Source organism: Corvus cornix, chromosome 6 (assembly GCF_000738735.6).
Source record: "Corvus cornix cornix isolate S_Up_H32 chromosome 6, ASM73873v5, whole genome shotgun sequence".
NCBI classification, from domain to species: domain Eukaryota; kingdom Metazoa; phylum Chordata; class Aves; order Passeriformes; family Corvidae; genus Corvus; species Corvus cornix.
This window is the reverse complement of record NC_046336.1, coordinates 11,248,517-12,401,949: the sequence shown is the minus strand read 5'-3', so window position 1 is coordinate 12,401,949 and position 1,153,433 is coordinate 11,248,517. Positions and strand designations below refer to the sequence as shown.

The 1,153,433-nt window shown below is 43.1% G+C and overlaps 16 protein-coding genes across 30 annotated transcripts in view; 7 read left to right on the top strand and 9 right to left on the bottom strand.

Moving 5' to 3' along the window:
- Nucleotides 1-20,460, top strand: part of PDCD11 (programmed cell death 11) — a 24,585-nt gene extending 4,125 nt beyond the window's left edge. For both annotated transcript variants that reach the window (XM_010409364.4, XM_010409357.4), the window contains exons 7-36: nt 44-225; nt 748-855; nt 1,308-1,514; nt 1,843-1,967; nt 2,576-2,636; nt 3,309-3,455; nt 3,579-3,830; nt 4,665-4,808; nt 5,489-5,689; nt 6,236-6,406; nt 6,799-7,015; nt 7,815-7,955; nt 8,893-9,008; nt 9,177-9,697; nt 10,182-10,244; nt 10,694-10,802; nt 11,379-11,468; nt 11,794-11,896; nt 12,405-12,582; nt 13,234-13,290; nt 14,068-14,190; nt 14,463-14,585; nt 14,773-14,965; nt 15,380-15,496; nt 15,829-15,969; nt 17,024-17,274; nt 17,918-18,086; nt 18,359-18,512; nt 19,054-19,219; nt 19,878-20,460. In XM_010409364.4, coding sequence (XP_010407666.2) covers nt 44-225; nt 748-855; nt 1,308-1,514; nt 1,843-1,967; nt 2,576-2,636; nt 3,309-3,455; nt 3,579-3,830; nt 4,665-4,808; nt 5,489-5,689; nt 6,236-6,406; nt 6,799-7,015; nt 7,815-7,955; nt 8,893-9,008; nt 9,177-9,697; nt 10,182-10,244; nt 10,694-10,802; nt 11,379-11,468; nt 11,794-11,896; nt 12,405-12,582; nt 13,234-13,290; nt 14,068-14,190; nt 14,463-14,585; nt 14,773-14,965; nt 15,380-15,496; nt 15,829-15,969; nt 17,024-17,274; nt 17,918-18,086; nt 18,359-18,512; nt 19,054-19,219; nt 19,878-20,049 — 4,802 coding nt within the window. In that variant the 3' untranslated portion in view covers nt 20,050-20,460. The remainder of the gene's footprint in view (nt 1-43; nt 226-747; nt 856-1,307; nt 1,515-1,842; nt 1,968-2,575; nt 2,637-3,308; nt 3,456-3,578; nt 3,831-4,664; nt 4,809-5,488; nt 5,690-6,235; nt 6,407-6,798; nt 7,016-7,814; nt 7,956-8,892; nt 9,009-9,176; nt 9,698-10,181; nt 10,245-10,693; nt 10,803-11,378; nt 11,469-11,793; nt 11,897-12,404; nt 12,583-13,233; nt 13,291-14,067; nt 14,191-14,462; nt 14,586-14,772; nt 14,966-15,379; nt 15,497-15,828; nt 15,970-17,023; nt 17,275-17,917; nt 18,087-18,358; nt 18,513-19,053; nt 19,220-19,877) is intronic.
- Nucleotides 20,461-22,819: 2,359 nt separating this feature from the next.
- CALHM2 (calcium homeostasis modulator family member 2) lies at nt 22,820-28,255 on the bottom strand. The gene is made up of 3 exons (XM_010409344.4): nt 27,601-28,255; nt 24,864-25,833; nt 22,820-24,780 (listed from the first exon to the last, which is right to left on the bottom strand). The coding sequence occupies exons 2-3, from the start codon at nt 25,404-25,406 to the stop codon at nt 24,364-24,366; spliced, it is 960 nt and encodes a 319-aa protein (XP_010407646.1). The 5' UTR covers nt 25,407-25,833; nt 27,601-28,255; the 3' UTR covers nt 22,820-24,363.
- A 1,778-nt stretch (nt 28,256-30,033) lies between these two features.
- Nucleotides 30,034-33,553, bottom strand: CALHM1 (calcium homeostasis modulator 1). The gene is made up of 2 exons (XM_010412939.3): nt 32,731-33,553; nt 30,034-31,348 (listed from the first exon to the last, which is right to left on the bottom strand). The coding sequence occupies exons 1-2, from the start codon at nt 33,277-33,279 to the stop codon at nt 30,881-30,883; spliced, it is 1,017 nt and encodes a 338-aa protein (XP_010411241.1). The 5' UTR covers nt 33,280-33,553; the 3' UTR covers nt 30,034-30,880.
- Nucleotides 33,554-37,689: 4,136 nt separating this feature from the next.
- CALHM3 (calcium homeostasis modulator 3) lies at nt 37,690-40,533 on the bottom strand. Its single transcript, XM_010412938.3, has 3 exons — nt 40,247-40,533; nt 39,091-39,346; nt 37,690-38,151 (listed from the first exon to the last, which is right to left on the bottom strand). The coding sequence occupies exons 1-3, from the start codon at nt 40,531-40,533 to the stop codon at nt 37,690-37,692; spliced, it is 1,005 nt and encodes a 334-aa protein (XP_010411240.2).
- A 17,815-nt stretch (nt 40,534-58,348) lies between these two features.
- NEURL1 (neuralized E3 ubiquitin protein ligase 1) lies at nt 58,349-203,611 on the top strand. Of its 4 annotated transcripts, none has more exons than XM_039554107.1 (6): nt 58,349-58,558; nt 142,392-142,633; nt 147,259-147,580; nt 185,991-186,671; nt 199,711-199,857; nt 200,647-203,611. In XM_039554107.1, the coding sequence occupies exons 1-6, from the start codon at nt 58,474-58,476 to the stop codon at nt 200,886-200,888; spliced, it is 1,719 nt and encodes a 572-aa protein (XP_039410041.1). In that variant the 5' UTR covers nt 58,349-58,473; the 3' UTR covers nt 200,889-203,611. The 4 variants fall into 4 exon arrangements, with proteins under 4 accessions (XP_039410041.1, XP_010407633.1, XP_010407618.1 ...); XM_010409331.4 differs by lacking the exon at nt 58,349-58,558 and adding an exon at nt 118,744-118,783 and having other exon boundaries at nt 200,647-201,144; XM_010409316.4 differs by lacking the exon at nt 58,349-58,558 and adding an exon at nt 119,827-119,924 and having other exon boundaries at nt 200,647-201,144.
- A 2,849-nt stretch (nt 203,612-206,460) lies between these two features.
- Nucleotides 206,461-460,382, bottom strand: SH3PXD2A (SH3 and PX domains 2A). Its single transcript, XM_039553504.1, has 14 exons — nt 460,171-460,382; nt 417,382-417,462; nt 390,327-390,402; nt 359,523-359,599; nt 350,088-350,179; nt 302,153-302,181; nt 287,370-287,417; nt 278,410-278,541; nt 244,570-244,683; nt 229,251-229,368; nt 223,454-223,785; nt 222,548-222,597; nt 220,329-220,448; nt 206,461-220,197 (listed from the first exon to the last, which is right to left on the bottom strand). The coding sequence occupies exons 1-14, from the start codon at nt 460,240-460,242 to the stop codon at nt 218,302-218,304; spliced, it is 3,237 nt and encodes a 1,078-aa protein (XP_039409438.1). The 5' UTR covers nt 460,243-460,382; the 3' UTR covers nt 206,461-218,301.
- A 6,093-nt stretch (nt 460,383-466,475) lies between these two features.
- On the bottom strand, nt 466,476-513,445 carry STN1 (STN1 subunit of CST complex). Of its 4 annotated transcripts, XM_010409267.4 has the most exons (11): nt 512,525-513,301; nt 502,248-502,325; nt 497,840-497,979; nt 493,223-493,318; nt 489,078-489,149; nt 487,138-487,299; nt 485,774-485,885; nt 484,430-484,592; nt 477,743-477,865; nt 477,127-477,199; nt 466,476-473,258 (listed from the first exon to the last, which is right to left on the bottom strand). In XM_010409267.4, exons 3-11 carry the CDS (start codon nt 497,970-497,972, stop codon nt 473,101-473,103), a joined length of 1,092 nt encoding a protein of 363 aa, XP_010407569.1. In that variant the 5' UTR covers nt 497,973-497,979; nt 502,248-502,325; nt 512,525-513,301; the 3' UTR covers nt 466,476-473,100. The 4 variants fall into 4 exon arrangements, with proteins under 4 accessions (XP_010407569.1, XP_039410077.1, XP_010407576.1 ...); XM_039554143.1 differs by lacking the exons at nt 502,248-502,325; nt 512,525-513,301 and adding an exon at nt 513,342-513,445; XM_010409274.4 differs by lacking the exon at nt 502,248-502,325.
- A 206-nt stretch (nt 513,446-513,651) lies between these two features.
- Nucleotides 513,652-562,283, top strand: SLK (STE20 like kinase). Of its 4 annotated transcripts, none has more exons than XM_039554153.1 (19): nt 513,652-514,406; nt 534,061-534,225; nt 536,565-536,613; nt 537,291-537,440; nt 539,947-540,019; nt 540,226-540,420; nt 541,076-541,157; nt 542,142-542,270; nt 544,078-545,457; nt 546,749-546,879; nt 547,151-547,274; nt 547,543-547,722; nt 549,735-549,827; nt 552,886-553,015; nt 553,257-553,381; nt 554,301-554,489; nt 554,915-555,040; nt 556,570-556,683; nt 557,182-562,283. In XM_039554153.1, exons 1-19 carry the CDS (start codon nt 514,257-514,259, stop codon nt 557,326-557,328), a joined length of 3,732 nt encoding a protein of 1,243 aa, XP_039410087.1. In that variant the 5' UTR covers nt 513,652-514,256; the 3' UTR covers nt 557,329-562,283. The 4 variants fall into 4 exon arrangements, with proteins under 4 accessions (XP_039410087.1, XP_039410088.1, XP_039410086.1 ...); XM_039554154.1 differs by lacking the exon at nt 549,735-549,827 and adding an exon at nt 550,927-550,998 and having other exon boundaries at nt 544,075-545,457; XM_039554152.1 differs by having other exon boundaries at nt 544,075-545,457.
- A 218-nt stretch (nt 562,284-562,501) lies between these two features.
- On the bottom strand, nt 562,502-613,027 carry COL17A1 (collagen type XVII alpha 1 chain). Its single transcript, XM_039554150.1, is given in 60 exon segments — nt 562,502-563,210; nt 563,379-563,408; nt 563,410-563,450; nt 563,680-563,742; nt 564,319-564,459; nt 564,648-565,067; nt 565,842-565,994; nt 566,250-566,363; nt 566,892-566,981; nt 568,072-568,200; nt 568,873-568,956; nt 569,541-569,678; nt 569,937-570,050; nt 570,685-570,732; nt 571,107-571,163; nt 571,325-571,366; nt 571,454-571,480; nt 571,991-572,050; nt 572,205-572,258; nt 572,956-572,997; nt 573,119-573,172; nt 574,372-574,452; nt 575,160-575,195; nt 575,861-575,941; nt 576,171-576,206; nt 576,733-576,768; nt 577,431-577,457; nt 577,813-577,884; nt 578,237-578,272; nt 578,624-578,686; nt 579,061-579,096; nt 579,292-579,327; nt 579,713-579,766; nt 579,911-579,946; nt 580,332-580,394; nt 580,890-580,994; nt 581,171-581,233; nt 581,710-581,736; nt 582,221-582,247; nt 583,186-583,224; nt 583,520-583,735; nt 584,174-584,323; nt 584,914-584,958; nt 585,098-585,187; nt 585,554-585,715; nt 586,980-587,045; nt 587,386-587,469; nt 587,911-587,982; nt 588,692-588,835; nt 590,051-590,194; nt 590,530-590,577; nt 592,176-592,211; nt 593,134-593,181; nt 593,545-593,682; nt 595,625-595,723; nt 596,553-596,597; nt 597,300-597,365; nt 611,888-612,031; nt 612,459-612,584; nt 612,733-613,027. Coding segments are annotated over 57 exon segments (4,611 nt in total). The 5' UTR covers nt 597,355-597,365; nt 611,888-612,031; nt 612,459-612,584; nt 612,733-613,027; the 3' UTR covers nt 562,502-563,096.
- A 7,937-nt stretch (nt 613,028-620,964) lies between these two features.
- SFR1 (SWI5 dependent homologous recombination repair protein 1) lies at nt 620,965-625,044 on the top strand. The gene is made up of 4 exons (XM_010409183.3): nt 620,965-621,361; nt 622,785-622,900; nt 624,047-624,433; nt 624,576-625,044. The coding sequence occupies exons 1-4, from the start codon at nt 621,286-621,288 to the stop codon at nt 624,765-624,767; spliced, it is 771 nt and encodes a 256-aa protein (XP_010407485.1). The 5' UTR covers nt 620,965-621,285; the 3' UTR covers nt 624,768-625,044.
- Nucleotides 625,045-626,887: 1,843 nt separating this feature from the next.
- On the bottom strand, nt 626,888-670,044 carry CFAP43 (cilia and flagella associated protein 43). Of its 2 annotated transcripts, XM_010409196.4 has the most exons (39): nt 669,921-670,044; nt 667,712-667,965; nt 666,810-666,906; nt 663,922-664,089; nt 662,830-662,980; nt 658,233-658,383; nt 656,192-656,254; nt 655,166-655,245; nt 654,333-654,464; nt 653,458-653,574; nt 652,281-652,361; nt 651,320-651,468; nt 650,187-650,290; nt 649,053-649,193; nt 648,102-648,271; nt 647,185-647,337; nt 646,580-646,710; nt 645,728-645,878; nt 645,049-645,147; nt 644,223-644,300; nt 643,627-643,752; nt 643,082-643,186; nt 642,321-642,437; nt 641,491-641,700; nt 639,876-640,082; nt 638,624-638,713; nt 637,805-637,882; nt 636,865-636,990; nt 636,306-636,425; nt 636,115-636,222; nt 634,595-634,681; nt 634,204-634,292; nt 633,666-633,867; nt 632,776-632,888; nt 632,089-632,245; nt 631,079-631,243; nt 629,031-629,111; nt 627,842-627,995; nt 626,888-627,190 (listed from the first exon to the last, which is right to left on the bottom strand). In XM_010409196.4, exons 1-39 carry the CDS (start codon nt 669,977-669,979, stop codon nt 627,033-627,035), a joined length of 5,022 nt encoding a protein of 1,673 aa, XP_010407498.2. In that variant the 5' UTR covers nt 669,980-670,044; the 3' UTR covers nt 626,888-627,032. The 2 variants fall into 2 exon arrangements, with proteins under 2 accessions (XP_010407498.2, XP_039409703.1); XM_039553769.1 differs by lacking the exons at nt 626,888-627,190; nt 627,842-627,995; nt 629,031-629,111; ... (1 more) ...; nt 632,089-632,245; nt 632,776-632,888 and adding an exon at nt 632,907-632,988.
- A 2,470-nt stretch (nt 670,045-672,514) lies between these two features.
- GSTO1 (glutathione S-transferase omega 1) lies at nt 672,515-678,690 on the top strand. The gene is made up of 6 exons (XM_039553770.1): nt 672,515-672,632; nt 672,717-672,825; nt 674,365-674,587; nt 675,575-675,676; nt 677,794-677,900; nt 678,152-678,690. Exons 1-6 carry the CDS (start codon nt 672,599-672,601, stop codon nt 678,303-678,305), a joined length of 729 nt encoding a protein of 242 aa, XP_039409704.1. The 5' UTR covers nt 672,515-672,598; the 3' UTR covers nt 678,306-678,690.
- Nucleotides 678,691-686,711: 8,021 nt separating this feature from the next.
- On the bottom strand, nt 686,712-709,913 carry LOC104695363 (inositol 1,4,5-trisphosphate receptor interacting protein). Of its 2 annotated transcripts, none has more exons than XM_039554065.1 (3): nt 709,882-709,913; nt 704,732-704,838; nt 686,712-692,884 (listed from the first exon to the last, which is right to left on the bottom strand). In XM_039554065.1, the coding sequence occupies exon 3, from the start codon at nt 692,869-692,871 to the stop codon at nt 691,222-691,224; it is 1,650 nt and encodes a 549-aa protein (XP_039409999.1). In that variant the 5' UTR covers nt 692,872-692,884; nt 704,732-704,838; nt 709,882-709,913; the 3' UTR covers nt 686,712-691,221. The 2 variants fall into 2 exon arrangements, with proteins under 2 accessions (XP_039409999.1, XP_010407476.2); XM_010409174.4 differs by lacking the exon at nt 709,882-709,913 and adding an exon at nt 704,950-705,076.
- An 8,305-nt stretch (nt 709,914-718,218) lies between these two features.
- On the top strand, nt 718,219-773,513 carry CFAP58 (cilia and flagella associated protein 58). Its single transcript, XM_010409107.4, has 18 exons — nt 718,219-718,310; nt 719,682-719,963; nt 724,916-725,052; nt 726,766-726,922; nt 728,951-729,145; nt 731,291-731,428; nt 733,555-733,714; nt 733,949-734,031; nt 735,168-735,359; nt 739,643-739,804; nt 742,563-742,709; nt 746,103-746,243; nt 746,594-746,817; nt 748,827-748,938; nt 751,136-751,240; nt 767,278-767,397; nt 768,897-769,030; nt 773,242-773,513. The coding sequence occupies exons 1-18, from the start codon at nt 718,302-718,304 to the stop codon at nt 773,360-773,362; spliced, it is 2,619 nt and encodes an 872-aa protein (XP_010407409.3). The 5' UTR covers nt 718,219-718,301; the 3' UTR covers nt 773,363-773,513.
- A 78-nt stretch (nt 773,514-773,591) lies between these two features.
- Nucleotides 773,592-871,274, bottom strand: LOC104695341. Of its 3 annotated transcripts, XR_752839.4 has the most exons (5): nt 869,966-870,559; nt 857,583-857,638; nt 833,397-833,487; nt 782,777-782,933; nt 773,592-773,775 (listed from the first exon to the last, which is right to left on the bottom strand). XR_752839.4 is itself a non-coding variant. In XM_010409121.2 (4 exons), the coding sequence occupies exons 1-3, from the start codon at nt 870,514-870,516 to the stop codon at nt 833,417-833,419; spliced, it is 678 nt and encodes a 225-aa protein (XP_010407423.1). In that variant the 5' UTR covers nt 870,517-870,559; the 3' UTR covers nt 824,588-824,673; nt 833,397-833,416. The 3 variants fall into 3 exon arrangements, 1 of the variants encoding a protein (XP_010407423.1); XR_005602195.1 differs by lacking the exons at nt 773,592-773,775; nt 782,777-782,933; nt 869,966-870,559 and adding exons at nt 824,588-824,673; nt 871,195-871,274; XM_010409121.2 differs by lacking the exons at nt 773,592-773,775; nt 782,777-782,933 and adding an exon at nt 824,588-824,673.
- On the top strand, nt 870,976-1,147,506 carry SORCS3 (sortilin related VPS10 domain containing receptor 3). The gene is given in 28 exon segments (XM_039553918.1): nt 870,976-871,590; nt 871,593-871,729; nt 959,560-959,627; nt 1,001,421-1,001,520; nt 1,020,311-1,020,469; nt 1,043,551-1,043,624; nt 1,062,518-1,062,582; nt 1,069,270-1,069,388; nt 1,081,707-1,081,796; nt 1,083,668-1,083,847; nt 1,086,009-1,086,155; nt 1,086,599-1,086,701; nt 1,088,990-1,089,066; nt 1,089,175-1,089,266; nt 1,092,298-1,092,405; nt 1,108,706-1,108,823; nt 1,110,328-1,110,461; nt 1,114,611-1,114,724; nt 1,116,714-1,116,885; nt 1,121,070-1,121,256; nt 1,124,205-1,124,338; nt 1,129,352-1,129,475; nt 1,132,106-1,132,218; nt 1,134,046-1,134,177; nt 1,136,057-1,136,156; nt 1,138,184-1,138,289; nt 1,142,447-1,142,607; nt 1,143,196-1,147,506. Coding segments are annotated over 28 exon segments (3,642 nt in total). The 5' UTR covers nt 870,976-871,127; the 3' UTR covers nt 1,143,261-1,147,506.
- The last annotated feature ends 5,927 nt before the right edge of the window (nt 1,147,507-1,153,433 follow it).

The window sequence follows — 1,153,433 nt, the reverse complement described above, 5'->3', positions numbered from 1 at the left end:
AGTGTTCCTGGCAGAGGTTTTATGCTGTGACTTGTTTTTGTAGGGCCTGACTTGAAAATAGGCCAGAACCTGAACTGCCTCATTGTGGAAGTGAAGAATGAAGGCAGGGTGGTCTGTTTGTCCATTGACCGATCAGAGGTGGCTGCATCCGTTGCCTCAGAGCGACAGAACTGGGCACTCTCTAATTTATTGCCAGGGCTGGTGGTGAAAGCTCGAGTGCAGAAGGTAAGCTCTGGTCTGGGTTTCTTTTGCTGGATTGGTTTCTTTTGAGCCTTGTTGAAGGCAGGAGACAGGTGAAGCAGAGATGGGAGTTTATGCCCTGGAAAATTTCTTCTTGGTCTCAATTACTTAGCAGTAGCATACATAATCTGCTAGACACCACCACATTCACCTGAGGTCTGGTCTCAGTTCTGGTTGTGATGCCCTGAGTTAAAGGGTTCAGCCTGAAGCTGGTGATGGAGTCTGAATCAAAACAGGATTCATTTTGTGTTTTCTGGCCTTTACTGGTAAAGTATTCAACAGGGTAGCAGTAGTCTTCAGAGTGCACAAAGCATTATCAAAAAACTAAAGGGTTGTTTTTTCAACACAGTGTGCAATTCAGAACTGTTAGCAGTTTTTCTGTCTCTTGTGATGTGCTTGTTGATTAACACTGACAGTGCCATTTTTTGAAATGTGTGAATTGCTCTCTGTGCTGCATGAAAACTGAGTCCAAAAATTTTTTTGGCATCTTTTTGTTCCCCTTCCTAGGTGGCTCCACTTGGGATGAAACTGACATTTCTGTCTTACTTCACTGGCATTGTGGATTTCATGCACATGGACCCAGAGAAATCCATGAGCTATTCTCCAGATCAAGTGGTAAGGAGGGTGGAGGATGCCTGGAGTTGTTACGTTGCTTACATCTCTTATCTTCTCTAACATTTCTGTGGAATTGTCTCTGAAATCTTAAGGCTGATATCTTTCTTTCACATCCTTTACTTGAGCTACTATTGTGGCTGTTTTAAAGCTGTAAAGAGCAAAGCCATTCCTGGAAGACTTACTTGGGAAGCCTGAGATATATCCAAGGGTTAGAAACATGACTTGTGTGGTTGTGTTCCCCTGCCTGCATTGATACCAGCTTAGTCTGTAAACAACAGACAAAAGCAAAAATCCCTCCTTGGTGAAGCTGTTAGAACCAGAGTGATGTCTTAGTAGCAATACTGAAAAATGCTTGTACATGGACAGAGAGTTCAGGTACCAAGCAGAATGTCTACAAGCATGAGTGATGTGCCTTTGTCCTCTTTTGTTTAATGAGCACCTCGTGTTCCCAGGTGAAGGCCTGTGTGCTGTCTGTACACCCCACGTCGAGGGCGGTGCGGCTGACGCTGCGCCCGCCCTTCCTGCACCCCGGGGGAGCCCCACGCCAGCTCCCCGGCCAGCGCATGGGGGCAGTGCTGGAGGAGGCCATGGTGAAAGCCTTCTACAAGCAGTTTGGGGCTGTCTTTGAGCTTGATGATGGCACTCTTGCATTTGCACGGGTAAGTACCAGGCTGGTGGGGCAAGTCCTCTGTATCTGTCTTAGCTTGCTGGGAAAGGGGGCTCGGAGAGGGTTTTATTTTTTGCCTTTATCCTCTTTTTGAGACAAATAAAATACAATAAAATTAAGACAGCATGGGGGATGTCTGTCAAATGATACATCCCCTCGTTTGAATTGAAATGTAGGAGGGTTGTTGTGGAAGAGCTGGTGAAACCTGCACAAAGAGAATGTTAGAGGAACAGATTTTTCAGATGCTACCACTTCAACCTAAGGCTCATATCAGTTCTTCCACTTTCCAAACTCTCACTTGTAATTCCTTTTTTTTCTAGTTGAAACACCTTTCAAAAACCAGAAAATCCTTTAAACCTGGGGCGTTTAAGGAAGGTTGCAAACATAAATGTCGGATCATAGACTACAGCCTGATGGATGAGATGTGTGTTGTATCTCTGAAGCAGTGAGTATGATAGACTCTTCCAGAAAACTGGTTGAAGAATTAGAAGGGTGTTTGAGAGTGGAAAATATTACACTGCCTTGCTGGACTTGCCATTTGGGGTTTTTGACTTGTATCTATGTTGTGGCACATCAGGTTGTCTGGGCATCCTGCACATATTCCCCATACTCTATGGAATTGGGACACCATCAATATTGTTGGTGAGCTGAGGCACAAGGAGGCTAAATTCTGCCATGATTGTGTCAGAAGACCATGGCTCAGCAGGAAATGGAGCCTTGATCTTCCAGCTCATTTGTATTATAAACTCCCTCTTAGTTCTTCCAACTTTGTGGCTTTAAGCAAAGCAGATGGTGGGTTCTCCTTTCATGGGGCCATAACTATGTGACTGTCACCTGAAATGGAGCCTGGTGAACCTCCCTGAACTTATGTCCCAAGAGCTGTTTTGGGAGATAGGTCAGTTGGAGTAAAACACAGCTCTGGAGTTGTAGAACACTGTGGGGAGTGTGTGGAATAATGGATATTTGGGACAAGTCAGATATGGGACTGTCTCATCTTATCCTGGATTTCCTTCAAGATGACTGACTGGTCTTCTCTTCGTGTCTCTTCCCTAGTCAGATTATTGAAGCACGGTTTCTGCAATACCAGGATATCCACACGGGTGATGTGGTGCAGGTGAGCTTCTGAAAGACTCGGGCATGTTACGCTTAAAACAGTGATCTTGCCAATGTGCACTCCTTCTGCCTAATATGTATGTCCAACTTCTGATCCAGACTAGTGAGATGAAAATGAGAAAAACCTTGCCTTGCAGGACTTGATTAATGGAATGCAATACTCTTCCCATTTTGTTCATGTTTTTATTCATGATGTGGCGAAAGCAATCAAATTTTATCTACAGTCAGTCATTTATTTGTGGCCATGAATACATTTTTAGATTTGAGTGAAAGGAACTAAAACTTGCCTTGCAGTCAAAGTAAAAGTTCATGTATGAACCATCACAATGAGCTGATGGGCAGAAAGTTACTCATTATGATTGTTACTGTGTCTGAGTTGTGGCTGTATTGGATACGTCTCTGGAAACAATTCTAGCTTGCTGGCGCCAATAGGGATTTTGCGGAAGTAGTCTATACTTAAAGAAAAGAGGCTGTACGACAACCTTATGAAGTATATAAAAGTTAAAGGGTCAGATTAGTTGGATGGACTGTAGGTTGGTCTAAGATTTTTTTTTTTAGAGTGTATTTAGATTTGGTGATTGTAGGTGTCATAGTGTCTTGGCTGTTTCCTACCTGAACACAGGCTGTTTTTCATGCTGAATTTACCAATTCTTTCCCCTATTTTGGGTTCTAGGGCAAAGTGCTCTCTCTAAAACCCATTGGGATGCAGGTGAAAGTGGCTGATGGGATTAGAGGACTTGTGCCATCCCTCCATCTCTCTGATGTGATCCTGAAGCAGCCTGAGAAGAAGTACAACATAGGAGATGAAGTCAAGTGTCGGGTGAGAGCTGCCAGATAGGGTCTTCAGCTGCTTTACATTCTTCTCTTCTGAGTATTTAGCAGCTGGATTGATCAGGCAAGAGCAGACATGCTTTTTGAACTTCTTTATACTCCATTCTTGTAGGTCCTTGAGTGCAGTCCTGGAGGAAAGAAGCTGATCCTTACTCTAAAGAAAAGTCTTGTCCAATCAAAGCTTCCAGTCCTCTCCAGTTATGAAGATGCAAAGCCAGGCCTGATCACACATGGCTTTGTAGTGTGTGCAAGGGAATTTGGCTGCATTGTGAAGTTCTACAATGATGTCAAAGGTCTGGTACCCAAGAATGAACTGGGCTCAGATCCCATATCTTGTCCAGATAAAGTCTTCTATGAAGGCCAGGTAAATAATATACCTCTGTTGTGCCATGTGTTTGAATGCAAAAGAGAAATCTGCAGTTGAGTTGGCTTCAATGTGGATTTTCCCCTGAGAAACCAGCTACACCAGGAGATGTTTATGTCCTTTCACTTTATTACTTAGTTTTGCTCCATTTAAACAGGGTAGGCTGTAAAAAGGGCAGCTCTTCTTTGAGTATGTCAGACTTGCCTTTGTTTCTAGGTTCTCTATGTTCTGCAAGAGGCAACGTGGTATGTGACTTAGATCTCAGTAGAAGTCTGGGGTTCAAGGCTGCTGTTTCTCCTAAGGAAGTTAAAACTCTTACCTACAGAATCATAAGGATTATGTTTTTCTGCCTCGGTGTTACTCTGGTTATCCTGTTGGTTTCAATTACAGGCACTTAAGGAACTGTGTTATTCACCAAGTTCTGGTCTTTGTTATGGGCAGACTTACAGAGATCTCAGCCCTCTTCATTTTTTTTTCTGGTGCTTTTCTTTTTCTTTAATCCTGTTATTTTTTGGCTGGCTAAGGAGAAAGGTAATTTTCTAGTCAAAATTTCTGACTGCAGGTCTGGAGTTCTGGATTTTGTTCTCAACTCTGCTGCTACATAGTTTTACAAGGTCATTTAATGATTATGTACTTCTATTTTCCATCTGTGTGATCAGAATGACATTTGTCTGTGGTTGAACGTGTTAAGTTCTAGTCACTGGCCTGCTATCCTCAGGTGTGAGAGAAAAATGTACTGTGTATGTATGTCCTTGTCTTGTTTTGTAGATGGTAGCACACTGAGGAGGAGGGTCGGCTGAATTTAACTTCTGTTTTATTTTTTTTTTTCTGCAGGTTCTTAAAGTAATGGTCTTAAAATGTGAACCTCAGCAGGAAAGACTCTTGTTGTCCTTCAGATTATCAAGCAAGCCTGGCCCTGAGGACAAATGGAAATGTACTCCAAAGGAGAAACAGGAAGTGAAATATCAAACAGGAGAGGTATTGAATTCAATGGCTGATTCCTTTTTAGCCTTTTCCTACTTATTTTCCATATGATTTGGTATCACTTTGAACAACTTTGCTTCAAGAAAGCTGACGGTGGTCAGGAACTAGTGTTAAATGTGCATTTCTTACTGTGTGGTTGGCCTCCTGGATCTGTTTTCAGAGGTCAGGATGAAGGAGTCCCAGGAGAGTCCTTCTGGAGGTACCAATTAGTGCTCCTACTCCTAGGTGGAGTCCTCTTATTTTATTTTCTCGATGCTGCTGATTTTCTTGCTCCAAAAGCTGCTCCCTGGAAAAAGACAGCTTTAGAGAAATGTTTTGAAATGTTTCCCTGTTTGTGCAATGAACAGTTTCCAACTCCCTGCAGATCTTGCTAATGCAGGAACAAGACAGTTCTAATCTTGATTAAATTATTCCCTTCGCCTTTCAAATGAAAAGTCACAACCAAGAGAATGTTTCCAGCTCTTTATTTCTCTGGGAGCTGAAAAATAGTTTTTATTTTACCTTCTGTGCTGGCATGATTTTTAAGCTCAGCCCTGTTGATGTGGGAGTTTTTCATGTATTGCTGGGAGGCAACATCAGATCCCCTGCAGCACATCATTTGGTACCCTGTGCATCTAAAGAGATGACTTCAAAAACCCATGGAATTTATATCACTGTACTTGCTCTCTTTTCAGATAGTTGATGTGAAAATCTTGAAGAAGAAAGATAATGGGTTAGAAGTTTCCATCTTAGAAGATGAAGACAATGTGGTAGCCTGGATCCCCACACTGCACCTGTCTGACTTTGTTGCTACCTCCAAGCTCCTGTGGCACTGTCTTCAAGAGGGAGATGTCCTGCCCAGAGTTATGTATCTAAGTGTCAAGGGAGAGCACATTGTATCCTTTGCCACCTCAACCAGGCAAACAAAGCCTGAGGAAGGAGGTATCTCTCAGGAATCCAGAGTATCTGCAAAAGAGAAGATAGACTAGTTAGTGAAGTGGAAGTGCCTGTCAAGCTAGGGATACTTCAGAGAGTCATTACAACTTGTGCTAGAAGTGAGGCTCAGCTGGGACTAGAATCTCTTCAGAACGAGATTGTGACCTGACTTGTTTTCCCAACCAGCTTCTGAGCTGTTACTCATATCACAACCTTAGGGAAATTTTTGCTGCTTTTATATCAAAAATCTGAACTGAATTGTTAGGAAGTTGATATTTCTGCTACTGTGAAGCATGCATCTTTAATGCTGAGCACTTTAAGAGACATGAGTTGCTAACTTTTTGTGTAGGAAGATCAAGACAGAAATTAGAATTACAGCATTTAGAGCTCCTATACTCTAACTTGCAGCAAGTGCTTTAGCCCAGTGATTAGCAGCACTGAGAGATTTGCTTGGCATTGTGCTCCTTTCATTCATCTTTTCCCATTTTTCTTAACTGGTTGTTCAGATCTTGAGCAGAAAGTCTGCAGTGATTTCTGCTGTACAGGAGGAGCAAGTTGTGAGAAGCTTCTCTGAAATCCAGCCTGACATGCTGTTGACTGGTTATGTGAGGAATGTGATGCCCTTTGGAGTGTTTGTGGAGTTCCCTTTTGGTGTGACAGGACTGGCACCTAAAGTGGTAAGCGATGCCTCCACTTCAGTAAGCAGCATGTGTGTGATCAGGCTGCTTGAAACATGGTTTTAGCAAAGGTACAATAACAGGGAGGGAACAACTGGGCTGCAGGCCCTGCATTTGCACAGCTTCCTGCTGCAGGGTAAAAGGGTTTTGGTTTGCCTTTTAAACCACTTCCAAAAAGAAATTAGGCACTTCATTCAAGTGAGCTTAAGCTTCAACAAGGATTTCATGTGACCTCAGTGGTTAATTTTAATTGATGGGTTTCTCTTAGTCTTTGTTAATTTCTCTTATGCATTTTCATGAAGTCTTAACTCAAACCCTTCTGAACAGCTCTGTGGGTGGTTGATCAGTACCAGCTGTGCTCAGTAACCTTGCCCTCTGTTTCCTTTGCACAGAGCATGAGTGACAAGTTTGTGACAGACACCAAGGACCACTTTGTGGTTGGACAGACTGTGATTGCAAAGGTGATGAGCACTGATGAGGAGAAGCAGCGTGTGCTCCTCAATCTGAAGGTGTCCGAGTGCAGCTCAGGGGATTCTGCTGCAGAGAGCTTTGCCCTCCTGAATCAATATTTCAAGGAGCTGAAAGAAATCAGGGACTTGTTGAGAAGAGGTAAAAGATCGTAAATGTTCTGCTAAAGGGTATCAGGGCCAAAAAAAAAAAAAAAGAAAGGAGCTCTAAAGGAACAAGAAGAGAAAAACATTTAAGTGAAAGGAAGTTCAGTTCGAGCAAAGAGTTCACTTCCCAAAGTAGCTTGTTAGAAAAAGGATGTGTGTGCAGTGCCTGCCATTGACAAGAGGCTTTTTGTAAGTACAGCTGGAACAAGCCAAAGAAACTGCTTTCATTGAAGTCTGCTAAGCCTCTTGCATTGATTTTGGGTCAAGTGCTTGTGATAACCCAAACACAGTACTCCCATGAGGATGAGTTTGTTCAAATAGATTTGCCTACATGCATTACAGGTCCTCCAGCAAGGGTTTTCTCACATGCTGTTTTTCTAGTGCTTTTATCAAATTCTGACTTTGTCTTTTTAAGATTCTTCTTATATCCAGTACTTTCTAATGTTTGTTTCCTGTAATTGTGAAGTGACAGGTCTGTTTTGTGCTTGTAGTGTTAATCTATTTTGCTTTCACTTTTTTCCATATGCAATGCTGGGTGCCAGTGTTCCTGTAAGATTGGAAAATATTCTCGCCAAAATTATTAGGTCCTTAGTGTCACAAAAGTGTTTCTACTTTGTTTAACTCTCAGAATTTACTTTGTATTTCTACAGATTCAGGAGCCTAGGCTTTGTTTTCCCTTATGAAGGCAGATGAATGCTTCATGTACCACTGAGTAAATGCAAAGCCTTGTCTTTGTTTTGCAAAGAAACAACATAAGCAACACTGACTTCCCACTTTTTCTTTCCTTTATTTAGGGGACCCCAGCATTTGTGAGTTGGTGCCTGGGAAGGGAGTGCATCTGGTCGTGCAGGACGTGAGGGAGGATGGCTCAGCACTGTTCAGTGGCAGCTCTGTCACAGGCTTGACTGTAACTGCCACCCGCTACCATTTGGGAGGTGAGGGTCTTTCCTTTGCTTGTGTTGGTTTTCAGCCTTCTGCTTTGAAACCTCTCCCAAAATGAATTCTGCTGATGAGGAACTAACAGGGAGAAGTCTGGTCAGAATAGGGATGGCCTTGAAGAGTAGTTAAATTTCCCAATGTCTTGCTGGCCCATCTATGTGATTCAGAAAATATAGTACAAACTTCCCTGTGCCTCTGTTAATCCTGTCTCGTATTTTGGGCATCTAGTTTGTGCCCAGAGATCCTTAGTTGAACCATACTGTGTATAGACAAGTATTAATACAAGCTCCAGCTTTCTTGGTTTTTTCCTTCTTCCTTTAGAAAGAACATACTCCAAGGAATATCTGAAATTGCTGTCAATTTTTCTTGAAAAATCAATGACTTTAAAACAGGACTGTAATTTCAGTATTTTCCAATTCAAAAATTAAAGAAGGGTGTCATATTGTGCAAACACGTACTTGCTGAAATAATGAAAGCAAGATAAACCTCTGACTTCAGCAGAAGTAATAACCCTAGCACTTCTGTGTCAGAAGAGTTTCTTTTTTTTCCCTTAGCAACAGATAGACTGATGATAGTTTTGTGCAAATGTTAGGAAAATCTTTTTCAAAACCTATATTATCTTGACTTTGTTTTTAGTCGGCCTTGTCTTCATTATTTAAGAGTTGCATCTTCATAAATCAACTTAGTAAAGCACTGAAGAAAGCATTAAACTTTTTTCCAAATAAAAAGCTCTCTTTCTCATTGCTATTAATGTTGTAAGAATCTGTTCCTAAAGAGACTTATTATATGTTTATTACTAATTTGGCTCAGATACAATAGTAATTAAGCACTCTTTGGCCTTCAGGAATTAAACCTTTTGTCATGTACCACTATCACAGTTGCTCAGAATTCTTCACTGTCGTCAGGACATAATCTCTTTATTCTCATTTGTAGACAAAAATATTGCTCCTGGTGAGAAAAGGAAGGCCATTGTTCTTCATGTGGATGCCCTCACATCCGAGGTGTATGTTTCTCTTCGGGAAGAGCTGTTAAAGCAAAGACCCAAGCGAGTGAGTGTGTGTTCTGTTTTTGGGTTTGTATGTTTCTGCTTGTGTGGCAAACTGTAGGTGATTAATAAATTTCAAGGGGGGGCCGTTTCGTTTTTTAGAACGGTGGGAGGTAGAGTGGAGGAAATCAAAATCTCAGCAGGAGGAGTCACTCTGTCCATTTCTGTCTAGCGGCTCCGAGAGAACTCCCAGCACTCTGCGGTGGTGCAGCACATCACAGAGCACTTTGCCATCGTGTCTCTGCTGGAAACAGGCCAGCTGGCAGCTGTCCCCATCGCCTGCCACTTCAACGACACCTTCCGCTTCGACTCAGAGAAACTGGGGGTGGGACAGACAATCTCTATAACCTTAAAAGCAGTGAAGGAGAATGACCACGGGGTCTTGCCAGCAGTACAAGGCCCAGCCAAGAAGAATGTTTTTGTAAGGGTGAGGAACGAATCGGAGACGGCATTAGAGGAGGTGCTTCCTGCTGTGAAACACTCGCTGTCCCCGGGGGATGTTGTTACTGGTACCGTTAAATCCGTCAAACCAACCCACGTCACTGTGGCTATTGATGACAAGCTGACAGGTTCAATCCATGCCTCTCGGATTCTGGATGAAGTGCCCCTAGGCTCTTTTCCAACTTCTACTCTGAAAGCTGGACAGAAAGTGACTGCTCGAGTCATTGGAGGCAGAGATGTGAATACTCACAGGTGGGGAGACTTGTACATGGTATTGCTTCTGGGGGAATGCAAAGGGTGAAGCAGTTTGTGTTTCAATTCAGGTCATCTAGGACATCTTCTGTCAACAGGTGCTGTTACAGCTGCCTTTGCTGGAGTAGTTGAGACCTGAGGAAATCTGTTGTTACATTCTATCCCAGATCCAGCTTTCAGTGAATTCTTTTTCTACCTGTGTCACTGTATTTATCTTGAGTATAGATTGCAAGAAAAAAAGATGTCTAAACTATTAAGATCCAGTGGAAGCCCTAAATACAGCCTCCAGGGACTAAATTTGCTGGGGTATTTTGGTTACCTAAATTTCCACTGAAATAGTAATAGGAAGAACTGGAACTGGAAGGCTCTGGTAGTTTTAGAGGGCTTGCACCTGGGGTTTTTTTGCCAGTGCAGAGGGATTAAATGTGGGTGATTGGGGCCTGGGGAGATCATGAGAAACTTTGATCCTTTTCCTCTTATTTAGGTACCTGCCTATTACCCATCCACACTTCACACAATCCATTCCAGAGCTCAGCATTCGACCAAGGTAGGGGTTGGCCTCTGTGCTGTCTGCACATCCTTTACAGACCTTGTATCCTGGGATGTCCTGTCCCCTGTATGTCCCACTTGTGAAGGAGCTGGCCATGAGCAAGGACCTCCACATGTATGTCGTGAGGCAAGACCTCTTACTCTCTTTTCCACATTAACTTGGGTCCTGTAGCTGTGTTAAACATCACAGTGCTCTCCTGGCACATAATTTCCTTTGAATGTCCTTTTGGCTTCAGGTTCTGCCAATCTGGACTCTGTCATGTCTATTCATGTCAGAAAGATTCCCCCTTATGATCAGGGAAGAATTAATTCCTTGCAGAAAAATGCAGTTGGGGACATTGTCACAGTAGTACTAGCTCACCACATTCCCCTGGGTTTCTAACTTCCATCTTTATCATTAGGACCAAAGCTGTTTTACTAATGTCCTCTTTCTTCTTTTGCAAACAGTGAAAAAGAAGGGGAATTCACAGCAATGCTGAACCTTAAAGAAGACAGTTCCCTCAAGAAACTCGGACTGTACAATGTTGGACAGACAGTCACCTGTTTTGTAAAGAAGGTGAGGTCAGAGTCTTCCTAGGAAGTGTGCTGGGGGAGGCAGCAAGTGGGGGTGAGCTCAGGGGGCCTTAGCTCAGACCTAAATACTGAAGACTATGGTCTTCATTAACTGTGAGAGTGGCCCATGGCAACTGCAGTGTCTTACAGGGAAAGTAGGGGAAGGAAACAAAAAATTTCTGTATTTGATGGAGTCAGACTGACTTGTCCTCTTTGACAGGCCTGTTTGTTGCCAGCAGGCTCTAGTGAAATGGCCTTTGAATGTGCCACCAGCCCAAAGAACGCTTGCTGCTGTCCCCTGTGTGCACTTGCCTGTGAACCACAGCAGTTTTATGCTTGTAAGAATAGGATCCAAACCACCATTTTGCTTGGTGCAAAAGCCAAGGCTTTGTTTCTAATTATTTTTAAATTATAAATAATTATAAAAAACATTTCTATTATATATAAATAATTATAAAAAATAATTATAAAAATAATTATTTTTAGCTTTAAAACTTTATGAAAAAATTCTGCCAGGGAAGATTTTTGTTTTCCCCCAAGGTGTCATGCTGTCTTCTCTGGTTATTTGGTGTCTTTTTAGTATAACGTGCTCAAAAACTGGCTGGAGGTAGAAGTTGGCCCTGACATTCGAGGAAGAGTTCCTCACCTGCTGCTGTCTCTGAACACCAAGGTAAGAGGCTGTTACTGCTGAGCTACACAGACTTTTTTTTTTTCCACCCACATGGCCACAAGTAATGACTGCAGACACTTCTGACATCTGTGTGAACTCATAACCCAGTGCTCTGCCCTTTAGGTATTGCTGCCCCTTGCTGACAAGCAAGTACTGTGCCTGTAGCTAGTTTGGCGAGCCATTGAAGCAGTGCTGAGCTATCAGTCAACTGCACATCAAAGATGTTTATAGGATGTGTAAAGGATGTTTTCGTAGGGGAAACACTAGTCAGAGCTGTGCAAAGCTCATTTTCTGGAAATAAGTGGAAATGTGTCTTTTATTTCAGGTCTTAAAACATCCAGAAAAGAGCTTTAAAAATGGCCAGGCAATATCAGCTACAGTGACTGGAACAGATGCCACTGAAACAAACCTCTGCTTGTCACTCACAGGTATTGTGGAGCCTTAACAGCAGGACCCCACCACATGTGATGCTTTACTCAGAGTTGGGCCTGCACTGACCCCTCAGGTGAAGGTGTTACACTCCAGAGCCAAGCTGTAGAACAGGACTAACCCCCGGGACCCTGACCCAGATGTAGCAGCATCTAAGACAAGGGAGGTCAGACCTCTAGAATAAAGAATCACTTTGCTAGTATCTCAGCCTGAAGCCCTTCTCAGAGCCCTTCTGAATATATTTCCTTCTAATCTCAGACATGAGATGGTACATTTATCAACATTCGTCAGTTATTCTGGATCTTGGAATTATGCAACTAAGGGACCTTGTCTGGGCTACCAAGGCAAACATTACTGTGAACAGAGATGGCATAGACTGCACCTTACTAAAAGTTTGTGCATTTAATATGTGACTAGGCAACTAAAATCAGCTACACTAACTTACTACCTCTGTTGCTTCATGTTTTCAAGTATTACGAAGCCCTTTCCCTCCTTCATCTTTTCCAGGAATTCAGTCACTGGAGCAGGACACCATCTCTGTAGGCATGATAACAAAGGTGACTCCACACATTGGTTTGACCATTGCACTGCCAGGTGGGAAGACTGGCAAAGTCAGCATCTTTCACCTGAGTGATACTTACACAGAGGACCCTCTGGGGAAGTTCAAAGTTGGCAAGATTGTCAGGTCAGTAATTGTCCTCCTTGTTCCCTCAAGCTGCAAGGCTTAGAAATATCCTCCTTCAGTGACAGGCTTTTCACTGCCATGAGATGGTGCCAGACTGTAAGGTCAGTCTGTGGCTAAGAAGTGATGCTGACTTCCCTTATATATGTTTGGGTGAAGGTCTTGTATTTTCCGTTTATGAAGAAGCCCCTTTTCAGCTGTCTTCATGGACTGTCTTTTTGAGAGTAGCTACTCTGTTAGCTAAGGTGCTGGTGGGGCTAAGGGTGGCCAGGTATCCCAGCTGTGCAGTGGTTCTGTGGGCTGTTTAGCAATTGAGTTGGTTTTACATTTGTAATGCACAAGCAATTGCATTTCCCTGCTTCACATACTTGTTGGGAATGTTGGAGAGTGCAACAGGCCAAGTGATTTCAGGTGATCTTTAACTCTTTTGTACTGGCAGTAGAGACTGGGTAAATCAAGTAGACATGTTTCAAAAGTCCTTTATCTAGTTTTATGAACTATTGTGTCATGCTGGTTTGTATTAGACAGAAAGTGCTCCAAGGAACAGAGTGCTTTGTTTCTTTTCCTGCTAGTGTAAATGTCTATTTCCTACCTGTGGCTTTTTTTTAGTGTGTAAAAAAGCTTTCTATTTTCTCCCCATGCTCTGCCGTGCAGGTGTTACATCCTCTCCAATGAGAATGGTAAAATCCAGCTATCTCTCCGGCAGTCCCGGTATGTGTCATCCCTCTAGTCTGTTGATCTCCTACTAGTGAAAAAAATTATCCTGAAATACAGTTTGTTTGGGAAGATCAGTGAGAAGTGTTAAAAGAATGAGGAATGCTTTTTTTTGTAAGGGGTGGTACTCATTCCTACTTCAGCAAGGTTTTTTCCTGTGTATCAGCAAACACTGAAGGGTCTGACACTTAACATAAAGCTGCTCAAGTGGGTTCAGATTTCATTTCTGTTTGTCATAGTTTCTAGGTCTACGTTTTCTTTTTTTTGTTTGTTCATTTGGGAAGAAAGGGAGAGTTCTACCATTGAATTTGCAATACAAACATTATGTTTCAATGTTCAGCTGCATTTTAACAGTTCTGATTAAATAATAGACGTGGCCCTAAATGTCTCTTAAAACTGAGCCGCTTGCTTTGTCTTCCTTATGGAACAAAAGTGTGGAATTAAGTATCTTAGAAATAAATGGGGGAAACACCAAGCAAATGCTGTGCAAAATTTCAGACAGCATTTTACTCTCCCCATTTTCTTAGTGTCGGGGAAGGCTGATGTGTTTGGCTTTGTTTGCAGCAGCATATGTATTCCCTAATGCTATGTAGAGTTTGGCAGAGATGCAGGTAGTCCATTAGTACATTTGAATAAACTGAAGGGTGTCTTTGATCCAATATGTTTTCCAGAGAGTACTAGCTGTTGTTAATACTGATCTATTTTCTGCTATCCAGAGCAGAATGGGGATTATTCAGATGAGTACTTTAACTTCTAACCTCTCTTTTCTTTTAGGCTAAATCCGAAGGTGAACAGCAAAGTGGAGGATATTGAAATAGTGAGTATTAAGGATGTTAAAAAAGGCCAGCTAGTGAGAGGCTATGTCAAATCGGTTACTCCATCAGGTGTATTCTTTGGGTGAGTAGCTTAAGAAAATTATTCTGGCAAGTGATGTGTCTTGGAGAATTTATTTTGAATGTACGATTATGGAATCTCATTTGGGGATGGTCTCTGGCATAATTTGAGGTTGCAAAATGAATTTCCTCCTGGGAATCAAGATGTCATGGATACTGTCTTTAACATATGAAATTGAAGTAGAGAAAGTTAGTGAGACACTTTATAGAAGTGCACTTTATTTTTCTTTCCCCCTGCTGTAGAATACTTATATTTGGTTTTCTTCCTCTTCTCAGCTTGTCCACTTCTCTCCTGGGTCGAATCCTGTTCCAGAATGTTTCCCCGTACTTTGTACAGAAACACTCCTTATACGAAAAGTACCTGCCTGAGGGAAAACTGCTCACTGCCAAAGTGCTTGGGTAGGTTCAATGTTCTTTAAAAGGGACTATGAATTAGTAGAAAGGAGAGGACGGAGGAGAGGAGGATGGAAAGAGGGAGGATAAAAGACAGGAAAGTTTGAAAGAAGTTCAGATCCTTGCAGTCATTGTAAATGCTCTGATTTTTTTCTTATTCTTCTGTCCTGCTACTCCTGGCGATGCACCACAGTGTAAATAGAAGAGAAAAACATATTGAGCTCTCTCTCCTGCCTGAGGACACTGGGATGCCAAGTGTCTTGCCTGAATCCCTAGGCCTACCACAATATGGTGCAGAGGAAGAGAAAAAAGAGCCAGATGATGAACAAAGAGAAGAGCCTAAGCTGAAGACAAAAAGGAGAAGAGGAAATTCTGAAAGTGGTCAGGTATGGGTGTGATTGCACAGGACATGCTAAAGGACTTTGATGGTTCAAATACTGAAGGGACCAGAAAGATCCCAGTCTCAGACCAGAAGGATGAGGCTGAGAAATTATACAAACGAGGTAAAAAAAAAGATTAAATTGCATTGGGGATTACAAAGATCAAAAACTATTCCTTTTGGGTGGGATCTACCTGAGATAACAGCCCAGTTGTGTTCCCTGTCCCTTTGGTCTATGCACCCTCTGTAGGTGAGTGTGGGTTTATTCTCCACTCTCTGTTAGCTGAGAGAGTAGTGGGGGATGCTGTCCCACGGCATTGCCCTCTCTCTGCTGCCAGGCTCTTTACTTTGTGATCAGAATTGCCTTTAAGATCGTCGCAGTTGTTGCCCTCCACCATCCACTCATTTCCACTTGTTGCAGGAGGCAAAGCCAAAGAAGAGGAAGATCTGCCCAGCAGAGGAAAATGACAGTGGAATTGAGGTGTATTACCGTGAGGAGGATGACCAGGAGGAAGAGGCAACTGAAAAGAAATCTAAGGTGAGAAGTTTGGAGGAGAACCTGAGCCTGAAATGGCTTTCTAACCCTGTTGATATGTGTCAGTTTGACTTGAAAGACAGTAAGTGTTACTGCTGCAGATAGGAGTGACACAGGCTGGTATTTGTGTCATCTGAAAATGGCTTGAGGTGGATGGAATTTAAATTACAGCAAAGCTGGTCATGGAGTTAATGTTTTTGTAGATGGGCTGTTTGCAAGTACAAGAAGTCGATAGTACTGAATGGAGAGATGCCACAAGCACAGAGCAGTTGTCTGATCTCAGTTCAAAAATTTACAATTAAAACCCAGGGCATTTTCTGTCTTCCTCCAAACAGGTGAGGAAGCCTGGTGAAGCTCCCAGGCTGCAAGTTTCCATGGGCTTCACCTGGGATGAAGACAATGCAGTGGATATACCTGTGCTGGATCAGAAAGAAGAGAGCTCGGAGAGCGAGGAGGAGGAGGATATGCAGTCCAAGGTACTTTGTAATTGTGTTGTCTGCACAGGAGACACCACACAGTAGCTGTAATGTGATGTTTTGGTATTTGCATGTCTGTCTGCCCTGTAGCAAAGCCTTTTAACCCAAGGGAACATGTTTTGACAGCTGACACAGAACTTGTTCAGCTATTCTGAACACAGCAGATATCTCTGAAGCAGAGGAGAAAAGGCCCAATTTTAGCATGGTTGCATGAAAAATAGGGTTTCTCATGTTGACCTGTTAAAAAAATAAGTACGTAGAGTCAAACAAATGTTTTCATGATCATAACATTTTTTTATTTAATGTCAGCTCTGTTTTTTGCTTTCCTGAGTGTTGTAAATTTACAGAAAAACCTGGAGATGAAAAACCGTTCAAGTTACAGTCCTCTTATTTATAAAAACACCAAAAAACAGTCTTCTTTTATGCTATAACCTTTAGAAGGGTTTTCCAGTGAGAGCAATTCAGCAAAATCAGAAACAAGCTCATGAACTCCTTTCATGTTTGCTCTTCAGGATTTCCCCTGTCCCTCAAAACTCACCTCTGTAAAGGCAATGCATGGCTGATGCTTTATTGCCCAAGGTAACAAGGCAGAGAACTATGGCACTGTTGGTTCCAAATTAAGACCAGAGTCACTTTAGTGATCCAGCAACATGCCCCAGCTGTACACGGGGAGAAATTGTGTTGGATTTTTAGAGAGTGAAGGGGGTGGTGATGAGTACTACCCTGGAAGGTAAGATGGAAGAATAAGAGAGAAGGGCGAAGTGTGGATCGTGCACTTGGGATGCAAGAGTAGCCAAGTGTTCGGTTCCTCAATGTATTTCATTTAAAAAAAAGGGATTTCAGGTACTGCTGCTCTTCTTTGAGGTGTGAACTGCGTAAGAAGGGATGGGGCATGTGTATCATTTTTATCCTCTTTTTAACAGTTGGCCTCATCTCTTCCTGTGGAAGCTGTTTAGCCTTGGATGTACTGAGGTCTGGCTGTGCTTTAGCTGGACCTGCCTATTTCCCCATAAAGTGCCTGCCCTTCCTGAGTCCTCCTATTTTGCTCTTTCAGCTAAAGAAACAAACAAAGAAGGAGAAGGAGCTGGAGAAGCAGAAGAAGGAGAAGGAGCTTTGCAGAGTAGAGGCAGCTCTAATGGACCCGAGTCGGCAGCCCCAGTCAGCAGATGACTTCGACCGCCTGGTGCTGGGCAGTCCCAACAGCTCCATCCTCTGGCTGCAGTACATGGCTTTCCACCTCCAGGCTACAGAGATTGAGAAGGCCAGAGCTGTGGCAGAGAGAGCACTTAAAACAATCAGTTTCAGGTAGTAATGGGGCTCTGCTTTTCTTTGCCCAAAAGAATAAATCATGACGGGGTAGTTGTAGTGGAAGAACACGGGTAGTGTCAGTGTGTGTCTGTGTGTGTGGAGTGGCAGAGTCTCTTTCAGTGAGCTCGGAAGGATTAAATGGTAGCAACTGTCCCCTGGCCCTTTGAAGGTCTGGCCTGAGTCACCACCACTGGCCCACAGCTGACCTGCTGCAGGTCATGAGTGCAGGAACTCCCGAAGGTATCCCTGAGTGCAGACATTCTTCTGGGCAGTTGGAAGTGTTTGGAAGAGCATAATGATGCCAGTGATATTGTCCTTAAATCAAACCATGAAACAAACGGTGAAACTCCTGTTGCTTTTGCCATAGGGCTGTACCTTAAATCGTCTCTACTGCATGATTAAGTATGTTGTGCTTTCTTGACTCATCCTTCTGTTTTTTAATTGCAAACAACAGTGATAAAAAACTGTAGTGTGAATCAACTGCTGTGTTCTGTTCCAAAACTGGTGTTTCAGGGAGCAGTATGGCCTTTTTCTTGTCCTGGAGGCCTGCTGCAAGTCAGTCAGTCTGTGTAGGGTTGTTTGCAAAAACCTGGTGAAGACTGGCAAAAGGCTAACCATTCTTGTTCACATCTGCTTTAAGGGAAGAACAGGAGAAGCTGAATGTCTGGGTAGCTCTGCTGAACTTGGAGAACATGTATGGTACTGAGGAGACACTGATGAAGGTCTTTGAGAGAGCAGTTCAATACAATGAACCTCTGAAAGTCTTCCAGCATCTGTGTGACATCTATGCCACTTCTGAGAAGTACAAGGTGAGATAGTGCAAGCAGGTCCCTGGCATGTATCCGATTCAGTCATGCCAGTAAACTGCAAATGCTGGCTGTGTAAGCTTCCAGCTGTCAGACGTTGGGCCTCTCCTGTTCTTAACTGGAATTAATGGTTATGATCGACAGTGGGCAAGGATGCATTGATGCTTGCTTTTATGTCATAAGTGTTCAGAGATACCCAGCCTAAGAATAAGAGTCTTAAAGCTACAAGGCTTTGTTATGAATCTGTGTGATCTAACCCAACTCTGCCCTTCCAGCAAGCAGAAGAATTGTACCACACGATGCTGAAGCGTTTCCGTCAGGACAAATCCGTGTGGCTGAAATATGCCTCTTTCCTCCTGAAGCAAGGCCAGACTGAGGCTACACACAGGCTCCTGGAGCGTGCTCTCAAGGCTCTGCCCACCAAAGAACGTAAGCTCTCTCTGCCCCAGCCTTAATGTGGAGCTTAATGTTGACGGGGGTGGGCTGCTTTCTGATATCTCTGCCTGTGACAGCATTTGTAATAAGTGAAAAGTGCAGCCAGCTGACTCAGGGAAGAGGAGCTTTCAAGCTGGATGTCACTGCTAAATCCACCTGTAATAGAATTTGCTGTGACGCACAAAAGCAAAGCACCCAAAGCAAAGGCAGCTTTGAATTTTACAGCCCTCTAGAAAAGTTCACTTGTCTAAGCCCAGGTTTGTAGGGCTGCCCATGGGTGCTGCATGATACGTTATGAATATAAAAATAAACCTCTCTCTCCTGCAGAGAGCTGAAATGGGAAGTGAACTGTGACCCTTCTCTCTCCCACTTTGATCCCACCTTGGTCCAGAACCTCTTTACAACAGAGCCTTTTGTCTCTGGGTAGAGATGGTGTTGTCTCTGTGCCTATCTCTGTCCTGTGTAATTCTCACTTGTGTTTGTTCACATGAAAGAGAGTTGCTGTGATACCCTAACGTGTCATTACTTTTTCTAGATTTGGATGTCATTTCAAGGTTTGCACAGCTGGAGTTCCATTCTGGGGACACCGAACATGCCAAGGCCCTCTTTGAGAGCACTCTCAGCAGCTATCCCAAGCGAACAGACATTTGGTCCATCTACATGGACATCATGATCAAGCATGGCAGCCAGAAGGAAGTACGGTGAGTCGTGGTGCAGCAGGCTGGGATGGGGCAGAGCACACCTGAAAAGAGCAGAGGTACCTGCAGTGTGAGGTTGTGTAGGGGTTCCCAGAGCAGAGCAAAAGGGATTTTTTCTTTCACAGAACTGGTGTATGTGGAAGTGCTTATCCTTGCTGGGACTGAGGAGACCCCAGAGTTCCATAGGCCAGGGGGGGACTGCTTTATAAGTAGTGGCCTGCATGACAGAAAATAGAGGCCTTGAATTGAGGTTCATCTGTCGCTCTGCAGGGATTGCCTTGTATCTGAAGGGTGAGATCAATCTTTAATAATCAATCTTTATATCTTGTAACATAAAAATGGAATTTTTTTTTTTTCTGAGAGGTGCCAAAAGGAAGTAATTTCCCACATCCACTTAATGAATGCAGGGTCCACTGCAGTGTCTGGATCATTGTTTAAGTTGACCAGCAGCCTTAGAGTTCTGCAAGCAAGTAAAAGACTTCTACTTTTAGAAGATTTTGACCAGCTGTTAGGAATCTCTTTCTTCAAGCACCACCACTTCGCAGCAATTTCCCCTGAATGTTTCCCCTGACTTTCTGCTCTTTGTTACAAGACAGGGTACACGGCTTGTATTGAGTGCTGTCACCAACACAGGGATTTGAATCACTTTGTTTTGTTGCAGGGACATCTTTGAGAGGGTCATACACCTGAGCCTGGCACCAAAGAAGATGAAATTCTTCTTCAAACGCTACCTGGATTATGAGAAGAAATTTGGTACAGCAGAAAGTGTCCTGGGTGTTAAAAGAGCAGCACTGGAGTATGTGGAGACCAAGAGTTCCCTTGCTGAAACCTAAGTGTGGTGCAAGGGAAAGCAGAGAGACTTGGCTTTCCGTGCAGTGTGGGAACTGAGAGGGGTGGAGTTCTCCTGCGACTGTCCGTGGACAGTGAATTTCAGGAGAGTATTGGTCTGTGACCAAACCAGCCTGCAAAGAACAAACCATCAAATGAAAAGATTTGATAAATGTTTGCAGCTTTGTCCAGATATTACAAATAATCCTGGTCTGTTGATGCCGTGTTTTTAAATACAGACTGTTTTATAATCAAAAGAAACATCAGCCATAGCTGTTTTACTTTCCTGGGGAAATGGTGCAGTTATGACACGCTGCTTTTAAGTACAGCAATGTCTTATAAATTGATTTCTCTCACTGTTAAGATGGCAGAGAAGATTCTTGTCTTTTGGATGAATTAACACTTCCAAAGATTTATCTCAGGTGCCTTTGTGCTCTAGAAATTGACAGCAACATCGGATTTGTGGCATAGTTGAAGGTGGAAGGAACCTCTTGATGATAGTCTTCAAGCTCCTGCTCAAAGGAGCGGTCAGCAGGACTAGGTTGCTCAGGTGCACTCCCAGTTTGGTTTTGATTTCCCCCGAGACTGGAGGCTTCACAACCTCTCTGGGCAAACATCTGTTGTAACAAGTTGCTAGGGGTTGATGATAGAAAAAATAGTGATTTTCAGTAGTCATTGTCTCTTAAGAGAAATCACTGACGTCAAAGAAAGAAGTGGTTTTTTGAGCTGAAAAAAAGTCATCCCAATGTAACCTTCTGCTTGGAAAAAGCCCGGTATTTTGGGTACTTAAAAAAGCTCTGTCAGTGATGTCAGTGCCTTATGGTCCATATCCTTACAATTCTGTATTATTGTGACTTTTCACTGAGATGTGGATGTGATCAGCCATGTTGTACAGAGGAAGAACTTGAGGCAAGGGGAAAAACAGGGTATGCAAACAGGTGTGGTTATCCAGTGTAGACACTAGCGAGCGGATGCCCAGCTTTGAAGTACCAAACTTGAAGAGTTTTACTCACTGTACTCTAAACTCAAAACCAGAGCTCTGCAGGATCCAGCTGTTCTGCCTCTGTGAATGTCCAGTGTTGGCGAGGCTGGATGATTCAGCATTTATTTCTTTCCCAAGTCCTTTGGGATCCAGAAACAAGTCATTTCACTTCTTGCCCCCAGGGAGAGCAGGGTGCTGTACTCAGATTTTGCTTACTGGTCTTGTAGTGGAGGAGGCTGATTGCAACATGCAGTACCAACTGCTTCTTTTTTTAAAGAACACAGTTTCAATGATGGTAGCTCTTTCTTTTGGTTTAATTAGTTGCATAATAGAACATGTAAATAAGCGTTGCAATAGAAACCAAGATCCCTCAGAGGTATTGTTTCTTCTTCCCTACTGGGGCAATTACAGTCTCTGTAGTTGGCAGGAAAAGTGAAAGACCTGTGTGTAATTCTCTGTACTGGTGGAGCCTGGTTTGAACCCATCCTATTGCTGGGAGCTGTGACCTGCGGGCTGCTCTGTGATGGGATTGTTGTCGTTCTTTGGAGGAAAAGCAGAAAGTGTGAGCTCGCAGCTTGTGTGGTCCAGCATGCTAGTAAGTTAGGTGGCTCAATTTCCCTCTTGGCATTTCAGTGAGAAATCTAACCTGGCTGCTTGTGCTTGTGTGTGAAACCGTGTAGGTTAGTGTTCCTCACCTCAGCATTGTCACTGCGGGACATTGGGTGACAGGAACAGCAGGGATATTCCTGAGGGTGCTGATGTGCCAGGAGAGGCAGAAGCCTGGGGCTGTCGGACCATGCTCAGGGTGGCAGAGGAGAGGAGAAAAACCAAATCCCTGCAATTGCAAACAAATTTCTGAGTGCAGTGTCTTACTCCACTCCTCACTGACAGCTGTCCACTCAAACATGCCTCTCCAACAAGAGGGAGGGAAAACAGAGAAGCTGGACAAGGCCCTAGCCCATCCCAGCACATGGAAAGAGAGTGGATTTAATGCAGGAGAGAAGGGATGTAAACAGAACAAAAGATGGCTTGTGCTCATGGTTTATTCTTAGGATAAAAATCCATTCTCAAGCATTATGTGTCTTGCCCCTTTTCTTCAAAGGAGGGAAGGGGAAGAGAAGGAAGCAGAGTGGAGGTGGTTCAAAAGAATAACTAGGACTATCAAGGAGGAAGGCAAGGGAAATAAAGGAAGTAAGAGGAACTGTGCTTTGTTTCAGCAAGTTACCTTGTGTCTGCTGGCTGTGTGGGGGTGGCGTGTGCATCTGCATGTTCGCACTCAAGGGCCAGTGAGAAGAAATGCAAATGAACTCCCTTTCATCTCGAGTTAATGCAATTTCATTTAACTTCCATCTGATTATTTCTGTGGATTAGTTGATGGTGAGGCTGGGAGCCAAGCCTTCCCACAAATGCTAAGCAAATCTGTAGAGAGGCTGAACAGGGATCCTGGGATGCCTCACCCACTAAGCGGTGTTCCAGCCTCTTTATGTGAGGGAATACCCTCCAGCTCTTTCTTGCAAGATACCATACTTGTAAAATAATTTTCTCTCCTTTGCTGCAATTGTGTATCCTGATATACAAGATTTGTGCTACTCACTGCAAGAATAACTAAAAAGCCTTGTTACTAACTTGTAATATGTGGTAATACTTTAAAACATTCTAGAATGATCTGGATAGGAGAGGATGTGAATGTTTAATAGAAAGAAAAAATAAGTTCTCAGTCCTTGAGTTCAAAGAGAATGTTAAATTATGCCTTTTATGCCCCCCTGAAAAAAAAATCATAAGGCAATGAGAAATAACTCTCATTTAATAATTTATTTCAAATCTCCTTGTGTGCAAGCCCCTCTGAGTTCTGTGGGTTTGAGCTGTTTTTTGAACAACTTAAGGCTTTTTGGTAAATGGCACAGTGTGGAAGGAAGTTGTACCTGTAACAAAACAGTTCAAGTAGAAAAAACAAACTTCTCTGTCGTGGCAGCTCTTTAAACAGTGTTGGGTACACAGGACTGACCCCTGGGAGAAAAGGACTGAGCAATGCCAGAGGAGCAGCTGTGAAGCCGTAGTCACACGGTGTCATGGTGAGGGTAGTAATTTTACACCTTTCTGGTTTTGCTTTCCCAGAGTATGGCCAAGTCCATAAAAGAGACCTTCTGCTCCAGGGGCCAATTAAGGCAGTGGAAAGAGTTTTAGAAAATTCAGTGGTAGATGGGTAGGGAGAGGGCTGCTCCCCCATCCTGTTCATGCTGTCCCTTGTTGCTCCAGGGCTGCAGTCCCAGTGCAGCAGATGGGTGAATGTAATGTGCTCTTTGGGCTGGCAGCTTTGTCATTCCCTTCCCCTCAGAGAAAGATGCTCCATTAATGCAACTGACTAACTATGGTTACATTGTACATACACTATATGTGTGTTTATATATACATATATGGAAAGCTAATTCTGGTTGAGGTCTTCCTGCAGCTTGCAACCCAAACAAAGGACTCTTATCCAATGGCTGGATGAGAAATTCAATGAGCTGCAGACAGTGGTGTGGCTCACTGTGGGTACTGATTCCTCTCAGTCTCCACCTCGCTACCTTGCCCCAAAACTGTTCTGCTGATGGTGCCTCCTCTGGGTTTATAAACTCATGGTGGTGACCATTTGGGTTCATTAGAGATTGCCAGGCACTTTAGTAAGAACAAAGGGAGTTTGCTGTCCTACCCAAATTTCGACTTGGTAATTACAGAGTGCCTTTCTGAATACCAGGAATATTGTGATTCCTCTTGCTTTAGTCTCTCAGTTTTTTGGTGTGTGGCTATGTTACTCACCCATTCCTTCCCAGATGCTATTGCATCCTCCTTGCCCCAGGAATTTACCCCCTGCTTCCATCTTTTCCCTGCATTGTAAAGTCTGTAAAGTGCTCTGGGACCTGCCTGTGTAACAGGCATCACACAAGTGTGTAAGATATTAATGTCAATAAAACAAGTAGGTGTATAGGGTGGCTGGGGCTAACCCTGCTGTGTGGGTGACAAGTGGGACTGCAGGAATCACAGTGAGAAACATTGTGCCCATCTCTTGCTCCCCAAGGCTTCTGCTGGTGCATCAGGCAGTGGGCTGCACTGGCAGCCTGGAGGTAAGGGCTGCATCTGCTCTTTGCTCCCCTGTGTCTCTGGGAACAGCAGTGAGATTGTTGTCTCTGAGGGAGGGGTTCCCCAGCTCGGGGTATTGCTTATTAATCTCTGCCTTGCGGCTATTGATTCCTGTTTACCTGCTGAGAGAAGTAATCCTGCTGGGAGGAATGTTCCCAGTGCACCTATACTGGAAGGCCTGCCAGGCAGTCTGGGGAAGTGCTGCTGGTGCACATCTGTCTTAGGAAGCCAAAAACAGCAGTTCGTGGCCTTCTGGGGTTGGCCCGTTCCCTTCCACCCCTTTGGCCCATTTGTGGAGGCGGCTGTAGAGGGGGAAGCCCTTGTTCTCCCGGTAGATGTAGACGCCTGTGATGGCATTCCACTGGGGGCTCGGCTGGACACCCTCCACTGGGAACTCCTGCACCAGCTCCTTCTCCTCTTTGTCCAGTGCCACAAAGCCAAAGAACTGTTTCACGTTCTTGGCTGCCAGGATCCTGGAGTGGACCTCGGCCGTGCGTCGGAAGAGCTTGTCCTCGTTGGAGCGGTACTGGGCCCAGTAGGCCTCCTGCCGGTAGCTCAGCGGCGAGCAGCAGTGCTTCAGGCACTTGGTGAGGAAAACCAGGACCGCAACAATGCCGATGAGCAGCCAGCCAAAGAGCTGGGAGAGAAGAGAGAGGCTGCATTAGGACATGGCAAGGTGGTCTTACCCACTCCCTGTGGCCTTCTCCCTGGAGTGCCTACCTGGGACTCGTATCTCAGCCTCCGTGTCACCTCGTCCCTGAACTTGGTGAGGTTTGCTGGGACGTCTCTACAGGGGAACTTGGCCAGCACCTCAGCCCCATACTCAGATGGAAACTTGTCCAGGGAGGATGGCTTGACAAACTCGCTGAGGGCACAGATGTAAGCTTCCCCACGCAGCAGCGAGATGACCGACCAAGTGATGGGTGCCACGGATGCCCGGCCCATTATGGAGCCGAAGAGGAGGAAGGTGGCAGCAGCAGAGAAATTTTTGGTGCCACGCTTGTGGCACTCAGCCACCAGGTTCCAAGTGTGGTTGTTCCAGATGACACCAATGAGGAAGAGGGCCAGGGCTGGGACACCGATGGCCGCCAGCCCATAGATGTAGTTGCGGGCAGGGGAGCAGGGGCAATTGAAGGCAACAACTGAGAAGAGCTCCTCACTCCCCACTGTCCCCAGGGCCACCAAACCATTGAAGATCATCACATCTTTGCTCTTGAAGAACAAGGAGAGGAAACGGAAGTTCTCAGCGACGAGGGCGGCCATCTCGTCCGTGTGCTGCAGTGGGGGGCCGTGCTGGCTCAGCCCCCAGCACTGAGGAACACTCCACTGGGGGGTGAAATGGCCTGGTGCTAGCTGGTGTGCAAGGAGCTGTTCCAGGAGCAAGACACCTTCACTGATGTCCCTTCCTCCCACCTGGTGTCCCAGTCTCTGGAGCTGGTTGCTGATACCAGGGTTATTTCAAAAGGGGCTGAAAAGGGACTTTGCCTAAGCAATATGTGAAACCTCAGCCATTTTAGTTTTCCACTAAGCCCTCCAAAAGCTTCACTACAGCAAAGATGACAGGTGGGACATCTCTTTCTGTCCCTCTCAATGGCATGTTTGTCCTCTTTCCTTCTCTTTGGTTTTAGTCACCTCCCGCAGAGGTAATTCTTGTCAGCGTCACTGGCAAACTCTTGATGATCTCCCAAACCTGCAATGAAGGAGGACACCATGTTACTGGGAAAACTGGACCAGAGCACTGGTACTAGGATGTCCCCAGCCCTGCCACTGACTCACACTAGCCCAGACACATGTGGCATGTGAGTGCTGGCATTGTGCTGCTTTGAAGGTGCTCTGTGTGGCTTTTGCCTCCCTCTTTAGACCTGGTGAGTTAATATTTATTAATAGACACAGGTATGTGAGGAAGGCAGCAAGGGGTGCTGTGAGACATCCCAGCAGAGTTGGGAGCACAGAAATGTGTCATGGGAGGGCCAGGCAGGAGCAGCCTTTGCTGAGAAGGGTGAAGGGATGCTTGGGCGCTGTTGCTACCAGCAGGAGAAGTTACTTTCTGGAAGAGCAGAGCTTACCTTGATGACCCCGGATACAAACACCAAATGCTGATAGAGCTGAGACAGCAATTACATGAGCTTTTGCTAGGATTAGGTGTGGCAGATGATCTCCCATCCCGCAGGTGGTTGACATAATTGTACTCCCTGTCCTGGCCTGCAGTCCCAGCTCAGCCTCTTAATTGCTGCCCTGAGACTGAGCCCCTCAACCTGCAACCTCAGTGCCAGAAATGCTCTTCGGTGCCCTTTGCCTGTGTTATTCCTCACTGACAGGGCTGCAGGCACTTGGGGACAAGGAGGGCAAAGCATGTGCCCTGATTTTTTTTAAGGGCAGAGAAATAACTGGGGAATATATCCACACTCTCTGCAGTGATGTCCATTCCCCCATCCCGTCTGCAAGCTGGATTCAATTAATTTCTTAGCTGAGTTTCCATCAGCCCTGCATCCCCACAGGGTTTCTTCTCAGGACACCTCAAGCACCTTGCTAGCTCTGCGAACCCTCACCCATGTGACAAAACCCACTGGCCCCAGGGGAACTGCTGTCACCAGGGTTTGCTGGAGACAGGAAGGACCTGGGCACCCAACTAACTGCGTCTGGCAGCTTCCACAGTGCTGGAAGCACTGGCACACATCCGGGGCTACCTGGGAGCCCTGGCCCACAGGGCTGCCCCGAAGTCTTCCCTGGGCTGCCCCCAACTGCAGGGACAAGACTTCAGGGACATTCATGCAGGAGAGACTTTAATTATGGTCTTTTGCTCAAGGCTTGCTCATACACTGTGCTTTAAATCACTACTGTGCCTCATTTTATCTGCTACCTTAACAAATCCCCCTTTCTCCATGGGGCAGGGGAGGGGAACAGGGGCAGAAATTCGGCCTCTGTTCTTTGCTGTGTCTAACTCATAGCAATCCCTTTAAAGTCACACTGTGATATTGCTGAGTTCAAACGCAAACAGCCCTTAATGTCTTCCTGCAGCTTTCCAGTTTTCCATATGCAAAACTCCCTCTGCAAAGGAGACAGATGAGCCAAAAACTGCCAGCATGTGATGGGCAGCCAGGCCTCCATTTCCCTGTTTGGTGGAACTCCACATTTGCAGCCAGATGCTAAACCCACAAACTTGTTCTAGTTCAAGCATCTGTTGTTAGTTACCCACAAACAGCTCTGATAAACACGGCCTTGTGACCTTCCTGACAGAGGCTGGCAAACGGCAAAGCAAAAATCTGAGGAGCTGGCAAAGAGAAGTATTGGCCATTTGGATGAGGTTACCCTTCCTCTGCTTGGTAGTTATGGTCTGGGAGAGAGGGTTGGGTAGAAGGGGAGGAGAGAAAGTTGTTTGCAGCAGATAAGATTTTAGGACCCTCTGTTTCTTTCCCCAAAATACATATGAAAGCAAGAAAAAAATCAAGTAACTCACTTGAAAAAGTTGATGAAACCAGTTGTGGAGCCTTCTCAGCCCTTCCTGTGTTTTTCGCTCAGGCTCTGGTCGCAGGGGGGTTTCCAGCAGCACACAGGGCTGGTTGTGCTGGAGTCGGGATGCAGCCGAGGCTGGTCTGATGGAAGTGGGAGCTTTCGAAAACAGCCTTAATAGTTTGAAAGGCTTCCTTATTCAGTTTGAAACATGCCCTCCGCTGTCGGCTTTTGGGAAGAGGGAGGAGGTTGTTCTCAGGCCGTGAGCTTGGGTGGGGCAAAAAGCAGGCGCTTGGCTTCTGCTGTGTGCACGGCTGAGGTTGTGCCTTTAAAAAGAAAAAAAAAACAAAGAGGAAATGAAAAGCTCAGAGAATGAGTCATTGGAAAAAGCACATCGTGCTTTCTGAGACTCAGGATGCAGATGTGCAATGGCTGGCCGGGATGGCCGGGAGTTTGCCTGGAGAACGGGAGCGATGAGGCACGTTGCAGGGGTGCAGAGGGGAGATGGTGGATCCCCCTAGCCGGAGTCATGCCGGTGGGAACCACCCTAAGCAGGCAGGAACAGCGCGGGAGAAACCCCATGTCCCATGGGAAGGGGCAGAAACTTCTGCTGCAGCGCATGGGAGCTGAGCTGGCTGAGCCAGCGGGAAGGCACCGCCTGCGTGGGTTTTCGGGGCATCACAAGCTCTGTGGGGTGCCAGGTTCCGCTTCCCCCTACCCGGGACCGAGCAGTGGGGCTCCTGCAGCAGGCTGGGGGCTGAGCAGGGCCGGGGGCCATGTGTGCAGGGCTGGGCACAGCCTGATTTTGGCGAGTGCTGTGCATTCCTGCCTGGCTCAACTTTTCCGCTCGCTGCTTCCTCTGCTTGAGCGATGCTTTCGAGGCAGCCGAGGCTGCTTCACTTTATCTTTGCTCCCTCCTCTCCACCATCTGTCCCTCAGCTCCAACTCCTGCCAAGCCTGTTGCAGAGGCCGGAGGCCCCCGTTCTCCTTCCCCAGCCTCCTTGCCGTCTTGTCTCCGGGGTTAAACTCAGCCCTCCCCAGAGGATGTCTTCAGCACAGGCAAATCTTCAGCAACACCCACGTTCCCCTCCGCCCCGAGCAAGTCTAGGCTCAGCCCAGCGCTGGCAGTTCAGCTGAAGGGATTTTTGGACCATTTTCCTTCCCACCCTCAGATCTGGGGTCCTCGGGCGGGTTTTTGCTGCTCCCTGTTGTTTGGGTGCGGTGCATCCCTCGGCATTCCCACACCCTCGGTGCTTGCCTGGGGCTGTCTCCCCTGCCAGCTTGGTGGGGACCCTGGGGCTTGCTCCACGCTCAGGGCGCTGCTGTAAACTGGGATCAGCACCGGGACCGCAGCCTGGCTGAAATCCCAGGGATTTCCTTGGGAAGGGTTCCCTTGAAAGGGCTCTCCTCCCAAAGGCAATGAGCAATGTTCCCAAATTCCAGCACGGAGAGGAGAACCTGCCTGCTCTGTGACGATTCTGCAACTGCTGAATTTTTTGCACGGGGCAAAAGCTCTAGTTCTAAAAATCTTAATCAAAAGTCCAAAAGCTTCTCGTTGCAAATGCATCTAGTTATTTTGATACCTTAATGGCGATGCCATGGAGCCTGCCATCCCTCCATGCTGCTCGCCATTGTGGGGACACTGAGCGTGCCTTTCTCAGTGAGCTGCAAATAATAGGAGTTTAAAACCTTTATCTTTTAATCTCCTTTGCTTTGTAAATCAGGTTTTGTGCCTATTAATTTCTGGGCAGGTGCATTAATTAAAGTTTGGGTGTGAAGATTAATGACAAACCATGTCACGCTCCTTTCTCCTGGGAGTTGGCCAGATTCAGCCTGTCTTGACTACGGGCTTGCTAAGCTGCTCTCACAGCAGCCAGGAGAATTTCCTCATCAGTTTGGTCCTTTGTTCTCTTCTCTCCAAAGCCTCTGTGGAGTTACACACTGATAATTAGGATGCAAATGACAGCCACCTCAGTTACTGGTCAGCCATAATAAGTTGTTTCAACAGGAACACCGCAGCAGAAATTTCAAGGGGATGAACATCTCGGAAGGGATGTGGCAGAGCTAAAACTCATCCCTCAAAAGGGGTTTGCCTTCTGCATATTTGTAATAAAATCAGGGTCATTTGGAAACACTCTTCCGGGCTGCAATTTCCATGGTCACCTCGAGGGCCTGCATCCTGTCATCCCCAGTTTCTATGGAAGTGGGCAGCCACCTTGTATTGGGTAGCATTGGCAGTGACTTCCCGGCTTCTCCTCTGAGGGCCAGGGCTGGCTGCTGCTGGCAGCCACGCACTGGCAAAACACTTCAACTCACACAGCCTCAGCACCCTGGGCTTGGCCTGGGGGCTCTCTCAGCCCTTTTCATCATATCCAAGTAAAGAAACACCAACAGATTTTGTAAATAGCTTTTATAAATCCTGGTGTCTGAGCACAGAGCTTGAATGGTAAGCCTGAATTATTTATTTGGCTCCTTAAACAAACACCCAGGTGGGTTTTTAAAAACAGTCTTTGTGTCAGGGAGAGATACAGGAAAAATTGTAAGAACAAATCGTCCTGAGGCAGCTGCTCCCTGCTGCTAAGCCGTATCTGCTCTCCTTGTCCAGACAATTCCCTCAAGGAGCATCTCTGTGGAATCCTCATTTAATAGTCCCTGTAACACCAACCACACTGTTTCTGTCACAGGTAGTGTGGTATGGGATGTCTCTTCACTAGCTCATTACTTCGGTCAAATTTATTTTAAAGCTTTTCTTGGCTTGGGAGCTGTGTGTCTGTGGGGATGTAGTGTGTGGAGGGGTAATGTGATCTTTTAGGGTTTCACAACTTGGCAGGAGAAAGGGGCACCCCCAGCTTGTTTCCCCACCAGGGGGTTTTTAATACTGCCTAAACCCACATGCACTGCTCCGTGCTGAGTACGTCATAGAAGAGAGGAAGTGGTAGTGTCTGTCTTGGCAACTGCCACAACACAAACCTGGTGCTTGGTGGTGTGGGACACATGGCACATCTGGCTGCCACATCACACCCTTCAGCATCCCCAGGGCTCGTCCATCATGGCCTTGCATAATTGTCCCTCCTGGCACAAAACTCGTTACCTGTATTACCAATGCTGTAGGACAGGATGTGAGAGCAGATGGGATCACACCAGCTCCACTGAGCCTGTTGGGTGCCTGTTCCCCTGCAGCCGCTGTGGCACCGGCCCTTGCCTGTGCCCTGGCTCCTTCTGCCCTCTCTGCAGCCCATCTCACAGAAACACGATTTTGCTTCTGCACAGCCCTGCTGTGCAGCTCCTCACACCCAGCTGTAGTAGGCAGCTGTCTCTCTTCGGGGCACGGAGGGGTGTGTGGAGGGTTGCCCTTCTCCTGCCCAGCCATTTCCAGTGGGGAGGGCAGGTGGGTGGAGGTCCAGTGGGGGCTTGCATCTGTGCCAGCTCTTCAGGGCCATGTTCATGGTGCCCTGGTCGGTGATCCCCAAGAGCTTCTCAGCAGCTTCCCCTGCATCCGCAGCGGCTTTCACGGGCAGGTGGCAGCGAGCAGCCACCAGGTCTGTGCTCATGCCCTCAAAGAACTGCTGGATGCAGACCTTGGCAAAGCTCCTGGCATGCTCTGCACATGTCTCGTCGAACAGCTTGCGTTCAATGTCGATGTAGTGGGACCAGTATCTGCTCTTCAGGAAGGCAGCCTGGCTGAAGCAAGGCCGAAGGAATCGGACCAAGAAAGCCAGCGTGGTCATTAGCAGCACAAAGCACCAGCCCAGAGCCTGCAGGGATGAAGGGGAACCAGAGCTATCACGGAGCACATGCCCAGCAGAACCAGCCAGCAGAACCCCCCTGGTTTGCAGACAAGCCTGGCTCCACTTGCGCTGTTTGACATTTGGCTGTGTTTACACTGCAAAGTTGGATGAGGAGGCCCTATGAACCACGTCAGTGCATTTGCACTGGAATTTTGTTCAGTGCATTGACACAGGCAGCACCTCTCTCTTCTTGCCTTGTAGAGCATCAGCACTGACCATAAATAACACCAGGGCTGAATCCTGTGCCCAGCCCTTGGTTCTGCCTCCGATACGATGGTGCCCCACCTGGGTCTAGGATAGCCTGTGTCCTCTGACTTGCAGTATTGTTCCAGATACTCCCTGGTTTATGCAGCTGTCTAATTCTTTTTCTGAGCTGTTGAACTTAGTAACATCTACTGTGAATGAGCAGCAGTGAAAGCTCCCCTGTTAATGGGGTCTGACAGGAAGGGTGAGACAAAGGCAGAGCCAGAGCCAGTCTGTCTTGTTCACCATCAGTCTCAGCTCAGGCTGCCTCCAGACTGTACTGGCAGAGCTCATGAGGTTCAACCCCCCTGGAAATGCAGCCCCCTAAAAGAGCACCTGGGGGGAGAGGTTCTATGTGGGACCTTGTTTTTCAGCTCCTAATGCTTTCCAGTTGGGGTCTACCTAGGAAAATCTGCTTTGTGTCTTTGGAGAAGCCCCTGTGGCTCCATTTCTCTTAAAGGAGATAATAATTAATGTCTGCCCTAAGGAGGTCAGGCAGAAGAGCTGCTTATAAACAGGAGTACATGAGTGACAGGTGTTTCAGACCATCTTGTCTCCAGCATGGCCAGGAGCAGAGGGCTTGAGACCAATTAAGCACAGGACAAGTGGTTAGTGGCACATCTTCATTTGTGGTTCCCTGGGATGGTTAATAAACACACACTGGCTGTTCCCATGCAGCAGCAGAGACAAGTGGCATTGATGGTTATCAGTCTGTTGCTTGCACACGTTATAATAAGAAGCAAGAGCAACTGATGGGTTATTGGGGAGGGTGACAGCCCACCAGCCACTGAGTAAGATCCATCTCAGCCCCTTCTGAACTTGCTCTGAATAAAAACACACACACAGTTTGGCTGTCACTGCTCTGCAGCCCTGGGCTGCCTAGGCAGGAGAGGGGGTCAATTATCAGGATGACCTACAGCTACAGCCTCTGCACCACACTGGAGGCATAACTCCACAGAGCTGAGTCTGAACACACCTTGTATCCCTGTGAAGTCACCAGTGTCTCCTGCTTGATTTCAACAAGGAGGTTCTGTTGAGGGAAGAGCTAAGGCTGGCAGTGCCTAACCCCAAGCCACCGGGGACAGCACAGCCATGGTGCCTCTTACCTGTGAGATGCAGCGCAGGTACCTGACAGCCACTTCATTGGCAATGAGCTGCTGCCCGTCGTAGATCTCCTTGCAGGGGATTCGGGCAAGGACCCGCTGTATCTCCCCCTGGGAGAGATGGGGGTGGCTGGCATTGCCCAGGGTCTCCACGGGCACCGAGGTGCAGAAGGCACAGGTGATGCACTTGCCATCCAGCAGCGTCACCGACACCCAGACTGCGGGGGCGATCATGGCCCGCTGTGCCATGGAGCAGAACATGTAGCGCAGGACAGCTGGGTCCTTCCCCCGCTGGCCCTGCGGCCGCCTCCACTCCTCTGCCAGCATGGAGATGTTGTTGTTCAGCACAAAGCCCAGCAGGAACAAGATGAAGGGAGGCACCAGGAGGATGCCCAGCCCATAGGCCAGGTTGTAGTGTGGCAGGCAGGGGCAGTTGAAATCAAAGGCTGAGTACATCTGGGTGCTGGCAAGGGCCATGATCCCACAGATGCCGTTCATGAAGGACTCCTGGTTGGACTGGAAGAACTGGAAGATCATCCGAAACTTGTCCATCTTCGCTTGATTCCTTCTCCCACCAGGGTTCAAGCTGTGGCCTCAGTTTATTTCATTCTTTCAGATTTCCTCTTCAAGCATGGCATCACCAAGTTTCTGTGCAGTTCACTGTTTCATTCATGCACTCTTACAGCCCCAGTATTTAAAGTAGAAAATTAAAATATTTTTTCTGCTTATTTTGCTGCTTACAAAAGTTTAGAGTTTGCTTCCTCCTGCTCTTCTTTGGATCTGGGACCTGGGTTGTTTCTGGTTTGCAAAACCTGATTTCACTATTCTCCACATCCCCATTTCTGCAGTCTCCCAGCCACCCATCCCCTTTGCTGGAGGATGCAGGTGTTACCATGGTTGTGTCCTCACCAGAGCACTCTGTGCCCTGGGCAGAGTTGGCTGATTGGCCTCTGGGAACCTGTTTGCAAATGCAGGAGATGGGTGCTCCTCCCAGGACTGAATGAGACACCCCACCTCTGCAGTGCTAGCACACATGGAAAAACTGGATTCCAGAGCTTCCCCCTTCCCTCCATGTGTCAGCCTTGCCTCAGCAGCATCTAAGGCAAGCACCTTTCAGGTCTGCCAGCCCCTACTTCTGTACCTGCTTCACTGCGAAATACCTCCTTTTTATTCTGCAGAGGGAAAGGAACAGGAAAGGAAAAGCGGAGGAAGGAGAGGTAACAGTTAGGCCAGGCTTGACTTCTACAGCATAAATGTAAAATAAGTGGATGGTGTTGTTGGTGTTCTCCTGCATCTCTGTTCCCAGTTCACAAAGCAGCCTAGCTGCCCTCAGCTGCTCCCTCAAGCTGGCCAAAAGATGGGGGATTACTGGGACTACAGGTGGCTGTAAAACAGATGGTGGCAAGTGCTCAGTCCCTCCAGACCGGGTACCACCTGAGCTGTTGTCATGAGAATCAAGATACATCTGACTGGACACCAGTGTGACTGCACTGGTGGCTGTAGGACATGTCACCAAGGGAAGCTTACATGTACATAGCTTACATGGAAGACACAGGCGAGCTACTTTCCCCCAAGGTTTTGCAGTGTGCCAGTACAGAGGTAGGAAGCCAGAGCAGGCATTTTGACCATTAGTCAGCGCTGCAGGTTCTGAGTCTGCCCCGCACCAGCCCTGGGGCTCAGTTGGTAATGCTGAGCTCACCCTGAGATGCCACCGCAGAGGTGAGCACAGAGCGTGTGGGTAATACCTGAGCAGTCTTAGTTCTGCCTGCTGTGAAGAGGTTAATTGCATCATCTCATCAAATGGGAAGAGATTTTGCTTCATGAATATGAATGAGGCTTATTGCACTGCTAGCTGAGAGCTCAGACTGGCTTCTCTATTCACCTGGCGAGTGGCTTTTTGAAGGGCAGTTCACATCAAAGCCTGCATGAATCAACCCTGTAAAAAGCAGTGAGCTTTTTGATCTCCAGGAAACTCTGCCTTTTACTAAACATGAATGAAGGGCCTGAGCCTGCTTGGTGTACAACACTACAGTTCTCACTGAAGCCAACAATAGGTCAGTGAGAATCCAAAAAGAGCTCATAGAAGACAATGCCTGGGTCTTTCTTTCCATATTGCTGTGTTAGGGAGGACTTTGTATTCATGAGTTTCCCAACAGAAAATTCACTCTAACTGACTTGCAAGGGAAGGCAGAGCTGATGCTTCCTCCTGCAACCCCAGCCTACCTGTGCTCTGGAAACCGTGTCCTGGAAGAGATGGGGAATGCCCAAGTCCCTCCCAGGACCCAGTCCTGCACCTGCACACCGAGACTGACTCTGAGGTGTGGAGTCGTGGAGGGCTTTGCATGTCCCAGGCAGTGCAGGATATAGAAAGGAGGGATGTGACAACAGCAGCAGTTCCTATCAGGAGAGTTTGGGAAGTGACTGGGGAAATTGTCTTTGTAGTCAGCCCTGCTGTTTCACAGGCTCTTGGCAGGTGAGGATCCCTGGGGATGTTGGACATATCTGCAGGTCTGGCATCACAACAGCCCTGAGAGACAGAGAGCTGCTAAAGTTTGTGAATGACCCTCTCTGCCCCACCTTCCACAGGAGGGTACACACTCCTAATAGAGCTGGTGGGAAAAGACTTCTGGAGATTTTTTGGTCCACCCACCACTCCCTGCACAAAGCACATTCAGGGTCACATCTAGTTGGGATGTGAGTATTTCCATAGATGGTGGTGCCATAGACTTTCTGGGCAAGCTTTTCCATCACCCTCAAAATCAATGTTTTCTTCTGTTTAAATGGAAGTTCTTTCATTTTGGGTTTATTGCCTCTTGTCCTGTCATGGGGTGCCAGGTACCACTTTCCACAAAGGAGAAGAGTTCTTTGGCTTCAGAAGGAAATGCAGCAGGGGACTCAGGGAGGCTGGGAGGAACGAACACCCATGGCCCCAGCCAACTGGAGCTACTCCATGACCAGACCAGACCCTCCCAGCAAAGTGTGAACCTTTGTAGACCTGCAAAATCTATGGCAGCATCCTTAAACTCTCCTGTTTTCTCCCTCTTGGTACACATAACAAATCTGTTCCTCTTCCCCTTTTTTGCATTTCGTATTTTGTGGCCACACTGGAATGGCTTAAAACCTGAGAGCATGGAAAGCAGCATGCAAAGGGAGCTGCAGACCTCTGCTCTGAGTGTGTTAGGAAAATACCCAATTTGACTAGTGTGGAATGGTGAGTCCAAACTGAGCCACAGCCTCAGATTTGTGATGTGTGTCTGATAAAAGTAATCCAGAGACACAATTCACAGTGCAATGCTAATTTCAAGTAAGAGCTCAGAAGAGCTCCTGGGGAGAAAACCACAGTGTTTTTCCCATCATGGGCCACAGCTGGCTCTGTGCACTCTCCTAGCACATCCAAGGGAGCGCAGGGATTCACCCAGACCTGATTTTGCTATGCAAATAAGAAAAGCTCTGCAGCCCATCCCTCTGTGCCCTGCAGTTCCTGACTGGGCCTTCTGAGTGGGCAAAGGGGTGCAGCTGCCCATGGGTGGGCTATGGAGCTATTTGGCCTCCCAATGTTTTGCCCAGTACCTCCTCATTCTCTGGCTTGTGCATACAAACATCCTGGGGAGGAGGTGACCCACCTGCCAGCAGCTTGACAAAGTCAATTTGGGGAATTAATATGCATTTTCATTTTGATCCCTCATTTTGGATTTAGTCCCAATGTGGTGGCAGGTTTCTCTGCCCCTATCCCACCCTCTTCTTTCCTCTTGGGAGCCCTGCTTGCCCCACCTATCCATGCACGCCCAAGGAGACATTTCTTCTTCACCCCGCCTCCTCCCAGCCCTCCACATTGCACCTTTCCCCCCAAGGGACAAAGTGGGCATCAGTGTGAGGTTCAGCCTGGAGGAATAGATGTGTCTGTGCTGGGTTAGTTTGCAGTAAAGACTTTAATGCATCCAAGCAGCAACGCTGGATAGAAGAACCAGTGAAACTGGCACCAAGTACAACGGGGACTGGAAAAAGCAGGTGAGAAAGCAATTATCATTAAAGGCTCAGAGATAAGGTTACATTCAAACAGGTTTGAAACTCTGGATGGAAATGCCCAAATAGGTGTTGCAAGGGTGATCCTCTGGATAGGTCAGTTTGTACTCAAATCTAGCAGGGAAGTGTTTAGAATATCTGTTCAGACTTCTCAGGCAGAGTCAGTGTACCCTTTGCATGGCTCAGCATCAGTGCTTACAGCAGCTGCCTAAACTCCAACACAGCCCCGTGGCTGTGTTAAACAAAGCCTCCATCTCCTTTTCCATTTGCAAATCCAGCCCAATCCAATTGCTATTCAGAGGTGCCTTCAATTAAAGTTTTGCTGCTCCATGAATTTCAGTGTGTTGCCATATTTCATTTTTTAAATGCATGGAAGTATTGACAGGTTGTTAGAGGGAGACAGAACAGCTTGGCAGCTGGGCTGGGGGCAGCCAGAGCTCTCAGCAGATGGGAAGATGTAGGAGGTGGTTTTGCCTTTTTGAGTAAATATGTTGGTGTGGTACTAAGAGAGTTGCCAATTAAATCATTTCTGTGTCAGCTCTGATAACCCTTTGAACCAGGTTTCACTGGAATGGGCAGGAGCTCCTCACACATCTGTGTGAATGGTTTGTGTACGCAGCCAGATGTTGCTGCCATGGTTAAATCCTTCCTCAAGCCAGAACATTTTTATCACAGCTGTAAGAAGCTGCAAACTCTTTGATATGACAAAAGTGCCCCACAGAGCCCTTGGCTGAGAAATATCATTAACCATGACTGCATCTGGGACCTTTGGACCCTCAGAACTAGCTGACTTTGGAGGTTTTGCCAGGCATGCCCTGGAGTGAGGCCTTTGGGGTTGCAGTTTTGGAGGAAGGTGTGAGCACCACTGTCATCTGCCTGCTGGTCCTTGCTTTGTGCAGAGGTTTGGAAATGCTCTGTGTCTGCAGGAGAAAGCTCCCTTTACACATTGGTGTGCTGGGGGACTTTGGAGTGAGTGCTGGGGCTGTCTGCCCAGGGCAGAGGGGATCTCTCTTGCACCAGGGGATGCCTCTGGGTTGCCTGGCTGACATCCAGGGGAGGTTTCTCATAGTACCACCTTTTCAAAAGTTTGTTCACCTGGTCTTGATCTGTGATGCCCCGGAGAAGATCTTCCTCTCCTTCAGCTCCCTCTCCCTTCCCAGGCAAGCTGCAGCTGTGCAGTTTGATCTCTTGCCTCATGCTTTCAAAGAAGTGGAGGATGCATTTGTGAGCAAAGAGCCGGCTGTGCTCACAGCAGGTTTCCTCAAAAATCTTTTGCTCTATGTCAATGTAGTTGCTCCAGTGACGTGCCTGCAGGAGGGTGGCCTGGTTGAAGCAAGGTCTGAGCCAGCGGGCAAGGAAAGCTGCTATGATAAGGATCAACAAAATGCTCCAGCCAAGTGCCTGTGTGATAAGAAAGAAGCAGTGAAACAGGAGCAAGACAGACACAAGGACAGCACGAGCTGTTTGCCTGTATCAGTGAGACAGGGAGTGTGGCTGGATGGGAAATGTGGCGTATCTGGACTCCTGTCTTCAATCTGTCCCTGTAGTCCAGCACCCCACACTGCACTCAGAGGGTTGGTGTAATTGCCTTCCAGAGAATATAGGATATTTATCTGTGCACGAATCATTCAGTAAGGATAACTGATTGCAAAGTTAGCCTGGAGCAGACAGGCATTTGCTTTGAGCATAGGAGTGCCCCAGGGAAGGGGGACTTCAGTGCTCTCCTTTGGGGTTTCCTTATCTCCAGTGATCTTCTCCTGACACCTACATTAACTCCAGGGCCCAGGAGTCCTCACGGCAGTGTGAAGACAGCCCAGCCTATGGGCAGCTCCCTTGGATAAGAAGGAAGGGCTTGTTTTCAATGACCTTCCACCGGTCCCCATGCCTGATCTGGCATTCCTATACCAAGAGCGGAGGCCAGTCAGGGCTCCACTCCCCATTCTGCCATGTTCTATTGCTCCTGAGCAAGCTGTTTTCATCCGTCTAAGCTTGCACTGTCCTTAAAACAGTGGGTCCTGTCTGCAGGGTTAGCAGTTAGAAAGATCTTTTGACATTGAATAGGGCTGTAGGAGACATCTGTATTCTATACCATATCTTTTATCATCTGGGTTTAGAAGCTGCTGGTTCTGTTATTAAGCCATTCATCATTTCTTTCCTTTTCCCTACCTGACTCAAGATTATCACTTAGGATAGCAACATCTGGAGGCAAAAACAAGCACAGAGCAGCCTTGCTCCCAGCCTGACTGCAATGAAGTGATGACAAATCAAGGAAGAGCAGGAGCAGATGCCACATGCCTGGTCACCTCACTGACATGAGTGGCTCTGCCAGCAGTGACCCACCTGGGACCAGCAGCGCAGGTACCTGGACACTGCCTTGTGGGACGTGTTGTTCCTCATGAGCTCATTGTCCTTGCAGGGCACCTTGGCCAGCAGCTGCTGCACCTGCACCGTGCTCACATTGGCAAAGCCCACAAACTTCTCGGGATCCATGGAGCCACTGAAAGCACAGATCAGGCACTTGCCATCCAGGAGGGTGACTATGATCCAGACGACAGGGGCAACCATGGCTCGCTGCATGATGGAGGAACACATGTACCTGGAGCAGGAGAGAGAGAGGCGAGTGGGTAAATGCTGGGAGCTTTCTCCTCATCCAGAGCCCTGAGGGATGCGGTCTGTCCTCTGCCAAGCAGTCTTTCCAGACCCAGGGAACCGACTCCCAGGGCTGTCCTCAGAATTGCTTCAGCTGATGCTTCTGCTCTGGGATGTCTTCGTTGGTTCTGCCTGTCAATGAAACCTGCACCAGCAATTGGCAGTGCTCTGTGTGCTGTCTGCACTCAGTCAGTGCACAGTCCCCTCATTATGCGCTTGCCTTGACTGTACCCTTATGCCTCCCATGCACAGATCTTTGTCAGCTCTCCCTTGTCTTCCACATTCACACTTCCTTTTCTCATCAGTTTCGACCTGGAAAATCCCTTTTTTTCTGCAGCCTTTCTTGCCCCTCTCTGAGCCAACTGTGCACTGCATAAAACTTTGTATGTAACAGATGGAATGTGATTCTCCTCTCCCACCACTATAAATTAGTAAAAACTCAGGTGAAGGGAGGGAGACTACGAGGCTTTCAGTAAAGAATGATCGTGATGAAAATGCCACAGCTTTTGCATATTTAAAAGGAAATGTCTCATCTTTTTGCACATGGAAGCCCCCAGAGACACCCTGTGAGGGCATGACAAGGCAGCAGCAATGCAGTTTCCCAGGGTGGTGGTGTAAGCCTAAGTGTTGGGCCACTCCTGCTCTCCTTTGCTGGGATGGAATGAGATTGCCTTCATTTCTGCTGGATATAAATGCATTTCCCATACCTGTGCCCCTCCAGGGTTGTGGGGAAAGGCCTCAGGAGATGAGCTTGCAAGAAAATGAATCTACCAGGAGGATCAAAGCTATGGAGAGACAGCTAAACAGGAGGTGAGAAGAGGGATGCCATTGCCGCTGCAAACCCCACCTGATGACAGCTAGGTCCTTCTTCCTGTGCCCCTGTGGTCGCCTCCACTCCTCCAGCATCACCAGGGACTGTCTGTTGAGGATGAGACCGCACAGGAAGAGGATGATGGGGGGTACAAACATGATCCCCAAGCCATAAGCCATGTTGTACTGGGGTAGGCAGGGGCAGCTGAAGTCAAAGCTGGTGTACATCTTTACACTTCCCAGGGCCAACAGCCCACAGATCCCATTCATTACAGACTCCGAGTTGGATTGGAAGTACTGGAAGATCATCCGGAAACGGTCCATTGTGTTCTTTTGGCCAGGGGTGCTCCTCCTGGGAAATCACTGGGCTGCCCAGAGTGGCCTGTCTCCCTTTGTTCCTCCTTCTGCTGCCACAGGCCAGCGGATGCAGCTCAGCCTCCAGTCAGCAGGAGGATGAGGATGGAAGAGAGCTGCTGTGGCAGGGGGCACAGCCTGTGCTGGGGCTTCCCCACTGGCACAAGGCTCTCACAGATGTGCCTCTCACTCAGTGCTTGTCTTCCAGGGCAGTTGGTAGCTTTTCTAGGTGAGCTGATGGATACAGCATCCAGCAGCTTTTTTTTCCACCTTGTTTTTCATTTTCAGGGCTGTCCCACATGCCAACCAGTCACAGCCTCCAGCAGTGCTGGGTCCCTCCCTCCAGGAGATGGTAACTCTCTGTGGAGAGCCATTGGTGGATGCCTGCGAGCTGCTCTCTCTGCTGATTGAAGCCCGTTGAGTGATTCACTGCCCGGGAGAAACCAGGTACGTCAAATAAGCTCCTCTGTGTTTCTGCTGCTGCCCCACTTCTCTTTGCATGTCCCCAGCCCTGTGTGGGGCACAGGGGAAGGCAGGGAGTGCGCGCCTGGCTCCAAGTGCACTGCACGGCTGCAAGCTCAGATTTCCCTATGAAAATGGGCTGAAAGGACCAACCCTCTAGTCAAGAGGATGTGAGAATCGATAGCTTTCAAAGCCTGGAATGGCACCTGGGGGCAAAGGCTGCTCTTGGCTATGCTTCCCTTATATACTATGATGATATTTGTGCCATACTACATCCATCCAAGGCTCTTGCACTGGGGCACTTCTTGCTCCCCATCAGAGGGCACGATGCAAACAGATCAGCTGGTTTTTTTGTCCCATGGGACTGGGTTATCATCTTCATAATCGTTTTGTCTCAGAAGTTCATTTTACAGATAAATACAACTCATTGCCACACAAGGAAGTTCTGGGTTTTTTTCCTGACATATTCAACATAATTTTCCTCTCCCCAGCTTTCCTCTCAAAACACTTTAAGATTTCTTCTCAGCTCAGGTTTCCAAATGCGCTCAGGAAAGGGGGAGACAAAAACGGTGTTACTTTTAATTATTTTGTTGAAAAAGAGAGGAATTATCTCCACTGAAATACACTTGCTGTCAGCACTGGGGTTTCTGCCCACGTTGGCTCCCACTGCAGGACTGGTTGCCTTGATGGGATCGTGTTGAAAGGGATCAGCAGGGAGGAGGTACTTGTTGATCACAGGCACATACAGATGAATCACAGATGAATGTCATCTCCTCCAATCTGAACAGCAACTCGCACAGTTATTTTAATGAAATACATTTGCTCCAAACATAGTATTTGTGTTCTCCTTTACCTGTGAGTGAATTGACTGTTAATGTTCATCCATCAGCAACAAAAACCCTTGGCTAATCAGCTCATATTTCCACTTTGCCATTATAGAACATCAGGACCCCTCTGCATTGCTGCTGCAGGGCATCATGACCCCTGGCTGAACTCCATAGTTGATTTTTAGCCAGGGTGCAGCCGGTCTTGGTTCTCAGCTGCTTCAATACTCAGTGGGTTTCTCGTTTAATGGCTTACATTTATGTGCTGACTCGACTTCAGAAAGTGTTGTGCACTCTCTGTAGAACAATTACTTTAGAAAAATCATTTTGCCTTTCCAGCTCTCCTGGGCAAAAACATAGTAAAGGCTAAGCAGTTCCATACAGCTCAGGAAAATAAGATGTACAAAGAGTAGGAAACATCCTCTGGACAAGGGAATTTTGCTTCTCCCATGAGCCATCTCCTGACCTGGATGTTAGAGGTCTGTAAAGGATGCCTCAGGGTAATCACTGTGCTCTGCTGTGATTGGGATCTCACCAGTGATTCAGAGCTGAGACATGGAATTGTTGAACTGTAGAAGGAAAGGAATACTCCTTAACTTGCAGAGAAAGACATTCAGAGTTTCCTGGGGAGAGAAAGGCCTGTTAAAGTAAGGAAATTGCTAGACATGGACAAGGGTTCAAAATGGTTCCCAAAACTTATTACATTTGATTACTCTGTTCTTTGGGTGAAATGAACAGGAAACAAGGATTAAAATAATCTGTCTCCTCTCCTCCAGCAAATGGACGTGCCCCATGTCCCCAGCGGAGCAGTCACCCTGCTGAGCCTGCTGTGAGGCTGCCTGCAGCTCTCTAGGGCATTCTCCTCAGAGGAAGGCAGCTGCTCCTTGGTAGCAAATCTCCAAAACCATGCTGGAAGCTGTTGTTTCTCAGTGCATCTTTTGGAGGGCCATGCTGGACAAACCGTTGCTTTTGCCTCAGCATTGCAGAACACAGTGCAAAGGAGGGGGCTCCTTTCCTTGCCCCTTCATGGGAGCAAATACCTAAGCTGTAGGCTTTTTGCCTCAGATGATGGAGAGGGCAGTGGGTACAGGTGTGAGAAGTCCCTCTTGCTTTGGGGACAGGGATGATTTCATCACCAAAATTTGAATTGGTCATTTAAAGCAGGGTGAGTTCAGCAGAAAAATGTGGTTGGATTTGTGCCTGAGTGTGATGCTGGAGCAGCACTGATGCTGTGCATGTGTGGCTTCTGGGGGTGTGCATACCCAGAGCAAGTCCTTATCCATGTGTTGTAGTGGGGAGCAGGGGCCAGCAGTGCAGGTCTCACTCAGGTCTCCCTTTTCTCTGCTGGGACTGGATCATCTTTCCCACAGGAGCCAGTGTCTATGAGCAGACATTTCACCCATCCTGAAGTTTGCTCTGCGGGAAACTGGCCTTTGCCAAGAGCACTTTTCCCAGCAGCAGGGAAGGACCCACAGGGCTCCTGCAGGAGCACTCCTGGCCTGTGGCATGGGAGGTGATGGGTTACCTCATTGGAGCCATTTACAATTGTTTATTTGTACCATTTGTCATAACTGACATGTTATTTAATTACCTGGACTGAATTTTTTTCTGTCCTGAATGTCTGCCTCTGGCAAAATATTTTTAGAAAACTGTTACATGGGTTGGTCAATTGTTCCTTAGCTGATGTAAGGGCATAAAAAAAAGCACACACACATGCACGCACACACACACAAAAATGAAAAAACAACTTCTTTTCCCTTGTTAAAAATGTGGGGTTGTACAATTGGTCTGAAAATGCACAGCAACTCTGACATCCACCTAGAGGCACTGTCCTGCTCTGAGTGGATGCTGCAGTCAGGGGCCCCCCCAGCACCACAGGTCACTGAGTTATCACCCTGCTCATTTTAGTACCTTTCTCCTGGATGATAAATCAGGATGCAGAACTGGCCCAGCACATTCACAGACTGCAGGAGATGGCTATGAAATGGGTTTAGTTCTGAATGTGTCTTTTTTCCCAATGTCTTGGCTCATTAATTGCCACATGGGGATGCCACCTCCACAAGGTGTTTGGTTAAAACAAGCACCGTATGGCCACAAGGAGCAGGTACCAAGCAGTTTGTGTTCCTTGCCTCAGTTTCCCTTTATGGAGTGAAGCCCTTTCTCTGGGTACTGGGAGGGTGAGCAAGTCACTGGTGAAATGTCACATTCCTGTGATGTGGGAGCACCTATGCTTTCCCAGGTCTCCAGACTCTGTTTTGGGCACCTCTCAGCTGGTGAACTGGAACACCCCTACCAGCTGGCTGTGTTTATTCAGAGGACAAGGGGTAGTGCTTTTTCAAGGCTTAGAGGAAATTTGTCATCTTGTGTTTGAGTAAAGGCCATTACCACTGTAAATGGCCTTTCCCAGCAGCAGGGCCTGCAGAGCAGTTTCTTGTTCCTCTGCAGCTCAGGTGAGCCTGTTGCTAGCCCTTGGCCCCACAGGGAGACACCCCTGAGAGCCTGTCTATGCTTGACCAGCAGGTTGCAACTGAGCTCTATTTTCTGTGGCCTTTTGAAACATTTTGGGGGACCAGTCCCCCACTGGTATCTGAGGACAGCAGTGCAACATGATTGCCTTCTTTTTTCTCCAGATCTGGTAGAGAATGTTACTCCTCACTGCCTGGAAATCATTCAGCATCTTCAATTTATCACAGCAGAAGTCAACTTCCATTTCAACTGCCCATGGAGATGGACATAGGCAGTATTTCCTCCTACGCAAACTTCTGATGGTCACTGGCAGTAGTGACAAATTACAGCTCTGTTGGCTCCATGGGACAGGGACCACCTGAATCTGTGATTCTGTGGGTATTTTTGCACAGCTGTGTACTCTGTCCAGGATAAGCAAATAATGAGTAATGACCATTCAATGATTAATGAGATGCTAGCAAAAATAAAGGCAGCATTGTAAAATGTAGTTTGTCTTCACTAATGATGTTCTCTGGAGATTAAGTACTCCTGTGTTCTGCCTTGTAACTTCATTAAAGCACCAATGTGCAGCTGACTGCCAGTGAGGAAATACATGGCTTAGTTAGGTGTTGTTCTTCTTAAGAGCTCATTATATATTGCTGTCCTGGCCATTAGCACTTCGCTTTTTGCCTTACTTAGAAGCCTTATTTCCTGATCTCTGCATTATCCCAATCTCGACCCAATTCACACCATTTCTCACTGAGAGGGATTTTTGTAAGGCTGTTTATCTGCTTGGTTTGGAGTTGATGCTGCAGTGACATCATTTGAGATAGAGTCTCTTCTCAGCTAAGGGGGAATTAGGGGATAAGGTGGAGAATTAAGAAATTAGACTGATACCTAAACATTGCAGCTCAGTGATTTTTCAGACGTTTTTTGATTTGCTAATGCTCACATATCTACTGATGTTTAGCTAAGGTTTTTTCTTTTTGTGTGTGTTTTGATTTGGGTTGGGGTTTTTTTTGGTTATTGTTTTTTTTTGTTTTGGTTTTTTTGGTTTGTTTTGGTGGGGTTTTTTTTTGGTTTTTTTTTTTGTTCTTTTCAGACACTCAAAATTAAGCTCCAGCCCTGGGGAGTCCACAGTTTACAGGATGAAAACCACTGATAACAAGCTTTTCTTCAGAGACCAGTTTGTCTTCAGTTTGTAGAGATGTCACAGAGACTGTTTAGGTGTTTAAAAGGAAATGGAAGTTGAGTGACAACACCCATCTCAGTGCTGTGACTTTGGGCCTCTGCATTAGGATTTAAGGCTGACCCAGTCTTTGTCCAATGTGACTATTCCAGGAAGCAGACCACATCCTTCAGTATCTGGATTCATGGCTTTTAAGTCAAAATTTCTCTCTGTACTGTGTTATTAATTCACCAAATCCCCTTAGGTAAGTCACATCTAAAAACTGATGTCACAGATCTTTTGTAAGGAGTGATCCTGTATTTCTCTAATTTGTGTGTCAGGAATGGAAAAAGCCTGTAAAGACAGAAAGAGAAATTTGTTGGTAAATTTTGTTCTTTTTTCTCATTTTATTTTTTTTTTTTTACTCGAAGGATTAAGCACAGCTGACTGTGTTTTCCAGTCAGGCACAGGGCTATGAAGCAGCATCCCAGTATCACTGCTGTATCCTGGGGTGCAGGGGCTTTAAAGCTGGGGAGTGAGGGCTGTTTGCACAGAGAGGGATTAGAGCTGGGGGGAAGGAAAGAAGGGAGCAGAGCAAAGCCTCGAAACGGTGAGGAAGCAGTTTTTCTTGGCGCCACAAAAAGCGGGGCATCGGTCTTAAGCAGCGTGTTTGGGAAGAGCGAGCTGGTGTCCTTGTCCTTGTCTTGCAGCGGGACCTGCCACCACAGAGCGGTGCTGCGGCTCCTCCGGGCGTTGCCTTCCGTCCCTCCCCTGTCCTTCCCATCGTACTCAGAGGCGAGGGAGATTTTTCAGGAGTGCCGAGCATCCCTGGAAGTGGTGCCGGGCGGATCAGCACTGCCAGCGCTGCTGTGGTGTGCTCAGGGACAGAGTGATCAGAACTCCCACAGGACCGATGTGATGCTGGAGGCTGGAGCACAGGTGTCATTCAGGATGCTTGGGCTCATTTCAAGTATGTATCTCCACTACAAATCTTTATGAAGCTTTAGCAGACATCAGGCATTTTCTGGGCTGAAGATGTGCTAGAGCAATGCTGAGCCTTTCCTATGTGCTGCAAATAAACTGCAGAAGTAACCGAGGGAGAAGGAATCCCACTGTCAGGGCTGGGGGGTGGTCAGGATCCACTCCTCTCTGCCAAAAGCATAGAATCAGAGAATATTACCAGCTGGAGTACTCACAAGGGCCGTTGAGTCAAGCTCCCTGGTTCTCACAGAATTACCTAAAACTAGATCAGGTGTCTACGAGCATCATCCTGATGCTCCTTGAACTCTGTCAGGCATAGTGCCATGGCCGCTTCTCTGAGGAGTATATTCTGACAGACAACCCTCTTAGTGAAGAACTTCTTCCTAACATCCACTCTGAACCTCTCTGAAATCTGCCTCTAGGTATATCTGGAAATACAGAGATATCCATAAAACTAGTTACTATGGGGATTATTTCTGTAGACCTTGAAAAAGATTTGCAAAAGGGAAAAAGAACCACAACATTCAGAATGGAATCCATGAAGCAGAGTTTCCCAAGAAAAGTGCGGTGTGCATGAAGACATCATAAACGAAACACAACAGGTATTTTCTTGTTGCAAGAAAAACCAATCTCTCTCCACAGGTGTTAAAATTCATCTTGTCTCCACGTTCCTTGGTGCTCTGAGGTGGGAGATACATTCTGCCAGAGCCTTGTGTAGTTATTTACTCTCATGTACAGTGATGGTTAAAACCCCCTGCCTCTGACAGAAGGACATACATCAGTATTTAAATTGGCCAGGGTTTGGATTTGGATTTGTCTTAGGTTTCCTTCAGGCACCAGTGCTAATCTGAGCTTGTCTCAGAGTGAGTCAAAGACAGAAAACTCAGCTCATTGTGGCATTTCTTTGCACAACTCCCCAAAACCAGCATCTCTTTCTCATCAGAAGCCTGCGGTCACATCCTTTCACAGCTCCCTTTGCCAACCACCCCGACCCCCGGCATGGCAGTCACGGGGATGAAGCCTCAGCCGCTCCTTATCCAAGCAGACACGGCCCCGCACGGGCGGCAGCTGCAGCCGCCGCGGCCGCTGTCACCTGCGATGGAGCCTGTGCGAGAAGGGCTGAGCAGCTCTGACATCTCTCTACCCCTGGCTGCTGCTGCTTTTCTAAAAGCCTTTTCTTCTAGACCAAAATCTCTCTTGCTTTGTGGACTCCTGTGGAGCAGTGGGCCTCAGCTGGAGAGCAGCTGTCCTTTCAGGTGATTTGTTCAAGAGTAGAGATAACAGGATTGTTTAGAAAAAGGACATCTTAATCCAGGAAAATATCAATATTTTCTCTCATAGCTCTTGTCCTTATTTGGTACAAAGGAACTTTTTCAAGTACCTGCTTAAATATTATGGACCTTGTGAGAGTTTGTTACCCTTTGAATGTGTACACACGCACACTGCTGTCTGGCCATTAGTTCCTCTGCAGAGTAATAGGTGACCTCCAATCCTAAAAATCCCTGTTCTGATATAAAAACACTTTTCTACTAATGCCAGGGCCACCTGACCTAAAACACACATCCCTGAAGTTGGTGCTTCACAGTAGCTGCAATTCATCTTCCAGCAAAATTAGAGTCCTGTTTCACAAGATTGTCTTGTCATCTAACTCTTGTTTTTATCTGTTTATAACCCACCCGCACATCATTAATCTTCCTCTCTAGTGTATATTTATAATATTTATATGGTGTTGGGTATCTCCAGAAAGCTGTGAACACAAATGCAGTTGTCTGCAGTTATTGTGACTTCCTGACAGGAAAATACTATCCTGACTTAAGCTTCTCAGGGGGGTCTCTCACCAGCAGCAGATATTCTCTGTGATGACAAGAGACTTGTGGATGATCCCTGTGGCAGATTTCACCTATGCTTGACCATGATAAAGAGGAAATGAACAAATCCTAGAATCTCAGGATGTTCAGACTTGAAGACACAGTTTTCCTTTCTCTGCTCTTAGTTCATCTCTCTCACACACTCTGACTTTGGAACTTCTTTCCAAGCTTAAAAAATCAAGCTCTAATACCTTTTCAGATGGAAGATCAGAGGAGGAGGTGTCTGCAGGTGGGTTTACTGTTGCATTGCTGGGCTCTGGCATGTTCCTGCTCACTGCCCCCAGTGCATAATCGTGAGGAGTAATTCATGCATGTTCTTAGAAGAGGCAACTCCAAAAGAGCAAAAAACTTTCTCCAAAACTGCAGGTAATCTTATAAAAACTGTAGGGTAAAACCCACCAACCATTCCAGCTGCACCACCATCACTACCACCCCAATCCACCCCCTGACAAGCTCTCATAAAGAGCTAAGGAAAAAAATGTGCCACTATCAGAGATAGATGGTTCATCACAAAACAGACTCTGCCCTCTCTGTCCTGGTCCTCTGTGCAGAGCACAAAATACCTTTTAAAGACAAGATTATGGACTGCAATTTATGACTTTACTTAATACTAACAATCATGGACTCAGCAGAAATGGTCTTTTAAGGTACACCGCAATTTCCATATCCTCTGTTCCAAGCTAAATTCTTATGGTTGCACAGGCAGTAATTACTTGCAGTGCCTTGTGTTCTGCAGAGGATAATCATCTTCTCATGCTGCCTTTGGTAACATCCCTAACTGCTCCTGCCCTTCCAAAGCAAATAGCTAGAATCACACTGTGTGAGATGATGGGATCCTGTGGTGTTGTGACAGCCACCCCTCTGCTGCTCAAGGTTTATCTGTGGTAACAGGGCTTTGAGTATGGGCCTTTTCCAAGAGCTCTAAATACCCCTGCACTGTTCTGTGTTAAAGCCTCCTGTGGAACTCAGTGTCTTGGCTTTGGTACTACACACAGACTAAATGTGCTGTTGTAAATTAATCCCTGTCCCTTCATTGAGATTTTTCATGGCCAGACCCCCATGTTCCCCCTCACGTCTTCCCCTCCCTTCTCTGTAAGAGGAGCACGTCCCTTGGAGCTACTTCTTATCTCTAAACCTCATTACATTTTCACTTTTATTTAGCAGAGTCCATCTCTGCAGAGTAACATGCTGTAGTGACTGAGGGGCACTATAGAAAACCTTTGGGATCCACATCAGAAACAATGATGGAGTGACAGCATAGGTGAGTGGGGAGCTCCATGAGAGCACTGATGCCTCCCTGGCTTGGTCCCAGCCCCAGTCCTCAGCAGTTAATGGTATTCCTGCCACCAATTTCCCAGCCATGAAGCATCACCTTCAGCCCAGCTCCGTGCTTCTGGCCTGTTTCTGGTATTCACCCACACTTTCCCAGCCATCTAGACTTCCCAGCCTCATTGTCAAGAACCACCCTTGCTCCTTAGAATTAAATCATCTCTGCGTGATTGAAAATGATTTTGGGGGGAATCAAGCCAGCACACAGTGGCCGAAAACCAACCACAAACTGGCTTCTCTGGCCCTGGGTACATGCAGCACCTGGATCTGACTTCACTTGGATGTTCGCTGGCTTACAGCCACGGCTTTCCACCCTGGGCAGCGGAGCAGAACGGCTAAGCCATATAAGTGTAAGGCAGGGATTGCATTTTGGGTTATTTCACATTATCAAATTCTCAGTCTCTGAATCTGGCATGACCAGTGTTTTATTGCCCGCGTGCTCTTTTAGCTAGAAGTGCACTTTGGAAGGAGACAGAAGTATTGCAGATCCAGCTCTTGCTATTGACTTCCGTCCTAAAATGAGGATAGATTCCACCATAACAGTTTTTGACTACTGCAAAGATGGAGACAGTGAAGAAAAGAACTGCAAGAATAAAAGCAAAAGAAAGAAGGAATAAAAGCAAAAGCTTTGGCAATTGGCCTTAACTACTAGCAAGGCTGTAACTAGGGCCTTGACCTGTTCCATTTGTGCAGAAGAAGGATGAATGATGGAACTACAATTCATAGCATCTACTTTGCCTTTTGGATCAAACAGAAAAACATCTAAGAGACTCCACTGACATGGAACTTGCAACTCAGCAAATTCAGACTGGGAGTTGTAGGATTTTAACTGACAGTCATTAAATCATTGCAAAATTTAGCCTAATAGTGTAATAGCTTCTCCTTTGTTTGCAGTCTTAAAACTAAAGGGAAATTTGTTCCCTAAATGTCTCAGAGATACTGAAAATATTGTCAGTAATTCAGAGGCAGAGATGCAAAATTTCCTTTTGAATCCAGTAGCTATAAGTCACACGGAAGCTTTTAGAAGAGATAATAATGTCAGGAACATGTTTGTCAGTAAATGAGAGCTGAAAATCTATATCTGCTCATGAAGTGAATAATGATGGGTGCTGCTCAGTTACTAGGCTCTGATGCTGCCTGCAGGATTTTGGTGACAGCATGAACAAAGCGAGTGGTGCTGTTTGAATTGGAGTATTTATTCATATGGAAAGGGAGTGTTTAGTCTTTACATTCCCATTTATCAGAGCCCAGTGACAGTATCTGATTTCGTATTGTGATCTGTTATGCAGACTGGAAATCCTGAGAAAAGAACAGATCTGTCAGCAAGATTATTCAAATAAGTGCTGTTGGGGACTTGTGCTCTCCCCTGTTCCTCCCTGGTTTAGTTGTGCATTTCAAGAGAACAGTTTTGAAACTCATTCGAGCTGATCCTGGCCGTTAAACCAAAATTAAGTCTAATATTTGTCTAGGGGGTTAATTGTCACTGCTGGGACCAGATTGTATCCTTGGAAAAAGAAATAGTTGCATCTGATTTGCTGAATGAAGCAGTTCATGACATTTCCTGGTGGGAAATGCTCCTCATCATGATGCTCTACAAATTGAGAGTCAGTGGAGCTTTATGATACCAAACTTGACATTCCTGAGTTTGTGCTGGCTGGCTCCCACTATTTGCATCAAGGAGCAAAGAGAAATGGTGACTTCAGATGCTACCGGCAGGCTACACATCCAGTGCCACCAGCAGGGCTCTGTAGAATGGATAGAGAAAGCTATTGCTGCAGTTTCCAGGTCATCTTTTTGAGATTCAGCCAATTTCAGTGCAATCTGCCTGGAACTCCCTGTGTGGACCAGGAGGGAATTAATGGGGACCTCTGAAGGTGGTGTTCAGCTTTAGGGACTACACAGGGCCTACCGACTTGGATGAGAGCTTGTCAGGAGGACAAGTACTGAACACATCCTGTTTCCATGGCCAGTTTAAGGCTGAGTCAGATGTGGGAAGACCATCTTGGTTGGCTCTTTGGTACTGCTTGTGTCATTCTGTGTGGTGGCACTGGCTGTGTGCAGGCTCTGCAGTCTGTGGAAGACTGGGAAATCAAAACCCAGACTTTTCTTATTGTTTTAAGTTTATTTGGAGTTTGTAATCTTTGGAACCTGTGAAGACACACTGCTATCCTGGAACTACATGGAGAAAGGAAATACTGACCAGTATACCAAAGCTGTTAGATGCCTTTGATAATCTAACCCACCATTTAAGGTACTGAGGATATTGAACACATTTAGAGGTTCGGACTAATATCCTTAACATCCTTAACACACTTCCCTTTTCTCTAACTCATCACATTTGGTAAATATTTGGTTTTTTCCCAATATTCCTCAAGCATGCTGACTTCTCAGCATGATGTAAAGTTGGCTTCCAATGACCCAATTAGAAATCTGGGCACCTCCACTGTTAATTTGCACAGTAAATTTAATTAAGAGCAAATATTTTGATGCAGAAATAGGCTATGAGTTTGGCACTGGCATCTGTCATCAAAGTCTTGATATACCCCTCCTTTAACTTACACTCAATTAGATCTGGAAAGAATGTAGGATCTTTTTTAGAAGGCAAATATCCCTCAGAGTCTGTGTTCTGCTACAGTGGGCTGTCTGCCACCTTAGTAGCAATATTCACTGTCTTGACAGAGATATGAAAGTGAGACTGAAAGGAAAGTCCATTGTCTGAGAAAAGGTTTCAAGGGAGAAATTCCCCAAGTTAAGTGAATAGGAACAAAAAACCCTGCAACACTGGTCAATCTATGAAGGTGGCAAATTCACTGTAAAATGCTAGGGAGAAATCTCTGGCTCGTATTGCTGAAAGTAGGGGTTCAGGCTGTCTGACAGCCAGTGGAACTCCAAAGGGAAGATCAAAGGGTTGACTGTTAGCTGTGCTAAATTCCTGTTAGATTTCTCTTGTAGATCAAAGGACCCTTTAAATAGGGAGGAGCTAATTCCCCTGGAAATATCCTCTGCTCAGTACTGGCCTTTCATGTAAGCCCCAGCTTCGTGGTGAGATTTGGGCCACTGGGATATGGCACAAAAGTGCCCCTTGAAGCTTTCTGCTGTGGAAGGAAGCAGCCTTGGGGTTGATCTAAAATACACTTGGGGCTCAACAGGCCTCACTGAGTCTCCCAGTATGAGTAGCACAATAGACTTGAATTAAAAGGTACTTAAACCCTCCTCACTGAGGCATCGCAAGAGTATAATTGTACTTTCATGTCAGAGCTTAAAAAATGTCACCAGTATATATGGAAGAAATTAATATTTTCTAATGAGCCTGTTTGTTCTCCCCTGGTTTTTTTTGGATTTTTTTGTCTTTAGATAATTGTCTTTGAGCATAGCTCATAAAAAATACCTAAGTAGCACTTTGCAAAATGGCTGCTAAAATATGTAAACACCTCCTCTCATGCAAATCCATTGCTGATGAATAGGAGAACTGCAAATGTAAAGGTCAGAAAATAAACAGAATTAATCTGAAGCATCACGATGGCTGCATGAAGCATTTTTCCCAGTCTGCACACTGTACAGCCAGTATGTCACAAAAGATGGACACTTCTTTCCTGTCCCACTCATATAAAACAAGTATCTACATTTCTTACAAAAGAGGTGACATGGGATTTAGTTTTCTCAGGGAAAAAACATTAAATTGGATGATCGCTTGTCATGATGGCTTTTTTTGACTGCAGTCTGAGACTAAGCATTTTATGAGGCTTTATATCTACAGATCTTTTTTCCCTTCACTTTAACCTATTATCTCTATAAGTATCTTCACACACTCTTCTGGTTGTTGCTGTGAAATCTGTTGTCCTGCTAGACACAGAAACACACAGATGTTCACCTGTGACTGAGAGTGGTCTCTTGTCATCCTGTCCTACTTTAATTCACAAAGCCAAATTTGCATCCGAGCCTTATATCCAGTTCTGCATAGGTTTCTGAGGTGACAGCAATAGGGGTAAACCTTCCTGATGTAGTGGCTGCAGGGTATTTATTTTGGGGTGCTGCATGCCACATCAAGAATGCCTGTTTCATTCAGGCAATTAAAAATACACAAATCAGGGATTAGCCCAACAATTAGATGCAATGAATATCTCGCAGATGATCTCTTCTCCCCGCAGCATGCAGATCTGTACATTTCATGGATAGGTGTGTCTTTTCCTTCCACATCTGTTGAAGCTCTGATGCCAGGCATTTAATTACAGCAATTCGAGCAACAGCTTTTGAAATCCTTCTTCAATATATACAGGAAAGAATTAGATTAATGGGTACATGGAGTCAGTAGGGCCCAGTGGATCAAACCTTGATCCAGAAGGGATGTATGACATATTTCCGTTCTCAGATCCTTTGATGCTTAAAGTGCTACATTCTCATCACTCTCATTTGTGTGCCAGTGAGGGGTCCAGGCTGCTGAACCCCATGAGTTTCAAATCCAAAAGGGCCTGGCTATTGCCCACTCACTGCTTTGTGTTTTATCCTGTGACATTTATTCCCTGGGTCATGCCTCTTAATCCGAGCATCCTCTCAGAATATGAATTGTGATGTGTTTGCCCACACCTCAGGCAATGGTGGCTCACGCTTCATCTCTACTCCTGTTCTTCTGATTCTTCATATTATTCCGTGATTGTGATTACCTGGTTTCTTGTGTAACCCCTTGAGGGCTGATGTGCCTAGAAGGCACAAACATAGGCTTTGCAAAGGGAATTTTTATCTACATTTGCTTCATTGCTGCACAGTGCTCCAGAGTTAGAGACCTTCGCAAAATACCCAGAGTCCTTAGATGCCAGTGCACCTATCTGACCTTGCACCCTTCGCAGTCTGAAAGCACCCCTGTGTACCCAACCTAGCAGTCTGCCTGGTTATCATCCAGCATGTAGCTACTACCCTCCAGCGTCTCACAGCTCCTCCTCCACATCCTGTCTCTGTGGTCTTTCACATATGCCTGAGCTGAACAGCTGCAGCTCATCCTTGCACCCAGCTCTCGGGTGGAGAATTGATGGGTGGTTTCATGACTTAAGGCATTAGACATTGTTCCATGAGCAGATGTGACTGTGCAGAGCCTTTCTCCTTGTGTTTGTCCATAATTATAATCACGATGTTAGCACTTTTCCTGGAGCTGATACTAACTTCAGGTGAAATTCTTGGAGTGGCTGCATTGTCTCCATTGACTTCTAAGCAAAAATTACAAATTGGAAGTCAGGTGCCCATGCACAAATTCAGAAGGTGGAGAGGAGTTTAAATCACTGTAAACTCATCCTGCTCTGTCACACAGCAAGCTTTGCACTGGGTCCCCACTACCTGGTAGGGCTGGTACCAAGAAATTGCATGTTTCTAATTAGCCAATTCAACTGATATCACTAACACACAAGGAAAGTCCTGACTTGCTGGTGTGAAAGCCCTGCAGTTTTGGCAAGCTGTTTCAATGCTCCCTGTTGCTAGAGCACAGGAAAAAGGCAAAAACCCAGAATCAGTGTGATCCTGTTTTGTCTATCAAGGGCTCCTGTGATCACAGAGCATATTTCTCACCCTGCTCAACATTTTTTGCAGGAAAATCTGACATAACTTGGCAAGGACAGCAAGCAGCCCCTCCTTCTCACTCCTTCTACAACCAATATAAGAAGCAAATTCAAAGACTTTGATAAAGTGAACCAAGGTACAATCACAGCAAACCCCTGGTGCTGTTTTGCATTCTTCCCCACTGTGTCAATTGCAGGCTGCTGTGCCAGGCAAAGCAAAGCCCATCCCTCATGGAAGCAGAACATGTTGCTAAAGCAGACCTATAGGGCTTCCTCCTTTCACTGATGAAACTATGCTTTACCTTGTTTCTCCAGGTTGAAAAGGGAGGTGGTTGAGCACAAAACCCACCAGGCACGTGGGATATAGTTTATTATTCACACTATGGCACCAAGGTTAAATTGGTGCCTGGTGTCTAAAACTCAGAGTGGGTTTGGTAGAAGCAGAAAGCACGTGGTCCGTCTGGGAACAGGTTCACCACGTGGTGAGCTATCACACAAGACACAGTTAGCAGCCTGCATGATGCATGTGTGAGTGCCTGTCATTTAATGGATGACTGCACAGAAATCTTGCCTGTCCTATTATATGGGTGTTCCCTATGCCTCCAGTCCCAAACCAGTACCATTCCTTTTTCAAGATCTCTTTTATACAATGGAAAGATGCCTCTTTCCATTATAATTTGCCTTACATTGACACCTCTTTGCCTTACATTGACACCTTTTTCTGCCATGTTAAACACAAAACTTCCCAGAAAAGTGACAGTCCTTGCTCAAGACTTCCTGCAATTCAAGGAGAGAGAGATTAGAGAAAAGAAATGGAGAAAGAACAGGTTTTTGTTTTTTTTGGTTGGAGACAATTAGGTTCAACAGGATGAAAGGTACTGTGTGATGAGGAGGTGAAGTTGCCCCTCTGAGGGCCCTTCCAGAATTGTCACAGATCACAGAATATTCTGAGTTGAAAGGGACCCACAAAGATCATCAAGTCCAATTCTTAAGTGAGTGGCCCATACAGGGATTGAAGCCACAGCCTTGGTGTTATTAGCACCATACCCTAATCAACTGTGCTCATCTCAGGGTCATTTGTTTCTTTTGGGGCTCACTGTAATGAGCTAGCTGGAAATATAGTGTTCATGTTCACAAAGGATCTAAACAAAGATGTGGCTCAGTCTCAATCTCTGTCTCATCTCTGTTCTTGAGCTTCCTGCGTGTGGAGGCAGCTGGTGGACTCATCATGGGGCCAAAGCAGGACCCAGTACACCAGAAGAACTGAACAGAGGGCTCATGTTTGAGCCAGACTTCAACCACACACTACCACGGCTTCTGACTGGTGTGGTCATTCCTTTCTACTTCTGAGAGAATGAGAAAGGATGCATGGTGCACCTCTCACCCACTGTGCAATCAAAGGCTGGGCAGGACTGTAATGATTCCTCAGCCTAGCTCTGTGCATCACATATACCAAAAGAAATCTTCATCCAAATTTTGGTTGAGATTCTCAATATTTCTTATAAAATTTTGTTATTTAACCTCAAGAATAACCTTTCCCTTCTCCTCTGAAAGTTAGGTACTTGAATGGTTTCAGAGGACAGGGGGTCTCTTGGCTCTCTGGTTGGGGAAATTTCAGAAGTAACTGTTTTCAGGAAGAAAACATTCATATGTGGTCCTTGACCAGGAAGGGCTTTTCTTACATTTACTAAGAGGAAGGAAGGTGGAGGGTGGAAGCAGACGGATAGATGGACAAAATCACCTTTTGGAAGAAAGCTGGACATTAAATTTTTGTTCTAAAGAAGAAAGGAAAAAAACATTTTACAGCCACAACATAGCTGAACGGAAAATGCCCTCAGCCTTCAGCATCCACTAAAACTCTAGGTGAAGCTTGTAACCATGTCGTCAGAGCCTGTAGTCCTCTCTAAAGACAAAGGTAATGTAATTATGCAGTAGACAACATCAGCTGTGGGTTATTTTACTGTGGTACCAACTGAACAGCTCCAGGTCTTGGGTTGTGGCCGTCACAGGACAAGTTCGCCTGTAGCCAAGGTGCTGCTGTGGTGAGGACAAGGGGAACCTTCCCATCCCATATAGTCGTGGCTGCTTTTGTGGAGCAACTCACTGACTTGGGTGGCTCCAGGGTGGGCAGGGAGAAGAGGATCCACACATCTGGTAGTGGACAGGTGTGGTATTAACGCAGGACTTTCTCTCTTCGGGCAAGCAAATGAGCCATGTTGGCATGTCCTGGGCATGTAGGAATAATTTGTGTCTGTGGCACTGGTGCTCTGGGATATGGAGCTGTGCAGAGGCTCATCTCTGCTCAGCGGGCTGCAGCCACACAGGGCAGTCCCAGCTCACATGGGATGTGTTTGTATTGCAGCAGCTTTCAGAGGCCACATGTTCAGGCAGTGCCCCATGCTGGCACTTCACCAGTATGAATTGACCCTTGACAGGAGATCTGCCAGTGAAGTGTTTCCCTTTGCCCCATTTCTACCCTACCCCCCCGAGCTTGACTGGAACTTTTCACTGCTTTGAGCCACTGGGCTGAGTAAAGTGGTGGCTGCAGGCACCCACACAACTTACTGGGAAGGTCAGGGACCAGTAAGACACCTACTCACCCTTCTGACTAGCTGCCTACTTGTCCACTTGCTCTAGGACTGTGCAAGAAGCTGCTTGCCCATCTTCTTTGCCTTCTCGAGTGCAGCTCTGACATGTTTTTATCCATGAGAATTCTAATTGCTTTAGGACAGTTGCATCCCACCACAGCAGGTCTGCTTGGGTGAGTGTCCATGCATGATGCAGCTTCTTTGCAGGTCCTGGATTCCGGGGTTGGCCACAGATTTCCTCTCTGGAAAGAGGAGGCTGGGGAAGCAAATGTAGGGCCAGCAGGTGTGAGGGAGGTCGCGGGGTGGCAATGGAAGGGAATAATGTCCCTGACCCTGCATCTGCCCCTCGGGGTTTGTGGTCCTGGGCATCCTTGTGCCGGGGGCGGGGGTCGGGAGAGGCTCCGCGTGTCCCCACCTGTCGCGCCAGCGGCGGCTCATCTGGGCGGGGCGGCGCGGCCCCCCCGGCGGAACAGCTGTGTCTCCATGGCGACGGGCGCGGCGGGGGGGCCGCGGTGCCGCCGCCCCGCCCCGCCCCGCCGAGCCGAGCGGCCGCGGAGCCGAGCGGGGCGGGGGGCCCGGCGGGCGGGACCGCGGCTCTCGGCGCCCTCGGAGCCGGCGCTGCCCTCCGCCCTCGCCGCCACAGCCCCCAGGGACACAGACCTTGCGCGGCGCCGTCCGGCCCGGCCCGGCTCGGATGCCGCCATGGGGAGCCGCTTCTCCAGCATCCCCGCGCTGCCCCGCGGCGGCCAGGGCCGCCTGCACCGCGCTCGCCACCACCGCCTCAAAGGTACGGCTCGGTCGGCACCCCCGGCACCCTGAGCGCCCCCGGCATTCCCGGCACCCTGAGCGCCCCCGGCATTCCCAGCACCCTGAGCATCTCCGTCAGGACGGGCACGCGCGGTATCCCGGGGCACCTGAAGCACCGATGCAGCCCGGAGCGGGATGGGTGTCTGGACGCCCCGGGATGAGATGGGAACCCAGGCAGGACACAAATCCCGGGCACCGCAGGGACCCTTGTTTGGGATTAGATCCCTAGGTACACAGAGCACCCTGAGTACCCCACGCCGGGCAGGCATCCCGGACACCGTGGGGCTGGCTGGGCTCCCATGGGTAGGATGGCTCCATGCCTGCCACCCCGAGCCCTCTCGCGGTGTGAGCCCCCCTGCCCTGCTCGCAGCACTGTCACTTCTTCCCCGGCAGTGTCCCAGGGGTGGCTGATGAGCGCACGGATCTTTCCGGGGAGAGGTACCCTAGGAAAGCAAAGGACAACAATTCGGGGGAGTAAGACCTCCAAGAGTCCCCGAGTGCTTACTGGTGAATGAAGGCTTTGCTTTGGTGTCTCTTCTGAGTGCTCCATGAATGTGTGTGTGCATAGGACTGTCAGTCCTGTTTGGAGGAGGGTAGGGAGTATTTGGGGTTCCTTGTGCAGCTTGTATGGCTATTCTGTTCCTCCTAAGGGTACCACTCCTTTTCTGAACTCCTGGCGACCTGTTGGGACCAAATGGGATGGGGGTGACTTCTGTAATGTGGACAGGAGAGCCTGCCAAAGGTCTCCTCTATCTCTGCTCTTTTTTATCCCCTTTTGCTGTAAGTTGGGAGGGTGGTAGCAGAAAATAGCCCATCGTTGATGAAAGCAATTTTCTTGGGCACACACTGTGTGTGTTCAGCACTACCTGGGTGCCTCTTCTCTAAGGTCATTTTCACAGCCAAAGGCTGTGGATGATGGGGCTAGAGGATGTCAAACATCTCTCTGTAAGCAGGGAATGAGGGAAGGTGCTGCTCCAACAGCCATTTCAGATTATAACTTGTTGCAGCTTCCTCTCTGTGTTGCAGAATTTGCATCCACCAGCGTGGAAAATAGGGATGCTGCTGTTCACCCTCATTTTTGCAGGCTTTTGGATACTTCTTTGGCATGGGCTAGAGGAGTGGAAATGGTTAATGATGAGCTGGGCAGCTGGTTGTTATACTGAAGGATTTTCTGATACTTGCATTATTCTTCTGTTGAATCTCTCTGCTCCCTTCATCTGTACTTGGGTTATTTGGAGCAGTTATATGAACTGAGGGTGGTTTTATCATGGCTGTTTCAATGGTCATGCAAGGAGATGTTAGAAATGCTCATCGCTCTGTCGTGGACAAAGTCAGTGAGAAACTCAGCCCAAGCAATGGCTGTGCTTCAAATTAGGCTTGAAAGGAGGAGGATGCTGCATCCTAAACAGTGAGCCATCATCCTCTATCAGTACAAACATGAAGGCACACGCAATGCTGTAGTTGTTGGTATGGAATTGTAAACTGCCGGGGAGGATTTGTCTCTTTAAGAATCATGCTGTCAGCTGGAAGTCTTTCTGGAGAAACCTTAAGCAGAGAAGAATTTATAAGCTGAAGCCAGAAGAGACACTGCCACTTAATCCATTAACACTGGCTTATGTGAGATTTAGAGGATGCTCTGTATGAATTACCTGATTTTGGGGGGGGGCGGGGGTGGGGGAGCAGTGAATTGTGTGTTAATGGCATTTTGTTTCTATATTTCTTCGTTTAATTTCCATTTTAATTAAATTTCTACCTGTGCTGAGGCAGCAAGCAGAAATGTTCTGAAGATTGTAATGTAACAGAGCATTGAAATAATTTTTATTTGGAATAAAGAGTGAACAAGGCATTGTTGTAAAAACTAGGCAACTGCCAGGGACAATATGTGCCTTTTCTGTCTTTTTTGAAACCATACTGCCTCAGGTCCTACATTTAAATGCAGAATAAACAAGTCTGATTGCATTTGACAGGTTTCTGTAAAATGGACTCAAGGCATAGCAGTGAAAGTATGAATGTCACACAGTTTTGTTACATATCTGCCATTTAACATTTTGTAAAGTGTATTTTAGTTGAAGGTCCCCAGTTGTTCTTCCTTCAGTGTCTGGCTTAGTGTTAGGGATACTGAACTTTTACAAGTTGGTCACCATCTAATACTTTCTTACTCTGTGACCACCTCTTCCTGACCTGGTGCTGGGGGTGATTAGGGCTCATTTTTGCTTAAGAAGAAGCTATGATTGCATTGTTTCCCAAGGTGGTCTGTGGACTTTGAATTCAGTCCCTGCACCTTACGAGTTCATCTCTGCTAAGTAAGAAGTAAGACCTCTGCACATGGTAGAGCTGTTGCCCACTTGTGCTGAAAATTTTTATGCCTTTCTGTTAGTCCTGCTAAAAATGGTCACCTTTAGTTACATAAATCTTCTGAAGACCATGTGATACTTTTGGTCGTGTTGAAGGCATAACACAGAAATCTCATGAAGACTGACATGGCTGGCAGAATATTTGCTTTGCTTTAGATGGTCGTGCAAGAGGAGGAAAGAACCCGACTTGATTCTCAGGCTTCGGCTGCAGTTTTAAAACCAGGTAACTGCAATAGGCAGGTCTTTATGAAGTAAAGCTGGGACTCCTGGCTGATGATTTTAGACTTGCTTTTGAGTAAGGTAATACTTTAAAATCTGTTATGTCCAGCCCTTTATAAAAGTACTTCACATAACTGTTCACTAGGAACCACTAGACTTGAGGACTTTGGAATTACCTATTCCAAACCTGTGTGTCATATCTGGATTAAGAATCCAGATTTTGGTGCCATAGTTGTGCCTATAGGCTTTGGCTGTTTTGGAGACAGTGAAAACTGAACTCCTCCAGGACTGCAGGTGATCTGATGCCGTGGTCCTGATATGGCTGTTAACCTTGAGGTCCTGGCCAGTGATGGAAGGAGGTTTTCACTTGGTGATATCGTGATGGGGAGGTTGAGGTGAGATTATTTTCAGAATTCCTGTGAGTATTTCCCTTCCCATAACCCAGATGTAGTTTGTCAGGGGTGACAGAAGGTGATCCTTTGTGTACTTTCATAATGCTGAGCAAAAGATTATGATTATCTGGTAACAATCTCCTTAAGGATGCAGCCAGATAAACTCCAGGAAATTTTTGCTGTCCACCCTCTCTGAAATATGGTTTGTGATAACTATCAAACAAGGTGTGTATGGCTGTTTGGAGGGGAGCCAAGTGGGAAAACTCCAGCTGTATTTAATCTCCTGAATTCTGAGATGAAAAAGATCAGCCTTCTCATCAGTGGCTCTGTGTACTATTTATTTACTTGTGTTGGGGCAGTCTGGCTTGAACTGTTCCATCCAAGGAGACTTCTATTATTTCTCAAGAGATGCATCCTCAGTTCAACCTGTCTCCCTGCCCCAAGGTTCTTCCAAGATAGTCTATTCAATTTCCTCTCTTAACTATTTTTTCTAATCCTGTTGTAGCTCATTAACTTCCCCTCCTTGCCTAGTGTTACATCTTTCCGATCTCTAGCTTTTGCATTCCTTCGTTAGGTACTGCTCAACCTTGCTGGAAGTGTTTAACTCTTCCTACTGAGATGTGTGGGCTGTGTGCCCTGTTTGGGCTGTGGTGTAGTTCCCAGATGTGCTGGTCTAGGATACTAGAAATGAAGTTTTTGTAGTCCTTGGGTTAGAAGTGAGACACAGGACTTGTATGCCATCTCCTGTGCTCCATGGAGATGCAGCTCTTTATCCTTACTTGTCTCTGTGTCCTCAGCTTCAAGAAGGCTTAGCCATTGCTGTAGACAGCAGATCAATATTACATTGTAAAAGCTAAGAAGTATTACTGTCTTCTCTCTTAAGTCCTCTCCTCCAGCCTCCTACTCAGGTTTGGTGCTCCTTCCTGAGCCCCCTGTTGCCTTGAAAGGTAGATTTCCATGGTGAGTGGCAGCAAGCAGGATTTCTTCCTGTTGATTTTCTCCTAGGTCAATGCACCTATGATATTTATGCAAAAGAACGCATGCGCAGTATTACAGAAACAGCCCCACTGCCAGGGATCCTCTTTTCAACAGTGGCTGATTACTCATGGGTTATTCTTTTTTATTTGTATAACAGCGGCATCCGGAGGCTCCCATCAAGATCTTAGTCATGTTGTGCTGGGTGCTCCCATGGTAGCCTGTACTTATTGCTCATTCATCCAGATAGCTTTTACTCATGGGTCTGGGTGATGTCTGTAGGATCATCTGGGGTTTGTACCTTCAGAGTATCACATGAAGCAGACTGGCACCTCAACAGAACAGTTCTTAGTCTGTTCTTTTGCTGGGACACCTGCAGAGTCAGCAGTGGTTTGCTGGAAGGTGTTACCACCTCTCTGGCTGCAGCCCCCAGATTGGCAGCCTGTTGTGCAGCACCTGACCAAGAAGGCAGAGGCTTTCCTGCTTTCCCTGGCCCACGGAGGGTACCAGTGAGGATTACACAGTCTTTGCCTGCATTTTTGCAGTTGCTGTTCCAAACATTATATCCCACTGACACATAAACATGTCAGACTTTTCTCCCATTTCACTGGTGCTTTATGAGCTTCTGAAATACACGTGGAAGATAGATAGTAATCTGGCTGGTGCAGGCATTTCAATAATTGTATGTTGTTGAAAGACTGTCCTGCTGCCAGCTCCATTTTGTGCACTCACTAGATGAAACTAAGGGGGGAGTAAAAGGTTATCAGCAACAGATGGTCATAGGGGTTAGAAGTTGGGGTGCATTACAAGCATTTTTAGGCATCACAAGCAGTGCACTGGGGGGATACCAACAGTGATACTGTGAGATAACCTCAGCTCCCATCGCTGTCATAATTGGTTCTTCTTTGAAGCATTATTTTATTTTATTTTCTTCCAGCCTTACAGGGTCAGAAGTTTCATCATTCAAGGCTTGGAAGGATGCCTCCTGCTTCCTGCCCTTCTGCTTTTACTCTGTCCTGGATATGCTTGTCTCCCTCTGACCTGTCAGTATGTCTGGGTTGTAGGTATAAAGTTTCTCCTGCCTGAGGCTCTCAGGTTTATATGACCTTCTCCCAAGCACTAGATTTTTTCCCAAGCTACTGAACTTTGATTTATTGCATTTAAACTGCCTAAATTGCTCAGTGTTCCAAACACAGCAATTTATTGATCTTACTTTTCCTTTCCCATTGTCTGTTTCATAAGGTGATGAAGCCTGTTGGTGGAGCAGGTACTGCTGCAGGTTTTCACAAATTTCCCAGGAAATCATGTGGTTTCTTGCCCATGGGTGATTCTCTCTATTTCTCAAGTGCAAGAAAGGCTACTTTTGAAAACCAATAGGAACCAAGACATCAGTTGGATGATTGAGCTAAAAATATTAATGCCAGGCTCAGTAGTAATTTAAAAAAGCAAATTAAATACTAGAAATTATAAGGGAAGCCAAACAGAGGAAAATAGGCACCATTAATAGATTGCTGTGTAAATGTGTATACTATGTGTAGTTCTGGTTCTTCCCCTTCCAAAATTTCAGGAAAGATACAGAAAAACTGGAAAAGATTCAGAGGCAACGAGGATGGTCATAAGCGTGGATTAATTTCATATAAGGAATGATTGAATAAACTAGGACTCTTGTCTCTGGAAAAAGAGACAACTAGGATGGAAATGACAGGCAAGTAAAGAAGAGGCAGAGCTCAACTCTTCACTGTCTCTTTTAGTACAAGAATTAGGAGGATATCAAATGAACAAAATGTGACTGTAGCCATCTGCAGTAGGTAGTTGCTCAGTAGAATTCATTATTGATGGATGCTATGGATGCTAAAATGGGTTCAATTTTAAGGGAGATTGGAGGAAGTCATGAAAGAAGAATCCTTTGAAGTTTGTGACAGACAAAGACCACACATTTCCCCTTCTCATTTTGACTTCCAAAGAGTGTCTTCCTAAGGCTACCTGTGTTTAGCTGATAAGGACAGTGCTGAAATGAGAACTTAAAACTTCAATGAAAAGTGCAGCTGGGTTTTTCAGACATTGCAGTGGTAGATGGAGGGATAGAGCCTGCTCTGGTGTTGGCTGGTCTCTAGCTAGATCCGTCCTCCTTATCATGAGTATCCCTGCCCGGTTGTTTACAGAGTGGTTCATTGCCATGTCAGTGTCAAGTCACACACAGAACATCCAGGCTTTATTTGGGAGGTGGAAGAGATTGTAACTGGGTCCCTGTGCCTTTCTTGGGTGTGACTGTGTCTCCTGCACACTGTGATTTTCACAAATACAGTTGCTTTTCCATTTGTGGGCTCTTTTTGAGTAAGAGAAAGCAGGTTCTCTCTGCTTACAGTGACCTCCCAATGGCAGAAGCCTAAGTAGCTCCCGCTTCCTTTGGTTTCCTAGACTGTTGAAATAGCAGGTTTTAGGGATATTCCCATATCTGGGAAGATTTCTAATACAGGGGCTTGCAAGATTTCCGATTTGGCAGCTGTTCTTACCTACTGCTGCTAGGATAATTGCAGGAACCAGCTACTTCAGTGTGGCTGAAATTGTTGCCTGTGGCAAGTACGTAAGTACATGTTGTTTTACTTACAGCGTGGCTTTTACTTCATGGTGGCTACTTATTTCAAGCGGGGGATCCACACGTGCTCTGACTTGGTCTGCCTTGAAATTTTAGGACATCTGAGTAATCCAGCTCTGAGCTGTCTCAAGGAGTGGGATCCACAACACTCGCATGTCAGGATTGTCTCCATCTAGACATGGTTGATCTAAGATTAACCTTAATCACAGCAGTGTGCAGGTGCTCAGTGCTGTGCTGTGAACTGCCAAATCTCAAAGTAGTTTCTCACTTTAATCACAGCACCGTGCAGGTGCTCACTTTTGTGCCTCAAATACCAAAATAGTTTTGGGGATGAGAGTTGAATTTTAACTGAAAGTTAGGGTCTAACAGTGGTTAAAGCTTCTCCTGTGAGTGCGAGGTATCCATGAGTCTGGGCTACCTTTTAGCCTGGCTAACCAGGGCATTGCTAAGCTGAGTGGCTGGAGAGGAGGGCAGACACTTGGATACTTACCCATACTAAGATCTGGGCTGATGCAAAACTGTGGTTAAAATTGAGGTGGGGATAGGTTTTCATCTCCATTTGTTCATGGGGAGCTCGAGATGGTGCTAGGTCATGTTTACACTTTTGGTTATTTGGCCTTTCAAGTACAGGATTAAAATAGGATTTTGTTTTAAAATTATAGGGCAGAGGATGCCATGATGGTCTTATGTTTATACAATCCTCCATTAGTCCACCTCAGTTCAACATTTTGCTGGGGCATAGAGAAGGAATCTCAGCTCTCAGAAAACTGTCAGGTTAAACTGTAGGGCTGTTTCATGCAAAATTTTGAAAAGTAAATATTAATAGTTCTTTTCCAGCCTCAGAGATAAAATGCCATGGAAGGTTTTTTAGTTTCAAAAACCCCACTTCATGTAAACTTTTTTTTTAAAAAAACCCGCAATAATAACATTTTAATAAAAATTAATTCTAAAGTACAGACATTGCTTGTGGAGTCTCCCTCCTCTATTGTTCCTTTGTATTAAGTGTTTGAGTTTCACACTGATAACACTGACACTTCCAGATGTTCCTGCATGGGTGTAGGCAGGGATTCCCGATTGACTTAATCTCATAATTTTTATGGTACGACCACAACACTTCCTATGTCTAGCACCAGGGCTTGGGAAGCAGTGACTGGGGTGCTGTGTAACTAACTGCTGCCACTGTCAATAGCTAGAAGTGGGTTAGCAAAGAGAGAGCCTGGAGCCTTCTGAAGAGACAAAGGACAGATAAGGCAAGCAGATATAGACACAGAACTTTTTTACCATCCAGGTTCCATATTTTCATCAGAAGGTTAGTTCAAATCTTCTCCTTAGGGGATATCTCTTTAATATAGCATTAATTGTATTGGTATTACTCATGATTTCTTTGATTTGGGTAACTGGTGCCATTGTGTTTCTAAATATCTATCTATCTTGCAAGATCATTTCTGTCTGTGATGAATGCCTATTTTTTATACTTAACAAGTATTTACTAGGCAGGAAGGGAAGCGATGGTTTCCCATAGAAATATTGAGTCATAGAAGACAGGACACAAGTAACTGTAAATGTTGCAAACAGAATCTGTGTCTTACGTGAGTGAGTGAGTCACTTCAATAGATGTGACAGAAAATGGAAAAGAAAAAGTGTTCCTCACTAATTGATTATGTTCATCAAATACAGAAAGAGGAGAAGTAGTTGAAATGTACTTTCTTTATTAAAAAATGCAGTAAAAGCATAATGAAGAACCTGGGTTACCTCTGATGTTAGTACCGGATTTCTGCATTCCTACTCCCATTTCTGTATATCATTCAGTGTTTCTGTTTTAATGGTATGACCCCTCAACAATCACATCCTTAACAAGCATGAGATAAAATAAAGGTGCAAAAAGTTCTCCCTAATTAAAACCATGAATACTTTTTTTTTAATAAGGTTTAGAGTTGAGATGCTAAGAGATAAGCACTGACAGCTGAGAGTTTTGCTCCTCTGCTTGAAATCTTCCTTGCATTAGTTGTGAAAGAAAGTTCTTACCATCTGCTGGGTGGAGATCATCTGGTGCTCTGTGCATTTCCTCTGGATAGCTGTTCTCAGGCCCTACAGGTTGTGTACTGGAGGGCTTAGCAGAGAGGTTAAAAGTAGCTTAAGGTTTCAAGCAGAGAAGTCGTGCTGGTGGGACCTGTAGCAGTGAATGCAGTGAGCTCTGGTTGCTCCTGCCCACACAAAGTGTTTTTGGTGGCTGAGCAGACACTGTCAGTCTCCTGTTGTCAGTCCAACATGAAGCCCAGGAGGAGAAATTACAGATTGATGGGTGGGAGCAGTGACTGAGGGTGAACTCCGAATTTGGCAATGTTAATGCTACATCCATTATTAATAACCCCACTGCAAAAGAAAAAATGCTTTGCTGCAAATGAAGCTGTGACACGGGGAAGTAGCAGGCAAAATTAAAATTTTATACTTGCCGTGGTCTTACAATAAAGGTTTTGTGATACACATCCAGCAATGCTGCTATAAATAGTCTCGTTATCTAATCTTCCAGCTCCTCATATGACAGAAGATTACAAGTAAGAAAACAGTTTGATGTAGCTTTTAGCTGTTTTCCCACTGCTTCCCTTGCTCCTGCTGGAGCATTATTACTGTGTCCCTTGTAATTCATATGGAGACAGCATTATTCAGAAGTACAGAATGTCACTAGGAGGAGGAGAGTTCAGAGAAAACCCAGAAGATTTATGACATAGTTTAGATAAGGCCATGGAGGAACTGACATGAGGGAAGTAATGACAATTCGCAGTCTAGCAGCATTTCTGAGGGAGTGCTGAGAACTTCTTCATGCCAGCTTCATCGGGTCAGATACAGAGCAGAGCATGCTTTAATAAGGTGTTCTACATGCTTGATTGCAGAGGGAACCCTTTTGCTAATAAATAATCCAGACACACCGAGCTCTGTCCACATGGGTCTAGGACCTGATCCAAAACCAACAGAAAGTCCTTAGAAAATTTCACAGAGGCACAACTAGCACAGAGAAAGCCTCTTTTTTCCTTTTGATCTTATTTCTCATGGGAGAAGGAGGAGCTGGTTGGTAGGCAGGGAGGTTCCTTTCCTCCCCTCTCTGTGCCTTGCTGGTAATGCAAATCCTCATTTCTGACCTTTCCTTGGAGATCCCCCTGGCCTGTTTCACATGGGGTATCTGAAGCCAGCGAGGAGCGCTGGGTCCTGGGAAAAGCTCCCCTGGAGCAGGGGCAGCTAAAAAGGACCTTCTGCAGCCTGTGTGTGTGGACACAAATAACCCTTTCCACAGAGGACTGAAGATCACTTTCTGAGCTGTCACAGAGTTTTCTTATGTGGCCATAGGAGGAGGCATGAGGGAGTATGGCTGTGGTAGAGCTGGAGCCCCATGAGACTTGAACCATCCTCTTTTTGCTATATGAGAGGAGTTAGGAAGACTGGGTGTTTGTTCACACCCCAGCACAGCTCACCTGCTGCAGGGTGTCTTCCCTACCACGTGGCTTGGAGGAAGCTCTCCACCAGCACCCTGCTGGCACATGTCCAGCCACCTCAGTGGAGCATGGTGGTGGGTACACGTGTTCTACAGCCATGGCCAACTGCAGAAATCTTCTTCTGTGCCTTTATCACACCTTTTCATGGAGGAGCTAAAGCAATGATAAAACTTGAGGAACTGAACCTCACCACAGCTGTTGCAGGGAGGGAAGAAAGAGCTTGTGTCATCCCCTCATCCTGAAATAGGCTGACCTGGAGCCTGATACTGCTAGGAAATTCTTTATCAGTCCAGATGCTGGTATTCCATCTTAAATTCCCAGACATAAGCAATTACAAGCGCTGGCAGGTGAAATGCTCTCTGGACATGGGCTTTCTTGTGCTGTAGCCTGTTCAGCAGGAAGGAGTTACCTTCCTGTGGTTAGATTCTGTAGGCAGATCAAATTTCCTGTTGGAACAGAGGGTTTATATATAGTAAAATGCTCCCAGGTGTGCTTTTTAGTAGTGCTTCTGGGCTAAAGCAAGGATTTATTAATAAGAGGCACCCAAACCATATTACACACTGCAGCAGAGATGGAACAGGGTGCTTTTGCTCTGATTCAGGGAGCTGATTGAATTCAGTGACAGGTGCCAAGTATTTATGTCCTTGCCTAAGTTTATCTTGTAAATTTGAAAGTGTTAAAAGCAAGAGTTATTTTTTGAATAAACATATTAAATAGTGATGCAGAGTTCCATCTGGGTGTTGGTGGGATGGTATTTTATTGTTACATGTCGTTGACCAAAATGTACTGCTTAGACCATCAGAACAGAAAACTTTGGGGGTAATGCGTTGCTCTAGATTTGCATCAGAATACTGGAGCTCAAAGAGCCCAGTGGCTTTGCTTGTGACATTGCTTAGTATCATGGAGAACACAGTCAAATTATATTTATTGTATATGTACAATAAATATAATACCTTGTCACACAATTGTAATACTTCCTGTAAAGTTCCTGACAGTTGTCCGTGTTTCTACATTAATGTGTTTGTGTGCAGGGGGGCTATTTGAATTTTATGATTTTTATTATAGTGACAAATGTCCAAACTCTAGAGAAGCTGTTAATTGCCTTGGAAACCATTGCCACCCCACCTCTTGGTTGCTCACTCTCCCTCCTACCAGTAGTCTTTTGAGCTTCTATATTTAATTTATTCTGTAACATCACCTAAAATAGCCCCTGGCCTTTATTTTTGTTTATAGCTAGTAACTTATAGTTTAAAATTATTTCTAGTTTATTATCATCTCCTTAATGAGTATTTTACCATTTTATTTAGGGTAAACTAAGTAATTATTATTTAGCTGTATAATTTTTCCATGGGCCATCTTGAAGCCCTTGAATGGTGACTCTTTACAGATGAACCAAGACTCAGGGTGAGGATGAACAGCTGACCCATAAACTCCAGGCAAGTTGTCGCATTTCCAGTGCCTCTGAGCCATCTTGTGCCTCAAAAATTAATGCTACTTACAAATTGCCTTCTGCTGTGCTCCATCAAATGCTAAGATGCTGTAATTATTTATGACAGTTAAAATCTCCTGATGCATTCAAATAAAAGCCAAACATATAGGGAAAACATGTCCTGTGGAGGAAGGTTGCAGCATGAAAGATGGCTTGTTTTGATTGCAGGTCACATTGAGGGGCAAGCTAGAAATACATATAAGAGATGGAGACCTAGATGTGGTAGATTTTTAGGGGAAACTCCATTGCTGCTGTCATTGGACTATTTTCAGGTGTTTGGATGAGTGAATGACCCAAATATAGTTTAAGCCTGTGACTATTCCATTTTAATAGCAATGCAAATGCAGTAGGTGAAGGCTAAGAGCGCTGCATCTAATTTAGCAGTGTTGCTTTAGCAACATTGTGCAAGATGCAAATAGTCTCCTTGGTAACACTTCCTAAGTGTCATTAGATAAGCCATGGTTATAAACACGGAAGCAGATCAGAAGGAGAGACATGCTCTTGTGCTGTGCCTTTTTATAGCCCCAGACATCACGATTAGCAGGATGGCAAGAGGAGAGAGGAAAGCTGTTCTGGGGCTCGTAGCGCTTGTGAGCATTTGTATGTTGTGCTTTGGAAAACCACACCGAAGGTGATGGGGTTTTCTGACTTGGTTTAAATAAAAACCTTTAAATAAAGGTTTTAAATAAAGGGAGGTGGTTGTTCCTGCCCTGCCTGGTTGTCACAGACATACATTTAGTGTTCTCATTCCTCTTCAGCAGATGCAGATTGCAGATGTTAACACTTCTTCCCTCTAATGGTTGGGAAGGGAAAAGGAAAGGAGACCCCAGAGCTCAATGTGAGTGTGACTCTCCCGTGTTCACCCTGGAAGGAATGTGGATGTTGAGGTGGTGGTGGAGGATCTGCTTCTGGGCTGGGATTAAGTACAGGATCTGCTCCCCTTCTGCTGTTCGTGCCCTGTTCCACTGTCATTGCCAGTGGATTACCTCTTCAGAACTAGATTTGGCTTTCTCTGTTGAATTCCAAAGACCCTTTCCTAGGGATCAGCAACAGAGTAGAGATGAAAGTGAGAAGTAAGGTTAATTAGTGCTCAAAACCAGGGCAGCTGTTTCTGCTGTTGGCATTGCCATATAGAAAAGAGTAATGAATTAAGGCAGAATCCCACTGGTCAATGCCTGAGGAATTCATCCAAGGAGTGTGAGTGCCTGATGATGTCAACTGGAGCACATGAAAGACATGTGGAAGGAGCCAAGTCCACAAGAGCATCAAAACAGGTTTATTCTGGTTTGGGATGAAAGTCTGAAAGAGCAGATGGTTTATTTTATCATGAGCTTGACCCTGTGTTGGTAGAGGCAGACAACTGGTGGACCTTTGCATTTTTTTGGAAATCCTCTGAACCAAAGCTAAGCCAGACCCTTTCAGCAATACCCCTCCTGATCCGTAACCTTCAGGTCCATACACGAATCCATTGACTGGAGACTGGCCAGTCCAATATCCTCTTTTCATTTCAGTGGTGTGTAGCACTTTGCAATTTAGATACATGGCAGAAGACCTACTGCAATTTTCCCCATTCTAATAGAAAAAGGAATTAAAATATCAATAGTCTCTTTTTACAAGGAAAACTCAGAATAAGAAAAAACAAAACAACCATTCCCCACAGCTTTTTTTTGCTCCCTAATCCTCTTGGAATTTATCCATCTTTGTATCACTCATATCTCATGGTCTCTGTTGTAAAAGTCAATGCTGATTAATGAGACCTTGGCCCTCTGTGTAGCTGAGTAACAATCCCAGGTTTGTTTGTGAGATGGGTGGCCTTCCATCTCCCCAGGGGATGGCACTGGGGCTGTTAGCCTTGTGTGTGACAAGCTGCAGGAGGCAAAGTCTGAAACACCTCTCCACCTCTGGAGTGTCGAAAGATGCAGGTGAAGCTCTCCTAAGATGGGTGAGAGAAATGTTTCCTAAACCTTTTAGAGATTAAAATGGAATTTCTGGGGTCCGCTTACTGAACTGCCTGCATCCCTTGGATGTAGGCATCCACGGATGAATCCCATCCCATTTCATCCCATCCCATGCCATCCCATCCCTGTGCTGTGCTCCTGAGACCCAAGTGGAAGGCACTTGTGAGTTTTCTGCTTTGAGAAGGAAACATTGGAGTCACTGGACCACAGGATGCCATTCCAGTCCTAAGGCAAAACATTGCTGCTTTCCCTGTGCAGCATAACAGGCTTCATGCACTGGATCATGGGACTGATGTGAAGGTGAAGTTTGATTCTGCATCCAAATTGTTCTGCAGCAGAGGATTTGAGTAGCTGTTCCTCACCACCATGGTCTGTGGCTTAGTAGAACATGAGAATTTGGACAAATGACTCTGCTAAGTGGTAGCTCAGCCCTCAACCTGCCCTTCTCTCTGCTGTATGCAGAATGGAGCATTTCTCCCCAGGACAGCCAAGTTACTGTATTTCTGCCGCATGTCATTTGGAGTCCTTAACCATTTGTAAGGCATAGTGTTTTAAACCAGTTTGAGATAGGAAAATTATTTCTGTTGCAGAGAGAAGGGTTGTAGCTCATGCTTCCTGGTGAGAATCAAAAGGCAGGAGGGCTAGGTTTTTTTCTGCATGCCCTCTCATGGCACTTCAGGGTCTCCAAGTAAAAATGGGGGGGGGGCAAGAACAGACCTAAAGCCTCTCCTTGTCGTTGCATAACACACGTGTCTCTGTGGCTCTTCACTGAGCTCTGTTTTTGCAAAACCAAACATTAAACTATCCGTGATGATTTAGACCTGATTCTAACTTGGTCTAGCTGGAGAGCTGGGTGGTGTTTTGTACCCAAAACCACCATAAAATGCAGAGCACCATCTGGGACATTAGCACTTTCTCGTTGGTCACAGCCCAGGGTGGAGTTCAGCTGAGACCCAGTTTCCATGACAGGTAGGACCACAGCAGCTCATCCAGGTGTGTGCAGTCCTTTTTTACCTGTGGGGCTCTCAGCTGGGTACACTGGCCCTGCCCATCCCCTGCGTGGTTGCTGCAGCCACACTGCAGCCTTGCTGTGAGCCAGCTCAGGCATTTCTGCCCTTGCACTGCAGTCTCATCCTGAACAGCACCTCTGCACGACTCTGGCTCCTTGCCCATTCGGCAGAAGGAGCGATGCTTTTGTATTCCCTGCCCTGCCCTTTTGTATTCCCTGCAGCACCTGGGTTTTCCTTGGAGATCTCCCACTCACACATGGAGCCTGCCTCTCTTCCTGGGGCTGATGGAGCACAGAGCCCGTTGGTGAGGCTGTGAGCCAGAAATCCCCAGTCTCACCTCGCGCACCTGAGACCAGAGGGCTCGTGCCATTGTACAATTGCAAACTCCCTCAAATCAGTGTTTCAATACAAGCAAGGCAGTTCTGGCTTTTCTGAGACTTTGGGGGGGTTTTTTTTGTTCATAGTGGGAATCAGGAGTTCCACACCTAGTTGTGGCTTCCTAACCCTCAAGGAAATCCCTTCTTTTCTCTCTTGATCAGTTGATGCTGTGGTTTTGCCGTGCAGCCTTGGTTAGAGGTGGAGGAGCAGTGTGGGGCCACACTGTGGCTCTGACAAGGGATGCTCAGTCCCGTTGGGGCAGTGACAGACATTGCTCCCCAGCTCCTCACCCACACTGCTCCTGTCCCCTGTGCCCTGGCTGCCCTGTATCTGCCAGCCAGGCTCCTCCAGGCAGCCACAGAGGGTCAGACATGCCCCTCGCCCACCTCCTGGCAATGGGGGTGGTCTGTAGATGAGGACTGAAGTGTGTCCCCACAACAGGATGGCATCCCAGTGCCCAATCCAGCCAAGAGGCTCTTCTCTCTAACCCGCCTGTCCCGATCTCCGGCTCTCGCTTTGCTGCCTGTTTCTGTGAAAACACTCCTTTTCGATTTTCTTCACAAAAAATTAGAGCAGACCACAGCCAAGAATCCTTCCCAAGTAGCTGGTACAGCCCCAGGGCAGCTCCCCCTTTGACACAGAAGTCCCTCATTCAGTATTCACCTCTGAGGACAGCTGACTTTTGGCCACTGTCTGCTTGCTCAGAAAGGCGTGTTCTCTGTTGCTTGTTGGGCGCTTCCTCTGCAGCTGGGAGCTGCTTTCACAGCATGCAGTGACCTGCCCTGTCTTGGACTGTCACCCTTCTCTGTTATTTTTATATTTTTAGTGGCCTTTCTTGTGCAATAACATGAATTATCTTTTCTTTTTTTTTTTTTTTGATAAGCATCTTCCTAGCAGAATATTAATGCATATAATTAAGATAGTATTTGGCTCTTGAATCACACTGTTCATCCTGAAATTGTCTTAATTACACAGCTGCTCCTCTAGAATGAAGCTCTCTTTGTTTAAAAGCTTAAATATGGAAAAAGGGACAAAATTTCTTCCTCCAAGGAGAAAACCTCCATTTCACATTTCTGGCTATGCTGGAATCAGTGGCTTCTCTATTTTAAGGAAGGGGAGAAATCAAGGGAATAATAATGCTGATTTTTGTTTTAATCCTCTACTCAGAGTAAACCATGAACTCTCTTGATTTATTTTGTTGTTTTTTTTTTCTTTTCTGCATTATTGAAGGTAAAAAGCTTGAGGATCTTGTGTTCTTTGAGTTGGTTCATATGCGATTCCTCTGGTTTTCCACTCTCTCTGACATCTTGAAACTCAGGCATCCCTAACAGCCAGATGAAATCTATCAGATAAGGCACCTGCTTTCCACCAGCTTCCAGTTTGTGAAGCATAAACCTAGCTTTGACATGAGCCTTAACCTCTTAGTGTTACAATAACATGTTAAAAAACACCTCAGACAAGTCTATGGACTTACTTCAGCCTTCTGCAAGGCAGCTGAGAAGTTATGTTCAATTTGCTGTCAATTCTTCTGCTTTAAACATTGCTGCTGTAAACTATCAGCCTCTCCTGTGAGTACATTTGTGTTTGGAATGATATGGTAAATCAGATTATAGCTGTCCTTTATTAACTCTGATGCACAAGATTTCAGCAGTGGAGGTTTGATTCAGAGAAGATGAATGAGGATAGTTAAAGTCAAATATAAATAGAGCTCATTAAAAAACAAACAAACCAGCCTCTGTTTCATTATGTGACTCTTAATTGTACCATGAGTGTAGAAGTAGCTCTCATTAAAGTCTCCTGGCAGCCGCCTTCTTTTCATCTCCTTCTGCAAACTCGCTCACAAACTCCTAGGATTTCCTGGGGACATGAACCCAATTTGCACCTTGGAATGGGACACAAAGGGACAAAGCAGACAAAGGAAGCCTGTGTGCATGTGCACACAACAAAATGAACATAGCCTTGCCAGCCCATCTGCATCTGTGCAGGCTACCACCGCTCACCTGCACCTACGACCCCTTTCCTACCCTCTCAGCAGCACCCTGTCCTCACCTGGCTGGGCTAAACCAGAGGAGGCCTCTGATTTCTGCTCCTCTGCCCAGTGCCTCAGCTGGGGTTTGTGCTGTGCATGCTGGTGCTGCTGTGGAGCCAGCTCCACGTTCCCCGGGCACACAGCTGCAGTGGGAACACAGCATGGTGGGGTGAGCATCAAACCCCAGCTGCTGGGGGGAAGCAGCCTCTCTGTGCCCCCTTGACCACCAGAGCAAAGCCCAGCATCGCCTATAAAATGACAATAAGCTCCTTATTGCTGAGGGCAGTCTGTGGGGGGGCTGCTGCCATTCGCTCGGCACAGACACAAGAAGAGCTTAGAGTCTGCCTTGCACACCCGCCATCCCTGTGTGGGTGGGTTTGTTCATTTCTGGTGGGTTTTTAAGTACATATGTTTTGGGGGAAGAGAGAAAGTAAAAAAGCAGTGATGGAGTCAGAGTATGGAATAAACCCAGCTTTGGTAGCAAAATACAGTGTATAGCAGTCTGTGCTGAAGAAGGAAAGATTGCTGAATGGTGCCCAGTGCTTCCAGTTCAGTAATGTACCATCAACCATTACCTTCAATGAAGCTTCTGCTATTGCCTTAACAAACAGGACATGCTACCTTTCTGATATCCTGAGTGCAAAGGTACAGTGAATGGGAAAGGAGTCTTGGAAAGGCTACTGGGCAGTGTTTGAAAGGAAGACCTGTAATTCTGGAAAAAGAAGCTACTTTTCAAGCAGAGTTAAAACATGTTTTCTTTTAAAAAGAGTCTATTAAAGACTCTGTGAGTCTCATTGCTGGTCATGCAATAGCACAAGTTGAAGATTAATACTCTTCTTGAGGGAATAAAATTGCAATATCTCTTGAGCAAATCTATTCCCACATGGACAAGTAAGCTCAGAAGCAAACAGCAGCTTTATGATATTTACGACTGTACTCCTGGATCACGTGTGGAGCCTGCAAGGGTCCTGGCAGTATCAGTTGCACTTTTCTCATGGTTTCCTGCTGCAGTTCAATCCCACTGTTATCATAAACTCAGTCCCAGCATTACTAGTGCTGGGACCATGAGGTCACGAAGTCATTGGTATTTTAAAGCAATGCATCAGCTACTCCTGCTCCCTGCAAGCTTAACTGGCGTGATGCCTGAGTGCCCATCACAGGGGCTCCTACTGTTCCAACTTTATGTGGAAAACCATTCCAAAGTTTTAATTAATTTTAATTCATAATCACAGAGCAATTTGGTGTGTGCAGATGGAAATCAGTAGACAAGTGTTAGTATTTTTATGTATACATATGTTTTACAAAAAGAGTTGCAGTTTACTCAGAACCTGGTCTGGACTGTGACTGTTTAATTACTGTTCACACAGAAGTAATTTGCATAGTGTTAATTTCTGAAATCAATGCATTCCAGTCCAGTAAATATTTAATGCTTCCATCTGCCATTTTTAAGTTAGTTTCCAACCCTGCTAGATGAAGTCTGTGAAACAGTTATCTGCTGTTGACATAAAGAAGGGTTTTGAGATCCAGCTTTCATGGAAATGTAGAAGAAAGCAGCTTCCTGAACCCAGTTTTATTCTCTTTATTAGGTTAAATATGGATATGGACAACACCGCATGTAGAGACATGTTCATAGCAGGCAGACCAGTGTAGGATTGCATCTTAATTTTATGAGGGAGTATACATTAGTAAGACTATGGCTGCAGGTCATAGGTTTGAATTTTGGGAGGAATCTAGTTGGAGCATGCAGTATCTTTTCCACTGGGGATAGCCTAATGAAGCAAAGGGCATGGTGGCCATTCCAAGGAGCAAAGAGGAGGTGAAACCCCTGTCCCTGCCCAGACAGGAGGGAGCACACGGGGCCACGCAGGCAGCCGGGGGTTCCATGGGTTGTGGTGGGATCTTGACCTCACTCTCTGCAAAACTGGATGTGGCAAAACCTGTCTCCTTCTGGCTGTGTGACAGACTGTTTAATTACTGATATACGTGGAGGATTTGGAGCTCTGTGGATGGGAATGCCCTGTGCCAATGCAAATGTCACTGCTCGTGGTACAACACAGGGGCCTCAATGATTAGTTCTGTTTTACTGTTTTTCTAGTACAATTATGTTTAATTCATGTGTTGTTTCATCAAAGTGTCTGTCACTCAGGGCATGGCCTCATCTTCTTAAATAGCTGGATATAAAATTACAATGTGTTCCTCCAGTGAGACCGTATTTCCAGAATATCATCACAGCTTTATGATGACACAGGGCTTTCTGTTTAGCTGAATGGATACACTGAAGCATCATTTTAAAAAATCAAAATCTCTTGAGCTTGGATCATTGGACTTGTGCCATATCCCATACTGGGTTACCCTGAATCAGCATAATAAAGAACTTGTGACTTTAAGATTTCTTGCTGGGTCAGGGTGGACCAGTAATTGCATGGGCAATTGTGAATTGCAAAGCACAAAGCGAAACAGGGCTGATTTTCAGGAGATGTTCTTTCTTTGAGCCCTTCCCCAGCCTAGTGGCAGCTTCCAGGGATTATTTGAAAAGCAGTGGACTTGTATGAATGACCCTCATGTCCCTGTGCTGCCTAAAGCTCCTGGAGGAGCCTGGAGGAGCATTGCTGCCAGCACCAAATGCTTTAAATACCAGATCCCAAAGTGCCAGTGAGGGCTGCTATGAGATGGGTGGAAGCCTGTGCCTGTAAATATGAATCTGTCGTTTAGATAATGGTTTTAGCAATGCATTCAAATTATTGCCCAAAGCTATTCCCTGTTGTGCTCTTGCATGTGAAAAGACCAACCCAGTCTAAGCCTAATGGGACCCTAATGAAATTGTTTCCTGTAGTTTTATGTTGTGCAGCTGGATGTAATGATTCCAGCTAATGCACCAGGGACATGCTACAGCAAAGTTCTCATTGCACTTGATGAGGCTGCTGCAGCAGTGGATGGACGGCTGTGGGGATGGGGAGATGTGTCAGTCAATCTATAATGAGACTTCTGGATTGAAAAATTTTGCTGGATTATGGAACAAGCTTTGAAATTGCTACTGTAATGGGCTCCCCTTGTGTAACCAGGTACTACGGTCTCTTTTTGGCTTTCATGTGGGTGGTGATGTACCAGAAAGGAAGGAAAAAAGAGAAGCACGGGAAATAGTGTTGGAAGCATGATTTGCAGTATTGCTTTGGTACAAGTCCGTATGTTTTATTTGGAGCTGGCTTTTAAACTTTGTGGGGCAGGTGCTGAATGGTGCTCCATGGTTTGATTAACCAGCATCTAACCTTGGGAAATCTCCAGCAGCTGTAAACAAATATTAAATGAAGTAATCATTTGGCTAATGGCCGTTCCTCTACTGCCAGCAAAGTGGTATCCTGGGCAGTTTTATTGCTGCTTTTATCCAGTTTCCTGAGGGAGCCAGGACCACTGCAGTCAGGTGAAGTGCAGGGGGACAGGAACCATCTCTCTGTTTGTTACTCTAGATTTGGATATGTGCATAGTGGTGGGCCACTCCCAAAGAGTGTGAGGAACTTTCTGTCCCCATTATCTCCTTTGCAGCAATCTCTGCAGGAGAACAGTGTCTGAACACTGCAGAAATCTGCTTGGTAAAGTAAGACAGCATGGTCTACTAGTCACAGCAGGGCTTAGTGGAGATAAATCCCTGTACTTGATGTTCCCAGTTCTCCTGTGCAGATACCAAGGCGTTTCACCTCTCTGCACCTCAAAATACCTGTATGTGGGGATAAAGAAAGGAGAGACTTAGAGATGCATTGCTGTTATTGTGGTATAATTCTAACCAGAGACAAGCTGCAGAAAAGAGCTGGCAGTTCCCAGTTCCTGCTGCTGTCATTAAGACCCAAATTAGTGACTCTGTGTGAATTCAGAGGAGGTTGGAGGTGGTCAGTATTGGGTTTGCTGTGGGCCCCCATTTTACAATTGGTGACCACTCAAGAAAATATTTTTCCCTGAAAAAACAATTCCTTTACCCCCCACATCTTATTTTGAAAAGTTAGTTTTCATTTGCATCCCTGAATGGACTTGCTGTGCCATGTGATGTGTCCTGAGGCGAGGGATGGGGCGGGATGGTCTGGCCAGGGAGAGAAGCCAAGCCATCCTGTGTGGAAGGATCGTCTCATGTGGCTTTGCTGAAAGTTAAACTTCTTTGGGGGGATTGTACTGAAGACTGAAGGCATGTCTGAACTGAGGGTGTGGGCTGTCATTTGACCAGCTTGTTGCCTTAATTTGGTGAGCTTTTGAACAATTTAGGGAAGATTCTTCTCCTGCTGAGACCTCTTCTGCTCCCTGTGCAAGCAGGTTCTTCCTGGAGATGACAGCATGTGCACTGACTTGCAGGGCTGTCCCTTGCAGGCTCCTGAAGGCCGATTTCCCAGGGCTGTGATCCTCACATTTTTGTGAACAAAGAGTACAGGGATTCAGCAGAAGAAACCAACAAAGCAGCCATGTTGTAGTGTTTCCATCCATGTTTCTCTGCCACTGGAACGTCTCTCTTGTCTTGCACAGAGGCCAGGCAAGATGCTGGATTTATGGAACAGTGGGATACTTGCAAGACAGTACTTTGCCTCTTTGTCATCTCACTGCAGAAGCCTGATTGTGCCGCCTCTGTGAGCTTCAGTCTAGGATCTTGCTTCCAAAGACCATATTAGTATTCTGTAAAGAAAACAGCAGTGTTGTCTTCATTGAGTCGGCTCAAAGGACTAGTGTAGGTTGGCTGTTGTAGGAAATAAAATGGCTGCTGGAAAAACAATAAGCATTCTTTAAAAACCTTATGTTCTGCTTTGAATTATTTAGGTTCAAAAAATAAGTTGGTTTAAATGGGTGGAGGCTGGTCCAGGAGAGCAGTGCTGTGAGAGCCAGCAGCCCCTCAAGCCTGCAGGGTGAGATCCGTGCATACAACTTGACTCCTGTGGTTTCCTGCAGGGCAGCCAGCACAGAAAGAACCTTGTTAAAAGAGAGAAGGAAAGACAAGCTGGGGAATAACAACACTTCCATAATACTGCACTTTCTGGGTATCAGAGTAATTCTGTGATACAGGAATTTAATAGTGCAAGTCTGTCTGATAACCGTTTTGGTAAATAATAATAAAAGAGCTGTGACAGTTCAGCTCTAGCATGACTAATGTACTGAGAAAAATACACCAGCACAGAAAGTTCCTTTCTGGCATTTGTCATGTGTGCAGATGTCACTGGCTGATGTTTGGGCCCATGCAAAAGGACCAGCAAACACACACCTTGGGGTCTGTTTTAAGCTTTGTTAAAATACCGTTTCTATATCCTGAACATCTGTGCTTGACGCATTTCACCTCCTTCCCACCTTTAATGTGGGGATTGCCTCTCTAGCAGTCAGTGAGATGGCAGCCCAGGCAATCTGTTTCTCCTTTACTACATTAATAGCATTTGCTAGTGTTAAGAGACCTCTGCAGCCCTGGACAGCAGTAATGGTTAGTGTAGTTTTTTATCTAATGACTAAGAGAAGCCAGAGGTAGGTGATAAACCTGGCTAAGCATCAAGTGGTGAATGACAGGGCTTGCCTCTGAGCAGGTGGGAAATGACAGGTTCTTTGCTGTGCCTTCCTGCACTTCCCAGGCATACCTTATGGCATTAAAAGCTTGGAATAGTTTTGTTTTGGGTGGAGTTAATTGGAATGGGCTGCTGAGTTATCTCTTTCAATCTGCATATTAATGCCACCTCACACTCTTCTTCCTTTTCCATCCAGTCTGGGAGCAGAGGGAGGAGGTTCCCTGGTCGCAGAGGTGGGTGTTGAAGCTCTGAGACCTGGCTCCTCTCCCCTCAGTGCAGTAACTGCTGTGAAATGCTGCCTTCCACTAACATGTTTGATTTGCATTTGCCTCCTTTGATTGCTGAGGTATCTCATCTCTTTTTTTTCCTGGAGAGACACTGATGTTCTTGTGTGACTAGCTCAGGAGAGGTCTACCTTTAGCAGCCAGGAGGTATTGGGAGCTCTGCTTTTAACTGCAAGTATGCAGTTTCTCATCCATAGCCCAGATGAATTGTCAGCTGTATTTTGATTTAAATAATTCTTCCTAGGACAAAGAATACAACATAAAGGCTAACTTGGCTCTCATTTACTTGGATGAGCACAGGCTCTGGCTTTTAAAGTGTTAATAACCAGCGTTGTTGAAGTTTATCTTGCAGTAAGCTGGGAGCCCCATCTAGGATTATGGTCCATGTGCTCTGGGGCAGTAAGAAATATACAGGCTCTGCCTTGGACAGTGTGTACCCTTTTTAAAATGGCTTCCTACAGATCTTTATGATTTGCCTGTCAAGCCTTTGGTGAGCTCTATGTTTAAAGAGACAGCTTTAAGTGCCCAAAAATTCAGCTTCATTCTTCTTTCTTTTTGTTTGTTGTATTTAAAGCAAAACTAAATTAATTAAAATGGCCACTTGAGTAAGGTAATGTTATTTCCAGCTTTCTAAGAAAGTGTTGGAAAGGAAAAGTGCAAACCTTTGCTAGATTTGGCAGCTTCCTTGGAAACTCTATCCCTGTGTGAGAGTGCATTAAAAATAATACTCTCTGGCAGCTCTTTTGGAGCCTGGAAGATTAAAGGTAGTAACCAGCTCTGTATCACGGGCATCTTACAGTAAATCAGAAATCACAAGTATCTTAGACTTACTACTCAAACTCATGGGGAGGAAAGCAGCTGGTCACACTTAATTTTAATGATGTTTCAGTATTGCATGTTCTTCCTTTTCCCCCAAGCCCCATGATAAGATTTGTGTTTTCAGACGATAATGCAGGATGAGCCTCACTATGGCTCTCTGGTGGACAGTTCCTGTGCGTTAAGTTTGCTTGGAGCTTCTTTGCTGATACTTGCTGCTATATTGTCTCTTCAGCTGGGACTTCAGCCAAGTTTGTAAGCAGAGACGAGGCTCAGCCTCTGAGTTTGGACCTAGCTCTTGAGTTTTCTCCTGGGCTGCCAACTGGCCAAGTGTTGGATACCAGCTATACCATCTCTGCTAATAAATCACACTGTCTCAGGTGATAAAAACAGGTTTCTAAATTTAGGATACCAAAGAAAGTGGTAGCTGCTATCCATTGTGAAAACAGATTTATCCTGCCCCCAGCTGTCAGTAGTTAGAGAACGTGTGCTGTTGGAAAACGTAATGGTTTTTTTTTTCCTTTATGCTTCTTTCCCTTTTTGCATAAAGACTTACCCATTCAATGCTTATCACAGTGCAAGAGTATTAGTAAACATAAGCTTGTTGATAGTTGGCATTCTGATGCTTGACTGGAGGGAAGATCTACAACTTAAAAGGGGATTGGAATAATAAACCCCCAAGTGTTACCTGTGCTTGGGAAATAGCAATGGTTGCTGTTAGCCAGGAGGGTGTTGGGTTTTTCGATTAGCAGTGAAATGAGATCCTTGAATGAGAACTGTATAATTGCACCAGAGCTTTGTGTCTGGGATTGTGGCTCCTGTTCCTTTTCAGTGTGATGTGTGACCTGAAGAATTGCTTTGCTAAGGACACTGAGAGGTGGTGAATTTACAGCTATCTTAACCTACAAGTTCTCCCTTTGATTCCCTTAAGCATAAGAATCAGTCACATTACCTCTGCTGCAGACAGTGTAATTTCTCTGTTTTTTAACTCTTTGTTATCCTAATGAGCAATGATAGTTATTCAACAGTAGCATCCTCTCAAAAAGAAAAAAAATTCCTTTTCTCACTTTGCACAAAGGTTGTACATTAAGGAGAGCTGGATGTGTGACTCTGGAGAGGAGGATGAAGGCACAAATATTGGCTTGACAAAGCTGTGCATGCAGTGATTCAGTGAAATGCACCCTCCAAGTCTTCAGCTCTTGATCCTCTTGGGATCTTCACAGGGGTTTAATGTTGCTCCCTTTTCTCTTGCCCAGACATCTTGCTTTGATTTCAGTGCTTTCAGCTTGAAGCCCTTTCTCTGCCCTTCAAGTCAGTGGGGCAAGGTAAGTGTTTTGTGCGGCTGTAACCTCCTGAGGAACGGCACCGTGATCTTTTCCCGTTGTCTTCCCACACAGCTGTATGTGCATGACTGTGTCAGTGCTCTCTTTTCCCACCCTCTGTCACCCCACTGCCTGGTTAAGTAGAGCCCCTGTGAGTCGGTGACTCACTGCAGAGCCTCTCAGCATTATAAAACCCCCCACAAAACCAATCTGCAAAGTAATCTTTCTTTTCCACCAATTTTCTAATTTACTTTCTAGGGCTCTGGCTTTGCTTGCAGGTGGGCTGAGAAGCCCGTGGCCACCTGCATAGGCAGAGCTGTCAGGTTGCTTTTGCTTCAGCAGCCTCTAGTGGGGAGAGTAATGTGGTTACAGCCGGGGCAGGAGTCCTCCTGTGCCATCACTTTCCTGGCTTTGTAGACCACCCAGGGGAGCGATTTAGTGTCTGGAGTCTGAGATGAACTCTTCTTTAATCCGTGTTATAAGCAAAAGCTGATGAGTAGGAGAAAAGGCTATTTTTTTTTTTTTCCTCACGAGGTCAATATGTTTTTGTTTTCCTTTGTATTTTAAATGTGTAGGAAATAAAACCATCTAGAGGTGAATGAGTCACTTTCATGAGTCACCAATAGTGGGAAGAGGGGTTTTAATATTTGCAAATCAGAAGCAAAAAGTACAGGCTGTTCCCTGCTTGGTGTGAGACAGAAAGTAATGGACAATTTTAAAAAGCTGTTTTCTCCCCAAAAGAATAATAAGAATCAGGTTTCAGACTCTCCAGCATCTGGGGGTGAATGGCTGCCACCCCTCCTGGCACTGTGGTCCCACTGGTCCCTTCACTGACTGCAGCCAGAGGTACTTCTTATCTTGTGGCTTTTCCAAACCTTGAGACTTCTGTCCCACGCTGCCGGTGGCTTTCTTGGTGTGAGTTTGGGCGTCCCTCTCCACTGCTTGTCACACAGTTTCTCCTTTATAATATGAGACCTTTGCTAGAAACTTAAAACATACAAAGAGCCAGACTCTGTGCCTTCAGCAGCCCCTTTTGTCCCCCACAGAACAACGATTGGGCAAACACAGGCAAGAGCAGCAGGAGGGGACGATGAGCAAAGGTGGGAAATCATGCCCTGGCCATGCTGGGATCTCTCTCAAATGCCTGGTTGGTGGTGCCTAAGCGTGAAACCACCCGACTCTGACTCGTCTCTCCAAGGCTCGTGGGTCGTGACTCAGCCTAAGAGGAGGAGGAGGAGGAGGATGTGCAGGGCCTTCCTCCCGTGTCCGCCAGCTGTCACTGTTGCTGCGCACACCCGGATGGCCGGTGCCTTCTGTCCGGCTGGGATTTACAGCTGCCCCAAAGCACCGAGCTTGTTTGGCTCATCCGTGGTGTGAGAGTGTTTATCCTCATCGTAACAACCCTGAAGCCGCAACTTTAATTGCCTACTAAAAGGCTCCGTGAGAGCTCCAGAGATAATTTTAGTCCATACACATTTTCCCCCCACCTTGGATGTAACAGTTATAGATTTTTTTTTTTTTGAGACATTGTTGCAGAACTAAAACTCCCTCGAAGTGCTTCTCTGATTAAACAATGGTTTGTAAAACTGAGGGGGTTGGAAGTAATAGTAAATTAGAAGTGGTCACAGCAGGATCTGTGAGGCTTTGGCAGCATGCATACACACACAGATACCCACATATCTGTCTCTGTGTGTGTAGGCACTCAACTTCTTCCGCCTTGTATTCCATATGAGTTTGCCTTGAATTAATGAGAACTGCTTGTGCTTGTAAAGTGAAGAAGATGGAGCTTTGCCTCCCCAGTGTGAAATGGCTCACAGATGGAAGTATGGAGGTGTTCGCTGAGGGGTAATCTAAAATTACTCTTAGATGCAGTGAGCATCTCTTCAAGTATTGCACTTTTACCATCTGAGCTGAAAAACAAAATTTGATTGAGCTGGTGCAGACTGGACACCAGAAAGAATTTCTTCTCTTGAAGGGTGGTTCAGCATTGGAACAGGCTGCCCAGGGAAGTGGTGGAATTGCTGTAACTGGAAGTGTCGGATTAGATGACTGTAGAGATTTTATCTAACCTTAATGATTCTATGAAATTAGCCTGACATTCACTCTATGGTTTAAGAGAACTTACACCTATTTTGCAATCAAGTTTTGCTTGAGTTCAGATACCCCTGAACTTTACACTGAAAAGACTGAGTCAGCGTGGTGTTACCTGAAGTCACTGTTGATGTACTTTGTGGAGATCATGCAGCAGCAAAAAGCCCCATCATGCTGTTTTTTACCTGTAACCGGGTTTTGGATTTGAGGTCCCAATACTTATTAAACCAGGTTCTGCTGTGAGAGACACAGATGTAAACTGGAAGTTGTGCTGTCCCTCGGCAGTGCTGCTTTAGATTTGCAGCAAAGAGCAGCATCTGGCCTTTGAAATGTAATTCTGGTAAAAGCAAGCACCAATCTACACAAATTTCTCCATTTAGATTAGATCCTGCCTCATGCAAACGTAATCCAGAGGAGAAAGTGAGTTCCTGGCAGAGACAGATGGAAAATCCCAGTCCCTGCCTTGTACTCACGTACTTGCTGCTGTCTCCTTTCAAACCTGTGTTTTCTTGTTGGTTGTCTCTCTTGAAGCTAAGCATTAAGAACAGCAAATTGATGTTTTTTAATAGTTTTCTCAATTCCTGACCAGACTAGGAGCACTGAATAAAAAGGGGAGGAACTTGTGGGGGGTACATGTATCTGTGTGCAGCCAGAGCTGCCTGGGATGTCTCCTGGGAAGAGCTGGGCTGAGCTTTAAATGGGTTTCTTGCATTCCCATTGTTGTATCAGTGTGACCCCTCCTGTGCCAGGTGGCTGTTTGGCCAGAGGGAGAAAAGGCACCTTTCCCATCTGCATTTCTGCTTTTAATTTGGCAGCGCAGTGGCCTGGTTTGCTGCCAGTTGAGTAGCTGTGCTCACAGCCGTGCCTGCACCCTCCGCGTCGCCGTGTGTCTGTGCCACGGGCTTGGGATAAAGAAGAGGCAATTTGTGATGAAAAAGGCCATTTCTTTCTCTAATACCTTATTACCTCTAATAAGGTATTTATACATGCAGTTCAAATAAACACAACCGGAAATGCGGCGTCTTGATGTGTACTTTGAAAACGTGACTGGACTTACGGATGTGGAAGGAGGCTGATAAGGAGTTTGGTCTTTTCCAAGCTCTCTTGCTGCCTCTCCTGCCTGCAGCTCAGTGCTGCTACTCCAGATGATTTTTAATTGTTTTCTACTGATGTGGTGACTTCTGTCTGGGTCTCTAGGGAGCCAGCAGTAACATAGGTCGTGCTCCCTGCATAGCAGTAACGGTGGAATGGATCCTTATCTGGGATGCCTCCTTGCTTTTCTGCCTGCTGCAGCCCCAGTGCTTCCCACTGCGGGGTGGGGAGCTGACAGCCCATGCACTGGGTTTTGGGAAGAAAAAGGCTTCTCAATAGCTTAATTATGGGTCATGTAATGTATTAATGGAATTGATGGAACTTAGTCTGGATTTGTCTTCAGCAAGAGGAGCTAAGGATGGGTTTCCTCTAAGTGTTGGTGAATGATGGGGTTTGTGCCCCTTGTTGACTTGTAGGACCTTTCCTTGTTTCTCTTCTGCCTCTCTCCCTCTTTGTTTAGCTGCAAGCATTCTATTGAAATTCTGTTGCTGAATAAATGTCACATCCCGGGCAGTGTTTGTCTTTGTTTTCCATATTTCTTTGCCACGCTGAGGCTTATCGTGTTTATCAGGTTTGAATAAACAGCCTGTGGCTGTGCAGGGATGGGGAAAAGCAAAGCAAGGGTTAAGTAGGCGATACCCAGAACCTGCCAGCTGGGATGTGAGCATATGTCCATGTGGCAGGCAGAGGTGAATTCAGTTTGCCTAGGCTGAACCTTGAGTAAATAAGCTCTGCTGAGACGTGGTATTAGTAGGTTGAGCTCAGTGTTGCACAAAAAGTGGTCATACAGCTTCCAAGTGGATTAGTAGTCAGATAGAGTAAGAATGCATCTGTTCAAGGAGTGCAGCCTAAAAATATTTAATTCAAGCCTTGCAGCACTAAATAGCAGTCCTGATAGTTAGAAAGACAACTGAAGCCACTTAAATAGCAAGAAATGACCAGGACTGATTTACATTGATGACGGCAGTTAAGAGTCTGTGTGGTGCAAGTTTGCTGTAAAGCAGTGAAACTTCCATTAATCTGACATTTAATAGATCAGCTTTAAAAAAACGACCTGACTGTCACCCTGGCAAAAATAATGGGGAAATACAACAGAAAAACTGCTGTGGGGCCACACACTGAGCCTGGTTCACACTGGGAGAAACTGGAGGGAGACGGTGTGGTTGCACCAAAATGTGACTCGGAGCTCACACATGTTTACTTCTCACTGAATCCATCCCAAAGACTCTTAAGACAAAAGAGATAACCCGGTGCTGCATTCGCTGTGGTGAGGCTTCCAAAAGAGGCCGCTGGCCGCAGGACTCCCCTTCGTCTGCGCTCTGGAAACAAACAATCAATTTTTCATTTTTAGTGGTTAATTCTGAAAATATGAAGGTCTGTTTAGTCTTGTCTCCCTAACATAAACCAGCCAGAACAAGGCAGCTTGAGGGGAGTTTGCAACAAGTTCCCTTATTTGGAATAACAGCCACTGGTGTAATGTGGCAGCTGTGGGACACCCCACCCTGGTGGGGCTCAAGGAGTCGGGATATTCTTGTGATGGATCACAGGGCTGTATTGGGGGAACTGTGGGGGCAATGGACATGTTTGAGGAAACACAGCGAGCCAGATTTTGTCCCAAGCTCTGCCTGTTACTTGCACCCAGTTTGTAGGAACAGGCTGTGATGTGAATTTGGTCTGGAAAGGTGAAATGCAGAAGAAAATGAAATTTGTGTTGAGCCAAACTTTTTCATAGAACTCCTATGCCTATGGGCATAATACTGTCCTACAAACTCTTCCAGGAATAGCTGCTGTCCCTTGCCAGTCAGGTGCTTGTGGGCAGGTGCCACCCCTACAGGATCTTTGTGTCAGGGCTGTGAACAGGCTGGAGCAGTGGCTAGATGTCTCTGGATCTGCTCAGCAGCTCCTTGTTGCTGCCCTCCTTCCTCCTCCTCCTCTCCACAGCTGTTCTCACCCTGCTGCTCAGGAGGACTTTGATCCTGCAGAGAGGAGCCAGGAATGGCCCTTTTGCGTGTTGGATTGTCCTTAGTGAGCTCTCTTTTTCTATAGACTTCAGATTTCCAGTAACTTGCTAATTGCATGAACTTGTAAGTCTTTCAAATGTACAACTTTCTGTGGCCTGAAATGACACCCCCTTTTCCTTGGCAAAAGGGGAAGTGAGTTCTCTGAGCTCCTGCTGAAGGTGTGCTGGGAATTAGGGTTTGTAAGCTGGGCTTTGCTCAAACTGTGACACGTTCTCCATGTTTGAGGTCTGGTTACTCTTTACCTTTGACACTAGCAGAAAAAAAGTAAAGTGCATTTCTTTTGAATATGACTTTTAAGTTAAACTGTTGCCCCTTATACTGAACTATTAATTTTCACCCCCCTCTAATGCTACCTTTCTCCATTCACTGGTGGTACTATGGCAGATACTAAGCACATTTAGAATATGATAGTACTTGGATATGCATTCATCATGCCTATTTTATTTTTATTTGTTCAGTAAAGCATGAATGGCGAGTTCAGATCTCAGACAAATTCTGTTTCCTCCCAAGATTTTTTTCAGTATAAATAAACTTGGTTTTAATACAGCTGTCTAATAAATTTGCTCATGACTTTGGAAGGTAAATTTGCTTCTATAGGTAGATATTTATCATTTTTTAGTCTTCTAACCAAATTTCCATAAATGGTGTTTTAAGCACTGTCTGAATTATTTCCATGCCATCTCAAACGTTTCACAGACTGTTTTCACATCCTAATGATGATTTTAAGACAATGGAAATCTGCATTGCTGTGAATAAATGTTTTCTTTTCACACAGCTTTTTTAAAAATTCAGTCATAATAATAACTTGTATTCCTGCTCAAGGTGTTTTATAAAATCTCTTTGTAGTTCAGCAATCCACCACTGTTTAACAAAACATTTAAGTGTACGTTTGAATTATGCCTGCTACAAGAGAATGAATCGAAGTTCACATGTCAGGAACAGGAAAAGATCCAGAAGGACCTACTCCCCAGCCCTTGAAGTATACCAGAGGATCTCAAGACATTCCTGTGAGTGCTGCAGCTGCCTGTCCAGAGTTTTATCCACACAGTCATTCCAAGATCTCTTCTAGGATGAATTAAGATGGAATTGGAGGAGCCAGAGCACATCTGATACACTAAGCACTCTGTCTGTTCAGCATTTGTTAAATCAGTAAGTTTTGGAGGAACTGCTGCAATTAGCTCATGTTCTGTGCTTGAAGGATGGAGCAACGTGGGAGTTGTCCTGGCTCCAGGGACAGAGGCAGTGGGGTGCTTCTAAGATCTCCTCGGTCCTGTTCATACTACATCATCCCACACCATTTTTGAGCAGCCAAGCCCTTTACTTTTGCCTGCTTACTCAGATGGGTGGGATGAGCTTTTGTACATTTGCTCTTTTTTCCTAATCTTTTCATTACTAGCTCTTGGTCTTTACTGACAGTCATAACCACAAGAGTTTATTCTCCCATTCCACCCACCTTTTCCTTTAAAATTCCCACTTTTAGAGTGGGCAATAGTTACAGATGCCTTCAAATTGCACTGCTGTCTCTGTAAACGAAGAGCTGACATCTGGCATATTTTGAAGTTGCTTTATTGAATCTTGATCGTTCCTGTAAATAGGCTTTGTGTGTGTCATACCTCAGTGGCAGTGAATAGATGGATCACTTCCTGCACAGACTGAGGGGGGAGAGGCCCTTTCCCTGTGGTGGCCACAGGCTGCAGGGCTGATGCCCTCAGGGCTGATCCTATGAAACGGGGACTGTTTCCACAAGAGTGGGAAGGTGCACACACACTTGCAAGTATGTTGATGTTCCAATGCTGGTAGGAACCACGGAATCACAGTGGATTGTAAGATGGATAAACATAGATGGAAGAGACAAAGTGCTGTTAAGAGTTTAGGAATGAGTCAGTTTTTGGGTGAAGCCTTGTTTTGGTAGACTTGGATGTAGATTGGCATGAAGCTCAAGAAGCTCAAAGTATCTTTTCTAGATTTAAAAGTTTTACTTTCCTTTTTTTTTCTTCTTCTATTCCTTGCTAGTGTAGTATGAAACTCTATAGTTTTGAGTATTAGCCAGGTGTTCAAGTAGGTTTTATTTTTAAAAATTGGGAGATAATCTGCAGAATTTCCCCTATTGCTGTGTAGTTGGAAAAAACCTCAAAAGCTTCGAGCATGATGGTGTGGAAATCTTCTATGTGCAGCTTGAAATCCAAAGATAGCCAGTGGCGGAGAACCAGGAGAGTGAACAATGGTTTTTAACACCGAGGTGATGTCAGCTCCTTACTCCATGTAGCAATCACGTATCTAATTGGTGCTGTTGGGTTTAAGATCTCATTTCCTGCCTCCCTTATTGCTAAATGTGGCCTTAAAAATCATTAACGGAGGCTATTTTCACGTCTTTCTGCTGAGGTGAAAAGTGTTGTTCCTAATTTATGGGCTGGAGGATGGGCAGAGGGAGGTGAAATGATTTGTCAGGGATCATAGAGGAGGGTTAGTAGGGTCAGGAATTGATCCCAGGTATCCTAAGATCTCACTTTTTGGCTGCGTTGGGGAGAGCAAATTTTCTGCACTTAGTACAAGAACTGACAGAGGAAAAAAATGTGTTTTTAAGCTACATTTGTTATAAACACAATTCCTTTTCAATACTGTATGTTCGTGCATATCCTCTGACAAACTATGACAAATTTATTATGAAGGTTTATAATTCTTGCACATCAGAGGGGGAGAGATGAAATATTTAACTTAATCTCTATAGCATATTCCATATTTTCCTTTCTTTTGGTTACATTTTTGTGAGGCGAACGATGAATTCCCTCGCCTATTAATAATTTATTGTTACTGGAACATAATAGTGTAGAATGCAGTTCGTCCAGGAAAAAGCTTCAGTGGGGAGTGAGTCATTGATGGTAATAAACTTCCGTTCCTCTCAATAGACCATAGGACTGTTTAGAAAAATGTTTTTGCCATGATTCCTGAATTGCTTGTGCTCTGTACAGCAGCTGGTAGAGATAAAACTGAACGGAGCTGGGCAGACTCCCTGTCTCCCCTCTATTACTATAGCATGTTTCTGAATCATACACAAAAAATGTTTTGGTATGTAAAAGTGACTTCAGAAAAGCAACTCGGACTAGAAAACAGCCAGCAATGAGCAAGGATACATTCCCAGAGCGTGATCTCGAGTGTGATGTCTACGGTATCTGTGGTACTCAGGGGTTAGCAGTGCATGGCTGTGCAGTGCTGAGCTCTCCAGCATTACTCTTCTGTGAGAAGCCTTGTCTCTTAGGAGCCCTGGGGTCTTCAGGAGGCAAATCTGAGCTGAATCTGATAGTGTTTCACAGCTGCTTGAGTTGGGGTGCAGCTTTGTATGTTACTGTCTGTAACCTCCATCTTGTTTGGTGTGCAAGATCTCAGTTGCAAGAGACTGGTCTCGTGTTTGATGGAGCATGTCAAGCATGTTTCCTGCTCTGCTGGATCCAGGTCCCCAGGAGCAAGTGCCCCATTTGGGTCCAGGAGAGTAAAAAGTACTTCTGGCCATGATCTTCTGCTCTTCCCATGAAAAGGCAGTATGATTAGTGGCCACATAGATAATAAACACCTTTTGAGGATGTTGGCTCTATTCAAAATGGCATTGGTGGGGTTGTGAAGGGCATAAGCATTCCCCAGCCAGAGAATAGTTTCTGTAGCATGGGTCTTCGATATGTGGTGTGAAGGGTTAAATGATTTTAACATGATTTCCAGCCTTCTTCCATCAGAGTCCTTTTAAGGCTCCCAGTCCTCCAAAATGCTACTGTGCCCGCAGGGGAGGGTGCATGTGGTGTTGCTTTCTGGGAGCTGTGTTGTTATCAAGAACTGAGCATATAACCATGAGGGAAGGATTCTGTACAGCTCATTAGAGGGTGTATTTTGTATCTGTGCACAAGCTGCCAGACACATAAACATGATGGGCAAAGGTTTTGCAACCCAGCCCTGAGTGAAGGGAAGGAGTTGATGTAGCTGCCATGTGAACTGTAGGGCTGTGGCTGGACAGCCACTTTTGTAGCCCAGTGCAAATGGGAAGCTATATTGCATAAACAGTAAATGAATCCAGCTTTGCCTGAATAATGCTTTTATTTCTATTTTTTCGTATGATGGTTTTAGTTGACTGATTTTGTGATTCTAGCAAGCACAATTGCTGTTATCCTTCGGGACATGTTTTTGTTGTAAAGCCTGCAGCTGGGTGACTTTGGATGCTGTTATGTTATCTGTAACGCTTTTGCAATGCTTATACAAGCTTTTTTCCCCTTTTTTTCAGTACAGCAATAAGCCTTTTTTTTTTTTCAGTAGTTAATAAGATATTATGAACTACTTCATCGTTTTTATCAGTGTTTAACAGATTTCCAAATCTTTCAGTAGAAGCCTCAGTAGATTTCACAAATTTTCAGAACTGTTTCACTTTGTGTTCCTCCCAAGTGTAGCACCACTTGTGCAGTGGTGCCCAGCAGCAGCACCGTGGGTAGGGTGTGCAGCATGCCCCAGGTGCACAGCACACAGACAGGCTGTGCAGCTTCCTCACTGTCATCACCTTTCCTACAGGGAAGCTGAAGGACCTGTCCTGCTCAAGCATCTTTGGGTTTTTATCTCCTCTGCCAAAAGCAAGAAGATCTCTTTGAAACACTGTGACACTCTCATGAGACTGGTGAAGCCTCACTAAAAGAACCACTTCACTCCCACCTTCAGCAACTGAAGGCTTTTCAGTTTCACATAAAGCTCCTAGTCTACTGTGAGCAATTTGAACATCTTGCAGATACCCATGTACCTGGCTTCCTGCTATTTACTAGAAGACACAGTCTGTACACCAGCATCTCAGGGAGGTCAAGGTCACAGGCAGACTTCTTGCCTCTTGGTCCTGAAGGTACCCTCCTAAATATTTGATGCTGCCTGCTCCAGGCTCCATTATACCTGTCGTGCTCTGCATCTTTCTTTTCTCCATTAGTATGTGCCGGAAAGCAAATTGCACATACATAAAAAAAGAGGTGTTTGCGTTCACAAAATGGGTGTTTGTGGGTAGCACTGCTTGTCCTCTCAAGTGTTTCTTCAGTTGTAGAAACACTGGATAAATTTCCACAAAACTGTGCTCTATCACTTTCTATTGATGAGATCTCCACAGACATACAAATCCCACCTCCAGTGCAGAGCTGAGCATTCTTGCATTTTCTTTATTCAAACTCCAACTGCTGAAGACTTGGAGGTGTTGAGTTTAGTGCTGTGCTGCTGAAAGGAGTCTTGTCAATTCATTGAAACAAATGAGGCTGATGGGGAGGCTGCAGAGGTCAGAGCAGAGCTGGAGCAGATTCTCTCTTAAGCTCCCAACATCAGCTCAGTGCAGTGCTGGGTGCTGCAGGGGAGTGACGTTGCTGCTGCAGCTGCTGCTCACTGAAGTAGGTATCACCTGGGAACTGCTCTGCACCTTACATATAGCCCACCACACTGCCTGCTTTTCCTCTCTTGTTGTGACCTGGAGCATCACTTCCATGGTACTGCTGTGTCTAAGCCAGTCCTTGAGGCAGTGGCAGCCTCCTGGGCTGCCTCCATTCCTTGAAACCTCCTTGGAAAGTGAGTGCCTGCCTAGAATGCCATTGACTTCTGTAGAGTAATCCCAGTTTGCATAAACAGGATTGAAATTGGGCTGCAGCACACAGATTTTGAGAACACAAGTGAAAGAAGTCGTTCACTCTGACCAGAAATCTGAAATGTTGTAGGTACTGGACAACCAAGGAGAGGCTGACTGGAGACCTGACTGTCAGGGGTTCTGACCCTGTGGTGCTTTGCTGAATGGGAATAGGAACACATGCGCAGCACATTTAGCAGGCAGGGACATGTGTTTTAGATGCACAACTGCTGCATTTTTGACCAGCGCCCAGAAGGTGTTTATTTGCTGCCTAGAATAGAATTACTTTGTTTTATCATTAATTATTTGATTTCTGTGCTGGGGCAGACCAGCATAATATAAACAGAAGAATAATAATCCTGTTTACTGCACTTGTATTTGAACTGGTTGATATTCTTAAAGCAGAAGAAAAATTATTATGGGTACTCCTGTTTTGCATTTACCTAACGAGCTCATAGAGTGGCAGGAGAAGAGCACACAGCGAAATGCAGGATGGACTGTGTGTGCTCTGTGGTGGTGCTGATAAACAGTTTTGTGGTTGTTAAGGTATTCTTCAATGCTCACATTTATCCATGAAACAGCTAGGAAGGAAAGGGCAGAAGGTAAAAGAAGATGGAACATACTTTTTTGAGCATCTGGCTAGCTGCTGGGTTGATGCACAGAAAGCATTGGGCTGTGGGTACAGGGCATGCAGTGTGTAAGTGTGAATTGCAAGTGCAGGGATACCTTCTTCCCCATGGGTATGTGCTGCATCCAGAGGCAGTGCCAATGCAGGGTTATCACAGACTCCTCACCAGCTGTATCAAGCTTGCAAAAAGCCCAGGAAATTTGGTGCTAGTTCTGGATAGTCTCATGAATCTTAAAAGCCTTGAAAGCTGTGTGAATAATCTCTAAAGAAAATAACTGCGGAGTGCTGCAGGGAAGGATGGCTGGATGCTGGCTGTCTGCTGGCTGTCTGCTGTCCCCAGGTCTTGCTAGCTGCTACATTCGGCTGCCCTTGTAACCCAGCAATGATCCCTGTTCCTATGAAATGTTCTCCTTCCCTGGTCCTTGCCAACCATACTCTGCAATGACTCAGTTTTTCATACTGACCTCTTCCCACCTGTATCAAATTTATTTTTCATTTTACTTGTTAGTATTTTCAAATGAGCAGGTTTCCTTTCCCCACAGAATAATTTATCAGGGGCATTTCCTTCAGAAGGTACCAAGTTTGTATCCTCAAAGTCTGCTCGCCCTCTGCTGTCTTCTGCCAGCCTTCCCAGTGCCTCTTGTTTATTTATTAAGTGCTTCCTAATGATTGCATTTCCTAATTAGTGTGTTCTCTCATTTCACTTAGTGTGCTGTGTCTCTCTTCAGGTGATGTGACTGGATGTGCATCTGTCCATCAAGTGATCCTATGGATACCCTGAGTAACTTCCTCCCAAACACAGAGTCATCTGCCCCACAGAGTGTAATTACTGGAATTATCCTGAATATCCTCATGGCTGCTGGTTTCTTCCTGTCAGCTCAGTTACTTGCATCTATTAATGGACTTGACTGATGGAATGTGCACTGATCTCAATCAGCTTTTAAAACAATTCCTGACTATTAAATTATTTAATAATTCTATCAAATTCTTTTCACCCACTTTTCATATAATTTTGAATTTTAGAAGGTTTCATTTATTTTATGAAACAAGTCTCTTTTTGAGAATTTTTTTTTTCTATAATTGTCACTTTTCTGACATCTGGTAAAATATATTCATCATCACTCATATTTTTCCATTAATTCTCTTTCCTAGATAATTTTGCTTGTAATTGCTTTCCTTTTTGTGAGTTGGGCCTTTTTCTCATACGTATTATTCTGTAATTACTGTTTGAACTTACTATATTTCACATGCCAAATTCAATCAAGTTGAGGAACTGGAGCACCTGGCTGCTACTATTTTTATTCTTTAACTCCTCTTTCTGTGTGGAGATGAGATCTGGTGTGGCATTTCTCCCCTCACTGGAGACCTTAGGTGAACGCTCAAATTACAGCTTAGCTTCAATTAAACACTTGGGTCTTAGGAGATGTGGACAGGAGCCCATCACTGATGGCATTGCTGGGTCAGGCCCTCACTGCTATGGCTCCGTGTTCCCCAAGCAACTGCCAGCCAGGCACCCAGCCCCACTGGGACACTCCTTGTTGTCCTTACTGGAATCTATCCTGCAGAAGTATTTGCTCTGTCTTCTCCCCAGAGGGCTTCTCTAGATGACAGCATCCAATATCCTCACTGTGGGTGTGAGGAGCCAAGCAGTCGGCTGGTGTTTTCCTTGCTGCTGTACCAGGAGGGCAAAGAACACAGTGCTGATCTTACAGCGTCAGGGCAGTTCAGAAGTAGCCAGTGAGCTCCTTTATGTTCTGCCTCTTCTCCTGGAGAGTCTTAAAATATTTGAGTTATTTGGTGAAGTAGCCTCCTTGTCACGATCTCTCTGTATTGATTATCCTTTGTGTGATAAATAAGATGCGCTTAGGGCAGGCTCTTGGTGTGGTGATGCTTCTGAAATGAGTATTGCTAACAAACCTTCCCTCAGGAGTAGATTCACCTCCATGATGAGAGAAGCTATAGTTTTACTGCACGTTTCAGCAGACTGAGAGCTTGGACATCACCAATTGATGTGGCTCACTTTGCTGGGGGTTAATTAGTTAAGTAACTGGTTATGTGTCCATGTCTTTCTTCAATCCTTTAACTGGATCAATGACTTGACCTAGCAGAGCAATTCCTAATTCCTTTATGAAACTTTGCTGAGTGCCTGGACTCCCTCCTGTCTAAGATACTTTTGCATTAGCGGCTTTCCAGGAAGGCAGCTAAGAGCAGCCTTTAGAATTGGTGTCAAGAGTGATGTTAAAGGAATATTTGTTCTTATTTGAGGTGAAATAAATACTTTCAAAAACAATGAATTGGCCAGAGAAAAATCTCTCAATCGATCAAGTACCTGCAGGACCCTTCTGCCTATGGTATTGATCTTGCCCTGAGCAGCTGAGCTCTAAAACAAAGATAAGAGGTATGACTGCTGGAGACTTCAATGAGGTGATTTTTTGGAAAGATATTTTTAAAAAATATATAACTAACAACTGTATCAAGATTATCTGAAAAATGCCTCTGTGTGTAGTTTTTCTAGTAGCTTCATATCTGAGGCAGGCTTAAATTCATACAAGTGTTTGAAGGGAGTCACTTCATTTGAGTGAAATCTGCAGAAAGGTAAGTGCACTATCTGTTGTACCAGCACACCAGACTTGGAAGCACTTTACCTACTGGAATCTCAAAACAATCTTAAAGTTTAAGAAGTAATTTGGAATTGTCAGGTGTGACTCAATGGAGACAACAGCACAATGCGGTTCTTGGACAGAAGAATTCGAGGGTGCAGACAAATACTAGTGCAGTGGGGCTCTGGGAGGCAAACTCATGAGAAATGATGTAATTCTGTTGCAAAAGAATGAAATTTTATGCTCAGGGGAACTGGCAGAAGCCCCACAGCTGCACTGGGGGAGTCATTCCCCTCAGTGATGGAGGCTGAACTGGGATAACATGTCCAGTTTTGGTCAGCATGCTTTGAGAAAGGTGTGGAAACACTTGATAGAGCCCAAAGGAGATGAACAAGAACCATGAGGCAGAGGGAGCTGTTTCTGATGAGAAAACCGTAGAAAGAAGCGGATTAATTTCCTTTAGGGAGGCGAAGTCTTAGTTGGAGAAGGCTGTGAGAAAGGGCAGAGCGATCCCCAATCCTTTAGCGGCAGGAAAGGGGCAGCTAACTTCAGTGGAATATTTTAGTCAAATATTTTGGAAAAAAACTTCTGGAGGTGGAAGGGTAAGTAAGCACGAGGACTTGTTCCTGCAAAAGAAACCTGTTTTACAGGAGGTTTTGTTAACAAGGCAGACCACACACACCAGGTCCAGCTCCTCACTACACCCTGCACCCTATTCATGCTGCAGCTCACTCTGTCCCTGCTTCCACACATCCATCCCCATGTGCTCTGTGCATCCAGGATTGTTGTACTGATGATCCCATGCTGAGTCCTGGCTGAGGAAGTCCATCACTAATCCATGCAACAGCAGTGGCACCAGTGGGATGAGCAACAGTACAGTGGTTAAACCCTGGTTTAACCTGGTGGGACCACCTTGGGAGTGAAAGGGTGCTCAATCCTGTGGAAGAGAGTTATATTATAGGATTAGGGCTGATTTGCTCAGGGGTCAAATGGGCAATCCTGGATTTCTTTTAGAAAGCCATACCTGAAATCTAAATTACAAGTCTAGTTATAAAATCTAAAAAGTAAAAAAAACCACCCCTATTTGTAAAATCAATAGAAGCAATTTATAGGCACCTTGATAATCTTATCTCTTGCCAATGGAAAGGAGGAAAAATCAAGGTGGCTGGTCTGCAGGTACCTTAGAGTTCAAAAAGCTAAGAAAAGTAGGCAGGTTTTAGGTCTTGTCTTAAGGAATTTGCTTTCCTTTCCTCTTCCTTTTTGATGTACTAGTTTGGTGCTTTATATGTCTGCATTTTATATGTCTGCACATCTGACACAACAAAGATTTTTCTGTTTCTGATATAGGAAGTATACTGGGAATATCACTTGCGAGCTGAGCTTTAATGTTTGACTCATTTAAACTGCTAAATAATTGGTTAAATTTTCACAAATTTTGAACCCATCACAGTCCTCCTAAACCCCCTCTGAAGCCTCAGGAGTTTCACTGCTCAGTGATATCCGGCTTGCAGTGAATATTCTGCCTCTGAAAACCAGGCCTATTTGTTTATTTGCTGTGTGTGATGCTATTTAGTATTGTGGGATGGATGAGCTCTGGATACACCTGCTCTGGTGCTCACCCTCCACCTGTATCCAAGCCCCAGTTCTTCACGAGTGTCTGCATTACATGGCAGGATCCTGGAATGGGAGAAGTTGTCAGGCCAGAGCAGAAATGTGAGAGCAGATAAGAACAACTTGCGCTGGAGCAGCAGATGTGACTGTTGTTTTGTGCAAGTAGATGATTCCCTAATCCTCTTAAGGACAGCCTGGGCAAAATCCCCTTTGTGACATTAGGCACAGCTCTGGGCCAGGTGGCCCCAGCTTCTGTCACTGCTTTGCTCTGAGGAGTCTCTGTGCTGCTGCCGAAAAGCCACTGCAAAAACAGCCTCACTGCCAGGTGTGGGGCAGAGCCCTGGGAACAGCCAGCACCAGGGTACTGCGAGACCCTTGGCTGAGGGCAGCTAAGCAGTCTGGGGGGTTTTAGGGCCTTGGAGTCTGTGGGTGTTACAGAAATGCTTTTTCTAGCAGTCATGTATGTAAGAAGGTGGCAAAATATTTGGCCAAAATAAAAAGGGATGACTGTGAGGTGAGGGGGGAGTGGGATAGTATGGGAAAGGCTTAATGGTGTGAGGTGAGCTGGCACAAGGAATATCTTAAAGCTTCCTCTGCCTTTCTCGGGGAAAGCCACTCCTTTCACTGATGTGTCTGGCCTGTGCAGTTGCAGAGGAAGGTTTTTCCTCATGGTTAGATTGTGACTAGGATGCTGAATGAGAGTGACCAGGAGGTGGAATGGTGGTCTGGCACTGGCTATAATTTCCCTGCTATGCCCTAGACTTTCTATGTGACCTTGGACAGAATACTTCCCCCGGAACATGGAAGGGACTCCAATGCTGTGAAGAGTCTGAAACAAGGACTTGGAAACTTTGACATTTCTCCCACTTGCCTTAGGTGGTATTCCTTGTGCAAGCCAGTAGTGGTCCTTTAAAAAGTGTTACTGTCCATTAATAAACCATTTCATGCTTAATAAAACATACCTTTGTCAGAATTGAAAACCCAAGCCCCATCCCATTGCTTTCCTTTTCAGTGCCCTTCAGTAGCTTCTTCTTTCCCACATGTTTTTGCATCACAGTCAGCCACCAAAATCTGAACCTTGCACTTGCCTCCCTCTTAATTGGTGCTACAGAGAGTGATGAGACCCCCTTATGAATGCCATATGCCACCTTGGTATTGTTAGCATAACTCTGAAATTACTGTGAAGACAAATGGCTTTGAGATTGTTGTTTTCCTTTCAGTTTGGTGGACACCACTATTTTTGTCCTTGCTTTAACTAGCCAAAGAATTTTGGTAAGCCAAAATTAATCTTTGGAATGGCACAAAATGTATTGTGGGGACACATTAAGGCTGGATTTTGGTGAAGATAATTTTGGAGGGTGCAGTCCTGAGGTTTTTCTTGGGCAGATCTCCCACTGACTCATCCAAAACTACCATGTTAAAGTCATCAAGAGGAGATTGTATCAAGAGGATACAAGACTGTATGTGGTATATTTCTGTAATACATTTTTTGTGTGTCCGAAGCAACTGGTATTAGCTTTATTTTCATGTTTTCTGAATTATTCTTGATTTCTTCACCACTTTTTCTCATCTGTTATAAAAACACCCTTCCTGACATGAGAAAGGAGACAAAAATTTCTGGCCTTGCTTCCTTTGTTACAGATGGTGATGGCAGTGTCTCAAGTTGCTGGTAGCAACACCTTCCTGGGGGGGAGAAGATAACAATTTGTCCAACGTCCAATAAAACTCAACATCCCTTCCATGGTGACACGCAGCACCCTCACTTAGTCCTTGTAACTCAAGATTCAATTTATGTAGAGCTGGCACACTGCAAGCATTTCTGGGCTGGAGGGTGTTCAACATCTTAGTGTCAGTCAGCTACTAACTCTCTTCTACAGATTATATGAATAATGTGTAAAATGTAAGATGTGTCACTTCACAAAACAGTTTTCAGATAGAGGCTGTGATTTTCATGCTCTTTTGTGAATTTAAAGAAACTTAGGCATTTCAAAAGAGCTTCTTTCTTAAGTGTCCTAACAGTCTGCTGGAAGTCTGGTGTCTGCCATGGAAGCCCAGCTCCATGGATCAGTCACGTAAGCAGGAGCAAGCTGCCCAGGATTTTCCTTTCTTCATATCTTTCCTCAGTGAAACTTCTGTTTACAGAAAGAGACTACAAGAAGGAAAGGGGTCTGGGGCCTGAGCTTTCACATGTTAAAACAAACAGTTGACTTGAAATTTGGCCACTCTGGGACCTGTTCCCAGCTCAGCCCCTGCCTTTGAGGAGCTTCAGTCTTCCTGGGCTTGGGTGCATTTCATGAATAGGTAAAAAGATGGAAATAGAAAAAAAAAAAAATAAGGCAGTGTTTTCATTAAATTAGCTTTGTTGGGCTGCACAGATCGAACTGTTGCAGTATTACATACTTTTTTTGGAGCTACTCTGCGTTTCCACTGATACAGAGAAGATCTGAATCTGTCCTCTTGGCTGTTCCACTTCAGCAATTGATTCTAATTCAGCCTTGCTATCCAAACATGTAGAATTAAAGATTTGTTACTAATTATATAGCTGCAATTCCTGACCATTTTTCTTCCTAGTTTAGTCAAAATCCTTCTGACATTTAGCAGATTGACATTCTCTTAGCATCTCCACAACAATCTGTCCAGTTTGTTTAAGAAGACAACATTTTTGGAAGAAACTGCAGCATCTCTGCTGGAAACTCAAGTACCTGGCAAGAAACGCTTGAGATACTTGTTGAGCTGGCCAAGTTCTGCTGTTGTGCTTAGTGATGGGCAGTTGTGTCATCTCATGTGTCTTTGGCTGTCTAGGGTTCACCTTTTGCTTTCTTCTGGAAGGCTCAGGAAAAAGCAATGTGGAGTTACAGAGCCCTGCAAGAGCCCTGCTGCCCTGGGTGGTTCATTGTCTGCAGTGCTGACTGCTGTCTGTGGTGAGAGGTGATTGATGCCAGCGTGACACATGGCCATGTTTCCAGTGTGTTTGCACATTTCCTCATTCCCATGGGATAATGACTGCTTGCCAGTCAGACGTTGTCATCAACACTCAGTGAATATCTCGCCCACCTCAGGGAAGATAAAAAGTGCTGGATGATGGTTCCTGTTCCCATAGGTCTGGGGAAGGCTGGGGCGGGGGAAAAGTTTCCATATTAGAGTTGTCACTTTATATTTTAAGGGTCTACCTAAGAACTAAACCTGTCCTAGGCTAAGAACATGGAATCTGTGTCATCTCAAAACAAGTAACTACTGAAAGGCAGTCATCACTCTGAAAATAAACATGGTTGAACAATTGAACCCACGGTTGGAGGCTCCCAACTCTACCTGGGGACTGTATTTTTCCAGCCACCTGGGTTGCAATCTCTACTTCTGTCCAACAGTGCTCCAGGAGCGCCCTAGTACTCTTCCTTCTAATACCTGAATAGCTTTGCTCTGCACTTAATTTTTATTTCCACCAGTTAGTGTTGATGTGATCTGTCAAAGAGCCTTAACAAATGTAAAAACACCTCGAAGTGTATAAAATTTTTTTAAAGAGAATTTGTCTTTTGTTTTCTGTTGTGGGCTGACACTCTTCCAGGTGTTTACAGCCAATGCATTTCATATTTCACAGTAATCCTGCTGACCTCCATTGGTGCCCCTGCAGAACAAGATGGGAATGTACATGATGTGTGCTCTGAGTGAGGCTTAGCTTTTTTTATTTGTTTGTTCTTTATTGCAGTATTTTGGATGACTGCAGGCATTGTTCCATCTTATTGGGCAGATCAGTTATCTTGCAGGATCAGCTGTGCTCATAGCAGGCAAAAGTGGATTGCAGGTCTATTTTTTACATATTTAACTGCTGAGCAACAGTCACACTGACAGGTACTGAATTCCACGTTAGCCTTATTGAATATGCAATATTTTTGCTATAGTCTTTTTTGGCCATTAGTGAAACGTACTGACGATTTGTTCAAGCAGTTGGTAACACCCAAGGGTTACTCAGAGTTCAGCCTTTTAGCAGATACTTACCTTATCTTACTTGTCCCTATTGGAAGATCACTGTTTATTCTCATTTTGAGCTCCATGATTTGGATAGCTTTTTACACATTGCTTATTATAAATTATACTTCGTGTGTTTCCATTTGGCCTGGATTCTTCTCTCTTTAAAAGCTTATTCCAGGATTTGTTCACTATCTCTGTTTCATATTCAAGTGGCCCTTTTATAACCTTCGTGAGAATTTACAAGTAATTTCAAGCCTTGTGTCCAGGTTCAGTTTGCATCCCCCTTTCATTTATGGCACAAGCACAGACTTCGCTCTGCTGTAGATACAGCAGTTAAATCAATGATGTTGAAAAGTGGTTGAAGACTTGGTTGCAGAGACAACTTACTGACAAACTGGCCACTGTCTTAGTTTTAGAATGACAGTGGAGAAAACATGAAAGCTGTGCTGAGCCAGAGCAGTGGTGATATCACAGTAGCAATCAATACCTCTCAACAAAGTACTTACTGATGGATCCACGCTTGTCAAAACCTTGGGGTAAAAAAGGCTGGAATATATAAAGAAGTCCTTTCCCTCTTGCCTAGGGCTTTTGACTTCCTCTAAAAGACAAGTTCTTATTTGAATCTCGGTGAAGAGAGCATGTGACTTGCTTAGGTGTTGCTTACTCTACCTGTTGTTTTGCTGTCTAAGAGGCCATCTATTAAGTAGTACTCTGGCAGAAACCTGTACTCTTTTGTATAGTACTTGTCATTTAAAGATCTCCAAATCTGTCCAAAGTGGAGGAAATTTATAATCCTTATCTTGTAAATTTAGAAACTAGGAACAGACAGACATGGTCAGAAAACCATTGCCAGCACTGGAAATAGAACCCAGCTTTCTGAGTCGTAGTTTCTGATCTTGCTAAAAACTAGATAGCAAGTGGGGAAGGAAGAATGATTCTTAATTTCCTTCTGAACCTATCTTCTGTTGCCGTTGAGTTGCTAGGGTGCCATGGTCTCATATTTACCCATGCAAAATAACAATATAAAGCTGTTTGCAGAGCGTGACCCAAAGCAGTGCTTTGCTTACAGGGGCACTAAAGCATTGCACAGCTTAGGAGTGCCCGTGCACCCTCTGGGGAGGGCTGGCTCATGTGGACCAGTGTTGTCCTGTAATGCAGCTCCAGCTATGGAGCTGGATCCAAAAGAATGGGAATTATTTACCTGTGACTATGTACGGAGCCTGGCAAAATGATGCCTTTATCCTGCTTTGATCCAAGATGTTGCTGAAATATAAATAGTATAATAACATATTTTTAGATGCAAAGGCAGTGAGCTTGTAAGAGGCAAATGGAAAATCCTCACGCATTGCAGCATCCAGTGAACCTGCTATGCTTTCTTTCTTCCACAAGTCGTTCACACATAGTGTTTCACTCACTGTTGGGAAGTAGGGAAGCCCTTTCAAACCTAATTTGCAACCAAGTACAAGAGAAAAATAGTTATTTGTGCAGAATAGTTTCAGAGACTATTCTGTATGCATCTGACTTGGAGAACATTACTGCTGCTTTTAAAAACATCAGATACTGTCTTACTGCATGAGGTAGCATCTCACTTGGAAAGACACTCTCCTAAATTCCAGCAGTCCACTGTTAGAGAAAATGAAATTAAATTTTCATACTTGTCTCTGGTGTAGTCATCTCCTTTCTGTGAATCACAATTCACCTCGCTCAAGAAGGCTGGAACAGAATGAACATTTCATTTGTACCTATGTTCTTAAATTGGTCCCCATCCCTGCATTCAAACATCTACTCCCTGGGGAAGACCATTTACTTCAGTATTTTGATTTGGAAATTGTACTGACATAAATAGACAGCAACATCAGATTCAGCATCTTGAATGCACTTTCCAGTCTTTGTATATCTTCAGGCTATCTGCTAGGAAAAAAATTTGAAAGTATTTCCAGTGAATCCACTTAGATGCTAAGTCATTTAAATTCTCAGGCATTGTTGTTACCAGGGATTTGAATAATGGCACAAAATGGCACAATTCCCTGCCTCCCCCTCCACATTCACCCTAGCGTGAGGTCTGGTGGGCTTGAGGACAGGAACTTAAAAGGATCCCTTTGTTAAAATGGGCAAGTCATCTCTGAAATTGAGGGTGCCTTGATATAATTGGAGATGGTGGGTTTTGATTTTATGGAATAATACAACAAAATGCTCCAGTGTCACACTGAAATAACAGGCAACTTTAAAAATCCTCAGGGGAGCAGTGTGTCCAGCCACTCTAAAGCAGCCGCGAGTCTGAGAGAGCACGCACCTCTTGCTTTTCCTCTGTGATAGCTCTGGGAAGGTATTTTGCTAATTCTGAAATGGAAACTAATTGAATGCTGAAGACCATTTTTGCAAACTGCTGCTGAGATGAGGTGACAAAAATTCCCAAATTTCTGTTACTCTAAAGCAAAGTGAAGATGTGTGCAGTGCTTTTCTAAAAGATGTCCCAGCAGCTTGTAGAAGGCTGGCCATGCTATTGTGTTGTTTTTTCTGTTTTATGGCATGAAACATAAAAATCTTTCTCTCAGGTTCTCTTGTTTTGTTTTTTTTTTAAATTTGGGGTGTTTTTTTCCTGATGGATGTACAGGTGTCTTGAAGGCTTTGAAGGACTGGTATAAGAAAAGTTGCATTCTGCTTGATTAGTTTTTCACTTGTATATTTATATCTAGCTTTTCTGCTGCTGCTCTGCTTGTCTCAAGGTAGATGTAAGAAACTGTGAACAAATTTAGGATGATGCTAAACAGAAGCTGTACATTTGGTGCTATGACTACAGAATTTTGACTTAGTTACTTCCAATCGTGGAAACATGTATCTATTTGTAAGGTACTGTGTACCTTGACCTCTTAAACTGTAAAACACTTAGCATCTCTGGGGTTTGACAAAACACGTGGCTATTTTCCTTTCTCAGACATGTTCTTCTCAGCTGTATGAAAGTGTGAGAAATGGTTTAGAGAAGGGGTGAGCTCAGAGGATGGCTTAGGTCTATTCTAGTTGTAGAAATAGGGCAGGTGTTCTCCATTGGTGCTGTATCTCTCTGTTCTGTCCCTCTAACTCCTCATGACTCATTTGTCACATAAAGCTCCTGGACTGAACAGAGGCTCTGGGGCTCCCTGTGATTAATTATTTATCGAGCCATGGCAGAGCGAAGCCTACGAGCACAGAGCAGACTGCGGTGTTGAGCAGTGCAACACCCACTCTGCATAACACAGTAACTCAGAGTTGCATTTAGTTTCCTTGTCTCCTTTTCTGCATGACTTAGCAAAGAGTGCTGTGCTCCATGCATGGTGAAAGGGAGCTGACTCAGAGAGAAGAGCAGCCGTGTAAGGAGCAGCAAAGGCTGTGGCAGCAGTGTTACCCCACTGTCACCCATCCTCATGTTTGGGGGAGAAAACCCTTCTCTCCTTGTCTTTTCCTTGGCTCCCATTTGGATAGAGCAGTGGTAAGGATGACCTTGGGCATCCCTGTGTTGTCCCCTGCCCCAAACCACGGATGAATGAGCAAAGACAAGTTTAGTGACCAGGAGGAAGACAGGCATATGGAGAGCCTGCTCCACATGGAAAGAGGAGTGGGGAATGACTGGTGAGATCCTGGTCTCCATCCACAGCCTTGGTCTGGCTCTGTCAACAATCAGAGCAGGCTCTCTGCTGTATGAGACATTTTGTTCTTAAGCCTCAAAGCAATAAAGTGCCTTAGTCATGTTTTGCCAACAGCTGATGGTGTAAACACAGTGAAATGAGTGAGCTGCAGTGTAAGAGGGTGCTGTGGACATGTTATCCTCTGGACTGGGCATGGAGCAAACCCTGTTACAGCTGTGGGTTTTTTCCAGATTTCATTGCTGTTGGCAGTCAGCCATCTTCCAGAGTCCCTCTGGATGCTGAAGATAGCATGTGTCAACTAAAGTGGCTGAGCAGGTGACCTCTGGGAAAGGAGATTTTGCTTTTCATCATTTTTCACATCACAAGGAAGAAGAATTGCTCTTGAAATAGCCACTTTGCTGGGAACATGAGCAGAGAAGCCTAGGATGGTGGTGGCTGCACAGAAGGTTACCCCTTGAAGGTGGCCTGGGAACGGTGGGAAGGGTCACTGTAGGCTGCAGGGGCACCTTGGACTGGGTGCTCTGTGTGCAGTGAACAGTTTGAGTGGTCCCATTCCCAGTTCCTTAACTGACTTTGGTAAATCTGTGATGTTTAATATCTGTGTTAGTTATCTAAAGTTTCTCTGCTCCTGGTTGAACAGTTAATTGCTTCTGACCTGTTAATAATGATTTTTCATTTACTGTTCATTTCCCTGGCATGTGACAGAGCCCTTCATGATAATGCCTCTTCTTGCTGGTTGGGTGATTGTAGCTGTTTGGTTTGGGAGGGGAAATACACTTTCTCCACATATTTCTGTTAGCACAGTTTTGCTTGTCTGTGCATTAATCAGTGATGAATGGAACTTATTTTTACATGTGGTGGGTTCATATTTACCATGAGCGTTTCAGAGCACTGCAAATGTCTAGAGTCTGGCTGAGGGAGAACTGTGATATTGTGGCTGTGTTGTAAGGCTTCGGCAATGAGGAGAGTCATTCATGGTGTTTGATTTTTGCATCTTTTAACTTTAAAGTAGGTTTAAAAGAGTTTTTTTAGTTTAACAGTATAAATCCTATTTGAATATGAAGAAATAGCGAAAGAACTTGCTCCAGCAGGGAAGCTTCCTGTACACAAACAGTAATCAGAAAAGATGCTGAACTTAAGCCACATGACATTTGCAATGATTGCCCTTTCTCTGGGTCTGGTAACAAACTTGCCAAGCGTCACTGCTGGTCCATCACCTGTGATAGTCCATTAAAAAGTTCTTTGTTGCTTGGCTTTCATCCCTTGTGGGAAGAGGGTAGAGGAGAGGGCAGCTCTCGAGCAGTGTGTCCCAGTTCTGTGCATCAGATGGTGGTTGCCTCTCATCTCACCGTGGGCCTGACCCTCAGCTGATCAGGGATGGCCGTCTGAGGTCCTCAAAGGACTTGGGATCTGACCCATCTGTGACATCTCTGGCCCTTGCTGGTCTTGCTGGCACGTTTAGATGCCAACATTCATCCAGCATTGCTCTGCCTCCTCACCACACCTTGCCTGGTGTCGGAGCTCTCTTTCTCCGTGGTGCCTCTTCATGTTACCCCTTGCTTATTTAAAAAGAGAGAGGAAAGCCGGGTGCTGTCAGGCCCCACTGTGTGTGCTGCCAATTCATCCTCTTACAGTCCTACTCTGTAATTTTCCCTGTGACTAAAGAGGAATCATTCCACCTAGTGCTTCAAATTATTATTTTTTTTCATTTCTAACAAGGTTTTGCAAGAGTGCAGGGAATAAGTGAAGAGCCCCCATATTTTCTTCTTTAGAAGATAAAACCTGCCCATTTTATTCTTTTGATTAAAAAATGTGAACACCTGACTTGTTAGGTAAAAAACCAGATGGTAGAAGCTTGAGGGATAGTGTGCACACACAAAACATCTGCTGCGCAGATAGTATTTAGAAAATGATGATATCAGAGCCTATTTCATTCCACAGGCTGGAAATTGTGGAAATACCCCTAAAAAGCACAGATCCCAGAGTAGGACCTAACCCCAGCTTTGACTGCCGTGAAATGCTAGATCTGGATCTAGTTGTGTTGGCTTGATGATGCTCTGCTACTTACCCAAAGGTTAATTGTTTAGGGTTAGGTTCCTTACCCCATTCTTCTGCTGTCCCCCAGTGCAGGTCTGCTGCCTGCATGACTAATCCATCAAGTATGCCTGATGTGATAGTCCAAGTCCTGTTTCTCTGTTCTGCCTTGTTATCTTCATCATATGTTCTGTGCTCAGAGAGATACTGATTTCTGAATATCATGCTTTCCATAGTGACTGCTCAGCAGCCATCTCATTATGGTCTTAAAGATACAAGGCCAGATGCTTTCATTTATACTGGATAAGCCTCTGAGGCTTATATGATCAGTTCCCAAACAATAATTCACAGAAATAATCTGCCTTTTATGTTCCAAGGACTTAAGTTTGAAGGCTACTTCAACAATAAATTATTTACAACAAGTTTTATCCAAATTATCTTCTACTTCTATGTTGTATTTTAATCTATTTTTCTCTCTCATGTTCTTTCGTTTAGTGTCTTTATAGATTTAACATGTCTATCCAAATGGAAAATCTCTTCCTAAATATGAGTCAGCATAACCAGCTTTTGCAAGCATCAAAACTCTCCAGATTATGACACCTTTGTACTGTGAAAATGAAAGTTTAAAATCATACGCTGCCTATGGTGTATTATTTATCTATCTCATAGGCTATTAACTACAGCAATTTGTATGAGTCAAACATAGCAAATGTCAGATGCTGCTTCCATTTCTGCTTTTGTTTTGCTTCACTGGCAAAATTCTTGTTGATTTCAGTAGTGGCAGATTAAGCCTTGTGTATGTTTAATTTTCATAAGCCTCTTCATTGTGCCCATTTCCTTTAAATATTTCTGTGTCTTTACACAACTCTTCCACGCAAATTTCAACATCTTTGAAGTCTCCTTCCTTGGCTCAAGTTGTCTAAATCCCAGAAAGTATTGGCTCAGACTGTGGTCTTACCCAGCCAGGGGTCCATCCCTGCTGTGTGGGACAGACACTGCTTCTGTTTGCTAGAAGGTGAAATAAGGTATTGGATAAAGATGTTTCTCTGCATCGCCTGAGTTTTGAGTCTGTTAGGTGTTTCACAGATGTGTGAAGCAGCAGATGGATAAATGGTGTCAGCAATGTAGTGCAGGCTGTGAGGAAAAAAAGTAGTTACTGAGCTTTAGGTTAGCATGAGCAATATCCAGAAGGAGTGACCAGCAAGTAAACTCTGGTGTTGGAGCATCCAAGGACAGGTGGCTCCCTGCCCTCCCCGAGAGCAGCGTGTTTGAAGGGGAGTTGCTAAGGGCACTGTGGTGTGGTCTCGTACATATTCTCTTAAATAAAGCTCTGCCTTGACAGCTGGTACTGGGATTTGTCGTGAAGCAAAAACTAATGTCTGGGAAGTTCACAAACTCCTAAGACATGGATCTTCAGTAGACTTGAAGCTGTTAAAAGGACCGTCATCTGAAATATCATCATGTCCATGTAATGTACAGACCTGTGCTGCTAACATGGAACACGCAGAGATATTTATCTTGTCATGCCCATATCTAATGTTCCTGTCTTAAGATGGACAGAAAAAGATTTATACTTCTTAACTACACTACATTAATGAAAAACATTCTCTTCTGCCCTCTCGCTGAAGCTGAAGGGCAAATACTCTCTGAAGTGGGGGTGAGACCACAGTCAGACCTTGAATGAGGTCTTGGAAATGTCAGTGGACTGAGTTCACTGTGCGTGAGTTGGAAGTGTGGCAGAGTGCAATTTGATGAAGATCTGGTTGAAGTTGGGGAGCACTGAGCATCAGTTGTCTGTGTTTTCTCTTTGGAGGTAAAAGCTGGGTAACAGTCAAGTAGGAATTCCCCTAGGAAGTGCAAGTGTCTCCTGTGGACAAGGACATGCTGCTGCCATCACCAAAGTGGTGATGGTATTGGCCCCTCAAGTTACATGACAAGAGGAGATGTGTGAAAATGTCCAGTTTAGAAAATTTGGCAAAGAGTGTGGTGGCTGATCTACTTCTAGAGGCACAGGTGAGAATTTGCTTTCAATAGAGCAGTGTAGGTGGATACTTGGTAAAAGCCTGGTTAAGGACTGTCAGCATTATGATGACTGTGGCTGCAACTGTGCTGATAAAGCTGTTGAAGATGGATTTTGTCCATGTGGCTAGATAAGGCTAAAGTGACAGGAGTCATCATAGCTGGCACGAAACTGCAAAAGTGGAAATGCTTTTGTGCAGCTAAAACATCTCCAGGACATAAGAACAGCTGAGTTAAGATGACCTGATAGGGAGGGAGAGAACTGTGTTTGGATTGGTGCTGTAAATGATGTAACTGCTGATTTTTACTAGCCTGGGGTATGGCTCACAGGTCACCTTGAACAAGCAAATAGCTGCACAGAATAGCTTAGAGTTTTTGAGTCATCCTGTGGAACATACTTTCGTCCTAATAAGCAGTGTTTATTCCTCATTGAAACTCAACTTCTTTGATGCTAATCACAAACATTATTTTTAGCCCCTCATGCTAAACAGAGTTCAGATGTATTTTATCTGCTCAAGTGACCAGTTGTGCTGGGGTCAAATCCTGCTTATTATTAGGAATGTGTGTGTTTAATAAAATGTCTTGTTTAGATCTAAGTTAAGCATTTTTTTTTTCTTAGATAGGTGTGATATAATGTTTCTGTTTTAAAAATGTTTTTCTCTGTTCCCTCAAAACCAAATAATAGTTTGGGAGACTGAGAGAAGGAAGGGTGGGAAGAAGCAGACATCTAAGTAAAACATATGTTGAATGGGAAAAAAATCAGTCATCCTGGGTTCTGGGCCTGTGATTATTTCCACATGCCTGGACTGTATCACTGTGCTGTGTGCCATTAATGTCATTAGATGCTTTATGCCAGAGTGGGTTTTTTGTATGTGCTGGTGAGATTGCAGAACTGGGACCTCGATGGGTAAATGCTGCCAGTGCCATGTGGGCACTGAGGGGGTGCTGCACCCTTCCAAACTCCCTTCTTGTGCTGTGTGTGTGGGCACATGCCCAGCGAGCCCAGCAGCCCCTGAAGTGCCAACAATTGCCTGGCTGGTTAACCAACCTCCAGGCTGCAAAGCTTGTCCTCAGCTCTTTTTGAGAAAAACAAACAAGAAAACTGGCTAATCCAACCTCACCTTGTAAAAATTGGTATTTTTAACTGGTGCTTGGTGGTGCAAGAAGGTTAAAAAAGAAGCTTAATATTCCTGTTCAAAGGTTCCTGTGTGTCCAGAAGAAATACCAGCCTTTCCCCCTTATTTTTGTGAGGGCTGATTTGTGAGAATGTGAGGCCTTGGGATCCATCTCCATTCCCTTTGGTTCCTGGTGAAAGGAAAAGAGATTTGATTGCTCCCTCCAGATAAAAATACAGAGGAGTCTTCTAGGCCAGAAAACGACTTCTTTTTTCCTTTTCTTTCCTTTTTTTGTTGTTATTTGAGCTTGCCAGATTGGTCTGCTCTCCAAGTGTGTGGGCGGCACAGAAGAGGTTGCTGAGACAAAGAATTGGGGGGAGGGAGGAAGGAGAAGTGAAAAAGACCTTTGGATTGGAGGCATGGTGCATGGCAGGAAGAGGCGCAATGGCAGGAGCAGTGTTGTTTTGGTTTGCAGAAGTTTGCAGCTGATCACAAGAAGCTGCGGTAGGTCACAGACACTCAGTCTAGATGCTGCAGTGGTGAATATATTAGCATGGTTTAGATCCTAGGGATATGGGCATTTTTCTGCATTTGGTAATATGAATCTCATGTCCTGCTCTGATCCCTCCTCCTGGAAATGGAGATGTGGGATGGAGAAGTGACTGGAGGGAAACATGACCATTGCTCTACTCAGTACAGTATTTACACTTGATGTTCATCTGCTTGGTGCTTTGATAAAGTAGGTATAGAACAAGTGGCATTTGATGAAGGTAAAGCTCTGATTTTTTGTACTAATTAAGTCCTGTTTTCCTGAGCTGAAGAACCAAAACTCTTTTCTCATTCCAGTAATAGCTGCTCCCAGTCTACTGCATCTCGGTTGCGACCTTTCATGATACTTACGTGAGACTGAGTTAGATTCAAAATGTCTTTTAATTTGAATAATAGAACAAAGGAGTTGAAGGACATTACAGGGGAGGAAGGCTGAATTTCATGTAAAACTTGAAAGGCCACAAAGAGTCTAGGATGGGGAGGTACACCAGTATCTGGTGAGGGAGAGCAGAGGGAGAGCAGAAGACCAGGGAACATTGAGTAAAAGATGAACAGAGGGAGTGGGAAGGGGCAACACCTGTAACAGGCATGACATGATTTGTTTGGTATTTACACTGGCAGGATTCCTCTCACCCGGGCTGGAAAATTCACCCTTGCCATGCATTTTGCCCTTGAAGTATTTGACCTCCAGCTCCTTTAGTTCCCTGGAGACCAGTGTTAAAGACCTTGTGAAAGCAGCTCTGTACAGGAAAGTTCTGTAAATAAGTCACATTTCCTCTGAGGTGGCCCTGTAGCAGGAGACGGGGAAGTTTTGGGGTGAGAAGGCGTGCATGAGGAGCCAGTCCTGGAAGAGGATCATAGACTGTCCTCTGTGACCCCAGGAGCCTTTCAAAGCTCAGGCTAAAACTTTCTGTGGGCACATGCAGTGGGGGACATTCTCATGGATGTAGTGTGAGCCTGCCTGCCCATCTTGCCAGCCCAAAAGGTTTCTTTTGGATCCTTCTACCCTTCACTGTCCTCTCTGAAGGACTTTGAACAGGGTAATAAAAAGGTGTTTCTCTGCTGGGCTAATATTTACATCACAAACATGCAGTGCCTTTGCTTGGTTACAAACATCCCTGCATGGAAGTGAGAGGCTTTTCTCAGAAAGGGTGGGACAGGAAACAGAGGGGTTATTCACTCTTATCATTGTATCTGCTAAGAACAATCTTTAGAAACTGCACTTCTATGCTGAGGAAACATTATTAAGATTAAAAAGTCAGGCTCTCAAAAGCTATCACATGCCGGAGTGGAAGTTGTCTATCTGACCTTGGTGCCGGTGCTTTCTGATTACCTTATTTATCTCTTTGGTTTCACAGTCCTGCCTGTGCCCTTTCCAGAGGGCATTGAATGAAGATTGTTAAAGCAAATCAACCTGTTGCTTGAAAAGGTCCTCATTTAAATTTTTGAAAAAACTTGAAATGTGCTTTTTTAGCTCAGGCAGAGAGGCATCACCTCTTCCTACAGGAATATTGTGAAAATGAGTGTAGTTTTTGCTCTGCAGTCACATGTTAAAGCAAAAATGCCATAAAAACTCTGTTGATTCCAGCTGGTAATTTAGTTTTTCAGTGCAGAATTTGGATGTTGCCTGTGATAAAGTGTGAATGAGTTACTTATATAATATAAAATGTATATATTATACCACTATTCCCTGTAACTTTGTGTGGAAAGACATTATACTTGTGTTGCTAAAGTCTGTCATAGTGCCTTATCACGTGATACTGTTCAAAGTTTCCAAATATTTAATAGCCACAGAACTGGGCTTGAAATAACACATTTCTCAGTCCTGCCATGTTGTCATTGTGCCGTGCCTCCAGTTGAAGTAAAAATAAAGATATTCTCATGAGATTAAAGAAAATATTTGCTTGAAGATAGAAACTTTAGTTTTCTCTCTAGTTCTGAAAACATAAGTCAACTTCATTCAGGTGAGTGTTATAAATCAGCATTTCTTTGGTTTTTAAAATGACAGTGTTTCTTCTGATGGCATGTTTCTATATTCATTTTCCATTATGTTTGGATAAGTCTGAGATTCTTTTGAATCTTGTTGTGCTTGAAGTGGTAATGTGAAATGGCAGTGAGAGGCAAAGCTATTAATTTAGCATGGAAATGAAGGTCAGAGCTGGAGGCATTTGAAGGCCTAGCTGGTGTCATGCACAGCATGATACTTGCCCTCAGGAATGGGCTTCTGGCAGATTCCAGGGGACCTTGCCCCAGGCAGACACAGTTTTTCAGTATCGTTTTAAAGCTCCTGGTTAGCCCAGTGCAATATTTTATTGCAAAGCACATCTTACATTGAATTCTGTGATTTTTTAGTCCTTGTTTCCTCTTAGTTCCCACAGGGTTTTCTTAATATATTATCCCAAAAGTATTCAAGGAAGAGGGAGCACTCTTGGCTTTTGGGGCTTTAATTTCTTGCCTGACACCTTCATGCACTGAGTCACTCTCTTTGAAGATAAACCCCCCATCCAGTGGGGCTTGTAAGCATGTACATGCTGATGGAAAAATGTTGTGTGCAATTTGGCCTGAGGTCAGTTCAGTTCCTTTCCTTAGAAATCCTTCTTCTTGCTCAGCTTTTTGTCCCTCTCCAACACTGCTGTTTTTCTCTTCCACGCCTGTAGACAGTCAAGCAGGGAGGTTATGATAAAACACTGAGTGCTGGCAGTGTCAGGGTTAAGACTTGGATGTTCTGTGGCAGCTTTGGCTTTACATAAACAGGAGTGACAGCCCTTGAGCAGTGACACTAGCCCTCCTTCACCGAATCAGGCCACAACCTGGACATCCACTGCAACACCTCCCTGATGTCTTTATTGCCCTGCCAGAGACAGCCTTTACCACTGTGCTGCTGCAGCTCCTGTCACTAAAGCAAACACAACTGATGTCTCATTTAAGCTAAGTGCAAATGGGAGGTGGTTAGTCAGCCCAAAGATTTTTTCCTGTCCTTAAATTCCCCTTCCTGCCGTGCCTGCAGAGAATTGTATTGGGATAATTGAGCCACCTGGGTTAGCAGTTGCAATGCCGTAGTTTGTAGGTATGAGTGGTGATTTTGATTTTAAGAATTTGAGCCAGAATTTTGAATTTCCTTTGACTTACACATTGAGATTTGGCTTTCATCCAGAGCTGCAGCTTTATAATAATGCTTAATCATGACATAACTCATTATATTCCCAAATGGCTGCATAAACGTCAACTAATCAGCATACTGCTTGCTACAGCAGTATCTGTGTCTTTGCATTACAGATAAAGGATTGAAAGTGGAGACCCACCTTTCGTCTAAGTCACTTCCATTAATGGCAATAAATTATTTTTTAAAGAATGCATACAGGGCAAGGTTTCCTAGCTGTTTCTTGTGCATGCTGGTGAGATGTTTTTTCTTGGATGCTTTCCTGCTCATAACATCTTTTTTCCTCTGGAGTTACAGTGGCAGAGGTTCCTGATGGAAGTCTGTTTTCTGTACAGGTGAAGTTTCCCCCTAGTAGCAGTCAGAGACTCATGCTGAAAAAAGACCTAAGAATGTGTTCCCATAAATTATCCCATCTTCCTGGATGAACTCCAGTAGCTGAGAGCTACTGTACTGAGTGAAAAAGGGCAATTTCTAGTCAATCTGTTTGTTACCATAGAGTCAAGTGTAAGTGGTAATAAAGAAACTGATTGCATCTTTTAAACCTAAAAATCATTAAGAGGAGATTGCATGTACCTGGCGAATATTAGATTGATTTCTAGAGTTCCCACCTTTTACCCATGCTGACATTCAAGGAAACTTTTTGGACTGTTTCTTGGCTGGATCTCTCTACCTGCAGCACCTTTAACCCCCATCAAGAGAGATTTTATTTCTTGTTTTGTCTTGCTACCGAAGAGTAAGCTCCAGTTCTCCATAGAGCCAAATCCAGTTCCAAGGGACTTCTAGCTGCATGAGGCTTGCATGAACTGGATTTTCATTTTCTTGGCCTGGCCTATGCATACGTATGATCTTATCCTTGATCTCCCTGAGTTGGAGTTTTCCTCCTTTCCTTCTTCTCTCTTTGTATGCTTTTCTGTGTCTCCCCCTGTGCAAGACAGGTCTCTGCAGAGCTGGTTCTCCCTGCTGTGGTTCCCTGCAGGTATCTCTTCTGCTTTCCCTCAGTCAGGGTTGAATGGGCTGTTTGGCCGTGTTGGGATGTCTTTTCCCGGACCATGATGGTTCTTCAGGATCCTCCTTGCTGACCTGCCAGCTTTCTTAGCAGGACACCAGGAAAGCAATGCAGATAGCCATAACCCTTCGTGGCCACTCTGCCTGGCTAGGGGTTTTATCCCAGCAGGGCTGGGAGAGGTGCCCCATTGTCTGCTCAAGGCTGCTTGGAAAGATCCAAGGTTTTAGCTAATACACAGCTTGATGACCGTGAATCTATTTTCGGAAGTGCTCTGCAGCCTCAGCATCCTACTCTTGTGGTTAATAAGTATATTTAGCAAGATCAGACACTGCCTCAGAATACTCCTGCAGCAGATTCCTCCTGGCTTGGACAGCAACTCTGCTGCTTGGCCGGAGTTCGCTGGATGCTGTTCATGAATGGAAATGGATTTAGGGGCTGGGTTTTTGTTGGGTCCAACCTAATACCTTTGTCAGTGATTTAGAAGGGAGTGCAAATGGTGATGTTATTGATTTTTATATTTGACGCAAAAATGGGAGGTTTTATCCTTATTGACAAGGGCAAAGAAACACCCCAAGGGGACCTAGAGTGTATTGACAGAGAGAACTGTAAAACAGGAACAGGGCAAGAGGTAGATTTTCCCTTTGTCTAGAGGAGAACCTGAAACATGAAAGACTGAGGAGTAATTTGGAATAGATAAAGGTCTGAAATGGGCTTGGAGGTGACCAGAACAAATCAGCAGTAAGTTTCAGTGTGATGTGTCTGTGAAGGAAAGATTTGCCATATGGCAAATAATCCTCAAGGAATTATCACAGAACAGGGCAGACAGGCGATTCTACTGCTGTGGATGGCTCTGAGGGGCTGTGTCCCCCAGGAGCTGCTCCACAGCACTGGGGGAAGCTCAGGGGTGGGAGGGGATGCTGAATTTTTTTGGGAAAACCCCCCCAATTTTAAAATAAATTTAAATTGTTTATAATCTTCAGCCAAACAGGATGACTCATTCTGGCAGTCTGCCCTCTCCACCCTCCTCTTCAGACAAACAAACAAAGCCAAAAAGTTGCAAAAAATAAAATAATCAGACGATAGCAATTCACAGTTTTCCTTTTGGTATATTCAAAACAAAGGGATTATTTTTTTTTTTAAGACATCATTTCAGAGCTGGATTGAATGACCATAACTTGAAAAAATGAGGTAAAAATAACTCTGAAAATAAAATGCTTCATTTTGAGTTAAAGAAACATTTTGTTCAGCACAACGCACAAAGCATTCCTTTTTGGGCCAACATGAAATTATATTTTTTTTTCTAGCAATCTCTTGGTTGAGCAGTGAACCAAGAAGTCAATTATTCACAGAGCTGTAGCAAGATTAAGGTAAGGACAGAAAGCAGAGCGGAAACGAGAAACTGAGGGAGAAGATTTGGGATTGAATGTCCAAGTCAATCTAGATTCCTCCAAGTGAAATGTGGTGTTTGATGTTGTAAATTCCTGGACCCTTTGCCATCAGCCTGAGAGGGTGAGGTGCCCCCCCCCAGAAGATGAAACCAGCAGTATCCTTGTGGCATCTGTGGGTCCCCAGCGGCCAGGGAGCAGAGCAAGGTGCTGTGATGGGTTGGTGTGACCTGAGAGATGTCCTGCACCCGTTGGGGTGTAGGGGTCACACCACGGTGCTCCTGGGGATGAGTCCTCACCCCAACCTGCTGCTGCTGTAAATGCAGCATCATCTGGGGAGGGGAAAAGAATAGAAGGAAAAAAAAAGTAAGGTTTTTCTGCCAAGAAGCTGCCATGAGCTCTGCAGAGTGTGACTTTGGGCAGGGATGAGCAGAGTGCTGCCTGTGCGCTGCTCAGCTGAGGAAGAGCTGCTGCTTGGCTCTGGGGTCCGGATGCACGTCTCGGCTGGGCAGGTGGGAGCAGTGGGTGAGCCGGCAGTGGTGACTGGCTGCTGCTGGAGGGCTCGGGAGAGGCTCCTCTTCCAGGTTGAAAATGCTGGACGCAGCTTTCCTCAAGCGCGCCGCACTAGTGCGAACACCCTGACTTGTGCTTTTTGGCTTGGGCTTTTTTTGCACTGCTTTTTTTTTTTTTTCCTTTTCCTTTTTTTTTTTTTTTTTCCTCCAGAAGTGCTGAGACCTCAGCACACAGACGTCCTAAGCAAATTATCCTTACAACACAAGCAAGAGAAAATCTTATTTCCCTTTTTTCCGGTGGCAGAATCGAGGCAGTGGGATGGCAGGATTTGCCCAACACCATGGTAAGAGTTGGGAGGCAGGGCTGCACTGGCGGCTGCACAAGTTTGACTCCCGCTCCTTTGCAGAGAGAAGAGCGACTGCGGCGCTGCATAAAGATGCATGAGCTAGTTTTAAGCGAGCCAGCTGGGATCTGCCGGGGCTGGCTGTGGCCGCTCGGTGCCTGCTGTGTTAATTTACCCATAGAGCAGTGGACAGGAGAGGTCCAGGGAGAGGAGTGAGTGGACAGGGGCATACGGTGCTGGAGATGTAGAGGGGAGAGCGAGCAAGCTCCCGCACGAACTGCGGGATGCAGAGAGCAACCGAGGGACCATCCCTAGCTGCGTTCCCCTGCGCACCTCCTTGCACCACTCTCGGCATCCCCCTGCTTTTTCTAACGCTGGCCATTATCCATCAGCAGAGGTAATGGGCTGGAGCGCAGGAAGCATTGTATCTGGGCTGAGCATGCGAGCCCCGCACAAAAGAGTTTACGGGGGGTAATGTTTTCATTAGTCCAGTCTTTGGTGAACCATTCTGCGTTTCGAGCACTTCTTTGCTATTAAATAATTAATAATTAACCTGCAAAGGCCGTTTGAAGACTGGTGTGATGATGTCTGGTAATAAATTTTGTTTAACTTTTCTTTTTCCCCCATTCTGATTTATTCCAGGGTTTTGCAATGGGGAGCGAAAGTTTCACATGGCCAGAGTCGTTTGGTTTTATAAATGAGTTCTTAATTTTTATTTTATTATATTTTATTTTCTCCCGTGGACTCAGCGGTGCCTCCCGCTTTGTTCTTAGCGTTGCCGGGGCTCCGGCTACCGCCGGGTTTCAGCCCGGCCCGCAGCCCCCGGCAGCCCCGCGCATGGATGCCTTCGCCCGCCGCGTTCTGCGCTGTGGGACCGCGCTGTGTGCGTGGGGAGGGGGGACACGCTGCATCGGTGAAACGCCGGCAGCTATTTCAGGAAGCCGCGAAGTCTCCTCCTTCTTATGTAAATAAAGATGACAGCTCGGAGCGCCGGTGCCGCGGCGGGAGGCGCGGGGGTGGGCGGAGGCTGCCGGCGCGGGGCAGCCGGGTCCCGCGTGGGCCGGGGACTGCGGAGCGGAGCCGGAGCCGGCCGGGGGCTGCGCCGACATGGGGGGGCAGGTGACGAGAAACCTGCTCTACGGTAAGGACCGACCGCTCCGCCGCCGCGGGAGGCGGCTGGGAAAGGTGCGGCCGAGGATGCCGGGGATGCGGTTTCTGCCCGACTCGTCCTCCCGGAGCATCCCGCTCCAGGAGCGGGGCTGGTCGGGGAGAAAGCCCGGGCTGGGATGGTGCTCGTCTGGCTGCACCACGGGGATAAGGCATAGATACCTGCCCGGGCAGCGCTGACGGGCTTGCTGGGAGGTGTCGGGGTCGACGGAAAAGTAACTGTGTCCGTGTGTATCGGTGTGCGCTGTCTGAGAGCCCCCACCGGGAAACACCAGCCCCGAGGGGCAACGTTACTGCCAGGCAGCTGGGCGGGCTCTCAGAGCAGTCACCTTATTTCTCCCTTCCACCAGCAGTTTCTTCTTAGCTGAATTGATAAGGTTTGGAATGTTGGTGCGAATTGACGAAGCTGAGGCTGGTGAGTGAAGCCTGCTCCCTGGGTTTGCTGGGTGATGTACTGCGGGGGTAAGGGACTGGAATACCCTGCACAGGCCAGCGTTAAAACAGAATGTGAATCTATGGACAGCATGCGATAGTAGCCATGTCCCTGCCTGCATAAATCTCGTGCCATAAATACTTCCGTGAGAATACTGCACTCCTTAGTATTAAACTTGTGTTTTGCTCTGAAGTGTTCTGTATGAGTTTGGATGTAGTAAGTGTGCTGCATGCTTAGTGAGGTATGAATGGGGTTTTCAGAGACCCTTCCTTGTCACAATAGTAAACATGGATATGGAAGACACAGGTAAGGCATCGCATGGGTTTGGAGTATCTTGTATCCTTTCTTTGAATAGAGATACATGAGGTATATACATTTACACTGTGAATATTCATATTACAGCCCTGATTCTTCTCATATTTTCTACCAAGTCCAAACCCTGTAGTTTAAGGAACAAATAGACATAGTTAGAAAGTAGATGACTCTCTCCCTAAAGATATTTAGCAAGATGAGAGATTTTTATTTGTTCATTGTTTGTGTTCTGAAGTTTCTGTGGCCTGACCTTATTTATTATTTAACCTCATGATATGCATGCAGTATGCAGAATAATTGTAGTGCTGGGTTGCCAAAAACAAAAGACAAACAAAAAAGAAGCTCTGGCTGTTATCTTGTGGTTGTAAGTGCCTTTTCCCCTTTGAAGCATTATTTGAATAAATTAAAAAAAAAAGTCGGTGAAAGAATAAAAGATATATATGTTTCCTGTGTGTGCCAGGGGCTTGGCATTCCTGTTGGGGCCTTCTCCTGCCTGCAACTGGCAGCGCACTGCACAGTAATCTTGCAACTTCTGCCTTTCAGCGATTCTACTCCAGCAAGCATGCTTCTCTTTATTTTTTATTTGTTGGGAGATGGAGACTAATGAGGTGATGTGGATAATTAACTCAAATTTTCCTCTTCAATCAGAGGGGTTACAGGCTGTGTTATATACAGAGGTGATCACTGCTCTGTTCAGCACGGTGATACTTGACAAAAAATAGGGATTATATTTAAAAAAAATTGTGCTACAAAGGCGCATTTAACAAAAATAGACTACATCTGCACTTGTGGTTTGTCTGTGGCTACTGTTCCTCCAGTTCCATCTTTCTGTTGAGTATTTGTGTTTCAGATGTGCGTCAAAATAGCTGAGGAAAGAGAACAGAATCTGTATCCATTTCTCGTAAGTGTAATTGAAACTGAATGTAACGATACTGAAAGGAGTTGTACTGGTAGCCTTAGGATTGACAATATTTGTTTTAGATAGCACAGGTAATTAGCCAATATCCTCTGGACATTTCTGGTGACCTCTCCACATTGCAAGGACGGGCTGGGATTTTTACAAGCACCTAGCTGCTCACTGAAAATTAGCTCAGGTGGGGAGATGCTGCACATGCTCTGCTGAGCTGGTCCTGGGAGACAGCAGGTTTCCCTGAGACACGTGCCCAGAGCTGGGTGCCATGTCCCTGCCTCTGCCAGGACACACCCTGACCTTGGCAGGGTCATAAAAGTAAATTGAGATAAAAGCTCCTGAAGTGGCTCTTGAGGGAGGCACCCTGTCAAAAAAACCATAAAATCAGGTTGTTGATTTTTAAAACCTGTGGGTACCCTGATGTAAGAACAGAGGTTGGGTGTTGGCTGACAGCCAGCCGAATGTGAGCCAGCAGTGTGCCCAGACTAATGGTGTCCTGGCCTGTATCTGCAATAATGAGGCCAGCAGGACCACGGCAGGGATTGTCCCCCTGTGCTGGGCACTGGCGAGGCTGCACCTCAAGTGCTGTGTCCCTCAATTCAGGAAGGGCATTGAGGTGCTGGAGCAAGTCCAGAGAAGGGCCACAGAGCTGTTGAAGGGTCTGGAGAGTAAATAATTTGAGGACCAGCTGAGGGAGCTGGGGTTGTTTAGCCTGGAGAAAAGGGGAGACCTTATCACTCGCTACAACTGCCTGAAAGGAGGGTGTAGCAAGGTGGGGGTCAGCCTGTTATCCCAAGTAGCAAGGAGTAGGACAAGAGGAAATGATCTCGAGTTGTGCCAGGAGAGGTTTAAATTGGATATTAGAAAAAATTTCTTCATTGAAAGAGCAGTGAGGAATTGTAACAGGCTGCCCAGGGAAGTGGTGGAATCACTGTCCCTGGAGTGTTCAAAAAGCACGTAGGTGTGGCACTTTAGGGACATGGTTTAGTGGTGGACTTGGCAGGGCCGGTTAAGAGTTGGACTTGGTTATCTTAGAGGTCTTTTCTAGTTTTAAGGATTCTGTGATTCTAGGCTTATGGTAGTCAAGTACAACCCCACACAGACTGTCATGAGGAACACCTGGCATCATTTTACCCTCTTTCACTCACAAATCTGCTTTCAAACAGCAAAGTTATGCAGCAGTCCTGCTGGGTAGGAGACTCAACATCCTCTGGCACAAGAAAAGCCACGAGTGGGTGATGTGTCGTGTGTGGGGTTGCATGGCCATGGTGGTGACACTGGATGTCCCTGGACCTGCGCTGGTGCTGGGTCTAGTGAGTGAAGTCCTGCAAGCCAGTGCTGCTGATCCTGTTTGAGCCATAATGTGAGGTACACACATGATCACATGCACGGGTATCTCCTTGGGTGAAGATGCTGCTTTCCCATTGATACATGGCTGGAGAGCCACGCTCATCTGTCCTACTGATGGGAGCTGGTGGTTGCTGAATGGGCCCTGAGTCAGCTGAAGGAAAGTTTCCCACCTGATGGGACTGGGAGGAAAAATAAGCTTTTAGCTAGTGTCACTAAAGCACCAGCTACTTGAGCTTCCTAAGAGGGATCCACTTCTGAGTTCATTCCTCACTACCAAACTAACTCCAGTGGCTTGCACCATGAAAAGCAGCACCTTTGTTTTTGAAAGGAGTCATCCTTTCAAATGGCTTGACATGTTGGGTCATGGGACTGTTCTCTGTGCAGTGCTGAAAGCTGCTCAGGCAGTCTCCATCTGTGTCCCTGTGCCTGGAACTGTAACTGTCTCTGCTCCTCCTTCCCATTCCCTCTTGCTTTCCCACCACCCTCCACAGAAGTCCTTGGGGTGTTTTCCAGAGCAGTTTATGCAGGGAGGAAAAAAGTCAAAATGAAGTTCAAAGGTAACAGAACCTTGATGGGCAGGATGTTTACTTGCTATTTAAAATGTAGTATCGATATATGCGGTGCTTAACACTGTTTTAAACAGGAGATGTTAATATGGTTCCTTGTGATTCACACATAGCTGGTTTCTACAAGAATGACTGTATACTACAGTATTCCTGTAACATAGTCAGGGTTTACTAAATAATTATATTAAACTACTTGCTAGCTCGTCATGCTTGAAGGAAATGTCTAATAGATGCATATGTCATAATACCTGTGTTCTTATGTGTTTGGCACAACTCTCATCTGCTGCAGTAGTTTTTCATTCTTCCTTATGGCTGTGAGTGATCTGCTATTTGTAGAAGATCTTATTCTTGATTTTAGGGGCCAAATCTAGGAGATTCAGTCTAAGGAAAAAAATCCCCAAACATCTGGGTACTTTTTATGTCTCTTTCACTCAGAACCAAACTAACACAAAGTGATGGTTTAACCAAGGCAGCTGCTACACTGTGTGGGAGAGGGATTCAGTGTATGTAGATGTGCAGAGGTTAATGATGACATGTACACATTTCTTCAGAGGCCTTTTGCCTAGCTAGAGTGTACACTGTGGGTTAGTCCACGTGCGGGGGATGTGGGAGCCTGCATATCCAAACATTTGCTCAATAACCGTCCCTACTGCCAGTGATAATTATTAATAAATCATTAATTGCCGGTCTTTGTTTCACTTTTGCTTTAATTACTCACATCACATTAATCAGAGTTTTGCTGTGGAATCATTTTTACAAGGAGCAGGGGAAAAGGTATGTCGTGTCACGTTTTTCAAACTGTAATTGTATGGCACCAAGGTAATTGCAAAGAAGTCCCAAGTGTGTCGGGTTTTTAGCCCGGGAGGTGGTGCTGATTGACAGGTGTGCTTTTAAGTTGGAACGGCTGAGTTTTTAAGCTGATTGCAGAAGGTGCTCTGCAAGTTGTGAATACAATATAAATAACAGCTCATGTGTCTTTGTGTGATGTATACAGAGGATCACATAAGTGTTGTGTGTGACCAGATTTACACCACCCATATCTAGGTCTGGTGAGCCATGCAGCCACACTTGTGTGCTGCAAAATGGAAGAAGGAAGCAGGAATTAGGATATAGCAGGACTTTGTCCACACTGCGTGGCAATAGGCTTTTGGGTGGCTGGCTGGATTAATTTCTCATTTCATCAGGATCTCATTTTCCATGGACTTTCCTTTCCTTCCTGGCTCGTAATTTATTCCTGTACAAAAGAGTGTGAAGCCCTGACATGATCCTTCCTCCACATTTTGTTCTCCTGGAAAACAGTTTCCGGGCCTTGTTCACACATATTGGCGGGAGATCCGGGACATTGGGGTGCTGTGTGGAAGCCTCAGCCCCCGTGACAGCTGCTGAACAGCGGCTGAAGGGCTTTGGGGAAGAGCAGAGGGTCGAGGCCATTTCCCTAGTGAAAAAGGGCTATGGCATGCAACTTCTTTCAGTCTTACTTTGCACTATAGAGCTCTATTTTTTTTCTTTCTCTGCATTCCTTGTAGAGTGGTGAATGGTGTATCTATATGCAAGTACTAAAATCAGCCCCAAGCTTTGTTTCTCGCTGTCTATTCATTGCCTATACTGCAATAACCATTCTAATTACCACAAGTTACCCTTGCAGTTAATATCAGTAAACAGCATTGTTCTCTAATGCACACATATATTCTAATTTAATAATTTCCATCTTCTTACACCTGATTATAACTGCGAATATCCCAGAAGAAATAAGAAACAGCAACACCAAAAAATATGAAGGCCTACAACACCAACTGCTAATGAGATTTCTGTGAGAATTAGTGTTGATTTATAGTCTAATAATCTCTGAGTTATTGCCTAGATTTTGAGATAACTTGTCATTTGATGGAGTGACTGGTGATGGGATGAACATCTTCTTTATCCTTCAGACAGTTGCTTGTTGAGAACTAATACAGGGCTGAGGAGAAAAAGTTGTTTGTAAACTCCTTCTGCTTTTAGCACAATTGCTATATAGTTCTGAAAGCAAAAGAGTCTGTGTGTATGGGGAATTAATCCTGTTCAGGGCTGGATTAACTGGTGCAGAAGACCTTGGGCAGGGTGCCAAAGCAGTTTTGGCATTTGCTGAAAGTGGAACGTCCAAAGATTATTTTAGTGTGTGCCTCTGACCTGTGTGTCACCTGCCAGTGTCCCAAGGTGACCGATAAGAGAGCGTTATCAGCTGCTGACAACACTTCTGACAAGGAGGTGTGTAGGATCTCTGTATGTAGAGATTTTATGAATAACCATGTTTATACTTGAAAACCGTTTTATTTATTATGAAAGGCAAATGAGTTTTTCATTAGTTGTGGCAGTTTTTGAGTGCAGGGATCTTGCTACAATGGTGAAAGCAAAGACTGTTCCTGTTCTCTTTTTGCCCTTTGCTTTCATGGCATTTTCTCATTAACTTTTCTGTCTGCTCTGTTTTGGTGGGACTGCAGGACTGAATGTTGTTTGTCAGATTTTGTTGTCTTATTTGTCTCCTCTTTGACTGCTCCTTCCCCTCCTCTTTGTGAATGCATTCTTAGCTCTGATCCTTCTTCACCTCTTCCTTACTTCTCCTGTTTCCTTAAGAATTATGGGTGATATATTCATCTATCATTCAATTAATTTATAGGCACCAGGTGTCTCTTCAGGAAGGTTTGTAGGATCCCCCGACATGTTCTAGGGAATCATTTGCATACTTAATCAAAGCAAGTACTCCCACAGCCTGAAGACTCATATTGTTAATAGTATAAAATAAATTTACTAAACAAATATGATTACTATTGCAGACATTAGAAGGACTTAAGGAGAGGTTATCTCTCTACATATAATCTCAAAACTGATGTGGCTGCTTTAGTTTCGATAAAGAATTTTACGTTAATGATATCTATATGTGCAGAGGGTGGCATCAAGAACAGTCAAAAAAATTATTAACCCTAAAGGAAAGGGAGTTTCCTGGAAAGTGAAAGCAACCCAAAGGGTTGAATTCATGTTTGCTCTCAGGAGCTGTCAGGGATCAGTGATGACACAGCAGGGTACTGAGCTGTATGAGTATGGCTGTGAGCCACAAGCCTTGCAGTGCATGTGCCCGTGGTCGGTGCAGATGCTTCAGCCCTGCGAGTCCCGGGACTTTGCTCTGGGGTGGATCCCTATGACCACTGTTGTCCTTTCACTTTTCTTCTTGTCTATTCCCCTCTAAATCAATGTTTTACTGTGAAAATGTATTTCTCTGAGTCCAAAATGAGTCAGAGCCACCTTCTCTGTGGCTCTTGTTGAGTTAGTCTCACCAGTAGGTCTGTTCCTTGACTCTGTCCTTGATTGCCTCTTGAAGGGACACTGTAATTTGTTGGCATTAAAAATAACATTCAAGATGACTGCAATTGATTGCAGGTGCTGGGGAGAGGAGTCCTTTGGTTTACCTGAGATTTACCATGGGCCTGATAACTGAAAGGAGGTAGGCTCAGAGTGAGACATGATAATTGACTGGATGCATGAGCATACTTTCCTCATTAGAAACATTGCACTTTCGTTTTAAAGAAGAAGGAAAATAGTAAAATGCTCATATAATAAAAGCTGTATACATTCATGAACATGATACAGTGTGCTCCTGATTGCCTCCTCCCTGACAGCCAGCATCAGCAGAAATCAGAAGTTCTTGCCCTCTTCATCAAGTTAAAATACTTTTTTTCATGAGAAACCTTTGTGTTAAACCAAGGCCCCTTGGTATGAAAACCAGCTCCTTTTTGTGGTTCAGTTTACATCCTTTTCTGCCTATACCAATAAACACATCCTAATACAGAGAGGGAACATGGAGGAGTCAAGTAACATTTTTACCCATGGCCTGACTTTGCCCCATCACGTTGTACCTCAGGGGGTGATTCTGCATGGAGGCTGCATGACACAGGTCCATGCCAGGTGACCTTCCCAGATGTGCTGGGTCAGCCCCCAGGGCTCGGCAGCTTGCTCACAGCAGGCTTTGATAAAGTCTGGAAAACAGAAAAGGACCCAACACTTGTCCCAAAGAGGATGGATGTGACTTCTCTATAAAGTTTGCCTGAATAGCAGAGGCTGATTTGACTACCCTAGCAAGAAGGTTCCCACAAGTGACTTGCCAATGGCTCAGTGTGACGGTGAAAATGCTGGTTTAGTCTCGCTCTGGTAAAGTCTTTGGGTTACTTGCTGCAATTGCATGAAACTTTTTCTGGCTGACACTGGCAGATTTTCTCTGTGATAGGCCCTGCTGTGCAGCCACGTGGCGCCATGTGGATACAACACTGCAAGTTTTTGGCCAATAGACTTGTCAATAAAAGCAGGACCTGCTGTGAGATACCGGGGCGGGACTGAAATTGTGTTTTTCAAGGAACTCTGAGGCTTGTGGCCTGGCTTAAGCAGAGCCCAGGCAGTGCCTGTTGAACCAGGAGGGAGTTTGAAGGAAACGTGCCTGTGTTTGAGTTGCGCCTTGGCAGGTCTGGGGATTGGTTGTGGGTTTTTTGATTCACACTCCTGCAAGAGCCTGTTCGTCAGTTCCCTGCAGTGCTCCCTAGCAACTGAGCCCTTTATGAAGTTCAAGTGATCCTCAGGCTACTGCAAGTCCCAGAGCTGTGTTATCAGCCAGAGGGAAGCTGCGCATCCTTGAGAAAAGGGGATGGGTTTGATCCTGGGAGAGCTCTCCACCTGTGGTGGGGAGGTTTCTGCCTACAAAGCAGGGATGGTAAGGTGCTGTGCAGAGCCCCAGGGCAATGCTGTCCCCTGTTTGCAAGAGTGGAGGGGGATTTGAGCCATAAACCACATTGTGGCACACAAAGAAGCCATTTCAATTTCAGTCTCTGCTGGAAGCGCCACATGGAAAAGAAAATGTGATTAGTATGAAAAGAAATGTTTACGTTTCTAGGAGCAGAGACCTCCCAAATAATTAGTATCACTTGACAAACTGCTGTTTAAAATGCAAGTGGTTTAAGTGCTGCAGCTCAACAGGCATTTATCAGAGCTCTGGCGTAAATGCGATCCCTGCTCTCGGTTGGTTTCTGCTATAAAGTAAAGAAGATTTCCGGTAAACATCTTTTGCTTAAGGAAAATTTCTCCATGATTTTATCCTTTTCTTGGTTGGAAACCCTAAATGTTAGAAACAGGACAAATCGCAACTTGGTGGGAAGAGTGTTTGGGATACTGTTTTGGAATGAAATAAATCCTGGATTTTGTTTTCTGTTCATCAGACCAGGCTTTTGGTCAGAAGAAAGACAGAAATGTTTCATTTTCTTTAGCTTTTGGGAGGAGGAGAGTGAAGGAAAGGTTTTTGGGTGAGAGTTTTGAAAGCCACAGCTTCATCTCTGATCTGCCTCTCTCTAATATTCACTGACTCAACTAAAAGTACTTTAAATAAAACCTTACTTTTCTCTAGGGCTGTTTGAAGACTGACTGAAGACATGAGGGTTGTTAAGATTTTTCAAAGGTTTAAAAAGTGGCAGCTTACAAAGAGACTGAGATAAAAAAGGAAAAGTTAAAAAAAGTCTCTCTGGAAGATGGAAATATATGGGTGCTTATAATGTACTGAAGTATCCCAGACCAAAATGACTTCTGTCTTTGCACACCAAATAGAATCAGATTATCATATATAAAATAGAGCTTTAAGAATCTAAATCCTTTTACAAAGGCATCACTGATGATATGAATTTCTTGCAACTTGCAAAAGGAGAATTGCTCAATTTATTTTCTCATTATCTTAAACCAGCTCAATGCCACTGTCTGTTTTTTCATCTCTGAAGGGTAAGAGACTATATCATTCATGTTGCCTTCTTGTTTTATGATTCTGAGTGAAGCTATGTGCTTGGAAGGAATGCAAGACTGGGAGTCCTGATTAGTGCTGGTCCCATACGGATCTCACATGGTACTAGAGCTGCAGCATGGTAGGAATTGCTGTTCTTCTTCTCTTAATCTCTCAGCACATCAGTGGCTTTGCAAAACTGGCCAAAGAGACCTTGATCAAGCAGCATGGCTGTGACAAGGTTCCTGGGCAAACCTGTCTCCTTTCTGACCAGCCCAAGGCACTATTGCTTGAGCAAGGGTGGGTGATTCAATATCTTAATATTGTGTCTCTGTATCTCAACACTTGGATTTTGGATGGTTACTGACTGTAAAATGATCTTACTCTCTTTGGCCTGTGCTATTCTGTGCATGGCCTCTAGCAGTCAGGCTTAGGTAGGAAAGTGGGCAGTGCTGTCTTTGGGATGCTACAAAGGATATTCCACCATGTTAGAAATTAATTCCTGAAAATGGAGATGCAGTGATTGCAGTTCCCTGCATCCTTCCTACACAGGTGTGCAATGGCATTTATCAGACAAAGGATAAAACATTCAGGCTGTCTGTACCCATGGTAGAAAGGATAAAATTCAGAGAACTACCTACAAATGTGCTACAGATAGATTTGAAAGAGGGCTAAAGTCATTCACTGTTTGCGAGAGCTGACTGCTCTCACCATGCTCTTCATCAGAGATCATGTAACCTTAGCCCTTTTGCTGGGAGATGTTTCTATCCTGTTATCTCTAAAATGGCTACCTGGCCTCTCTTTACCCATTCATGAGTTATCCCACAGAGACCTTTCTGCTCTGAACCCTCATACAGCAAAGCTGTTTTCTGGGGACTCCAGGTCATGCCTCATCCCAAGGTGATTGCAGCTTTAGACTGACCAGTGTACAGGCAGTTGCTTGGAGATTCAGAAGCTCTTTAGCATTTGATAACTGGAATATTTTGAGGTTTATTTGCTGTATATATGACAATACACACTTTCCATCTTCTCTTAATCCTGTGCTTTGGAAAATCCATGCTTTAACCCTCATGGACAGACTTTATCAGTTTTGTCTTTAGTGGTGTGGCAGAAGCAGTAATTTTGTGATACACACATGGCTGGTACTGCTGGCTCAGTTAGTGCAGAGTGGGGTGTGTAATACTGTGTGAGCAGCTGTAATAAAGTGTAAATATGGGCAAAATACCCTAATTAACTTCAGTATTCCAGAGATTTTGAAGTGTACCCTCTGGGAAAAAAAATACAGGTTGATAGTGGTTTGGGATTTGTGCAACTTCAGTTTGATAACAGGTATTTTGTGCTTTTCCTCTGTGTACTCTATTTACAGCAGTAGGTTCAGCTTCTGAATTGAGATCTGCTTTTAGGTGCAGAAAACTAATCAGGGAAATGCTTCATGGCCCAGAGGTCTGGATTTGCGGACCCCAGCTCAACAGCTGCATCTCTCTGTGCTGTCAGGAAGAAGCATCTGTCAGGGATGCAGCGTGGTCCTTATTACATTATAATTTAGTGCTGTGGCTTAGAAAAACAAGGGCATTTATGTACTCAAAAAAACCCCAAACCAACAAAAACCCCAAACCCCTAAAAAAAATTAAAGCTCCAATGATCTTTGCTACCAGAATAAATGCCCCTTATCTGAACATTGACTAAAGGATGTTACACATTTTTTTTTTTAGCTAAAAAAAGCAAGGAAAATGGATGAATGAGTTGGTCTCCACACTTAATTGCTCCTTGCTTTTCTGAAATAGTGTATGTGTCTTTCCACCAAGAGAATAAAGTCCCCTGAGCCCTTTAGGCTTGTTTCCAGTTCCCACGTGATCTTCAAGGCAGTCACACTATGAATGTGGCTTCATCAGAAATAATGCTCTGACTTGTGTGACATCAAATTTCTTCCTCTTTTCAAGCTTATCAATACATCAATATACAGAAATGCCCCTCTGCATGAATTGTAAAACAGTGTGTTGTTCCCTTTCCCAGCTGGCTTGCTTTTCTAGCCCATCTCTCTTCCTTCAGCTATTTAGAAATGCAGTCAACTTTTCCTCTTCGTGATGTTCCTCCTGTGTCACATGCTACATATTACCCAACTTCAATAGTTGGTAACTGGTCATCTGTGTCAGGAAAGGTCATGCAAGTAAAGCTGCAGCAGTATAAACTTAATGAAAACTGAATCATTGGGAAGTTTTCTCCTGTTTGTACACACTGATGTTAAATACAATTTCAAAGCTGGCGAGGCGAAGCTTCCTTGGTGTGTTCTCACAGGAAACATTGGGGTACTGCCTCTACAAAACAGCTTGAGGGGTGGACTCTGTTACCCAAGTCATTAGAAAACAATCATGAAGGTTTGGGGGGGTTCTGTGAGGGCTTACAATGAAAGGGCTTGGAGCTTCTAGTTTGAAGTGTATTTTTGCCTATGCAAATCAGAGGGGACTAGAACTCTTCCATGTGCTGTTGTGGTGACAGAAGTGTGGAGTCACCTTTTTCTGTCCTCTGGTGCAAGGAATTGCACTAGCCATGGGTATGGAACAGCATGGGTCCTGACAGATTCATTAAAATAACAGAAATTCAGATGAAACATATGCTTGCTTACAAAGTTATGTTCCTCTTATTCCTATTTCTTTTCATATATGCAGCCTGTAAACAGGCAGGACCCATCTCTTCTTTCTGTCTTTGTAAGATTCGGCATGAGGGGGTGGCTAGCAGGTAGGATGACTTCTAAAGAAATAAAACAGGTCTATGTGCTCTTGTCCTCAGGCCATAAGGATTCAACACTCTTGGTCTTCTACTGGCTGACTTATGGCAGCAAGTGCTAAGGAAAGCAAGTTCCTGTGTAGACTGCTCGAGCAGCTGTTTGTAGCAGAACATTAAGTGATAACTTCATGGGTCTGGCATGGGAATTGCTAGGAAGGATGGTGGAATAGTATTCACACTCATTCTTTGAATAAGCACCAGAGATACTGTTTATTTTTGTTAAAATAAACTGTAACTTTATGGTCCAACTGGCTGGTGAAGTTTCATGTTTTAATTCAGTGGTCCAAGTTCAAGTTCTGGTCTACTAAAGAAACAGAGTTATTTACTGGTAAAGGGTGTTGAAACTGGTGCAGGCGATGTGCTGCTGAGCCAGATGAGAGTGGGAAAGTCAGTAATTTAGATTCCACTTGTGACTGTGGTACAGAAAGTGCAGATTAATGAAGGAATGTGTGCATAGAGGGCCAAATTCTTGCGTAAAGGGAGAAATGTTGCCCTTTCTCCTGGTTTTGCCTCAGCAGTACTTATATTATTTGCCTGGAAAAAAATAATGTTTTAATGGTGTAGCGGTTAACACTTCTAATGCTACTGGAGTCCTCTCTGGTCTGGGCAAAAGTTCTTGTTTATAGTTTGTATTTGTGCATTGAAGTTTCTGGAGAGCAGGGCTGGTGCCTTGCCCTGGGCTGGGACCTTTACATCTGAGCCCTTGTGCTGGCTCTGCCAGGTGCACTGGGAGTTTAAGAAGCTGATGGTGGGAGTCAGGTATGGAGCTCTGTGGTTTCATCCCAGCAATGTACCTAAAAAAATACCATTTTGATGACAAACTCTTGCCTCATTTAGTGCCCAATGCAAGTTACTTTGCAGGAATACATTACATATTAACTAGTGGTCTACTAAAATAAATCCATCTCTTTGGAACTGTGAGATTGGAGAGCCTTGGTTAATCACAAGGGCCTGTTGTGCTTCAGGAGACGGGGAGTTGTTTGGGGTTTTTTTAAATGAGAAGGTATGAAGCATGAGGAGGACAAACCAGGACAGTGCAAGAGATTAAAAAAAAAAAAATTAAGGAGTAGACCTAAGTGAGAGAGAAATGTGCTGGATAAAGTCAGGCCAGTGAAGGAAGGGGAAGACTTGAAAGAGAGAAGTGGCTGAGAAACTTTAATACTTGTGACAAGGGAGGAGGAGGAGGAAGAAGAAGGAGGAGGAAGGGATGGCGAAGAAAGCAGAGAGGAAGGTTGTATGTTCTGTGAGTTTTCCTCAAGGAGAAATGGACAGAGGAAGAGAGAGTGGAAAGGAGGAATTTAAAAAAAATATGTGGCTCCTATAATCCTGAAACATTTAAGAGGATGTTAAACATGGCCAAATAGTAAAAGTAATAGTAAATTTTGACCTGCCTGATAAGTTGCTAGATCAAAGAACCCCTTACTTTATGGATTTATTTGCTGCCAGACAGGAAATAAAGCCAGTGGAATCGATGTCTTTTGGGTCTAGTCAGTGTAGAGCAAGACTAGAGTTTCAGGTCATTTTTCCTTTGTAAGCACTTTCGTATTCCATTTCACAAGAACATAAACCCTACAAAACCCCCCAGCATAAACAGCAGCCAGGTGACCCTGAATAGATATATATTTAAAGAACTTCCCTTTAGGACTGCTTTTGGACTTTATATTGAATGGAAATCTTTGATATTTGGGTAACTGATGCAGATGGAAATAGTTTGGAGACTGTTCCGACTAACAGCAAAGAGAACAGTGCAATTTTCGGATGCTGAAAAAGGGAGTTTTCAGTTGATCAGAAAAAAATGAAAATAGACAAAAAAAAAGGACATAGAAAAGACATACTGGGCAGCAGAAGGAAAGAGCAGTGACCTGAGTTTAGGGACATTGGCACATCAACACCAGAAAAATTTTGGCTGAAGATCGCTGTACCTAACAAGTGCTCATTAAGTTTAAATATGGATGGGGTAAGGAGCTGCTCCTGGCAGTCATGATCTCAAGAGACCCTGCAAGGAAAAACAGCAGGAGACTTTCAGGAGGAAAGGTGTGAAACAAGCATGGCTTGAGCACTGTGTTTTTAAACAAGACTACACACAAAATGACCCAACTTTACAGTATCTTGAAGTGATTCTAAATGGATGTTTTATATTAGAAGAAAAAAGCACACTCCAAGTGTAATTGTCATATATGATAGAAGAAAAACAGACTCCTGAGAGTCTTTAGAAATGGTGTTACAGCATAAAACTTCATGATATGTGGTTCTGAACACAATCTACACTCTCCAGCTGGGTAAGAGGAGATGTTCTTCCACTTTTCTACCATTCATCCCAGTGCATGTCTTTCTTGATTAGAGGTGGTCTCTGATTAGGGAGCTGTGCTGAACAAGACACTCAGAATATGGGAGCATCCTCCAGCTGATCATCCAGATAAGGAGCATAATTCAGATATGCTCCACGAAATACCTCGTCTCTTTCCACTGGTGATAGAGTGCAAAGAAAAGCATCCTATTATACTGTGAGTATGCAGTGGGAGTAGCCTGATGTGGGCCTAATTCAGCATCTTGAGTCTAGGGGCACATCTTTGATTTTACACAGATATAACTCTGAGCAAATTCAAGTGCTTGAGTTCAGAACCACAACTTTTCTAATTTGCATTTCCTTTGCATGGCTTTGTCAATAGGCTGCACTGTTTCTACCATCTCTTGGATTTTGGTTCTACAGATCCATTTGCTTGTCTCTGCTGCTCTTACATTTGCTTTCTCCTGCTCTCCATTGCTCCCACATTCTTTCTCATCCTGACAAATAAATGAAGTTTAACCTTGATAGGTTACCTCTGTTTCTGGTGAACTCTTAATATTCAAACTTTCAAGCTATTACACTGGAGATGGAAAATGTGCCCAGGATAGACTTTCCATTAAACTGTATTTAAATTGGAAGAGAATGCTGGCACCTCAACAAGTATTCCAGAATTAGATCCCAAAATACTGAGGCTAGCTAATCTTTTGGAAGAACAAAAACTCTTACTGATTTATATTTAGCAGAGGGAATGCATTTTAAAAACACAGCCTATATGAGGCCCCTTGAAGAAAACATCTTTTACATTGATTTGTAGTGCATGGAAATACTACGCCGCCGTAAAATATTTGCAGTTGGGCTCTGCTTTTATGTCGCTACTTTTTTTTTTGCAGTATGAACTGTCGTGAACTCTCTGAGAGTGGCTGCTCTGCTGACTGTGGCTGTGCAGTGAGACAGGGCTGCCTCTGGGGCAGCAGCTTCACTCTTCATCACGGCTGTGCCCAGTGTTGCAGGAGGGGAAGGGGATAAGCAGCAGTGCAGGCAGCACCACGGTGGGAACACCCGACTTGTGACTGTGAGGTTTGGTTCCAAGTGACTGCAAGGTTTGTATTTGTACTGTGCCCTGGGACCTGTGCAGAGAGGGATGAAGGGCTGCTGGCCCTAATCTCAGCAGCACAACTCTAAGCTGAATGTCTGCAGTGACTACTTGGGTTTAGTTTATGTGATTATAAATTAGGAGGAGTTCTGTAATGTTAACAGAAGTGTAACATGTTCTGTGCATAGTTCTGATCTGTACTAAGAAAATGAGTAACTGGAGTTATAGTAGGTGGGAGAGCTCAATGGCTTATCCCAACTGGGCAGTTTCTGGAAAAGGAGCTACGACAAGAAGCGGGTTTGATAATGCAGTGAGTCAGAAAAGCAAACATAACTTTAATCTTATGGCCAACAGTGTATTAGCTTATCTTTGAGAAGATAAGGATTATCAACAGGACAGAGCATGGAAAGTTCTGGGTTTTTTTCTTCCTTATGTCCCACCATCTGCAGCACAGGCAGATCAGCCATCACCCTGGGCAAGCTGTTTCTCTTCCTCCTGAAGCATGAGATATTAGAAAAGGAGAAGATTACCAAGCTGCACATTTGTAAGAGAAGGATAAACAGAATTTTTGAAACATCCCTAAACTGTAAACCAAACTAGACTTAACTTGCTTTCTTTTGTTAGAAAACATATTATTACATTTCTCATTAGACTGCTGACAGAGCTGACCTGATTACAGCAGTGCAAAAATATTCTAAATCAAGAAAGAGATCTTAGATGCTTCCAGAGCACCCTTTTTTACTTTGATCTTCTCATTTCCTACTCACAACATCAACCTACCATAATAAGTTAGCCTAAGTAAGCCATAGAAAGAACAATAAAGATGCAATATCACCAAGATGCAAAGAGAATAAGGTCAGAAGTGCCTCCCTGCTATCAAAAACCTAATTACATGGCACATGCAAGTTGTTCCTGCCTGTGGATCAGAGGAGCCTCTGGAAGCTGCTGTAGGGAGGCGTGGCTGCTGCTGATGCAGGGATGTCAGTCTCCTTCCCAAGGATCTGTCTGGAGCCCGGGGACGCAGCTCCTGAGGCAATTCCTCCCGCCCAGGGTCTTCCGGGGGGCTGCTCACCCCCTCTCTCCTTACCTGGCAGACGGGAGCATATGGCTGCTTACTGATGCTCTGCTGTTCTTATGGGCTTAGTGGGCTTATGGTCTGCAGGGGCTCGGGGGGATTTGCCTGGGGAGAGGGCAAGGAGGGACCTGGAACGGGTGGGCTGCACCCATGGGAAGTGGAGCGGTACCAGGGTCTCTGTGGTGTGTCACGACAGTAACTGAATTTTTGGGAATGACTGACAGACATTGAGTAAACAGTGCCTAATTAGGGGCCAGGAGATGGTTAATGATTACACAGCACTGTAACTGAAGATAGGAAATCTTAAAATTTGTTTATAAGGAGAAGAGATTTCTTCTCAACAGCCTTATGTGCATATAGAACTATATTCACACCTTTCTTCCTGGGATCATCTATTCTTCAACAAAAAAAAGGGCCTGATCACCCTTGGTATTTTTTAAGTGCTTGCAGAGCCGTCAGCTGGATTGTTCCTCCTGGAGATGGTATGCGTGGGGGTTTGCCTCCCCAGCTCAGTCCTGCCCTGCTGTCCTCTCCTTCTGCCTCTCCTGCATTTTGAGGGTCTTCCTCACCTTCCTTCCCTCATCTAGCAGAGCCTTCTCTAGGCTCTGCACAGAGGCATCTTCCCATCTCTCTGTGTAATTTCAACAACAAACATTAGTTCAGCCTTATCCTTCCTATAGTCAATTAACAGATTCACTTCTCATATGTAGTACTTAAATCTACTTTGACCAGCCTAAACTTTTGCTGTGAATATTTTCCTTTTTTAAAAAATAAAATATTACAAACAACTCAGGCTTATTATAACTGAAGCAGAGCTCTTATTCTCCTGTCACTCCTCATCTTTTTTAGCTACTTTTTTTAAGCTTTATAAAAGTTGCCACATGCCTGACTCTTACTGATGCTCAGAACCTTAGCATTGTCTTTGAGCAAGCTTTTGTAAAGCCTCATATCCAAGTTGTAACCAGGGACTCCTAAGTTGAGGTGTTCATCTGTGTTGCTAAAAAAGCCCCACTCCCAGGTCACTGCCTGGCACTCCTGCAGAGGTTGTTGTCTCTGTTTGTTGGACAGGATGTGTGTCTGTTCCTCAGCCACAGCACTGCAAGTGTTAGAGGGCAAATGCACATCCCAGCTGAGCAGAGAGACAGAGCAAGTGCCAGTCTCTCTCTCAGCCCCTCCTAAATGCCCTCAAATACACTGGTATCATGAGTCTTGTAGATCCCACTTGCATCTATCCCATCTTCCGGCCACAGCCTTTCCCCTTTCTGTTCTGAAAGCTTTGAAGTCATCTCTTCTGTCACTGACAAATGAAGTCTTGCCATGCTTGTATTTATTACAAATTTCACCTGTTGCACCTATTTCCCTGCCCTTTGTCCTTTTTGTCACTTTTTGCATCTCTTTCACTAATTTAATTTTTCTTTATGAAATGAAAAATCAGCTTCTTCACTTTGAGGGATCCTCACAAATTAACCACTCCCTTCCCACCACTTGTCAGTCAGGTTTGAAAGATGGATCCATTGCAGATCATCCTGCAAACAACTCCAGCTTCTGTTGCCCAAGTTTTATGCTGGGTGGGGGGAGGCTTCTCACAGATGCCGTAAAACCACTCTTGTTGTCTTTCATATCTCTTACTGTAAGGACAACTTAGACAACTTTGCATGTCAGGTTAATTAAAAAAAAAAAGGACTGGTATTATCTCTCTTCATATACATGTGGTTTGTCTGCACCTGCCTCTTGTCTTGCAGTTTGCAATTTAAATGGAAAATCTTACGCTATGCATGAACCTACTCGCTTGATACATCTTGTCACCGCTAAAATAGCACAGATGAAAATAAGTTATGTTTTGGCTTTGACTTCTTTTGGAGTCTTGGATGGGAGCGCTAGATCTGAGCAGCTGGCTGAGATCCACCTTGTAGATACTTCCCTAATTCACTAAAGTTTAACCCAAGATGCTCCTTAATTTGGATTTGACATCCTAGAATTAACCTTTTGCATTTCTATCATTGAATGCCCCAACGCTTGCAAAGCTATAGTCTGTTGCTGTGGAGGAGCAAAGCTTTGCTTTGGCTTCTTGGTCATCTTGCAAAGATGAGTCTCTACTTGACTGTGGTGACAGCAATCTATCTGACAGGGTCATTGTCATCCTACAGACCCAGGGAGAGTTGGATAAAGACTGGAGATACATTATTACTTACTCCCTCAGGAACAGCAAACATGTTTTTAAAGGCAGTGAAGATTTGCATTAATTTATGGTTCTCTTTCTTCTGTGCGCATGCCCTGGGTCGGGCTGTATGTGAGAAAACAAGGTTTGCAACCCCTTTCAAGTTTCCACTGGTGTTAAGCTAATGTTTATTTTTAGTAAACTGTATCTCAGATTGTGCTTTTAAGAATCCTTTTGCAAAGCCTAGCACAACAATTTCATTATGTTTTCTCCTTCTGAGCTTTTTATTAACAAATATAAAGGATCATTGTAACTAGTTATGCTGTATTTCACTGATAATTTTCAAAAGTGTGGGTCTAGCTCAAGAAATGGTAAGGACTACAAGCATTCACCTCAGCTGATTTTTTTGCCCCAGTGCTGCTACTAACTACCCAGCTTTGGAAAGGCTGTGTGGATACTCCTTCAGGGGCAGGTCTTTTCTGCTGCACTGTGTGGGTGTCCCTGTCCCCACACTCACACATGGTTTCCTTTTCTTCCTTCTCAAAATCCTTCCCTTTAAGTGCTTATCCAGTAAGGCCACCTGCCAGATAAAGCACTGTCTGTCAGCCTCTTTTGATAATGTAATAATTCTGAAACACTCTTCTCCGTTCATCGTGTGGTGTTTGCCCTGCACACTCATTTCACTGTCACTTGTCTGCAGCACAGTTACCTCTGTCCCCATCCCAGACCTCTCCTTCTCCCCAGGCAGACAAGGATATATCATTTCCATTTGCTACTGCATGTCAGTCTTAGGGCTCTGTTTTAAAGTCTTTTCTGTTTCTTTCAATTCTGAATGATACTTATTTGACATGCTGTAAGAAATTTATCTTAAACACCTTGCAGTCAGTTTTCAATCTGAAATGATTTTTTACAGTATTCTCATAAGTGCCTATTGAGATATTTTCAACTGGCAAAAATGTATTTTTAAAAAAATGAACCCAGACATTTCTTGCAGCATTTAAGAAATCCCAAGCCTTTAAGATTATGCCTAATGTTTGCAGAGCATGAACACTTCTGGTGAAAACCCCTAAGAGGATTTGAGCTGCAAGTTTCTAAGCTGAGAACTCCCAGTGTTGCCTTGTGTGTGGTGTGTTGTATACAGGATGTTGTTCAGGCATTGAGATCCAGGAGATCAGGCACAGGGAAGATAATGCACAGGGAAGGATGAGTGTGCCACCTTTGGGGAAATACTCTGCTTTACCAAAAGGCTCCAAAAAGGATACACTTAAGAGTGGGACACAGAAGGCAGAGAGGTTCAGCTGTGTAATGATGTGGTTCATGTTACCATCTCCTTCACCTTGGCTCACTTAAAGGTTTCAGAAGATCCGGTCCATGGCCTTGTGGCTCGGGGGAGCAAGTGGCACTTTACCACTTCTGTTACATTCTTGGCAGGGCTTATGGTATTATGGGGAGGTTGTATTCAAGGTTCAAACCCAGTGTTGGGTGAAACAGTTCAAACAGCATCTATAACCAGGCATGAATGGAGAAATGAAATCAAACCTGAGGAGCGAGCAGCTGCTGCTCTCTGTGACCTCCAACATGAAAGCTGGAAAGCTGCTCAGGGTTCCATGGTGCACCTCTGGGTTTGCAGCCCTTCAACACAGAGGCTGTTTTCAGACAGGAATGATCTTGCTCTTCTGGCTTTTGTCACAAGATAGCAGTTTCAAAGGGGTGATAGTAGAGAACACACCTAGTTTGCAAAAATCTAGTGATACTGGAAGGGATTCAACCTCCTGTTCTTTGGGGCATGAGACAGTCTCTAATTAAACAGGTTTTAGGCAGTACCCTGAGAAGATTCTGTCTATGGGCCTGCTGCAGCTTGTATTGTCTTCTGACCACGCAGTCTGGTCTGTGGGGAAAGCCAGGGTGCACCACCCCAGGTCAGCAGTGACCTTTGCAAAGGGAAAAGGCCAGGCTCATGTGAGCTTCTGCACCCTGACCTTCTCCTGTAAAACTCCCCTTTTGTGCAGTCTGTACTCCCCAAAGGTTTCCCTCCATGACCTGCCTGCTCAGGTTAACCTCTATTTTCTCGGTACTCTGCACCTTATTTCTCCTCCTCCACCTGTGAGAAAAAGGAGAAGGAAGTTGACAATATTCCACATCACTTTTAGCATCAAAAAACTCCCACTTGGTTCATCTCTCCCATAAAGCATTAATGAAAGTGTTTAAAGGTAACAGCTCTGCTGTATGACCTCCCTGCTTTGTTCTGAAGGAACAGCACTGTTGCTAAAAATGGGAGGAAAAAACCCAGCAAGGAGATGAGAAGAGAAGGCCAGAGTGACAGATGCTGAAGTTGAATGATAATGTTCTCATCAGAAGCAAGCATTTTGAGTTCTGCTGAAAGTTAATCACACTCACCCAGATGATGTGCTGTTACAGCTTTGTGTAGCTACAAGCTAAGACTACCTAAAAGGCTGGAAGGAAGAGTGTCTGGGCTTTTTATTGCAAAACCAAGGGTTATATTAGAGGTGTAAGCATTTTATAGTAGCTATAGAATGACATAGCAGCGAGCAATTAATGTGTGTGAAGAATACAGATAATTAGTTTCTATAGTTTGTGTGTTTGAAGAGTACTGTTTAGTCATGCATCTCTACAGCACAAACTGGCACATTTTTAAGGTCATATTTGCTTTTGTAGCGTCCTTGAGTCTGTCACAGAATAGTTGTGTATTCTGTTGGTACTCTGTTTCCAAATCTAGGAGTATTTCCTCCCAAACATATGTGCATGGTGTAGTGTGTATGTGCACACAAGGAAAAGGAAGCGCATGACTTGTGCTCAGTAGAGTGGTTGTTTTGAGCTGGAACTGCTGCAGGCTCCCCTTTGAAAAGAAACGTGCCTGTCCCTTCATCCAGGAACAAAGCTGCTGCCATGGCTGTGCTGATCCTGCGTCAAGTCTTTCTGCAGAGTCTTGAGTGGAGAAAGACGTAATCTCCTCTGTCCTTCACAGCCTTTCTCCCTCTTACCTTTCCTCACTGTAATCTTAGTGTGCTGATCAATGCCTTCCTGATGTGTGGGATCTCAGCTGAGGTTCTTATCAGTGGAGGAGAGAGGACAATGGATGGGAGTTGGTGGAGAGATCCAGGTGGGTTGCTGCTGAGTGGTGCTTGAGCATAAATTAGCAATGTGTGTGTCTGAGCTGGCACATGTCATGGGTGGATAGGGCACCCAGAGTCACATGGAGGCAAAGATCAATGGAGTTGCTGTTGCAAAGGAGGTGTGAGAGAAATGGTCAAGTTGTGTAGGAGTCCTCTGGAAGTGGAAGATTGTTCCCTAGGTGTGACAGCTTTGTTACAGCAACTTCACAAGCGCTTTGCTCCAGTTTTAGAACCAATTCTTGTGTTCTCTCCTGGTCTGTGGCCTCAAGATGGCTTGTGATTTCAGTGCTGAGGTGCAGTCTCAATGTCATGCTCTGTACTGTCAGATTGTCCAGACAGGAGTCTTCAGTATCCTTGCATCTTTTATTGCTGAAGCTCTAAAAACTGATGCTGATGTTCTAAAACCCCTCAGTGGTTTACAGTTTAAGGATTTGGCTAACTTTATTTTTTTATTTATACTTTCTATCTGAAGTACCTCTGCTTTTTTTTTTTTGCATTGAAAATTTCCTATTACTCACAGCAGATTTGAAACCCTTTTTTCCCCATTCTGCTTTCAGATTCCATTGGTGGGTCATTTTCAACTTCCTCCCATCGATGCCACCACAAGCAGAAGCACTGTCTCCCCATCCCACAATGTGGAACTCTGTCCATCAGCCCTCTGCTTTTCCATCCTCACACGAAGGGATCCCAGATCATCATGGACACAACACAGAAGGCGGTGAAGCGCCAGGCTAGCTTCTGCAATGCCATTACCTTCAGCAACAGGCCCATTGTTATTTATGAACAAGTCAGGCTTAAGGTGAGTAAATTATACTTTCCCTTTTTGCCATGGGAGCTGCTGGGAATGTACCAGGCTTTGGTGCTTGCCAGCAGATTTTTAGCCCTTCCTTGAAAAGCACAGTAGTCAGATCTTGGCCTTAAAGATCTGCAGTCTTCGTTGGTACTTCTGCTTTTCTCGCTGTAGTTCTTGGAGCCATAGTTACAGACTGCTCTGGAAACTGAGAACAAAAGGGAAATCCACATTCCAAAAATACTTATATTGATGTTAGACAAGTACGACAGATTAAGCTGTGATCGCTTGGAAAACAGCAGGAAGAAAGGGATGTATTGATTAGTCTGAAAGGCAGCAGCCTCAGTATCTCTCTAGAAAATGTGTCCTCTAGGCTTTGCTCCTATCCTGCAAAGCAGCTTTACTGGGCAGGCTGAGGGAGGATGAGGAGTTAGTGAAGGTGTTCCATTCCACAACAATTGTTCCTGTAAGCAAGGCAGCAATGAGGGCTGGTCTCATGGAGGTGAGAAAGCCAGGCGGTAAGAGGTCAAAAAGGACCTGGAAGCGAAGGTTCTTGCTCATGTGCTTGGCAGGAAAACCAGAAGAGTCTGGAGGAAAGGATGAAAGGAGAAGTCGGCGCAGTCACAGTTGCTGTCTAAGAAAAGGACCTTTCTGGCAGTCTGCTGACTGCTTTGTTGAATCAGTCACTTGATAGCATTAAGGGCAGAGGACAGAACATTGCAGGGATCACATTTTTCTCACTGGCACAAGCTGATTTCACTTCCTTTGTGCCTATGGTAGCCTGGAGGATGGAGTTCATACTCCTGGTGCTGCAAGGGAAATCCAGCTCCTCTAAGACAACATGCCTTCATGTACACCAGGAACTGCTTTCTAATGAAGAAACTCCTCTATCTCTTTAGGAACTGAAACACTTTTCAGATTATCAGCACCTTAAGGAGCTTGGGACCCTTGAAACTTCATTCACAGATACTTTCCCATCTTTATGCCCTCTAGTTTGTGGGGCTGTGTTTTTCTGTTCATAGCTGATTTCACGCCTTCCATTGGCACAAAGTAGGTCATCTTCTTTGGCCACTTTAGTTCATGGCACACATGAATGATCTGACTGCAAATCCGTCATTTGCACAGAAGGAGTTTTCCAGAGGGTTTGTCAACATGTAGATACCCAGTTTGAAAGATCTTGCTGTTGCCCGTTGCTAGAGGTCCAGGAGTGCTGGGTCCTACAGCAGTGTATCAGCCTTCCCTGCCTCTTTGCTCACAGCCAGCAAAGGAGCAAGGAATGAGGAAGATGCATCCTTTTGGAAATATATGGAGATTTCAGGCTCAGGCCCAGAGATAGAAAATCCCCACTACAGGTTTCTTATGCTTCCTGTGGAGCTCTTAGTGCTTCTATCCAGGCTGGAAGCCCAGCAGGAATCTCTCACATTGCCTAATGAGATTTTTTCCCATGTTGGCCAGCAGTTTGGGCAAGCAACTGTGACAGATAGTCTGGGAGGAGATGAAAGCAGTATTTCACTTTTGAAGACACCATCAAAGATTTGAGTGGATTTAGTGGTTTAGGCAAAGGTTCTGGGTTATTTATTCCTCATTCTGAAACAAGGTAGCTATCTCTGGAAATTCACACTTGTTTATCTCTGTGTATTTGGGGATTTTAGCTTGTATAACGTGTGTGAAGAATATGCATGCAAATCTGCACAAGAGATTTATGAGCAGAGCTCCTGCTGACTCCAATGGGAAGGTCTCATGGGAGTAATCAACAGGCTTTAGCAGAACTTGTGCTCTAGGGAGGGATGAAGTGTGAAAACATCCTTGCTTTTGTATGATAAGTCCATCCTGTAATTGCCTCGCTATTGTTCATGGATGTGGAAAACAACATCTCAGACCTTCTTACCAGCCACAGACTAACCATGAACCCAGTCATTCAGGTCATATAAAGTCTAAACTCCCTCTGGAAAATGGAGTAAAGAAGTAAGGAGATTTCCTTCTGTTTATTAGCTATTGTATCTCAGGTTTTATTCTGAGATTGTTTTGCAGCTCTGGGAATATGGGAATATGGCTGTCAAGCAGCATCAGACACAAATGTTCCAGTATGGTTTCTTCCATGTAATTCAGGGCATTTCTAGGAAGTGAAGTTCTCAAAGATGGCACAAGGCAATAAAGATCAGGAGCCTGAATCTGTGAAAGCAGCAGTGGTTTAGCAGTTTGGATGTTGATTCTGTCTTTTCCTCCCCTTCTGGTACCCAGTGGACCTCCCAAGCATTTCTGCTAGCAGTGGCTGCTGAAAAGAGAATTTGGTCCATCATTAACCACTGCCTTTTTTAGCAAAACTGTGAACCCTTTGTCCAGCCATGTCTAATTCTTGGCAGGCTTTATACTTGATTTTAATTTGGATATTAGTTTGCCTGTGGTCAGACTGTATTGAGAACTGTTTATAGGTGCTGATTAATACATGGAACATGTGCAGCCTTAATTACCATATGAATATTTACTTCATGCTGCCTGTGACTGCTGTGAAGTATTGGCAAGAGACTGAATTGTACAAATGACAATGAGGCCATATTTATCTTAGACCCAAAAGCTTTTAGGGCTTGCAGTAAATTTGCTGCAAAAAATAACCCAGGCTTCTTCTTGGAGTGTGTGTATTATGTTTCCCTGTTTTTTCACGTGCACACCCTGTTAACCCCGCTTCTACTGGGGACATGCACAATGCCATCCCACCCTGGCCAGGTATATAAAGTAGTAAATCTGCTTCAGTCCTTTTTAGTGTCATCCCAGTGCCCACCCTGTAAGCAGGAGCTTCCCATGGTTCCTAGGACTGAGGTCAGTGCTGAAGTGTTCCATGTAAACAGTTTAGGTACCTGGATGGACTGAGTAGGGATAAAGAGCAGCACTCCCTTAACTGAAAATTGTCTGTTGATAACTTTTTCTGAGCTCTGAGTTATTTTCTCTGCTACTTTAATTATAAAACAGAAATCTCTAGGCTTTGAACAATGTCTTTGTTGTGAGATTATTGTGACCCCAAGGGCACATGTTCCAGATTTGCCTTGGAGAGGAATATGTAAAAGAGAAACACAGTATTTACAAATGTGATTAGCAGAGAATTCAGAATTCCAAAGAAAATGTCTTGTAGAATCCCTTGGTGAAAATTCTATACTTCCAAGCTGGGACACGAGGGGCTCCTCCCAGGCTTTTGAGAACTAAGTCCTGCAGTCCTGGACAGTTCAGTCTCTGTCACTGCCATTCATCTGAGCCATTAGTGCTTTGGCAGGGTATGAAATTACAGAACGGCAGCGACTTTTGTGTGACATCTGGTAGGTGGTACCTGTCCATGTTTCTGCTCTTGTCCTGCTGCCAACAGTGGAATTGCTTGAGGCTGCCAAGGCATTGATGGAAGAGGACTATCTCAAGTGCTCTCGTGTTTGCTGCAGGTTCAGGGTGTGAACAGATACAGCAGTTACGTGTCAACTGGCATGCAGGAACTTTCTTGGCTGGATAAGGTTGTATCCAGCATCCTTAGGTCTTTCATTTCATAGTCTGGATCCTGACAGGCTGAATCACTTTGAGAGAAACAATTCCCAGCAGGTTCATACTCAAACAATAAAATAAGAGGAAAATCTTCACCAAGGACATCATCTGAGGACTATACTAACTCTGGAAGACTCCCTGCTTCCATGGGGAAAAAAGAGATCTTATAACTGGATAGTGTTTTCAATGTGCTGCATGTGTTTAGGACCTGCTGCCTGCTCCCCACAGATCCCCTACTGGCCAGGGCTCAGTTCTTGTGAGTAGAAGCTGATGACTCTGGAAGTATCTGTGATCCTTTGTCCTTCTGTCTGTCAGGTGCAGAAGGATGGGTATGACAAACGAACCATTCCAAAAACCATAGCAGATGTTCCTGACCCCAGACACACTGAGTAATTGCATACTGACAGGTTGGGGTGTAGTTATGCACAACATATTTTGCAAAACACCGTTCACAGCTGAAATAAGTAGGTTTTCCCCAATCATAAGAGAACATCTATTATTGCCTCACAATTGTGTATTTAACAAAGTTAAATACTCTATATTGTGCTTTCCCACACACAAGTTCTCTGCTGGAAGGCTGTGATTTCAATATGCCATCCATTATGACAAGTTACACAAGGGAAAGACTGTCTTTTACTTGCCTGGGAAGCCCAGAAAACCCTGTGGTGGTAACTGTGATTCTGGAGTCTGCTTTTCCCTCAGGTCATGAGAGACCCCATCATCTGAGCACCATGTGGGAAGAATGCTGCTGCTGAAGGTGCTGAGATAAAAGGTCCTGTGGCCATTTATGGCACGTTTTGTGAGAGGATTATTCTTAGGCCAAAAGGAATTACCCTAGAAATAGAAATGAATCATCATGCAGCTGTAATTACATTTCACCTATCCACATAGATTTAATTTGATTTATTTGGTTTTAAATATGGGGATTGTATCCTAAGTTTGCAGCAGCATTGCTGTGTACAACTGAAAAAGCTACAGCAGTGTTTGGTGGGTAAAATGTTTCCTAGATCTGGTGGGGCTGTCTGCACACTGGCCACCAGTGTTCAATGCATAAAGTGTGTCAGTTGATGTTCAAGTGCCCAACACTGTTATTGCTGCTGTTGTCTTTGCAGATCACTAAAAAGCAGTGCTGCTGGAGTGGGGCTCTTCGACTTGGCTTTACTTCCAAGGATCCATCGAGGATTAACCCTGACACTCTGCCAAAGTATGCGTGCCCTGACTTGGTTTCCCAAAGTGGTTTTTGGGCCAAGGCTCTGCCAGAAGAGTTTGCAAACGAGGGAAACATCATAGCCTTCTGGGTGGACAAGAAGGGACGGGTTTTCTACCGGGTGAACGACTCCGCTGCGATGCTCTTCTTCAGCGGCGTGAGGACAGCGGAGCCCCTCTGGGCCTTGATCGATGTCTATGGGCTCACCCGTGGAGTGCAGCTCTTAGGTGAGTGCCTGGGTCCAAACACCAGGGTGATGCTGAGCCATCCGTGACGAAGGGCAAGGCTGACACTGCCTGTCCTCTCGCTGTGCTGGGACAAGTACAGGGAAACAGCTGTCGTTCCTCCCCAGAGCATCTCAGCACCTCAGCCTGGATCAGTGGGTGTTTGAAACTCAGCACGTAAATATAACATCGGTGAGAGGTGGGAAACAGCTGCTACAATATAGCACTAGAAGCCATGTCTAAGTAAATGGATTTCTGCTCAGAGGTGTAGCTCTATCAGAGAATAGCCTGGAGTGTGTCATACACCTTTGTTTTTATCTCATCTTCTGCTTTCCCTGTGCCAAAGCGGGGAAGTGCGTTTTACGTGCTGTGGTTAAATCCTTCCTGGATGGCACTGTTATGATTTTCTGTCAGGTTTAATGGACAGATTTGAAACATGGCTATCTTCCAAATTACCTGAGAGAATCTGTGGCTGGTTTTTCCAGGATGTTGCTTTCACGGAGGAGTTTTATTTGTCTTCTGGAGCCTGAAGGTTGGGTATACAGTTGGGATTGTAGGATGAGTGCTGAGTGCCTGTGTCTTCTGCCATCCTCAGGTGAAATGAAGATAGTTTGGCATTCACGAGGACTCAGTCATAGTCCCAGATGTGCAGGCTGTCAAGGTTTGGGCTATTTGAGTTTATACATCTTACAAGAACTGAAAAGATTCTCCGAGTTTTGAAGGGCAGCAAGGTTGCTGGGGAGCCAGGAGTGTCAGCACACAGCCTTAGAGTTGGCTTTGGATTGTCACTGGCAGGAAAATTGCAGCACTTCTCCATGTAACGGTAGATTCATGGGTCTTCCTTTCACCATGGAAAAGGTTAGATGGTACCTGCTGACCTTCAGGAGCTGAGGTTCCTTCTGAAGATGAGATGATCTAGGCTGAGAGAGATCCTGGCTTTTTCCTGCCATCCAGCCTGTTAATCTCTGTTAAAGTGACAGCTTCATGCTATATATCAAAAACTTAAATTAAACTTCTTTTTCTGACAGTTCTGCCTCCTTTCTGCATTCCGTGCTGTATTAAAAAATATGGTGGCAGGTCTACCCATAGCAACCAACACAGCAAGGAAGAGGGATGTATGTTCAGGAGATGAAGGAATGAGACTGACCTTGTTGAAAAAACTCCTGGCCCAAGATTGCACAAGACAGAGGAATTGAAGAATTTCTCAGCAGCTTTTTCTTTTTTTAGGTGCAGAAAGATTTATCTTTTGTTGTGAATCAGCTTGAGTCAGAGCCACTAGGCAACTGTTCATAGGCCAAGGTGGTGGTATTTGAATTGGGATGGAGAATTTGGGCAAATGTCATGCTAAGGGTTCAGTTAGGAAGAGCTTACAAACAACTCCAAGTCCTACAGCTGTTCTTGTGAGATTTGGCACCTCAGGACTACTCTGCCTGATTAATGAGGGTCCATAACTCTGGATTATGTGTTTCCTTTCAAAACACCCGAGAAATCATTTCCTATCCGTCATCCGCCCCTGCATTGTCCTAGCATCTTCCACATCCCCCCTTCACAATGAAAATGTGACTTCTGCCAGCCACTGACTTACCTCTAGTCCAAGAGGCTCTCGACTTTTTGGTGGGTATGAAGTCCCTGAATGAAGCAAGCAGCTTCTGAGTTTACACAGTTGGCGTGGAGCTCAGATACGTATTTATAGCTTGTTCCAGCAGCCTTCAGCAGGCTTTAAGCCTGCAACTGTGCTGAAACAGCTTCCACCCGAGTTCTCTGCATCTCCATTCATTATTAAACAGCACTAAAAGTCAGAGAAGGGAAATCATCAGCTGTGTTGCCCCTGGATCCTATAGACATACGTGTTACTATGCTCTGCATGCCTGCTCTAGTGTAGCAGACCACACATATAGCACAGGACAACTTGCCAAAAACTCCCGGGACTTGACAAATGAATTTCATAGCTTAGCTACAAACATATGGTTGAATTCAGCCTGGTATGGCATGCAGGGCATCTGATGGAGGCTGGGGATGCTGCAGTGGTATGTTGAACAGAAGAGCCTAGCATTTCAGATTCCAGTTCAGTGATTTATTACCCCCCCCAACCCCAAACATGTCCCTTGTTCTTAAGTCTTGCTATTTTCTCAATGCTTGTAGGGTTGCAGGGTCAAACTGCACCTCTGCACAGTCTCCATTTGCTTTTGTGTGTAAGAATCTGACCAAAAACTTTACCATTTCTGGTGTCTTTCTGTTTATTGCAGAATTAATCCCTCCCCACTCCCAGTAATGTAACTTTACTTCCAAAATGAGATTTGCCAAAGGAAAGACCTGCAGCAGTAAGTCTTGTGTCACTGCAAGATCCCAGCTCTGCAGGGAAATGGACAGTGTGCATTTATGTTCCCAGAAGTGACAACATCCAAAACTGCACATTTTTATTTTGCTTATCTGCATTACACTGGCAAATCAGTTCCAGCCCAAATAAGGAACTCAGTAAAACAGGGAAATGACTAAGTCTAGTTACACTGTTCCTGTCTTACAGATAGAATAAAGAAAGACTTGAATGAAGGGGGGCCCAAAGCCTGTGAGAGTTAAATGACTTGCCAGAGCAAAAGGTGTCATCTGCCATCAACCTTTTTACCCAGCTCAGTCCTGCCTCTCTCTATCTGCAGCACAGGCATTGCACAACATTCTGGCATCACTAAAATCCAGCTGGTTTGTACCTTAATTTTTCATTTCCTTCTGCTTATGGCTTTACTCACAGCATAAGACTTACTGACAATTACCCACGTGTCAGTACTGCTGTCACTGCACAGGTATATGTGGCTGTCACAGATGTTCCTGGGTCTGACTGTCCTTGCTGTATGTTCAAAGGCAGAGCCCTTTGAGCAGCTTCTTTGCCAGCTGGATTTTGAAATGAACCAGGTGAAAAAGGCTTTCACGGTCCACCACACCGCAGCCAAGGGGAGTTTGAACTGAGCTGGGACCATGGTTCGCCTGTCACTGCTGGAATGAGTCAAAAGGAGGCACTGGTTTAAATCTGCCTTGAGGTGGCCTCAGCGATGAGGTCCACAGTGCTGACACTCAGTCACAGGTGAGAGGCTGCTCCTTGCTCTCCTCTACCCACATTATAGAGATGAAAAGGCTTAAATTCACCCAGGAATCTGGTCTGCTCTGACCACAGGGTCTCAGCCAGTGTAAGGGCCCGCACAGAGGAATCTGTGGTGATGGAGTGCATGCATGTTCTGTGTTTTAGGGCATGAGTTTCAGTGTAGGTGCAGGCTTACATGACCTGTAAACATGCCCTTATACAGTGAGTCTCCTTCTGACATGCTCAGCTTGCAGGCAGCATGGCTTACAGCTCTGCTTTCCTTTTTGGGCAGCTAGTTTTGCACAAGTGCACTTTTACATTCCAGAGTAATTTAAAATAATATTTACTAAAAATGTGGCTTGTCCTTATGTTATCACTTCAACATACACACATGCTCATTCACACTTTTAAAAAAGAGTCCGAGAAAAATGGAATATAAGCAATCTGCTGCCTTGCTGCTATAATAAAGCATCAAAAAAAGAAAAGGAAAGGGCCAGCTGTTTAAATTCTAGAGTCTTCAGAGCTGTGGAGGAAGGATGGCAGCTCATGGGAACCAAGTGGTGTTGTCTCATATTAACCTGCTTCTTTCAAGCACTGGGCTTGAGCCTGGCATGTGCACTTTCTATGGATTCACATTCATGATGCAGGACAGCAAGGTTGGCAACTTCCCTCAGTCATGTGTGCAGTACAGCATGATGAGTTCTCAGCATTTTCCTTTACCTTTGGTGGGGGATTACAGGTTTGCCTCTTCTATGTGGTGCCTTTTTGAAAATCACAACATTTTTCTCATTTTGGAAAATCACCCCATTTTTTGGGCAGTGACATTGCAGCAGGCATTGCAGAGTGCTTAAGATGGGAAAGGCCCTATGACGATCATCTGGTCCTACCATCTAGTGTCTTTTCTTTCAAAGCACAATGCAGGTGCTCTAAAAGTACAGAAAAATGGGGCTGCAAAACAGTTATGATTGCAGGATACCTCACTACTCATCCTGTGTTTCCAGTGGGGTGATGTGAGGTACAGTTTGCTCGTTTTCCTTGGTCCCATTCTTTGCTAGAGTGATCAGCAATCACACCCCTTTACTGTTTATTACTCTGTTCACACTCTTCTCCCATCCATCAGTATTTTCATTCATGCAGTATTTCAGAGTATTCTTGGTCTTTTACCAGCACAGACTTTGAAAACCAAGGATAATTTTATTTAGATCGGCACACTGAGAGGCACCTGCTGAAAGCTAAGTCTCACCACATCTTGTAAATACAGAATATGTGAAAAACTAGTAAGACCTTGCAAGATTGGAAAGTTTTAAATGCATGTGTATAAAATGTGCATGTATTAGATTTAGCCAAAGTAGAAGCAGTATAAATATATATTTCAGTCGTAAATATATATACAGATCCTAGTAGAATTAAATGGGAGTTCTGTATATTATATTAGATATTTGAGAAATCTCTTCTTTCACCAGCTCTTCCTAGCTTCTTATTGTTTTATGTTAGCAAAGTATCAAAGTTAAAATGTGAACTGATCCTGGATGGAAATGTACCCATCTTATGCCTCAAGCTGGTGTCTCTTTGACAAGGAAGTTGCACATTTTGTAGGGAAAGAAGGAAATGTTCTTCTTTATTCATGTCTGTCAGTTCTTACGTAGTTTGGATCTCTAGCTCCAGGCCACCTTTAGAAGAAACATTAAGTAAGCCTTTAATGAGGTAGATTTATGGGCAAATTTCAGGTGTGAATGGTATAAGACTGATGATAAATCTAATTTATTACATGCATCTGCAGTTTTACTGTGTGGTTATTACTATTTTATTTTCCAAGTGCAAAGCTTATTTTCCATTGCCCACGGGAATTCATTTTGTTGCTATTCTGACACGTGCGAATAAGCAGACTGATGTGCTGGGAGTGCTTCGCACTGAACAAAATGGGATGATCAGATATGACTGCAGTGTATTTTTATAGGGTATTGTTGAAAGTGGAAGCTATAAACAATTAATCCTTTTTGTGGAAGTCTGTGACTATCTGATGGAAAAGCATAATAAGTGCTTAAACAGAGTCCTACTTAATGAAGGCAAGATCCACAAGACCTGCAAACAGTCAGTTGTCCTTGTTTTTCCCCATCTCCTAAGGGGAGAGAGAATTTAAATTGCTCATAAAGTTTTATTGTCTGTAGCTGTTGTCTCTATGGCAGCTGCAGGAAGCTCTCTTGCACAGCTGAAAATGTGAAAACAGTTTAATAAATAACTCATCTCTTGCCATTTTAATTATCCCTGCTTTGCCTTAGCACCTCTGCAGGGACGTATTTTTCCAGGTGCAATAAGCACCCAAAAGTTAGCCCAGGACCTGGGCAGCTCCATGTGCTTGAGGGTCTGTCTGTCCTCCAGGTCTGCCTGTCTAGGCTGTGATGATGAGGCTGCTGGACACAGCACTTTTAAGCAAGCCAGAGCTCCTCTTGGCCATGTGAATGCCGTGGGGGATTTTTTCTTCTCTTTGTGTTTGACTGTCAGCAGTGGAGACTTTGTGCCCATGAGCTGGGGAAGGCAGCATCTGCCTGCCCTCACGGTCGGCACAGGGCATTTGGGCTGAGCAGCAAATGACGAACACCAAGAAGGTCAGGACAGGCAGACGCCGAGTGAAATATGGTCTCTGAGGGATCAGCATTTCAGGTTTCCGCGGGTCTCCATGAGGAGTTGAATTACAAAGTTGCACAGAGGCTCTGCACCTTACTCCTATTTTTTCCCATTGTGCTTTGGATAACCTGTTGCTTTCACCTGAAGCACCTTTGCCTTAGCAGGACCTCTTGGAGGGGAAAGCATTGCCACAGGTGAACAGAAAGGACAAAATCCGTTACATAATGTGCTGTAGGGCACTTTATATCCACAAAATGTCCACATCGGCATCAGGAGAGCCTGCAAAGGTACCTGGGTAGGAATAAATTTAAAAGGGATTAGTCTGGCTTTTATTGCCCAGACTGAGAAAAATGGAGGCTGCTACAGGACAGAACTACCAGTGGAAAAACACATTTTGTGCTGTAAAGTTTCTTTAGTTCGGGTAAGCTGAAATATTGTTCCTAACACAGGCAAGAAGGGACACTTTACCCATAAAAACCCAAGGAAATATGAAAACTCTGACAATTTTAAGTGGTGTTTATGTTATGGGTATGTTGTGGTTCAGATGTTGACCCTGCAAAGATGGGCCCCTATGTTAAAAAAAGTGGAGTCTTCACATTAAATATCTGTTGTGATGATTGATTTGGCTGTTGCTCTAAGGAGATAAATGTTGCTGGTTTGCACTAAGTTGTTTATCTTGCCTTTGCTAAGTACTGGAAGTGTGGAAAGTAGAGTCTGGAAACAGTGGTTCAAATTAAAAGGCTTTTGACTTTCTTTTACTTCTAATAAAGGTATGAACTACTTGAATAATTGAATGTATACTGAATTTATTACATAGCTGTAGTTAGTTACAGACATTTCTAGCATGTACATGGCCTTAGAGAATAATAATCCACCACTAATGGAGCAGTGTATTCTTTTGACAGACATTTCAAAGAATTGCTTAGGTTAGCAATGATTTTAGCTTTTTGATTTAAACCATTAGGATATCTATGCTGCTTTTTTTTTAACACACTCTTATTAACTGATACTTAATGCAACATTAATTGCATTTTCCTTAGTTTGTCTAATATAGTTCCTTTTTTAAAATCGGTAAGTAATAGGTGTCTTAAAAAAAAAGGGAGAGAGTATATGTTGGGAGAGAAAATTAATCTTTGCAGCTTTCTTAATACTTTTCTCAAAAATATTCAGCCAAATAGTTTAAACTGTTCAAACCTTGGGCTGTAATGCTGAAAGCTAATTCCTCTTCATTCATAAAGCTACAGCTTGAGAAAAAGGGTTTATTTGGAGCTGGGGGTAAGTTTTGGATGTGAATTGAGTGATCTGGTAAAAGTATAACAATTTATTGTGCTAATCTTGCAATTCCAGCTATTGCAGCTGTTCCAGCTGTGGAGGCCCTTTCCCCTAAGCCTGTATGACAGATGACAGCTAAACACTGCTTGTATGATAAAACTAAACGCTGTCTCTGTGCAGAAAGTCTCTGCTGGCCTGAGATAGCACTTTGTCATTTCAGTGTCTAATTGGCCTCACAGCTGCTGAATATGCAATTCACCGTACAGAGGATGTGAATTTGTTATCCCTGTAGGTGTCTGAGTTATTAAAAAAGTTTGACACCTTTAATAAAATAAAATGGAGTTTTCCATCCATATCACCAACAGAGCTAAAAATGAGATTGCTCTGTAGTCCCAGTCTCCTTTGTTTTTTTTTTTTTTCCCAAGCTGCATAAGCAGAACTGTTGTTGTTGGGCTCAGTATAGAAACCCTTACCTACAGCCCAACTCTACTCTCAGTTTTGCCAGCCGAAACTGGTAGGTACTGTGGAGTCACTCTGGTTTTACACTGTGTGCAGTCTCTAGCCCTGGGTTTTTGCTCACTCATCCCTTCTTTTTGGCCAAACACTGAGCAGCAGAAGCTTCTCCAGACCTTGTCTGGCTTAAACTGAAGGAAAGAAAACATTTTGACTGTGCTGGTTTTTGAAGCTATGCTGATTCAAGCCAAAACTTCTCCTTCACAGAATCATAGAATCATAGAATAGTTTGAGTTTGAAGGGACCTTAAAGATCACCTAGTTCCAATCCCACTGGCATGGGCAGGGATGCCATTCACTAGATCATCTTTAGTCATGCTGAGCTACTTCTGTTGTAAAGGTCTTCATCTTTTATTGAATCCACTCCCAATTTTGATGCAGATGTTACATCAGCTCTGCTTGTGATGCAGCTGATCCTGTGAGGTGCTGTGCTCAGTGAGAGCCTGGACTCCTCTCTCCTACTCAGACATTTAGGAAAATCTCAATCTTTCATTCTTCTATCATGCTCTCTTAATTGCATTTTCATAATATGTTCTTCTGACAATAGTTTTTAAATGTTTCCCCTACGTTGTGGCTTTTGGTGAAAATATCATGCCTTATGCTGACATGCACTAGGTAAGTGCTTCTTCTGTTTTCTTGGAAATTATAGCAGGGTAGTGTTGGCAGAACTTTGTGAAATTTATACAAAGCATTCCATGTCTATTGGCTAGAACAGTATGTCCAGTCACAAGTTTTGATTCTCAGACATCAGCATTGTTTTGATGTTAAAGGCCTTTACAAAATACATTTTTTTTAAAGTCCCATTCCATCTGCTCATACTAGATTTTGAAATTAAAATCATTTGGGATTGGTAAATTTTTGGTCTGTAGCTAGGGGTAAAAGATTGGTAAAACAGATTGCTGGCCACTGACTATGGATGGTGTGTTTAAGAAGATGAAAATCTCTTGTGATGCATCTGGCTACCAGTGTGACTGTTCACAGACGATTAATTCTCTTCAGGAAAAAAAAAAAAAAGTTTAATTGCTCTATCTTTTTAAGAGGATAAAGACCACTCCAGGGACAAAGCCTTTCAAATCCAGTAATCCTATTCCCGTGCTGGTGCTGTGCCAATAAATACTGCATCACTTGCAAGGAAAGATCTGAAGCCTCTAAAATATTTAACGCAGCGTGTTCCCTCTTTCTCTGCCTGCCCAAGACCAGAGGACCCCAGCACCTCTGAGCCCCACAGGTGTTCACTTGAACCAGGAGGCTGGTGACAATTTGTTCAATATGTTTCTGCAGGTATTTACATTTCCTCCTCATTCTGCAGTGGTGTTTCCCTGGTTGATTTTCGTTGCTCTCTCTGGTGTTTGTAGGCAGCAGCCATCACTCTCCTGAGCCCTTCCCAGACATCAGCAATCTACTCTGTTATCCCAGCATGGCTTGTGTGAAAGCATCTTTTTGACAAAAACACTGGGCCTTTTGGTTTCTGCCCCTGTTTGTAGCCCCGTTTGTTCTAGATCTGATTCAATGTTTCCATACACTGGAATGTGTATGCTCATGTCAGAGGTGAGCCTTGATGTTGCCTGCATTTGTCAAAACGCATTTTTATTGCTTCATTCCTGACACAGGAGAGCCTGCGGATGTTGTCTGTAACACCCCTTGGCCAGGTGGAAGGAAATTGGCCTCATGATGGAGATCAGAGCTAGAGATAGTCAGAAAGAAAACTGGACTAATGAGAATTTCACCATGGAGCTGCAGGGACCGACAATTTCAGCTCAGCCTAATTGTGCACTCTAGAGAAATACATAAATAATTTGGTTTTGAGCCATACTCACTATTATGACTATTTTTATAATAAGTTCTAGTGCTTCAGTTTTGGATGTGATTCCTGAAAGATCAGCGGTCCACAAAAAGCAGATGAAACGTCAAAGTAACAATCTGATGGTGAGGCAGAGGGTGCTCTATGTTGGCAGGCTAAGGGAGGAAAGCTGGTGGAGGGAAAATTCAAATGGGAAGTAAAATGCTATTTTTTTAAAGCTGTGTAGTTTCCAACTGGGCAATTGGAACCCATTCTCAGTTGCTCAGGAAAGAATACTGCATAGGCTGCAGGGCCCAAATTCAACAGGATGGTAAATTCCCTACCCACCTCCATGCATATGTAGCTATATGGTATGCCAGAAATCAGTTATATGCTTGAATAAGTATGTTAATTCACATTCCTAAAGATAGCCATGTGCTTAAGTGCTTTGCTGGATCCTTTTCTTTGCCATCTGCTTGTTACTGGGTTCTGTGCAGGGCTTGCTAGGTCAAAACCTGTGGTCTGTGGTTAATCAGTAATCAATGGTTATGCAGGGATTAGCCTCTGTGCTTAATGGGTTTTCTGGGCAGCAAAGACTCTTTTAGGAGGAGGAGGAGGAAGAGAGAGAAGAACGTGAGCAAGAGAGGCTGAATGCACTGTTGAAGTTGGAGGGGAAGTAGAAAGGTTGCCTCCAGGCAGTGTGGTTTTCTTGGAAAATGTGTCTGGTTTCTGTGCAGGAAGGTTTAAGAAGGGGTCCAGATGCCTGAGATAGCGGAGCAGGAAGGTGAAAACACAGAAAAAGGGTGAACTGCTGTGTGAAAGCAGTGGAAGGACATGTTTGGCAAAGAGAGATCAGGTTATATTGATGGGAAAGGCAAGGACAACCCGGTGACCAAAATACCATCCTTTCCTTGACTGGTTTCTTCACTGACACCAGTGGCTCATTTTGTCTTTGTGCTGGCAATTCATAACCCAAAGGCTTTGGCTTCTTTCCCCCCCCCCCCCCTTTATCTGGACAGCACAGGGTGTTAGGTGTGTTTGAATTATTTTGTATGGGTCACCATGAATATCTGGCATGTTCCCTGAAGATAAGTGAGCTCTTTTATCAGGTCAAGCACATACTACTGACAGTCTCTCTATCATAGGGATCATGAAGATACAGGAGAAAACAACACTGGGGAAAGAATCTGAGTCAGATTTGTTTCTTACATCCTGAATTAGATTGATGGTTCTCTGTTCTGCTCTTGATAACACCTGTTCCTCTTCATGCAATGGTTCTTTTTATCGTATAATTTATTTGTTATAGAAGTTTTTTTGCTAATAGCAAGTATTGACAGAACTAACTATCAGAGGATTTATTTGGATGAAGGCAAGCAGTCTATGAGGAGAGATGAGAGATACTCCTTTGTTTGTGCTTTGCAGTGGGGATTTCACACTCCTTCATCTGTGTCTGTGGAATTTGCTGCCAGATAAACTCCTGTCTATAGAGTTGGACTTTAGAGTCTGATCTTCCACTTAGCAGCATATCTAGCTTGCTTGGCTGAGAAAAAAACCCAAGCAACCATCTCTAAAATATGCACTGAATGCAGTTATTTTTCCAGCAGAGGGTTTAGTTACAATGGGCAACCTGGAAGATTAATTCAAATCAATAGCAAACGTGACTTTAAAAAGAACTAGCTATGCTAACCTGAATAGTTGCTATGGGCAAGCGTTTAGAATTGAAATAGCCTGACACTGGTTTAGCTAGATTCAGAGTGAGATCAGCTGACATCAGATTTACTTTAGGAGTTTTGCTGACAACCACGTAAGTGAGAAAAAAAAAATTTAACCTCTCTCTGAGACAGACACGGAGTGAATGGTGGCTACTGGAAAAGGCCAGGCAGCCACCTCTCATATCTTTAGCTGAAGGGTGAAACCCAGTAGTGACTGCAAGGAGATTCTCAGACTGTTCTGGGCAGACTTAAAGATAACTTTGCTGTCTCTCCTGGAGATGTTTCACTGCTGGTTATTCTGTCATAAGCATTGTCTAGGGCGTTTTTGCACCAGGAGTGCCAGATGTTTGCAACTGCTGTCCCCTCCCCAGGATGTTCTGTTGGCAACTCTCTGACCAAGCTATTATTTTATGGTATATTTAGTTCTTTTTTATCTTTCCTCACTGTCAGTCTATACAGAACAATAATCATGTTTTCTTCTTTACCACAGCCTCCATATCCTCCTGTCATTCTCAAAATGCTTCTGTGATGTTAAATCTCTTCCAGTTATATGATGAGAATTAATTCATTCTGACACAGCCATGAAAATCTGATTCAGTTCCTTTTTTTGGTATCTCAGTCACAGTCCTTGATCACAAATCAGCATGAGTCAGAATTTCCCAGGTTATTATTTCCTCAGAAAGGCTGATTGCAACCCTGTCTCCATATTTAATATCCTTTTTCTGACTGAGGTGGAGCAGAGCAGTGGAGGCTGCAGTAATTTTGACTGCAGACCTGTCTATTGTTCTGGCATTTGATGCCCCAGGTGGCAAAGGTGACACCAGAGAGTGTCCCGCAACAGTTTTAGTGTTGCAGTTTCCCATCATTAGAGAGTTGAGTCCACGCTAGTTCTACAGCATAAAGATGACTACAGAACCTATAAGGATTTATTACTCTGGAGACTAAGAAGTTGTGGTTCACAGGTGGCGATTGGGCACAGTGGCTTTATCAGTGTATACCAGGAAATGAGAGTTAGGTAATGAGTTTTTAGAACTATCCTATCTAAGCACTGATCCTCTGCCAAAGTGGACTGCCCTGAGATGTTTCACATAGATGGGTGTGGAGTCCTTTGGGGTTCAACTATTTAAATGAGTAGCTTATCTGAAGTTATTAAAAGTACATCAGAATGAAAAGTAAGTAGGAAGTACTCTCTTTGGGGCCCTTATCATTCATTTATTGTCTCCAATACATCTTTGTCTCTCAAATTTTGTGTATAGAGGCCAGGACTGCTTGGGCTGACCATTGAAGGGGTGGAGTGCTGTCAGTCTGTTTTGTTGGGCTGGGCTGTGGCCAGGAGGGGTTTGGAGGCACCTGGAAGCTTCCATTCCCTTATACAGAGCCTCTGGCAGGAGGAAATCCTGCTTCCAGTCGCCTTTCTACCTCTCCTTGTTCTGAAGGCTGTGCTGTCAGCTGAGCAGGAGCTGCAAGGGCTGCAGGAAGGAGCAGGTGAGACCCCTGAGCTGGTCCTGTGGGGTTCATCACTGCACAAATTCAATGTCCAGCTTGAGGGCTAAGGAAGCATTTCCATATGATGGCAGCAGTTTCCTTTTGTGTCTCTCTTGGCTTCTTCAAATAGGGCACTGGTAGCTTTAATACCCACTTGGGGTTTTTGCTTGCTTGTTTGTTTCCTACCAAGCTCTATAATAGTTTTTTTTAAAATGTAAACAGAAAAACAATGCTCAGAGAGAGATCAGTCCACTATTTTTATGAGGGAAGGATATTTATTAGGATTTAATTTTGCGGGAAAAGCAACCAAGCACTGCCTGCCGGAGAAAGCCTTTACACACTGGTGTGAGTACATCAGATCAATAACTAGTGGTTAGCAGGGAGGGACAAAAAACCATCCTTAGTTTTAGTGGTAAAGGATTCAGCTCCTCATTCAGGCTCAGATTTCTCATTTTCCTGAGACACATCACAAAAGTGCATTCATTTTTCAGGATGGAGATACTGCTTTTCTCCCTGACAGGGGACTGTGGGTTTCAAATCTTCTGAGTTGTTGGACTCCTTACATGCTAAAGTGGGCAGGCCAAGCTGCTGGTCTGACAGAAGTGCCTCATCTTGATTTGACTCGTGTGCCTTGTGAGTGTGTTTCTGAGTTACCGTTTCGTGATTTGATTTTTATATTGTGTTGCACATGCCAAAGGCTGCACTGGGCTGCTGCTGCCCTGCTGGACACGATGGTTATTAAAGCTTAGGTGAGTGAACTCAATTTCTCGTGAAGTTTCCAAACAACTCTAGGCTTTATTGATGAGAAGAATTAGGATAAGATGCTGGCACACTGAGCAGAATGGGTGGCCTTTGTGAGGCTCATCCATTATTAATCAGCCATGTAATTTCCCTTAAGTGGCAAGGTGGGATTGCTTTTGTTTTAGGCCCAATTGCATCTTCATGCTAGGAGCAGAGATGAGACCCTCTTGTCTGCATTACTGTGAATTACCCATCTGGGAAATGAGGTGCTGTAGGTTGGAGATGCTGCCTGGGAGCTCGCTCGTGACACAGACACACAATCAGATGCTGAATAAGCAAGAAATGAATTCCTCCTTCCCTTTCTTTTTTCCCCCATAAGAGATGGGTTTGTTTTTTTGCTGGAGCTTTGCCTGTGTAAAGGCTGCAGTGTGGAGCCAGTGTTTGCTGTCACACTTAACCTTTGGCATGTCAGAAAGCAGCTTATGGTGGGGACCAAAAGCTTTCTCTGATGGTAGTAGCTGAGCCACGGAGGGGACCTGGGGGAGCCAACCAGCCCCACCTGAAAACACTGGAAAATAAATTCTTCACAGATGAGACAACTGTAGGACACTGACTTAGTACAGCCTAATAGCTGAGCTTCAAATGCCTTATAATGGAGAACAAATCAGGATACTCTTAGCTAAAAACAGAGTGATAACATAATAAACGTAACCCTATTGAACTCCAGGAAGCATAAATCACTTAAAAGCATTATTAAAAAAAATATTTATGATTCACTCCTGAACTCTGTTTTACAGTCTGAAAAATGCTATGTTTTGCTTTCATAAAGGCATTTCCCTTCATCGATGTTGTTGCAATTAGGGGGAGTGATAATGAGCCAGAAGTCAGCTGAATGATGTTGCCTTTTGAGGATCTCTACAGCTGCCATTTTCATAGCATGAATAGCGATGCTTGGTGTTGGCGGAGAAGCTCCCGTGGATCAGTGCTCCAGAAACTGGAAATGTTGTGTTTTGTAATACACCCCCACTCCCCTAAACCTACCATGTTGTTGAATTCCATCCACTTAAAACAGAGCCTATGTTTAACAATAATTTAAATCATTATCCTGCCTGTCAGCTCGGAGTTAAGGGGCTATGCAACTGCGATTCTCTGTTTAGAAACTGCCTGGAATAATAACTTTCAGATGTCTCAAATATGCACCACTTATCTATAACATCTAAATACAAATGTCTCCCTGCTGAGCAAGCCCAACACTGTTTACCTATCGTGTCCAAACCATTCCAGAAGGTTTGCTTGGCGTGGAGCGGAAGGCCCTATATCCGCAGCTCCGACAGCCCTGTCAGTGTGATGTTTTTCAACTCTTCCTCACCCTTAGGTGATTGCAAAGAAAGAAATAGCCTGAGGCTGGGGGTGACAAGTGAAGAATGTCCCTGCGTGTGCGTCGCCCTTCCCCCCGCCACACTCCAAGGGTAAAAGTGCGCTGGGAGGCAGCCCCGTGCTCCTGCAGACGGGATGATGCTCACGCCGTTGGGTCCCTGCCAGCTGCTGTGAGATGATCCAAATGCTGCATCCCGCGTGCCCCGGGCGCGCTGGGGCCGAGCAGAGCCGAGGCGGTGTCGCCAGCTTGGGGGCCTCGGGCTCTTTCTCCGCGTGCAGACCTCGGTGGGACCTGTCGAGTCTCATTGAACATCGGGCTACGCGACGGGCTTGAGCCGTATGCTCCCCCAGGCCACGGCGTGCCCGGGCCGTGTGCCACAGCTGGGTGGCCCCGCTGCCGATGGGGGCTGCCGTGCTGGCTGTGGGCACTCAGCGTGTCCCTCAGGGAGCTGTGGGGGTGATGGGCTGTGGCGTGGGGCTGCCCCAGCAGCTCTTGAGCAGGGAAAACTGAAAAATCCTTCCTTGCTTCGCTATGTCTGACCTGTGGCTTAACATCAGAGAGCCCTCGGGACTTCTGGGGGCTCTCAGAAAGGTGTGGAGTGTCTCATGCCACCAAGCTGGAAAGAGGAGCTGCATTCCCATAGACGGCATTAGGTACCAAAGGCCTCTGCACAGTGCTCTGCAACCTAATGGGATACACTACATGGCTTCCAAATTTCCTACTACATCCCGGAGAGCCCCACATAGTGCTTGGGCTTTGTTTCCCTTGGGCACACAGAACACCCTTAGCTGCTGTGCACTGTCCTGATGCAGTGAACAAAGGTTAAATAAGGAGAAGTGAGAAACTTTTAGTGCATCTTTGCATCATCTTTGGTCCCTAGGTGAAGACTGAGTCACAGCTCTTGTTCATATATCAGGTCTATGCAAATGTTATCGACATTCTTTCTGGGGCTCTTATCCCTCTGCTCTCAGTTAACTCCTGCATTACTTGTGTCCAGCCCCTGCAGTACTGCTGCTGTCCTCATGCTACACAACAGCAGGTGTTTTGAAATGAGCATTGAGGGGCCACAGTTCATCCCAAATTGTTTTACACGGCTATGGTTATGGAAGCAAGCCTTGCCCCTTGTCCTCTCAGGAGAGCAGTTAGCATGGTGTCCTCTCCGTAGCGACCCAGGGCTGCCACAATGGAGCTCTACTGATCTCCTGCCTCTGCAGTCACACTGGGCCCACGATAGTGTTTTTAAGAATAGCTGCAATTAGTGAAGTGTGCAATGTCTGAGCTCAAAGCATGGTTTCTTCCTCATTTTTCTTTTTTTAATGCAGGCTTCCTTGTAGGGATGTGACTTGGAGAGGAATCCTTTATAGTTTGCTCGCAGCCTGCTAAGGAAACCAGACTGGTGAGGCTCAGCACCTGATGACTTTTCCTCACACAGCATAGCTGCCTCCACGCACAGGAGTATTCAGGCCAGTTTACTTGCTTGGAATGCCCAAACTGTGCTTCTGTTCTTCCTTCATCTGTGTCGACATAGTAAGTCAGATTCTTCTAGTTACAGCTTTTCTGGACAGAAACATGCACAGGCACATGTCTTGGTGCCTGCTCAGCTTGCTGGAGCTGCCTGTCCCACCTGCTGCTCCAGCACTGTGGTAATGGGGGAGAAGCTCCTCTTGGGGAGCTGGCGGCTCTGCCGTGCTCAGGAAATTAGCTCCTCTGAGGTCACTGTCTCTCTATTCATCCTCCCACTCTGAACAGTCAGGGGCTCTCTCTTTATGGGCCTGTTCTCACATACATAAGCATCAGGTCGAGGATGGGAATGAGAGCAGGATGCAAGATCCATGGGCACTCCATCCACAAGCTGTTTCCTACTGCATGTTCTTCCATTCCTCAGCAGCTCCTCACTGATATTCCCACCATTACTCATGCCAGAGCTCCTGGAGCAAGTTAGCACAGTAGAAAAATTTCATATATATAATCCATTGCTGTTGTGTGTATCTGTGCTGCTGGTGTGTGGCAGTGAAAAGCTACCTATGTCCTCTACACAGAACATCACATTTACCAGTCATTCTCTGATACTGGTTTGCAGCTTGGCCATGGATGCAGAAAAATAATTTGCAGGCACTGGAGCTGCCTTCATGCTGTTTGTTGCTCTAAATTTGTGTGGGGTGTTTGCTGCCCAGACAGAGAGAAGGCAGCGATAGCGATCCTGGCATCTCAGATGTCGCCAGTGAGAGATGACCAGTGACGTGTTTGTTCCCAAGCAGCATCCCGAGGTGACACGACAGAATGACAGATGGTGTTGGGTTGCACGAGAAGCACTGTTGGCGTAAGGGGTATAAACAGCAAGTGTGAGCCCACGTGATCAGGTCCAATCAGTCTCTGCAAGGAGCCATAGCTAGTTTCAGTTGTTGGGGGTGGGAATTGTTTGCTATAATAAGCTAAAGGTTCAAAGCTGAATTGAATCTCAGCTCCTCCAAAACCCCCAGTGCTTTCTGATCTGGTGTTTTGATTACCTGAACCCATTTTAAATGTTAGCTCAAGCGTCAAGCCCTTGCATTTCCATTTAGCTGTTCAAGGAAAACAATTTTAATAGCTACCCAGCTATTCATCAGGATTAGGCCCTCCTGGAGTAATTTGGATAGCATGGAAGCTAACTGCAGTATGATCCGAGCTTAACTTGGAACATCCAGAGGCACCAAAAAACATTTGCTTCTGTAACTGAAGCGTGCTCCTCAGCCCCCACTCTTCATACTGCTGGCCATGTCCAGGACCAGAAGAGGAGGGGCTGGGGGACAGCCTGCTCTCCTGTTATTCCTGGCCCTGATAGAAACTGGGAGAAGCAGAAATATCAGCAGGAAGCACGCACTCTTGGAGCTCCCACCCACAAGTCGATGTGAGCGCAGAGGAGAAAAGCATCCGTGTGCTGGGGTGCCCAGCTCCCCCCACAGGGTGCATCCCCGCCTGCCCTGGCACTGCGGCACAGAGCACAGCGGCCTCCCAGGAGACCTCTGGAATTCCAGGGGAGCAGGAGCAGTTCATTTGTTCTGTATTTATTGTCTAAGTTTAGATAGCTAGTATACTGCTCTGCCAAGTGCTGAGGGAAAAATTTCCTTGTTCCACGTTGTATGTTTCTTGGAGTGACCCTTGCTGAGCTGCCAGTGCCCAGCCAGCCAGCACTGAGCAGGGCTTCATCTTAGTGCTGAAGATGTTGTTTTGTTGGTGGCTTCAAGACTTGGGAATGCACATGGGTTTCCTCTCTTGTCCACGTATGCAGCGATCAAGAAGTTTTGCTTCTGTAATCTCCTGTATGTAGTGGAAAAATGCTAGAAAATGTTCTTAAAAAAAAATTAAAATTTAAGTTGAATAGATTAGGGTTGTTTTTATGCTGTTCTGCTGGCTGGCTTTTTCCTATCCAGACTTCACCAAGATTTCTGCAAGAGGCTAAGGCACTCAAAAAAGTTTGAACATTTAACGGCTGTGGTGGTGGGGACCTGTCAAGGGTGATGCTGGTGGTTTTCTGTGTAATCGCTGAGATCGGAAAGTGGGAGCTGGAAATCCCTTAAGAATCCGGTCTCTTTAAGCACTTTGACCCTTTGGATTGGCTGTGGAGGCTCCTGGGACAGCAAAATTTATGTAAGACATTTTGCAGTGTCATGGTTTTTTTTTTCAGTTTTGGGAAGTGTTGAGGCTGGATGGAGTTCAGCGGGTGAAAGGAATGGTTCTGTTGCATTTAAAAACTGCTGCTCCTTGTTCCTGAGACTTGTTGGTTGCTTTACAAGGGGAGGCAGGAGAGTATCTGCTTTCTGTCTGGTAGGACAGTGACTATTTTATTCACAGAATGGTCTGAATTAAGATAAGTTACTGAATCTTGTAGAAATCATGATGGTGAGACAAAACCTCTGACTAGCTGAAAATAACGGCTTTTTGAAGCTCTCTCTAGAAATTTTTACAGTGCTTTCTCTTTATGTATATATGTATGTGTGTAAATATAAAAACAAACAAACAAAGTACTCGAAACGCTGCACAGAGATCAGAAATCTTCCAGACTTTGACCATTTCCATAAAAAACAAGGGGAAAGTAATACATTAAATTGTTTGCGCTTTTTTCAGTTGTCTAGATAGTGCTATACTGAAGTAACACAGTGCATCCAGCTGAAAAGGGAATTCACCTAGGACTGCAGATCACATGTGGACAGCAAGCAGGAATTGTAGAAAATCTTCAGAGAATCGTGAGAGGAAGCTGTCCACTCTTCACTGTCCACCTGGGCATTACATCTCAGAAGAGATGCTGCAGCTGAAAGAGACTGTCAGCTTTCCCCACTGTTCAGTCCCTAAAAGGGAGGAGGAGGTCAACTGGTACCTTCAGCATATACAGAAAATAAAAATAAAACAGGAGAATGGGCTTCATCTCTGCTTCTGTGAAAAACAGAGAATTACCATGTTGAAAGTGAAGTAAAACTGTGAAGGAAGGAGTTTAGCTCTCATAAGTTATGTATTTAAAATATTTTGAGCATATGAAAAAAGGAGAAGAGGGAATTTGTTGTTGTTCCTGCTGTCTTGGGACTGTTCTCCTGGTGCCGTGCTTTCCAGTGTTGCACAAGCACAAGATGCAACTTCTGTGTAAAAGGAAGTGTGGCAAGTCTCTTGTACACTTAAATACCTCTTGATTTCTCCCCCTGGACATGCATTGGCATGTTCTTGTGGTTCTTTCCTTCTTCCCCCTCCTCCCCAGGAAGAGAGATACCCAGCACTGCCAGGAGAGCCTGGACAGAGATGGAGCCACATGGAAATACTTAGGCTCCCCTCTGGGTGGCTCCTACAGCAGGAGCAAGTGTGAAGACAAATGTCTTACAGTCTGTGTCCTCCCTTCACCCTGCTCACCTTCAGGCATGGGATGAAACATTTTCAACTGAACACATGCAATGCAGGGAGTAAAAATCAGAGCAGGACCTGATATGCTTGAATTTTAGGCATCCTAGAGTTTTGTAGATCATAGCTACTCTGTTTATTTTTAAGGAGGGCAGAAGATTCAACCCCATAACTCTGCCTGCCTGCATGAAGTCCATCATCTATTGTTAAGTGAACTGCCAGGAGAACGTTGAGGTATGATCACAGTAGAGTCCCATGTTGGGAATCACTCTGGCAGTGTTGCAGTATAGGATGGTAGATGCCCTTAATGAAGAAGCACTTAAAAGCTATGCCAAGTGTCGTTTTCTCTGTCTGTCTGTCAGCATCATCTTCTCTGAGCAGGAGTGTGCTTATCTCTTTGGGCAGCCAGGAGGTACCTCTGCTGAAAGCTGCGGCTCAGGTCTGAGTGTTTGAGCCATCAGACATGAAGTCTCTGTTGATTTTGCTTAGCCGTTGGATGGTGATGACAAATTTGGTCATTGTAGAAACTTCAAAGCAAAGAGCTGGCTGAGAAGGGAAAGATGATCCCAGCATTTCCTCCAAAAGCAGGAACTAGGAATCCCCTGCACCCCTGGGAAGGCTCACAGTTATGTTGAAAGCCTTTCATGCTCAGCCTCAGGAAGGCTGCTGGAACAGCAAGGACGGGGTGGATTGTAACTGTCACTTGTGGATTGTCAGTGACTGTGCAGACTACAATAGATGTATTTAAAATTTCATAGGCTGTGTTTCCCATTTAAAACTACACAGATTTCCAGGAGAAGGTCAGCTGGTGGCCATCTGCTCCCCAGAGAAATGCTTAAAAGGGCCTTTTCTCCCTTTTAACACCTAAAGCCTTTCAACATTTAGCAAGACAAGTGTGGGATCTGTCACTGCGGGCTCCAGGACCTCACTCCCTGTAGACACCAGAGGGTATTCACAGCATCACAAGCAGTTTGCAGGAGGAGAACTCAAATCGCAGATCACTGGGATTAAAAGACCTCCTGAAGGCTCTTTGGGGAGGACGAGGGACAGGAATAGAAACTGGGGAGCCTGACTTTCTGCCCCTTATTCTCAAGCACAATTACTTCACACCCTGTTCACATGGTGCAGTTGATGGCTATAGATGTAGTGGGAGGGAAGCTTTGGGCAGGGGTGGGATCAGGAGGAGTGAGAGACAGAGAATGTGATGAGATGGAAGCAGATGATTGTGGGTGTGGAGTGCAGGGAACCTTAACAGCAAAAGCAGAAGTAGAAATGCCACCAAAAGGGCCATTACAGAAAACACTCATTTTGCTTAGTTTGGAGAATCCATATATTTTGTTAGAGCTCCCTCACGGGACAACCTGCCCAGTGTTTGTAATCTGAAATCCTGTTGTCTAACATGTTTTTGGCTGTTAACATTTTCCAACCTATTGTGTAAATAGCTTCTATTTTAACATTTTGGCAAACTGCTTCCTGGGAAAAGCCTGATCCCTCCACCACTCCTCCAGGGTCCTATTGTCCGGGGTCCTATTTTTCCTTCCTGTTTCACATGAACGTGCAGGGCTTTGACAATTGCACTTTGTAATCTTGAAATATGAATGCTTTCCAAATCTGGAAGGAGTCTCTCAGTTTTTGAGGTTGACCTTTGATTTCCAATGACAGCCAGGATGGATTTCTGCAATTTTTCATGTTGCCCAGGGCCTGACATTGACTAATAGGATGGGATATTCAGCAGGAATGTCAGGAAACCTTCAGTGATGAGATTTATTCAGGCTGTCCATGCATAGTTTCAAAACTGTAGGGCTAAGTTCCTGTTTGGGGTGAAGGGAACAGTGTTACAACACTGATCAACAGCAAGCAGTGTGTGCTGCTTCAACTACTGCAATAAGGATGTGCAAAATCACATGGTTTTCTGCTGAAGACCAGCAGCAATCCCATTGCATTTACCTTTTGTTTATCTTTCTTAAGAAAACAGTGGATTCTGCTTAGTTTTACTGAAATAGTCCATTGCTGACTGGAAATTACTATCTATAAGAAAAAAAAATATAGCAAGGTGTAGGTCACTTTGTTTGAGAAAAGTTTCTGCAGAGCTTCTGCACTGACTGGACAGGGGGACACATGTGGGAGACAACTCACAGGAACCAGGGCACATCTGTAAAAGCAATTTTACATTCTGGTTATGTCTTTTTGGCCCACTGGGGCTGCTACCAGCATCCTTGTGACTTGGTTCTTTTGCCCCTGGGTGCTTGGGAAGACATCAGAGACCATCACGACTCTGCTGCAGGCACAGATTCCTCAGGGCACCCCAGGGGTTGGCTGTGCCACCGAAAAGGAAGGGTGCCAAGTGCCCATGCTGTGCACGGTGGGGGACTCTGCATGGTCCAGCTTTGTCTTGGTGCAGCTTCATCTTTTCCAGCAGAGCAGATGGGGGCTGCAGGGGAGAGGAGAGGGACTCTACAGTTGGTGACAGATCTCTGAAGCCATCTGCAAATGTAGATAAATGGAATAACTAGACTCTTACATGGAGCTTGTCCACAGAGCACTGGTGATGCAGTAGGACCTGGTTACATTGGGGTTCCTACTTCAAAGTTCTTCATTCAGCTCTCTAGCTGTCCCTGAGTACCTCACATGACTAAAACAAAATTGATTTTTAATAGTTGATTCATTCTTTCCTCTCTTCCATGTCTAGGGCAGGGGGAGTGAGTGAAACATTTTTTTTTTCTCCTGTTTGCCAGCTAATGTTTTCATTTAACTAGCACTGGTTGCAACTAGGGGAGAGCTTGGTTTGTATTTTTATATAAGTGAAGCAGTATGTGAAAACTTTCTGCAGTGGCAGAAAGTGAAGCAGTCCTTTTTTATGTTGTTTTGTAAAAAGACTATTATTACTTTGTACAAAACACAGATTTTGATTTGACAGTATTGTTTTCAACCAAGGATTGCTTTGAACCAGCCACTCACCCTCCTTTGTCCTTAAGGGCACCTCAATGGATTTCACAGGAGTTGAAAATCCCTTTTCCATCAGTTTAAGTACTCTCAGCAGCCATGAGGGGCCCTAACATGGCTCTTCCTTTGCACAGCAGCCGATGGGATGTGTGAGGTACTTGTTTTCCCTTCTGCCCCCTTCACATTACTGGCAGGGTAATGGGCTGCAGGATGCTCATCCGGGAGGGAGGGTGTCCCGACCTTCTCCTTTCTTTACAAGCTCTGGCATTGGGCATCCTCTTGGCCTGGAGAGCATCCCCGCCCCAGGAACCAGCCTTGGAGTATCTGTAGTCCCTCCAAGGAAGGTCACTACTAAAGGATCAGCAAGCATTTACTTGGGTATTTAAATGCCCCTTTGGGCCCCTGAGATCAGAATCTGACCCTGGTTCAGGCAAAAGGAGGAACAAGCAGCTACTTCTCCAACATTCAAAGCAATGTGAGAATTTTAAACCTATTTCAAAATAGAGACATTCAGCTGACAATTCATTTGGGCATAAACAGTCACCAAAGAAAGATCCTCAGAGAAATTTAGCTGCTGAATCCTTGACCTCCAAAGGACCCCTAAATATAGTATTGTATGCAATGTGCCTCTTCTTGTGGGTGAGATATTAAGAGCTTATTTATTTATTAGAAAGTGGTTTACAATGTACATAAATTAGTGAGTTCCAAGGCCCTCTCTCAGCTGCCAGATGCTGGGAGGATGTTTATGGCCACTGTAAATAATTTCATAGCTTAATACAAACACATTTTTAGAAATCAAGGGCTGATGACTGCATGTTTATAGTGCAGTTGAGGATTTATCAATTCCTACAGAGTATGAGAAAGAAAACAAACAGTATTTCAGATACTTTAAAAATTCATAAAAAAGAAAAACCCTAAAGGTATCCTTCATTCACGGTGCTGTGGGCTCAAGTCTGCATTGCCTTGGCTGAGCACTCCCAAGTCTCATCAGGTCAGTGAGATCAGGAAATGCTCAGCATCCTTCAACACCCAGCCCATGCATTCTGGACACTGTGAAGACTGGGGTTTCAACAGCTTGGGCAGGTTTTTCCTGCACTGAATTTGCAGATCAGTTTGCTGCTGCTGAATGACCTTTCCCAAGGTCAGCTTTAAATGACAGAAATCAGATCCTTCCCAGTCAGCAGAGCAGCAAGGTGGAGCAGCACAAGGGATTTGCTTTCTATTGTGGCTAAAAAGTAATAAGGACTGAACAGCCCCTCTGGGTACTGGCAGAAGGGTGGCTCCAGAGGGAAACCTGCTTCCCAGACGTAGGACATAGAATGAAAATGGGGCTGGAGGGAATTTCCTTTTCGAGGCATGTGTGCAGTGAGGAATTAGAAATCGGCAAGGTGACGTCAGAGCGTATGTGGGATGCTTGGTAGGATTTTTGTGAAAAGTCTCAGTGCCTTGGGGAGGGATAGGCAGAAATGAAGTATTACAGATGCTTCATTTGAGCTTTAAGTCTATTTTCAGCCTTTGTGGGGATGGCAGCAGAGAGCCTGAAAATATCAGCAGAAGCTGTGGGCTGCTTGTGTCATGGTGCCTTGTGGTAGCTGCACGTTCCTGTGCTGTGCTCTCCATAGCAACATATTTTCAATGTAAAACCACAGAACCAGCTGAATAGTTATGAGCATTTACACTCCTATGTGCACGGGGAAAACTGATGATGCTGCTGAGCTGCTGCGAGACAGAAATGGTCCTTGCTTTGAATTGTAGCCTAAGCTGTGCTTTCGGTCTAGGGTGGGAATGAAGTTTGATGATGGGAGGCGCTTAGGCACATGAATTCACAGGCGCCTTGTTCTTTTTTTTGGGAAAAAGTGACCCTGTTTTAATTACCCAAGAAGTTCTGGGGGCAGGAGAGTGCCCCAAATCTACAACAGGGCAGAGTTAGATGGCTTGACCCAATGAGATTTGCCTGGGCTAATGGCAACAGTGCTAACTACAATTAATTTAGGCCAAAATACCTTTTTTTGCAGTTTTGAGAAAGCAGTGAATCCCAGTGCAGCACTGCCTCAGATCTGGCAGGCTGAGGTTTGGGTGCTCTCATTGCAGCAGTGTCAATTTTTTGCAGTGAGTGTTGCCTGGCACCATGCTGATCCTTTTCCTTGATGGTGCTGGATTGCCCAGCCTTGAATTCAGCTGTGAGGGCTGCAGTCTCTAGCAAAGCAGAGGTGGCTGTGCAGTGAGGCAGGCAAGACACGGCCACGGGCACGGCACCAGGATGGCCAGGGAGGTAAACGGATGGAGCCTGCAGGGCTCAGTGGCTAATCCTGGCCATGCCTGGTTTCCTGTTCCTTGAATCATACCCCCCCTGCCAGTTTCTGGGACCAGCAATATGTGTGCTGGTAATGGCTTTGAGGTGTTTTGGCAGGTACCACAGTGGCAGAGCATACCCTGAGTGCATATGTAGCTGCTGTCAAAGGAGCTGTCTCCCAGGCTGTGCCTCCAGCTGCCCATGGAGCAGGCATGCTCAGCAGGATGGCAGACAGGCACAGAGACAGTGACAGCATTTGACACGCCTTTGCTGAATGGCTGGGAGTGCTGGAGAATAAGGCTGCTGACCTGGAAAACAAGCCAAGATTAAAAAATGTCAAATTTCTGGGGAGAAGAGGGTTTCCCAGAGGGCTGAGAGGTGCAGAAAATAGACTCTGGAGGTTACTTTGGGATGGCTAATTTCAAATGGACCATGAACCCTGACATAGTACTGGTGCTTCTGGAAAGGGCCACCCTGACACCCAGAGCTGGGACTCACCTCCCAAAACTGGGTTTTGGGGCATGGGTAACTATTGACAGGATGACATGAATGTAGAGGTGACTCCTCCTGAGGACAGAGCTGAAGGATGACATCTTGTAATCACAGCCTTTAGGGAGCTCCTGACAGTGCAGTGGGCAGGGTGAGGCAGGCACACAAGCCACACTGTCCCTCTAACTTGCACCCATAGGTGCTGCAGCTGTCTGTGCCCCAGCAAAACCACTGTGTGAGCAGCTTCTCCTATGGTTAAAAATTCTGGTAACCCCATAGATGTTTTGTTTGTTGTAGATGTAAAAGTGAACCCAGCAGCTATCTTGTTGTTTGTTTCCTTACTAAATTATGTTTGCTTCCTGTTGCTCACAGATACGAATTTTCAAAGTACTCCAAAACTCACTCAGGAAAGATGTGGCATTGCCTGAGCCTGTGAGAGCACAGGCGACTGCAGCAGCTTCGACAGACCTGAGTGAAATGCTTCTGGCAGGACAAGTCACTGAAATGCAGTGGGTAGCAAAGTTGTCATTTATCACCACTCCTGCAGATCTGGGCCATGGTGGCAGTCCCTGTTCACTTCTATGCAGACAGGGCAGCTTTTCTGCTGTGGCAGCTCCTCCAGCTGCGAGGCAGCCAACGAGACAGAGCCGATGTGGCAGAGCCAGAGGACAGAGCCTGCAGCACAGGGTGACCCTCACCTCTCCCCAGCAGGATGCAGCATCCCAGATGCACCGTGCTGGCTGTCAGCAAGCCAGCAGACAGACCCTGTTTCTGTTCTCAGTGCTGCCACTCTGTCCCCCTGCTAGTAACAGTGTGTAGTGTGTTGGGTGTGGGGACAAGGCTGTAGTGACTTGGGGTCTATGTAACTCACGTGTCTCTTTGCCTCCTCCAGCAGTCCTGATGAGCCCCATGATTTCTCCATGCCAGTTTAGGGACTAAATGCTGTCCCCATTTTCCCCATTGGAAATGGTTGGACTGCCAAGAGCAGCCAATTTTCCTTGTTGGCAGGATGGAGCAGGACCTGCATGTTCAGCACTGTGGCCTAGTGGAGGGAAGGATAATTGGCCAGGAGGGATTTCATGGACTTTACAACTCTTCAAAAGGGCTGTTAGCTCCAGGGTGGAGGGTTCAGCTTGGCCTGGAGAAGCTGTGGAACCCATCCCAGCCAGGGCTGTGCCATCCCAGAGCAGCTGCAGTGTAACAAACCGGCAGGACTTTTGCAAAAATGAACAGAGATGCAGAGCCCTCACAGTGTTTAACAGGAAGAATAAAAGAGATGACAGGGCATATAGGCAGCATCTCACCATCTCACCCTGACCCTCTTCCCTGTGTTTATTGTACCCTCTCACTGTGTTATGTCTAATAAGGGCTGTAAGTTCCCCTGGGATGGGGCTTCCCATTTTTAACTGTCAGGCACAAGGCACACCTAAGCCACCCTGTAAATAATCTTTCTGTGCAGAGGGAAACTTGACCCTGGGACGTAAAGGGGTGGCTCTGGCAACCTCTGTCTGGGTGCTCTGTGTCTTCTGTGGACACAGAGCAAAGGGGCTGGGGACATGGCTTCTCCCAGGCTGGAGCAGAGTGTGCACAGCTTTGTGGGGCCCTTTCTGCACGTGCCCATCGACTTCTTCCTGAGCATAAGTCAACTCTGTGCCTCATTGGGATTTCTTCTTTTTTTTTTTTTCCCTTTTTTTTCCCTTTTGCATACTTTGATATGAAAAAAAAAAAATTACAGAACAGAAATACAACCAGTAGTAACCCTTTCTTCTCTCTTTTAGATACCAGGAGAGTTTGTCCACATCCTCTGCTTTTTCTGCCTTCAGAAATGCTTTTACAGGTTTAGCTATGTGACTTCCCAGGACCATACTGTGGTGGGTGGGAATGAATGCTGATGTGAATTATCCTGCTCTTGCTGTGATCACTGGACTACATCTGTGCTTGGAAACAAAGACATTTATAAAGTCCTAGTTGTTACAGTACCAGCAACAGTGGGACTGTACTGAGCACAGTGGGGAGAGGTCTTTTTGCTCTACTATCCAGGTCCCAGACAGACCTGGGATCGGGCCCAGATTCCTTTGAGCAAGGCATTACTGGTGTTGGTGATGACATTTCAGTTGATGTAAACACATCAAACTGCAATTTTTATTATTATGTAGCAAGGGTTTGATAGTTCCCTACAACAGTTCAGAGTAGATGTAGAAAGGTTCACAATAACATTCTCACCAAATATTGCTTTAAACTTTGACGCTGAAGGAGGCAGAAGCTGAAGAGAAATGAGTCTATTAATGGGATGAGAAATTCTTGAGTTTGGGAGAGTCATCCCTGTACTGGTTACCAGATTGGCTAACAGATTGAAACTGGACAAGTGGATGAATGGTCTGTGGATGAAGTGGATCCTATGATCTGTGCATTCAGATTATCTTTACTGATAGCCAAGGTGTGGAAGCTTTTCTCTGGGATAGGTGAGAACGAAATTTGTCTTTTGCTTGTTAAGGAGTTGGCTGAAGCTCTGGTAGCAAGATTCAGCTCTTTAGTTCTTTTAGATCAGGGTATCAAAATAATTTTTAAAGAAATCACAAGGCTAATGGTCATTTGCCATGACAAAATCTATGAAGAATTTGTTGAAGAGATGACCTTTTCAGTTATGTACCTTGATGGAAGTGAGCATGGACTCTTTCTCTGGGTCCCCCATAATTTTGTCCCCCAGGGACAGCTAGACTGGGGGATCTATGCTCAGTTTCAGGAAATCTCCATTGCTGTTCTCTCCACTGGCACAATGCAAGGGGACAGATGGAAAGTAGAGTTTAGAGAAGAATTTTTTTGTTGTGTGGAATGTAGTTTTTAAACCTTACCCTGTGCTCCTGGTTTGGGACTGCTGATAAGCTTATGTGTGCATCCTACAGCCTTCAGTGGGATATAAATACTTGTTTAGAGGAAGTGTATGTTGAAGTGCTGCTGTGATATGGAACATGCCTAAACCCGTGGAGGACTTTTCCGAATTGGTGCAGACAGCAGTAATTGTGCTGGTTTAAAACACGCTCCTCAAGCAAGGCCGTGATTTACTGCTTCCGTGCATGGCTGTGAGAGCACATCCTGCAGACTCCACAGCTCTGGAGTAGGAGTGGGGTGGATGGGGTGTGATGGCTGCACTGTCATTTTATACATGTGGAAAATGAGCCAGAAATTTTTTGAGACCTCCTTCATGCTGGATTATGGGTGGAAATTCTCCAAGAAAGAGATATTAAAAGGAATTTAAAAATATGTATATTCTGAACAAATAGCACTATGTGCATTCTTTCAGATATATGTTTGTTGGATCTTTAGATGAGGAACCAGCTTGGAAGAGGAGAGATATCTGTAAACTTAGTTAGTCATGGTTGAAAAATTGAAATACTTTTGGCAAACTCTAGCTGTTTTCTCTCACTATTTTCAAAATTCTGTTTTTCAATGTTGAGTCTTGAAGTAACATTTTAATCTTTAAAAATCACTGGCAACAGTGATTTCCAAACAAGCCCCAGAAACCAACTGGAGAAGCTCCTGCTCCAATATTCATTTGCTTTTATAAAAGGAAGTAAGATAAACTGAACACTCCGCTTCAGGTTAGCCTGAAATACTGTATCTTCACAATTAATTTTATTTTTTTTCTTCAGGCAAGATATGAAATGTTATGTATTATTACTGCATTTCACAGGCTGCATCTTCACTAGAAAATGTGCTTTTAACTCTGGCAGGTGAGTTAGCAGCAAAATCCTGTGATGTCCAGGCAGTTTATCATTTAGCAGTGCTTTTCTGAACCAAACAGGACTGCAGCGAGCCCAGGTTCCTGGGATTCCTAAGTAATTGAGTCTTCCCCCAATGGCATTACATCAGTTCAATAAGCAATGGTGCTGGGTAAAGTGCTGGCCCTTGGAGAGACCCTGACAGGTAGGAGGTGGTTGTTGGTGGGTTGAGTTCTCCCTCAGCAGCTGTTTGCAAAGCCATCAGTGCTGGCAGGAGCCTGACAGTGGGAAATGTGGGGAGAAGCTGCAGAAGGAGCCATCATCTCCATGGCTGCGTGAAGGCACAGGGGTAAATGAAAGCAAGTGGAAAAGGATAAATGCAGGGAGGGAGGATGATAAATGGGAAGGAGGCAGAAAGTGCTTGTTTTGAAGAAAATTGCTGTCAGGTGATTCAGGGGGTGAGGGAATGTGTCTGATGCAGCTTGGGAATTGGCCGTGAGCACTGAGATGCTATGGAAACGTTTGCACAGTAACATAAGGCTTGGAAATAGGCTTGTGGGAGGGCCCATAGCAATCTGCAGCAGAGTACAGAGGGGTAAAGTTGGGAGGTTAACACTGCATGCAATTGTGAGCTTACTTGAATGGGTGAGGTAAGAGGGTCAAAATTCCTAGGGGGAAAGGAGGGTAAAAGGGATGACAGTGCCAGGAGTAAGCAACAGAGTCATTGGCTATGAGAATACAGTTCTATAAAGTTATTAGACAATCAGGACTTGCAATTATTGCCCTGATTTCCCCTGAAGAAGGTAAAAAAAATCCAGAACTTTTCTATGAAGAAATGTACGTCTTAAAGATCAGGAAACATCAGATAAAGTGACAGCTGACAGTCTCCTGAGAGATTTAAGTCTATTACAGGTAATTAAAACAAGTAAAAAAGGCTTTCCAGCTGTAGAGAAAATCAAAGGAAATGGAAAGAAAAGGTGTGTCACCCTACAGAGAGGCAGGACTGAGATTAAAATAATATCGGTATGGTCTTAAAAGTGATGGTTGTTTTTCTGTGGTTTCTGAGAGGTATAATAATAACTGATCATGGAATCTAGGAGGCCTGGGGCAATGGAGGTGAAAATCATTGATTGGGGTGGGAGTAAAGTTCAGAGACTTCATATGTGAGTGGGAGATGGATTGAATAACAGGATCTAGGTTGTCTCCACAAAACCCAGGGCATATGGTTTCTGCTCAAACCATATTTCTCTGACTTTAAGGGGAGTTAGAAAATCCATTAACATAATAAAGGGAATCAGACCAGAAGGGGCCAATATCCAGAGGTGGCTGTGGCAGCAGATAGGCACATCTTCAATCTGAAGGATGTTTGTGAGTCTTCAAAACTGCTGGCTGGGGAGGATGAGTTTACCCCGAATGAAAAGCCTGAATGAAACTTAAAATGTGTTGTTTGTAACACAGATGTTGCCAATACCCTGCAGACTCTCTCTGAGCATCAGTTTTTGTGGAAAACAAATGCATAACTGTAAGACACATATGGAAGTTTGTTCTTCGTAACCTACTGTCAGACTCTTTCAGAACATTCGTATTTTCTAAGGAGAACAGTAATTTATTTCAATTTTATGAGGCGAGTTATGCTCTTTGTGCTGTTTCACATGTGCAAATCAATATGACATGCTTACAGATGTTAGGCAGAATTGCATGAATATTTGTTATAAACCGGACTGGTTCAGAGCACTTTATTAGATAATACATGCCCCAAAACTACAATTTATCCATCCATGTATTAGACTGTATGCTTTCATTCCTTAGATTTTATTGAAGAATATGCAGATGATCAATTCAATTACTAAGCTGGCCTGGGAACTGCAGTTCCTCACTCTGGCTTAAAAACAGCCGCAATTCTCTAAAGCTCAGGGATTTTTATTTTCCCTTTCTACTTGAATATTTCAGCTTGGAAACTGGCAGCATATGAGCTTACATCCTTTTAGAATCCAGATTAGTTGGTTTGTTTATTTCTGATTTGTTTTGCTATGATATTTTGTCTGTACTCTTGGTACAACATTGACAACCCGTGACAAGAAATCTGTGATTGTCACAGCAAACCAAGGGTGCATATTTGCATTCTTAGAAAAGTACCCTGAACAGATCCCAAGGGTTTTCCTGAGATTCATTTGGCAGGACACCAGCTGCCTGATGGTATAAAAACACCATTCCCTCAAAGCAGGATTTGATGCTAAATGGCCACAGGAAGCCACTAGATCTGCACAATAAATTTATCAAACACCTAGCTGTTGGTAACAACTAAAAGACTAGGCTTATTCTCTTCCATCCCATGTTTTATCACCTCTCCAAAACTGAGTCATACAAACCAAATAGTTTTAGTGCTCAATCTCTCCCAAAATGCCCGTAAAGAAATGCTGATTTTTATCCAAGCAAATGCAAACACAAAGCAAAGATGAGTCCAGGGAGATGAACTCAAGCACTGTTGATTTCCACTCATTTCTGTTAAAGTGGCAGATGTTTGTAGCCTTGCAATTGGTTGTACGGGGTCAATGATCTGCTTTCTTTTGTAAAACAGCTTTAAAATCTGGTGACAATTTTTAGTGTAAATATGAATTATTTCTCCCATAGAAGAACTTCAGCTTTGGACTCTTTGTAACCCTTGGCTTGAGTTTAGACTTCTGCCCCTTCGTTATTGTAGAAATTCTCTCAAATGCTTCCATCAATATTGGAAAAAACATCTGAGTATCCTGTCAGAAAGCTGATAAGGACTGTGTTGGTCACAGGCAAACAAATGGACTCAGGTGATTTAAATATCTGCCACTCCTGCAATGAAAATGGCTGAAATGAAATACCAGGTCATTTGCCTTTCAGGTTGCAATGGGCAAGAAGCCAATATTTTCTCGTAGCAATTAACTCCTGCTTTAACCATGTCAATGCACATGAAATGTGTGTTTGCTCTCCACTGACCATGTGGTGATACCAAATTGGTGTGTGGGGAAGGAGAAATTCTGGAACAGTGGTTTCCATAGTGACCACTGGGTCTGTAGTGGATGAGGAGTCCCAAGTAGGTTGAGTTTTGAGGGGAGAGTAGCACCCTGCACACAGAAGCAGAGGAGTAGCAGGTAGAGAATAATGTTTTGATGAAGAATTAGAAAATGAGAGGATGTACCATGGAAAATTGAGTGGTTTTGTTGTACACTGAGCTAAACCCTAAGGGGCTTCACTTAAGAGCTCTGCCAGAGGAGCCATCTATGCCCTGGGACTGCTCAATCCATCCCTCAGTTTCCAGTCTATAAAATAAGAACATTAATTCTTCCTGCCTGCCACTCACCTTTTATATGTCCTTTCTGTTTACATGGTGAGGAGTGTCTTCTGCTGCAGAGCCCGGCAGCTGGGTTCTGATCTCAGATGCAGTTTGCCCCAGAGCAGATTTTACTGGCTCTTAAAGAGCAGCCTGGTATCTTCCATAAATAGCTGGTACAAGTGGTATTGTCTGTTGGCTGTAGTTTTGCAAAGAGAGGAGCCAGAGCAGTGAGAGCAAAAGGGAGCAGCTCCATTTGAAATGGGATATTTATACTGTCAGTGGTAGTGAAATGCACACAGGAAGATACTGTTTAAGTAGGTATTAACTGATGTCCTTGATTTGATGTGGGTGTTGTCAAGAAGGAATGGTTGATCAGAGGCAGTAACTCAGGCAGTTTGATTTCTCAGTTGTTCATAAAGAGAAATATACTTTGTAGAAGTGGATTCCTAAGTATATGGCAAAAGAGGTTTTTAGTCTGAATCATTCCTTTGAGGGATTTTAAACATTTGCCTCCCACATGCTACAATAATGCTCTGAAAGTGGTTTCATTGTATGGTCCGAGAAGCTGCATTCTGGCGCCTGATGGTTTATGAGAAATAAACACAATGGAGTGGTCTTGGGTTATATAAATTCAGAGTGTAACAGTACCAGCAGTAAGGGGAGAACCTGTGTGCAGCATCAGAGCAGAACGAGCCGTCCAGGAGCGTGGGTCTCTGCAGCATTATGCTGAGCGTGGCAGATCCCAGTCTCCCCTCCAGACCTCACATGGAGAGTAAGAGTTTGCAGAAAAACAAATAGTTTTACAAGTATCTCCTCTCACATGGCCAGCAGGGAAAAGCACTTTGGACATGCTCTGGGAGAGGAGCTTTACCTCTTAATGACTGTGAGCAGACTCTCACCATTCTTCACTTCTCAGTTTTTCTCCTGTGTTTATTTTAAGTAGGGATGATTTTTCACTCTCCTGCTTGCATAGCTCCTCCTGCTACAATAAAGCAGTTAAGGTATACATGGCAGAGATTGAGGGAGCCTAGAGCTAAGCATCCCATGGTGATGAGGATGTCTTTACACCATGAGTACAGCAGGCTGCATGAAAACCTGCTTCCCGTTAATTTGGGTGGATTTTGAACCCAGGCCTGCACAATGGTCCTTCTCTTCCCAGACCCAGTCACAGATGCTTTTCTTCTTTCCACTGGAGGTGATGCTGTGAGCTGGGTGCCATATACACATCAGGCAAGCTGGAAGCCAGAGGAGTTTGAGCACAGGTATTACTCCTTGCCACCAGTTGCAGTGATCTTCATCTTTACATTAGGAGGGATATTTTACCATATTTTTTACCATATAATTTTGCCATATTTTCAGCCCTCAGTCACCTTAGAGTACATAATAAGTTGAGCTATAAACAACATACAGAAATTGTTCTGGCTACTTCTGCACTGAAGCGTGGCAGTCCCCCAGCAGTGCACATCAGCTGTCCTCCCTGGGTAACTCCTTGTGACAGACAGAGCTGATGGTGGGAAAAAAGAACCTTCATCTGCACTCCTGAGTGGGAATGGAAGCACTCCAGTGTGGTGGGAATAATACAGTATACATCCTTTTGCAGATGCAGGTTTACATAGAATATTCTTGTAGGGGCCACTGACTTTGATGTGTCTTTTGGTAGCTTAGCACCCCTGGGGTTCCTTGGTCATGGAAATTATACCATGAGCACCAGTACTCACTGAAAATGCCATTACCCAGTGAAGTGAGGGATTAAGAGAAGAAAATTGCACTTGTGAAAAAGTAAAGCAAAGAACAGAAGGAAGAAAAAAACCATGAGTCTTCGCACGGAAAGGGAGGCATCATACTAGCAAAGTTCTGGCCTTACCAATTTTTTACTCTTGGCTTAGTAGCTGAGGACAGAAATGCTCTCCAGATGCAAGGAATCACTAGGCAGTTCCGTGACTTCTCAGTGTTACTCTCTCCTGGGAGGGAGGATCACTAGGAATTTTCTTAGGTTTCACAGAATGGTCTGATTCCCCAAATTATAGGTTATTTTTTGTAGTAGTCTCAAAGTTGGTTTGTTTATAGTAGGTGTTCCATAGCTCATTCTGGAGACTGGTTGCAGACCTCATACTCTGAAGAATCACAATTCATGGAGATCGTAGTGGTGGATTGCACCAGTCTCAGGAAACTGATCAAGAGGAGATCTGTGTCCTTTGAGCTTCAGTTAAACAAGACTGAGTTTTGAGTGTGTGTGTGTGTGTTCATGCTGAGTTTGCTCTGCTGTCTTAGATCCTTTACAGGTATATGAATACTGGCTGCTCATGACCTTGGAAAGTCAAGCCTTCAGGCAGTAACAGACAGTACTGACGAAGAAAAACAAGAGGGAAATGATGATTTGACAGTCTGACAGCAACACATCGCCTTCAGGCTTGTGTGGGGCTGAGATGATCTGTGCATGCTGGTGGTTGGAAATGCTTTTGTGTTTGGATGAGCTTGCAGCTGTATCCAGTGTGCATGTATGTGATCTCTGTAATAAATACATATTCTACATCTTAATGTGTTTAAGGAAATAAATTATTTTGAGAAGACAACATTTGGCAGTGGTTCAAAAGAGGTGGTAGTGAAATACTTCTGATCTGAGTGCAGTGATTACAGCTGCATCTTTGTGCTCACCAGTTCCTTGTACAAGCCGTTTTAAAATGTTACTGCAGTTGCACTGAGCCTGCACAAAATTGGAAGCTCTTCCATGCCCTCTGAGCAGGAAAATGGAAAGCTTTGAAGCCTCTGGTCTGAGGAAGATACTTCAAATTATTTTTCTGTGTAAGGAATCACCTGCTGAGAATCTAAATTTTGCAGATGAACCCCAATAAAGAGGAGAAGAAAACAGAAGGCAGCTGAACTGCTCAAGTGCCCTTCATTTCTACTTAGATAAATTAATTACTCCTCCTTAATTTTTTTCTTAAACAAAGCTAGAAAAAGATACAAAGGCATTTGTGAAGATAGGCATCCTTTAAATCCAGTGTCTCAGATTCTCCAACTGAGGAGCAGAAAATCTGTATTTAGTAGAAATCCTTTCCACTTTGGCTGTGTCTGTACTGCTACCAGAAACTTTTAAGTCTCAAAATCCAGAAATAACATCGTAACTGCACTGATGCAGAGCTCAGCAAAACCTCTCTGGAAAGCTACCGGGGCAGCCAGCTCCACTGAGCAGCCATGGTCCAGGCCAGTTTGCTGGTGGTGTCCCAGCCACTGGGTTAGTGCTTGCTCTGGTGGCTTGGGGATGGCTGTGGTCTTCACTCACAAGTCCATCTATTCTCACCCAAGGAGATCTCTCATCAATTGATTTTTCCCAAAGAAGCGCTCCCAACTGTCTTACACAAGAAATTTTATAACCTTGAATGTTTAATGATGACTGATTTCTACGTTCTTCAGGCTGAAGCTGGGTGGTCCTTGGTAATGGGCTGTTGGACCCATTTTGTGTCTTACAGTCTCATCACATGAAGTCATTCAGTCTTTTTGATGTGTTCCCCAGATTTGTCTCTGTAAATATAAATGCTCCTGAAAAAAGGAGTCTCTCCTTTGTAGGCATTAAAGATCACTTGTAAATGTTCTGCAGGGGTAAGGCTGTGTTATGGGCTACTCCAGCATGACGAGCTTCGTCTATATTCTGCATGACTAGTTTGGTCTGTGTTTAAAAAGTGAGAATTGAAGCTTTAGAGGAAGGAAACAACTAATTCCTGGGCATCTTCTTCCGAAAGAAAGTGGTCAAAGTCACCTCATTTGTTCCACATTTCACCAGAACTGTTCTTTCATAGCCCTTGGCCATTATCAGTTATTCTGGGTAAATGGCATTCCATGTTTCTTCCAACCTACCTACTACCCCAAAAGATGAATCCCACTTCTGTTTTGATTTATATTCAATGGGATTTTTTTCCTTTGGCTGGATATTTTGTGATGCAGGCCAGCATCTCTTAGAGACTCATCTCTAAATTTTCACAAACACTCTTCAGAAGCCAGTAAACTGCAATCCTTTCTTCCATGGGTATTTGCAAACATTAATGAACTCACAGTCGCTTCTATATGCTAGAGACATCTTACTCCTTAGGTGGCAATGCATCTGAGCTACTGAGGGATTTAAGTAAAACAGTTGGATATGTAACCCTGGTTTGCTGTCACTGCCATGTGTCTTGTCTGCAGAACTCCATCTCTCTTAACCTCTTTTCAGACGGAAAAAGATATTCTGTCCAGCAGCCAAAGGGAAATGCAAGCATCCTGGTGGAAAACAAGCTGTTTCAAAACCCTGGCTTCAAGCTACCCACACATCACAGTTGTCAGCCAGGCTGCACATGCATAGTTACAGGGAATAAAATAGAGAGAACCTTCTGTTCCTATTCAGAAAGGTCTCCATCCATTCACCTACACAAAAGGATCGTCGTCAGCTGCCAGTATTAATTTGTTCTCCTATGTAGGTTTCCGGCTAAAGGAGGGTAAAATAAGTCCAATGCTATCCAGCAGGAGCAGTTGGAATGCAAATGCTAGCCCATATATTATTTCAAAGCATTAATGCGACCCACTTCTACATTACTTGGGGTAATTTCTGATTTTATTTATTCCTCCTTTTCTTCAATTAACTTCTGGGAAGAGAGGCTGAAATTTTAATATGCAGAAAATCAAATATGAGAAACAAAGCCCATTTTTATTTTGAGACTTTGCTTCCCTTGTAATAGCAGTTTATTTAAAGAGGAGCCTGGAATAATCCAGTTTAAGCAAAGCAAAGAGCTCTACTGAAGCCAAACCTTGTGTGGGTGTGCTCTTGTCAGGGCTCCCAGAAGAGGAGGACAGGAAAGGCTGTTAGTTAGACCTCAGATATTGCAGGAGATGTTGGTTACTCAGTAGCTGGCATTATTCCTTGGCATACCAGTACAGAGCGGCTACTCCGGTGTACTGGGAGAGAGTACATCCCATCGAGAAAATCCTCAGGTAACCTGATGTCCTGCTCTTGTCATAAAGAAAATCCCAAGGATATGTGGCTGGAAGAGGTGTCCACTGCAAGGGCCTGCACATCCTTTAGGGACAATTTTGCCTCTTCCTCTTGTTCCACCTTGTGCTGTGTTTGCAGCACGTCCCACACTGGGATCTGCTGTGTTCCTTTGTGTTGTATGGGGTGGTGTCACCTCCTACTATTTAGACCTGGGCTCCAAGCCACGACAGCTTTCAGTCCAGTTGGGTCACAGCTTCTTATACCGTCCCAGGAATTTCCCACATACTCAGTGTTCACACAGTGAGTGGTCTCCTCATGCTACAGGCTTCTCAGATTTCAGAAAGTTGGACATAAGAAAAAATTTTGCATTATCTCAGCTTTCTTTACAATTTTTTTAATGAAGGTTTTTTTCTCAGTATATGTTCTTTAAAATTTCTAAGACAACAGCACAGCTAAGGAGGTATTAAATAAAAGTAATTTCAGCATTAAAGACTGGGGATTATATTCCTCAGAAAAAGAATCGAGTAAATTGATTAGTTCTTGAAGCAGCAGGTGATACTAACAAAGAGGATAAGTTTTTTTCCACTGGTGGATTTGAATGTCTGAGCATCATCTTCCTTAGTTATGTATCTGCAGATTTGAATTTTAATTATTTGGCTTGGAAATAATAAATGATTGTATTATATTTCTAAAACCCAGCGTATTCTCAAATTCTGCACTGTAAAATTCATAGCTGTACTGCTCTGCAGTGAGCACTGGAACACTAATGATTAGTTATAGACAGAAATATTAATTAAATTTCATATGGTGATAAATAATATAGAACTGAACATAGCAATTTCTTAAAAAAAAAAAAGTGTAGATATTTATTTCATAAGTCTGTGAGAATTACTGTGGACAATAAAGAGGGCATGAAAACTTGGAGCCTGTATTGATTGGTGTGTTCAGGGTGTATTTCAGATATTTATTCTCTGCTTCCCCTCTCCAAGGAGAGCCTCCCTTGGGCAATTCTGGCCATCGATTTTGAGTCTGCCTGCTCAGAAGCTGGAAATGTTGTTACTGGTGGGGAAAGTGCAGGAACAATACATTTTATGATACTCTGCTCCCATATTTCAAAGGGGAAAATTTATTAATGGCGGCAGCAGGTCTCTGATTTTCCCTTTTAAACATATCAAGCAAACCTGTATATTTTCAAGCTCCTGGACATTTTCATTTTCTCCGAAGGTGACCCCTTTTTTTGTTTTCTTTCTCCCCACAGACAGTGAAATCATCCCTCCCGACTGCCTGCGGCCCCGCTCCTTCACGGCCATCCGCCGGCCCTCGCTGCGGCGGGACACAGAGGACACGCGCCTCTCGGTCAGCCTGTGCGACCTCAACCTGCAGGAGGACACCTTCCACGTGACGGCCACCACCTGCCCCATCCCGCAGAACTCCCTCAACTCCCAGCACTCCCACCTCCTTCCGTCCCAGCTGGAGAGCGACCTCCGCTTCCACCACCTTCGGGGACCCCACGTCAAAATCCTCGATGACCAAACCGTGGCCCGCCTGGAGCACGCCCGGGAGGAGAGGACTTTGGTTTTCACCAGCAGACCCCTTCGGATCAACGAAACCATTTTTGTCAAAATCAACAAGTCCAACACGGTGCGCACAGGGACGCTGTCCTACGGGGTGACGTCCTGCGACCCCAGCACCCTGCGCCCCAGTGACCTCCCCTATAACCCCGAATCCCTGCTCGACCGAAAGGAGTTCTGGGCCATCTGCCGAGTGGTGGTGCCCCTCCAGAGCGGAGATATCCTGGGATTTATGGTGAATTCAGACGGTGAGCTGCACTTGAGTCACAACGGTGCCGGCATTGGCATGCAGGTCTGCGCGGACTGTTCCCAGCCCCTCTGGATGTTCTTCGTTTTACACGGCGCCATCATGCAAATTCGATTGCTGGGTATGTTGGACCCCCTTTTTCCAAACCTTGTGCATAGGAAAGCAAGGGGGGGATACATCATGGGAGAGGGAGTAAATGGCTCCTTCCCTGCTCTAGGATGAGGTACAAATTTTGTTTTTAAAAAAGAAAAGAATATGCAAAGGCACAAACATAGCATATGGGTATGAGTTACAAGACTTAACCTCCTTGCACTTCTGTAACACTCTTCACATGATGGTCTCAAAGCTCTTTTCAGATAATGAATTAAGCCTCAGGGTCCTCCATTAAAGTACAGATGAGTCATCACTGACCTAGGAGAAGCAAGGAAGGAGGATGAGAGGTGCTTTGGGCTGAGCTAATGTAAGGCATAGCCAGCAGGAGAAAAGTGATCTGTCTCTGTGTGTTAGATATCTGGGATGATGGACTCCCATAAGGGTGGTGCCCTTGCTTTCCCGAGACTTGCGTGTGAGAGGCAGGCCAGCAAGCAGAGAGGAAACCCAGTGGTGCACAGAGTGTGGCACCAACCATCTCAACAGGAGAAAGGTTTCCTTGTCCTCCAGCCCCGTTTAAGGCAGCGTAGCTCACACAGGCTGACAGGCCTCTGAAGAGTTGGGCACTTGGTATTTTTGCTGGTTTTTCAGCTCTGTTAGCTGACATACTTCATTGAAATGCTGCAAGTCATGGGTCGAAGGTGTGGAGGGAAAAGCTTTGAAATAACATTTCTCAGGATCAAATTTACTTTTTTGTGTGTGTATATTAGACCAAGTATAGGATGTATTTGATCATGAATTTGTACCATATCGTAGTTCTGCTGGTGTTGGTGTCAGATAGTGAAAGAAGGGTTCTGAGAACATGATGTAATTCCTGGTACCCCTCTAAATGAAGATGATTTTAAAATGCTCCTTTCTGTTTATACTGTTATACTCATATAACTTTATACTTATATTTCATTTTGCTTCAAATCCTCATCATATCTAACTGTGAAAAAAACCCCCAACAATCTCCCTCCCCATCAAACTCAAAAGCTAACCAACACCTCCTTTTTTTTAAGATTTATAGAGAGTCTTTAAAGATAAATTGTGGTGAGCACACACACATCTGTCTGCAGGGTCCAGTTCACCTTAATCACAATATGAAATGCCTTGTATAATTTATTTGAAGTTGACCACAGGCCTGTGCTGTGAGTGTTTTGTAGCTGTTAAAGGCTCACAAATGACAAATGTAATACTGCAATTTATTTCCAGGAGCCCAAGACTCAATCCCTGCTAATTCAGCCTGATTACATTTGTTGTGAGCACTGTACATAATCCATGGTTAGCTCTGCTCTCCACCAACATGTCATTGTGATAATGGTAGGTGAAGTCAAACAGAGCCCAGTAAAGCAGGAGATTAAATGCTCCTGTGTACATTAGAAGGAAAACATACTTAGGTCACTGAGCTGCTGGTAAAACTAAATCATCGACCAGTGCTTCCTATCATATGAGATCACTAATTCTGGCAGGTTGGCACAGAGCAAACAGCCTGTTTGCAATGAGCTCTGAAACAGGGCAGCAAGGATGTGTCTCCCCAGAGGGACAGAATCACATCCTCATACTGAATTTGACAGAGCAGGGACATGAACACAGACCTCCTGTGTGCTGGGTAAACCTCCTGCTGTGCATGCCCTGCCTCTGTCCTCCCTGCCTGATCACAAGTTCAGCCCAAACCAGTACATCCCCAGTGCACGTTTAACTCTACATTTGGATGCATGAAATGAAATGTGCAGAGTTGGAAAACCCCTCACTTCTTGTGTTTGTGACCACATGACAGACTTTTCTGGCCTTGGTCACTGGAAAAGAACCTGAAAATGGGCTGTTGTTCTTAAGTAAATGAAAAGAACCGGACTTGCTCACCTCGACTCTCTCAAGGAAAGGGAAGGACCCTGCCGAGTGTACAGCTTTATCCACATCAGCTTGGGCAGCAAGCTGCTATCTCCAAGTTAAATGCTATGAAATTGGAGCTTGCCTCTAATTTTTAATAGGTATTAAAATACAAACAGAGCTTTTCATACCTGTATTTCCATTATAACAATTCTGGGAGCAGGACAGTCCCAGTATCAGTACAGTATCAGTGTAGTGCAACTGCCCAGAGAAAAGCACTGATGCTGTCCCAACTGCATCTCTGCAAGTGCAGTAATTACATGGATCAGCAATATCCTGACAGAAGGCAAAGGAAATAATGAATTCCCATCTCTAACTATTGCAATTTTATTAGGGAGGTGATGTGCACTGTTTGCCCTGCAGTGGAACAGATTATGGTGCCTGCCATAATATCTGCCATTGTAAGATTAGAAAATGTAAGAACATAAAGTGTTCATCTTTCTAATGACAAGCTCCATCTTCAGCATGCAAACGAGTAATTTCGTGAGATCTGTCTTTTGTAGTTTGAGCTTTATATCACAGCAGAAGACATGTATAGTAATCTTTTTCTAGTTTTAATAGAAAAAGTGAAGTTATATATCCTTGAAGGAAATGAGACACAAATACTGCAAAAGGCATAATTGTACCAAACCCATCCTAAACAGCAGATGTCATTCTGTTTCTAGGGCACACCAGTATGAGATGAACCAAAGTGATGTTATACAGTGTTAAGGGAACCTCAGCACTACAGCTGACTATAAAATGAAATTAAAGTTGCTGGATTTGCTTCTTCTGCAGCTTTTCAGTTTTGTTTGGAGAATGGACAGCCACTCTTGCACCTAGACAAGGTTTATTTTTGACTCAGAGGACAAGATGACTCCAGGTATTGATCACTGGATACTGTATTTCATGCCTGGACTGTATTTATTTGGTCCTGATGCAGAGCAGGAGCAAGCTCAGGTCTCTGCAGCTTGTGACTTTGCTATAGAGGCTGACATTTTCTGACTGCAGTTATTCCACAGAGCTGTGGATACAACATTTATTTCCTAATATCAGGGGAGACCATCTCTACCCAGGCTGGTGGTCTTACAGGACTCTGTAGGAGAGGAGGGCAGTGCGGGGTTAGCTGGATAGTAAAGAATTCTGTTTTCCTCTTATCAATTTGGCATCATACACTGGCAATATATTTGCTGTAGGAGAAATAAAACAGCCGAAAATAAAGAGGAGGTTGGAAACACTATTATTCTGCATGCCATCCCAGCAAAAGTAAAAGAAATAAAACCCAAGCCCCACTGTAATGCAGTGAGAGGCCACAGCCATCTGTAGGGGAGGCAGAAGAATGCCAATTTGTTTCAAAGAAAAGTTTAAAAGGCAACTTGACCACATGGAGGAAAGATAAATGAAAGAAGGGCACTTTAATGTAGCAGATAATAGCATAAAGAATATCAAGCTGCTGGGAAATGAAGGGACACAAATTTAAATTAAACATAAATGAGGGTAATTAACTATGGGAACCAGCTAGTGAGGGAGGCAATAGATCTTTTTTTTGTCAGGGAAGCCCTTCTAAATATTTTATATGTTAAGTGCTGGTCTTAATTTAGAAATTCTGGGGATTATGCACATAAAAACAACCAAACAGAATCCCAGATCATTCGGCATGTAGAAATGAAACAGTCTTTGTGTATCCTTTAGGAATTTCATTAGTTCAGGCTTGGGTTGTTTTTTTCAGGCATCATTCCTGTATAGTCAACAAAACCAGCCTATTAAATTTGATTTACTGCTCTCAGCTTTTGCTGGTAAGCATTTCAGCTCACACACGGTTTTATTGACAGCTCTGAAAGGTTGAAATGAGCCAGTCTGGATACAATGGTCTGGTTTTGGTCAGGTTTTGGTGGTGTAATTCATTTATGAAGTTAAATTGATTGACCCTATAAGGTTTCAAAATGTATGACTCATGTCTGGAGAAGCTATCACAGCAACAAGTTTATATATTTAGTGTTTGAGGATCCAGAAGGTTGGGGATGTTCTTTCATTTTCTTGTGTTTCAGAGTTGAATTGTGGGCAACTAAAACATCTTCCCTCATCTCCTTTTTTTGTTTGTTTGTTGGTTTGGTTTTTTGTTTCTCTTGTGAATTTCATCCTTTCCAATAATATTGAAGCTTTCTTTTGAGCAATGAAATAACATGTTCCATCAACAGTCATACTAATGAAGCTGAGTTGCCAACTTATCTGTGTCCTTTCTTTCCATGCACTTCTGTAACTCCAGCCCCACCACAACAGCTGCACAATACAGCAGCTCTCTGGATGTCTCCTAATGTTGGCCAAGAGCCAGGCCTAGGCCTGAAAAAAACAACCCAAGAGCCAGCATTTGGTGTGGGTAAGTCTGAATTCACATCCATGCTGGATAAACGCAGTATGTGGGATACCTTCCCACCTCTTTTACCATGGGCATGAGTTGGGGCTCCTGCTCAGCTGCCCATTGAAAAATATTTAGATATCAGTTGTTGCTGAGATTTACATCCTTCTTTCAGACTTTCTTGAAATCGGACAATTTGCTCAAAACTGAGGGGGTGAGGAAGAAAGATCTGACATGGGACTTGCAGAAAAAACAACTCAGTGTCCTCAGTTCCTCGGGATTTCTGACAACAGCAGTGGGCAATGGACCAAATTGGAAATTAGTTCAGCAGAGTACTGTGGGACACAATTTGCTGGCAGAGGCCTCTTTAAATTAACAGTGAAATTTGATCTGAAGTGGCCTCAGTGCCAGTCTGAAGGACTGCCAGCTTGGGTCGGCCCCAGTTACAGGCAGGCTTATTCAGAGCTGTGCCCCTTATGACTCCTACTGGTGGTCAAGCTTAGCAGCCCTGGTACTGCTGCCCTTGTTTGAAACAGCCCTTTTCCTGGGGCTGACTGGAAAGACTTTGAGACTTCCTGGATGAGCACAGTAGTGTCTTGCTTAGGTGTCAGAGAGCAATGGTTTACCAGGGGGAATTACTTTGTCTCCTTCTGTGTTGTTCATCGTGCTGCCCTCTCTGGTTTTCCTTGACTTTTGCTCCATCCGAGGTGAGTGACTAGCTCACCACAGACCACTAATGATTCACAGGCCATTGGAGACTGCCCTCTTCTTTCTGAACAGTATTTTTCCTCTGTGTCCCAGAATCCCTCACTTGTCTTGCTGATACAGTTCCTGCAACAACTGTCTCCAGTTTATCCCCAGGGAAGACTCTCTCGTCTTTCCTGTTGTCTCTGCTGTAGCACTTGTATGGCCTGATCCTCCTAAAAATCTATAGGACTTCCTGGGAGATGATCCCATCTTATCTTGTCTTTCCAGGCTTTTGTCCATTCCTATGTAAAGAAGTTTTTTACCCTGTGGTTGCTCCTTGACTGTCTCAGGACTCCAAACCCCATGGCAGAGATTCTGTCCCTTCCAAAAAGCTTCTCCTCTCTGGGTGCAATAAGGTACTTACTTTGCATGTGCAATTACTGCAGTCAGCACACAAAATATTGAAATGGTATTTGGTATGTGCAGTTGTTATACACACTGTCCATAGCACAGACTGGAGGTAAGTTTGTAGAAAAGTATCTCACACAGGTGAGGAGCATCCAGGATCTTGGTTCCCAAGCTCTGAGTTTATCAGCCTGTCCTGTTTGAGAGAAGATAGTTCTTTGCAGTAGCAAATCACACCCTCTCATCTCAGAGGTGGCCAGTACATTACCCATTTGGAATTTTGATGCTTCTCCACGGTTCATTCCAGTGATGTGGAAATTGTTGGGTTAAACAGCATAAGAGAAGCCTGGTAAATGCCTAAACATTGTTGCACAGAAATGCACATAATGAATCTCGTCCTTTAACAGACTTTCAAATAGATATGCCCCAGAGTTTTATCTTCCATCTTTTGATTTGTACAGAAAATGGCCTAATTTAAGCTGATTGGGATCTAAGAGGCCCATGTTGTGTGTCATTTAACAGCCTGGAATTCCTATGCACTTCAGGGTACAGGGTATTTTATGTTGTTAAAGACTAGAGGGAGGAAGGAGAGTTAATATTCTGTGCCTCTTGGAAGGCAATCCACTTGTATTAATTGATGTCTCAGCATAAACAGTCCTATCATATATGGGTTTGCTTTCATTCTGAGTGAAGTACACATTACTGATAGTAAATTGAAAAAACTGCAAAGAGCAATACAGCATCCTTAACTGCTGGGCTCGATTCTAGCACTGCACAGGGCTCTCCATTCACCTCTTGCTTTATATTCATTGTTTCAAAGGAGAGGTAGCACAAAGAGAAGCTGCTGTGTAAGAGAGGACAAGTTATAACCTGGGCCTTGGAAAACTGGAGAGGTGGATGCAGTCAAATGCTTGACTTCCCTGTGGTCAGTGCCAGCAGTGTCAGTGTTAATACCTGCTCGTGGCACCTTTGTAGCAGACACTAAAGATCTCATCACACACGACACATAACTAACCTGCACTTGCCACAGTGACATCAGTGACATCAGCCTGTGTTCTGAAGTATGAGTTGGTATCTGGGTAAAGGCTGGATAAAGCAAACACACCTCCTCCAGCAGCAGCCACAGGGCTCCCAAATGTCTTGGCCTCTGCACATTCTCCTTGACAAGAGGTGGAACTATTATCATCATTAGTATAAGAAACAATTACTGGCTGCAGTGAGACTTTCATAGTAAGTGAGGTATAGATCTCCCTTATCTTATAACACCTCTGCCTTCCTACAGAAAATATACAGGATATGGTATCCCATACCAGCCTCTTTGCCTTGCAACTTGTCTCCCAGGACAGATAAAATCTCCCTATTCTTTGAACTAACCCTGGCGTGAGTTAGTTATTCTGGCTACTGTGAGAGTCACATTGCAGAATAAACTCTTTCTTTGCTTCTTTCTCAGATCCCTTTGTAGTGCCCATAGAAATCCAGAGAGTGCTGGCCAAGAGAAGTGAAAGTATTTGTTTCCTTTATGCATCTATCACCCTGTTTATACCTGTCCCTCCTGGAAAAGCACAGAGCTTCGTGGTGCTGGGTTAGACAGCAATTTTCCTTTTGCTCACAGAACTGTCTTTGCTGTGGTCTCCCAAATACCCTTGATTTGCTTTTCTTAAACAAGATGAAAGCTCCAACTCTAACTTTTTGTGGTTTCAGCTACTTAATCCAGGCTTCTTTTTCACCTCTTCTTGATGTAAGCATCAGCCTGGGTGCTTTGTTGCTCTAGTATTTCTCAGGTTGCAAGGTAGAGCTCCAACTCTATGACTCTTTCACTTCAGTTCAGCCAGACCTTCATTGCATGGTGTCCATGCCCTTGGGATTTTGCAAGATGTAAGCACTGAGTGACCCCTGAACTTCACCTGTGAGGTCGAGAAAGATAGCCTGTAAGTTTGCAGTGTGCTCTTTGCTTCCAGGGAGCACACTGGGTTTGGGCTGTGAGAGCTGCTGAATCAAAAATGTCTGTGGTGTCTGGAGCTTTCATGTTTCCCCTGCTTAGCTGGAGTGTGCCTGTGCCTGCAGGAGGGTAATAGATGTGCTGGTGCCCCGCTGCCCTTCTGGACACAGCAGACAGCAAGGCTCCAGTAAAGCCATAAAGTACACTCCTTTTCTGTTCCTCATGAAAGTCTGAACTGTTGTTCTCCATGTGGTTTGGATCTAACTTTTACTTCCTCAAACAGTGGTTGTCTGACGCCCATCTGCAAACACAGACCTTATGGTTTTGTGTGCAAAATCTGCCAGGCTGCTTTTTGACCTATTTCTGGACATTTCTTTAGCATAATGCAAAATCCCTTATGTTTTCATGGGCCTGTGAAGGACAAAATGTATTAGTGTTCTATTCAGAACAGTTTTTAAGTCTTTCGGGAAATACTTGAATGCAAAAAAGCCCATGGATCACCAGCTGATGTGGGTCACCAGGTACTGATGTACCTGAGAGGCAGAGATGAGCTGCAGCACAGAGGCTGGGCTCTGAGAGCATGGTTGGTCAAAAAACACTGAGCCCAAACAGAAGGAAGCTCTGGTTTCTGGCCAGTGCAGTATTGTTCCCATCACTGTGGGAACACAACAAATGGATGTGTAAATACATGTATTTTACAGCATTCAGAAATGATGGACGTGCTCACATCCTTCCCTAACATTATCGTTGATCTTTAACTACCACGTAACCAGGCAGCAGCAGGTGCTTTGTTCTTGTTTTAGCATGATGGTTTCAGAAGTCCCTGTTGGGCAAAACCTGAGTGGCCCTGGGGGACAGAATAGCTCTCCTACAGCCTTGGCTGGAAGCAAGAAAATCTGAAATGAATATGGATGCTCTGATATCCAGTATCCAGTCTCAGTAACGTCCCAACCTGCTCACGCTGGAGCAGCTCATGTGTTACGGGACAGACTGCCTAAGAGAGATGTTCACAGGAGCTCAGAACCCACATTGGTACCAGATTTTTGACAGAACCTGGGTCCTGTTAAGATAACAAAATCAATGGCCCTGATACACCGAGACTGTTAAATGTGAGAAAAGGTACTGAACAGTTTTTGAGACAGGGTAAGAATTTTAGCTGACATGCTTAAAAAATCTGTCTCCTAACAAAAGGAAATCACATTGAGAGTTGTAAAAGGCATCTAAGTGACAGTCATAGGACTGTCAGGTACCCAGTGCTCACTAGACTGAACTGTATGAGAAGTGCAGAGATCTCTTGAGCTCCCTTAAATATGCCAGTCGATGGCTGCAGCCAGACCTCAGCAGCTGTACTAACCTTTTCCACTGTGTGCTGGAGGCTCTGGAGCCTGCAGATGGATGGAACAACACTGAAAATCTGTGATTACTATTGATAATTACCTGATCTTTATTATCTGTCCTATTTATGCAGCAAACGTGTTATAAAAGAGAGGGGGCTGTCAATGTGCTCCACATGAAACTCAGCATATGGGCAAGTTACTGTGTTGCATAAGACTTTATCTTCCTTAGAAACTATGGCAGGAGGCTCCCATACTTTGTCTTTTAGGTACAATGTTTAGTTAAGCTTCTGGAATAGTTGTCACGATGATTATGGGTAAAGAAAGCCCATAAAAAAGTTGAAGATCATCAAATTATGTGAAGTGTGAGCTGGACAGTAGTGGACATTTACTGACTGCATCCTGTAAACCAGGAAAAACAAAATTTAAGTGAGGTGGGTTCAAAGTGGGAAGAAAGGATGAGTCTGGAGTGCAGACCAACTGGTTATGCAGCATTGTTATAGAAATGTACGCAGATATAATATTTTTATTAAAAAATTAAGAGGGAGAGTTAATTGAAAACTGTATTTTTAGGAAGCATTGACTGTATCTGGTCTTCTTTCCATCATAGGTCCTCCAGCAGTACAGCTCTCTCCAGACTGCCATTAGGAGAGACTCTTAAAAGTTGGGACAGCCTCAGGACATACCCTGGAGAGTAGATTGCAATGTTCTGGGAAACCACCCAGTGCACCACAATAGACACAGAGAATCAAAAGCATCTCTGACAGCCACAGCTGCTGTATTTTTACATATGTCACAGGACATTTTATAAAAGGATAGTTATGGATTCAGGTAGCCACTCTCATAAAAACTGTAAGTGCTGTATGGGTCCCAAGAGACTCCTTACTTCACTTTCCTGTCCTGAAAGAGCTCTAATGATGGAGCTGCCATAGTCTCTCTCTGGGAAGTCTGATTGCTTTACAGAGCTTCAGTGTCTAACCGTAGCACCTTAGGAGTCTGAACCCATGATTTCTTGTCTTATCCAGAACATTCATAAAGAACAGATTGTTTCTTTACTCCTTTCAGCAGCCTGTGAAAAATCTTGCCGTATAAAAATAATAGAATCATACCATATTTTAGGTCAGAAGAGACCCCATGGAATTGCCTAATCCAACCTCCTGCTCAAAGCAGGGCTAACTTCCAAGGTAGCACAAGACTTTGTCCAGTTGAGTTTTGAGTATTTCCAGGGACAAAGATACCACAGTGTCTCCGGGCTCCTACTCCCATCCTTAACCAGCCTCACATGACCCTGGATTGGCTCAATCTTTTTGTAACAGGATGGTATTGTTGGTTTATGATCATCTGGTGACCTCCAGCAATTTCCAGGCCTTTTTCTATAGGATGTCTGTATTTCAAATCGAATGGACTAATTCCCTGTCCTGTGTTTAGGTAGCTGATTATCTCTGCTTAAATGCTGCATTTGGCATTTGATCACACTGAATACCATACCATTTATTTCTGATCCTATTTCCAGTTTGGCAGACCATTTTGAATTGCAAACCTTTAGCATACTAGCAGCCTTTCCTAGCATGGTGTAGTCTGTACATGCCATGGTAAAGCTCTCTTCTGAAAACATAACACTCTCTTTCCTTTGGTGGGTGGACACAGAGGTTCATTTATTTGCACCTCTCCCATAGTGATGACAGAGGTGCAGAGAAAGCATCCATCTGCATTGGTCTTTGCTAATAATTGGGCTTTGTAAAGACAAAACAGCAAATGGAATTGATTCAAAATCTATTTAAGGTCAATTCCAGTGTGTTCAGCATATTTGAGATCAAGCACGAGACAAGTTAGCAGCAGAGACAATTGATCTGGGGGCTTTAGAGAGAGAGAGAATGTTTAAGTTGATTTACTTAGAATTATTTAGTTTTTAAAGTCATGGTTTGAAAGCTGGCTCTTGGTGGGAACTCTGTGCACACAATGAGCATGTTTGGCCTTGAGCACATGTATCTGGTTTTAGTTAAGCCAGGCTGGCCACACTCATTCCACTCTGCTCATGATCTCATTCCATGCTCCTTGTCATGGTATCTGCACACCATCCAGCAATATATTAAAGCATGAGTAACTTCTCTTATGTTGATTATTCTGTCACCAAGGGAGAAATGTGTCTTGTCTGGTAGGGAACTCAGATTGTTTTAAACAAAGCTCTATACTTACACTGGAGAAAAGTCAAGAGCTGCGCCTTGTATTAGGAGGAAGAATTGGCAAGGTGTCTACTGGCCCTTGGGTAAGGCCATTTTGCGACTCAGACCAGCTACAACCAGAGAAAACCGTGGTTCCTACACTGCTGAGCTCTTTCTGCACTGTGGAAAGGCCATTTGCCCTGCTGCCAGCATGCTTCATCAGCTCGTATGCTGTGATACTTGGGGCACCTCCAAATTCTCCTATTAGTCCAGGAAGAGAAATGCTCCTAACAGTCTTTATTTTGCCTTTAATGAAATGACCAGGTTGGTGTTAGAAATGCAATGTGCTGTGTGTTAGCCGAGTGGAAGAGATGTCTCCAGGCTGTAGGGAGGAGAGGGAAGGCTTGAAAAACTTGTTCAGCTGCTCGGTGTTGATATTTGTGTGTGCAGTGAACGAGCTGAACCCTGTGCCCCTGCTGGGCCTGTGTTCAGTGTGTGTTACCACAGGGCAAGTTTTCTGCTTCGGTCATCTGTCAGACTGGAGGGGAAGGGCTCTTGCTAGTGGCTGTCATTAGAGGCTGCATCATTCTCTTTGCATATTTACTGAGCTGAACTCCAGCCTCAGCTCCCATCCGTGTGATAAATGAGGTACTTCTCTACAGTGTCTCAAATGTGAGAGCTCCAAAACCCTTTATAGAGTCTAATTTAACTTAAGCTTGTGCCTGGAAGCGAAGTGCTCCTTTTTTTGGAGAGGGGTGAAAATGAGGGACTGAAGGCTGAGGCTAATCGCTTCTCTCATACACAGTCCTCAAAACAGATTTTGACTCAAACATGACCCCTCCTCAGTTCCTGTGTTCCACTTTCACTGCTCAGTCTTGTTCTGCTAAAAACAGCAGAAGAATCTGTGCTTGTGCTGTTTTTCACAATCCACAGCTGGCACTTGGAGTCCCTGTCTCCCAGGTTTGGTCCTCAGTAGCCTCCCTGCAGATAGGAACTGAAGGACATTTCTGGAACATGGGGTTTTCCTGACCTCCACTGCTGCTTTTTCTCTGGAGGATAGCTTCCAACTCATTGAGGACACCGTAGATCCAAACCCTCCGTGTCTCTGGCTCCTTATATGGTAACATGAAGAAGTCTAAGCATTTTAGTTCTGATTTGGAGTTACCCTGGTTGTCTTCTTGGTCAGGGAACTAGAAACTTTAAAACCTTAGGCAAGCTGGTTCTTACCACCAGGAAACCATCCCCTTAGCTCAAGCATGTGTGCTGCTGTCTCACTGTTGGCTTAGTGAAGACCAGGCTGCATTGGCAGCAATGAAAGTCCCCTACAAACCTTTGCAGAAGGTAGAGTTTTAAGCATTCCAGGTTTTTTCCCTTCTGGAAGAGGCTTTAAGATATTTGTTGTTCTAACAGCAGAAGAAAGAGGCTGAGATGGAGGGAGGGAGCCAGACTGGCTGTGGGACAGATTTGGCTTTTCTGGCAGAGAGCACACTGATATGGAGCTGATGGTGGGCAGTGAGAGCAGGAGGTAATGGAGCTGGGGACATATAGAAGAGACTTGAAGAGGCTTTGCACTCCTGAGCCATCACATCCAGACATGCAGGAAGTTGAAAAAACATTCCTGATTGAGGGGAGAGGTGTCCTTGTTCATCCTAGAGCCAAATGCATTTTGGTGACTTATCCTTACCTCTGACAGAAGCCACTGTAGAAACAGGCAGAGCAGTGAGCATAGCTAAGGTTTCCTGCTTGCCAGACCCTCATGTTTGTTTCTGGAAAGTCCTTGAGTGACTTTGCCTGAATTTATCAAAGCCTGAAGGGGTGCAGTTTTGCACTAGGTTAGCAAAGAGTGCTTTGACAAAGTGATGTGTTCTTGTGCTTGGGTCCAGCCCAGCCTTCCGCGGGCTGTGTCCTCTCCTGCTACAAGCCCATGGCTGGCTGTAGTGTTGGGGGCACACACGGGACGTAACCGCACGGGATGTAACCACACGGGATGTAACTGCACTAAATGACTTGAGACATGTTTAAGGGCGGAAACGAAAGGTTGTGGTGGCTAAGGGAGCTCCAGCAAATTTCAGGAGTTACAGGAGTTTGATGTCTCTTCAGGACCAGCTACTGGCATTAATAAAAGGTGTATGAGGATTCCTTTCTCTCCTCCCTAGGTTTCATGCTGATGAGACCAATCCTGACAAGCACTGAGAGCTGCAACCCCTGCCACATATCCCCAGTGTCTTGTAAGCCTCAGTTTTGAAAAGTGACTGTAGATTTCTTCTCTCACGGCGCAGGTTCCACCATATTAGCAGAGCGGCTGGGATTGTCGACACCGAGCTCGCCCACATCAACACCCAATTCCCCCACCGTCCTCTGCAGTGGCGTCTCTGGCCCTGTATTGTCTACGTGTGGCTCTGGCCCCCTCTGCAGCTCTATCAGTGGTAAGAGTGGTGGGATCCCCTGCTGCCTTTCCGTTGCCTCCCTTCATAATCTCACACTTGTCTCCCAGAAGGGCTCTCAAACCACAATAATCAACAGATTATTATTATCCCATCAGCTCCCCTGGGGAGGAAGGGAGAGCCTCTGCAAGGGCTATTTTCAGTCTGTTTTATGTGGAAGCCGCTTGGATGCCTAGACAGCAATATTTCTCTAACCCTTTTCATCATGCAAGGTCCCGAGGGAAGCAGCGGATTTTCTGCTGCGTGCGTGGCCCTGTGACGCAGAGCTCCTTCTGGAGAGCTGTGAGGCAGTGACACGTCTCACGCCAGCTTAGACTGGAGCTAAGGGTCTGCCTACACCTCCCCCTTCTCCCTCCACACACCTTCAGTAAAATGCAGTATTGCTATTTCTAACATGCCAATGAAGTACAGTGATATTTAGATAAATGCACATGCAGTAAAAAAGGATAGGCTGTTCTGAAGCACTTAAAAAACTCCAGACATCTGCACGATCTCAAGGCATTGATGGTGGGATACATAACTTACCAAATCCTTGTTCCATGGTAACAGCTGTCTCTTGGCTTGCTCTTCGTGGGCAGCAGGCTCCAGTAGATGTTGCCTTTCTGCTGCCTTGAGCCTTGGTATGTGAACCAGGACTCAGCGAGTGAGACAGCAGGTCACAGGAGCATGCATTTCTGCTAGGGCATGGTTCCTCCCTCTTTAGCTTCAGGGCAGAAATTACCTTGGGATGTCAGGAAGCAACAGGAGTGACCATGTTTTTTTGTATTGCAGGCACAGCTCCCAACTCTCCGAGCAGCTTGCCAGAGTCACCCATCTCCCCGTCCGTCTCAGGGCCCTGGGTAGATGAATGCACCATCTGCTATGAGAACATGGTAGACACAGTCATTTACTCCTGTGGACACATGTGTCTCTGCTATTCATGTGGGCTGAAGCTCAAGAAGATGGCCAATGCCTGCTGCCCCATTTGCAGACGGGCCATCAAAGATATCATCAAAACATACCGCAGCGCTTAGAGCAGCAGCAGATGTCGTGGTGGGGACTGGGCATGTGGGGAGGAGGCTGTGAAACAACACAGGTCGTGGTCTTTATTCATCACCCAGGACATACAAAAACCATCACCAATCACCACCCTGACCTCCTCTTCCATGGACAACAGATGAGACAAGCTTAGATGCTGCTCTTCTGCCCCCCAAGGAAGCTCTGGGGCTGAACTCCAGTGTCAGGGAAGTCACAATGGACTACTCTCCCTTGTGGATTTTAAACTTTATCTCAAAAAATGCCAGCTGGTGCACTCATCCCTTTTCTACACCATGCACGGCTGAGGGGAGTCTCCACTCTTTAGCAGAGACAGCAAGTGGTAAAAGGTTCAGTGCTACACATCTCCTTCCAGAGGCACCCCACATGCAGAGACAGCTTAGTAGAAGAGAAGAAACAAGCAATGTGTTTCTGTGTACAACCAGCCTGACCAGAGGAGGCTCCTTAGAAAGGACGGAGCAAGGCAAGCATTGACCCAGCGAGGGAGGTGCAGCGAGCACACTCACAGCAGAGAGGCTGGGGCCAATGCAGAAAAGAACCCAAGATTTGTGAAGCAAAACCCACCCCATATCTGCAGACAGAAGAGAAGACCCCTGGCAGCCCCTTGAGGGCTGTCCCCAACTCCTCCGTTGCCATTCTCTGACAGAGGCTTTCATGGTGGGTTTGGCAATGAACACTGGCAACAGCTCTGCTCCTTCCCAGCAGCGTCAGCCACCTCCTGTCACCATCCCGTTGCATGACGAGCGGCTCTCGAACCCCACTACCACCAACCTGTGTGTGGGGTCTCCACGCAGCACAAGGGATTCAGCAGCATCTCTTCTCCCATGGGCCTGTGGGAGAGGGAGACATAGCTCCCTCACCTTTCTCCCCCTACCATCCAGACAGCACTTGTGAGGAAAAACCCCAACCTCACTGGGGAAGAATGTATAAACCCACACATCTGTGGGTTACCTTTACTGGTAACTTTATCACTGTGCTTTAAGACAAAACCAGCCAGGTGGTAACTCAGCTCTTCACAGCCACGCCGGCAGGACACGGCTGTCCTTATGCATTAGGAAAGTAAGGAATGAAAAAAAGTAACTTGAGGGCTTTGGTTTGCTTTGGTTTATTTAAACAAATCCCCTTCTCTCCTGCATGAGTCGGGAACCCAGCTGTGCCCAGCAGGGACAATGGTGGCCCCCATGGTTCCCATGCAAACAACTGCTGCTCTGCCATGGCCATCGGCCTGACCCGGGGCTGCTGGCCCTTGGGCCTGGGCTGGGTGGCTTGGCAGCAGTAGGAGCTGTCTGCCTCCCTTCCCAACCCATCCTGCGCCCTTCCAAGGCTGCAGGGGAGGGAGGGACTGTGTCTGGGTCCTGAGCGGGGGTCAGGGCTGGGGTGCCACAGCAGTTGCGTTTGCCCCACCACATCACCCACCTGGCCAGACTAGGGAAGGCTGTGAAGTTGCACCCTTCCTGCTGAGCTTTTCCTTACACCCCAGCATTTGGCCATTGATAGGATCGGGGGAACAGTGGGGCGTAGGGATAACAGCATTTAATGCACACATGCACTTGCTGCAGGGGACATCATGCCTCCCTCCCCCTCAGCAGCAGGTGGGTTTTTGCCACCCACACTGCCAGAGGCTGCTCCTAAAAACACCTGGAAAACACATCCTAGCTCTGTCTCTCAAGGAGATGCAAGAAGAGACTACTCACGGGGGAGCACATTATAGAGCCTTTCTCTGAAGGTGCCACCATCACTGCAGCCTACCCTGGGGATCTGCAGCTGCCCCCAGCCTGCCCTGCAGGCAGCACTAACTTGAACGCTGATATCCGGGTGACAGGGATTTATGTTATTTCCTGGCATAGCTCTGATGTACAACCCAAACCCATTCCTGTCCCCCGGGCTAGCTGTCAAAAGCTCCAGAGCTTGTGGCTCCCATGCCCAGATGCCCTCACTGAGGGGCAGGAGGAGGCCAGTTGGCACAACCTGGGGAAGTCAGAACAGCCCTGCAAGGAGCACAGCTGGTCCTCAGGCACACAACCAGCTCCAACTGTGACCAGCACACAAAGGGAGCTTTTTTCAGTACTTACACAAACTCCAGTGCAAAGATTTCAAAAAGGAGGAACCCAAAGGGTAAGAAGGTGTTGATGTAATAGTGGATGTGGGGAAACGTGCAATAAGCAGCCTCCCGAGCCTTCACCACACCAGTGGGACCGGTCCCCCCTCCATGTAGGAAAAGCCAAGGGGTAAATTTTATTTTTCAAGAAATTCCATCCATGGGTACCAGTGCAGTGGTGTGAATTCCCTTTTCACCTTTTGAATTGAGAGTGTTTTAATATATTAACTGTGTTTGTTTTACTGTGGACCAAACTCTCGGAGTTAGCAGAAGCTGAAAGCTCCCCCAGCATCTGAGTTCAAAAATTGGGGTTTAAGTCCTGCCCCTCCATAGGCTGGCCTCCAGCTGTAAGCAGGCAGGAGAACAAGGCTCTCTCCAGGGAGGTAAAAAAAAAAAAACCAGCAAAACCAATAAAAATAACAACAATCCTAATCTTTTGTTTTGTTTGACTGGTGTAGGTTCCCCATGTACCTCTGTGTTGTGTCATTTGCATTTCATTGCTTTACTTTAATATGTTTTGTGTTCTGTTTAAAGACAAGAATAACTCATTGTGAAAAATTGGATAACTGTGATCGTGAATAAAGTTGATTTAGATATCCTGCAGCAGCATGGGTGACTGAGTATTTACCACTTGGTAAGTGCAGCACAACACGATGGCCAGCACAATGAGAAGCTGAGGTAAAAGCCAGGGTGGCATGAGAGCCTCTTCCTTAGGGGGAGCTGGGTGGAGAGAGCTCAGGCTTTCCTTTAGTGCTTGAGGATGGGAGGGTGTTGGGAGATGGATATTAATATCCCCTTGGTGGACACCACACACATGTAAGGAATAAAGGAAACCACAGAAGTAAAAGCCAGGGCTGAGAGCATTCCTGAAACCTTAGGCCCCACGCTCCTGAGCCTCTTCACCCCCTCCCCAAAGAGAAGTCACAACTTCTCTACTCTCACTGCCTTGTTTACAGTCTCTTCTGTAACCACAAAAAAGTGCCCTCCACCAGCACAAGGAGAAAGTGTGCTTTGAGGAAATGCAGGACATGCTGCTCAGCCTAGCAGGGGCCAAGTAGGGTTGCTGAAAATGAGGCAGAGCAGTACCATCCTAGCCCTGAACTGAGCAACATACAGAGAAGGCCCACTGACAACCTGTAGTCTGGCCAAGCGAGATGCTAAGGTCAGATGCTTCCTGAATATGTAGCAAGAGACACAAGGATCCAAAGGGAATTTGAATTCTCCAGAGGTGATGCCAGTTCCCTCAAAACCCAATCCTCTGCTGCAGATATCTGCTCAGGAGCACACCTACAGTACAGCAAATGTGAGCTTTTCTCCTCATCTTTTTGTTTAACTATTCAGTAGATCAGAGACTATCTAAATCACACTCTTGTCACAGGACATAAATTTGAGTTGGCATCTTCTCCCTCAGTGTGGGTGCTCCATCTGCCAAGGGACAGGAACACCCCAGGAGTGGTGTTCTCAGCCTCTCCAGCTGAAGCCATTCCACTCTTAACAGTTCCTCAGCAGCCTAAAACATTCCAGACTGGGTGAAGCGAAACCACTTCTCCAACCCAGCTTTCTCTTAACACCAGCCTGAAGAGATGCCAGCTGTTGGGACAAGGCAAGTCTGCTCACCCGTGTGCTGCCCTCCAAGTGCTGTTCCAGCTCCTGCTTTCCCCGGGATGGGAGGACCTCTAGTGGGTCTAGAAAGCCTCATTCCCTCAGGAGCGAGGGACAGAGTTGCTCAACACAGAATGCCCTAGAAACCGGCGGCACTGATTTGCTGGACGTGCTGAGCCCAAGCACTGCCACAGATTAGGACAAGTGCTAACGCTCTGGGCCAAACTCAAATCCTCCCCTTCCTTGGCATCAGCAAGAAGGACCATGGCACATCCGCCAGGTTTTCCCTCTGCCAGGCTCAGCCTGTGCATTCCCCCCTGCAGCTGCCACGTGCAACAGCCCCAGTGAGCTTTGCATCCTCATCTGCCGAGCATCGCTGGAGTCACCCTGCCCTGCCCTCCTTCCCCAGGCCATCGCCATCACCTCACCACATCCAAACCAGAGCTGCAACTTCGCTATTGCTCCCAAACTGTTCTCCACCAGGACCAGGAGAGGTGCAGCACTGACCTTCCCCAGCGAGGGTATCCCAGCACCGCGGCCCTCCCGCTGCTTCACGCGGGCTATTCCCGGGGTGTCCCGGCTGCGGCACAGCCCGCGGCGGGCGACGGAGGCGGGGGAGGAAGAGGGGGAGGATGCTCCCAAACTGGTCCAGGGGCTGCAGAGCTGGTCCGGCATCGCCACCTGGTGCTCAGTGCCCGGCCCGGCACTCAGCTCCCAGCTCCTCCCGAGATGGATTTTAACGAACACTCCAAATACACCTAAGTAGGACCAGAAAAATTCATCCTTGAGTGCAGCACAATTCCGGTAGTGGATCTCCCAGAAAAATGGGCAAGAGGGGAGCAATTAACAGTGAGTGTACAAGCGGATACATTAGCATATAGTGATTGCACCAGCCCAAGAAGACTCTTTCAAGCTGGTTGGCTCAGTCAGCACAAAGGGAAGAGGGGGCACAGCTCCAGCCACGCTTGTCACTAGGTTTGTACCCAGGACTGTGGGCTGCGTCAGATCCAATTCCTAGCAGCCTTCAGAGAGCTGGGGTGCCCAAACAGGACTCCTTGTGCACCATCCACCTACATGCCAGCACACAGGAACATCTGCAGTCAGGCTGGGAACTGAAGAACTAAAAAACAACCTTGTTACCCCTCTACTATTACATCCTTTGTTACAACCTCCTCCCCCCAGTATATCCCCTAATCCAATGCCTTTGTCATCCCCAAGAGATGCTCCTACATAAGGAGAGGGGATCCATTACCAGAAATTTCAGTTTTACCTGTCTGCTGCTTTGCACAGCAATGAACTTCTATTTGCTGAGCTATCTGGGCCTCCAACCTTCAAAGATGAGTAAGAGGAGTCAGCAGTACCCAGCAAACTTGCAGGATCAGACCTTAGTATCCCATGTATAAGCACCAGCTGCTCTGCAGCCTGCACACAGGGGCTCATCCCACCTTGCAGAGCAACTCTTACCACAGAACCAAAGGACCACTTTTGTAAAAGTATGCTTTTCTTCTTATCTGGATCTACCCTTCTCCAAAAAACATCCTCACTTGAGTACTGAAAACCTTAAGAACTTGCTCAACACAGACAAAAGTTCTTCATGTTTGAGGGCTGAGGTGACTAGTCCGTAAACTTTGTGGAACAGAAAAAATACAAAAATACAGCATACACTAACAACTTGGGCCAGGGAACAAGACAAGCTCCTGTATCCATTTAGCCTAACATGAAATTTGCAATTGCATGAATGCACAAATTACAAGTTATTCTGGGAAAGATAAATTCAGTGGAATTCAAGTGGAATCAAAACAGTACTGAAAAGATTAGAAGAAAAACCCCAACAAAACAAACCAACTGGATCACAATTAAAAAGGTCAAAAATTTATTTTTCCTTAGGGCATAAGAGGCATTGTAAACAAAATACCAACAAACAAACAAATCACAAGTCAATTCTTACAGTCTGCAAGCATTTGAAGATAGAGTACCCTTTTCCCACCTCCCCCCAAACACTGCAAGCCTGCTCAAATGGTAACAGGCAACAATCCTGGGCCCTGAAGGTCCAGGGAGTTTTGCCATGTCCCAAGCTGGGACTAAATTTCTCATGTAAGGAGGACACTGCATCTGTTTTATCAAACACTTAAAAAAAAAAAAAAAGTCCAACAAAATCTAAATATTACAGACAAAGATCAGATTTAGCACCACCTTTGGTCCAAGCAATCAATGAACTGGGAGATGACAGGTACAGTTTGTTTAGCAAGTCCTTTCTGCCTGAGTCTTTGAAAACATTAGAGGTTCACATTGCAAGAACTTTTAATAACTCTGAGAAAACAGTCCTCAAACTCTGGCAGTCCCTCACAACCTCCCAGGGTTCTGCACACAGGGAGGGGGGGAGCATCCTGGCTGGGCAGCAGCACCCAGGTCAGCAAAGACCACTCGCCGCTTGGCAGAGCCCTGTGGGACATGGCAACCACTCTGCCAAGGGGTCTGGTCCTGCTCTGGCCCAGCAGAGCTCTGACTTCAGGCATGGCTGAGGACCAGGAAGAGCAGTGACAGGGTGCATCCTGCATTTGCCTTTCCACTAACATTTGCCACCCACCCTCCCCCACCCAGCAGACTGTGGCACCTGTGAGCTGCCAGGCTGGGTGATGGCAGATGCCTGGAAGGAGCTGAAGTTGCCCCAATGCAAGTTATTCCAGAGTATCTGGAACATGCAAATCAGGATTTCTTTTATCAACTGTAGTTTACTTCAAGGCCTTTTTAGGCTCATCTTTTCCAATACACACATGCCCATCACAGACGCATGGTTCTGAATTTTTGCAAAGAGGTGTGTCACTGACCAGTTGCTGTGCCACAGCACTGGTGTATGCCAGGACACAGTCACAAGGACTGTGATAATCCTAGGAGAAAAATTAAGTTCATAAAACACTTGGCAGTATTTTGTTTCTTGCAACTCCCTTTCCTGTAAGTGTCCAGAACTCAAATAGTCTTTTCCTTTCCTGCAGGAATTTTTGAGCAGACCTAATTAACCATTATTAAATACTGTTTAGTTCCAAAACAACACCAGCTCTAATAAATGCCTAAAGAGAAATGCTGAGATCTACTTTTAGGCACAGTACTCTGAAGTCTTTGTTCTGCATCTTCACATGTACAATTGCCCAAGACAAATGGTGTTTCTCATTCTCTGTTGAGAGACCCATACAGAGTTTTCACCTTTACTGACAGAGACATGATTAAAATTTCCCAAATAAGCATTTGTTTTTACTTCACTGCTTCAGAACACACTGCTCTAGGGAGAAATCCCAAACCTCAAATGCTGTCCATTGTTTTGCAGTTCTCTGAGCAAGCAGTTGGTCATGGCAGCAGGAGGAGGGCAGCCCTCTCTGTGTGCATTCCCTGTCCCTCACAGGGCACAGTCACAAGGACAGCTCTGGAAACAGTTCTGGACTGGGCACTGCAGTCAAGTAAAGCCTGCAAATCTGGATTAAGGGGGTGATAATGCTTTGCACAGCTCATTCCCCCCACCACTGTCATATCAAGGGAAAATGAAAACATTGTACTATGATGATTTCATTAATTATTGCTGGGACAAAGCCACACTTCTGTTGTCCCAGCCACAGAAACAGGCCCCCAGTACTGTATATACCAGCTAAATCCTCACAGGTCCCAGCTGATTTGTGCTGAAGCCTGAGGGAAATTTCCCCAGGGTCACTTGGCAAAAAGGAGACCTGTGTTTTCCTCACTGCTAATGCATCTTTTGTGTTGGCCCACAGAAAAGTCGCTCATCTTTGTTAACAGTACTCTAATCTGCATCCAGTCTTTACAAATGTTTACACACAGATTCAGGGACTAGTCACAAAAAGATCAGTTCAGACAGACTGGGGCACCTAATCCCTCATTAACAATAACTCTTCCCATCAGTGGCAAAAGATACTGTTCACTGCAAGAAGTGTCACTTTCCTGGATTTCAGTTTTACTGGGATGACTGAGAAAGGCAAATTTTTTTTTATCATGGACATGATTTCCTTTCCTAGGAAAACCTCTCATAGACCCAAGCACATCTGGACCCTTGCAGGAGGTGTTCATTGTACAGTTTTATCCAACTGGTCAGCATCTCAAGTAAATTAAACAAAAACTGAACAATTGAGTTGAAGATACAGTTATTATTTCTGTCTCTAGCTCATATTTGCTATGACATGCTGTGAACGTCAAGATGCCTGTCACCTCTCTAAGAATTAATTAATGACCAAAAGCTCTACCATCTACATGATCAACAATATTCACTCCACTACCTTCAGTGGAGCTGGATCAGAGGCCACAACAAAATATGGTCCAAAGCTGTTAACACAAAAAAGGATTTTCCCAGACTAATTTTCTTCCTCTCTTAGCTTAACTTGCAACCCAAAACAAACTAAATGGTCTCCTGCCCATAAACTCTCCTTAAAAAAAAAAAAAAAAAAAAAAAAAAAAAAAAAAAAAAAAAAGCCCTCAGCTAATTCCTTCTCATATTTACTGCAACAGAAACCACACCAACTTCTAGACCTTTTCCCAAGTAGAACAGACAAATTGGTTCCCATACTAAAAACAAAACAAACAAAAGACAAAAAAGTGTCACCAACTTGACCACACACACACTAAGACCAGCCACACATTTCTCTATCTCTGGTCACCGACATACTCTCCCAAGATTCCAAGCTCCCACCACCTAACCACTAAGAAATGGAGCTCTACACCAACACAGAAATGACAACAGCATCTAGCTTTCAAGTTCACATTAAGAACATTCAACCACCTAAGAAACCCACTGCAAAACTTCCCTTAGACCAGGCCTAGATCCATATTTTTTTTTTTCTTTTTGGTCAACTAAAAATTTGGGACAGCAAACCCTCAAGGAGCTTCCAGTCCAGACACATGCCATTGCTCTGCTAATGCAGAGGAGCACAACGGCTCAAACAAATTTCAGCCTTCATTCACCAAGAGGTTTGGGCTCCCAGCAACTCACTACCCCCAGTTTCCAGAGATAATCTGGGCTAATTAACAGCTCTGGAAACAGCTACAGATGTACACAGCCGGCTGAGCTGCTTTCAACACCCACCTGGAGTTTTCTGCATGTGAACTTTAGCCTAAGCAGCAATCAATCAAGCTGCTGGCAGGACTTCTGACATGACATTTGATATTGAGTCTTAACTGAGGAGGCTCATCTACATGATTCTCCCTAAACATTGCTAGCAGAGTAATAAGCACTGCTGTCTACAGTTAAAGCTGCAATAAAGGAACAGCACTGATGTCATTGGCAGAGCCCTGTGGGACAAGGCAAACACTGTGCCAAGTCAGCCAGACAGCAGAAATGCACTTACTCTGTACACTACTGGCCCCACAACACTCACTTCGGACCCTCAGTACAAAAAAGTCATTGTAATGCTACACACACTTTACTTTTGCAATATTCCAGGTCTGAACTCATCACAAGTAATGAGCAAGACTTTTCAGCAAGCCTGTTCAGTGTGATGCAGAAAAATTCCTCCTAGTGACTGGAAGCAATTATAACTTCCTCCTTCCCTGAAAGTCCAAGATAGGAAGTAGTTAAGTCAGCTATTCATCAAAATACTTCATTTTTTAAAAGGTTTATTTTTCTTTTCTATTTGTTCCAGTTTACTAATTGCTACAGGCTAAGCTCCAGTGACTGCACTATTCTTTTCTATCCTGCTTCAAGGGGACAGAAACAAACCGAATTAATGTGTTTTGGGGGACCTGGAATCAGGACAGAATTTGATGCCCCCCCCAAGCCTAAACCCCAAGAGTGATTATGGGATTTTGTTTATTTATTACTACTTCCCTGGTGACCCAGAAGCAGTTCAAGAACAAGCTCTCAAACCACAAAAGAACTGTTTGCACAGAGAAAGCTGCCATATTGCTTACCTTGCAGTCATCAGAGTCAGTAACAGCTTTGATGGAGAGTATCTGGAGAAGTCTGAAATATTTACCTAAATATTAAATGTTATATTTTAAAAAGTCTCTTTCAGTGCCAAGTGATTCTCCCTTCCACCTGTTTTTCTCCTCCACCAAACAGGGACCAAGACAGGTACCACTGTAACCAAATAACCCTGAGCATCAGGGAAAGGTCTCTAAAGCCAACATTTTGTTGTTCCTGCCAACATGGACAGGTCTAGAACAGCCATGCTCGCCCACTCCACCAGCTGAACCTCGGTGTATGCAAACTCCCAGACACACAAACTGCCTGAACTACAGCAAGCATATACAACCTTTGTTTGCCTTCTTTTGGTGGATCAGTGGCTTCAGGATACAGATTGTCATAGCACATTAGGGAATGAAAAAAATCAACTTTTCTCAATAACAAAAAAATCCTATCACAGAGCAGTGATGTATTTAAACCATCTATACAGAGAAAGCACCTGCAGTGTCAGACCAAATAATTTATGGCCTTATTAGAAACATCTTTTTCCTCATATTTTATCTATCTCTCCCCTGCCAATATAGTTACTTCTAATTTCTTTCCAAATTATCAACATAATTCCCATAATTTTAATTCAGTAACAAACAGGAGTCTCAACTCAGGACAGTAGTGGCTTATGCTGACAAGAACAGGTCTGTAAAACGCCAGTGTGAAGCTTTAAACCAAATTTATTTATAAAAAAAAAAAAAACCAAACACAAAACAAAAAAAATTGCACTCTCCAACTAAAAATCAACACTACCTTGATGCAAGAACAAATGAAGAACATAGTTGATGGGACCAGCCCAGCCCTGACAATATAAAATGGGGGAAACTACTTTGTTCTGCCTGTACCAGCCATGTCCGCACGCAGTGCGGCGCAGCTTCTGCTCCAGGAATTGCTGCAGAGTCCCAGCCCTGATGCAAGGGCACCCAAGAGAAAAAAATCTCCTCCTCCCACCCTTGGCAATGCATGCACACCCCACAAAACTGACACCCCAAAGTAGAGTTATGGGTGACTTTTTACAGACACCTGTGCTTTGCTCCAAATTGGGTCTAAGACGGAGGAGGAAAAGCAGCAACAGCAACCTACATCCCAACCCAAAGTCAGCTGACTGGGGGCTTCTGGATCTGGCCTTACATACAGTACTTTATTTGAAAATTACAGACACACACAACAGACACGACTACTGAGCAGCACAGAGGGAGAGAAAGAGCAACACAAGCAGTGAGCAGCATTAGCAGAGGCCATCAAACAGTTCAAGTGTGCGGACACATTCCCCATGCATCATCGCAGTGCTGGTCCCTGCTTCTAGCAAGCAACGAAAAGCAAATGAAAACAAAATAACTTAGACAAACATATGCTCTCAGACCATCATACTGGTACTGTTGGCAGCTATCAAACACTGCATTGGTACACAGCACTTCACTACATGGCTAAATAGCATCTGAAGCTGACAGAGAAGGAGCTGCTGGTGATGGAAAATCACCAGCAAATAGCAGCAAAGCTCCAGCTGGTTTTAAAGAGCTGCAAGATCTGCAGCACAGTGAATCATGGCAGGGCAGCACCAAGGCTCAGCAGTCCTGTGCACCCCCTTTGGAGGTGTAGGAACAGAGTGCACAGAGCTTGCTTTTGCTGAGAACAGTCCATGCTGAGCACCCACAAGGGTCTTCTGTCAGTGTAACTCTACTGATGCTTGCGGGCTTCTTGCCAGTTCAGACAAGAGCATGTGAAAGAATTAAGTTGGCTCCTCAAAACCAGATTCCTAATTGGTAAAGTATTAGAGGTTTTCCAAAATCACGTGTTTGATACTATTTCAGTACAGCTGCAGAATTCAGTTTTTCTGTTTGAATGCAAAGGTCTCTGGTAATACAAAGGCTTTTTGACAAACTTAAGAACAGCAGGACAAAAATTAAGCAGAAAACTGAGGTACATCCCCTCTCCAGAGGAATGAACTAGAGCCAGAGGAGATGTACTTCCCAGCGCTCAGAGAATCAAGCGCTCTGGCTTTCACATTTCTCTTGCACCTTACAAAAATAGTCCAGTTTTTCAAAGGTAGTAGATTTTGCTGCTACCTGTAAAGTCACATTAGTTTTGACAGACAGAAGTTCTCCTTCCATTCAAATAGAATTTAAGACAATACCTCTTTTGAAGAGCAAAGTTTCTGCCCAACTTTATTTAGGACCTGAGAGATCCACCTTTGCAAGCCAAGAATTATGACATAGATATCCAAAAGATCTGTGAAAATCTGCAGGTGAGAACTAACCCAGATAAAATGGAGATGTTTTCTTCTTAGGTTAACAATAAGGACAGAAAAGAAAGGACCTGTAAAAATATTCCCATAGCTCTTGCAATAAATACAAGTAACAATACAGTGTCCAAACTTGGGACTGCACCAGCAGAATTTTATCTTCCCCTCTGGAGTTACCATCAATTCTGAAGTGCAACAGAGGACGTAACCAGCAGAGGCAAACCAGAAGAGAGAATCATGCATGGATGACACACAGAGTGTTTCAAGCATAGCTCAGAAGTCCTGTATTGATAAGGATGTTAATGCACATTTGATACATAATCCTGGCAACATGCTGCATAATCCTTACACTTGCACTAACAGGTGATACTTTTTTACGGAGAGCAGCCATTCCCAACCCAAGCCACCCCAGCTGTCAGTCTCTACCTACCCAAGGGTCCTGTTTTCATCCAGTTGCCCCCTCCCCTGCATTTCCCCTTCCCCTAAGAGTGCATGAATAGAGAATTGCAAACATTTCACACTGCACGTTCCACTCCAAGTCCTGGATGAGGGGCCTGTTTATTCTATGAATATTGCACTTATCCACTCACTGGATTTGCTTTTTCTCAAGATGCAGAGTTATTTGGGAAAAAATAGAAAAAATAGTAGGATACAACACAGGAAAATATGAGTTATTAACAAGCTAGCTATGAAGATCTAAAATTAAATAGTACTAGTTCTATTCTGTTAATACTAGTAATATGAAAATAATGAATGCTTTATCAAATTCCCTTGTTTTTCATATAAGATAAAAGCAGTAACTTTCTTTTTAACTGAGGAAAGCAATGAATATATATTACAATAAAATATGATTCATTAAGATCTGAAAGCGATGAAAACACTTATATAATGCCTTCGTCAAACTTTATAGAATCATAATGGAAGGAGTCTTCGGGGTGCACATCCACAAGGGACAAATGCATTTTCTCACTATACCCATGCAGACGTGAATTTCCATTTTGAAGAGTCTAGCTGCAAGTCAATTTCAATCTTCCATTATTGTGTATTTGCTGTTATTGAATACATCAATTTAAAAACTTCCTGTTGATGCATCAGTTAAGTACCCCAACACGTGCCCATCATCTCTTTTATCCTGGAACTTTTGGCTTGCAAAGGACTGGTACATATGACTACACTCACCCATTGCATGGGGTGACAGCTAAAACAATGAACAGGAATTGCCTCCCATGGGGAAGGACTCCTAACAAAATGCATGACTCTTGCTGTTATGAGAAAGTGTTTTGAAGGGGAAGACAAGGGAAACCAGCAAATAAACTTTTCAGGCATTATATAAACCTCAATAACGAACTCAGAAGTGCTCATTATTATTAAAGTTGCAGTATACAGCAAGACACAATTTTCACATTTTTTAATTTTGTTCTCTGGCATTAGAGTTTGGAATTTCTGCTGGTCCAAATTCAAGACTTTTTGGAAAATACAGAGAGTGGGTGAGAGCAAGACAGCAAGAGCAGCCGCCTCTCCCCCCAGAGGAGGGCCCCCTTCAGCTGCAAAAGGCTTTGCTCAAGCCCTGCACACTCTTCCTCTTAGGTTCAGGAATAAACCAGAAAGAGAAATTTAAACAGTACTATTGATTTCTGCATTGAGTGTTCACTGAGGTGTAACATTACATTTAAATATTGCTCTTGATCCAGTGTCAGTTCTGACAAATTTAGTAAATAAAAGGAGACGATAACATTTTTAGAAAAGAGCTAAAACACTTCTAGCACTACATTGTCCTCTGAGTACTCTGCCAGGTTTTCCTGCCCTGCAGTCGGCCTCTCTGATGTAGCTTAAGGCCTTTTCCTTTGTTTCACAGCTAAGCGTGAAAGGCTTGCTATTTCAGGCATCAGTAGAACTGACCAAAACTAGCTGCTTGCCGATGGAAAAAACAATTATTTTCCTGATATCTCTCGGCTGAAAGAATAAAAAAAAAAAAAAAGAGAACATCTCAGTGAGAGATGCTATGACAGCGGCAAGGCAGGAGGGGGAAAAATTGCTTTTGGGGTATTTGTTTTAAAAGTGCCCTTTTAAAAACAAGCAGCCAAAACAACCACCAAGTGAAGGGAAGCCCAAATAGAAGCTCTTCCACCAGGGTGGGAGCCAGCATGCCAAGTGGTGGCCAACAATAATTTCTGGCACCAAGTAGGTCATCTGCACCCCATCCTTTCTGCTGGTACAGGTTGAGGGCAGAGGGAGGCCACAAGTGTGACTCTGCAGCCCATCTACAGGGTCTGGCCCCTCCTCAGGAGGGCATGAAGCCTTTGAGATGGGATTAAGGAACAACTGAGCCACGGAGCTGCTGCATGAGAAAACCCTGGCAGTACTGCAGGCACCCTCACCCTGTGTCACCCTGTGCTGCCTGGAGCACGGCAAACCACCTCCCTGCAAAAGCCAGAGCTGGAGAAGCGAGCCAGCAAGATGGAACAGGAGCTGTGGGAGAGACAGACATTTCTTACAGAACTGTCTCAGGCAGATCCTGAAGCCTCCTAACCTGAGCCTCATGGAGGACTTGCATCCACTGGGGCCAGCCCTGTGCAAGGCACATGGCAGCCAGGCACTGAAACTGCCTGCCAAAAACACCTGTGCCACCCCCACCCTGCAAGGACTCCTGCAGTTCAGAGGTGCCCTGGGCTTGGCTTTGCTGGATGCAAATGCTGAGTATTTCCAGTAGTCTGGGCTCTTCCATCTCCTTGCTGCTCTTCCCTCCTTGGATAGGGGCTCATGTCAGGCCATACACCACACTCAGAGAATTCAGTGGCTCAATGCAGAAGACATGGGAGCTGTGCTTTACATCCCCCCAAAGAGATGGCCTAGTGGGAATGTCTTTTAACAAAACTTTAGAATATTTTAAATAATAAGTTAATTCTTAATAAATATGTGCTTCAAGAAAATGATAATTATATACTGCACCTTTAAATAATGCACTTAGTTCTCTGCATTGGCTTCATTTTGGTTTCTTTTATTGTTAAAGTGCATTAATTCAAAATAATGAACCACTTCCGCATCATTATTGTTAAAATAAATCATTAACATTAATACGAATCACTAAGTCACTACTATTAGTACTGCAATCTAGCAGATAACTCTATGTATTGCTCTATTTAATACTGTCCAGCAGAAGAATATAATACTTCTATCATAATCTCACAACAGCTCCAGCAGTCCTTTATGGCTGCTACCATATTAGTACAACTAAAAATGGGGAGAAGTATGAGAGACAGGTCCACAATGTCTCAGATACACATCCAGTAAGATGTAGCTAACTGGACATACACTTACACATCATATGGTTAAGACATGAAGGTACAAAGAGGACCCCGCACTGTGATATGAGCTGTTGTGCAGTTACACCTCCTTCTCCTGCCACAATTTAAAGGGATCCCAAACAAACAGCATCCCCTCCCCACCTGCATGCAGAGAGCTGCTCGAACCACAGCACTGTCTGTAGCCTGTAGTTGTGGCACCTGGATGTTGTTTCAGCTACTGAAAGGACATCAGTCACATTAGCTGTAGGCAACTCTCTCAGTGTTATCATGGAAATTAGTAAAACCCCCAAACCACACACACACACACACACAAAAAGAAAAAGAAAAGTAAAAGAAAAGAAGAAAAAAAGAAAAAAAAAAAAAGGAAAAAGACAAGAACAACATATAAATTTCCTAATTTTTTTTTTGGCAGTGAAACATCCCCAGTAAGATATGGTATTGTTGTGCTATTTCACTCAGCCCCTTGATCCCAGCTATTTTGAAGCCTTTATAACCTTTAACTTCCAAGCCAAATCAGTATGAAACTGGTGGAAAAAAGGGCATGTAATACTTTGTGTAAACCAATAGTGAAATGGTCTGCCCCTCCCCCCTAGAACAGATTTACAATGCTAACTACTATTTAAAGCAATTAGATATTGATCTTGAGTGATTAACAAGGCCATTTAAGAAAACCCCCAAGCATGACTTCCTTAAGAACAGTAGGGATTTAGTAAATTATGTTTACAGTACAAGGCTACCTCACAAATAACTCCATATTCCTAGCCTTTTCCAATGGATACTCCCTTCCATTTCCCACACTACCCACACCGTGTGCCACATTTCAAAGCATGAGTTAAGAAAGGCAAACAGAACTGGAACTAGAAGAGGCAGCTTCCTGGTTAGATGCACTGTTGACCAAATTGCTTTGATATTAAATCTCTGAGCCTGAGAAGCCCAGGCCCACTTTCCAGTACAAATGTACTCTTTGGATTAAGTGGGAACAGAAACACATATTTGGCTCCTACTTCAGTTTGTAGCCTGTAAGTCTTCTCTTGGTAGAACCAGATACACACACACACAAAAAAAATACAGTAAACCCAGAATGCACAGAAAAGACAAAAACAAAACACAAAAGCAATTCCCCAAAATATACAAATTATGTGCAGACTGAGCTTGATGGCTTTTTTTTTTTTCTCCACTCATTGTAAACACTGATGTTGCAGAAGGTTACAAATATTTCTTACTAATATCTTGGTGGGCCCTGCCAGCAGCCAGCACCCTTGGATTTGGACCAGAAGGCAAAACAAGAATTAACACATTTGACAGCTTTGTCTTTAGTGTCTTAAGGGACTTTGCTGACTTTGGTAAGTTTTGAGAAACCCAACTCTGGGAAGAGAATCAACCAGTATCACCTGGCAGGAGTCAGGCACAGAACCAAACATGAAGCCTACACAGTAACTGATGTTCTTAAGCAAGGGGTTTGTAGGTTTTTTTTACAAGCACCAGTAGGCATCACTGCCCTAGAACACCTGAAATCCCAACTCAAAGAACAAGACAGAATGAAAGGAAATAAAAAGCCCCCAACCCACACCACCTGATGGCCTTTTCCGGTGAGTTAGCTGTAACAACACTGACATCAGAGACCAAAACTCTCCATGATGAAAAGGCTCCAACTCTAGACCTACCAACTGTTGAGTATAGTAAAAAAAAAAAAAAAAAAAAAAATTGAACATGTCCAAAGGATTAGAGTCCCTCTGTGTTTCATAAACTTTCATTTGCTTCTCACTGTAAGTTGTGGAAAAGCATCCAAAATTCTTGGGTGTTCCACGTATGGACAAAAATGAGGAGAAAGGGAGCCAGGATTGTAAAAGTTTGGCACAGAACTCCCCAAGTAGATGCATGTGTATTTCTCTCACAAAAGGCACACATTTGGTTTCCTATCAATAATGGGAAGGATGGGATGTCATACCCTGTTACACATACAAGATTATTAACAACTTCACAAAAAGGCATTTGACTATGCTGCATCTTCCTTGTCGTTGCTTACAGCATGTAAACCCCACAAACCTCTCCAGAACATGGCAGATTTGTCCTCAGTATAGACTCCTTTGTACAAACTGGAGCACAGGGAAACGTCTTTTTGTGTAGCAATTGTTTTTTCCACATGTACGCAGCAGGAACAGTATAAATTAGGGAGGTTAACGATATTGCAGTATTAGTTCTTTTTCTCCAAATAATTTGAGGGCACCCAGCCTTTGAATGGCTTCACACCATTCATGATCTGGCAGTACCACCAGCCATTTGGGTTCCTTTCGAGGACCTCCATGCAGACACCTTCCTGAAACCCTGCAGTCTCCTCATCCCCTTCATAGTCTGCAATGGAAACATAGATGTCTTTGAGATTGTTGTGGATGAACTGGGATTTCTCAATGGGCTTTGGCCTGACTGTGGACACAGGGATCCCATTCCTCTGCGTGGGGAGGTTGGAGGTGGTCTCAGAGCTCTCTGTGCCCAGCCGCTCCGGCTGCTTTCCCTTTGCATCACCAGGCTGTGGCCACGCATTGCTGAAGGAGGAATTCCGACGGACGGTCCTAAGGTGATCTGTAGTTGTTAAAGACTCATTTCTGCGCAAGGAGCATGACAGGTTGTTATCCTTTGGGGGTGGAGACACAAATACTGACTGCGGACGGACAGCAAGTTGCCTCACACCGTTCCTCATTTTAACTGGCCCTGATGCTTTTGAAAAACCACCAGGAGGTTTGCTTGGGATGGGTGGTGTTGCACGTTTGCTCTGGTTGATGGTGTTCAAAGCCTCAACCCTCTTCTCTATCTTCTCTAAACTGTTTGACTTGTTTTCATTTTTCCTGTTCCTGGCAAATGAGGAATCAGTGTCTGCTGATGTAGTTTCTCGCTGGTTATCAGGGAGAGCCAAATAATGGGAAGGAGCCCAGCCTTCCATGTCTCCGTACTTCAGGTACCACCATCCACTGGCTTGCTTTTCCAGCACTTCCACTTCTACTCCTGCTGGGAAGCAAATTTCAGAATCCTGTACCTTTTGGTATGAGTCAGTGGTCACATAGAAACATCTGGAGTCATTTTCTTCCTCGGTTTTGGCTGTATGGCTGGAGCAGAAGATGCCACGGGAAGGAGCTGTGATGACATCAGCTGAGCTTCTCCGAACAGGGTCATCCTGGTTCTCAGAAGCTGTGCGGGGGGGGCTCGCAGACTCTTCACTTCTTGAACCTTTGAGTCCACCTCTGAGCTGCCCAGTTGGCCTCAGCTGACGCCTTAAAGTGCTAATATCCATCTTTTCTTGACTCTGAGAGTCTGCTTTGTTCAGGAAAGGTTTGGGCCTAACAATTGGCTTTGCTCTGATGGAAGGACTCTGCCCGGGATCTTTCTTCATGCCTGTTCTTGGCACGCTACGTAAGCCAACATCTGAAGCTGATCTTGGTTTTGTCTCCTCGTTCCTGGAATAGTGACATTTTCCAAGATCAGGCTGAATGTTTTTGTCTGTCTTGAGCTTCACAAGTGATGATTTAGGAGAGCTGGAACATGGAGAATTTCTTCGTATCAAGGACAGAGAGGAGCTCTTCTGAGAATCGGAATCCCCACTAGATTCCTTATTAGACAAAGCATCTTCCACATAACGTCTGAACCCCTCGTTCTCATAGATGGTTTCTTCTTCATGAGCAGCTTCTTCTGAAGACTCTCCTACTTTGAACTTAGCTTTCTGAAGTGATGACACAGGTGAGGGCTTGAGGGGCTGAAAGAGTCGTTTTTCAGGAGTGCCCTCTTCATGATGACTTTCACTCACTTCGCACTCCGACTCAAAGCCAAAGGCAGGCACATCATACTCAGGCTCTTCGTATTTCAGCTTGTGGGGAGAGTCCTGGGTATCTCCTGAAGAAACTGCTCCAGGAGTTGTTCCTTCTTCAGAGTCTTTTGGTTTACTGGGAGGTGCTGGGGGAGGAACCTTTGGGCGGGTTAAAGTACTGGTTCTTCTGTTCAAATTCGGTTTCTTTCTCTTGTCAATATAAGACGCTGGAGCCCATCCTTCCTTCTCTCCAATCTGCACATACCACCAGCCACCAGAATTCTTTTCTATAACCTAAGAGGTAACAAGGAACATGTTACTTAGACAAAAATCTCAACCCACTGCTTTCCACTCCTCCCCTTCCAATCCACTGCCAAGCAACAGATAAATATTACTGTTTTTCCAGATACACTGTTAAGGCTCACCTCTGCTTTTTGTCCTCCACGAAAGCTTATGCCATCAGAGATGCACGACTGGAATTCAGCAATGGTGTAATATTCCACTTCCACGGAGGGTGGCTCTGGTGGCTTGGGTAACTGAAAACCCTACGGCAAATAGGATGCTTTGTTCATTCAAACCAAAGAAAGAGTCAGCTGAACAGCAGTATGGAAAAAAAAAAAATTGCTTTTATTCACTAAGACTCCTCTTTCTTCCTGTGCTACTTCCTAATGGTAACTGCCCAGTTCTCCAGAGTGGGAGCTGATGCATTGATATGGGCTAAAAGAGAAAAGCTTTTCAACATATTCACTGTTCATGCCACCTTCACCAACTATTAAAAGTGTGATAATCTTTACCTGAATAGTAAAAAGTTTTACTCGTGGGTGATAAAGTGTGAGCTGCCATTCCAGTTACACTAAGAGCAGCCCATTTATGCTGAGATTTTGTCCAGAAAGACCCAGCTCCTGATGACTCAACACAACTGCAGGAAATTGCATTGCAACAGGCCCCTAACAGGTTCTGCCTATCATTTAAAAATGATACCATTTAAAAATGTAATCCCAATGATTTATTGCTCTTAATCTGCTGCTGGACTTTTTAAACAATCTTAATTAGTCAGTGATATAAGCTAATGGGCATCCCTGGTAGCAAGAAACAAGGATAATACCATAGACCCCCCTAGCTTTGCCCAGCTAAAGTGCTAGATGGGAAGGACTTTACTACTTGATCAAAACAATTCCAGTTCCTCTCCATAACACACCCAGAACCTCTACACAGTCCCAACACAACCTTCATAAAGGCTCTATGGGAAGTGGGATACTGCTATTTACAGCCATTCTGGCATCATACCAGACTCTTCTAAAAGCTAAGTGCCTTTACATTAAGCTGCCACATTTTAGAGTTTGCTGTAATTATTTTTTAAGGTGATAAATGGGATAAGGGTCCTTTCAGGAATTTCAATATTGAAATCTTTTCAGATTAGCACAGTGCTCATTTGCAGGGCAACTAGATGATGGTGAAGCTGCACAGCTTCTACACTTCCCTACTTAGGGTTCTATGAAAGAACTGCAGTTCTGTCAGGATCTCTTGACCATAGGTCAGAGCATCCACAGACAAAGACAAAATGATCCTGAGCCAACAATGGGATAAGGGCAAATCACATACTGTGCTTTATTCTCCTGCTCCTCCATTTCTGAGATAGCCTTTCTGTAACTAACAGTAGATGTTTCATCACACACAGCATGTGGCATTTCACAGAGAATGTATCTCTGCACCTTAGGAACTGTGTCTAACAATGTTATAATTGGATGTTTCTCCACTATAAATGCTGAAATACAGCAGAAGCACAGCCTAATAAAATGCCTTCAGATAATAGGATGGTTTGGATTAAATGAAGATAATTGGAAACAGCAGATATGCTCAGGGTTTCACATATAATATCACTGTTATTTTTAGCATGCAATTAAGTGTCATAGTCTTGCCAAAATAAAGTCTAATTGAAAATAATGCAAAGAAAAATAGGAAGAAAATGCTAATATGCTATTCATGTAGTTTGTTAAGAAACATCTCTGGTGACAGAAAAATTACAAGTCACATACTGCTCATAAAGGGTACAGCAAAGCTATTAGCATGACTTTTTATATAAATATACTACTGACTAGTTCCTATTGAAGATGACAGTTCTAATCTCAAATTGGTACAAACTTCCAGAATTCTAGCTTTGGGGATAAGAAATCATAGGCGGTCTCATTCCTGTAGCATACATCCTTCCACAGGATTCCAAGCCACTTTAAACATACACGAGAGTGAAGCTTCACCACCTCAAAGGTGGTAGCAACAGAAAGAGGAGAGACATTCCCAGTTGCTTAAGAGAAGGTCAAAAGTTTCAGTCTGGGCTAAGGACACCCAGAGGAACTTCAAACTTCTGAGTCAGCCGAACAAGTTTCAATGCTCATGCACAGAACACAGCAGCTCTATCATATTCTCCCTGCAGACCTGATTAGTTGGGGCAACATTTTGAATAACAGAAAACCTGATTTATCATTAGCATGCCCTGAGGTCTGCTCAACACTTAAACAACGAAATGAACAGGCATGGAAATAAAGGATCTCTCAGATATCCCCCCCACCTTGTACAGCTGCACAAAGTCTAACAAAGCACCCGGACACCTACCCACTGCTAAGATAAACCATAAACCAATACACACCAGACTGGACTCTCTTCTTGGGGGTGGCCTTGTTCTTAGATTTGGAGAACCTGAGCAGGAAAGGGAAAAGGGAGAGTTTATTTAACTTTGCAAATACTGCTAAACACATTTTTCAGCAGCTCTCTGCTGTTACACAGTTTGAGAATAGAAGTCAGTATTTGCAATATTTAAGGCACCTCTATGAAACAAGATAGGAAACTATGAGGGTATATTAGAAATACCAAGGTAGCTTAGCTATTCATCTCTGCTAAGCCAGCAAATTTAAGAGGAGATCACTGCCAGAAAGTAGTGAATTGTATTTTCTGCTGGAACTGACCAGCTCTGTTGGAGACTGGCCAACAAAGAACTGGCCTGATACCTATTTTCCCCCCAGCAGTAAAAATAATTCATTAAACACTCACACTGTCCTCTCTCATAGTATTTTGCCATTCCTTGCACAGAATAGTGTCAGCATCTGCATTTTGCAGATGAAGTAGTAAAATCATTGTAACTTGCCCCCAGGAAAACAGCAGAACAAATGCAAGAGAAGACACAGGTGGTCTCCTCAACTTGAACATGCCATCACATCATCTGCATTTCTGGGGTAGAAGGGCACATTTTAGAGTTTTCAAAAGGAAAAAAGTATTCTTCTCTGGAAAAATTAACAAAGTTAACACATGCAGGGTAAGATACAGAACCACCAGCCAGCGTGTGTATAACGTGAAGTTAAATTTTATCACTACTAGTGAAGGACCACATTCTGGAGTCCCTGTTGATACATCTACAGACTATGCAAAGGTCTGTGTGGACTCGGCTGTAAGGCCAGGACATGTGGGACCTTAGCTGACAGGCAATGCCAGCCCTGAAAGGTAGAGAACAAGAATTCATTGCGAGCCTGTGAAAACCCCGACTACTTTACTGCCTTACTTATTTGAGCTCTTTGTGGTGCTATTCTTGCTATGGCTGGGGATCCCTGGGCCAGTTTGGAAGCCTGCTTGTCTGAAGTCATCATGGCATTGCCATTAGAGTCATTGCACAGGATGGGCAAACTGATTTCCTTCTTGGTGATATGAGTTTCTGCAGACTCGTTTTCTACTTGAGCTTCCTTGTCAGTAGATTTCTTGTTCAGCAGGTTACTGATCTCCATGATGTTTCCTATGATTTCCACTGGCCCAGTTAAGTTCTTTTTCCTAGATGGAAGATCGTCTTTAGCCTTCTTCAGGTATGAAGCTGGGGCCCAGCCTTCTTTGCCCAGATACCTGCAGAGGCAAAAGTAAACACCACCACATCAAACACAGCCTTCTCGTGCATTTCAGGTAGAACAGCTAAAGCAGAAGTGATGGATGACAACATCAAACAAAGTTTGCAGCTCTCAAAAAAGATTTTGTGGTCTCTATTCACTTATTATCTATTGATTAGACATATCAAAGTCAGCTGAGCCAGCAGTGAACTCTGTAGTTGAAAGCCACTAATCATCCTAAGTAAGGAGTCTCTCTGGACAAGAAATAGTTATACACAAGGTAAAGAGCTTCACCAGTTTGTTTTATGCCTCTCCTAGACAGTACCAGGCAAACTCAGTATTTTCCCATACAGCCAAAAAGCAAACTAGTGAGTAAAATATTTTAATAGTTTCTAAACTTCCTAGTGGCAACTCAAATTGAAAATGGGCTAAAATAAGGGTGTACAGCACCTGGTACAGAGAACCTGTGCCTGCAGTTTAGTTGCCTTGTGCAAGTCTCCCTCCCTGAAATCACAAAGAACACTGGCCCTCCTTCCATAATTCCCAGCTCTGCATGAGCAGCTTTCTCTCATGGAGCATATGGGACCCTGAAACTACTACAGCTTCTTCTAGCACTGCTAGATCAAGAAACAATTTGACTAAGGAAAAATGGCTTTGATGGAGACTCATTTTCCTGAACTAGCTAGAGGCTATTTGAAGAAATAAACTGGGAAATGTGAACACACACCTGAATCCAGTGCGTGTTCCCGAAGCACCATCCCGAGCTGATCACGCTACACTTCAAACTGAAGTAATTCTTCTACAACTGGGCTTTAGGGAAGATGTTTTTTCTAACTCCTGCCATTCCTAACACCTCAGCAGGGATTTCAGATTACAATCAGACTCCAGGGAGGACAACCTGGATGAACTCTGCTTTCCCTAATGAAACCCTAACTTGCTATTTCAGTGGGAGTCACTGAAAACCTCCTTTCTTTAATCTCTCAAGATACCCAAAGCAGCCACTTGAACTATAAAGTGGGAAAGCAGGCACCATTAAAATCCTGGTGCTCAGGAAATACACAGGTTAAAACAGTAGGACTCCAAGGTTCTTTATTGAAAAGGGAGCCTCATTAGACAGCAGAGGAAGGAGCTGGGGCACATGGGATATGAGCAAATCATTCCCTGGCAGGTGAGCATCTTTGTCATGACAACACTTGCATTCTGAGGTTTCCAGTGAGATCTCTGCATCAAGTCTCATCCTGGGCTCCCTCACCACATCCACACACTTGATAGAGGCTCTGGGACTTTACAGGCAGAACAGGAAAATGCAGTGTAGATTTGATTCTCTAGACTTCTTTATTACTCTTCCTGTATAAAAGCAAATACAGTTGTTGTACTTCTAGCAATGACTATGAGGATCTTTCTGTCCAAAATCTGACCTTTTCCTCCCCACCCACCTAGACCAGGCAGGATACTAGAGATTCTGCTTCTCCCTACATACCTGCCTTCTGTCACACATGAAGGCAAAGATGGAGGATCTCTCCTGCTCAGGAAGTTTAGTGACAAGTTTTTCCAGTGATTCTGGTGTCAAAGGAAAGCATCCCAACAATTCTGAGCTTTATTTGATGCATGAAGACTAACAAGAAGTAGCAATCTGGTACTATCTTGATTTGACTTCTAAAAGATACACAGCACCCACTGAGTGATACTGTCTCAAGAAGCAACTTGGATCTATTCAATCCTGTCCCTTTTGAGGCTTTTCTGCTAGGCCACAAACCAAGCCAAAAAAGGAAAAGGAACAAAGGCCTCAGTACACGCCACAATTCCTGTTGTGTCAAGGCATCACCCAGTGCCATTTTCCAGCCCTGAAGACTTTTGGCTTCATTCCCTTTTGCAGTTGACAGCCCTTTTGCAGAGCTACTGACCAATGCTCTCTGCTGCCTTTGCATCAAGTAAGTTTTTTTAAAGGATATTTGTGAGTTTATATGATGTGAAGGTGTAGAGGCCTCTGTCTGTGAGAAAGCCACAGCGGCCAATGCACTGAGGACTCAGTACCAAAGGTTACTTTCAAAAGAGCTTGATTGTGCAAAATCAGCAAGAAAAAACAGTTTACATCCATCTTAGTTTGTGGGAGACTTACCATGTTTAAGATCAGAAAGACAGCCACAGGCAGGTTCTGTACTGGCCTGTTAGTTCTCCTGCCAACTGTATGCATTTGGATCAGCCTGTGTAACCCCACTGCTACAAATACCTCTGATCTCACATGGTTTCTCCCAATGAATAATAGCAGCAATAGATGGACAGTTAATAACTCTGGGCAACATGCCCTCAGAAGAGAGGCTGTTGTAGGCTACCTCTCCCTGTGTTAGCCAATTTAACCTGAAGTTAATGCTGAGCAGTAGTTACCAGAAACTGCTTTATTTCTGCAATATCACAAATAAAAACTACTTCTGTAAGTGAAATATGCTCACATTTTTTACCTTAGTCCTTTGAATTTGGTAATCTTTCAGCCATTTGAAAATATAACCATAGCAGATTCCTTGATCTTCCCCATTTCATAGAGGAAAGAACTAAAACAACCACTAATCAGTTTCAAAGAAGTCCTGAACCAGTAACAACTTTCATTTCACATCCTTAGAGTTGAATCACAAGTATCCTTCCTTCATTTATATTCATAACCTACTGGATACATTTCAAACCTCATCCTAGATTCCTCCTTGTTTCACTGCTGTCAGCATCTCCCAGCTGAACTTCATTCACATGGGTTGAGGCTCACAAAATGAAGAAGATGAAGGCAAATAACAAAAGCTTTATTTAGCATATTGGTACTTGCCCTGCACCCAGTCCACCTGGGCACCATAAGATTTTATCTATTACTGTCACCTGGAGGCAAAGTAGGATCTAAATGACAGATGCTAATGCCACACTGGGAAGAACAGATCTACTGAATTCAACAGAACAGTAAGCAGGATCCTAGGACAGAGCCTTTCTTTAATTTCTCCAGAGTCCTGATTTTTTTTGTTTTGTTTTGTTTTTTTTAATCATAATGCACGTGGGGCGAAATAAAGACAGACACCAATACTGCATCTAGCTTGTACAGCACTGAATTGGGAGGGTCTTAGGTGCAGTGATTTGGTCCCTTCATGCTTCTAAAACCCTCCTGTTTATATTACATGAAGGAAAAAATGGATTAAAACCATAGGAATGTCAAAAAAAAGTCAGAAGTGCCTCTGTAAGTCTGAGAGTCACATCTGCTTTCCAGCTCCAGAGCACTGGAATTACTCCAGAGGGAAGCAAACCAGGGAAATAAAAAAAAAAATTAAAAAAAAAAAAGAAGAAAAGAAAAAGAAGGACAGGAAATGAGGATCAGCACATGGCCAAGAATTTGGAGAAATTACGTATTTAAGGTGGAACAAACTAATGTCTTTAAGGTGGATTCCATTTACAAACTACTGGATTTGTTTTTATCTCTACACACTGAAGCGTGTTCAGTCTGTTATCCAGCCCAGGATCCAACTGCATTCTCTTCCTGCTCCCTCTCCCCTCACACTCAGAACAGGAGAAGGAGTTGCTCCTTCTAAGGTGCTCAATACTCAGAGAAGCAAATTTCTGCTGGAAGGGAGTCCTTTTCTGAGGGGCACCTAACAGTATTCAGGGCAGTTTACATGTAACAGCTACCCAGGCTGCAAAGGATCAGTTTGCAGGGATGGACCACATCATTATCATTTCCAAAGTGTTGCCTAAGGAAAAAAACTGTTTCTAAGAGATTAATCCTCCAGCAAGAAAGTAGTACAGTGCTCCAAAGCAGCAGAGAGGAGTGCAGTTGACACCCCACATGCTTGTCACACATATGGGGAGCTTGTAACTCATCTTCCAGCAAGAAGAGAGGTTTCTCAAATCAAAAATGCCTTACAAAAAAGCTGAGCACATGCTGCACTCCCCAACTATCAGGGGGTGGGCTGGGGCATCCACTGTCCTTCCAGCAGATTGCCATGAGTGAAGATGCCATGGAAACCACTGCACCAAGTGTCACCGTACTCCAGAAGGTACTCCTGATGTGTAGAAAAATGAGTCTTTTGGGTTGACTCAAAGGAGCGTGTGAGGAAAAGGGGAAAAAAAAATTCAACTTATTGCAGGAGTGCTAATATGGCAAAGGGAAACCTACAGTAGTAACCAGGCTACACTGCAGAAAGAGAATACAAAAATAAACTAGAGATGTCTTGGAATGGTTCTCCTCTCAGGAAACCTATCTGAAAATCTGGATTCCACTTCTGTAGATGATTAAGGGAGAAAAAAATGTGACCTGACCAAACCCAGGCATTTTTGAGTTCCTCCTATCTAGAGTGCCTTCCTGGCTCCACTGCTATCTTTATTAGCTTATTTGCTCCATGGGATCATTAGATAGAAAAGTGGTATTTTTTTTCATCTAAGTAAGGGAAATCAAGAAAAACAACAACATTGCTTCGGTCAGCATTTTCCCTGTCCTCATTCATAGCCAATAAATCAAGCAGAATTCAAACAAAAGCAAGTTATGACTTGGGGAGGGAAAGAGGAAAAAATCACTATAATTACATGCTGAATGGAAAAAGATGACTATATGAGATGTTCTGCACTGCTGAGAGCTAAAGCTCCATTTTTAAGCTACCTGTTGTACCACATCTTGTTCAAAGAGAAATGAGATGTCACAGCACTGCCAGGTTCACACACAGATACAAGGCAAGGGGGAGAACCACGAAAGAGCACTACAACTTAAATGCTGTGTGAACCTAGATAAAGAAAGCTCTCATCAAGTGCTCATCCTGCCACCCTGTATCACTGAGACAATATCTAACCTACAGTCTTCCCACATTTACAAAGGAGATTCCCAAGTCAAAACCCTCTGCAATGACTGCTGTTCCAATTACATAACAAAATTCAATACACAATAACAACTTCACCTGCCCTTGGAATCCAGTCCCTCTACATCAACAATACCTAATGTGGACACACAGAAATCAAAACAAATTAGCTGAAACCATTGGTAAGCTTGCAAAAGGGCTATAGTCAGCAAACTGATCTCGTATCCCTGAAAGTAGAACTACCTGCCCCAAACAGCTCAAGAGATCACAATCAGCCTTTCAGCATTGCTATAAATAGATTTAAATAGGTTGTAGAATAACTCCTATACTGGAAACATTAAAATAATATACAACAGAAAGCCTTGTTAGGTCTCACAGATCTTAACTCAGATATGGGCTTTTAACTTGAAGCAAGAAAAAAAAAAAATCTCTAAAACTGCAAGTTAAGGCATTTCCTCACTGGAATGGTCCACAGCCTTCGCAGACACTGTAGTGTTACTTTAGCCACCATTGTATCGCCTCAGAATTTTCCTTACATTTCTTCAAGAGGCATTATGAACAATTTGGGCTTCCTTGTCCACCTACAGAATGATTTAAATGCTAACACTCAGTGAATGATCAGAAAAGCTCATTGTCACAGTTTCAGTAGGTTGCACAGCTTCTTTACCTGATGTACCACCATCCTTCCAGGTTCTTTTGGATGACCTCCACGGTGACCCCTTTCTCGAACCCAATCTCATCCTTCCCCTGGCTGGCGTACGGCTGGATAGTGACATATTTCTCTTCTGGTGAGGGGAGAAAAGGCAACATCAGTTAGGGTCAGGATCAGTCCAGCTGTTTTTCTGCACTGCTTGCTTTTAAACTGTTGTGCAGCGATTACGCGAAGCCATTACAAAAGGCGGAGCCCTGCTCAGGGGCCCACTGGTTATTTATGCTGACGACATGACAGATAATCAGCCCCTCGCCACTACCCTGCTGCTGATAATCACAAGATGTTTCCATGCCAATAATGACACAAAGTCCCCAGAGAGCTGCCTCCCCCCCCCCCCCTCTTCCCGCCTCCCTCCCCCCCCTCCAAGTTCCTCGAACGGGTAAGGGAGAGGATTTGAAGCTGGACTTAACTCCCATACTGTAACTTGACAGAATCAACCCGGCTGCCAAATCAGCCGAGCGTCACCGCGGGAGCTGCAGCCAGTTGGCTCTTTGCACATGCACATGGCTGCACAAAGCATTGTGTTACTGAAACCCGAGTGCTGCATCCCCACAGGGACACATCTCCCCAGCCCAGAGGGGCTGGCCCAGCACACTGCTCTACTTGCACCTCCCAAGCAGCATAGGTCTACAGCAATGAGCTTGAAACATTAAGAAAACCGTGACAAAAGAACAAAAGAGGTTTTCAAATGATAGGAGACGATACAGCATTTGCATTCGTGGGTTGTGAAGTGTTTTACAAACATACTTTTGCTAAACCTCACTCCAGAGAAATGCACGTGTGACCCTGGTGAAGGAGGGCCAGAACTAAGACACAGACTTCAAAAGCACAGACTGGATTTCAAGTATGGTGTTTGAGCCAAAAACTTAGCATCCCTATTCATCTCCAGCATCTATCCCCTTCCCAGCTGGGCACAGGTTTTAAGCAGACTTGCTGAGAGCAACCCAATAAACAGAGCAGAACAGACACTTGTCAACATCTTCCTTCCACCTACCCAGGAGCCATTTAGTGCAGCATTCCCATCACACTCAAGGTCAACCTTTCCCTCTGGAGCTTAAAAAATTACACCTGGCATTGAAAACTTGAACTACCATCCTTCCTCTGCAGCAGCAGCAGACACAAAGTGTCACCAAAGCCCTCTCCTCAACCCAAACTACAGTGCAGTGACAGCATGAGTTTCTGTAGCTAGATAAAAGGCAGGAAGGCAAGTGATTCAGTGCACCCCAGCCAGCCTACCTAGCACTTTCTACCAGCAGTCACAACAAGGCAGGGAATAACAAACAGAGAGCTGCCAGTGCACAGGAATGGGCAGGAAATGAAGTGAATCCAGAGCTCCTGATCACTGCAGAACAAAGGAAACACGAACAGGCTGCAGCAGCTTGAAGCAAACACCCTTTAAGAGAGTAAAACAGATCCAAGCAGCTGTTTGGTTTTGTGGCTCAACTGCATTTTGTTGCTGGGTGAAGCACGGAAACTTTAATGAAAAATAATTCAAACAAGCCCTTACTGAGACAAAGTAAGAAATAATACCTCAGAAAGGGGAAAGTAATGTTGACAGAGCATCTGATGGCAGCAAATTCAGTAAAGCTACATCTCTGAAGTCAAGTTCCCTTGACTGGTCACATTTGGATCTTTCTAATTCTGATGGGGGAAAATCTGTCAAAACCTTTGCTACCAAGAGGAAAAGACTCTCTGCTGCACTCCCCTAGAAGGGCTGCTTCACTGGCTTATCACTGGTAAGAAATTCCAGCTAGTTTTAAGTAGCATCATCAGCATATGACACCTTCCCCACAGAAATACTCCACTATGAGATGGAACCTGATGAATGAAACCTGGCAAATGAAACCCCAGCTTCCAAATCACAGGACAGGACAGCTTTCCTAGTTAGGCTTCTGCTCTGTGTGGTAGAATTGGACTAATTTCTCCTCTATTTTCAATTTCCTGCTGCAGAAGGAGCTACATGACTGGTTTCCACTGCATGCAAAGCACTAAACTGAACTGCAGAAGACCCTTGGGCAGCTAGATCTTGCCCCTGAAGGGGCCAGGGGAAAGTTCAGAGCTGCTCTGTCCAGATATACGTTGTTTCAGACACTTTCAGGGATGTTTCTAGGACAGCAATACCGAGCTAAGCATATATTTGCTGAGTCTTGGAAGAAAGCCCTTTTTTTTCTTTCCCCCATACCAAAGCTGCTTTATAACCCAGGCTGTCAGAGATCACCCTTGCCACTACAGCTCCCACAGAAATTGCTGTGTTTATTCTATTTTTCCTCCACACAAACACCAGGCTCTGCTTCAGCTAGTCAGCTATTCAGCTCCTCTTGCTGGGCACAGCGGTCTCACTCTTCAGGGATGTGGCTTCCCTTCTTCTGCAGACGACCATGCATAGGGTGCTCATTCCTAGCTTCCAAAACAACTTTCCAAACACCTCTGTGAGGATGTGAGACAGAGATGGGTGAGTGGTCACCCATCAAAACCAACAGCACTGGAGGCTGATCATTCAGGAGAAACAGTAAGGCTCTTCTGAACTGCCACTGTCTTATTCTGTCCATGAGCACCTTCACTGCTTACATCTTCAGTCCTATGGCTTTCAACTCAGGACTACTGCTTTTTGAGAAGAAAGCCCTTCAGGTGACTCCTCCCCACAGAGAGGAAATAAAAAAAAGTGAGTGCATGGAAATAGGGATGGAAGAGAGAGAAAAAGGATCTCCCATGAAGCAAGACAATCCAAAGGGTTAAAAATCCACTCTAGAAAAGAAGGTCCCACGATATTTTTTTGTTTAGCAGCTCTATTTTTAAGCCTACAGATAAAAGCCAGGAAGCCATCACTACAATTTCCCCTTGCAAAGTACTTTGACAGCAAAAATTACATTTCCAAGATTACACACGTTTGGTTTCTGTCAATGCTGCAGGAGATACCACAAACATACATGAAGTTTGTAACTTAAACAGTATTCTGGAGATATGGGCCCCCTTGTAATCAAAGTGTAAATTCTGTTTTGTTTCTCAAAGATTATCTCTAGCCAGTGGACACTTTATATAAACCAAGATTTGCCGAAGGGAGCAGGGGAGCTTTCAGTGGATGTGTCACTGAAGAGGACTGATAATAGCATTCAACATATCAGATTATTATTCTAAAGTCTTTAAGAGAAGATATTTGACACTTCATGACTGATATGTAAAGTTGCTGTGAAGACTTAAAATAGATAAATGGTTTCATGAGAGAATCAGCAGAGCATCAGACAGTAGAATGACACTGCTCTGAGTTACACTGACAAATCTGATATATCATGCTGGTTTCATTCAGCTGTGACAGGCAATAGTATAAAACAGAAGCCAGTGAACCATCCCAGACCTACTATTGAAGTTATATGCCCAGATCTACAGAGAATACAAAAGCATATAATTTTGGTTCATTAAGTTTTGATTTAAGAATTACCAGGGGGGGAAAAAAAAACCAAGCCAAACAGAAGGATAATTTTACTCCCCAGCTGCAGCTTCCGTTACATCAGCCTCAGTGTTGAGGTCAAGTGGGCAGAATAAACTTTACTACATGCTACAAAGCACATACGCCAGCTAAAAGGTTGCATTTAGAAACAATGGGATGAAAGTCCTACCCCCTTCGAGATGAAAACGGCAAGAAGGCAGCTCTGTTCTTAGTGAGTGACATCCGGAGATCTGTTAATTGCTCAATTAGCCAACCTCACTCACGTTTCTTTACCGCTAATTTGCAGGTCAAAGACACCTTCCCCAGCTGAGCTAAAGGAGGTTCCTCTGTGGAAATTGAGCTGCACTCCTAAATCCGAACAAGGCACGCATGAAGAAGCAAAGCCCATTTGGCAAAGAGCTATGATACAAGTCTGTCCCATCATGCGTTATCCAACTGCACCTACTTAGGTTGGGAGGAAGGGATGAGTATGTGTCATTCTCTCTCCTCCCCAGACACAGACACTATTTAAAATATGCACAACCAGAATTTTTGCACTATTTCAACTACCCAGCTCATACCATGCTGCTGTAGCTGTGCTCTGCCCAGCCCTCCTGGCAGCCCAGTGCTCAGTCCACTATTTATTCCAAAGCCTCAATTCCCTATCAGTCTACTTTTCTCCTCTTTCCTTTCCTCCTTCCCAAATAAAGGCAGGCTTCTATTTTGCTCTGGTTCTACCTAAAATCTCCTGAACAAATACAGTAGAGAATTGGGACCAAAATATAGGGACAGATCTTGGTGGATCACTGGGAAAACAGCATGGACAGCAGAGAACAGTACCCATGTCCTTGGAACATCCCACAATAATACAGAGAGGGCTTTCTCTAGCAACAAAGATTTCCCCCCATAAAATGTAGCACAGGTAGGGCTGTCCAGCTGGAAGGTGTGCACATAGACAGGATGAAGGATTTGAGCTGTCCAATGCCCTGCATTACAGCCACATACACTACAAGGTCTATGCAGAAGTACACAACAGACCTGGTACGAGGAAGTCACTGGTGTTTGAGAGTTATGGATCACTCTTTCGCAAGCTGCTAACACCTAATGTCCTGCAACCACTAGAAGAGGACAAAACAAGCAAAAAGAAAAGAAAACTAAAAAAACCTACCAAACCAAGAACACAACCATTTCGTGTTCCTCCACCAACATCACAGTGTTTTGCCAAGCTGAGGCCTTTCCTACACGTAAACATCAATAGCTCTAAAATTAAAAAGCTACTTTAAAACCACTTTTTGAACGCAGAGCAGAGTCAAGGCAACCTATACAAAACTTGATCTAAAACCTGGCTAGGACAGTTTAAGCATGCCCATGTTTCTTGTCCGACCAATTTTAAGATGCAGCTTAATGAAGTGCAACTTTTCACATAAAAAGAATTTATAACACAGCTATGTATGATTGACAGCACAGCAAGATGACCTGTAGGCACCTTGGCAACGCTCATCAAGTAGCTACAGGTCACCTCTACAGTCATAGTGTAATGGGGACTGAAACATTTGTTCTGTCTTGCCCAGCCTGTTCACTGGCTGTGATACAACATACTGGCTGCAGAAAAATGAGGGATGACACATTTTACTTCTTAAATTTTAGGAGGACTTAATGTCAATGACAATTATTTTTGGATAATCGCAGACCTTGACAACTGTGCTTTGTGTTCTTTCCCTTTGTGTAGGATTTCAGCTTGTAAATAGTGAGCAGTTGGGTACATTCCAACACATTCCCTTTAAACAAACTATTTCCAAGTAAGTTTTCTTTTGCTTCACCTGATGTATTTCTGTCAAGTAGTAAAAGGGGACTCTCAGAAGAATTTTTAGGCATTGGTTATGGCATTTTCCATATCAGGTGACCTGTTAGGACACCTCTCCCACAGGAAAAACCTCAGGACAGCTAAGATGAAACTCCATTCCCTACTAAAGAAACTAAACCTACCTGGCTGACAAAGCAAGACACTGAACTTGACAGCCTTTGAGGCTCCTCCAATCCCACCTGTCAAACCACAATTCTGTATTTTACATGTGTGACTGTGCACACAGACACTACACTGAAGTTACGAGGTGTCTTGAAAAGGCAGCTTGGTCCCTTCTCTGGCTGTCTGGATTTATACTTAATGTCAGGTCAAGGAAAGCAGCCCTATGGTTTTACTGCTCGAGTTGTAACACAGAGCTTCAGTAGCGCTTTCCAAATCCTCCTTATTCCATCTTCCTGATTCCCTTGGCACTGATTATTTCAGGTTCCTCCTAGTCTATCACCCATGTGATAGACTTGCCCCAACATTTTCAAAGTCCTCCACCATTGCTGCTCCTGACTGCCAAAGCCCCAATCTGGCCCTTCAACAACTCATTTGCACAGCCACCTCCTGCCTGCTTTGCTCCCTCCCCAGACTTTCAGCACACACTGCTCTTGCAGAAGGCTTTTGGCACAGCAGTGCTCTGGCACTTTAACCAGACTCCTGCCAAGTGCATTCCCCATTCAGTTGTTCCATCTTGAATTTTCAAGCCTGTGTGCTGTGCCTTGCTTTAATATCCTACTACACACACTCATGTGTTCACGTGCATTTCCCACTCCTTCAAATTCTGTGATCTTTCCCCACTCAGCCTCATGCCTTTCATATGATGCCTCATCAACCTGAGCAGGCTTCTTCCTCAGTGCTATCAAATAACCTGAAACTCTCAAATCCTTTCTAAAATAAGCCTTACCTACCCCGATTTCTTGCCTTACCAAACAAGCTTAGTTTTAGTCCTTCTCTAAAAGCTTTTAAAAATACTGAATAAGTACCATTTTGCACCGTGAAAACCCCTTTGGTTGCAAAAATATTCATCCCAAATCGCCCCTTGCCCACGTTCCTTTGGCGCACAGATCTTTGTTTAGGCTGTAAACTGTTTAGGACAGGAGCCTTGCCTTTAAGCAACTAAAGCACGTTTCCAGCTCTGCACAATCAGTCTCATCTTTCCCAGGCAAACAGCCAGTGCTCAGACATTTCTGCTTCCAAGTTCTGAGCACCCCATTTCACATTCCTTTCCTTCACCTCTATTTTCTAAGTTTGCTCTTTTCTGCCTCCATTAGGAAGCGTGGAAGTTATCTGCAGCACTTCAGGAGCCAACCAAATAAGGGAGTAATTTCCTTTGCTCAGTTGGTGCTTGTACATGCCCCCAACTTTCTGTGACCCCATCCTGGTTTGATATGCCAGTAAGGGTAGGGATGGGGGGAACCGGACTAGAAATTAGCCAATTAATGATTTCTCAGCAAAATGCAACAGCCCCAAACCCACATCTTCCAAACCACAGAAGAATTTTCTTCCAAAATACTTTCCCCTCTGTCAGCAGTCTGTGTTTTCCCTCCCCCACTCCTCCGCTCCACCCCCCCGTTTGTCAGACCTGCTTCTGGAAAAAGTCTTGCTGTTCCAGAAAGTGATGCATTAATTCAACATGGACTTTGTTTTACTTGCCTAAATATGCACAGAGAGAGTGACTGTCAACAGTTATCAAATGTGTTCATCTGCAGACAGGAGCTCTTCAGCTTTTGTCCCTCTTCCCCTTCCTGCCTTTTTTGTCTTAAATAACAGAAAACCTTGTGACAACAGATAGAAAAGAACAACAATGACATTTCTTCTGAACAGTTTTGTATTGCGCATGCTCTTACTTCAACCAAGCAAGGAGCAATAAACATTTACTACTTTCCTTGGAGAACTGAGTTAAAAAAAACCCAAACCAAACAAAAGAAAAAAAAAGAAAAAGAAAAAAAAACCCAACCAAAGAAGAGAACAAACTAAGTCTGAAGCTGCTCTGTGCTGGTTTGATTTAGCACAGCAATGCCACTCACAGCCTTCTGCTGTGAGTGACAAACATTTCATCTCCATCAAGCACAAGGAGGGAAGAGTAAAAACAAAGGGAGAAGTCCCATGGAGGGGACTGCCAAAGAGGGCAGAACAGCTCTGGTGAGATGCAGCTACAAAACTGGCTGCAGAACCACCCACCTGGGCTAGGACATGGGGTTCCAGTATCAAGACCGACTCAGGATGAGGTTCAAGTATCAAGACCACTGGGTTACATGGCTGCCTTCCCTCTACACACTGCCTTTCCCCATCAAGCTCCCTCTCTCCCTAAGACAGGCAAGCAGTGGGAAGTTCTAACTTTTAACTCTTTCAATGAATAGCTTATTCCTTGTGCTAGGAGCTACCCCTAAATAATAGGCTCATTTGGCAGAAATTCAGCCCACATGTCACTATACTGCTGGTATGAATAACTTTAAAGTGCTTTCCTGCATTCTAACAGCTCCAGTTGAAAACACTGGGCACAAAACCAAAGCAGCAATAACTTAGATATTTGGCATAGAAGACAGGCATGTAACCTCCCAATTTTACCAATCAAACTGTACAAGCACAAATGACTTTTCATTAAATTAGCCTGAAAACAATCCTAAGTTCCTTTCCAGGGGAAGTTCCAAATAAATGTATGTGTAGAATTACTATTTAACCGTGTACAAAACAAGAACTCTGTAGCAGGTCTAACGAGTGTCAAGACTGAGGAAAACAACAAACTTTCAGGCTTCTCCTCACAACCCACATTTGTATTACTGGAGTTTCAGAATGTATAGGAAAATGTTTAGAGAATGTACCACATTTAACATTAAAAAAAAGCAAGCTTTGCAGCTACATAAGAAACATAAACCAATGTAATCTCTTAGATCTGGGCACACCACAGACCATTTTAAAGAGAAAAGTTCAGCAACAAAAGTCATCTGTTTCTCTTTGTAGAAACAGACTACAGCTGTTCCCCTTGAAGACTTTTTTCAATTTTAAAAAAGGAGCACTACCCATGATATTCAATAATTTGTCTTTCATGTTTCTTATTCACAGACACACTGCTTCCAAATATCTGGAGGTCAGAGATGCCTAGCCTCCTCAAACAGCTTTGGAAAGGGTAGAAATAAATAAGCCATATGCTACCCCTAATAATTCTCCCCCATCAGGCAGTCTAACAGGGAAGCAAGCACTCTTCCTTTCTGCACTCAGGCTTTCCTGGCGCTTCTAATATTCAAGTCACTTCGAAAATTCTGCCCTTCAGAAACAATGCTCGATCCTTTGGTTCTAGCCTTAAGGTGATTCTATCACAGACCTACCTGATAAAAATGCTTATTAGTGGTACTCAAGCGTAAATACAAAGAGAAGCATCCTTTACAGCTTGCTTTTAAACTCCAGTGAACTCCTGGAGCTAACCCTCTTCCAGCAGCAGGGACTATTTCAAGCAGAATATTGCTGGGTGGGAAGAATTTCAGCCAAAATGCTTAATTGAGTTTGTTTCCAAGGAAGAGGCCAAGTGGGGAAGGGGAAGCTGTTCTGCTTGTGTTGAACAATTCTGGCAACGTCCTGTTTGAACAACTTGAGTTCTTCTGTGCTTTGGAGCAAGGACTTGAAGGTTGGCAGGGGGGTGCATACGAACACTTCATGACATTTCAGTGCAAACCCACCCAAATTTGGCCTTGTTAAAAGTCTTTTGGGCTGGGATGGGAGGGGAAGAAGGGCAAAAAACTCTCCTGACCTCACATAAACTGTGCTCTGTTAGAGAACAGCAGGCTGGACACCCAGAGAAACTCATACTTTCAACAACTGCAGTTTGGAAGGCATAGATGTCTGTACAGGCTGCAGCTCTGCCAGATCATGAAGCCACTGTCTCCAACTTGTGCCCATTTATTCAAATCACTTTCTTTACTTCCAATAAGCCTGCTCTTGTAAGAGTTCCCCAACCTATCATTTCTGATGACATTCAACAGCCTATTTTTAGCCAGCCTGGCTAGCTATGGCTGAAATACATTGGAGAGACCTTATAGAAGCAGCTCAGTCACAGAGGGTGCCCCAAACCTTGGACAGAATCACAGATTGCTGAAGTTTGTGCCAAGTTCAAGTGCCAAGATTCAGTTTGAGATAAATCACATATTCTCCAACACACTCAAAACCCCAGGCCTGCTTGGGCCTAATAGGGAAGAAACTGTAATGAAGCAAGAAAAAGGCAAGGATGGAAGGATTAGGGGAGCCTATAGTGGGGAAGACTGCCAAGGAGAACACTGACAGCGGTCAGAGGGCACGTCTGGAGAAGATGCACACAGATGGTGGGTATCAGAATGCAAGAGGAAAAACTTGGGAATGCAGCTTAGGTCCTTGAGTCTTACCAGCTGACTGTTAAGGGACTGGTTATGCAGTCTTAATATTTTATGGAGCTTTGTTTGCAATATTGTATGAATATGAAAGAATGCATTTGTTTTCACCAGTAAATAAATTGTTTAGAAAACAGATTCCCATAAATTCTCACAGTTAAATTGCCAGCAAGCATCTGACAGAGTTTGACAAAGCAAAATAAGTAGCTCCCAAACTGTTGGGGCACAGAAACAAGCAGACTTTCTTTCCCCCCAAGACAGTATGTGTGCTTATGATGGTTTTTTGGTGCCTTTGGAGTGCATTTAGTGGCTGAGAAGCAAGACCTTGTCTTCTGAAAGTAGTTCCAGTTGCTGCAGGGTCAAGCTCTGGCAGGAAGAACACAGATCTTGTTGGTTTTGTTTCCTCATTAACAATTTGAAACAAGGTTAAAGGGCCACTGAAAAGCTGGGTGTCCTTGAGACACAGGAGGCTACACATAGTACCATCATCAAATCCAGAAGGTAAATTTGCCACTTTAAAAGCACCTTCTCTCCTCCATGGGAAAAGGCACCTTTCCATCAACTGGGAATCATCTCTTGCGCTTACATTTGGATCCATTCTCTCAGTAAGGTTGTCTGAAAGTTACACAGAGGTGCAAATGGTGCTTTGTCCCCCCTTTCCTTTCCAAAGTGCAACGAACACATCTGCATGATTTTGCAAGTGGAGCGGGATATAAATAGGGGTACCTTTGCTCTGGGAAAGATGATTCACCTGCACTTAAGAAATACTTGGTTTGGAAGCTTCTCGGACTTTACCCAAACACAGACTCACCCAAACACAAGGTGTTCCCCTCTACCCTGCCATACTCACTGTTAGACCAGCAAAAGCTAAGAAAAACCCAAACCAAACCAACTAAAATGCTGCTAGTGGTGGTATTCTAAACACCTAGGAATTATGTCAAAAACTTCCAAAAGTTGTCAAGTCTCTCTTTAGTACCAAGCACTGCTTTACAAGGAAGAGAGGGGACTGAAACTGGAACAATTCTCATCTTTCCACACAACACACTTTTCCAGTGTGCACATCTCTGACCATGGCTTTTTGGCATTCAACTCATTTTAATAGCCCTGAAACTATCACTTGTCCTTACTGAGGTAGGAAAGACTGGGGACAAAAATGCCCAAAGTTAAAACACAACAGATGTGAGCTTCCCCAACAGCACAAGGAGCCAGACTGCAGAGCTACCCTTGGTTACCACCTCCTGGGGTGCCTAATCCTGGCTCCAAGACACCCTCAAGCTGCCGCATCCAACATCCACATCTGAACTCTGGAGCTGCGGCCCCTCACTACCAGAGTGCCAAAGATGCAGGTCCCGACACACGAAGCTGCAGTGGGGCTTTTGGTGCCCCCTGAGTGGCCGGTGCCATAGGAGGCTATGCATTCACCTCGGCTCTGCTGCCTGTTGACTATCCCGCCCAGCGTCCATCGCCGGTCCAGGCGCCTCAGGTGAGCCTTGCGTCGCTTAGAAACTAGTTTGGAACATGGATGGAAACAAAACAAAGGAAAAAGAAAGAAAAAAAAATGATGGGAGGGTGAGGAATAAAAACAAAACATGGTATTTACAAGCACTGGTCTTGTTAGTGGGAATGGGTTAGGTGGGATGCAGATGCTTTTAGTTTATACAGTACAGTGGAACAAGTTAACTTCTTGAGCTTGTGCTATGTGAGCCACGCAGAACTGTCACAAATTGCCACTCTTGCTATTGGCTTCTCAAAAAATAGTACTTATAATAAAAAAATCAAAACCACATACACATTCCAAAATAAGCTGCACAACTAAAGACACTTGTCCAAGGAGAGTGCAGTGGCAGGACACATCATCATTGCTGTTGCATCTCCTAATTCAGCTGCATTATCTTTGGGGAATTCAGTCTACTGCATATGACATCAAACCCAACAGGGCTCTAAACCTCTCTAAGCAAAATTATCACACTGTAAACAAACCCACAAACTCTTATGTAAGTTCCTTCATAACAGCAGCACTCAGGAACTGAACCCAAGTGAAAAGTGTCTGATGTGCTTGCAAGACATGACTTCCATTCATTACCACAGCTGGTTCTCATGATCAAAACTTCTAATATACAGACTACAATATAAGGAAAAAAACTAACCTTGCAATTATTGAGCAGGCTCGAGAAGCTAACAAGCCAGGACTGAGTATTAGTTACACACTCAAACGATAACTTATGCCTGAAGTATAAACAAAGACAAGACACTTATGGAAATGGCACTGTGAGAGCAGCTGTGCACAGAGGACACCACTTGTTTTCTGGACCACATACTTAGATCTGTACTCAGTTTCTTCTGCCTGTACAGGTGTGAAAGACACTGGAACCATTAGACTGGCACAGAAACACAGACAAACACTTCCATTTTTTCCATTCAAGGGCTTCCATCCTAATTTGGCAACTACTGCAAGGGTGCTTGGTGCTGCTGCAAAGCAATGCAAAATATTGCAAGGTAGTAATAGCTGAAGTGCAAACAGAATCATTTTACTAGTGATGCCGGAAGCTGTTCATAAACTTTGATATCAAATCATTCATAATAATTCAATTCTGCATATGTGCACTTATTTAGGGAATACACCCTTATAGCGGAGTAGACACCGTTGTCTTTTAGAACTGTGTTCTGCAGACAATCAGGCACAGCAAAATTATTTGATTGGGAAATCATTAGCTGGACAAGAAAAAAAAATAATTTCACCGAAGAGTGGTTTTTGACTTTTTGTCCTTGATTATCTGTCAGGGACTTAGACCAGACTTTTACATCCAGCTCACTCTCCTCAATTTTTCCTTTGCTGTAAGGCCCAAACCTTTCTACCCTGTCCTAAGTGGAGGTGTGATGAATGGTGTTGAACAGGTACATTATCTAGTCTGTGGTACTCTATACTTCCCCTTTGATCCCATATTGGTCAAAAACCAACCATAAATTTTCAGAGGAGCCGAATCTCAAGATTACAGATAGCTGTGGTTTTGGCTCATGGAAATCAGTGATCCTCTTGGAAGCCCATGGAGGGACAAAAGATGAGCAGATTTAACCTGGTGACTTTCCCCAAATCACAAGGACATTAGACTGCCAGTTACACGCATGCTACACAAGAGACAACATAGGACACCTCACCAGACACACAGATTATAGCAGAGAGAGAAGTTAAGTTGCAGTAAGGCTGCCTGTGTTAGGAGGTTTCTATACAAGAAAGGAAGAAATGAAATGCTGAGTGTAAAGGCTTGCAGGATGGAGAGGTGCAGAAGGGGTAGAAACCGGCTTAAGGTGCCAATACAGAGTAGTCATCTTGCTCCTTCTCACACTGGGAGTTTGGAGGATTTAGCCATCCAGGAACACCCCTTGAAAACAGTGGGTCACACAGACCCTCCACACCATGTCCTCACAATGTATGGCGATCCCCAGTGATAGCCCTTTTATACTACAGTGATGCTTTTGTATGAGCCAGGGTTTTTTCCTCCTTAACAATACTGAATTTTGCCATTTGATCCCAAACTTGGACTTGGTTGGCCATGCCACAGTCACCAGAAAGGTTGCTTATTAAAAAGTGTCTACACCTTTCCAGAGATTATGTTAACATGTTTACTTTATCAGCTCCTGTATCTGTTAAATGTTTCTTTAGATTGCTTTCTGATTGTTTTCCAAGCCTTGCAAGATCACATTGCTCTGAACACAGGCCCAGGTAACAATCAGCTGTCTGCCTTCACCCAGATGAAAATGTTGTACAAGCTCAGGTGCAGGGAGGAAACATTTCTGTCTTTCTCAGGGAACAGACTATTTAAACAGAGACACATGGAAATATTACTGCTGTGTAGGGGCAGAATTATTAGCAAGATGTGTTCAGCACCCCCCTATCTTTACTGGGCCTGCCACAGCAGAGCAGACTTCTGGGTTTGCCTGGCTAGTGGACTTGTTCTAGGCCTGTTCAAATGGGGAGGGACAAGGGGCTGATACACAAGGCTCCCTGCATCAGTGTTTCTGCTCTTTCAAAGTTGGGGGAGCAGAGATTGCACAGTTGCAGGAAGTTAATGTCTGTTGGAGTCACTCTGAAACTTGTATAAGCTCTAAATTCTGGGGCTAAGGCACTTCATCCACTTGAAGTGCCTTCCTCCTCAGTTACATCAGAGCCCCTTTCTCCTGCCTACCTGGAAAGAGCTGGCAAATTTTCTGTCTAAGTACATTCACTTTGATACACCTTTTTAAAGACAGTAAAACCAAGCAATTCTTTCCTCTCCTACGAAATAATTATATGGAGAAGAATAGCCCAAGTAAAGAAGAACTGGAGGGGAAGAAACAAAGAATGTAGGAAGTCTCAGCTTAGATGGTTAATAACATAAACCAAAGTTACTAAAAAGCAAGCAAAAGCTGGGGCACATCAGAGCAGCTGCAGAGGTTATGCAATTAGATCTGTCACTGAGATGGAACCGAGTGAAAGGCAAGGGCAGTCTCAGGTTTCAGCATATCTGGATTTGGAGTAAGGCAGGGAGCAGGACTGCTGACCGTAGGTGAAGAGAGCAGCATAATGGATTAAAAGGGACTGAGAGGAAGGAGATAAGGAATATTTGATGGATTTTCCATTACCCAGGACAAAATGCTGTGTGGCAGCAGCCCTGTGCCGAGTACACTCCAGAGGGCAACATGAAGGGAGGAAGAGAGCTTGAAATGAAAGCAGTTTAAGCAATAAGGCTGTCAAGCACGCACTGTATTTAAGAGTCAGGAAAAGAGAGGAAGCTACAGACCAACAGACAAGGCATTCTTCAGTGCTTGCAGACCAGAGCAGTAAAGTTTTGTTCTTTAGTAACAGGGAAAATTTACTCACTGCTTTTGCATCCACTAAGATGTTGCATCATACCAGACTGGTTCCTGGCCTACCAGTCTACAGCCAGTCTGTCTCTAAACCAGGATATGGGTGGACTTGAGCAGGGAAAAATTAGTTACAGAGACAAAGATTTCAATAAGCTGCAGATGTCACCCTTGGAGCCCAGCACAAAGCTCTGTGTTGCCTGTGTGCCATTTTAATGGTCAGATGGTCACCCCAACACATCTCTAAGCCTCCTGCCTTTGCTAAGGAAAGGTCAGCTGAGGTTCCACATACATTTTTACATAAGCATCATGTCAAGAGCACCTAGATTCACTAGAATGGAGCAAATCATAACAAAAGTGTCCTTTGTACACAGTTGCTACATGAGAAGCCCATTAAGATGTGGTTAGTCTTTCATAATGGAACTGAGGAACATGTGATGCTGAACTATTCAATTTCTGGAACCTGACTTAAGCATCTTTAGTAAAAAAAAAAAAAAAGCAGTGCGCTAAATACATATACATGACAAACAGCATCTCACTTTTAACAGAATGGACCATACCAAATAAAATTACCTTTCCACACAACCACAGACCACAGCAAACAGCAGTGAAACTAGTTTCCAAGATTAATTAATTAAAGGAAATTAATGAGAAGCAACCATTAAAGTTAAATCTCACTCCTTTCAATGGCCTGTGGCTCTATCATGCATCTTCTTCCGATTAGCAGCTCTCACTTGGGGGGAAAAAAGCATAAACCAAGTGAATACAAATATTCTCTTGATGACAAAAAGCTTTCCATACCTTCCCCAAATTTAGATGTGTTGATGTCAGAGTCATCTCTGGTTCCATTTTGGGATTCCAGGTATGTAGCAGGGACCCATCCTTGCTCCTCTGCTGTGCTCACAAACCACCAACCTACGAAAAGAAGCAAAAGAAGTTTCTTGGTCAACACTTAGAGGAACAAGAATAGTAAAATGCTACAGAGGAGATGGCAGAGTCAGCAGCTCTGGTGCATGTTTGAGCTACTCTGCAGCTTCCTAGAACAAGAAAGGGTTTAGTCCTATTATACTATTTCTATCAGATCCTCTCCCAGTGGTAGTGTGCAGGCTTGCTAGAAAAAGGGCGCAATGAAGCAAATAATCAATTTATTTTAAGAAATTCAAAGTCCATCCATGACAACTTTGACTCAAGTTCTTTAATTCAGTTTCTCCAAGCTGGTCTTGTTACGTGTACATCTACAGAATCAAAACACTTTGTACGTGTAAATATGTGCATGTGAACATGTGTGAAATAGCACAAACACTGCCCAAATCCTAACACGAAGTATTATAAAAGGCAAATGAGGGAAACAGGAATGACTTTCATAGAAGGGCACAGATTTCAGAACAGGATATAAAAGTGCTTCTAGAGCACTTGTAACCACAGCTGGTGTTTAACAAACATGACCTGAATTCAGTGCCCTGGGAAGCTGGAAAGTACTGCACAGAACAGAAACAAAGAGAAAAGCCAACTAAAATCTGACTTCAGGCCATAGGTACCTCTTATTTGTCACCTGAACATCCAAGTTTCTACCGCTATCTACAAAAATGTTAAGTATTCAGCAGTATATATGGATATAACCTTTAAGTTGTATCTGTGGAAAGATGAATAAAATTATATGCATGCCAGCTTCAGATTAAATGCATTCCAACTATAACAATCCTTGCCTCTTTTCTTGCTTGGTCACACTGATTTATTGAATCCTTCACTGGTTTTGACACAGACTCACTCACCCAAGAACTTGCTGCTCTCAGATATGAGCACAACTAGATTCTCCTCCATTCAGGTAAGGTCTGGGTTAAGACAACAGGAAAATAAGAAGTCTAACAGGTAAGCAAACCACTTCTGTTGTTTTCTGTGATCCCCCAGGTTCCCCAGAAAACATAAGCTGCTTTGTCAGGACCATACAAACTGTTGTCCAATACCACTCTTCCAGCTTCCCCAAAGGGAGTTGGGAAAACAGCTATTTCTGTACGTGCACCGCAGAACAGCTGACAGACTTTGATGGCTGTCATAAACACAGCAAATTTCACAGAAGCTGGCCTGTGATGAGCAGAGGTGCCAGCTTGGGCTGTAAAGAGATGGGCACCAACACTAGTGAGCTGTGAGGTAGCCATGCATCCCTCCCACAGCTGGGATGCCACAGCCCAGCCCAGCAAGGCAGAAGGGAAGGTCCGCTGGGCTCTGCTGCCATGCCACATGCAACTGTCTGTAAGAGAAAAACCACCCTGCTCAAACAATGCTCAAGTGTTCGTGCTAAAAGTCACCCAAGTTCATTCCAAATCCTGTCACGGAAGATTTTACCAGAGAACAGTAGCTACAAACCCTTGCTTTCCTCCCTGGGGCATGTGGCTGGGAGACAATGTACCCCAAGCAACCACCCCTCACATGCCCCTGGGCAGCTCCTAGGCAGCTCTATTTATTTACTCTCCAAATTCAGACATAGATTTCCATCTTCTGGCCCAGCAGAGGTTTGGAAACTTTGCTTCACAGGGCTCATGGTTGGAAAATTTAAATTTAGTTATTCTCCCTCAGCAGGAGGTGGATTCTCCTGCCATGAAGCCCACAGCAGCGAACATGCAGGATCTGCCAGACCGTTTCAAAAACACGTCTTCATGGTTGTTCCTTATTTCACCAGCAACTTATCGACATGGGTAGCAAATACAGTTTAACATACACTTGTAATTAGGCACAAAATGCGAGAAGCTGCCTTCCAGCTGATACTAATTAGACTGGAATAGTTTACGTAAACTCTTCCTCAGAAAGAAATTAAACACAAGTGAAAAAAGGACTTGCCTACACTTAAAAATGTACATTTGGGCCAAATTCAAGCCATGGTAAAACCATGTTTGGAGGGCTGGATCACACTTCCTTGATGCCAACCCTGTGCTAGCCCGTTTCACAATACAGCTTCTCTGGTTTGGCTCACTGGCCTCAGAGCCAAGTTTAGGTCTTTCGCTTGGGGCCATAGGGCAGCTGAGCCTCCATCTATCTAAACACGACTCAGGCTAAAGCTCCTAATCGCCACAGAACTCATCAAAGTTATCATTTCTTTCTAAAGATTTCCTTTATAAACTCTGCCGAAGGGTAAAGTATAAATGAGAAATCTCTGCAGCTACTGAGAACTCACAGCATTTGTCCAAGTTCAGGAAAAACCAGCCCCCCACTCTGAAATTCTCTTCCCCCATTTCAAGCTTGCTTCCCAGAAAGACAGAAGAAAGGCTTTAATATAGCTCAGTGAAATAGCATATCAGCAGAAAAACGTGTGTTTTACTTAAACAGACTCAACAACTGAGAAGACTGAGAAACTTTCAGTGACGACACCCCCGGCAGCAGAGAAGTCACAAACGGGTGCTCACAGGCAAGATGTGCAAGGTCTCAGAGTGGCTAAGCAGCCACTGCTGAGGCAGCACAGCCCTTATGAGACCAAAACCTAAATTCTGATGGCACATCCAAGCCATAGCCCTACAGAAAGGAAATTACAGCAGAGTGCAAGAATTGACTCCTAGCAGAAAATGGCTGCAGTGCAGACAAGCTCCTCAACACAGCCTGTGCATGACAGCCACAACCTGCAGAACTCTGCCCTGCTGATCACAAAGTACTTGCCCTGCACCATCCCCTCATTAGAAGCATTAGGGCAGCTGCTGTTTGGTACCACCACCCCTTCCCCCCTCTCACTCCCGGGTTCATGGGTATTCATGGTTTGCAGACAAATTAGCCATATTGGTCTTAGTTTGTACCATTACAGCCCTGGCTTTCTGCAAACAATCCCTTGTCCCATCTCTCCCATCTCTTGCCATCTCTCCCAACGCAGAGCATCACAGAAAACTTGATTTTGAAACACAGAACAAAACACTGCATTTATTTTGAGTTCTCCGTCTATGCTGGAGATTAGCTTGACTTCACAATTCATTATTAAAACCATTCTGCAGCAACATCTGCAGGGAATTATGTAAAGTTATCTCTGTGCACTGCCAAGCCAGTCTGAGGTTCACTCTTGCACTCACACCATCTGTAAAAATTAGGCAGTGCTTTACAGCTTGAGTTAACCCTTACAGGGGCCCCTGGTGTTTGGTCTCTCTCAGGCACCAAAACACAACTCTTAACACTGATGTGGCATGGATGTCTTGACTGAGACTTCCCAGCCCTCATCTCTGATGAGGATTTAAATGGAGTTTGAGCTTCACAGAGGCACAGAGCTGTAGCCACTGTGCCCAGACAAAGTTCAACTTGAGCTTTGCTGCACTTCTCCAACTGCCTTAACACTAACCCAAGAACACGAATTTTTAAGGTAGGAGTGCAATTTTGTCCCCACATACCTTGCTGTTTTGGTTGGCATCTGTCAGCATCCCTAAGCTGCAAGAGCCAAGATATCTCCCCATTCAGAGTCCACCTAGGCTCAGATAACTCGCAGGCATTTCACAAGTTACGAAGAAATGACCAGTTCCACTTGACATACAGATAATGCATATGGCAAGATGGTGATAGCAAAATGGATTGGTCACACTGGAGAACGACTAAATGACAAGACGACTTGGATTCTAAGAAACCATGTTCTTGCTTATAATTGTATTCCCACTCCTCTTCCCGAAAGGCTTTTGCCAAAGTGGAAGAATTAAGCAGATGTTAACCACAACATGCACCTTGGGAAACTACTGGAACATAGTTAAAGGAGTATACTTTATGCCAGTTTTGCTCACGTCTGTATGCTGCCTTACCATACCACAGTCCATACTTCAGTGGCTGATACACACCAACAGGAGAACTAGCTGTTCCCATTGAGGCCTGTCTGATCATAACATGCTACAAAACACTATAAATACATAAAATTGCAGGATCATGCTGAACTTCGGTTTCTAATTCTCTCCTCAACCATTAATTTCTCTGTAGACTTTGTCATTTTATGAGCTTAACTAAAGTAAACAGGACTGATAGCACCACTGTAAAAGGGCACGGCTATTTCTCCAGCATAAGTAGACTACACATTCTTCTAAACAAATACTTAAGTAACACTCCACCTCTCAAGAGTCTTGGAAAAATCCCACTCAAACAGCAGTCTGGTACATTTGACACACAGTCTATGGGCTTCAGAGAGCTGTTCATTTTAAAGATCCTTCTGCCTTGGAACTCTCTCAAGAGGTTTTTTTGATCCGACAACATAAATTGTCCTACAAAGCAGTACTAGGTGCAATTAGGTCACTTCCAGACCAGTCACACAGAGCTTTTCATGCCAACAGCTGATTACTTTCCTTCAGAGATAAGATCTACTTCATTAAAGAACAGCTAAGAGAAGGTTGCTGCTGTACAGTTGAAGGCACTTGCTTTTTCCACCCCTCCAAAGCTCTTGCCACATAGTACACATATATTTGATACACATAGGGCAGTCAGTTGTAATTGCCTCTGACAGACCTCTGAATATGGAAAAGCAAACATATAAAGGCACCAGGAATAGTATTTTACAAGAGGGATTTTCTGCAGTTAACTTATTCTCATACTCACTCCTGTGTCTGTATACTGCTAGCTATTATGATTGTCCATGCTGGCTCTGCTCTCTGCAAGAGGCTTTTTCAGTCCCACACACTTGGAAAAGCATAAGGTTGAAACCACTGAATTAATATGAAGGCCAGTGTCTGATTTTTGTGAGTTTTATTCTTAAAATTCACAGAAGAGGCATCTTTCTTTTAAATATTGAGATACATGCAAGAGGTCTTTCTAGCACAGAGCTGACTGCAGCTTAGGGTACAGGAGTCTATGAACAATTCACTGCAAGGCAGACTAAGGCTGTCATCTTAGGATGAATTTTTAAAGCTGGTGAAATATTAAAGGGAGCTTTCACCTCAAAACACGTAATGTTTCCCAGCCTATGTGCACTGCAGACTTCACTGCAGCCACCACTCAACCATGAAGCAATGTTTGTCTTGTTTTAGAGATGAAAGTGGGGCCCAAAGACATGCCCCAGGAAGAAAGATGTTTGTGGAAGACATCCTACTCAAACACAGTTAAGATCCACAGCACATGTTCATAGCCTTTTATGTGCCACATATTTATGGGTCATATATTAGGGTTCCAGATCAACCCCATATTATGATCCTTCCAGCCAGTTCATGTCCTAGAGCTACACACTGGGAGCATAGTTCACGTGGGAAACCCCACTTCCAACAGGAAGTGCTGCACCCCCAAATGTCTGTGCCTGATTGCTCTAACATTCAAGAGTGAAGGTTGTTACCTTTCAACTGCTGTGGTTGCACTCCAGGTGCTAAATCCTGCTTTAGGAACTCAGGAATAAAACTCACCACCCCAAGCTACTGCTTAACTCCAAGAGGTTTTTTAATTTGCTGCTGAAATACCCCAAGAGCCCACAGCGCTGTGATAGGGCAAAACTGTTGGCTCTTTCATGTAAGAGAAGAGCGAAAAAAGGATCACCCCTGTCCCTCCCTTCTTGGTAGCCCAGCATGGGAAATTGGGAGCTTCTATACAGGTTATGAAAAAGGTCTTTTACTACAGCATTAAAAAAATTAATGAAGAACTACAACCACAGAGACTCTGCCTTTTTGTTTTTTTTAAAGGGCACTTCTTCTTTAAAGAAAATAATTAAGATTTAAAAGGTAATAAGCAAACATTTTGCTCCTGGTACCAACAGTCCCAACATCTGAAGGACACACATTAGAAACCACCCACCTATTCAACAGTGGTCACACAGCTACAGCCTACAGTCTGCCCAGCAAACTACTCTCAATATTTAAAACTGAGTAATAGTTTTAATATTTAGCGAAGAGAGTATACACTGAAGGAAGATGAAAGGCTGCACACTCTTGTGCCTTGTGTTCAACTAAAAATTTAGAGGTGTCCCTACAAAAACATAATAGGAACCTGACCTTAAGAGCATCACTCTGGAAACCTGACAACACAATGCACACATAGACTGCCCTGGAAACACTTTTCCTTCCCTCCTTAGGGAGGGTCTGAAAGCAGAGTTACGTTCTCATCTCATCAGACCACCACAGGCTGCAGCAGTTTTTGCTTAATTTGTTGATTGAAACAACACTTGAGGGCTTCCTGAGGAGAAGATGATGGGGAGCAGGAGGAGGTGGGGACTTCTGGAAGGCTGAAATTTGTTGATATCATTTTTTGGCTATTAACAGGACAGCATTTTGCCTTACGGAGCTAAAAGTTGGAACAAAAGGCCAAGAGCTGAGACCACAGTTTGCTTTCTCCACCAATACTTGATAGTAACTGCAAATGCTTAGGGCTCAGCAGCAGCATAGGGAATTGCAGTCCTTGCACTGCTTTAGGTGTTACTAAACACAAGGGAAACAGAAGTGAATCCCAGAGTTTGGGTGCTGTAACATACTCTTCCTGCAATGACTGGTTATTAAGGTAACTAGTTGGATTTGCTATCCTAATCCTTCCAGTCTGTTGTCTTCCCACACTTCTACTGCCAATCTTGTGACATTTGTAGATGGAGACTTCTCAGCTGTGCTGTTAGCAAATCCCATTGCTGTTGTTCCTATGGCTGCAGAGCTGGCTGGCGTGGAGAGCCCGCTACATGTGAATAAATATGCTAGTTAATGCTGCCACACAGGCTTTGCCTGGACCCAAACCAGCCGACTAGGCGTGTCCATAAGTCTTTGATACAGAGTCCCAAAGTGTATTGCAGGTTCTGGATGAAATAATCTAGCTTGCTTGGGTTGGTTTCACATCACGTTATATGCATAAATACACATGTATCTATGTGAAAACTCACACCCTGCACTCCAACACATATTACCCTTGTCTTCTGCTGGGATTGGGACTGTTTCCTCGTACTTTTGGAAAAAACAGAAGTGAGCTGAACATGGGAAAAGTTCATGGGAAAAGAGAAAACTGGATAATGTACAACTCAGCTCTAATATTTTATGGGTTACATCACTAGCAGAGATGATGGATATTCCGAGTATTAGACAACTAGGAAATACCGCATTACTGTATTTATTCAAATCTTACAAGATAGTAGGCAACAAGCCTTCCTGAGGTGCACATTTGGCAAAAACTTATATATTTATCTCTTGTTAGAGTTGTGACTTCTTGTGTCTATGTGTATAGGGAGTTGTTCAAGTACAGCACACAGTTTATCTTTGCATTCTGATAATACAAACTGATAGTTACAGACTCCAAGTGCTGTATCTGCAGCTATTTGCTGTGGCCCAATTGTTACCCAGGGGCTTCCCCTCCCTGTTTAAAAAATGGCCTCAGATTTGTGTATTGACACAGCTGGAACAAAGGAATCTGCCAAACATGTTTTCTAGAATTGGCACGTACATCCACAAAGCCATCACACAATCCAGTACAAATTACACATTGTGTTCTTAAAGCAAGGGAATCAACACACTACCTACATTAACAGACATGGAAAAGTCTTGGACATTGCCTGTAAATCCCAGATCACACTCCAGGTCACCAGCTTCTCTTAAACCGTCAAGTACTCTGGGCTCCCCAAGACAGAAGATGATGGAAGCATCACTTGCTAAGCCTGCTCATGTCCAACTTCAAAACACACAAGCCAACATGCCCAGGGTGTTGGCCAGCATCCCCAGACCCCTCACTTTAGGGGATCCACAGAGCAATCAAGTCAGCCAGTGCCCAAGAAGTTGGAAAAAACCAAAAATTGTTTACCGAGGCTCAAACAGCCTAATGCCTTCTAAAAATAAATTTTAAATAATCTTCCCCTTCCTGCTTTACTTGATTTCATGAACACCTAATGGTGAAACTGTCTGTGCAATGTCAGCTGCATTCCACATAGCCCAATGCATCTGTGTGTGTCCAAACCACAGTACCAACTCAGTTATTACAGAAAATACCTGGTTACTGATCACAGATTTTCCTTTTTTTTCCCCATCTGATCTGTTTGGATACCACATTTCCTGTCTGACCTCGAGTTCTGGTCATATTATACATCTATTTTCATCTTCTCTTGAATTCTTTTGTTCTCTTAAGAAGTGACAGATTTACACTGATCCTTCAGAGATGAAGTCTTTGTGATTTCAGTAACCACAAGGCAAGGTAAGATCGTGGAGCTCACACAGACTGAACAACCAGTACAAAAAGTTCTGCATTAAGTCTCTGTGGGCAACAAGTGGTACTGCAGGATATCTTTCTTTCTTTTTTCTTTCCCTAAAGTTTTGTTTACTTCAGCAGGTCCCAGAGGTTGACCCGTGAGAATACAGTCTGCTGCTAGCATCTTCCAGTACAAATTTCCTGATCATGAGAAGTTCCTGGGGTACTTTTCTTCCTTCACGTTCAATTACAGCCCAGAACCATTAATTTTCCTCTCCAAAAGGACTTCTGTCCCATATCTCCTTTAGTATTGCTATTGTTACAAAGATGCTGCTCAAGCAGGAAAGTTAAGCAATAAAACCATCTCCCACCTTCCATAAGCCTGTTCCCCCTACTTCTCTTCATCAGCCCATCATTTAAAGGTTGAAATCTATAGACTTGAGGTTTTAATGAACCTGCCAAACTGATGCTGTCGTCACCATGTTTACATAAATGAGTAATTTACAAAAGCTCCCAGCCACAAGTGGGTTTGGCTGGGGTGCAGAGAGAGGAGGACTTCAGCAGACAGGGCAGAACATACAGAAATTTGGTGGGCAAACCCAGCCCATGGCAGAAACAAATAATCCACTGCCTTCAGAAAGACTATGCCAGCATAGTCAGTGCCTGCAGCAAATTTTCCAGAGCCGTGAACAACTGATTACAGTAAAGGCATGCAAACAGATGGCTTTCCCCCCCACGGGGCATAGGGGGCTCAGCCATAGAAGCCAAGAGAGACTCTATTAGTCATGACCAGTTGTGGGGTTGTATTTTCTGTGGTCAGCCAATGGGGTGCAACCATCAAGCTCACAAGTAATTTCCTTTACATTCACAGGACTTAATCTTAAAGAAAACACATTTTGTGTCCAAGCTTTCTCTAGGAAAACATGAATAAGCTTTCAAACGGGCCTCATAGTAATCTTGTCCAAAGATTACAAATTACTTCCTAGCGGTTTAAAAAGTTACAGACCCCCAGCCCCAGCTGATAGGAAATGGCCTTCACAGGCAGCAAAGAATGGCCAATATTAACTTCCCATATAGACTGACAAAAGTTGCTTTTGTTTAAATTTCTTATTCTGAAGTCTGTAGAGAACATGGTGTCACACTTGCTTATTGGGAATTCCTCATAACTACACAGAATCAGAGAAAAAGAGTCTGAGAACTAGGAACAAAACCTAGCAGAGTACCAAACAGCAGTGCAGGTGGTAGAGTCAAAATCATACAGGAATTCCGTATTTCATTTAAAAACACATTTGCTGCCTCTGAGGCACACTTTGTTTATGTCAGGATAGAGCAGAGCAACACTACACAAAAGCTTGAACAAAAGCTGCAGTATATCCACCAGAAATCTGAGGATACAGCAATCAAACAGCGATATTAGTTCAGTCTGAAGCCCAGCTGAGTTACCAGATTAAAAATGCTGGTTTTCACAAACAGCTTTTTTGGGATCCTTCTGAACCACGATACTCCTGCTAAAGGAGTAGAGACACCTCGGTTTGCTGCAGCACCACTGCGCAGCCCTCAGATAACCATCTCACAAATGGCCATTTCCATGTCCTCGCTGTTCCTTGAAGCTCTGCTGTCCAAATACAACTTCTGTCCAGCTCTATTCATTAGCTAGATCTGGTGAGATTGCAGCCCAGATGGTGTGTTATCACAAACACTGATGTAAGCCAAACCAAATGCTCTGCTCTCTCTCTCTGACACCGCCTCACTGCCTTTCTCCTGAGCTCCATTCAAGCCGTGATTCTGCAGTGACCCCGGGAGCTGAGCCTCAAAGAGCTGCCTGCACACGGCTGCAGGAAATGACAGCTTCGGAAATGAGTACCGGAGTGATGAATAGCTGGCAACAAGAGCAGCCAGTGCGTTAGTGGGCTGCCAATTAATAACCTACATTGTACTGAACAGGGACATATATGGGCAAGAGCATCACTGACACGCCCCAGAAGAGATTACAAACCTTTCTGAAGGGTTTTTCCAGGCTTCTCTAAAATTTAGAAACTTAAGACTTGTTACTGTATTTTGTTCAGCGCAAAGCTGAACTGGTCCCATTTGGAGCAGATTATGGAAAACTGGAAGGAAAAAAAAAAAAAAAAGGAGAAAAAGATTTGCCTTTTTATCTTTATTCATCGTGAAGCCCCAGACAATGAGAACAGCCTGTGCAGGTGAAACAGAAGGGGGTATTGGTCTTTAAGGAAAGGGTAACTGCGATCATCCATGTAGACTTTTAAAAAGCAAGCAGGAATAACTGGGGTATCTGGGTCCATCAGCTCTAACAAAAAGATGCATCAGCAGCATTAGAGGAGAAGGTAAATACAGGAAAGTTACTGAGGCAAAAAGCTCAGGTATGATGGCTTCCCCTCCAGCTAAAAATCACTCTTATGTTGCAGAAAATACTCTGCACACAGCCAAGTAACTAAACATTAATTTCTACTCATTCTGGCTTAGCCTCTAGATACAAAGGCTACACACTTGGCTCAAGCACCTCTGCAGGGGTTTCACTCCACGAACGTGATTTCCCTGCAGCTTCCTTGGCTGCCTCACCTGGGATGTTGACTTTAAAGACTGATGTTTAGGCTTTGGTTGCTCCTCACAGACTGTAAAGGCAGTCCAGACTCAGAGCAGAGAATCAGTCTCAAGAGACCAGAACCACCTCACTGAGTAAGCCTTGCACTATGGGAACATCAACAGCAATGTTTCTATTCACACCTTTCTCATGGAAAAAGTCTGCGTTGTCGGCGGCTTCAGATGCTGGTCTGACTCCAGGAAGGTACCATTAAGTGCACAATAAGTCAAAGTCCCAGTACATAAACACTTTCATTTTCTGACTCTCCTTTCTGTCTCCTGAAGCTTAAACAAAGCCAGAGCAGGCAATAAGCACAGATTTGCTGGCAACAATCAGGGAAGCTGATCTTCTGATGCTAAATAAAGGTTAGCAAGGCAAATTAATGACGTGAGATACAGAAGAACTGTCAATCTCCATACATTTCACAGAGCTGAGAAAAGACAAATAGATCATTGTGAGGCTTATTCCTTTCCATTAGTAATAAATCAACCATGAAACAAGGGCAAGAGTAATGCTGTCCTTGGGCAAAAAGCTGAGATTTGCAGACCCTCCGTTACAAACACACATGCATTATACAATACAGCACCATTTAAACTAAATAAGCAGCACAGTAAGGGATTACCTAAACCTGTTAGACAGATGATATAGAGGCACAGTGTTTATCTTTTCACCAGTGAGTCACTTAAGATTACCCTATGAGTGCATGCTAGATTAAACCCTTCCCTCTCCCCAGCACAAGGCTACCAAAAGAGGAAATGCTGGACTGCCTGTAACTACCCCTGGCCAGAGCCTGCTGCAAGTGCTATACTTTCATGTATCTCCAATTGCTCTGAAAACCTTCAACAGAAAACCTTCAACTTGGCATTTTGCAATCTTGCACTTTTCAGGATCTCATTCTTGGCAGATTGATGGCTTTTTTTAGGGGAATTTCTTTCTTACTTTCTTTCCCCTTCTCTCAAAGCAGATTGATTTCCCCTTCTTGCTTTAGGAAAGGTCAGTGACAGAGCAGAGAGGCTGCACATTCACTGCAAACTGAGAAAGAGGATGGTCCTGCAGCTGGGGAGCTGGCCCAGCTTTGGGGAGCTCTCCATAAGAGAGCCAAGAACCAGACCAATTCTTTACGTGGGAGGAGTTTTTCCCTCCCCAGTTTCCAAGTCTTAGTTACTTCCCTTCCCCTCCTCCACCACACAGATCTGAACAGCGTTTCCTTTGTCTGTTCCCTGTGTAGACTTCCATTCTCTGGAGACGGGGCCTAAATGTCTGGCACAACAGGACCCCGATCTCAGCTGGGCCTTAGGCACTGCCATAAAAAACAAACAGAGATCACAGAGGCATGGCTCTTGCAATGTAAAACAGTCTGGATAGCAAGTAAGTCTTTGGATAAGTCTGTTAGCTGACATACTAATTACATTGTCGGAATGCTATGCTTTCACAAAAGCTCGTATGGTCTGAAAGTTTATTGCAAAACATCCTGTTTAGTGACTACGAGTGCATTTGGAAAGGGACCTGGAGCTCACTGCAGTGCTAACAAAGTATATGCAACAGTGCACCTCCAGCAAGACCAAGTAGATTTCTAGCACACTTCAGGATGACTAATGAATTGAAGTTTCCTTGGCATGCTTCCCTCCCAACACATGTGGGCAAGGATTACAGAGTGGAAAGAACCCAACCTGGGGAGAAGAAAAGTGCACACTCCTGTAGCCATTAAATCCCTACTGGGGAAGGGGTTTTCCCATTGCATTTCAGGGACATCTATCCCCCTTCCTTCTCTCTTGTTTGCATGGGCTGTTTGACACCGACCCCCCTCTCCCCCCCAAATTCTCAGGCTCCAGCTCAGCAATACACCATGCCATACAGCTTGCAGAAGGCAACCAAGACCACACATTTTTGGGAAGGACAACCATCACTTCCACTTATGCACAGAATCCCAACACCAGGCATGAATGTCTCGGTCAATATTCTGGCTAGTAACTAACACCACCTGAAGGTTCAACATCCCCCTGATGTTCTTCCCTTCCTTATTAAGTTATAGCACAGCTCTTTTGTGCTCACAAGCCATTTTCATGGAGATCATGCTTTCTTTGGCTGATTCATCACCAGTTACTAATCCAAGTCAGTGAGTGGGGTTGACCAGTACCAACATATGTAGCCTTCCCATTCTGCCCTGCTAATGATTAGGTTAATCCAGATGCCAAATAATAACTGGAACCGTTTTAATAAAATCTGGAAGTCAAGCTTTACATGGTACTAAAAAGAAAACTTAATTCTCTGTTATACAAGCAGTTAGATTTGCTGGTCACCTACCAGCATATACCATCTCAATGCTAAGATATGCAGCTACTTGCTAGTCTACACATGAAGCTGAAGGAAAATGAAAATTCAAAGGAGATTCAACTTCTGGTCTGTCCTCTTGCATCTTACAGGCCATTAATGCCACATCACCTGGCTCACCAACACTGTGCTAATAACCTTTACCAGACTACTCATTCTGAGGAACATGGCTTTTTTTCTGAAGCTGAAGTTTTAGCTGAAGTTACATATAGAAGATGTTCCAGAAATACAAGCACTGGTCATCAATATCTGAGGAATTACCCTACAGGCATCTAACCTGCTTCCCAAGATACTTGTTGAAAATTTATGTGACAGGAAGGTGGAAAGATCCAACCTCGTAACACTTGTCTAATTAGTGTTATTTTTTCTAATTTTTCTCTGCCACTCCAGCTTCACTTTTTGCCTCTCCATCAACAGAGCACACCCCTACAACAAAGGAGCCAATGGAAGTTGAATGTGTCTTCAAGCAGAGACTCTCTCGTTGTTTCTAACCCATTTTCTTCTGTCCAGAGGCACCTCTGGTCCTTTCCAGCACTGCTTCCTCACCACCACAAAGGAATGGAGTTAGTCATCATTCATGCAATTTCCACCTCTATTTTTACAATTTCAAAAAGGTTCCCCCAGCAGTTTACTTATTTATAAAAACAGGAAACTTTTTTTGACCTGGATTATCTGAGTACGCTGTAGTGCAGGAAAACAGTAAAATGCCCCAAACTGCATGCTCTAGTCAACTGCAGGCTTCAGCACTTTGCTCAGTTGAGGAGCAGAGCCAAGGAGTGAGTAACATCTTTAAGAGATAAAACCCCCATCTGTGAGGAGCCACTTGCTTCTTCATCATGGTGCCATCAGGCCTTTAACTCATCACAGCTTTGCACTGTCACTTCCAGCTTCCCTCCCTTTTCCCTTCCAACTATGTCTCAGGCCTTTGGATGAGCCTGTGCTTATTTATTAGCAGCTCTGTTTTCAAATTCTGAGCCAGAGCCAGCAAAGAAGAGCAGCTTCTCCAGATGAGGTCCTAGAAATGAGCTACACAGGCTTCAAAACAGCGAGGGTAACACCACTGTATTTGGTCCTCTCCAAACTCAACGAGGATGTGCAAGGGGCACAGGTACTGCATGGCAAGCAAGAAAGAAAAAGCAAGATGAAGCCTTTATGACTGCAGCAGAATAGGCACTTTTGGCCCAAAGAAATCTAAAATATACCTTACCTACCCAGCCTAAACATTAGGCTAGGGTCAGGGAATTGTTTCAGGTTGAAGTTCAAGGGATTTCTTACCTGCTGCTTAAAGCCACTGTACCTTTGATGAAATAAAGGATCCCTGCAGTCCTGCCCTCAAGCACTGCTAGCATACCCTAAGATATATATATGTCTGCTGCACAGTTAAGTACTGCATTAGGTCTTCAGACTATTTTTGGCCTTTAGCTTCTGAGAAGTATCATTAGGGCAGAGCAGTGATTTTCCTATACTTGTTTTTAAAACAAAAATAAATATGCAGAAGTGTGAGCAAAGTGTGACATCAGATCATTGTTTCTGTGCCTGCAGCTACATAAAATGACATCAATCAAAAGCAAGTGAGATGCCTGCCTGTCTTTAGCCAGAGCCAGAAGTCTCAGGAGCATGACATTTCATTCACATATAGCAAAGGACTTCTTGTGAAAGAGATGAGGTATTGATTAAAAAGAAAAGCGGCTGATGCACCCCCTGCTCGCTCAAGCAAGATGTAAGTTTGAAGAAAAGGAACAAAATGAACTTTGGTTTGACTACTCTGTGCCTGAAATTACTCTGCAACAACGACTCCCTGCTGCCAACACACACTCCAGCTCTGAGAGCAGGAATGATGGTGTCCAAGCCAAACACACGCGTGGCTGGAGAGATTCACAGCAGATTAGACAGCTCTTCTTTGTACCAATACATGAAATACATCTGGGGCACCCTGGCCATGTTAAGGGCACATTCCTTGGCTGAGCTGATGCTCGTTGAGCACTGCTGCAGGCACCAGTGACACTCATCTCTGGAGCACTGATACAGCACTTCCAGCAGCTACCCAGGATGGCAGATGGAGATCCCTGGGAATGAGACTTGTGAAACAGCCCTGAATGGTTGATATTCTCACTCAGATTATCTAAATCCCAGTGTGGAAAACATGCCAAAAGCACCGTTACTCTGAATCACAACGAAATGCTCAGTAAGAGGCTGGATTTACAGAAAGCCAGCTGCAAGCAAAGGCAGCCCTTGGTCATCAGTGTCACAGCATCCTGAGGAGTCTACTCAGAGTGACAGATAAAACTTTATGTGCAAGTCAAGTTCCCACCTCAAAGTCCAGTACTTCAATCATGTTGTGCATCTGGAATCAAGCTATTGCCACTCCAGACACCGTAACTCTCTAGAGAGTCTGTTCTCCAGAGATAGGGCTGCAAATAGCCTATTTCTCAAGGGCTTTTTTTGTGGTTTTCAATTTTTTTAAAAATGCGTTACTAGGTTTTTAAAGGAACAGAAATAATATAAATTGCTATTACAGTGATGGAATCATCTAATGAGAAAACAAAAAGATATACAATATGGAGTTCCCTTATTATGCATTTCCTTAAATATCAGGACTTTTTAGTCACTTTATAACTGGCCTATGAAGAAAGCAGGAAAATTTACACTGAGTCAGAATTTAAGGGCCAAACCCAAATGAAATATAACAGGCCTTTGGGTTTATGCACCACAGCTTTTTCATGGATTTAGCAGTAAAACTTTCAACTGTATACCATGAATGTCCAGTTTAATATTAGTAAATACAAGTTACATCACTGCTCATATAAATCAGGAGTAATTTGATGGGGCACCATGAGATTTAAGAAGAGAATAGACTTCTGTACCAGCAGGGAGCTCTTGTCCATTCAGCACAGCCTGACTCCAGCATCTTCCAGTCCTCGCTATGCTAGTCTGGCCAGAAAGTTCACAATTTGCAGTGATTTCAAGTTTCCAAATCAGAACCTTTGCTGGATTTTCAGTTTTTAGATATCCCCATGCCAGCAGGAGGAAAGAGGGGGAAAAAAAAAAAGAATCTGAAGAATTTTAATTTTTCCAGACTGCATACCGGGTTTAATTCCTTATTCTCTGTTACTATTGTCTATAAGCTCACTTGACAATTTTCAACTCTTCAGATTTACAGCCATTCCTAGCAAACTATTTCATCCACAAATAAACGCAACCATCCTTTTTCTGAAGGCAAGAGGAAAATATATAGAAAGCACACAGATGTTTGGCAAGTACATCAAAGCTAGGCTAAGTCAGTACAAAAACCCTCCCCAAAACCCTTGACGTTCTTAGTGCTTTAACAACACAATCAAATTTTAAATATGAACAGAGGGGGATTCCAAATGGGTACATACCATCTACAATAATAAAGTAATTGGAAGTGCACAGAAACTTGGACTACAGAGAGCTGTACACTAAATTAGATGTCTTCATGTGCCACTTCATTTTGTGAGACCAGGCACACTGAGTCTGAATAAATCTTTGCTTTTCACATTAACGTGGAATTAGATGAGGTTGGCCAGTGATATCAACTCCTGGCCAGTAGGTATCAACTTACTGTCTTTGGCAAGTCCTGCCCCTGTGTTCTCTGCACAGCTGGAGAAGATGGTACTTGGCTCCTTGAACCCTGCGATTCGCTGCTGTCCCAAGTACAGTCACTTCAGATGCTCTTGGATCTCTGGAGAGCAGAGAGCGCTTTACCCTCCGACAATATTTCATAACTTCAGCATGTAATACCTTTTCCAAAGGAGGACAGATGTGCAGGAGTAGTTTCAGTCTTCCAAGAAGTTTTCCATCAGGATCTTAATTTTTCTCTGTCTGTGCAGTCCAAGAGCATAACCACAGCCCCTGCAAGACTGAAGTCAGGAGGCTGCTGCTCAAGCAATACCTGCTGCCAGGAGACCATCCAGCTGCCCATTTGCTCCTCGGGTCTGGAGCTGCAGCTGTGAGGAGGCCTGCCAGCACACAGCTACTCCGCTTTTTGGAGAATTTTTAAAAAAGAGCATTGTGGAAGAATAGCTTGAGCCCAGCTTGTCCTACAAGGGAAGTTTCAGCCAGAAGCCATTATGCCAAGCATTCGGGTTTTTGAAGGGATAGACAGGTATCATATGGAATTGGTGGGGAAGAAAGACTCTTCAGAATACCATATATCCTAGTTACAGGAAAAGACCCAGCAATAATACCTATCTGCACTCACAGGTTTGGTTTTGGGTTGTTTTGGGTTTTTTTATTTTTATTTTGGAGACTTTGAAGAGGAGAGGAAAGAAGAGGAACATTCTGAGCTCAAAGAATTTCACTCTTGGCATGCCAAAGCCAGCAGTAGAAATGCCTGGATCTTCCACGGTGGCTTGGATACGTGCCACAGTAAAAGAAGCTGCTTCACAGTGAGCCCTGTCCTTGAGGGAACACATTTCAGATCATTCAGCTTCAGGGAGAAGGGGCTACTTCCCTTCTCTACAGAGAGCCCCAACCTCTCTGTGGGTACGTGTACTGCCCCTGCTGAAAGAGCCAGCAGGCTGTTCAGTCAGCCCTAAGGAATAAGGACACAAACAAGTTGTCATAGTCCACAGAAAGGCATCAAATCCATGATGATGTTCAAGGTGGATTACTATGGGCTAAAGTAGTAGAAACCCTGCAAAAAAGCAGAAGGGAAAAGAAGCTGATGGAAAAGAAGACGGTTGCATGCCCAAAATGCCAATGGAAAGTCAGGGTTTCAGTAGGGGTTTGGAGGCTGAAGCTGAAGGACAGGCACAGATTAACTTTCCAATAGCTGCAGTCACCTTAGGAAGTGTTACTTGTTTTTGCAAATTACTATTAGGACACATTAGTTTTTGCTTACTGTCCATTTTTTTTTTGCCAGGAAACCCTGATGCTGCCACCACATGATTAAGAAGTCACTCAAATTCAGCAGAAACACTCCAGTGTCTTTGGCTGTAGTCACTCTACAAAGAGCAGTTGGGATCCTGTGACATCTGACAGTTTTCCTCTCCTCCAAGACTGACATTAACCAAAAGTCTCCTATTCAAAACAAAATGCTAGACAGAACACAACCCACATTCCTATTTTGGGAAAGTCTGGATTGGGAACCTAATTTCTCATCTTGAACCCATGTGTAGCTGTTTAAGTGTAGTTCAGGAGCCATTTGATATTTACAGTTTATTCCTTTGAATGCTATAGAAAGCTAATAAAAGAGTGAGAATCATCAGCAGAATGTACTACAAAATGCAACACGGAGTAAACCGGAGCAAACACTGATCATTTCATACCACTGCTGCCCACCAAGGACCTTCTGCACCACAGAAGAGATATGGTTTTGGGAAACAGCAACTTCATGACAAGTTGAGAGCTAGAAAACTCCAGTTTTTTGAAGGGAGGCTGGGTATTCTGCTCCCACCTCATCCCAAGCCTGCTCATTTTCATAAGGAACTGTACTTGGATTTTCCAGAGTGGCTGCCACCTATTCAGAAACCAGTCTTGAGCAGAAATAGCAAGGCTGCACTTCTGCCAGTTCTTCAGCCCCTGCCTGGTCACGCTGTAAAGTCCTCTGACTCTGAAATCCCTTCTACCAGCCTTCAAATGGTAATTTCTGAACACTTTCAGGCAAAATTCCACCAACAAAAATACTATTGCTTTGAAACAGAAGAGGACAGACAAACATCCAAATACAAATTGAAAGCACCTGCTCAAAAGACTGCACTAGTATCTCAACAGTCCTTGACTACTCAAGACCTCACATTTTTATTTGTAAAACATACTTCTGCCATGGTTCTTGGACCCCTTAAACCAACATCATCAAATTCCACTACAGATTTAGACTTCACAACGTGACTTTACTTCTCCAAGCACAGAGTAAGAGTCTTGTGAGAAGGCTTTGCTTCTGCCAGCATCCACTTCCAAATTCTCCAGCCCTGGACAGCAGAGAAACAAAACAGGATAGCTGCGTAACAGCGGTCAGCCTCCTACGCGCTCCAGAGCTTCCTGGCTACTGCTGCCTTATGAATTTTGTGAGCTGTCAAACGGAGCCAGGTCCATCCGCCTGCCCGCTGGCTTTGAACTGCACAGCCTGGGTCACCACGTGCCGTGCCAGTGCAATATTCTCTCATGTGCATGGAACAGGAAGCACAGCTCTGTCGTTTTAGGGAAGATTATGAAGCTGTATAAACACCCAACTAAACAAAAACCTGATATGGCCCATCCTGAGAGATGGAGAGATGCACACAAATATCATGCCCAGTTGGGCATGCAGTTACAAGAACTAGAATGATCAGGGACTACTTATTGACTTGAACAAAGCTGATATCCAGACCCATTCACTGGAAAAACTGTACAATTCCAGTCAATCAGTTGATCATTGTCTCAGTGTTGGCATTCCTGAATGGAAAGCAGCAAAAGAGCAGAGCAAGGTGAATGGAAAACATGACCAGCAATGCAACTCATTTTCCTCCTCCATGCTATAAGTTAACACAGGCAGCAGGGAGCACAAGAAGGAAAAATTAAGGAAGAGAGAAGAGGGCATGAAAAAGGGATACATCTGAGTAGCAGACATCAAGAAAGAAGTCGATTTTAACTATCCTTTGCCTTTCAGGCCATACAGCACTTCCCACAACTAATGCACCTGGACCATTTTCAAGGATGCTGGCCACACACTGCTCACATAAACTTCATGGGATTAACACTACAGCCTGCAGGATGAATCACTCATATATCTTTCTTTTTTTATCCCACATTAAAATCTCAAAAGGAAGAACACAGTGGCTTGCTCATAACAAATATTCTCTCTATACTCTCCAAAACCATGCAAAGGACTTGTTAAAAATTGGATATTGCTAAGGCTACAGATACAACAAATAGCTAAAGAACAGCAGAAGACTGTACAGCTAACAATGTAAAGTAGCTCAGGAGCTTTTATTTTGGTGCTACATACTCCTTTGGAATGTATCACAAGTAGAAGCTATGTGTCTCAAGTGTGAGCTGGCCATTGGTGAGAACTCAGCGGAACTTGCCTTACTGGGTAACTTTCTCCCAGAAAGAGGGACTGTTCAGCTTCAGAAATCAAAGATAAGTAGTTCTGACCTCAGCTACAGCTCCAGTTGAACAGGGGTGACTAAAGTTGTAAAATTTGCTTTCTGAAGTGATGGCTATTTTTACCAATCTAGGTCAGGCTCAACTACAGCAACTGAGGCTCTTTCCTGCCAATTCAAAAGAAAAACACTAAGTACCAATGGCTGAGTTGACTCCAGAACACTACCTTGTAAGTCCAGTTCTAGTCCATCCACCAAGACCTGACGATGACACGGCTTTACAGCTACAGAAGAATGTCTCAGCATCACATTGTCAAGGTAAAACATTGTAAAACTTCAGTCCCAAAGAAACACAGGATTTTGATTTCCTTGAACTAAGGAACACGCTGTGTTACATTTCCTTATATTAGAATGTGCTCCTGACAGGAGAAATTAGAGGAGGATTTAGCTTTCACAAAAAAGCATTAATCACATTAGGTTCTTGACAGAAGGTATAGGAGATCAGTGAAAAGGAACGAGAGACACAGCAGAATAAATGATACCCAGGAAGGAAGTCACTAATCTCCACCTGCATTCAGTTTTTCTCCTTTCAGATCTTCCCCCCTGTGTGCATTTAAGTTTCCACCAAATTTACCCGAGGCCACTCAAGTAGTCCATTCGGGAGTCTGCTTAAATAAGAGTCAAAGAAGAAACAGAGGAAGGATTATATGATTTGAGAATATGGAGAAGAATTACTAGTTTAGGCAAGTTTCAGCTGTAGCAGACAGTTTTCTTGATGTACCAAGGACTTGGCATGGTTTGCTCACAGAAGCCACAGTAGCTCATCTGGCAGCCTGCAGCCATTGCTAAGATACAGGTGTCTGGCCCAGTCACTATTTCAATTCCTGTCACTGCAGTGCCTCCAAGACACACTTGCCAAAGGCAAGTGCATACCCAAGCATTCAGCCTCTGCCATGTCTGCACATAATCGGTGGAAAAAAGGCCCTTATGCAACTCAAGTGCACCATGTAAGGAGGTCTCAACACTGGCATCTGTCACAGCCTTATAAAGGGTGGCTATGTCTCATCTATAATGGAAGTTTCTCTAAAACCACCAGCTTTTTCCTTCAAGTGTCTCTACACAACAATTCCCGGTATCCAGAGCCAAATTTAAACCAGCGTCAGCAGGGATCTTGCAAGACATCCCCAGAACCATTCAGATCCCGAGATCCCACATGCACATTCTGCAGACAGTGTCCTTATTGTGGGATGTTGGCTTCTGTTTAGGATTGTTTGCCAGGGAGGCTCTGGGGTGGCACAGGGAAAGCAACACCCTTTCATGTGGCTGACTCTCAAACCTGGACACTTCTGTGAAAGAGATACTTAACTTCCCAGTTCTCAGTTAAGTGGAAAGGTTCACATGCCAACCCCAGAAGCCCACTTCTTATTTTAAAACCAACAGGCTAACAGTCCAGGAAGCACACAGTCAGCTCTAAAAATACAAAGACATCTGGAATGACCAAATGTGTAATTTAACTTGTAGCTGGTACAGGAACCAGCTCTGCTTCCTGTATTCAGGAGGAGCAAAAGAGGCATTTTCTACAGGACTCAGTTATCCCATTTGCCTGGCAATGAAAATAGCACCCTATTTCTGGTCATTCTACTTCTACATTCTACATTTTACTTTTATTCAAGGACATTTTGGTCACAGAAGGTCTACTTGAATAGGGAATAATTTGCAAGCTCACCCTGAGCATACAGCCATCCTGTAATTTTGATTCTTCATACTCTGCAGAACATTTCCTTCTTGGTAACAATAAGGAATTTTAGTCAGAATTAAGAACAAAACCTCAAAGAAACTGTCCCTCAGACTCCTGATCCTGTTTTCAGGCAAACAAGCAAACTTCACCTCCTCTCCCATGAGTCAGTGTGTGCAGTCTTACCCTTGTGGACACCCAGAAGTGCAGACTCTTCAAAGTGGTTTCCAGGACACTGAATAAACTGGCCTTGAGTTTAATCCTAGGGTTTTAATGGTCAGTGAGGGACCTTGCCAGGTTCCTATCCTAAATCTTCAGCAATACTCAGTTAAGAATGGGTTGAGTTATTCCAAGCAGCTCTACTTTTCCTCGTGCATGGAGGCTTCCAATAACATCCAAAAGCTATGAAAGTCCATGCGGGAGATTGAAGTGCCATTTCTGAACTTACCAATGTTCAAGCCAGTCATTCAGGTTTAATGCTAGATGCTGTTCTTCCAACCTTAGGGTCACCACTTCATGGAGATTTACCTTGCACACTCCTCCCCATCACTTTCATTGTGTTTGAGTAGGGATCATGTTAAGGGCCTTTGTAACTTCATTTCAGATTCAGCCCACCGAAATTCATCATTCCACCTGCCAGATTTTGTCCCTAAGAGCTACTGTCCTTTAAGGATACATTCCACCTGCACATATGGTCACAGTTTGAGAGCCAGTGCAGTGCCTCAAGACCTGGACATCAAATCATGAAGGTGTTACCTTGCCCTCATCAGCACAGATGCATGCCTGTCAGCATTGGTCTGGCTAGTCAGGCTGCGCTAGTCATGAGAAAGCAACTTTATCTTTTATCCAAGTATCAGAACAGTCTGGGATTCTTAAAGAAACGTGTCAGGTTTATTAATAAAGGAGCAAAATGAAGCTCAGTCTGCAGCACAAGTGCACCTAGCACTGCCCAAACCCTCCAGGGGCTGGGAGACAGGATTGCATTACGGCCCAACCACCAGGATGCTTACCAGAAAGGGTGTGCACGTGTGTACCAGATCAGCTGGAGGCAGTTCTGCGACTGAATTACAACAACTTTTCAAAGCAACACATTAGGGCATCCAGCACACATTCCCATTGCAGGAAGAAATAGGAGATACAGACTCAGGCGAGGTCCGGGAAATACTTGCTGTTATCACCAAGACGAAGTTTGACTATGTTGCCAATACAACTGCAGTCAGGCTTCATCTGAAATAAAGTGATGTCCCACTGCATGTGCAACTTTCAGATAAGTCACACTGTATCAAGATGCAAAAAACCAAACTTGCCAATAAATGTAGTAACGAGAAGCCAGCCAGTAAAACAGAGCTCCAGGAGAGCCCATCTCATCTGCTGTCTCTTTTAGAATTGCTTTGGTTAACCCAGCTGTGAGCCAATACCTTTCTACCAAAAAAATAATTAAAATTCTCCATCAAGAATGCCAGGAAGTTTGATGTCCCAGCCCGAGGGGGTGGATGGGAAGAGCCAACATGCACCCGTCTGTCATGCCACCCCCCTAAATCTCATTGTATTATGAAACTCCTAAGCAGGGCAATTACTCCTATAGGTTTTACTGAATCTGAAAATGGACAAGAAACTGGTTTGTGGTAAAACTGAACTCTTTTTAACATGAAAGCCAAAGGCATGGAGTTATGTTGCTGGTCATAACTGAAATGCGTCTGCTAATGATTACAGCTTCCATTTTGGTGCCAAAGTAGTATTGGAACTGCTTATTTGCTGTGCAGCTTGGGGGGGAAAAAAAATCTCTTCCATCCTTTATTAATCTTGTCCTCATCTGACACAACAAAAATGCACCATCAGTCGTTTGCTTACTTTGAAAAACAGGCCTGAAAGTCACTACAAGAGCCAAAGTCTTTGTGTATAATTATTGTCTTGATTAACTAGAACAAAGGGCAGAAAACATCAGTCATTATGCATTAAATTTAGTATTTTGGGGACTTATTTAAAGACATTTCACTGACCTGCTTTCTTAAAAGAAACTTTGATATAACAAAAAACTATGAAATAATTCAAATAAATTAATTTTTAGGGTTTTTTTGGTTGGTTTTTTTAAAAGCAGTCACATCCAATGGAATGTAGCTCACAGGGTAACTATGGGACTCATTGGAAGGCCTCAGCAATATACTCATACCTTCTTGGCCCCAGGTAGTTTCTTGCAGCAGTGCTAAGCTGGTGACCTATTTGGCTGATATGGGAAACTCAATCTTAGAAAGTTTATGCATTCCAATATGGAAAGCAGATTTTCCTTGGAAACATTTTCTTGGAGCAGGTTTCAGGGTCCCAAAACTGGCAGTGACTGCATAAATAGAAGAGGTAAGGAGTAAAGGCTCCAACAGGCAATGCTATGTAACATTTTTTCCTTTTTAGCCTGCCATCCTGGGCTCCAAACAGGGTATGCAGGAGAAACGGGGAATAAAGCATAAAGTCTCAGCAGAGCAGGATTAAATGAGAAGGGAAAGAGGAAGAAACTTGCAGGCAGCTGGAAATTTCAGAATTGAAGTTTTCAGAGGCCTGGTGCATATCCTACTATTCAGGAGTACCTGCATGTGTTGTATGGCAAACCTAAAGGCAGCAAAGCCTGTGCCACTGCTTCTCCACTGTTACCGATGTGCCCTGCTGGCCTGAAGCTAAAGTGCCTTCATGCACAACTAAGTCTTCAAGTCTGTGGTTTCAGTGGTCACATCCTCTCCCCAGTAGACAGACTAACAGGGCAGTCTCAGAAATCCTGGAACAGATTTCATGCCCACAGCTAGCAAATATGAAGTCCAGACAGGCTTGCTCCTTCTCCTGCTCCTCAAGGAGGTCTGAGGGGTCTCAGCACCTTGGATATGGAGAAATCGAAAGATGCAGATGAGAAACAATCTTTGCAATGGCTGACACTGATTTTTTTTCTTCCCCTTTGAAATACACTCCTTGTGGTTTGAAGAAAAGTCTCCTCACATGCTGACCTGGCAACCATGAGAGACTTCTTTCAGTCCTGCCCGTGTGAAAGCTTGGCCCCAGCAAGCTCTGCTGGCACTTGTGAAGCAGGGGAGTTCCTCTCTTTAGGCTCATTCCCATTTCTCGAGAAATTAGAGAAATGTAGATGTTCTCTAATCTACAGTTAGATTGGAGATCTAACTACAGTTGAATGGGTAGTATATTGTTCTACATCAAGCCAGGTGGAGGGAAGTTGAAAAGGGAACCTGTTAACTTCAGCAGGATGCTTAGAAGACAGCATGGAAAAAAACCAGCCCGAGAGATAAATATTTAATGTATTTGGAGACTTCTTATTCACAGCAATCACCCTTCTCCCGAGCTTTGAGAAATCTGGAGGTGTGGGAGAGTTATCCCACAGAGGCATGACATCAGCTAAAGAAAAGGCAAATCAATGCAAAAGTCAAAGTGGATGGACTTTAGATATCTCCACAAAATGGAAAAAAACCCACATAACTGAACTAGCCCTGTCAGAACACCAGTTGCCCAAGATTAAGACAAACAATGGGTGTAGGACTAAAAAAATTAATATAAACCACACCCTATAGCACAAAACATTTGAAAAGATAGGTTCTAGAGGGACAGTTTCAAATTGGAAGTTGTTTCATCATGTCTTAATCTGGAGAGATGTTTCTTTAAAAGTATTTAAAAGTGAACACTACATAAAAGGAATCTGATAGGTAGATTAAAAAGGAGAATGCTTTAGAGAAACATGACCCCACGACATCTTTTGTGGCCCTATTACTTGTTAATCGTTCTTTTCCCTCTATAGGGGAATGAAATGAGGCAGTGTTGCCTGGAAAATAGAAATTCATTTCTTACAACTCTGAAACCTTCAATTATGAACCCAAGGGAACACCACGACTAGCTAACTTTTGCAAGGCTTTATAAATACACTGAAGGTCACTTTAGTATGACATTGAACTGCTCCCAACTCCAGTGGGACCCAAATAACACAAGCCACAGTCAACAACTCCATCCCAACAGGCAAAGCATCCCCAGCAGCAGAGCTCCAGAACAGCCTGAAGGTGTCCCAGGAAAGCTTCAGCAGAACGAGGCACTGCAAAGAGCAGAGTTTTAGCAGACAGCTGTATTTCAAATGTTCTTAATGAGCTTGTCATCAAGGAGGCAGAGCAAATACCAACTGCAATTCGAAGCTGGGCAAAGGAAAACCAAGCAAGGAGATCTTTGAAATGCAGAAGAGCTTCCCAGAAGAGATGGAAATGTCACAGCAGAATTAAAGGGACACTCTCCCCTTCTCACAAGGTTGGAATGAATAGTACCAGCAGAAAAGCAGGAGCCCACCTTCGTCCCTTTGCACAGTCACAAAACAATAGACATTTCAGAGGTGGCAGTGGAGAAAAACCTTGTCCTCCACAGTGATAGAGGACAACTACAAAACAAACAGAGTAATAACCCTGCTTTGGTTCCAACACAGAGAATTACCTTCCAAGCTCTTAAACAGAAACAAACATCAATTGCCATGTAAGTTACTAAGTGGGGCAGAGGAAGCCATTTAGACATCACAAGATAGCAACATAAATATTACAAAACATTCATAATTCAAGCATTTTGTTTTATGCCGCAACATCCCAAGCTCAGCTGAGATGTTGGTGTGGTGATGCTCAAGCAATAGGCAGGTCTAGGAACTTCAGTCCCACCTCCTTACCATTCAAACCTATGTACAGGGCAGCCTTGAACTGCAGCTCAGAGGTAACTACTTCAGAAATGTGGCATGATTCTTTTCTGGGCACAGTAAATGCAAGTTAAATTGTGGCGAGGGCTTCAGCCATACCAACATGCTTTGACTGCTGAAAGTAAAACAGCCAGAAAAAGAAAGCAGCTACCATCCTCTTTATCCTTGCAGAGGCACAGAATTAAAAATTCAACCAGATTAGAAAAAAGGCAAGAAAAAAGGGGTTCAGAAAATAGCTTACAAAACAATCACCAGAGAGGTCAGAGTAGGCTGTGAAGGGCTGCTTCCAGCTTACTACATCTGCTAAAGTCATTAGACAGTGTCACCCCACCCTTGGGCTCCCAAGAGCAAGAGCAGAGGAGGGAGGGCTCCTCCTCATCTCCCGCTGACCTGGCTGTTTCTGGTTCGAGTGTAAATTCTCTCCATCCATTCAACATTTTGCAAACAGGCCACTGGAAGAGGGAGTGCCTGTTTGCAGGGTTGGTCAGGCACGTTCTTCCCAGAAAGGAGCTGATTTCCAGGAGAACTTAGCTAGAGCAAATCATCACATCCAGTTTTACCTCTCTGCTCTAAGCTTGCACCAGGCTTCCCATGGAGCCAGCACAGAACCTGGATTAATGTAAATGTCCCCGTTCCTCCTATCAATACTCCATTTCCATCGACTACTTTAAAACAAGGCACCCAGGCTCCCTCCAGAGACAGCAGTTTCCAAGACAGCTAAAGTTTAAAATAAAACCCACCCTTTGCAACCAGATGCACCAACAGGATGCTTTACTTCTGTTGTTGCAGAACAAAGCAAGAGAACAATCAGCCTTGATCACTGCCTCCAAAAAGCCTGAAGACAAAGACGCTGCTGCAGTGAGACAAGCAAGTGCCATTGAGCATCCTTACTCTCCACACAGACAGCTCTGAACCTCTGCCTGCCCAGAGAAGCCCTTCTCCAGCCCCAAGCTGCAAGCATTTGAGGGAGAAAAGCATCTCTGCTTTGCCAGCATTGTCCCTGTTTGGAGAGAAGACTTGTACAAACACTGTTTTTTATGACATCAAACAACTTTCCAGTAACTCCCAGCCAAAAATTCCAAATCACCCACCCTGCCTCCTCAGATGGCTGTTTGTCTGCATTAGTACGTACACTGGGCAGAAACTGCAGCAGGACAGGAACTGATTCATAAGTGGATCAAGTATCCTCTGCTGCTGGGCTGGTGCCAGAAAGGCAGGACACACAGCAAGGCAGCACTGCATTCAGAATGGACACTGAAGGCTACACACCTTTGTTTTTGAAAAAGGGGCTGGCGGTGGTCCTTCCTTAAACTTGGCTCTCCTTGTTAAAAAGTTACAAACTCTGGTACAGAAGCAGCAAGACAAGCTGTCCCACATATTTAGTGGTGGCCACTCACCTAAACCTGTCCTCTGGAATAAAGCCAATGGTGCTATGGGAAAAGTGTTGAACCTACAGAAGTGTTTGTTTCTCCTCCTCAAATTCCAGGCACAGCTCAAGGACTGATCAAGAGAAGGGGCTGCTCTATAAGGGAGGATTTACTTCTTATATCATGACCTTGGTCTCCCCTACAAGGCTTGAAACTCAAATACACAGCCACACTGGGAAGAAGTGGAAACACAGACAACTGAAGTAGCTTCTCAGAGCAAACAGCAGGGCAAGGTTGGGCTGGGTGTACAAACAGAAATCAAGTCCTGCATCATATCTGATGAACTACACAGTCTTGAAATGCTATGTAAAGGGAAAAAAAGTCACTTTCTAAAGAAACCCAACATGCACAATTGCACCTGAAATAGAGCATAATGTTGGCAATTACTGTGTCTGGCAGCACATCTGACTAGTGGATGCAAAGTTATTGACAATTCACAAGCAAACTAGGAAACTGCATTTGCAATTTGGTGTAGAGCTACAGCCACATTTGAAACCTAGAAAGCTGCTAGATTGCCACTTATCTGCTAGAATAAACAGAAGTGTACTGGGTTTGGCCAGCTTTTACAAGATAATACCAATGCTCAGAGACATTTGCTAGCAGTGCACATGATCCCCTCTGTGTATAAAGGGAGGATCAGAAAGACAAGGACCTAGAAAAAGAGGCAGAGTAGCAAAAAGCAGATGCAAGATAGAAACACTGATCTCTACAAAATTTAAAACAAAAGCCCCACCAACACTAAGGAAAGGTGACTAAAAATCAATGCAACTTGCAAAAACAGGCATGGCAGAAGGGATATAAAGATGCAAGATTGGTCCATGAGTTTCAAGAAACCATATTTCTGTTTCTACTTAGAACACTTTAAGGGTGCGCCTTTAGCCAAGATGCAGCAGTTAACCACGAAAGTAATCTTGGCCCCATGTGGTACCAAATAAACACACTTACTTAACCCTGGAAAGCAACACCTTCAAATAAAGGGTGCTGGGTTCCCCATGAAGATCCAGAAGCCTAACTCAAAAAGCCCTCAATCTGAGAAGAGGGAGCTTCCAACAGGGAAGCCAGTGCATCCCCAGGAACTGAGAGCTGTGGCCTATGTCCCTCTCCTAGCTCACAACTGCAGCCACTGAGCAGCGCCAGTGAAACCAAATGGTGTAGCAGAGGACATTGCCAGGCACACACTCATCTCCTGACACTGTGTGGGCAACCAGCAAGTCCCAAGTCCTTTAAGCCAGGACTCCCAGATGAGCAGAGATCTTCCTCATGGATACTTCAGTGCCAAGTCCCACATCCCACTTTTAAAGGGAGCAGAGCAGCCTCCCTTCCCAGAGATTCCTTTGTGTCCTGATAAAGTTACACTAACCATAATAGCCTTATTTTACGTATTACATGTACTGTAACATTGAAAATTGGTCTGCAGTTATGTAATTGCAGAGGAAATGGCTTCAGTTCTGCTCAGCCCAGCTGAGAACGCCATCCCACAACGCCTCCACCGCAGGCACGGCTCCCAGGGGCTGCAAGGAAAGAGCTCCCATTCTGCCTGCAAGCAGAGCAGCAGCAGCGCTCTGGAGTGTGCTCATACTTCACTGTTTGTCAGGTTTTCCATTGCAAACACTGCCGACACAGTTTATAGCTTGACCGTTTCAAGCCACATCCATGCAAAACATAGCAGAGAGGGAGCTGCTCTGGCCCAGTCCCTCCCTCTTCCAACTTAAAGATATCTGTCAGATTCCTGCTTTGAAGTCACAACATCTCTTTTCTGCAACAGAAATACATTTTTAAGTCATTCCACGAGGTTAAGGTTTTTTTGGTTAAGGTTTAAAGAAGCCTATGTAGTCAACAGACAGGACTTATGCCAATTACTCACATAGTTTTTCTGAAACAACTCAGAAATATTTAGATAGTGTTGGACAGAGCAGGTTGATTACACCATGCCTTTAAACAAATCCCAGTCACTTCTAGCAAGAAACACAAGCCCTGTAACTACAGCCTGTTCCCAGACAACACCTGTAGAGACTATAAACCTCCTTTTTTCTCCTGATGCATGTGCGACTATTGCTACATGCAGATTTTCCTCCCCAGCTAAAAGAAAGAGATAAATATTAATCAGATACAACAGGCACACTCTGGGTATTTTGCTCTTATAAACAGAATAAAGATCTGAAGGACAATCTTTGTTGAGGCAAGATAGGTATTTGCTGCAAAAACCAAATACTGAGGTCTGAGAGCTGGTACACTACTAAATAACTTGTTCTGAAGTACAACAGCTTTATTTCAGTCTACCAAGGTTTGCTTCCATAGTAATTGCGGCAACAACCAGGTTATAGTGACCCAAAGGCTTCACAACTCAGAGGAAGGGTTTTGGAAATTATTCACCACGTATGCTACACTGACCTTGCTCTTAAGTCATAATACAGGACAGAAGTTCTAACTTCAAATGATGTGCAAGCAATAACTTTCACTGGCACAATAATGAAGACAACTTAGCCAGCTCTTTCAGTGAAAGAGAAAACCAAATATGTACAAGCCCATTTGGTAGGGCCTTGTCTCGTATCTGCCTGTGAGACACCTTAAATACCATCTCTTATATGATAAAAGCTACACTGAATAATACTATACAGTAAGTGTAACCCACTTAAGATGAAGCTAAAGTAGCTTGATGAAAACTAGATAAGGCTTCAATAAATCAAACACCATATTTTCCCCCTTCTACATCTGCCTTATACACTGGCCTTTGAACAAGCACAGCTTACGTCCTTTCAGGAGAGCATACAATTTGGAGGTAAACATCAGAAAAGGTGGTAACTCTAGCTCAGGCCCTAGAAGTGTGCAGAAGAAAACACCCAGCAGGACATGAAACATGCACCATCATTTGGAAACTGGTTTTGAGGTTCCTCGTGTAAAAAAAATAGGGACATTTCACTAGTAAAGTGAAGGTGTTTCTTTCTTATGAAAGCCATGCAACAAAGCCAAGTTAAAGTTTTTTCTACTCCAGAAAACAAAAGAACCATTTAAGCATCCTTGGCATCAGCAGGCAACTCTATTCAGGCAAGGTTTTAAAATGAAACCGTCATCTGTGCCTTTACACATCTAACTTCCCCAAAGTTCAGTTAAAGAAACACCCAAAGCAGACATATGATATACTATATACATGTCTATACACACAAGGAAGTTCAAAACATTGGCCCAACAGCACATCCAACACACACCGTCCAGCCTGACAGGACTTCTCTGCCGTCAGCTAACAACCTGTCCAGCCACTCTTCCTTCCTTTCATTGAAGACATTGTCCCCTGCTGCAGGTGACATCCATAACACCTTGCATCACCTTTGTATGGATTAGAAGAATAAGTCTAATTTATACATCACAGGTAGAGTTTCACAACACTTACAAGCCAACATAACAACATAGTCAAATTAATTATTATGTATGGGCATAGTCCAATAATCTTATTTTCTTGAAAATTATATCCCCATGTTCTTAGAGGTCATAACCACATCTTCTAGGTGCCTGCTTACACTAAGCAGATACTCAAATTCAAGCCATAATTCCTGAGTTCTGAAAGTTGACACTTGAGAAACTTTTCCTAGTTTCATGACATGCCATCCACAGGTTCAGCAGTAGCTGAAAATACAAGACAACAATACAAGAATATTGAAGTAATTCCTGTGGTATCCCTAACCTAGGGGAGAATTAAAAGACTATGTCTGGAGTCCTGTTCTTGGAACAACTAAATCATGAGTTCTCTACCAGAACAGTTAAAACAGTCATCCAAGCAAGGGATGCTCTCTCCATCCCCAGTCTGTGATTTATGTGCTTATATGTTTGGTTTTTTTTAAGGATATGGATATAGCTTTATTTTGTACGTACATAAATATAAAGAGCAAGATCACAGCATGGAATTCTGGCCTTCAGATTTCCTTTCGTGTTTACATGGACATTAAGTTATCTGGTTGCCAAGTATCCAAATATGGTTTTAAGAAGTGTAATCCAAGTTCAAGGATGTTCCCTTAGAAGAGTCACATTTCTGGACCCACTAATTAATTCAAACCCTGACATTCTCCATTTCTATCTCCACATACCATGTGGTTCAATACAATGTGGTCTGAACTGTGCAAGGCAGAGAGGCCACACTAAAAGAAAACACAAAGGAACTGTAACTGGAATTCAGACACTGCTTGTATTATTTAAACAGCCCAATTAATTCCCTTGGCTCCATAAGCCATTACCCAAGACAAGGATATCATGAATATGAATATAAGTTGCCACAATATAACCAGGCTTGCTCTGATGGCAGTGACACCCACTATTGACAGTGAAGCCGCAGGCTTGGAAGGCAGGATGCTTGCCCACTAGGCCAGACAGTTCAAGAAGTAAAGACATTTTTCCCTCTTCAATCCTAACTATTGCTTCAAAGTGGGGCAGATGACCAGTTTGGTTCCCATTAGTTTTGCAAGTGACACAGTCAGTACCCAGGAGATAGGTATTTCTGTTCACACTAGCCAGTGCATTTCCACACACAATCCTTTTGGACTCCACACTAAATCACCAGCCAGCAAATTACTGTATCACATTGAGCCAAATACACATGAGGCTCTCATACAGCAGAGAAATTACCACTCCATTAAAAGAGGGGGGAAAAAAAATACAGTGCATGGTCACCTTTGTGGATAACCTGGCTCAAAGCTCTGGAAGCTGAATTTGAACCTCAGATGAGGGTGCCCTAGTGTCCCCAAGCTCTGGTGTGCCCAGCACTCTCCAGAGCCTGCCAGTGGCAAGGGCTCTTAATGTGGAGGTACCACAACGTGAGCCTTGGCTTGAACAGATCCAAATGTCAGCAGCTCCCCTGGATGAGGACACACAAGTCATGAGTGGGCTGGAAACCAGTCCTGGACAAGAGCTCTGCATTAATACACACAGAGTGCTGGAGGGGAGGAGGGGGAGCTGCTGAAGACAGGCAGTTATTCAAACCAGCTGCTAAGCCACTCCAACCACTCACACGTACACAGTCTCCTGCATGTGTTCTGCCCAACTCAAAGCTACCAGGCATCCAAAACTTAAAGCACACAAAAGACATCTATACAAACACTTGCCAAAAATCTCATTTTCCAAGTGCAAGCTGGTTATTCCATGCATGGCAGAAGGGGATTTTATCTTGCTTTTACATGACAGCCTCTACCTCTTTGCCTCAAAATCCCCCAATTAACACTTCTGCAAGAAGTTTTGAAATTATGCATGGCCACGTATTTATCTACGCACATTCTCTCCCCTCCCTACAGAGCTCTGGGCCACGGGCTAAGCTGTCAAGCCAAGTTTCATCCCAAGCAATTTTTAAACACTCATCCTATAAATCCTCTGCAAAGGGAGTTAGTAATGGAAATACTGACAGAAACTTGAAGAGACAGCAGGGCAACTATAGCAGCCTACTATACATCAGCTTCATTAGCTGCAGATCCTTCTCTCAGTCACCTTCATTTTCCATTGGTGTACCTTGGCTAATTAACACACAAAACCTATGAAACATTCTTACAGTAGAAGGCAACATTTGGCCCCCAGCCCAAGTCAACATTGAGAAACTTCAACATCCTCTGCCAGACATAGTAACTGTACCAGATGGAGCAAACGTACAGCTAACAAGTAGCAATGAGGAAACTGAAAGCAGAGGAACAAATGCAAAAATCGGACCACTGGAAGAGGGAAAAGGAGCAAATATAACTTACCACTTTCATTTTTCTCTATGACATCCACGACCTCTCCAGCCTGGAGGCTGATCTCAGAGTTCTCCTGCTTCTCATAGTTGGACACCACCACATATTGCTCCAGGATCATGGGTTCAGAACTAGCATCAGCACCTGGGGAAGGGAAAAAGCAAGCCGTAAGCCAGCTTCCAGCCATGGCTCCTTGAGAGCGACCTCCGTCCATCCGATTCACAACAGGCCAACTTGTCACCAGAGCCAAGCGAATCAGCAAACAACCTTGGCTCGCAGCATATCCCCAAATGGCTGGCCATATAGAAACAGCCTCCTCTGGCCCACAACCCAGCAGCACAGAGGGACATTGGAGAGAAGAAGAAGAAAAAAGGGGAGAAAAAAAAAAATTTAAAAAGGAGCCAAAAAAGTGAATTAGTTGCACAGTTTCATGATGGATTCTGAAAATAAACCTCTTCCCAACATGGTTTCCACAATCCTTGCTCCCATTCAGAGAGAAAAATCCTGGGCAGAAGCAGTATAAATCCACAGCTGAGCCATCCCCCCAGTAAACCCAAAGAAAAAACAGCTCTCCCCTTGGCGGCTCAGCTCCTTCTCCACTCTAAAGGCTTGAGCTGAAAGTCAAGAGGGGGCTGTAGATGCCAATCATATTCGTCTGCACTGCAGCCCTTAAATAGAAACACATGAGCAGGACTGAAAGAGAGGGAGGTGGGGTGGAGGGAGCGAGGGGAGGGCGGGGAAGAGTGTTTACTTGAAACAGAAGAAGAAAAAAAAGTTATAGCGCCAGATCCCTGCTCAAACACGGCCACCCCCCCTGCCCCCCGCCAGCTCTGCAGTTCCGCATTCCCCCGGCAGAGCAGCCCCGGCAGGACGGGGCTCGGCTCCCCCTCTCCATCGCCCTTCTGGAGCCCTCGGAGCCAACCCCCAGTTGTTTGGTTTCTCTTCGGACCAAGGGCTTTCGGCTGTCAGAGCCATTTATGAATGAGAGCAGGCGCTCACGCGAACAGGGGCCACAAAAAGTGCAAAATAACCACTCTCCCTCCCTTCCTCCACATCACTGGTCTTTCTTTCCTTTTTTTTTTTTTTTAATTATTTCTGACTTTTTCACCCCCATACCGAAATCATGCATTTCGAGGTGGAGCCACGAGGCAGGCACAGCACTGTGCCAGATGTGGAGGGAGCCCTTGGGCTGCTGCATCTCGGCTCTGTAATGCAACACAAACAGTGCAGACAGGTCCTCTGCACTCCCAAACCCAGGCACAGTCTGGCTGTGCTTGGCCTAGAAACCGCCTTGAAAAGTCATGAAAACCTGTCGGTTTAGGTCTTTACTTTGTAAGAGCCAACAGGCTTTAACGTAAAATTATTTTACAGGTTTTCTCAATGACAGCAGTTTGGGACACCAGCATTATTACACATTTTACATATTAAGAGGCAGCTCCTGTCTCTCTGGATTAAGATGTGGATGGAAAGGGAAGACAGAAGCAGATATACAACTTGCTGAATGTCCCATTTTATACAGCCGGGACAGACCCAGGAGCCAGCTCCGGGTTTTCCTGAATTTCCGATGACAAATTGGCTATCAGAGATGGGAAGGAAGCAGCATGGTCTGAAACTGTCCACCAGAAAAGTCAAGGGACTGACAGCCAAGCACAGGATGTTGGGTGCTATATTTCCAAACTCAGCATGTTCGTATGTGTTTGGGCTGGAGATGCAAAGTGATTCTACAGACAAGTAATTAGCATCCCTGCCAAGAAAGAGGTAAAGAATGCATCAGCCATTAAAACAGCATCCTGTGAAATGAAAATCCTAGAAGAAAAAGCAATTAATTCAACTGTTTCCTGAAAGGAAACACTATCATAATGCCTCCCCTTGGACCAGATTTAAGAAATCCAGAAAATTAGAAGACTTCCTTGCTCCCTAAGCATGCCTCTGCCTCTCCTCAGATTACGTAAGTTAATTTTCTTTAAAGAGGAGTCATCTCCTCTAGAAACTTGTGTTTAAGAGATTTAGCTTTTCTATAGACAGTTGAACCACAGCCAGTAGCAGGAATAGGAGGAGAAGACCATGAACTGACAACATGGAAATTTATAATACAAATTTTCACCATAGCTGTCCATTCCACATAAGCATCGTGTTTCTTTTCATGATCAATCAACCTGACTCGTGCACTCTGGTTTAAACCAGTGCTAGTTGGGCTACCTAGAGTACAATGAGATACTTTCCTCTGTTTCACACGGTTTCCCACACAGTCTTTTCTCCCGTGCAGAATCCAGCAGCATTATAATCTTCCTTCAACATTCTCAGGCAAGTAACACCTACAACCCTTATTTTGTTCTAGTCTTAAGATAAATACTAGTTTTTTAACCAGAAAAAAAAGCCATCTTGGACTTATGTCTACGCACGTGCACCAGCAGAGAATCTGGTGTGTAGAAAGGCAAGAGGGACCAAACAGTGGCAAGGGGAGCAGGGGACATGCAGGAAGCAAACTGCTGAACCAACAACCCAAATGCCTTCTTTCCTCCAATCTACTAGGCAGTTTTCATGGGATTAGAGTAAGGCAAAAAAATCTGAAACACTGCATTGGCTTGGTGGCAGGAGCCGTGTTCATGTGATGCCCGTGTCCCTGCTGGGAACAAGGAGAGGACCAGGCTGGAGCACAGGCTGGCAAACACTCCACCAGCAGCCACAGAGGCCAAGCCAGGGACCGTGTGCCAGGGGAATGCCCTTGCCAGGAAACACGGAGAATCAGCACTTCAAATCCACCTCCACAACTCTGCCTCAAAAAACAAAAAGGTTCTATCTGCATTCTCATATCTGAAACCCAGCAGGGCTTCTCTGGGTTACTCTGTTCTGCCTTGGATAAGGTAGTCACTGCAGGAGGATTTCTTTGTCACTACAGTGGCTGGAGGAACACATACAATTAAGAGATTGTTTTAACAGATGCTTGTATAAGTGCTACAGGGCTCCTATTAAGACAAAAAAAAAAAAAAAATAGGGTGATAAATTCCTTGGTCTAGGAAGTAACCAAGGTCAAACAAACTTGTTCATTTACAGCTGCAGCAGATCATGCCTAGAGGATATCCCCCTTTCAAAGCATAGTGTCCCTGTGGCTCCTGGAATAATGGTCACCCAAGATTAGGGTGGGGAAGATTTCAGTAACAGAGGAAAGAAAGGAAGAAGAGGAGGAGGAAAAGACAGAGAAACAGCTCCCTCCAGTAACCAAAAGCCTTAACCATTTTCTGGGTAGCCTGGCTTCGGTTGTTACTACATTCCCTTCAGGCACAGTCAGTAGGGTAAGGGACTTTAATCCTCCTCAGCCTGCCATCCCCCACAAGCATCTTTAGATGAATTACTCCTCAGTGACACTCAGGATGCCCACAACATCACTGGGACACTATGTCAGACTCCCCAAAGGGGATCCAAAAGAACAAGACAGGCAACACCACAGGGAGCACATCACCAATTACACCCACAGCCATGGGCGCTTCCGCATCCCTGCCAATCAGTTCAGGTCTAATTTGTAACACAGGACACAGCATGCATTGAAGAGTAACAGCCTGCTCAGTGTGAGCACACCAGAGAAGAGGGATGCAGCATGGCACGAGTTCCCCAGCAAGCTCACATGCAGCTGCAATGCCGTCCTGACACAATAGCCCTACTTTTTAAAAAGCGTCTTTAGCCCAGGCAGAAGTGGAGAGCAGAGGATAGGATAACACTGATGTGCCAGGTAAAGGTCCCCCCTCCTCTCACCCCAAAAAAGCAGAATTACTATTTTGGTTAAGCTCCAACTTGCAAGCCCTCCCCAGAGCAGAGCACAGATTGCTGGCTGAAATAAGAATTTGCTTGCCTCTCCATTTCTTTTTGCCTCGAGTCCGTTTCCTGGTTAAAGTCTTGAGGATACCCCTCCTCCTCTCCATAGGGCTCCACTTTACAATCCTCCCGCTCCTCACCTCAGCAATTCTCTTCCTGGGGCTGAGCAGAAATGTCATTGGAGCTTGTCCATGCCCCTCACAGCTGGCACTATTAAGTGACACAGTTACACCCTGTCCCCCTCACCAGGCAGCGAGGAGGGAGCATCATTCCTCCTGCTGTACTCAGAGACCAGCAACTACTGTAAAAGCCTCCTAAATAAGAGCACAGAGTGCCCGTTCCAACAACATCCTCCTCCTCCTGTGTTGCAACAGCTAAGACCTACGATGGTTTTGCAATAGCCAAAAATGAAAACCACCAACTGGACTCCAAAAATAAAATCATCTGGATATGGGAATGTGAGACTCCCGATCTTTGCCAGATTACTCCGTTGTTATCAGGCTATAAACATGTCTGCTCTTTTAATCCATACAGCACACAGGCTTTTATATTTCTCTTTCATGATTATCAATCAAGTGTTTACAGATTGAGACTAAATGAATTAGTACTGGGCTGGTCAGTGGAAGTCCTGCAGAAGCAGCCAAAACCACAGAAACGGCCAGTGAACTCCACAAGGGTGAGTCACAGCTGAACAACCAGCTGGCAGGTAGTCCAGCCCTTCCGACATGGGCACAACTGCTGGGGACACGTGCAGGCTCTGCACGCAGGGGTGTCTGGCAGACATGGCCCCGAGTGTCCTGGCATTCCATAAGATAATGTCAGAGCTCCCTTCCATGCGTAGGGAGGAGTAACTGTGGGAGCTTGGATCTAGAGCTGTGGTTTCTTGTTAAAGCCAGTTCTTGAAGGGTAAACTTTTATGTATCTCTGGAAAACTCCTTTTGGGGAAGGACAACGGGAAAAAAAAAAACCCAACCCAGAATAGCAGCAAGCCTACTCTTAAAATCCTCTGATCAGTCTAACCCCTTACAGCAATCATACACCCAGCTCTAAACACATGGAATTCCTTCCCCTAAAAACTTCACCTCTTTTCTTTCTTATCAGAAGTACCACATAACTATAATAAACATTAAAATTGCATGTTTTCTTTGAGCCTTCCACCCATGATTTATCCTTAACTGTGTTAAGATAGACTGCTTAGGTCTGCCTAAAAATTGGATTGTGTATTGCACACAAGATAAAATAGAATTTGCCATGTAATGCATGCGAGAGTACACAAAAGTTCATCACATTGCAGCAGTGTTGGAAAAGCAGTTCCTAAAATAACCAGTTCCTAGAGTAAGCAGCAAGATGAGACTGATGAAACCTGCTACAAATCTCTACGGGGACAACATGGATTCAGATCAAAACTGTGTTTCTCAGTTTAGGATCTCACTTCTATTCAGTGAGAGGGTTTTTGTTTTGTCTTGGTGTTTTGGATTTTTGTCCTTCTGTTTTTTATTCTTTATGTCCCCTAAACAATCGGGGCTTTGACTCATCTCCTGGATACTCCTGCACTCCAGCCTGTCACACTTCAGCCCCATTGCCACTTACCAAAATTCAGACTGTATTTATACAACAATTATTCCTGGAGGTAAGACTACTATTGCCACAAGCTGTGAGTGAAGGGGATTCATCTTCATCCCTCCTGCCAAACAGCAGTCCTCCCAAACCTAATAGTGTTTAGCTTCAGAGCTCAGAGGCTCTTGGTGTAGCAGCTCTGAGCCACAAAGCTTTAGGGACAGAGACAAAAGTTCATCACCTCCCAAAGTTACTACAGAAATTCAGTACAAACCCAGTGTGTCAAGGTCTGGATTATTGCCAATTATAGACAAAAATAAACATTTGGGTAAGTCTACCAAATGGGTTATTAATACACTTATGATTTCTGTAGTTCTTCCCTGAGCTTGGCCAGGTAGCTCTTTTACAAAGCACAAAGACACACTCTTGCATTTCCAGAAGGGAGTTTCAGAAGCAGGTGACACCCTGCCATTAGATAGAGATGGGTGCAAAGCAGAAAGGGAATGGTTTGGATCTGACCAAGGGCGGAAGACCCAAAGCCAGAGAAGTTTGGCCTAAAGCCTTGTCCAAATCCCAAAGAATGACCAAGAATAAAACAAGATTGAGCATCATGCACTCAGCAATGGCCAGGTCAGCCTGTAAATCCTCTCACCCCATGTTAGCAGCCATGATTGATGCACGAGAAGTTTTTCCCTAAATGAGTGTGCATCCCTCCACCCTCCTCAATTCCACAGTGCTCATGTGCTCTGCAAGCCTTTCAGTACATGGGGCAGTAGTAGCCAAAGCTCTAGCCTTTCTTTTTGGCTAATCATGCCAAAATCTGGTCTAGATTCCACGAGTTGCACCAAGTCCCTCCTGACCTCCTGGGTTGCTGCTACAAACAGCTGTAGGGGGCCCATGCCAATAGCACACATTGCCACCAAGAAGAGAATATGGAGCAGAAAATTAACCAGGTTCCTGGATGCATTCCTCAGCATAAGACACATGTAGTATCCTAGAACCAAGATCTGGCTAAGCCTTCAGGAGTCTGGGACAAGTGGCAGCTTGAAGGTAGACTGTGGCTTCCAGCACTGGAGTGTACGTGATGCACAGCTAAAACCAGCAGCAAAACACAGCCCCCCACAGGGAACGCCTCAGGAATGAGCCTGGCCCATGGTAAATGGCAGGCACTCTCTCAAGCGGCTACTCCAGTTCAGTTCTCCCCTCTTTACAGCCCTCAGCAGCATTTCCAACAAAATCCTGACCAACAGAAAAATTCAGTGCTGACCTTTGCCAAGTGGAGCTTATTAGTCTCGGGATTTTTATTTTTTATTTTTGATCTGCTAGGTTTTAAAACAGAGCCAAGAAAAATTAGAGGCAGGAGGGTGAAAGTAAAAAGTTGAGTCCCCTTTCCACTCCTTCTTGGAAAGTTGGCTCTCTGAACAACAATTCCAACCAACTAGGTTACAGGTAGCAACAGTTAAGAATACTTAAGTATTTTGCACACAAATCTGTTAAACTGCTTGGAGATTTTCACACAGCTGCCAAACTGGGTCTTCCACCAGGCTGAAGTCACCAGTATACTCTGGCATTTGCCCCAGTCCTGCTCAGAGGCACTACACATTCCCACCCCTCCACACGGCACAAAGCAGACCAGCCAAGGAGTTTAACAGCAGTCAGAGTGACCAAAGTAGTGCCCCACCACAGCACCTCTTAGGGTGTGGCTGTGTGGTGCCCATCTTTGTCCAAAGTACAAAATTAAACACTTTTCAAGTCTTGGGTTAGAGTCTCCACTTCATGCAGCAGGTTCATAACCTCAGCTAGAGCTTGGGGAGCATGAAACTGGCTTCTGTTCTCATCTCCAAGCCACAGCCCAGCTAGGACACATAAATCATAGGTAAAGATCATACCCAAATTCAAGTCTGCTCTACCAGCTTGACACATCAGGATACAACCTATGGCAGATCTGGACCGAAGAACAGCTGTTTTGGAAACTGGGGATTCATTTGGATGAGAAGCAAACTGAAAGGCCACATGAACTGGAGCAGCATGGAGAGCTATGAACTTGCCAAATGTACGTAAGACTTTTGAGCATCACTGTGTTTCAACATTAACCTTCTCGAGCACCATGCAATGCAATGAATCACTTATATTTGCACTCTCATCATGCACAGATTTTTTTTTCAGCCAAACTAGCAACATGCATTTAGCTAAAAGCAGTAAGCAGAACAGGAAAAAAAAAAATTGTATCTGTTAAAGATTTTGCTTCCTTGCCCTTTGAGGAGGCTAAAACCCTTGGCATGCAGTTTGCCATTCTATGTATGGCAACATGAAACAGTCCCAACAGATCTACTGAGTCAAAGAAACTCAACCTCACACCCCCAGCCAGGTGAGGGGTTCTTGTCATTTTTCCTGAGGGACACCACACCTCTTCTATCTCCTCCTTAACATGTTTCTCTCCTGCTCAGTCTCATTCTGTTTTTCTGTCTCAACTTCCCCATGACCTATGAAACAGCAGGCTCTTGTGACTGAATACTTCAGATATTTCTGCACTTTTATATCCAGTTACCACCCTCAAATTAGACCTATTCTGCAAAGATGAGGCAGAACCCCCCAAGGATATATTCAACTTCTGTCAAGGATAGCATTTCTGGAACCACAGCAGTCCAAAAACTTCAGACAAGCAAGCACTCATCCACCGAGGGTGGTGGGATTTTGTTCACATACTTTTAACAGGGCATGAACTTGAGTATTTACCAAATCTGGTATGGAAATCAGCAGGAGCGTTTCCATCTTTCCTTACCCCGAGGTTGTGTGTAGCCTTAACTGCTTGAGTGACCAGCCCAGCATCCTGTACATACACAGGATCTATCACTTGTGATCTCTCCTTCTAAAGTCTGAAGGAAAAAAGAACTCTTCTGTGATATTCCATGTCAAGTGACAAGTGTTTGCAGAAGAAATCCACTGGTTACTCAGCAGAAGTCCTGACCCCTTATACTATAAAGCTTAGTTTTCACCTTGTATGGGACTACAGCTCCCTAGCCCCTGGGAGCTAGCCCCTTCACCTCAAAGTTGTTTCCCCTGCTTCCTCCTCCTTCCTGACTCATTGCAACAAGGAGACAGATGCTCCCTTGAAAATTTGGTATCTTTATCAGAGTTTCATCTTTTTCATGTGAAATCCTTTCTATTTACTGCAGAAATGAAAAAGAGCATTTCAGAAGGATAGGGAGCACACAGTCATATTTCTCTGCCTTACCTTAACCCATAAAGTTTTCCCCACATAGAATAGTGAAACCACAGCTGTGCAGGTACTTAGCTGTGGCCAGGCTCAATCTACCACAAGAGGGGAAGCTGCCTTGGACTGTGGCTTTGAGTTGGGCAAGGAAGATAAAACCCTGCAAACTGCTAACCCCTGCTAGCAGTAACATCAAGGTGATACAATCATCAGCAAAGCTCTTCCTTACCAGAAATCGTGCAGCATGAAAAACCAATACACAAGCAGACAGCAGATCCTGGGTACCCACTGTCACAGACTCATACTCAAGACAACTCCAAAACCACACACAGCTTGAACTAGAGAATTCTGTTTTCAATAGCATGCAGAACACCAAGACACAAGAATTTACCTGGAACGACACTCTTTTTTGGAGTCTCAGACAAACTGGACATCCAAACTTGAAATCCAATCATAGGGCAGCCATAGAAAGAGAAAGTAATTAGAGACACAAGAAAACAGTCAAAACCAGTCATATCAGAAAGTCTGAGAGTTAGTAAAGACAGCTTTGAAAGAGACATTAAGTTTTTCTTAAGAGTAGTGTTGGCATGATGGGGACTCAGAGGAAGGACAAGTCATAAGAACGATCCAGTTAATTTTTATGTTTTAGTGCATTTGCAGAACTTACGAAACTGATCTGTAGGTGATCCAATTTTGAGCTCTCAGAATAAGATATGCCCTGAGCTTATTCCCAATAGCTCAGAAAACACATACCAAGAGACAGTTTGACTTATTAAGCCTCAGACCTGCAAAACTATTTATCTTTACAGCTGTTAATGATACCCAAAAGACACATAGGCAACTCTCAGAGACTGAGCTTAGCAAGCACATATAAGTTTCTACAAGCATCTTGTTACCCTGGAATTGCATTAAGGAAAATAACAATAGACAGATAATGCTCCACAGAAAAGAGTACAAAGCTCCAAAAAAGGTACATTCAGAGTATAACTAGAAGTTCCATTTTTTAACCAATGAATGAGACAGAGATCAGGTTAAGGAGAAAGCCGGTAAGAGTTGCTACCGACCGGGTCAAAAGGTTTCCCTCCCCCTCCATGAAATGAGGTGGAAATACTTGGCTTGGGCATTTGGGAATAATCTTCAAATGTTAAGTGTTAATTTTTTTCTTGAATACATTGGAAGCATGTTTTGAAAGTTAGCAGATTTTCCCCCATTTCTAAATAACAAACATTCCCCTTCTGTGGGATGAGGGAACAGAAGGGCACCTGTACTCTTTCCCTGCATGGGAGAAAATACATCTAGAAAGAAATATTTATATGACAGTCTAAGAATTTCCTAAATTCTAACAACTCCAAAATGCAATTTGAAAAACTTATCTGCAATGGGGAACCCTGTTCTGGACCCAGCAGTTTAACAACAGGGAAGATGCACCCATCAACCACCTGGAGAGAAAAGCAGGCTATACTGCTGGCCTTGTCTGTTTGTTGTTGTCTTTTTGAAGTGCAGGGTATATCCAAGACAGTCAAAAGATTAATAGATAGTAATGTAATAGATTCACAGTACCTATGTAACTGAGGAATTGCTAGCATGGTACAGAACTTAAGAAACAGCTTTCAAACTTTCCCAGTGGAAACCAGAGGTCCAAAAAACACATTGCTGTTTTCTCAGCACTAAGGGAATGGCAAGGTTTTTATATCCTTTCTTTAAATTAGGGACACAGTTTTCATCGTGTAGAACAAAACTGCAATTCAAATGGATTCAGTATTTTGCCTCCTTTACAGTAAACTCTCTACAGTGGCAGCTTGGAGAAAATGATGAAGTCTTTCAATCGTCTGACTCCCAAACCCATGTGCTACACTGTCACAATACACTACAAAATACACAGTGGTAAATAACAATAATTCACTTTGGACTATCATTTAAGAAAAAATGAAAAAGTCTCCACATCGGTGGAGTGCAACAGGAAATAATCTGGCAGAGTAGCTTGTGCTGTAGCTCATGGAGGGAATATACAGCATGTTTCTATTACAGACTTGGGGCATGCACGGGAAAGGGTGTGAAGGAGTTGTTGTCAGCAACTTGTCTATTAGCTTTTGAATAGATTTCCACTGCCTTCAGAACACGACTATGAACTTCTGTCAGCTGTCAGATCTTTTTCCAGACAGAAGAACCTGAGTATGACAATGATAAATCAAGCAGATGATGTATTGCAGGAGCAACTGGGAAGACTTCAAAGTTTGCCCCCACCCAAGCTGCAGCAAAAGACTGAAACACTCAAAGTTAGAGGAAATAAGCTGCACTTAACACAAGTTTAGGGATACTCTGGATCTGTCTGCTCAAGAAGAGAGCTTAAACCTAGATCCACAGTAGCCATATCTACAGACACCCATGTGAGATCTCACCATAAATAAACCAATTCTGTTAGCCATTATAATGTTTTTTTAAAATTTCTTTTTAAACAAAGTATTTTTTTTCTCCTTGTCAAAACTATTGGTTTAAGCCAGAATAGAAGGGCAATATAAATATTAACTGGTAAACAATCCCACAGGTCAGCAGTGTGGGCTTCCCAGCCCAGGAAGCAGCATAAAAGCAGCAGCACTTCTCAGCTGCCCCAGCCTGACAGCAGCTAGAAGTGGATGAGGTTGCTTCTGAAGCAGAAGACAGCCAGCATATTTCAGCTGCTCCTGCACATCTGCTTAGCATTAAACTTCCTTCTTGGGGATTTTTTTTTTTTTTTTTTTTTTTTTTATTCCAAGACATTTAAGCTCTAATTGCTACCAGCTTTTAAGAGTCCCCCCTACAAATAATAAAAATATCAGACATTAGTGATAGATTCCACTTCACAGAGAGCTCAAACGAAGAGCCGCGGCAGGAGCCAGCGTACGGGGAGGAGGTCAGAGGCCTCAGAAACATGCTGTGCCTGAGCCAACAAAACACAAGCTTTGAACGGCCCCAGGTTTCCCCTTTAGGACAGGGTTTTACTGGAATTCTGCATGGGGCTTGGACCTGGTTTCCAACGGGATTGGTAACAGTAAGTGAACAAACCTTTGCTTCCTGCCACTCCTCTCCCCCACTGCCACACAGCTGAACACCGGCTGGTCTCAGATGACTTGGAAGTGCAGGGGGGGAATCTCAGTATTTGGAAGGAAAATTAAGGTTGCCTACTCAAAGCAGGCCACTCCTAGGGCAATGGCATCCCAATTCTGCTCTTAACATCAGTCCCCACAGCCCCTGCTGCCGACTTCAGCTGGAGCCAGAACAAACTCCTCCTACCAGAATTATTTTAAAAAGCTCAAAAGGAACATGGATCCATAAATTACAGCTAAGCCACGAGGCCGAGGCAGTTGTGAAGAGCACAGAGAAGGCTTTCCTTCGGAGCCACACTGCACAGAAATAGCAGCACAGCAGGCATGTCACTGGAAGTGGCTGCTGAACCCAATTCCATTGCTTCCAAGCTGCCATGACAGAGTTGGGCAACCCTCAGACAGGTCAAGGAGGTTCCTCAGGTGCAAAAGAAAAGGGAGGGGTTGAAGGGGCAAAAAGCTATGAAGACAAAATTAAGTTGGTTGCTATGGTGAACATGAAACATTATTCTAGGTTTCAGCAGAAGCCTTTCTGCTGCCAGTGAGACTGGTTTGTTTGCTGCTCCTCCCACCACTGGCAAGAGAACAGGCGCCAGACTGCTGGGGACTAATGCTTTATGCTTGTGATACAGCTCCACTCATCTCATTTTAGCAGCAGGCTATTTGTCTTGAGTAGAGTTAGAGCAGAGCGAGCTTCCACAAAAACCTACAATAGCTGGAGCCAGTCTAGAATCGAATGCACGAGCTCAATGCTACCAAAATCCAGATGCTACATTCATGGTACATATTAGTACTGCACATCCAGGTGGGCCCCTGCCCCAGCAGGTGCAGAGAAACTCCTCCTCCATGGGCATTTTAACAGCAGCTACTGATTTGTTTTGTAGAAACCAGCAGGTTTCTTTTTGTTAGTTAGACTGTCTGAAACTTTCAGTTCAGTGTTGAGCCCAGCATCCATTATTTAACACTGCTGCCAGCACCAGGAGGGACACTCTCCTACAGAATCACAGGTTTCATGTTGCTGGGGCTATCAGGGACCATTTTAACAAGCTTTTTAAAAATGAATGTCTGTATAGCTGTCTAGCACGTTAAGCTACATATTTCCCAACAATAGTCCTGCAGTAATTCTGGGGAACTGGATCATACTGGTCACGAGTCTCAGCATGGTTGTAGTTCTGGCCATGTAACCCTTGCCCCAAATGATTTCTGTGCATAGCTGAGAAGTTAGCATGGGCCAAAGGCAGGTCTCTACAAGTGATCTGGATGTGGCTACCTTGCTTTGGAGGGCAAAGAGTTTAATTATACAGGTATGGCCTGTTCTTTGGAAGTTGCCTTCCACAGGAAATAACAGTCCCAGGGCCATCTAACTAACAAAACTATTTTGTTCTCATGAAGCCCTACCTTTTAACATCAACTGGGAGTACCAAAATCTCTCAGCTGTTAAGGTGCAAATTAAATTACTGAAAGAAGGATTATAAGAACAAGTGGCCATGCTGAAGAGATACTGACACCTGGTCTGTTTCCAACAGTGATCTGTTCCATGAGTGCAGCTGAGCATTTTGCAGACTCATTTTCTAGACTTACACCTTTCCTGTCTTAATTGGAGGAGCGAGAAGAAAATAAACAATGCAATCAGTGATTCCTCAGACTGGAGCTAGGGGAAAGAAATGCTTCTGCTGAAGAACAGGCGTGTTCTCGTCCCAACAGTGGTGTCTGAAAAGTCAGCAAGGAGTGGGCTGACCACACTGTTCCTCAGACGTGTCCACTTCTTAGAATTGGCCTAGAGCCTTGCTGGCTGCGATGTTCATCACATATGGCAGAACAGAAAACAGAAGTTAAGCCTGAATTTCAGTTTACATTTTGGAAGACAAGCCTGCCAAGGAGTTGGTATAAATTAAGCACTATGTTGTTGTCCTGGGGGGCTCAGGTGGGACACCTTACTGCCCCAAGCAGGCAAAGAACCAAAGAGCCAGGCTCAGTCTACTGAGTCTTGCTGGGATTTTGCCTCCACTTTTCCCCTCCTTGCTTCCTTTCTGCATTCCTCAGACAAGCAAAGGAACAACCTCCTCCCTCCATCTCCTCCTGACAAGGTGAGGCTGGGCAGTCAAGAGCAGAAAGCTCAGTGAGGAACTCCAGAACTGTGGGGCTTGTTTCTGCTTTCATCTGCAGACAGTGCACCATGCTCATACCCTCCAAGACCTCCATCCCCCAGACCCACTGACCATCCTTTGTCAGCCTGTCTCCTGGTTTCTCTCCTCAAGTCTCTTCCCCTTCAGCTGGGGCTTGACACTTTGGTTAAATGGGAAGGCAGTAAAATGCGACAGTACTGGACTAGGGGAGGAAGACAAATACTTGGTGTTGCTAAGCTCCCCCAGAAACTGAAGTACTTTTACCAGAGAATTACTCTGATACAGAGTCTATGAGTAGTTTTACAACATGGCTGGAAAGAGGAAAAGTGCAGATGAGCCTTCATCCGAACTAGAACCATTGCCATGCATTCTTGGCTCACACAATTAATTCATTCAACTAGGCAGAGAACAATGGATAGTCAGAGAAATGGGAGGATGGCACAGAAAGGTTTCAAGTGTTTTGATCTGTCTCACACTGTCCTGCTCAGGGCACCCTGTTGAACTGTACCATTGATGTTTCTCCCCCCAGGCTCCAGAAAGGCCTAAATAAAACCAACACTTGTGGCTGGTGCCTGGCCCAGGGTGGGCCTGGTAAGACATTATACTTCTTAGGTACCACAATGACAGATTCATTTGTTACTGTAATTTCTGGGCAAGCAGCTGTCCCACATCAGGACAGCTTAAATAAGCTTTCCTTGCTCTTATGTCTGTGGGATGCTGATGCATCGTGTTTAAAGCAATCGTTTTAAGATAGTCCTTGAAGGATACACATATATTATTTTTTCCCCCCAATAGGAGACCACATTTTGAAGTAAACCTCTCACCCCTGCAGAAATCCCTCCTCTTCTATACACTTGAAGCTGAACATCACCTCCACTCCCCATGCCATCTGTTCAAGAGGGCTGTATCTTGAAAAAATATTTGACTAGTAGATTATCAAACATGCAAATCCAGCTGAAGTGTCTGAGTAAGAGGATTGGCAGCAGGCATTAACTAAGGCCTTTAATTTTAGTCCTATTCACCAAGTTCAGCTTCATCACAAACAGCCTGGGGAAGGTTTGTCAGTGCAGGGGGTGGGGGCAGAGGTGCTGAGCTGCAGTGACGAGCACAGCCAGCATCCTCCTCCTTCCCTGGCAGAAATTATCCCACTGGGAGCTGCTGTGGGGCTCCTGGCCTCCCCGGCACCACCACGCTGCAGACCAACTTCAGACCACGTCCACTTGCCACGTAGCCTGGTGTACACTAGACCCGCACACGCTGCTTGGAAAATGTTCACATCTGGCTTTCACGTGACTCGAGCGTGCCTCAGAAATTCATCATCTGGATAACTCACTCCTGCAGGGGAGAAATCCACAACCAGGGAGCCCTTTCCTGAGTTGGAACGGAGGAGCGGGGCGCCAGAGGATCGTGTGCTTGACAAACTGCACAGTGACACGCTCACAGCTGCATTTTCACAACCTCATCCAGTCCTTCATCCTTTCTAAAAGTACAAACGCAAAGAAAACTTAGTCCCAATTTTCCACCCTGTTTACTTCTGTAAAAACCCATTTTAATCCCATTCGCAGACCCAGAAGTATCCAGGACTGTTTAGTTTTTGTTCTGGCAGCCACAGCTCCCATTAACTCTTTCCACATGGCAAGTGAGGATTGTTTCCCACATGATCACTCTGGTACAGCCCCTGCACATACAGTTTTGTAGCAGTTCCAAGTTTTTCTGGGAAGTGCCTAGAATATCTGAATGCTAATCCACATCTACAGCTGTACAAACTGAGAGCATCACCCCTCTGAGGAAAAAACCAGCCTCCAGCACTGCCAAGGAGGAGGGCAGAAAAGCCCCAGACGTTGCACTTGGAAACTCACAGGTATGCACACGTACTGGGATTCATGTGTGGCTCAAAAAATGGAGCAAGAGTCAAGTCCCAACTGTGAAGCAGCCATTCTGCCAAGCACAGAACACTTAGCAGTACTGGTGTGTCCAGGCAGAGACAGCCAATAATCAGTGCATACTTTGTAACTCCTGCTGGACACCCCTGTAAGTAATGCTTCCAGCCATCTCTGGTTAGGTGAGCCACTCCATTCAGAGTAAACCAGAGAGGATTTGTCCTGTCACGCAGCCTGGACACAGGCCAGCTAGAATGGGACAGGTGTGAAGCCACACACACAGCTGGAGGCACTTAGGGAGCACTATTTTACGGGTGAGTGCTCTCAACAGACTAAGGACACACACCCTACATACAGCTTTCCAGAATCTCAGGAGAGAGATTCAAGTGCTCACCAGCCTGAGACTAAATTACCCAAAATGCCCAGGGAAGATTTTATCCACTCTTCCCAGCCAGCCAGACCCATCTGTGCCACATACAGATTCCTGTGGTGGCTGAGGATCATCACCCTCCGCTCCAGCTCCCAAATGCACTTCTCACCTTCCTTATCTACCATGCCAAAATCAAAATACCAGTACTCTCTGTGCAAGAGAGGAAGAACCCATGCAGGCAGCGTTAATACCATCTGCCACTGACAGACAGAAGAGGAAGGCAGAACAGTAGCAGATGGAGAATAGAGTCTTCCTTAAAACCAAGAGAAATGCCATTATATCCCCGAAGGTACCAAGTGCTTTCTTGGCTCTTGGCTGAAGACTCTCTGAGGCATTTGCAGGGTTCAAGCTGTTCTGCCATGGCTGTGCTCAAGCCACACCTCATTTTTCTAGCCCTCCCTGCGCCCAGTCTCCCTGCCCTCTCTCCTGGACACAAGGCTTTCTGCAGTGCCAGTGCTGAACTGGGAACAGCAAAGAACACAAACACATTCTTTTCCCTCATCTTGCACCCTGTCCCCACACTTCAGTTTAAAAGCCAAGGAGCAAAACAAAAAACCCACACCACACACAAACATCTCTTTCTCTCTTAGCCCATCTTCCTCCCACCCCAGCATATGGGCCACCCAGAAGATGACAGTGATCCTATACATCTAATGGGCCACATGTCCTGTCAGCAGAAAACTGAACCAGTGTGGAATAAAGTCTCCTATCTGCTCTTCTCTTCAGTAGCCTCAGGCAGAAGTCCAAAGCACTTCAGTTTAAGCAGTGACTTTAAAAATATGGTGTACAAGGAGACATGTGAGATCAGCTTCTTTCTGCCAGAATACTACAGACTGGATTTGAAGTGTGGGATTGGAGTGGACAGATTCACATCTTGACTGAAGATGCAGAATTGGGTCACACACATACAGATACTGCAAGGACATGAAATCTGCCTGACTTAGCAGCAGTTCTTCCTCAAATCCTGCTCTCTGCTAGTGCACCTGAGCCCAAGAGCTGTAGTCTTGCCTTGGAAAGAAACCCAAACCCACAGAATGGATGTTCTTCTAATTATATGAAGAACTTGTTAAAAAAAAAAAAAAAACAACAATCTTTTTAAAAAAAAAAACAGGAAAGAAAGTTTGGTCTTTGGGGAATAACTGCATCAAGCAAAAGCCAACAAACTGATCAAAAGTTTAGCAAATTCCCTACCTGAGGAAGAATAATTCTTTATCATAAGAAGAGGAAACTCTGTCATCGATGACTGAACTCAAGATGCACATTGAGATCACTAACTACTAACTTCTTCCAGAACCAGGCCCAAGATGTATATCCCCAGTAATTAAATGAAAAGGTTTGTTTGGTCCTTAATTGCTATGTTTTTGCCTACACTGTCCTTCTTTTATTACTAAATCCTTTATCTTCCTGAAAAGGGGGAAAAAAAAAAAAAACCAACAATAAACAGCTATGTGAGAACCAAAATGTTCTGCCAGAATCTGCTGTTTTTAAATTCCATGCAGCAATTAGTACAGACAGCCAAGAAGGTTAATCGTATGATGAGGGAACAGATCCTGATTTCTGATCAGGAGCAATCTTGTCAGTACATGCTTGTGAAGTTACAAAATAGTGACTGGCAAACGATCTCATCCAGCCATCCTCATCAACAGGCCAAATGGCACCAAGGAGCCAGTCCACCATTACTGCTTCTGCCCTAATTGTAGGAAACAATGCAAGGAGCACAGTGCACACGTGTGATTCATCAGGATAAACACAAGAGCACATGCCTCAGTCCACAGGGATCATGTCATACCACAGATTTCTTACAAGGATTTAAGATGTTCCTGGGACCTTGCCATGGGCTTGGACAGACTTGCATCCCTATTCACCACCTTAAAAAAAAAAAAAAAAAAAAAGGCAACCCAAAAAAAATGTTCCAAGCTAAAGCTTTCAGAGGGACTGTAGGGAGACAGACTTCAGAGACAAACACCATGAGACCAGAATGACTCAAAGTAACATTTGAGTTAAAAACCACATTCTAGCTTTGTTGCTATCACCTGGGCTCAGATTCACTAAGCAGTGACCAACTGCCTGCTTGGGGCAAGTAGCCTCAAGCATCTGCTGCAGTGGCCACCCTGACATAAAATGCATTTGCCTCATGCTGGGATTGCCCATGGTAGTTAATTGGATTTTTCAGCCTCTTTAGTAACGCACTTAGATTTGGCTTCTTTGAGAACCCATTTAAAAGACTTGAGAGAGTTCTTCTGACTGAGAAGGTAAAACTGAGACAGATTTCACAGTCAGCTGGATTAGTTAAGGCATGCCCCCAGTTCCAATATTAAAAGGGCATCCACCACTCCAGATGACATCCCATCAATGCTGCAGCAACCTTAAGGCAAAGGAAAGGCAACAGTATGTGTCTCTTGGAGCGGTCCTTCCTTCTCCCTCTACTGCAGCCATTTCCCACAAATATTACAAAACACCTGCCAGGGCTGGAGGCTGTACATTCCCTTCTCTCCCTCTACCCACGTGTAGCTAAATGCCTGCCGCAGGCCTGTGGAGCTGGCAGAGACCTCCACACTCAATTGCATCAACCAAGCTTTGTTCCCAGGGTCACCACCTCAGTCCTGCAACAGGTAAAAATAGCTCCAGCCACACAGCCCTGCTGGTCCAGCTGGGGGCTCACACATTTGTGACCCCACTGAATGATTAAGCACAAAATGGGTGGCACACACAATTCATTCTCTCCATATTGTCTTAAAGCAGACAGCTCAGACTAAGTCAAGAAAATAAAGCTCATTTATGAAAAGGGAAAAAAAAAAAAAAGAAAAAGAACAAGACAGGCCATGGAGCTCTAAGTGCAGGCTAGACACCTGCCGTGTGACAGGATCAGAAAGGTTAAGCTCTGAAGTGATGAGCATAGCTCAGCTGTAAGGACAGAAAAAGCCACAAGTTGAGCCATTTCCCTTTGTAATTACAAAGGAAGCAGAAAAAAACCTATCCCTGATAATGCAAAGAAACAGCAATAAAGGCAACTCCCTGAAGCTGGCAGAGTGCACATCCTTAGTGCATAAGGGTGAGGAAGAAGGTTTCTCTAGTAATGAAGAATAAAGCCAAGGAAGCAACTTTGGCCACCAGCTCCACCCATAATTCCTAGGCAGCATCCCACAAAGGGATCAGCCACGAGGACCCTTGGTGTTGTTACAACAATCTGCTTGTTTCTCGCTTGAGGCCCTACTTCTGTCATTGCTGCAACTCTCTCAACTCTGCTTAGCAATTTCCTCATTCAGGGAAAAGAAAGCATTGCAGATGTTTCTATAAAAAGTTTGTGAAGTGTCTTCCAATGGACTCTGAAGTTTTTATTTACTTGCCAGCAGATATATCCTTCCTAGTTTTAGATTACAGGAGGGAAAGAAAGCAGTGATTGCTGGCTGTGTGAACCCATAATCTTGCTACTCCAAAAATTGGACAGGGGAACCCAGCTGAAAGATGGTTTACTCATTCAAGGAAGCCTCATCAGCATCCTGAGGCAACACTGGCTTGAACCAAATTGTTAAGTTAATATTCTAAGTGCTCAATTACAGGCACTATTTAAAATAGACTTCAGCTGCCAAACTCAGCCAAAGCACAGCCAGCTCGATGCAGACAGGATCTGAACAATGACGGAAAGGAGACACTGCAGGACTGAGGGAGTCATAACTTCTGTATTATTGAAGTTTATTCCTCCTCACTTGGAGGAGCATCCTACAGTATAGCAACAAGGTGCCAGAGGAAGCCACCAAGCAATGGCTTGAAGCCAGCTGTGCCCCAGCAGCAAGCTGGGCAGTCTGAGCAGGGAGGAGTTTGGTTATGAATTCAGAGGGGGGGTGGGCAGCAGTGCTCCTGCCCAGGCACATGGAAAGTCATGACCACAAGGGCTTGGTCACCTACAAGGCAGGTGGCAGAGATCACTTTGAAGGCACCTCTTGTGCTGGATCTGATCTCAGTTAGCAAAGAGGATCCTCTCAGTAGCTGAGGAGCACTAAGACACAATGGAGAAAAGTTGTGAAGCCCACACCAGCTCTCTCTTACCACCAAACACCAGGTCCCAGATGCTTGCTTCAGCTTCATGACTGGGATCTGACAGCTTTGGCATGAAACCAGCCAATAAAGATTCTCAGCAAGGGGACAGGGAAAGATCTTACACCAGGAGTCTGCAGCTTGCTCTAGCCAGCAAGGGGGTTTGTGGGGTGGGGCAGGGGACACAATGACATTTTTAGGGGAGAAACATACTCCAACTGGTTTTATAAGCCACATCAGGATTAGCAGATATCTCAAGGGTTAATTAGTTCACCATGCACAGATGGTAGCTGGTAGGGTTTGCAGAATGGATTAAGCTAATCTGTGGCTTGTAATGTACCATACAAATATCCATTCCTAGACTTGCAGCAATTCTACCCTTACTTTGATTTGAGGACAGAAAACCCACACAATGGATGCCAGCATAGAAGTAATGCCTATTTTGAGTGACAAACGAGTAGCTGTTCACTTGGCTAATGCAAATGACAAACTGGAGCTTGAAAAATAATTCCTTCCCATTTTGCTGCAGAGGGTCTTTGGGTGGACCAAGAAGAGACCATTTGTTGCAAGTGTACAGAATATGCCGTGGTAACCACTCCTCACAGTTGTACTGAGGGCTCTCCAGCACTGACAGATGGTCATAGAGCAACAATTCAATTGCCTGGAAACATGAAGGCAGCTTTCTGAAGCAGCTCTGCAGCATGTCAGATAAAGCCCCCCAAGTCCAAGGTACCAGCACATGTGGCATTTCAGGCCACAGCAAACGCCTGTGCCTTCCCAGAGCCCCAGGGAAGCTCCAGGTCTCCGAGCTGGCTGCAGGTTTAAGCATTTATAATTAGATCACATCCAAGCAAAGGGCTGTGTGTTTACACAGCCCGTTGCACAAGAGGAAGCCTGGCTCAGGGCTGGCATGCAGAGATGCCCCAGATCGGCACAAGACTCCCTTTTGTTTAGCTAAGGACGTGCCACGCTATTGCATTTGGTTCAGAAGGTCTGAAATGTTTACAACCAGCATCAACTGCAGCGGTAAATGTTTCCATAACTCCTATTAAACTCTGAACTTACCCAGTTTCTCCCTGCTCTAAGGGGTGAGCACAGGGCTAGCTAAGACACTCACTCTGGCAAGGCAGAGGTCAGGGTAGAGGTGACGTTGGCTGTCTGAGGCATTCTCCGAATGTTTCTGCAATCAGCCATGCTCGTGTCATGCCTGCACATGCCTGAGACACAGCAGCTGTGGGATTCCTGCCGGACAGTGTGGGACAGCTGTGCTCACGCCCAACAGCCTTGCCCAGCACCTCTTTGGTCAAGACACAAGATATTCATAAGGTCTCATTTGTTGGGAGGTGCTTGCATTTAAAAATGCCTATGTGTCTCTTGTTTAAAGATGGGAGTAGTTCCATGATCTGCACCTATGGAAGAAACTGCATTTCAAAGCTATTTGTTATCTTAAAAGACCCTCACAGCAATCATGAAAATCTTACTTATTTACCCTATCCCTTTTTTCAAGTGTCATAAAGCTGGTCTTTGTTAAAGGCTGTAACTGGTGACTCCCTTGGCATATTCCTTTGCTCATTGCATGCACACTCCCACAACATCTAGCTCCAAACAGAAGGAAGCATTCCTCTGCCATTCTAAAATCAAGCAAGAAGATGGCCGAGAACAGAGTCCCTTTATGCAGCTCAATTTGTTCAGAGAGCTGCTTCACATTCCTCTTTGTATGGGGTAAGTAGAGAAAGAGTGTCCCTCAGCCACACTGTTTCCAAGCCCTGGCTGCACAAACAGCCCAGCACCAAAAAGCAGAGAAGAGGAAAGAGTCCCAGAAGGAGAGCTGGCAGCATGGAGAGCTGGGACAGCCAAAGGAGGGAGCCTGACCTGAGTGCCCCTTGCAGGGATGGATGACCATGTCACTTGGGGTTCTCAGGGCAGGGGGCCAAAGAGTCCAGCAGGGGAGAGCATCCACAAATGACATCTCAGCTACACTAACTCAACTTAATCGCTTTTCTCATGTCATGGCAGATCAGCTCCAACTTGCCCCCAGAGCCACAGGAATGAAGAGGCAGCAGTTTCCTTCCACTCCCAAAGCAGTTCCTCGCATCTCTTGTGCATGAATTGCAATACCCTTTCATGTAAACTGGTGCACTGAGCCCAAAGCTCTCCAGGTCTCCTAATGCTGTTCCAGGTCAGTGCTAAATCAGGTTTTCCCAGAGACTTCAGCAACGTTTTTTAGATTTTTACATGGCCCCAAAGCCCCCAGTGCTCAGGATGTGGCTGAGGCAGGAACTCCCACACTCAGCTCTGCCTTCTACCAAGTCACTTGGAGCTTTTTATTTAAGGTCAGCCCCTCTAGAGAAGGTGCTGCTGTCAATTGAATTCACGGGCTCCTGTGAACAACACTTATATTTAGGAAGTCCTTCCTAGAAGTGCAGCCCAGACAGAAGCTTTGCAGGAGGTTAAGAAGACCAAGCGTGCCCTAGTTTATTGCGTAGGGCCAGCACCTTGTACCACACTTGCCTCTTCATTACCACACCCCACCTCAGGGAAATTCAGGGAAAGGTACCAAAAGTATTGGACTGCAAAGGTAGCTGCCATTTGATGCACAGGCCATTGGGGTTAAGCAACAGGGTCTCTTTAGTGCATCACTTAGCTTATTACAGGATGGCAGCTTAAAAGCCTTCATAATTAACCAACAATCAATGTAGGCAGTGATAGTCATTGGAGTAAAGCATGTTACATTCATCTTCCTTTCCCTCCCAGAGACCAAGCCACTGCAGTATTCCTTTATCATCTTAAAAAGCAAGAAGAAAAAATCCTCCCCTCCCTGCACACAAGCCAGAGTTTTCCAGGAGTCACTATTGGTTTGAAAGGCTTCTCTTTGGATGCCCTGAATGCAATTTGAAGCATCCAAGGTTCCAAACAAAGTCAATGAGAGTTGCAGGTGCTCAATGCTGCTTGGGGAAAAAAATAAAAAAATTAAAAAATAGAAAGCCCTGACACATCCAGCTCAGAGCAGCCAGACCCAGAGGCCCATAATTACACATCCCTATTGAAAACACATCTGTAAAAATCACTAAGAGCAACATGGGGAGGGGAAAAATTGGATTTACATAGTTTCAAATCAGGGTTTTATAGGACATTTCAATCCAGGATTTTAAAAGCAAAACACTGAGGTACAGCCTTTGAGGCAGCCCAAACCCAGACACAGAACATTTTGCATCAGAAGCCTCACCAGAGGCTTTTGGAAAAGCACGATAAAAGATTCAAACTAGCACAGAAAAAGATGCCCTTCCACTCCAGAAAAGAACCCCAACTCTGACTCTGCATTTTGACCATTTGCAATGAAAGAGAAAGAAATGTAATACAATTATCAACTCATGCTGTTGATGGAGCTGTATAAATACAGTCAGAGAAGAGCAGTCATTTTAACTGCAATACTATATAAGGTGGGTCTCTCCAGTGCAAAGGAAAGAAACTGATGCTTATCTCCAGCAGGATTCAGCAACAAAAAGTTAAACTGCTACACAATTTAATGCCACACAAAATAAATAGATGGTTTAACAGGGGAAAGCAGGGGGTAAGTTCCTCTCTAGAATCATGCAGTACATATAAAAAGCCTGATGGCTTACCTGATTTTCTCTTTGAAGATCCATAGTCCCTGAAAAAAAGACAACAACAAATAGACATGGTTAGAGCTGGAAACAGTGGTGAGAGAACGAACGGGTGCCTCCCAAATTTCCACCCATATGCTTAAGAGCTCCTGCTGCGCCCTCCCTCCCTTAAAGCGGAGGTGAGGGCGGCCGGGCATGGGCGGGCGGGGGCCGGGGGCGTCCCGGGCAGCACCGGCCCATCACCAGCACCAGCACCAGCACCAGCTGGGGCTGCTGCAGCACCGGGGGCTCGGGAGCATGTGATCAGCCAGGCAGAGCGAACCATCCACAACCAGCAAGGCAGGGGAGAGGGGTGTCATTTTTCCCCCTTTAAATTGTGCTATTAAACGAACAGCTACTGAATTAACCCTTAACGTCCCCCCGGAGAGGAACGGGAATATGAACTGCTTGCTGCAGGGATGCGGCTGCTCCAGGCTGAGCTGGCGTGGCTGGCAGTCAGGAGGCTACTTAATTTGTGAATAATCTCCAGTCCTCTCCTAGTTATCCCTGACAAGCACTTGGAAAGCACAAGGAAAAAAAAAACAAACCAAAACAACCCGCAAACTTTGTCCTTTCTTCTTTCATCCAGGATAGAAAAATGCACCCTTACTTTTCCATAGTGATTTAAAAGGTGCTGGCACCTCTACTCATGCAGAACAGCTGAAACCCCAGACAGCTGCTGTAGGAGGGGAAGAAATTACAGACGGGAGCTGCAAGAACTGATTAGGGATAAGCAAAACTGAGGACAAAAATACTTGGCGATAGCTGTGCTTCCCCCCGGTGCTCTCCGGAGCCTGTCAGACCCAGCCCTGGCACGGTCTGCAGGGGCAGGAGCCCGGCAATGACAGCCTGGGCAGAGGCAGCATCGCTGTGCGGGCACAGTGCCCGCAGTACCGCCACACCCCGCACACATGGCAGTGTTAATGGTGGCAAAATCACCCGGTGGCAGGTTGTCTTTGCAAGGATCCCACCAGAGGGGCGGGCAGTAGCCTCTACATTTTGGGGGGCCGGGCTGTCAGAAGTGGGGTTTTGTCTCTTGCAGCTTGCTCTGTCCTCCAGAGGATCAGAGAAGGATTATCCCAAACTATTTACTTAAAGTGAGTTTGGGGACTCAGCTGTAGAAATAACACGTCTTGAGGGCAAAGTTATGTCTACCCATAAATTCTGTTTCTCCCAGATTTTTGTGTGCATCCCCATGCCTTACATGTCTAGGATTTACTTCCAGTGAGTAATAATTACTTGGGAATTTTTTTGCACCCTCTTTTAATTTCCCAGTGTAATTTCTGCTTCAATTAAATGGTTGTTTTCTCAGCCATATCTGCAGCTGTATTTGATGTGATGATGCTACTGCTCATGAATAAGTTGCTTCCTCTACAGAAGTGGTATCATATGCAAATATAATGCCTACTATATGGTGCCTGAAACAGACATCCCTCAGACCAAGCCAGGGATGGTACAGTCCCCAAAATGTAGTCCTCTACTCTACCCCAGTTTAGCTCCCACACCAGTCTGGAGCTTTGTGGAGCTGTCAATACAGCTCTCTTGGCATGTGGAACTCAATTCACATGATGAGAAATGAGGTAGTAATTGACTGACATAGTTAATAAGAAGAAATTAATTTATCATTGTAATATAGTTATTTGCATCACTACCACCACCCAATTCACAAGGCTTAATGAAAGAAAAAGAAAAGCCCATCAACCTATGGGGCAAGTTTTCCTCTTTCATTTAGTCTTTCTGTAAGTTTTAAAGTCAACTTTAATTGGGTTCTGATTTTGGAGTTCCTGAAAAAAACCCAGGTACCCCATGTCTACCTGTCTTGTCACTTTTTTTTACACCCACATTTCACTCCTTAAGTCAGGGGAAAGCAGTATCAAATAAAATGGAGCTTGAAATAAAATCTTCATCTCCCCAGTGAAACTCTGAAATCCAAAACTTGTTTCTCCCAGCAAGGACAGCAAAAAAAAAAAAAGTACTGCTGAAGTAGAAAGCAAAGCAGATACAGCAAATAATCTCTCTGGCTGTGCAAAGTGCTCTTTGTGTGCATATTCTTCACCTCTGTTCTGCTAATGAAGAAAGCCTGTGCTGCTGCTTTGCAATAGCAGCAGCAGCAGCAAGGAGCCCTGTCTGACTCCATGTTTATTTTTTTTTTAGTATCTTCCTATCCTGCATATGATTCATTGATGTATTTTCCCTCTCCCAAGTGATGATATATAAGGTTAATACCTCTCAGCCTCACTGTTTTCAGTGAAGCATTAGTGTGAGGCGGAAGTATTGGTTTATGTCTCCAAACCAATAAAGGAAATTATTTAATTGTTTCTCTTAACTGTAAAAATTTCCAAGTAGAAACTCTGATCTTCTCCTGAAACCCAGACTGCACCTGGCATGCTGTTAGCCCTTAGATCAGACAAAAAATGTAGTGTTGCAGAAGAAAAACCCTTCCCAGGAAAGGTACAATCATTGCTGGATCTTTAGCTACATAGGGAAGCCGACGTTGTTTTCAGCTCTTGCTCTTGTTATCTTTTCATCTTTATTCACACACTATTTCCATTCTCTTTCCATTTCTATATGAGAACAGACACCACCATCCTAACTCCACTGCCAGCCATAGCTGCAAGAGTAACAATGAAAGCAGCAGGTGGAACTAAAAGTAGCTCTGGCAGGTCCCTTCTTCATTAGCCAGGATCACTCCATACTGAACAAATGCCTTTCTCAAAAATAGCGTATTTCTAGCCTTTTTTGAACTAAAATATAGCAATTTTGTTTAAAGTCTTCTTGTGGGGCACCACCTTTAGCTGACACTGAGCCTCATTACTGGCAAGGAAAATATTTCCTGCTGCTAATGGTATTAAAACATCGCTGGCGTCAAGGACATCACACAAGCTGGATACACTCTTCTTCAGTGACAAAGGAGAGGGAAGCTGGATCTCCTTTCTCATCAGCATTACCCCAGGATAATATTACTAATTTGAAATCTAGCTAATCTAGGAAGACCATGAACATTGCTATAGAGCTGACTGCCTTGTTACCACATTAAGCCATCCACAGTCAGTCTGGAAATTTCCGAATCATAAAAAATATCTTATGTTGAGTTAATATGTCACTTGCAATCTAATTTAAATATGAAGGTTATACTAACAATATTATGGAAAAGTTTTATGGCACATCTTTTCTCTAGGGACTGACTTTGCTGCTGTTATTCACTGAGAGTTAGTAAACACTGATGTGTGTGTACACGTGTTTCGATCTATCTAAATACATACAGATACACACAAACAGCGGCACAATCGGAAAGTTGTTTAAAAAGTGAGGAGTATCCTGACACTTGTTCAATAGAGACTAAGAAATGTTCCAAGTGGAGAAGACTGGAGGTGACTAGGTGCATTGGCAACAGATTGTGCCTATCTGTTTCCTAATTCACTTTGATTTGTATCTGTCCCAGAGGGTTTCTCCTGCATTGCCTGTGGAGATCTGGCAAGTCTGCAGAAGCCTCCTGCAGGAGCAGCTTCCCTTGGAGGTGATGGGTTCAATCAGGGGACCTCATCCCTGTGGGACCCATGGTGCAAAGGCTCTTTTAAAAGCTTCTCCCCCTTGCTGTGGGACAGCAGATGCAGAAAGTTCACTCTCTGGGATTCCTCCTTTTCCAGATACGTCACACTTTAGCCCAGGGCCTCTGCCTGTCAGTAATGCAAGGTTCAGCTTCAACTCATTTACCAAAGATTTCAGACAACCCCGAGTTTCAACTATGAGAGAAAACAGTGCCTGCAAAACATGAGGAGCTGTCAGACCCACGGAGCAGCACGGCTGGGGGAGCTGCACAGCAGACATTGCAGCAGACCAGACAGAAGCTGAAGCAAGAGTAAATCATCTTTCTGTCTCTTTCTTAGTATTTGCTGTCCAAAGGAGATGAGACAGTGACAAACCCTGAGTAATGGAGGTCAGTCTGTATCCTCAAGAGTATTTTAATACATAAATTGAAATTGTTCTGTATTTGTTGGCTTTTGTTAATTCATGTTTAAATACATTGCAGTCATTTCTGTTCCCAGGCTCCTTAATTCCTAAAAGTCTCTAGTGGTGTGGGCAGACTGTGGTGGAGATATCAGACATTTCAAACAAACAACTCAGATTATCATTTAATCACCAGTGATTTGCCAGGCAGATTAAAAGCACAGAAATATTTTCACAAGGAAGTCCACTCTCTCCTTCCCAACACTTAGAGTTTGCAGTCAGTAATGAAGATGGCTTTTTCACAAACTATTTTTCTTAGCACTGCGATCAGATTCTGTGACACTATTTTTAAAGTAAACCAATGCAAAAATACTTTGCTACTACTCTTTACATGTACAGAAACTTGAGCCTTGAGAATATATTTGCATCTTGGAACTCTCCTAACTGATTTTCCTCAACAGCCAGACTGACATTTTCTATTTGAGACAAGGCACAAAACCAGGTGTGACTGAGAACCTGTCTGTCACCAAGAACTATGGTTGGAGGAGCACCCGAACACCTTAATATTATCCAAACACTCAGGAGCTGCATGGAGAGTGCAGCTCATGGTACTCAGAGTGCAAAAGTTGAACCACATGCATGAAGGCATCGCCATTCCCACTGAGCTCTGAGACCCATATGACATGTAATTAAGCAAAATTAACTCTGTATGTTATGCATTGGGAATAGAAACTCAAACACATGGATGCACACAGCCATACATTTTCTCCCTTCAGCATTCCATCCTCTGATATCATGAAACCACAGCTGATCTCTTCCCTGAGCCAAAGAAACAGATGAAGGCTTTCTTCCTTCTTCTTCTTCCTTTTTTTTTTTTTTTTTTTTTTAGAAAGTATTCTGCTCGTTTCCTGATATAAATCATTGCATTGTGGAACCCTCTCCAACATGAATCTGTCCTTTCTGAGCAGAGGTCGAGCTCTCCAGCCCTGTGAGAAAGGGCCCCATTGTGGTGGTCCCGAGACTCCAGAATTCCTTGCCGCAAGCAAAAGGGACTTGTGGGGCAAGAACAGAATCTGTCGACCTGACTTCAAACCCAGGCATTTCTCACTAGCTGGATGTGGCCTCTGCTTCTGCTAAGAAGGGTAAAACCACTGTTGTGCAATCAGATCCTTAAGAGAACTGGGACAAAACAAAAGAGAGGATTCTGCCTTCCTGCCACCTTTCTGTTGTCTTCACAGTGTGTCTGCAGAGAGAACAGTCCAGCTTTATATACGATATACTTCTGCTTAGTGACTTTCTCTGCATCACATAGCAAGGGTTTGTTTAAGTTTGGCTCACCAGGACTGAGCTGGAGGTCCTGATTTAGTGTTTTAGTGACTTCTGACAGCTTGCTTGAACCCAACAATGTAAAAGTGAACCCAAGTTCTCCCTGTGAAATGCCAAGCATGACACTGGAAAACTCATTTATTAAGTGCAGAAGAGATCTTCCCTATACCAGTAACCTTAGCTTGCACAGAAAAGCCAAGGTTGGAAGGAGATGGACACTCTCTCCAGCAATGCTCCCTATACCTCAATCCATGGGTTTCTATCATGCAGCACAGATGCAGGACAAGGAAAGGCAGTATCCTCTGTTCTGCACTCATCCTGGAGACTAGCCCCACACAGCACAGCTTGAGCTCTGCCACCAAGGTGCAGGGGATGCAGACAGCTCCAAGACAAGTGACATCCCCATGGGCCATCTCAGCCTCATATGGACACACTGTGCTTGAGAGCAGCAGCCACCATTTCTTTCTTTGTGTAGAATGGGTGTCAGAAGGACAAGAGATGGGTTTGAGGCACCCAACCCCTTCCGTAAATGAGTAGGAAATGCCACAGATTTCTGTCCCAAGATTCCTCAGCAGTGAAGTTGATTGCTTGGCTCCAGAGAGCAACTTTAGTATTTGGCTCAGGCTGAAGAAATGCAGAATTAGCCTCTTGCATTTTTCACAGTTATATTTTTATAATGAAATTATCCTCCTGGAGGAAGACAGAGCTTTGGAAACGCACATTCAGCATTTCACCAGGCTGTGACATATGGGGCAGGGCGCTCTGACAGCAAAGCCCAGCCTGTCCGGCACCAGGCAGAGATGGCTCGGCACGGGCTGGGAGCTGCAGAACACTGGAGCAATGAGCTAACGCCATGTGATCCTCCAATGCAAGGCCTCAGCAGCCTTGAAAAAGAGAACACAAATGTTTATAGCAAGTTTTTCCTGGAAAGAAGTATAAAAACAAGATCTTGCCTAAGAGTCACATCCTCATCTGTTTCTGGTTTACCTTGTTTATTCCTACAGATGGCAAGTTTCTCCACAGGACAGAAAAATGTATTTACCTTAGCAAGAACACTGGGTGGAGGTGTTCTTCACCTCCTCTAAACTGGCCCTGCTTGTCCCTTGTGGGGAGGCCAAATTTATCTCTGTCTTACAATGACCAAGCATGTGTCAATTTATTGTAGCCTTTACAGCATAAATGCTGAGTGATAAAACCAAGTTAATAAAAATTAATCATTCTCATGTGGAGGTTTTCCAGTTGTGCTCTTCACTTGGGAATTTTATTACAAACATCTACATGCAGCTACAACATGTTTAAAAGATGCATCTAATCACAGTTACAAATTAAGTATTGAGTATCAGAGTCATAAATTCAAATGTACCTTATAAACTGGTCGGGCTAATGAGCTTGCATATACATCATATGAATCTGATTAAGAGCTTAAGAAGGCTGCACAGGCTTTGAATCTTTACTTCATTTTCTTGAGCCCTCCCTGATTTGAGGGTGGGTGCCTCAAATTCTTGTTTCTGTAGGAGATGTGGGTCCAGCCTCTGGTTAGCAACCACATGGTCCATTTGGGTTTCTGAACTGCAGCCCAAGCAGTTCCTCTGCTGTCCCTCTCCAGGGACACCTTCTGCTGTTTCAGACTAACTCTGCCCAGAGCTCTGTGTGTGGTGCCTGGCCACTGTCTTCTCCATCTCCTGTCCCTATGGATGACCTCCTCAAAAGGAGACATTACCCATGGCCTGCCAGGTTGTGCCTGCTCATGGGAGGCTGGATACCATCACCTCCACCACAACATTCATGGGATCAACAACGTCATCCCCTAAACGCTCATCCCAGAGAGTCCTTGGAAATGGAGAGAGGGAAGGAAGAGGAGAAAACTCCCAAGTGACAGACTACCAAGCCTCAACCCCAACTCCAGACATAGCTTGTCCAAAAAGACTTTTGCTGCTGAATTACTGCACCAGGAAGAATAGCTGGAGCACAGCAGTTTAAATCAAAGTAAGAGAAGAGCTTCTGCATGTAATGCAGCTGAATCATGGTACTCACTGGTGTTAGACTGTAATCACCAAAACTAGGCATGGGTTCAAAAAGCAATGAGATAAATTCATGAAGCAAGGATAAATGGTGGCTATTGTACTCCATGCTCTGGATGTTTTGACCCGAAGAGTCCCATAGCGGCTGAATGCCAGAAACAGAGAGGATACACAAGGGAAGCTCACTCTGTATTTGCTTTGTTTCTTGTATTGGCTGTAAGCCACTGTTGGAGACAGGAGGCCAGATGGGGCCCTGGTCTCACCTAATTGTGGCCTTATAGCATATTCTCCTGTAGAAGATCAGACTGGATTAGGATAAATTACATCCAAATCACACTGCATTAGTCAGCACATTAAATTGTCCTTAATCACGTACTTTGATGGTCTAGAATCCTGCTTAAATTTACCTCCTGTGCATATTTCTGTGCCTATTCTGTTGAAATCACTGCTGAATTTCAACTGTACATAACCAGGCTCTAATGAAAAGCCAATAAGGCTCTTTGATCAAGCTTTAATAGGACTCATCATGGGGACATACTCTACTGTGGCAAATGGTTTCCTCATCCTGTCTCTTTCAGAAATGTTTTGTGAGCCTGTAAAAGCAATTTAGTCCTGATTTATGTTAGCTAAGTGATTTCTGTTGCACATGTGAGTTACAAGAAAGGGCTCTCATCTCTATTTGCTACACTGTTCAGGAAATCAGTTATAAATGCTGTAGTGCCTTCAATGTCTCTGACTTCAATGCAGCGGAAACCAGCAATCTGAGTGAATACTTCATCATCCCCAGTTCTCCCATATGTGCGTCCAGCACTTAAAGAGGCAACCTATAGGATATTTTTTTGGTAAAGGGTACTGAGATTCCCCTGTCTAAGCTGTTTATCTAAGCTGTTTCCAGCAGATATTCAAGGAAACAAACATGAAATTCTTTAATAGAGAGCGTATGAAACATATTGATGACTATCTAATAAAATTAAATGTGCATTCAATAGGAGTGAGTCACCTCATCACACATTTAGAGGTGAGGAATGTAGAAAGGGTGACTGAGCAACCTCATGCAGTCAGCCAGGGGTGCAAAGCAACCCAAAAGTTTGATGGCTTGACCTGACCTGCCAGTGGCATCCAACCAACCCCTGGTATAGGTTAGAGCAGGTCTCTTCACACCAGGGGACAGATGCCAGCAGGAGCCACTGCAAAGTGCCTGTGGCCAGTGGTGTAAATGCTACAGCTGCTGCTGCTTTGCTTGTGGTGTTGCTGAGCAAAGAAATTCCCATTTCTTCTTGCTCCTCATCTTGGGCAGAGTGACCTGAGAAAGGAGAAGGGACCCAGGCAACAGTGGTTTGGGCTACCTTCCTCCTGCTCTCCCCTCTCGCTCTTGAGAGAAAGCCCTTGCAACATGCAATTCCCCTCGACTCTCACACACCACATCCCACCTGTGAACACAACTCCCCATGATGAATCTGCAGGGGCTGGTGACACCAAGCCCTTGGAAGACCCACAGGACCAGAACCCTTTCACAGGAAGACAAAGCAGAAGAACCTCCTGCCTGCCCTTTTCTTTCTGACTGCCCAAGTCGTGATGATACCCACTCACAGCCTCCTCTGAACACTCTCCTTTGCCCCATACCAGCCTCACAACCACCCCATTGTGGATGCTGGATTTCCTCATTGCTCCCTGGGATTCTCCACAGCCCATCCCAGTGTGTGGTGCAAGTGCTGGCAGCAGCTTTCATGCTAGAGGCTCACACAGGGAAATCCCAGGCTGTCACTGGCATTTTTGACATTTTAAAGTCTCTAACTTGGCAAAGTAAGAAATGATTTACAGGCATTTCCAGACATGGCCCCAGCCCTGCTAGACCTCTGAGCTCCCAGTACAAAAGAGAGTGTGCCAGATGCTTGGTACTGGACAATTTTGCATTTTTTTTCTGATGGTGTTCTTCTGGTGTGTAGTACTTCTGTGTACTCAACTGGTTTTTTAGCAACATGATGCTTGGGCTTCTCTGTCTGGCTGCTCCTGCTACATGTCCAAGGGCAGTAGGACCTGAAAGATTAAGACTGCAGTGTGCACAGACAGCAGATGGCTATTGCATCTGTACTTACTTTGCACTGCTAAATACCCTATTGCCCTACCTAGTTTTACATCCCCTTTTAGTGGGAGATCTCTCCCCTGACTTTTTAAAATCATCTGTTGCACATATGGCCCTAGGAATGGTAAATATTTTTTCCAAGAGAGGCAAAAACTTATGATGCATGTGGGAAGACAAGATCAAGCACACAGTATGAACTTCAACTTCTTCATCTGGTGACTGTATTCTTTCCTTTCCTCTTTACATTTCCTTCAGATTAAAGCAGGGCTCCTTCCCAAATCTGCCTCAGCAGCATGTCCTCAGTTAACTGCCTTGCAACATCAAATGTCTTTCCAGCATACTAAACAGTGTAGTTCTCTGTAAGACACCAATTTTATATTACTTGGAATTGTTTTCTGCCTGTTTCTACAAAGCAGCACATGGAAATACCTTTCAAGTCATCGGGTTCTTTAATTTATTAGTCAAGAGACATAAATCATGGGATGTAAGATCTACTGCAAGTTCATGAACTCTAGGAAATTTCTCTAATCACTATCCTTTGAACTGAGCTTTTTCAGACACTGTAAAACTCCAAAACATAGCTATTAAATGCATCTAGTAAATTTTGCTGGATTGGCAACTACTAAAAGCAGACTTGTCTTCCCTGATTACCTACCAGGATCAGGCAGTCTTAAAACATAAAAGAAAAAAGAAGTCTTGAATTTGTCTTGCCCAATATAACTGTTGGGATTCATTAAATGATTCCAAATTATCACTGACAGGCACCAATTATGGCAGAAAAGTAGAGACATCTTCCCAAAGATAAAACCTTTCAAACACTAGGGTTACTTTTCAAGGTAGTGACCAAACCCCTTTCAAATACCCAATTCTGATAGTAGGTCCAACTCTTTTATGCTCTTTAAAAGAGCTAAATTACACAGCACCTGGAAAGAAGCATTACAAAGTTTCCAGAGTATTCCACCCTAGGAAGTACCAGACCCACTGAGATTTACTGAGCACTCCAGGAGTGAATGGAGATGCTCTTTATTGTAATAGAGTATGAATAATAAATTAAAAAAGCTATATACCTCAAGATGGTGTAAAAGAGTCTTTCAGTCTCAATGCTGAATTCATTTTGGGAAAGGAAACAAAGAAAACAGCTATTTCAGCCTGGACCAGTATAAGATTCCTAAGACTAAAGATAGACAGATACACCCTAAGTTTTGTAGTCCCATACTTGAAATTATCAAAACTTGTAGTGAATTTTGCTTGATTGGTATTGGACAGATTATAATACTGAACTTAAAACTGACTTTGCAGTAGCAGAAGATGTTTTTGCTATTACATGTTTGGATCCATCCTAATACCTTCTTTTGAGCCTTACTCAATTAAAAGAGCAAATTAAAAAAATCATGCTACCCTCAAATATATGCTTGTATACTTGCTTCAAAACACCTCAAATCATGTCAACTCACTTTCTAAGGTGACCAGCATAAAATATTAAGTAACTCTGGAAAATAGAAGAAATTTTCTTTTTATATGCATTTGCAACATATGCAGATTGCACACACCATGAAACAGTGCAATGTCTGAATAGACAAAAATTTTGCTGTCCAGTTCAGATATAAATTTGGATGTTTTTCAGATGTGCTCATGCAGAAAACACTCAGTGTCTCCTTGTTCTTTTTATGTAACCCCTGTCCAATTCTCCATGCAGACATTAACTTTTAATTCACCTTGTACATCTCTGAAGAGTGTGTGTGGCATTTCCAGTATCTTTTTCCACGTTCTACATTCTTAAAAGTGAAGAGGCATACTGAATGAATGTAATTATTTCCATCCATTCAGCTGGTTATAGGAGCAGACCTTTTAATTCAGCTAAAAGAGAAATGACTTTTTCCTTCAAAATGAATGATGATTCAGGGAGTATTTCTGGCCTGCAACATGAGGGATCTCTGTTTTGCAGAGCTAGATGGCCATTGGCAGTGTATTCCTGCTTTAACTGTTCACGTTATCTGATATGTAGATATCACATGTGGGTGAAGGGAAAATGCTGTTGATTGTCAGGCATTACACCCCCTCCTTTTCGGTTGTTGATCTCACTTGCTCCGTAGTTCCCAAGCTTGGAATATCAATGAGGTTCTGCAAATGTCATGCCCTGCAATCAGCTTTTGTGCACTATTTTCTCCCTTTGTTACCTGAAATGCCAGAAGCTGGACAATAAGAAGCCATGCTCTCAGCAGGAACATTGCCCTTCCTACCAAGGCAAGCCACGATGTGCCTGGCAGTAGCATGTACCGCAGGATGACAAAGGCATCCCTGAGGTCCTGGGAGGTTTGTGTATTCTGAAGTTCACACTGTCCGGTTCCGAGTCTGAATTCAGTGCTCTTTTGGATAATCTCTCATTACGGTAAAATACTGTGAGATTCAGAACTAGAATCTAGGCACACCAGCCAGGAGATGCAGCTGTGGGGATTATGAATCAGAGCATGAAAGGGAGTGTCCTACTGCCAATAACCTACTTATTAACAATTTCTTCCCCAGTCATCCTCTGGGACTGGAGCTAATTCCTGGAACCTTCTGCTTTGCCTCTGCTCCCTCTGCAGCACCAGCTTCCCACCCGTCCCTGCCTTGCCACTTCTGGCCTCAGCCTGTTGTCTCTGGGGCAGCTGATTGCCTCCCTCCCCTGCTTACAACACACACCTCACCCTAATGCAAAATGGCTCTGGAACATGAACATCCTGGGCCCTGCACAAAAACCAGCTCTGACCTACGCAGCAACAGCATGTGCAGCACCAAAGATTCAGCTTCAAGCCTTCAAGCTCTGCTGTGCATCCCATCCATTAGCAGTGCCTGGGGAGCTCTGCAGAGACCTACCTCAGGATTAGATAAAAGCTTTTCCTTCTAAATCACTGTACAGAAGGAAACAAGGGTCTGAAAGAGTGAACTCCATGCAGATTAGAGGCCAGGCACGTCCCCTCTGCTGGTTGTTTATGTGTTTTCATTTTACACTGAAGAATGCAAGGTTTTGTTGTAGGCTGTAAGTTGCTTAATTTATTTACTATGGTAACACTACCAAGACCCTTTTCCCAGTAAAGACACAGAAAAGGGAAAAGTACTCAGGTTTTTCCCAAGAAGAAACATTTTTTAAAATAATGTTGTGAAAATCTTAGAGCCCTATGTGCACCCAAGCAAATCTGGCATGGTGATGAGAAGGAAGAGATTTTTTGCCACCTCTCTACCTCCACTACCCAGGAGCCTGCAGGTCATATCATGCCCAACAGGTCCTAGAACTGCTCTAATCAGCAGTGAAACAGTGAAAATGCAAACAGAACCCCGTGCCCCTCATCCCTCCTTCACCTGCCTTGAGGGTCTCCAAAGGGCAGGCAAGGAGGCTGTGAGAGGAGCCGACCTCTGGCGCACAGGGCAGAGGACACGTGCAGATGACACACACCATGCACATGCCCTGCAACTGTGGCTCGCCACCAGCTCCAGAGAAAGTCCATCTCCCCAAGAGGACTTGAAAAACAATTGCAACAATGACAACAGAGCTCCAAATATGTCTCCAGTGCAGTTTTACTCAATGCTTAAAGTCAGGAACATTTCAGAGGAAAAACTGCAGTTAAGGCTGGGAACAGATCCTACTTGAAAGAAGTCAGAGCATCCAGTTGCTAATGCAACCATGGCCATGTTATCTTCCCAGCTGAGCACCCAGGAACTCGGGTGGCTCTCCCTCCTCAGAAGCAAGGAAAAGACACCACAGCATTTCACAAGAATAAAGCTGAGCAAAGAACTCGAGGCCCAAAGTTGCAAAGGAAGAGTGGAGGCTGGGGTTTAATTTCTCCATCCCTCAAAGACTCAGACTCAGTCGTGCTGACCTTCATTCTATGCCACAGTGTGAGTTCCAAAATACATCGTTCTGCTTAAAAGTGTGTCACAGCTCTTAGAAGCATGAAAATTAGGTTGTGGGTGGGAGTAACTGCACAGTACATGTGCACAGTGTATATATATATCTATATATATATACACACACTTTTGAGCAACAGTCTTTTAAATTCCACTTTGCAGAAAGCAGACTTTTAGCACTTCAGGAGTTGAACACACTGTTATTATCAGAGGCTGGAAGCAGAACTGTTTTAAGAGGTAAGGGTCCTTTTCTATTAATTTTTTTTAGGAAACATACCTTTTTTGTTTTACAGCTCAGCTTTTCTAAAAAATAATTATTTTATGCTCAGTCACAGCTCTTCACTGGTAATGTCATACCCAGTTTGGAAGATATGAGCACTGAATGACTTGGCACAGAGATATACTCAAAGGAAAAGAAACTGCTTACAATTTATGATATGCTTTGGTGGCAGTGATTTAAAAATGCTAGTGTTTCATTCCAGCAAATATTACAATAACAAGCACAAGATTAATACCCTGATGCCTTGTCAGAGATGTTCACAGGTCAGATAAAACCACTACATTATACGTGCAGGATCCAGCATTTCAAAGACAGCCCTGTGTGGGCTCTCATCCCCGCAAGCCATGCGTCGGCACTATTGTCCCAAAAGCTGACCTCACACTGAGGGTTTTCCTGCCAACACTTTCGAACCTCTGAAACATGTCCGGGCTGTCCCACCTCCCATCCACAGCCACCTCAATCACCTGAGCTGCTTCCTCTGTACGAGGGAGCAGCGAGAGAGAAGAAAATGTTCAGTCCACATCAGGCCTTGCCAAACAGCTGGCAAGGAATAACCTTAGAAAAACTGATACGTAAGCAACCGTGGAGGAGATTTGTCAGTTTAAGAGGGGCAGGATGAGATCATCCATTGCCTTCTGTTGTCTTCTTGCTGAAAACAGCCAACAGACAGCTGGATGGCCCCCGATCCTGCACTTAAACACAGCTGCAGAAAAATTTGCATTTCATCATCATGTTGCATTCTTCTCTTCTTCTCACAGGCCTTCCCTTGGCTTGTTCCAGGGTTTCCAAGCCTGTATCACATCCCTTCACACCTGCTGAGGTCTGTTCACATTTAACCTTGAGCAGTAACAAATACTTCTCTTATATTCCTTCATTTAATAAAAGTTGCAAAATTTTCAGAGTTCCCCCTCACTTAATTTTTTTTGTTACATATTCTGGAGAAATAAGCCAGATTGTGCTCTGAGGATGCAATTGCAGAAGCTCAGAGGTGTGTGTGGTGGCAAAATGTACTGACTCACTGCAGAGCAGGCTTGGGCTAGCGATGCTGCTCATGGATCAGGACATGCAGGCAGGATTTCAGCAGCACCTGCACTTTTCAATCACTTCCTTTGCCAAGGAAATGGGTTAATTTCTCAGAGAATCCTGTGGCACTCAGACTCCCTCACACTGCCAGCCCATGCTACCCTTGAGGAGGCTGCACAAAGACCATGCAGGCAGCCCTGTGTGATGTGAAGGGAATTGTTGCTGTTACTTAAAATAACCCGACACAGAAATGAGGTTCTGCTGGGACTCTCCCACCTGTGGATGGGCATGGTTGAAATGCCTCTTCCTCCTCGGGTACTACAGAGCAGCAGCAGCACTTGTTCCAGCCCTTGGGGTGAATTGCAACCCTATCTTAGGCTTAGGCAAATTGAGTTTCACCCTTTACATCTGAAACTTCTCCTACAAAAGACAGAAGGACATATGTACTGGGTACATTTAAATATTACATTGTGATATGTTGGGTACCAGCACACACGGTCCTTCCAGGGCTCACATGCTTGCAAGAACAACTTTTGATATTCACAGAATCATAGAATCATTTATGTTGGAAAAGACCCTTAAGATCATCAAGTCCAACTGTTAACCAAGGACTGCCAAGGCACCAGTCCATAATGCCACATCTACCTGTCTTTTAAATAGCTCCATTAGCCTTCTCTGGATTCAACCCAGCGCCTCAATGTCCTTCTTGTAGTGAGAGGCCCAAAACGGGACACAACACTTGAGGTGGAGCTTCACCAGAGCCCAGCACAGGGGGATGATCACTGGCCTGACCCTGCTGGCCACACTATTGCTGATACAAGCTTTATAAAGCATTTTACAGATCAGCTTGCCAATCCAGATGGATTTTCTGATCTGCTCTAGCTATGGAGTGATTTAGCAGAGTTTGCCTTACACTGTGTGATTGGGAGAAGACTACAGACCAATAAGATTAAATGGCAGTATTAAAAGAAGTTAAGCCACAAAGATTACTGAGAAACTTTTATTGAAACGTGTGTTACATCCTTCCCTCCTGGGGCCCACGTCTGGACTCTCCCCCTGGAATCACTATGCAATCATGTCAAGTCTGTCAAGAGACAAATGCCCAGAGACACAGTGATGCTCATCTTCCCTTCCTTCTGCATGATGCTAAAGAGCAGCTGATGCCGTGACAAAACCAGGCTGCTTGGGGATGACTTCACACCCAAACTTCATCAAAGGCAGCTTCCCTCTCCTCTGTATTACACAGAACATTTGCATTAAGATTTACTGCTTCATTTCATTTTGGTCCATCTGTTCCTCCTGGCTCATTTCCTGTTGTCTGGTCAATACTTCAGAACAACTTGAATCATTTCTAAAATGAAGGACAGGGAGTCAGGCCCTAGGAGCAAGGCCCACAAGGAGAGGCACACAGAGAACAGAGCTGAGACACAAGCAGGCCCTGAGGTCCCCAAGGAGCAGGGGCCGAGCACAGCTCATGACATGCTGCTGCCTGATGAGACTGGGGCTTGATCACTGTTTCTGCCCAAGCACTACAGCTGTGTCTGCCACCACATTTTCAGCCGTTTGACAACTGGTGACAAAGATGCATCCCCCCTCCTGGCACTAGATTAAATTTTCCCTGCTGTGATACACAGGCTTTTTAACTATGCATGGCCAACTCCTGCTATGACCAGCTTGCCTTGAATGATAGATGGTAAATGTGCTTTATCCCTGTCCCTAGCCATAGCCCTGAGTCCCTGTCATGTGTCAAGGGCACTGACCTTCACTCTCTGCCCACTGAGTCCCAACAGGACTCACCTGGTGCCCATTTATGCTCAATTTCAGGCTCCTTTCTTTGCCACACTGCTCCAGAGCTCCTTGTCTCTGGTTAGTGTGTTAATTGTTAATCACTTTGGATCAGCAGACCCATAGCAGAGTGAGGGTCAGTGTTGACTCCAGTGAGCCCTCTTAGCCTGCCTATCCTTGCTTTTCAGACCAGATATAATTTTTTAGGCATGTTATGGCTCACAACAAAGTCCTGGCAGCACCCAGCCATCACGGGACAAGGGCTCAGACACATCATCATCTCCTGCATCCTTTTCCCTCTCCAACTGGAGTCAGCCACAATGTGGACAGGCCCAAGCCAGCCCCATGGGGACACCAAGCTTGGGTTGAAGCCTAGACGCCAAGGCTCTGCTTTATCTCTGCCTCAGAACAGAGCACAGCAAAAAACAACTCTCAGGACACTGCAGTGACCCATTAAAATTAATGGGGTTAAATCATCCTGGTGTAAGTCACCAACTTCAAAAGATTTACACAAGGGATGAATCTGGAGCCATTATTTTTCTTCTTTGTGCCTTTCAGAAAGATGATCTATTTTCCAGACTGCTATGCTCAGCCAGTCTTTCTAACTAAATTAACTACCCTCTTGTCGGTCTCTTATTCCATGCTCTTGTCTACTGTCCAAGTAATTCCAACAACTGCTCACCTGCTCTGTTTTTCCCCATGCAAAATGGCCCTTGTATACTTCCAACTGGCCTAATTAATTTCCCTTTTCAGGGACAAATAAAGAAAGGACAGAAAAACCAACTCCCCAAACAAAGTTTCATTAGAGAAGCCAGGAGGGCTACGTACCCTCAAGGCACATTTCTTCTCTTCGCGTGGTTTGAATAGCAGGTAAAGGAGCAGGTAGAAGTGTAACACCTCTACCTCCCTTGAAACAACAATGCACGAAACCTGCCTGATGTATTTCACATATATTTTTCTGTAACTGGAAGCACTTATCTAGGGAAGTGAAGGGGAGCAACAAGACAGGCAGAGAAGTCTCTCATGTAAAAGATACAAGCTCCCAGCTCCTCTGTCATCTGGAAGCCAGTCTTGATCCTGAGGAGGCACATTCAGTAACAGCACCAGTGCAGATGGCCTTCAACTCTTTCAGTAAAGAGCTCAGTAACTCTAAAAAGCATAAATCAAACCCGTTAAAATTGGCAGATGATTTGATAGGAAGAAATTGCCTTTTGGGGACTGCTTTTTGTCTGCCAAATTCACCCAGACGCAGAACCACATATGGATTTCTAACCTATCCAGGTTTCAGTGGTGATTACAGCAGTGATTGTGGTATGAACCATGCTAGACATATTATTTTGGGAGAGCTGATGCATTAGAAGCAGACAATGAAAAGCTCAGAGTGTATTTGGTCCGTGACTTAACCCACCTCCATAGTTCCCAGATATTCAGCTCTGACGATTTTGGCACAGGAAAAGTAGGCTTGAAATTCAGCTCCTGAACCGCTTTCAAACTTTGCTGAAAGTCCGGAGGTGTTTGGATCTGTGATGTTGACTAGTAGCTCCCAAAAGAGGCTGCTAATTTCTCAGGGTGAGGCAGCAGAGGATGGAAGGAACTAGTGTTATTTCACTTTGCTCTAAATGCACTGCAGCCATCTGTGGAGCCGCTAAACCACAGGGCCTTGAAGGAACTACAAAACAGTCTGACTGTAAAGTCAGGCACTGAGAAGCAGTCACTGCCGGGCTGACACAGCCTGCTGGTACTCCTCAAACCCCTGGAAGAAATGCTGCCTGACAGCTGCTTTCTATCCCCCGTGCTTTGGCCCCACCGTGTCCCCGCGAGCGTCTTTTACAGCCCTGCTTAGACAAGTACCAACGATGTATCAAGATGAGTAACGGACTAGAAACAAAAATACTGGGCGATCAGGAGCTCCACAAAGCTGCTTGTAAATCACCTAGAAGTGGCATGTTTCCATAATAAACAATCCGTTGTCGCGTTGCTCCGTTCCCAGCGAGCAGCGTGCGCGGGGAAGGGAGCGGCGCGGCCGTGCCGGGCGCGGGTGCGGGGGAGCCGCGCTCCATCTGCCGGCCGCCCCCGGCATCCGCCGGGATGCTCCTCTTTCCCGCGGAGGCCAGGCACCATTAATTCCGATTTGCACTCTGGCAACATCCGTGCAGGCTCCGCCCGTGAAGCGAGACCAGCTCTGTCAGGATTTACATGGATAAAGAATAAAAGCGACTGCGCCTATGTGAGAGGTGCTGGGCTTTGGCTGGCACGGGGCTGTGAAGAAACTCTTCCCAACTGGGACTGAGAAGTCACTGCTGTCACCTCCATGAGACACAATCCATCACCGTGCACAAGGCATGCAACAAGGCACGTTGGGTTCAGTAGGTGGGAAGCAATCTGGGAACCAAAAAGTTTGTATTTCTGTTACAGGCAACACCTTCATTTCCCTTGCCCTGACAACCTCTTTTTCCAATATCCCTGGACAAGCAGGGCTCCATAGGAGCAAAAGCCAACTGCCTTCCAGAAGGTCTTCAGGTGAAATGTTATTTGTCCCAATATGCTTGATCATGACATGGCAAAACTGTCGATACCTGAAAACACAAATGTGTACATGCAGCTGGCAAGGATCTGGGATGGCACCTGCACGTACATATGCCCATGTATTTCATGTCTGTAAAATATCTGTTTCCAAAGGACAGCTTGGTGACATTACCCTGTTGCCAGCAGGACTTCGGGAAGTCCAAATGAGAGAGCACAGAATCACTGTGTTACCCATCAGCCACAAGTGACCTCTACTGGAAGTTTTCTTGAGAGCTGAAACACAGCCTAAGCCATGAACAGGGAGACCAAGCAGCTCCCTTAAAGCAAATCTGCAGCAAAGAGAGAATGTGAATTCAGGACTTCACCCTTTTCTCCCATTCATCCCATGAGTCCTGTCACAGCCTCATCCAACAAGGCTCCCACTACGCAGAGATCCTGCCCAGCCAGCAGCAACAGCAGGCACGTGGCACCTCAAACCTGCATCTAACAGCCTGTTCCAGCTAATTACATTGTGATGGCTAACAGGCTTTAAAAGCCTAATTCCTGACTTATTTTTCCTACATCACTTTTGATATAATGGGGACAAAACGGTTCACATCACAGTTTTTGAGGTATCAGGCAATTTAATTTCTTGCTAATTTCTGAGCAGTCGTAACCCTTTTGATGTCCCATCCATGCTTTAGAAGGATATGGCAATCCTGACAGTTTAGAAATGTGCATACAATTATGAATGCTAATACAATTAACAGTGAAAGACTTATACTTGGATCACAAACCCAGCTCTCTTTCAACTCAAGCTCTCCTTGGAGGCTTCCAAGTAAATGGGTCAGATAGCAGTGCAAAACTCCAGATAAAGAAAACTAATGCTTAAGTTATAGAAAAGACCAACAAAATTCTTCAAAAAGCCCTGACTAGGCACTGTCAGAGAGATTAAAGACAGGAGCAGCTCCCTAGCTATTAGATGTCAGGGCCAAATTTCATGTAGGGTAACTTGTGGTAGAGTTACCCTGGGGATGGGAAGGACTTGCATCAGCGATGAACTGCAAGTGAGCCTTACCCCTGTGCTGAGTGCAGCTTCAGGATTAGTGCCTGTACCCCCTGCACAGCACATGCACACACAGAGCAAGGGATGAAAAATGCATGATCAAGTTTATGGCAAAGCTCCCACCGAGGATCAAAGCTGCCGCCCCCAGCAACACTCGCTGGCCCCAGCCAGCTTCACATGCTGCCTTCTTGAATTTTCTAACATGGGAAAAGACATCAAAAGCCTTGAAAGGGGAAAAGCACATCTCCAAGGAACACCACCTTAAGCAGACAGGCAGTATTGAGAAGTAAGGGAGGGGGTTGTCAGCACTCTGCAAACACCATGGGCACAAAACCAGTCAGTTTCCCAGAAAAGAAAAAAAACCTCACTTATACAAATCCAGCAACAATTAGCCCCGGGACATCCCATTTGAAGCTGGCACTGCCACAGCCAGGAATGCTCAGCACTTGTGAGGACACACCAGTTGGTACAAATTTCATTAATTCAAGACACTGGACTGAGACTGGTGCCTCTTCTCAGAAGCTTTGAGGACATTTCTCCTCCCAGGTCTGGGGGAACACAGGCAGCTGGCTCAAACCAGAGCCTTGTCAGCCCATAGATCTGCAGGCTGGGTCAGCATCTCCACTGCTGGGGGGTGTTCCCAGCTTTTCCCTCCCTTCCTAGGACACTGACTCACCTGTGTAGAATAAGGAGGCACTTTGCTCAGGTGCAGCCTCTCCTGTGAGGAGACATCCTGTGGCCAAGGTAAGCTGCTGCCCACAAGAGCTCAGCTGGGAACTGCTGAATGGTGGGAGGCCACAGGAAGGGCAGAGACCCCAACTGTCCCAACAGCAGGTGGACACGGCTCCAAAACCTAAAGTGCCATTGCTCAGGTTTTTCAGTTCATAACTGCAAATGTATTTTCCTCTTCAGACCATTTCACAAACAGTTCATAACTCTGTGGCTTGCAAATTGCCCAGCTCTGGGTCAGATTGTTGCTTGCAGTTGTAAAACATCAGAAGCTGCTTGATTAAATCAGGTTAGTGAGGTCCCAGGCTTCCCCAGGAGCAGTCATTCTTTCCTTTACTCGATTGCTTAAATCTTTATTCTGCACAGCTCCTGCTCTTGCACAGAGTCTTCCAATTCACCCGCAAATGAAGAGTAATTTTCCTTCAGAGCAGCATTTGATTGGAAATTCGCCCTTGTTCCATCATTTTTCAAAGGCTTTGCGCTCCCACCTGCTCCCTGTTTCAGGTTAAAATAGCAACATGGATAAAACTGTGTTACTGCAAGGCAGGAGCAGGGCCTAGCAGGGAATAATTCAGCCTGGCTGGTAAATTCCCGTAAGGACTGTATGTCGTCTGCAGGTACAGTGTGCTGGGGAGGGATGGATGGATGGATGGATGGATGGATGGATGGATGGATGGGAGGGAGGGAAGTACAGGACAAGCAGAAACAGTCCCTGCCATCTAGGGAAGAGCTGTGCCTGAGAAGCTGCAGAGGGAAAGACCTGTTCTGAGCTTTGCTAAGCAGCATCAGTGTGATGAATCAGCAGTCCAAGGGAGCTGCAGTAGATGTGGGGTGGGGTTTGATCCTTCCTGGGTCAAGCAAGGAAGCCAAAACCTGGATTAATGTACAGTGTATCAGGCTGCACATGCAGTGCTCTGGCAGTACTATTTGGATGACAGCAAACACCCAGATTAGGTGCTGACAACTCCCCTAACAGGATCATGCAGGAAATCTGGCCAGAAGAGCTGTCATTGAATTTCACAGCCAAACACATGAGCAAGCCAGTGACACCTTCCACACTGAAGCTGTGCCGAGCACCCCAGCACAGCCAAACCTGGGGATGAGAACAGTTTCTCTTTCCAAGTTGGCTCTTCAGCTTTGTGGAGCAGGAGCAAGGAGAGCCTGGTGATCTGCACAGCTTCCCAGGCCTGCAGAGATGATTCAGTCTAGTACCAAGTATTAAGGAGACAATTAGATAATCTTCAATCTCTTCCATATGCTTACAAATGCCTGATCCAGGTGTGGCTCTGGAGTTGTTAGTATTAATGTCCAAGACTGCAAGTCTGCTTCTTTCCCATTCCCTCATCAAGTCTTGGATGTAATGTTATTAAATACCAAAAAATTACTATCATACAACTGATGGAAAAAGATAGGGCTGTAACACCTAATAAGAAGCCAGGTGGAAAAGCTATTTTATAGCTGATCATAGCAGTATGTCACAGCTTTCCCACTGCTGTCTAGAGGAATTTCTGCCCACTGGGACACAAGAGCCAAGAGAAAGTCAGCTTCACCAGGTGAGCATGGCAAGGAGGTAAGGCAGAGCATATCCCTGGAGGGAGCAGAACACACACACCACCGTGTACAAAATCCATGAAAACCAAAGCCATTTTTTTCCAGCTCAGCTCGTGTTTTTTGCTGCACAATAAACACATGTACAGCATCATCTCCCCACGATGTGGCAGTAGCTGCCTGCAGAGCCCGTAACTCAGGGCCTTCCCATGTCTGACCCTTGTCATCAAGTGGAGCTGTTTATACTGGATGTTACAAATATGGCTTTGCAAGAGGGTTGGAGAGTTCTGCAAAAAACACCAAGTGCAAACGTTAAAAATTTTAAAGGCATCATCAGACATAGGGATGGTGAAACATGGCTGTGGTAGAGGGACTCTACACATCTACACATATATACACATGCACACAAGAGCAAAATATGCCCTGCATCAAAGAGCTTTTGACACATAATGGACTTTTGGCAAAGTTTTGTGTGAAAACCTGCCAGAAATCCCTGCCCTCTGGGGCAATGTTGAACACAGAGCATTTTGTGTACAGGGGATGGAAGTGCCTGTTAAAGTCCCTGGCTGTCCTCCAGCTGAGGAAGTCCCTCTCCTGGCTTTCTGGGAAGGGAAGGACACTGGGCAGGTGAAACCCTGCCCACTCTGCTGGGAGCTGTTTGCTGTACCAGCTACTGCTGGTGAGGGATGTCAGACTGAAGTGGCCTCTCCCAGGGGAAGCTCTTTGTAAAACAGATGCCAGCAATGGGAGGGAGACACTGGACACCAACCCAATTTCACGGCAGTCTCATTGTAGTCTGCAAGAACGAAGGACAGGACACACCGAAAGGGCTTGTGCAAGCCTTGGACAGGAAGCTGTTCCCTCCCTCCTGGTGAGTCCGCCCGCTGACATAAAGGGTCCGTAAAGGCACCTGGTTTCCATGAACACAGACTTTACTGACTTGATCTTTATGCTGCTCTCCTCATGAGTCCTCCCTGAAGCAGCAGTCATGAGACCAGTCCTCTCCCTACCCTGCTCCTGGGGAACACGCTAGCCCACCCACACCTCAGGCTGGTGAGCTGTGCCCATGTGCAGCCCTACACTGCTGGATCTGCTGGGACACAAAATGAATGACTGACAAGAGCAACTGTTGGATTGAGGGGACAATAAAAAAAAGGCAATGGAAGAGACAAGGTGTTCGTCAAGGGGGGACACAACAGCAGCAGATGAATCCTATTACGTATCACAGCATTTGCCTTCAAGCAGCGTCAGTTCAGTAAATGTTACAGACCTTGGATTCATGAGCCATCTTCAGCCAGCAATGTTTAGAGGAGAGGACCTGTGGACAATCCACTGCTCCCTAGGCTTGGGGAGCAGTGACATGCAGGCAGCAACACCACTCCCTTGCCCAGGTGTCCCAGGTGTTGCCAGTCTCACACTGAGGTTGCTCCTACATGCTCTACCTGTGGCACCCTGTTCTGCTTTTAGAGCTAAGGAGGCTTTGGGGCATCTATCCCTACACCAGTGACACAGGACTGTGCAATGAAGGGACTGCTCTGCCTTCAGCAGGAACTTCCAACCCAGCACAATTCTCTTTCCAGCTTCCATGTCCCTCAGGCAGAAAGGGTGAAGGGACACCGTGCTGGGCTTACTCTCCCATCTCCTTCCACCTCACACTGGAGACATGAATGAGGACTGAATTGTGTTGAGACAAAATTTGAGTAGGGTCAGCCCTACATGTTGGCCTCTGGTTTGTGGAGGAGAGCAGGGTCCTGCCCAAAAAGCTGCCACGAGCCGAAACCTGGCCAGCGTGCGGTGGCTGGAGCCCAGGCAGGAGCCAAAGCTGCTCTCCAAGGCACACACAGCCTGATGGTTCACTGGTGGGCAAGGATCAGCTTTCCCCACACAGTACCTGCGGCAGTGGGAGCTGCTCAAAGGCAACCGTGCTCCCAGGCAGCCTAGTGCTAACTTGCCTCTCCCTCTCATGTGGCTTGGACGGCATTTCCCTCCAGCGCTGCCAAGCCATGAGCCCTCGTCCTTCTGGGACACACGAGTATCTGCAGGCAGGGCTGGCAGGGCTGTGTGCTGGGGTTAGGGAGGATCCTGTGCTGGGGGTGAGCTGCAGGGTGAGCAGGGTGGGGGGCTCAGGAAAGTGGGATGGGCTCCTCTCCAGCTGCCCCCAGCAGGGCTGTTCTCTTGTGATAAGAGCTGTCTCTCAGCTCAGCTCTGCTGCAGGAAGTTTGTTCCTGTCACCCCATTTCCCACCTCCCTCCCCTCTCCCTGCAGGTTGAGGAGGTCGAAGCCCTGGAATGTGAAGAGGAAGAAGGGACACAGGAGCAGGCTGCCTTTGCCACCCTCTTCCTAGCCAGCCCCCAAAGCCTGTGGCAGGACCCTGCAGCAATGTGCTTACACAGAGGGAAGCCTAAGAGAGCTCTGGGGGTTTGGCTGCCTTCTGAGCACAAGCCTGCGGCAGGCTGTTTGCGGACAAACAAACCATCCCCATTATAAATCCCTTATTTATTCCATTTCCCCACCCTTCTGCCAGAGAGTTTGTCCCTGGCACTGTGCAGGGCAGCACAAGCAGCTGATTGAACATCCAGCGATAGAGGGGAAGAGGTGGGAGCCTTGGAGCTGCCCGTGCTTGACACAGGACTCTGCTGGCAAAAATAGCTTCTCTCCACTTTGACAGCTCCTCTGCAAGCACATCTCCCCACAAAGTGGATCCTCTGCGTCCTCTGATGCTCTCTCCTCTTCTCTCCATGCTGAAGAGCAACAAATTAACATTTCCATTCTTTCTCATATGGGCAGCCAGAGAAGAAACCCCAGTGAGGAGAAGGAAAAAGTAGGCAGAAACAAGTGGCTGGGGATGAACCTCTTCAAATGCTATTAAAAGAATACACAGCTTTCAGCAGCCCAAGAGCATCTGGAAATGGCTTAAGGGAAAGGACTGCATGCTTGCATTCAGCCCCTCACACCTGCCTTTGCACAGTACTGATGGGAGCTCATCAGTCCTGCATGGTGAAGTGGCCGAAGCAGCAGCATGTCCCTTCCAGCTTCAGGTTTCAACATCACACACTGAGGATGTTTGACAGAGGGGGAGAGACAGGCAAGCCAGGAGGTTATTTCAGCAAGAAGTCCTCTCTGTGCCACTTCTCCTCCACCTAATTCCCTGCTCTCAGACACACTCAAGACTTCAAGTGTGGTGCCTACCCAGCAGTGCTGATTGGCATGGATGGATATTGCAAGCAAAAGGAAGCTGCCAACAACCAAAAGACAATGATGGAATTTTCTACATATTCAACACTTTCCCTTTCAGAACCTTCATGTCCTGATGGAGCCAAACACCCAGGTGGGCTCCTAGTAAAACCCATTATTTTCAGGAAAGCTGGATGAATTTTGCCTATTCTCTTAATTTTACAGATAGGCAAGTCCCGGATATTTAAAATACAGAATTTGTTCAAGGTGTTCCCAGTTCTTTGTGCTGTCACACACCCCAGCTCTGTTCAGGCCTTACATCCTGAAGTGAAGAAACTCTGGGTAGCATTTCCTGTTAGCAACATGCTTTTAAAGGTCTTTATGTAGTAGTTGCTCAGGTGGCTGCGATATTCCAGGACTCTGGAATTTGCTCTCCAAACTTGTCTAGACTTTCTCAACTTGGGAAGAATCAATCCAGTAAATGAGTTTCCCTAGAACATGTTTTTAAATATCAATTCCAGTGGCAAAATCTGGTGCTGTGACACCACGTCCTGAGCCCACCTCAGATTTAGATAATGTTCACCTTAGTCTCTCTGCTCATGGTCAACATTATTTTTTTCCTTATAAAATGCAGGATCAACCACAGGTTTTGGGGAGCAGCAACATAGAGAGGTGGAAGTAGTATTGCAGCTTTTAATGGGAACAGCTTGCTGAGGAGTCACTGGGTTGAATGAGGGAAGGGAGAATGTTTCTCAGCTGTCAAGTCAGCACTTTGCAACGCCTCTGTTTCTGTGAGCTCTACACAGGCAGGTTCAAACCCTTCCTCCAAGTCAAAGCAGCAGAACCCAAGTGCAGCAGCAGAAGAAGGATGCACAGTGGTGCAAAGCTGACTAGTAAAGTGCCCCACCTCATACCAACATAAAATCCCTAGGGACTGAGGTATCCCCAGGGTAACTCAGCTGATACCAACAGCACTGTTATCACACATGGTGTCTGCCTTGTGACGTTACACAATCCCTGCAAGGTTGTTCACTGTGCCAAACACCACGTCCACCCTTGCAGCAAGAACCAAGAGTTTGTTGCAGGATCTTCCCTGGACTGGTGCTGGACTTTACTGGCACCCTGTGGGGAGGTGGTTCCCAGCCTCCCCCTCATTGCAGTTTAAGGAAAGTCCTTGCAGCAGAGCACAGGGAGAACTTCAGGTGCATGCTGGGTTTGGGAAGCCATTTGCAAGCCAGAATTATTACTTTCCTATTGTTTTCTATTATTATTTCCCCAATTCAACCAGCCAGGGCTGGGTGAAGCTGTTGGTATCATGCAAGCCCACCACAACCAGCATGTTAGTGCTACCCATTTTTTACATTTATCCTTCCCACTTTGTTGTTTGACCCAAGAGATGTCAACAGCCTCAAGGTCAAAGAGAGGAGAGTGCAACAGAAGAGATTTCTTCTGTAGATGACCTTGCACCAAATGTATTCATGTTCTATGGGTCACAGGAAAAACCTCTATCTGGAGAAAAATTGTTCAAAAGGTTCTGTGAGGCTCAAAAGGTGCTGTCTTTCCTTGCCTTACTTCTTTTAGTTGTCCAAACACTATGATATCACTCAGTGTTCCCATGCTCCCGTGGATCAAGGTCTACAGCATTAACACTTCCACACCCAAGTGGGTTGCAGTTGTGTGCTGTCACTCCGGCTCCCAGCACACAGCATCCAGCATCAGGGACCTGGTATAAGCAATTCCCTAAATGTAGTTGCAGTAGTTACCTGAGGTTTTGCTCCTATCTCAGCATAGCCAGAAGTAATCCACACTTTAATCCTCAGCTTGAAGCAACAGGGAAGAAAGAGAAAAATATCCATTTTTGCAGCCAGGAGCACTCTTGCTCCAGCTACAAGCACATATTTTCTCCACTTCTTTCTTTTGAAGCCATTTTTCCACTGGTGCAACATTTGAGCTGACACAGAGAGGACATCTGAGTTTTAGTCTTGATAAAAGTCAAATAAATAAAAAGCAAGAAGAATAAGTTCTGCAGTGTCAAATTCAACTCTCCAAAGGCAAAAGACCAACTCAGATTCCCAGTGCTTCTGGTCTTCCCCCCACTCCTCCCAGTCTCATCTCTGCCTTTGTGAAGCCTCCAGTATTTCAGCCTGTCGCCCAGCAAGGAGCAATTATTGATGGTACATCAGCACTAATGGCCAACCCTAATGGGGGCCTGCAGAAACACAAACTTGTTTCTGCCCCAAACTTTGGCAATTGGAATAGCCAGACAGGGCAGAGGCAAGGGAGCAGAAAGCCCAAGCTGAAGAAGGACAGTGTTGGCAGCAAGCTCAGCTGTGAGCCCATATCTTCCTGGAGTTAGTGGGGTTAGAGTGGAAGTGAAGTGATGCTCCTGGAAGAACTGCCTGGAGTAGAAGGCGAACTGGCCCAGTGGAGGGAAGCCCAGAGCTGAACCGCAGGCCGTTCTCTGAAGGTCCCAAGGTCTTGGCTTGGCTGCTTTACAGCTGTTAGGGCTGGCTGCAGTTTGGCTGGTTTTAATATGCAATTTACTCCCTCAATCCAGTCAGGATGGAAGAGAGTAAGGATGTGAAGCAACAGGACCGTGGCACGCTCCCTGCATGCTGCTGGGACTACGGAACGAGAGATGGCCTGGGCCAGGTAGCACTGTCACACTGCTGTCCCTCAAACACAAGTCCTGCCCCTGTTCCCACCAGCTGGAGTCTGGCTGGCTCAGTCTGGCTGGCTCATATGTGATCTCCAGGATCACAGAGGAGCTGTAGGCTCAGAGGGACAGGGAATGGATCCTCTTTGCCACCTGTCTAAAGAAGCAATGCAGCCTTGACTCTGAGACAGAGTCTGCAGGTGATTTCTCACTTACAGTGACCCAGGTGACTTTTGCTTTGCTATGCATCCACTGATTCCTTAAAGTCTTGTCCTGAGTCCCACTGGCAATCAGAGCAGACCTTGCCACAGGCAGCAGCAGCAGCACAGAGGAAATGCAGCAAATACATACAAAGTCCAGTCCTTTTTATTAGTGTTTCAGGTAGGGGAGAATTGTTGTAAGAATCCTGTACTGAACCCAAGAAATTGCAATTCTCTGCTTCTTATTTCCACCTCTGCAACCTCAGATCAAGTGGCACTTAGAAACCACCAGAACAGGGCTGAAGTTCCTTGCAACCTGCAAAGCTCAACCAAGAAACTCATCTCCAAACACTGGCAACTGCTGCCCCAGCTCTAATGATCCCCTTGGAGGCTCTTCTGCCTCTCAGCTAAGCACAGTAATACTGCATTACATTTATTCAGACCATATGTAATACACACAAGAGCCCATAAAAGCTTAAACAGCACAATAAACATTTGGAAAAGCACAGTGACCAGATTTATAGGTTTGGATACCTGCCAGCATGACCCACCAGAATCAGATCCTTAAGTTTTTGTGTAAGTCCAAGACATACACACAACACAAACACAAATGTGCTGTTATCCTTGGGAAAAAAGATAAACAGCCCCCAAAGCCCATCCCTAGCACTGGAACATGATGGCCTTTCACTGCATCTGATTGGACTTTGTTTAAATCAAAGCCATAAAGAAGGTCTTGGCGAGGAGAAATAAATGTAGCACGACAAAACTTCACCCCAGAGCACACTGTAAAACTGACAAAGAGGGAAAGACAAAAAGATTTAGACACTTAATTTCCACTGAAGGGGAGATGAGCCCTGCTGTAGAAAAGGAGCTGCGCTTTGCCAGATTCCAAGATAGTTTTGTACAAAGTTTCCTCCACAGGGACGATGTGATACCTCCTGTGCCACCTACCAGCGGTTTGAAGGAAGGGGGTGATGGCTCAGCAGAACAGAAGACGTGTGAAATGATGACAGATCCCAGGACGTGCAAAACATTTTGTCCCAAGGAACGGCAAAAACCTTGAGCTTTGAGTACAAATGACTTTGGAGTAGTGGGAGAGCAAGGCACCAGCGGGATGTAGAAGCTCCTCTATTTACCAAGCTTAAGAACAGATGAAAGAGTTCCAGTTTCCTGGCTTCTTGGGCATTTTATGACACTGGGTTTTTTTACCCCTTTTACATTTAATAACATCTATGGCTGAACATAGTATTTTGAATACCTACAGCACCTTCCAGTTCACAAAGGTACTTCACAAGCAGGATTTAGCACAGCTGTGAGCATCCAGTGCTCAAGACAGAAACCAGGAGTCCTGGCACCATGTTTTGCACCCTCGTCCAGGGCAGAACCCCATCCCCAGATTTAAAGCAAAAGGAAAGAGATAAAAGAACAAGCACAAGATACTGCTTTTGAGAAACCTGCCTCATTTGTTATGATAAAGGAGAGCATTATGGATTAGCTGGCAATACAAGGAAGGAGTTGCCCACCTCCCACACATAATTTCCCACAAAATGTTTTTACAAGTTTAAGATGAGCTGCTACATAAAGTTATACAAAACAAAGACTAAAACTTGATGACAGATTTACTTACATAAGGCTCAGGACGTGATGATGCCCTTGCTGTTATAGGACCAGCTCAGAAGCACTGCTCTGCTTTGCTCATTAAACTGCAGAAAAAGGCTGTTTGTGTTTATCTGCTGCTCTGGGAGGTGGGTTGTGCACTGAGAACAAAAGCCACATGCAAGGGCGCATTCTCTCACCCACTGGCACGGGCACACTCAGGGACAGCTTTGCTTAGGACAAGATCTATCTTCAGCACCAGTGGCCACAGAGGACAGAGCAGGGGGGGCTCTGGTCAGAATGCTGCAGGGTACCAGCTGCTGGGAAGACCCTCATTTGGTGACCACAAAATTAGTGAGAAGGCACAGAGTAGTGAAGGGTCCTGTGGGAGGAAAAGATGTGTTGAAGCATGGGCCATGTGGTGTGCGTAAATGGAGTATGTGCCAAGGGAATGTCTTCGTATCTCCTGGGAGGGAGGACAGGCAGTTAAAGGTCTGTGCAAGGTGGCTGTGCTCACGTGACAACTCACACAAGAGGAAGGGATGGGACACACAGGACAGGCAGGGAGAGAACATAGCCAGGGGAAGGGCATTGCACTATTGACACATCCCTCTTCCACCCCCTTGGGAAGGAAAGCTCTGCTCAAGCTCCAAAGTACACGTCTGCCTGAGAGCTTGAACAGCCCCAGCCAAACCTCCTTGCATAAACAAGGGGCTGGGGGTACCTCCAGCACAAGGAAGGGACATAAAGGATGAACAGTGGAGCAGGCAGCTGAAGCAGAGAGCAGAGGACATCAAGGGACACAAAGGGCTGGTCTGGACAAGGACTTGCAGATGGAACAATCTAGCTAAGTGTCACAAGGAGCCAAGCTTGCAGCCCTACAGAGAGTGATGATTTCAAACAAAGTGTAGGCTCCTGAGCAATTTATCTTCTACAGCAGACCGTGCTCCCAGTTCTCACAGAGATTTGGTCGAGGAAGAAGAGGGAGACGCAGGTAACCATCAGCCCTCCTCCCTTCCTCCATGCTCACATGATCCTTTCCAGAACTGCCATGGGGCAGCTGGGCACAAATGTGGGCTCTTCTTCCACATCACAGCTACAGCCCACCCTGCTCTCCGTGCTGTCCTGGCATATGGGGAACTGTGGACTGGTTGTTATGTCGCTTCTGCACAGGTATCTGCTGTTCATCTCAGGGGAGGGACTTCAGATCAGGCAATTCACCACAGTTTGGGGATGAAGACAACAGGGTGAAGTCGATCTTGAGCTAAAGGTCCCCCTTCATAGGCTGATGAGCAAGGGATGAATGTGTATATTTTTAGAGGACTGTGAGACCAGTGGTTGAAGCAGAGAATTCAAGGGCATCCTGAAGACTAGTTCCCCTGTAGCCTAGAGCAAACTAGTGCAGCGTTTCTTTATCACATTTTCCTCAAATACGGAATTTTGCAAAAATTGACTCGGACGCTGACCCACTTCTGTGGATCCTGGAAGTTGTGTATCAGCAAGTCAGACTGTTGGCATGCTAGCGGTGTTTGCAGAGGCAAATAGCAGAAAGTATGCCAGGAGTCACAACATGAGGCTAAAATCCAGACCTTCTGGCTCCTGTTCTATCCTTGGTGACCTTTCAAAACCACTTTCATACTTTTGCTTCCCTGGTTCTAAAATAAAACCTGTATTTCACAGTCAAGCTGAGAGGGTTCATGTTTGGGCCATACCTCGAGGTGTACACTGAGATAAGTCTATAGAAGGACAGTGCAGAACTATTGCCATTGCTAATACTGCATGACTTACATGATGCTTTCTTTTCAGTATTATTAGGAACAATCCCTGGGAAGATTTTGTTTCACTAAAAAAAGAAATAAGATAGATTATAGACAGCTAGGGACAAAAATAATCCATGCCCATGTGGTTTGTGCTATTTAAAGGGACATAATACCTATTTTTGAAAAGACCAGTTTCAGAAGACAAACAACTGACATCTGTCAACATAAAGAAATTTGGAAAAATAGACTTAATACCATTTCCCAGAAGCTTTAGCTGTGCCTGAGATGACCCAGAGTACAGCAGCAAGCGGGTGGAAGCATGCCCTGTGTGACAGAGCCCAGCAATCTCTTCTGGCAGAATACAAGCAAGGAGTAGTTTTTCTAACCAATTTTTAGAGGAGGATCTTGGTTTCAAGCCAGGAGGTTCAAGGGTGAACAGAGCAGCACAGGACTTGGTGCACAGGGAGAATATTTTGTGCCACGTTCACACATTTCTGTTCACTGTCCTGGCTATGGTCAGGTGGGAAAAAAAAGTGATGCTGTCTGTTCAGCCTGAATTCCAATTCCATATAATGGGCTGAGTTCTCTTCTGATGAAGTAGCTGGTGGTTGGACAGAAGCCACTGAGCTAACAACATCTGTGCCTCACAATGAACAACCGCTGGAGGCACCAAGAAACTGGCAGAGAGTGGAAATTTGCCCCAGACAGCACGAGATAAAGCAAGAAAGTCTTATTCCTCCTGCATTCCTTCTGCATCCTCCATGGCCATCTGCTGGGGAAAGCTGTCTGCTGGAATCCAGGGGTGCGAGGATGGGCTGAGGTGGGCGTGAGGCTGGAGCTGAAGGATGTGAGCAGACTGAGCAGGGGGACACAGCTGTGGGTACAGGGATTTCACAACATGGAAACCAGGGCAGGATCACTTTTGGTTCTGGCATGTCCTGGCCCTTATGCAACAGCTGTGAAGCATTGATCTCATCCTGGTCTACAACCTGGAGGTAATTTAGAGATGTCCACAAGGTGGAAAATCCCAAGCCACAGACTCTAGAGTTAGTTTGTGTGCAGTTAAATCTTTGTGTTTTGCTCTGGGACCAGCTAAAACTGCAGCAAAAACATTGGTAAAGACAGAAGGACACATTCAATTAGTGCTGGTGCTGCCCATACAGTTCCTGTCACTAACAATCAGTGGGAAATCAGCAAGATGTATCTCAGACACAGCATTCAGAGGGAGATGCTCAGCACATCATTCACTGCTGTCTCATTTGTTCTGAACACTTAAAACAGAATGTTGGGGCAACTACAGAGGGAACAAGGCTGAACATAGAAAAGTAAACTTGCTTTTCTTTGTCTATAATATTAATAGGCATATTATGCAATTTCCTTGGCTTACTGATCCAGCAACTCTAGTTACAAGACAGGATGGGATTTCCTTGAGGTCATTCTCCCAAACTGTGGGATTTGTTATTTTCCTGGCTCACCCACAAACAGAATGGTTTGCTCTTCTGAAATACTAATGTCCAACTGTTGAAAGGCTTTGCCAATCAAAACATTGTGGCCTTACCCCGTTTTAATAATCTAAGGCATCAATCTCCCCTTTAGTATTTGTTTGATGTGTTCTGCACCCTGCTGAAATATCCCCTCCAGACCTCCCTGAGCTCAGGCTCTGATTGAAGAGAGATGCCATGCATCAGGCCTGCAGCTTTCTCTCTGAAATGTTTAGCAGGGGATGGTGGTAAAACGTATTTATTTTCATGTATTGAGGAAAGACCATATATTCCAACCTCTTTTTTTTCCATCACTCAGAGATGGGCCTGAGGCCAAAACGGTGCTGCTAAGCTTGTTTTCTATTTAAAACCTTCATTTTTATTAATAACCCTTTACAGCCTACACACCAGCACTGCGGGAGTTGCATTTCCGTGTTATGTCATCGTGAACCGTTATGTATTTAATTCCTGTACCCACAAACCCATATGGACATCATTAAACACGCACCATACAGTATTAAAACTGTGTTCCATAAAGTGTGATTTAGAAAAAAAAAAGGAGCTATGAAGTGGGGATTTCTTTTTTTTTTCCCCTAAGGTCATGGGAAAATGGAGAAGTAGGGGAGAGAGAAGGTTCAGCAGTGCTGCAGGTTAGCTCACAGCTCTCCACGCCTGCAGATTGAAAACCCAGCCTGCCTTATCCACCATAGAAGATTAATTACCCAGGAACTCCAGGCTGGTGATGATGAATTTCTGTTTGGCGGATCACAGAGACAACTTCTACAAAAATTACAGGTTACAAAACCGCAAAAAACCTTGGTGATTTTATTTCTGCCGAGTTAGGTTTCCATCACTTCTCCTTTTCTCCCTAAGAGTTGCCTTTAGCAAGGCAGAAGAGCAGGCTTCCCCATATTGCTGAGGGTTAGTTATCAGGGCCACTAACACATCTGAGGATGGCACAGGGTTTGCTCCCAGTTTCTGTTCCAGCCCCAGACTGGCTCGTCCTGGCTGTAGTCCATGCAAACAGCTAATCCAGCAACGAGGCAACTTGTGTACCTTCTGTCATCCCTCTGTTATCTCTTATGTGGTATTGGTGATGAAAAGATATGGGGAAGGGAGAAAGTGATAGAAGAAATACATCAGAGAGCAAATAAAACCAGTTAACAGAGTACCAGTGGGACAAATAGAAATAAGTGTAGCAATGCTGGGGGAAACAGCACAGAACGCATTGAGAAGGAAGAAAATAATATCCAAGGGATGTAAAGGTTAATGAAAAAAACCAGAGACAGCTGAAAATGACACAAGAAAAGATATGCCAACATGAGGCAGAGAAGCTGATGCAGTCAAGGATAAAGCAGTCAGGTAAGAAAGCAAAAAGAAAGCAAGAGATAAGAACAAAGCACAATGTAAAAATGTCCTGCAAAAGATTTAGGTACATATGTAGAATAGGAGACAACAAGCAAATTGCCTACAACACACACTAGACACCTTACAGTGACCTAGTCCATTATACCAGAATGAGACCTGCCAAGCCCTCTTTGATGGATGAATTCCCTCTGATCACAGAGCAAGCGCTGGCTGAAGTGAACAGACCACAGTGAAAATGGTATCTGACAAGATTTTACAGCAAGTACACCCAACAAAGGTGCTCTACGCAGCCTTGCGCTTATTGCTTTCTCTCAGAGTGGCTGCATTCCCTTATGGAGACTGTATTGATGCTTCATTGATTTTACAGCTACACAATTAAAAGGTCACCTCAAAGATACACATGAAGGTACATACCTAATTGCTTTCATGCCCTTTTTAGTTTTGTGGATTTTTTTTTTTAATGAAAAGATGGTAAAAATATATGCAGAAAAAGAGCATCCAGGGCACACACAAATTATTTGCTATATCAAACCTCTAAATGATCAGGCCAGTTAAGCCTTTCTGCTGTTTTGTGGCATCTGTGTTTAAGAGTCTCTGAGAGTAGATGTTACCTACCCTCATCCCTTGAAAGCTGGTGACTTATTCCAGTTAAAGCTGTTGTCTTGGCCCCAAAGCCCATGTGCACATACTCCATACCTGCCCATCTCCAGGCAAGAAAGAAGAACCAACATGATTTGCAGAGGGGCTACTGATGAATGAACCTCCTTTGTATCCCAGCCCTCTCCAGCATTTTTCATTCCCATCAAACAAACGTACACATGCATATCCACACAAACAACGCTGGGTGCACGTGTGCTCCCGTTGAATTCAATACAGTTACTGTGTAGAAAACGACCCACGTGCATAAATGTCTGGGGCAGGAGGAGGCTGCTCTCAGGATGAGGCTGACAGCAAGTTTAATGTTATCTAGCTGCATTACTCTTGAGGTGAAATGTTTTTGACATGTGTCTCTGTTGGGCTGTGTCCTACTTCATTCAAAATCAGGAATTTGCTTCGATGTTTTGAAAATAAAGCCTTAAAAGAAGAAACAGACATGACTGGCAAAACTTTTTCAGGAAACTTGCAAAGGACCACTAAAGCCACAAGCTGTTAAATGGGTTTATTTTTGTCTATTTTGGGTAAGTGCTCTCTTAAACTGATCGTCACATATTCTACTTACACAGTTCCATGGCATGTGAGTATATCTGGAGTGAATGAATCTGAAGTGGAGATAAGACTGGAGATTTTCTGAGCATATATTAGGATAGACAAAATCATGTCAGAAAGCAACATTTGTTTGTTAAAACCCAAAATTCTCTGTTTGCTGATATTAATTCAATCTTCCCTCAAACACTGCTTATCCTGCCAGGGATCAGGACGTATTGGGCAATAAACCAGGGATCAGTAGTTTATATGCCTGTCCACAAAAAAATTAAATATAAACTACTTGTCAGAAATCTGCAAGGACAAAATTTTCTGATTTATGAGGATGTCGAATGATTGAGCCAAGACTGTATTAAAAAAAAAAAAAGCCTTAAGAGAAAGCAGACAAAAAAAGGCAGGAAAAAAGTACTAATTATATAAATCACTGGAGACTGGCCTTCCATAAGAAGAGGGGGAAAGGGACTGCTCTTATGATGCCTATTTCATCCCTTGCCTAACAATCCAAAAGCACGTAACTTTCAAAGAACCGCATTTTTTCACAGGCTGGAAGCACCACAAAGCATCCTTCATCAGCCTGGCCTTTTGGCTGTTCTCCTTCTCCAAATGCAAATGCTACATCTGGAAAAAGCAGTAATCCTCTCTCCTGCCTGAAAGCCTCCTTTTATCTCCGTTCTCCTCAGAACTCCTACTTCTTGCAACTACTCACTCCAACATACTACTTTATTGAAGGGATTCAAGGCTTTCTGCTCATCTGCTGAATGGCTTGCCTCTTACAAAAACCCCAGCTCACCTCTGGAGCTCTCTCACTTGCTAGCACAGGTCACCCTGCCCTCCCTCAGCCAAGCATCTGTAACACAATTCCCTCCTGAACACTCAGATGAGCATGAGCACGATAACAATGAACATTAACAAAAGCTTATTTATCAGGGCTGGCAAGAAAAGCATCTCATTAGCTGGGATGGCCTGTGCAGCTCTGCCATGGGGGCTCCTCCTCCCCCAGGGGATGACACTGATGCATCAGGAGCATTACTGACGCTGTTAAGTGCACGTCCCACAGAGCCCTGCTTTGTGCATTGAGAGGAGACAAACAATAAGAGAGCTTTCCACTGACCTCTCGCTGCAAGAGTTTACAGCTGTTTGCAGCGTTTCTGTAGTACCCTGGCCCTTAGCTTCACTACAGAGATATGTGTGGAGGTGAAGGAACTAAGCCAGACCCAGCAAGATGCCTCAGCATCCAGGTCACCAGCTGCAGGGACTGCAGAGGTTATGTGCAAGCTGAAGAACCTTGCCATTGGGACTACAGAAAGTGCTCAGTTTTCTTACCCATATGCCACCCAAATTTAGGAGCTGTTGCTAAAACGTCCCATCTTGTAGGAAGAAATGTAGAACACTGGCAAGATGTACCGGTTCCCACTACAAGAGTAAAAGCTGCCCCAGTTACTACTCAGTCTGCATACCTTGTTTGCATTTGCTCTTATTTTCAGGGGTTGATGACAGACTTACACCCCACCTTCTGCTCCTGTGTTCTGAATAGCTGAACTAATTGCCCTCACTTGGGGTGAAAATTCACAGCACCGCTGCCATTGTCACGGTGCTGTGGCAGGGCTTTTTCACAGCAAAACCCTTCCTGCTCCTCTTCTATTTCCCAAATATTCTCAATGCCCTAACCAAGGGTTGCACCAGGGCTTACACTTTGATGCATTCATGAGTCCTTTTTCTGCTTGCCAGATGCTGGCACAGAAGAAAGGGATCATCTACGTGGCTGATGCTCTGCCCACTGGAAGAGTTGAGGAATTATGTAGGCAGGACCAGACACACCACAGGACTGCCAGAGGCAGATCAAGTCCCAACCACACAGAGACCTGGGCACCACTGCAGAAGGGGTCACCTGCAAAGCCGTCTGCCAGATGTCTCTGTACGTGTTTGTTTACTCCACAGCCATCCCACTGCTCAGTAGGGCCGATGAAAACTATTTAGTTTCGGGGATTTGGGACCACATTTCAACAGGAACTGACAGGTTCATTTTTGGTTAAATGTTTTCATGAAAAGAAAGCTCCTTTTACTCAGATTTAGAGGATAATCCACATCTCCACAAAATAGTGCGTTTTGCAATATGATTAATTATGCATCCTCAAGGACTATGCAGCTTCCCTAGCAAGAGAGGATGATGTTGCTGAGGTTCAATCACCAGGAGAAGGACCAGCAATCTATCCAATGGGGAGCAGCAAAGACAGCAGCATTGCTACTTCACTAGTGCACCAGGACAGCTTTAAGCCTCTGATGAGCACTGTCTCTGGCATGAGTCACTCACACTTCACTCATGGCATGCTTGGATGGGAAAGGAAAAGGTTTATCTTTTAGATATGGTGCCCCAGCCATCCCAGCCCTACAGTTTTTGCCATGGTTGACTTCTCATAAAGCAAAATAGACATTTTTTGGTCCCAAACATTCAATGTTTTCTTCTTCTTTTATATTTTCAAGCACTAGCTATCTCAGGTTACTGGTGATTTTTTGCGGTGGTTCCCAAATGAGCCCGAACTGCTCTGATTTTTCAAACCCACAAGACTGTAATTGAAAGCAAATGTAATCAGACATATACAATGTTCTGAGGTTCACCACAGTGCACTGCAGTCAGCATTACTGGAGTGGCTGTTAAAACTCCTTGGAGCTGGGAAGCAAATACAGCTTGCAAGAATCCAGCAAATAACCAGCATTTATTAGATTATACTAAAGTATTGCAAAGCCACAGTCAATCCTCTATTCACTATATATCCAAGGTCTGTTTAAATGAACATCTTCCTGAGCTTAGGCCAATTGTTTTAAGAGATGAACAAGGAAACAAGGAAAGAATTCTACTTTCAACACAGCAAATTCTGCAATCCTTACATCAGCGTCTATCTCAAATAGTCCATTACTGTCAGCAGGGTCATTCCAATCAAACTCTGGCATAACTGGAAAAAGAAAGAGGCCCAAAGGCAAAGGGTATCTTTGAACCCAGACACACAGCTCTAGCTGAAGATAAGCAGTAGCAAATCCCTTCCATAAAATTCCCAAACAAGATGCAAGCATTAAAAGAGGGGATGGTGGTGTGATGGGGGGGGGGGGGGCGGTTAATTGAATTCCCACTGGCTCTTGAGTCTGCACTTAAAAGCAGGTCTAGGGTTATCTGTGAAATTTCAATTAAATCAAAAGCTTTGATAACATGATAAGTCATTCCAGAGTTTGGAGTCAAAACATGTTGTTATTTGATCCTCTGCTTGTGTTTCTGGGAACAGCACGCATGAAAGACAGTCAGCAGCAGACCAGTCAGGAAGATGGAAAGGGTGGAAATGAATCCACCAATAGATCACTATGTCTCCTTCAGCCAGAGCCACTTGAGGTCTGGTATTTTTTTATACATACAGAGTCCTAAAGGCACCCCATTTCTCAAGAGACAGAAGACAGAGCAAAGGAGATCACCTCAGACATGTGTAGCACTCCAGGGGATGGCTCCCTACTGCTACAAAAGTTTTTTCTTTCCAGGCTTGCTATAAACAAGATTTTTACCTGCCATAGCATTGGGAGCTGAATGCAAATCTCTGTGATAGACACAAAACACTGAGCCCTGTGTATGTAATGGAATGGGTTTCTAGCACAAACTCTTTGGTGGCCTGAGGTGAACAGGTTAAGACAGGTACGCCAAAAAATAATAATATGATTCAACCAAGTCAGAACTGAAAGCCAGCTCTCATCTCAACAAAATGCATGAGAGGCAGCAGCTCTCCAGAGAGATGTGACTTGCTTTACCTGTTGTTCAACACCATTTGATTGCTAAGGCTTCCTCCTCTCTCTTCAGAGGCAACTGCTGTATGCAAAGGGCAGTGCCAGAGACTCTCAAAGTCCTGTTTACTGAGGAACTACACCTCTGCTCACCAGAGTTTAGACAGAAATGCTTCACCTTAAATAAATGTGAGATTTCAACTCCACCTGGCCTGTGGTCAACAGCATTAAAATACATTGTACGCAATGCCTTCCCTTGTCACATATAGCACAGCCTGATAAAACGCTATCAAATGTAATGGGATGCCTTACTTTGCCCCTAAACAGCTCAAAATCACACACAGGGTCGCACTAGGCACATGTACATGAGAAAAACACTCCTTTTATATCCAGTGAGGCTACTGATCCTCAACAGTGCTAAAAACAAAGGGACTCTCCAGATAAGCAATGTCAAAATTACACAGCAATAGACAATAGGAAGAGCAGATCACTGAAAAACTCCCATCTGACCCCAGGCACCACTGGGGGATAATTTATCACTCTGGCAGCAACCACCCCATTGAGCATGTCTGTCCCTAGTGCCCTCCTCTTCAGAGTGAAAGAAGATCTTCATTAAGCAATAGTGCGACCGTATTATAGACACAGCAATGACAAGCTGGGCTCTTCTCTGTGATACAATCCTATCTGCAACATAAGCTGCCTATTCTTGCTTTCCAGAGATGTGACACACAGAGGACAAGACAGGCTATACTCAGTTCTGTCATTTAGTGAATAGAAAACTCCACCCCATCTCCTCCTGCCTGGCAGGTGATGAGTCAATGGTGACAGATACCTCAGTGTGCAATTAACCTGCCAGCAGGGGCTCACCAGAGCAAGAAACCCAGATAAGAAGAGGAAGTCCTCATCCCTCTTCCTCTCCTCAGTTCCAGGCTTATCCACAAAGAACATCAGGATCAGACACTTCTCTTCTGTGTGGAGCTAAAGATCTCTTTTCTGTCTATCAGCATGGGCAGTTCAACCCTGTGAGCTGCAAACCAAGCATCACCTGCCTTTAAACAGAGAACTCCAGAAGATGCTGTGGCATTGAGCCAAATCTCTCTAGAAGTGAGTGCTCAAGGATAACTGATGCCCCAAATCCTTCAGAACAAGCTTGATAATCTCTGAATCCAGTTATTTTGGTTCTGATCCAATCCTACCTCATTAGCCCTGGTTTCCCCCACTGCCACAAATTCATAAATTTACCGTTTTGACTTTCTAACTGGTTTTGCATCTAGGAGCACCAGCAGAACAAGCTTTCCTGACAGATTTGGAAGTAATGTTTCTTCCAACATTGAGTGATGATTTTTTAAAACAAATTATTTTTGTAACTGGCCATTTCTAAAACTATATTATGGAAAGGATGGGATTTCCTTACCAGAATCAAATCCTCTTAGCAAATCTTTGAAAGCAAAACTCTGCAATCTGAAACCAAAATTCTGCAGGTAGAGCCAGGAGATGCAAGAGGCCTTTCCAACATCACAAAATAAATCAATCAGACAGTAAGGAACAGATTTCCCAGTGCCCTGCATTAACTACTCAACTTCTCCAGAGGGAAAGAATTTTATGGTTTAAGTTAAACAGTAAGCAAACTGTTACTTTCAAGTCTACAAAACAGGCATTGGCAAATTATCAGCAGTGATTGCTCCTTTAGGATATGAACAAAAATTACTGGACAGAAACAAAGCTCTTGAGCCAACAGGTTTGGCATTTAGTTTTTCTAATGACAACATCTCTGCATTTCAAAACACCTCTCAGTCACTACTCTTCTACAGTGAAAGAAAAAAGAAATTGTTTTGAATTTGTGCTTGTAAACAGTGAACTTTAACTAGCACTGACACTCTCTTGTGTTTCACCCCAGCAAGGCAGTGTCCAGTGCCACTGCTGAAGCTGCAGGGTGTTGGCAGAGCTCTTATCTCATTCTCATACTGATGAATTTCAAGTAAGTCTGTTTATTCTTAATCCATCCTGTGCCCATGACAGCATCCCACTTTTAAACCCTGCAGCCTGCTTATAACCAATCCAGGCAAAGCTATTTCTGTACACTTGGCTGCCAGTGCTGAGTGTCAGTACATTAAACTGTCTTTGCTCCTCTCAGCTCTGTGTCCTTTCACATTCAGGCCTAAAAGCACGAGCTAACCCAAATGTGATACCCAAGGCAAGGGATAAAAGCTCATGCTGTTCCAGCTGCCACTTTTCTGTAGCTATTTTTTGTGGTTGCTGGACCTATTTCATTTAGCATGCTTTCTGTTTTTCCCAGGTTTATTGTTTGATATTTATCTGCATGTAATTTATTTTTTCATTTTCTGAAAGAGTAGCAAAAAAGATTCCAATCTTTTCTCAGGAAGGCTGAGTTATTTTCTGGTATCACCAATGCTGCAGCCAGTAGCAGATTTCATCAATACCCTCCCTTTGATATTCCAGTCCAAATGAGTTTATAAGCTACAAACAAAAGGGAAAGTCCCATGTGAAACTAAAGAAGAGACCGAGTAATGCATCTGTTATTTCCTTTTTTCCATTCCTGCACTGGCTTCATTTATTTAAGATAACAATCTCCAAGCGAGACCTTCCCAGAGATCACGAGCACTGATGAAAGGCAGCACACACAGGGGGATCTACAGCCCCACCTCACAGTGGCCGTGTCCCAGACTGAGCTCCTGCTCTCCAGGTCACAGGGGCACAGCTGGGGACTAGCCACACTTGCCTCCTCTATTCCTGGGCTGCCTGACCTCTCAGCCAAGACTGGGACAGTCCCACCCTGTGAGCAGGATACTGTAAAGCACATCTGAGATCTAAAAGCCGAAGAAACATTTTTCCCACAAATTTAGGTGCTGAGGCCAAATATTACTAGCAATACAGCCCTAAACCAAGCACATTCAGAAAATAATCACAGGTGCTCCACTACACTGAGATACTCAAAGAGCTGTGGTACCTAATTCCCAGTGAAATCAGTGAGAGCTGGGTGACTAAGTAGGAGTAGCCAAGCAAGGCTCTTGGCAATCACAGCCCTAACCCATTATTGCATCCTTAGCTACCTAAATCTTGGTGAAGGTGAATAAATAATTATTTGAGAATATTTTATTTCAGATTTCTGCTGGGGATTTAAATTCAAGGCTGCGGTCAGGCCAGGGCTCACATATTTGATGCCCTTCAGGACAGTGGGTTTTAACTGCCTTATCCTGTCACAATCTTTATTCAGTACTTTTCCCACTCTGTGTTTTATAACATACTTCCCAGGTAAAAAAAATCACACAAAAATAAAACCTCTATCTCTTTTCTGATTTTGCATTTCTTAGGGAAATTAATTTCCATTCTGCATCTCTCAGGTGGAATGAATTTCCCAAATAAAATGCATGCATTGAGCAGTCAAAGTAACGGTGCCAAGTTCAGACTGTAACACCAATTGTCATCAAATGGTGCTGACTGCATTCCTAAATGATGTGGAAGTTATCTGTACTGTAAGTCCTGTAAGAAAGAGCAATCACAAAAAAAGAATGCCAGCTTTCCTCACAGCACATCTGCTCAGAGACTCAGTTGTCCAATGTGCTGGGAAACATAATTCAAAAGCGATGAAGTGTAAGTGAAATATAAGAAATTGAATATAAGGGATGAAATGTAAGCAAAAATATTTTCATAATATCAAACAAATCAGAATGCATACAGATATTTCACACATGAAAAATTTTCCTCCTCTACCCATAGGTAATTGAATTTTTATTACAGGGCAGATCAAAACACATTTGGGAAACAGAAATAACTGTATATAAACACAGTCATGCATATGGATAGAAAAAGTGTATTAGGGAGCTGTGCTTTAGGAGCAATACACTCATAAACCAAAGCAGCTTCCTTAACATGGTCACTCCATTACCCTGGCTATTTCTTTCCAGTATCCTTATCAGGAATTTGTAGTACATGAAGAATAAGGGGAGAATCCAGCTTCCATTTAACACTGGCTGCCTGGCATCAGAGCATCTGAGTGTTACACCAATATTTATTTGATAGATATGATCAGTAAAGCTCATGGCTACAGACCACAATAGAGCATTTCTGTTCTTTAGCAAAGGCACCTTCAGCATTAACTCCATTTTCGGTATCAACCCTCATAATATGTCATTTAAGTCCCCTAGCTTTTCTGGATTTGCATATTGTTTGAAAATTGCTTCATGATTCTTACAGGAAAATTATTCTCAGATAGTGAACACTGCTTTAAATTCAGCTTCTAATATTATTAGTGGTGGTTTAAACAGAAATCTTGTTTGAGCCTGCATGTGTTTCTGTAGGGGTAGTATTGGAGAACTGAATCCTTGGCTCTTGATCTGCTCTTTAGACTGGATCTAGACACAGAAAGAAAAAACAAACTCTCACAAGAGTGGTCTGGCTGTGATATTTTGAACCTTGCTGCAAGAAAAGCCCTAAAACCAGTAGACCATATGCAATGTCTAATTGATTAATCCTACTTTTTGGGTATTTCTGTTATTTCTAGTAAAACAGAATCATTTAAAAAATTGGTTTCTGAGATTTTGTTTGTTGACTGTGAGCCCTGGCCTGACCTCAGCCTTGAATTTAAATCCCCAGCAGAAATCTGAAATTAATCTACCTCTGGTTTAGTTATCAGTAATTATAATTATTAACAGAAGTATCCAGTAAATGAATGGTTTTCAGTGACATGGTGTTTACTTAGAACAATGGATAAATAAAAATGCACTTCCTTCTTACCTTTTCCCATGGCAGTGCAGGATCTGGCCTTTATGTGGGCATGATAAAGGACACAAGCCCAGACACTAAAATGTCACATACTGGAAACATAAGCAGTTGAAAACTGTTCCTCCTGTACCAGGGCCAATGGTTTGAAGCTTGCTTTCCCTGCAAGCTTCCAAGGGAATCCAGGGGGTGGAGCGAGAGCAGCTGAAGCAGCTGCCCCAGGAACACCAACGCTGGAACTCCCAACACTGCCTGGCACATCACTGCTCCCATGGCCTGCCAGCTCCCTTGCAAAAGCCATGCTTTCACCATGTGAAACAGCCTGAGAATGCTCCCAGACCATTCCACACAGGAATTTAGTGTTCTCCTATGGTCTCTCCCATGTCACATGAAGGAAACCTGCTGTTGGGAGCTATCTGGCCTGGAGCTATCTCCATCAGCAGGAGCAGGCTTGGAGAAGACAGTCAGCCAGTACAAATGCTGAGATTTCTTGAGACATCACTCCAGCTCTCCGCCTGTAAGCTGCTGTACCCAGGAGAGATTTAATGGGCTGGAAGAAATACCTTCTGCCTATTGTCACAGGACTCAAAAGCCTGGACCATCATCAAAACAGGAAACAGAAAACCTAAGCTGTGAATCCAACCGAACAAATTGGCCAGATTATTACAGCGTTGGGAAAGCCCAGCCTTTATTACAGCTGGATTGTGTGCTCTCGGCACTGCGGGCAGTCGGAGCACGGCAGCAGTAGGAAATGACTCTGTAGGGAGCAGCCGCTGAGCCAAACACGGCATAACACGGACAGGACCGCACAAAGAAGCAGGGAGGAGGCAAGGGTAGGGCAGATGAAGGGCTGTAAAGAAGAAGCCAGCAACTCTCTTATGAGAGTGCCTAAGGAACTAAGGGAAATTTTGGGTTCTTTCAGGACAATAGGAACAGAAGTGAAGAGCTCAGCTTTGCGGCTGAATTAAGGCAGCACTACACAGATTAGTGCACCACTGCAAGCCATGGCTCAGCAACTAAAGGCATGGATACCTCTCTGCACATCCCAGCTGCAAGGTAAACTAGACATTTTTGTGTCTTCTCCCTTGAAGTTTAAGCTTCCATGTACTTCTGTCTGGAAGCATGTGCTCAGTCACTGACATGCAATAACTCAATGGACTCTCTGGGCTCAACAACCCAAATGCCCATGGGATTAAGGTTACACTCCTGAAAATTCATTAGTTAATTAAACCCTAGGTTAGGCTTTGTCTTATGAGGCCAAGCTGCTGCAGAAAAACTGAGCAGGTCAACATGAAACTGAAGATCACCTTATTGTGCACAGAGAGGAGACATGAAGGCAGCACAAGCAATTCTGTTCTACCATCCCTTGGTGGCTGAGTCACTTGTTTATTGTTCTTTAACCCAGCAAGCTGAATGCCACGTCTATGCTGACAGATCAACACACAAACCACCTCTGTGCTGAAGGCTAAAAGAAGCAGCTGAAGAAATAGATAAAATAATTAGGATAGTCTAGATGCTGCCCCCAGGCTACAGCCCAACTACCTCCAGTGAGATGAATGATGGACCATGAGGTCCAGGGAAGACCGAATTCACAGGGCTTGGGCACTACTGGCTCACTGTTTCTGGAGGGGCTTGGCAGAGTAACAAAACAAGGGAATAAATTTGGATTTCTCTGGAATCGTGCTCCTTCCTGCAGTGCCTGCTGAGGTTCAGAGTCGCCCTGGAGGTGTCCTTCCCCCAGACCCTACACAGTGGTCCAGTGAGCCTCAGATCTCCTCCCTTCCCCCTCGGTTCACAGAAGAAAAACACTAAGATGTTTCTGTTGGCTTTTACATCATCTTTTTGTAGAGACTAATCTTCAGTTTCAACAATACATCTTTTGTGAAGCACTCCCAGCAGAAACCTTAGACACCTTCCCTAAGATCTGTTTGCTTACAGAAGACGAGGTAGGATTTGTTTAAACCCAGCTAGATTAATGTCTTGCAGACATTAGTGAAGTGAGATTTAATCAGGTTATTGCTCTACATTTTCCAGGGAAATAAATCACACTTATTACTAGGTTGGAATAGGATGCAAGGCTTGGGCTGAGAACATCTAGTCTTTTTTGTTTTTCCAGAGGGGAGTGAAGAGATAACTTGAAAATTCCTGCAAGACTGTCAAACAGGCCCTCTACAACTTTGAGTAGGGACAAGGGACACAAGCCATAATGGCTAGTGTATGTCTGGGATGGGCCTGGGTTCCAATCCCCTGCCTTGCAGAGGTGCTGCAGGGTCTGCATCAGTACAGAAAGCAGACAGGAGTTTTAAGCAGACTCATAATGTCCATTTGAGATCCTCCATGTGAACTCTTCCATAACTCTTGGGACCTAACTCCTCTTCTAGGTGTCTGTTTCTGCCTGGCTCATGGGGATGTGTCCTTCCATCACAAATGGGGTGCTGTGGGATCAAGCAACCTTTGCAAACCTACTTGCAGACCCTAAATGGAAACTGTGATAATCAGCAGATCTCAGAGTGTGACAGGCTTATTTTGTTGCAGTGTTTTCTAAATTTGCAATATGTGTTTAACAATGAACAAGCAACTATATTTATTCTCCACAAACATTTTTCTAAATCAAGGCCAGATAGGAAAAAAAAAAAAAGCAGCTCTTCATCCAGACTTTTGATTTAAAACTTCTCTTTCCTTCATTCATGAAACAAAAAAGACTTTGCTCTCAGCGATGCTAGCAGTGTTTTCTTTAGTACACATGCTAATACATCCCCTTGTACAAAACCATGCATGTGCAAGAAACAAAGTCTGGGAAATCAAATTGCAAAGGTTCTCCTCCCTTTTTCACCAGCATGGGAGCAGACAGCTGAAGCCAAATACAAATCTTTCTGATAACTACAGGTTTGCATGTGCTGAAGTGCCCAAACCCCATAAGCTTTGCATCCATTTCCTCTTATCCAGTGGGGCTGTGCAAACACGGGAGAAAGCAAATTACGGTAACAGAGCCTGCAATCAAGTTTCAAATCATGCAACAAAGCAGCACAAAACACAGTGGGACCAAGTCAAAATCCTATTGCAAAGTACAATAAAACATATCCTGTTTGGGATAAAAGAGAAAAGGAAATACCAGGCAAGGCAGCACTGTTGCTTGTAAATACCCTCCTGCCAACACTTTCCCTGGATAAATTAGTCCTATGAACCCTAACTGCATCAGCATGAATCAGCCTGTCTGCTCCAAGGTAAAGGCTACAATCCTGTTTTGTGTTTAATGGGAACTCTTTCCCTCCTCCTTTTCTTGGCTTCCTGCTTAGAAAGAATAGACTCTCCAGAGACAATTTTGGATCTGGACCACAGTCTTGCTCCCTACAGATAACTAAGTATCTCTGGGCAGGAGTACATTTAAAGAAGCAGCTGGTAATTATGAACCAAGTGCTTACTGGCAGGATTTCCCCCTGCTACTGAGCCAATGCTTTTTGGGAACTAAATGACTCTTTGGCGATAACTATCAGGTAAAACCCACAAACCAGGGGAGGTTCCCTCATTAGAACCATGAGCAAGAAACAATGCAAAGGTGGGTGGAGGATGGCTGAAAATTGTGTCTGAGGGTTGCTTGACTTCCCTGTCCTCCACTCACCCAAAGTGGTTGTGTGTAACTGCTGGGCATTTTCTAGGTAGTGCTTGAAAGCAACAAAATCCTTTCCCACGTCTACAGCAGTAATAAAAACAAATGACCTTTTCCTTCCAGCTAATCAAACTGTACTGAGCAGCACTGGAAAACCATCACAACACTTACTCTTTTGGAGGGTTAAGGTCTTCTGGGCGAGCCTCGAAGAACCTGAAGACTTCATCGCACTGTGAAATATGGGGAGGAAGCCGAACCAGCGCCTGCAAAACAAAACAGGGAGTGAGAAGCACTTAGACATAAGCCAAGTTTGAAACCTGGCCTCAAAAATCTAAACTACCAAGCAAGAGGAGGCAAAACAGTCCTGGCAGGGGGAAAGGAATACTGAAGAACAGCATCATGCCTGGCTGCTTACCTGAGAAGACAGGAAACAGAGAGCCCTGACTGTAAATGTCAAGTAGGATTCAATGAACTCAGACAAGCAACAGATCCTAGAATCAGCCAATGTAATTTATTTTGCCACGTGTTCAAGAGCAGAATTTGGTCCACAAGTGCAAAACCATGATGCTGCATAGGTAAGTGCTCTGTGCCTGGGACAGTCTGTGACGTGGGCTTGCACAACACCTCAAACACTGAGGTTAGGGCTTACGGGCCTTATGTCAATGCACACAAATTCAGCACCCACTAAGACAACAGATTAATGTGCTCCATAAAGCTTTCCATTAAGCACTGCCTACACAAAAAGCCGAGTTCGCTAAAAAAACCCCATAACCAAACCAAACAATAATTTGCTCCTAAATTAACAGGACAGGAAGTTTGATTAAGTGTCTGAAAAAACCAAATCAAACCCAACCAAAACACAGAGAGGCTTTTTCTGCATGAAGAACAGCACATCCTGGCTAACAATGTCTGTGCACTCGCCTTGGCAGAGGGACACAGCACTTGTCACATTCAGCAATAGCTTAGTACAGTCTGGACATCACCCACATTCAACACATTATGTTGAAGCGAACTGGAAAGCGACACTCAAGAGAAGCACACAAGGCACAAACATGCTATGAATTTGCTGTTCAGAATCTAGAGCCTGATGGTGCCAAAAGAGGTCAAAGAGCTGTTCTCAGCCCACAGAGATGGGGCAGCAGCTCTCAGTGACATGCCTCCGAGACTGCCTCCAGAAATGACAAGCAGGAGAGGAAAAGAGGCTGGACTTCACCTCCTCCTGTGCTAAGTTATGTTGAAAATAGGCCAAAGGTTAAATATAGACCAAGCTTCTTAGAGTTTCTGTAAACCTGTTTGACAAAATGAGATTGTCTGGCTCTTCTCCTAGTTGAAAGTAGGACAAACAATCTTGAAAGACAGATGAAAAACTGCACCAGAGCTAAATGAAGATGCATTAAGGTGAACAGGTTATATTAACCATGAGACATCTGACTGTTCTTGGTCAGACACACCAGAAGGTCCAACCAAAGCACAAAGGCAGGACAGGGCAGTTGGTTACCACCACAGTGGTTTTTAACAAGGCTCTGAAAGTGGCCAGATTTGTTTCCAAGACCCCATTTTCTTGGGGATGTGAAGGAAAAGAGTTGGAAAAATCCTGCTGTGAAACTGCAGGTCTCCAGTATTAGATGATGGGGTCTTGTTTTGAGGTGTTCAGAAATTCAAAGTCAAACACTTTCACACCTACAGCTCTCATTTTCTTTGTGAAGGGATGTTATAAAAACATTAGGAAAATTCACTTGGTATCACTAGACCTGTGAAGAATGAGGATCTGACCTTTGGTCATATGCAATTGCACTACAGAGCTGAAAAAGATACCCTGCAAAAAGGAAGCAGCATCAGATGCAGAAGCCAGGCAACAGCTTGGTGAGTCCAAGTGCCAGGGTAAGCACCACTGGCTGCTGCACTAAGGCAGGATGAAAAGGAACAGCTGGCAATCTCAAGCACTTTTATGTAAACAAAGGATGCCCTCATCTCCACTTCTGTGTGTTCAAACTTGCCTGAAAGTGTAACAAAGGTGTGAGCTCTGCCTTTATTCCTACTGTACACAAACACATGCATCCAGCTGGCAAACCAGGAATAACACTGGGAAGTCAGGAAGTGCCCAGGAATAGTAACAATCACAGCATTTTGAAAGAGAAATGCCTCACCAGCATGGGCTAACAAGAACATAAACAACACTTACTCATCTGCACCTCAAGCAAGAGACAGCAAAGCAATGATGTCTAACCAACAGTGGATGGAATTGATATTTAGCACTGGCTCTACTACTCACACCCTTCTTGGTTAGGGCAGGTTACTTAACCTCTTTTCATCAAATTCAGCTGGGATATATCTTCAGTTAACCCCTTACACTGCTGAGCAATAACACTTACCTAATCTGCAGAAAGGTTAGGAGGCTTAGATATTCAATATCTACAGTGTGTTTTGAAATCCCAAAGGGTTCAATCCTGCGCAGTCAATGGGGCAAGAGCAAGCACTGCAAACGATAGGTATCATTACGAGAGAAACACAAACACCCGAGTTACACCCATTGTGGGGGGTCTCAGCATCAGACACCTTCTCAAAGAGCCACCACTTCCCCACAGGCCACAGGTGCTCACCCTTCCCAAGAACCAGGCTCCATATGTCAATACTGAGCTGGAGCACAGAGTGGGTTTTCAGCGACGGAGGAACGCAAAGCTGATGTGGAGATTTTTGTTTCTAAATCAAGGGAAGCTTTGGGAAATCTGAACCTCCTGAATCAGTGGTTGGCTGCCTGGAAATCTCCACAAGCACTGTGGTCCTGCCAAGCAGAAGGGGGTAACTGAAAAGCACCTCTCCGACTCCAGGCTTTTGCAGGGCATGGATAAAAATCAGCCAGTCATTTCCACACCCATCCATCCACCTTCCCACCCTGGGGCAGGGCTGGCTCTTCTGCTTCTGAATCATCTCCCAAAATGCTGCAACTTCCAGCCTTATGCAGATGGACTGAAATCCACCCCATAGTAACTTGCCATTGCAGGTTTTATGGGAAGCTCAGGTGTAAAGTCCAGCCAGTCAATTTTTACTTTTTTTTTTTTTTTTTAAAGGAACAAAACCTGAAGAAGTGGTAAGAAACTCTAAGAAAGGGTAAAAAAGGTGCAAATGAGTATAAACCCAATCAGAATCCTTCTATTAATTTTTGAATAGCAGCAGGGAGCAGCAACACTGTTTAGCGAAACAAGTGTCTCTTCAGCAAATACATAATATTCACTATGAACAAGTCAAGGCCAACACAGTTCTGGTGAGCAAACAAAAAGTGCATTGAGGAGATGAGTGACATCACTGTCACTCTGCAAGGGGAAAATACAAGCTTCTGGCATTTCCAGCAAGACAGTTCCAGGGCAAAGCTGCAACAGCCTGAAGGAAAGACTGCAGGGTCAAGGGAAGAAGTGTAAAGACAAAGAGGAACACAGATGGTGAAAGGACAGAAAGGACAGGGAAGTGACATTCTTCTGGGGATGTGGAAACCAGAGGTAAATACACACAGCTACAAACAGCAAGCATCCAGGAACAGCAAGGAACTCGCACAGGAAAGGTGAGAGACAAAAAGTGCCAGCAAGCAGAATTCAGCCTTGCACAAGCATCAAGTACTATCAGTAATAGCATGTTTCCTTGCTTGGCATGCACAGGGGGATGTGCACCGCTCAGCCCTCACACATCCCTCAGGAGATAGGCTTTCATGTGTCATTCCAGCCTGTAATGATGTCTGTCTCTATATTACAGGTTACAGACAGTCTTGCAGAGCAGATGACTTGAAAGGCAGTTGAAAAGCAGTAAAGTGAGGCAGGGTGTGAGCAGGCAGCCGTCGGTGCTGGGGATGGCCAGCCACGCTCACAGCACCTGTGGAAAGCTGCTGCGTGCTGCACACAGCAATCGAAGCCAGCAGAGCACCAAGTGCAGGCAGGGGATCATTGCTTAAGGTTACATGAACTGGAAAAAACTGCTCTGTGGGGCTGTATCACAGCTCAAAGGCTTCATGGAATACATGGTATAAAACCCTGCAGGTACTCGTAACGATGCACTGAGTGCTGTGGGTTACATTTATGCAGAGATGTTTATAAAAAACTGATGCACAGATGTGTGTATGCAGAGATGCACAGCACATCTGTGTGTATATATGCACAGAATGGTATTCACCCCACTGAACTTTATGTGTCTTAAATGGGAGGCTGCTCACACTTGTCTAGCAACTTGCATCATCACTAGAGAAAGAGCAACATCTTCAGAGGATGCTTTGTCTACCCCCTGCCATGGGTGTCTGGAAGGGGTGAATCACTGATTGCCTCCACACAGCCTCTAGAGACACTTTGGATGCACAGCTTTTAAATCCCTAATATCCAGTGGGTTTATTCCCAGCTCTGCATACAAATACACAGGGCCAGCTCACGATACTGCACAGTTAGGACTCCCTTACTCTTCCTCTAATTGTTTATCATTTTTCATTAACATTAATCACTAGAGCCAGATGTTTGGGAATGGTCATGAGCCCAGCAAGGGGGCAGGTGCGACTAAAATAGATAATTTCTCAGAACAAAGAAATAAATTGTTTCATCTATACGAAAACACCTTCTGTTTGTCTGAGAGCCTCCAAGCTTGAACTAAAGCACTGAAGTGGTGGATGGCAAACACTGACAGTCAGGCAGAGAAGTGGATGAAGAGTGCATGGTGGTGATTCAGACTGGAGAAGAAGTGGGAATAAATAAAGAGCTGAGAGAAGGAGGAAAGACAGTGCAGTTTTGGAAGTAACTGGAACATGTAAGAGCTTCTGGCATAGAAGCACCACAGCACAATGGAATGCAAGACTCTGCTCCAGGTGCTGAGAGGAGTGCTGCAAATAATTAACTCTCATTACTGCAGCCAGTCTAAATGCATCAGGATTCTGAAACATGGATTAAAAAATGACAGATCAAGTTTGAAAGTATTGCACTAACAACAGATAAATTTTGAAAGTATTTCAGTTAAACTCCCATTCTTGACCAGGACTACTATTCCATCTTCAATCAAATTAACTTAGTTGTACAATGGATAGAGAGAGAAATGTCTGTGTGCCTGTCTTGACAGGTTCAAGGATTAAACCTTGAAACAGAGGCAAGACTGAGAGACTAAGAGGGAGGCAATTATGTTTGTGAAGTACGGTCTCTCAAATAGTGAACATTAATAAAAGAATGACCAGTACTTCCTGGCACTGATGTGACTTGCTAATTGAATTTTTATTAAGGTGGTGTCCATTTGGGTACTCAAGCCTCACTACAGAAAAACCCCTAAGCTTCTACTTAAAGCCATATCCAGCTTTATGGGACAGCATGAAGGCATGTGACAAACCCGGGTTAGTGTTTATGACAATGGGACTTTACATCTTAAGGTCTTCCCTGCACAAAGATGCTTCCCTCAATTAGGATCAACACACAAAAATATGGAAGTCAGCAAATTCTGGCCTGAGTCTTCCCAGAGGGCTGTGAAGGACAGAGCGACAGTTTTGTGAACCACTGACCTGAAAGGTCCTTTTTGAAGACAGGATGGTACGTACTGGACAAACACACACCAGAGGTGTGTTTGAGAGATCAAAAGCTTCATAAATAAAATGCCCCTCGGGAAGGGAGGTCTATGAAGTTGCTCTTTCTTTCACATCGGCAAAAATTCCTAAACAAATTTAGAAAATCAGGCCAAATGAGCCCAGAAGACCTTAAATCACACTAAACTAAATCCAAGCCTACAGTTAAGAGGGAAATCATCCAGAGAGACTAATTCCAGTGGGCAGCACACATTTACTGGCAAAACACAGTTTGTTTGGTAACTCACTCAGGTTACTAGTAAGGACATCCAGACTCTGCACTTTCGTGTTTATAGATGAGAAAACCCCTGGAAATCTTCCTGTGTATCCCACTCCTCTCATTTTCATTGCAACTTTAAAGTTTCTTGCAGCCTTAGCAAAACCACTGGCCTGGTTACCTCTGTGATGGCATTTCTCTCTGCTGGTACAATGCATTGGGAATAACCCACACATGAGGGGTACAGAGGACAAAGCTGTAGGGTCCAGTGTGATCATGCCCCTGACACAGAATATTCTGCAGAACTCCCCTTACTGCCAAGTATCCCCACAAACTCTCAGAGAGCCTCTGCCTGTTCCTGGCACAGAAACCACAAACACATAGCAGGAGTAAGACCTGCTTCTCAGCCATGCAAACTGCCACACTGCCAGACAGTCTGCAAAAACAAGACAACAAATGGTCAAACATTTGCATCCCCATTTGTGCTTTGGCTTTCCAGGACAGATGAAATGGATGGAGAACTCTGATCTTGCAAAAAAAAAAAATACCATGAACTTTGCATTTGAACCTGCCTCCCTCCTCTGCTGCCACACAGATTCCAGGGGACAGAGGTCTATTGTTTTGTTTATTTATTTTATTATCCCACATCACATGTACTCCACCAGCTTCACCCACATCATTCCAGCATAATTCTCTAATTTTTTCAAATTTGTCAGCCTATCCATTTGAAGAGTAACATAAGCTTTGAACTCTTATAGAAGCAGGACTGAACTTGTCAAAATTATGCTCTTGCTCTACAGTTCCATACAATTCTCTAAAGAGTCAAAATATCCACTGGAGAGAGGTAGAAAAGCAATAAACGGGTAACACTTCCCAAGAGGTGGGCATGATCCCACTCTCAAGTCATACACATGCACCAGTACCTGCTACAGAGTAGGAAACAGTATTTTACTAGAAAAAAAAGCAAGCACTTCTCTTAAAACACGAGTGGATTCACTGATCTCAGCACTAGAGCTACGCAAGTCACTCAGGTTGGTTCTGCAGCACAGCCGAATAGAGAGAGACCCTGTGTCTGGTTTAGGCTGGTAAAGTGAGGCTGTTCTGGTTCAGACTCACCACTCAACTTTCTGTTCCCAATTCACAGTTTCCTGTCATTCCTGGTTAACTTTGTATCAGGATGGAAAAGTTACAGTAAGGTTACACAGGTCATGTTCCCAGAAACCTTGTAAGTGGTGACCTTCAGCAAAGGCAGCAAGAAAGCATTTCTGAATTTTGAGTTTCTGCTAAGCCCCAGAGATGAAATCCTGTCCCCAAAGGTCAGCAGCAGAACTACCACTGACTTTACGGTACCGTAAAGCTCTCCCTCCACATGCCATTTTCCTAAATTCTTTGTACTTTTCAGTGTACTGACGTTCAGTGCCTGATTTTCATATTATTTTCAGTCTTGTGGATTTTCATATCCTAGGCCAGGTTTGGAACAGTAGTAACACAGGACAATCATTCTCTGAATAAATGCAAATGGGATGAACCATAAATGTTCAAAAGAAAAGCCTATTCTCATAAAATGTGCAGCTTTAGATACGTTGGGAGGTATGAATTGCAAGTCTCAGGTCCCAGTTAATTTATACAGGTTGCCTACTGTGTGCTGTGGGATTTAAGAATGACTGGGTATGTTCTGTGCCAGACAATGGCGTGACCAGCTGCCATCTTCATTTACTCCCTGTAATTAGGAGGAAGATGTAGCAGAAGGCAAAGAAACTGGATCTGATGACAGGCAGGACATCATAAGTTACTTCTACACTAATTTTGAAGAGGGGGCACAAACTTGCCTATTATCCACACTGGAGACAAATTCATGTCTGGGAAAGGATTTAGAGTCAAATGCAGGGGATGGGAAAAAAAAGCTTGGCATTGCTTTATTTCCCAGCACTGACTGAAGAACTGACCTACTTACAGCCCAACTAAGGTACAACCACAGTCATACATGCTCCAATAAGATACATCCCTTGGGGATTGAAGAATTAGCCAGGGCCTGCTTTTCTTAAAGACATGACACCCCATGCAGAAAGACACTGTGGGGGATGTAGCCCCCTTGAACCATTCACAGACATGAGATGCAATTCCTGCTCATGCTTTTCAGTGACTATAACCCCTTCAATGCCACCCAGATTTAAACACCTTCTACTGTGGAGTGCAGAGGCAAATTAAATACAAATTACAGTAAACTGCAAAATTAAATATAAAGACACTACATCAGTGTACTTGCCAGAAATCACTGGAATAATATTCTGGAGAAGTCACTACAGGTTTGTCATACTCAGTGCTGAGAACTACTGTGGCTGCTGCTGGAGACAGAAAGCGCTGGGCTGGGGGAAACTGGGCTAATCCAGCACTGCAGGGTCTATGTCCAGAAAAGCAGCATCTATCAGTACACAGAGAAGTAAACAGCTTGGCTTCAGGGACGTATCCAGCCACATCTGGGCAGCAGCAGCAGATCTGAACCAAAGTGAAACCATTCTATGATTCTATGACCTGAGCCAGACTTCTCCAAGAGAGAGAAGATGAAATGAGGAGAGCAGGAATCACAGCACCGCAGTGTCAACCAATGTGCCATCAGCCAATGCCAAAACACACCCCTTGGCCATGACCAGCAGAGCCCCAGCAGGCCTGGCTGGGTCAGGTCAGGTCTGTCTGGGCACGGACAATGGGGTCCCAGAGAATCAGCTGCCCCTGGTCACTGCTTTCCCCACCACGCATCTGCTGGGTGAACCCTGACACCAGTCAGCCCTCGCCGCTCCTGTCGCCGGCAGTTCCTGTCTGAAGGAGGGCGGCTGGGGACCCACTGAGACCCTACATATTTCAGAAAGAGCCACTTGGCTGCCAGCAGGAAGACAGTACACTAATTGTCACACAAGAAAGCCTGATCTCATGAGACAAGACTTTAATCGCAGCTTCCTCACCCGGGGGGTGCAGATGGCATGGGTTTCACCACCACCACCACCCTCCAGCACGCCTCAGGCACTTTGGCAATCTGCTTCCAATTTTGGATGAGCAACTGTCTGACTGGAGAAGTTCTTGGGAATGCTTTTTTCCCCCTCCACCTGCTCCTCTGGCTTTCTAAAAATGGAAAGAAAACCTCATGGGAAGTAAGAGAGGAAGTCTGGGGTTTAAATAATGTGCTGATGCACTCAATACCTCTACAAAAACTGAGAATCCTACTTGCTTAGAAATTACTTTTATTCTACTGACAGAGAATTAATTATGAAATCATAAATCTTAGGCTAGAAAGGAAAAATTAAGTGGCTTAATCTTCTCCTCAATAGAGCCATGCTTTTCTGCCCAGCAATAAATTTCCAGGCTTTCACTCATGAGGAGGAACACTCCTGGAAGACACTGGTCCACCCTCAGTGCTGCACCTGCCACTACTGTCCCTCATGTGGCACCAGGGGACAGAGAGGCAGGAAACAGACGAAAACACTAACTATCTTAGTTGTGCCACTCTGCCTGCTCAACTCCTGAATCATCGAGGCTGATGTGGAATCAAAATCCACACTTAGGGCAGGTGAGACTTAGAGCCTTTACTGAATGAATGAGGCACCAAACCAGTACATAAAGTTTGCCAGGGAAAATGCTGCAAGGACCCTGGGAACAAACAGTGGCCTGTTTCCACCTGCTCTATTAGTCTTGGTGGTATTTGGGAAGCACCATCCCTCCCTGTGACGGATGTCAGCACTACCCAGCAGGGAAATGCCAGTGCTGGTGGTGGCCCTGAGCCCCCCAGGCAGGAGGGCTGCCCTGCACTCCCCAGGGCCCTTACCCTGCAGTACTCGTCAATGGGCTTCAGCCTCTTCACTGCTACGTCTCGGACATGGCTCCTCCGGAACAGGATCTTGCCTAAGGAGAGAACACATGAAAGGGGAGGGTTAGGGGCATCACCTGCCATGTGGGACAGCACAGCAGCACCAAGCAGGCAGGGCAGCAGACAGAGTTTCATCCCTGACTCCAACCATGGCTGTTGGCATGAAAGCTGGATGACTGCCACCACAGTCCTGCCTGTGTGCGCTGCTTGAAGGGGGCCCAGAAACTAATGGGGCAGAGGGGGGTTTCTAATTTCATCCTGTAGGTAACACAAAAGGTTTTGCTTCCCTTGCAGTGATGGCACTATCTTGGAACGGACTGACACTATGTCATGACTCGCTCCTAATTCAGGGTCACTTTGACATGTCCATGCTGGCTGTGCAGGAAGCATCGCTGGGCTCCATCTGCTCCCCACTCAGCTGCCTCCCACTGTGGATGCTCCTGCCCTTCCAGGCAGACAAACCACACACCCAGCTCACAAGCAAATACAAGACTGTTGGTGACAGAACCCTTATAAATCTACACAGAGAAACCAAATAACAGAAGAAAAATAAACAAACTCTTTTTTTCTGAAACTAAAAAAAAAATAATAACCTCCATTTCTTTACTGGATGACATTTCTGCAAGCAGTTAAGATTAAATAAACAACAGGGTTTTGTGTGAAACTGATTTTAACGAAGTTTATCAAAATAATCTAGGAGCTGAGTTTCCCCACACACAAGGATGTCATAGAGTTGGTATTTTTTTAGCTAGAAGGGATTATATCTTCATATCCTTTTTTGGTAGTTTTCTTCCCTTTTCCTTTTGTGCTGTATTTATTTTAATATAATGAGACAAGAATAAATTGTATGTTCTCTTTGTGGCAGAAGAAAACAGTATCTGCCAGCATTATTTAGTCCATGAAATGTCGATGAAAAAACCCACAACATATATACCACACCCTGCTCTAAACTACTTCTGCCAACAGGCAAATATACTGATCCACAGATTGTGAGATAAGAAACTGGACTAAGAAATCAAATCAGATCCAAAATCTGAATATGTGGCTTTGACTTTGTCACGATTACACAATCTGAGAGGTTAATGAAATGGCAGCCTTTGACAGTCCAGTAGCAGAGTCTTGAAGTTCCCCCCAGATGCAGCTCCTTTTGGCTGCCTTTTCCTCCATAGCTGCTAATCTGGAAGGTGTTAAAGCCTTTTGTTTCAGACAGGAGAAAGTGGTTTATCTTTATCCCCAATTCTGGCAACAAAACAGTGTGTTCTGTGAGGTAAAGCCATTTCCTGGTGCCACCAGTTTATCTCTCTGGGTTCCCTGCGGTTATCTCATTACTGCGCTGGTGTTGAGCCATCCCTGTAGGACGTGATACCTTGTGGTCACAGGGGAAATCTTCAATGGGTGTCCGAGACAGTCATCTCAGCTTGAGTAAGTTAGTCAAAAGCTGCTGGAGAAGGAAAGTGACACTTCTATCTCCCTGCACTGACCCACTCTGGACACACCAAAACATTCTTGCTTTCCTGTTTCTCTGTCTGGTAAATGGTGAGAATTACCTGCCTCGAGGATCATCACACTTTACTTGTACTGCATAACTACAGTAAGCTGCTTTTTTGGGGGGGAAAGAGGTGGGGGTAGCTATGGAGAAAGGAGTAGTTCCTTTCTCAGTGCTTCAGAAATGCTGGTGTGGGAGATCTTGGTATTTTTTTTGCAACTTTTATAAATATACTGCAAAGAGAAAACGACATTTTGGAAACATTCTCGCTTTCTGTCTTTCCTGTTTTCAGTTCAAGCCATGAGTCGAAAGTTGAATGGGTGACCATATAAAAACATAAAGGAACCAAAGACTTAAACACATGAAAGATCTCCTGTAAATGCAACTCAGCTTTTCTAAAAGTAATAATAAAGAATGTTATATTAAACAGAGTATGAAAAAGACCCCAGGATATGATGAATCTTAATTCAGTCCTTAAATGGAGATGGAAAATATCAGGATGACTGTGGTGTTAGGACAAAACAAAGCCCAGAAGGTGCTTCCATTTTTATCCCGTCAGCAAAAGGAAGATTTTCCTTCTACTATTGGAAGCTGGAAAAGGCTCAATGAGGCCAGTGGGGAAGATCTCTAGCTGCCCAGTCCAATATGGCATTCAAAGCTGAGATCTGGAGAGGGCTGGGTATTTTAGAGCACCATGGAGTTGCAGTCAACAAGGAAAAAGAAAGAAGAAAAACAAGGACACTCTGCAAACACATCCAGTTCTGATGGGTAGCAAGGAGGGACCCCCTCACAAATTCTGGAGATCCTCAGACAGAGAAGTCTCATTGACAGAGCCACTGAAGTACCTCTAAGGAGGAACGGCTTCCCAAATGCCCAGCTTCTTCCCTTGTCTGGGAAGATAGACCATGCTGACAGAAGCTCAGTCAAAGCCACCACAACCGACCAGCAGGAACCACTGCAGACCCAGTGCGAGTTACTACTGCTTTCTCCAGTTCCCGCTTTTCTCCTGGTCTTCCTCTGAAAGCAAGGAAGGTCCCACAGGACTGGAAAAGGAAGGGAATGTGAGAGGCCCATGTTGTACACTCTCTACCTATTCCACGTGAGTGCAGACCCCATCAATGGAAAGCCTAGCCTAACAAGGGAGGTAGGGTCACCATCAATCCAGGGAAGGCAGAGAGCTGGGCAGCAGGAACACATCAGCCAGCAAGGAGCCTTCTGGACGGCACTGAAAGGAAGCATTTCACCCAGCACCAACATCAAGTGGGGAAGTTCCAGAGTGGCTGGTAAATGCAGAACAGCCCAGGCAATTTCCTCGTGAGGGTGGAGTAGTGGTTTATGTGCCACTTGGCTTTTCCTCTGGGAAAAGCCCCACCTCTAAGGAAAGGATCTATTCTGTGTGAGTACGTAGCGTGCCGCTTCCTCTCTCCTGAATTTTACTGCAGCTCTTTTAAGCCTCCTCATGCACTACAGCCCCGTTTTACAAAAGGATGAGTGGCTTTTAACCATGCTGCAGCCCAGCTAGGAAATGAACAGGAAGTCTGTCTCAATTCAGATGGGAAGTCATAGGTTACATGAAATGATGCTGCCTCATGCAAATATTTCATTCACTGATGTGCCAGGCTTGGACAGGGCCAAGGGAGGTCTGGCACATGATAGGAAGGGCTCTGAGGACAGCAGCACTTGGAAAGAGAGACGTGGGAAAGACACAGGGCTCCAGCCCTGCTGCTAATGCAGGATAACAGTATTTATTTTTATCGTTTTTTCTTTAAAGAAAATATTATTCCTAGGAAATTAATATGGATAAGAGGCAAAGTATCAGGTTTAACATAGTAGAGGACATCTTAAGTCATCCCTTCATCTCTGCGTGTATATATATACGTAGTCTTTAATTTCACGACCACACACCTCTTCTCTCACAAGACCTAAATTTCCTCCTGTATACACAGTGGGTGCACAAAGTGGGAGTAATAAAGCTATGCAGGAGACTGTCTATCTGGCAGCTGCTGATTCTGCAAGCTTAAATGTATCCTCAGAATATCACTTTATTCCTGTATCACCTCATACTTGGAGTATCACAGACTTTTAACAAGTGCCGCAAGGCCCAAGAACAAACCAGTTTAAATACATCTGAACACTCTGGTGTTCCCATTAGCCCACAGCCTGTGTTGAGCACACCAGAAGGGTCCACGATCTAATGCTTTGTAATAGTCACAGATGTGGTTTGTATAGGGAAGAAGCCCAGCTCCCAGGGGGCTTGGTGACACTGGGGAGCATGGTCTCAAGGGAGGACAGCACCAGGCACCACCAGGCAAAGAAACACTGCAAGTCCCTGTGGGGACGCCTAGCAGGAGAATCCTGTCTTTCCTCTTCAAGAAAGCAGGACACAGCCCCTACAACCACAGCAGATGCCAGCTGTCAGCAGCCACTGCCCTTGACTGGTGATTTGTAAGGCTCCCAAACAAATCTCCTGATCACACCTTTCACCACCAAGGAGAGGTGCTGCATATCTAGGCCCTGAGACCTTCTAGAGATGCCTTTGTGATCTTCCCACCACTGTGCCAGTGGCTCAGCCCTGAGCTGCCAGCTCTGCTGCTCCTTTGGAGCCAGGCAGTGAGCGGCAGCTGCTGCAGGGGCAACAAGGAGGCAGGGAAATTGTTTTTAGCTCCTTTCCAAATCTGACAGAGAACAGATTCACCTCTTGGTCTTACTCTCTGATTGCTGAGCTTGAGTCTCATTTCCAGGTATGTCTGGGTGATGGATTGGCCTAAGGACACCAATTGTTTGATGCAAACAGCCTCTGCCAGAGACTAAGAAGATACCAAACCCACTATCAAAGGGATGATGGACAAATGCATACTGACATTTAATCATGAATTCCAAGCACCATCACCACACTTCAGAATGCAGTAAGTGAAGCAAGCCATATGATAAATACTCTACAGTGGACAGCCTGAAGACTAATGGGAGCATTAAAAGTACTCTAATGTCTCATCCAATTTACGTTTAAAAGAGACATGTGCTGCCTTTGACTACAGAAGCTCCAGCTGTGGCGGTTCTGTCAGTTCTGTCTCCCAGGAGCAAGAAAGAGCTCCTGCTTCTGCCTCTTCATGTTGTTCTTGTTACTGTGCTGTTGATTCTCTGCCTTTTTTACCTGAAAACTGGGAGGTACCAAGTCTGTATGTATTGCCAAGCAATATGTACAACCTCAGATCAACTTCTCAGAGGTACTTGGGAGATGAGGTCAGACTCTTTTTGCAATTACACTGCACCAGTTGCATCAGTAAACAAAAATAAAGAATTTAGCCCTCATACAGTTACAGGTTCTCCTTTTGAGCTAAGCAGCTTCTTCCAGTGTAACTAAAACTATTTTGCTGTTCAAGTATTTTTATGAAGGCTTCTAATTCTCACACATGGCTGTTTGAATTATTTTTATACACCAAATAAGCACAGGCCTGCAATCAAATATGACATCAATTGCCCTCAGCCCATTTAAGCTGTGACATCCACCTCAGGGTCCTGCCAAAACTTTCGGGCACCTAACACACAGTCTATGCCCCAAATGGAGCATTTAAACATGCACTGCCACCTTGAAGTGTAAAACAGACACATCAACAGCACAACACTATGGAATAGAACAAAAAACTATTTTTCTCATGGAAGTATGTGTGATTGTCAATCAGATGGCAATCTGATAGCAGCCAGAAGGGAGGTGTGTTCCTTACAAAATAATATCTTACTTTTAAATGGGGATTCCAGTTTCCATGGATTGTTTCACCCATTATTTCCTGGAGTCAGAAAGTCAGTGCCAGAGTCCTAACACTGATGGCATTTGCTCCTGACAAAGAAAGGGGAGGGAAATGATTCATAGTGTTTCCACCAGTGGGAGGGGGAAGGACTTTTTTAATAAGTTAGAAACTCGTGACAGAGTCAGAACTGTTGGCTGCACTTGTCTTGCCAAAGAGCCTCAGCTGATAAAGGCCTTTGCTAATCAGCAGGAATTACTATGGAAGGTGACAAGAGGTGATGGAGACAGATGGGGCAGCCAGGAAAGCCACACAAGCAAAAACTATATTGCCCTGAGATGTGGGGGATGGTGGGGATAGTGTCTTCCTGCCCTTGGATCCTGTTTTTGATGTGCATAAGCTGCAATATTAAAGAAAATCACTGAGAAGCAATAAAGCATGGGAAGTAACATGGCTTGTATAAGAACAGCACCAGGAAGAGAAATCTTTCTCCATTAGAAGTGATAAGCAGAATATGCCCTTATGTGAGTAACTACAAAGGGAAACCAAAGACAGGCAAGTGGCGAGGCTCCATTCCCTTCCAAAGAGCTCCTACCTCTGAACCTGGCTGTTTTGCAGTGTCTGGAGGGGTGGCCATTATCCTCCAGGGACAACAGCATCGGCTCTAGAGCTTTGCTAGGACACACTTTGGGAATTCAAGCATCAGGCAATTCAAGCTGGAAGGAGAAAAGCCACGAGCACCAATACTGAAATTCAGAAGTGACAGATGGGGGCCATGGGGTCCAAATCTCAAGCTCTGTTTGTACAGTGTTTTGCATAAGCCAAGAACTACTTCATATTGCTCTATGTCCTGCTGCTATGACCCAAAAAACCTCCTATAATCTCCTGTAATCCCCCTCCTCAGATGCCCAGCTTGAAGTCTCCCACATCTCCAAAGCAAGGCAGGAATCAACGTGTAGGTAAATTATACAGAGTTTGGTCTGAATTGGGCAGACAGAAGTTGTACAAAATTATTCTTTCAATTTTCTCACTGTGGGGCAGCTCCCTGCACATTGGTCTGTGAGCACCAGCAAACCCAGAGATCCATCACCTCACTTAAAACAACTTTACCACCAGAGTACAGCGAAGTGAAGCAACTACCCCACACAAGAGGATCTCAGTATGAGCACAAGTCTCCAGAACCCTTAAAACTGAACTTCCCAGTCTGTGAGTGGTTGTAAAATGTTGGAAGTGTTGATTCAGTGGGTCAGGCCTTCAATTTCTGCAGTGAAATCAGTGCCTTCTCAAACTACACAGCTCAGCTTCTCCGAGTGAAAGTGAACTCGTGTAATTGCTGGATGCAAGTGCTACATTATCCTGCAAACAACCAAGGGCTCTTAATTGCAGAAAGCAGTCAGTGTGTCTGAGGGCAGAGGGAGGAGGGTGTTTACACCTGCAGCCAGCAACACCACCAGCTGGCACACCCTCACCTGAAGGAACCAACGTGATGATAATTCCGAGCCCCACAGAGATAAAGAGCCAAAAGAGGGTCAGGTTTTCAAAACACCTGGGAAACAATGCCTTAGGAAACAGCAGGGCTTCCTCACACAGAGGACGCAGGAGTGTACTGCTCTTTGCATAATCTTAGCTACGCTGGAAGCAAAAGGCACAGAAAACCAGGAGAGCCTATGCAGATCCAAAGTATCATCCTTATCTATGCATGCTTCTCCCCTAAGATAAGAATCACTCGTTTCATTTTGTTGAACATCCTCCAAAAAGATCCATTTCCAAATATCCAGGACCAAGTCATTTAATGTGCAAAAACAATGAGACTTAAATAATGATCAAACTATCTAGACCCTACACCAAACTGACCAGAGAAACATCAACCACTACATCTCACTGCTGAAACACTTGGTTTTCCTCCTGGCGCCACTGTCCTGTCTTCACCAAGGTAGTTAGTGGCTCCTAACCTGTGATTTCCAAATCAGTAGTGCTCCATAGTCTGCAGAGCTATGTTCCAGCATACCTTTCACTCCCTGGGCAGTGTTGGAATGATGTAGATCACTGTACATTGGCCCAACAAGTTTGGGAAGCAGCAGTTCCTGTGGGTATTATGCATTTGCTGGTGAAACTGGTTGTTTCATCTGAGCTACTTCAGTGCCTGACCCCTGAGAAGGAAAAGGCAAGAGCCTCTCAAATGCCTTTGTGCCACATTAACCATAAAAAATACTCCTCCTAAAGGGCAAGACCATGCCCCCATAGCTACACTCATAAAACTCTTCTGCTCTTTCCAAACCCACATCAAGTACCATCTTGTTCACTGGCATCTGGTAAAGTCACCAGGAGTCTTCCCACTGACACTTGGTGGTATGGACCCTCAGGAAAGGACCATATGGTCCCACCTCAATCTTTTGAAGCAGGAGCCTTAAGGAACAGAGCCTATTAAAACATTTGTGCTGTCTCATGAGTCCTGTAATTCATGCAGGAGTTGGCGTGACACTAAGCCTGAGACACCACCTCAGAGGCCCTGGGCCAGCACCAGTCTTGCCGACAAGGAACCTTTGGGCTACATCCACTGGGACAGGAGACCCTGCAGCAGGGTCACTGCAGGGAGATGGATGTGCACCACACCCTTGCCAAACTACACTGGAAAAGCACACCAAGGTCCCAGCCACATCCTCTGGTGTGATGGGCAGTAACACTGCTTGGGAGACTCCACCCTTAAGCTGGTTGGGAACGGGAGCTGTGAATAATATCTGCACTCATACCACGTAGATCAAAGTTATTACAGGGAGGCTGGTCATGCAAGAACGCGGTGCTGCAGCGTGTATTCTTACAGGAACATTGCAGATGGAAATTGAGGGGTAGGGATGCAAAGGTGGCTTCAAAAGGTCACAAAATGAGCACACACTAATGAAAGCCATAAAGCCAGTCCCTAGACCCCTCTGCTGATCAAGTGCAGAATGAAAATACATCTACCTTGCTATCTAGGGCCAGAGAAATCTTCCTGTTCATTTATTCTAATTGAAAACAAATTTTAAATTTCTGCCACAAAAGAGACAGAACTCTCTTCAGTGGAAGACCTTGATTAAGTCAGCTGTCAGGTTACACATGTCCCATATTGTAGGAAGTGAAATTCAGCAGCCAGATTGGCAGGGACAGTGCTCCACAGAGCAGCTGTGGTATTTGGAAGGCACCAATTAGCACAGAAATTAAACAAACAAACAACATGGCAGCAAACAAACTAGGTGTCTGTGCTTGTCAGAGGCTGGAACTCAACAGTTTGGATATCAGAGAGCTGTAGTAAGAAATGAAATCCCCCGTGCTTAGCAAAACAGAGCACTGTTCTTGTTTCCTAAATCAAAGTACTCTCCTGGAATCCTCCAAGTGAAACTGCTGACTAGTTTTAAGCTGAATTTTCACTAGAAGACAGTACAGAAGGTACAGAAGGTACAGAAGAAGCTGCTGAACGACAACCAGACCAAAACTGGCTGGCCTCTAAGTCAGGAAGCTCATCTACAGACCAAGACACCATCTCAAGCCACAAACATCATCCTCTGGTTCCAGACACATCTCTTCAATATGTCCTACTTTATGTGTTATTAAGACCATCTCTGGTAGGGATTTCCTCTCTGCTGCTCTGACCCCTGATAAAGCTACTGCTGTTTCAAAGGCTAACAAGCATGCACTTCAAAGCAGGGATGACCAGTTTCTGTGCTTCAGAAGAAGGGAGATAGGGCATTATTTCCAGCACATGTTGGGACTCTTGCTGGTGCAGTCACCTTCACACCAATCTGTGCCAACTTCAAAGCCAGACCTGCACTCCTTGCCCCGCCTCCTCTGAGCCCACACTGCAATAACCCAGCTGAGACTTGTGACCACAGGTATTGATTGGATCTGGCTGAGATGGAGATGATTTAGCAGCAGAGCACGGTGCTGTGCTTTGTACCTGTAGCTAGAGAGGTGTTGATAACACCCCAGTGTTTTGGCTACTCCAGAAGCAGCACTCACACAGCCTCACCGCTGGCTCTCTAACACTGCCATCACCACCACCAGAAGGCTGGGATGGGCAAAATCTTGGGAGGGGACATAGACAGGACAGCTGACCCAAACTGACAAAAGGGATATTCCAAACTACATGATATCTTCTCAGTACTAAGAGCTGAGAGAAAGGAGGAGAAAGGAGGGGCATTCATTATTTATGACACTTGTCTTCCAGAGCAACCATTATACATAATGAAGCTTCGCTTCCAGGGAAGTGGCTAGGCATTGCCTGCTGATGGGAAGTAGAGAATAAATCTTTTGTTTTCCTTTGCTTCCACATGTGACCTTTGCTTTCACTTTATCAAACTTCCTTTATCTTGACCCACAAGTTGTTTTTTCCCCATCTTATGTCCCCCCTGCCTGTCCTGCTGAGGAGGAGAGTGATACAGCAGCTTGATGGGCACCTGATGTCCAGCCAAGGTCAACCCATAACATCACATTGCCTGATGAAACAGCCTTTGGGTCAGGTCTGTGGCCAGGCCACCCAGTAGCACTTCCTCTCTAATTCTTGACCATGAAGCCACCCCTATGGCCCCTTCCCAGCGGATGGATGAAGGGTAACCCACTCCTGTGGCAGGCAGTGGACACGATGGCCCATGCGGGCACAAGCAGCCTGCACCAACATGAGCCAGTTTCTGGTCACTCGGCTTCCTAGGGACAGCAAAGCTCACTCAGACTGCTCCACCTTGGCTGCACGACTCCAAGCGCTCACACCAGCACTTATCATGGCTCAGCCGATGCACAGGAAGAGGGGAAATGATTTTATAATTACTTATCTGATAACCAGCCTCCTTCACACCCAGCTCCTCTGTGTGTGAGCACGGCAGCCGCTTCCAGCTCAGGCCACTTAATGCAAACTACACTCAAGTGTGACTTGGCACCAGCAGTGCCTGCTGCTGCCAGAAGACGGTGGAGGACAATCTGAAAAATTCCTCTCAGTTCCTTCACGTGCAAGTAAATGCAGTGTTAATGCTGCAAGAGGACAGAGCTGCTGCCCTGGATCTCAGGATGCTGAGCATCTCCAGCTTTCCAGGGCCGCCTTCTCCTGGGTTCAGCAAGGTGCTTATGTGTGACCAGAGGAAACAGCACTGTCAGATGTCAACAGCTTTGCCCACTGCAGAATAAAAAGCCTCTTTCAGAGATTAATGCTCTGAGCAATTACTTACCCCATGAAAGGAAAAGTGTCTTCAGCCAAGGTGACACCAGGACCCTGGGACCATGCACACTTTTGTTTCCCTTTCACAGTTAATATGGGCTTTTCATTTCCCAGGGAGAAGAAAAAAAGGTGGACTGGAAACTACTGTTTTGCTATTTTTTTATTTTAATAAGGATCACTGGGCCAGCAGCATAAAAACATGAACACAACCCCAACTTTATTGCTGAATTAAAGAAAAAACACTAACATGAATAGGCACAGAAATCTGAATTAGGAATGTGAGCTGGTAATTACTCTTTTGGGCCCTGATTAATTGCATTTGAAGCCACAGAGACACTGAGCCGCCAAACGGGACTAACTGCTAACAAAATCCACCCCACAAACAAACCTGTCTTTCTCTCCCTGTGCCACCACACAGGAATGGCAGCTCCCCAAATGCCGACTGCCTTTGTGTCCTGGTGTGCAGTGCTGTTCAGGTCTGGACAGAGATACAAAGTCACACTATTGGGTACCTCAGATAACCCCTCTGAGGTAGTCCAGCCTGCAGACTTGTGGTCTCCCAGCAGAAGGTCAGGAATGGACAGATGCCATCTCCTCCACCTCTAGATGGAGGATCACTATCTGTGTGTTTAGCTGCAGCAATTCAAGAATGCAGCTCCACTAGTCGTTGCATTTGGTTGGGTCAAAGATCTCTATAACCCAACTCCCTGTCTGCAAGAGTGGACAGTAAAAGATGGGCAAGAAATTCAAGAACAGGATACATGTAATGAGAGTCTTCTTGTGATACACACTTTCTATTCCTGCACAGCAGAGCTTAGACATACAGGGAATTAGGAAATAACTTTCAGCAACCAATGTTGGCTTCATCCTACAGAAACTGCTCTAGCACATTTTTGAACCCACAGATTTGTGGTCCCTATAGAGTCCTCTGGAAATGAATTTCATAATTTAATCACACAGTTTGTGATTTCATCCTTCCTTTTGTTCACTTTAAGCTTGCTTTTCAGATTTCACAGGCTGCACCTGGGTTTTGCATTCTGAGAAATAAAATTAATCATGTTTTCCTCACTCTCTCAAATTTTTGGTGATATCACAAACTTCTACTCTATCCCAACCATCACCTTGTTCAAGACTGAAGACTTTTAGTCTATTTATTCCTGTCCTACAAAAGCCAATTCACCTCTGTAATCATCTCTATCATCCTTCTCAGCACCTTACTTTATTACGTACACTTTCTGCAAGGCAACACTAGACCTGCATACGGTATTTGAAATGTGGGGAAATCTTGGATTTCCACAGCTGAAGCTCTGTGTTTTGTTCCCCATTCTTTGCCTAATTCTTTTCAACACCACCTTTGGCTTTCTGACTGCTGCTGACTGTTGAGCTGCAGTTTTCATGGAAACACCCACAGAGCTACTGAAATCTTCCTAGATTGCAACGGTTCTTCTCCCCCTCTGCCCTCTCCACTGTTTTGTGCTTACCACCACCAAACTGCCTTTTTACCCGATATAGTATGAGATCCTCCTCCAGCGTTTTTCAGTCAGCTCCAAATTTGAGTACCCTAAGTGAATTTCATGATCAGCCAAGTTACTTATATCACTAGCACCTCCTAGACCAGATCATTCAAGAATCCCTGCTGGTAAATCCATGTATCTTTTCAGACAGGAAGTTCTTAAGTCTTCATCCCCAGAAGATGCATTGTTTTAAAATGTAGGCTCATTGACACCTGTTAGCTTTCAATCCCCTATTTTAAAAACTTTTCTCTAACACTTTTATTTCAAATGTCAGAAACCAAGGATTGTTGTTAATGTCCTCAAATGCCAAAGCATCAATCCTTAAATGAAAGCTCCAACCTGGCAGAAAATAAGCTTACAGCCTATGTCAGTCATACATCAAATAAGACGAAAGGCTGTTAATACAATTATCTTCTTATTGCTATTTTGGGAGGCACCGTAGGTTTTGATGGATCTGGAAGTAATTGGATCTCTTAAGCCATAATTTACGAGCACGTCTGTCTTGAACAATTTTCCACATGGGAAATTAATCACATTCTGCCTAATGGGAGGAAAAATATCCCTTTGCAGTTTGAATTGGATTTGCCATGGTCAATTGGATGTGGGATTCCTCTTTATCCCTACTCACAATCTGAGGTGTAGTGTTGCCATCCAAGATTAACTATGCTAGATTCCACAGATGAAGGTATTTCACTGATGGGTGATACTTTTATGCAATGCCTATAGTGACATAAGTCAAATATACCAGCATGGCACAGCCACAGAATGGGATTGTGACAGGTGTCAGGAATTGTAGATAATTATTGCAGAAACTACCTCCCAGTAAATTTCAGTGGCAGCTGCTGTACAGTCCACACATATTTTGGTGTTAGTCCTGTGAAAAATAAATAATTGGGCCAGATTTAGGAAGCAGGCGGTACATCTCCCTTCACCAGCAGACCAACACAGATCACTTGGACCCAGCTGAGCTGAAATGGCTCATCTGCCACTCAGGACTCTACTCAGAGATTCAGCTCAAGCCACCATGGACCTGCGTTCCGATTTCAATGTGAGGAACAAGTTTCCAAGTCACACAACTTCCTAAAAGAGTCATGGTCCTGGGACGGGTACCTGTATCTCAGGTACAGCAGAAGTGAATTTAGTTGAGGCAATGGATTGCTTACTTGAAATCACAACACCAGAAGCTCCACTTGGTAGAGAAATGCAAGACTTCTCAGCAGAGTCATTGCCCATCCAAAGACACAACCCTGGGCATGAGGTCCTGGGACATGTGACTGGATGCTGAAAGTCACTAAATGCTGGAGCAGTGCTGCAGCTCTGAATGACACAGGACAAGGTATCAATGGCAGCTCAAGGACTCACAGGTCTCATGTACCATGTAGACATTTATTCCTGACAGTGAACTTCTGCAAGACACCACAAGGAATTGAATTGAAGGTTCCTCATGTGCCAGGCTAATGACTTGTCGGGAGGCTGGCTATTCTTTGTACCTCCACTGGCAGTCAAGAATGAACTGTCCAGAAACTGGGGCTGGCCTTCCCTAAAGCTTTTACTGAAATCATTTGCCAAACTTCAGGTTTAGATTTTAATCCCTTCCTGTGTCATCATCAAAAACCCATTGTGCAGAGCAGATGTCCTGGTGCCGATTCATCTCTGCTGCACATCTGAGAGACACACTTCTTGGAAAATCCCAACTTGTTTATGGTTCCAGTGGAAACGGGGTGAGAAAGAGAGACTCGGAAAAAGTGATGGAAAATGAACCAGGAAACTAACACATCAGCTGGCACGGAGATAAAGAAGGTGTTTCCAGGTAGGAGGAAAAGATCCGTGTCTCTGGAATCCGTTGACTTTGCCATTAAGAAGCTGAACACAGAGTTACTCAATGTTTCTTTAAGGCTGAAAGACTAAAGGAAAACAGGATGGCTTAAAGTAAAAAAGGAGTAATCGTATGACTGGAAACTATGAGTGTCCCTAGCCAAGCACCCAAAGCAACTGAGTAATGTTCATTAGTCAGTGACTTTATTGGTACTTGGGACTTTCGACTTCTGAGCAAGATTTAGACCAAGAAGATATTCTGGGGCATGCTACTCTATTTATGTTTGCATGGAATTCAGCCTCACCCCGCATAATATTTTTCCATGCTGATTTAGGCAGAACCAGCCCTCACTTTTTCCCTTTGCAGGGTAAGAGTGGGTCCCCTTCTTGGGATCAGCATGGTGGAAATGCCACTTCCCAACCAGCAGCGTGAGGGCAGAAGAGATGGCTGAAGAAGAGTGGTTCTCTTGCAAAGAATCTAAAGATATTTTCCAAAGTATTTATTCACAGAGCAGAAACCCACTGTCCCAGGCACAGTACAAACACAAGACAGTCCCTGAGATTAATTTGTTCACAAACAAAATCCTAGGTGTTCCACTGCGGCTTTGAACAAATTAATAAGGAGCAGAGAAGTGTCGAGCACCTGAATTAACACTGGGCACCTGTGCAAAACAAAATCCAGGTCATACCTCAAAATTACCTGACTGCAAGAAATACAAAGCATCAAAGGCTGCCTGTTCAGCATATGCTTGATGCTATACTTGCCACAGCAATGGTGGGCCAGATTCAGCTACTACTAAGATCCTGTGAATGAAGGGATGGTTATAGAAAGAGAAGGGAATTGGGACCAGTGGAGCCAGTGGGACCAGTGGAGCCCAGCAGAGAAATTTCTCAGGCACCCAACAGCCCACACGATATAGCAGAACCTTCCATTGCACTCATCCGCAAGACAGACAAGAGAGTATTTCCTGCTGAGTTACATAAAACCATGTGGCTGCAAATGGATTTGAAAGATTGGGCTTTTTCCTTTTAGACAGACAAGAAGAAGGAAATAAAAGCATTTCTTGCAACTGCTACAATGATTGCTCTGTGATATGAAGCTTTCTGAATGCAGTATTCATACATGTACACTTGAAAGAGCACATGCAACTGAGGGACTGGTGGTGTGGTGACACGAATTATACTGGTGCCACTTACAAATCAGAGTGGTGTTGTCCAGAAATCATGAAGTTTTGATTAAAAACCAGAAGCAGCTTAGGAAAACATTAGATTTTGACAAGTTTCTACTTGTAGAAGTAGATTTTAGTCTACTGGGTAGACTAAAATCCCTCTTTTTGAGGCTGAGATCTTACAACCACAAACTACTGACCCTTCACATCCAACTGCTGCATATTCTGAATTAATCTTCATCACAATCTTTTCATCATGTGGCTCCAAAGAAACAAATCACAGAAAGACAGCATGAGAGCTCAAGAGACCAGCACATCCATTACCCTGATTCATGGTACAATCAACTCTAACTATGGCACTGCTGGGGAAGTCTGTTTAACCTGTAGTTACAGACCTCCAGAGCAGAGAGTCCTTACCTCCTCAAGCCATCCAAAATCACCTCTCCAATGCACTATGACAAGGAAGGAGGATGCACATTCAGTACATTTAAGACATGAAGAAAAGTTTAGGCCTCACTCACCACCTTACTTTTTATGTTATTTATCCAGGAAAAGTACCAGATGGATCTTTTTCACAGGTGTTTGTCTTGTTCAGGAGGCGGATTTTTAAAATTTTTCTCTGGATAACTCTGTTTTCCACATTGCTTATTTTAGCTCATATTTTATAAATTTTTGTTCATGTGCCAAGAGGGCAAGACAGGTGTATTTCAGATACTGCACTGGAGATTAATTAAATAACTATTACTTGAAAAACAGGGCACTCACATGAGCTTTTTGGAAATACAAAAACAAAGAATCTAACAAATTTCTGGCATTTTGAAGGCATATAGAATATTTTATTTTTAATGACAAGCAGATCAGTCTCCTGCAGTCAGATCTTTAGACAGCTCAGCTTCCTGGGAGTGATTCAGGAGGGTCACTTCTGAGTCAGCTCAACCAGTCAGATTGCTTTAGATCATCTTATAACCCGCAGAAAACCTGCATCAGTAACGAGCCACAGCATAAACCCAGAGTCCCCAAGGAGCCAGAGGCATCACAAATGGGGAAAAGAAAAAGTTTTTCTATGCCCTTTCCAGGCATTGCAGTAGGGAAACACTGCAGAAAGGCAAGCAGGTATTTCCAAATGGAAAAGCCATTAATGGGAACAGAGTCTGGCCCTAGGACTCGTACGGATCAGAACCAAACTGAGTGACATCGGAGCCGGCGTCTCATTGCTGCGAGTGAGAAACCAGCCCAGCTGCGCCATGAGATTAGAAACACATGGAGCATCAGTGAGCCCCTGGGACACAGCAAACCATTTCAAGCCATAGGTGAGAGGAAAAAAAAAGAGATGAGCACAGAAGGGACAGTCTGACAGTCCCTTCATCACGTGCTGGCATTGAGATGGACCCAGAGGACTTCAGAAAGGAACACAAACACCTGCACTGGCTACTCTGCAGCACCAAAGGACCTGCGTGTGGCTCATGGGGCTGAGGAAGCCAAGAGAAGCTGTGTCCTTGTGCCGGAAACACGCTATGTGCAAGGATAGAACCAAGACACAGAAGTTAATGAGACTGAAGAGGATTATCCCCTCTCCCCAAGGGTCCATGGGTAAATACAGGTTTTCCTGCAAGCATACTGCCACTTAGGGTGATAGCTTTCCTTCCACTGTATTAAAATAGCTAACCAGTTTGAAACAGAAGTCAGATTTCCAAACACACATGCACAAACACACACCAGGAACACACACTGACACTTCAGAAAACAGGAGTCAGGGTCAGATGACACTTGGGCTCTTCTGAAAATTTCCTGCTGGAGCTTTTACACTCTAAAACTACCCTGAAATAATTTGAACACCCCAGGCAGAAAAGCCAGCTGCTTTCCTAGGTCAGCCTGAGACCTACTCTTGAGAACCTTCACTTGCTCACCCAAAATAATCATGTTCTTGGGGTGGAGGATTTCACTGCCTTCCCCAAGATACAAAAAAAGACCAGTTTGTGACCCCCATATGCCAATGGGAGGCTCCCTGTCTGCACCAGCCTCTGCTTGCATGAAGCCTGGTTTTATAAGCCTGAGAGCATTGCTTTGAAGGAGGACAGAATGGGAATGAGAGACTATAAATCACCTGGGAAGAGCAGTACTTGGCTCTCTGGACCTCCTCAGTCCTACACCCCCACTCTTCTAGTGTGGTACCACTGTCAAGAGAAACTGTGGCTTTGGCAGCCTAATCTAAAACAGACTCCTGTGGGAAACAGCTGGACACTGCCAGGGTGAGGGACTGAGCTCCCACTACTTCCACCCCTTCAAAAACCCACTGCAAAAATCACAGATCACCCTGAGCTGCCCCACCAAACGCCTCAACGCTCTGATGCTCAAATCCTTACTCCCTTCTTGCACCCACCACCCTCCCATCCTCTGAGGCTGCAGCAGTGAACCCTCCTCTCTTTATTACACTACTGCACACAGCAGCAGCCAAGAATCAGTTTTTCCTTTGCAAAGGAATCAATTCACCCTAATGTAGTAATTTCACTCTCTGGTAATTAAAAAGCTTAAGCTCCAACTCACACTTCGAAGCATATGCTCAGATGGAAGGAAGACTAACAAAAACAGTCAGAGCCATCATCAGAACCACCCCTGTGAAAGGCCTAATTCCCTATATTGCTTTAATTAAAAGTGGATGAGTAGCAATCTCTCAGCCCAGAGACCTTTAAGAGAAATAAAGTCAATCTATAGGCTTATGAAAATAAAACAGGAGGATGGAAACAAACACAAAAATCCTGCCAGTTTTAGGGCTTACCAGAGGATTATAACATCTGGACGCTCTTTTCAAGGGGAGGTGAACCGAGAAATGGATGGTGTAGAGAGGAGACAACCACGCCTTGAAGTGAGTATCATGCACAGGGAGCTGTTGATGGGAGAAGAGGAGCAGAAAGCTGCAGAGAGGCAACAGCCTTGCCCACACACTTCTGTCCTCATGGCTGCCTGGAAGAACACTCCTATCTGCTGACACCACAGAACAAAGGACTTGGTTGAATTGCAAAAAACCAAAAATGGGCCCAGGGGAGAAAATCCAAATAGATGATGAGTATAGCTGATCTCCAGTGAAACAGAGAACAAGTAGTGAGGAATAATCCATAAAAGCTAAGTATTTATCATCATTCTTACAGCAAGACACCACCCTGCTCCAGAGGACATCTGCAAAAAGATGTGAGCAGGGAGGCTTTCAACACAGCAATACCACCAGTCAGGGAATAGGTCACTACAGAAGGACTTTACTGCTGCAGTATTTAAGTGCTATGCAATGTTTTCCGGATTTGTTCTTCTATTGCCACAGGGAGATACGGCAATTCTAGTTTGTCTCCCTTTTTCCCCAGTACAATATGTGCAGAGAGTCTGGGGGTAGATTTGGACTCTCTCTCTTCTACTTGAGTCCCCAGGTCTTCTATTTCCTATTGGTAAAGAACTTCTGGCAGTGGGGAAAACTAGGGACACATCTCGGGCAGAATTAGTAACTAAATATGGGCTTAACTGGTGATTCCCAAGTTCATACCCTGTGGGTAGGGGGACAGAGAGAAATTGAAACCAAGCCCCCAAAGTGGGCTCCACTGGTCCCACTGGTCCCACATCCCCAGGGTAAGCCTGTATGGTAGTGGGTGCAGGATGTCATCTTGGGCTTTGCTGGAGCAGTGTGGACACATGGATGCTCACAATGAACAAAACTCTTTTCCACTTGGGCCAGAGAAAATTAAAACCTTGTGAAAGTCACTTTGTCTTAGAAAGAAAGCAAGTTTACTTTGCTTAGCTTTATTACAACTTAGCCTTCTTATCAGTCTGATTTCATTCTTAAGTCATTTTAAACCCTAGTATCATATAATCTGGCAGCTACAGTGATGGGTTTTACACAGAAAAACAGAGGGAAAGGGTTTTCAAAAGCACTCAGACCCACTGTGACTGCTCCTGCTGAAGTCAACAGTAAATCCAATGATACCATTGGGAGCAGAGGTCAAGGCTGAGCAGGCTTGACACTACAGAAACTTATGGGTGGGATTTTCAATCTCTTCCAAACCGATTACTAATAACAAAGTATATTAAAAGTAAAGAGCTAAGCTGTGACCCTGAAAATATTTACATATGTGCCTAGCTCACAGATTGTAAGTAATTATGGGAGGCCTGATTTCTCTCACTTTCTTTAATGGAAGCCAGGAATAAGGGCCCAGATGCGCGGAAAACCTGGCTCACGGACAGGGTCAGTTACAATGATTTTGGTGGAATTACTCAGGCTCTGCAGAGACTTTAAGCATGCACATGGAAAGACTTCTTAGAAACACCAGGATCTTTCTAAACCTTCAGCTGCACAGTGACATGCAAACACACCAAATGAGAGACTGTGATGGTGCTGGATAACAGCGTTAAAATCCACTCTCTTCTAATCGACTGTAGCAAAACTTGGACCAGAAAATGAAGACTAGTTAAGAACAACTGGAGGGGTGTGTGTGTTTTATTATTTGTGCAGATCTAACATTGTGACATGCACTAACCTAACTTCAAAGGATGAAACATCATTATTACAAAGCATTGCATTGAGTATAACCATTTCCAGGCTATTATGCAAGCCCAACTGAAATAATATTATGGGTACAGGATTATTCTTGTTCTCTATTAATCCCAAGAGGAAGAGGGATGTGACTTACTTTCTCATCCTGACAAATCATCTCAAGACACTGCTGAATCAGACATGTTTGCAGCTTAAGAGGAAATAAGTAAAAATGTTCAGCTTTTATTACTAAGTTTGAAGATTCATTAACAGGAATGTAAAACTAAACCTCATTTAAATCCCTTCATTGTTCACAATATAAATCCTTAGATTGTGTAGCTACACTGGAATGAGAAAAAAAAAAAAAAAAAGATTTAGGGGAGGTGACCTTCCCAGCTATTAGTTTCCAGGCAGTTTTACTCCCAGGTTCCTGCACAATACAGCAGTCTTCCCTGCAAACGTTTCAGGGGAAATGCTTTACTTGCATAAAGGCTGCAACTGTTCCCACTGCAGTGAAGCCATAAAACTATTGCAGTTGAACCAAAACCTGATAACAGCTTAATGGCATAAAGCAATATTTGGACTAAATTGAGCCTGATCATATCACTCTAAAGTTCTTTTCCAAGTTAAAAGACTTTTATTTATAGTCTTTACTTACACCCAAGAGACTTTGACATATTTTAACTAACCTGCCTTCCTTGTCTTCTTAACCTTGGTCCCTTTCCAAGAAAAAAAGATGTCTTCTGACCACGAATGGGTTTGATTTCCAGGAGCAGAATTAACCCAAAACAAATCCCTTGTGTTTATTCACTGAGTGATGGTGCATGTTCTGCGGAGTGAGCTTAGCCAGTATTTCCTTGATGAAAGGGGTGGAGGGCAACAGGCTGGAGTTACCTCTCCTACCACATCAACCACTTCCATGAAACAAATCTTTGAATCCCACCTATTCCAACTCTTCTGGTTTCACAAACAGCACTGGGAGAGCAGACTACAGCCAGACCTACCAGTGGATTGGTGTCGCTCCTACTGGGACCCACTGAATCTCCTCACACACATCACCCCATGCTGACAGAGTCACCTCAGGCTGCTGCACTGCAGAAGCATGGCTTAGACTGTGCAATCCTGGCTACAAACACAAACTGGACAAAGCAAAGCACACCACAGCCTTCTCTTCACCTGCTGGGTACACACAGGAGGGACTTCAGAAATGCCCTGGTGGTCAGATACCACTGCAGCCACCACCACAGCCAAGGGAGGCTAATGCAAGGACAACTCAGCAGTATTTAAAGACCACAGAGTCAATTCACCCTCTCTTTGACAGGAATGGAAAAAACAACATTTTTGTCTAGGGTAAGGGAAAGAAATTGAAAACAAGTATTATATCAGGTTGAACACGACCACAAGAAAAGCCTTTTCCTGTCTCTGAGGGTCTTTTTTTTGCCTTGTGTCCAAAGGTGTTTTCAATCAGATCTAGTGATGTGCCTCCGAGCGCCTCCTCTGCTCACAACACCGTTCACATCTGCTCCAGACCTGGCTGGTGGTGGGCATGTGACATGGTGATGGCATCACACAAGATGCAGCAGTCCCCAGGTCTGGACACCTCAACTGCCTGCAGCAGCATTACCCTGGAATGCTCTGTGTCTTCATTTCCCAAACACCCTTTCCAGAGCTGCTCTGCTCTCTGGGAAGCAGCAGGGGTACCTGTTACCTCACTAGCAGGGGTACCTCACTGCCTTGGCTTTGTCAGACTTTGTTAGACCAAGAAATGGGAAACGAGGCCCAGGCAGGTAATTCAAGCAAGCTCTTAGTGGTCCAGCAGCACATCCCTGGCCATGGGAAGCAGCAGGGAGCAGGTGGGGTAAGCAGGGCAGTATCATACTCCAGCGAAGCAGCTTTTGCATGGCAGACAGTGTCCTCCTTCCAGCTGCAGGCAGCTTACTGCTGGCTCTCCCAGCCCCTGTCACCATGTGCCAGAGCCAGCAGCAAGCGATCCCTTCTTCTCCCAGGCCCTAGAAGAAGATGGGGGTTGGGATATTGTGCAAGAGTAAATATTTACATAGCCAGGGCCTTCCTTCCCCTGCCCTGTATTTTCTCCCCTTCTTAAAATGTCACAGATCAGCTGTTTCCATAATTGTGCAGGAAATGAGTTCCCTGCTGGCTGGCAGCTTAACACTCACGTGTGCTGGGTCTACTGTAGCTGCACTGCTCACCTCTGCTGCTGGCCCCTGCATCCACCCAGGATCTTTGGAGGATGTGGCCAGAGGGGAAATGGGACAGTCAGGGATGTGGCCACAGAGCTGCCTGTGGCTGTGGCAGTCCTTCTCACAGCTGCAGCTTAGAGGAACCCCTATTCCCTAGTCCACGGGTCAGATCAGGATCCCGGGAGACCTGACACTCTGTTTATGCCACTTCAGAGCAAACATCCAAACCAGACTAACAGAGTTTCCTGCCTGCACACAGCGGCAAGGGCACTCAGGAAATTCAGGCATATTTCAAGCTTGAGACTTTTTCTTTGTTCTTCGGACAAAGCCTCGTTCACTGGAGATGTTGCTAAAAGGATTATTATCTATAGGAGACTTCTTTTCCCAAGAGGAAATCTGCTAAACACACAAATCTGCATTTGCTATGTTTTGTACGAGGCAGGATTAATACAGGAACATTCTTCCTTCTGCTCTCCGCATCTAATGATTTAAATAGACCAGCCATGATGACATTGCCCTGTGGGAATAGGCCCAAATGCCTTTCTCCTGTACTCCAGCCTGATGGTTTTACTCCTGGCCTGAGATAATACCAAACTACCCCGCATTTGGTGAGAAGAGTTGGAAGAATTTGGTGGGAATCACATCCAACAGTGCACTCAGTGAAAAAGTGAAGTCTGTCCACCAGCCTGAACACCAATAAAACCCCATCATGGGCAAACCAGATTGCAAATGTTTTGCATATTCCAGGTCAGCCCTGTGCTGTTCAGAGCCCTGAATACAAGAAGCACCCTGCAAGTCTGAACTTGCCGACGCTTAGGATGTACAAGCAGAAGGAATGTAATTTTCTGCTCTTTATTTAGAGGTGGCAAAACCCTGATAGAAAATGACATGGTGGAAGTGCTTAACTTCAGACCCACGGAAATTTGAGGGCAAACATTAATTACCTCAATCCTGAGTACAAGCCTGGGGCCTGTATTAGCACCTCTCTGAATGGAAGAAGCTCAAGAGGATTGAATTTCCCACTTCTAGGACTTACTTTCCTTTCGTCATCTACCTATGCCTGGTTTCCTCTTTCTAATTCCCACGTTATTTCCTTCTCTCTACCTCAGCTTTCCCTTTAAATGGGACTAAACTGTAAGAAAGAAACCCCACAGGAGTAGACACTGCCATGGGTTATTTCATTATAGTGAATATAGATTAAGTTTGGCAAATCCCTGCCTGCAGTATCCCCTCACTCTGCTGCTGAGTATAAAGATCCCCTTATGAGTAATGACAAACATGTTCATGAGAGCCTGGAAAAAGCTGCATTGTGGAGCAGGGAGGTCTGCAAACACACCAGACTAGAGAACATCACCACCTAAAAAGCTCAATAGATAGAGAAAATAAAGTAGGAGAAATCAAGCAGCAAATTCCCAAGTTCATTGCTTCCAATCTACAGGAAAAAAATAAAACACAACCTATTTTAAGCATGTGAGTGTATAAATAAATCAGATGGCCCAGCCAAAAGGCAAAGTGGGCTGAAAACAGATTCAAACATAGGTCTAGACTGTTACCTAGCTGTGAATCTCAGCTGGGCTCGTCTCTCCTGTATTGCCCAGGCAACTTAAATCTGAATACAACAAAGACAAGATTAGGTAGATAAGTAATATCCAGAGGGAACATCTAGAGCCTGTGGGGCTGCAAAGCCATCTGAGTCCCTGGAAAGCTTGACTCCTGTGTTAAAAAGCACTTTCATTGTATGGGCCATTTGTTGATGGATTGTGGGAAAAAGTCAGATTTCAAACCAGATAGGAAGACAAGCAAACCCTTATATAAAGTCACCCTCTCCCCAGTCTGTGGGTTGAATGCAGAATGCTCTCAGACTTACTACATACCACCCACTTTAGATTACAGACTTGCAGAGCTATTTTTAAAAAGTAATTATAGTAGTAGAGGGCACACTCATCTGGAACGGCTGCTTGAGGAAACGACGAGCCCAATGTAGCTCAAACTGCTTTTCAAGTCTATAATCGTGTTTATTTATTGCCTTTAAAAACAAGAATCAAAATCCAACTAATTTCTGAGTAAAAACGTCTGTATATCTCCCTAAGGAGTCCAGGCAGCTAGACTACACTGAAAACCTTCTCTGGCCTTTCAGTCTAGCATCCAGAGCTGCAAAAAAAAATAAATAATCCCCATTAGCTCTGGCTTCACGGAAACCCAAACCCAAATCCCTTTCCATTCTTTGTTTTCCCTTGAAACTGCGGCTTGATCATTACAAAATCCTCATCAGGAGATTCAAGTGGTCTAATGAGAGGCACATCATGTTTTGCATATGCTCATTTCTGCCCAGAGGTGGTTTCTGGTTGAGCAAAACAAGAGTTCTTAACCTGTGTGAGAAGAGTGGGTTTACAAGCCCCAGAAAAAGATTCCATAGCTTTTTCTATTCCAGCCCCTCATTTCAGCTGTCAGCTGGTGGATTTTGGATCTGTATGATGAGAAAGGACTCAGAAGAGACTGAAAGAGAGAAAAGAGGACCAGGTACTTGGGCAGATATAAGGAATATTTTTCCCCTCTTTTTCTTCCTTTCGTTATGGAATCAGACTCTTGATTCATGCCCTACTAATGCCCAAACACCTTCAGAAGGCCTGACCTGTGAAACAGGCTCAGCATGCAAAGCCAGCAGCCCCATGCACTCCAGTCCGTGGGGCTCCTTACAGCTCCCTCCTCAGCAGCAGCTCTGAAAGCTGGCACTGGCCATGCCTTTTCCACAGCTTTTTCAATAGGCAGCAGCCTTAGGGCATCCTGTGACCTCATACTTGACGACTTGTCTTTCAACCAGAAGACACTTAAACCCTAAAAATATCTCCACGGAGCCTAAAGAAAAGAATATGCCTGTTCCCCTCAAAATCATCAATCCTCCCGCCGCCTGGCGAGGAACAGCCGCTTCCTCCCGGCAGCCCCTGCTTTCCCTTCAAGCTTGGAGCCGACAGGAAATCCATTCTCCTCTTGAGAGAGACAGGAGATGAATTTTCCACAATAGCTCTCCTAGCAAGGCAGAAAATAGAAAGACACAATAGAAACTGCTAACTCAAACAATAGGAGCTGCTGAAGGGCAGCTCACCAGAAGCTCAGCATCACCCAACTCCCAAATATGCTGGAGTGGAAAGAAGCCAAGGACCTGTTAGCTGTCTTGCTAACACAATATCCAGGCTCAAACATAAGTTTGTTTTAAACCTGGAAGCACTCTCCCCTTTCAGAGAACTGGCAGGAAAATGTAAAATATGTACATTAAAATGAAATTGCACTGCATTATGGAATGCCCCCCAAAAAGATTTCCATAGCTCTTCAAACCCACAGCATCTCATGCCACAGTGCCACGGGTCACCTCTCCACCCTCTGGCAGCTCCTCAGAGATGGGGACAGGGGACTGCAATACTGCCTTATTGCAGGTGGTGGAAGGGGATGGGAGCAGAGTCCCTCTTTCTTCCGGGAATTTGTTGCCTCATATTCAGAAAAGCACAGCAGAACATCTTGGTTATTGATGTTACACAGGTAAGGCTCAGCAAACCAGACATCTGAGACTCTGCTCTCTGTGTGTGTATGCCTATCATGCCTGTAAGACTACCCTGCATATTAAAGAAACACTGTTTCAAATAACTTAATTCATATTTTAATCTAAAACATAAGACATGCCTTGATAAAGAGAATTTTATCTGATCTCTCTTGGGTTTTTTAATATTTATGCTACTTTTTGACTAGCTTTGAACTGCTGCAACACTGTTCATTTCTGAGTAGGTCAGAAATGAAATTCTGAGGAATTCAAAATGACTGCAAAAAAAAGTTTAAATCACTTACTAATAACTTGCTGCCCTGGCTCAGACTGATGAAGGACAGAATAATCAAAAATTTTTTAAAAATCTGAAATTTGCACATAAAATACAGCTAAGAATTAGGACAAGGAATGCATTTCCTTTTAAATGCTCTGCCAGCAACCAGCTCTCCAAGGGAGAAAACAGCCTGCAATAAAAATATCTCTAAAAGTTCTAAGGCTCCTCCTTGGCCAGTGTGTGCCTTACATCACCCCCCTACCTCCCAAGGTGGGCAGAATAAATGTTGAAAACACTTTCTATGCACTGTACCCTGCTGAAATGCAGCACTTTTGACAAAATTACACACGGCCACGTCCCAATTTTGCCGATCCTGGTCTCGATTTACACAGGTGGAACATGAATGGCTGGATCTGAGGGTCACTGTGGTGCTGGCTGGGAGGATGAACACATCATCTCTGCTCCAGCACACGATCGCTGAACAAAACACTGCTTCTCCTCCAGCCCGGAGCAAAACAAAAGGTGAAAAGCTGGAATATACAAAGCTGAAAGGAAAAAAAAAAACAACCCTGCTCTCATCACCGGGGACTGAATCCTGTTGTTGCAAACCTACTGAAGCCTTTTTCCTCAGCTTCATCTTGCCCAAAAGACAGCACTGCAAAGGGGAGGGGGAAAAAACCAAACCCAACACCTCAAACCGAAACCAAAAAGCAGACATAAGCACCTGGGATGCAGTTCATCGGCAGATCTCCTTCCCCACTGCAGCCCGGGAGTGGCAGAAACAGAGGTGAGGAAGGTCCCAACCGGCATTGGGGAGAAGTTATTCCCCATCCTCCTGCATTGTGCAAAACGGGGAGGCTCCCGCCGGCACCCCTCAGCAGCCCCAGGTATCTGGGCGGTGCTGGGGCGGCCGCCCGCGCCCTCCCCGAGCGAACCTCTCCCTTCCCGCAGCGCTCCTGACTCACACACGGCTCTGCCCTCGGCTGGGGCTCGCTCTGCCGACTCCCCTGTGCTGCAGGAACAGCCTCCAGCAAACCTCAGGCTGGGAGACACTGGGGAACCGGGAGCCTTGCCCAGAGATTAAGCAGTCAGGCAAAGCCCTCCCTGCAGGGATCAGCTCACCCCACTCCCACCCACTGTTCCCGGCAGGAGCAACGTGCCACAGCTCTGGAGCAGAGCACAGGGCCGAACTCGCACTCCCAGCAGGGATCTGTGCCGCCCTGAATTTGCTGCCAGTCCCTAAAACGCCTCAGCACGCACACTGTGCTCCTGCTGCCCCGGGGCCCACGAAGGAGAAAGGCCCAGAGACCCCTCTGAGATGGTGCTGGAGTGTTTCTCTTCTCGGGGCAAAGCAGCTCAGCAGGGCACAGCGGGGTGACAGCAGCTGGGTGACATCTCATCCCCCATGCTGGCATCTCTCCCAGCGCCCTGGGACACCGCCACCAAGCTACACTGGCAGCACGCGCCCCAAAATGGATGGTTTCCTCTTTCCTCGCCCTAGTCAAGGGAGGAGGAAAATGTGAGTGGGGAAAAAAGGAAGAGAGAAGGTGCCTCTCTGGTAGAGGCTCCCAAGCACTGGAAGCAGGGACTGGAGCCAGGCTGTGGTGTTGTTCCTCCAGCTGCTTGACCAAGCTGGTAGGGCAGCCTGCACTGATCACCCTGCTCCCCTGGGATAGGACTCAGCTTCCCAAGAGTTAGGAAAACCAGGCCCACAAAGCAGTCTCCTCGAACAGGATGTCTCCCTCTCCAGGCAGCATGGAAGCTGCAGAGCAGGCACTCAGTGAGGATTTTCCCCTTCTGGCACATCCTATGCAAAAACCTCCTGTTTCTTCAGCGGGGGTCAAAAGTGGTTTGAAGTCCAGCAAGAATCAAGCTGGAACCTATATGGGAAGTGCAAGGGGCTGCCATCATCAATGGCCAGCCTTCCATGCCGTGGCAAGCCCAAGCCTCTCTCCAAGGCAGGGATCTGCAGCCCAGCAGCCAGCATGACATGATGAGTTCATGCCATGCAGTGTGTTTTCCCCAGGGCTGCACTTTGGAAGACACAGTGGAGCAAGAAGAGCTGACATCCCTCCAACTTCAGCTTTGTCTCCAGATGGCTCTCCCATTTACTGCCAAGAGAAACGAAAAACAATGCAAGCCCTGGAGTCTTGGGTCAAGCACTGCAAAACTGTTAATCCCAGAGTTGCATCGCCCTGTCTCTGCCATTTCATTTGCTGCTGTGGTCTCCAGAAGCTCAGCAGACGAGACTTCTGCTTCCAGCTGAAATTCCTTCATTAATTACCTCAAGATCCCTGAAAAAGGGAGCCCAAATCCATAACCCCTTCTCTCTACTCATGCAGATGTAAAAGTACCTGACAGGGAGGGAACAAAACTACTCATCCACACTCCAAAGATCATTCTTCAGATATGCAGCAGAAGAGGTGATGGAGAAATCAGTGTATTGCAAATGGGCTCAACCAACAGCCACACTGGTACATTCAAACAGCACTTTCCATCCATGTCTTCTTAGAGCAACAAACTCTCTTTGGTCTAGAGAGGGGTTTTTGCAGCAAATTTTATTCTAACTCTTCCACAGTCTCTCTCCAAAGAAAAACATTCATACCACAAACTGCAAAAATGCTCTCTGGCCAATCCAGAGAGTTTCTTACGCAGTTTTCTTCTGCACAACCCCTCCTGATGCAGAATTTTCCAACATTAGAAAGGGAAATCAGAGAGAAGAATGGAAAAACTCATGGGAAGAAGACAAAATGAGGAAAGGAGATGAAGATACCACTTCTGGCCTCTCAGTATGGTTAAAAAAAGTCCCAAAAAATTGAAGGCAAAGAAGTGACTCTCTAAAAGTAAAACAAAACTACACAATTGTCCACAGGACATTTTCTACAGGACTACCTGGCACTACTTATAATTTCTTTGCACCTCTTCATGGCACTGAAAACCGTAGAGTCCTTATTTGTGTAAGGGAGAAGTGAGGGTAAATATATTTGAAGAAAGAAATTGATGAACATAAGATAAAGGTATCTAGAGGAAAAGAAGAACTGCACTTTCCTGCTGCTGAACCCAGTATGGTCTCTCCTTGGGGGGCAAGGCTCTGAACTCCATTACATTTTCCTTGGTTTTATGGGTAAAAGGTTTCCAGCACAGTCAATTACTAATTATTATTTCAGGAGAGCATCGACAAACAGGAGTTGCAGGATGGAATGTGCCAACTTCCTAGGCCAGACCTGATGGGGGGATTTGTCCTACCCTGCAAGTGGAACAGCAAACCCCGGGCACTCAGAACCCAGCATGCAGAGCCTCTCCAGCTTGGTTGAATCAGGCCCACTATAAGCAAGCAGGACCATAACATCTTCATAAAGTAGGATTTAAGTACAAACATCTGCCTTGCCATTTTTTAATTAAGGGAGTTTATAGCTAAGTATTCGTTTCCGTAATCCACGGCTCCAGCTGCAGAAATGCCATGCGTATTCTAATTATGGCAGCTAGTTTATTTATCGGAGTTTGACACTGTTTGACATTTAGCTGAGTCACCTTGTTCCTGGGTAAAGCAACACGGGCTGTTCAGCACTTCAAGAAAGAGGCAGAGATTCGATATCAAAAGTAGAACATATATCACAGAAATTTTAAATTAGATACAGCTGAGGTCTATTCTGTTCTGGCAGCTTCTCTCTTTGGGACACTAAGTCAACCCAAATGTTTTCCAGATACAACTCTTCCCCTCAAGGACATGTGGCACTACCATCTCACTCATGTTTGTGGAGGGTGGGAAGGGTAGGAAGTGTTGTAATGGGCATATGGGGTTTATCTCACCCCCTGCAAATATCATGCACCCATATATCAGGACATTCATCATGAAGATCTGCACAAAGGCTGAGCAGCAGCCACGTGCAGTCAGCCAACATTTTTCTAGAAGATAAAACAGATAGGCCAGTGACAGTCAATACAGGAGGAACAAATGCTACCTGAAGACGGGATTTTCCTACAGTACCTCATGTGAAGCCATCTGCACTCCTGTACAGTGTTTCCAAGAACCTCAAAATGCTTTCCAGCAAGAAAGGCAGGCCAGCAGTATCCATTCTTACCACAAAGAGGTTTCATAAAGTGATTTGTCTATGTTGGTGATACAGCTAAAAAGAGAGCCCACTCTTGGACTTCTCATCCCAGATAGGAAATGGATGGCAACACCACCTTCCTCTGGCTGCAGAGGTTGGGTGCAGCACAGAACACTGCAGAGAACAAACCCCGAACCTGGGACTGCCTTCCACAAGGTCGATGGAGGCTGCCAGCACGCTGCCAGGCAGCTGTGCTGCCCTGCTGTGGCTCTGATGTTCGTGTTGTGTATTTGTGCTGCTGGTTTCTAAGTCCCTACTCTCCAACAACCCTGGAGCTGTGCTCACCACACATCTGGAGCAACTGCTTTGGCTGCAAATAGTGTTGGGGAGTGCAGCACACTCCTGGAGAGGACTAAACCCTCCCATCCCAGCTTCTCTTCACAGATTTTAAGGGAAGAGCTGGGATCTCCTTTTAATAGCGGGAGACAGAACAGACCTTTTAAACAGGCTGAAAATACTCCATTTATCCTGGCAGGCACTGCAGCGAGCCAAACTTTTAGCCAACAGCCAGAATCGTGCAGTCAGACAATAGGGAGCTGGCCAGAGCCTGCACTTCCAGAGCACGCTGTGGTCTGGCTCACCTCCCCATGCCATCCCTGCAGCCGCTGCTGGAAGAAGCTGTGTAGGAGTGTGTGCTGTTACCCTGAGGACAGGATATCCATCGTGTCCAGGCCCTCTGCGAAAGCTGTCAGAGGGACAGTGGCTCAGGCCAAAAAGATAAGTAAATACCTTTTTGGCCAGCATTGCAGAAATCCCTATTTGTGTTTAACCTTCCTTCAGTTTCCTTTCTATCCCAGTGGCAACTCCAGTTATTCATTCCTTATTGTACAGTAACAGTGTCTGCAGAGCCATAGCATCCAGAAATGACAAAGACTGACTCTGGTCCCAAGTGGTCTCCCAAGTGGTGGCCAGAGCTCAGGCTGCCTGGTTGCACCCCACAGACACAGCCCCCCAGAAGCCATTAAATCCCTTTGTGTGACAGGGCACGAGCCAACCTGAATCTGAACAGCTGATGCAAGATCCCCTGAGAGCCCTAAACACCATGCCAGCTATTTTAGGAGGAGGTGGAGGTCTGATATCACAAGGCTGGGTGTATGAGCTCCCAGGGAAAAGGCATTTAAAAAAATGGTCACAAAAAGTACTAGAGACAGTAGCTGGGGAACTGCAGTCTCCAGCTGCTCTCACCCATCTTATTTAGGGCTTTCCCCACAGCATTACCTGGTAGAAAAGGAATGATTCTTTGCTTGGGATCTTTCTGGCCTCCTTCAATAGGAAACTTGTCCAGAAGCTGCATCTGCAAAGGAAGCACAACAAACGTCTTAGGGGGAAACATGGACTGTCTGCATAGGGACCAAGGGATCCCTTGGTCTGTGTGTGGTTTAAGACAAAAGCAACTGCAGGAATTACTTTGTCTTGTTGGAGGGGAGCCTGTACTAAAAAAGGTATGATACAGTTCACTCCAAGAAAGGGAGGGCAAGTTTCTGGCAACACAGAGGAGCTGGGACAGAGCCCAGGCAGACAGCTGAGCCTGGCCCTGCTGTCATTCTAAAATTAGGCTCCCAGTTTTTGCTACAAAACGCACGCCTTGTCTCTAATACACAGCCTGCCTGTGCTGGTGGAGGAACAGGTTTTACCTGTCCATCTGACAGACCACCCTCCTGGCAAAAAATGCTGTTCAAGCAACCAGATTAAAGCACATCTAATAAAACACCTGCTCTGCTTTTATGGCAGAGCCAGAAAGACCCCCTGCCCTGGTCCAGTAAAAAAGAGCATTCCTGTTCTCCCAGGGAGACAGAGATGGGGTTTTGGGGAATGTCTTCCACTGCAGTCCCTGCATGGAGGACAGCAGGCAAGCAGGCCTCAGAGAGCAAAGCATCCCACAGAACACCACAAATGGCCTGAAAGCACAGCTCAGCGTGGGTGTGCTCTTAGCCAAGCACCCTTTAGCACATGGTTTTTCCTAGCCTAGGAAAGCTGCATGCTGATCTGACATTCCTAAAGGAGCCCTACAATATATCCTTGGGTGATGAAACCTGATGGACCAGTGCCACTGAGGCTGAAGACCAGTTGAAAGGCCTCAGACAAAAAGATGCACCTGCTCTAATGACACCATCATGGACTTGCCCAAAAGAGACCAACTCCAGCCCTGAAAACTGCCAGAACCTCTCATCTCTCCCATTCACCCTCTGCAACCTTTCGCTCTCATTCAGCCTGTGGTGCTACCAAGACAGAGACCCAAATCTTCACACTGTGTTTCATTTCTCCCCATGTTTCATATGCATGATGTCTCTATGATGTTCTATGTCCCCTCTCTACTCAGAAGCCCTGGCTCCCTTGGGCAGGGGGAACTCCAAAACTCCTGCCAGCCCCAGGGCTCCTTTCCAACATACCAGGAGAGATGTCTTTCAACTCATAGTCCACAACCCCTGTGATCTCTGAAGAAGGCAAGGAAGGAAAAGCAAGCAGTCATGTTACTTGCCCTTGCAGAACCCCTATCTCCTCACCTGAACTGGATCTACAGCTCAATACGAATACCCAAAGTGGCAGCAAGAGCTGGGGGAAGGGAGGGGATACTTGTCAATCAGCAATCAGCATTTAATCTCATCAGTGCTACGTGTCCAACAGAGAGCCTGTGTGAGTTAACAGCAGTTTTGCCAGCTCGACAGATTTCCTTTTAAAAATATTTTTTTGCTAACTTGGGGAAAAAACAGTCGGAGTTATTTTTTTTTTATTTTTTACTGGTTTTGTTTTAAGCACACAGAATCCTTCTCGTCCTCCACCTCACACAACATCTCCAGCATTTTCACCATATGGCACAGCAAACCAAAGATCAAGAGGAAACTCGGGAGTAGAAGGAACATCTGTGCACGAGAAGAATTTAAAAGATCCCACATGTTTCCCCATCAGGGAGTCAGCCTGGTAAATAAATAGACCATAGCTTTGCGGATTGTTAGCTAACTCGTTTTTCTGCCTACAGAGACACATTTTTTAATTGAAAATGGGAAATTTTGTTTTCTTGCAGGTAGAGCTCTGGGTGTCTGAGGTCAGGCACGGGCAGGAGTTTCCTTCAAAGAAGAGGGAAAAAAAAGGAGGGGGAGGGAATCCCTACCTACTGACTTGAAGTTTCACTGTTGCTACACTTTTAGCCAGGAAGGCAATTCTCACTTTACTATGCGGTGACTGATTGAAGCTGGAACTGATACAGTCAAATTCCCATGGTTATTCTTGGAGTTAGATTAGCTTGGCTAATACAAGCCTTTTTAACCACATCAAGAGAGTCACAACGTGTATAACTTAGTGCTATTTATCTAAAGGGTGGATATCAGCAAAATAGATGCAATAAACTGCAGCTGGAAGAGTTTGGCTAAGCTTTCCTAGACTACACTTTCCACCCCAGCTCTTGCCTTCACTGGGAGGGTCTGGATGGCAGGGAGCTGGGGGAGGCAGGGGCACTCCAGAAGCCATGGATCCTTCAGGATGTTAAAGTCAAATAAAGTGCAGCAGAAGCAGGGAGCCTTCCTCAGCACTTTCCTGCACCCAGTTCTGCCATTCAAAGCCAGTGCAAGTTAGAGCTAAAGTCCTAGAGAAGCAGGATTCTGTATCCTCCCACCCACAGAGAAGGATGCAAAGTGGAAGATGAGGAAGAGATGTATACAGGAGAAAAAAACCATCAGTGGACCTGAATGAAACATCCCAAATCTTCCAAATGTGATGGGGTGTCCCAGGCCAATGCCTAACATCCCCACTCAGCCCAGCTCTGAGGAGACAAATGGAGTAGCTGGGAATGAAGAAAGTTAAGGGCTGAACTACCCAAACTCTTCCTGGTAGGCACAGCCCTTTCCTCACAGACAATCCTAACAGACAAAGACCAATAAACAGATTTTCAGTTCTCTTAATTAGATGTCTGCAGAGCATCTGAAAGTCAAAAACTCTTTTGTCTGTGACAAATGTTTTTTCCATTAAAGGAAGTTATTCTTGTTATAACTGCAAATACACATATGACTGATTAGAAAAACCCTTCACTTAATGCCCCAGGTTATTCTGTTCAGACATGGGCAGTCTCCACAAGTTGTTGCTCACATCTTTGACCTGTGACAGTTAACTTAGGGACAAAGTGTGCTAAATCAGAAAGCAATTCTGTCACCTGGAGTAAAATCATCCCAGTATGGAGGAAAAGAAGGGCAGTCTGGATGCAGAGTCCCAACAAACTGAATTAGGGATGTAGTTGACTTTGGGCAGACAAAAAAAACCACAGCTGGGCAGTGCATTTTGGCAAACCTGGAGGAGGTTAATTTGCTTACAATGAGGAGGAGCCTCCAATTGCATGACTGGTATGGTGAGCAGAAAAAAACTGTTACCATGTCCCTGTATCACAGGGTGGAGGATCCGTTTGGAAACAGGGAGGGTATATGGAAACCAGGAAGTGAGCTTTCCATCCATTCAGGCAGCATGTCTGGAGTCAGGCTGAACAAACACATCCCACTCTCACTTCTGGCACAACAGATGCGTGTCCACGAATAACTCACCACCAAAATTGCCTCTCCAGGCTTTGTCTCTCCAAACTGCTCTGGGTTTGCTGACATCTTTCCTACCCAAGTCCTGCACAATCCTGAGCACCTTCCTTCTTGCTTCTGCCTAAAACTCCTTTAGAAGACCTGCTATAAAACCTTGTGGTCCAGATTATGACTTTCTTGCAGTGGTAAGCAAACGATCATGCAATTAATCTCATTAAAAATCAAGGGAATTACTCATGTGAGTTGCTGCTCATTAAAACGAAAACAGACTCAAAAGCACTGGCCCACTCCACTCCTTTCAATTTGTACATAACCATGAAATCACTTGACTTGCAAGAATGAAATAGGAAGATTTCAGAGTATCAACTCAACCAGTTCTCCAGGCATCTTCCTTCTCATCTCTTCTGCCTCAGGCCACCTTTACCTAAAATGCAAATATGCCATGAAGAAAGAGATGCTCCTGCACACAAGAACCATTTGTGTTTGCCAGATAACAGCATCTCTGGTCATTTCACATCAGCTCTGCTGTGAAAATAAGATTCAGCCCTGTCTGCTTTGCAATGGTAACACCTGGTTAAAAATCGTAATAAAGAAAAACAAGTGCCCTTGGAGACGCTGGAAGTAGCATCTCTGAGGATGAAAAGCCAAGCATCTTCCTGATAATTTACTTACTACATTTTACCTATCTTGGTTAAATTTTCATGAAACAACATTTCTTGCTGCTGCAGACATAAGAACTTACAGCACCCAAGGCTAAGAGGCAATTTCTCTTTTGCAGGAGAGGCTTTTACTCTGCTACAAACCAACCAGTGCAGAGGACATGAACATATCAACTGTTCAGTGGCTTGACCCTGGGGCATTTGCCAGTGAGAGCTTTGTTCCTCATTTGGTTTTGAGGTTTTGGAAGTTTGTGTCCAAATCCAGCTCCCTGAAATTAATCCACTGAGACAGTCACCTGACCCCCACCTATGCCTTACACTATAGATGGGTTCCTGCTGGGCTGTTGGTTCCTCCCCTTCCTTCCTTGCAGCAGTTTTAACTCCTCTGGTCAGAAGAGTGGAGTTCTCCTTTTGAAATGAGCAGATGAGGACACCTACATAATCTCTTAGTGTGGAAAACTTTCTGGTTCCTTTTCAAGTGGATGCAGGTTTGTCATGTGCACAGATAAAACCAAAGCTCCGCAGGAGGTCAGCACTGCAGTCACAGGGAGATTTTTTTATAACACAAAGATCCTGAGGATGACTTTCATGCAAGCCCTTACTTTGGCAAGCAAAACAACATCCACCTTTGCAAAATGATGAAGGACTCTGAACTCCTACAAAGAGAGATGAGGCCTCGCTCCCTTTCCAGGGTATAATTTACTTGTGTCCCAGAGAAAGAGCAGTTGAAAATCAAACCATGACCAAGAGCAGCAGAGTTTTTGCAAGGGGCCCCTAGAAACCTCAGCCTGCCACCTTACTCTTGGCCACCCAAATGGTCAAGACTACAGTTCTTCCTACACTGAATGCCAACAAGCACATCAACTTCCCTCTTTCCAAGCACTCATCAGAAAATGCATTTTTTCATAAAAATGAGGCAAACTGACAATAACTTTAATTTAGACACTCCTGGACTTGAAAGGTAAAGTACATGAGGACAGTCAGGCATCAGGCACATCCCTTCTCACAAGGCTGATCTGATCTACGAGTCCCGAGGAGGAAAGAAGGGCTACAGCCAACTGGGAGACAGGTAAGAGGAGAGGAGGCATCTGTACATGTATGGGGTTGTGTGCACACTTCTGAGAGAGTCTGCCAAAGAAACTGGAAGAAAAGCAAAAATACTGCCAGGGATCTGAAACTAGTGATGATGGAATTCACATCCTCAGCAAGAGGGGTTAAGGGCATCTGCAAATCAGAAAAGACTGAAAGTCCCTAATGCAGATAACACAAGTTTAGATTAGAAGGAGAGGTAAGATATCAGAATAGGAGTTATTAATTAAACCCCTGAGGAGCTGCAGTAATTTCCTTTCATTTTGAAGTTGGAAACCAGCTGTGCTGCTTGCTGACGGGATTGATGGTTTCAGCATCATCAGCTATATTTTGAATTATAAACCATGTGATCTGCAAGACAGGAAATGGCCAGGATGGGTTTGAATTCTGTCGTCTGCCGAAGTTTTCCTGTGGATAAACCTCTCTGGTCCTGTCTCTGCTTTTGCACCTGAAAAATGTGAGACAGATCTCAGGTAGGTGGCGTGAGATTTAATCAAGAGCCATCACAGGCTCTGAGCCTTATGCTGCAGAGCAGGAGTCAGAGACTGAACTCAAGAGAACTACACTCATCTAAACCCAGCAGGACAGAAGCAAATGGAAGAAGTATTATTGGTGGTTTTCAGATACGATTATCCTCTCATTTGTGGGCTTGTCCATCTATAGCATATTCCAAATCCTGGTTAACCAGGGAATCCAAGGGGGTCTTTCACCTAAGGAAGATGGTTAGCCATCTCCACAGATTCACCTTCTACATACTGGTCTAGAGAAGATAATTTCTTCAATTGTTTGGTTTTAGAATAGGTTTTCTGCTAAGGTTAATCAGTGGAGCATTCATGATGTGAGTGAAAGGATTTGATTTACTCCAGCTCAGGACCATACCTGCTGAGATCAGTGACAAAAGGAGATGCAAGGCAGGGAATGAAACCTCTGCCACTGGGGCAGATCCCTCCACAGCATACAGCGGTAAGAGAATTTTCTCTAGGTTTCTCTGAGCTTCTTTTTATTTCTCCTCTGCTCCACCCTCTCACAGGAACAACAAACCAGTTCACTCCCACGGACACAAGACAGCAGGAGGTCTGCTTAACTCCCACCCCTTCAAAATTGGCCAGAGCAGAGCTGTTCCTGAGCATAACACCAACTAGGAAAAGTTTGCAAAAGATCTTTGGGTGAGGGCGTGGAACAGACTGAGCCCAGGGGAGCTCATCTGTTAGCCACTCACACATAGAACTGACATCTCACACAGCAGAAGGAGGTGAAACTCCATCTCTTCCTAAAGCTGTAACAAGTTCCACAATGCAGCAGGAATAACTGTATCAGGCAGCCAGTGACACTGGCTCCCTTGTGGTGTTACATGATGCCACAGCATTCAAGAGAAGTGCAATAATTCAATCCCTGAGAAGCAGCAGCAACTGCTTTCCTTTTATTTTGAAAGAAAAAAAAAATTACAGCAAAAAGTCATCTGGATAACCAGCTGACATGCCTGACAATTACAGCATTATAGGATATGTTCTGAATTAAATATAGTGCAATCCGTGAGAAAGTCAAACAAAAGCAGGAAAATGCATATAAAATAAAGAGAACAGACATTTACAGCATGGTGTAATCCCCAAAGGGAAAATGCCTTTCTCAGGTCTGAAAATTTCCACAAGAAATCTTGGAAATCTTACAAACCTCTCAGTATCCAACTAAAACAGCCAGGGGAGGAGAAGGCGGGGAGCAGAGACTGGGGGTCTTTCCCCAACACGATCCATCAGAAGAGGGAATGCTGTTTCCCAGCTGAGACATTTGGTATTTTTCATAAGAAATGCAGCTTTCTCTAAAGGCTCCACAGAACGAGCCCAGCATTTGTGGCTAACACAGACTGGCAAAACATTCTGAGGTGCTGGTTTGGGATGACAGAGGCACTTGGTGCATCTCTGAAGAGCTTCTCAGAAAGCCCACACTGTCCTTTCACAGAGCAGCTATTGAAGTCTCCTGCCAGAAGCATTTTCTTTCCCCAGTGCTAAATTAAACTGGCTTCATCCAACTTAACCACACTGGAAGATGCTTGGACAAAGGCTACTTCATACTTTTCCATCTATCCATAGTGATTATACGTCCCCTGTTACTCTGGTATCTACAGAGGATTTGTCCCGACAGCACCCCTGGGAAGTAAGGCCACACCACAATGCCTGTTTTAGAGAGATGAATAGTGCCAGTTATGTGGCACCACAGGGTCATGCAGACATGCCAGAGCCATGCTGATGCCATGCCCTATCAGGTCAATTAGCTTCTGGGGAAGGCTCATAATTTTGTGATGGGGTGCAAGCAATTTGCTGGATTTTTTTCCAGAGCTGGCACATCCACAGCCAGCCCAGATGCTCAGGCTGCACAACCTAGGCATGTTCTAAAAGGCTCACTGCAGGTCACAGTAAAAATCCTGTCTGAAAGAAGAGCTAACTTCAAAAGAGGAGCATCTTTCCTTACATCCTCAATTTTTTTATCCGTACAAAACCCACAGGCTTTAAGTGTTCTTTCAGATTGCACATAAGCAGCAGGAGACCAGCGTGTCCCAGTGAGAGACACTGCAGTAATGGTGCCCTTGGACACTCAGCTCTGGCCTTCAGACAGGAGAATTGCATCTGACAGCACTGTCAGAGCAGAGGTTCCAGTTTTAAACACAAGGGCAAGTCTAAGCACTTCACTGAAAGGGAGCAAAGCACCAAGGTCATTTCCATTAATCACTGCTTCCTACATCACTTAGACATCTAAAAAAAAATTTACTCTCCATCCTTCTTTAAATTTCAACCCTTTCAAGCCAATTGTTGAAATACAGCATAGCCCCACAAAGATTTTAGGGTTTATTAGTTCGCTAACCTTACCAAGCCACACTGAAGTCCTCACAAAGCAAAAACTTAAGAGTGCCTGCCCTAAATTCATGCAAGCAGGAGCAGCTCAACTCGTATCAGCCCAGCGCAAAGGCTAGATGGGTCGGTAGGAGGCTGCAGGGCTTCAAAAAACCCTCTGGTCCTTAAAAAAAACCCTGGCAGCAGAATCAAACACTGCATTGCAGCTGCAAGCAGGGTGCTGGAGGGTGCATCCCAAAAGCAGCACAGGGCCATTAGCAGGGTGCTGATATTAACTGCATCCCTACTGTTAGCAAAAACACACACCAGATATTGTCAGCATGATTTACAGCCTGTTTTGGTTTTACCTCTGTTTTGTTCAGTGCTGTCAGATCATCCAGGGAACCAAACTCCTGATCTGCTCCATAACATGACAGATTTAGGATGGCATCCTGTGGGAATGGGGGCTGGCTCTTCATTAATGGGTCCCCTTCTTTGTCAGTATGACGACTCCTGTGTTCAGGCAGTCCCCAAAAGGGATGTCAAGAGCTGGAGAATCACATCTGTCATGCAATGCCCTCTTCTATCCTTCCTTACTCCTCTCTCATAAAGAGGTAACAGTGGATTTTCATGGGTGTTTTAGGCAGGGACTACCCAGCCAGCCAGCCAGACCCCATCTTTGCAAACTGACTTTGTTTGAACTGGTACAAAGCCTGGCACAGAAACTCTCTGAAACCAAATTTATACGTTGGATGGTCACTGAACTTGCACCCACAGAATCCATCCTTAGAGAGTCTTCTAAGTTGCTCACACAGTGCTGACCATAGTTTTAACTAAAGCCTGTTAAAAACACACCCTCACTTAAATTGGTAGTTTTGTGAGTCTGCAAGACTACTTCCCTGCTCCCACTGCTAAGAGAGAGATGAGACTTTAGTTCCAAATGTATGAAACTTAATCCCTCTGTTTTCATAATCTACATCTTCTCTACAGCCTGTTAGCTTTGCTTGATATATTGTCCCCTGGAAACCATGAGTAACTTCAATATTGAAAACAGAAACAATAGCTCCAAACACAATGGCACATTTTACTTCACAAACTCCATCTGAAATGGTATCTACTCATCTCCGTAGGACACTTCTCATAGCTCTGGGGAGAGCATCTGCCAGAGGAGAGCGACCGCCCAGCACAGTACAATGAGGAAACTGTGCCAAGCACAACATAACCACAGGTTTTAACTGCACGCTGGGAGGAGACTCCTTTGTCTTCTTTTCTTCCTCTCTCCCTACCTCCAAACCACGAGATGTTTTGCCTGCATATCTGGTTCCAAACACATGTGTATCTCGTCTTTGGGGGGATTTAGAAAGGAGTACAGACAACAGATCCCACCGCCTGAGTGGGCAGAGAGCGCTGCACATGTAACAGATACCTTGGTGTGGGCCTCCAGGGAGGTAACAAGCAGCCAGCAGGACAGGTTTCCAAGAGCTTGGAGGCAGCTGCCAGCCTTACAGCCCAGCCCCAGCATGGGCCCTTCAGCTCAGGCACCGCCCAGCCTTGGGTGCCATGCTGGCATCTCCCCAGGATGCTCATGTAGCACGTAGGGATAGCAGAGGTGGTCAGTGCCTGGGAAGGGCAGACTCCAAAAGCATTGGCTGTCCCATTGGGCTTGCAATGCAGGAAGGAAAGGATTTGCACTCTAGAATACCATGTAAGAACAAACCTAGGTTTGCAACGATCAGTCCTTACTGGTGCCGACGGTAATGACATCTCAGAGATTGGTTTCTCTCTGTAGATTTATTTCTGGACAGGGAGGACAAAGTTCACAGGTATCAGGAAAACTGCTTTAAAGAGTCCTGCCATCGCTAGGACAACCACACAACACAGGCACCTTAGCTGCACACTCAGACCCACACCAGCTCCTTCTGGTCCCTGCCCCAACATGCAGCATGGACAACATTCTCGCTTTAAAAGTGAAAGGGGAATTTGGGTAACATCTGAGTCATAAAGTCCCAGAATGAGAATCCCAGGGGTTCTGGGACCAGAGCTGTCCCAAAGGACCTTGTAGATGGACCAAACCATGACACATGACTGCAGTGGGAGAAGGGACGTCATGTCCTGCAGGACATGACCCAGCACCCTAAGAATGGAGGCTAGGACTGAAATCTTATTTTTGTAAGTACAAGTCTGCCTGAGGACTTTCATTAATTTAATTGAGAATGAAAGCAAACCCTGGGAAAGTAGACGGGCTTGGACAGCGGCCACGGCGGCTGCGTGTGCTGCTCGGAGCCGGGTGGGCACTCCAAGTGTTTACAGGGCCCCTGTGTTACGCTCTGCAGGCTCGAGCCCTACTCCGGGATTTTCATTCAGCTCATAATCATCCGTCTCTGGACGCATTCCTTGTGGACCAGATGCTATTCTGTGTATCATACCAACTAATCACATGTAATATTTGGCAGGGTATGAAAAGCATCGATGGAGGTCTTTGACAATGGCAAAGAGGTTATTTTGGTCTTTTTTTATCTCAGTAGCTTTTAAGTGGCACAGGCACGCTGTCAAGAAATACTGTCAGGGCTGTGACTTTTCCAAACTTCCAGATGAGAAAACTGCTACAAGTTGTGAAGGAGAAAGAGCACATGGAGGCAGATGCTTGCACCCAGGAGGAGAGGGACTCCTTCCAGCTCTGTCCTTCCACAGGAGGTTTCCAGGCTATATCCCTGCCTAGTGGCATTTGTAAGACCTGACAGTGAGCCCATGGTCAGCACTACCAGGTGCAAGAGGTACCCAGCACACTGTTACCCACCACAGACAGCACAGTGCTGCCTTCAAAGCCAGAGCTGTTGTTCCCATCCCTGTCACGGCAGCAGCAGAGTTTTAAGCCAAGGGTGTCCGTGTGGGCTGAGCAGCAGCACCTGTGGATTCATAAGGCAGTTGGGTACATGTCCAGCCTGCCAGTGAGCATCCATGCCTGCTCTCCTCTGGCGGATCCTCCTCCAGTGACACGAGGAGCAGTGCAGCATCAGGAACAGTTGGTACTTAACTGGACATGTTCTCAGTCATAAAACAAAAACACAGGTGTTCTCCAGCCTGCCTGGCCACACATGCAAACCACGGTGGCCAACTGAAGGGTACACACTGGGTGTGCACTATGCAAAGTGTGCTTGGGTGATTCAAGGAAAGGGTGCTAGGGAAAGCAAGGAAATTGTAGCCACAACAACATATCACATCCAGCAGCTCCATCCAAAACATTTCTGAGGGGAAGAAGGTGACCTACAAACTGCTTTGATGGACAGGCTGATGTCCATCCAGGACAAGAGCAGTGATGATGCATATTTCTATGCCTTTTCACATCTTGTGACCAGCTTTAGAAGCTGGATGGGGCAGACAGGCAGGGCAAACAAGCACGACAGTCATTTGTGTCCTGCTGGGCACTGTGCAGGCATCCAGGGTTATTTCTCATCCTCCCTGTGGATTTGCACTTGTCTGTTCTCTCCTCCTCTCCATCACACAAAGCCACAATAAAGAAACATCAGAAAGAGGTCCACATTGTAGAAACATCCTCAAAAATGTGTTGAAAGGCCAACAAGCTGCAGGTACCACACAGCTCTCTTCTGCCCTAGCCCCTGGCTCAGGTAGGAAATTAACATTTCACAGACTCCTCCTGAAATTACATGATGATATTTTGTCACAGAAAGTATCCAGGAAGACACTAACTTGCATCAAAGAGATTCAGGCCATATCCAGGCCCTGTAATTCCCGAATGAGCAGCAGTCAAGCTGTCTGATGGCACTGCAGTAGGAGACCTGGCTGCTGGTTTTGAAAGTCCACATGACCCTTGTGTCCCTCCATAGGGTTATCTATCTTTAGCACCTCAGCATTATGGCTGTAAGGAATCAGCTCTAGAGAGCTGCCATCTGCAGAACCTAGCACTAGAAGTTCGATTGAATAAATAAAAGAAAAAGATACCAAGAAAGAAGTGAAGTGAGTAGGAGGTGGGAGAAGGAATGACACATCAACTGCTTTCTATGGGGCACAAGCAACTTCAAAAATTAGGTTCCACATATGCACCCTCCTGAGAGTAAGAAAAATATCAGAGCACAGAATGGCCCATATTCCATCAGAAAGCAAGACACCAGCCTCAACAAATCACAGCTACTGCCAACCTCCCTTTGTCATCAAACATGGGCAGAAAAGGCATGGGAGGGCAGCAACTACACTCCCATGGCCAGTACAGAGAACTGCTCTTTGCCAGCAACCCAGATGCAAAGTTATCTTGCTTAATTAGGGCTTCCTTTGGCTCAAGTAACTGACCAAATAAATTACATTACCAGACACACACATACACACAAATAACTATTTTGCTGAGCCAGGTGCAGACAATTGTTTCTAGCCCTCCATCTGGGACTGGGGCATATCTCTCCACGAGGTCAGATGCCAGAGAACATTGTGCTGGGCAAGAACGAAGGAAAACCCGAGAGTGGCTTAGGAACAACAGAAACAAAACTCAGAAGAAAATTTTTCCACCCTAACAGGTGCAGGGATGTGATTAAATGTGCCTCAAAACTCAGGCTTTCAGCACGGCCTGAGCGTCACACTGCAGATCCAATATGGTCAAGGAGGCTTTGAAATCCCACCCCTGCTTTGAACCCTGCAGATCAGTATCAGCCTGGAGAAGGATTTCAAGCCGGAGGAAGATGCTCATGTTTCCAAAGCAAGAGCCAGCAGGGGAAAAGGGAGGCAAAGGGGCTGTTCTCCATTACAAGGGAAACTGCAAGAGCAGCTTGGGCAGGTGATCCCCTTGCCTGGATGTGGGACTGAACAGCATGAAACACTGCAAGTACAACAGAGGCTTGAAAACAAAACCAGATTTCCCTTCCTAACCATACTGAGACATGCAACAAGGTAAACTGCCAAGGCAAGCTTCACTTGCCTTTCTGTTAGAAGTGAGCACAGGAATAGGAGATTCAAACACCAATTCTGCTGACAGATGGGCTGACACTGTAATAGTATCTCGTCTACTTAAAAGCATCTCTCAAATGTCAAAGGTAGAAAAAGAACTCCAGACTTCATATCCTGACTCTGAATGAGTCCCTCAAGGTATTGCTTCCATATTTGATCCATGCAGAAAGAACCTAGTTCTATCATCAGATAGGAACATAGAGAAAGAAGGAAAAACTAAGATGAGGAAGAGACACTGCTGGGGTTGGGTTATGGGGTTGATTCTGAGTATAATGCTGACTTGCAGGAGTCTTGACAGTTCTGGGACATGTGCAGGTGCCCTGAGTGCCTGCAAGCAGATAAAAAAAATCAATTAAACTACTCCAAAAAGCAAGAAAAAGAGCCAATTTCTGCAAAATCAATGAATTCTAGGATGCAGAGGCCACTTTTCCATTATTTGGCACTCATGTAAAGGTGAGGGGGTTTTATGATGCCACTGGATTTTCAGGCACAATCAAATTCCCTTCCCAGGGAAGCTTCTATCACACTTGGAGCCAGCAGCTATCATGGTGCCACACTGACAGCAGTGAGCATATGATGATTATGTAGGTAATGAGTACCTACACACTGGCTTATTTTCTACTGTGAGGGTGGTCAAAGACTGCAACTGGCTACCTAGAGGAGTGGTTAATGCCCTAAGCCTCTCAATAGTTAAGAGGCATTTAGACAATGCCCTTAACTTGCTTTAATTTTTGGTCAGCCCAGAAGTGCCCAGGCAGCTGGGCACTTTTATGTCCTTTCCAACTGGAATATTCTATTCTAATAATGAAGGCCTGTAGAATGGACATACAGCAAGAATTTCTCTATTTCAAGATTGTCATAATCTCAAAAGAAGAGAATTTTCTGTGAACTTTTACTGTCCTTGGAGCAGAACCCAATACCCAGGACTGAATTTAAAACTCCACATGAGAACAAAATGATCAGTCTGAGTTCTTGACATGACCACAGTCACTGCTGCATCTGGATACCTGACAGCCACATGGTAATTTATCCTCTCAAATCCATGGGAGATGAACTCTTTCAGAACAGGGAATCCAAAGGACAAATCTCTCAAACCCAGCTCTCCTGCTTTAGTCAGGGCAGGGAAAAACTTCAGTGTTCTGTCTTGCAGCTCTTATGGTGCTTCCACCGCCTGAAGAAAATCAGACAAGAGGCCAATATACATTTTGTGCCCTTAGACTAATTAATAACTGTAAGAATTACAGTTTGCACCAGTAGAAGTATGAGAGATCATTGTGAAACTTGCCACCCCAATGGAGAAAAGGAGCTCCCAGTGCTGGTGGGCTGGAGCACATGGAAGCTGTGACTGTAATCTTCCCTGCACAGAGCTCTGGCTGCTGATCTCCCAAAGACAGGACACAGCCCCTGTGCATCACAAGTGGTTCAGTCTTGAAGTCTGCCTTCCCAGTTGTCCCCATCTCCCTTCCTTCCATTGCTAAAATGCTGCTGCAACGTAACATGCTGATTTCAAAAGAGAGCTCCCAAGCTTAACTGATCATGGTGAACAAAGGCATTATTTCTTTTGACTTACCTTGCAGCTTCTCATGCCTCTTCTAGCCCTTAACACCAGACAGACATACCTCTGCTCAGAGCTGGTATGTGCTACTGAAATACAAATAAATGAGCTGGCCACTATGAAGGAAGGAAAGAGTTAGTTTTCCATTCTGAATATTGACTTATTTGACAGCCTGATATATTTGAAATCAATTTTTTGAAATATATTTAAAGGGCTCTCTTTTATAGAGGAACTTTGTTATGACGTGGAAAATTCACAGCTCCCAACATCAAGCCATGGGCGGAGGGAGTCTGGAGTATGAATTAAAAATAATGCGGTTGTTTGCAGAAATTAGTGGCACCGATTTAAATCCACACTCCCCTCCCTCCTCAAATAATCACCCTGTGAACAGAGGTGGTTTATGGAGCCCTCTGGAAAATGTTCCTCATGGCCTCCATTCCGGACCCAAAATAAAACACATCACATCGCAGCAAATACTTCACCAGGGTGCTGCTCTCTCTTCCCCCAACCCACGCCTCCCATTTGTTGCTAATTAAATGAAACAGCAGGTGCTTAGACCACAAGCACAGCAGGGCTGGAGCGAGTGCAGTGATTAAACCCCCCTGGAATGTCTTCTTGGAGAGCTGCAACTTTCCAGGGACCAGACTCTTGGAGGAAAGATGAGATTAGAGGCGAGCGCTGGGTCAGTCTTTGGCTGTGAGCTCCACGATCAGAGGGTGCTTTCGAAGGACGATGGATCACTAGAAACATCAGGTCTCTGGGGAAAGTGCTGGTGCCTCTGTTTTGCCAAGCCACCTTCCCAGCATACTTGCTACAGGGTGCACACAACACAGTGTGCTCTGCCTCTGGGCTGGAGACATCTCCTTTCTCACCCAGTTGAGACCCATCATAACAATGCAGAGCAGCCTCCCCCATACCAAGGCATGTCTGGGCACCTCAAATCTTCAGGCAAAGATTAGCAATGCAGTCCCCAAGGCAGGAAGCCATCCCAGCCTAAGCCTGGGTGAGGCCAGAGAATGGATACATCACAAGCCAGAGTGTCAGAGCTGGCTAGGAGAACTACGGGTTGTGTCTCAACACACGACACACCAGGTCATGCTAATAAGATGTTCCTGGTTGCCACCCAGAGCAAATACCTGCAAGCCCAGAGAACAATTCTGTAAGAGGAACTCACTCTTTGGGATGTGTCCTTACACCATGACTCCTGGCACATCCATTTACCTGCTGTGTCTGTGCTGCAATCTCATCCACAGGTACTGCAGGGACACAGCATGGACTGAATCCCCCCCAATTCCTTCACATGAAAAGGAATGATCCTTGCTGCCACCAATGCCATCAGCAAGTTTCACCTCCTGAGACCAGAGATCAGGCAAAACAAAAGGCAAATGCTATTCTGTTATTGACAGGGGATACACAATGCTGTAAGACATGGACAGGCATGGAGCAAGGGGCATTTAGGGGCAGCCAGAGCTGAGCAGCTCTCCCTACATCCTGCTCTGGGGCCTCCTTGTTTTGCCCCAGTGAAGTCTTTCCCCTGCTCACCATGCACTCCATCCACAGCCATGTCTCCCTCCCATCCCAGTATGCCAGTCTCACTCAGGTGACTTCCCATGGAGACAAGCTGGGATAACTGTAATCACCCAAAAGCCACCAGTGCATCCTAACTCAGGAGGACCCTAAACCAGTTACCAACTGGGATAACATGGTACAAGCTTGGAAATAAACTCCTCATCCCTTCTACAAATTCCATTTCTGACCACGAGACTCCATGGGACCAGGACATAATCCCAAGAACGAAAAGCACTATTTATATTTCTGCTGAGCACTTCACTTCTCTTTGGTCACTCTGCTGATGTTTCACTTCTTCACCAAACCCTGTCAGAAATGTCTGGGGGCTCAGGGGGAGGAGAGGGAATGTGGTCATTACGGTCTGGCTTAGCTACTGTAATACAGCTAACATTTGGCTGTGTTAAAAACACTCCAAGCCAAAGACTTCCAAGCATTTTACAAACATTAATGAATAAACTTTCTCCAGGAGAGCTGATTATAGCCCCCATTTTATGGGTGGATATTTCCAGATAACCTTCTTGCCGCACCAGAAGTTCCCCCCTCCTTCTTCCACTCCGCAGACTCCGAGCTCCTAATTACACAAAAAACATTTCCACGTTAAGGCAATGAAATATATTTTGACCTAAGAGTGGAACAGGATTCAGCATGAGGTTTCCTAATAACAACAGGCAGGAACCGACAGCCCTAGTGCTCCTGCAGCTCACAGCACACCCTTGCTCAGCTGTATAATCCAGGGCTCTCCCACACCCAGAACGAACCCGAAACTTTGTAGGGCTCCTCTCTACCGTGGAAGCACCTTTTGAAAACTTCCCCTTTACATAAGGATGACCAGGGACCACCTTCATGGAGCACACCACTTGCTCCATCTGCCTTATTCCCAGAATCCAATGGCAAATGAATCTCTACCACCTCCTGAAGCACCAAATGCTAAATCCTACCCTTATGTGCAAGCAACCGACACCCTCTAACCCTCAGCACAGTAATACAAAGAGGGTTGCACGTGGCAACAGAGGATTTTGCAAAGCTGCACCAACAGTTACCAACACACCAAAAACTACCAGACAACCTGGACTTGTTACAAAGACACAGGTGTTCATCATGTGCCATCCCACAACACATTTTCTTCACCAGGAAAACACATAGCAGTTTTGTTCAAGCAGCAGCACGTCACTGTAGTGACCAGGAAAAGCCTGGACCTGGATTTCAAAGATCCCCAGACAACAGACAGGCCACAACATCCCAATTCACTGCGCTGTCAAAAGCCAGAGATTAGCCAGATAAAAAGAAATGTCTGTGAAATAATTTTTTGGTCCAGGTGGATAAGGTGTATTCCCTTCTAAGACAAAACTTCAATCATTAAACTCATCCTAGCCCTTCGAAAGAATTTTTTCCCTACTATCATTTTACTTAGTCCTTTTCTAGTTTGCTTTCTAATTTCTTCCCACTTGGCATTTTCCCCTCTTTTTCACAGTGTTTTCGTGGTTTGTCCTTCACCTCTCTCAAAACATCTGGCTGAAGGGAGCAGCTCAGCAAGTCTCACTGGTTTTCTTAACACACCCTTTAAAAAACAAATGCATCAAGACCCAGCCACATGGCTCTGATGTAACCTCTGTTTGCAAAAGCACCACTAAATCGATTAGGATCTGCCCTTGACTGACCTGGTGAATCAGAGGCACCCCTGGATCAACACTGATGCCTCAAGAATGGCTTTACTAAAGAGCTCTGCTTGTACTGTAGTATTATAGAAATTATCTTAAACACACTGGGATGCTTTTCTGAGTCTCTGCTTAGTCCTTTGTGAGCTCGTTCACAGCTCCTGCCATCAAGAACTTGTCAGCAACTTGTTGAAGTGGGAACCTCCTCACTGGACTGCAACTCCCTGCTCTGCTGCCTTTGCACCCTCACAGGGTCCCAGATGGGATAGCTTAAAAAAACTTCAGCTATGGGCACTTGTGTAGGTAAGTGGCCAGTGGCAGTTGTGGACTCAGGAGGCTGCCAGGGCAATGCCAAAGGATCTGATGTGCTATGAGAGTTCAAGCCCTCCCTTTCCTGCACAGATCTGACAGACCAGAACTCTCCTTTTAAATGGAAAAGCAAAAGATGCAGAGCAAAGCCCTCAGCCTGGCTGAATGCTGTTCTAACAGGGCACCCAGGAAGGAGTGTGCACAAAGCTGAGCTTCCTCCAGAGCATCACTATTCCCGCTTTTTGCGTGACTTCACCATGTGTCTGCTCAGTTCTGTGGGTTTTACTGCCCTGACCACTCCACTTCAATGCTTCCCCTGAAGGGAGAGAAGTGGAAATTGCAAAAGACAGTTTTGCAGTGGGAACAAACTTGCATTTGCACGAGACATGAAACTGTTCTGGTTGCAGAAAAGAAGAACCATGCTGTGACTGGAGGCAAGGAGGAAGGGAATAGGGGCAAACAAATTCCCTACTTCACGCTCCATACATTGATTATGAAAAGATCAGTCATTCAGATGCTATGGGGAAGAAGCAAATAGCACCCAGTGCTCATAAATCAGGCTGGGGTGAGCCTGATCAGGAGCCTTTCCTATGGCAGGCAGGACAGTCCACAGTGGAAGAGACGCCAGTTGATGCTCTTCTGTGTCCTGTAAGCAAACCATGGTGTGACAGGACCAAGACCTACTGCTCCTTCCAGACAGGGCCTTCCCACATCTGAGCCTGTCAGAGCAGAAAGCCGGGAGGGGTGAGGTGACATGGAAAAGAGCCCTGACAGAACCCTGCATAAACTTTCCATTATGGCTGGGCAATTTTCTATTTGCACTTAAATGCAATAATGTAAATAAACTCCCCATAACCCTTCCAGGGCTATTTAGGACATTTGCAAAAACAACCAGCTCCTCTCATCACGAGCCAAGGGATGCGAACACAACAGGCACTTCTCATCTTGGTCTCCGCACACTTAATGAAAGTGAAGGATTGTGTTCCCTGCACAAAAGTGGAATTGTGTTTCAGGGCTGGGGGTGTGAACTCCATGCAATTTTCCGGCAGTATAAATAATTGAAAGCTGGGTACGATTAGGGGAGAGCGACAACGTAGTGGAGGGGGTGGAATTGTCATGCCTGAACTTTTGGGGCTTGGGTGCTTTGGGGAAAAAAAGGCCATGGAAAAATCCTGCCAAGGAATTTAATTTTCACACAGATATTCCAGGAAAAAAAAAAAAAAAAAAAGGCTGATCTTAATATCTGGTAAGAGGAAATATGCTAATAAAGTGGCACTTGGAGAATTTGCTGCCTGTGTGAGGCCAGCAGCTCCAGAGCTGTAGCTTTGGCTGGGGCCGGTCCCACAGCCAAACCGCACTCCCATGTTTTATTGTTCCAGCAAACAAAACCTGGAACAAGGGTAACAAACAAGTGGGCTGCTCCCAAGGCTGAGCTTTAATTCCTGCTGTGGAGATCTATGATGAGAGCTCCCAACACCAAAATACTAGAGATGGAGGAGGGGTAAAATGGGAGGTATACATTGAGCCTTACACACTCCAATGAAGAAAGGCTTTCAGCCCAGTTTTTACTATGATTCGGCATAAACCCTTGTATGAGATACTGTCCAGGCACAAAACCAGCAGGTCTGGGCCCCATACTAGATTCAGAATTTTTGGCAATTTCAGGAATGTTTTTAGATTTCCATTAGCACCACAACCTTGCAGGGACTCATGCTCCTGATACATTGGATTTTTAACATGTAAAGCAACCAACACCTATGAAAATAAGTCTGAGTACTCCAGATCTGATGTAAGTCACTTCAGTTCATTAGGAAGAACTTGTTGCTTTTCCTCTCTGTGGCTGTATCCAGGAAAGGCCTTCCTATAATACAGGGTCTCCAACATCCTCACAGCCTCCAAGCCAGCAAGCAATAAGGGGGGGATGTAGGTACTGCTGGTAAGAACAACTTACACAAACCAAAACTCCAGAAAGCAAGGGAATAATTCCAGAACATAACACTTTTGACCGATTTCACTGTGTTCTGCGCCTGCTAGAGGCAGACCATATACAGCTAAAAGGACACAGCTAAGAAATCAACAACCTCTTTGTGATGCTCCCAATATTTCTTAAAAAAAACCCAAACCAACAAAACTCATTTGCCTAATTACACATAGAGCCCAGACCACCAAGAGACTGGCATGGGTATCATCTCTGTTCTTGCCTTGCTGCTGTCACACCCTGAGGAGTTGGCTAAGCCACCACCTCACTTTCTAAGGTCACCCATGTCCTGGCCAGAGAGGTGGAATGGTGCTGAGCAGCAAATATTGCCCTGTAGCCACCCTGCAGGAGATTTCCATGCTGCAGCATAAGGGCAATATTCAAGTGTCAGCTTTATGCTCCAACAGAAACCAAGTGAAACAGTACAAAGGGGAGGGTTCCCATAGGCTGGGTCACCTTCTCAACCACGGGTTCTTTGCCATGGTCATATTCAATGCACCTCTGTTGTAGCTGCACAGGCACTTTGCCATTTCCTCATCGTGTCCCTCATCTTTGTCTGACGTGTAAAGTCTCTTTTAAAAACAAATACTGGAAGCTGAACAGATTGTTTTGCCAAGCAAACATTTAAATAATGATGGAAATAAGAATTATAAACAATTCCATTTATTCACTGAACACAAAGATACTGCCCCAAGCCAGCTGGTATCCTAAGGCACTAGGGGCTAGAAGGACAAATGGTATTTAGATACCTTTTAAATCAGTGGAGACAACCATTCTCAGCTCAATAACCATGTCAGCTACTCATTTTCTCCCAGGGGCATCTCATTTCCCCTGGGAAGGCCTGTTACAAGCTTGCTGCTGTTTTTCTGAGAGCAGGCATTTAGGGGTCTCTCCTACTAAAAGCCAAGTCTTGAAAGTATGGCTGCACCAGGAGCTCCAGCACAGCTGCCGAAACACAGGAGGCACAGTCAACCCTCACAGACAGCGGTGCAGGGCTCCTCCTAGAAATATGTTTCTCTGCATCCCCTGTAAACCTTGCACTGCCAGCCTCTCCACTCACTGTCTGGGATAACAGCAGCAAACAACTGGCCCGTGTTTACGCAGAAGAAAGGATGTGCCATTTCTCCCCAAGGAGCCAGCACTGACCTTTGGGAACAGATGTGTTGACAGACCCATGTTCAGATTTCCTCTGAATTTTCCCAGTCTTGTTTCAGTTTCAATAATGCTCTTAAAGAAGCTGTTTATAAATGAAACCCTACAGCTCTTGCAGTAACTCCATCCCCCCGGTTCCAAGATTATCAGGGATGTCCCTGAAGCCAAGTACTGGGTCTGAACCTCATGGGTCAGATATGGAGCCAGGCCCCTGGTCTGGAGGAGCATTTCAGAGCAGCTTTCAACATTTACAGCAGGGCCAGGATGCTGAAGCCCAGCATCCTGCACCGAGGGAATGGGAACAGAAAACTTGATCCTTGCAACCCAGCCCATCCCAGCCAAGGCCAGCACAGCCCAGAGCAGAGGGAGGCACATGCAGAGCCCAGCAGCAGAACCCAGCTTCACTGTGCACTTGCACCATAGCCTGATGTACTGATCTCTGCCATGCTGTTCCTCCCCTGCCTGACTCAACCCCACCTTCTCTTCCAGCTTTCCTGCCCGTCTCCTTACGCACCCTCAGATGTGCACACGCAGCCCAACAGAAACACTCCCTGAGCTCGTCAGAGGCTGGGAATCCTTTCAATACAAACCTCCCACGCCGTGAGAGGGGCAAGCTGCATCTCGCGCCGAGCCACAGCAGCAGCCCTCCTTCCCTCCCTTCCCACAGTGCCAGCCAGGGGCTCTGCACAGGGTGGCACCTACAGAAGAGAGGGTCGCCCATTGCAGAGTGACCCTGCTGCTCTGCATGGCTGGGAAGACCAGTGGGTGACTCTGCTCATCCTGCTAAAGAGGCCTGGTGGGTTGAGGGTTAGGAGTCAACATTTGCAAACACAGGAGAACGCTTGCCCCGTTGCTTTCTTACCTATGCTCTTCATCACTGATAAACTTAGTGCATGCTTGGACTTGTCCATTCACCACTCCTGCAGAGCTAAATGCATGAAGAACGTGAAATACCAGAGGCCCTACAAAAATGCTCAGTAATGAGTTAGACTGCACTGGACCACCAGAATTAGGGCTGTGGGTCTTCACTTGGGCAATTAACCCAAACTAACTACTGGAGTGAATATACACAATTCCATCAGAATCACAGAATTCCCTCTTTGCTCTGCCCCAGAAAGCCTGCATGCCAAAGCCACCAGGTCCTGTTTCAAATCATAGTGACCCAGTGAAATCCAGGGTACTCAGGCACATGGCGCAGTTACAACCAAACTGGGAATGAGAGTGGACATTACACTATTTGATACAGCTTGGGGAATGGAGAAAGGGATGTTGTTATAGTATAGTGTAGCAGGAGAATGACTGATAACAGCAACATTCATGTGAACTCCAGTCTGAGTAAGAAAAGCAGAGATACGGACTGCAATTACTAGTTTTTATACTACCATTTTTGTTTAATGTCATCTTCAACGTTCAGTTACTCCATTATAGCACTATAAACAATCAGGATGACCCTAGCAACAACAAATGAAGCTCTTGATGCTTTATCATCAGGATGAAAACTCCTTACATGACTTTCCTCTTCCTAATAAAATTCTTGATAGTCTTTACCTTTTAATGTTCTAATTGGCTGCTAGTGAGTTCCTCTTTCTGTGCCACTTTGAAGAAAACCTCCTTAGATCAGCAAACTATGTTGGGCAGATAATATTTTGCTGATACACAAAGCTAGTGCTTGAACAGAGCCTTGTTTATTTGCCTTTTCAAAATTGTGACATTTCAGACATCTCCTTGCAGCCAAACTGCCTGTGTGTGTCATTGTGTGGAGAGACTGAGATCTGCCTACCTAACATTCCTGCCACGGCTCCAGCGGGGATGTCGTTCGCCTCTCGCGCAGCCAAACACCCACCGTGGGATGGTGGCATGCTGCTAAATCCGCTGCTGTGTTTTGCCTTGGAGAAAGCTGCATTTCACCTGTTGTGAGGAAGGATCCTCCCCCAGCTCCACACACAGAGACCCAGCCATCGTCATGGAACAGAGGGGTTGGTCCCTCTGGCTGAGGTGTTGGTCCTGTTCATGCTCTGACTGCAGGCACTGAGTCAGACCAGGACACTTGGAGTCACTGGATAGAATGCAGCAGATGACCACTGGTGATTGAAGCTGAGAGACCAGGCGTGGATCCTTGGTCCCATTTTCCCTGCTCACTTTGCTGGGGAGGGGATTTCTTAGCAGTGGGACCAATACCCAACTGGGGTCATAATAGCTGTAAAAAGCCCAAGGTGGTACTGAGCAACTGCAAGGATTATATGGGGAGAGGAGAAAGATCCATCCTTCATTCTTGCCAGCTGCAAACTTTGTGGTTGCTTTCCAGCCCAGCATGGCCACTGGGAGGGTGAGAGCTGGATGCATCCCCACACTTCTTCACCTTATGCTTTGGGCAATTCTGGACACACTCAACTACAAATCCCCATCCTGCTAACAACCCCCAAAAGCATTTTCCAGTAAGAAAAACACAGGCCTTACATCTGTAGATGTCTTTTACTGCACAGTGGAAATGCCAGGAGTTATCCCTGCTATCCTAATAAAACAGTGTCCTTTCTCTGCTCCTTTGGAGACAACAGGAGCATTATTGAACTATCACCTCAGGACAGAGTCTGCAACCACCAGCAGCAAATCCATCAGTTATGACAGGAGACCTCAAACAGCATCCAGGGAACGTGCCCCAATGAGCCACCAGCCTGTCACAAGGGTCAGCACTACCCACAGGTGATGTTCACATGACTCTCCCCATGCTCCTCTGTTCTGCACTACAGGCAAGTGCAAGAAAACAACATTCAAAATACTACATTAGGAGATAGCTTTGACCCCACATGGTGCTCAGGTGCAAATGTCTCTCCAGGGTGAAAGACAATAGATAATTGGATTTGACAAGCAATTTATAGTAATGCTTTCATCTATGCAGAGTTAATTCAATCTTTTCAATCCTATTTACTGAAACATTGGCACCCACATGTATTCTGCTGCCATCATTTGACCTATGCTCAGGAGCAGATGTGACTTGGTTGCACAATTAAATGATGCAGCAATGCCCTAATTTAATTTTAAACCTGTGTTTACAGATATCCAGCCCTCAGTGAAGCAGCACAGGGCTGACACTTGGCTTGCTGCTTTGGATTCTGTTTGCTGTACTTCTCACATCTTTGAGGGGCAAACAAATCCTATGGTATGACCAGCCTTACTGCCCTATTCCTCAACTTAAAAACAACCTGATTCCCAATTCGAGCATATCCACTGCTGAAATAGCACAGCCAAACTCTCCTGGGATTCGAATCCTTGGGACAGAGGAGCCTCTTACCACCTGCAGTGCCTAATAGAATTTGCAAAGAAGTATTTTAAAAAATGCAGTTTCTACTAATGCTGCAGCTCTCAAAACCACTGAGCCACTTCCCACAGAGACAGCTGTTTGGGGAAGGGTGGGCTCTTTTTTAAAGAAACATGAAAATGGAGTAGTGAAATTAATTATCTGTATTCCTCCCTCCTTGCTCCTGGGCAGCCCCCTGGGTTTCCCCATGGGTCGTATCCAGTCTCACTGTCAACGCCAGGCACTGCAGCCCTGATTAAGTCATTACAAGTCAGCCCTTGTTCCTCCACTTCCAGTCAAGAGCAAATGAGACACATGCAGGCTTTGGAAGCCCTGAAGTGCAGCTCTGTCGTTGACACAGCAGGGCGAGTGGAGTTGGCAGAGACCTGTGGACTCCAGCTGTTATGGACATGAGTGGTGCCCATGAGCTGCCTGAGCGTTACTCCCTAAGCATTTGCTTGGTTTTCTCCTGGAATGTCCACATGGGCATAAGCAGGGACATTAACAAAGTAGATTGACTATGCTAAGACCACCTTACCATGCATGGTATCAGATTGCAAACCCCACATTCAACCAGTGCTAAGTTAGAATTTCAAGCTTCCAGCAAAAATCTGGAAAGTGCAAGTCATCCCAAGATCTGGAGCAAATTCCTCTTTGAGCAAGAATCTCTGCACATCAAGCCATAGGTTTCCCAAAATGCAAGGGTTACCCAAAGTGCCACTAAGCATTCATTTGCTTTTCCAACTCTCTTTGCAAGCCTCATTAAAGCTGGAAATACAAATTTCAATTCAAGACCCAAAGCAGTTTTCTTTGCCTCACCTAACAGATGCTCAGGCATAATCAAAAACCCAGAAAGAGTAATAGGAAGGAAAAAAAAAATCACCTATCACCTCTGGGAATCTAAAAGCACATTACGGCTGCCTGAGCACACAGGGCCTTGTCCCCATATCACAGCTGGGAAACAGATGGACACAGTGACATAGTACAGGAACGTGGCAGGACCGTAGAAATCTCAAATGAAGACCTCAGTTTCTGTAACCCTTCATCTCATGCTGCAAGAGCTAAAGAGGCTGTTGGAGAGGGCTGACACTGCCCGTGCAGTGTTGGCCCTGAAAGAGATCTCTGGGAGAGAAAAGGGTTAAAGAAGGGAATTTTGTTACTTTCTTGTCGTATTTTCTCGTGGGGGGAGAAGCGTCATGCAAGCGGGAGTTTTGCACTGGCTAGGCCCCTTTGCACTTATCAATGGGACCTTTCAGGACTCACTCCCTGATTGAGACATCATTTCCTGTCCAACACACTAACCCCATTGATAACTCCACACTTGATGGGAACTTTTCAAACCTACCAGGAAAGGCCGGGAGACCCAGAACAACATATACATGAAAACAGAACTGTGGCGAAAAGAAAAAGAAGAGAGAAAAAGAAAGAAACAGTTTCGGCCACAATTCGCATGCTGACAACAAATGTTTGTGACTAGGGAGCTGTGCATCTTTAGCAGGTACAGCAGACACAGAGAAGATGCTGACATACTCTTACAGTAGTGGGACTGGCAGGCCTGGCACTTCAGCCCAGTAAGAAGTAGAGATGAGCACAAGAGGAAGCTTAAGAACATCCCTCTCTGGTGTTCCGGCCACACAGCAAACAGACATTAGGACTGGCTGTAGAAATGGTCACGTTTCACCTGAAAGGCCAGGGGCCACAATAACTGATACAGCTTACAAAACTGCCTAGAGACTTCAGGCTTCCAAGTACCAGAATTGAAACATAAAGGGGAGGAAAGATGAAACCAGAGCTCTTTAAGATACTTCAAACAAGAACCTGTTTTTTCGTAATTTAACATGTGAAAAGGCTCAGTGTTACTTTTCAGGACACAGCGCAGTCAGCTACATCCTCAACACTGACTGTGAGGACTCACTTGATATTGTAACCTCAGCCCAGCTCCAAACACAAGCTCCAGCCCAAAAATCAACATTTTCCCCAAAGTTCAAGAGTCTCTCAAACCACAGCTTTTATTTTTACCCCAGCCAATTACAGTTTTGCTGCCTACGAAGCTACAATGATACAAAAGTATCAGTGAATCTGGATTATTGCCAAACAGAACACCAGCCCCAAAGCCCCCCCTACCCATGCAGGTGCCTGGGAGCACTACCAGAAATGAAGCAGCTGATTTCCTGGTTTCAGACTTTGGTCAGCAGCTATCCAGCAAGAAAGCTTTTGATGATATCTAAATATACAGGCACAGAATAGAGCAAAGGAGCTCTACAAAACAGCAGGAGCCAGGACACTGGCTGGCTAGGTAGGTGGTTAGGAGGAGACCCTGGAAGGTTTCCACTGCAATCTCCATTACTGAACTGCTGTGGAAGTGTGCAAGAGCTCTGTTGTTTTCAGTTACTCGGGTAAGTAGTTTCTGGAGGCCCAAAATGTAGCGCTCTCTCTGTTTCAAGTGCATCTGAAGTATGTAAAATTAGATCCCCTCTTCAATAGGAGCCATTCATGAAAATGTCAGCTTTAAATGTCTTTACAGTGCACGTTACTCACTGTGAGCATACCACCCACTTATCTTATACCCTACAAGGGCAGAGTCTGAAAGTTTCAAGATCATGACATGTAACAGACCAAACAAGCACAAAGCTTTATTTAAAGGCACTATTAACCCAGCTGGAAACATGACTAGAAGCATGAGTAGAAATAATATTTTATGTTAGACAGGACAGGCTTACCTGCAGGTCAAAGAACTTGCTGTATCTCCGGTAGATGATCTGGGAAGTCAGGTCAGACCATGTTACATTGATGATATAGACCTGTTCAGGGAAAAGAAAACACAAATCAGCCTGGGCCACGAAGCACAGGATACATCCAAAGGCTGAACACTCAACCTAGGTTAATTTCAGATCTCACTGGCTGTTCCTGCACACAGTGAGGAACATAGCCCTGGGTGCAGGACTAGCCTAAATCAAAGTCTGTTGCAGCCTTCAGCAGAAGTCTCAGGAGAGTACTCAGTGCTCTCCCACATTTCCCCATCAGCAGCTCCCACCAACTTTGCTCTGCCTGCGATAAAAGCTCTAATTGAGTGACGCCACATTTTCTGGTCTGTGGTAGCACACCCTGCTTTCTATCCTCTTTGGATGGTCCCAGGGCTGGCTGCAGGCATGGCCAGGAGAGCTATTCCACCCCTAAAGCAACAGCTCATTGTGGGGTGCTGATCTCCAACCCCATGCTCCAGGGTGTCTTTGTATATGGAGATGTGGCTGTCACCCTTCCCAAGCAAGGAGTGGCTCTGGTTCAACAGGAAATTCAAAGGAAACGCAGTTCCACAGGTGTTGTGGAATCACAGCCATGCAATACAGTTGCTTACTCACACCCATACATGTGTGACAGAAATCAAACCCTGTCACAGCACACAGCTCTTGCTGAGTCACATCGGACCACTCGGCACCTTTGGCACCCACTGGAAGGTGATGTAAATCCAGACAGTGAGAGCAACACTGCTTCCTGACATTGATGGAAACAGCAACAGAAGCCCAGAATAAGCCCAGGATTTCCCTGGTCCAACCCTAGTCCATACCCAAAACAATCATCTTACAGAAACACCGTTTTGCCAGAAGATGTGATAAAAAATGATTCGCACGCACATGCACACGAACTTGTACATACACATTTTTATATATATACACACACATACACAAAACACAAAAATGTTTCCTTTTGACCCTGCTACCTCCAAAACACTTTTTTTCTCAAGTTAAAAATGCGCTAGGTTCTTCACTCTGATACATTTGCCCTCAGGCCAGTGCTGGTCCTGCTGCCTTGATGACAGATACGCAACAAGACTTCAGCAAACACAGGATGGAGCTATCAAGGGTTACCATGTAACATCAATATAATGGAAATCACAGCTAGGACAGCTCCTGGGCCTTTAAAGCCATTTCCAGGTTTCACATATGGAGTGAGATAACAATCTGGCAGAGGAAACAGGAAAGCATTCCTCCTCCCTCAGCCACAACACTGCAGCAGGAGCTCTCCCTTTAGTCATGGATGCAGAAGTGAAGCTCTCTGTCTCCAGCAGTGGGGGATGGCTAACACAACATCAGCTTCTTCTCCATCTCCCCCAAGACACCAGACCATCTTCCAAGCTGCTCATCCAATTGCTTCTGTATTTTTACCAATAAAATTTATTGCATGAAAATCCCTAGAGGGGTGTTGAATATTGGGCTTAACAACACTTTTCCAAGGACCACCAATGGATTTTTTTTTTCTTCTTTCCCAGTAGGAGAGGTGTCTTGCCAGAAACCACAGAGATCCTGCAGCCATACTTTCCTCTCTGCTTGTTACAACCACATTCAGTCCCCAAGGCAATCTGCTTCCCATCTCCTGCAGCACAGTTTCATGGCATTCAAGAACTGGAGATGCTGAGCACAGGCTGTTAAGGAGATCTGGGGCCTTTCTCATGATTGTATCAAACATATCTGCTCTTCCCACCAGGGCAGAGACCATTGAGTCTGGCAAAGGGAAGACTGTCCAGGGGTAAGAGCATGACTCTCAGCAAAGCCAGGTTACTCCTCTGCATCTCATAATTCTCCTGGAAAACCAAACAACCCAAGCACCCTCCTGCAATGCCCATACACACCAGGGTGACACCAGCACTGCTCTGCTTCATGGAGGGGAGATAAGACTGCGTAACATGAAGATTTCAGCTCCCCTTTAAAGATTTTACCCACGCAGTCAAGGCAGAGGAGTCAGAGCCTGGGAAGGAAGCTGCTCTTGCCAATTTTCAGGCCAGCCACACTACACTGAAGAATATTTTTCCATGTGTTTGTTGTGGGAAAAAAAAAAGTTTGTAGCTTCACTCTGAGCTAATTCACACACAAATATTTCTACTCATTCTCTATCCAACAGCTACTTTCAGATGGAAAACCCATTCGATTAAAAACAGATCATGACAGATGGGAGCTGAATAGGATCCAAAAGCAACTTCAGATACTGTAATTCTGGCCCTGATTTCTCACAAAGGGAATGAGACAGGAGGAGAAACATATTGCACATGCAAATAAAATTATAATTTTTCTCTCATTATACATATTTTCTTCAGAATCTAGAAACAAAACACATATGCCACAGACATCCAGGCACTTTGAATTTCATGGCACTTCAGGCTCCTCCATGCTACTCTTCAGAACCCACAAAAAATGTGAGTTCCTGCAATTTTTAACAGCCTACAAGTTTGCTTGATCAAAATCTAACCCAGGCAGGATCAATCCTGCTTCAGTTTGGTGGTGCAGTAAGTGGCACAACACCTCCATTACAAAAGAAGGGTCAGAGTTGGGTGCACAGGGATATTCTGGGGAAGAGGTTGGATTTATTTGGTGCAGGGAACAGGTGTAGGAGCAGCACCCCACTGCATGGTGCAGATACATCCCCAGATCTGAAATTCAGGCTCTGTGGAAATGAAGCTACCACTGACTTCAGGCAAGCCAGGATTTTGCCGCACATTTAGGACAGCAATTAAATCTTTTTGAGCCTAAGGTCTCCTCAAGCTCAGCAAGTGATGGATGGGGCAGCATGCAGATACACTGACTTCTATTTCATGGAAAGATTACAGAAGCAGCAGAAGCAAGAAAAGCCTTTAATCATAACCTGGTACTATGTGAAGTGAGAAACCAGTGGGCTCAAAATCTGCTTGGTAGGAGACAGGTGCAAAGCCTAAAACAGCTATTGATCTTTTTTGCTTGTTTGCCCTGCTTAAATTGCTTCTCAAAAGCCACCATTTAAAATAATGGGATATAACTGTTCAGTTGAAGATTCATAAAATGCCAGATTATAAACGCAAGGTCTAGAGGTTTCAAAAGCCTTAGATATCACATTTCTTTCCCTCAGAGATCTGAGTTTGGGAAGTTACTCACTTCTGCTGCCTTGGTCAGACCCATAACCTTTTCATGAGCAGTGAACATTACATCAGCTTACCTCACCATTTTTTTTTCTCAGACCTTAAAATGGGTTGCTGTGAAAGTGATCTACAATATCCCAAGAGAGAAGGAGAAAAGCAGTCCTGGGGGAGCCCAGGGTCATGCAAATGCAACAGGACAAGGAGGCAGCAGGAAATACTGGATAAATAGGGAGAGTCATCCCACGCTCAAACACCCAGCAGAGCCAGCGTCGCTCTGACAGCCGCCTGCAGAGCCAGGGGAAGGCTTTCTGTGGCATCCAACAACTCCCCAAAACTGAGCCACACAAGCCACCACTCCAACATGCAGCTGGTCCTGCCCACGAGAGAGTCCCAGCTCCTCGGCACATTCTGTCTTGATAAAAGAAGATAAAATCAAAGTACCTTACATGTCTTGGAGCAAGCTCTTTCATGTAAGTATAGTGTTTTCCTACACACAACTGAACTGTAATCAAGATTCCAAATTACTACAGTAATTAATTACTAAAGGCAAAGACATCTGCTTTATGTGTCTGCCATGTTTACTACCATAAAGGAGTCAAAACAGAGATGCTATTCAAATGCTTCACCTTAAAAATCCTTAACAAAAGGTCCTTAACAATGAACGAAAATTGAAGTACAAATGACAAACAACTCACTGCACAATCACTGGGTGCTCCAGCCACTAAGAATGTTCAAGTTTTAATTTCCCAAGTCCAGTCTTTTTTTGGTCTATTGTTATATTTTAAAGTAAGTCCTTCTTCAGAGAAACAAGAAGCAGGCCTTTAAAGACTGCAGAATATTAATCAGGAACTGAGCTTGATAAGGAGTTCTTAATATTCATGGCTTTGAAAGAAGGTGCAGGGTGCCAGGGGGATTTTATCAGCTACTAATTATTGTTTAATTCTAGCTCTGGGAAACTTCTACTTAACCCACCACAGAGCAGAGAATTTATTGTAAACTGAAGTCATTGCTCTCCCTTTACTGCCTACACTAGCAACGAGGAGAGATGACTTCCTATTACAAATCACATCCACTCTAACGTCACTGGGCATGACCTTATCATTGACTGTCTTGTTTTCAGTGGAAAATATCCAGTTCTAGCCAGCACAAACCCCAGAGGTAACAAATTCAGGTTATTCTCATGTGACCAATTTTTCAGTTGTTTTTTTAGAGGCTAATGTTTTGTTGTCTACTGCCAGATGAGCTGGAGTGGAAGGCAAATGTCTGAAACCAGTTATCTGATGAGACCACAATAAGAACATACACAAATACAAGAGCTATTGGCAAAGGGAAGATTGAAGAACAGAAACCAGAAATATCCCGGCACACATAAGAGAGGGTGTTGTTGCTTATTACTTTAATAAGTAATTACAGTAAATACCAGCTATTAAGAGAGTTCTATGAATGCAAAAGACAACGCTGTGGTGCAATTTGTATGCAGATACCATCACGATATCCTCTTTTATCCTGGAAAACGTCAGCTTCTTCAAAGACTCCTATTAAAGTGTTGAATGTTTGTCCTCCTATGAATCAGGGTTGAGTTGGAAAAGATGCATCTTCTCCCCTGTATTCAGATGCTATCACTGCCTGTGAGCTGGAAGCTTTTCACCAGCACAGCTCAGCATGTGAATGCTCCCTGGTCCCCTTCCATGCAAAGTCAACCCAGCTCCTGCAAGGCTTGCAGCAATTTCAGCTGCTTCATTTACCTGGTGGAGTTTGCATTAAAACAATTCAAACTGCAGCAAAGTCAACATACATCTGTGTTCTAAATTACCAGAGTACAGCCACTGCACCAACTCACTGTTTGCATAACCATTTTAACGTCAAAGATGTGCTGATGAGTACAAATTGGTGCTGGCCCAGATCTGGATTTGAAGTGATAACAGCCTAGAGACAACAATTTTGGTATCCACAAGACCAAAGCAGCAAAGCTGTTCAGCTTCCTGATGCAGTTTGGTTGATTTTAGGTATCTTCTTCCACCCCATAAGACACTGGCACCAGCAGCTGGGGTTTCCCCAGGATGAGGGGCCCCAGTGTCCTCAATTCCTGCCCTATACAAGAGCCAGCATGGCAACAGGAAGAGCAGAATGCTCCAGGAGTAAGCATGGAGAATGTTAAGCCATTCCCCCACACACATCACCTGTGCCTTCACTTGGCTCAGATCACGCCTGACTCTGGATTCAGTGAGCACAGCATGGGCTTCTTGCCCAGCATTCAAAAGGCCCTAAAAAGCACTGTGAGACCTGGGAAATTCCCACAGAGATGAAGTCAGACCCTCAGCCCCAAGCCAGTGGTAAGTCCATCACTGGTACCATGCAATGAGGTCACCTTTCAGCACGATGGTCTCCGAGGTACTGCAGCTCAGCCGGGGCAGGGCCGAGGAAGAGCTATTTTCAAACCCACTCCAGAGCTGTTCTCACTCCAGCATTTTGAAGACTGAGCTGAGAAACAGAGATGAGACTTGGAAGAAACATGAGACCCAGGGAGCCCCAAACAGGAAAGGTCCTTGCAGGGTGGTTGCTGCCAGGGCAGGATGCCTCAGAGCAGTCCCAAGGAGGGGTGACATGGGCTGCACACAGGTGTGGGGTGTCTGGCTTTCTCATGCACCAGATGTGGTTTCATGGACACCCTTCTACCCAGCTCATGTTTCCATTACCAACAGGGAAAATGCAACTGAGAAAAAGCAAAAATGGCCCAGAGGTCTTATGGACAAATGTTGCACATACCTAAGTTTTGGAAGCAAAGCAGAGTTACAGTATGCTGGGAAGGAGCAAACTGAAGCATTTGCCAGTTCTCATCTGTGAGCAGCCACCACACAGGCAACTAAAGCAGGACATGGAAATTTCAGTTTCCATCATAATTTGCAAGCTAATTTACAGTCAAAATAAACATACAAGTGAGGGGAGAGGAAAAAAAACAGGGAGGGGGAATACAGGAGTTTTCCTTTCTTCACTGATTTCTTTTGTGGATCTTGCTTCACATCTAAACTACATTGTAGAAGGATTAATGCTGGATTAATGTTGCTTCTCTTTTCAGCCATATCACACCAAATCTGTTCGGAGTACACAAAAAAATAAACTCATTTCTAACTCCAAATCTAGCTGTACTCTCAAGACTCAAACTGGGTCCATTCTAGTTTAGAAAACCCCACCACTGCTGCAACCTACATGGGCACAGATCTTCCTCCTGGAAGACCAGTAACCAGGGTGAAATCTGTTTCTCTTTGCCAAATCTCAGTACTTAAAAACAAATGAGAATAGCAAACAACTGCCTCAAGCCAGTCAGCAGACATCCCTGGAACACAGAAAGAGGAACTCATTTGAGTATGGAGGCACCTGGCTGGATGATTTTGCTGGTTTCCTAGCTTCAGGGGGACAGACCAGACACAGAACAGGGTTGTGTCTGAAAGAGGAATCCAGCTCGTCGTGTTTACACAGGCAGAATAAGACCATACTTAGCCTCCCATATTTTTCTCATGCACTGATGAGGTTTTAAGGCCCACAGTTCAAACTCTGATTTGATCTCAACTTCACTGCTCACGTATTTGGCATTTTCCAACTTGAGTTTCTAAACACTGTCTTCAGACCTTCCCAGCATCTTCCTGCTAAGAAGATGCTAAGTTGTCCCACACAATCAGACCAATAAGCCAAAAGCAGAAAAACCTCCCTGCTGTATTTCTTTGCATGGCCATGCAAATGACCATGAGAGGCATAAAAGGTAAAAAGTGGAATCTGCACCCATGATTTGTGGCAGTAACTTGACCAGAGAGCTGCAGAACTGGAACAGCTGGGAGCCCTGCAGCTTGGTTACAAACCACCTCCGAGCCTCTTGCCAGGCTTGTTTGATTACTTCATTTCAGTTCATTCTTGGGGATGTGTGAGCAGAATATGATGTGTCTGATTCTTGCAGACAGGCAGTATCTGTGCTGCATTAGCAGGGTTTTACTTGTTTTTAACTGATATCCTGGGTCATGTCAAAGACCTGTCAAGGCTATCTTAACTCCAGCATATCCAACAGCTACAGCTTATGGAAAGAGAATAAGAAACAGGACTACTAAAGACAGGACTACTAAAGACTGGTCACTTCTCCACTACCACTTGCCAGCTTCTGGAAGCAGATCAGCAGCTTCCCTGCAAGGGGAGGAGACAAAGGAGGTGGACAACATCCACCCATTACATGTACATTGTGCACGAGGGAGAGCGAGCATCTGTGCAGAGCACAATGTGGACTCATATTTCTGTTTCCAGTATGTCTCCATCTACCTGCATTTACTTTCCACGTGTGATGGAACTATTTGTGAAGCAGAATAACCACAAGACTCAGTTTCTGCCATTTAAGAGTTGACAGATTATTAGAAAACACAACATCTAAGCCTACAGAGCATTAGAATTGTAGAGTGACAAATGTAAAATGAAAACAAGAACATACAGGCTCTCTGTGAAACCGGCCTCCCTCGCGGCCTTCTCAAATACCCTACCTGGGTCCGAAGCAGGCTGTCTAAGGCAAGCAAACAAAAATACTACAGCTGTACTTGAAGGTAAAGACTTTTCAGCTTACTGCCTCTTAAATCTGGATGCCATCTGACTTTTAAACTATTTTAACTCAATGCTTGTGTCCTTCCCCTCAGCAGATGGTTGGTGTTTCATAAGGACCCTAAAATATGAGCATGTCCTGGTGGAAGAAGAGAATCTCCATTGAAAAAAAGAGAATTGGAAAAAGAAACCATCAACAGACAAAACAGACTCCTGAATTTTAAATCCTCCAAGTTTCACAGACCAATTTTGAATACAGGAATTGCATCAATTTCACTGAACTGGTTTTAGAAATTGATACACAACTGAAGTTGCTCTGAAATGAAACCTATCACCCCCGAAGAGTACAGCTTAATGCAGAAATCCTCAGAGCCAGTGCTGGATGGGGAAGTGAGGTGGAGGTGCCTCTACACCAGTAACTTCTCAGCTCCTACATCATCATGTCAGTTGCAAGGAAAAGGATAGACACCAAGGGGAAATGGCACACTCAAAAAAATTATTTTCCAGTATGAAATTACTTAATTCCCCTGTCCTTCTTCTCTACACAGGAACAAATCTTAAAAATTGACTCAAAACTGGCTTCAACTGAAATGAGTTTTAACAGGAAAGTACTGAGGCAGATACGAGCATCTTTTAAATCACTGCTTAGTTTATAACACATCTTGCAATCTTCAGCTCTAAGAGATCACTCTGCTGTCATCAGTGATGATGATCATTCAGATGAGGGCAAAGTTTGTATATTAAATCTAATCCTGGTCCAAATGGGTACAACGTGCATCTGGTTTTGACTGCCATTACAGCCTCATTAGACCCTCAGAAGCCAACAGGAAGAGTTTAATTCCCTTCACGGTGCTGGATCAAACCTCACATGAAAGCAAGATTGCTAAAGTATCAGAAGGATGCTGCCAAATCAAAGAGGCTGATGAGAGAAGCAGCTGAATTAATTCTGGCACAAGAAGAATTGACTTGAGGGATGTTCAAAATAGGATGCGTAGAGCTCTGCTCATATTTCAGGCAAAGGGATCTTTGTCATCGAGTGCCCTGGGGCCAGGGATACAGGAATAGCTTGGTCAAATGAGAACTAAGAAAACCCTGCTTGCTACTGTTAAGTGCATCAAGATTGACAAGATACAGAGAGAGAAAAAATACAACCTGGAAACTGCCATTTTCCACTTAACACCAAGTCTCACCCACCTCTGCACCGAGTTATTTGTGCCTGTGGGAGATCTCTTGGAGCACCTTTCTGCTCTGAGAACAAGGGCCCTTCTACACTGTACCAGCAGGCCTGGACTGACGCATTTCCCCAGCTATGGAGCTCATGAACAGTGCTGGAGCATGCACAGCTTGTGGCCACAAGCAGACCCAGCACACCGTGGTACTGCTGAGCCCATTTCACACACGGTCCCAGAGTGGTTTTGCTGTAGCTACAGACCCTCACTTGCACAAATGGCGAGTGCTCGCTGCCCAGTCTGCCTTCCAGTCACAAAGAGGTGTTGTTGCTACAACCCAGCCTCGCTTTTGGCTTCCAACATTCAGGATTCCTGCTCTGCAGCAACACTTGCATGTAGTTTATATTAGCATGCAAATCTTCCGGCTTTGATTTGAAACCTTACGTATGACCCCCAGATGCAGTGTTGGAAAAGCAAAGCAAGGGCCTGGGAAAACGAGCAAAACTCCTCCAGGCCCTTCCAGAACAATGACAAAGCTCTGGGACATTCTAAGTCCAAATAATGGAAATCTCCTGGGATTCTGCCATAGAATAGTGGGATTTTTTTTCTTCTCATTTGGAGTAGAGGGAAACAAAAAGTTCATGTAAACCAAGAGACCCTCAGATTCACAAAGCCAGACCTGAGGGGCACGGTACTTTAAGTGTGAAAAAAGCCAACTCTGAAACAAACTTCTAGTTTCTATCCCCTTTGTGCAACTACATTTTTCATGCATGACTAAAGGATAAAACTTGAGGTGAAATCAACATCAACAGGCAAAGCATTCCAGAACTGCCAGCATAACACGCTGACAGATCATAGAATGGTGTGGATTGGAAGGGACCTTGAAGATCATCTAGGTGCAAACCCCCCTGCCATGGGCAGGGAAACTGTATTTGCATTTTAAATGCAAAATGATAGAAGAGCAACTCAAAAAAGGTGCTATCCTCAAAACATGAACACCATTCAGCAAATGTGCAATGCACATAGATCTTTCATTATACTGTATGACTATATCTATATATATCTATAAAAATATAAAAGAATTAATGTACTTGTTCTGTACAGAACAGTACAGTACTGACAGTGTAAAACCAATTCCTGGAAAAAAGGGAACAAATTTCCACAACCTCAGAAAGACGCAATGCTGAAGTCACTGGAAAAATGTCTTTCACTGTAGTGACCTTTGACTTCAGGCTTGAGAGAAATCCATGTTTCTTGTGGGGAGAAGAGTGAAAGAAGAAAATGATTTTGTGTCCTAGTCTTGCAAACAATGTCTGAATTGCACTGCAAAATGCCTAAGAGGCAAACATGGAGCATCCTCCTTATTCCAACCCTCACCCCCCGGCCTTCTGGCCAAACCAGGAAAACTGATGCAAGAGTCCTGTGCAGAACGGATTCCCTCCCGGCAGGGCACGGCACTCAATTAAACACAAAATTACCTTCTTCCTGTGGACCTTCAGGGTTTTCAGGAAGATACTGTGCCAAATCCTCACACCCTCATCACTGCCTCTTTGCTAAGTTGAACTATTGTCTCTGCCCTTTCCTTCCCTCCTACTCTTCTCACAATCATCCTCCTTTTCCCTCCTTTTCCCTCCTTTTCCCACGCTTGGCTTCCTGCCTTCCCACTTGCAGGAACACCCTCTCCCGCCCCAGCTGCGCAGGACCGTCACAGGCAGCGTAGAGCCATCCCTCTCCAACTCAGCAACCTGGGCCACACACAGGCAGAGGGACACCCAGCCGTCCCCAGCGGCTTCCCAAGTGCCTTTATCCATCACAGAGGGAGGAGCGAGCGCTGCTCTGCCCTGCCAGGATGCAGAGATGGGGGAGATGCTTTTGTCAGCCCGGAGCAGTACCGTGCTTGGGGTATTTCTGCTCAAAATGTCACTCCCTTTAAACCCTGCAAATATAAGGATCCAATGGTAGGAAAAGCTGTTTAACTGCTGGGCTCAGGGATGGCTGCTGGACATAGGGATGGCTGCTGGACAGGACAGTCACACTGTCTTACTTCATCCCTAGCTGAGGAATTGGGAGATGAGTCTCCAGGCTGTACTGCAGCCAGAGGACAAAGCTGTCCTATTGACCTGCACTGCCCACCAACCCAAGCTGCTTCTCTGTAGTTTGCACATGGGGTACAAAGCAGATGGGGCCCTAAAAGAATACAAAATTAGGGGAGGTGGTGATTTGCAGCAGTTGTAACCATACTGACAAAGGACCTGATCACCAAATCCAGCCCCCTACCTGGCTCATGGGCTGGCACAAGCCACCACCTGAGCTCCTGCTGTAAGCCTGGACTCTTTCAGTGTAGGGGTGAAGAACACTCACAGGGATTTGCCATCACTCTGAGTTGGGCTTTGTCACTTGCACAGCTTCCCCCCATAAAAAACTCCACTTATTCTCTGGAGACGTGCACTGCTGTTTGGCGATGCAGCTTCTGTCAGAGTTGCCAGGGGTGGCAGTGGCCACACTAATTCCTTCTCATTTCACAGCTCAGGCACAAGCCTCACATACCCCAGGAGTTACTCATTTTTGGAAGGAGGGTATGTGGCTGTAAGTCAGCATGTGTTCCATTAGAAATAAGCTTTTTAGGGCCATGCCCATATTGTATATTCCATCAAAATCACTAATAAAATATGAATCAGCAAAATGACCATATAAGTTTACATTTCCGTCAAATTCAGGGCTTACAGTACCTTAGAACAATAAACAAATCTCTTCCTTTCACTCCCCAAGCCTGAATGTTCTCCCACTCTTAGCCACTTAAAGGGAATTATGAATGTTGCACAGACAGGAACTCTACTAAATCTGCTTAAGTGTCCACCCAAAGCCCAGAAAGATCACCGTCTGTAACAGCAGGCTTTCAAGAACTAATACAGCTGCACTCAACACATCAGCATCCAGAGACATCAGGAATTTGCTAGGCAGAATTTGGGGAAGAAGTCCTAGTTTTATGCAACCTTATGCTGGGATCTCAAACTGGCCACGGCTACTCATCTCAGATCCTTCTTTAGCTCGGTGGCAAGGGTACACATCCTGCTCTGGAGGCGCCTCTTCCTCTGCCTGCAGGGAGAGACGAATCCAGCCAGACATCCAATGTCTGCAAGGCTGAGGTTAAGGTGGATGTGCAGCAAGGAAAGGCCTACATGGTGCAGAGATGCCCAAATTGACACTGACCTATGTCTCCTCTGTGCTGCAGCACTATCAGTTCATGGTGGCCAACAAAGCAGCTTGGCTGGGTCAGCTCACTCACATGAAGAGCCCCAAATCTTTGCAGGGCACCTGAGCTCTGGCACAGCAGCACTGAGAGTGATGTAACACTTCCACATGCCTGACCCTTTTAAAAAAAACGAGGATTTGACTCCAACCCTCATTCAAAAGATTCAAAGTTTTTAAGCTGGGTCCCCAGAGTGATTCTAAATTCTGATTTATGAAGCGCTAAACAGGAAGGAGCTGGAGGCACCACCGGAATTTACCATGAGGCAGATATGCCAAGCGCAGGGAGAGACAAGCCCTGCAGCCATCTCCATGCAGTCATCTCTGCTCGAGGGCTGAGCCGGCCAGGGGGCAAGCTGAGCCCAAATCACTCACCCTCCGTGTTCAGGGCATGAAGCAGTCGGCTGAATGCCCCAAAATGCACGAGGTGTGAATTACAGCATCTTAACTCACACCCTGAAGTGTCTTATTGCCAAGCTGCTCCGGGCAGAGGTAGGATTTTTTATTTCCAATGTTGTAATTCCCCTGTCTCTTCTCTCTCCCCCACAACCACCCCTCCACTAGAGGTACATCCAAAGAGGATCAAATCTCACCCTCCTCAGCCCTGTGAAATGCAAGCAAAACTAGCAAGACTTGGCCCACTGTGCCTTTTCTTAAGGCTTCAGTAATATTACATTAATACTCTTCAAATATAAACCACTTGTTGCCTTGGAACAACACAAAGATAAATGTAATCACAAATGGGTGCTGTCAGTGGGCTCTGCTGAAAGGGAAAGCATCCTGTGCTCTAGCAGAGTGCCTCCCTTTCCTGCTTCCATGCACCCCTATGTGGCAGGGACAGATGGGCTGCCACGAGGTGCTAAGGAGGGCTTTGGGTTGAGGCCCCTGTTCTCCATGGGCCCAGCTCTGTTTGCAGACTGCTGATGGGAGCTGGCTCTCCACCTGCACATTCACAGGTAAAAATAAATCCTTGCCCACACACCAGCAGATGTAGACTATTAAATGGGAGGGCCTGCCCTCAGCAATTCCACTGGGCCACTAGCTCCAGGATTTGCCCTGGTCTGCCTCAGGAAGAAGAAATGGACATCCCCATGGTGCAGTGACTGGGTGATTCATCACTCCAGGGGCCAGCAGGATAGATTCCAAAGTTAAAAAAAAAAAAAAAAGAAAATCTGGGGCAGAAATATGCTCACAGGTCAACCAGATTCCCCTGGAAGCAGCAAGCAGGGAGTAAATCTTCCACAAGACATCCCAAATCCTGTCTGACACAGCCACTGTGGCTGCCCTCATTTGAGGGAAAGGACAAAGTCAGACAAAATGATGGCAGGAGCTCTACCAGACGAGAAAGCCACAGGCTTGGGTGCCAGAGAGACACCACTAGGCTCCCACAGTCTCTCCTCTCTGTTAACCATCCAAATTGTTCCTGAGAGTAAGAGAAGGCGGCCAGTTGGAGAACAGACTGGTAGTTTTAGTGGAGAATAACCATCAGCCCTGAGACACGGCTGACCACAGGGCAAAACCACAGCCCCATCAGCATTCTCTAGGAGTGTCTCAGCAAGCCCAGGACCGCCCTGGATGGGATAGGCAAGAGTGCAACATGGGCTGCAGGGCTGTGTCCCACACTGTGCTCCAGTGGACACATTTCTGCTTCCCCAGCTGCCTGTGAGGCTTCTCCACCAGCAACACAAAGACAGCCAAAAAGTTCCTCAAGGCTTGTGAACAAAGAGCATACTTCACTTGATGGCAAGATTTTTCCTGTTCTTCATGGTCACAAAAAATCCCTTTTCTGAACACTGTGATGAGTGATTAGCTTTGGTCCCATGGATAAATGTCATCTCCTCAGGAGAGGAAATCTTCCTAGAAACTGTAGGGCAGAGACTCTGGAGATCACAAAAGCAATTCCTTGGAGACTCAGCTTGACAAGGCACTGAAGGAGATGGTACACTACAAGAAAGGACCATAATTTCAGAGATTTCAATGGGATTTAAGCCTACACTTAACTCTCTTACTGATTTGCAGCCTGTGACTGTCAAGGTCTTCCTCTCTGTCACTTTGTCCAAAAAAGTGACAAATTACGGTGCCTGGACTTCTACAACTGCTGATTTGAGGGCTCTGTGAAAATCCTGACTTGCTGAGTATCATCCTTCTACTATAATTCAGGGCTTTCCCAAAAACACTCCATGCAATTGGTCTACAACCCTGACCAACAATGCTCTTCCAGCCTTGCAGAGATAGGAACCCTCCAGCCCAACATCTCCACAACTCCAGCACACATGAATTGCTCCAATACCCTCATTTCACACATCAGTTACAACCTGCCAACTTTCAGCTGGAGATGACTGAATCCTCTCCATATTGGCTCACTTCTTGCCACAGCTGCAGCAGCCTACACATATTTCCAACCCCTGTTAAACCACACTAGCTGTGGATGCCATATTGCCAGTAGTGCAGCCCAGGGAGGGATCTGAAGCAGCCCCTCCATGGTGGCAAGAAAGCCAAGCCATGACTGCAGTCGCTCAGCAGCCAGGACTCTGTGGAGAAGCTGCCACATGGCTTTGGTCTGTCAAGTGCACTGCCTCTTAGCTTGGAACCATGAAGCCACAGCCAGCAAGCATGTCACCAGCTCCCCAAGTCAGCAAATCACTTCACAGCGAGAAATCACAGAAAACAGAAAAATGTCACACTTCTAGCTGATTAGCCCCATTGCAGTCCTATGGATTTAAGGAGCAGGACAGGCAAAACAGGCTGAAGTTTTTTTCAGGAGTTCAGAGAAATCCCATCTATGGGAAAGGGGTACCAATCCCCATCTGCAGATCTGGCCACTCAAACAGGCACACATGGAAATGCCTGAGAGGCTGACTGGAGACCCAGCTACCTTCTCACTGACATGGGAGCCCTCCTTAGCTCAAAAACTAACTCCAAAATACCACCAAACTACAAACCTCCTTGGCAGGGTAAATTATTGAAGCATTATTTAAAAGTGAGCTCTGAAGTGAGGGAGCTCAGCCAACCCCTGCATCTGGCCACAATATTAAGAGTCAATCCCCCAGTTAACAACCTCAGACTCCATCGAGGTGTGACATTAAAAAACAATCCAAATAATATCCCAGCGATGTCACTTTATTCTTTTTTCCCTTGAAAGGACATCTGGCATGCAAACCTTGGGTTTTCCCCCATCCCAGAAAAACCAACAGCCACATTTTCCAAAGGTCTCTTTTCCCTACCCAGGGAGTGGAAGGGATGCAGTCAGTTAATGCAGGGCTCCTAACGTTTTTCCAGCAAGTTGGTTGGACTCCCATTCCCTTCTCCCATGGAGAAACACAGCTGTTATAATCAGCCTGTAGCTGGGAAGGGGATGGAAATACCGTTCCTGTCACTGCCACATAAAAATCAGCAGCTGACAGTGACAGATTGCAGTGAACCTACAACCCCCTTTAAGAAGGTAAGGCATCTCTCTTATCTCACAAAGAAAAACCCTCCAGAAATAAGTGTCTCAGACTGGACATACCTATCTATAGAAACAGTCTGTAGATCTGTTCCTAAAACTAACTCAAGCAAAGCTTCCTCCACATTCAGGCTCCTGCATGTACCTTTGTGACCCCTTTAGAAAAGCAATTTCAGGACTGCTCTGGTGAAGCAAACACTGATTTCAGTTGTACAGTGTGAGGGATGCAGCTCTTGTGCTCCCAGCAACTGTTCTGTCCTAGCAGGTAACAAACATGGTAACACCGGAAAATACTTGTGCAGCCTCTCCTGTTTTTAGGTTGACACAAGCTGAAATTCTCTTCCAACCTCATGTTCCTGTAATTTTTTCAGTTGCCAAGAAACCATCTTTTCACCAGAAGGAACCATGGAAATGGGCTTGGATACCTAGCACAGCTCCAGCAACCTGACCAAACTTGTCACAGCAAAACCAGGTAGGACTCAGAACACGACAAACAGCATAAAGACTTCAGCTCCTACCCTCGAGTGAGCACAGGGCCAAGGGCCACTGATGCCAGTGGGACTGATGTGAGAACATGGCCTTAAAAAGAACCACAGTGTTTCCAGAGGAAAACTGAATGGAGGCTACACGACTGAAATGGAGCCTTGTTTGGAAGCTCCAATCCAAGAACCAACTCAACCTTGTCACTGGCTCAAATCTAGAGCTGAGGGAAATGGGAGAGGCTTTTCTAACAAAAGAAGAAGAACTCTTCGAGAAAATCTTGTGCTTCGGCCTTACAGACCCATGAAACAAGGAGGTGAATGCAGAGGGAATTCACAAGCTTGAGAATGCCAGCACTGGCACACACAGCTGGGACAGGTAAACTTGACATTGCCAGACACAAGACAGAAGAAAAAATTTTTTGGAGGAAAGGTTTTTTTCCAGGAAAAATGAGCAACGTGGCTATAAAATTATGCATTTTCATACCAAGTTTATTTCAAGCCTTGTGCTACAGACGGTGCTGGCCTACTGACTGCCAAGCTGGCTACTGTGTTTCTCTTCACTCTGTGATACTTATTTGATTGGCAAGATACCATTCCAGAGCTATAAAACCCTCCTGGAACGTTCTTCCAATAAACCAAATTCCTTTTCTTAGTAATCATTTTATTTGACTAATTATTAGCAGCACTTGGAACAAAACAGACACCGCAGGCAGAATCCAAGAGGGTTTAGTCCCTGCCTAGCAGCTGTTTATGCACTGCCTGAGAACGACCAGGACTGAGGCACCTCAGTTCCTTATCCTGGACAGCAGAACAAGCAGAAATCTACTGGGAGCATGCTGGGGAGGTGCCTGCTCTAGGGAATGATGTATTCCCAAGGTCAGTAACATCTGACTCAACTTTATGCCCTACCTTGGCCTAGGAAATGCCAAGATGCTCTCTAGGGTACTTGCCTTCAAGGATAGTCCTGTCTATCCATGTCAGCATAGGTAAGTTTGCTCTTACAGGGTGCAATGTCCCTCTGCAATGAAGGAATTGCCCTTTGGCAGGAATGGGGCAGAGCAGTAGCTGTACTTTCCCTACACAAAGCAACCAAATATGCCTTCCATTGCTCTATCAGCAACTGAAGATAAGTCGGGATGCAGTACCTGGAGATTAGATAGGGAAGCAGCATGGTAAGGGAAGGTCTCGTTAAACCCAGATGAAATCTATTCTAGGGGCACTGTAGAGCAGAGATTAAAATTCAGGAGTTGGAAGGCAGTTTTTCACAGAAATGAAGAGGGAACAGCTTTGTGAAGCAAGAATCAAGGGCACATATATATTTAAATTCACAACTAACACAGGGGGCACTTTGCTGAAATGCAGCAGTGCAGTGCACCCCATGCAACCAAAGCTGCCCCTCCCAGCAGCAGAATAAACTCAGTGGAGTCTCTCTGTGGCACACTCAAACCCTATGGGATATTCCTATGGGATATAAAAAGCCCGCTGACTCGCTGGCATGGGGGCAACAGCAGCTCAGTCACGCACTGGGATTTTCTCTTGGAACACTTCGCGTCTCACTCCATGTGCAGGCACACAGACACACACAGAGTCCCCAGCCCAGTGGGGATGGGATATCCCAGTACCAAATGCTTCAGAAAGTTCAAACACCAGGCACGTCTGGTGGGGAGAGAGCACAGGCTTCAGCACCATGGGGAAGGAGGGCCTCCCAGGCCCCAGCCCACCTCCAGCTCCAGCTCCTCTCCCATGGTGCCTGAGGCAGTATTTCCACTGAAGTCCTGTGTTTCCATAGACCCACGTTTGAGGCCCAGAGCAAAGGCAATCCTGGGATGAACCTGCCCTGCACAATGTGCAGAGGGCAACACAGTTGTCCCCAGAACAAGGAACGTTAGCTTTAAAATAATCTGGGGGTGGGGGGGGGGCAGGCAGGGAGAAAGGACAATATTCTGAAGCATAAAACCACGTTAAGCACATTCGTTTTGCAGTTGCTCAAATATAAAGCCAAGCCCTGGAGCTCTGCCAGCCAGTCAGTATTTTTATGACTGTATCAAAGCACATGATAAAAACAAAAAGCTTAAGGGTCAAACTCAGTGCCAGGATTAGTAGCCAGCTGAAGTGAATAGCATGATACCAGGTTTGAACAGGATCCTCTGATCACAGGCACTTAAAACAAGTCTGTTTTCCTACACAGACAGCAGTCATGCCTGAAACCTGTGTGCCAAATTCCTCTCCTTCAGCCCGTTCAGGTGGGGAGGGCTTTCTGCAAAATCTCTAAACTATCCCCACCAACAAGCACCAGCAGAGCCTGCAGCTGTCTCGAGTCACGTACATCACCCAGCCGAGCACACTGTCCAGGCCCTTCCCTTGTTGCTATTTCAGTCCTCTAATGCAGACACTGCCCTGTCAGGACTGCCCCCCACAGCAGTGGAATATTTCCAAATATCCTTGCATTAGGCACTAATGGTATGACATGCTCACAGGTGAAGCCTGGAAGCATCAGGAGAAGAACAGGGTTCCCTTCTGAGTAGACCTCAAGTTCTTACGAGGAGGACTAGATATTTTTAATTTATTCAGAATAAGCGATCAGCCAACTTGTGCTGACGGATTTAAGAGAAGAAGCTGCATCAGAGATTCTGAAAGACCAAGGGGTCCTTTCATGCTACATCAGAAACTGTATGTTGGGAAAGGGAATTCATGGCAGAGCAGGAGATCTCAGCCCACGGAAACTGTCTCCATGGCTGCCAGCAGCTGAGACCCAACGAGCCACTTGGGAGCCCTGCTTAGACCGTGGCTGGTTTCCCAAAAGCCATGGTCACTCCAGAATTACAAGATGGTTATACACCTGCGGTGCTACTTGCTGGCACTGCTCAGCTCAGAGAACAAAGGGTTTGCAGCAGCTCTGAGCTGAAACACCTGGAACTCAAACCCATCAGAGACACCTTCTCACCCTGTGGGTATCAGTACTCTGTGCCTCCCTGACCTTTGTCCTGATAAGGCAGGAGGCAGCAGTGACAGGCATGTGAGCCAGGAGAGGGATGGGGCATGGGGTGGTGGCATGTCCCCTGCTGCCTGGCAGGAGCTGAACAGAGCCAGCAGGACATGGTGCCACATCCCCCCACTGCAGCCTCCTTCTGCATGGCCACAGAGCCAGGGCATCCAACAGAGACCTTAACTTCCAGCTAAATTTCTCATTTATCCAAGGAGACAGGAGGCTTCCCTATGGAATCATCTCCAAGAGTGAATTTTAATGTAATAGATCAGAGAGAAGCTTAAAGCTTGGGTTGTTTGCTTTAAACACTGGATGGCTTGGTTATTTTCTCCATTGGTTAAGCTCGCTTTTATGTTACACATAGAGATAATTTCTTCTTTTCTAGGGAAAAACTGGGAGTGATTTCCTTTCAAAAATGATTTTTAACTAAATAAAATTACTCATTTATGGCATTCAGCATTTTTCAGCAATGCTTTTAGTTTCTGCACAAGATGTAGTATTTTATTCCAGAGGATGAAAATTCAAATAAAAACCTTTTCCCACCTCTCTTTCAGCAGGAAAAACATCCTTTTTTATTGAGCATTAACTGCAATGACAGTTCTTAAGTTTGTGTTATTTCACTAAAACAAGTTTAAAATGCACAATTCTAGCCAGTTGCCTCAATTGCAGACAGAAGCTCTCTTGCAACAGGAATTAAGGACAATTTGGGGACTGCGTATGCACAGTGGAGGTTTTTGATAAGTACATGTCACTGTGACCAATTTGCACACAATGACAAAATTACAGCTGGAGGAAAGCACTGAGGGAGCAAATGACCGAACAGAAAGAGAAGAGTCTGGTCTCCCTTGTTCAAGCTGTTTACTGTTTACCACCCATCACTTCTGTCCCTAAGCTCTAATTTTATTTCACACAAGCTGGCAAAAAGCTCTCATCCTACAAAGTGGTGAGCATGCTCTACTCTCACACACCTCCCTCCATCATCAAGACTGGGTAGATTTAGGGCTGCAACTCAGCCCCAAAAACACAGCAAGATGGCACCAAACATCACTTCTAGACTGCCCCAGGCAAGCTGTAATTGTGATTAAAGAAGAATTTCTAGCTCCCCCAAGCAGTCTCAGCTCCCACTCAAATTTTTCTTTTGATCTATCTGCTCCCTTCACCAGATTTTTAAAGAGTTAACGGTGTTGTCTTCCCTCCTTCCTGACACTGTCTGACCTGCGGGGCTTGGCTGGGGCCAGACTCAAAGAACATCATACAATAATATGCCTCTTCTGATGCAATGTGTCTCTGTGAGAGATGATGTGGTTGTATCACGCCTTTGCATAAAAGCAGAGAGCAATTCCAGGGAAGAAAATGCAAAGAGGAACTTTTTTCCAGGAATAAATCAACAACCTGTCACAAACAGCATATGCAATAATTTCCTTGTTTACAGCTACAACTTGTCTGATGAAGCAATTAAAAAAAAACCCCAAAATATTTGTTTGACCTTCTCCCTTATCTGAACCTGGTATCAGCAGGAAGAGCACCGGTCTGACCACGCTCCAAAAAGGAAGCATAGCCTTACCCCAGAATATACTTTAAATGTACTTCATCTCTAGTAAAGCCCAAAGCTGCTGTAACACGTGACTCCAGAACCCTGGTGTCACTGCTGTCACATCCCCACTCAAGGACAGCTGGGCAGGGAACAGAACTAAACTTGCAAGTGCTGTCTCTCCTTAGGACTGCACACATCACTTGTACCACCCTATGGAGGCACGTGCCATTTGCTAAGCTGAAAACACTGACAGAGATGGAAAAATGCCCCTATATCCCCCAAAACTGAAGTAGGGAAAAGACAAGGAAACGACAATAGCTTGCACCAAGCTAAAAAACACCAGTGGCCACCCTGGCCTTCATTAAGGTAATTCTGAAACTCTGATTTTAAAAAGACAGGAAATAAAAGGGGGGAGAAAAAGCTCACACAATGCTTGATTTGCCAATAGCAGTCTGCAGCAAGGGTGAGGACAGAAGCCATGTCTCCTGATACTTGAGTCGCTGTGAGAGATGTTTCACCACAGCTTTTTCCCCTGAGAAACTGCTCTCATTGCATCTGCAGTTCAAATATCCCTCACTTCAAGGGTCTGAAATATCAAAGCAGATGAGCCCTTCCATGCAACCCCATCCTCAGGTTGTTCCCCTTGCTGCCTGGAGGAGATGCTGCTCCTATCTTAAAGGGGGACATTAACAAACCAAAGACATTGGTTTTTGAGCCAGTTTCATGTGTCCATAGCAGACCAAACTCTGGAAAAACGGACATATTTTGGGTTGCCAGCCCAACTGCAGGCTTTGAACACAGAGTTCCGTGGACCAGTTTGTGGATCCTGGAGAAGGACTGTAATACCTTAATGACATGACATGGAAACAGGCAGTCCTGACACTCAGTGACAGACAGCCAGATCCAAGCTGGCCTTGAAGAGGGCAGGGCAGATACTGCAGTGTAAACCCCAACATCCAGGATGAGAAATTAAGTAAATACCTCAAGCTCCGTGCTGTCCCAGCTACACAAACCAAGGGCTACAGGCAGCTCCAGCTGCACCAAGTCCTGTGATGGCACAGACCCACTTTCTTTGTAAGAAAAAAAGTAGGGAGAAAAAAAAAGTAAAAAAATATTGAAAGCAGATTGTTTTTTCTCATGTTTACTATGATCATTTTAGCATTCACAAAGAGAGATGTGAGAGTCCAAAAAGTTGCTTAAGGTCACCCCATGAATATGCCGAGGCAGACGCCTCCAAACTTGTGGGATGCACTGAATTACTGTCCATGCAGGACTTGCACTTACTTTCTTTTCTTGCCTCTTGGACCACAGCCATGGAGTTTGTAGCAGGTGCAATGCAGAAGAGGGCAAGCTATAAAGAAGTGGCTCCCAGGCAGACACCTTTGCACTGCAACTACACTGAGAACCACCTCAGGGTGGGTCAGCATCTCTGACGGCTCAGCTCTCCTAACCAGGGAGTGTGTGGGGACTACCAGGTGAGATCTGCAATCACACTTTTGGGACCAGGCATCTCTCACAGAGACTCAGACCATCCAGTGGGACAAACCTGCATGCACACCTCAGCCATGTCACAGATCAACTTGTCCCATCCTCCCATCTAAAACAGAGGAGAAAAAAGTACTGACCCTTGGAATTGCTCTGATGACTGAAGAGCTAGGTTATAGCACAGTCCTGAAGCTGACTCTTGCTTCTTGCTAAGTCTTATTCTGACTGTAAAATTAAACAGCTCATTTTAAAAGCAGTAAAATGACTCCCACTTCAGAACACAGCTCTCAGGGGGCAAAAAGAAAGTGTGCAATTTCAGCAGGGCAATGCATGAGATGGTCTGTTAATTACCAAAGGAAAGGCAGCTGGTTCAGTTCCTGCTATCTTAATCATTTTCCTCTCTTTGATGTCTTGATCACATCTTTTGAACAACACGCTTGAAGCATAACACTGCAGAGAACACTTATTTTCATAATGAAAGGGAAATATTTTGCTCCATGCATAATATTTAGTTATCCTGATAGGCTGCACTGATAGGGCTTTATATATTGTGTTTTCAAACTAATGCTGAGTTTAAAAGCCCTGCAGGGCAGTGCAAGGCTTCTATCTAAATGATAAATATGTAATCGGTGTACGTGTCCAGCATCCTTTAAAGTGATATCAAATGGTTTCTAATAAGAAAGATGCAAGCACCCAAAACTTTCTTGTCCTAAAGGCATGAAAACGGTTTACTTGTTTCTCATTTTAGTTTTCAAAGTTAAAATTTCTAGGCCATATGAAAATGACATTAATCCTTTGCACAGCGTGACAGCATATCCACTGTTGCACAAAATAGACAATCAAAAATTCTCTCCCACAGACATCAGAGACGGCCAAAAATCTGGAGCAAGCACACAGTTTTGAAAGCTGCCAAGAACAGGATGGAGTTTTGTGAGAGTTTCAGTGATCTATAGAAAATAGATTTGCACGTTCCTTCACACGGCGCTCCAGCAACAGGGAAAGCTGGAGGATGACCCAGCTACACGTACATGGCACTGAATTCCTCGAGAGGCAGCTGGCCATGAGCACTGGGACAGCAGCTTTCTACAGCTGCCTGCAGTTAGAAGGTCTTTCCTTAATAAATGGGCCCCATTCAGTGTGGGCTGTGATTCAACCTAGCCTAACTGTAAATCCGAATCTGAAGTCAGTAATGATATCCCCATCAGGCTGCACACCAGAGTAAGAGGTAGTGAAGCATGCAGGAGAACTCACTAAAAAAGATGTTCAGAGACAGGAAAAATGTCTCCAAAATGCTTACAACCTGGGCAGAAAGTTCAGGGTTATGGCAAAAAATCAGCTTTTGCTCTAATTCTCCATGTACAATCTGAGTCTTGATATTACAGGTTACACTGAATCTATCAAAACAAAACCTAGCTGCGGAGGAGTGACTTCAGGACGCAGACTTTACTTTAAGCACAACACCCATTTCCTCACCCTTTTCACTTGAAACCAGATGCTTTTATATTTGTGTGTGTGACATTTACACTTAACAATGCAGACTCTGGTTGAATTTGCTGAAACAGTGAGTAAAGCTATGATTAAACTACTTCCTGTATGCAGAGGCACTTTGAACACCGTGTGTGTCACGGAGACTGGCGAGTCAGAGGCACAACCACTGCCCAGCTGAGGGGGTCAGATGTGCTTCGAGCTGCAGCTGGACAGATGTGGGAGGCAGCTGGTCACTGCTCACCATGGCCCAGTGCTGCCCCTTCCCTCCTGTGGTTACCACCACCATGCATCTGCCAGAAGGACCAGGTGTGCCGCCCCTTGAAAGTACAGAAGAGGAAAACCCTACAGGAAATGGGCTCTAGTTAATCCCCACTGGTTTGGGAGGAGGGAGGATCTGTGGGAGGATGTGACCTGTGGTTGGGAGTAGCTGGAAGAGATGACACTGTACCCCAGCACAGGATAGCATCCCTGACCACAGCTCCTGGCTTCCACCAACCGACATCAGAGCTTCTCTTCCAAAAAAGGAAATAATTTGGGACTCTTTTGGCTCCACAAATTGGCTAACCACAGTCTCAGGGAAGCACCAAGACAAAGAGGATGCAGGGAAGAGGAGCAGGGCTGCCCCTGGCTCAGCAGCACTGTCACCCTACACAGCAGAAGCCTGACTGGCTCTGGGACCCAGACCCATCTGGTCCTGTGGTGGGAGCTGCATGGGGTGTTAGAAAAGGGGATGTACATCATGCCCCCAGATATGCAGTAACGACCTGAAGTCACTCATACCACCAGCACATGGAAAGAATAGGGACACAAACACCTTCCCAAACACCTCCACTCTCAAGAAATGCAAATTTAATTGAAGTTGAACTAGAACAACAAAATTAAAGGGTTGAAGTGCATCAGGAGCACTTCGGCTGGAGTCAGGATCCATGGGACAATGGTTAGAGAATGTCTGAATCAAGTCAGGGAGGAGTGGAATGAAGGAAACAGCTTACAATGCCCACAAAACTTCAGCAGAGGCTCTTCTCTGCCATTGCTTTAGTGGTGCAGTGCAAGTGGCCTTTGCTGGGTGTGTTACTGCCCTGCAGAGGGGCAGGGCTGTTGTGGCTTAGACCAAGATCCTCTCTCCTGCACTTCTTCACCACCCACCTGAGCTCTGTTAGCAACCAGCAAGCTCTGGAAAACATGTTTAGAGGTGCTAAGACTGCAGTTGTCTCTAGTCCCCTCTCTAGCAGAATTTTTGACCCATTTCTACCCACATTCATTTGACACCTTCTTCCTTGTCCTTGTACTTGCCCCACTGCAGAGCAGCTTTCAAAAGTCACTCACTTTCATATTCAAAAGAATGTTTCTATCTCACATTAGGGTGCTGCAGAGGCAGACCCAGTCTGAGGGCAGCCCAACAGCCAGCCCAGATTCCTGCCCAAGTGACAGAGGCCTTCCATGCTCTACTTGGCCTTTCTCCAGTGAGGTCCAAAGAGTGGAGAAAGGCAGGGATCAGCATTAACACATGCCAGGCAAGTCAGTGGGAGGCAGGGGAAGGTACTGCCCAAGTATGAGCCACACATATCCTGCCCTTATAGGAATGGTGGGCAGACAAGGCCATGGCCCTTCACTGTCCTCCTTGCTGGGAGCAGAAGAGATACACACCCCTCAGCCACAGTTTCATTCTCTAATTTAGCATGCACAGAGCAGAATTCTACCCAGCCAGTTTCCAAAAATAAAAATAGACAGAATTTTGTTGCTGGGACAGCCCCCTACATCCACAGAGCCAGTAAGGAGCTATTCTCTGTCTCGGTGCTGTCCCCTGACAGCTGAGCCACCCAGGAGCTGGGATGTGCCAAAGAAACCCTCATGGCTGCAAGGCCAGCTGAGAGCCCAGGAGAAGCTGAGCCAGTGCATTCTGCAAAAATGTCAGCAACAGTTGCTGCAGCAACTTCAGTTTCTTGCCCCTACACGTACAACTCTCCCCCAGCACAGGACAGCCCAAGTAATTTCTATCATCAGGGGTTTGTGCTCTCTGGGGAATGCTAAGCGTGCAGCTGAATTCTGATTTAAAAATTCATATTTATTAGGAAATTACATGTCTAGTGGGTTAATGATATATTTCACTAGAGAAGTTTTAGGGCATCCTAAGGAATATTACTGTATCTCTAAATAAGACTGAAAGACACTTAGTGTGTTGGAAATTTGGCCTATTTTCAGCAATAGCAATTATAATAGTTTTTATATCCTGTTTCTCCTCCTGCCAGCATGAAGGAAAACTCTTATAGTCTAAGACAACAGCAACTAACACAGGATAATAAAACCACAGATTGTAGAAATACAAAGACGCTCAAAATAAATCAAATTAGAAGATGTAATTTAAGAGAGGGGAGGCATCTCACGTTGTGATAACAGACTCTCTTGCTGGCAAATCCTTAGCATTCCATGGCCAGAATCATCATTAGCATGTTTCTTTACAAAGATCTATTATACCAGGGCAGAAATGAAAAGATTTCCCCACCACAAAAAACAGTGAAGCAGTGGGAGTTGCAAAAGAGGCCTTTGATTCACCCTTAATTCACCATATAAATAATTTAATATTGGGCAAACATCAAACCACACTGAAGAGATGCAACCAAAAGCTCCCAATCCCTGAAGCCACTTCAGTTGGCTCACTAAACCACGCAACACTGATCACACACATTACCAAAGTGCTATGATTTACCTTATTACATGCATTAGTTAATTCTTGGCATCTTTGCATAAACTTTGACCTGCACTGCAAGACCATTTGACTCAGTTTATCTACAAAGAAAGAAGGTTAGCTCCACCATGTATTTGAGGAGACTGAGTTCGAGGCAGGGTGAGCACCCCACTATTCATGCACTGTTACTTATTAAATTGCAGTAAATGGCCCATGAGATTTAAATGGAGATCAAAGGGAGACCAAATCCTGTCCCTGCAATTTTGGCAACAGCATCTCTTTGCAAGATCAGTTTTGAGTGTGTGGAGTCAAAATCATTGTTATAGTTCACTGCTCAAGCATGAGGAACCTCAATTCCTCTGCCCAGCAAACCTCCATGGACACAAGCAGGAATTCAGATGTAGCAGAGTTACCTGGTAAAAGTCAATTGGTTTTCTTCCTCAGCTGCACACTCCCAGTAAAAGAGAACTAACCAATTTTTGAAGAATCACATCAGAGAAAAAACTTCAGAGGAAAGAGTTTTGCAATAAATGTTCTTAATTTTAATCCCCTTTCTATAATCTTTATTAGGGTAACAAAAAGTCTAGTAAGTATTTTATAGCCAGAGTAGCACTGCTGAGTGTTAGCCTCTCTTTATCTAAGATGAGTGACAGCTGTTGGCATCCCCCCAGCCCAACTCCTCCTGCTAATCCCCATCTGCCAGTGAGGCAATGTGACCTCAGGAAACGGGCCCAGTATCTTGGGCACATTATCATTAACGCTGGCCCACCTTCCTACTTTACAATTGGTTTCTGTGCCTTCACAGACACAACATCTCTGGGGAGGCTGGAGGGGGAGCCAGGCAGCTGCTGTTTGACCCAGGTGCTTGCAGTTGCACCTGACACAACGTGGCTCATTCTACACTCAAGGGTCCCAACTATGCAACTGCCCAGGAGATGCTTTTTTGTCTCCCTACTGGTCAGCGGGGAGTGCTGGCCCCAATTCCTCAGGCCAGCAGCTAAAGAGATGAGCTCCTTGATGTGTTCAGCAATCACCTAAAACAGTTAAGGACAATCCTTGTTCTTGCCCCAGAACATATTCAGGCAGCCAGAGCAGCAGTGGAAAACCAGAGTCACACCTGACACTGGCCAGGACCAGATGAAGGGATGCTGGAGTGGGCAGCTCAAAAACTTCCAGAAACAGTGCAGTTTCCAATACACTCACCATCTCCTGAGAAAACAGTCTCAGACAGGTCTACAAAACCCCAGTCAAATCCCAAATCCACTCTCTTGGGGCTGCTCTTTCCTAAGATCTGCTCAGTGAGAACAGGCAAGTTGTGCCAGGTCTCCCACCTTGCAGGAATAAAAAACGCCCACTAAGATTCACACTATTTCCATGCAGGACTGCATGGGTTTCACCAGGGGTATATGAGTGTTTCACAAGCCTTGGAGAAGCAGTTAGCTGGAAGCACAAAGCATCACTGCACTCTCACCAGCCCTGGCTCCTCCCCACCACCCATTTTTAGTCTCTCTACATATGAACCCTTTAGACAGAAAATGTACAAAGGACCTGCCACTGAATAATCATCACTATCCCAGCTCAAAGGTCCCCCTCAATGCAGAAAGATGGTTTGTAACCTTCTGGTTTTGCCTTTAGCAAATTACATTCAAGACTTGCAAGAGCTTCCCTCATGATCCCCCACACAGCTATCTATTAGTGACACTCACAGTAGGCACATGCTCCAAAGTGCTTCTGTAGTTCCACTGATGTTTGTGGAAAAGTGTAAAGATACCAACTATCATTTTAACAAGTGGTCTCTGCACATTTTTCATCCACTGAACAGTGAATTTAAGTCCAAGAAAGCCTGTGTTACTTACATCAGGCTTCTAAAACAGACCAGAAAGCTCAGTGTGAAAACTGCCTTAAAACATAAGGGACCACATTCTCCTCCTGGGTCTCCCAAAGAAAATAGCCTCTAAGACAGAGTTCAACATCTGAAGGGCAAATGAGTCTCAGCCTGCTTTGATGAAATAGGCTGCAGCCATCCTAAAGCCTCCTTAGTTCACTGACACATCTTGTAGGACTGATTTGTTAAAAAAACAGGCACTGAGCGTGCCAGAGAGGACACTGAGCAATCTTCGTGTCAGGTCCTGGGAATGTTCCCCAGCACAGGGGGATGGAGAGACATCAGCCAGCAGGATAGCTGGCCAAACAGCCAGGGTCAAGGACAGCTTTGGACAAGGAACTCGGTACTTTGGAACAGAGTCAGCACCCAGCTTTGTAAAGGGGACAACTTCAAGTGACACAAATTTTAATGGCAGTAGATCTATAAGCTCACAACTAAGACTCACAAGGACTGAAATCCCAGGGGTTGCTATGGCCTTTTCCTTGCCCCTGAGACAAATGCCAAAAATACTAAAAAATAGCAGATATGGAAGCTGAAAAGAGAGGGTGTTTTTCTGAAACATCCCAGCATCAGTTTTGGATCATCAGCATCACAAACCAGCCTACAAAGGAGCTTGCTGATAATTGCCCCAGCTTACATGTAAGATGTGGCACATCATTTCAGTGTCTGCCAACACTACAAGCTCCAAATGTGACCCTGGCTCCCTTCCCCAAGCACTGAGAAGCTCTTGTTATGTTTGGCTCCCCCCTTGTTCTCCCTTCACAAAAACAGCACACTTCCACAACGTCAGTCTGGAATTATTTACTGCTGTTGAAGCTCAGATAGAAACCGCAGGCCACCTCTCCTCTCACCCAAGCAGGACGTGCAGAAGTTGTCCAAGTGAGAGGGGGCTTCACCCAAACGCTCCAGCAACCCTGTCAGGAGCGTCATCAGGCAAGCTGCTGCCCACTAAAACCATGCCCTTCTCTCCCACTCCATTCCCAAGACCTGCTGAAAACTGGTTTATCTGTGCTATCAGAACATTAAATACACACCATCTGCTTAAAATTACCTTCATTAAAGCTAACGTGAGAACATAATCAGCCACAGTTTCTCTGCTCGGCTTTTGTAAGTGGAGTGTCACTTGCAAGGCTTTGGGACTAGCTCTGAAACTCCCTGAAGGGAGGGAAATGAAACTGTGAAAGAACCCCAAGGTGCAGGCATCCTCCCTCATGCTGACACAGCACACAGCTCAGGGACAGGATAGGCCCAGGAGCCCGTCTACTCCAAATCACACCTGGCCACATCTGGAAAACCACCCCATCGAGGTCAAACTAACTCTTGGCAGCTGCATCTGGTCCCTGCCAACATGAGCAAGGCTGTGCCCAGCAGCGCAGAGTAACCCACCACATGCTGGGTTGCCCACACTGAACTGTTGTCCGTGTCTGGGCTAAACAGCTCACTTGTGTTCAGTCTGCAGAGACTGCAAGAAGTGAGGCAGGAAAAGCTGTTTGCTCTCTACCTTTGAGGGTGGAGGCCAGAGCAGCTCAGCAGAATGAAGGCTAAGAAGGAACATGAATATTCTGTACAAAGTAGTGGAGAGAAGCGAATCAGGAGGTTGAATCAAACAGGATGAAGAAACCTGTTTACGCAAAATGACAAAACTGGTGTGAGAACAGGAGGCTTGTGAATAATAAAAGGTCTGCACTGGAAGTCATTTAACCATCAGAAGAAATTTGAAGCTTCCAATCAAGCCAACCCAACCACCCTGAAGGTTCTTATGTGGGAATGCAATATGCTTGTACAGCATTAATGACCTAGATCTGTCCCAGGTCTGTGTTCTACAGTTCCGTGACCCACTCAGTACTTTCAGCCATAAAAGACACACTTTTTTCCATCAGCCCATATTATCCACTAGTCTCATGACAGCTCTGAGAAGGCACTTCTGCAGGAGACAGACATACTGCTGCAGACACAATGCTCTCCCTGTCTGATCTGCCTACCTTGCAAAGAGGTGCTGATGTACAGAGTGTTGGGGGACCCTTGGATGAAAGGCACTAGATAAGTACAAAGCCTGAATACATATTAATAGTAGTACCAGACATGGTATCTGACAAAATAAACTGCCACTTGACCCAAGGCTGGGAAACAGAAAGCGATCTGCCCAGATGGGCAACACTGGCCCATAGATGTGATGGGATCCAAAAAGAAGTGTATGGAGCAGGGGAGGGAGCTGGAAGTGGGAGAGTCACTTCCTCACAGCATGCACTGTGCTTCCTGACTTCATCTGGTGGACACTAAACAGCTCTCACTGCTAGGAACAACATACAGCAAGGCTCAGCAGCCTGAGCTACTGCCATACACCTAAGGGACACCCAGGAAAGCATCAGAAGACACAGGCTGGGCAGAATGAAGCTGTATCTAAGCTCAGCATTCTGTTTTTAATGGAATTATTAAAACAAGTAGATACATAAAATATTATATAATAATAATAGAATTATTATTATATAAAACGTAGATGGTCTCTGCAGCACAGAGAACTCAATGTGCTTAGTCTTAAGCAGCTGGCAGGTAACAGACTTTCTGACCCAAACACATGACTTGACTGCTGTGTTTAATAGCAGTCTTTACCCCAGAAATCTGTCAATTTTTGTTTGAACCACTTGTCCTTTCAGTCTTAGTATCACTTATCAACAAGGTGTTAAAAACCTAATTACATAAATAAAATTTAATTTTATTCCACCTTGTACTCAAGAATGCTGTAATTCCTCACTATTGTCAAGAGCCTGAACCCATTCATCATCTACCCATGCCTGTATCAGAAAACTTTGTGCTTTGCATTCAGATGAGCATCTCTCTCTCCTCTTTCCTCTGCTTCTACGCTTCAGCAGGATATGATTTCAGACAGGTTTGGTATGAGAAAAATTGGAGTGTTCCCAGCCCCGGAAAGACCAAGCAGAGGTAGGGATGGGAGGTTTGTCTGTTTTTAGCAGATTAGATCCTGACCACTGAAGGTAACTTTACAAATCTTTTCTTTCATATCCTTCACAGAAACAGCTGGAAGTAAGTCTAGAAGCAAAACAAGGAACAAGAGTTACAAGAATATTATAAGTGGTTTTATTTGATCAGTGGTGAGTGTTGTTTCTGAAAGCTATGGAAGTTAATTTATAATGTTAGCAATTTGACAACCACTCTTTTTAGTAGGAACTCAGCTATTGTGTTTTGAAACAAACAGGATCTGACATGGGCAGGACCTTGCCTGTGGCTATGACTTGGCTAATATTTTATCAACTAGAAGCAAGGCTGGGCTGCAAAACCCTTCACCTTGTTTAACACGTCGGATCCAAGAGTTTGTCTTGGCTAATGTAACCAGAAGATCAGGGTTTACAAACCAAGGCATTTTTTCTAAACAGGTACAGGAGCCCCATCTGACACAAATACATTGGAAAGGCTACCCACAACTGCTAGACCCTACACGTTTCCCATAAAGCATCATAGGTTTTTGATGGACACAGAGATCAGAACACGGACAACAGTGGGAAAAAAGAGCCTGGGAACTCAGATAAAGCCCCAAAGTCAATGGACATTTGCTGATGACAGCACTGCACAGTTGGCTTTGGTGCTTGGCTCCTGGTACAACAATGACATAACGCTGTGTTTACTAGCAGGGAAATCTGAGGGTTGGAAATGGATCTGTAAAAAAACCACTAACACGTTTTTTTGACAAGCCAACAGATTAACATCTATTGTCACTGGGGCAAGGCCAGACTCGACTGGAAATGGTCCAGGAGTTTGATGTCACTGAGAGGCTCACAAGGACGTCAGCTGAAGAGCGTTCCCATGTCACCTCAGCATTTACTGCAGCGCTACTGCCTGAAGCCACCACCGCCTTCTGTTTAACCCTTTCTGCCACAACGTGCAGTAGGGAACATATCGGCCTTTCAGCAATAGAAGTTTGACCCAGATCTTCTACTGCTCATGTTAATCAGATGCAGAAGGTTGATAAAGGGCCAGGCAGGACAGGCTGCTGGCAGATAAAACACACATTTGATCAGGTCTGGACTGTCAGTCCTTTGCTAGTACTAACTAAAGTCTCTCTCTTTCTACAAATACAAACAGTGGACATCCTTTCTTCATTTGACTCCTTAGGATCTTTTCAAATCACCTGTGAGCCAAATCACATGGCCAGTTGCACCCTCACCCCATCTGAGTCAAAGTCTTTATCATAACCCAGGTAACGCCTCTCACACACAGTCAAGAAGTTTTAGCTCCACACAAGATGCCAGCAAAGGATACCTGGAACCCCATAAATACCAGTGCCTGGCAGAGAACAATCTCACTCTTATCAGATGAATCAGGTCCCTGATGACTCAGAATCACTGTCGGGATAACATGATGGGCAGAGCCCCAAAAGCCCTTGGCACACAGGGAAAGTGTTGGGTCACCTTTCCTCAGAGAAGGTAAAAACATTAGTGCTATGCTCTCAGAGCTTCCAGAGACCCTCCAATCCCAGAGGAAGGATCTGGTGATTGCCCACAAGATGCTCTTCAATCTAGCCCTACTGCATTTGGCAGAGCACCTAAAACTCCTGAATTAAGACAATGGGAAATAACCCCATGCTGTGGGCAGTGTTAGAGCTTGCCAGAAGAAGGGGGAAAAAATGGAACAATAAAAGAGTATTCTTAGGGTCTGGCCAGGACTGTGGCATCAGCTCTAATGGAACCAATTGCAAACTTCTGCTTTCCACCTCGTTTCTTTGACCATGCCCTCCTCTTGCTCCAATGCAGAGCAATCAGAAGTGAAAACAAAGCAAAGCACCTGTGTGCACAGACAGACAAAGACCTCACACCAAAACCCCAATCCCTACTGAACACCTGCTCACTCCCCCAATGTAACGAGAAGAATTCTGTAAAACAACAACCCCAATGGTTATTCTGGCCAACACCAGGGCATGCAGATGTAATCTCACTCACAGCTGAAAGGGTGGTGGAAAACCAGCACCACCACAGCCAAGCAGTCTGGCCAACACCATCAGCAGGGAAGCCAAGGGGCTGAGCAGCAGTGCCTTGCTCCCAACCCCAGCTGTGAGTCCTCAAACCCCACTCCCCTGGGCCAGAACCCGAGTTCTTTCAAAACAGGAGATCCCTCCAAGACAGCAGTGCCTCACACACCCGTCCACAGTCACCCTCTAGTGCCACCAGCAAATTGCCATTGCTGTTCAAAAGGCCACTGGTCCTTACAGCACGAGGACAGAGGGAGGTTTAAGGACAGACAGATGGACTCTCCTGCACAGACCACACCTGCAATCTCCAATTGTTACCCATGGAAAATTCACTGATAATATTTTTAGTTTAAATGGAACTATTTATTCTGGGGGTGTCTGTATTAAAAGACAAAATGCAAGCTACAGCTGCCCAGCTCAGAAACAGGTGGAAAGCTGCTTCTCCAAAACAGTCCAGAGTTTTGACACAGACTGCTACAATCACAAAGACAGCAGCAAAAGTTTAAACAGAAAATTTCTTCTTGAGCAATAACAGCCAAAACACTCTTCCATATGCTTCAAGTGAGAGTATTCCAGAGGCTGGCTATTGCACTAGATTCCTTTTGAGTAAAACATCCTGGGTTGTCTTTATAAAACACTTTTTGCTGAAAGGTTAGACGAAAACTTATCTGAATTCAGGGAAAAAAAAAAAAGAACTTGTTAAGGACATCCAGGACTTGTAAAATGCACAAGGTACACGCTACCTTCTGGTACGTGGAAAACCAGCATGGATGTTCCTCTAGAACAAGTAATTTTTTATTCTTCTCTAACAATATCTTGTTATTAACAGAAAATCAGCAGCCTTTTTATTGATAAAAAGGGGTATTACCACAAGTGCTGCTTCAGGGATTCTAGACAGTTTCACCTGATACAGATATATTTATAAAACACACACACAGAGCTTCCTATTGCTGGCTTTCCTCTGTGCGATCCCAGAAGCCAGCTCCAGAGCCTGTTTTAATTCCACTTGGGAAAATGCTGAACTGTCTTCCTGGGACATGTCTGGGAGATGGGGGGCGGGACATGCACTTAATCTGCTCTCCATGGCTTTCTTCCAGAAAAATACTTCACATATCCTTGTTTGTTTGTTTTTAAATTCTAAGTGATTTTAATGCCAGTGAAAGTTGCTGGAGCGATAGCTCTGGGAAACTGCAGGCCCCCCACTTAGGCACTAGCAGGGGCTGTGCCAGCTGCCCTGATTTTGCTAAAGACCAGGAGCTCAGCTCAGCTGCCTCTTCTAGCATCCGTCCCAGGAAAAACCATCCCTCAGCTCAGGCTGCTCAAGATGAGGCAGGTGTCAGAGCATCAAATTTTCAAGCAAAGTAAATATACTGAGCTCAGAGACAGAGCAGCAAAGCACTTGTAGGGCATGGGAATTGAAAAACACTTAAAACTGATTTTCAAAGTATTTTGCTTGGGGTCAGAGGGGTTTACTGGCAGGCTTGCACCTTCCGGAGAGGGGAAAATGAGGAATAACCTTCTAGGCACAAAAAATACATGCATGAATTAATGCATAAATAATAGATAACCTTAGTCAAAGAGTAGGAAAATCTCACAGGATGCTGAGGGAGCAATTAGAAATCTCATTTTCACAAGAGTTAGGAAAGCAGTAATTGAGATGTTCTCAGTTGCATCAAGCCCCCGAGGGTACAAGAAAGCTTGGCAAGAAGATTCCACCTGTGCCAGGGAGCTTTCCTGACAGGTGATATGGAGACACCAGAGAGAGGTCAGACAGCAGCAGCCAGCAGCCTGCTGCCAAGGACTACTCCCAGAAAGACCATACTCCATGCTTCACCTCAAGTACTTCCACAGACCCCAGGGCTCCAAGACAGGGAGGAACGACCATGAGGAACAGGCTCAGAGTTGACAAGCACGGCTGGCATCCTAGATGTGTGTTTCCTCAGAGGGGAATGTAGCTCTTATGTCATCCCATTCACTCCCGTGTCGGCTGAGCACCGCCAGGGAAGCAATGGCCTCGCTCCCGTTTCCGGATGACAACCTGACCTTGGCCATCCCGCAACCTCTGCTCCCAGGGGTGGCCCTGCCAGGAGAGGAAGACGACCCAAACTTGGGGGTTTCAAAACTGATGCCAGCAGTCAGCCCTGAGGTAACACCTGCATCTTTACACTTTTTATAAAGTGAGTAAATCCTGTTGGCTTTGCAGCAGAGCTCACTGAGATCCAGAGAGCCTAAAGGCCACACTGGTTAAAGGCTCTTCTACCACACTGCACAATGTCCTGTGTGTATCATACTGGACGTTTGTTCAAACCTTTCTGGGTGATTTATGAACTTCATGTGTTAAAGTTTGCCTTTATAGGCATGCCCTGGACAGCGGAGAACCACGCTTCCAGTATTTCTGGGGCAGCTTGGAAGATTGCAGTAAAGGAGACGGAATGGCGGTGTGGAGCTCCTGTTTAAACACAGCTCTGGTCAGTAGAGATTTGGCATGTTTCTCCCTATGAACAGAGATTGGGGTGTTTTCCTTGTAAACAAGTTTGCATCAAGCCTATAAAACCACGCTGCTGACTACTGAGAGCATCAGAGCCCAGTGCATCCCTGCGTTTAGCCAGCGTGGTTTATAGGAAAAATAAAACACGCCCCACTGGTGAGAGAAACAGTGCCAGCAACGTATCAAAACATTATTATTGCCAGTCAGGTTTCAAACACAGCATGTGTGGGACCACACACACATTTATGGACACTTAGAGACTATGAATATTTTATTCTGTCCAATGAGTCAACTCTCACAAACTGAAGAAGTTGCATTATAATAATACAGAATTACAGCCTTGTTGTGAAGCCATGGTACACCCAGAGCAGTCAGTGTCTACTAAGACCAATTAGAAATACACTGCAGCAAACCAGTGCAACATGTGATACTCTGATGGAGACACAAATCTGGGGATGTGTATTCTGCCCACAAAAGCAGAATGATTCCAGTCCAAGGACTTGGTTGGTTACCTACACATTGAGCTCCTCTTCCAAAAACTGGAATAAGAAGCAGCTTTGTCAAAATCAAAAAGCATGAGAGGACCAATTAACACCATTACCACACTTAAGCACTTACAAGTACTACAATGCATAGAGTAGTTCTTTGCTCTACCTTCACCCCAGGGCAATCTAAAGGTTATTATCCTTCCTCATGCCCATTTTTTGCAATAAGGCCTAAATGCTCACCGGACAGCAGCCTGGGTTACCACTATGCCATGACAATCACCTGCTCAGCTGGTCGAGATTGTCTCACTGCTCCCACCTGCCTGTCCCTGTGTGTCATCACCTGTCCCTGACAGCCCAGTGCAGACACCATCTTTCAGGTCTGTCTGCACATGCTTTAGTGCAAAAGCCTCCTTGCTTTGTAATAAATGCTCTCATGCATTCCAACCCTCGTCTCATATTTATAAATACATACAATGAGAATACCATATAACTGACATCTAGTGAATGTGAGCTTGAAGGAGTAAATTGGTATTATTACTGTATATTTATCTCAAAGGTAGAGCAAAGAGTGAGAACACTGAAGTGGGAAGGCTCTGACTAAGCTGAAAGATATTCCACTTTAAAATCCTTTGAGGTGAAGAAAATCACCTGGTTTCCTTTTGTTTTACCCCCCCCCCCAAAAAGCGATGATGTCCCTGCCCAAAAGAGAATAACAAACAGATCCTGGAGACTGAATTTTTGCGTTTAAAGTAAAGACAAAGGAAAATGCATTCTATTAAAAAACTTAGTAATTACAAACTTCTCAGTAAAAGTTTCAATAAAGCCTCTCTAGAGGTGTGAACCAAAGCCCAGGAAAGTTACTGGGAGGGTTTTTTCCATCAACTTGACTGTATTTGGCTTTGACACTACCTGATTAAACAGCAGACACCACCAATTTCAAACAGTATGCTACTGTGCTGCTCTCTGCCTTCTCCATGCAATATTTACACAGCACGCTCCAGGCGAGAAGGTGTCTGCTCTGGCTACATGAAAGCATCCAGCCTCACAATGTCACACACCACACGGTGCTGTCAGCCCCTCTCATGATCCTGCTCTTCCCTGTGGTTTCTGGGGACCAGTTCCCTTTGCGTGAGGAGGCACAGATTAAGAGGATACAGCATGAAAAACGAAGATCAAAAAAAAGAAAACCATTTCACATTAGAAGGTCCAGCTGCTTCCTCCCAAATGACTAAATTAGAGAGCTTGTACGTCACCTCCTGCCTCAGGTAGGGTCACATTGAATCCCTCTTCCTGTTTAATCCATATAAAATGGGAAATGGGTTTTGAGGAAGACAATGATTGAATAAGAGAACAGTATTTTTTCAGACTGTGTACTTTTTGTCAGATAATTGCAAGACTGCTTTGAAAGCCAAAGAAAATAACACAAAATGCTGCCACACACTTCATGGATGGCTTTGCGTCAACCACTTAACTTCTTGCCTCATGTTCCCAGTGAGGGTACCAGCATGTATCCTACCCTGCAGGGACGGGAGGAGGCAATGCCTTGGAGCTGGGTCTCTAAGGGCCGGCGGTGTGGGTGAGATGCACAGACAAGCTGCTCTGGGATGCAGGAAGTCTGGGCTCCCTTTCCTATTCCAACAATTGCTTCCTTAGGATGTCTGTTCACCTCTCTCCATGATTTGGCGTCTCAGTTCCTCTCCCTTTTAACTCAAAAGCAGTGAGACTGGTGTAATTTTGACTACAACCCATCAAGCTGTATTGCACCAGTGGGCTCCAGCACCCACACACTGACCCCAGGCAGGGCTCTCGTGAAGCCAGAGGTCACTTGCAGCTGTCAGCAGCCAAAAGCATTTGTGCTGTCTCTTAGGACATCATCTCCCTGGCAACCAAGTCCCAGTGAAAGTCAATAGCAGCATCTTCATCGTTTTTAAAATGGAACTTGGAGGCTTGTGGAGCTGTTGCCCCCAGCTCATGGACTTGCTAAAAGCTTTGCCCTGAGCTTTCATTTGGCTGCCCTCCCAGCACACTCAACCACAGGGGAGCCAGTGCAGGCAGCCTGCTGGGACATAAAGCCTCCTGATTATTTCATCCTGCTCTGACCACCACAAATCGGGACAACCACCTTGTCTCTTTATTGATAGATAATCTATTCCAAAGGCTGGAGACAGCCACTTGCTTAGCAAACTGTTGAATTTAGATACCACTATCTCTTGGCTGAATGTTACCAGCCCAAAGCTCTGCTGGAAGAAAGAACTGGGAATGCTCCTTGATCTACTGGGCTCCCTGACTGCGTTGAAGCAGCCTCAAGTTGCACTGAACAACTCATTTGATGAGCCAAGCAGGGGGAATGCAGCTCCTTCTCCCAAGGCAGCAATTCCTTCTCCCAGGCATACTAACACAAGAACAAAGATCCTTACCACTAAGCCATGTCCAGACTCTCCCCATCAGTGCTGGCCACAGTAAAACCAGCAGCTTGCAACAAAGAATAAAGCCATGAAGGTGCCTGATTGCATCGGAGTTGCTCAAGTCTGAGCAGTAAAAGCAGGAGCAGCCAAGAGACAAGGAGCAGAGCTTGACCCCAAGCAGTACAAGATTTTTCTTCAAAGCACGCTGACATTTTACAACAGGTCATTTGTGACAAGCACACTCACATTCTCCTGGGAGCAGTGCTGAAACCCTGCACAGCAGAACTCAATCCCTTAAAAGTCAGCAATGCCAGTACCCCAAGGAGGTTAGCAACCATATCCATGCAGCAGAGAGATTCCTACAAGAGATCTCGAGGCATTCAAAGGTGGCATTAGGAAACAATTGCCCTGGGGAGGAACTGGGACAGTATACAGGCATCTCAGATGACTGAAATCAGCAATGCACCTCAGTCTACCTGGAAGGAGACAGAGCAGCCACTTGTAAGCCAAGAGCGTTTTACCTTACTTCTATGCTGGATAAAGTTGAAAAACACACAAAGCCCAACTGCAACAGGAGTAGATCAGTGCTGAAAGAGAAAATCTCTATTGATGTATCCATCTCTGCCCTTGGGATAACACAGGCACACTTAAGAGACCTCAGAAATGACCTCAAGCATATAAACGTCTGGTGAGATAATGCACATCAGTAACTGCTCAGTCCTCAGCAGAAAAGCAAGTGGTAAGAGAGCGGGGTGGGGGAGCCTGTTCATCTGGCTTCTAATGAATGTTTACCGTCTCCCAGGTCTGCAAAGCAGTGAACAGGTGAAGGTGCTAACCCAATCTCATCTCCCTGGGAGCAAGATCAAGCACATCTGGTAGGCAGAGGCTCCCTTCCGGGCTGGTAAAGGAGCCAGACATTTGGGTAAAGGGTAAGCTATCTGCCTAAAGATAACCTGGGAGCAGAGAGAGGGGAGGGGAGGTGTCTTCTTTAAGCTCCACGATGGATAGCTAAAGGAGGCAAGCATCAACAGTGGATCCTTTTAAATACATAATGCACTTCTGGTTTGGGATCATTTCATGCTTAGTTCAGACAATCACAGTTTCAGACCAAAAGCCAGAGAAGCTACCCCATAAACAGATCAAACCTCATCAATTGAGAAGAGAGAGCTTCAGACTCTTTAATGCTTAGCAGGGGCTGGAAAACGGATTTGGATTTTGTTACCAGCTTTTTCTCTTCAGAATGATTAACTGGCACCTTCAACCATTAACTGCACTGTCCTAATCCACCCAGCTTCACTGCAGCACTGCTCAGCCAATGTGTGAGCCCTCTTGCATCAGGGGTCTTTCCAACAAACCCAGACTTGACCTTCCTGACATTGTTCTTGTTAAAAGAAAAGGGAAGGGGGAAAGCATGGAGATTTAACATTTTTAAAGTATTATCAAGTGCAAATCAATTTTTAAAAGATCATCAGTATGGGGAAATAGGAAATCAATTTGGAAAGTCAATGCTCTAAGAGCAGCAGTAGCTCGTGTTGGGGATATACCATACAAGAGGCATGTGGTTATTGATCCAACCTTCTGTTTACCCTTTCACATGCCGCCAGCCAGGGCCCCCAGCCAGCCAGGTGGTGTTGTGCTACCCAGTCGCTGACAGGGAAGCAGAGGGAAGTACTGCAGACTCCTTCCCTAGCAAGGATTTCCCAGAAGAGGGCAGAGAGCTGGCTGGGTTCCTATCAAGTAGCACTGGAGCCAAGATTTTAATCTATTCCCACAGGCAGAGCCCTATTCAACTTCCAGTGAGGTATTAAACTCTTCAGAAGTTTCACACACACGGGATCATAGCAGAGGATATGTAAAGAGGTCTTCTTTCTTTAACTTTCTTGAGTCAAGGCCACAAAAGCTGTGCTCATGTCATGAAAGACACCTGCTCCAGGCAATGATTCCTGGCAGCTAAGCCAAGCAGTGCAGGGGCTTATGTGCTACTCACATTTAGCCCTCTCCATGTGCTCAGAATGCCTAAGGTGTGCCTTCATCTCTCCAGGTTCCACTATGGTCCTGAAAGATCACAATTAAAAGGAGAGATAGTCTTGTTAAAACACCTGCAATACTTAGGTCACCATCCACCAGAGAAACACATCGTTACTGTGGTGCCAAGGCACGTTTGCATGGCCTGAAGGCTTGGCATGAAGACATTTATGGATGCTGGAGATAGAAAAGCTTTTTGATATTTTAAAGCCACATAGGGCAAAGAGCATAAAGCTTTGCACTCTCCAAACTATCCACAGGCAATGGAGAGAGCTAAATCCTAAGTGATGCTTATATTAATCTTAGAAGGAAATAGTTGTTTCATGTTAAAAAAAGAGCACAGAACCAAAGTAACAGCAATCAGTGGGTCACACCCAGGGAATTAAATTCTTCGAAAGCACGGGTTCACCCTCAGTGAGTTACTCCAGCCAAAGCCAGATGATCCAATTGTGCTGAAAACTATACAGCCTCAAATGGAAACCAAGTGGGAGAAAAGGCAGACACACCACTAGTCACCCAAACAAACCATTTAGTTTGTGGGATTTTGGCCGAGAACTGGACACATGGAGGTGTGGAGCTGTTGTACAGAAGACATTATTAGTAAAGGTGTACAGTGAGAAGGGTGAAGGGAAAGAAACAAATTTGCCACTAGAAGCATTACAGAGACCTTCTTGGAATAGTCTAGGTTCCTGTTTATTAAAATGCAATGACAATGATCATCAAGGAAAAAGATGTGTTTCTACAGGTAAACACAGGAAATATTTTCTTTCAAACCCTGTAAACACAGGGTTTAAATCCTTGTTTTCTGGTCATTTTCCGGCAAACAAGAAACGAACAGTGTCAATTTCGCTTGGCAATCCAAGAGACTGGAAGAAATTGGAACCTCTTGGAAGGCATTGTTACCAGTTCTTTTGTGTATTTTGGTGCTTGGCAGATGTACTTCTCTGATGCTGAATTGCCACCACCTTTCATGTGAGATAACACCCTGCAGCGGCGTCGGCAAAAACTAAAGAAGCCTTTCCCACCTGGAGGCAGTGAGTGCGTAATAGACTGAATGCACAGGCTCAGCTGCAACCTGAGAGGACATAAGACCTAAAACTTCCACTCCTACGAATTGGGCACAAGATGCTTAATTCCATGGTAGACAAGAGTTTCAGCTTTACAAGTCTGCATCTCCCAGCAACATAGTGCCCTCTAGCCTTAAACTGGATTACGGTTTAAGCCTCAGAGAAAAAAAGCTCAGTGATATGCAATACTAATATAAAGGTTTAAGTCCAATCTTTGGCCTTATCGTTTCAACAATCCATTCAGCTGCTGATCAGCTCTGGAGAAATCTGGCAGACACACAATGCCAGGAAACACAGTATACTCAGAGCAATTTCACACCAGACGCAACACCCCCTCAGGCTTTTCCTTCCCAAAGCTGGAAGATCTACCTTCTCTATAGACAAAATGCAACTTTCTGTGTTTTAAAATACATGTTGTATCTTGAGAAACAGTTAAAGGATTTGGTGCAACTAAAACCCAGGAAGCCAGAGAGAAGAAAAGATACTTCTCTACTAATGTGGAGAGGGAAAAGCTACTGACTATGCTGCAAACTCCTTCAGGCAAAGACACCTCCACATGACAGGCTGCAACACAGGAGTCCGGGAAGATTGTTAAAAACTCTCCTCTAATGCTGTGCTATTGGCAGTAAGGTGTGAAAGGAAGGTGAAAGAGAGATAAAAGAGATCCAAACGCTGAGTCTGCCTTGGTAACCATGCACACCAGCTGCCCCCTCAAAAAAGGTCTGAATCTAACTTAGGGGTGAGAAGGAGCAAAGATGCGCTAAGCACCGCCGGCTCCCCGATCCCGCCAGCAGCCGAGCCTTGCTCCGCTCCCCACCGAGCACCCCAGCCAGGATGGGGACAACACTGCCCCATCCTGCGCCGGGACTTGTGAGAAAGAAGGGAAGATCCACGTTCCGAGGGGAAGGAAACTTCAGAATGGTAACATTAAAACGAGCCAAGAACCAAACGAGGTGAAAGACGGTGAGGAAGAAGAGCCGCACCTCCACAGCAAGAGGCCGCGGGGAGCCCCGCGGGCGCCTCACCTGGGGCCGGCGTCTCTGGGCAGGCGAGGGACGGCTCTGGACACGGCTCCGGACAAGGCTCCGGACACCGCTCCGGACAAGGCTCCGGACACCGCTCCGCGCCCGGCCCGGCCCCCCCGCACACGTGCGCACCCCCGCGCCTCGCCGGGCCCCGCCGGCACTCACGTAGTGCTTCGAGGGGTTCCTGCGCTTCTCCACGTCCACCACGTTGGCGTCCAGCACGCTGTAGGACAGCATCTTCGCGCACCCCGGCGCGGCTCCGCCGCTCCCTGCCGGCGCTGGCAGCACCCTCCGCCGCGCGATGCCGGCCGGGCGGCAGGGAGACAGGCAAGGGAGGATGATGCCCCGGTGCCGGCTCCGCCCCTGCCGCGGCGGCGGCTCCCTGCAGCCCAGCCCCCGCTCCGCTCCCTGCCCGCTGCCCCGGGGCTGCGCGGCCACTGCGGCGACGGCAGCGGCGGCGGGAGGGGCCGGGCCGGGCCGGGCCGGGCCGGCGGCTCCGCCCCCGGGCGGCCCCGGGGGGCTCCGGCGGGCCGGGAGCCACCGCCCCCGTGTGCCGGAGATGGCGGGCGGCCCCTGCTCTCTGCCGGGGTACCGCGGCCCGGCCTCGAGGAGAGCCCGGGGGAAGGGGCGGCCCGGGGCAGGGGGAGCGCGGGATGCCCCAGGGCGCTCCGTCGCTGCAGAAAGGGTCCGAAACACCCTCCCCGAGCGGCCGGCCAAGGTCACGCCGGAAACCCGCGAGTGAAGGGCCGAGCCCGCTCCCACCGGGCTCCAGCTGGGAGCTCAAGGCCGGCCACCGCTTGGGAAGGTCCCCACTGCCCTGTCCCGCGGGAACACACAGGGGTCAGAGCTGGATGAAGGTTGCACAGACCCTCTGTTATGAGGGCTTCTAGAACTATAAACCTGTTTTGGTTTTTTGTATATACATGCACAGGTAAATGGGAATCATCTTCCTCAGTCCCACTCCAAGAAGAGTTTGCCCCAGAAATTTCAGGTGGTTTTTGTTCCTTTTCAATATTGCGTCATTACTTTGAATATGATTATTTTAAAATTATGTAAGAAATGGGAACTTCAGTGTGATCTTCCAGCCCTCAGCTTGTTTCTTGATATTCATTAGCTATTCACCAAATTAACTGAAGTTACTAAGATCCCTCCTTCCTCTGAAGTCTCTTGAATAGCATCCCGTGTAGATTTTCCAGTAAGATTCCAGAGTGCTGCTGACAGCTCAAGACCTGCCAGCCCAGGAGTGCAAAGAGGACCAGCTCCTGACGAAATAAGCTTCTTCATTTACAGTCAGAACAGTCCATCTCAATGTGATTTCCTTTGACGTGCTCTAGGCACAATTTCTGAATCAGAACTTTTACAATGTTACTGGCCCTGAAACAACAATCATGAGACAGACACCAGAGTCACCAAGCCTTAGGTATTTGGGCCAGAAGGCTGGCATTAAAAAGTGGCTGCGTTCAAACCATAGCAGGTTTCCACAGGCAGCTTAAGGAAAAGGAAAAAAAAAAAGGCAGGAGCAGCCCCATCAATGCAGAAGATATCAACTGCTGCCAGGTGGGAAACATGATGGCATAATGACAAGGACAGATGCTCTGAGCCAGCCTTCTCCTCCCTCCTCAGCTAATATACACAGTTTACCAAAATAAATGACCTGACATAAAACGCTAAAATCCCAGCATCCCACCCCAGGAGGTGCACAGGTATACATGACACAAGAAGGGCGACAGAGGGGAAAACTCATGTACCCACTGGCACTTTCAAGGCTTGTCTTATCTTCTTCAAAGCACCCTCTTCTCTTCTTTGAGGGACTTCCTACCTCTAATCCTCATACATGACACAAGGCAGAAGAACAATTATTTACATTAGAAACCTTTGCTGTTTAGACTGGCCAAGAAGTCCCTGGTGTGCAGAGCAAACAAAGAAGATTCTTTCTCCAAAATGTAAATATTCAAATAACCCATTGATAAAAATATTATTGGCGTGGCCAGTCTTTTGGGTCTTGGATGCCTGTTCCCTGTGAACCATTATCAATATACGTCACACATTCCATCCCCTTCTCCTATCACCCTGTCCAAAAAAAAAGAATAAAGGGTCCCCTCCATTGTTGAAAACACTCAGAGTTTGTTTTAAAACAGCTTTCAAAACATGTCATTGTGAGGGAGAGACAAAATACATCATTCTCCAAACACCCTGCCCCATGCTTCCTGACATTCTTATTAATTGGCATCTTTTTACTGATACTCTTCTCATCTGCTCTTGTAAGGAAGGAGCTTCTATTTTCAACCAAACCTGAGACCAGTGCCTTGGGGTTGGTGCCCCTTTGGTGTCTACCCCGTTCTTTCACAGCATCTGGTCCTCTGTTCACCTTTCCTCTATTCAACAGGGTTTGATTCTCCTCCTCTCCAGACAACCTTCCCCACCTGTGAAGCCTGGCCAGCATTTGTACCTCTGTCCCCCTCCTCCTCCATCATCTGATGGGTTTGTGCTCACGGCCACCTCCTGCTCTCCTTGTTTGCTTGCTGCATCTGTCCATGCACGTAGGAAAAATGTGTGTTGCCAGGGGCATGGATAGTTCTTTTAAAACATGTACAACACCCAGTCTACTGGGAGTCCAATCTCCAAGTATTGCAAAGCTGGCAGAGAAATACCCAAAACCCTTATTATGCTGCAGGCTTGGGAAAATCTGCTCCTGTCTTAGGCAGCAGCTGGGAAACTGAAGCTGACGGCACTTCCCAGCCTTGTTTTGGAGAGCCGGGCTCCGGCTGCTGGGACTGAATGAAAGCGAGCCTGGGTATGCAGTGAGGAGCACAGCAGGCTGGGTGCCTGGCCAACCCCACGTGCAGAACAGCCTGCACCTGACCAGGGCTATGAACATGAGGCTGAGACACTGAGAATTTGCAGGGAAATAACTAACTCTAGAGATTTTAGTGCTAAAAACTCCTAGCATTTACTATTTTCTTTTTTTAAAGCCCCCATTACCGAAGTCCTATCATTGCATGGGAATATCACTGCTATTATAACAATTTTAACACATATTAATATAAGTATTAACTGCTGATTTAATAACTCCTCTTCAAAGACTCATGCTTCTGATAAAATTCACCTGAGGAACACCCTGGGAAATTCAGCTTCTGAAGGCTGAAATAAACCAGCTATTTTTAAAAGCTTTTTTCTACTCTTTTGCTAGGAGGGTATTTGGGCAAAGATTCTTTTTTTGCTTTTTTTAGACCAAACAGGTAATCACATTAGCCTCACAGACCTAGTGCAGCTACAGCCCAGCAGCCTGGACTCTGCTCCAATTACAGCAAAAATTACAGCAAAAGCTGATGCGTGACAGAATGTGTGTGTGTGATGTTGTCAGAGCTGGAGCATGACTTGAGTTTTCATATTTCAAGAGGACTCTGTCATGCTGGCAAATTTTTTGTAAATAAGCATTTGAGTTGTAAATTGAAAACACTTGGATCGTTAAATCAGTGAGAAAATAAAACAAGGGACATGCTTTTCCATGCTCCATTAGGGCCACTTCTAATGCCTCTTATTAATTCATGGCATTGTAGATAGGTAGCTGCCCCTAAATGTTAACCATGCTGGGGTCTAATAGCCCTGTCTGTGGTGGCTGCAGTTGTTGTTAAAGATGATTTTCCTTTCTGTTTTCTGGCTGGGCAGCCAGGTGGAACACAGTGTTTTCCTGTCCCACTAACTGAAGAGGCTCTAACGGTGCTCAGCACCCTGGGGAGAAGTAAAATGCCATGAGCTCAGCCCCCTGGGGGAAGGGGAACTGTGCAGTGCTGTGCATGACAGATTAGCCACACAACTCATTACTGGCAACTGGAGTTGCATGCATAATCTGCTAGACATGGTACTAGAGATGTGCCCCTTAGGGTTTTATTGGCTCTGATGTGCAACAGCACAACACAGAGCCTTTGTTACACTCTCATCTCAGCTTCTGTACTTACAAAACCTCAGCTTCTTAAAAAGGCTGCTTTCCATGCAGCCCTTCCACTTCAGTGTTTCAACATATACGGCTTTTGATAGGAATGACAGGAATGGTAGAGCCTGTCTGGCATTCAAATTTCAAACTTTGAAACAAAGCACGGCATGATCTTTTTTCTTATTTTTTTTAAAGCCAATTGCATTTCATCTTCTTGGGAGATTACTGCTCTTCAAATGAAATTCACTCTGGAGATAAATAGGCCCAGCTAATAAGGTAGAAGGCAGCCAAAGGAACCAGCAGCAAATGCTGGCAGAGCAACTCCCCCCTTCTCTAGCACAGTATCTTCATGCCCCTTCCCCTCCCAGCCTCCTCACCAGAGAGTGCTGCTTTGTCAGCCCCTCTGTGCAATCTGGTATAATAGAAAAACCAAAATAATCATTCCTTCTGCAGGCAGTGTACATGCTTTTCCAATGGCATAACAGCTTTTACTTACATTATAGAAGAGCTGCTTCACCCTCTGGACTTAAATTATAGATTAGCCTTTCCTTGAAGCAGCTATCTTACAGTTTAACCTTTTCATGACCAACATTATTTTTCAGTCCTCTCTTAGCAGTTGTGGATGAAGGACTTCCCTCTGTGGTACATGCCCTGCACGCTGTTTAGGGTGGTAGCAGCATGTGGCATGCTGCTTTTCATCCATGTACACCTTGTACTTTTCCATTTTTACAGAGGCTTTGTAGATATCTCTTGAAGTGCTTAAAAAAATAAAGCAAGCCCAAGCTGCACTTTTCTTTATTTATTATATACGTGTCAGCTTACATTTGGGACAGCTGAAGTTTACCAAACTGATCACAGGTTTGGATTGGGATTCCTCGGGTTTCTTCCTGGATGCTATGGCCCTGACTGGTGTCACTCTCACTGTTCTCAAAATAGCACATTTTGAGGCTGGTTTCTGCCTTATCCTCTGCAAAAAGCATGGTATCTCCATTACTGAAAACATGAGCTTGTTAAAATAAAGTCAATCTAGGAAGAAATAGTCTTTCTTTGCATTTTCTTCCCATGTTTCCCCCTATGTATACATACATGGACACCGAGCTTTTAAATTTCCACCAACTCCTTTTAAAATTTGAATTTCCTTGTTTACTATTTTTACTCATTCAACCCCTTCTGAAACCAAACAGTAATTTTATTTGGCTGCACTAGAGAAAGTAGAAGACTTTATCTGCCAATATCCAAACCAGAAAACATTTGACTGACAGACTGTGAACTATAAAAATGTACAAATAAAACCTTATGAAAAGTGGCTCATGGAACTGCAGTTTGAACATAGGTGGTGAGCACACAAACTTGGCACTGTAAGGAGAATCTGTAACATCCAACCTCTACCACTCAGCAGTGGAGTGCATTGATTTTTTGTTTTGTTTTGATACCTTCATGCAAAAGCAAAGTGGTTTTCCCAACTGAGAGACTTCTGTAGGAAGAGCACTTCTGGATCTCCTCAACAGCAACATCATCCCATGGGTAGACACAAATAGTTTGGTTTTTTCCCTCAGTCATTAGACTGGGGTTAGACTTTGTACGGCAGTAGTGGAGATGGGAGATGCTTGGGAAAAAAAATGCCCTGTAGGATGTTAATTGCTTGTAACAAGAAATGAGATCATCCCAAAACAAAAAATGCCCCATGGAAAGCGAAGTTACAGTTTCTCTAGCAGGACCTGATGCAGGTGTGCTTTTCAGCTTGAAGCAGTGGACACACCATCCACATAATCCGAGGCATTTATTTGGATCTACACATGTGTTAAGCCCTGGCCATGCAGCACCAGGAATGCAAACCTAAAGAACCATTTCACTAATGGACTCTTTCTCAGCCACTTTTCTGGTGACTGAAGCACTCAAACCACCTGTGAGAGAAGGGCAGCTTTACCTTCAGGATAATTCTCATCATGACAACATCTGTGTGACAATTACATTATCCTGAACATTTTTGTCCTCAAATGCATGTTGGTGGCCTACTGTCACTTTAGCATCTACCTCTGAGCACCCAAGGCCCTAAAAGACCAATGTCTTTTAGGAAGTACAAAATACTCTGCAGAACAGAACTGTTCAAGGATAGTGTAAGGAGGGCAGAGGAAGAGTATATAAATACTGGTGTGCTCTATGTAAATTTGCCCAGCTGTTTATGCTAAATGTTCTCTTACTCCATTTTTCCTGACCTCATTTCCTCCCTTGCTTTCTAATTGCAGAAAATAAAACAGTACAAGTCCTTGCTTTCATTACATGCAACACCTGCTGACTGTTCTGAAACAGATGTCTACAGCATCATTAGGCAATCATTTCTTTAGCCTTTTTCAGTAGGACTCATTTCAAATGTCTGTGCTAAATCCTCCTCCTTCAGCTTCCTCTGTATTTCTCATCCTTTCCTACATTCAGAGTTCCAACAAAAACTCTTCTCTCTATCAGTTTGCTCTTGCTATGTTTGTCCTGGATCACTGTACTCACAGAAGGACAGGCTATAACTTCTTTGAACCAGGAATTAAGTTCAAGAGATTTTTATTGGGGGAAAAAAGACAAGGTGAGGACAGAAAACAGTGAGAGTATTAGTCAGCAGTGTAGGCAGTACTTCAGAACACCAGCTGGCTTGTTACAGCTCAGAGGTTTTTTTGTGGACAGTACAGCAAAGAAGAGTTTTACATGAACACAAGGACAGCCCCTACACTCTCAATGCAAATGACCAATTCTGTCAACAAGAGAAAAACGCAGCTCCAAAACACCCCAAAAAAGAGAAAAACCCTTTTCATTTCTGTACCACCATCATACCTTGCCAAGAAGAGCACATGTTAGTATCAGTTAGGCCTGCAGGACTTGCAGAACTCCATTGTTGGGGAAGACATCTGAGAGAATAGATTCCTCCCTCCTGTTTCCAAATATCACTGTAATATTTGGCACTCCTGGGAGGAACCATGAACTTTCGAGGCCAATAACAGACTTGGCACATACTGCATTTAATCATGCTGGTTGCTATGCAGTGACATACGTTTGCTATTTATCTTACCTTGTTCCCAGCAGAGTGATGTGAAGGTGGCAGAGAGCTCCAGTTGTAGCTGGTAGGGAAGGAGTGTGCATTCTTCCAGTGAATAACAAAAAAGCAAGCTAAAACAAGAGCTGTAGGACATGTTGTGCCAGGTTAATTGGCACTGCAGTGTTGTAGTTCAACACTTACTGAAAATTGTTCCTTTAGGTTATTTCTTCCACTGGCAAATTCCTGGTTATGTTATTCTCAGGCAATCTTGTTAATCTGGGCTGGTTTCAACTTGTAGATTACTGTGACTAATTAGGATAGCCTCCATTGTACTTTTAAAAGATATTAGTGGGAATGGGCTGGTGGCATCATTAACAATCAGTTGCTCAACTTTGTACCCCAATGCAGCTTTACCAGATTTTAATGGATTTGCAGTTTGGCATCATGACTGTCTTAGGGCAATCTGTATGAAGAAACTTCTGGAAAAACTGTCCAATCATTTCTTAAAAGAGCACTTGCAGAACAAGTGCTTCTTGTGGCAGTTGAAGTTACAGGAACAGGTTCCTTGGGACTGTCCCGTGTGTGGTTTCTCTGGTGTTGTATGAATTTCTACCTTCCCTTTTACGGAGGCACTGATTTGGGCTTCCCTCTTCTATCAGTGCATCCATTTCCTAAAAATGTGCCAGACCATAACAGTTCAGGGTCCTTCACACCTCTTAACTAGCCAAAGTCACTTGGGGTGGTGGGACAGAGGTTGACAGGTGCCCAGATGCACAGTATAATCATATCAGAATAGAATCACTCTTTCTCAGAAAAAAACAGGCTAAAAGGAGACACACTAACTGGTAGACATGCAAGAAGTCCACATCAACTTTACAGATCATGTCTGCAATGAGATCTGCAAGGACATGAAAGTGGCAGGGAGAGGCAGATAGCTTCTATCACGGGCGTGACTTCTGCTTGTTCAGGTTTGGGCAAGACACAACTCTTTTATTTTTTAGTTTTATTTATTTTGTACTTGGATACCTGCAAAAAACACATCACTAGGATATTCAGGGTGCTAGTGAATCTTTGGGAGGGTGCGGTGGAAAGAGCGTTGTTTTTCTGAAATTGCAGCTCTTTCCTGCTGCAAACTACACCGGGAAGAAAACTGCCTCTTCTGGTGCCTAGACAGGGAGCAAAGGACAGCCTGCTGGAATCAGAACAGGCTGTGAACAGTGTCAGGTCACTTAGGCAAGGGATTATTCTGAAAGTTTCAATTGTTGACAAGGATATTTGAGTTAGGAAAGATAAAGTGAACAAAATAGAAGAAGGGGGTTTGACAGGATCTGTACTGTGAATGAAATAAAGGGCCCGAGAAACGAGTCAGAGGGGACAGTGGAGTTCAGGAATAGATGAAAGAAATTAGGGGGAAAGTCTCTGTGCCTGGCAGGCTATATTGCTGGGAATGAAACCCAAGATCCCTGGCTCAGCATTTCCCTGCTGCCCACAAGGATCCACAAAAATGTTGCTGTAATGCTGGGACTCCTGGAGGATGGTAACCAATTATTATAACTATTCTTTTATCTTTGTGGCTGAACATTTTTTTTTGCTCTAGCCTGGAGGGTCGGGGCAGTAGGACTGGAGACTGTGCTGAAAGACAGCAATAAAGAACATAGCGCTGCACTGACAGGAAGTTTCAAAATTCAGGGTGCCCATGGGATCTGAACTTGCTCCCTTCCCATTAAAAGGTAAGTATAAAGATACAAATCTTTGCTAGGCACATCTTTTCCCTACAGGATCAGCTTACTCTCAAAGTAAACCAAACTGCATTTCTTTGACAAACAGATTTCCAGTACTTTGTCTCGTAATTCTCCATGTGGCTCCATGCCTCACTGGCTGCTCATTGATGAATTCCCACTTTGAATAATGAATTAGCAACTCCTATTTATGGTGTTCATCACTGGAATCCACAAGTGTACACAGACCCAAAACAGTAACAGCTTCTAGTCATGTAGCTAATATTTAACTTTGTCATTTATTACTTTGAAAGTAGATCTTCATTTCCCAGGTAGGTTGTGTAAAATGCATGCCCTCATGGGTCCAAATTTACAATACAAAGATTTCGGAACAAGAATACTCAGAACTCAATCATCTGGATTTCTATTTTTATGAAGTCATCTAAGAAGTCATAAGAGGAAACAGGATTCCAGGAAAAATATGATACAAATAAAAACAAGGAGACCGTCTTTGCCTCATAGGCCTTGGAGAGCAAGACGACAAGACAAGCAAGGCAATATGCATGGAAAGAGAGGCAGAAAAATATAAAGCTAATAGTACTAATACAAGAGCAACTTTTCCTAAGTCCCACTCCAGCATCTATCCATTCACTCTCTTCCACATAGCCACAGAGTTCTTCTCTAATTGCTCCCATAGAACTTTTAATGACTAGGATTACAAAAAAAATTAGGCTTATGCCCTATGCAGGGAGCTGTATTATCCCCAATTTACAAAAGGGGGAAACTGAGGCATGAAGCAACCTCATCTCTTCTCTCACATAAGCAGAGGGCAGGGACTAAAAGTAAAGCTGTTCCTTTGTTTCCTTACCAGAAAAGCAATCACTGTGCATTTTGCTAGAATAGAATATTGAGATTCTTAGGTAATTTTTGTTCTCAGGTGCTGCATTTCTGTGGAAACTTACCTTTTTAAGGTAACATAGAAATGCCAACTGCTTTTAAAAATTCCCTTTTCCTTACCTACCTTTTACTGCCGTAACTGTTGCTATGGAAACTGGAACTGGCCATGAAGCAGTTCTACAACATGAATTCTCACTTGTCAGTTTTACATTAATGTGCTACCTTCTAAGTCCTTTAATAAACCAGTAATAATTGTGTTGCCTAACGAGTTTTCAAATTAAACAAAACAAGAAAGCGTGCTTTCACTGAATGCTCTGCACAATATTTTGTAGGTGTGGTCTAAGAATTTTAACAGTGTGCATGATATGACTCTGTTGGTTAAGGATATGATCTTTAAACAGAGAGACAGTTTATTTGCAGTAAAAGCCCTAGTGTGTGTAGTTAGACTTACATAAAGGTGACTTATACCAACATGGGTATGTCTAGACTGCTGTCACAGAAGCACACTGTAGAGATACTGAGTGAATGGGTAAATCAGCCAACAGTGAGCTCTGTGCTCCCACAGCTCCTCAGGGTACTGCTGTGCATGTGCATGTTGTATTCCCTGTAGGTGCAGGAGGGAATGCTCTCAACCAGAGTAAGTGTTAACCTGGGCTGGGTGGCTACTGTGGAAAATATAAAGCATGCAAGCTTAAGACACAACTATTCTGTACAGATAGGCAGAATCAGAATCTGTGTGGCTTAAATCTAGACTCCTCCATTAACTTTAGCTTAACCTTTCTCTCTTGTAAAAACTGTAGGCTCCCTTGTGTTTATTCATCTTACTTCCCTGAGACAACTCATCTGAGAAAAATCCCTTTTTCCTGTTCTTGGGGAGCAAACACCATCAGAACACACCCTCCATCACAAGAGTCGAGCACTCCCTGCAAGGATCAACTTAAAAACTTCCAAGGACAGGTTCTTTCCAGAATAACTTACCTGTGTTTCCTGAGACAAGTTCCTTCCACCTCATCTCCATGGCTTTGCAGTTGTTCAGAGCTTTTGAAATGCAACAGGGGCAGGACTGATGCAGATACAAGTGTCTGCCCTTTCTACCTCCAAGCATAGAAAATCAGTGGACAGGGATTTTAGGCAAACTTTACACAAAAAACCACATCTAAAACACAGGAAGTGCAGCCTTGGAGTTGGAGGCAACAGAATTTGCATGTGTAACTATACAAACTGCGAAGCCCAAAGATGTAAACCTATTTTGGTATGAATTTTAAAGAGATATCCTAAAGAGCAACATGATCTCCAAACTCTCTTTTCCTTCCAGAACTCATCCAGCCCACACACTCAGCTGTCATCCTCAGGAGAACCAGGGTCTTTCTTCTGACTTAAGAGAAGAGATCACCTTTCCCACTGAGCTAGCACTGTTCCTTTAACCCTTTCCCAGCAAAATGAGCTTCTGGTGATACAGAAGATTTTAAGAAAATGGCCAAGCCAGTCTCTGGAATTAGATGCCATGCTTTTCCACATGGTCTGAAAACACCTTGTACTTTCCTTTAAAATACCCTCAAACTCGTGCCAAATAAGCAACTTAACCATATGTACTGCTTGATTGTGGGCAACTCCTGAAGTGAATTTGAATTTAGGAATCAATATTCCAAGCTACTTCTTCCATCCCTTGTTTTTAAGCATCACTTCAAACTGATCAATAATCAGAGCATGAATTTAAAAAGCAAATCTCCCCTGTGGCCAACCAGATCTCTCAGAAACATAAATTAAAGCTTCAATTCCCCTCAGCATCACTTCACTCAGAATCTGCCTTCTTTCCCTGATTTACAGAGAGAGATATTCAGGGCATGGGGAGGGAGTGGGGAACACTCTACAACTCTTCCTTAATCCTCTTCTGTTTCCTTCTGCACAGGTACATCCCTTCAGCACCTGTTCAGGGCCCATATTAAGATCTGACTAGAAGGTACCTGACTCAGAGCAGAGCAGCAATGTAAGGAGCAGGGAAATCTGTAAGGAAACCAACTCTTGAGTCCTGCAGCAAGTACAGAATACACAGCAAATGAATGATTCATACATAGTTCTCTACTGCGAACAAACTTACCACCTCTTTAAGGCCAGAGTTTTCCACAGGCCTCTGAATGCAAATGCCAAATATTTTGTCATGCCTTTCTCTTAGCCTATATCTCACTGCAGCCAGGGCTTGGAGGGAGGCAGATAATATAACAAACCAGAGAGCTGGCACACATGGGGCTACTCACTGGCTTTCCTCATGCATATGGTTTATTTTTCCCTGCTATGTCAATCCTTATAGGGCTTTACCACTACAGCTGCCTCCTGGGAGTCTGCTGTTTCAACTATTACAGGGAAGGTGCAGAGGAAAGAAGGATAAATTCAATCTTTTGTACTCTTTTCAAGTTAAAGGTCTCACCTCCACACCATAAATTAAACAGATTAATTAAACAGACAAGCCTCTGCAGCAGCAAGCTCTCTCTAAGGATAAATATTGAACAACTTTGCTTTTTAACTGTTGCACATAACAGAGTTGTGATTATTCCAGATCAAACATCTTGCATGGTAACCTGCTTTAGGCCAACGTTGTTTCATCTATGTCTTGTGTTCTTCTGCAAGCACAGATATGGGTAGTATTTTACCACAAAAGTGACAAAGAATAAAAGACGCAAAAGGCAGCAGGCAGAGGAGGTTACAGTGGGTCTCAATGGCTTCTGTATTTTCTTTTCCAAAGTATCTAATTTATGTTTTACCATTTGTGATGTAGGAAGCAACTGAAACAGCAAAACAGTAGCTGATTTTGAGAATTCTGGTCTGAAGAGAAACCACAACAACAGGCATCAGTAGCACAGATGGGAATGCAGAGGAATGCAGACATGCTTGGCAACCAGTGGGCAAGGTTGCAGGATGGGGAAGGGATGCAGAACCCCATTCCTGAATACTACTTTATGGACAAAGGTGAGGACTGCTTTAGTAGTGGGAAAGCTGTCCAGATTGAGGAGTACATATTTACAGACAAAGGTACACCAGCACTGGCCAGGAAGGACAGGCAAATCCTTCTGTTTGTGTGTCCTTTCTCTAGGTGTTACGAAGTTCACATAAAAAGAAAGATCCACAGCTATTACCACATGAAAGCGTGCAAGATCAGTCTTTAAGCCAAAAAAAATCTCCTGAGATGACCACTGCTGTAAACAGTGATCTTGAGCAGTGACTTTTCTTTAGGCCCACTGGATGCAGATGTGAGGATGGCCAATACCTCATCCTACTCCAAGGAAAGAGCCCAGTTTCTTTTCCAGTTCCCCTGCTAGATTAGAATGTCCAGAATCAGTCTGATACCTTTCACTAGGAATAGCAAGGAAGTCAGCAAGAATATTAAAACAAGTATTTGAACAACTTCTCTGAAGCTGGACAAAACCAGCATCTGGAGAATCAGAAGGCTCTTTTTATCCCCATCTAGATCATACCAGCTAATGACAGCTTCTCACAGTCTCTCAACCTCTCCTTGTTATCTTTTCTCTTTAAAATACCATAAAATACCCTTCCATAGTGCTGATAATATCACTGTTACTCTCCAGTAGTTCCAAGACACGGTGCATCACCACTTCATCCAGAGAGGGGTTGTAGCTCTGCCGAACACAACTCAGGACATGAAGGAAATGGCAGCCTTTTTCAGCATCTGCAGAAAAAAGGAAAATGTAGTCAGGAATGGAAGAAAAATTTCAGTCTGTCTCTTTCGAACTATCGTAATACAGATCAGTCATGAAAATCCCAGAGCCCTAGATACTAAAGCAGACGTGTATATTCGGAAGAAAGAGATCCTGTCTGTCCCTACAGTTCTCCAATTATCAACTGTTCCCAGTGACTTTTCTGGGAAGTGTCAGGGCTGTAACAGTAGTAATGAGGGTGAAAAGATAACTCAGTCTTGCCAACTCTTAACATACAAGGCTCATTCACTACAACTTGATGAAGAGTTTAATAATGTAAGGCTACCTCCACTGTCCACCTGTGCAGGCCATCCAGTTTTTGCAACTTCAGAAGGAAGCAAATGAAAGTCATTTTTCTGAGACCCAACTTCACAACCCTCTAGCACAGCAGAGAGGTGCGTGGCCAGGGCCTGTAACCGCTGGCCCAACGCTGGCATCTTGTGGAAAAACTGCTGCACTGCAATTGCATTCACCTCGCAGTGCGATCCCATCCCGGCCTCTCAGAATACTCAGACAATTACAGGAAAAGAAAGTCAGGGAACATCAGTATCAGATTTTATCTCCTTTTAAGTGGAATTAGCCCTGCAATGTACAAGAGAACAGAAGTTTAAAATAACCCCCTTTGCTAGGGGGAAGCACAGAGGTCCCTCATGGCTGCACACTGCTATTCTATGCCAGGTGGAGCACTGTTTGAAGCTGTCCCCAGTAATCATTTCCTCCAACAAACCCTGTAACCCACTGATCATCAGTGCTGCAAGCTCCCAGTCCCCCAAGTGCTGAAGTTCACAACATATTTCTTCTCAGTGGCTAACAATGGAAAACAGGCATAGATCAGATACATCAGCACAAATTATTTTCCTTCTCCTTAGCTCACATGATGCAAGGCAAGTTTGATAAGGGTACTGAGACATTGCCATGGGCCAGGGAGGGCCCTATATTTTGTTGTGGCTGCCTTAGTTTTTTTTAGTTATTCTCTACTCTAGAATCTGCTGATCTCCAGAGCTGCCTTAGAACCTGCTGAGAAAAATCACTGGTAGATAGTGGTAAATAAACAGTTCAGCCTAATTCTGATCAGGCTGTGAGTCAGAAGTATCCAGCATGATAAAAAGACCTTTGCAGCCAATAGCCAGAAATGTGTCCTCCACCCTGGGAGAGGCAACTGCAAAGAACAGAACAATGCCTCTACCTGGTCATACTGACTGTGGTTGCAAACAAAATGGGTAGCTGCACTTTTCATTTGTCATAGGTTTGTCATAAGAAGGTCAAATTGCCCATCCCTGATCTAGAGTAACTTAAGTCTCAATGAATTACATTAATGACTCAAGTGTTACCTAACAGTACAATGTGTACTTTTCCCCTAGATGCTGGTGGAAAATGGCACTTTGGGGTAGCTGCAGGTGTGTACAATGATTAAGTAACCCCAAAACACTCCTGTCCCTCTTTCACTAACATCCTGGGTTCTTGCTTTTGTCCAGGAGCTGAGGGAAGCCAGGCTGTGATTAACTGTCCTGCCTGACAACCAACATCAGAGGGGACAGTTACAGAACAACTACCATTTGCCCACTGCAGATGTCTCACACAGGGTACATTCTGACAAATTTGACTTCAAGTGGTTCTGGTTTTTGTCCTCTCTACCATTAGTCTGATCTAAGTCTAAAAACAGAGCAAATTTATAAAACAAACAAATAAACAAAACAAAAACCAAATCCATTTTGCAGTTCAGTCTGGAGTCAAAATGAGCTGTCTGGCTGTATTAAGTTTCTAGATGGACCCACAGTGGTCTCTCATGAGTGCATTTAAGATCAGGAATTACAAGTGGAGCCACAGACAAGGATTTTCATGTGGGCACATTTCACATCAGGGCTTGTGCAGCTCTGAGTGGCACACTTAAGATTTTTTTTTTTTAATATGTACAATAGTTTCAGACAGCTGAAACTTTCAGGGTTGGGCCTGGGAACGTGTCACAACTACAGCAGTGGGGCAAGGCGTTGCCTGGAAAACTGGCAGAGAAGTAACTCATTGGAGAGAAGAGTTTGATTTCTCATAAATCATCCTTCTTGTCATGGAAGATTACTATTACTCTTGGAGGAAAACGGGTAGGAATTTCTTGCAACAAACAAGCGGAAGCCCTAGAAGTGAATGCCCATGTCGTTGTTTTCCCCCGGGAGCCGCGCGGGCGGCTGGGACCGCGCTCCCGCCAGCAGAGGGGGCCGGCAGCCGCGCTGAGCTCCGCGCTCTTGCATCATCCACTGACAACAAATACCCGCCGTGCCCTGTTGGTTTCGATTGAAGCTTCTTGGCTTTGCTTCTACTGACAATGACCAGGACAGTGAAATGGTCCTTCTGGAAAACAGCATAGAGACACTGACCTGGATATTGCCCTCTTTACAGCAGGAAACTAAGTAAGGGGAAATCTTCAAGGAGAACAAGAGGGTTTGTACAACAGTTGCTAATTTTAAACTGCTTATTATGGAAAACATGCCTTTGAGGACTCAGGACTCTTCAAAGTCATTTCTGTCACTGATCTACAAATTACTCTCAGCTGTTGACTTTTCCTGACCGAAAGAACTTCCCAACTTTTCATGGATCACAGATGACTTTACCAGTGTGACAATGCACAAGAAGGGAACAAACTGGAGGCAGTCACTCAGTGCCTCTGTCAACTGTATAGAGGTTCTGGCCTTGATAGTGGCACAGTTATATTAAAAAAAAAAAAAAAAAGGCTGTCAGGAGAACTAGCTGATTTATAAAATGAGCAAAGGAATGATTTGACTTTTAGAGAAATGATGTTTGTTAATTGGATAAAAGGTAATAAAACAATGTGACACACTAATTTGTTGCACTGAAACAGCTTCAGGCAAACAAACCCATATTAACCTGCATGCCCAGTAGTAACCTTTTCTCCCAAGACCTTGTCTACAATTGTACCATTTCTTAAGATAGACTCGATATTGCCTCTGCCTTTTTTTTACTGCAGGATAACCATCATACACCAGGTCCTACAAGTGCTATTGTAGTTATGATAGTATAGGGATATGAGCGATTTCAGATTTTATGCCTTATGTTCCAGTCAGTCATTTATTCCGTACTAAAAGCACGTTCTATCCCACAAATAGCTACGCTCCGGCAGCTAGTGATCCCTGCTGACACATTCTATCCCATGAATTGAAATACACTTTGTAGCAATGTACCCGTGTAATTAGCAGACATTCAAGTCAAGAACAAGTTGTCACTATGGCAATAAGACACAATAGGTTTGAGGGACAGGGATAACTCAGAAGCCACCTGAGGCACATTATCTGAAAAGAAGTAGACTTTGTTCAACTGAAATCCTTAACTACAAAGAAAAACCACCTGAGCTTAAAATCTACAGAGAATATCTTCTGACTTAAGCAAGTTTTATTGTTGACTTAAAGGAGGCGGGGATTTCACCTTTCTGCACGGTCACTTTTGTGTCAACTCCCCTGTAGAGACTGAACCAGCAAGATTTGCTACTTCTCCAGAGTGCAAAGCAACAACTACTAGGTGGTGACCTGACTTCATTACATTTGGTTCCTCCCAAAATCCAAGTATTCTCAAAAGATATAGATCTAAGATAATGGCTGCTTATTTCAGATCAGAGAGGTTTGCTTCCTGCTGGGCACACCTGCTCTTTCTCTCTCCACGCTCACAGGAAGCTGCTCCTGCACTCATGCTTGTAGCTATACTGATTAGCTACACCAGCAACAGCTCGAGTTCAAGGGTAAGGACAAGCAGCATATCCAATACAGCAGCAGAAGGAGATATTGTCATCAATATATCTGCACCAGCTCATCAGAGCTTGATCACTCTGCTACTTACGCCTGGGTTTTCGACAGTCTTCTTTAATCACATCAAGGGTCACTTTAAACAGCTCCTTATCATGGTCAGTCACCTGAAGAAAAAAGAAGAAACTGGCCTTGCTGTTGAAAAACAATCCAATGCCATGGTGTATTCTAAGCTAACGCTGTCACAACTACATTCTGCATTTTATGCTGCCTCCAAGACTAATAACGAACGTCAGATCTTCAGGCATTACTTTTACTGCTATTAGCAGCATCCATGAGTTAGGTGAAGAACATGATACAACTAAGTCTGACCCAGAGGAGGGTGACTGACTCAGTAGTACACCAAGCTTGAACCCACTTCAATAAGGAGAACTGTCCAGGTCCCAGGTTTCAGTGAGCTCAGCTGGATCAGAGAAGTTTGGCAACCCAGTGAATACAGACAGAACTTGGAAAAACTTGGTGGGCGACACAGAGGTAGAATCAACAGTGAAGTAAGATGCAGATAAGACTTTTGAGTAAACTGAGAGCACCTGGATGTCCAGCTTCTCTTTCTGAAACTTTTCTACTATTTCTGCAATATTTTTACTGTCTTTACTGATTATGAAAGTCATACCACTGAACTTGTTTGCGACCACAGCTCAGTTCCTTACATGGTATAAGTCCTTGGAGCTACTACGTTTCTGGAAAACCACTCCTTTTTCTTGTAGCATCTTTATTGCTTCCTTAAAAACACTGTGAATCCTTTTGGAACTGGAGTTACTTTCTGACTTCACCTGGATGGGAAGAAAGGAATTAAGCAAATGGTGAGAAATCTCAGCTCAGCCAAAGTTACCAGCAAAAGCTCCAGATGCTTTCAAGAGGAAGAGGACTTCAGGTCCTCTTTAAGATGAAATTTGTTACACATTTTTCTTCATTTAGTAATTCACAAGTCATATCTGTTATGTATGAAATAACCAATATCTCTGAGCTTTAAACAAAACCCAGACACCAGAAACTTGTGCCATTCTTAAGGAACCACAATCTCTAAACTGCCTTCTTTGTGATTAGTAGCTATTTGATGATGTACCAAGAACTCTTTTTTGGAATGGACTTGTGATGCTTGCGGATCATTTGACTTTTTTGTTAATCAAGCTTTGTTCACTTCCAGAGTTTTCCTGGTAATAAGGGTAGGAAGAGTTTTGTAGGATGATATTCAGAAGGAATCCAAGTGCTGAGGACTGGATTCCCATCTCCTGATTTCAGGGAAAGGAGAAAACTGACAAAACCAGTATTTGTTTCTTGCCCCCTTTTTTCCAAATTTTTACCAACATTCTGGCCATGCTCTCAGGATTTTCTCCATAGCCTAATGAAATGAAAGGATAAAGAGCACGCAAGAAATTAAGACAGGTATATGAAATTAGGAAACAAAGGATTCAGATTTGAGGGTAGGTGGGAAATTAATTTCTTGTGAAAGGAGAACAGTGTGCCTGGAAGTCCATAACTGAGGTTATTTAGAACACAGGGTTCCACGTCTGGGACACATCTAACAGAGTAGGAAGGAAAGAAGGAAGGGGAGGGAAAAAAAAAGCCAACAGGGAAAAACAAGGTTTGTTTGGAAGTAGAGCAGAGCTAAGACAGCGGAATGACAGCTAGGGAAGTAGAAGAAAATAATTAGTTGTGGAGAGGGGAAAGTATGGGTAGATAAGAGCAAGACTATGATTTACTCTTCTCCATCTGTCCTACTGTGGCCTTCAACCTCCCATTTATCTACAGAGACTGCTTTAGCTCCCCAGTAGCTGTTTTCTCATCTGTTGGGAGCATACTGTGCTCCCTGTGGTTTTCTTTGAGAAGGGAGCTAAACTGCTTCCCACAAACCAACATGTGATAACTAGAACCACACCAGAGCAACCAGAGCAAGATTTGCCAAGCCATTCCTTCAGCTATCAGCATAAATGCTCCCACCCTGTTCTGAACGAAAAGTATCAGACTTCACATATCCTACTTCACTCCCCAGACACAGCTCAGAAGCCCCGGGAGCAAAGCAGGCAATCACCATGCACTAGAAAGAATTCACATGAATATGCGAAACAGACACCACAGGAGCAAAGGAAGAATATCTTTTCACAAAACATTCATTCAATCCACTTGCAATTCTTAAGTGACACTCCAACAGCCTGGAAGCTGAGGTACCTAAGTGGGAATAGTTCAGGGATCCAAAAGGGATATTGGTGTTAGCATGCATCACAAGTTTCTGCATCCTGTTCCTCCAGGTCACCCCCAGTATTTCAACAGGCCATAATCACATCTCTCTGTCCCACAACGGCTAACTCTCTTTTTCCTCTCAAATCACCAGTAAAAAATAATTGCTGAATACTTCAAGATAATTAACACAGAACAATGGCTCTTATTCTCAGTTCAGTTTTCTGTGCTTCAGACTGAAGGATTCAGTGCCTGAACCTGGTCTGTCCTCCTGTCCACCACAGCCATCAGTCTGGATAACAACAGAGTCTACTTCTAATTACAAACTTGGCCATACATCTGGACACCGTTCCAGTCACAGCATTAATGCTACTATGGTATTTCTCTTCATTGTGCCTCTTCTGATGAACTGAAGAAACAACCATAAAATGCAGCAGGAAGGATTGAGTGAAGAGTGAATATTTGCTCAAGGAAAAGCACATTCCTATAGCCATGTGTAAAATGAAGAGACTTTGCCTCTCACTCAAATGCAGTAATAAATCCTCAAGAATGTAAGAAATTGCTAGCAAAGCAACCAACTCAAGCCTCTGATCAATTTTTAATGTGAAAGCAAGCATTTGGGGAGAAAAAAAGATAAAAATATTTCCAAAGAAGCACAATAATTATTCAGTTTGGCTTACCACTGAAATCCTGTCAGAAAAGGGAGATAATTAAAAACAGACTGTGTGTGAACTGACACACAGCTCAGCCTGGATGGATACTGAAACAGAATCACTAAGAATGCAAGTCAAGGCATCGACAGAGTGAAAGCAGTGAGGTCTTATAATAAGTAAGCAGCTGCTACAAATCAGCACTTTCTCATATGTGCTGCAGAATCCACGGAAAAGGGCTCCATGGCAGAAGGACTGTTTCTGAAAAAAAAATTAGGGCTCCTGCCCACTTTAATAATATAATATTATATATGAATGTAATAATATTATACATTATTGGTGTTTAATATTACCATAAAATGACAGGAAAATTTTGGGGTTTTTTCCTAGTGTGCTCTAGAATATGCTTCCTCCTCCCCATTCCTCTGGGTAAAGCTGCAATTAAGTTTCTTTGTCAACACAGTCTAAAATTGCTTAGTCTGCTCTTTTGGTCCACTCAAAGTAACTCCAGCATCTCATCCTGCAAATTCGTAAGTCAATAGTTCTCCTCCCCAATACCTCTCACAATGTTCACACCTCCTTTTGCAAAGTGCCCTCCTTGGGCATGCCTTAGTTTCAGGGTGCACCATTTCAGGTTCTCTGAAGCAGTAACAGCTGAGTCTTCCCCCTCTCTTCCAAATCATATCCTTTTCAAATAAATTAAGCTGTACATCCAAACATAGGAGCATTTAAGAATCAGTCATCTCTTTTGCAAAACGTGTGTGTGTGTATGTAACCTGAGACAGAAGCAGCTATTAAATAATAATTTTACTATCACTACCCTTGCTCCCAAGACCAGCCAAGGGCTCTGCAGCAAAGCCAACAGAAGGATCTATGTATCCAGAATTAAGTTGGTACTTTAATCAATATATTCCATCCGATGGGTCTCACACAGTTTAGTGGGCTGGTGCTGTGCAACCAGTTATTCTCAGATATTTAAAACAAGACAAATTCTCTGTACAATCAATAATAGGTCAAAGAAATGAAGTAGTACAGGAATTAGTGAGTCTGTCCAAAACACTGGAAGTATGTAACCTTTGCCTCATAATGAGTCACACCCTGATGGTGTTAAAGTTTGCTGGTACAACCACGTGATTCTACTCATGGAATCGCCCTTTGCAGTTTCTCATGTAATGTTTAATCCTGGGTTTAGGCAGGTGACAATTTTAGTAATAGTGATCCTGGACATGTCAGTCCTGAAATCCTATAATAAGCTTTGCAATATACATATTTAAAGCAGCAGTGAAGCTTCCTCGAGAGGTGGAAAGACAAGCACACTGCATGAAGAACTTACAATGAACTGTGTTACACCTACAGTACAATGCACAGGGTAGGCACAGACAGTGTGAACAACACTGTAAAACTCCCTGCTTTAACTACTTGTTGCTGACCTTGAGATAATATTCAAATCAAGAGAAGTACACTCCAGAGAGCACAACTCAAGTCACGTGTCCAAGGTAGTGACATTCACAAACTGGAATGGTAGCACTAAAATAGCACACGCTATAGCTTATGCATGGCAGAAGGGCAGAAAAACGGTTCAAGACTGGCTGGTTTAAAGCATTTAATCCAGCTGAGAAACGGGATGGATCCAGTTCACATGTAGCTTTCTTTAAAAAAGGAACCAAAGGCTTGTCCATTTGCCAAACATAATTGCCTAAGTCCAGCCAGTACACTCTGGAGGTTCTCTAAGCACAAAATTACATTTTCTTGTTTTACTTGTAGTCTTCCTTCTGGTACCCACCCCTCCAGCCTCAAAAGTAATTTGTTTTAAGGGATAGGGAAAAGGCTACAGCTTAGGGATAGATGGGGCACTGGTTATGCAAATTAAAGCTCCTCTGGCTTTGAAACTCACAGAAGATTTGTTAATTTTTAACTATTTTTAAAAGTAGCTAAATTCTCTTCCTCATCATCTGTAGACTATAAAATTAAATTTTCCCTGGTATACATCTGAGAAGAGGAAGTTATTTCAGTTCTGCCATGTGCATCTGCTAGAGGGAAATTTATTCCAGAGAGGCAGGCCAGGGCAGCATCAGGACTGGAATGAGGTATTGTAGGACACAAATGGGATGTAGACAGGGCTCAGCTACACAGTTATGCTGAAAAGGAACACAGAGATGCTGCCTACCTCAAACTATCCCAGCTACCTCCTTCCATCTTCACCCTCTGCTCCACTCCACTGCAGTGACCCCACAGTAGCTCATCACCTCCCTGGAGAAAATATTCCATGGGGAGACACCCTCCCACTATGACGGACACTGCACAAGTACTTTAAAAGCTGGGAAAGAGAGGAAGGGGGTGCACCACCTCTTCTAGGATCACAGGGAAAGGAAAACAAAGGAAACAAATAGTTTAACAGCAACTGTGCTCTAGAACACTGGGATCAGGATAAAAAAATTAGCTAGACATCCAAATAACTCATCCTTTTACATCCAGGAAAAGGGCAAGAAGGGAAAAAGCATACATATTGTGGCATGGCCTAACTAGCTGAGTCGGCTCATGTAGCTCCTGCCTTGCCAAAAAGGCCTGAAATAACATTGTTCCACATCAGCAGCACCATTTATCCTCCTGGTTTGAGGGCAGTGCAAAACAAAAGACTACTGAAGAGAAAAGAAAGGAAGAGGGACAGAAATCAGATCTATTACACTTACTTTTGTGGATAGAACTGGGTACTTGACCCTTTGCCAATTATGAAAAGTGACACCTTCTAGAGAGGGAGTAGAGGAACAAGGAAATGCATTTCCAGAGCATTACTAGGCACTCCTCTTAAGGCATTTGTGCCTCTTGACAACTGTGGGTCCTTTCTTATGCAAGAACAGATAACCTTCTTTGCAAGAAATTAATAGTAAAGGACAATAGGGAGAACTGCAATTTCTAAATAAGCATCTGTGAGCCCAAATTCCTGGGACATACACTCACACCCTTGCATCGGGATCAGGAGCAACTATTAATTATTATGATAGCTCTTCATGACTGCTAGCAATACTGATGCTACATTGTTTTTCTTGGTTTGGGGTTTTTGAGTTGGTTATTTTTGGTTGGTTGGTGTTTTGTTTGGGTTGAGTTTTCTTGGGGTTTTTTTCAGTCTCTCTATGTTTATTCTGCACCAGTTCCTACTTTAAATGGCTTTGTAAATTATTTATCTTGATCTTTCTATAAATGCTGAAACTTTTAAGTTTCCAGTATTGGACACAATGGCCACGACTTCCTTTAATGTAAAGTGTTTGGGAACTTTTCATACTGTACCAGCTAGTTTAGAAGTACTGGGTGCCATGTTAGATAATCTACTATCAAACTTTTCTGTCTAAAATGAGAATAGATCCTGTTAGTATTAATATCCATGTTTGTTTTAAAGCAAACCTAAAAAAAAAGCCTTAAATAAAAACAAAAAACCCCCCCAACCCAGCTATCAACAACAGCTATCAGCAGCAGTTCAACAAGGCCAACAAGAAAAGAGCTACTTTTCATTACTATTTGACCTCATCTGCAAGGGACTGGTTTATGTGTTGTTTTGTTTGGGTTACTTAAGAATTAAACAAACATTAGAAGTCAACATAACACAGCACTTAACATTACAGTGCACATCAAAATCAGGCAGTGAAAAAGACTGCCAGGGATTTATTCCTCTACAGAAAACCAAAAAGTAAACAAGTGAATCACAACACTCCATCTTAAGTTTCAGTTGCCACTGCTTTCATGGTAAAAGATGTAACTGTTAGTTTTGCAGAAATTTATTGCTTCATACCTGTTGAGAATCTGGTTTGTAATTTATCCAACTAATACAGTAATATAAAGCTATTTTAAAAAACGGGTTTTGTTCTGTTTCCCATTCTGCAGCTGATCAAGAGGTTACTAACTCATTGGAAAGTTTCTGAATAGTTTGGTTACATGCAACTGCCTGTAAACTGATTTCAGATTAATCCCACCTTCTCATCCTTTCAATCATGGTCTTTCACAAGTAGGGACTTCCAATGTGAGAAACATGTAGCAGGGAGCACTGTTCATCCACTCACCATAACCTCCCCTTGAAAGCTGCATGTCTATTAATATATTGACCTCCAAATGAGAAACAAGACAAAAACTTTGTGCTCCCTTCTCCTGATCAGATTCAGGATCTCAAACATCTGTCCCAAAGAACTCAAGCACCTTAAAGGGATCTCTTTTCCTGACACTGTTACTATTTACAAATCTAAATAAGGTAATGGCTGTTGCAGGCTGTAAGATTGCTCAGCCCTAACACAAGATTACCCCTAATAACTGAATGTTCTTACATGACTTTTTTCAGCCCAGTTTTATATGTCTAAAGTAACAAGATTTCCTTAAGCTCTGTAAATAATTTATGCATAAAGCTAAAGCATTAGTGGATTTTGAATCCTCTGAAGACACCAGTTTCTTATCTACTTATGCTTAAAAAAAGTACACAGTCTTATTTCCCCCCACTAAAAGCTTGGAACAGGTGCATTCACTCACCTCCTCACAGCTGGGGCTGGGTAGATGCACACCAGCCAGAGACACCAGAGAATCAACAGTCTCCAGCTCCTGCTGGTAAAAGGTCTGAATTTTGTTTTCTAATAGAAAGCCTTGCACTTTCTCATGCAGCATATGGATTGAGAAACTCTGACCCTCCAGGCCACTACAAGGATACACAGAACATGTCAAAAGGCAAGAAATCGGTTTTAGAATAATTACATAGTCAGTCCACTAGACTGGTCTCAAAGGTCAAAAGATGTTTTACTGTCCTGAAAGAATTTCAATTTAAAACCTTAATTAAAACAGAACATTTTTACATGCATAAATATTAAACTGTTCTTCTTCAATCATTTGCTGTTACAGTTTTGTGGATTTAAGATCTGCAGTCTCTGAAACTGTGGCATTTAAGTAAAACCTTATAAAATGAAGGCCTTGTTGCCTTTGTAAAATTATGGCTCAGGCCTGTTACTTTGGCTAGAGAAGGACTGTGAGGAAAGTCCATGAGGAGAAAAACAATTAGTTTTTGCCCATGAGAATGTAAGTATCACCAGAAGCAAGAAAGTTAAACAGTAGAAGGAGAAAACAGCAACATATCTGCACCTGTTATTTTTCTGAATGCTTGAATGCTTATGCTATAGGTAGCCAATGGTAGTATGTTGTAGTTAATAATAGCCAATGAGTCTATTGTAGTAGTTTAGCAGCCAATGAATCTGTAACATGAATGATAACATACAAAAGGTGTATAAAAGAGGCTGATTTGTTTAATAAATGGCTTTTTGGCCCTTGAAAGAGGCACTGTCTGTGTGTGTTGTGACTGCCCCGACAGCCATATGAAACCACACTCCATGCACCAGGCCTCCCAATAAGCATCCAGCTACCCTGACACTGAGTACAGGAGTGGGTGTTTGACTCAGTTTACTGAGGTTATGTATTTGTGATTTGACAATGACAAGGGCAGGAGAGCATTTCAGTGAAATAGCTCCTTAACCTTACAGATAAAACAACATCAGGCAAGGATATTTCTCCATCCTCTCTGCTGACCTCAGCCCCAAATCTTGCTCAAAATCCTATCTTTTTTCACTAGGTATCTGTACACAGTATTTTACTTCCTTCCTAATACTCACTTTAGTTCAGCATTATATTTCTTTCCTCAGATCATGGACAGGTATCTCATCTGTATGGATCACCAATTATTTGGGAGAAAAGCAGACTGCTACTGTATATTTATGCAGTCTAAATCACAGGCCCTGTTTTATTTTTTTCCAGAGTTACTACAACAACAAGTAAACAATCGCAATATCCCACACTTTTCCCCAGGACCAGCAGTCTGGATACTGCATTTACCTCTGTATTTCTTCAGGGCCCTTGAAAGGTTTGTCATAAACTTCTCTATAGAGACAGGGGAGCTCCAGCATTCTTGAAATCTGGACATCACACACAGGATCATCCACTTTATCTGGAGAGGCAATGACAACATGTAGACTTGGCCAGGACTGCCATACAATTTTTTAAGCAAGCAAACCTGAGGCAGCTCTACAGAGCTTCATAGCCAGTATTAAATTGGCAAATTTTGTTCACTGTGGTTTTTATAAAAACAAAACCACAAAGGCCAATCCCTCTTTTACAGTTTACAAGGAGATAAAACAGCCTGTTGTGGTGCATTACAGATTATGCTTCTGTCTGACAACTTATTTAAACAGAATTTATGATCTCTATTTTACCTTTCAGCAGTCTTTAGCCATTAAATGCAGTTAACACATAGTAAGGAGCTTTATTTGGGCCAAAGTGAAAGCAATTTAGAGGCTACTTGAATTGCATGGCTCTCTTTGGTATTATTACTTACCCATGAATGGGTTGTATGTACTCATAAATCTTCTGTCTGCAAAGGAGGGCTGAACTCCTTTTCAAATTGTAGCTAGAGCTGAAAAATCTAGACTTTTTATCTGACTTACACAGAGTTTTTAAAAGACAGGCTTTTCTTCAGTATAATTTCAGTATTATCTCTGAAAGATCTCACGGGGGAAAACCAGCTCTTACACAACAGCACAGACACGGAACTGAGAAGAAGTTATGTAACTGGAAGCTCCTAGAGCATAAGCAGTGGGCTGCAGAGCCCTGCTGCCCAAAGAGCTGTCAGACACAGAGGCAGCACCTGCATGCAGATCTGTGCCTGAGGAAAACTTCTCCCTCATCCTGCAGAGCCAGGGAGCTTAGGAGAAACCAGGCTTCAGTGGGACACTGCCCATCTGCTGCTGCCTGCCCTAGGAATGGATTGTACAGGCTGTGACAAACAGCAGCCGCTTCTCCAAAGCCCCCAGAGCCCTTGGTGAAGTGGGACACAGAAGGGCACCAGCTCCCTTCCCATGGGCTTTGGCTGCTCCACTTCAACACAGAGAAATCTGAAGAGCAAATCACTCTTGCAGACATCCAACCACAGTATCTGCACAGTATTCTTGTATGCATGCTAATCAGCTTCTACAGTTTTTCCAGGAATGCCTCGTTTACAGGCAATCTAATCTCACACATTACATAGCGTGTCTTCCAGCCTTATGCTGCTACAATTGAAATAAAGATATACAGATGAAAATCCTTAGGAAAATGAGATGCCAGAAAATAAAGTGGAAAATATCCAATTAATTACATACAGCTCAGATATTTTCACAGATTCAGACATCTTAGTTACACATGTCCAGATTCAAATCACTCACAAAAACATGAAGCCTGAATTTCTCTTTGCTGCCTATAGGTTCGGATGTGACCTCTGACCCTGACAACATCCCCAATCTCCAGCTTGGTTTTCTGGCTCACTATTTCTTGAAGTTTCTTCATCTGTTCAAACACAGTGAGACTGCTGGGTGTGCTTGGATGACCTGCAAGAAGTGAGGGAAAAGGAGTCAGACATTAAAGTCAATGCATTAATTGTCCTTTTGCATTCATCCACCAAAGCAGCACAGGAGTCATATTACTAAAAATGGGTAAGGTCCCAGGCACCATGTATCCTGGGTAGCAAAACTTCTGGGTGACAAAGTTAGTTTACAGTATTATATTTACTTAAATAGTTCACGTGGGGAAAATATAAAAGGGAGGAGATACTGATTTACCACTGAAAATGTCATAGATGGGTTGGAAAATTGAAACAAATTTGAAATGGTTTTTGTTGTTTTTTGGTTTTGTCATGCTAAGATGGACGAGAGGAGAAAAGAAAAGTCAGCTGAACTTTTTATATAAAAGAAGAATGAGTCATCTGAGGTGGGGCCAAAGCATTCATGTGATGCAATTTGATGTCTACACTGAGGTGAATGCAACTGAGGTGAATGCAACTTGACAGAACTTGACATTTACATAACACAGCTTTGCAGGACAGTAAATCCTTCATAACTTAAAACCTGATTAATGCTCCAAACATCCCTGATCAAAATTACAAAAGGCTGGAAGAAAGTTTCCTGTGCTCCCTAAGAGCTTTCTTTAGCAGGTACAAATGAATCCATCTCCATTATTAGCATTGTGTCCATCCAAGCACTACTGATGTATGTGTAAAACAAGAATACAAGGCTGAAAAGCATTCTTGGCTTTCATTCTATTTGAAGCAGTATTGCATGCAATTCCTTTTAATGCATCTGAGTTCCTCATTTAAGTTCCTCAAAACTGATTTGATTGTGCGTCTCCTTTTTTTCCTGAGAGCTGTGCCAGATCATCACCTCTCCAAAGTCAGAGCTGTCTTCTACATTCCAGTTGGGACCATTTGTACCACCTGTCATATCATTGTTCAATATAAGTATCAATTATCTGTCTGTATAAATGGGCTTGTTCCACAGACATCAGAGTTTTTAACTTTTACATCAAGCTTTCCTTTCTTCATTCTATTAATATGTATCCCTAACACTGCAGATGACACTAGTAAGATTTATTTCAGTAGGATTTGATCAGCTCCATATTAGGGTTGTCAATCCACAACATGGGCTTCCAGGAAGATCCAAAGTAGAAAGAACTCTGTACTTTGATCTACAAGAAACAGTGGGAGAGAAAAAGCAAAGAGACAGCCAGACACTAGTGAGTTGTTCTGTTAGTGAGTGCAATAATACATTCATTTCAAATGCACAATTACTGCACACTTAGTACTTGCCCAAATTGTAAAAGACTGCTGGCATCCTCCTACTGTGTTTGAAGCTGCTTTCAAATTCATTGCTCACAGAGTCTGTATGAGCAGAATATGAATACAAACAAAGTGAGGATAAATCCTGAAACCACTATCACAAGGGCAGGTCAATGGACTGACTTTGGAAACAGAAGTTGTGGCACATTTCCAGCCTAGCTCCTTACTAGATGAAGTCACAGAAAGAACTTTAAGAGGCAAATTCTCTGAACAATGTCACAGCATAGAACTGAAATATCATATTACTCAAATAAGTAAAAGGCAGGGATAGGACATAATGTAATGGTTTTATTGGCATCACCATTGAACACAACACAAAAACTAATAGAAAATTCCCAAAATGGCCCAGGCTGTATGATGTGGTGGTTTTAAAAAAAAAAAAAATTGAACAGTCGAATTTGCTCTTCTGCAAGCTTGATCACTTACTAAATTATGTAAAACAGACATAAGTAAAAACATACAGTCAAAAGAGGAATTATTTATTTGATAAATTACCTGATAAAGGTGTTTCTGCTACCATGGGATTTTTCCAGCAGACACAATTTATAACTCCAGTACTATCATCCACTGCAAAAAAAATTGCAAGAATTACAGAATAGGAAAGCAGGTAGTCATGTTCCAAGAAGTGAAGGTACATAAATATGTAGGGAGTTAACTGCCAAGGATATTTCATTCCAACCAGTCTGAAAGGGAAAGTGGGTGTCCAAACCCTACTTACATATCTGAAATAATTTCCACAATTTCAGACATGGAAGTAGCTTAGCACCAGATGTGCTTATGTGCATAGTCAGCAAAGTAACATGTATATTCTCAAAGAAAGATCAAGCACTAATGTAAATGATGAGACTTCAGTACATATATTGGATACTAAGGGGTTTCAATCTTGTTGACAAAGTCCGAAGAAGAATCAGTATTGAAAGCTGAAGTCAGACAAATTGAAACAGGAAACCAGGCACAAACCACAGAAGCATTACCGTTACAGTGAGGAAACAGCACTTCAACATTCGGGGGTACAACCATGTAAATAAACCAGGAGTGCTGCTACCTGCAGCTGCTTTGGTTTCCATGCCAATATTGTGCCCAGAGCCTCTGGCCTTTCCCGTATAAGATGATGTCCAGTGAGCAGAAAGGCAGCTCCTCTAGGCAGGAAGGACAGAAGACAGTACATGCTTGTGGTTCTGCTCTAAGCCAGGAATTCCCAACTTAAGGTGTAGGTGCTGGTGGCATGCATGCCACTTCCGCTGCTCAACACCTTCTCCTGAGCATGGAGTTGTTTTTCCTGTTTTGCCAGTATCCAATGAAAATAAGTTTTACGATTCTGCTCCAGGCACTGCGTTATCGATGACAGCAGGAAAAGAGAAAACTCAAAGGAAACTAAAAACTGTCAGAAGAATCAATTTTCTGTAGATCAAGGGACTGTATATATATAGACAGCCTGTGCAACAAACACTAGAAAGGCACTAAATGTCTGTCAAGGATCATCCAGCCAATGCTTCAAGCACCTTGCTTCTTTAATGTAACATCTCCAAGACTGAGATTCTACTCCTCACAAATGGAAACATGCAATTTTCTTCTGCTCCTTAAACTAGATCCATGACTAAAAAAGTAACAGCAATGTTTACCAGGAAGGTGCTGATTGGTACCTGCAGTCATTTCCTCTGAGAACCATAACATCAAAGCAAAATGCCTTTGCATCGTCTCACGTGTTTTAAAACAATCTCCCTATTTGGGGGGTCTAATTTCAAATCATTGTCTTGCCTTCCTGTTTCTGAGTAGTTTAGCTGCACATTCCTATTAGCAAACCTACAGCATTTTTAAGATGCAGGCAATTCCAAATTCCATCACAAAGCTATGCTCCTCTCTGCTATCTCTGTTTTGAGCTGCTGTGTCTGCAACTATTTCAGCAGCTTTAATTTTGTACCAGAGCACAGATAACGATCTGCTGGTAGGATTTCCTCTCCTTGGTACAGACAGACAGCAACTATTTTAGTAGGAGTCAGAACCCTCATAAACCATGCCAAGCCATCCATGCAAGCCAGCAATGGCAACGAGAAGCAGGGCAGATGACATTTCACTCTTGCATTCCCACAGCTCCTAGATGTTCCAGCTTGCACCAACTCAGACAGACAGGCTTCCCAAGAAGGGCTTGGAAACAAACCAAACAAGACTGAAGGACTGGGAGGCCAGACTTCACCTCCTCAATGTAACAGCTGAAGACAGAGTCCTGGAGAGACTGACCTGTACTTGACCACACAAGGAAACTGGTAGCAGAGCAAGGTTCTGAAACAAATTTTTCAATTTCATAGATGAAAGCTTTGAGCAAAAAGACAAGCAACTCCTGAAGTGCAGATGAATGAGAACTCTTGCAATTGTATGCTAATGAGACAAGAGAATGTTAATCTATTTTAAATGCACTCAAGGGGTCTACAAACTTTTGAAAACTTCCTGTGCTCCCCGTGCCGCCCTTCCTCATCTCTTTGGATTTAAACTTTTGTTTATTTGGGTTTTCTGTGGGTTTACTTTTTGTTTGTTTGTTGGGGTTTTTTTCCTGGTTTTTGTTTGTTTGGCTTTGGTTTCTTTGATTCTTGCTTGATTATTTGAAGGGTAGCTCAAAGCTATCTGTTAAATGAGACAATTGTGTTAATTTTTATTTCTTTATGACAAAAAGGGTATGGCTCTTGTCAGGCCTGCATGAACCTACTGAGATGCTAGTGATTTTTTTAAAATTTGATTTTAAGGCAACTGCCTTTCAACCTTTCAAATCAGTTTTCGAGTACAAATAAAACCACATGTGATGTTTGGTTTTGTTAAAAAGGAAAGGAGAAAAAAAGAGGTCAGAAAGGTGCATTAGCTAAAATATGAGCTTGATCAAAGGTACATTTTAATTAGATATCTTTCTCCTAACTTATTATAAAAATAACAATAAACAATCAAATCAAAGTGTCGAAATCAGGTTTTACAGCTGTAATTTTTATTTTTTAAGCCAGGAAAGAGTCAATGAACTCCTTTTTACAGTTATGATTTTGTCACCAGTTCTGGCTGTAGTTTTCAGCAGAGGACCTAAGATTCTCTAAAGTGAGTGGTGTGTATTCTGAAGCAGACAGAAAGGAAATGGAGGGGGGGGGATCATGCCAGCGACACAAAGACATTTCAGTTCCGTATCAGAGGTAAAGTACAAAGGGGGAACTGCTTTGTAAGTCACTTTTAAGCAGATGGAAAGTGAGCAAGTCCCGAGCAGTGTGTGGCACTGCAACTGATGCAACCCCTGTGACTCACCAGAGTCTGTTGAACTGAGAGATGCAAGAAGTTACAAGCAGGAAACTGTCTAAGAAGTTACAATTTTGCACTGGTGGAGTCGGCCTGCCTGAAAGGGAGGGCAAGCTGGGGAGGGACACCCTGGCAGGTAGCCTGAAAACTCAAACCAGGAACTGCTGGAACAAAGAGTGGAATTGGACCTGAAAGGACAGCAGGAAGCCAGGCTCACTGTGAGCTGCACTTGAAGGCAGGCTGATCTAAGGCCTTAATTCCATTACTCTGCAGTTTCTTCTTCTTTCTATTCCTCCACTTTCTGCCTCAGTCAAACATTTTCAACAGGTTTAGTTGTTAAACTGATGCTGAGAGCAGCATGGAAAACCCTTGCCCATGGAATCGGTTTTGTCTTGGTCATTTTGGTTCTGTCTTCCTCTGTTCTCTTGAAGTGATAAATGCATTTGCAGTCAATGCCACTCTGCAGCAGTTTGATGCTGGGGAACCTGGGACCTGGTTAAGTTGTCAGCTGTATCTTCACAGCAGTCCCGAGGGTCAAGGAACTGCAGCTGACTCAGTTTTACAAGGAAGGGAATTGGGAAGGAGACTTACCTCCACCAGGTGAAAATCCATGGCAGAGGAAGGCACTGGGCATAAGGGCTTCAATAGGATCTGTACATTTGGCTCCCCCTTCCTACTGTGAGGTGACCTTCCCCCACCTTTTGAAACTTGCCACATCACCACTGCTCCACTCTGCTTTTTCTCCAGATGTAAAAGACAGCTGAACAAAATGACAATCAGATGTTTCCATATTAATAAAATTGAATACTGGGAAAAGCAATAGGGAGGAGACAACTCCCAGCTGGTGTTGGCAAGGACTGGTACTATGATGCTTGAGTTAATTTGTTGAGACTCTTGTGCATCAAAACATAAACAAGCTCCTGACTGTTATTAGAAGTTTGGTCCAAGAAATGACAAGACATACAAAAATTCAGAAGGGATTTCTAAGGTTCAAATATGGAAGAAGTGATTTCCCATTTGTGGGCACCATTAAATCTGTTTGCATCTGATCAAAAGAACTGCATATATAGGAGGGGAAAGTGGTAGAGTCCAGTGACAAAGCAACAACCAAAATTAAGATTTGCTACATGACCCCAAATGAATCAATTACTCTGTGTTAACTATTTAATTCTCTATTTTTGAAGCGGAGATAAACAGTAGCTTCCCTACATTTGCCAAGTAATCTCAGCTGCAGATACACATTTTATTAGGATAAGAGCACATTTGTTTCAATAATAGACAATGATCAAACAAGGAAACCTTTCAGTTCTAGCAGTAACTAAGACAGAAGGCTGGTAAGTGCAAGAAGAAGGGAAGAAATAAATTTTCCTTACCTCCATAATTATAAAAGGCCTCTCGCTCCTTCGTTTGAACCACTATCCCAACAACATCCACCTGTCTTACTGGATGTCCATTATAAAAGAATATACCTGGGCACAAAACATTCTTGATTAGTGTAACTATTTCTTTCAACACCCTACCCTACATAGTCACATTTGTCAGTAAAAAACTCACTTTCTTACATATTTAATATATCTTAAATTATACAATGCCTACACAGGAAAAAAACCCTAAATCACTGGTGACTAGGAACACTAAAAGGAGAAAGTATCAGCTCTACTTAGGATACCAAAAGCTTGCTTTTGTAGGGTGCCATAACCTTATTAACCTCTTGCTTTCTTGCACGTTTGGATCTGAAAAACAGTTTGTTTGCTGCAGGCATTAGGGGGGGGTTGTTTGTTTGTTTTGTTGCTTTATTTGGGTTTTTGTTTTACTTTGCTTTGTTGTTTGGTTTTGGGTTTTTTTATATCTTCATAAGGCTTCAGAATAAATAATAGAACACAAAGGAAGCAGTTTGAGCTTCTCACAATGCAGCTGTGACTGATTAAGGCAGATCCTCCAAAAGGAAAACTAACATAATTCTGTCTTTCATTTCTAGAAGAACAGGAGCCATGGGGGCAGGGGGAGAGCAACAGCCCTCTCAGACTGCAGAGTACACTACTGCAGTCATTGTGGACTGCATCCTGAACTTCAGTTTCTGAAAACACACATTCTAAAAACATCCCTTCAAAGCTATTTCTGCGCATCTATAAAGATAACTTGAATAACACTTAGAAACATGTCCAGGAAACAGTGAGAAATCAGAGCCCAGTGGACTCTGACAGCACAGAGGTTGCCTCCCTCCGTAATCCCTTTCAAGAGGGTGACAAATGTTGTTAACAAACACTAATGTAAACATCATACACTGAGGCTTCACAGTCCACCAGCAGGAGGAAAATAGGGCAATAAGCTCCAAATATACCCTGGGCTGGCTAGTTTTCAGTGAATGTGTTTTCTTCAGTTTTCAAATACTGCTGCTTTACTGAAATAAGCCATCTGGGATGTTCAATAACTGTCTTCTGAAAACTAGATAACTCGAGGGACTCAGAAGGGAACATTTGGCTCCATACACTGTGGCAAGTGTTATTCTTACAAAGGGAGGGAGAAACATGGCAGCAAGGGAGTCAGAAAAATGTTCTGTACAAAAAAAAAAACCAAAACCAAAATCCAAAAATAACTTGTCCTACATAGCTAGCAGCCTTAAATGAGCCTGGAATTAACTTTCTTCACGCAAGACAGAGAGAAAACACCAAAGTTTCAGAAGAAATCAGAGGTGATCAGCCAAGCAGCTCATAAACAGAAGTTTTGCTCATGAAAATCCACTGCAATGTTTTGAGGATGCATCTATGGCTATCATCTCAGATCTGGCTATACTCATCATGCAGTCACTGGTCAGGTCTGGCACAGAGAATGTTTAGCAGGTCTGTCCACTTGCCTCTCCTTCCATTTACCAGGGCACAGATAAACACTGCTATACAAACCCCCAGTGGAGATGCTCCCAGTGTATGCAGTCATTCACTGAATCTTACAACATCTCTGTAAAAGGTCTGGGCTAGTTTCAGGGTAAGTGTGTAGAGCAGAGACTCCAAGCTCCTGATTATGCAAACAAGCAACATGTCATTATGTTCGTTTCCCAGTTAGTAAGCTGAGTTTTGGTGGATGACAGAGACCAAATAAAACTGGTTCTCTCCATCCCCATAAATTCACATAGAACTCCACCCTTACTCTCCGAGAAACTACCCAAATTAATTTGAAGAATGAAATTATATTTGACCTATTAAAAGTTGTTGGACTTGACTTCAAGGTGTAAATTACTTCTTTGGCAGTTTATTTGTTCAAATTAAGTCCATATTGGTAGCAATAAAAATATTTTAAATATTTGAAGCTATGGACAAACATATTCAGTGCGGTTCCTAGTACCCCAGTAAACAACACACAGAGCAATATGCCATTGCCACAACAGCCACAGCAGCGCTACAGGGGGCTATAGATAGAGAGCTCTCTAGGGCAAGTGCTGGTCATGTCTGTACCAGCATTACTGTGCTGTTTGCCATTGCTTTAATTATTATTACCTCCTTTTATGCTATTTGCAGCTTCCTTTGCTCGTTGATAAGCTGTCACAAAGCAGTGGTGCATGATAACTCTGAGAAAAGCTCATTTCCATGATATGATTATGTGTTACAACTGAGTTTGACACCCACTCTCATTGCAAGGCTGCTAAGACAACACAATTGCTGTTTTTATCTGGGAGGTTTTCCAGCCTTCGTGTCACCATTTATAGCAGCAGAGTAATTGGCCAGGTTTACTGCTTCCCTGTGTGTTGTTTTATGGGATTAGTCACTGTGGCATCAAATCCTAATGCTTAAAAATGGAAAGAAAAAAACTCATTAGGTCATTCAGTCCATTTCCTCAGGGCCAATACAAGACCATTTTGTACAGTAAATTCCTGGCAATCTGTACAGTCAGGATATAAACAATCCCAGTGAAGGGCATCCCACCTTTTTCCTGGGAAGGCTGTGCCATGGTCTAACAGATGTCATTCTAGGGATGTTTTTCCTGACATTCAGTCTGTTTCTTTCCATTCTTCCTAGTTACAACTTTTTGTTTTGCACTCATTCATTCTTAATTACCATTACTTAATGACTGATTTATAGCCAATCATATACTTAGCTTCAGCTGGTCTTTAAAAGCCCATTAAAGGCAGGAAGCATTGACAACAAACACCTACATTCTTCCTTCCCCAAAAGGTATTAATTTTAGTGTTTTTGTTGTGCTATCATTTGTTGCCAATAAATAAGATAGGCTGAAAAACGTCTGGTTTGGTATATACACAGCACCAGGAAAATAAACAAAATTCAGGATGCTGGTTCTAGGAAATTACATTTTATTTGAAGTTTGGTTTAGAAAATGATACAGGATTACAAGCAAGCTTAAATGTGCAGAATGCCAGATGCACAGGAAGTGGAGAAAGCTCAAACGTACTAACTGTAAAGGCTGATATCTTGACATGACAGATACCACATCCTTAGGATCATCTTAAAAAAACCCAAAGGTAATAACAAAACTGAAAAAGTTCCTGAAGCAGAAGCCAAGTCAGTTAAGTAAAAGAACAGGAAGAGAAGTAAGAAGAGAAATTCAGGTAATTTAGAGATAAAAAAAGAGAGCAGGACTGTACCTTCTAGGACTGCTCCTGCTATCATGAAACGTTTGTTGGTGTTTATAAGGTTAATTATTCTGAATATATTTTCACATGTGTATGTACTAATGCTCAAGTCCAAACCACAATCCAATTCTGCTGGCATTGAATTGTGTTGTATTTTGTTTGAAAACAATAAAAATATCTGTAACTGAGGAAGAACAGTTTTTACCAGATGCATTTCCTACACCAGTACTACTAGAAGACAGTTTAAAAAGGCCTCTAAATAAAACTTACTGTAGGACAAACATGAACAACAGTCTGTAGCCTAATTCTTGCAATGGATTTAAGACAAAAGTCTCCCACCACGTTAAATAACGAAGATATAGGTATATTGCTATTTGTGGTTTGTGAAGTCCCTATGTACATAAACATGGTTGTGAGAAGAGCAAAAAGACCTCTGTTTCTGCAAAAATAGCACTGCTGTTGTCCTTGCTGTTAAAGAAAACTGAAGAAGAATAACAAAACCTACAAGGCAAATCATATTCAAAGAGCCAAACAGAGGTGCTCTGTGTCTGTGGACAGAAAAAAAAAACCAAAACACCAAAACCAAACCAAAGACACACACTCTGCTTAGGGTTTACTGCTTTTCCTCATTAATTCTAAGTTCTGTGGGTTCCTCTCTGATAATCTTGCACCTTGTCAAGCTTCAGTTGGGAGTAATGAACCCTTCCACAGCAGAAGACCCACTGCAGTCTATTTAAAGTCTGTGTAGTGAAAACAACAATTCAAGGTCAGAGCTGTGCTGCTTCAGCCAATGCTCACATGTGGGTGACACTGGCTGCAGACCAGCAGGACACAGACTGCAAAGCAGACATTGCCAGCAGTTGCTCAGAAAGAAAAGGTGCAGGGTAACATCCAGCATGGAGGCCAGAATTTATAAGGTTGTTGCAATGTATGAAGAATGACATCTATCTATCATATCTAGAAATAGGAGACAAAACCTCAAAACTTGTATCTGTTTTATAATGTATTAATATCCATAGGAAAAAGCAAAATCACACATCCAGCAATGTCATCCGTCTGTCAAAATTTTGCAAAAAAATGTAGAGCCAGTGGAGAGATACAACACGTATGGCCAGAAAGGAGCAGCATTTTCTAGAATTAACTTTATCAGAATATAACAAGCACTACCACACAGAGGATACACAACATTACCTTAACATAAAAGAGGTTTTGGAGAGAAAGAAAAGCCATTTTAACAAATATACCTTATTTTCCACATACATTTCACATACAACCTGTTGTTCTTAGAACTGTTAAAAGATACTAATGTCACTTAGCTTAAGCATATGGAAAACTACTGATGTTCGTGAAGTATTCTTCAAACCCTTCATAAAAAGCACAACAAAAATCAATTATAATAAATACATACCTGGCACCTGTTTAGATTCTCTCATTTCTGTAATATCTTTAATATAGAGTCTTGCAAATGCAGAAAATACAGGATCTATCCCCCAGTGCAGAGAAGGCATCTCTTCTTCATATTTCTTGGATTCAGACTGCATCCAAAACCTGTGAACACAGAAGGAACTGTAATTGTTTTCTACTCAGGTGAAGACCCTTTCACATATGCCCCAACTAAATGAAAAAATAGCTCATGAGTTAAAACACAGTAACACAGCAGAGCTGAGGATGAGAGGTTATCTAATATAATGTTATATTTATCTATCAATATTTCATGTGTGGCCACATGAAATATTCAAAGTATCAATACTCATGATTAGTTTGAAGTACTGAGAATCTAGCAGTGGCATTTTCCTCAGTAACTTCAAATGAAATAGATTTTCAGGGATTTTTCCTCTCCGAATCCATAAACAGAGAACCAAAGTCAACATTTGTTTAAAAGAGCAGGATTGTGGGATCCTAAGTGCTTACTTTCTATACAGATGATTATTATTCCCCCCATCATTCTCTTTCCCTCCCCTAACATATTCTTCTCATTGTTCATCCTTGTGCTTTATTGTGGAGTTGAGGGAGGATGACTTTATTGAAAACAAAAGCAGCCATCCCTTTTTTATTTTGGACATGTAGTCTCCACTAACTTTGAAATTGTTACTTTCCCCTTTTACCCTTTCAGATTTCAGAGTTTAACGCCTGCCATCTTCTGCCATTACAGATGCAATTCTCTGCTTATCGGTGTTGATGACAAAAACCCCAGCACTCGATTCACAAAGATCCTCATAAAGATTTGAAAGCTAAAATACTTTCTATCAGCTTCTCCTGTATGGATAGCTACATTGTTCCTGTAAGGCTTTCCAGGTCACCCTCCAATGGGTGTCAGCCCCTCGCAGCTGTAAGTCAAAGGTGCTAAGTGGACTGATTTTGAATAGTGTGTAATAGGGCTGAGGTTTGGCAGTTCCAGTCTCCTGAGAGAAAGCAGCTCCCAGTGATCTCTGCAGCCTGGGAGAAGCACTTGTAGCTACCGATGTAGAGACAACACGCCATGAACATCACGATAGCCTCTTGGTTCACTGAGAAACAGAGCCTGGATGCTGCATGGTTTCTGTTTTAATGCTTAAACTTTAATTTGAGGCAAGGGAAAAGAAAAGGGTGTAGCACAAAATGCCAGTGTTGCTGACATCTACTTTATACTGTGTACAGAACTGCAGTTGACAATTCGATTCCTGTCCAACTTTTATTTTATTTTACTTAAGTAAAAGAGGCCAGTGTTACTTATCCTTCCTTGGACTGGTCATTTCTTTAGTGAGATGTTGAAAATATTTGATTTAGTCAGTTCCAGCAGTCAGTTCACCACTGAGTAACAAACTGAAATAGTTTTGTTTACACCTGGATTCATGTCTCTCTCCCCACTACAGACAGCTCTCTCTTCCGAACCTTTCCTGTTTGCACCCGCAAGATCTACTCAAAAAAGTCACACCATTCTTTCCTCACTCAAGTCTCCCCATGAAGCACCCTTTTTCTGCTGCTGAATTGAGACACTGTTCAATAGAAATTTAGAAATTAAGCTGCTAAGTGTATGCTATTCCTCCATATGGCGGTTCTTTGGATACTTGCTACAGTCTATGTCAAATTTAAACCATAAAGTTTCTCAAGGGAGCAAACGGTTTGAACCTGTATCTTACTTGGCATGCTTATTTTCTTAACAAAATTCATCTCCTTATCTCTCTCTTTTTGCTTGCAAAAAGTCTCTAGTAAAAAGTTATATTCCTTTCTGCTTCACGCCCCCCGATTTACTCCGCATGGTTACAAAGCCTGTCTCAGCTGTTTTTCCTCCTAGACAGACAGCAGACTGAGATAACCAGCCAAAAAGAGACAATCAGGTAACAAGTCTGTCTAACCATTTGTATTTTGGGTAAACAGACACTCATTGGGGCAAAAAGCAGAACTCACCCCTGCACATGTTTGCATCTGAGGGGAAATCAATGAAGCAGCTCCACTGGAGATTAAAAGTATCTGTATTTTGGCATTTTATAGCCAGTTGTCAAGCCTGAAATGCCCAAATGTTAATAGATCAAGTCCAAACCACACTTTCAGCTTAAATGAAGTATCTCCATGAAATTTTTTACTACTTCCCTGTTCTGAAGGGAGAAGATTTCTGCAGTGAAAGCTCTTTCTATCTCAGAAAGTACTGGGAGTTAAATCTCATATTCTGGAGCTTCCTTCTCACTCCCAGGCCTTGTTACAGCTCCTTACTGGAGATATTTACACCTATCATATGTCTTTATGTAGAGACCACTCTGCTTGGTTCAAGCCTGCTACAGACACAACACTTTATCTTACAGATCTGGCAAAGAGTCCTTGAAAAAAACTAAATCATGCCCCCAGCACTATGAAGGGATCACAAGATTCCTTGAAGTCCACAGGACAAATTTGCTGAAGTCCTGAGTTGCAGACATTCCATCCACACCAGGCTGGGACAGTGAAACTGTACTCCAGCCACCCACTCACTTTCAGCAATGTCTGACAGGCACATGAGGGCATTCTGCACAGCAGTCAAAGCCTTCCCTGGCCTCTTCACGGTCCCAAGAACCCTCCCAATCCCTGACACCACCCAAAACCAAGCCTATTTTCTTCCTTCCCTCCCAAGTGGCGACTTGGTAGCTACATTGGAACAGTGGGCTATTTGAAGCCAAAAGCTCGTGGTCAGTTGGAAGGAAAAGATACTTAGTGCCTCCTGGATGCACCACTTGCCTCTACACACTGCTTGTACCAGTCCACTCTGCTCAGCAGTTGTCTGTCTGCTCCTACAGCAAAGCAAGATGTAAGCTATTTCTAAAGTATCTATTCAGTGAGTTTCCAAGCTTATTTCAGGCAGATTGAGAGTATTAGAAAACACAAATCCTACAATGCTGACAAAATTCTTCCAATCAATTTATCTTTTGCTATATAATAGTATCTTCCCGTAACTTTTTCTTAAGTTGGCGCAGGAAGCTTCTCCATCCTGAGGTTAATTAATGAGTCATCCTGGCAAAAGTGGAACTTTCCATTATGCTAGAAGTGTTTTCAGCTCTTAACTGGTACCATTGGTGATATGCTATCAGCAAGGAAGATAAGAGCTGCCCTGTACAAGGAAGATCCAAGGGGCAAATAGGGGCATTGTGGAGATGCACAACATTATAATCAGTGAGAACCAGACAGCAAACAATAGACAATTCTGAACAGATACTATATGTACAAATGTTTAAGGATTTAACTGGCTTTTGCTGGGAGATGGTGATCAGTCTTAGCAATATAAACAACACAGAGTCCTAGCAAAAGGTCATTCCTTTCTGCATTTTGGTTTTAAGTGCAGTGTAATGACTTCGAGGTTGCTGTAGTGCAAGGAATTCAATCCTGATACAGGAGAAAAAAAGGCAAGAGAAGCATCTAGTCCACAAGTTTATTGGATAGAAGATATCTGTGTTCTATTTTTAACTCCAGAAAAAGGCTATAAAGGCATAATCAAAACCCAAAATAGAATTAAGTTCTTCTTGGAAAAATAACTTTGTTTGAAGGGCAAAAATCTAAAGTCTACATAGTAGGTATCTAAATACAAATAAACCAGAAGCCTCAACCTGAGATTATTCTAACATACTGAAATAAGGCTGTCTCTTCCACCTACTGCTATCAGTGTTAGTTTTCCTGACTCTACTGAGAAGTCAACCAAGTCCATAATCCCCAGAGGTATCTTATGAGCTCAGCAAGGTATTATCCAAGAAGCAAGGAAAATTGGCACCCTTCCCAACCATGTCACCACCTGAACCCATTTTCTTTCTTCCCTCCTAAGCAGCCTACCTGCTAGCCTTGTTTCAGTAGCTTCCTATTGAACACCTAATTGATTTATTCAATAGAATCAGCCCTGGTCAATCAATTTCTTGGCTCATATTCTTGTGCCCACCATGTACCTTTTCCAAAAAAAGCTAAACAGTCCTTTTCCAATCCCAGGGCAATTGAAACCTCAAAGAAGAGTATCTGTTTTAATGTTTCTTGTTGTCTTTTCTCCAAATTTGATTAACAACTAAAGCTCTTGGAGAAAATTGCCTTAGTTTGAGATTAATCATTTTGAGCCAAGAAAATGTGTCCTGCCAGTGGTTGTCTGCAACTGCTCTGCAAGTGCTGGCACACTCCTGCAAAGACTCTTTCTCAAGTTAGCTGTGAATCAGAAACAGAGAATTTATGCACTAATACAGGCAACTTAAACATCCCACCAGGCCTTCACTCTTCTCCAAAGGCTGCCACTACTATACTAGCACTGACGATTTACACTGGAAACATCTCCTAAACTGTTGGGAGTTGCCAACCCAGTGCATTAAAATAACTTGAAGTCACCATTGGCTTACTTGAATATATTAGGCCACAAACTGTGGCTGTCAAAAACTGCTCCACAGGTCAGTCATTCCTGCTACAGACAAAGCAACCTGTGGAAAGAGGAGCAGAGTCAACAGCTGGGTTTTGTAACACCCTCTGTCATCTGAATTGAAATCATCTGTGTCTGAGTCAACACCCTATGTGACAAATGACTATTATTCAACTCTTCATCAGCAGCAGAGGCAATTCGAGCATGGTACAGTCAAACCCACCATATTTCAGGAAATGTTTTTAATTACCTACAGCCACATACAACATTTTAAATTAAAGCCAAATAAACCCATTGTATTATTATACAAGTAAATCTTACTGAGCTGGGAAGTAAAGCCTTTGGTTATAATTAATACAAAACAAAGATTCTAAACACGAAACTCACCCAAAGATTTTTTAAAAACACATAATTGAAAGAAAGTTTCCAACACCAGTAACAAGATTAAAACCATCACTGAGACCCAAACATGTTACTGAAAGACAAAAAAAAATATTCCTGGAAAACAGCTGTTGGAAAACTATCAAACAGAAAGGTAAGGCCAGTTTGGATCTACCTCCTCCCTGGTTATTCTATTACAAATCAAGATGGGGCAAGCATTTTCAGTCTTTCATAATAAGCCACCTTCTGCTTCTGTCATGTGAAATCCTGTCAGTTTTGATGCTACATGTCTTGCAGTTCTTATATATAAGTACAATTCCAATTTAAAAACACAGTTTCAAAACGCAATTAAGGAATCTAGAACTCCTCTGAACTTCCAGAAGTTTAGCACTTTCTGAAATGTTACTTTTACAAGGGTTTAACATTCGTCTAAGCTGTCCAGATAACAACTTACCAAAAGAAAGAATTACAGACTTTTTCTTAAAGATACTCCTTGAAAATTTAAACATCATGTGTCTTTTAATTACATTAGTTTCTATTACAATACACTTCCCTGGCAAGTGAAGTGCAAGACAAGAGGCCATCACTGCAACCTTTAGCCAGTGGGGAATCTATCAACAACCCAGAAAGGTACTGCCCTCAATGCCCATAAGGCAGGATACAGGTTGGGGCAAAAAGCCTTGTTTTATCAATAAACTGACATGGCTGTCGTGTAACAATCTTCCAGCGGAGTTAACATCTCCAGGTCATGTAACATGTTTTCCTCCCTCTGATTTTACCTTTCCATAGCACTGCCTGGAAAACCTTCTGGACAGATGCATATGGCTGCAGGAGACCAGACAAACTGGCTCCTCCAATGTCTACAGGCTTGGAAGGAAGGGGGACAAAGCTTACCATTCTAGATTGCTTCCTTTTGGCATTGAAACTTGTTTTGAATGCAAGCTAAACCTTGTAACAAGATTTTGGCACTCAATTTTCCAACAGCATGATTCTGAAAAACTAACAGGGAAGTGTGTAACAAAATAAACAGTAGAAGTAGCTCTTTCTGATCTTTGTCCCATGCATTAATCACAAGATAATTTCCCATGGATCAAGAAACCAGCATACCACTCAGCAGACCAGTAAACTAGCTTTGTATATGTATTTCTCATGGCCACCTGTAAGCTTACCAGAAATAAGAAAGCAGGCACTCACTACTGATATTCAGAAAGCTTCACCTCCTGTGTATTTTAAAGCTATTGGATAATCACACTGAAGTGCCTTCTTCAACTAATTCCCTAACCTGTCTCAAGCGAGGGCAGGAGGAAACCTACGAAGATGATTAACTCTCTCTGAAAGCTCTTAATCACCCACAGTGCTGCCAGAGTGAGCTGAGCTGCTGAAAAGATGCTCTTTAACTGGGAGAGAAGGTTCTCAGCCATTAGTGCAACATAAAAACAAAAGTAAAATTAAATTACTTCTTATAAATAGTAAGTTTCTTGCCTGGAGGAACAGTGGTATGAAAGCTTTGATAGCAAGTGGATTCCAAACCGGCTGTTGGAAAAGGAAAGTTTTTTGACAGATACTTATAATCAGGAGGTGATGCCGCCCCTCTACTCAGCCCTGGTGAGGCCACATCTGGAGTGCTGTGTCCAGTTCTGGCATCCTCAGTACAAGAAAGACAAGGAGCTCCTGGAGTGGATCCAGCAGATGATTAAGGGACTGGAGCATCTCTCATATGAGGAAAGGCTGAGAGAGCTGGGCCTGGTCAGCCTGGAGAAGAGACACCTAAAAGGTCAATGCCTATAAGTGTCTGAAGGGAGCGTGTCAAGGTGATGGATCCAGCCTCTGCTCAGGGGTGTTGGGCAGTAGGACAAGAGGCAGTGGGCAGAAACTGATGCATGGGAAGTTCCACCTGAACATGAGGAAGACCTTCTGTACTGTGTGGGTGAACACACACTGGTACAGATTGTCCAGAGAGGCTGTGGAGTCTCCCTCACTGGAGACATTCCAGAACCATCTGGACACAATCCTCAGTAATGTGGTTTAGGGGGCCCTGCTTGAGCAGGAGGCTGGACCCTTCCAACCTTATCCATTCTGTGATTCTGTAATTTACTGGTACAACACAAAAGAATTAACTAACAGAGAAAAGAGAATGAAACCTAATTCACCCTGGATTAAGGCAACACAGTTAGCTTTCCTACTCTGTTTTAGCAGTGTAACATAGATTTAGTGTTACTTCCAGAACGAACATCTTCAAATTTCAGAAATTTGCATAGAAGTGACAAGCATTGGTTAATAGCTTTCTAAGGCTACTGTGCCTGTGAACAAGTTTTGACTCAATTTCTAGAGGCAAGTATTCCTGCCCATTTCCCTCCCTCCCCTTTAAACTGGTTTATGCATCTGGTCTAAATTAGAACAGTCTCTGGGATAAGTCAGAATTTATATGAACATTCATAGCACTACAGAGCACACCATTACAACCTGAGACTTCAAAATAATTAACCTATGATTTGGTCTAGGCACACAGTTGTGATTGAAGTTTTAAAAATATTCCTGGCACATACCAAAGCTTTAGATTATGACAGACCCACTTAATGTTCTGAAATCAATTTGCATTTTATTTTGCTGTGGAAGTGGACCTTTTAACTATATCAGAACACTGCAAGACTGTGTTTGAAACATGGTGTCAAATAGCCCAATTGTTGATATATACAAAGTAACTCAAATTACAATAATTTTGAAATCTCAGATCCAACTAGGACCATCATAAACTTTGTGGGACTAACTAAAGGCTGAGATTTCTCATTTGGAGCGCTTTTGGAAGATCAAGACCTAATTGTTACTCTTCTTTGAAAGATTAATAAACTTAGCTTGGCACTGATCTTTGATTCTTGTCCAGCTGCATTTGTTGTTTGGTTTTCTTTATGTTATTCCAGAAAATTATTTTTTTTCTCCTTCAAATAGAGACTCATGCCATTTCCTGTCTGAAGGCCCTTCTTGTAGAGAAATGTTTAAACATCCCAAAAGTCAGATCTGTGCAAAATGTAAGGTGTGTGGGGAGGAAGCACTGAGCCTATATATTATTACGATATTGTCTGTTCTACTGGGAGAAGTCTGAAGAACAAAGTAAGAATTTTGAACGTAAGAACAAAGCTTTTGTTATGCTTTTCTAATGCTCCTCACACAGGTCCTCTGAGCCATCATCTAGGAAAAGTATCAAAAGGGTGGGTGGGTGTTTTGTATCAAAAATGGTTCAATTCCCAGCCTGCTACTCTCTGAATTTCTTTTGCAACTGTGCCTTCTTTCTGAGGAACAGGGCTTTTATACCTGAAATCAAGCACAGGACTTCTTAGTCATACCCAGGCTTCTCTGAACTGGGCTTTAAACAGAAAAGTCTTAGAAATACCAAAGGTGTACAGGTATTTCCCAGTTCCTTAAGACAAACTGTACTGCACAGTCCTTTACACCGTATTCTGTGAATAATCTGAAGAGCAGGTTCTTCTCAGCTAAGGAAAGCTGGCTCATAATCATTTATCTTCAGCTGCTAAACTACTAGAACCTGCTAAAAATCCAGAGATTGTCCTTTACTAACCGTTGGTTAAGCAATTTTTGTAATTCTCTTAGGGTGTTCTGAAATAATGAATAATTTACCAGTGCTCTATCTGAGGACTGTTCAAATCTCATCACTGAGAGCTGGCAAAGGACTGATACAGAACAACCCCAAACTGTTCAGGAGTACTTGTCCTGCAATATGAGTATCTTCAGTAACTCCCCTCCCTGTAGAGAAAAAGCAGCTAGGCTTGTTTGTTAGTAATGATTTTTGCCCATCTTTAAGAACTTTTTCCAAATCCAATGACAAGGCACTAAATGGACAGAAAGTTATTTACATTATTGAAAAAAATACCTCCCTGACAACTGTGGCTGCAACTTCTTCCATGAATCACTGTCACAGCTAACATGATAAAGTCATTACTATTTCCGACTTCTTGGTATGTAAAAAAACCGACAGCCTTTATAAACTAATTTAAGTGTCTCCTTAATTGCATTTGAATTTGAATAAATGCCATTTCCTCTTCATGCTCTGAAAGGAAGTCACTCCTGTATATCCAGAAAGATACATTAATGCTCAATCAGAAGCCACACGAATTATTTTTCATGTAGGTAATTTTATTTTCTGCTACAATTCAGTCCACGTAATGTAATGGGCTTTTTTTGGCTTAATCCATAAATATTGCACTGTGTACTATAAAACATAATTTTGTGGATTAGCTACTAAAGATCCCTTCTATCAAAAAATAAACATTTCAGGACACTTGAGACAAAAAGTGCATCACGTCACAATACTCTGTTTTGTCATAAGCAAGTGTTAGTGCCCAAAGTTTGCACATACTATTGTTGGAAACACAATAGCTGCTGTTTGCCCTGACAACTGACATACTATTGCAGCTCCACTCATTGCTACTGTACCAAGATGAGATCCTACAGAAAACCAAATTCTACTTTACAACACAGTCAACTATTTTTTTTGCCTCATTTTCTAGGTAAAAAGAGAAGAACATTGCACACAAAGAAATTATTACAAACATGGTTGTAATACAAAAATAACATTATGCAATGAAAAACTGCTGGGTTTTTTAGTAAAATCACGTAGTATTTTAAAGTCTAGCTTTACATTAATAAACAGTTGGTATCTCACATTCTATATGTTATTTCCCCTTTTTGCTAGTAGACATATCTCCAATATTATTCCACTGTCTCTTTTTGGGATATTACTAAAAAATCAATAGTCTTTAGTGTTATTTTTTTGTCAGATTTTCCTTTATTGTGTGTGTAGGAAATGTTCCCTATTTTTCAGAATGGTATATTTTTAAGAGCAATTGTAGAAGGTATAGTAAACTTCCGGGTTTTGCTTACCACATAACCAGGATTGGGTCTGATGGTTGGCCAGCCAACCATAAAAGAAAATAGATTAAAAAAATCATTCATTTTCATATTACAGAACAAGTTATTTGGCCCCAAGATTCCAGAGCTGATCAGGATCACAAGTGAACACAATGTCCATTCTGGAAAAAAAAAGACTCCTGGGAAACAGTGAAAGAAAATCAGGATTTGCAGAAAGAAAAGCAGCGATACATGTGGGTTTTTTTGTTCAGACATTTTTTGTGCCAGTATTGACTGAGAGCAATACTGAGATGCAAAGCTATCTTTATCCCTTAATAAATTTCTAATCCTAGCTACTATGTGAACTAATGCAAATTTGAAAGCCACAAACAAATAGAGCAAATCAGCTCGTGACTGCTACGCAAGAGGAAAAGGTCTAATTACCATGTGGTAGAAAGGCAAACATGGTGCAGCATTTGCAAGACATGCTTTCATGTGACTTAACTAAAGCTTCTAATATCCATCAGATGGAAGGGGCTCCACAAGTTTTAAATAATTTGCCTTGTGTTCATATACAGTTTTGATCAAATAAATCTTGTTTCAAATTAAATATAACCTCAAATTATTAAAATAGTTAGAAAGAACACAGCATTATACCTAAGAGTAGTAGTGTTTTAAAGGATATTAATATTTTAAAAAGAGTGTTCTAGATTGACTTATTCCTGTGTGGTTCTGTGAAAGATTGTTACAGTCATCACAATATGGAGAGAACTTTTATCAGACTAACTACTGTATTAAAAAAATGCAACTATCCACCAGTGCAGCTCAGTATTTCAATATTAACTGAAAATTCCTATAAAAGGAGCTTTTTCAGCTAAATACAAACCAAAAAAGCATGTAGCCTTCTTGAAAAGCTTTATCAGGAGGATATGAAGTTCTTAATTGCCTTAGTCAGTTAATCAAAGAGAATCAGCTATGTAAGTTTCAAGTTGTTGACACTTTCCATTAAATCTGAGGTTTGCTTCTCACTCCCCTACAAAGATATATGACTATTTCTGAATATCAGTCTTGAAGAGGGTTCTCTTGCACATCAACTAGAAGCAATAAGAAAAAAATTTCTTTTTTGCTATAGCTTCAATAAAGTTAACATGTTAAAACTTGAATGCTTTTGACATGCCATGTTTCCAAGAAATATTCTTGTACTATTTGTTGAAATATCTGATCCTTATTCAAATTTCGATATTTATATTATTGCTTTTTTTCCCTGCCATTTAATTTCAGATAAAGCCTATTCAATAAAACATCACAGGTTTACTTGGAAACATTCAGGTAATTTGGCAATTTTTGTATTTGCTTTGTCATCATTCCCAGAAGTGTTGCTGACACCAAGAGAACTGCACTCCAAGAGCTCTGCTGGCAGTGGTAGGACGGTCTCCATAGGTAGGAAGAAGAACTTCCATCATATGTTACCAGGAAAACTCATCTTACACAGTTAAATAGTGTGATAAAGACAAGTATCTAAAATGGGGAAGGTGAATCGCCCTGTGAAGATACATTTCCCCACTGACTGCTGAAAAAGTGTGACCAATTTAGATTAAACACACAGACTTTTCTGAAGCCAAAATAACATCAATCCTATTCCCAAACATTTTAACTCTCAATGTTGTTTTTACTGCAAACATCAATACCCTTGTATGTTGAAGCTTCTAAATGCCACATGTTTCTATGGCAATTCTTAGATTAATTGGTCCTGCAGTACGGCATTCAAAAAACCCAAACCACATAATAGTTATATATCCAGGTTATTGATAGGAGCCTGAGCATTGATTCTGGCTAATCAGATATGGGCAAGCTCTTGAGTGTCCAGCCTCTGGTATTGTAATTTTTTTCTGTTTATATTATATATGACTGAACTATTCCTGTTACTCATATCATAAAGGCTCATAAAATACCAAGTACAAAACTAAGTCTCTTTTTTGTTCTGCATAACAGAAAGAGAAGTCTCTAAGACACAGCTCCATCAATGGTACATTTGTTAGATAGGCTTTAGGAGTGCTGTATATGTAGCACGTACAGCTCAACCAAGGGATCAGCCCAGCCAACATGGGTTTGGGGAAGGCAGGTCCTGCTTGACCAACCTGATCTCCTTTTATGACCAGATGACCCACAGTAAGTTCCCAAACAACACTAAGCTGGGTAGGAGTGTTGATCTGCAGGAGGCCAGGGAGGCTCTGCAGAGGGATCTGGGTAGGTTGGATCAATGAGCTGAGGCCAATGGTGTGAGGCTCCATGAGGGGAAGTGCCAGGTCCTGCACTTGGCTCACAACAGCCCCATGCAGGGCTACAGGCTAGGACAGAGTGGCTGGAAAGTGGCCCAGAGAAAAAGAACCCGGGGGCACTGGTCAACAGCAGCTGATCACGAGCCAGAAGTTGCCCAAGTGGCCAAGAATGCCAGTGGCAGAATATCAGAAGCAGTGTGGCCAGCAGGACCAGGACAGTGATCATCCCCTGTGCTGGGTTAACTAGAGTGATCTAGAAGCTCCATTGGTGCTTAGAACTGAAATGAGCTCAATACAGCACAAGACATTAACTTTAGGAACAGATCAGAGGAGAAATGACAGAGCCTATGAAAAAATGCCACCACATAACTGGAAAATATCAATAAAAACATGGGGTACATCAATTAAAGAAAACAGAAAGGACAGTGTTGAGTGCCAAAGGTGACAGACAGATTAAGACGGATGAAACAAGAATTATGCTTCAGATTTAACCACGAACAAGCCACCTGTGACCTTACAGCAGTTCAATGAGCTCAATCACCAGAAAGAATTTTGGAGATCAGCCAAAACGTGGGTGGACAGAAAGTCAAGACAATATAAAAATATATCATTAAATATTTTGAAAGAACTGAAGACAGAATGTAGGACTGAAGTGAAAGGGCAATATATGCTGTGAAGAACATATTTCAAACTAAATTTCTGAAGTGTTTACTTTCAATTAAGAGAAATTGGAGCAGTTTAAAAGAAACAGAACTTAAAGAGGGAGTTAGGAACAGTAGCAAGTGTAGGTTGAGTCAATGAGAAAGGATGGTGATACAAAGCAGCAGAAAGTATAAAGGAGACTTCTAATTCACAAAGAGATGAAAAAGATTGTCATAAAGAGTTTACAGCTATTTTAAGCCAGTCTATTTGATGCACAACCAAGATAGTTCTTTAACATCTTTAACATCTTCCTCTGACATTTAAAGGAAGTAATGAATTTTCAAATAGCATTGCTTTAAATTCCTAAAGGAGAAATTTTAATATAATTCTCTTTTACCTTTTTATTCTTACCATCTGGAAACATTTACAGTCGCTAAAAAATCCTGCTATCAGGAACAAAAAAACCACACACACAAAATCCAGGCTTCATATAGCCTCCTCCAAACCAGGAAGTTGCAGCAAATTGGGAAGGATTTGCTACTAGCACTTAACCTTCACCTTATAGAGTTTCTTTTTAGGATTGAGTGGCAGGCTGTAACTCCAGCGTGAAAGAAAAAGGGAAAAAATGAGACGGAGTCACAGTTTTCCTTTTCAGATATCCTGGTTTTATCTTGAATTACTTGTTAAAGAGCAAGAAAGAAAAAGGTAAAAGCAAAACCTTATCACTAGATTAATTGCGCCTTTCTTGTGCCAGACTTTCATCTTATATTTTCAATGTTATATGAATTAAAAGCTCCCTGGAACAGGAAGACTCTCTTTATACAAGTCTAAAGCAACACACATGCAGTACCTGCTAACATTCAGTCGTTGGCAGGATGGCACTAACGTTCTGCTCTGAGTGAGCCTCTTTTATCACACACACGTTTGCAGCAAGCTGACACGTGATAGAGATGCTGTGTGTGAACTGTGCACAGTCCAACCTTTATCAGCAGAGCTGAGGAAGAACCAGGCCCTGCTATCCCAGCCCAGAACGTCTCCAGCTCAACTACACTTCTTCACATATCACTTATGAAATTTTCTTTTAGTTTTGCATTTCCTTCCAGTTATTACAAACTCTGACATTCACACATAAACACCTCCCCCCCCCCCCCCACCCCGCTCCACTGCCATTAACCCTGAGGCTAAAGAAAAGATAATCCTGCCTAAATACAAGGAATTCATCCCATGGCTTTGGATTCCCTTTTTCTCTCATCCTCTATCAACCAGTCAGTTTAAATAAACCTACAGAAATTAGTCCCAAAGCACTTTTTATCCAAGAAAAAGCAAGTTAAAACAAAAATATTCAAATAAAAATATTAATAAAAATTAATATTTAAGCCATCATTATATTTTAACATGCAAATCAAAGCTATCATCCCACTTGAACGGGCAAAAAAAAAATAGAGAGGAAAAAGAAATTGAACTTCAAAAAGTAAGATATCAGAAGATATTATTGTATTTAATCCAAACTATCTGAATGAAACGTGCACATGAAATTAGTAAGTGGAGCCAGGGAGCCAGATCACAGAAAACAGCTCCTTAGGATTGCTGTTGTTTCTTGATTTTGCCCTCATACACATAAACAGTCTTGGTTTCAACACCCTACTTAACAATTTTACCTTTTGTGGCCAAGCTGTCAGTACAGGGAACACAAAAACGCCAATATCATTTTTGAAAAACAAACGCTGATTATTACAACAAATCCGTTTCACAAGAGTACTTGAAAGATTCTCTATTCATAGGGTGGGACTGCCCTTGAAACTGATTCTATCCAGTTTAAAGAAATTGACTCATGACAGAACACTGTTGTTTGATTCATAAACGCTTTGTGTCAGGGGCATCTCAATGCCGCATTATTATTACTGCATTTACACACGGACTACCCTTCCTATATAGCAAATTATTGTCACGCTAGTAAAATGGTCTGAGGAATGATGCACACCAGAGGCTTGGTCTTTAGAAACTCATCATGCAGCTTAAGTTAATGGCAATTGCAGGCACTCAGGTTCATACGAGGATACGGTATTACACGATTTTTCCTGGGTGTTTGTCTCACCGTCAGATGTCCCTGAGGTCTCAGCATCGCCTCAGCTGCTGGATCGACTTCTTGCCTGTCACAGCCCGAACTCTGTCCCCATGTCTGCTAATTGCCCCTAATCCAGGCAACGAGAACGCCTCTTGCTTTCAAGTGAGGAAACACCTCACATTTGGTGGCATGTACACAACACAACTATTAAAATACAATTATACTTCAGGGTGAGGAAGGAATCACTTGCGGGAAGAGAAGGTTGTGAGATAAGGAAATTCAAGCCTGTTCCAGTGATTAAATAAGATGCCGAAGATACCAAACGGGCAGCACAAGAACATCACATCCTGCCACGACAGAAGATAAACCAGTAGCAGGTCTAGGGACAGCACTGGACCGCAAACAAAAGAAAAAGTCTTCCAACGTTTGCTATCAACACCTTCCTCAGAGCACTACGTCCAAGCCCAAGCCCCCGAGAAGGCACTACCTGCCCACACAGCGCTCCTGACACACAGAGGGAGCCCCTCACCCAGCCAGCACTGAGAGGAAGCTGTCCCCCCTGCCTAGGGAACATCACCTCTGCCACAGAGCTGGTGACACCCTCCCTACACGGGACAGAAGAGCGGCAGGGAGACAGGCGCGGGGTGTCCTCCGGGATCAGAGGATAAAGGGTCCCTCTGCCACACGCCCCTCCCGTAACGGCACACAGCGGACTAAAAGGAAACAGGACAGAGGGAGGGACGAGCACACGATCCCCACACGCCAGCGCTGCCGTCCTACTCTGAGGTACGGGGGGGTTGGGGGGGGAGGAGGCGCCCCCTCCATCTTGAGCCCGACACCGACTTACCCGCCCGGAGCCTGCGCGCGCTCCTATTGGCTGGCGCCGCCGCCGCCGCATCACGTGGGCAGAGCAAGCCCCGCCTCTTCCCGCCGCCAGTGCCGGGCCCGAGCCGTTGGCGAGGGAGGGCCGCGCGCGTGCTGCCGGTGCGGCGCGTGCGCACGCGCCGGGGAAAAGGGGGAGCGGCGGGGGCGCGCGCTGCTGCGCGTGCGCCGGTGGCGGAGCGGCGGGAGGGGCGCGAGGGGCGCGAGGCGGTTCCGGGAGCGCGGGAAGAGGGGCGGGAGCGCGGGGCGCGCGCACGCGCCGGCGGCGGGCGGGAGCGAGGGCGGAGGGGGCGGAGGTGCCGCCGGTGCCGCCCCGCAGGAAGCGGAGCCGCCCGGGCCCCGCTCCGCGACAGGGCGAGGGAGCGAGCGAGTGGGAGAGAGGCCGGCAGCGAAGCGTCATTTTCCGCCGCTGTGCCACGCCGGGACGCCGCTCCGAGAGGACACCGGCCGGCAGCCTGGAGCGGGGCAGCCCCCGCCCCTCCCTGCATCCTTCCCGTCCTGCGGGGCGGGACGTGACCGCTCCCCGCTGCCCGGCGCGCAGTAGCTGCCCCCGCCCAGCGGAGCCGTGGACCCCTCCTCCGGCTCCGCCGCCGCCCGTCCCGAGGAGGGAGCCCGGCACTTGTTGCTGCCGCGATGGTGACCGGCCCGGCCGAGTAGGGTCCGCCGACCGCGTCGGGCAGAGCAGCGCCGAGCCCGGCCCCGTACGGGGCATCGCGGGGTGTTGTCTCCCCGCAGCGCCCGGCGGTGGCGGTGCTTCCCGGGCGACGCCAAGACTTCGGTCTCCGCGTGGGAATCGCGCCCTGCATCACCGCCCGCGCCGGGTGGTCCCCGCGGGCTCTGGGGGCACCGCCGCCCGCCCCATCCCTCGGGGGCAGCGAAAATGTCCTTCTTCAACTTTCGTAAGATCTTCAAGCTGGGCGGCGAGAAGAAGAAGAAACAATACGAGCACGTCAAGAGGGATTTGAACCCTGAGGAGTTCTGGGAAATCATAGGAGAGCTGGGAGATGGTGCTTTCGGTAAAGTGTTCAAGGTAAGGGCGGGCAGCGCGGATCGCTTGTGTTGCTCATAGCTGAGAAGTGACTCGGAGCGTTGCTTTTGCCTGCAGCGCTGCCTCGGGCTCCTGTCTGCCGGCTCCCTCACCTCGGAATTCCTGCTGGCAGCAGCGAGTTCGGGAGAACTTGGCTGGAGCGCTGAGCGCTGCGGGGGGACGCGGCCGGAGGCAGAGGGGGGATCCCGGCGCCTCTTGGCCACGAAGCCTCGTGAAACTAAAGATAGAAAAGACCTATTAGGTCATTGTCCCGCCTTCTGCTCCACCCTGCCCGCTGCTGGATTGCTCACTTCTGTGTTTTGGGTTTTTTTGGGACTCGTGTACAGTATGTCTCCTAACCTTACAAAGACTGCATTTTCTTAGATCTGAAGTTAATACTTTTTTTTTTTTCCCCTCCCTGTACGGAAGGAAGCCCATGAACAGTAAAATTGACTCCTGTGCTTCATGTGTAGTGTACAGAGCCAGGCTGTCGTCGCTTTAATGGGCATTCTCCCATCTTGCTCCATGTGGAGTTGAATTAAATAGCTGTGTTCTCTTTGCTCTCCCTGTGTGGCAGAATTCATGTGTTAGATCTCCTAACTTCTCTCAGTTGTTTGCTCTTTCAATCTTTAAGTGTACTGGTACAAGTAGGGGTTTTTAAGGATGCTTATCTAGAATTTATCAAGCCGAGTAGACTGCAGTGACATAGATACAACCCTGGTAGTGTTTGACAAGACTTCAGCGTTCTGGCAAATCTTCAGCCACGTTGCCCCTTTCTAAAAGGGTGTTTAATGCTCCATGTTTGGTTTAGGGATAGCGTGGAAAAAACATCCTGGTCGATAAGCATGAGAGAATTGGGAACTGACATGAATTGAAACTCTGGGGCAGGTTCTGGAGACTAGGAAAAAATAGCATGAGAGGATGGCATTTACAGTGTTTCTAAGAGCTAATTCGGTCAAGAAACGTTTATATTTAGAGTACTGCATTTGAGAGTTTATGAAATCTGGGTACTCGTGAAATTTGTGCTATTTTTGGTAGTAATTATTTTAGGTTCTATTGTACTGTGGTGGTGTCACCTGTTTGTGAGCAGAAGTGCCACAGTCAGTTCAGAATGTTAGGTGGGGGGTCATTTTGCCCAAGGAATTTGTGTCAATGTTCTATATTAAGAACATCTAGCTTATTTAGATGCTGGTGTAGTACACAGTCTAGATGGTGGTTCTCATGTCATTTTAGAAGATCAGAGTTTTGGCTTTTTTGTTAAAATGGCTGGGAATATGTCTGAAGTTGCTCTATCATAAAGCCTGCTCACCACAAAAACATAACGTCTCTAATGGCGTTTGCAGCGTATTAAAGTTTTAATTTGAGCTTCATAGTGGAGTTTTGATTCCCATTTTCTGAATATATGCCTCAGATACAATACTAAATGTGTTTTTTCCTCTTCCCCGACGTGCATTTCCCCTCCCATCCTGAAACCTCTTCTCACTTCTTTTTTATCTGTAGGCATGTCTGCGTTAGCAATAGTAGTAGAGGAAGGTGTCTGAGCAAGGCAGCTGGTAAATCTTGTATTTCAGTGTACTCTGTACACAAACAGGAGAATGTTTTCCACTTGGATGTCGTTTTTCTCTTCAAGATTTATTTCTGACTGTGAAAGGACAGAGTTCACTGTTGAAATTGATTGTAGGCAGAATTACACATGGTTAAACGGGTCAACTTGTTGAAGCTGGCCCTTATGAGAATTAACAGGCAGTATTCCTGGAAAAAACTCTCCAATTTAAAAAAAAAGAAGTAGGTTACTGCATGTGTTCATCAACATTCTTTTTGCTTCCATCTAGTTTGAGAAGGAGGCTTACACACAGATACAAACTGTACTTGTGTTCCTGCATCTGAAAGTGCTTCCCAAGAAACTTTAGAAAGCAGGAAAGGTGTGTAAGGTTGTTATTTTATGGATATACACCTCAAATGAGAAGCTGCAGGAATAGACATTCAATTCCTTCTCAAATTTTGAATTCAAAACTATAAGCTAGAATAAAGCTCTCAAGAAAGCTTGAAGACTTTGTCTTTAGGTAATGGAAGTGTGGGGGTTGGGGTTTTCATTTTGTGTAATGGATTTTGTTTTATTTGCCAAACCCCCCCATCACCCTAGTGTCAGTTACATTTGCCAAAACTACATTTGCCTTTGTTTAAGATCTCAGGATCTGTGTGTGACAGGGTTTTGGCAGATGTATTTTAAAATGGAATTGCCATATACATAAGTCTTTGTATACTTGGAATTTCTAAAAAGTAGGTTAGATTGGTTACATGCTATGATTCCCCATAGAGGAGTAATTGGTTTAGTTTTGTAACTGATCTTCTGACCAAAGTGCCAGATATTTAAATAAAACCTCAAAAACAACTCTCAATGATTCTGACAGTACTGGGAAGCCTTGCTGATTAAATTATTTACTTAAAAATGCTGTCCAGTGATAATTAATTTTGTGTATGGAAGTCTTAAGGGCATTGAAAACTTGTGATTCATTCCTCTTCTTTGCAATCAAGTACAAGGATCTTGCTTATTTTTTTTAGTACCTTAGCCAAATTTCTAGAAGAGCTTATTTCCTTTGAAGCTGTTTGTTCCAGCGTTCTAAGGCTTTTTGAGTTCTGACAATTCATACATTTGTATTCACGGACTTCGAAGTAATGTTTAGAAATACTCTGAGTGTTTCAACTGCTGTTGCAAGTCTCTTGTGATCAGAGGAGCTCTGTAATTGCAGATTACTGATGGCAAAGGTTTATGGCCGAGTAGGACTTTTCATTCTGGCCCTTGTCAGCCTCTTCAAAGAGGCCACTTTTAGGCTGTTTTCTTTTTGCTCTTGGCTAATGAATAATGGTGTGCTTTTCTGTCCTTTCACAATTTATAGATCCTTGCAGTACTTCAGTGTCAGGTGATGGCCCTTGTAGAGAATTTCGAGTTTCCTGATGGTAGAATTTTTTTCCAGTCTTTTTTATGTGCTTTTCATGGACTATTTAGAATAAATGAGTGGACTGCTAGAGTTCTGACAGACACTGGAGACGCATAATATTAGTATTGGAGGCTGATTTCAACATTGACATTTGGCAGTCAGACACAAAAAAACCCTAAAAACAAAAGAGGGACAGTTTGAAACTGCTCTTGATTTGATCAGGTTACTTGCCCTGAAAAAAATGTGGGCTCTTATTGTAATTATAATCAGTTTGCTTTAGAAAGTAGTTACATTATTATATCATGTTGCTGTATTGTCTGTTCTAGTACTCTATTGTGTCAAATCTCAGTTCTGTGCACATAGTAAACATAGCTCTAAGGTAAATCAGTGTGTTAATGACTTTCATCAGCTTTAAACTACTTTCTAAATTCCCAGTAGTAAATGTTCAGATGATGTGAAAACAGACCTTTCAAATGCCTGATGTGATGCTCTTTCTTGCCACAGATAAACATCATTAATGAAATCTGGTTTTTCTTAAGGTTCAGAGAAGAAATTTTGTGCAAGCTGATAACCATAATCATGGTGAACAGCATTACCCAATTGCATTATCTTCTGAAAATTATAACTACATGAAGTGTTCCTATTTACTTCTATTGGCAGTCTTGGCCAGTACCAGCTCATCCCTGGCTGGTGATAGTGGACTTTTGACAATAGTGTTTCTTCACGTCAAATAATCCAATGGTGTTGCTTCATTTAAGTTAAGCTTTTGTATCTGTATTTGAAACCATCTTATCTATAATGTACCTATATGACTTACAGGGCAGCTTGGTTTTGCCTTAATGTCATCTACAACAGGTAGAAACAAATAGAATTTTTAAGTAGTGATTTAATAAGACTGGACCAATTATAATTTAATGATTATGTGTTCTTAACTCCTTTTAATGTTAAAATATGAACTGACTGCTGGTAGCTGCTTAGAAGTACTTTTTTGTGTACCACTAACATCATAACTTATTTTCTAATTCTAGAAAATGTATTAATTAGTCTGACCTATAAACAAAATAAGGGCAGAGCAAGGAGAATTTATACTTTCTAGTTTCTTTCATCTTACAGCACATTGTTCTAAATTCCTACATTTGGATATTACAACTTGAAGTTATCCAGATGATAATAATGTATCATTCTGCTTCCTAGGGTGGATATCTTTTACATCTGTAACCTCGGACTCACAGGAACAGATTTTGACCGGTTACTTAATATCTAAGCTTGAAACACAGATAGGCTTTGTTTTCTCTACTCTCTATCTTTTTGCTTATGTGGTGTCATTAGTTCCATTAATTCTTTAGAAGAATTTGGTAGAGCTGTTGAAACTTTGCAGACATTCCTACACGAATGATATAGTTCCCCGTGGAAGGATGTTGCTTGAGTTTGTCTGAAGACCTATATGTTTGGTACTAGCTGGAAGATAAATTCATATTTGAAAGTTTCCAGTCAAACATGGTGTTTCACAAACAAGTTTCATGTGTGACTCTGCCATGAGCCCAGACCTGGAAATAAATAGCAGGTGAAAATGTCCTAAGTTGAAGTTCAATACAGAAGAATGAATCAGTGGTGCAGAACTCTTGGCAATTTTGATTAAAATTGTTTGCTATACCAAATATGTTTTCTTCTAATTTATTTTCATTCATAATTGACTATATAAGTTGACCCCTCATTAAACTGGAGCGGTAAAATAGTGCAGTTACCCTCAGGAGATCTGAATTAATGAGATTCTCTTAAGTGCTATGTTGCTTTGTTTAGCCATTGAGGCATTAGTAGATAGAGGAGACAGGAGAGTTGGTTTACTCTCAAGAGACTAATGTATAAGGTACCAATAGTAAATTTTAAATACTTAGTCTAAGTAAAATGGAGCTAAAACTTTACCTAAAGCTTGCTATGAACAGTAATCTCTAAGAGTAGCCTGGGTATTCTAGGGCTGCTGTGAATGATGAGAAGAGATGCATGACAGTTCATAGAAAGCTTGGTGACTTGCCCTACAATGTTATCGTTATTTTCACACTGTTGCAGTTTTAGCCTGATTAGAAGATACCAGATAAGGAAAAGGCAGTATCACTGTTTTAAACTCTGGGAAATCTGTCAAGGGGAAGCTTTACAGAACTCTTTACACCTATTGTCACTCCAGTAAGTTTTCTGGGGAAATGGTAATGCCAGAAAGTCATCTGTAAATTGTAGATTGAGATAACTTTCTTGACTTGAATGGCTACTTGTTACTTACCTTTCCTTTTTGTTTGTAGCAGGGAAATATTTGAAAGGCACATAGCACATGTGTGTCTCACTTTTTGGACATATTTGCATCGCTTGGCTTAAAATCAGCATCACAATACTTAACTTATGAGTAATATATTGTCTCTCTGTTGCATTTGGAATTAAAACTGCAGGCAAGTTTGTGGAGGATAATTATAGAATGCTTATGATCAGTCTTTGGTAAGGCAGTCATCTTTTCCAAGGTGTGAGCATAGTTATGTAAACTGTTTAAAACGCTAAGTAAATAATTATTTGATTTTATTCATGTTTATTAAGTTCCCTTTTGGTTTTTTTTTCATGTCATCTGATCTATCATATTTCTTAGCTAACTGTGTAACTGTTTGGACTGGTTTCTTTTCTGGAGAGTAAAACTTCAGATTTCAGGGGTAAGCTAAGTGTGACTTTCATGTCAAATAGATTGCAGAATGAAGCTTCTTTAAGCTGTTCTAACTTGGTGAAATAATTCTTCTATCCTCACATGCAGTCCATTTAATTAAATAATTCTGGTATGGGTTTTTTGGGGTTTTTGTTGGTTTTTTGGGAGGTTGTTAACGGTTTTGTAGACAATATGGTTAAACCTTTAATCGTTGGCAGGGTCCTCCAGAACTACAATCCTCCAAGTAGTAAAGGACAATGCGCCAGTGTTGCAGAGCAGTAGTTGAAAAGTTTCTTTTGGTGACCACTCAAATTCCAGTTTTGACCAATTTTGTCGCTGTTTAAATTGAATGCACTTATGAATTCCATGTTTCGTGGGCTGTGACCCACGTTTTGAGAATCTCCTAAGATTGTAAACATCATTCTCCTTCAATGACAGTTGCGTCTGTGTTCAAGAGGAGTCTGTAATTAAACTCTCTGATTTGAGATTTGAAATACATTCCTTGAGACCCTGGTGGCTGATGTGTCATATATAAACACTTTTTCAGCCTTTGCTTCTTTGTGTTCCCTCAATAACCTTTAACTATATTCAGATTAAACACAGAGTTGACAGATTCATAGTGTCTCACTTCTTTTGCCTATTGTCTTATGTTACAGTAGCTGCCAAATTACTCAAATACAATGCTTGTGCTATCTTTTCTTTTGATACTGTTTGGATTGTTCCAGTTTTCCATGTTTAGTGATGGAAAAGCCATGAAATTTGCAGTTAGAAAACAAAGCAGACTGAATTAATTGCACAGAAAGCAGATTGAATTAATAGCATAGACTAAAGAAAGAGTGATGTTTTATAATTTTTCTCCAAAAACATATAAAATACAGCCTCTAATTAATTTTTAATGATTTTATAACATAATTACAGTATGGAATGCTTGAAAGAAATTTAAAGTCTCAGATGTATCCAAATATGTCATGTGGAAACACAGTTTCTCCACTCACAAATGGGAAGGAAATTTTTTTAGAGAGAAAGAAGACCCAGTACTTGTGGAATATGTTTGAAGGATGTCAGGCAATAAAAATTGTCTAAGTAATATTCAATAAAAGCTAGTAGGCTACCTCAAACCACTTCGTAATGGTATTCATACTTCAACAAAAAATGAAGGCTTTACTGTAAATGTTAATTTTCCACTGGCATTTCAGATTTTCTGTTGAATAAACTCTATGTTCATGATACAAACCAACTGAAGTATATGCAGCAGAAGATTTACCTAAAGCAAAAAAAAAAAAAAGCAATAAAAGGGTAATGTAAGATTCTTTTAATATTTAATTCACCTGCTTAAACTACCATATTTGGTTTTAGGAGGATATAGTGTTTCTTGATGGAGTTCTCAATGTATGTAAAAGCAAGTTACAATATTAAAGTTATAGATTTGTCATTGTTTTGGGGTTTTTTTTACTGTTTTGGATTAAGACTGGATTTTTCAGTATTTTGTAGGATTTCATGTGTATATATAGAGAGGTTAATGTAAGACAGCTAAGCATGAATGGTGATTTGGAAGCTAAAAGTATTTTCCCTCTACCTTGCCATGTTTATATTTTTTAGCGATTTTCTAATTAGGTAATTACCTATAGCCTAGAGCAAGAAATTGTTCAAACCTAGACTCATACTTGAATCAAGTTCCACCCAAAGTGTAGCTTTAAGAATATTCTGACTACCTGAGGCATGCTATTCTATGATACGATTTTTAAATTTCACTTAATTTTCTGTGGAGAAAAACATGAAGAAGTGAAAAAGTAAGATCGTTCTACAATAGTAAAATCAATTTATTGGTTAGTGTTTAAAATTTGCTTAATCTCTCCTTACTGTGGAGGACTGACTGTTACCTTCAAGTGCCCATCTTGAAAATTAGTCTGTTGTTTCAGAAAATTTGAAAACAAAGGATGCCATTGTGAATAAAGAAACTTTATTATTTTCAGGAAGAATTTTTCTGAAGTTGCATTTTTGCAATTATTAAAAATGGGTGGGTGAACAGAAAGTGAAGTATTTTTGGGGGGAACCATTACCCCAGAACTGAAATTGTGCATAGATGACAATTGGTTTGCTTGGTATGGATGCAATGGTGAATCCCCATCCTAAGGCAGAATTGGGTTTTAATCCATCTAACTTGGTAATGAGTTGGGGGAAGACTATCCCTTTGCTTCTTCATATCTCTTTGAATGGCATTTTAGATCTGAGACTTCCTTGTTTAAGGAGGACTTTAAGGAACTGGGTTTTGTCTCTAGAAATGTTTAGTCAGGGCTATGATTCAGAAAGTATTCTTAGGAAAGTTACTGTAACTTTGTTAATGATACTGTAATAACTTGGCAACACTTTTTGCACAGGATTTTATTCTTTCTTTATCTTGTAGGTAATGGTTCTCTTGAAACAGATTTATGCTGTAAAAACAAAGCTTTTCTCTAACACATCTAGATTTTGCATTACAGAAGAAAAGTTTTCACTGTATTTCTAAATAGTGAAAAGGAAAAGAATGAATACTTTTGTAATCAAAAGGCAGCAAAACCTTAATGGAGAAATGTTAATTGAGTGCTTCAGCAAAAATTAGAATGTTGCAGTAAACCCTCATCTCCTTCACAGCCATTGTCTCAATTTATTCAATTCATATGCTGCCTTTTTTATTTTGTAAAGTTCAGTCATGTTCCTGCCCCACCTTCAACTTTTCCTGTTTGAATTGAAGAGGTCCAACCTTTTTAGTCTGCTTTTTATAAGACAACTGCTTGACCCTTTAATAATTTTGATTTTCCTTCTCATTCTCTTGCTTGCTTAACTTCTGTGGATGTCACAAGTCTTTCAGTTCACCGTCCAGGCAAACAGTCCTGGTTTTTATTGCTGGATAGTCAAGGGTCAGAAGCACAGGTCTGTGCAGCTATAGCACACCATAAGCTGTGATCATTGTGGGAAAATATGGTCAGAAGAGTTTGAACAGGAATTATCCCCAAAACAAACTCAAACCATCCCAGTAATGTGGAGAAATGGATACTCTCAGAGTTAAGCCAAGCTTTTTTACTCTTTCACCCTTTCCAACTAGTTTTTGCTATTAATGGAGATGTACTAACCAAGTTTATAGGTAACCTGTCTGCTATTTTTCATCTCTGAGCTGGGAAGTGTGAAAGCTTAAAAATCACCATTTAAACAATACTGTCAAGTGTTTCCTGTTGACAGGGATAGCTGAGGTACCTGAAAATGTATCCTTTGCTCTTGGCTGCATCAAGAATTTCAAACTGTCTCTTGGTAGCAAACATAGGTGTTCTGGCCAGCTTAGGAACCCAGTAATTTGGTTATTGATTTTGCATGTTACATTTGAATAAAAACAAACAAAAAACCCACATACTGCCCCTAGCACTTAGAAGTGAAATATAAAAGTGAGCTCGTGTACAGATTTGTTTCCTCTACTATTTGTGGTGCCTTTTTCAGTGTTTATTGGTGGTGTTGTAAATTTGTGGCTTTTAGTGGCCTGACATAGGACCTCACTTTTGAGCCAGTGCAATATGAAGAAGATTCTTTTGAGTCCCTGAAAAGCAGTAAAACTGTGTGGATCTGTGATATTTACTAAGTGAAACAGTCAACAACACACTGCTGTCCAAAGTCGTGCATTTTAGTAAGTACAGAAGTGACATTCAAATGATGAGTGTCAGGGTCTTACCTACTGTTTTCCACAACAGTTTCCGATGATGCAGGTCAATGCAGGCAGGGTTCTGACAGTGTATTCACCTTCCCACATCTTCCTTGTGACAGGCCTGGTGCTTGCCAGCCCCATGTTGATCTGGTTCAACGAACTAAGCCACGCAAAAGCTGATTGTCCATGTAATCTTCTTGGCTGCCCAGACTAGCTCACGAGAGGGCCAGACAAGTGACACTGCTAATGTAAGGGAAAATGGCCAGGACAGCGTCAGCATTGGCTTCAATAGCTGTAAAAGAGTGGCATAGCAATATTCTGAAGTTGTTACGGTGTGTCAGATGAATGCTTTTTGTCAGGACAAAAGAAAAAACAGACTTGCTCCTGTTGTAGGAACCATTTGCTCTTAGCAACTACTAATAAAAAGGTACTTGTGGTAAATGCTGTTGGTGTTTTTATCAGCCAGTGGTTCTGTCCCTTAGCACCACTGATATCCATGCTAGGTGAATTTTGTTATGTAGGCATATCTTTAACTGCAAATTAACGATAAGCCTATGATCCCAGTTTTAGTTCAGGTGGTGATTCTCTTTTCTACTTTAGGTGTGCTCAATAATTGCTAGAAAAGATTGAAAATCTTGTAATACTTCTTATTTGGCACTAAATCTACCTTGTATGAGGAAAGTACAGAAACCGAATTGAATTTCAGAGTGAGTAGGGTGTTTTGAAGCAAAAAGTGGCTTTGATAATTTTCCAAAAGGAATGGAATTCTTCATTCCCTCTCTCTGTACAAATACACAACAAAACATAGTCCTCTGCTTCAAAAAGCTTTCATCCTAATAATAAATTAAAAAAATAAACATGAGAGAGAGGGAGAAGAAGAATAAAGAGACGAAGTAGTTTTCCCTCAGCAGATTTCCTCCTAAGAGCCGTGCAACGTCACATCTTGGGGACATGGGCGAAATAAAGCTTCTACAACTCCATTGAAAGTAGCATTGCCATCCTGTTGGGAGGCAAGAGCAGTGCTTCCTCCTGAACATCTTGTGTGTCTAACTGCTTAGTGTTACCATGACTCTCAACAGTTCTGTCAGAGGAAGAACAATGTTCCAACATTACATGAAAACCTTGTATTGCTAAGAGTTTGTTAGTTGCAAGTGTCTGGGTATAGCACTTGGTTTTCTTTTGTGTATTTTTTGCATTGAGCTTTGCAAAGAAATTTTGCAAGGAAATTTGAGCTTTGAAGAATTTTGTCTTTATTTGTTTATCTGGATTTTTTAAAAAATAATTTTATCAAGTAATGCAATTATTCCCATGGCTGTTTGTGTTTATCAGTAGCATTCTAGGTAAATTCTGAACAAATTACACTAATCAGTAAAATGTCAAACAGCAAGTGCATAGAACATGAGAATTTGAAAAATATCATCATCAGCAGCATGCTTCTAAATTAAAATTCCCTTTGAAATCTGCTGTTAAGTAATAGGATTTGCATTTATATAGTTTCTCAGAGTAGTCGGTTTTCATAATTGGTTAGTTGTTTAAATTCAACAATTAAAAAAACACCAACAAACCGAACAGTTAATCTGAAAGGCAGCATCAGAAGCAGCATATTCCACTACTGTGCTGAATATGAATGAAGTTCATTTACAGAACCCAGGATGCTATTTTTGTGGTACTTGAATAGCCAGTTGTCAAGGAATACCAAATGTTTATTGAGATGGCTCTTTCTCATCTCTTGAGATCTCATTTTTGCAGCACAAAGGTAGCCAGCTCATCTAAACTGTGTGAGGCACCTTTTGAAATTTCATTTTGTGCTTGTGAGGTGCTGTGTAACTTTAGGGTCAGGATTAACAACAAAGGAGAAACTACTTGCAAGTCATAGGCTGTACCAGCATTAAATAGCATATACCAGCAGAGGGAATTTTATAATTAATAAAGTTTATCTTGGTAGGACTGACTTGAAAATAAGTTGTTTACATTGCAGAGCACTGAATGACACCAGCTTAACTCTATTGATTTTTTTGTTGTTGTTGCTGTCTTTGCAGTTGGTTTCTGTTAGATTGCCTTAGAGATGTGTATGTAAGGCACCAATGACTCCCCTCTAGAATTCTAAAATTTATTTAAAAAAAAATATATCAATACCATAAATAGAATATGAATTAGTTTCTGTAACAATTTTACTTAAAAGTGAGGGATGATGATGTACAGCTTTTTTAGTTAAAACTTTCTAAATCTACTCTACTTCTTGCTTTTACTCCTTCAGAAATAGAGGAAGTTTCATTTTAACAGACTAGAGTATGCATGAAGCAACAGAATATATGCTTTGATAGTTTTGCAAGAGCTGTTGCCAGTTTCAGTGTGGTATTGATGTAGTCTCATTTCCTTTCCCTCTGCTACAACTGTATCTCTTTATAAAACACTGAGTCTTAAACTGCATATATAGTTTATATTTTTATCTTAAAATATATGAAGTATACTGCATTTGTTGTTCATTTTAGGAGGACAAAGAATGAAAAGGGGTGATGACACTTCATCTCTTAATTTAATCTTTCCCCTCTGGCTATTTAGCTGTGCTTATTGGGAGATTTGAATATGGCTCACATTGCAGTATCAAATTATACAGAACCTTTTCTCAAATTGCCCATATATTTGAGCTAGTAAGATGTTTACACTTTAAATGATAGTTAAGTTACATCTGCTATAGGCCGTCATCTTCTGCAATAAATATATAAAATAAATTGTCTTGGTGCAGGTCTTTTAATGCCTTCCTTCTACTATATGAAATGTAGAGTTTTTAATAATATTCTTTACTTTTTGGACAGCAAGTTTTTTTAACTTAATGACTATTCCACATTGCATTTCTATGGTTATGTAGTTTCCCTAGTAACATGTCAGAAGGCCTTTGTTGAAGGGTTCTTAAAAAGTCCAAAGAAATTGTCATTTTTCTTTCTTTATTATTTTGTTGACTTGTTCATACCCAGTTGGGAAGGACAGAATTTTCCATGCTCAAGTCAGATGTACTGCTTTTTTTCTTGTTTTGTTATAATGAATGGCTGTACTGGGTCAGCAAATAGCTGTAGCCATCTTGCATCTGATCTGGCTGAAAAGCTTTGGGCAAAGCAGATCTCAGTTTTGTTTTGTAACTTAACTCCAAGGAGCTGTGGGTTGACCAAGCCACTCTATTTAAAAAAAAAAAAAAAAAAAGCAAGGAAAAGAACAAAGGAGTGTACTAGACTGGTACTCGTACATCTGTGGATGTACACTACTCTGCAAAGTGCGAGTAAACAAAATGACTTTGTGCTACGTGCAGCCAAAAGACTCGGTGGTGTCTCTGTCTGCAGAAGGCTCCAGAGTGAGCTTTAACAGCTCCAAATGTCTCCCTGGGAAAGGGGGTTAGCAGGAGTAACGCTGGCTCTGGGCTCCAGTGAGCTAAAGCTTGTTACAGATGTTAAATGATTAGAAGCAAGATTCTAACAGAATCCTCAGGTGAAGGAATCGGAGGTTTCTTAAATCCTATGTTCAGACAAATAATAAAATTATGAAAAGCAAATCATAAAATTCTCCACCTGTCAGTGGGATAATTTTCTGATAAAACAACAGTCTGTACACAGCTTCAACTCTGACTTGTTGTTTAGCTGTTCAGTAGAATTAAGACAAAGTTAGTAATTATGGTTTGATTAAAAATTATTTCTTGATAACATTGTTTCTTGGAAGCAATGTTAATTAGGTTATTTGGAATAAAGGTGTGTTTATTACTAGAATAGACTGATTTTTAAGCTGTAGTCACTAAAATAAATTAGTAAGCATTAAGCTTTTTTTTTTTTCTAATAGCACAAAACCAAATAAATAATTGCAGGATGTTTGTAATCCAAGATGAAGATCCACTGTGTTACTGTCTTTCCTGGGAAGTTTTAAATTAGTTTGGAGCTGACATTGTCTGTTGCTGGATAAAACTGAGAACCTCTGCCAGCAACTGTTAGTGTCCTCTGCAGGGGAAAGATACTGGCAAAGCAGCTTAACCCTGCAGGGATAAATCTCAATTTGTCACACCTCCCCCTTCTCAAGTTTAGGAGTTGATTGTAATGCAGTATTGTGTGTTTTAATGCTGCTTTAGCAAGCAGGTTGTACAGTTATTATAACTGAATTTAGGGGGAAAATACCACTCCTTTGCACTTAGACCTCTGACACCACCTAATGCTTTAGTTCCAAATGTTTTCCCAATATCATCAGCTGGTTTTCCCTGTTGCTTTTATGGAAGCCATCACGCAGCAAGAGAAGGGAAAATGTGTTATTATAGAACAGCATAGCTGTTTTCTTCTTGCCAGTATTTAGCAATTTTTTTCTTATTTTTCATCCTGTGTTTTAAATGTATTTGCTTAAATAAGAATTATGCCGAAATCTGAGATCCTCTTCTCTGTTAAGTTTACTCTAAAGAATTGTTTCAGTTATTCTGCACATACTTGCCAGTTCAGCCCATGTACTTTTCAAAGATGAATATAAGTATTGTAATTTCAGTGGCACAAAGCATGTGCAATCAGGATGGGAATTGTGCTTAGCTAGTACACAAAATAACACAGAATTAATGAGAATACTTAGCAGGAAACATCAGGTTAAACATGAAAATTATATTTCATACCACTCCCAAAAATAACTTGTGGAATCCTCAGAAACCAACTGTGGAGGAAGCAGAAGAACCACAGTAAGTACGAAGTACAAGGATAATGTTGAAAGAGTGAAGTTGTCATGGAAACAGCTCCCAAACGAGCATAGCCACAAAGGCAGCACCAGACCACAGGATCATAAAGATGCTTCAGCAGTTGGGGTTGAACCCTGGCCTCCACTTTCCTAGGAATAGCGTTTGCTTGTAGGAAATAGAGGCACTTTTATCTGTATTTCTATTTCAGTGTTGGTTTTTTTTTTCCCCCTAGCATTAAACAGGGAAACTGAATTTAATTAACTTCTTTCTAAGTAGAAAAAATTGCATAGTAGGGTAGCTGTGATACTTGGTGCGTGCTGGGAAAATGTTTGGCTGGTCAGCTGTAGTTCAAGGGTGTATCATCTTCTTTGGGAGATACTGTCCTTTCATTATCTTTTGAATAGATCTTCTGTAACAGTAATTTCAACAAGTTTCAGAAGGTATAACTGAAATTAGCTGGTTTTTAATTCCTTGGGTCAACCATATCTATAATTAAATGAAAAATTGAAATAATCTCCTTTAAAAAAAAATTTATTACTACGACTATTTCAAACATCGTGCAGTGAAGACTGTTGCAAACTAACAACTTCTTTGAAATGACTGGCTCATTTTAACTTTCCAGAAATCTGTGGAGGTTGCTGTCTTCATTGGCTGAACTTGTGATTTCTTGTTAAAATTGTGGTTTAATATTGCAAGAGTAGCTATTTGCTCTTGAATTCAAACTGATATTTTTAATTACATTTTTTAACATTTAGTGTTAGAATTAATGCTTCCTTTTATCTGACTACAGTAGATTTCTTTTCTAAAATTTGCTAATAAAAAACATCTTTCCGTGTTTTTGAAAATAAATTTGAACACTTGATACTGGTCAATCACACAGGACTTTTTTACTTTCAAAATACCCAGGACAATGTTAAATATACAAAACAAAGTCCACTGTAGCTGTTCCACTAGGCCAGACTACTTTTTATAGTTTTGTTTGATAAAGCTGCTAAAATTTAAAATGAGAGCGATTTTTTTTCCTTTATTCATATGTTTTAAGAAAGACTGAAATCTCTACTTTGCCGTAGCTCAGAGAAACATCTGCCTTTGTGTTGTACAAGGCCAGCTTTTCAGTACTGATTACCCAGGTACCATCAGAAAACTTACATGGAACTAGAGCTGACAATCCCAAGTTTACACAAAAGTGGAGCTTTTTATGTGGGAAAAACGTTTTTCACTGAATAGGGATGTGTGTATTTTTCCCCTTTTGACAACTTGGATGATCCATGATTATAACGATACAGTTTTGTTGAGAAGAATGAGTCAGAAAGGAAATGCTTCTTAATTGATTTGTTTTGCTGCCTGCAAAACATGCAGTGGGGTTATGTAACATCTTACAAGAGATCAGGCATCAGGAGGAAAGGTGACGAATTATTTTCTCTCTCATATCTCAGCTTGGTTTGTGGCTGGCTGAACAAGAAGCGAAGGATGTACTTAACTTTTTTCCAGTTGTAAATATTGTTTAATTTTTAAAGCTGCATTGCAGAGGAGATGCACAGTTGGGAAGGAAGCGTTTGCTGGCAATAGGAAACTGAAACAGCTCCTCACAATCAGGCTGAAACTTCATATTGGTCATCAGAAGATGAAAGGCTATGTGTTATCTCTGAGCTGTAATCCTATTACTCTGGAACGGTGGCTCTGCTCTCCCTGCTGTCCAGGGCTGGGAATATGCAACTTCTTGGCCTAGTGCCCAGATAGTAAACCTGCCTTTTAATATTCTGCTGTCAGTCTCTTCACAAAGCTTCTGCCTCTAGAACTTACATTTAGTTATATGATACTGTGCAAAAATCCAGCATTGTTAGGGAGGAGCTGCTAATTTCACATACTTGCAGGTCCTGGTTTTGTGTGGAATGGTTGCTCTTCTTTCTTGAGATGTTTTCAGATTTGTACAACACTTTTGTGCATTAGATGTACGTTGCCAGCCTTGTGTAAGGGATGTTTCAGGCAAATTAATTTACAAGTTGTAGTTTTTAAGATGATTTATTCTATACAGGCCTGCAATCCATCTTTATTAAAGTACTTCAACTTAGAATAACTGTGCTTTTCTGTGTGTTGACAGCTGATGAGACTGTGCCATCCACTGCAAAAACCATGCTGAAAAATACAGCTTGTTATTTCCTTGTGCATTCTCTTTCCTTAAGTTAAAATGTTTGCTGTAGTAACTTTCAATACATAATCCAAATAGGAGTTTTACTGAAAGGATTGCAATATTTGTGTGTTGTTGCATGTAATAGTTAATAATATCCATGTCATCTTGCATTAGTCAGATCTTGACAGAAGGAGTTATTCCAATTCGGTTTTCAGCTATTATGTATGTATCTTTTAAAAAGATCAAATTTTGTTAATGAATCCTTCTACCCCTTTCTTCCTTGTCTCCACATAACCATTGAATATGCCAGTTTGGATTTCTTCGCTTAGGACTGAGGTTTAAGTCACTTAATCATAGAAGCAGAATCAAATGTATTTAAGCAGAGCATTTAGAATAAATTGAATTGGTACTTGAGAGCTAAAATATAGGAAGAAAATGCTGGGCTACAGCTACTCAGAAGTTCTGCCCTTTCAAAATACGTCCTGTAACATAAATGGCAGGGTGACTTTAAATGTTGGTGTACCCAAATGCAGAATTTCCATCTGCAAATCAAGACTGTCTACACAATCATTTTTGCTCTGGCTCTGACCTTTGGAGAACGTTATGTGGAAGAAGAAAGACTTCAGCCAAAGTTTAGAAAAAACAAACATGCCCACACAAAGTTGCAAGTGCTTTTTGTTCCTCCTAATCCAAAGAGGTTTTTTTTCTCAGTACAGTACAGTGATTCATAAATCTTATGCATTAAGAGTAAAATCCTTTCCTACACAGTTCAAAAGAGCACGTTTCTTACAGTAAGTCAAATAGATGGGTATTTTTTATAGAGTGCATTGTGGGGTGGAGATGACTAATGCCTTAGTCAAAAATAACTTTAAAAGATACAATTTTTTTCAGGTGTAACTTGATGTATACTTAAAATGTTTCATCAGTCCTCAGAAATACCATGGGGAAATATGCTAATTCTAAATATTTTTTTCTTTTAAGAGCTGGGAAAAAAGTCTGGATCTAGACCTACAAAATTTTACTATTTTAAGTCAGAACAAAGGCAAACATTTGTTTTGTTTATAATTGCTAAGATGCTCATAAAGATAACCACACTGTCTCTATAATAATTCATGGTTTGTAACAAGGTGTTTTAATAGAGCTGCCAAAAGGAGAAAATCATAGAAACTTACTCAAAGCAGATTTCTAGTTAACTTCAAGCAAAAGGATCTGGGAAAAAATCAAAATACAAAGTGTTCTATCAGTAGAAAAAGACAATGTATGCTGTAAATGCAGCAAACTCCCGAGTGTGTAATCATTCACACTAACTTAGCAATGCCTTTCTTGCTCAAAGGTAAAACTGAATCTGAAAGCAGTAACATCTGTTACCTGATGTAGATGGTTTTATTTAAACAAAAGATTATTGCCTTTATATAGTTTGGAAGCAAACTCGTGTAAAAATTAATTTCAGCTTTATTTTCTTAAGTATCCTTTAGGGTGCAGTGAAGAGTGTGTGGCCATGCATGTTTCAAAAAAGTACATTTACAGTTAAAATTGGAGTTCTTTAGAAAGATGCTTTAAAAACCATTTTTTTCTGAACATGTAAAGCTACCAAGTCTAGTTCTGTTGTGGTTAGACATCTGTTTCACTTTTTGTGATAAATTTACAGTGCAGCTCTAGAATAGGAAGGTTGGTCTTTCATTCTTGCTACAAAGCATGAAACCAAAACAAAAGTTGTTTGCGTTACTAAGCAGACCTTTTCCTTTTTATTATTAGAATGTGTGTTGGAAAGCTTCTCAGTAGTTGGTTTTCAAATGATGTTATACAGATTTCTTATCTTTGTTGTTAAACATGGGAGGGCAAATATTGAGGTTGGGAAGATTTGGTTGGTTTTTGTTTTGGAAAGAATATTGAGATAAAAAGAAATGTAATGGAAAACCTTTACCCTCAACATGAGATGAATCAGCTGGAACTATGCTTTAGAAGTGTGGTTTGCTGTTACTGCTGTTTTACTGAATGTTAATATAAATGTTTATCTTTAAATATTTTATTATCTTTTGCCACATTGAGAGAATTATTTATAGCTGGGCAAGTAATAATATTTAGACCTTCAAAATTATTCTTAAGAGTTCTTACTTGCTGTCTGATACCAGCTTTTGTCTGATATTGGTATGAAGTCATTAGGTGACAAAGCTCAGGTTTTGGGATTTTTGCTGTGTCCTGTCCTTGGATCATCCCAAATAGGTTTGGGGCCATGCACAATCCACATCAGCAGAGAGACAGGATGAACCACCTTGTGATGCTTCACATCAAAAGTTGGAATTGCCCCTGCAGGTCCTTGTCTTTTGCTGCTTTTGAGAGAGCCTCTGTCCCTCCTTGCCATTTATTTCATTTGAATGTCAAAAACTCAGTGGAATAAATGTAGGACTTCGCTTCGTGGTCTTCACATACAATGGTTGAAGTAGACTTCAGTCCTGCACTTCCTTTATTCAGAGGTAGCCACTGGGAATGTCACTACTTGACAAAATAGTGTTTTTATGATGGCTTGAGAAAAATACACCTCCTTGTTTAAAGCTTGCTGCAGCTTGAAATTGAGCATTCCTTCAAACATAACTTACAAGAGAATTATTAGAAAGTGTATATAATTTTTTGTGATTAGGTTTCAGCAGTATTCTGTTAAAAAGTAGTATTTCCTTGTTTCTGAAATGTTTTATTATTTAAATAAGTCACTTGAATTGTCTGTAATTTCTTATGTTTGAAAAAAGCCGAAGAATATTTAAATGCATAGCAGAAATGCCTTTTCTTTTCCTTGGGTACCCCTACCCCCAGTCTTGTTTTCCCTTTGCTTGTTTTACTTGTTCTGTAGTTGTCCCTATCACTGCAGCAGCACCAGGTCCCCCCTGGTCTGCGGGTGAGAAGTAATAGAGGCTGGCAGCATTTCCAGTGCCCCACCTTCCAGGAGTCCCATCTGTGGGAGTCCTCCCAGGCTGCTGAAGCAAAGGGAGCAAAATGCCCAGACAAACGGATGATGGCTTGGCAGCTCTTCAAGCCGGGAGCTTGCATACAGCCCCTGGCTGAAGAGGAGCAACCTGCTGGTTCCTGGGGGAGGATCTGGTTCTCTGTGCGGCTTTGGGAACAGCGGTGCTGCCACAATGTGGGGAGAGTCAGAAGGGCAGAAACAGAGGGTAGAGGCTCCTTCGTACTCCTTGCCACGTGTTAATGGATGGTGTTTGAGGAGCAGCACAAAACTTCATCTTAGTAAGGCAGCAATTATCCTGAGCTATTGACTGCATGATAATGGTTTAAAGAATGTGATGAGAATTAAGTATTTTTACATTCTTGTCTTTCATTGTTTCTTGACATTGAGAAAAGTTATTAAACCCTTTTTCTACTAGATTTTATCTTCTCTTTAATATGCAGGTGTTCTCTTTTTGTAGAGGATGAAACTAGAGGCAGGAAAATTGTACAGAAGTGTGGAGAGGGTTGGTTTATTTGTGGGGGTTTTTTTGCCGGTGCCAGTTGTCTGGTGAAGTTCATGTATATGTTTCCGGTGACTTTTCTTTTACAGGCTCAGAACAAAGAAACAAAAGTTCTGGCTGCTGCAAAGGTGATAGATACTAAATCAGAAGAAGAACTTGAAGATTATATGGTGGAGATTGATATTTTAGCATCCTGTGATCATCCTAATATTGTCAAGCTCCTAGATGCTTTCTACTATGAAAACAATCTGTGGGTAGGTATTTTTCATTTTCTAAATGCTTTTGCTTATTTCAAAAGGTTACTGAAATTACACTTTTTTCTTTATCAAAATATCATTTGTCAGTCAGATTTCTTCTGGGTTGTCACTGTTGGGATAGCTACTCAGTTTCAAAACTAATTTGTAAATTGTGAGTATGACTTAGGAAATTGTCACTGCAGAATTGTGTTACACTGAGTCATTTGGTCAGGGGTTTGAATCTAAAATGTGGAAATTAGCAGTTCATTTTGGTGTATTGAGAGAGTTCTCAGCTGGTGCTTATTTGTAACACCAGGACTCAGATTTTAATTACATTAGCACGATTTAGAGTGAGGTTCAGAACCACACCTGGAAAAATAAATAATATGCTGAAAAGGTCAGCCTGTGAAGTATGTAACTTTAGATACCAGTGAGTTTATTGGCACTCCCAGGAAGGACAGTTTACCAGGACTTGAACCATAATTAATTTACTTAAACCCTGGGTATTTGTACCTTGATGTGCAGTGAGCCTATGTGGGACTGCACATCCCTGCTGTGCTACATCCTGTGTGTCTGCTTGGATAGCTTTAGCTGTGACAATACAGTTTGTACTTTTAGGTCATCCAGTGCAATATTTATAGGTGCTTTTGGAATGGTACAAAGAATACATGGTTGGGGGTTTTTTTAAGAGTTTATATTTCAAAAAGATACCTAAAACAAGTAAAAGAAAATTTCCTTGGGAGCCTTACAAATAAACTTTATCCTTTGAGCAAATGGTGGAAGTGTAATACTATGTTTCCTGATGCACATTTATTTTGCTAAGCTCAAAACTTGGTGATCTCAGTGCAGAGTAAAATATTATATAAAACAGTGGAATACTGAAAAAATTTCTATGCATGAAGGTCAGCATGAAAGCAAGTATGCATAGAAGCACAATATGAAACTGAGTGGGTAGGCTTCTCTGGCAGAATAAAGATAGAAGTAAATACTTTGAAAATAAAATTGTAGCTACATAGTTACAGTGAAATGCAGGGGCTTGAAAGCCACGAGGATTATGATGTGGTAAATAAACAGAATTTCATGCAGGGGAAAAACAGAATGATGGTTGGACATTAAATACAGTTTTGCTTTCCAAGTTTAGAAACATGATTTCTCGAGCAAAGAGACCTCTGTCAGACCAAACTACAAATTTTAGAGAAATAAATTCTTTATGTACAATTTCCCACATTTGACTATTTGGCACACAGAAGCATGTAAATGGAATAATGTTTATAGGATTTACAAAGAGTTGCATTATATAATACATTTGTTGGTACCATTGTTGTGGGGAAAATAATATTATTGTGCAATAATAATTTGAAGTATATGTGACATAAGTGGCGTATATATAAGTGTTGTGGTACAAGGTATACTTTGAGATCTCCTCTTTTATGGGCAATTATACTCTGATTTTTAAATTACTCTACAGGAAAAAAAAAACAAAAGATACTATTTCCAGGAACATTGACTGTTGAGATTCTGACAAGAAATACTTCTTAGCTGTCAGACAGAAGATTATAATTTAATGTTTAAAGTGCAAATTAATAAAAAACACATGAGGAAGAGTGGGGTATCAGTCTTGGATGACATTTCCTCTTTCTTGCTCTCCTCATTTCCTTTGTCTCCCCTCTTTCTCCTTTATGTATATTCTTTCTGTCCTTCATATCAGCATAATTTGTGCTCAAAAATAATTGCAATATATTTTTGTTTCAAATGGAAACTCAGAACTGGAGATGGACTTGTTCTAATATTATTACATTCTAGGATAAAGGCCTTGATGTATTGTAGGTATGAATGAAAATGCAGGAAAATTGATGTAAACATCTGAATTTAGTAATTTTCTGTAGCTTTCAAGAGTGTTTTTCCGTATTTTCATCTCATCTGAAACAATATAGGAGATAGCATCAGCTACTGGAAAATCATTTAGCTCTTGGACTTTTCAGTCAGAGGTTATAGTATAGAAGTAGAGCTTAATAACCGAGAAATGAGTTTGCAAGGATTATGTAAATCACATTACAAGGAGTAGGTTTAAGCTGACTGTGTCATTATGTTTTATAAGTTTTATTATGCTATTTTATACTTGGATTAAAACTTTTGTCTGAGGGTCTCGAGGCATTTTCAAATAATTTGCTCGAGCAGCACAGCCCTACTTCTAGCTGGGTAACAGTACCAATATTTTGCAGGTTAGAAAAATAATTTGTTGAGGCCAAATAGTCTGAAACTCTGATCTCCCAATAATGCTCCCTTAATCAATGATACCATTCAGTGGAACTATTTAATTTCTAATTTCTGTTTTTGTTTTTTTTGTTTATATACAGATCCTGATTGAATTTTGTGCAGGAGGAGCAGTAGATGCAGTGATGTTGGGTAAGTAAGACTTGTTTCATATGTGTATTGTATTGATATGCAAATATTTATGTAATTGGTGTGCTATATGTTTTGAATGTTGGGGTTTAAAAATTAGTATTTACACCTGTATCTTTCATTTTGAAAGTGTCTATTTACTTTTCCAAGCATATTTCGGTCTTGATTCTTTAAGTGAAAGTCAAGAGTTGTTATCTGCTTATGGAGCTCTCTGCTGTCATAACATAATCTGTATGAGCCCTTTTCAGGATCTCATTCTTCTCCTTCCACTGCCACCTTCCAAATTACATTGTGATAATTCTTTATATTGCATCTACATTAAAGTTAGGGATTTTTCTCTGCTTATTCCTCAAATTAGGTGAATGCTAATACCAGTAAGTAAAAGACCTGGTCTTTAGCATCTCTATGTACCACACAAAAGAACCAGTCTCTAAACTATGTAGCTTTTTCACAGTTCTGATATGTACGTATACATAATTCATAATGAGAAGGGAGTTGGGTTCAAGGAATGAGATCTTTATTGGAAGGAGGAAATATTCTAAGAGAGAATTTTCTTCTGACATGTGATGCTTAGAATCTGTCAGATTAATTAGTTTTCCCATATATTACTATAGCATTTGCTATGAACACATAACGTAAAATGCAAAAATGTTGTGATTATTTCTGTCTCTCTCTTGTAGAGCTTGAAAGACCATTAACAGAGCCACAGATCAAAGTGGTGTGCAGGCAGACACTGGAAGCACTGAACTACTTGCATGAGAATAAGATCATCCACAGAGATCTAAAAGCTGGCAATATTCTTTTCACATTAGATGGAGACATTAAACTAGGTAAGCATGTTGCAAATAAAACTCTGTCCTGGACCTTGGTATGGTGTTTTAATAGTATTTTCCTTCGGCTGTAGTTTGTCAGAGTTCAATATTTACCTACTGAAATACCAATCAACAATGAGACGTTTTTCAGAAGCAAATGGTTTGATACTATCAAGGGAAAAAAAAAAAAAGCTTGAGCAAATATCCTGACCATATTTGTCACATCTTCCATACTTCAAAATCAGCACAGGAAGTCATCATAGGTCTTACTGTTTCTTAGTATAAAGTTCCTGATTATACTTACCTTTACTGTGATAACATCAGAACTTGCCTTTGAAGTTGTTTGTTTGGAAAAGGAACATTCTTCATGATCACCAAAAAGCAGTACCTTGTACTATTGTCTCTTCCTTTATTGAGAGAAAAGTAATAATCTTAATTACCCATCTTAGTTTTCCCATGCCTTTTTCAATTGTTGCACTGAAATTAAGACCGAACAGTCTGGAACAAAATTAATACAAGCTTACTATTATTGATTTCTGATTTTTTTTTAATCTCAATTTAAGCAATCATCCACATGTTTACTCAGCTGACCATTCCTCCATGCAGAACTGACAAAGGGCTGGTGGTGGTGAATAGCATCCCTTCATTCAGCCAGGAAAGGGCAGGAATTATCTGGATCCACTTTGTTTCAGGGGAAAATGTGTATAAGCTGTCAGCCTTTACAGTGGCTCCACCCATGGCATGCTTCCATGACATCCCCTCCCGTGCTCTCAAAGCCTTCCCTCTGAGTGGTGTGTGATCAATTGTATTTCTTTGGATGCACAGAGGGCAAAGGTAAGGAGAATCAGAATATTGCCACAGGGAACTGGGGCTCTAAATTTGCAGCCTTGATACAGACATTCCTTTTAAATGGAAGCAAGACTGTCAAAATTCAGAAATATATCTCCTGCCTAACTCGAATTGATCACAGTCTCAGCAAGGTACAGTGCACCTTCTCTATTAAGAAACGGAGAATATTTAGGAACCTGCTTTGCTGTATTGATCAGTTCAGTGTGTTTGTGCTTTTCCCCGGATCCCTTCATACAGGATTATTGCTTGTACACACAGTCCTTGCATCTGGCTTTCTTTTAGTCTGCAGAGTACATGTAACTTTACTGGTGTAGTTTTTCTTGGAAGCCTGAGCATTTAGTGATGCACTCGGGGTCGCAGCCTGATTTTTAAATGTAATAGAACCACTGTCTTAGTTTCCTGGCACTGCTATCAAAGAAAACTCAGATGATAGCAGGAGTCTCATGGTCATAGAGAGTAATTTGTTTCAGTTCATTTCCTCACATGACCTCGCTTCTCCTCATACAGACTTGGAACTATTTTAAGGTTTTGTCAAGCTTAACTGGTACACAGCACCTTGCAGGCTGTCAAGATACTACTTAACAGTTCAGACCACAGAGAGATTTCTTCCACACGTGCATTTGGTGATGCATTCAGGTCTGCTAATTAAGTTTTCTAAAAAAAGACCTGATTTAGTTTTGAAAAATGTACAGCATCCTTTGAAGTAGCATTTTACTCCTTTTAAACTACTTGTATTTGGATTCTGTTATACAAAGAAATGGGTAATTCCTTGTTTTACAGATATGTGAATGGCAGGTAAATTTCTTTAATTGCATTTTATTTTTATATGGATATGAGTTTTATTATTTAAATACCTGTAGTCCCTCAAAATTTCAGAGTTTTTGCATTTGAACCAATAGATTTTAGTCCTGATTTTTTTTTTCCCAGAGCAAAATTAGACTTCTCAAGTATTGAGCTCATCAAGTAATTTTGTACAGATTAAAGATGGCAACATATGGCTATTTGTCCCTTTGCTCTAATCTCTAGATCTTCATTAAGAAAATTGTCTGTTATAAGCATATAACACTTACTTGAATGTCATCTTTTTTTTAAGTGAGAGATGTAATGCTTTATAGACAAGTAATTGCAAAGAGATGAAGTTGTTTTTTGGGTAGATATTACATGAAACGTGCATATGCAAGCTTTCAGATATTTATTATAAAGTGAAAAATCATGTGGAAAGAAACATGTAAGATGAAGGAAAGGTGTAACTTCATGAAAATCTGAGTCCTAAAATTAAAAATTGAATGAGTTTTTGAATTAATCAGATAGTCGATGTCATCTTTGATGAATACAGACTTCATCGGCTAAAGAAATTTTAATTAAAATAATTTAATGCACTTTTTCCTACAGTAAATACATATTTTGCTTTTGTCCCACACAGCTCAACAGTAGCATTTTAGTTTGGGGTTTTTTTAGAAATGTAGAATTAAGTTTTATTCAAGATCTTTTATTATAAATGCTATAAAACCTTGGCACTTGGCTATCAGAACACAAATGTTATCTCACTTTGAAGTTTTAATACTGCAGAATGTTTGCTCTGGAACATACACCATTTTAAAAGAACTGTAAAGTAAAAAAAAATATAGTATGTTTTCCACCACCCTGTTAATAGTATTTTACTGTTTGCTTTAAGCGGATTTTGGAGTATCAGCTAAAAACACCAGAACAATACAAAGAAGAGACTCTTTTATTGGTACACCATATTGGTAAGTGCACTCTTTTGCTGACTTTTGAGTATGAACTAGTATCTTAATGTTACTTTTAATTTGATATTACAAGCTTGGAAATACTGTGTAAATATACTGATGGTAGAATGAGCTTCTGGAAATGCTTCAGTGATTGTGTTTAGACCTGTTCTCAGAACAGATCAAAAAGCATTTTCTAATCTGGAACTTTGTTGCTCTCTTTGCAGGATGGCTCCAGAAGTAGTAATGTGTGAGACCTCTAAAGACAGACCTTACGATTACAAGGCTGATATCTGGTCTCTTGGCATTACTTTAATAGAAATGGCTCAAATAGAGCCACCTCATCATGAATTAAATCCCATGCGAGTGCTGCTGAAAATCGCAAAATCTGATCCGCCGACATTGGCACAGCCTTCAAAATGGTTTGTATTTTATTGACAGCTTTCCCTCCCCAACTTGAGTACAAGGCATGCAAAGTTGTGTGTTTGCTAAACTGATGAGCAGAGCCCTGTCGACCTTTGTGGTGTAGCTTTTTGCATTAAGGCAGGTACATACATACCCTATATATGTTGTACACAATTGGAACTCTGGGTTTTTTGTCACAGTTCTATGTAGAAGTTTTTATACAGAAGAATTTTACAGGTTTTGCCTTAAAATGTGTGTGGAATAGCTTTTTTACAAAAAAAAGTCTGTAGTAACGGACTTGAAAGCTATCTAAAAAAGATGGCTGAAAAGAAAATAAAGCATTTTTATACCAAGAAAATATTTTTAAAAGCCATTATCTATTTGGTCAATTTAATATCTTCACATGATTCAGTTAGTGATGTAGCAGATGAGCTGTATTAATAGTCCAGAGCAAAAAGTAAATTCTTCTGTTAATGGACAAACCTTTTAAAGATTGTGTTTGTGCTGTATTGGTCTTGGTGTTCCTGTACTCTCTTTGTGTTTTTCTGAATCAGTAGCAGGACTTGGAGTTGTAGTGTAGGTTCATATGAAATTAAAGAATATTTCAGTTTATATGCTAGTCTGATGTTAAAACAGAAGAACAACCTCTGCCTGTTTGCTTGTTGTGTGTAGGTCATCAGATTTTAAAGATTTTCTGAAGAAATGTTTGGAAAAGAATGTAGATGCAAGGTGGAGTGCAACTCAACTTCTACAGGTAGGAAGAGTTAATTGTTCAGAACTGTTGTTTAAAGGCAAGTGTATTTTGTATTTTTTAAAAGCAGAGCGGTATTATAGTAATTACTTAAATATTTTCAAATTAGGTGTTTGCACACAATCTGTTTTTAAAATTGATCCTTATTTGGTAAAATTTGATTAAATGATACCAAGTGTAGATCAGGTTATTAGTTTAACATATTTTGCTGTAATATAACTAATTACTTTGCATAAGTAATTATACTTTGATACTTACAAGGGATGAAGGAGTTGTTTACGTCTGTAGCCAGTTGCTGACAGGTGTTTTAAAAGCTTTAGTGCTCAGCCCTCCTCTGTAATGCTGTCACTGCAGAACAGCTGAACAGGAATAGATGTGACCAGGTACATTTGATTGTGTTTAACGTCAGCAACCATTTGCTTTATCCACAATCTGTCCTGGCACATGCTGAATACATTTAAGCACTAGGGCCAAGCAGAGAAAGAAGATTCAGGCAATAGGAGAGGAACAGGTACCTGTTTGCTCTTAAAGAAAAAGATAGAATTCTAGTTTGTGTTAGGAAAGGTTGTAAAGACAAAGCACATTTTTTTCTAGAAAGAATATTTTCTAGATAAAGCTTGTCAAGAAGTAATTTAACTGTGGAACTAAAATGAAACTTAATTCCAGGAAAAACAACCTTTTTAAAAATCTTTCTACTTCTGTTCTTTGGATTGTAAAAAAGGTCAGTATAAATGAATCATTTGTATTTTTAGCAAGTTTGTTAGACTACTTATAAAGTATATTTGAATACAAATGTTTTGATTTTAAGACTTATATAGAAAAAAACACATTAGGACAGTTGCGATTAATGTTAATTGTGAATCTTCAAATGTGAGAGAACTAAAGTAACACTTCTCTGAAGTTATATTTCTTTCAAGTTATGATTTTCCCACTGTGTACTATGAAGTCATCGCTTAATATTGTACTTATTTTTTTTGTTTTCACAAGCATCCATTTGTTACTGTTACTTCAAATAAACCAATAAGAGAGTTGATTGCAGAAGCTAAGGCTGAAGTTACAGAAGAAGTTGAAGATGGCAAAGATGAGGATGAAGAAGAAGAAACAGAAAATTCTCTGGTCAGTTTAAAATTTACTTTTTTAAATATGTGGTTGCCAATATCCCACCAAGAATTTTGTCTCAGTTGTATTAGCCCAACTTTGGCATCAAGTCTTCTAGGAATAATATCATAAACATACTCTAACCTTATTACAAAATAGGTAGTCAGCAATTTCAAAATTAGCATGTTTGAACTCCTTAAAACTACTAATAAATAATAGCTAATAAAGGCTAACATCTTCATTTTTTTACACGCATATGTGATATTTTTAAAACTGCATACTGATTTTTATATAAATGGTTTTAAGTCATAATGACTGGGTGAATAGTAAACATGTTGTTTGGATTCCATAAAGTGTTTAAAAGATTAAGAAAGGTATTTGACTATTATGCTGTAAACTAAGTTTGTGATTTTTACAGCGTGGCTATCAAAGAAAAGGAAGAAACCACATATTTTATAATGAATGTAGTTCTAAAGATGCTTTAAGAATCTTACAGCGCAAGTGTGGTTGCTCAGAGGAAAAGGTGGGATGTCCAGGGATGGGGTGCAGGTTGCAGAATGCTCAGACTTTGTGCTCCCTTGTGCCATCCAGAGCAGCTGTTCCCTGCACTGCTGGAGAAGCCAAGCGCTCGAGCAAGAGCAGGTGCCTCCATTCCCTCCTCTCCCATCAGCACGCTCCTCACGTCCCCATGCCTTCTTACCGTGTTCCCAGTCCACCCTGCAGTCTCCAAACGTGCATTCCCACCAGCTCCCCTCCTGTGGATCATCCACCACCTCCTTCCACTGAGGAGCTGCTAAGCCATTGATCCCAGGAGGGTTGGAGTGAAGTCCACCCTGGGACGCAATCAAGTATCCCACAAGCAGCATTGTAGGAAAGTTTGAGGTACAGGCCTTCACATTATTTACTTGGGGTAGTTTTAAACACTCCTGGGAGATCAACACTAAACTTCTAGAACAATTACATGAAGAAATATTTTAAATGCAATTTTGACTCAAAAGGAATTGTTTTCTGTATGCTTGGGAAGTCCTTAAGGTAGGAAATGCACGATCAAACCTGTGCTTGCTGCAACAGCTAACCTAGGATGTTCCCCATGGCAAATCAGAAGCCTGATCTGCAAATTACAGGGTTCTAACAGTAAATGCAGACAGACAGATATCACAATCACTTTGAAGAGTGCCAGGGCAATTGTGGTTAAAATGATGCTTTATTACTATATTCTTTTGGATGTCTCTATGGAATCTGATAACATTCATTCATATTCTGGCAGCGGCAGTTTCTGCAATGAGGTAACTGTTTCTGTTCTAGTTCTGTACTGCCAGTTAATCAGATCTGCTGGAGGTTTTCACCATTTTAATCAGGTTTCAATGTGATTAAAACCAGATAAAAAGTTTTCAGGCATTTTTAGCAAAAAACCACGAAGTGAAGTAGAAGAAGGTCTTAATATTGCATTTTATCAGTGCTACACTAACTAAAGCTACAGTTTCTTCCTTGCCCAGGTGGCACAAAATTGTCTTTCAAATCCAGCTGCAGCTGGGGCTGTTGAGGATCTGAACTGATTAAAAAAAAAAGGAATGTGAAAAGAAAAAGACCCTTGAAGAGTAGCTGATGACCATGATCCCTTTTCCTTGGTCACAGTGAAACTTTTCTGTTCAGAGCCTGTCTGCAGTTGTTCTGTGATAGTCCAAGGGAAGGACTCTGAGATTATCAGATTCACATAACTGCATGTGAATACAGTTTTGATCTCTGTTCAAGTATTCTTCCATAAAACTGCTTTGATTAAGTTACAAAATGATTAAATGTTTTTCTTGCTTTAATTTTTTAGCAGTTACCTGCGGAGAAACGTGCATCCTCTGACCTTAGTATTGCCAGCTCTGAAGAGGATAAACTTTCACAGAATGCCTCTGTCCTGGAATCTCTCTCTGAGAAAACAGAAAGTAATGCCATTGAGGACAAAACAACTGGAGATGAATCTGAGGACATTAAACTTAGGAAAATGGCTGATAACATACGCGATACTCCCGTTAGCGATGTGAAAGTGCAGAACGGTTCTGTGCCAACTGGTGAAGATGAGCAAGGTAAAATGGTGCCAGCAGAAAAGAATACAGAAAGCCTGGAAAAAATGCATGAGGATACAGAACCCCAGGAAGGAGGTAAAGAACTTGATGTGGAAATAAAGAATGAACCTAACTTAAAAATAGAGAAAGAAAATTCTGTGGCAAATGAACAGATAGAAGATGATAAACTGAAAGTAGTACCTATAACTGAAACTAAGGTAGAAACTGAAGAAGGCATTTCTAAGGAAACTGGTGAAAAAGAAGAGGAGAAGATAACAGACCTCTTGGACAGTGAGGAAGAAAAGGTCCCTGCAGAAAACAGAGATACAGAGCAAAAGGAAGATAAAGGGGAGGCACAGAAAGAGGCAGTAGTAGACACCACTACAGAAACTCTGCTTCGTGCTACAGTTAAAGTGTCTGATGAAGAAAAGGAACTAATAAAGCATGGAATTGACAACATGAAGGAGATAGGTGCTGTTGCTGAAACACCCATCAGTGATGGGGATAAAATACCTGAGCTGGAGGATAAGCCAGTGGAAAGTCAGGCTAAGCAGGTCCATGAGATAATCAGCTCTGAAGAAACTCTATCAGAAAGCCAAGATAAAGTGATGGAAGTAGACACAAAACTGGCAGAAAGTGAAAATGAGGGTATCAGTGATATAAACAGCACAGAGGAAACAAAGATCAAAGACTCTGGAAAAGACAACGTAGACCAGAAGGCATTACAGAACAAACCTGAGGATATTCCTGATAAACTGGTGGATAAACTGATTGGTATGGACCAAAATTCAGGAGAGCACAGACCTGAGAATATGCAGGAAAACAACATCCAGGCAGACAAAGAACATCCGGATGTTACCTCTGATGAAATAATGAAGAATAAGCTTCAAGATGCTGTCAGTGAACAAGCTGATGACTCTGAAGTCACTCCAGTCCCGAGTATTAGTATTAGCACTGAAGAAAATGAGAAGGTCAAAACAGATAATCAAGGCAATACTGAGACTTTACAGCAACTGGATTCGGAGAATTTGAAGGAAAATGATGCAGATTCAGGCACTGGTTCTACAGCTGATAACAGCAGCATTGATTTGAACTTGTCCATTTCTAGTTTTCTTAGTAAAAACAAAGAGACGGGATCAATATCTTTACAGGTAAGCGTAAGCATATATTTTTTAATATAAAATCTCATGTGAGTGTAACCGTGAAATTATCTCCAAGTGTTACCTTTGCTACAAAGAAAAGTACTGAGTGAGAAACCAGTAAGGCACATATATACAAAGCTTTGTAGAAACCAAACTATTCTAAATTGCACAGTACAACAATGTCTGGATTTTGTGCCGTTATGCTAATTAATGTGTTACTGTATTGCATAATTGTATAACCTATAACAGGAGGTGTAACAATATTAAACATGAAGATTTGTGAATGGTTGTAGCTCAGAGCTGATACTCAAGAAGACCAGCTATATGCACAGAATTCCTGTTTAATGGGGAAAATCTCTTGGAACATCTAATCTTATACTGAATTCCTGTCACTTCCATCTTCTGTCCCTCTGTTTGGATTTGGGAGACCCAAGGCAGACATTCTGCTGGATTTGTTTATTCCAGTCAGTGTTCTCCTGTGGTTGTACTGTGTCCATGCAGTTATGTCACTATGAATGAGCTTACTCAGAGGAAGCAAATTCCAGACTATGAACTTTATTTGTAATCTTTGTATTAATATGAATATAGCCACGTTAGGGTAGTAACGGTGTAATGTGGGCTTGAATGGAGGGAAAGCAAACCTAGAAAGACAACCAAACAAAAAAATCATAGGTTGGCATAGCTGTGCTAAACATGAGGGTGTTTGCAGTCGCCCTGACACAACGGAGATGATGCAGTTTCAGCCGGGATCCCTCTCTTCTTGTAATGAAACAACAGCAGCTCTGACAACTGAGACTTCTCCGCTTGTCAGCAAGATCATTATATGATTTTTGGCTAATATAGATCAATAAAAAAATTAAACTCACTTGTCTATGTCCAAAGCAGAAGGAAATGGGTGAGTAAATTGTTACCCTATTTCAGAACTGGTTTTCAGAATTAAATACCTGTTGGTGACTGGGGAAATCATGGTCAAAAGCAAACAGTAAATGAAGCTATCTTCAGCTCTTGAAAATCAAACTGCGTCATTTCTGTTCAGAGTTTATCTAGCTTAATTTTTTTTCTTCTGGTACTTTGGACAACCAATAATTGCATTTTTTCTTTCCTTACTAGAAAGTTTCAGTTTATTCTAATTTTTCAAATTCTCACTTGATTACTGAGGCAACTAATAAGTGAGAAGGACTCTTGATTACTATACAGTAGACATTCACAGAAATATTTGATGTAATTTCATATGAAGAAAAAGGGGAAAAAATAATATAACTTAAATGAATACATAATAACTTACCAATGCTTAATTTAGGAAACTAGAAGGCAGAAGAAAACATTAAAGAAAACTCGGAAGTTTGTTGTTGATGGAGTAGAAGTGAGTGTAACCACATCAAAAATAGTTACTGAAAATGACTCAAAAAGTGAAGAAATGCGATTTCTACGGTAAGCGTTTCTAAAAGTAAAATTTTCAAGAGGTTAGCAGCTGATTTTTTTTTTCTTTGAATAAAAGAAGGGGGGGGCTAATGATCTTATTTCAGTTATATTTGGGGATTAATCACTTTTAGTAGAAGTGAATGTGAAGTGTTTCTTATTAAGACAATCAGTTCAAAACTAGTTTTACTGGACCAAAGTTGTCAATGGTCCTTTTTGTCTTTTGTCATTTTCCACTTCTTTTGTTTCCCCATCAGTATTAAGTGTTCTTTGTCCTTATTAGACGTCAAGAGCTCAGAGAGCTGAGACTTCTTCAGAAAGAGGAGCAGAGAGCCCAACAGCAGCTCAGCAATAAGCTTCTGCAGCAGCGAGAGCAGATGTACAGACGTTTTGAGCAGGAAATGACAGTGAGTTTCTGCATTTTGGTGCTCTTAAAATACATCTTGATGGAATAGGCAGAGTAGTGCTAACAGCAATCAGGTGTTCCCTGCCATGATGGCTCTAGCTTAGCCTTCATTCTTAAATGAAAGGCAACATTTTCCATTGTGGGATACTCAGCATATGCAGGTGCTTGCCTGCCACACCAGTCCATCACGGCCATTCCCTGCTGTTCTACAGCACTTCGCTTAACAGGACTTAGCTTTCTAAAAAAAAGGTGCCAAATTATTTTTACAGAGTAAAAAGCGACAGTATGATCAAGAGATAGAGAACCTGGAAAAGCAGCAGAAGCAGACAATCGAGCGCCTGGAGCAGGAGCACACCAATCGCTTACGGGATGAAGCAAAGCGCATCAAGGCTGAGCAAGAGAAGGAGTTGTCCAAATTCCAGAATGTGCTGAAAAACAAAAAAAAAGAGGTAAGAGATGATGATAATATAGAAAATAACAAGTATGGGCTTAGCAAACAGTTGAGATTAGGTCTCCCAGAAGCCTTGTCAAGCCCACACTGTACTGAGGTTTGGAAGTGTCACTACCAGTCAGAATTGTTTCATTTGTTTGACTGCCTAATGTGATAGACAACCAGCTGACAGGAAGCTTGAGGTATTGACTTAATCTAGAAAACATCACCAAGTTAGAAGATTTTTCACAGAATATTTAATAAAATATTTTCTCTCAAATACTAAATTAAGAAAAAGTATTTTCATAAAGATGAAAAATATTTCAGATTTCTACTTTAAAAAAACCCAGCTATAGTTACTTAGTAAATACTTATCAAATTAAAATTTCTAAGACAATAATATGGTCTTGATTTCTACTGTGAAACACTTTGATTTCAGATATGTTTTGGTTTTGTTAATTTGTTAGATTTCTTTATTGAGTGTGTGCTATAATTGTTTAGAATTTCTTTCTACGAAGTGACAGCAGTAATATGGATTTGGTTTGTTAGCTCAAAAAGGAAAGTCAGGAGAGAGAAGTCTGGATAACCTAAAATATTTTACAGTTAGTTTCATAAATGTCATACAGTTAAGGCAGAATGAATGACACTGACAACTTGTACAATTAATTTACTTGCATTGGATTAAGAAAAGGTGATATGTTTCCATATGGATTTTGCATCTTAAAAGCTGTTTTATTTCATTTTTGGTTCAACTGTGTAGTGCCCATTTGTATATAAATGGTTCTAGTGTTTGCTCTAATAGTTATTAGACTCAGAGATTTCTTTAGACAGCTGAACTGTCCATGCTTTTGCATAGAATGATGCTGTAGCACAAAAGTGCATTAAAAAATAAGTTGTATTCAGTTTGAACAGTATGCTCATATGTAAATAACAATTTTTCTTCTTTTGCGGTACCTCTTGCATTTTGAGTCTCTCTCTGTTCACTGGTGATTGGGTTCTATGTGGGAAATGGGAAGAATTTTATATATTGCTCTGAGCTAAAAGCAGTTCTTTCATGGACACAGGAATAGCATGTGGTGATTTGGACTCTGTTTTCTGATGATGCTTCCACTATTAAACAAACAGGCATTTGTCTCTGGGTGCATAGTTTTGTGTTTAAAGCTTAAAAAGGCGATGTACAGTTTGAAGGAAAATGCAGGTGCTGCTCTAAAACTATCCCTGTTATATTGGAGTGTACAATGCTACATTTTTGTAATTCTGAAAAACAAAACTCATCAGCAAATTAACAGATTAATAGTCAGTTGATTTAGCCAGGTTATATTTAGAATCTTTCTGCTAATCTAGTCTAATTCACCGTGTACTGAAACACGTTCCATCCCAGCATACGTGCCATGAAAAGTTTCTTGAAAACATTCTTATTTATTGGTGGGTTTTGCTTTAAATTCTTCAGAACCACTTACAACCAAATAATGTTTTGTTTGCTTATATGATTATTTTAAAGACATAAGCTGTGTAGGTGTCATTTATAGTCAGAGGCACTAATAAAGGCATCTTGTTAATTCACGTTAGAGACAGTGTCAGAAATAGCTGGTTTTCAATGGAAGTTATTTTAAACTTCCAACCATTTTTCACAGCTTTATGTGTGGTAACATACTCTGTAGTCCTCTTGCAGTAATGATTCAAGAAAATACCACTTTTCCAGGTGGTGGTTTTCTTAACTATTGACTCTCCTGGCGGCTGCATGGAAGCACAAGCTAGGCACTGCCATTTCTGAGAGCACTGGGCAGCATTTGCATGCAAAAAACGCTGGCACATCCCTCCTCTCTGCACTGCTGGCTTGCATAAAGCACCTATTGTTCCTTCTCTTTTCATTAAGCTCTTTTCACTAAACTAACATCCCTGCCACTGAAGTAATGCATGCTTCCCAGTACCTCTAGTGCTTGACCTGCATGTCCCTATGTTCACAGTAATGCTTGCTGTGGAGACAAAGTGTTCTTTTTGCCACCTTCTGCATGCTTATATACACTGTAGGTTTTATGTGAAGTGGAGAAAGCACCAAAAGAGCTGAGAAAAGAGCTCATGAAACGCAAGAAAGAGGAGCTTGCACAAAGCCAGCATGCTCAGGTAACAATGGCAGCTTCAAGCTACTAAAATACAAAAGGCAGCAGTATTCACACAGCTTGATGATTTTCACTTCTTGTTGTTGTTGAGTGAATATGGAACTTAACTCAAACTAACCCTACGAACTGCTCTCTTTCTTCAAGTACTCCCATGTCACATCATAGACTTAACTGGGTAGAAATGTAGGAGCAGCGGCTGCCAGGTTTGTACTGTCAAGTGTAGTATTTTGTGTGCTCTACTGACAAAGAATGGTATTTTTCGACAGCAGGTTTATTTACAGTGCTTTTACAAGTGGTAAGTACTCCACGGGTCCTTCAAATTTTAAAGGTTATAGTCAGGAGGAAGTTTTGAACTACCCAAGTGCAGAGGAGGAAAATGTATATAATATGTAAGTGTGAGACATCCTGTTTATAGGAGTAGAACAGATTAGGTAAAATGTTACTTAAATGTCAAAGTGTAGGTGTATGGAAACTTTACAAAACATCGTCTGTGATTTCATGCCTTTGGACTTGCTGTTTTTCTATGACCCAGCTAGAAAGAGGGCTAGTATTTTAGAAAAATGTTGGCTTTGTGATGGCCACAGCTCATACAGAGTGAGTTTGAACTACAGCAGAGCAGGTTTGTATTGAGTAACTTAAAGATTAAATGTTTGTGAGTGACCTAGTAGAAAATAATAGCAACTTTATTCGATTATGTGTTTAATTTAAGCAGGGATTTCCCAGGATAGAAAGTGATTGAGTTGCAGCACTTTCCCCATATCAAAGATACCTGTCTCTAAACTTTTTAAGGAAACAAAAATCTAATTTTTCATAGTGTTTGTAGTGACATTGGTTAATTTCCTTTGCTTGTTTCAATTTATTGAAGAGAGGTGAAAGAAAAATTTAAGTGTGAAATATCCTTACTTGGAATGATTAGTACTAAATGAGGTACAGCTGTTTAGTTTTAGAATATCTAGAACTTCCATCAGCATCTACTTGTGTGATGAGCCTTGACATTTTAAATGTTTATTACTAATGTACAACAGATCTCATTTCTTCCTTTTTTTTAAGAATAGAAATACATTTCACTACATTATGACACAGAATTACATTGTGTCCCACAGGGTGTTGCTCAGGTTATGATTCAGTCATTTCAGTTGTCTTCATGTACACTTTTCAACGCACAAATGCAGGATGTAAGTCTTAAAATGCAACACAGTGAAAGTTTATTTTCCTAATTTTATGGATGTGTGTTTTCTCTTCTCTTTCTGCTCATATGTGCTGATCAATGTCACTGCTGTCTCCAAACTGGTTAGCAGCAATTTAGGTAATTGTACACTATCCATAGTCAAAAGATCCAAAAGACAGTAGTTATTCAGTCTGAGTAAGACACTGAGGGCTCACACATACAACATGATACTTGTTCAGCACATGTGAGAAACATTGTGTGACTTGTATGCTGTGTGTGCAGTGAAACCATGTATTTCAAAGATGTTTGAATTTATTTTAAGATACTTATTGGGCATAACCAAGTGGTACTTTGAAAAAGGTTGACTGCGTTGCACTGTCTGCCTTTTAACCACCCAACATGTTCTTAAGTAAAGTTGGTGGCATTTATTTTATGTGATACTTGAGTAGATGTGGGAAGTGGAAAGGCCAGTGTGTTTCCTGAGATTGCCTGGTTTATCTTACAGTGCTAGCAGGTATTAAACTTCAGAAGTTATTCTGTAGAGAGAGCAGCAATGATATTTAAATGCTTAAATGTGTAAAGCTCAAGCATAATCACTTTTTGACCATGACTACACTAGAACAGCTTTCTCCCACTCCCTCCAAATCAAAAATCTCCCAGCAAATTAAACACTGTGTTAATTATGTCTACACCTGCAGAAAAGTAAACTTGGAGTAGTTTTTTTATGCTTTTCATCTATAAATGGAAAAAACTGTATTTTTTGTCAGTCCATAAATTTGATTAGGTGTGTCTGACTTAATTTACAGACATCACCTTCTAGTTCTTTTTGTAACTTCAGGTCTGTCACTATTGGCTTACTTCACCTTTGGTTTTGTGTTACCTGTCTCAGTGTAACTCTGCTGTCCACTAAGAGACATGAAAGCCTCATCTATTAATAACTTTCTGTGAAGATGAAAACCAGGATTCTTCTGGTCATAATAAAAAGTACTTTAAACAAACATTTAATTCCATTTGTTACATAGAACAGCAGGTGCTTCAGCAGCCCACCTTGGCTCTGACAACCATGCCATTGTCCTTTCTTTTGACCTTGATATTGTGATGGAAGCATCTGATTCAATTTCTTGTTCTTAAGGAGGGTGTGTATGTGTGCATGCTTGCATGCTCATAGCTGTGGTTTTTAATTAGCTGCAAAGAAGAAAGGCAGCAGTAGGTCTTGGGGCACGGGAGGGAGACTCTTACTGCTGCCTGCTTTCATGATGGGATGCAACAGTGATACACCTGGATAGTGGGAAGATGCAGGTGATAAATCCCTTTGTGAGGAGCCAGCTCAGCTCGGGTGTGACCAGGTTATGGCCCTGCAGAACCATGGGGGGGTCTGCACAGGGGTCCTGTGGAACTCCCAGCCTCAACAGCCCTGCCCTAAGGACAAGATAAACCACACAGATCTGAAACCGAACTGTGTAAATATATAGGCTTTAACTAACCACCCAAAGCAGAATAACCATACAAAATAACCTTTATTTTCTTACATATAAGAATAATTAACCCTTGATTGAATGAAACCATCTTTAGATTGAGTATTGTCTTTGCTAGCTCTGAACCTGCAACTTGTTCTGAGGAGAGACGAGATGGAATGAGTTGCAGATGGCTGGCTAGTTTGTTGCCTTTGGTCTTATTTCTGAAGGTATTATTTAAACATGAATATGCTCTTACCTACTCTGTACATAGAAAATACAAAAGATGGGTAATTTGATAGCCAAGGCATGCTAGCTCAAACTTTTCATAGATGTATTTGTTTGCATATATAGCTAATGCTGAGAGAACTGGGGGTTTCATTAACATGTAATGTGGCTAGGAGAACCCAATTTAATTGACTTCTATTGGTTTTTACCAGGAGCAGGAGTTTGTGCAGAAGCAGCAACAAGAACTGGATGCATCTTTGAAGAAAATAATTCAGCAGCAGAAGACAGAACTGGCCACTATTGAACGAGATTGCCTCAACAACAAACAGCAGCTCATGAGAGGTATCCAGCACCAGGCTCTCTCTTCTCTCTTTGAAACAGGCACTGGTGTTCTAGTAAAACTGTCTTCACTTTATGAAGTCAAAAACCTTCATGACTGATCTAGAACTGTAATAAAAACATTTGCTATGAAACAGCATTGTTTTTAGTATGCACTTGTAGGCCACTTCTGAATGTACACCAGGAGGTTGGGAAGTATGGGATGGGATTGCTGTTCCTGAACCAACCTTCCTCTTTTTTCCAGCTCGTGAAGCTGCATTCTGGGAGCTGGAGGAGCGGCACCTACAGGAGAAACACCAGCTCCTCAAGCAGCAGCTCAAGGATCAGTACTTCATGCAGAGGCACCAGCTGCTTAAGAGGCATGAAAAAGTTAGTGTTGACTTTGACACTTTCTCTTGTGTATTGCAATATCCTTTTTTATTATTAAGTAGTCCTAGGATCTCTCCTGGTGCTGTTTGTTTGCACAAGCCCACACAAGTATTTTGAAGCTGTTACGTGTTCTGTTGAAATTAAAAAAATACTCATCTTCCTTGAATACCTCAGTAGTATATAGAAGTATAAATGGTATTTTTCCCTTTTGATTCTTTAAAAAAACCCACTATCCAGGCACAACATCAATCTCTTACTATAAAAATACCAAATTCTGCTTATCCACCAAAACCAATTTTGATTTGTGTTTAAACTAATCTGCTCAGAAGTAAATCATCCTGGAATTAAATGAGCAGAATGAACTGGATTCGCTTCTGGGTAAGTAGCTGACAACTGTCTCTCTCTAGCTAAATCCTTATTTTCCACAAGGCATTTTGGTTTTTATAGAATGCATGAAAGCAAATTGTTCAATAGGGAGGTGTTTGAAGATCTCCTTGGTGATCAGAGCATGAGCAGCCTCCACTGAAGGCATGTTCTGTCCACTCTGGTTTATCATGTGGGCTGTTGCTTTCCTCAGCTTTTGCAGCAAACTGCCCTTCCACAGCTGCAGCCCTGGAGTTCACTTACACAAAAGGGAGTTTCTCCATTTGAATAACAGGCTTTGCAAAAGTCAGTGCAAGAGTTGAGTAAAAGCTGTTAAAATACATGTGTATTTACATTTATTATGGAATTCTCTCAGGGTTGGGCATGATCCTGAGCTCTCTGGAGGAAGCCCCTCCTCCCCACTGTTACTCCTGAGGCTGGGAATGGTTTCTGCTGGGAGGCACTGACTCACACGGGGGACTTATTAATGAAAAGAGATGCACATTGCGTAAGATCATAGTTACTGTGTAGTATTTCCATGTGGTTAACATTCCAGGAAACAGAACAAATGCAGAGGTATAATCAACGCCTTATAGAGGAGTTAAAGAACAAGCAAACTCAGGAAAGAGCCAGACTGCCTAAAATCCAGCGAAGTGAAGCAAAGACTCGGATGGCCATGTTTAAGAAAAGTTTAAGGATCAATTCATTAGCCTCTCCAGACCAAGATCGTGAGAAAATTAAGCAGGTAATTAATAAATTAATATTTCGTTTTAATAATGTAAATGCTAAACGTGATGTAAATGTGAGGATGGAATAGAGTGCATTCTCATGAGTTCTCAGTTCTCCTATAGCTGTATAACACCAGCCTTGACCGATGCTTGCAGCAGCACTGCTGTGTCACAGCTTCAGAGGGAGGTAATTTCAGGAGTCTGAAAGTGAAATGTGCTGCATTTTAAGGAAAAATCATAGTGCAGACAGAGAAAGGGAATTAAAACTGTAGGTCACTCCCTTTGTAAGAATTTTAAAAAGAAAAAATACAGAAAATTATCACTTAAATCTTCCAGAACCATTCTTCTTAGTATGTGATCATTCCATTAGGTGCAGTTCTTTGACTCATGCAGACTGTTTCGTTCAGAGGCACAATATAAATAATTTTATTTTTTATTTTAGTTTGCTGTTCAAGAAGAAAAGAGGCAGAAGAATGAGAGACTGGCTCAGCATCAGAAACATGAAAACCAAATGCGGGACCTTCAGTTGCAATGCGAAGCAAACATCAGGGAACTGCATCAGTTACAGGTTAAAAAGAGATGATATTAAATGACCATTCAGTGACAAGACTTAGGTTAATAATGGATGCAGGCAAAGCAGAAACACCTTTTCCTTAATTTTTACTGTGTAGCTTTTTCAACTTTATTTTCAAAGGCCTGAAGTAACATTGCTTAGCCAGATTCATATGCTTCCATCAATTAATGAGGAGTCATTTTATATGCAAGAAGAGCATGAACCAGAAGCAGATGATCACTTCTGGAATATCTGTCAAGTTCCCAGGGCTATTTTCTGTAGGCAGCATTTCCTTTTAACCTGATTTTGCTGGAATGTCATTAATCAGAACAGAGGTAGGCAGCACCAGGCATTACCTACAAGAAGTTTGCAGCAATAGAGGAATGAGGAGGTTTTTACAAAGTGCTGCCACTTGCACGTGAACTTCTGGAAGGTACTTGGAAGGAATTCTCTCCTTGTGATAAGGAGCTCTGATTTGTCTCTTTAGGTATGTGTTTTGTAGAAGTTTCTGCTGGATACCAGAGGCTGGATCTCCTTTTCTGTTAAATCAGCTTTTCCCAGTTTCAGGGGCACAAGGCAGTTTTAAAGCATTAAATGATCACCTGCTGATAACCTTTGCTTAGAGAAACTCTGCAATGACCAAAGAAGCTCATTCTATTCTCTTCACTTTCTTACATCCTGCAGAAACAGTCCCTGGCTGTGCCACTAATATGCCCCAGTAAATCCCCAAATACCGTGGGAGCCTTTCGAGAGTTTCAGCTCAAGTAAAATTGAGCAGATTAGGGCTGCTCTGAGCTTCACAAGGAAAACTGGCCCCTTGCTGCACTCAGGTTTAGCCAAGTGCTTGTTGTTTTTGTTGCTGTGGTTCTGTACTCTGCATCAGACCCATTTGGGACTAGAACCCTAGAAACACAACCATTGCCAACTGCTCTTAAAAATGCACAGAGATTGAAGCCAAATAATTAATTTTTTTCTTGCCATGCTTCAAAAGTCCTCTGAAAGTGAGGCAGATGCCTGAGTACCTTAATGAGAGGAATGTGAACCTGAGGTGTGGTTTGATCCTTTTCATAGGGCAATTCTGAGGCTGCTTCTGCAACCATGTTTGTCTCTTTAAGCTCCATTTGTTTGTCTTAGCTCTTGGCACCAAGAGTTGAAAGATTTCCAAAAAACAGCTTCCTTTTTAATGTAATTGACTTTAATAAATTATACAGGCTGTCTTTAAAAAGCAAAGCAGAAATGCTGTGTGACCTTGAAAAGCATCATTAGGCAGTGAAACACAGTTTTGAGTAACACTCTCAGCAGCTGCCTTAATGATGCTCAGCAGTGTATTTGGATTTACGAGTGTTTCTTATCTCAGTTGGCTCCGATGGAAAGATCAGCTTTTGAAAACGCAGCCTCGTAGCATACTTTTATCTTGTAATTATTCACGTCACTATTTACACGGAATAAGCTAATTAGAAAGAATTAGGACAACATATGTCACTGTACAAATGTTGAGTTGCCTAATCTGAATTAGTTTTACATAAGGATTATCTTGTTTTAAGAATGAAAAATGCCATCTACTGGTTGAGCATGAGACTCAGAAGCTAAAAGAGCTGGATGAAGAGCATAGCCAAGAACTGAAGGAATGGAGAGAGAAATTGAGGCCGAGAAAAAAGGTAAATGGGAGCAGTTCACGAATCAGGAAATTATCAAGGGTTTGATCTACCAAATACAGACAGTACAAAAGTATTGCAGAGGAGGAGAGTCAAGCTGCTGTACAAAGCTGTTGCAGTTCACTGGATAATAAAAGATGTTAAAAAATTGCAAAAACTGAGCAAAAGTCAGGTGCACCAAAACAGGCTGGGTGTTACCAGCCTCTTGCAGGGCTCCCACCTGCAACACGTGTGTGCAGGTTTGCATGGAAAACTTAGCTGGAGGCAAATCTGGGGTTAGGAATTTATTTCAGAAGCCAGTAGGTTACTACAAAAATTGAGTGATGTATAGCATATATATAGCTGGTGGTAGCAAGTTGGTCTTGGGGGGATTATCCTATTTTAAAAGGGAAAGTACTAGAGTTGCACACAGTTCAGATATATCAGACAAAATGTCTCCACAATAATGGGTTTCTTGTACTTTGTCTTGTTAATCCTGTGACAATCTGATTTTGGTTTTAGATGCTGGAAGAAGAATTTGCCAGAAAACTGCAGGAACAGGAAGTTTTCTTTAAAATGACTGGAGAATCCGAATGCCTTAATCCTTCAACACAAAGCCGGATTTCCAAATTCTACCCAATCCCCAGCCTTCACTCCACTGGGTCATAACTCTGGGAACTGCTGTAGGTTTTTTCATGTTTGGAATTCTCCCTCCTTACGGTCTAACCCGACTTACCCACGGCGTACAAACATCAGGGACCTCGCGTGTCTTGTTTTCGGTGGAGACAATCAGTGTCAGGAGCGGTTTCTTCACTCCCCTGAACAGAAGAAACGAACCAAGTGTTGGTGTACAATGGTATTGTTACGTCCTTCAGATGTTTCAAGACTAAGTGGGCTTTTTATCCCAGTTTCTAAAAGTACGTTACCTATGGTTTTGACTTTAAGCCTGAAATATTAATTATGCTCTTTCTCATCACAAAAAAACGGTTTCTCATCTGAACATTTAAGTGGTATAATATTAGTTCTGCTACTGTGTTTTTAAGCATCAGATTTCTCCACGAGAGAATTCCACAATTGAAACTGCCAAGAGAGGTTTAAAGTTTCATAATGTTGAGCAGTGTCTTCATGGCAAGGACTGAAACTAATTACTAAGAACATGCCAGTAATCAGAAAAACAAACCCTTATGTTTAAACACAATTGGCAAAAGCAAAAGCCTTTGCAACTTCTTTCAAAAGAAACCTCTGGCGTACATTAAACTGAGCTGATCTCCATGACATGTTTTGTCCATTAGTTCCATAATGAAATGGGGTGCTAGTTTAATTAATACAGTGCCTGAAACACTTAGATATCCTGATCCTGGCAACGTGATACTGTTTTGTCATTTAAAAACACATCCTTAGCGTTGTTGTTACTGTACAAAACAAGATTTCTTGCTGCTACTGCCATTTTTGTTGTAAATCCTCACCCTAAAATATTTTGCACTAAAATATGTAAAGGTGAAAGAAATGCTAACTTTAAAATGCACAGTTTATTATTTTCCTTAGCTATTACATACAGGTGGTTAGTTCTACAAATTGAAAAACTGTAGAACGTATTTTTTAGAAAGCGGCGTGCAAAATGCACATGGTTTCTCTAACTGTACCTGGAATGGGTAGAGCCATTGTTCTGTTCTTACCAAAGCCTGTTCATTTAAACTCCATCGCAGAAGTGGAGGTGGATGGTCATATTTATAAATAACCATGGCTAAAGTCTGATTTCACTAGACGTGTTCGATTCCATTTTCTTTTTTATTTTAGTCATTTTATTTTAAGGAAAGATTTAAGTTAAATATATAGACAAACTCCTTTATGAAGCTGGGTGTTTTGCTTTTGTGTTGCCACCTACTAATATAGGCAGGTTTTATTTTTTGAGTTCACAGATGTACCATAAGTTATTTGCCTGACTGATCTGCAGTGGAAAATCTGAACTGTGTCTCCTATAGCGGGGTAGGGAAATACAGCTGTATTAGGTCATGTTTGCTGCACTCCTTTTGGTGGAGAGAGGTTGAGTCATATCAAGACAGTGGTATAAGCTGTACTTGGGTATGCTGGAGCTCCATTTGTAAAATAGTATTTGCTTTCTGTCTTTTGAGGCCTGACTTTCTCTGATCTCTTTGGGCATCAGCTGCACCCATTTTGTCTTGCTTGCTTGCATTGACTGTGTAACTGGTGCCCATTCCATGGTGTTCCTTTCATGGGAACAGTGTTGCTGCATGGCAATGCACTCAGATATTAACATAGGACTTTAGTCAGCTGTGTTGAAACCTTGGATGCTCAAATCCTTGGACGCTGAACCGATACCTTCTCAATGAAGACACTTAATTTACAGCACAGTAAAAAAAAAATTGGAAAATGCATGTTTTAATTTAAATTTTGTAGCTTTTTGATAGCATAGTTACTTTAATAGCTAGCCTTAATTTCTGGCATTTTATTATTATTATAAATGTGTATTGTGTACGGTTGTAAATTCACACTCCGTATCTCTAGAATGTTCTCTGTTGCTAAATGCAAAGTTTTATGAATTGTTTGTTCAGTAGGGAGAAAAAAGTCTTTGAAGATCTTTTGCTTTTTAAGCTCCACCTTCATAAATTGACTAAGATAACATTAAATAATCTTCATCTCTATTTAACAGAATTTGTTTGCAATTTTGTATGAAGTAGGCTCAGTGCTTTACCTGGGGAGTAGGCAGGGCAGGCAGATTTCCTCTTCTGGATTATGTCTACATTCATCCCCATTAAATCTTCACAGGGAAATGTTAATAATCTTCTCCTTACATTTTTGGTAGTTTCAGTGATAAGTTGCTAATATATATTGGCATTCTGTTTACCTCTGTCTGAATCTCTTACATCTTTTGTTTGAAGATCCTTTTCACACAGGCCCTGCAATCTGATCTCATTGTAAATTGCACAAATAACTGTAACTGAGCTCTGGGATGAAGGGAGGGATCGGATGTGGTGATGGAAGCCTTGCTCAGGTCTCCAGGTGGGGAGCCCTGTGAAGCAGTTGCAGCCTCGTGAACTGGGCTGAGAATTGATACTAAGCATGAAAATATGTTTTCTGGGTGATAACAAGAACTAGCATGGGTACTTACACATCTAGACTGATAAAATTGGGTTTAAGTGTTGCAGAACGTGAGAGAGGTGTTATTGTATTAGTGTCAGAAAATTCAATTCAAATTAATTTAGTCTCACATGGGCCTAAACGACATTTCCTGGGATGCGAAATCCAATCTTGATACTATCTCATGTCACCTCCCTCAAATGAATGTTAGCAGCTCCATCTCCAGGGTAGTGAGGTGTGTTTTCTCCAGCCAAAACAATGTACTTACTTACAAATTCTTACTATTTGGCAGATCTTATTGTCTCTGCATGTTCTTCCAAAGCTGACCACAAATCAGTATTTGCTCACCTTTGTGTTTTACTACATTGTAAATTCTGTCCACAGGACAATGAGCAAAGGCAATAAATCCCTGGATTGCAGTGCTGTGTGTGGGTTGTCCTCCTGTGTTTACAGCTGATCCGCACAGAAAACCTGCCTGCAGGGCCCCAGCCTCACACCATGTGCTTCCCGAGCTCTGAAAGTGCATTTTGGCACTGCTTAAGGCATCCACGGAGATCTGGGGCTGTTTTTAGGAGATTCTGCAGCTCCCCTGAGTGGGGCTGACTGAGGAGGGGTTACCAACCCAGGGGAAAACGGGCTGTGGGCAGCCCTTGATCTTCTGAAGTTCCAGGGGAACTTTGCTGCTTATTTTATGAAGAAGAAATACTTTAGCATTTTATCCTCTCTCATTCCCATAAAACAAATTTTCCTGCTCCAAGCACTCTGCTGTCTCTGGTGTATACATGAGAGCTATATACAGCATGTATGATACTGAAGTTGTTATGATTGATTACGTGGGTCCTGATTTATAAATGCCTTCTGAAGGAAAACCTTTATTTGAATTGGCACCTGAATTCACATTCCCTGGTGGCAGGGCTGCACTGTCCTGACCAGCAGCATTCACTCAGCGTGATCTTTAACATCACATTAAAAACTGATGTTCAGTCTGAGCTGCATCCTTTTTTCCAGGTAATCTTTTAAGCTAATATCCTTCTAAAATTGCATTCATGGGTACTCAATATATAATCAGTCACACAGTTAAAGAAATTATTCTTCTGTCCCAGAGGACTTTTTCTTAAAAATTGGAAATGTAGCACGTTATTTAAGACAGAGCTAAGCAAAGCAACAATGAAATTGCTTTTGTTACACCATGTCTTTCGTCAGAGCTGTATCACATAGGAAGTTTAAGTTGATTCTCCAACTGACACAGTATCTCCCTTGCAGGTATTTCGAGCTTGCTTTGGTATAGGAAAGATTCAAATAAGGTGTTTTAAATTCAGGCACTTGAGTCCACTTTTAGGCAGCCTGATTTTCAGAACTCCTGTGCAGCTGCAGCTCCCAGGACCTCAGAAATACATCCTTGCTGAAAACTGAAATGTACAAATAAGCTCAGTGCTAGTTGCTTCCACTGATCTTCTGCTTCTTGGTTCATCTGCTGTGGGGAAGATGGGCAAGTTTGAGGATAGTTACTCTCTGGTGGTTGGAGGAAAGGGCAGGGAGGAGTGTTTAGGACCATCGCTGTGTAGGTAAGTTCTCTTTCTATGTTAGCATTTACACTCTGGTCATTTTACATCAAAATCTGTACTTCTGGATCTCTGAAACTTCTTTGCATTTATGTGTCCATGCAAATTTCCCATTCCCAGACTACTCTGCCATCTTCACAGCAGTTGAAGTAAGATCAGAGAGAATTAACCTTCCTCGTTCACAGGCAAGCCAAGGCCAGGATGCCCCATCATTTCTCAGTCTTGGGAAAGATGAGAACAGATAAAGGGAAGGAGAATACAAAGGAAATTATGGTGTTTCTTTTACAGAACTTTTACTTGTTCTGCATCCCTCTTCTCCATCTCAGTCCTCGTGCTTTGTTTCTGTAGCTCCTTTGCACATCTGGCATTCAGGCAGTGGGTGGTGCCAGAGGAAAACCCCTTAAGCTCAGCCCAACCCATGAGAAAGGGCTCATGTGCTTCCACTGTACTGAAAGCAGAAGGGAGTGGCTGAGCCCAGGGTTACCCTGATTTAACAAAATCTTCCACAACTACACTTAGGTGGTAAAGTGTCTTTGGTAATGAGAATCAGTCCTAAAATGGTGGAAAGAACAGAAACTAAAAAGGGACATTGAGTGGCATCTAATGTTGAACTGTCACCCCATTTTCTGTCAAGAAGCCAAGCAGAGCAGGAGCATCCTGTGACAAAACACACGCCTGAGGCACTGCCAGCCTCGTGTTCTCCCAGCAGTTTGTTGAATGTTTTGTGTTAACTGCAAACCAAGTTATTTTTGCCTTATAGAAAGCAACCAAAAATCATGAGATTGATGAGTAATTGGCTAAGGGTCTCTGTACAGCTCGTGGAAGTGAACTTGCAGTAGCAGCCATACAACAGTTTTGGAATTTTTTTTGTCTTGTTTTTCAAAGTAATTTGATTTCATGGCTTTCTGTAGAATATTGTAATAATTCTGCTGTAAATACAATAAAATCACAGTTTGCTGAGAATGCCTCAGTTTTGTTGATGGAAAACTTGCATGAAATACAAGTGGTTTGTACAATTGTGAGTGAAGGGGATGATGTACAATGTTTGAAATAACTGAATATAGAAAGTATTTATTGTTGTGCCACTGTATTTACCATTGTACCTCAGACCCATCTCAGGTGCCTCACCTTGCCCCCCAACAGCCTGCAAGCACAGAACAGCCGTCCTGAGTAGTTCAGGGATGGGGTTAAAAACACTTTAATTGGGCTGTTTACATTAAAGATTATTTTTTACCAGTGTTTAAAAAACCAGAAAAAATACAAAAATATTTTTAAAAGAAAAACAAATTATATTCAAAAGTGCTTCAGTTCAGTCCCTGTGCATGTTTGTCTCACTATGCTGCTTTAAACGGGCTGCACTTAGGGCTGGCAGAGCTTGTGGAGAGGGAATCCCAGGGCAGTGCAAGCTTAGTCCCAGGGTTTCTTATGGGGCCTTGTGGGCTACATCTGATCCCTGACAAACCATGCATTTGGTGAGGATGGGATTGTTTTCTGTTTTTTCTTTTTGCTGCATAGTTGGCTAGTTGTTAAAAAACCCAGGTTTTTACATATCTGGGAGTAGTACAAGAAGCCTGGACTAGGTGAGACAGGAAGCCCTTGTCAGCCCAAGGACATCAGCCTAGGAGCTCAGGGGCATGAAGCCAAACATCAGTAACAGGAGCAAACACCCACACTAGGGCTATGCTGGACACACACAAGAGACATTCAGATCTGAACTATCAACTCTAAGGGGTCAGCTGAGCAGTGAGGATGTTTTAGCATCAAGGCAGCGAAGACTCAGGCTAATTCTCTACAGGCTGCTGGGAACGCTGCCCTGTGCAGAACTGAGCTACCTCTTTCCTTAAACACCAACGCTTCTTCTTTTTCTTCTGCCAACATACGCTTGTTCACCTGGGGACAAGAAAGTTAAAAGAAGGGTTAATTGGAAAGTTCATGTAAAAAGACAAAAGATCCAAACTAAAAAACTGGGGCTGTGTTTTCCAGCTATTCCCAGGGATGGGCTGGTGCCGCTCCCTGATAGGAGAGCAGGGTTTGACTGGGGATGGCACGTGTTCCTACCTTTCTCTCCCTTCTCTCCTTTTGGTCCCCTGTGCCCATGTCGTCCTGGTGGGCCCATTGGCCCAGGGTCACCTGAAGGAACAAGAAGACCCAAGTTTGCTCTTGAGCACAAGTGACCCACAGACAGGGATAGGCCAGGGGAAGGGGGAGACCAAGTCAGGATGACATTTTGGCTGAGATCCTGAAGGTGCCACCTTCACTGTGAGAGGGTGTGACCTCGAGCAGTGCTGTGACCTCTGTGGTCACAGTGCTGCTTCCTGGGCATCACAGGGCTGAAGAGGGAAAGGATGGCAAGCCTTACCTTTGGGTCCAGGATAACCCCTCTCCCCCTTTTCACCGGCTGGCCCCTGGATGGCACCATGTGCTGGAGAGGGAAATGAAGGAGAGAGTGAATGAGTGGGACAAACCACTGCCCACTCAGAGAAGCTGTGAGTCACACTGGAAGGACATTTCTCTTGGTTAGATGGGAATAGACTGATAGCAACATTTTTAAAAACGGTTTTGGTCCCAACAAAGTCCCAGGGACAGGCTGTGATGTCATTTCACCAGTGCTGCTCTGTCACTCTCTCTGGGTGTCCTGGCTGTCACTAGGGCTGGAGCTGGCCCACACTCAGGGTGGGGAATCTGAGAGCAGAGTGAGCAACTGGCTCATGCTTCTGTATGTGTGCCAGCCCAGCCATGTTAGAATGGGCCACAAAGGTTGTAAGCACAGAGGCCTTCAGGGTTTGGGATGAGTTTCCTACAAATAGTGGGAAAAACTGATGTCCTTCCTAATGATAAGACCTCCAGCAAGGGAGGAAGGAGATGGAAAGACCATCCACCTTCAACTCTGCACCTTGACTTTTGTAGCGTGCAAAGGTGAAAAGATCAGTAGGTCTGTGAGAGGTCAGGGAGACTGCATATGCATGAGCCAGAAACGCCAAGTCAAAATGAAACTTACTTCTAAAGAAGTCCATGAGGTCTGCGGTGACATTGCCATAGGCTGCAAAAACCTTGCTGATGCCAGGGGGACCAGGAGGGCCTGGGGGACCTGCGGGTCCCTGTGCAGTGTAAGCCATCAGGTCCTGGAGAATACCTCGGCCTGCAGAATTAAAGATGTCATTTGAAAGAAGCTCTGGGAGAACTGTGGCTGGATGCTGAGGCAGAAGGTGTAAGGGAGAGCTGTAGGCAGCAAGAACGGGAGGGAAGTGAACAGCATGACCAGGCACAGGGGATTTGGAGTTGTAGGCTGGGATAGGGAGGGTCAGGATGAGCAGGCATAGCACTCACTCTGCAGGCTCTCTGACACACGGAGTGCCAGCTTGTCGTAATCCAGGGAACCAGAGAAGGAGTTGCTGAAGGATCTGCTCGACGCTGCTGATCTCCTGTGTGATTCCTCCTCTGTCAGCAGCCCATCGAAGGACCCATCAGTGCCCATGGAGGCATCGTAAGTGCCATCGCTGCCCACTGAGGCGTGGTAAGAGGACATGCTGCTTGTGGAGCTGCCATACGAGCTGCCTGAGCCCAGTGAGCCCCTGTGGGAGCCCTCAGCACCAAGGGACCCTCCATGCAAGTGCTCAGAAGCTCGTAACCCTTGGTATGAGGAAGACATAGACCCAGACACCAAGCCACTGTCTCCTTTGGGTCCTGGTGGTCCCCGTGGCCCAGGGGGCCCAGGGGGTCCTGAGATGTAGCTTCGAATTTCATCACCTGCAAAATACAAGGGGGGAACTTCAGGGACACTGAGCTTGGCAGAGGTCCTGTGGTACCACCTGAATGAAGAGTGAAGTGTGAAGTTTTGTCCCACCAACCATCACAGTGACCCTCATCCAGTGCCATTTCTCAGGCAGCAGGCGCATGTCAACCTTGGAATCTACAGATGGCATGACACCCTGCTCCTTCCCATCTCTTCCACAATTTTGTGTGCCCAATCTTGGGAGCACGCCCAATGATTTTGCAGAAGGGTGCACTCCTCAGGCCAATTTCAGCACCTCTGCCAAAAGAGCCATTCTGTGACCAGTTTGCTAAAACTGAGGTGTTTTTGAAAGACTGCCCTGGATAACTTGCCAGGATGAGCTCAGACCACTGGTGCTTCACAGCTGGCTCAGTGCCACCTTCCAAACCCTCCATTATCCATGGCTCTCTGGGCAGATGTTTGCCAAAGAAAATGCTTCTCCCATAGCAAAACTCTGCCGGTGACCTTACTGGGGACTCACTGTTCAGCACAGGCCAGTTGTAGTTACCCAGTGCCTGTCCCTGCTGTCTCACAACACAGACTTTGGCTGGCAGTTGGACTGAGAGGAGAAAAGCCTACAGGGTGCAGCACAGTCCTGCACAGACCTGGCTGCAGAGGGAAGGTGTTGCTGTAGCCCCAGTTCACAGAAGGCTCCTACAGGAATGTCTCAGCTGTGGAGAGCCAGTCATCTACATAAGGCAAAGTATGGCTTGGGATATGTGCAGGGAGGATGGATGGTGTCCCCTTACTCTTCAGGTACTGGATCAGCTCACTCCTGAACTCGTCGCTGTGGGTGATGTCAGCATAGGACAGAAGGCCAGTTCCAGAGAAGCCTGGTGGTCCTGGAGGGCCAGGAGGGCCAGGTGGGCCCCGGACTCCAGACAGGGAAGAGTATCCAACATCTTGAGAGAGAGGAAGAATTACTTTCCTTCAGTGAGAGGACAAGAAAATTGTGCGTGTCTGGGGATTTTGGAGGCTTAAAGGCTCCAATCCCGACTTCCATCCCTTTACAGATTACATTGATGAGGTATTTTTCTTTAGAGTGACTTTGTTCCCAGTGGGCAGTCACATCCCTGCTAAGCTAAATCTCAGCCTCAGTCCCTCCAGCATCTACAAACAGAATATCCCTGCCAGCTGTGAGAAACACAAGTGCTTACTTTGTAGGTAGGCAGAGACATCCTCAAGAGAGGTGCCTGGTGATCCAGGGATCCCTGGAGGTCCCGGGGGCCCTGCAGGACCAGGGGGTCCAACAACACCACTGAATTCAGAGTCTGTAAGACACAAGGGAAGAAAATAAGTCACCCAAACAACCATAACCCTGATGAATGTTCCTTGACAATACAGGTTATGCCAGATACAGACAAGTATAAGGCTTTTTTTCTCTCCAGCACCTTTGGGTGCAGCCTTCCTGGTGCACCTCACTTCCCTGCATGTAGATGTCACATTGGAAAGTCAGGTGATTCCAAAGACAGTAAAGTCCTTATTTTTTAAATATACTTTTAAAGAGTGGCATAAGAAATGATGCCTCTATGCTGCAGAGTTTGGATACAACAAAGGGCTCCTTCATGCCCATCTCCAAGACAGCCCCACTGCTGTTGCTCCTCACAGGAGCATGGTGATCCAGCTGCAGCCCCCTGTGGAGTGTGCAGGTGCCAGCAGAGGCCTGCAGTGCTGCTAAGGACAAAGGGCCATCAGAGGGTTATTTGTGATGATGGCCAAAAAGGGAAATTCTAAGGCTGTAAAAAAGATCCTGGGGGCATGTAGAGCCCCATGGCAGGGGAGTATAGAAGTTGGCTTACTTCGCAGGTACGCTATCAGGTCACTGTAAGATATACCAGGTGTCCCTGGAGGCCCAGGTGGTCCAGGGAGTCCAATGCTCATCCCAGAATCTGCAAAATCAAACAGATCCACATTATCAGAACAGGCTGTTACAGGGTGAGCACACAAGCCGCAGGGCTTGTTCATGGGCAATGCAGGAGGGGCTCCTGCAGAGTGGAGTGCTCCCATCAGCAGGTTGTGCAGGGAGCCAGAGCTCAAACCTTGTTCTGGACTTTTGAGTTTACCCTGACAATTCCAACACAAGGACACCCACAGACAGGCAGACAGCAGGCCTCTATTCCTGGCAAAAGCTCTGCACCTCATGAACCCGTGATGGGGTGGGGGCACCCCTGGACTTGCAGCTCAGTGGCGACCCACAGGCTGATGGATGTGCTGCTCTCCCTGTGTCTGCAGCTCTGGGGCAACACTCTGCACTTTGTGATTTGCTTTAATGAAATGTCCCTGATGACAAAATGCAGCTTGAGCCATTGGGGTGCTGCCATTAAACTGCAGTTTCCTCCTGGAAATTCCCTCCATCTTAGGAGCAGTCCACTAGTGAGATCTGGGCACAAAGAGTGGTTCAGAGAAACTGAGCATGGGCCAGGCTGTGTTTTTAAGCAGATAGTTGCAGCTACCAGGATTAAGCATTTTAGCACTGCTACGGGGGATGCTCAAAGAGTCCTCTCTGTCCAACAGTTCTTATATGCCATATCACCCCTTTATGGAGGGGAAAATGAAGCAGAGATGTGGAATTTACTTCAACTAACTTTAAACTTCTAAGAGTTTGTTGCCTGAGCTGCCTTGACACAAAGTGGGCACAGACCAACTCTTTCACAGGGAGATACGTCCTGACCACAGAGATAAAGGTTAGAAAGGCAGTTAAAGGTGTTGATGGGACTTCTAAGATGTCTGAGATGAAATTATAGTCCTAAACTCAATTTTTAACAAAGAAAGGATTCATTACTAGTCTGTGGATGGTATCTTCGCTACAGGGTATCTTTGTTCTCTTCCAAGTCTCTCACAGTCCCTGTGAGGAGGTCTGTCTCTGTACAGAGGGATTCACACAGTCAGCACTGGAATAGTTTCTACCAACTGACAACATGAGCTTTGTGCTGGGTTCCCAAAGGAACAGAGGGAAACACACACTAATAAAACCATTACTTGACAAGTAGCTGATAAACCTCCTGGTCAGCTCATCATAATCCAGTGACAGAGACATTCCATCTCCTCCTGGCCCAGGAGGTCCCGGTGGGCCCCGAGGTCCAATGAGATACTGACGAATTTCTTCTCCTAGAAATGAAAAAGAATGCATCTTTTAAGGCTGCCCAGCTGCTGCACAGACACCAAGTGTGAGGAGTTCCCAGCCCATGAGCTGAGCCCCCACCACTAGGGAGACCATCAAAACCTATGGATGCAAAGCTCCTTTCCTCCCTCTTTTCTGAGTGAATTGTCCTGTATACAGTGCCAGAAACATTTGTGAAAAGGCTGGGAACCTCCTATAATAAGGGTGTGAGGAGGATGAGAATTTGGATTGCTTAATTCCTTGTGCTCTGTTTTTTTCAGGACACCCTGGACAACTTCTTGGGTAAAGGGAATGAAAACCAGCTCAGCTGGGAAAGACCATGCTGAGCTTTGTGGCAATTCAGTAGCCATCTGGAGCACAGTGCTGGCCAGCATCATCAACACCTTCAGGGACAGCCAAATGACATCCTGGAGATTTACCTGTCAGCCCACAGTAACAGTGTGTGTAGAAAAGAATGCAGAGTTGGGGATCCCCCTCACCTTAAGAACAACAACATAGCAAGGCCATGGGGGGAACATGGGGGGAGCTGGAAAGAAGAACACTCTGAAGCAGCTGCAGGTAACTCCAGTTGCAGACTGGAGACTGGAAAGGAAAGAGAGATCTCCAGGATGATGAGATGATTAAGCCCCAATCCCGTGTTTCCCTTGAGGGTCACTCACTCTGCAGCAGATCCAGAAGTTCTTGGTACAAAATGGATGTAGTTGATACTGAGCTAGAAAATGACTCATAGCGACCTGAAGAGCCTGTGGGAATGAAAAGGTTTTACATCAGGCAGGGTAACACAAAAGGTAAGGAGGGGTCAGGAAGGGACAAAGAAAAGATGAATTAATTAACTGGTAGCATGGCCTTCACATGCCCCCAACTATGGAACAGCTGCTATCTCACACATCCTGGTCATCTCCACAGCTGTGTGCTCTGTGCATTTCTGGTTGAGATTCCAGGCTACTTCCAAAAGCTTTGGGAATTTCATCTACTTTAGGAGGGCCCCAAGGACACAAGACAATCCCAGAATACTTAAGACCACATATACTAAATAAAGCCACCTCTGTTTGGGTCATGGTGGTGTTAAAGGGTCTAACAGCAAATGTTTAGTATGAGACTTTTTAAACAGCAGCAACTGCTAGTTAATCTACCCATTAAAATAGGACAAGGCTCAGAGGACACCTCAGCTGTGTGGAGTCCTGGGCCTAGACTGCTGAAGATGAATAACCTGGCTGGGGTGCTGCTATTTAATGACTTGTTTCTCCTCTCATTCTCACCTCCTAGGTGCTTCAAAAGCTCAGCTGAGGGCCTGACTCAGTACAGAGTTTACAAACATGGTGCTTACTTGTCATATAGCTCATGACACGGGTAGCCAGCTCTGCATAATCCAAGGTCACCCCATCTGCAGTGGTGATAAGTCCAGGTGGGCCTGGAGGGCCTGGTGGGCCTTGGGCACCAGTCAAATAATGTCTGATGTTGTCACCTACATAGAAAGTCCAAGATATGCCCACATCACTAAGAGGGAAGACTGACCATATCCACAGACACTCTTTCACTGACAAAGAGCACGACAACAGAAGGACAGTTCTGCAGTGGGCAACAGCACTTTACAGTATTCAGCAGAAATAAGCCCATAGTAGCAGAGCTGCTGTTTCTAAAAGAAGAGGGACAAGGGCTTAGGGAGCAAAAGAGAGATAGGCATGCAACTTCTGACCCACAGCAAAAATTTCATTATACTCACTCTTCAGGTAGTCAGTGATATACTGCTGAATCTCTTGAGATGAACCTCCACTTGGGCCGGGAGGACCGGGTGGCCCAGGAGGTCCTGGGGGTCCCTGAATTTGTCTGGATCCACCTACAGAAAGCATTGTAAGAAGAAGGAATGTTTTTGGCACAGTTGCATTAGACCAAGTGATAGTAAAGTGTACTTGCTTTAAGCCCTTCCCACAGGTCTGGAAAGACCTTTGGAAATGGAATATGGAGGGGCTTCCCCTGCATCTTTAAATACAGTCTGAGCATGAGCTACTTGGCAGTATAATGTCTTCAATTAATTCAGCATCTTATAATTCAGCTTGTGCAGGGCTGAGTCCAAAGACATTCCTGGCTTTGTACAGGCAGACCTGGTGGGTTTGTGCACTAGAGTGCAGTGCTGTGCAGAATACAGATGGAGATCATAGCACAAACTCATTAGTCTAACCTCACTGCCCTGCTGCTCCCAATCCCAGTCAGCCTGGGCAGCACCAGTTCAAGAACCTGTTTACACAGAAGCAAAACTCTGGCTTAAAGGATTCCCAGTAAGCTGGAAAAAGAAAACTGTAATTTCTTAAATTTTCTGATTTAAGGCAAGCTGCGTAAAAAGAGGTTTTGAACACAAATCCCATCAGCATTAGGTTGGGACACACACCGGTAAAAGTCAAACGACCTTTTTCAAAGTCTCCACCAGGATATCAGCATTCCTTGTTAAGAGCAATTACGGTCTGGTCTCTTACCTCGAGATGCTCCTGGGATGCCAGGTGCGCCTGGGACACCTGCATCACCTGGAAAAGAGTGAGGGAGTCAGACAGTTGTAACGGGTATGACTGCATGTTGCATACTTGGTCATGTGAAGCAGTTGAGCTACATGTCATCAGAGAAGCAACTACCAGCCCTTGCAATGACTGTCTTGAAGTGCCAGCTTGTTGGGAAAGAGCATAAGGAAGAGGCCATGGCAGCCTTCCTGAGCCTTCTGTGACCTGGTCAAGCGCCTTGTGCTCACAGCAATTCTGTGAGCCTGAATTCTGCTTTGCCTGAAAAGGCAGGGGTGAGCACAGCACTAGTTCCAAAAGGACCGCGTTGTTCCATCCTTTAGTCTCAACCATGCTTGGATGTGTGAGGCCATCCCCAAAGAAATAAAGAAGATTTTTAACTTCACCTTTTGGTCCAGGCGGGCCTGGTGGGCCTGGGGGTCCTTGTATGGTGACTCTTTCACCTGCTGTTGCAGAAAGACAGTCAGAGATTTATAGGAATAAAGTATGTGGACAAAATCCTGGCTCCACTAAAATTAAGTTAGACTGAATAGAGCAGGATTTTGGCCCCTGATTTCAGCCTAGGGACGATGAATTCAAAGGAGGAAAGGGGGCACAGACTGACCGTGGGAGGAGAATGCTGAAATGCCAGGATTACCCGGTTCTCCTGCATGAGACACAGAAATGGAGGAGCAGTCATATACCCAGGCAAACTACCCTGAAACCCACTGATATCTACTGGAAGCCTCCTTACCTGTGAATCCCCGTGGACCTCGTTCACCTGTGAACAGGGGAGCAGAGGAATGGTGTTAGGATTTGCTTTATTCTCATCAGCAACATCCCAGCCCACACTGCAGCATATCATCTTGGCCTTCAATTTGTAGGGGAGCAATGGGTAAAGGGAGCAGGTCCATGCTTCCCTGCCAGCTGAGAGCTGAGCTACACTTCACAGGGCCACCTCAGTGCAGACTTAGTCCACAGTGCATTTTGCAAAAAGGCTGCCCCCTTCAACAGCAAATCTGAAGCTCTGAATATTCTTGAGTCTAATGGGCTTGCAAAGTTCAGATCTGAATACAATGACTGCCTTGACACCAGTACTGGAGACTAACAAATTTCTTTGATAAAGACTGACTTGTTTTATAGCAGACAGGAGTCCTACTTAACGACAACTGTGCTACCTTTCTTACAGACAGAGAAAGGCAGAACTTTATGCTCCTAAGCCCTTCCTTCTTTTCAGTCTAAGGTGCTGAGATCCCTCTAGCACTTTGGTGAGGCAACAGGATATACCCACCTTGGTCTCCCTTCGGGCCTGGTGGTCCTGGTGGACCTGGTGGGCCTGTGAAGAATGCTTCTGCAATTCAAACAAAGAGATTTCTTCATGACATCCAACAGAACATGACACACGGTTTCTCTGGCTCCACTTGGTCCTAGTCATGTATGTGCTCTCTGGAGCCCCAACCAAACATTCCTAGGACCAGGTGAGGGAATGAGTGCCAAGAACCTACCTGAGGTGGACATGGATGATCCTGGTGGGCCCGGAGGTCCTGGCAATCCTTCTCCTAGGCAAAAGGGACACAGAAAGGCTTCAGGAAGGATGAACCTCAGCAACGTAAGTAAGTGCACGTAAGAGCTGCGACATCTCCAGCCACAGCCTTAGCATGAGTATTTCCCAATGTAGGCTCTTACCACCGTTTTCTTCACACATCTATCCCTGATAGTTACTTTTCACTATCATTTTCCACTGCAGCAGAAAAGGACAGAGAAACTCCTTACTCTGTGGTACTGGGGGCCTATCCCGTCACACACCCAACCTGCTCCCGTTTCCTACTGAGCAGAGAGCAAGGAATGGGGTTCTGCTCCTGTCACATGTGCTCCCACAGCTTCCCTGTCCTGGCTGCAAAAGGGAAGTCTGTGTTACAGGATGGCACATGGGATATGTTTCTCATGATAAGAACCTCCCTATCTGTCTGCAGTTGAAAGTTAAGGCTGAACAAGTAAGAAGTAAATATGGAATTGATTGCAGTTACTTCCTTTGGCAACTTGAAAACTTCGAGTGTCTTCCCAAAAGATATGGCTTTTACTAATTAATACTCTGGCTAGAAACCTCTGCCAAAGTAAATGTCCTTTGCTGGGCAGCATCTTGCTGCAGTGAAATTGTGTTGATATGAACCCATTATGTAACATTCTGCTTCCAGCCCTAGGCCTTGGAAAAAACCTATCACTTTCCAATTTGGTTTCAGAGGAACAAGCTCTTACCTGGGGGACCACGAGGTCCAGGGGGTCCTTGCACAGATTCACCTGATGACAAAAGAAACAGGGGTATTAGAGAATATTTACTCAGCATACTGCATGACCCAGAAATGTGCCATGTTGTGTGAGAATCCCCCGGCTTAGGTACTGAGCTCGGTATGTTACATACCTGGTGGTCCAGGGGGACCTGGTGGTCCTGCTCGCCCTTGCAAATCTCCCAGCACTGTGCAAAAGAGAAACACAAACAAGGGAAAATTGTTGCTATGGAACTACTGCTGCTATGGAAACTGTCCATATATTGCTGTTAGAAGCTCTTACAGTCAAAGGTGGACTAAGACAGGACCTGGGTGATCTAAGCCAAAGATGAAGCAGAGGAGGGAGAGGAGAGATGTGTTTGGTGAGGACATAAAGCAAAATACAGCGCTGAGCAGGATGGCAGCATATTGGAAACACGGAGGAGAGCAATGGTTGTTGTGAGAAAGAGAAAAGGACTCAAAGGAGGGAAAGCACTTTCAAGGAGACGAAAGATTCTTTAAAAGAGGCAAGTTTTGGGGGCAGAACATAACACAGACGTTATTTAACAAGTAGGTGCACTGCGTTATCTTAATTGTACTGTGAGATCTACCCTCACCTCCAAGCTGAGGCACAAACTCAAAGTTCAGTGATGCTGAGAGCCAAGACTCTCAAGGAATTGGATAGTACTGAAGCATGGTCTGAATCTACATGGTCCCATTCAGATGGTGGTCAGGCAAGGATCATTTATAATTTTATGGCCTCTTCTATGTTGCTGCAAACTTGCAGAGGTCCCAGATCCTAGGAATACCGACTCTAAGTGCATCACACATCTAGTGTTGCACAGAGCAAGCACTTTTCTTGGGATGTTCCTAAACCATTCTGTTCTGCTCTGTTTATTTTCATCTTAATATTTAAAAATTTTACAAAATGTTAAATTTTTTTTCATCTTAAAATTTATTTATTCCCCTGTGAATTCATCCTTTAATTTGAAGAGAGATTATTCCTGTTGGTTAGATTAACATGCCTTTTCAAAGTGGTTCTCCTCTTACAGATGGCTCCATGTTCACATTGTACAGGGAACTGCCCTGTGTGAACTCAGTGGCTGAAAGTTCTCAGCTCTGTGAGTATTTCCCCTGTTAGTGGCTGCTTACCAGTCACCATTCCTCAGCTTCCCTCTCTGTGACATGGGCTTGATGCCATGTGCCTCCTCCTGAAAGGACTTTGGGATGCACAGAGGGCTGAAGAGGTAGCTGGCTTTGCAGACACACCATCAAACACACACACACAGACACTTGCCCCATGTCACACTGAGCAGAAAGAGTTAGGTGCCTCTCCTGGTAGCTGTGAGGAAGCCTTGAGGCTCTGACCTATCTCCAAGCAAAGGAGTGGAAAGGCAGCATCACTCACTTTGAGATGCTAACGATGAGACTTCTGTTCTGATGGTTTCTATCACAGCTTCACCTGGGGATCCTTTCTCACCCCGTGGACCTTTTCCCAGGAAAAAAAAAATCAACAGAGAAAAAGGGATTTATGTAACACAGAGGGTGACATTTTGTACCTACTCCAACAAGAGGTTTGGACCTTTCTTATGAGAACTGGGAGCATGAACTCAGTCCCCAGATCTGAAGGACACTGCATTCAAATATGGAAATTACTGTCCAGTTTGCTCTAACAGGATCATAGAAAAACAGCTAATGAAGGCTCTTAGGGGTCAGCTCTGTTCAGGCCCTTCCAAACAGATGTCTGCCCAACTGGTAGTGCTTTCACAGTGACATTAATCCCAATTTGGCTCTAGTTTGTTCTCCTGCCTTTCAAAATGGCAGGAGGTATCCAGCTGGGCTATGTCCCCTATCACAGAAAGGTAACTGCACTTAAGAAGTGCCTTAGAAATACCAGCCCTCAGGAAAAATAACATAAGAAAAAAAAGACATTTGCAGTATCCACATTACACTGGCTCTTATCACCCTCTTACCACCCGCCCTTCTTCCCCTGGGAAAACAAAACAAAAAAAAAAAAGATAGAAATTCTTTACAAGATTAATTAAGCCAAATAATGCAACAAAATGAACTGAAAGAAGAAATCTGAAAACAAAAGGGAGAGGGAATGTGCCAAGGGCTTAGAGAATTAGAAACAAAGGAAAACTAATGAATTCCTTTCTCTTAAGAAGCATAATCAAAGCTGAAGGAAAATGGTACCTTGCTGTCCAGGGAGACCAGCTGGTCCAACAGGACCTAGTTTCAAAGGAAAAAAAACAAATTTCATTAGATTTTACTGGTTGTATTTTACAATAGCACAAAGGAATCAATAGGACTTTTATAAGAACTGAGACTATCAAATAATGTATTTTTCTACACAACTAAATGGAATTGCTGTGGGCTATGAATTCATCAATGCCCCATGTATTACTTGAATTTCCATCATCTGGCAATTAAAATGCTTGGTGCCTCTTGGACTGGGGAAATAACCAGAATGCCACTGACCACAACAGAAAAGGAATGCAATAGGCCTCTTGCATTCTCTTTTGGAAACTGAGACTGGCTCTGCCAAACCAGCTCCAGGAGTAGCTCCAGGCACAGAAGTGCCATGAGAACCAGGGCTCAGGAACTCTGCTGCCTGACACCAGCATGCTGGAGGGCAGTGTCTGATTGGGACAGAGGAGTCTGAGGCCCAAGCTCATGCACAGCCAGAGTGTGTGTGTGAGAAAGATTTACAGATGCTTGAGTGGGAGTTCTGCTGCCTTGAGCTCAAAGTTGAGACTGGAAAACAAGCACTTCCTGATTTCAGCAACAGTGCTGGGAAAGGGATTAGACACGAGCCTGCCTTCCTGAGCAGCCAAAGAGCTTGATTCTAGTCCCTGGATTTGATGTATCACTACTTTGTACCCATCAGTACTCACCTGGAACACCTGGGGGACCAGTGGGGCCAGGTGGGCCTGGGGGACCTGGTGGGCCTGGCAGAGTAATAGTTGATGAACCCTCTGAAAAACAAACACATAGACTTGCACACAGACACTTATATTCACACTTCCAGTGAATGTGTAACAAATCTATGCTTAAGGAATCCCACATCTGTGGCACAGATATTCTCCTGACACAGGGAGCCCAGGTACAGGTCTGACACACAGTCAAGATGAATTGAAGAAGCACAAAAAAACCCAGAGAAAATCGTCCTAAATCAGAAGTGTGACCCCTCACAGCACTACGTACCTGCACTTACGACTTTTCCTGGAGCTCCGGGTTCTCCTAGGAAAACAAAGAGACAAAAGCTGAGCTTCTTTTTCGGGGGGCAGGTAAGAACTATAATAAGCTCAACAACATTGTATTATCAAGCATATAGTTTCTGTTCCCTCTGCCTTTGATGTCTTGTCTGAGAAGTCACAGCACTAGAAGGTCGAGGGGAAGCAAGAGAGCTGTGCTAATCCAGAGATACCCTCTGATCAGCTTTCCAAGCACTACATCTGCCAGCATAGGCAATAGCCTAGATTTATCCGAGGCAGGCACACGGCTTCCACTGCAGTCACCAGACATCTTACTCGTGTTCAGGGCAGAAGCGGGCTCCAAAGGTTTTCTCAGAGGAGAGCTGGCAGATGGCCTCACTGCCCCCCTTATACATTCAGGGAAGCTTTGGCTACCGTGCTTCTCAAACCTTCCCTTCCCAAAGCCACTAGATGCCACTGTTGATCCAGGGACTGGTCAGTGGAGCAGCTACTCCTCGCCAAAATGAAATCCTTAGAGAGAAAATGAGCATTAGGGAAGAAACAAAACTCACCTTTAGCCCCTGGTCGGCCTGGGTTGCCTGGAATTCCTGATATGAGGTAGATAAACAATTTAAAATGGTTAGTGCAAATATTGTTTGCTGTATGTTTTTCAGATGCCCCAGCTGAGTTTCACTTGTGGGTTTATAGAAGGAGCTCCCTGCTGAAGACCCCAGCTTTCAGCCTTTATAAGCAGGTCCCTGATGACTTTATAAGCATGTGGAGGAACAGACTGAGCTGGTAGTGTCCCTGGGCTTCCCTGGTTTCACTGCTCCCCGGATGATGAGACTGCTTCATAGATTTACCTGTAGCTTCTTTTAGGTACTGCTACCTGTCCTGAGGCTCCTGGATGAATTCCCTGATGAACTGCCCCCCCAAACCACCTCTGCTTACAGATGTCACATCCTCTGTCCATCTCTATTGCTACATCCTCTCCCTTCTGTTTCTGCTGCCGCTTAGGGCTTCTCAGTGATGCACAGGGAACTGAAACGCTATGTTTTGGAAAAAGGCAAAATTTCAACACTCAAAAGCCCTGCATTGCTCAAAAATTACACATCAAGCACAAAACCTCTCTCAAAAGCCAAAGGAGATGCAGAAACTTTGGGATATCACTTTGGAAGCCCTGAGCAGCACAGAAGGAAAATTACAAGGGTTTTTTGAGCCCATATCAAAGTGAGTCACTGTTAAATTGGAATACGGTGGAAAAGCCTACCTGGTGGTCCTTGGGGTCCTGTAAGACCTGTCAGAAAAAGGCAAAAACTCTTAAGATGTCTAAAAAATTTCATGTGGGAAAAGGATAGACAGGGAGAAAAAGATTACATTTATGTGAAATTATAGCACACAATTCACAAGTGGTGGAAACTGGCCTAGCAACTGGTATGTGAATCAGCTCATAGCAACTGATGTTTGCACTGTGGGCAATTTTGGGATCATAAAGGAAGGATCTAGATTGTCTGAGTATTTTCCTTTCATCACCACCTTAAGAATACAGAAATCCTCTGCCAGACTTAAATTCAAACTAAGACCAGAAATTGACAAATACATCTGTGTTCCTGATGGAGCAAAAAGCATTTTTGTTCTCTGTATGCTTTTACCTGGCTCTCCGGCATCTCCAGTGGGTCCTGGAGGGCCTCTGGCACCTGGCATTCCCATAAGACCTGGTTCACCTAGGGACAGAATCACCATTTACAAGGCAGAAGTCACTGACGTACAATCTACCAATCCATTCAAGCTTGGCTGTCCTGCAGCACTTTCTGCCTATTGTACTCTCAGCCAACTGGCCATCTCCAGCATCAGTGTCTGGGAAGGGAACATCAATGACAGAAGAGCTCTGTAGAGAGGCAACTCTGTCACAAGTTTACAGCCACTGTATGTCTCTTCCATGCTTACATGGTGACTCTACAGTTCTGAGACAGCAAGATCCCAGAACATGAATCTGCTGCCATCTTTCTCCCACCACTTTTACAAATCAACCTCTTGCCAAGTCAGAAAGTACCTGCACTCAAAGGAAGCCCTTACCTTTTTCACCTGGCTGTCCATCACGACCAGCTTGTCCTGCCCAAAGAAAGAGATTGTCAGGGACTCCTGAAACAGTACCACACTTGTCCTGTCCTCCTCCTAAGTGGAGCACAGCCCTAAACCAAAGAGTGGCTTTTCATCACATTGCATCTGAAAGAAATCTTGGCTGCAGTTACTGAAGATCCAGGAAGCATTCACTCAAAATTTAACTGTAGGACATTTTTTCTGAGTGTACAGACTAATCACAGGTGTCCAAAGGAAAAACCTAGGATCACAACCAGCATGATTTCACTTCCATGTTGTTTCCTTGTCTGTGCTCACAGAAACACAATCTGGGTGGCACTGACATTGCCTCACATATAAATACAGCTGCTTTCTGGTACGCACCTACAGGTCCTTTAGCCCCTGGCTCTCCTGGAGGTCCAGGTATTCCTCTTGACCCTTGTTCACCTGTAGCAAAATAGTACAGAAATTAATCAAACAACTCTTGGACAATGCTGTCCGCAGTAACTGCTGCTTTGCAACTGAAAAACAGCACTGACAGGATATTCAGGCCTCATGATTCATGACTGTCTCTGGGCATGAGAATGCTCAAGTGACATGAATACAGGGCATGTGAGAGAGGATTTTCCTAGAGCTAAATACAAAGATTCTTACCAGGATTACTGGAATCAAGAATGGGACCTATTTGTTTATAATTTTGGTGCAAAAATAAAACTCCTATAACCACTAACATAATTTTAATGTTTCAGAAAGCTAACTGAGATTGGCTGGGCTATACTTTTATTAGGTAGGCTGCTACTCCAGTATTTCAATCCACTGACCTGTCAATCCACGAGAACCCTTCTCACCCTGATCACCTGTGGTACAAAAAGGGGAAGGATTCTGTGAGATTGCTTCATTGTAAAATGTTTCCACCAGAGAAAATAAAGTTTGCTTTCTGACAAGAGCACAGAAGAAAAAGCCAAGGATTGGGGTAAAACCCATGGATAGTATCCATAACTAAAGGAATCTAAAGAAAATAACCACAAAAGATACCTAATTGAGCAAAATACCTTTGGGTCCAGGGGGTCCACTGGCTCCTTTTTCACCTGAAAGATACATGGATGATTGAACAATAGTAATAACAAGTCATAAGGGAAAGGCATCTAATGCATCAAGAAAAATCATATAGGAAATACAGATTCTCTGTTACCAGACAAACTCAAACAGGAAATTATTTAACACAGCTCCATCCATCCCACTGTTTTTCCTCTCTTAGACTGCTCTATTACCTCTACGTCTCCCGCATTTCTCAATATTTGCTTGCAATCACTGACTAAGTTTCGTTTTGCCTCACCTTTCCTCCGTCTTACGCTTTTCTTTGCCCACAGAATCAAAATATGACATGGTCAGACCACATCTGCTGCTCAGAGAAATGGCAGAAAAGCACTTCAGCTAATGCTGCTGTAACTGCCAGGGGGAAGAGAAAGTTACCTTTAGCACCTGGGAGTCCTGCTTCACCTCTAAATCCTTGTAGGCCAGGAGGACCTGCAGAAAAATGAGATGGGGGGGTTGTTATTCATCCCACTCAACACAATGCACCACTGATGCAGAAAAAAATATGAGAAGCTGTCACTCTGTTTTCGTTCTCCCCAGTCTCTAGATGCCACAGCAAAGGAATGCAGCACTCACCTGGAGGACCTTGTGGGCCTGGAGAACCCATCAGACCTGTAAGGAACATGGATTTCCTTTTAGTAACACCATAAGCAGAAAATGAACAAATCGCTTTCAATTTGCTCAACAGCATCCACAACCCAACAGGTGTTTAATGGATTGGAATTTCCCCAGCCACGAGAAGAATTTGCATTACTGGCATCCTCAAAACCAGGACAACAAATTTACAGAACTTAGTCCTTGTGACATTGAGGAAATGTTTTCCACTAAAGTAAAGAGACCCAAGCCATCCATCTTGGCTGAGATGCTGGGATCTGTGCTTCAGACCATTAGTTCACTTTTCTGGTTAGTGCAGTTACACAAGTGAAACAGGACAGCTGGGATGCTCATTTACTCCTAACCTCTCTGCTAGGTTCTCTCTCTCCATCTTCACATTTACCTTTTAGGCCAGCAGAACCTGGGGGTCCTGGTGGCCCTGGAGGACCTGGCTCACCAACAGCACCTGCAAAATAAGAGTATGAATAGACACTGTAGAATACAGCTGTGATCCCATTTTCACATTATCCCATCTACAGTTACTCTTTTTCTGGCAAGTGTCATGAATAATCTGCTGGTCAGTTCAAAACACCCAAATACATATGCATTGTCCAAGAAAAATATATGACCTCACTGGGCTTTAGCAAGACAAATCCCCCAGCTTTGATGATTTGGATAACAGGGAAGAAGATGACCTTGATAGTAAAGTGACTTTGGTTCTGTCAAACTCAAACTTGACTGTGAGACCTGGGAAACCAAAGCAACCCTTATTTACCCATTATAAGTCTGGCAAAAAACATCCTTTAGGCCATATCAATCTGTTCTGGGGAATGTCTAGACATGAAATCTGGATTTGAATAGTGAAATCAAATTCTATCACTGAGGCGTTTTAATAATTGTGACCAAACTCTAGCTTTTGACCATCTCTGTTTTATCCAACAAGAAGACACCTGGTTCCTACCTCTGTCTCCTTTTTCTCCAAACCCAGGTGGTCCTGGCTCCCCTCGAGGCCCTGGTAGCCCTTCTCGACCTCTTTGTCCCATGGGACCTTCCATGCCAGGCTCACCTACAGGAAATAAATGCCTTGAAAAAACAGGTGTCTGAGGGAGAGAGGCCTTGGGCAAAAGGATCCATGGCCCCCTCCACTGGGGAAGGCAATGATCACACCAGCCAGGCGTCTGTATTCCCATGCCATATGTCAGCCACTTGTGAAAGACTCACAGCACTGACAGAGATGCTCACCCATGCTGCCCTTCTGTCCTTTCGGTCCTTCTGGTCCTGCATGCCCAATTGGACCAGGAATGCCTGGAAGAAAACACAGTAAATGTTCAGAGTTCTCAACTGTGTACCATAAAAGAATAACATGCAAGTTAGGGGAACCTGAAGCCTGGAGAGGTTAATTCTATGGGGTAAAAAATATATTACTCATAAGGTGGGTCCTTGGTCTCTTTAGAAGAACACAATACATATAAAAGCACAAGAAAGCTGGACCAATTATTTATGCAGCTCCAGGAGTCTTCCAGTGGTAGACTGGGATCTTCACAACCCCAAATTCAGTATGTTCAGCTAAGAGGAAGTCTGTCCAAGGCTTCACTTGTAACCAAGTCTCTGAGCTGTGTCTGTAGCTCAGCACCAAGGTAATAATCAAGTGACTCAGTCTATGCTAAATATTGACTCTTTAGAGAGCCATCTTGAGCTAAGTTTATGGTACAAAACTTGTTCTTGCCTACAGTAATGTCACTGAATGTCCTCTCTCAAAGAGGAATTGAACTATAGCCCACCTGGGACACCAGGAAGTCCTCGGTCACCTGTAGATGGAAACAAAGAGACAGTCAGTGGGGAATAAGTCTTCCCTTTTAGTCACTTTGGCTAACCCTCACCCCCACAAAAAAGAGTTTATGTTCCTGGAATATTTACAAGTTCTAGTGTCTCCAGCAATTGTCTCCCTTGTATTTATGCAAAGAATTGAGTCATTCACACCATACAAAACCCTCTGTGCACTGAAGCACCCTCTGATTAAACCAGGTAGAGCCTGGCTTCAGGAATGACTTTCATCCAGGTGAAAGGAGCTCCCAGATTCAAAGTGAGATCTGTTATCTCTTCTACTATGAACTCTAAAATTTTCTTTGACCAGAAAACAAGAAAAAAACCCCAAACTTCACAACAATATCTGAACTAACAGATAACTAGCATCAGCTTCTCTAAATACTGGAGTAACAAAAAACCATTTTCTACCCAGGTCCTATGACAGGCTGCCAATCTACCTGAGAAATCAGGTAACTTCAGACTCACCTTTGGGACCTTGTATTCCCATGTCACCTGAGGAAAGTGGAAAAAAAAAGTTGAATCAAGAGACATCCTATGATTACTCATTCATTTTTTCTTCTAGTTGCTTTCCCACCTTCAATGAAACATGAAGGAGTTACAGCCAAAATAGGACACTTTACACTTGAATAGTACAGGATCGGACCCAACCTGGCCTTTCAGACTGGCACAATGCAAGATTTGGCCTCCTGTATTGTTCTGTGTGGGATCAGGGTCTCCACAGTTTACATGGCAAACTGGCAGGAGCAGGACAGTGACTATCCTCCTGCACTCAGCACTGGTGAGACTGGCACCTCGAGTGTTGTGTCCAGTTCTGGCCCCTCACTACAAGAAGCTCTTAAGGTGCTAGAGTGTGTCCAGAGAGGGGCAACAGAGCTGGGGAAGGGTCTAGAGCACAAGTCCTGTGAGGAGTGGCTGAGGGAGCTGGGGGTGTTTAGCCTAAAAAAGAGGAGACTAAGGGGTGACCTTATTGCTCACTACAACTGCCTGAAAGGAAGGTAGTGAGCTGGGAGTCAGCTACTTCTCCCAAGTAACAAGCGATAGGACAAGAGGAAATGGCCTCAAGCTTCACCAGGGAGGTTTAGATTGGATATTAGGAAAAATTTCTTCACCAGAAGGGTTATGGTGCATTGGCACGGCTGCCCAGGGAAGAGGTTAAGTCACTGTCCCTGGAGGCACTGAAAAGACACATAGATGTGGGCCTTAGGGAGGTGGTTTAGTGATGGACATGGCAGTGTTATGTTTATGGTTGGACTCCATGATCTTCAAGGACTTTTCCAACCTAAACAATTCTAAGATTCTTTTTGTTCAAATAAAAACCATTTTCATCTTTCTCACCACTAACTGTCCCTTGAAGCAACAACCGCCCCAAAATTGTGCATTGCCAGAGCCAAGGAACTGGACAGGGCAAGAGAAGGACTATATGGCTGTACCTTTCTCACCACGTTCTCCTCTCTCCCCTCGGAAGTAGCCTGTAACAGGAAGTGAAAGGGCTGTTAGGGTGCATTATACAATACAGCTACTCATTTCAAAAACAAGGATCCATCTATTTGGATTTGAGGCTACAGGCAGCACAGTATGGTTTTGTGAGTTTCCTCAGTAAATTTGTTTTCACAAATACATGAAATCTCTAAAGATGGGAGAATGTAGTCTCCTCTGTTGTTAATCTCTTTCCATCATCTGCTAAACAGAAGTAAATCACCTTTCCCTTGCTACCAAAAGTAGCAGGAGAAATAAGGTAAGGGTTCATTTTTTGACTCTGCTCACCTCGTTCTATTTCCTTATTCAGTCTGCTCTTCACCATCAACCAGACTGACTCTTCATTTTCATATGGGAAGGTCGAAGAGGGTGAGATACCATGAAGAAAGTCTACTCTTGAAACATCCTTTTCTATTTTTGAATTCCCTTGGTTAATTGCCAGGAGGCCACCATTGATTTTTTCCAGGTCTTCCACACGAGATTTCAGTTTTCTCACTTCTTCCGCTGGAAGGTTAAAGGAAAATGCTAGGGAACATGCTGCTAGATATGCATGCCTGAAATACCTTGTGCTATCACAGGGACATGCCAACACTGTCAGGTAGCTATGGCCACTGAGTTTTGCAGAATTCTTTCTATCTTTTCTTTTCCCAGCAGGGATATCTGGAGTTTAAATGACAACTTTGGAATCTGTCAGTCTCAGAGCAGTAAGATCTCAGGAACTTTCCTATCCTGCTCACCCCAAGACTATGTAACTCCTTACCAAAGATTGTGTTCCTTATCCATTCCTTCTGTCCATTTGTAATATTTTAGTGGCAGTTACCACCAAGCTGAATGTTCTCCTCAGTTCTGTGGCTTGGTATCTCTGCTGCTTGGGCTCATTGCCAGCTTAAACGCTCTGTCGTTCTACCCCATTCAACATTTTTTTCCTTAGTTATTTCTTACCCAGAGCAATGAGTCCAAAAAGCAAGCCGAGGAGAAACAACCATGCTAGAAGCAAACCCAGGAGCCATTTCCACCAGCTACAGCAGGAACCACAGGGACACCAGGATGGTGCTGATCCAATGGCACCCCCTGCATCACCACCTCGTATTTCTGCAAGAGGGAAGGAGCAGTCTCCTGGTTAATGAAAAGTTCCTTGACTTCAGTGTTCAGAATCTCTAACAAGAAGGACACCAAGGTCTGATCCGTTATACAAAGGGCTATGGAAAAAATCTTTACACCACTCTGCGCACATAGTGAGTGTAATTCTAGTCCCTGTGGAAGATTGGAACAGTATTTCCAAAGGAATTTCCAACAGGGGACAAAAACATTCAGCACATTTTAAAATAACAGTTGGAAAACATGATCCCATAGGGGTAATTTTTTTCTACAGATCTGAGCCATAAATGACAGCAATAGCCAGCATGGTCTGTCTGAGCCCTCTCTTCCGCAAAAATCTGTCCCAGTAGCAGGATGTAGCTGGACTGTCAGCTATCTGATTTTCTCTAGCCATAAAAAAATATCCCAGCTACCCACTCCTCTACAATTAAATCACTGGTACTAATTTCTCTGGTAGCCTCCTGAACATTCCCTCCCCCTGATTCACTGCACAGAGATCACTCATGTCCCCTAAGAATGATTGCTTTTTTTGTATATCGTGCTTTGGTGATTCTTCCAATGAAAGACTGAGTTGCATCACTTACCTGCATAAGTTTCTTTGTCCCTTTTTGGCATGGATTTCAGCCCTCCTGTTTTAACAACAGTAAAAGAGGTTTTATCAGTCTTTCTGTGCATAATAAAATTTAGAGTGGGGGCTTGAAATGGAAAGGTAGTAATGGAGGCAGAAGGAAAAAGTTCTGTTGCATTTCCACAGGAACAAACTCTTACCATTTGCATCTGATTTTAGGCCAGTATCTGTAGCATAAGAGGAGGAAAATCCCTGCTTCTCTTTCTTCAAGGTGTCTTCTACAAAAGACCCTGAGCAGGAACCAAATAAAATTAAAAATGTTACACCAGAAGTTCAACCGGCCCTACCTTCTTTCATTGGTAAAAGGCATATTTTTATTGGGAAGACACAATAGCTCTGCCTGTTTAAACCAGATCAAGGTTTTTTGCTCTCAAAGCTCCTGAGCTTTGTGAAATATCCCAAGGAACACTCTGGAGCTTCAAATGCAAAAGCCAGAGCTAGATTTCAGCTGGCACGGTTAAAAGCTGCCTGCCTTCCAGAGGTTCTTGTATGATGTACAAGTCAGGTATAGTGTCCTGAACGCTGAACTTCCCTTATGATTGGTCTCCACTTCTCTGCCCTCAGAATAACCACATGTCCTGAAAAAAGGAAGTTACCTCCATTAAGCCCAGTGTTAGAGGCACTAAAGACTTTGCCACTGTCCTTTGTCATGACCAAGAGTTCCATCTCCTTTGCTGGTGCCTTCTCCTTCTCCAGCAGCACGAACTTGCAGTCTTTGCGCAGAATGTCATCTCCCTGGGAGCTCAAAACAGTTCCTCCTGGAGTATTGGTAAAAGCCAGTAAAGAGGAGATGAGTGTGAGCCATTGAGTCCATAACTACAAGCCACATCACTTTTGTTCATAAAAACAGGTGGTCACATTGTGATTGGAGTTGCCACTACCATAAGCACCCTGTAAGAGACACACTGGTCACTAAAGGTAACAGGAGAGCTGTGCATGTCATTAGGTTCTTTGGAGATGTGCATTTCACTAGCAGGGGAGCAACTGCTGCCAGAAATGGAGAACATCTGGAATTCAATCACATGTAGAAGTGATTTGCTCAATGACCTCTTTGCTCCTCACACTTACTACGGAGTCAAAGAAACTCAACCTGAGAGAGAAATTCAGGGGTCAGCAGAGCCACCACAGCTCAAGCTGAGGAGCCCATCAAGCACTGCCAAGTTACTCTGTCAAGCACAAAGCACTCCATATCCTGGGAGCCAGGCAGGGTTAGAAGACAATGAACTGCAGTTTACTGAGGTTTGGCACAGGGCAAACAAGGGTCAAAAACATCACTGTGGTCACTCTTGTGCCACAAGGCATTATGAAGTATGTCTGGAATGGTGTACAAGCATGAATTTGCACACAAATTGACACAATATTGAAAATCAAGATAAACAGAAAGGTATTATTCCATTACTCTTGCGGAACCTGGAATAAACCTTTATTAGAAATGTTATCCTAACTTCTGTGGTCTTTACACCTATTTTTAAGCCTTGTCTTTGGGAGTCCTTGGATTACAAAGCAAACTTGGCTTACTTTACACACACAGAAAAGAAAAGTATAATTTATAACTCTCAGAGTTGCAGAAAAGAGCTGGAAAGAATGAATCCTAACTGATCAAGGACAAAGGGCTTCTCTCATTAAAAAAACATAATCTGATCATGTATAAGTCAATTCCTTCATTTTTGAGTGGTTGAAGCTGGTACTACTGAAAAATTATTTTTAAGAGCAACCTTGCAAATGTTTTGGCCTCAAATGAAGTACAATTTAATGCATGCTTTTCTATCCAGCTCCCTGCCTGCTGAGCAGAAATAGCTCAGAATTAAAGAATCCAAGTTATTACAGAGATCTGAATCAGACCCGTTTGTTTGCTCATTCTTAGCTTCTGACTCATTTTCTTTTCAGAAAGGTACTGGTAGACTTGGCTAGTGACAAGTTATGCACTTGAGCGTCACTCAGCTGGGCTGAATCTCTAACTTGTTTTTATTATGATATTCTTATGCAAGGCCATGCCTGAACATCTGTGAATGACACACTCACCTGCTGAGGCAGAGACACCAGTACTTGCCATGGTGTTGCTCTGAGAAGTGTTCTTCATCCCATATGCTGCAAAGAAGAAAATCAGCAATGACAGAGATGAAGGATAACAAGGGATCTACACACACCAAAGCATTTGAAAATCTTTTCTCATTCAGTGTTCCTAGGAGAACTCAAACAACCAAGGGTTTCCCCAGCAAGCAGCAAATCTCTAGTGCATCAGCACTGGGAGCTACTCCTGCACATGCAAAGCAGAGGAAATGTTCCTCAATATCCCTTCATACCACACTGTGCCACACAAGAAGATGGTGATGAGGGAGCCTCTGTCAAGAAGAACTTTCTAGTCACTGCAGAAAAGGTGGAAGAAGGAAGCACACATTGGTGACCCTCACACTTTCTCTAGGCTTACTTTGTTGCTGACCTGCAGAGGCTGCTGTAGCATTCTGGGTCACAGATGAAGAGCTTGGAGACAGGTTGTTTTGAACTCCAAACACTGCAAAGAAAAACATTGCAATGAGGGTTATAGGAGTCCTGCAGTGTAAGTGGCATTCCGGCTAAAATCCAAACAAAACCAATGATACAGTAATAATGACCTCTCCCAACAAATTTCACCAGCTATCTGGAGGCATCACGGGCCTAAGCATTTCTGTAGAAAGATCTTCCTCACAAAATGTTTTGTAACTTCGATCACTTTGCTGTATTGTTATTGTAGGCCCAGGACCATAATGGTGACCATTTTAAAACATTATCTTGAGTTACATTGCAAGGCCACTCTCATAGCTGCATGGACATTTCTGCAGGTGGGGCAGTTGGGAAAAAGCTGCTGACACTCAGATCAGGAATAGGAGAGAAACTGGTATATAGGTATTATCTCACTGTACTTGTTTGCCAGAAATGTGGTGCTGTCAAAGCGTGAAGGGAAGAAAAATCTGACCTGTAGAGGAAGAGCTCAGGCCCGCGTTCAGGGTATGATTGGTGGGAGCCAGGTTATTTGGAACACCAAAAACTGCAAAAAGAGGAAGTAAAATGTTACTACTTCTCTCAAATCATAAATCCAACACTCAAAGGTCAGTGGCACAGTCCCAGAAATTAAGAGTCAACTTGGAAGTGCAATTAATGATAATGCACAAAAATTGCACAGAGGAAAAATCTTGAAAATTTTGACAACAAACCACCCTTTTACTGAACTGACAAAGAGGAAATAATCCTACCTCAGACAAGTTGAGATTGTGTGACAGTGAGAGAAAGTAAAGCTTTTAATAGTATGCCATCATAAAGCTTCCTGTGTTTTTTCTCTGCAACTGGGGAATGCAGAATCCCTGGCATTTAGAAATGGGACTTACCAGGTGTAAGAACACACAAAAATTACTTATTTTTAGTATATGAGCCATTCTTACAATGGGCCAGAATAATTCAATATTTATTTGAGTCTAAACTAGTTTTTATAGGGAATGTGAGCTTGACCTCATTGATAAAGATGTCACTAAAGTTTAGTGACAATTAGAGAATCAGGACAATAGGTCCTCACAAAGAACAATTTTCAGATACAGTCAGTGTAGAAGCAGAGAGCGCCAAATTACAGAAAACCAGAGAAAATTCAAGCATATCCCTCACCATCTCGATCATTCCATCATTTTAGTTTATGCTGAGCAAAAAAAAAGGCACTGTTTCAGGATAATTCCATCCTTCAAACCTGAGCAATCCAGGGAGCATACCTGATCCTGTAGAGTGAGACATGGCTTTGATCAAGGAAGAGCTGCTTTGGTATCCACCAAGGGAAGAGCCAGCAGGCAGAGTGGAGGACCACATGTATGAAGGGAGGGCAGTATTCAGTACAGTTGTGTCATATGTCCCCGACACTGTAAAGACCCAAACAAACAAAAGTGGTTTTCAATGAAACCAGGTGTATGGCTTAGCATGCACTGCAGGTTTATATGGCAAACAACTTAAATTTCAATTACCCTTGTGGAGTCACTCCAACGACGCCAGGTCAACATGGCATAACTGACCTCAAATGTCAGCTGATTACAGCCCACACGAATTTTAACCAATGGAATAAAGATTGACCTGATAGCATGATCATTCACAAAACACCTTGAAGAGATTTCATTGCTCATAGATGTTACGGTACCAGAATGAACCACTCCAGTCTGCCATTCTATTAATAAATCACCCTGAGCCATGGGATGTATGGCTTTTGCTTCCCACACATCTCTGACTGGTTCACTAGTGTATTGGACTAAAATTCTCAGTTTTAGACAAGATTGGAGCTCTGAGTAAGATAAAAGATATTTTTCTTAGATACTGGTGGAAGACAATGGAGTGAATGTCAATACCACTTCCTCGAGCCCTGTGGTGAGGCGTATAAATAACTACAGAAGGCTGAAGTATTTTAAGTACCACTTCAATTATACAATCACGGGATCCTAGAATCACAGAATGGTTTGGGTTGGAAGGGACCTCAAAGACCCTCTAGTTCCAACCTCCTGCCATGGGCAGGGACAGCTTCCACTGGACCAAGTTACTGAAAGTCTCATCCATCCTGTCCTGGAACACTTCCACGGATGGGGCATCCACAGCTTCTCTGGGTAATCTGTTCCAGTGCCTCACCACTTGCAAAGTAAAGAATTTCTTCCTCATGTCTGGTCTAAGCCTGCCCTCTTTCAGTTTGAAGCTATTCCCCCTTGTCCTGTCACACAGTTCCTGATGAGTTACTACCAAATGGTATGGCTAATAAATCACTCACTGAAATGCTGTCTTCAGTACTATCTCCATCTTACTTGGAGATAAGAGATCAAATCACTCAGACACATTTGCTTAGAGCTCCTATCTCTGCCAGAAATACCTCTGAATTGAAGCTGGTGGCAGAAAGAATGGACTTACTTTTATGGAAATTAGACTAGTCACTAGAAAGATGGCTCTTGTTGTGGCAACACCTGGACAGTCTTTCAGCATTCTGACTCTTTTTCTGTACTGGGGCACCATGTATTCTTACCTGGATGTTCTTAGCAACTGAGTACTTTTTATGGCAAATGCTGTTTGGAATGACTGCAACATTGCTAAAGGCCAAGTACCTGACTGAGAGCTCTCAGTGACCATCTTCGTCTCCACCACAGCCTTTTTTGGTATCGGGAGTGTACTGGATGATGACCGAGTAGGGCTGCAGCTGGCAGATCGACTTCCTTTCAGCAAACGTTTCACATCATCCAACTCTGTCCCTAGCAGGAAAAGCAAGTGTCCAGAATCACCCAAAAGCCAGTGTTTCACTGATCTGTAATCTTGCTCTGGATATAAATCCTTCAGTGGAATTTATCTGCATGTCTATGAAGTTGTTACTTTTTGGGAGTGCCACTTAATGACAAAGCTCCAGAGGATGTTTCTGGGACTAAGTTCCATTTTAAATCTTTGCAAGAGCACCACCTAACCCACAGCATGCTTCCTTGTCCAGAAAGGGGACTCAAATTTATGTTATTAACAGGAAAAGACATAACCCTAGCAGCAACATCCTCTATCTTATCCTCGATACCCCTGGGATAAAAGTCATGGCACTTACATCTGCCAGAGGGAGATGCGCTCTGCAGTCGGACTCGTATTTCACTCTCTGGGAAGATAAAAAGCAGATCATGAATATGGAGATTCATTTGTGCCCTGGGCTGGGAACAAATCTTTAGGCTGAAATGAATTCCTTCCTTCTTGCTGTCTATATTCCACCTTGCTGTCTTGCTGCTTAATCTGAGCAGTACTTATGGCCCATGTGAATTGGCTGCAAATTGGCTGGGGTGACTTTTTGTTTTGGGATCACATTCTGTTACTCTGAATTCCAGGGAATTATATTTCACTCATTGATGGCCTCTGTTGAAGTCAATAGTGCTGCTACTGTCAGATAAACAGAAGGTCTAATTATGCAGTCCTCAATGATGCTGATGTTCCCATTCATCACAAATATTATTTTTATTGTCCTTCTGAACAAAAAAACTAGAGAGCCAAAATAAGTTTACTAAATACACAAATTTCCTACTACTTCTTGGATAAAACTGACATCTCTACAATGGGCTGCATGGTTCAGTCTCTTAGCATGTGCTGACTTATGTTTTGGCTCACTGAATGTAACCAGTCCAGTTTTGAGACAACGTTCTCACCAGGTACCCAATGCTATTACTTTGCTTTTACCGGACCTTTACTGTCCAGCACACGAAACTACAAAGTTAATGTGATTTGGCTGGGGTAAGCCTTTAAACTGGCTTCCCACCAGCAAAATGGCCAGCCAGAACCTGTGATACACGCTCCTCAAGATGAAATCTGACAGTGCATGCACTATAAAAGAAACACTATCTTGGCATTCATGTGGAGAAGATGATGGATTGGAATTATTTTCTGAAGTAATATGAGAAGCTGGACTTGATTCTCTGGTGTCTACTTTATTATGCATGGCCTAGTTCTGCTGGGAGCTCAGGTATGTAGTGTGCTAGAGGAAACTGTGACAATCTGAGGCAGAATAATTGGGAATGTGACACTCCAGGAGGACTGTGCAAGACCATGCTGTGATTTATACCCACTGCTAAAATTAACTTGAATAAAGTGACACTATAGTTTCCTCTTCAAGCAACTGGAAACAGATATTACACTCTTTGAGACCAAGATAATCCTTCTTTCCCCAACACTGTTAATAAATTATTAGGAGAGCTGAATGATTTAAACAATGCAGAGCTTTACAGTGAGCTGGCTACACAGAACACAGTAAGTCCACAATTTTCTTACCATTTCTTTACTACCAGCATAAGATTATTTCAGGGTATGCCTTTATGGTTTGCAAGAAAGGTCACAGTAGGAGAAGCACGAATGCAATTACTGTAAATATGTCAGAGGTGGGTCCCAGAGCACAGATGGACTAAGGTTATGGTAGTGAACAGACAAGACGGAAGACTATGTCCTATGCCTTCAGACATCCAGGTTCCCAAGTACATCCCAACACAGTCCAAACTACCATGACCTTCACTAAGGTCAATTTTTACACCAAGCATGTTTAAACAACTGCTTACATATTCATGGTTCACATCTGAAGTGGTGTAGATCCACGTACCTCATCTGACTGCTCTACATGTAAACTGGTGGATTCCAGCTAAAGAATAGGTCTATTGAACACACCCGAATTATGCTGAACTGAAAAAAGTAGGCTTCTCAAAGAACAGCATCACTCACCTCGACTTTGGCTTCTCCCCCTTGTAGAGGCAGATGCTGCGAACAGCAATGAGAGAAAAGCAGTATTAGTCTTTAATGCCTATGACACCTCTGAAAATTAACATACTGATCTTGTTCAGGGTGCTCATATTCAGACAGTAACTTTTCTTGGAGCACAGCTGGGAGAATTGAACCATAAGAGTTTTTACCAGGCCCCCTTTAGACTACAAGGTATCTTACAGAATCAGTAGCACCTTTATCGTTTCTGGACCGGATGTTTCTTATTGTACAGAGAAATGTGGTTCATATATGGCAATGTCCCATTTCAAATGGCCAAAAGGAAGTTAATAGGCCTGTTTACCCCACTGACCAATGCTGGATATTGTGAAACCCTGCCTTCTCTATGAGCCCAAAGGTGACCTGATCATAATGTTTCACTATCTTCACTGAGTAAAATCAGCAGCTCAGAGTTTGCACAGGGCAAGCTCATATCTGCTGACAACGTTCAGTGTAAATATATCACTTGATAACCACTTCATCTTTCCATATATACTTGCTGAAGTCTAGAAATGAGCTATGGGAAAAGTATGTCCAGCAATGGCTCAAAACCCTAAGAGTCTGGACTTTCTTGCTTGCAGCTGTTCTCCCAGCTATTTTTGGAGGGTAAAGGGAATGCTATGGAGTTACCCATGTCTGTCTTCTCCTGTCCATGTCCTATATCATTCAGGGAGCATCACAAAAGCAGCTGAGAGTAGCAGATACAGAGTATGCACCCTCTGTTTGAATATAATCAGCTAGAGGCCTGACTGTCAGCTGTTAATGTAAATCCCAAATAACTCCTCTGAAGGAGAGGCATGACTGCCCAGGTAGAAGCAGCACAGGTAGAGCAGGACACAGCAATGTACAAAAAGCCATTATGGTCATCCACTCACATGACCTTGCCATAACATTCAGAGGAACAGCTCTAAAAAGAACATACCAAAATCTTTCCTGGGAAACTCAGGAGAAGAGTTGGCACTGGAGCTCCCTGCAAAGAACAGAAAGGTGTTCATTAATACTTTGCATACAATCATTAAAAGCTTTCAAAACATGTCTTCCTGGCAACTGTTTAATCTCAGTAGGCAGCAAACATTTCCATTTAAAAACAGAGCTATTCAGGTTCCACATGAAAGAACTGCTAATATCTTTCAACAAATACATGCCACAGCTCCTTTTAGGAATGAGCATTACTCTTAGGATAAAAGGATGTAATCATTAAATTGTGTCCCTGATGGCTTATTTCCTAGGAAAACCACAATGGGATTCTTGTGCTATTGGGGACAATTCTGCATTAATGTGACCTTAGAGTGCACTGCACACTGCCTCCCTTCTATGGCACGTTCTGTGATACCTTCATATGTTGCATGGCGGTTGACATAGGTTTTTCTTTCAAATGTTGAGCCAGGTGATTTGGTGAGAGTAGAGCTGGGAGACTGAGCTTGTCTGTAGCTGGAGGATGATGATGTTGAATTCAATCTACCACTTCCACCTATAGTTAAAACAAAACGCCCTCAGCAAATGGAAGAGAAGCCCTGGCTGTTCACTCTGTATGCCCTGGGTGCTTTATGTTACTGTCTTCTGAGCTGGACAAATTTGCATTGGTGTTTCACAACTAGAGATGGACAAGAACAATATTTGGGTCTAACTCTGGCTATCCTCAGCATTCAATGCAGAGAGGAGTATTGGCTATTACTGTGGTTTCAAGACAAATCTTGTCAATAATAAGTATGAAACTGGGTTCTGGCCTAGGGCAATAGTGAGCCATCTCCCCCAAGCAGAAACCAATCTAGTTCTGGATGATGCTGAGTTTTGGTTAGGATATAGATTCACTTGTAAACTCAAGTGTTACATGACACAGTCTACAAAAACTGGGAGACTGTTAAACCAAACTCAGAATGCTGAAGGATGCAGTTTATAAGATAATGGAAAGCAGAGATGAGTCCACTTCCCTATAAAGCAGCTATCCATGCTCTCACTTAGTCGATTTTCTGGAGAAGTGATTGAGGTGTGCATCAGGCCTGAGACAGCCTGGAGGTTAATAGTAGCTGTTATTTGTAGACAGAGGAAACAATTTCCCTCCTAATTCACATCAGTGCTGTGGAGAAGGAACTGAGCAGATGTAACTAATGTGTTCATACTCTTGCACAAAATCTAATGCTGGAACATGATCAGGGTGCAGCAAAAAGGGAGCTCTGTGATAAACTGCAACCTACCTATGCTGATCAGCAGCATCAAACTGGATATTGTTTACCCATCCCTATAAAAAGAGTGTGTCCTTTTGGTCTCAACAGTGTTTTTGTGCCAACTTTCCCTCTAAAAAGACCTGTTTTGTTCTGTAACTTTTCCATTCAATTCAGCAGAAAGAACTACTGTAACAAGTAGGCCTCTGTTAGAGGCATTCTGCAAGAAAGTGGGAAAGAAGAGACTACAGAATGCTCTGTGAAACTGCAAGAACTCAGTATCTCTGAAGTTCAGGTTCTTTTCTCTTCTTCCACATACCGGAAAGTAATCAAAGGAAGATGGTAATGCTGCATGGCCCTCTGAGTTTGCAGGTCTGCGTTTAGTTCTCACACTGGTGCCAGTCCAATGAGACTGACATCTTTACTGGAGTTACTTCACATGTGCCCCGAGCCAGTGATTCCACACTCTGGCCTTTAACTGGCATGCAGGTGTCTGTCAGATCTGTTTGGTATGGCTAACTCTCCCCTTGAGCTTCCAATCTGCACTTCACTCCCTTTGGTTTGTCAGCTCCCTTTGAGCACAAAGAATGTTTTCCATAAGGAGAGTTATACAGTCAGTCCCACTGGAGACAGAGAAGTGTGCCAGGTACCTGGCTAGGAAGCTTAGTCTTTAGAAGCCTTTGCTGTGACAGTCTAACAGCTGAGCAAAGAATGCTGTTAGAGAAGAATCCTGGTTTTATGGAGTAGGCAGCACACACTGATTTAGCATGTCCAGAAAATCTGGCCGAGTGTTCAAAGTGCTAAAGTCATGGACACACAAACATAGGAAAACATTTTCTAGGAAATTCTTTCATAATATTCTACCCTCAGCAAGATCAACAAAAAGATTAATCAAAACTGCCTTTAGAACAAAAATTGTCAGAAAGACTGTGATTTGGAAAAACTGAAAGAAGGGAAATTCAGCTTCTGAATGATTTCTTAAAAACAGTAGGAATGACATTTTTTGTTGTTCTCCCGAAATTAGGTTTTCCCTGTGGAAAATTGAACTTTTTCCACTAACTTACCCATTCTCAAACCCAACTTTAGGGAAGGAATACCTTCACTTTGCGTGTCTATTTGCCACTGTTACTTTCATAAACCCTGTTTTCCTTACCCCTGTCTCACCCTACTTCCCTGCCTTGAATCTCTCCTCAGCCCATTTCTGCTGCCTTTGCTCTCTGTTTCCTACTGGGCAATGCTTTCATTCCTTACTTGAGGTCACATAGCTGCTTCCATGGGTGTACGACCGCTTTTCCACTCCACTCCCTCCAGTGTGGGATGATGTTTTGAGCCCACTGCTGCTCCCTCCTTCTGAAAGAAATAAGCACAAAATGAGACATTGTCTCCGGGCAGGAGATAAGAAAGGCAAGGACACTTCAAGACAAGGCAGGAGGGACCCAAAGTTGTCCACACACTCAATTACAAGTACAGCTTCCTATCTGGTGAGAGATCAGAGCTGCAGAGAAGAGTCTTGGCAGAGCAGACAAACACTTGCACTCCACAGCCAGCAGGTTTGTAGTCAAGTTTTCCTCCATACACAGACTGAAGAATACTCCTGTTAACCCTCATCATAAATGAGATGACAGTGCAATTCCTTGCCAACTCAGCTGCAGCAAGCTAATCAAGGATATGGTGAGATAAAGAGTGTGGAGGATTCTTCCCTATTTGGAGCTTGTACTTCTCTGCAGAGGTAGAAATAACATGTGACTTCTGATATTATCCGAAAAGATTCACTCACTGTTGCCAACTGGGTAAGATGACACGGAAAATAATACACTGTAGCCCAAGCAGCGGAGGCTGCAGACCCATCACTTTTGATCCCTCTTCCCAATAGACAGTCACCACTGGAGACCCAATATCTGGACTTAAATCTTTGGAGAGTCTGGTCTTCCAGTCTTAGTGGAGTATGGGGCTCTGTTTCTGACAATACCCAGACAGGTCCCCAAATACTACTCCTCTCTGGTAACAAGTATTTTGGGAGAAAGGCATTTCTGCTTTCCTTTGGGTGCAGATCTTTATGCACTGAGACCTGCTGCACCCATGGATTTATGGAAATAATGAAAATAATGCAGATGAATAAATAGCACGGAGAGGCACAGAACATTGTGCAGAAGCAATGCAATGACTGAGAATTACTTACTGGGTGGCAAGGATGTCAGTCTTGTGGTTACAGTCTCTGTAATAACTGAGGGAAGAAAAGGGTGCAGAAGTAACAGCATGTTAATATAGCCAAACTGGATCAATGTTCTACCTATTTTCTATGCAAAAGCATGACTTGTTCAAAGAAGATTGACTCATTTAAATAAAAGTTGCTTAAGACCACACTGCCTGGGGCTGTGGCTACAGGCTCATTATCACACAATGCTGTGTTTCTTTGCAGGTCTTTCTAGTTCTGAATGCTAGCTTCTGCCATGAAAGATTTTTTTCTTTACCTGTAAAAAGATCCCTGTAAACTTTCTGGGCACTTCTGAACCACAGCCATTGCTGTAACAGCAAAGCCCATGGTCAGACCCCTTAGTATCTTCCTACTAGTTAATTCTCATAAGGTCAGTAGAAATTAACCTTTGTTTCACACAAAGTCCTCAGACATTTTCTAGGCCACCCAGGGCATTGATAGCAGAGGTAGGGGCAGCACACCAATGTCTGCACTACTGGTTAGACATGCTACAACAGGGCAATCATCTGGTTAAACAATCAGGTCATGATACACATCTCTAAATGTCTGATCTTGGCCCATTCTATTCCTTATTCTGACTTCAACACAGACCAGGGCCCGGAGCAAAATTTAATTCTGGACCTCCAGTCAGCATTTAATCCCTTACAGAAATGGCCATTCACTTCTCGGGTTTCTGGGGTGTGATACAAAAATTTAAAATCTCCTCCTTACGTCTTTCAGTAACTTCTGATCCATCTTGCCTCGTTTTCCTTGTTACAGAATCCATATCATTGCCACCTGCAAAGAAAACAGAGGGACTGCACTCAGAGCTCCGTGAAGAGTAAGAAATGACAACAGCTCCCCACAAGTCCCACCACTTTGCTCCCTTTGGATGGGGACTAGACTGCCTGGAAGATGTCTGTGCCAGGGAATTTACAGCGCCCTTCCAGAGCCATATGATTTTTACTAACGGACTGGCACCTACAACACTGGATGCTGCACAAGGCACCAGAGCTGAAATACCAGGAGGGGCTGTAAAGCCAACAGGTGAGGTTGAGGCAGTTGAAGCAAATCCACTCAGTGATGGAGTTTAGACCTGGATTTATATCCAGACTACACTACATTATGGTTTCCAGCTGTGCCCCTATAAAGGTTTGATGAAAACCAGAAGATCCAAGCACTACTCCCATACATCTCTTCTGGGCAGGACTCAACAGTACAGGGTTAACTGTGCAGGCAAAGTTGCAGGAGTAAGCTACCTGCACTTTGCCAGTACTGTCAGAAAAACCTCAGCAGACATACCGCTGCTCTGCTGACAGTAATAGTGTATTCTCAGGGTACACTTATGCTAAAGCCACAGCACTGACTTTAGCAAAGCAGAAAAAGCACTGGAGGTACCTTTGAACTAGCTATTTCTGGCAGCAAGGAGCTTAAGGTAGGAAGTGCTTTATCTTGCTTTACAAGCAGAGCAGCAACAGTTTGGAGACCTTGTCTGTGGCTTTGGAATCTGATCTAATTTAATGCCAGCTCAGGTCAGTCTACACAGTACTGGAATCAATGCTGTGAATGCTGCGTACACACTTTTTCGTTACTTGGATCCCTCTCTAGTCAAAATTATAATCTCTAGCAGAGGTATGACTGTCTGTCAAGGCAAGAATACCACAAAAAACATGATTGTGGAAAAGAGACATCATCTAGAAGAGAAAACACTTCTGTCAGAAGGAACCACACAATTGCTCACTCCTAGTCTTACTAAGATAACATTTCATCTTGTGCAGCCACAGACAATGAGAAGTAAAAGATTTTAATTTACACACAAGCTCACCATAGGGCAAAGCCCTTCACTGGATTTGGAGTCTCCTCCTTAAAACTGAAGGCCCAGCTGTACCAAAACCAACACATTTAAGATGCTGAGTCTAAAAAAAGCTTTGGGCAAAATTCCTTCCAAGTTTTAAAGCCCAGCTTGATGCAGAACCCAAGACATGTCCCCCAATTCTGTTAAATTTGAGTTTAATCCTCATCATTCCTCTTACTCTTTTGTAAACTGCAGCCCCCTTGATGTTATACTTGTACTGCCCAGGCACAAATATTGACACAAGGCAAGATGCAGCAGAGAATCTGCAGGAATATCCAACATTCAGATTTAATTTTGTCTTTAACCAGCCCCTGCTATTCCCAGAGCTGGACAGGAATTTGAGTGGAGAAGGCACAGTGCCAGCCAAGCCACTCTAGCCCCCCATGACAAACTCATCTGCACTTTTCAGAGAACACCACAGTGCCCACTAGCCCTCACTCTGCACTGCGGACCCTGAGCTTGTCTAAACAGCCCTGTAAGTGGGGCTCCCGAGGCCACATCCAAATCCTTACACAACCTGGTGGCAACAGGATGCTGGTCAACCATTACAAGGCTTGCTAAAACTAGGGATTTCCAAGGGATCTTCCAGGGTGTCGATTCCAAGGCATATGCAAGACTGGAGCTATATGCATTAGGAGAGTTCCTCCTCTAGCAGGATAACAGTCCCCTGCAACAGAAGGGTTTCTGGTCATTCACTCCAAGGAAAGGCATTATCCCTGCTACTCTTCTTTACTGCATCAACAGTGGAAGCATCTTTCAAGCTCTCTCCCTAGAAACAGATGCTGGAAGCTGTTGTGTAGATGTCAGCACTGTTGGCTTTATCAGTGTTTTTGGCAAGGAGCACAGTTTTGTATTTGGAAACTGCTTTCCTACTGCTTTGTAGCCCCAGAACTCCACTTTCTCTCTGCTATTGGGAGGTGGTGCTGGTTATGGATGCTGGAAGAGGCCAGCACCACCATGGAGTGAATGCACCTTTTGCGTCTTTCCTTGAGAAAGGGAAGTATCTTGCTGTGATATCAATTAGGAAAAAAAAAAAAAGTTACAGCCCATCTTTGGAGCCACGCATGCCACAGCCTGGCCCCAGCACACAGTGCCTTTGCATGTGTGCTTGGCACATGGATGCCAGCAGGCAGACTGCACTGCATTTCCATTACCGGTCAGGCCTGACTCATCTCCCCAGCTCCTATCTGGAGTCACAAAAGCATAGCTGTGGGCTATGTCTGTGGCACAGCAACAGTGCTGTTGAATCAGAGAAGTCATCTGCAATTGTCTTGAAGCAACAAGCAGCAACTTGTGAAGTGGGATCACTCAGTGCAGGAAGCAACACTATGGCCCCTTTTACATAAGCTCAGGGGCTGTAGTGTGCTTGTGGCACCCACAGAAACAGAGAACTTGCAGCCATTATTGGCACTAGGAACCAGGAGAGGTCTGGCACTGCCACACTGCCACACTGCAAGCTGCTTCCTCTCTGTACAGCATTGAAAGCAGGACAGTAATAACTGCCCAGCACTGCAAGACATGCTCAGATCTGTGCTTTCCACAAAAGCCTGACAATGCAGCTGACCTCTTGCACCCCCTGTTCCACGTCACTGCAGGGCAGCACACTGGCAAGGACACTAAGCCATTCTGAGATGGGACATTCAACTCCCTTTTATTATTTTAGGATCTAGGTATTGTATGCAATGGTAATAAAGTTTATTACAGACGTTTTTCAAAGGGGAGTGGAACAGCCACAAAGCTGTCCTTTGGTGGAGAAAAAAAAAAGCAAGCACGTTTCAGATACTTTTATCCCTCCACAATGTTCTCCCAGTTTTCATCTCACAATGCTGTTGTGCTCACAGCACATCTTTTCAGCTCTCTCCTCTCTCCAGAGGTTCCTACTGTAATACACTCTATTAGGAGAAAGAGGCACCTGCAGGTGCTGAGATCAATAATATTTAATGTCAGCAGAACTTTTTGATCACGAATACTCTGACACTCAGCAGATGCCTCCAAATTATACCACTGACTGTGTCTCCCATCATATCACGTCTCTTAGGGTGCCTCTTCCTTTTAACCAAGCCTTTCAGGTGCCACTGGCCTGGAATTAAAAGAACTGGTTAAAAAATGATCCCTTATCTCTTTTACCCCACAGACTAGGAATTTGATCTTCTGTTCTAAAAGCTGTTGCTTTCAAGTTATTTTACCAAAACCCACACAGTCAGAATTGAATAAACCAAATCATACTTCCAAATCTGCTCATTTTGTAGGCTGAAATGATGCAAATTCCAGGGAAGCAAGTTAGATGCCCAGCCAAAGCTTGGACATGCTGTAGGAACCAAATTCTTCCCTGCCCACAACCTGTCCTGGCTTCTTTGACACCAATATGTGCTCACAACTCAGAGAACAAGCAGTAGAGCTGCCCAGACTTCACTCTGTTCTGCCAGACACCTTCCTTTCAAAAATGTGTCCTCACTGTCCCTACTTAACTGTGCTACTCAAAAAGAAATAGGCCATGCTGACCTGCACAAGCTTCTTGGCTCTGGCACATGAAAGGAGACAAACAATCGGGTATTAATGAAAAAAGTGTTTGCAGAAGGGGAAAGATCTGCTGTCACCATTCCACAAATGAAGCAACTAGTCACAGATGGACAAGTAACTTCCCTAAAGTCACTCAAGTCAGTCTGAAGACAGGAAAAGGTAAATCTTTTACTCTATGTCACTATGTTCAAATTGCTGGACCTGCCGTAGAAAGGATTCAAACTGAGTCTCAAATCACACTTTTCTGACTTACTGTGACCAAAACACCTCATAATCTTCTATGACAAAAATACAGCACAAAGTACATGATCAATGAGTCACTGCTGATAATCAACCCACTTCTGAGACAAAGCAAAGTTTGTCCATGGCAACACAAACTTTCACTCAGAAGCAGTTCCAGGCATTCTTAGGACTATTAATTCCTTAATATTACACCCTGCACCCACCATCTGAAGCTCCAATTTACAATCACTACTCCTCCACCACATTCCAGATCTGCTCAGTTTTAAAAACAGCCAACAGATGATCTGCATTTCACCATGCCAGTATCCTTATGGAACAGAGAATATTCAGCTAAACTTCATCTATTTTGCGGTAGTTTCACAAAACGCATTAAAAATGTACCTATAACTTGGCTTCAAATTTCATTTCTCCCAGCAGGTAAACTCCTTTCACTGGATACTCACTTCAAAAGAGCAGTATTCACTGACAAAGAGAAACCCAAAATGACCCAGCCCTTATGCAAACTTGTTTTCATATTGTATTCCCCACAGAAAAATGTAACACCTCCTATATCCTGCATGAAAAGTCAGCGTTGTTCTTAAAGGAATCTGGAAGACAGAAAATAAAGGATCCCTTTTTGTGCCTTTTTTTTTTTTTTTAGTAATGTAACTTACCTGGAGTGCTTTGGTTACTGAAATGAAAATCTTTTTTCCTCCTCAACTGCTTCCCTTCTACCAAAAATTTTCCACCTACACTTTATATCATGTCCTTCCAAAGGTGTGTGGAACCTGAGTGATCATCCAAAAATGTTCACCTCTTCTTTATTTATCCTGTTTTATTCTCGCCCTTCTTTTGCTTTTCTATTCCCTTGCTCTTATACAAGTCCCAACAAAGGCGTGTCGTGGTTTCCTGCCTCACCCTACCCTTCAAATTATCTGACACTCACTGAAAAAAAAGATCTGCCTCCAGGAATCAAACTTTATTGAAAGCAAAAATGCTCCTTCCTATTTGCTCAGGTAGATTAACTATTAAGATCCCAGACAAAGGTAAAAAGGCTTATGTCAGGGAATATAAACATGTATAGCAGTACTCTCTGATACCTGATCTGAGATCTGTTTGGGCATTTTCTTGCAGGAAATTACACAGCACCTGCTGATGTTGCTGCAAAGCTGCCTGCAAGCTAAGCATGTTCTGCTGCTTGCGAATACAATGGGCTGAACTACCAGCTACTGCAAACTGGCTGAAAACAACTCAAGTCAGTGATCTGAACTGTTTTGCCAACACCATCAATATTTATTTATATTCAGAAGATAGCAATATTAATAAATAAAAAATGCACCAAATTAAGTAAGAAACAGAATTTCTTCCATGTATACTACCTGCAAACTTCTCACTGAGTAGGAACTGAAGCAGAAGCGCAGCCATGGTGGGTCAAAGCAAACCTCCATCTAGCTCATGACCCTGCTTTCTAACCACAGCTCATTGTAACAGCCCTGGGAACACCAGGTGAACAGGACAAGCACATGCAGATATTTTCCTGGTGTACAGAGTCAAAAGTGACAGCACTGCAGTCATTTGCTGACAAGCGATTTTCCATTAATTTGTCCAATTGGTTTTTTAATCTGTACGTTTTAATACGTACAGTGTCCTACAGCAAAGATTTTTATAGCTTAACTATACCTTATGTAAAGACTTTTCCTCCTAATGGACATAACAGTGCCCTGTGCTTCTTTGTAAGAATCAGAGTTCACTTTGGCTTTTCTCACCCCACACAGATTTTGACAGATTCATTCTGCTTAACACTTGGATTTTTGCCCAGACCTTTTGAGGGGGTGTAGCCTTGTACTGTCAAGACAGTGCCCTATTAAGTTCCATATTGGAAATTTCCAAAGGTGTGTAGGGACATGGCTGCTCTACAGCACTGCACTGCACTCCACTCCAAAGGCTATGCCCTGTGTTTTTGATGGGGATCAAGAATTCTTCAGAATTGATCAATGCATCTCCTAAATCCCAGACCTTGTATTTATATTTATCTTCAGTCAGACAGATATTTATGCAGCATGATTTCTTCCCTGCATTCAGGAAGCATCTATTACTCTGCTTTTGGAACACTAATCAAAGAACACTTAGTTGTCTAAACAAGCTGCATGTGGTAATTAAGTCATTAAGAGGTGTAGAACTCAGCCTGAGACCTGGTCAAATTGCATTTGGCTTTAAGACTTGACCAGAAGGATAAAATTGGCTTTAGCTTTCTGAACTTGGTGCTCTTTGAACGTGACACAAAACTGTCCCTCTTGTTATCAACTGCACCTAAAACCTGCACTTCATTCATCTTATTTTACATTCACTTTTAGCATAATTCAGTGTGTGCTTCAGACACACAAGTTGCTCAAGGAAAAACAGCACTGAATGCACTGGGCTATTCTAGCTCTGTAAAATCTATCAGTATGAGGAAGACTTACTGGAATGGCAGACAGACTTCAGTGGAGCAAGAGACAGGACATCACATTTTCAGACAAAGTTCTCAGGATTGGAGACATTTCCCTCCTCCTTTACCTCTGTCTACCAGTTTTCTTTATGTATAAACAAAATAAAGCCATCACAATTTCAATAAAATAAGAAAATTACAGTATTTTAATCCCTGCAATGTTGTGACAAAGATCCTGGTTTAATGTTTATTAAGAACTAAGTGCTCAAGGAGCATCTTTTCATGAGTCATTTTGCCAATTTCTCACTGGAAAGTTAAAGAAGGTGGAGGTAGGATATAACACGAAGGTGATTTAAAAGGAAACTGAAAATAAATCACATCTTGAGAACCTCTTGAGAACTGACTTCACATTTAACAGGGACAGTATAAAAGAAGATGGAGTTGGGAGTGCTGCCTGCTGAAACACACTAATTAGTTCACTCAGGTTCCTACTGGGCAAGTGTCAACATGAAGGACATAATTTAGAGAGGTCCTGAGCGTCTTCACCTTTTACTGAAGTCAGTGATTGCCTCAGATACTCAAAGTCACTGAAAGTCAGATGTCTAGTGGCACAGTGCAAAGAACTGCAGCAGACCCAGCTTCAGGTCATCAGCTGCCACTCCTGCACTAACAGTGATGTGTGGACTGGTGGTTAGAGCAGGGGAGGCACCATGAGCTCTTCTTGGAGTAACAACCATCATCTTCCCATCCCCCATCTGTCCTGCTTTACTTTGCTTGTAGAAGCTGTGGAAGTCTGTTGAGGTAGAGACATGCTCCTGTTGGGTGTACCTGGGAATGTTCTACCAGATGCAGAGTTTACTGCTTTTCCTGCTCCCAGCACATGAAGCAGCTGCAGAGACATTGAGCTTTCAGTTGATGCCTCAGTCTGGCAGTTACAGACATCAAATCACAGTTGAAGACAGCACCATTTTCCTGGTGAAAGATGCTCCAAGAGATTATGACACCTGATGATGACACTGAAAAGATTGAGAAGATGAAGCAGAACTCTATCCTGCACATTCACTGCTCCTGGAGGTGAGCTGTGCTACAGCACATCTGAATCACTTCTTACTCTGCAAGGGGAGTCCAAAGATAAAGGTTCTCAAAGCTGAACCAGCTCCTTTTGTCATGGCCATTCTCTAAAAGCTTAAGGTGTGTTCATGGCTTAGAAGCAAACAAGTTATGATAACTTGTCATCTTCAGCTTCAAAGGAAGCTGTGGAGCACAGAATAAGGTTCACCTTGGTCTGATAATTCTGTCTTGATTGACACATAAATTACACAACTCGTGAATCAGCCAAGAAGCTGATTGGAATAGTGCAGGCCCACACAAAGATGGTTTGCACAAGGAAGAAGGCACACCTATTTCTGTATAGCAACTCTAGTTCCCTCCATGCCTTGGTTTTACACAAGGCAGCCAGGCAGCCACTGAACCAACCAGAGCCTCTTGAGTCACTCCCTTGACTCAATGCCCTGAGTCCATGGCTTGCACCTCACTTGGGAAACTCACTGTGAGTAACCTCGGGCATGAATAAAAGCCTTGTTGGGAACTGATCATCTTTTCTGGGGTGCAGGGAGGTGAGTAATGTCAGGATGCAAAAAAACATTGCAAACTCCATCTCTCAGGTCCCAGGATACTTCAGTGATCAACACTCTTGGTTGTTTGTACTCATTAATACAAAGATTGTACAGCTAAGGACTCCCTTTCCTCTCTCCTGAGTTTATATAGCATTCCACATAGCTTCTCAGTGCAAATAATAAATAACAATATTTATAATAAAGCTGTAGCTTCATATTATGGAGTATAGCAAAACACGGTTCCTCAACAGTGCAGGACAAACTGAATTGTACTGGCCCACAGATGTGGGGGGACTGTTCTGGTGGGGCACAGCAACTGGGAAGAAGCAGCTGAAGACTTGGGCTTGCTGCTCTTATTATCACCACCATATAGACAGGAGGAGTGGGTCTTTTCAGCAGCTGTAGACAGCTGTGTATCTCTCCTCAGACACAAGTCTGTACAGACAGCAGGGCCCTGGTGCTGTCACGGTGCTCTGCAATACAACTGCCTAATAGTTACTAGCAAGCAGCCCAGTCCAAGGGCTGGGGATGGACATGTGCATTGTCTTGTGTCTCTGGGACTGCTCCTGATAATGTAAGTTTTGGTGACAGACAGATCCAAACAAAACACACCTGTGACGTCTTCAAGTCTCCTTGTCCTCCATGCTGCTTTTTATGCACATTGATGCTTGGGCACATTTTACATCTCAGTACAGATCAGGCTGTACAGCAGGAGCTGGCTGGCAGAGCCAAGAGTTATTACCCATGTCAGACTCAACTCTAATGGCACTGCAGCTGGCTGACCTGGGTGCAAAGGTGACCTGCTGTCATCTCTCCCTCCCCCTCTCTCCAACCCCACCTCGCCATCCCCATAGAAATTAGGGAGCTACCCCAGCTGTCCAGCACACCACAGCATCTGCCAGGGAACAAGGCTGTGAAGCGGATGATCCTGATCACTGCCACTCTGAGGGGTTTCACTGCGAGTTTAAATGAAGTAATTTGCATCCACAAGATTCTTCTCCTTCGCAGTGCTGGCATGATGAATAATCCCTTTCACTTTGTCCTCTAGGTAAGAGTTGCCTGCAACACATGCTGCATATGGCAGCACAGCTATGAGCTGAACTGAGTCTCTTGTTTGATGCTGGTATTTATTCCCAATAAGCCTACTGCCCAATCTGCTTGGTCAAAGGGAACCAGTCCTTGACTATTTTACTTACCATAGAATGCAACTTGCATTCAAGAAATCAAATAATTTCCTATCCCCTGGATATTAGAAAACTCCTGCCTGTTTGAAAGCCCACCTGCAAACCCTTAAAACAGTTTTAGCACCAGTGCCTTCTAGAAAAAAACTATGTGTGCTAACCTCACATATCAAATGTTTCAGGCAGACAGCAAAGGGACACAACCAGTGCCAGATGACCTGGCTGTGGTGTTGCCAATATACATAGTGGAGAAAATTCAAAGCAAGCTGTTTACAAAAAACTGGCACCATGGAAAAAAACCCCAAAACACTAAAAAAACCCTGTCTTTCTCTCAGCGCCAAAGAAAATAAGATATGATTTGTGAACAGCTCACCAGCATGGTTTCTCCATGGTTGAAATTTCAATGAATTAGTATTTCAAACAAACAAACAATTCTACCAGTTCTACCTGTGCCAGTCCAAAGCCTGCATGTTTAAGCACCGTTACAAAAAGCAACACAAGGAGAACTGCAGTGCAACACTGCATACAGGACAAAAGCTGGAGACAAAAGCTGGACAAAAGCTCCGCTTATCTTGAAGATCTGCCCCAGAAAATTATGGATGTTGGCAAACAAGCATGATTTCTATCTGCAATCTTGACAGAATATTCAAAACACACATTGGCAAAAGAATCCTGATGAAAAATCTCTGGTGGGCTCAGCTACAGGTTGTAGCAACTCAACTCCTATACAGAGAGATGGATTCTCATTAGCAGGAAGGTAAATGCTAAAGGCAGGCAAAAGGGGATGGTGCCTGAAGGGTCTCCGAGAGCAGTTTTCTTTTGCTTTCCCCTTTTCCAGCCCTATGCATTCCTGCCCTGCAAGCCCTTTTCCCTGCTAAGTTTCAAAGGGTCATTTTTGGATCAAGGATTATTTCACAACCCAGGAGTCTTTAGGAACAGAAGAGCCACTGATGCTGTGTCACTCAGGTGAGTTTGTGCATACAACAAGAATATCTCCTGGAAGTACCTGAGCACTGAGAATGAAACTAAACACAAGATTGTGATTAAAGCCCACAGCTCATACCCAGTCCAAGGAACCTGGTCAAGCACTTGTGATCACTGCTGGGGAATAAGTGAAGAAAGCACCAGACCTGCTGCTGCAGGGAGAGTTGAACTGCAACCTTAGTCTGAAACCTATATCAAAATGAAATCAAAACACTCTGATATTTTGTGAAGAACTGAGAGAAGGCCATCCCAGTGGTGAATATAGTCACTTGGAACATGTAAACACCTGTACAGTGATTTAAACCTGTGATTTTCACATTGTTCTCTCCAACCATGAGATTAGGCGCTCTGTCCTGGGCTGAAGGGGCTTTGAGAAAATGCTTCCTTTAAAATAATGAGATTTTCGAGGGAATTGTCAGGCTTTGCTAGCAAAGTTTCTGAGGGGGGGAAAAAAAGGGGTTTGTACAAAACATTAGAACAGAATTGCTCTGTATATCCTGGGAAGTATTGGCTATCCCCCAGGACCATGAATAATAAAGACTGAGGCTATTCAGCAAATTTCCTGAGTAAGACTTTGAATGGAAGACTGCAGAGTTCTACCAGATTTCTGTCTAGAGATGGTCCCTGTCACCATGATCCTTCTCCTTCTTTGCTAGGAAGGTACTTCCTGTGATTAAGCTCTTAAACATTTCAGGGTGGTGCTCACTTTTCACTGCCAGTGTAAACAACAGAATGAAAAGTCCCTGCTGGGCTACTACAGTATCCATCTAAGGGAACATGCTCTGCTGTAAGCCCTGTTTATTGCCACTGATCATTATGGATTTATCATGGATTGGAATTTATCACAGTACAGACTGTTCTTATGATAAGGGATGGGCATTTCAGCTCACAGCAGCTTTTTGTTCTCCTGGGTTCTTCACAACCATAAAACAATTTTCAAACGTATGCCTATCTGAGTACTGCAAAACAGTTTTAAATCAAGAAACTGGTTTTCATTAGCATAAACATGGATTGGGCTTGTTCTTGTTGCATTTGTTTAGATCTGGATTAACAGCATACAATAAAAGATCAATCTGGATCTTATTTTGGTTCTGAAGGCAACATAGCACTTGTTTTTACTGCTTGTGGCAAGAAGGTGTGTGAAACTGCTTTTATTCTTATTTCTACTGCTATTTATTTGCTGAACTGGTCCTCAGAAAGGCTTGAATCCTTCTTCTTGGCTGCTATCATGCTGCACCTGCTTTTCCTGGGGCACACAGGCTCAACCTGCCATGTGCAGGCTTGCAAAGCCCCAATTTAAATGGCACTCCTCTATTAGAGGATACATTCCAGAGGCATAAAATATTATTATCCGATACACATGACTAGGAGACTGCTGATCTCCTGCAGGACTGCAAGCACAAGATGGGACATGAGACTCTTGGTAAAATCGCTCTCCAGAACACACCTCACGTGGCAGCTGGAAGCTTCGGACACGTCGTCAGTACTGAGGTTGGAGACCCTTCTCTCTCACACTACAAAAATTACTGAAGTAAAGAATGAGTCAATCTCATTGAGACAGTAGCTCTCATTTCTTCAGTTGTGTCTTCTATGGAAATATTCCCTTAATTATTGAAATTATGTTTCCAACAGTTTTCTACCTCTTCCAGTCTTCAAGAATTCCTTAGTATCCTCCTCAAGACAGAGATTAACAGTCCTCTTTCTACTTCTTTCACAAATTTTCCTCATCTTCTCTTTTTAGCAAGTAGTTATGGGAATTTATTAATTCCTAAGTTTTGTGGTCATAGGAGGGAAGCTGTTATTTCAATTCACAGTGAAACAGAGTTGTGTGAGTTTTTCAAATTTAGTACTTCAACTGTGCCTCTATTTCACCAGAACATACTTCTGTCTTGACTTTTAGGGTGAATTGGTTGTTTACAAAAAGACTCCTTTATATGATGTTTGCAGAAAGCATAGTGGTCTTTCTTTTTTCGGCTGGTCATTGAAAAAGTTTGGAGAGAGTAAAGTGTCTACAGTGTGCTGCCTTCTCCCTAATGGTTTTTCTGGAGATAACGCAGATCTTTGCTCTGTTCGTGACGAAGTTGACACAGACTGAAATTGGAATCCATTGTTTTTATACACTGGGATTTACTTTTACGCTCTTGATCAAAAGGTGTAAGGTCTATTTTTCTCAAATTCCACCGTTAAATATGGATTTTTGAAAATAGTAATTATTTATCTCTTTCACAGTGTCTTTCACCTGTATCTTGTTGTGTTAAAATTATAGCTTTTGCAGACTTCCTTCTATTTTGACATGCAGCACTTCAATAATCTTGATCAAGTTCCTCATCTACATCCATCACCCTGGCACAGAATTCCTGACCATACAAATGTTCCCACAGAAACAGAACAGACCAGATCCCCAGAGAACAGTCACAACACAGACTCAATACTTCCCTTCAGAAACCATTTGGAAAAGAACAGATACAAAGGTTAAAATAAGACAGACCTCACATTTTCTTTTTTGCTTTGACTCTGAGTCAGTTAAGAACAGACCTACGTAAAAGCTGGAAACTGTGGCTGGAGTTACAATGCAGTTAGAGACACACCATTTATCAATAGTTAGAATAAGAGTAAATATTTGAGCAATATTATAGAAGCAAAAAGTCATGGCTTACAGCTCATTAACAAGTGCTTTTCAATCTTTTTTTTTATGATCTTTCACTGTCCTTTAATCTAGGACTTCTTTTAGTTTGCAGCTTTCCTCTCATGTGGGTTTAAAGCAGTTTTCAGCACCATTCATGGTTATTTTGTTTATGCTCCCATTCCCTCAGAATGGGAAACTCTCCAAGTTTCTCACTTTTCATTAGAGATCATGCTTCTGCAAGCAAATCTCTAGCTAGACACACCTTTTCCATACAAACCAAAAGTGATATGCTAATTCCAACCCAAGAATGTTCAAGAATAAACAGAGAAGATTTGTGACCCAGAAGAGAACAAAACAGATGAGTGTGAGCCCTTTCATATTATTTATTTCTGCCTTGTAAGAACACCGAGGAAGAATCATAGAATCACAGAATGGTTTGGGTTGGAAGAGACCTTAAAGATCATCTAGTTCCAGCCCCCTGCCATGGGCAGGGATCCCTCCCGCTAAACCAGATTGCTCGGAATCCCATCCAACCTGGCCTTGAACACTTCCACGGATGGGGCATCCACAACTTGTCTGGGCAACCTGTGCCAGGGCTTCACCAGCCTTACAGAGAATTTTTTCCTAACATCTGATCTAAGCCTGCCCTCCTTCAGTTTGAAGCCATTCAGCCCTTGTCCTGTCACTATCTGCCCTTGTCAAAAGTACCTCTCCAGCTTTTTTGCGGGCTCCCTTCAGGTACTAGAATGCCATAATTAAGTCACCTCAAAGCCTTATCTTCTTGACTGTGCAGTCTCTGGAATATCTACCCATGACTACTAGTGTAGTAGTAGTAAAAGGAGTAGTAATAACGACAGAACAATAATAATAGCTAATATTATTTTTACCAAAATCATGCAGCTCTTTCATGCGTGGTAGTCTTACAGTTACCTCACGTGTAGTTAGAACTCAGACAATCCTAAATTGCTGCATCTATCACAATTCATTTAATTGAGCTGTCACTCTTTTTCTTATGATGAAAATGACAATGGTAAGGTGACAATTGTAGGACCAGCTCTCCAATATGCCAGAGCTTATGGAGATGTCTTTTCTTTTCAGCAGGACTCATCTCTGTGGAGTTAGGCAGGAACACTTCTTCACTTTACCTGCTGACTTTTTTCACTCATCTCTCTTGATGATCCCGAGCTGGCTGAGGGTAACACTGCCTTGCACAAAGGGGTTTTTCACGGAATAGCTCACCATCTTTGCTAAACGTGAGTATTAAAATTTCAGTTGCAATGAGCAAAACAACAAAGATATAAGCAAGGAATATTCAGAGAAACACAATGAGCAGCAGCTGGCTTTACTGGGAAAGCCTCTACATAATTTGTTTCCCAAGCTCCAAGTGACTCTTTTACTCCTTGCTCTCCCCAGTCAGGAACAGTGGTGATAGAATCACTCTATCACTACTGCTCTCTATCACTAGAGAGATTCTATCACTCCTTCAAAATGTCACCTATAAGAGGATCTCATTTTACAAACCAGCTTTTCTCCAGTACCAAGAAGGTATTTAAAATCAAAAGTAAAAGGATGAAAAATGGCATGATGGCAAGTGCTCTGTGCTCCAGCTGCTCAGCTGGAAGGGCAGAACCCTGGTGAAAAAGGAAGCTTTCCTTTTCAGGCCTTGATCACTGATTTCAGACTAGCAGATTATTTTTTCTAAATAGTTCTGATGAAAATATTTGCAAATGAACACCCAAAACTTGGATCCAAGCTATTTAAGTTGCATCTGCTTCCAGTTTCTGGCAGGTTTTCTGATTTGGCTCTGAACCTTCTGACTGTGCCCATCTCTATTTTCATGTCTCTGCTTGAAAAATCCTGTTTCTTATCCAAAGCACAAAAGTATTACCTTTTCCAAAAGCCAGGTCTGTTGTTTGTCATTTCTTCTCAGCAAGATGACTGGCTGGAATCTTAGTTGTTACTCAAACTTTTCATTTCACAGCCATTCAGATTCTCATTAATATGCTTCCATCAGAAGTTTGTCTTGTGAGACCTGTGATAACAGGCAGCTTTCTCTTATTAAAATCAAGGCATTCTGGGCTCATCCTCACTCCATATGTTATGTATTTCAGATGTTCTTGCTCCCATGGAGCCTTTTGGGTATTTTTATTGTTATCATAGGGTTGCCAGATGCATGGTATGGTGGCTGCCTTCCTTATCCAGTGACTGCAAAGGTGCTTTTTGGATTCTACTTTAATAACATCCATGATTAAAGTTGTCAGCTGAAGACTTTGTAACTACAACACCTAAAGATGTTTTCAGTTTTCAGCATAAATTAAAGAGTTCAGAACAAAATATTTACACCTCCTCCCCCAAATATTAAAATTTTTACTAAGAAATCGTTCTGTTGGGCACAATGGCAATATAAAACTAACGGATAAAATAGAATATAGGTGGTGATCTGAAGAACCCTCACTTACCAGTGTTTGCATTTTTTGGAGTTCAGTACACTGAGTTCACTGAATCCATTCCATTTTGAAAGATGAGGCCCAATAAGAGCACTGATCCACGGCTCCAACTTTTGTCAGAACAGCATATGTCTAAGCCTGTAAAGAAGAACACCGTGAGAAGTCTTATACGCTTACTTTGATGTACATGTGTAATTTTAAGCACATAAAATTATACAACTGTAGAAAATAAGGCTGAAAAGGCCTTCAATTAGGTATCTTGTCCATCTCTCTGTCCAAAGCCTACCTCCACATTAATTATTCTTCACAAATTTTTCTTTAAAACACTTTTAAAACTTTCCATGAGGTTTCAGAGCCTCCTGATGTGATCTGCTCTGTATCTCCCACACTTGCTGTTAGAAAATGTCTTGAAGTTCCAAACAAGTACGTTGAGTTGACAATCACTTCCTCTCTTTCCTTTCAGTGTAACTCATCTCTTTTCTTGCTGTCACCTTTTATGTATTTGAATGCTGTTGTCACATATGCCATTAGGGTTTTCAACACCAAACTAAGCTTTTCCTCTTCCCGAAGCTTTCCTCAGACACTCAGTTTCCTAGATTTCCAATCACTGGAAACTACCTCCAGCCTTCACAGCGAGTATCCACGTGCTTAAAGCTACACACCTATTTAAGTACTGTGCTGAGCTGGAGACTTCATTTCTAGTGTTGCCCAAGGCTGTCAAACACATGCTGGTCTGGTTTAATTGCATAACATTTCAGTTAATTACTGTTTTGACAATAAACCTGGCAGTTTTGCAAATGTCTTTAAATTTGTAACTGCAGGTAAAAACCAAATTTTGCTAATGGACAACCAGTGCTAAAACTGTTGTGAATCTTATCTACCTGACCAGCAGGCAGTGTTTAACTTACAGTTTCATAAGGTATTTCCTTAAGAGTGCAGGCATGAACAGTGTATATTGGAAACTGCTGTTCTTAATAGGTCTAGAAGCAAATTCATTTGAAAATGAACAGCCATGCCAAATTCCTAATACACAGTGAGACATTGATACACAAATATATCCCCAACCTCATCCATAATGAGGTTCAATCCCCTCTATTTGAGCACCCAAAATGCAGCAGACAGAACAGCATCTGTGGTAGCTGACACATGCCAAGTATATGCAATCAAGCAAAACATAAAGAAATCAACAAGCCAATACATGTGCATAAAAGATTATAATGAAAACTTAGGCAGACAGAGACCAAGTGGGAATAAGACGGAATGGAAACAGAGACTGAGCAACTGCCAGAGGCAAGAGCAATCAGCTCACAGGTGGGAGGGCAGTGAACCATGACTGGGCTGGTGTTAAAGGGGCTATTAGAATTACAGGTTGCTACTTCTGTTCTGTTTACTTTACTGCAGCTATTTGCAATGTAAGTGGAATCTTTCAGCTTTGCCTAAAACAAATGCATAGTGTTTGCACAACAAAACAATAACAAACTAGTAAAAAAAGACCAGCATCTAGAAGCAATACAAGTCAAGCGTACAATAAAAAATTTGGAATGTACAGCTCCCAACACATAAAAAACTTAGCAATAAGCAAGTGTATGATCCAATACAAGAGAATTGTTTACTGTGTATTGTGTGAACGGGCAATATTCATAGAATAGGTCTGTGTCAAGTATTCAGGAACTGTCAGGGACAAATAGACTCGCATCATAGTGGTATTTGTGAACAAGCATGTCTCTAGGTTTGAGAGAAAACTTTATGACTAGGAAGTGCTAAACCAGAGAGTTTCACAGCTACTAGGCTTGATTTTAGATAGTTAGAATCCTGCTTTAAAGAAAAAATTTTCTGACCCAAAATTCCTCACTGAGATGGAAAAGAAACATGTCACCAAACAGAGTGGACTGTAGGGAGTAGGTAGTAATATTCTTGATTAATCTTTGCACCCACATCTCACACGTGATTAAGCAGTGTACACCCATATGTGCACTTTCGATCCCAGAAGAATGAATCCCACATAAGACTTCCTATCCAGACATCATGTGGACAGTTGTAAGGCCCAGTTTCACAGTCTCAAGAACAGGCAGGGTATACACCATATAAAATTTAAGAGTGATCTATCTGCTGATCTAAATCCTGAGGAGCCTTTCAAGAGAAAACTTGTCAGTGCATACCCATGCGTTGAGTTACCACCATGTATTTAACAGTGATGAAATAGCTTATTCTGGCATATGTTGCCCATGAAATGATTGTAATTAACTCAAGGAAAAAATGCACTAAACTTTAAAACTCTTTCAGCTGAATAACTCTTTCAGCTGCGAATGAAGCACAGGATTTCTGTTTTCAGGAGTGTCATGTAATATGGTGTGGCATGGCTGTCATCAAAGAGGTTGATGACAAAGAGCTTGTTCAGTGTCTGTTGATATGTGTGGTGGAGGTCGCTGTAGCTAGGACACAGACTCAAAGTTACGTGGGCTACTGACGGGAAAACATCCCATCAGTTAAAAAAGGTGCCATTCGCTAACTTGGTTCACTCAGCAACAGTTCAGTGTTCCTGCACTCCACTTGAGACAAATGTTCTTCACCCAAAATACAGTTGCCTTAATGTGTTGAGAGGGAGACTGGTTGCTTTCCCACACAGTGTGAAGCACACTAATGCAGTCAGCTGCAATTCCAGTATCCTCAGCACCACATGAAATAATACCATTAGCTAACTCCATATGCCACACTTCCACTAACTTCCGTGAGGATAGCAGAGCTCTGCTTCCCTTCAGTTCAGCAGGAACTTTCTCAATGACTTCAAATGTCACAAGGGCTAAGGTGCCCTTCTGCAGGAAGACAACACAACAACAGTAAAAATAACGTAAGAGTAATCACTTGAACCCGCTGAGGTTGTAAGAAAATATTACACACTCATCAGTAAAGCTTTCTGTATGTCTGTGTAGAGAAAGAGACTCAAAACGCAGTTATTTCAGGTAGGAATATGAGTAGAAAATTTGCACTGAAATTGCTTTGGAAATAATTGGAACAAAAGCAATACAGGTCATAAACAAACAACAAAAAAAATTTAATGAGCCATAACTGGCATAAACAGCATATTTCACTCAAGAAACAAGAAGTCAAAAAAGCTTCACTGCACATTTTACTTGCTAAAGGAAATGGCACTGAAGACATTCTTGTTGTTTTCCCTTTAGCTGAATATTTTGGGAGAAGGTGTGATAAAAGAGTATTTATTGAGTTCCCATTGTTTTTGAGTACCTTAGATATTTTGACTTTTAAGAATTTGCCTCAACCTTTACATTAAGACCTGACAGTTTTATATCTGTTCACAAATTTTGGTGAGTTGCCAGCCTCACAATTCTGAGGCAGCTGTCCTCAGAACATGTGATTTGGTTTGCACAAATAATACACAGACATATCCCCCATCTCACACCAATCATGCACACTTGAAATGTTATATCTTTTATTAACTGTATGGAAAACAGGAGAGAGCTTTAAGCCAGCTCTCACATCAGTGTACTACTTGTGAGCCTGATTTGCAACATAAGGTGGTGGTCAGTGGCTGACAACATTGCCACATTGAAATCTCAGCCCTCTAGATATGACTTTATTCTCAGCAGCATAAAGAGATAGAAAACTGCCATGAACACTTTAATATTTCACCTTTAGGAAAAGACCTCTAAATTTTTACTTTATAAGGCTTTCTCTAGCCTCAGGTAAATGACCTAATTCGTTTCCAGGGAGGAAGTGAATTTTTAAACTTTGCCTGCTGATGTTGCAGTGTGGTAGGGTGTGCTCAGTAGAATGGTTATTTGTTCTAAAACAAAAAAATAATAAGTGGTGCTGCTGAGGTGATGACGGACACTATTCACTCATGTCTGCACTCAGAGCAACAGTGAAATCCCCAGACTTTCAGGAAGAAAGAGAAGTCTCCATCTGTGCTTACCTGCTCACTGGATGACTTGTTTGGTACACCAGCTTAATCCACTGGGTCCTGCCAAGGCCTCCAAACTATGGGTAACTGCTCAAATCAGCTTGGCTGCACTTGCGAACAAATCACGTTTACTTTGTCAGCTTCACCAACTCCAGCAGTACAGGTAAATTTGAGCAACCCAAGAGTTAAGTGCACACAGCAGAGAGTGAACTCTTAATCAGGTATGTGAGAAAATGAAACAACTCTTCGAGCTCCACTACAACTCAAATACTTTTAACACAAAAATATGCTCAGACCATCAGAGATGATGTAAATGCTGTACCAGGGACTAGTTTGGGCAAGGGCTTGGATTTAAAAGGCTTTTTCTTAAAATAATGATCAATCAATTTTCCAGCAAAGACAAGAACACTGAAGGTCTGTTTATTGTTTCCTTTGTCTGCTACAGTCTCATAAAGACTTCAAACTGTAATCTTTAGCTTGCTATGTCAGAGAAAATCCCACAGACACAGAACCAAGAGACAATCATATGCCGACCCCTTTTATTAGCACTGTGCCTCACCCACTTGATTATTCACACATGCACTTGATTATTCACACGCTGCCCATCCTGCCTGGCTCTTACATTATCTTTTGTAATGGCAAATTGCAGTGCCCCTCAGCTACAAGAAATCCAGGAAGTTTTTCTTTTCAAGTCAGGTACCTTGAAAATCGCAAGCCAAAGATGTAAAGCAGAAAAAGCAAAATTTACTTTTGCTTTAGCTTATGCTGATGTCATTCTAGAGACTTCACTTTTAGTTACTGGGCATTTGCACCACTATGACAGCAGAATCCATCTCCCAAGAACAGCTTTTGTTGTAGTAAACTGGTTTTACTCCAGAAATCTGGTCTATAAAGTCCTTTCCCTGGTATATTTACATGGCTATAAGCAAGTCAGAACATCACTCTGAGAAGTGAATTGCAGCCAGCAAAAATACAGCCCTAGGCTGATGCTGAAGTGGGTAGGATTTTAAAACTTTCTGCAGCAGTTAGTGGTTGGGCACATAAAAACACCCCACCCTCCTGCCCCAGGCAAGAGAGAATACGCAGACAGTGCAGAGTGTACTTCATGCATCAGGATACATCACTTGGCTTTAAACAAGATCATCTGATATCAGAAAAATGAGAGAAGGGGTAATACATGTGTGCCTTAAGACATATTATGTTGACTAACATCCCAGTTACTCAGTGGCAATGTTTAGGGGGAAAAGGCCTGGTTGTTGTGCCCAGAAAACTGTTAAATGGAAGTTCTGAGAAGTTCCTGACACTCTGGAAGAGAAGAACCCATAAAGGCCAAACTGGAGTTTCTAAACTCAAAGCTAGTATCCTTTCCTGTTACTTTCTATTTTGGCTTTGCTACTACAGGTGATGCCCATAGGGGAATTAAAACATGTCCTTGTCCTGAGAGTGCTGATGTGTCAGCCCCAGTGCTCTTCTGGTACCACAAGATTATTGAGAGGGTACATGGATACTATCTTTCAACTGCACAGACAAACTGGTGTACACTTGGAACTAAAAATAATCCTATCACTAAAATATCATCACAGAAATACCAAAGAAAATGAAACCAAGGAGGACATTTTCCTTTTGGTTCCTTGGGGTTTAACTAATTTATCTGAAGGGAAGCGGTATGTTCAGCAAATAGAGATAAATCATTTTATTACCCAGTCCGCAATTTCCTAATTTTTTTTCATTTATTTTGCTTACCCCGAACTATTCTGATCACAAAAGCAATAAAAGAAATCAAACAATAGCATTATAGCGCTTAATAAACACTGCATTGCAGTGACTGTGCTACTGTGTGCCCTTACTGGTGAGCTTAACAGAACAGCAGGAGAAACACTCTGCAGCGTGCCATAAACATGTCCGTATCAATGACACATGGATAATCTGTTTTCCTCAAGGGAAACAGATGTGCAGTTTTTGAGAGGAAGGTTTCAGTCTAACTTTGGTTTGCCATCATTAAATTGAAGATAACATAATATCCATCACTATTGTGTTTCTGCAATAAAAATATTGGACAGTCACTGGATAGTGCTTGATGGCACTCTAGTTCCCAGCTCTGTCAGGAGCCTCCAGCCAAATGTTGGGAGAGTCATGTTTTTGCAGTGCTGTGTAAACACCAGGTAAATTCATAGGCAAATGGAGTAAACACAGCTAAACACGTAATACCAACCTGAACAGGATCTTTTCCTAGAGTCATTACCCATCAGTGAATACTGATGACAATATTTCCTTTCCTCTACTTTAAATGTAGCACACTAAACTCATGCACCCAACATGTAGCACCATCCTTCTATATTCCCAGTCTCAAACAATCTCTAATCCCACTTGGGGTGGGGCACATGGGCGTTGCTCTAATTAAGTGCAGTGATAATGCACAGGATGACTTTTTCATGTGTTATGTTCCTGTAAAACCTTACTGGAATCTCACCTGGCAAATGATCTAAAATCTCAAACTTTCTGTTGTTCTTGTGCAACTCATCTGTTAACATGTCTGTACAACAGAGCATGAGTAATTTAAAGCAGGGACCATCCTTGAGATTGAAGGAAATACCCTGTGAATTTGGAGACATGCCATCTCAAAGCTCCAGAGTATCTGAGATCCAACCCTCTTGATAAATTTGCAGCAGAAGTTCTATTAGCACTTTCACCGTTGCACTCAGGAGTCCATTTTTAACATATTAAAAAAATTAAAATATTTGTGACATTAAATTAGCTGAAGGTTTAAAAAAAACAAATCCAAAACCCAAAAAAGGGCATGTTTAACAAATGCATCCAAACTGCCTCAACATTTGAGGTATCGTGCAACGGGGTTTATTTTTGCTAGATGGTTACAAAAGATCGTACAACACCACATAATGCAAATTCCCACATTTGCTACTGAAAATATTATTTCTAAATCAATTTCACCCACAGATAAAATCTTACACAAGGAGTAACCTAAAGGCCTCAAGTTTTCAGATTTCCCAGCACAACCTGTAGATGGGCTTTGAATGCTTTGATACCTTTTGCTGTAGGAGAGTAAAAGGTTGCTATCATCCCAGTCAAATTCTATTTGAAATGAGTGAATCTATGTATACTCATGGTCAAAACTGCAGCAACTGCTAACATGTTATCACACCTACAACACTCAGTGCTTACTCACCTCTCAGCTCAAGACTGTCTCTGCTCTCAATAGAGATGGGAGTTACCCAAGGTGAAGAGAAAATAGACCATCCTCATCTGTAGCTGTGAGGAGGAACCAGGCAGGAAATTAATGCAGTTCTGACACACAAGCTAGGGGCACAATCCAGTGAGAGCATGTGGGTGCCTGTACCCCACGTGCAGCTCTCAGCAAAGCTGCGTGAGGCATCGATGCACAGCTCGGGGCAGGTCGGCTGTGGGCAGTGCTGGAGGAACCACTGGGACATCATCGCTAAGGCCTGGGAGCTGTTGCTGTTACGGCTTCCATAGCTCATTTTGTCTGTCCTGACAGTTACAGTTGAAAAACATTTTGTACAAATCAGTTCTGAGAAAAGTAAATCCACATGGGGAAGCCAGGTGTGCAGCTGATAGAGACAGGAAGACCACTCTTGCTTCAGCGGTGCCTTTGAGCATCAGGGAACTCTCTAATCCTGAACTGCACAGTGCAGCCATAGCTGGGGTTGCTCCTCGTCACAGTTACAATCTCTCTGCGTGTTTCTCCAGTCAAATTTCTTCATTTTCTCTTCTTTCCCACAACCATGACAGTGCTGCTCAGGTCACACATCTCCCACTGTGTCCCTCAGTTACACTTTTTCCCCTTATGTGAGGAGACAGTGCCTGGGATAAACGCTTTCGCAGCTTGAGGTGGAGAGCTGTGGTTCCCTTGGCTGTGACAAAAGGCAGGGCCTGCTGTGCTATCCATGGTGGGGAGCACTCCATGCTGAGGCAGAACCCCACTCCCTGGCACAGGGACACTTGCAGGGACACTGTCTTACCGTCTTAAGCTAGGCCAGGGAAGGTTCAGGTTGGTTGCTAGAAAAAATTTCTTCACAGAAACGGTGTCTGGAATTGGAACAGGCAGCCCAGTGAGGTGGTGGAGGCACCACCCCTCGAAGTGTTTAAGACTGAACGTGGCACTTGGTGCTATGGTCTAGCTGGCATGGTGGTGTTGGGTCATAGGTTGGATTCGATGACCTTAACGGTCTTTTCCAACCTAACCGATTCTGTGATTCTCTGAGGTGGCACCTAGCCTTAGCCCTGACCCCAGCCATGTAGTGGCGGGCCCACACTGGCCTAAGGGACACAGCACCTCCTGGCATGCCCAGATGCAACAGGAAAGTCTACGAGGTCCTCGGGGATGCCCCGCGTTTTCCACCCGCGACATCGGGATCGGGAGCGGGAGCGGGATCGGGAGCGGGAGCAGGAGCGGGATCGGGATCGGGAGCGGGAGCGGGAGCGGGAGCGGGAGCGGGAGCGGGAGCGGGAGCTCCCACCCCTCCCGACGCACCCTCAGCCCCACAGCGCCTCCCACTGCGCGCAGGCGCGAACAGCTCGCACCACCCGGGCGCGCGCGGCGCGCAGGCGCGGGGCCGCCCCGCCCCGCCCCTGCCCCGGCAGCGGGAGGTTGAACCGTGTGAGGGGAGCGAGGGGGGCTCTGCCCGGCTCCTTCCTCCTTCACCCGGGTTCTGGGGGGTTTGTGCTCCCCGAGGGGCCTCCCCGCTCTCCTCAGCCCTGTGGGTCGGTGCTGTGGCTGCGTTTTTGGGGTGCGACACCTCAGAACGAGCTTCACGGGTCTGTGGCCCTGCTTGTGGGCTGCCCAGCCTTCGTCCTGCTTTTCTGCGAGTGGAAAACTAGCAAGGCAAAAGCTGTATTGAGTGTTTATAGAATCTTTTGTTGTTGAGAAAGTAAAAGGAATGAATGCCGTTATATAACGTAGCTATAAGCAGGAAAACTGAGGACGTAGTCACAGGCGTACCCAAAGTGCCAAAGTCAAGTAAGTACTGAAAAGCAAAATTGTCTTTTCCCCTTCTAACTCAGGTTTTCTTTACTTACTGGACAGAATTACTTGTGTGTTAAACAGCATCACTGCTTGAAAATGTCAAGGATTCTTGGCCTAAGATACAGGGAAAGGATTTTAAGAGTGCAGAAGATCTGTGTGTATGTGCTGCCAAGTAACAGCATTAGCACACTAGTGCAAAGAGTATTTGTTATGGTCATTTGTAAACGAATCTGCATTAGAAAGTAAAGGTAGTGAATCATAGGATTGTTTGCGGTTTTTTAAAGCTATCTATTTTTAAAGCTATCTCTTAGCCTTGAAATGATTTTGCTGCTTGGAAAGACTTATTACATATTTGTGACATGCAGTATACATCAGCATGATGTAGCTTTTTCTAGACTCTTGCTTATACCAAGAAATAATAGTATTAAACTTCCATGATATTTAATGGATGCTGTGGGCTTCCTGTTTAATTGATAGATTGCTAAAATACCCAATTAACTAGACTCTTTGCTAAGGTCTGGGGTGTTTTAGTAGAGTACTGTATGTTCAGTTTTGAACAGCTGGGGAGGAATGTTAACTTCTAAGATAAATGAGTACCTCTATCCTTTGGTATCAAGCCAGGAAGACCAGGGTTGCTGGGCTATTAAGGCTTTGTTATAATAAAGCTTTGGCATTTTTAATCTCTGAAGAGGAAGCCCCTTGTGCCACTCCTGTGTTGCCTAGTTTTGGTTCACAGGATTTTATTCTTGAGAGGCTTCTGTTTCAAAACTCCTAATTGCAATTTGCAAGTGAGCAGAGGTGTAGCTGTCGATTTTCCAGCTGCATTCTGGTCATTAGCAGGTGGCTCACAATTACTAAATGAAGTTAAACATTGCCAAATGGATTTGAAGTTGGTTCGTGCTGGGAGGTGTGACTTAACCATTTTAATTAAGGTGCCTTTCTGAGTGAGCTGGGGATGCTTCCTGTTAATCAAAACTTCTACCTGTGTGAGTAATTACTTTTTTAAGCAGCATCCCTGGAAGGATCAAATGAGACTGGATTATTTTCACGGACCTGGATACCCAATTATTCTGTTCTGTAAAAAAGATTAATTGTTTATACATGTGGACAACAAAAATCTTCCTGGCTCCACAGAGCTTTAGGAGCGAGGGGAAAAATAATATATAAAATTGATGGTAAAATACTTCATAGCAGTTAGTAGTGTCATGCATCCTCTTAAAGAAAAGCTGTTCACAAAGCAAGATGCTACTTAGCTCATGAAACAGTTGTGTAACTTATGCAGATGTCTTTTTTGAACATGCCAATTAGAAAATAAGCCTCAGAATTTAATATTAGAGCTTTTTACTCATTTCTGCAGCCACATGGCTCATTATAATCAGGTGAAAATGACACCATAATTCATTCTGTCATTTAACAGAGACTGCTGTTTATCTGGAGATGGAAGAGTCAGTGCTGGATAAATTGCCATCTTTCTGCAATACTCCCAAGGATTCTGGGGCAGCACCTCCACAGGGGACTAGTTCAGGGAAACAGGTATGAAAACTTAATGCTTTTCCAATAGTGTGATTCTTCACAGTAACAAAAATGCTTGTGAAATCATAAGGGAGTCAGAAGTCACTGAGATATTGTTTGCTGGAAGTCCAAAGCCAGGTACCTTATACCTGTAGGTACAAGGCTGTGCAGGTAAGCAATGTGCCTGGTATACTTTGCTCTGAAAATGCAGATGTTGGCTGTGAATACAAAGTGATGGGGCAACATAATCCAAATGCCATATTAAGAAATTCAAATACTATATAGGGTGTGGGGTGGACTTTTTGCTTGTTTCTTTCAACCTGTCACCTTCAGTTTTCTCAAATCCTAGTTTTCTGGGTTGCTATGCATGCAGGATGACTTTCTGTGACTTCTGCCTGCAGTGGAACAAAGTACAATGCTTTCAGTTTGTATATTCTCCATAGTGCTGAGTTCTGCTTTGGTCTTATCCTGGCATTTGAATTGGTGATACTGTTACAGTATCCAGACCAATGCAGGACAGGCTTGGCTTGAAAGTATTCTATAACTAATCCCTCACTCCTATATTTTAGTGCATTTCTATAAATAAAAACGTTAGGCATAGATTATAAAGAAATAGTTATTTTGAAGAAAAAATCTTTTTAGATGCTTGTGAAGTATCTCAAAGCATGAACAAGTCAAAACTTTACAGATATTTTTAATATGCTCTAGAATACAGATTTGTGTACTAGTTCTAATACAGATGTATATTTGTGATAGGGTGGAACAGCAGGAAAAATAACCCTCACCTCCATTAAATTAGAGGGGAAATTGAACTTGATCGAATAAAATTAGCCAAGATGAAATATGCCATATTTCTTTTACACAAAGACTAGATGAGTAAGTTTGCTTCAATAGAATATGGGATTTTGTCCAAGAAAATGTGGAGCTACATCTTTCCATATCTTGCAGCTATGTGTGCAAATACGTGTGAAAGGAGGAAGTTAACTTTGTTCAAGCTTTTGAAGGCAATACAGAGAATTAGGAAGTCTGGCTTTACAATGATACTTAAATATATTACTTATTCTATGTAAATAATAATGATGGGTAAACAGTTTTTTGAGATTTGATAAAAATCTGAGATTATTCTGACCACCTGGGTTTTTTGGGTTTATCTATTTTATTTTTTAGCAAATGAGTGCAGCTCTGAGGGAACGATTAAGGAAAACAAGACGTTCATTTAATGCCAATTTTACAGTGGCAAAGAGGCTCAAAATAGACACCGAAGAAAAAGACTCTGCTGGTGCTGACACAGGGTGCTTGCCAGAGACAAGTACAGACTGTTCCACATTACGGGATGGTTCTGAAAATCTGGAAGGAAATAGCACTGGGCATACATGTTTCAAAAGTCCCTTACAGGAGAGTGATCCGTGTGGATCAGCAGAGAATTTGGGTGTGCTACAGGTTGATCTTGGTCAGCAACAGTCCCTGGAAGAAAAAGTAAAGCTGGTGAAACAAGTGCAGGAGAAGGAAGAGCTACTTCGTAGGCTGAAACTGGTGAAGATGTATCGATCCAAGGTGAGGCAATACTTACTGTGTTTTTAGTGTGGTGTTTGTGTATTGTCTCAGTTTAAGGCATTGTATAACAATACCTGCAGGGTATCAAAACCCCCTTATATCAGCAAATGATGACTCTTTTTTTTGTTTGTCCCAATTTCAGAACAACCTGTCTGAGCTGCAGGCTTTGATAGCGAAGTGGAGAAGTAGCACCCAGATGATGCTGTATGAACTGCAGTCGGCCTTTTCTGCAGATGGCAAGAAAGTGAGTCTCACTCAGCTCATTGATACTTTTGGGTTAGAAGACCAGTTACTGCACTACAGCAGAACAGAAGAAGATTTTGTAGATGCATAATCTGCAGCTGCAGAGTTTTCTTTACACAGATACAAAAGCAGAAAAGACTGAATAAATTCTGATCATGTCAGAAGTGCTGGTCAGTGGACTTTATGCTTTGGGGTTAGGAGGTTTTCTCCAGAGATACTTGTAAAGCTTTGTACATACATACAGTAGGCACTGTAAAAGGCATTACTTAATGGAAAAAAATCAAACTGGTGATGTTTTGGAGAACCTGGCTTAATGACTTGGTCAGTGAATTTTTATTTAAGAAAAATAAAATTAAGTCATACTTTAACAGGTAGAAAGCAGTCCATTTTTTGATTAGTCTCTGCATGGTTACTTGTATTGATGTCAATTCTGTTCATGTTCAGATGGGGAAGAGTTCAGTTTGTAGATACCTCCATTTTACAAATGTCTTCCTGGTGCCAGTCAGCCAATGAAGGCTAATGACAGCATTTTGTGAGTTAAGTAAAGGTAACTAATTTTCATGATGTTAATACACCAAAGCTGAGATAAGATGTTCTCACTAGCTGTAACTTTTACTGAAGGAAATGTGCCATAATGTAGTTGCTTTCAGGTACTTGTCCAGACAGTCTCTTCAGGGCTGCCGTCTCATAAACATTCTGCCACAGCCTGAGGTAATACAAAGGGAGGCAAGAAAATTGAAACCAACTTTCTACTCTCATACTATACCGAGGTGTTTTCTCTCTTTAAATAAATTAAGAAAAACAAGGCCTTATTAAATGGGATTGCTTCAAACACAGCATCTTAAAGCTGAATAAATCTTTATAATTTCATTTCTGCTCCAATAAATGCCTTTTTTAAAAGTTATTTTTTTTAACTTGAAATTGTTTATTTTCTCATCATGATGACTTCTGTTTTTTATTTTCCCAAAATCACTGCTTCTCAAGTGTAACAATACACAAATCTTTACTTTACAACTCTCCCTGCTAGGAATCTTGTTTTCTTATTGGTTATACCTTACCTCTTTTGTTTACAGGTGCTGTATCCTGTTTCCTTAATAAGGAAGTAATTTCTTAGACAGCTCAAGAGAAAGAAAACCAAAGATCATACTCACCCTCTTAACAGTGATAGGGCTCATTAGACTTAGGCCTGTACCTATAGCTTGCTCTTAAGAATACTGATTGTTGCTGTCCACAGAGAATTAATGCAGAACACCCTTTATTGCTAATTGTATTTTGAGTATTAAAGCACTATTTCTCTGCCTGATGATGGTGCCTGGTGAAGGGGCCAGCTCTCTTCCCTGAGATCCTTGGCACATTTGGAACTCAGGTGCTTCTACGGCAGTTTCAGCAGGAAGACAAAAAGTGTTTCAATAAGTGAGATGTAATTAAAATCCTTACAGATGGTAAAGCAAAAAAGGAGATGTACAGGATCACAACAGAAATAGATTTTTCTTTAAAATGTAGAATTTTAAGCTATCAAAGCTATTGATGCTTTCACAATGAAATGGGTTTAGATGTCATGTGAATTTATGAAAGGAGAAGAAGTGACACACACCATGAAGCAGGGAAATAAAATGCAGGGAAAATGCCCGAGCAGGTAGATTGGGCTCCAGCAGTAGTTAATTTTATCATAGGTTCTTTATTTTTCTTAGCTGTCGTGGAGGGATCTGGCAGGAGAATATACTGCATCTCAAATGTAAAGGGGTGGGAGATGCTAGCAGCTATTTCAGGAGGCCAGATGCTTCCAAACCTGTTTCTCCTGTGCTCCTGCCCGTGGCAGCAGCCACAGCTCCTGCTGGCTGTGGGTAATTATACCATGATAAGACACAGCTGCTTTTGGGAGGGGGCCAGGTCGCACACATGGTCAGGACAAAACATCCCTACATCTGCTCAGAAACCTGCACCTGTGCCATTACAAGGGTAAATTATGTTAAATCCACAGACATTAATGTTAGCAGATGCCAATTCAGAGATTTCTTTACCTTTAAAAGGTCCTACAACTGCATATTGCAAACAATGGACATACAAATATACCTGTTCTTCTAACAGTCGACATTTTCTTGTATCCTTTGTTTTCTGTAATGAGCTACATGGCTTATATAACAAAACCAGTAGAAATAAATCTCATCAACTGAACTATAATGGGGGTAAAAAATACAAACCAGACAAACCTGCATCTTTCAAATGGAAGTTATATTTAAAGGAATTACAGAAGAAATAATTTGTGGGAAGAAAAGTTCAGGGAGAAGAATCAGATGTCAAAACTCTTTTCCTTAGATAAGACCATGGTATTATTCATCTACCTAGACTCTGATTTTTAAACAATATGGAGTATTCTTGGTTTCAGACTTTCAGCTTCTGACTGAAGAATTGTAAGCTGTTTTTCCTGTTCCCTTATAAAGTTCCGTAGATATTTCTGCTTCAAAATCTCTTGGTAACGCTGCTTTGTGATCTTTTCAGAAATATCCCGTGTGTCTGCATAAAATAAAGTATTAGTGTTAGCCTGTGCTCATAGGGCAGGTGTAGTCTATATTTACATGGGACTTGTCCTGGGGTTATTCCAAGTTCTGTGTAAAATAGGCAAGCATTTTAAAAAAGGCTCACAGTTGGGCTTAAGAGCCTTTATAGTACTGAATAAAGCAAAATCTTTCAAAAAGGTACTGGGCGTGCTTTCTTTAGTTTCTAGCAAGTGCCCACTGTTTTGAAAATCTGTAACTGTTTTCCACTAGTGGAAAGATGTCTATAGTTTTCCTAATAGTGAATACCGTTTTTTGCTCCACATTACTTCCTGTGTTCTCTTGGAAGGGTGGAAAGGAGCCCATTGAACAGCTCTCAGAAAAAATGAAAGCATGTTGCCTAATGAAGTTATTAATGACTGTAATATTTTGACTTGAATAGTTTCAGGAATTTAGTCAATTAGCTTTGGTTACAAGAGCCACAGGCTCCAGGTAACTCTTCAGTAACCATGTTAGGCTTTGGCAGGAGGGACTCTGCTCATTGTGCACACACAGTAACAGACAGGCATTCCTTGCCCCTCAGCTGGTGGAGGAGAACAGCACTGTCCAGCCTTGGAGTTATTTTCTGAACGTTCTTTGCTTGTGCCTTGAAGTGCATCCCTGGACTCACCAGCTGCCTCAATGATGTGCATCCTTTCTGACACAGAGATAAGCATTTCCTTCAGCTGCAGGCTGAGCTCGTAGTTTGCTTGCTCTTTTAGACGGATGCCCTTCTTCAGCTCTCTAACTTTTTTCTGATGGTTCTTCACATTCTTCTTGTGCAACTGTTCATTTGAAATTAATAAAGAAAGTATATGAGGTCATAGAAAAACTGTTCAGACAAACTTATGATGAAAAGCTATAATCTTAAGCACTGTGTTGTAGCTTGATAAACTTACATGTATGTTGATTTGACTAGTAGCACATTCTAAGCTTTACTTTGCATAGTGTCTTTCACACACTGTATCCCAATATGATTATGGAGTTCTAATTTAAGGAGCAGCCAAGGAATAAAGAGGTATGGGTCAGGAAGAGAGATATATTAAAGATAAAACTTGAAAGGCAAAGGGAGAAAAGGAAGGAAATTGAATCAGTGAGTTAAGGACATGCTCTTAAGGACATGCTGCTGCTGATGGATGGGCTGTAAAGGGACAAGATAAATACTAAAGCTTGAAGAGGAAGAGGAGGCTGATGCCAACTAGCACAACTTGGAGAAAATCCAGAGGAATCACTTAAAAACAAGGACAGTCATAATCTGAATGAAGAAATAGATGAGATAGCCAGCAAATCAGATTGTTATGTCTCTGTTATTTTGAATACAGGGGCCAGGGATACTTCGAACACGCTGGTGCTCTTGGAGAGAAACATTAAACAGTGCAGACTGAAAGAATGCTTCATTAGAAATGGAAGAGTGACTTTTATATGCGGTGCTGTGTAAGAAGTGATTAGCAGGTCTGCATTCAGATGTTCAGGATAGGAAAGTATTTAATTCCAGTAACAGAGCAAGTAGATTTCTCTCCCTAGGCTTGATCTCTGCAGCAATCCATCTATGATGACTGCTTCCAAACATTAGAGAACTGCTGCTGTAAACAGCACAGCTCAAGTTGAGGAAACTATTGAAAGCCAGATGTACAAATACATGAGATATATATAAAAATATATGTGTGTGTGTGTGTGTGTGTGTGTGCTATTATGGCTGTACTCAGTCCTTGAGTTAGCATGTCTATATCAATTGCCCTTATTCTTTCCAACACCTCTTGCTAATGAAGGCAAGGAGCTGCATTTAAACTTTCAGATGTGGTGGTTCACTTAGGATTTACCTTATCCATGACACCAAGACTCTGCTCCATCCCGGCTAAGTGCTGAGCGATGTGGGTGTCGTAGTTCTGCACAGTTAGGAACTGAAGAAGTAAAACCAGAAAGAAATTATCTTATGCCTGTTAATTCTCAACCATTCTACCCTTCTATAAAGAAAATCATACTATGTGAAACTCAAAGAACTAAAATTCCGCAGTGGTAAAGCTTACTAGTGATCATAAATGGACATTGTAAGGATACTCTTGGATGCTATATGAGTACTGGGCTGTGCAGCTGTTAAAAAGGATGTTATCTATTATATAATTATGATGGAAACAAGGGCCAAACAATTACGCTGAGATTGTCAAAAGCCCCAAGCTATACTTTTGTTTATAACGTAGTCTAAGATAACACAGCTGGAGGCCTAAGACAGTCTGTCTTTAGGCTAGAGAGGAAAATTATTTTCTGTCTAATGGCTTCCTAGTCGTTCTTACTTTTTTTACTGTTCTAGCTGCATAGTGATTGAGATTTCAGAGAAATTATTGGTTTTTTCATTGAGCACACTGCTACTAAAATACCTCTTTATCAAATGACAAATGGTAAACCCCATAATTTTTTATGGATCTGTAACGGGCAGTAGAAAAGTTTCTGTAGATGTAGATTCATCCTTCCAGAGTACTGTCCCACCAAAGTGACAGGTAGAATTCTGTGGACTGTTCTAGTTAGAAGAGGAGAAGCAGGAAAGACCCAGAAGGCTCCTTGTCTACAGAATTAAACTTCTTTCACTCACTGCTTCATTAACAGCCCTCATTCCAGATATTCTCAGGTCCTTGCCCACACACATTTATCTAAGCCATCCTTTTTTCCGTTCCTATTGTTGGGGTATTTGTTGCCTTGTCTTTCCCACTAACCCCATATTTCTACTCAAAAAGTGACATAAGTCAAGCCCCTCAGGGCACTCAAATTCTGATTAAACTGGAAAATGCCTTTGCTATGGGCAGTTTAATTCTCTCTGAAGGGTGAGAGTTCTGCTCATCAGTTAATGAAGTCTGAGCTAATGGCAACACTGGTGATAAATTTGCCACAAGAATTTTTCAATGTATTGTCACATCACCTCTTTGGAAAGCTGTTCTGTTGACTGGAGTTAAAGTCCTGTGGCTGTCATTCAGAACAAGCATTTGGAGAGCAGCAAAACAAACGAAGATTAAGGAAAACGTACGGTTTGAATTTTCTTCTAATCTTTTGATTGAACTGCAGTATCCTTACCTGCTGTCCAACACTTTTCTTTTTCTCTATGCATTATAGATGTCCCCACTGCTGCATCTTCAGCCTACCCATCCTCCAGCATCCCTCACTCCAAACCTTTATGCCACCCACATCATCACCACAAGCCCGTAAGATTTCCCTGCAGTCTCCTACATCCCATACTGCAATACCCTCAGACTTTCCCTACAACCTTTCTTCTTCCTCCTTTCTTCTCCCAGCAGTATCCTTGGCTGTGTCCCACGACCTTTACCTCTGTTTCCTGGCCTGCCAGCTGGGCTTGTTCAGAGCTATGTCGGTTCTGACATGCTGGCCGGCTGCCCCCTCTTGCCTGCCAGGCATGGCAAACAATTCCCTGTTCTGCTGCTGGGCCAGCAAAGAGGGCAGTGAGAGGGTGGGACTCCGTGAGGCTCGGGCAGGAACGCTCAGTGTCTGTGTAGAGCAAAGTTACGGTATTTCTGTGTGATACCAGATGGGGGCACCTCAGACCTTCCACTTAAAAAGGATGCTGCTCGGTTTAAAAGATGTTCCTTGTGGCGCAAAATCCTGACTCCTTATTCGCCAGTTTTGAAACACTAATATTTAGGGCTAATTTTGCCTTAATTTACACTTGAATGTCCCAAAGAATTTCATCACTGCTAATCTCATGAGTAAAACTTCCCTTTGAAAGCTGACTTGTTGACCTATTAGGCGTCATATTTCTCAGGTAATAAGAGACTTACGAGGTATAAATATAAACGATCTTTCTTACAGGTATAGGCAGCATAATTTTCTGCAGTTAAAATATAAATTAGAGAAAGCAACTCACTAGCTGGCAATCTTTTGAAATAGGTAGTATTACAATATCCCGAGCCTTCTCTGTCAGATCTTGTATCTGCATTTTCATTTTCTTGTGTTCCCATTCCAGCTGTATTATCCCTTTAGAGAAGTCTTTAAATTCTACCATGGCAGTAATTTTTTTTTCTCCTTGAGCCTAAAAAAATAGATAAATGCTAATTAACACACTTTGCAGATTATGGAATAATTGTTTGCAAGAAGAGGGGCAAGCTTCTAAAGTTATATTTTTAGTCAGTTAAACATGCTATACTGCAGTCTCTTTCCAGGATTTGCTCCAGATGGTTATCTTTTAAGGAAGTTTGTTCTCTTTTATGCTCTGTGTCACAGCCTTGGATCATAGAAATAGATGAAGAAAATGACAACTACCCTCTCCCTCCATCTATCTATCTTACATAAGAATGGAAAGGCATTTTAGGTCTACAAATTCAAGCTTGCTCTGTTAAAGGTATTTTGCAGATGTTACTGAAGGCTTTGTGCAGTAGGAGTAAAAGGCAATTTTTGTACAGCTAGAATGCCTAAAAAATGAACAGTTCATGAAGGTATGAAAAACTGTTTTAAGTATCATCACCAATTTCACCTTACATAAAAAGCTGTATTAATTTTTTAATTTAATGTGAGCTATTATTCAAATGCTTCTTAACATGACTGTAAGTTTGCCTCGAGGGAATTTTCGGACTGGTCCCAGGATATTAGCATTTTCTATTTACAATATATGTGTAAGTGATGGAGTGTCTGAAGACTGTTGCCATTTCATTGATCTAAATTGTATTGACCAAACATCGAGAAAGCAGTCTGCACTGCAATCTTTACATCATGAGAAGAGACATTAGAGAATTCTTAATAGCTTCTAGATTACAACTGAGCCTGCTGGTGTGTTGTATTGAATTGAAACTAGATGTCAAACTGGAGATAAAGCAGAGCCCCCGGAGGACAATACATTTGTTTAAAAAGCTTAAATTCCTTTCAGATAATGTGAATTACCGCAAGAGTGCTATTCAGTTCTTCAACAACACTCCTGTTAATGAGAACAGCATCACTGTAGTCTGGGACCTCAGTACTTCCCAATTCCACCTGTCCTTGTTTTAGCAAAAACTGGACCATCAAATTCTGCTGAAGCTTCATCTTTTCCTCCTTCAGCCTAAGATGGCAGAAAACAGAAACAGCATTTAGTGATTTCAACAGGATTATATAAATCCTCCCATGATTCTCAATGGTTGTATTTATTACATAATGGTGGTATGTCCATGTAGGGCTTACTCTTTAACAGCCTGTCTTCTGTTTGCTTCTAAAGTGACTACAAAATCTGCAATTTATGGTATGTGTATACATGAAGTTTTCAACCACTGGATTCAGTTTAACATACTCTAGCAGATGTTCTGAGGGAAAATGTTATTACTGAAAAGAGGTCTTAATATCAGTTGAAAAGAAAACAGAAGAGACTTCCAGCCATTTTCCTGTATATTTCACTTTGGGATTCGGTCTTGATGATAACGAATGTGAAAATTATGTTATGTACATGAAAAAATTAAATATTGCAGGTCCAAGCAACAATGAAACCTAGATAAAAGAGTGTTGGAGAACAGAGATGTGTAATTTTGTTTGTAACTTTTGTTCTGTATTAGTGGAGTATTAAAGGTTAGCTGAACATAGGAAAAGACACAAAATTACCAAGTGAGTTCTTGGAAAATGTTCTCTAATTCTGACTTCATCTTCTCATTTTCATCCACTCTTCTCCGGAGAAAGGCCTGCATCTCTTCCAGTGCTAGGGCCTTCCATTTCCCCTAGGCAAGCAACATTGTGACATTCCCAACTTTTTCAACTTTGTCAGTATGTCAGGGCAAGCCTGACGAGGACAGAGAAGACAAGTTCCTAAGAAGATACCTGTATACATAAATAATGCAGCCCAGTATTTTGAGAATCTCAGTACCGCATATGAGAAATAAAGGTTACAATCCTTGTACTCTGCTCAGAAAATTATTTGTTCATATATGCATAGTTTATTCACTTGAAGGGAAATCATATTTGCATCTCCTTTGGTCAAATTTCATGTATATCTTTTTCTGGATAATTCAGATTTATGCATTCATGCTTTCATAATGAACAAATACATCTCCAGAAACACCTTTTGTTAAGAATTGCTCTTTATGTTCTAGAAAAATATTGGAATGCATTGGTGCAAGTGTAGAATGCTAATGGGAGAGGATGACTTCAACAGGTAATGGGAATCAAATACCTTATAGTTTTTTTTGGTATAGATAGAGAAAAGGAAAGTGATATTTTTTTATTTTTAATGAAACCATATCAAGATCACAATCACTCTGATCAAATCCATCCATATTAACATGCTAATTTTTCCTCTGAAGAACAACTCAGCTAGAACAAGAGAACAGGCTTCCTAGTTATTCTGAATTGATGTGGCCAGAAGAAACTTTCAAAGGCCAATGGAATTTATGGATCCTGGATTTCACCATTAGCTTGACCATACATGATAACTCCACTTAAGTTTAAGACTCCAAAATATCAAGAAGTATATGGGCAAAATAAAGACTTTTACGTACCAGCTCCTCACTCTCCATTTTATTTCGTCTAGCCAGACAAAAACGTTCCCACACAGACTGGTCTAAGCCACTAGGCATGTGCTCAGGACTATCCAGTTCATCCATGGCTTTCATTAAAAGGGAAAGTGCATCTTGGCAATCCTCAGGTGATCCCTTCACATAGGGGTTGGCGGTGTCAAGGAGGGTTTCAGTCCATGGGGTCCTAGTGCACACACAGAGCACAGACAGGATGTACTTTGTATTTCCTCTTGCATAGAAGAAGGTCACAAACCTCAGTCTCTTGCAAAAAGCAAATAGATAAGACTACACAAACTAAGAATATTGTCTTGGAACCTGATGATTATTTAGATTGCATTTAAAATAGGTTTTGTGGAGTGAATAAGGAAATGTACATTCAAAATAGCAATTGTTAGCATGATGGGAAATTAGCTATTGTTAACTATCCAATAAAAAGCAGGCAATATAATGTAGACTATTAGAATAAATAGTATTCTCATTCTTGACTCATGAGAAATATTAGCAGGGGAGGGGATCTTACTCTGGCCGATGCTTGTAAAGTTGTAGAAGTTCATGAAGGAGATCCTCAGGTATATCAGCAAACTCCTCTATAAAACCATGTTCCAGGCTCTGGGGGTGGGGAAGAAAGCTTTCTTGTTACCACAATATCATTTTTTAAAAAAACATCAGCATGCCCATATCTTCGAAATACAGGATACAGTGCTTTTCCAAGCACTCCCAAACATCATGGGAATCTGCACTATTTCAAAAATTCTTCAATTTAAAGGACACATACTGTCCTTTATTGCCTAATTTCATTGATCAGTGAGTTGACCAGAACTCTTGCTTACAGAGAAGTACATTCTTCTCATTATCAAGACACAACATTAACTTTTAACTTCTGAACCTCCTTGTGTTTCCAAGAGTCTCACCTTCCCTTCATGTATTGCGTCTTTATAGGGGCCTGTGTAAGCCTCAACACCATTTTTTGCAGTCAGGATTTTTCTTGCACTCTTGACCTATAGTAAAACCAAAAGATTTCAGGAACGAAACAGCCAGCAGAAGCACTGAATGGCTATTCACATACACTGATAAAGCTGACACTTCCTTATTTCTAGAGAAACCATGTGAGCTACTTTTAGTAACCATAGAGTGCCTTCTTCAGGGGTCACTTGTAGATACTGCTAGAAGATGAAGTGCTGTGAAATTAAACTAGCCTGCTGCTTAAGAATGTAACAAATTTGTATAAGAAGTGCTTACAAGCATTTTGAAACATTGAATGTAAGGACATATGTTGATATTTTTTCCCCCCACACAGATTTTCTTTTACTTTCACATCATCTCAGGTAAGACCAGTCAAAAAAATCTCAAATGTTGTTCAGTGGAGAGTTCTTAACTTTAGAATGCAACTTCCCCATTGTCATGGCAGAGTTCTGCTAAGTGTCAACATACTAAAGTCACGTTTTATAGATGCTGTTAAATGCTAATACTCTGCTGGGGAGACAGTTTTGTTGTATTTGACAGTTTCCAGGGACCAAAAGTTGTACCAATGAGACCACTGAGAAAGTGAAAAAAAAAAGTATTTTGAAAAATGTAAGCTGGTGTACACTTGGCTTCAGATGGCTTTAAAACTAGTCCATCCAATCCAGTGGTAGGGGCTAGGTGCCTGTTTGGAATCCCTCCCTGCAGCTCACAAAGTGCCACTGGCAGCTCCAAACACGGTGCTCTGCACAGGCTGAGCAGGACATCTGACACGTGGAGGCAGCAGAATATTATCTGTGGACTCATGAACAGCTCCATGAAGACAAAGTGGGCAAATGGGATAATATTGTCCCAAGAGCCAGAACCAACCTGCAGACTTGCATTGAAATCCAGATCTACTGCTGTGCTATCCAGGCTTTTGTTGACTTCTATGGGATTAGACAGGAATGGATAAACTCTAGGAGGTTAAACTGGTTGATAAAAATATAAACACTTTGTACTCTGTGGTCCGTTCTGCTTCCGTGGTCAGCTACTCTCACTCTGTCTTATGCTTTGAACTGGCAACGCACATCAGCATGGTCCTGGCCTGCACTGGACACCTCAGTGAAAAATGTGATGGCATTACACATTCTTTGTGCATCTTCCTGTCATAAATTCAACATAATTGGTACTTTCAGCTTGATACCAGGTACTAAAGAATATTATATGTAGCAAACAAATGGCAGTATGCCCTTCTGAATGTATGAAGTTTTACCAAAGAACTACAGATGAGCCGAGCTGAGTACCTATTAAGAAAACCAGATGTATTTATATGTATGTCACATGTACAGGTTGAAAAAAACCCCAATGACCCTGTAAATTGTCAGAAAGTCCTTTATGGCAAGATTTTGGTTTGGAAAGAGCAGACTTCACATGAAACTGTACTGTAAACATGACATTACTCCTAACAACATTCCAAATGACAACTTACTTTTTCTTTCTTCTTTTTTGTAAGGAATTTATGAAGTCCAGCTTCTCTGGTGTCCAACTCTTCATCCAACAGTAAAGCATAAATGAGATTGACTATTTTGAGTTCTTCCTGTGAAATGATTGTAATATAATAAAAGTTAACATTTCTGCTGCACAGAGGCAGAGATGAAAAATTAATGCTTTTTGCAACACCTGGTAGATGACCATCTGTGATTTCACTTTCTTTTCAGAGAGTTTGCAGACACTCTCATCAAAATTTTGTGTTGTTTCCTTGATGGAATCTTCAAGTTTCTTCCATTCATTTCTTAGAAACTGGGGAAGGGAAGGACAAGAGCAGTTATATTACATCTGGAGGAACAAATAATTTCTGATGTGTCTCTAGATATATATCTATATATATGAGATGATGGAGAATGCACAATATGGAATGTATTATTTGTGTATGGCATCAGCAACTCTGGGAATGGAACCTGAAAAACACATTTCAATACTACTGGTACATTTGTGAAGGAAAGTTACCTTCTTAGGCTATCACAAGTTTTTACCCATAGTAATTGTTGTAAGTGGAGACTGCCTAATTCTACTGTCTAAGGTAAGATTTATTTAATATGCCACATGATCTTTGATGATTATTTATTCTTATTCCAGCCTGTTTATTGGTATTCATTTTTAGAACTTGCTTCTGAGAAAGACAGGAAGCTTTGGTCATGAGCACTGTGAACAAATCCATCTTTTCCTCATTTTAATTTACCTCTCTATACTCTTCTTTGTCTTCATTCAGTTCCTTGACTTTTTTCTCATAGTCTTCAAATGTTTTCTTTTCTTCTTCACTCCAAAGATCCTCAGGTCTGGATATAAAAGAAGGTGGAGGGATATCCTGGAAGTATTGAAGAAAAATATGCTTAAAAAGCAATATTAAGTCTACATCAGCACGCTAACAAACTACAGCATGCACTAAATTTCATGAAACATATTTCTTAGTAAGGTACAACTCAAAGTAACATATATATTCTGTTGCTCTTGTCTGTTACTTGCACCAGTAATTTTAGTGTAATTATATTGTGCTAGACTCACTGCCTTACAGGAATTCACTACTGGATCTTGTAAAATACAAGTATTTGGTACTCAAATACTACTGTCAGTACAAGATACACCACATTTTCTGTCTCAGAACCCCAAATCTAACTCCATGCTAATGTAAACTTCTAAGTGGAGTCCTAATTTTTCAAAACAGATCGATTTCAGAGGAGTGCTTAGGTGTGCCCTACCCTTTTTCTGTGGCACTCCTTCACATCCTTTCCTTCCTCTATCTATATTTGCTGAGTTAAATGAAACAATGTTTTTCTGTAAGATCACAGCCATGGATGATAGACCCTCCCCCCAGCAATATAGTTGTTATATTGGTAATATATTAGATAGATGTAATGATGATACATTAAATGGATAATGTTCCTCCAGTATTCCACTGTGACAGGAACAGGTGTTGATGAGTAAATCATACACAGGAAGTAGAATCTTGTGGTCTTTTTTTGTGTATGCTCTCTTATGGAGCCTATCTGGTCCTAATTCAATTCTACAGTTCTCCAGCTTTCTTCTGTCACTGAGGTTAGAGAGAGGTTTGCTGGTTGAATTTCACATTGCCATTAAGAGCCCACAAGTTTCCTAAAGGACATGGCAGAAACGCATCTCACCATTTTCAAAACGTCTTCCCTCCTGATTTCTAGCACTCCACCCATCATGTCATCAAGAGCACGCAGTCTTTCATCATCCTGGGAACAACCACAAAAAGTACTTGAAGGTACAAAAGAAGAGTAGCAATTGCACGTTTTGGGGACAACAACAGTGTTCGCCTCTAGATTATTCAGTGTGTCACTAGTAGATTGATGCTCTTTGGGGATGTGTGTGAAACATGCCAAAAGTTTCAGTTCACTGTATGAACAACAGATGTTCATATGCCAAATAACTTACTAAAACTGCCATTTTGGTAGTTTTGGAAAGAACACATAGGCATAGGGTATTCCTGGCCAACTGGCAAGCTATGATGAAGGAAGTTGTAGTGTCACTGTCTTATTGTGGATCTGTTTTGGGGCCAGAACCATCTTTTTTTTTACAGATAGATTTTAAAGCCAGAGGAAAGCACTATGGTCTCCTAGTCTGATCCCTGGAGAACAGAGGCTGCTCAATCAACAAACACATATCAAGCACAAAGCTCCAGACTGAGCAGTAGCATGACTTTGGACATGTATCTAGTTCCCAGCCACCTGATATGGTATTTTAAATTGCCCCTAAGCACATGCTTAAAAACTGTGAGTCTAACACTATCTTTTCTCCCCCCAGCTGACCTATGTAGTTCTGATTGTAAACAATAATAAGAGGGAAAAGGCACATATCGTTACCTACCAGTTTAAATTTATTCTCCCATACTACATTACTGGCATGTTTCAGCGCTGCATTAATTAAAAAGCCTAACCAGAGACAAAGGCCTGTAAGAAGGATACTACTTTAATTACCATAGCAGCAAGGCGTCTTTCCCGTTCAAGCTTAGCCTGCAATTCCAATTGCTCTTTCTCCTCTTGAGTCAAGTATTTCTCAGCTTTAATCTGAAGGAAGAAAATGAGGTTCATATCAGGGTTCTTTTCTCCAAACGTGATCACGTGGGGACTAAGAAGCTTTGGAAGAATGGTGGTCCTGGTTTTGGCTGGGATGGAGTTAAATTTCTTCCTAGTAGCTGGTACAGTGCATCCCTCAGCCTTGGGATTGGTATGTTGGTGGTGAGCAATTGTTTTTCATTTGCATCAGTTATTTTTCCTGGGTTTTCTTTCTCTTTTTATTATTTTCCTCTTAATTACATTTATGATTAAGTTTTAATTTAATTAATTACATTATGATTATCATTGTTGTTATTATTATGATATTTTATTTCAGTTATGAAGCTGTTCTAATCTCAACTCATGAGTTTTCTCACTTTTACCCTTCCAATTCTCTCCCTCACCCTGATGAGATGGGGCAATGAGCGAGCAACTGTGTGGTGCATAGTTGCTGACTGGGGTTAAACCATGACAATGCTGTAATACAAATTCTTAATGCTTTCTCTGCTCTATGACAATATTCCTCAAGATGAAAATTCTCCTTTTGTACAGCTACAAAAACTACATTTAAATATCTTAAAATATAAACCACCATCACTTTTGTTGATACTAGTTGTGTTTTGTGCATGCCTATTCTTACAGTGGGATAACATGCACTAGTGAGAGAGCAAAGAGAAATGGGAAAAGATTGGCCACATGAGCAGATAACATCAGTGGAATATATTGCATAAGAAATACGCTGTTTCTTTGTAAATAATTAATTGAATTTATAAGTACATTACTAAGTATGCTCTAATACTTAGATTTTCAGTTGGAAACTACTTTGTTTCAAAATGGCGCTCAGAGAAAACAGACAAACCCTTAACTATGGAAGCAGTTCCTGAAAGCCCAGTTTGAATGTCAGGAACAAAGAATTCCTACCTAATTTATGGGCATTTTGAAAACTTTTAACATCAGTAAATTAATTTTGTATATATTTTTTTCATTTCAGATTGACTTATTAAGTCTTTTCTCCTTAAAAAAGAAAGGGAAGAAAATGAGCCAAAAAGATGATTTTAAGTATACAGACATAGCTGCTTTAAGGTTTTTCAGTACTGACACAATGTCTGGAAATGTGAAGAATTAGAGAACTGGATTTGAATGGGTGAAATAGAAAGATGCATTTTTCAGACACCTCTGAATCCTGAACAGTGAGCGCTCGCTCCGGCATCTCATCATCTGTAAGGACTGGCTCCCACACTTCCACTTGAAGTTCAAGCTGTTCCAGGATTTCTCGGATCTTCATGTTTGCTTCTTTCACTCGTGCTATCTCCTGCTCCTTTTGTTGTACAATTGCATCAAATTCCTCATTAAAAGCAGTTTTCACTTTGTAAATTACATCCTGGAATAGAGAAAAAGGAAACAGCAGTACTGTTCAGGTGATGCCATAATGATTTTTTGCCTTTTCTTTTATACCCCTTTTATATACCTTTTTATACCTTTTTGTATTCTTAGTGGTTTTTAGCCTACATTCTTAGACTTATTTTGTTAAGCTAGGAGACTAAACATTTCAGAAGCTTCAGAGTTAGGGATCAGTGTGCCCCAGACCCCAAGGTCCTCTCCAGATCACATTCTGTAAACTAAGATAGAACCATCCAGGGGAAGGCTCCTTGGGGGGGGGGGCTCATTCAAGCCTCTCATTGGGGAATTTTTGATAGCTATGCTAATTAGTAAGACCTAGAATGTTATACCTGATCTATTGTGGGTGGGCATTGTGGTGTGCATTGAGGTGCATTTGACCTGGACGTAGTGCGCCTAAGGATCCTTAAAATAAATACCAAGGTAAAATCCCTTTTTCCCTTCCAACTGTGTTTGATTCTTGATTTTAAGACCAGGAAAAGGCATCACAGGTCACATCCATCCATGTTTATATACTACTCCTCAAGCCATCAGAATCATAAATGTGTCTATTTGTGTGTGTGACAGGGAGATAAACTGATAAACCCTTTATGGGAAAATCATAAGGGCAGAGTTCAAGCTTTGTTAAATGGAGTTGGGCAGATGATCTCTTTTTGCCTTTTTTTTTCCCTAGAAATTTTTATTCATTCCTTCTACGTATTTGGCATTTAAGAAAGAATCTGAAAGAAACATGCTGCTGCCAAAGTTAGATAAAAAAATCAGTCTATTTGGTTTTTTTTGGCCCTCTTCAGCTGAAAGAAGGAGGAGCTTCAAAGAAAAAAACATGTGACCTGTAAATCTAGAGACTGTAAGTCACAGGTGTAGGAAGGGAGAGCAAAGGATATACTTTCCTGATGCAACCTGCAGTTTCAATATGCTTTCATGTGATTCTCTGACATATATAAGTAAAATGTGTCCATTAAACAAACAAACATTGGAAACTGACTTTTTAAGAAGACCTCAGACCTTATAATCATTTAAAAAAACATGTATTCTGAGTGGATAAATTCTTCTTTTAGCAGAGATAATTGATCTCAACAAAGAAAAGTAGAACTTTAAGAGGGTAGCATATGTCTCTCTTACTGTATCCATTTACTAAAATGCACCATGAAAAGGATACAGATACCCTGAAACTGGATAATCAATTTCATATGTTGTTCTTCCAAACCCAAGCTGGAAAATCCACAGCACTATGTGCATTTATCAGCTTTTGTCTCAGTTACTCAGAGACTGGTGCAACTCTCCATTGTTTAGTGTCAGTATGTCCAAAATCTAACAGTGGCTGTGACTGCTGTGAAAACCAACAGATATGAGAGTGTCACTGCAGTAAGACAAATTTCAGAAGGTATCACCTTCAATAATATTGTCTGATGGAGTTTCTGCTCCCTGGTGTGCAAGTCACATTGGTGGTATAGGGTAGATGTGTCGCCACCATACTGACAGCTCAGGCTTCCATTTAGGCAGTGAGATGCACCATTGTCAGCCACTTCTTCTGCTGCCTTCTCTCCTTCTTCCTCAGATAAAGCAGTCTCAGAGTCAACCTCAAGAGTTTTCTTCTGAGCCTGCATGTCACAAACATGGCAACTGTGTTAGATTTGTACACGATCCAGTGGCACATGATGAAAAAAATTCTAGAGGTTATATTCTTCAATTAAGCTCAGTGATCAAAATAATACAAGTTGAAATGTTCATATCTGGAATATTGGGTCCATTTGTAGGTTCCCCAGTACAACACTGGGAATACTGAAGCAAGTCCAGTGATAGGCCACTAATATGAGTAAAGACTTTAAACATTTTACATGTGAGGACAGACTAAGAGAACTGGAATTGTTTACCCTCAGGAAGGAGAAGGCTTGGGGGGTTCTTTTTCCTGAGAGGGTTGTCAAACATGAGAAAAGGTAGCCCAGAGAAGTTATGGATTCTTTCACCATGGAGCTATTCCAAGCCTCACTGGACACAACCCTGTGCTGCATGCTCCAGGAATGTTGGACTAGATAAACTTCCAAAGGGTTCTTCTAACCCCAGATATTCTGTGATTATTTAAGACTAATACATCTTTTTTAGCAACATTTCGTCTTTATTTCTATTTTCAAATTAACTTCAACAGCAAGAAAATGAGCCTTAGGAATGTAATTAGATAAAGAAGTGATAAGATGCCAGCTCAAAATATCATGATCTGTACCTTAAGATCAGCTGTCTCAGTCTTCTTTAAGTGAAGAACTTTCTTCAAAGTTTCCAGCTCTTCTTTACTACGTTCCTTCAGTGGATAATTACTCACTTGACAATCCATATGGAAGCACTGCTCAAATTTAAAATACAAAAACCCAAAGTAAGAATTTCTTTAGGATGTTTCTATCAGTTAATTTGTTCAATACCTGAATGGTAAACAATTACAAAGGCTTCTTAGAATCAGGAATAAAATTGAGGATCAATTAGTACAGACAATGTATTAAATACAGTTTTTAAAAAGAATCTATGGATGTGGTCTCTTTATCCATCTTTATCCACAGAATTAAACCAGAACTAGTTTTTTTTTTTTGTAAAATGACTTGCTCTTTCACTACCCTTAGGATAATCCAGTACCATCAGTTTCACTCATCTCCCTCTGTTTACAATAGGCAAAATCAGGGTTAAGTTTTGCCTTTATGTTCTGTGTAGCAGAAATCCTATGGACTGCACAAAGAAAAATAGTGTTTACTTCTATATTGTCTGAGATCAAGGAATTAAAGTGTTGCCTATTTGCTAATCAGCACCCTTTTCCACCTTAGAAGGTAAAATCAGCCAGGCTCAGACAAAATGAACAGAATAAAAGATTTCCCTGAGCCCTGGGAAGAGGTAAAATTTTCCCCACACCATAAGCAAATCAGAAACATGTTATTTTGTCTCAGTACCTTAAGGAATAAATAAACTACTGCAGAAAATGTCTTAAAAAGAAGAGGTTACCTTAACTGCACGCCCTTTTACACACATAACATCCCAGCAGTCATATTTGATTAAATCTTGCAAATAGCAGTAGGATAAATTCTCCATCTCAATCTCCTTCCTCGCCTTTCAAGATACAGAAGAGAAAATAGCAAGATGTGATGCAAAGTAACAAGATATGGACAATGTGCATTGAATTATTGAAAGAAAACTAACAGATAAAATGAATTATCAATATTTCATCATCTTAGACTATCACTACCATCTTCTCCAAAACCTATATTGCATAGTACTGAAGGCATCATTTTCTATGTGATGAAAAGCATTCTAGAACTTAAGCAACATGCCCAAGGCCACAGTGTGAGATTTATAGTTTCTGGCATAAATCATATTCCAATTTGCATTGTCTGCATCAGCAGTTTCACCTGCTTCAAAAAGTGACTCTAAATACTTTTCCGTTTTTCTGCTTCTCAGCAGTGAACACAACTTTGAGATAATCCTCTGTTATTCACTCATTTTTCTCCTTTCCACTTACAGTTTTAAAATGTTCCCCCATTCTGCCATACCCTGGCCACGTCTCGTTCAGCCTCTTCTTGCACTCGTTCCTGTTCTTCTAAATCCAGGTTGAACTCCCAGTGCTCAAGTTTCTCAATGTCTGGCACCTGCTCATTTTCATGCATCATTTTCTGAATCTGTTTTTTTAAAAAATGAGTGTAAGGAATAAAAAGTAATTTGAACGTGAATAGGGGAAATGCTATTTTTAACACTATAGAACTTGATATCAGAGAAAATTATTTTAATTACCTGCACTTTTAACTGCCTTATGGGAAGAAACAGAAGAAAAAAGAGAGGACAGTATTTTCTATAATGGAAGGTTGTTAGGCAGAAATAAGCCTGCTGAGGGGACAGATATAGGTATAAGGTACAAGGTATAAGGGTGGTACAAAATATTCATTTGGAGCAAAGGAAACTGAGAAGCAGACAGTAACTCCTGGCAGTTTTAGGAGTTCTTCAGGTCCCTGAAGAGACACATCTCTTTAATACCTGTCTGCTCAGAGTTTATGACAAAAATGTAACTGAGCACTAGAGCTCACAGCCATAAAGGAAGTGTTCTTGTAAACAAAACTGGGAAGCTGAGCCATTACCCTTGTAAGAAACTCACAGTTTCACGCAGCTTTTTAATTCCCATTTGCACTTCTTCCTTCTGGTTAGCAAATCTCCGAGTGTCTTCTCTCATAACCTGACATACAACAAATGTATTGTTGAAAGACAAAAAAAAAGGCAAGAGGAAAAAAAATACTGAAGTAATCTAAAGGAACATTTTCTATACAGAAAATAAAATGCCAGAGGGGTTAATACCTGAAATAGACACAACCCTAATTGAATAGGATAATCCTTAGAATTGCACAAGAGAAAACAGATCTCACAGTCAGGTCACACTGTAAACTGGTTGTACAGCAACAGCGCTTGAAAAAAAGAAAATTAACTAAAGAAAGACGTAATTACAAGTGCAATGCTTACAGACACATTGACCTGCATAAAGCCTACTGCCAGAATTTTTTAATCCTTAGATTTTTCATTGTTGAAAATTTTCACTGCTTTCATTTTTCATTGAGTAACCTGCCTGGTTTCTGGTAATAATCTTCTGTGCAACTTTTTGACATTTAGAATACAAAAGTGTTTTTATAAGTTTCCAAAAGAAGTGAATTTGTCAGGCTTTTTTTTTCTTTGCTTTTTTTTTCTTTACTCCTTGTGTAGAAGTGCTCTTCTGGTCTTCAGAGCTCCTACTGTGCTTGGCACATTCTCTGATGTGTTTATAACCTTTACCTAGAATTTCTAAAAGTCTAGATCAGAATGGTTGAAGAGAAGTCCAAATGTGAGAAAAGCTTTTGAAACTAGATCCCTTTACAGCAAATACCTTAGCACCCCAAGTAACTAATGACCCTTGAAAACTCTGGCTTCGATTAGTACTTGTTCTGTGAAAGTACCTTCTGCATTTTCTGCCCTATCCATGTCATGTCGTTGGTATTTGTGACGTTTCCATCTTCTTCTGCCACCTCTGCAGTGGAAGATTTCAGTGGTGCCTCCTGAAATTAAGGATATAGACGTCTAGCTCAGGTACTTAGAGAGTGAAAGAAAGATGGAAATTAAAGAAAAAGTGGACTCTCATTAGAAACACCACCACTTAGAGAGTGTTACATTTTTGTTGCCTAACCAGTACCCAGATTTGATCCTGCAAACCCTTGCTATTGTGCAACGCCTTTTGAGTCAAATGATCAACTGGACTAATCTCTGTAATCACAAGTTTGATTGATTCCAATGGAAAAATACAGAATTAGTAACACACAATGTATAGCAGTAACATCTCACTGGGAATGACACGTAACTTCACATGAGGAGAAACTGACTTTCACAGAGTTTTCTGTCCCTTAGGAAACCAAGTGAAACTGAAGATGTGAATGTCATCTTCCCATAAATTTTCCATTTCTTTGATAGTACTCTTCTGCAAATTACTATTTAAGCATAATCAGCCTATCCTCAGACTTATTCTTCCACTTTAACAAAAGGATCAGTGTATTAAGGACAATTTTTATCATGTACAATTTCAGGATAATGATCAAACTTTTTCCCCCATAAAAATAAAGAAAACACATTAAATTTCTTTACTGGAAGTGATTTTGATGTGGACTCTGGGTCAAACTTCCATTCTGGCATAGATTTTAAAAATGAATTTTCATCTGAAGTAGACTTGTTCAGTATTTCAAGAAGAGATTGCCAGTAAAGAGCAGCTTGCTCTACTTCAGTTTCTTTTATCTCCCTGGTAAACAGAAAGGGAACTGATGTATTTTTTGTATATTATAGAAAAGGACAAAGTATTAAATATTCATTATAACACAATTATTAAGTAATTTTAAAATGCCTATTCAATATTTTTGTATTGTTTGAGTTCTAGAATTGCATAATTAAGTGAAGTCTCCAAAGAAGTAAAAATTCTGAAAGACAGATTGCCCATATTAAAAATATTGCTCTGACAGAGTCATCTTTAATCTATGCATCTACCTGAACATTGATTTTACCACAGAAAAACTGTACATTCAAGTGTCTCTTACTCCTAATGTCTGTTAAGAGCTCTCTATAGCCACAGTGGAATTCCCATTAAAGCTGTGATGTCTCCTTATCACTGAGTTAAAATAGTAACTCAGGAGATTACATTCCTTACATCCCCAGGGAGCCCTTTCCAGAGCTGATTTGAGAATGATAAGAAGTATCACTACTGGCGATACTTCCCAGAAGATACTCCTGTCTGTTGTGCTGGAATCAGACCCAAAGTGCAGTACTTTTCCGGAGCTAGGGAGGCCAGCTGCCTCTAAAGATGAGAGGAATGATTTTATTTCTATCCAATTCTTCTTACTTTGAGACTAAGAAAAATGAAGTCTAGAATCACAAGTAGATGCAAAAATTAATCTGTCAGGATACAAGAAATGACACAATCAATATTAGTTGCCACTTTATACATACTTCCACTTCAGACACACCAGGGCACAATCATTTTCACCGTTAACTAGGATGAAATTGCCATCCAGGGAGAATACCATGGATCTGATTCCCCCTCCTTGATACGACTGACAATGCTTTTGAGCAAGTATATCCTAGAGAAGTCATAGAAGCAGTATCAGCAAATACATTTTTATAATGGAATACGTATTTAAATTATTTTTATTATTTAAATTTTTTAAATATTTTGATGTTTCTTTATGTTTAGATAAAAGTCAATCCAAAATGGCAACACAAAGTACATAAAATACTAGGGGTTTTAAGTTTAAAAGGTTCGACTACACATGGGACAAGTTTGTAGTATATTGATTTTGCAGGAGATAAAGAACAGTAGCAAAATTATCTACACTAAGATTTACTGAAGAAGGAAGTAAGTGGTTTGTATGACTGTATACACATTCATTATAAAAACAATGGTCCTGTATAATGCTGTATCAGTCCATGTTCAACACAAATTTTTCTCAAACACCTTCTATTCAGGTGAGGGAAAGTTTACAGTGAAGGAAAGTAATTTTCACACTTCTGTCTCACGTAAATCAAACAAAGCCTGTGCCCAGACGCCCACCTACCAGAGTAGAAGTATTGTAGATAAACAAAACACCATCCTTGGCTGCTGCTGCCAGCCACTGGCTGTTGGGTGATAAACAGAGCAAACCTGATCCAAACTGATTGCTAGGAATCCTCTTTTCTGATGAATATACTGATGGATCTTCCAACTTACTCTGCCAAACAAGCAAAAGGTTAGCAGCAGTTCAGATGGTATCTATGAAATATCTATGCCATTTTGAGAAGATTAATGACAGGTTTGTGGGTTACCACATGCACTGCAGTTTAAACTGTTGTTGGATTACTAATCTAGTAATTACTAATCTAGTAACTAGTGCCATTGCTGTGCTGCTGCTTTGCCTCTCATCTCTGCAAAAGGGTCTGGATTCAGTATGTTTGAGCCTGGAATTTCTTGGCTCAGAAAGGATGTGACATGTCAAGGAGGAATGCTGACCTTTAGAATTCACCTTTTTACTTACCTTGACTCAAAACTCTGGGAGACCTGTGAGCTGCAGAGAGCTGCAGTTCTTCAGCAGGCAATGACAGTGGCTTCCTGAAGCTCCCACTACTTCATTGTGAGGCTGGGCTGGGTTTGCATCTGAGAGTCCTGGGCTCACATTGGCTCAGCCCCTTCAGGAGCTGCATGCCCAGGTCACTCAGCAGACTGCACAAACCCACAGCTCCAGCACAGAAGCCACATGTGAAGTGCCTGCAAGTGGTGTGGATTTTAAGAACCAATATAATAGGACAAGGACATTATTTTTGCCAGGTTTCTGAGCAAGTGCTAGGATACTAAAAGTTGATGAGTATGTATGGAATAGGTATTTTGAGTGGACAGAGGATTTCTTTAAGATAATATCCTGCTATATTAATTTCATCTACAGCCTTTGTTTGCTGGTATTTAACCATCACCCAAAGTAAAGCAACTGCAGAGAATTACCTCTTCAGAGAGGTGGTATTTACAGATGAAAGGTGCACAGGTGCAGTAGCCATACACAATGTTATCCTTCAATCTGACTGCTGAGCTCAAAGGGCAATCCAGATCATATTGCTCCTTTTTCAAGTCACTAGTGTTAAACACTCCTTGTTCATTCACATACTTATCATTATCTAAAAGATTGACAAAAGAAAGAGGGAGAAAGAGGCATCACTACCACTAATGCAGGTGCTTTCTCTATCATGTAATTATGAAAATGATCCTCAGCAAGGAGTGAGCGTGATGTAACTTTTCAGGGAAGAGATTGGGAATTCATTACTTAGATTTAACACCAACTCAGTGAGTTGTGCTGATGTAGCACACTGCAGTGAAGCAGAGCAGTAGCTCTACTGGCTCTAAAGAAGTACGAGAAACAGTTTAACCACAGTGCTGTGACAATTTGCATACACTAATTTACTCTGCTTCTTGAGTATTACATCAACAGTGCTAATTAGTTTGCATGAAGGTTCATGTCACCACTGCGTTCATCTAGAACTTATTTTAGGAATCTCTGCCACGAGGAACACACAGCCTGGGTGGTATTGGTTAAAACACTGCAGTTCACATCTTCAAAAGAACATTTTATTCTTTTTGGTTCCCTAAATTGAGCTTTAAAGGGACACCTGAAATTAAGACTGACGAGGCACCTGATATAAAACTGAAATGAAGACAATAACTGTAGATCTTCAGCCACTTTGAAAACAAAGCCCCATTTTATATGTCTAAAAATAGGCACAAAAAAATCTAATATTACCGAATATTTAAAGAAAATATTAACTTTGTTGAAAACTACAAAACTACTTTTTGAAAAGTTTGTAAAATGTACAGCCTTTTAAAAATTAAACGTAAGTAACTTGAAAATCTGATCCTAGGCTTGTTGCCCTAGAAAAAGTTAGTATATATTGCAATTCTTACCTGTTGCAATTGCTGAAGACAGATGAAAAATTTCCAGTCGTGCTTGTTGGACCTCTGCTACATTAAGAAGTACCATCACTTCAACTAAGTCATTCTTTAAGTCAGAAATTACAGAAAGGTGGAGCACTTCATCTGCCAGTACTGAAGCAGGTAAGGAACATCAATGGAAATTGTTACTGAAGGATGGTAACCTTGTTTTTACTAAGCTATCCTGTGACACAAAACGAGATCCCAGTTTGGAATACATCTCAGCTCAGGAGTGCTGCATGCACTCAACTCCGCTTTAGGCACTGGGTGCTGGGAATCCCTAAGCACAAGCTCATTATTATTACACTACACAGTCAAATCTGAATTTACCTCCAGCTTGAATTGTAGCAATTTTGAGGCTGTCTGCTGGTAACTGCCAGATAAAACACAGAAAAACCCTCCTCTAACAAGCCATCCAGACAATGATCAGGCAAATTACAAAAATTAAGGAGATAAATTAATTAAAATGATAATATAATGTCCTTTATACTTAAAATTATGGTGAATGTCGATACACACAGATATTATCTGTAAGAATACTGGTTTTGGAAAAATAAATTCACAAATTTCAAATTTTTTTTGTGAGTTAAAATTCATCATATTTTATTCCTCACTATCAATCAGCAAAGCTGACAATTTCAGCAGTCCCCATGTTAAAGATGTCTGTGGTAGAAATTTGTAACAGGAGATTACACACAATGATCATAATCTACAGTTTTTTAATCCAAATTCTCACAAAATTCTTTAGTTTACCACTATTACTTTTGTGCTGGAGCTATGATCAGTTTGTCAGCTAATCCATTCTTTTCCCTGTGACTTATACATACTCTGAAAGAAGGTAATATTGGTACATTTGCTAACTAAAATTACAAAGGGGGGAAAAAAGCAAAAAACCAAAACCAACCAACCAACCAACCAACCTCCCCAAAACAAAACAAAAAACCCCAAAAAGAACTCCGGTCCTTACAAAATAGGTGGGAAGAATATGTTTAGTCCTCCCAGAAAATAAGTAGAATGAAGGTGAGTGGCTTAGCCTGACTGGCAAGTACACTTAAAATTCAGAAAATAGTGAGAAGAAAATGTAATTAATGTTGTTACATGTATTACCTATATATCCCAGAACTTGGAATAATTCTGATGGACGAGCATCTAGAATAAAGATGTGTCCTTCTGTAGCTCTTGCAATGAGGAACTGGCCCCTCTGATCATAACTATGTAAAATGCAAATCCAAGTAGAAATCAATTCAATACAGTCAATAAAAAGAGTCAAATAATTTCACTCCCTTAACATGCTGACTTCACTGAGAGCATAAACACAAATTTCAGCTTCTGGGTTTACACGGTTAGGGTCTGATATAAAGCCCAGTGCTATGAATGCAGTTTCTAATTGAGTGGGTGGTCAATCTAAAGCTGATCATACTCCACAGCAGTCCGCATTAACAACTTTGTTAAGTCAGAATTTCTTTTACATTCACTTTTTTAGAAATAAAACTATTATACAGATCTTGATATTATTTTGAAAAAACATGTCTTTGCATTGATTGAATTTTGAACAAGTTGCTTTCTGTATCTATTTTTAAAGTTCTGTCTTAGGTAGCTGTGAAAAGAGACACATCTGAGTCTCAAATAAAAGGCAGATTTATATTAAAGTTTAGCAGTTCAAAATCCATTGTATCCTTTGCAAAGTAGAGTAATGCACTCTCAGATTTTTCAATAACTGGGGGGAAAAAAACCCAACCAACAAAAACCCCGACCAAACAAAAAAAGCCTTTTAGATCACTAGAGCGAATTACAAGAGGACTGGTAAATTCCAGAACTTTAAGCAAATGAATAATTAACAACGGTAACAAAAATGCACCAAATAAAAAGAGATGACCGAAAGGCTTAAACTTAACTTCACAAAACCTTAAATTTATATTCAGTGAGAAATAACCCTCTAAAGTCAGATACATGGAATTGTGAATAGTTACTGCATATGGTGATCTGTCAGAAAGCATCTTACACTTCAGTATCTTCTGTGTTTGGTTAAACCTTCTTAAAATACAGATTTATTACATTTCTCTTATATAAATCCTGCTACTGCCTGTTGCAAGCACTTCAGAATATGTTGGAAAAACATAGAAGCTGTTAAAACATTTTAATTGGTTATTTGTAAAATAAAAATTTCTTTTTTTTTTTCTCAACCAATATCATTACTCAAACAATAAACTGACAATATTCCTACCCTACTAGATACTTACTGCAAAGACAGCACTGGAAGTTTGGAAAGGAAAATTTTGTGAACAACGCGTGGAGCTTCAGCTTTGGTAACATCAACAAAACAGATTTGACCTATTTGGGTCCCTACAGCAACACTGTTGGAGGAGGGACAGCAAGCCATAGAAGTTGCCTAGTTGAGAAGTAGAAGATACTTAACAGTTCAACATATTTTTATATATTATGCTATTTGTTAGTATGACATTTCCTTTGCTATTTAAAAGTCCCTAAAATTTGAAGAAGAAAACCCAAGTAGTTTATTTAAAAAACATGTTTTTAACAAAGAAAGTATTTTAGAGCCATCATGGAAATTCAATCTATGCTTTGTAGCTACACATTAAAAGCTAATTCTATTCTTTCCAGAAAATACCAACCATTATATCCACTCTCCAGATTTTAAGTAAAAGAAGTTTCACCTAAATAAAACAGTGAGTGCACTGTTGTGCACAGCTGCTACAGAAAGGGATTTTCTTCCTTACTATGTCAGATTTCAGGGTTTGAATGCATCTTAAGACAAAGCATTAACACTTTGAAATATTTTTATCAACTCAATTCTTAAAACCTGTTTTTCATATCAGTCAAGGCATTTAGCTTTTATACCTTCAAAACTTTTCTGTTACTCATTAAAAAGAAAAAAAAAAAAGGAATACCATAAAAATTAAAATTTAGGTATTGTTTACAAAGATGTGCTTAAAGACACATCACTAGGACATGTGGCTGAAATGTTTCCTCTGCTTTGTAGTCAAGATAAACACATGACATGATTAGCTCAAGGAAACATTGTGAAACATAATATTCTTTAAATCTCATCCATGGGTTGCTCAAAGACATTACTGAGCTTTGCTCAGCGCTAGTTGATCCAAATCTGTGGAATATTATGCTATCAATAGAAAAATATAAAAATTTTAAGTATCAGTCACGATATAAGATCCTGGTTTCATGTACCTCAATACCAAGGTTTAGCTTGCTGAGGAAAGTTCCATCTTCCAAGGACCAAACTTGTACTTCACCTGAAACTGTTACAGACTGTTGAACAGAGAAAAACAGAGTCAAAAGAGGATGAAATAACCAAATAGTCTAGAAGTGACTAGTGATCTCCTATAGAATATAAATTCAACTAATCTCTATCATAGCAGATTAAGGGTTACTAGCTTCACTTGGGATTATTTAGCTTTTCATTAAGTCCAGTTGCTGCAAGGTACACCTGCTTAAGGAATACTTTCAATAATTTTTGTGCATTCCTGCACGTACAGGAATGATCTTTAAGCAGAATGAGACAATTTAGGGCAAAATGTGGAAGCTTGATCAATATTAGCACTCCCACCATTCTGACTACAATAGAAGAACCTGCTTATAAATTTCTTTGCACAGGAAAGCCTTGAGGAGAAGTCTTATTTTCTCACAAGAAAAATGATGGATATTAAAACAATACTTGATTTCTTCTTATATCCAGGAAATTTTGTAATCCCTCAGTAATGTAAGGCTAGAGATCACTCAACCTTCACACTACTCATACACAGTCAGGTAAAATTCAGCGTTCCCATGCTAATGGTGAACAAAGAGATCCAGCCAACTTAATCAACTATGACCCCAGATTTTCTAGGCTGGCTACTTGGAGAATTCATGACCTGGAAATGAATTTCTGGCTAAAATACATGTCTTTCAGGAGTAAAAGACAATGAAAAGCAAGGAATTTCTACGAACGGACAGGTCCATGAGTAAGGCATTCTTTGTCCCTGGACCCAGAGCAGAAGTATCTCTCAGGATGTTCCAACCTGTCCAGAAGGCTGAAAAGATCATTAGCAATTGTTGGACAACATCAGTTCTCTGAACTAAACCCATCTTTTGCTCAGCTATCTTCCTGAACAATTTAAGTCACACAAATCAGCAGCAGAACCAATACAACATAAATGACCCCACCTGCATTCTAGGGCAAGTTCTGACCCCTTTATAGGCTATAGCAGAATGAATGCCATTTACTTCCTTAATGAGAAGTTACACAACTGTAACAAATATCAGAACAGTCCTGACTTCTGCAAGGCTTTTCATTTCATGCCTTAGCAACATATTGGTTACCTGAAAAGAGCCACTGTTCTATATTAGAAATAATACAATTTCTTACCACACAGTAGTTGTTCCCTGGAGTAAGAAAATCAGCTGCCAGAAAACAACTGCTGGATGTGTCCAAGAGTTTGACAGCTTCTCCACTATGGGCAGGTTTGTAACTATAGACTGTCCCCTGACAAATAAAGAGAAATAATCTATCACTGGCTATGAAACTTTTCATTAAAAGCTTTTGAACACTTAAAAATACCCCACCATCTTTCTGAGCTTCACTCTTTGAACTTTTATATTTTACTCTAACCTGAGGTAAAAAGTGCCCAGTAGGATTCATCTGAATTTAGTGGATTATATTGTTACCCTAGCTGAAGAGGAGGTTAGTACATTTTAGAGTGATCCATCTAATCACATTTTCAAGAAGTTTTGTTTCTCAAACTTGCTTTAATAAAATAATTTCAACACACCAAATCTCATGTGACTCCAGAAATTAATAAATATTCTAAACCAACACAAAACTTCATGTCTGTATAGAGAACAACTCTACTGCAGAGTCACAGTAGGTCTGACACACCCAAACTACACTTTTCTCCCTGTGCAAGCACACATCAAGCCTGGAGTTCATGCCCAGTAGATCCATGACTTGGACACATGGGAGACCCTGAGCACGTACTCAACTGCACACACACAAGGATTTCTGTTGGAAAATCTCAACGTTAGGTACTTTATAGTCCACCATCTGTAGGAGACAATTTTCTTGCACTTCATTAAAAGTCTTTCCAATTTTCAGTAGAAACACAGAATGGACTATGTTCACCTCTGATATAATTTGTTGACTTGTGTGATTACATTAGATGTTTTGTACTAATAGTATCAGCATATTCATATAAAGTCCCAGGAATATCCCATTCTGTAGTGCTGTTATCTCAAATGCTGTACCTGGTCAGTGACAAGCAGAAGACTGGTGTAATCAGGAGAAAATATGAGGCTGGAAATGGGCTGTGAGATATCTGCACAGATTTTCATCTCATACTGCAGCTCTTTGATGTGATAAAAGATTAAAATGCCCTCCTGTGCAGAAAAGTACAAATCCACATGAGGTCTATGTCACTTACACTATCGGGCAAACTGAACTGCAAGATCTGAAAATCCCTGGAGTAGCAGTGTTTAACTGCAACCCATCACCAATGGTCTCATTTTTCTTTAGTATGTTTAAGTCAAAAGGACTCTAAACCGAGATAATAAATCTATTGAACATGAAGGTGTTCTTTAATACAGTTCTTAGTGACAGTCCACGTTTGATAACAACAAACTCTCACATCAGCTAATGCTTTAGATTTCATGTTCTTTTTGAGACAGTGTAAGAATTTGTCCCCCTCTTAAGCACGAATGTACAATGGCATTGTCAGATTGGGTTGGATATTGAGTTAGATTTTGCACAAAACAATTTGGCAATTCCATTGGCCATTTTCTCTCCTTTCCTGTTTTTTGTCCATCCTTCTCTTCTGTTCCTCTACAACATTCTTGAATAAAACCAGGATTGTCCTCTTTTATTGCTTCTTTGATTACAAAAATAGAATATTTTCCTGCTCTGCTCCCCTGTGTCAAGTCTTCACAAAGTGAATATAGACAGCACCAGAAAGGACCTTTATAGTCCTGCAGCCCTTCACTTTTTCCTAACTCCTGTCTTTGCAGTGAACTCTGCAAATATACTCCATTTGAATGTTCTTTGATTTTCACACAGTAAGTTAAAAGCATAAAGGATGCCTTACACTTCCAGCTGCATACAGTCCCTCATTACAAAATGCCATGGCAAGTAAAACTGGTTTTTGCAGATTGTTTGGTTTGCCACCTAAAAGCACAAAATCAACATAAAATATCAAATTTAATTTATTGCAACAATGTGTCACAACTCCAAATCTGGGATGATTTACTATTTATTTGTGAGTAAAAACATCATAGAGTCATTTAGATTGGAAGGGATCCTAGAAGTCCTCTAATCCAACCCCCTGCTCAGCACAGAGCCGACTTCAAACTCAGAACTAACTTCAAAGTCGGATTATGTTGTCCAGAGTCATATCAGCTAAGGTTTGAATATACCCAAAAATGGAAATTCTGTATCTTCTCTGGGCAACTTGTGCCAATGTCTGACTACCTTCACTGTGAAAGTACTTGTTTCCTAATATACACCCAGAATTTCTGTTGATGCAAACAGTGTCCTTTGCCTGTCTGGTTGTATCTTCTCTGTAGCCTTTCATTGAATAGCTAAAGCAATAGTAAAATCCCTCATTTCCTTTTCTCCAGGCTGAACAAACATAGCTCTCTCAGAGCATCTTTGTATGTCATATTCTAAGACTGCAATAATCTTTGTGGTAATGTGCTGAACTTCATCCATTCTATTGTTTTTGTACTGTGGAGCCCAAAACAAAGTGTTTGAAACAAACCCCTAAATCCTAACTCAGATAAATTACAAGGGACTGCAGTTCTAAAGAAATGCTAAAACTAAGCAGTAGGAAACCTCTTCTAGCACCACTTACTCCAATTTAAATTAGAACAAACAGAAATTTTTCCACTGTCACTTTCTCCTGAGGCTTTTAATTTGGCTGTCTATGGGCACAAAAGCTATTAATCTTTTGTCATGTAAACACACATAATATTGCCAACAATGTGTCTTACAGAGGCCAATGTGAGACGAGTTTTTCTAACCAGTGGCTTCCAGCTGTACTCACATATTATTACTCCCAGACATCAGCAGTGCTGCCTAGAAATCTATTAGCTTCATTTGAATATGGAAATACCTTTCTTTTTCTGCGCTTCTCTACGAACATAGGACACCACATCCGCTATTTTCTGCATGAACTCTGCACAAAAGAAAACAATTTATGATGTCGACCTTGTTTGTATGTCAATATTGCAATACAAGTCAGTTGTATTCTACTCTACTGAACAAAAAGGCCAGGTTCAGTACACTAAATTAAAAATGTGCATTCTTCCTCAATATCTACCATTTCTGCCATCTATGCAACTGAGCAAGCACAGTTCTCTTACTCAGTTTGCAGCTGTAAAAAGGAGATAACGTGGACTTGGCGTGGAGAGTGGTACAGATGCAGACTTATCTTCCTTCTAGTGCTAAGTTATGGTATTCTTATTTCTAACAATGATTCCTTTTTTTAGATACATTTACAAGGAAACTTCAGCCAGTCTGAAAACAATGCCTAAGTGACATGTTGTGGCTGCTTACGATTCTGTTTGCAACACATTATCAGGAATTCAGCATGTGCTTAAAGCTGGCCATGCACTTAAGCATTCTGCTAAATAGATACAGATTGCAGCCTGTTTTAAATTAAGCAGAAGCTTCAGTATAATATAAATACAGACCATTTTGTTATACAGTTTTACAACAGCACTCAAAGATGAACATACAGGCCAAGAAAAAGCCCAAATGGCAAATATTCTTGTTGCCTTCTACTCAACTGACAAAAACAGTTCTGATCACACCTCAACTTTTCATTTCCAACTCTTTATTTGCTAAATTCAACACTCTGATCATTTCAAAAAGAGAAATAATGCTGGTTTGTTGGGTTGTTTTAAAAGCAGCCTTCCATTTTGGTGTTAACTATCAAAAGTAAAAGTCAGGGATACTTGCTGCAGCTTAAGAAATCATGTACTATATGTGAACAGAAGAAAATAAGATTACCAGGAGATTATCTATTACCACTAATTCAGTGTTTGCTAGAGAAACAGCTCTATGCTAGGAAGAAACATATTCCAGTACTCCTCCTAAACCTGACCAAAGCATGAACTTCCTGTCCATGGCAGGACTCACACCTTCCATCCCATCAAAGGATGATGGGGTACAGATTGCCAAAGGAACAATTTTTGATGGTTGTGTCTCAGCATCCTCCATTTTGGCAACCCTCTGAATGGGCACAGAAGGGTAATGGCATGTAGCAGAGGAGACAGCTCAGGTTTCCCAGAAGAAGAAGGTGTGAAATGGGTTGCCCTTGACGTAAAACTTTAGTCAGTCATAGCCTGCCAAAGGTCCCCATGAAAAAAGACAGGTGGGAATACTTATAGGGCACACAAACCAACTTGGTGAGTTGCAATCAATCAGAGGTCCTCCCATTCCAGAATAAATTAAAAGCAGATTCCTTTGTCTGAAGCCAAAGACATCTTCTGTTCACTCTCTGTGCCTCACACATTCTCCAGTAAAGCCTGGTAGTGTTTACAGCCTTGTTTTCATTATAAAATAGTCTATGTAAGAGCTGGCATTAAGGAATGCTATTAAGCCACACTGCTTCAGTTTTGTTGTTTGAAGACTCGTGAGCCCTCAAAGATCACTTCTAACATTACCTAACATAGCAAATGAAGACTATCCAACATTTCATGCAAAAGAAAAGAAATTATTGGTACTTAACTAATAGTAAAAATAGTACTGTTGTTAGTACTACTAATAATAGCTGGTATATTAATAGTTTAATGTTAATCTATTAGGGCTGGTTAATAAGATCTGGAATCCTGGAAATATAGTTAATTTAATAAATTTTGATGTATGTTAATTTAATCAATTTTGATGTATTTACAGTTGTTTTGGTTTTGGTTTGTTTGGTTTTTTTCACAAAGAAAAATGAAAGTCAGCTATTGGGTGTTAAAAACACCCCACAGAAGCTCAAAAGACATTCTCATATGTTTACTGTACTAATTAAAAAAATAGGGTTCTACAATATAGCTTTCTAATTTCTGTGAGGTACACAGCAGGAGAACAGAAGAAAGCAAAAAAAGCTTTCACCTATCCCCTTTCCTCCCTACTTGAATGAAACACACTCAGCTATTTCTTACCAGGTGGAGCTTTTTGTTGAAGAACAGAAACACTGTACTTCTCAGCATCAATTGCCAAAACATATCCTTCTTTACAGCCCATGTATATTTCTGAGGTTGCAGTCCAGCAGTGGGCAGTGGGATGCACAGAAGTCTTAATACAATTTCTAGGCTTCAGCATGAAAACAAAAAAGTTCAATCAACAATTGACAAATATCTGTACAAGCTGTTACATACATTTCAAAATAAGAAAAAAATAGATCATTACTTCATAGAGTCTGACATCATGTTTAACATCAGCATTATTTTATTCAGTCATCCCTTCAGTGAAGCCAGTAACTGGAAAAAGAACATTCTCCAAAAAAGTATATGTCTGGAGAAAGGGTGAACTCACTCTCTCTCTAGAAGCTTGTTTAAATGATGAATTATATTTTCAATTAAAAACTATATATTTTTAAATTTGCATTTGTCTGGATTTATTCTCCAGCATTTGAATCTGTTACAATTTTATCCCTAGCTTGGAAATCCCTCCGGTATCTTCCCTATCCTCACAAAGAAATTGACCCACCATAACAAGGGCATCTCCCAAACTTTTAATGATAAAATTATGATAAAATTCAACACACTGAGCCCCTAGAGGTTTCTTTAAATGTCAGAGGGGCACTGGAAGCCCCAATTTAAATGGTTACTTATTATGACCTTGCCATGACAAATGCCTTTCAAACTGCTTTTCAGAATATTCTTCCACTTTATAGCCAAATGTGAACATGTGGTTCTTGCATACCTGGCAGTACTAAAACACATTTTGTTTGAATAGCTTATTGTATAATCCAAATTGCTCTGTAAAACAGCTCTGTCAATCTTTGTGTCAACTGCAAATAAGTGCTAGAAATATCCCTGACCTGGACTTCCCATGTGCCTTGAATTTAATTTCGCTAAAATAACTCTCATAAATCTGTTATCCATAAAACAGGAAGAACAGAACTTCTCCAGCAAATATTACTAAAGACAGAGTGGCCTGTTCAGATACAATAGTAACAGAGATCATAAAAATACCATGATAGAAAGAACCAGATTAAAGAGAATTCAGGGAGGGGAAGAGGGGGACAAAACACAAGAAAACCTTGGGAGAACATTTAAAAGAGAGGATTCGAAGCACCATGCATGTGTGCAGAAGTGGTGAGGATCACTAAACAATATGATGGATGATAAAAAAGAAGATTCTATAATTCTATACAACACCTGCTGTCTCACTAAAGTTTCTATAAAAAGAGGAAATATGGATGGACTTTTGATGAAAACACAGGACAGAGATTCATAAGTACCTAGATTTCATTAGCAAAATATACCAAGCACTTGCTGTATGATTCCTGGTAAGTAACTTACATTCTATTTATGCTTCCAAAGCATTTTTAATTTCTCAGGGGAAAAATGTTACAGAAATAAAGTATATTAATATTTACCTTATAAATCAAATAGGACTAACATTAATAAATCTATAGCAAATAGGGCTTTACATCACCCAGAAAAACATTTAATACAGGCATTTTCACTGATTTTATAAGGCTTGAGCATCACAAATCTTTGGGAAGGTCGTAACTGAATTTCTGCAAAACGCAAGCTTCCTGTGTAAACATAACTTCTGTAATATTCCTTTGTACCTGCTGTCATGACCGTCTTTACACATAAACTAGGTAAAATATGCTAATCCTAGGATAAGATTATGTAAATGCCAAACCAGGTTGCTTCTTGAAGTGTGCATTGGTACGGCGGCGCATAATAATAATAATAATAGTAATAATACTGCTTTTTTTTTCTTAACTTCTCTCCTTTTGAGTATTTTTTTTAACTTCTCTCCTTTTGAGTAGCACCTCTTCAGGGGAAAAAAATTCCATGATGGATCCTTGCCACAAAAAGTTTTATAAAAATACAATAGAATGAAATTGGTGCTAGAGATGAAGTCAATTCAAGTGGGCTTGATTGTCCCACTCTGCTCTGCACCGGTGCTGCCTTACCTTGAATATCGTGAGCAGTTTTGGTCACTGCAGTATAAGAAAGATATTAAACTACTAGAGAATGTCCAAAGGAGGACTAGGAAGATAGTGAAGGGTCTAGAGGGGAAGCTGTATTAAGAGCAGCTGAGGTGATTTGGTCTATTCAGTCTGATGAAGAGACTGAGGGGAGACCTCATTGCAGTTACAACTTCCTTGTGAGGGGAAGAGGAGGAGCAGGCACTGATCACTCTGTGGTGATCAGGCACAGGACCCAAGGGAATGCTCTGTGCCAGGGGGGGTTTAGGTTGGACATTAGAAAAAGATTCTTCACCAGAGGCTGGTTGGGCATTAGAAGAGGCTCCCCAGGAAGTGGTCACAGCACTAAGCCTGACAGAGTTCAAGCAGCATTCGGACAATTCCCTCAGGGACAGGGTGTGACTCCTGGGGATGATCCTGTGCAGGGCCAGGTGTTGGATTCGATGATCCTCGTAGGTCCCTTCCAACTCAGCATATTCTGGGATTCTGTGGTAAAGCACATTTAGAAAACTCTGATCTAGAAAAATCTAATGCCAGAAACAAAGGATGGGAAGCTGTAGGATATTTGAATTCCTTTCCCTCTGCTGCCCCGCTGTGGTTACACTTGGGTACATATCCAGCCTCAGTACGTGGTTCTAGAGTATGGAACACTGACACACGTCCAAGAAGCAAACAAGCAGGCTGGCAATAGGCTTGCTTTTCAGTGCTGGGGTGTTGCAAAGAGGTGCTTAACTTGACAGGACTTATGCATGTGACTTCCCTCCAGTGTCAGGGCTTAGAAGATCTAACAGTGCTCAGTTTTTCTGCTTGGTTAGAGGTTTATGTGCACAGCCATGCATAGAGGAGAGAACTAGTGCTGTAAGGCAAAATAAATTCAAGTCCTAAAAAAAATTACTTAGCTACCATAGTCTGGAGTAAGGTGAAAACATGCCAGAAACAGATTCATTGCCTCCCAGTGCTGAACCCACAGTTTAGTACAAGGGAAACATACCACCACCACAACAACAAAAGGAACAAGAGCTAGTATTTTGGAAGAAAACCTTTCATTTCTAAATAACTTGTTGTTCATTACCTTATCAATATTGACAAAAAAAATACACCCATCTAAGAAAAGTAGACAGTAAATAACTATCAAAATATTTACCATCTAATTTGAAAGAAAAGGAAATTTTCAATGAAGACTGTTAGAACAGCCTACTTGTACTCCAGAAATATTTCTATGGATAAGGACAATACAATCACATTGAGGGTGCTAAAAAGAAATCTAGGTTTTTCTGAAGGCAGATGGGAATGCAAAATCCCTATAGAGATCTTTAGTGTATATATCTAGTATCGCTGATAGCACAAACTTTTCCATGTGGAAAAGTTCACAACATGGTTCTGCGAGTTCAAGCATAAGAACCTACTACTACTGAGCAGAATAGCATCCACTCCGGGACAAATTCTATTAAGCCTCACAGACCTAATAGAGGAGCTGTTTTTTTCCCCAATACTTCTTGTAATTCACTGTACAGAATAAAGAATGAAGTGGGTTTTGCAAAGTTTGTCATCTGCAATAACCTAAGAGGCAGTAAGGCAGAAGAAAAGGGCAAGGCCCCAGATGAGAATATATTATCTTCATTTTCCACGTTCTAAGTGATTTCAAATATGAGCAGTTCACATGTATTTAGAATCAATATAGGATATTTGTTTCTAGTTCTTCACTGTCCTGAAAACCATGGGAAACCAGTTACACAGTTAAAAACCTCTACCATTGTGAAAGCATGAAGCAATGAAAAGAGGATGAGGTCAGGAAAACATCATTTCCTGTTTCTATTTTTTGATTCTTCTTTGCACACTATCTGATCATACAGAACTCTCATTTGTCCACTGAGAAGATGTAGTTTAATGCCAGTGTCATCTTCTGCATGCTAGTTTTGTTATCTCATATATATCACAAGCCACCAAATAGAAATTGATGGTCTTTTTCTTAGAAAAGAATCCCAGATTTGCAAGTTAAATGTTTTCACACTTCTAGTTTGTAGTCAGGTGAAAAGTAAATTTCAAACAAAATGAGAACACTTTTGAAGCCTCTAAAAAGAGGCATCTCAAGGGAGGATAAAAAGTAAATAATCAAATACAAGTGAGACAAATGGCAAGGTCCAGCACTGAGAGTGGTATGGGAATGTATTTCAGAAGCAGGGGTTGCTGTCTGGAATACAGCCTTCAATGCTTCCATAGCCTGAGGCATTTTCAAAGTCAAAAAGAAAGCAATCCCAAAGGGATACGTGAGGATTACTATCAGTTTAGTGTGGGAATAAGTTTTCAAGGCTTCAGCAGGTCATTTTAGCTTGGGCATAGTTAAATGCTGACACACCAAATGCTGCTTCTGGCATACAGATTCAAACCTCCACTGCACAGATATATGACTGCGCTAGGATCTATGTCAGACATGTCACCACTGTACTGCACTACGCAGCAGCTCTGTGCCTTCTCAGTCTCCTGTCAAAATGGGTTTCAAAAATATTCTTGTGGTAACAGATCCATTTGCTGGGTTGTACCTATTTAATAAGCATTGGAATAATAAAAAGAAAAAATTCAGTAACTACCACAAATGTTTCTGCTTCATCTCCTTCCAGGCCAGCAATGGCTGAAACTGGCAAATCAGGGCCATGGTATGGATCATCATTACGAGAAGGTGGGAAAAACAAATCCTCGTGAGGAGTCACAGTCCCATGACCATCGGGGAGTTCCACAGGGCTGTGAAAAAGCAAAAGACAAAAGCAAAGTCTGAGGAGAAGAAATGTGAATAGTAAATGCTGATACAAAACACAGAAGCTGTTTTCAAAATGGGCTTTATTTCTGCAGAAGTAATGGAGGAAGAGTGAGCATGCCTATGTATTTACACGTGCATTCTGTAACGCCAAAACGCACAAAAACCTTTGGTATTTTTTTCAGATCACAAATTAAGGCCTTGTTTATACTTTCATTAGTATAACTGTCAGTGGCAACATATTGATTATATTAGTAGTTAACAAGATTAAATACAGTTGGGAATGGTAGAGTAGCTGTCACCTCAAAGCATATGTTTTATACTTTGAAGACTCCAACTTGAATGATACATACTACTTTTATACCAACCTCAAAAAACATTTTGGCATAAATAAATTCTAGTTTTGCTGTGCTCAGTGAACTGCATTGACAGAGCCATCCTCTCTGGACCTGTTAATTAGCCACACAAGCTGGAAATCACATAGAAAACTCATACTGCTTTTGGTATAATTTGTGATTACAACAAGATATTGTTTAACTATGCTTACTAGGAACAAACTGATCCAAATTCGATGGTTTCATAGCTACAAAAGCAATGCTCAATGTAGTCACTTACAGAAAAGCAGTCCAGGCACGACCTTAATGCACCTTAACACAGCTTTTGATTGAGGCTGCCAAAGCAACTGATTAGTATTAGCTTCATGGAATGCATAATCTGGTCATGTGAGTACTGAGAAATGAAATCATAAATTTAATTCATTTGATTGACTAGACAGATTTATAGTGGTTGTGATTTAGCAATTACTGACTGCAATTACTAGGTGAACTAAGTGGGACTAAATCCTTTGCAAATAGACATGTGTTGTTAGTCTTTGATATTAAAATATACTTGTAGATTTTGCCCTTAGCCTGAGGGGTGTTCCACTCACTGTCGCGTAAGGTGATGCTCGTCCTTACACCTCTCAACGTGCCAGATGGTAACGGAGCTCTCAGCAACAAAACACAGCTGCTGCCAATTCATAGGGTTAAAACTCAGAGAGGTCCCTGTTAGCCCTGGCTGAGACTCACTGCACAGGAGGATATTTTCTTGCCAATTCCTTCATTAAAGAGAGTAAAAGAAAATCAGATTCATTAAACAGGCAAAAAAACATTGAAGCCAAAGATCTGGTTGTGATTATGACTGACGTTCAAGATCCAGTTTGGAAAACAAATACTTGTCACTGACAAAAAATTTCTGCTGTCAAACAAGTTAGATGCTCTTGAGAATGAAAAGGATGTGGTTAATTAGCCACACATAAAGTTATTACTACTAGAAAATGATTGAATAACTGACATTTTAGAAACACTATCATGCACTCCCTTCTGTGAAAAGACCAATGGTCACAAGAAATGGATTTTTTTTTCATTAGCTCCATCGATGACTACTCAAAGGGGCCCAAACAATTAACTCCTCAGCACCCCAGCCTTGCTTTTCCAATCTGTAACATAATGACTGTAATGCTTGCAGCTGGAAGGTGTTATAATAAGGAAACAAATCACAGTCAGCCTATGATTATCTACGGATTAATTACCTAGGTAATACAGTAATTGTGTTGTGAATGCAGACATACAAGCTATGGCTGCATTAACTAACTTGGGCACAAACCAGGGCAGAGTCTGTGTGGGGCTGTTATGTATAGCTGACAGAAGCCTGGGAATCTGCTTTCCACTGACTTTTCTTTTGTCCAGTATAACCCATTTTATGTTCTCCTCATTTAATTTGCATGTTTTTCACTATTCAGACTAACATTTGATGGCATTTGCATTTTTAGGTGCTATCCAAGAACTGATTAACAATATTTGAAGAAAATGGTTAAAACCATTTCTTAATTTATTGGATAATCTATCTGATTGCTAATCTAAATATCATTTATAGCTTTGGTATTTGTCATTATTGCTGAGAGGAAAAATCTAAAATGCATACACTACTGTAAATGGATTCAGTATAATCCCTTAATCTGGCTGTAATAAACTCACTCACAGAAATAATCACAAAGCAAACAATGGTTAACATTTATAACATATGCAAAAAATGGGAATTATTCATACATATGCAGTAGCCCTCATTAAAACTACAGGAAGCTATAAACTACAATTCTCACTTTTAAAGATATCAGTGTATCATGTTTTCTAAAGATCTGTCAGCATGTTCTTGTCTCATACCTACCAGATAACACCAACTGGGTTTTATGGTAGATAATTTACTAAGATCTGAAACTATGGTGAAACACGTATCTGAAAAGGAATCTGACATTAAGCTTCTCCTTTCAACAGAAAAGAATAAAGATGAGGGATAAAATATCTCAGATGAAAGGCAGCTTTTAGTTATCCACAAGCTCTTTATATTTAGAGACTGACATCTTTCAAAACATCTCTTATACCTCTGATCCCAAACTAGCTGCTTAAAGTAGTGGGGCTGTGCAATGGTCATATAGGCATGACATCTAATGCTCAACACTGAGATTTCTGTCAATGAATGCACAATATAATCCAATCACAAAAATGAAGGTCCTGATTTCACAGTAAACTCACACACCTCTGTTGAAATTATCATAAATTCTAAACTTAATATTCTAATGTAATTGTATTTTGTCACTAAATTCTTTGTGACTTAGGATGGTTTTTTATGACAATTAGCTGCTGACAGTTGTAACACGCTGATTCAAGCTGGTTAAAATTGTTTGGCCTTGGAAATTGCTACTACTATAAAGCATTTAAACATTTCTAGGTATTTCTGGTTTTAAGAATAATCTAGAGAAGTCTTTCAGGATGGAGCATTTTTGTTTAAGAGCACACAATGAACACATTGGACCACGTGTGTTACTTCTGCTGTAAGTGACAAGTGTGTCAGCTGTCAGGCCAGTGAGGCTTTGTTGGTTTCCAGTGTGATATACACAGACATCCTTCTTGAACTACTGTGTATGATCAGAGCTCACAGCAAACTTTATTCTTCTTCAGAAGGGATAAAGAAGAGGCATCTGTAATAGTATCTACTCTCATTACTAAATTCTGAAATTCCAGGAATTTCTGCAACTTCACTTGTATAAGAAAAGATCATCATTAAATTGAGACTATACCAACTATTCCTTATATGTCCTTGCTTGCCTTTCTCCCTCCTCATTTATTTTGAAGTGCTCAGACTCCACAGTCAATGGGAACTTGCTGGCAATGGAGGCAAGAGCAGGGCTGTATTTTACAGTACAATTAAAATATTACATATTCTACTTTTCTGTATCTGCACTGCATTATATATTTCACATCAATGAACAGAAAATTATGATCTAACCCAGTGATCCAAGTTAGTGTAATCACTGAGCAAAATTATAAGCCAGAACTAAGATCAAGCAAAAGTAATTAAGAGGAGCACTGAACAGTCCAGGGTGACAAACCAGTGCAAATCGGCTTTAGAACCTTTTTCCTCTTTTCAGCAGGCAACTTTCTTCCACAAACAGCATGGGCTCAGCTTCCAACAGTGAACAGATAATTAACTGATGCTGAAGGCTCTGGAATTAGTCCAAAAAACAAAATTTGGAAGAAGGTAGAAGATAACTTTGGTACCGCTAACAGCCAATTTGACTGGTGTCTACTAATACTAGAAAATAAACAGCAATTTTGGTACAGAAAGTTTGCAGACAATGATCAATCAGGGGGGGAAAAAAAAGAGATGAAGGCAAACAGTATGTTTTCCAAATTTGTTAACTTGTGTTAAAACAGTAGTCAGACAAATATATGAATTAAATGCAAATGGTATGAGACAATTTTATTTTTTTACTCTTACCATACTGAAAGAACAAATTCTGGGATCGAAGAGTAACTGGCCAGATATGGGCCTGTGAAACTAAATGAAAGTAAGGTATAGTCCAGCTGAGCATCACCTGAAATATAAAAATAAAGAACATGGTCTTTGATTGTCCCAGACTTTATTTTATAGTACCACAGATACTCTTCTCACTTCCTTTATATCCAGTTTAACTCCTTAAATATTCTCCAGGCCCTTGATTTCTTGGCTTTACTGCAGATTATTCTTTTGATTTGATCATAAAAATGTTCCCTATATATCACTGCTTGGAATTTTTTTTCAATTTTTTTCAATAATACTTTGAAATTGTAAAGTATTTTTCCTCAAGTCCCACGAAATCCTTTGCAGTCATGATTTTATTCATATACATGAAAAAAGCAAGTAGCATGATCCTTATTTAAATGGCAAGGGAACTGAAACATGAATAGGGTAAGCAACTTAACTACAGAGAGAAATTACATGAAGCAGGCAAAAACATACACTAAATCCTGGACTCCAAAGTTTAACTGCAAGACCCTTCATCCCTCTCACATCCCGAATTTCTCATCCGGCTTTCAGCAGTCTGCTTGGGAGTCTACTGCAGTATGATTTTGTTGCTTATTCTGACTACATTTTCCTAAAACTAATTCCATTTAACTCCTTTTCTTTTCCTTTTAAATTAGCTTCATTATGTATGGTCATATTCCTCCCTAGCTCGAACCTAAGTAAAAGTAGTACAGTGGAAAATTCCTTCCACTGCTTTCCATAAATCTCATAATGAGATTTATGCTCCCTGCCACACTGTTTTTCAAGTCTTATAAAAAAAAAAACAACCTCTGAAACTGGATGATTAAAGCATTGTTTTAATGAAATGATGATGATGAGGGTCACCACATCACTACCTTTTAATTCTGTCGGTTTACTCAGTTCAGGAAAAGTGTAGATGTATATGATGGGATTGAGCTTCCGGTCAGAAAAGGCCAGCACTTGACTGTTGGCATTTGCTGCAAAGGCTCCCACCTGGCCAGTCTGACACTGCAGTGCTCTTGTCTTCTTTGTTTCGATGTCCAGGAAGAGGATGTAATTACCACAAGGATAGCAGACAGTTTGATCATTGATAAAGCCAAAGTTCTTATCTGAGAATCCCTGAACCCAACTGAAAATAGAGCAACTGAATGTTAGAACATTAACCAAAGACACACATTTCTCAAAAAACTGTGCAAAAGGGAATGTTGTAGCCTAAGTTCCATTGGACTGATGCTTGGGATTTGTTAGATTCATCCTCATACTCATGTTGCAAAACCACAATAACTGAGATTTGGTATTATGAATCACTAGTTCAGTGCTTCCAAAAACATACAGTTGATCTTACCCTGATGGAGCACAAAAGACTGGCATAAGAACATGGAGAGATGCTTTTATTTCTTTCAGTTTTCACTAAAGTCAGCCAAGTTCACAGGCTCTGGTTTTGTACTCATATATCTCAGCAAATGGCATAACTTTATTTGAAAGAATTGCATGGGTACAATCCATACTTGGGACCCAGTTGTGTTTGTTTAACCTTTTTGCACTTTCATAGTTCATCTCATACACAGAAAATAAAAAACATAAAGGCATAGCTTCTGTTTATATGAAGCAAACCAGGACTGTTCTGCTTTAAAGACTCCAGTACTTTAACATGGTAAAACTCTGGAATGTAAACAGGATGTGTTACACAAGGGCTGAAATAAATTACTTAAGAGGACTCTGCTTATGAACTTACAACATGTCAAGAAATTCATAACTGCTTGCAGATGTTTTTACTTTTCAAAAAGTGTGTGGACAAACATCAGGGTTGTCTTACCAAAGGGATCTGCATTTACCACTAAGCGAGGATGTCAGTTTAGCCTGCTGGTAGCACAGCAGGAAACAGACAGGCTCTGTGTATAACACTGCTGTTAGCATCTTCTCTTGGAATTATCATTCAGAAACATCCCATCTCTGCTCTTTTTTCCAAATCAGAGAATTTGACTGGGAGAGACCTTTGTTCTCTGCAATGACCAGAAGCATATTTATGCTCCTTTCACAAACATAAGTCAGTCATAAAGTCAGCTCCGTTGCTGATCCTTTGTACTCTTAGGAGATGGTATTACAGCCTCAGCACTCTCATACTTAAGAACATTTTAAAATTACTGGTGTTGAGATAAATTTATGCCCAGCAATAACTTCCCATTATCTTTTCTGAGGAGTTTCTGCTCTTGGCTTCTTTTGCTACATAAGAGAGGAGTCAATGTAGGAGCCAGAGAGGAGTGGGAGCACTGACAGTGTGCTTGTGGAAATGAACTGAATGCCATGGCAACAGAGGAGACATTTCAGCTCATAATGTTTTTCTGGGCCTTCCTTCATACAAGAACAGGTTGCATGGGGTGCCATGGCACATGAGACCTCTCTGAACCTGTTTACAGGACTAGCTCTGTGCTTTTCTCCAACACTAGCTCTAAATTAGTGGAAATGAAGTATTTCTAACTTCTGTTTGTGGAGGTAAAATGAAATCTAGAAAACATGTATGCAGGGATAAATTAATGGAGTGACAGTGCAATTTATCATTCTTATATATCCTAAGGGGACAAGGGGAAAGAAAGAAAGGAAGGAAAGGAAGGAAAGGAAGGAAAGGAAGGAAAGGAAGGAAAGGAAGGAAAGGAAGGAAAGGAAGGAAAGGAAGGAAAGGAAAGAAAGGAAAGAAAGGGTCTTTATTGTGCGAGTGACCACGCACTGGAACAGGTTTCCCAGAGAGGCTGTGGAGTCTCCATCACTGGAGCTATTCCAGAACCGTCTGGATGTAATCCCATGCACCACGCTCTGGGATGACCCTGCCTGAGCAAGAAGTTGGACCAGATGACCCAATGTGGTCCCTTGAATCCGACTGATTTGTGATTCTGTGATCTGTGCCCGTGCGAACGCTCCTTTCCCTCTCCCCCCGCGCTATCCTGACAGATCCCGACAGCGCAGCCTCCTTTCCTCTCCCTGCCTGACCGCCCTATTCACAGAGCCGCCGCGGGGTGAGCACAGCGCAGGCCACCGCGCACCCCACCCGGGCTCAGGAGCGTGTGGGGGCTGTGCCGGCCGCCCCACCTCACTTCCAGCGCGGCCTCCGCAGCGCGGGCGGGGCCCTCCATGCCGGGGCCCTCCATGCCCGGTCCCTCCGTGCCCGGTCCCTCCGTGCCGGAGCCCGCCCTGCCCGAGCCCTCAGTGCTCGGGACCCCCGCGGCCTGGCAACAGCAACGACACCCGCCATTGGCCGGGCTCGAGCACGCAGCTGATTGGCCCTCGCCCCTGCGCTAGCCAATCAATGAGCACGGGTGGGTATTTAAAGGCTGGTAGGGGCAGTGTCCGCTTCCATCTGGAGCAGTTGGAAGGGTTCGGGGCGTTGTGGGAGCGTTTATTTTTGATAAAATGGAGTAGTTCTGACCCTGAGCCGCTGATACCTGTGGCCTTTAACCTGGGTGGTTATTGCTGCTGTGTCTAGGAAGCAGGTGCTGAATCAAGTGTAGGAGTGCACCAGCCTTGGGGGAGAGACTGTGGGTTCTGTCTCTTGGTCACCCTGTGTGGCCGTGCACCTGGTCCAGTGTCGTCTGCCCGTCTCTTACCAGGACAGCTGTACCTGTTTTCCTATTGCCTCTTGTGTCTTTCTGGAGTCATTATCCATAAAGGTGTTCAGGAGGGGCCCGGATTTGGTGCTGAGTGATAATGGCTTAGGGGTGACAGTTGGGCTTGATCTTAAATGTCTCTTCCAAACTTGATTTTTCGGTAAGGTACAGAAGTTGTTACTGAATTGTGTATGATAAAGCTCCTGAAGCTTCAGAGTAAGCTGAGGGAAAGTCTTCCCCGGGAAAGAAAAGAAAGTACAGCTGTAGCCTTTTCTTCTGTACTTGAGGCTTTTAGCCTGGTAACACAGTAGGAACCTCCAAGTGTTTAAAAAATAGATTTTCTTTCCTAAAGGGAGGATTGTTACTTACAGTGTCTTGCTTGTGTTTGCTTGCTGTTATTTCCCTGCACAGTGGCGGTGTGCAGTTGTGCAGTACTGATGTGCACTCTTGGTGCTGGAGAGCGGCATTCCTGTCCAGAGGCAGGAGGACAAGCCTGTTCCTTAACTCTTGTCTCCACAGGCACTCTGCATGCCATGCAACACCAGGAGAGAATGAGGAAGTGGGTTTATTTTCTTTGGTGTTTCTGAGGGCATATTGTACCATGTGGGTCTTGTGATGTTTGTTTGAGTTCCTGTATCCTGTCTCCAGGCTGTGAGTTAGCAGACTGCTTGTGTGTTGCATAACTGCTATGAGAAATTTCAAATTATTTTTCTCTATTTTCATCCCCCAAAATTTTGCTGAGTCTTTCCTAAGGATAGGTACTTAGAGGAATGAGGACTATGTCCTCTAACACAGTTGTTTGTTTTTTTTATGGCAGGAGAAATTATTTTGTTGGCAAAGAACACCTTGTGTACAGGTTCTGTTTGCCTTGGGCATGGCAGATTTGCGCAACAAGTTACCATTCCCTTTGTCTGCTGACATGTTTAATACATACATAATCAAGCAGCAGTGACTCAACAAAAATCATGTTCCTCCATTCCCATGGGTAATGGTGTCAAAGCCATGGTTATATTAACAGTGACCATCTTGGTGTTTATCTGGTGGTGAGATCACCACAGAAAATATTGGTCTTTGTGATCTGGTGTCTGAGGCCCAACTCCAGTGACAAAACCAAACCATAAGGTCTCCACAGGTAGAATTTGCCCCCTGTGCAAGCACAGATCCACTGATGAGACTGGAGAACACGCTATTAGCCCTGGGGGTTTGACAGAGAAATGTGCATTGCTGGGAAGGCTGGAATTTTCCCTCCCTTTGCAAGAGCTGTGCCAGCCCACTGGTCCCTACAAATGTGCTGTTTCCTATTAATGTACAGCTCCAACCTGAAGATTATGTGGAGCCACGGGAAGGGAATCATGTCACCTCTGTGGCCAGAGATTAACCTGGACACTGTGTCAATGTGTGAAACTCATAAGAGGAAAGCACTTCCATTTCCATTATATACTCCAGGGAAAGCTGGTGCAAGGAAGTGCCCTAATCTCAAGTGAAGAGGGAGCAAAGGGACAGAGACGACTTCAATCTGTGCTTTGGTTCTTTATTTTGCTCTATGCATGCACTGATGCTCTCACAAAGATCCTGTTTGCAGAAGCAAGCATGAATCCCTCTATGACTGCATGGTAGTAATTAAGTCAGATTTAACTTCAGCTGTGCCCACTTGTCTCTTGGGTTGTTGTCTCCTCTTGGGGTCTTCATCATGAAGCAGAACAGCTGCAGGAGAGAGAAATCCTTCTCGTTACCCTCAAGGTGAGGTTGGATCGGGTTTTGGAGGGTGGTAGATGATGCAGGAGGAAGCGCTGAGGGGAACGTGGTGCCTCACCAGCTGCTGGAGGCACTGCTTATAAATACACCTGGCCCGTGGGATGGAGTTCAGCCGTGGGTATCCTATTTCCACGGGAGTGCCAGACGTGGTTGTGCTGTTATTTGTAAACGAAGAGAGGGAGAGCATCGAGAGCAGCTGAACAGTGCCTGTCCCAGCTGGGTGGGCAGGGCGGTCAGCTCACGGACAGACCACCGGACGAGCTCTCCCGGTCAGCAGAGGGCAGCAGCGCTGCCCCGGGCCGAGAGGGTGGGAAGGGAGGCCGGGAGAGGAGAGGCGGTGCCGGCGGCGCTGGGGCCGGGCGGCGCGGAGCGGCAGTCACGGGTCGGAGCCCATCGCGTCGTGCCGGCATGTCGGGCGATCACTCCCGCAGTCTGGGCAAGGGTAAGCGCCGCGGGGCTGCACGGCGGGGGCAGGCGGGGCGGGCGGTGAGTGCCGGCGGTGACAGCCCCTCTGCTCTCCCCGCAGGCAGCGCGGCGCCGGGGCCCGTGCCCGCGGGGCTGGTCCGGCTCTACAGCATGCGCTTCTGCCCCTACGCGCAGCGAACGCGCCTGGTTCTCCGCGCCAAGGGCATCAGGTGAGCTCCGCGCGGCCCCGCCGCACCGCCCCGCGCCCAGGGCGCGCACGGAGCCAGCGGCGGGCCAGGCTTCCTTTCTCTCCTAAATTAAACATCCGTGAACGAGCTGATTGAGGTTTCTGTGAGTGATTTTGCTCTAAAGATTGAATAAGTAGGCTGCGTATGAAATCAGCTGCATAAAGGCCCGAAGTAAAAACCCCAAACTGATTTTCTTTTATCATTCTTGCCTGTCATAGCTTGTCCTGGGCAAATGTGAGTAGAGACATAACATACTTCTGTTTGGTTTTGATGTGAGCGGGCATGAAAATTCTGGAAGCTACGAATATTCAGTGTTTCTGTTGTATCACTGCCCAGCAAAACACAATAGTGAGTGAATGGCCTTTTTAAAAGGAATGTACTGAGTTCCTATAACATTGTCTTGTTCTCTTGCTGTACTAAGTTAATGAAATTCAGTGTTTGTTTCTTTTTCAAGATAGCCATGTCATTTTAGCATTCTTATATGTTATTTCAGCATTCTTCAATGAGGTTTAATGTCCCCCTTAGTTTACAAATTAAAAGTAACTGTTTTTCCATCTTTTTCTGGTTCTCCCAAGTCCAAGGCCTGCCAGCAGTTTGTTAACCAACACAGGGCTGGGAGTTCATGTTGGAATAGGGAATGCTAACAGGTCTCTTGATAGTAAGATGAGAGTTAAATTAGTTAATTTTGGTTTTTACTTTTTTTTTTTTTTTTTTTTTTTTTAAGAGTAGATGCAGTAAAACTTCTGGGTCTGTTTAATTCTGTTTTTATTTAGTGTCTTTGGACTGATTTTGGAGCTGGGAGGTTTGTTGTAGCATGGTGATTTTGGAGGGGTCTTATGGCTACCTAGATGTGACAGTTGCCTTCTGGTAACTTCTCAGTTGTTTTGAAGGTTCAGCTGTGTTTAGCAGACTTTCGGGCTTACTAGGAATTTTCTGGGGTCACACGTATAACTCAGCATAAACTTATGGTTTGTTAATATAGACATATTTCCCATGTATCTTTTTTTTTATCAATAGCTATTTCCCTTTACCATAAACACCTGTTCTGTGTGAGGCCATAGGTTGGGAAGAAAAGTAGGTAGGATGCTCTCCTGATTTACTCTTTGGTGTAAGGGCAGGTTAAGGTTCAGATGCATTTCTTAATTGGGGTGTAGCTCATTTGGAATCAACTGCTTCTTTCTTAGACTGCCCTTGAACTCAAATGTGATAAGTGTGCTCAGTTCTGATCTTTGTTTTTAGCTTGATCTGATAGTTGGGTGCTTGTTAAACTAATAAAAGACACGCATACAGTCTGCAAGCAACTCATTTTAAGTCTGTGCTTGCTTTCTCCAGCGAAGTGTGGCAGTAATTCTGTGTCAAAGGATTAGTACTGCAAACAACTTCAAAGAAAACGGGAGTACAGGACTTGAGGGTTGAGCCTCTCAAGTATTGAACTGATGAGGTGACTGTGTTTCACCATGGTGTGGGGTGGACTGGAGCAGAACTGAGCCTGTCTGGGTCTTGTTTCTTTTACTCTTTTAGCCATGAAGTAATCAACATCAATCTGAAGAACAAACCTGAGTGGTACTTTGAGAAGAACCCTGCTGGGCTGGTTCCTGTTCTGGAGACCAGCAAGGGCCAGCTGATCTGTGAGTCCCCAATCACTTGTGAGTATTTGGATGAGGCATTTCCAGGGAAGAAGCTGATGCCTTCAGACCCATATGAGCGAGCCTGTCAGAGGATGCTCTTAGAAGACTTCTCAAAGGTACTGTGTGAGCAGAGTGCGATTGCGTTTCTGACTTCACCATTGCACCAAAAACTGCAGCTGTCACTGATGCTGCTTTCATCCTTTAAGGCAGGTCTTGTGTCTGGGACGAGCATTTAAATAAGCAGAGGGGATATTTGGGGCCTTTTGCTGTGAGCACATACAAACCATTGTGTCTTTGAATTGCTCCCAGCATTTATGTGCAAGGATGGATGCAGGAAGGCATCCAAGCTACTGAAAGTTTGTATGACTGAGGTAGGGTTTTGAGCATCCTACAGTAGAGCAAAGGTTAGTAGACCAAACCAGCTGAATATGTGAGACCTGGGAAGTGACAGTTGCTGTATTTTATTCTGATTCTTTCTGTAGGAAGTACTGTGTGCATGCAGGATGAGGAGAGTGCCTGACAGAGCCTAAAACTGTGGACAAGAGATGGCTGTGAACATGGAACATGTATAGGGAGGCTGGTTTTGGCTCTCATTTGTGGTTGGAGCTGGTTGACTGGAATTAGCTTTTCTGTACTAGCATGTGGTTTGAGGAGTCTAGGAAGTGAAAGAAATCAGCTTGGATATGAGATAGGAGAGGAATCAACAGAAGATGACAAAGGGATATGGACAAAGAAGGGGCTAAGTGAGAAGATATATTTGCAACAGGCCTTTTTTAAACAGACATGATGAGAAGAGAGTTACAGGGAAGTATGTTGCAAGAAAGAAAATGTGCAGATGGGAAACACCCTTCTATTCACTATTCTCATATTACAAGACTAAAATTCATTACTATTTGTATTCATTCTTCCTCTAGGCTTTTGTTTGCCTTTTATGAAGTATAGATTTTTATTAATGGACTTTATTTAACTCTTTAAAGTAAAATCTTTTAAGCTTTAACTTGCATTTGATATCTTAACATCTACGTTAACATTTTAAGTTTTGAGTGACTTGCTTGTATTCTTGTACTAGGTGCATTAAAAACTTTATACTTTCCTTTGTATAGATAACATCCTTGCTTTTCAAGCATGTTTTGGCAGTCAAAGATGGACAGGACACCACGGCACTGAAAGCAGAGATTGCTGAAAAGTTTGGCAAACTTGAAGAGGTGAGAGTTATTTCATGATAATGAGCAGATTGCCAGCCTTTATATGATTCCTTTTTTTCCTTTCATACCATGGCCTTTGGAGGTGGATCTCTCATTTAGTTGGTAGTTAGAACAAGATATGATCTCTCAATTTACTACCCCTGCCTAGGATGCACAAGGGCACCATTAGAGTAAATTTCAAGTAGATAAACTAAACTTAATCTAATGATGAAGACTGTGTAGACTTGTAGAGATTTTTGAATTCTAGTTGTCTTGGATATCTTTGTTCTGCTTTAAGTGAAGGAGACCTTGCAGCATTGCAGGTTGAAACTTAACCACAACAATCATGTACTAAAAGCAAGGGCTGAAGAGTCTGAGCTGTGGAAGAGCATCTGTGCTTGAAAGCAGTGCAGACACTTTGGTGATGACATAAAATCTTTTTCATTCTAGGGTTTATCTTTGGGTGTGGGTGGAAGCAGAATGTAATGTGTCCCGTGTAGAAATCCAACCGTGGACTATGTTCTGCTACTGGTGGTGTAATGCAACTTCAGTGGAGCTCCAGGAAGTGTCAGGTGGCTTTGATATGCTGTATTAGCTACTTTGACAGTCCATGTCAGTAATGGTTCTCGGCTAGTCTGAACAGCTCTCAGACTTGCCTTTGTCACGAACCCATTCCTTCTGTCTTTAGTAGCCACAGACAATTGTTGGGTGGACCAGTGAAGGAGAGTTCTTCCAGAGTATTTCTGTTCTGGTGCAAAGCTGCCAATAACCTCTTAGTACTTTCCTAGTTCTCCTAACAGTGCTGTGCATTCTGCTTTCCCTTCCCCTTGGGTTGCCAAAACACAGTTTCCAGCGTAGTCTTGTCCATCTGGTCAGACTGAGGCTGGAGTAGTGCAGATAACGAGTTCCTGGGGGAAGTTGTGTGTTTCACTTCCATGAAATACAGGTGTATTAACCTTCTTCCTGCTTGATTAATACTGTGAAATAAATTGCTGTTCTTTCAGTGTCTCTATTTTACTATACCCTGAATGATTTTGCAGCAGCTGCTGATGGTCTGTGAATGGGAGGCCAGAACAGAGCCATGCAAACTTCCCTCAGTGTATTGCAAGAGATATTTCAGAGGGGAAGTACTTTGGAACACTTCTGTATTTTGATTTCTGCTGCCCGACAGAGGGGGCTGTGTTCCTGTCTCTGTCCTGTGCAGCTGCTGGTTGTGTTCTGCCTGGGAGCTCAAATAGCTCGGTACTTCCCAAAGGCCTTCTTTAAAATTTCTGCTAGATCATGGGGGTTGTGGACAGGGAATAAATGCCACGAGTGTATAGAATGGTGTGTGTCCAAACAGACCAAGATTTGTAAGGTCTCTTGAGTTCCACCTATAAAACACCCAGGTGTGTGAAAACAGAGGCACTAGTGTAATTAAAGAAGATACCAAGCTCTGGAGGGTCCTTAAAGGATATTAAACTTGGATGACTATGGCACTTAAAAATGCATCAGAATCATAAGTGTAACAGGAGAACTTGCTGCATTCTTTGTGGCCCTGCTTTCCGTGCTGAGCTGTGAGGAGGATCTCTTTCTGGTGTAAGTTACACTTGCTTCCTGTTGCCTTTACACCTGGAATCAAATGCAGTTTGAGATGTAATGTTAGAAGTACTTCCCTGACATCACGTGGCCTCAGCTGCCATGGCAAAAGAGTCCCTGCTAAAATGGTGCTCTAATTTACCAGGATGATAAATTTAACTGGATTTGTTGCTCAAGAAATGCATGTGTGCTGTTGTGTTCGATTAGTCTGTGCCATTAATGCTTTATGACACGCAAGAAATCACAAACATATTCTGAGCTAACCTGCTCTTTGTGCACATGCTGCAGCTTGCTAGTGATTCATATTTTGTGGCAGTTTTTGAACCTCTGGAGAAGAGCTGGGCTTAGTTTATGAAATAGCAGCTGTAGTATTAAGCTTAACTATACTGACTAGATTCAACTCTGCTAATACTGCATGCACAAGAGAAATATACTGTATCTCCTTCATTTGCTCACTGATCCCTGTAGTGTGCCTGCCTTCCACTAGGAAGTGGGGGTTTTGTGTAGTGTTCTGCTGCACTTTTCCTTCAGGGGCAACTGACATCTCTCACCCTTCACAGGTTCTGTCCAAACGCAACACGGTATTTTATGGTGGAGACTCAGTCTCAATGGTTGACTACATGATCTGGCCGTGGTTTGAACGTCTGGAAGCATTCCAGCTGAAAGAGTGAGTACCTTGCCTGGCTTCTGGTGTGTTCTGAAGTGCCTCAGTGTTAATATTCCTTGTGTACACTGCAGCAATGGGCCACTCTTGGGGGCTGCTGAAGAAAGTTTGTATTGTGTTGCAGTTTGGGGGAAGCATCCTGCTCTAACTGGGACAGAGAAAGTAGTAAAATGGAACTGTTCAAGCTGTTCTGTTTCCTTGATGCCCTCCAGATTTTCCATTTGCATTACTCAGTCCCTTCCTTTTTCCTGTAGCTCTTTGAATCACGCCCCAAAGCTCCAACGCTGGGTGGAGGCCATGAAGGAGGACCCTGCTGTCAAGGCTACAATAACTGACCCGCAGACATTCAAAAACTACCTCCAGCTGTATTTGAAGAACAGCCCTGAGGCATGTGATTATGGGCTCTGAGGTGCCAGTAGGCACATGCTGGCTGAAGTCTCAGTGCTGTTTTTCAGTGTGGGAAGTCAGTGTAATTTGCTGGGGGCTCTGCTCTGGTTGCATTTCATAATGGGGAATAAATCAGTGCTGAAAAGGCTGAGAAACCTTCTGTGAACTCTACTCCTTCCTGTCACGAGAAGGATGTGCTGGCTTCAAGAAGGAGATGGAAAGTCATTGTTGGCCATGAATATTGCATAAAGGAAAACTTCTCTACTCAGAGGTGATGGTCTGTAATCTCTGGGCTCTTGGTAGGCATGGCAGTGGGCAGTCCCTGAACTGATGCTCTTACCTGATTTAAAAATTGTAATACTGGTGTCTTGAAAATGAATAAAAAGCAAACAATGTTGTCTTCAAACAGTTTTTCCTTCCTGTTTCTGGGCAGCTATTAGTCACTGGACTGGTTGTACAGAGAGAGAGGAGCAGTGCACTGTAAAGGCTACAACAGATAGTGTGGCTTGTGAAGTTAAAATGTGATTCCTAGTGCAAACTGGTTGGTCTCTTCAGACAGCTCTACTGCCAAAACACTGACTTTGCAGACCTGCCCTTCTACCCCTGCTGAAGTCATGTTTGCAGGAACCATCTAGTAAGGGCTTCCAGTTTCAGTTAGATATGCTAGGTTGTAATCCTCCTCTGCCCTTCCAAAGTAGTGTTGTGTTTTTTGTAGGTTCTAATCTAAAGGCTGGAGTAAGGAGTAAAGCCAACAGAAACCATATCCTGAGCAGAAGGACATTTATTTTCTATTCTCAGAATTTAAAGCATTGCTCTGTTTGTCAAGGTGTAGGTGAAATTAGAGAACAAGTAAAAGGAGTTTAGTCAGAACATTATGCTGGTGATGTCTTGCTGCTGGTGAAGGAAAGATACTCGTTTCATCAGCTAAGTGGCAGGATCAGAGCTTTTCAGCTGAACATCTCCTCTATGTTAGTATAGCAGAGTGAGGACAAGATTATTTGAATCACAAGCAGTCACAGGGAAAACTTCTTCCTCTTCTGTTTTTCCTTTTCTTTTTTCCTGTCCACATCTATGATTCATTCTGATGTTGCTCAGCTGTGTATGTCTGTCAGACCACTAGCTGCCCAAACTAGCCATAAAAACTAGCACACAGGAAGAAATAAGGCAAAGCAGCATGTCCAAGGGCAGGGCTGTGGTTCCCATGGGGCTGAGGTGGTTGTCAGGAGAGATCCAAGACTGTTCCTATCTGCCTCCCACTGAGGTGGTTGTCATGAGAGATCCAAGACTGTTCCTATCTGCCTCCCACTGCAGTGAGGTGAGGTAGCATAGCAGAATATGGTGGTTCATGGGTTTCATTGTAATTGAGGCACTGGGAGTCTTGGAGCTTTTCTGGAGGAAAAGTGGCCTGATCTTTTTCCTGTAACAGGTTCTGCCCTGGCACAGTAACTCTGAGGCAGTGCATGCTCATGCAACTTCAAGTAGGAAAGAGAGATTTGATGAGGAAAAATAATGAGCAGGAACTTCGTCATTTAGCCTGTGGCTATTGGAGGGGCTTGTTTATGCTCTTACTAGCTTTAATTCAAACTATGCAGCTTTCCCCCTCCTGTTTATCTTTGTGGCTTTTAAACACATCTGGCACTACTTAGAGAAATAATAATTATGCTGCTGTTCCTTCCAAAATACTGTAGTTTTTTAAAAAAAATTCCAGTCAGGATGTGATGCTACACATGTTTTGTAGATTGTCAGTACAGGACCCAGAGGAAGCCTAGAGCTGTGAAGTATTGTCAGGATGTGGATCTGGGCCCTTTCATTAGATGAAAGCAGGGTTTGAGCTTTATGAAGCCAATGTCTCTGAAGCAGTGTTGGTGGGATCTTGGTGGCAAATCTCCAAGAATTATCTGCAGAGCATTTTGGTTTTATTAGCAGCTCTGCTTTGTGTAGGGCTTGTTAAAAGCTGTTAGGATAGTGCTAGAAATATGTTACAGTTTGCTCCAGTGTGTTATTTGACTGTTGTGGGAAATGTGACATTAGGGAGATCCAATAATAGGTTAAGAATAGAGATCAGCATCCAAAAACTGAACTGGCTCCAGCCAGACTGCAGTAACCCAGTGATTGTGTTATCTGAACAGAAAGAAATGCTCTCCCCATCTTTATTTAGTGGCTATAGTGTACCATTATAAATGTCCTACTTCAGAAAAAAAAGAAAGTAAAATGAAATATTCTGCCTTATAATTTAGTATTAAATATCTGTGTTCTAAATCCCCAGGCAAACAGCTGGGGTCTTGAACTCAATTCAGCGCAGCAAGAAATGCAGGCCTCAGGCAAAGTGTTTTTAATGTGGTAATGAATATGCAATACTGGCCCAGTCTTGAAAGGAAATGACAAGTTATGTGGAATGGACTGGCTCTTTCCTTTCAGGGTGAATGGGCGTAAAGGAGACATTTGCATTTTCAGTTTTGGTCAACACAAGAGAAAGATGGAAGCTGGTAAGTAAAGGATCAAGCAGATGAACAGCTCTTCCCTTTGGTCAGAGCTCTCCTTAAAACCTGTGGATTAGATAGTCCAGTAAGTATGGTATTTACTCATCTTCTGCTCCATGTTTTGCCCTTGAAAATTGTTAGTGCTCTTGCTTTCTAAAAAAGAGGGGGTTTTTGTTTCTTTGTTTCTTTTCTGTTATTGTGCCACGAAATATAACTGCTACTAGCACAGGTTAAAAAAGACAAATTCAACGTCAAGCAAACAAGGACAGAGTCTGTCTTATAAAAATAGTGAGTTTAGTACTCACTGAGAGATACTTCAGGTTAGCAAGGCATTGGGCCTTGTTCTGTCCTGCATTTGTAGCATGTCCTTGTATCTTTACTGATGTCCTTGAGATGTTTGGTACCCTCTTACAAGATGTGGTCCAGTGTACTAGTTTGAAAACAAACCAGTGGGAGGTACCAAGTCAGAATAACAATTTAATAGGGAAATTAAAGAAAAGGAAAAACTAAAAGAAAACACTGGTTCAAACTGACAGAGTCAAGATACAACCTGACACCCTGTTAGTCAGGGTGGTGGTAACAGTCTGGTAGAATGGTGGCTGCAGTTCTCTGAAGCAGTGATCCTGTAGAAAAAAAGGCTGCTCTTCCTCAGAAGGTCCAGTGGTGGCTGTGTAGCTCCTGTCCTCTGGAAATCCAGTGGAAGGGTTGTCTCTGGTGTTCAGAGTCTCAGATTATATCCACGATGGGATGCTTGGTTGCTGCCTCTGGGTGGAGCATCTCACAATGGGGTAATGAGTCACGAGGCCAAGTGTTGATTAGGCTCATTAACAGAAGATAGTCTGGAGGGAGTTATCTCTGAGTCATGTGGCAAGGCATTGATGGGCCATTAACAGAAGATAGTCTGGGGGGAGGAGGCAAGGAAACACTGCCCCACCTGATTTCAACAGCTCATGAGGATGGTAATAGAATACACTGCAACCCAGGACATCTGGTGTTTTTTCATTATAATTTTAGGATCCCTTATATTGAAGCCAAGAGAAAGGTAGAAGGGAGCCAAGATAGGAGGAAGGAATGGGGATCCTAGGTTCTCAGATCTGAGTGTTGGGTAAGTTGAGTGGGAATTTGGGTGAATAGGACTGTGGCTATAACAGAAGGCCCTTCCTTGGGGAAATTGTTGAGAAGTTGCTGTCTAGGGAGGTATTAAAAGGGCCAATGGTTCTTGTGCTGAAAGTAGTAGTAACTGGAGATACTGGTTTGAAAATTCTCAAAAATCATGTACTACAGACACCTGGAACACTTGAGTCAAGCCCACACAGATGCCTGTGGATTTGTTGGCTTTTTCTAATCAATCAAAAAGAAAAAGGAAATCTCAACTTCTTGCTGTGTTTCACTTAATCTCAGCTTCTTGCCATGCTTCATTTAGCAGCTGTCTGTCCTGCTCACCAGACAGGCCTGGCTGTGTTGGCACAGTGTTACATGTCCTGGGACTGCTCTCCCCAGTTTTCCACTGTTGTGGCATCTGTAATGTTCCCCTGCATTAGCAGGGTTTGAGAACTGCCTGTTTCTTATCCTCTCTCCTCTCTTTACGAGTAGCCTGATTATTTCACCACTGTTCCTTGGCCACAGATTTCACTTGGGAGCAGCTCATGAAAATGCAGTCTCTTTAAAGTCATGGGGTCAGGTGCAATTCTATGAAATCACTCCTATTTTCTGTAAGATGGAAACAGTCTTTTCTAGTGCTGGTCCAAAGCCAACAGGGATGGCAGTTGCTGATTTATCTGAGTGAAGTAATGATGCCACATGATGTCATTAGTATTTTTCCCCTTCTACAACACTTCGATTTACTAAAACAGGAGTTTCAAAACTTGTCAGTGAGATGCAGCTGTGCTTGGGGTGGAGTGTGACAGCTGTTTAGCAGTCTGCAATAACACTGTATCTGAGTCCAGGAGGGAGTGAGAATGCAGCTGGTATGAAGGGGCTGATGTATGGAGCCTGTTCTGTGCCTCTCACAGCATCTCTTGGTGAGCAGGAAGCAGCTTGTGAGAACTGCAGCATGTGCTGCAGGTTTGTGTCTTAGAAACACCACCCTTGGCAAAGCCAATGGAAAAAGCTATCTCCCCAGGGGAAAGGGAGCCAGGAATAGGGGCATTGAACAGCCACAAGCTGGGTAGGGAACAGACAGTGTTTCCTGTAAACTGCAAACCATTTGCATGAGTCACCTATGTGACTGCACAGCAAAAGCATAGGAGGGCTGAGAAAAAAGGAGGAAAAAAAGCTGCCAGCTTCAGAATGCCTGAAGAATCAATGAGGACCAATGGAGGCATTATGACTTAATACTGTCCTTCCTGTAGCTCTCTGCAGCATTCCTGCTACACCAAAGGATGCTTTTGTGCCTTTCCTCCTGCCACTCAAACCATCCTCAGAAGGGAGCTCTCAACAAGCATGTGCTTTGGGCCAATCCACAGGTTGGAGTGTGGTTGTTTTTTTTCCCCTATACATTCATCACAGAGCTCTTTTCTGTGGTTGTTCAGGCTTGGAAGCAGAGTTTGTCTCCTCTTACTTGTAGTAATTAAGGCATGGTGATTAATCAGCTGTTTGTCTTTGTGGGATGACAGCTCTGATATAACCTGTGTATTCAAGCCCACAGATTAGGTGCCTCAGTTCCCCTCCATATGCTTTATGTGCCTTGGCTGTTTTGTCTTGGTGTATCTCTGCTCTGGATCAAACCTTTCACTTGCAAAGCTTTGCCAGGTGTGGCTCTGGCAGGGGAGTCAGTGTGGGGCTAATGGTAGAAAGCTGCATGTGGACAAGCCTTGCTTTTCCCTCATTTTGCATACAGGAGGTTTGTAATACTGACATGATGTGATAGCCCTGAGAGTGAACTGAACTGGCAGGAATATCCTGCTGTGAGTGCAGAACACCTCTGTTCCGTGGGAACGCCCGTGTGAGGGAGGCCAGGAGGGGCTGCTCTGGATCATCTGTGCTTACAGGCACAGGAACCATCCAGGGCTGCCCTGCCCTGCCTGGTGTGAGCTGGCACATGGTATCTAGCTTGCGAACATCTCCCTGAGGATTTGGGAAATCCCTCTGTGCTGTCTGATTCCCAGCAGAGGGCTAGAGAGCAAGACTGAAGGTTGGGAGCCATGGAATGGATTTCTGCCGTGGCGCACCTGGGGAGGTGAAGTGACTGATGAGTCAGGCTGTGCACTGTGGTTACTGATCCCGGTCCTAGCTCTGCCCCCTGGGCCTGTATTGCACTGTGTTGGATCCTGAATGTTAGATTGTCTGCAGAAGGGTGCCTAATAGCACTTCCAGTGGCATTGTGTCATGGCTCTTCTGGAAAGTAGAACAGTACAGACAGAAATTTAATCTTGTCTCCTTACATGACTAAGTCTTTGAGTTGAGGGTGTTAGTGGCTATGGGCCCACTAGTGGATTTGAAGATAGTTTCATGTCTAAAATAGACTCTTGTTCCTGCTGAGTGCCTAAGACACCTTTAAGACCTTCATTGGTTTTATTTTGGGGGGGGGGGCACATTTTTTAACCCAGTGCCACAGACAGACATTTTACAGGCACTCACATATCTGAACAGGCTGTATTTAAATGTTTCAGCTCAGCACCTTCTGTGCTTCCCCCTCAAAGCAGATCAATAGAGCTAATACCTTTTTTTTTCTCCTTTCTCTAACATTCTGGGTGAGCTCTGGTTTTAGCTAGACAGATTTATAGTTATTTGTAAACTCAGAGCCTTTATTTGCAGAGGTGCTGCCTTTGAATAATGACTGAGAAGTTTTGTTCTCTGCCTCTGTAGCCAGAGATTTTACTTCCAGCAGCTGAGGAGTCTCAGATGACACTCTTAAATGTAACATAACTGGAAAATGAAGTTTCTTGAAAGCACTGTAACATTAACTGATCCACAGCAGGGGCTTGTTCAGATTTCTGTTTTGAGACCAGACTGGTCCAATAGATATGATGGGAATATCTGTTTGCAGCCATCTTCCCTTAAGTCTCTGCTGCAAAGCTGGGTGGATCATTTTGAGAGTAGCAGAAGCAGTAACACAGCTCTGCACTTTCTCACAGCTTATTTCTTCAGGTCAAAGACGACATGAGTACCTACTACCTTTTACTGCACTGGGAACATTCAAAGTACATCTTTTGTGCTTTTGCAGCATTATGAGAGTCTCCTATCCATTGTCTCCTATCCATTTGCCTGCTTGCTTAAAGATTATCAGAGTTATTTCTGAGCTCTGTCAAATCTAGTGAAAATTGTTTGAAGGGTTCAGAAGCTACTTGGTAGGAGGTGAAAGCATAGGCCCTCTTTCTCCCCAGCCCATGTGTGTGAACACACTGACTGCATAGGAGACTGGCTAAAAATAACCTAGTTTATGTTGCCATAAGGAATTTATCATTTCAGAAAAAGACAGGACTGCCTGGAATTTTACTTGGAAGAGATGCGACAGCTCACATTTGGTTCGACCCAATGACTCAACACCTTGAGACCTCCTTTTCCCAAACAAATAGAATCCAGTTAAATACAAGTTAAAATCTGATCCTGTGCCAGTGGTGCTTGGGGACAGACCTGTGTTATCTTTTAGTCCTGCAGGCAACAAACCCTAATGCAGAGTTGAGCAGAGTGGATGGAACATTCTCAATACGTGGGCAAATCCTGAGCAGTATCACACCGAGACCAGTGTTACCAGTTTGATCCCTGGTGGTGCCTTACCAAATTCATGTCAGCATGCTTGTGAGTTGCCATATCCTCTGAGGTTGCTTTTTTTTTTTTTTTTTTTTTCCCCTTTTACAGCACAGGTATTTCTGCCTACTTGAAATAGAGATTGTGTCTTTGCTTACAGCTATCCCATGAGTGGTAAAAAGTCATTAGATAAATTTTGAAGCTAAAACCCAATCTCTAGGGGGTGACTTTCCCTCTCTGCTCTGCTTACTCTGTAACAGATAATACTGCAATAGTGGTCATGGCATGGGCCAAAAACCTGCCAATTGCCCTTCTGAAAAAGGATTTTATAGTGATGTTACCCTTTCTGCTCCACAGCAACACTGAAGCAGTAAATGAGGCAAAGAAAAAAATATGCTGTAGGAAATCAAGAGCTCAGTGGAGAAAATGTTGCTGAGCTTGTCAGATAGCTTTGAAGCAGGATGGGTTTATTTTTGTTTGGTTTGGGTTTTTTTTTTTGGTTGCAACAAAGTTGCACCAACCAAGGCTGCTGATGATCCTGGGCTATAGAATTCCCTTTCCAGCAGTATGTGGTTGACCATGGGAAACTAACTTCTGGCTAAGTAGATTCTCAGATCTGCTCCGTGCTGATTCAGCCCCAGTGAGCCCTCTGGAAGGCAGAGTTATTAAAGATGTGGAGGGCATTCTGTGGGGCTGGGAGACATTTTGCCAAGGAAACAGCAGTGCTTTTATTATATGAATTAATAACTAGCCCTGGGTGTGCTTCCAGAGCCAGAGCATATTAGAATATTAACAAGGAGGTGCCATTCCCTTAAACCAGGCAAAGGGGTGAAGCAGGGGGCTAAGTGGTGGTGGGTGGTTGCTGAACTTGGTTGTGGGTACCCATAAAACAAGCAGGTAAAGAGGATTCCTCTGGCTGAACTGGAAATTCAGGACATTTCTTGTTCAGTCCATAAGGGCAACATCAGCATTATTTAGGGCTTGCCACAAAAGGGTGTTTTTAAGCAGACATATTCAGAATAATACTTTGATTTTCTGTGGGTTCATATTCTCAAGAAGAATGACATCCCTGGCATTACTCTGGAATAGCTATCCCACTTTATGTTCATATTGCAGTTTATTCTGGAATAATTTCTACAGGGATTCTTGCTGCTGAGTTCACTGTGCTAGGATCACACTGGAAATATCCCCACTCCTTCCTTCTGCTCTCTTAGAAACACTTTGCAGGGAACTAGAAACAAAAGAGACTTCATGCTCATTTAGATTTTGTACAAGACTTCCTTTATTATAAATAAAGCTGCATGAGAAGATCTATACAAATTCAACAGTGTCCTGCTATAGAAGCAGCGGTTTAAGTACAGCATTGTCAATCAAGGAAGACCTTAGTTTGCAGAATTCTGGTGTCACTGCCCATCTTGGCTGCATTGCCAAGATTCATCTTTGTACTAGTTTTGCTTCTGAGTTACCACGTTATGCACAGACAACCCCAGTTCTAAAAAAAGACAAATAATAAATAAAGCTGTTTCCAAGGTAAGGTCCTATGAGAGCCAACCCCTCACTGAGCAGCAGCAAAGCTGTTACAGGTGCTTTAAGTCTCATTTCTTCACCACAGAGAAAACACTGCAAAGACTTTGCATTAAAAATGGCTGGTGAACACCAAATCCTGCTGCTTGGATACTGGATACATTTTTGGATCATTTTGCTTTACATCCCTGTAAGACCTGTATACAGAGCAACTTGCAGAGAGAGAAACTGTTTTCTGTGTCTGCTTAACAGTGAACACCCAGCATCTCCCCTTAGAAGAGACATTCAGCTCCTAAACAGCACTAATAACCTTAGACCAAGACATTTTCTGAAGGCAAATGGCTCCTGAGGCTATGCTGTAGATCAGTGGTTGCTATCAACCCACCATTAATTCCATTGCTTTGACAGAGCCTGTAAGAAAATACTAAAACCACAAGTTGAGGGCACAGGGAGTGGTTGGAAACCAGTGGAAGGCGCTCAGAGTTCATCTGTTAAATTCACTTGGTTAGCAAATAGCAAGAACAGTACTGAGGCACAAGAAAGAGGCCATTTACCTTTCCTTAGGATGTCTCACATCCTAAGGATGTGAGATACAGGCATGCCAAAGAGATGTCTGTTACTCAGGTTTGTTACTCAGGTGTCATATGCAGTTTGGTTTTAAAAGAACGTTTTTCGCTTTAAACCACAAAATCTCACTTCCACTCCCACCCTTTAAAGCTGCTTCCTATGAATACCCACCCAGATTTTAATCAAGGCAGAACTACACATGGGCAACACTAAAAATTCTTAGGACATTTTTGCTGGCTGATGGAACTGGATTGTCTTAAAAACCTTATTTTGTGAAATGTGAGTGTGGGCTTTTACTGATAGGCTAGTATTTGGTAGGCAAAGATTTGACACAGGAGAGACAAGGAAGTCCAAGGAATGACGTGCTTCACATCATGGCCTCCTTGTACCACGGCAGAGGTGTGGTCCGAAGAAACTGTGTACTAGCCTATCTTCTGATGGGATATGTCTGTACCTTTGGCTTGTAATGAAGATCTCCTCTCTGAGGCTGACTGGAGCACAGCTTATAATCACAGAGAACCCTTCCCCCCAACAGGCATGAGTGGGTTCCCTCACAGCCTAAATGCACAGACCAGATCACTTTAAAGGTGCTCAGGGCAAAATGGGCATATTGTATGTAGGAAAATTAAGCCAAGCAATTTGCTTTCAGTGGAATCAAACCCATAAATTACTTGATTCAGCTCCAGCTTGTGTTCAACTAAACCCCATGGGAACACTTCAGGGTCAGTTTGGGCATAAGAGAGAACAGGCATACAAGTACAGAAAACAAAGAACAAAAGATTTCAATCCACTTATCAGTTCAGGTTCCCTTTGAGTCTGAGCAGTGGTGCTTGGGGCTGTGTAAAGACGAGTTTGTGCATGTTTACAAGCCCATTGCAACTGGCTTGCAAAGCTTTGTTCTGACATTTTAATAGGGGAGTTACCTTATTCTGTTCAACAGCCTTTTCTTCTCATGCTCCCCCTGCTCAACCTTATATAAAAGTTATTTTTCAACTCTGAATGTAATTTCCTGAGGGACCTGGGTTGCAAATTTGTTTCTGTTCTTTGGACAGTCTAAATTTAGACTCCTGACAGGAAACGGCAGAGAAATTCTAATTTCTCTCTGGCTGGGCTTGGGGCACATTTAGAAGCAACTCCAACCACAACTGCTCCAGCGTGACCTGTCTGCCAACAGTCCATGTAAAGCTGCATCTGCTACGGGCACTTTGCAGTAAACCTGGGCAGGTAAAAATGGCAAATGGCCTGGGTTTGCAAACAACTTACACAGCTTCCAATGCAGCCTCCAGGCTCCAGTATTGACCCACCCTCCCATTACCTCTGCTTGTCACTACCTGCTTGCCATGTCCCCTGAGATTGCTCCTGCTCTTTCCTATTGAGGAAAGCCCTCTTGGCTGTACTAAGGAAAGCCAGGGGCTTACAGCACTCGTTAGCGTCAGCAATTAGTCCTGCCCTGTTGCTCTGCCAGCCCTGGCAATCTCCCAGGCACTCATCACCAAGGATGCTGAAGCAAACACTGACGATCCAAGACTTTTGCCTGCTGGCATTACCCACCAGCCTCTTCTCTCCCATTCCTACCTACCACATACTTTCTGCTCAGAGATCCTACTTAACTACCTGTGGTAATAAAAACCAAGGGAGGCAGCACTTTGAGCATAGTTCCCTGTCACCACCTGTGCTTTCTTATAAACCAGGTGTGGAGACACGAGTTACAGCTTTCTCTGCCTTTGTGCGTGAAGTGTCCCTCACTGGTGGAGGGAGAGATGAGCAGACAACAAGGAGGTGGTGAAACAGTTTTTACCAGGAAAAGGGAGGAGAGGACATGTCTATGCAGAGTTTGTTTATCAACTGGATAAGGCTGGATAGCAAGCTTCATGCTGTATGCTGTCCCCAGCAGTGATACAGGATTCAATCTTCTCTCTGATGTGAGAGAGGATTGATAAAAAGGGACCCATGGAGTGACAGTAAAAGCATCCCTGACGGGTCTTACCTCACAGAACAACTATCCTCTTGTAAACAGGATTAAGGGAAGCCCTAGTGTAAAACTTTGCAGGAAATCCTAGTGTAAGAAAATGGTAGGAAAGGTCCCTTAGCACTGGAGGCCAGGCTCCTGGGACCAGCATAAAGCAATTATGCACTGAGGCCCTGGCTTGGACCCCACACTCAGGAGGTGAGGATCTCCTGAGTCCTCTCCTCCAGCAAAGCCACCTTGCTGGGGCTGGGCAGCCCACTGGCACAGCACTAACGTGCTTCCTGTGGGATTTCAGGCATTTCCATTTTTGCACTGTTTTTTTTTTTTAGCCCATGCCTCAAGATTCTCCCCTGGCCTGAAAGCCTGCAGCAGCTCTCCTCCTTTGCACTCCCAGCTCAGCAAATTACAGTCCACTAGTGCAGCTCCTCAGAGCAGCAGTCTTTAAAAAGATTGAGGAGAATGTATAAAGTAACTATTGCCTGCATATATGGAGCAGAAGAGATGCAACACGGATCACAAGGCAGCTGCAGACAACACTGCCCAGGTCTACTACATGAGCATCTTTTGCATCCCTTCCTTCTCCTCCCTGCTGGCCTTGGCCTAATTAAAACCACGTGCAGAGTCACATTCTCATTTGGAGGGTGATTGTTTACTCCTGCTACCAGACTGCTGAGATTGGTTTCATTACAGGATAATTTTGGAGAACTGCTTCTTTTACGAAACCAAAACTTACAGCAGTCATAGAATCAGAATAGTTTGGGCTGGAAGGGACCTCCAAAGATCATATAATTCAACCCCTGCTTTTCCTTTCTCTCTAGGCTGTTCTCAAGCCTTAGTGCCCCAAGGTAAGGAAAACAAACAACCCAAAATGTCAGAACTCAATAGTGGTGTTTCTGTTATCTAAGGTAAAAAAGGTTCCTGTTCATAGATCCATACCAAATGGGCAGGAATATAAACCACTAGCCATGTTACCATGGAAGACTTGAATGAAATGGTCTGAAGACACAGACCCTGCTCTGCTACATCCTCCCACAAGAGAAAAAATGTGCAGGGGTGTTTTTGAAGGACAGGACAAGCCATTTAAATTGCTGTTGCAAGTCCAATCAAGAAGGCTTTTTCTTCTCTTTTTTTTCTTTTGTTTTAATTGCAGTTCCCTTTTGAAGCTGTGTTTTATTTAAGGATTTTCATCCAGTCCAGATCTTGTGCATGACCCTTGTTGTCTCCACACCAGCATGGAGTCTAATGGTGCACTTTCCATTGGTGAAAGAGCTCCTGCTGTCTGCAAGCAGACAGGCTGCTTTGATCCCAAGATCCTGTCTCTGATTTCCCCCACCCTGTTCTTATCTCCCCCTTCTGAAGGAAATGAAGTATATGGCCACCATCACACCCCCCACCCCCATTTGCATTGCAGGCATCTGAATAAATTACTTATATTTCTTGCTCACCACTGCTGTAACATGACTGAGGCAAAATAGAAAAATATATTCTTAGCTGCATAAAACCAAGCACAGCAGTGGAACAGAAACCTACTTCAACACTGTATCTTCCAGTTTCCCCCTATTCTCCCCTCATTGCCTCTTCCTTTCTGCAGGAACCATGGTCCAGGACAGGTTCAGCTCCAGACAAGAAGCTGTATTGGCAAAGTTAGCTGTCTCCAGGAGGCTTCAGGAAGTTGCCCTCTGGACTTGTGCTTAGAGTTTGGCTTTGGTTAAAGGGGTTCCTTACGGATCCCATTGGTGTGTGCAAGGGGAATGTGCACTGTGTACTCATTGATCAGTGCAGACATGTTCCTGAGCATCTCGTGGAATGTGTCCACCATCTTCCCGTAAATGTCCCTGCGTAGCACAAAGGGACGGAAAAGGTTGAGAGGCTCAGCCCTCTGAAATATGATGGGGAAACCCAGCTCTGCTGGTACCTTCCCATTGCCAATAAAGAAGTGATAGAGCTTCTTTTCATGCAAACATTTCTCTAGGAATTTCAGCATGTCCTGTAGGCGGGCCTCCAGCTTTTCTGGGGCCCAGTCCTGACTGGGACGTGCCTGCAGGAGATGCAGCAGCACTGTCTTCAGGTGGTAGTTGGTGAGCCCGCTGGGACCTGTGAGGCTGCATTGCTTCCCATGGAGGAAAGAGAGGATCTGAAGGCAGCTGACGTGGCAGGCATTGGCAGGCAGTGTTTTGGAGACCAGCTGGATGAACCTTCTCTCATACACTGAGAAGGTGAGAAACCAGTGGGTGCTGGAGGGGATGTCTGCTGCCAGGCTGCTCCGAGGGAAGTGGGAGATGAAGTAAACGTCAGAGTTCTCATACTGCACCACAGGGGTGAGGTTGAAGGCAATCGATTTCCCCGATTTAAATTTTATCTTCAGGGCTCCTGGTGAGTCCAGGAGGCTGAAGGAAAGGTCAAATTCATACTTGTGGGAGATTCTGTTCCAGGCCTTGGTGACAGCAATCTGGAACCACTTCATGACTTGGTCAGCATCCAGATATTGAGTATTTTTGAAGCACAGGAGGTCTTCCATCTCACTGCTGGGCCTGGTACTACTGACCTGGCTATGGAGGAGGCACAGCATATCTTCCCCTAGTTTAGTCTTGTCACAGATGCAACCTGTTGCATCCTCATCTGCCCTGCACACCTTGATAGTGCCATAACCTTGTTCATCTGGGGGAAAAGAGTCACCAGAGCACCAGGTTTGGCAGCGAAAGCAGTAAGGCTCTGGGGGGGCAAAAGGCACTATCAGATCACAGACGAAGGGTTTGCGCACTCTCCAGTTCTCATACATGCTCCCCACACCCACGCAATCTTCCACTTCCATGTCGGCATCCCGGTTACAAACACTCCTCAAGGCCTCCAGCAGGTCATCTGCAAAGCCCTCCACCATCTCCCGCATCCTGGCCATGTCTCCGGTGGTACCCAGGATACGCTTCTCATAGAAGCTGGCCAGAACAGCCTTGTCAGGGAAGGCCACTCCTTTAAATGCTTTTCCCAGGACTGCCATGTCATCTTCTTCTCCTCCTGTGTCCTGCCAGTTCCCCTCTTGGAAATCCTGCCTCCAGAGCTCAATCAGCAGGAAAATGACCATGGAAAGGGCAGTCCACATATCCCATCGGACTTTTTCCTCTTTGCTTTCCTCCACTACCACTGCAGCCTTTTCCAGAGCCTTCTGTGTGGCTTCCTGGTCCGCGATTTCCTGCTCCAAGCGCAACTGCTCCAGCCGAAGGCTCTCCTCCCGCTCCTTCATCTTCTGGATGATTTCTTCCGTGTTCTCGGGGACGGTACCATTCTCCTTAGGGAAGAAGAGCGGGTGGTTGACAATAGCTGTAATCACCAGTAGGCACACCCGGAAGAGTCCCACGGGCATGGCAATTCCTTCCCTGGAAGAGAGAGAAAGGTGGAATGACCCATGATTCGAAATATCTTCCCTCAAGTGAAAAAATGAAAGGAACTCCCCACTGCAAGAAAAACTTTGACATCCTTTCTAGCCCTGAAAATAATGCTTGAATCTAGAAACTCCTACGTGCATGGCCCTTTCTGCAAGTTAATAACCAACTTCCCAAAGAGGCTTTATCAGCTGACAGTGAGATGGAAGAGGCTCTTATTAAATGAACTGCGAAAAACAGAACTGTGAAGGCACTTCCTGCTGTCAACCCCTTGTGATGCTGTTAGGCAGTATGGGAGGGCATGTCCTTCCTTTGCCTCTCCTTTAATATTCCCTGGACAGAAAGGAAAGAAAGAAGCAAGCAGAACCTCCCCAGGTGTATAAAAGCAGGGCTGGAGACGAGCACTGCTTTTTCTCACCATAAAGCTAATATTTCAGATATGACAATGGTATAGGCAGGTCTGTCCTGGCCACCTTCCATGTTAAGCATGTCTGGGAACCCACACAGCCTGCTTGGATCAGGGCAGCCTTCACACATGAGGCACACATGAGTGGGAACAAGCCTGCACAGCTTTGTGCTTCTAAGCAGGAACTACAGGCAAAGCTCTTCCTGCCTTTCAGCACCACCAGCATCAGGCTGTGGCAAACCCTCCTGGCCCCCAGGATGCCTCATGATCACATTCCCCAGAAGAAGGGCAGAGACTCTGCTAAAATGGAAAGGGTTTCCTTTAGCTCAGTAGTTCTAAAAGCATCAGGTTGCTTATTTTTGGTGCTTATGACACTACTGACCTGTGGAAGACATTAGTAAAAACCATGGTTAAGCCATCTCCCCCAAGCAGCCCCTTAACAGCTGTGCTTGCAGCCAGCTCACTCCTGTTAGCAGTGACCTCAGCAAGGCTGTGAGTCACACCCCAGCCATGTGCCAGCAACAGTCCCATGCCCTTGGCATGACTGAGACCACTATGGTGTTTTGGAGTGACTTTGTGTGGTTACTGGCTCTGCTGCTCCAACCCCACATTTAATAAATCTCTCTGTGCCATGGGGCTCACAATGAAAGGATTTAATTCCCAACTTTCTGGGACATGGTGCCATTGCCAGGGTCTCTGCCTGGTGGTGACAAGGCCTCCCAGAGGGCTGGGCCAGATGGTGCTCAGGCTAAAGCCTGGCCTGTTTCCTCCCAGCTGGCATTTCTGTTTCTGGAGGGCTGGCATCACTATCAAGAGCCCAAGTGCCTGCCCAGGGCAGTACAATCTGAAGTTGTCACCCACTGCTGTGATGTTGGAAGCTCACCACTTCCTCTTTCTAGCAGTATCACCTCTCAGTCCCAGCACAGGGAGATCAGAAGGACAAGATAGACAAGCAGGGATATTTCTTCTTCCAGCTGGGAAATTTTAGCACAGCTGCTTTAATGCCTCAAAAGTGCTTGAGAGAGAAGGGTTTCTGTTACAGAAATAAAGTCTATCAATAAAATACTTCATCAATCAGACCAGAAATAGCAATCTCATTCCTAAGTAATTCTGCTGTGGGATTGAAGCTGTTTCATAGAGAGCCAAGAGATGGTGAGGCACTCTGTGTGCTCCAGGAGGTCAGGGCTGTAATTCTGACCCCCTGGAATAGCTCCTTCCTGGCTTGAACCCAGCATGTTTTGGTGCCACAGCAATCCTGCTGTCCCAGCATCTGGGCAAGAAGGAAAATATCTCTGGCAATCTCATTTATGCCTCCACAGGGCACACAATAAAGATAAATGCATCCCAGTGGACCTTGTTATCATAACTGCACAACAAACTGCTGGTTTTGACTGCAGGAACCTGGATTTCCTCAATGTGAGCATTTACTGTACATGGGAACTGTATCCTTCGGCACACAATTATCTTTGCTTATGAGAGGGCTGGGACTGGAATAACCAGGGAAGGGAACAGGATTGAGATGCATTGTCCAAGCAGCAAGAAAATTCACACGGTGCTCAGGATAATGCTCCATGCCCCTCCCTGTGTAACATTTACCAACTACCCTTTTTTTAGATGCCATGCACATGCACAGTTAAATGTTCTTATGCAGACATTGCTCTGGAAATAGTTTGTGGCCCTATCCTGTCCTTTTTTACATTTACATTAACTCTTTAATTCATCAGGCAACAAATTAAAGATGAATTAATGTCCAAATCCGGGTGTTCCAGTTATTCAGTGAGCTCCATGCCTGGGCACATTTTAAAAATAAACTGGAGTCACCCTGCATTGCAAAGGGCTTTATCAGTTTGCTGGGGCAGGGCAGGAAGCGCTCGTGAGTTCCCTTCCTTAGTGCTATGCTCTTGCAGACCACATGTGCCTTCCAAGCTTAAAAATAACATGGCCAGGGGCCAGGTGCCTTCTTCTTGCAGTCTTGACCAGGATGACATCACTGCTCTGCTCTGCTAGACCACTGTCCCTGCACATGAAATGTTTTACTGTTACCACATTACTTCTAAGATGCGTAAGGCTGAAAGAAGTCAGCTTCTTTAGGATCTTCTTTCTCATGCCCAGCTGCCCATGGGCACACTGCTGCCACAGTTACCTGTCCCAAAGCTCTGCTAGCAGCAGGAGTTAGGCCAGACATCCCCGAGTCCATCACTGGCTGGCTCACTTGAATTCACGCCAGGTCACACTGACATTCTAGGATACCCCAGCTCATTTTGCAGGATTGGGTTAGGGAACTTGCATGCAACCTCTGCCCTCAGCAAACCCTACAGGCAACCTCTGGAAACTGGAAGTGACAAGATGGTCACATCATGTGGATTTGTGAGAGGACTATCTGTTTTCAGCCCAGAGCGAGTTCTGCTGGTCAAAACTGCCCTTTTGCTACTGTAGCTACTGACTCCAGAAAATGAAGCCAAACATTAACCTCAGTTAAGGTTTAAGGTTAATGGTGCTCAGTGACTGAAGTCAGTGGAGCCTGGCCTCAGCAGCAGCAAGAGTGGTACGGGCAGAGCATTCCCACATCTCTCAGACACAGCTTTCCTGGCTAATAAGAAAGACTCAACAATACAGGTGAAACCAGTAGCACTGCCTGCTATGGCGCTCCAGCATTCCCCATAACAAAGGCTGCTCTTCCCCCTTGCTTTTAACTCCAGCCCAAGCTATTTAAGCCGGATAAAAATATTTATGCCTGCTCAGGCTGAGGCAGCTTTTGTGTGGGGAAGAGGGAGAGAGTCCAAACCTTTCCAAACTGGAGACTAAGAAAGAGAAATGGCAATTTTTCAATCTATGTATCAAATTTAGCAACATTTCAAATATGGGGGAAAAAAATAAAAGTTGTTCGTAAATTTTTAAACAGCAAGTTCTCCAAGCAATCTGCAACCTTTTCTGAATTTCTCACCCTGACAGTTTTTTCCTTTAAAGTATAAACAACATCTGGACTCAGTAACAGGCTTACATCCTACCTACCTTCTGCAGAACCTCTTGTGGCAGTCCTGGGGCTCCAAAGACCCCCCAATGGGTGCCACAGTCTGCACCACAGGCAGGCCACTCCTGCCAGCAGCCAAAGCAGCCCTTGCCCTGCTCCCTGGGCCAGGTGAGAATGCAGAGACCCTCCCTTTCTTCTGTGGGCACGAAGCAGGGAAAGGTGGAGGAAGACCAAAGAAAGCTGCTTGAGAAAGGGAGAAGGGCCAGGGTATGTGAAATCTCACTATCTTGATGTAAAGCTGTCTCTGCTCACTGCCCAGCATGTGATGCTACTTGTTCAAACCTGCCTCTGGCACTAGAATTAGTTTCCTTCTGGGCTTTTCTGTGCCACTCACTCCTGCAGTGACTAGGGCCTTCACCGAGTTTAAGGTTAATGACCACTCTGCACAACCCTGGGAAGTGAGGGGGCAGACACCATCCCACCCTCCAGCTGGGAGTGAGCACTCAAGAGATAAAAACAGCTGATCACACTGCTGCTTGATTACAAACATCAGCTGCATCCTGCAGCACTTGGTATGTTCAAAGGGTCCACCAAGGGCACCTTCAGCCCTCCACCTTCAGCTCCCAGGCAGGTTAGCCTTCATCCTTTCAAATCTGAAGCTGCCTCCTCAGCTGGAGGATCCTGACCAGCACCAGAGCAGGTCCTGGATGATGCAGGAAGCCCCAAGAGAGGAAGGGGAAAGGTGATGCTGCTGTCATACAGTTCAGGTTGGTGCCATGAAGCCACAAGCAGAGGGAGGCCAGCTCTCACCCTAGCCCTTTGCTGCCAATTTAGTGATGTTTGGCTCACCGAGAGCACAGTTCCAGGTAGCAGAGCATAAGGAAAGGGAAACAGCACAGGAAGAAGCCTTCACAGAGCCAGGCAGCAGCAGCTCCGCCTTCAGCTTCTTCTCCTCTTCACAGCATCACAGAGGTCATACAGGGTTTGTGTGGACCAGCCTGAGGCAGATGCTGCCCTGTGGCAATGTGTGCTCTCCCCCTTCCCAAGCCACCCTTTCACAGGGCATTTCCCGGCAGGAGCAGCAAAGTCCTTCATGGAGATGATAATGCTCAAAGTCATAACAACATCCTGTCCCTTCCAGCTAAATGTGCTTAATTTCTGACATCCCCAAGCCTTCCTCACACCCTTTTCCATAGCGGCTTCAGACCCTTTTGCCTCCTGCTCAACCTGGCAAAGGAAAGAAAGAGACGGCAGCTTGCAATCTGCCTCTGCAGGCTGCTCGTGTGCTCTGAGCCCAGATAACCCTCTACCTTCTCTGAAGACATGGGAAAATATTTCTCTTTCATTAACAGTGCCTTCCTTTACTCCAGAGTTCCTCATACTGCTTTATTTTTTCAGCCATTTTATTCCTCTAGATTTTGAATCACGGTAAGCAAAACATGCTCTGGCTGGTGTTCAGCAGTAAACCAGGTAGGAGAGAGCTGAAGCTTTGATTCTTAAATTGGAAAAACCCAAGTCAAGCCACTGAGTGCAGTTCAGTATTACACTGGAACACGCCAAGACATCACTTACAACACACTCGATTGTTTCCTGCAATCTGTCTGACACAAAAGGCAATGAATAGGTGGCTGCTACATTGTGTTTTGCTTTGGTAGGCTGCAAGAAAAGAGGCATTTCAAGTCGATGATAGAAAATACAGCTGGTTGGGAGGCCTTTTTCGTTGAAAGCTGCCAAATTTTTAAAACCAGAACTTTCATGGGAACAAATATGATTTCTGACTCTCTCATTGGGAAGATCCTTGAGGTTTGGAAAGGACTCTGCTACTTGTTTTGACTGAGATTAACACATCAAACCATCCACTAATCTGCAACTGGGACGTTCTTACTGGAGAGATGCGAACCTCAGTGTGAAGGGTTTCAGGCTCAGCTCAGCTGCACTTCCTCACCGTTGAGCTTCTGGGAGCTCTGTGATTCCTTCTCTTGCTGCACAACAGTAAACAAATTACCTTTCAACCTTTGAGTGTATAGTCTGAAAAAAGCTTCTGCTGCATTTACAGAGATCTAGGCAAGAATAAAAGTTTGCTGAAAGCGTTTAGTAATGCACCATATCCTTCTCCAACTTGCAAGTATCACTGCCACCTCTGCAGGTATTCAGATATGATCCAGCTGCCACTAAAAGAAATCAGGTTTTCTCTTAGTGGCGACTACAACCTCTGATTTGTAAGAAACTCACACAATGACAGGAAAATGGGCAATGCAGAGATGCAGGTCAGTATAACTGTTCCTGCCAAAAACCTGGACAGAGGCACTTCCTTAGACAACCCCATACCCACACAGCACAACGCAGCCAGGACAAGCTCTTGCTCTCCCATCTCCTGAGCACACAGTCAGCTGCAGAACACACAGCCCAGACAGGAAAACTAAGGGATAAAAATCCAATACAGAGCCTGAGCAGCACCAGCTTGTGCTTTCTTCCACTTGAACTTTCAGCTCCTATGAATTAAGCTGTGTGCAGGACGTCAGTGGGATGAGATGTCGACTGGGACAGAACAGTGCCAGCCACAGCAGCTCTAACTCATGTTCTGACCTGTTTTTTGAGCATTAAATTAGTGCTACAGACAAAGTACTGAATTCCAGCTGCCAGCACAATCTCAACTGGTTCAGCCCTGGCAGATGGGATTGGGCTCTGTCTTTGGCTCTCTACCAAAGCCACAAGTGGGGAAGAACCAAATGCACCAATACATGAGGTGCAGGGGCCTGGATGTTGACACTGGTAACACAGCCACGTTTAAAACCAGGACAAGCCAGCTGCCCTGCCCAGGACTACGGCAGTCGGGTATGGCACAGCAACGTCCTTCCAAACCATGCCTGGAAGCCACACCCCAGATTAGCTGCTTGGCCACAGCACAGCAGTTGGACAAGGCCAGTTGCCTGATAGCTATTGTTCTGCTGTTTGATTGAGAACGTTAGCCTTTCGTAATATCCGTGGACATCCTGTCCCAGGCCTGCTGCAGTGCCAACAGGGTCAGTCGCGCAGCCCGAGTCGGACATCCTGCCCAACAGGTCTGCTGTGGACTTTCGGAAACAATATTTTTCTCCTGGAGGTCACCAGAGCAGGTATTTCCAAGGAAATGCTGATGCTCATCCTGTGTACAGGACTAGATAGCTCTCCCTTCCCACGGGCAGGCAGATTCGGGGGGGATAAGCATGTGAAGGGCACTGACAGTGCTCTGGCGAGAGGAACGACACAGAATTCAAGTCCAGGATAAAATGGCCCCCCTTTATTAATGAACTAAATCTGTCTTTTTATAACTTGGTTCGCAATAGAGGAATGATATGATTGGTCCATTGATCAACCACCTACCAGTGTGATTGGCTGAACAGTATAACACCCATTTCCAAAATATTTCTTCCAGTGTACCAAAGCGATCTCCACAACAACCTGCACCTGTGAGAAGTTTACAAAATCTCAAACTGTTTCCCAGCTAGGCTGCGTGAGAATGGAGACTTTCACAGGTGGCTGTAGAAAGCTAGAAAATTTCTCTGCTAGCCTTTTAGTATCCACAGAGTAGACCAAACTTTTGTGGGTTTTGTTGGTTTTGGCTTTTTTTTTCTGTTTTTGTTTGGTTGGCTGGTTGGTTTTTTTTTTTTTGTTTAGGAGGAGAAAAGACACACACAAAGAAAAAACCCTTAACTTACCACCCTTACTGGCACCCTCTTCCTCTAACCCAACATGATGGGACCCTGGGCAATAGTTGATCATTCCCTTGCACACGCTTTCATCAGCACAGATGGACAAACACCCCTGCTGCTCCACCAAAAGCCTGATAGTGTCAACCACAATGTATGGAGCACTGTCACTGCACACAGGCTCTCTGGCCTCCACCTGGTGCTCACGCTGGGCCCCACTCTGGTTGTCACCCCTTCAGCCACACAACAGCTCCTTGCATGTGAGGAAGCCATGGCTCATGGATCTGGCCTGGCAGTCACCTCAGGGAGAGGTGGTGAGTACAGAAAGGGTTCAATTGCCAAGATGTTTGTTTAAATCTGCCTCCCTTTTCCCCACTTAATTCTCAGCAAGGCGGAAAAAACCCACACCACTGCTGTTAAATCAGGCAGTGGTTAATCTGGCTCTCCTCATCCTGTGGTAAGCATATGCATCCTTGTACATACAACTTAACTGTACACCCATTGGAAGGAATGCTTAGTTATTAAAAGAATTGGTGGAAACTTTCTAATAAAGTTGATTTCCCAGCAGGGACACAGCACTTCAGCACATCTAAAAAAGAGCACATGTGGATATTGACAGGGCTCAGACATGACTTGCAGTGTGATTACGTTTTACATGTGAAACTATGAAGTCCCATTTCAGTCATGAACCATGAGCATTAACGTATTACAGACAGCAGAAAGCACAATAGCTGCCAGACACTTCCACACCAAACAAAAACACAGCAAGAAGAAATTGTCATTGCAGGTTGGGAATTTGGCTGATCTGAGATCTACTCCATCACATTCTCGACTCAGTGACAAAGCCACACTCACAGAGACCAGCAGGGCCAAATATGTGCTTAAACAGAACTCAAAAACGCTGGATGGGGTTGAAGGTTTGTGTGATATTGGACCATTGTTTTGCTAACTAGTCACTGCTGTTTGTATTCAAACAATAGGGGAAAAAACTGTATTTAAGAACTGGCTATTGTTGCCAAAACATCACCACAGAAATCAAAAGCAATGCTTTATTCCATTGCCTGAAATCCCAGCTTTTTTTTTTTAAACACAATATAGTTCTTTAAATAAAGTAAAAAACAAAACACAACCCATCAGCCTGTGAAAGCCCCTGCAGGGATGGGTAGAGGGTGTGGAAGGAAGAGAGAACAAGAAGAGCACTTTTACTGCATTGCCCCATTTCCTTGCCTCTGACCAGGATGACTCCCTGATCTAAGCAGAGACACTGTGCATTGCACACAGACTCTGAGGAAGAATCAAACCCTGTTACTTCATTACCTAGTGACTCTAGAAAAGATCAGGAGAAACAACACAAATGCTTTGGGAAGCAGAAATCCCAGTCTTGGCTCACTTGCCATAAACCTAAAAACTGCCAAGACAGACGCATGCACACAAATATGTTGGCTGCAGAGTACTTCTGGCTAATCCCGCTCTTCAAAATGAGTTTGAATAAATAAAAAGCAGCAGAAGTCATACAAGAAAGTCATACAAGAAAACAAACTGCCCCACTTCCATACAACATTTCCATGAAGCTTATCCTTTCAGCACTCATGGCCATCAACCCAGAGCCATTTTCACCCAAGGGAATGAATCGGCCTATTGCCACATGCACCCATATTTAATAATTTGCATGTGCTCTCTGCTCAGTCCCCTCTTCTTACCAAGAAAACAAAACATCTCTAAGCTCTTTGTTTCCCTGAAGAATTTGCAAACTGAACGCTGGGAAGAAAAACTAAAAGATCCAAGGGGAAAGGAGTGATGTAACCTGCAGGGCTGCAGCAGAGTTTCAAACACACATACTAAGATTGTGAAGCCACGTGGTTTTCATTTGGGATGTTGGGGTGAGCACATACGGTTGCTTTCTTTATACCATAAGCACAACAAAGGAAGGCTTTGTTTGAAAGCCAAGGGACAGCCTCTCGGCTCACTTAAAGGCTAAGTTACAACGTAATGGGAACTGTGACTCATAGCTGTGGGGCCCCTGCTCACGGGCACAAAAACCCCTCTGCTGCAGCAGGCAAGGAGCTTGGCAAGGAACAAAGCCTCCACCTCCACATGGGAGACCCAAAGCATCCAAGACTAGTAGCAAATACAAGGCTGAGCTGAGAGCACGTGTTGTGGATGACTTAGCACACAAATACCTCCCTTTCAGTCGACATTTCTTCCTGTAACTCCCTCAGAGTGTGAGATCATAACCCTGCACCTATTCCAAGAGCACGACGCAGCTATGAGTCAACAGGAAGGTGGGATAAACATCATCCAAGCACCTTCAGACCATCTTTTGTCTTTGGCTGCAGAAGAGCATTGCCATGGTTCTTAGACTGAGCATAGCCATCTCACTAGGTGGGACCACACTAGAGCTCTGTCCTTAAGTCACCTACTGTGCCAGATAATTTGTGCCATTTTGTGTTACAGGAGGGGAGGGTCAACTGGTGGATTCCAGCTACTCAAAATAAAGACATACCTTCCATCCTTGCCCCCACAAGACTGGAAGATAAGGGTAATTTTTAATTACCATGAGTTGCAATCTGCAGTGCAGAGGTGTCTGTGCTGCTGAAACTTCAAGTATTTTCCCTCACATTTCTAACAGTCCCAAGGTATTTGGTTGCTAAATCCCCAGAGGCCTTTAGAAATCAAACTCTCCTCCGAAACCAGTGGCAGTAAGGTACCTGAACATCCAGGAGGAAATAGATCAGGATCGAAGCATTCTGGATGCAGATATGGAAGATCAAGCTCCTCTGGGAAGCACTATAGTGTGAATATCAAGTGTGACATTTTAAGTTTGAGAACATCTCCTCAGCTCCACCTCTGGTATGTGTTAACACTCTACAAGAGCTTAAAAAATAGGAGAAAAAGGAGGTCTGAAAAAGCAATACAGTTTCTTCCCTCTGCCTACACGCACGGCTTACACTGTGCCTGGATGATTTCTGGCAAGTCTCTGTTTACTTTTTTCTGAAAAACTTCCAGCAAATCTCTGCTTCTCAAGGCAGTCTAGACTACTTCTTAGCTGCCCCTACCTGCAGGAAAATCTCCTTACCACTGCATGTGCTTTCTCCAAACAAGCTGTATGGATCCCTGCTGGGATCCTGGCACAGGCAGGTGGTATCTTGTCTTAGGGAGCTGCTTCACCTCCTTGCAGACAGTGTGGGAACCATTTGGTCCCACTCCTCATCAGGTGCTCACCACTCATCACCAAACCCTCTGCAATTTGGAAGAGCTGAAAGCAAGGCATTCTGAAGCCAATTCACATTGTTTTTATTTGGGTTTGACCACAAACTCTTCCTTTTCAACTGATGGCACCCACCATCCCTGGAGGCAACCCATGAAAAGATGAGTTGGTGACACAGGTGGCTCAGCTGACACCTTATAACTCATGTCCCTTTTCCTGCTCAGGGCACAAGAACCTTCTCTATGTGCTCTTCCCCTGGTTTCAAAAGTGAGGGAACAGTAAGTTTTCCTTTGCCAGGCAACCAGCATAACCCTATGAGTTGGAGACTGTGCCTAACAGGGCTTAAATTCTGCAACAGTTGGCTGCAATGGTCCTCATGCTTGCCAACACCATGCTTGGTTTTCCTGAGCCACATACATGGCAGTGGGATGCACCAGACGTTTTCCCTATAAATGCTGAAAAAGCATCTCTGCCTTGAGGCAAATACTGCTGATACAAATAATGTGCTAGATCAGCCAGAAAAACCTGACTCTGGAGGAGGGATAATAATGAAAGATGGTGAATGGAAAGGAAAAAGAGAAAGAGCTTCATTTACACACAGGAGAATGGCAGTGGGCCAGCTCTCACAGCTTTGATCAGGGCTGGCTGGAGGAGCATGCCAGGGAACTCTGTGAGCTGAGCTTTGCTAGAGCAGAGCAGCTGTTTGAACTCTGTCATGGGAAAAAGGGGACAGACACCACCCAACACAGATCCAGAATAAATAAGTTAAAAAAAAAAAAAAAATCACGTGGAAAGCATGAACTAACAGGTACTCAGAGCTGTAGCAGGACATTGTGGCAGCCAGGACTGCTGCTCTGGCAGTTCCCTCTGTCATCAGCTCTGGTTCTTGCCTTCCCACCACTGTTACCCACAGAGCCTCCTGTCACACGCAGAGCAGCGCTGCCAGACATCTTGGTTTCACCCAGCAGTTCTCCTTTCAGCATGTTTTTAGGGGTTTTCATACAAACGTGAAAACTCTACACATCGCTGGCTTGTGAAAACAGTTTCCCTTTGTCTGCCGCTGCTGTCACCCTTGATCATCTGGAAGTTGTCCAGGCACTCCCAGGCATTTCTCTCCCTCTAACACTTAGAAGAGGGGAATTCCAGTACTTTCCCAGTCTGGGTAAGGTACTTCTGGCAAGTTCTCCTGCACAGCAGAAAATGCATCAGTAGCTGATGTCAGCAAAGCTTTGGACCCTTTCTTCTGCCATCACTCTCTGACTAGATCCCAACTGTACCAAGCAGTCAAATAAAAACAAGTTTATATTGAAAGTCCAGAAGAGAGAGGCTTTTAACACTGATCTTCCACGCTGAAGCCATTTCCAGATTAAACCTTCACAACATTGCTACTTTTGCTTTGCAAGAAGCTGTCTCCCTCACTGCTGGGAACATTTCTAAAATATGAGCCACACCAATTTCCTTTCAGCATTTCTGCTGCAAGGCTCAAGATCTCCTAGTGAGAGCCCATCAAGAAACTTTTTAAAATCCCATCAAATCTGGAAGGAAGAATGACCCCTGGAGCACTTACCTGTTACACAGCTTTGCAGGTGCTCATTAAACTTCACATTACTACCATCACTGTGATGCAGAGAAGACTAAATTCAGTCACCCGCCACTGAAGCACAGCCAGGAAGTCTGCAAAACACAAAGAGAATGAATGAGGAAGTGAAGGCAGAAGATGGGTACATAATGCAGTTATCTAAATTAGGGATTGATTAAAAGAGAGATTAACTCATATGCCCTTACCTAATAAAATTATCATAAAAGCTCAAGAGACCAGAAATAATCAGTTTGAAGTGATCAGGGAAGAGTTAAAATGCTGCTTCTCCCATGGGAAAGTGTGCAGATCACACCGTGGGTCTCTCAGCCTTGCAGACCTGTCAGCAAGCAAGGACCTCCTCCTCTGACTCCATCCTCACCCACCAGCACTCTCCTTTTAAAATGGATTAGGGTCAAATGAGCAGCTGCATAAATGCAAGGACTGGGACAGTTTTGTCTGGGATTAGTTTGTCTAGAAAAGCATCTAGCTACTGTAAGCAGCTTGTAAGGTAGAAATACTTGCTCGGGGAGTTGGGTTTAGAGAGCTAATGGGAGAAACAGAAAACACAGAAGAGGCAGGAAGCAAGCGTAAGAGCACAGGAAGATGTGAAACACAGAACCACAAAAGATAAACTACAATATTTTAGGATAGAGAAGTGAAGAAATTTTATATGCAACAGGAAACAAAGTCCCCCAACCAGAAGCAGGAGAGGACTCAACAAGCTGGTTGCAGGCAGACAACAGAGACATTACCCAGCTGTGCACAAATGGGCTGGGGAGGAGGAATGCACCACCCTCATTTCCAGCTACCACCACTTCAAACCTTCCCACTGTCTTCATCCAAAGCCTGATGAAATGATCAGTGTGGGCTGAGCTGGGCTTTACAGTAGGGCTCAGGCTCCAGGGCTCAGCATTAGGTTGACACATGCCTTGCTCTCTTGAACTCCTTCAATTCACCTCCCTCCTCCCACGTACCTGCTTTGACCAGACTGTGTGTACAGTTTCACTTCTCTGTGGAATTTCCACTGTGAGGCCAGATGGAGCAAATGGGCTCTGCTCAGCCCTCCCATCTTGCAGGGCTGCTGGTGCCTCTGCTCAACCTTTGCCACAACACCACCACCAGCAGTACATTGTGCTGAACACAGGAGAAAGACACCCCAAACCTCAACGGTCTGGATCTGCACTGTAATATCCCAGTGGATATTTGTAAGCCCTGAGGGCCTGCAGTGTCTGGTCTCATGGTGGCTCAGGGCCAGTGAGGTAGAGCAGGTGCATCTGCTTGGAGGAAAGGAGCTATTAAATGCTGTGCAGGAACTGTTGCTTTGGGACTTACAATTCACTTGTTAAGATAATTTTCAAATCTCAGAAGAGAGAGCTTAAGTTAGGGTCTCCCTCAACTATGTGCATAGATGTTGGAGAGACCTTGACTGAACCTTATAGGTACTGGAAGGCCACAATGATGTCTCTTCTAGAACCTCCAGGCTGAACAACTCTCTCAGCCTGTCTTCATAGGAGAGGTGCTCCAGCCCTCTGATCATCTTTGTGGCCTCCTTTGCACCTGCTCCAAGAGTTCCATGTCCTTCCTGTGCTGGGAACCCCAGAGATGGATGCAACACTGCAGATGGAGTCTCAGCAGAGTGGAGTAGAGGGGCAGAATTCCCTCCCTTGACCTGCTGGCCATGCTGCTTTGGAAGCAGCCCAGGACACGGCTGGCTTTCTGGGCTGTGGGCACACATTGCTGGGTCAGTCCAGCTTTTCATTCAGAGAGACCCCAAGTCATTCTCCACAGGGCTGCCCTCAATGAGTTCTCCCAGTCTGTCCTCATATCTGGAGTTGCCCCAAATCAGGTGCAGCATCTTGCACTTGGCCTTGTTGAACTTCATGAGATTCTTGTGGGCCCACCTCTCAAGCTTGTCCAGGTCTCCATGGATGCCATCCATTCCCTCTGTTGTGCCAACAGCACCGCTCAGCTGGGTGTCATCTGCAAAGCTGCTGAGGGTGCACTTGATCTCACTATGCCACTGATAAAGGTATTAAAGAGCACCAGTCCCCAAGGGACACAACTGGCTCTCGCCTGGACAGAGAGCCAATGACCACAACTCTCTGGATGTGTCCATCCAGTCAAATCCTTATCCACTGAACAGTCACCCCTTCCAATTCATTTCTCTCGAATTTGGAGATGAGGGTATCGTGTGGAATCATGTCAAAGGTCTTACAGAAGTCTAGGTAAATTAAATCAGTCTGTCTTCCCTTGCCAAACATTGCAGTCACTCCACCATAGAAGGCCACCAGCTTGGTCAGGAATGATTTGCCCTCAGTGAAACCATGCTGGCTACCTCGAATCACCTCTTTGTCTTGCATAAGCCTTCTTAATACTGCTTCCACGAGGAAGTCTGAACAACTGAGTTTGTTTTGAGTCAGCCCTACACAAGAGCCTCCCCTCCTTGACAGAAATAAAAGCTGTCCCTGCTCCAGCGAAGCTCAGCAGCTTATCTGGCCTTCAGGTCATGGCAATAAAACCTGTTTTGCTGCTGGTCAAGGTTGGCTCAGCCAACTTTGCACGGCCCATGTGTGTGTGTAAGTATAAACAAGCTAAAAAAAGAGCCCTGCTGCAGCTACACCCCAGGCCAGCTCTCCATCCCTCAAGCTGCCTGAAGGTTGGCTACCTGCCTCCCTGCCTGCTCCAAGGAGTGAGTGGGCAGAAGGTTTTGCTTACACAGCTGAGCCCACATCCCTGCAAAACCTGGAATTCATGGTTGGGCACATGACGATGCTACCCAGTGCACACCCTGGCCACGCTCTCTCCCTCTAGCCTGGAAACCAGAGTCTCTACCTCTCTCCGCCACCCAACAATTACAAGTGCCGATGGAAAATATGCTGCCTGGCAGCAAACCTGCTTTTTCCCCAGTATAAATGGATTGTAATAACACTTGGGAGAGAAAAAGCTGGCCCACCCAACAGTCCATTTTAAAGGGGATCTAAAGGAACAAGCCAGAAGCTTTTTTCAGCTTCCTTTTCCATTGCACCACTGCTATGGATTGCAATTGCAATTCTGCAGAGCAGAGTGAGCAGGACAGGACAGGACAGCACAGGATAGCAGGGACACTCATGCAGGCTCTTCATGGAGTTCATATACCTGTGTTAATTCATTTGCAGGCAAGCTCCAAGATACTGAAACCACAGTCAGCAAGTAGACAGTTGCAAAAGCCAGACTAAAATTGTCCTTTGGAAAACCATACAGTTTTTCTTGAAAAACAAACTCAGAAATTAGTGAGATCAGCTTGTGAAACACCATTGTTAGTTTTCTGTGGATCAGATTCCTTTCCAGTGTTAGTCATTGCCATGCAAGAAGAATCATAAGCATTGGCATCCCTCTGAGACATCATGCAGAGACACACAAGAGCCCTTACTGCCATGGATAGCACCAACAAAAAAACAAAAGGGGAGCAGGACATGCAGCTTTTGGTTACCCTAGTCATCACATGGCCCAAAACAATTACTCAAGAAAACCAAGTTCCTCAGTCCCTGACCAGGGATATTTAGCCTGACTTGAGGCAGGGAAGGTAGCGTAAAAAAAAAAAAGAAAAAGAAAAAGAAAAAATGTGTTCTTAGTATATAGTAATGCTCCAAGCAACAAGGAGAGGAAGAGAGCTAGGTGGGGAGGGGCACCACCTGAGCTCTTGATAAACAAGTTCAATGCCTTCGGTGTGCACAGGTTGCTTCTTCCTTGCAGACGCCCCTGGTGTGAACACAGATCACTGAGTCTCGTACACCCAAGTCATGCAAGCAAAAAATAGTGTCATCTAGAGCTGGGAGTCAAGAAACCCTCAGGGCTGGTCCCAGGACTCACATTGGTTCTCTGAATTTGGGAAATCAATTCACGTCTCTCCACATCTGTGGCAAGCACACTAAATATGTGCAGTTCCCACGTGAGAGCAGCATGAAGCATCTATTGTGCTGAAAACGAGGCTGAAGAGAAGGCTTGAAGTTTCTATTCCTAATTTCTATGCTCTACTTTTGAGGACTGAGAGAACCGCGTTCACTTACACTAAGGAAAATCTGATTTTAAAAGCAGATGCCTATGAAGGTAGCCAGAATCACTTTAGTCAGAGTTGCAGAAGAGCATTACCATCATCACCAAACCAAACTAAAAAACCTCACACAACACAATAGCGGCTCTCCTGTCCATGAGCTGCTTTCATGGCAGCTCAGATCCTTGCCTGGCAGCTCATGGCAAACACTTGCGCCTGAAGGAGATGCACTGAGTATGGGTGAGGCCTACAGCACTCATTAAAAACATATTAATAGTAATGTTTGCTTAGAGACACTGCTCATCTTGCCTGACCACGTAAGAGATGCCAATAGCAACATGTCCTATTTTCCTGAAGGATTTTAGCATGGCAGTTCCCAAAAGAACTGTTTCAGTGGGAGACTGCCAAGCTGAAGATGCCAAGGCCACTAAGGCTCATGTTCTGCACGTCAGTTTTACAGACCACTGACTTCCAGTATCACAGTCCTGGCTCACTCTGGTTTGAGCTACAAATACCTGCTGGCCACCATAAAAAACATGCCCACACACATGAAGAGCAGCTCTACTGAAAATACCCCTTCTTCAGCTCCACTGAAAACTTCCCTCCTCCTCTCTGTACTCGTTAGTGAGATGTTGTGTATCTCAGAAGAAAGACAAGGAAGTTTTAAGCCCAAGCCGTGTAACACCGAACGTGCAGCAAAGCTCAGTGATGCATTTTCCACGGACTGTACATGTCGGAGGTCAGCGCTGGCCCCAGGACAGCGGGGCTGTGGCACCAGCAAAGGGCGATGGCCGAGAGCTCTCTGATCACACGGCTCGCTCCCGCCGAGTCCCTGCGGCCGCTCTCCCGCCGCTCCCGGCGCCCCGCGCCTTCGCCTCCCGCCGGGGCTGCACAGAGAGGGATGCCCAAAGCTCTGCAGGAACTTTGGTGGGCGCAGTGCCCCGCCTCAGGGGCCCGACCCTGCCGGTGGCCGGTACCCACCGAGACGGAGAAGGCGCACAACACAAAAGTTACCCTGTGAGGAGAACCCGGGGACAGCCACACCACCGCTCCGTCCCGAAGGCGGGCACGGCCCTTCCCGCCCTCCCGCCCCCCCGGACAGACTCACCGGGCCGGGCCGGGCCGGGCCGGGCCGGGCCGGGTTGGCGGCCCCGCTCCCGGGCGCTCCGCGCACACCGGCGCTGTCGGGCGGCGGCGGCTCCGCGCGGCGAGGGGCAGGAGCCCGCCCCGCCCGGGCTGCCGCTGCTCTTTGGTTTGCTGCTTCTCTCCTCCTTCAAACCACCCCCGCCAGCCCTAGGAGCCGAGCCGTGCCCCGGCGGGCGGCAGCGGGCTGTCTGATCTCCCCCTCGGCTCCCCCATTAGCTTCCCAGATGGTGTTGGACCGAGGGCACGGCGGACGGAGAGGAAATGCGCTCATCTCGCTTCTCGGATGTATGCTGACCTCCTGGTGGTCGTGCCTGAAAGTCCGGAAAGCACTTGAAACACGTAACCTCGCGTACTGTTCTTATCAAAGCAAAGGAGTAGATCTCGGAGGTGCTGACCCATTTTCGTAATCAAAGCTGGCACAAGGAAAAAGTTGTGGAGCTGCTAACATCCTTCCGAGGCCCAGAAGTGGTACCAGTTTCTTTAGAATCGTAGCATATCCTGAGTTGGAACGAACCCACACGGTCAGGTCCTGGCCGTGCACAGGACAACCCCACCATGTACCTGACAGTGTTGTCCAAATGCTTGGTCCTTGTAGGGATGTGGGAACTGAGGCACAGCAAGTGTTAGCTAATGATCAAGGCCACAGTAAAGGATTTTTGAAAGTTTTCCAACACTACCCTCACTCTCGAGTTAAAGGCCATCTTGTATTTCTCACAGAAATAAGTTTTCTCAACAACTGTCACTTTCACAGGAAGATTAAGGGCATGAACATAGTAACATCTATGTGATTTAGGGAACTATATTGTACCTCTCCTCTTTCCACAGCATTGCAACAACGGGTTTATATTACTACTGCTCTGGCATGTTGCATGTTCTCCACCACCACTGCTTTGATTTTTTTTTTTTAAGCTCAGATGGTGAACATGTGCGGTGGTGGGAGACAATCTGCGTTTTATGTTGCACTAAGACTTTGTGCTATCAGGGGGACACCAGGCAAATGTGGTGGCACAGATTTGTTCTGCGGCTGGCTAGCTTATAAGTGATAACTGGGACTGTTAAATCATCCTATTCTTTGTATTTCCTGAAGTGCTTGTCGAATTAAATAACAGTTTAAGTGTTATTCAAAGGGTTTGTGTTTGTAAATTTGGGTATACAGCTATTATTTCCTCAGTGTCCGAATCAAATTTATTCAGTTTTATTAGTAACCTGGATGTTATTAGCACATTCCTTCCTCATATGCCCTAATCTATGGAAATATCTCTAGCAAGAGCAGTACTGGAATCTCCCTGCTTCTCTGCTGCAGGATCCAGCCTGTCTGGTGCATTGTTTATTTCCCCTGGGAACTTCACAGCAGCTGGAGGAGAGAAAGCAGCTCCTTTGCCAGGATCACAGCTATTCATCACCTAAGCCAGAGGAAAATGTCTATTAAATATCACCCACATAAAGCCCAATAAGGTAGTAATTACTGATTCTGAATGTGTATCTATATGGATATACACAGTGGACAATACAAATCACTATAGTTTACAGTGGCTATGATTTGTATGTATCTGCAAAATTTCTCTGGGATACAGGGAAAGACCTGAACATTTTTCACAGGAAGGCTCACATCTCAACAGATTATATTACATATCCACCATCCTAGATTCAGGATCTACTTTCTGTGCCACCTAGGATAGTATAAAATTATGATAACAATACAATACATGTAAATGGAAAACTCAAACCAAGACACATTCATTTGATTTGTGTTAGGGTGTTTTTGATGCAACTCAGCAGTCTGAAAGAGGGAAAGCTAGAAGCACATATCCTGATAACTCTAGGACATGATTCATTGTTTGAGTATTGCTGCACTGCAGAAGGCTTGAGATCATTATCTTGCTAAAGGTAGTAATTTATTTGATAATGAGCCAAGCTCCGCTAACCTTACTCACATGCTGTGCAGGACCTGAAGCTGCAAGCAGTGGAGTACCATAGTTCTTCACACACTGGGACTTACCCTGTGGCACTGTGACATGGCTACTACTGCAGCAGAAATTAGATATAATAATATTATTTCTAAAATGGACTCTTAAGATGCCATCAGCAGGGGCAGGACAAAAGCAAGATTTGGGCTGAGACTCAAATTTTAGATACCTTTCTCAGCTGCCTTCAGACATGTTAGAAGATTGAGAACTTATTCTTTCCACTAGTATTTCTAATTCATTACAAAACCATCGATAGTTCTGTAAACTCTTAGAAACGGTAAATAAAAAAATTGAAGAATACAGGAGACAACTGCCAGCCTGGAGTGCACAGAGGGATTACACTAACACTTCACACAGAGAAAGCAGGAGTGATAATCTTAGACTTGTCAGGCCTTGCTGGGGCCCAGCCTTGTGTAAGCCTGACGGAGACTGCAGCAGGACAGTGCTTTAACAGGCACACCAGAAGCAGATCAAGGGGAGAAGGGAGTGGGGTACTCCTACCCATGGATGTTCCACACCTCCTGGCTATCATGCAAGGACATGTGCAGGGAGACGGGATCACCTCCTCACAGTTCACTATATGGTGTCCTCATCTACCTCCTTACACCTGACCTTATAAACATCTTAAATCTCAGTGATTTCTCCAGTCTTTTCTGGGTATTAAGATTTTTTTCTAAAAGCCTCTTCCTGCCAGAGGAGTCAGGTGTCAAATAGTGAAAGATGCCAGACAAATTTTTTCATGTAAGGAAAGACTTGGTGGTTGAGAATAAAAAGGCTGAAGAATACAATGTGAGGGGAAGAGGAGTATGATATTAGGGCCTGGATTCTGCTGCTGGAACCAAAAGGCTGTTGGAAAGCTAATGAGCTCACAATGACTCTATGTATTTGAAGCTCATCTTTAAATAGACCCAAATGTTCCTGATTGGGAAGACAGCCATGGGTCAGAACTGGTAGGCAGGTAATGGGAATAATTGATTGAAGAAACCTAAGAGCTCTGCAGGGCCAAGTGTATTTATGTTACCTTGTAGGCTTTCCTTTATAGCCTCTCCAGTGATTAATGATGCTGGGCAACCAGGACAGGCAGGGTGACTTCTATCGGACCATTCCTTCACATATATAGGAAGAAAAGTTCCCCCATCTCATTCTCTAAAGCTGAAGGCCAGATTTGTAGCATAAACCATAACACTGGTGATGGTAAGAGCCCACAGTGGGCAGTGATGGTGAGGGGGATCTGCAGAGCATTGCTTTCATCCAGCAGTCTTGGAGAATCCCTGTGTTTGGCTTGGAGAAGGGTAAAAGAGAGGAATTTTCTAACAAGCATGGCAGGCCACAGTAATCCCAGTTGCATAACTGGGAGGAAAAACTGGGATGGAAATCGGTTCTGCAGTTTCAAACCATACTGGGGAATAGCAAGTTCAACTTAGCTTCAGGATTATTGAATTAATTTTAGTTACTTTCCATAACTCTCATCTATTTTATTTTTTATGTAGAGCATGTAATTGTACATTACACACAGACCACTTGGCAGCTCTAGCTTCTCAGAACTAACCAAGCCCTTTATCTGGGTGTTTCTATTAATTGAAACATTGCCATGATTTAACTTCTTATGAAAATGGTAATGTTTCCTCTCTTGAGATCATTGGCTCAAGTCTAGTGCCAAACATGATCAAAGGTTACTGTTATTTGAGATCTGTTGCATCATCTTTATGAACAAAGTAGAAAGTCTCAATCCAATTTAAACTGAAAAACCGTTCTTGATATAAAACTATCATTAAGTTTGAAAACAACAGGCAGAGAGGACATTAAAAAAGAATATAGTAAAAATATCAATTATATAATTAAGTAATTGAGAACCATATAGCATTTCCTTGTCACTGGAGAAAAAGGAGCACTTGCAGTAAGCTCTTGTTCCTTTTAATACTGCAAGACTGGTGCAACTCTGAGAAGGCAATCTGGTTTCCAGGGTACGTCCCAGGATGTCAGCTCAGTGACAGTGCCTGAAGCATCTCAGCTCTTTGAGGCCATGAGGCTCTGCTGCATTTCCATACCACTGGGAAAATTACAAGACTTGCAGTTAGATTAGGTAATACTCATGTGATACATTTGTAATATATATCAAACAATAATTTAATATTAGCAAATCGGTAGATAAATTTTGCTTTCCTTAGTGGTAATTTTCCATTGATGATGTTATCTGAGTAAACGGGGCAATCCCGAATTCAAACGTAGAGCTCATGCATGAGCACGCGTTCACTCCAGCATTAGATCCCCGTGTATTATGGGATGTTTGTAAGCCGGCTCTGGGCTGGAGCGCGGTGCGGGTCGGTTCAGCAGACACGGCCGCGGTGCGGTGCTGCCGCCTCCCGACACCTCCTGACAGCAGCGGGACTGGGAGGAATCACTTCAACCCCCGCGCTTTCCTTTATCAGTTCATCCGATCCTTACCGACCAAAGGCCACAAGGTTCCTTTTACACTTTCCAGAAGACACGTACTGTCATGGTCCCTGCCCCAAATGGCTTACATACTCCTGGGTCATCTTATGATGAGATCTTATTTTATTATTTATATCTCTGCAGTTGCCCATAAATCCTTACATTCAGAAAGTAATGGCTTATCATTTTCATGCCACTACAGTTTAAAACATGCCTTCAATAACTGCACAATGGTTGTGACCTCAAATAAATCAGTGAGCAAACACTTCTTCTCTAATAACCCTTTCTGCATGCACACCAACACACCCCGCTGATGCAAAATTCACTTTTATGCAGCTGGTGAGACAGGTGATTCTGCTTATTTACCATAAAGTACATGTGTCTCTTGAACAAAGTCAGACATTCAGGGAAATAAATAACAATCATTTCAATGAACTGAAACTTTCTAGGTCTGGCTTGTCCTTGCTCTTAGTGGAGATTTATTTGTTTTTATTTAAGGTAATTTTTTTTTGCTTCTGTGGCCATTGGAGTTTTTTGCTCTTACTAGCAGAAAGGTTTTTGCAGAGCTGGGGACATACACTCATCTTAAAAGGGAGAGTCAAACAGTGATCCCACTTGAAGTGCTCCACCTTGTCCAGAGGTTCTGTCTCTGACATGAGTGCATCATTTATAGCCATGACAGACACAGCACCACTGCAGGATGGCAGATGTGGTTATTTACAGTTCACTGATGAATCTCAAGTACAGGGAATTTTAAGTGGCTGGTCCTGAGCTAAAGTAAATTCTTGGTAAGGTCAGAAACCTGGGTGTCCTCTTGAGTGTCAGTGCAGCTCCTTGTTTATGAAGCTGTTGAGGCATTCGCTTGCTGTTTAATATAATTTGTTGCAGAATTAATTCAACGTGAATGAGTCTTGTCACAGATTTGTGTCCTGGTTGAACTTATTTGCTACAAGTTGTGATGTTTTAAGTTGTGATTTTTTTGTAAAAATATGGGCTTTTGCATGAGGTATCACGGACTCTGAACACTCACCCCACTCTGTCTGCACTATAGTTAGAGGTGCAGCTACCACAAGGCTGAACTTGCAGAATTTGAATGAATTTAGCTCAAATGGAAGTTGTCATGAAGACCAGTCTATACAGTCACCCTTACATGGTCTCAGAGGACACAGGTCACCAGGAGTTTGAAAAACGTAAGAGTAGAATCATAGAATAGTTTGGGTTGGGAGGGGCCTTTAAAGGTCTTCTAGTCCAACCCTGTGCAGTGAACAGGGACATTTTCAACCAGACCAGGAAGCTCATGGGAATGTCTTAATAAATCAGTACAGTTTTTGGACACATTTATGCTGTTACCTTCAAGCACAAACATGTGCCTGAAGCACAAAGGTGACTACCTCCCTTCATGAGTTTCCACTCCTGTTTTGCTTTTAAAGATTTAAGAAACAGTATAATAAAATCAAAGCTATATATTTGAGATGTAAATTTAAGGGTTTTTTTTTTTGTTCATCATATAATACTATTTTTTAAAATTCTGAGCATGTCCCCTTCCTCCAGCAGTATTTTGCTCACAAAATTAAAATCATACCATTTGATATTTCATTACATGTGCAGTTGTTTTATTTTAAAGGTCTAGAAGTTTGGTCCTCTTGAGACTGAAATCCTAGAATCAAGGAATTTATCATAATCATCTTCATGGTAATTTTATTATGTAAGAAACATCAGTACAAAAGAAAATGAGGAAAAAGAGGAGTGCAAAACTTAGAAAAGGAACTTTATTGATTTTTTTCATTAGAAGTTTATACTGAAATGATTGAATGTTTCAGTGTAAAGGGTTTTGTAAATTAAGTCATACATAAAAAGAATACATTATAAAATGCTTATTATTCTCCCGTTCTAATGGTAAAATCAGAGCATTTGAAAGCATCTATTTGAAACTGCCTATTTTGCCACGTTATCAGTAAAATGAACTGCTACAATTCAGGCTTCATTAAACCAGCAAGAGAAAAAGTTTTCCATCATCATTATTTGTTTCAAGTGGTACTCTAAGGTGGTAACCAACATCCATGCTGCTAGGGAGTGTATACATGGTACAGTACACTCCCTGCCCTGAAAAGCTATCAGATGGAACAATTGTGTGCACCTAGATAAGAGAGATAAACCCCACCATTTCAGGGCTTAGCTGGGAGTGAACAGCAGCAGCTGATTCTTGAGCACAACTCTGAAGCGCAGCTGCTGTCCTGCCTTCCCTTTTCCTGCACCATGGATTGTGCCAAACCATCCACTATTAAAAATGCCCTAGGGTATATTACCATGTCCTGCAGCCGTAGGGAGGAGGAGAGAAGATCCAGCAGGCAGGAACTGTGCAGCAAGATTGATCTCTTTAATTATCTTACAAACTCTTCTATAGACTTTTTTCTTCACAGTCTAATTGGACAAAGTATCAGTCACCCCTTGGGGTGATTGGCTAAAATCCTAAAACATCCATTGTCAAAATATTTTTCTACTGTACTATAAACAAGACTTTTCAAGGTTGCAGGTGTTTCATTGCTTACAGAACTCTGCTACTATCTCTGTGAAAGAGAGAAGTCTCTCACGGACTTAGAAAATAGCAAGAAAATCCTTGCTAGCAGCATTTTTGTATCCAAAATCCATGGACAGGCTACTGTGAATAGTTGAGTACAATGACATGGCAGAAGTCAGGATCCAAATGCCATTTGGCATGTAGTGACATGACAAGGGGAAATGGCCTTAAGCTGAAGGACGGTAGGTTTAGATCAGATGTTAGAAAGAAATTCTTTACTGTGAGAGTGGTGAGGCACTGGCACAGGTTGCCCAGACAATCTGTGGATGCCTCATCCCTGGAAATGTTCCATCCCAGGCTGGATGGAGCTCTGAGAACCTGGTCTAGTGGAAGGTGTCCCTGCCCATGGCAGGGGGTTGGAATGAGATGATCTTTAAGGTCCCTTCCAACCCAATGTATTCCGTGGTTCTATGATTTATGCCCTCAAACTGCACAAATCCCTGTTAACTGTCTTCCTGTCTTCCACAGGACTGTGCCTTGAGTGGACTCAGTAAAGAAACACAAGAAGCTACTGGAAAGGGTCCAGCAGAGGCCACGAAGATGGTGATGGGTCTGGAGCATCTCTTGTATGATGAGAGATTGCAGGAGCTGGGCCTGTTCAGTCTGGAGAAGACTGAGAGGAGATCTCATCAAGGCATATAAATGTCTCAAAGGCAGGTGTTGAGAGGATGGTGCGAGGCTCTTTTCAGTGGTGCCCAGTGACAGGATGAGGAGCAATGGCAATAAACTAAACCACAAGACGTTCACTTCAACATGAGGAAGAAATTTTTTCCATAGAGGGTGGCAAAGCACTGGAAGAGGCTGCCCTGGGAGGTCGTGAGTCTGGCCTCTGTGGAGACATTCAAAACCCACCTGGACACATTCTGTGTCACCTGCTCCAGGTGACCCTGCCTCGGCAGGGCGGTTGGACTGGATGATCACCAGAGGTCCGTCCAACCCTAACAATTCTGTGATCGAGCTGGCCCACCCTGCCGGCCGCCCTCAGCTGCTCTGCTCAGGGAGCCTTCTGGGTCACAGGGGAAACAGTCCTCGGTGTCCTTGGTTAAAACCCCCGACGGCCGAACTTCAGCAGCAAGACAGACACACAGTTTTTAGAAGACAAGTCACCCTTCGGCAGCGAGGGGACCACGGCCATGTACGCGCTCGCCGCGAGCCTCCCGAGGCAGCCGCTGGGCTCTGGGCTCACGGCGGCCCCGCCTGCAGCCGCCGCCGTTGCTACGATACCACAGCGGCGTCGGCTGCGAGCAGCGGCCTCGGCACCGCCGCGGGCCCGGGCCCGGGCCGCCCCCTCCCCTGCCCCGGCACCGCCCCTGCCCCCGGCACCGCCACCGCCACCGCCACGGCCCCAGCACCGCCATCGGCACCGGCACTGACACCGACCTGCCGCCCCCACCCCACAGCAGCATGGCTGAGGTAACCTGTAACCTGTCCCTCCCTGCCCTTCCTGTCCCCTGGACAGGCCGAAGGCTGCGCCTCAAGATAAGACCAACAACATCATCTGTGTATCATCTGTAGCCATATACCATGTTTATGTGCCACCTGTGTGAGCAGAGCTCAGTTATGTCCTGCTTTGAAAGTAGGAGCAATTAGGCTACTTGTACGCAAGCAGCAGTGCCTCTTCACTTTTAGGAGCAGCTGCTACGTTTAAGATCGTGGGTGTGGTTCCCGCCCTGCCTCCCCCCTCGTAACTGCTCGTCTTTCAACTCTATTTACAATCAGAAACACGAACAAGATCAAGACTGAAGTACTTGAAGGGAGCCTACAAGAGAGCTGGAGAAGGACTTCACAAGAGTGTGTAGTGGGGACAGGACAGAGGGGAATGGATTCAGACTGAGAGTAGGTTTAGATTGGATATTAGGAGAAAATTCTTTACTGCGAGGGTGATGAGGCACTGACACAGGTTGCCCAGAGAAACTGTGGATGTCCCATCCCTGGAAGTGTTCAAGGCCAGGTTGGATGGAGCTCTGAGCAACCTGGTGTAGTGGAAGGTCCATGGCAGGGAGTTGGACTGAGATGATCTTTACGGCCCCTTCCAGGCCAAACTGTTTTGTGATTCAGTGGTTTGGAGAGGAGGATGAAATGAGAAGAAACCCGTGAATCTCAGAGCAGGTTTGAAGCGGGGACGCACTAAGTTTCGGCTCACAGTTGGGATTGTTCTTTTATGCTGGCCGGAGCACGGGCTGTAGTGTTAAAGGTGCCCTTGAGGTTTCCTGCTGCTTCCCTATCCTAGTGAGACCCTCTCAGAGGTGCATTTGCAAGGATTTGGCATCAGAACTGAGCTAGATCAAAAATGTCTTCTGTGAAAGATTTAACAGTAGCATTTCCCACAGAGGAAAGACTGGCTTGCATTGGCATTACTGGAGCTTTGAGATGTGCTTGTCTGCAAGTCTTTGGCACTATGTGGACAGAAATCATAAACAGAGTTTAGAGGGTAGAGAACTGGGTAGAATTGGGGCTAAGATACTGGGTTTCCTCAGTAGTTGATGCATTATTCAAATGTTTTCACAGTGACGGTATTTTATAGACTTATCTTTAAAGCAGTTGTGGGACTCAATTACAAGAACTCTGGCTGGTAAAGCACAAGTTATTTCCGTAAAATTGGGGGAGATGTGTTTGAAAAATAGCCTACAACATGCATATTATCTGCTAGCAAAAGAACTGTTATTAAAGAATTTTTTTCATGATTTTTTAGTAGCTGTTATACACTCAGTTTATTACTTCTTTGTATTCTTGGGTCATAAGTGAGATGCTGAATTCCTCCTGTTTGTTGATTATTTCACTCAGGAAAAGTCTGACAAACTATATCTAGAAGAAAGTGCATTTGAAGCACTGGAAAAAGACTCCCAAGAATTCATCAGTATACTGAATAGAGATGAAGCTCTGGAAAAATTCCGTGTCGAATATGAGAAGCTCCTTGCTATTATGAAGAAGTCTCGTGAAAATGAAAAGCATCTCATGGAGAAATGCAGGAAGCTGAGTGCTGAGCTTGTAGAGAAGTCATCTAAAGTAGCTGTGCTCACAAAACTCACTAAAGATGACGGGGAAACTATATCATCATTGAAGTCGGTAAAGTTTTGAATAGAGTGAAGTATGAGCCGAAATTGTTAATGAAAAACATGGTAATAAGAGAAGCACCTACAAGAACACTTGATTTTATGTAGAGAATTAGCTGGAGGACGAAGCATAGAGCTGGCATCTCCACTTGTTTGACCTCTGCTTTGCTTTGTTTGCTCAGCCTTGTATTTTTACAGGTTTCAGTCAAATTCTGTGTTTTATTTGCACTAGATCAACTCCATCAGCTTTCAAGTACTCACTAACAGTTTTTGTTTAAGCTTTCTCTCTGTAAAACGGCACATTTTCAGCTTAATGTACATTTTTTTATTCATTAATACTTTTGCAGGGCTGCTTGGATGTTTACTGTTGCCAGAACATAAAAAATCTACTTTTTGTGGAAATAGGGATTGTAGGCCAGGGAAGTGATAACTTATAAAAATAAATGTTTCACGGTGTCTTTGAAAAGGAATCCTATATATAATTTCAGTGTGATTTCACCAATTTACTCTGATGTGTTGCTTAGTATTATTGATTTGAACTCTGTCAAATCAAAGTGCTTGGCTCACTAAAAACAGTTGATGATTTTAGGCTTTCAGTGAATTTTGACTGTCAGAAACCTAAAGCTGCCAAGTGATCATAAGACTGTATTTGGAACTTTTTTCATTCTCATGGTTTAAAAACTTAGCTTTGTGATAGCTAGATAGGCTTTAATTTAGCACTTAGCTGAGAAACCTCCATGCCTTACAATAAAGTGTTTTGTTCCAGTAAAATAAAGTCAGTGTAGCAATCCAGAGTGATTTTTGAGCACTACAAAAATAGAAGTTCTTTGAAATGAAGTTTCTTGTCCTTAGAATTATGAAGAAAATACATTCAGAGTAAATATAAATAGCAGCACTGTCATCCTATGGCTGCGGTTTGCAAACCCGTGGTACTGCCCAAAGCCTCCTCAAGGAGGAGGAAAAGCGTAGAAAATCTTGTTGATTTTCACTGCTGCTAATCGAAACCTGGTAGATGAATGTCAGGAGCCACAATGATCCTTACAATTTCCTTTTTGCTGTTACATGGCAATACTCTGTGTGTGAACAGTAGGAGAGGTGATCCTTCAAGATGTTCCCAAACTGAGGAGACACTGTCTTAGGAATGTCATAAAACTGAAGAGTGGAAATGTTGGGAAAATAAGAGCCTTTCCAATTTCAGCAGCTAATTTGAAGCTCAGGCAGGGTATGACTTAACCATACCGCCTACTATTGAACCCATTAAGTGATTTTCTAGTGAAAAAGCTGCTTGACAATATGATCCTGTTAGAAATGATGTGCAATGCACAACGTGACATTTCATTTCTTGTGGTTGCTGTGAGCCAAGTATACAGCTGATACTTTTTCAGTTTGGTTATGAGAATTAGTCTTTCTCTTAAAAAGGTTCAGGAATTATTTGGATATTGTTTAAAATGTTCATTCTTGTCTGAGGTTTTGCTTGGTAAGCCCTTTATATTCCATATTGTTCTTCTTTCTGAAGGGAAGTTCTATTAGATCTGTAGTATTTCACTACAATTTTGTTAACATTTAAAAAATGTGTTTCTTGTGTGTCCAAGCTAAGTGTTGAAGGAAGTTCAAGTGCTAAAGTAGCCAAGATGATATTCTTCAGTGCTAAATCAAGCAATCTGTCCCACAGTTTAATTATTTATGAACAATAAAAGAATCCTGGTGGGGCTGTTCCTGTAAAAATGATATACTTCCTCCAAATTAAGGCCCTAGGTCTTGGTGACTCGATGGGTCATTAGGGTAAGAAATAAAAGTTGTGGAAGCAAATTTTTCTCCATGTGAAGCCTGTTTGTAATCAGAAGGGTTTGTATGGGGTAGGGGTTAACCACATAGATCAGTGGCTGGCAGGACGTGGGTCAGTGACAATCAGTAGCTGTTACCTGTCAGGTGGCTGTTAAAGGATCTGGTTTGTAGTTTTAATAAACTGGGCATAACAATCTGCTGTTTACAGTCGTATCAAAGGAGCAAAGGGCCAAGCTAATGTGAAGGGAATACAGTTCTGTTTTTCATGGGTTGGGACACTGATCCATGAGTCTGCACTGGAAGAACGCTTGAAGGGGAATTTATAGGAGCTTGTACTGCCCTGCTTGAAATTACCAAATTTTCAATTTCCAGGCGTATCAATCCAATATAATAAGAAAGCGTTTCATTAATTCTCAGTTTCTGAGCAGTGAAACTGATGTGATCTTTTGGGGTATTTAATGAAAGTAAAGTAAAGCAGTCACGCTTCATAAGTTCTGCTTCACAAGTTTCAGAATTGAGTACTTCTCCAAAAATTTTTGAATGATTCTAACAGCAAACATCCAGTGTACTTCCTTTAATTATGCAACAGACTGCCATGGAGTACCTACCTATCTTGTACTGCAATTACCCTGTGTTGCTGACATACTGCAGTCTTTCACACTGAATAACAATGTGAATATTTCTTCTCTGAAGGCTTCCATCATCAAAATTTTGCTGCTTTTTACTTCTGAAAATAAAGGATCTATTGATCCACTCTTAGAGTAGAAGACACAACCAAGAAGCAACTACAATGAAGCCCAGTTTTGGTGATGCTGAAGTCTGTAGCAAATTCTTATTTAGATTTTGCATATTAACGTGGCCATCACCCGTGTCTCCCAACTTTATTGATAAAAATTGGTATTATCAATACAAATTCAATACAATGGTTTTTACATACCAAAGATAAAGTTCAAAAAGCACAGCTTAGGGTAACCTGAAATCAGTGCTTATGTTAATGGCCCCATTGACTTCAGGTGATCAATACTGCAAATACTCATCAGAACAAAACACTCACTGGAGCCACTAAAACCTTTCAGAGACTGTATTGAATTTATTCCCCAGTTCTATTCCCCAAAACTCCAATCGTAATGATTTAATTCACCAATTTTAATCACAGTCTCATCAGCCAGCAGGAAGCTCTGATTTAAGTAATCAGCTTTAATCTTATTTTCAATTTGCATTTTTCCAGAGAAAGGGTGGTTGCCTTACTGGTTGACAAATCTGAAGCATGTTTATTTACAGTTTTATTTTATGCTTTTCTGCTCATCAACGTGATACACTGTGTCTTCATGCCATTACTTCAGCCTAACATGCATTTATTTAAATTTCAGAATTGAGCATTTTTGTGCAAGATATTAATGAATGAAAAACTTATAATTTACTAGATGATACTTAATACTTTATGTATGATCATTGCTGCATTGAATAAAAATTAGTCAAAATGTATGACATAAAAATTTACTTGAATATATAAAACTGTTTAAATATGCTTGATACATGAGTGAAAAAGCACATTTTTCAAGCTAAATTTTGGACTAAGTAATTTATTAAGTAATGAAAATACTGTTTGTAGGTAGTGAGTTTAATTGACTGTAATTTTCAGAATTTCTGAGCAAGGAAAGCCCATTGTTTAACTCTTTATTAGTATGAGGGGAAAAAAAAGGAAGAGCAAAAATTCCTGATCTTTAAGTTCCAGATGGTTTCTCAGATTTGGATATGCTGAGCTAGTTGAATAAATAAGATGGAAATGCATTCCCTTTGCAGTTTGAAGAGGCTACAGATGTTATACTTTGTGTTATCTTTTCAGCAAAATCTGGTAGCCTGTTACTTCTGCTAGTTCTATAGTTTGAATTTTTAATTTAGGCAGTAAACAGCTAAATATTACACATATTTGATTTTTAAAGGTTCAATAAGTATATTAACAATATACCATAACATAGATGTCATAATTTAGAGTTTAATGTTAAATAGGGTTGTTTTTTTTCAGAAACAGAAATGTCAATTACAATAAGGAACTTCTGTAAACAATTTGGTAGAAATTAAATTATTTTATTTTCTTCATTGAGGAGATGGTTTTTAAGGTATTTTTTCCTGCCCCAATTTCATATGATGCAAGCAGGGGTTGAAAGGGATATTACGGCCTGATAGAATGATGCTTCTATTTGGCTTTCCTTGGGGAGATCGTAGAGCTAATGTAGAACTGCACAGCCACACTTGGGGTCCAAATCTGTACAAGTCCATCAAGTCCAGAACTCTTGCTAGGAGCCAGCTGTGAAAAGAGCATCATGCTGTGATTTGAAGCTCAGGAACTTATAGTGTAAAAGTGTAAAAGTAGTATCTTCATTATTTAGAGTCTTCAGGAACTTTTCTTCCAGTCCAGTCACTTGCTGAATTTATGCGTTTTTTTTAGCACAGGATTCCAGAAGTGGTAGGAGCTTCATTTGAACCTAGCAAGGAATAAGCCTTTTGTTTGATTCATAAGGATCTGATTCAAGGGAGAGAGATGCAGAGGAAGTTAAAAAATCAAGTGAACCCTCCTCCCCTATCCTGTTTGTGGGTGTCAAACCCTAGGCTTGTGAGAGGCACACAAATCTGTCATTCGAGTAGCTCCATGTGCTAAAATTTGGCATAAGAATTGTGTCTTGTCTAAATAAGTAGTTAAAGTCAAATTACACTAAGTCCTCAAAGATGAAAATTAACAAAGAGGCAGAAAAGTTGAGTAACATCTTTTTCTCATCCAAATCAAGCTGGGTGTTCATTGTCCTAACAACTGATAAGAATTTTATGGACATGAGCTATTTAAGTAGGTGTCCTTTGTGGACACTGAATTGTCAGTAAAATTTTAGATATTAGTGGTACTCATGTGATCAAAGCTTCAGAGTGAGATTTGAGAATGTTCAGATCTATGTGTTAAAGAAAATGTATTAGAGCTTTTCTGGTGTAAATTGACATAGTCTGAACAACTCAAAATGTTTGCTATACCCTCAGCCAAAAAAAAAGGGAACTGTTGTGAACCTAAGCATGAAAAGGCACAAAAATCTGTTTTCTCAACTAACCAAAATGCAAGGCAATTAATTTCTAATTTGTGGTTATTTTTAAACACAATTTCATTTTTGTAATTGTTTTCCATTTTGTTCCTAGGAGCTTGAAAAGGCCTGGAAAATGGTGGATAAAGCCCATGAAAGGGAACAGAAAACTAAGGAAATGATTAATTCACTGAAAAAGGAAATTTTACGCCTAAATAATTTAATGAAGGAAAGAGCTGGACAGGAATACAAGTAAGTTTTTCTCAGGGAGAGGGAAAGCCCTTCTGATTTTCTATCATTCTATACCTTGTTTAACCATGTAGACACAGTGGAAAACAGATCTTTTCTGCCTTTTCTCATGAATACACATGTATTTGTTTGTGTGTTTATGCAGTGAGCAAGTACAGAATCAGGCTCTGAGCGAGTTCATTCAGTATTGGATTAAGCTGAGAGATCAAATAAAATGAATACTATGCACTTTCTCTGTGTGTGTCATATTGTTTTATCTGACAAACACTTCAGCATACTTTGAGAATAGGATCCTGTCAACATTTTTGCATTTCACAGCAGCAAGGTCAAGTAGATAAATCAAGAAGGCAGGAGGCTTGATTTCTCTTTGGTTCCTAGCTTTGTTATAAGGCATTAACACTGTCTGTGTTCTTGTTTGTATTTTATATTTATGCACTTTCTAGATGATGTTGGTTTTTTTTTTAACCAAACATGCATAGAGGGACCTAGTCTGAGATGGAGCCTCTAAGCCAGTACATTGTGCACATAATAATCATCCTCTGGAGCTGCTCAGAAGCTTTCCAGAATCTACTGTTGGTGGAATCAACCAAGGTCCTCAGAGACTGCGTATGCTGTAACATTAAGTTAAACTCAAAGATGGGATTAAGTGTGTTGATCCTGTGAGCTATGCACTTTCTACTGAAATTGCTGATGGTTAGCTCTCCTGGTTATGGCTTGAAATTTTCACTCTGTTTAAGTTATTTATTTATAATATACATGCAGGATATGTTTGGGGCATGCTCATCCCTGCATGCTCTGTGTATCCAGGCTGCAAAAACAAGAGGTCTTCAGCATGCTCAGACACTTCCCCCTCCAAGGAATGTGGCAGCACATAAACCTCCTGGGTCCATGAGAAATCCACTCCTTTGCCTTTTGTCCCTGAAACGTTCTGGACCTGTTTAACAGGTTTCCTTGGATCTAAAAGCTTTGTCATTCACCTTCTCCCTGGTATAACTCTCCTTAAAGTCTTCTCTCTCTTGCTGATTTTTGCATTTTCCTGCAAGAGCCAGGAGCTGTTACTTTGCCAACACCTCACTCATGTTTCCAGTTATGCCCAGGCTGCTGAGACCAGCCAGCTTACAATTTATTCTCCCTCCAGTTCTGTGGTTAAATACCCTGTCCAGGCCATGAGACTAAGTAACTCCTTTGCAATTTCAGCCTTGAAAACCCTATAATCTTTTAGAACAATAAGGCTGCTTTTTAAGATTGAGCTTGTACCCACAGCTTGGACTTCCTTTCGTATTGTAAATCTGTCAAAACAGAGAGTCAGTTTTATTTTTACATTATGTGACTGTAAGACATAACCTAGTTAGGTGTCCAGTCAGGTGAGGTGCAGAGAGACTGGTTACAACCTTGTAACATTTTTGGGCCCTGACTAATTTTGCAGGGGGCATAGAAGAAGGAATTTTGTTCCCTGTTACCTTTCTGGGAAATGGAGGATTTATTCAGACCCATGAGGATGTGATACAACAAGAAAGAGTTTTGACTTGGTTTGTGGTGATTCTGATCACAGTAGATAGAGCATATAATTCAGTTGACCATCAGTCTTAATACAGAGGAGTTTAAAATGAAAAAAAAAATTTAAACTCCTCTTTCTCACAAAAGTCTTGCTCTGGGATAGGAGGTAGAACAGCAATGGCCTGTGACACTGCTTGACTATTATTTCCTTGCTTCCAGCGTTGAGGATTTGCTAAGATTTCAAGAAGAGGTAACAGAGGAGCGAGACCAACTGTTGTCAGAAGTTGTGACGTTACGTCAAAGTCTCGCTGAAATCACAGAGCAGCAGCAGGAAACAGAGAGGGCAAAAAATGAGGCAGAAGAATCCATTTTGCAGGTCTGTACTGATCACCAGATGGTGATTTTTGGCTTTTTCCTTTCTCCACACTTGCAATTGATCTCCAGTGACTAGTAGACTACTACCTGTTCTTTCACAACTCAAACATTTTCAGGAGTGCTGTGAAAGGATTCTGCTGTGAATGACTTTCATATTTTTCTGTAGTTCTAGGCTATGTACTTTGCAAAGTGTATTGTCACGTACCAGCTGCTTCCATAACTTCCCAATACCCCAATGAGGCCAAGGTTGCTTTTTGTGAATCATAATCATCTTTCATACTGAAGAGATGGGATGTCTTCTGTATTGTAAATCCTTACGCCTCGAAAGAGACACTTAGAACATAGACCTGGAATGGAGATTCTTGGTCCCTTGCTGTTGGCAGTGGTTGCCATATGATGAAATACCATCATTCTTAAGAACGTATCAAAATCTGACTTTAAAAATAATGAAGTTATTTTCTCTCCTTTATGGGAAGCTTTTTCAGATCCTCACTTTTTTTATAGTTAGGGACCTCCTACTTTCTTCTTCACACTGATTCTGGATTACTGTTTCTCAGCTTAAATTTTTCACCACAAAAATGTCTGTAGAGAGCAGTCATACTCCATCTCAGCTTTACATTAAGTTAGGCTTTCTATTTTTCTGAACATCTGAGTAGACAGTTGTTCTTTGTGATCAATACGTATGGCTTCCTTTAAAAGTATAGAGCAGCTAGAGATAGAGAAGGCTGAGCATTAGTGGAATAGCCACTGAATGGAAAGTAGAAAAGGATGGAAGATGGGATACAGAACTCTCATCTGATACATCAAATATATGTGTAATAATGAGCAATGAAACAATTTAAAGCAGAATATAAATAGGGCCTGCAGCCAGACATCAGGAGAAGGGAAGAGTAGAAAATCATGCTTAAACAAGAACAGAGAAATGTTAGAAGGAGCATTTGGCTTTCAGTTTTTTAGTAATTACAAATAGGAAAGTAATGATCAGTCTAGGTTTCATGCACAGAAATTGTTTCTATTTCTAAAGTAGATGACTGGGAGTGTACTAGAAGAGAAAATCTTTGTTTTTCTGACAGCATTGTGGGCATGGGAGAAAAGACTTGTCAACAAAACTTGTTGACTATTGGCAGCCTTAATCTTCTGATACTCACTTCATCAACCCTTAAATTTACAAAATTGTTACAGCATTTGTAATCACCTCCCATTCTCCCGGTATGAAATTATTCTCCCCTTCAGACTGCTTAAATGACAATGTCTCTTTGAAGATCCTGTTGAAGACCCTGTCAGTTCTGGCAACTTCTCATCAGTGGGCTCAGAGGGGGAGGAATCCTTAAGCAAAGAACATCTTTCAGTTGCTGGTCCCTGGCTGAGCTGAATATTTCCATATGGATCAGCCCCCTGTGTCTCCTCTCTGCTGATTCTGCTCCATCAAATTTTTGTGGAGGGAGAGAGCAGAGTCACAAGAAAGTCTACTAAATATGAGAAAATTTTCCCCTTTCAGAGTTCCCATATAGGAGCTTTGATAGCAGAAAGATTGAGACCAGTTGTGGAAATGAACACTGGTCTGACATCTCTCTCTTTCCTTTAATATCAGTGTAATAAGTGTTTCTGCTAGTCAGAGAGAAAAATAAAATAAAAATCCTTGCAATACAACATCAAGCCCCAATTAATTTTAATGCTGCATTCGGAAAGTACCACTTTGCAAGTAACTTAAAACAGTAAAGACATTTGTGCCACTGCATCTCCAGAGGAATGCTTTTATGTTTGAACTGTATCAGACCCTTCTGTGTGGGTGAACTGACTGGTGCTTAAGAAATTTTTGTCATCAATAAATGGGGTCCCTCATGCAGAACTTTTTGTTCAACCGTTAGAAAACATAATTACTTCTGAGAAGATCTGGCATGTAGTGGTGGTTACAGTAATATAGAAGCTCTTGTTTTTAAAATCAAGCATAGTCAGAGCGGTGAGAGGACTTGTTTTCCTGAGTAAAGGGCAGCAGAATTTAAAACTGTTTTCTTTTCTATTATTATAGCTTCAGCAAGACATCCAGCTGCGTCAAAACGAGGAATTACGAGAGGTACGGAAGAAGGAAAAAATGGAGACTGAGCTGAAAAATCTTCTAGCTGAAATGGATAACAAGCAAGCTGAGATCCAGAAGTTACAGCAACAAATAGAGAACAACAAAGAGGAACAACTGAAAATGGAAAATAATCTTAGAGAACAGCAGGTAGGGTACATGGCACACTGTATTCATCAGGACTAAGATTAGAGTAAAATGTGTAATTAAGAAGAAAATGGATTTTCCTGAGGGGAGAGGGAGGGAGATTATTTTAAGTTATTAAATTTTAATAAACATTTATTTTTATAGAAATATTAATTTACTAATAAATAGGTATGTAAAGCTTGCTGACAGATTTCAAATAGATTTCTCACGGACATCAGTAGTGGATTGCAATGATACTGTTCATCTTGAAAAATCACAGCAAGTGAGACATAGTCTGTGAAGAGCATGGATGATCTATAGGAGCAGGAGACTGCCAGGTTGGACTTCTGACTATATTGTCAGTTTTGCTATTCATTGTGTCTAGTGGCATTGGTAAAATTATTTTACCTCCATCCCTTTCTTTCTTCTTTTTCACATTAGTTTTTATCTGCCTCTCAAGCCTGTGAAAGGGCAAGGAACTGTCTTCATAAACCTTTTTGATTGATTTTCCTCATTCTGTTTCTAAAAACTTTATCTGGAGGTGTCCTAACATAGTGTTCTGCAAGTGTGTGAATTTTCAGGTTTTCAGTCCATTTCCCCTGACTTCGAGAAACTCTCACAGAAGCAATTTCAGTAAATGGCAGGGGAGATCTCATCACTGTAAACCAATCCTAGCTCAAGGGAAACTTCCTTGTGAGTTGCGTGTATCTTGTAAATTTATGACTTTTATGGCTTTTTCTTTCCTTTTGGTCCCTGAAATTGTGAAGGCAGAGGTCTGTGCCAATTTTTAGTCAACACGAAATCTTAATAAAATACTTAACATAAAGAGATACAGAGAAGACTTGATTATTTCTGTGAATATCACTGATTTGATGCAGCTTTTGAGGGCAGCTCCATCATCTGCCAGGGCAATCACATTGTATATACAATTCCTGGTTCTGTTCCATTCTTTCTTCTTTTTATAGTCTCTTTAAGCCTTTCAAAGTGTAGATTTTAGGGGCATTCAATTATCCAAACTGTCCTGGAAACCAAGAGTTCACATAAAATGCTGTGTGTGGGCTAATTAACCAGACTTCTGCATTGTCTTTCTTACCTGTGCTGGCTTGAAGGTGTCTGTGAAGGCCCTGCATAGTCTTTTGCTAGAAGTCTGTCCAAAACACAGGCTATCCAACTCTGCAAGGGTCAGGGTAGAGATCTGCAAAAGGTGACACAGCTAGTGCAATTTCATCAGGTTATTGTCTCGACTGAATTGTAGTTGTTTGTGATGCCTGCTCTTATTATTCTTACTCTTATTCAAAATTTCTAATAAAATATCCTTTCTTGCATGGCATTGAAAATGGTTTGATACAGCTGCTGTAAGCTTTATCCCACCCCTGTCCAAGTCTCAATAAAGGATTGCCTGAAACAGTGTTATCCTGACATTTGCAATACAAGAAGGAGTATTCCTTGTTTATACACTAGATTCTACTTCTCTTCCTTTAATGCTTTTTAAGAGTGTAATATATATTGACTTCATCAGGAGTGAAAAATATGATGGTTGTTTTTTCCTCATTTATATCTGTAAAACTGCAAGGAAAGTTCCATCAAGCAGAAGATAAGGCTGCTGGCTCCAGTATTGAAATATATGTTCTGTATAGAAACCACAAAACCACTATTCCAGACGTTTGACTGAAGACAATTTAAAGAGGAAATTGCTTTGTCCTGGTCTCAGCAAACCATGTACCCAGAGAAATGTTATCAGCACATTAATGTAAGATGCTTGCTCATAAACCAGAGCTCCCCTGCCCTCTGCTGATTGAAGTAATTTGAATCTCATACTCATTTTCAGTAATTGTTTGTAGCAAGTTGTAGTATGTGATGGTTGCTAAATGCCTAACAAGAAGTAAAATGCCTATCTACCACCTGCAATAGAGACCTGCTAAGCTTCCAGAAAAAAAAAGACACTGGATGTGTTATTCATTAGAAATTACGATTTCTTCATGTCATTATGACATGGAGAAATATTACATATTTAACATTAGTAATTTCATCAGCAATGAAGAGTGGTTTTTAAGCAGACAACAATCTGAAGCAGCTTTTATCTCTTGGGTAGCAGGAAGGTTCTGTCTTCATGAATATGTAGATATTGTAATGAGATTTAAAAGAATTAATAGGATTATTCTTTAACAGATCTTGAATGAAAATGCTGGTAAGGAACTTGAGCAACTGAAGATGAAAAATCAAAAGCTCAAACAAGAGAGCGAGCAGCAGAGTGCGATGATTGACGATGTGCTGAAGGACATCGGTCAGAAGACAGCACAACTGAAAGTAAGTTCCAGAAGGTGCATCCTACCAGCTGTATCATTCCAATGACATCTTACCACCTGGGACAGGGATGACTTCAGTTCTTGTCAGGATAGTTCCCCATGGGTAGTTTTGGAGGAAACTTGAGTAGTTTTTAGGAATAGATCTGGCTGATGCTGGATGCCATTCTTTCTATGGCAGTATCATGGTCATGGTAGTGTCCAACTCTCTCACCTGACAATGTAGTACCTGTTGTCTTGGAGGAGCTGTTTCATAAAACACATGAACTAAAATGCTCAACGCACTCTCTTTGTAAAGGTGGTCACAAACAAGGGCTCTTTTTTCAGTCCTGGGATCTTCAAATAAGAGCAAGGACTTTTTTACAATGATTAACGTAATTTGAATTTTGCCAAAATCCACTGGAAAATGGTAACAAATTTTAACAGTGGTGTCCTGGATAGTTCCACCAAAGGCAATTGCTTTCAACACTAAAATTTCTTCCCCCCCCCCAAGTATCGGTTGAGAAAGTTAAATATAAGTAACCAAGATGGTGTTTACTTTCAGATTAAATGTTTTTTTTGCCTGACTTCACATTATTTAAGAGTCATTTTACTAAGAAGCAGGTGAGTTTCAGTTGAGGAAGAATTAAAGGATTCCTGCATATTCTTTTTAGGGTACTTTGAGAGCCCTTGTGACAAAATGTAATGTATAGGTGTTGGATGCTATTATGCCAGTTACCATATCTTGCATTTTGTGTCAGCATTGGGGTTAAAACACTAAACATTAGAAAATTCAGGTAGAAAATAATTATCTTCTTGAGTTTTATCGAGTATAACTAATTCACCTAAATAAAAAGCTTGTTTGCCAATAGATGCTGTTAGTCTGATAGAAACTAACCCCTGACAGATTAAAAGCTCAGTTCACAACTAATACAACACAGATGATTCTGATTTAGATCCTTAATGGAGGAATGTAGGAGCTTTTTTTCTGTTGTAATTTATTAGGCAAACTAAAGGATGTTTTTCTTACCTATTTGAAAAACAAATTGCTGTCTTTTCCAGGTTATCCAGTTTTATCATTACTTCTACCAATACCATCATTGTTTAAAACTTTACAAATATGACTTACACTTGGGACTTCAGAGTGTCAGAGGATTTTGATTCTATGATCTTATCCTAATTTCAGGCAAAGTTGATGGAACTTTTAAAGTCATGCACATGGACTTCTGGGAACAAAAAACCAGAACATACTGCCCCGTTAGTAGTTAAGCCAGCTGCTAAAGTTCCTTAAGAGTCCTTAAGAGTCATGATATGGGATGCAGTTTTTGTAGGGACTGTGCCTGCAATACCATCCTGCAGTGTGCTGAGTGCTGGGCAGTGTGAATTGTCAAAGTACTCTTTAACCTCTTGAAGGTTATTGTCAGTAAGAACTGAGGAGATTCCCATTCTCCCAGAGGAGACTTGATAGCAGGATTCCCCATCTCACAGAATCAGTATCTGAGGCTGTAAGTGGAAGGAACACTGTAGTCTGTGATGGCTGTAAAACCTAACAGTGGCACTGAATTATACAAAGAAGTTATACTTACTTCTTAAAAGGAAAAAGACTGATCCCTGTTGTGATTATTGGTTATGTTTCCCAGTAACCAGCTATGCAGTATTTTGATTATTTTTTCCTCTATTGTATAGCAAATGAGATAGACTCTAGATTTTGCTTTTTCTTTAAAGCCATCGCTTATAAAAGAATGGGGATAACACATACCTGCTATTTAGAGACATGCAATCAGACCACACTACAGATACCTTTCTCATCACAGTCACTGTGCCTAGTATGTAAAATGAAAATAGAGCTGCCTGTGTTTAATCTGCAGGACTAATTGGGTAGTGCTGTGTGAGGTTTGCAGCTGGAGGTTCTTTATTGATCATCTTCAGTCCTAAAGTGTAAGATTTGATGATTATTTTCCTTTCCCAAGCTGGCTTTGTTTAAATTATTTTAAATATTGTTCAACTAGCTAGTTAACTTTCTGCAGCTGACCCACAGCACCTACATGTTTTCTTCCTGAGTTTCATGGAGTAAGTGTATGCCAAATACAAAAGCATCTTCTTTCTTTCTGTGGATGCTTTCTCTCCCCTTTCCTTGTTGCTATTTTGTAGGAGGCAGAGGATGAAGCAGCTCAGATGCGCCTTGAAATTTCAAAGCTGAGCAAAATGAGAGATGTTCTCCAGAATAAGCTGCGTACTGCAGAGGAACAAAAAGTTGATGCAGACCATGAAAAAAGCATGCTAAAAAATGAAATAATCAGACTGGAGAAAGGTAGGTGCCTAACAGGTGGGTGGATCTGTTTTCTGAATTCTTCTAAGTTGTTCTAGGTACCCAAAAAAGCATTAACATCATCAGCTGATACCTTGGGTTGTAAAACCCATTCACAGCTAATTGAACTGGTCATGTAATGGCAAGGCTTTAAAAGAAGTCCACTAAATTGTTTCTGCTTTTTAACAGCTGTACAATTTGAAGACAGGATTTATTCTCTTTCCTCTTTTTTTCTAGAGTTCGAGACAGCCAAGAAGCAGGCAGAGATTGACAAGAGAACAACAGATGGGCTCGTGAGGGAAAGGGATATGCTAAACCAGGTGAGTTTGCATTGGTCATATTGATAAGCCTCACAGCCTGAGAATGAAATGTCCATAGCTTAAGCATTCACAGCAGCACAGAAATGTAGAATACATAACGTTAAGTTAAAGCTTTCAGATTTCCTTAAGCAGATGCACAAACTACTTCTTTTCTGTGCGCTGTCATAGTGTTAGTATCCATAAACACACAGAAGATTTCTAAGTTTTAACATATGAACTATCAGGGAGTTCAAACTGCAAACCCATTATTTGGTGTCCGAAGACTTCGTTACATCTGTGCTTTGACACTCTGTGTCTTATGAAGTTTAGTATTAATGTAGGCAAACAAAGTCTTTGCTAATAAAAGAACAAACCAGAATGTTGATACGCTGGGTAGCAGCTTGGCAGGCTGTTTGAGTATTAATCCTTGCTTTTAGGTCTGTTTCTCATACTGATTGTTTCCCATCAGCCCAAGGTTCTTGTACTGCAGTATAGCATCTCATGTTTATGGGCATTCCTGAAGTGTTGTCTTCTAAATTCAATGCTAAGAGATGATTTCTGACATGCTTTATTTGATGTAGATTCACTGTCCTGTGTCTTGAATCTAGCAGAGGCTTTGATTTGACAGGTAACAAATACTTGTTTTGTATAGGGAAAAAATTTTAAAGTGGGACCAGGAGACTGATTTTGTAAAGATATGTTGATATTTTCTGTTTAATCCTTATGCAAAATTTTAAAGTAAGCTTGGTTAATTTCAAGCTTGAACTTCCTATTTAAGACATGAGAAGGAAGAGTATTTGGCTTTATTATTAATGTTACTGGCTATTGGCATGCTGTGCAATTAAAATGTCTTAAAGCTGGTAAGAATTTTCCAGTCATTAGTTATATCCACTTGTAAACAATCCTGTCAATTTTTTTTTTGTAATGCAGACACTAGTGTATTAACTTCAAATCAGAAAAAGCCCTATTTAGCAGCTGTGCTAGAGATTTTGTTTTTTAAATCAAATTTGAGGTTCAAGTATTTCAACTGAACAAATTAGATAAGGGATAATAACACTGAAAAGTCCATAGTCCACTTTGACAATGGCATGGTTTTGTCATAGTGGCGACAGTGTTGCCTTTTCAGCTCAAGACTCATTCTTTTTTGTTCCCTGTAGAACTTGATCAAGGCTACAAATGCTACTCAGAAGCAGATAGATTTGGTAAAGCTCCATGAACAGTCAAAACAGAACTTGGAAGCAGAAATCCAAAGTTATAAGATAGAAGCTCAGAAACAAAGGAAGATTATTTACCAGTTGGAGAAGGAGAGAGAGAGTTTCATCAATGAAATGAGTGAGCTCAAAGAGAAGGTAGGAGCGGCTCTTCGTGCAAATGGTTCTTTCCTGTCTTACTCTCAAAACTGTAACAATAATACATTAATTTTCTAACATGCCAGTGGGAGAAAGCTTGGATTGGTGGTCTTCATACAGTTACAAATATTTCTTGTTGTCAGTGTGTGTTGCCTGCTACTGCTTCAGGTCTCTCTAGGGAAACCTCACCAATGGGAGAGACACTAATTCTGTGAGAGCCTTGGAGTCCAGCCATGTATTGCTCTTATTCAGTGATCAATTGGGAAATGAAACTAGGGCTGGAGTTCAAACCGGGACCTCTTGACTTCTTATACGTGAGTCCCACAGTTGAAACTCTCCTGTGCTGTTGGAAGTTACACTTTGATTGTCCTGTCTTATCTGCAAAGGACTCTATCTTGCAAATGACCACTGTCCTAAAATCGGGTCCCATGAGAGCTAACAGTGCTCAACATCTTTGTTAGGTACTTAACATTTTGAAGGATTACTCCAGTATGCGAAAACATCTCAGCATGTTCAAGATACTCTGCAAAACAAATTTTCCAGAGGCAGCTGCAGAGAAATACTGCATAAAATTTGTGTTGCCTGCTCCCCATTGTTATGTATAACTTTATTCCTGATGGAGTAAAATCAGGAACATGATTTTAACATGTTCCATTAATTGCTGAGTATCACATTGAAGAGCCCTCCAAGAAGCTCATTGATTTACTGGTCTTAGCTTTCAAGTGGTTTCAATTCACAAGTTATTTGCTATCTTTTCACTGTAAAATTACCCTTCCGACTTCATGTAGCCAGGGGCTTTTAAATCATTTTGGAATGGTATATGCTCCATTGCCTGGAATACCTCTTGTCATTTCCTTGTAAATAATATTCCACAAAAGTGAGATTTGTCTTTGTTGCAAAGTCATATTTTGCTTCTTTCCCTCATAGTGCATTTCTAACAGTGTAGATATGAGTTAAGAACATTGTAAACTAGGGCCAGTGAGTAATTCATAGCACTTAGAACTACAAGGCTCTTTCTTTTAATTCTGTTCGGGGTTGCCCATAATATTTTGAGGATGAGAATGACAAATGTTTGCTTGCTTACTTTTTCCTTTTTTCCCCTGCCACTTTGGGTGTAAATTTTCTATCACTTCTTATAAGGCAGAGGCTCAGTAAATGGCTTATGACACTTGAGCTGTTTGTATAATTATGCCTGCATTGTGACTGCAAGTTTCCAAAGGACTTGCAGGCTTCCTTGGCTCACCAAAGGGGCAATTCCTGACTCCGGTTACAGGTGAAGAACAGCAAGAACAGTTTTGAGTACAGGAGTATGTCACACAATGATCTTGTCCTTCAAGTCCAAATGGAGGGTAGGAGGACATAGGATCTGGATTATTATGTAAATAGGTAATATTTAAGTTCAGTGTTTGACCTATTCAGACTTGAGAAGCTGTGGCAAAACTACAGGAGTCATTTCACAGCTGGTGAGGAATGAGCTACTGGTGGGCAGTAAGGCTATGGCCAGTCAGTGCTCTTCCATCACCTTTTGCCACCAAGCTGGTTTTGCAGGAGGTTGCAGCCCTCCTTTGGAACTGCACAACAGCTGGAAAAGAGCCAAACACATCTAAGCCCAAAGATGTAGCCATACTGGCTCTGAAGGCTGCCTGGCTGTTTATAGCAGCACAGACTCTATAGAGCTGCAGAATTCATCTTTCAAAATCATCATTTACTATTAACTGTTGAACAGAGTCAGCAAAGTTATATACACACCAGTAAAATATTTTTGGGGTAAGAATTCATGCATTCAGACTTCCTCTTCTAACTACTGCCTTGGCTGACTGCTTATTTTCAAGTCAGTGTCACTTGTTGAATAGTCTTACTTCTAGATTAGCCAGCACAAGTAAGAAAAAACGCCTGTTCTTTTTCTCTTTGTTATGTAGCATGCATGTATTACTGAGTACAACTGTTAGCAGAATATTTCTATTTTGAATTGAAATTCTTAAATTATGAAATCTTGGTTTCTCTGTGTAAGGTTTAGGCTGAAAAGGAGGCAGTGAAGTATACCTTTCAGTCCCAAGTGAACTGTTCTGTGTTTTCTGAGGGGTCACAAAACCAGTCTCTAGTATGTTGGCGTTTTTCAAATAAAGCCTTTTAAAATGTTAAGTTTACAGTTAACAACCTATTCAGGAAAATGAAAAGATATATTTCCTTTTTTAAATTCACATAATCTTTTGGAAAACCCGATGTTCAATAGGCATATCATTAGGGCCATGACAGTACTTCTGGGAGTGGTTAAAAATGGATAAGCAAGTAAAGACAGCACCATTATGGACGTACTGAGTAGGTTCATTGAACTAAGCAGGTAGCCAGTAGTAGATGATAGTTAAGTGTACAGATTAAAAAGCTATGAGGATACAGGAAAAACTATGAATACCAAATCCTTTCTGCTTAGCTTTGGGCCCTCATTGCCAAATCTGAGAGGTGTAGTGTGCCTATCGACTAAACAGGAATTGAGAATGCTCAGCCTCCCATGGGGCTGTGAAACACTGCATGTATCTTTTCTATATTTATAAGAAAGAATTATTTGGGTTTAATCATTCCTGAAAAAGCAAAGTCAGCATCCAGCCTGTGAGCACAACTCAGAAAACTTTGTCCACAATCTTACTGCACTTATATTGTATCAAAACCAAGTAAAAGACTTACAAATGCAGTGACCTACTTTCAAATCTTCCTCCAGCCTATGATCACCATAGTGCAGATAGAAACATGCCTTATTGATTTCTTCTCTGTGCTATTACTATTGGCAGATTGTTTAAAAAGCAAAGGAAAAGGCAGGAGTAGGTTATAAACTGGGACTGTTTTTTGTATTGCATTGTAAGCAGTTCCTGGGATCACCTGAAGTCAGCTACAGTGTGCTGGAATTGTATTCCTGCTTCTGTAATAAAATTTTCAATATTTAGCTGTCCCCTGTCTTCAAAGTTGGTTGGAGGTACCTGGTAGGATATTTAATTATTTAAGTTCCTGCCCCATAGTTAGGCCTACCCAAGGCTTTACTGCTGAGGAGGGGACAACACTGTAAACAGCAAACTTTGTAGTTATTGATTATTTGATGTAAACATTTGTTTTCTTCTGCTGCTGTGACATATAAACATGAATTTTAGCCCAAACCTCTCTCTTCAAAAGTGGAGTCAGGAGAACTGGATATGAACTGCATTTGGAAATGGACTTCTCTCCTGTATTTTGTCCTTATGATTCCTCAGCTTTTTTTTCATGGCTAATCTTTTTCCTAGCTTTAAGGGTGGCATTATTTTCTCCTCCTGGGTAGTGAACCTGGTAAACTGTGTTCTTGATGTGTGTACTCCTTAGAATGGTTTTTATTTCTTTTTTGTAATGCTGAATTCTGTATGAATGCTGCTTCCTTGAGGTCCTCAGTTTTCAGGTTTGTGTAGCAGGAGAAAGGTTCTTGATTTTTAAAAAGTAATTTAGAAGCTTATCATAATGATTAGCAAGTCTTTGTATTTTTGCCCTTCTAACATAGCAATTATTATGTATTTTTATGGTAGTAACTGCTTAATAAAGGTGTCTCTGAAATTTTGCATTTTTGTTAATTGATTCTGCATGTGATCATCTTCTTTCTATAGTCTACAATACTCCGTTCTCCTTAGGTAATCTTCACGTAATTATTTCTAATCTTTCATAGAAGCAACTAATGGTGATTACCTACTTATGTAGACCAAGTGTAAGTTACATTAACTGACTTTCTTATTATAGTAATTATATATGACCAGTTTGTGATCATCAACTGTTTGTGATCATGTGTTCATTAAAAAAAAATTGGGTGGTTAGAATTTAAGTGTACGTGCAGGGCTTCTTGGAAAAACATGTGCGTTAATTCATTTTATCATACAGCTGACATCCAAACCAACATCCAAAATCTAGGTCTGCTTCATAAATAAACTAAGTTTATTCTTGATGGAAACTGTTTATGTTGATTTTATTGCACCTACTCTGTGATGATATTTTCTTTCAGTAGCTTGTTGTTCAATTAAGTATGTGCACCTCTATAAATTTTAGTCTTGGGCAAAACCTACATAACAGATTAAAATACAATGTTGTCCCACATAAGCAAGTCAGAAAGGTTAAACTTGTATTTGGACTGGAGTAATTTTCAGCTGTAGTTAAAACTGCTTATCACAGAGATTTGAACTTGTCATCTTAGAAGAAAATCACAAACTTTGTCCCATCCTTCTGATCTTGTGATGATGGTTTAATCATTTAATTTCTTTCCTTTCTTTTTGCTCCAGATCCTCCATAACATGAAAGATCTTGAAATACATCAAATGCAGATCTGCGACTATGAGAAGGAAATACAAATGCAAGGGATTAAATTAAAACAGCAGCAAAACCTTTGTGAAACTCTGAGATCAGAGAGAACCCTGTACAGTAAAAATCTGATTGAAGCAAAGGTAGAAGGATAAATTTTTCCTTGTGTTCTCTCTCTGCTCTTGTTTTTTACCTGATTTAATTTTAATTTTTTAAAGGAAAGCTCGGTGGATCAATGGCAGAAGTGTTTTTTTCATTCCTGTGGGTTTGGAAAAATGAATGTTTTAGGTCCCTGAAGTTTCATCTACACTGTTTGTATTTGGACTGGAAATAGGAGTCCACAGTCATCATGTGGAAATATCCCTGCTTCAAACCATGCATAAAATCATGGTACACTGGAGCTACGGAATCATAAAGCCATCCTGGCTTCAGTCTGTTTTATCCCTTTAGGAGTTGTATGCATGTATGTGAAATAGGGTATAAGGGGAAGAAGATTGCCTCCTTAGCCCTGAATGAGTATGCACATTACTGTGAGTAATGATTAGGAAGCAGAGAGAAGTGGAATTTTCTGACAAGAACCAAACACTTCCACCTTGCTTGTTCCTTTCAGAGAATGTCATTTTCCTCAGGAGATGATTCTCTCCATTCAGATCTCCTCCTTGGGGATCTGACTAACAATGCTAGAAGAAAAAGAACACACCACTTAAGGATATATTCTGTTACTCTGATGTAAAGATCTAAAATACTACATAAATCCTATTGTAATTGGCAGACACTGGGACCCTGGACAGCTGTCATTTACAGCCTTGGGTTATTGCCAAATAAGTATTTATGACATAAACATGTATAGTAAATGACAGATTTATACTTAGGTAGGTGTTTTGTTTGAGAATCAGATGGGAATGAACTGTCAAAGTTCCTATCCAGCTGAGTGCTGAATTTTATGAGGAATGAACCATTTTGCCATTTATGTGGGATGCTTCACTTGACCTTAGTCAGCCTCTCATCAGTGAGAGGATGTGGTGTTGGGATTCTTGCTGCTCCCAAACAATCTCTCAGGAGAAATAAGGCTGAAAAATCACAATGCAGATTTTTTTTTCCCCCTAGTTATTTTTATTTTAAAACACACAACATAAATTTGGTTATTTATAAAGAATGGGCATCTATGTGCTGAGTTAGAAAATGTAGCAGCCTTTTGGCCGTTGGGTTTTGAATGTTACATGGTGGTAACACTACGCTGTTCACAGTTCCAGTTGTTAGAGGCCAGTGCTTAGACTTTAATAGCTTACTTGTCATACTCCAAAACTCTTAGCAAGTCCTGTGTGAGAAAATAGCTGACCCCAAAAGATCTTTTGGCTAAGGCAGTGTTATGTTTAGCAATGAGAAAAATAGCTATTCAGCGTTCAGTAACAGGTCAGCCAGTCATGAAACAAAAAAAAACCGTGTTGTTTTAAACATGGTAAATTCTTTCTCCTTTTGGGAAGTAAAATTGCACTAGCTTGTTTAGATAAAGCTAGATGCAAGTATTTTTGGATTGCTTAATGTGAAATGATCTCATGCCCACCTTGCCAGTGGTCTCCAGAGTACCATAATATTCAAGACAGTAAAATGGAAAAGGCATCCTGGCAGGCTGTTATTATGATATAAATATCTGATGCTTTCATCCTGGGGGTTTCTTTTGGTGTTGGGAGTTCATTTATTTAAGCAAGTTGATTAGGAGACCAGTTTGCAAAATTGTGTGTTCTTACTGTTCTACATTAAGTAAAGAATTAAAAATGTATTTGGGTGTGTCTGGGGTCTATCTCTGCTAAATCTCTGTCATCTTTTACAACACTAAAGAGATTTATAGGCTGTGTAGCAAAGACAGCTTTTAGTAACTTTTGCTTTCACAAAAGTGACTGAACATGCAAACAGTTGGGCCTAATGACATATTACTACTAATCAGTACTTTCTCTGTGCTGTTTGGGTGAAGATTGCCATAACTCAAGATCTTGGTTAGTTACATTAATCACTTCATGCAAGAAAACATCCCTCATTAGTCGAGTAAATCCACACTCATGGTGGACAGTGCTGAAAAAGCTTTAAAAGCTACCCTGGTTTGGTACTGGAAGAGGATGTATTCATATGAAAGATTATGATGTCTTCTCTGTGAGGTGGTAGGTTCTAGCAGAGGAATAATAGCCTCTAAAGCTGCTTTCATACATCCAGAAGAACGTCTGTCTAAGCATTGACTCTGTTAGCTTCCATTTCATGGCATAACATGTGCTGAAATGTTAATTTTGTACAGGCAGGCACCTTTGTGCTTTGAGTAGAAGTATTCCTACTGACCTGATCTCTCTACAGTGCTACCAGCCCTTTTGCTCTGTGTTTGAGCTTAAAGTATATGCTAAAATCCTCACAGAGCCTTCTCAAATGCTCTTTTGCCCCTTGCACCTCTGTGCAAGCTAGCATCTTATTTAGGGCTATGTTTGCTTGCACAAAACCAGCTTCTCTCCAAAGATTTGTGCCCAAACTTACTGGAAAAGCACATTATTAGAAGCATGAAAACAGATGGATATGATCAGAATTTTAGTAATTTGGATTGACTGCTAGTTGTTACAGGTGTGTCCAGCACTTTAAATTAAATGGCTTATTAAACTCATGAGAGATGGTCATTATTTTTGTCAGTGAATCTTTTAAAGGCTTTTTTATTGCAATGGCATGCTGGCATAAACAAAAAATTGTCATTTAATGAAACTGTTTGGTTCTGTTGGATTAAAAAAGGATGTCTTACAGTAGGGACAACAGGTCTACTTTCATGCACCATGGCTGCATTTTCCAACATCTGAACAGCCTGAACTCCTCATCACAACCAACCTCTTGTTTTAGCCCTTTCTGTAATCACACTTCCTGTTCTATTAGGATGAGATAGCAGAAATGAAGATGAAGCTGAAAACTGCCACACGTCAGCTGGATCAGCTGAAAGACGAGCTCAAAGAAAAGGACGCAGCCCTTGAGAAAGCACATGTGGAACATGAGCAGTCAGAGAAGGAGAAAGAATCACTGAAAGTAAGACCCTTGACACATATACTTTCTTGCAAAGGATGGATTCCATGATTTCACAGACTGCACTATGTTCTGACCTGTGGTAGTTGTTTTGCTGTATTTTAATAAACTATTCTGTAATTGAAGCAGAAGATTTCAGTATCATTTAGAGACACTAGTTGCAGAAGTCTGTGTATCTGAAAAATTTAATCTCTGCCTATAATTATAATAAGAGAGTCCTGAATTGTCTGTTGGAAGCTTTAAATCTCTTGGTGACTGAACATTTTTTACTAAGAAGTTCCATTTTGCTTGCGGAAATGTTGATTTTGGGGATAGACTGATTCTAGCAAACTTTTTAATGTAGACTCTTATAACTCAACTTTTTATTTTTAAGAACTTTTTTCTTTCTACTGTTTTTAAGTGCAAACCCCATTATATTGCACTTCACAATGTTGTATTTCTATGTAACTAGCAAGCATTAGTCTTTTGGGAGTTAGGCAGTGCCTTTTAGTAGGTCCCTCTGCACAGAAAGTTATTTTAATATTGTGGTATAAAGCAGCAAGAATCTGTCTTAAATCAAAGGAAATCTGAGCCTGAAGCTCGGGTTCTTCTTCTCAGTGCTGGCTGCAGCCCATCCTTAGGTAAGCTATTAGATTTGTGGTGGTATCTCAGCCCAATTTGCTGCACTCTGAAAAGATTTAGGGAGTTCTGTTCACAGGAGGTTATTTTTAATCTTCACTAAGCACTAGAAAAAAACCCAAACAATACCAGGAAAAAATGCAAACAACACCCCCGAAAAACAAAACAAAAGTTCCCTGTCACTTTTCACAATGTTTTGTTTTGTCAGTTTATTGCTTTGCTGCGATGACTCCTTGAATTTTCAGCCTCTCTCAGCACATTACAGTTACGACAAGATGTCAATAGGACTTTGTAAAAGGGTGATGAATTTGTATTCTTGTACCTGATCTGTCTCAGAGATGTTCTATCAGTGATGGAGAAGTCAAACAGCATCTAATTTCCTGTGTGCAGCTTTCTGCCTTAACTAGTCCCCAATTCTGTCTCATCGCCCCAGAACTGTCTGCCATTTATTTGACAAACATATGATTGCTGCATGGTTTACCCACTCAATTATTCACCAGCAGGTTTGTCCATACACTGACATGACATTACTGACTTGCCTCAGGGCATTGTGGTCTCCTACCTGAGTGTCACTGCTGAGTACTAAACCAGAAGAGAATTCAGAGGGAGCTGATTGTCACAGCCACAAAAGAACCCAATTATTCGTGTTGCAAGCTGGCATCAATTTGTCCTGTTTGCACTGATGTGAAGGAAGGAAGAAAGCTGTTCCTGGGAAATAAGTTTAAACAACGTGCTAAATCACAGAGGACTGGGATTCATAGGAATGAGGTTATACAGACATGCTTGCCTCAGATGGCATAAAGGCCTTAAAAATCTGTAATTGTGGTAAATCCAAGCTCTATTAAAGCCAGTACAATGCCATCTTTCGGCTTCAGTTGGCCTTCATACAGGGCTGCAGGTTAGAGTTGTTTGACAAAGGATCTGAATATTGAAAAAAATCTATGTCCCTCAAGATTTGAGCTTCTGGCAAGTCAAGTGATTTGTATAATTTTGTAGATGCATATTTTTTTGTTAGCATTTTTTCTGGAAATCTGAGTGTAAAATCTGACTTGTTATTTCAGCATTCTGTGTTCAGTTACAAAACTGTAAAACTCCTGTTTTCCTCCCACTTCTAGTATAGTATACCAATAAAAGTATCACACTAATATTTCAGAATCTAAACAAGAATTTAGTTTGAGTTTGGTTTGAGATATTGGTACAGGTCCCATATATGTTATTCTTTCTTGCTGACTGTTCTTCAGTTCTTAAAAATTCCCTGAACCAACTTCAAGTGAGCTGTGCTGATTTATAGCAGTTTCAGACATGCCATTTTTCTGCTTGTACAGTGACTGTGTTTATTCATTTCCTTCTCTCTTAGCTCATGTGCAAAGACCCTCGTACTGTGGTTCTTAGCATATTTAATCTAACTGGAAGTCCTTGTGTGGCTTTAAGTATTTATGTTCCCTACTATACAAGGCAGTTCAGATTTATTTTAAATGAGTGCATTCCAGTGAGGAGATTTGTTTATATGGATGTTTTCTGACCACATCTAATGCCACTTCTTGTTTACAATTCATATTTTTCTGACATAAGGAGACCACAGAATTGTGATCTATTAAAAAAAATATTATCCAGCAATGCTGAACGCATGAGCTGTTTTACATTTGTGGACAGCTTTTGCACAGCATTGATTGCATTTCAGGATGAAGTGACTTGTATTTTTATTCAGCTGATGAATTCTGATGAATATCTGACACTGAATAAGAGAGCTATGTCTTGCACATACGGGAAAATGAGAATTTTATTAAAGCAAATAAGAATGGAACAAGCTGTTTTATTATGATGATGGAACTGTTTCTGTCTTAAATCAATGTTTTTGCAGGTGCAGCCTTCATCACAGCCTCATTCTTTCAGCATTGGGTGATGCTTGTTCCCAAAAGGCAGCTTGAACATCATCCTTTATAAGGGTCAGAGCTGTGGCAAAGTCTTTGAGTTGAGGCTTGAAAGTTTTCATATCTATGAAAATGAACTGTGGTCAGCTAGTTCCACCTTGGTTCTAATTGCCTAGCAGTGATAAAAATTTCTGATAATCCAGGAAGACCTTATTAGTTTTTATCTTACATACATGCCTTGAATTATAGATTTTGTGACAGTGGGATAGAATGACTGGGCACAGTCCGATGTTAGTTTGTGTTAGTGCTGTGCAGCTGCTGTAGCAGTGCATTGCTGCTCCTTTGCTTAGGGACAGACCCTCTTTTCACAGTCTTCCTCATTTACACATCCACTAAACAAAGTGTTATGGCTCTTAAATTTTGCTGTTCCCTTCCTGGTTGCCACCAATTCTTTTATTCCATTTTGAAGCCTTTCTTGAGCTGATGCCACTTCGTATTATACAGCAGAGATTGTCGCCCTTTTCAGCAAGGTGAACTGTTCTTTCGCACATCCCAGAGTGACTAAATAACAACTCCATTGCAAAGATTTTTAAGTATGTCCTGTATAATTTAAAAAAAAATCAAACGAGGCATCCCTGAATTACAGCTTGAACCATTGTCATAAATAAAAATCCGTCCAAATTTCTATTGTGTATAAAATAATTGTATTAAAATAGTATTTACAGTATTTCTTTATGGGTCTTCATGCTTGCCTGTCTTGGTGATTAGTTCTCAAAAACTAACAAAATATGTACCTCCCAGGAAGCTAAAAGAATATATGAGATATTTTTACCTAACTCTTAATTGTAGGTTTATGTAAGGGGAAGTTATTAATTAACAGTTCACCTATATACTTTATCTCCATCAGTGTGAACTGCTTAGGATGACAAAACAGGCTATGGAAACCAAAGCCTATATTGAAAATCAGGAGGCAGAAGAGAAAAAACTCCTAAAAATCATTGCTGAAGCTGATGCAGATAGACTGAAGCAGAAGAAGGAATTTGACAAGGTAGGAATCTCTAATTTGAGTTTTCAAATCCCCTGCCTTCTGTTCCCTCATTTGTCCAGTGTATTTTTAAGATGATTCTTAGCTACTGTGAATGTGGGACTACTAAAACTTTATAGTGCCATTAAAACCAAAATGTTAAGATACTGAAGTAAATGAAATCTGTAGTTTGTAGTGTTCAGGTGATTGAACCCTTATAGGGGAAATTATTAGGTTCTTGCCATATTTCTTTAATTAATAACAGTGAAACCTCTTAATGTACGTGTTTTTGGCTGAAACAAGTATTGTCATGATACTCAGGGATTGTGTGAAGGAAGTGTAACTGAGTTTATGGCTTTTCCCTGTGCCCTCAGGTGCTCTGTGAGAGACATTCCCTGGGGACCCAGCTTATTCGTCGCAATGATGAGGTGGCTCTGCTCTATGAGAAGATAAAAATCCAGCAGGCCATCTTAAACAGGGGGGAAACCGAGTACCGGCAGAGGATGGAAGACATGCGGATTCTGAAGCTGGAGATCAAAAAACTTCAGCGTGAGAAGGGAATTCTTGGCAAGAGTGCAGCCAATGTGGAGGAGCTCAGGTAGGAGACCCAGTGGAATACATTTCCATAGTGACTGCACCCATGATTTTGTGTTTAAGACAGAAAATATGGTTTGTACATAGTAAAGACTTGTTTCAACAAGCCTTATACCTTGGAGAAGGGGTTTGCTTGGTTTGACCTCAAACACAAACTGGATTAAATTCATAGAACAACTTATCAGCAGTTAGGAAAATTAAATATAGAAAGGAGGAAAGATGACATCTTGGCCAAAGTTTAAATATTTTCCATATTTCCCCTTGTACTGTGAGTTACTGCCTACAGAATAAACCTGACAGCAGCAGCACAGGTTCATAGTCCAGGGAGCTACTTAGTGGTACAGTGGTACAAGGCCTAGATTAGTGGAACTCCTTTTGGTTAAGCAATCCACAGAGTATGGGAGACACTTGACATATTTATAACAAAACCCTTCCAGATTTATATGCAGACATGATCTCTTAGAAAGATTTAGTTACATTTTCACTGAAGGTTGTGTTTCTTTAAAACAGCAGTTTAATAGCCCAAGCCTGATTTATCTCCTCCTTCTCTGGCTTAATTTTTCCTTTCTTGTTTACCCTCCTGTATTTGAGGTGTATTCTTTCCTGTTGGGAAACTGTGGTCATTTTCTAAGAAACAGTCTTGGTCTGTAAAGAGAGGCAGTTATGTTTTTAGCAGATAACCATTGTACCAATTCTGTGTAGCTACCACAGTTTTGGGTGAGATCTTTATTTTATCATTGTAATTCCGTGGCTTTCAGCAGAACAAATTAACTTCAGTCCATGGTCAGTCCCATTGACTCCAGTAGAATTATGCCAGTTTGATTTGGTGAAACAGAAAGGAGAGCTGGGCACACAACATTAGCAATTGCAGTTTTCATCGACTGACTGCAAATAGGAATGGGATTTGAGCTTGCTGCCCAAATACATTCAGCCGAAAGTCTGTTACTGTATTGAAACTCAGTGGTGGTATTGAAGTGTAGTGTGCTGCATGCCATGATGGGTGGATCAATTCTTGCTAACTGCAGCAGCAATCTCATACTTTAATGAAGTCCAAAACCATCATGAAAACTGCCTGTCGAAAAGACTCCATTTATCACTTGCACTGCTAATTAGCTTTCCCTATTTGCCAATTGGAAATGTGAGGTTTTTTTCCTTCTCCATAACCTTGTCCAACCTCACAGTTAAAAAAAGGCCTTTTTCTCTCTAGTGAGCTAAATGCAATTCTGAGCTTAGTAGGAAAAGATTCAGTGGTGAAGGAGGCACATTGAAATCTTCCACCCCCTTTTGACCTCAGAGAATTTAGGGGATTCAATCACTGAAGTTGTAAGGGTCAGATCACTGCAAAATGTGCCTTTTTTTCCTGCCCCTCAACCCACTATCCCCACCATAAAAGCCTAATTGTCAAAGAATCTTGGTAGTGCTCAATTAATTGTAAATTCAGCAACAAGTCACCTCTGAAATTTGTTGAGGAGATGTAATAAAAGAAATCAAACTTCAGTTCTCTTAGGAATGTTGTCCATCATAGTTAGGTCCTAGAGTGTGTTTTATTTAATGGATTGTGTGAGCCATGTAGATTTAAAACCTTTCAAACACAAGGTGTTGGATTCAACGTGGGGGTAACTGGATATGACCCATAACTGATAACTGATTTGTAGGTTGATGAACTGACTGTCCTGCTGGCCTTAATGTACATGGTAAGATGTAAAGAGTGAGATCCAGTAGTCTGTGGAGTAGATTCCCCAGGAGTCTCTTTTCTGAGCTATTCTTAATGAAGCAAGTAAAAAGATCCAAGAGTGTTATTTTATGGTTCCACCTGTTTAGTGGTATCCGTGTTAGGTTTTACCACCACAGTATTGCTGCAGTGGCAGAGTGACTCTCTGTGTTCCAGGTAGTGGTTCCTGTGCACCACAGTGCATGGGAGAATGATTTGTTAATGTCCACATTAGTGCCTTGGTCACACTGAAGTGTTTTTGGTCTGGTTTTTTTTTATTTTTATTTTATGCTGGTCTTCAGATGGGAGTTTAATCACATGCAGAAGGAACTGTTAAGGGAACAGACTCGGTGCAAAATTTTGGAAGAACAACTGCAGAAGCCCTTGCAAGTTCACAGATGGAGAAAATTAGAGGTGATGTGTGAGCATTTTGTGTTCCCAAAGCCCCTATTACCAAATCAGTGACCTGTTTTGTTTACTGTTATGCAAATGATGTGGAGGGACTGGGCAGACTGAAATTTCCATAGTACCTATGGAATCCTTACCTGCTGAATTCTTTCCTTGCACAATGCAACCAGTGTTATTTTTGTGTCACTTTCTCAATGAAAAATTGCAGGGAGATTTATAAAGAGACAGTCAAGTGCTAAAGGGGATAAGAATGAATTAGGTGAATTTAGAAGGGGGTGATTCCTTAATATGGATGGTGGGAAATAGGATGATAGGGGAAAGTTAACCCTCACCAGTTAGGGAGATGTATATGGGAAGAAAGCCAGTAATTGAAAGACTCATAGAATAGGTAGACTGGAGAATGGACAGATACAAAGTCAGAAGGTAAATTACATCTGAGGGAAAAAGGGGAAGAGGCCTCCACATAAACGGTGGTGGATTCCCAAAGATAGTCATTCCAGGTAATGTGAGTTCAACTGCTTTACATAAACAGCAAATCTAAGTTTTCACATGATTTGAACCTGCCAAGTGAAGGGGAAAAATAAAAAAATCCATCAAGCATAGACCAAATATATGAACATCAGTTGGCATCACTGGATATTTTTGATGTAAGTCAGTGCCATCTGAGATTCCTCTGTTGCATGAATCTCTGATCTGATGCCAGCCTGGGTTGCTTAGCTGCACTAATAATGAGTGATAATGTGCTCAGTCCCTGCAGAAGCACAGCTGAATTTTTTGACTGTGCTTACTAGCATGATAGTGAATTTCTGATCTTTCCATGCTGAGCTTAAAGTTGGATGGTGTGATTAGCTTTTCTCATGGAAGGGAGATACAATGCAGGATGCTGAACTAGGTTAGACACATGTAGGTACAATTTCTAGCAGCACCTTGTAACAAAGAAAAATCAGGCCAGTCAAAACATCCAGTGATGGGAAAATGAATGTATGAAGAGACTGATAATGGGAAATTGTGTCTTTCCATTCTAGGTTACTGGTTTGTATTTGGAACACACAAAGGCCAGCAGATGGCAAGATCCATATGAAATAATCCTGATGGGGTTTTGGTTCAATTCCTAATGAACAAACACTCTCATATCACTACAGTTGTCACAAATTGGCACCATGCTTGGGCAACGATATTAAAAAATCAAGGACTGAGTGGCTTGTGGGGACTGGTCTACTTTTTAGCCTGGTTCCTCAGGAAATGATGTTGTGTTGTGGGCACTGCGTGTGTATCTGTGTTAGTGTCCTAGTTATGCTTGAATTGATTAGTCAATTTAGATAAAATCAGACAAAAGATTAAGAGCAATGAGATACTGAGTTCCTTATAAGCTCAAGCAAATGTAAGAGAGTAGGACTTTATTGGAGCCTTTACTGCAGTGTGAGTTTAATCCTTATGAGACACCGCATGAGAGAGGAAGAACCAGATGGGAGAGAGGTGTTACGAGTCCCTGAGTGAGGAAAAGCTTCAGTCAGGGTTTGCCCTTCATTAAAAGATCCAACAAGAAGACAAAGGACTGGGAAAGTAAGCTTTGCTGGCTGCTCCTCACAGAATTAAATATTTCTTTGCTCCCTAGAGCTTTCTCCAGATTCAGTCTGTGCCAAAAGAACGAAAAGGAAGGGATGGAGAGACAGACATCTACTAGCTTCTGGTCTTATGGGCTATGTAGGTAGAGGGCAACAGTACAGTGCAAACACTGTCACCATTTTAAGCATTTAATTCCATTGAAGAATGAAATTTCACATGTATGGACACTTTAGAACCCCATAATAATTCATCAGTGTAGCCCCCAAATTTGTTCCTCTTAAATTCTCCACCTGTTTCAAAAGTAAATTGCAGTTAGCCTTTCTTTTGTTCAGTAGCAAAATCTTCCTCTCCTTAGAAACTAAGTTGGCACCGTTTGAAGTTCTTGAACAGCAGGAAGTACTTGCACTGCTCTTCATTTGTCAGTGGACAGTTCCAGTTGCTGCGAAAATTGATATACTAAGTTCCAGGACTGCTTGTATGCATGCAATTAAAAAAAAACAGCTGAATGTGTCCTCTCCTAGTCCCCCTTTTATACTTGTTACTTTTGAACACTGAGATATCATGGTTTTCATTTTCAAAAAAGAAACAGTAACTTGTTATCATGTATAATTTTTGAGACTCCTTTGTTCTTCCCTAGGCCAGCGACCCCACTACCTTTGAGCTGATTCTGAAAGTACAGAGACTACAGAAGCGACTTATCACCAAGACAGGTGAAGTGATAGAGAAAGAATTTCTCCTTCAGGTACTGCAGCATCATTATTTTGTTGCATCTCATTAATGTATTTGACTTGCCCTGCATCTCTGTCTACTGACATGTGCTTCCTGTATGGTATTTAGATGCATGACTTTGAATTTCTTTTGCATGCCCTTTGGATAGCTTTAGATGGCAGCACTGACTCACTGAAAGAGAACAAAAAGCATCAGATTAGTTGATTTTTATATTCTGGTTACTGATACCTGTCTAACTCTGGGAAATACAATTAAAGGTTGGCTTTAGTTTATTCATGTCATAGATTAGTCTTCAGGTCAGTCTTAGACTTTTTGAAAGGCTTTTCTTTGTCATTTTAGACAAGTCTGTTATGACCAGAAGAGGGAGGAAAATTCCTGTTTGATTCCATTTGTGCTTAGCTTGGCTTTTGGCAGAAGTCGTCCTAAAGAGTTTGTGTGATTTAGATATGCTGCTGTCTGGGGCATGTTTGATTTCAAGGTTTTTGTGCTGAACTTTGCCAAAAAATAATTTTTGTGATAGCTTATCTTTTTTTAGCTGTATCAGATGTCCCTTAACCCCAGTGATAACAGTAAGATTTATGTTGTAGAATGGAGGACAGACTGTATTCCTGTAGTGCAAATGTTGCTATCAAATGTAACAGAGAAGGACTCTTTGGGCTTTAACCAGAGGTGTCAATCTGGTCTCTCTGGTGACTGTAGGGACAGCTACAGATTACCAGCTCTAGGTATGATATTAGCATCTTAAATATCCTATTAGTCTTGATGCCTGTGTTGGGTATCACTCACTGGAGAGTAAAATGTGACCTGAATCTCCCTCTGTCTTGAGAAGAAGCTCAGCAGATCTTAGCAAGGCAGGGTTTGTCTCTATTTATTGTTTCATAGGAAAACATTGATCTGAAATTTCATATGAATGTAATGTATGGTGTATTATTCCTCTGCTTGGAAAAATGTGGTCTTTGTTGCATAGCACTGAAATGCTGTCAGTGAAATAGTTAGCTTAAAATGTAGCAAAAATAGCTTCAAATTTACTGTGCTTTACCCATGCACAAACCCAATTCTGTTAGATTTTACATAGTCTCTATTGAGTATCTTGCCTTATCCTTAGTATGCTCCCATTTTGCTATTATCTTTATCTTCAGCTGAAGAACTGAGATATAGAGGTATTAAGTTGCCTGCCCAGGAAAATCTTTGAAATAGTAGCTTTGAAATTTGAGCCTACATTACTGTACTAGCCATTGGTATAATCTTTCTGTCTCTGCAGTGGTCCTTCTATGGCAATTTTATGTTTTTAAAATTATTTTTCTAGATTTAAGACAGAGTTTGGCTATATAAAATCTAATTATTATATCTAGAATTGCTAATGAGTTCCTTTGTGTTCTTAATTCAGGCACTAATTTCCTGTGTAACAATGCTGAAATGAAGGTTTCCCTCGGAGAGATAGTAAAGGCCAAAAATACTATGCTCCACATTGTGTTCAGGGATTTAACATCAACATTTCTGAGCTCTTTTCTGTTTTTCCATGGTGTTTTGAGTCCTCCAAGGTGACTGAAATAGGGCTCTTTCATAGCAGGGTGTGAGTATGAGGAGGTAACCAGAGATGGAGGACTCATTTCTTTAAAGGACTCTATGTGCCACTGGATAGCTCGGTGATCACAAGTTAAGTGTACTAGCAGAGCTGCTTCTGCTGAGTGTCTGGATAACCTGGTACAAGACATTTTATTATTCTTCGGACTGGTTTTCCTTTGTATGATGATAGTATCTCTTTTGTAGAATCATACCCTGACACTCACCAAAACAAAACCCTTGCTAATAACTTACTAAACTGATGTTATCAAATTCCAAACTGCTGTGAGGAAGGAATGAGCCTGAGGAACACTTCCCACAGAAGGAAATGAACAGAGCAGTAATATAACTTTCTGGAGAGAGCTGAGTTTCACACACCAGGAGGGTGGCTTCACTAGACCACCTTCTGGGCAGTCTGAAAGATTTGAAGTATATTTGAAGTGAAGTATTTGAAATACAGTGTAGGATTTGATCCTGACTGAACTTCAGAATTATGGGAAACATCAGTAATTTAGTTCCAATTTCAGGAATTTTTAATTTCATTCCCTCAATATAATTTGTTTGTTGAGAGAGTTCTTCTCTTTTTTTTAAAATCCTGGTAAACCCCTCATGCTTAAAGGCATTCAGTATCTTTTTATTATGGTCCTGGAAGTCAGCTCAGCTCAGTTCTGTCACTGCTCATTTGCAGGAGTGGGGGAATTGCTGATGACTGGCTTGTGCTCACCTGGCAGAACATCCCCCATATTCAGAGTTGGAGACTGCAGACTGAGGGACACAAACTTACTAGCTCAGAGAACGACTGCTTTCTTGGTGTTACGTTTGCTCCCCTAAGTCATGCTTCCTCACTCCCAGTCATCTTCATTCACATCTTGCGCTGTAACAAGGGCATAGCCTTTGGGTGTATCAGCTTTAAGATGATCTTCATCTCTTGCTTGCCATACATAATCTTTTTTTCATGTGTGTGTGGCCATCATGCTAGCAAATGAGATCTTTGTTTAAGGCGAAGCTTGTGAGTATCTGTGTCTACTGTGCATATTATGTAGCATAAATTCCCTCACCTCAAAGTCTATTAATAAATAGAGTAAAAAAACCCTTGTGTGTTGAATACTGAGTGTTGAAGACACCTTTGAAGTTTAGAAATAACCCATGTGAGGAAGTGGTTGAGCCCAGTGTCAGCAACCTGCAGTTTGATTTGTTGGGTATTCACCTTGCTGCGTACTCATGCAGAGCCATAATGTTTTTATAAGGGAAAAATAATTCCATTTGTATTGCATGCACTGTAGCTTCGTCTTTTTTTACTTTTTGGTAAATGGTCTTTTAAATAAAAGTGCAGGGAACAAGGTTTCAGCTGGATATAATAAATGGGAATTTTTGCTAAGTAAGGATCACAATATATAGATTCGTGTAGAAAAGCATCTGCTTACTTTACCTGCTCCTGATGTGCATTTGATCATCTCCTTTTTATCAGCTTTTTCATTGTTTCTAACCCTGTCATTTCTTTAAAACTGAGGCAGATGTAGAAGCAAGCTACAATCCATGCTACGTGATTAAAAGAATGATTTGCTATGTTTCAGTCAGAAAATTTAGATTGCTGACAATATGGGAAAAACCCAGCTTGAATTTAAAATCTCATGCAAAAATCTCTCTTAACCGGTCATCAGGGCACATTTTTTGGATCAGACATGTGCTGAGAGATAGTGAATATGCAACATGCTGAATGTTGGGTTTTGCTAGAACAGCTTTTCAGAGTTGAACATTGAAATAAAGCTGTAAAAAGATTTCCTATGTTAGAGAAATTACTAAAGTCTTTTCTTGTTTCTGATTTATCTGTGCCTGTAGCCACAGCATCTTGGGTTATAAGGTATCAGCTCTCATATACCAAATAAGTGTGGACATCCTGAGATGCTACTTTGAAGAGTAGCTGCAAAACAGATGGTCATAATTTCTCTTTTAATTCAGGCATTCTCACAGTTGTGAGCTGCTGTGCTGATGAAAAATGCTGTCTTAAAAATCAGATCCAAACCCAATGTCTTGAGTACTTATGGTCAATAAAAATCCAGTGGCATTTTTTCCAAACATAGGAAATGTTACTTCAGGGGTAGCCAGTTTTCATGTCTGAGTCATTACCTTCCTTCTGAATTTCTGCAGTCAAGGTAGAGCATTTTTTTTGTTCTTTTCTAAACTGTTGAGTAATATTGCAGGGTTTTGTGGAGAAATACGTTGTCTGTTATCCAGGAGATCTCACTGATGAGTGAAGGTCTTTGTGAACGTGTGTGGGAGGAATGGCACGTTTTGTAAGGCCATAAGGAATAATTATTAATAAACAGGAGTGCTGTACAAATCCTGACTGCAAAAATACAGTTTCTCACTTCCCATATGGGGCAAATCCCTCATGTGACTGAAGCTCTGCTGCTGTGCTGTGTACTGAGCAGTGATGTGGTAAACTCGCAGTGGAAAGTATTACCTTGTTAGGATTATGATTAGTGTGGTTTTAGGAACTTATCCCATTAAAAGTGAATTATGCACTGCTTTATTTGTTTCAAATTTAGTTCTTTCTCTTCAGAGCGAACTCCTCTAATTTGATTTTATGTCTGACTGAGCAGAATTTTATTCAGCTGCATGTTTTGGAATGGATAACAGCATAAAGATTCACATTATATGTCAGTTACCTCTTTTGTCAGTCATCTCAGAAGATTGTTCATAAATATGAAAGAAAGTGCAACCTAGATTATTTGTTCTGGGAGGCAAAGGCAAATGTGTCTTATTTAAGCCTTGCATGTAGTAGTGAAAGCATTGTTTTTCTGTACGTATATATATTTTTTTAATCGCTATTGTTTTAAGTTGTCAGTGATCAAAGCCCAGGACTGGGCAGTCAGGATGTGATGCTTTGCTGACTGTGTCTTGAGCTCATAGTTCAAAGAGTGCAAGGGCAAAAGGCATGATTAGCTCATGTATCTGACTCAGAGATTACAGCCAGATAGCACCCACATGTCCTTGCATTGAGCCAAGTTTTGAGCTAAGTTTCAATCCCTCCAGAGAACTGACTGTCCCAGTGACAGAGAGTAGGAGGAGTAGAAGGGATGCTTCTGTCTCCAGCACAGTTCCATTGCAGGTATTGTGAGATACAGGAAGGGGAGAGCAAGAGACTTTTTCTGTGACCTTGGACAGACTGCTTAGCTTTTGCATGCCTCACATCAAGTAAAAAGGGAATAAAATAATTTCCATTCTTACAGTGGTGAGTGAATGAATATATTAGCAACATGACTCAATTCAGTAGCTAAACACTCAAAATAGGCAGATGTTTTATTTTATTTGTGCTAACTTGGTTGTAGAGCTGTTGTATCCAATTTGAAGTGCTTGTTGCTATAGTGTCTGAACATATACATAACCATCTTTATTTCTCAGAGCTGGTACTATAGTTTCATAAAGAAATCTGCTTTAGAACAGTGAGTTACCATGTGGGTTTATGCAGGTTGGCAGCTATTGAAATCAAAGTTTTCTCCCAAGAAAGGAAGGAACTTGGGGATCTGCTTCCCTGTATTTGTTATGCATTTTCTCCTCATTTATAAAATAAATTTTTTTTTTTTTAAATCTTGGTTAATTTTTTTTCAGCACAGTTTATGGGAGCCTAGTCCTTTTGAAAATCATTTTTTACCTAGCTTGGGAGTTTCATGAGGCATGCTTCTGCTAAGTTCTTCACTGCTCTCACAGTGCTCAAGTAGCTTCCACATAAGAGAAATGTGTGCTCAAATGCTGAGTAAAATAATATCTCATCAGGAAAAATAAGAGACTACTCTCCTCTCCCCTACCTTTATTTTGGTATTCTTAAGGCTCAGATGAGTTTTATCTTAGTCATTATCTTTACATCTTCAAAATGGCTGAGATTTATTTCAGCCTCTCAAATTTGGCATTTATTTATTTTTGGTGCCCAGTGTAGATTCTACTTGGATTTGAGAGTATAACTACTTGCATGTTATATGTAGGGTAGAGAGTCTGAGCTGGGGATTTTTTGGCAGAATTGTCTATTTTCGTAAAAAGTAACTGCAATTCACTTCAGGAAACTAATGACTGTAGAATCCCTAAAAGTCTCTTTTGACCTGCCCATTATTGTTTCTCTGTCATCTTGTCTTTAGAGAGATTTCAGCAGAGGTAGTTTGGGAGAGTGCTTTGTATGCGCTGAAACTTACAGGTGAACTGCAAAATCCACTGCCAAAATGCAATCCTTTCTTTACTGCTCCTTTATCATTTATATATGAAGTCAGCCTTTTGAAGGGATTTTTCCACCCAAAAATGAAAAGGGAAATTTTCTTTTTAGCTTTTTATAGTGTAGTAGGACTTGGCGCTTTTCTATCTCTGTTTCCTGGAGGATTTGACTTCCTCTGGAAGCACCGGATTAATGCCCTATCTTGCAGCTCAAGCTAGCAGTTCTCTCAGCCCTCAATTAAAGGGGTGAGTATATTGAGCTCTAGGCCTTTTCTACGCTTAAAAGCCCCATTTCTACCAGCAAAAAAGTCACTTTTCTGATTCAGCTTATACCAGCTCTTGAATGGCAGAAGACTTTCTTGCCAGTAAAATTGCATCTAATTGCATAGGCAGTAGCTGGCATAGACATATCAGCACAAAGGAATCGCACCACTAACTGAACTGAAATTGGCCAGACTTGTCAAAAACCACAAGAAAGAGCTCTTCAAGTATGTAAACAACAAGCAGAAACAGAAGGAAAGTATTGGCCCACTGTGAGATAGAAGTGAAATAGCAACAATGCTTTAAAAGAGTGAAGTTCAACAAGGAGAAGTATAAGGTCTTATAGCTGGGAAATTCAGTCCGGGAGTGCGGGGCAGGCTGGGATCTACCTGGTCTGGGAGCACTGATCAAATTGATTGAATGGTTCCTGATGTGGGGGGAAAAAAAGGCAGAAAAGTGTTCTTCTGCCCTTATAAAAACTTAAGCGTTGCTATGTACCTTAGGAGAGAGAAAGCAGTACTCCAGTACCAGGTGGAGTGTATGAACTTAAGACTCCAGTTCTATGTTGGTGACCAGAATTTCAAGGGATTTGTATAGAAATACAGAACTGAGAAATACCATAAGGACTCAGGCCTAACATTTACTTTTTGGCTTTCAACTGGATATGAATCATAAAGAAAAAGTTTACTTCCCCAGTGTCTTGCAGAATTAGGCTGATGTGTCAAAGGCACACTGTAAGAATTGCCTTGATTTAGACTCCAAAGACAAGCTCTGTTCTTTTTCCAAATGAAAAAAATGTGTTCCCGTGAACTCTGGCTGCAGCCCAGCTCTAACTTGTGATGGATAAAAAAATATCTCATTACCAGCTCAATATTATGATGCATAACAGTCTACTGAACTAGTGCTATCAAAATAATTTCAGTCCAATACCTTGCAACTTACCTGAACTGGAATCTCCAGTGCAGTATGAAGTGACATATGGAGGTACCTAATGCATCAAGTCATCCTTCAGGACTACTCTTTGAGATTCTTTCCTTCTTGTGCCTTTCTTTTATTTTCCTTTTGTTGTGTTTGAAAGGTTCATTACTAAACTAGGACTATGAGTGAAGATTTTAGCTTTGACTCTAAGGGGAGATATTTTGTATTTTAGTATTGGTTTTAAATTAGAACGATTAATGTCTTTCAGTGATTCTATGCCTGGCATGATGATTTTTCCATGCAATTAGAATATCTCTAGTGTCCTTTGTTCTGATACTGATAATTTTTTTCCCAATTAATTTAATTATTTAATTTTTTAAAAATTGATTGTATAGCCAGTAGGGTTCTGTGAGTAGCGTAGAACCACAGACTCAGCCAATTGCAGGATAATTGTGTTAAATCTTGGTGCAATTTACCAGGGCTCATATGCAATCCTGTGATGATGTAGTAAGGAATCATATCTCAAAAACGTGAAAGGCATGAGTCATCTGTGTGAAGGTCTTTTGAGAGTCTACATATCTACCTGAAAGTTTTGTGTAAGCTTTAATAATTTAATAGATATCTCAGGGGTGTTCAGTTTTTGCCCTAGCTCTCCTCAGAAAGGAGTTGATTTCTATTTCTGCATATTTCCAATACACTTCTTGGCGCATTAGTTTATTTTAGCCCTTCTAATCTCAGTCCATCTAGAATTAGAAGATGTTCTATGCTATAGAAATTTACAGCATGATAAACTGCTCTTAAAAACACACTGACATTTAGATTCTTTCCCTCCTCCCACATATGTTGCAATTCAAGTGGAAGAGAATAAAGTCTTCCCAGAAAAATAGCCTTTTTTTTTGTATGTATGTTTGTTTAAAAAGGGTTTTGAAAAATATAGGTAAGAAGTATGCTGATCACTTTAATGTCACCAGGTGAAGATAATTGGCTGCTCTTTAGGGTGAGCAAATAATTTTCCAATAAAAATAGTGCAAATATTTCTGGCACTGAGAAATGGGGAGCAAAGCAGACTACCTAGTGATCAAACAAAATACGTTTGGTGAACAGTTTTCTTAGTGGAAGAGATAATTTTTACCGAATCTTTGTGGAACTACACTGCCCTCATAAACAAAACGGATTTCCCATGATAAATGGTTTTGGACAGAAGCAAGGTGCAAGTTTAGTTGAGAAAGTAACTTCTGGAGATCTGCAACATTTTTAGCTCTTATAATGATGTTTTGGCCAGAAATATTCAGATATCATTTACAAAGCTGAGGAAGTTGCAGGCAGAGTAAAAATCCCTTGGGGTTTATAGGTGGCAAATATTCATGAATGCTTAATCTGTTTTACAAGTTTTTTAAGAGAATTGATATATTTACTTGAGTTTGAGCTTGAAAGAGAACTTCAGTGTGTCATCAGATGTCATCCCTCCTCATCATGCAAGACTGATTTAATTACACAAGTACTATCCTTCACAGATGAATGTCAAACAGAGTTTAGTGTCCTGCATTCTAATACATGTACTCAAGTCCATGAAGTTTAGCATACCTGAAGAGGTTGTTGTCTTCAAGTACACTGTGGCTTATTGTGAGTTTTCTCCCACACTTGTAACCTGCTTCTGTAGTCCAGGCCTGGTATTTCTGAAGAGCAAGGAGCACAGGCCATCAGCATGGTGGTCCTGGGAGATTGGGAGACTGAATTTCATTCCTGTGTGTCTTCAAGGAGTTTTAGTGAACTTTAGCAATTCATGTAGTAAATCTTTGTGTCCAGAATTCTTGTAGAATGAGAAGAGGATCACTGCCCTGGCTGGAAGCAGTTCTTCAGCTTGTGTACAATAAAGATTTAATACCATTCAGATATTGAAACAAGGATGCCATATAAGAACCTAAGATACAGCCCTGTCATCTGTTACCTGCATCAGCAAAACAGAAGCAGTGATCACCAAAGTGTTTTATTCAAATGCGCTGTGTTTGGTTTGAACCCAGAATCCTGAGCATGGATACCTTGTATCATTAGACTGAAAATATTTTGTAAAATTACCCAGTCCTAAACTTTAGTCAGAATTGCCCTTAGCTTCAACATTAGTTTGCTAGAATAAAGCTTGGATTAAAAGTTCAGGAATTGTTCCAGTAAATAGCAAATAACTGAAAACAAACTTGTTTACTCCTCATTCCTGTGTTCAGCATGTATCTGAGAAGGAAATAAATCTGCTGTGCACCCCAGGGTAAAGTATATTAATCAACCAGTTATCTTGTTAAGGGAAAATAAATGACTCGCTGTGCTGACTGAATACATTGCAGCGCACAGACTTTGCAGTGCTGTAGCAATCCGATACTGACTGTCAGCCATCCAGAAGCTGCTAGAGAAGCTGAAATACTGGAAGAGGGCAGCAGCAATACATTCACAAGCCCATATTCTATAGGGTGACCCAGAGCTATATGTATGTCTGTAGTATGCACCATTTGTAGGTGTTCTTGTGTTAAGACAAGGGGTGTTCTGCTTTTCCCTCAGCAGCAAGAGGTGGACAATCTACAGCATCCCATTCCGTGATGGATTATTATCTTGTATGACAGTTGCAACAACAGCAAAACCCCACCAAAAAAAGTCATCCTACAGGGACAGACTAGATTTGTTCTAGTCCAGTTCTCTTATTTTCATTCTTACTGTGAATGGTGCTGTTGTTGAGGGGACACATGCAGAAAGATGCTGCTAAGGTTGTTTTACCGCTGTTAGAGGAAGGCAGGCACAATCACTGTGGCTGGTTGGGTTTTTTAGAAGGCTGGCTTAAAATTGGACACAGGAGGACACAAACAGGTGTGGAAAGAACCCCATTTCTTCACTCTTCTCTTGAGACACACAAATGTGTGCTGCCAAGTGCATGGGAGCCATGAACCTCAGTAGGGAGAGTCTCTGCCAAGTAGGGTGCGTCAGTCAGCCAATTGCTCCACATCTTGGAGGCTCATAGCTCAAGGCTTCCCATGCCTGTCTAAGTAGATATAGCTGTAATCTTAAACAGGGGATGGCACACTTGGGCACAGCAGTAGTCTTTACATGGACATTAGGATTCACTGTCTTTCCCCTTCCTGTAGTCCTGTTTCTGTTTCTTTGAATTTTAAGAAACAGGTGAGGGGAGCTGAAACAGAGCTCCTCGAAGAATAGCAGAGGTTCAGCTCTAATTACAGTGAGTCTGAAGGAAGCCATGCATTAAAACATTCATGATTTCAGAATTGCTGTATGTGTTTCTTAGATGTACTGTTATTTCTTAATAGGTTCCAAAGTGTAACAGGAGACTAGTCTTTCTTCCCTGAGGTACTTGACATATGCAGCGGAACTCTGCTGTCCTGTCAAAAAGATGTATGTAGGCTTTACTGCCTTGTTAGACAGGTACTGTGGGTTTAAATGGTGCCTTGACTTTGAGACAGCTGTTCAGAGGTAGCAAACCAAAGGACTTGAAGCAAAGTGCTCTCATCTTTCAGGGAAATCTAAAGATCTAAGTCAAGCAGGTGATTAAAGAGACTTAGGTGCCTAACTTAAAAATAGGTATTTCTAGAAGGAGCTCTGTAATCTTTCTGACCCTTCGAGGTCATCTGTCAGATCAGTCTGAAGTGAGAACAGAAGCTGGGTCTACTGGGAATCCTCATCCCAAGCTGTCACTTGCAGGAACAGCTAATCATTATCAACAGAGCTGATAATTCTCCTTTGATTCATCTAAAGTTTTTAAAGTCTAAATGACTATTGAATAGCTGAAATACATGCTGTTACTCTGACATTAAAATAGAGAGGTTTTAAGTCAAATAGTCCAGAACTGAAGAAGAGAGGTTTTTTTTTTCTTGAAATCCTGTATAAAGTAATTATTATACAGTAAAAACTTCTCCATCCTTTGCTTTGTAGACTTACTCACTTAGAGTATTTAGAAACCTTGTTCATAAGATTTGTATCAACCTCTGAATCTCCTCCAGGTCACTTTAAGACAAACTACTACTAGAATGCAAAACAAAGGTTTGTTTAGAGCTCTCTTCAACCCAACTGTCAAGCTGCAGGCACTGTGAAAATAGTTGGAATATTTACATCAATCCATGTCATATCAGGGGTAGTTCTCACCGTCAAGGAACAGCTCACTTTCGTGTGTATGCATGTGTGTTTCTGCTCACACATATAGAACAGGAGATAATTAATTGATAATCTTCTGCAATGTAAAGTAGAAACACTATAATTAAATGAGTTACTCTGATTAATGATTTTATAAACTCCTGTGTGAAGTCAAGAGTAAAAAGGGAATTGCATCTGTTATTTCAGCAAGACACATCCATGCCGTTTTCTTTGGATAGATTGTTAACCTTGTGTCTTAGAGTTCAGAAGTTGAAAGGAGAGGAGTATATGTAAATTACTTGTTTGTTCATTGGAAAAGAATTGTTTTCCTACACCTTTATTAGGAAAGATCCGATAGTAACAGTTCCTAGCAACAATAATAAAAATAAGTTGCAGTTGCACTTCAGGTGGAAATGTTCGTACTTTGTTGTTCCTTGAAGATGGTGATACTGCAGCATTCAGCCCTTGGTATTGCAAAAAACAGTCAAGACCTTACAAGGTGCTCCAAGGTGTTTTTTCTTCTCTCATTAAGCTGTTTTGAAAATGCAAGTCAATTTGGTGCAGTTTGCTCTGTACCAAAGAAAAGATATTTGCTCTTGAGAAGCATTATTATCAACTGGAGGAGTAAGTTACAAGACAGGTTTGAGTGGTGCAAATTTCACCAAAGATGGGATTATCCCAGCCTTTCCTTCAAGCTGGTGGTTTTTACAGGAAAAAACCAAAACATCTAACGCAGTGTTAGTGTTGCCACGCTGTGAAAGGGCCTCGGTGTCCTGTTTCAAATGTAATTAATTTACCCAATAAAAAACCTCACATTGGACAGTTAAAGAAGTGTCTAGGTGATGATGAAAACGAGCTGTTCTAGGGAACTGCATCCTTGCAAGGGTGTTTGCTGATGGATGTGGAATAGACAAGAAAGAGCAGGAGCTTTTGTAAAGTGTTTATAGAGGAAGTTTATACTGCACATTTCTCATAGTGCTGGAGGCAACTTTCTTCTGCTATTATAAAATTTGTGAAGGTCACCATATGCTAATTTTTTTCTTTACCTCATAAAACTTTTAAAGATAGATGTCCTGAGCCAGCAGCTACTGCTAGGTATACACAACAACAAATAAATGTAGGGCTTATGCAGCCAAAATGAGTATGACTAGATGTGTATGTCTGTTTATGTATTTAATCCAGATTTCCATGTCCTGTTTAACACTTAGGAAGAGGAGTCACAACCCCTAAGGATGCTCTGCTGCTGCGTGGCATCATAAACAAAATGCCTCTGGAGTTCAGCACAGCACTGACATTTTGGTTATAGTGCCAATAAACAAGAAACCCCCTGTGGCACACGGAGTGACTTGTTATCCCCACCAAAGCCATGAGGAACTGTGGAGTGATGTTTGCACGGTTACTATATTTCTTGCTCCACCTTACTAATTAAAATAAGGTTTTTTGTCTAGGTTGAATGTTTTACGGGCTGCTGCCATACAGTACATTGCACACTTTTGCACTGCATCTTTATCTTGTTGGGTATTTTCTTTAGCTCAGTTGCTGGAGAGAGGAACTGACATAAATTACTCTGGTGCAAAGGCTTTTGGATTTTTTTGTGGGTTTTTTTTTAGTAATTCATGTGATAGAAAGCTTTTGGTGCACAATAGGATTTTTGTGGGTCTGGTGGAGAAGGCTCTTGGGGTGCTGCTATGCCAGGTAAATTTGTTGAATTATCTATTTGGAAAGACAAGCTGATAAAAATGAGGAAGCTGGGACTACAGGGCCTATTTGTGCTGTGAATACATCTTCATTAAATGTATGGTCATCCATCTTCTCTGGTTCAGAATAAAACCCTGGGCTAACTAACAAGATGTGCCATTTCCTCGTGTCATGGTGAGGGACAGGATGACACAAAATGGGGTCACATCTTTAGAGCTCATACCAGGTGCATTGCTCTATCCCAGCCTGGGACTGGTGAATGCTTCCCACTCCCTGTCAAGGCTGTGAATGCATGAATTGCAACATGAATTCCCACAGTGAAGACACTTTGGGAATGTGTCTGATGGTACTGATGGTCCTTCTTAAAGGGAAAAGCAAATGGGGCCATGCTGGTCAGCAGCAATAGCTTCTTCTGAAGTAGGATTTTGCTGGCAAAAGTGATTCCTCTTGCTGTAGACGGAGCCAACTTGTGACCACCTAATCCTGGAGAATCAACTGAAATTTGCCAAATGCTAGCCAGTCTTCTGCAGAAGAAAGTATTTTTTTCTCAGTTTGCTGTAGAGCAAGCAGGCCAGGAGAACTACAGAATATGGCTGAGAAGCACCACTTACTTCCCCACCTTCCCCCTCCAAATTAATGGGTGAGAGACTTAGGAGTGAAGAAAATTATTGTCATGGCTGAGCCTACAGACAGGTCTGTGGGCTCTTCGGAGATCCCCTGGGAAACAAATCTAAGACAGGAAGAGTTGTTCTAAAAATAATGTGCAATTTTATTTGCAGAATTTTTACAGCAGGTATTCACAGAGGTGCTGAAATTCTCTTTGAGATGCCTGAAATTTAACTGTAATCCTCAGCCTGAGTGTCCCAGCCCAACATGCACAAAATGAATGTGCCATCATCTTGGGTTAGTTTATGTCATAAACCAGTGAAGCTTGTTGATGTTACGGGCTCACAGTCAAACATCTGCTGAATTGCATGGGAATTTTGCCATGGAAGGATCCTATAAAAAGCTTTGTTACTGGCCTAGACCTGATCTGAACACAGGTACATTACTCTTACCAGTGAAGGCTTAACAGCATGGGTTTACAGAGATTTGCTGGATCTTCCTTCACCTCAAGAAGAGTTGTGCCTCTGAATGTGTTTGTGACTCTTAAGTTCTTTGATCTCAAAACCTCAGAACTGCGGCAAGATGTGTGTTGTGATGGCAGCCTGGTGTGAGATGGAGGGAAATGTGAGAGGAGGCATTTTGGGACAAGCTAAAGAAATCCAGTCATAATGGATTGACTTAGCTCCTGCTGAAGAGGAAAGAAGTATCCAGGGTTTTCTTTTAATGTTTTGCTGACATATGGTGCTTCTAACCCAGTGACAAATTAATTGACTAGAGGTAAAAGAGATGGACAGTGCTCAGCAAGGAAGGACAGCATATGCATTATAAGACATCTGGTTCTGCCTCTGTTGGATTATGGATACAATATACACTGGACACCTAATGAGTCTCTGTTGCATAAAATAGATTCTCCTTAGAATTGCACGCTTTGTCTCTAAATGAGGTTATTATATACACACCACTGCACAATATTTGAAGAGCTTGGTTGGCTGTTGTAGAGGGTAGAGAGAGAAAAAAATTGGAAAGCAATTGCACTTAAGACCTTCAATCCATCAATTGCCCCATCTTTATTCAAATTACCATTACAGTATTCCAAAATACAAATATATGATACATTCAGGGTTGAAATGTTAATACTGACTGGCCAGATTTTGACAAGGAGGATGTTTCTTTTGCTGTTGTTTTGACCTTGCAGTAAAATCTTACTTTCTGAGAAAGAAAATCTGGGAGTGGACATACCACTATGTAGTGGCATAATAACTCTCTACTCAGAATGAATTATCAATTTAGTTTTTGCCACTACGCAAGCATCAGTCTGAGTCTCAGGAGGTTTTGATTTTTCCAGAGATGAACTGTGAAAAATTTCATTTATAAGGAACTCTTCCTCAGTAATCTGCAGAATTTAAGGACAATGCTTGCAAAAATAATGCATGACTTGAAGTGATTCCATTTTGGGGTCCCAACTTGTGACCACTGTAGTTTTCAGAAAATAATGAGGTCTAAAAACTCCAGACTCCTTATGCTCTTGAGGACTGGACACCTAAAATTTTACATCTTCAAAATAGCAAACCACTTCTGAAAATCCTGGCTCAATCACTGAGAAAGACCAAATGTAGCAATTCTAGATGATGTGATGGCACCATTTCCCACGTCAACAGAATTCTGTGGAAAGAGTTGTAGAGAGAGCTTATAAAAAAGACAGCTAAAAGGGGTTTTGTCAAATCCAGTGTAAATAATCACCTATCCTACCTCTTTCTTGGCATTTTTGTCTTCCTTAGTTAAATCCTTTGTATGCTAGTCTCCTTTTTAATTCCAATTTTTCATGTATCAGAAAAGGATGTGATCTTACTAAATAATATTAATGATCATCGTTTTTCAGGGTAGATACTAAAACTATGGTTATGTGCAAAACTATGAAGGCGGCTTTTTTCAGAGCTTTAATTCCTCAGACTAAAAACAAGTATACTCTCAAAAGACAGCTGAAAGCAGAATTTCAGTACAGAAAGCTGTAAGTGGGTCCATGGTGCGGTTTCTTTTCAGGCATGGCAATATCCAACTCCCACAAGTATTACTTTTCCAACATGAAGAGGAGACATATGACAAAGAAAAATTACTTGGTAATTGTGCTAGTCATAGTTGTTGCTGTTTATAATTTCTTTCCCTTTCCCAGAGCCCCTGCAGTTAAACTGAAAGTGTGTGTGTACATGTGCTTTGCAGGATTTTCTTTGGAAGAAGTTGCTCTTTTGTACAGTCCTTTGCTGACATTTCTATAGCCAGCTCACATCCTGTTGGGTGAAGCTGTGGTCCTTAACGTAAGGCAATGTGACTCATAAGAACAAAGATTGCAATAAGCACGGTTTCTAGTGATTAATTTCCCAGCCCTGGATACTCTTCCAGTAACTGCTGAGGTAGAGCGTGCTCACTGGCGATGGTGTTTAAGAGCATTTCATTCGTGGTTTGAAGTAGCTGGATGTTTCTCTTAATGAGCTCTCCCACTGCTATCACAACAACTTTAAATACCTTATGGCTAGTGAGGAAAGCCTGACACACAGGCAGATTTGTTTCTCCAAATACCTTCCTGACTGAGTTGCAATTTTCAGTGAGGTTGATTTCCTCACAGGCTGTGCCGCTGCCGTAGGAGTTTAATAAGAGCTCTTCCTCTTGTCTTTTCCTTAGGAAAAGGAGAAGCTCTATGTGGAACTGAGGCACGTGTTGGCCCGGCAGCCTGGGCCCGAAGCCACGGAGCAGTTGCAGCAGTACCGGAACATTCTCCGGGAGAAGACGAAGCAGATCAAAGTAAGAGGTGCCCCTGTCCCTGGGGGAGGGGCTGCCAGCCTGGCAGAGGGGCTGCAGGGAAATCTTCAATGAACACTGTGCCTGCCCTAGGATATTATTAGACCAGGAAAACAGGGTTAACACTGCATCTCCTCAAGGGACATCCAAGAGCAGCAAACAAACTTTTTTTGCATGTTATGCTATTTTGTTTCCTTAAAATAGAGGAAAAGCCTTACTACAATATGAGTGTGAGCACAAAGTTGTAAATATGTTTTTTGCATGGGCATTCTGGGATCCTGTCAGCTTTTCATTCAGCTTATTCTCCTTCCCTTTATCTTAAACATTTAATAATATTTTTAAGAAGCAAATCAAAGCCATTTTGTTTTCTTTTTAATAAACTAGTGGGAATATATTGAGAATCCAGTCTTAAGTTGCTGTTATTTCTCTTGCCATGTGTACGCATATGTTTAGATTTTCAGATTTTATGGAGATGACAGGAGGAACTTGTTCTAACCCCTTTTCAGTAAAAGGGAGGAGTTCCTGCTTCTGAAAGTAGAAAATTTTAAAAGCATAATATTAAAAAGTGATTCTTTGATAGAATTCTATGATATTCTATGAATAAGCTGATCTTCTCTTATTCTTGCCTGCATGAGAGATCAGTCTCCCCAGGAGTTCATCTACTTCTACAGCTCCTCTCTTTGTTGAAGTCATCATCTCCTGTTCACTGCATCATAATCACGTCTATACTAACCACGAGGAAAAAAAATGCAGGAGCAGATGGGCCCTTAGGAAACAAAGAGGCTGTTATGCAAATCTTAGATTTCTGTGGAGAAGAAAAACAATGTAGAAAATGTAAAATAGAAGCCAAAGTTTAGCTAAACTAATGTGAAGTTCTCCGTACGGTCCTTATTTGTCCTTAATGCAGTCAATTGCTACTTTGTATTTCAGGCACAGCACACCTGGAGCATGATGGTGTGCATGCCATTTTGGGGTGCCAGGTCCAGCTATTACCCTTTTGAAAGAAAGAATGCCCACTATGCATGCTCCTCCTTTTTAAAAATTTTACTGATTCACATGACAGTGGTTTTGTATTCATATTTACAGTGCCTGGTACTACTTTGCCTCTGTGGATTGAATTACTCCACTTAGCAGTGGATCCCTGTGAATAAACCCCATTATTACCAAATAATTCCCTGATTTATTAAGACCTTAATTTTGGATTTTTACCCAACTTTATGTCCCAGAAATTAAGAGCTAATATATGTATTAATGCCATTCCTATAAAGCTTGGAGCTTATTTTACGTGTTGTATTATGGTTAAATGGCATAACCTTTATTTTGTAAGTTGTTTTTAGGTGAAAAGAGGTGAGATCAAATGAAACATCATGGTGGAAAAAGAGTTGTGGTAGAAAATGATCATGTCTTACATCATCAAATATAAAAGGAGAAAGTGCTTGTAAAAGTACTCATGTAAGTGAAGCATCATCTCCTGTTTCTGCTATTTGTGTTTTGTTTATTAGGTTTTGTCCTCAGAACTGAGTATGTGTGAAACACAGAGCAAAGAATACAAACATGAAATTGAAAGACTTAACAATGAGCTTCTGGAAATGAAAAAGAAATATCTGGCTCAGAAACGCAAGGAGCGACAGAAGAAGTATGGGAAAACAACAATTTTGTCTACACAACTGTCTGCATAACCTAGATTTTTGTTTGAGACCCTTTTGATTAGAATGTGGGCAAATTTGGCTGAGGTGATACAGTTTTGTTGCCTAGTTTTCCTGAGTGTTATCCTTCACGTTACTTCAGTCTGGTCTGGATTTACCATGATCTACAGCTGGGACAAGAACATCCATCAGAGATGTTGCTGAACATGTTCTGCAGTCCAGTTAAATTATTCATACCCATGAGATGGTGCCCAGAGAACACAGATTAGTGTCTGGTTCTGATATCAAAGCATAGAATTATAGAACAGTTTGGGTTGGAAGGGACCTTTAAAGGCCATCTAGTCCAACAGCCCTGCAATGAGCAGGGACATCTTCAACTAGATCAGGCTGCTCAGAGCCCCATCCAACCTGACCTTGAATGTACCCAGGGATGGGGCATCTACCACCTCTCTGGACAACTTGGGCCAGTGTTTCACCACCCTCATAATAGAAAATTTCCTTCTTATATCTAGTCTAAACCTACCCTCCAGTTAAAAACCCTTATCCCTTGTCCTATTGCAACAGGATTTTTGGGCCGTGTGTGCACATGGCTGGCTCGTGTCCAGCCTGTCACCCACCAGCACCCCCAAGTCCTTCTGGGCAGGGCTGCTCTCCATCTGTTCATCCCCCAGCCTGGATTGATGCCAGGGATTGCCCTGACTCAGGTGCAGCACCCAGCACTTGGTCTTGTGGAACCTCATGAGATTCCCATGGGCCCAGTTCTTGAGCTTATGCAGGTCCCTGTGGATGGCATCCTGTCCTTCAGGTGAGTCAGCTGCCCCATTCAGCTTGTTGTCATCTGAAAATTTGCTGAGGGTGCTGAGGGTGGACTTCACTTTTAAGGAGAAATTCCTTAGATTTCTGCAGTCAGTTGATGTGATCTGTTACCAAGATTTTCTATATATACAGAAAGCCTTTTGTCTTTCCACTGATTTCCATCCTCAGCCTGTGCCTTCCTCACACACTAAAGCCAACAGTTCTCTGCAGTTGCTGAATATAATTCAAAGTTGCCTCTATCATTTCTTCCTTATTCCCATTTCAGACAGCAAATGATTTGATGACTTAATTAGTAAAATAATCAGTGATAAACAGTGACTTTTGTCCATCTGCAAATTGTATAATGTTACCTTGATGTTTGGAATTAGCAACAATTGTGCAGTGCTAATGGCCTTTCTGGAGCTTTAGGATCAATATGTGAGGCTACCATAATGCCTGATAATCCATTTCCAGCAGCTAAATGTCTCCTTCACAGTAGGTTTGATGTTTCCATTTTGGACTCTGGCATCATGTCTCTTTGTTCATCAGATGAGGAGAAATTCACCCACATTTTGTTGTTATATCTCACCTAGAATTAATTCCTGTCATAAAAACTCCACTTGTTAAGGACATGATTGCTTTAAAGTAAAACAAAAAATACTGTGTGAGTTGATAGTGGCTGAAGTGGGGCATGTTATACAGTGAAAGGAATTTCATATTGCAAGTAATTTCGTGCTGGATACACTATTTATCTGTTCAGGATAGATATCTGGCCCGGGGGCAGCTTGTCAAGTTGTTCTTTTAGGCAAGCATGGCTTTAGTCCGATGAGCATTGGTGTCTTTGTGACATCTGTGTTTTGGAAGTACATTCAGATACTATTAGTGGTGCTTCTGCAGGGTGGCATCATCTCATTGCCCCACCACAGCCTCAGAAAGCACCAGCAGCGTGCTGCCAGCCCTGGCTTTCACTTCTCTTGTCTTGTGGCAGCCGAGAGGTGGTGCTGGGCTTTGCTCTCCTCTGCCCCTCATTGCTTTGTACCCCAGGCAAGCCTGTTGGACTGCATCCTGCTTTGAAGGACACAGAGGCCTAACAGGGCATATCAGTCCTGGATAACTGCAACCTCTGTAGTCTCTAGGCTGTGCTTTGTGTTGGCAAAGGAAACAACCTTGTGCAGCCCTCCATCTCCAACCTGCCAATTGTGCAAGACACATCGCTGGCTGGCTGCAATAAAGAGAACCTATTGTGCAGCCAAGTTCTTCCCCGAGGAGTCCTCTTCCCTGCCATACAGCCATTCCACACCATTCCTGCCTCAGGCAGGGCTGGACAGGCAGTGCCTGCTATGTGGATGCTGGCCAAAGAGCCAGGGCCATTTGATTGGTACACTCTCAGATTTCTCTAAATCCCAGTGACAGAAAACCACTGACTTGATCTCTATCTTGCTGGCTAATGTTAACATCATGTGTGAAATAAATGTAGCTGGTTTTGCTAATAAAAAGAGGATTCTGTCAGGACAATAGCATTAACAACATTATTGACTACCCTGGTATGAAAGAGAATTAATACTCTCAGATAACCTTACACAAAATTATCATCTAAAGCTTTTATTGATTTGCACAAGGTAGCTTTGAGTTGTCATTTAACATCTTGGTAATGAATAAATGTAGCTTAGCATGTGATGCTGAAGGAATATGAGAGACAGCCAGAATTTAGCTTTGTTTTGTGTTCAAAATGAAAACTCAACGTTTAAGACTTTGGTTGTGAATTTGAAATCCTCGTTTTCAGCTCTCTGATTCTGAATGTTGCCTTTCCCAGTTGTCATAGCCATTCTTTTTCTGTATCTTCCTATTCTTAACTTCAGCTTCTTGAACCCTTTCTGCATCACTATTTTCCTAGTTGCTTCTAGCACTGGGATCCCGTTTTGATCTTGATAAGGATTTGTGAGAAAATATGAAGCTTAAATCCACACCAGAGACCTAATCCAGCAGTCCTATATATATAAATAACTGCACTGAGGGATGTCAGTAGTAACTGGGAGCTTTTGCACGTGGCTGGTTGCACATTAATTCTGTATAATATATTATAGTATTCAGTTGCATAGAATTTTCCATACTGATGAGAACATCTGTTGGTTGTCTCCATGGAAGCATGAGGAAAGAATGAGCATGGATTCTGGATTATTTTCTCTCCCCAAACTTGGAAGCCCAACAGTGAGATGGGATGAGCCATCTAAATACAGAATGTCAGTTTTTACTGCAGTCAGCTGGCATATCCATTAGTGCTACATTAATACAATTAAAACCAGTTATAAATGGTTTTCATTGTTAAGTTCATCTGTGTCATCTTTTGGCTATTCTCCTACCTGTGTATGGGTCAAATTTGAAAAAGGATGCATAACTAGACATCTTACGTGGTTTCCCTGAACTTCCTGATATCCTGACAGTTATCTAGGGGCAAATAGAAAAGTAGTAATTCCAGGAAGTGTTTTCTTTTCCCATACTGGGGACTGAGCAAAGATACTCATGTGACAAGGCTAGATTTTGTAAAAGTGTGGTTGCACTCACATTTGTGTCTCAATCTCAGTGACTGTGAAATAAAATAATGGTACTGACCTTCTTTGTAAAGCCTTGAGACTTTTGCTCTAGATAAACTAGAACTCCATACAGTTCCACTTGGTTAATCTTAAATATCTCAGGACCTCTCTCTGAAGCATCCAGGTATATCACAGTGAGTTTGGAGTATTGTCCTTCATCTTTCTAGTGCTGTTCTTACCTCCCCAGCCTTGCAAGAGTGGAACCAGGTAACCCTCATTCCCTCCTCTTAAGGCCATCAAATTTAAGACCTCCTGGTTTCTCAGATGGAGCAGCTCCCTGGGGCTGTCAGTGCACCTACAGCACACTGTTAAGTTTTCTGCAAATGTCACAGACAGGGCAATTATCACTGGAACTTTGTTAAAATGTGAAGACAGATAGCACTATATATCCATTAAAATTCAACAAAGGAAAAAAAATTTCCCCATTGTGCCTTTGATGAATGTATCTGTTTGTTTGAAAACAGGCATATTCCAGCTAGAACAGGATGGTGATTAGAAATCCGAAGTCATGGAGCTCATGTACATACTTGCTCTAATGAGGTGCTCTGACCATTTTGGGGAGTAGCACAAAGAAAGCTCATTTATTTCTAATTTTAATAATTCCAAACTCCATCAGTAGTCTTGTAATTAGATCCAAACAGACACCTAGTCTTGGAGGCTTAGCCTAACAGGCTTTAATCAACACTTTTAAAATGATCTCTTGATACATGGTTGCATCAAAGAAACTCTGGAGGACACAGATTTCCTTAGTTTGTAAACATCTCTGGGCTGCAGAATGAAATATGAATTTTCTGTTTCTTTGTTTCTGTTTGAAGGGAGAAGGAGCGATCCAGCATCGATATGAGGATGAAATTACCACCACTCAAGACTGATGTACATCACTTCAACATAGGGGACTTTCCTTTGAGCAGATCCATTCCCAAAATTGCAGTCTAGGAATGCACTTGTCTACTTGCATTCCCGTTCCCAGTTTCTTGTTTGAGAAACTGTAATTTTAAAAGAGATTCAGAATCTACTGAAATCACTGTATCATCTTCAGGAAAATTTTTGTATATTGTATATAATAAAACACATTTTTACACTGGAATTACATTTTATATTGCATTTTATATTACATTTATATTTTGTACATTTTATATTGGAATTAACATAGTTCTTTCTACAAATTATGTACCAAATCTGCCCATTTGAAGCCTGCACAGATATAAATGGATAGTGGAGATATTTCTTCTTCAATAATGTGTCTCTATTTAGCACTGTAACACCACAAAATGCCTTAATCTGTAGTTATTTCTTTTATCTACCTCAGTTGTAAGCACTCATTCCATTTATCTTCTGACTTAAAGCACCTGAAAGAAATGAGAATACAGAAAAGAAGAAAAATTAATAGGCTGATGCTTCAAGCCCTGCTGAGCAAATGCAAAATTAACAAGTCTTTACTTAGATGTACGTATGTAGCAGTTCTCTGTGTAGGTAGTGTATAATAGGGTTTATGCAGTGTTTGCTACAGTTGTTAGTAAGATCAAGGAAGTTTGTGGCCACAATGTACATTATTAAGAGCACGATTGTGTTTACTCTGGTAGATACAAAGTGACATAATTATGTCTGTTCATTTGGGGGGACTGTGTGCACTCAGTGGGACATTCTGTTCTCCCACACAAATCCTTCCGAGCGATTAAAACTTGGACTCAAAACATGGCAAACTTTATGCTTTAATTTCTAGACACTTGGGCATTTTTGTAACTTTCAGAAATTGTTTTTGTAATACAGCAGGAGCCCTCCAACCTTTTCAGCCAAAAGAGATTTAATTACCATTCATTAACAAGTGAAATAACAAAGTCACGGCATGAGGTGCTGAAGTATAGAAAACTTTCAAGCTGTAAAATAAAATGTTTTGAAACCGATTTGAACGTGGAAGTTTTTTCCCTGCCTGGGGGATAAAAATACTTGTCCAAAGAGATATGCTGATAAATATTTCACATGCGGAAAAAAAAAACCCTCAAAAAATCCCTTTGCAAAGATTTTGTTCTTTCCTTTGGTGGAATACATAATTAAATATTAAAGCTACTGTGGGAAACTTTAATGGAAGTGTTTAATTCAAAGGAATCAAGTTAAATACAACAGGGATCTACTTTGCTTTTACATTGGGGACCAGAACACTTAGTCATCAGATCCATTGTATTTTTCTTTTGTCCCCAAAATAGCTATTACTGCTTGTTCACTGTCAAGTGCATTATGCTAAAGATATCATTTTAGGGCAGTCATACTGTCGGAATTGTGTCTTTTTTGTATCTGACGTGTCCTTATAGATAGAATAATTGACAGTAACTGACATGGGCACTTGAGTCTGATGGAATCCCAAGTAGGTTTTACTGAAGCTTTTAGAAGCTGGTATTTGCTAAGGTTCTGAGTATCCAGCCTGGAGCTGAATTCTGCTGTGCTTACACTGGGAAGTAATTTGTATTGAAATAAATCATCAAAGACACATTTATTAATTCACATGAACTAGAGGCACAGTTAGACTCTAAGAACACCGTGACTCTGTAGAGAATAACTGATGTATTACACTCTACACTCTACAGTGTGCCCCCTAATTTATCCAGAGGTAATCCGAGTCTGTGTACATCTCCCACAGAATTGTTTAGGTTGGAAAAGACCTCCAAGATCATCCAGTCCCACCTTTGGCTGAGCACCAGCATGTCAGCTAAACCAGAGCATTGAGTGCCATGTCCAGTCGTTTCTAGAACAGACGGTGACTCCACCACCTCCCTGGGCAGCCTGTTCCAATGCTTAACCACCCTTTCAGTGAAGAAATTCTTCCCAGTGTCCAACCTGAGCCTCCCATGACACAGCTTGAGGCCATGTCCTCTTGTCCTGTCACTTGTTACCTGGGAGAAGAGGCTGAGCCCCAGCTTCTTTCAGAAACAACTCCTTTAAGGTAGTTGTAGAGTGATAAGGTCACTTCTGAGCCTTCTTTTCTCCAGGCTGAGCCCCCCAGCTCCTTCAGCAACTCATTATGGGACTCTCTAGACCCTTCCCCAGCTCCATTATCCTTCTCTGAACACACTCCAGCCCCTCAATGTCTTTCTTGGGGTGAGGGACCCAGAACCAGACACAGCACTTGAGGTGTGGCCTCACCAGTGTGGCCTCACTTTCTCTCTCTTACCAGGGTTTAGGAGACAAATCGTTCCAGTGGTCAGAAGAAAGGAGGGGAAGCCCAGCAGATGGAAGTTTTTCCCTACTTTCATATATTTTTATGAGTACAGTAGTAAACCAGATTCTTTTCTGTCTTTAGTTGTACTTAGTAGCTTGTATTGCATGAGTAAGATTTTCGGTAAATGACTCTTGACCTACGTTTTTCCCAGTCTTTAAAATGTCCGAGATAGTATTTGCCTGAAGACTTGCAAAGGTAAATTCACTTACATTGAAAAGGTGGCTAGTCTTGTAGATTAAAAAAAAAAAAAAAAAAGTAGGGGACTGCAAAATAACGTGATTTTCTTGTACAACATGTTCTTCCAGAGTAAAGGGCTGGGAATCGAATACAGTAAATTTCACCTACAAAGTACAGAAGCTTTTACTTGTTCATCCACAATTTCAGGCATCGAGATGTGAATGTGCTGGCTACTGTCTTCAGTTTTATTGCATTATTTACTTACTGCGAGGGAAACTAAATTCACCAGTTAATTTGGGAAAGAAGAAAAAAAAAGACAAGAAAATACAGTCATCAAGTTATTGCCAGTAAGTTTCAGCATAATCAGGAATAGAATAACTGCAGCCAGCTTAATTTATAGTGCTGGAGAGTGAAAACCATTTCTGAGTTCATATAATAGAACGGATTAAAGCACACCAAATCCCTTCCCCCCGGTCTATAAAAGTCAAGGAGCTTGAAAAATTGCTCTGGATGTCTGTGAACCCAGCTGATGCTGAGGTGCTTTTAGTGTTCAAGGATTTGGCTTGCGCAGCAGGGAAAGGCAGAGCGCTAATGAGAATATCATTTGTTCAGTCGCTTCTGCATTGTGAGCAGCAGCTCTGAAGTGCTTCTCTAAGTTTTGTTGCAGAAAAATGTTAATTGAATTCCAGTCTGTGTAAGACATAGCAAGTATATCTTTAAATTCTTGTATCTTTACAGATATGTGAAAAGATGGAGGTGAAGGGCTATGATCCATGGCACTTAAGTTAGAGGAAATCTTTCTTCACTTTAATTGCTTTGGATTGGAGCTTGCACAGTAAATCTATTCTGGAGCCTTTTTTAGTGAGCAAATTGTTTAATATTGTTCACTTTCAGAGCTTTTGCATTATGTAGATAATACTTTAAGTAATTTCACATCAAACTTAAGCTCTGTCTGATCTTGTTTGGCAGGTCTGTTCAGTGTATTGCACAAGCAGGACACAAAAAAGACACTGTACACTGAACTATCAAGTTCAAATGTGGAACCCTGACTCTTCTGGGATCATCTGTGAGCTGTGAAAGACAGAGCACAAGAATCCAGGCATTAATTTACCCTTGCTTTGTGAATCTGGAGCAGCAGGAACACATACTACACACCCAGTAACATGTCCTGCTGCTGTAAATCTGGGAACCCTTTGAGTCAACAGCAGTGAAAAGCAGAACACAGCTCAGGCCCTGTTGTGCTGAGATCTACAAACCCCAGGACAGGCTGGGGAGGCAGAGAGAATGGCTGAGAACTTGGCACGCTCAGACTTTTACCAGCAGCACAGAGCAGAGGCTTTGCTCTGAGGGGAGCAGCAGGTTGGGCCCTGGGGCACTGATGGGTCTTGAGGACCCTGCTCAGCTCTCTGTGGGCACCATTTAACAAACTCAGCCCCACAGCTGAGCTCCTTGTGCTTTCCTGTCCTTTAGGGAGCCACTGGCGCCTGTTGTCCCTGACAGGAACAGCTTTAGTGCTGTCTCCTCTGTACTGGCCAAGACCAAGCTGCCCACAGGATGAAGAGGAATGGATTGCACTGCCAGAAAAAGGATCTGTGGGTGTAGCAAGGCCAGGTGAACCAGGTGAAAGGATTTTCTTGCAGAGCCTTCAGACAAGGAACTGCTCCAGAGGCGTCCAGCAGCATGGCCCGGAGCACTGACTGCAGGTGGGTTGTCAGTAACAGTCCATGGTGCCAGGTCTCAGGCTGCTGTGTTGTATTCTTGTTTAGTGTGACACTGTTGTGTCCTAAAAAAAGTTGCAAGATAGAGCAGAGGGGGAGATCCCCTTGCCTTATTCCCTGTCACCCATGAGAGGTCAACAGAGGACAGACGTAGCAGGGGAGTCAAAAAGAGAAGTTGGGCAAAACTACTGCCTGCCATCTCTATAGTGTTAATGACTCTTCCTGAAAATTGGCCCATCCCAACTATCTTTACCCAAATTAGAGTCTCTAAATCATGTATATTTGTATTTAGGCACTCTAGCAATTGAATATTATTTTCCTAGCAGGTGGTTTAGCTGTTGTGCCATCTCCTCTAGCAGAGTGTATTTTTAGTGTATTTAGTGCGTTTCTAAAAGCAGACACTTGATTTTGATGCTCTTTCTCTTCCCTAGTTGGATGCTTTGTAAGCAGCCCCACACAGATCAGTTATTTATGCTGTTTAGCATATGGAAAGATGTGGGGATCTCATCCCCTGGGCTTGTTTGAGAGCCCTGTTTTCCAAAGGGGAGGTGAAACTGTGCCTGTAGCACCTGTAGGTGTGAGGGAGCAGGGCAGGACCTGGAGGACATGCTGCATGTGGCTGAGGTCTAAGCAGCTGCCTGCCCCTGTGCTGAGTCTTACCCTTCAGCTTGCTGTCTCCCTGAATCGGAGCAGCTATGAAGGTTTACTGAACCTTTTAGTCCCTCTGCTGACCTCAGTGGGTTTATAAACCTACAAACCTCATCACAGGTGTATAGAGTCACTGAGATAAGTCGGAATTTTTGGTGGTGGTGGTTTTGTTTTTCTTTCGTTGTTTTTGTTTTGTGGTGAGCTCTTCAGCTTACCCAAGACCCAGAAAGAAAAAAAAAAGGTGCAAAAGTTGTTTTGAAGGATGTTATATTTGCAAGATGGATCTTGTCAGATCTGAGTTTCATTTCAAGGTGGCCAGGAGCCTCCCCTTCTGATGGTGGGCACTTTAATATGCCCAGGTGTGAAGTGGATATAAAAACTATGCTTTCAGCCAGTCTAAACTGATTTAAACTTCACAGTTCTTCACAGCAAGAGCTATTTCTCAGGGCTCTTTCTTGGCAGAAGACTAAGCAGTAATTTGGAGGCATTTTAATCTGAAATGAGAATCTCTACATGGGGTTTGAATGCACTTCAAGTGAAGTATGTATTTGCAACTTTTGTTGATCGCTCTTAATTTTCCGAGCATCCCTGTAGAAACAAGGCATGTTTGTGTAGAGGCAAAATGCAGTGATAGCTCAGACTTACTGAGAGCCGTAGGATGATAAAAGCAAAAGTACTAAGGGAGTGGTATATTTGGCATCAGCCCTGGGATGTGGCTGATTAGCCATTCTTTCCTACAAAAAATATAAAGAAACTGATCAATTTGAGCTCCTGTCTCCCCTCCCAATGAACACCCTGAAATTGTATCCTAAGAACAAAGTATATCTGGAGGAAAGATGCATGTTTTGTTGGAAAAAAAAAAAAAAATTTAGAATGCTGTGCCCAGCTTCTGCTAGAAAGCACAATTTTCTAGGATTGCTTTGACATTCATGTGATCATGCCAAAAGCTATTCTGTGGCAGCTGAGCTGCAGGAACTGACCACAGGTACTTAGCTGGCCCCAACTGCAGAGTAAAATATGTTTGCTTAAACCATCTTTGTCACTTCAAATGAAAAGGTTCCCAAAGCAGCAGTTTAAGTAAGTCTGTTTTACTTTGCAGTCAGGGCAGGCTATGAGCAAACACATGAGGGGTGTTACCCCAAGGGTGGTAACTCACAAATTTGGTAAAATCCTCAGCAGGGCTTAGTTTTGCTCTGTAAGAGCTGTGCCTCTCTGCAGCCCCCTTTGATGAAGGATGTTCAGAGCCTTGTGGTGTGGCCGAATGACAGGGCAAACTCTGGGAGTTGCCTGGGTAATAAATATTCTTGCTTCTGAGCCCCCAGTGGAGCTACCTCCTCCCCTGCAATTTCTGTGCTATTATTCAGAGATATTTCCTCTGGACCGATTAGGAAAACTCATCACTGGAGTTTTATTTTAACTGAGTGTACACAAGTCTTCAGAAATTGCCAAGTCCCTTGCTGATTCAGGTGCTGTAGAGGAAAAAGACAAGCAGACCTGAAATGTCTTGGACCAGCCTTCTTTAACAGCCCTGCATTGATTTATTTGCTCAGTGGTGAGCTCTTTGCTAACTCCTGATGCTTGCAGCACTCCTGAATTTGCAGCAGCTTTGCTAGTCAGCTTCTCTTGCCAAAGTTACCTTGAAAATTCCTTACAACAACTCTGTTGTGGCTTGGTTTTAGAGTGGATTCTGCTGTCCTTGTTGCAGAAAAGCTGTTTCAATTGGTATGCAGCACAGAAGAGGAGTGACGTGCATTAAATGGAAGAAGTGAGCAATTAAGTGAACTTTGGTTACAGAACTCAACAGATTTCTGCCTGGGTACATGAGCGAGAGTTTAGCGTATTCCATTTGCATCTAAACAGATGCAATTTCTACTTTGCTTTTAAAATGGTGTGGGCTTAGGGAATCCAAGTCTCATTTTATTTTATTTGTTTTCTGAATTTCACCTTTGATATTGAATGTTGATAGCATGCAAACCACTCCTAGGCCAGAGAGACCCTGACAAATTAGAGAGATGAGCAACCACCAACCGTATGATTTTTAACAAGGGCAAGTGCCAGATTCTGCACCTGGGATGTGTATAGATTGGGGAATGAAAATTGGGTGAGCAGTGCTGTGGAAAGGGACCTGGGCGTCCTGGTGGATGGAAAGTTGAACATGAGTCAGCAGTGCCCTGGCAGCCAGGAGGGCCAACCCTGTCCTGGGGGGCATCAGGCACAGCATCACCAGCCAGGAAAGGGAGGGGATTGTCCCGCTCTGCTCTGCACTGGGGCAGCCTCACCTCGAGTGCTGGGAGCAGTTTTGGGTGCCACAATATAAAAAACCCATTAAACTATTAGAGAGCATCCAAAGGAGGCCATGAGGATGGTGATGGGTCTGGAGGGGGAGCTGTATGAGGAGCAGCTGAGGTGATTTGGTCTGTTCAGCCTGGAGAAGAGGAGACTGAGGGGAGACCTCATTGCAGTTACAACTTCCTCATGAGGGGAAGAGGAGGGGCAGATACTGATCACTCACATTGAGCCCAGGGACAGGGCTCAATGAAATGGCATGAAGCTGAGCCAGGGAGTGTTTAGGTTGGATATCGGGAAAAAGGTTCTTCCCCAGAGGGTGGTTGAGCACTGGAACTCAACCAAGAGCTGAGCCTCAACTCAACTGAAGCTCCCCAGAGCAGTGGTCACAGCACCAAGCCTGACAGAGTTTGAGAAGTGTTTGGACAATGCTCCCAAGGTACAGGGTGTGACTCTTGAGGTGTCCTGTGCAGGACCAGGAGCTGGAGGCGATGACCCTGATGGGTCCCTTCCAACTCAGCGAATTCTGTGATTCTATGAATAGCTGTCCCATGGTCAGTAACTCAGGATAAGCAGCCTGATACTCTGGATGGATACACTGAGGGTCATCCTCAGCAGTGAGGTGTTTCTGTCTTACAAGACTGTGGGGGCTCTGGTGGTGGTGGTGTTTCTGGTGGGTTTTGCTGTTGGTAGACCCCATGGTTGATCCTGCTGTGGGGAGGTGTGAAGGGACGATGAGTGTCCGAAAGACTACCTTGGTACTGGTGTGGTGTTGGAACACACTTCCCCCTCTACTTCTGCAGCTCCCACCCAGCTCTCATGGTGTGGACAGATGTCAGAAGAATGGGATTCATAATACTGGGAGATCTTATCCTTTTGGTGGCTAACTGGATTATTTTGCATAATATGGGGCAAATGCCTGTCTCCACATGGCACCAAGAGGCCCCATGTGCCCAGCTCTGGTGGGGTGTGCAAAGGCTGGATGGAGCAAGGAATGAGCTCTGCCCTCTTTCCCCAGATGTGCCACCTTTCCCTGCAGCTCCAGCCAGCAGCAGAGCTGGCATGGGGATGCTCGTGCCCAGGGCTGTGTGCTCTGCTCCTTCTGCACGGGAACAGATGCCTGCAGCTTCCAGAGCTGTCAGTCATACACCCTTCATAAGCACTAAAATTCAAATCAGCTGATATCAAGGGGACTTACACGCCAGCATTGCTTGTCTGATCAAGAGCTTCACCTTGTGCTCTTGAGGGATGTGTCTTGTAATTTATTTCAGGCTGAGGGATAACTGATTTTTTTTCTCTCCTATCTGCTTTAGTGCAAGCTGGCAGCCAACTCCAGAGCCCTCTGCCCCCCATTGCCTCTCCCCTGCCTGTTCCCTTCGCTGGCAGCCTGCAGATTTCTGCTGGGCTTTGATCAAGTTTTGCAGCTGGGACCTTGCTTTCTTCACTTTCTTTTATTTCATGTGCTGCCAGTTCTGGTTTCCCCAGCTCCATCCTGTGTCCCTGGGCTGCACCTGCTTTGCCCCTGGCTGCCTCTAGTCCCTGAGCTGATGCATCCAAACAGCCTGGGGTCTGCCTGGGGGAAGAGTGGTGGCATTCACTGCCATACCCCAGGACTGGCCTCTGCCTTTATCCAGGCATCTCCCCTGCCTGGGCTGAAGATGAATTTTAGAGAAGAAGCAAAGCATGATGCAGTGGCCACATGCTTCCTTTGGTGCTCTGTGGGCACCATGGGCAAGACAGGTCACTGGGATTTTTTTTTTTCCTGGAATTGAGGATGGGAACTTAAGTCTTTTCATGTCATATATTCAGCTAAAATTCACCTGAGCACAGCACAGAGGAGCACTGGGGTTTGTGATACAATCCTGACTCCTGATATCAGATGAAACAGCTTTCTCCTGCTCTGGTGACACAGTAACCTACCCAATTCCCTCTTGTCACCTCTGCCTCCAGCCTGGTCCATGCATGGACAAATTCCCCCAGGTGAACTGAGCAGGGCTGCTGGGCCACTTTGCAGACTGCCCCTCTCCTGCCCTCCTGCCCAGCTCACCAGGACAGGCCAGGTTTGCTGAGCAGCCAGCGGGGTTTACTTAAACCTACCATGAAGTGAAGTGTGTGGAAAGTCTTCCCCTAGGGCTGGGATAATGCAGGGCAGCCTTGGGAAACTGCCTTTGGCAGATGCCTGATGGGACAGCCAGCAATCAGCAATCCTAGGGGGGAAAAATCAACCCTTTGGTGGCTTTTGTTTGAGTTTTGGAAAAACAGTAAGACTGGGATTGCTGAACAATGTTTCCACTAGGAAATGCCTACATTTAAAGCACAGTCCATGTGGTGATGTGCTGCAGGCAGAATGTTGCTCAGGGAACAGGCGAGCGTTGGGAGCAGAGATCCTCAGGGTGGATGAGAAGCTGAAGTGTTGTCTCCAACTTGACTGTGTGGTACCTTCATCCCTCTCCTCTCTGAGCACCTGCAAGGAAGAGAAAGGAAAAAATGTGTTTCCACACAAGGCTTTCACACCATCTTCCTTGTTCTTGTGTTGGACTCAAGCTGAGGGAGAAGGGAATTTGGAATAAAGGTGTTGTGTTAATTGCCTGCTGGGAGAAAGGCTCTTGCCTAGGATCAGACATGGTGAGGTCTGTAACAGCATTTCACCTTTCTCTAGCACATTCCAGATGAAGACTGCAAGGAGAGGGACCAACACCAACCACATCAAAACAACCCTACTCAGATCGTGCATCACATCTTGGACAGGCAGCTGGAAGCACAAGGTGATTTCTTCCCTGTGGCAGAGTCCCTCAGAGAAGTGTTTCAGGTGTGGAGGATCCAATCATCATCCCAATTATCTCCCATCTTCTGGCCCAGCAGTGATGAGGACAGGCCCTCCCAGCCCTGATGCACAGATGGGGCAGTGGAGTGAAGCTGGGGAGGGCAGCTGGGAGATACTTTGCAGGCACAGCCTGAGCCAGGTCCCCCCTACCAAGCGTCCTGGCTCCGAGCATTTTTTCACTTTGATTTGTCATGAAAAGAACCCAGTTTCAACGCCGAGCCTTGGGCAATCCCTTGCTGGATTAGAATATTACAAGCATAGCTGCAAATCTACCAAGAAGTTTTTCAAGTCCTTGCTTTCCCTCTGGAATCAGCACAGCAAAAGCCACATCTAGGTGAGATGCTTCATCCCTTTTTTGAATTTTTTTCATCTAATACCCTTGTCAAATACTTGCAGGCAGCTGCAGCTCAAATCATCCTGTGCTTTTCTTGTGATTGCTTTGCCTGATATCATGGTGACTATTCATATCAAGTGAGTGCATGATAGATGGTTAGATTTATGCTTTATGTTGTGATCTGGGGGTACAAATGTATTTAAGTGACTTATTCAGCTTAAAAACCAGCACTGTTTGCTGCTCTCTCATCAGCATTACAGGCAGAGAGAGATGAAATAGCAGTGGTAATTGTGGCAATGGAGTGTCACTGACAAATAATATGAGCACAAACCCCATTTTTAGAGACAGATGGAGTACAACTCCTCTGTAATCTCTCTAGAGTTTTTTTTAGAGTTGGACAGGCTGAAAGCCCCCTGGGGAGAAGGGCATCATGGAAGGTGGGAAGGGTTGGGGGCTGTGAGCAAACATCAGGACTTTGATGAGTTTATTGCTCATTTAAAGGAAAAAAAAAAGGGGGAGAGAGAGACAGAGAGAAGAAACCAAAAAGTAAAAGACCTGGCAATCCTAGAAACATGAGCCATTTTCCAGGGAAACTGCTCCTAGAACTATAGCCGAGTCTAGCAGTTGCAGTGGTGATTAATGCAGCCGTCTGCATCACGGGGTTGTAACCACAGCTCAGGGCTGTGCATCAATCACTGCGGTGCATTTATGGCCCTTTATGCCATCCCCCTCCTTTAAGCCTAATTTACTGTGCAGATCAGTTGCCAAAGCCTCTTTGGTCCCACCTTCCTGGGCTTTCCTGCTTTGCTCGCAGAGTTTAGGGGTGGCAGAAGCTGCTTCTCCTCTACAAGGACTTGCTTCCAGGCTGGTGTGTCTGCCAGAGGGGTCTGGGCTGTCTGTCTTATGACTGCTTTTAGCAACTCTGCTGCCTCTTGTCCTGTACCTGGTGCTTCCTCTAGGGCCAAGGGAGCTTTGCTAACTGGGAATGTTGGGGAAGGGTCTCCCTCGCTGCGATGGGTGTGAAGCTGCCCTGCTCCCATGTGATGGGAAGCTCTCTGGGGTGGGTGGGTGCATGTTAGTCATGTCTTGCTCCATGGAAGCGCTAATAACACAACCTATGGGTTTGTGCTGGCCCAAGGCCAAGCCTCACTGCACTGAAGGGTTTGAATTATTTCTTGGTGAGTTTAGGATGTTGTTCTTTAAGCCATGCTTGTCTCCTTGGATGGTGAGCACCATGTGGGAGAAGTTTCTAGGTGAGTTTGATGGGGAGCTTTCCTAAAGGCCCAGTGTGTTTCCAGGCGCTGAGAGGTGGAGGGAATGCGTAGAGCTGGGCTGTGCAGAAGCAACAACACCCCCCATCCAAATAGTGTCATTTGGGGAAATTAAAATAAGGAATGAGAAGGAAAGGTGCCTTTCTGGCACAGAGACTGAGCATGAGGGAGCAAACGTGTTTGCACCATGGTATGTGGTAGCTTTTGACAACTGGATGACATTTTGGCTTGCTTGGTGAGCAGGGGATAGAGAGAGACTAATGAGGAGCTGCAATAATTTGGGATGCAAAGCTTGGGACTCCTGGGAGACACAAGAGGAACATTTGCATAATCTCAACGTCTTTCTTTGTCCCAGATCCCCAAAGTCTCCTTTCTGGGAACTTCACAAACTCTTCCTCTGAATGCTGCTGTAACAACATTCTCCTCTCCCCTCCCCTCTTCATGCTTCCGTAGTGCAGCAGCTTTGGGTTTTTGTGAGGGGCTCTGCTCTTCTGTTTGCTTGCTGCTTGTCCAGGTCTGCTGGAGCGGAGGCAGGATTGTGCCTGTGACACAGCTGGGTGCCTGTTGTTTATCCAGCTCCGTGTGTGTGAGCTGTGTGGAGCCTGAGGCAGCTCTGCCTTGGTGTAACCTGTGGTCTGCTGGGGTGCTCTTGGCTGCTCCTGCTCCTTTCTGGAGCCACTTGTGGTGGTGCTGGAAGGGTTCTGCCTGTGGGATGGATGCCCTGGTCACCATTACACCAGGTCCTGAGCAGCTCAGCTGGAACCACGAGGGCCGACCTTTGTTTGCTGGAGGCTATTGCCATTGCTGGGAGACACCTGGTGCTGTATGATTGTTCCTGGTTTATCCCCGAGCTTATGGCACTTGCTAAAGCCACCCTTAGGTAGGGAGATCTATGCCTGTACCTGTGCAATAGCTGAATTTGATGGCGGGGTTGGCAGCAGGATGTTATAGGGACAGGTGGTAGCAGGTGGAGCACTGGAATGCCTCACATGTCTTGGGCTGATGCCTGCAAGCACAGAGCCTGTGTCCCTGCTCAGGTACTGCCAGAGTCTTCCCATCACAGCTCAGCCCACTCTGCTTTTCTTGTCATAGCTTTTATGGGACTTTTACTGAAGGTTTGGTGCAAGATGTCACTGCCTGAAGAATTGGTGAAGAGTGTTCCCAGTAAAAAACTGGGTTCCTTATTTATAATGCAATGTGAGAGTGTAATGATTGTATTCTGCATGGGAAAATTAAGCAGGGATCTTCGCTGGGGGAGAAGGGGAAGGGGGAGTGAGATGCACAGCAGGTTTAGTGCAGTGTGGAGCACGGGAACACCTTTCTTTTGTGCTGGGGCTGCAAAGTCTTATCCCATGTGTGAGATACTGGCCAAATGTTCAGCCAAGAGGAGCCTGACTTGCATGGACCTCACAATCTCAAAGACTTAAAATGATACTCAGGAGAGCACGTGCTAAGAGAGTGAACAAAGGATCATGGACAGTGACTGAGCCACCAGGACAGACTTTCCCTGGGCACAAGCACATCTGAGGTGCCCAGAGGAGCTGTAAGGACTCTGCTACTAGAGTTGGATGAGAAGAGGCTCATTGCCCTTCTCTCTGAGAGCACCAGGCACTGGTGAGGGCTCTGGCTTACAGGATTTCTGTGGACAGGACACACCTCCATCCCACATGGCCCTTTGTTGAGTTGTCCTGACTCCCCTGTGCTAGGAGGTCTCTCTGGTCCTTGGAAGCAGCTGTGTGGGTCTTTGAATAGTGGAGCATCCTCCTGCATCTGCTCTGTCATTTTGGGGCAGATTCTCTGCTTTGGAGGCCTCTGCAGGTAGGAATGAGTTTGCTTTTTTGCACCACTTGTTTTTATTACTGTCACACAAATGCTGTGATCCTCTGCTAGAGTGTCCTCTCTCCATCCTTCATGGAAAGTGGCACTACATGTAGCCAGATATTATGGTATGGGAAATAACAGAGGAGTTGATTCTTGAAGTGAACAGCATCATTTTTTTATCATTAGAGAAATGATATTAGTGAGTCCTAAACTCTCTCACAGGAGAGCTGCTGTGCCAGGGCAGGCTTTTCCCTAGGTCTGGAGTGTGTATTTCCCTGATTCTTGCCTGGGGATCAGTGGTGACAAGGGGGGACTTCAAGGCACCCAGGACCACGTTACTCTCGGGTGAGAAATGACTGCACCATGTTGCTGCTGACAGGATTTCTCCTCCCTGACTGCTTGGGCAGGGGCACAACACACATTTACTCTGAATGTCACTTTTCTTAATTTAACCAAAAGTGTGTTAAGAATGTGGGGAAAACAGCACAGCTATGCCAACATGCTGCTCCTCAGCACTGCTGTGCGTTTAGGATGAGAAAACTGATTTACAGAGCTGAAGATATATTTTCCCATCTTCTTCTTAATTTTTATTTTATTTTGTTGCATTTTTGCAATTATCCCCTCTGGGGCTGTTATTTTTCTTTAATATCTAAATCATTTTTAAAGGCAAAATCATCACTGTTTTGGAACTATGAGTAGGTTTTATTTTTATTTATTTTTTTAAATACAGCAGTCATAAGCAATTTTAAAGCACTGCTTTACTGTATAAAACGATCTTCCCTTATGGTTTGATGTTGATGCTGCAGTCTGATTTATTGAGGAGGACTGCAGCAAATGACATAAATACTTAGAAGATAATCGTGTTGGTGATGGACCTATGCACAGCACATATTTAAAAGACAGGATGGCTCACATTGTCTGCTGCCAAGATTCCCTGGAGTATAGAGGGTACAGGGGTAACTGCATCAGCCTGGAGGGGTTGTGATCTTCCAGCCTGGCTTTGGGTGCTTGACACAAGGTCAGCCTGGCACCAGTTTTAAAGCAGATGGCAAAAGCATTTGGATCCTGTCTCATGAGACAGACCCCAGTGGGCTGTGTGGGTGGCTGGAAGGGTGGCTCAGGCCCAGATGTGGAGAGTTTAGAGAAAGAGAGGGGAAGGGCAGAGCTCTGGGAGCATGGAGGAGCAGCAATAGAGTGCCAGGGCCTGTGGCAGGAGCCAGGGCTGCAGGACCAATGAAGCATGTACAGAGGGGCCCGGGCTTGGTCCCCCACCTCCTCCTCTATTGCCTTCTGCTGCCTCCCATGCAGTCACCACCGCAACAAATGCTCTGGGGGGCTGAGCTGCTGCATCGTCATTAACATCTGATCTGTGGGGAGAAAAATGTGGCTGGCAGCAGTTATCATCTGTGCTAAAAGTAAACACAGAATTTTAGCCAATAATGTGATTGTTGTACTTTCGTGCAGTGTAAGTTGTTGGGGAAGCCCTGCTGTCAGTGGCTGTGTGCAACCCTCTGCTCTCACTGAGTCCTGCAGCATTGCTGGCTCTCCCCTCCCATAACTGAGATGAACATCCAGGCACTGCACTGAATATCCTCAGAGCTTTGTGTGTCTCAGTCCTGTCTCCTTCAGCTTCTCTGGTGTGATGAATTAAGCAGAGTTAACCTCCTCTGCCCCAACCCTGTGCATCCCTTGAATGGGATATCTGTGCAAGGAAACAGATATGCTGCTGACATAAGCCTGGGCAAGAACTGTTTTATAGCTGAAGGTCATAATTTAAAAAAAACTATGTGTGTATTGAGGGTTTCTCCATTGAAAACAGCGAATTTGCATAGGGCAGTAATGGACACTTTTACTGTCTTTGTAGAGGATTTTTGTAGTAATTTTTCAGACTCCTACACTATGATGAGGGGCAGGACTATTAAAACAGAAGGATGAATTCTTGGCTGTCTCCCTGTGAGGTACTTCAGGTTCAGTACAAACTGTCTAAGTAATGGGATTCCTCACACAGCTGCTTCATTTTCCTGACTCCCAATGAGTTGAGACAGCAAATACCTCACCAACCGTGGAGGTTGTGGCAGTCTCATGCAACATATCTAAGGATGATTAATCCTGAGAGGTAGCTTGGCCATTTATCTAGCTCAGGTTCCACTTGCTGTATTGGGCTGTGCAAAATGTAGACCAGAGGAACTGCAGGCAGGGCAGGATGCTGGTGCTGGTGTCAGCTCATCTCTGCAGACTTGCACTGGTGTGAACTCCAGAGCAGAAGGGTGCTGGCCAAAGAGCAGGGAGTGAGGGTGTTGTCGTGTAAGGGGTGGGCATCCTGCCCAGCGTCCTGCCTGAGTCAGCAGAAGTCCAAGGACTGGGGCAAATGGTGGGGAGCAGCCTTGTACCACCCATGGGGGAGCTCTTCTCCATCCATTCTCTAACAAACAGCACCAAGGTGTGTCAGCACATCACTGCTCAGCTCTTCCAAGTGTCTGATCCAGCTCAAGGGGATTTTTTCACCCCTATCAGACTGAAGTAAAACCTGTAGGTCTCTGTTCTATTTTTTTCTTTTCCTTCTCCTGATTTGGTGCAGCTGTGCTCTCCTTTTTATGTCCTGCCCTGTATGTCCACCTGGAAGCATAATTTGGATAGAGGTGATGGATAGTGCTTTCTAAACAAAGCACCCTGAGCCCAGGAAGATCATGAGCTTTATGCTGAAGCTGCTGCGCTCAGGTTGGGTGAACTGGTCACTGCAGCCCTGGCAGGATCCTTCTTTGCCCAGCATAGTAAAAACAGTTGCAACACAGGAGGTGCTCAGTCCCTTGCTGTGGCTGCTGTGGAGATGGCACATGCCGGAGAATGGCTCACGGAAGGTTGTAGGAGCACCCTGAAACCCAGAGCTGCAGCAGGAGTGAGAGACACTCAGGCATAACTTGTGCTGTCCCCATATGCTCCAGGTTTTTTCCCCTCTGGTTACACCATGCACAAGCAGAGGGGACTGATGCCAGAGCAGATCTGCCTTTCTCCAGGCTCAGGGCAGGTGCTGATCCCTCTGCTCCAGCAGGGTCAGTGCCTGTGGTGCTCCTTTTATGTTAAAGATGAGACAGGGCTCATCACGGGGAGCCTGAGTGCTGCGATCATGGCAGGAGAGGAGCGGCTGAGGCAGGGCTGCGTGCTGGGAAAGAAAATAGCTGCCTCCTGTGCAGCAGCTGCTTTTCTCTTCCCTGTCTGGGTCAGAGGCTGCTCCCCGTTGCCACGTAGTGCCGGGGACGTGCTCTCAGCTCCCTGCACTGTGCTCAGCCCTAAGTGCACAGAGGACTGTGACCTTCTGTGCCCTGCTGGGAGGAGAGCACGCTCCGAGAGGGTCCCAGCTTCTTCTGGCTTTATTCTCTTACGTGCCTTGGAGGGGAGCTGTTGACAGATTAAGACTGAGCTGCTAAAGAAATGACTTCTCCAGGACATGCCCTTTACTTTGCTTTGCTCCACCTGATAAGTCTATCAGGGTAGAATCTACTCAGGCATTCAAACCCCTGTTTTGATCTGTTGGGCCAATTCCTTTGCTGATAATTGCCGTTCCTGTGATAATGAGTACAGAGAGAAAGCAGAACCACTCCTCTGCCTCCTTCTGCAACCAACTGAAAGCAGCAAAATGCCTCCATCTGATTGCTAGATATTAGTTTATTCTGGGTACTTGTGGTACTTGTGGTGGGCTTGTAATCTTCTGAACAGCCCCCCAAATACTTGTGTGCTCTTGGAGACTGGGAAAGCTTAAAGGGGAATAAGAGCCAGGTAAAACAAGGCCTGAAACAGAGCTACTCTCAGAGGTGAGAGAATTGTGGAGAGGAGGCTCTGCCACTGGCTGTGTGCTGGAGTATGAAGAAGGACAAAGCTACTTTCTCCTCAGCCTGACACTGTTGCTCCATCACTGGCTTAGCTGGGAGATCCCACAGAAATAATTTAGGTGTTGACAGGAACTAATTGTGCTCTTTTTCTCACCAATCCACCTGATCCCCCCCATTGATGTTTCTGCAGCCTTTCCCCTTCCCTCTTAAAATTAAGGCTGTTGTTTTTCCTGTTGGGGAGCTGCCACTAAAGGAAGCAATGTTGGAGGCATATAAACTTTTCTCCATCACTTTCTGACTTAAATATACCGACAGTCTTTATGAATGAAAAAGAAAATTCAAAGAAACTTTGAATGCTATTACAGCTGGTTGGGAGTTTTCTAACCAAATGCATTTTGGCAGAATGTGCTGGCTTGAAACTGAAATTCCCCAAGTGCTTATTTTAACAAAACTTGCAACAGCGAGGTGCCCTCAGGTCCATGACAAAATTTCTGGGTAGAAGTTGGGGAAAAGGAGTAGGAGCAGCTAATTCCTTGGTGCTGGGGTGTTTGCCTCTGATGGGGGATGTCCTGGCCAGACCAAACGTTGTGACACTGGGTGCCTTGAGGAACTGGCTTGATGGTGGGAAGGGAGTGTCCCCTTCAGCTGCCACTGAGCCTCAGTGCTGCCTCATGACTCGTCTCTTCCCTACAGTGTCTGCAGTATTGTACTGTGATGTAATGCTGCACCGGGATACACAAGTTCCTGGAGTCCCCATGGATCTTGTGGGGGCAGCAATGTGTGGGTCACGTGAAGCTGTTTCACAACATACCAGATCTATGAGACAAAGATTTGTTTTATTTATTTTTTTTTTTAAGGCCAAACTAGTTTCTCTCCTGAAAAAAGGATGAAAAGGAGGCAGGGGGCAGCTACAGAGAGAATGCACTGGAAAAGCTGTTCTTTCATTTGGGGTTAAGAGCAGATTTCTGTGCATTTCAGGCTATAAGCCCTGTTAAGTGCAGCTCTAGGCAGTCTGGAGCTCTGTGACAAGCACTAATTTTGAGAGATTGTTCCTTGCTGATGGACAATTACTCACCAATCACAGCAGGAATCTGAGCATGGCTAATGTAAATGGCCTGGCATTTTGCTATTCGGGAAGCAATACTTTTTGATTTGTTAATGTTATAGAGCTTTTACCCTGTACAATAAAAGTTCAAATGTTCTCCACAGGTTTCATTATTTCTCAGATTTACTCAGTAAAGGCAGGAATGAAATACATGGGCACCAGTGTTGTTTACAATTACAGAAAATTGCCATTTTACTGCAGGTAACCACACCTATGCATGCCACCTGTAGCACTTGGAAGAAGGTAGGCTCTTGTGTGGGGTTCTTCCTGATGGGTCTTGAGTTGTTAAATCCTTGTGCTACTGAGTCCCACAAACCAACAGGACCTGCTGATGGCTCACAGCCCAAGGGACCTGCATCTCAAACAGGAAGCTCTTTGTGAACATGGTGTCCTTCGGGCTGTGCATGTGTCATCATCGGATGGAAGTTGTAGGGTAGGTGGTAGAAAGAGAAATTAATATGTATGAGACACATTTTCTTTCCTGCTAATGTACTGTAGGAATGAGAGGTTCCAGACAAAGGTCGGACTGAGCTGTGTCTGTCTGTCAGAGCTGAGAGCAGTTTTGACATTCAGATGTTGGTCTGAGTGTGGTTGGTACCGCTTCTCTCTCAGCAGCACTGCCCAAAGGTCAGTGCCATCTGCCACAAGTGCAAGACCTCACACAACTTATGATGCCATGGCTCAGTGCTGTGAATTCCACTAAAAAGATCTCATTGGTATTTGGGAGGCATTTGACTTGGAAATCTGCCTGGAAATTGGCCCCTCTTCTCTCCCTCTCTCAGGGATTTGGTGTTTGGATCAAATATCTGAAAGTTTGGTTCGAGTGCTCCAGGGCCTGCTCAAGGAAATGATGACACTCACAGGTGTCCCACTGCAGAACTGTGTCTCAGACACCTGTGGTGACAAGTGCAGGAGAAGTGTTGAAGGTGCCTGGGAGTGGTTGCTGTCGCACTATGCAATAACGGTGCCTTGTTCCTGATATTGCTGCATCCCAGTAATGGATGAACTGGGATCCAGCATCACCACGCATGATTAAGTGGGCTAGGCAATAAATCCTCGGCTAGTATGAAGCATCTGACTTCAAGGGAATTTCACTTCCTTGTGTCAAAGAATCCACCCATGAGCATCCAAATTCATCTGAGAGCAGCTTGTTAGTAGCACCTAGATACTCCAGTAATTGGTGAGCTATAAATACCAAAGGCAGACATAATATTAAACAGGCTGTGTCATCAATTAGCTAATGACAGAAGCATAAAAACATTGGATAAAAATAACCTGTAATAGCACAATACTTTCTTCTCACCCCCCCTCCTACTCTCCCTCATCCAGAAATGAGCAGCTCTGGGACACCTCATTTTTTACTATTAATAATTTAGTAGCTGTAACATTCTGCAAGGAGCAGCCTCTGATCTGCAAAACATCGAGTTTTTCAGATCACTTTATGCTTCCAATCATTTGCAAGAAGTAAAACTGGTAAAAACAATGGGATTTGATGCACAGGATTGTTTCAGGTCATGTGGTGGCACAGATTCTGAGTGGAATTTGTTTAGTTCAGTGGCATTTTTGTGATGGCAACAGCTGCCCATTGTGTCTCAGTGTGACACAACGAAGAGCACAGACAGATACAAGGCATGGAGGGGGATCCCAAAAACTAACTTCTGGGCTTGGATTTGCAGCTATGAATCAGTCCCCACAAATGCCTCTCAGATCAATAAAACCTGGACTAACCCTGATGGAGTCAATGTCGTGTCAGAGTCTGCCTTGTGCTTTCATTGCACAGCCGAGCCTTGATCCTGCCTGGTGCTGTGAGTGGGTAAGTGCTGTCGTGGATGGGGAATTCTGGCTCCCTGCAGAGCTCTGACAGTAGCTCCCATGTTTCTCCTTGTTCTCCCCTGGGCAGAGGACAAGGCTATGTTCCCCACACCAGCCTTGAGCAGCCTTTGGCAGTTTCTTGGCCCACAGAAATGTAGAGGGATTCAGAGGACTGACCTGCCCATCCCTAAGGAGCAAAGCCCCTTTCCCTCTGGATGTGTCTGTTGTAGCTGAGCACAAGCTTTGGGAGGCAGGGATATCTGCAGCCACAACTGCATGGCTTTGGTGAGGGCAGAGAGCAGATTTCCTTCACCACTTTTTTCAAAACTGCTGGGCTTAAAATGTTGTGGAGGATGATGCAAGCAAGGTGGGGTGCAGACTGGCCCACAGTGTGAGCATGTAGACTTTGTCCTTGAAGTTTATCAGCCCAAGAGAACCCTTAGCAAATTTCCAGGAAATAAAACAGAAACACAGAGTGCTCTCCTGAGTCCCTGTCCCAGCCATTAACACCCTTACCAAGCTTTTTCCTTTTGGCAAGGAGATGTTCTGGATGTGTGAGGCTGTTCTGAGAGCGGGAGTCTGGGAACCTTTTCTTCCTTCTAAGTTTGTCTCTGTGATTTAATAATTGCTCAAGATCCTTTATATAAAGCAGCAAGACAAGTGATTCATGACCTTGTGTGGAATTTTAGGTGGGTGCAGGGCTGACTGGAAGGCGGTGGGGTCACTCCCTGTCTCTGGAAGCCCCAGTGCTGCTGCATGTCTGGGTCGTGGCCGAGCTTGTCCTTGGGCTTCAAATGGAGCCCTGGGCTCACCCTGGTCCCAGGCAGGGAACGCAGGCGGCTTTCAGGGCCTGATTTTGATGATGTTTTAACTGGGATGGTGTGTAGCGCAAACAAAAGTGGTTCCTGCTCCTCTCTGCTCTGTCCCAGCTATTTTTGTTCTGTTTGCTTGATAGTGCTTGCAGCGACAGTTTAAGATTTGGGCTGTGTGGTATAAGCCCTGAAGCAGACTTTGTGAGACACTGGGGATGAGGATTCACAGAGGAAAACTTTCCACTAATCTTTCCAGTTCCTTTTGTAGTCCGAGAGCAGCCATCTCCCCTGCAGGGTGATTCAGAGAGGCTAAATAAATCTCTTTCTCTGAATCAGCCTCTGGGGCAGCTCACTTTGCAGTTCTCATCTCCACAAGAGCCCCAAGCACTGCAGCTGGGCCAGGGCCCAGAGTCCTCAGTGTTCCTGTGAGGAACAGGGGCTTTGGGGTGCTCCAGCTCCACGGAGCTGGGCCAGTGCCACTGTTAGTGCCACATGCTGGTGATTTGGAGAATCTGGGATTCCCCAGAAGACTTGTGATTTGGGGAACCTCCTGACAATCCTGCTTCATAACTGGGAGTCAAGTGAGGAGACCTGCATAGCCAGCTGCTGTGTCTGCATAACCCTGAGCTGAGTGACTCAAGAGCCAAAGATGGCAAGAAGGAGAAATGCTGAACCTACAGCAGAGAGGAGAAACAGCCGTAATGCAGCTTTTGTCTCCACTGAAATGTCTTGCTTTTTTTAAACAAAGTTAAATCCAGTTTGTTTCTATCTAAATAAAAAAAACTGCATTGTAAATGTTGAAATTCAAACATTTTGACTTTTACACCTTTTTCAGGTTAATTTCCTGTCTTTTTCATCACCCCACTTTCTCTCTTGCAGGTTGTGGAGATTAGGATAGGGTTTAATGAGGATATCTAGAAACATCTCAGTGTTTGAAAATGGAAATAAAATCAGTTTATTTTTGTTTGCTTGCTTCTTTGGAAACTTGTCAATCTTTAGGAAAAAACCCAAACAGCCAACTCAAAACAACTTTCAAATATTGTGAACTAAATGCTCTGCTTCCTCTTTCCCCCTGGCTAAAACACCTACCTGTGTGCAAGAAGCAATGCCCTTGTCTCATTGTGAGCAGCTTGTGCCTCACTTGATGGGCAGGCTGGAAAAGCTTTTAAAGGAAGGCTCTGGCTACCTTGTGCTGCTGGAATATCCAGACTTACAGCAAATCAAACCAGGTCAGGGGAAACAACGGTGAGTAGGTGTGAGAAAAGAGCAGTGGTGGGCACAGACAATGAGGGTGAAGGGATGGAGCTGGCCTGGAGGGAAGGCTGGGAAGGGAGTGAGGGTGTGAGGTCCTGCCAGGACATGCTGCTCCAAGCAGTGGGAGCTGCAGCTTGTTCCCAGGAGAGCAGGCGGTGACTCCTCTCACTGCTCCTTCTTCCCACTTCTGGCTTTTGTGAAGCTCTAGAAATTGCAAGCGGGGGTGATTTAGCATGTCACTGCTGAACAGGGGAGGCTTTGTGGTAATTAGCTTACCACTAATTAGGAATATCTTTGGGTATTTCTTTGCAGGAAAGCACTGATCCATTTATAACAAGTCATCACTTATGAAGCAATTATGTGAAATACATTTCCCCCTTTCTATATAAAGAATTAGCTTCCTTTTTTTCTTTAATTTTTATATCAAAACATGTTGAATATGCCTGTCAAGAATGATAGGTCTTTGTAATTTAAATGTTGGGCACATATCTTGTGAAATGTCTCAATAAGTAACTTTATTAGTTAAAAAATCTCAAACCCCAGAAAAACCCCAAAACATAAAAGCAAGCATGACTAACTCCTCAGAGCATAAAAGGGACATTTTATTTTTCTAAAACTGTGAGAAACTTTTGAAATTTGAAGATCTCTGTGCACACACGTTTCCATGTCAGATGCAACAACACCTGTGGTTTTTTGCCTCGTGCTTTTTCACTGTGTGCTTCCATGGCTGGCTCTGTGTACAGGTGATGGAGGTGGCACTGGTCTCTTCCTTGCTTGTGTATGAGGAATTGCTCTGGAGTGAAACCTGTGACCTTTAGGCGCCCAGCTTATTTTCTGCTATGAATGCTGGGCTGTTAAACTGAGAAGGTTTTACATGTAGCCAAAAGATAGAAAGGGAGATGGTCTCTAAGCTATTTCATGTGCAGTGAGTTGAAATGACTTAAGTGAACTCTTACAGTGAAGCAGAAAATGATGGTTGAACCAGAACAGATTTTAAGCAACAGATTCATGCTAGTGCAGAAAAATGATCTGTGTGAACAGTGCCTGAGTCTTATTTATTCTCAGATGTATTAGTTATAGTACTGATGTCCTACTCGCAGCGGTCTCTACTCTGCAAGGCAGCATGGTGTGCAGGCATTGCTGCCTCCTTTCCTTGTGTCCTGACTGCTTGTTCCAGCAGGTTCCTCTTTCTCCTTTTGTTTGTGGGCTGCAGAGCACAACTCCCACTCTCTGCAATATAAGTGAGCAGGAGGGGATGGGGTTTTCTGGGCTCACAGGGGCATCTCATGTGCTCCCAGTTCTGCACTGGAAACTGCCCATCATGACCTGAAGGGAGAAAGCTAAATGCCATCTTGTTTTCCAAACCTTTCTAACAGTGATGATGGCAAGTTTGGCCGAATAAATTAAAAGACATAAGAGCTCAAAGGGGGAGGAAATGTTATTGGTGTTTATTTTGAAAAATACATACCACTTTATACAATATTTTCATGTCTCATTAAGTTCTCTTAAATTTCCTTTCTAGAAACTGTATGATGTGCTACTCACTGCTCGAACTCAAAATGGGATTTTTATCATTGGTGCTATCTGTTTAAAATACGTTTTATCAGTAAATTCCTCTTATTTCCCCTTTTCTACCCACCCCTGGGCTTAAATAGCTCATAAACAACAATGAAATCAACAAAAATTGTTTTGTTATTCAAATGAGACTTCTTTTTTCCACTGCAAATTCCTTTCTCCCCACAAACTCTGTTTTTTAACAATAACAACTGCCTAAAGCTCTCTGATTTTTCTTCATAGGCAATTGTTCTGGTCAAACCCAAAGAAAATAGGGAGCCTATTACACTAGAGCCTCTTTTGCATACACCTGCAATAATTATTTAGCTACGCACATCCAAATGAATAAGCTGTTGCACAATATAATTGGTTAATTTTGATTATGCAGGAGCACTGTCTTGCTCCTTTGATACAGGAAGCTCTTGCTTTTAGGCTGGGCAGTCAGTGATTAGAAATGGACAGGGTACTTCGCTAATACAGGACAGGTACCTGTGAGGCTGGGGAGGCTTTGCCATCTGTCCACTGATAACTTTGAGTACCTTCCTACTTGCTAACCACGTGCCTGTTGCTAGACGCCCCGAGACGTACTCAGCCAAGGGCTGGCACTCACAGAAGTACATGATTTGCCTGTGTGTGTGCATGTAACAAATATCTAGAGATCTTCATGTTCACTAAAGTAATTAACTAGGCCTGACTGTGACTTAGTGAGGTATTATCAACATCATTTGACAGATCATTGAAGGAGACATGGACAGTTAAAGTGATTTGACCAATGTTGACTTGCTCTTGCACCAGACTTTGTGCAACTGATTGTGAGAGGGGAGATCCTTGCAGGCAGCACTGAGGGCAGCAGGCAAGGGACTGGATGCTCTGCTTGCCTGGCCTCTGCAATGGTGCTTTGAGGGATAGGAGGTAGCACAGAGCCGGTGTTCCCAAAGGGAAGACCCTACTGATAGCGTGCTCTGTACCCTGCTTGGGCCCCTGGTTGCCATCAGAAGATGGAGTGTGGCACCAGGTGGCATAAGAGGGGTCCTCAGGTGGTAGTTGCTGGTGCCAGAGGTGGGGAATGCACAGCCTGCATGGGGATGTGGTCGTGGGGAGGCTTTGTGCCACAGTCACAGGCAGGGGAGAGAGAGTGGGTTTCACGGTAGCCAGTAACCCAAGCAGGGCCTGAGTCACTATTTTCCAAAAGTTTGAAGAGGGTAAAGTGCCCTCTGGATAAGGAAATGCTTTCCCTTTCCTTTGCTATGTGGATGACAAATGCTCCTCAGCACAGTGTCTGCCCTTTGGAGCGATGTGGCGGCCCCAGCCCCGATGGAAGGGCTCCCCTGAGCCCTCTCTGATCTGCTGCATGCAAAGTCCATCAGCCTGAGCAAATGCAGCCACAAAATGGGTTCAAAACTCCTCAGGCTGAATTTCTATGAATTGGACTAAGGAATACTGTAAAGACCCTTCCTTTGGGACTATGGCACAGGTAGGAGAGCTGGCAGGTGGAAACACAGCCACGGCATGGGAGCGGGTTAATCATCATGTCTGCCTGCATCTTTCTTCTTTGTATCTCCTGAAGCCACTGTAATTGATTTCTTGCCAGTGGAAACACTTTTGAACTCAAGTTTTTAACAAGCCAAAGGAGAGCACAGCATCAGGTAAGTGCTCCTAACTGACCAAGCTCTCCTCGGGGTTGCTCTATGAACAGCAATGATTCAGGTCTGGCCATAAAAGCAGCACTATTACCAAGGTGTGGGGTGGGAAGGAGCCCGACCCCAAGCAGAGCTGAGGCAGCTGATGTAAAGGCAGCAATACTAAAACAGACCGTGAAATTGGTGCCTGTAGCTCGCTGTGTTTGGCAGGTGAATAGAGTTTCTCCTCACAGTCTTTGTTTCCTGGGACAGAGTTGTGTGATGGTGTTAGCTGCTGGCTGGTCCAAGCGTATTGTGCTGAGGCCAATCTTCAGGCAAGATTTTGGCTGCTGATGGACAGAGGAACAGGTGACTCCTTTGTACCTGTGTGTGGGAGGGTTGGAGGCTTGGATTGAACAGATGCTGAGCAGGGAGAGATGAGGTAAGTGGTTCACTTTTCCATGCATTTAAACTCATTTCTTTCCTTGTCTGTTGTTTTTGTTGCTGTTTGTTTGTTTGTTTCAGAAGAAGAGGGCTCTCCTTTGCTCTGTGGACAAATGACTTTAGCTGCACACAAACCCAGGGACTTTTAGGTGTCCATTGCCAAGGCTTTGCAGAGCTGTGTGATGTGGGGACAGGCAAACACACTCCAACAAAACACTGATTTCACCAGTACTGATTATCACCAGTGATATTCCTGTCTTTATATCCCCAGCCCCAGTGTATGTTATGACCTGGGACACATGGAAATCCTTTTCCCTGGACCCAAAGGGCACATTTTAGTTAGAAAGAATGTAGTGGCATTGCTGAAAGGACAGAGAAAGGGAGATCTTTCCCTGACTTGCCATATATTTTGTCTCAGCTGTGAGAAACAGGAGGCAGTTCTTTTAGTTTGGGTTAACCAGTAAGAAGAAAGCCATGCTCTGCTTCTTTTAAATGTACTGTTTTTGCCCTGGTTGGCAGTGGCATGAAGGAGGGGCCTGATTAATGAGGGAGGAGGGATTTTTGATGTCAACCCAGAAGGCATTGGCCAAGTTGTGTAATCTTTTGTGTCTGGGTTATTAAAGCCACATACAGCAGTGGGGCAGGTTGTGAGGAGGGTGAACAAACTTTCAATTGGATGTTGCATCAGCTGCTCCTGAATGTGCACTGCAGAATTTGGGAAACGAGAGCTGGGAGAGGGAACTGAAATTCCTGGTGTGCATGCTGACCTCAGAGCAAAAGCATCTCTACACAGAGCTTTGAGATTCCTCCATTGATGTTTAGCACAGGCTTGGACCTTGTTATCACTCTCTTTGAGCTATTCTATGTAAAGTACCTTGATCTATTTAAGACATAGGTATTAGCATGATGTGGCCATTTTTTTATGTCCTCTAATTCTAATAATGTCCTTCTAATTCTGAAGTGGAAGATCTGAAGTGTAATGTGAGAAGTGGTGCTGCAGGAATTACTCTCATCCTGTATGAATTTGCAGAAGTGAGTATATCTGGATAGCTGAGCCCTGTGGGTTTCTCCAAGGGGGATTTTTATGCTATCTGAGGTTTTCCCACTGCTCTCTTGTTGTAACCCCATGTTCACCACATGGCTAATGCAGTGAAAGTTAATGAACTGAAACTTCTCTTGCAGTTTTGATCGTTGTGCTTACCTGTAAGGTTTGGCTTTTTTTTTTTTTTTTCTTTGTTGGGGGTGGGGTGTTTAAGACTCCAAAAATCTGTTGTAAAGGAGTGTGACAGGAGACAGGATCTGTCCTGGGAAAGCAGAGCTGGCTCTGAGGCATGAGGGATCCCAAACAAATGATCCTTGGGCCTTGCTCCTGGGAGTTAGATGGGTTTTGCAGTTTCCCATGGAGAAATGGTTGTTTTCCCTCTACCTCAGCTGGTCCTACCACCACTACTGCTCCAGGAGTTGTCCTTATGTTTTCTTGAAGGGGCTGGCTGGTCTCCTTAACTGTCACAGAAGGGAAATGGCACAGCCCATGACTGCTGACAGAAAAAGTCTCAGCTTGGGCAGTGGAGTTGCGTGGCCTGGGAATTGGAGCTCTTCAGCTTTATCCCTGCCAGCTGGCATCTTTTCCACTGCTCTTTTTTTCTTTAGTGCCACAGATCCATAAAGCACACTAGCCTGTCCATTGTCCCATAGCCTCTAATGCCTGGCATGAGCCCTTGAGTTGTAACCATGGTCTGGTGTGGCTGGAGGGTGTGAAACCAATTGGACACTGGGCTTTGATGGAGCTCGGAGTCCCAATGCCAAGTTCTTGTCCACTGCTTGGTGGCCCTCTAGATTGATTGTAGCATTCAAGTAGGGGGTGATGAGAGGACAAACAAGCCTAGTGTTTATTCCAGAACTGCAGAGAACAGGGCTGGAAGGGACCATGGGGGCCATTTAACTTTCTTGCGCATTAGGTTTGTCCTAAAGCACCAGATGTATTTGAGATTAAAGGTAGTCATGTTTGCCTAGAAAGAAGCTTGATGAGAGCCAGAATTTCATTGTTTGAAAGTAGGCAGAGACCCAGATCTACTTTGCTGAAAAAGACAAACTATTTTAAAATATGTTCTTGGAAGTCTAGGCAATCTTCTCAGTGCTGTGCAATGTCTCAGTGTAAATTCAAAAATCAATTTCTTTTACACTAAACAATGCTTAAGCTGTTCAAACCACTTGACAAACAAAACAGCTGCAGCATTCACAGAAAGAGAACTTCTGGAAAGGACCATAGCGATTGCTGGGATACTTGTTTTTGATTAAATTAGAAATACACATATTTTTTGCCCTCCTCCTTTCCTCCAGTGCTGAGATGGATTATGCAGGAAGCTCTGAACTTGTATTTTCCATTCTAGTGCCTACCTCTGAACCCATCAAATATAAATATTTGAAAGTTTGACTTCAACTGCTCCCAGTGGTTTCTAGATTTCCAGATGAAATGCTAAACTGCCTAAAAGAGGAACCTGAAGATGAAACAAACTCAGCAGTAGCAAAGCAGACCTGAAGATTGCATATTTTGGTAATTGATAAAAGCGCCACCTTTTCAGACCCTTCATAAAAGAAAGAATCTGTATATGAAAGCCCCAGATTATCTGGCCAGACTCTGTAGCCATAGAAATCAAAGGCAAACTGTCATTTCTCCTTCTCTTTCCCTCTCCTCTCTAGGTGGCAAACTTGTCTTCAAAAAGTTTTTTTTTTTAATGGGAACCTAGAAGGAAATCCTGGAAAACAGATAGAGTTTAATATTCTTAATTTGCAACAGAAAAGGCAGGGGCAGAAGGCAAGATATTTAGCCTGTGTAAGGCTGAGTAATCTGCAGGCAGCGTGGTGATGGTTTGTCAAGACATTGGGAAAGTAGCTCTTAATTCCTCACCGTTTGGCTTGTGTCTCTTTTCCTTGTGCAAGAACCCTGCATCCCTGCATAAATCAACTCCATCCTCTTTGTAGTGGATAATTTTTGTGAGGGCCATGGTTATATTAATTTTTAACATGCAGTATGGTTTCACCCACAGGCCGAATCCATGCTAAGAGGCAGGGTCTGATTTAGTCAGGGCATTTTGAAAGCCCTGTTGCTGCATATGGTCTATCTATACAAGTGTTTGGGAGGAGTTTTCTGTTATTTCTATGATCTTGCTGGTCTGTAGCTGCATGGGATGTCCAAAGGGGACAGTATCCCTGTGGGACTGGCTGATTGGGACAGCTAGGTACCTACACTGCACACACAACAACATGCCTCACTCACAGCCCACACTGTTTGTGGGAAATTTCAGGATACTTTTGTGCCTTCTCTGCTCTGGGGCTGGCCAGAGGGCTGTCCGTCCTTCTGTGCAATTCAGAGCAACCTTTCTGGCTGAGCATGGCTGTGGTAGAGGACTGGATCACCGTGGGAGACCCAGACCCTGTGCCACAGCTCAGCACAGCAGTGCCTGATGCCTGCAAAAGGCAAACATTGTCTGGTTGTGTATTATGTGATGGTGTATAGTCTCCAAAAGCTTATTCTTTTTGTCAGCTCTTTTTTCCCTTCTGGGTTTTAACTTTCTGCTGCTACTTAACTTTGTAAAGTAATGAATGACAAAAATTATGCTTTTAAAAATTCATGCCTGAGGCTGGGGCTTTTTCTAAGTAGTTTTGACTCTTCAGAGGAAAGCTACTACTAAGCAAAAATCCCTCCTTTTCCCCATTCCATATTACAGAAAAAATCCAGTCCGGGTTTTTCCCCCCCCCCCCCATTCCGCATTCTGGGAAAAATCCCATCCGGGTTTTCCCCCATTCCGCATTCCGGGAAAAATCCAGTCCGGGTTGGCAAATCTTGGCAAAGATTAATTCCTTGAAGTATATTCTATGTAAGAACATGGCATATCTATCATAAAGAAAGATGAATCTTTCATCATAACACCTATCTTCACTAAGGTACAAGAAAGGCAGGGAAACTGATTTTCTCTGTAAACATTTCAATGTATAAAAGATTAAAATAATAGATTAGGAGCTGTACCGAAAGCAGCTTCAATTTACTTTGGGTTGTGGTTGGTTTGGTTGATGTTGGTATTTTCCATTAGCTTGCATTCCACTGCTGTGTTACAATAATATACTAAATCAATGATCATTCAAGATAATAAAGGATAGGGACACTTTTTTGGAAGTACTTTTGAAAGTGTTGAAAGCACAACAACATGCCTCACTCATGGCCCACACTGTTTGTGGGAAATTTCAAGATGTCTTTGTGCCTTCTCTGCTCTGGGGCTGGCCAGAGGGCTGTCCATCTTTCTGTGCAGTTCAGAGCAACCTTTCTGGCTGAGCATGGCTGTGGTAGAGGACTGGGAGACCCAGACCCTGTGCCACAGCTCAGCACAGCAGTGCCTGATGCCTGCAAAAGGCAAACATTGTCTGGTTGTGTATTATGTGATGGTGTATAGTCCCCAAAAGCTTATTCTTTTTGTCAGCTCTTTTTTCCCTTCTGGGTTTTAACTTTCTGCTGCTACTTAACTTTGTAAAGTAATGAATGACAAAAATTGTGTTCTTCGAAATTCATGCCTGAGGCTGGGGCTTTTTCTAAGTAGTTTTGACTCTTCAGAGGGAAGCTACTACTAAGCAAAAATTACCATAATTAACGATAGTAAACTGCCTGCCATTTGATGTCTGAGACTTAAAAGCTTCTGTTGGGATCCAGACGGTTTCTGAAAGCAAGGCCTCAGTGGCCTAATTAAAAAAGAAAGGGGAGGTGGGGGAGTAGGAAAGACTGGTGATAAATCTGAATAAGTCACAATGAGCTGACAAGTGGAAAGGTAGGTTCAGCCTGACTTCTTGGTCCAAAAATATAGTGTGGGAAGTCTTGCCCCGTCAGGCTTTTCCTCTGAAGCAAATGGTCCCCTGTTGGTCTGGAGCCACTTCAGTGGAAAGGAATTTTGGATCAGTGTTTCTCTGAGCGTGCAAAATAGAGACATCCCCTTTAAGACTTCCAGTCTTGGGAAAACACATCAGACTTTGAGTAAGTTCACCCGGAGGCAGCAGCAGCCCTTGTGATGAATGTGGGCAGCACAAATATTTGTATAGCAATTAACTGCGCAGTGCAGTGATAATAACGCAAATATGTTTTTAGTGGTATTGCTTATAGCAGTTTAAATTGGGGCTGTAAATACATTGGTTTCCTGGGGAATGGGTATTAACACCAGCAGAAGTCTCTCTCTGAGCTTTTAAGCTGTTGTGCTGCTACTGCCTCTGTGGAGTCCAGCAGGTTTCAAAGAATCATAGAATATGATAGAAGGTGCAGTGCTGGTCACACAGGGACACCTGCAGAGGTCAGGCATGGAAGGCTCTTCCCTCGCTCTTCTGAGTGCTCAGACTGCTTCTCTGCCCAGTAAAATGGGAGGAGTGAGCTGTCTTTTTATCATCTTTTTCTGGGAGAAGCCTGGAAAAGGAGTTCATGTGGTCATGTTGCTCATGGACAGCAACCTCTGGAAGTGACAGTGGTGGGTTCCTGTTGCTTTCTAGGTGCTTTCCAAGGGCTCTGACTGGTGCAATCAATTTGTGTTCTGGTGTTGGAGGGTACTTTCCTGTAAATACAGAAACTTATGGATCATATCCTGACTCACAGCACCACAGGGCAAATACCAGCCACATCCTGGTGCTGTCTGTGTGTGGTGAGAAGGATCCCCATGAATTGCAATGTCACTACAGTAACATTTTGCATTGTTCCTGACGTTGTGGCCAGCTTTCCAGCGTGGTGCTATTGGACAAGCTTTGCTGCTGGGGTATTTGGTGCTGAGATTTGGCAGTGCTGTACAGCTGGAGCATGGGTGCATGTCTGGCTGTTTTGCAGGCCAAGTGAATCACAGTGGGAATTGCTACCAAAACCAAGGGTGTTCCATGGCTGAGGACCTCATGGTACCTGCTCATACTGCTGTGCACAGAGGGAGCACATGTACAGGCTCTGGCCTCAGGCTGTGTCCAGCCTGAGCTGAGGGTGATGACCTCTCATGGATGAATGGAGCGAGCTCTTGAGTGGGATAGCACTACCCAAAGGGGCAGTCAGGATGTAGGTGCCCTTCTTAGCTTCTGCACCTTGCACCTGCAGGGTTTGCTGTGACTCTGCCATGTCACACTTGTGAGAGGGAAGCTGACGCAGGTGAGATGTGTCTTCCAGGCTGAGCTCTACCTCGAACTCCTCTCACAGCCTCTTTCAGTGCTACTGCAAGCAGAGATTCCAGGAGACATGTGGGGCATTTAGAACCTCACAACTTCTGGCTAAAATAAAGTAAGGAGCAAAGAGAATTGCTTGAAGGAGTTTGCACTTCTGAAAGAATAATTAATTAGACTTTGCCCTCGAGGAGAAAGGGCACTGGGTTGCAGCTGCCTACTCACTCAGATGAAGGTTAGTTGTTTCCCTAAGCCTTTTAATGAAAGTGATGGAGTTCACCTTTCTCAAAGCCCTGATGCAATGATGCTTTTCCTGACTGTCCCTTTTGGCATTTTGGGTGATAGGAGAAGCAATTTATTTTCCTTCTGATGTTGACTCATGCCCAGTTGTATCTCTCTGATGTACAAGCGAGTATTTGAGTTTGGCTCCATGAATCCTGCTGCTCTCCCTAAGTCCACAAATAAGGCTGTAACCATGGCAATTCTGTGCTGCTCAGACAAACCATCAGTGTGGAAGACTCTTGGCCTAACATCCCTAAATGGAAAAGCAAAGCTTTCCTTGCTCTGAGAGCTCAAAGCAGAGAAGAAGGAAGGAGCCAAGAAGGGCTACTGGCCACTGTTTGGTTGTGTCTGCAGGGTCTAGGCCAGACCTGAGGGCAGCCCTAGTGGGTCAGAGCAGAGATCAGCACGGTGCTGGCACAGCACAAGCTCTTGTGCAAGAACAGTGATCTATTCTCCTCACTGCTGTGCTGTGCTTCTGGTGATCTCAGAGGCTTCCAGAACCAGACATCATGTCTCCTCCATTTATCTATATGCTAAAAGGCGCAGGTGATGTTATGGCTTCTTTAAGGCTGCATAAGTGCAGTGTGATTCCACTTACTAAAACAGGATCACCTTGGCAGTCCTTTCCCATGCTGTTACCATTACAGATGTCATAGCTGCATCCTGACAAACTTCCTCAAGGCAAACTCCAAGCACAAATGAGAAAAAGCTACTCTTCTGGCCAGTAGAGCCAAGATATCCAGCAACTAGAATAAACTAGACCAGTGAAAATATGATTTCTTATATCCTGTGGACTATAGGAGAGAAATCACCTATTTGTCTAATACAAAGAAGTGTAGTGAGATGTTCCATGTTTAATGGAGGGTATAGTTTAGTGGAGCTGAGCTGATCCAATGTCTTCCTGATCCTGGATTTTTTCACTTTTCATTTGTATATCTTTAGTGGTAGAGCTATTGTCAGCTTTGATTTTGGGTTTGCTAGTCAGCTCCTGCTGAGATGATTTAACTCACTAAGTTGGCACAAAAACAAACTTGGCTCAAAGTTTTCCCCCATCACAGAATAAAGGAAGTATATTCTGTCAGATTAGTGAGCAGAACTGGCTCTATGGAGGGTCTGGCACAAGGACATGGGAGGACAGCTGATAATCAGGTTGGGGGAAGAAAGGAGGAGGGGTAGGAAGACCAGGACTAACTTTTCTGCTGTTAAAAAAAACTTTAAAAAACAGTCTTGTATGCAGCTGAAAGATGCCATTAGCTGTGACACCTGGCATTGTGGGAGATCAATCCTGTCCACAGATTTTCAGCCACAGTGGTTGGGTCACACAGTCTGTGTTAAATGCAGTGCAAAAGCCCAGCATGAGGACAGTGTAGTTTCTTTCTGGGAAATGGATGGGCTTGGAGTTATGAATGGTTTTGTCTTTCTCCCAGAAAGCCTCTACAAGATTGTTTACATGGTTGTGCCTTTAACCTAATTATTCAGCAGAAGCCCACATGGAACTGCAGTGTATCCTAGCAGAAGCAGAGGCACTGCTGGGTAGACCTATTTTACCTCCCTAAATAGCATTAGATGTGGCAAAGAAAGCAGCTGTCTAAGCTACAGTTGTTACATGCTGTTTTCCCACCTCCTACCTACCCTTTGAGATTATAATGTCTGCAAAACGCAGCAGTATATGTACAGTATTTATGTGCTATAAATTGTGGCACTTACTGTGAAGTGCACTGTGGAGCTGGAGCTCCCTTTTCTTGTTCTCTGTCTATTTGGGACATGTATTGCCTTTCTTGGTGGAAAGGCAGGGCAGCAGCTTACACCTGCAGAAGAAATTTCTCCCAGGAAGTCAGACATGGGTCTAGATCCAGTTACAAGTGACTTGGTAGCTGGAGAAAGTACTTTGGGGTAGTGGTGGCAACCACTGGAAGTTTGTTACGGCCCTGGATCCTGGAGATCTGGGGAGCCATAGAGGCAGAAGAGATTCATGGTACTTGTTGGTAATCCTAGGGTGATTTGGGCATTTTCCCCTAAGGATCTCGTTGTTGGAGGGAATTGGATATGGAAAAGGCCATGATTCTTGCTTTCTCCTACCACCTGCTGGGGACTGAATAAATTTCTGTGGCTTTTAGTCATGCAATGGTCTCAGGCTGCCCAGCATATTAAGGGGCAGTGTCATGAGCCCTCACAGATGTCCGTGTGTGATCTTGCAGGTGAGATCTTGTGTGGGCCTGTCTGTCAGACCCAAACTGCACACAGAGGTGGAAATGTGGTTACCACAGGCTCCATACACAGGCAGTGTTGGAAAAGGGCCATACCTTCAGCACCTCCAGATTGAGCACCTGGACCTGAGTAGCCCTCGTGTGACTGCTCAGTAGAGCAGTGTCAGGAGTCCCTGCACATGCAGTGCTTACCCTGTGCCTTACTGTTATGTTCTGCCCATGTGCCTTGCCTTGGAAGAGGATCTGTCTTGTGCTTCATGCCAGAAAATGCCCAACTGCAGCACTAATACAACATAAACTGCAGGTTATTGATGTCAACTGGCTGAAATGTCACCAAATCTGAAATTTCAGGAACCAGGTGCTGGCCTGCCTTCTCCACAATACTGTGCCAAAGCACCTGCTTCTGAGCACCATTCCTGCCCTTCCTGGGCATCTCGTGCCAAATGCCATGCTGTCTGCAGTTCCTGCAGCAGATCCCTAAGGCACGCACTGTGTGTGGATATGTCCTGACATCTCCTCTTCCTCCTCTTCTAGATTTATGCAAGTCCCTACTCATCTTTTCTCACACCGCTCCTCCTTTCAGCAGCTGAGACAGCAGAGTGAGAGGTTTGTGAACTCTGGCTGAACTGATGGGATCTCTTCATAACACTCCACATTTCCGCAATTAGTTGTTGGAGTTTTTTTAATCTAATTTTATTTATTTTTAACAGGCACTGCTCCTAGATTTACTGAGCTGAATGCAATTGCTTAGCTTCATTATTCTGTTGCAATAGGTCTGCTGGCAAGTTTATTAAGCCATAAGGGATGAAAGGCAGCAAGTTTCTACTTGGTTATATTGTGTGTTGTGTAGTGTTGATAAGGCACAAGGTCGAAGGCTCACAACTTTAATCACTAGAGAAAAACACCCTGGAGAGACAGGATCTTATTGGTATAATGACATGAAAGTGAGTCATGAAAAAGGAACTGCTATCAAAACTACCCGTTCCTCTTTGCCTGGAGAAACTGATGCTTGGCAGAGATCATTTGTAGAATTGCTCTAATATCACATCTTTGGCCATCTTCCCCTCAGAGATTATGGGCCAGGTGTGAACTTGAAATGGAAACCCCCCAAGCCAGCTCCTTTCTATATCTGCTAGCCAGAGAGAGCTCCAGTTTTGTTGATGAAATTCATGTTAAGGGGCTTCCTCTCCTTGCAGAAACCCTGGAGCTTTCTGTGTGTGCAGGGGACTGGTCAGATCTTGTGGAGTCTGGCACGCTGCTGCTGGTAGCCCTGCCAGTGTGACTGTGGCTTCACCCTGTGGTGCTGCTCTTCTCCCCTGCCAAGATGCCTCTGGTGTCCTGCATGATTGTAAAGAAGCATCATCATCCTTGGGCCCAACTGTAGCTGCAGCCACACGTTGTGCATGGGGACTCTGCTTTCGCTAAGCAAGCAGGTCATGGAATGCTGTCTCTCATTTTTTCTTATCTTTATGTACTGGTGTGAAAGCAAACTTCCAGATTTTTGCTCATGTGTCTACTTTGTCACTGGTCATCACTATGATCTTTGGCAAGCCATGTCACTGGTACCAGTTTCCCAGCCTTACACACACCCTGTATATCTGGGCTAATAGTACATCATAACATAATCCAGTAATTCCAGGGTGAATTAACAAATTTCGGAGGATTAGAGACATATCCTTTAGAAATGCTAAGTGATAATATTGTCTCCCTGTGGAGGCTGTTAAGAATTGTAACATGACATCTGAGGGAAAACTACCATTATAGCAACACAGAGCAGCCAGATGGGCAAGTGATCCACACAGTTTATGTCAAGAAAACAGGAAGCATCTGTCTCTGTGGGGAATGGAAGAAATAATTAATGGATCCATGTACAGCCTGGGAGATTGATAGCTGTAATTTAGCAGTGGCTGTTCAGCACTTCTACTAGCAATGACAAAGTGGCCAGCAGTGTTCCCTGTGTCCTAATCAGTCTCTTGATTACAGTGTGGAAGGGGCTGGGGTTACCCTCTGAAGAGAGAGATCTTACAAAACCGAGCAGCAGTGAAATATAACCATATGGGAGACCATATGTGAGGACAACATCTGCAGAGGGCTTCATCTTTTCTTTCTCATATTTTTCCACTTCTCATCTTACTGAATTGTAAAGGGTTATTATATTAATATGTAGATCAGCTTCACAGCCATAGCTGAAAAGCCTGCTACTGTGAATCAAACTCCTGTGTCAAGGAAACCTGAGCAGCAGAGTCCCATGGTGATGTCAGAGAAGCAGAGGATTGCTGATTTAATGCTCCAGTGTGCAAAGTCTGGCCCTGTTGCAGGGGATGGAGGCTGGTGGGGAGCTGTGCATTGCATGGTTCAATGTTGTGGGGCCCCCAAGGTCAGTGTAAATTTCTGGCATTACAGAGCTCTGTAAAGTCAAAGTGCTGATCCTCATTTTGTAGTTCTTCATCAGATGACTGGAATAGTCTGAGCCTTTTTTGGATGAAGTGAGGTGGCAAGGGTTACAGTGCTCAAAAGCTTGTCTGTTACCCCAGCCCTACATCCCAAAGATTTAGTGTGAGAGATCACCTTTGACTGCTGGTGTTGCCAGGTCTATCCAACACCTTGCAGCGCACCAAGCCACCTGCAGCATGCTGCTTGCTCAGAAAACAGAGCTCTCAGAAGTTTTCTGCACCTGGGCTGTGGGAGGAAGCAGGATATGGCAGAGCTGGGCATCAGAAATAAGGTGCTGCAGGTCTGTTCTTGATCCTGGTTCCCTGTGGCAGAGACCTCAGGGAGTTTCCAGTGATTCAATGAAGAGAGGAAGAGCAAGAAGATGAGAGGGGGTCTCCAGGAGAGAAGAACCCAGTGCCATGGGCACCAGTCCCTGGTCCTCAGATGAGAATGTTTTATGCATAGATACTCATTGGTATAAGTGCAAGGTAGTCCTAAAGGCTGACTGGTTCAGACCCAACTTAAAGGCTTTGCTGAGGAGTAGCTGTGGTAGAAGCAAGCATGGAACCTCAGTCTCCAAAACCCAACACCTGTGCTGCAATTCTTGGGGCTGGCTTTGCATCTGGAGAAGATGTTTAAATTATGTTCTCAGGTGACTGAGGGGGAGCTGGGCCTGTCCATCTATGATCTCTGCTTCCTGATGTGGCAAATGAGTTATATCTGACAGGTCTCATCAGCTTGTATCCTTTTGTGTGTGTGTAAGTCAGCAAATGGAGGGCCTTGCCTTTCACCTGACATGGTCCCAGTTTTGAAATCTAGTGTTGGAGAGAGACTTATTTTAAGGACAGAAAACTGTGGTTCACTGTTTTATAAGTCTGATTCTATTTATAGCCCTTTTCCTGTTCTGTTCAACTTAGTGAAAGAGTTTTCATCCGGAGTAAATAATGTAACTGTTCCCTCCAGTGGAACTGCAATGATTCACACCTGCGATGGTTCCACTAACCTTAACTCCTCAAAGCAATCAACTCTAACATAATTGCACTCTCATACCCATGTTTCACATCTTGGAGGATACTGCAGCAATTTTATATAACCTGGGATAAGTTCAAACCTGATAAAACTTCTTTAAGGTCACCCTGCTTCTGCTGGGGATGGAGATGATTGGGATTTGATAAAGCTTGATTTCCATATGATTCAAACTTCCTGAGTGCGTAGGGTTTTTGGTAGCACTTTGATGCCACTTTTGTGGCACTGGTGGCTTAGTGTGGTGCCCAGGCTTTGTGGCACCATTACTCCAGTGAGGAGCCCATCGGACGGGTTGGGGTGTTGCTCTCTGGCTGAGCTGCACTGGAGACAGCCGAGTGGAGGGCAGTTTGGAAACAGCCCAGCACCTGCATCTTTCCCTTTGGTGTAATGCTTTGGTGCTGTGGTTAACTGCAAGGATTTCTGGATGGGTTGTGCAGAACTGTGGGCATTCACCCTGTGCTGGTCAGAGTAAGACAGCTGGAGCAGACAGATGGTAATGGGGAACCACATTGTTTCCTGGGTGCAGGTTGAACTGCATTGGTCGGTTCCTTTTCATCGAAGTCCTGGGTCACCAGACAAGAAGAGATTTGAAAGAAGAAGGGAGTGAATTGACATTATGGCAGTGGATATTTCCTTGCCTTTTCATCTGATTCCTTCATCTACCTCAGGGTCCAGTTGTTCATCACACAGCCCTTTGACTGAACGCTCTCTCTTGCCACATTCTTTCCTTGGTGGCTTTGTTGTACAGTGAGGATGTACAATGAATCTTTCCATGGCTGCTGCAGTGACTCTGGCCAAGAACCCATGTCATGGCCCTCTCACCTCCAGGAAGGATTAGAGTGGTCAAGCAAGAGGCAATGAGCCACAGTAAATTGAGCCTGTGATGTACTACAGAGCTCTCTTCTCTAAATCTCCTCCCTTCACTGAGGAAGGCAAAGTGGTTTGGTGATGGATTTCATGGAAAGGGACACCTGAGAGCAACAGCTATTTGAGAAGAGAGGTGTGCTTTATGGAGAGATTATGGTTTTGTTTAAGCTTGCTTGGATGTCAAGATGACAGCTGTATAGAGATTGTGTGGACAAATGAAGTGAGAGCTAATGCTCAGCAAGAGCAATGCCAGCTTCCCAGGGGGTATGGGTTTGCAGAACTACATGAAATCAGATTTCAGAGATCAGCCATGCTGAAAAGGTATTGACTGAAGATAAAACGCAAGTACTTACCTGCTTGTTTTCTGCAGTGCTTTATTGGTCACTTTTGTTTGGTTTTGCAGTAAGTAAAAGGATCTTTGTATTCTCTCTCAGTCAGGTCTACCCTTTCCAGGCCTGCAGATGTCATCACTCTTTCCTCATACAGGAAAGGCTGAATTACACAAGAGAAAGCAAGGCTTCATTTTCTGAGTGTGCCAACAAACAGCATTTTTCATGATTTGGCCATATCTGCTGTGGACTGATGTGACTCCCTTCATCTCTTGAAGGATTTTTTTCCACATTTCCCATTACGGGGTGAGAGAAGAAATGAGACCAAAGACATGATGTGACCAAGTATTGCCTGCTGTACTGTCCCTGGCAGTGTAGAGGGATCATCTGGTCCCTCAACTGCATTCCTGACCATGGACAGATACTGCAAAGGGAGCTTTTTCTGTGGGGCCTCTCTGTGGGGCACAGACTCTTCTGTGCCATGGAGGTTCTGAAGGTTTAAGTTGATTTAAATGAAAATCCAAAGGTCAGGAATTCTCCAGAAGGCCCCAGAGTAATCTTCTGAGGAGTCTTTCTGGTGTCATGGATGACCACAGGCATGTGGAGACTGTGACTGTTAGATGTGGACCACCAATCTGGCAGAGGCTTAGAACATGAGATCTGCTGGTATCATTCACACCTGGGAGAAGGCGAAGTGGTGGCTCAGGGTGGTAGCAGCAAAATCCTGCCATTGGTGGCAAAGCTGGGCAGTGGCCCAAGGTCTTTTTCCCCTCTTCCCTGTGCTACTTTGCTCTCCTTTCCCTGGGACCAAAAATGTGTTCATGAGGACTGCATCACAGGGCAGAGTCTTGCTTTGTGCAGGGAGGGAGGGAGGGAAGTCTCTGTGGCAGCCTGGAACATGAGACTTCTAGCATCAGGGCTGCTTCACAGTAAGAGCTACAGGGTGTTCTGGGTATCCTATTAGACTGCTAATCCTTGACATGCTCACCTGGGAAGTGCAAGATCCAGCCTATGTTTCTGCATTTGCTGATACCCTCTAAATCCCCTCAGAGCTGAGAAGAAGAGGGTCATGACTCCATTTCCCTTGAAGTCAAAGGAGAACTCCTGCTGACCCCGGTAATTACAGATCAGGTACTCCTTTGTTCTGTACCTGCAATCAGACCTTCCATCTGTTTTTCCATAAAAAGCATCAACTACCTTAGAAAATCCTATCCCTACTCTTGGCAGCTGGGGTCATGCAGGACTCATTAAAGAAAGTAAATATAGGATATGGGCATGCCTGGCAGCGACAGCTTTCTTGTGGTGCCAGCAGGCCCTCTGCCAGGTAATGCTGAACTCCCGGTGAGAGCTCCTCAGAGCACCTTTGGGATGTGTACAGAAGAGTTCTGTGGTGAGATGAAATATTTAAAACCACTTTGGGTTGAAGCGAGGTGGGAGAGCAGCAGCCTCTTTAATCTGTGCACAGCTTTAAGACTGCCTGTGAATCATTGATGAGGAGGGAAGAGTGTTTCTAAAGCTCTGGCAGGTCATTAAACCTGGTGATGGACTCATTAAACAGGGAGCTGCATGGAAAGCCCTGGACAAAAGCACTGGAGTATTTCACATCCATTGCCCGGTGGAGTGCCAGCACTTTTTACCTGGGACTTTCAGGGTATTGTTGCAGCGTATTTTATTAAGAAAGGCAAATGTCTTAGGTCAGTGGATCGTGTTGCATAACAGAAAATGTGTAAAAAGCCTTTTGATCTGTGAGGCAAAAACATAAGAAGACACAATAGTTGGAATTTAGGACTTGTGGTGTTTCTAAACATCTGATTGCATTGCGTCGGGGAATTGGGTCAATTACCACGGACAGATCTTTTATCTGGGACTTAATTGGGCTGGGGAAGGTGGGGGAGTGTTGCAGTGTTAGTGTTCCCATGGCTTCAGTGGAAGAGAAGTAGAAAATGCCACTTTGCCAAGTGGTGTCCTCAAATCCATGTGTTCACAGCTTCTGCTGGCTTCAGTGCCCCACACCATGGGGCTGTTTGACCTCTGCTGTACCTGCTGATCTGTGCCTCAGGCTTTCTCTGACCCACCTGCAAAGACTGTACATGCTGTTCAATGGGCTGGATAATTTTCTGGCCATGGCAATGACAAATGCAGTGTCAGATGATCTCTTCAAATGGTTTGAATTTTGTTCTCTTTGGAGAGAATTTTGCTTCTCAGCAAAACTGTGGTGAAGTGCTGGCTGTAGACCTGAGTAAATCCGGCCTTGCTTATAGGCCCTGTACTTAATTTCTGATTGTTAAGTACAGAGACCTAGATACTTGAATGTCGTCAACTGGTTTTGCCTTCTTGGCTTCGGATGGGTTTGCAGGATTTGATTGCTGTACATTTACATAGCTGTGTTCCAAAGCACTGTGCAAATGTCACGCAGAGGAGATGATATCTGCCTTCCTCAGGGGGATGGACATTGTCCCTCAGCTGGAAAGCAGTCAGCAAGTGACCTTTTCTGCAGAAAGCTGCAGCTGTCTGCCCTTGCTTCTGTGGCCCTCAGGAGAGAGTGGGAACAGCTGCAAAGGAAAAGAACCTTCAAATTTGCAATGGGGAGGAGGAGCAAGAGGTTAGCAGTGTGGAGGATGCTTCTGGACTGAGAGCTGAGTTCTTCTTCCCTCTGTCTCTTGGTCTGGAGGAGAACAAAAGGAGCTGGAGGCAACTTAGAGGAAGGATTTGTCCGTTGTGGCAGAGGTGTGGGGATTTCTCACTCAGATGAGGCCTTAAGGCTCAGGTAAGTCCATGGGTTGCTTGAAGCCATAGGTGGTGGCAGGGTGGTGAAAGAAGTCCATTCCCCTTGCTGGGTGTGGTAGCTGCATCTTGATGTTTATAGCTTCTTCTTAAACCTATGCTGGGACATCTTACTTCTAAATGCAATTGCTTCTGGCAGTGTGGAGAGCTGATGCTACTTAATATTGCTTCGGAATTCAGAAGAGGAAGTGGAGAAGAATTAAATATGAAGTTCTGCTGCTGCACATAAAGTTATCAGAGATGCTCTAGTTTTGTCCTCAACTAAAGTGTAATTGAGTTTTTCCTTTTGCTTTTTCTTTTTTGTTCGTTGCTTGAAACAAATAAGCTCTCCCTTAAATGAGCTGTTTCCAGAAATCCTGTAAGCAGTGTGCTCATTGGAGGTGGGAAGAGGGGTATGTGTGAGGGTTTGGGAATGCACAATTGGGTATAAGGAGTGCAGTGGGAAAGAACAAATGAATTCTGACACTGTAAGTGAAGATTAAGCAGTGAAGAGAGTGCAGCTTCAGCTGGCAGTTGTTGCATGAACAGCTTGGATATTTCAATAATCAGTTTAAAGATGAGTTTATCAGACTCTTCAAGGTGTGTGGTTGTAGCTCAAAGCCATTGAAAGTCAAGAGAGATTATGATGGTGTGGAGTAAAAATGCATTAATGAGATCTCTTCCGTCCGTGTGAGGAGGAGACAGAGTTGGTGTTGTCAGGAGCAGTTTTCTGTTGCTTGTGATCCTTAACTCCTGTTCTAAACTAGGAGCAGGGAATGTTGTTTATCTGTAGAGAGCTCTGACTCTACCTGAAGCTGAACTACCTCTGGATTCTCCTGGTAGTCCGTGGCTCTGCAGTCCCATGAAAACATCTATTTTCTTTCCCCTCCAGTTGAACAAAGTGGCCTGCAGCAGACAGACAGAGACAAGAGCTCATCCTTGCCCAGATGTGCTCTGGCTGGTGAATGTCGCTCCCTCTTAAAGTCAGTGGGGCTGCAAGGAACGGCCCACGTGGCTGTGCTGTCCTGGCTGTCAGATAGAAATCTGCACAAGCTTCATGTTTCAGTGGGGTTGGACTACTGTGTTGTGTGTTTTTCAGTATTTCTACTTGGGCAAGTCCATAGACAATTGCCTTGAGAAGAACAGGCTCCCTTGGGAATCTCTGCCTGGGGATACCCAGAGGCTGTGCTGTCTGTGGCACTCCTCTGCCTGTAATTACAGGCGGCAACTCGGTTAGATGCTGCACTAAGAAATTAATCCTTATTTCCTACTTAATCAAAAACATCTTGTTAGAACGGTTGGTCCATTTTGGGGCTCTGTGGTGTGTGATCCCTCTCTATGATTTCCAGCCCTCACACTAGAAGGGATTCTGTCCCTTCTGATTTCTCCAGTGTGTAGCCAGTCTTCAGCTGAGATTTTTGGCATCTAGCAAGGGGCAGCCTCGACCTGGGCTACAGTCACCTGTCCCACAGGCAATTACTGCAGCTGCTCTCCATTTCAGCACATGGGGAGGTTGAGACTTGACCTAGAGGGAGGAGCAGTGCTTTGAGATCCAAACCTCTGTCATGGCTGGATGTAGTAATGGTATCAATATGGAACGTGCTCATCTGGGAGTGTTTTTTGCGTTCATGCTTGCCTTTTTACTCTTTACTACTTTACCAGAGGTTGGCATGATCCTTCTGCTAGGAAGGTAAAGGTGCATTTGAAGAGCACCTCTTACTGAGACAGGAGTGAACAGCCAGCCAATCTTCCATCCTGTTGTCTCATGAAAGGAAAAAAAAAGTCTGTATTATATTTCCCCTCTGGAATGACTTTGGTGCATTTGATATTATTCCATAATCATCTGTGTCTTTTTGTCTTACTACTTTCAGCAGATCAATGTAGCAGTCTGAGTTGTCAAATCTAGTGGGACAGCAGAACATAAAGACAGGTGGAAGGGAAGTTCAGGGGGGAAAAAATCCCAAAAGAAGGTACCACTTTTTCCTGAATTTAAAGGGCTGAAAGAAAATGCATTTGAAAAGGATGAAATGTCTCAATATATTTTATGTGGCTAGAGGATAAGGAAGAACACGTGCACTTGCTGAATGTGTGCTGGGGGATGGCCTACAAAAGGTTTCTAAGAGCAGCAACATAAAATTAAGAAAAAGGGAAACTGTAAGCTGGAAAGAATAGAAATTCTCCTGAAGAGAGAGATTTAACAAGCTGTGGGTAATTTCCTCAAGGGGATGGATAAACTCTCCACTGCTGGGTTTTTTTTTAATTTAACTGGACAAAATAGTAAGAAATATGCTCTAGGAACTAATCTTCTGTCAACTTGATGGATTAATGACCTAATTGGTCCTTTGGTTTCCTTCCATCTCTCATGCCTACTGTTCTGTGAGCAGCAGCTTCTAGTCATTAGGAATAAACTAGGTGAAGGGAATATGTTACTGGAAATATTCATTTACTTTCAAGGATTTGGTCATTTTCCAGACCTCTTGGCCATGATAAAGCTTTGGTGCTGTAGGAGATAGAATGGGTGTGGAGCTCAGAAGCTACCAAACTAAAACTTGCTTTTTGCTTTGCCTATAAGGCCTTGAGTGGTTTCTGTCTCTTGGATAGGATGTTTTTCTGAGACCTGGATATTCTTTCAAACCATGGCAATTCACTGTCTCTTCTACATCTGTAGGCTGTTGTGTTCCATCTTGCCCTCTCTGCAGGTTCCTTGGGGGTCCTCCAGGGCACAGGTAGGCAGACAGATGGTTTTTGCACCAGGTCTCATGGGTCTGGACTACCTGGTGAGGCAAACCAGATGGGAAGCTTTGAAAACATCCTTTTCCCTTCCCCATGTGTTTTCCACCTTCCAAGTTTCCTGTGCTGCCTAACTTCCCAAATGTCCCACACGGAAATCAGACGCGTGATCAGGGAAAGAGGGAGGGCATGATGGCTGTATTTTGGTATTCTTGGTTCCTGGAAATTACCTCCTGTGCACTGGAGGAAACTTCAGGATGCTCAAGATACTCGAGAGACCAGAACCTGCCGGTTCATTGAGAGAACATCAAGGTGGACGGGGGTAAGCACAGCAAGATACACAGCTGGGGCTTCCACCTACCTCATTTCATCCCAGTAACAATGAAGATACCATTTTTTTCTTCCCATTCTCCTTGACTTTCCTGTACCACTCTTTTTCTGTACCACTTTTTTGTCCTTTTCTGTACCACTTAGGATATGTGGACCATGGCCACATCTACTGTGCTGCTATGCTCAGGATTTCACGTACTGGGAGAACTGTCTCGCTCTAGCTTCCTTGTCATCTCTTTCCCTTTGTACATCTGCTGGTTAAACAACCTGGCAATAGATGAAACTTTAAATGCATTAGGCATTCATTTACATTTGAAGAGGGAAATAAAATATGCATGACTCACCATAATTCAGATTCACAGGCTGTTTCCACATTACGTTTCTGCAATCAAAATTTGACTTTTTAAAACAGTTTTAATGACTGTAGGTGGTGGTATTTTTTTTTTCTTTTTTTTTGAGGTTTAAATGGTGGAGTTCTCAGGACATTCAGTGAACACTTCCTCATTTGACAGAGGTGATCTCTGGATTTCATGATTTCTTTTCAGAGTCTTCAGGTGAGCTGTGAGCATCATCAGTCCCTCTAACCTGGGGTGGGGTTGCACAGACTGAGCCTTAGTTGGAATTGGTCCCAGGATGTTTTATGTTCCTGAACTCAGCTCAGTCCTAGCGTTTCTCTTATCTTATTTTCAATGGCTTCTTTTCTCAAACTGCTTACAGGTGTCTGTTCCTTGGCATGCAGACTTCATTTACTGCTTTTAAATTGGCCAAAACAACATTGGCAAATGCCACTTGAAGCTGCAGCTCCCATAACCGCCTTATGTTTTATCTTTCATTATTTCGGTGTTTACATTATTTGGTGCTGTTTGGTATTACCCAATTGTAAAATACCAGAAGGAAATGGCAGTGGAGTGGAACCAGTTCAGGCTAATCTTAAAATCATTGGTATAAAGAGCACAAACCTTATGCTGAAAGGAGATTTCTGCAGACTGTATGCTTAGCTTTCTCAGTGCAGCACAGGATTTCTGCGTGTATGAGAAGGGATGTGATTGCACATGTGAAGACTAGTGCAGCTCTTGGAGTCCTTTGAGAGAAGCAGTAGTGAAGTTTGTAGGTAGTGAAGATGTGCTGGAGGGAGATGAAGCTGGTGAAGGAGTGATCTGTTAATATCAAATGCCAGAAGATTAGAAGAATAAGTGTCTTCTGAAAAAAAAAAAGGACTGGAGTCACTTGAAGGGGAATGGCCACTGTGCTGTGTGTCTGTTTCCTTTGGCCCCTTGCAATTAATGAATGCGCTTGGAATAGCAGCTCTGCTACTGAACTGAAGTGAGTTGTGCACCATGCTGGTTCGTTTTGTGTGCCCTGCGGACAGAGAATGAAAATGGTAATGCCTGATTTATGTGTCAAGCCAGCACAGCTACATTACCTGGCTGAGCTGCACAGTGCGCCTGTGGAATAGAGATTGCATCTCCCCAGGGTACAGTGCTTCTCACCCTGACCCCTCTGCTTTGCTGGGGTGGTTCCAGCTACTCCTTCTGGAAGGGGAAGCATCCTGTGTGCTGCTTCAGTGATGCTCAAGAAGAGCGGGGAAAAACTCCCTGTGCTCAGCTGCTGACCAACAACCAGGATGCAGCATTATTAGTCGTGGATGTCCCTGGGCTGAAAGTACCTGCTGAACTGGGAATCCAGGGAGGTGGCAGAAAGTCACTCTAGGCAAATTTATAGCAATCATTTCCCCAGTAATGTGAATATGGCAAATTTGGAGTTCATATTTTCTTTTGGAAGGTTATACCATGTTCGTGGGTTTCCCTTCTGGATTCTGCTAAGGTCTGACTGAGCAGGGATGAGGTAGAGGAGATGTAAAGAGGCTAAATCAGAACTGTGAGCATAAGAGAGGGGGGACAGTTTGACTTGACAATCAGATCATTTTTCTTTTCCTGGCTTTTGTGTTTAGCTGTTCTCAGCAGCAGCCAAAGGCGGATCTTTTATGCTGGAGCTGGACTCTATTCTGAGCTTTCTACTGTTTCTGGGTCTGTGTGTGGGTGCTGCCTCTTGGAAATGCTTCTGGGACACAGCCAGCTGTGGGCTGAGTCTTCAAGCTGTGTAGGCTTGTGGTGCAGGGGCAATAGTACATGAGATACAAGCACATGGTGTGAGTACCATATGGATAATGGCTATTTATTAATATTCCCTGTTCTCTGGCTGCCATTTGACAAACACAACAGCTGGAATGCCCTATAAAGAAATTCAAATAACTTCTTGGAATGGAGACATTCACTAGTTCTGTGAAGATTTTGTAGAAGGCACATTACCTGCAAGGGTATGCTGTTTGCCACAGATCCTTATCTCTTAGAGTTTTATTTCTGTTGTTGATTCATGTGAGGCTTAGGAAGGCCATGTGTAACCCAGCAGGGGGTTGTCAACTTTATCATGATGGCAAGGTGTGGCAGCAGGATAAAAGTCAAGAATTATCTTCTGTATTGATTTAATGTAACCTCTATTCAGCAGAGAGCACAGTTAAATGCAGACACACAGCTCTTCTTGGCTGTGTGGTCCTTCTATTCCCTAACATGGGTGATAGTGAATAGGAATATAAATCCTAACTGCCAGGGTGCTTCCTCTTTTGAACCTGTGCCATTGTGTCATGTTCTTAAAAGTTCTTTTGTGTCTCAGTTAGAAATCCCAGTTTTGGGAGTTTCGTTCACCTGTAAATTAACAGGTTGCAGGAGAAGGGAATAGCTACAAAATGTCCTTTTTTTTTGTGTCATGAGATGTTCTCTGCTGTGCTCAGTCACCACCCAGGGTTAAGTGGTAGACTTGCTCCCAGCTGAGCTGAAATGGGACAAGCACTGCACAGAGCTTTTTAATCAAGCAGATGATCTTGGTATCAGTGTTGGGATGTTATGTTTTGAAGCTCCTCAGTTTTATTTCCTAATACCCTTATCATGTCTGTCCCTGAAAAAGTGCTGTGGTGTGTTTGGAAGTGGCATGGTGCTTTTTGTGATCTTAAGTGTGCCTATTAAAACAAAAAAAGGCCATATTGAAAATCCATTTTCTCCTTGCAGGTCTTGAGCAATTTTGTAAGATATAATAAGATGAGCAATCTGGTTCTGGCAGTGAAAAGAACAGATGCCAAGCTATAATTTCCCTTACCAGAAAATGCTGTGGAGTCACTTTGTGTTGTAGAAAGAAGAATCTGTGTTATTAATAGAGGACAGTTAAAACTCGGAGTCCTGAGAGCACACACTTCATCTGGTCTGTGCCATATGGAGGATGGTAGGCAGGGACACATCCTGGCCTGCCAGGAGAGAGGCTACAACATCTTGGAGTGCATGAGGTTGTCCATACCCTGACTTAGCAGCAGAAACTGCTGGATAACACATCCGATAACACTAAGGGGCTGTGTTTCTGACTATAGGAACTATTTCTATATTTTTTTGAAGGCCAGCCTCCATGGAAAATGGCAAAGCAAAGCTGGCGTTACCCAATTGCACTGAACTGGTAACTGTGGGGCCCTTTTCACACTTCTCAGATGAACAGATTCAAGGAATTGGCAAAAAAAAGTCTTAAGAATGCTGAAATTTGCCTTTGTGAATATGTACTTTTTCTTATCTCCAGAAATATTCTGGATGTGTTGTCATCCCCACCTCCTTGCCAAGGTCAGACACCAACAAGCTTCTGGAACAATACATCTGCCCACTTATTCCACAGATACAGACGTGCAGCACTGGTGGTTGGTGCTGAGTCACAGGGGTAAATTCACACCTGAATTTACTATATTTTAATATACAGTATTAGCTAGCAAGGGCTAGCAAGCCCTAACTTGTTTAAGCAGTTTGCAACTTGTTCCCTATTCTGTCCAGCTTTCTTCTTATTATGATTGTGTTAAGCGTTGGGTCACAACTAACCTGTTTTTGTGCAGGCTGTCGCAGAGATAACATTGCACTCTCAGCATCATCAGATTTGTTCATCTTCATTAACTGATGGGCTTATGCTTTTCTTTCCTCTCTTCTTTTAATGTATTTATAGAACCTCCTTTGTTGCCTTTATGTCCTTGTTAGTTGTAATTCAACTTGTGCCTTAGCCTTCCTGATTTATCCCTGCATGCTTACGCTAGTCCTTTATACTTTTGAGTTGCTTGTCCTTGTTCCCAGCTTCTATACAGGTGTTTTTTGATTGTTCAGCCTTTAAAGTGCTCCTAATGTACCATATTGGTTTCAAGCTATGTTCACTAGCTTTGCTCTGTACCAGGATAGGCTGCTATTGTGCTTTTTTACAGTCCCTTTCAGCACTACCATATCCCCTGCATTCCTCCCTACCTTAGATTATCTTCCCAAGAGACCATCCCTCACAGTTCTGAATGTGTTCAAGTCTGATGTTTTTTTTTTTTAAGTCCACATTATGTCCTCATTCTCCTCATTCTCCTTTCCCTTCCTCTGCTGTCTTATGATCACTTTCATCTGCATTGCTTTCCACCTTTCAGTCCTTAACAGTTTCTCCTTATTGAAATCAAATCTAAATTCCCACTACTTACTATAGTTTATCTCAGCTTTTAAACAAAGAGTTGTCACCATCACAAAGAACTTAGACTCTCTGTTTCATACTGTGCTGTTTTCAGTAACCAATATCCTCCAGAAAATGCGGTATTTCTGCTATTTACCCAGAAAAGACTCATCCGTGTGCTTCTCTCTGGATAATTCTCTTCTTCCCACTTTTTCTCGAACAAGACATCTGGAATAGGACCTACAATTTCTTCTGTTTCTGAGTTTCAAGCAAGCATTTCTGCCGTGAAGTGCAGCACCCATTCCCTTTTTCTGTTGTTATTCCCCCAAATATGTGCATTTATCGCTTCCTTTTTTTTTTTTCTGTGTTCTTATTTCTTATAGCATCATTTGAAGTAGGCAAAAATTCTGAAGTTAGAGACCAAGTAAGTAAAATCAGAATAGGAACCTTTATAATCGCAGCCAGAAATTGGTTTTTCCTTCACAATGGGCTTTGAGCTACTGTGAAACATTGCTGCTCATTATTGGGATCCAATACAAAAGCTGGTAAACTAAAGCTGGTGTATTATAGCTTTGCTTTAAATGCTGTCTGCCCCTCTCCTTAACAGGCTTTATCAGAGAATGTATTTACTGTGTCATTTCAGGGCTCTCCTCTGATACTACTTAAAAATAATAGGATGAGAAGAAGTGGCCTTATGTTGCACAGGTGAAGTTTAGATTGGATATTAGGAAAAATTTCTTCACAGAAAGGGTATGGAGCACTGGAAGAGGCTGCCCAGGAAAATGGTTCACCAGTTTGAGGTATTTGGAAGAGATGAAGATGTAGTGCTTAGGAATGTGGTTTGGTGCTGGACTTGACAGTGTTAGTTTTACAGTTGGATTTGATCTTAAAGGTCTTTTCCAACCTAAATGATCCTGTTTCTTCATAGCAGAGTTACCTGGCCAGAGTTACCTTCCCAGTTACCTGGGAATCAAGAGACCACATTAATTCTCATTTGTCTATCCCTCACAGGATCTGCAGTCTGGCCTCTCTTGGCTTTCTGTTAAAATAGTCATTCCCTTTCCCAGAGAAGGTGTATTTGCAAGCTTGGCTGGTCTCAGTTGACATGGGTGCCACTGATTTAATAGCAGGAACAGGTAAATGTGGATGTGAAAGGGGACAAGCATTTTCAGTAGTACTGATGCACAGTTAAATTAAGAAACAGTACAGTGATGCCTTTTCCTGGTCTTAAAATCCAGAATCATACACGGTTAGAAGGGAAAAGGGATTTTACCTTGGTATTTATTTTAAGGACCCTTAGGTGCACACGTCCAGGTCATGTGCATCGAGATGTATCCCACTCCAGTGTGTGTGTCTCCCCCCAACATTGGGTATAACATTATAGGTTTTACTAATTAGCATATCTATCAAAGATTCCCCAGTGAGAGGCTGGAGTGAGCCCCCCTCCCCAAGGAGCCTTCCCCTGGTTCTATCTCAGGTTACAGAATGTGTTCTGGAGAGGACCTTGGGGTCTCGGGCACACTGATCCCTAGCTACAAAGCTTCTAAAATGTTTAGTCTCTTAGCTTGACAAACAAGTCCAAGAATGTAGGCAAAAAGCACTAAGAATACAGAAGTTGTAAAAAGGTATAACAGGGGTATAAAAGAAAAAGGCAAAAAATCTTCATGGCATCAACAGATGCAAAGCAATATTTTTTATTGGACTTACAAACCTCTGCAATATTTGATCTATCCATAAGTGCTGTCCACCATCACTGGACCTATTAGCTTGATCCCATTACTTTTGAAAGCCCCTTTTTTCTTTTTCTTTTTTTTTTTTTTCCAAATCCTTAGGCTGGGAGTATTAACTCATTATATCAGATGCTGCCTCAGTCTTGCCAAGAAGTTGTGTGCCTAAAGTGAGAAAGAGAAATTATTCCATTATAAGAAGCTTAAGAGATCATTTGCCTTTCATGTGAGTTGATTGATTCAGCTAGTGCAGATCACAGATGGACAAATGATTTGACTACCAGCTGAGCTGGGATAGGAGTGGTAGGTTCAAGTTACTGCTCTGCTCTAGAGTTAATCCATTGCCAAAATCAGGGGTGTTCAGAAGCCTAACTCTGGAGAGGGGCTAGAGATGCAAGTGTTTGATCTGGATATCACAGTCTCTGAAGTCTGCTCTTGTTGAAGGCATATGTAAATACCTTTCTCTTTTGTCTGGAGCCTGGAAACTTTAAAGGTTCTTTAGTAAAAAATGGCTGGGACACAGTTTGCCTAGAGAAGAAAACTCATGTGAGGTACAGGTTAATAACTAAAATGGAATAAATTAGCCTCCAAAGCTCATGTGAATGCCCTTATTCACACATAAAGTGGCCTTAGGTTAGAGGAAGGAGCAGCAGGGCTTTAAAACTTCCAGGACAATGGTATCCATTTGGGAATGTAAGGAACCCTAATTCATGTGTGCTGCCACCATGCCACTTGCTAATCCGCCTCATCTTTTCTGAGCATTTTCATGATGAAATGACCCACAGTTAAGTCTCTTAGGCAATTATGTGAGCGTAATCCTCACAAACACCGATGGCAACAAATACAAAGCATGTTCTCCACAACTGTAATTGCTGTCAATATTTCCCATCTCTGTCAGCATTCCTGCCTAAGTCTCACTCCCTCCAGCTGTGCTATTCAACCATCTGTGCCAAGAGTCAAAGAATTCTTTGCATCCTGCCGTATCTGTTTGTCTTTTCCGCATCGACATATTTTGAGGCTCAGGCCCTGTCTCACAGGGACATCCTGGTGGTGCTGCATACCAAGGCAGACAGCTGCAGCAATGGGTTGTGTAGATGTGGAGCTGAGGAGCAAGGCCTGTATATTGGACTGTTCCCAGGGGAAAAATAGCAGTGGATTGGTCTTCATATTGCCTTTTGCACCTTGGTAATTTTTCACCTACACGGGAACAGACAGATCAGCATCGAGCTCTAAAGGAAATAATTTGTTTCCTTAACAGATAATTATTGGGGAACCCTGTATCCTCACATGAAGTATAAGCCTGCTTCTGTGTGCAACAGGATAACCATCTGTCCTGGGGTCTTTAACCTCTAGATCTGACAGCACAAGGGCAAAACAGAAAAGCCTTCCTGTTAGAGCACAGGGATCAGAGGAAGCCTGTGTAATTACTAGCCATTAAATAAAGTATGCCCCTAAGTCTTCAAATGCCAAGGCACATGTATAATTAGCTGATAAATTGCAAATGAATAATTAGCTAGCAGCAAAAGCCAGAGGAGCAGAGGGATGCTATTCACCTTCCCTTTCTTCTTGCAGGGAAGAGCACTGTGTACATTGCTCACTTTAGTGAAAAGTTGGTTACTGGGTTAAATGGCATGAGGACTGTCAGAATTGAGAGACAGCACTTCACAGGATGCCTGGCCCCAGGATTTGCTATCTTACGAACCACTGGTGTTATCTATATAGTTTGGAGATGAGTGGTGGTTGTACCCTCTGTTATTTCATGTGGGTTGTATTTGCACAGTCTGAGGGATGTGGAACAGAAGCTGCTGCTGAAGTACCTGGCAGTTGTTCTACCCTTGGAAATTATCAGCCTCAGGATGTTTATAGGACTGGATTTTTGGGTCCAGATTTGTAGGATTGAGGCTAGATTTTCAGCTGCCTGGTGCTGATACAATGCTGACGATACAAGGATTGCTCCAACATCCTGGCTTGCACCCCTTGTGATGATGGCAAGGAACGGAGCCTCATTCAGGTCACTGTGCTGAGCTACAGCACATCAGCTGAGCTGCAGTGACTGTCCTTGACTGCTGGATAAAAAAACCAAAAAAACAACAACAAAAAGGTATTCATTTTAATCTCCTTTCTTTGCAGTTTAAACTGTGCTAGATAATCTCACCATTTTGTGATGAGTCTCCATGGATGTTTACAGTTCTTCAGAAATGTCATCAATCAGATGCCTCTATGAGCATCTCCTATTTTCATAATTACTGAATCTTTAAAAATAGTTTCCCTCTACACACATCAATATTTCTAGATTTGACAAAAGTTGGAATGAAACAAATAGAATCAGACTTAGGAGCTGAAATCAGATTTCTTTCAACTAACTCCCCAAATTGGGAATTTCCCTATCAAAAGGTGTATTGAAAGGTGTATTGATTGTTCTGAGTGCCTGAAAACCTCACTATGTTTAGTAATGTAACTCTGGGTCTAACTGAAGCAGACTCATTGCACTCTGTTCAAGAAATGGGCTGTTGAATAGTAATACTTGTTTGCTTGCAGTATGTTACTCAGCCTTTAGATGTCTCCTGCTGCTGAAATCAGTTTGGAAAGGGCACTCCGTGGTTATCAACGAAAAGGGAATGGGAGTTTTGCTGAAGCCTCTCTCTATTGCCCTTAATGGGTGACTTTATATGTGACATTCTCTTTGAGAAAATACCTAATTCCATACACCATGGCAGCTAACAAGGGTGGGTAGTGATGCTTATAGCTCCCAAGTCAGTTTCTGCATTTCTTCCCAAAGCAGCTTTTTTGAACTCTGAAGCTTATGATTAGGTCTAAATATAACATTTCAAGCAAAGTATATATGTGCTTCTAAAGTTTGAACACATAGAAATTAATTCATGATCATAGAACAGCAAAGATGTTTTTAAACGTTCGATTAATAGAAGGAGAAATAGCATTGGCATGCTGGAAGTGACTTTAGAAATACTCTTTTATAAGTACATACATAAAAATTATTTCATATGCATAAGCTTTTCCTCTCAAATAATCCCGCAGCATTTTGCAGATGGATGTACTAACTATAGCCAGTGAAAAATTGAACATTAAAATGCAACCTGAGAAGTGCTAAGATTCAGAAAAATTTGCAGATTTTGAGAAGACTGAAGGCTTGCTCCAGAGATTGTTTTTAAATGCTGGGTTTTATCTTCCTGTCTCTCTGATTTGTATAAAACTGTCCCCACCAAAGATGCAATTTTTTTCCTTACAATAATTTTTTTGAGAAACTGTTGTGTTTTGCATGTTTTTTTCCTTTCCCCTCCCCTGAAAATACATGAGCTGATGTAAATCTGATGGTGTTGAATATGGCAGTGATTCCACCACACAGCTTTAACTTTGGGAGCCAGGGGTATGAAATAGCAAGTCAAAATCAGAGGAAACTTAGGAGAGCTGTGGTTCAGGGTTAAAATCTGTTTGTGAGAAGAAGGCTTATGCCCTGCTTCTTTCAATCAGTGCACTGCTGTTTTGATTATCAGGATTAATGATCTTGACTTTTGGCTCTCAATCAAAGAACTGTGTCTCCAGTGCAATCCATTTCTCCTACTGAATAGTTGGTTTAGAAACCATTAAACAACCTCCAGGATCTCCAGCGTTGCTAGAAGCAGCTATGATTGAAGCTGTAGATAGTTTCTGGTTGGAGTTGATTAGGTCGTTTCTTCATCCCACTGCACTTCTGGAAAATTCAAAAACTTTCTTGTTGAGAACTTTCTGGAGATATTGGTGTCAGAACGACCAGTGGAACCTGGTGGAAGGAGATGTGTGAAATAGGCAGACAACAAAGCTGCACCCTGCAAATCATCACAGAATGTTTGACCAGAGCCTGTGAGGCTGTGAAGAAAACTTGTTTTGAGATTCCAGTCTTCACTGGAAGTATAAAAAGTTGGAAATCTTACAGGAGGAACGGTTCTTTAAAGAAATCTGACCTAACTTTTCACTCCAAAAGCTTTGGATGCAGATGTGTTTCTAAACAATTTGAAAGACATGATTTTCTTCACCCTTAGGAAAACCTAAGATCTATTTGGATTAGTTTAGATCAAAGTGGTCATTCCTGAGGATATAGAAATAGATTAGACAAGGTCATTTGCTAACTGTATCTTCTGTAATTCATTGATTATATCTCATTTCATACTCTATCCTGGGATGTGAAGGCATTGGATTATTTGGAACTTCTCCTCAATGATTTTTTGCTCACTTGTGTGATGGGAAGGTTTGTACCAAGAGGCTGGACCATGTTATGTTGAGGTGTTAATGAGCTGACCTCTACAGAAGACATGATACGTGGTACATTACACTGTTGAACTTATGCCTAATTTTTAATTTGTATGATTTATTAGGGCTTAATTTTAGACCAATCTAAAGATGCTAAATCTATATGCTAATTTTTAATTGCACAGGCAGAGATGAAAATGCTTACATATTTAAAGAGCAGTTGAGTTAACTCATCCTACTTCTCAAGGCAGTTTGATCTTTTCTGTCAGCTAATACTGCCTTTCTGGTGCCTTTGACTATGCTGGAAAACTATTATTGTTTAATTTCCTGAGAAGATCTTTGCACAATACATGTGGAGAGAGGGAAGACTTCATGCTTAGAAAACCTTTGTTTGAAAAAAATCACAGTTTTATTTACTCTTAAGGATTTCCAGCATTCTCAGCCCAAGGCTCCTGTGATCATGGAGTATATGAGATTTTCTGATATTCATAGTCAGGAAAAGTCAGGGAATTAAAAGTGAAGTTGGAACTGTATTATTCTCTGAAGTCATAAAAATGAAAAGCACTAGGTATCTTTTATGATTTCACTCTGATATCATGACACCAAATGATTGCATAAATGAAGTGCCAGGACAACCAGGTGCTTGATGGATACTGTGAGCTCCGTCAGGCCAACGGGATTGCTTCTTCTTTAGTGTCATTTAGGAGTGAGAATGAGTGTAAATGGTTTTGCCACTGGTTTCCTCTGTGATGCTTTATTAGTAACCTGAGCTTTCCTTCTGTAATCTCCTAGCATGTTGAGAATTGAAATAATTCTTTGTGTCTCAGATCTTTGGATATAAACCAGAGGTTTGGGCTCAGATCTTGACCACATCCATAAATATTCTATATTGCTTCCTTGGAGTAAAATCTACTGTTGGTAGACTACTGTCTTCCTTCAAAACAGTGGTCAGAAAATTACCACTAAGCAAGCTCTGTTACTTCTGGTCTTTTCAGGATCAAATTTCATTCTGGACAGGAACAAACTTTGTTGCTTTCAACTAGAGAGTCATAACTTAGTTGAATTTTAGGAAGCAATAGGATTGCCTGAGGAGCAAAGAGAAAGGATGTGGAAATTTTGGTCTTACCTGTGTGCATTGAGTAATGCATTGATTCTGTCCTTAAAAGAAAGCACTTCAGAGTCTGACTTGTGGGAAGGTGTAAATAATTACAAGAGGATTAGGTCGCTCCTGAACTGATTCAAGAATGCCTGGCAGCCACAGGCACTTTGAATGGAAGCACAAGCAGCTTATAGACAAGTGTCAGGGCACTAAGGAGTATTTGTGTGTGCAGATATGCCAACAACAGACTCCAGAACCTGATGGGGGCAGAGTCCCTTCTTTTGTAGGTAATGCTCTACAGGTGTTTGAAGATCAGATAATACTTAAACTGGTAGTGAGGGCAGGACTGGGCTCTAAACATCCATCCTCGCATAGATCTCAAATTCTGAAGTGTGGGAGAGAGAGTAGATTTCGTCTTGGTCTTATCTTCCTCCATTTTGTGCCACAGCTAGTGGCACAAATGGTTTCCATAATGTATCTTGATTTGGTCATATATCACTTCACAGGATTCAGGTCTCTTAATCTCATTTTCTCACTGGCAGAAAATCACATACTATCATTTTGTTCCTCTTTCCCTTATCTCTCTAGCAGTAGGGACAGACAGGCAAGCCTTAATTGAGCTCAGCCTATGGTTGCTATAACTTGTTTTATGACTACTTTCCGTTTCCATCCTGGCTTGAGGATCTCAGAGCTGGCAGTAAGCAAAAGGTAAGGGTGAAAGTCCTTGAAAGACTGAAATGGCTTCTTGTCAGTCCACACTAGATTGCCCTTCAGAGCTAGATTTCATGAGGAAAGAAGGCTGAGGCCTCCAAAGTATTAATCTAAGCCATTGCCATGTTTAGGGAAGATGAATCTCTGCAAATGGTTCTGCTGGGGACTGAGAAACCAGATGCAGGTCCCACAGTGGAGCATAGATGCTCTCTGCTGTTTGCTGCCACAGCAGTTCACAGGGATGGCCCTTCGTGGCCTGACCTCCAGGAAGACATTAACAAGATAGAAAAGCACTGTACCAAGAGCTACTAGACAGAGCCCAAAGTTCCAGCAGCCAGAAAGAGGAGGTTGCTCATCTTTGCATTGCAGTGAATCTCTCTGCAGAGACTCGCATTACAAGAAAAGCTCTGGGAAAGAGTAAGTCTCAGTGGCTTCAAATGCCAGGCTTCCATGGAGCTCCTTAAAGTGCTTTCAAAGCAAGCTGTCTTAGGCTATTTCATCAGTGCCCATCAGCCCAGAGGAAGCTTCTGGAGAAGGATTTCTGCCCAAATTGCTGCCTTTGTTAGACACCTGGCTGCAAAAGTTTTGTAAGAATGTCCTTGGAAGGCCCTTCTGGAGACAAAGGGGTTTAAAATTTCCGAGAAGAATGTAGATATTTGTAAATGAAAAAATTACCAAAGACTTCAGATAGCTCATGTGACTAGACCCTATAAATACACTTTCTATCAAGCCCGTTATGGCAACAGTCCATCACATATTTGCCTTCATGGATTTCTGAGGCTGTTCTGGATCTTTGTGGGAACCCATCTGATGTTTGGATCCCTTCTTAGAGACTGCAGTGACTTGTTTTGTGTTCACAGACTTCTGACTGTTACTAATGGCCAAACAGCAGGGAGACAAGACCAGAACAGTGAGGAGGGTGCACAGGAAAGGTCTTTCACCCCATGTTCCTGAGGTTGTCTTAATTAAGGCATAAAGGGCAAGCAGGGTTTTTTCCTTTTATGCACTGAAAACAACTGCTTGTGTGTGTCAAAAACATTTCATTCCCTTCGTGGCCTTCTCTGTGTATTGATTTATTCAATTAGTAGTGCATGGCATGTTTTTCTTTTTAACAAAACGGTGTGGGACTTTTGACATTTAAAGGATTGGACAATGCACAGGAAACTCACAAGCTGTTAGAAACAGTCTTTGGTACAGAGATTCCTGGGTCTCTTTTCACCCAATACTTACAGCTTCTACAAAGCAGAAAGTACTTCACCTTTCCTATCTTTGCAAAGTATTTATGCCAATAGAGACATACTTGTTACCTGTAATTGTTGAGACCCTTATAATGCCACTGGCTGCAAGAAAAATAGTGAATTATATAAAGAAAGAAACCAAAACCAAACAACTTCAGTTGTTTTGTTTCTGAAGTGTTGACATCAAATACCAGACATCAAATGGAGTGAAAGTAACTCCCTAATGTCTTGTTTTTTTGAAAAGGTATAATGATCTCTCCCTCTCTGACAGACAGTTTGTTTTTGGTCACATTCAAAGCTCTGTTTCCTTTGTTCTTGGTAATGGGAGGATGTGCCCCTGAAATGTGTCTGTATGGAGCAAGGCTGGAGTTTGAACTGAATGTTTTAAGATGGATAATCAAACATTTGTGCTGCTGTGTTCTTTCCACTCTGCCAGATGTGAGCCAGAGACAGTGCTTGATCAGAGCACAGAGACTGAGGTCTGGCCTCCTTGCTGATTTACTGATGGCACAGACACATTGACTCTACTGTACTATCACTTCGTGCTTCTCTTTTGTCTTGCAGTGTTGGACTGCAATTGGCCAGTTCTTCAGCCAGATTCTAGAGGAGCTTTCTGGGCTCTTGTGTTTCATTTTCACTGCTCAGAGCTTGAGGTTGTATAGGATTAATATGGCTTCTAACTGGAACAGGCAAAACATTTAAAGAAGCTATAAAAATGTTGGTAACTCATTTTCCCTGTTTACTATGTTTTCCTGCTGTATAGGTTGCTCGGTTGGGAACTCATGTTAGTGGAGGAATGGAACCTGGATATTTCTGCTCGGAAGTGGAGGGGTCTCTGTCAGATTAAAGCAAACCTGAAAGGAGCTCTTGGCAATGTATGAGGGTTGGGATATTGCTGGCTGTAGGAAACTGTGCTGACACTTGTCAGCTTGGCATAACTCAGTAAGGCTGGCCATGTGCAGTTAAAAGTCTATGTAACTGGCTAAAGAAATTTTGCCTCAAGGTTAAAATGCCAAACTCCAGTAGAATTTAAATATATCTTCATTGGCGTCTTAGAAAATCCCATCATCAGTGACCTGCTGGGTAGCTTTCTCTTATTGTACATTGTTTTACCTGCCCTTTTGCTTTAATTTTTTGAAATTAACTGGGCTGATGCTCATCAGGAGTTAAATGTCCCATTTCTTGACACAGACAAGTGATTTAAACATTTTCTCTGAAAGAGGTGAGGGGGAAATTCCATTTTAAAATTTCATAAAAACAAAAATACGTGTGTTAGGGGGATTTAGCTAGGCCAATTTGAGTCCTGTAAGTCTCATAAGATGCTTACTTATTTCAGGTTGGTCTGTATGTAGATTTTAGTAAACTCTGACTGCTTAGTCAGTATCTGAGGCTGTAAAGATTGTTTAGGTTAGGTGAAAAAAGTGCTGGAGGGACTAAACACTTTCCTGATATAATCGGATTCACCCAGTGATGTAGGCAAGCCTTTCTTTCAGTTTGTCTGCCCCCAAAAGTCCCTTTCTTTTGAAATATGTACTCACCTGTACATAGAGCATGAGTAAACAGTCAGTCTAGTCTGACAGTCATGATATCCTTACCTTTCTCTAAAAGGGAAGCTTCATTGTTCCCTCATTCTACCCAAATGGAAGAAGTCTACCAAACCAGTCCCCTGGAAAGTGGTGTGAGCACCTGCAAATCAGAACAAGGTAGCAGTGAGACAGAGGATCTCAAATATAGCCCTGTTTGGACTTTGGCAAGTAGAAAATGAATTTATTTCTAAGGCAGTTTCTTTAGGCAGCATACATTTTTTCTCTTCACACTCAAAATACTCTGCCTCATCCATTTTTTTCTGTACCCTTGCTTTTTGTCACAGTGTGCTGAGTAACATGGTCCCCAGAAGAACATGGGACAGACTTCTATTGTCATACCAGCTGTGAAGGACCCTAGAGATTAAATTATACAGTTAGAGCTGTTGCTGACAGCTCATTGATTTTTGACAGCTTTGCTCAGGAGAGGAATAAATTTATTGAGATGTATTAAACTCTCCATCCCTACCTTGGAAAGGGGGTCCTCTTATGGCTGCAGAAAGTGCTGAAAAGAGGGTGTACAGTGTCTGAGAGAGATACTTGCCCCAGCTGCCCATCTGATAGTAGCAGAGTTGCCTGGCTGGGTTTCCCTTGTTCTGCTCAAGGGAGTTCCCTTGTGAAGCTGAGTGCCAGCGACCACCAGTTTGAAGAAGGGCTGAAATCCTCTACCTGCTCCTGCTAGGGTGCTCATAGCAGGACCCTGGTCTGCATGCAGGATTAAGGTGGCTTTGGGCAGCTGACAAGGGGTGTATCCTAAACAGCTGTAACTATTTGAGAGTCTCTGGGTCTGTCTGAGGTATGACATGAGGATACAGCCCACACATCTGAGGGCATTTCTAGCCTGGTGAATATTCCAAACATGGTAATTTCATATGGAAGCCTGTGAACCTCCTCATCAGAGCAAGTTCTGCTCTAAAAACAAAACTGTCCCGTCTTTAACTGGCAGATCTGATAGAACACAATGACCCTGGTGCTCTTGGGAAGCTTCACTCAATCATAGTTGCTCAAGGCAACTATTCATTCACTCTGCAGCATAATTGCCCTATTTCAAGGCTAGAGCCACCTTCCCTTGGGACAGGTTTCACCTTTGCTCAGCTGAGCATGTGTAGGAGTGATCCACAGGAGCACATGGAAAGCAGTTTAAAGCAGCAAATTCCCTGCTGCTTTCAGAAGCTGTTAAATCAGGCATCTCTGGAGTGAAGAGAGGGTACAATGCAATAAATTGTCCCATTTTGAATAGTTTTTTCTGTTGTGAGCTGACATGACTATTTTCCTCCAATGCTAAATTCTTCCAATATAAATTTTTCAACAAGGATTTTCTTTTTTCTTAACAGCAGTGGAAGGAAAAAAAAAACCAAGATAAAGGTGGGAATTTTGATGAATATGCTATGTATTTGTAGTCTGGCATTTCCTCTAACTCAATAAATATGTAATAATAAAAACAAGATGTTTGGATACAGACGACTGATATTTTTACCACTTGTTTGGCACTGATTGATGGAAAGGCTATGTCTGATTGTTCTGTCTTGAATGACAGAAATAGGTCATGAGACTGAGTGCAGTTAATAAATGATAAAGGATACTGGTCCAGATTCTGCATGTCTCTTACACAGCAAGAATTTTAATTCAGGCAGTAAACATCTCCCTCTGATTTGCCTTTGCAGTGGGCTGTGCTGATGTGTGACCTACAGAATGAGGCAGCTCATGCTATAGAAATGAAGGCCTTTGTTCTGGTGTCTCCAGTAATGTCCGGTGGAAGTGGTCCTTAGACACTGCTATGGTGCACTTCCAAGTGATTAAAAGTTTCTTCATTAGTTGAGGGCTTCAGCATCTGTCCAAACCATGGTTTGGTTGACATTCTGCTTGCCCTTAATCCTTCACGATGTCAAGTTAACCAGGCCTGGCTAAACACCTTCAGTTAAAACACTTGGCTTCCTCAGCCTTGTTTTGCTACTTACCACACATACAGTGAAGCCACAGAGATGATTTTATGCATGACCTGGTGGGTTTGATTGGTTTGATTTTCTGGAGACCTTGAAATACTTTCAACAGCATGATTTAGCTCTTTCTGATATGCATAACTGTTTCTGTTGTGTTTAGGAGAAATACTCCAAATAATTTGAGAACAGCCGTTCATGGAAGACCAGTTTTGGACTGGTTTTTATTGTTCATTTGTGATCAATGGATAAACACAATCTGTAAGTTGAGTACACCCTGTGCTACTTCTAGAAGTCTGTAGAAATAATCTGCTGGACTTCTTGTTTGACCTATTTTACATAGAATTCCGGGGCAGTGTAACAGATATTAAACCAATAAAGATATGTGCAAATAGAATAGCATAAATTTCTCCCAACTCTAATGAAAAAGAGAATACTCTTTCAGATTTTTATGTTTTGCTAGCTGATAGCACTTATTACAGAGGTCTCTCTGCTCTAAAATTGGACAGAGATATTTTCTTTCAATTGAGTAATGCTTGAAGTTTCCATTTGTTAAACAGTTCATTAACAATTTCTTTTAACTAAATGGTTATTAAAATGTTATCTTCCTCTCCATCAGATCAATAGGACCTTCTCCAGAGGGTGTGCAGCCAGCTGTAACAAACAGTGTTCATATTTATACTGGGCCTGTGCTGTTCATGGCTCATTTATGGTTTGCTAGTGGTTAAATGTCCACAACAAAGATGTCAAATAAAATGTGACTTCTCTCTTGTGCCTGACCAGTCTGTCGGTGTCCTGTTATGATGACTCCACTGAACCCAAGTATGGCTTGACTAACTTGTTCAGGGGCGTGTGCCTACAGTTTAAGAAAGTTGAATCCTCTATTATAATCTAGGAAGAGACCCCCCTCCTGGCTCTCCCTGCTTTTAGATGAATGTCATCTGCTGCTGGCAACTGCATTTAAACTGAATTTAAAGCAATACAGAGCCAAGCTCAAATCACCAATGAAAGTTGCTCGAGGGGATCATTCAGTATGCACCGGATATGATTCTTACCCAGTAGGATCCCTATGGGGGAAAAAACAGTTTCAGTCCACTAACTGATCCCAGAAGTCACAATGCAGTCCTCCCTGGCTTCTCCCCATCCTTAATTCACCATGGTACTATTTCTTTCCATTCAGGTGGAGCCTGAGTGACTCCAGTCATACATACCTTTGTTACTGATTGCTGTAAAAGTCTCTTGCTTTGCTCTTAAAAATATAGTCATTGAAATATAGAGCACATGCTCAGTGAAGGGTGGTCGTAACTTGGAGGCAGGTAACTCTGAGATGGAGGTGTGCGAGAACCAAGTTCATCTGAGGAGAGCTATTTTGCCACAGTTGCTGGTTCAGCAGCAAGACATCTCCTGTCTCCTTTGGTTGACAGCTGCTGTGTGAATTTATCAGCTACGTGGTACCATCGACTTCCCACCCCTGCAAGGATTACAGCAGAGCCTGGCTGCCATGTCTCCACCTGCTCCCACCTTCATTTCATCCCTCTTAGTCTGTACACAAGGTTGCAGGCTGTGTTGTGTGGGAATCATTGTGAAATACATTTTGTACATGCCAACTGCATTCCATCTTATAATTTCTGTACTAACTTCTGCTGGAATGTTGAATAATATAACTTCCCAGTTTTCTCTAATATTACTCACAATCATCATCCCACACAGGGATAATTGTACTAATTAGCACTTTTTAGTATAAAGAAAATATTACTTGAGAACTAAGAATTGTTATAATAAATTTCCTGGAACATTAAGTAATTTGTTTCTCACAGAGTTGTTTTTCTCTGTACCCCTGGTTTCAATCACTATATACTCAAGTCCATCAGCATCTTGCAACATAGCAGAGGGATTAGCTTGAAAACTCCTAACTACCTGTTAGTGGAAAGACAGGGAAAAAATTAAAGCCCTTCAGTAGCTTATCATTCATCATTGTTTTGATTTTAGATGCCACACTAGAACTCCAAGATTTTTTCAATGCTGGAGGGAGTACTATGAACCAGGCCCACGTCACCTGTTTACAGGAAGCCAATGTTACTACAAGGAGGAGAAACTTGATCTCTCAAGTCCTTGACTGGGCTAATAACTGGGACCCTGCACCCATTTGTGTCAGCAAACAGCTTTGCTTCTTGTTTTCTGTCTTATGGATAAGAGATTCACAAAGCAGAAGTAATTGCCCTGAAACACTTGAGACATCAGTGGCAGAGCTGGCACCAGCTGCAAGCCACAGAGAGCTTTTGATGCAAGATGTTGCCTTGGTGTTTTTAAACACGTTCAATTAAAACTGTCTGAGCTGTGTACACCTTTCTCTTTTGTCTCAATTATGTGCAGCTTTCCTCTGTTACCTGCTACATGAATTGCCAGCCTGGCCTCTCCCAGAAGCTGCTCTATCTGGAGGATGAAGCTTTTAAAACAAAGAGAACAACCCACCATCACCACACCATCTACAACAAACCCAACGCCCCAAACCTAAAAACAAAACAAGCCAAAACCCCAAACTGTAAATTCATGTCTGCAATGCCCTTGGAAGCAATACTGCAATGATAGCTGCCCCCTTGCCTTCAAGATTACAAACCAAGCAGTTTTTTTGAGAAGCCCAAGTGTGTTTTTATGTGTCCTCATTCCTCACTGTACCCAAACCTCAGGCTGAAGTTGCACCTTTGAGATCACTATCTCAGAAGTTGTCTTAACTTTCAAGAAATTGCACCAGGAGCATCAAAATATATGAAGACTGCTTTCCAGCATGGCTGTTGACTCTTTTTTTGTCTCTCTTCCATCCATAAGACTGGGGCAGGGAGAGAAAGGGCTGAGTTTTCTGATGTCTAACAGAAAAACATTTTGCAGGAAGAGACATTAATTTGGGGGTCCCTTTTCTATCCAATTACTTGTACTGAAACTCTTCTGAGGAAGTTCATGTCTCCGAAGCCTCCCTTGGTTCATGAAACTGGTTTGAAAATGACCAGTTAATTAAAAAAAATAGGATGGGTGGAATGGGCAGGCACTCCCAAAGGGATTTCCAAATTGTAATGAGCATGTCAGAGGGCATATAGATCTGTGAATTTATATGAAACTGTACTGCCTGCAGTAAGATTTGCTGCAGAGATTACTTTCAGAAATAGGAAATTTTCTTCTGCAGATATATAGATATTGGGCTGTGCACTGAGCGTGGAGATACTGGGGTTTACTGTAGCTGCCTTTGCTTGATGTTTGGGTTGCTGCAATGCATCTTCTGCAGAGGTGTTAGAATAAATTAAACTGAATTCCTCAGGGGTTGTGCTTGCTGGGATGACATGAAAGTCAACCCTGGCTGTTGTCCCAGGAGACATATGGGGAGAAGATTTGTCTGTATGATTTTACTGGTTTACTTTGAATTAAGCACTCAAACTCAGTTCACTTTGCTAAAAGCAGAATGTGTTGCAGCACTGCTATAACTTCAGAGTTAAAAAACAGGCAAGCTCTCAATACTGATTAATTAAGAGGTCCCTTCTCTGCCAGAGGGGTCCTAACTGGACTGTTGGACTGACTTTCTACCCTTGTAGTAACGCACCAGACAGTCTGGAGTTTGCTTTTGAAATCAGTGTTGCTTGAAATGGTGGAAGGCTAGGAGGTGGAACTGACCTAGTGGAAATGTGTTACTCACATTACTCACATGATTACTCCCTTTCCTTAAAGATAGGACTTTGTCATGCTCAATTCATGTTAATTCAACCGGACACTGTGTACATGACAAGAGCACTGGCTTTGGTGCTATTTATAGACTGCTCCCAATGTTTGGTGGATGTAATGAAAGTGAGGGCCAGCATCTTCCAAAAATTTGGCCCTGATAGTGTTTTAAGAGGTGCTTGTGCTTCAACACCAGGTGTCATTGTAAGAATTTAATGAATCCCTATATATTTACTTTACAGCTGACACCCAAGATGGAACCGTCTGTGCACATAATCAACTCATGGGTTTTGAAGAGTTAAAAAAAAAAGAAGTCAATGTTTGGTTCTTGGGGTTCTTGTATAGGGGAAGAGAGGGACTTCTCACTTGTCTTCGGAGAACAGTTTCTCCAAATTCTCAGTGTTTTTCCATTCCCTGCTCACCCAGCTGGGGAATGAGTTAAGCTTGTGTTAACTAGTTATCATTTTCAAAAATATTTTTCTCCTTGTCTGTGTTATTTTAATGAGGAGAATTTCAATTGTTTCATCATTGCTTTGTACTGATACAACTGTTAATCAGGTGTTAACCAGGGGAACTAGCTCGTCACTTTCCTCACATATCTTTATCTTGCAGGATAAGCAGCCACATTGGTGTTCTCTGATTGCTCCAAATTTCCTGTCGAAGACTTCTCCTCCAGCCAATTTTTTTTGTTTTTACCTATGTGACTGGTTGTTTTCTTTATTAAATCTTGTGTTTAATGGGAGTTCTTTTATTAGCAGCACTGAAAATTGGGCTGCTTTACCCTAGGGTTAGGGACAGAATTCATTAAAAATAAAAAATTTTTTTAAAAATCATGCAAGCAGAAGAAAAGCAACATGTTCACACTCAAAGAGCAGAGACAGTTGGCTAACTGGTTTTGCTTGGCACATGGAGTTCTTCTGCCTGCCACCAGTCTGTACTCTGCCTAGAAATAACATTCTCACTCATGTTGCACCCTGATTTGGCTGTGTGGCTCTATTTTGTAAAGAAACTGCTGGAATATCTGACACCACTCTTGAGCCTGGGACATAACACCTCCCGTGTGAATTGGCTCTTATTCCCAACTCTTGCTGGGCCTGATCTTTGCTGCCAGGCTACATGCTTGTATTGCAACTTGCCACTAACATCTGGTAATAAATATAGAACTTTCTGCTTATTGCCCTTCATATCTAATTATATTCTGAAGTGTTTTTCTTCAGTGCACCTCATAATGTTATGCTTTAAAAGATGAGGAGGACAAGTTTCAACAATTGCCTGACTGAAAAGTAAAAGGTGATACTCTCAGTGAACAGTCCTGTCTGTTATGTTGTTCCTATTACACTTCCTGCTGTGTACCCAGTGGATAATAAGGAGCACTTCTCGATGGCCAAAGATGAAACTTTTATGATCACACCCTAGAGATTTGATACTTTTCAGTTTCCCATAAAGAATGATACGGTTTTTGTGTGCTAAGCACATGTAGCTTCTGGTGCTTTCAGAATAGAGGATTTAATGAGGTATCTCAGCAGCTGAGTGTGTCCAGCCAGAGAAAGCAGGACACACTGCAGCAGTGGGTTTTGCTGGAGTTGGGCATAACACATGGAGAGCAATGGTGCTTCAGATAAAGAGTGGAAACTTGGATGAAAAAGCTACCAAACATCCTGCAAGCCTAGCAAGAAATGAGGTGAGTCTACACCTGTAACCACTGCAACATGGATGGATTTTCCAGGAAGGTCAGCTGCAATAATTAAAGAAATCAATGTGACCTTGACAAGCACATGGCCTGGTCAGACAACATTGATTCACTAATGACATGCTGTTGCATAATCCTCTCCTATTTGGGTCAGATGGTTTCTAGACATGATTGATTTCAATGTTTGCAAGGAAGTGCATAAGAAACAAAGAACATAAATTATTCTGTGGAAGTTGGTTCTTGAAAGTAAAAATGTTTTGGACAGCAGAGGAGAATTCTGTAGCAGGCTGGCAGACTTGTGTATCCTTTTTTTTTCATCATATTTTGAATATTTAATGCAAACTTCTCACAGAGTCACAGAAATGTTTGGGTTAGAAAGGACCTTAAAGCATTCTCTTCTGCAGGCTGAACAGTCACAGCTCTATGTCTTCACAGGGGAGGTGCTCCAGCCCTCTGATCATTTTTGTGGCCCTTCTCTGGACTTGCTCCAACATGTCTGTGCTGAGTGCTCCAGAGCTGGACACAGCACTCCAGGAAGGGTCTCAGAGACCAGAAATAAAGGGGCAGAATCACCTTCCTCTTGTGCTCTTCAAGGATGACAAAAGATCCACTCTTCCTTCCCACCACACATCCACAAAGATATTGTCACAGACTTGTGGCACTAAATACCCGACTTATTTGTATGGCAAAGTACCAGAGAATACAGAAGACCTTAAGGTCTTTGCTAAATTTCTGTATCCATGCAAAAACCAGGAATTGAAAGTTCTCAAAGAACTTCCGAATGAGAACAACATCTTCCTTAGTGGGGTTTCTTTCTGGCAAGGAGCTGAGGAAAGAGTAGAAAATGTAAGAGCTGAAGATCTTAAACCTCACAGACTTCCTTTTTGTTTAGTTCAGCAATCTCTAAGAAGTTTCTACCTGGATTATTTCAAACATTGTGTAGGGCTTGACCTGACTTAGCAGTTCTTCTCCTGCTTTATTGCCTTGTACAGCTTGAGGAACATCAACTCGATCCATTTTCTAGGGTATATTTTTCATCCTATAACTGCCTGTCAATTTGTTGGTTTTGGATTGTATTTTCAAGGAAACTCCTAATTCAGACTTGTGCAGCCATTCATCAGGTAAAGGACATGGATGAAGAATCTATATAGAAAATAGCTTAATGTCTTCTAGCTGGCTCCTTCCTTTCAGGCACCACATGAAGGCTCCAGATCTCATTCAGATATGGTCTGCAGCACTGGATTGCTCAGATTTGTCCCAGGATATAGTGAGAATTTTGGGATACTGGAATGCAGCTAGTAAGGGAATATAAAATGGAAGTATGTTTATAATTTAGTGTTTTGAGTTTAGCCAGAAGTTCAAAAGTCATCCCATGCATTCAGTGCAGAATCAGTCTGTATCTGTAAAAAGAAGAGCCATTGGTTTCTCAGTTCAAGTCCCAGCCGGGGCATTCTTTAACTTTATGAAACTCCTCAAATCAAATAGGAATAGAAACATTACATCTTGGCTTAAAAAATTAATTCAAAATGGTTTTCTATTTGTAAAATATTTAAACATTTGCCTGCAGTCTCAGGAATACAAGCAAAATTGTGCCACTGCATGAAAATCTTATGAACTACCACAGAAATGGAAGTCTAGATGCAACTGCAGTTTGGTAGATGACTTGTGTACATAACTGTAAATTATTCTCCAGAAGAATTACTTATTGAGAGATGCTTTCTTTTATGACAATTCCATAATGGATCCATAGGAAAGAATTACATATCTCTATACAAGCATACATATAATATTGTCATATGGAATGTTCTACAGCAGATATTTGAACCTGCCAAAAGCAGACCTGGGCTCTGCTTTCACTGAACCTCTCTGTGCCCTTCTATCCTCCTGAGTGTCTTTTCATCCCTCCTACTATCTCTGCTCCTTTGACCAGGACTGTAGTTTGCTACAGACTGTGCTTTTGCAATGCATAGAACTTAGTGTCTCTGTGCTGCCAGCCAGTGAAGACAGTTTGTGTTCAGGAAATTATTCTCTAAGTACTGCCTGCTTGAACCCCTTTGCAAAGTTCCTTTTTTACTTTACATGGTTTTTCCAGCTTCTTGCTACCTAAATATGAACACAAGGGAGCACCAGAGGGTTTTTGTTTTCTTTTGTTTGTTTTTTACAAACAGAAAAAAGAAATCAGTGAGTGGGTTAGTTCAGGCATGATCTGGATGGGATCTGTGGCTGAGGTGGACAGCTACAGACTATTCTTCATTATTCTTCGTGGCCAGTCCTCTTCAGAGGACCAGGGCCGTGTTACTTCCCCACCCAATGGCTGCATCACCCCCCGAGGGAGATCTCCAGCTGTCACCACCTCCCATGTTGGCCCCATGTGGTTTAGCAGTGGCCCAGGGTGCACTCAGGGGGTTGGAGGCTGCTGTGCTGTTGTGCTGCTGCCTGTGCACAGCTGCAGACAGGGAGCCCTTCCCACTGAGGTGTGTACTCGCCTTTGCAGCCAAGAGCAGAGGCTGCTGTGGAGCTCTGCAGGGCACAGAGCTGGGTGCATTAACATATTTATGTTGTTCTGCAGCCCAAAGAAGCGAAACTATGGTGTGTTAAAGCTACTTATCTGTTGCTCATGACTACTGCACTACTTCTGTGTAATCAGCCAGAAAACTATCTTAGGAAGCCCTATTTTGCTTCTTTTGATGTCAAGAAGAAAAATCCCATTCACAGCAGTGGTACAGAAACAGGAAGGAGCAGATGCTGGAAAAAAAATCACTTGAAAATTATCTTGAGGGAGAGAATGCGTAGAAAGGACTATAGAATAAGTTTACCACATTTGATTAGGTATGAGACACAAAAAGATCAGAAAATGAAGAAGCCTTTTAAAAGGGGTTCTTGTAGGGCTGTAAACATTAAAGACTGATTTCTAAGGGCTAGGGGTGACATTAAGTAGAAATTTGAAATGTAATGAGTCTGGGTCCTCTAGCAGGTGCTGCTGGGAATCTGGTGACTCTTCAGTAATGCTTGTCCATATGAAGGTACCACAGGGGTAGATGTCATCTTCCCCCAACACGTGCAGGATTCCTGTGTGTGAAGTGGCCAGCAAGCTCTGCTAAGCATTATGGCAGGGTATTTGAACCTTCATCTGCTGCTGCCTTGGACAGAAGGTTTTGGGTGAGGCAGCACAGTGCACAGCTCCTGGGAGTGAGCATGCACATGTTTCCTATCTGTCTCAGAGCAAACTTAAAGGCTTGAGTTGGATGCTCTGGTTTGGCTGGGATGGTGCAAGGCTGGGAATCCGCTGTGTCCCTCTCCTGCCATGCAATCTCTCATGCAGTCTGCAGGCTGCCACCCCCAGCCAACTCCCCCCAGCTTTATTGTTCAGCATGATGCCATATGACCTGGAATATCCCTTTGGCCAGCTGGGGTCAGCTGCCTAGGTTGTGCCCCCTCCCATCTTCTTGTGCACCCCCAGCCTTCTTGCTGGCCAGGCAAAGAATCTGTAAAGTCCTTGACTTAGTGTAAGTGCTGCTCAGCAACAGCTAAAACATCAGGGTGTTACCAACATTATTCTCATCCTAAATCCAAAACACAGCACCGTACCAGGTAATAGGAAGAAAATTAACTCTATCCCAGCTGAAACCAGGATAAGCAGTGCCAAAGGCACTGATAAGTGCAGAATAAAGTGACTGCTCTTAGCCAGTTTAGAGCAGCTTGCACAGCATGCTGGGTTCACAGTTACACTCTGGTCTGCTGCAAGCTTGAGAGAGGCATTAACTTTGCAGATCTCTTTTTACTGTGTGGGTGTTGTGCCCTTTCCTTGCCTGCCTGCTCCTGGGAGTAAGGGGCAGCTCAACTGCATTTCTTCCCCTGTCTGTATTGACTTACTGTTAACATTTCTCAAAGCTTTTTAAATACAAGTGAAAAACTCCTGGCCCCTTTGGGAACACATCTGATTTTTCAGGTTTTATCTTTATCATTGATCCCTTTCCAGTTACTTCAGCCAAAGGTGAGGAAGTGATGTGTGAAAGATGGAGCATCTCTTTTTGTAACTAGGCTGTATATAAGGGTCAGCTGTTAAGCTGAGATTCTTACAGAAGCCCCAGAAATAGGTACTTTATGCTTTTGTGCAGCCAAGACAATTACACCAGGGAGAACACTCTACAATGCACTGAATTCTCATTTTTGCTCTTAGACTTTTTTCTATTCCCTTCTTGCTCCCCAGAGGATAAACTGGACAAAGACTACATCAGGGATGTATCCTGTGAGGTCAAACCCATTGCAGACATTTAGTGTGGCCTCTGCAGGAAGAATTGCTCAACTCCAGTTGCAAGAAAGTGTCGATAAATGATTCCTGTATAGAGTTTACTCTTAAAAGCATTTGAAATTGGTTCTGAGCTGACTTGAAGTAGAGCATAGAACAGGAGAATTACTGACCAGTAGTTTCATCTGATAAGGGTCTTCAGGTCATGATGACATACCAAATGGGCCTACATTTAAGTGGTGAACACTAAGAGAACAGAGAAAGCTTCCTATCCTTAGTTGTCAGTAATGCTCTAGCATTGCTTGTAGTTACCCTGTTTCTCTATTAGTTGTAAATAAACCAGTATTTTGGTGGACCAATTGGTGGGAGAAAATGCGTCTTTCATGGTGCAGGACAAAGAGGAAATGAGTTTTTCCAGGAGTTTGCAGGAAATATTTCCAGGACATTATAATGCCATCTGGCATAATGCAGTTCCTAGTTCAGAGAAAGGAGGCACAAGTAAATGTGCAAGAATGTTATGGTTTGGTGGTAAGTTCCAGGTTTGTTTCTTTGGTTAGCCACGTGCCACACTGGACAATTTTTTGCTTAAAACCATCATTTCAAACTTAGAAAACACACCTGCCAGACTTCTGAGCATTAGAGAGAGGAGGATGTATATAGGTGATCTGCCATGCTGCTGAGGCCAACATTCATTAGCAAATCTATCCTTTGGGGGAAGAATGTAAATATGCTGGTTTTCTGGCTGTTTGGCACCATGAGTTCAGCTTCTCTCTCGCATACAACAGCAGACAGGGGCTTCAGCCTTCAAGGACTCGAGGCAAAATCATGCACTTGGGATAATGTGATGTCACCTGTTTGGAAGGACTTTTTTCCCACCTACCCAGCAAAGTCCAGCTTAGACTGAACAGTCTGATTCTTCAGAGCTTTCCTATTGCTCTTTAGGCAGTAGTTATTACTGTGGATGCTATATGATCATCTGCCTTGTAAAACATTGTCTGATCTGGGTATGAGGGTTTAGTCAGAAAGATATGTGGGAATTTTAGGCAAACTGTGAAACTGGATCTGTGGTTCTGGTCCATTGTCTTGAACAACAAAGCTGGATGACAGGATTTCTGGCCCTTTTCCCCCTGACAAAAAGGACATTTTAAATTAGGATAATTTACTTTTCCAGTTTCCAGGAGAACCCCACAAATAGCCTTATTAGCAAGCCTGAGAAGAAACTGAACCTCCTCATGAACTGGAAGAGGCAGAATTGGTGGGAGAAAGAGAGGAACATTTTAAGCTGGCATCAGTGCCGAAGATGTGGTGCTACATCCTGTATCTCCACAGTCTGTGGAGAGACATAGATGCTTCAAGAGATGCTTTAATTCAGAGCTTTCAGTAGATGTCAGCCCAAATGAGTCTCTGACTCATTCCTGGTTTTCAGTCTGTGCCTGGTTCTCTAGGTGCCCTTTAGCTTGACTGTGCTTGAAGATGTAATTTGATTGCCAGGGCCACCTCCAATCCCTCCTTTCTCCTTTGTGTGTGTGTGGAGTTCTTCCACCCTGATTTGTTCCTCCCACCCAGCCTTTGTATAGAGCAACCTCCAACACAAAGAGCCCAAAAAAGGATTGTGCAGTTGTGAGGTGCTTGTCATCATTACACCTCGTCACAGCAGGGAGGTGACTCAGCTGCCACCCTACATGGTTGGGATGTGTCACCAGGAGAATATGGCATTTTCAAATGCAGCAAAGTTTGGAAGTGGAGTAGAGGAGAGAGGAGGAGTTGGGCTATGAAAGGACATTGGGGAACATCAAAGTTTCCAATAATCTGAAGCTTGTAGTTTAAGAAGTACGCAATTTAGAGAAGTATAATATTGTCACCTGAGCACATTGTGATCTGTTCTATTCTTTTACAGTAAAGGGAAGACTGGTCTAGTGCTTAGAAGTTTTGCATATGACCTGAGTAATTTAAATTCAATGCCCTGTTCTGCAGCAAATTTCTGCAATTTCTTTTACCCCAGCTGTAAAATAAGGTTGAAAATAGTGCTCCACTCATGAGACCATGGGGAGATTTCAGTCACAGTCTTTATACATTGTTGTCATGGAGTAGATCTATTTGATGGACCCCCATGGTGCACCAGTTTGTGCAGCATTGGGAGCTCTTTCGATGGGTAAAACCATGAAAGTGCAAAACTTTATTTTAGCTGTTATGGAGGACAAAATGGATTCACTACTTTTGGTGGCATAGCTTAGACTAAAAATAAATCTACTGGTTTTAAGTGATACGTAGACAAATGGGTGTCAAGGCTGTCATGGAAATTAACATATGGAGGCAGCTTTTCCTGAAAGGACAGGGTACTTGCATTCTTCACATACTAGAAATGGTGAAATAGGAGTTGTTGAAACCCAAGAAGTTAGTCTGGGTTTTTGGGAAGAGACACTTTATAAGCATGGGAGTTTTTCACTTCCATGGATAAACATCATATTTATTCTTTGCAGCAATGGACGGCTTCATGAACAGCTAAAGAAGGAACAACTGGGGTATAAACTGGGGCTCAATCCACCACAGACTTCCTTTGCTATGGTGTTGAAGTTACTTAGGTACAGAGAGCCTTGTTTTATTTGTAAATTGGGAAAAATATCCTTATCCTGCCTCACAGTGGTCCTTGGTCCTAATGCTGATTTATCAGTTTTTTTAATAGACCATTTATGTGCCATCCTGATGTCTGCAACTCTAGAGCCTCACTTGGATATAGCCTAAAACAAAGTTCCCTGTTGCTTCAGAGATACTATGGGACCATTTGGAGGTGTTGGACATGAAGTCCTGGCCAGAGTCCAAATTTAGTGTAGTTCCAGCCTGTTTACCAGAGAATCTCCTTGGCGTGTTCAGGAGGACATGCTCTTGTCTGTTGTGCTTGCCTGCTGTGGGCTGTTAAAACAGCTGACACGTCTCACCCCAGAGGAGCTGCATGCTATAATTGGTAAATCTCTGTTTACAGTAAACCAGTGCATGGCATTTAAGTGTTTCGAGATTCCTCTGGGGAGAAGAAAACTTACATAACAGGATGAAAGAGCATTCTGTTTAGATGGGAAGAGCCTAGATATGTTCTTTCTTTGGCAGAGCTGTAATTCCATATCTAGTGCTTAATGAACAGGTGACAAGGATAAATGTTGGAAGAATATTGTTGCTGAACAAAATGTTTCAAGCCAGCAGATGGAAACATGGATTCATTTAGTCTTTAGGAGTTCAGAAACATGAAAGAAAATTTGTGGAATGAATCTTCTGTGTCAAGAAGTCCAGGTCTGTGCTGTCAAAGACATTAACTGTTTTACTAACTGATTAAACTCGCTTTAAAACAAGCTAGGAATCACTGCTACCAAAAAGTTGTTCAATAGTCCAACACTTGTGATTAGAAACCATTGTATAGTCCCCGGCTAAAATGTCAGTGCATGTTAATTCCTTAGGGATACTTACTGAAGGTTTATATGGAGAATGATCACATACGTTTTCGCTTTTGTTTTTATAATCAAGGTTCCACTTTGTGGGATGGTTTTTTTTCTTCCTGATCATACTGTTAGCCCTATTTCATACCACTTATGATCTTAGTAGCTCTTTGTGACTATAGGTGACAGAACTGTCTGCTTTATCCCAGAAGAGTTCTTGTAATGGTCTAACAGCTCTCTCTTACTGGAAAGAAGGCACCTCATGTATTACAAAGCTGTTTTTTTTTCCCCCATTCCTGCATTTTGTTGGTGTCATCTGCTGAGCAACTAATACAACGTGCTCTGTCTTTTCTTTTGATTAGATCCTGCCTTAAAGCCACAATTCTTATTAGTCTTTAACGGCATGTTTTGACTGTGATCCTTCAGTGCATTCACTATGATTCCTTCATTCTTGCCTTTGGCCAATTTCTGTCACTTTTTAAGTTTAATTTTTTAAGTGGAAAGGCAGAGTAAGACTGCTCCTTATGGGAATTTACTAGTAAATTCCCAAGGCAATGAGAGTTTTATTTTTCAGTGAGAAAAGAAAGCAGTTTCGGTTGTAGAGAAAAAAAAAAGGCAGAAACTGTTATTCTGGTAATTGTTGAGGAAGATTGACGTTGCAGTGCAATGATATGTAGCCCCACTACGCCTTGTAGCATCAAAAAACTTCTTAAGGTATGCATGTGTTGTCAAATTGCCTCAACACCAAACTTGAGTTTCTAGTTATGTATGACATAGTAAGAAAGATGTGTCTGGGGGAGGAACCTGGGTGCTTTTGAGTTAATATCGATCCAAGTCCACACAGCATTCTGACTGTCAGACTTCAGTGGCTGCTAGACCAAGTTCTCTGAAGGAAAACTTTTTGCCGAGTGGTTATTTATACTTCAAATTTGCCTGTGAAATTTTTAGTTGCTTCTAAAAAGCATAAACACAATGCAGCTTTTCATAAAAGCTTTTTAAGTAAGTTCTCATTATCTTATGAAAAATACGTTCTTTTAAACCTTCTGACAGGGTTGGGAGGAGTGAGCAACTTGCATACTTTTCCAAGTCTTTGCATAAATAAGAGCAGACAGGAAGAAGTGGGGGAAAAAACGGACATGCTCAGAAAAACTCGTAAAATAACTGCCATTATTAAACATGCATATTTTAGTTTTGAATCTTCTTGATGGGAAAATCAAACTGCCTGCCAATTGTTACAAATTTGAAGCGAAAATATGCATTTTATTTAAAATTTTGAAAATACTTTTCCCCCAAATTAGCTCTAATTTTAACCACAATTTCATATAAAAAGGTGAAAATGTGGCAATCTAGCTTCTGCAAGTAACAACACAGTGTGAGTTAGCAGGAAGCATGAAGTGCAGGAAGCCCTGAGCAGCAGCTACCAGAGCCTGCTTGAGAAGATGAAAAGCCATGCTAGAGCCTGAAATCTGAGTAGTCTCCCAGATGGGGCAAGGAAAATGGTGCGTGTAGAGTCTCCTGCCTTCTGTTGCTATCCCAGCTCCGTCTGGCTGTGGTTTTGTGGCAGCTGTGATGGAGAGATTCTTGTGGCATGGGAATCTTTGGAGCTGGAGGAGCCTGGCTGGCACAGAGGAAATTGTGTGCATTTACCCTTGACTTGATCCACAGCCAGTTTTAAGCTGTATGACAAGCAATTGTCAGCAAATCTAAGAGCAATGTTCATTAAAACAATTAATAATTACATAAATTATTAATTTTCCTCCTTTGGACTTCTCAGCAGACTATAATGCTGGTCCTTAACCCCAGAAGAAGGAGGGAAATTACATAAATCCTGGTCCTAGAGTCTCTGCTTTCTTTGTGGATCTACCACCTCTCCAGCCTTTGGTGATGGCTGACAGCAAGCCACAGAGGTGTGTGCTTATAGCAGATGCCTGCTAACATCTGGGAAGGGAAGGCAGCTGCAGGCTTGGCGTTACCATTTTGTATCAGAGCTGTAGACTGTAATTCTCTGCCTTTGAACATGTGAGTGGGCTTACTTGGTTCTTGTTATATTCCCTTTCCCTCCTTACTAGGGAGGTTATAACATCCTCCTAAGATGCAGTTTCTGAAAAGGCTATTACAGAAATAGTCCTTGTGGTGGAAAGCCAGCCCAGCATCCCCATCCTGCTGCTGCTGCTAGAATCTGCCTCCCCTGCTACCAGAAGCACTGGGAGATGCTGACTTAGACCTGACATGGAGATGCAAAGCTCCTCACATACCCTGCCTTTACAGAGCGTGCTCCTCAGTGTGCCTGGTTGCTCTGATTGTACTCCAGGGATCACTGTCAAAGGGGTCATCCTGAGGAGTGTGATCCTCCCACCACAATCTTGACAGTGTTGAAGTCGGGTCAGAAATCAGTGTGTAAGAGCTGAGCATTTAAGACTGGAGTTTTTTGTTTGGATAGCTGGGAAATCATCTCCCTTTCTGGTCTGAGGAAAGAGTTAAACTCTTGTTCTGTGTGGTCTGGTATGAGACATATAGGCTAGTGGAAAGGAGTGTTGCTGACCCTGACCTTGGTGTTGGGGAATGCTATGGGGCAGTGACATCACACATGGGGCAACCAGGGGATCAGCCCCAGCCAGCATGGGGTTGTGGGGATCCTGCACGGGACTCCTGGTTTGATATATGCGTGTTGCAGGATCCCCACTGCAACAGGGTTGGGAAATGCAGGTCCTGCTTGACCAACCTGTTCTCCTGTTACAAGGTGACCTGCCTAGCGAATGATGGAAAGGCTGTGGATGTGTCTGCCTGCACTTTAGTAAAGCATTTGGCACTATCTCCCACAGCATTCTCCTGGAGAAACTGTCTGCAGATGGATGGGATGGGAATACTGGGTAAAACACTGGCTGTGTGGCTGGGCCCAGGGGGTGATGGTGAGTGCTGCTGCACCCAGTGGGCTGCCAGGCACTACTGGTGCCCTCCAGAGCTCAGTACTGGGGCCAGTCCCATTTAATATCCTTTTCAATGATCTGGTTGACGGGATTGAGTGCACTCTTACGAGTTTACAGACAACACAAGGTTGCTGGGGAGTAGGAAGGCAGAGGGATCTGGACATGCTGGATTGAAATGCCAGTTGTATCAGGTTCAGTAAGGTGAACTGCCAGGTCCTGCACTTCAGTCACAACAACCCTGCATGATTCTGTGAAGACTGTGATGTATAATGCTTATTCTTAACTTGATGTGCTGGTTCATGTACTATGCTAATATGGAGCTCTTTAAGCATAGATACAGGAGACAGGCTGTCAGGTAGTTTGCACTGTGTCTGATACCTGCTGCTCCTTCTGTGCAAAATATAAAATCTGCATTTGCTCTCCAGCTCTTTTAAGACAGTGCTGGTTTGATGGCTACAAATTATTCATTTCTCTTCCTACTCTTTGTACGGTCTGCTTAGTATGAAAACAGTTTTTGGCAGTGACAGTCTCTGCATCACATCCAATATCACAGAGTCCCAGGTGTGATGTGATCTTTGAGTGCATTTTCAGTACCTCGGCAAGGAGTTCTTGCCAGAGTACTAAACCAAATCCTGTTGATGTGGATGCTTTTGTATTACAACGAAGTTCTCCCTCTTCTTCTCTCTCAACTTGGTTTCCTATTTCCCAAACCCAGTGCTGACATCAGGTACATGTATCTCGTCACATGGACAATGGCTCCTTCTCTAAGCTGAACTATTCCTGTCTCAAAAGAATGGAGAATTTTGTGACTTACCCTAGGGCACTGCGGTGTAGCTGGCAGCGATGAAAAAAGCTACAGCAGGGAATGAAGGAAGGTCTTTTCTAGATGATTTTAAGTTCAGGATGTACTCACAATTGAGCTTTTGTTTGCTGTTGTTCTTTTTAAATAACTAAAAATTCAGGGAGTGCATTGGGGGAAGCCACTTCGGTATGTTGGGTGCTCATCTGTCCCGGAGGATGTGGTGTGAACAGGGTGGACAGTTTCCTTCTCTGTGCAGAACAGAGCAAGGATTGTCTGAGTATGAGAAAGGCAAAGCAGTGATCCTTCAGACCACGGCCTTGTTACTCTGTGCTTTTATGTTTGAAATCAGGAGATTCTTTAGCTCAGCAATTTGTACTATGCTGTAAGACAAAATGAATGAAAAGTGCAGTCTAGGGAAAAGACTGAGGCTTTCTTGAGTTTGCACTGAGGTTGCCCCCTTGATATCTTTGGGTTTTGTGTTTTTTTTTTTTTTTTCTGAGGTTTGCCATTTCTGTCAAAATATGTAGGGAGGTTTGTTTTAGAACTTGGAAGAGACCGGGATTTGAAGGAATACATACCATCACTCTTAATGTATATATACATTATGTATAGTACAAAGCTGAATTTTTCACCTTTTAGCAGCATGTATGGTTTGATTCTTACCACTGTGACACTATTCTTCCACTTCAGAATGATGCAGAGCTTTGGTGGAGTAGGGAATGGGTTTTTCTTTGATGTTGCTGATACCAGCCTTTTCTTGGGGGTGAAATAGTGAGTAGAAGTCCTTGGTAGTAGCTCAATCTCATTTGTCAGATTCCAAACTCCAGTGATGTCAATGAAAGGAGACATGGAACTAGGTAATACCCCCAAATTATCTTGTGTATGTGCCTGTATTCATCAGTCCAGTGAGCAATCTCTCTCCCTCACACCTGAGGGTTATACTGCACTGCTGCTGTGGTGAGGTCCCACCATCTCCACAAGCTGTCCACCTCTGCAGCATCTCTCCTCAGGTTTGTGTTCCTGAGGTGTGCTCCTGGCTGGTAGCTCTGCCTCAGGCCCTTCTTGTACTCAGTTCAAATGAGACAAGAAAGGACAGTGGAATTATTCCAGCCTCTTCCTCACTCTGCAGGGTTTTTTTAAAGATGTACTGTTTTACTTTTTTCTTCTAGAGGACTCCATGCACATTTTTCCTGTTTGCAGGCGTTTGGATTTGCTAAGCCAGTTCCCTTGCTGGTGGGTACACCTTTTCCTGTTTGAAACACAAGCTGCAGGATACATATTCTGTTTCATCACCTTTGTAAACCTCATTTCAGGAAGATGAGCTGTGGAGCTGGTGCTGGATGAGGAGTAAATGTGATGAATGGCATTTCCTACCCTCATGTTCAGGCAAACATTCAGGTTTGTTTCATTTGCATGGAAGTAGAAGGGTATGAACAACAACTTGAGTGCTGCTTTCTCTTCATTATTCACCTACTTAAGTCTCTATTTTGCTGTGTTTGCCTTTCCTGTAATCACATATGTTCTTCTTACCTCCACACACTTTGGATGTGCCTTGATAGATTCAGCTCCTAGTGTAAATTTTGAGTAACTGCCTTGAGTTTAGCGGAGCTGTTACTTAGCTACAGCTCTCTCACAGGCCATGGAGTTAGGGCAATATAAGCCAGAAATTAATCAGGAACCATGTTATGGTAGCTCTTGACCTCCCAGGGACAGATGCTGGACCCATTGCCTTTCCTGTGTTATTGGCTTAAAGTTGCTCTATTTTACCCCCCAGACTACCGAGATCAGAGCCTGACTCTGCTGCCTCTTGCCCAGGGCTGTTCCAATGCCACAGGAGAGTAAAAGGAGGAAAGAGAGGCACACCCTGGAAGAACACTGCAAGTCTTCCTCGCATTAAACTTTGAGTTTTTACCCATCTTTCTTATGTGACTTTTAAATCTGCCACAGCCAGTCACATTAAAGGTGAGGCCATGCCCTGCATATTACACACGTGAGTTCTGAAGTGAGAGATCTTTCTGGGGAGCTTCCAGCAACAGCACAGAGCAACTAGAGGCGAATGAATGGATGAATGTTTTATTGTTGGGCTGTGTAATGCTGTTACTGTGGCACGGGACAGGAGTATTAGATGTTGTGCTGGTCACTAATTCATGTGTGAAGCCTCAAGCATTGATCAGTGTGGATTAAATGCATGCTGGAGATGTTTTCTGTGCTGTGCCACTTCAAATTCTCTCTCATGATTCAACACATTCAGAGCAAATAATTTTCTGTTTCCCATTTGCCAGTGAATGCATGCCATTTAGTTTGTAATTGGAACACAGTATGCTGCGTGTGTCTCTGCTAAATCATGAAAAGTGGTCCATTTTCTAAATTGCACAAGTATTTGTCACCTTTGTTTTAAAATGAGAGCCATAAATTTTATGGGGCATGTGAATCTATATATTCGTTTTCCCACACAGGTGAGTAAGTCATACTGTGATCTGACACGGGCTTTATGGTCCTGCTCAGGTTATGTTCTGTACTAAATTTTGTCTGTTGCTTCTATATTTAGAATGGAGCTTTGAATTTTTTTTAAGGAAACAAAAATATGGAAAAAGGAGGCATATCAAAAGGGCTGTGCTTCTACATGTTTTCCATAAGCCAGGAGGTGCAATGAGCTGTGCCAGTTTGGCATGCTGGAGGTGCTTGACAGTCCATTGCGTATTAAATATGGTACATTTAAAAACTTTGATTTTACACAACTGCGGATCCATTTGATTAATATGTTTTCTAGGGAGTTTTTAAATACTTGTATTGGCTGAGCAAAGTCCACTAATGCTTAATGGGGCATGACAGTGGCCTCAGCCTAGCTGTGATGTGGAATGTCAGCTGACAGGGGAGACAGAAAGGGTTATGTTCCTAATCTTATGGGGGATGAAATGCAAATGAATTAATGGAACAGAATTCCTTCACATTTCTGGAAATACAGTATTTTTTTTCAGGTCAGCAAACATTATGAAAACCTTACCATCTCTGCCTCTGAAGAAACATGTGCCCTTCAAAAAGTGAGAATGAAACTTCTCTAATTTTTTCCTTTACTGATACTACAGTTTTTCTGTGAATATGTGGGATGTTCTTGGGTTTTTTTTGGTGGAGAGGCTGAGGGAGGGAAATGGGGGCAATTTGCAAACAACGTGACTTAACATGATAGGCGTTAATCAGATTTCCTGTGCCAAGCCAGCATTAGTCAATAAAAGCACTGCTGCTCTTTCTAAGAGAATAAACATCTTTGTGCTCTTCAGCTGTCTCTGTATTTTGGTGAGGGGGGGCAGAAAAAAGGCTCAAAGAAATGGTGTAAGATTCCTGTCTGCCTATTATTTGTAATATACATGGCATCTGTAGTGCAAAGAGGATGGCAAAGTGCAGTGTAGAGAAAAGTACTGATACAGAGTTGGAGTAGAGTTATCTGATATGCCTAAAAGAGCTTTTGGTGAAATTTTTTTTCACAGTTGCTCAAAGAAATTGAATTTAGGCCACTGCTAAGAACTGTTGAAAACTCCAGTTTGGGCTAAGATCCTTTTTCTGAGGTTAACTTAACAGGAGCTTTGTGAATTTGTGATGCAGGATTGAAACCAATGAGGAAACAGGAAATAAGAAGAAATCTGGAAATGCTCAGAGTAGTTAATGGGTGCAGTGTGGTTGGGAGAGTGACTGTAAAGGAATGAACCTCTCTTTTCAGTGCATTGGTCTGAGGGGTGTGAAACTGAGGGGTGGGCTGGTTTTCAGGAACAAGGGGAACATTGGCTGGAAGAAGTACGAGGACTCCAGACAGATTGACCCTGGGCTTAATTAACTTTTGCTCTCAAGGACTGAGCACATGGGTAGTGGGATCTTATCCTCAAGTGGAATTGTTGGTCTATTTAAAACATGACTCTGTGCTTACTGCTCTGGGTTTCACTGGTCTTACCTCAATATTGTTATTTATCAGTAAGAAACAAACTTGACCGGAGGTATGGATACAATATGCACTCCATCACTGACCACCTTTAGATCAGGATTGTATCATATGAAAGCTAGGTTTACTTTACACTTTAATAAAATATTGTCAGCATCTTGCTCTGCCCACACCAGTACATTTTCTAACATTCAGAGACAATTTCTGTCCTGTTTTATCTCTTCTTGTCATCAATAGCCAGATTTTCACAAGGGAGAGTCACTCAGCAGGTCTTATTTCACACAGACCAGTTTCCTGTTCATTGCTTAGGGTGTCATAGGGTGATTGTAATTTGTGTCCGTACTATGGAGGCTTTACAGGGGATTTAAGCTGATTTGGCATAGACAGGACCAGACAAAACAATGATTTGGCTTCCATTTTTGCAATTACACAATACGAGAAGGATTTTCTGAGCCAGGTGCCCAAGGAGTGGTGAAACCTACTCCCCTCCCTTATAAATTGAGGAGTTGCCTCAGAGCACACAGGTCTTATTAGATCTGGAAATTCAATGCCTTGATCTATCATAAATGTTTTAAGATTAATATGGAGGAGGCTAGCTTTCTTTTAGTACATCACAATTTGATTTTAGCCTAGATATTATTTCCCAATGGAGGAAGAGTTGTTTACTTTGGAAATATCACAAGTAGTAGAATATTGAGAACTGAGCAATCATTTTTTGATGCTTACACAGAGACATCACCAAGATGCAAGGATACTTACAAAATGCAATGTTCAGGTAGAGTGACCTAGAGAAGTTGTTTGATTAAACCTCAGTAACTAAAGGAAGGTGAGTGCATCCCTAGCAGTTACTATGAGTGCGTAATGAAGGACGAAGCCTAAATTTTGTCTTTGAAATGTATTGTATGATTCAGAGATACTAGAGTGTATAAATGATACCTCCTTTGTTAACTTAAAAACTATATCTTCTTGATTCAATTCTGTGTGTTTCCAGTGCTAATTAAAAGCCCATCCTTTAACTCCTGGAGAGTTTCTTTGAAGTGGTGCAGCTTAGAATAGGCTGTGGTTCTGAATTTCTTTCATTCTCATTTGCTTATATTGACAACCAGTATAAATGTGAAGGCAAAAAGTAAATTTGTTCTCCCTTTAATAGGACCACTCATGCAAGGGCTCTGGGATTAGATTTAAATTGGCACTTTTTAAACCTTTGATACAGTTACAGACTCAGTGAGCCATGTTAACCTTTCCTACAGCTAGACCTAGCTGGAAATTAGTTTCCTCCCTTGTCAAAATATTTTCTAATAAACATTTAGCCTTTCTGCTAAAAACAGTGCAAAACACTCAACAGCTAATATAGTTTAGCTGAAAATAAACTGCTTTATTTCCTCTTCTAGAGAAAGAAATCAGACAAAAAATAGGACAAAGTAGACAGCATTTGGGAATGCTGTTCAAAAGAAAATCTTGGGGAGGGGAAAGAAGAGGAAAGAAGCACCAAATGAACAGTTTCATGCTTTTGATCACCAGTAAAGACATACCTCCTCTTTGCACCTCCTTCTTCACCCTCCTCAGGATCCCTTGCATTATCTCTTCCCTGTAAGAAAGAAAACAGTTAAAGTCAGGTGGCAGATACATCCCTGCTGTTGTGACTGTGAGAGAACTACTCTTCCCTTGTGACTCTTGTGGTGACAATCAAATGGAGAAGCCAGGGCAGGTGCCCTGAGCATTCTACAAGGAACTGGAGTGCATTTGCATCTGCTGGGTTTATCAGGGGTTTGCATGTCTGAATGTGTTGTCTCTGGAAGATATAAGTGAACTTCTCTGTGTGAACAAGGGTGAGCAGGGGCTCGAAGTGGGTTTGTGTGGTAGAGAACTGTGTAGTCATGAAATGGCTTGATTTTCACTCTGTATCCTGGATGCTTGAGTCTTCAGTGTGTCTGGGTTAGGACTGGAGCTTGTATTTAAATAGCGGTGCTCAGATATTTAAAGAAGATGCTTCCAGTATGAGACCCTTTTGTTAGTGAGACTGTTGTAACAATTTAAGCTTTAATATTGCTTCTCTTGGGAGATATTGGCAAGGAATTGCTGATTGCACTTTTGCTGAGTGCACCTTTAAAATCATTGTTATGCAAACCAGCATAAATGCTACTCCTGCAGGCACCTATGTCCTTCAGCCTCAGCAAGAATAGATCAATGCACCATGCAAAATGAGGAGGATTGTGGAAAGCCAATATGCAGGTCTGGGACAGAATAAGACTTCTGAGGCAGTAGAATTGGGAAAGGGAGCATACAAATAAGGAGAAACTCCCTTTGGAGGTAAAGTGCAGTCGCTGTCAAAAATAAGCAAGTTTCAGACCTCTGCTCAGAGCAGTGAGTGAAATGAATTTAAGGTGCAGAAAACCTGACCAGAAGGCAGAGCAGCATCAAGATTTCTGGGCTCTTTAGCTAATTTTTCCATTGATACTATCGTAGTTGCCCAGCTGAGCCTGTCCTAACTTTACATCCTTTAAATAATTTAAAAAATCAATGTATAACCTGCATTTCCCTTCAAGACTTATACAGTTTGCAAAGCCCTCTGGGATCTGCTGGAAGAAGGGGACAAACATGTTGTACACATTCTGTTGGTTCCTCTCATGGCAGGGTATACTCAGAGCAGATGGGGTTGCCAGCTCCCTGGTTCATTGTGGAGGTATTGGTTCAGTAATGAATGAGGCGGAGGAACAGACTGAGAATTCTGCACTCTGAAACCCCACTGAGCCTGCTCAGATGGTAATGTGGAATGTCTGTTCTCTTCAGAGATGTAAAGTACACCATCTCAATGCAGAAAACCAGGCCTTTTAGAAAACTGTGCCTCTAGATACAAGGAAAATGGAGAAATGAAAAGTTAAATGAAGCCAGTTTGGGGTTTGTTTTTTTTTCCCTCAAATGGAGAGTGATCTCTCCTTGCAAATGATGAGAAGCCTGAAAGATGATGCACCAGCTGGGTACTTTTGTATGGATTTAACTGGAAAGAGGACAACTAGCAGCAGCCACTGCATCCCAGCAAGAAGGTTGCAAATAATCACATCCCTGCATCAATCATGAGCAGTAGAAATTAGGGAAATAAGGAAGAAGATAAAAGTCAATAATCTTCCTTACATCTATCAAAGCTCTTTTGGACATGTGATTTCTTCTGGGCTCTTCTAATGCATCCAGGTTTATTCTTGGTGCTGCAGCTGTTACAGATCACTATTGCTCTGGTGTGCAAAGAATGCCTAAGTCAGGTTTCATAATGTGAGGACTGCAAAGAAATGCAGTAAATCATCACATCCTCCAAAACCTCTTTTGAAAAGGGTAGAACAAAACTATCCTTCTCTCCAGAATTTACCTGACACTGCTGATGTTAGAGAAAGAAGGAAAACCTAGAGCAGGCCACACTGTGTCAGTACCTACTCCATTCTTTATAGAAAATATGCTGAAATAAAATGATGTGCTCTTTTTGGCCATAGTCTGGCAAATGAGTAAACACTTGGTATCTGCTCACAGTTGTTTGACTTCAAGGCAATTCAATCAAAATCTTCATTTAATTATGTCAACTGCCTCCAGGGCTCCCTGACCTCATGTGTGTGATGTGGAAACAGGTGATGATAGATGCTGAGGGCTATGGCTGTAGATTCTCCCTTTAGTGAATTCATTTTAGGTGCCTGTAAGAATTTATTTTGGATTCTCATGCACTGCTTCATTTTTAACGAGGATTGTGAACCTGGGTTAAAGCAGCAGTTTCAAATATTTTTATTTTGGTGCTGAAAAACTGGACATTAAGATGGTAATGTGTTCTTGCAGCCCAGAAAGCCAACCTGCATAAAAAGGAACACGGTCAGCAGGTCGAGGGAGGTGATTCTGCCTGTTTATGTCTGCTTTCTGAGACCCGTCCTGGAACAGTGTCCAGCTCTGGAGCACTCAGCCCAGGAAAGAGATGGACCTGTTGGAGCAAGTCCAGAGAAGGGCCACAAAAGCGATCAGAGGGCTGGAGCACCTCTCCTATGAGGAAAGGCTGGAAGAGTTGGGGATTCATCCTGGGGAAGAGAAGGCTTTAGGAAGGCCTTATTGCAGCCTTTCAGTATATAAACAAGATTTATAGGAAAGGAGAGACTCGTTACCAAAACCTGTAATGATCGGACAAAGGGCATCTGTTTTAAACTGAAAGAGGGTATTTTGTATTGAGCATAAAGAATAATTTTTTATGAGGAAAGTGGTGAGACACTGGCAAGGTTCCCCAAGGGAGTTGTGCATGCCTCATAATTGGAAGTGTTCCAGGCCAGGTTGGATGGAACTCTGAGCAACCTGGTCTAATGAAAAGTGTCCCTGCCCATGGCAGGCAGGTTGGAATTAGATGACCTTCAAAGGTCTCTTCCCATCCAAACCATTTCATGATTCTATGAAGTATTCCTATGAAGAGCAATGGGAAAGGGAGACAACATAAGGGGGATGAAATCTGTTGTAGAAAGGAGTACAAAGGGTAAATGAGCATTACCTTCAAGACCTTTGCTTTGATGGCTGCACAAATAAAAAATGCTCTGAAGAGAAGCAAGTCCTGCTCCCTGTTCCTCAGGAGATGTCTTCTGCTGCACCCAAGGATTTCCAGCTTAGGCAGAATGGGAAGAGGCTAAAGAAGAGAAACTCCTAGGGCTTTCTTTGTGAGGTCTAGCAAGGAGAAAGAAGTAGACAAGCAAGAGCAAACATAAAAGGCTTCAGGCAGGAGCACTAAGAACAGTGTTACATTGCAGCTGTGTGTGCAGCCACATCTGCAACTGCCAAATCTGGTGAGCAAAGATTTCATCCCTCTGGTCTCAGCTCAGCCAACACTGCTACAGATTCTTTGTTTTCTGATATGCAGGGGGCACCTATCAGTTGTTTTGCTACCTAAAAAAGGAGACTTCTATTCTAGCAGGTGTGGAAATCTAAGTCCAAGACCTAAAGGAACCCTGAATTGAGAATTAGAGGTATTAAATCACTTCAGCTGCTGCAGGGTGACATGTAACCTCAGTGTGAATGGGGTTGCTTGAGCTCCCTCCTGTGTCTACTTGTGTGATAAAGGTGGGCCTTAATGAGAGACCTAAGCAGGGAAGACTCTTTAGTTGCCAGTTTAAAGTACTTCTGAATCTCCCGTGCTGGTAGTGCAGTGATGAAGAGAGGATAGGGGAAAGTCTAGCAGGAGGAATAAGAAATATTCTGTTCAGTCTGAGATGGGAAAAGTTAATTGCAGCACAAAATGCTATTATGGTAATGATGAGAAATCCACTTGTGGAAGGCAAAGTGTCAGGCTGAACCTGCTATTTCTAAAATTTACACAGTAATTCAGGGTTTCATTTAATAAAAAAAACCTTGTTTAAACGTAAAGAAAAAATTTAAAGATATAAAGAGAATATTATCTCTGTTAAGGTATTTGTGATTTTTTTTTTGTCTTTCTTTTCTCAGATTTTCACTGAGACCAGAAATCTCAGTATTTCAGAATTTCAGATCAGTGGTCTTTGAAGATGATATTTAACCCCATTTTTTCCTTTCTTCCCTTCAGTATATTATAGAATACTGGAATGAATAACTTCCAGCTGATTTCTTGTTCTGTTTCTGTGTTACTTTCATTATTTCTTTTGCCACATTGTCAAGCTTCCAAGGCTGAAAAAGTATTGAAGAGGTACACTGTGAGGAAAGGGAAAACACACACACTCCACAATAGAAAAAGAACAAAGCAACCCAAAATCTTTAGTTTCTCTGGGTTAAACTGCAAAATGTAGAAAGGAGGAAAGAGGAGAAGAACTTTTCCTTCCCTCTAAATAGGAAAATGGAACTTGAGACGCTGTGTGGCCAAAAGAAGGGCTTGTGTACCTTTAAATTTATATTTTTCCTCGAGGTACCTGGTGAGAGCTATGAGAAGCTACCATTCCCTTCCAACAAACCTTGCTTTCAAGGATCAACCGCCTGTAACTTTGAAATTATTATTAAAAGGAGGCGGGGTGGGAAACCCACCCAAAAAGCCAACTGTGTGAATGGAGAGCATGTTCTATCTTGGGATAAATTTGGATCCAGATGCTTCCAACCCGTTTTTTTCTTCATCCAGATCTGATTCAGTGTTGTGCTGTTGCCAGCTAGAGGGCAGGTGAGTGGGGTCAATAATAAGGTGTGGTCATCAGTCTAGTAACTGGCCTGAGAGAAATCCCTTGGATATTGAACTTATGTTTCTCAATTCCTTAAAAAGGACACCCCTCTTAAAAGGAGCAATCGTTTCAGGACAGCCACTGTGAGGAGCAGGAGAGTGGATGCTTTCTGTGGAAAGTATATCAGTATAAAGAGGTAGGAGGTGTGGGATGCCCAAAACCTTGTTCAGAACTTTGCGTTTGAAATGGTGAGGTAATTTCAGATCTATTTTGCAAATGGAAAGAGGTTTTTAATTCCAGGGGAAGGGAAATCAGTCCTGGTTTGACCACTAGAACAATCACCTTTCTCTGTTTGGACTACAGTCAACCCCGATTAATAATCAGAGCCTTTGAGCTTTTATCAGACCATCTGATCTGCTCTAACCTGTGGATGTGAAGATGAAAGGTTAATCCCCAGGGCCATCTGCTCTCCTTTACCTTTTCTGTCTGAACGCATGTTCCTTTGTCTTGCCTGCCCACTTTTGGCATGTCTCTTGCTGTCTCTTAACACTAATGCTGGTTTACATCTGACTCTGTGCAGAGGATGCAGCCTCTTTGAGCAGCAGCTGCCTATTCAGAGATGCTTGCAAGTTTCCTTTACTATTTCCTCTCCTCTCCTGGCAACTCCTCTCAGTATGATTTATGAATTGCAAGCATAGCTGGGGGTGATGCGAAGTATCAACACCTCTGAGTTCAGTGAATAGGAGCTGGGTAATTAATAATAACAAACCAGGAGCGTTTGCTTTGCATGGAGATCACGTAGCAGAGAAGTGTTTTTCTGTATTCTTTGGGAATGGGGGAAGCGAGTCCTAACCCTTCCCTGTGCTGTTAAATCTGCATGTCATTTTCCTTGGATAATTAAGTAATTCCAGCCTTTGGAGGAGAGAGACTCCCTCCATTTCCCCTGTTAGCTTGCAGATGTAGTACATGCACCTTGCGGCAAATCAATGCTAACGATATTACTGTGCGTTATTGCAGCAATGGAGTAGAGGAAGCCCAAAGAAAAATGCTCAGCCCTTGCAGATTGCATTATGAGCATGAGGATCTTTTATGTAGCAGACTTATTAATTGTGCTTTCATTTGTGTCCCTGAATTTTAACCCTTTTGAGATTGCTCTTCTGCTTGTGAATATGTCTAAAATTGCCAAGTGTTGGGCAGAATTAGAAAAGGGACAAAAGACAAGAGTGGTCTCTGCAGTACTGCACTGGAACCTGGACATCTGCAACAAAAGAAAAAGCTTTTAAATCACTTGGTAGGACACAGAATAAATACACTCTGTGTTGGAGTAACAAATGTGGTCAGGTGGTCTTTCAAGGGAAGAGGTTCCCTTGAACCTTCCCAAACCCTTCAGGTTTTTGGCCTCTCCACCCTCTGCCTGCAGCAGGTTTTGCATTGCAAAAAATCCCTGTGCAGGTTTTTCCTCCTCCTTCCCCAGATGAACTCCCTGATTTGCCCTGGTACATTTTTATTTTGTGAAGATCAATCTCCTTAACTGTTCTCATTTTCAGTCTGTCTTGAAGGCAGGGAACTTGCGTATTGTCTTCAAGTCATAACCTGAACTTCAGAGAGGGGATTGTCTCTGCTGCATTTGCAGGCCTTTCCCTGGAGCCTGACAGAAATTCTGGGCATTGCTGAAGTTTAAATTATTATTAATTTAGTAATTGGCATTTTTATCATGGAAATACATACAGCTGTGATGCCTGGCCTTTGCCAGCCAGAATTCATTACACTGTGTGCAGGCTGCATGTTATTCTCTTCATGGGGCTGGTGTTACCTTTTCTAATTTCCTTTGGTGGTGTGAAACTTCAGTTGGTCCCCTGTGAGTTGAAGCTATTGGCCAAGACAGTCTAGCAATGGCTGTAAAAGCTGCCACTTAATTCTGTCCTAATTCCTGTCTTAGAGGTGCTGGGAGCACACATTTGCCTGAGACTCCCCTGTTCAGAATGTTTCAAATTCTGTTTACTTGATATTTGATTTAACCTGACTCCTTTTAGGAGTTAGTTATTGCTGATTCAGTGCACAGGAGATCTGGGTTCTGCCAGGACTGCCTTGGTAAGAAACACCTGCCTACAGCCAGCTGCCTACTGCGGTAGTTTTGTGTTATTTTTCTTTTTTGGTTTGTTTCTTCCGTGTTAAGTATACAACCTTCCCTTCATGTTGACTAGTATAGTCTTTCCTCAGTGCTGTAGTTCAGTTTCTGTCTTGTTTGGGGCTCTTCTTAAAAGAAGGGAAGGAAATAGCCACAGGTGAGAATCTTAAAAGGTGGTGTTTGTTGTGGGAGAGAAAACAGCACCAAGCTGTTGCAGGTTGAACATCCTCCTGTGAAGTCCCGCCATCAAAGCTGGGGTTGCTGCCAGACTTGTTTCACTCTAGCTTGCTAAGAAAATTCTGCCTTTGTGCACTCACACACAGAGAAATCACTTTGTATTTAGCTTGAATAGAGGAGAAACAATACCAGCTCCTTCCCCTTCTGAGTCTATCTCAAACTTAGGGGAAGGGAAGAGTGGAAGAGGGAAAGATTTGTCTGGAAGAGGATAAAAAACAGAAAAAGGTGCCTGGGGAGGGAACAGAGTCTTAGAGAGAGAGAACTGTTGCTGTGTCACTGACCACGTCAGCCTCACTCTCCCAATGTGTACTCTGTGGGGTGGGAAAAGGTGCTCTATGTAATTTTTCTGTCTTGATTCTGCAGGAATGGAACAAGCACAGGGGAGGCTTTATGTTCAGAAAGATTGTCTTTTCACAGCAAGGCAGTATTTGCACTCTGTCTTTTAGCGGCTATAAAGCCAATCCTAAACCCTCTTAGGCATGAGGCTTCCTTAACAACCAGAAATGAAAAGCTGATGAGAGGAGCACAAAATTTCTAACAGTAAAGAGATTATTTTTCTTCATGGAACCTGTGAGACTGAGGCACACCTTGGGACAGGAAGGGAGATGAGGGTCATTTAGTCTTTCTGGATCAATGGTCATATGACGATTAGGCACATTTCTGGTTTTAATCAGCTTTTTTCCAAGTGAGGTATCTCACTACTCATAGAGTATTCTTAGATATTGTAACAGCTTAAGCCATGATTCTGCCTCTCTTCATTACATGCAGCAGAGTCGGACCCAACTTCTAGATGAGCTCATTGAATTCAGAAAACAAAGAGGGGCTGAAGGTTTAAATGTCCTGATGCAGAGCTCTCTAAGTGATGCTAAGGAGCGTATTTTCAAAAACTTGGCAAATGCTTCTGAAAATCCAGTGTCTTACTGTGGTCCTGGATGATTTGAAATCTGGGAGACAGGGGATCCTGTATTTCTGACTGGGATCTCTAAGATAAAAATATATGGAACCTTCAATATACAGTGAATTCAACACAGTGAACTTGTGTGCTGCACAACTTATCTTTGTATATGCTGCAAATCTGTGCACTCATTTCATTCTGATAAGCTCTTTGGCATTCCTGATGATGCTGATTAATCAGCAGAAGGGGATTTTCTTATCTTGGCTTTAAGATGAACAGAACCCAACCTTAACTAGAAACATGATTTAAAACCTGCTGAATTTCCCCAGATAATTGAAAACACCTCTGCCTGCTCTGTGCCTTGCCAAGTCTCTTACCTGCACTGTGCAGGTTGTGCACCTTTTGGGCAGCCTTATCAGTGGGTGAAGATAGTGTAGCTGTCTGAGCATCCCTCGATGAAAGGGGCTCTTCTGTCTCCCACAGATATGGTGTTCCAATAGATAAAATCAAAAGGAGGGATGCAGTCAGGTTGGTCACCAAACCTGGCATGACATTTGCTCATGCTGGTGAAGTTCTGAGCCCAAGGTGAGATTCTCAGAAGAGGTTCTTCACTCAGCTAAGACTCTCCCTGCCCCAGTCCCAGTGTGGCCTGTGGCTCCCTCTCCTGCTCTGGGGTATTGTGTCAGTGGTGTTGATCAAAGAGACAGTGATGCTGTGATGGAGTGAGAGGGATCCACTACTTTGTGAGGAGCCTGTTCCAAGATCAGCTGAGATCAAGTAGTCCCACCATTGTCCCCTGATCCAGGCTGTGTAAAACGCCTCCCTGGCTGTGCTGCTATGTGGTACCTGTGTTTCTTGCTGCTGTGCTGGGCTGCTGGACTCCCACTTCATTGTTCAGTGCAGGAACCAGACTCCCTCTTGCAGCATCTGCACAGTGTTTTCTGCAGCCCCTGTTCAGGAGCTTTGCAGCAAGTCTGTCAGTGCCATGGGCCTGCTGTGCTTCAGAGCCAGACTGTCTGCTGCACACCCTGGCTGGCTGTGCTCAGGGGAAATCTGTCCCATAATGGGGGTAATACTGCACCAGCAAAAATGGTGGAGGCCCTGCCTGCAGGTGATATTTTGTCTGAGGGTATAGGGACACTTCAGCTTTTAATGATTTTTGTTCAGGTAGATTCAGGCTTTTCCTTGGTAAACAAGACAGCATTATCACAGAGCTGCTTTGTTTTCCACTGACTGGTCTCACACATAATAAATAGGTTAAAGTTAACTGGAGCAAGCATTGATTTTTCTTTCAGTACGTATGGGATTTCCTCCCTTGGGAGGGCTTGACTAGTGCAGGAGACCTTCAGGGAGGGATATGAGTGTGTGAAAAGAGTGCAGTGTAGCTGTGATATTAATTTCTTTTCCCCCTCTCTAAATTTTCCTCCTATGATCTCTTTCCTAACTCTCCCTCCTTTCTTTCATGTTCCAGCTCCCACTCAGAAATTTCCTGGGGTGATACTGACTGGGAGACACGCTCTGGGCCTCCAGGGAGGTCTGGGTGTGTGCAGTCCTGCAGGAGGAGAGGGACATGGAACAATGATAGGCAGAGCTGGGCAAAACAGAAGGGTGGGGGTGCTGGGGAGCAGGTCTACAATCAACAGTGGAGGCAGTGATGGTGAAGTTATTGATATGTGTGATAGGAGTTAGCACTTCATAATTACGTTTTTTTTCCCAAATGAAAGTCACAGAATATGAGGGGAAAAAAAAAAAACAAACCAAACAACCAGCCCCAAATAATCAATGCTACTTTTGAAGGCTTTGGCAATTGCCAGGCTCTATTTGTTTCTTTCTTTTGATAGTCATTAGTCTTCTTCCACCCAAATCATCCCCTTCAAACAAACATAACTCCCCCAATTGCTTTTCTCTCCTTAAATGAACTCAGCTCCCCCTTGGTTAGAGGCATGTTCTGCTACTTTATATTTGTGCCACAATTTGCCTTCCGGAACATTTACTTACTTGCTTACTTAGAAATCCTCTGCATTGCCTGGTGTTAGGGCATATGGTTGTCTTACATCAATTAAAAATCAACATGGTCCAACAGAACATAACACCAACCCCTGCTTCTTTGAATGGATGTTTGCAGCTGGGTGGGGATTAAAGCAGCTCATAATGGATTAGATCAGGGATTAAAACAGCCTGTAATGGATACTGTGTTGAACTATTCCATTTCTATTCCTGGATATAGACTGTGCAAATCTAGGGTTGTCAGATGACATCCTCACTGTCACCCTGTCATGCAAAAGGCCAGGTTGTGAAGCAAATCTGTTATTCCTGCAACAGGGATGGTACAAACTGGAAAAGCCCCTTTTCCGGTGTGCTGGCGATGGGGACGCAGTTCGCGAATTGTGCAGGAGATGGGGGTGTTGCTCACATTACCTTTGTTTTCTAGAGAAGGAAAGATACTAGCACTGCTGCTGCTGTCTTTGGCACGGCGGCCTCTGCTAAGGAGAGGGAGACGCGGAGCAGGGAGATCCTAGTACGCAGTCCCACATCATCAGTGGGACTCCCCCAGCTGCGCATCCTATTATTTAACAGTAACAAACAGGCGCTGGTGAAGGCATTTTAGAATTTGCTTTAGAAACACGAGAGCTTCCTGTGGGTGTCTGTCTGAGAAATGAGGGCTTGGGGTAATCTCAGTGACATAGTTTGCACTGAATGTCTGGGGCTATCCCTGAGTGTGGTAGGTGTGGATGACATTCACAGAAGGTGATTGCAAGTAATGGCTCTTCAGTCTGCAGGGTAGAAAACAGCTGCTATTGGAGTGGTGAAAGTACTGTCCTAAATAAAGTGTTAGGCTTCATGGAAGTCTTCCCCGTCGCATTCTGTGCCATGTCCAGCACAGCTGGGCTCTTGTGGTGACAAAGAGTGATGTGGTGGACACAAAGAAATGCCTTGTGCTGGCAGATTTGTGAAATGAGGTGTGTCCACAAGTCCTGTCTTGGTGTGTCCACAAGTCCTGTCTGGGCTTTGGCCATGAAGTCAAGGATGCTGCTGCACAAAGGAGTGACTGATCAGGATCTGAACAAGGACTAGGTCTTAAGCAGCATCCAGCAAGGCTGAAATGATAAATGGGTCTGGATAGACTGCACTGCAGGGGATAGGCTAAGTAGTGGCAATTGCTAGCACCACAGTAGCTTTTACTCTGTGGTGCCTGGGATTCTGGATGTGCAGAGATCTTCAGGAGAAGCAGTGAGCTGCTGCTGGGTCCAGGGGGACTGCAGAAACTTTGATTATAATTTAACAACAAGTTCTGCCTGGCGCAGCTGCAGCCTCACTGCTATAGGATGGCATTAGGGGGGCAGTGCCTCCCCTCAGTGCACAGCAGTGTCAAGACACTGGGGTGGCACGTGTGCTGCTAATGCCACATACCTGGGGACTCTGTTCCTGCAGCAGTCGAATTTGGGGGGCAGTGGGGTCCTTCCTGTTCCCCACACCCTGCTGTTTGCTTACAAGCAGCAGCAGCAGGGTGCAGCCTCGGGGCTGGCGTGTCCCTGTGCATGCAGGGTAGCACCTGCCACGAGCGTGTGCAACTTGTAAAATCCCCTTGCCTGAGGTTTTATGGAGCAGCTCTGGCTCAGGCCCACGTCACTGCTCCCACACAAATAAAATGTCATCTAAACATTTTGGCAGCACAGTCCAAAAGGGAGCCGATTCCAAGCCAGGAATACCATCCGTTGCGTTGGGAGTGGGTGATTCGCTTCCCCTACCCCCACCTCCCACTTTCCCTCTCTGCGTCGGGAATTGTGCCTAATAAGGGGCCGTGTCTGTGGGTAGGGCCCCCGCCGCCTTCCCGAGGCTGTCAGCGCTGTTCTGTGCGCACCGGCCCCGCTTCCCGCTCCTCCAGGACAGCCCTTTAGCGGCCGCTCCCCCGTTTGCAACAGGCGGCGATGTGTGCAGCCCCTCTTCCCTCCCCGGCTCTCTCCCCGGCTCTCCCAGCGGCAGCCGGGCTGCACGGACGCCCCATCCCGAGCCGGGCGCTCTGCAGCAGGCGCTGACCAAGCGCCGGGCAGCAGCTGGCCAGAAACCTCCCCGCTCCCCAGAGCGGGCAGTGCCAGCTCCGGTCCTGCCTCTGTCCCCCGCTCCCGCCGCTCCCTGCCGGGCTGGGAGAGCCGCGATAGGCGGGAGAAACTGTTGAGCCGCCCCCGCACCGGGCCTGGCGCTGGGGAGGGGGGAGACCGCGGGCAGAGCCGTGTAGCTGGTGGATCCGTCCTTGGACGGAAAAGAATGGCTGGTGCGGGAAGTGGGAGGGTGGGACGATTAAAAAATCGCTAATTATCGACACTTTTCAAAGGGAGGAGGAGAACGAGAGAAGGTCGACCGTGGGTTTGATCCGAAGAGAATGTGCCGACGTGTTGCTGCAATGAATCGGTCCGGAGGGACGTGGCACTGGCACAGATGGCGATGACAAGGGCGACCCACGGGGACGCCCCGCAGCCGCGGGAGGCGGCAGCCTCCCTCTCCCCTTCGCACCCTGCTATTACTCACACCTTGTCCGGGGGCTGAAGCTGCAAAGGCTTCTTGAGCTTTGCCAGCAGAAAACAGGTGTCCTGGTCAGGGGAAATGCATCCGTGCGATGGGAGCGGGAGCGCTGCACTGCCGTGACCTAAAGAAATACATCCCCCTCGCTCCTTCTCCCGACATAGTTCCGAGGTGCTGCTGCAGGGACCTGCCTGCAGATACTGCCCTCTCTTCGTTATTGGCCCCACACAAATCCTGCTAGTCTCCCTTGCTGGACGGTGGCAAGGTTGCTGGGATTCCCACGCACACGCGTGAGTTTCCACGGCCGGGAGGCTGCGCTTGGGACGGGCACATCCACACGCACGGAGCCGGCTCTTGGAGGGATGCTGCTGGATGGCCGGGTCCGTGGGTACGCTGTTACACACGGGAGGCACCCAAGAGCCGCTCATCCCGGCTGCGTTCCCCTGTGCCCCCTTACCCGTGGTTGACATCCAGCCTTTGTGCGCACATGTACACGCACACACACAGGGCGAGGAGTACCCACACCGCTGTAAATACGAGTCTATGTACATATACATCAGGAGAAACGGGGAATGACGGCTGCTTTATCTCGGCCAGGAGCACACATACCAAATCAGGAGAAAAGGCTGGGTGATGCTCCAGCTGATTCGGTGCAGCGCGGTGTCCCGCTCCCGCCCCCGGCCCCGCTCCCGGCCCCCGGCGGCGCGGCGCGGCGCGGCGGGTGACTCGGCGGTGTATTTCAGCGGCGGCGGCGGCTTGGCAAGGCTCGGGGCTCCTCCCCCCGTGTGGTGGTACCCTCTCACTTGATCAAATCCTTGAACGTGAACAGTTTCACTGAAAAGCACTTTTGAAAAAAAAAAAAAAAAATCCAGCAACAGTAAGGAACAGAATCCAACTACCGGGGAGAGTTTTTTTCCTTTTTTCCCCCGTTCTTTCCTTTTTTCCTTTTTTTTTTTTTTTCTGGTCGTCGTCTCAGAGGCTGAGAAAGAGGGAAGAGAAAAGGGAAGAAGAAGAGAAAGAAGAAGAGCGAGAGAAAGAGGAGCCTTTTGCAACTAATAAATATTATAATTAGAATCCGGCCCCTTTCTTCCTAAAAAAAAAAAAGCCCTAAACGCAGCGTCTCATCCCCCCCTCCCTCTGCAAGCCCCCCGACTCGCTCCGCAAAGGCATGGAGAAGGGGACCAACTGCTTTCCGACCTACCACACCATTTTTCTCGCCTGGACATGGTTCTTACTTCTCTCTTGGTGTTGCACCGGCGCCGAAATAACTTGCAGATCCTGCTCATCTCCATCGCCCTCCTGGCCGTCCTCCTCGTCTCGCCTTAGGCAGGAGCAGCGACAGCCGCCGCCGCCGCCGCCGCGAGGATTACGGAGCTGGCCGGGCGGCCGAGCGCGGGGCTCGGTCGGGGCGGCGGCCGCCGCGGAGCCCGTGCCGGGCGCGGAGCCGGGGGGCCGAGCGGGGCCGCGGGGAGCGGCGCTCCGCGCGGCGGGGGCGGGAGGCGGCGCGCCCGGGGGCCGGGGCCCGGCGGCGCCGCGGACCCGCCGGAGCGCCGAGGGGCGCCGGGCGCTGCCGGCCGGCGGCGTCCGGGGGGTGCCCGCGGCCGAGGGGCAGCGCGGCGGCCGCGCTCAGCCCGCGGGCCCCCCGAGGATGGGAGAGCGGCGCGGCTGCGAGGGGCCGAGGAGCCGAGGCTGAGCAGCACCACCTTCGCGCTCACCGGGGATGCGGCGCACAACCAAGCCATGGTGCACTGGTCCGGCCACAACAGCAGCGTGAGTACCGCCCCGCAGACCCGACCCGACCCGACCCGGTCTGGCCGTGCTTGGTGGGGGAAGGAGCCGGGACAGTGGCGGGACGGGGCCGCGGCTGGCGCCGGGGCCGGGGTGCGGGGAGGAGAGGGGCGCTGGGTGGGCACCGTGCCCTTATTGCCAGCGGGAGTGGGACACGGAGCGATGGCCGCAGGAGAAAAGTTTTCCTGGGGAAAGGTGAAGGCGCGTGGGAACATCGTTCTGCCCCCGCCCCCGGAGGCACAGCCGCGGTCCCCGGGCAGCGCGGCCGCAGCGCCCCGAAGGGCCGGGCTGGCCCGAGCCCTTCCGCTGCGCTACAGCGTGTCCCGTGGGCCGCTCCCCTGGGGACCCTCACTCTCCGTCTCTCCATATGTCATAAACACCGTGACACGCTTCGCTGCCTCCCTGCCTGGGATAAATGATGTATAGGGGTGGTGGAAAAGCCCTCCAGTGCCCCGCTGTGAGAGCTGGAGGCAAGAGAGATCCCATTAATTCATTAAGGGGCGGAAAGCCCCACAGCACGTCAAGGAGCTTAGAGTGGAGGCACGTAGTGCAAGCACAGTGAAAAGTTTGTAAAAAAATCCATGGCATCTCACGCCTTTTCCCCGAAGTCAGTAATAACGAGTCGCTGAGGTGTCCCTGAAAGCCTGTGGGATTGTGTGTGTGCGTGTGTAGGGGGCATGTCCCAAAAGCCCACATGTTGTGCCATGATAGTGCAGGGCCCTCCCTCACACCCACTTTGCAACGCCCGGCAGATGGCTGTGGACAAAACTTAAAGTTTCTTTTGACTTGGTGTCAGAAATACCATTTCTACTCTCATGTAGTCTGGGAACAGATGTAATTTAAATGACTCTGGGAAACCTGTATGTCTGGTGACAATATTCCCATTATTCTGATTATTATAGCTTGTCGCTGCCTTGAAAATGCCTGTTTTATTGTTTTGCCACTATTGAAAATGAGTATAACGCTATTAACAGCATAGATTGGCTGCATTTTCAGATACATTCTTCATGGAACTTACTAGCCATGAGAAAAGCAAATTGTCTACTTACTTGTCTGTCTATCTGTGCATCAGCTACAGGTTCTAGTGTGCAATTCAACCATCTTTTAATTTTTTTTTTTGACTGGAAGTTTTTTTGTCTATTTATTATTACTTAGGCAATAATTCTAACAGCAATGTGGATGTTACTTTTATTTAACCAATTTTTAAAGGCAGTTGTGTTTGCCAGGCATGAATTTCACTCTCATTAAAGACGAAAGTAAACACTGAAGAGAAAACAGCTGTATGGTATATTTCAGCACTACACTTGTCTCTAGGACTATTAATTTTTAATATAACATGCCATGTAATGAAGAAAACCACCTCTCTTTTGTTTCATTTTAATGCTGAATCAAGGGGTGTTGAGCAAAAGAATCTAAAATGCCTCCCCCATGCCTTCCCAGCGTGGATTTCCAATAGTTTTGAGTATTTCTGCTAAAAGTAGCAAAGAAAACTCATTCTGTAGGCATTTGCAGGGGAAAGAAAGGTTATTTTTTCCTAAAGCACAGCTCAGAAAGTGATTTTCACAATATTCTCCCTCCTTCCTTGGTTTCTTTTACAGAAACATTCTATTTAAACAACTAGTTTCCTTATACTTTAGGTGACTGAGAAGAGTAATGAAAGAAAATGTCTCAATTGTTTATGGCATGCCATTAGGATTTTGCACCTCAAAATACCATGCATTGAAAGCTTCCAACTCAAAAGCACAAGCTAAAGCAAAAGACTGGTTTATTGCCAGTGTAGTGTTTGTAGGAAGGAGAAGCAAGCATGTTAATAAATACTAATGTTATCTTTTTGTGAATTTTCTAATATGAGGTCTAGTATTCTGAGACTTTTTCACTCCTGTCTTTTCCAGAAAACATACTGCATTTAGTAATTAATTGGATTTTTTTTTTTATAACTGTGTAGCGAGAAAGTTATATGCTTGAATCTGGGTTCTTTCATTTATCAACAGCTAAGGCTGAATCCAATGCCTATTTTTCTGCTGCAGCTCAGTTTTTACCTAATTCTACTGTTGGGGTGTCTGTGGCACAGGAACATGAAGCAATTTGCCCAAGGTCACTCAGGCAAACAGTGTGGCTTCTTTTGCCAGCCACATTGGTTCCCAGCCCCACATCACAAAGCATAAATTTTCTTGGGTCATGGGAGATGTAAAGCAGCAGGAAGGTGTATTGAAGATGGACAACAGATACTAACTCGTGTCATGATTATGCCAGTTGACCTAGGAGAGTAAGTAGGATGTATCTGTCTGTTATTGTATTCAGGCTGCCAAAGCAGTAAAGAGGCAAACAGCTTGCTTTTACAATTCTGTTACTTGAACAGACTTCAAAACCTAAGCTTTTGTCACTTAAGTATTATTAAAAACACCATCAATCAAGTTTCATGCATTAGTGGTGGGGTATTCCTAAAAACTGGATGGATTTGCAAAGATGAGGAAGGTAATAAAAAATTGGGGTTTTACTGGGACGTGTAGATCTGCAGACACTCCACAAAAGGGAGGTCTTTGCAGCTGCTGGATGCCTTGTTAACCTAGAATGTTAAAACCCTCTGCTTTTAAAATAATTTTTATTATATATTAATTATATATTATATATTATTTTAAAAGCAAGTCTCTGTCCATCTCCTATCCCCCTTTTCTCACACATCCCTAAAATCCCAATTTAATTTATTAAAACATAATCCCTTCCAGGCAACAAACTTTTGTTTTCTCCATTTGCAGATAGTGAGGTCAGGATTATGATAGAGGCAAAAGGCTGGTGAGATCAGGGAATTTGGGTTCTCTGCTTTGTCCTGCCCAGAGGCTTTTTCTGTGACCTTAGGAAAGACAATTAACCTCTCTGGATCTCCTCTTCCATGTTAAATGAGGATAGTACTACTTAGCTACCACAAAGTGGTGGTGTGGAGCAGAATTCATTTCTGCTTTATACAGTACCTGAGGATCTTCAAGTGAAAATGGTTAGGAAAATACAAGAATACTATTTTGTGTAGAGGTGAGGTTTATATTCTCTGTGCTTGTATAAAGGGAACTTGGCTTAATTCAGTGGGTCTGATATTAGAAAAAGCAGACTTCTATTTGGGCTTCAAGTATCACTCTGCCCTAATAGAAGCATTTATTGAGCAAGGTCATGAAGCTCTTGAGGGACCTTGGAGAGATCAGATAAAATGTTTTCTTGCCAAAGCTTTTCTAAAGAAAGAATTTTTAATGAAAAACACTATGATTCCCAGCAGATCTGCAAGCCATTCTTTTTCCAAAACCATTCCCCTCTGAACACATATGCTGTGTACAAATGTGCCATTCAGTGCGCAGTTGTACCCTCTACACTTGTTTTCCCTCTCTAGATGTTTATGTTAGTGCATGAAATTTTCCTTGTTCTGCTCATCAGATGATCTCTCCAACCTTCCTGTGAAGATGATTTGATTCCTCATATGATCTTTTCTTCCTTCCTCTCTCCCTGATTTCTAGGATAACAACCTGCAAAAAAAGGTAGCAGTACCTTTAATGCTCTTACGGTTTTAGATCTCACTATCTCATTTCTTGGTTAGTTTTCCAAGAGATTTTAAGAAGATACAGTGAATAAAAGACACTTACTAGGATTGCTCTTCGGGTATGATCACTGGTGGAATGGGAAATGGGAACTGTTGTCATTAGGTTTCAGAGCTGTTCCTCTGATGAATGTAGCTTTTTATAGGAAGTACTTAATTTTGTCCATGCTTTTTCTGTGATGGAATTACTACAACTTCTGTGGTGTTGTGGGCAGGTTTTTTTCAATATGAGAAGAAAAGATGCACATGTCTAGTTTTCTCTGGAAGACATTTTCAGCCCACCATCTATGGAGGCGCTGCAGCTAATGATTGCTGTGTACTTTAGCTATCCCATGTGTATATGCCCTTGCCTTTCTAGTAACCAGAGGCAAACTCCACGGAATCATTGAATATTAAGGGTTGGAAGAAATCTTAAAGATCATGTAGTCCCAATCCCCACTGCCATGGGCAGGGACATCTCCCAGATTCTGACATAAATTCTCTCAAACTTCTGGCATAAAGATGAGAAATGCACCATAATGCCCCAGTAAGAGCCGGAGAGGGCATTTGTCTAAGGCATGTGTAGTATTGCAGGTTGCTGCAGCCAGCCCAAGTTCCTATATGATCCTAGGGGTTGGCTTTTTCATTCTATATGAAAAATGTCAGTTTTGCATTTTTTTTAGCTCATTGTAGTAGAGCAGTGCAGAAGATAAACCCGAAGCCTGGTGTGCTTCAATGGTGCAGCTGCTACTTGTGCAAATTGCATTGATGCTTACAGCATGATCCAGGCCCTGAAAAGTGGGAAAGGCAGGAGGAGAACTAGTGAGACGCTGGACTGGGGCCTTGTTTTATCTCGGCAGCCACACTGCACTGTTTTGTCCAGTCAACCTGTGACTGTCATTTCTAGAGTCAATATGGTTTCAAGATTGACTCCAAGACTTGGAATATGAGATGCCTTTGGGACAAGATGATAAAGAGGAGGCTAATAGTGCTGCAGTAGCTTACAGACATTGGAAGCAGAGAGAAGATGAAGCTTATCTTACTGGTTGAAGAGGGATTAATATGTGTTAACAGCCCCAACATACCTCATATTGGACATTAGGAAAAGTTTCTTCTCAAAGAAAGTGCTGCAGCAAGGTACAAGAAAGTCTTTGGGGATTTTCAAGACTCATGTAAAGATGATGATCTGATGGGAACCATTCTGCTCTGAATGGGTTTTCTTTACCTCCTATTACCACCCATCCTTTTTCTTTACCCTATACAAGGTCTGGGGGCTGGCAGTGACAAGCAGGTTGTGCAAGTTCTCACAGTGAAGCCTGTCTCTTCCGGGAATGATTCCTCTGAATGCTGTTGGCAGGGTTCTGGTGTGATCTGCTAATGTACTGGTGGTTGGATGCTGAGACATTACTCACTCCCATGGAGAATTACAAGCTGGGGAGGCCAATGGGTTCAGTCTGTGCCAGGTAGTTTTTCATTAAGATGCCTTGCAATGCAGTATGTGATGGGCAATATTTGCAATTCCAAATAGACTGCTATGCTTGGAAGGGAGGAAGGGGAATCTTTAGGCAGGCAAAGCTGCATTTAGTTGTCAGCCATGGGTATCTGCTCCAAAAGTCCAGCTGGATTTCAGTCTAAAATGTTTACTCCTAGAGTGCAAAAATGGTAACAGAGCAACCATATTAATTGCACTGCATTTTGTAAATATTTTAATTTCTGTGCTAGACTGTTTCTTTCTCAAATACCTTTTGACTAGGTTATGTTCTTGCTGCCGTTGAAGGTAGTCCAACTCTGGCAAAATATCTTGAGGCGTTACCACTTTCCTCTATCTTTATTAATGAAGCTTACCACTTAAGTCCTTCTCCAGGACCTTGCCAACCCATTTTTAATTAATATTTAAATAGAAGATTGGGAACGAAAATTAAACTCTGGCATGGCAACTGCTTTTGTGGTTTCTTTGAGTTAGTAGGGCAGGGAGAAGACATCTGGAAAATATTCTTTGTGTTATTTCTCTCCAGACTGGTTTCATTGCAAAGTCAGCTTGATGGCCAGTATATGGGCCTGGATATTATTTGTGGCCCATTGTGGATATTGTTCCCTGGGCCGTTTCCCTGCCTGGCACAGCAAACTGTTGATGTTCTTGTAGTTCCAAGCTTACGAAACAGAACTGCTCCTGTCCTAGGTGTCTGTCAGCAGTTTCTCTTCAGACCTCAGTACTCAGACTTTGCCATGATCAGGGATGAGGCCTAGGACTTGTGGCTAAACTTTCACAGTGGACTAAATGCAAATAGAAACAGCTACATGATTCTTTAATTATTTTTTTCATAATGGAAAACATTCACCCAATCAGTCGATGAAGTCTTTTGAAAATGGGTGTGAGCAGATTTATGTTAGGCGGGGGAGATTTTTCTCAAATGGGAGGTGAGATGAAACAAATATTTTCTTGAAGGCAAGGCTGTAGGAAGATGAAACTTTCTGAGAGTTTCCAAATTAATAGCTGCATTTGTAGTAGAGATTTCAGAAAACATAGCAGAACAGCGTTGCCTAATGGGAAAAGCACAGGTGAAGGGCAAAGATCTTTAGTGTTACTTGTTCTAAAGGATACTGGCAATCAGTCTTGCAAACAGTCAAGAATTTACTCAAGTCATACCGTGGTGTACTGCTCCTTGAGCTCCCTGGGTGTCTGTGCATAGAACGGAGAGCAGTACATGGTTACTTCAGTTAGCACTTGCACAATTTCAGATTCCTATCAGAATTGAGGGCCTAGCCTGAGCTCATGGTTAGGGTTGGTTGAAGACATTGCAGGGGACCTGTCAGTTATGGAGCTAAGGCTTGGGTTTGGCTGGGCTCTGGTCAATTTTCCAGTGAGAATGTGTGTTTGAAGGTGTTGAATCCAACCTGCCTCAATCAAGACAGTAAATTAAATGACATGTTCCTTGTGAAGCATTGAATGCTGTAATTGCAGAAATTCCCCAAAGCAGCAAAGTATTTGTTTGGATCCTCAGTTTAAACTGATGTAGGATTGATCTAGGCTAGTTTACTGTAGTTGAGAATTCAACCTGTAGGATCCTATAGCAGCAGAAAATAAGATTGAAAAATGAGTACAGAGGTGAGGAAACATGGAGCAGTACAGCAAGGAGACCTGTGGACCCTTTATGTTTTCTGAATTACAGCCACAGGAGTGTTGGCAGATGAGTTGCCTTCTCTCTTGTGCTCAGCCTTTCACCGTCTCTTGCTTGGCTCAGTTTGTTACTCTGTGCGAGTTTGACCCATGCTGTAAGCCATGTTGGAGACTACTCTGGTGACATAGTTGGTGGACCCCAACAGGAAATTTAAGCTGAAATATCCCTTAGCCGGAATATACTTTGCTGCAGTCACACCTTTGCATGCAACTTTCCTGGTTTGCTTAAGCTCTGTGTAGGAATCCAAGGTAAACAAATTCCCAAATCCTAACTTCCCCTTAATGTTCAGGGAGAACCACATCACTGTTGTTAGTATTTCTTCCGTGCAAAAAGGAGAGCATGGAAGTATTTCCTTTCCTGCCTTTATGGGGTGTTATGAGACTGAGGGAACCAAAGAAAATTTGCTGCATGTTTGTAGAACGTGGCTGCGTGGGTATAAACATATTTGATAAATAATCTGCCATGGAAATTTTAGGGTCAATTTCCAGCCCTCATAACCATTGGAGTCCCAGAATGCAATAAAAGTAAGAACAGATTGATGCTGAGTGATCATATCTCTCTTTTGTTCATCCCTCTCGGTGCTGAAGGAGACCTGATTGCTCTCCCACTAAAACGAGTGGCAAAGCCCTGACACTGAGGCTGTCGCGGTGTTTTTTCCTCTTCGTATCCCGACACGCGACACAATCGCCGGCCAGGCAGCTCTGCAGAGCACTACAGGGCCTGCGTGCCCCAAATAGCAGCAGTTTTAGTTAGCTCCAGCGGGGTGTGGATCCCCGGGCACAGGCTGAGGGAAGGGTGCGGGTTGCCCGGGTGAGGGAAGCGGAGCCGGGCGCCTAGAGGGAGCGTGGGCATCTGAGAAAGGGAGGGAGCGCTGCTGGAGCCCGGGACTGCGTGCTGGGGAGGCAGAGGCTGCTGGAATATCGATATGGAAACCCGCTCGGAGTCACTGACTCTGGGAAACTCCCGCTGTCTGGGGTTCCCTCCGTGAGAGAGGAGACTCCTACCAGACACGCGCTCATGGTAAAGCGTTCTGCCATCCCGTGCACTGATGCTGTCTCCCTTTGTGCTGTCTCTAATCGCTGTCAGGCTTTTTCCTGAAGATGGGATTCCCTGTGCCGGAGTCTCTCATCTGCTCCGTCCCCTCCAGCCTGAGTCATGTACCTATAAAACCTCCAGCATCCCCCTCAGCTGCCGGCGGTGCAGCCGGTGTGGGAGAGGGATCGTGTTTGACCTGTGCGGCGCGGGAGGCAGCGATGCGGGTTCTGGCTGCACCCTGCATCTCCCCCACTGCCCTGCCCCGTTGTGTCGGCGCCAGCCCCCGAGGGTCACTGCTGACAGACCCACCTCGATGCCGATCTGCTCCCTCTCCCACACCATCGACAGCGACGGGGGAGGGCAGGAGAACTGGGCTCCATCACCTCTCTCCCTGTGCCTGATCCACAGAGGATGCTCTTGCCCTGACAGGTCCCTGCCACTTGGCACTCTTGAAGTTGAAGGTGTTGCACAAATCTTAGTGTTTGTGTTCCTCTTTTCATTTCTTGTGGATGTGGAGGAACAGAAAGAATTTGAATTCTTACCAGCCACTTCACTGTGGGACAAAGAAACATTTCCTGGGAATAATGGTTGCACATACCGATCTCTTTGGGACTAAAATGTATGTTTGGGATTTAAAAAAAAACTAGGACCGAGCAACTGCAAATCACTTAGGTCAATGATGGGCTGAAGAACTTGGGATGCTGGAAGCAACTGCTTTGACACTGCTTTAGTCTGTAACATGTGGTTACTGCTGGTACATCTTCAGTGGTGCTGCTGGTAGACTCCAGAAGTGGTTTGAGCCTCTCATGGGGATTTGGTACAGGACCCCAGTGAGGGGTTAATGGAGCAGAAGACTTGACACAGAGCTCCTGCTGACTTTTGAGGCAGAGAGTAATGTATGGGTTGATTTCAGATGTGCATCCTTGGGTGCCAGAGGAGAGCAGGCTGTGCATGCAGGTTGTCTTTGTGATTCGTGGTCTTGCCATTGTGCCTAAAGTTTGTGTGTTGCCCCATGTCTTGGCTTCTGTATCTACAAGGAAGAGTTAACTCACGTGAAGGGCTGTTGCTGAGGCTTGAAATGGATGGACATTTGCAAAAGCTGTTGGGTGGAAGAGAATGTGTAAAACATGATTATCTTCCTCTTGCCAAAATGCTTTAGGACCTCATGGGTGCAGGTGGGGAGGGAGTGGGACCTTTAATTGGTTGTTAGTCTTTCCCTGCAGTTGGTGACTGTTTGAAAAATCCCTCCCCAGCTGTGGTCAATACCATGAGGTGCAGGCATCTTTGGCTGGTCTGTGGCCTTATTTGCCTGTTAGAAAACTGGGAGGTGAATTCATTCTGCACAAGGCAGTGGGGTGGATGGCTGTGTATATGGAGACATCTCTCTGTTCAGGTCTTCCTGTCCTTTACCACCAAAGCCTGCCAATTTGGAGCTTGCAGAATGACAGACATGACTGTACTTATAAAGGTCTTCTGCTCCCTGCTTCAGCTGTGTATTCCCACGGTCATTAAAAGGAAGGTCAGTAGTATAAGCCTTTTTTTTCTATTTTTTTGAGAAAACTGAGGCATGCAAGAAAGGAGGGATCTACTCTGGATCTACTCAGTACTGATGTGTCTACGTAATAACAAAGGACTTATTTTACTTCATTGCCGCAGCTTAGATGCTGTGTATATTTTTTTTATAAGGGATTTCATGAAAGAAAGGAAAAATAGGTGAGGACTTAAGAAGGAAAAGAACAGGGCTCTCAAGAGTAGAAAAGTAGAACATGCACAGCTAAAATCATTAACAGATTGATCAAGTTAAAGCACTGCAAAGTTCTGTCTCAAAGTGTTTTAAGACCATCTTTGTCTGCTCTTCCAGTCCCTTTACCTGCTTGGCTGCACAGATCAAGCTGTTTGAAATTGCAGCTCCTTTTGAGCTGGATGAGAATCAACATGATGAGACTGTGGGAGCCATGAATTTGGGCTTTCATTGGAAATGCAAACAGGAGAGGCATCACATCTGTCTGATGAGGGGCGTGGGAGCTGACTCTGAAATATGTGGATTGTTTGGAATGAGTTGGAATAATTTAGGATGATAGCACGTGTACTTTTGAGTGCCTGTTTGTGCAATTTTACCTGGGGTAATGTAGTATGATGCAGAGTTCAAGGGTTTTGTAGGCTTCTGGGCTCGTTAAGGTGGCTTCCCCACCATTTATGTTCCACTTCACAGCCAAAGGGGAAAAGTCTTTGTCCAACACCAGGTGCAGGTGAAGCACTCCTGAGTGAGACAGGGCAAATGAATCTGCTTTCTGCCCTCTTGGTGGGGCATGGTTGGGTTTCCTTGTGTCAGTCTTCTGCCAGGTGGAGGGCTAGGCCAGCATGTGAGGAGTAATGTCCTTGTTCTACCACCCACAGTGTCTTTCTAGTTTTATTCCCAACCAACCAAATGTTGCTAGTATTTGACACTACAGTGGAAGCATGGATGGGGGTGCAGGTGGGTGTCTGGGGCTGGGGCCTGGCACTTGTGGACAGACAGACTGGCTCTCTGAACTTGCATGAATCTTGTGTTTGGAGTGGGACAGGGTTTTCATTCAGTTTGGCCAAAAGCCTGGTGCAGGACAGGACTGGTGAGCCTGCACGTGAAGGAGACCTGTCACCTTGTGCACACAGTGTGTGGTGGGAGAGGCAGGCCTGCCTGCTGTTCTGGGGGGCCCTGAAAAACATATTTGTACCTTGCCTGAAAAGAGCTTTGCCTGTGAGACAGTGAGATTGCAAACCGGTGTGATAGCCATGCTACTAGAGAGAACTGGTATTTCAGAAGAAAGAATGTTTATTCAGGTGTACTTTGGCAACGGTTGGAGCAACACCAGGACAAAGCCCCATCCAGTCACAGTGTCCATATCAGGTGTCACAGAAGTATAATAGAGATTGTTTGGCTACCTATGAGTAGCTGAGCCTTTAACAGAAGGGCTTTCAGAAAACGGTGGGATATGGAATAAAGCAGAAAATGATCTGGCCAGGGCAGCCCACCAGATTATGATTTCTGCTGAGTGTTTTTGATGCCCTGCCCCAGTAGCCATGCTGAACACTTTGTTTTCTGACCTGTGAGAGCTGTCTGCTCTCTGAAGGACCAGGAAATGAGTAAAATGCCTGGTCATTTTGTCAAGCAAAAGAAGTTTGCAGCCACTTAACTGTGTGCCCTTCCAGGACTCTTCTCTCTCTCTGTGTCTTCTGTCATCTCTGTCATGATCCCTCCTTCTGCTGCCTGTTTGGAGGGGTTATGAGTGGCACAAGGTATCCTTGGCTGAGCATTACAGGTGTGCTGTAGAGCTGGCTGTGATTGATGAATCAATCAGTTGGAGCCCTGCCAGCTATGAAAGTGGACACTGGGTGGCTTATGGTTCTGGCCAGATACTATTTTGGGGCCTGCTTCTTCCCTCAGCTCAGCGTAGAGCAATTCTGCACCTCTGTGACCTTTTATCCCTTGTTGAATTCAGTTCAAATTGGTCGCAAGATTCCAAAGTTATCCCTCCTATGCTAACTCACAGATAGCGTGGTCTGCTGATCCAAAGCAGAAACTGTTTCTTTTTCAAGGCACCTAAACCACAGCTCCAGCATCAGCACTGAGGAGTCCTTAATTTTCGTAATTAAGTGTTCATGTTGGTTTTTGCTACCCTGCCTGAAAACTCAGTTCCTTTAATCAAAGGCAACATTGCTGATAGTGTAGCATTCTCAGCTTGCTCATACAGCACCTCTTTGTGGCAGGTTCAATGCTACGTGCTTTTCCCTTTAATTAATTTCAGATTATCTGCATTACTTGTTCCTCCTTGTTACTGCAACTAACAAAGCCTGCCTTTCTGAGTTGCACTGAGGTTTTGTTCTTTGGGCTCTCATCTTTCTGTGGATTTTAAAAAAAAAAATTTATTTGTGCTTCCTGTAGTGCTACTGGAAACAGGCAATAAACTGGATTGGGGAGATGGAGAAACAACTCATAGAAAGGGGAAATAGGCAGGTCTAATTCTGCAGAATGAGATCAAATGTTGCATGGTAAAATAGTGAATCATTTGAGAATGCTACGTCTTCTGTAAAAGAGGAGGTTCTTATTTTCTTTCCCAAAGACAAAGTTTAACAGTCATGAAAGTCACTGACTAAGTGGATGCTATTCTGAGGCTGGAATGAGCCAGAGTTCTCCTCACGTGCTCACCCTGGGGGAGACAAGGGTGAGAGGCCAGAGCTGATCCATGGAATGTGTGAGGATGCAGGAGTGAGTTGATGTGTGTGTGAAAGTGTTCAGTCCTGTTGTTTCTGTTTCTAGCCCTGTCTAATGCTGTGCATTCTTACCTCAGAGAGTTGGCTGGAACATTTATTGCCCTTGGTACCTAACAGGTTTAACAAAACAAAGCTTGCTGTACCTGTGTTTGTCAAAATCAGCTGCATGAGGGCAGCTCAGAGTAGGATGGGAGGGGACAGAGTGGAGCTTCCTGTGCTTTTTTACATCTTTTAAAATCCCCTTTTAATCACTACGTGGTTTAAAAGAAAAAAAGTGTTTTAGAAATGTAGAGGACACTATGCCTATGTTTACATGTGTGTAAGGATATGTAACCTGATAACTATAGAACTAGGTATATAACTATGTAATTAGGAAAATGTAGCCAGGGATGATTTGGGGCCATAGTCTGATTCTTCCTGCTTTTCCTCTGTTCCTTCTCTACACCCCCCTGCTGTAATCTGTGGGCTCTGATGCTATTATATGGTACTGCAGGTCCCTTCCTCCTCTTTCCTTTGCTGTGGTCTTTGCACAGTGGCAGTGACTTGTACAGCCTCTGGTATGAGTCAGAGTGAAGGTTTTTCTGTGCCCGTCACAGTTGGATTTGGCAACCCTCAGTTACATCAGGTTCCGTAGGCTGAACATGGTTGTTGGTGTGATGAATTTGGAGCTCTCCTAAAGCGCGTGTCCTCCCTGGGTTCAGTGCTGCTCTGCTCTGGTCTGCAGATCTCACTGATCAGGAGATGGGAGGGAATGGTAGTAAGGCGGGAAAGAGCTGGCAATTAACTGGGATCTCTCCTTTCAACCTTTTTTGTTCTGAGCTAAGAGCATTTTTTTCTTTTCCAGAAAATGCCAGTGGAGTTGTAGGGTTTTAAGAGAGAAGTAGAAAACTATGTTTAACGATAAACATTTGGAATAGGAGAGGCTTCCTCCCCACACAGCTGTATGTACAGCACCTTGCACAAATTCTGTGTCTTTAAAGGATGATGTATATGATACAGATGCAGAACTTTGCCATTGTTTTCATCTTCATACATGGAATTTGAATTTCCTGAAGAGGAGGCAGTGTGGGCATTCCCTGCCAGCTTGTTTCTACAGACCATAGATGATCAGTTGTGTTGGGGCAGATGTGGCCTTTTCTGCTGTTTCTGACTTTTTGACACCAGCCTGTGCCAGTCCCTGGGGTGGCACACTGGTCAGTTTTGTGCTTGCTTTCTCCCTCCTGAACATGGGGCCAGAAGGTGTTTTGCTCCTGTGATAGTCCCCTGTGGTGAATATTTGTTGACAGACTGTGCTGGCTACAGGGCAGCTGGCAGCTTTTTCTGGTTCATTCTTTATTTAAATGGTCTGCCTCCAGAGGCACACTTGTGCTTGACTTGTCCTGATGCATTTTTCTTGGGCATCCTTCTGCTACGGCAGCTCCTGCCCAGGGCATGGACAGAGAATGAACCTAATAGATGGAATTAGCACCAGAGGAGAAAAAACCAGTCCCCTGAGCAAGGCATGCACAGCCACTGGGAACTTAGACAGTGTTTTGATGATGTACTGCTTTGTGCCTAAGTCCTGCTGGGGGAGAAGGGAGGAAAGGGATTATTCGAAGTCAGGGGATCTGACTCCCAGGAGTCTGGGACATGGTCAATTTGGGTTAGACATGCCATGGCTGAATGGTACTTGAAATTGTCTCAGACAAGAACTGGGGAGAGAAATACTGTCAGGAGGCTTTTCTCCTTCTTATTTATGCTGAATGGGTCATTCTCACCTGCCAGGGTGCATAAATTGCTGTCACGAAAGCTAAAGCTTTAGACCACTGGCAAAATGATCTGTCCTGGCATTAACTGAAGGGAGAGGAAGGATGTCAGTAAATACCTATTAGCCTTTCAAGGGGTACTGTTCAGCTGATGTTAGTGTTCCAAATCCACTCTTGTTTATGGTGATTTTATGTTGGTGTTGCTTCAGTAGAACTTGATTTATGCTAGTGTGGGCAGGACCCTAATGTGAATATTTCTGTATGCAGTTAGTTTTGCTAGTCTGGGTCTTTAGGTGTCTTTATGTATCTTTATGTATCTCCCTTAATTTGTGCCCTTGATTTTTTTTTTTCATTTGTCTTGTATTTTCTTTTCTATTGTCCTGAACTTGGGACAGTGAAAATGAGTTGTCTGATTGTGGGGAACATGACTAAGTCTGTGACTTAAGGGAGGAAGACTCAGGTATCGCCATAGTGTGGGCAAGTATCTTTCTCCCTTTCTTGCTCTGATGAGAAACTTGGATATTCAAGTGCACTAGCATGTGCATTAGCAATGCAAACAGTGATGTTAATTGCCTACCAGTGATTTGAACACTTCAGGGTGAGAATTGCCAAGCTGGAACTTGCCAAGTCTCTGTTCTTCTGGAATATTTAGAATAAAAATCTCAGTGTTAAACTGTATGCTAAATGCTATTGGGCTTGTTCTGGAAGAAGATGGGATATCCCTTCCTGGTGCACGTGGTGTCTCTCAAAGTCTTTTGGGCCACTGTGGGCTGTCAGTTCACTGCTTAGCTAAATATCTTCACTTCTTCTGAGGGGTTTCTGTTTTGAGAGGTCACGAGTACCCACCTGACTGGAATTTGGAGGGAGGAAACCCTTTGTAATAAACTAGCAAACCAGACTTTTAAACACTGTGCCATGCTGTAGCCTTGAGCTGGGGTTGCCAGGCTGTTCTGTGCTTGTTGTAGAAACAGCTGCTATGAGGAGATTTTTTTTTTTTTTTTTTTCAGCTGAGTAGATAAATAGTACACAGACTTGGCCAGACAGACCAAGTGCTGTGAGTGATCCCTTTGCCAGACTGGACATGGTGTTCTGGATCCCTCACTTTTGCCTGGAGCAACTTGTCACTGGAACCCTTTGGTTTGTCTTTTGTTCTCTCTTTAATAAAACTGCTGTGCTTGTTTTAAATCCTTGGTATTGCAATAAAATCTTGCCTCAATAAGGACCTTAGCTTGATGAAGCAGGAGCTCCTGTCAGAGCAGCATGTTTTATTTCAAGGGCATATTTTTCATCTTCCTGATGCTGAGTAGGGCAACAGTAATACCTTCAAAGTCAGTGCTGATACACTGATGAAATTTCAGTAAGATGAGAATTAGATCCATGTGCCTTCCCGTTCTCTGGTGGCTGGTGGGCTTGGATGGGATGGAATTTGAAAGCCCCTTCCATCTGCAAGGCTGTGATTCTACCTGAGTTTCATAACAGCAGCCAGGAAAGCATCAACACAGTGATAAATTACCAAGTGTCAGAAGCCATCACACTGCATGGTGAAGCAGTGGTGTCTCTTGGAGGGGTTGAGCAATCCAGGAATGCAGTCCTTTAGAAGTAGCTTTGAGTGATGATGAGGGCTTCATTTGCAAAGTTCCACCAAGCAATGTCCAAACAGCACGTCAAACAAAAATGAGGCTTCTTTACTGCTGTGGTAGAGACCATCCTGGCTGGTGGTGTGGTGTGTTCTCTTGCCGCTTTGCTCCTTGCCTGAGCTCTGGATCAGTTTCCCAAATTCCATTGTTGGCTGTGACCTCTCTAGCCATGCTGTGCTGGTCCTTCACTGGTCCTGGGTTTAGGTTCCCCTCTAGCTCAGGTCCTGCTGGCTCATCTGACTGGTGCAGCAGTGTCTTGATGAAAGCCCAGAGAAATAATCTGGATTTTGGCTCAGAAATTAAGGCTCCTTAGCCCTTGAGGATGAATGACTTAAAGCACAAACAGACAGTGTGGTAAAGGCGGTGTATTATAAGAGCAAGCTCCCATTAACTCTTCTCCTTGACAGGTTAAATATCTCTAGCTGCTCTTGTCCACTGTCATATAAGGTCTGACTCAAAGCCAGTGAATTCTTTGCATTTCTATTGAGTTTAAAGGGGTTTGGACCTGTGCCCAGGATCATAAGATCAGATATGCTGGACGAGACCAAAAGTCCATCTATTGCCAATGTCACACTGCTCAGTAGCACAGCTGTATCTGGCAGTGAATTGTATCTGGCATCTCTCTGGAATCAAGAATTTGTAGTACAGAGAGCTCTGTAAATAACTGACTGCTCACCTTGGTGTTTTTGAGTGTGTGTGGGCTGGTTGACAGAAGGGAAATAATTTGGGTTTAATCCCTAACCCCCATCACCACCCTGACAGGTCTCCCCAGGCTTTGACTTGGACAAAGCACATACTTGCATTCTGATTTAGAAAAGATAAACAAACACCACCACAACCAACCAACAAAATAAAAATCACATCTCCCTAATTTTTAAGGAATTGTTTAAAGAATTTTTTGTTATGGAAAAGCTGATACTTTTATTTTAAAAGGTTAAAACAAAGTATTTATTATATAGTTATGACAGCAAATTCAGCACAATTTAGAAGATACAAAATATGCTGGCCTTAAGTTTCTATTTTACTGTAGAAAGTCATGCTTGAAAATACTGCTCCCTGTGATTTTTTTGTGCTATGCTGTCTTGGTGTAAAGTCAGTGAAAAGAAGGTTGCAGTGTTTATGTGCTCTTGTTGGAGGAAAGCAGTGAGCTCCATGGGTAAAAATAGGGATTATAGTGTCTGATGCAGGGCCTGCTTGTAAGGTCATGTTGTTTTGTTTTAATTACAGGAATTACCTTGCTGACGTCAGTTTGTCAGTCAGCAGGGTGGATGCTCACACACTGTTCTGGAGGTGGCCAGAAAATGACAGGTAGTTTAGAGAGTGGTTTTTTGGTTGTGTTTGTTAGTTTGTTGGGGTTTTTTTTTTTTTTTGTTTGGTTTTTTTTTTTTGAAGAAGTTTTTAAACTGGAAACTTCAAACTGAAAAACATGTGTGATTTTTGCTTGTTTATTTGTTTTGAGTTGTTTAGTTTTGGTTTGTCATTTATTTAATTTTTAATATGGGTTTCTTAGCATTTTTTTGCTAATAATACCAGCTGACAGAAACTAAAATCAAACTCCCTCTTCATCCTGATTTAGAAACTCACCAATTTATGGCTGGGTAGGTTGGGTGTGTTTGCGAGTGGAGGGGGAGTTGCACTTCAGATCTAAATTACTTGGTCGCATTCCTGATTTACAAGAAGAAACTTTAGGGGGAAAAAAAAGTAGCATTTGCCAGCATAAAGTTGCAACTGAAATGGAGTCATGAGTGCCTTAGGGGGCAATGGGGTAGAGCTTTCATGTGCGTCACTTGTGCAGGATGCAGAAATATGTAGGAACTCAGCCTTTAGGCTTTATATTAACTGCTGACAAGTTGTTTCCCTCTGTGCCTCAGTTTCCCCGCCTGTGAGAGGCACCTGGCCTCCTTTGCAAAGCCCTTGTGGAGTGGCTGGTGGGAAGCACTGGATAAGCACTGCTATCTGTAGCTATTGGCAGCTGAGGTCTGGACCAACATGCCTTTTTTTTTCTCCTTCCCGTGGGGAATCAGACACTGGCCACAGTTCAAGGCAGGCAATAAATGCAAATAGTTCTACTGTATTTTTTCAATCTAAATTTTCTTGGGTGGCAAAAACAGCATAACAAAGTTTTGAGACCTGTGGCCTGTTTGAATGTGATCCAGTGGGTTGTAGTCTCAGAGCTGCTGTGTAGATGTTCCAGTTGAATTCAATTTGTGGTTTGCTTTTTGAAACATAATTTCATTTGTAAGTGTGGAAAGTGTATGGAGCTGAGATTTGTCCTGGTGCTGGGAGGAGAGTCCTAGTCTGATTATTTAAAATGAATTAGTTCTGATGAAATATTTAGCCTTTAAACAACACATTTAATGCACTGAATTGCATTTTATTTATTAATGGCTGTTGCAATGAGATTTGGAGAGAAATTCTGCTAAAATGCACTGTTCTTACACTGCCAAATATAGTAATGATTATAATATTTTGTTGAATTATTAATATCTACTGTGCCTACAGAGCTACATAAGCATCAGATTTCAAAATTGCTTTTATCTGACGACTGACATGTGGACATTGTTTTGCTTATTTTTGGTGGTTTTTTTTTCAAACAGTTAAAAAAAAATTAAAATGATAAAAAGAAAGCAGGAAGGCCAGTCAGGTGTTGCTAGTGTTTAACTCTTTTTTCATTATCAAAGCCCCCCCAGGAAATATGTCAAAGATTATTTCTTTCTGCCAGCACCAGGTCTGCTTGCAAAGAGAGATTCCTTGTATGGAAAGACTGCAGAGAAGAGGAAAGGTGTGTGTGTGAAAGCCAGGCTGAAGGACATCACTGCTGCTTTAGCAAAACACCCTTGTCCCACTGCCACCTCCCCTGCTGCCGAGGGCTGATCCGTATGTCATCCATCCCCAGGAGGTTATTGACAAAGAAAGATGGGCAGAGCACTTCTAATCTCTGTGGACCAGATTTTCTGCCTCTAGGACAGACACTAGTCTGTCAGATGTTGGGCTTGCAGCCAGTGACTCTTCTCCGTTAAACTTGTGCTGCTGGGCCCATGAACGATGGCAAATTCTGTCTGTGGGACCCCAGTGCCCACCTCAGGAGGGATGTGCCTTACCTGTTTCATGTCATGTGGTGTCCAGGATGTTCCTGGATGTTCACTGCTCCTGGATGCTTGGCCTGATGTGAGAGAGTGATGGTTTGGCCATTGGTGTCCCCCAGCATTGGACATGGGACATGTTGTGTTCCATGCCAAGAAACATTTTCAGACAAACTCAGACCTGGTTTAGAGGATTGGGTAGCCCAAGAGTGTTTGCTTTTGGCACCTTGTCTTGGGGAGAAAGGAAGTTCATCCAGATGAAGGCAGACCCTGATGTGCCAAGTGGTCTCTGGACCAAAAAATAGGCCCTGACCTGTCTTATTTTCTAATATGGGCATAACAAATGAAGAGCAAAAGTGACATGAAGGTAAAGGTCTCTCTTTCTTGATCTCAGCTCTTGTTTTTCCACTGTTTCCTTTGGATTGAATACAAGTTGTCTGAAGTCTCCCTGGATTTTATTGGGGGCCCGTAATACCAGTACAGGATGGTGAAGATGTGGGAATATACAAAAGATTTCCTGTATCCACCTAAAGCTATTGTTCTGGAAGCAGTTAATCCAGTTAAACCACTTGTCCAATTGCCCCTTGCTCTCTTGTGTGACTTTTTTGGTTGCCAAGGAGCTGGGAAAAGCTTGCAAGACATGCTTGTTTATTATCAGCAACCAGTGTGTTTTCCTCCTCTTCCCAGCATCTTTCCTAGTTTATTTAATTTTCCAATTGAAGATATCTATCCAAAAGAAGACTTTCTGATTATTTGGGTGTATCCTGAGATAGATAGAAGGATCTAATTTGTGAGTCTGCAGCCAGAGGTGTTGTGTTGGGTCTGGCTGGGATGGAGTTAACTTTTCCCAAGGCAGCATTCCTGGTGCTGTGCAGGAGCATCTGTAGGTGTAAAGGTGTTGGTAACAGTTCTGGCTATGACTGAGCAGTGCTCACAGCAACCAGGCTGACTCACCCCCACCTCCTAAAGGCCAATAGGCTGGGGGTAGGTGAGAGGCGGAGAGGGCAGTGGCATCCCATAACTCCTGCCATCCATATTTTAATTGCTCCTTTTTAATCCAGGCTCCTACTCTGTCCCAGCTGTGCTGTCTGTAGCTGTGGCCTGGGGAGCTGGCGTGAGGGGAAAATGGCAGGCTTTACTCCAGGGATGGCTTCTGGGAGCTTCCCCAGGGCTTTCTTATGCCTGATTAGTGGATCAGCCTCACGGCAGTGTCTAGGGAACAATTAATGCACTCAGCTGGGCTCCCTGGCTGCTGGAAAGAGGGTGCCCTGCATCACTGGGGGATTGGAGTGGGGCTGGTAGAATGCTGCAGGGGTGAGAGGAGGCAAGTTCTTTAGAGGGATAACTGATGATTCAGACAGCTTTGAACAGTCCTACCTCAGAACCAAGCACAGGGGAGTAAAGCACTGGAGAGTAGAGCTGGTTTCAGACTCCTTTGGGTATTTAGCCCAGAAGGAAAGTACGGATTCCTGCCTGTCCTAATGATCTCTGGCAATTACCTGCCACCTTCTGGTGAGACAAGAGGAGATGTAATGTGAGAAGGGAGGAAGAGGAAGCTGGAGTCCTAGTAGTGGTTGGGTGGATCAGGGAGCTGAAACACTTGGGAGCCAAGCTGGAAGATGGGAGTAGGGAGGCCAAGTGACAGTGAGGACTGAGTCAAGCAGTGCTACAGAAAGTAGTGCCCAGATCAAGAGCCCCCTGTCAGCAGTTCTTGGGCCTCTACCTTTCCCAAAGAGTTTTCATGTTTGAGGGAGGAATGTGGTTCTGTGGCATACCTTTGGTCTGCATGGATAAATGCTCCTCCACGGTGAGGCCATGGTCCTCTCAACTTGCTGGGTCCCACACTCCCATTAACTACACTGGCCCTGAGCCGTCAAAATGCACTCCAGAGCTGGAGTATGGAACTTCTTTCACTACAAATTATCATGGGAGAAATCTTGAAAGTTATGCCCTGTTTAACCTCAGAGAAGTTTCTCTGATGGTATCAGACATGTGCCACAGAGACTGCACAGAGGAACACAGATGCATGGATTTGTCTCACTGGCTTTGCAGAGCCTAATAATCTATTGTGAGGAAGAAAACCACTTCAGCTCAAAGAGGCAGAACTTTGTAGTAAACAAACTTTCACTTCTGTGCAGGGGGTTGTGAGACAGAACTGATGGTAATAAATAGATAAATTAGGTTTCATAGAAACATAGTAATTGTATGTAATCTATCTTGAATATAAATAGAGGGATCAAAGCAGATGATGTGCTGAGTGAACATGCCATCCCTGACTCCTGTAACTGCTCCAGAGAGCAAAAGCTTCCTTCTTGCTTATTTGCACACTTGTTTCTGGTGCTTGCTGCTTACTTTTTGCCACCAGACATTGGCAGCCTGCTTCCACATGCTAGAAGGCAGATTTTGCTTATCACTGTAAGAGACTGTGATGTAATTGTGACCACCCAAGGCTTGGTCTGAAGTCTTGCTGCCTGAAAAAATAAACATGAGCTGACTTATCTTTCTTTAGCTGTCACTTGTGTTGTAGTCTTAGGCTGTGAAATGCATTTATGTGGTGATTGTCTCAGCAAAGATATCATCCATTTTTTTCTGAATTCCAGACAATGTCTTGTTTGTTTTACATATTGATTTGCATGTTACTGTGAATGTGACTGAAACAAAGTGATTCTTGCTTTCTAGTTTTCCCTGCTTAGACTGTAATGGTATGAATGTGGAGAGAAAATGGTCTGCTAGCAGGTATGAATTTCTGGGGAAGAGGGGGAAGCACCAGCCCATTCTTTGTGTGTATCCAGCTGGGCCTGATCTGGATCAGGTGCTGGGGGGTGGCTCTGTCCCTGTGCAGTTCCCTTCATGTGTGGTAGAGCTGCAGCAAGCCCTGAATGCAGGGTATGAAGAAGTACCAGAGGACTACAGTGTGACCCATGCTGCTATTCCCCTCTAAGTTAAGCATTTCTCTTTTAGTGGTGTTATCCTACTATTACTTCAGTAAATGGAGTGCAGTCTGCAGAGAGTTTGGAGAATACAGACTATTGTCTCTGTTTGTTTCAGGCAAGAGAGCCCTGGGTGAGCTTGAGCTTCCTTGGTCATGTTCTAGTGATTACTGCTGTTGATGCTCATAGGAAGTAAACTGCAGTAAGGAGTGTTAATATTTTGTCAGGAAACTATGTATTAAAAATTTATACTAAAGTATTTTCCCCAAAATCACTTATGCTCTTTTTGCAGCTGGACGAAGAAAGAAAATATAAAGTAGAATGAAAATCTTTCAAAACACTTTATTAATATATTCTTTAAAGTGACTTTGCTTTCAAAAGAATATTTTTCTCATGTTTAAGTGATGTCATTGAAAAATGTTAGCCCTGCTAAAAATTTTTAATATTTCACATTGCTGTTTACTAGTTTTATGACAAATGTTAAATTGAGTAAGAATTTTTACTTAAAGATTTCAACTGCATGTACTTCTACTTTTAAAGTGAGAATAAAATCAATATCATGAGTCTGTGTAAGACTCATGGGAGAGGAGAGTGATTACAGAATTACTATTGACATGGTTTTCAATCAATTCTCCAAGAAAATTGAAAATTTCTTGAGAAGTTTCAGCTTTAATCAAAGGACTTTATGACAAAGTACTCTGTGAAAAATGTTAGGATATTGCTTTGATTAGGAAATTGCTTTGATGGTTATTTTCAGTGCTAGAAAAAATGTTTTAAGTATTTTGAGCAACTTTAAAAATGGTGTGATAAATATTTACAAAAATGGGGAAAATGTTGAAACTTGAAATAGGAGGACAGATACTTTCCAGTCAACTGCAGTCATAGATAAATCTGTCAACATTTATAATCTGAATTAGGAAGTTTAAATATCAAGCATCATGTGTTGAATGCTTATATTGAACTGCCTACAATCAATCCATAGGGTCAACTTTTAAAATGTCAGAGGTTTAAATAGTACATGTTGACAGGAAGCTGAGATTTGCTCAGAACACTCTCATGCAGCCCAAGATGCCATTTTTCCCAAACATGGTGCAGTCAGTCTTGCTGGCAACATTTCTGAAGTAATTGGAACTGCCTTTAAAGACTTTTAGTGTAGTTGGGTTTTGGGGCAGGGGTGCTGATTCTCTATGATGTCTCATCTGAAGCTTTGCCCTTGGTACTTTTGGCCTTAGTGGAATTTTTTTTTTTTTTTAATGCTGCTGCAAGAGAGAAAATGACTTGTGGAATCAGGTGAATTAATGATTATTTCAAAGGAAGATCTATGTGTTCTTGAAAGTCAAGAAAGAATTTAGCATCTGCTTTCAGAGCAAGGCTGCACAAATGGATGAGGAGAGACAAAGTATGATCAGGGTTTGTTCTAGCATAGAGGGTATCACCACAACCCATGAAAACACACCAGCTCTGCAGTGTTGGGCATTTGAAAATGGCCCCCCTTAAATAAACACCCATCTGATAAAGTCCTTTAGAGGAGCTGAGAGTGCAGCCCACTGATTAATGAGCTGTCATCTGGCATGAGGATTTGGTGCCATCTACTTGTTCTTGGGCTCCTTGTTACCATAAATCTCAGGGACTCCTTGGAAGGACTGAGGCACCCTGGTCTTTTGGGAATTATGTCCACAGGTTAATGCCTCCTGTGAGGCTGAGATCAGGCATGTTTGGGTCTGGCAATGGAACATGATTCATTGAAAGTGAAAACTGAAAGCTTTATGATTAAAGGAGATAAAAAGGAGAGGAGAAAATAATGCAGTAAACTCTTTTACCAGCTTTTCTGGTTATTTTCAGTATTATTATTTACTACATCAGTCGTTTAAAACGCTGACTTTGGATCCAGTCCTCTCTACTTGACTTCTTATGGTGCTAATGATCTGTGCTCAGAGAACCTTCAGTTCAAGCTCAGCATCCTGTGAATAAGAAGAGATCCCCCCAGGCCTTGACAACCAGCTTTCCCTAGTGCTCTGCAAGACACCATGTCCTGGCTGATGGGAGAAGGAGCTGCCACCCAGATATTACTCAGTGTGTTGTGGGCTGTGCACTGGAGGAGTTGAACTGCTCTTCTCAGAGTCTCTCAATGTTTAAGAACACACTGATTAGGAGCAGGTAAAAATAGCAGTGTAGGAGGTTGCTCACTAAAAGACTTGCTTAAGTAGGAGGAGAAAATAGAAACTTTGCAGATTATCTACATATATATGTATATGTATATACACACACACAGCCCCTGCTAGGAAACTCTGCAGGGAGTTGGATGTGCAGCAGCTTCTTGTGATCTGGAAGTAGCTGGTTGGATTATCCATGAAATGTGCTTTGTTGCTTCAGTCATCAGCAAGTTTGTCACTCTCTTCAGGATTTTTTACCTGACCTGCCTGGTCTCCCAGAACTGTTTTCCCATCCCTAAAACATTTGCTTCAGGAAATTGTCTTCCAAGAAGTTCTTCCTTGTTTAGTCCGTGCTAGTAGCATGTCCTGCGCCAGCCTCATCCCAATCCTTGTCTATATGTGAGTCTTGTGGGCTCACATCAGCAAATGTGGTGGCTTTTTCAGGCAGTGCTGAATGATGCCATGGGGCAGAAAAAGTCCAAACATTTCAAGATGTGTGTTCTTGAGCAAGGGATGTGTCTGGGCTTCTTAGAACTTCAGCGTGCTTGCGACTTTTCAGAACCATGGATGTATTAAATTTTATGGTGATGCCCCTACCTTTTGTCTGGGGTTAACTCATTCTCTGCATGGATCTCTAGCAGTTACTTTTGCTCCCTTGTGTGTGACAGATCAAAGTATTGAACTACAAAGACAGCTGGCAGAGATTGTATGCTGCAAAGCATGGTCCTCTCTCCCTCCAGCTCCATCCTCTAATCCCTCCATCCTTGCTCAGTTTCTGTATCATCTGGCTGTTGTTTGTCAGTCTCTCCCTGTTTTTTAATGTGGAGCAACTACTCTTCCTTGATGGTTTTTGGTCGTTGGACTTTGAGTCTTCATGGGAACTCTTGGGTATTTAAAAGGATTCTCTTAGAATGGGTATGCATGAATTTGTCTGGCCAGGAAGCTGTTTAGACAGAGGCAGTTTAAGAGTTAACTGTGCTCTATGCAGTTGTGCTGTTTCCATGTATCTCCTTCAAGCCTTTAACTCCATAGCAACCGCATGTGCATCTCTGCCTCTTCCCTGGCTCTCATCACAGCCTGATTAATGTGCGCCAAAGGCGGGATGTTATTGAGTGATAAATTCTGTAGAGTTGGTTCTTCTCATGTTTTGCTGTGAGCCATTTACCCTCCTGGGATTAGGGCTGACCCTCAAATAATGCAGCTCCAGTATTTCTGAGGATGTTTGCCCCTGCTCCTATCTCATCTTGTAGCCAAGTCTACTGTGGTTGTTTTGTAGTCATTTTCCTCAATAATGTGGTCTTTTTTCCAGGTAATTTACTGCAAGCAAGAAAAGTTATAACTATTTTGACAAAGAACTAAAGTTATTCATATGCTCAACTTCTGTGGTTTTGAAAGAAAATGCAGTTTAAGATATGCTTCTGAATTCATTACGTGGAGGAGGAACAAGTGGCAAGTAAATCTGGTTTTTCCCTGCTGCATTTTTTCTCCATGTTTTTACTTAAATAGCAAGGTCTTTGCTTCTGTTTCGAATGAAACTGGTTTTGTTTGTGAAGTGTGAGTTGTTTGCTGAGGTGGAGCTAAGTTACACTGACAATATCTAAAGGTTTTACTGTAGGAGTGAACAGTTTACTTGTGTGTATCTCCTTAAAACACAGATAAAAGGTGATGCCCTGAGCTGTGCTAGCTGACTACAGTTGTTCTTTTACTCCCTTGCAAACAGGTAGCAAAATGTGTTACAACAAAATACAAGTTAAACCAATTTTTTGGCCATTGGGACTAGGCTGTGAGTGTGCATATGGCCAATTACCTCTGCTCATCTGAGAAACAGTAATTTCTTACGTGTGGTAACTTAATTGTTCATAATTGGCCTGTCTGTACCCTGTGATTTCAAAGCACCAGATAGATTGAAAAGCTCAAATGGATCTTTAAACAGATGTGATCCAGACAGCCAGCAGTGCTTCTTGCAGATAGGTGGCATGCCAGATCTATGCAGATGTATAATGTTTTTTCATTATCTGGTTTGGACAGGATGGGGACAGAGAACACCAGGTCTAGTAAGACTGCAAGACTCCACCTTACTTGCTGGAGACGATGTAATAAGCCAGCTGTCCTTCAGGGACTACAAAAGAGCCAAGGAAACCTCATGGCATTTTTGGTCTTCAAAATAAAGCCACTGCAGGTTGAAACTCTGTGATTTTTTGCTAAGCTATAGTAAATTGTCATGCTGGTCTTTTGTAGCCTTAGTCATGAGATAGAACTCAAAGAATCCCTTTAGATGAAAAATTACCAGATACTGTGAGAATATTAGGGTTAATGCTATGGATATTTACCTTGACCTCATTCTGCCTTAGGTGTTGGAAGTGACCACTCTGGCAAAGCAGAATTGTGGGTCAATTGGACCATTGTTCTGACTTAGAGTGGCCCTCCTTATGTTTCTGTGGGACTGTGACCGAAACTGCAGGAAAAACAAAAACCCTCCAACATTTTTAGTGTTAGAGAATTGAGGCATTACTTTATTCTGTCCAGGATGTTGTTCTGGCCAGGGTGTGCAACAGAAGTAATTTCATCCACACATTGGCCAGGTTGTGCAGAGAAAATCATTCCATCACACATGATTTTTCATATACTTACACATCAAAACCCTATAGGAATTCATTGGTTCAATGTTCATTGGTCCCAAGTTACACAGTTGTTAGTATTTGGTTTCCTATTGGTTATCAATCCCTTTGATGTTAATTAGGTTCTCATTCTCATTCTCTTACCTCTCTTTTCCCAGATCAAGTGTCTCTGAGCATGCCGGGGTGAGGTCTGGAGTTGATGTTCGATAATGGCTGTTATCTTTTGTGTATTTTCTGAGCTACTCCCGGTTTGTTGAGATGTTAAGTTCATCAGGACTCGAGTGGTGAAACAGTCCTTTGAAAAGAAACTTCAGTTCTCCTTCCCCTGGGAAAAGGTGAACAAAACCCCTGACTAAAGTTATATAAAAAAATTTAAACCTGATACCGTTTCCAACAGGACTAGTGAGATATTTTTAAAACAGCTGACATTCAGTGAATCAACTTTCCTTTAAACAGCCGTCCTTATGAGAAGCTCATGATCTGTCCTCAGCCCAGTCTTTTGCCTTACTGGAATTCTTGCTCTGAGCAGAATCTGGACTTTTCTATCATAGGATCTGAACAGGGTAGTGTGCCAAGAACACGGCACAGTGGAGGCACATTGAAGAATAACACCTGCTTGTTGGTGGCTTGCTGGCTGGCCTAGCTGCTGGGCTTGGTGGGAGAATGCTGGAATGCCAGGGAAAGCCTTTCTGAGAATGGGATCTCTTTTAAGAGGATGCAGCCAGGTTGGAGAAGTCTCATACCTGATGGCTGTCATCTTCTGGATATTGGGACAGCATCAAGGTCTGACAGTTGGAGCAAAAATTGCCAGTCAACTTTTGGCTCAAAACTAACTTCCAGCTAAGAAAGGTTGTTGTGTGGAGCAGTGTAGAGCCCTGTACTCAGTACACTGTCAATGCCACTCCAGCCTGACAGTGCCTTGTCTCTCTTGAGGCGCCATAACCACGTGCAGTGCTTCCCAAAAACTGGCAGACCTGAAGGCTAGCACAGGGGGAGCAGGGAAGTGCCCTAGCCCCTGCCAGAACAGGAAGTACTGAGACCTGGACAAGCAGAAAGTAAAAAATAAAGCAAAGCTAAAATCTCCAACCAGTCAAATTTTATGAAGTACTGAACACACTTTTTTTTTCTTTGCTGGTAGCAGGGGGTGTATGGCATTAATGCTGTCACAAATTGGTGACTGCCTACAATTGTCTTGCATTTCTCTGTGACTGTTTGGATTCTATTGTATCCACGGGGATCAAAGAGCTACAAGAAGAGAAGATACTTAGCATAAAGGAGTCTCAGAGATACCAGTTTAAACAGTTCTGATTTCCTCTACTCTAGAAGACAGTGGTACAGTTATGTTCTTGCTGATTCATTGTAATATTTCCTCAGAGGAAGACAATTTTCCCCGTCTTTGATTTAGCAAGAGGTTTGGTTATTGAGCACTGAGATTTCCAGGGCTATAAAATGTGATCTTACAATGAGATTTGAATGATTTAAAGAGTTACTGTCCCTCAGCAGAGTCAAGGTAAAGGATTTTTGCTGGAACAACCTTGCCTTAACTCATCGTGAAGTCAAACAGATTCTTGTTCTGGCTAATTAACACTTCTGTAATGTTTAGCCAGCTTTCCTTTGTGTTTTCCAAACTGATCTGCCAAACACTGGTGGTCTCCAAAGTACAGTAACTGCCTGTGGAATCCTGCTGATCACTTAAATGAGTTTGTCAGTTTGATGTGGCTGCTTCTTGGTAACTGAGGGTGGCAGACTTGAGAACGGTCCTTAGACTTCAAGTTTGGAAAGTGGTTTATTAGCTAGCTGACCATTAGGTGTGGGGAAAAAATCGTGAGAGTGCTGTTCCCTCTGGAATGTGACAGCTGGTGCAGTAGTGTCCTGTACTGCCTCTTCCTAGGGACTACAACCTAAAACATGTTTGCAGAAAAATAAGAAGAAATTTGTTTTGCTTGTGGAGTTTGGTGACTGGGAATCCTAAAAGCTGGGTTTTATTGTCTGCTTTTATTACTGTTAAACTAACTGATGCTTTGAGGGAAGTTAGAAAACCTTAGTGTTTTAGGAAGCATTCTGTTGCCATCTTGGGAGTGTTCGATATTTCATCTTCTCTTTTTTTTGGCTGTGAAGATGTCTGCATAAGAATGAGATATCTTGCTTTTGAGTCTACCTACTTGCTCCAACTATGGCCAGCTTAATCTCAGATGTAAACAGCCTGAAGACTTGATTCTTCAGGCTTTGTGAGAATAAGCATGATTAATAAAGAGGGGATGAACATGAGATTAAAAAAGCTTTCCAGGGACTGCTCTGATATCCTTTATGGTGCTGTTAATACTAATTTTGCAAAAGGGATATTTCTGCATTACTGTGTGAAAGTCTGAGCTCTGGGGAAATCCTGCCCTTTAGCTGCGTGAGGACTTGCAGTACCTTCATTTCCCAGGTGGCACAGGGTTAGAGGTTACACAGAGTTGATGTGACTCTCTCATGGTTTGAACATGTTCAGGGTTTGCAAAGTTAATGGAGATCCTGCCTGGAGAGCTGTGCATGTTGGAAGCCTTTATAGTTCAAGCTCTGAAGACTCAGCTGCATCATGCACATTGCATTGTGCCATATAACAGCTGATTTCTCCTGGCAGCTGGCCGAGCACTGGGAGCATGGCTTACGTTTCAGCAGAAGGCTCACTGAATGAATGTGCTTCTGCAAAACACATTCAGTTGGTGTCTTTTCTGGGGGAAATCTGTCAGAAACTTCTGAGCAGCTGTAGTTGCAGCTTGCATGTGGGGTAGGGATTGCCTGGTGGTAGGAGTGGGTGAAAAGGAGGCAATCACATCTTATCTGTTGCATGTTTCGATAATAGTGGTGGTTGAATCTCTAAGTATTGAATTCCTCTGTGGCAAATCATTGATATTGAAAGGAGCCTTGTTAACCTTGACACTTGGTGGAATTAATGATTTCTAGAAACTTAACGAGATGATTATTTGATGATTATTCAGTCCTGTAGATTGCTTGAGATTGCAGTGATTCTATTGACTGCTACAGCCAGCAGGTTCCTGCTTGGCTGTTGTGCCCAAGCACATCTGATTCCCCTTTGCTTGCACCAGTGCACTTAGGAGCAAGTGATACTTACATGTGCTTTACTCAGCTTTACGTGCTAAGACTGTCACCCTGTGGCTCTGTTGTTTCCTAAAGGTTACCCGTCCCTATTCCCTAAAGTTCACACTCATCCCAGCTGTAATAAATGACAGACGTTTTATTCTGATGAGCTGTCAACAAGAGGTATCACAGACATAAAGATGGTTAATAGCAGCAAGAGATGGAAAATGGAGATGAAAATAAAATGTTTTCAGGGAGCTTTTAGCAATTCCATTGTGATCCTAAGTGTTAATCTTGAGTGCACAGAAATGACAGCATGTACTGAGACACCTTTTGCTACATGGGGAAAAGTAGAAATGACCTGTCTTCAGGGTGAATTGGGGAGGGAGGCCTGAATCCTGGAGGCTAACAAGAGATTCTTGTTTCCAGAGTCAGGTGTTGGGTCAACTGGCTGTTGAAAGCTTGGCTTCTACAGCCACATTTAAGAAACAGATCTGCACAGAGTTCTGTAGAGACATATAAAAATCCTTCCTAAAGAGAGGTGGACAAAGTCAGAGTGACTGAAAATGTTATGTTCCTTTTGGGATTTTGGAGTTTGTTTGTTTGGTTTGTTGTTGTTGTTTTGGTTTTGTTTGGTTGGTTATTTTTCAGCCAGGCACAAGACACACATGCCTGTGCACACGCACACATACATTGAGTCCTTGGAACCCAGAGCCCTCTGCTTGGAGTGGTGGTGCAGGTACCAAAGCCCAAATGAAAAAATAGATATGGGCACCCATTGTGCACCACCTAATCCTGTACCTTGTGCTTTATTGTTTCTCTCCTTTGGTGGTGGTTGAGGGGAGGGGATTATATGGAAGAGCTCAGTTCCTGCTCTGGATCCCTGAAGCGGCTGGAGCTTGGGAATGTGTTCCTGGGCACATGCTGGCTGGAGACTTGAACTGGTGATCCTTCATTGCCTGGCTCTTCATTTACCCAGCTGAGTTACATTCTTTAGAGTCGGGGTAGGGCTGTGGGGCTGTGTCATTCCTGTCTGATGGAGTAATAGCAGGAAAGGAGATCCCTGCAAGCACGGTTCACTTGGTGTTTTTGGTGAGTGCCTTTTTGAGGAGGTGATGAGTCCCTGCCCTGTCCCGTTCTTCCACAGCCCTTCATGAACACTCCAGTCCTTAGGAAGATGGCAAGGAAGGAGGGAAAGTGATTAATTTCCTGCCAGATGGGGAGGTTGTTTCTCCCAGAAAATTTTGTAAGGTCTTGCAGGCTCTGACTCTCCAGCTGGTATCCAAAGCTTTGAGGGAATGGGTGCTTCTATCAGTGTGGATAGCATTGTTTGATGCCTTATGCACTGAAACTGGCATGGGAGCAGCCAGGGACCCAAACTAGTTAATGAAGGTCTGTGAGCATTTGTTTCTCTTGCTGGTGTGCTGTTATGCAGTCAGGAGCAGGTCTTGCCTCCTACTCAGCTTCCTCCTTTGGAAAAAGAATAAATGCAATGGGTTTTGTCTCCTTGCCACTCAGGGAAGTCGAATGTTTTGGTGATGAGACATCAGCCATGTATGATCTTGGACTTCTGATTTTTAAGCTGTATCATTTCAAAAAAAGCAAAGACACCTGTGGGAAGCTTTATGGTTTGCAGTCCTCCTTACTGTAAAGAGGTTATAGCTTTTTTCCTCTTTGTTTTGTCCTGCAGTTGATTTTTGAGCCAGGTAGGGAGGATCTTTTGTAAGTTGTTCTTTTTTTTCCTTCTCGTTAAAAAGGAGCCCTTCTTCTGCAGGGCAGGAGGGACTTTAAAAGACTGGATTGGTAAATATACACTGATTTCACCAACCATTCATTATTCCCATAGGTTTGAGTTATTTGCTGCTTCTTCCTTCTTTTTCTTCAATTCTTTGACCAATTCTACTTAAGTTATTTTGGGGAAGAAAGTGTGAAGAAGCAGAAGTTTCTTTGAAGTGCCTTAGTTTTTCTCGTGGCTTTGTGTGTGTGTGTGGTTTTTTTTCCCCCCTCTTTTTGTGTGTGCTTTATCTATGGTTGTTTTCTTAAAAATAATATTTAACAAAGGTGTTCTTTTGTATTCAGTTGTGGGGAACCACTTTAGTTTTTCAGGTGTGGAATAAGAACAAAATGTTTAGATCAAAAGGGCAGAAAAATGCTTGCTTTTGGTCAAAGGAATATGCTATTAGAAAGATGTTTAGCAGGAAGATTATTGACAAAGCTGTAATAGTTAGGTACTGAAATGTTTCTAAGTGCTTCCTGTGCTTTATAACTCCTCCCATTTATTGATCACTTCAACTTTCTCTAACTTTAGCTCTTCCAGCAGCTTGTCTCACAGTACATTCCATGTTGAATCCCCTTCAGAAATCCTTCACATGTAACTTAGGTTTGGGCAAATATATTTGTAAAGCATTACTGCAAAGAACCTGAAATCATAGAACAGTGCTGTCCCATTGCCACTCCGTTATATTTGGCAGTGTCTCCAAGCCATGTGTTTACTAAGCTTCAGCAAAACTTGGATTATTCCAATCCAGTGTTTTATCTGGGAGTTTTTTTTGTCATGGACTGGATTTTAGTTCTGTTGGTTACTAGGTGGTAACATGACAGTAATAGCATTTCCATCCTGCAGAATAGTGCATTCAGGAACATTATGAACAATTTCATAGAAGGCTCTATGACAGGAACATTTCTTAAATGGAGAAGTTAAAAGACTGTAGCCACACTGTGATTCCATCTGACTGTTTGTGCGCTGCCAGCTGAGGCTGTTGTGTTTGGCTGTGCTGCAGCCTGTTCCCATGGCCTCCCCTGGGCCAGCACTGCCAAGGAGCTGATCCATCAGGCGGGGGACTCAAAGACTCCAAGCTTGTCTGTGCAGTTCTCAGCTATCTTTTCCTCCCCCAGAATCCATCACCCATTTTATTGGGGCTGGCACAAGGTTTGCTGTGGGAATGAACAGCTGGGGGTGGTCAAGTGGCATATGACGACTGTTTCTGGCAGCAGCTTGGGTCTGTGCTGCGTCAGAGTGGTTGCATAACCAGCCCTTGGTTTATTTCTGCACTGACCAGCCATTTGGGCTGTTCAGTTATGGTGTATGTATATTTCAAAGCTTATTCTCCCTGTCTGCCTTTATAGATCTGATGATTTTTCAACCAAAGCACTTCTGGATGAGACTCCCCTGGTGTTCCCCGCTGTCTGGGGACATGCTGTGTCTCAAAAGGTAGCATTCTCCTAGTGCTAGGTAGCCAAGAGTGGATGGGAATGGAGAAGTGAGAAAAAAGAAACCGTTCCTGATGTTTCAGGTCTCATTGGAGGCTGGAAGGATTGGAGTCTTTCAGACCAAAATGCTGCTGCATTTTGTTAGGTGTTTGTTTGAAGTTTGCAGCACTCATGAAAATTGTTTACAAGTAATTTTAAGGTCATTACGTGAATTTCTGGTCACCACAGGCAGTTTTTTACGTTACTCAGCCTGCCTGTCATGATCTGGCACAGATTGTAAGGAAAACTATTAGAGCACTTGGGAGTTTGAGGGTAACAATTTAGCAGCTGTGCTTCACTTGCAGCCTGGGTCAGAGCTGGTTTAGTGCAGATCAGCTCTTTAGATTTCACTAAGCGTTGCTCTGGGTTTATATGACTGCTCAGTGGCTGCGGATTTGCTTCTGCTTCGACTTTTTTAACATGTGTGATGGGGTTGATGAGTATCCTTTTGGTTTTTTATGCCTTTTCAGGTATTTTTTAGCTTTCCCAGCTTCATGAGGATTTGCTTCCAGATCTTTCTTGGGCAGGAGGGGTATATGACTACTGTTATTTTTGCTGGACTTGGAACCGAGTCCAAGTCCTGCTTAGGAGGACTGTGGCTATCAGGTGGGAAGGTTTGAGCATCTGGTCCAAAAAGGCATAAATACTCTTCCCTCCTGTGTGTCAATAACTATAAAGTCCTTTCCAGACTGACTAAATGTTCTGCATTTCAAGCAGTGCTGTGGAAACAGATCCATTTGGCATTATGCGTTAGTTGGTCTATTAACAGACATAGGATATTGAATGCTGACTACATTTCCTACCAGTGAATCATGGGGGCCTTTAGCTCGCTGCTTTGTTACTCATTTGGGATTTAAGGGTTGGTTATAAATATGGGGTCTGATACTAGATGGATTGGTGAGTCTCCTAGGAGATGGGTGCCAGTGCTGGCATGCAGAGAGGGATTACTTGAAAAGCTTTATTTTACTTTCATTCTGCAGGGAGATGTTGTCCTGGCTCTGAGGTAGCTGCAGGTAGTCATAAAACCTATTTGCTTTATCCTGAGACAGATAATATTCTTGGCAGAACTGGGGTCAGTGACTGGAAGCTTTAGAAAGTTAGTTAATTAAAACACTTCCTTTGCAAACTGTTTGACAGGAGACTGACTACCAATGAGTGAACTGTATAGCACTAAACATGACTAAAACTTAAAGAAAAAACTGTACCATCCTGCACACATATCCATCCCTACATGTACAGGTTGATAAAAACCGTACAAGAAAAAGAAGGTAGTAAAGCCACAGTTGGAAGTCAGGCTAAATTTTGTTCAGCCATGTAAACAAAACCAATTGTAATAATCTTATCTCATGATTTGGGTTTCTGTTTCTTTTAAGAAGACTTGGATTTCTTCCAAGACGATTTGGTTTAGGCAGGGTTAGATGTAAAAAGGCTCAGAAACATGGAGTGGGAGGTATGATGTTAAAATGCTTCGAGGGTCAAAGCTGTTTTAGGAGATTCCTGTACTTTCTGAAATCCCCATCTCTGGGTGTTGTTCCTCTCAGTTGTGTTAATGTCACCATTTGTGGGACTGTAGTTGTTATGAACTGGTGACAATCAAAAGATCAAAAGCAAAACTTAAAAGGAGGGGAGGGTGAGTGGAACCTAAATCTAAACTTGATTGCAGGAATGTCTGTGGGGATGGTAAGTTACCTTAGAGAGGGTGGGAGTGAACACAGTGGGAATCTCTTGAGTGAGATTTGCAGCCAGAGAGATGTCAAGGTGTAATTGTGCCCTTATATATCCCCAAAACGTTAGTGCTGCAGAGAAGTTGTGCTTCTGTCAGGGCTTGGTTTTATTGTGTGACCTAGAAGTGGGAAGAGAGAAATAGCAAATGAGTGCCAAACTGTAGAAGTCACCTGTCTTTGTTGAACCAATATATTCTGTTTGAACCTTCTGGAATACTGCTCCCTGCTCTGAGGGAGGTGCTTGGGGAAGTTTTGGGTTCAGGTAGGCAGAGGGCTGCAGGTTTGATATGAGGGCTGCAGGAGCCTCTGCCTTTTCTGTGTTGCTGGGACTGCAAGTATTGTCTCTGGTGAGGCAAATGGAGGGATGTGAGCTTAAGGAACAGAAGTGGTGGTGTGACTTGGTGCCTGAGCAAAGCCTATGAACAAAGCATTTTCTTAAATGGGCAGGAGAAGAATTTATTTTTTTTTTTCCTCCTCTGGGGAAAGATGTTGGGGGTGATCTCCCCTAATCATTAGGGAGGGACTGGGGACATGGGGTATTTCAGCAGCTGCAGGAGCAAAGGAAGGACTAGCTGTGTTCTCTGAGCTGACCAAATCCTTAGGCTTTCCCATCTCCTCTCTTAATTAACAGTGAGTTTGAAGAGGCCAGTAAGAATCAGCAGTTCTGTTTTTCCAGTGGTGTGGAGCCCTGGGAGGCATATGGACGAGTGTGATTTTTCCCTGAGAGGCCTGCAGTGGAGCTGGGACCTGGGAGTGCTCAGGAAAGTGTCCTCTCTTGTTGCAGCTAAGGCAGCTTCATATTTGTGGCACTGGATTTCTTTCTGGTATATCTTTCTGTATATCTCCAGAGTGTGTTGTTGATATACATTGCAGTAACTCTCGTTAAAGTCAGAGACACCTTTAATAGAGATTCAAATTGCTCAGCTGTGACATGTAAACTGCAACAGCAGCCCACAATAGATATGTTTATGTGACTAGAGCCATCTGACTAATTCATAGCAATTAACTTATTTTGTAAATTGAACATGTTTTTCTACTTGCATATTGTTCATTGGCAATTTGGGATTTTTTTCAGGTTTACTCATTCTTCAAAATTATCTCCTATGTATCTCCTATGACTCATTCTTTGTCCATGGCTGACTCATGAACTCCTTCATACAAGCATTTTATGTGCCAGTTAATTTGAATTAGCTTCATAGGTCATTCGGCATTGGTTTGGTGTGCAATTGGAAAAATCCAAATGTTGGGTTTGGGGTCCTTGAGCAGAGGTCAGATCAGTTGGACGGAACTGTGCTCCAATATTCACATAAATTTTCTCTTTCTGTGAACTTTTAGATGGAATTGTGCTCATTGAAAGTGTTTTAAGAAAGATTACGTCAAAAGAGGCTGGAGTAAGACCAGGGCCAGACTGTAGGTTGTTTGGGGAGATAGGATAAAACTGCTGAAGTAGATCTTTAGCACTCTGTTGTGGTAAGTTTTTCTGATGGCTCATCAAGATTGGTAAAAACTCTTCTTCAGCAACATCTTATTCAACCTTCCCTTTTTCTGCCTGAGCAGGCCTGACTGTAGGCACAGGCATGGGATGGGATGCTGTCAAGTTACGCTGCTGTTTTCACTTGATACCTCTCATCTGAGTCTTCAGTGCTGAATGATGCACATCCTCTTTGTGTGCTGCTGCTGAACTCTGGAGGGACAAGCACCAGTGTTAGCTGGAGCCAGGAGCTTCTCTGTCATCCTTCCTTCAGTGTGGAGTTATGCCTGTAGCAGGGAGCAGGAGTGGACGTGTGAGATCTCATTTGTTCCTCACTCAGGCTGGCAGCATGCTCTGAAGGAGATGTGGCAGGTGTGCTGTCATCTGCAAATCCAGCACTGGTTGGGTTTCACATCTTGGTGTTAACTTAAAAATTATTTCAATCTGTAGATATGTCTGTGGGGCTCAGGAACACTCTTTATTCTTGCTGTAATGAGCATGTCCTCTGGCAGAGCGGCAGAACAAGCAGCTCAGAGAAGGGAATGTGTAAGAGCTGCAGGATTTGTTCCAGCTCTTCTCTCAGTGCCCCTTTACTCATTTGTGGTCTGTTTAACTAATGCATAAACTGATGTGGGACAGGTCACCCACACCTCAGCATCCCAGCTAGAGAGTCTTTAGTCAATGCGCTTGATTCCATTTGTGTCTGGTATTGGCAAAAATATTTCTTGGCCTCTGACCCTGCTGAAGGTTCCTGCTGGTCTTGCTGGGGCTGTTCCTTGTTGTAGCCCTGCCTGGCAGAGCCTTGCTGATGGATGTTTGGAAAGAATTGTGTCTTGTGAAGAGGGAGGTGGCTGATAATGGCTAAACCATCTGTGTTAGTGAAAATTAAATCCTCCTTGCTTGCAAACAGATCTGAAATATTTTATCAGTGTGCTCTGGAATTGTAAGAGTGAGCCCATTTCCAAAGTGGCAGGCAGTGGCTATGGCTTTAGCATGGAGAAAAGGCTCATCCTTGCTCTGTGTTTTATGCTGAGCTTGCCTGGATCTGCAAGTTGCTGCTGGTGGCTTGCATGTTTTCCCCTTCATCAGTCTTGTCTGTCATGGATTCCCAGTGCTGTGGGAGCAGTCTGGCAGGCAGAGGTTGGTTAAGCTCTGTCAGAGCTTTTTATTATTGAAAGCACGTTCAGTCTATGGATGTTAGTCAAAGGTAAATTAGAATGCAATTGATATATGCATATGACATGCATATTAATTTTAAATGTGTTTATTGCAATTAGTACTATTACAATGAATGCCAGAGGAAACAGGGAATGATTAACCTCACATAAGCTTTGTTGTAATTTGTTTAAAAAGTTCAAATTTAAAATGAGACAATCAAAATGTTGCTGCTTGATAAGGGAGGAAGACAGAGGGGGATGTGTTTGAGTGTAGCTTCCCAGTGAGTTCATACGGAGCCTTTGCCACTCTCCTCTGACTTGCCCAGGTGACTCCTCCTCTGCTGTTTCTCTTGTTCCTGATTAAGGCTTTAGGTTAGGATCTGAAAGATTTGTGGTGCAGAAGCTCCTTTCCTCCTTTGTGATACTCTCTGCCCCTGTCATTTGCTCAGTCTGTTGTCCCTGTTTTAGAGGGTCTGTGTGGGGCTGGAGGGAGAAGCATCAGGAGTGTCCCACCAAGCAGGGCCTTGTGTTCAGAAGAACCCCAGAGGATGAAGTCCTCCCCGGTCATATATGAAATTAGGGTCTCTCCAGGCAATACATGGCTGCAATCTCATGTAGCAGGGCAAGAGGAGGCTGAAATATTTGAAGCTTAGACTGTGTCTATTGGAACTGTTGATTGGAGAATTCTACTGGAAGTGAGAGAGTCAGCTCAGGTATCCCAGTAATTCCATACCCAGACTTCGTGTTCCTCCTGTTAAAAACTTTGTTTTCTCTCATGCAGCTGATGTTCCCCAGTGGGTGCTGGTCCAGGAAAATAGATACATGAGGCTTCCAGAGATGGGCTGAACAGAGCTAGGGCTTAGCCAGTGGGTGAAGTCCTGGAAGAGGACAAGGAGACTCTATTCCCAAGATGTCCTTGGGAATCTATTCAGACTGTGATGTTAACTATGTCAGCTGTAAGTGCCAAAAGGAGTTGATTGATCGCTTCTGTAGCCTGTGTGGTCTCACTTAACCCTAGGAATTAGGCAAAGAGAAGCCAAAAAGCTGATGTAGAGATCTAGCAGAAACTTGCTTCAGAAAAGTGCTGTGGGTGACTCACTACATCCCTCCTCCTCTCTGCCAGCCTCTGCTGCCTACATAGATTCAGTTCTGCTGATGTATCCTCATCCTGGTAAACTGAATTCATGGTGGAGATTGTTCTAGTCCACCTGGATAATAATGAATACAATAATAAAGCTCATCACCACTTCAGCATTGTTATGTAAGTATAAATCTGTAAGTAGATCAGGCTTTGTTCCACGAACAAAGAACAGACATGAGAGTAGAAATAAAAGAGGCTGCATATTAGAGAGCCTTGGCTGCTATGCAAAAGTAGGGTTGCAGTACAGCTGTGGTCCCTACTAATTTAAGTGATATAACTTTGATCTTTCTTCCTTCTTTCATCAAGAACTTCTTCTGGTTTCTATGAAGACTGATTCTGTGTTTCTGGGTGTGCATGTCCTGCGCAGAGACCTAGTTATGGGAGAATTGGGAGCTGCCTGGCTATGTTGATGCTGTTATAGAGGGATCATACTGAAATGATACAGAAAAGATTTTTTTTACACAGATACACACCTGACCTACTGCAGACAAGTGCTTTTGGTACATGAGCTTGTGCTTCTGCAAAGTGCACGTGTGGACTGGCAGGGAGCCAGTTGTAGGGCGTTCCCTGCTGTACCCTTTCAGATGATGCAGCCACATCCCAAAGGTAATGACTAGGCCTGTCCTCTTTCTGCTTCTCACCTCCATAAAAGCTGTGCCAATCTCTGTGCAGCTCTAAAGAAATGATGGGTAAGCATGTGCTTGTTTTTTTCCACCAAATTCTTCTGTCTAAAGGATGACTGAAAGACAGTTTGGAAAAAGGGTCTATTTTCTCTCATGACCCTGTTTGTTTTCATAAATAAAACATAGCCCTTCAAAAATGATGGCAAAATAATGAGCAAATTGAGAGAAGCCCTAAGAAACCATCCTTGGCTGTATCTTGAGTAAAGAGCCTTGGAATCCCATCCTGCAGTTTCATTAATCCAAGATCTTGACATTTGGTATTAGTTGGAGTTTCAGAAATGCTCTTTGACTTCTCTACAACCTGTTGAAAGGAAAAGGTTAATGTGTTTGGAGAAGAATCTGTAGCCTGTCTCTACAGATTTCAAAGGTAGAGATATTCTTCAGAGTTTGCCAACCTGATATCACCTGTGGTAGAGACCAGGGGTTTACTCTGATTTCTGCCTCTGCTGCAGAATGATTAAGCTATATTTGTAGTCTGAAAGCACTGGCAGCATGTGGCTTCATTAGAGCCTGCTGTTCTTGATTACATGATGGCATGTCCCTGTCTCTGTTTTGGTCACAAGCTGTGATACCTTTGGTTTTGCTGGGGGGCAGCTCGTTGGGAATACATTTTGCTCCCAGGACAGTGTAAATAGTCTTGTGGCCAGCACTGTGGCTGTATGAACTCAATGGCTGTCCTAGTTTTGGAAGACATTCATGTATAATGGCCAGCTTTCCAGACATCAGCTGCTAATTGTAACAACTCAGGTAGGAAAAACCAATGTGTAGGAAACCCATTTGATAACGACTGCATGATGCTGTTGCAAAACAGCGTTTTCCCAAATAACATTTGTTTTCTTGTTATCCATCATTTTCCTTCAGCATCCCAAGAGAGCTGCTTTCTTCATCATGGGGCTTGCTTGGCATATTCAGTTTCCAGGGGAAAACAGCGGTCACTCAATACAGGACCCTTGAACCAATTTTTCCCAATCTGCTGAGGATGCTGCCTATGAGTCATGGGTAAGCAGTGGTAAATCTGCTGGCTTTTCGAGATTTTTGGGGTATAGGCAGTTGGGAAGAGGCAGTTGTAGGTGTGTGCTGTTCCCTTGCTGCAGTAAGCTGCCTCAGTAAGCTGTGGTTGCAGCTGTGGCACTTAGGCCTGTGTAAATAAATGCATGTGTCCAGTTTTGAGACCCGTGTCCTGGTGCTTGAGGTTCAGGCTCTGACACAGGCTCGACTGATTTAACTGGCAAGGTAATGCTCTGTGTGCTTCGAAATGGTCAGTGGCTGGGTCAGGGCATGAACCATTGTCCACAGACTCTCAGTGCTACACAGAAGCCAGGGAAGGATCTGCTGTTTTTTGAGCATTAGCATGTGCCTGCCACTTTCTGGGAGATAACTTATTTTTATGCTTATGGGGTATACTAATCCGTTTTGCTACTTCCTTTTTTTTTCTTTTTAAAATTTTGTCTAAAAACACAAGCTGATTTCAGCCATACTTGACAAAAAAGGTCGAGGTCTTGATGTTAGAAAGCCTTTTAAGTTTCAATTTCTAAGATGGCCAGAGAAGGGAGAGACACCTTTAAACTGGGATGGCAGTTCCTGTCATGCTGAGGGAATCCACACGGGGACCTCAGTGACTGGGGAACCGTTCTGAACTGGGCAGCTCAGAACAGTGGACAGAAGGGACCAGATGTTTGCCCTGTCCTTGGCTTCTTTCTTTGCTCCTTGGGGTCAGTTCTCTGCTCTTACAGCTGCACGGTGGGAGCTGGTTATGTTGGGAGCCTGAAGCCTGCAGGTCTCCGCCTCATTCACAGGAGTATTTTACGAGTCTGAATAGAAAAGAACCCAAGGCTGTGGGTGGAAAGCAGGCAAAACACAGCTTTGTGCTCAGGGAGTGACTGGCACAGGGCAGAAGGTGGGTGGTGAGAATCCCAAAGAAGGGGTCTTCCAAGGAGTGGGGAGTGATGGCCCTGACACACGCACTGTGTGTCATGGGTTAAGTCTGTGATGGAGGTGTTAAAACTGGGGTGTCTGCTGTGAAAGAATTCCTGCTGTTTAGGAGGTAGAGTGGCACAGCAGAGGGTGGAAGTGTTGGCTGCAGCCCCAGGAAGTGTCCATTGCTGGATTATGGATAGTTTGGAATAGAGGACAAGATGGTGAAGTGGGAGCTCTCTGCGCTTTGAAGAACAACACACATCAACTTCCAGCCAGCTGTGGGCTTTATCTTGCTGATGACTCACTGTGCTCTAAAGAGGAGCTTGTAGTTTTAATCTTGGAAACAGTGTGCTGTGTGATTCCTAATGACCAGTGCTGAACCTGGAAGTAAATCCTGTGATCTGCTTTGGCCAGATTCTTCTACTGGCATGGCTGGTAATTAGCACAGAAATTATTGTTGGGGTGGCAGGAAGGGGAGAAGGATAACGATCTGAGATCCAGATTCACAAAGGTTGGCTGTTTTTGTAGCTATCCAGACAACACAACAGTTGTTAATGTTCACATTGAACATACAAACGCTGTTTTTTGTGGTTTAAAAGGGATATTGTCAACTGTTTATTTATTGCTTTTAATTTCTTTCTTGCTCTTTGCAATATACCCCAGAGGTTCTTGAATTACATTTCTTTCCCCACCAATTTTTTGTCCTATTCTATTTCACAAAAGACAGCAGGAATTTTTCTACCCTTTCAAAAATTTTCTTTATTTTTCTCTTTTCCCCTTTTTGTCAGATGTCACGTATAGTTTCTATTGGCAATTTAACCACTTCATTTTGCAACCCCTGAGGTAGTTGCATAGGAAATAAATTTTCACTAACTGAAAGGAACTATAAGAGAATATAATATTTTCCTTTCAAAATGAAAATGTACCGGAAATTTCTGGATCCTTGAAAGCTGCAGTGCATCAAGTCTTGTATATCTTTAATAAGCTGGACTATAGGTAAAAGAAAAATACCCTGCAATTTGGTCTGAAATTGTGTATTTAGCAAACAATGCCTTATATGATCTAAATAAGCAAGTGCTATGTAGTGGACTTAAAAATGCAGGCTCTCCCTTGCTTTGTGATTTTCATCAGCTATCAAAAGCATCAGTCCACATTGTGAGCTTGCTGCTGGGTTCTTGTAATGAGAGCTGAGTATGAGCTATAGAAATGCAAATGGAGCAATCTGAACCTGCATCTTTGCTTTTCCTACTTCTGCAACTTCTGTAATGGGACTGAATGGAAATAAATCAGCTTAAAAAAGCCCCACCAAACATCCCATTTCATTGCTTTTCTGAAAGCTTGTATGCTGGATTTTGGTAAAAGCTAATTTTTCCACCAAATTTTAAACCCTTGGCAGGGATGAAGATGAGGCTTTGCAGTGGGAATAGGAGTAGAGGATCCGTATCTGTGACAGTGCTAATGGATGCTGTTACCATTCTAGATGGTGGGTGCTGCCAGGGTGAGCAAGTGACACTCTGATTTTAATACTTTATCCCAGTAGTCCAAAGGAAAATACTTCGAGAGGGAAAGAAGGAGACCCAGATTGAAATGCAAATGTGTTCATTGAGGGAAAGAAAAAAATTGTGTTCAGTACCGAACAGCCCTCTAACCTTTATGGATTTGCTTCCCTAGGACTGGCCTCGGACATGCAGACAGGACATGGCAGAAGAAGCTGATTGTGTTAGGATGGAGCTACTTGGTGATGGCTAGACTCCAGGGCTGCCAGTCCTTTAGCTTTTTTGTTAGTCAATGTGTTCTTCGGAAAAGGGGGAAAGAGATCTACGTGTAACTTGGATTCCTGTTGCAAGCAGCGAACACTGGAGGGCAGAGAGGTGGCCATGGTGACAGTATCTCCTTCCTCTTTATCAGGAGCAAAGATGCAGATTGATATGCTGCTCCTTAGCATGCAAAGCTGAGACTGAAGCCAGCCTGGTGAGCACATCTTCTAATTGAATAAGGGTGGCATGTAACAAACCCAGCTCCTTATTGATAGGAAGAAGGTTTCAGTCTCTTTAAACTTCGTTAAACTCTCTGTAGTAATTAACCACTATGCAAGGTAGCATTCTCTGCAGTGCTGTTAGCACTGCCTGGACATACTTTATTGATTAATCCAGCCCTGGATTAAAGTCAGGCTGCTGGAGAGAAATGACTTGGAGAGAACACGCTTCTCCTTTCTCTCTTGTTGGGAGGGGACCAGGTAGATTTTTTTTTAAGGGAGCGGTGTCTGGTTGTCAGAGTTTCTTCCAAGTTTTGCTTCTTGTCATGCCAGGACACTGAAGCCAAGGAGTTTTTCTCACTGCCATGAGTGGCCAGGGCTGAATGTGACAATGGCTCTTTGGGACCAACCTGAATACTATCTAATTTAGCTTTATGGCTGCAGGGATGATGGATAAGCAAGAGACAAGTGAAAGGAGTGGGGAGAATTGGATTCTTGTTCCGGTTTGGCCAAATTTAGAAATAAATACTCTGAGAGAGGGCACAACCACCCCTCCCCCCACCAGGTTTGGGAAAAAATACACATCATAAAGTCACCCCAAGACAATTCTTTAGTTGCCTTTTGGCCATCCTTGTATTAATTTTTTTGTTGGAGTCCATTTCTGTTCAAATGACCTGAATAATAAAAATGAGCGCAGTCTAGGGAAGGAAAGGGTAATAGATGCACAGAAGGGCCGTGATGGGACCAAAGGGTATTTAGCCCAAGTACCTTGGTTCCTAGATGCCTTTTCCATTGGTTTATGTTAAACTTTGCTCTTCATCTACCTTTAGCATAGCTAAACACTTAGCAGAACACTTAAGTGTGCACAGCACCCTCTAATTTTGCAGATCCACTTTTCCAGTCTCTTTCTTTTGACGTGACAGTGTGCTGTTTGCTCCCGCGAGCTCTGCAGAGCTAATACAGCTGTAGGAAGAAGATGGATTCTGCTCACCTCATCTATCACCGGCAGCGTTGCCAGCCGGGTGCGTGTGTGTGGCTGAGCCCTTTATTGCACGTGTGGCTGGGAGAAAGCAGTTCCCTGGCTGGTGAGGGTACACCGCTGGTGCCCTCTCCTGGAGGCAAAGCCGCGCTCTGCTAATCCTTGCGAGAGCAACCCCGTCTCCTCTTAGTGATTCATGGCTTGGAAACTGAGGCATCTCTGATGGGGGACTGTGGTGGGGTAGCAGAACGAAGTGTGCAGTCCCATACCTTGTGACAAATACCAGATGCTTCAGAAAAATGCTTGGCATCAGTGTGATAATACACGCTGCAGGGAAGTTCCTTCTTTATCCTGGCTTGTTTACAAGCATGATGCTTTAGATCTGTATGTCATGCTGTAACCTGCCAGTGGCATTTTAATGCGATGTTGAAGGTTTGCGTGGCTTTCTGGGGCTGTGCTGCGCCAGGAGATAGCCCATGTAGGATGTGAGCTACGCTATGTGCTCTGCTTTGGGGGTCAGGAGCTCGGGGCCTGTAGAGCTGAGGCGTTGTTTGCTTTTTTTTTTTTGTTCTCAGGAGACAAAAAGATGGTGGGAATTTGGCTGCCAAAAATCCTCAAAGTCAAATTACACCACTGAAAGGTGAAACTGAGGAATAGCTTCCCCCCTTTAGGAGCATACACCGAGGAAACACAACCCATATGTGGAAATTGCTACCTTAGACCCCTAGTCCGTGCTCTGGTTTTTGTGGCTCCCTTTAAAAGGCCCATTTTGCACTATCTGTGAAGTCTTTACAAACGCAAGGACATTCAGCTTGAGGCAGTACATGCTGCCACACATTGCCTCCTTGGCAGATAAATGCAGTGCATATGTTTGTGAAGAGGGTATGGCAGCGTTTCCAAGTTTCTCCTGGTGCTATAGGGAAGGCTGTGTGAGAGGCAGGTAAGGTGTTACTGAGTGCTAAGAAAGAACCAGTGGTGCATTCTGGAAAACAAAAAAGTGGCAGGTTGAGTGAAGCCATCAGCCACCTGGCAAGGGCTGTATTCATTTAGTCTGTTGGATGCTGAATTTTTAAAACTTAAAAACCCCCAATAATACTGAGTCTCTGTATTGCCAGCCAGCTGGCTGCAGTTGCTGTGATACTCCCCCTATTTGCAAGGAAACTGAGTTTCCAGGATCTGCTGAACTTTGAAACATCAGCAGAGGCCAAAAAAGTTTTGCTGGAGTGGGCTTTGTGATGGACCTGGGGCAATTTGACTGTTGCACTTCAAATTTTCAGGTCCCTTGTCAAATACTTAGTTTTGTTAAGAAATTAGTGCCTTTCCCCCTTTTGTTTTAGTTTTTTTTCCTTATTTCTCCTAATTTTTTTTATAACCCCCTTTTCTTCTCATCTGGAATTAGAACCTTTAACTTTAGCCAAGTTTTCGTGTGTATGTTTGTAAGGGTATGTTTTATACATCTTGGACATTTTCTGTTTCAGAATAAATTTTATTCTCATCCTTTTGCTTTCAGGTTTGGCTGGAAAAGGAGAGCAAGTGGGAGGGACAGGGCTTCGACGCATATTTTGTTTTAAATCACTGATTTCTAGAGAGATTTCCCCTGTCTTAAACTATGTTGGTGGAAAGTCATAGCAATCATTTACTCTCGGAGAAGTCTGACTCTTGGGACAAATCTCTGGAGTACATCTGAGCTTCCTATATATTGAATTCTCCTTTCAGAATATTGATCCTGTTTTCTGGGTTACAAAAGAGAGATTTGGGCTTACATGTTACATTTGTCCTTTATTAAATCTTCCTAGTTAGGGCTGTGTTTCATTTGTTCCTGAAGGAGCTGAGGAACCTTAATTTGAGTTGTAAAGCCATGTCAGCACCCAGAGAAACAGGTTTTTCTCTCATTAGGACCAGGTTTTTGGAACCAGAGCGTGTAAGACGGGAAGCAAAGACAGTCTGCTCTGACAATGGGGCAAAGCAATGCCTGGAAAGGGCCACAGTTGTGCTGGAGCTCAGCATCTCCCAGAGGTCTCTGAAATATCCAGCATGACTCACATGTGCAGATGTGCTTGAACCACTGTAATACTCAGTTTGGAAGACTTGCTTCCAGAATAAAGCCGGGGATGTAGGCATGTGACTTTGTGTGAGGTCTGGTCCAGTCCCTTCCTCTTGTCAGGAGAGGCAATCCTGCCTGGGGAGTAAAGGTGGTTTCTGATATTATGATGTGTGTGTGCATGGGGAAGGAAATAACTTACATTACCATCACTGGTTTTGATGATTTGTTCTCCTATTTAGTGGCCTGTAGTGTGACTAATACAAGCACTCTTATGGCATGGCCAGTCCAGTGCTGCTGTCAGTGTCTGCTTTCCAGCCTCATTCAAGCATCTTCCTGACGTTAGGTAATCCCCAGCACAGGTAAGGAGGTATCTTCACTGCTATTGAATGCTTGAGAGCTGGTGTTGAATGCTTGAGCAAGTCTGTTCCCTTTTGCAAAACTAACCCCTGTCAATAATTTATAAGCACTAGGAAGAGCTCATCTAGAAAATGATGTATAATTCTTGTCACCCATGTTCAAGGAAGAAGAATTGAACATGAAACAAGACAGGCAGAGATGGGCTAGTGAGATGACTGGGGAAAAGAGATCTCCTCTAATGAGTAGAGACTAAAAGCTTGTAAAACTGGTGGAAAGGATGATAGAGATGGGAAGTGCTTATTCTCTCTAAATGCATTAACGTCACAAATACTAGGGAGGAAGAAGGGTTAATGAAAACAGAGGGCAGTGTTTGTTCAGGAACAATCAGCTGTTAACTCAGTGAAGGAGCTGAAGGTAAAATGGAAAAAAAGGCTTCTGTGCAGAGCAATGAGGCTGGGTAATGGCCTTCTCAGGAAGGAAATGGAGCATTTTATTAATGAGAGGTAGTTGCTGATGGTACTTTTGGAAGGCTTTGACACACAGGAGGTCCCTGCCATTTGTGTGTTTCTAGACAAAAGATGTGGGACACCGTTGCTTTTTGGGCACCATATTTTTCTAGGCTGAATTTACCTGGCAGTAGTCCAGTCCTCCAATAGCTGATCATACTGCTGCTGTGTGTAAACACCAGCTGCATTTCACTCCAGAACACGTCGTATTTTAAGCTGTGGAAGTTGTAAGTGGTGCTTTTGGATAATTCTGTCAGTCAGCTTTGAAGGTGGTTTTGGGTGAACAGTATTCCTGGAAACTTAAGGAAGAGGTGCTTGCTTCAGGAGATGGTGATGAAGACTGAAATAGCACTACTTGTGGCAGAGAAGTGTCTACCCTTCAGAAGAGAATGATAATTGCAAAAGCTTTCTTGGACATCCAGAAGGTGACCTGGGACACTTGCCTCTTTAGCCCACCTCTCTCCGGAAGAACCTTTGATTTGTCTTTCAATGAACAGGGCACCGTGTTTGCACTGGCTTTGGATGGGAGTGCAGGTATTCCTTTCTGTGCAAAGAGCAGGTGGAAGATGACAAGTAAATGATGACATTATTACACTTGCACTTTAATAGTTTCCAGGGAACTTGCAAGTAAGCGAAGGCAACACATGAAATATTCATGGTTTCTCTTTGCTCTCCTACAAAAGGTTGAAAGATTCCAGAGCTGGAGTTCAGGGTACATGAAGCATATGGAAATAACACCTGCAGCTTTGCCTGAAGGACTAACACTGACCTTTTTTTGAGTGATAAATAAGGTTTGGTTTTTGGTTTTTTGTGGTTTTTTTTTGTGGCCCTTTTTTTTTTTTGTTTTGTTTTTTTTTTTTTGTTTTTAATCTCAGTTGGATAAAAGAGGTCTGGTTTCCACACACAGGATCCAGTCCCTTTGTCTATAGCATTCCTAGCTTCTCTCCTCTGTGGCTGTCCCCCTTGTTTGAGGGCAAAATTAGTTTTTGAAGCAAAATATTTCCCTTGTGCATCCCTTCCCCCTGCCCCAGTTTACAGAAGGACCACAGATAAAAGCAGTTTTCTATAAATGAATGGAAGAAAATGAGCATGACAACATCAGTACTTTTACAACTGGTTGTTTCCAAAAGGAAATGACCTTTCAGTACAATGCTGTAGATCTGTGAGCAGAAGGAATGCCCAGTTTGCTCCACAGGTGTTAATATGCCCTTATCTTGGCACTGTAGCCCCAGAGCTGTCAGTGGTGAGTTAAGCCAAGGAGCACTTTGTCCTGGCTTCTTGTTGCTGCTGTGTCTGCCTGGAATATAACAAAACCAGGGACACTTACAGGTCTGTGATGCTACTTTCTCACCAGGTGACTAGAAAACTACTCAGGACTTTACCTGGGAGCTGAAGACAGGTGACCTTTAGTGGAAGGGTTCAGTGCAAGGTTGTTGTTGAGCTGACTAGAGGGCCTAGAACTGAGAGGTGATGTTTACTTTCTCATCTGCCCAAGTTCAGTGTGTACTGGGTATCACATGAGAGAAATAGATAGATAGATGGATGTAGCAACAACAGCATCTGTCTGTCCATCCATCCATCCATCCATCCACTGGATATTTGTAGTCCTGGGATGGGATGTCAGAAGGGTTCCTCTTGAGTAGTGTGATCAGGGCTTGCTGACTCCCTGCTGTCCTTGCCTGGGTGTAGTGGGAGATCTTTTGATACTTAGAGCTGCCCTTGCTGGTACTGATACTGAAAGTTTTGGTGAAATGTGGGTATGAGGTCCCAGGAGGTGAGTGGCTCCAGTAAGCCAAGAGGTGTGCTGGCTTGCTCTAGCAGCCAATTTTGTGTGTCAGCAGGTTTCTTCTGTGGAGTGAAATTTCCTGCCCAGAGAAGCAGCACTTCAAACACTCACCCCTGTGGAAGGGGAGAGACAGTACTGGAGTATCTGCACTTACTGCTGAAGTCTGGATTTCTCCTTTGTATTTTTACTTGCTTGTACTGGATGCATATTATTTCTTCCTTTTTATCTGAGAACTTAACACCAAGCTGTTGTTTTTTAAATAATATCCTATCCACGTAATAATATACCCAGCTCTGATAATGCCTTATTCACAGAGATGAAGCTGACTGTCCAGTTGTTGGTACCTCCATCTCTTGGCATTAGTAATGCTCTCTAAGGGATTCAACCACCCACCTACTCCCACACTCTGGTGGGTTAAAGGAGATAATTGTGAAAATGTAACATTTGGAGGTGAAAGTAAGGGTTAGTTAGAATAGAATGAAGGTGGTCAGACAGTAAGTACCTTCAGTCAATGCAGTATAGGAGAGAGGTGTCAAAAGAAAAGCAATCACACAGAAGCACTCTACATCTATGCAACTTTGCTTTGTGTGGCTTGTGTTTTTCTGTGTCGGAGAACAGAGCAGTGACAGTGACCAGCACCAGCAGGTGAGCTGCTACTGGTGAATATGTCAAGGAAATTGTCCTAGCCAGGAGTTGCAAAGGTTTGCAGATATTCCTCAGCACATCAGATGCCAGCAGTTCTGGCATTTTAGAATCCCACCTCCCTTATTAATCTCTGCTGCAAGTGATTGATTTTTTTTTTTTTTACTCCTGTGTATGTGTGTGCTCTCTAGTAATGCTCCATCATGCCTGCCCTGCCATCCAGAGCTGCACAGCTCCAGCAGCTTGGAAAGACCAGTCTGCTCTGCTGAGCATGGGTCTCAGCACTTAAACACTATTGCTGGAGCTTGCCCTGGAAGCCTGGCCTCAGAAGGGTTCCTTGAGCCCTGAAAAAAGATAAGCCAAAAGAGAGGAATGCATCTGTAGAGTGTTTGTAACAGGTGGAATCTGAAGCGAAGAGAAACCAGCAGTGTTCTGAATAATATGGGTCAACAGAAGGCAGCTTCAAAATGACAATTAGATTTATTTTATTCATCTGTATGCTACAATGGTCAAACGAGAATGTTGAATTAAGTGTTTCAGTGGGGGAGGGAGGGAGGGAAGAAGATACATTTTTATCAAAATGAAAATGTTCTGTGATGTCAGTTTCAGTTTTGAAAACAACTTCTATTTCTGATAATTATTTAGAAAACAAATCCATTTAAAAAGTGAGTAGAGTATGAAGCAATTAGGAAATAATTTACCTTGCTTTCACTTCTCATAAACAAAAAAAATTAGTAGGCTCTGAAAACTTAATGAAAAATATTTTCATAGTGAAATTGAATGTTAATTTCATTAGAGTTTTTTTTTTTTTTAAATCCCTCCTCCCTTGCCTTCTTGCCTCCCTCTGAACTAAAGGCATTCAAAGGATCTGTCAAGTAGTACTGGCAAGATCCTTCCAGCTGTGATTTCAGTACAGGTTTTCAGGACTGTGACCTCAGTGAACTTTGCTCCCTAAAGCTTTGGAACCCACTAAGATGAAGCTTGCTGACTCTCTTCTTGATCTTTATGCAGACTAGCTCTTTCTCAGTTTTGTTCATGCAGTTAGGATTTATTCTGGAGCCTGGAATTTTATGTAGTTTGGAGATGGAGTAGAAGAGGTGGTGTAGTTAGCTGAGATGGATGCCTCCCAGCCTTGAGTTCTTGTTGGTTTCCCTAATTTCATGCAATAATGAAAAAAGAAATAATTACTATGTCTGCTGGCACCAGAGGTTGATAAAAATTTCAGTTCTATCACCATCATTTCATTCCTACAACCTGTAATTGTCCAGGTATGTGAATAATCCTCTGACAATATGGCAGTCATTTCACTGATGCATTTCGTTCTCTGATTTACCACCTGAAAAACAAAATACCTGTGCTTATTAATTTTGATATCAATACTGAAGGTGAGAGAGGAAAATCTTTGTAAGAATTTGATGTGAACAATATCAGGCTCAATGCATCAGAATACTTGAGTGTGCTGAAGGGTGAGGAAGTGTTGTGCCAAATCCCAGCTGCCATTCTCCTTGGTGACAGGCAGCAGGAGGAATGGATGCTGGGGGACATCTAACAAGCTGCAGTGCACGGAACAAGAGGGAGCATGGCAATAACCAGATGGATGGTAGCTCTAGCTGTGAAGTGTGACAATGAGCTGGTGAACTACTCCCATCCAAATCTGCTGGACTGAGTTCTTCCACTTTTTTGACTTTGAATGATCTTAAGAAGCTCATTGAAAGGTGGGACAGGAGTTAAGGAGCTGTTGGAGGAAGTGCTCTGAGCTTGGAGACCACAGAAGGACTCTTGAACTCCAGTTTATCCCAGACTTGTGAGGAGTGGAGGGTGAGTGAGCTGGCTCCTGTTGTTGTACCTTGATGTCCTGCCTTCTTGCCACCCCTTCCAGAGTTCTCATGGAAAATCCCAGAGGGATCTGCTTCCTGCCCTCTTGCTGTACTGCTGGGTGGTGGATGGACAGGAGTGGCCTGCTCCCTTCATCCCTGGGGGTCTACAGCTTTTACTGTATTTGTGTCACAGGCTGAGGTGGGTCCCTGGCACATCGGTGGATGAGGGAACTGTCCAGCATCTGAAAGGTGTCTGTGCATCAGGCAGCACAAAATCCTTTCAATGAGCACTGCTGGCTTTTAGGGCTTTAGTAAGCTGAGAATTTATAGTTGCAGGTGTAGTTCAATGCCTTGCTGTTCAGAGCTTTTATCATAGGAAGATATTAAGAGGACTGGACTCTAAGATCAGGACAGCCTGGCCTTTCCTGAGAAGAAGTGCTACTTGCACAGATATCTGGTATGAAAACAGCTGGTCCTTCCAGTAAAAGAAATCCCTTTTGTGTCTAATCCTCCTGGTTGATTCAGTTTTGGTCTGTGTACAACGGGCCAACTAGAACCTGCTGGTGGTATTGAGAGTTTTTCTACTTGCTGATTTCTGTCTAGATTTTCTGACCACCACGTGTAAGTGCTCCAAGAAAGCCCTGTGACTGCTGTTTCTGTGGCTAATACTGAAAAGCTGATACTGAAGATTCATCATCCCCTCCTTCCATCCCTTTTTGTACGCATCTAAATATTTTTCTGGGGGCAGAATGAATTTATCATTGTTATTAAGCAACAGATATAATCTTAATTCAGACTCATGCCCTGGGGTGTTTTTCTTTGCATAATTGGAAGTTCTCTGACCTATGAGTGCATGGCTGTTTCTCTGTGGATATTAGCAGGTTGAACACTGGACGGTGGAGAAGGTTGTGCAACGAGTGAGTGTGGTTGTCTTGATGGCAGTGAGCAAACAGAATGCCTTTATTAAGGTGAGAGCAACCTCACACTGCCATTTTTTGTAGTCTGTCATACCGGCTGATTTAACTGCAGCATTCTTTTCTCCTCTCCACCTTTTCAAATTTCATTTTCTCACATTGTTAGGAGGGAAATGAGCAGCACAGCCTCCCTGTGCCCCAGCAGCGTGGTCATTGTAGAAGGGTGACAGTTTATTACCCTTGTGAGCATTACACACATCTAGAAGCTTCTTGATTAGGACCTGTCCATGTGCTGAGGCTGGGCTAGACTGGGGCATGCTTTTGCTTGTATCCTGGCTACAACCTGTTGCTCTTGAGTGTTTTTCTGGCTTTGTGGTTGCACAGTCCTTTGGTCATCTCACAGTGGGCTTTTACCTTTCCACTGTACCAGTGCAGTCAAGAATGGATAGCTTTGTTTTACCAGGAACCAGGTCATGTTTAGTGACTGTTTGGGGTCAGACTGAGGCTTTGGCCTGGAACTGAAAACTGGTCTCTGAAAATGAGAGGGCTGAGAGTCATTCATTAATCTCCTCATATTCATGTCTAAACTTGCTTGAAAATAACTGTCAATGTCTCTATTACCCCAGTAGTGCTAAAAGTATTGTAGCCTGACTCCTGCCTTAAGCCCCCCATCTCTCTGCAGGTGTCCAAAACCAGCTGTTACGTGTCATGATCACTGGGTTATAGATGAGGACACTGTGACAAAAATATTTTGTGTCATACTGGTATTTGCACAGATCAGTGAAAAATCAGAGGTGGGGTGAGCTGCCAGGTTTGCCGATCTTAAAACTATGGAAAAGAGCATCTGGGCAGCTGACATATGGCCAATTTTCTTCAAACTCCCCCAGGTAAACATCTCTAGCATTGTCTTAGCTTCTTCTAAAGGTGTGTGTTTTGTTGCAGGGAGAATTGTGTCAGTAATACACCAGCTCTGTGCATGGGGACATTTTCATGATGTCTGACTTAAGGGGTTCTGCGTTGCCCATTTTACCTTGTTTGCTGCTTTAAGCTTGAGGAGACAGCACAGAACATACTTGCTTGGGCTTGTCCTCTTAGCTGTGTTGCAACCTGTCCTCTGCTTTTTCTGCAGCTGGAAGCAGACTTTCCCCTCTGGCATATTTGTCACTAATTAACATGATAGCAGGACAGCACAGGGTCCCTTCACTGAGGAAAACCAGCTGATTGTGCATGACAGCTGTCTAATGTAACCTGAGCTGATTTTGTGCCCGTGAAGAAGGTTGCACTTTTGTCTATCAGCACGAGTTGTTTGACTGCCTTGCTGCAGCGTGCAACCACTCCACAAATGAGCAATCCTTAGGAGTCTTGCAAGGCAGGGCAAGTACTGCAAAGTTTACCACTATCTTGGCAAATTAAACTAGGAATACTGTGCCAGATTGTATCTCTTTTACAGGTGCATGAGACAGGCATGTGTACAGTCTTGGCTGAACTGTGCTGGAGCTCGAGGCTGGCAATGAGTGAGGACAGAAGGTCCTGAGTGAGGAGAGGAGCACTGACTGAGCTGTGTCAGGAGCCGACCCAGAGAACAGCAGAGGGCAACACACAGCCTCAGGAGGGAGGGGATGCTTCTGCTGTGCCTATCTTTTGGCCACTGCTGTTAGTTTTCCAATGCACTAAATGATTTACTCAACTACTTTTTTTTTTCCCCCTTTGCTTTTTTTTTTTTTTTTTTTAAGAACCAATTAATTGCTTAATTTCCCTTTGCCTAGCTCTTCTGTTGCATTGGGGCACAGCAGGGAAGCTGGAAATGCCTGTCTATTGGCTATTCCTAGGGAATTAAGGACCTGAACAGCAGCTAATCAGTGTTTTAGCTGTAGTTTTCAATATTCTCTCAGTATTAATGTTGATAACAGATAGCTGGCCCAATTAAAACAAAAAATTATCAAAGCGTGTTTGAAGTGCCCTTAGGTAATTCTGTATGCGTTTGTTGGAGAGCAGCTAGGAAAACAAAATTTGACCTTCTGCAGAACAAAATCATGTTCCAGAGGAGGATGGAGGCAGTGAGAGAGTAGCAAGTTAAAGTTGATGTTAATAAGTTGTGGCAGAGATTTGGCTGTACTGGATCGTTTTACCTGTTAAATGGCACCCTCCTGCTTATGGCACTGAGCAATAAATGGGTGTTATGTTTGAGTCATATAATCCTCTATGGTAGTTCTTCAGTGATATCCAGAGGCAAAGAAGTAGATATCTTTCTGACCCTGAAGGCAGTTAACTCGCATTCTGAAGCATGGGATTTGATTACTGTTATCTTAGCTGCTGCAATTATTGACAGTAAAATTAACCAGCTCTTTTTAAAGTTTAGACTTGTTCTGAATATACTGACCATTTAATGGGGTCAGTTTTCACTGATGTGTAGGGTATGTTTTGCATGAGCAAAACTGGCTGATTGCATATGACAGAAGACCATAAAATGAAAACATTTGCTCAAAACCATTTGCTTGTGCACTTGGTGTGGTGTGTGCTGTGACACTGACTTGCCTATGGGTGGTAAAGTATCTTTTTAAAATCAGCCCTCCCAATATAGCATAGAAGTATGGATATCAAAGTTGAGAAGTTCCTGCTTTGATTCTGTGTGTTAAGCTGGGTTAAGGCTAATTATTTTCTGAGATGGTGGAGAGGCAGTGCTAGATTAAACCAGGAGAAAGTGGTGGCAATTAGGAGAGGGAGACTTCTGTTTTGAAGTCAACAGCGACTTTTGATGCTGAAAATTTCCTCTTTTGGATCCATTGTCTAGACTGTGGTTTAGAGCATGTGTGTTTGCTGTGGTCTTAATGCACAAATACCTCCCTGAAATCCTGTGTATTATGATGAACCCTGTGTTTACTGTGTGTATCTTGTGGCACTTATGTTCTGTTGGGTATTCTTTTAAATTCCAAGTAAAAGGTCTATCTGTTACTTGGCTGGCCTTAGTATGTCAGCAGACATGAAAATGTGCCACGGTTGTTAGCAGTGGGTTCTTGGTACTGGTCAGACTACAAGGATAATTGTTTGTGCCATATCAATCCAAAAAAGCAGGCCTCAATTGGATGGCATGGTCATCTTTGGTCTGTCAAGCTTTTAGACTGCAAAGATTTGTAAAACTGCATCTTTTCCACCTCAAGAGAAGGAGAAACAGGAGACAGAGATTGCTGATCTTAAAAGTGGGTGGATGAGGTTAAATATAGTGTCAAGTTGTCTACAGAGCAGGTCAGTTTGAATTTGCTGAAGTCTGTGAAGTTTGCTGAGGACAGTGAATTCTGTGCTGTTGGGGTGCTTTTGGAGTGTAACACTAGTACCAAGTATCAGAATAACCTGCTTGTCTGCTCAGAATTATTATAAATGGTAAGAGCTGCTCAGTCTGAGTGTATTATTTGGAGAGGAACTGCAGTACAAGTGATAAAGAGGAGGGATCAACTTTTTATTGGGTTTCAGGACTAGTTTCATTAAGGAGAGATAAAGAAGATTTTCCTCTAAAACCTGGTTTTGCCAAGACTCCCGCTGTGCCACAGAGCAAGACACTAGGCTCACACCTTCAAGGGGAAGATTTAGGTGCCTGATGCCAGCTTAACTTCAGTGGCTGCCAAGTGCTTGAATAGGAGTTGGAACTGTGTGAACCTGGTGTCTCAGGCTCCAGGGAAGTTGCTTAGTGTAAAGCAGAGGTGGCTTGCAAAGAAGCTGCAATTATTTGTGAAAACACCTTTGTTGAACACAATGATTCCAGAATGAGTTTTTGTCCTTTGGGGTGCTGCCACTCTTACTTAAGACCGAACTTCGTGCACTGGATTTTCCTTGCAGAGTCTGGGGTCTGTCATAAGCTTAGTTCTCAGCTTGGAAAATATATTGTCCATCATTTTTTTCAGGTTGTAGGATCTTCTGGGGGCAGTGTTTGGCAATGTTCTTAACAAAAGACCTGACAATCCAGAAGTTTTATCTTATCTGGGTCTTGAAGTGCTATTTCTGTATGAGTAATTGCTCACCAAGATACAGCCCAGAATCCGTGCTGTTGTGCTGAGTTACGTAGCTTTGATCACACAAGGGGGGCCAATTGCTGCAAAGCACTTTCCTCCACTCCCTGTTGCTGTGTTCTGGAGCGTCAGGCTGTATGGTTGGTGTAGGCAAATCCAGCACTCAGAAGAAATAAATGAAATGTCCTAGATACTGCGAGAGTCTTTAAACTTAATATCCAAAAGGGAGTTGAAAGTCAAAGTCCCTGAAACCCCTTTGTAGCTAACTTTCTAGATCTTCTGCTCCTTAGCAAAAATACTGGAGATTGAACTGCCAATACCAGCAAGTATTTTCCCTTGCATTAGCTTCTCTGGGGGAAATGGCTTGCTGGACTCTATTAAAGCTGGTGCTGGAGACTCGAGAGCAGCTGAGCTTAGCAAGTCTTGGATTCTGAACTGTCCTCTGTCTTCAGAGGCAGCATTATTGTTTAGGATACAGAACATTAGAATGCATAGTGAAGATGTAATGCTGCTGGACAATTCCGAGCTGCAGCTGATATATTGGCTGTTGGTAGATGTTTACTCTGCTAGCAGAGTGCTCGAGGCCATATTTGTGGCATTGCGACAAAAGTCTGTGAGCATTATTAATGGACAGAGTTTCTGAGGAGTGAACAAATGCCTTCTGCAGAGAACTGGGAAACACTCAGCACCTACCTACTTGTCAGCTTGCAGAGCTAGATCCTGGATTCAGAGGAGGCTCTGCTCAGAAAATATTCTCCCTGTTAATAAAGAAAAAAGATGATTTGACAATTCATAGCACAGAAATATATCTTCCACCTTAATCAGGAGGCCTGGCACAGCCTGTGCTGGTGGCTGGCTCCAGCAAGGGTTGGTAGAATTAACTACAATGGATGCATCTGGGAAGCTGAAGGGCGTGATGATTTGGAGATGTGTGTTGATGAGGTACTGAGGGATGTGGGGTGAAACCCAGTGAGTCCAAAAACCTGGCAGCTGTATTTGAGAAGAATTCAGAAATTATCTTACCGTGTGGGATGCAAGAGATATGAGTTCAGGTCCTGGCTTGGCTGCCGACTTCCCATGTGATTTCAGGGCAGGAGTTCAAAAAGGACTTTGCATTTACAGAACAGAGTAGTGGGAAGCAATTTCAGTCCTCTCAGGCTGTTCAGCACATTCTATCTTGTGGGTTTCTGAATACTTCACCTCCTCACTGTAATCCAGGAATGAACATACCTTTTGGGATGCAGGGAAAAATTGAGAGCAAGTGTATTTTTATATAGGAAGAATCCAGATACAATGATGATGGAAAGTCATGAAATGCCCAAAGCAGTGTTTTTGGACAGATCAGGCCTTCTTCCTCCAGTCAAAGTAGGAATAACTGGTGTTTCAGGTATTGGATACAAACTTTGCAGAAGGCAGATGTGAAACAGATGTGCATACACAAATGTAAACAGACCTGGCTTGAGCGGTTACTTATCTGCACAAGTAGGTGTAGTTTTGCACTAATGAACTCATTATGCCACTAAAGAAGGCAACTCCCTGTTATCTTTCTCCTAGGCTTTAAATGTTTGTTATATCATCTGGAATGGATCAGATCTGTAGGACATTCTGTTAGCATTTGGTGCTTTTCATGTTGTCATCTCTTTCATTTCAATGGTTTGAAACCACTTAATAATAAAAATACCCTTTGAAAATGTTTTCCTCTTTTCAACTCCACGCATTGTCTCACATTTTGCCTACCAGCACCCTGCCACTGCCCCTCTGTTGACAAACCTGTGTAGAATCATGTGTGTTGAGACATGGCATGAAGTACTTTATGTGGATGGCTCCATGAGCTGATGACTCTGGGCTGGAGGAGCTCTTTAGGTCAGCTCTTAAAACGATGTATTAGAGCATTCAAATAAAACCCCAAACCAATCCAAACCCCAAACTCACTCCTGCAGTATGACCTATATAATTTATTGGTGGCTCCACATTTGAGAAAGTTATTGTTCACCTTGGTGGTGTGGAAATAATGTCCTAAAGATCTATTATCCTTGAAGGCTGCAGATATTAGTTTCTTTTGGAGAGATGGTGACTTAGAGAAGAGCTCCCATCACAAGAACAAAAAAAGACAGACATTGTTTTTTCTGTTGTCTTTCCACTGTGCCCAAAGAGGAATTTAGTCTGGGATAATAGATTTAGGCCTGCATTTTGTCTGCTTTCTATAATCCCCTTTCCTTGTGCCTGATGATGTTTAAAGTATTCCTTTGGCTCATCCCAAATCTGATGATTATAATTTTTAATTATTGGTGAAGTAATTATTATCATAGAGTAACTTACTTTGGTCTTTTTGAAGCCCATCTCTTCAAGGTAACTGAGTTTGCATTCCTTCTATGTTGTAAGAAGTAAGAACTTACTCCATCCAGTTGGTGAAACAGCTGTCTCTGGGTTGGAAAACAGTGACTGTTATGTACCCCCACCACTGAACAGCCATCCATAGAGCCCAGGAAAAATTTTAGCTGTTTGCATTTTGATTAGATCTAGTGAAACTTCCCATTCTGAGAACGAGAACCCTATCTACAAACAGCCTCATTTACTCTTTTTGACTACAAACTTTCTGGGGACTTTGTAACTCAGTTCTCCTCCATTAACTAGAACGGCAAAGGTATCTAAAGACTCTGCTGAAGCTCTCTTGAGAATAGCTGACATCTTTTTCTGACAGGATTTATTGTTGCAGTAAATGGGATGAAGCTGATGTTGTAGACCAACAAAAGCATGCTTAGTGCAGGCTGTGGCTGTCCGAGATTTTTTGCAAGGGGTCATACAAAGAGTGTAGTTTCCAGAGGTGTTCTGTCTCACCCCTGCTGACCTGCTGCCACATTGAATCAGTGCTGCTGTTCTGTGGGCACCACACTCTGCTTTATGGTGGTCACTGGAAGGCAAAAATGTAAACAATCATAAGCCCTGTGCTGTTATAATCCATGTATTAAAACCATGCTGAAGACCACTTTATAGTTTTCATCATAGCAGAATCAAGGCCCCTAATTCTCCCTTGGAGCACAAGTAAACAACTTCAGGCCTCATGAGCATTAAATGTCTTTTGGACAGATGAGTTAATTTTTGTTGTGGCAAAGCAGTGCGTGACCCAGTTTCAAGGGATGTAAATTGTTCCTGTCTCCTGACACTAGCGAATAATGCAGAGTTGGACCTCTTCTTGGGCTGGCTTTCTGATATTAATGAGCCCCATTTGTTTTTTCTCGAGTGGGAATGGAATGAGAACACATGCCTTAATTGTGTCTAGGTGTGAGAGATGCTACCTTATTCTTTTAAGAAGTAAACCCCTTCCAGTCTTCTTACTGAAGACACCAAGCAGGGTCCAGCATGGAAGCTTGTTGGGTTTTAGAAGTCAGCTTTGGACAAGTGGTGGCACTGATCTTCCATAACAATCTTTCCTCTGGTACTGGGTGCATAGATGGTTTTACCAGAGATATGTGGGTGGAAGAAATGGCTGTGGCAGTGCCTCCTCATTGTGGAAAAAAGGATCTGTGTCTATGTAAGAGCACCTAATTTAGGATGCTGAAGTGTGGTGTGGCACACAGCATTGACAAGAGGAAGCAGTCCCTGCTTAGGGCCTTTCTTAGGGTTGTGGTTTTGTTCACAGAGCCTTTCAGGGAAAATAAGCCTCTCTTTTGGTTAATATTAGCCCCTCTTCTGGTTGCCAGCAGTGAGTGAGGGCTGTGAAGTCAGGAGAGAGCACCCTCTATTCTGGCTGTGCATTCTTGTAGTAAAGGCAAATCAAGCAGTCTGCTGCCCTAGGCCCTTTTTTGGGTTGCAGAGAGATGTGTCACTTCCATAGTCACAGTCAGTTTGGGCTTGCAGTTCTGTTGGTATGTGGGATTACCAATTGCTTGTTCCTTCAGACCAGCAAACTTTAGAAGATTGGCTGGCACAGATATCTGGTAAGCAGCTCTAAGTCTCTTTGGTTTTATTTTGCTGAAGTAACACTGGTTTACATGAGTTGACAGATGACTGTGTATGGCATGAAAGGTTTGGTGGAGCAGCTGTTTCATTTACAGGCATGTGTGAAACTCCAGTATTGTCACCCTTGAGGAGTAAAATGGTTGAGAGTCCTAACCTTGTCCCCTCATGAATGGGTCTTGCATTTACACAGCTCTTCTTGCTCTTGAAATGTTTACTGGGAAATTCTACATTCTTCTACCTATTCCCTGGGCACACACACCCACGCTTGACCTAGACAAGAGCATGTTCAGGAACAGCAAGTTCCTTCCACGGAAAGGAAAAATGAATAGTGCAATAAGTGAGTCACTTTATTGTTAGGATACTGAATTATTTAAATCCATACACATCATTAACATATCATTGACCACAGCAGAGTTTGACAGATATATTAACCTCATTCTGTTTGCTTGTAAGAGAACACATGGGGGTTGGTCAGCTTCATATGGCAGGATGAAAGGCCTCAGAAACTCAGTAAGATATGAAACATTAAGGAGAATTGGACATTAAGGCTGAGTTTTCTTACAAGTGGAAGTAATAAAATATACTTTTATTATTTTAATGACCATGGCATGGCTTGAATTGCAAAGGTCACTCTGAGATCTAGAGGAAGAAAGAAAAGAGTATGATCAGGGGAACAACTCTTTTTATCTTCTTTGCCATTATCTACAACCAAGGTTACATTCTTCTTGTGCCAAACGGTTATAGCACCAGGCAGGTCTGCAGTGTGATTTAGCTGTATTAATTTGTATGTTCCTGTGATTTTGTTTGTGAGACACTTAAATATGTGCTAAAAGATCTGGTTTTCAGGGTGGTGAGTGTCTACAGTTCCACCTGGCAACAATGGAGGGCATCTGACAGATCTAGTGTGAACTCCTCTATACACAAGGAGACTTTGTGTACTCTGGTTCAGGGTAGCATCTCTCCTTGCTGTTGTGCAGAAGGATTAGGAGCCAGTAGTCTTTCTGTAACGGTTGCATCCTATTTGTGGTGTCAGGAACACCGACAACTAACCATGGTATCCTCCTGCTTTTAGAACTGCTTAGAGCTCTTTTCTGACCATTGAATCTTGGTGTTTTGTGTTCCTTGACACACAGGATGGCATTTCACCCCCCCTTGCACAGGCTGCAGTACTAGAAAAAGGAAGGAGAGGGGGTGACATCCAGTGCTGCAGGTAGATCTAAGTCTCTGGGATATTCTGCAGGATCTGAGATACAGCTTTAAAGTAATCCTTGGCAATGTGATTGAAGAACAGCTGGGAATTTGACTTTTCTCTTTTTTTACCAGCTCCCATGGCCCTTAGTGGGTTAACAGCTGGAGCAATCCTGTTTTGGCATAGGGGGTGTGAACTACTGTCACTAGAGCAAGGTAGGAATTTGCTGATGAGCTTTGTGTCAAATGCTATTTCCAGTGCCTGGTCTGTTCATTCCTTTTGGGTTTTCAATCTACCTGTCAGCTCCTTATTTATTATTTGTAGATTTCTGTTCTCCAAATGTTGACCTTTTCTAAAAGAAGAGTGTAGGAAGAGAGCTGGCTTTCCTAAGAAGTGAGTTGTACAAAGGGAAGTAAAATACCATAAGGAAGGAGGAAAGGAAGAGAGAGAAAGAAAGAAAGAGTGTGGGGGGGAAAAAGGGTGGAAATCCATTTTTGATCATGTTAGTGGGAGAAGTCAGGAAGCAGTGCTGCAAGCCTGAATTAAGTGAGAAACCAGCCCATGTTGTGCTTATAGAAGGCAAATATTAAGGTTATTACATTAGTTAAACTGGCAAGAGAGCTACCCTTGTTATTAATCTAATATAGCAGTGGCTGGAATTCAGGTAATTGTGCCTGTGGCAGACATTTCTAGAAGTTCATGCCTGAGCAATACTTCTGGGGGGCAAAGCCTGACAGGAAATGAATTACCTTAGATACAACATTCACTTAATAGTCAAGGTCCTCTACGTCCATCATTTGACAAAAAGCTCGTGCTCCTGTATCTGAGTGTGTGCTCGAGCTCCTTCTCATTTTATGTGCCTTTTTATTCACTTGCCCACATACACAAATATACATCCTCCTAGCCTTTATGATCATACAGAAAATGTCAGAATGTGAACTGAAGCATTAGCTGTCTCCGCAGGAGTTCAGGCAGCCAGAATGAATAATTTTCAGAGGTTTGAACAAGCTTGTTCATTAAGTGAGGTGTTAACCCTGAAATTTGCAGATGACCAATTAAGCACCCATAATGACTCACAAGTGACGGTTTTAGCAAAAACACCCAGATAATTTGTTGAGTCATGAACTCATCCTGTTGGAAGCCCTGTGTAGCACAGGATAGAAATATTTGGCTGCTTCTTGCTTGTCTATACATGTAACTTTAGTACAGCAAACACAAAGTATTTAGGGAAAAATAAAGCCCATGCAGAACATTCTGTGAATACAAATAATGATGATCATTGATGGTCTCAATTTGTCTAGTTAGATGGGATTTGGATTAATTGGATAATACGTGACAGTGTCCAGGGTTTCTTTCCAGTGTTGGTTTCTCTTATGCTAGGATGTGAAGTGATATATTGCATGAAAACCTCTGCTCTGAATTGTCCATCTGTAGATAGACTTGCCTTGATTACATGTGTGCAGTTGTTTGAGGGTGAATAAGCCTTGTCCCAGTCCCTGTCCCCCACCTCTGTTGTAGTTAACACTGGACCAGAACAATGAATGTCTAACTCAGGCTGGGCTGCACTAGAAGGATTTGCTATCTTGTGGTCTGTTGATTGAAGGTTTTGTGGCTTCATACACAAAAGTGAAATGTTAGTGGGTGGGTACCACCTCATATGGCAGTGGTAAACTCTTGCCTCGTGTATGACAACCTCATAGTACAATCCAAGACCAATCAGAGATACCCTCCTGATGCCACCCATGCCCACATTAAGGCAAGAGCTGGCAAATTCCTCTTCTGTGGGACTGAAAAGTGTAACCGAACACTGAGGATGGAAGAGGCAGCAAGATTATTTTAACTGCCAGGAAGAAAGTGTAGCTCTGAATCTGTCATAAAACTGAAAATCTGATGCAGATAATGTGAGTTAGGGAGGGCAGAAACAACCATGAACTTGGGTGGCTGTGAGTCAAATTTGCTGGTAATCCCCTCCTTATTCTAGGTGTGCTTTTAAGCTACTGACCCAAGACATCAGGTATCTTGGACACAGCTGAACATTTTAGCCAAGGAAGTAACTCTCTAAATCTGTTGTGATGGAATGTGTTTATCCTTTTGTACAGGGATGGAGAGGATTTACTCTGGTGGAGTGCTGTAAGTAGCGATTTGAAAGAGGAGTTTTCTTTGTCCTCTTCGTGTTTGGCAAAAGGGAACAGAACATTTAAATGAAGGTTGACACACCTATTAGCCAAGAACTGATAGTCTGTTACATCAAAAAGGTAGGAAAAAGCAGTCCAGGAGAAAATGCTGGATCCAGGCTTAATATCAATGCTCTGAACAGAGATAAACAGTAAAGAGAATCATAAGCGTGGAAAGATCCAGTTTATCTCTTCTATTGCAAACACGTCTGGTTGAGCAAGGGTGGCCAAAGACAGTGTCACCTTGCATTCCTGGCCCCTGGCAGTCAGAAGTTTGTCCTGGTTGTCAGTAGGACAGGATGACATCAAGTGTTGGTGTGGAGGGCTGAAGAACTTGTTTTCACCCCCACAGTAGGCAACTAAGCAATACTTGTTTAACTGCTAAGAGAAACTTGACTGGTGAAGCTGATGTATTAAATATATCACAGGCCAGACTCAGCTTTGGTCAAGGAGGACCCATTTTCTGCTGAAATTAATTAATTACAATCAAGGTAAAATTAAATTATCTGGAAGCAGTCAGAGTAATTAGTTCAGCAACTCATGCTTTCTTTGGCTTGTTGGAAGGTACAGGTTGTGCACGTGTGTGTGAAATAGGTCCATGTAACACCTGGCACTACCGTGGTGCAGGAGATAGACTTGTCCCTTACTCAGTAGAACAAACTGTGGGTCACACCTGCACCTTTTTATCAGTTGTAATTGCACAGCCACAGCCACTCACAGTGCCAGGGCCTGGGAATAAATTAGTTATAAAGCTCCTGCAACAGCAGCAGCTTCCATTGCCTGTTACCTGTCATTAGCAAAAAATACCAACCAAAAATATTTGATGTGTTTCTACTTAGTTTATGACAGTGCAGTGTTCTTCCTAGCTTTTCTCTTTCCATCTTCTCATTCAGTTTGGATGTTATATGTGGGATATTAATTTTTGCTCAAGAGATGGTAAAAAGGGAGACTGAGAGGGTGGTTGTTATCTCAAGGGCTTTGCAGCCTAGGTCTAATAGAAACAGCACCAGCTGGGAAAATACAGGGAAAATAATGTCACAGTTAATGCTTAGCAGGTCAAATTCAGGGGTTTACTAGGACATGCAACCCTTTCTATTGTAAGGTATTTCAGGAACATCATGGTAAAGGATGGGTGTGGAAGAAACTTAAAAGAATATATTGTGTAGGAGCTCATAGGGGTTCCTTTAAAGTGTAAAGGAATGGTACTAAGGTGAAGGGTTCCTGCACCTAATACTTGAGCAGAGGTAGCAGGTGATCGAGGACAAGTAACATAAAAGACAAGAAGAAGGAAGAAAAAACGAAATTCTCTGGTTGGCCATGTAAGTTAGAAAGAAGTAGTCAGGGAGAAATTGAAGGAAGTGAAGAGTAGAAAGGAGTTGTGGAAAGACAGGTGGGATTCCAGGTTAGGGAAGCCTGAAGAGAGCATGCATGTGGAAGCAGCAGATGTAGAGAATAAGGGAAAACAGGCACTACTGGCAAAGTAAAGGAGGGCAAAACAGCTTAGTGTGCACACAGGGAATCTGCAGGACTTCCCACAGCCTGGCACTTCTGTTCTCTTGCTGCCTGTTGCCCACCAGCCTGTTGTCATTCTGAAAACCTGTTCTTGCTCCCAGCAGCTTTTGGGGGAACTCACAGAGTTAAATGTGGTATGATCTATCCCCTTCCATGATATGAAGCAAAGAAGTGTATAAAGATGCAGGAAGGTTTCAGATGAGCTCCCTCTATTATAAGTAATTTCTTAACAGCCAGGACATCAAATAAATGCTGTGTATACACTGAATTTAATGCGCACATGCAGTCACCAACCTCACGGTTTTGAGCAGCCTGATCTATTACTAAATCTGTTCTGGATGCTCCATGTAAAGTCAGGCATTAAAAATGAGAACTTCAGTAACTGTTTTGTGTCCCCTGTTTGCTGTGGCCTTTTGCTGCTCAGAGATTGCAAATTCCTTTTGCTTGAAGCTACATACAGTGAAAATTGGAGTTTATCCCCAATGCTTTCAGATGTGATTGCCTTCTTTGTAGGTTAAAATTCAGCCAGCTGGTAAAGCAGGGGCTTTTTCTAAACCATCAGCTATGCTATTACATGCCTGTGGGAGAGTTGCAGCACAGGGCAAAAGAGGAGAGTGAAAGAAGTAGCCTATGTAATTATGCTCTTAAATATGTATTGAGAATCAGTTACAATGATACCATTTTTCAGGCTTGTCACCATTATGGATTTATGTGATGACATTTTCTAGTTTCATTATATGTTTTATCAAAAGAAAAAACCCAACCAATAAACCTAAAACAGGCCTCATCCCCCAAAAAACCAATCAAACCAACCCACACACCACCAAAACCTGCACTGGAACTTTAACTTCATAAAAACTGGAAAAAACATAGCAAGGAACTATTCCTTTCTTACGTTGCTTTCCTTTTTCATCCTTTTAAAGTCTACTAATACGGCTTTTTTTGTTTTCTTCTGAACAGCCTTGTTTGGCAGATACATAAGTAAATACGTATTCAAAACAACAATAAATACTGTTAGGCAGTTGTATATGCCCTAGGATCTTCTGCCAGGTGGGTGTATATTTGTAAAGCTATAACAAAAATATTCTCATTATAATCCAGTACTTTAAAAAGCTCTGATATGTGCATGGAAATCAAAGCATAAATTAAAAGTTCTTGTCTACCTCTCCTGCTGAAAGATTTAATCTCTTTGTGTGTCCATCTTGTGTGCCCTGGGTAACTGCAGCCTGGGGGGTGAAAGAATGGACAGAGCATCCATGTGGAAAGGAAAAAAATCCAGCTTTGGATGTTTGCTGATGAAAACAAAGTTTTTGTGGAGATGGAAGGAAGGGAGTGTCTCAGATCAGCTGATAAGCATAGTTTGGGTTTCCTGGTGGACAGACATCCATGTGACAGAACCTACCAGTGCAGCTGGTAAAAACACCTGGTGTCAACAGAGACTGACCCTGAGTCGTCATGCAAAATTGATTTGTGCTCTTACTCTTGGAGATGGGTCCCCCTGAGCCAAGGCTGATGCACACTGGCAGGGAGTGATGCATAGGCAACTTGTTCTGTGCTGCATATCTGTTGTGACAGAAAATAAATGACTTGTTCTCTACTCTTGTCAGGCTAATGCTTTTCGTGGGCACCAGAGAGAAGGGGGAAAAAAAGAGGAGAACCACAATTAAAAAGATGTGGCCAGATATGTATCATTGCTGACACTGTCACAATAAGGTTAGTGTCTGAGTAGCTTAAGCTACCTAGAAATGAAAAGTCAGGTACAGAAACTTGGGCTAAATTTATCACCAGAAGTGGTGGTAAGAACCAGAACCTGTCTAGCACATTACACTGCCTCCTTTCTTTATGGGGATAAATTAACTGCATAATAGGCCACATAAATTGCATTTATACCACACAGATTTGTAAGGGCTGTATATCAGGAAGAACTGTCTTCTCTGCTAATGACAAAGTTGCTTTGGTCTTTCCAGACCTTGACATATTGAAGCATAATCCAGCTGTTTCTTTGTTCTTTCTCCAGCACTGTCATCTTGTCCTTGATTATTTTGTTTGCCCAGTGGCTGTGTTTTCCTGTTGCATCCTGTCTTTGTGCTTCCTAAGTGAGGACAGAGTGACAGTGAGTCTTGATGTGTGGCATATTTGACAGGGGTTCTTTTAATCCCATTGCTGAAATATCTGTACAACTGTGTAGTGCAGAATTTGCTCACTAAAATATTTCTTGAGGACTGAAAGGGAGTCAGATTGGCCTGGAGGAGGGAGAAGAGGAAGGTAAGACTAGTATGGGCTCTCATTTGCTTACATGTGAACCTGTAAACTTCTCTGCTGTGTCCTCTGTGTTTTCTTTTGGACCATGTAGACCAGCAGACTTCATTGTGTCATCTTTTACTTCTGAAACAAAGGTCAGACATTAATCCAGCCTCACTGTGCTTGAAAGGGGTATTAGAACCCTATTTAATACCCTGAATGCTAAGAAGTGGGCTTCCTGCTTTGAGGCTTATGGGTCAGGCCCTTTTACACTGTGTGTGCAGTGTACTTGACTCTTGTTTTCCTCAGGGCACCGTCTCATGATAGATAATACTGAAATACTTGTTCCTCCCGTGTTCTTAGGGCACAAACCCAGACTGGATTTGATTCTCACTTATGCTATTTGACTACTGTTGTCTTGCTTCACCCTCTCAGCTTTTACTAAACCGGTTCTATTCTTTGTCCCATTCCAGAGGTGTGTTCATCTTTTCTTCTAAGGGAAGCCATTAGCTCCTAAAAGTCATTTTCCTTCTGCACAACAGCCCTGACAATATTACCTTCTCTGGCCTGCCAGAAAATACACAGACATTTACTCCAACTTTCCCCCTGCCCTAACTTGTTCTCACTCTTGTCAATCTCTTCTTCAGAAACTCAGCTCCACAGTGCACTGAGGATAGGTCTTGCAGAGTGTTTCCAGGAAGAAAATCCTCTGCTGCTTCAATGAGCAGGATTATGTGTAGCCTGCAAGATACACAAAGTAATCCTTCTAGTGCACTCATTGCAAGTAAGGCTTCAGCTTTAGCTCTGTGGCCAGTCTAAGTTCACTTAAAGAAAGATAAAGATCATTTTAAGAGACTCTTTCTGAGAAAAATGAAGATACTCAAACACAGCGTAGCCTGGCTTACAAGGAAAACTTGAATGGATGGGAATTCTTCAGCAAAAGAAGAGGAAACTGAAGAAGGATGATAAAATGAATGTAAAACACAGTTGTTAAAGGTAAACAACCTTTTACTTTTATCTGTGGAGCATTGGATGAGCAATCATATGCTTAAAATAGAGCAAAACAGAGAAAGTTAGTTCATATGAAGAAGTTTATAGAGAGTAAAGCCTGCTATAGCTCCTTTGGAGGTGTCCTTTCTTTCAGAGACTATTGAAAACAGGCTAGGCAAATATCTCTTGGGAGTGATTCAGAGAAACTGCATCCTGCCTGGGCAATGGAGGTTGGTTAGACAACATCTCCAGAGCTCACTAATTCAGTCGTTCTACACTTCCCAAAGCTGAACGATCCTTCAGGTTTGTCACCTGTTGCAGCAGTGGCAGCAGGTTTTGGTTCTAGTTGCATATTTCTGTGAGTGTCAATAAAATCTTGATTTGCAAGAATCATTGTGCAGCTTGACCTCTTCTTCAATCCTGTTAAATAACAAGAACTCTGATACAACTGCAAGCAGGCTTTTGAGACAGAAATACTATGTAATTCAGATAAGGCCTGGTATCATTTTCATGGGTTTTTTTAGGGAAGGGTACAAGTACTTTCTGATTGCTATACATATAGGTACAAGTTTTCAGTCTTTTCCTGGTAAATAGGAAGCACTTCAAAACTGGGTCCCTCTAAGCCACTGTATCTAAAGCAAGTAATTGTATTTTTGCACTTTTCCCTGTGAAAAAGTAATTTCTGTGGGATAACACTGCAGCTGTGGTGATTACATCTTTACTTCAGACTGTGGGAAGAATGATGAGATAAAAAAGCGTAAGGAGGCTGTGCCGGAAAAGCTGCAGTGAGGATTGGACTAAGCTCTGTATGGCAGGGCGAGAATTGGAAACTGGTCTTCTGTGGTAGTAAGAGGCTACAAGACCTGTGTGGGGGGCAGAGGCAAGGCTGAATTTCCAGCTGGGTGGGAGAGCTGAGCTGTGTCAGGACAGGAGGAGGTGGGAGAGCAGTGAGGGACTTCAGCCAGTCTGGAGATGGAGCCCAGATGGGGCTCTGATCTTTGTCTTCCCAGTGGTGCTTGCTTCTGTTCAGTGTAGGTAGTTCCTAGATGTCCACTGGATCTCCTGGTATTTCCTTTTCATTGGGAGAGTAGTATCCTAGTCCAGGCTTGAATGTTAACTCATTTTACCACCTTGTAGCTGGGGCAGGTAAAAGGTACTTAACTTGTCTGAACTGTAACAGCTTGTGGCTGTCGCAGGTAACTCTCTAAGCTGCTTAACTCAGTTCTGCTCAGGTGTCTGTTGCCAAAGCTTATTCCTGCAATTCAAATGAAATGAAGCTGGAACAGTGACAGTGCACTGTGAAATTCTCCCTTGTTTGTAAGTTCTGCTCATTTTTGGCATACTCTGCCATCTCTCCTCCATCTAAGGGTGTAGTTTCATAATGTCCAGGTTGTGTTACTGCTCTGATTTTCCTGTGAAGTCAGCCAGTCATTGTAGCCCCAGTGGGCTGGGCTTTGTGCAGGATGGCAACCTGCAGGATACCACCTGGCAGCAGACTGGGGCTGCACCTCAGGTGTTTGTTTAAAAGATGACTGGAAACAACTGTAAGAAATCAGATTTGGGCAAGGCAGAGGGGACTTCACATTCCCCTTCTAGTAACAGCTTTTAGAAACTGCATTAGGTTGTCAATGCACTGTATTGTCTTTATACTTACGTTTGAAGTGTTCAGACTGCATCTTTAGGTGCTACATTCCTTAGGGGCAGCCCCGGAGAAGTCTTAAATTGTGTACATCTTGATGACTTTTAAGTGCACAGTGGCAAAGAAAGCCTGATCTGACTTGAAAGCAAACTCACCTTACTCAGTCTGAACACAGAACTCTATCCTGAATGGTGCCTACATTAGGCAGTCACTTCATGGGTTCTGTGAATGCAAGGCACACAGACAAATCTGTGTGTTCTCCAGGCTGCAGGACTTCCATAGAGGGGGCAGAGTTGTGATAGAGGGAATGTGAAACTGCTTTTATGTTCTAAAGAGGCAGTTTGTTAAATCCAATGTGTTTTGACAGGTAAGTGCTAGCTCAGCCAGTCCTGGATGTCGTCAGGAGACACTTCAGTCGTAATTAGGGGTGTAGACTGCAGTTCAAAGCTGGCTATTGTTCATTTGTTCTGCTGCTGTGGCGGATGGGCTTTGAGTCACCAAGAAATTGCCAAGGTCTGTAGTGTCTGTCCATAGATCTCCATAAGACATTGGTTATATGGCCATGAAGCTTGCAGAGGTTGGACATCCATCTACCTACCTCCAAGGCTGCTTCTTGCCACATGATCCATAACTATTGCTCAGTTGACAGGGAAGAATATTATGCCCTTGTAATGAACAAGATGCTTGTATTTAAGAATGCCCTGAGGTGATAGATCTTTTCCACACCTTAATCGAGCAACAGGTGAACTTTACTTTCTAGGCATGATGCAAAAAACCACTTGTGTAGCAGTGAAAGAATGATGGTCTTGTGGGTGGAAAGATTTTTGATTCACAGTCTGGCTAAATTTGTTGTCTGGCAGATTGGCTGCCAATAAACTGGTGAAAACGTGGCCTTGAAATCGGTAAGGATGGGCCTTTTGTCTTATACACCTCTCTCAGTGAATCATCCCTGTGCACAGATGTCCAGATACTCCTGCTTACTCAACAAATGTACTCTGGAAAGCCTCATTTATTACACACCTTTAGCAGACTGCAGAATTCTAGCAGCCTTTGAAAACTGTAGTATTGAATGTGATATGGGCCAGCAGGGAGAGAGGCACAGACGATATGTGATGAGAGATAGTGTTTCCAAGGGTTTCTTTTCCCATGCTTTTTAAAAATTTGTTTGTTTACAGGAAAAAAAATTGAGTGATCTGAAATTAAATTTGCATCTGCTTGATGGAATGAGAAAAGTGGCTTTATTTATGTTTCCCAGATTAAGTTAAGTGAATGGGGTTTTTTGTTCGCTTTGCTTTTTATTTTTCAAAGACATGTTCCTGTTTAAATTAGGTAAAATTGGTTCTGAATTACAATTTTGAAATAGAAAATTCAAGCTCTTTAAGAAACCATTGTGGAGGCCAGATAGCCTTATCAACTGCTCTTTAGCTCTGACCTTGCCAAACCTTTTGAAGCAGGCTTGCTCCCAGCCTTTCCAATAGGAGACTTTATTAGGTTGGGCTGAAAAAAGAACCATTTCTGTACCAGACCTAGGAAGAACATCAGAATCTGGGGGTTTGGGGTACAGTGCAGAATTTCTGCTGCATCTGACTTTCAGAGGAAATGCTCCCAGCACAACCTTGGCTGCTTTGGGAGGTACTGCTGGGATGGTGCTGCCCTGCCCTGTGGGGTTGTCCCATCTGGAGAGGATGTGTAGAGGTGGCTCCACATGGAGCTCTCTGGGATCTGACAGTTCATTTGCATCTGCCCCAGGGTGTGTTATGAGCCACTAGATTGTCTCCAGAAGGGGGTTTCTCTAAACACATTTTGATTTACCGTGACCTGTCTTTTTTTCTTTTTATATGAGGAATGGGGGCAGAAGATTTTTTTATAGTGATGAACTATCTCAAGCAAGTTAGGAAGGTGTGTTGTGTCATAGACACAGGGTGCTCTGGCTTTACTGTTGTGTGTGCTACTCGTATTGATCAATGGTGTTTCTATCTGAAAGGAGCAGAACTCATTAAGCTATAGACTAATTTAGACTGGGTTTGCAGGGGCAGGCTCTGGTCCAGCTCCTGCTCAGATCCGCTTCAAAGCTGATTGAAGCAGTTATGCTAGATAAAGCTACTCAGAGCCTTGTCTAGTAAAGTTCTGAATTCCTCCCAAGAACTGAGATACCCCAGCCTCCCTGGGCCCTTGATGTAGTGGTGAATCAGCTTAATTGTGAAGGACTTTTTCTTATCCTTTATACCTCAGTGGAAACTCTGTGGTGCAGCTTCTGTGCCATTGCCTGCCAAGAAGGTTGGTCCTTGTTTGAAAGACTTGCTACCCCTTTCTGTGATGGCTCATAAGTATGGGGAGATCATTGATAGGGTAAGTAAAATAATGCATCCCTGAGCTATTACTGTTGCTGAATAGGGCCAGCAGCTTTCAGTTTGAAGGCTGCACGGTGAAAGTAAGATTAATTTTCTGCTCATCTCCCTGTTTCATTAAATTCCTGGTCTCAGCAACAGATTCATTTTGGACTATTTTCTGTTCTTGTTGCCATCTTTGTCACTGGAATGGGATATCAGCATGTTAATGCCTCATATAACCTGTGAAGGATGGTAGAGCACGGTCGCTCTTTGACATTTTCAATGCCCTGTAATTTCATTATCTGGCCATTCTTCCCTTCCCCTGCAGTGTAGTGTGTCTGACGTGGTGATTGCCACCTCTAATGCCTTTTTCTGGTACTACTTCCAAAGATTTTCCTCTGCCATTATGGGTGGTTCGCCTTTCTTAAAATGAAGGTAATTCTTTGGGTAAAAAAGAATCGATCTTACTGTTAAAAACGAATCTTTATCTTGCCTCCTCAAACTATATATTTTTTCTTGTGCCAGAAATAATAAATTGCTGCTTCTTTGCAATTTTCATCCTGAAGGGTTTTACAGAACCATTCCAGATATATAAGCACCACTCTTCACTGTAACATGGTCACTCTGCTGGAATAGGGAGTGGAATAGGGGAGGTCTGTGTTTAAAAAGTGTCTCCTCATTCAGCTATGGCGCAGAGAGGTGTTGTGTATCCGACATGCTGTCGGTGTTCCACTTCAGACAATCATCTTGTCATTTCTCAGATCCTTTATTATTTCCAGGATGGAGGACAGTGGCAGTGCTCTTGACTTTTCTGTCTTCCTATGGTTAATTTTTTTGTGGGATATTGCTTTATTTTGACTTTGTGGTTCAGGTCTGAAGTTTGTTCAGAGGAGCTGAGAAGTGTCTTGGGATTTGCACCCTTTGGGGACACATAACGGTCTGAGGATTGCTCCAGACAAAATGTTGTCCCTTACAGTTCCACCTTCTTGTGTAATGAGCTCATGGAATGAGTGTATACAGGTGACTGATTGAAATCCTGCTTGTAAGTGTCTCTATATCAAAGATAGTAGAGATTAGGGCTTGTTTTAGGAGAGAGGTTAGGGCACTCATTAAATGCTTATACTAAGCAAGAAGAATGTGAGGCATTAGCAGTGCCTCAGCAGCAGGCTACTCTGTGTAAGAGTGCGGTTTCAGTCATGGACATGTTATTTTTTACTAGCGGTTTTGGAAGAGTGCTAGAAGGAAGTTCAGAAGAAACCTCTCGGGGAAATAAAGTTAGATGCAAAACCCAGGAAGTTTGATTTGTGCATGTTCTTTTCCACTGTCCTTGGCATGGAAAACTTCTCAAAGCTTTTATTGGGGTCATTACTAATTTGCTGGTAACTGTTGTTTACAGTTTGCAAAGGCTTTTCTTGGAATGTTTGGGTGTTGAAGCACCTTCTCCTGAGTTCCAGCTCTGTTTTGTCATGTGGAAAATAATTTCGCCTTCTTACCACTTCTTTCTAAAAATCAGTTGTTAATAATAATCAGATGACCTAACTGGCTGAAGACTTTTAATTTCATCACTCGGGATCCATTGAAGTTTTTAATTAGTGCTAAATGCTGCTGTTTCCACCTTTTCATACAAATTTCTCATGATGACATTACTGACTCTCCTGGGCATGAAGCAAGATGCTGTTGTGTCTGTTGCTGCAATGCTTGGGATTTAGCCTGGATTGTGGTAGACTGTCTATGATTCCTGTGTCTGAAAATCTTGTAATTCCCTTCTTCCCTCCCTCCCAGGTACATCTGAGCTCTTCTGATACATGTATTAATTCTCTGTTAATTCTGGACTTTCCAAGGGGCTGAAGCAGTGCATGGAGACTTACTGAGCAGTGGAAATACAGCTTGGTATTTGGAGCAAGGACTGACACTGCTTGCAGCAAGGACATTTACCTAGACCCAGCCTTGTGCCAGGGCTCTTGCTCTAATTCAGGACACAGCGATGTTCTGCATTTTGCTCTAGAGCTGCCAGTCCTTGGGCTAGTGGTGTTGCCACATGTCCTTGTTGAGAGCTGACACAGAGGAGCTGTGAAGGAGAGTTGTTTGTGAAGGCTGTTGGCCAGGGAAGGTCAGTCTCCCAACTCTCCCCCTCTCCTTATTGACTAGAAGGGAATCCAAAGGCGACCAAGCTCCTTGAACTAGCTTTAAACCTTGTGAAAGTTGAAACATTTAAATTTTATGTCTAGAAAAACATTATGGAACTGACTTCTTAGCCATGCTGAGTAATCTTGCTAAAGAGGCTACCTTGTTTTACAGCTTTAAATCTACTTTGGACAGAGTATTAGCAATTATCCCATAGGGAACAATCCTGCTTTTTTCTGGATGAGCTAATAGGCTTCTTGCATCTCTAATTTCTATTGTGCTGCGAAGATGTGGATGATTGTTATTAAAGGCTGTGAGAAGCAACTGGTCAGCTCATTGCCAAACTGCTATAATTCATGGGCGTTGTACATGGGCTGTGGTTTGCTTAACATTGCAATCTGTGTATTCTAAATTGTTTTCATAGAGCTTGGCCAATAAAATTACAGGTTTATTATGTTCGTGCGGATCTCTTGTTTAATCACGAATGCCACGCGTGCTGTGAATGCAAAGCTGTTCTCGAAAAATGCCTCTTGATGTCAAAGTGTGTGAATCAAACTGGATTTATTTTCCTTTCTGTTTGAATGTAAATACAGTATTCTTGCAGGAAAAGGGCTCGTGGCATCTGCAAGTACTCGCAATAGCTGTTTGAGAGTGCTCTGTGCTATTCTCACTGTGGCATTGCCAATCTGAGGCATCTAAAACAGCCTGAGGTAATTTATTTTCTTCTTTCTTGGCAGGGAGAGGAGGGGAAATAATGCAGTGGAGTTCAAAATCAGTACGTGTATCTATACATTATATTGTATATCTGTTGTGTATGCATATATGCATGCCTGTAAAGAAAAAGTAAAAATAAGAGAAAATGAGATGTTTTGTTTTAAGTCCTTTCTGGCCTCCAAGAGCTAGGGGCTTGAAGAAAACCAAAATACAACAATCCATGAGAGATAACTTGAGCTCTGTGATGCAGTGAAAGACTCTGGTGCTCTGACAGCTTGGTTTAAAGCTGAGCCCCTGGTGCCTGTTCTAGTGCATCAGTTTGGTAATGAGAGCCGCTCTGGCTGCAGGAGTGTTGTGAGGTATCCATGGAGCTGTTGGAATCAGTCTTGTGCTGGTGTGGTTACTAGAGAGATCTGTATCAATTTCCATTTGAACGGCTGGACTGGGGAGTACATCCATTCTTCGGTGTTGTATATGTGAATTTACAACAGGTTATACTGTTCCAATAACTAGGTTTACTGAAGATTATCTTTGGAGCTCTTGCTGTCAGTCTTGTTCTAAAAAGGGCCTAGAGAAATACTTCTGTTTTGGGAGGTGTTTTATAAGAAGTAGTTTGTAGATGATCATCTTTGTAAAAGGACAGCCATAAAACATGAAAGGCAAAATGAGCCTTTGGATTTGTTCTTTAGTCTGCCACAGGTACTTGAAAGATGTGCTACTCACCTTTTCCTACCTGTGCATCCTGCAAGGTAAGACCGAGAGTGTGTACAGAGTTGATACACTGACACCATCTACTTGAATCAGCCCTCTGGTCCCCAGCATGCTTCTGGCCTCTGGTGATGTTCAGAGCTCTCAGCTTTTGCCAGCTCAACACTTTCTCATGAAACATATATTGCTCCTGTGACTTCATGGTACTGATAAGGATCAGACCTTGTGGTGTGACCGGTTGAGGGAGAGGAGAAGAGATTATTCTGATGGTAATCCAGGGCTCTTGAGACAGTAAAGAGGAGAAGAAGAAAGCTTTCACAGACCTTGCATAGTGGCCATTACAGATCTTGTTTAGTCAACTTGCATTCTTACTTTGTTGTACTGCACAGCTGTTCCCCCTTATGTTCCTCAAGGGGCAGAATGATTTTTTGGAAGCTTTGAGAAATTTCTGGTGCACCACTTAAAACATTGCAATGCAGGAATAGTCAGTGGGACTATTAATGTTCTTTAGAGCCCTTCTGCAGCGGTGGGTGGTTTTGATATCTCAATGCAAGGTGCAAGATAACCCTGTAGCCCATGTATGTGAAATTCCCTGAAGGTCATCTGGAGACCCTGCAGAGGATTGTCAGAGAATGTGAGATGAGACTCTGTCTCTTCTCCCTTTTCTACCTCCAGGTTTTGGGTCCCAGATGTTCCTCTGATGGTGATGCAGGTGCTTGAAGAGCAAAGCACTGAGCCTTCCATTGTCATGCACAAGTAAAAACGATCTATCTCTTACAGTTTAGCATCCTAAATCTTGATCTTAAAAGTGGTCCCAGTTTAAATGTCAGTCAGCAGTCTCAGTTGTCATAACCACGATTCTTCTAAGAGATACAGACAGTGACTTGATATGAAGAGTGTGCTTCAATTTCTCTGTCTCCTAGAGGGCAAGAGTCTTTCATGTCCATAGAAATAATTTTTTAGATCCCTAAGTAAGGAGAGAGATCTCACAAGGTCAAACCTTCTGAAAGTTTTCTGTTGAAGTGAGGGTTGCAGAATGGAGCCAGTAAGTGTCTGAACAACTGTCCCTGGGCCCCAACCAACTGTAAAAGGATTCAAAAAGTTAATGGAGTTTTAGATTTCTGCAGAGGTGATTTGTCTCTTTCCTCTTACACAATCCATGTGCATAATGTAGAGTCTGTACTTTGGAGTTCCCTACTTTTACAGCTTGAAATTCTCAACCATAATGTTGCATTAAAGGAGATTGGAATTCAAGTTCCTCTATTTTTCTCAGCTTCTTTTTTTTTTGTAAGTAACAGAACACTTAAGTCTGTAAGAAAAATTGCTCTTGACAGCTTCAACTGTGCTGTTCCACATCTTCCCATGTAGACATTAGCACAAGGTATTTCTAAAGTGGGAAAAAACCATTTTCTTTCTTACTAAGGTCAAAACAAAATGAATGGATTTTTTTTTCTTAATTCCCCCTCTCTCCCCAAATTGCACAATTGGGCTGACAATAAAAATCACAATTTTATTGTGGATCCTCAAAGATTACTTCATTTTTCCCCTATGCAACACGAGTTGGTGGCAGTCTTTCAGAGGACAATTTTTTGAGGGGAGGGGAAATATATTTAAAGTTTTAGTGCTGAGACAAAGGAGGATGTTTTATCTGGCTGGCTGAATGTGGTGGATATACACAGAGGAATCATTCCCAGCTCACATTCTGGAAATACCTAGTGAGAGAGATTTCATGTGTCTGCTTGATTAGGCCCTCCAGAGGAGATAACATTCTGGCTCCAGGGGTGCTTGGCATGAGCAAGAGCTGCTCTGCACAGGAGCAAAGAGAGAAAATTGCCCAGATAGAGTGTGTTTTCACAGCAACATATGAAAATTCACAGGTGAAAATAATTTTGCTTTACTATGTAATGGTACAAGACAATAATAACAATAAAAAGCTACTTATGGTACAAGTAGTTCAGCCGTTGTAATGATGATGAAATGTGTGCACATGATGAATACAGAATTAAATATAATAAAGATGATTAAAATCAAGAGTAAAGATTATTTCAAAGGAATATGAGTAGGAAAAGGAGCTGCTAGGGCAGAGTTTGACCTTACCATATTCGAGCCACTAAGTTTTAAAGTAGGCTTTGTCACCTGCAGATGAGAACTGCATAAACAGAAGTTCAAGGTCAGAAGAGTGCAGTTAATTGGACAGACCACGATTTTATTACCTTAATATATAAGATAATCAGATAATTTAATTTTCTTTTGAATCTATAATAATGTAAAAATATGTTAATTGGCTATTTAGCACTCAAACTCTTGCTTCTGACCTTTTGTCTGTCAGGAGCTCTGACTTGTGCTTGTCTCTTACCTTGGGCACTTTCCTATTCTATGTGTCCCACTCAGCCTCACTGACCCAAGTTGCCTGTGATAGTTATTCATATAATCTAAACAATCACTTTTATTTTTTTATCTTCTTCTTCCTGTGATGATTCTCATATTTCACCTTCCCTACTGTTTAGTTATAAGTACTCTATGTATGCATATTTAAGACATTGTGATTACATAATGAATTTGTACAATGATGTTACAGTTGTTTAAGGCAGAGTCTCAAATGTGGTGGAAAATCTGATTATTGGATGTTGCTAGTTGCAGAACCGTAACTTGAACAATTTGTGCGTTTTGCCCTTTCTCCCTCTGTGCTACACTTGTCACTCAGCAAACTGCAACAATCCTTAATTCCCTGGCCTGTTGTGAGGAAGGGAGTAAGCCAAAGTCTAAGGCACTTGGATTTATAGTTAATAAGGATCGAGGAGTGGAAAGTCTTTTAACTGGCCATTAGAAACAGATGCAAGGGTTTTATCTCCCTTTTGCACATCGTTTTCTTCCATGGTAACATCTGTAAAACTCCGGCTTTTGGACTAGTTCTCCTGTGCTAGCAGTGAGGCATTTTCACATGAAGTAAACCTTTGTGTGATAGTTATGAGAGTGGAATGGACTTTAAGAGGATATCTAGTCCATCTTCTGTCCCTGGAGAGAGAGAGTGAATCTCTTGCCCATGCACTGATCAATAACAATTGTTTGAATTGCTAATTGGAATCTGAAGAAGACCACTAATATTTATATATGTATATGTACATATGCAAGGGAGAGGTGAGGACAGGTTGTGTGTGAGAGGAGTGAGAGTTCCTGAGCAGAACCTGGAGTCTGAAATGGAAGAGCCATAAGCAACCTGAATTTTCTAGAAAAATCACCTTTATGGGAACTTTTTTTTCCTCTTCTTTTCAGAAGTGGCTCAGACTCTAAATTTCCCACATAGTTTAGCTTCCTTTGTAGAACCAGACACTCTTGCCTTCAACAAAAACCCTCCCCTGTCCTAGCAGTTTATAGGCTCTAAAAGGGCCTTCTTTTTTTTTCTTAAATTGAGAACTGTCCTGTTAAGGTAGTGTCCCCGTACTTGGAGTTCAAGTCATTCCTTCTTTTCAGGTCTCCCCATGTCAGAAGCTTTAAATGGCCCTTCAGCAGGAATGTGACTGACTCCACAGAGATAAATTGCTGCACAAAATCTGCTAGTTCGCAGATGGTATCAGGAGATAATTGGAATAAGAACTGAGCCAGCAAAGTATCTGGGGCCTTTTTTCATTTTCTTCTTGAACTTAGAGGTGTGCACACAGCAGCTTTAAAAAGAAGACAGAGAAGGGAAAAAAGATAAAATTAAAGTTTTGAAGGCTTTAGAGGGAGCTTCTTAGCAAGGGGGAAGAACTGGGAGATATGATCCAGTGTGGGTTGCTGAATCAATAGAAATAAATTATGAGTTCTTTGCTATCACCTCTTACAAGGTATGATAGGGGACCCTTAAGTCATATCACTACCTGACAGGAGAGATTGTATTTATGTTTAGCTGAGTTACACAGAGATAAAGCTCAGGCTTCTGTTATTTTAAGCAATCTAGATGTGTTTTCTGGTGGGAATGTGTGTTTATGTGCAGAAAAATGATCCTGAAGAGCTGGGAAAAATTCTGTGGAGCAAAACTGTGACTTGGGGGGGGGGTGGGGGGGGGTGGATCAGATAGTGTGGAGAGTATTTTCTATCTCTGACTTCTCTGACTAATGCTACTCAGAAGCTGCTGATAGTGTTGGTCTGTCCACCCTCCCTTCTAGTGTGTTTATTCCTAATCACCACACCCTTTCCAGACACTTCTCTCCTAATTCTGTGTGGCTGGTAATTGCTTTTATGTTACACAGACACACATGAGTGTGTGCACTCTCCTGCAGCCTCTGGGACAGAATCCAGCTGCTCTTTAAGGACTGATAACCATGCTGTAGGCATCTCATTTATTTCTTTATTAAGGAGGTTTTACACGATTGCACAATTGCAATTATGGTTGGAATTTTTGTGTGTGTGCACTAAAGGCAAGCATGTAGGTATGCAGGAGAGATTCTTGCTAAAACTGAGGCAGGATTTACCAATTTCATTTCGTATTTTCTTGGAAAAAATGTTGTGTGAGAGATATTGCCCAATTTTTAATGTGTAGTGGAGATGAAAGAGCCTTTGGGCTGACTTGCAGCCACTATACAGCTAGTGGCTATGAATACCCTTCCTTTGGTTGATGATTTGATTGGAATGTCTGCCTTGGGAGGAGGGAAATCAGACTTCTTTTCCCACATTGTTGTAAAACATTATAGTCTGATTCCTTTTCTGAGTCCTGGAGTCATTAGTCATTCCTTGCTGGTGGGGTTATTCAGCTGCATTCACTACCATGGCAAGGATTCCTATGTGCTAGGCATCTCTGAACATACCCTAAATTACAGTCCCTGCACAAAAATGCCTAAAACCAAAAGCATGAAGGACCCTGTCAGATTCAATTAAAAATCCTTTCTAGATTTGTGAGAGGCCAGAAAGGTAAGTCTGTGACTCCAGAAGAGTTGTCTCTCTCAGTGTTGATGCTGATGGGTGCTGTTTCTTTGACAGACTGGGCTTGCCCTTGGATTGCCAAAGCAGAGAAGCAGCACACAAAATTCCTGCCTTGCTTTTGCTGGTAAAGGCACAGGAGGAGAGAGCTGGGCTTTCCAGATCTGGCTCTTTCCGCAAGGCTGCAGTTTTAGTGGTTTTAGTTCTGGGTTTTTTTTTTTTTCCTTTTGCACCCTCAGGTTCTGTTCATTCAGTGCAAGTCCTGTAAATGGGAATTTCAAATTGTTCCTTACATATGGAAGGTGCTTTTGTGAAGATAATGTGATTTGTCTCCAGCTGTGCCCGTGGGAAGACTCCTGCTCTGGCTCCAGCCTATTGTGCTGCCTGATTTATATGGAAAGGGAGGAGGACAGGGGACAGAAGGATCCTGCTGTGGCAGTTTTCCTACTGGAAAGTGATAAGCAACACAGGCAAAGGAGGATTAAAGGCAAATATCCTCCTTTTAGTTGCTGGTTCTTGTTTTGAGGACAAATTTGACAGTCTCAGCTGTTTGGAGATCACAAGTTCACTGGAACATGTTTTGTTTCTGTGTGTGATCTTGGGACTTGTTTCTTTCAATTTCAGAAGGCTCTTTTGCCTGCACTGCCTGAAGCCACCCACAGATCATTTTTATCTCTCCAGAGATTAAAAAAAAAAAATGAAAGAAAGAAAGGAACAAAAGTAAGGAAAAGTCCTTTGCTGCAGGTTAAGTTGGCAAAGGTTTACACTTACACAAGTGCTCCTCTGATTTCCAGGGGCAGGATTTGGCCTGTGTTTGTTGTCAGTACCTCTGCTGTTTTCTTCTTGTGTCTTAGGATGTTCATTAACTCCTGTTATCTGGACATAAGTTTTCTTCAGCTTTGCTCACCAGGCTGGGGAAAAAGGGGTAGATTGGTATTTAAGGCATATGCTTTCCTTCTTAGTTAATCATCCTCTTACTCTGGGTGAACTCAGATTGGTGTTTTATCTTCCAGATAATGCCTCTTACCTTAAATTATCTAAATGTGCTGAATTGGATTATTTCAGCTATGCTAAATTTCTCGATGGAGATACTTTTTCAGAATAAAGTGGTCTTCAATTTGATTTTTTGTATGTATTCGCAAAGTGGATCGAACCAAACTCTCAAAAGTTGATTTGGATTCTTCTTTCTGAGTGTTTCCATGTAGAGAAACACTTAAACTTTCACTTAATCTCCCTCTGCCTCCTCATCAGTAAAACAAAGGTGCCATTGCTTGCCTTGTTTCATAGTGGTGATGCTTGCAGAATTTGTTAACATTTGTGGAATTCAAATTCCTCTCCTGGGACCTTCCTAATAGTTCTTTCTATATGCTTCTCACAACTGGAGATGGCACTCTTGGGTATTGGCAACTGCACTCAGACCTCCAGTGTAAATGAGGATGGAGATGTTACACAGTTTGATCACTCACATGCTCACATATATTTCTTGAGGCTGTATGTGTACGAAGAGATTTTGGTGAGACCAGGATTCAGCAATGATTGTTTTTGAGAATCACTCTACCTTGACCTAGGAAAACACTTGTACTGGAATAATTTTCTTCAGAGCAGCCTGTGCCATGCTGTGTTTTGAATTCTTGGTTAAAGTAGTGCTGATAGCACATTGATGTTTTAGGTGTAGCTGAACTGAGCTTCACAGTGTCAGGTTTTCTGTTTTTCACTCTGCCCACCCGAGCAGGAGGCCAGAAAGGTGTTGTGTTCCATACAACATCATCCTCAGCAGTAGTAACTATGTTCTAAGGCTGGTTCTGCATTGGTCTGCTGGGGGGGAGAGTCAGTGACTGCCTTTGTATCACTTGTTTATTTATTTATAGTTTCTTTCCTTTCCTTGACTAATGAAAATGTCTTTGTCAGGAATTACAAGTTTTTTAATTTTGCTTTTCTGGTTCTCTCCCCCATCACCCTGGGGTGGGACAGAGTGAGTGTCTGGGTTGGTGCTTAGTTGCTGGTTGGGATCAACCCACCACACACTTAAGCACAAATATATATTGAACATACAAATGGTCCTTTCCCCATCTTTTGAGTGTTTGTGTGGGGAAATTTAGGCTGGTATTGGTGGCTTTTGACAGAATTAGCTTTGAATGAAGAGATTGCATGAAAGAGTGCTTTAGCAAATTCATGATCATGAATGTTCATGTCCATGCTTGTCAATCAGTCCATCTTTAGTTAATAATCTTGTGCCTTGAAAACCACCCACCACCACCACAAAAAAGAAACCCAAAACAAACAAACAAAACCCCCCAAAAATCCCAAAGATGAAAACACCAGGGACCTACATAGATCAGTGCTGCTGGCATTTAAGTCCCAGAGCTTTTTAAGCCAACTTTTCTTCAGCTGTGAGCATTTTACTGACACTGGTTCCCAATATCCTGTGCTTGCTCACATTGGAAATGTACTTCTTGGGTGCTGTTGCTCTCATACGGGTTGGGGAATGGCAGATGGAAATTGCAGACAAGCTTCCTGTGGCTGGCTTGAAGGGTAGAAAATGTTGCAAGCACCATGGAAATACGTGTGTGGGCAGGAGACCCCAGCATGCCAGAGCAAGTGAGGGGAGAGCTCTCGTTTTTTACATGTAAATTTGCCTGCCCTCTTTCTGCTGTGCTCTGTGCTGCCTAGTGCTCATCCCTGTACTCGTTATTAATTACACTTGGCAAATATGTGCACAGGGCTACTGATGAGTTGTGTTAATCCCTGAGCTGATATAGCAGGATCACTTAGAGAAGAGATGTCTCATGAAGTGAATCAGAGCTGGCCTTTCAGACGTCTGTCTGAAATGATCACCTGCTTTCTCTGGCTCCTGTGCTCTTCCCTCTCGTGTCTCTAATACGAGTGTCCCCTTACACAGGAGCATGACAGCCTTTGATGTGGTGCTTTTCACTTGTTCTGAGGTTCATTGCCAAGCTGCTGAAGGAGCTGCAGTGCCTTTGCACTCTAATTTGTGGGAAACAGACATTATATATTCCACTGTGGGGTATATGCAAAGGACTTTGCCCGTTTAGAGTTGGCAAGATCTGGAGGTGGGTTTAATGAACTAAAGTAATTTTCCTTCGTAGTAAAATTTTATTGGCATGGAAGATTGTTATGCCAGCAAATACTCTGAAAAGCTTCTGAGTACTTTTGTGATTTGTGGGCTTGGAGATTCCTGATAATTGTCTGAACAATAGGGATAATAGGGATCTGTTCAGGGATGTGTTTTTGAGATGGAATGAAATGTGGGCTAATGTTCCTGGTTGTAATTTTTCCGCTTTCATGCCAGCCGAGTTGTGTCAAGACTCAAGGCTGCTGAATTGGACAGTTTTGGATGCTTGCTGGCCTTATATTTTAAGAAGAGGTCCATCATACTAAGTCTGGATTTAGTGGTTTAGTATGCTATAGAGCATTATGTCAGGATTCCTCAGTGCCAGAGGCTCTTAATCGGTATTGAAGTAAAGACCATTGAAGGTAAATGATTGGCAGGTGTTGGCATTTTTTTATATAAGCCTTAAAGCAGGGTATTTAGTGGACAGTGAAAAAAACTCCAACCTATATGCACTGTGGAGATGCATTTGTGAAAAATAAAGTACATAGGAAAATTCTTGTAGGACTGGAACATCACTTCTTTCCAAAGAAAATATATTTTTTTCTGATTATCCTTTCTTCATTCCCATTTCTGTCTACAAAACCAAAACAGTTTGTTAAATTATTCAGGTCATTAAGTTTTGTGTAAGCTCGGCTTGAAATTGCATTTTCCAGAGGGATTGTATTGCCTTAAGGGAGCTGTAATTCAGCCTTCCTATTTCCATACTCAGTCCTACAGACTCTTTCCCTTTTTTTCATTCTCAACCAGCTGAGCTGCTTGGTGTCCCAAGGGGCAGCTGCCCTGGGGTGTCCTGGGAAGCACACTGTAGTGCATGGAGCCTGGCCTGCAGGAGATGAGGAAATTTCATATCTGAGCTGTATTTCCTGAAATGAGAAGTATGATCCCATAATAAAATGCAGTTAAACATTGAGCTGACTTGGAATTAATTTTGGAAAGATTGGTTTGATGAATAGAAACAATTTAATTTGGCACTATAAAGGTGTTTTCTTTATTTTGATTAAATAATTCCTAAGTGTAAGTTTTTGCTGTTTCTGAATTGCTTGGAACTTTATTATTTTTTATTTCTTTTCCCCAGAGAAAAACGTTTTAATTTATGTTGCAGAGTATACATTTTCTACGGGGTGGCAATTCCAGATTTCTCTCAGTTCAGGGAAGATCATGTTTTTGTTTTGAAATAGTGCCTTAAATGTAAAATCTCAAATTTTCAGTAGAATTCAGCTTTTAAAATGAAAATCATCAAGATTTTCATGCAAAATTACACTGGCATGGAAAAAACAAGGTTATTTGTTAGGGTTGACAAAAACAAGCTGAGCTTCTTCAACTACAAAGCAGAAATTGGAAGCAAATGTCTCAGCCTGAGTCAACGAAGGTTTTTCCCTTTTTAATTTTTCTTTCTCGTGTCAGAATTCAGTTTTGGAAAATGTGTCCAATTTTCCTAATATTTTGTTCTGTTCTTTCTCAACTAAAGCATTCAAACAACAGGATGTCTTAGAAAATCTGGTGCTTTCCCACATCTGCCGCTGCTTCTTGTTTCTTCGTAGCATGGCTGGGGCAATGTGATGGGGCCTCAGAATATCCCCTTGAAAGGGTTTGAAGTTTCCTCTGCTGAGCTGTGTCAAACACACCCCATGGAGACAACTCAGGAACCAGCTCTGCCTTTCAGGCTCTGGTTTGTGTCTCAACCCCGTGATGGTTCCTGAGCAGCTGTGTTTGCACTGTGGTCTCATGGTCTCATGTGTGGGGGGAAAGTGCTTTTGCAGCTTTTCTTGGGAAGATTGTGTGTTCAGATGCTCAGATCCTCCCCGGTTTTCAAACTCCCAAACCATTGCAAGAGTTACCTTTATTGAGTCTGAGGTGTTTTGTCTCAAAAGCAAGTGGGAGCAGAGTGGAAGCTGTCTGGGGCTATGGTGTGGGAATGCTGCCTGGGCTGGGCTCATGTCGTGAGTGATTTTAGGGACAGGTTGCTGTAGGTGTTACCACTGCCTCAGGCAACTCCTGCTATTTCCTGGGACCCCATGTAAGATACTGCAAAGGAATGCTCACGCTTGTGCTTTCCATGACCACCAACAAGCAGAGATGGATGTTAGTCATCCTGGGCAAAAATCCAGGAAAGTCATACTAAACAATGTGCTTTTACTATGAATTTATACCCAGGAGCTGAGTAGCATTCAGCCCACTTCTGTAAAGCTGGTGTTATCCTAGTATTTGCAGGGTGGTAACAGATAAGTGATGTCTTCAAAAATATAGGGCATAGGTGATCTAGGGAGAGACACACAAAGAGCTGGGAGAGTATGGATGCTGCCTTTAGTTGTAATTGCAATTTAGGGTGGAAAAAAGGTAGATCTGCTGAAATTTGACCAAGACACAGGGATTTTATTTACTGTGTTTAGGAATGGATCCAGGATTCACTGAACTCAGCTGTCTTCAATGTGCTTAGACTCTGAAACTTGAAAACTTAACTTTGTGAAACCTCACCATAGTTGCGAGCAATACGAGGCATGTAATTTCAGGCAGGGCTTGTGCTGTAGTCCATGGCTTCCTAGAGACTCTTGAGAGGAGTGCTGTCTGAGTGCCTGTGGGAATATAAGGAACATCCTAAAAATGTCATTCTCATCGGGTTTTAGCTGGGAGAAGGCTGCCCTGCTGGATGTAAGGTGAGGAGGCACACAAACCATACAAACCTTGGTTGCTGCAGCTTGCAGCTGGCTCTTCCCCTTTTGTATGGAAAGGTGTGTGCAGGGTTTAAGCTGTGATAAAAAGAATGTTAGCTTTATTTCCCCATAGCATAGCATTGGTTTCAGCTGACATGGACTTGCATATGCTGACTCAAATCTGCTGGGCAGGTTTCTTTTCACACCCTGCTGGAAGCAGCTTGGCTATTATCTTCTTCCTAAAGGTCTCTGCGTGGGGAAATAAAGGGAAAAATGCAACAGGGGATGGTGAAAGTGAATCCAGTAGAGGGAGGAATGCTTGGAGCGTCTATTCTAAAGTCATTAAGTTGGGCACTGACTGCATAGTCACGTACCAAGGTCCCTTACAGTTTGAACAGGTTTTTTCCTGGTAGTATGCTGACAGTAAACGAGTGCTGCAGCAGCTGTGTTATTGATTAATCCTTTGGCATTTTTCTGCAAAGCTTTAAACTCTGCACCCATCAGCCTTTCAGCTGGGAAAGCCCAATGAAAGGTATGGCTGATCCCACTGCTGTGGGAGGAGGAAGAGGGAGGGAGGCCTGGCTTTTGTATTAGCAAAGATCCTTGTTGCATAGGAAAACATTAATGAACTCAGCCATTTGAGCCACATCTCTCACTTGGACCCACCTTTTAGGCAAACTGTGAAGTAACTGTTAACAAACCCCACCCAGGCAGTGGGGCTCATTGCCCTAGATGCTCTCTCTCACAGCTGGAGCAGATGTGAGGGAAACTGGCCTGTGCTTGAATCCTGCAAGGAGGAAATGATGCTGAAATGTTAAAATGATGCAAAACAATAATGAAGAGATGCCCTGGAGCTCTTCCTTCAGGCTGGTCCTGTAGAATCCAAGGGAATGAAATGTATGACATTAGTTATGCTAAAAAGGCAAGGAGCAGATGCTCAAATGCTTTACCTTCCATTGAGAAACCTCTATTCTTTCTGCACAAGTTCCCATCCCAACACAGAGAGCACAGAGGCTCCCAAGCTATCAGAACGTGTAACTGCCTTTCTGGAGAGAAGGGCATTGGGCAATGTAGCTTGTAACTAGGAGGATTACATTTACCTGTGAAATCTGAGGTTAGAGCACCAGGTACCTCAGAGGGAAGTTACATTCCTCTGTGGTCCCCTGTGTACTACTTAACTCCCTTCTCCCCCAGCCTCAGTTTGCAGGGGCATGACTCGGGAGTGTTCTCTTCAGAAAGTCAGTGAGTCCTGGAGCCTCTGACTCTGACTCTGAGCACTAAAGATACAGGTGAAGTTTTGTCTTGCTCAGTGCAAAAGCAGAATGCCATGCTCCATGTCCCTCTTACCACTGCAGGAAGGTGATGGCATGTAGGAATTCCCATGCTTTGGAGTCAGTGACAGCAGATGGAGAAAACAAAGCTGATTCTAGGCAAGATGGACTGTTTTGCTGGATGGGGATCTACATAAACAAACTTGCCAGTTCTTTCCATGGAGACTCCATAATTAGTGATAGCATGTTGAGAGACAAAAGAAGTTGACTGTAATTTTAGATTGAGCTATTGAATTAACAAGGCTGCATTTGATTCCATTCTTGACTTTGAATAATTGTAGTTGCAGAGAGGTCAGCTCACAGAGTCTGATTAATTCCTGGTGGCATGTTTTATTTCAAATGCAAAACATGTTGAGATTAAAATAAGTGTTACTGGTTATACAATGCACTAAGATACTGATTTCCCATTTTATTTTTTAAACCTACTTTATCCTATAATACTGCAACTTTAATGGATAAATGCTCAGCTCTCCTTTGGGTGGTTTCAGATGCCTTGTGTATCATTACAAAATCTAACAGCAACCTTTTCTTTCTCCTTTTTCCCTTTCTGTCTTCCTCCCTCCCTCCCTCCCTTTCCCCTCTCTAGGTGATTCTCATTCTGACAAAGCTCTACGACTTCAACTTGGGGAGTGTTACGGAGAGCTCACTGTGGAGGTACGTGGATTGTGGAAATCACAGCAACTGGCATGGAGGGTTGCACTGTGTCTCTTGTAAAACTGGGGGCTGACCTGGGGTGTGGGCGTGGGGGAGTATCTGGGTTCATCAGAGGAGAAGCTGGGAGAGACTCCGAGACAACTGGAGTTGCTTTTTGGAAAAGGGATACATGATTGGGACACATTCTTTTAATGAAGTGGGGTCTGCAAACAGGAGGGTTGCATCACGTAATGGCACTTCCCTGGCACACAGAGGAGCTTGGTTTCATTCTCACCTTTGAGTGTCCTTAGACAAGTCGCTTCCTTCCTCTCTCTGCTGTGAGGCTGGCAATGAGAACAGGCTCTACAGATGGGTACACACTGTGTCTGAGAAGGTAGAAAACACAGTGCTGATATAATCTTAGCTGATCTTAGCCTTGTTCCTCACCTGAGCTGAGATGGTCATCTTGGTAGTGAGTCTCTGTTGAGCTGTAAGGAGAGTAGCTGCTGAAGGACTAGAGATGCCACAGTGAGGTGCTGGTGCCTTCTCCACTGTGGATGTACATGGATGGTGTTGCATAGCTGCCATATTCCTAGTCTGCCACAGGAGATGGACTGTCCTGGCCTGGGGAAACACGCTTCTGGACAGAGCGTGTGTTTGGAAGTGTGTGTCTGCATTTAAAACAAAGAAATAACTTAAAATCCCCTCAGCCCCCAAACTCACCCCTATAAACACCAAGGTCAGTTCCTTGATGTTTGAAATCACCAAATGGTTTCATCCTGCCTGTGGCATGGAAAGGGTATGTCTTTAACAGAATTGTTATGAGGTGTTTTTTACCCTAAGGACATATTAAAAAAAAAAAAAAAAAAAAAAAGAATGAAAAAGCAGACAGGGGCTGGTGAGACCAAGTGCCTTGTTTCAGATTCACCTGGTGTATTACAGCTGTTGTGAAACCTGCTCATAGTGCAGTTGGTGGAATAGTCAGTGCATTGTAGCCAGTCCTTGGGTGTGAGCCCTCCCTGGCAGATGGTCTCTCATTCTTCTTTCTTCAGAAGTAATTTAAAAGCCCCTGTTTGGAGAAGGCTTTGGCCATTTGCTGCAGCTTTATTCCTGTAAATGTATTTAAGGGTTAATTATTCAGTAAAGCTCTTGAAACTTCTCAATTTGAACAGTACTTAAGAAGCCTAATTGCACTGCACCATGGTAATCTGCAAAAGTATAAATAACCATGCAGCTAAGAAGAGAGAACAGTCATTTCCACTTACCCTGGTACTTTTCAAGGTATTAATGCCTTAAAAAACTTTTGCCTCTTTACATAGCAAGTACAAATGGCACTGTGATTGTACTTTAAACATAATTGCTAAACAATCTGCTCTGCATAAATAATGTAACAAACAGGCAAACCTTGTCTTAATCCTGAGCTTGCAGCATCACCTGGGCTCTGCAGAAAGGTAATAGCAGCACCCCTTTTAGAAGTTTCCCAAAGTGATGGAAATGTAATTCATCATCAGTACATTTGAAAGCATCCAACACTTGGTCAGCTGGGAAAACACACTGCTTTGTGGGAGTGTTTCAGCATGTTCTGGAACACTTCTGGTCTCCAGTGAAACAGGGGCCAGTGAGGGGCCTGGAGACTCAAAGAGATTGAGAAGTTAGAATAGAATCTCCCATGTTCTTTTCCTAGGTCTATGAGGAAAGCTAAGGGGAAGAACTAGTAAGTAGAGCTCTTGGGCTCTAAACCTTACTTTCTGCTTGGACAACTCAGGAAGAAGCCATGTTGTACTTGGCAGGGGAGTGTGGAGTCCTAGAGAGCATTTTTTAGTTTCTCTGCAAAGGACATTGAAGAAATGCAAATAGATACTAAGTGTAAGAAATAAGCCAGAGAAATACTCCTTTTCTTGGGATTTCTGTTCTGTTTGCACTTGCAGCCCCCTAAATCTTTGCATTATTTAAATTGGTGCTTTTCAATATTTTCTTTTCATTTTTGAGACCCTGAAACTTTTAAAAGGAGGATTTCTCTTTGCAGAAGGAATGTAAGCCTCCTGGCAATAGGTTTGCTTTTCTTAGTTAATTTTTGTAGATTCTTTGGGCCCCCAGATGGGTCACAAACTGAATGCAAGTTCAAGTAAGTATCAGAAGATGATCTGTACATTTCCAAGGTCTTTGGGTTTTTTCCCGTGTTCTGGAAATACAACTAATCCTTTCTGCTAGCCAGGAGTCCTGCCCATCTGAGCAGAGGTGCTGTATGATATCTATCCTGACCACTCGGCAAATACAGTTGCTTGCACAAGAGAGGAGAGTGGCTTTTGTGGCTGAGAGCAATGAATCACACGGCAGAGGATGCTGAGATAAAGCAGAGTGCAGTGCAATCTCCAAATACCATCTTGCCTCCACATGCTTCATGCATCAAAATCTCCTCAGTTCCCCCTGGATTTTAGCATGAGAGGCTTCGTTTAATGGAGAACTGAATTGCCATATGAAAAGAACTTCTAATCCCTGCATCTAAATACAAAAACAAGTAAATCAATAAGAAAACATCCTGAATGTAATTAAAAAAGGGAGTGAGAGCAACAGAGGAAGAGAGGAGAATTAGAAGTTACAAGATACAGGAGAAACTGCTCCTATATCAGGCTGATATGAGCTTAAGACAGGGGAAATGCTAGTCAGCATTTGAATGCAGGAACACAGGCATTGCTCTAATATCCAAATTCCTGCTTCTGGGGCTCAAACAATCACAGAAAAGGTCTCTATTGCTACTGAAGCAGCCAGCCTTGAAGCAGCCAGCTTCAAGGAAAAAAAAACCACCCACACACACTCTCTTCCTTGTGAATGCCACATCTCTTCTCCATCACAGGAGATACCTGTCAGTTGTGGTTTAGATTTTTGTTTTTCCCACTGAGTTGAGTGGAGGTGATAATTTTCCTCCTATGAAAGGAAGCTACTTTATTGTTACTTTACTATACTTGTGATGGTATGAGTCATTTATGAATTTCTGGAGAGAGGTCTTTTTCATGGGTCAACAAATAGAACTGTAAAAATTATTTAAGCTTTTAGACATGCAAACCCTTCATCACTTCTCATTTCCTAGCAAATTACCTAATTGTGTAGTTAAGAATCCAGCCTGCTTTAAATAAAAAATGGATTAAGGGATGGACATATACTTTCTGTATGTGGGAACCTAGAATGCAGAGAAATATTCTCGGCATTCTAGGTTCCCACATCTGTAGAATTTTTTTTTCACCCCACTAATACCTCTTCTCCATCAACAAAAGGAAAAGAATTTTCCCTCTAAATCTGTAAACTTATATTGTTTTGATTTGAAGTGCTGTTGGAGCACCTCTAATTCCCAAACTCTCTGTGGGCCAGGATCCCTGCATCAAACTTCATTGTCCATGAGGAACTGTAAGCATACAGGAGTGATCTGTCATGAAATATTAACTCTCTCTCTAAGGAGTAGTGCCAGGCTGCTTCACAGGAATTGTTTAAGATGCACAGTATTGAGATAAAGTTGTGGGAACATGACATTCTGGATAAATATTTAAAATTGATATTGTAATATTTGAAATGTTTTCAACTGTTTCAACCAGTGCCTATTGAGCAGTTTCTTTCTGCTAAGATAACTGGAATGAACGTTTGCCATTGTTGCCTTTTTTTAGTACTCAGGAATGCATTCATTTATTTTATTTATTTGGATTGAAGTACCTAAAAAGACAGCTTCCCCTCTCAATCTTGAGGGAGCTCTCAATCTCTGTGAAGACAGAGAGACAACAGGGCGATCCAGAAGACAGGAGAAGCACAAGCGAGCAAGGTGCTGTTTATGATCAATGCCACAGCCGTGACTGCAACACATCAGCTAATTGGGCACTGGGGAGCAGTTTAGATTTTCTTCCAAAGTGCAAGCACTTGCATGTGTCAGCTCTGAGTCCCTGCTACCGTTTTACCCCCCTCAGATGGGTCCCCTGGAGTTCCTCTCCTCTGGCTGTGGTCCCAGCTAAATTATCTGATTGTACATAATGCTGGCCCATGCATTAACCCAAAATTGTGACTAACTCTTTCTGTTTAAGAGGCTAAAACTCTGATGAAGGAATTTTTATATATATATATATATATTCCTTCTTGTTTTGTTTATTAACCAAGAAATTGTGTCTCCATGGCAGCAGTCAAAAATCCCCAAGCATTTTTTTACTCTTGCGGCTGCAGTGCCTAAAGAGGTTAGTCTGTTGTCTTAGTCTTTTTGTTGAGTTAGAAAAAAAGCCTTTCAGCTTTTTAATAGAGACAGCTGCAAAATGCAGCAGCTGCAACCCTAGTTTGGAGCAGAGAGGAGTAAAAACCCCTCAGCTTGCTTGCAAGCTGCCTTATGTCGTGCATTGCTCTTTCATTCAGTTCTGTTTGAATTACCAGAGGGCTTTACGTTGTTTCCTCCCGTGGACTTGCCTCTTAAGCCTCCCACAGTCCCCAGAGACCCTCAGCATATGTCAGTATCTCTCTAGCATTTTTTGTCTTTGCAATAATTTCCCAGCTCATGCTGATTTCTGTGCCCTAGCTTTGTGTGTGGCACACAGAGCTGGCTTCAGGGAGGGCTGCTCTGGGTGGGAAAGGGTGAATGTGGTGTGAAGTGCCCTTTGGGAACTGGGGCTCAGTCTGCTTGCTCCAAATGTAGCAGCCTCTAAGACTGGTGTGTAAAGAAGTCAGGGGTCTGGAGATTCAAAAAGCCTGACTCAAATTTCCATATCATCCTCTGTGGAACAAGCCAAACCTGAAATAGGTCATGGCACAGCCAGAGCTTTCTTAAGAGTGTTTCTATCCCAGTGCCAATACATAGTTTAGACTGCATTGTGAATGGCAAATTCTGGTTTGTGCCACGACCTCTTGCTTGGTACTGGTTTGGCTCCACTGGGGCACTGTAGTTTTCTGGAGCTTGCTGTATTGAAATGCAGTCTCCATGACCAGCAGCTGACATCTCATCTCTCAGTATTGTCAAATTTGATTACATTTATAATTTTCCACTTTTGTGCTGATGACATGCATCTTCGATATGTGCTATTTTCTGGATGATTGTATTCAGGCATAAAATTAATGGAGCTGATTTTCAAAGTAGTAATGCTTCCCATTACTGCATCTTCTTTGGCACTTTTTAATAATGCTGCAAAGTGCAGAAATACTGTGCTGATGAGGAGAAGGGTTTCTTGTATCTGCAGTCAGCCATCAGGGCATGGAGGGAAGGAGCCAGCTGTGTGTGCAAGCACCCTGATCTCAGATTTGAAAACCACGGTAACCAAAAGTTTGGCATCTCTACTGTTGCTGTTTGTTAGAATGCATAAATAGCTTAGCTTAATTCTGGCTAGCTTTTTGAGGCTATGGGAGCCACCTATGAAAATCTTTGTGGTTGAGAGCTGTTAGGTGCAGACTGTGTTTGCTGAAGAACCAAGGGAATGGGGAGCCACAGCAGATGACCACAGTGTGAGATGAGAGTTGTTCCTTGAGGCTCCCAGCACCCTGAGTTGCAGTCAGTGCACACCTTCAGCAACATTCCCAGAGTAATGCAGTTCTTAGCTTCTGGTACTCTTGATGATTAGTCATTTCCCCACAGTGGGTGGTCCCATTTACCCTGGTTCAGTTCAGCCTGGCTGTCAGTCAAAGATGCCATAGATGGCCTAGGAGCCACACTGGAACTCTTTGGGACGTGCACAGTAGCTGCATGTTGGCCCACTCCTGAGCTAGCTGCTGCCAAATGAAGATGGTGGCCCTTTGTTAAATAATGTGAGCTAAACAAATATTTCATTGTGGGTGTCAGGAAATATACTGAAGGGATTATTCAGAACTGCTTGGGCTGTGTGGAGCTGAATGGGAAGATTCATGGTAATTTAAAAAAAAAAAAAAAAAAAAGTGTATTCAAGGAGTTGAACAGAATGAGCCATAGGTTTAGCTCTCCTCAAATGTGCCAGAGTTCCAGGTAGTGTCCAGAACATACCTTCTTTGCAGTTCAGACTAGAAGGAGATGCTGTCATTGCAACAAAGGGATAGTGTGAGTTAAAACTGTTTTACATGTCTGTTTTGGGAACCAATAATAAAAATTAATAGGCTTATCTTAAATTCAGGGCTATGCTTTAGGATTAGGCAAAATCAGTAATGGTAATAAAGATAAGACTTCATTTTTTAATACTTTATTCTTTAAATATAAGGCTAACTTCTGTAGAGAAGTTTCATTTGTCTCCTTCCTGATGTTTCCCTAGCCCTGTTATATCCCACAGGATTTTCCAAAAAGGCAATAGTAATGTTCACACCTTTGCTTTATGGTGGTTCCTTGCTTTAATCACATTAATGTTGCCTCAGAGATGGTGGAGACCAAAATCATGTGAAAAGTATTAGCCCAGCAAAGGAGTCTAAAATTTGTACGTGTCTCGGGGTGGTGTGTGGATTGAAGTCCCACCTTTGCTTATTAGGGTGTTTTATTCCTCTTGTTTTATGGAGCTCATTTGTCTTTTGTGAACCAACTTGCTGACTAGTCCATTTGTTGTCTCTTAATTGCTTCATCAATGACCTTTTTGTGAGGGCAGGGATGTCATCAGACAGGGGGCCTTTTGGATTTATTAATTTTTTGTTTGCCCTGAGACTAATTGCCAAGACTTCCCAGAAGATATTAGTTTACAAATTTTAATGACACTTATGATTTATTAATATGCTTCCCCCTGCATCTGCTCATCCCTACGCTGTGGTGGAATTCCTACTGAATTGGAGAGAATTAATAAAAACAGAACTGCAGATTGTAATGGTGTTTTAGGTAATCTGCTAATTAAAAAAAAAATGCCCGTGCTTTATTTATATCTGTGAATCTCTGAAGACAGAGGTAAATCCTGGCTTTGGCTGCATTCTGCCCCAGAACCTCATTTTGGTGTTGCATGGTGGGCGCACAGGTGTTCACATTTTCGTGTGCAGGTAACTCCTGTCCAACCTGTGCTACACATCCCCACTCTGTGCCCCATTCACACAGCTTTTGCAGCTTGAAAGTGCGACTGCTTTGCTGAAGTTGTTCATGTTCAATCGTGTGTCTGTTGGAGGACTGGGCTGGTCACTGACAGTGGAAGCTGCAGATCTGTTCAGGTGAGGAATGTGCTCGTTGAACAGGTCTAGAGAGGTTGTGTGTTTGTACATATGTGTTGATCTCATAGATGACTGGGCTGTTGGGATGCTCCTGGGATCATATATAATAAGTAGACCTGGGAACTTTTGGATACACCTTGTTTTCTGGCTGGATACAGGGAAGCAGGAAGAAAAGGCAATTTATCAAATTCCTAACTTTTGGAGGGAATGTTCTCAGGACCAAAGTGGAATTCCAAACAAAACGTAGAGAGAAAAAAACATGCTGCATTTTGTTTTAATTTTCCACGATTCAGGTAAGAGCCCCAGCCATCCCTCTTGAATTATTTATATTCTGCAAAAGAGCTGCAACAGGAGAGACTGAGAATCTCTCCACGGAGAGACTCACTCTAATCTTACGTGTGGAAGATCCAAGTTCAAGCCGTTGCTCTGAATAAATATAAAGGGAAGTGCTTTTTTATTCCTCAAGTAATTACATTGTGTAACTCATTGCTACAGGATGTTGGGAGGCAGAAATAATAAAAGCATAAAGGGATTTCAAAAGGGGATTCAGTGAATTAATGGAGGATATTTCTACTGGTGGCTGAATAACGTGATAGTCTGGCAGTAGCCTATGGCTTACATGAATTATTTTATAACATTGAAGGAACAGACAAGTCTACAGCTTTTGGATCAGAGTTGCAGAAACATGTCTTTTTTGTTACCTGTTTGTCAGCAATGAGCTACTCATGCTTTAAGTATTCCAATAGAATAGCTGGGATTGTGCTGGAGATTTGATATTTCACAGTATATAAGTGGTTTTGGGATTTGGAGATCTCTGAGTCCAGAGAACTAGATGAGAGACTTGGAGAAGAAGTCATGCTTTTATCTTTCATATACTTTCCCCAGAATATTCTGTGGCAGATTAACAGGTAATACAAATATTTGTAATTTGGTGGTTCTACTGTGGCTGTCTTATTCAAACAAGGGATTTGAGTCTTCTGCATCACAGGTGGGCTCTCCGTCAGTTGGTGTCTCTTGGATGCTACCACATTGTGTAAGTAAAGGTGTTTTATTGGCCTAGAAGTGCTCTTTGAAATTGTAGTTTGAAAAAAAAAAAAAAAACAAACCCAAAGAACCAACCCCAAACCAAAACAAACCAACCAAAAAAATATCTTTGGCATAATTTAATTTTTGAGCCACTCCTTTTAGGCACTCAGCTGGGTCAATGGAAACTTAAACCTGCTCAGATCTCTGGTCATTCCGTTCCAGAAAACTAGATGATAAAATGGGAAATTTAGGGAATTTAATGCCAAAAGATATTTCTGGTGTAGATTTGTAAACATGAGGATCTTAGTGTGAACTAATGAAATTTGTTGTGGAAAAAAGTAAACTGTTCTAGGAGGCTGGAAAAATATGCTTGTCCCTGTGTTCTCAGCTAATACATGCTGTATTTATTATAGTTTTTCTGTCCTTGTTGGTGAATTTCTTTGATTCCGAATCCCCAAGAAAGGAGACATCCTATCTCATCAGCAGTGAATTTTGAGCTCTGGTCATGTTCCCAGGCATTTAGTTCTGGGGTTTGGTGGAGAAGGTCAGAGGAAGCTTTGTCGAGAGCAAATGTGCTTTTGAAGCCTCACTGTCCCTATGAAGTCATCTTGTCAGGGTTGGCAGGTAGGGTGTGTTTGTAGTGCTTTGCCTACTTGTTTAGAAGCAGCAAGGCAGTGCTCAGGAGGGAGTTTGTAGCCAAGAACCTGCTGTTGCAGATCCTGTGGGTGTTGTGACTGTTGCTGCATCAGCAGAGCCGCACCTGTTAACAGGAATTGGCTACTCCATGTCTTCTTTTGTCATTTGGAGAAGCAATTCCACTGCTCTCGTTAAAGAGCTGCTCCTTTGGTTGAGTTATCTAATCTTACATTCTAATGAGATTTGGATGTCGACTGCAAAACTTTTTGCAGGAAGCCACACTTAAAGATGAATTTGTTTTGACCTTGCTAATGTCTTTTTCTGATCACTCTTTTCTGTGCAGAGGAGTTTCGTTGGCACAGATTAGTAGCGGATGCATTCAATGGGAATCTGTGCCAGTAGTAATGAAAACCACACGTTAAATTCCCTTATAAATATGCAAATAGGTAAGTGAAAAATAAAACCTTCTTAATAAATTACATAAGAGCTTCCATACTAGATCTCATCTACTAGGATTGGGAAAAGAGGTGCCCAGAGAAGAGTACGTTAAAAATCTTACAATGTTATGGGGTATGGACGGGGTCTCGCTAAAGCGAGTGGGTGGAACATCTCTCATATGAAGAAAGGCTGAAAGAGCTCTTTAGCTGGAGAAGGGAAGGCTGGAGTGGGACTGGTGGATCGCATCAATGCGCACAAATTCCTCAAAGCAGGGGGCAAAGAAAATGGAGCCATGGTCTTTTAAGTGTCTGCCCAGTGACAGGACAGGAGACAATGCATGGGCACAAACTGAAACTCAGGATGTTCCCTCTGAATATGATGGAAAACATTTTTTACTCTGTGACTGAACACTGACTGAGGTTGTTCAAGGAGGCTGTGGTGTGTCCATCCTTGGAAATACTCAAAAGTTATTCGGACTGATCCTGGGCAAATGTCTTCTATGTGGCCCTGCTTGAGCAGAAGGTTGGATCAGATCAGCTCCAAAGACTCCTTCCAACCTCAGCAATTCTTTGGGTCCAAGAAGGATAATGAAGCATTGGCCAAAGGTTCAGAGCAAGTAGAAGAATTTGGTTCATAGGACAATATGTAGTTAATCTTTGCATCTCCTTGCTGGAGCCTGTTTTTACCCGTGTGAAGTTTAGATGAGTTCCTAGAATCAGATCCAAAATCTGTCAAGGACTGTAGTACATGCAAAGACTTCACCTGCAGTTCAGAAAGTTCCCTGGCCTCTGATCAGGCAGACAGAGATAGATACTGCCAGGCACTTTCCAGGCAGTCAGGCCTGTGTAAGGAGGTTCTTGTACAGAACAGTTTCTGTGTTGGTGCCACCTAATGCTTGCTGCAGGATGCAATGCCCACACTAAAACTGGGCTTTGCATTGCCTTACAAGATTTGTTTCTCTTTGACCAAGCTTTTCTTTTACTTTCTCTTCCCATCTCCTTCCTCCCTTGACTTTTCTGTTCTTTGCAATTAGGCTTCAGACCAAGCCATAAATCTTGGATGCTTTGTACAGTGGCTTGTAGAATTTAGTACTTTAGTACTTTAACATGGGTTGTGTCTGTTTATATTGATGTTTTATTATGTTGTAGTGTTTTTGCTTTTGTTTTTTTTCCCCCAAATGCACTGCCATTTTATAATGGCTATAAATAATCTGAAGGATGGAGAAAAGCTGTTTAAAAATGTGCAAAAATCCTTCCATCTTTCTTTCAGTCTGGTCTGTCTCTCTCATTATGTCCATGGTAAATTCATTAGGCTTCTAATGAAGTTAAAAGTGCCCATATGAAGTGATCACTTCTCTGAATAATATTTACAAAGGGCTATGTTCCCCCTGTCTGGAAGGCAGCCTTTGATTTATTTACTTACCACATGTGCTTCATCTGTAAAATCTGTCAGCCAGTTCTTTTACAGTATATCCCTGACCAAGTGAAAATGAAAGCTCCTGTAAACTTCTAGATCATGGGAAGCTAGTGCATTTTTACATGTAGGATTTCTACCTCTGAATAAGAACTGTAAAAGTCTGGTGAGGCCTTTCTGTAACCAGATTGCTAGGCCTTGTTTCTGGGTCTTTGAAGGCCAGTTACTTTAGAAAATTGACTCCATAAATATTAGTAGTCACTTATATCTGGTTTTCCCTGAAGCTCGCTGTCCAGATGCCTGAACCTAGCAGCAGGCTGTCTGCAGGAGCTGGGCATTCAGCATCCTGCAGGTCTAGTCAGGAATGCAGATGTGGTGCTGTATTGGAAAGGTTGAGGGATATTATCCCATGATAAATCCAAAAATATCCTTTGGCATCTGTAACAGGACTGTTATGTGTTATTTTCTGGATCTTGTAGTCTAGCTCAGGGTATCTGTGAGGAGGATGGTAACAGGAAGATGTTTAGCCTTTTAATACAGTTGTTACTGCCACGCCTTACCCCCAGGTAGTTTGTGCAGAGGTTGAGAGATGCACTGTGAACTGACCTGGGTGAGTTCTGGTGCATTTAAAATGTAACAATCTCCAGCTATCTGTAACTACTTCCAGGACTCCAGGGCGCTGTTTTGTACAAAAAGTCTTGGAAGTTCCAAAGCCTCTCCAGGAGAAGTACGCAGGAAGAAAGAGCAACCCATCCCTGGGAGCTGGCTTCTGGCCTTGTGGGAGTCTGAGCTCACAAGGAGTAATCAGCCCCGTGGAAAGAGAAATGCACATTGGTCCTCTTGCATCTCTTTCTCTGAAATGCTAGAAATTGTAGGGATCACTTGCTTTCAGAAGGAAGCCTGGTGGCTGACTATTGGTCCTGGAGGGGGACGAGTAAGCAGCAGGTTCAGAGCAGAAGTCAGGACCAGCTTGGAAAAGAGTAGTTCACACACAGGTAATATGCCTCAGGTCTTGATGTGGAAACAGGAGAATCACACAACGTCCGTCAACACAAAGGGGTGTATGAGTTCCCTTGAGAACTCAGAAAGTATGATCCCTCTCTGGGTCTTGTGTTATTACTTCAGGGATTGCAGAAAAGCTTGACCTTGAGATGCTCCAGACACAAGTCTCTGTAAAGCCACTGTGTGGGAGACCTTGTCCTTTCTTTGGATTACTTGCAGCTGTAAGTGACTGAGGAAAACCAAGGCAGTAAGATCATCTGCTCAAATGTAAGGTTTCAGATATAATGTTATATTGCCATGGAGTAGTTAAGCTACAGAGTAAGCAGTGGACCATGGTACATCATTCAGTGTGCCTCTAGCGAAGTAGAGAGTAAATGTCCCCTGGAAGATTAAAATCCCATTGGTTCTATTATGTGTAACCAATAAAGATAAAAGGGATGTTTATGAGGAATACAGAGTTACCACAGCACATTTAGCTTTGTACCCCCACGTGTGCGTTTTCTATTTTGTACAAGGCATGGGGAACAAAGGATTTGTTTGCTTTGGGGTTTCTTTTCTGGTAGAGTACATGGTAGGGGGGGCTGTAGTGGACCATTTGCCTCTCTGAGGACTGAAGAGTTATCTGCACCAACACTACCTAATTATAGGGGCTGAGGGATTTTAGTCACACCACCTGAAAAGTTTGTATGTGTTTGTTGTCGGTGGCTCTTTAACAGTGATGGGCACGAGAACATGGCCCTGCTATAGTGGTGGGAGATTTATAAGAAGCCCATATTTCCTTTTGGAGGTGTTCATTTTAAATAGTTACAGTGCCTGTGGTTTGTTCAGGGGACAGATGAGGGTGAAGTTAAGTAGGCTGTGGTCTAACTCAGTTGTCTAGCTAAATCTGATGCAGGCAGGGTACATGATGTGGTTTGTCATGAAATGTCCTCTTGCATAACATCAGAAGAATCAGAGTTGTAACTGTGCAGACATGGGAATGGTGCTTTTCCTCGGTATGCAATAGCAAACTTGTTCTTCTTGTGTCTGTCTGGTTCCAGAGCATCACTGGACATGGCACCTTGCCATGTCCCCATGGTAAATCTGGAACTGGTTTGATACTTGCACTGCTAGGAAGCTTTTGAGGCATGCTTGGCAGTGGAATTGTTGAGGAGCTCAGGTCTTGTGGAAAAGTGGGTTCTTGAATTCCTTAGCACTGATGTTCCAGTTTTCTGTTGTTAAAGTCCCTGTATCACTTGCGGAATGCAAAGGCAGTCCTTTGTTCTTAGGGCTCCTTTCTTGTGTTTTATCTTAGCTTCATTGGTCACTGTGCTCCTTCTCATCCTGTGTGACAAAAAACATTACAAATGCTGCAGTAGGCTGTGTTGCAAACTGTTATCTTCAAAAATGACATTCATAAAGGTTAATAATTGGAATAAGCTCTGGCAGTTACTAATTAGCACCATTACACAATCAGCTCACATTCTGGCAGCATTAGGCATACTTAATCAGTCAATTATCATTGATCTTGGAAAGTGGTGCTCTAAAGTTAGCATAAGGTGCCTTTGTGAGTGTAGAAAAGGAATTTGACACTGCCACAGTGGTCAGGCTGCTGGGAACATGTGGTTTGAGGGACCAGTCTGGTGTACCTGACTTATGGATGGACTGGTGTCTTGGGGTGACAGCTGGAATTAAAAATCAGATAGTATAGACTCACCTTCAGGCATAAATAGGTCCTATCACTGTCCCTCTTTGCCGTTTCAAACAGTAGGGGGTGTGCAGGGAGAGAGCTGGCTTTGGGGAAAAATGGATTTAATGACTTCAATGAATTTCAGTTAAAGTGTAATGACTTACAAGCTTTTCAAAGAACAGCTGGAGCATAAGGTACTATTTTCCTTGGTTTTATTTTTCTTCATGTGAATTATAGTTCTCAGGGTAAGGAAGTTGTAAACAAGATGGGGAGGTACCAAAGGATTCTAAATTCTAAAGGATTTCCCTTTAGAAGTATTACATAAAGTGACCTTAATCTTACAAATCTAAATGTCATGATTGCTCTGTGCTCTCTCTGACACTCAGAGGTGCAGAGCCTTTGCTGCTTGTGCTGGCTCAGAGTGCAGAGGGAGCAGGGCTGGTGCTGCACACAATGGCCATGGTTTTCTAGCCAGTGTTTGGCTATTCCCAACTTGAGTGTTTCAACATGCATCTCTTCTAAAACCATCTGTTGTTTGTGCCTGGTCAGGAAGGTGTGTAGCGATGCGTGGCCCACGCAAGCAAGGATGGTGGCTACAGTCCAGTGTGCGAAGGAAATTTTCCAGATCTCTGTATGGAAAATGAGTATGTGGAGTGCTCAGGGCTGACGTGCTGGTTTCTGCTCTTTCTTGCTTCCCTTTTATAATTCTGTGTTTTGACTGTTTAAGATATGGTCTGCAATGTGTGTAAATTCACAAGGGATAGAATGGGCAAGTTGTCAACAACATGTTGGAATGTAAAGGGAGTCCAGGATACTGTGAAAGTAAAGCAACTTGTGTAGGTGAAAGGGCCAGGAAAAACATGAGTTGTACTTGATTCCTCTTTGGAGTTTGGCCCAGGGCCTCTGTCAGTTTAGCAGAAGGGAAAACGCATTGTTGTGATTATTTTGGAATGTGTTTGTAATCTATCTCTCTCTCCTGCTGCTTATTCTCTGAGAGTTTTCATTGTGGGCAAATGATCCAGAAGAATATCTGGTTAGAATCTTACAGGCTGGATGTTTCATCAAAACCATTTTGTGCAGCAGAAATCTGAGAATACACTTCAGGGCTGACTGAAGTCAGAACAACATTGATTATTTTTCTCTACATCTGAACATTCGCCTTTGCTCTTGGCAAAAATCTTCAAGGGGTGTTGGGAGTAGGGACAAGGAGAAAACATGTCAGAAGTTCAACTCTGGTTCCAGTTTTTGCAAAAAGTTAGCCCAATGCAAAGGGATTTGTTTAAAAAGTACTTGATCATACATCTGATTCCAGAAGTAGTAGAAAGTGAGTGTGAGAACAATCTATACCTCCAGTATTTCCCTTCCTGTTACCTGAGGTGCAAATGCTTCTCAGAAGTGTAAAGGAAACTTGGTAGAAGAAATATTAAAAATCTGAGCATGGTTATGGATTGTACAGTGATTATTTAATCTGGAGAGAGGAAATACGTACAGGAAGCTATTTTAGATGTAGGGCACTAATGTAGTATCCAAATTTGGAGGAGGTTTGACTAGATGACCTTTAAAGGTCACTTCCAACCCAAACTATTCCATGATTCTAAGGAAGTCAGAGTGTTTCCAGGCATTTTTCCAGAGACTTTGGGCCAGGCCTTGTAAAAGTAATGAAGAGGAACTTGTCTTCATATATCTTGTACTTAGCCTGAGAAACTTCCCTGAGCCAAACCCGGGGCAGCCCCATGGGAATCTTGTACCTCAGGAGAAGCTGGCAAGAGCTGCTGCCTGGGCTGGGTGTCACGGCAGAGCTCTGGCTCCTGGGTGCAGATGCTCTGCTGCAGAGCTCAGGCAGGATTTCCCCTCAAAGCCTCCAATAATGCATAGCCTGTGTAGGTACCTCTAAGGGTGATTGATACTCTTTAGGAAATGTGCAAGGCTCAGGGCTCAGAACTGGTAAACAGCTCTGGCATTCTGCTGTATGACAAATGACATCACCTATGAAGAGTGCCTTGGTATGGCAACAAATACTATGGCAACATCTGTAAGTGGAGCTAATTTTAGAAGAGAGGTGCCAGGCTACAGTAGCTCAGTTAAGGAAAAACAGTTGGACACTTTGTTCTTACAGCAGTCCTGTAAGTATGCAAATATATACAGCATAATCATTCCCTCCCCCGCCTGGCCTCCCAATATCTATTCTCCAGTTACTGAGTATTTTGCAGCAGTGCAGAGGCAGGTTTTAGGAAAAATACCCTTAAAGTGGAGCATCGATTGCTCGGGAAGGTGAGAAGTGTCCATTTTAAAAGACTTAAGATATGTGTTAGACAGCCTTCTGAGGTAGAAGTCTGCGTCTGGTTAGTTGTGCCTTTGGGGGGGGGGGGGGTGAACTTTGGTGGCTTTTTCCTAACCCTGTCTCCATAACCCTGTCTCCAGTGATAGGAGAGCCTCTCACCCATATTCTTGGGGAAAAGCAGCACAACAGGCTTCGTATTACAAGCTGACTATGAAAGGAGCTGAGAGGTTGAATAATTTTTCCTTGAGTGCATTCAGCACACTTTTGACCTATCAGCATCTTGTGACCTATCCTACCTTGTCTTGAAATGTCCCCATTAGAATATTATGTAAATAGGATGGTGAAGCCAGCATGGAAATTGGACAATACGCAATAAAAAGTGTTAACTTGACTCTGAGGCCGTGCTCTCTGCAGTGCATCTGTTCCGATGTAGATCCCATCAACAAGCAAATCAATATTGCAGTGCAGATGTGCAGTTTGATAGGATGCTTGGGTCTGATGGCTTGAGAGTATGAAAAGTTCTCATCTCACCTCTTTGATGCCCTCTCCAGCTGATTACAGTGGAGACCACGGAGTGCAAAAATCAACTGGCTGATGTTGGAGCAGTGCTGGAAACATGTGAGTGCTGTCAAAGCTACTGTGTTCAAGCCAACAGTGCTGGCTGAATAGCTGCTGGAAGAGCAGAAAGATGTGTCTGACATATGAGGAATCCTGAGCAGCTCAGAATCTCACTTCTTTTTCTTAAATAGGCATGAAGCTGTGGCAAGTGCTGTCGTGTTTGTAAAGTGAGGCAGGGGATGATTTTAGATACAATACTAGGGAAAGTGGTGAATATAGGCAAGGACCCCTTGATAGTGATTTTTTTAGCTCATGGTGGTAGGGTAGGAGAGATCATACTATAAAGAGAGTCTTAGGACCTTGTTCACTGGAACAGACTGCTGCTTTGCTTTGCAAGAGTCACCCTGCTTCATGGAGCAAAATTACCAAGTAATTAGCTACTTGTATGCAAAGTGGGATTATATCATGGAAAGATACATTTTAGAGAAGGAATCTTTTGACATTAGAGTCTTCCTTGCAGCAGATATCTTCTGGAAATACTGGGTTACACTCTTGGTGTAATCCTAAATAAAATGAAAAAATTGTCTAGAAGCAACTACAGGGATTAACTGTGAAGTGATAACTGTGTCACTGGTGACTCCTGGATGTGTAACTATTAAAAACATTCCTGGGGTATAAAGGCAGAAGGAGCACTGTACTCAGACACTGTGCAAGATCATGCAGGAGAAGAAAATCAGTCACAGACACTAAGCAGAGATTAATTCCTCATCTAACATCTGCTTGATCAAGAGCAAAAACTCTTGGGACAACATCCTATCTTGATTGTAAAAATAGCAGTAATGAAGAATTCACCTTATCCATTAGTACAGTCTGCTGGAACAGTTGCCCTTCCTGTTTTTTTTTTTTTTTAAAAAGCCCACCCAGAATAGAACAGAATACCTTCTTACCCATACTTGCCTAGCCTGAGTTTATCAGGTTTTAGCTCTTTGTGCTTTTGTGGACTGAATGGAAAGGCCCTCTACTTCCCCAGGCAGGCTCTCACATCCTGTTTAAAGACCAGTTGTTGTTCATAATGCAGCAGGTTTTGCTACTCTGATGATTCCTGTTTGGGTGGTGCTTCTCTTCACAAATGGCAACAAATCCAGTGTCCTCAAATTTCTCATGTTCCAGTTTATAGTGTGGGAAGAGAATTCTCAGAAAGGTGCTCTCTGTAGAAGTGCAGCTCTGCACGTCCTCAGATTCACAGATTTAAAGCACAGAGAAGAAGTAATGATAATAATCTAATTGTATAGTGCAGTCCAGAGAATCTTACTCAATAATTTCTACATTGAGTCCCCAGTGTAGTTTGAAGTATTGCTTCTTGGCTGGAAACATACTCAGTCTTTACTAATACTTATAGTGTTTCAATTATGTGATCTGATTTGTATTGCTGCTAGAACTGGCATTTCATTTTTGATGCTGCAGCAAATGGACTCTGGGCTGAGTTGGCCAAATTCAGTGATGCTGGAAGACAGGCTGGTTTGCTATATATCTGAGAGCCTCAGCACCTGTGAAATTTCAAATTGCAGCCATGATTCCTTGATGAAGAAAACCAAGCCTTGGAGCTCTTTGTTCCTCACTTTCCCTTTCATGGCATTATAATTGCAAAAAGAGCTGAGGGCATAAAATTCAGGGGGATGAAATAAAGCACTGGCTCATTCATGTGGAACACTTTTTTTTCCTGAGATGCTTTTTTTTGATCTTTAAAAGACCCTTGAAAGCAGGGAATTTTTCTTGAGACTGAGGATTGAGGAGGTTTTTCTTCCTTTTCAACTCTGCCAAAGGCTTCATGGCTGATGAGTATATCCTGGGAGGGGTGCAGAGACTCAAGTTCTCTGTGGATCTTGGATCTGGCTGGTGCCTGAGGGAAAGGAAAGTCTTTACCTGAGCTTGGTGCTGCTTTAAGATAGATTATTAAGATTCCATCTTGCAGGCACCTTGGATGCAGCCAGCCCCAAAGCTGGACAAGCAGAGGGGACAAGGCTGACCCACCAGCACAAGTGCCTCCCTTTGCTGGATGCATTGTTGGATCCATCACTGCTGTGCTGTCTGCTGGCTCCTGTGCTGTGTGGGTGCATCTGCAGCCTGGGTGCAGTGTCCATCAGGTTTCACTTCACCTGGGAGGTGTTATCAAACAGCAAATAGTGCTGAGTGGGTGCAATTCCTCATCACCAGCTGGGAAGGCAGGTGCTCAGTACATTGAATGGCAGGTGCAGTCAGAAAACCCCTGCAGGTGAAGGTCCTGTGTGCCTTGGCTGGAATAAGGGCAGCTGTAGGGTTAAAGGCACTGTGCTCTCATGAAAATTGGGTGAGGTGCCCAGCTCCTTCTTGATTGTTTCCCCTGAAAAAGTTCCTCTTGGCTCAAAAGAAAAAAAAAAAAATCATAATTCCGTGGCTTTGTTCTTCTGAAATAGGAGGTGGTGAACAGCAGAATAATGTTGGAGGATTTTATTTGCTGTGGCTATAAGATCAGGAGAGCACAGATAAAGCATGCAGGTTTCTACTGCAGGAACTGATACAGTATTTTCTAAAGATATGATCTTGGCTAGTCTTGACTGTTCTGGCACAAAAAAAAAGGCTCCATATTTTGGAACAAAACTGGCTTGTGTTTCTTCATGTTATTATTTACCTGAAAATAGCTCTTTTCTTTTTACATGTGTTTGAATTTATCTTCCTAGACTAGGATATTTTATTTTAGCCCTACAACTGTAGTATTTACTTCTTTTATGTATTTTCAGGTGCAGGGGAAAGTTGCACACTGCACAAAACAAAGCATAATTTCTATTTGTATTAAATTGCAGATCCCCCTGCATTAGGGAGAAAAAGCTGTCTTTGATTCCCTGCCATTAAATAATTGTTATGTTGTTTATAGTGTTTTAAAATTAAAACCTCATCTGGTCATTTCAGCATTTGTCACCTACTTTTCTGCCTCTCAATAGAGCATTTACAAGTATTTCTATTGGCTTTTTCTGCCTAGCAACATTTGTTGCAAGTAGTTTAGAAAAATAAATGGTTTTCCATCATAAATCCAAAGCTGCAGCAGGACTTAACAACCTTTAGTTATCTTTCCTCAGAGTTCTCTCTAGAAAGAAAGATGTGATAAAAATGAAGACTTGGTGCTATGAAATCTCTGTTTACATTCTGCAAACAAGACTTTTTTCCATCAGAGTCTGTTTTTATGAAGGAAATTGTGAGATGCCCCTCACTTCATTCTCTTTCCTGAAATAACATGGTGGTGTTTGTGGCTGATTGCTGAGGCATGGAAGAGAATTCTGGGATTGGTATCTCCGGTGCTGCATGCAGAAGGAGGGCCCAAATGAGAGGCCAGTTTGACAAATTGCTCTGCAGAGAACAGTCTTTTCCCTGCAAGTTTGTGCTCTCTTTCTGCTGCACAGGTCTAACGTGACAATTACATTTTGTTGTGTTTAAGCAGTGACATTTCTGTCACCTTGTTTGGCAGCGGGTTCCGTGTCTTAAATGCCAGAGATGTCCCAAACTTGAATTTTCTATCTGACAAGACAGAGATGTTTCAATTTCTTAGTCCATCTTAGAGATTTTGATGAAGTATCTCCAATGGGCACCACTGATGATTCTGCAAGTTACAGGAGTTTAGTGACATTTGGCCTAATATTTCCTTCTTTTAGTTTCAGTTTTTGCATCCATTTTGAAGAGGTAAATAGGATTTTTTTTTTCTGTCTGAGTCCAACAGGAATTGGATCAAGCTTCTAAACCTTTCACATTCTGATGATTACTAATAGCTCCCTGTCCTTGCTTTGCCAAATTGCATGTTTAATTATTTTAATCTCACTCACAAAGAGTATGCTTCACTGTGGAACACTTAATTCTATTTACCCTATGAATTTTGCCCAAATTCTAGTTATTCAGTTCACAATGTGATTAAAAACTGATTTTGAATTGAGAATAAATCTGCTGGATTCACTGGAGATCCCAAACACAGCATAGCTAAGATCTGACTCAGATTTGTTTGTTTAAGTATAGTTTTCCAAGTGCTGTATATTAGATGGATTTTAGGAAGAAAATATTTTAATAGTTTCTTCCTTAAAAGCCATTGGTTATACAACAGTCAGGGCGATGGTGGTTTTTATTAAACAGAAGGTTGTTTTCAGTGGTTTTGGATTTCTTTGTGTTGAAGTACCAATAATCTAGAAGAAGAAGAAATGTGTCATGCAGTAGAGATAGTTTCAAATGCATTTTGCAGACAAAATGTAGACGATGTTCTTCACATGATGTCATTTAACCAGAGCCCATGTAGGAAAGAAAGTGGATCAAACGGAGTGTTTATTGAATTGTGCTGATGTTTTTCTTTCTGTCAAAAACTAACTTTGCAAATATGCTTTTTTTTTTTCTTCTTTCTTGGCACCAGTCTTTTGTCACAGACTTGAGCCATGTTTCAGCCTTTAAGACCTTGTGACTGTTCCCCTGCCTTGTGACTGATTTAAGAGGTCAACTTCTTTGGGGTACACCAGCTTAGAAGTCTTTACAGGTGCTTTCAAAGTCCTGCATGAGGGAGATTTGGAGGCTTTCCCACAAGCTGAAGATCTACCTTTAGCATGGAAAGCTTTACATTTCAGTGCACTTCTATTTGCACTGGTTATTCAAGTTTAAAGCAGGTTCACTGGAAATAGGGTCTAAATGCCTCATCTCTGGACTCTTGCCATTGGTATAGAATGATGAAACTCTTCAGGTGGGAGCAAAGTTCAGGAATAAAACTGAGCTTTCTGTATTTTTCACATTGGCAATATGGAGATGGCCGTGCTCATTTGCTTGAGGAATGTGTAAGTCATTGCATTCAGATTCTTGTGGAAATGGAAACTGTTGCATTATTAGTATGAACATCATAGGAATCTTAAGGACAAAGCTTGTTTGTACCTGTATTTTTTTCTATACAAAGTTAAACATGGACTTACCAAAAGCATTTGTTGTACAAAGCCCCCCAGAGCCTCACCTCTGTATCCAAACCTTAGTCTGGGTGCACGAAAGCCCTATTTTTCAGGTAATGTCTGAAAGGAGTTAATACTGTCACACTTCACTGACTGACAGTTTTCAAAGGACATCCTCTGCTTCTTTCACTGGTTGTCAGCAGTAAAAACTTTTTGCATGTTTGCTGTTCAGTGTTTATTGCTCAAGTTGTTTGGTTGGTTGGGGGTTCCCATGCAAGATCAGAGGGTGGTAGGGAAGGTGCTGCTGAGAAAACTAATCTCTCAGGGACAAAGTAAAATGGATTTTAAGAAGGAAGATGTTTCAGAAGATAGATGTAGGAAAATGTAGTATGTTTTGATTAAGGTCGTCAATGCTGCATACTTAAGCTGAAGATCAACTCTCATTAAGTTTAATTGGACATCTGTATTAGGTAGGTGGCTTTGAAAATCTTTCCCTTTATATATTCCTCTTTTTCTGCACAGACAGTATTACCCACAGAAATTCATCTGGCTTCCAAATTGTAAAACTTTGTTTTTTTCTTCACTAAGAGAGAAGTTAGATGAATATTTTATTTATGGGATGAAGTAGATACTTGTCTTGTTCAGCTACTATAGTATTTGTATAAATCAGTTAATAAAATGAACATTGCTGTTCTGATATTCTCATTGGGACTCAGTATGTATTTTTAAATTGGAATATTTTATTAATGCCAGTATCTCCCAACCAAGCATTCATACTTGCATCTTTCAAATACCTGAAAAATAACAGCTGGAAATGGATTGTATCTTTGGAAAACAGTACTAAAACTTACAGTGAACAGTTGTTGTTGGTATCTTTGGAGACTGACAGTTTCTCTAGGAGATCTGTCGTGGTCTGGGACCACAATCAATAAGAATATGGGTTTCTGCATCTTGTTTTACTGCTGGAGCTCCTTCTCTGGCTTCTAGCTCACCTGTTTGGCAGCATGGTGTAGTTATCATGAGTCAGGGCAACATGATTCTGTGAAAACCCCACGTGGCAAAGTTTTCAAGGAGTACCCATGGAGAGGAGAGCCAGGCGTAACTAGCTTTGGGTGACACATGTCAAGGGAAGAGCTTGGTGCTGTGCTTCAGGAGCTGGTCTGGCAGGGCTTTATGGTGCCTGGTACATGATGGGGGTCACCTGTCCCTTGGCTGAGTGGATAGGGGAAGGCTGGTGCCATGTGGGAACTCTTGGGATGTGGTGACTGGTTGCCTTTGTTGCTTTCCTCCAGTCTGCAGATACTACAGAGAGCATCTTGAGAAAGCACTGCCTGGCAGTGTGCCCTCTTTTGCTTCTGCATCTAGAAACAATTTTTTTTTTGGGCCAAGTGTAAGCTGGCATCAAAGATGTTTTCACTTCTCTCAAAGGTTATTATTTTAAAGGGCAAATAGTGCCCAGAGCAGGATTTTACCATTCCCTCTGTATTTTCTTCTGGTGACAAGCTGATTACTTTTCCTGCTGTTTTATTTTCCTGCTTTTGCTTTTCCCCAAACTTCCAACTGCCATGAAAACTCCCAAGTGTTTTTTGCCCAAATGCATGCAGGTGAGCTTTTAAATGTGAATTGCTTGATAGATAAATGAGGATCAGTTGCTCTATTTAATTATGCAGTCTTCTGTAATGTGTCTCCAACAAGCATTCATCTTATGGATAGTAATTATTCTTAGCGTGCCCATCTGAGCAAGATTATGCTTTGGTAATTGGTTTTGAATCCTATATTCATTTTATTTTAAGCAGCACTCACTTTAATCCTTTCTATCAATGTTTGGGGATTGAAAGTGAGGTGAGCATGTGGCAGGAGCAAGGGAAGGATTTCTCTTTTTCTTTGTTAGGATGCTGCCAAGCTGACATGGTAGAAGTGGAGGGTGGTTGATGGCAAACACAGATGATGAAAAACAGGCTGCTGGTTTGTTTGTGCTCACACTGATACTCTGCACATGAGGATGCCCAGGCGGCTTGTGCAGACCCTCCTGCTATTGCTGGTCCTGGAGTTGCAGGGAAAGTGTGAGACACTTCTGTCTGGGAATGCAGGGCCACACTGTTACTCACCTGCAGTGGAAGTGTGATGATTTCTCTTTCTGGCTTATGTATAGACCAATGTCCTGGCAACCGTGGGCAGCAGGTGGTCAAATAGCTCTTTATGCTTTTGAAATGGAAGTTATGATTCTTCTGCTAAGTGCCTGTATTAGACAGATCTGGGAAAGTGGTTGTGTTGTGGCTTTATTTTCTTTTTCTATGCTTATTTGGTCTTGTTGGTCACACTAGCTATTTTGTTTATGCAAATAACCGCAGACGATGCTGCAAAGATGAACTGGATATCTCCATGCTCTTAATTTCTCTTCAGTGGGAAACTGAAGCAGAGGAGTCGACATGATGCTTTCATGATGCATGATCCATGCTTCCAGCCAGAGGTAATAATTCTTAATGCAGAGGAAAAAAAAAGAGGAAATTCTCATGCCCGGGTTTATGGCTGCTGACAAAACCACATGTGGAAGCTCTTTGTATTGCCCTGATGTTTAATCCCCTCAAATTCAGTGCAGTGTAGCCCTTTGTCATGGATTTTCTCAAATATGTCTGGGTGTCTCCAGAGATATCTCCTTTGAAAGCCTGTCTGCTAACCTGCTTATTCTTCCCCACTCAGCACAATCCATCTGCAGAGCTGCGTGGAAGGACAGGGAGCAGAGAGCCTTTCATTCTCCCAAGCTCCCTGCCCTCCGACCTGTGCAGCATTTATGTAGCACTAGACTTGAAGGGTTCTTGTACCAGGGAAACACGGCATCCTCTGATAGGTCATTTCCTCGAGCAAAGGCCATTCATTGTATTTACACAGCACAGGCAATAAACACAGCTCTTGGGAGAAACTGAAATCTCTATTCAAAGGCTGGTTGCTAAAGTCCTCAACTCTGCATGAAAAACAGTCTGGTATACCAGAATAACCCCTTGATCCTCTGGAGGCAGAAGAGCTGCTTGCAGAGTACCCACACCACTTACTACTTCCTTTTGCACTCTGCTCATGTCTGCTACCGGTAACTAGCATGTGTTCAGTCCAAGACAGGTGTACCCTGAACTAGTTTTGTCAAACCAGACAGATCCAAGTGACTAGTTTGAGATCCCTAGTTCCATTTGGAATTTAAAAAAAATGGCAGCTGTCACATGTGATTACAGATAGGTGTTAAGGTGGTGTTAATTTTGAGTGGCATGATGCATCTAGCTCCTAGCAGGAAAAATAGCACTGTGACAGTGAACTTTGTGATCCATGAAAGGTTATTCTTACCAGGATTGATATTCCATTTGCAGGAAGGAATTTATAATTGTGCTTCCTCATACATAAGCAACTTCAATATTCCCACAAAAGGAGTGAAAAGGGAGATTAAGAATTCATGTTCTCTGCTCAGAAGAGGCAAGATGGATACATATTTGAGAATATGGGTTTAGCTCTCTGTCCACTGTAAGAAATGATGTCAGGAAACCAGACTTTCATCCTGGGATTCCTGACTATCCCATCTTTGTGACTTGGAAAAAGTTGGATGGGCTTAGGGAGTTATTTCTTACTGAGGTCTGTCCTCCGTTTAACTTAAAAAAAAAAGAAAGAACAAAAGCCATTCTCCTTCCATCCCTTTTATCCTTGTTCTTTGGGGGCAGAATGAACTCCACAAGACAGAAGATGAGTTTGGGATGCTGCTAACAGGCAGGGAGGTAACTTTCTCATGCAAGTCTATCTCCACTAAGGGCTGAACACTCCATGAGTGTAGATGCTAGCATTAGGAATAATTATTAACATCCTGGGGAGGTAAGGATGGGCAAACCAGCATGTATTGCCTTGTCAAACCAGCATGTCATCAGCACTAGAGCCAGACAATCTTTCATTTTTATTATATTTGTGGCATCTCTAATTTCCTTGGCATAATGCATTTAATCCATAATTATAAAATATGCAACTAGTCCTTGGCTTTCCTCTGTTCTCGTAACATGAGAGTGATTCTGTGTTTTTATTAATTTAACTTTCTATAAGCTAACAGATTGCCATAAAAAACCCCCAGAATTTCTCAACCAGTACAGCTAATAGCTGTATTTCAGCAAATGTCCCATGGTACATGTTGAACAATAACTACCACTTCTGTGCCACTTGCAGTTTTTAATTGAATTTCTATCCCATGGATATCATGTCAGAGCCATTCATCTGCTCCACTAAGTCTTCTGATATTAAACAAGTTCTTCCAAGTTATTATTGTAGTACAAATGCTGCTCAGCAGTTGATTTGCATTGCATATACACTGGTCTGGGGAAGGTAATGCAGTGCAGAAAATTTTAGTGTGTAGGCACAAGCAAAGCAATTATTTTTGCTGAAATTATCATACTGTACCTTTCCACTTCTTTTCATGTTGGAATGATAAGATCTGCTCTTTCTGTCTTGCTTAGAGTGAGACACTGACATCGGAAAAGAAATTTACAGCTCTCCAGTCTGGAGCAAATCACTCTTTGTTTCTGAGATGGTGCTCTTGCTTAGAGGCTCTGTCTCTTGGAGCTGACTGCACTGGCATGAACTTGGACCAGATTGTCATGTGGTGGGGTCTAAACAGTTCTGGAATAATAAGCTCTGACACTTCAGAAACTGAGCTCTTGGGTTCAGTGTGTGGAACTGAGGGGATCCATGGTGTAGACATTGCTGTCACCTAAACTCTGCCTTTTCTTTAATTTTCTAACTTTCAAAAGGTGAACCAAATCATTGTGTTTCATGGAAAAATAAGATTTCAGTTCCAATTTCTCTCTGCCAGATTCAGGGACTTCTTACGTCTGACAGTGTGTTTATGATACTGAAGCACTAGAGTCCATGACTAGTGACTCATTTTTGGGCTCTTACTGAGTGGTGTATTTGGCTGATGGCATAGAGTAAACAAAAGTAGGGTGAGGTTTCTAACCAAATTGGGGAGAGGGTCTGCATCACTAGACTGTTCAGGAAGGAGGGTCTGAACTGTGTTTGTTTGCCATCAGTAAAAAAAAGCAGAGGGAATGTCTTCATTGCTGAACTGGAAATGAAGCACTGTCTGGCAAAGGTCTTGGTGGGAGTTTTCTCAGGGGTTGCAACAAGAAGTGCAAGTGTGCCATACTAAGTATTAATTACATGGAGATTCCAATGTGCAAAATAAATGGTAATTTCCCAGCATGATTTTCTCTCTCCTCTATTTTCTGTTGATTAGTATAATAAATTCTATTTGGGAATTAATAATTAGTCACTTGAGAAGTCAAAGTGACCCCAAAAATCTTGGCTTTGGAGTTGCTACCTCCCAGCTGAAGTTCAGTCTGCCAGTCTTAAGCCTGTCTCCCTCTCTGTTCAAGCCTGAAGGACATGCTTGGATGCACTTAGGAGGGTGTAGAGAATCACTCAAGTAACTGGCCTGTTCTTGGTTTGATGTGCCAATACATGATGGTTGTCACTGTCTGCCCTTCAGCATGTTCACAAGAATTTCTCAGGAAACTGCTCCTCTGCAGATTACTGGTGTGAGGCAGGTCTGTGTGGGGTGCAGGTTGTGTCAAGGGCCCAAGCTGCCCTTGTGAAGAGAAGTTGCTCAGCTTGCCAGCCAAAGGCTTCAACTAGGAAGCATTCAATTTTTTTTTGTTGTTTTTTTTAAGCATCTTGGAGAATAAATTCTGTTAATGGTGTGTGTATTGTGATGACAAGATCTTATCTGCACTATGGCAGAGGGACCAAAGGACATCTGGGTACTGCTGAATGGGCATCACTGGAATCTGAAGATGCATGAAGAAGCAGCTGCCTGAGGATATCCTGGTGTCCAAAGGTGTAAGCCTTGCTGTAAGGACAGCATTTGTTGTATTTATTTACATCTGGCTTTCTGGATCCAAAATCATTCCAGGCCGTTCATGGAAGTACTAAACGTAGGGTTTAGTACTCCCTTGTCTGGATTCAACCTGTTCTAAGTTCCCACTGAACTATCCAGGAGGCATTTCAAAGCATGCAACAAAATCCCATTTAGAGCCTGTCTAGAAACCTCGGTGTGAAAATCGCTGCCTCTTTATCTTCCTTGTAAGGTTGCAACTATGATATTAGCTTGTGACAGCAATTATTGATGGTGTCATTAAGGATGAGATAGAATTCCTGGAAATGCATTTAATATTTTCCCCTTTTTTGCTGCAGGGACACTGATCAGTGGTGGCAGAATGAGATGTAAAAAAACCAAAAAGAGACAGAGAGAAGGTGGGGGGTTAAAGAAACCCATGTTTATCGTTTGCCCTCATCCACGAGGAAGGGAGAATAATTCATGAAAAGCTTTGTGTACTAGAGCTATTAAAGTGCAGTTTTTGCAAAATAATGACTTGTAGAAAAACCCTATTGTTTTTTATTTTCTCTATTTTCAGCATCAGTTGTGTAAAGTATGGACAAAGAAATAACCCCTTTAGAAAGCACTCCCAATGTGCTGTTACAATTGGCTTGGAAAGACAGCTGCTATTTCACCACGCAGCTCTGATTATTACAAACACATTGTTTTAAAGCTTAGCAGCTGTGTAATAGTACATGATGCATATGTACACGATGTTATATCTCTTTCTGTGTCCCCTCTTTCAGTAATCACTGCACTTAAGGCTCAGTATGAACTTTATTGATCCATGATTGTAGCTCGTTAACACGGACCTATTCTCTTGCATCTGAGTCAAGGACAAATAAATATTTGTGTCTGAAATGGACTCTGGGGGAAGGTTTTTTTTGTCTGCATGGACTGTGATTAATATAGGCACACATCAGAGGGGTTAAAGAGGTATTGGGAGAGGGAGGGTTGAGGTGAAATGAACTGGGGGAAGCTTGGTTAAGTTCAGCAGATTTCCTGTAGTGGGAGATCCTCTCACCAGTTTCTATTTGCAACTGGCTAAGTGATGCAGGTTCACTGTGGTGCTTATTTAAAAGTGGGTGATGCAGGATGTTCTGAGGAACATGCTGTACTGTATTGAGGCTTCCAGTTTTGGATGGGATGAGTATTTGCTTTTGGACATATAATAGCTGAGGGCCTAATGGTAGAACATGAGCAATCTGCAGCATACTTAAGGCAGTGGTGTGAATCCAGCAGGTCCAGATGCCCTCCCAGGGACCCTTTGTAGGCACAAAGGTGGGGGAAGAAAATTCATCAGTTCTGAGCCACTGGCCACTCATCACTGCCCTGATTCTTTGAAATAAGCTGCAGAGATGAACCACTTTTCCTACAGGTTATTATGCTCAGGGTGTCCATGTGCTGCTCACTGATGTATCAGCCATGACTAAATGCTTATGTTAGAAATCCTGGCAACATGTGAATCTCCTTCTTTTGTACCCATATTTCATTTTCTCCACTGTCTTCAGAGTAAATAAAACCTGCAGGGGTGTGCTCAGACAAGTCTGCAGACCTGCCTCTGCACCAAGTGGTTGATCAGACCTCTGTTTACTGCAGGGGGTTTATTATCAGAGCATTCCTATTCAGCCTGCAGGAAGATTCATTTCCAGAATGTTAAAGCTGATGTTAAAACAAACCACGTGCCTTCTGGTAAGACAGCTAAAAGGGATAAGGAAATGGCCAGTGATGAGTTGCTACTATTTCCTAATTAATCACAGACTCTTGCAATTTACCTGCTAAAAGATGGGCAACCCTTTATGCTGACATTATCCGTAGGGGACTTAATGGTCCCTTCCAGGAGTGTAATATCATGCTTCATTTTGTCATTGGCTTTTGAAGTATCAGGTTGAGCAGAATGAAGAAAAAAAAAGCCATTTCTTTCCTGGTCTAAATAATGTCACTGGAACAACTTAAGTGCCACAGCTTTAAAACCTGCCAGGGGCTCTGAATGAATCATGCTAGGTTAGAGCACAATTAAAGATACACTTCACAATGTATTGAATTTGGGTCTAATTTCTTGGTTTTTAGGCATGGATCCATGCACAGTGCTGTCAGTAACATGAGCAACAGTTGGTTGATCACTAGGCAGATACCCTGAGTTAGACTGGAGCCCAAGTTCAAGTGGAAAGCATGGCCAAAGGCCCAAAATATACAGTCATAGACTTGAATGCTTGGATAGACAAGCACATTGATGGAGTCTGGGCTCTGTCATAGCACAGGGCACACGACCTCACACAGCTCAATCCATGTCCATGGACAGGAAAGTGTGGATCTCCATTTACAGTTTCAAATGTCTTCCTCGATGTGAACCTTTGTGGGAGATGCTGTACTCGTACCTAGGTGGTTGGAACAGCAGCAAAATTTGCCCTCCTGTGTAAAAACCACATAGGAAGCCTGTGGCAAAGTAGGAACCTTGCAGGTCTCCTAAGGTACCTTCCAATGCCTTTAGTACAACAGAATTATTTTTTCAGTGAACCTTGGAGTCTGCACGTGGATTGTTTGTGTTTGAGCCTTTCTGTGATTAAATCCAAAGACGTAAAGAAAATCCATGGTGTGTTTAGGAAAAGGACTTTAGCATCTTGGATCATTCTCCTTTCATTTGCCTTGATAATATGCAGAGTACTTAGCTCTTAATAAAGTTAATTTAGATAAAAGTCAAGACTTCGTGAGTAAGAACCACCTTTTTAGCATGCTACTTAGGAGTAAAGGCATAGGGATATTTATCCTTATGTGTTTTGGGTTCTAAACAAAAATATTCCTCAAGAGGGAATATCTGCAGTGTAGTACTGGAGCCAATTCTCAGTTTGAACAAGTTTAAGTTGGATCTTTCTGACTATTTCTTGAGTCAAGCTATCAAACTGGAGAGATGACTGGTCTCTTCCAGTGCTTCAGTTTTTTTCTTTGTGTGTCAGCCTCCCTTGAGAGTTTGAAGGGGATGTGCATTTCCTTGTACTCCGTTTACTATTCCTTCATTAAAAAGACAATCTCTCAGCAATCTCCTGGGGGACTTGCTGATGCTGATTGACTTTTCCAGCTGTTCCCACTTTATTGATCTTCTGTCTGAAAAAATTCCAACAGGTTTATTCTCCCAAAGGCAAAATGTTTTGTGTTAGATGAGCTTCTGAGGGCTGAGTGCAAAAAAAAGATGATAGGAAAAGGAGGCTTTTCTGGGGTGAAATTATGCCTGAACCAACGTGGTGGTTTGAAAGATATTAGGCAGTGAGGTTTTAGGGCATGGTAGAGTGGGAGTGATCAGCTGTGTGCTTTCTGAGCTACCCACAACTGGCAAACGTTTGGTGGGGAAGAGCCCTGTGCATCACAGTAATTTATTAAACTTGGTGATAACCTGCGAGCTCACCTTTTTGGAGAGTGTGTATTGATGCAAGCTGAGACCTCAGTGTCTGCATTTTGAAAAAGTGGTAACTGGAGTGCAGGTTGTTAATCCTTGTGCTCAGGGAATGGATAAGGCTCGCACTTGACCAGTGCTGCTGTGAAATACCTACCTGCAGTGCAGCACTGGATTTAGGAGAGGTGTAATCCAGCTGCTGATCTGACTGTTGCCCAAGCCAAGAAACCGGGTGACAGTTCTCTTTCATTTTTGCACTTATATCCCTGTCCCTATATCTCTCAACCAAAATTCTTCACTCTGAGAAACTAGGAGAGGATATAGTGTCATGATGTGACTGTCTGGATGAGAAAGGACCAGAGTCATTTGGGAACATTCAGAACAACCCTAGCTTCTTGCCCGGGGAGCCAGTTGTGTAACCAGGTCACCCTGCAAAGCAAGTGGTGCAGCCTACAGAAGAGCATTGTCAGCTGTATAATCTGGCCTGGGAGCTCCTTCTGTCTGAAGAATTATGATGTCTCTGTTATGCAGTGCTCAAAAATATTATTTAAAAAGGCTTGGAGGGTTTGCAGACCCTGTCATGGATATTCCAGTGGTAATTGGAATGGATAAGCTCTGAAGGATTCAGGAATGTGATGATTTTATGTCTTATATATTTATTTCTCATATTGAAAGACAGCTTGTGCTGAAGTCTGTTCTGGTGGGAATATGACACCACAAAATACCTGTTGAGAGCAATATTAGGCTGAGATTTGTGTTCTTTTATGGCTCCAAATTCTGTTTTCTTCTTTAGAAAATGAAATTTGCATGATTGCTTTGTCTTGTACATGCAAGTTTAAACTTCAAAGATTTTCAGAAATGCAGAATTCTCACAAATGCAAAATCGTGAAATGCTTGCAAAATGCATTACATCCTCTCATTAAGGTTATTAGCCTTTATGTTTATAGATATACACGGATGTAGTGGCTCCTGAGCTTTATTGTGTAGATTTGTGTAAATCTGCCAATTTCATTCATTCACTTGTATGTGATAGGGCCATATTGATTTTAACTAATTGGGGATCTGATGCTGTCTTACTAGTTCTGGAAAAGTATCATGTAGAGGCTCTCAGTTGTGCTGTGACTGGACGTAAAGATGTGTTCTGAGGTCTGGAAGGTTCTTCTTGCATTGCCAGTCCCCAGCTGTCTCAGGTGGCTGCATCTCATGAGCTTTGGATTTTTTAATTTTGGGAACAGTAAGAGTCAGTTTTTCCCCAGGAAGCTAAGTTAATGTGAAACTGAGTGCTAAGGAGCCTTGCCTGAGGTCAGGCAGGACTCTGTGGTATTTATGTTCAGATTGTGTGGGTGTGCTGCTGGGGACAGTAACCTTTGTGGGTCACAAGTAGGGGTAGGCATAAGGCTTGTGGGAGAGGGGTCAGCTGAGGTAGGGACTGGAAGGAACTGCAGGCTGACTGTAAAAGTTGGTTTGGGAATTGTCTGCAATTTTTAATATCTGTGTCTAAGGAACTGGACTAAACTATCTTTATCACTGCCCTCTTTTTTTAATTACATCAGTTTTGCAAAGATTTGCTGATGGTTTGAAAAATTTAATATTCCTTGTGTTATTTTAGAGATGACTCAGGTTTATCTGAATGTCCCCGCAGTACTGCCTACCCCTGATTCCAAAACAGTCAGACAGTGTCAGAGGCAAGTTTTGGGTAAATCATCTTCCCAGGGAGCATGAGGGGACACATGTGTGCATCCCCAGCTGGGAAACTGAGATTCGAGCCACCTGTCCCCCTGTTTTAGCATGGTGAGCTCCTGTCTGGGTAGTTTGTATGACCCAGAGTGTGCTTTTTTTCTGAGAGGCTGGAAGAAATTCTCTGTCATCCACATCCAGCACAAAAATACAGAATTGAGCAAGGAAGCAGTTCCACAGTCTCTCCTTGACATTTTGTTCAAGACACATTTAAGAGAAGTTCCAGTTTAAATATGCATGGAATAGCATAGATGTTAAATGGAACTTCTGGAGCTGCTTCACAAAATCCTACATTCAAAGCACTTCCTTTTGCTATAAAATAATGCAAATTAAAATGATTAGCTACTTCAGAGAATCGTTAGAGAAGCATTTTTAGCTATAGTAATAAAAGTAGAAAAGGGCCTGGGAAGGGCCTTGTTTCTAATTAATTATCTAATTAATATCTGATTAATTAATGAGCCTTTGTCATCAAAGCTGTCTTTTATCTTTGAGGCTATTAAAGTGTCCTCTAGACCAAATTTCTTGAATATGTGTTGATAAGGCCATCTTTGCTGAGTCAGTCAAGTGCTTGGAATCAAATCAATATGCTGCCTTATCAGGGATGCATAAAACACCTCTTTGGAAAATTAGAATACATCAGAATCAAGAACACGATAAATATGTCAGATCTTTTAGACAGTACAAATGGAAAATGAGTAATGATGAAGTGTAGTTCTTCAGAGCTGTAAAAGAGTAATGCTCTTACATAGACTTTACAGTAGTGAAATGACCAGAGCAGGAAAAGTAGAAGCCCTTGGAAGGTCAGACTCTCTAAGCTCCAGGTTGCCCCCATTTCAAGGAAGCTGAACTCTGTCTTGGGCTGTGTCTGCAGGGATGTGGTGTCCTAATCTCACGTGATGAGGTTCTGTGAGGTACCTTTTCCACCAGCAGGCATCAGCTTTTCCTGGCCTCAACAAGGATTGCCATTTCATCAGTGGTGTGATGGGACAAGCGTGCAATGAAGGGAAGGGCTTATCCCAGCTTTTGAGAAGAAGCCATTTCACATTTTATCAGGTCTCTGTTTATATTCTTTATGCTGCCAGCAACTCTTGGGAAATCCATATCATATTTCTCTGCTTATCTCTGCTCGCTTCACTTTGTAATGCGATAAATTGTGTAAGTCACAGTGGAGTCCTGATACCATTTGGCACCTGCTTCTAGAAGTAATTCTCATATGTATCCAGAATAATAACATTTAAAATGTAGATCTTTTGATCTCATCTCAGCAAGGATGGCTGAGGTCCTTCCCCTTAATTTTTACTGCCAGCTCAGTGCATGCAATTTTCTAACCCATTTATGGTGAGCTACACCTTGTTTTCTGCTAGTTGTGTGTTGGTTGCTTTGGTCTCTTTTTTACACTGAAGGGTGGAAGACACCTTAGCAGAGCAATATATCCTCATCTATTTTAGGGAGAATAAATCATGCTCTGAGTTTTACAGTCTTTGTATATAGGTAGAAAAAAAATACGGATGGGCTTGCAAACTAGAGCTATCTGGTTTGTAGGTGGCTAAATTTAAGATGAAATAAATGGGCATGGTAGAGAGAAGATGGAATCTTACAAATGGAGGAGTAGAGTAATTTCAACTTCACAGAAGGAGGCACCAATCTTTGTTGCTTTTGTGCCTGCTTATTGTGGGCTATTCAGCAGCAGAATGTAAAGTGAAGCTCAGTAACCACTACACCTGCAGCCTTCTTCCTCTGATCAGGTTCCCAGCTTCTCTGAAAGGATTCTTTGCTATGGGCTTTCATAGTACAGGCTCTTGCCTGCCATCAGGTGTTAGGATCCATCAGTTTTGCTTCAGAGTAGAGTTTGCCATCCTTGGGTAGAAGCAAGATGTTGAGACAGCTTCAGAGCTGCCTTTAGCCAGATTTGTGTCCCACAGTGGCTGAGGTGCAGTGCCATTAAAAGTCCTAGAGCAGGGAATGCCACTCTGGTACTCCAGGTGGTTTTTTTTGGTTGATCTGCTTACTCCTAGTTCTGCTTTTTGAAGCGTACCTTACGTTTTCTGCCATTCTACCCATTTCCTGCAATTCCCTTGCCCTCCCTCTTCTTGTCTGAAAACACCACCTTGTTTGGGTGGTTCTACAGAGTACTTTAGATTTGAAACTGCTTCTACCTTTCCACAGAAATGGTGTATCTGGAGGTAAGGGTGCAGAAAAGAGCAGGGATTGGGGAAGGACACCCTGTTTTCTGATGGTGAATGCTGTTTAGGCACCCTGTGGCATGTTCTGGGCAGCCAGTGATTGCTGGGGATATCCAAAGCACCACTGTGTTCCTACAGGAGAAGTACAAGCACCATGCAAACGTGGCTTTCAAGTTAGTCCCCACCATCCCTGTAGGGTTAATACACAAAAACTGCATCTCTGTAGACTGTTCATGCCCATCTGAGTAGTCAGCTCTGGCAGGAAATGACTGCTGTGAGCAGTCCCCCAGCCCTGTGGTGGTGATCAAATGAAATGCTGATGAACAGTCAGCCACTAAAAAATGTGACTGATATTCGTAACTCCTGTGTTTTATTAGCCATAAATCCAGAGGTGGAATATTCTGTATCCTTTTGTTCAACCTCTGAGACACCCAGTGTCCTCCCAAAGGCTTGTATTGAATAAACAAGAGAGGACACCTTTCCTGCAAAAAAAAAAAAAAAAAAGAGAAGAATCTGGGGAAAAAAAAAAAAAAAAAAAAAAGAGGAAGCCAGTGTTCCTAGTTATCTCTTCTCACCTTCATTTTGAACTGTGAATCACAATGACTAGGGCATCATGGCAGCTCATTTTTCCTTGCCTGTCTCCACTCTACATTGTAGATGGATTATCAACAAAGGTGATCTTCAAGTCTTTCTGGTGTTTGGTGATGGGAATCACCATTAATCAAAAAAGAAAGGGGGTGAAGGAAGGGTGCTGGGATCATAATAGTAATTGAGGTGGTTATTCTACTGTTTACATGACATGCAAACTAAAAGGAAAAAAAAATTTTTTTCAAGAGAAATTACCAAAACGATGATCTGCTTGAACTCCTTTTTCCCCAGTGGGATCTCTGGTTTTAGACACTTCTGAAACTTAATGGAACTGAAAGTCCACTAGAACTGATGGGTTATAGTTCCAGAAGTATTGAGAATGTAAAGCTTTGTGTATGAGGGCAGAAAATGGTTTTATTTAGACTGTGTTAAATACTCTGAGTCTATGCTGATATACTTGGTTGGGGGTTTTTTGCAGGAAGATCTTCCTGTTAAAGATTGGTCCCTGAGACATCCATGACAAAAGATGTAACTGGACTAGTAAAACCAGTCATAGAATGATCAGAGTCATGAATAGCTTGTACAAGGAGTGGCTGAATAAACAGAGAGTCTTGAGACTGGAAAAAAAAGATCTATGGAGAATATGACAATCAGTGACATCACAAATGGCAGCATGGGGCTCCATGGTTTTGTACTTGTTAAGTGGTAGCAGTTAAAACAAAAGGGAGTCTCTCTTCATACAGCACAGAGCTGTGGTGTTTACTACCATGTGACAGCAAAGTTGCCAAAAGTTTCCCTGTGAGATTAGACAGATTTATGGAACAAAAAGCCCACTGATGGCTCTTGCATGCAAGGGCATCATCTTCAATTTAGGAAGTCTGTGATATTGCTGTAGGCTGGGACATTACACCAGAAAGCAGCACCACATGCTTGCTTGGTTTCTGTTCACTTCCCCAGACTTTGATTGTGGCCCTTAGTTTCCTTTAGTGGGATGGAGGCAAAGAGAGGCAGTTCTTTCTGCTTGCTATTGTAAAATATTCTGGCTTTATATTTATTGCAGTCACTAAACTCATGGTTGGGCAAAAACAAGCTCTCAGCAAATGTTTTGGTCTCTTAAGTGGCAGACTCACAGACTACACATTCTGGAACTTCCTTGGTTAGTAAACAGGTTTAGCTCCACAGGGCTTCTGTGGATACTTCTGTTGTAAAATGTCCACATCCAGACTTATGTCAGCTCCAGACAGGGAAGGACTAAGAATTAGATTGTGTTTGTTACCTCCATTGATGCCATTTTTGATGCTATCAGATAACAGTACCAGTGGTGTCCTGGCTGTGGGGTTAGCAGGTCCTTTGCCATGGTCTACTTACATTTTTTTTTTTTTTTTTTTTTTTTGGTCTGTTGTTTTTTGTTTAGTTTGGACTTTTTTCATTTGCAGGTTTTGTTGGTTTTTTTTTTTTTGTGTTTTTCTTGTTGTTGTATCGGGTTTTTCTGTTGGTTTTGTTTTGTTTTGAATTTTATTTTATTTTGTCAGCAAAAGTGTCTGTGTGTGTGACCAGGTCAACCAGACAGCCTTGCAGTGGTAGTAGTGGATCTTTCTGGGCACTGCCTCACTGGACTCTGACTCAGGAGGGGTCTTTTCTCAATGTGTCATATCTTCAGAAAGGCCTTTATCTCAGGGAGGTTAATTTGAGGGGGAGGAAGTGGAAGGGAAAGGAGGAAACATTCCACAAGTGATGGAAGACTGGCTGCCTGAGTTCCTGTGTTGTGCAGTTGAGTTCTTTGTAGTGTATTAATATGTGAGCTGTGTTTGAATGTTTTCCTGCAGCTGGATGTTCAGAGAGATGTGCCTCCTCTCATGTTTCATGGGATTTAGTTTTATGCTGCAGCTTTTCTCAGAGCCCTCATAATTGCTTTCCTTTTGCTGGTTCTTGATTTTCATGAAACTTGTAGAAACTTTGTTCCTCTTGGGTTTTTGTTTTCCTGCCAAACTGGGAGAAAATTGGCCAATGAGTAAGAGCAAGAAGTTGTTTGGGGGGTATGGAGAGACAAGCATGCTGCAGGCAGACAGTTTGCAGGCCCATGAGAAGTGAAGCAAATATTAATCTGGCATCTTCCTGTTGCTCTCTGAAGTGCACAGAGAGTTGGGATATTCTTCTGCTCATTTAAGCAGAGCTGTGCCTCCACACAGTTCTCAGTGTGGGGCTGCAGGTATGTGTAGTGGGACTCTGGTCTGGAGATGAATGCAACAGCTTTAGAAAAAGCTTAGAAAATGGCTGAAAATCTAAAATCAAAAGCATGATGGCTTCTTCTCCACACAGAGGGAGAGTCACAGGCACAGAGGAGAAACCCCCTGACAGGAGGGTTGGTGGAGGAGGTTGACTTTTTCATCCCAGTTATTCAGTGCCAGCATTTGCAGCTCTTTTTCTCTGAGAGACTGACACGTTTTATAGCCTATCTCCATAGCTGAATAGCTGAGACTTCAAACAAACCAACCTGCCTTTCTCTGTCTGACAGAGCCCTGAGATGGAAAGTGTCACAGAGGAGAACTCCTCTAAAAGCTATTCACAGGGCATTCTTTCTACCTCTACTTCATATCTCTGTGACTGAGCAAGTCTTACACGATAAGAAGTCTGCTGGCTCAGGCCAGTTTGTTGGATTCACAGAGAAGCTCAGGCTCAGATTTAGAGGAACAAGATGGATTTTGTAAGCTTGTGGTGCACTGAGTTATGACCAGGTTTTGTATAGAGAAGCTTCTCTGCCTGGGTGTATCCCATGCACCTTGCTCTGCCAGACTGGGGGACACTGCAGCAATGGGTTAAACACATCACAGCCTGTCATGGGAGGGCAATGGAGTCAAGAAGATGGGGGTTTTTTCCCCAACTGTTTAAAACAGAATATAATTATGGGAAAAGTTGTAGTATCCCAATAAAGCACTACATTATAAACCTTGCTTTTACAAATGCAATATGCAGAATTTGGTGAGGAGCAAAAGTCTGATGCAGCCTAGACCCTCAAGGTCATCATCAGAAACAGGGCCAAACCCATATTATTCCAGACATGTGGGACAAAACGCATGGACTGAGTTTTTACAGGATTGTTAAATATGACCAGAGTCCATTCCACATCACAGAATTAATTAGGTTGGAACAGACCTCTGACATCATCGAGTCCAGCCTATGACCCAACACCACCACATCAACTACACCATGACACTGAGTGCCACCACGTCCAATCTCTTTTTGAGCACCTTCAGGGATGGTGACTCCAACATGGCAGTCTGTTCCAATGTATAGTCAGTCTTTTTGTGAAGAAATTCCTCTGGATATCCAGCCTGAACCTCCCATGACACAGCTAGAGGCCATGTCCTCTTGTCCTGTCATTTGTTACCTGGGAGAAGAGGTTGACCTCCAGCTCACTACACCCTCCTTTCAGGGAGTTGTAGAGAGTGATGAGGTTACCCCTGACCTCTTTTTCTCCAGGCTGAATAACCCCAGCTCCCTCAGCCAGTCCTCACAGGACTTCTGCTCTAGACCCTTCCCCAGCTCTGTTGCTCTTCTCTGGACACACTGCAGCACCTCAGTGACTTTCTTGTAGTGAGGGGCCCAGAACTGGACACAGCACTGGAGGTGTGGCCTCATCAGTGCTGAGTGCAGGGGAAGAATCACTGTAGCATTCCTAGTCCTGCATTGTAAGAGTTTCTGTGCTCTCAGCAGTGCATTGAGGTGCGTTTTAAGAAAGCATTGCTAAAAACACTTTCATGTATGCGCGTGTGTGTGGTTAGAAGCCATATGCAAATATCAGCTTGACACTGAAGGCAGTAACAACCTTCCAAGGTGATGAGATTCCAGGGATGGCTTCAATGGAGCAACCCAGGGAAGAATCAGGTGGGCAGGATCAGTTTGCCATTAAAAGCCCAAACAAAGTTAAGGCAGGCATTTGGGGTGTTACTCATGGCAACCGCCTTTTATATCACTGAGTCTTTTGTCATTTTGATGTAACTACAACATTTCTTCCCCTCCACTACTTTAGTAATGTGCTTTGAAGGGGATCATATTGTAACCAGAGGAATGGGAGATAATATGGTATCCAGTCTGCTTGTAGTGTCAAACAACTGTATGAGGTATGGGCTAGCTAATTTGGAATTAGAAGTAATTAGTAAAGGAGAGGGGTTCAAGTTAAGGTTAAAAGTTGACTCAAGACTTTTCTGTTCCACGTGTGGATCACATATCTTTAAATGTTCAGGCTTGGGTAGCTAAAATTAGCAGCCAGCTTTTTTTTTTTTTTTTTTTTTTTTTAAAATGCTTGTTTTCAAATTAGGCAATTTGGTGGTGGAGTTGAGCCTTACACTAGATGATTGCAGAAGCTGAAATGGCTGATTGTAGATGCCTGCTTTTGAAAAAATGAACCATTAGCTCTGCAAGCTTTCAGGTTCTTCATCTCTAGAATAGAGATAGTATTTCCCAGTATGGCTTTCGGGACTTTGTTAGTTTGAATGGACTAGCATGAGACAAGAGCTTTGGATTTTTGGCTAGAAAAAGTGCTATGCAAATACAATATATTATTGTGGTATCCTTTGAGACATTTCTGTGAAGCCAGTGGTGACTGTCACGATAATAAAGAAAGCCTCAGAGAAGCTAACGAAATAATGATCCTTCTTCCTTTCTAGCTATCCTTTGAAAGGGCAAATGCAATGAATGATAATGGTTTAATGAGAAAGAGTCATTAGGGCATCCAGCCTGCATCTTTAGAAGTGCAAAGCATTTTGGGAGATCTTAAAATTGCTCAGAGAACAAACCCAAAGTAGCTCTGTCAGAATATTAAACTGTTATTTGTATTCTCTTTTAATGCTGATTGAAACCAGTGATCTCTTTCACTGCCTGGTGGCTGGTACGTGTGTAGTCACAAAGTGGCTTGTTCGTAGCTGCAGTGCTGCTGGAAGGGTAAGATCAGGGAAGCAGCTCTGCTTGCCCTCTCTCTGTTATCCTCTGCTTAGAGCTTAGTGTTACTTGAGGATTCCTGACCTGTTGAATTTGCATTTATAGGAGGCCTCATGTACTGGAAGTAATTGTCCTGGATTATTCAGTTTCATTAATAAAGCTGCTTCAGTTCCAAGATTGGTTGGAGAGGGAAGGCCGCTACTTTTTGTTTGTTTGTTTGTTTCTTTGTTTGGTATTGGTACCTAGTGAGACAAGAGCTTCAGATACTTTGGCTGGGAAAATTCTATGAAAATACAGTACATTATTGTCATATTCTTTGGGGTATCTGTGTGAAGCCCAGCGGGTGATACTACTATGTATTAGTACAGAAGAGTGGTAAGTAAGTGCAAATGGAGCTAGTATTAGCTCTGGTTTTGTATTAAAGAGTTATCCAAAGCACAAGGAAGTTGTTTAAGACTTGAAGCACCCTCACTGCCAACTGTTCAAAGGAGAAAGGTTGGCTCAACCCGTTTAAAGAAAGAATGACTTTACAAAGTATTTAGAAATTGTCCTGAAGGAGGCACTGAAGGAAGTGTGTTGGAGCCACATCAATGACAAAGCAAGCTTTTGACTTCATGATTCCTACTACTTGGAAGCCTGAAACCAGCTGGCTGGTTTTGTGGCTTAGCCCTTTTGGTGTCACTCTGGACTCCTCTAGCAGCAAGGAGAGCAGCAGAGCTGGGTGCAGGCTCTGGCATTGCTCAGTTTCTGTAGCCACATGAGTTGTACTGTTCATTGTGATGCCAGAAGTGGCTTTGGGCCATTTCTCTGTCAGACAGGCAAGGAGCAGAGGATTGGTCTCGGGCAGAACCATAAAGCTGCAAATGCTAGAGGCTTGTTGAACTTAGGAAACCAAATTACTAGAGCTAGTTACTGGTAAAGGCACTGAATTGCTGCATGTTCTCTGATCATCTGTCCAGTAAAAAGCATGATTAGAGAGGAGGGCTGGGACCATGGATTCTCATCCTAATAACATTGTAGGTATGTCCAGATAGGCTTTTTGTGAGGGCCTTGTCCATCTACAGCGGGTTGTGTTTGCTCTGTCCCTATGACAGAAACTGTGCAGGGTTGGGAGCCAGGCTCTCCCCACTGTTTGCATGGGGTAGGGGGGCTTGTCAGGCAGGGTCTGACACCCCTCTCTGGTGCTGAGCACTCTTCAGGTGTGGGATCCTGTACAATGTAGCTGTTGGGTTGTTCTGGTAGGAAAAATCTTGTTTGTTAGGAAAACAAAGTATGAAAACAGTAGAGAAACAAGCAGGGCAAGGTGAGATATCAAACATGCCCACAAATGAGGAGGAGGACACTACAGAAAACCCTCTGTGACGAAGCAGCCCTTTTCACCAGTCACGAATAGGTAATACCACCCCCAGATCATCTGCTCCTCTGGGTGGGATTTGCTGGTGTAGGGGCCTGAATCTGTCTCTGTAACTCAGAAAAATTAAATGCCTGGCACAAAGTAGGATGGGGGTGACTGAGGACTCAAGATGCCAGTTTAGGCACATTTTTATCTAGACATGAGTTCAGCTGTTACAATTCTGAGCCACATTTGGATCCCCATCTTCAAGTCAAAAATCAGCCTACCTAAATAAAACTGTTGTTAATGGGTTTAATTTGGATTCTTATGTTGGATTTTTCTGGAAAGAGAAAGGCTAAGGCTGCTGCTGATATCAGAGTCCTCTTATGTGTAGATTTCGTTTGCAATCCCACACTGGCACATGAGGGCAGTGTCCCCAAAGTCCACCTTCATGGGTGCACCACAGCTCCCCAGATGCATAGGATCAATGAATGCAGAGACAGACCCTGCCCCAAAGAACTGAAGTTTCCTTCTCTTTTCTGCTGGCCATCCTGAATGTAACACAAAAGCTTGTGTTTTAAGCATAATAATGCTCCAGGCTGTAACTTTGAGCATCTGTTCACAGTCATTCCCTTCCCCTGAGCTCTAATAACCACATAAACTCTTTTTGTCTCCTCTTTTCTCCAGGTCAACAGACTATGGCACTACCTATGAAAAGCTAAATGACAAAGTGGGCCTGAAGACTGTGCTAAGCTACCTATATGTCAGTCCCACCAACAAGAAGAAGGTAAGGGAGAGCCATCAAACTGGTAGCCATAGAAACAAAATTACTGCATTCTGAGAGGAATTATGATCCTAAAGTGAAATCTCTTGGTAATTCACAAGAGCTTGAATTGGTGTCTGAGTTGCACTGGTGGAATTCCATGGAATCCCGTAGAACTGATCCTGTTTTATGGCGATGAAGCGCTTAGTTCCCTGCTGAATGTGCTAGAGAAATAAAGGTTGGTTTTATTTGCTTCTGACTGTTACAACTTTATAAAGAACTCAACAAATATTTCTGGGTTTCTTGCTTACACTGGCTTTGGCTATTACACATCTCCCTGCCTTGCGTCTCCATATTATTAGAAATACTGAGTAAAAGGCATTTATTTCTGCCTTTGACTCTTTTTCCCCACATTTGGAGGTAAAGATGTAAATGACATTTTCTTTGGTTGCATCATGTAAGGGGGCTGAAAGCAGAATATGCCTGTGAGAGTGGGTGGAAGACCTACAATTTGATTTGGTTGTGTAGGAGAGAAGATGAGGTCACAGCTTTCCAACCCCCTGCTCACTCTTCCCACATGATGCAATTAGGGCTGCAGCTGGCTCACACAGCACAGCCCAGGAGCTACTCCTCAGTGCCGTTTTGGTTTAAAATTATTGCCTGTGTTGATTCAGGGGAGGCAGTGGGACAAAGATGCTTTCAGCTACCCACAGAAATCAGTGTGGGAAGGCTGCAGCACAAAGCTAATTGCTGACAGTGAAGTTGTGTTTGGACAGTGTAGAGGCCCAGTGCAACATATTTGGCTTGATCACTTCCAAACTGTCCATACCCTGTCTCCATCAAAAGATAGTAAGTTGCTACTTGTACTGTTCTTATTATTACTGTTGTGTTTTCCATCACTGCTCAGTCTACAGATGTTTTGGGACTGATGTTTATTTCAGTGTGTGCAACCATGAGGCAGATACAGCTCTGGTTAGTATGTGTGTTTGGATGTACAGGGAAGAGGAAGAATGCAATGGTCAGAGTTCAGCTTATATTTTTCTTGGTGCAGAAGCTGAACTATTGTGACAACTACCTTGACTTTTCTTTTTTTTTTTTTCACTTTTTTTGTTTCCTGAGCAAAACAGATTAGGATGTTTTGTAGTGAGTTTTCCTGGCTGTCACACCCCTCCTATATCCAATATGGGGGGCACTGAGGAGTTAATTCTTCTTTATTCTGTTTCCAAAGCAACTCTGCCCACCTAAAAGCACCGTCAATATGCTCAGTTACAAATCCTACGTCACTGGTGTAAAGACTCCCTCACAAATCAGAGTACGAGGATATATTATTATCTTCTAGCAATTTCTCAGGCTACTGAGCTTTACAGATTAGCAGTCTTCTTTTTTTTCCCCTTTTTAAATTAAAACCACCTACATTTCATCATAGGCCTATGTAGACCTATCTTTACCTGCTCTTTACTCATTTGAGATTAGAAATTTAAAAGAAATTTTTTGGTTTTCTGCCTGAAGGCAATGATTTCTTGACCTATCTGTGCCCTTCTCATCTCTTCTGAAAAATCTTATGAAATGGAGAGACAAGCTGTAAGGAAAACCGATAGGAAACCAGCTTCAGTGCTGGCTGCTGTGGGAACAACTTGCTTCCTCCATTCTTTCTACCTCTGCTAAATATATGAGCACAGTTACTGTGCATGCTTAAACAGCTGGTCTGTCTGAACTCTGCTTTGTTAACCATCAAAGCAATTCCAGACATTCATGTAGCACTTGAGAAGTGTCTGAACAAGGTGTCGCTGGACCGGAGTGTCTGAAATTTGTCAAATTCAGGTTTGGGTTTTTTGTCCACCCACTCCTCTTACAGATTCTTGAGGTTATGCACTGCAAGAAGGGCACTTGGGTTGTAGTAGAGACTCTTCTCCCAGTCTCTCTGGGTGGATATTGTTCCCGTGGCTTGGAGAGTTACACAGAATGTTTTTGCTGAGCTCCTGAGGACAGCTGCCAATATTGAATCACAAAGCAATAGGTGAATCAGTTGCATCCAGCAGAAAAAGCCCAGCTCGCTTGTGTTTCACCTTCAGCAGCAGAAGTGCTGCCTTGTTGAATGTGATGCAGTGATCTCTTGTGAGCTGCAAAAGAGGTCTTTGCTTGAGGCAGGGAGTGGGGAGGGAGGTACCAACAGTAACACACGTGCACAGAGCCTGTGTGCACACAGGAACCATGCAGACCTTTCCAGGCAAGGCGTTTTCTCCTGAGGCACTCACTCCCAGGTGCTGATTGGAGCCTGCATGCCTCGCAGCTCCTGTGGATTTCTGATGGGTTTGCGCGTTGTTGCTGGCCCTGTCTACTCATTAGTGCTTAGAGGATTAGCGCTTACTTGGAGGAGGAGAAAAGCTTTCTATACGTTCATTACTAATTGATTTACTAGTGAGAAGGATAATTACTTCTCAGCTACCCTGCAGAACTACAGTGGGAATTACCTGTCAGATTTCTTTGAAGGCCCAAAATGCCTCTTTTCAGCTGTTAAATGGGAATTATGTGTTCAGCCAAATGCCAGTTATATAAACATAATTTACCTGAATTGTGGCATAACCCTGGGCTCAATTATGAGCCAGGGGGATTTAAAAGCTGGCATTTTGTCTTCTTCTTTTAAAAGAAAAGCCTTTTGTTTCTGATTTCTTTTTTTGAATAACTTTGGTGGGAATATTTTAATTTCTTTGCCAACTTGTGCTTTATTTCTTGGAGGTCAGATTTAGTCTGTAGCTGCTCCTTGCTTTTACATGTTGCTGCTGGGTGATATCCACCCTCCTCATGCACAGAGATAACCAAGGCACAGAGCAAAGACTGAGCTGAGGTGTCTTTGGCTGTGGTGCAGAGCTGGGTCCCAGAGCTCCTGCCTGCTCCCAGGTGCTACCCAACCTGCTGATGGCTGCTCTTGGAGCCGAGATGGGGGGGTGTCCATTTCCTAGAAATCACAGAAGGTATTGGGAAAATTCACTTTACCCTTGTGCAATTTGACATTTGCGGTTATGATTAAATCAATGTAACAACATGCACGTACTAAAGGAAGTTGCTGGGAATTCTTCTTCCCAGCTGTGACCCCTCCTGTCTCTCAGGTATCATTCACAGTGGTCAGGGCCAGCTTGGTAATCTGAGACCACCCTGGGTGCTGACATAAGGGAACTACCAAGCATTGTGCAGCCCACTGTGAATCTGCAGACTCTGGCTGCATCGTAGTCAAAACGCTCCCTGCCGTGAGCCAGGACTACTTCATCTTCCGGTGCAGCTGTCATACAGCTAGTTCCTTTCCCCTAAGAACTGACAAGTTCGGGGTTTCACAATGCTTTGCAAGTGTATGGAAAGCCTTTGCTGCTGGGAGTTGAAACTGCCAGACTTGGATCTGCTCTCCTGCAGGTGGTTGGGCTGTTTCTCCTTTCACTTGCACAATAGGCACTCGTGTTTGGATCAGGAAAATCTGCACTGAGCTCTCCTTAATGCTATGAAATTCCAGGTGATCATTGCCCCTAGCAGTCAGACAGCTCTGAGGTCCTGGGGACTGGCTTTCTTGAGAGTTCCTGTTTTGAGCTCTGGTGAGAAGCCAAGTGCCTGCAGTGTTGACACTCCCAAACCCATGAAGATGCTCTAACAGGCAGAGTGTGTTCCAGGGCACATCTTCCCTTTCAGTGCATCTGCCCACCCAGTTGTTGGCCTGAGAGAAAGACCACATGTGAGGCATCTGCTTTGTCCAGTTGCCAAATAGGTTGGAACAAGCAGGTGATTCATGGTGAACTTCAGAATGGAGAAATTTTCATATTTGCTTAGCAGCACTCCTTCCTTACGGATGAATGGGATTTAACAGCAAATGTTTGAGTGCTCTGAAAAGCTGAAATTAGCAAAATGCTTAGCTTTGGCTTTTCTGCCCTGTAGCCTGTTGTCTGTCTTTGGGATATGACAAAAAGCTGCTTACTCTCTGCTGGGCAGAGATCTCGGTTCCCTGCTGACCTTTAATTTAATGCTATATTTTGGGCGTTAGTTACATTCTACTAGAGGCAGATTTTCACAGCGGTCTGGGAATTGGAATTATTTCTTCCAAAACACTAAGGGAAAAAGTCTCTTCTATTTTAATAGGAACATTTTTCTCAAGATTTAAATTTCCAGTTTCTTTTTATCCCAGTTCTCTTTTTTCTTTATGGTTGCTGAAAAAATTCTGTTAGAAAATTGAATAAATTCCACAAAAAATTAAGGTTGTGAATCTTTGGTTAAATGGCTGCACTTCAAAATGTCACTGCTTGGAGCTGAAGTGCTGTGATTCCCTATTTTCTAGCAGGAGTTGGTCTGCTGGGTGAGATCCCCTATTGTGAGAAAACTTGCTTTCTTCTTGGTTGTCAATAACAGGGTTCATTTCAGAATTGATGCCTCACAGAGGGATGTAAAGCCCTTCCAAAGGGTGCAGAAAGAAGATGAGAATTGAAGTCCCATATATCTGGAGCACTGCTCCTTTCAGGCACGGAGGTGCCACTTTGAATCTCGAGGATTTGTTGAACCATAGATTTTAGGTTTTAAGTTTTCCCGTGAAATATTCTGTGAAGAGTGCTTATTGTTGGTGAAGATGTTGTTTAGTTGAAAACCCAGTTCGCACTATGAAACTTTTATCTCTACCCTTGGGAATACTGTGGAGGTGGAGACGATGGAGTTAAAAAGAATTTAAAAGAAAGAGGGGGGAAAAAGGAAGAGAATAACAACTCTGACAAATCAACCCCAAACCCGCTTTCCTGTATAGAGCATTGCTCAGATAAGGTGTGGATAAACTGGAGGTCCTGATTGCATTTAAGATCTGAGGTGACAGTTCTGATGTCTTAGAAATACCTTTCTTCATGGATTTGCTTTGCAATTCAGTTGGCTGCAGTTTTTTTAGCTTTTCCCCTGAGCTATTACAATCATTGTTGCAGGTGATGACTTGAAGAATTAAAAGGTCTGTAGCCTTTTATGCTGACTGTCTGAACAGAGACATCATCCAGCTGCAGTGAACGAAATGAGGACTCTCCCCATTTTTCCCTTAAACCAGAATGGAAGCATTTTAGGTTTTATTTAAAGGTAGACCTTCCAGCTAAAGGATTTGAATAGTTGCAAACAGAGTAAAGCAGAAATAAAGTTATGGTGCTCAGTTAAAGAGCTTTGAGAAAATGGTTTTTCAGACTAGTTTCTTAGTTGTCACAGGCTCAAAATGGAGGGGCAGTACCAATCACTGAAGCTGTAAAAGCCTAAGGCATGCTGTGCCTCTCATACCTCATCATGCCTCTGAACTTGGCCCATCAGAAGGAGAAATGTTTAGAGAGTAAGAATTTCTGAAAGATAAATCTAATTAGATTTGTTTGTTTCTGTGCAGTTTCTTGGGAGTGAAGTGCAGCAACTGTTTACAAGCTGGCAGAGAGCAATGTTGTGTTGCTGTTCAGGTTAATGAAGGAAGAAATTAATTGTCTGTAATAGTGTAATTGCAGAGGAATGCATCTACCTGACTGGTGACTAGCTAGAATATTGGGAGTGATACCTCCCTTTACAGAAACGGGAGATCCCAAAATGAGCACAAGTGACTTTGACCTCCTCTTTATTTCTTCTTGCTCATTTGGAGAGTAACTGAGAGCAAAACCTGTCCCAGCCTTCTGTATCTCCAAAGGGAATTCCTCAGCTGTGCTTGGAGCCTGAGGGCAGAACCATGGCTCAAACTTATTTTGGTTTTTCCTTCATTTCTTAGTTCCATGCTCCCAAAGGGAATTCTAAAGCATTTTGTTTTCTCCTTAATCATCAAATGTGTGATAGGTTGATGAGGCAAAGATTCCAGCGTGTACCTGATGCTTGCTAGCCCAACCTGAACTGAGCTGCCATGCTTAGCCACAGCTCCCATTAATCATCTGCTGCTTTTTCCTAAGACTGCATCCCAAGCTATTGGCGAGGAACTGAGCTCTGGAGTATCCTAAAGGCATTTGGGCTTTAGGAAGATGGAAGGTTTCCTTGGACCCTTTTTCCTCATTGTGCTGACACTGTGATCAAGGGTCTGTGCTGCAAACTGGCACTTCTGATGTGATCTTGAGAACGTATTTATAACTCAAAGGCAGTGGGGCTGAGTTAGAGCCACAGGGCAGGAGTGATGGAACAAGTTGTTTCTACTGTCTTTTATCCTTAATCTTTCCCTCCAGCCTAATGGAATACAGTCAGTAAATAGCCCTTGGTTTTGCAGCTGCCATTAACAGGGACTAAATTACCTGAGCTGCAAATGCAGCTGTAAAAGTCTCTGTGTGTCCCCCTTCTCTGGACCCATTGAGCTGTGTATGATGTTCCTGTGTTTCTCAGAACTCCAAAATCTGTGCTACCCAGTCCAGAGTTGATGTGGGCAAAAAGGAAAGCTGTGAAACACAGTGCCTGGCTTAGCTGAGCTCAGATTTGTCTGCTCTGGTTATACCAGAGGATTGTGCAAATGTGACTGCATTTGGGGTAACATCTCAGTGTATCCATCTCATAAATACACTTCAGGGACAGTCAGGCTCAGTCTCCAGAACTGAAAATTTAAATAGAGGAATAAAATGTGAATGAAGAAGTAATATTTTTCTTCACTTACTGGTGTTGCAAAGATGATTTCCTCAAGGTCACCCACAACATCTGTGAAAGAGTGAGAGGATGTGTGACAGGACATGTTTTATCTACAAGGTGCAGTCTGGTGAGCTGTTGTACGTGGGATTCTCTTTGCTTGTCCAATTAATTCAGCTTGAATTTGGCACCTGAGAAAAGAGATCATGTTTGTAAATGTTTGCAGAACTGTGACCTGAAACTGTGTGAAAGAAATCCTGAATTAGGGACGTTATGTAATACTTCAAGAAGAGGACTTCAGGAATTTCTTGTTTTGAAGGGTTTTATGTTTTCTATTTTGAATTCAGCAAAGTCACATTTTCAGAATAGGTTTTTCTGACCTTTCCTATGTAAGATATATCGTTTCATGATGCTGGATGACTGGGTTTATTAGTGTTTTGAACACGGTTCAAGATCAATGAATGGAAAATGCTGAGCTATAAAGGCATAAATACTTCTAAATCTTTTTTTTTTTAAATCTTTTTCAGTATTTCCAGGTTGGTGTTTTTGTTGTTGCTGTTTTTTTTATTGTCGTGCTCCAGGGAAGGCTGTCCCTCAGAATTCATAAATATGAAAACTGGGGATTCCTGGTGTTTTTTTAGTTAGTTCTCTGAAGAAGCAGATACATTTAAAAACAAACAGGAAAAAAACCCCAAAACCCCAAACCCACTGAACCAACCCACTACTCATCAGCTGTTTTCTAAAAATAAATGCAATTGAGATAATTAACAAAATACTTCCATATGGCATTATTTAATGGGGCAGAAGGGAAGAAGGTTAGAAGAGAGGTATAAAAAGAAGCAGCCATTTACAATAAAAACCATCCTTTCAGTGTTTGTGAAGGAAAAAAAGTTCATATATTACAAAACTTGAGTTAGGGTTGTCTTTGTGTACCTTTATGCATCTGTATTTTGCATCTTTGTACCTCCATATGCCAAATATGGCAAAGAATTTTTGGAGCAGAAGGACAGTTACCAGGTAAGAGTGATAAGCTTGGCAGGATATTGGTGCATGTCTATTGACAGGGCTGCTTTGTCTGGCTTCCTAAAATTCAGTCCTTCTCTCCTGTTGCACTCTCTGCCTGCTTCACCTTGTACTGCTGCAGTCAGGGCCCTACGGAGACTTAGGGATGTTACAAGGTTGTAATGACAAGAAATGGGATAAAACTGGAGAGGTCTCATCCACAGGTCTCATCCACATTCAGATGTAGACTTCCCAGAGCTGGCTGTCAGAAAAACAGAGGTACTTTGCTCCAATTTAGCCAGTGAGTGTTAAAGGACAGATCATGAGTTAGGATACTGACTAAAATGAAGCTGCAATTTTGTCACATACCATAACCATCGCTTTCATGAAGTGGGCAGAGTGGAGCTGTGTGAGCTTTCGGAGTGCCTTGCCTTGGTTAAAGGGAAGAGAGGGTCTGTCAGGAGGCATCACCTTGTACAGGGCTGCTGATATTAACCACATGGCCTGTCATCAGGGTGAACACAGCTGCAGGTCCCGATATAGGGCAGTTTTATGAGACATTTTTCCTGTCTCCATCCTCTTTACCACTCTCTGAAACATGGCCATCTCATTTACTGCTGCAGCACCAATCATACATTAATTTATGAAGTATGAAAAATGAGGTAGTTTTGAATTAACGAGGAGGAGCATGGTGCTTCACAGACAGCAGGGTTATCAATCAGTAATAGTGAGTCACTTCATCCTGTTATTAAAAAGGAGGGGAAAATAATAGAATGGGTGGAGAGCAGCCCTTGGAAAAGGGGCAGGTGGGTCCTTTTGAAGATCATATAATGATCTGACCTTGATCTTTAGTGATAGGAGGTGGTTCACCAACACTTATTTCTCTTTGAGGAAAATCCTCCCCCCATCCCCTGCCAACCCCAAACCCAAAAAATAAGTGGCAAAATATCCTTTTATTTCATTCTTTTACAAAGTGAGGAATAGAGAAGTTCAGCATTACTGAGTGAATTCTCATTTTAATAGCCTAGATTAGCAGGGTCTGCAGGGCACGTGCTGGCCACAGTCTCAGTTTCTGCCGCATACGCACATCAGCCTCTTAGTGTCACTCTAATGTCACCTCTGGTGTGATCAATTCTGTGTAAAATATTTTATCCCAAGCAGCACTGGGAAACCTTGAAACACTTCTGTGACTGTGTTAGAATCAGTTTTCTTCAGCATGGAGCTTGGCTGAGCTAGATCTTTGAGAGGTATTTCAATATGTCATAGAGTGTTTGAGGCTTCTTTTTACACTAGTGGGAGTTCATTGCCCTTCACCCTCTTGGTTCTAAGATGGCTTTTTTCATTGTATACAGACAGATGTTGCTGGACTCCAAAAGTAATGACAGGGGATTTCTAAGTGGTGCACAGATGCAGTTAAGGAAAACTCAAGCTGTAGTTTTCTTAGAAATCTAGGGAATCTACACATAGACCAGTCCTGTCTCTGAGGAGAGATTGGTTCTGCCTTTTACAGTGGGCCCTATGATATTTTAATTCTCTGTTGCTGACAAAAAAAGCTCATCTGACATCTTTTGTCTCCCTTGGAACCTTCCTGTGATCCTTAAAAATTCCTGCAAGAAAGCAACTAAACTCCTGAAGCAGCTGTGCTCAGAGATGTGAGAGGCAATGGAATGGGCACAAGGAATGCAGTGCCTAGGACCTGGAAGTGGGTGAAAGGATGGAGTAAGCTTGGCAATTTTCTGGCTTTTGCCAATTGATTCCTAAACCAAAGTGTCAGGGTTGTGTTGGAGATAAAACCCTTATCCCCTCTTCCAATTCTGTTTCCTTGTACACTGGTTCTTAGGACACCGCAGTGACCGGAGCTCATGTGTGTGTATGAAGGGATACGGAAAGGAAAGTACACAATTTTCCCCAGGCTGTGAAGTGTCAGTGACCCTGTTGGAATAGGATGTAGCAGCTGTGGTTCAGTCACTGGGGCAGTCGCTCACCTGCTCAGTGTGTAATTGCAGACACGACTACCACCATAAACCTGCAAGGACTGTTTCATTGGGAGCTAATTATTGAATGTAAGGGAAAATGTCAAAGCCGGTGGGCTGCTACTTGTGAATCCTGTTCCTAGGTCCAGAACATTCCCATATCTGGCACCTGCATCTCTGGCACCCAAGTTAGCATGCAGAGCTTGCAGCCTCAGTGGATAGCTTAAAGCTGACTGCTACCATGCCGAGCACTGCACTGCTGTCATGTTTGGTGACTTTAACCTTTAATTTTTGGGGGCCTCAGCCTTGCATCCAGAAAATGGATAGACCTTCTCCTATCATCTTAACTTCCTCCAGTGGGGGGATGTTAGGAAGAGAAGTACATTAGGAACAGTAAGGGACATGAGTAATAGATGCCAGGTAAGTAAATTGAGATGGATCATAAGCATCTGGACATGAACTATCTGGAAGTGATAAAGCTGACTATTGTCTATGTTCACTCTGCAATCTGACTAAAAAAGCAGAAAAATAAAGTAGGTAAGCAAAGGAGAATCAATGATGCATTTAAAATTGTATTCAGATTTAATGGCCTCGAGGGAGATACATAATACGATTTTTATTTTTCTATAGAGTCATGAAACACTCTAGTGTCCTCAAATGAAGTAGACTGCTGAATACAGGCTGCAAAAGTTTACCCCCATGAGTAACTATCCATGCACATCTTTTTGTTTTCTGTAATGGGGCAACTACTGTGAGTAAACTTATACCCACATGTAAAGTGTTCTCCCAAGTGAGACCTATAATCAGAGGAGTGTTTTTATATAAATGGTGTTCTCAGTTCCAGCAGCTGTGCTGCACACAGCCTCTCCTCACTGATAACATTATTTTCTGTAACTATTTCTGCTTACATGGTAAGTTACCGTAATGGTGAAAATTACTTTGTAGTTCTATGGAGACTAGCACAACCATGCATTTACTCAAATAACATATAATTATAACAGTGAATGCTGCTTTTCTCTTTCTGTGAACACAGTTTGGGATCAGAGCTGTTCCTTGTCACTAGAACAAAGCTAGTGACCGCGAAACAGATGTGTCAGATGTTTTAACAACCGGGGCTTTCCTGTGTAGAGTCAAGAAGAGTAAAAAGGCATCATGCAGAGCTAAGCTATGCAGAAATACCAGACTCTAGAGCAATATAATAATATCAGTCAGAGGCTTTGCATTTGTGTGGAAGCACTGGTTGGTGCCTAAGGTCACCAGCTGAGGTTCCTGCTACTACGGGTCCAGGCCCATTCATAGAAGTGCTGGTCAAACTGGATGTACAAAACCAGTGGTGGTGCTTGTAACCCATTTGGCAGTTTGTGGAGGAGAACTCAGCATGAACATGCTGTGACACAGAAAAAGCCTTTGGCAAATTAGCTGCACAGCGCTGAAGTGGCCTCAGGAAGGTGGGAATACTGTGGCAGAGGCCTTTGCTCCGATGATCTGTGGGGAGCTGGAGAATGTGCAGCTGTAACAAGAATATAATGGGCTGGAGTAACCTTGGATAAAAGCTGCCTTGCTGTGACAATGAAAAGGTTTTACAACCAAGCATGTGGCTGTTGCCAGTCAGTCATTCTTTGCCAGGTCAAACACATGCTTTTTGGATGGCTTCCATCCCCACTGGCACCTGGAATTTAACAAGCAAATGCTTGCTGTGCCTTGTAATTAAAAGTGAAAAGTACATGTGTCCAGTGCCAAAAAGAGGAGAGAAAGAGGGGAGACATGTTGTTCTGACCTGCTCAGCAGCAAAACAAAGATGAGATGTTCTGCTTTGTTGGGTCTGTTATGATGGCTTGTTCCACTCCTCTGCATGCAAATTGGATCCAGCCTGGGATTTGGCATAGTGGGCAGGTTCAGATGGCAGCCTTAGAGTATCTGTGTTCTTTTCCCGGCCCTGATTTTTGTCTAAGTCTTACAGCCATGATATATTTTCATTTCCCACCTGCCAGTGAGGATGGCAGAGTGGTTTTCCTTGAAGAGCTCTTGCTTTATGCAATTTAACCTTAATTTGCTCCTGATCCTCGAGGCCTCTTGCATGGTGCATCTGTGCTCTTGCACAGGTGCTGGAGGTGGTGATTAAAATGGAGTGCCCTCTCCATAGGGAAGGGAGTGTGTGAGCTTGGAATTCTGTGAAGTGTTTTGTTTTGGTGTGGCAATTTATGGCAGGTATGGCTGAAGTGCCAAAAACCTCTTGCAATTTTGTACAAATATGAACAATTAGTTGTAATTTTAGTCTGGGTATAATTGGATATGAGAGACAATAGAAGACAGCAAAAGATTAACCAGTCTGTAAACAAGTGTGGTGGGCTGATGTGCATCTCCTCAGAGAAAGCAAGGTAGTGCTGGTCCTCATTTGATGCACTCCACTGATGCCCACTTTTGTTTCAAAAACCCTGCTGTTTTATGTTAAAGAAAAGTTTTCATTTTACTGTTTATTACTTTCTTTCTAGTAATGGTTTCCTTCTTTCATGTACCCTCTACAAAAGGCAAAACATTCTACAGAGACAATGAAGCTGCATGTCACCTGAGCAGCATCATGTCCTCTGATCATTCTCTCTCAGTGCTGCAAAGATGGGGAACCCACACATGGGTTCCCCATGATGTTGCTGTCTTCTCAAGCCAGTTTGGTGGATTAGAGAGCTGTCAGTCTCTGGCACAACTGGAGGAGTCTATGGAGGAGGTCTTTCAGAGGGGTTGAATGCTTACAGAAATAACTGCTGACATCTGAAAAGTTCACTGGCAAGCAATTTGATTCTGCAGACTGGAGGTTGTTTTGTAATTACAAAGAATTCCTGATGGGAAGGAAGTTCTGGAGGGAGGTTAGTGTGAAGTGTCTAAAATGTCTTGAGAGAGCTGTTTGGTTCTTTGGTCATGGTACATATAATGCAGACCCAATGCTAAAGTCTCAGGAAACTCTTATTTCATTGCTTGATTTCTGTGGGTGCCTGAGTCATTTTTCATTATCCAATAATAAATACAGTAGTGAAAGTCACCTTTAACACTTAAAGATTGCTTGGGTTTTATGGGATTGTATTGAAGTGAGTGCCAAGGTATAAAAGCCTTATGGTTGAGGTACTTTTATAACACATGCTTCATAAACCCTTATAAAGTGAGTGCAGTGCACTTCATCCTTTAAGATTACAGCACTATGGTTCTGAGAGTTGGTGATCTGGTGCTATATTCATTAATTAAATCTGCCATTAATGTTAAATTTCGGGCAATAAGAAGTGAAGTTACAAGAAGTTGAAACAGGTTAGGTCCAGACAATTTATCTCTCATGAAAGCTCAGTGCCCCTTTACTGCTTGAGTGATGGCCACAGGTTATCCTTAACATTAAGGAAGTTTTTGAGCCATGTGAAGGAAGAAGGAGTCCCAGATCTGGGCTACTCTGTAGCACAAGGGTTTGCAATGAGCATTTTCCTTTTGGGACATAAAGTAAGTAATTATATGAAAACTGTTGCCCTCTTCATGAATGTCTTGTTTGGCTTCCCAGAGAGGAAATGTCTCTCTTGTCATAGCTGCTGATCCCTAAATAATGGAGTGAATTTCTTCTCTTGTAAGTAAATACACAGGATTTCTCTCTAGAGCAGATTTTTATCACTGATGCATCCCATTTTTTCCTGTCTGACTGATATGCTTGGTGACCAGGAAACAGAGGTTGCTTTCACTGCCCCCTGGTTATTGCAGAGGTCAGTATATCTCCAGGGCAGTGAGAAGGTATTTAGCCATTCTCAAACATCTGTGGCGCTAGTGCAAATCATTCAAAGACACCTTTAGCTTAGCTGATTTATATGGGTGTTACTTTTGCTGGTAAGTAGGTAGTTACTTGTGGTACCAGCATTTCTTTTGTCTCAGAGGAAATTGGGCTGGTTTAATGAAACTGAAGTTTTTTTGTTGAAATGGCATGTAGGGATGAAAGAAGGAAAAAAAAGGATGAGATTTTCTCTGCAATGAGTTGCACCTCTCCTCCATGGGAATGGCAGAGAAGGGCTTTAGTTACACTGTGTAGCTGTGTTCTGAGAGATTTGGGTTGTGTTCAGACCTCTGGGGGCATCCTTTAGCTTTCAGGGCAAGTAATTGCAGTAATGATGTTGGAGAGAGAAAGAACGGGAGGGGAATGAATAGCCAAGTCTTTGCCAGTGAGAAATTTCAGATGGTCAGACGTGTAATCTAAAATGCTTCAATGTACTCTTTCCCATAAGAGTTCCAAACTGTTCATATTTAATTTGTGATGGACTGATGTTTTGAAGGAAGAAAATGATTTTTGTATCTTTAAGCCTTTAAATGTCACTGGATTTTGATTTCTCAGTTTCAAAAGGAGGAAAGGACATCAAAAATCCAAAGCAAAAATCCTCCATTTGCATTGACATTTCAGCACAAATTGTTGAAACTCTTTGGCTTTTTAAACTCAAAGCTACTATGAAACTTTGTGGGAAGGAGACATGGGACCATACAACTCATTAAATGTTTTAAATCAAATTGGAAAAGAAAGAAAAATACAGTAATTTTTCTTTTTTAAAATCTGTTTTGTTTTCTCATTGATGATGTAGATGTGGCTAGGCTTTAGGAAGGATCTAAAGTGTTTCTGAGTTGAGGGGCTAGTGGGAGGCCATAAAAACCCCCAAAAAAGTCTTTTCACTTTTAAGCTGAGCACATTCAATATGGAAATCCCTATGAACCTGTAAACATGAAACCTCAACTTTCTGTCTTTGCAACAGTGTTTTTGGCAAAACTGCCTTTTCAGCTGTAGAAGAGGATAATGCAGTGCTACAGAGTAAATTCTAGTACTTCGCTAAGGAACTGGGTTTGTTTTGTAGCTATGGTGGCTTGCATGGTTTGTAGGTGTTTTGTTGTTTTTGTTTATTATTTTAAAACTGTTTTGTTTATTTTTTTTAGAATAGCCTTTTACATAGGTAAATGTGACTGGGACCTCTGGGAAGGACTGCTTATGGAAAGTGCATTAAAGTGAAGAGAAGAATCAGGAGGCAGTACACAATGGTTTGATGCTGTCTGTTTCTCAGAACAAAAGACATTTATTTGAACTTCTTTATTCATTTGACGACTCTCTGGTGCTCTTTTGCTAATGTAGCTCAGTGGTACTATTGCTACAGATTATTGCACCTATAAACTGGTCTGTGCTGATTTAGGGAGATGTGCTTTGGTAATTTACAGTGAAAATTTATGTTCGTTGAGAAAAATAAAAGGATTCCTTGAAAGCTAATATTAATAAAAATGCCATTTAAATGCCATTTATGTGGCATGTTGTTTTGGTTGGTGTTTGTTTTTTTTTTGTCCAGGGGTGGTTTATTAACTAATTCAGCTATGTACAAAACAGATCTCTGTTGTGATCTCTGTGCTCAGGCTACCTGTATCTCCATGCCAGTAGAGGATGTTGTAGCATTGTGCCTGTGAGCAGTGTGCTGGCTCATTGCTGTACAGTTCAGTATTCCACATCACAGCTGTCTTTGTGCCTGGCTACCCTGGCGCAGAGGAAGAGGAGTATGTCACCATCTTAACTCATCCACCTGCACATAACCCATGTGAAAGCAATACCAAGGAAAGTGTTTATATTAACCCAGTGACATACTTGGAATTTTGAGCTGGCTAGCAGGAGCTCAGGTTCTTAGTTACAAATCCTACCCTAGTTTTTATTACATTAACCCCATCTGAGGGCATGACTTTTTTGTGGATTTGTGCCGTAATATGGTGTCACTTTCCCTCCTCCCTGCTTCTGCATTTGAGCTCCTTTAAGGGTTCTACACACTCTCCAACAAATCTGAGTGACTCTTAACTACTGCTGTGGTTTGTGTACCAGATACATTATGGCAGGCATAGGTATGACTTCTTCCTGCCTGCAGCTTGTGCTGTTTATTCCCTGGGATAAATCCCCTTGAAGTGTTCAGAGCTGGATATGTTCCCTGCTCACGTACTGAAGATCTCAGTCCATATATTGTAGTTAATGTTCTTGCAAGGGGGCCTCTCCATATCATCTTCTTTCTGTGTGCTTCCCCACTGCTGTCTGGTGTTCTGCCCACCTGGAGTTCATTCAGAAAAAGCTCTGTGTGTGTCACCACTGTCCCCAAAGCTCCTGCTTTAAAGGAGATGCACCATGTCCCAGACAGCTCTCTTCCTCAGCATCCATTCCTAAGGAACTATCTGAAGTTCAGTCTGATTTTCAGCCTGTTTCTTTTTGGTCTGGTGCTTGCCATTCATTGTTAACTGGATTTTGAAAGTCAGTAAAAGGTATGTAGCATAAACTAACTCACCTCAAGTATGTTTTCAAGGACTTAACCCTTTGCAGTAGCCAGTCCTGCCTCCCCTTCCCCTCTCCACTTAAACTAGAGGAAAAAGCAACTGAAAAGAATGTTTTATACATGCCTGTATATATATAAATAATCTAGAATGTAGAAAGACAAAATGTAATTTCCTTTTAAACAAAGGCTGCCATTTAATTTAATATTATAGAAAATGATTAGAACTTAAACCCCTATAAATTACATTTGACAACTCTCTGGTGCTTTTTTGCTATTCCTTATGGCAATTATAAATGGCAACACAGGGTGCTGGCAGAAATGCTCATTCTGACTGGAGTTTGTTTATGTCTCTTAATGAAAAGTGATTAATCTATATCACTGCTGGGGTAGATCCTTCGTCCTGGTGCTATAATAAGAAGTGGTGGTTTCAGGCCTTTGACAAATGTCCTGCTATTTCCCCTGCTAGAAGTTCGCTCCCCCTACAGCTTCCATGAGAAAAATAGAAACAATAAAAAAAGAAAAGCCCAGAGTTGCTCACTTTTCTTTTTCTGCGTGCCATGTAACAAACGTGTGTGCCCGTCCGAGCTGTGTGGCTGGTGGTGGGCTTTTGTTTTTCACTCTGAGCCTCCTGGTTTTTCTATCCTTCTCTGTGTAGGATCAGCCTTTCCTGGGAGGATGGATGACAGCAGAGGTGTTGGATGTGTTCATTTCTCCATTTGAAGGATGGAGAATGGATATGGGAACTGGGTGAAGGCACGGGGCACAATTTATGTGCTGCCACCTCTAGATATGACTGTTGTTAGGTTCTTCCATTTTTCCTAGCTTGGTGGATTTATTATCTGATCTTGCAACCACTGTTATGCATCCAGAAGAACAAATTGGCCAGATTTGTGAACCATCTGGTGGAAATACTGCCTTTCTGGTCTCATATGACCATTTCTTTAGCTATCCACAGAAGTGCTGCAGATTGCATGTGAAAGGGGAGAGGAGATGTTTTGCGTGTGTGCTACTTCAGGTCCGTGCCACTGTTAGCTGTGTTGTGCTCCTTATTTGAGGACAGAATTCCAGCAGTGACCTTTTAATATACAGCATTATTAACTTTGTAATCTTCTATGACATCAGGTAGAAAATACTTTATTCCTGAAGTAACCTTTATTTTAAATATAAGATCTCTCTGGATTGTCTTGTTAAATGGGTGGGCTTACATCCTTCTTCCATTCCATATAAGCAAGTGATTTTTACTGAACTCTGTTATAGTTCTCTGGCACAGGCAATATGCTTTAGGTGAACAGGGGTATAAAATGTCTTTGCAGTCTTAAGTCAAGAGTGACAGAAAAAAATATCTTTCAAACAGTTGTGAAATTGTTATTGTTTGGAGCATAATGAAATTGATATTTTGATCTGATTAGAAAGAAGAAATACACCAAAGCTTCTTTCTAGGTGGAGATCTAGGAGACCTCAGACTAGTTCCCGGGGAGTCAGTTGCATATGGGAATGTTTCTCGTTCCCCAGACTGTGCACCAGAGCACAATTCAAGTGCACTTCTTCATTACTTGAGGTGCAGCTTCTTGTGGGAGTGGCTGGAGATTGATTTTGGGGCTGGTGAGTGGTGTATGTGAGGGATGTTGAAGGTGCTTTGACATCCAGCTGGATTCATACAGATGGCTTCATCCTGGGAAAACGTTCACTCTAGTTCAGCTTTTCATTTCTTAGTGGAAAGGATCAGAAGCCATTGATGTTATACTCCCTTTCCCTTGGTGACTTCATGGAGTTAATGAGGTGCTTAAGATTAAACAAGCATTGAAATTTTTTGCTTGATCAAGGTCTAACATACCAAGGGTTTTACCATTCCTTGTAACTGCTTTTTGCTGTCAAAATTAATGTATTTCCCCGTTGTAGTCTTGAAGTTGGAGCTCTGTGAAGCTGGGTAAGAGAAGTCAATGTGGACAAAAAACAAAACTGCAGTGGATCTCAGCTAATTGATCATTCTGCAGTGAGCTAAAAAAGGCCATTCCTAGATCTGTTTTTGTGCTGAAAGACAGTTTCTATATTTAATTCAGCTGCTGTATCAACAACCTGCTGTGTTTAGAACAGCTCTAATTTATTTCCCACTGTTTGCCTTTATTTTATGGTACTGGTATTTGCTTTAATGTGAAGTCGTTTTCTCCAGATGTTAATAAGATGGTGGTAATGTTTCCACAACATTTTTCTTGGTAATGTCTATGTAGAGTTTGCCATCTGATAGTGCGGAATCAACCCATTTTAAAGTATCGGTAATAATTTTCTAATTAAAATTAGAGGCTCAGAAGTGTTTTCCTCCCTGTACAAATTGAGGTCATATACTTTCCTGTGCTTGAGGAAAATTATGTTTTCACTGACTGAATGATGGTCTCTTACTGTACACATTGGGAGTGTGATATACGAGATCGTGTCAGTGTTTGCACATGTGCACGTGCACTGTACCCAGATGCCAGCAGGTGATGCAGGAAGGCATTCTGTGCTTCCAGAGAGGTGATGCTCTCCTTCATTGCACTGCAAGCTGCCAGATAATGAGCCTTAAATCTCAGGGATGCTCTGTTGTTTATTTCTGGAGAGAGGATTCCACATTGGGTGAGAGGTAGACAGAAAAGGTAGAGAGAAAAGGGTCCAGGAAAGCCTGGTGTGGCTGCCTGATGTTCCTATATCCAGCCAAAATCAACTTTGATACATAGAATTTTTCATCCTTACTGGACTTTCTGAATTTTTCCAGATAAAATGAAAAATGGCAATCGCCAAATAAATCAGCAAATGAATTGCCAAATAAAATGGAATAGAAAGGCTAAAAACCCACGCTAATTCTGTGGGCTGTTACACTCTTGAGTGATGGTCTGAGTACATCTAATAGGAGTCAGTGCTGCATGACCTCACTCTTAAATGATGTTCAGTTTCACTTTTCCATTAACACTCTTTTCCCTCCATTTTTCTGTTTAGATCATGCTTCTTAGTGATCCAGAGATTGAGAGCAGCATCCTCATCAGCTCTGATGAAGGGGCTACCTACCAGAAGTACCGTTTGAACTTCTATATCCAGAGCTTGCTCTTCCACCCCAAGCAGGAGGAGTGGATCTTGGCCTACAGTCTGGATCAAAAGGTGAGCAATTGATGTAATGTTTCAATGATTATGAGCCAAGAGTTGAAGGGGATATTGTCTAGAACTGCTCCCTTTCAGGGATGATGAAGAATTTATCGTGTGCTTTGCTGTTCTCACTTTGCAGGTTTAAATGTGCTCAAAAGCCATGCAGCGACTCCAAAGCCAGTTTGCCAAAAGGAGCTGAGTGTTACAGTGAGCATGATGGGTGTGCAAACCTCAGTGGTGGAAATATGATGAAAGATGAAAAGAATTAGAAATTTGACATGACATATGGAGCTGTTCTAAAAATCTATTGATTCGTAGGTGCAGATTTCTAGCTGTCTCTGGGGATGGAGTGCTCAGGCTGAGTCGGTCTGTAACAGCTGGCTGGTGAGCATTGAGGGGTGCTCATTCTGCTTGCCGACTGGAAATCAGGGAGCAAACTCCTCTGTGCCACTTGTAAGCCACTTTGCAGTGCCTTCTGTGAGTGAGACATCTCCAGTCTGTTACTTTGTCCGTAGCAAGTTTGCTGTTGCATTGCACTCATCTGTCTTGAGGGGTGCTGAGTAGAGCAGGTGCAATGTGGTAGTAAAGTGCCATGGCTAAGGAGATGTGTGCTTCAGTTCTGGAGCAGCAGTCTCCACTACAGCCCAAAGTTGAGACACAGGATGATCAAGTTACAAATTCTACGAAGTTTAACACTTGCCAAGCTTTTATCTTTCCTCTCTTATGTTTCTCTCATCCCTAGACTCTGGAAAGCAAAACCATGCTGAATAACCACTAAGTTTTCCTCATTGTGGTGGGTTGACCCTGGCTAAGTGCCAGGTGTCCGCCAGGGCCACTCTGTCACTCCCCTCCTCAGCTGGACAGGGGGCAGAAAATGTAGTGCAAGGCCTATGGGTCGAGATACGGGCAGGGAGAGATCACTCAGCCATTACCATCATGGGAAAAACACACTCAGCTGGGGAAATTAATTGAATTTATTGCTTATCAATTGCTTATCTACTTTATCCTACGCTACTCTATCAAATCAGAGTAGAGTAATGAGAAATAAAAACTAAATCTTAAAACACCTTTCTACCACCCCTCCCTTCTTCCCAGGCTCAACTTCACTCACAATTTTCTCTCTGTCCTGCATCCCAGCAGCAAGGGGGGCCAGGTCGTGGGGGCTGATCTCAGTTCATCACACGTTGTCTCTGCCTCCTCTTCCTCCTCAGGGGAGGACTCCTCACACTCTTTCCCTGCTCCAGTGTGGTGCCTCTCCCACAGGAGACAGTTGTCCACAATTTTTTCCGATGTGAGTCCTTTCCACAGGATGCAGTTCTTCATGAATTACTCCAGTGGGGATGTTTTCCATGGGAGGCAGACTTCAGGAACAGACTGTTCCAATGTGGGTCCCCTGTGGGCTTACCTGTCCTGCCAGTCCCGACCCTTCTATGGGTCAAGGGGTTGGCTTGCCTCACCATGGTCTTCACTGTGGGTTGCAGGGGAATCTCTGCTCCAGTGCCTGGAGCACCTCCACTTCTTCACTGACTTTGGTGTCTGCAGCACTGTTTCTCTCACATATTCTCACTTCTCTCTGGCTGAAGTTGGCAGTTAGTTTTTTTTCCCTCACTTCTTGAAGACGTTATCCCAGAAGTGCTGCCACTGTCACTGATGGGTTTGACCTGGGCCAGCAGTGGGTCCATCTCAGAGCTGGCTGGTGTTTGCTCTCTTGGACAGCTTCTTGCAGCTTTTCATAGAAGCCACCCCTTTAGCCCCCTCCCTGCTATGAAAACATTTCCACACAAACCAAACATGTGTGTTAACCTTTCAGGTGTGGGGGTGTGTTCTGGGTGGGATTTTCAATTCCTGCAGTTATTGTTGAAGATTTCTGAACTAGTTAGTCTCACATCCCAGCTATAGGAACAATACAGCTAAAATGCTGTGCCTCTCTATTTGAGAATTTCATTTGAAAGTCTGGTGCAAGTTTTTACCAAACTAGTTACTGAGAATATAATTAAATAATTTCCTGTTGCTCTGCTTCCCACTTGTTAACAGAATGCTGTGGCAGGCACCAGCTGTTTTGCTGCTGTGCTACTGATGGTTCTTGAGTGACATTTGCAAGAACAAAGCTATTGTAAATACACTCCTTTCATAGTATCAAGTCCTTACTGTATGAAGGAGTTAGTCAAATGTCAAATAGTTTTTTGCAGTCAGAGGTTCAGTGTAACAGGGATTTTGAAGTAGGCTGGAAAGACCAATCTATTTATTTGATGTCACAAAATGGCTTGATGCCACTTCTAAACTGGAGGTAATGATTTTGCATGATCCTGGTGTTTATACAGACAGGCTTGGAAGAAACAGGCATCTGATGAGGTGGTCATGTATGTGAGAAGCCAGATGAGACATCCTGAGTGTGCATTTGCAAAGAGATCCATCTGCAGCAAGTGCAGAGCATCTGCTCTTGGGTTGAAGCACTGTACTTCTACTTGCAGAGCTTTGTAATCTTTTTTTGATGTTAGCCACTGGAAGGAGAAATCAAAATACAAGATAGGCACATGTGACTGACTGTGAGGTAGTAATTAGGCTTCCCTGATCCAGTACAGCAATAGCAGACCAGGGCATTTTTGCTTCTACTCCTTGAAACTAATGCATCTGTGTGCACACCTCAGCTGCTCTCTTCTGCCCAGGAGAAAGATAAGAAAAATAAACTGAGCTAGAAACACCCTGAAGCTGCTTGCATTTTATCCCAGAAACTGAATAAAACTGTTCACAGAGTAAGAGCAAGGATTAGGTGGTCTGCAGCTTGTTGGTCCAATGGAAATGTTGCAATGCCAAGTTCAGGCTTTTCCTTTATGTCTGCCTTTGCATTCAAGGCCACTCATGATGCTTTCCTTCACTGGTCAGAAGGATAGCTTGAAGTGCTGGTTCAATGTGGGTCCTAGAATGGAACCATAGAGCAGTGCTTTTCCCAGTTGAAATGTTTGTTTAACATAACTGAGGTATAGATTGTGCTGAGCCACATCTTGGGTTACTAAGAGTCGTGAAAGAGCTGTCATTCTGACTCAGGATCACGCAGCTTTGCTGCAGTCACAGCTGATACTGAGATAATGGGCAGTGCTGTTAGAGCCTGACAGCAGTGCCATGTGAAATCCCCAGATGAAGTCTTCTGAGAGGCCAGTGTAATGCACTCCTGCATGTCTGGAAGCAGGAGTGCTGCCGCAGCTGAGTGGGAACCAGAGGTCAGCCTTTTCCTTCTCTTAGGTTAGGCCAATGCAAGAATCAAGTCTCTTTTAGGCTTTAAGTCCCATATACTTAAGAATATTCATCATGTCTTTTGCATCTTCAAAAGATTGTTGTGGTTGTTCTCTTTTTCTCTAGAAACCAGATCTGGATCTCACACCTTCCCACTCTACTGTGCTGTGCCTTCTCTCCTAGATGTGGTTATGAGATCGTGCCAACGGCAATGACCAGTTGATCTCTCTGCTGCTCACCAGAAAAGAGATACCAAGAGCTTCTAAAATAAGTGGCTACAGAGGCTGCAGTAGTGCTCTGCAGTTGTGAGGAGGCTATCCAAAGGGATGCCATGCTGTCAGGGCCTAACTGTCCAACTGCAGCCTAGTCCTGCTCTTACTCCTCTGTCCTTTGTTTTTGTGCCCATTTTCCTGTGCGGCAGCATAAAGTTGCCTGGCACAAAATAGGTGGAGCTGGATCAAATAGTGCTTGCTTTCTCAGTTTATATGTCCTTTTTTTGGGGATAAAACTGCTCTGAAACACTTCTGATTTGATGCATGAGAGGAAATAAAATATAAAGTTTATCATTAGCCTGCAACCTGGAGATAATATTCACCTACAGATACTGTGACAAGGAAGGTGACTTGCTGGATGCTCTGCAGTGCAGCCACTGCTACAGTGGGAGACCATATTCTTCCACCCCTCTAAGTTCTAGAAGTGTGTTTGAGCCTTAAATTATATTTTAATGACTCCTTTAGTGGCAGATTTAAAAATACAAATAACTCTGAAAACAAATCAAGTACATACAATTTGACTCCCTGCAGCAGAAACTGTTAAGGGAAGATCTGATCTATCCTCATGTAACTGTGAATGAGTAAACAAGTTGGAAAAATTAATTTCATATCTTAGATTAAAAGGTATATTTCAGATTAATATTTGTCTTATTTTTCTCTTTCAATTAAAATAATAATAATGTGGTATTTTAAACAAGCTGTGGTCAACTTAGAAATTAATGAGAATGATGAATCTGAAAATCCATTTTGCGTAGTATGTTCCACACAGTAAAATGAAATACCAACACTTTATGTCCCTACAAATAATGAATTTGGTAACCACCTAGATAAAAATATTTTAAAATTGTTTTGTTTATAAAAATAGAAAACAATATTAAAGTTTTTGTATGAAATGAAAATAGTTAGTGTTTTGGATCTTCCCATTAAAAGGTTTTCCTCTAAGGTCTTCTGACCTACAGTTCCATGGCTGTGATTCAAGCCTTTTTTTAATGACTGTTTCATCCTAAACATCCGTCCTTCTTTTTAGCTAACTCCTGCACATTTGACAACAATATTAAGGTATTTATCTAGCTGATTAAAGAAACAACCAACCAACTAAACAAAAATAACACATTTTGAATGTCCTCTTAACAGAATCATTGTCTCTTCCAAGTTGGTGTTTTAGAAAGTCTATTCCATATTCTAACACCTTCTTCTTTAAGAGGAGGAGCCCATCTCTTCTCAACAGAACTTCTTGAAATACGGCTTCATACTGAGAAAGCCAAAGACTTTGTGATGTTACCACTTCCATCAACTGAAATAGCTGTATGCAAAACCAGGCACCAAATCTTTTATTACCACTGCCACATAGATATTGTCCTGCTTTTTCCTGCCTAGGGCAATTCCCAGGAGAAGATTCAGTGAGAGGGAGCTCAGCAGGCTTTCTGAAAGATAGATGGCTCTGTGGCTGCTAGTTACTTTGTTGATTTAAGGACAAATCACAGTTACCACCATTTGTTTTCTCTTTGTAGTATCCAAGGAGTTATTGAGGATACTTTTTCGGTATGAGTCAACTCAGCATATCGTTCCTGCTCTTAATTTTTATAGCCAATTAGGACCCTCCTCTGCCTTGCTAACTCTCCTGTATGATCACATAAATGCAGCATGGCTGAGCCAAGAAATCTCTGTGTGTGGGCATGAACACGTAGCAAGTTCATAGACCCTGATATCTTCTCACAGTGTATAAAGCACAGGCAGGAGGAGTTTTTACGGGGCTTTAAGCAAACATGGGTGGGTTTACTATTCCCTCCAGAGCAGCTATGTGACATTGTATAACTATCAGGTCCTGGGAGATTAAATGCATCTTGTGAGTTGAAAATCTTGGATCTCTTCCCAGTAGCTTTGTGTGTGTGTGTGTCTACTTTATTGATAAAATAGTGCAATCTGATGTGTGCACGTGTTGGTTCTGTTAATGGCCCCCTAAGTGGCCTTTGGCAGAAGGTGGACAATATGTAAATGTTACAGACAATTTGCTGCAGGTCAGACTGGGTCTCACTGGGAGTGTCCATACTGACACTTGGTTATATAACCCAGTACACAGGGAAAATGGGCCTTCAGCCTCCAGTTTTCATGGGTAACTTCGCATTTGCAGAAAATACATAGGAAACCATTTTAAACAATCCTTGTATCAAAATATGGTGGGAAGGGGAATATATGAAAAAGGTGCAATATTGTCTGTTGGAAAGCCTGGAGAACTTCTCTGTGGAGGGCTGTGAAAGCTTCAAGTCTCCCAGCACAAGCTTAAGGTACAGATTTCATTGCTGCCAGTCACAGTGACTGGGGAGGAATATCTTGAGTTGATCTTACATTTCTGATGCTAATATGTCGAATGTCTTATTATTTGTCTCATTTATCCAAGGAACCAACTAATTCTCAATAGGCAAAACTTCTCACACTCCGATACCTCTCTGGGGAATGGGTCAGTCTGGAGGTAGAAATGGAAGGGCGTTTCCAACTCCATGGAATTTCTCTCAGAATGACATTGAAACTTTCAGAGCAATATGCACAACTCTCCTGCATGAATATTTGTTTAAAAGATAATTTTAAAAAGATAATTTGTTTAAAAGAGAAAAGATTACTGAATAGGGAGAGAGATATTTAAAATATTTCAAATCACCATTGTTAAGAGAAAAAAAACCCAGGTATGCAAGGTGATACAATTCCACCTCTTCTTACAGACCAAACTGCAACTTGGAACCTGCTGGGAATAGGTAAGAGACAGAATAATTCAATAACATACCAATTTAAATTCCCCAGCTACACCATTACAAATTTGAGAATATTAGATAAACAAGAAGTTTGGCAATCAGTGGCTTCTCTCTCCATAGGGCTTAATCTTCAGCAGAAAGTGAACAAAAGAAAGTGGGTATCTCATTATCTCTTTGAATGAGGTGATAAATAAGAGGTGCAAGATAACATTCTGCTGTATCACCAAGTTGCACCTGGCAGACAGTATCAGGTCTGACTGGGGAGATTCCTTTGGTGTGGGAGATGTGGCAAGTTATCTGAAAATTGAATGCAGTGCATGTCACTGCCTTGACTATCTTGACTAGACACTGCTGAATTTATAAAAAAACAAATCACAGCTAACACTTGGGACTACATGGGAAAGTTTGGGTTGTTTGTTTTTTTGGGTTTTTTATAATGCTTTAGACACAGAAGCAGAGCCATGAAGGCAGTGTCTCTGCTCCGGGTAAAATTCTCCCCTGGAATTTAGGCCCAGTCTCCCAGTATGACATAGGGCAGTAAGGCAACTAAGGGTGGGGTTGTTTGGTTGGGGTTTTTTTTTCACAATGTCCAGTTGGGCAGTGTGCTGCCAGAGAAATCCAGGGGGAGTTGCTTCTAGAAATACAGGCACCTTATTCCAACCAGTCATTCATATTTGGGATTCTTTGTGATGAGCTATTTTCACAGACACATGGAATAATCCAAGTTGGAGGGAATCTCAAAAGATCACCTGGCCCAACCTTTCATGGGAAAGGGAGCCTAGATGTGATTATCTATCACCCAGTCCAGTCCTGAGTGCCTCCAGTAAGCGCTCTTTGGTCTCAGTTTTTTGGGCTCCGTAAGGAAACCTAGGCACATGGGGCCTTCAGGGTTGTGTTCAGTTGAGGATATTGCACTTTGAGTTGGAACTCCTAATGTTGGAAATGCAATTCCAGGATAGCAGCTGCTACTGCAGATGTGCTGAAATTAAGCAATTAAGAGTTGCTGCATGTCTGAAGTGAGATGTGACTCTGGCCCAGGCCTGTAGGTTTTCTTTCCTCAGGAACTGAGGTATGGGGCTGATGAGGAGAGGCAGGTTGGTGGCTGCCTCACATCTCGTTTTGATCTAAATTAGCAGGCACCCAGAGCTGTTACCTGCTCCTCAGCAGCATTCCTGGTCCTGGAATTTAATTGTCGTCGTCAGAAGTGTGCGTAACTACTCCTTTTATCAACAACAGCTCGAGACTGCACCTTTTGAGTAAAACTCAGCTTTTCTTAGAAAGATGTGAACATTATTTCTAATGGGGAAAATAAGCTCTTTCTGCTCCTGCGTGGATCCTCATGGTAGAATCACCATTTCATTGTATGGTGTGAGAGAACACACCAGGGCTAATTTCTCATCAGGGTTCATTGATACCTGAAGAGCACAATGACTGTGGTTCCAGTCCTATGGATACAGTGCTCAGCTTTCAGATTTATCTTGCACCAATCACTTGACATCTGAGCACCCCACAGAGCGAAGCTGGAGGCACACTTACTGCATTCTTTTCTTCACCCAAAATGGAAAGAGATTGAGGAAGCTGCTATAATAACAATTACTCCTACAGGCCTACCATACTGAGGAAGGAAATAAAGTGAGTGTGTTGTCCAGCTGTAAAGGAACACATAGTGTTTCATGTTTAATATGAGCCATATTATAGTAACTGTTCATAGAAATCCCTACCATACTGACTGGTCCATTGTATTGCACATTCATGTTAAGAAGCAATCCCTGCCTGAGAGTGCTTGCAATTAAACGTGAAGCTGACAGACAAAGCGTTGTCCCTGAGTATCTCTAGTGTATTCAGGCACAGGTCATTAAAGTGTTTCACTGCCTAACTACCACTGAGGACTATAACAAAGTCAGAAACTGAATGCAGATAGAGTCCTGTTCCCATGACTTAACCACAAATAAGCCTTTCATCTCTTTGCCTTTTGAATACTCTTCTGAGAACATCAGGTTCTACAAACATATCATGTGTCTGTTGCTGGACAAGCCACCTGCCAGCAGCTCTCCCAGGCAGGCAGGGCTCCATCAAACAGATAAACTGAAATGTTAGTGAAGTTAGAAAAAACGCAAACCAAACAAAAAGAACCAAACCCCACACCAAACCCTTGAGATTGGGAATATTTAAAGGCAATTTACAGAAGTCTCTTCTTCAATATGATAATGAACTGAAGAATTGAAATCACTTAACTTCATTTACAAATCATGAATATGTATCAGTGCCTTTAAATGAAAGGACAACTCAAACAGATATAGTGTTTGTTCAATTCATTAAAAGGAAGACAATTTATCAGGAGGTTTTTTCCACTCTTAAACTAAAGCTATATGCAAATGTCAGTAAATCAAGACCTTGCGCTAATTCTACAGCATGATGAATATTTTTATAATCCTAATTAGAACCAGTCATTTAGTTCAGCAATTTCCCCCAATCTAGCCAATTTGAAATTAAAATAGATGCCTTGATTACAAAACTCATTAGCAAAGAAGCACCCTTTTTTGCTAACCAGTTCATTTGGAATGCACAAGCTGAATGAAGTGAGGAGCACTTGTGTTGTCAATTGCCGTAAGTGAAGTGAGCCTTAATTGTTGGCATTGTGAAGTATTTGTATTGCTGCATGTTTCATTGCAGTATAATATATCATTCATTAAACATAACAAAAGCAGTTTTAAAATGATTTAATTAAGTGGTGTTGGTGCACCAGGTAATTTTTATAAAGTCAGATGTCACAATTGTTTGCATTTGAAGTATTGATGGGCATTACTGTCGGAAAGAAGACGTATGACTCTACATTTATCATTCTGATTATGGTAGGCCTGGCAGTTTTAATAGGAGATGGGAAATTAAATTATGCAACCCTGGCTGTACTTCAGAAATGCCCAATGAATTTTGTCCTGGCAAAATACTGAACTTTGGGCTTGTGATGATTTGTGGTGGCGAAGAGAAAGTAATGGCTTGTGAAACTTGATTTAGCCAGAACAGACTTTCCTATTGCTTGTTATTTATGTTATAGATACTTCATGAGCAAGTTTTACTTTGAAAAGGGAAATATAGAGATAAATGGAGCGAGACACACTTGATGCTTAGATGTGCTCTTCTGCTGGAGCAACCTATTTTATTGTGTAACAGAGCAAGGATCCTGTGGTTTATTCCTGGGCCATGCTAAATCATGGCAGTATATTGATTTTATCTGGAACCTAAGTGGGGTGAAGAGTGGTTATAAATATAGCAGATGGGAATAAAAATGAAAGAGTGAAGAAGGCTGAAGAATAAGAACACCAGGACCATGGTTTATTTTGCTTGACTGTAGAGATCTAAAACGTTGCGATGTGCGCCTACATTGGGTGTTGAGGCTTCACATCGTAGTTGGTGGTGATCTACTGAACAGTGTTGATTGATTTCTGGGAGCAAATGGAGGTGACTCTTTTAGGATGAGGTAAATTGTACCTTGGACTCACTTGTATTGACTAGGCCTCCACTGAGTGTCTAGGAAGTAATTTCCTTTGCTGAGATGTAACTATTTGCTATATTACCTGAGATTAGGGGACTTGAAACCAACCCTGCTGTCTTGGACGCATGCAAAATGGATTACATGGGATATGATTCCAATATGATCAAAACAGCAAAAAGCATTAAGTTTCCTAGTTCCTGTTGTCGTGCCTACAGATTCTAATGACCCTCACCCTGGAGGAGAGAGCAAACATGATGTGGAAGCAAAGGAGGAGTTCCCAACCTTTTGTTTTTCTTTTCAGTGAGGCAGCCAGCTGGACAGATGATGCTGAGGGCTGAAGGTACAGTCCTTTCCCCCTCATCCCCCCAAGCAAGCACCTGCACATGCCTGTTTTTTACATCACCAGCCACCAAGAACAGGGAGAGTCTGTGAGGGTGCTTCCTGAGGGGTGCATTTCTGTGTGCTGGACTGGCAGCTTGGGGTCAGGAGTAGGAATGGCATGCCCAGAAGTAGCAGACTGTCCCTTGCTCTCTGTTCTACCCCTAAAGCAAGGGCGTTTCAGCTTCCTGAAATCAGTCTTTCTACACAGTTGAGAGATGCATATCTGAGAGACAAAGAAAGAGAAACTCCAGAAAGCAGCAGGCAGGAGCTGATATTTCCTGGCAGAACTTCCAGTGTGGTAGGGGTGGGGATCCTGTGTGAGAATTTTTCATCAACAGGTGCTGTAGTAGTAAATGTGCCACAAGGCAGAGAGGGTCCTTCTTTTATGTTGTAGCACAGCAGTCTATTAAAAAGCTCATACATTTAATTTCGAATTGCTTTGTGCCTATTGTGTGAAACAGGTTTGTGTAATACTAGAAGCTTATATGTTTTTTCTCAGATTGCCCTGTGAAAACAGGCTTCTCTCTGTCGCTCTTGCCTTCCCTTTTTGAGTCACAACAAACCATCCCTGTCTCCAGTCCTTGTTTTCAGTGGGGAAATGGACCATGTTCTGATCTGATAGCATACCTGAGGTGCTTTACAAAAGATGTGTGCAGTCACACATGTAGCAGCTGATATTCAGTGAGTCCATTGATTTTAGCAGGGAAATGCTGATTAACATCACTGGAGGATCTGACCTGAAAACATGTACGGTATTCTTTTCTCACATAAAACAAGAAAGATGTAGTTTATACCTCCCAGTGCGCACATTTTTTTTCCCCCTAAAATCTGCCTGGTGAGAGATGCAGAGTCCCTGGGCAGAGAGCCTGTGTGCAAGCTCTTACTTGTGTTAAGGCAACTACTATTCCATTGTTCAACCTTGACATACCAAAATTCACCCATCTTTTCAAAAAATTTTCTCTTTTTTCTCCTTCTTTTTTTCCTTCAGATAGAAACTTCATGTAATCAATTATTCTGGGGAATAAAACTGCCAGAGGAACAGCTGTAACTCCTCTGTCCCCTCTCTAGGCATGGATGATTCAAATGTCCCATATGTTCAATGGTAATCCAGTGAATGTTTCAGCTTTTCATGCTTATTGTGTCAGCGGTGAAAAAGAAGGCCAGTTCCTGGATTTTTGGTCTAGCACCTCAGGAGCTACAATCCCAAGTGTTTAGAAATAATGAATTGGTCCTTTGAAAGTAATGCGTTTGGCAGAGAAAAAATCAGGGAGGTGTTTGAATAATTTCAGTTGTCCTCTCTTACATGTTTCTTGATGCTTCTGTGACTGAGGATATGTTGAAAACCATGTTTTTCAAATGCTTCCTCACAGTTAATAGAATTAGAAATTTTACCATTAGAAAAAAAAAAGGAGGAGAACCCCCAAGATTTTTGTAATGTCCTGATTCCAGCACTGTTCTTCTGCAGGGCATTTATGCTTTTAAGACACATATCTTTATTCATGGTTGCAAATGCTGCACATCTTTAGTTGTGTTTCGGTGCATATTTCAGCTGGGTGTTCATATTGGTTATCTGGGGAAGACTGGTGACCTGTTTGGTGTTTGTTTGGGGTGTGCACACACCTGTGTGCAGGTTTGAATTTTTGCAGTAGAAACCCCACAGCAGTTCTGTGACAGTTATAAGAAGTTGTTCCACAGTAATAAAATTCTTCAGTTTTGTGTTCAATTGATTTTTATAGGACTATAGGTGGCTATAAAATGAAAGTTAGGGCATGATGCAGTAAAATTTTGGTGCATTGAATGTATTGTGGGTATGATAAAAGGAGGAGCTGAGGCACCGAAATGAAGGGTGATATTTTTGAGAGGAGGACAATTGATCAAAGAAACAACAAAGCTTAAAGCTTCATAGAAAATCCTTGTGATTCTGTCATGCAAAAGGAGGAAGACCATATCCTTCCCACAGCCTCCTACCTTGGGCATCTCATTTCTGCCACAGGCTCAGTGATCATAAACTGTCTGAATATAGATTTTGTAGCATTTTATGCTTGCAGTGTTCAAGAGATAGCAGCACGTACAAATAACATGTTAGCAGAATGTACTGGACCCAAGGGGACTTTCCTGCCGGATAGTGAGAGAACAATAATGTCATCAAAAGTTTTGCTGCCAAAACAGGACTCTAGTTTTGTCCTCTAACACAGCACTTGCTTCAGGCCAGTTGATTTTCTCAGATCTTCGTGCAAGTCCGCAAGAGTTATGCACACATACCCAGCGGCACAAATGTCATGAGTCTGAAAGTTCTGCTGCAAAATTGAGTCTGCTATTCCCTAGCTAGATGAGTTGTACTTTTTCTCCAGTGACAGCATGGAGAAGGCTGCTCTATTTTTCCTTTGCAGCCTTCCATTATGAGTTACGCTGTACCATCACTGCAAAGCTAGGTTAACTCCAGGAATTAAAGTTACATTATGTCAAGTTTGGTGAGTTGTTGTTGTCTATAGTTGTTGCCTTGAATCAAATTTGTTTATTCTTGGGGCTTTGTAGGGGCTTTTTTCTTCACCCTGCTTCATAAGGTGGATTGAAGGTACCTAGAGTTTCAATAAATGGGATAAATAGATTAAATATAGACACCATAGAATATTTACAAACCTAGAGAGCTGCTGAGAGAGGTTAGATAAGAGCTTCCTTTTTCTTGCATGATTTGCAATTGCAGATTCATTTATTCCAAAGGTACACAGTTTGATTGCAGGAACTGGGTGATGGATAAATCAAAGATGACAGTGTAAATGGTGTCTGCCCAGCAGCCCGGAGGGAGCCCTGGAACATGTGAGTTTCTCATTTGGTGATTTTTCTGGCAGTGATGCCTCAGTGCAGTGACAGTTTCTGCTCCAGCTGTCAGGCTAAATTGTTCCTGATGATAGCTGGTATTTACAATGATGCTGTTCATTTGGGTTCCTCCTGTAAACAGTCTCCCTTTCCCATTTGGATTGGGATAAACTGAATCTCTGTGAGGTGCAGGGAGGAATCTCTCGTATTCCATGAGACCTTTTACTCTTCCCTTTCTGCATGTGATCTCTGGCTTGGCTGTGTATGTGTGGAGATGGGTGCCTGTATAATCAGGCTCTGCTTTTCCCTTCAGTTGTCGCCTATTGCCAAGGCATGGATTGCCAGGGAATCTGGTCAAAAATAAATTTGGCTAGCTAGAGATGAACTACTCCACTGAATTTTAAGTGTTATAGTAAGAGCAGTACTGGAGAATATCTTCAAGACAGCAGAGCCCCTTGTGGAGACCAGAGTTGGCTGTTGAGTAGAGAGTGATGCTGAAAGGGATCTAACTTCCGTTATTATATTATATGTTCAAGCTTGCAGAAGCCTCTTGATTCATTATAGGACAGGATATGAAAAGTACGTGGTAATGGAGATGGCCTAAAAGAATGCAGTGTACAAGAGCAAGGGTGTTTGGGTAGGAGATAATATTTGCTGAAGCTACATCTTCAATGCTATCAGAAATTGAAGATTTCTACCTTGTTTTTATAATCTTTTTGCTCACAGAATTTAATTCACAGTAAGAGTTGTGCTGTGAGCAGCTTCTGTGTTCTCTTTTAGGGGACATAAGACTCCCAGTAACTAAGGTGGGCCTTTCTCTGGGCTGGCTTGGTCCAGTATCTGCCCAGGCAGTAATAGAGCACAGGTGGTGTGTGTGGACCAGAGTTATCCAGAGAGGGATTTCTCCCAGTGCAAAACCTGTACAATTCCCAAGCAGTATCTCTTCATCTACTATAGTTTCCCAGAAGACTTTCAGGATGGCATTGGGGTCATATCCATGACCAAAAGAGATGGAGGTAGAACCTGTGTGGTGGTAGCCTATAAATGCTGCTCTGCATCATAAATCCCTGACAGAACCCACGGCCTCAGGCTGAGGGGGCACAGTGCCCTCATGGGGTGAATGGACTAGAAGAGTAGGGACAGTTTGTGGGACAGCTCTGACTTCGTCAAGAAATTCAACACTCTGAGAAGTGGGGTGCAGGTCCTAAGGACCTGTGAGGTTTGCTGCTCTTCAGCTGGTGAGATGAGAACTGAATGGAACGGACATGTGCCTTCTGTCAGGGCTGACCCCAAGTGAGAATAGCATTTTCACCTGTGTGAGATGAGTTCAGGGGTGTGTCTGCTCAGTGTCTGAAGGTGATGGGTCGCAAAAACTGAGGAACTGTTTCAAGTAACCACCCTTACCTGTGAAGATGCTGATGAGTGGAAAACTGCATTGGGTGGCAGGTGCATGTGTTAAATAATGTACAATTTAAACTGGGGCAGAATACATTGCTTTAATTTTGCCTAAATGACATATACTGCTTGAGACCAGACTAATATTTCTTTCAAGCTGTGTGAAATTTTTTACATGAACAATGACTACATCTCAGAATAAAACGCTGTTCTAAATGCAGTCTCAAAACCTATTCATTAATGCCCACACACTTTCAGAAATGTTTTTTTCCACATAAAGAAATAAATCAGAAAAATCTTAGTTGAATTTGGAAAGTGGTATGGGGATGTGAAATCTATTTCTTCCACTAATCTGAAAAAGTCCCTCTGCCATTAAATCCTGGTCTGTATAATATAGAGGTTAACCTACAGATAGTGCCACAGGGTTTGTAAAGGAAGGAGGAGAAGAACAGCCAAGCATGTGATTGTAGCTTTATGTCCCACTTTGGCTAATGTCTCAGCCTCTCCTGCTTTGTCCGTTGTAGTCTTATGCTCAATAAACGTGAAGGATTGGTCTGTAATAGCAACGAATGTACCCAGATGCTTGCACTGTAATTAAAGGCATATATCACACAATAAAGCACATTTGAATGAAAAATCTTCCCATTAGACATGTGGTTCACATTTATTTCCCCTTATTGTTAAACTTCTGGAGTATAACCATTGATGGAGTATAAGGAGGGACTTCTAAAGGCCTACAATGTAGAGCCCACAGGAGCAAAGAACATTTTCCTCAGGCTGGGAGGACACAGAGCTCCTCAGTGCAGGCTGACCTGCACAGCAGCATAGGATTTATCCACGTGGTTGGTGGATCCAATTAGCACAGACCTCAGATCCAACACTGCCTAATGATTTTTAAGCTGAAGAAGGTGGACAAAGGGATCAGCCCGGCTTAGAGACAGAAAAATCAACAGCCATTAGAGCCAATTCAGTCTTTTGTGACTGTTAAAGAGAGGGGAAAAAGGAGCGAAACAGCATCTGGGGACAACAGGAGCAACCTGAAACCTTCTCTGCCTCTGGCTGTGCCTACTGGATGTCGGTGGAAGAAATACTGGTAAAGATAACTCCTGGTGTGCCTTGTAGCCTCTGGTAGCAGGAGGCAGCTCTGCCATCTCCATCCCATTCTGATCTCTTCATGGTTCCAGTATTGATCCCTCATTCCCTTTCTCTACTTTAGTCCTCCACCAAACTCTATAGCTGATTTTGAAATGGTTAAAATATCATGGAGAAAGGAATAAATAAGCAATCAGAAAAGTTAGCCTTCCCTCAAAATGGCATTTCTATTTATAGTATCTTTTGCAAGTTGCTAAAGCTAAATTCTTTAGAAGTGATTGAAATGTTTTGATTGACCAAATTGAACATATTTTTTCTCCAGATTTTCAGTTTAAGAAAAAACATCATGGAAGTAATATTTTTCATCTTGCTTCGGCACCACTCTAGCATTTCTGGAGGTGGGGGAGAAGCAGAAAGAAAGAGAACCTGTTTTCCACCCATGGCTAAAACACACCTTAAGCTCTTTGTGACACTTACTTGTGACACTACTCCTGTTGCAGCTGTATCTGGACTTCTTGTTCTGCTAGAAACCAGTCATGGAGTAGAAAAGCAAAAGATGCTCTGCTCTGAGCAGAAGTGCCAGATTTTTGGCTGAGTGTGCTTAACCAATAAGGCTTAAGAGAAACTGAATTGTGAAGGTTTTGGAATGGACTTTTTTTTTTACCAGTTTAATCCACTTTTGTCTTTTTCTTGGAGATGCAGTGGCAAAACAGAGAGAGGCAAGTCTTGCTTTCAGCATCGGGTTTAAAGTGGATCCATTGAGTGAAAGCATTTTTTTAACTAGGAAACCGTGAAACCTGACATCAGTGCATTGTCTTAATCTGCCTGACTTCATTAGAAACCAGGTCTGAAATGAGCTATACAAGTATAACATGGAGTCAGACATTTCCAAAGCATTTCGTCTTTGTGCAGAAGATCCCTGACCAGTGTCTTACTGCGGTGGGATGGAGACTGAATTTCTTTTGCCTGAAGACCTAACTTTACTGACAAGCATGTGAAATATTTTTCTTAAAATGCAAAAAAAAACCCCAACCTTCCCAGCTTCTGAAACCTTTACTTTCTTTTTCCTCTCTGTATGGGACAGATGATGGAAATTTATTTAGTATTTAATTTCTCTCTTGACCAGTTTTCAAAATAGCCTGTTTCTAGTGTCCCATCTATTACACAACATCTGTGGGGAACTGAGCAGCTCTGGTGAGTCTCAGACATGCATCACTCTGGGCATGTTCTCTTTCCATGCTTAAGACAATCTGGCTGTACAATGCTAGAGAAGAACCTTGGGCTGCAATGAGGTCTCTTGATGCAGCTTTTAATCACCTGGAAAGGAAATCAAAGTAAAGAGATAAACCGGTCCATTTGTTTTCATTACAATTACTAGTTTTTACTACTCTGTGTAAACAAAGGCCATAAATTTGGTGCTGGTAGACTTCTTTCTCCTAAGCTCAGCCCCACCAGCTGTTGCACAAATCTTTTGGCTTGAGAAGCAGGATTTATTTTTAGCTACTTTAGCGTGGAGCTGTCTAGAGTGCCTTACCTGAATTGTGGTTTCCAGGCAGCTTGTGGCAAGGAAGAAAAGGACTTTTTCCATTATTTAAGGGTCCAGAAGCACTTCCAAGCTTCAGATCTTGGTACCACTGGAGCCTCACCTTGCAACGTGGCAAGGACAGGTATTTCCCTTGGAGGAGTTGGAAAGAACAAGCACAGATAGTTCTTGAGTTGGTTATCAGCTTGAAGGTGATGTTAGCCTTTGTGTCCCTAATGGTAACTGCTGACACTCCAGAGCTGTCTCACTAAGGCCCAGACTGAGGGGAATGGTGGAGCAGAAGAAAGAGAGGAAGACCTCAAATCTTTCCTTGAATGCAGCCTTTTCTACTGTGGTAATAAAGCCACTTCCAAGGCAAGGGTTGCTCCTGACCTGGTTTCAGCCACACCACTGAATTAAATTAGACCTGAGTCCTGTACCAACAGTGCTGCAAGTAACATGTCCTGCCTCCCAGGAGAACCAGAGAAAGGGGTTTGTATAGACCCCACGGTTTAAATGTTGCACTGATGCTGTGAAAGGGAGGGGTATCCATCTGTCCTTAAAAAAGCAGATATGGAAGCTGTGGTAAAGAAGTAGGGAGTGTTTCTGGGGTACTAATACCTGTCTTCATGGCTATACTGAATCTATCCTGTGTTCAACTGGCAGTTGTCAGACATTGCTTATCTGTTCTGTACTCTAGAGACTGAAAAGTGTTGTGAATTTTTCCTTCAGTTCATTTTCCTTCTAGGAATGAACTTTCTGAAATATTAGTGGTGGCACCCTTCTTCTTTTGCAGTTTCATCTGTAACACAGAAATGTAGAGAAAAGATACACCTTGCAGTTTTCTGAGAATTTGCAGCTTTTTCTTTAATTTTTTTCTAGTGATCAAGGTCATTTTCCTTCTGTAGAGAAAATTTATGACCCTGCAACAGACTTTCTTTTCTGCGTTGTCCTTTGCATGCAGTCCAATTTCCTACAGAAATGTTGACCTAATTTTTTCTTCTGCCCTGGTTTAAGTTTTTGGCAGGAACCCTCCACACATCTTGTAGATTTTTCCCACCAGCTCTGACTGAGAAGGTGTTAGTTTGCTTTGTACTTTTCTGGGATCAGAGCCATCTTTTCATGTAAGCAATCTGAGCTACTGCTTGGGATCGTTCTCTTCCGAGGCCAAGCAGGCCAGGCTAATCTGACCCTCTTCTTCCACCATGTGTCAGCTGCTGCCAAGTTATTACCACTAGACCCACTCTCACCCTGCTGCATTTATTTTGAATACATCTTTCCATCATCAGCTGTATGTATTGTCTGGAGAAAGTATAATATTTTATGTAACAAATGAATTGTTCCTCTAAATGCATGTAGTTCAGCTGCTCTTCCTCACTTTATCTGACATCATTTGCACTCCTGGATGGCTGGCAGACAGGAAACTCTGGAGAGTCTCGCCAGATGTTTGCTCAGGCCAATAGACCTGATTTCATGGCAACAAATAATATTTGGTTTTATTTGCTTATAAGTTTTTATGTATGTTCCTGGTGCCCTACTTCTTATGGGTGTAGAAGAATGAAAGTCTGTAAATATCAAAGCTCTGTGAATTTCTTTAGTCCGTTGTCTGTTGCTTTTCAGTCTGTAAGTGACATCTGTATGTGCTTCTTGCAGTGGTAAAGTGTGCCCAGGCTATTGTATGCTTGGTCTTTCCTTGGCTTGCCTTCAGTCTTCATTCTTCTGTGTGCTTCCCCCATGAAGACCAAGCAGGTCAGCCTGAGAACAGGGAATAGGTCATGAAATCCATCTCAGCTAGATCATGTGTCTCTGGTGGGGTCATCTCCTTCTGCACTAGTCACTGTGAGCTTTTTGTAATATCTGTCGAGAGAGGTGGAGAATTCTAAGGCTTGAATAACAAGCAATTTTAGAAGTTCCTTGCCTCTCTGAAGATGAGCCTTGGTGACTAGCTCAGACATGGATGACTAACACCAGGGGGTTGAGTCTCTTCGTGGAATTTCCATGTTTCCTTCTTTGCTTGTTCTTCTCCCCTCTCTCCATAAGTGGAATTGAAGCAGACCAGTTTCTCATGCTGTTCCAGCTCTGAGCAGCTTTACTTCTCCAGAAAAACAATCCTTTTCTGTTTTTTCTGTTTTGTTTTTGTTTGTTTGTTTGTTTGTTTTGTTGTTGTTGTTTTTTTTGGTTTTTTGCTAGCTATGCTTGGTAAAGTAAACAAAACACCCAAAGCAAATTACCCACAACCCTGAACAAGATCTTCCAAGCCAGCCAACATGATGTGTCACCCTGAGAGTTTGTACTGGAGAATTGCAACAGCGTTTTTCATATGAAACACTCTGCAAGCATATAGGTACAGCTCTTTTCTTTACAGTTCTGTAGTTCTGAATGTGTTTCTGGCACAGAATCTGACACCGGGGATAAAGCTCCTTCTTTAAGGGGCTTGCCAATTTACTTGGAAACAATGCTGGTGTGAAATAAAACGTTGCCTGTGTTCTTGGAGTTTGAAGACAAAGCATTCTGCCTTTGGTACATAATATCCTTATGGTTTAGATTTGTGCTGAGCAAAACAAGCAGGAGTTAAGGTCTGGCCTGTAGGGAAACAGAGTTGTGTATCACCGGGGCTGCCAACGTCTTTCCTTGCACAGATTGTGTTCTTGGTGAAATGCAGGGCTGTGTTGGTGGATGTGATATGTTTGGTGCTACAATCCTTGAGTGGGGAGTATCGTGATGCTTTTTGGATAAATATTTGCTATTTACCTCCTTGATGGTGCAGCCTTTCCTATTTTAAGTGGTAGGTCTGATCAGGCTCCTGAGTAGAGGCAGAGTCAAATCCTCTGCATGCCACTCTAACTGCATCAAGAGACAAGACCAGCCCATACATAAAGTCCCATAGTGGTCTTAATTTTTCAGTCATCAGAGTAAATCAAATAGCAGGAGGAGGCTTCAGAAAGGCCATGCCCTCACAGTACACCCTCGTGGTGTGCTGGAGTCCACCCCTCTTGAACCAATGTGTTGGAGTGCTCCATGAGGTGGAAATGCCAGAGATTACTTGTCACTAAAGAGCCAGAGCAGAGCTTTAAAATGGGAAAATCTTGGCACCGTACCTACATCATTTATTTCCTTTGCTTAGTATTCAGCCTTAGGACAAATTAATTTCTCTTGAAATCTGCTGTACTTGCCACTAAATTTGTTGTCTTTTCTAAAAGCATATCTTCTCCTGTGAAGGGAGATAAACAAAAAGTGTATGTATATATTCAATTTTAATGCATACTAGAAATCACTTTATGTTTTATTTATTTATTCAACATTAACCTTTGCATTTGCATCTATAAATAATACTGTAAAAGTGAATTGGGCCAGAGAAGCCTTTTAGGGATTTGTTCTGTCATACAGCTTTAAAACTCAGTCATCTGTTTAAAATTTGAAGTGGATGCCTAGAATGAGTAGGTGAATAATAAATAAAAGTTATTGAAATGAATAATATCCTTTTTATCTCTTTATCTGAAATCACATAAAGGCTGCAAGTTCAGTTTAATCCTTCTGACATCAGTCAGTCTGAGCTTTAATAGAGAAAAGGAAGGAAAAAAACCCCAGACCAATAGCTGGTCTCTATTTTTTAACTTGATACAGAGCAGGAAGCTCCCTGAAAGAGACACTGGGAGACATGAGTAGTAAGAAAGAGATTGTGCTTCATGTCAGTGAGCTTTCTGTAGCTACTGCTGTTATGCTGCTGCAAAATGAAAGGAAATGCCAGGGGCAAAAGATAAAAGAGAATCGAAGGAAATGGATGTATTTTGCTAATCCTTTCCTCTCATGGTGAGAATGGTTAATCCATTACGGAATACAATGAGGATGCTAGACCCACTTGGACTTGCTTGTGAGCATGACTTAACTGGGCCTAAGTTGCCTGAAGCCTGGGTAAGTTGCACCTGTAGTCAGGACATATAAAGGATAACCCAAGTTGTTTGATGCAACTGATGCAACTCGGTCTGTGCTGAGGTCCTTGTGTGTGTAAACCACGCCCAGTGACTCAAGGAATATTCCTGGCAGGCACTGTGCTAAAGTCAGGGCAGAATTGTAGGACTGTAGAATTTTGACTTTGGAGTGTGGATTCTCAGTTATTGTTTCTAAAAACCTGTGTGTTCTGAGAATTAGTTACCTTAATATTGATGCCTACTTCATAAGCCTAATCTCGAATTTGGACAAGGAATTTTCTTTTCCCAGCTCCTTTAATTAAAAAAGACAAGCGATGCTTTGTTGCTTTATTTTGTATCTACACAGAATTCCTTTTGGGGCAGAGGACACTCTATCGTATTTTTTTAGACAATCACCTGAAAACCAGAGGAAGTCTGGCTATTGTGGGCTTTTAGTGCAGTATGTTACCCCGTCTAGAGACGGTGCTTAAGAAATATGGCCAAATTAGAATATTCAGATTGTGTCTGATCTCCTGAACAACATGGGGCAAAAAATTTTTCCTAAAATTTCTTACCACTAGCTCAGTGATGTTGGCTGGAGTGAAGTCTACGTAATTGGAACCCTTTTTGACATGAAGACTGAAGGACGTCTGCTTCCATCTCTTTCCCCCTCATGTGTTTTACTGTCGGCTTGAGCTGTTATTGGCCAAACTGGAGTTCATATTGGCATAAATGCAAAGGACTGAGTCTTTTGTCTTGATCCTTGATGGAGTCTGGATTTGAGTTTCTGAATTTCCTTTTGCTGGCTATACAGTGATTTGTTTGTATAGTTGAGTACAAACATAGCAAGAATTAATTAACTGCCTCAGGCTCTGGACACTGCTCAAACAGCCCTTTCCAATCATCTTTCCAAATTGATCTGTGGTCCAGGTCTGATGTGGCTGTTGCATCTCTGTGGTCAAAGATACTGCCTATTCAAGAAACTTTAATTTTCGGTGTGAACACACGCAGTTTATCTTTCCAGTCACACTTAGCCATCCATCACAGCAGTGCCACAGGACACATCACTAGGTTGTGAACCCTTCCAATCTGAGCATGGACCTGCCTCCAGTTTACAAATCCAGTTACTCAAATCAAATGCAATGCAAAACCTGTGCTCAAATGATACAGTTTTTCCATTAAGGACTTAAATTTGGCTATTACAAACATTAAAGTCTTTCAGTTCTGTTGTCTACCTCCTTAGCTGGCAATCAACTCTTGTTTTGTTAAGCCAGAATTTAAATCAAATTAAATTTATTTGAAATCTTGTTCAAAATGCTGCCTGATAATTAGTTCTCTGTGATCTAGTAGTAAAACATAGTAGTTATTTCTCAAAGCGTATTTTTTTCTCTGAAGAACCAAACTTGCACAAAGTTAGAGAAAAGGAGCTTACATATATTTCAATTATGAGAGGATGAATTGTGGGTAAGAAAATATTTCTATGAAGAATGGTGTTTGTGGTATTAAGCAGAGTATATATGAAGCAAACACGTCTGAAACTCAGTATGGAGTTGCATGGAAATTTGGTTACCTTACACCTGTGTCATTTGTTAACCAGAAAGACTCAAAAAGATCATTATATTGAAAATTTGGCTTCCAAAAAGAGTCATGTCACTATCTTTGGTGTTTAACTAATGAGAAGGTTGATTTCTGACTTACCTAAATATTTAGACCTCGTTCTGAATATTAGAAAATATAAGTTAGGAGCAATTTACTTTTCAATACAGAAGAGAACTGATTCACTTCATAAAGCCAAATCATAGCATGACCTTGAATATAGAGTCACTACCTCATCAGAGTCATGTTGACTAGTCTGATTTGTCTCTTGTTCTATTTGATACTAGGAACTCACGTGTCACCTGCTTCCTATTAAGCAGAAAAAGCCAGGGGGATGGCTGGCTTTGTTACATGGCAGTCACAGTGAATGTATTGACAGCTGAAATTTGGAAGCATAAAGATGTTTGACATGGTTTGGGAAGAGACAACCTGCTTTTGAATCTCAGGAGCCCAGCTGGTTTAAGAGTGAATGGAAGACACTGCCTTCTTAGCCTCCCCTGGCAGCGAGGGTGATTGATAATTGTGTACAATTATTGTAAACAATCCATTCATGTTCTTTAATGTGAGCTGATTTTAATACTTTATCTAGCAACAGTCTTCTTCTTCCTCAATGTTTATACTTTCTCTCTTTCTGTCTTTCAGCTGTACAGCTCCATGGACTTTGGAAGGAAATGGCAGCTCATGCACGAGCGGGTCACTCCAAACAGGTTTTACTGGTGAGTTATGGGCGCTGGCTTGGCTTGCTTTGGGTAGGTCATGGAGGGGAGAAGGGCATCTGACTTGAAGGGATTGGTTGCTTTACCTGAACATGAAGTATACCCTTGGTTTTGTTCATCATCAGTGCTATAAACTCAGAACATACCTTGCAGTGCCACAGTCTGTGTGTTCGTACCTCTTGTCTGATAAAACGTGGTGTCTTTTACAGAGAAGTACAAGTCTTTTGATAATTGCAAAACTCCTGCTTCTTTGTTATACACCTGCTTAGAGTAACACAGAGAAACTGCCCAGTGCTTCAGTGACAAGCCTGTGATCATTAGACCTCCTGTTTTTCAGCCCTTCAGAGAGTTACTTTAGCCTAGAACACAGTCTTTGTGCAGAGCCAGCCACTCTGACCAGTCTCCTTATGCAATCTTGGTGAGAAGGGATGATTCACTCTGCTTTAAATCACTCTCTGAGGAGCCAGTTTCATTATAGTGACTAGTGAAAGCCCAAGATCTGCAGTTTGCTAAAAATCTGCTTTGTGACTCAATTCCTTCTCATTTCCCAAGTGTCAACCCCTCAAATTGTAAGAGTGTCTTAAAATCAGATGATGAAACAAATTTAGTTCCTATCTCCAGGCTCAGCCATCTCAGATGCCTCTTTTCCAAACTTCTCTGCACCATGTGAAGGCTCAAGAACTGACTTTTAGAGAGAAAAAGAGAAGTGTAGTTCTTCTGTAGTTGAATTTAGGATATGGGGCTCGAATCAGATTCATAATTCTGTACTTACTATATGCCAGATGATGGGGTGTGTGTGAATGTGTAGAAGTGCTGATTTACAGAATCTGTGTATAGATGAAAGAAGTGTCTGGTCTTAAAGACCAAAAAAGATTGTATTATTAAGGAACCGGAGGGTAACATTTTGGGTGGTTAAAAATAAAAAAGACTTGAAAAACTTAAAAGTTGACTCCCAGTTACAAAGCATGTTACATATCTATATCTATATCTATATCATTTTAGAGTCAAATTCACACAGACATTTTTGTACCTCATTTAAAGCCCCTGGAATCCAGGCCCAAAATATCTATAGATTTTATTTGCAGTGTTTCCACACCTTGCACTGGAGGTAGACTCCTTATTTTAAATTACCTACATCCTTCTGCAAATCTCTCTAAACATCTTTAGGCTCCAACAGTTAAAACATGGCTTTTTGGCATCAAGTCTAGAGATTTCCCTTAGTGTGCCTGAGGAATTTGGACAATGTGAGGAAGTTTTGAACACCGAGGAAAGGAAGTTTTAAGGCTCCTAAGTCACATGGACCTGCAAAATATATCAAAGGTCTAGAACCTTGTCTGTCCATGTTACTGTTCCACAATTCCATAATGTAGGAAAGGAAGTTATTTTCTCCGGGTTCAGGTGGCAGGTGGATGACTGACGTAACTATCAAAAATCCTTTGATCTCACTATTCATACTGGGTACACATGAGAAAGGTGAGTGTAGATCCTCTCCTGGTGTATCCTTCTGCAGAGCAGAATAGCTGTTCCTTGGAATAATTTTACCCCACCCTTCAAATAACACAAGTGAGCTTAGGGGAGAGAGGCTTCTTGGAGGATAAAGCGCAAGGGCTAAGTTGACTTGGGAACAAAGCAGAATCTCTTCTTAAAGGACAGGTTGTAGTGTTGTGCCTTATTTTCTGCTTTCATATAATAATGGTTAATGGAAATTGCCTGTTTGTCCATTTCACACCCAAATATGTGTTGTTTTCCACAGTCTGCCTCATTTTTCATAGTCTTTTGCCTGCAGTTTGAACACTCTTCTTTAACAGTGCATTATGTAACACCTCTGTTTCAGGTGCCTTTTTCTTAGGAAATGTACAAGTCTTCTATAGTTAAAACTCATAAGACATAAACTTAGAAATCTTCATTCTACTCAGAAACAGCAGAGTCCCGCTGAGAATAAGCTTCCCAAGAGAGTGAATTAGGTTTTTCCCAGAGTGGGAGGGATTTGAACCAATTCATAGTGCAGGGATCAGAGGTATTGAAGTTGTGGAACACAATAACTCTCCTTAGCTGATTTGTTTCTCTTTTTCCTTCCTTTCCTTTTAAAGCTACAAACTGTGATGGCTTGCAAGCTTTGGCTTGTAAGATCTGTACAGAAAAAAAATGCAAAAAAGAACATTTTAGCCTCAGAAGTTTGTCGATTTCTTTTTATTGGGCTATGAAAGAGAGAGAAAAGTGGGTATAGCTGTAAGTTTCAAAAGGACACGAGCCACTACTTTGTGAAGCTCACAGAATCACAGAATGGTATGGGTTGGAAAGGACCCTAAAGATATCTAATTCCAACCCCCCTGCCAGGGCCAGGGGCGCCTTCCACTAGTCCAGACCGCTCAAAGCTCCATCCAGCCTGACCTTGAGCACTTCCAGGAGACAGACATCCACAGCTTCTCTGGGTAACCTGTTCAATTGTCTCATCAGCCTCAAAATAAAGAACTTCTTCCCATTATCTATTCTAAATCTACCATCTTTAAATTGAAAACTCCCTCCCTTTAGCTACTTAAAGGTGCTGTAAGTTCTCCCAGAGCCATGAGGTTCACACAGACCCACCTCTCAGGTCTGTCAGTCTCCCTCTGGATGGCATCCCTTCCCTCAGGCGTGTCGACTGCAGCACTCAGCTTGGTGTTATTGGCAAGCTTGCCTCTCCACGTCACCAGCCTATCGCTGTCCGTGCCATCAGTCTATCAAATACTACATTATTCAACTTCTGAATTCAAACTTCCATGGAAGTTGAAATAGTAATGATAGGGAGATGCCAAAATGAGGTAAGCTGCTCTTTTGTTTGCTGCTCTGCACGTTCATTAGCAGAGGCTCAGGTAAGCATCCTTCATGAAATGGGACGGTCTCCGTCTGATTGGAATGCAGCTGGCTTTATCTGGGACAGGCTTTGCTGAGTATGTTTGCCTTCAAAACATGACTTTCATCTCTCAGGCTGCTTTGAATGGGCTTGTGAAGACTGTAAAGTTCACCTGGTTCATGGGGTCAGTCAACCTGACAGGGAAAGGTCTTATTTTTCTCTCTGAGTTCTTTCTGAATAATTATACCTTCCCTGAGAGACCTTGCAGATAGAGATCTTAAGGCCAGGAGAGAATTGCAGTTGCTTCAGAGCTTGTGAGATTGGGATGTGAATTTTCTCTCAGCAGAGTAAGCACAACCTCTCTGTTAGTCATGGACACACTCTGCATTTTTTGGTGTAGCTCTAGTAACCAGCATCTGTGATGGCTCTCCTCTGGTCAAAAACAAAGCCCTAAGCTCCAATCCCAATTTGTGGCATTGTGTCCTGGCTCTTCTATTCAACTTCTTTCCTTAGTCATAGATGTTGGTGCTACTCACTCGTTTGTAGTTTTGTGTTCTCATCCCATATGGATGTCACATGTTGAGCTGTTCATGGGACATCTCTCATCCGTTCCTGAGCCCACTCAAAATTTGTGCATGAGCTGAGATTCACCCCTGGGCCACTCATAGTTATAAAAAACTAGGATTTGAGTTCTCTGCTTCGGTAGTAGTGATTCATTTGTTAACTACACCCACTGATGGCAGTGGCAGAGCTTGAACAGAATGTGTTACTTGATGTATGTACAGGCATCCAGATTTGGCTCCCATGTGCCTTGGCCTCAGATTTTAATAACTTAGGATCCTGTAAGACTAGAAATAGGGAATTTACGCTAATGTGATACAGAAATTCCAAGATCACTCAAGATAACTGGAACCAGCATGGGTGCAAAGTTTGTTAAAAGCCTACTCAATGTTCTTTTCTTTCAGAACACATTTCTGCAGCTCCCTCTGGGCCCTGTTCATTTTGTGTCACTGTAACTTAGACACCTGTGCTGCCATGTGGAGGATATAAAAAATAAAGCCCATATTTTGTACAGTAGAAATGTTGGGGAAGTTTCCTCGCCTGTAAAACACATGGTGTGTTCTGTGCTGACTAAGTACTGTTGCTCTTCTGATAAAAACTCACAGGACTTGAATTGACCTTAAGTTCTTTTTACTACCTCTGCCTTTTCCTGCGGCAGCACAACGGGGCTAAGCAGTTTGGCTACTGGAGCATTCACCCAGCACTTTGATGGACCACAGCTTTTCCCTGTCATCTTGGGTGACTCCAGCTGACTTTCCCTTGCTACCTTGTGGATGAGACTGGGAAAGGAGAGCACCTTGATGACTGTAGTGGGTGGAGTACTCAGATATTCTAAATGTGAAGTGCTACAGTAGTAGATTAAGAGCCATGGAGGGTGCAAGAGAATGAAAAGATGCTTTAGTGGCAGATGAAATCCTTTTATCATCTTATGGCTTAATTCTTTAAAATACAAAGTTTCTCAAGGGGACTTGTGTTTTCTGTCCAGTCAGCTGAATGGCTGTGAATGTCATCCCCTGTCCACCTGTCTTTGGAGGCCCTGCCTGTGTTTGCTGAGCAGGCACGAGAATCACCATCCTGAGCAGAGGACAGGACTATACTCCTTGGGACACCCATACCCTTTCTTAGGGCTTTTCTTTTCTTTATTGGAGAACACATTCCTGTTTCCTGCCTTCCATCATCACTGGGGAGTATGAAGTGGTGGATGTGGAACCATTTTCCTTGTTTGGTTTTTTGTTTTTTTTTTTTTTGCTTGTTACAGCTAGACATTTCCCTTCTCTCATTTATTTTTTAACTCGTGCTCTCTGGGACTGTGAGTGATTCTGTCAAAGCCTGGGAGCAGGAAAGTGGGGAATTTGTGTGGAAGAGAGGGAGAAATCTGCCCAGCATTTCTAATGCCTCTGGGGATATTTGGAGCCCTGAAGTCAGTGTGCAGCATGAACCTAGTCAGTAAAAGCCACTGAAATACACACTAATGATGAAAGTTGGACAGAAAACACCAACAAGGCAGGAAAGGAGAGACTGGGACGAGGAAGATAGGACATGCACTAGTGTGGCTTCAAGGACCAGCGTTTGTATTTGCAAGTAGAAAAATTTGGTGTATTAAGCAGTTCTCAAATACACTACTGATTCCCTCAATAAATCTCCCCAGAGTTTTATCTTTTCCGTTTTTTCCCCTGTGATAATCAACCAGATTTCTGTTTTGTTTTGCGGTCGTTTTTTTGTATCTATGAATGCCAGACACAATGACTGATCTCTGAGGATTAAAAATTGGGAGAAGGGAACACTTTCACTGGAGAAAGAAGGAGGCTGCATATCCACTGACTTAAGTTGTGCTTTGGAGTTAAAGGTTTTCTGTCACAGTTGTTTGAGGAATGAGACAACAAATTTTGTCTTTCAAGGGCAAGGTTTTCAGTCTTTTTTTGTGATTTTGGATAGTAACAGATGATAAAAAGTATCAGCCAGTGTATTTCTTTTTATTTGCAGCCTGAATTTCAGGACGACTATAGCAGAGTCTGGTTTGGATATCTGATAGTAATGTAGCAGAAGTTAAGGGGTTTACCTCAGTGTTTCTAAGGGTTATTATCTGGATTTGTATGTGCCTTCACACAGATGTTTGTGTCTGTTTTTATTTCTTTGTCTTTGGGACAGCACTGATATTTCCTAATTCCAGTGCCAGTTTTGGTCCACTCAGCAGTTTCAGCAGCAGTTCCAGTAGTGACCTTTGGATACAGCTGACATTAACTTTACTTGCCTAGTTTGTCAGCAAAGAGATGGTTAGTCAAACATGTGCCTGTCTCTCCTGTAAATCCCAGTAATCATTAACTACCAGATGGTGTCATTGCACGGTGCTGGGGAAACATCGCCTGATTTTTTACAGCCAAGTTTAGTGTTAGGAAAACAAAGTCTTGTAAATGTCAAATTGACTCTTAAATAATCCTACATTTGAGTTTTTCAGAATTTAAACCATACCATACATGGAGCTATGGATAAAAGGAATGACTCCAGTTTGGCAGCCATGGATTACACCTACGAGCATCACCAAAGCATGTACCCAGTGCCTATTAGTGGAGCCTCCCTTGGGCTAATGACTCATTTGGCTCTGGTAAGGGACTTGCCTCCCATGCCCCGTGGGCAAGAACAGCCCGGGAAGCTAACATAAATCTGGGATGTGTTACTCAAGCCACCATGACCATGAAGTGTGCTAGGCTGAGGACAACATTTTCAAACTCTAGCTTCAAGCTCTGTAATACGAATTCAGGAGAGATGAGATCTTCTCAAAAATTCTTGGCATATATTGGAAGATTTCCTTACAAGTTCACTTTAGTTAATTAAAGACCATGGTGATAATAAACCAAATTTTATTTTCCTTTTCAGTTAAAAAGGGGCAAAGTGAAACTGTGAAGCTAGGGATTTTATTTCATTTTGTGTGCCTACAATTAATGCCATCGGCACTATAGATACTTAGTGTTTCCAAATGTTAGGCTGTAGGTGACTCACTTGTGATTACACAGTAACTCAGTGGCAGAGATATAAATGGAACATGCATATAGAGGTAGATACTTTTTTATTGGCTGAAATAGTGTTTATTTTTTGTTGAAAAGTTTTAAGTTAAGAAAGTTATTTTAGAATTCATGGTAACATTATCAAAATGTTTCTCTCAAAAATTTAACAAAGGGATATCATGTAATGTTTGACAGTTTTTGGATGGTCTTTTAAAGTCAATTTAAAATTTGAATAAAGCTTCATTTTGCAATATATGATTTTTTAAAAAATTAAAGCAGGGAAAGAGTGCAGTCTGAAACAAAGTGTGTGATGTTTTTTTCCTAAACATAATCCTATCCTGGTTTTCAACTACAGATTGGTAAGTGCTTTTCCAAGGACACTGTGATAGATTTTATGGATATCTAAGAGTATAAAAACCTAAATTACCCTAAGAACAGGAAAAATCTTCACTCCGTGTCTCTGGGAAATGCTGCAGGACTTTTTTATAGACACTGAACAGACCCCACGGGTTCCATTAGTGCCTTTGGTCCGTGTGATGTTCAGACAACTATTCCCCTTTCTGAGCACAGCCCATGTTCTTTTTCTGAACAAATTTATGAGAGATTGACAGAAATAGTTGGATCTGGGAAAGCATCTCTGTAGAAGGTGGGAAAAAAACCCAAAGTACAGTACTGGAGAAGTATTACAGACTATTTTCTAGTTTACCTGGGACTAAAGCCAAAAATCTCTGGGGGTTTGGTGGATGTTTATACTGACTGATGACTTAATCTTACAAAGGAAATTTGTTAGAACTAGTCTCTTGTACTAGGCATGTAAGCTCTAAGTAGTAGCTGATGCTTTACTATTGTGTGGTGCTCCTCTCCTTACTGCCTGCTTTCCTAGGAAAACAAGTGTTTGACTTTTTTACTAAGTCCCATGGATGCCTGGGCTAAAAGCTCTTAACAAGAAAAAAACAACCAACCAACCAACAAAACATACTAAAAACATCTTGGCTAGAAGGCTTGTGTGTGATTGTGTGATTATGAAGGGAAATAATTTTAAATACTTTAAATTCTCCTTTAAAACCTGTGAACTAAATAAATGAACCATAAGAAAGGTGCCACATGATAAAGTCTCACAATACGTATACACCTCTGTAATTCTGGCTGCTCTCACAGCAATAATGAGTTCTTTCAATGAAGGGTATATCCTCTGGAAGGGCAATTTTGGAATAAGTTGTCTTTGAAGGACTTTTCTTTCTAACCTCTTTCTTTTTCTCTCTTACCTCCTTTTGCTTGAGAAATGCAATGTATCTTGGAGGAGGAAGGATTCTCCACTAATGTAACTGTGGATGTCCTTACATAAATACTATCTGGCTTTAGAATTTGGGATTTGTTGTGGTTTTAGTACAATTTGTGGTGTTTGCCACATTTATGTCTTTAGATGTTCTGTGGCTGGCAGTTATTTTTTTCCTTGAGGCCTCAAAAAGTAAGGGCTGAAATATTTTTGTTAATTTGGTTTAAATCTAATGCCTACCTCTAAATGTCACCTGTTGCTCTGCAATTAGTGCTTTCAGACATCAAAAAGCCTTTTGCTTTGGTCTCTCACCTATCAGGTTTCTTTATGTCCCAGGGGCCAGTCTCTTCTCTTATCTCTCCCATTGCTAACCTTGGATAATTCTATAACCCCCACCTCCCCCACACTGTCTTTGACTAAGTGTCTGAGACTGAAGCAGACTTGATGAACCACTAATAAGAAAGACCAGGAACGCTTTGAGGAAGTTTGTTGGATATTTCTCCCAATTTGTATTGATCCCTGGATGGCATCCCAGTGCCATGTCTGACTGAATAGCGCATGGTGGGAGGATCTGTGTTCCTCTCATGCAAGAAGGTGACAAATAAGCTCTCCTAACCCCATCACTGTGTTTCAAAGGCCAGTGTTGGAAGCTGAAATGCTGTACTGCTGACTCATGTAGTCTGCCTGGCCTGACTTCATCCTGCCTCTCCTGATGCACGTGAACTCAGACACAAATTAATTGCAGCCTGTCAGGAACAGTCCCAGAGTAATTCTTTGTGATACTTTGTAGGAAGCAATGATGAAAGCCAGCCCTCTAATTAATATATTGAATAATGCATCCCTCTGAGGCATATGGGGATCTCCCATACTGTCATAGCTTGGCAAAGCTAATCAAAAGCCAGGCTGCCAGGCTGAGAGGTAGCATCATATTTTGTGTATTCTGGCTAGCAAGGAATAGTTTCCCACTTTTTTTTTTTTTTTTTTTTTTTGGTGGGGAATTTGGGTTAGGTTTCAGCTTCTGTTCTATATCATATTAATCTCTTTGTTTCTGGAAAAATGGGTGAATTCTCAGTGTGGAAGGGAATCCCTCTTGTTTTCAGATGACTGAAAGATAAACATTTGGGAATTCTTTTAAAATCACTGCTGTTCTCAGAAGTTTAGGAATGACCTTTTCACATACTCTGATTATGGACATAATTTTCTGGCTATTTCATTCAGTGGAGAAACACCTACAGGCATCAGGAGTGAGCATCTTTTGTGGATCCATCCTCCCTTTGCCCCAGACCTCATCCCAGATGGCCCACTTGATTTCAATAAATGCACCTTTACAGCTCTTGTTTCTTTACAGCAACTGGGGCTGGCAGCATCCTTGCATTGGAGGAAGTTGCAATCTAATGCAGGAGTTATCCTCACCAAGTACATCAGCACTGTCAGGGACCATTTTTACTTGAAACTAGATACCTCAAAATTCTTCAAGGAGATTTTCTCAAGAAGAATCAGGAAGGACCCAGGTAAATTCCAGTTGATTTCACTGAACTGATTTCAGCTGCTGAACCTTTGGAAATTTGCCTGGCATTAAGCTGAACAAAACCAGTTGTTTTATTTAACAGAAGAAGTTGAGCCCATGCTGCAAGGAAAGAACAGTCTTATCATGGCAAAACAGACAAGATGTTTCTGCATTAATTTAAATGTGAACCATTTGTGTTGCTCAGTAACATCCATTAAAGATAAGGAGGTCCGTTTTTATGCCTTCTGCTTATTGTAAATTAACAAACTCTCTTAAAACAACAATTCATCAGCAGTTATATGAGGCAGAATTCATTCTCGGCAAGAGAAGAAAATGGAACTCCCATCCTTTCATTCCCTGGCATTCCCCTGAGTCTCCTCTGTAGAATGAGATGAGTTTAATTTTGCTATTGTTAAGCACAGTAAGCATGAAGCTACATCAGAATGTAAGGGCAGGAAGGAGTATCTTATTAGCTGCACTACAGGTTCTTTTAAATAATGTTGATTCAGTAAGTTGTGTCTTGCTGGTCATATAGAGAACAAGGACGAGAAGCCAGTGAGTGATGCTGTTTCACTTGCATATTTGTAGTGAGTTAATTGGAATAAGACTTAGCAGTGGTTATCATAGCTCTGTAATTATCTTGCAGATAATTGTTCTCCATTGGGCAGAAGGCAATAAAAATGGGAGGTAGACACATTTCCATGTTTAGTGGAATATCAGGAGTTCTGTAGGTGAGTTTGAGAGAGAAACATACTCACCTGTGTCTGCCAGCAAATACTCAGGAGATAATAAATAATACCTGTAGACTTTAGAGCTGATTTCAGTAGATCTGGGTTTTCTCATATAGGAGAAAATCCTGCTTTTTATTGAAAAAAATAAAGAAAACCAAGCCAAAAACTCTGTCAGGTTTTTGGCCAAAGGGTACAGACGGATTCTTAGGTTTTGCTCACAGTATTTTTCGTTTTCAGGTTTTGATTGAAAATCTTTGAGGGAAGGAGCCATGTTCCATTACAATATTGATTTTTCGGGCCATCTGTAATAGTGACTCCCTAAAGCCATTCTAGATCTGCAGTAGTTTCTCCAGAATTCTTTTTTTTTCTTTCTACAAATCATTAGATTTGAACAGTGTGCTGGCACTTTGGAATTTGCCTTGAGGATAAAAAACCATCAGAGTATTACTTTTCATTTGGCCTTGTACTTCTCTTTCCTTTTATTGCTCCTCTGTAACCACAGATTAAGAGCCTCACAAAGAAGCTCTTGATTTACCTACAGCTTGACCATACAACTTTGCTTCTTGACATGACTCCCACTGCAGCATTCTGCCCTGAGCATTCTCACTTGAACAGGGTAATGCTTTGGGGATGATGCTGCTGTTCTGAAGAGCTGGGAGTGTGTCTAGTGCTCAGCCCCCTGGGCAGCCTTGTCTCCTTATTCTTTGTTCACCTGCCTACCTTAGAGCAAAGGGCCCACAAGAGGTGTGTGAGCAAAGGGCCCACAAGAGGTGTGTGGTTTCTCTGGTCTCTCCTGCTACAGTGTCGCTCTTTTACTGACAGAGACCTGCAAGTGACTGTGTCTGTTTTATTCATCTCTCCATTCTGCCTGTGAGGATGCTTCTGTTTTGAATGCAAACCTGTCTTGTCACGAGACACTTGGTGATCGGCTGACCTCATGTCACTGTTGCTTTTACTAATCACAGCCACACAGACTTGCTGTTTCTACAGACAGAGCCTGTCTTTGCATATCTGTCTGCTGCCAGAATCCCTTTTGTTTCCTGCTTCTTTGTCTTTTCCTCTTGTGGTGTTGGGACAAATGAGCATCTCACTCTCAGCAGCTAATTGAGTGTGATTTTTTGGGGGCAAGGAGACACGATGATGCATTTATGCTTGCTGGTCCAGAACAGAGTATTTTATTCTGCTCCGTGTTTCTCCTCCTTATCCTTCTTCTTCATTCCTTTCTTTCTCTCTTTCTTTTCTGGATGATGGCTAAAAGTCGAATGAAATAAGCCATTTGTTCTCTTCAGGTTAGTGTCTGAAATGCAGAGAAACAACTGTCACAAAAGGTTTGTGACACAAATCTATTTTTTCATATTGTTTTTCCCCAAAATGCATGAAATGAACCACAAATTCATTTCCAGAATGTTACATGTTATCCCAGGGTGATTCTTCACAATATCCTGCAACAAGGAATGCAGAGACTCATTCTTCCTTAATTAATACAATGTACAATGCTCATAGGCATGTGGGGCTCATCAGCAAATCCTATACATCTTGTCTGTGCCAAGTTTCATACTGGCATCCCCTCTTTGGACAATTTAAGTTTTATTTTTATCCATCTACTGCTGCATTCATTTATTAAATGATGCTCTCGCTCTGAAGCTTTTCAGAAGCACTTTATTCTGCCTCAGCCTCTGTTAATAGCTGAATCACTGAGCCTCAGCATTTTGGGCATGTCATATTTACAATTGGAAAATGTTTGTACAAATGAGGGCAATTAAACACACAGTGAACTGATAATCTTTATTTTGGTGTAAAACATCTCTTGAATGGGTCAGGTTTAAGATACTTCTGCTAGGAAACAAACCCAGAGGAATATTACAAGTCTTACAAACATTTCCTTTGAGGGAGAGAAGTAACTCCAGTGAAATCTTCAGCTACAGGACTGCCAGGCTGAGCTGAAGGATCTTTGAGCATGTACTTTGCTTTTCTAAAGTGATCCCAAACAGGGCTGATTCATGTTTCATGAAAAAGCAAAGCAATAATCTATAGCAATTCCCCATGTACATGACTTTCAAAGGAGGGTAGCCAAGCACTGGGAAATCATTAACTGCTCTTTATAATACAGTAGGCACTGAACTAATTTTAAGAAAATGCAAAAATCCAAAAATATATTTTATTCTTTTTCCCTAAAGGGACTTGAAATTTAGAATATTAAAAGTGTCCTGCAAAAAAGTGTCCCTTCCAGTAGAAGGCAAAACAGAATCAAACCCTTATGTTGGAATGTGCTTAAAACTTGTCCACCATAAAATCTGCAGACCTCTAAACCCCAGGTAAATCCCTTCTCTCCTCTCTAGAAATGCCCTCTCCAAAGCAGCACTGTTGGTGTTGGATGCCTATGGGATAGAGAGCTGATGGTGTGTCGTGCACTCAGGCTTTGAGATGTCTTCAGGACAGTAACATCTTAACTTGATGAGCTGATGCTTCATTATTTCCAACATATACGGATGCTGGTACTGCTAGGACTTGGCAAAAAAAAAAAAAGGGCTTCTTATTCAATTAGGATAAGCCCTCAGGAGTACCCCTGCATAGCCTGGATCAGCTGTACTCCAATGAGTCAGGAGCAGCAGCTGCATGGGAGCAGCATGTTCAGCTCCTCAGCATCAGGACTGTGGCTGCACCTGGGAGCAACCAGCAACCAGGGCTGGCTTGGCATGGCTGACACTGCCTGCATGGGCCTCAGTCCCCATAAGGAGCTATTTCAGGGGCACCACTGAGAAATTAAGATGCCAACACATGCCCTGTCTGTGTTGCTGGGCCTTTGAAACCTTGACAGGGCTGTGAATAAGGATCTTTGGCCTTCTACCCACACAATTTTTGGAGTATATTTCACAAAAATGTAGTTATATTTGTTGGGGGTTATGGTATAGGTTGGGAAAAAAATGCCAGAGGACTTTAAAGGACTAAGACCTATTAACTGGATGAGAACACATATTTGTGCATAGGTTTTGGTGTTAGCATAAAGGGAAAAGAAAAAATATTAGGCAACAACAATTTTTCTGTTGCTAAATATACTTTAAAGGTATTCCCTGTTAATTTCTGTGATATAAGGGGTCACTTTCTTTTATGTACTGAGAAGAGAAAGAGATATTTCTGTGTGCAGCAGAGGCTGCTGCCTTGCATGGATTCTCTGGTGGTGGTTGACATGGTTGAGCCTAAATGTCAATTTTCCCCTCGAGGAGAGGATTGATTTTCCCATTCTTGGTCTGCTGTATCCATGAAAGAACTGTGTGTAGCAACTTTGTAGTTCAGGGCCTGTGATCCACTGAGTTTACAGGGAAGGTGCAGCTTTAGACATGGGGTATTAGTGGGGATGAGGAGCAGGGAGGCAGATGCATGTATGTACATGTGGAAACACATGCACATGCCATGAACACCTTAAGTTTTGTTTTCTTTGAGATACCAGGCAGAAAACCTCCTTAAAATTCACTGGGACCTTTTAAAACAGGATTGGCTTTGCTGAAAAGAAATTAGCTGAGAATAAAAACTTGGCAATTTTTTTTCCCTTATCTTGCAAGCTAAGTCTCACAACAATTACTTCTGCCGATGTCCAGAACTGTAGCGTCACGGAAATTAGCACTGGAAAAGATGTAGAAAGCTCCAGGGACCTGGCTAAGACAGTTCCTTACAGTATCTTCCTGCCCAGCTTTTTTCCCTAGCTTCATTTGAAATATGCTGTGCAAGGAGGTTTTGCCCATAACTCTTCAGAGACCTCATCACATCCTAACACATCCAGCAGTGTCTCCCCTGGCTCAGCCGCAGAGAATGATACAGTGTTTTATGTGTTTAATAAACACATTCTTTCCCCAACAGTTCAACATTTGTAGAGTTCTTAACTATGGTAGTTTACAGTGGGTGGTTGGCCCAGGGTTGTGTACAGGTTGTGTGCAGTGGGCTGCTACGTGCCCAGAGTCAATGTCTGATGGAGCTGATTTTAGACCAATTAATACATGAATCGTCTTGACCACCTGAAGCCAACTACAGTTACTGATACCCAGACAAATGTGATGCAGTACCAGATAGAGGAGAAGCCTGTTGGAAGGGTATGTGTCATTTAGCAAGGGTGCCATGTGGAAAACTCCAGGTCAGTTGAGTGGGAAGTGAATGGATTAGTTTCTGCTTCCATATGCCCATACAGGCATGGCCCTTGTGTTGCTTGGGTGAGTTAGTTCCATGCGCTGCTTGCCTGGTACCACACAAAAGTGTTTATTCACTTCTGGAGCAGGATGGAATTAAAATTACAGCAGACTAATTGGCTAATCCAATCCACTAATCCACTAATTTAACTGCAGTTGCCTGCAGCAAGAGGATGAGTTTTTCCCCCCTTGCATATTATTGCACAATAAATGTGCCTTGTTCCTTGCTGTTTCTAGCCCTTATTTACTGCACAACATCCTGATAGGTAGTATCCATCTGTTTCCTCTGTCTCTTTACATGCACACTGGAGATTGCCTTCAGTCTGACATCTTAACCTGCAAAAATGAGTTTTCAAGTCAGCATCTTGGGAGTCTCAGTTTGTTGTAAAAGTTTTGATTTTGTTTTCAAAGCTGGTGAACGCCACTTTGACTGGTCAGAAACCAGACACACCTCTGGCAAAAAGCTCAGTCCAGCAGGTTCCAGATCAAGTTTGGAAGGCTGACTCCTGTGACCTGAATTTTTGCTTTTACTTTGTTGTAAACCCCTAAAACAAATGGTGCTCACATTCAGTGATACTCACTCAAACCTCCCAAACTAGTGGGTCCAGGAGATAGAGCAATAGAGCATCTCTTACTCTCAATTGATGGTTTAGGGAGGAAGGATCAACAGCAGGCAAGTGGAATTGCTCAGCTGTTTTGATTTAAGATGCTAGGGGAGCCAGATCTCAATGCTCCTTTTCACCTTTAAATAGCTGGCATCTGCAAAATGGGTAGAAAAAAATGCAAAAATTGTTTATTCCATGGAAAGGCATTAGAGTTGGTAGAAGTGAGCTGGGGTGTGAAGTAGGCAGGTAACCAGGAGAGTCTTTTTTCTTTTTTCATTTCTTTGCATGTGTTGGCATTTTTTTATTTTGAAGTATACAGCATCTTATAGGAAAACATTTCAGGAATAGTTACAGTGCAGAATATTGTGTTTTCCCTGCCCTTCTCACTGGCTCTCCCTCCCAGTCAGAGATGAAATATTAGCTGAGTGGCCTAGTAAATGTGCATCCATGCACAATGCTCTTCCCTCAGGATAGAGATAAGGATCTTCCCAGGATCATGTCCATCCCTCAACTTTAAAGAACACACAGTCTTCTTCTGAAGGGAGGAAAGATCTCATAAAAATCAAGAGCTACCATGAGAACAGAAAGGAAAAGCAGCAGCAGAAGATAGAAAAAAATAACAATTGCTTCCTTTTAATGGAATTCAGAGGTTGTTTGAATTCTTAATTGGAAAATTATCCTATGCCTGCTGCAATTCTGGCTGCAGGCTCCACATTTTGAAAACTGCTTTTACAGCAAGTTGGGGAATGTGTCAGCAGGAAAAACTGACCTTTCCTGTCACTACTGCTTGCATCCTCTCAGCATTTTCTCATGTGAGGGGTGATTAATGAGCAGGGATGGTGGAGGATGTTGATTTAGCTCCATTCCTCACAGTGAGGGTGCCTTTTTTTACTCCCTGTGGCCATCCAAGACAGCAGCACACACAGGTGCATTTTGTGAACCTTGGTTTAAATTTTGCTGTCTGGTATTTCTGTACATAGAGAATACAGAGCTGAGCTGTGCACGGAGCCTGAGGTGTGACCTGGGTCAGGACCTTGGGCTCCTGAGTGTTAAATACTCTTGTCTTTGTAAGCCTCTGAACAGAGCTGTCAGCCAGAGCACCATGAAAGCCTTACCCAGCCACCCCACTCTGTGGGCTGCACTTGGTTCTGTAAGTCGGGATGCTGACATCTCTTCTCAACAAGCTTCAGTTGCTTAAATAATATTGAACAGTGCATCCTCCAGATGTTCTTCAGAGAGATAATGTGTGAGAAAATACAAGGCTATGAATGTGTCTCTTCTTGTTTTCTTGCTGCTCCTGTATTGGCAGACCTGAGAGGTTGTTGTAGTGAATTCTCAAGGCTGGAGAGTTACAACAGGATAAAGGGATAAAGGAGTAGCTTTAGAGTCTGTGTGTGTGTTTTTGCAGCTGTGCTTCAGGATCTGCATTTACATCGTGCTCTTTCCACTGCTGACTTTTTTGCATTCTTCATGTAAAGCTCCTCCAGACAAATGACGAGAGACCATTTACTAAAAATACCTGAATTCAAGAGTCAGAGCAATGCAAAGCAAAGCTCTGTTCTTTGCCAGTGGGAACAGATGTGAGGTGAGGCATGAAGAAACAGCATTGACTGGGGATCTGTTTTGCAATCAGTCATTGGTATAAGCGAAGGAAGGATGACCAGTGCATCACTTTTCAGGCTTGTTATCTGCCTGCAGATAGAGGAGCCTCTCTTGATTTTGGGTTGCAAAACACTTTGTGAGCTTTTTGACTTGCAGAGCACTATTTGGTGAACAGAGGAATACGAGGGGTGTGCTGTGTGCTAGTCCTTTTTTGTCATCATTGTTATTCTGAAAAGAACTATTAGGCTTGTCAAAACTAATTAAGGGAACAAGTAAATGGCACTGGAAAGGAACTTCAAGCTAGAATGACATGTTTCAGGAGACTACTCTCATTCCCTGGTGCACACTTAATAGGCATTATGAGTAGATCCACAGAGCTTGTGTATGCAAATGCACAATGGTAATGAGTATTCTGGATTTTGTTGGGATATGCTTAGGTTCTTCTAATTACAGTCCCTTTTAGAATGAATAGTATTGTCACAGACTGATGTCTCTTATTATCTGGGCCAGGAACAGGTTTGCCCCATTGCCACAGGGGGAGATACAGTGCCCTCTCCATCTGGGGGGGGGGATGACCCAGAGGGTGTCAGGGGACCAGGTAAGGCCACCTGACATTGTGGTGTCAGGACACACCAAATGGCTCTGAGTAGAAGTCCTGGTGTCTGGCTTCCAGAAGGATGGATGCCAGAAGAGTGCATTTAAGGGTGAATTTAAGTAGGAAACCTGTTGGGAAGGGCTGCAGGGCAAGTCCCTAAAGTGTTCCCAACCTTTGCCTCAAAATGCTGAAATTAGCACTCTGTTTCATAAAGTTGTGATGAATAGATATGATAGTATCCCTGTAGTCCCTATTGGCATGTCATAGGCAAGGGTGATGCTTGCTGAATGACTGAAATTACAGCAATTAGTGCTACTCATCTGAAAAAGGCAGAAAGCTTCTGCAATGGACTAGAAAGACTACTTTCTATATACGTTGGGGACTAATACTGCAGCACACTTTAATGTTTTTCACTGATATTTAAAGGAATTTCTATGTATCCTACTGTCACTTTTAACTGTGTCCATGTAGTGGGAAGATTTGACCCCACTAACTGCTTGATCACAGGAACTCAGGCTCATTCTGGCATCCTTACTAATAACAGACAGCACTTTCTTCCTTGTGGGATCACCCTGGAACTGATGGTAGCGATTAAGGAGCAGACTGTTTCTCACTGTGAGTGGAATGATGAAAGCCCTGCCCGTGCTGCTTTGTTCTGTTGTGTTGCTATCTTTTGGCCACAATTCAGTGTGTTGTGAATGGACTTGCTATCGATGTGGTGCCCTCGTTAACGAGCGGTGCCAGTTTCAGTTACCTACACAAGTGGGTCATAATGTAGTTGTTTTGACATGTGCAGCACTGGCTGATCTTAGCTGAACTCCAGCACATTTATATGTTTGTCGTTGCTTCAGTTGCTGTGTTTTTTGTGGGATTCACAAAAATATATCAGAGCATCTGTATTTTTTTTTATTATTATTATTTTTAATGTTTCTGCTGTTGATGCCCCAAGGATGAAAACAGCGAAAGAATGTGATTAAAATGTTTTCAGAACGTTGGGGAATTCTGAACGTTGGCTGGCTCGGAGGGAATCTATTATTTACAATCTACTGTATCAAATTCAACTCACACCAAATTAGAAACTGATTTTTGTCATTGTCCCTTTTTAATCTAACCCTGTGGTTAACTCAGGAGAGGCAGCACCATAAATCACGTGGACATCTATGGATTTTTTTTTCCCCTGCTAGCCATTGCTAGGACTAAATGTTCATCTCTCAGTGATTCTTATCATCCAGGACACTAATAATAACATTTCTCTTCTGGGCTTGACTTTCCCTCTTCCAGGAGGAAAGGTATCTTTTTAATGTGCTTTGAAAAACATTTTTAGGGAGTAAATAACAATGCACAGGAAGATTTGGCTTGGGGTGCTTGAGTTTCAGCTAGTGAGATTAAAGAAACTCCTCGTGCCTTGTTCCATAATTATCAAGGACCATGGATGGCATGGGGTCATGGTGTGAATACTGAGTGCTTTCTCACCTTTTTCAAATCAGAAATTCACCATATGTGCTTCACTGTTTTTCTTTTGAAGATGGAGAAATGGAGGTAAACAACGGTAAGACTGCCCAGCAAATCAGGGGCAAGTTAGGAAACTTAGTCTTTCGTGTCTCTAATCAGCCAAATAAAACCTCCTTTTAATTTGCTTTCTGAAGGCATGAGGCTGCTGTGCCCTTGGTTTTCCTTCAGCATTAAAACAGAACTCTGATTTTACTGGGTCTTGGGACCAGCTCTCTTTGCCACCACAGGGACGGTCATGGTAGTCTTGATCTTGTAGACAGGGGACAGGCAGGATCACTCTCCTGTGCCTGGGAAGGTTGGTGTAGGGCCCCTGAGTGTGGTCTGTGTAGAAACACAAGGGAGATGAGATGTTACAAGATGGGGACCTACATACCAGGTGTCCCAAGGTAGGTTTGAACTGGTTTTGCTTTCCCTCACCATCTCTGTCTGATCGCAGCCTTTCAGCTAACTGGCTGTCTTCTTTCTCTTTCTCTCTCTCTCTGTCCTCCCAGGTCAGTGGCTGGTTTGGATAAAGAACCTGACCTTGTGCACATGGAAGCCCGGACAGCTGATGGACGTGAGTGCCTGCAGCCAATGCTAAAAACTGGGCTTTGAGCCAAGAATGGAGTGGGAATGAGAATTCACTTTACCCATTTTACCTCCCCATTTACATTTTAATTGGTAGGGGAGATGTGGGTCATGGGGTTTGATGTGATGCTCTTATCCTGAGACTGCAGGGGAAAGTCATGGGCTGCAGTGCTTGTGTCTGTGGAGAGGGTGGACAGAAGCACAATCTGTTGAGCTAAGGAGACATCTGTTCTGTTCCCTATTTAGCTGTTCCAGTATCATGTAGTTTATATCAATTGTAAAGAGCTGGGCTACCAGCACTGTGCCATGGAACCTCTGTGGACTTCCAGAGGTGCTCAAAACAGCTGGGTGGTACCTGGGAATTTGAGAAATTACCTGGAGTCAGACTTATTCTCTGGCCAGAATGTCCCTATGCCCCTTTGTTTTGTACTGAAAGTATTTTTTAGTTTTGCTATATTCATAATGTATGAATAGGTGTTCCATAATAAAACATTATGGGCCTTGAAAAGGTGCCTGGATCTAAAGCAGGAAATAGGAAAAAAAATTCTTAACTCCTCACTGAAATGAATCTAGTCACATTTGCAGTGGAATGGATTCCTATGTAGTTAATCTCCAGCAAAGACAATGGTATTAGATGTAAGTTGACTTACTCTCTCCAAAGTGTTCTAGATATTTCTCACAGGAACTGCAGCATAGCAATGCATCTGCTTCTGGTGTGGAACTTTACTCCAGTGTGAGGAAATGGGAGCAGTGGGACAAGTGTCCCTTTTTGGTGCAGGGTCAGTGTAGAAAACCAGCACAGGATTGAAGAGTTAGGGGATTTCTGGGGGGAAAAAGCCTCATTTTTGTTGGTTGAAAACTTTTCTCTGTTTTAGTCAAGCACTGCGTAGGCCAGATGTGTGAACAAACTCCTGTCTATCAAGTTGGCTTCTCTGAGGTGGTGGTTTTCTAATATCACTCATTGGCCTCCCACAGCTATTTAGTGATGGCAGCTGAATAAATATCAGGCAATAAAAGCTCAGGGGTGACAGCTGTTTGTTGAATATGTGGAAAAAGCGAAACAGGCCGACAGGTGGGTGGACAAGGTAGGGAGGCATCTTCAGTGCCTTTGCTGCTGTGTGTACTGTCACAGGTATGATGGGAGAAGTGGTCAAAAACAAAAAAAAAACAAGTAAGCAAGCAAACAAACTGCTGATGGAGTCTGTTTTCAAACTAAGTTTAAACTTGCTCACCCAGCTATTTGAATATTGGATATGTCAAGGATGTAAATGTTTGAAAGATGTATCCCCAGCTTACAGACAGCTCTCTTCCTTCAGGTCTTGTTTGCTCAGGGGTTTGCTCTTCATTCTTGTTTAATGTATAAATTCAGCATTTTGAAATTGGCAGCTAATGGTGTTGAGGGTTCCACTGAAAGTCAGGCTTGGCTGGTGGTGTCAGCAAAACAGCCCCATTGCAGGCACCATCCCAGACCAGCTGGGCTGTGCTGGCCTTGCTGGAGTGTACCAAATGACTCCTCTCCCAGCACAGCACAAAAGAACAGTGTTGCTCCAATTAGAGGTTTTAAAGCTTAAAAGAATCTTAGTTTGTGTTACAGAGCAATGACAGCCTCCCCAGAGCACTACTGTACAGCTCTGGGTGCTCAGGAATGGGGTGCTGAACTTTTCTCCCAGTTAGTTCTGTAACCAAATTGGGCCTTTATGTGCTCAGTGAAATGGCTGAGGCACTTACACCTGCTGGAAAACAGGGCCCCACAGTTACTTCCTCTCGATCAGAAAGTTTCTGATGGAAGTTTTCCTCAGTATTATGCAGAAGGAAGGAAAGGCTTCTCTAATGCCTCTTTTAGGTCAGTCTGGTGGCCCAGTCACTTATTTGATGCATTAACAGACATGGATTTAAGTATTCCCATTGCATAGTTCAATTCAGGTAGAAGAATCCATGCCTTCAATGTCACTGGCTACTTGAAAAATACATTATTCTTCTAGATTGGGCATTTTTCTTTCCACTTCTTCTGTTTTCCTCCATGCATTTCATTTAAAAAAAAAAAAAAAAAAGTAAAGAGAAAAAGCGGTGGGGAAGGGAGGGGAAGGAAAGGAAATGGTATTAGGATTAGACTCCTGAATTTGATGATTTAATTTTTTTTTTTTTTTTTTTTTTTTTTAAGTGCTCTGGAGCTGGGAGCAGGTGGTGGGGCATGCTGGAGTCTCATTCATCCATAAATGAGTCAGGGCTATCAATAAGCTTATGGATCTGGGAGCTGGAAGTCCTGTTCACCTCCGTGGTGTCTGTCCTTCAAGACATCTTGCCACATGGTTTTGTCTGTCCAGTCATTAGAAATGGTTGTGTCTCTGAAAAACCCATCTGCCCCATGTCTAGTCTCCTTAAATACTGCAAGATGCTGATAATTCTAGTGCCTATCTGATCTCAAGCTGTTCCCATCTTTTGTAGCAGATGAAGTTTTTCACATTTTTTCGACATCTTGGCAGCGTCATTGTAGCAGAATAATAATCGAGGCTTGCATTTTTGTATTATAAAAATATGTAGGAGCCTTGGGCATTGTGCCTTCTGCCAGGGTGTAATAGGCAGCAGCAAGGACAGGGCTGGATGCAAGGGAACTATTATGAACACACTGACACAAGCACCCACCAGCATTCCTGGGAAGGATATATTGAACTTTCTGATGTTCGGTGAGCTAATCTTTGCCCCGCTCACAGATACGGTGCAATAAACAGGATTTGAATTATAGGAAAAAGAGGGGGAAAAAAGCTAACCAGAAAGATAAAACAGTGTAACTAATTCCTGGAGAGTCTACATGTCTTTTTCTTTGGGGGAAAAATTATTGAGGCCAGTGAGTTTTTTCTTCCTTCCATGGAAACCTTCATGATTTTACGATTTTAAATCTTGCCTAAGACCAGGACCTGATTTAAGCTGAGCCAATCTGCCAATGCAACTTGTTTCCATCAGCTGCCCTTCTCCCTGTTAGCCATGCTGGCCAGCCATCCCCGCTTTCAGCTGCCTTATTAAGGAAGGAGCAGGAATTGCGGTCCTGTGTCTCTGTAACTCACAGTGACCTGCTCACAGGTTGGCCCTTTGCAGCCTTCAGCACAGTGACACAACAGGTTTGACTGTCTCACTGCCTCCCTTCAGGGACCCACGTCTCTGGGGAGAGCCTCTTGTGCTCCTGCTTCCTGCCAAAGCTGGCATGGCTGGCAGGAATAGATGAGACTTGGTAGCTCGGCTTATCTCACCAGTTTGTCCCTTCCAGTTTCAAGAAATTGTTTCCTTTTTGTCACTTCAAAAAGGGTAAAAATACATTCCAGAATCTCAAGATGGAAGACTGTGTTAAATAGCAATGAGGAGGCGGTTCAAGCTCCTCAACTGGAAAATGGCTGCACATCTGTGAAAGCCATTCCCTAATCCTAAGTGAGGTGGGGAGGGTTTGTGCGGAGGCATGGATGCTGGGATTTGAGCTACAGCAAACCCTCCAGGCTGCTCGATGTCCATATTGCCACATTCACAGATGAGCTGAGAAAGTGGCTGGATGTTGGTTAGAAGCATGAGAAGTTTTTAATGCTGTCTGGGAAGTAGGGAGCTCTTCTCAACTCCTTTTGCAGTGGCATATAATAAAAATCCCAAAAGTAACAAAAAATCCACAGGCGAAAAAAACCCTGAAAACCAAAACACCCTTTAATTCTGGTGTTGTATAGGACAATGCATAAATTGGAAGGAATCCCCAGATAGAAACAACCTCCCTTAAGAAATACACCTCTCAGTGATAGGTATGCAAGGCTTTGGAGGCATGGCTTAGTCTCATGTCACCTGCCTCTCTAGGTGGATGTCCTTTTACCTTGTGTCTGTGCAAAAGGGGGGTGCAAAATTACCTCATTTTGGAGGAGAGGGAGATATTAGCTTGGAAGTTAGGATGGTCTCTTCTCTCTTAAATTGAGACTTTTGTTGAGAGACCCTGTACTTTCTATGTTGAGAAGATGTGCCCTGTGAATGGCACCCTTTAAGGAGCTTGAGCAGGGACTTGAGATTGTTTCTCACTTTGAGTTGCACACAAGTGGGAACTGAACTGGGTGCTGCTGCATTTTTTACTGGATTTTTTAACGTATTTTAAAGGGAATTATTTTTTATTTTTTTTGGGGAAGTGGGAAAAAAGCAAGACTTAACTTTATCTGGTATCCTAAAGCAGACAGGTTTAAAGATATTTTATTTGTGTCTGGTTTTTTTTTTTTAATAGGTTTGTATTTTAAAATATATGAAAACAAATAAATAAGAGACTAAATGGAAAATGGGTAGTGAGCTACCCCCCTTCTCTACCACCATCTCCTTGTGAATATTAATCAGGTGCCATTCTTTGAGTATATTTGATTGCTGGTGTAAGACACTCAAAATGACACATTTCCTGATAGGCAGGAAGCTCGTTGTCATGTCAACACTTGTGATTTATCTGCGTTTATTTGTGACAGGTTTTTATTCCTCTTCCCATTCTGTCACTCAGCAGCAGCAAATTATTCCCTTTTTGGAAGGATAAGAATATCCAGGCGACTGTGTGGGAGAACGTACTAGAGGGAATGAGCTTCTAAAAATACAACTCCTGACCTCTCCTCCTTGTTCTGCCTAATTTTAGAGCTACCTCAAAGAGCAAGTCACTGCTGTTGATCTCTTTGGATAGCATGGCAGCACTTAAGACCATCTTGTTTTCTGAGGAGTTGCTTTTATCCACTGCAAGGTTGTCCTAGGTTCCACACTGAGGAGCTAAATAGCAGCTCTGGGCCAAGTGTGTGTATATCAATTGATGAAGAACTTTAATTTATGCCAGCTGAAAGTCTGACCTCTCTGCTGCTGCTGGTGGTATTTTATTTTGGGAGAAAGCACAGCTCCAATACTCTGGTTATTTGGCACTGTCTCCAGGTCAGGTGTTTTTCACCATGCACTTTAATCACCACTCTGAGCTGGCACCAGCAACATTTTCTGCCGCTTTAGCATCCTCAGTGGGACTGTGATTTCATTACTGCACCAGACCTGTGCGACTGCTCTGACTCAGCCCTTATTAAGGTAGCCCTTATTAACCTGGAATCCCTGGAGCATCAACCCAGAACCAGGTCTGCAGCCTTCAAACAGGGGCCTTCAGTCACTGGGTGGTTGGGCATGGACCTTTATCAGATTAAAGCTTGGTTGTAGTTTGTGATGTTTTTAGACAAAATATTTTAGAAATTATTAGTCTAATTATTAATGCCTCTGACTTGCATTCTTTTTGCATTTTTAAGAGTGTTGGTGAGACAAGACTATAAAAGAGGAAACTACCAGTCTGTGAATCTTGTTTTAGCATCTGGGAAGGCAGCTGGCTGAATCTTGGAGGATTTCAATTGTGCCCCTCCAGAGCTTTCCGCTGCCCCACATTTTGCTGTCACTGCAAGGACACAGACTAAGGACAAGGCAGATTCTTTTGGGATGGAGAATCCTGTAAGCAGCTTTTCTGGGATAGTGACTGTCTTTTTAAACTTCTCTTTTATCATTTTGGGCTCAATTTGACAAGATCCATGTTAGAAGGTTCTGTTGTGATCTAAAATCACTGCACCAGGCTCACCCCAGCCCTTATTAACTTGCTGTTTACTTCATTGATGGTCTGTCCTCACCCTTTGTAGAAAAGCAAAGAAGCATTTGAATCTGGGAAGCCTGTAGAAGTGCCACACTGCAAAAGATATGACCCTTTTTATCACTCCAGCTGTCATCCTAGTAGTATTTTCATTTTCTCCCTGATTTACAGTTTTCAGAAGAGCAGCTGAAAAGCAGAGATGGCATATTTAGATTACACACATCCAGAAACACAGTACCTTCATTGTTCTGTTTCATGAGGCCCTTTCTTAGCCTGAGTGAAATAATGCTTAACCCCCTATAACCCCTCTCAACTTGCTGGAAGTGAGCACGTCTCTCTTATTCTAAGTTTCTGTATGTGTGCCTTTTCCTTCTGTTGTCTTCATGTTCTTCTCCCAGTCCTGTTCCTCCTCTCAAACAACACCAAGGCCTGACAAGATCTCATTAGTGTGATGCTCTTCTCATCTTCTCTCTAGACAGAAGCATTTGATGCTTCTTGCAGTGCATATAACTGCTGTTGGGACTCTTCAGCTATTTCATGTCCATGGCATTTTCATTCCTAGCCTATGCTGGCTATAAAGATTTAATTTTGGGAGATGCTTGTCATTTTCACAGCAAAATAAGTTAAATAATAGTGTTGGTTTGGGCTTTTTTGCTTTTTTTTGTGTTTTACTACCACAGTTAAAATCAGTCAACAAGGCTAGGATGTTTCAGAGGGAAGACTGGGATATGATTTCTGGAAGGGTATTGGAGTTGGTAATTTCTACCTGGGTGGCTTCTTCTGCTCCATATGGTTTCATCATCAGCTTTCTGATGCACTTATGGTTGGTACCCTTCATTTATGGTTTGAGCTTCAGTCTCCTGAGGGATGTCTGCACAATAGGGAAGGGAATGGCAAAGTGTCGAAGTGTGATGAATTCCTAACTTCAGAGAGCAGTTACAGTGTCAAAGGCTGGAGGCAGATCATGAAATAACATCTGCCTAGTTGGAGATGAGAACTTCTTTTGAGCTGCTGATGGTGTTTACAGCCAAGTGGCTCCTACCTGGGAACTCATGTGTCCATGTTCTCCCATTGCAGACACCCACTATTTGACCTGTCGGATCCAGGAGTGCTCCGAGACCAAAAGGAGTGGGCCCTTCTCGCGCTCCATTGATGTCAGCTCCCTTGTTGTGCAGGATGAATACATCTTCATCCAGGTAAGTTGCCTTTGTACAACAGGGACATTAATTCTGCCTGCACAAGGAATTTTTTCTGTGCAAGGGAGGAGGCATAGTCTTAGGATAAGCACATGGAACCACAGTTCATAAGAGCTGGGAGTCCATCCCGTTGGCTCTGCAGTCTGACACAAAGCACTTGATCTCTCTGCTCATCACATGTCTTGAATCTTACATATTTTTAAAGTTTGTTCATTAAGGGTCCATGGATTTCACAACTGTGTGGCTACTTGTAAAATACAAAGGAGCTAAAAATGAGTTGGGGAGAACAGAGGAGAACAAAGGAAAGGTGTGAATGATTGTTTTAACAACTGGAAAGGTTTATGCTGATTTGACAGTCAAGTAATGCTAACAGAGTGAACCAAAATTTGCAGTAGGAGGTAAAAGAGCAGAAAGATTGAGAAAAGATGTTACAGGGCAACTTCAAAGTGAAAGATGGCTGTAAATTTGTCAGTTGGTGATGATTTTGGAGATGAGGAGAAAGTGACAGAAATCGAATGAGAAACTACATGTTTTTGAGATTTTTTGAGAATACATGGGCTGGATGGAACAGGGCCATCTCTCAAAATTTTGTGTCTGTGGAAGACTGAGAATGAATAGTACAGTCTGGAAGAACACTTCCTGAAGATGTGCCATTTGGTTAAAAACTGAGAGCCAGGCTGTGGTGATTCCAGATCGTGGGAAGCTCAGGAGACACAGAGATTACAGACATGGTGATGTTAACTGCTTGTCACCAGTGCTGAAGCAGGGGGAACAAAATGAGATGAGGATTGGATTCAGGTGGTACAAAAAAGACACACACTTCCCTTTTTGAGTGAGACTGGGTCACAGTAAGTTTCTATTTTATTCCCTTTAGGGAGCATTTTTCTTGACTGTATCCGAATTATGAGAAAGTTTTGCTCTGTTTATTGTAAAACTTTCTTATAAATGGGAAGACTGATATTTCTGTGCTGGGATTAGGTGGAGGACTGGATCCCTATGGCCTGGGAGGACATACATGTGGGAGTATGAAAACTGCATGCATTTGAGTAACATTGGCAGAATTCTGAGAGTGGGGGAGTCTGCTGCTCTGGAGATGACCTACTGCCATGGGAGCTACAGCTCCCCTGAATCCCCCATGAAACCCAGCCTGCTACTGCTTCCTTTGGCATGGGGGACACCCACTGCTAGAAAACACTGTGAATGCAGTTTTTGCAACTTATTAAGTCATGATTTGACTAAAGGCAACGGCTTTCTGATCGATAAATGCTCTGTTCTCCAAGGGGTATTTTAGAGAGACTCTCTTAATGTGGTGGTTTATGTCTGTGGCTAAAGGTGTTGTGGAACATCCAGTTCTTTAAGCATGAGGCCTTACAGACATTTCTGACTCTACAGCTCTCACTTGTGTTAAAACAAGGCCACTCTGTTTAGAATCTTGATCTCACAGCAACGACATGGGCCTGATGCGTGTGTTCCTCTGCCTCAAATCAGCAGTGAGCAGCTCAGGCTATTAGCTGCTAAATGCTTCAAGTTAAAAAAAAGTGTGTGTATGTATACAAACACATGCATGTATGTATATGTAATACTCAAGTGCCTTGACTATTCTTAGCAAGGTTTTATTATAGCTTAATGGGTGTTTGACTTGAAAATCACATCCCCACGCTTCAAAAAGCTGTTAAATATACACACAGAACGTTGCTTCTGCTTTGGGCAGGAGACTCTCCATTCCCAGGCTGTCTCTCCCTTTCCCTGCTTTTTGTATCACACTGGCAGGGTTTCTGCCTGTCCAGCAGCCAGTTGTAAGTGGCTGCAGACGCTGGGCAGGGATTGAGTCCATGCAGTGCTGGAGTGACACGCAGGCACTTCAGATTCACAGCACACTCTGAGCTGAAGGTGTGCTAAATCCACCGTGTCCAGCACATGGTCAATGGACTATGCAGAGTGTTAGCTTGGTACATATGTAGGAGTGCTGATATGTCCTGGATGTTATTAGTCTCACAAACCTTGCGATGTTGCTGCCTATTATGGGATGTGTCAGACTGACTGTTTGCAGTGTCTCGCACATATTGTTCAGTCTGGATAATCTTGGACAGAAGTGTGGGAGCCAGGTCTTCAGATTTTTAAATATTAGACAGAAATGAATAAATAAATATCAAATTAAATGTTAAGAACCTGGTGAGGTTTAATAGCTGCATAAAGGGTTGGTGCATGAGTTCTGATATGTCTGTTCTGGAACAAATCAGAATTAATGTCTTGGAGTGGAGAGAGGAACTTGTTTCTTTTAACTTTTGTCATTAAACCAGCAGATTTTTTAGTCTAAATCTGTAGTCAGTGCTCCTCTAAAGTGAGTGGAGAGATCAAAACTTTCAGGGTCAATTTATCTCCTATTTCACCTATTTCAGCATGAGATAGGTTTCTCTTTGAATATGCCTTTCTCTTTAATATTAGAAGGAACCAAAGTAGAGCTTAGTGAAGACCCCGAATTTTGTGACAGCTAAAGTTAGGGAGGATGAACTCCAGCTATTGCTATCGATGTTTCAGATTATCTGCATACAGTTATTTACTAGTGAATATCCATTTTAACCAAGTTGATGAACAGGCCTGTGGTGTAAGATTGCTGGGAAACATTAACCTGTGTAACTGTGCACTCGAAGCAAACGTGATACAGTGATCCATAATGGTTAGGGGAAAGAAGAGCACAGAAGGTATGATAATGCCATTATAAATCAATGATTCCTGTTGTGCAGCACTTCTGAAAGGATCTTGCAGAATTACAGTACGAAGAAAGAAAATGAGAATTATCTTATGCTTGAAAATTTCTTTTCTGTTGAAGAGAGTTTTAAAAGACTGGCACTGGTTACCAGGCAAAAGAGATAAATAACATAGCCCATGAGGAAAGATGTAAAAGGTAATGTGGAAGGAAGAAAGAAATAGTTACTAAGAGAGAGTAGGAAGAATTCTAATGAATAAAACGGTAGGACATCACTCTGAATTTATTGACTGACTTTCTGTTCGATTGATCAATAGTTATTTAAGGATGCCTAGCATGCCACTAAGATTGGATTGGATAATCCTGCATAAATTGATACTTTAAGAGGAAATCTTACCCTCTCTTGCATGTGTAAGTTTTCATTCAGTTCACAGTATGCTCTGGTGTAACCAGGAGTCAATATCATCATCTTCTTTCATGATTAATACTTAAAATTCATACAACTTGCAAAAAAGGTCGTTTATTTGTGATAAAACCTTGGAACATATCTGGACTTATTTACTATAGCCAAAAAGGAGCTAATTTGATGATAAATTTGCCATTTAATATCTGTGTCAGTGGTGTTCAATTACATAACTGTGCTCTAGTGAGTACTCATTCAGTATCACTTTCCAAACTCAGGTGCAGACATAACCTGCAACTGCCTAGAATATTTGGTTCCTGACAATTACCTGAAATGCTACAGTATTTTCATGTGCAGAGCCTACATTATAAGACACAGGGATCAGGGATAGTCTTTTGGTTTATGTCTGAGTATAGAGTACTGATACTTTGGAGAATTAATATGTTAAAAAATAAATTACAGAGGGAATTCTGGGAAAGGTATTTTTCAAGCAGGTCTTGTATCATTATTTCTAGTGGAATTGCTCAGGTTGCTGAAAAGTGTTGAAAATTAAATAGGCTTTAATTAAAATGGTGACTATTTTTCAGGAAATTCTATTTTGACTGAGACAGCATTGTTTGGAGAACACCTTTTTTATTTTCCTATAAGTAAAAAAATAATATCAATGCTACTTGGTTTTTTAAAGAGAAGAGGAGGAATAATTTGTGTATGTTTCCTTGTCAACAGATCAAAATTTCCCACTAAAAATGCAGGAAAGCACGAGCAAATGTCACCACTTACTGCAGGCAGTGAGGAGAGTCTGGGCCACATAAGTCCCAGTACACTATTGCTTGTTTGTGGTGGTCTGAGAAGTCCTGGGGGTATGAATTCGTGCATTTGCTGGGAATCAGCTTTGCTCTGGGACAGTGCTTTTTGCAGAGAGCAGCATTCTTGTGGGCAGACCTGTAGGTGCCATAGACAGCTGAGTATTGCCAAGTTAAAGTAGCTGTTGCTGGTTGCCCAAAGGTTATGTGCAAGCATCTCGGGTGCAATGGCTCCGTGGTTTTTCTGGGTGGCCAGAGTCCCACCCTGGATGAGCCTGGCCACTGTTGGAGAGGGATGACATTCCCAGCGCAGACCTGTGTGAGGACTGTTTTCACACAGAAGCCTAGGTATCAGGAGAGGGACAAACAGTGATGAAACTCTTCAGAATGTGTGACATGAAGCCTGCTGGCACTACTACTGTTATAGTGCTGGTGACCTAAGGACATCAGTGGGACAAAGTTTACAGGGAGACGCACTGTTTTTTATGAGTAGGAACTGATAGAGTTAGGAAAGGGACAGATAAGATTTTGGGCATACTCACAAGATCCTAAGGGACTTGAGGAAGGATTTGGTCTCTGAAAATTGTTCTTTCTTTTTTTTCCCCAGCTGTAGATGTGGGTCTCATATTTCCCTCCCCCTATAAATCTTGCTGTGTTGTGTAAACCCTTAGGTGGGTGGCTTTCCCCCCAGAGATCATACCAGTCTAGTCCAGCATGCAGTTATCACTGTCCGTATTCCTCTCTTATGCTTCTGTCTCTGTCAGCATTTGGAGACCCTCAGGGTTACGTTGGCCTTTTTGATTTGAGCTGGCTGTAAGTCAGTGCAGAGATGTGTGGATAGGTGATCAATACCTGTCTTGGTTGTTTTTATGTCTTTATTTTTTTCCAGGATGCTGCAGACTCTGCTATCCCAGCAGAGAGCAGCTGAAGTTGATCTGAATTGTAGCTCAGACTTTCAGTACTTTCCATACCAGTGACAATGCTACTGGGTACAGAAGACTCCTCAGATTTAGCAGCTGATACCTGGTTTGGGTTTGGGGGTGATGCAGGCCAAACAAATGCCTTTGGAGATGCGCCCTGTCTGATTTCTCTTTGACTGGTGGTCTCATAAGGACAAGGAACGATCCCTGTAAACTTTGTTTGAAAAGGATTGGCCTTTGGCTTTAGATCCTGGTCCATTTCCACTTTAAATGGGGAGTGCTTTGCACCACTAACCAGAAAGGCATGCTGAGAGGCAGTACCTTATCATTTTCCAAGGCCTTTAAAGAGTGGGAACATGGCTACCACTTCCCCTTTCCATCCTATGGCATAATTTATCAAGGTGTTTAGCTGCAGGCTGAAACACAAGAGTGTCTTGTCTCTCACCTGGCCCCTGCTGCTACTTCTCCTGGGAACCTTTCTTGTCTTCTTTCTTTGCCATTTCATTTGTGATTCAGTCTCCTGGGAACTGCACATCTTCCTCTTGACTCCATATTCCTTCAGGTTGTCCTGGGACATACGAAGGTTCCATGTTCAAAAAGCTAAGTTGCTCTCTTGGTGGCCCTTTGTTTTGAGGTTGATGTGATGAAGCTAGAAAGGAGTGTGAGGGCAGCTGGGGAGAGAGAGAGGGTCTTGGCTGTGGTTTAAAATCCTCCTGAATGTGATGGGGTCTGTGGTGTTGCCATTTAGAGCAAGAGATGTGGTTACTCACATCTTGCTCATGCAGCAGTGTAGAAGCAGCTGCAGTTCTTGTAGGAACTGTAGGAATTACATGTGGAAAGGGAAAAGTTTAAGTCAAAATCCTCTTCTTTGATACTGGTCTTCTATCTGGCTCTTCTTCACCTTCTGAAGTAATTCTGAACTTAGAAGATTTCTGCCTAATTCAGGGAGTTGCACAGCAGGGCAGCACCTCAGCCTGTTCACTGGCTTGAGTGAGAAAGAAAAAACACAGAATTTCTCCAGAGGTTGTTGTGTGGTGCAGCTGAGTGGGAGTCTTAACAGTGCACATCTGAATAACTCCTCTGGCTCACAGGAGCAAACACTTCTGCCAAAATCTGTTGAACCAATTCAATCTTCTTTTACATCAGAAAAGTCTCCTTAAAACATGTGCAGATGTCAGTATTCACCCACAATCACTGATAACTTCTTACAAAACCTATGGATAATATTTCCTTTTTTGGATGCCTGATGTCTCATCAGAGTATGTACAAAAATTTCAGCTGAAGTAATTTAATGCAAAATGGCACTTACAGACTTTCTTTATATCTGAATCAAATTCTGGTTTTATCAGGATGGATATAGTTATGATAACATTTTTTTTCCCCTAGCCTCAGTAAAAAAAAAAAAAAAATTATTTATAACGTTAGAATCCAGGTGGGGGGGACATTTCTCTTTGGGGTGTTATAGAGGGGGAAAAAATTTCCTGGTTCTAGAAGCTATCTATATTTAAGCTCAGCTCAGAGAAGTAGTTTAATAATACTACTGGTTGTAACTATGATTGTTTAGGAACACTTGGAAGTGCTTATGTTTAGTAGGACATGAGTGTATGTTTCAAGTTTATTGAGTATTTAAGGATAGGCTAAATGAGCATATTTGCTGAATTGAAGTCATTTATCAGGTGAGAAGACTTCAACCAACAGTCACAGCTGAGCTTATGCTAATTCATAGGGAATCCTGACCTCAGTTATCAAGTTATCAATTTAAAAACTTAAATAAGAATAAGTGCTAAATTTCCCCAGGAATAAAAGGGTTTTTATTTAATTTTTTTTTATTAACATGAGACTTCTCGGCAGTGAAACAGGATAGAGGGGAGAACTTAAACATTTATTGCCCAGTGTAGAGCCTTCTCTTTATTTTCATAGAAACTAAATACACCATGTTCAAATATAAATTTCTTTCCTCCATTTTTTCCTCCATTAACTGGGAGCCAAAGGTCTTAACAGAAATCAATCCATGCAATTTATTTTTAACTTCACCCTGCTTAGCTACGATTGATTTTTATCTTTGCGATCGATGGTAGAGAAAACGGTTTGGCGGGACAATGGAGCACTCTCCAGCTTGTAGGGGTTGGTCTGTGAGTCTTTTATTGAAGGAATCATTAAAAGCTTATTATGAAACTAATAGGATGGAGACGTTTAAATGATGAACACGATTACACCTGTTTTACTGGTGAATAATGCCTGCTACAGCTGATCTCCTCTCCCTCCTATTTAAAATGCTGGACAGCGCTCCAGTGGGGGAAATTAATCCATAGAGATGAAAGAAAGTGCATCCTACATGCTAGTTAAAAGCTCTTCTTAAAGCAAGACAGGCAATAAGTAGTTAGCTACTTTCCTATTCACTGCTGGGTGCTTTTCATCCATTTCTAGCACAGTTTTGTCTTTTCTGTGCCAAATATCACATTTGGAACTTGAGCCTAAACATCTCTTGATAAAAAACCCTATTAACATTTTCCTTTATTTATTTATTTATTTTTTATTGATTTCCTTTCTAGGGCTTTTTGTGCTGTACTTTCTTTTATCACTCTCTCCCCTCCCCTCACGTTGTCTGATTGATCAGCTGAAGATGTAAAGTATTGCCTTGGCAAACTCATATGTTTCCTCTGAAATCAAAGAGAGATTTAATGTGTACAATTATGCTCTTCTCAAGTTGGTTTCTGTGTGGGTAATGTGCATCTGCAGCTCTGATGTGGCTTGTGTTTTGGTGTAACTGTGGCACATTTTCGGCAGGAGCTGCTTTTAAAACAAATGCAATACTTTCACTCAGGATTACTCTGTCCTTTAGCTGTGTCACCTTTGCTCTGAGGGGAGAGGGAGGTGAACAGGGACTGGGCCAGTATAATAAATGCTCCTTTGTCGTAGCAAATTTTCTGTGATGGATGAGATGCTCTAAAGAGTGTCATGTTTTCCAAGCCTGCTGAATTTACCGGGCAACTTGAGGGTGCTTTGTGCACAGAAACCGCACAGCATGCTCCGGTATTTGCGTATTGTCCAATGACTGTGCAGAAGGCATGATATTAATGAAAATCACAGGGAAATAATTCAGACTGGATGGTACCTATCATGATGGGATTTATGCTGGGGCAGTGGAGAACCTCACTACACAGAAATATCTGGAAGATTGCTTTTCCTCGCCATGGTGGGCAATCAAGAAGGAAGAACATTACACTAGGTTAATGTTCGCCCTCATCTTCTGAACCTCTTGTGACTGGAATTGTGGTTAGACCTGGGAGACGAGGCACAACTTTTCAATCCTCATACTCACAAATCTGTGCAAGGCCTAGGCAGGGCTGTCTCTGAAGAACCCCAAAATCCCTTGCTAAGGGTGTCAGTGGAGCAGCCTGCTTGCTGAACTTGTCATAACTCTTTTGGGCTTTAACCCACATTTTGATTTGGGGGATTTTATGCCCACAAGAAGGAGAAAGGGAACCTAAAGTTATAGCAATGAGGAGGGATGCCAGGGCTCCCTATGGAGCTGGAGAGCACAGATCCAGGAGGCTGCTACAATAGAATGTTCCTGAACTTTTGAGTCCTACCAGCTCATTTTATGTTGCTAGAAAGGAGGGGTACTCCACAAGCAGAGGAATCACCTCGGAAAACAAGTGAGGTGTTTATTGAAAATAACATCAACTATATGCTATTAATGACTTACTTTCAACAAGAAGTTAAAAATGTGGTTCTGCAAGCTTTTTGCTCACTTTTCTGCAAGTTCTTTGAGCAGCAGGAGGCAGATGGAGTCCTGCTTAGCCCAGGGGCATTTCTGAGATTTAGTAATTTCATGTTTGTTACATCAATACCTGCCTTACATTGGAAATTATGAGTCTCAATATCAGCCAGCCAGGAAGATGATAATGAAGACTGATGCACAGTGATCTACAGTTCCTGACATCATCTAGGGCGTCTTTGTAGTCTGGGACCTCTTAGCTCTTTCTGCTTGCCTTCAAAACTCTTTAGATATCACAGGTGTTTTTGCCTAAGAGGAACGTCAATCTAAAAAAAAAAAACCACCAAAAAAGAAGCAAAACCTGCCCTTAAAGAATCATATCCAATCATTAACATGAGAAATGGCTTTGTGTGTTCCTAGACATGTCACAGAAATTATGGAGATAAATAGATTCCATGAGAAACTTTATCTAATTCTCTGCAGTCTTGTGAGCGTATTTGCTTTCTTGTATGTTTGATGCACTCTGTCTCACTACAGGTCAGGAGGGGGAATGAGCCAACATATTCAGACTCTGAGGGCTTTTAAAGAGAAATTTCTCATGTTTCTCTTCTTAAGTGCCAGCTGATATAAGTTAGATGAGACTTCGTCTTGATACAATATGTGGAAGTATAAAACAAAAGTAGTAGCTCATGATTGGAGGGAGGAAGGAAGAACACAGGTTAGGAAAGACAGATGTGCTTGATGGCAAACACATTTGTCCATAGGAATCATTTCCACTGGCCAGAAGCCCAATTGAACACATAAAGTAGAAATCCAGAAAAACAGATTAATGATCCAGTCATTAGTGATGGAGGAGGAAAAAGACAAACCCAGCTAATTCTGTACTGAGCATGACAGATGAGCTCACAGCAAATAATTGGGTGACATTCATCAAATGTGAACTGAAAGGAGGCATTGGAGGGCAAAATGCTGCCATAATCTCTGGGATTTACAGTGTTGGAGCATTTGCTCATAGGAAAAGGAAAAGTTCATCAAAATAAATTAAGTTGGGCCTTCCAAAATTCATTCTGTATCACAGTGCTTGCCAAAACTTTATTGGAGGCTTGATCATTTTTTTGGAGCTGTTATAACTGTGCATGTAAATCATGCAAAGATGAGATCCTGGCTGGGAAAAGCTTACATAGCTCCTGCCAGCAGAATTGTGGGTGGCTTCATATTATCTGGCTCAGGAAGACCACAAACCTCAAAGATTTCTATTTCTAAACCCTTGTCAAGGTGACCTAGTCCAGGTAGAAGCCTGGAAGGGAGTTTAACTATTGCATACTGAACTTTTAACAGTGTTTTAATCCTGAATTTCTGCATTAAAAACGAGACAGACAAACAAACAATTAATACAAACAAACCTCTCCAGGTACCAGTTTTCAGTGGGATAAAGTGAAAAAAAACTGTGTAAAACCTTTTGAGTGTGGAAAACTTGTAGTAGATCCCGTTGTGGCTCAGAAAGTGGAATTTGATCACTCCTTGATATTTTTGCCACTCTATGTTCACTGGATTAACTACAAGATTGTTGGACTGTTCCTAATCTTAATTGGTCATCACAGCATTTACAAAGTACGTAAATATTCATGTCCTCATCTACAAGTTGAAGACCATCTCAGCCCATCAGAAGAAGTGGATATTGAACCCAAGGTCTTTACCAAGTAGTCATTGGACACATTCAGTTCATGTGACAGTTGAAAATTTGGATTTTCCAGTGGAGGTCATAAATATTAAAAGAGAAGAGGGGATATTTAAATATTCCCTGTGCTATTTAGACAACATGACCTAGAAGTGTGGGATCCTTTGAGCAATGCTTGTAGAGCTGAGAGAGATAAAATTACTGCAAACATTAATTTTTGCCTTTGAGCTGGACTCAATATGAATCAACTGCACAGTCTGTTCTCTCCTGTGAAAATTTTAGTTTGATGTGGATGTATTAGACGGGAAATTTATCCTTCAGAAGTAGAACTCACTGACTTTGTTCAGCCTGCGGAAGAGACGGCTGTGGGAAGACATTAGGGCACCTTCCAGTAGCTAAAGGGGCTACAAGAGAGCTGGAGGGGGACTTTGGACAAGGAGGAATGGTGTTGAACTGAAAGAGAACAAGGAAGAACTGGATGGTTTTTAAGGTCCCAACCCAGACCATTGTGTGATTCTATGATCCTCACAGCTGGAGAGCAGGACCTGAAATGCTCACTGCTGTGCCCGTCCCCAGTGCACTTTGCATGAAGTGAGAGTCCAGTGACTGCTGTTCTCTCCCTGTCTCTTCCACTGGCTTGTTCTGGGTCCGTAGGCAAGCTGCTTTAGATTTTCATGTTTGTGTTTACCCTTGGCTTTAGCTAAAGGTTATCTGCAGAGAGTTTATTAGATATGATATATAGGTCATTCTGATGACCTTATGCTGTGTGTGCTATAATATATATAGTTGTTTTTGTTTTTTTTTTCTCTTGAGGGTTCTAAGTACAGTTATGATGACATTACAAGTAGAAATGAAAGAAAATCAGAAGGGGAAGTCTTAGTGTAGAAGCTGGTCCTATTTCTAAACCTTCCTTTCTTTCCAGTTTTTCAAACTGTCAACGGAAAAGCCTTGAGTTGATTAGATGTCAAATTTCATGACCAATAATAGGATGTCCTTCGAATGACAGCTTCTCTAGGGAAGAAAGCCACTATCTAGAGGTGCTATCATTGCTGAGAATACAACTGATGCTGTAGCAATGTTCTCTGTAAGCTCATTCTCAAATATCACTGCCAGATAAAGTAAGTATATCTAGGAGAGAATCTAGGGCCTTTCTCTTAGCTTTATTGGAAACTTAAGAAGCCAACAAGTGACATTCCATATAATAGACAAGTGCTGTGTGCATTATTTTATCTTAAGACCTGCAAGACTGCCCAACCAGCAGAATGTAGGAAATTCACTGATGTAAGCCTTATTTTAGCCAGGTCTGAGATGGCTCCAGAAAGAACACCTACAGCAAGAGTGAGTGAGTCTTGACAGGTTTTAAATCCCATATTTTACAAATTATCAGTGCTAGAACTCGTTGATGCATGGCATTTTTGCATAGGCTTTAGTTCATTCAGCCCATAAAACTGCAGATTTGGATGTCTATCAGTTCCCCCCACACACATCCTTTTTCAGAGAGCGTGATTTTAGAGAAACCAGTTTCATAGTGACAAAGGGCATCTAAGAGCTTAGCTCCAGCTTTCCAAGAGCACATTTACTGTTGGCATTAAATGGTGCTAGTGTGGATCTCTGCTGTTAGTCACTGTGAAAGGTTGTTGGAAGACAATCCTGGCCTCAAAGGACTTACAGTGCAGACAAGGCTGAGAAGCAGCAGAGAAAAGAGGGATTATCTCCTACTTACAGGGGAGGAACAGAAGCACACAGAGACTTTAAATTACTTGCCCAAGGTAATTGAGTTGGACCATGTGATGAAACCAGATCCTCCTCTTCCTCCCACTCAGCACCTTTTTTCCTGAGATGTTAAAATCACACTGGATTTGAATCATAAGAGACAAAATGGAAAGTTCAATAGCACAGCTTAAGTAAATAATACTCCATCCTTCTCAAATCTGGGATTTCTTTGGAGTTACCCAGAGGCTTTTAGGGACAGCTATGCCTGTCATAAAAAAAGATATCTGAAAGAAAGTTTGTCAGGCACTTTTAAAGGTGTCATCACAGAGTGTCTCAGAAGAGTCATCACTCACTTTGTTTGGTGTTTCCATAGGTGACAACTGGTGGAAGAGCAACTTACTATGTGTCGTACAGACGGGAGCCTTTTGCACAGATTAAATTACCCAAGTACTCCCTTCCTAAGGTGAGTCTGCCATGTGTGAACATAGACATGTAGTATCTTGGGCAGCCAACTAAGTGAGGTTTGATAAGGTGAAGTGCCAGGTCCTTCACTTGGGTCACAACAACTCCACACAGTGCTACAGGCTGGGGACAGAGTGGCTGGAAAGTGGCCCAGTGGAAAAGGACCTGGGGGTACTGGTTGACAGTTCCTGAGGTGGCCAAGAAGGCCAATGGTATCTTTGTCTGTATCAAGAATATAGTTGCCACCAGGACTAGGAAAGTGACCTGTTATAATACAGATTTGTTGGTGGTCCTGATTTAGAACTGGTGCATAGTATAAAATCAGGGGTACTTTTGTAATTTAAAAATCAGAAGTACTTTAAAGCTAGGTGTCATGGAAAAGTCTTCAAGCCATGTAAAGGAGGCTTGTTTATGCTGCCCTTAGTCACTAGAATATTTTTGCTGTACAGTAATAACTATCCTGTCATCTGCAGATTAATGAACTCTGCTGGAGTTGTACATATGTGAGGCTGGCACCAGGCTAATGCAATATTTCCACTGCAAGTGGTGAAAACAGATTGAAGTCGTTGGGTGTTTTGCTTTATTTTCACACTGTTGGAATAGGTTGGGTACCTCCTTAATCTTTAAGGAATTATAGCTGCTGGGCAAGAACAAACTTCCTGATTTAGTCTTCCTTCATTGAGGGAAATGGCAAATCTCCCACTGATTGTACTCACTGGGAGAGAATTAGGCCCTCAAATGGTTTTTCTCCCCATCCCATGCCAATAGGATATGTTAGGTCTATTAGAAATAGCCCCATTTAATCAATCCCAACTTTTCATCTAGATACCTCACACAAAAGATTAAGATGCCTCCTAGGCAGGATGAGGATATTGAGCTGATCTTCCCCCAGATATTCTTTCCTGAAATCAGGTCACTCCATCCTTTGGGAGACTTCCAGAATTATGATTTCTTGATGCAGAAACAGTGCAAGGAATTAATCAAGGCCCCTTGGCACTCTAGGGAAAGTTTAAATAGATACAAATAGATAAATGGAGTCTCATATAAAAACCACAGTCATTTTGCTTCTAGCTGAACCTGTGTCAGTTTGTTCAACAATGGTAGCAAGGATGAAGTGCTTCAACACTCATCACCACCCCGAAAGTAATTTCCATGAACCTGTTTTAAAATAATACTGAGAAAATGCACTGTCAAATCTCTCTGATATTAAAACTAAATGGGGAAACCCTTGCTAGACTTTTTGTGTCTTGGGCAGCAGCAGAAATCCAGCGAAGGTTAGTGGGTGGATTATTTGATAGCCTGTATATTGTGGGATAACTGATCTCAGATAAACTCTCAATAGGAAAGTGTGCTATTAAAAATCCCTGTCAGCAGTAGCTCAAACTGATACCTATACCTCACCTTCAAATAAATGTGAACTCCAAGGTTTTTTGAAACCATCCTCTGCCAGTTGGAAGCACAAGCCCATTAGTTCAGCATGTGAATGAAAATTATCACTGCTTTTAGCCTGGTGCCATATGATGCTTAGTGGCTGTGAAGACTCCATGCTCCAAGGCTGTGAATCTTCCATGAGTGATAAAACCGACTTTCAAATTTATAAATAAAAAATGAAACTGGATGAAATTCCTTGAAGGTACCAAAAATGAAGAAAGCAAAACCCCTTTGCCTGGGGTGTGATTATTAAAAAAATGAAATGCAGAAAAGTCACAATGCTGGTAATTTATTGGCTTGCTCTAACAGAAAGTTGTTAAACATACCTATAATTCATGCTCCATCTCCATTCTTTCATAATTCATGGTAATTACTACATGTCCCGAAGGGCAAAGAAATACAGAGATCCTCAGTAACAGGCCTTTTGTCTTCTTTTAACAGGACATGCATATTATCAGCACAGATGAGAATCAGGTCTTTGCAGCTGTTCAAGAGTGGAACCAGAATGATACATATAACCTGTACATCTCAGACACCCGAGGGGTCTACTTCACCCTGGCCTTGGAAAATGTGAAAAGCAGCCGGGGACTGGAGGGGAATATCGTCATTGACCTTTATGAGGTATGTAGTAAAGGGCACCCTACAAAGAGCAGCAACTGCCTGCTAGTTCAAGCAAGTGTAAATCTCTTACCAACCTCCCAGGATTTTCATTTGTTTTGGGATCAGCCCTGTGGCGTTTCCTGGATTTGATGATGAGTTGACTCAAGTGAGAATAGATGTAGTGCATTCTGTTATGGGTACAACAACTGGTTGGGTTCAAGTCAGTGTCTAGTTAGCTGTGTGTCATTTCCAAAAGAGAAGACTATTATCCTTCTCACCGTAGTGTGGATATCCATAGAAGGACTAAACATACCTTTTCTTTCCCCTTGGACATCTAGAGACACCTGCTCGCAGGCAGGGAATCTGGACTGCGCCTTAGTGAGCACTGAACAGTTTGTGAACTATAACCAAACATTTGTAGGTGCCACTTGCCCAGAGATGACAGATGGATAACTTCTACCCCAAACTATCTTCCATTCTCATGCTTCTGCCAGGCCTGTCAGCCTTGGCCAGCAGCAGTCCATTCAGAGCAGTTCCAGTTCCTGGTTTCTTCAGAGCATTCTGGTTTTGGTGTGTTATTACTTGTTGGATGGAAGATCTCAGTGCTCAGTGCTTTGCCAGCAGCTAACAACTGATCTGTAATACTAATAGAAATGGTTGCAGGCTGATTTCTGCTGTTACACAGAGAAATGTTCTTGCAGCTACATGCAGAACTTAGGACTGTACATTTATTTATTTCAGCCAGAATAATGCTTATTTAACAACATAATCAATTTGTTTATAAAAATCAAGATAGCTTAAGTCAATGAGGGAAAATTCACAAATAACACATTGATCAGTATGAAGGACAGGGTTTATGGTTTTTTTTCACCTGGTTAAATATATTTTCCTGCCTCTGAAAAAGTATATTTCTTTGCTGTGATGAACCAGCTAAAACAAACATGCTTTATCTCCCATTCCTGGGCAAACCTGTGTATTCCCCAGTGGTTTATCATAGACTTGTCACTGTTAAATGCTAATAGATTTTCACAGGGTCATTTAAAGAGTAGTGTCACTCCAGGGGCTTTAGATAGAAGGATTTGCATTGTGACAGTTGCCAGGAAGTTGCAGATTTGCAGCAAGTTCCTTCTTCCTGTCTCACTTTCGCAGCTGTGCAACAGAGACCAGACTCAACATGAAATCTTCTTGGGGATGTTTTGACAGGACCATATTCTGTTGGAATGGGTTCTGCTGACAAAAATCAAAACATTTGAAACAACTGGGTTGATTTTGTCAGAATTTGGGTGTGGAAGGAAGAGGGAGAAATCAAGTTTGCAAAACATCAGTGTCTCAGCATGTTCAGGATTCCCATCTTTTGTGTTGATTTTTTTTTTTCTGGTACACAAAAGGATCCCACACTGCTTCTGATGTGATGTGCTGCCTCCCCTGTTTTGACAATCTGTGGAGGCAGTGGGGCAGACCCCATCCTCAAGCTCACAGGACTCATGTGTGACCTGGTGCATGCTGCACCTTCAAGCCCATCATCAGCCTGTCTGCAAGAACTCAATGAAATCCCAAAGTGGGCTGTTTCCTCAGGATTTGCTCTGTGACCATCCTTGTCTTTTTCTTCTAAGGAGAGAAACTGTGGATACAAAAATGCTGCTAGCAAGGATTTTCTTGCTATTTTCTAAGTCCGTGAGAGACTTTTCTCTCTCACAGAAGAGGTAGCAGAGTTATGTAAACAACCAAGCCACCTGCAACCTTGAAAAGTCTTGTTTATAGTACAGTAGAAAAATATTTTGACAATGGATGTTTTAGGATTTTAGCCAATCACCCCAAGGGGTGACTGATACTTTGTCCAATTAGACTGTGAAGAAAAAAGTCTATAGAAGAGTTTGTAAGATAATTAAAGAGATCAATCTTGCTGCACAGTTCCTGCCTGCTGGATCTTCTCTCCTCCTCCCTACGGCTGCGGGACACGGTGATATACCCTAGGGTATTTTTAATAAGAAACCACACGAGATCTTTCAGCTTTTCAACCATCATCAAGATGTACCGTCAGTGCCATTCAGTGTTATAAGATTTGATTGAGATGGCTTCTTTGCTTTTACAGAGACCTCCCACTCCTCAGAGTGCTCAGATGGACATTGCTTCCAGCCTGTTCTTCCGATGTATTTTTTTCATCTCTCTCCCTTTTTCCTAGGTAGCAGGGATCAAAGGCATATTCCTGGCTAACAGGAAGATAGATGACCAAATCAAGACTTTCATTACCTACAACAAGGGCAGAGACTGGCGTTTGCTACAGGCACCAGACACCGATCTAAGAGGGGATCCTGTACTTTGCCAGCTGGTGAGTGGCAAATCTTTTTCAAGGCACTACTGATTCCTTCAGAGCTGCTTATTTTAGTCACTAGGTTAACAAAACTCTCCCTGTGTTTTTTCTCTTGACCTTCTGTGTGTTAAATGAATTAAGTAAATTTCTTTTTCTATAGCTTCATCACTTTCAAGGGAAAATTCTGACCTTCTTTCTTGATGTATTTCATAGAATTCAAGTCAGAATAAGAAAGTTTCTGGGGAAAAGTGCTCTAAGTCAGACTGTTGATAAAACAAGGGCAGACATGCTTGTTTGTAGTGCAGAGTTCCTGCAAAGGAACGTATGAACTATGTGTGCTAAGAACAGAGGGGTCATTTTCAGAAGGATCAGAGCATCTGTGTGCAGTCACCAGGAGTTCCTCTGATCTTTAACTTGCTGCATATTAAAGCTTCCGCCTTTTGTTTGTTTTCTGTCAACAGCCATTTTGCTCATTGCACTTGCGCCTGCAGCTCTCAGAAAATCCATATACTTCAGGGAGTATTTCCAGCAAAGAGACAGCTCCTGGGCTGCTGGTGGCAACAGGTAAGAACATAAGTGCTTCTCACCACTCACCCATACCTCCCTGGGAGCCTGAGAGTATATGAGGTATTCCCTATTGGTGTAAAACCTTTCAGCTCTGTTTCAGCAAGTGCTGAGCTAATTCACATTAACTCCCATTTGCTATGGGCTAGGAAAAGGTGTATGGCCCCAAGTTCAAAAAAGGTGTCAGGTATTTGTTGCTCTACAATAACCCATCTGCCGGTCTCAGCCCATACTTTCAAGGTACCATTACCAAGTGGCATTACTAGGTCCTCTCATGTTGTTACAACCACTGATGGATGTGTATCTGATTGCTGCAAGTGCCATGGATGAGAATAGTACCATGGGCTACTTGAAGATGTAAATATGTTCTGCCTTTTGAGTAGCAAGCACAGAGTTGTCACAAAGTCTGTCAGGTGAAGCCTGGGCTTCATGGGTGCCTGTGTTCTGCATGGCACCTATTTTCAACCCTGTATTGCTGCAAGACCAGCAGCATTTAATCAACACTGCACGGGCTACTGGTATTGTGGGCTGCTCTGCAAAAAAATGCTTTGGCAGGTTGTGTTGTTTCAATGACAGCCTGCTACAATACTTCATGGTGGCAGTGGCTGACCCACTGTAATTAATCTGCAGGATGGATGGTGCTACCAACCCCACTCAGCTCTGTGGGAGCTGCTGGACTAACAAAATGCTTCCAAATGGCTGGTGCTACTGAAAGCTGGCCTCTGAAGCATGTAGGCAATTCTGTCATTTCAAACAGTCTCTTACATATGCTCAAATATGTCCAAATAGCTTAACTGTTCTTTCTAAGGCTCAGTTTATCTCCTTGGTCCTGTTCAGCATAGCAGTGGCCTGCAAGTGTGTGATGTTAGCATATTGTCAGCATGAACTTACACTATTCCAACCATTTTCATTCTCATGTCCTTCTGTGCTTCTGTGTGTTTGCCAGAACCTGAAACGGGTTCCCTTCATGACATTTATATCTCAACAAGGGAGACACCATGTGATTTCCAGTTCACTGATCCAGGCCAAATGAAGTGAGATAATTTGGTTTAAACCTCCAGATATCCCTATGCATAGCCAAGTGGAGTCATCACTCCTGGCAGGTTGCACTAGATGGATGCTTAGGAACAAGCCCGACTCATGATACTGTAATTACAAAAGCTTTTTTTTTTAACCTTTTAGGAAGCAAATAGAGGCAGCAGGATGGTGAGATTCTAGGCATTGATCTAAATTGTTAGTAAATTAGGTTCTTTTCAAGCTGCCAGTGCATGGGATGAATGCTTTCCCAGTCTAACAATTAACCTTTAAAAGGCAGAATATAATTTCTGCCTTACTACTTTGTAGATTAAAAAGCCTTACCTGTTGGGAATATACACATCTGTTTCCACTAACCAGTTTCACAACAACAGGAGCATCTCACCATGTTGCTGAATGCATTCAAGGATATGCTTTGCAATTTATTCTCACAAGTGTTGGCTGCTCAAACACTTGATTTACAGTGAGACATGTCCAGCAATGATTGGAAATTTGGACACTTGGTATAGGACAGAGGTTAGATTCTTGTAAATGGAAGAATTATGTTTTATTATCTAATTGTACAGCTGCTAAATCTTGACTTGTTTGGGAGTTACATTTTGTGAGGTTTGAATGCATGCAGCTAAAACGAGAGGGAAAGAATGAAGGAAATAACAGAACAGCTTTGCACAGACAGAACGAAGTGATAACAACCAAATTCTTGCCTTTTTACTCCCTTTCCTTGCCTCCATCTGTAAATCCCTGTTTGAAAATTTGGATTTTCCATTTTGGTGTTTAAAATATGATGATACAAAACCTATACTGCTGCTTTTAAATCAGTTTCTAACTCATGATAAGATACTGGGCTAAGACCTTTGAACTGACACAGTAGATTTATCCTCTTGAGCCTGGACATCCCTATAGACTGACTTTCTATGTGGTTGCCCGTATCAGGTTTTCCTTACAGCCTCATCTTAAACAGTTGGTCACTTTTGCTGGTGTCAGGGAAGAAAATTAGGTGGGGGACAGTAAGACACTTCCTATATCCTGAGCACTGTTGAGAACACCCTTCTTGAGTTGTGCTGCCTCCCAGAGCCAGAACTTTTTTGAAATAGCTTTGAAACAATTATGTGGTTAGTTGAATTCCATGATGGTAACAGGAGAGTTTCAACCTATTTAAATTTCTAATTTTCCAGCATTAAATGTCAGAAATTTAATTAACATTTTCATTAGTGTGTTCATCCATACAGGAATGTCTGACACTTGTGTTACAGGCAATATTGGCTCTGAACTTTCCTACACGGATGTTGGCGTGTTCATCTCTTCTGATGGTGGCAATTCCTGGAGACAGGTATGTTTTTCACAGCAAAGGAAAGCATGGAGCCTTTTGCTATTCTTCTTCTGCCTCTTCTCTTCCCAGTGGAGTGGGGCACTCATGCAGTACCTCATTTGTTTGCAGGTCTTCGATGAGGAATACAACGTTTGGTTTCTGGACTGGGGAGGGGCACTAGTGGCCATGAAACACACGTCAGTGCCCATCTGGCACATGTGGTAAGGAAACATTACTTTGAGAAGGTGCCAGTGTCTATAAAATGAGTAGATGAAGTCATTCTTATCTATATTTTACCATCAATGTGGTTTTATTGATGAATATAATGATTATTGCACCATTTTATAAATATAATGGCTCCGTACATAATCATCTACATGTATGAATTACTCTTTGCACTGGTAATGTACTGTGAGCCTCCAGGTGGGGTTTCTTTCCTACACACACACATATACTAAGTAATAGGCCAACCTTTGGGCTTCAGGTATTTCTGAGAGGCTGTGTCTCTCGTTTCTACATTTTGTTTACAGAATTTAACATTAATCTGATAAGACAGATAAAGGGAGGGAGAGGAGAGGGCAGTAGGTGTAGATGAGGACAACAGAGATATGTTGCTAACTCCTCTAGTATTTGACTATCAGTTTCCAGAGATATTGTAGTGGCAACTGATTAGAGTTGGAGGTGAAATAGGGCAAAATGATTTCTCAGCTGAAGACACTGTTTTGCTATAAATGGGTTATAACAATCTAAGCACTAAAGATACTGCTCAAAATTAGCCTCTTCTTAGCTCTTGCCCCTCTGACTCCTGCACCAGTTAAACATTCTAAAATTCAGAACTAACGCTGTTTACAGAAAATGGGTGTGTTCATTGCTGGGTAGGTCAGTCCATTAGACATGCCCCTTCAGTCTCGGGGCTTGATTGAAAGAGGCGCATGTCTAATGGACTGACCTACCCAGCATCTAATGCTGTTCAGAAGTGAATTAGAAATAGCTTTCAGAGACAAGATGTTTTCCTGTCTACAATACTGAGTTGTCTCTTAGCTTGATGGTGCTAAGCGCATGTCTATTACTTTTCATGCAGAACAGGAAATGTGGTCTTCAGTCAAATAGAAAAAAAAAGCAATGGTGTTTGGCAGCAGTGATGAGGTCTTAAGGTCTCCTCTACCTGAGTTACTATTGTACAAAATCCTCCAGTGAAATTGCAGTCTTTCCAAATCTGGACACCTCAAGACATGTTGACTTCACACATTTACAAGCTTATGTTCCAGAGATGTACTTAGAGAACATTAACAGCTACTTTTTCAATATAAAAAGCTTCTGGACTTTATGTTTCTGATCTGACAGATAACTCTGGGATGACTGCAACATAGATTTCTGTAGAAGTTTGAATATATTGCATTTGAGCCCATTTCTTTGCTACCTGAAGTAAAGAAATGACTGCTTTAGTCATGGTGTGATAGTGGATTGTTGACCATGGGATGTATTGGCTCCGTAACTGGACATACAGAGGACAGTAGTCACAGGGCAGACTCCTAAAGATGAGCTGCAGACTCCAGTCTATGGATAGAATGTGTTGAGGTGTGACTGGAAGCCTCTGGCGGGTAACTCAGTTGTCATGGCTGTAACTAAAGTGCCCTCAGGAAAGAGGACATCAGGACCATGTCCCAGTCTTTAGACCAAGCCAAGTATGAGTCAAGGAAGGAGAAGTGTGTGTTAGCCACGGGTGGGTGTCACCAGCAGTGGGTGCGTCAGACTGCAGCAGGTTGAGCTCTGGAAGGGTGAAAGGGGAGCCACTTACTGAAAAAGCTGCAAGTCATGTATTAACCATTTGTTACTGTATTATTCAGGCCAGGTGTAACTGTTTCAGTTGTCTTTAATTGTGAAGGCTCCTCAGACATAAAAAGCACATTAATACAAGTGCCTGTACTTACATATTGGGGATGATTTGGTCACAGGTTGACTTTTCATAGAAGCTGAGAGCTCAGTTCACCTTTGTTTGGGGAGGTTCATTTTGGATGCTCTCCTTTTACACTCAGTCTCCTGAAATGGCATGTGCAGTACTACGAGTGCCCCACCCACTCTATTAAATGAGTAGTGATTTAGATCTGTTATCAATACGCTCCAACAGGTTTCCTCCAAAATTGTACCCTTAGGGGCTTTGGAATTTGCTTCATATTGCCTCAGTAGGCACCTGTTTTATGGGCAGGAGTGGAATAGATTAAAGGGTACATGTAAATCTATTAGTTCTCAGGCTGAGACATTGTACAATAAGTTTCATGCTGGAGAAAAGAGGGGTGGGTAATTGAAAAGCTGAGAGAACTTTAGCTAAGCTAATGAAGCATGCTGTTCCCCAGAAGTTGAAATGCTATTTTAGAGAGATAAGCATGCAAGCAGAAAGCATAAAAATGCACAGGTGTATGGGAAGATACATACATTTAAATAAATAGATTTAGGGCAGATAATCTTTCTGTGTGCTGTTGTACTCCCAGAGTTCTGTCTTTCGTGTAAAGCTAACTTCCTGTTCTGGCACAGGTGCCTTCTGAGTCAGGTGAAGGTGTCTTGCTAAGTGACGTGAGGGGCAGAGTTAGGGGATGGTGACTGCCAGCCTTGGCTTTGCACACTAGAGATCTGAGGTTGGTTTATAATACACACTACAGTGGCCTCCTGGTCCTTTGGTGGCATGTCAGATACTGTTCTACCTGCTTGGAGCAGGAAGGACTCGGTGTCCACCAAGAGCCTCCCAGACAGATCCAGATGCTCAGATGCATGTGTGCACACACATTCTACACTCCTCACTCCCACAAATAAGGCAAATTTGCTTTAAAGTACTAATAGGGATAGAGAGATTGTAGCTAATGCTATATGGCATTGATACAGGGATGGGTCAAAATGTCCTGTGATGGTGAAAGCAATTTTCATGCATTCAGGCCAGGGTTGCTTATGCTCTGAGTGGTGCTTCATATTCCAGACCCAGAAACAGGTCTTGGCAAAGCCTCTTGATCCCTTGAGGTCTGATCTACAGCTGCATCAAGTATATCTATATCCTTATTGCCAGTATTTATGCTTTCTAAAGCTTTGATCTTTCAAAGTACATCAAGAGCATGAATTTAGTGGGCTGGGAAATGGCAAAGATTGGTGCTTGTCTGTAAACCCAGCTGCTGGAGCTTGCAGACCTTAGCCAACGTTTAATTGCTGCAGTTGCTCTAGAGTAAGTCTTTTTATGTATATAAATGTTGTCTGCTTCTATCCCAGGGTGAGTTTTGATGAGGGAAGATCCTGGACTAAATACAGTTTCACATCAACACCACTTTTTGTGGATGGATCCCTTGTAGACCCTGGCATAGAGACCCAGATAATGACGTAAGTACAGCAGCTCCTATTTTAAGTTGTGATGGCAGAAGGGGTTCATGGAGATCCCCAAGTGCCTGGTAATGTCATGATGTGCAGTGCAGCATTGTGTAGCTACACATGCAGTGTTTCATGAAGTCATGGTGCTGTTTTGTGGGTTTTGCTGATGGCCACAGGCCTGGCTGGCATGTTCTTGCATCATGTGGCAAATAGATGATGGAGCCAAACTCTCTCCAGTAGTGACAGGGGCTATAGCAAGGAAAGATGGTCCCAAGCTGTAGCTTGGGAGTTCACACAGACCAGCAGATAAATCTGCTTCTCTGGACAGTGGTGTAGCCCTGGTCAGGTTGCATCTAGTGACAACCAGAGGTCATTTCTCATAATTATTCTCATGATTATTCTCATAATCCAAGGATTGTAGTCCTTGGATCTGACGGCCCAGGGTCTGCAGTGCTCTTCAGAAGTCGGAGATCTGTATGGTTGTACCTAATGCCAGTTCTGTGCTTGCTCCAGTTGTGCAGCATGACTCTCGTTTGAGATTGCTGGTGGGTATGAATATCCCCCAACCTTGTTGCTTGCTATCTGCATTGTGGGCTGTACATCTGGTTTTAGCTCAAGCAAAAGTGTTCTCATGGTGCATATGCAGAGCTGAGCTCAGAATAAGCTTCCTGTCTGGGGTTTAGTATGCTATGGTTCACCCATCCCATGGGAGAAGGAGCCTGGGCTGGCAGGGATGGTGCCGGGACCTTCCTCCTCCCAGGAGTGCTGAAGTGCTGGGTAAGGCTGTTAGAACCGGTGGAGTGACGTTGGCCCAAGAACAGGCCAGGATTTGAGTTCAACAACCAGGAGAGGGAAGTTTTTAAGTTCAAAGGCATCTTCAAGTAGTTATCTGACCTCTTGAACAAAGTAGATCAGAGCGCTGTGCTCTGGGATTCTGAACAAAGCAAGGACAAGATGCACTGCCTTCATTGCTTTCAGAAATGCCTTCTTACCTGTGCTTCTTTGAATTGCCTGAAACAGGCTTCTGAAAAACATCAGAAAGCAAGGTGGCAAAGATGCCTTAGACTGAGGCACACCTGTGAAGCATATCTACAGTGGCACAAAGAAGCACCTTTGGTTAATCACATCAGACACTTGCATCACTCCAGTTCAGGGGCAGGAGATTAATTATAAATTCCATCTTTCAGTCAATTTGCTTTTCCTGCTTTTCTGCATCTGCACTTGAAGTTCCTGCATATTTTCACTGCTTGCAAGAGAAAAGAGATTCAGGTCAAGTTTATTTTCTTCTAGGCTTCAGTCTATTTGCATACTTATAATGGCATGAATGCATAGGTGGAGCTCCTTGCTGGTGTCACAGGTAGTGAGAAACTCAGAGTAGACTGCTGGATATGCTTGTCATCAGTTTTTGAGAAAGTTTGGACTGGGTAATAATCATGTGTCTTGGACGTTTCTGCTACTGACTTGAGTGTATTCCAACTGTGTTGCATGATTTGTGTTGTTATGCCTTTCAAAACCCAGATCTACTTCAGCTTTCCACAAAAAGAAGTGACCATGTGTTGAGAAGCAGTCTGTACTTGAAGTTGAGCTCAGCTCAAGAGCTGGGGAAAAATCATATTTTACTCTTCTCACAAATGGTCATTTGAACTGGCTTCTATGCCATCTATGCCATGGCAGAAGAAATGTTTTGGTGCTGTAGCCCTGGGGGGGGCTCAGGAGGGCGTAGCTGACTCCTGTATAGCACATCCATATCTCCTGTGATAAACTGTCTTAGGAAGGACAGGCTAAGTAATTATGGTTGTGCTTTACACAGCAGCACTCCTATGTTTTATTCCCAAACAGTGCTGGAGCAAAACAAGGCAGCCTCTGTGTCTGTGACAGACAGCTACTGAGATTTTATCGGAGTAGACGTGGTGTCAGTTCTGGTAGCACTACTCACTTTTCCTTTATTCCAAAACAATGCCATGGCTTTGGCTTTTTTTTCAAAAAGGCAGAGTCCTTGTTTGTGTAGAAGAATATATCTGTGCATCTGTCGCCTTGCTATCTGCAAACCTTGCCCTGTTTTTGCAAAGAGCAAAACTCAATAGCATATGATATACCTGTGAGCCTTTTCAGAAGATGGCTGTGAGCATCCTGTTGGGAAACTATATATGCCAATTCCCAGCTAAAGATTAGAACCTGCAATTCTGTTCACTCTGTGAATTTTTTCTCCAAATGCAATGAGAATGTGTAACTTTCTGTGTTGTTTAATATGGTGTTTTTCTGTGAAATTCTTTATGCAACGTGTGTCCCTTTCCAGCCGCACACATGTGCAGACACATGCACACACACGTGCAGAGAGACCAATCTGAGCTCTCATAAATCTGCACATCAGCACCTTCATTGAAATCAGTGGAGCTAATCAGTTGACTAGCTGTGAATTTAGGCCATTTACTTTATAAATCAATGCAGTTTTCTTCTGAGATGAAAAATGCATTATAAATCTAAGGTTATTGTTATTTATATCTCTGTAGTCTTCTGGTGGCGAATGTAGGAAGTGAGTTATCTTGCTGAATATTGTGTATTAGTTTTGTTGAGAACTTTTTCTTTTGAAATCTTTGCAGGCATATTACCATTATTATTGCCATTGCTGTTGTTATTGGTATTGTCTTTATTATTACTGTCATCATTAGAAGTTTTTAAAACCACTCTTAAGAGTCTGTAAAAGCCATACAAAGAAATTTCACATGACACTTGCAATGAATGTTTAGAGAAACTTCTATCCACAGAATTAAAGGAACTGAGGAGGAAAGAGCCCATTTATAAAGCTCTATGCAAACAATTTCTACACAGAACACTTAGGTATTTCTCCCAATTAGAATTTTAGTGAACTCATCTATAAGGGCAGTGTAGGGTGATGCTGAGCTTGTGTAAGCCTTGGCTGAGAAGAAATCAATGCCTTTATATTGCTACTTGCCACCCTCTGAACCAGGGTAACACATGGTGGTTTGGAGGTACATGGAATTCATGTTTCTGGGAAGAAATCCCAAAGATATCAAGAAGCTGATGAGAGGAGCACAGCAGTTTGGGATTAGGATCCCCCAGCTGATCATGGGGTCGGTGGGAGCTCTTAGATTTGAAGCAGCGCTGAGGCAGAGGGATCAAGGCTGTGGTCATATTTGTGTACTGCCAAACTGGGTACGTTAGTGGCTTTTAAAGGTTTGTCTTTCATCCTGGAAAATGAAAAATACTTCATCTAGTTGTCTTGGCTGATTCCCGTTAGAAAAAAGTTCTTCCATAGATTTGCATCAAAGTGGTCTGTGCTCACCTATTTAAAAAAAATAATATTCTGAGGGGAATGTGTATTACATAGTCATTATACTCCAACTATTATTAAAATACTGCATTATTAACAATATTTTTGTAATACTATTTTATTAAAATCAATATATCAGTAGAATGACTTTCCCAACATTCATTTTGTGCCACATGCTGTGAGGGGCTCTCTGGGCTGTAGAAAGCAGCAACCATTTTGGCACACATTTTCATACCACTTCATAGCTATTAAGTAAGCATTTTCCATACCTGTCTTTACTGTATGAGTATCCTAGGCTTTTTGGACCCTCTGTGCTTTGTGCTGTATATGCTTGTCCTAAACAATCCTAAAGAACATCAGTAATGAAGGGGCTTTATATGATTCTGAATATCTCAGACTAATTTGGATTGGGAGCTGCTTTTAGTGAGGGGGTTGGGCAGGATGTCTTGCAGAGATCCGTTCCAATCTAAATTATTCTGTGATTTTTAAATTTTGTATGGCTATAATGCTGCAAGAATGAATTATTTCCTTACAAGTTGGGTGGACTCTGTTACGAATGTAGTTTTGTGATGCTTGGGGAAGTACCATGAGACTGTGTGTGCTGGTCTGCCCTGGAACTGCCTCTTAACCAAAGTGAATCCACTGTCCTTCCTCCATTCCTGGCTGACCATCTTCTTCTGCAGTTCCTTTTGTTGCTCTTTCGACACTTCTCTCATCTGACAAGATGGTCAGTTCAGCTCCTTTGGTGTGGAGCTTTGTACCAAAGCACATTGCTGTGTGCACATTTCCACATTGCTGTGGAAAGCAGCAGTGAAAACACAGGGTCCTCTAGGAAAATAACTCAAATGCGTAAGGGTGGTGGGTTAGACGTTCTCAGATGATGCAATGAATGCCCAGAATGCACTAGCCTTTTTGAAATCTACAGGTTTCTTACTTCTGTCCTGTATCCCTCACTGTTGACTAGTATATCTTTTAATTATGTCATGTTCTGATGGGTCAGATCCAACACTTCTGGATTGACAAGACATAGGCACAACGTGTTACTTGCCTGAGGTTGTCCAACAGGGGAAAGGAATCACACTGTATTCCCATTCTAGTCAATTGTGGTATATCCAGACTAGTTTGTACCATTTTAATCAGAGACAAGATGTTTTCATGGATCCAGAAGAGGGCTTTATGTTGTTGCAGCTCTTACTCATAATTATTACCTCTGCCACTTCATCTCCTGTGCTAAGCATCTCTCCAAACCTATATTAAGAAAAACAACCTTTTTGCTTCACAGCCCTGCATCGTTTTAGTAGACTCATTATGTGTGTATGTGTGCAGACACTCATTTACAGATGGGGATCATTAAGTTTCTCTGTACTGATAAATAAATATTTATGTAGACACACCCACATGCGTGTATATAAATTTCTACGTAGTTCTACCTGTGTGAACTTAATGATCTCTCTATATGTGTGCATGCATAATTGGGCATTAATATTTTCAGTGAGCTGAAAGTTAAGCTGTAAGCATTGCTGTGACTGCTGCCCTTGGCTATGTATGTTAGGAAATGTTCCTGGCTGTAAATGAATAGGTTATGAGTCCTGGCCCTTTTCTAACACCTTCTTGTTTATGTGGCCATGCAGCTTTACCAGAAATGAAGTGGGAGTAGTTTTTTTTTCCAGGAGACCCATAAAATTACTGGCAATCCATCACTGGGTGGCAGAAGAGTGAGGCAGAATGAATAAGTAATTGAAAGATGTTGGAAAAGGTGAGGTGAGTGCCAGGGGAGGTTTGAGGTGAGAAAGAAAGTATTAAGAGCACAGGCCATACTGTGACAGACCAAAGGTCCCTCTATTTCAGTTCCATGTTCCAACAGTGGCAAGTGTAGCATGCTAAAAAATATATATATATATATTATGCTAAATTATACTAAAAATATTATTACCTTATATACTTCTCACATTCATAGAAATTTACAAATAAGGGACTTTCTTGGCCAAACATGGTATTCTTTGTGTTTCTAAGATATTAATGAGTTTTCCTATTTTTGAGGGTTTTCCCTCTAAATGCTTTGAAAAAGTTTTTAGCAGGCACCTTATCCTGTGGCCAGGAATTCCATGAATTACTCTTATCCTGAAGAACTGACTGACCTGTGGAAGACATCAGCAAAGTAGATACAGGTATGAAGGCAATGTGGACAGGTTCTGATTCACTCTCAGCAGAGACTCAGCAAACTGAGTATGAGAAAGGGGCAACAGGTCACAGGTTCAAGCTCCCACTTGAGTTCAAAGTTACATGGAAGCCAAGAGTCATTTTCCTGTCTTTTTCTGATAAGTGTTTATCATCTTGGCTCTTCAAGCAAGGCAACATCCTCTGCCTTTTGCTCAAATCTTGCAGTTACATTTAAAAGCTAATACAGGAAAGAAAATGACAAGCTGACAGTGTCCTTGAAACATTCTTTGCCTAGGGGTAGGGAGCCATGGGTCTGCCACCTCTGAGTGGGTGTCCTGAGAAAAATTAAGGTGAAACCAGTGATAGAAAATAGTGCCTTTTCTGAGATGTGGTCAGAGGAGCTGGCATTCTCCCCCTGGGACCAGGCTCTGCCCTCCACAGCCAGCACCCCTGCTTAGCAACCTCAGCAAATGAGAGCAGATGTGAGTGGATGGCAAAACACCATGAGGTTGTTTTTCCTAGAAGCAACTGAGGCTCTTGTACAATGTGTGAGGAGAAAAGAATCACAGTGTTCCTCAATTCCCATGGCCCACAGGTGCTTCTAAACTTTCCTGACATCAGTCTGGCCTCTTTTCACTTCACTCTGCAAGAAATAGGAAGAAGCTCTCTGAAAAAAACATAGATCTTCTGCAACTTGTGACTGCTGCTGTGCCACACAGAAATTTAGCAAAGAGGGAATCTGGAAGAAAGATTTCACCAGAGTTCTCTAGAAAGCTAAATCCAATTTGCAGCTTCCAGTGCAGGAAATGAGACAGGATCATGTATGGGAGCTGTTATGCTGACAGATTCTGAACTCTGTCCTTATTTACCTTCGCTTCCTCTGGGGACCAAGGCTGTCCATCCAGCCTGTGCATTCTCTAAGGGCTATCAAAACTGCGGAATTTTTTAAAGGTTAGAGAGAAGATCTCAAAGCCTGGTTTATCCAAATTGCATGGGTACCATTAGATACTATAAAGGACTGTTAGGTTTTAATTCTTGTCCCTACTGTGGTTTTATCTCACTTCTCAGTTTTCCTTTCTTCTGTTCATTGCAATATTTGTTTGTGGTGTGAGTGGCATTGTTACTGGCTATGGATTTTCCTGCAAGGCTCTGATGTGTCCTTGTGAGTTCAGTTCTCTGTCCTCGCTCAGGGGACTGTGCAGACTGCAGTGTACAAACCTATATAAGGACTCTTCAGAACAGAATCCATGAAATTAAAATGAATCTGTGAAAATAATGACTGCACACAGAAAGAAAAGTAAAATTTGGAACTTGATCTGAGAACAAAAATTCCAAATACAATTACTAAGTAAGGAAACCAAAATGATTGAGAGGATATTGGCATTTGCTATAGTGAGCTGCATTCCTGTATCATCTGATCTAATTTCAAAACCTTCTGGAAGTAATGAATAGCTTGGACTTTGGGAGAAAATGATCAATCTGCTAATGGCATCAAGTGACTTTACAATGGACAAGAAAATGTGTGTTATAGGAATTCCCATTTTATCCCAGCAGATGATCAGTTTATACCCTGGAGTAAGACAGTTGATTACCCATATCATTATCTTTGTTTGCAAGATTTAAAAACATTATTAACGACCACAGATTAATCAGTGTCACTTCCTCCTCCCATCTCCCTCTCTGCCAGAGGAGTAGTCTGTGTTTTAGCCTTTGGATCTCTGCATGAATTCACCTGGACAGTCCACAAGAGGCACAATATTGATTGTTAATACTTGCAGTATGAGGTGAGGTCTTTCTGTGGCACCTGAAAAGACAAATCAAGTGATGAGAACATCTACTTAGAGTAATCTTTCTCAGACAGCACCGTGTGATTCATTTGGCTTTAGGAAAAGGATGTCCGTGACCCAAGACCAGTTCCCAGCAGTTGCACCATGTACTCGTAAGATTCCTGGCAGAAGCCATAACACATGGAGAAGGCATTGTGCTCTGTGGCACGTATTGTCTGTCTTTGACTTTCTGGGGCAAACATCACTGCCATTGGAGTCAGGTGCCTTTTATGGACAGTAGATCAAATATTATGCTAAAAAAGTCAACAGCATTAGTTGTATTGTGCTGGTAGGGAAATTGAGGGAGAGCAAAGGGCATGCCCATGGTTAGTCTCTCAGCAGGCTGTCATCGGGAGAGCTTGGCAGTAATGCAGGTCTCCTGAATCCCAGATGGGTATCCCACTGTGCAGACTTTTCCCATTCCTTCAGGGGAAGGAGATGCTGAGTCATGTCTGTTATGCTGGGACAAGAGGGATGGAGAGGTGAGCATATGCAGGGAGGAGATTAGAGAAAGGTGTTCGCTTGAGACTGGGATTCGCTGAAGTGAATAAAAGAAAGAAGCCCTTGCAGAAGGAGCCAGAATGAACAGCAGGCTGATAGATTTCTTTTCCCTAGATAAAAGGACAAGTTTTGCCTGATGGCAATAAAGTCCAGATATTCTCATCTAGGGGCTGATGTGCTTTGTTTCTTGTGCTGCTAAGTAAGGACAGAGGGATCTTCGCCCTGTGCTGTCCTCCTGTCAGCAGGTCGGCTGGGCTGTATGAAGCCCTCAGGCCTGGTGGAGGGTGCACAGAAAGGGGCAGGATGCTGTGTACACATGCATTCCTGAGTCTTTCACCTTTCTGTTAGAGCAAGACATAAAATATTCTGGTGCCCTGATCCCACCAACCCTCAGGGGATTGAGAAACTACACAGCCTTAGCACCTTTCCAGCTCAATCTCTCCCTGATCCTGCACAAGGAAAAGAGTGGCACAGCATACCAGCTTTTCTGGGAGCTTGAAGGTTCAATGTTAGGTTGGCTGCAGAGTTCACTCTAACAGGTTTTTGATCACTGAACTGCATGGATGTTGGAAAGCAGCTGTCCAGAGCTTCCCTCCTCTGAGCCTTCTTCTCTGATACCCAGGCAAAGCTCGTCACTGTGCTTCACCTGTCACATGTGTTTGGAGCTTACATATTCTAAGGAATGGCTTCCACTTTTGTATTGGGCATCTCTGGTTGGAAATATGCTGATTCATAGGATGAAAGATTGAAATGACTGAATGTGCTGTGTTATCCAGCTTCTGGCAAAGCAGCAGTAGCACCTGTCTCTGCTGAGACCACAAACCCATAAGGGGATGAAACACTCAGATTACTGATACCTGCCAGTATCTTTTCTAGAAGAGAGTGGCAGCATCTTTAGGTTTCAAAGCTGTCAGAAACTGGTTGTCTTTCATGAGTGCTTCGAAGAAGAGAAGGAACACTTCTGAAAAACAGCGTTAAAAATTAATATGCTTTCCCATCCCCCTTCCTAGGTGTCTCATACTCTCTTTCATGTTTCTGGGATTTCTTTTGAAGCAATTGTCATGTAAAGTGGTTTGAGAACATCGGTAATAAATTTTTTAGAGACCAGATTTCAAAAGGTTTGGTTTGTCATTCAGTAAGTTCTTATTTTGATAGCACTTTCTATATGATAAAATAATAACAAAAAAATCTCTGTCTCCCCCATTGCCTCATGCAGTATTTGTGCAGCTAAGAAAGAAATGGAGTCCAAACTGTAGGGCTGCTTTGTAATTATGCATTCTGCAGATTACTTACTAATTGTGCTTGGCATTACTTGCTAACTGAAAGATCATGCTGTACCATGTCATTTGCAGTGGTTTTCCTCTTCTGCTAGCGCTTTAAAGGAGGTGCCCATTGAGCTGATGAATAATACCAGGACTGTTTTCCAAAGCTGAGGGAAAGGATCTACCATGATTGTACTGTAGGATTTTTATTGGAAGGTTTTGGTTTTGATCTGTTTTCACAGAAACTCTTTGCCTGCCCCATCTCCTCTCTCCCTCCTGACCTGAAATCTGGCAGTGGTGCAGCTTTTCATGACCAGTTCAATATGGATTGCTGGTGGCCAACACTTTGAATTTCTCTCTTTTGGGCAACCTCGATGTCATGACATTAAGTTTCAGAGGAAATAAACCACATTCCTCAGATTTAATATGCATGAGAAATTCTGTGAAATTCTTCTTTGACCCTTCTCCTTGGGAAGTAGATTACAGACCAAGATTTTCTTGAACAAATTTGTCCTCATGCAGGCTGCTCTCTGGTGTTGGTACATTCTTGATAGTTTCACTGCTGTTGTTTTTTCTCCCTCTGAACAGTATCAGTGGAAGGCCTGATATCTGAGAGGGTCTATTTAGATGGTCTAAATTAAACTAATATGCACCAGCTGAAAAACTAGATCCAAATGGATGGTATATTCTATCTGGAAGAAAATGCATCTCTTCTTTCTAGAAAAAAAAAAAAATCATCTATTTTTCTTACTTTTTTTTGGTCCACAGACAGAAGTCCAGCAGCCCTGAATCATCACCCATTGCCCTCAGGCTACTGTTCCTAGTTGACAGGTCAGCCAAAAGCAACTGAATTAGAAGCTCCAAAGCGGCTCTTAGAAACCATATTTATTGTTTAGGAAAAAAAATAGACAGTGTTTTTTGTTGGCAATTGCCTGCCTTTCCAGTGTCATCTTTCATTTTTTATGTTTCCTTTGTTTCCAGTCTCTTACTCCCCTGCATCATCTTGCCAGGCGTGAGACAGTATAACTCTCCCTCTCCCACTCTCCCTAATTGCTGATTTCTGTCTCTTTCAATTAAGTTCTACTTCCTTGTCTCAGTTCCTTTCTATCCAATTTCCTTGTAACTAGTGACCTCCTTTAATGGTAATTCCATCTCAATCCTAATAAAAAAAAATTGGGAGATTACACAGCCCATTTGGTTTTCTCTAAAGTCATGATTTATGTTTAATTCATGGAGAAATAGTTTGTCTGTCACTACCTATTCATAAAATCTGGCCCCACCAGCACAACTTGCAACTGTTCCATTGCTGCTCGTGTGGTTTTGGCCCTGACAGCTCAGCCTGCACACAGGAGTTTGCCTCACTTTACTGCTACTTCCTTACAGAGAGATGGATTCAGATCCTGATTTCATAACAGGCCCTCTTCTTTGTGTGAAATTGTCAGCATTTTCTTTCATTGACTCAAAAGCTATAAATGTCAACAAGTGATGGAGGTACATCTATGTACCCAGACATTCTGTAGGTGTTCACTGAGCCAGCAACTCTAGCATAGGCTCACCATTTCCCAGGAAATGTGGGACTGGGGTAGCCTGACTTGGGAGAAAAAAATTCAAGACAAATCAAGGCAATTATGAATGTGAAAGAACCTTGTACAGGGACACAATCTGTTCCCAGCTAGAGCTAGTGAGTTTGGGTGAATCTTGACAGTTTCTTCCAGACCATCTCCCTGCCTCAGGTCCCTGTTACCCAGCTCTCTGGATCAGAGGAAAAAGCAGTGACTGGTTTGTGTTGCCTCCATGTACTCATGTCATGCTAACACTGAACTAGTCAGTTCTCCTGGACCATGGAGCCCTGGGATAGAAAGTACAACAACCAACACCAAACCCTGACTCTGTTCTGGAAAGGCTTCTTATGCCTACCTCAGTGCTGGTTGTGTAGGTGCCAGAATAGGTCTTGTAAGAGAACTTCATTCTCCAAGCTTGCCAAGAGCCACGGGAGTAGGAATACAGATGTTAGGCGTGTGCAGGCTCTCCCTGGCCACCACTCAGGTCCATGTCTATGCAGAGTACCCAAAATGTTAAATGCTTTTAGAGTTCATGAGAGCAGACCAGCCAAATTTGCTCCTTGACCTCTGCAGTGGTAGGTCCAAGCTGATGCTGCAGGGACCTATCCTGATAAATCTTGAGTCCACCCGTTCAACACCTATCAAACCTGTTTGGAGGGAGGAATGCTCCAATCTGTGCTATGCCACTACCTGGGTGGCTTTGACCAAACACTGCTCATGAAACAGCACTGGTGATATTTGCTTGGAATATATGGTCTCGTGGATGCCTGGCTGTTTGTTAAGATTGCACCTGTAGCAACATTTGCTCCCTTTGCTGGTCATCAGAAAGAGAATGAGCATCTTCAGTTGTGCTAAATTAACTATTCACTACTTCAGATCTGGGGCTTCCTCTGGTTTCAGTGAGAGAAGATCATCCTCTCCAGGGACTAGAAAAAAACAAACCAAAAACCAAGCCCAAACCCAAAACAACATGCTTGTTTTCCTGCCAGGAGGTGATTCTTCCAGACTGTGTTTCTTGGGTTTGCCCATTAAAGATCTACTTCTGGCACTTCCTGTTGGATGCACAGATGCAAATAAAGAGGGATTTTAACTGAAATCATATGGTGATCTTACTTGACTTTTTTTCCTTTCTACATTCCCACAACAAAATAACAGATTCAGGTCAGCTGAAGTATTCACTAATCTGGGTGATTTTACTATTGGAGATTTTTTGCTTGCTAAGACACTTCCTCTGCAAGCATTTTTCTTTTACAATAAAAGGAAATAAAAATCAAGGTTGGTTTCAGGCTTTTCTAAATGAAACAGTCTATTTATGATGACACTGCAATTAGCTTTTCTCTCATAATTAAAGTATATGTTTGTCTCTCTTTCCGTAGTTCTGGCTTTATTTTTCTGTGGATCCATCCATCTGCTTGTGTAGTTCATCTCAAAAGATGCTGTCTACTAAGTATATTATATTATTTTTTGCTTTTATTTTATTTTTAGATATTAAAAATGCTTACAGTCTATTCTGTGGGGCCTAATGCTGTCAAAATCTGGCTTCAGAGTTCCCCAAGGTACTTTGAGAGAAACAAAAAAACCTCCCAACCTTTTCATGTCTCTTACCTCGTTGATGTCCGGTGAAGGAAAAATGCTTCAGAAATACTTTCTTTTTTGCTTTTGATGTTAAGTGTAGTGAAGATTACCTTATCAGCTTCTTTCTTCCTTGGCATCTTCAGTCCTCTGTCTCAGTGCTGGGCACACCCAAGGACAGCAGGTGTTACACACAAAGGAGCTGGGATGACTGGTGAAGGGAAAAGTCTTCCATCTTTATCCAGACCAGGCCAGCCAAGTACAGGCAGCTTCAGCACTTGCTTGCTCCATATGATGTCCTACCAGTTTACTTCAGAAATGATAGAAGAGGGCTTGATTTAGGCATGAGAATTTACATTTTCATGCCTGGGCAGCTCTTCTGAATCTGCCAGCAGGAATAGATCCGCATGGATACAGATTTGATGCCTTTGCTGTGGGAGCTATTACTTGAGAAGGTCTGTTTCTCATACCATGAGCAGGGACAGGGATTGAAGCTATGGACCAGAGGCAGGTGAGTTGTTATCTTGTGACCCTCAATTAATTCTCTTGATCTGACAGGAATGAGCGGTATTGAATTACATAAAAAGCACAACTGTCAACAATACAAGGAATGATAAGGCAAAAGGAATGCAATTTGAGAAGAGAGCACTGTATAAATCTAAAAAGCCTTTTAAAGAACTTCTGTATGAGGTTATCCAGGCAGCATTTGTAAGTTACTGTGTATTTAAAAAATTAATGAAAGATATAATTATAGCAGCATTACCAATGATCATTTCTAAAATGACTCCATCATGAAACTGTAAGCATTTCAGAATTGATTTCCATGTTTCTAATAGTTTTTCTGCAAATTAATGACATCCAGCCCTGGCAGTAAAAGCCTTGCCTTGTTTCTCCAAAGAAGGGATTGGGAAGCATTTTCTGTTTTCTTAGCAATGATTTCACTGTGAGCTATGCATAGAGCCAGTTGAGAAGATGCTGTGCTATTAGCTAAGATTTTATGTGGAGTTGTAACTGCTTACTGAGAGGGATAGAACAAAATCTATGCAGTCTAAAGCCAGTAAATTGCCATTCTATGTCTTAGGTTGGAGAACATTTGTTAAATTGAGCTTAGTCAGAAAACTGACTCTATCTAAATACCATCTAGGCTCTTGTATTTAGTGCTTCTCGAGGACTCCCAGATCAGACTTCTCATATGGAAAAATCAAAATATACCTTCTTTGTTGGCTTCTCAAAGCTGGACCTTGAAACCCCAGCTCTCTTGTTTTCTATCCTTGCAACAAGCAATTAAGAGCTTTCAGTTAGACCATGGTAGACAAAATTATTGAGGCAAATTTTATAGCACTTTATTTCCTTCCTCCCTGTATTATCTTGATAGTTTAGCTATGTTTATTAAAAAAATACACCCCCCTTATTTAGTGACCAAAGTAAATGAGAAATGAAGGCACATGGGATTGGGTACGTTGAATGAGATGGTATTTTCAAAGCGGTGTGAGGACTCACCAGTTGAGTAGGGAAAAATAAGGTCCCACCAACCTCTTTTTGCATCTCTTTCTTTGGGGCTTGTTTGTCTCTTTGCACTTGATACAGAAACTGATATGTAGGAACTGGAGTATTTAGTGTCAAGCACTTATTGATAGCTGGACCACTATAATTTTTAAAATGTTGCAGCTCTTTGCTGTCTGCCCAACCCTCTATTGGACCTGACCACCTCAAAAGAGATATGATGTGAGGGGTCATATGCATGCACCTTGTCCACTGTGTAAAAACAACCAGTGATTTAGTTGACAAAACTCAACAAGAAACTCTGAAAGCAGGGTTCAGCTGCAATGCCTGGTTTTGTTCAGTTAGTGTCCTGTTATTGTTTTGCTCGTTTTTAATTTCAGGAACAATGAAGGTTTTTATCACTTTCCAAGGAAAGCTGCTTGAGAGACCCTTGGAACCCCACAGATCACATAGCACTCTTCTCCATTCCTTGTGTTTGCTTATAGAAACCGATAAAATTTTTAAATGCACAACAAAGTCATCTTGAACTGTAGTGTGACCTCCATGGTGTTGGCTAATGAAGGCATGCTGTAAGTGGCATTTGGTACTGGTGAGCAGTGCTCCCAGGGTGCAGGTGCTTGTTAGCTTCTCTGCAGCTCTTATCTCTGAAGCTTCTTGCATGGTAATTGATTAGCCTTAAGGAGCTTTTTATTAGAAAGGGGAGGGTGGGATAGGGAAGTACTGCTTTAGGAATCAGGTGACTGAGAACCATTTCTGCAGTGCAGAGGAAAACATCCCTCTCTGTTCACACTCCTCTAATTACATTTTGTGTAGTATTGTTTCCATCTAAATTATAGCAATTATACACAAAGATCTTCTTTGAAACCATTTAATTAAAGAGTATCTAATGTTCTGTGCTTTTGGAATGCTAATATGTCGCCTTCCGCCTAGAAAACCTTGGGTCTTTTTCATTAATTATCATGGAAGAATTTCAGTCTCAGAAAGAATTTTTTAAAGTTTTTTAAAATACATTTAAAAATCAAGTAATTCTGGTGATTTTTGTAAAACACAAAGAAACCTTTTGCTCTCCTGATGGACAGTTAGCTAAGGGACAATCTGAGGAGCAAGATTTTCCTTTTAGATGCATTGACTTGCCAAAGTGTTGGATTTCTCCAACCCTGTCGTCTTCTGGGTTTAGGACGATGTTTGTGTTTAATCATGTTCTCTCTTCCTTTTGCTGTGTTTTCCATGTAATAAGCACCCAGGTCAAATCCTAAACTGGCATAAATCTGCTGGACTAAATGATTTCTGCCTGCTGCATTGCTGCTTTGCAGGGACTGATGTTTCATGCAGCACAAACAAGATTTTATGTGCTGAAAGCAGTTGTAACATAAGAGCTGATGGGATGTACCCAGTGCCAAGGAAAAGTAGGGAGGGGAACTGCAGTTAGAATTCCTATTGAGTACAGTTTTGGAGGCTTTCTGCATCCCATCATGCTCGTTCCCATTCCTTCCTTCTCCCTCCTGCTCCCACCGAGTGCTCTGGCACCCCATACTGCTTTGGTTTCCATGGGTTTATCTTGGTCCAGGATGTGCCTTCTGTGCTGAGGAACAGGAACTGCAGCTTCTCCTGTAGCTTGGCCTGAATGCTGTGGTGTTTCCTATCACTAATACCCCGCAATTAGGACAACACTAAGAATTGTTCTGGAGAGCCAGAAACAATCTACCTAATAAATCCATTCTACCAGACAAGTCCTTCCCCACTTGCTCACTTCTAACCTGAGCCACTTGTTCACGACAGCACTTGGCACAGGTTCTTCTTGTATCGTATCCTTCCCATTTGTCAGCTTCATGGAGCTTCTCTGTGAGGCAGAACCTGGATATAGACAGGTGTCCACAGCAAACCCACCACTTCAGACTCTCAGATATCCCCCACCCACCTTTCTCTCCCTGATCCCCATGAGATGAGAGTTTTCCAGGGGAGAGCATGACTGATTCCTGGGTGGTTGTTGTTTCATGGAGAACAGCACAACGCAGAGCAATTTTGGTGCAGACTACAGAAGGAGTGGGGGGAGAGCAAAGCCAACAATGATTACAAAGCCCTGTATGACTACAGTGTAAGCTGAGATGAACTAAGGGATGGCAGCACACTGGGGACACAGCAGGATCTGAATTACGCTCAGTGTGTGGAAGTCTTATCTTCTGCTTCTCTTTTGATTTCACAGGAAAATTTGTAAGTCTTGTCTTTCTCCCACCTTCTTTCTTAGTCTGGAATAATTAAAACAAACAAAATAAAATCTCGTAAGTGGCTTGGGTAAAAATGTAGATTAGTGAAAGACTTGAAATAATGACAAAAAAATTCTCTGCCCTCTAAACCTCACAATAAGGGTGATTAGATTTGGGTTCCATTTTGCTGGGTGCTAGGGTCAGGGGAAGACCTTGCAATGCAGGCTGTGTACGAGGTGTCAAGAAAGGCTAAACAGTCCTGGGGTGTTGTAAGAACAGGAAATTATTATTCATGACTGAATACCATTTTCTGGCATTAAGCTCCAAGACTGTATCAGTTTCTGCAGCTGAGATTCATGAGACATTATTTGCTTAATGGAAGTATGAGTCTGCCTGACTCTGGTTCTTTGGTTTTGTCTCCCATGCTCAGAGTTTTTGGGCACTTCAGTCTCCGTTCTGAGTGGCAGCTGGTCAAGGTGGATTACAAGTCTCTCTTCAGCCGCAGGTGTACCAAGGATGACTACCAAACCTGGCATCTGCACAATCAGGTATTCCCACTCTGTAGGAGGGCATTGATGGAGGTTCCTTTTCCCGTACTCTCTGTTGCCAGAATGTAGTTGTTCTTCACAGCAAACCATACGGATTTTTTTGCATCCCTTGAAGAATGTGCATGAATAAACATGGAGCCAGGCATCTATGGGCAAGTTCAGGAGATTACCTTCTATTTTTATGAAAATAGTCCATTGCACCAGCTGGATCTTTTTGGCCTCGATGCTTAGGCCAGTGTAAAACCACACCTTATGATTGAATTGTAGATGACAGTGAATTCTTTATAGCTCTGTCAGTGACTCATGAAAATAATTTTGTTTCAGTTTGCCTCTTATTTCCCCCTCTCAAAAATGAAAATAAAAACATTTATTCATTCTGCAAGTCCTGCAGGTATCTGTAAAACTCTTGAATATCTGTAAAACCTGTGAATATGAAAAGCTCTTGAATAAAAGACACCTGAGAAAACCAAATTATTTCATTTCTACTCAAGGATGCATGCTTTGCTTTTGATAGAGTGGCTTATTTTTGTGCTGGATATATTTAGGTCCTGAAGCGACTATAACTGAGAGGTCAATAACCTCTGCAGATTTCTTATGGGTTGCTGGCTACCCAAATGATGTCCCACACCCTGCTGGGCAACAGAACTAGAGCCAGAACCATTGTGACATTCCTGAATGAAATCCATGAATGAGAAATGAACATTAATTTGGCAAAGATAAGATAATTGAAGTCGTAGAATTGAAAAAATGGAAATAATTTAAATGAAAGAAAAGGGATGAAATATGTGTACCATTCAGTAATCTTGGGAATCACTGTTAATGGGAAAGAGAAGTATTTCAATTAGTTATTGTCTTTTTTCTTACTTCTATGCAGACAAATTATTTCTGCATCATAGAAAATTCTGTTTATAGCAACTCACCTAAATACCAAATGTTTATTTTAGATTAGCTACTCCCAGTAGTGTTCTTGGAAACCTTTGCATTCAAAGAACCCAGTGAAGTATGCCATCAGAATTGTCTATAACAAAGCCAGCTCTATCACAGAAATAACAAGGGAGTTCAGTTCTGTGTTCCACACCTGGATTTTGTCCCCTGGCCTGGGATTCAGGCCTGGACACTTGCTTCTGCAGAAGATTTTGTCTGACATATGGAAGAAACCCTGTCGTACACCCACATTGTCTTTTCAGGACAATTCGTAGGACTAGATATTGGTGGATACCTTCTGAAACGTGGCATAAGTGGGTGTGATAGCTTGGGCATCCAGGCATTTTGGGCACGTTGTCATTAGCATCCCAACTCAATGCTGAACACACTGTGCTCATGAGTCCTCCCAAGGAGACTTTTGATTTTGCAAAGCCACAAAAGAGAGCTGGACACTAATTCCCACCCTCCCAGTGGTAAATGCTTGTTTTCATTGCCTTTTGTGTCTTTTGAAAAAGTGCTCCATTTAAGACCCAGCTGCCACTACAACTGTGTTTCTCCTCTTGTTCCTTGGCTAATGAAGGGGGAGCCTTGTGTCATGGGAGAGAGGAAGATCTATAAAAAACGCAAGCCTGGAGCCCAGTGTTCCCTAGGTCGGGACTATTCCCAAACCGTGGTGTCTGAACCGTGTGTCTGTGGCCAAGGAGACTTTGAGTGGTGAGTATGTGACTCTGGGGACTTGTGCAGGGGCTGTATTTTTGTCCCAAAATACTACCCAGACAGAAAACCTTGCAGAGGAACTGGGTCTCGTGCAGCTTTGTGGCTGTAATCATACCATATAGCAGAGATGTGATCCCCAAGCCTGCTGAGTGAGGGAGGCTTCCCCTTCATCTGCAGGAAACATTTGTTAATCTCCAGGAGAAATCCAAGCCTGAAATTCAAAAGCAAAATAATCACAAGTACTGATTGATATTCTTTGTCTGTCATTCCAGAATAGTGACAGCCAGGACTTCTCTGGTCCAAAACATATTCCTTTCAGAGGAAAGAGGGAATTTCTCTGTCCTCACTCCCAAGGTCATTGACTACCTAGGGAACAAGCCAGCAAAACATGCATTTTTATCATTATTCTCTTGAATTGCTGGGAACAATTTGTTGCTTTTTAACAATGTTTTATTGAGAAATTTCTGAAAGGGCTTCTGTGACATGACTGTACAGCCCGCCCTTTTCAGATATAACTACTTGTTTTGCATAAATATTGGTGTCTCTAACTTAATGGGACCATAATTTTCAAATTGCTTTAAGGTCACTTTGAAAGCAGTTTAAAAATAAAGCAGGGAAAAAATGAGACACTGCTTGCTATTGCTTGACAATCAGAGATTGGAGATGGGAGAATGCATAAGTCAGGATCTCTGTACAAGGAATTCCTACATGGCGTCTGTGATAAGCAATATTTCTAAGGTTTAAGACTGTCAATATCTGTAATGTTTGAGCTTAAATGATCAGAATGTCATTTAAATGGAATTCAAAATACCCTGCAAGCTGATCAGCTGAGAAAACATTTTAATCTTTATAGTAGGTTATCAGGATCAGTGTCTGACTTGGTACTGGTGTTATTCCTGAAAACTTCACTTACCTTCTAATGCTGTGTGAACACGTGTGAGGCATGAGAGCTGTACATTTATTTGGACTTAGGCCAGATGAGACTCATGGTTCTGTTTTAGAGCATGGGCATACTGAAATGCAGCAAATTCAAGAAAAAATATAGACCAAAATATTTTCTTGAATATCATAGTAGTTTGTCTTTAAGACAGTCATGGATATAGAACAAGAGAGTCTCATCTTATCTGTATGGGTGTTTAATTTGTTCCTAGTGCCAAGATTACATCTGAGACTCCATATCTTGACTCATGAGATCTTTCCCCTTTGTTCTCATGATGGGAGCTTGCAGGACAAGCTATCTTGCCTTGCAGTATCTGCCCTTGGCATTGGCATAGGCCTCTGGGGTGAATCCAGCACCAGTCTCCAGAGATGCTCGTGGATTTTATTTTGGGTTTTTTTTTTTCCTTACACTATCTTTTACCTCACCAGCTTTATATTTACACAGTGAAGTTTGTCTTTTCCAAGCTGGAAGTAGAAAACTGTGGTAGCTGAATTGGTCTTAAGTGCTGTTCTGCCTTGGGAAAAGGGTCTGCATCAGAACGCACCTTTTCAATCACTTGACAGGTTCCTCTCATGCATTCAGTGTCATTTTTGCTTAACTTTCCCACTAACATGAGAGAATATTGCTGTTAACCTTGTCAGTCCTGCACAGGAAATGCAATTAGAGGACAACAAGCTGGCTTTTGTTTCAGACCCTGCACTGCCAACAGAATGTTAGCTTGCAAAATTGTTATAGCTGGTGATGGAGAATCAGAAGAAACTCTCTGGTGAATTTTGATGTTACTCAGCAGGGCTGACTGGAAGAATATGTGGGACAGTACATTTGAGGAAAATACTGGCAGTGCTGGAAGTGCAGCACCAAGCTTGATTATTTTAAAAGTGATTTTCAGAGAGGAAGGGTGGACTCATCTGCTCTGTGACTTCTAAAGGATGAGACATTTGCTTAGTCAGTGGCAAGACACAGGTTATTCCAGAATATATTCTAGGTTCATCTGCCTTCTTTGTGATGTCAGTATGAGAAGGGGAGGTGCTTCAAAGTGCCTTTTTTTTCTGCTGACTAAAAGGTGGACAGGACAGGTGAAAGGATAGCTCCTACTTTCACTTGATGCTCTTTCAAGAAAAATGGTTCCTTTTCAAGGGAAGATGTCCACTCTCTTCTGGCTGGGCTCACAGTTGCCAGTTGTTCTTGAAAGGACTGACTGGTCTGTCCCTTGGGTTGAACTGAGCAGGTCTTGTGGTGTGTCAGGGAAAGGAGGAGGGTCAGCAGCCAGGACTGGGTGAGTATGGTGACCAGCAAGTCCCAGCAGATGGTTCCTCTGCTTCCCCCATAAGGAGGTTTGGAGCTGGTTCTGGGTTTGGAGCACCCTGTGCCACTTGCTGTGATGACACTTGCCTTCGAGAGCTAGGCATAGGGGATAGGACAAATGACTGCAGGAGCTCTTCAGCACACGCTGTGAGGGCTGTGCTCCCTCTCATTTGGTCACAGTGCCCTTGCCCCTGTCTGCCTCACAGCTGCAGCGCTGTTCCCTGCAGTTAGATATGAGGCTGATCTAAAATCTGGGGGCATAAGTCATGATTATGCCCCAGTTCAACAAATCCTCCTGAGTCAGGATCAGGGGTGACCCCTGCCAACCCTTGCAGAAGCAAATCCTGGCCTTTCTCTAACAGAGAGAATGGCAGAAGGATCTCATAAGTGTTATTAAAGAGCTCGCTGAGCTTTCTTTTCCCTCCTCCTGCTTCTTTATTTACTCTGTCAAGATAGCTTTCCTGAGAGACAGCACAGCAGCTGGACTTGATTATTTCCTTAACTTATGCAAACCCTGGGGCTTATGAGAAGGAAGGTGGGCAGCATGTGAGGTTTTAATATACATTTACCAGAAGTTAATGAACAAGCACAGAACCTTGAGGGCACACAGCAATGTTGTCTTTAATTTTATTAAATATTTATGCAGCTCTTTTCTTCTTTCAGGCAAAGTACAGCTCCTCCTGAATATTTTTAATTACAAAGTCCCTGCCAGGCATTTTCAATTGTGCAGGTTGGACCCACTGAGAATGATTAAATTGAATGTTGAGAGAAAGAGCATTAGGGAATCTCCAAACCATTTAAAGTAGCTTACAGAATTTTTGCCCTCCAAAAAAAGAACAGTAACAGCCTGGGTCATTGGGGACATAGCACAATTTTGTCTCACCAAAGCTCTTCCTAGAGACTTTCTATTGGTAGTTCAGGCTCTGAACAGGGGAAGGATAAAACTCAGAGTGTCCTAAAGAGCACAGAATGCTTTCAAGACTGTGTCTTCTGCAGCGTCTGTGTTTTCACAGAGGTTTAGTGTGTTGGCATTTGTTAACTTGCTGCAGGCAAAAATCCAGAATCTCTTTTTATTTGTCCTTTGAATCCAGCCTGTCAATAAAGACTATGCATAGGAACCTGATCCAGAGCCTATTAAAACTTATGGAAAGCTTTGGGTTAATCCTATTGCTTCATCATTCTATTGGCACACAAAGGCAGCTGTAGAAAGAGGTTTTGGATGTGGTTGTGTACACTTCCACTCTTAGGTGGTCCAAGGAAGCATCAATACCCTGGATTGCCTTCACTGTGTGACACAATACCATGTAATCCTTAGACTGCAAAGCTGGCTGTGTTTTAGTTTGGTGTTGGAATAACATCAGCTGTTTTTTTCTCTTGGGCAAGTCACAGCTCAGGGAGCAGGGAGCCCATTAACATACGTAAATATACCTACTGGGGCTAGTTGTTCAGGACGTGCTCCTAGTGTTTTATATTCCTAGCCACTGTTGGGAAAAAGTGACATTTGACTTAGAATTAGTCTGGCTTGTTCTAAAAGCAAAGGCTGCAAAAAGCAAACAAACCAAAAGAACCCAAAAAGTGAAATTTAAGTTAGAGATTAGTAGGAAAAGAAATGAATGATACAATATTCGTTCTGAATCTCAGTCATGTTTTGTTGCCAAATGAAGCACAGTGCTCTGCAAGGTTGGTAGTTCTGGTGTTGTCAGGGATCAAATGCCTTCAGTGAATTGTGTTCCTGCCTCTCAGACTAGTCCAGCACTTAGTCTCTGGATGAGCCCAATCCATGATGCTGTGCCATCCCAGCAGAGAACCACCAATATACACCTGCTTTGGGGACATCACCTAAAACTCTGAGCTAAATTTAGTGGAGGGTGCACTGATCGACTTGTGACTTGTCTCCACAGTGACTATGGATATGAGAGGCACAGCAACAACCAGTGTATCCCAGCCTTCTGGTTCAGCCCATCCTCCCTGTCCAAGGATTGCAACATTGGTCAGAACTACTGGAACAGCACTGGGTAAGTATCACAGGGAGTCTCATGCTGGTCAGCACTGGTGTGCTGCGACCTTCCGAGAGAGAGCGTCCTGCAAAGAGCAGCTCTGCCAGGGGCGGTGGCAGGCCTCCCTGGGCTGCAGGTGATTCCAGCAAGTGTAGCAACTTCTCTGCTACAAGTCTACAAGTAATATCAGCTCTTGTGAATCAGCTCTTTGTGAAATCACCCAAGGCAAACTCCAGGACAGAGAGAGGAGCCTCGTTTGGCTATTCCACAGAGGCAGCTTTTATTGTCCAGCAGCCCCTGTGAAGGAAAGACCAGGGACAAAGGCTCCCTAGTCAGGGGCAGAAACAGGGGCTTTTTATGGGATAGGCAGGGGGTGGGGTAGAAACCAATTAGCCAACGGGGTACAGAAACAAGGCATGCTGGGGGCGGTTCACTTTGTCACCGTAACCCTGAGGAAGGTTGCTTATCTCTGGGGGGATTCTTTTGGCCCTCAGGCATCTCTCCAAGGGAGTGCAGAGGGCTGTTGTGCCAAGAGCTCACAGCCCTCCACAGGTAAGTGCATCTTGCAATCTGTCTGGTTTTGGTGACTACAGTAGACAAGAGAACTTGGATGGTTCTTTTTTTTGCTTTGCATCCCATTATCCTCTTTTTCAGTCTTATTCATGAGGTGATGTTTGCAGCAGCATCTGTATGGAACATTGCCTTGTTCCTCAGAGACAGGGAGAAGCACGTTAACATAAGTGACATGTAGATACTGCAATGCTATCAAGTGATGTGTGATCCCTGGAGCCTAGACTTGGAGCTCCCCTTTGTTGCAAAATTAAAACACAAATCAAAAAGGTCTATCTGAGAGACAGCTGAACATTTAAAAGGATAGGTTTGAGGTATTTCACCCTGTATTTTATTGAGCTTCTTACTATCTTACAGCTCCTATTTATATCAGCTTCTAGGAAGGCTCAAATGAGCAATTTCTATCCTCTTTTATGTTTTTTTCCTCTGCCATTTTCACTTCGTACATACAATGCCTTGCATTTCAGACAAGCTTCATGTGCTGATTTCTCCTGGTCTAACCCACAGCAGATGTCGAGTGTTGGTTTGTTATGGCAGCATCACTTTGCAAATGCTCATGCAGGAAATGCTGTGAGACTTGGGTTTCACTGGCTGGTGCAAAGTTGCAATGTTCCTTCTAGGACAGGGCAGACCCTGCGGATTTTGTAGGGCTGATTCTGGGTCATGTGTCCTGCCTGCTCAATGGTTATGGCAGGAACCAGCCCTGTTCCTGGCTGGTTGGTGCAGGTGGCTGGATGAAGTGAGGCTGCTGGGAGTCCGGAGGCATTTGACTTCAGAGACCCCCTTTCAGCTGAAAAGTTGCTTTAAATATGGGATATAATTACAGGAGCCCTGGCCACTATGACTGTTTGTAGCCTTCTTGACAGAGAGCAACAAGAAAATAGTTGGGGTTGGTGTGAAATTGGTAGAAAGCGTTAACCCCCCTCAACAACACTGGGAATAGCCAATTGTCTTGCTCTTTAGCCAACCTCTTCCAAGAAGAGCCAAGAGAAAAACCCGTACCTCAAATCATTTTAAAACCGAACTGGGCAAAGCCCTTGGCATATTTTTCAAGTGCCCTCTAGCCCAATAGAGGCAGACAAAACCTAATAAAAGGCATAATTAAAAAGCTGGGATGCAGGATGCAATCCTGCAGGCGTTGGGGAGTTGGAGGAATTCTCTGCCTTTTAGCAGGGCAGAGTAATTCACCTCCACAATGTGTCTCTTGCCAGTGATGCTGCTGAGAATCTCTGAAGGTTGGATTGTGATTGGCTTGGCTTTCACCCATTTAATAAAGTGTTGGGTTTCTTTGATTCTTCCTTCCAGTGACGGGATCATGCAGGCAGTTAGCCTTTGAAAAAACACATGCATTAATGTGGAGAGACAAAGCAAAAACCAAACAAAGGAACTTTTCTGCCCACTGTCTGAGCCCAATGTCCTTTTGTTACTGTTCCCCAGGTACCGAAGGATTGTGTCTAACAACTGCACAGATGGCTTGCGAGAGAAGTACATGGCCAAGATGGAGAAATGCCCTGGGAAAGCACCGCGGGGATTGCACATCCTCACCGCTGATGGGAAGCTGGTCATGGAGCAGGGACGCAATGCCACCTTCGTCATCCTTATGGAAGAGGTGTGTTAGTGGTCTCAGCAAACTTCTCTCTGTGTGGCAGGACTGGCATTCTTTTCCTTCACTTTTCAGGTTGCTGAGAGGAAAATAGCAGTCAAAGGGGATCATGAAATGGTGAATGGTCCTGAGATTTACGAGAATTAAGGAATTTAAGAGAATTGAGGGCTACAGTGACACATAAAAGCAGGTCATATTGGGTCACACCAAAGGTGTTTGGTTATCTTGTCTATCAGTGATGATGAAGTTAATGCTGAAGAAAGATAGAGCTGGTCAAAAATTTATTTTACCACTCACTTCTTGCTGCCTCTAGTGAACTGCAGTTTATGGAGCTTGTGAGGCATAAGTGTTGTTTCTGTGGTGAACAATTCTGTATCTGGGGTGCAAAGCTTTAGCTTCAGCTTTTCTGGGAAAGGTTAAGAACATTGGGAAACATGTTCACACTCATGGGGAGCAGTTAGGGGCACTGTTGTTTCGCAGTAGGAATTGAGTCTCCTCAAAGCACCTCTGAGCTCCCCAGCCCATATCTATTGTATTTATCTATTGGTACAGTTCCCTCTGTAGCCAACAGTAGCATAAGTGACACCATGCTTATGCCAAAAGCATCAAAATGTTGAGGCTCCTCTGGCCAGGGACTGAGGTGGTGCTGGACAAACACAACTATTTTTTGTCACATTTTCTGTCCTGCGTATGTTATTTTGGGGCAGCACCTGGAGGCAGCTGAGGCAGACACACTCTGACACTAAGTTAAATTCTTATATAGTAGCTAAGTATTGCACTGGGACCACACTAATCTGACAGGGCCTCTTTACTACTTCCTCAGAGGTTCATGCATGCTCTGCTTTTGTACAAGGGGGATTTCTTGTCTACTTGCTGCTTCTTTCATATTCTGCAGACTTGACACGGTAAGACAATTTGTATAGACGCTATGAGTGGGAGTTCAGAAAAGAACAGATATAATCTGAAAATTAGGAATCAACTAGTAATTTATTAAGGAACTCAAGTGGAACTGCTGCGTACGAAGAATGATAAACAGATGGGGAATAAGGCAGCAGTCAAGGTAGCTGAAGAGTGGAGTCTTTGCAAGGCTTCAGAGATTGAAGAGGCAGCTGAATAAATATGTGAGGGCGTTCACTCTTATGTCCACTGATGGAAAAATAGTGGTAGTTGGAAAAACATTTCACTGAAACAACCTTTTTTTTTTTCTAAGGGAAGAGGATCTTTGGGAACATTTCTCTGTAGGTGAACAGCTTATTCCACAGAAAGTTGTGTGTTGAGTTTGTGTGATTTGTTTCTTAAAAGAATAGACTTTCAAGAAGAAAAGGAGAGGAACACTTAGATTTTGGACAAAAGTGTTCCAGTCTTTTAGTGTGAACCTGAGAAGAATTGTGGTCAAAGAATTCCTTACGAGTTGGAAGAAATAATTTCAGTAGAGGTCTTAATCATTACTTACCTTGCTGCCATACCGATTCATTCCTGGCTTCCTCCACCTTCTCTGGTCAGTCTGTTTACTGGTGGTTGCTTTGTACCTAAGTTTACACTTCCTTTCTGAGCCAAACAGCAGCCAGACCAGCCCTCCTATGGGTACATCTGTGTGGTCTCCATTCAGCTGTATCAGACTAGCCCTGATGAGCCGACAGTTCTTTCCTGCCTTCTACTACACAGCCTTGATATATATGGAGGTGACTGACCTTTAGGCTGTCAATGGTAAATGAAGACTTCATCATAGTTAATCAAAAACTGGGTTTCTTGGGATTTAGATAATTAGCTTTAGTAGTATTCTTCACAGTGGTATTCAGAATATGTGCGTGGCAATGACTGTGGACAAAGAAATGCAGAATGACTGATGGTTTTGCAGTGTTTTCAGAAATATGGGGCTGGACTGTGATTTGGACTGTGTATACATGCAAGGGAACATGAGGAAATAAGAACCTTTTTAGACTTTTTTTTAAATCTGAGTTTGTTTTTGATCACAAAAAAGTATAAACTGCCAAATAGCTGTTGTGGAGTTGTGTTCTTGACCATGTCTGTTCACTGATTTCCATATTCAGAGCTCCAATCTCTGTGACAGCCCATAACTTCTTCCCTTTCAGTCACTTATGGGGCTTAAAGCAACAAAATGTACCTTTTGAATGTATATGGGTAGCAGTGATTTCTTTTTCCTTTTGAAATGCTTCCACTTGCCTTCTATTTTAATTTATATTTATAAACTCTGACATCTTTGTGTGGGACTAGCATGCTTGTTTTAGTATTTTATATACTGGATACAGAGGTATGGAAAGGAGAAAGAAAACATGATTAGTGTGATGGGCAGGCTTTGCATTGAAGACCCAGCTCATAATTGGGTGAAAAGATCATCTGCTGCTGTTTAGTCGTGAGAAATCTGTTCCTGCTTCTCTGTGTGAAACCTTCTCATTTCAGATAGAACCATATTGGAGAAGCAAGAAAGAAATAGAAAAGAGAATTGTCAGGCAAGGGAGATGAGCTGCCGTGGTTGGTGCCAGAGATTTCAGCCTGAGGTCATCAGTGAGGAATCCAGCCCAGATGAAGTTTTTATCCTCTGTTCAGTATCTTCCGCATGAGATGAACTTGCGGTCTTAGTGCATTCCCTTGAGAAGTGGTTTTGAAAGGTTTAACAAGCTGTGGGAGCCTTTCTATCAAATAACTGAGCATCCCAAGAGTGTGATTTTGCTCCTGCTAGAGAATTTTTTAGAGTGACTTTAAAAACTCTCTGTCTAAAGGATGTTATTGACTACTCAATATTATAGGGACGTTTTAGTGTCACTATCACTTTAGTCCTTTCTGATTGCTCTTTGGTTTGTACTGAACTTTTAATGTCCTAGTGGGGCAGAGGTGAAAACAGTGCCCTGATCAAGTCAATAGCCAAAATTGCCCTGGCTCCCATGAAATGGGAATGATGGAGCAAGGAAGGAGAAAAATCTAACATATATAGCCAAATACCCGTATTTCAAAAACTACATGCAATAATCCTGATTATATGAGTATCTGAAGACCCCAAGTATATACTCAAAGTAAATTCACATCTGAAAAATAGCATTCCTGCACTCTGCTTTCTTCATGCAGGTATAGTCTGTGAGGAGGATAAAGTCTGTGGGGGCTGCTAAGGTCCTGATTATCTACACAGAGGACCTGCTTCACTGTGGTCTGGCTTCTTGTGTGTGCTCTCTGTGCATTTGCAACTATAATGGTATTTATGAGATGACTGTAAAATATTTCTGAGTTTCCCATTAAAAAAAAAAAGGTAAATTTATGAGCAGAGATTTTTCAGTTTTTTTTTTTTTTTTTAAACTTTCAAATCATATCCTCAGTATATCTAGGAATTGACTTCAGTTTGGGGTTAGGAGCATCTCCAAAATGTAGTGGTATCTACTTCACCCGCAGTGAATACAATGCAGATCTCTAATGAAAGGAAATTATTTGGCCCAGCACATCTTATATATATGCAGAAAGCTAAAGCTACAGAGACTTAATCTGAGTTGTAGTTTTATTTCAGTTTAGTGAAATCACTGCAGTGGGCTTTAGCTTTGTTTAAATTAGCCTTGTTTTGTGTTACATTAGTCAGCTGGGGGCAAGTATAAAATAAAGCTCCAAGAAACCGAGAAAACAGACACTTCTACTGTTCAACTACAGTAGTTTAAAGCATGATTTAAACTAAAATAGTGCAACTTCTGTCTCTAGACAATACCTGTGGTACTGGAATCTCTTGTCTGTTTTTCCCTCCTTCATTTAATAACTGTCATTGACAGTAATCCTAGAAGAGATTTTCTCATCATCTGCTTCATTCTCCTGTGTATCCAGGCCCTTTCTCTGTGTTGACTGACATTAGACAAAAAAACCTGTCAGTCCTCAATGTGGGACTCAACCTGTATAAATTCAGCCATCCTGAAGCTGCATGTCTAGCTTAAGCTAGTCGTCTAAACTCTCGATCATCAGGGGTGGATATTTGCAAGAGATGATTCATGTCACCTGTTTCAGTTACCTTAGGATGGGCTGTCTGGTCTTTCGCTGTCTGTGTCTGGCCACTTTGGGGAATGACAGAACAAAGTTTAGCTTTTTTTGAAAAGTTACAGCTTTGTGTCCTTGCTAATGAAGTGGAACTAAGTGGGATCGAGGGTAATATAAATCCTTTTTTATCAGCCCAGTTTCCTAACCAGCCTTCTCTGTTGCAGGGTGACCCCCAAAGGACAAACATCCAGCTTGATTTTGGAGATGGCATTGCAGTATCTTATGCCAATTTCAGCCCCGTGGAGGATGGCGTCCGACACGTGTATAAGAGTGCTGGAATCTTCCAGGTGATGGCGTATGCAGAGAACAGCCTGGGCTCAGACACTGCTGTCCTGTTCCTGCATGTGGTCTGTGAGTACTTCCACCTGCCAGATTCCTTGGGTGAAAATCGGACCTCACTGAAAGTCACTTCAGCTTCAGTGGGGGGCCTAAGAATAGATGAAAACCCGCACACACGTGCAGCTCCTGCTCTTCCAAAGGCTTGGGCTTCTAGACACTCTACTAACTTCTTAAGTAGACTTTACTGAATTAAGGGAAACGGAAGGGGTTATTTAGCACAAGGGTATTTGCAGTCCTCAGAGTTACAGGGAAAAGTTTGGAAATGCCTACTGGGCTTTCTGAAAGGGTCAGAGACCAAGCAGCATATGAAACAAAGTCCGAGTGTGTATTTTCTGTACATGCCTCATGTTAGGAGGTTGGGATTAAACTACTAAATTTGGAGTCACTTATTCAGAACTTCAGAGTTTACAGTTCTAATTTAATGAAATAAAAGCATTATGCTGAGCATGCTTCCTGAGATATGAATGTACTCAGTGCTAATGTGCTGCTTTTCACATTTCATGTGTTTGACATGCATCCCTGACGTTTCTGTCCTGTTTGGTAGATCAATGCAATTTCTCTCCAGTTGACACGTGGGCAGACTCAAATATAGAGCTCTCAGTTAACTTCTCAAAGCCACAGGAGAGAGCAGAGAATGTGGAATGCAGGATGAGGCCAAAAAGAGCCCAGTTCTTTGATCTACTCTCAGACTATTAGATTTTCTGTAATTAGATGTACCCCATCAATTTTGCCCCTAATGGAGATCGTAGCCATGTCTGCCTTCCCTCTTTATCTGTCAGAATGTCTTACATCCTTTTACTTGAGCTTTTCTGCTGAAAGGAAGTACATTTGAAATTTCCAAAACTCAAGAACTTTTTTCTCCATTTTAATTTCCAGCTCCCTGTGTGAAGGAATAAATGTTCCTTGAAGCTTTTATTATGCTCATAATTCCCTCAAAGTCAATCATGGCTGCACTTAACAACCTGTTATTAGAGCATTAACTGTTTTTCCTTCACCTTGGGCCATTAGCTGACAAAAGTGATGGTTACCTGGTAATAACAACCAGATTTGTATGGATTATCTGATTTTTCTCAAAGGAACTACTTTTTCATGGTGATGATTTTAAAGCAGAATGCAACAAGGGACAGTTCCTTGGCCTGGTTTTTCTGCTTCACTCTTTTCTTCATCAACCTTTCAGATCTCTCCTTTGAGTTTTATAGCATTCTTAGGTGGCCAATTTATTATCATTATCTCTAGGGAAATATTTTGCAAGCACCTACACTCATGCAAATGCTGAAATAAGGTGACACCTCAGTACTAAACTTTTGATATATTTGGATGTACTGGTCAATATAGGAGGTTTGACCTTGAAGCTCAACTGAACAGACAAAAATACCTGCAAGTCATTCTTATTATACAGTCTGTCTGGTACTAGGATCCTGTGCTAAAAAGAAGAGAGAAAAAGGCTTCTTGGCCTCAAGCAACATTAATTTTCTACCCTGCAGCTTTATTAGCATCCAGTCAACTTTTCAGCTTTCTGGAATCTGCTGTCAAGCTGCTTATCTTGATATTTGAAGGAAGCAGAGATATTATTTATTTTCCTCTTACATGCACTGTCGCAAAATATTTGGGGGAACCTGCTATTCCTGCAAACCCAGAGTACTTCCTGTGGTCAGAGTTCAGTTGTGACTCACTGGTAGAGACCTCTCGGGAAAAGGGGGCGAGAAAAAGATCAAGTTTTAAGGAGCCAAAAGCAAGAATAGGGTCCTTTTGTGCTTGGAGCTCTATGTTCCAGTGGTAAAAGAACAGCTCTTGCTCGCTGCAATCTTTGTAATCCAAGTAGATGGAGAACTGATTCATGTCTCCATTTCATGCTTGAAGAGCTGAGAGGTAACACAAGAGGATTGTCTCAGTTAAAATCACCAAATTTCCTCCTTCCCAGAATGAATGTCTTATAAAAAAAAAAAAGAATCTGACTTTTCATATTTTGTCCTTTCCGTCTCACAGGGATAGTCTGTCAGTTTGCTGTGTTTTAAAGGTACAACCCTTTAAGAAAGTAACATTGTCTGATGGGCAGCAGTTATCAGCTGAAATTCAGTACCAGCCAAAACAAAAGATTGAACAAGAAGAAAAACAGTGGAGATAGTAAAGCTTTAAACAAGCTACCAAACAAAACCTCAGTGTTTTTTACACTGTTTTTTCTAGAGAGGAGCTGCCTTCTGAATTTAGGGCTTCATGCCCTGGGTTTATTCTGGGCATTTTCATTTATTAGATACAACTTTGCATTGGTAGTTTGTTATTTTTTAAGTCTTTCAGAATCAAGTGCTTCTGACAGTTACATGCTTTGTTATGCCAATGGACACATCTTTCAAGTGGTTCCTGATGTTTTACTAGGGGTGACTGACTCCCCAAAGGCTTCCCAAGGTCAGGTCTAAGTCAAAAAGTTACCAAGGATTTCCAAAATCGTGAGTCTTCTAAAAAACTGTTGGGGGTATTTAATCAAGTCATAAATGCCTCTTATCTAACCAGATTTAAGCCATCTTGGCTAAAATGATCTTCCCACAAATCTTAGTAGCTCAGTGGTTATATTTTCAAGAAAAAACCTTCTTTCTCTCTTGTGTCCTATCCCTTTCTTGTGTCCTATCCCTGTGGATTTCTGTAGCAGTTTCCCTATATAAAGCAAAGCTAGTTCATTGTTCTTCTTCAAAATGCATTTAAAAAATTCTTCTAAACACAGTACTGACCCTTTGAAAATTAGCACTGTGGAAAATGTGCATAAGAGAGAAAAAAAATATGTGTTTTTAAATCTGATTATCTTTTTCTGCTGTTCATTGACTGCTGAAATTCTCTTTTATTTCTAAACTAGACTCTCACTGCTGACATAAGACTTCTGATTTATTTAAAGGGAAGATCCTTGCTGTTCACAACTGTGCAGGGAGGATTTAACTCAAAACCTTTAATAATGAACTCTCTTCCCACAGGTCCAGTTGAGCACGTCCATCTGAGTGTCCCCTTTGTTGCCATCAGAAATAAGGATGTCAACATTACTGCAGTGGTTTGGCCCAGCCAGGCAGGCACACTTACCTACTTCTGGTGGTTTGGCAACAGCACCAAGGTACAGGTTCATTTTTTCTTCCTAAGCTTTTCACAAGAGACAGGGAACTCTCTCAGCCCTATTAAAAACTTTTTGCCTTTGCCTGTTTTGTGTTTTAGTTTGTTCCTTGTCTGAAAAAGGTTGTTATTATCTGAACTTCAACCTTTGTGAATTTATTTCCTTCTGTCTTGTGTTGTTCTTAGGAGTCATTACTTTCTACATCTGGTTGTTATCAGCCCTGAGATTTGAAGACCACTGTTATTACCAGCGTTCACTTGCAACTTAACTGAACTATGTTTGGACTAATGCTGGCTTTCAACACAGTGTTTAAAAACTGCTGGTGTTCCAATAACCAAGGGGGTTTCCATTATGTACCAGTGTGCAGTACATAATGCTGGATTCCAGCACAGTACTTTAAAGCTCTTGGTGTTCAAATAAACAGTTGCATCTAGAATTTCAAGCTGAAGAGTCTGGCTATGTTCGAGAGGGAGATGAGACTTCTTTGTAGTGAATTTTCAAATAATGTGTATTGTAACTATGTACTATAAAGAGCTTCTTTATCAATAGTTAAAGTAAGTGAAACTACAAGTTAACATCATGCTTTCAAATGGAGAGAGCAGGATTGCTTATTAGCTGCAGTTTTTATTGTGGGCTTTAAGAGTGAGACAGGCACTATTCTCCATTCTTAGAGTTGCAAAATGTGCAGCTGTTAATTTTGCAATGTAGTTTCTGCTGTTATTTACTAAAGCAATTTAAGTCATGTCATTGTCTACATTTGCAATTGAAGGTGTGCACTGAGGTGAGATTGCAGCAGAAAGAAATGGGGATTTTACATGAAATGTGAAACTTGAGATAAAAAATAGGCACACAAGTATTTTGTTTTCTCTTTGACAAAGCTGCTTAGTTTTAACCTCTTACCTTAGCTACCAAAAATATCAGGAAAGGCAAAATAAAAACAGTAAGTGCTGCTTCTACTGGGATTTTACATCCAGTTAGGAAGCTCACTGTAAGAACTTGCTTTTTTTTTTTTTTTTTTTTTTTTTTTTTTTTTTTTTTTTTTTGTGGAAGCATAATTGAGGCACCAGAAGAGCTCAGGAGCAAAAAATATTTACTGTAACTTGGCAAGTTGCTGTGCCCCAGCTGAAGTATGGCAACCACCCACATATGCACATCCATTGCAAGTACCTGGTAATTCCACATAGTTGATACTGCATTGAAATACAGGGATGCAAAACCACGTTACAGTTCAGATATTTTTGGCTCAGTGCTCATGCACAGAGAACCATTAAAGTACATCTGAGACAATTTAGGTACTGGTAACTTGATCATCTGCTTAAGCCCTCCAGTGTAGAGTTTTCCTGCTGTTGTTTTTGTCCTTACCATAGAAGTTGATTGCGAATAGGGCTTTAAAAAGATTTTTTGAAATAGAAAGTAACCTAAAAAAGGTACAGCAGCAGTGGTGTTTGCTGAAGATGTCCATGCAGTTCTCACAGTGCTTGCTTCTGGATTGGAAATATAATCTGTTTCATCTTCTAGCTTAAATTTCAGACCCATAGGCAGCAGAGTACAAGCAGATATGGATGTGTTTGGGATGGATACTTTGGACATAGCTGCACATGGAGCAGCTGATCCTTTGACACCTTGGCATGATTGTACACATTGCTGAAGTAGTAAACATGGTGCCACTTACCTGTGTCTGAATGTCAGACCCAGAGCACTTTTCAATCTTTGCAAAGCATTATCTCCAGCTACCTCGTGGATTGTACTTTAACTCTCACAGAAGTATGGCAAAAGATATAGACATAAGTGTATGGGCCACCTTTTTTCAGAACAGCAGTCTGTATCACATGACAATTCCTCCTGGGATGTTTAATGTATATGTCAGATCCTTGTCTGTGCCCACTTATGAGTAAACTATGGTGTTCTGAGGAGAGGTGGAAGATGGGGACACTGAATTAAAGGATGACGTGTGTAATATTGTGACTGGTATTATTAGATGATATATTTTAGTTCCATGCTGAGGGATTGCAGCTTCTTTTCCCATTCAGCCTGTAGCCATCCCAGGCAGAACCAGATGTGTCTTGTGTCACTGTGCAGTCTCACTCTCTGTGCTGCTGCACAGGACAATGTTGTCTTAGACTCAAATGTCCTGGCTGAGACTCCTCTACTGGTCTCCCCACCCTGCTGAAACTCCTGTACTGATTTTCTACTGTACTTATTTTTGCAGTATGCCCAAAGGCCAATTTGCCTGGATTAACACAGGTCCAGTTTAATAAATGTATCCAGCTGTCTAATAGGTTTGAGCAAATGAACCTTAAACTACTTGATTTAATTTAGAGTTAGTTTCCAGGTCTTGGTTCTTGAATTAAAATTAAAGAGTTGGCTGAATGTTAAAACTCCATGATGGAGGTGAAATCATCCATGATAATGGAATGTCCAGCATACACACATACAAAAAGAAAAAATTGTAATTTTAAAGGCCAGATTGCATCCTCTTATCTGCCTTTGCACAGAACCACAACCTGTAACCCCTAGGAGGATTGCTGATATCACTACAGTTTGATATGAGCCTATTCAGCTTCTCCAGGGTCTGTGTGTCTCAGTAAATGTTACCTAGGCCTCCAGGGCTGGCACAAGCTGGTGCCCTTGGACTGTGTGTGCCATGTGATAAGACTTTTTGGGTTTTACTGCTTTTTCAGTTCGTGGATGAGGGGGTCAAAGGAAGGTAGTATTCCAGAGAGAGAGAGAATGTGTTTGCCAATCTGGCCTGTGCCAGTGGAAATTTTGATTTGGCTCTGAAAATGGCATATGTGACCACTGTTGTGAATTGCAGTCAGGTTGGCAGCCTGGACGGTGAAAGTTTCACCAGCTGGAAGGTGAAAGTTTAGAAGTTTCCCTTTGAAAACAAACTGGTAGTGTATTAAAGGGACAGCAGCAATGGTGCAATGGCTTTATCTGTTCTCTTAGACCTCTGTGTGCTTTTGCAATGGAGATCAGTATCACTATTCCCATTTTTGTAGTTTCTCTAAATGAAGAGCTTTTTCTGTAGACCAGCTGTCACATCAGTGGCACTGTGAGGGCTGGACCTTTGATTTTCAGTTGTGCTGGGTTGACCCTGTCTGGACACCAGGTGCCTACTAAAGCCACTCTATCACTCCCCTCCTCACATGGGCAGGATACATAAAATATAACAAAATCAGGTCACAATAATGACAGAGAGATACCACTGATTACTTTTAAAAAACAAAACAGCCTTGACTTTGTGAAATTAGTGTAATTTATTATCGTTCAAATCAGAGCAGGATAATGAGAAATAAAACCAAATCTTAAAACACTTTCCTGCATCTCTCCCTTCTTCCCAGGCTCAACTCCACTCCTGAATTCTCTGCCTCCTCCTGCCCCAGCAGTGCAAGGAGACAGGGAATGGGGGCTGTGATCAGTTCATCACACATTGTCTCTTCCAATCCTTCCCCCTCAGGGGGAGGACTCCTCTTTGCCTGCTTATGGGAGTCCCTCCCATGGGAGACAGTTTTCCACTAATTTCTTTAATGTAGGCCCTTCCCATGGGCCGCTCCAGCATGGATCCCTTCCACAGCCACATTGAGTCAGCACTGTCAGCAGGAATTATGTCATGCTTTCAGCCTGGTTAGCATAGTTTGCCAGCTTGTGCTTGCAGCTTGCTCACAGCATGGACAGGGCAGTGCTGGATGTCCTCACTCTGACCTGAGCAGTGTTGCTCTCTGAGAGATAAATGGATTTGTGCTCATAAAAGCAAAGACTGGCCCTGACTCTGAACAGTATGGATTGTTTGAAGAAGCATCTGCATCTTTGGTTTATTTGCAATTTGAGGTTGGGTTTTTTCCAGCAAATATAGCAGCTGAGCTGGGTGTGTGTGTACAACACTGCATTCTACTGCACTAATTCTGCAGTTGCTGGCTGTGGTCTGCTGAGGAGTCCATACACTAATGGGTTGCAGTGAAAGAATATTTTAGGAAACATTTACTAAAGTGAGAGAAACCTCTGCCCATGGGACACTTCTCACAGGATGGTGTTTGGGCCACCTTTAGTCCCTAGCAGGACATGCAAACTCGTAGCAGCACACCTGTGTCAAGGAGCAAGGACGTTGTTGCCTGGTGGATTAGTGTTACAATCCAGTTTTAAGGTTCTTAGAAATGCTTGTGCCAGAATTAAGGTGCGCGAGACCATATGCCAGTGACAATAGTAAGGGTTTTATTTGATGGTAAATATGAGAGAGAGAGAAAAAGAAGTAGAAAATAGGTGGGGGGAACAGAAAGAGTGACAGGGACAGAATAAGGAAAATACCACCACTTCGTGGATCCCAGTGATGTTTGTTGATCCTCTCCAGCTGGTCTCTTGGTGATGAAGGTCCCCCCGGAAGGCACAGAGTCCCATGGGTGTACATGCTCAGGCTGGGTGGGTATGTCTAGCCGTGTCCCCCTGGGGTGGGGGGCAGTCTCTCACAGCAGACTCTGGGTCTCTTGCACCACGTGCAGCCCTGTGGGGCCAAGCCTCTCACGTGAAAGTCCCATGGATGTGGCCTGTGGGGTTGGAGGTTCCACGGCTGGGCCAGTTTGTGTAATCAGAGGATGGGTGTTTGTTGCCTCTCACCAGAGGTTGCACCATGCACCCAAAACCTCTTTCTCCCCCCTCAGCTGGGGGGAGTCTGTGTAAACCGGGCTTCTGTGAGCTGTGCTCTCCACCCACCCCAAATTCAGCTGGGGATAGCTGCAGCTGGTGGCTTTGGTCTTTTGTGGATGCAAACCTTTCCCTCAGCCTTGAGGTGACTGAGCAATGCGTTACCCTTTATCTAATCAGCAGTTTGACTTTCAGTTCAAAGTCCCACTCTTCAGGGAGGCTTCTTCAGTTGTAGCTTCTTTATAATGAGCAAAACATTATATCAATGTTTGAGGCATGAACTATTTTCAGTCTCTGACAATTAGTCAGGTTCATGTTGTGATCCTGAGTTAATCTCATCCCGATTTTGATGTTGTCATTTGTGTTTGCCTCCTACAGCCCCTCATCACCTTGGAGAGCAGCATCTCATACATGTTCACTGTGGAGGGGATGAACACTGTCACTGTGCAAGTCGCTGGGGGCAACACCCTCATCCAGGACACCAAGGAGATCGCAGTGCACGGTACCCTCAGCCCTTTGCAATCACTTCTCAGGGGTGAAAGACAGACAATCATTGCTGATCCAAAATGAACTCTAGGAACTTGATAGTGCCTGGAGGAACTTCTGAAGACAAACCTCTGACGACAAAGTAGCTCAGATGTGTCATGATGACGGAATACAGAAATGAATAGAATGGGGCAGCTAACCAAATTTGTAACCTCAGCATTAATAAGGTGGCAGGTGTCTCCTGTGTCTGTTGATCTGTCTGTACACCTAGACAGGGAACTCCCAAAAATAAAAAAACACTTGAACCAGACTGCCTTCCTCCAGCTTCCCAGCTGTGGAAAGAAATAGTCACAGGGCATCATTTAGGTGATCTGAACACAGCTGGGTGTCTCTATCAGTGACTGTATAAATGACAGGGGACAGGAGGGGTCTGGAAAAGAGGACAGAAATGACTTTGTTGTTGGTATCAGTGCCCATCTTTCATGTCACAGCTGGAGGTCTGAGTGTGCCCACTGGACTTCCCCGTGGGTACTGTTTGGTATGTTCTTGTCATATCTGCATGTCATGGGCTTCAAAAAGCACCCTTTGGCAGACAACAGAGCTTACCCTGTTTGGGGCTTGATAAATCCTGGTTGAAAGGGCTCTCTCAGCAGCTTTGACCTGGACTTTTAGAATAATTTCCACCCTGGGCAAGTCTTTGTTTTCCTTATCCAGTTACTGGCATCCAGCATTTGAGGACAAGCTTTTCTTTGGACATCAAGTTCTATTGAGAAACCTGGGCTTCACATAACTTGGTCTACTTTGAAGTTCAGCACTGTGTAGTTACACTGTGTGTATCTTATTTCAGTAATTAAATACAAATAAATGTCCTGCTGTAGACTCAGATTTAACAACCGTCTGAATAGATATTTATTGATTGTCTGGCCATGAAACACAATAGGCTTTAATAGTTTGTTAATGTGATTTAGTAATACCCAGACTTGCTGTTATCAAATATTAGGAACCCTCTAGTTCATAATTTTGAGCACTGCAAAATGCATTGTTTACTTCTGGGAAATTTCCATCTTTCCACTAGTTTCTGGAATGAACCTGAATCAAATATATTTAAGAGTGATAGCCATGGGTGATCTCTATCTTTAGTCCCAGTAGGTCCCACAGAGAACTCCTCACTCTTTTTAAACACCTTGGAAGAAATTTTGCCATTCTGTTTAGAAGATACAAAGCTTTGGATTCTATGACAGAGTTTGACCCATTTGGATCCAGTCCAAATAGTCCCATGCTGTGCTGTGCTGCAGACTGACCTGGCCTAAGGAAGGAGTCCTTGCAGTCCCTCAGTTTGGTGGTCAGTTCAAATCTGAGTACATAAATGAGTGACACCTTTAGTAAACACGTCCTCTGATAAACTTGTATCCTTATCTGTGTCCTGAGTCAAGTGATTATGGGTCTAGGCCATAATCTAGGCATGGATTTCTGGTGTTACCAGTGGAGGAGATTTATTCAGGTACATTTTAAATTTGAGATTAACAGAGAAAAATTTGCTCAAAAAATAAATTTGACGTGGTACTAAGGGGTCAAAAGTCAAAGATTTGATATATGTGACTCTGGGTTAAACCTTCAGAACTTGAGAGACTTTCCCTGCTCTCTTTGGTGCTTGTTTTATTTAAAAATACACTGCACCATCTAAAAAGAAAGAAGAGTTCTTGCAAAAGATGCCACATAAGTGGTGTGCTGGCACATCCCTGCTTTTCTGTGGATTCCCTCATTTATACTCTGGCAAGTTTATCTCGATCTAAAACTAGTGCCTTCTTACAAATGATTAATGGTACTTACTTGAAGTGTCTGGAGATCATTTGCTTCAAGGTGAGGCACAGCACATGTCAAAAGACAGTGTCTTCTACACTGAGAACTTTTATATAAATGTGATTCCCATCCCAGATCTGTGCCTCCCGCTGGCCCAAATCCATTATGCACAGCTGCCGTAAGGATTCCAGACTTGGTTTTTGGGGACACTAGCAGGGAGAGTTGGAATTGGAGAAAAATTTAAATTGTTCTGTATTTTAAGTCTAGGAAGCTTTTCCTCCTCCCAGCAATCATTCAATCAGGACAGAACTTCAAGGTGTTTCATCAATAGCCATTGCTTGATGAGCCAGTCATTAGCACCACTGGGTTCTCCTTTATTGGGGAATTAACCACCCCCAGCTTCCCTCCAGGAGGGTAAACAGAAAATATTACTTACAGCAATTGTTTGCTCTGCAGTTGTACAGACAGGCCTTCCAAATTTCAGCCAGGTGCTGCCTTATTTGCCGGTCAACTTACTTGTGAGCAGAATCTGAGGAAGCTGAGTGGCAGAATTACAAAGCCCAGAGGCATCATGAAGGTGTCCTCTCACCTCTCTCATTCTCTCTTCTGTTTCTCTGGGGAAAGCCAGAAGTTGGCATTAGGTCAAACTGCCCTTTATGAGTGCATTATAAGCATTCTTTCCTTGCAAGCTTTCTGTCCTGCTTAGTGTTAGCCAGCCTTTTTCTTCCTTCAACCTTGTCTCTCTTGCTTTAAGATAGTTATGGTCCTCCTGTTGTCTTCTGCACCCCTGTCTGTACCCTAAACACTGCCCATTTAATCTTCTCACAAATACTTTTTCGGTTCCAGAGTATTTCCAATCTCAGCTCCTGTCATTTTCTCCCAACTTGGACTACCATAACCCTGACATCCCTGAATGGAGACAAGACGTTGGCAAAGTCATCAAGAGAGCACTAGCAGAGGTGAGCATCTGTTTCCTTGTCTGTACTAGAGTAGGCTGTTAAAACACACACTTTTTTGACATGTTAGCTTAAAAGAATGGGTAAGGACAGCAGTGATGAAACTATCATTAAAATTCAATAAAAAGCTTCTTAATATGCTGGATCTTTTTACAGGGCCAAACTATATTGCCGATTTTGTGGAAACATTACCATTACTTTTATTAATATTTCTGTGTGTTTTTCAGCTTTTAATATCCCTGAGGATTTTGCAAATTCTGGATTGTGATAGTACCATCATTATTCTTGTTTTGCCAAATTGATGTGACAGTAACTACTGTTTTCTACTCCAAATATTTAGTTAGTGTTACTGTGTGTTGTTAAACAGCTGATCCACTTCATCCCAAAAGACAGACATTGTAGTGTTCTGGATACATGAGGAAGATATTTTTATCTCTTCCTGATAGTCAGAAGTTCCACATGCAGCTAAGTGTAGCAACTGGTGAATATTTTAAAGCTCTACTCCCTTTCCAACTGGGGCAAAAAATGAGGATTCAGAGGGAAAATAAGCTTACCTTTAAAATATAGGATAAAGAGAGACTTCTGTAGGTGGAAGATACTGAGTCTTCCTTTGGGATTAATTAGAATATGTAAACTAGTACTCATATTCTTGCAGGAAAGGGGACAGAATAATTTATGATATCAAATAGTCAGGAACTTTAGTTTTGTGTGAAATTAGGAGCTAGATTTAGACAAGCTTTTCTGCCAAAAATGTATCTTGTATCTTGTTGGGTTTTTTTTTTTTTGCTTTAGCTACAGCTGTTCTTAGAAATGGAGGCTGATTATTTTTACTGGGAAGGTACATTCCTGCTCAGCTTTTCTCATCTGCAGCCCACTCAAAATTCACAGTTTATAAGAGTTTCCTTTATTGTTTTTCTATCCTGAGAAAATACTAAGTTTATTGCTTTAAACTGTTGTTCCCTTTTACTGTATTCAGAATCAAGCTTGCAGGACAAAAATAATTAGCTTGTAACTGTGAATGGTTACAGAGAACAGTAGAAATCTTGTAGAAGTGCTCTCCTGTATATCCCACCAGGACTGGGCTGCCCCATTGGTACATTTCAGCTCTGGAGTGAGATGAAGGAGTTTGAGGTGGGGTGGGACCAGAGAGCTAATGGAGTTAACCTCATGTAGCAGAGCATTTCTCAAGGAGGGGAGGCTTCCTGCCCTACTGAGGGTGCACTGCTTGGATTTGGGGAGAGAGGGCAGCAGCCTCGGTGGGCGGGTCTTGTTGAAGGCAGCTGTGAGAGCCGGGTACTCCTGGTTCAGCAAACTGAGCAGCTCCTAGCACAGCCCTCCCAATCATCCCCGGGAGCAAAGTCTCCCTCTGGGGACATTCCTGTTCATGTGTGGCAAATGTGGATCCCCACAACCTGATAACAGAAGGTGATTGCAGGCACTTTTCTTCATATTGTCCCTGCTAGTTGCACATTTACCAGTGGTTGCTCCGAGACATACTCTCTGGATCTGACTTTGGGTCAGTTATTCTTTTGTAGCAAGGAGGACTATATGGAACATTCAGATCTGGAGACAAGTTAGGTTTGGACTTTGGGTTGAGATCTTTGGACCCAGGGGTGTTGTCAAGCCTACATTCACTTCTGGAAAGTAGAGTGCATCTTTAGCAGAAGCTTCATTTGTGGCCCACCAAATAGGCAGAACAGCTCATTAGGACCACAACACCTACAGTGGAACTGGAAAATAACAATTTGATGGGAGCACCGTTTCTGGTAGTGAATGGAAACATAAGCAACAAAATAGCAGCTAGAGACCTCATTTTTACTTTCCTTCTAGGTGACTGGTATCCCTGATGAACAGATCCTGGTAGCTGTGTTCCCTGGGCTGCCTACATCTGCTGAACTCTTCATACTGCCCCACAAAAACACAACAGAGAGGAGGAAAAGCAGTGAGGCTGATCTGGAGCAAGTAAGGAAAGAAGGATTCATGGAACATTTATTCCTATCATATTGTTTGCAGATGGGCCCCTGAAGCTGTGCAGCATTGGAAGTACTTACAATAAGTGTGGTGGAAATGGATGCATCTGGGACTGTGGCACTATAGTTTATGGCATTAAAGAAAATTATTTTTGGAGGAAAACTGGGATTTTCTAATACCTCACTGAGATATGTCACAGTCTACCACTAGCAGAGATTCTTCCTAAATCAGTGGTGTGTCCTTTCTACAGTAGTTATGGTGAAAGGAACCTTGAATATGTACTCCCTCTACTCCCTGAGGGAATGCTAATAGAGGGAGGCCAAAGCAGCAAGATAATATACTGAGGTTTACTAAAAATAAATCAGGCTCTTCAGCTCATAGATCACCAAAACAAGACTACTTTTTTTTTTTTCTGCAGCAGTGAATGGCCTGTGCAAACTATATTTGGAAGTTACAATATCCATCCATTTAGATAAATAGGTAATTACAGTGATGAATGGCAACAGTGATACGAAGGCAAGGAAAGAGCTCAGAACAACAGCACTAGGCTGCTGAAGCTTTCATGTTAGAATTACCAAGTGATTAAATCAGGTCTATAAAGGCAAAGGAGTGAAGTACTGCTGGAAAGGCTGCTTGGCTCTAGCTAATGTTCTTGTATGCAGCATTTTTACAGTGTGCAAACTATGTGTGATCCCATCGCCAAGTAACTCTTGAAAGTTTGGATCAAACATTAAATAATTCAGAGGACTGGTGAATTCAGTGGAAGTTCTTGTCACCCACTGAGTCAAGTCAGTCCCTGCAGAGTAGTTCTTTTGCCCTAGGAAGTTATCAAAGCTGGTCTGTTAAATTTACGGTGGTCAGTGTGCAGGAGAGATGCATTGGGGTGGGAAGGTTTGAAAGGCTTTTTGGAGGGATGTTCTTGGGGTAATTTCTGTCCTGTTCAGTAGGACCTACCAGTATTTAAAACTTCTTCTGAACAAGCTGTTGTGTCAATATTTTGTATGTCAGTGTTATGCTGACATCTCAATTAGATTTCTGACTAATTGACCGTGAGGCCTGACGCTCTAGTGCTCTAATTTCTGTTGACAGTCTACTCAGTTGTAATTTGGCACCTGTTGATGCCTTCTGCTTGAGAAGCTCTGCCTGGAGAGGAGGTCATTAGAACTACTCATTAGCAGTGCCCTGTCCATCAGAACTGCTCTATGGAGATCAGGCATTAACAAACTGAGGGTGACGTGCCAAGTGTGTGCTCTGGGGCAACCAAATAACACATCAGAGCTGGGTGCTGATGTCCCAGCTCAGCAATTCCAGTATATCCAGTCCAAGGCCCCTCTTCTAAGTGAAGGAGAAATATGGAAAATTTTCCATTGACCTTGGATTGCCTCATCCCCAGTAGCCTATTTAAATAGAAGCTACATGACAGGATCAGTGGGGATAAAGAAATGCAGGTCTGGAGTGCCTAATTTAGTTCCATTATCCACCAGTGAAAGGCCAATATGTCAGTGATTTCCAAATGTGTTTGATCAGACTCAAAGGATATTGTGGAAGGTGAAAAGGTCCTTAGTTGTTTTCCCTCCTCCTGTAGCCCCCCCAAAAAAGAAAAAAAAAATTGCTAACCTTCTTGGTTTGCTTCCCAGGAGAGATAGGATAGCATACAATGAGAGTCTCAAAAGTCCTGTAAGGGAGACTTACATGCAGTGACATCCAGTTCCACGGAAAGCACATGTGCATTTCTCTCCACTTCCTCAGGCCCTGCAGAAGGCAGTAAGAGATGTCAGCCACTATTCATGGGCTTTGTGTATTCCCAAATGTTCTCCAGACCTTGCTGTCTTCTCTACTGTAACTGTTGTATCTCTTCTTATTTCATCAGGTGGTAGAAATCCTTTTTAATGCTCTCAACCAGAACCTGGTCCAGTTTGAGCTGAAGCCTGGTGTTGAAGTGGTTGTGTATGTTACTCAGCTAACATTAGGTGAGTGTTGAGTCAAAGGCATAGCTGTGGTTCTCCTGAGGCTTCAGACAACCCCAGGATAATCAGTCTACATCACAGCACTCACAGTTTGGTATGTGGCACTGGCATGTGTGCCAACTGAGACATTTTTGTAGAAGCAGGGAGAGTTAAAACCAATCCATCAGGGGCATCTTCATGCTCCAGTTTGTACAAATATAAAAAGTACCTTGTAAGAGTTCCCTGTGGCTTAATTAACAAGTGCATTGGTGTTTTTCAAGTGTTTTAGAAAACCAGGTGAATGGTGTTAAGTCCTTATTGAACACCTGTGGAATTCAGTGGGATATTACTAAGTTTCATGGATGTTGGATCAAATCCTTACAGCAAAGGCCTTGTTATTGTTATGACTAGCTAAGAAGCTTTAAAGGGGCAAAGTACTAATGAAAAGAAGATCTAGGCCTCTTACAGGGAAATATGTGCCTGAATATTGACTTCTACAAATTAGAACTTATTTAAATTCCAACATTACCTATCTCCATTTTTGCACAAAGTAACAAAGAGTCACTTTAAGCTTTGCTACTCCCTTTACTTTAAACCAGCCTAGTGTGAAGCTCTCAGCTATTGATGAGACAGTGATGGTTACAAAGGAGGTGATGGATTTATTTTTGCCCTTGCTTTTTATGACTGCCCTTGCAATTGTCTGAAATGTGGGATCTTGTGCAAGTGCCCTTGCTGATAGCCTCTCTGAAAGATTGGGATTCACATCCCACAATTATACACTTCAGCTTCTTCTCAGAGAGCCAAGAGCTGGGCTAAATCGAGGCTCGTGACCTTTCCTACAGGTAACACCTTTTTACCTTCACTCTCTAACTGCTCTTTTGGAGTGTGAGTCAGATGCTGACACGAGTAGCCTGAAACCAAATAATTTGCAAAACTGGGAATGCAATACAATGTCTGAGGTCTGCAGGTGGCTGGAATTCTCCAGAATATGGCTTGGTTCTAGCAAGGAACTGCATTTAACTTACATTTAGCAGCTATTCTTGCATCCTCTCTAGTGTAGAGGGTTTCATGACCATTGCCATAGTGTTTTGACTTGGATGAAGTGACAGTCTTTCCCACTAAAGAGTCAGAAGTATTTGCAGTAGAATACTGGAGGGATCAGACTGTAAGGTGTGGAAATTTGACAGTGAAATCAGAACTGACTCTATTTGCATGACTTTGTCCCTGTCTTGTGGGTGACAGAAAAAGAATAGAGAATAGTAAAACACCCAAACCAAATATTTAAGCAGAACAAGAAACATTCAGCTGCTACTTATAATCATTTGTGCATCATTAGAGACTTCTCATCAGACACTTGATCTCAGCACAGTGCTCAGGCCATTAAGATGGTGTGCTCTGATGAGCTCTTGGAATAGCTGCATAAACAAGGTATAGGAATATACTGTATTTAGCCCAACCAAAATGTCAAGGATCAAAATCTCCAAAATATTATAATGTATTGTGTGCTTGGATCCAGGATCATTGGTTTGGGCTTCTCCACATTATGAAAACGGATTAAATTTAAAAGTCTCTAAGGTCCTATAGAAGGATGGACCTTGAGGCTTGTCACAACAGTAGATCCCTGTCACATGTGAGATAGATGAATATCCTTGGAAGATGGGAGTTCATTGATGCTCTAAGGTATCTTCTCCAAAGGGGAATAGATATGTATTAAGCCATGCTTCATAAAATTCGTTTCCTCTCCAGTACCTGGAAAAACCTGAAAAGTAATAGCCCTGAGTGTTAACACAGGAGTGATCAGGCATTCAGCTAAGCGTGGCTTGCTGTGCCTTTTCACTCGGGGATGTTAGATAGCTCTGTCTTGGAAAAGGGCCTTGACTTTTGAAGGACAAGAGAACCAATTTGTTTCCTACCGATTGCTCTTGCCAAAACCAGCATGCACCAGTGATAAAGCAGAGGTGACAAAGACAGAGCTGAGCTCAACTCTTGGGTAGTTAATGTGTTTCCTTGTAATATCCCACAAATGTAATGCTTTGCCTTTCCTCCTGCAGCACCCCTTGTGGATTCCAGCTCGGGTCACAGCAGTTCAGCAATGCTGATGTTGTTGTCTGTGGTGTTTGTGGGCTTGGCTGTTTTTTTAATCTACAAATTCAAGAGGTAAGCTGAAAAACTTTGGGATGGGAGGAGGAGACTCTGGGTGGTTTACAGGAAACCTAGGCAGAGTTGTGCCTGAATTGCAAATGTAGAGTGAATTATGCTGGCCTAAGGCTTAGATGAATGTAGTTCCCTATTTCTCATATTAGAGAGAAAACCATCTACTGCCATTTCACCACAAAGTTGGTGCTCCAAATGTTCCCCAAGAGCTCAGAAATCATCTTCTGCTTCAGCAGATGTGTTTCAACCACAGACTAGAAATGGGAGCCCTTTGTGCTCACTGAATACTGAGAAACACAAAGCAAGCTTAGTCAAAAACCACAGGATGGATGACTTCACACAGTCTATACCCACCTGGCCAGCTGCCTTAGTGCAGCAGCATCTCATTTGTATCTTGCAAAGTGAATAGGTTAGTCTTGCAGAGGAACGGGTGTGATTATGTTAAAGGTGGGAGACTCAAAGCCAGAAAAATTTGTGTAAAGCATCAAAATGCCTTTGGGAATCTCTGCTGAGATTTACCGTGACAGATGTTAACATAAACCTTTTGCTTCCAGACATCAGGCAGGGCCAGGGCTGGCCCATGGCACTTGGCTGCTGCAAGCTGTGAAGCAAAATATGTGATAAGAATGGCCTATTTACTGAAGGTCTGCTTTATGGGGATGTATTTTAGGCAGATGGAGCTCCTTAGGAGGAACTTTGCATTCAGTACAGTTCTCACAGTATAAAGTGGTCTGCACGCTTAAATCCTGACCAGTGGCAAAATATTGTATTAGAAACATAAGCTGAGTCTGACTTAAAAAAAAATTAATAAGTAAAACTTTCTGGACATAGTAGTTCCTCTAAATGAAAAACTAGAGCTTTTCCTGTCCAGATCTAGCTATATGTTTCTTTCTCCAGCTTTTCTGCACCCTAGAATAAGGCTAGTATTCTCTAAGGATGTTAGTGGGATACAAACAATATTCAAAATTAAATGATATGATAAGTCAGGCATCTATTCTAGTCTCCAGGTTTAAAGTTTCCCTCCTTGCTAACAACTTGCATTAACCATTGTCATAATCTGTGAGTGGCACTCCTTCTAGTGCTTGATCCTGTGCACACTGATATGTTATCAAGGTCCCACTGACTTCAGTGGCCCAGGACAATTTCCAGGGAATGCGTTTGTGTGACTCTGCTCTGGCACAGATTTCAAGGCCTTCAGCACGACCTCCTTATTGCAGCCTGAAATCCCCTCTCTGCTTCTGGGAGGTGGAATACAACTTCCCAGGGGAATGGGATTTGGTTAAGGCATCGATTCAGTAGTGTGCTGGGGAGGCAGCTGGTGATTACTCTCACACCCAGATGTAGGATGAGGAAGGCAAAGAAATCTTTCTGGGAGATGTGACAAGATGTGGGTACAACTCTGTGTAAGACATGCTTTCCCTTGTGTCTTGGTGAGATGGTTTCCTAGGTTTGGCCTGATGTCTCTGGTCCTGTGGTCAGCAGTTACTGGGAAGAAGGGTCTGTATATTCCAGCTGCCAGAGACCAGTGAGGAGCTTGTTAATCCACTTTGCTTTGGCAGTCTCCGGGTCACGTTCTGCTACTACAGCTCATAAAACTGACTCTTGTACTACTTAAGCACCCTGAGCTTTGAGTATAGCAGCCATCAGCTGTCTACTGTGCTCCAGGGCTGTGGAGACCCTGCCTTGTTAAAATCTGTCTGAAAGTTGAGTGTATTACAAATTGGAGGTGAGGAGGAAGGTGGTTAAAGCATCAGTTCTGCTTAGCCCAAGATCTTATTAACTGGCTGTCCTCTCTTATCTTTCTGTCCCAAAGGAGAAAAACCCAGATCAAATTGACAAAGTTTAGGATAAGTCATACACACAGAGTGTTCTCAGCTTGATTTTTCAGAACAGAAAGCAACTTTTCAGTTCTGTCTAAAACCCCTGGCTCAGTGGAGCAGAAGTGAGATCATGCAACGATTCTTAATGGAAAAAGGGGGGCAAACCCAAAAGCTTTCCTGTAGCTCTCAGTGATGCAGAGGTCCATTAGCCATGTGTACTTTTCTGATAAATGCTGGTCCCAGCCTGAATACAGAACTTCTGCTTACAGGGAAAGGTTATGGGAGAGCATAGGCTGACATGATTTTTTAATTCTACAAATTCAAAAATCTGGTGCTTTGCTGGTTTGCACACAAACTCCTTGTTAAGAGTCCATCAGTTTATAGACTCAGCAGGCTTGTTAAACACTGCTGCCAGAGAGATGCTTATTGAGGAGGTCCCAGTGGAAAAGGAAGGAAGAGGGGGAAAAGTATGGAAATAATCTGTAAAAAAGTTGTTTATTTTCTGGAAGATTGAGCATATATCAGTCAATGCTGTGTGTGTGAGGGCTGAGCAGTGGTGGGGCTATGGAGCAGTTGATGTGTGTGTCCTGGGACAGCCAGAAGTGTGTGCTTGTTTGTGCTCAGAGTGATGTGGTTGTGGCCACCTGTGTCTGTGCTGGGAGGCACAGCAGGATTAGGTATTTGGGTATGGATTCACATATGTACAGCCATCTCAGCTTCTTTTTTCCCTAACTCTCTGAAGTACCTTGGCTCTGTGCCTCTCAATTCTAAAGAGCTTTTCTCACCTTTCCACTCAAAGTTCAGAGACGATCACTGCTCTGCTGTTGCATTGTTTGGAAGCAAAATTAAGTCTTCTAGTATCTCCAGACATATTCTCATGTCTGTATACATCTCCAGACAAGTTCTGGGCTCTATGGGAATCCTATGGGAATGCATTAGTTCTCTCTCATTCCCTGTGTAGCTCCTATATCTTCTGGTGATATTTAAGGCATATTTAAACATTAGAAGGTAGGAGAAAGGGAGATCATGAGATTTGTCAGCTGCTGCTGACCATCCCAAATATGTCCTGGCTTGCTGCTGGTTAAGAACAGAATGCCAAATCAAGCCAATAGCACAAGTTGGTTGAGGCCAGAACTTCAGTGGCATAAAATCAGCATAGATCTATTGAATTCATGACTGCTGAGGCAATTTCCACTGCTTTCGGTTTCTGACATATCCAACAGCACATAGATCAGCATAAAGATACAAAGATACAGCATTTTATATTACTTCTTTTGAACACATCTTCTCTCTCTCTCTCTCTCTCTCTCTCTCTCTCTCTCTCTCTCATGTGCTTTAAGGAACTGAAAATATTCTCCAAATTTTCCTGATTGAATTAGTGTGAACTGCATGGCACAAAGACTTCCTAAGAGCATTAGGAAAAAGTCAAATTCCAACAGGCAATGCAGTCCTGGCAACCCCAGTGATGCTTAGCTCATTCCTTTTCAGTTCTCTCATTTTAAACTTGCATTCCTCCAGGGATTACTGCCTAACTGTCTAGGCCTGTATAACTATCTGTCTACCTAACTGATTATCAAGGATATCATTCTAGCAGGCCAAGGTAACTTTGCTTGGGAGAAGGAGGAAGAAATAATCCCTTCACTTCCTTGGCTTCCTGGACAGCAAGGGAAAATAAGTCCCTGCAAACTTGCATGATCCATAGCATGACAAACTGGTTTTTGCAATGAAATGGTAACAAATAGACTTTGGATGGGTGTTATAAGGTCCAAATCCTTTCTGTACTCTGAGGCAGGAACAATTCTTTATAACTCTTTCAGATGTGGCAATTTCTTCTGAGTCAGTGTGGGCCTGTCAGCAGCAACAAGCCCAGCAATATTTTTGCTCTGTTGATACTAGTGCCAAATTGATTTTTACTTTGAGTTTCCAATGCACCACTGATCATGTAATAAATACTGGGAGAGTTGACAATTGCAGCTGATTGTACTTAGTTGATTGCTGCTCTCTGAGCTGAGTGCAGTGTCCACTGTGTGCACGATTTTTCATTTAAAAGGGCAGAACACTGAAGTTTTCAGCTGGGGGAGCCTTTGTGCACAGGATATGAAGACAATGGTCTGAGATTTGAAATACCTTTAGGCTGTTACTGGAATTAGTGGATGCTGAGGGCACTTTCAGAGATGAACATCTCTGTGGTACTTTCACCATTCTGAGAGCTCATACTTCTCATCAGTGCTGGTGCTGCATTTCTGGGATTGTTCACACTTATTTTGTCTCACTAATAAATGATGTGCTGAGAATCCCTGTGTTACAAAACATAACCTCTCATTTTCCTTTCCTGTGCAGGAAAATCCCTTGGATTAACATCTATGCCCAAGTTCAGCATGACAAGGAGCAGGAAATGATTGGCTCTGTCAGCCAAAGTGAAAATGCCCCCAAAATCACTCTGAGTGAGTTCACAGACCCTGAGGAGCTGATGGACAAAGAGCTGGACACACGAGTGATGGGTGAGAGACAGCCCTCAGCTGAGTTTTGTTTCACAGCCTGGCTGAGGATGTTGGTCTTTTGGGTATTAGGAGAAGCAGTGACTGTGACCCCGGGTACAAGCAGAGCCCTGAGGCACTCAGATAGGGAATAAATCTCTCTCAGCAGCATGGCAATGGAGTTTCTCTTACAGCTTTGCAGCGTTTCCCAGGGTAGGCACCTGGAGGAGCAGTAGGTGTGCAGAAGTTAGTAATAGCTGTGGCTCACACCTATTCCTGCTCATGACCCTGCCTCTCCTGTGGAGGAGTGCCAAATTCCCTGCTCCCTCAGAAGAATCAGCTGATCCAAGCTTACGCTGTTGGTGTGCTATGATTACAAGCAAATATGTCCCTAACAGCTTAATGAGTTTACTTCTGGTCAGCTGAGCTGTAGTAATTGAGTTTTCTGCATGCTCCCTGCTTATTGCAAATACATAAAAGGATGTGTTACTTTTAAGCGTCTTTTCTGTCTTTACACTTACACTACCACATCCTAAGGAGGAGTGAGAAGCAATATGGACCACACTGTTGAAGCCGCTGGACTGATTCTCTTCTCCATTTTCTCCTCCACAGGAAGCATCTCAACAATTGCCAACAGTGAAAGCACAAAGGAAATCCCCAACTGCACTAGTGTTTAATACTGAGAATCCACTTGGTCTACAGCATTTCTGACTTTTTATTTGTAATTATTATTGTTATAATTATTATTATTATTATTATGAAAAAAGAAAGAGTTATATGTCATTATTATCATTTGGGAGGGGATGGGGTGGGCTTTTTGTGTTTACCAGGGCTGCATTCATAAATAGCAGGGGTACTTCATATTTAGGAAATGAACATCAGATTAGAAATAAAAAGCAATGAATGAGTCAAGTGTGCAATGAATTTGAATGCCAGCCTCCTGTTAAATGCAGGAATTAAGTATTCAAATCCAACAGATAGGTATTGCACCTTAGGCAACCTATTGTAAGTAACTTGTCCCTTTTCAGGCCTTTTCAAAATAAATCATGAATCAGCTGCTTCATCTTGCCAGAGGGTTCAGACTGGGTTGTTGGACCAGGCTCTGCAACATGCCAACATCCCTCGCTTTCCAGTGACATGCATGTCTCAGCTTTTTGCAGGATCTTGCCTCTTTTAATTGCTTTTAATTTCAGTCACCCTCTGGCACTGTTGACTGCTGAGAAAGGAAAAAAAAAAAATCAGAGCAAACACACACGTCAGTGTTCCTTGGACTACAGATTGGCTGGAGGGGACAGCACCACAAGCAGTGGAGGAGCAAGCCTGAGTTTATGAATGCAGCCCGAACCCTGTGCATGTGAATAGCGAGGATGCCGAAGGCCTACTGTAGATAATTACAATGTACATAGCTTTTTATTTCTTGGGAAATAATTTAATGTTTAGTAAGAGAAGAGATGTTTAAAAGAAAACCTGAACCACACACACACATGCACGCCCACGTGCACACACACACACACACACACGCACACGCCAGCCAAACAGGGACCCTGGTGAGCACTTGAATCACACTTTGGTTCCAAGCGTGTTCCAGTTGTCTGTCATATTTCAATCTGACACTGCTGTCTATAAACAGAATAGTTTATTTCTTTATGTATAACTGAAAGCCTTTTTTTTCATATATGTATATATATATAGTGTCATTTCTTGTGGTGGAGCAGAAAAAGATATTAGCAGGCCAGACTATGAGCCTGTCACGAATATTTTAATTACGTTTATCATCTATTCATCTCTGTCACTGTTGCCCACTTCTGAGAATGATCTTGGTGGCATCTATTAGTGAAAATGAGGAAAAGAATCCTGAAATTATCACCACCTCAGTGTGGGCAAGTATCAGTGGCCTTGCTATACCCAGTACAACCTCAGCTCAGCAGTGGGGCAGGTTGCAGTGGCTTTATTCCCTGGGGGAAGGCATGCTTTTAGCAGTTAAGCTGATGAAGTGAAGTGCTATTTAGGATGTGTAAGAGTAGTAAATTTTGGCTGAACATGATGTATGCGATTAGGGACTGCTCTTTGGAGGGGCAGTGGAGGGTCAGACCTGCATAAATGAGCTATGGAAGGTCTTTCTTGTGAGTGCTGCGGAATGCCAGCTTCCAATTCAGAATGGAGATTTCTGCATGCTGGGTTGGTGTTTTCTGGTTAGAACAGGGAGGTTAATGAGGAAAATGCATTGAAAAAACTCTTTAGAAATTTTGACACTGAATTGAGGATATCCCTATGAAGTGCTGGAGTTTTGGGGCAAGAGGTTGATTTAGTGGTGAGTTACTTTTATTCGTTTTTCTTGAGTTGATGATGTCAAAAATGAACCTTATTCTGCAGAGTATTGACTTGTAGGACCCAGCAGGAGGGGAAGGAAGATTGGAGGCATGTCTAGGAAGATGTCCTAGTGCTTGTCTGGTAACAGGAGGCAGAAATGACAGCAGATGACAACGTTTGTTATAATTTCTTAGGATCTGGATACAGGACCTCAATCACCTTTAATATACCTGGGCTGGAATGAGGAGATGGCTGGTATTTAGGTGTTACTTGCTATCTCTCTGCATTGCAACAGGCCTGTGGGCTACAAACCAGCCTCAGCAACATGTGTTCACTCTGTTAATGGGTTGGAATGTCTTTCAAAGGTTAAAATCCTGATAGCTCTGCAGGTGGAGAGAAAAGTGGTTAAACATAGTTTTGCAGAACTCAGGAGGTATTTCAAGATTAAAATTGTAAACTCAAAAAATAGGGAAAAACTGTTTCCTGATAAGTACTAAAACTAAATATTCTCAGTTCTTCTCTATTTCAGTGAGGTTTGTGGGCCTTTTCTGTTGATTTAAAAATACTTCTCTTCTGTTTTCCCCCTCACTTTCCTGCTCTGGTTTCTAATGCAAGGTGAAGAGAGATGGCTGTATTATTCTATTTAACCTTGGTTTCCATCCGTCATGAGTACATAAACGGTTGCATTACTGTCTCTGTTCTACTGAAACACCAAAGTAGTTTACAGTAATGGCCCAGTCTGGTGATAAGACTCTTAGCACAAGGCCATAGCTCCCCATTTAGGTATAGATGGGAGGGGTGTACATACACAATGGTCCCATGGGCTAAAATGTGGGCTGATCTCAGTCTTTGCTGATCATTAGGATTTGAGGTACTGCTTTGGTGAGCTGCTGCAGAGCACTGAATCTAAAATACTCATTATTTTCTGTATTAACTTTTTTCTTTATAAACCATGAGGCAAAGTGAAAATGTTCATTGTTGTTTGGAATTTTATAGGTTTCTCATCGGCTTGATCTCACATTATTTTTCCTAGCAAGGCAGAGGTTTACAGTTTTCACAATTTCTTTTCTTAATTTCTTTTCACATTTTTTTTACATTTTATTCCTGTACACTTTTAAAAATTGCTGTTATATGTCTCAAATGGCAGGACGTAAGAAGGAAAAATTGGGAGTAAGCTGTAGAAAAAAATGGAAAAAATTGCACTTCTCAAAAAGAAATTTAATCTCAGTGAAGGTTGAGAAATTTCTGAATGAAACTTTTGGAGAAACATCTGTCTAGAATGTCGTTTTCCATCCAAAATGATCCTAAAGTTTCCTGCAAAGCAAACGAGAAAAATCTATGGGGCCAAAACCGTATGTCAGAGAAACCTGACTGAGTCTTATGTTTGCTCAAACTTCCTCTTCCATGGGACTTGGTGGGTGTCACTCCCTCTCAATGTAGTTTGTCACATGCTGTCAGGACCAGCGTGTGTGCTCCAGGCATGTCCCCAGGGTGTGCAGGGACCATATTTGCCAGGTCATACCTGCTTCTTTAGGGCACAGCCATGGCTGATGGCGGCTGAAAAAAGCTTGTGTTCATGACTGAAATCATATCCTTTAGGATACTAGGAGGGTAATTACTGCATTCCTCTCTATCCATGGGACCTCTGTAAGGTTTGGATTGGGCAGCCCAGCCCTGTTTACCAATTTTTTGAATGTCCTGAGCTGCAGTGTTAGCACAGACTGGAGTATTGGCCACTTTTATTTGTCTGTGTCTTGCTGGGAAATAACAACTTGGGGTTGTCATTAGGGTTTTTTCCCCTGCAAGTTTTACCCCTGAGGAAAATGTAGTGGAAACCCTTGAAGCTGTAGATCATTATTTACCTGAGTAGTGAGGGAAAGAGGCAATAGCATCAGTGGAACATAAACAGGTCCCACATTGTAATTATGTAAGAAGAGGAAAGAGAGAGAGACAGAGAGCAAGAGACTGAGCCAGTGCCCTGTATCGCTGCCAGCCTTTCCCCCATGATGGATTAGCTGTAATTTAGGAATAATGCATGAGGTCTGGAGACTAGATGCAGCTTCTGGCTTTGTGTGGCTGACAATCTGATATAAACCATGAACAGACCCTCTGTGTAGTTTAACCAGTACTCGAGAACCCTAGTGCTAAACCTGGAAGGATCAGAGGTGAGACCGGAGTGACGGGGGACTACAGCGTGCTTCAGACACAGTTGCCATCAGTAAGAGCATGTTCAGGAAGTGTGCACTTTCTTCTGGGCTAAACTTTGGTTTCGTGGATGTACAAAGATGTCCTGATGTCCTGTTCTCCTCCCTTTCCCTTCAATCAGCTCCCACACACATTCCAGGTCTAACAAACTGAACCGGAATCCTCACATTCTTTCTGATGATGTTGGACAGTGCATTAAACCCAAACCACCACTGTGGTTTCAAAGGATTAAATGAGACAGACAATTGCAATACCTGTATTGAACACAGTAATACAACTGCATGAGTCATATATATACATATATATATATACTGTTCTTGGTTTTATTGTTCCATTTGAATATTTCTACTGTAAAAAAAGGCAGTGGTTTTGAAATTGTTGAAAATAAATGTATTTTTGTACATCAGAGTTACCCCTGGATGCTTTTTCAATCCTTGTTCTTTTTAGATTTCCTTTTGGCAAAGTCTTCTTTCTCTTCTGAATTTCCCGTGCCATATCTGTTCCTCCAACTCTGTTGTTCAGGGTCATGAATGCACATGGGGTGTCAACAGAGAAATATTTTAAGGCTAGAATTTTAAGATAAAAGAGTAAACATCTACCTCTCCTTCCTTCTTAGTGCTGCTCTCCAAAAATAATTATCTTCTTACTTTTCGTTCTACAGGCTGATTCTCTTTGGAGCCTCAGAGGTGGGTGAATAGGAGGAGAGAACTGTTTGCTTTTGCAAACACAACCCCATGAATCCCATGCTCTCACCTATCTGATTTTAGCCTGTGAAGTGCCAATGTGAGAAAAAAAAAAAAAAGTAAAAGTTTCTTCACTCCTTGGCACAAGAGACTGTTTAAAAACAGAAGAGAGCATGGAAGAATGTCTCTGGACATCTATTAGCCACCTCCACCCATGCACATGCATGCATACCCCACCCTTCCCCCTTTCCTTTAGCTCTGAGGTCCATAAACTGCGGTTGTTTCTGTTTTTCCTTTAAGTCAGAAAGCTGAAAAAGGCAGGCAGTGAAGGACTCGTTTGGCCATCCCCAAGTGTGATATATTGAGATGCCTCCAGCATCACAGAAGACCTCAGCTTTTGAAGTATTTTGTGTCTGCCCCTCTTTACAGCAGTGATAGTGTAACACTTGTGTTCCTGGGATCCTGAACTACAAGTTATGGACAGACAAGCACGAATGATGAAAGTGCCATGGCTTAACAAGCTACCACTGAGACCCCATGCTCCACTGTTCAGAAATCCAGCTAAGTGCAGCTGTGAAGTCAAGTGCAGGCACTTAAACTTCATAGCCTACATGAGCAGTAGCTCAATCTTTGCCTGAATCCAGCTGTTTTTCTGTCATGGATGGACCTCTTATTCCCTTTATTAAAGGCAGTGCAAACGTTGTTTGCTACATTATGAAATTCTCTTGGTTGTGCGAAATACCCCTCTGTCAGGGAATGTGGTGCTGCTCAGGAAAATGGATCATAACTGCTCCTGGAGTCAGCTCATCACTGTCTTGTTCCACTCATGGCACCACACGCTTCACCAGGCTGAGGCCGTGCTTAGCTGACTTTGCCTTCTGCCCTGGTCTTCCTTTTCCCTTGGCCCTCTCCCCAGTGAAATACTCTGATTATTAAGGACTATCAAAGCACCATTGCATTACTGACATATTAGTGTAATACATCACTTGAGTGCTGGTGTGCTGTTGTATATCATGGTGCTACATCAGGGAAATGGCAGGTGACAGGAACCCCAGGCCCAGAGACAGATCACTTTTCTAAGCTTTATGGGCTGCTTTTTTTTTCCCTAAGACAGAAAATAAAGGCAAGGAAAGCAGTATTGAACTGCTGCCATGAAGCTTTCAAAACCTTTAAATATATTTATCTATACATTTTTCCCTTGACCCTGAAACATTAATTAAACAAATCTGCTGATGTTTCTATATGAGGCCATAGAGATGAGTTTATTTTGGGTCATGGAGGAAAGAATAATTGCTCACTGTGAATTGTTTCATATGTGTCTGTGTGTGAGCAGAAAAGAAGGACTTGTCCTTGCAAAACAAAAACCAATTTGTTCCTGAATTTCAAAAAAAATTATTATTAGTAGGTCAATTGACTATATTTTAAATGTAGTTGTGCAGGTAGAGCTAGGACAGAAGGTGATTGCGCTGATGGTGTTGGGATTTTACCCTTGATAAATACAAAAAGATTTGTTTTACCATTGCTTTATGCTGGTTCTACCTGTTCAGGCCCCCTGATATCAGTGAATTTAGTCTTGATTTACACCAGTCTGAGCTCTCACATTAAGAGGAGTTTCATGCATACTTCAAGGATGGAATAAATCCTTTTTAATGCCTCATTGTGAATGTCAAGCAGTTTTCAGATCAAAATTTAGGGGAGATTGTAATACTACTACTAATAAAAAATCACATACAGGGACATAGTTGGAAGGAAGGAGAAGCGTGTTTATTAAATTAAACAGAAATATTATGATGATATATGTTTTTTAAAATCTTGTGTTGGCTACATGAATTTGGAAGGCAAAAAGGGGAAAAAAACTGTAATCCAGATGTGAAGAGTGAGAAAAAAGAGAGGTGGACTAGGCTGGCTGGGATCCCGTGGCTGACCAAAAGGCACTGTGTGAGGCACATGATTGTTTAATGATTTAATGGTTTTAGCACAGGAAGCTTCTCAAGTCTCAGGCTGCATCAACTGAATCAAAAGGAGATGTTGCACATTCAGGCCATATGAGATGGAGTCAGCTCTGCTTCCACATCCTGATGCTCAGCATTGAAATTCAAGTTTTAAGCAAGTGATTCCCTACTGAAGTCCCAGTGTTGAGCACTGAGGGTCCTGGTAGAGCAGTGGTGGGTGAGTGAGGGTTCAGGCAGGATTTGTTGGCTGATTCCAAAGCTCAACCTAGGGTTGTGTGTAATTGTATTCAATGGGTTGTGTGGTTGCTGTGAAAAAGAAGTGGCTCCTGATGCAGGTTGTATTGAGAATGAACCTGAAGAGGTCAGTGGGGAAAGGGAAAGAAGATGGGATGACAAAACACTGTGCAATATTTGTCAGTTCATGGGGCTCAATCCTCTTTCATGGATATTAATTTGTCTGTATGCTGGGTGAAGCAGTGTGTTAAAATCCTTGTCTGGGATGGGAGACAAGGATGAGCCTTACCGGGAGCTATATGAATGGGCCATCAAGAACTGACTGAGGCAAGTGTCTGGGCTGGGACAAGGGGTGCAGCTACCTATACTTGTCTTTTTGAAATAAGCATTCCCTGAAGAGACCCTCAGAGAAACCAGGGAGAGTAGAGAAGTTTTAATGAGAACAAGGGGTGGTGAAAATCAATGTGAGATAATCTGACAACCAAGATAAGGCAAAGTCAACCTGGGCAGCATCTGCTGGTGCCAGATCTGGAAACATTTGGGTGCACTTACTATGCCCCAACATGTACACACCCCTCATTTCGGAGTGGTTCTGGGTCTCATGAGAGTCCATGAGGATGGAGAAAGACTGAGAGCCAAAGCATGCCACACAGAAAGGTTTTTCTTATCTCAGGAGCCCTCCACAGCATGCATGTGCTGAAGTGTCTAAAGCTTATTGCAGGCAAGTTTGAGAGTCTAAATCCGTTTGTGGCTCTGGACATTACTGCCTAATAATATCACCTACACTTGGAATAATCTGAGTTATTGTTAGGAATACCTGTGAGACTATGGTTTTAATCTTTTTTTTTTAACCTTGAAATGTTCCTGTCGGTTCCAGTCTACGGGCTGTTAGAGATCTGAACTGAACCATAAGACCCTGAGGGACTTCCCTCTTCATTTTTTTTGTGTAAAACTTCCCTTCCTTTTGTAGGTTATGCAGCAAAGTCTCAGCATAAGCTTCAACCCCACTTTCACCCACTGCACTTTGGGACTATGAATAATTTACAATATGGGTAATATTTACTGTGTGAACAATTTTTGCATTTCTAAAAGGAGAAGTCACAGAAAGGGCAAGCACATGCACTCCTGTGGCTTTGGCGCAGGAGAGCCTGGAGGTGCTGTACACATCAGTGGGCACTTTTCCTCTGGATCTGTCATTAATGCCTACAGACCTTGGGGCACAGCCTCACTCTGCACAAACACTCACGAGAGTGCCACAGCCCCTATAATTTACCATTAGAGGAGGGGAATTTAAGAACAGCTGCAAATTGCTTATTAATTCAAAATACTTTCATCAGCCTTGGAACATTAACTGATCCTGAGTAGTGGGAGGGAATTGGTCTAATTTATTTATTTATCTGATCCATTAATGAATTTTTGACAAAGCTATTTTGAGAACAGGATGTGAAGACAATGCAAAGTCTAAGCAAATTAGGATAGACTATGCCAGGCTGAGAACCAAATTCCTGCACATCACTCTGGTGGAAGTTTCTGGGCTTAGGAATTCCCAAGTCAGTCCAGGGCTTCTCCATGGGGATGGAGAGCGAGAGGGAACTGAAGAAAAGGTTTAGTTCCGTACTTAAGTGGCTGTTTGGTCTTAAACCACTAACCCAGGGTGATGCATTAGTTTCTGTTTTGGGCTGAGTGTCTGCATGCAGTTAAGCTCCATCGTGTCCGAATCTGAAATTCTGTTTGTAGCTGCTGCACAACAACAATCTACAAACTGGACTGGACCTTCCCTCCAGACCATCTGGCTCACATTAGGAACTCTGACTGTAAGAGAGCCTATAATGGACACCTGGACTGGAAGGTGTGAAAGAGTCTAAGTAGGTGTAAAAGGCTTCAAAGGGAGCCTGAGGGTTCACTCTGAGCCCAGAAGGGTGCTAGGGTTTTGGTTTGTTGATTTTGTTTGATGGTAAAACCCTGCCTCTAGTTTTTAAATCATAATTAATAGCTCATCAGGAACATTGGCTTCAGAAGTTATTATTATGTTTCAACAGATGTTTAACCAGTCAGATTATTTAATTAGCTTTATGCTCTTTAACCTCATAAATCTGTGAAAGCTGCGACAAGGAAAAGGAAAATGAATTCATGAAAATAAATCAATACCCTAGACCTTAATACAGCCTAAATAGTTTTGATCCAAGCACCACTGAAAAGTTTGGGGAGCAAACTAAATGCTTGTCTCTGGGCTATAAATCACATGTGAGCACAGTTTTAGAAGAAAATGCCTTGGATTGTCAGCACAGCATTCTTGGGAAGTGGGGAGAGCCTTTGTGTGTAGGGAACGGGTTTGGCATTGGAGAGACCTGCATGTGGTCCCTACATCTGACAAGGACTTAAAATGTGTCTTTCAGAAACTCTCATTTTTTCCAGTTCTCCTTAAACAGTGGAAATGTTGTCTCAAGCAGAGACCAACCCCAAGGATATTTCTCGAAATTCCCCCAGAGAAGAGGGTCATCATTTAATATGCTATTTAGAAGTAAACTTTCTCTGCTTCCCATTGACCAGGATGCCTTAGGAGATTGGCTTCCTGATTTCCTTACCTCTGTTACTTCCTTAGCTTGGGTAATAGCAGCTAACCTAATAACTCCTTCTGTTATACTAAAAGCCTTTTTATGTTTGTTTGAAGTGGATGGATGAATAGATGGAACCTGCCAACATATCTGCAGAGCACCAAGGCCACCCCAGCCAGTGAAGATGGAGTGCTAAGTGACCATTTGGTTGCTTCACTCACCATAGTTCACCTGTAGTACTCGGTGCTACTGCAGACAATGAGGTTCGTGCTCAGTGGGTGTGAATCTGGCCTTGAAAATAATCCTCCCCTCTTCCATTTCCAGCCACGGCCAAGATCCTGGACCAGCAAGCAGGCTGGTGCCTCCACATTTACTGTACTCATACATTGTGTGATTACAGGAGACACAAGTCAGTGAATCAAAGCATACAATGACCCACTTCATCTTCAACATGCTTGGATTTTATTCCCATGTGTGGTATTTTAAAATGTGTTTCCCTCATCTTCATTTCAGAAAAATACTTTGTTGACACACTTTTGCCCCTCCAGAGACCAACTTCAAACAAGAGATCATTTTATAGAGGAAAAGCTCCATTCAGTAAGGCTTTTTTGTACCCTTGTTGGCTCCAGGAAACCATTTTTTCCCTTAATTTTTCCTTCCAGCAATTTCATATAACGTGTCTCACAATATGCCTGTCTTCCATAAATCAGAGGGGATGGAAACCTGCGCATGGCAGGAATGGATTTGCTCCAGAAACTTCTGAAGGTCGGTTTTGACTTTGCTCTGAGCTCTGTGCAGTAGGATTTAGGTCAAGCATGGACAATATAGTCATTCCCCTGAAGCCTCCAATTAAATGGTTTTTTGCTGCATGAACCTGGTAACACTCTTACACAGCGTGCACCAGTCATTGC

Coding starts and splice junctions, on each gene's coding strand:
- CALHM2 (XM_010409344.4), bottom strand. CDS start 25,406: ATGGCCGCCCTCGTCGCTGAGAACTTCCGTTTCCTCTCCTTGTTCTTC. Junction 24,781..24,863: donor GGCTGAGATACGAGTCCCAG/GTAGGCACTCCA, acceptor CTTCTCTCCCAG/CTCTTTGGCTGGCTGCTCAT.
- CALHM1 (XM_010412939.3), bottom strand. CDS start 33,279: ATGGACAAGTTTCGGATGATCTTCCAGTTCTTCCAGTCCAACCAGGAG. Junction 31,349..32,730: donor ACCTGCGCTGCATCTCACAG/GTAAGAGGCACC, acceptor TCATCCCTGCAG/GCTCTGGGCTGGTGCTTTGT.
- CALHM3 (XM_010412938.3), bottom strand. CDS start 40,533: ATGGACCGTTTCCGGATGATCTTCCAGTACTTCCAATCCAACTCGGAG. Junction 39,347..40,246: donor AAGGACCTAGCTGTCATCAG/GTGGGGTTTGCA, acceptor CTCCTGCTCCAG/GTACATGTGTTCCTCCATCA. Junction 38,152..39,090: donor ACCTGCGCTGCTGGTCCCAG/GTGGGTCACTGC, acceptor CTTATCACACAG/GCACTTGGCTGGAGCATTTT.
- NEURL1 (XM_039554107.1), top strand. CDS start 58,474: ATGGGGAGCCGCTTCTCCAGCATCCCCGCGCTGCCCCGCGGCGGCCAG. Junction 58,559..142,391: donor TCGCCACCACCGCCTCAAAG/GTACGGCTCGGT, acceptor TTCTGCTTTCAG/ATTCCATTGGTGGGTCATTT. Junction 147,581..185,990: donor CCGTGGAGTGCAGCTCTTAG/GTGAGTGCCTGG, acceptor TTCTCCCCACAG/ACAGTGAAATCATCCCTCCC.
- SH3PXD2A (XM_039553504.1), bottom strand. CDS start 460,242: ATGCTGTCCTACAGCGTGCTGGACGCCAACGTGGTGGACGTGGAGAAG. Junction 302,182..350,087: donor GACCTTAACCCTCCAAAAGA/GTAAGTGTTGTG, acceptor TCTTTTTTTCAG/GGACTATGGATCTTCAAAGA. Junction 278,542..287,369: donor AAAAAAGAGTGTCGTTCCAG/GTAAATTCTTGT, acceptor TCCCTTCCCCAG/GTGCTGATGCTAGTTCTGAA.
- STN1 (XM_039554143.1), bottom strand. CDS start 497,972: ATGCAGTCTGAATCCAAGAAATATGAAGAAGAGATGCCTTCTCTGCAC. Junction 489,150..493,222: donor GGCCTTTTATAATTATGGAG/GTAAGGAAAATT, acceptor TTTTTTTTGCAG/TGGATGATAGTACTGGAGTT. Junction 485,886..487,137: donor AATTCAGGCTTCATGTTTTT/GTGAGTGATTTG, acceptor TTGCCTCTCCAG/ATAAAGTGGATGATCCTGTG.
- SLK (XM_039554152.1), top strand. CDS start 514,257: ATGTCCTTCTTCAACTTTCGTAAGATCTTCAAGCTGGGCGGCGAGAAG. Junction 542,271..544,074: donor AAGAAACAGAAAATTCTCTG/GTCAGTTTAAAA, acceptor TTAATTTTTTAG/CAGTTACCTGCGGAGAAACG. Junction 545,458..546,748: donor CGGGATCAATATCTTTACAG/GTAAGCGTAAGC, acceptor TGCTTAATTTAG/GAAACTAGAAGGCAGAAGAA.
- SFR1 (XM_010409183.3), top strand. CDS start 621,286: ATGCCGTTATATAACGTAGCTATAAGCAGGAAAACTGAGGACGTAGTC. Junction 622,901..624,046: donor GGACTAGTTCAGGGAAACAG/GTATGAAAACTT, acceptor TTTATTTTTTAG/CAAATGAGTGCAGCTCTGAG. Junction 624,434..624,575: donor TGAAGATGTATCGATCCAAG/GTGAGGCAATAC, acceptor TCCCAATTTCAG/AACAACCTGTCTGAGCTGCA.
- CFAP43 (XM_010409196.4), bottom strand. CDS start 669,979: ATGGAGGGCCCCGGCATGGAGGGCCCCGCCCGCGCTGCGGAGGCCGCG. Junction 654,465..655,165: donor GACTGTATGCAGCTGGAAGT/GTAAGGCATCCT, acceptor TTTTCTGCACAG/GAGGGCATTTTAATCTTTTA. Junction 636,223..636,305: donor CACAGATGGTCATCTACCAG/GTGTTGCAAAAA, acceptor ATCATTTCACAG/GAAGAACTCAAAATAGTCAA.
- GSTO1 (XM_039553770.1), top strand. CDS start 672,599: ATGTCGGGCGATCACTCCCGCAGTCTGGGCAAGG. Junction 674,588..675,574: donor TCTTAGAAGACTTCTCAAAG/GTACTGTGTGAG, acceptor TCCTTTGTATAG/ATAACATCCTTGCTTTTCAA. Junction 677,901..678,151: donor GAAGCATTCCAGCTGAAAGA/GTGAGTACCTTG, acceptor TTTTTCCTGTAG/CTCTTTGAATCACGCCCCAA.
- LOC104695363 (XM_039554065.1), bottom strand. CDS start 692,871: ATGCCCGTGGGACTCTTCCGGGTGTGCCTACTGGTGATTACAGCTATT.
- CFAP58 (XM_010409107.4), top strand. Junction 725,053..726,765: donor AGAGCTGGACAGGAATACAA/GTAAGTTTTTCT, acceptor CCTTGCTTCCAG/CGTTGAGGATTTGCTAAGAT. Junction 733,715..733,948: donor AATAATCAGACTGGAGAAAG/GTAGGTGCCTAA, acceptor CTTTTTTTCTAG/AGTTCGAGACAGCCAAGAAG.
- LOC104695341 (XM_010409121.2), bottom strand. CDS start 870,516: ATGTATATGTACATAGACTCGTATTTACAGCGGTGTGGGTACTCCTCG. Junction 857,639..869,965: donor CTTCAGCCCCCGGACAAGGT/GTGAGTAATAGC, acceptor TCTTTCTTACAG/GGAAGAGATAATGCAAGGGA. Junction 833,488..857,582: donor GAAGGAGGTGCAAAGAGGAG/GTATGTCTTTAC, acceptor TCTGATTTGCAG/GTGCTCACACCACTTTCCAG.